Below are 1,153,433 nucleotides of genomic sequence, written 5' to 3'. Positions count from 1 at the left end.
AAGCCAGTGTTATGTGCTTCCTTTTGCTGCTTGACCCTAAAAGGTGATCAGCTAATCCTATGGTGTCCCAATGGGAAAGTGGGTAGGTCAGCAATACGTGGCAAATGCATGCATTGGTAAAGTGGAGCCCCTTTATAAGGAATTCAATCTATCCTCCCAATTGGCTGGATGTCCCCCAGTCTTGCCAATAACCTCTTAAGCCTCATTTGAAGAGAGAATCTGGGACAACCCATTTACAGAGGCAAGCAAACCTCTGAACACCAGTGCTGGCAGCCAGCGTCAGTGGGAGGGCTTGGCCTCCATGCCGTGTTTGTTGACCCTCCAGGGCAGTTGTGTGAAACAGTATGCCGGACTAGATGGACAACTGGTCTGACCAGCAGGGCTCTTGTTCAGTTCAGGTACCTTTATTGGCATAACAAACATTCCGCCAGCAGGGCTCTTCTTAGGTTCTTAAAGCAACACCCATGGCTCTAAGAGCAGTGACTGAACTTAGAAGGAGACAATTGTCTGGGAAGGTATTTTGTACAACAAGGAGCAGCAAAACATCCTATCATTAAAGGTCTCAATTTTTAGCAAACGTTCTTAAGCAAGGAATCAGCAAAGATTACAGCCTTCATCTTCCTCGGTGTCAAGCTACTAGGCAAAATTACACAGCCTCTAATTTAGGCATAGACACTTGTGAAATCTTCATTCTACCCAGCTTTATATTTTTACACAGCTGGTGCTTTAGAAATTAATTCTCCCATTACTTATGACAGCCTTAACTTTTCATTTTCATTTCATATTCATTCATACATAAGAGGCCTGAAATGCCAGAAAAAAGGGGCAAATACTAACTCCTCACCTTGACTGACGTTTGCTCTGGCCATCAAAAATTTGAACTGAAAGGTCCTCCAATGCTTCCAAGTGACATTGACAGGTAACCTTAGGGAGACAGCATCTTCACACTTGGTTTATAAATGGTAAATAAGAAAAAGACAGCCAGATTCCATGCTTCACCATTCTCAGAGGTCACAACAGGGCAGTTTCAAGTCAGAAAAATGTTGCTGGGGGAAGGGATAATCCACTTGTCCTCACACCCTGTCTTAATCTGAATTGGGACTGAATGGTTAATATTTACAAAGCACAAGTGTTTAGGATGTCTGAAGATAGCATTTCCAGTGTTTAGTTTAATTGTAATGTTTGGTGGTCAGATAACTCTTATTAATGTTATGTAGCATTTCTGCTGCATGAGAATCATGAAACCTTTTAGTACAGGAGGCATAAATAGAAGACATCCTTCTTGTTTTGGTCTAACTTGTGTTACATGTAACATCAGGGAACTAACTTTCCCAAGGGCTGCAGGGCAAGATTAGGCTCATGAGCACAGGGAGGAGGGGTTTCAGCCTTCTCTCTGGTGCCATTTTTCCAAAACCAAAACAGCCAATGAGGGGTCCTGCTTGCCTGGTAAAGTCTCCATATTATGTACTGACAGAATCACTTGGTGCTGCATAGCAGGGCCCTGTGGCCATTTTGCCTTGAGCACTTGGGAACATTAGTTCTCTGAAGTGACAAGAGTTGGGTTAGGGGATCCCCAGCCTGACTCACATCACACACCTTATCTAATTGAGACCTTGCAGATAGTAAACCTCTGAATATCCATGGTAGAAGGTAACAACAAGGAAGGCCTTGGCCTTTACACTCTTTTGCTGGCAATCCAGGCCATCTGGTTGGTCACTGTGGGAAACAGGATATTGGGCTAGCTAGATAACTGGTCTGATCCAACAGCTCTTCATATGTTATGTTTGTAAACACAAGTAGAAAGGAAACAAAAGCCCTTCTACAGACAGCATTAGGCATGTTGAAGTCAATTCAGATAGAGGGAGAGGAAGCACAACTGGGCTGGCTCTGCCCATGGCCTACACACCTTTGCCAGGTTGTGAGCATGACATCTACACTGAAAAGAAGTGCATGCACATTATTTGTGTCTCAGAAATGGGAACATCTGAAAAAGCAGTGTCCCCAGTCATGGGGACAGAGAGTATATGCGTATGTTTCCTATGATTGTAGACTCTGTACTCATGATTCAGAGATCACATGAAGGCAGAGTCATAATGGGAGACTTCAACTACCCTCACTTTGGGTAAATATGTGCTCCAGTCATGCTGTAGAAATGAGATATCCTAGATATCATGAATGATTATGCACTAGAACAGCTGGTCACTGAGCCAACCAAAGCAGTAGCTATCTTGGCCTTGATTCTGAGTGGGGCCCATGACCTGGTGAAAGATGCAGATGTGGTTTCATCAGTTGGAAGCAATGATCACAATGCTGTTAAGTACAGCATTCTTCTCAATGGAAAGGGACCTGAAAAGTCCAAAACAGTAACATTTGATGTCAAAAGAAGGAGCTTTAAAAAATGAGGGGAATAGTTAAAAGGAAGCTTTAAGGGAACACAAGAGAGTAAAATCCCTTGAAGATGCTTGGAAGCTATTTAAAGTCACACTAATTGAAGCCCAGGTAGGATGCATTCTCCAGGTGAGGTTTTGCTCTGTTTCAGTAATTTGTGAATAAATGCTATCTTAACAAAGGAAGCCCGTGGATGATTTTTCCCCATTTCAATTGTTTACAGACCATGATCTTATCAATCAGCATAATTAACCAGCACTTTTGGAGTCATCAATAGGTGCGGTTTGTTTCTAATATTTTGCAATCAGTAGTCTTGCTGCTATTATCAAACTTCTAAGAATGTACCCATACTTTTTCTCAATGGTTCTGACATTTGACCAAAAAGGATCAACGGTGGAATACATTTCACTTTGTAAGCTACTGTTTTGCTCAGAGTTTTACATATTTTTTGGCCAAAATTGGTTTACAATAGGACAGTTCCACCAAATATGTAAGAAGGAGACTTTCTGCAGTTGAAATTGCCAATGTTGGCCAGTAGTATTGCAAAACATAACTGTAGTATAATGCCACCTATATAGCAGCTTCAAATCATTCTTTTTAAAGTTGACATTAGTACTCAAAATATCCTTATATATTTTCCCATTTAGAGTCATAGAGTCATTGAGTTGGAAGGGGCCATAAAGGCAATCTAGTCCAACCCCCTGCTCTATGCAGGAGCCTAAAGCATCCCTGACAAGTGTCTGTCCAGCTGCTGCTTCAAGACTGCCAGTGAGGAGGAGCTGCCCACCTACCGATGCATTCTACCTGAGTTTCAATTAGTGTGGTTTTAAATAGCTTCCAAATTTGTTATTTGTGATTTCCTGTATTAAATCTGTCTGTCATTTTTTCCTATAAATTGGTTCCTTAGAATCTAATTCCAATAGAATATGATATTTTGCTAGTAGCACTTTAGATGGCCCTGAATAAACCATTACCTTCTTAAATGTAAATAATGTGACCTGGTAGATTATATACTTGGATTTTCAAAAGGCTTTTGACAAGGTACTTCACCAAAGACTCTTGAATATGCTTAGCAGACATGGGAAAAGAGGACAGGTCCTTTTATAGAGTAATATTACACTTAGCAGACATAGGATAAGAGACAGGTCCTTTTATGGAGTAATAATTGATTAAACTACAGGAGTAGGGAGCAGGAATAAATTGATAGTTTTCGCAATGGAGCAATGGGGTCCATCAAGAATCGGTATTGGAACCAGTACTGTTTAATTTATTTGTAAATGATCTGGAACTGGGCGTGAGCACTATATTGGCCAAGTTTGCAGATGACATAAATCTATTCAGGATGATGAAAACCAAGGCCGACTGTGAAGAGCTCCAGAAGGATCTTCACAAATTAAATGAGTGTGCAACAATGTAGCAAAGTTGAAGTTTAGTATTGGTAAGTGTAAGGTCATGCACACTGAGGGGGGAACCAACTTCAAGTATATGCTAAAGGGGTTTGAACTTGCTGAGACTCAGAGGGTTGTCGTGGGTAGAACAATGGAAGTGTCAACCCAGTGTGCCACAGCAGTGAAAAAGGGAAACTCTACATTGGGGATTATTAGGAAAGGGTTTGAAAACGAAATGGCCAATATTATAATGTCCTTTTATAGATCTATGGTGAGCCTCGTTTGGAATACTGTATGCAATTCTGGTCACTGTATCTCAAAAAGGTCATTGCAGAGCCAGAAAAAGTACAGAAGAGGGCAACCAAGATGATTAATGGGTTAGAGCAACTTTCTATGAATAAAAGCTGAAGAGTCTGGGACATTTCAGTTTAGAAAAGAGACAACTAAGGGGGAACATGATAGAGGATTTTAAAATCATGCATGAGGTAGAGAGAGTGGACAGAGAGAACTTTTTCTCCTTCTCCCAAAATAATAGAACTAGTAAGGCTCACGGTTTTTCAGCTCCTTCCACTTCCTTTGTTGCCCACTGAGGGTTGGAGGGATGGCACAGGGACTCGCCAGTCCCATCCATCTCCAGGTAATGCATCACTTTCTTCCTGTTTCTTCCTGTCGCCAGTCCCATCCATCTCCAGGTAATGCATCACTTTCTTCCTGTTGTTTGGGCTTATATGGCAACAGCTGGCAATTTGCTGAGCTTTGAGGCCCAGCTTTTCAGGGGTGCATTTACCCTGCCTTTTTGGAAGCTCTCTGGGTGGGGGAATTGGTTTTCCTTTATTCCATTCTTTATGCGTGTGGACCAACAGGTCATAAGCAAAATAGATTCAATACATTCCGTAATACATAAATAACCAAACATACAAAAATATAATATCTAAACAGTACAGTTAAAAAGAGGTATCATTAAAAACCATAGATAATTTTTTTGCCTCAGCGAGGGTTACATTTGGGTCAGTATCAGCCAATAATTTTGCAACTATATCTTGCTTTAGGGCAGGTCCCCATCTCTGAATGTATATTGTGATCCATTTGTCTCTGGTGAGATCATGCTTTTTACAATCTACAAAAAAATGCCAAACAGTGTCCAAAGGAATTGGTTTTCACTTCACGCTGAGACTGCTCTGTGAGGGCATTGGGCCTGGCTGACATCACTCTCAATGGTCAAGGAATGTGCCTTTCTATCAAGAGGTCTAAGACCAACCCACAGGGGGGAGGGGCTGAAATGCCCCTTCGTTCACCTTCAGGCCCTTACCCCTGTCTGTTGCATGCCTTGAGAGGTTTCCTTGCAATCTGCTCTCAGCTCCCTGACCATCCATGCCAATTGATCTCCTCTCACCAGGTTCCAATTCGTAGTAGTTCAACAGGCCTGCCTTGGGGCAATGAAACTCTCGCTGAGAAAGTATGAGGGGCACTCATTCAGGATCTGGGCTGCCACCACCACTGCCAGAGTTTTGCATTCAGGCTACCAGTAGGTGGCAGTGTTCCACAGTCAGGTCATACATCAGACCTGGGCTTGTTCTTTGACTTGTTGTCTTCCTAGTTGCCGTGTTCCAAAGTCCTTCTAGATCTGTGGCCACAGTATTGTGCACTGGGCTGGGAGGTGCATCATGTCATCGAATTGGGTGCCACACTTTGGCTTGGAGGGCTTCCTGAGCATCACCTGGCTCAGTTGTTGTGGAATGCAATGCAAGGGACTATTACTAGCTATCCTGAGGCAGAGCAGACCTTTTGGTCCACCAGATGCTACCATCATCCAGCACAAAGAGAATTACCTCACCTTATGGAAGAGTATGGAACAGGTCCTCACCATGCAAGACTACTTGCTTACGTTACATGCCTGATTACCCTCCACACTGTTGTTTTGGTCTGACTTGTTGGAGAGGAGGAGAAGGCATGGGGCCTGGGACTCTGAGAAGGTCAATGTGGCCAGCAGGATAGTTACCAAGGTGGCAGGTGACTGTGTACTTGCAGCAAGAGGCTGGCTGATCCACAACATGGACATCTCGTTCAGGCAGGAGGCCCTCTTCAGACCTGTTGGCATTCACCTTTCAGGCTGGAGGCCAGACTTGTGGCTGCACAGCCTGCAGAGCAATCTTGGGGAATAATTGCAGCTATGGTAGGTTTGGTGGGAGACAGGTGTTTTTTCCACCTGTCACTCACAGAGGTTTTGGCATTAGGCAATTTTGGGGGAGGACTGAGCCTACATACTCAACACTCAGTCGAGGGTTCCCCTAAGGGACCTTGGAGGTGGAGACTCTGGTTGGCATGCCTATGTCAGGAGCTGTCGAACTCGCTGTGCCCCCTGGTGGCAGGGGAACATGTAGTTGCTTGTGCCCATGTGCAGTCCATCTGATCTGCCATCCCCAGGATGTTCCCCATATGCAATCCAAAGAGCTGTGCCTGCTGTAATTACTCCAGCTGTGTGTGCATTTAAAAAAATGAGATTTCCTCATGTTGAAAGACTGGCTACCACCAATTAGCTACTTTTACCGTATGTTTTGCCTTTGAATATGCAGAAACAAAGCTGTACTGGATGTACACTTTGTTGTGCTTCTGGGTGTTTCACTGGTCTGAGATTATACCAATGTTCAGTCAATATATTCACTTATTTAGCATGTGTTTAGAATGCAGCGGAGGTCCAAGAGAGTTTCATCTTTGATCTTCAAAGCTGTATGTCCCTGACTTAACAGGCAGTGGAATTTGTTGGGCCGCACAGGGTTCCATAATGATGCTGCAGACTAATAATAAAGCCATCCTTGTTAGCAAATAATTCATCTTTTCCAGAACAGATATTGCCCTTTTGTTCAGACATCCAATATAATTAAATTTATGACTAAATAAATGTATTCAAGGCTTAATTAAAACACAGGCATGCCCTCTGTCTCATTTATTCATTTGTTGTGAGTAGGCTGTTAATTACCCAGTTAAAACATCTTAACAGCAACTGCTCATGTCTAAACTTTACAGTTGGCGTAAATGTGTTTTTAGGGTTCAGGATACAGGAATATTATGTAGGAGGATCCAACTAAATATATAATGATGAAGGATTTCCTTTCCATCTTGAGATAACTATCAACATCCCATCATGTGAACTTTATTATTTAGACCAGTGATCCCCACCATGCTGCCCATGGGCACTATGGCACCCACCACTGTGTTTACTGGCACCCACTTCCATCTTCTCCAAAGCAAAGAGTTGGTCTTGACTTTCCTCCAGATTGTAGCAGTAAGTGATTTAGAATACCCTGAGAGGCATCAACAGGGAGAACCCATTCGGCAACAGCTGCCTCCATTGTAGGATGCTGGCTTGAAACCTCCCAGCATTTTGTGACTATCTCCAGCTCCCACAGTATCAATTTTGTGAGTGGCTGCAGCCTCAACTTGACAGCCATTTTATGGTGATACCCACCATCTTTTCTCAAAATCTAGAAGTGCCCACAGGCTCAACAGGGTTGGGGACCCTGGACTTAGACCTTCCTTTTAGGAATAGGCCAGAAGGCAGGGGGAGGAGGAGTTTTCTTAATGAGAATAACCATATCTCTGTGCATATAAGATATCAGTGTATGGGGTCAATAGGTACAGAATGAGCATGTTGGCTCTGCCTCATGATTGTGATCAAGTGGGCTCACTGAGTCCCTCCTACATGTGTTTGCTATACACAGAAATGGTGTGAACATAAATTTAATTATATTGGATGTCTGAACAAGTTGTATGAATGTGGGCTCTGTCCCTACATGTTCATGGGGATACAAGCAGCATACATGTAGGTTCTATGTGCACAGATGCATAGATATTCAGGAGACCATGCATAGGAATGGCAGGGCCAACACACTCACTCTTTCTCCTTGTCTTTGTAAATTGCTGCCTTGGAGACCCTATTTGTGTGCAACGGTGGCATATAAATGTTTTAAATAAATAGCCTGTCTTCAATTATGCCATATGCACAGGGCTTGTATGATGCTTCTTTGATGTCATTCCTGCATCTGCTTGAGTAAAATTTACTTTCCCAGACTTTTCAGATTTATACATACAGTGGATTGCCTCTTTCACTAAATAAAATACCATTATTATGTGGAAGTAAGGGGGTCTTAGCTAGGATTTTATGGAACATGTCTTAATAAGTAGAAGGAAGATGTTCACCAGCAAACAAATGAAAGCTAAAGGAAATAAGTTGTTCCAACCTCTTCTCTATAAATTTTGATGTTAAATGTTCAGATATTTTATCTGATATTTGATTTCAATATATCATATCATCTGATAGTTGACACACAGAGGAATTGTATATTCCATATTATTTGATAGCTACCAAGCTGAAGTATTTTACACAAGACATTGGATAAATAGGATGTAGATCTTCACAGTGAGGGGACCTTAACTTACCAGCAGTTGTTTAAAACACTCCTGCATTTTGATTGCACATTGATACAGACCTGGATCAATTTTATTATCAGCCACACAGGTCAATTGGAACATTGCTTCTAAATCCAGAGCTAGAATTGATCTCATAAATAATAAATAATTGGATATGGGGGGATGGAATTAAGAAATACAAGAATGGGAGGGAAGGCTATGCTCTCATTTGAAATGAAATGGAAAGGCAATGAGGCAGAAAGACAGCAGGAAGATCATCACTTCCAAAAGTGAGAAGAATATAAAACATGTTTTACTCACTTCCTATGCACTCATAGGTCAGGGAACAGCTGAGCAGAAGAGACCACCAGCAAAAACTGCCTCAAGCAATCAAATGGGTCTATACAAAGAGAGGTGATTCTTCATGTGCTTCCACTTTTTATTTGGCTGTCAAGTCACAGCTGACTTTGGGCAACCCATAGAATTTCCAAAGCAAGAGACATTCAGAGATGGTTTGCCATTGCCTGCCCCCACGTTGCAACCCTAGTATTCCTTGGTGGTCTCCCATCCAAATACTAGTCAGAGCTGATCCTGCTTAGCTTTTAAGATCTGATGAGATCAGGCCAGCTTGGGGCTATAGAAGTCAGGGCACTTCCACCTTTAGTAATGGTATAGCAGGGTTGCTGTGCAGAGGAAGGCACTGGCAAACCACCTCTGTTAGTCTCTTGCCATGAAAACCCCAAAAAGGGGTCGCCATAAGTCGGCTGCGACTTGACGGCACTTTACACACACACACACACAAAAAATGTGCATAGAGCCATTCTCAAGAATATCAAGAAGTTTACTGGTGCATATAAATGAAAGATAATACTTGTTCCTAAGTTACCAGTCAAAAGGAGAACAATGAGTAAGTCATGCTTCTTTCCATCCTTCTGAGATAACATGTAAAAGGGCAATTAGCATTTCTCATCCATGGCCTAACATACATTTCTCCTTCCCACATTATACATTTAAAAGGAAGAGTGAGTTGCTCACCTGTCTCTTCTTCCAGCTTCCTTGTATTGGGTTGGATCCAGACCAAACTGGCAATTTCCACTGATACTTGTTATTTCTCAGGTTCCCTTATCCCCCAGGAACAGCATTTCATGAACAAATGGGCTGCAGTGGGAAGAGGAGACAGGAAAGTTCTGTTTCGACAGTGGAAAATTTAGTCAGGATCCAACCCATTATGTTGAGTTGCTTTCAAGTCTACAATATATAGAAGATGATCCTCTTTGTAGTAAGCTTTTCTCCACTGAGACTAAAGCCAGTCAGTAACAGTAGGCTGTTAGCAAATATGCAAGCAACCTATAAGTTTCTCAGAACTTAGTCGCTTGATTTTACAACACTTAACACTGCTCTTAGATTAATGTGTTCACCAACTTATTTTAACTGTATAGTGTTTGAGGTGACATCTGGGGGTATTAAAGCTCTAATTATTAATCTGAAATAGCCAGTTCACACATAAAAATTGGGGGTGGGCATTATTGATTTGCAGGTAAAGGTCCCAAGTATCACCTTTGGTGTTTATATTTATATGTTTCTGAAGTGGCAGGGCTGGAAAAGATCTCTGCCAGAGATCTTGGAGAGCTGCGATTGAGGATACTGGTTAAGCGAGCTCTAGGTAGACCATTTGTTTAATAGCCACTCCTCATATTTACAATCATCTCATGATGCTACAGGAAGAAAATTTTGGATCAGTCTGATGCTGGTAATCAAATCTTAGATTACTTCCCTAGCCATTTTATGAGCATTACGTATGTTATCCAGTACTTGAGATATTTAGGAGGCATCTACCTAGACTTCTGGGATCTGCAATAAAATAGGTAATCAGTTTCTAATAAAGAGTCATTTTTATTGCTTAATAAACACACAGTATTATTGTATCATAAAACAGCTAATTAGTTTGGTGAATTTAAAGTGCTGTATTTGCACATGAAAACTAATTAGTCATTATATCACATCCCCTCTCTTTTGCTTTACCAATGGCTGTAAATACAAGTTCAAGAGGAGTAACTAGTGGGCTGTTACTTAAGGTATACCTAGATATACTCATTTAGAACTTTACAAACAGTTTATAGCCCCTTGGCTGTAAGCCCAAAAGTATTAATCACAGACAACCACACTGAAATGAGCAGAGTAGCATGTAGCAGCTTCAAGGGTCCCGTTTTCATTTCCTGAATAATATTGCCAATGTAAACAAGAAATTAATTGCCTGACAGACCAAGATCTAAATCTTGTTTAACCTTATAGGGTCATTACACTCTGGGTGTACTTTCAAAGTACTTCTTCCTCCAACACTGAGAGTGGCTAAGAGGTAGTGGGGTGAAAGTGGCCCCTGGGAAGAGTGTGTGCTTGAAACTAGTTGTGATGATTCCAGTGGTTGATAGCTGATACATTTATTGATCGTAATACTATATTTCAATCAAGATCAACCTGCCCAGAGAATGGCCCACTTCTGTTTTGGACTAAAAGTGTTAGACGCAGAGCTATAGTGTTTTTGATGCCTACAGACCTCATCATTTATAAGCTTTCTAAGAAATGAAATGAAAATGAATTAAATTCCCCTAACTTGGTTCTAGGAAAAGCTAATTCAAGAGGGTGAAATGTGCTTTAAACAAGTGTGCAGTAAACTACTATCTCCCATCCAAAAAAAGCACAATTACTCAAAGACTGAGCGGTTCACATGAATCTCCAAATGACTGAAGGCTATTTTTGGAGGAAGGAATGAAACCACATCCTGATACTTCACCTATCAAATCCACCTAACATGCATGCCTGTGCATAGTTTCAGGCCTATGATCCTTGAAAAATCTATAAATAGTTGTCTGAACTGGACCCAAATGTATTAAATTCTACATGTTTCAATGCTTCACAAGTATTACAACCAATGTGTGGATATCTGTTAAGCCCAGAGAAATGATAGGGGATGTATATCTAGTGGGTAGAATGGATTGGCATGATCCCACATCACCACAACATGTAGCAGTATGTGGTTTGTCTGAATCATACTTGAAAAAGAGGTATAAGGGGAGAGAATGTGTGTGCAAGAAACAGTGAGACAGAGGAAGACTGAAGAACAGATCTGGAATGCATATAAAAAATTAAAAGTCGGTCCTGTGAAGTAGTTTGGGGTTCATGGTGGGGTTCATGAGAACCAGTGTGGTATAATGGTTAAGAGCTGTGGACTCTAATCTGGAGAACTGGGTTTGATTCTTCACTCCTCCACATGAAGCCTGCTGGGTGACCTTAAGCCAGTCACAGTTCTCTCAGAACTCTCAGCCCCACCTACCTCACTAGGTGCCTGTTGTGAGGGGGACAGGAAGGGAATGCCTCTTTTCTTCTTCATGGTAGGCTTCATGTCTGGACAGCTGGAGGTCATCAGTGCAGGATGCTGGTTAAGGGACCTATCCTGACAGAACAGGGACTCTGTACTCCATGTTATATCGGAATCTCTTTTGTCTCATCACTGTTCCCTTTCCCCTTTATTCCTGAAAGATTATGCACAATAATATAAACCATGGTATGATTGTAGGTAGGCAGAAGCTAAAAGATCCATGGATTTTTTTTTAATCATGTGAACCTCCAATATCCATGTTTGAGCAGAATAGAATAAAAGATGGATATGCAGAGAGTTGACAGCACAACAAAGGGCCCTGCCGGAGTCTGCCACTTGCTGCTGATCTGAAGCACCTTGTGCTCCTTCCCTCCACATTTCTTAGGCATCTTTAAACAGCGTGCAGCAAACCATGTGTATGCAGTAGAGCTTGCTGATCTTGTGTGTCTGTAGGAGGCTCTGTTAGGCATGTGCCACTTGCCACATGTGGCACATGTGATGAAAGCTACGTGAGGAACAAGGAAAGATGCAGCCTTGGGTGCCCAAGGTCCAGAATGGAGGATTGGGGGCAGAAGGTGAGGAGGAGGCAGTGGTGTTGATGATAGGCAAGGTAGTGGTGGTGGCAGCAGAGGCTGCCACCCTCCAAAATCTGCTTCAGATCTTTCCATTACAGAGTCAGCCTTGGATATAGAAGAATGGAGAAATCCTTTGGCGTGACATCTTAAGGTGTCGAACAATCTCTCTGAGCGCTCCTTTCTTATACCTTAAGGTTGCATTCCAGTCCACTCTTGCCACCTACAGTAAACACACCTTATTCTTAAGGTCTCACCCACAAAGCTTCTGAAGGACACTTGCCCTACAAAGCTGTCTTCCCAGTCACCAGGACCGGTCACTCTGTTCTACATTTGGGAATGGCAGGTTGCAAATCAAAGTGGAACCATTCTATTTTTCTCTCCACATTTCAGAAACTCAATAATCTTTCGAGCTCAATCTGGCAAAATAGTTTGTGCAGCTGTGTTGTAAAAACACATTAAAGAAGAGAGTGAGGAAGAAAAGAAGAAAATCTCAGCATAATAGAGGGAAGCCACATTGCTCCTGAATGAGGGGCTGGCAAAGGCACAGAGCCAAAGAAACACAGTCCAGATCTGAACTTCAGCTATTTCAATTTGGCCACCAGAAGGGGGTGTAAAAGATTTCATTGAAAGAAGCTTCTTCCTCTAATGAGGTACAGGGACTGGGATTTGTTGGACTATTTTCGAAGAAGAATTTGTCCTTCTGTTACCTCTCTATCTCCTTTTCCTCTCCTCGGTGAATCGCACCTGGCTTGGGGCTGCTAGGAGCACCATGTACCAGAGGGGAAACAGGTCACCCGGCTTCTAACTCTGCTGCTGAAAAAAAAAAGTACCTACTAGACAGGCATAAAGATGAAACCCATTTCATGTCTGCTCCTGGCAATGCTCCTGAGAGCTGCAATTTGACAAGAACTGGAGGAACCCGACACTACAAGGACAGCTATCAGTGGGACTCTGAGACCCAGCACTGCAAAGATCAGATGTGAACGAGTGTGAGACAATTCCCAATGCCTGCAAAGGGGAAATGAAATGTATCAACCATTACGGCAGTTACCTCTGCCTCCCTCGCTTAGCCACAGTTATCTACGACGTGTTGGATTATTTTCCCTCCCATTTTTAATCAGCAAATAAATTCATAGTGAATGTCACTGTAGTCCACTCCAGATCAAGCAAAATTATGTCCATATGCTTCACGGTTGTGTAGTTTGGTGCTAAGAATGCCTCGGAGTCTCCTGTTGCTGATGTTTCCAAAGGAGAGGGTGTTTCCATGAAGGACTGCTCTGCTCTGCCCCTCAGGAAAGGACTCAGACTTGTCTTGCCAGAGACTTGTTATATTTGAAAGATTTTTTAAATCATACTGCATTGATTGATTGTTTGATTGACTGTGATTTATAGCCAGCTGTATCCTGCTTAATGGAAGAAAGGTGGGGTTGATGCATTTGAAAAATAAACTATTACACCTTGGACCCATTGTTTCCAATTCGAATTTATTTAATGCTATGGTTGTACATGTTGCACTATGGAGTAACATCCACAAAAGGCATGTTTCTGCCCCAAGGAGCTTACAATCTTACAGTTTGATAGGGCTGAGGTAGACAGCAATAGGAATGCAGAGACTTTAGAAATTTGCTTTAAGGTGCAAATTGTTTGTGTCCCAATTAATATCAGGATTTCTCCCACTTCCTTATGAAATTTATGGCATGGGGATGATAAATAACATCCTGCTCCCCCTCCCGTATCTTTCAGCTTCTCAGGAGTTCTGCCCAAAGGATTTCCTGTAAAATGTGTACATGTGCCAGTGAATACACAGTCAATACAAGCAAATTCCAAACAGATTTTATAATAACCTCAACTGGTTACCAGCTTAAAACTAGAATATTCCTATCCTAAGACCCCTGGCTGCAGAGCCCTTCTGATGTTGGTACAGCACTGGTGCTGCTAAGTACCCTATTCATGCTCAGAGGCAGTGTGGGGAGCTCTATGGGAATGAAAAAGTCCTCAGCAAGGTGCAGAGAGCAAAGTAACTGAACCATTGCCAGGTGTGCACTTATCACTCATATGCCACACCACCTACATGCCTCCATGGCTAAGTTGGCAGAGGCAACCCTGACAGAATGCCAAAAGTCTCCCTGGCACAAGGATTCACATATGGAGGGGAGTTGTACTAAAGAGCATCAGACTTTTTGCCAGGGGACAAGGGCAGCAACAAGGGAACACACAATTACAAGAAGTTTTCCCTTTCTAAGCCCAGTAGCTTCACTGGGGGAAAGCAGTGATGTGGCCACTAGGGGCCATGAGATCCTATTCCACCCAGGGGATTATAATTGTTTGTTTTTATTCTTATATCCCGCCCTCCCCAGCAAAGCTGGGCTCAGGGTGGCTCACATCACAATCAACGTTTAAATACAATAAAATACAACAAAGAGCAATAAATAACACTAAAATGATTCCAATCAATTAGTCAATGAAAAGACCCCCAAATAATCATAATCACGAAATAATTCATAATCAATTAATTAAAAGCCAAAAATTCAAAACCAGAAATTCAGATGGTGCCAATTGCAGAGTTTTGAGCTCTAGCAGGACCTGCAGGCAGTCAAAAACCTCCACACCAATGTTTAAGCAAGAGGGGGTAGAAGGGGAGATCAGCATTGATGGTAAACTGTAGCCACCCTCAACCATAAGCCTGGCAGAACAGCTCCGTTTTACAGTCTCTGCAGAACTCCTCAAGGTCCTGCAGGATCCTGGTCTCATTTGAGAGGCTATTCCACCAGGCAGGGGCCAGGGCAGAAAAAGCCCTGGAACTGGTCAAGGACAGCTGGATGCTCCTTGGGCTAGGGACCATCAGTATTTTACTATTAGAAGAATGCAGTGTTCTCGGGGGCATAGATGTTAAATAACATAGGGGAGAGAATAGCTCCTTGCGGAACCCCACACATGAAAGGACGCCACTGCGATACCTCCTCCTCGAGTGCCACCTTTTGACAGAGCACACCTTTTGGCCAGCAACAGGCCAATCAGTAGAAAAACTAGGAAGAGACCACACTAGAAGGCCCACCTCAGTTACTTGAAAGCAGCCATCTAACCCCATACTCAAGTAGATACACAGGAATGAGACACAACGTAGGGCAATATGGAACTTCTAGCAGCCTTAGCTGTGCTACTGAATATATATACCAGGGCACAGAAAGGCATAGTACAGTGGAAATGCAAATACATGCCATTCCCCTTGTGAAGCCTTGTATGGAGATAGTGACCAGCAGCACTAGAGAGAGTCCCAGGCCAGGCTTTGCACCATGGAACATTATTGCTTGGCATGGACTGCTCATGTTGATTGGCAGTTCCACACACCGATTATTTTGACTGGCAAGCTGCATGCACCACTCTCCAGATGCAAACAAGGGGTTCATTGCTGCCTCTTGCTCCCATGATTCCCAGCAGCCCTTGTGCTGCATCCTTCTGTGCAGGTTGCATGGCTTATAAGACCCCTCTCCCTCACAAGAGTGTTCCAGCACAAGTGTGTGTCTCATGCTGAAGGCAGGTGATGTTAGTAACAGGCAGAGCAATGGTAGCCCTGTTTATCCATCTCTAATTAAACAGAAGCACAGTTGAGACATAATTTGCACATGTCTTGAACAGCAGGAGGCACAGGGATCTGAAAGCAAGATAGATGTAAGTGATTAGGAAGAGGGCTGTGGATCAGTGGAAGACCACGCATTTTGCATATAGAAAGTCCCAGGTTCAGTCCTTACCATCTACAGTTAAAATGATTAAGTAGCAGGTGTTATGAAAGACTTTGACATGGAAAGACACTGCAAGTCTGAAGAGTAAGGGTGTGCATTTGGGTACAGCTGAGCTGAAAATTGATAAGTTTTGGGACTGAGTTAATTAATACTGCTACCATTCAGAGGGGTGCGATCGTTGATCATGGCTTATTGTCTTTAAGATCAGTCATACACACGCACAGAAGACATAAGACGTCTGTCTTGGTTTAAAAACAATCTTTACTAGATTAAACTCAAGGGTAAGGTTCACTGGGAGATAAAACAAATAATCCTTTCTACATTATAAGTTTCCTATGCTTGCCAGAAGCCTCTGGCAGGCGCTAATCTTACTCTCGAGTAGGCATTCTTAAAGAACAAGATTGCCTCTCCATCCTGCTAGGCTGGGATCGAAACTCGAACTGGGGTTACTGCTTTCACTTCTAAACAAAGGAAAGCAGTAAACATGCAGATTGCTTGTGTATGTGACTAACAAACACATTTGTTGTGGATACTCGCTGACCACATGGTTAATTAACACATTACATCATTTCCTTGAACTGGTCAGTATCTATACATTCAATATTAACTCTTGACTGTCTGACATGCAACAAAAGTTCACCACTAAATACCCAACAAAAATTCACATGAAAATTGCTGTTTCGACTTGGCTCAGGTATACCTGTAGTGACTCAAAGCAATCCAGAAACTCTGGGTGTAACAGTAATTAATATCCCTGAATTTCAGGAATGTTTTGGGTTTGGATGCAGGGAGGGAGGAAAGAGGAAGCTGGCTCAGCAAACAGCTGTTTGGCGGCACCTGTCCCCTTTACATTTTAAAGGGTTTCCCCCCCTATAAAAGTAACCTGGGATCAGGTCTAGTCTCATACAAAATAACAGCCCTTTAAAATTTAAGGAGACTAGGTTCTACCAAATACTTGAGCCGACAACTGATACTCAGCTCTTCTCCATGTCACTCTACATTTAAATTTAAAAACAAAAAAGAAGGATCCAAACTGGCCAACACTGGACTCACCTGGCATTGCTCCATTGGCAACTCCAGAGCTGCATATTGGCCATTCCCAAATGGTTGGTAGACCGGCCAGCATATATAGATATCCAAATGTACAGCTTCGTGGCTATCCTCAGCTGTTCAGAGGCAGGGCATCGGATGGTGCTGTGAGACAAATAAGCTTTTGGAAACATGATGATCTGGAAAAGGGCAACCAGGTTGGCTTTTTATTTTATTTTTTATTTTTTTGCTGTTGTATTTTGAGAGTACAAATATAAATCTTGCAAATGTTCTAAAATATGTTGCCATCGAATTGCTGAAGACAGCCGGAGCTTTGTGAAATGAGCAGATGACTGTATGGGATGTAAAATTAATAGCAGCACATATGTGTTGTTATTACACATAATCACCTTGATATTTAGCCAGACAGAAACTCTTTTTCCTTTTACATAAGATGCATGACTATTTTAAATTTGCATTGCATTTTAATTGGAGTTTATGATCCATGGTGCCCAGGGATACAGCATTCTGTTCCCTCCAACTGCACCGAGAGCCTTTCTTTTTCTTTCTGTAAGAACATAAGAAGATCCCTACTGAATCAGAGCAAAGGTCCGTCTGGTCCATGATTAAGCTTGCTACAATGGCTAATCAAATACCTCCCCCAAATCCCCCCATAGGCATGGAGGCAACAAGTTTCATCCATTATTAGTAACTGGTATTCAGAAGTATTCTACCTCCGAAGGTGGAAATTCATTTTAACCATCATGACAAATAGTGTTGATAGGCACATGTACATGCTATTATACACAGGTGCCCATCTGCTCCCTTCTAATTCTACCCCTCCCTAAGCCACAAACCTTACCTTTCCGAAAGGATGGGAAGAATCTGCCACAGGGAATGGCTTTAAAAAAACAAACAGAGAATAGGTCACATACCGATCTGGGGCCTATTTTTTCCTGTAAATCTTTCTTCCCAATAGGGTTGCCAGCTCTGGGTTGGGAAATACCTGGAGATTTTTGGGGTGGAACCTGAGGAGGGCAGAGTTTCAGGAGGGGAGGGACATCAATGCCATAAAGTCCAGTTGCCAAAGCAGCCATTTTCTCCAGGTGAACTAATCACTATCGACTGGAGATTAGTTGTAATAGCAGGAGATCTCCAGTTAGTACCTGGAGGTTGGCAACCCTACTTCCCAATAGAGTTGCCAAGTGCCAGGTGGTGGCGGACAAACCCCCGCCAATCCACCTGGCCACCTGAGGGTCGGTGGGCAGGCATGGGCAGGTCACTTCCTGTTCACATCCGGAAGTGCTGCACTGCAAAGGGCTGGTTTCCACTCAAACTCCCAGTTTGACTGGTAAAGGCCTGTTGCGATGCGGGACGTCTGGGTGTAAAATGCACCACAAGGGGCCATTTGAGTGGAAAACGACCACTTGTGGTGCATTTTACACCCAGAAGTGCCACATCACAACAGGCCTTTATCACTCAAACTGGGAGTTTGAGTGGAAACCGGCCCTTTGCAATGCAGCACTTCTGTGTGTAAACGGGAAGTGCTGAAGCACTTCTGGGAGCGTGCAACCCCCCCCACCTCTACTCCAAAAACATCCCGCCAAAGAAGAAGAGGGACCTGGAAAGCCTATTTCCCAATCATCCACAGCATGATGTCCTGCTAGGATTGATGGGGGGTCACAGCCTCCCATATTAAGGGGAAGGTGAAAAAACCCACCCTACAACTAGCATCAGCCCCAGCAACCCAATAAGTTCTGAGCACGTGGCAAATGTAAATCATCCATTCAAGGGCACGGAGTGACCAAGTTAAAAACAACAACTGGGTACAAGCAAGGCAACCAGTTTTTGAGCACATACATTGAAGGATTTGTTAGCCAAAATGCACTTTGATTGGGGAATTAGTGCGCATATGGCAATTACAATATTTATATAGCAGGATTGCAACCAATGTATACCAGAGCCCATATCTGTGACCTTAGAATAATGACAGAGGCAAGGGATTCCAAATTAAGAGAGTTTATGTAATTCAAGCATTAATGTGGCAATCCAAACATACAAAGAGTCTAGGAGCAAAAGGTGGTAGGAAGAGACTTTTGCCAATGTGGCAAGCTTATAATGATGAGAAATACTTCACCTGTCTTGGAGCGGAGTTGTCCTGAGTTCTGTAGGCTAAGCGGAATAAAAAAGGGCAGGGGGGTCCCCTGCGTGTTTGAGCATGGCTGCCCACTCTGACAGAGTGACAGTATGGAGGGGAAGACCTAAGGTAAGGTATAGATAGTATGGATCCCAGATATACTGTTCTCTGGGGGCGGGGTGATTGGATTACCCCTTCGTGGTTCCTGTGTGACAAAAGGTGACAAAGACCCTAATGGTCAATTCCCGGGGTGAGGCAATGGGAAATTTGCATAAACTATCCTATTTACATTGATTTATGCAATTCCAGGAGAATCAGGAGTTTCTGGCAGATGGGATTAATGATCGTACACAAAGCTGCTAGTATCTGTCTCCGGGGCGCGTCATTTTGCATTGCCAGGGGAACAATCCTTCTTGATGGTCTCTGATGGGGTATTAATCATGCTGATGAAGGAGGCGAGGGGGGGGGAGGACTGCGTGCATGCCTGGACATGTCTCGCAGAATGACAGCTTACTGGAGACTGGGTCAGACTAAAATGGAGTTCCTCTGGTTCTCTCCGAGAGGCTTCTCCATCAGTGCTTCCTCCTTGTCAGTTTCACTGGCTGTCACGGGAGCCTTCCCCATTGCGTTTGGGGCTTGGCGCGCATATGGAACAGTGGTGGCACGCATCTATTTGGGTTGCCATGACCAGCCCAGGAGATTGGCAACCCGTTTCCTTACAGATTGCAGCACCACTACGGCCAAGCATGTACCACATGTATGACTTTGCGATAAGTCCCGAAGACCAACTCTCATAGCACAGTTGGTTTCCTTCCCTTTTAAAGCAGGTATTCTCATCACAGTGGAGAATGTGGTTTCTCTCCTGCAGGCTTGCAAATGCAGCTTTCCTTGTTGTGTCACACTGCAATAAACACTGGAGTGTTCTTGATACCTTTGAAAACACAAGGCACTTCACTTTTGTTCAGGCTACTTATGAACCTGTTAGGGGAGGAAAATACAGAGCACATTTATTCTTGGAGGAAGAGAATGACAGGTATTTCATTCCATTGTTTCATGATTGGAACCACAATACCCAGCTGTGCCTCATCAAAGATGAGGGGAAATATGTTTTTGTGTAGACATTATATTTACAGAGACTGTGAATGACCAGATGTTCCTTTCCCTTTTTTGATTTTAAAGCCCCTTTCCAGTTTCCATTGTGGATTTTGTACTACACCCCCCCAAGATTTATGTCTACAAAGAGTGATAGCTCATTTCAGATGGGTTCAAAACTCAACACTATACCAGGTAGGGTTGCCAGGCCCCTCTTCACCACCGGCAGGAGATTTTTGGGGTGGAGCCTGAGGAGGACGGGGTTTGGGGAGGGGAGGGACTTAAATTCCATAGAGTTCAATTGCCAAAGCGGCCATTTTTCTCCAGGTGATCTGATCTCTATCGGCTGGAGATCAGTTGAATTAGCAGGAGATCTCCTGCTACTACCTGGCAGTTGGCAACCCTAATACCAGGGGTAAGGGCAGAGAACAAGAAATCTCTCTTTATACCCCACTTTTCTCCCCAGTGGGGATCCAAAGTGGCTTACCACATCAGTCTCCCTTCGTCCATTTTATCCTCAAAACCACAGCCATGAGAAATAGGTTAAGCTGAGAGGGAAGGACTAGCCCAAGTGAGCTTCCTTGGCAAAGTGGGGAATTAAACCTGGATCTCCCAGCTCCTACTCCACCAATCGCTACACCACACTAGATCAGTTGTTGTAGCCATCTCTTCTTTCCCTCTCTATCACAGTGACCTTTTTGTCTTTCCAACTGAGTGGATAAACGTGCAACATGTTTGGATACCTAGAGTGAATGGTTTTAAGTAGTTGTTTTTTTGGTTTTTTTTAGTATTAGTGAGCACTTGAAATTATGTGAACTCCTGGATTGCTAACATCCCAGCCCATGTATTTGTATTATTTGCCTAGACAAACTCTTCTTTAAGTTTTCACTTGATATGGATTTGAAGGATCCTTCAAAGAATATAGGAGAACCTCACCACAGTCTAAAGATCCTTTGGTGTGAGCACGATCTGTAGGCATCTTTAAATTGGAACTTAAACCAATGACTTGTAGGAGTGAGGGGCAGTAGAAGGAAAGCAGCTTCCTTCTGCCTAGTCTATTTTAGCATTCATTGGGGTCTCAGACTGGAAAATGGGCCATGGTCACACTGAGTGTACACATGTCTGTCCACACATAGTTATGAGCCTTTGGAACTAGGGGACTGAGGATAGAGTTTGCATTCCTTGCAATGGTGTTTTGGTGTTTGGTTGCTGTTTTAAACTGCTGCCAGCTGGATTTGATGTATCATTATTGTTTTTATCTATTGTTTTACTAAAAGGTATATTTTCGTATCTTTACATTGCAAAATCTTATTACTTGTAAGCCATGTTGGGTTCTGAATTAAGGAGAAAGGAGGTCTATAAATAGCCTAGATTTAAAAAAATGTCCTACATAAATGAATAGCATGCAAGAGAACTAGCCCTAAGGGGTATTCTTCACGGACATTTGCTGCTGTTTTGATGCTGATTTGCATCAGAGTCAAATTTTGGTTATTCACTGCAGATCCGTGGTTTCCCCCCCTTAGCAAAATAAGCCGGGTTAAAAGAGAGGCAATCCAAATCACTTTTGAAACGATCTTTCCTGTGAACACGTGTTTTCTTGCGCAGATGCCCATGAAAAAATGTTTGCTTCGCTCCCCGGGACGTCTCCTTTCTCCTCCCCCAAAAACGGTGATTGGCTGGGGGAGTTTTGCGCTCAGACAAGAATACCGCCCCTTTGGCTGGCTGCCTGCCTGCCTAGAATCCTGGCACTTCTCTCCCTCCATCCCCACACGCCTTCCCCTCCCCTCGCCCGGGATGGGTCTTGGAGCTGGGCCCACACCTCCAAGCCCAGGGGGACGTTGGATGGACGGCTCCAGGGGGAGACTGGCGGGGCCACGCCATGTGTTCCTCGCGTGCTGGGGGTGGTGGTGGCGGCAGCTCAGTCTAGGGCAGTGGGGGGGATCTTCAAGAGAAGGGGCTGTTGGCCCTTCTGCCCCAAAGGGGAGGGGGGATTTTTGAGAAATCAGATGGGGAAAATTTGCATCCTGAGAGCGGAAAACCCAAGTCAAAACTCCCCCCCCATCACTTTTCTGAAGAGGGGCGGCCAGCCTCCTCTTATCTCCCTCCTCTCTCTCGATGCACTGTGGCCAGATCATGGCCAGCGCGCAATCCAGGGGCCTTCTTTCCTCTCCCCCCCTCGCCATGCACACTGGCTGGATCGGGGCTGGCACTCAAGCTAGGAGCCCTCCTGTCTCTCATGATGCAATGTGGCCGGATCATGGCCAGCGCACAATCCAGGGGCCTTTCCTCTCCCCCCCTCGCCATGCACACTGGCTGGATCGGGGCTGGCATGCAAGCTAGGAGCCCTCCTGTCTCTCACGATGCAATGTGGCCGGATCATGGCCAGCGCGCAATCCAGGGGCCTTCTTTCCTCTCCCCCCTCGCCATGCACACTGGCTGGATCGGGGCTGGCACGCAAGCTAGGAGCCCTCCTGTCTTTCACGATGCAATGTGGCTGGATCATGGCCAGTGCGCAATCCAGCGGCCTTTCCTCTCCCCCCCTCACCATGCACACTGGCTGGATCGGGGCTGGCACGCAAGCTAGGAGCCCTCCTGTCTTTCACGATGCAATGTGGCTGGATCATGGCCAGCACGCAATCCAGGGGCCTTCTTTCCTCTCCCCCCACCCCCCATTCCCACTTTCAGCTAAACACTTCTCTGGGCACATGGATTCCCTGCCCCCCCAATCCTGTCTATCATTAAAGGGCAATGGGTTCCACACCTATAGAAAATAGAGGGAAGCTTTGAGGAAAGCGCTGTCTTGCCCCCCCCCCCCAATTTGGAATCTGACTGTTCCCAAAGCAGAACAGAGCGAGGGTGGAAGAAAAATGGAGGAGACCAGAGGGACTGGTGCTTGTTTTTTGCGCTGGGGCTGGTGAACCGCACGAGGTATTCTGCTGGGCGGAGTTGGGGCGGAGCTGGGGGCAAGCATAAACAATGAGCCTGTTGGAAGGGGAGGGCTCCTGCAAAAGGGACAGACCAAACCGTTGTCAAATACAGCGTGCTTTGTTCCCATGAAAAACCAAAACCACAGATAATTGATGGGGATAAATCGCGGCCATGAAAAAAACATTTAAATTGTGTTTTTCTTTAGTCCGTGGCAAAACAGAAGCAAAATCTACCGTGAAGAATGCCCCTAAGGAATTGTGTGTTACTTCTATGTTAAATAAATAGTTCACCAAAAAGAATCACAGTGACATAAAGTTTTACATGTTCTCCAGTCAGCTTGAGAACAGGGATGCTCGAATACCCACTAGTTTGGCTTGTGTCCTGTTTGCTGGTTGTGAACTAAGACCTAATTGTCTGACATTCAGTTGGATAGTTCACTGATCTGTTTATGGGTGTTTGGCAGGTTGTTTCATTGTGTTCCTTACTAATCATGCAGTACGGGGCAGTTGGTTTTTTGTTCATACATGTTCCCAAACTCCCCAATTTAGTTCTACTACTCCCCCCATCCTTACCATATAACTGCTATGCTCAGTATGCAATTATTTAAATAGTCACACAAATCATATAAGTCAGTTGTCAATAATTGCTGTGTTTCAATAAAATCCTACTATTTGGTGTTCTTGTAAATAGTCCTTAGTGACACTAATGGCCACTGATCAGTTTGAATTGTCAGCATTTTTGTGCATTCACAGTTTTAAGTCGGGGGGGGGGGGAATCAGCCATATAGGATATCTCCAAAGTAACTCCCAGCCTGATTGCATTTGCATTTGAAGTTAGCAATCCTGAAATAATTTCGACAGTAATTATGAAATTGTTCACTGAGTTTAAATTAACTAATCAGTTTATTAATAATTCGGTATTCTATTCATTATGTAAATACATTGGGGTGGTTGGCTTTACAGTACATGCATTTCTAATAGGGCAATAATAAATTACAACTACTGTTATCTATGCCCACTTCTCATCTTAGGTTGCAAATGTATTCTCAATATTGCTCTGCTTCAACTAATGGTAATAACTTTATCTGAACAAACTTTCTCAGTTCCTTCAGTAAAGAAAGGAGATTTCACACACCATGTGGCTTCCCAGGTCTGACAATACAGCAGAATACATCCAGTTACTTAGCATGATTAGGATCAAAATGATAGCACGACTAGTTATGTGCAGGGATATGGCAAACTTCAGAGTGAACACGGGATTTTTGATAGCCACAACCACTTGTGAATGATCTTTTGGATCTACTCATCTCTCAGTTGTCTGGTTCAGGCAACATGCAGAATTGCTTTGCGTCTGTGCAGCAGTGGTTGCGGTAGGGTGTCAATAGCATTGTCTTATCTCTCCCTGAAATCCAACAATAAATTATTTTCCTGTTTTTAGGAATTTAGAGTCAGTTTCTAATTAATTATGTTTCGATCAAAATGAAATTTGAAGAGAAGAGGGAAAGGAAGGGAGGTTCAGCAAAATTTCAGAATTTCACTCTGCAGATGTTCAGAGTAGGCTTACCATATGCCTGGTTCTGACAGGCAATTGCCCTCCAATTAACCGGGCCAAACACAAAAGTCCTTCAGTCTGGCGAATCTGCACCCATGCCCTTGTGTGGCACAATTATGTCACTTTCGAGTTTACCCCGGAAGCGCTGCATCATGACAGAAATGCTCTAGCACCCTCCCCCCAAAAAAAATTCTATTGTTTCCATAGAGCTTTGGGTGTGAGAATGCTAGAGCATCCCGCACAATGCAGCACTTCCGGAATAAACCCATAAGTGCCATAAACACACTGTGTGCAGCCACATGCATAGGATTACTGCCCCCAGCCCTGCCCTAAAAAGCTCTCACCAGTGCCGAAGGGGGACCTGGCAACTCTTCCCAAACCAACTATCCTTCTGCTAGAGCACCCTTGTTGTATATAGCACAAAGCAACTGCAAGAGCTGAAGCTGCAAAAGGGTACATTGTTTTCTCTATAAAGAGAAATCAAAGAGAAATGAAAGAGAAATCCCTCTTTAAAAGAAGAACAAGAGGGATCAATGGCTATATCTAAAAAGTCAATTTTGGAAAAAGAATTCCCCTCCCAGAATAACCGTTACTTTCATTTTCTTTTGCCTTGCATTCACATGTTTATTCTAATGGGTCTGTTTATATTCTACCAAAGTCAATTACTTCTCTTTTTTTAAATTTTCTGCTTACTGTCCCTTTTATAATGATGCAGCCTGCATGCTTGATGCATGCCTAAGCACACAAGGCTGCAGTGCCAATTATGATTTGAGCTTAAATTTGTGTTTTGAGGGAAGAAAAGGAAAAAATGGCCTTCTTGTTTTATACCAATTTAGTTTCTCCTGCTATACCCACAGGAATTCAAATTCTTATTTTGGCCCTTTGGAAAGCATTTGAGATTTTCCTAGTGCCAAACTTTCTGCCACATACCATATTTTTTGCTCCATAGCACGCACCTGACCATAACACGCCCCCCCAGCTGGCCGTCGGGGCGGGGAAAGCCGGCTCGCACTGGAACGACGCGAGCCAGCTCTGTGCGACCCGCCCGCCTTCCAGCTGGCCACCGGGGCGGGGAAAGCCGGCTCGCACTGGAACGACGCGAGCCGACTCTGTGCGCCCACCCGCCTCCCAGCTGGGAGGCGGGCAGGGAAAGCCGGCTTGCTGTTCCAGCGTGCCCAGCTGGCTGGTGCACAGAGCTGGCTGGGCGCGCTGGAACGGGGCACACAGAGCCTGCTCGCGTCGTTCCAGCGTGCCCAGCCGCCTCTGTGTGCACATTCGCTCCATAACACGCACAGACATTTCCCCTCACTTTTGAGGAGGAAAAAAGTGTGTGTTATGGAGCGAAAAATAGGGTAATACCCTCCAAGATTTCACAGATGGAAAATAGTAACATGCTTCTAACACCCCTAACTCTCACATCACTTTCCACAACTATTATGTGTACTTGAAGGCTTCATTGCAACGTCTGTACAATGTATTCTGTATTCTGCAATCAGTGCTTTAAAAGTAGGATTGTGAACCCTGTCATGTCCCCTAATGAAGACCGACTCGAAGAGGACAAGTCCAGCGGCAGAGGCTGCTGTATAACTTGGCCTGGCAGCAACTGCTACCACTCAACTTGGCCTAGCCTGGTGGTGGCCAATGTGCAACTCGGCCAGACCTTTCTTGGGGAGGCTGCAAGGGAGAGGGAAGGAGGGTAAGCTGAAGATGGGGGGGCAGATAGAAGTAGGGTAGCTGGTAGGTGGGAAAGAAAAAAGGAGGATTGGCTGCTGCTAGCCCATGTAATTTGATTGGTCTGCCTTGTGACATTTTGCTGCTCTGATGAAGATTTTTGATAAACTGTAAAGATTACTTTAAAGTAAGGATGATTTCAAATTTCTCATCCCTGCTGTTTTGACAAGGGAGAAGTGAAACTGAAATATGGGGGTTTCATGTCAAAACAGCAGGGATGAGAAATTTGAAATCATCCCTACTTTAGAGTAGTCTCTACAATTTATCAAACGTATTCATTAGAGTCAGGCTTCTGACAGAGCTAATGGGAAGGAATTTTTCAGGTTATTGATAAAAAATGTAACACACCTCAACCAAAATGAAATGGCAAAATCTCACAGGGCAGACCAATCAAATTACATGGATGGATGGGGGTAGCTAGAGCAACCAATCCTACCATAAGATATTCCTTATTCAGCACATGGTATGCCCTAATCTGCTCAAAGAAAGGTAGGATTGCCTGCTGACAAGGACATAAACAAAATGCCCATCTTCAAAATATGCTGCAGTTTTGCAAAACAAACTTCCATAGGCAAGAGTCATGCCCAGATTCAACCCAGGCCAGACTTGCCTCAGTGCCAAACTCAAGATGCAAACCCTTAGAGGACCAGCAGCAAATGCAGCTTTATGGTAACAACAACTAGGTTCTGGTAAACTGCTGTTTAGTGGGTTGGATAATTGATGCTGCTCAACAGCTGTTTGGTCAAAACTATGTAACGCTGAGCATTATACCACCTTTAACTACCTCCAGAATTGCTGAGGTGTAGACTTTGGTCTCAAAAATGTGACCAAAATAGGATAGCCTCAGTTTAATCATTTCAGCTTCTAGGGTCAGTTCAGGCTTTATTTGATCTATAACCCACTGATTTGTTTTTTTGGCAGTCCACGGTATCCGTAACACTTTCCTCCAACACCAAAGGAATCTACTTTCTTCCTATCAGCTTTCTTCAAAGTCTAGCTTTCACACCCATACATAGTGCTTTGGTCACATTATGAGAAGACAAGAGTCACCTTTTTGCCCCTCCTTCCAGCTACTACCATCAAGTTACTAGCTGCTGGACAGACACCCCCCCCCCATTATTGTCACAGAGGGAGGTGGAAGGCAAGAATGTGAGAAGTTGACAAGAAAAATGAGGACAGACAGAAGTGGCCATTAGGGAGAGCTGTCCTGTGACCCACTTGCAAAGGCTTCACAACCCACTTTGGGGTCCTGACCCACTGGTTGGGAAACGCTATAATCTAGGGGATGCATGAGCAGCTAGCAAGCTTCTAGTAGCTCACAAGCTACGCACTGGAGACCCTTGCTCTACATAAATGTGTGGATTCTGTCATATTCTACACACTAAGCCCAAGCATTTGTGGTGTGTATTTGTTTGGATTTATTCCTGTGTACATATGTATTAAGAATGATGTGCATATACACATTTGCATAGCTGCACATCAGCATAGTACATAAAGAGGAGGAGAGAGAGGGAGAGAGAGGAGATGCTAAAGCATTTCTAAGCATGGAAAACAATCACATATATTTAATATCCATTATGCAGATGCACAAAATATCTACAAGCTTTTCACACTGTGCTGCTTTCGTACCCCTCTTATGTCTCTATAAAGCTGATATATTTTACAGCAATAAGAAAAGGCCAGATAACGCTGCCTTCTGTGTAGGTCTTATTTTCCCATTCAAGCTCTGCCGTTAAAACAGCAATGCTTTCCAAAAGTCCTCCAGAGAAGCCAAATCCCTGTTCAGATGAGGAAAGCTGATGTACTACGTCCAAAGAACAGAGATTGGCAATATGACGACATTCCTCTGAGGCTACAGTCCTAAACATTAGGCCTTCCTCCACTCCAAACTAAATATATATGATTCTATGAGAACTGCACATGACTGACGCTCAAAATCATAAAACTCAAACTTTGACCCTCTTATATGGCACACACAATTCTCATTGATTTTGGTGTACCTGCTGCTCTGTTCCTCAGATTCATCCTAAAAACAGCATGAGATACAGATGGTCTCTTAGGAATGAATTGTTAAAATAGATAGACAGAGCCGGCAATCCTTAGGCAATAATTAGTTAAAGTCCCTCACATTTTAAATACATATATTGTTGAACAATAGAAGAAAGAAATGTACATCTTCCATTTCTTATAAGTGAAAGAAAGTTCAGACTGTTCACTGCTTCAGTGGTTTGTTTTCTGCAGAATATGAACAAGATTTGTTTAAGTAAAATACCCTCACTAGGGAATGCATGCTCCTTTATATGCAACTACATTCAATACCTTTTACCAGATATAGAAATAACTATATGGCTACGTATATCATGATATATATATTTTAGTTTTGCAAAAGTCAATGCCAATGGACAGAGCTGATGGTCTAGAACTTTCCCCATGTTTCCCATCCCCTGTAGCCTTTCCAACACCAGAGGGGAAAGGGAACAAATTTGTCCTTTCTGCCTCTTGTGTGAGAAAAAGGAAAGAAAGATTTCACTTTCTCCCTCCTCCCAACGGCAGCTGTCTGACATATATGCCTATTAGGGCAAGCAAGTCCCTCGACCCTAGCAAGAATTTTTTGCAGGAGCAGAAAGGGATCTAGGGGAAGGTGGGGGAAAATCCATGGTCCGTGAGCCTATGCAGTGTGGGATCCAGTGTGGTATGTACACATTAGCTGGATATGTATGAATGACCCCGTTTCCTGATCTGGACCCAGAGTCACCTAAAGTACCCACACATACCTATCTTGTACAGACCCTTGAACTATCAGATCAGTATTGTCTTTCTGTGACTCCCAGAGGCTCTTCAGGATCTTTCACATCCCCAACAACCTGATCCTTTTGGCTGGAGATAGTGAGGATTGAACCTAAATCCTTCTGTGTACAAAGAAGTTGCTTTGCATCTGAGCTACACCCCCTCTAGTCTTCTCTACCAGTTCTTACTCCAGTTGTAGCAGGACCTGATGACTTAGGTTTTAACACTCAGCTAGAAGGATGTGTGTTCCAAGCTTGGATTTAGACTATTACACTCAATCTTACAGATCTTTTTGACAAAATAGCAGGGCTCCATTGAAAGATTGGGAAGAAAATGGAGACATGGATTTAGCAGAACAATCAGATTAAGTTTATTGAGAAGAACCAAAGAACAAGCAAGTGGTCAGAGTAATAGTCAAGTATCTTACAATACAAAAGTAAGAGCCCACAATACCTGTACCCCAGATGCAACACTCACACAATATTTATTCAAACTGTACCAAATATACCTTACAGAACAAGACTTACAAAGGGAGAAAGGCAAGAATGTCAAGGAATACATCGCCTCTCCTTTTCTTTATGGTGACATCATTTGAGATGGTTTTCCAATATCTAAGCAGATCCACGCAGTTTGGAGTTGCAGCAACGCAAGGAGCTAAGCAAGCAAATGCAGAAAAAAAAAAATCCCAAGTGAAAAATCCAGAGAAGATTCTAATGGAAAAGTACATGGAAATAGCCACACAAGGGTTGGGGCTGGACAAGGGAGCTCAACATATGGAACAGATCAGGGCCTCAGGATCAAATTACTGAGCACAAGATGACTAAGGTAGTTCTTGATACACATTTTAGAGAATAGTAGGACAAAATTTGATTTTCACAGGGTTGGGGGAGGTGGAGATGTCTAAAGTAAGCCTTCTGATTGGCTCAAAAGGGAGCAAGGGAAAGGTTTCCTCTACTGTTATTTTGTCTTGAGCTGCTGCTGAAGATTTGGCTGTTTTCATGCTTTTAGCTGTTTCATTCTGATTGAGTGGTTGTTGTATCTGCCTGAAAGCTGAATGAAACGAAGCCTTACACTAGCAGCTCATTCACTTTTTGAGAAACCCAACAACCATTTAAAGCACTGATATCCTGATATGTCTGTCTAACACTCTTAAAAGCCTGACACTTGACACCAGAGGTGCCTTTAGGATAGGACCTTAGGGCAAAAGTCCATAGCCTTGCTCAATCAGGGTCTCCAAATGGAGCTGATTGTACTTAGTATATAGAAGCTATAGCAGCTGCCTGAATGTGCATGCATGCGCACCAGACCTAGCATTGCCAGGGCTGTGCCTGCCAATCCCAGAGCTCCTGGGGGTGGGTCGCAAGTAAAGATATTTCCTGCAGTAGGTTCAGGGGCTAGCCTTGTTCTAATCATTTATCTTTCATCATCTTGTTGCTCAGCTATAAAATATGGACATAATTTGGTGATCATTACTGACCAAGTCTGTGTACAGCTCAGGTCTTCTTTTGGGGGGTTGGGATATATCATGTATGTTTTAATGAAATCACTATGGGCTGGTGTAGTGGTTGACCAGGGAGATTTGGGTTCGTATCTCTGCTCAATCAAAACACAAGCTTGGCCTAAACCATCTCTCAGTATAACCTACCTCACAGAAGTCTTCTGAGTGAAAAGGGCAAGCATAGCACTGTAGTCCTTCCCAATTGCTTGTTTATATCACACTTGTAGTCCCTTTAGTGGATTGATCAGGCCAAAGCCCCAAATCTTGAGAAGAGTTATCAACACAACTATTACTCCTGTGTAGTCTGTGAGAAAGGAAGTGTGGGGGGAGAGGTGTGTGCATGTACATGTTGAACACAGTGGGGCTTACATTTGAGTAATATGCTTAGGATCAGGTAACACCACATGTGTTTATCTCAGAAGATGGTGTGGTGCTTTGTATTTGAAGTAATCTAACACACATGGTGGTGTACATGGTTCTTTCCTCTTTCAGTCTATTTTCACAATTCTATGAGGTAAGTTATGGCTATCATTGCCACTGGGTAGGGATGTTCACCTTGGCTTGCTCCTGGGACATTATAATAGCCCAGTCTGCCCCAATGAAGGAATACAAAATACCATCTAAACAGGGGTTCTCATTAAGTCCAAAGTTTAGGATTACCTAACTGTACCGGTGCTTGATGTTAGCAACCTTCATCCAGAAATTTTGGAGACGATCTCAATGGAAAACAGTGATGGACTGCTGACAAACTGCCAGCATGTTCCCTCCCCCACTCCAGTCAATTCAATGAATCTGTGTGGTTGCAGCTGTTACTTTAATTGTCTATACTAGATATTATAAAAACTCCTTTTTGTCATATTTGGTAGCTCTGTTGCCAGATGCAAAATTATTGGTTTTCCTCCATCCCCGTGGAATCATTTATGACATAGTAGAGCCATAACATTCACCCTCTTCCATATGAAGCCATGTGATGGCTTTGCTGGTTGACATTGTAAACAGCCTCCAAAGCAATTCCTTCCTGTGGAGTACTGGCAACTTTCACTTTATTTCCCTTTTGCTGTTGTTGTGACACACGCTGGTTCATCAAAAATTTCCCAACTAGAATTCTGGCACAGGTTTTCTATTGCATGATACTTATCTACTGCACTCTGGAAAAAGCCACAGACTGGCCTAATTCTTTGGGGAGGGATTAGAAAATGACTTGGATTTGGAGACTGATGAGATCAGAATGGCAGAATTGGTGTCATAGATAATCCCTGTTTGTGGTACTGTTCCACAGCAGGAAATCTAAGTAGGGCTGTTGATTCGGTTCGGTCCGAACCAAAAAACAGCTGAATTTCCGGCAATTCGGCGGTTTTTCGGTTCGGATGAATTGAACTCAAAAAGGGGGGGAAACCGGGGAGCCGAATTCGCCGAGTTTGGGGTGTTCCCAAATAAATTCGGTGAATTCGGCCCCTTTAAACAGATCTGCGCCTTCCTGCTGGAAGGCGCAGATCTGTTTCCCCCCCCCCCCCGGGCGCCACCAGGGAACTTCCCTGGAGGCGCGCAGCGGGCCCTTTAAATAGATCTGTGCCTCCCGACCGGGAGGCACATATCTATTTAAAGCCCCCCCCAGCCTTGCCGGGACTCCCGGTAGGACTGGGGGGGGTCTGGAAACCCTCTGCGCTGTCTGTGCAGACAGTGCAGAGGGTCTTGCCAGCCCCCCGCCAGTCCTGCCGGGAGTCCCGGCAGGGCTGGGGGGGGGGCTTTAAATAGATCTGTGCCTCCCGGCCGGGAGGCACAGATCTGTTTGAAGTCCCCCCACGTGCCTCCAGGGAGCTTCCCTGGAGGAGCGCGGCGGGCCCTTTAAATAGATTTGTGCCTCCCGGCCAGGAGGCGCAGATCTGTTTGAAGTCCCCCCACGCGCCTCCAGGGAGCTTCCCTGGAGGCGTGCAGTGGGCTCTTTAAATAGATCTGCGCCTCCCGGCCGGGAGGCACAGATCTATTCAAAGCCCCCCCCCACCAGCCCTGCCGGGAGTCCCGGCAGGGCTGGGGGGGTCTGGAAACCCTCTGCACTGCCTGCGCAGACAGCGCAGAGGGGCTTGTTTAAAGGGCCCCCTGCGTGCCTTCAGGGGGCTTCTTGCCAGCCCCCCGCCAGCCCTGCCGGGAGTCCCGGCAGGGCTGAAGGGGGGTCTGGAAACCCTCTGTGCTGTCTGCGCAGACAGCTGGGAAGCACAGCTGGGAGGTGCAGATCTGTTTAAAGGGCCCCCCGCACGCCTTCAGGGAATCCCCCTGAAAACGCGCAGGGGGCCGAATTTTTCCCCAAACTCCGGATCCCCCCAAATTTCCGGGGATCCGAAGCGGGGGAGTTCAGACTTCGGCACGGCCCGAATAAAAACGGGCCAAATTTTGCCGAAGCCAAACTATACCGAATTTTTTTTCAACAGCCCTAAATCTAAGCATTAGCTAAAGCAGAGTGGGAAAGCATGTAAGGCCAATTCATACATTAGAGAGCACAGAAGTTGGGTCCATGATCCCCACTAGGGTTGTGCATATCAATCCACCTAAACTGAAAATAAACCCGAAATTGGCCGTTTCGGTAATTTTCAGGTTTACCAAACACCAAAACCAGGGGATCTCTCTGAAGCCAAATAGTCTATTTGCCTTTGCTCAGATGGACAGTGCCGTGCTTTCACCCATTTTTCTATCTTTTTTCGGACTGGTTTTGTTAGGGCCCCATAGTTAGGGCCCTGTAGAGGTAGGGTTCGTGTAATGGGAGCCAACTTGGCTGATCAGCCATCCATCCACACAACCATCCGTCCATCACCATTCAGTGATACAATATCAGCTCTGAATAAAAATCAAAGTTAGGTTAAAATAATAAAAGTTGATGGTTCTGGGAGGGATGATTTGAAGAAGAGGAGAGGAGAAGGTTGAAACCCCTTCTCCACATGGGCCATAGTCCCAATCCAAAACAGGCCCTGCAAGTGAGCAAAGTGGGGAGAATATGAAACTTCTATGTTACTGTTGTAGAGGACACAGGGTGGGGACCCTGAACCCAACCTTAGTGCTCTGTAATATTTGAGTAGCTGTCAATGAGACTTTGTGCCTACTCAACAAGACATTTTGGGTTCATTATATCATGCATACTTTTTTACTGTTCTGCATTGAGTTGATCTCTATAGTACTGCTAGCTCTATCATCTATCTAAAAGTTTATTTCCACTGTAGTTTATCAGTAGGTCCCAATATTGATTGCAGACAGTATATACCAGAAGTATCAAACATATGACCTGCGGGCCAGACCCAGCCCCTTGAGAGATCTTATCTGGCCCACGAGCCAACCAAGGCAACCCCATCCCCCAAGTCCTGATCTGATTTATGTCATATCCAGCCCTCGTAACAAATGAGTTTGACACCCCTGGTATATACCATCTACTCTACATCTTCAAACTGCTATTTTTGTCTGTATTTTAAACCATTATGTATTCAGTGCTCATAAGACACATACCTGGGTTACATTTGTACCCACACACTGCTGTAATAAACCAACAACCTAAATTTGTTCAGGGCTAGTCCAACACAATTTTCTGACATTTCATTTAATCCAGGGACAGAATACACCATTTTAATGGAACGTTGACTCAGGCAGTTTCCACCTTATCCTTGCAACTCTTGTTTCCTTCCCCCACAACCAATTCCACTCCTATCCTCAACAATCTTATATTTTGTAATATGTATTGGACTAGATGCCACACTTTTCAGAAGAATTATGGTTACGATCTCCAAAGTAGCTCTGAAACACAAAAATGTATCCTTGAAAGATAACTGCCTCCTGGTTCATAATGTGTGTGCATAACTATACTGCCCAGAATAGAAAATAACCTGAATTTCACTGAGTTTTTGTTAAACCCCAATGGGTCCCTGGTTGGGGGTGAAGTGGGGAAGCCCGGGAACAGCCCCAGAAGAGGCTATACATTGTTTCTTGTAGGTTATCCGGGCTGTGTAACCGTGGCCTTGGAATTTTCTTTCCTGACGTTTCGCCAGCAGCTGTGGCAGGCATCTTCAGAGTAGTAACACTGAAGGACAGTGTCTCTCAATGTCAAGTGTGTAGGAAGAGTCAGAGAGGGGTTGGGTTTGAGCTGAGTACTGTCCTGCAGACGTAATGTGCTAATCATTGTCCTGTAAGTATCAAGATAATGTACTAATGAGAGTGTGGTATGTTAATATGGAAGCATTGTATCCTGAAATGATCTGGTAATGTGTGAAATCCAAAGCTAATCTGCATGGCTATTGTTGACTGTAGCCTTTGTTAGTCTGGAGGTTTTTCAGGGCAGGAAGCCAAGCCTTATTCATTCTTAAACTCTCTTCTTTTCTGTTAAAGTTGTGCTGATGTTTATGAATTTCAATGGCTTCTCTGTGCAATCTGACAAAATAGTTGGTAGAATTATCCAGTCTTTCAGTGTCTTGGAATAAGACCCGGTGTCCTGTTTGTGTCAGTCCATGTTCAGCCACTGCTGATTTCTCAGGTTGGCCAAGTCTGCAGTATCTTTCATGTTCTTTTATCCTTGTTTGTATGCTGCATACTGCAGACTTGGCCAACCTGAGAAATCAGCAGTGGCTGAACATGGACTGACACAAACAGGACACAGGGTCTTATTCCAAGACACTGAAAGACTGGACAATTCTACCAACTATTTTGTCAGATTGCACAGAGAAGCCATTGAAATTCATAAACATCAGCACAACTTTAACAGAAAAGAAGAGAGTTTAAGAACGAATAAGGCTTGGCTTCCTGCCCTGAAAAACCTCCAGACTAACAAAGGCTACAGTCAACAATAGCCATGCAGATTAGCTTTGGATTTTACACATTACCAGATCATTTCAGGATACAATGCTTCCATATTAACATACCACACTCTCATTAGTACATTATCTTGATACTTACAGGACAATGATTAGCACATTACGTCTGCAGGACAGTACTCAGCTCAAACCCAACCCCTCTTTGACTCTTCCTACACACTTGACACTGAGAGACACTGTCCTTCAGTGTTACTACTCTGAAGATGCCTGCCACAGCTGCTGGCGAAACGTCAGGAAAGAAAATTCCAAGACCACGGTTACACAGCCTGGATAACCTACAAGAACCAATGAACTCTGACCGTGAAAGCCTTCGACAATATTTAGGCTATACATTGTTTGATAGGAGGAAAAAGCAGGGCTGGGTGCTGAGTAGGGTTGCCAAGTCCCTCTTTGCCATCGGCGGGAGGTTTTAGGGGCAGAGCCTGAGGAGGGCAGGGTTTAGGGAGGGGAGGGACTTCAATGCCATAGAGCCCAATTGCCAAAGTGGCCATTCTCTCCAGGTGAACTGATCTCTGTCTGCTTGAGATCAGTTATAATAGCAGGAGATCTCCAGCTACTACCTGGAGGTTTAAAAGATAACAGCAAGCACTGATGGCACACCACTTATAAGTAGTATATAAGTAGTGTGCCATCAGTGCTTGCTGTTATCTTTTAAACTACCTGGAGGTTGGCAACCCTAGTGCTGAGGGCACCCTAAGCAGCAGACTGCCAGAATTAGCCTCGTCAAGAGTGAGGGCTGCTTTGAGAATACAGACCTCCTAGGTAGTAAAAACCTACTCCTGTGTAGATCTAGAGAGCCAGGGTGTGGTCATGGCAGGAGGAAGGGAGGGGAGGAAAAGACAGCTGGATAGAAAGGGCAGAAAGATAGCTGGAAAAGTCTGGGAGGTCAGCTTTTGGAGCTGGTATTCCCAGGAGAGCAACACGTTACCTTTTGGAGGCCTGGTTGCCTTAAAGCCTAACCTTATTCATACGTGGTGGCCATGTCCAGTTATTGCAAAATTTTAGAGATCAATATTTGCAGAGATTTCAAATTTTTCTTGGAAGTGCTGGTTTTTAATTCATGGTGCTATGATGGAAGTGGCTTAATGGGTTCACATTTTCCAAATTCATGAAATACAAGTACAGTGAATCTTGAGAACCAAACTTCCCAGGGAGACAGCTCCTGTTGTGGCAGGCACCCTGTACACTGTACATGGAAGGTGCTATATAAATAATTGTTGTAGCTGCTGTTAGGAGAACTATAAGAAAAAATAATTAGATAGAATTTGCAAACTCCAGTAATCCAAGGTTTGTTGTCCAGCTTTCTAACACCAAAAATCTAGTCCTAGGGTTGTTTTACTCATAAGTAAATGCTACTCAGTTTTATGAAATATAAAGGTGCATCAGCTACCCATAGTCAGTGGTGCAATTTAGTAATTCTACACTATGGACTCAATAGTTTTATCCCCCTTCCAATGTTTATCAGTGCCTTCCTAAACAGAGTTATACCCCTCTAAGGAAGCAAAGCAGGGTCAGCCCTGGTTAATTCTTGGATGGGAGATCACCAAAGAAGTCCAGAGTTGCTGCACAGAGGGGGACAATGGCCAACCATCACTGTTACTCTCTTGCCGTGAAAACCTTATGGGGTTGCCATAAGTTGGCTGTGATTTGACTGTACTTTACACACAAGCCCATTGGCTTCAATTGGCTTAAATAAGCTGCCAAGAAGAAGGACCTGTGATCTAAGGTGTCTCTACACTAATGCACAGAGCATGGGAAATAAGCAAGATGAACTAGAACTTTTAATAGCAAAAAGCAAATATGATATAATAGGCATTATGGAAATCTGGTGGGATGAGTCTCATGATTGGAATGTATTAATTGAAGGGTATAACCTTTTTCGGAGAAATAGACCAAATCAGAAGGGGGGAGGGGTAGCATTATACGTTAGGGATGATTACACCTGCAAGAAGATCCAGGACTTAAACGCTAGAACCCAGCTTGAAACCATCTGGGTAAAAATTAAGGGAGAGAAAAATAGTGATGTCATTGTGGGGGTATATTATAGACCCCCAAGCCAAACTGAAGAGTTAGATGATGTTTTCCTGGAACAGATGTCCAAACATTCAAAAAAGAAAGATGTAGTAGTAATGGGAGATTTCAATTATCCTGACATCTGTTGGAAGGCTAACTCTGCCAAAACAACTAGGTCTGACAAATTCCTCACTTCCCTTGCAGACAACTTCATAGTCCAAAAAGTGGAAGAAGGGACAAGGGGAACAGACATTTTGGATCTGATATTAACCAATTATGATGACTTGGTTTATGGGGTAGAAGGAGTAGGATCTTTAGGTGGGAGTGACCATGTTCTCCTGGAGTTTGTTATACAGCAGAAAGGAGAAGCAAGAAATAGTCAAACATGTACTCTAGACTTTAAGAAAGCTGATTTCAATAAATTTAGGGAACTACTGGGTGTGATCCCGTGGGTGAGAATATTGAATGAGAAGGGAGTACATGAAGGATGGGAAATTCTTAAAAGGGAGATATTGAAGGCACAATTTCAATCAATTCCCACGAGGAGAAAAAAGGTAGAGGTCTGAAGAAACCAGGGTGGATGACTAAAGAACTTTTGGTTGAGACAGGATTTAAGAAGGGCATGTTCAAGAAATGGAAAAAGGGAGAAATACACAAAGATGAATTCAAGCAAGTAGCCAGCACATGTAGGGAGAAAGTCAGGAAGGCTAATGTGCAGAATGAGCTCCGGCTAGCCAGGGAAGTTAAAAATAACAAAAAGGGTTTTTTGGTTATGTCCATAACAAAAGGAAGATCAAGGTAACGATCGGGTCATTGCGTGGAGAGGATGGTGAGATATCAACAGGGGAGGCAGAAAAGGCAGAATTACTTAACTCCTTTTTTGTATCAGTCTTCTCACAAAAGGGAAATAGTTCTCAACCTTGGAATAATGGAGCAGAGGATGCAATAGGGGAATTACAGCATAGTATAGACACTGAGATAGTGCAGGAATACCTGGCTACTCTTAATGAATTCAAGTCTCCAGGGCCGGACAAACTGCATCCAAGGGTGTTAAAAGAACTGGCTGAAGTGATTTCAGAACCACTGGCAATAATCTTTGAGAATTCATGGAGAACAGGAGAAGTTCCAGCAGACTGGAATGTGGTCCCCATCTTTAAAAAGGGGGGGGGAAGAAATCCCAAACAATTATCGCCCAGTCAGCCTGACATCAATACCAGGTAAAATACTAGAGCAGATAATTAAACAGACGGTCTGTAAGCACTTAGAAAGAAATTCCGTGCTCACTGACAGTCAACATGGGTTTCTCAAAAACAGGTCATTCCAAACTAATCTCATATCTTTTTTGAAAGAGTGACAAGTATGGTAGATGAAGGGAATGCTGTAGATGTAGTGTACCTTGATTTCAGTAAAGCCTTTGATAAAGTCCCCCATGATCTTCTTGAAACAAAGCTAGTAAAATGTGGGCTGGACACTGCTACTGTTAGGTGGATTGGTAATTGCTTGACCAACCAAACCCAAAGGGTACTCATTAATGGCACAACTTCATCATGGAGAGGCATGACCAGTGGGGTACCACAGAGGTCTGTCCTGGGACCGGTACTATTTGATATTTTTATAAATGACTTGGATGATGGAATACAGAGCATGCTAATCAAATTTGCAGATGACACCAAGTTAGGAGGGGTAGTTAATACCCCAGAGGGTAGGTTCAGAGTTCAGAATGACCTCGATAGACTGGAGAGCTGGGCCATAAGCAATAAAATGGATTTCAACAGGGAGAAGTGTAAAGTACTTCACCTAGGCAGAAACAACATAAGGCACAGGTACAGGATGGGAGAGAGTTGGCTTGACAACAGTAAATGTGAAAGAGATCTGGGAGTCTTAGTGGACCACAAACTGAACATGAGTCAACAGTGTGATATGGCGGCTAAGAAGGCCAATGCAATTCTGGGCTGCATCAATAGGAGTATTGTGTCTAGATCAAGGGAAGTAATACTACCACTGTATTCTGCATTGGTCAGACCTCACTTGGAATACTGTGTCCAGTTTTGGGCTCCACAGTTTAAGAAGGATGTTGACAAGTTGGAGCATGTCCAGAGGAGGGTGACCAGAATGGTCAAAGGTCTGGAATCCATGCCTTATGAGGAGAGACTTAGGGAGTTGGGTTTGTTTAGTTTGGAGAAGAGAAGGTTGAGGGGAGACATGATAGCCATGTTTAAATATTTGAAGGGATGACATGTTGATGAGGGAACTAGCTTGTTCTCTGTTGCTCCAGAAACTAGGACATGGAGTAATGGATTTAAACTAATAGAAAAGCAATTCCACCTAAACATTAGGAAGAATTTTCTGATGGTGAGGGCTGTTTGACAGTGGAATGTGCTGCCTCTGTGGTGGAGTCCCCGTCTTTGGAGGTCTTTAAGCAGAGGCTAGATGGCCATGTCGGGAATGCTTTGAATGTGGGATCCTGCATGGCGGGGGGAGGGTTGGCGTCACTGGGGATGTGGGGGGAGGTAGATGTTAATTTCCTGCATTGTGCAGGGGGTTGGACTAGATGACCCTGGTGGTCCCTTCTAACTCTATGATTCGATGAATTGGGGTGTGTGTGTAAATCTGCTTCTGTAAATATACTTCACATATGAAACTACTGACCCTTTTGGGGGGGTGACACTTATTGAACCTGAAATCCAGGGCTCTGAGCATCTGCGTCATAATCTGGCTCTCATAGCACCAATTTCCATAGATCACTCTCATGCCTACTTGTTTGCTCCTAGAGGCATCTATCTGGCTACCACATGTGATACAGTGCTGAATTCACTGGATCTTGATCTAACGGAGAAAAGCAATTCCTGTTTTTATTCTCTTATATATTCAAAAGTAAATGATCTGTCATTGAAATATTTTTCTCACCTTGCATTGAAACAAGAAAGAAGTGGAGGGGGGGGGGAGAATGCAAACATAAAATAGAATCAATTGTTTTGCTGAACTTGGAAAACCAACATTGTTGAAGATTATTCTGCTACATTGCCTCCTGGAAAGAAAAATCTTGTGGTACAAATGTTTGTATAGCTCCATCAGTAATATTAATACAAATTGCTGTATTGATTGTGGTAAATGGGGTATATAACCATAGATAAAAAGAGCCATTTCATATCTTTAACGCTAAATAGATTTTGGGTGGAGCTGGATTCTTATCTCGCTAAAGTCATGGAGAAAACTTCTATTAGTTTCAGTAGAAAAGCGGTGCTTTGGTGGTTCCAAACAGTGTGAGAGCTGTAGAGTGCAAATGGAAGATTTCTTGATAGTTTAAATCTGCCTTCCTCAGAAAGATACATCATTGAGGGTGGGGAGGACAAGTGTGACTCTTAGGACCCATAAACAAGGGATATCATTCTCAGTTTAGAGGAGAGGTCCCCAATATGGTACCCATGGGCACCATAGTGCTCACTGACACCTTTCTGGGCACCCACCCAGTGTTTTTAGAAAGTGGGCAGGACCAGGTGGGACTTTTGCCCAGCAAGGCTTCTGATTCACTACTGGGAATTTGATTGCCTCTGCAGATTTTTTTAAAAGTTGCTTGGGAGCATCTGCTACCACATCTCAAGGATCTTCACTGTGTAATTGAAAGTAAACCGAGGCAGCCATTTTGTGGCTGGGTCCACCTCTTGCAGCAGTAGGGCTGCCAGGTCCCCCCTCTTCCCCGGTGGGAGACTTTTGGGGCAGAACTGAGGGGATCTCGCATGTGTGTGTCACTTCCGGGTTTATAACCAGAAGTGCCACCTCGCGAGTGGCCTTATACCACTCAAACTCCCAGTTTGAGTTGTAAAAGGCCGCTTGCAATGCAGCACTTCTGCGTGTAAACTCATTGCAAGGAGTTTGAGTTGTATAAGGCCCCTCGAGAGGCGGCACTTCCGGTTGTAAACCAGAAGTGACGTGCCGCGATGTGCATGCGCATGTGCACATGCCCGCCTAACCTCAGCTAGTTGGCGGGCAGAGGGGTGAATTGCTGGGGGTTTGCCCACCACCACTGGGCACCTGGCAACCCTATGCAGCAGCTATTTTGTGGCAGCCATTTTGTGGCTATACCTATCACACAGTGTCAGAATTCCAAAAGTGCCCACAGCCTCAGAAAGATTGGGGACGCCTGGTTTAGAGGTTCACATGCCCTGGACTTGCTGCTGGTTCTTTATTTCAAAGAACTGTCCCTTATTTTCAAAACGCTCATGAAAAGGATGTACCATATCTTCACAAAGAAACTTTAATGAATTACAAGTATCTTAAAGTCTAATAAAGAACTGTTAATGATCTGATACATGTAAGATTTTATTTGCTTATGATTGCACACTATGTTTTCCAATTTAGAGCTCTTTATGGGACAATCTAAGTGGGAATCTTTCCACATATCTGATGGGTGTAAAATGAATGCACGTAGGGGAAGAGTTCAGTCACACTGACAAAACTCATAACCCCTTTGTGTGTTAACTGGGAAGTCTGAAATGAACCACTCTGGGTACAAGTGTACATGGACATTTTGTCAAGGTTCCCATTCTGGTGTAGAGAATGCTGCATGTCCACACATTGCATGGGATTCAGACCTTGCAGTGAAAGTGCTGGAATGGAGCTTATGGTCACCATGATCCTGCTATCCTTCCTTTTACACATATTGAAGGGATGTAAAGGGCTGCCATTGTGGCAACTGATATGGTGGTGCATTAGGGTTGCCAACCTCCAAGTACTAGCTGGAGATCTCCTGCTATCACAACTGATCTCCAGCAGATAGAGATAAGTTCACCTGGAGAAAATGGCCACTTTGGCAATTGGACTCTATGGCATTGAAGTCCCTCCCCTCCCCAAACCCCACCCTCCTCAGACTCATGGCAAAGAGGGACCTGGCAACCCTATGGTGCACAAATTATTTGCTTGGTGCTCTAAAGTAGTTCTCAGGCTTTTAAATTTCTTTTTCCCCATTCAGTTGAAGAACCCTTTTACCATCTCATGTATACTTGCCATCTTTTAATCTAGCAGACAATGGACCATTCATCAATTCCCAGCAACAGTGAGGAGAAAGAAGTAAAACACTATGGATCTTTCAACCATCAGAGAATTACCATCTATTATCTAGTAACATTGCTTTATTTATAAAACATGGGGTTAGATCTTATACCTTTGCTCCATGTGTGTGATTCTCTCCAGGCCCTGCAGAGGCAGTCCTCCATTGCAGAGATCCCTTCCTCTGCCTATAGGCACTTCTGATTGCACACATCCAATATGTTTCAATGATAGGGTTGCCAACCTCCAGGTACTGGCTAAATCTCCTGTTATCACACAGTATTTCAACTCGCAGCCACAAAAATTCCTTTTGTTATTTTTATAAATATTTTTCTATTCTCACATAGACAAGTACTTCCAGTTCACAGAATCATCATTATAAACAAAGAAACCTTGTAATATTACAACTAACACAAGCTTATCAAATAACTATAAAGAGACAGGATCAAATTACTCATCAGAGTCACACAAATCTCTACAGCAACACATTCAGTTGCTGTGATCCTCTGTGTTGTATAAGCACTGGGCTCCTCCGTAGTCAGCTGATGGCGGCTGACCAATAATGTCTCTTTCTCTCTTTCTCAAGGCTGTATCGTTGTCCGTGTGCAGCAAGCACCGTGGTAAAAATCACAGCCAGAAGTTATGTCAACAATATGAGAAGCCACCGGTTTAAGCTTTGTTTCGCTGGTGATTGCTTCATCAGATTAATAATTTCTACATCTAAAACACAACATTACAATTATACAACATCACAGTTATGAAAATATTTCTAAACATTAAAATTTAATTTCATATTATAATTCCCTATTAATCTTACCCGACCACCATTTTGTGGTTCACAAATCCAAATCTGTCAGCCTTGTAGGCACCTATAACTGCTAACAAGCTTATACCTTATTATAAGGATCACAGAGTAAGTACCAGGTGCTTACATTCAGTTTTTTCAATATCAGGTAAGTATTCTGAAAAACTTAACACTCTTACTATATAAGGCTCCTAAACATTTATACAATCCTAGTGTTTTTATGCAATACAGTTAATGTTTGATATGTTTTTTTCTCAGATACAGCAATTACTTATAATCTATACCAAATTATAAAACAGATAAGGTCTAGAGAAGACCTATGACTACTAACAAGCTTATACCTTATTATAAGGATCACAGAGTAAGCATCAAGTGCCTACATTCAGTTTTTCATTATCAGGTAAGTATTCTGAAAAACTTATCACTCTTACTATAAAGGGCTCCTAATAATGTATACAATCCTAGTGTTCTTATGCAATACAGCTAATGTTTGGTATCTTTTATTTCAGATACAGCAATAACTCATGATCTATTCCAAATTATAAAAAACAGGTAAGGTCCAGGGAAGAGTTTAATCCAAAAGGGTGAACCGAGTTGAACATATGGATAAATTGTGCCTCCTGTTGGCAGAGCACCCTCTCTACATCTGTATAGACATCATTGTGTAATTGCCATATGGCAAAAAAACTGCAAATCTGTGTCTTTATGTCCCTTTTCAATGAAATGTGAGACCATGGGCGCCTCTAAATTCTGGTTCCGTATGCGGGAGTGATGCTCCCCGATCATATTTTTAAGGGACCTTGATGTCTTTCCTATGTAGATTAAATTACATGCACAATTGATAATGTAAATTACCCTTTTTGAAGAACAGTTAGTAAAAGACTTCAAGGTGAAATGGAAGCCTGTCTGTTTACAAGTAAACTCCTTCACAGGTAAGGATAGGGAGCAATTAACACAGTGTCCACATGCAAAATGACCAGTAGTAATTGGTTTAGATCTTTGTATGTTCCTAAAATCAGAATGTATAAGTTGGTTTTCCTTAAGCCAATTTTAGGTAACACTTCACATCCTGGAATAGTGTTAACTAACTGCCAATTTTTGTAAATGATGCTCTTCATGGCTGGGGCCAAATGTGTATATTCCAAAGAGAAACTCAATGCTTTTTGTGATGTTTTATGTTTATTAATTATAAGTTCCTTCCTTTCAGTATCATTGATCCTTTTTAAAGCCTTGCTGATGACCTTGTGGGGATAGCCTCTATCCTTCAATGATCTTGATAGTTCCTCTGCTGCCTTTTTAAAGTTCTTATCCTCAGTAGAATTTCTTTTTAACCTAACAAATTGGCTGTAAGGCAAACTATTCTTGAGATGTGAGGGGGGAATGAACCATAGTTTAATAATGAATTTCTGTCAGTACTTTTCTTAAAGAGACGGATTCTTAATTTCTGATCATAGCCAATATACACTTCTGTGTCCAGAAATGGTACTGAAGTGGTAGAGATCTGCCCAGTAAATTTAATGCTGTCATGACAATTGTTTAAATGTTCCATAAATTTCATATATGCATTCTGATTTTTGATAATAATAAAAATATCATCGATGAACCTAATGAATTTATGAACACCCTGCTTGTAAATCTCATTATCAAAAATGAACTGCTTCTCAAAATAAATCATAAATATGTTTGCAATTGACGGGGCACATGAAGAGCCCATAGAGACACCTTGTGTCTGTAAATAAAACTGGGAATCAAAACGAAAATAATTTTTCTCAAAAATCAAATCCAATACATCTAATAGGAAGGTAGTAGGTGGTTGCTGTGTAGTCTGTCCATTTAATAATTCAGCTATAACAAGTCTGGCCTCATCCAATGGAATACAGGTATATAAGGAATTAATATCAATAGAGGCCACCAAAAATCCTTCTGGAACCACCAATCCTTCCACCTTCTGAATAAAATATTTAGTGTCAAGTACATAAGATTCTGTTAATATTGAAAATTTGTACAGTACACTCTCCATATATTTAGCTAAGGGTTCTAAAATGGACCCAGACCCAGACACTATGGGTCTGCCCTGGGGAGGGAAAATTTTCTTGTGTATTTTTGGCAAGCAATAAAATACTGGTACCCTAGGATGCAGGTTGATAAGAAAATCAGCAAGTTTTTTAGTAATAAAGTCTTGAGCCAATGCACCATGTATAACGGTGTGTATAACCTGCAAAATCTCTTCTGTTGGATCTCCTGACAGTCTTCTATAGGAGGCATTGTCCCCTAACAATCGTTCCACCTCACTCACATACATTTCCTGGTCCATTATAACCATTGCTCCGCCCTTATCAGCCTGTTTGATAATAATACTATCATCATTACTAAGGCTACTAACACTATCCCAATCTATCTTGGAGAAATTTGAAGTGCCACTTGGCCAATTGCTCTTTTTCTTTTCCAATCATTCTATTTCCCGCAAGGTGAAAAGTTGAGATCAGATGACTTTGATTTACAGGTGTAAATGTAGATTTAATTCTTAAACTAGGTTCTTCCAAGGTTTCCCTATCATTTCCAAAATATTCCTTTAATTTTAAGAGTCTTACTAATTTAAATACATCTATCCTAGTTTGGAATGATGAGTACCTTGGTTTGGGGATAAAACCCAATCCCAAATTAAGTTCTCGTAATTCATTACTACTTAATGCCCTTTTGGAAAGATTTACAACTAGTTGTTCTGTTGCCGGGTGCGGCGTGGGGGAAAATATTGAACATTACCCCTGCCTCTTTGGTTGCGCAGCCTCAAATCAAAACTGCGGGTCAAGTTCCTACTAGAAAGGCTAGACAAATCGCTTTCCGATCGCGAGGATGGTTTGCTCTGCCAGCGTTGCTGCCGGCGTCTACCCACATTGGCTGTATTGTCCGTTCTTACATTAGTTAGCCAGGGGTAAACCTGATTGTTCTTATAATCATTCGTTTCCCTAGTCAACTTGTTAATTTTACTGCCCCTTATAGTCTCTTTATAAGTCTTTAGCTCTTCCTCGAACTGTTTGAACTTCTTATCCATTCCAGTAGTGGTCTGGTCTCCTTTAATTTCCTCTACCTGTTTCTTTATTTCCTCTTTCAATGTTTTGATCTCATCATTAGCTTGTTCTACTATCAAGGTCATCAGATCCAATGAACACTTATTCAGAATATTCACCCATTTTTTCTTAAAGTCATTATTATCCCTAAAAAGGGTTGGTGCCTGATTTATTCTCAAACCACGGGGAATCATATTTTCTTTCACATACTCTTTCAAAGTAGAAACATGCAGTTCATTCCTAACCTCCAGTTTTGCTAGAGTGAACAGCTTATCAAAACCTGCCCCCGAAGGTGCATCACTCCCCCTAAGTGGGGGAACTCCACCTAAAATCCTATTCTTATCATTTCCGCTATAAGCAAAGGTTTCCACCCAAGTGGCCATGTAGAACTATTAAGCAAGGGTGTGTTGCATATAATAGCTGGCTAAATCTCCTGTTATCACACAGTATTTCAACACGCATCATTATAAACAAAGAAACCTTGTAATATTACAACTAACACAAGCTTATCAAATAACTATAAAGAGACAGGATCGAATTACTGTTCCAGAGTCACAAAAGTCTCTACAGCAACACATTCACTTGCTGCGATCCTCTGTGTTGTATAAGCACTGGGCTCCTCCGTAGTCAGCTGATGGTGGCTGACCAATAATGTCTCTTTCTCTCTTTCTCAAGGCTGTATCGTTGTCCATGTGCAGCAAGCACCGTGGTAAAAATCACAGCCAGAAGTTATGTCAACAATATGACAAGCCACCGGCTTAAGCTTTGTTTCGCTGGTGATTGCTTCATCAGATTAATAATTTCTACATCTAAAACACAACATTACAATTATACAACATCACAGTTATGAAAATATTTCTAAATATTAAAATTTAATTTCATATTATAATTCCTTATTAATCTTACCCAACCACCATTTGTGGTTCACACATCCAAATCCGTCAGCCTTGTAGGCACCTATAACTGCTAACAAGCATATACCTTATTATAAGGATCACAGAGTAAGTACCAGGTGCTTACATTCAGTTTTTTCAATATCAGGTAAGTATTCTGAAAAACTTATCACTCTTACTATATAAGGCTCCTAAACATTTATACAATCTTAGTGTTTTTATGCAATACAGTTAATGTTTGATATGTTTTTTCTCAGATACAGCAATTACTTATAATCTATACCAAATTATAAAACAGATAAGGTCTAGAGAAGACCTATGACTACTAACAAGCTTATACCTTATTATAAGGATCACAGAGTAAGCATCAAGTGCCTACATTCAGTTTTTCAATATCAGGTAAGTATTCTGAAAAACCTATCACTCTTACTATAAAGGGCTCCTAATAATGTATACAATCCTAGTGTTCTTATGCAATACAGCTAATGTTTGGTATCTTTTATTTCAGATACAGCAATAACTCATGATCTATTCCAAATTATAAAAAACAGGTAAGGTCCAGGGAAGAGTTTAATCCAAAAGGGTGAACCGAGTTGAACATATGGATAAATTGTGCCTCCTGTTGGCAGAGCACCCTCTCTACATCTGTATAGACATCATTGTGTAATTGCCATATGGCAAAAAAACTGCAAATCTGTGTCTTTATGTCCCTTTTCAATGAAATGTGAGACCATGGGCGCCTCTAAATTCTGGTTCCGTATGCGGGAGTGATGCTCCCCGATCCTATATTTAAGGGACCTTGATGTCTTTCCTATATAGATTAAATTACATGCACATTTGATAATGTAAATGACCCTTTTTGAAGAACAATTAGTAAAAGACTTCGAGGTGAAATGGAAGCCTGTCTGTTTACAAGTGAACTCCTTCACAGGTAAGGATAGGGAGCAATTAACACAGTGTCCACATGCAAAATGACCAGTAGTAATTGGTTTAGATCTTTGTATGTTCCTAAAATCAGAATAAGTTGGTCTTTCAAGGCAACTCTGTTCAATGATCCCCAAGTGCCTAGGATGAGAGAATTCCTTCTGCAGTGCCTGCAGAGAAACACACATGGAGCACATTTATAAGATCCAAGCCATAGACTTTGAGAACAGATCACTAATGTCCAATACTCATTCTATCCCTTGTTATGCTTTTTTTGTCTCTTTTACAAATTTGTGTTAAATTTCTCATTGAAATTTCTCATTGAAGTGACCTGAGTTTTGACGACGATGTAAATCGCTCCGTAGCTCTTGTGGATATATCAATGCAATATTTCTAAGCAGCAAGCAAATAATCTGTGATTCATGTGATGTACGCTATTGTCCATTGGGGATTTGGTTTCTTATGAAAAGTAATATAGCAAAAAGACAGGCAAATGTTGTGCTGACAGGTTTCCTCCGTACTATGTGAATGCTCCATGAAAAGGATGAACAAATGGTAACCCTAGACTCAAGTCTTCTCCTTGAAGCCCAAAGAAGTCTAAAACTAAAAAGTAATTTGAATTGTGAGAAAGAAAAGTTTTAACTAAAGGCTCAGAATCAGTATTTATTTTTATCTCAGTCATTCACCCACATTGGTGGTCTGCTGAAGGCCAATGTTGAGTAAGTGTGAAAATAAAGCAGGTACTAAAATGGTAATTGGTTGGGCTGTTTAATCACCCCAATTTTCTGCTGCTCCAGATAATCCTTCTCCATTTACTGCTGTGTTAAGACCTTAATTGGCTGTTCTTCTGAATTGCCTGTAAAGCATAGATATTTTATAAGTTTCTAGAAAAGATTTCAGAATATAGGCGTTTACTAATCAGTTTACTCTAATGCAAAATGGGTTAGCAATTCACAACATGTTTTTCTGTCCTTCAGTTCAACATGGTCATGTGAATTTGAAATAAGGAAAAAGTTAATCTCTCACTTTATTGGGAGAACTAATAGTAACCACTTAAAGCTTGAACCATGTGTTTATAGTGTTCATAGTGTGAAGGTAAATTTGGGATTAATTGAATGAGGACACTAGTTGGATAGTGCTCCAGTGAGTTTAATCAAGATGTACCCCCTCTCTTTCCCCCCACCCCCAATGCTGAGCTGGAAGAACGTGGCTGCAAAACGTAGATATGGAAACTTTGATCAGCAAGAGCCAGTGATGAATATTTCTTCTATCCACCCAAAAGAAAGTTTGAGTCTTTGACCCCACCCCCCATCCAATGAAGCTACAGCAATATTACTAATTCACCACTAAATTGTGCTCATATGTGAGACTGCAGCATTATGAAGAATCAGGCAGACTAGCATTTAGCCTTGTTTAGCAGGGAATTGAACAAATGATGCATATTTGTATGTCTTTATTTATGTTCATTTACGTATTTGTAAGCCGGGAGGGAAGGCGGCATGGTATAGCCCAATCTCATCAGATCTTGGAAGCTAAGCAGGGTCAGTACTTGGAAGGGAGATTACCAATAAAGACTCTGCAGGGGAAGTCAATGGCAAACCACCTCTGCTTCTCACTTGCCAGGAAAGCCCTTGCTGGGATCACCATAAATTGGCTAAAACTTGATGGCACTTTGCACATACACGTTTTTGGCTTTCCAATTTTCATAATTTGTTCTGTATATGGGTTTCCTACTATGTACTCATATACTTTGTGATACGCAATTTATACAGCATTTATGTATACAATGAACATCATGTAGATGTATCCTGTATGTAAAATGCTGATCTAGTTATGCACAGATAAAATTTAAATGCATACATTTTACAGGAAACATTTTGTATGAGGAAAAATCTATGCAAAAATGAAGACTCCCAGATACAATTTGTGGAAGGGAGTAACAAAATTGAAATGGGGATTTTTCAGGTCAAAACAATTTCATTCCTAGTAGAAAACTATCATTTTATTGAATCTATGAGACCTTGGCTGAACTTGTTTCAATATTCTGATGTTATGTTTATCATGTATATTTTGATGCTAGCTTGCCTCACAAGTGGAGATGAAGAACCAACTGTGACTTCTGCTTTATTGATATTTCCCTCATCACCCGAGGTTGTGCTGGGCCCCAGCAGAAATGGAAATCTGTAGGTATCTGTTTTGTTATGTTAGGGAAGCTTTATCACCTGATGGTTGTGTTCTGTTCCCCAGTCTCTACCAAGCAGCCAATCATTTACAAAGCTGTTTGGAGGTGTCTAAACTGAAGTTCAGAAATGTTTGTTTGCATAACTGACTGCTTTCTTGCATCTGCCAACACCCCCATCTGCCCCCACCTTAAACTGACATCTTTTTAAATTAATTTGATATTTTTGTGTTAAGACTTACTACTTTAGTATCTGCCCATGAACCACACTCATCTTACAATCGGTTCTTGAAATCACTTCAGTAGTAGCTGCAGCTGATTGTCCTGGCACAAAAAACAGGTAATATAAGCAATGCCAATCACTTAAAGGATGCATCTGACTGCGCAAGAAGGGACAAAGTGCAAGTGAATCCATGGATGACAAGCAGTTCAATTTAATAACCTGACTATAACCCTGGGGGATATGTGCCTCTTTTCTATGCAAGTGAGAAAACATCTGCAAGCAGCAATTTTTTATTTATTACCAACACATGACCTGGTCTTATAGCACAAATGGCTAATGTACAGGCCCGTAACTGCTTAGCACAGTACTTGAGATGAATTTAGACAGAAAACAGTGAGAAGATCCAGTCTAGAGCTTGTCTTGTGTGGGAACAAGGGAATTTGATTAAGGTAAATTCTTCCAGCAATCATGTTTGTGTTAGTTCTCACCTTCCCTGGTTAAAAAGTACACAGAACCTACTTTGTAAGATAATCAATAAAAGAGACAGGGAAGGAAAGGAAATAGCAAAGCAAGAAAGGATTGGCAAGTCAACAGAAAGGAAGATAAAATTTCAAGAGTATGTTTACTATGCTAGGCAAGATTGCCAAATTGCTCAATTGTCAGAATCATGCTTATTCAGAAAGCCCAAGAAGGCATAGGGATGAGTCTCTAACAAGCAACTTTGAACATCTATGGCTGTTCGAAGGTATTTGCAACTTATTTATGGAGCTGTCAAGCTGAGAGGGAATCCCAAATTATAATCTCTGCATGAGATATAAAATGAAATTATATGTAGAAAGATAATATGTAGTTGTAGAGATGAAGTTCATAATTTAGAAACATTTCTGTACACAGAATACCAGTCAACAGTATTAAGGAAAATATATTTGATGACATGCCATAGATATATATTGGCTGGAGGTGGTTTTTTTTTTTTACATGTACTGGTTAGTTGTATATACCTAATGCTGCCTGTGGTATCTGTATATTGGGCAAAATTCATGTAGTTTGGATGTGGGAGGTTAATTTAACTTCTGTGCTACCATACCATATCACCTCTCAGTCACCTCCTCTTCAAGCTAAACATACCCAGCTCCTTCAACCTTTCCTCATAGGACTTGGTCTCCAGACCACTTACCATCTTCGTTGACCTCCTCCAGACACATTCCAGCTTGTCAACATCCTTATTAAACTGTGGTGCTCAAAAACTGAACACAATACTCCAAATGAGGTCTAACCAGAGCAGAGTACAGCAATATCATCACTTTGCATGATCTGGACACTATACTTCTGTTGATGCAGACCAAAATCACATTTTGCCTTTTTAGTTACTGCATCACACTCATATTCAGTGTGTGGTCTACTAAGATTCCCAGATTCTTTTTGCAAATACTATTGCCAAGACAAGTCTCCCCCATCCTATTATTATGCATTTGATTTTTCCTACATAAATGATGCATGGTTCCTATGATAACCCTCTGGTGCTGTCTTTACTGCACAACTCGGGGGGTGGGGACTCAAGCATGTAAAGACAGAGATGTGCTGTTTATTCAAATATCTGAAGGTGTTTTTGTACTTTCATCTCTGACTCTAATTCAAAATAGAAATCTGCAAAGTCTTTCTCTACAATTAACCTCAGTTCACTTCTGAAATCTATTGCTCAAAAATTTTCTGCTCTTCTGATTTTTTCTTCTGATCACAGTAGGAAACTCTCCATTAGATCCAAAGTTCCACAAGCAGACTACAGTTCGAGGAACTTTCCTCTTCCCTCTGGCTGTATCCTATGGAGCTACTCAAAATTCTGCTTCTGAGGATCAGAATACCTTACAAACATAATAGGAGCAAAGTGAGAGTCTGCAGGGGGGAGGGGGAACTGGCAAAAATCACCTCCTTCTCCACCAATAGAAGTATCATTCTAGCATTGTGTCAATAACACCATTGGAACAACACCTTAGGCTCCAACCTCTAATTCTTTAGGCACCGTGCTATAAATCCTTAAAAAATCAAAAGGAATCACATGACTCAACTCATTCAGTTCTCTAAAACAGCAGATTCCAGACAGAGAACTGTGAGTATAAGGACAAGAAAGAAAGAAAATACCAAGAATAAGAGTGTCAAAAGAAAATGAAGAAATTTGCAGGGAGTGTTAAAGGTCAGCCCCAATGTGAGGTGCTTTTTGACATTTCATTGGTGGAAAATTACTCTTATATTTTCCCCTAGAGCAAAAAGCAACTTGGTGCAGGTGATTTTGATAAGAAAAACACCCCCTAAGGGGGGAGGATGTTACTGTCCTCCCCATGTAAACATCTGATAGAGCTTGCAGTTTCCAAGGATGCTTTAGTTTTTTAAAAAATCCTGGAGGAAAAGGGCATTCTCTCTTTCCAGTTTTGATAATAATATCTGCCAACTGGGACAGAGAAAAGTTCCTCCACATCCTATGTGAACTTCTAATTCAGACTGCAGCTTCCCACAGGCTCTGGTCTGGATTAGGGGGAAAAAACTCTTGGGGGGAAAGTCCCATGACTGAATATCACATGTAGTTTGATATATTCAGAAACTAGGCCTGAGGCAAAACAACTTTCAGAAATGCTAAAAAACACCTCAAATTTTTTTATCAAACTGTAAATCTCTTCTTGTTGCTTTGATACTATTGTCCTTGGTACCAGTTTCTTTCTTCTTCTTTCTTCTTCTTTGTCTTCACAGTTCTCTTTCTCATTTAGCCATAGTGTCATTACGTTGACTGTGAAAATCTGTATGGCATTTTCAGTGATGTTACTATGCTACATATAGGGACACCAACCTCCAGGTGGTGGCTGGAGATCTCCTGGGATTACAACTGATCTCCAAACGACAGAGATCAGTTCACCTGGAGAAAATGGTCACTTTGGAAGGTGGACTCTATGGCATTATACCCCATTGAAGTCCCTCCAGTCTCCAAATCCTACCCTCCTCAGGCTCTACCCCCAAAATCTCCAGGTATTTCCCAAGTCAGAGCTGGCAACCCTACTTCCATCTAATGTCATCAGAAAAGTTCAGCTGGATGGCATTGTGTGGACAGGATTGGTTCTTTCAACACCCTAGGTGTTTTTCAGGTTTGCAGAAAGATCTATCTTGCCCATTCACAGCTCCAATCATAGGATTTAAGTATCCTCAGACCTGTCTGAGCACCAATACCTAAGTAGGAACCCTAACCAGAATTCCATCTTGGAGTGAAGTCAAAAATAAAGTGGATTATCACCAAGAATCAGCAGCAGTCAGGGAGCCAAGGAACACCGAAACAATATAAAGGATTCTTTGTTTGGTAATTCAGCTCTGTTGAAAGCATGATGTTTGGGAAGTGAATATCAAAATTAGGAAAATATTTGCTATGACCATAGCAGAAAGCATATTTAATTGGTAAGGAATACTTAGCTCCTCTGAGATCAATAGGTGTCAGCACTGCTAATCCTATATTTGATTGTGGTTGTTAAAAACACAAACATTAAAACAAACAGTTTAGATAAAAGCATTAATTGTTGCTTCTTCCAGTGTTAAAAATATCCCATAACATTTTCATGGCTGTATTACTGGCAACTGAAGACTGTAGTCATAAAAAGTAAATTAACTTTGGTATGGTACATCAACTTGTAGTTAGTAGAGACTGCTATTTCACTCAGTGTTTCATAGGCATTTTACAGCATATCTGCAATGCAATGAAGATTATCTATTGCATTTTCAGACTGTCTTTAGTAAAAGCATTAGAAAATGACTCTGAAGTTGAAATCCAGGTAAAACTTGTTTTGTTTGAATTGCATAGCAATGAATAAGCACATGTTGAGGTCTATGTATGTCGGTATGGAAAAGCAGCAGTATGAATGAATGATGCTGTAAACTCACTGGTACATGTTTGAGTCCCATTTATTTCAATGAATGTCAGTCGTAACTGTCTCACTCTGGATTAAAACCTAAAACACCAACATGTACTGTCTGTAATTAGGGCTCCTATGTTACCTGTTGCCCTGACTAACCTAGTCTTGTCAGATCTCAGAAGCTAAGCAGGGTTGGCCCTAGTTAGTATTTGGGTAGGAGACTACCAAGGAATCCCAGTGTAACTACGCAGAGGCAGGCAATGGCAAACTACCTCTGAATGTTTTTGGTTAATTTCTTTCTTTTTAAAACCCCCAGAAAAAAACAAGGGAAAACAAAACAGGGTTGCACTTACCTGTAACTGTTGTTCATCGATGTCTTCTGTGCGGACACACATTAGGACTGTGCATGCACAGGCCAGCCATGAAATAGGAGTTTCTGTAGCTTTAAGAAATTGAGGGGGTGCCCCTTCCTTCCAGAGCAAGCGCAATGGCTTTTCCCACCCAAACTGTCACATGCTCCAAGAGAGGCACCCCTCTTTCCTCAGTTCCTGCATGCTGCCACAAACTCTCCTCAGTGAAGAAAAAGCCACATAAAGAACACCAACAGGAGAGCTCACAGTGGGGCAGGAGGGAGAGAATGTGTGTTTGCACAGAAGTCGTCAATGAACAACAATTAAAGTTAAGTGCAACACTGTTTTCATCTTCCATCTTCAGTTCAGCCCCACATTGGGATTACAGCAAGCTACTCACCAAAAGGAGGTGAGTAGTGCTCTCACTGAAATAATCCGTCAATCAAATAAATACTGCATGGTGGCCAATTAAGTAAAGATGACAATTATACTATTGCAAAACATATAAATGCAAAGATATGCAAACGCTAGCAAATGCATGCACAAAATGGTACAAAATCCAGCTTATATGAAGGACTAAAGTCCCATAACAATAAACAAAACACAGGTAAGAATAACAACATATAATCCTTCTGAATAGGGTATAACCCTTCAGGTAAATTATAATTGTAAAGCAAGTGTCCCATTAAAGACGCAAAAGCAAGTGTCCAATTGAAAATGCGAAAAGCTAAGGCCGGCTTCTTATTCCCTTTTGAGCCCTCAAGCTCCCTTCATCAGTCGCTTGAACTAGATGAAATTGACACGAGCTTCTTACGTGTATTCTTATGTGAAACAACAATGTTTCATAAGCATTGCAGACAAAGGCATTCAATGTCAAAAGCTGGAATAAACATATTCAACAAGGTAATTTTCTATATATAAATAACATATGTTATGCTGTCCCATAAATACATATATAGATATACATACCCATTACATCAGAGGTACTACTAGTTGCCTTCCTTGCCAAATACTTACTGAAATGTCTTCTGTGATCTAAAACTCCATGGTAGGTCTATGAAAAGTTTGAATAAGCTGCATGTGTGTGAATTGTCACTCAGGTTTCTTAAAGTGATACATACTATAAATAACCAGAGAAGTCTAAGGAGGAATTTAAGCCCAAAGGCGCCAACATTTTAAGTAAGAATATGAAACCTGCCTCCTGCTGTAATAATACCCTATCAATATTATGTCTGACAAATGGTTTTGAGCAATATTGCCAGATGGCAAAAAATTGTATGTCATTTTCAGTGTGCTTCTTTTCTTTATAGTGGGAAATGAGAGGAGCCTCCATGATGTTATTCCGGATTCTGGAGCGGTGCTCCCCTATAAGATATTTAAGTGGTCGCACAGTTTTGCACACATATAAAAGTCCACATGGACACCTGATTAAATAAATGAGATTTTGCATCTTTAATTGGACACTTGCTTTACAACTGTAACTCACCTGAAGGGTAATACCCTATTCAGAAGGATTATACGTTATTATTCTTACCTGCATTTTGTTTATTGTTATGGAATTTTAGTCCTTCATATAAGCTGGATTTTGTACCATTTTGTGCATGTATTTTGCTAGCTTTTGTATGTCTTTGCATTTATATGTTTTGTAATAGGATAATTGTCATCTTTACTTAATTGGCAATCGTACTGTATTTATTTGATTGACGGGCTCATCCTAGCACAAAATCTTTTTTTTTCTACCTCACTGAAACGATGACTGAAGGACTGTTTTTCTGACCTCTGCATCTTTTCTTGCTTGCAGATCCAGCACATAGTGCTTTGCAAATGTGTCTTTGGATGCCCATGTAGCTCCCTTGCAGTCTATGGTGGAATGTGGCTGACGAACCTTATGATCTGATGGAGTGGGCGTTGATGTTGAAAGGGCAACCTTTTCCTGTAGCCTTGTAACAGTACCTAATTGCAGCAATGACCCATCTCAAAAAAGATAGAGGAGAAGCTGTCTTGCCCTTCTTTGGACTGGATTTGCAGACAAATAAAGCCTTATATATACTGAACTGTTTTATCCTGGGTATATAAATCAATATGGCCCCTTCTGACAACTTTGTATGTAATAATTGGTGAGGTCTAATGAATAATGCTTCATTGACCAAAGACACTCCCAGCCCACCAGTGGTAAGCAATAAAGCAATAAAGAAAGAAAATGAGATAAAAGTCATAGAATAAAAGTATAGCATAAAAACAACTCGTTGGGATTTAGCCCCCTTCAAAGGCCCTCTAAAACAGAATAGTCTTTACTGATTTCTGATTCTCCATTTGTGGCAGGACTGATTAGATCTCCAGGGAAGTTGCAGAACTTGGACCTTTGCAGAAAAGAACACTGTATTCTCATGGAAAGCCAGCACATAGAGAAGGCCATCCCCAAAAGATCTTACTAACAAAAGCACTTTATCTGAAACTAGCTGTTCAACAACAATGGGTGACAAAATGGCTCCAGAACTTTAAGGCTGCCATATTTCACGAAATAGGTTTGTAAGGATAAAGCGAGTGAGATTCAATTAACTAGCAATTATGATGGTATGTAATTTGGGACTGAGCAACTGGGAATGGATAGTTCACTACAGATAGTACTGGGTATGAACCTGTTCATTTTTTGTACTTTTAGGGTTCTTTAATGTTTGAGGCGCCCAAATATTTCTCAAGTTTGTTTTAAAAAAACCTGACTCCAGCTGTTCTGTTCAATTTTAAACAGCTGTTTTATACTTGTTTTAGGTTATCATTTTTAATGTATAGGACTTTTCCAGCTGATCGTAATGTCTTGTAGTAGCACTGACTGTTGAATAATCAATTATTTAATCCTTTGGAAAAAATCATAGTAATATCAAGCTGTGTGTGAGGTTCTTTTTGTTAAACCCAACATTTTCAAACTGTGGGAATGAATCCCTACTGTGCTCATAGCCTGGAGATTTTATCTCCTAACTTACAAGAATGGAGTAAACATCAGCTGATCATTCTGAATTGTCAGCACAATAAAAAAGTTCAGCTTGTGGGGGGGGGGGGACTTACTTTTCTTAGATGCGTGCTTTCTGCCTAGTCAAAAAGTAGAGTGAACAGTTAAGCCAAAACTGCCTGCACCTAAGAAAACATATAAATTGAGAAATAAGGTTTGCATCAAATGGCCAGGCAGTAAAGTTTGCATGTAACAAATTATTCAAGAAACAGAGAATCCCGAACTGACTGCAAAGTGTTTTCCTTTCAATTTTCCATTCCTGATGAATGAATTTCTTTCTTTTTCTGTAGTATCCAAGTTCTACTTATCTCCTGTTTCACAGCCCAGGTGGCATTGGCTGATCCTTGTCACTCTTCAGGTCAGAGGGGGAAACAACTTAATCCCCAAACTCTTTACAACAGGCATCAATATGGATGCCTATTTTTTTCTGTCCAAATTTGTTTGTAAATTTACCGCTTTTGGCAGCTGCAGTGTAGTTCACTGACTTTAAAGGCAGCTGGAATTTAATTAGGTATGAATTCATAATATCTATCTTGTTAAGCTTTTCAGACTTTTCATAGTGTGCTTATAAATTATAGCCAGGTACACAGGGCACCATCTCACCTCACCCCTCTGACATCCAGGCTGTATGGTTTTGAAGCTCCAAAGAGCTCTGGTATTTTGCATTCATTTATATTCTGCAAGGTAGAATCATGTCTGTTGCACTGTTTTGCCTTTTGGCCTAACTGTAAAAAAACAAAGAAAGTTGTTGCAGTTTTTGCTCTGAGAATATTTATGCAACCTACTTGGCATGCTATTTGCTCAGTGACTAAAGGGAAAGTATAGGAATTTAAACTAACTCTTAATGTATTAGAGAGGTTAAAGAAAATAAGAAGTATGAAAGTGTATTTAATACCCAGAAAATCATGTATTTGCTTTAGACCATTCTATGACAATCTTTCGTGTGATCTTGGATGAATGTGTTGCTCCGCACTGAGCAGCATTAGAAGTGCTTAGCAATGGTAAGTTTATCCTCTTCAAAGCTGGATATGGACATCTTTGATTTACTCGGTGAATCAAAGTGACAGTAAAGGGGAAGTAGAAATTGGAGAGCCTGCAATCGTTTCAAACATTTTGATCCATACTTGTTACGGTCTTTCAGGACCTGCTCTGTCATAAATCACTTCTCCCCATTTCTCTACTAGAGAGACCAGATGTAGCAATTTGTAAATAAAGGCAAACTGCAAAAAAAAAAAAAATGTTTTCAGTTTTGAAGAGTTTCATCCAGAAAATTAGAATCTCGGTTTCCTTGCATTTGATTTGAAAATCTATATTAGTTGTGAGCACTGGGGTTTGCACAGAGAAGTCAAAAAAAGATAGTTAATGAGAAAGACCTGGAGCATTATTTATCTTTTGTACTTTAACGTTATATACTGACAGTGAAACAATATGAAAAAGTCGATCTACAACTTCTTGGCATCAGATATTGATGGAAGCATCTTGTTCTGAAGCATCCAAAATGTCCTAGAAACAACATACATAATTGCATATGAATAATAGAAAAAACTATTGTTTTCAGCTGGTATCAGATTAAAACTATGGTGTTTTTATTTGGCTCAGGAGACTTCAGAAGGCTTTATTAGTCAGAAGATGAAATTCCTATGAACTATTCCTTGCCAAGATAAAATACTAGCAGATATTGGAATTTGGGGTCAAGCTCTCTTATTGATTCCTTGCATTCTATTTCTTTTAAAGGATCTCTTGCTCCCTCCCCCCACAAAAAAGTGCCAGGAATAACTTTAATAGGATTTTTTTACTCTTCTTGTCTTTCCATTCACAGAAACAGCTGTTAATCCAAGAAGAGCACTGGTGATTCACTAGAATGCTCTGGTGGCATATGTTTCTTCTCTTCCTGTAGAATAACAAAATATTGGAGCTGGAAGGTACACCACAATTTAAGGATTAGATCCACTGGACCTTTTCCACAGGCAGAAAGGATTTCTGTCTGCAGAGCACAATTTCCTCACCCCCTCCCTACAGATGAACATGCCCCCCCCCAATGCTTCTCCTGAGGGACAGGGGAATCCCAGGGACATTGCAAGGGGGGAGTCAGAGGCCTGCAGCAGGTGAGGGGGATCAGCAAAACTGTTGTACACCCTAATGAAAGTTGCTGAGTGTTGAAAATAGAGTTGCCAACTCTAGGTTGGGAAATTCGCGATCTGGGGGCAGAGCCAGGGAAGGGAAGAATTAGGGATAAGAGGGAGCTCTCAGCAGGGATGTGATATCATAGAGTCCCAAGCTGCTATTTCCTACAGAGGAAATGATCTCTGTAGTCTGGAGATAAATTATAATTCCAGAAAAACTTCGGGCCCCACCTGGAGCTTGGCAACCCTATCAGAGAAATTGTCAGCCATTTGCAGTCTGTACTCTAAACCCAGTTACTGGATGCCTACCAGCTGACCTACAACTCAATGTACCTCATTTTTCTGCCAACTCACCACCACTGTGTTTCAATCTACAAGTCCTCAAAAAAGGGTCACTTCCAACATGCAAAACAACACTCAAGATCCTGCATGCACAGAAACAAGTCTTTGCAACTGAAATTTCAATATTGAACCTAAAAATAATTATTTCCTAAAATACAATTTTCATGCACAGGCTCAGAATATCCTGCACACAGATGTATTTACAATTATTTGCACAGTGAAGATATCTTCCAGGATTTTTTTTGGTTGGAGAATTGTCCCCCAAATAAAATAATGTGAATTTTGTGGCCTTTTATCTCACTGCTAACATTTTTTCTCCCTGTATTAACACATCTCAGCTGAATAAGTCTAACATTTTTGATGTATCTGATAAAGTAGATTCAAGTCCATATAAGCTTATGCCACAAATGGATATGATTGGTCTTTATGATGCCCCAACACTCTTTTACTGTTGTTTTCATTTGCATGTATGTTGCAATTAGCCATTTGTGTTGTTAGCTAGAAATGTTTTCCTTAATCCAAAAATGCCATTGGAAATTGTATACCATTCTTGGGGTTAGGATGCAAGATGGAACTAATTTGGAAAAGGAATTGATTATATTGTCACTCTGGTGGCATAGTATGAAAGTTAAAGAGGATTTTTATTCCCTTGTGTCCTCTAATATAGCTCCAACAATCATCTAGGGATACACATTAATGTTGAATAAAATAATCAATAGTTTTTTTAAATTTTCTTTCACCTCTCCTTTTTTGTTTTTTTAAATAATGTTTGACCTCACATTTCCCTATGGAGCTTGTAGATGCTGTGAACTGCTGGGTAGTGGTTATACCCTATTGTAGGTGAAAGTGGTCAGCACAGGAAATAACAATCTGAATCACAGGGCACAAAGAGACGGGCAAATAATAGAGATGTGCATGTCCCTGAGTTGTTCCATGGTTACAAAAAACATCACCATTTCTATGTCTGAAGGCTGGGTCTGCTTAAGAAGAGGTTATATTTCCACTGGGAGGTGATCATATATCTGAAAATGGGCTTAATGCCTTCAAAATGTTTTATTAAGACAAGTTGTATCTAAATTTATTCTGTGGGGAAAATCCATGTTCAAGTGTAGATTTTTAAAATATAGTATTTTACCTTATTTTGGTCACATTAAATTGTACACACATTTGAAGTATTTCAATGTCATAGGTATACAAGCCATAATAGCATTTTCGTACAGGATCATGTTCTTGACAGTGTGTTTTTCTATTCAGCATCTGTTCCCAAAGAATGCATACTGTGCAGTATGATACCCCTGAAAAATAACAACACTATAAGGAGGTACTAGATTTCTTATCATTTTCAGCTCACCCATCCTCATGTATGCCCATTAAGTGAGTAACTGAGATAGTCACCCCAGATCCCCAAATAATTAACCTAAATTCTGAGCCACAGGCTTATTAAAGAAATAGCATTAAGTGAAACAGTTCACCAGGTCCCTGATCAAAACAAAACAAAAAAATCCAGGGGAGGAAGGACTGCCTTGGCCCTTCCTACTGTCCTAAAGCAACACCCCCAAAATAGGGTTGCCAACCTCCAGTTGGGGGCTGAAGATCTCCTGGAATTACATCTGTTCTCCAGACTACACTAATTACTTATTTATTTAAAACATTTCTTCTAGGGCTGTTGATTCGGTTCGGCCCGAACTGAAAATCAGCCGAATTTCCCCTGATTCGGTGGTTTTCAGTTCGGGAGGAACCGAACTCAAAACTGGCGGGCAACCGGGGGCCCCGAATTCAGCGAGTTCGGGAGTTCGCGAATAAATTCGGCAAATTCGGCCGTCAGTAAGCAGCATAACCGTCAGTAAGCAGAATTCTCCTCCCCCGGCCAATCGGTGGCCAAGCTGGGTCTTCTTCTGGCCAATCAGTCAGGATTGAGTACTGGAGGAATCAGCTGATGTGCGGCTCAGCCGGGGAAAGAGAGAGAGAGGGAAATCCTGGTGTATGTGTGTGCGGGGGTGCTTGTGCACATTCGCTCCTTTCCGTGGCTGCAGGGGGTGCATTTTTTGGGGTACAGACACAAAACTTTCAGGGGATATTCAGACAAGCCTTCTTAAGAGACCACCCAAGTTTTGTAAACATTGGGTCAGGGGGTCCCGAGATATGGGCTCCCCCCTTTTTCTTTCAATGGCTGCAGGGGGCACATTTTTGGGTGTGCTGACCCCAAACTTTCAGCGGAGCATCAGACAAGGCTTCTTAAGAGACCCCCCAAGTTTTGTAAACATTGGGTCAGGGGGTCCCGAGATATGGGCTCCACCCCTTTTTCCTCTCCCCCCTTTTTCATTGCCGTGGCTGCAGGGGGCGCTTTTTGGGGGGTGCAGCCCCCAAACTTTTATCATACCTTCAGACAATCCCTCTTAAGAGACCACCCAAATTTTGTAAAGATGGGTTCAGTGGGGGCAGAAATATCGGCTCCCCCCTTTTCTCTTTCCGTGGCTGCAGGGGGCGCATTTTTGGGTGTGCCGACCCCAAACTTTCAGCGGAGCTTCAGACAAGGCTTTTTAAGAGACCACCCAAGTTTTGTAAACATTGGGTCAGGGGCCCCCGAGATATGGGCTTTCCCCTTTTCCCTATTGGGATGAATGGATCACCCTCGAGAGATGCATACATATGGATCTCATATTGGATACAAATGGAATCATATTGGATTACCCAGCCTCTCCTGATGGAACAGAAGACAGCCACAATAAGACCCCTTTGGGGGCTTTAATCTATAATTTTTCTTTTCGGTGTGTGTGTGTGGGGGGGGAAAGCAGAGTCTGTGTGTGTGTGGGGAGGGAGCAGTTTCTGTGGGTGGGGGGGAAGCCAAAGGGGGCTTTTGCCGGTTCTGCCTGGGGTGTGCGTTCCCCCTCCAGTCTCTCTCTCCCTGGTTTGAGGGGGGGCTTCATTTTTATGTCTTCAGGTTTTCCCTCATTCATAAGATCAGTTAGGTTATTTTGATGCTTGCTCAAAACTGGTTTTCAAATGGTGACTTAAAGAATGCATCTGCCTGGTCCCAAGTCCAATGCAAAAGGAGAAATTCCACCCCCTCCTGCTCATTATGCATAGCTAGCTGCCTCTGTCCCTTTCCATGGTTTGCAAACTCCCAGGTGTCAGGTGTTGCTTTGCACTGTTGCAAAGGTGTTGCATTGCGTGCTTGTGTTGCTTTGCAGTTGTATTGTTTTGCAAAATTCTTCACACCTGCCCCGCCCTTTGCATGTTTGCAAAGGTGTTGCTTTGCAGTTGTGTTGCTTTGCAAAGTTCTTAGCAGCTGCCCCGCCCTTGCTCTCATCAGCTGTTTGTCGGGGCTGGGAGCTTTGTGCGTGGGCGGCAAGCTCTGCTCAGAGATACACATTAAGGGTGGGGGGACCCCTTTTGGGGCCCATATCTCAGCCCCCCCTGACCCAATCTTTACAAAACTTGGGGGGTCTTGCAAGAAGGGTCCTTTGAAGCTCCTCTGAAAGTTTGGGACCTCTATCCCCAAAAAGGCCCCCCCAGAGCCGCGGAAAGGCGCGGTTGTGTTTTTAATGGCTTTATTTGGCCGAATTTTTCCCCCGAACTTTGAATTCCCGCCGAATTACACAGATTCGAAGTGGGGGAGTTCGGGCTTCGGCATATCCCGAATCTAAACGGGCCGAATTCAGCCGAATCCGAACTATACCGAATTTTTTAAAATTCAACAGCCCTAATTTCTTCCACTTCTGGAGAAAAAGGCTGATTTGGACGATGGACTGCATGGCATTATACCCTATCAAGGTCCTTCTCCCAGGCTCCACCCTCAAATCTCCAGGTAATTCTGAACCCAAAGTTGGCAACTCTACCTCAAAGGGATTTTCACTTTGATGTCTCACCTTTGATGCTGACCTGCCAATTGCAAGATACTGCTTGCAGCAGCTGCAGGAAAAGCAGCCTTCCTGGAAATAACCTGCTGAGCTCAGAGCCTAGCATCATCAGATATTGTCTAAGGGACAAGCCTCTCTTCACCTGGCTGTAGATGAAAATAGGTTCCAGCTATCTCTTGGATTCCTGGCGACAGCAGAAAGAGGCCCAAGAGGATAATGCTGTTTAGAAGTCTTTTCAACAACCCCTCTTGCCATTCCCATTGATCATAATATTAGCTAGGGACTTTAGTGGTAATGGGGAATCCTGGAACTAAGCTGACAGTATTGTTCTGAAATTGTTGAACATGCATTTTGATGAACTACAAAAACAGATTAGCAGAGAAGACAAGTACAGCATAGTTGTGATACAGTAGGTACATACTTGTCTACAAACCAAAACTGATGGCTTTGGAGTCACTAGCATTGATGTTCTCCATTTAAAGATAAGTTTTCTTTTTATGCACATTATTTAATTTCCCACTAGGGTTGCCAGGTCCCTCATCACCACTGGTGGGAGGTTTTTGGGGAGGAGCCTGAAGTGGGCGGAGTTTAGGGAGGGGAGCGACTTCAATGCCATAGAGTCCAATTGCCAAAGCAGCCATTTTCTCCAGGTGAACCGATCTCTATTGGCTGGAGATCAGTTGTAATAGCAGGAGATTTCCAGCTAGTACCTAGAGGTTGGCAACCCTATTCCCCACCCTAGAGCTGGTAACACTAGTAAGGCCTGGCCACTAAGGGAATCCATTGGTTAAAGCTATAGGCACTCCTTTTATCATTTTTTTAAAAACATATATTGTTTCTAGATTTTTACAAACCTGGGGCTCTTTTCAGGTATGTAGAAAGATCTGTCTTGCCCATTCACAACTCCAGTTGCTGGATTTAAGTACCTTCAGATTTGGCTAACTTCACTATTAGTATATAGATGAAGATGACTGTACTGTTTTCTTCCAGTATCTCATTTGTAGGGAGGTTGTCTATCCCACTCTGGAAAATGCAAAGTGTAACTAATAAGTTGTTTACATGAATGCAAGTAACATGCCTTGAAAAGTCACAGCTCACATACTGAGTTGCACAAGTGCAACTAATATGGAAGAGATGCACATTTTCACTATGTATGCTTCCAAGAAGAGTGGAAGGATCTCTGACATTCGACTGTGAATCTTGAGCAGTTACGGTCTTTCCACACAGGTTCAAATATGTGGTTACAAATATGTGGGGATCTGCTACTGGTATTCCTTTCCTTGCCCTCCATTCTCCTTCTCAGCACAGCCAATTACTTCTGCTGGGGATACAGAAAATGATCTTGGCGTCCTCTCCCATTTTCCAGGTGAGTTGTCAAATCCTGAAGCTGAGAAGGAGATCAGCTAGTATCAGTTTTGATGTTAAAGGAAAAAAGAAGAGAGGGAGAAGAGGGAGGAAACCCCAATGAAAGCACAAACACCCATTTTAACCCATTAACATAATCTATGTCTCTCACATAAGTTTTTTTAAACAATTCTCACTTTGGTTCTTGTAGGTTATCCTGGCTGACCGTGGTGACCATGGTCTTGGTATTTTCTTTCCTGACGTTTCACCAGCAGCTGTGGCAGGCATCTTCAGAGGAGTAACAGCTGTTAGGACAGTGGACAGCGCAGAGGGGCTTGACAACCCACCGCCCGCCTTCCCGGGACTCCCGAGAAGAGGGGTAGGGGTGTCTTTAAACCCCTCTGCGCTGCCTGTGCGGACAGCGCAGAGGGGCTTGACAACCCACCGCCCCTCTTCCCGGGCAGGGTGTGTCTTTAAACCCCCCTGTGCTGCCTGCGTGGACAGCACAGAGGGGCTTGACAACCCACCGCCCGCCTTCCCAGGACTCCCGGAAAGAGGGGCAGGGGGTCTTTAAACCCCTCTGCGCTGCCTGCGCAGACAGCGCAGAGGGGCTTGACAACCCACCGCCCGCCATCCCAGGACTCCTGGGAAGAGGGGCGGGGGGGTCTTTAAACCCCTCTGCACTGCCTGTGTAGACAGCGCAGAGGGGCTTGACAACTCACCACCCACCTTTCCGGGACTCCCAGGAAGAGGGGCGCGGGGGGTCTTTAAACCCCTCTGCCCCCCCGTGCCTTCATGGGGCTTCCATGAAGGCGCGCGGGGGGCTCTTTAAACAGATCTCTGCCTTTCAGCTGGAAGGCGCAGATCTGTTTAAAGAGCCCCCCACGCGCCTTCATGGAAGCCCCATGAAGGCCCGAGGGGGAAGGGGGAATTTCCCCCCAACTCCGGATCTTGCCCGAATTTCGGGGATCCGAAGCAGGGGAGTTCGGACTTCGGCACGGCCTGAATTTAAAAGGGCCAAATTTTGCTGAAGCCGAACTTTCCCGAATTTTTTTTTCAACAGCCCTAGTTCCATTAGTCTGTAAGGTCCTAGAAGACGTTGTGGAAATGTTATATGGCTCAGTGGCACCAATTAGAGTCACAGTTGAGACTTGGGCTTCTGTAGACAGCACACGGTACTGCCAGGGGCTTGCAACCTGGTGCATTTCCAGCTACCATAGTTTCTGCAATCCTGAAAGCTCAGGCCTCATGCAGAGGCACTACTTCATACTACAGCTACTTCCACACAATTCTGTTTTCTAGGCACACCCCAGCACCTATAGCCTCTCTGAACTTGGCTTCAGTTGGAAAGAGAAGGAATCATTTCTAAAGTTCAAGATCCATCTCCACCATAGATTTATTGCCTCACCATGACCAAGTCACTGCCTTGACAATGGAGCAAAACTACAGTTACGTAGTTTTGAGGGCACACAACAGAGATTATAAAGTATTCGGCAAAGTAGAGGTGCCATATAAAGGATTAACATTAGCAGTTTACTTGCATTTTGTTTCTCTGGCTGATGGATTAACTACCCATCAATAGCTAGTTGAACTGAAGGCAATCATTCATTCAGTGTGAGAATGAGTTTTCAGACCCATCATCTCCAGAGAGACTGTCAAGCCTGTCATTTAGCCACCAAGTTTCTATTTATTTTAAACTATAGATATAAGAAACCTGTCTTGACTGAATGAAGCTTCCTGCATCTCACCTACATGTATCTTGAATGAGTTCACATAGTACTATGCATTATCATTCAGTGTTTGGATAATGAATTGCTTTTCTGACTTTAATTGTATATATTCATTAGAATGTAAGTTCTGGTGTTAGAAAATACCAAGCTTATATTATCTCTAAGGAATATGCCCACTGATGAGTAACACAAAGTGCATGTTAACATAAAGATTGTGTAAATTGTATAGTTGTGCTATATGCAGCAGAAATTATGCAAAAGGAAGTTGATTTGTGAGAATGTAGGATTTTAGAATCTGCACAGGTACTGCATTTTTATACTTGCTGGTCATGTGTTTCCCCAGACAACAGCAACCTTCCTATCTATTAGATCATTTTTATCGAGGAAGACTTCATAATACGGAAGATTCTCTTTCTGTACCCAGGAAACAGATTTAGCTTGATATCCATGTCAGTCTATAAAAAAAAAGTCTTCATTATGTCCAGAGGCCTATAGCGGAGATTTTGAAAAGTCTCTGTATGAATACTTCTGTTATATAGAGAGACAGTGGTTAAAATGTTGGACTAAGATCTAGGAGTCCCCACTCTGCAATGGAAACTTGTTGGGTGACCGTGGGCCAGTTACACACCTTTAAACTACTCTACTTAACAGGGTTGTTGTGAGAATAAAATGGGGTAGAGGAGAACAATATAAGTACCTTTGGGTCCCCATTGGGGAGAACAGCTCTTGCAAAGATGTGCATTATATTTATATTCCTGAATTATCTCCATCTTTTTACGACATTTTTATCCTTGCCTTCCCTGTGTACCCCATCCTTCAGAAATGGTAGGGCCTATTTAGTTGTGACACCTAATTTTTACCTGAAAATATTTACCAGGTCTTTCCAATAGGGTTTGTTCCCCTCCTGTTATGGTTTTAAGGGTGTTGCTGCTACCACTACTCTTTTATGATATACTTAGTTTTTATGGTTTAGTATTGATTGTGTTTAAATTACTGGTTATATTTTATTTCATTGTTATTGTTTAACATTGTTCTGAAGAGGCATAAAGAAGTTTTCAATAAATCGATTTAAGAATGGCTAGGTAAGAAGATTATAAATGTCACACAGCTCTTAGGAAACATGCCGGGGAAAAGGTAACACAATTCCCTGGGTAGACCCCCCTGATACATGCAGGTATACCCACGGTTTGCAGCTATGATAGAATTGCTACATCTACTTTCTATTCTCTGCCACAAATATCACAAAGACAGAATATCTTCAGGAGAAATAATGGGTTTACACAACAGTTTCACAATAGAGATTCTCAGACATCCTTCTGTAGACTATGTTTTCACTGCTTCTCTGCTTCTTTGTAGAAATACACACCTATCATTACCAAGAGAATAACACTCCAATGCCCAGTTCATAAAATGCCTCTTGTGGTTGTCAGTGCTCCTTGTGATAACAAGGCAGCTAGAAAACAGAAATCAGACAGATTACATGCTGATTTCCCATGTTGGTGTGGTACAGTTGTTACAATGTCAAACTATGAGTAGAGAGGGTAAAATCCTCGCTTAGTTAGGAAGCTCACTGGGCTAGCCAGTGTATTTCAACCTAGCCTAAACTTGCAAGGTTGTTGTGAAAATAAAGCTGAAGAAGGGAGAACCCGTGCCCTCTACCCTGAGTTCCTTGGAAGGAGGGTGGAATGGAATGGAAATATAATAATACAAGTCCTGCACTTTGATACAGGTTAGCGGTGCTAGCCTGAGATCTTACCATGTCAGCCACCTGATCCATGGAGACACCGCTTACAGATGTTACTTATGCCACGTGGAATTCCAACCACACAGAAGCCAGACCAAAGCATATGTCTGCATTACTTATTTATTTCTGCCCTTCCATAAAGATCTGGGGAAAGGAACCAAAAACCTCCAATGGTCTTACAAACTAAGTGTTGATGTTAGGAGAGACAGCAACAGGAGGAAAGGAATAGACTACAGTACCAGGGAATTGACAGTGAGCAAATACAGTTACACGTCCCACATGTGAGTGGGGCCATACCTTGGTGTTGGGACATGCCAGTGCTGGCTGTCCTAGGTTCAGTCTCTAGAATCTCCAGTTACATTATCTCAGGGAGCAGATATTGGGAAAAACTGTCCCTGCATGATATGCTGAAGAGTTGCTGAAAGACTGAAAAAATATTAAAAGTTCCTATTTGACTGTTTCTGGTAGGACTGATTTAAAAGAATTGTGAATGCTTCCTGATGCTGCCCCCCTATCCTCACATTGTAATAAATATCAGCTGCAATTCTAGTTCCACAGATTAAATTCCTACTGGGATTGCACATATTTAACTGTCTGCAGTGTTACTAGCGGTGGAGTGGATCCAGCCATCTTCCAAGGAGCCTTACTCCAGCCCAAGGAGCTTTCCTTCAATGTGGCTCTTCTGTTCAAACTGCTCAGTGAGTAGTAGGACAGGGATAGGATCAAACAACTTAGAATGTACACACCATGGTTTCTGAGCCAAGGATTCATAAGAACACAAGGAGAGTCCTATGGGATCATGCCATCATCCATCTAGTCCAGCATCTTGTTTCACACAGTGGCCAACCAGAAGGTCCGAAAGCACAGAAACAGATGCCAAAGCCTCCCTGGCTAATAGCTATTGATGTACCTAGCATTCATCAATTTCCAATGTATTTTATGTGAAAAAGGATGTCTGTGCAAAATATTTTCCTTCTCATAGGAGAGGCAACTGTGCTGTTTCTATTGTTAAAGCAGCACCCCAATATTCATCTAGGGTCTCAGATTGCCACAGAAAATAGAAAAAGGAGCAGCTAAAAGCCCCCCCACACACACACACACAGACTTCGCTTTTAGACCCAGAAAACAGAGTCTATAAAAGTCAGGGGAGGAAGTAGCATGGATCAGACTCTGAGTCTCACAAGAAAAATGCCAAGAAAGGCACTCTTTTGCAAAAAATAAATAAATAATAATAATCTTAAAAGCAGACTCCTTGATTAACGGAGATCATTTCAGATTCCAGCAGCCACAAGAAATTATCAGCATTTGTGACACCAAGGAGAAATGCTGCAGAAGACATAGGGCGAAAATGCATGGTCATTTAGCCTCCTTTATTCCCTGTTTCAGCCAGGATTGAGCCAGGATCGAACACATGTGTTTTCGCCGATCATGAGTTCGATCCTGGCTGAATCCTGGCTGAAACAGGGAATAAAGCGACTATGCGTTTTTGACCATAAAGGGATTTTCTTAAGCCACATGTTCAACATATCGAAGAGAACAATTTAGCCTCTTTTCTGAGTTAATCATAAGGGCAAAACTCATCTCCTGAGCCCCAGCCCATTTGTAAGCAAATGATCATCCAAAGTGGTAATCAAGTCATGGTCAGCTTTTGCACAAACAAGCATTAAGCAACGAAAAACCATATTTTTCGCTCCATAAGACACACTTTTTTCCTCCTCAAAAGTGAGGGGAAATGTCTGTGCGTCTTATGGAGTGAATGTGCGTCTATGGACCCTAGCCCGATCCATCCGGGACTCCCAGAGCCGGGCGGAGGGACCCCCGCCCCTCCCGCCAGTCGGCTGGGCGCGCCGGAACGGCGCGAGCCGGATTTCCTCGCCCCGACGGCCAGCTGGGAGGTGGGCAGGGCGCACAGAGCTGGGAGCGTGGGGACGGCGCGAGCCGGCATTCCCCGCCCTGACGGCCAGCTGGGAGACGGGCGGGGCGCACAGAGCTGGGCGCGTCAAGACTGCGCGCTGGGAGGCGGGCCGGGCGCACAGAGCTGGGCGCATGGGGACGGCGTGAGCCGGCGTTCCCCGCCCCGACGGCCAGCTGGGAGACGGGCAGGGCGCACAGAGCTGGGCTCGTTGGGACGGCGCGCTGGGAGGCGGGCGGGGCGCACAGAGCATATGCGCGTGGGGACGGCGCGAGCTGGTGTTCCCTGCCCCATGGCCAGCTGGGAGGCGGGCAAGCCACACAGAGCCCGCTGGGCGCGTCAGGACGGTGCGAGCCGGCGTTCCCCGATCTGACGGCCAGCTGGGGGGGGGCGTCTTATGGTCAGGTGCGTCTTATGGAGCGAAAAATACGGTAATTTCTGTGACTCAGGAAACTAGCGGATAAAGTTAATTTAGTTTGAAATTGTCACAAGACTCCCTTAATTCAAAGGGAATTTTAGGCATATAAGGACTGGGAGTTCAGCCACAAAAAGGGCTCAGTCTCTCCTCCAGACTGACCTCCACTGCCACTCCAGCACCAAGACAACAGAATCAGGCAAAGTATGATTTAATACCTCTCTCACACTTTCTCTTTCTTTGTTTTCACTCTCCCTCCACTGCCTCTTTGCATTCAGCCCACAGGATTTCTACCCACACTTTTGTAAATATCATCCCACTGCACCATCCTGCTGCAGCCTCCCTCTTTCTTTCCTTTTAGCTCACCACCAGAGTCCACTGTATGTTCTGGCCCTTGCTCAACTACTTCCTCTTCTGTAGGCCTCCTCTCTTTAATCCTATATGCACAACTATAAATCTACATATCTCTTGATTCTGGTCTCCCCAATGCTTATGCCTTTTAAGCCTGAAATGAAGAAAATCCAGTTCTGCTATCTTTAACTGTTTATATTCACAGCAAGGCAAGCTAATTCGAAGTTGAAATATTCCCTTTATAAAATATTTCCTATTGAAAATCTGAAATACATAGGGTTGCCAACCTCCAGGTACTTGGCAAACAAAAAACAGCAACGATATGCGAAAAATACAAGTGGTATTAATTTATCATATCCACTATTGCATGAGAAAATAATTTATTCTGTAGAAAGGCAAACTTGCCCATTACAAAAATTAATACAAAAATTAATACAATTATGGTTGTTCAAAGAATACACTGTGCATAGTAGCATGTGTAGCTCATCACTTTGTCCAAGAGGAGTGTTGCAGGTTCTTTCGACAGGTGTCCGGTAACCATCTGTTTTGGCGCAAGCAAGTTATTAACAGCAAGCGTTGGTCCCTGAGGAAGGCTTTGATATAAGCCGAAACAGTGTATTCTTTGAACAACCATAATTGTATTAATTTTTGTATTAATTTTTGTAATGGGCAAGTTTGCCTTTCTACAAAATCAATTATTTTCTCATGCAATAGTGGATATGATAAATTAATACCACTTGTATTTTTCGCATATTGTTGCTGTTTTTTGTTTGTCAAGTTATTGTCATCACGCTAACTTTAGTTTGCTAAACCTCCAGGTACTAGCTGGAGATCTCCTGCTATTACAACTGATCTCAAGCCGATAGAGATCACTTCACCTGGAGAAAATGGCTGCTTTGGCAATTGGACTCTGTGGCATTGAAGTCCCTCCCCTCCCCAAACCCCGCCCTCCTTAGGCTCTGCCCCAAAAACCTCCCACCAGTGGCAAAGAGGGACCTGGCAACCCTAGAAAAACACCATTGTTCATACTGATTAGAACAACTGTCTACATGTGCGTCAATTGCTATTTTTTTTCTTTCTACCTTTTCCTTGTCCCTCTCTATCCAATCCATACTTATAATGTCTATGGTTATTTTCCTTTTCATGGTCTTTCATTTTCCTTTCATTGCCAAACCATTGCACTTGTCTGCTTACAAGAACAGTTTGACTTGGGACTTCTTAGCCTTCCAATGATTTATCAGTATGTTGCAAGAGCAAACTTGTTGCAAATGTCTACTCAACAGCAAATTCAAGTAGATTTCCATGCCTTCTTGTCATTATTCCTTACAGTTTCCCTTCTAGGCAGTGGTGTTTAAATTAATATGGAGAGAACAAACAGAAAGAGGCTATTTTTTTAAGACTGGAACTCAAGGTCATCTACTGAAATTGATTATCAATAAGTTTAGGTTAGAAGAAAGGAAGTATGGTTTCACATAATGCATCACTAACAGAGCATTCCTGACCGGAATGCTTGCATCGTGCTTAAGAGGCAACTCAGCGGCGCTGCCTCCTAAGGAGGTTTCAGTCTGGCCAAAATCTCTGCCCGGTGCCAAAAATCCATGCAAGAGGATTGCTCGGGAGATATGCTACCTAAAAGGTGGCATATCTTGGCCAAAAAAAGGGGGCGCTTCCGAGCCCTAACGGCACAGGAGGCCACCTAATGCTGGCCCCGCCCCCCAACCGGCATCATAAGACCCCAGGAACGCCTCCTAGGACACCGTTACGCCCTGGGAATGCCTCCCAGGTCACCGCCGCGGCCTTTGCTGGAGTCTGGATGCCAGCGGCAGGCTCCTCCAGTGTCCGGGCCCGGCGCTCCTGTGCCAGCAGCCAGAGACCGTTGTTGTGCCAGCAGCCACAAATGCCGGTGTGAACCTCCTGGATGATGGCGCTGTGGGCCCTTTGGCCTGGCGTGGCCCTTTGCCGGCCTCCAAAGGCCTTTGGTGAGGGCCACAGGCACAAGTCAGGAATGCGCTGTAACTCATTTCATGCATTGCCATAAAATTTATTACTCACTACCTTAAAAAAATGAAGACTAGAGGAATCAGTACTGAATGCTACTAACTGGAATAGCAACGGAACATTTGTATTTGGAGGCAATACACCTCTGACATTTAAGCATTGGGCTAAACACCAGGAACTGGTTGTCTCCATCATGCCTTGTTTGAGAGCATCTCAGAAGCAGTCAGAATGCTAGACAAGAAGAACAATTGGTTTTTATATGCTGACTTTCTCTACCACTTAAGGAAGAATCAAACCTGCTTACAATCACCTTCCCTTCCCCTCCCCACAACAGACACCCTGTGAGGTAGGTGGGGCTGAGTGTGACTAGCCCAAGGTCATCCAGCTGGCTTCATGTGTTGGAGTGGGAAAACAAATCCAGCTCAGCAGATTAGCCTCCACCGCTCATATGGAGGAGTGGGGAATCAAACCCGGTTCTCCAGCTCAGAGTCCACCACTTCAAACCACCACTCTTAACCACAACACCACAAGGTGAGCCTTGATCTCAAACAGCAAGGAAATGTCATTTATGTGAAAAGTCAATAATTTCACAACCTGCACTGATAAGAAGTAAAGTTTAATAAACTGAAATTAAGCTGTGTAAAAATTACTAAACCTAAGTTTGACCCACCTTATTGTTGTCTGGCATCTTTAGTCGGATGCATTGCAGCAAGTATCCAGAAGACAATTCCACCAGTATCCATCAAACGAAGGCAGGCAGCAACAGAATACTGGAACATATGCTTTTAATATATGTGAATCAGTTGTGTACTGCAGTGACATTACAGTGTTCTTTAAAAAAATATTGTCGCCTATAGCTCCAAACTGTGAATATTTTCACATGAAAGTACAAAACTGGATTGATTATCTGCCATATATCAGTCACTAAAACATTTTTCTGTTTCACATCCGTAGAAAGTACTTTATCTAGTTGTACGGTCACATGCTGAAATGGTGCATGAAATTCCTGTGCAGCACAAAAATAATAGACATTAAATAAATGTAGTGTCATATATGGGAGAGACTTGATTTCCTGCCGACAGATTAAACATACAGTGTTCTTCACCAGGAATAAATCAGGCAAGCTTCCTAAAGCGATGATTTAATATATGCTGAAGGGAGCCACCAGACTGAACCTGCTACTAGCTTGAACAGGCAACCAGAGAGTTGAGCGAATCATCCTTACAACAAAAGAGACAAAGAGGATCATCCTTAAGAGACCCCCATCAACAACCCTGCTTCTTGCTTGCTATAGAAAATCCATAAAACTATTCTGTGACAGATGTGCCAAGCTGATAGGCTTTAGGGCTGTTTACCGGCATCTCAGCTCTATCAAACTTTTCCTTTATTAAGAATTGCTCAGGAATTGTTCTCCTATAGACTTGGTATTTCAAGTCCCTTTTAGACATTAGTGGATAGCAGAAGCAAAAGTGAAATCCACTCATAGATTGCCATGTACTAGAATTAACCATACACTTACTCTGTTGCTTAGACAGTATATAAAAGAGATTTGTGTACAACATATAGCTGGATAGGAAGATTGTATCATTTCTACACTAAAAGAACTGCAGTGGCTGTCTATTTGTTCCCAGACACAACTCAAAATGCTTGTTCTCACTTTTAAAATCCTAAATGACTTGGGATTTCTGAAATACTGCCCTCCTACTAGCTATGGTCCATCTCAAGCCGTGATCTCTCTGCCTGTATCTGTGGAATGGGGAGGGTGTTTCAACACTTGAAAAGGCACAGGGGGAAATGCCTAGCCCTTCTGTGCTGCAGGCCCAATCAGAATGGGGCCATTGCAGCAATTTTAAATGGCTCAAGTTCAGCTCTAAAATATGGTATCTGAAGAAGTGAGCTGTGGCTCACGAAAGCTCATACCCTACCAGTAAATATTTTTGTTAGTCTTTAAGGTGCTACTGGACTCTTGCCCTTTTCTACTACTGCAGACAGACTAACACGGCTACCCACTGAGAAAGCTCTAAAATGGTTGGACCCGTGGATGCCATAATGTCTACTTTGGCCCTTAGTGGTGGTTCTCCATCTGTGGAATGTCCTCCCTCTTGAGCCTCACCAGGTGCCTAATCTGTTAGCATTTAGGCTAAAACGTTACTCTTAACCCAGGCATTTGACTGAAATTTCATCCCATCCTTTCTCATTTTGGTCAGTGTGGTGTAGTGATTAGGGATGTCGGACTAGGATCTGGGAGACCCAGGTGAAACCCTCCACTTTGCCAGGGATGCTTACTGGGACTCCTTGGGCCAGTTACACACTTAGCTTACCCTACTTCACAAGGCTGTTGTAAGGATAAAATGGAGGTTGATGTAAGCTGCTTTGGGTCTCTACTGGAGAGAAGGGCAGGGTATCAATGAAGGAAATATGGTATGCTTTTATGTTCATTTTATATTCTAATAGCAAAGTTGGCCAAATCTTTGGATACTTAAATCTGGTGACTGGAGCTGTGAACAGGCAAGACAACTCTTTCTTCAAACCTGAAAAGGGACCCAGGTTTGCAGAAAAATCTAGGCTTGGTTCTGTAAGTAAAAGATGGGAGCAGGCCTATTTTAGCCTTTGAGGGAGGATGCATTAGGGCTAGGCTTGGCTGGGGTTGCCAGCTCTATGTTGGGAAACTCCTGGAGATTTTGCGGTGGAGTCTGAGGAGGGCAGGGTTTGGGGAGGGGAGGCACCTCAGAAGGGTATAATGCCATAGACACCACCCTCCAAAGCAGCAATTTCCTCCAGGGGAACTAGAGAGATCACCTGGAATTACAACCAATCTCCAGATGACAGAGATCAGTTCCCCTGGAGAAATGGCTGCCTTGGAGGGTTTCAAGCCCTGCTGGAATGGCTGCGCTGGCAGCAGGGGCTGGCGGCACCTGGACACCAGCATGTTTGCCCCTGCACCAGCCTAGGTGCCACCTTATTCCAGAAAGGAAAGGCCACACCAACATGGGAGGGGGTTCCTGGGGGTGGAGCTGCCTTTCGCGTCCGGAACACCCCATTGAGCAGCAGCACGGCTGCACCACCACAGCCTTGCTGTTTTCAATAGGGCATTTTCACCATTTTTGTTATTTTATTTCTTTAAATGCTTTTTTAGGCTCTGTGGCGGCTAGGAAGCCTCAGAGGAGGGAGTGCGGCTGTGCCACTCCCAGCCCGCGCGGATCTACCCACCACATCAGGCTTGCACTCCACATGACACTTCCGTGTGTTCAGCATTTATACAGGTGTATATAGTGCAGGAGAATTCTATACAATATATAGTGTAGGTGGATGTGGTTTTACAAAGCAGTAGATTAGTAAGAAGAAGTTGCAAGTAAACTGAAATCAAAGGTTTGTATTCATCAGCAGTCCTTTCTCTAAAGTACTTAAAATCTTGGTAGGAATCCTTGCAACACCTGTGAGCAGTGCTCCACATAAAATCCTGGACTGCTTGAAAGGGATGGGCAATGATTTTAAAAAAAAAATCCCACACACCCACAGCTATTATATACTAGAAAGAAATAAGAATTGCTTAAGCAGGGTGATTTTAAAGAAAGAAAGAAACAGATGAGCACTTTCACAAAAGAAGGTGTTTAAAGCCGGTCCCAGAATCCATTGTGTGGTAATATATTTAATGATGAAGTACCTAGTTAGTAGAAACTGTGCTTCAAAGAATAAGTTTTAATTAAGTATTCAACAAAATTGTCTGGTGCCCTTGGGAGTGGATTATCTTCAAATGCAGTGATGGTGGTGGTAGTGGTGGGTGTTTACTCACTTGAGTCACACAAACCTACTGGTTTAAGAAGCTCCTCTATGCAACACACTCGGGACTGGATTCTGGCACACAGTGTGATCTGGACTGAATAGGTTGCTCTGTGAGGAGATGCCCAGAAGATGGTCTTTTGTCCTCATGCTTCCCATACTGTGAGGAAACGCTGACCATTAAAAGTAAGATTATGCATGCACAAAATATGGTTTTTGTTCCTTTCTCACACACTATTATTTCAGTGATTAACAGCACAAGCCAAAGCACAATGACACCCTTCTAAATCCATTTACTTCAGAGGGCATTGAAGGGTGTAACTCTGCTTAGTGCTGCACTGTAAGACAGATTTGTTTTAGATTTGTCATTCATTTTGTAATTCTGTCCCTTTTTCTGCTTTTCACACTTATGGGACCGGATGCCCTTGTGCTGCTGTTAATGCTGGGGTTGGTAGATACCAGTTTCACTGACTGAGAGACATGCTTAACAATTTCTTGTTTAGATTTCACTTAAAATTACTTGAAACACACAGTTACTTCAGTTTCTGGAGTAAGGAACTACTAGAATCACTTCACCAGTTTAATCCTTAACTGGACTGGGTTCACTCTTGACTGTAGAGAATAATTCTCCTCAACCCTTTAGGGATCACACAATGACTTCCCTCTCCCTGGTTGAGAACTCAGAACTTTCATCCAGAGCTATCTCCCAATTTCAATACTAAGACGCACTCTAAACACTAAGGCCATTTTTGCACGGTCAATTTTGATGCTCCCTCAAAGCTCTTTTTTTAAAAAATGTGACTTTAAAAATGACTTTTCATGGTCCCAATGCAAAAGGAGAAGTTCCACTCCCCCCACTCGCCTGCTCCTTTGTTCCTGTTTGTATAACCATTAGCATATGCATAGCTAACACACCTCCATTGTTTTGCATTGTTCTTTGAGGGGAATTCTTCGCGGCAAACTCCAAAGGTCGCATTAAATGTTCTCTTCAGCAATGCGAAGCAGGTATGCACCAGCTTCGCAGTCACTTCCGGAATGATGGTTCAGCGTGCAAAATTTTTAAAAAATATGCAGGGCAATTCAGCCTGGAACACGCTGCTAATTACCATGCAAAAATGGCCTGAGTGATTACTTTTATAAACTAGTTGCTGATCCTATGTTGATCAAACAAATCAAGTTCCTTTGATTTTTTCTCCTGAGGACAAATCCTCCTCAGACAACCCACAGCTCTCACTTTCTGCTTAGAGCTCTGTTTGTGCTGAACTCCAGTGCTGAACTGACTCTCACACAGAGGTCTGAATGTTATAATTTCACTAGCCACTCCCAGACTTCCTTAGCTGTCACTCAAATACCTCTAAGGCAAGAACAGCCTCCTGGATTTTTGCATTCTTCACCCCTTCCCATGCATAAAAGGATCACAACAATACAATACAATTCAATATTTAGCACTCTTCAAAGTACAACTCCAAAGCAAAGCTTTGTAAAAGTATAACATATAGTAAAAATATACATTGGCCATAATCCTGCCCTTCCATACCTGGAAGATAACTGTGTAGGTCCTACATATTAACTACTGTAAAGCAGCAAGTGCAGAATATTGAGTATGATTCAAGTAAGTTATATATCTCAGCTACATTTATATAGATGTCTGTCAGATAGTGGGCATGACCAGGAGAAAACTGTTATAGACTGCCTGACTGATACATCCTTCTTCAACAAGGACTATTAACCTGTCTCTAAACTGCTCCCTCATAGGCTGAGGGAGATATGGGAAAGAGGCCACTTTTTTTTAACCATCTGCAACCCCTAGTAGGGTGTCTCCTTTGTTGATAGCCATGAAGTGCCATGAAGTTGCAGCTGATTTACGGCGATCCCATAGGGTTTTCAAGGCAACAGACAAAATGAGGTGGCTTGCCCTTGCCTGCCTCTGTCTAGCAACCCTGGCCTTCTTTGGTTTCCCGTCCATGTACTAACCAGGGCTAAGACTGCTTAGCTTCCAAGAGCTGATGAGATTTGGTTATCCAGGTCAGGACTGGATATTTGCTGAATTGTAAATCCAATAGTAGCTCAGCATGAGCTCAACCATGCAGATTTTCTAGCTGCCTCTGACTAACGAGACATACAAAATGAGAGAGACATGCAAGAGTTTTTTTTAAAGAGATATGTTCTGACTTTACTTAATAACTGTGGCCGAAGTTTCTATTTCCCCTATTTCAAAACCGTGTTCTACAGTTTAAAGATAAAATTTTTATGCTTGGATTTCCCTTTGGGTTTGTACAAGGAATTGGGTTTTTTAAAAGCTAATGAGAAGATAAACAAGATAGAAAATGAAGACTTAAAATGAAAATGATAGTTCTAACTTCTATTATCTGTTACATTCATGGTATAAATCCCCCCTCCCCCTGCTCAATACCTGGCAATGTCCATCAGAATCCCTACTTTTAAATTCTGACAAATTGCAACATATAACACACAACAATATAAATTCTAAGCTCCTGATTGGAGGGTAAAAATGCTGTTCTTTTTATCTTTCCTTTTAAAGCTGTCAAATTTTTCAAATTTTCAAATTTGAGATAAAACAAGTCCCTCAAAACGCAGGCAAAATGCAAGGAAATGCAGGGGGAGAGCAAAAAATGGATTTTTAAAATTATATAGCTAATTTTTTTGGATAGAACTGAATTAAACTGAAATGGAATGAGAAAGATTTAGGTTAAATATATTTAATAAGCAAGTAAAATATATAGAAACAGATAGGGAAGAATATGTGGAAAACAAAGAGTAATGTAATTCAAAGAAGTTGACAATTGAATTGTAATTTTGAATGACAAGCTTCACATGTATTGTTATATTGTGCATATGATTCAACGTGTTTATGTTTTTATGATGATTGTTAAAATATTTTTTAAAAAATTAAAAATAAAGTAATTAATCTCATCAATGTATGAGCAATACCTTTTCTCGGGTAAGTGAATGGACCTTGCTCAAAGATGTCATGAGGACAGAGACAGGCAATTAACCACCAGATTTTAAATATTTTGGTTACTATCTAACTGCACATTCCTGAGAGGAATGCCTGCGCTGGGCTTAGGAGGCCACCCGCTGAAACCTCTACCCGGTGCAAAAAAACCGTGCAACCCTCATAGGGTTGCACGGGAGATACGCCAGCAAAAAGCTGGTATATCTCGCCTAAAAAAGGGGGGGCATTCCTGAGCTGAAACAGCTTGGGAGGCTGACTAACGTCGGCCCTGCCCCCCCCCCAGCTGGCGCCGGAATGCCCCAGGAACGCCTCCTGGGGTGCCGGAACACCTCCCAGCCTGCCGACATGGCCTGTGCCGGTGTCCAGAGGACTGGCATCCGGGCCTGCACGCCGGTGTTGTGGGCAAATGTGCCAGCAGAGGCCTTCGTTGGCCTCCTAAGGCCTTTGGTAAGTGCCACCGGCGCGGCTCAAGAATGGGCTGTAAGCACACTAATCTGGAGGTAAGTCCAACTGCACTCACTGAGAATCAATCTTGAGTAAACTCTTGAATAGCATTGGGCTGTAACCCTAGACAGGACTGATGGTATTATTAACCAAGGCTCTTGTATTGTTATTAATCTCTTCAGATAACTTGATAATAGAATTCCAGCAAATCTAACTGTCTAAACTAGAATTATTACTACTGATAAATATGAACTCTCTGATCTCTAGAAGAAGTAAGAGATATACATTACTTTTTGACTGAAATACTATTGATTTCAGCAGAACATACACTTGGTTTAAAATCTCAGTGGGCTCATTAAGTGGTCTGTCTTTTGGAGAGATAATCACTGCCTAAATAACCAGTAAACAGAAAATGAAGTGTAAACAAGAACAAATAATATTTTCAGATTTGGTCCCTGTGGTTGATCAGTGGCACAGGAGACCATTACGGTGAGGGACTATGCCTTCATGGCAGAGCATCTGCTGTACATGCAGAATGTTCCTGGTTCAATCCATGGGTGGCATCTTCAATTAAAAGGATCAGGTAGTAGGTGAAAGACAGCCACCTGTGAAAGACAGCCACCTGAGACTCTGGAGAACTGTTGCTGGTTAGATTAGATGATACTGACTGGGATATATCAATTGCCTGACTTAGTATAAGGTGGCTTCACATGTTCATTTTTCAGGACCAGTTTATACATTCAGAACAATTAAATGGTAATACATCATTGGACTCCACAACTTCAGGTGGTGCAGGTGGTAGGTTTACACGTTTGAAAAATCCCGAGTCTTCTGAAGTCTGCTCATTAAAAAAAGAAGAAGAGGAAAAGTAGAAGAGGAATCTAAACCATTATCCCCAATATGATTGATTTGTAAGTACTGGGGAAAGTTTTTGTTTTTTTTAATGGGTGAGTATTCAAAGATGTGATCTCCACCCACAGAGTGAACTGATACAGCCAAGGAAACATTGTACCACTTAAATCAAGATAATGTATATACTGGTTCTCATTATAATAGGTTGGATCCAACCAGCATTTCTAGTTGTGAAAAAGGAAGAGTCCCCTTTGACCTCCCAAAGTAGCTATGCTGGAGACTATGGGACCCACGTAGACAAAAGCCATGTAAGATGGTGGCTATAATGAGGAGACCTGGGCAAGGATGAATGAAAAGCTGGCTGGATCCAAGCTATTATCAAAACTTCATTAACTGTTAAAGAATTTCTGCCACCATGTTGCTTCAGCTTTCATTGACCATCTTTTTGGCAGTCACAGAATTGTTCTTAAAACACCCATAAAAATCATCACAGATAAAGAAAGTCTTTGCCACATCACCAGGAAGAAGATTGCACTTGAGTTCTTTTGATTAGTTTCATTGCTTTCCGTTGTTTCTGTTTCTATGGTAATTTTGTATTATTGTAAGATGAGTTTTGAGATCATGCACTTATCTTGTTTCCCTAACCCCTGAACATAATGGAAGATCATTTAATTGCATGTCTGCTGCATAGGCTTTTCGTTCCTTTCCTTGTTTGGTATGGCTGGTAGGAAGACAATGTGTATCAGAGCTGAAGTCTTTCACAGCTAATTGGCAATGTAATTTGTGTCTCTGGGATGCATTTCAAAATGCTTCATTCTATTATTCGGATTTTTTTGGGGAGAAAATGTTGCAACTGCAGCTCTTTTCTATGCATAGTCCTTTGATTTTCAATGAGCCTAGAATGAGATAACACTGCCCAGAGATAACACTGTCCAGAGTTCCAATAGACTAAAATGAATAAATAGGGGGCATGGGGAATAAACAGAGGGCAGGGGTAGCCCCCTGCATGCTCCAGCATGGCTGCTCACTCTGGCAGAGAGAGTGGCAGTCTGTACGAAGTGGCCAGTCCTAAGGGAAGGGATCGTCTGGACTTTCGGAACCTCAGTTATACTCTTTCAGGGGGTGGGGGCTGATTGAATTATCCAGGTGAATTATCCAGTGTGACAAAAGGTGACAAAAAAACGAATGGTCTGCTACCTGGGTGGGGTGGTGACAATTTAGAAATCTATTCTAATTCCAGTGACTTGTACAACCTCAGGATAAAACAAGGAGTCTCGCTGATGAGCTTAATGATCTAAAACAATAGGTGCAGTCTTGCTAATGTCCGGGGATTGTTATCTCATTGTCTCTGAATGGCTTTGCTTAAGCAGTCCGATGATGCAAGGGAGGGGGGGTGTTGGTGCAGGCTACATGCCTGGGCATATTCCTTGACATGGCTTCTGCTGGAACGTAGATGCACAGGAAACATGGAGTCTCTCAGGTTCACTGGAGAGGGTTGACCTGGCCTCGGTCCTCGTCTGCCTGTCTAGCGTATGCATGTCAGTTTCACTGGTGGGGCGTGGGAGCCCTCCCCATGGCTTTGGGGCTAGGCGCACGCCTTGGTACAGCGGCTACACTGATCTGTTTGGGTTGCCATGACCAGTCCTGGAGATTGGCAAGCCCATTTCATAACACACTCCTTCCCAGCTGCACCCCACATCACTGCCAGTGCTGAGTTGTTCCAGACACATTCTCCTACACTGCCAATGGCTCAGTTTGCTTGACAATCATCCCTACCTATTGTGATCACCCCTCCCCATTCCTGTCACACAAAGAAATAAGCCTAGTTTAACACCCCTTGCCCCACCTACTGACTATAATATTGTGCAGGCTTTGATGTAAATTAGCTAGATAGACATTGCAGCCTTCAGGAGAAAGATGCACACTGTCATCCCTATATATGTGGCATATGATACCAGAGGGAACTGTGAAGTATATATGCACCCCACCATCCAAGATTGCCTACTTACTGTATTATTGGCCTTGATCCTAGCATGCTTGATCCAAGGGGCTTCTGAGCTCTCCTCCAGGTTCTCCTCTGCAGGAAATCCAACCAAACCAAGATTGTCCCATGATACACATCTTTTGTATTTTTAAGATCCCTAAGAACTCTCCATGTCAATGGCATTCCTTTTGTCTGCACCTGGTGGCTTGGGAGTATGCAATCTTTGAAGTCACCCCAAACTCTAAATGGAAGGTAGCATATAAAAGAATGTTGGATAACTCCAGATTATAAATACAATTATACATGAGCACTCTGACGAATAGCATAATTTTGCTTTCTCAAGTAGGATTAAGTCCCCGTTTTAGCTTTAATTAACTGCAATAAAAATCATACAGTCCAAACTGAGCCTTAGTGTTTGAACCATCAACAGCACTGAATACAATTATTCTGAGGAAACAAGTATTTAAATTGGATGATCACAAAGAAACATCTGAGGGTATTTCCGCCAACTTGCATAACATCTGCAGACAGAGTCACATTTGCTTTTTCATATTGTCTGTTAGTTTATAGGATATAAAATAAATTAAAAGTAGATGCCACATCAGAAGTAATCAGAGTCTCTGTGTTTTGTAATAGACAGCATAGGAACTACAGCTCTATATTCTGAGAAGACATTTTTTAATATTCTAATGAGAATGATGTTGTATGGGACAACTTTTCTTTGACTCTTATGTTTAGCTCTTATAAAGGTCAAGGTCCCCTGTGCAAGCACCGAGTCATTCCTGACCCATGGGGTGACGTCACATCCCGACGTTTACTATGCAGTCTTTGTTTATGGGGTGGTTTGCCAGTGCCTTCCCCTGTCATCTTCCCTTTACCACCAGCAAGCCAGGTACTCATTTTACTGACCTTGGAAGGATGGAAGGCTGAGTCAACCTTGAGCCAGCTACCTGAAACAGACTTCTGTCGGAATCGAATTCAGGTCGTGAGCAGAGCTTGGACTGCAGTACTGCAGCTTACCACTCTGTGCCACGGGGCTCCTCTGTGCCATGTTTAGCTCTTAGTTAAGATATTATTTCAGAGAGCACTAATGTCTGGAGTATATTTGTTTGAGAGCCTATTAAGTTTGGCAGCTGTTACTAAAAGCTTGCCAACCTCCACGTGGGGCGTGGAGTTCTCCTAGAATGACGACTGATCTCAAGATAGCAGCGATCAGTTCCCCTGGAGAAAATAGCAGCTTCAGAGAACAGACTCTATGGTATATCATGGATTCCAGATGAAATCACTTCCCAAATTCCACCTCCACAGGCACTGGCCCCCAAACTTCCAGGAATTTTCCAGGTCTGCATTGGTGACTCTACTAGTAGTCACAGCACACCACACTGCCTCTTTAGGGTGGAAGGTGTTTCTCCACAGAAGTCTATTTAAGGTCCATTAGTTTAAATGGAATAGATTTACAGCAAAATTCTATGAATGTGAGCTTGGAAGGAAGTCCCACTACATTCAGTAAAGCTTGCCTCCAGGTAAATATGCAAAAGGTGGCATATGCTTCACTCTCCCACTGAAATCAATGCATCCTATAAGAGCTTCATTTATCCTGGATTGTGTCCAAGATTTTTGTTTGCCTAAACTCAGAAACAACAACAACAATAGATTTATCCTTGATTTGTCAAACATGAGCTGGGACATCATTATCAAGTTTCCCCTACAGTAATTCTGAACATTCACTTGTGAAAAACAAGAATGTTTGTGTTCTCATTTTTTCTTTGCTGTTTTGCTAGACGCAGCAGACTGAGCCACAAAACTGTGACTTTATTTCATGTGATAATTAATAGGAGCACCTGATGATAGACACGGACCAGAGACTGAATGTACAAACAGTCTAGCTCTAAATTAGATTGTCAGGACTCATAAATGTATTCCCATCCAAAGTGTATGCATCTTATTAACAATGCTTCTCGTTAGGTTCTCTGGTACAGAATTTACTTGCCAATTTGTCATTGGGGGATGTGTGCTGCCATATGATGGAGAAGAAAAGCCTGCTACAGTTTTGGATGACACTTAAATCTCATGCAAATCCTGGACAATTTCAACTTCGGTGGACAACACAAAGAGGACACACCTAAGCATCCTGCTTGAAATCCTAACCACCAGTAGGACTCAGGGGTATGTAGGGATATCTGCCTTTGCCAGAAGGAACACTAAGTGGCAATATATTTGAGTTAGCATCTGTATCATTGGCAAAGAAGAGGGACAGCTCTTTCTTTAGAACCAAGCAACATGCACAGCTGAGCAGTTGTGGCTGTATACACAGCAGCTACAGAAGTCATTCTTGCATAATGGCTCTTCCTACCTTCCTATAGCAAAGTTTCCTTCTTCCTGAACCTAACCAGTCAGTTCATGTAGGAAAGAGAGTTGGACTTTGTGTCTAGATGCTGTTGAGTAAACGGTAAGTAATGTACTTCCAGTTCTTCAGTAAGAGACTGTCTCTTAGACAAAGATTAAATGGACATAAGTCTGACATCAGAAACCACAATATTCAAAAACCAGTGGGTGAACATTTCAACCTTCCCGGACATTCTGTTGCAGATTTAAGAGTAGCAGTTCTCTTACAAAGGAATTTTAAAGGGAGATTGGAAAGAGAAACTGCTGAATTACAGTTGATATTCAAACTAAAGTCAATGCATTTACCTGGGCTGAATAAAGACCTTGCATTCATGGCCCATTACCAATGCTGATTTCTCCACACCCATCTCTCCCCTGGACATCACAGACTCTTCTGCATATCACACCTAATCCCATCAAGCCTGCTATTCACATTTACATACTGTTCCTCTACTTAAAGACCGATGGATTCACATTCTAGCTGTATCTGAAGAAGTGAGCTGTGGCTCACGAAAGCTCATACCCTACCAGAAAATATTTTTGTTAGTCTTTAAGGTGCTACTGGACTCTTGCCCTTTTTAAATTGTAAAGGATATACCTATAGACTTCTCTAAGAGATGACTTTCTAGCTATCCTAGCAGGATCTGATGTAATCTGTGTTCTCAAAAGGAAGTGGGCTAAGATCTGCTGAACTGTGTTTGTGCCTGTTCTCCCCCATATCTTTCACTCCAAATAAAGTTTTGTTGGAGTTCATGATGCCTCTTATGTGAAGCTTAACACTCTCCTCTCTCAGTGCTGTCAAATTTTCACTTAGAGGATGTTCTACCATCCTATATAGGCTTGTAATAGTGCAATCCTAAACAGAGTTACACACTTCTAAATCCACTGACATTAGTGGACTTAGAAGGCTGTAACTCCAGATTGACTCTAAACATCAAAGCATATGCACACACATAAGAAAATGCACAGTTGTGTCATAGTGGCACAAGCTATGCATCTGAATTACCATTACCCTGTGTAATCCCAATTTTTTCTGTTTAAAAGTCCTGATCCTCTCCACTGTGGAGACACCTGCAGTGTTATCCTAAGTAGAGTCACTTCAGCCTAAGCCTACTGATATTTTTGCTCTTAGACCAGAGTAACTCTGCATAGGATTGCACTGCTAGATTCCCATTCACTACAGAAGGTGGAGCTGGGACACACAGAAAGAATGAGCGGAAGAATTTACAGGGGTCACATATCTCCTGTTTAATTTTAAAGGGGCAGAGCAAATCTCTGAGTTTTGCAAGCAGCTTTGACCACTTTAATGAATGCCTTTGCTCCTTTTGAACTTGGAGAACTGCTGACCAAGCTCAGGGTAATGGGCAAGATGAATTGCCGAGATGAGGTGCTATATCCCTCATGCTTTATCTCTATCGCCTATAAAATGTGCACATTTGTATAAATCGCCCACAATATTAAAGCCCCATCTATAATATAGATTCCCAGTCTGACTTTCCAATCAGTTCAGTCTGCTGGAGTGTCAAGAGGATTACATGCTGAGAAGCTTAGAGAAATGATAGAGACATTCTGACTTCAGTGACAAGATTTGACCTTGCATTTCAACCACCAGCACTAGTGAATTTCCCCCTCGACAGTCCACTGTCAAAAAATTTCAGGGCTATAGAATTTACTATGAAACACCATTCAAATCCTCAGACCTCCATACTCCCATGGATTCTATTTAGGCCCCTGTCCCCATCGATTACTTGTAACTAAGTGGTTAGCCATACCATTGTTTTCCTCAAGCAACAATAGGCCAGGGACCTAAGTGTGGAAGTGCAAGATACTGGGGTGTCAGCGAAGTGATTAAAGGGAAACAATTATGTGGGAATAGATAAAAGAGGAACAACAACAGCAGAAGAGTAAACAGTGTGAAAAATTTCTCTGCTTCAGCAGAACTCTGAGCTGGAAATACAAAGACATCAATTAAGCTATTTCTTAAAGAGTCGCCACAATTTTAACCTGATAAACGAAAGAGCAGCATTTTTCAAAGTGATTAAACTAAGGTTTAAGTGTATTATGCGTCTTCTATTGAAGCAGCAAACAGCTTTTTGCCAGCGCTGTACTTAAAGCTGAATCTATCACGGACACCAGATTTCCTCACTCTTTTGTCATGTACACTTTCCGCCACAAATTGTGGCTGAAGTTGTTTTTCTAACAGTGTGATCCTAAACAGAATTGCACCATTCTATGCCCAATGACTTCAACAGATATAGTGTGGTGTAACTCTGTTAAAGTCTGCACTGTCAGTATAGTAATTTTGTATGTGATGTGAATCCCCCCACACTTTAATGTCCATTAGGTACTATACACGCTTCTCAAAACTAGCCCCAGTCCTAACTGAAGATATGTTGTACATCCAAATACATTTGAATAATTCACTGTCTGAGTTAGGGTTGCCAGGCAGTGCCTGAAAACTCTTTTTTCCTCCAGAAGAGATAGGATGCCACATGGTCTAAATGTTGATTCTTCGTAAATAACTGCATGCCTTTTGATTCTTAACTAAAAGATGCAGAACTGCAAGAAGACAAATATTCCACTCCTGCAAAGATGTGGTGGTGGAAAGTGCCGTCAAGTCATAGCTGACTAATAGCAACCCCTCAGGTTTTCAAGGCAAGGGATGTTCAGGGGAGGTTTGCCATTGCCTGCCTCTGCGTGGGCTGAGAGAGTTGTGAGAGAACTGTGACTGGCCCAAGGTCACCCAGCAGGCTTCATGTGGAGGAGTGGGGAATCAAACCTGGTTCTTCAGATTAAAGTCTGCCGCTCTTAACCAATACACCATGCTGGCTCTCTTCTGCAAAGATGTAGCTGTTATTTATGTGTTTTCTTGTGTGGAATAGCCTACTACATGACAGCCCCACCACTGGTAGGCCTGCAGCTCAAACAAGGTCAACACATTCTCAGTCACCTGCAGCCTATCCTGGATAATGATATTTCTCACTGGCCTTGGGTGGCAGACCTTTCCTTGCTTACAGGCAGCCTCCTTACCTAAAACAGCTTCACACCTTCAACAATGGATCACCTAACAAAAACACAAACTGAGGAGACAGACCCTGCTGCAAACCTCAATGCCTAGTTTGTTCTCATATGCATTCAGTCAACACAATCACAGTACCTATTAACATCTGCTGTACCATCCTGGGCTCATTCCCTTGCTCATCCTTCAATGTACTATACATCATCATGTATCAATCATACCACTCTGTCCACTGCCCTGGACAAGTATGCTGGATAACTTGTGTTGTATTAAACATGTATAGGATTTAGTTAGGGTTGTAGGCCTCTGCCCTTATCCCTTGGGAGCTATGGGGGGCTGGGCACCAGGAAGGAAAGTGTTGATCACCATCACAATGTCACTTCTGGGATTCACCTAGAACTGATGTTGTGAAGCCCTAGGAATTCTCTCTGGACTTTTTGGGGAGTTACTAGAGCACTGTGACATTGATTAACCTCATTCTACCCATTTTCCTCCTGTTGCACATTCAAGTAGTAGCAGGGGCAGGCAGGCAGTGGCAGAAGACCTTTTCCTATACCATGTAAGCTGGCAACCCTACATTGGGCTTTCTGTCAGCCTCTCTCACTGGTGGGTCAGAGCCAGGCACTGGCTTGCCCTCCAGCCACCCTTCTGTTGTTGGTCTAGGGTGAGCCTCAGAAGCATAAAAGGAGGGAAGTTCAGCTTCACACCTGGCCCTCTCTCTCTAGCTGCCCTTCTCCTCTCCCTGAAAGCCACAGGAAAGGTCTGGCACCTTTTGGCCCACCCTGAAGGCAGGCAGGGCCCGGACTCTGCCAATCCCAACAGCCTTAGGGCTGGGCTTGCAAGAAGGACAGGGCCCAGTGCCAATGGCTCTTCCCCCAGTACCTTTGTGCCTTCTGCCTTGCCATGCCTCTTGTTTGCCTCAATGGGCTGTGTGCTTGGTCCTCATGAGTTCCTACCCCTCCCTCCCCGTTATCTGAAACTTTGCAGATACAGGTTCGTTTTGCCTATGCGTAGTCATGAGTCAATAAAACTACAGACTGGAGCGGAAGTCAGCAGTAGTTCTTTATTCACGGCCGTGAACAATGAAACCAGATTCAGGAGTAGGGTTGCCAACCTCCAGGTACTGGCAAAAGATAGACACTTCTGTGTACTTAGTAGTTCAACCCAAATTCACACAGAAACCTTATTATCTAATAAATCACAAGTATATTGCAATATTTAAATCTACAACATAGTAGTACCTCCAGGTACTAATTGGAGATCTCCTGCTATTACAACTGACCTCCAGCCGATAAAGATCAGTTCACCTGGAGAGAATGGCTGTTTTGGCCATTGAACTCTATGGCATTGAAGTTCCTCCCCCACCAAACCCTGCCCTCCTCAGGCTCCGCCCCAAAAACCTCCCATTGGTGGTGAAGAAGGACCTGGCAACCCTACATGGGAGGCTCTTGCCTCAAAGCTGCGTAAGGAGACAATAGCTGTGCATTACATTTTATACCTGATCAATTTGCCATTGGTTTGACAATACATTTCCAACACACCTCTTAATCCACAGTTGGTCATCAGTCCTGCTCATTTACCTGATCACAACATCTGGGTCCTTTCCACTTTGTTATCTGCCTAGCTGACCCATTCACTTTGAAGTACCCATTACAGTAACTGGTACACATTTCTTCTTGGCCCCTCTCTCAGCTTACCTCATCCTACTCCTTTCCTTTCTGTTCACACAAAGATTCCTCTTTCCTAGCCTGAATATAGTCCTTTGTAATCACTAACCAATTCTAACATATATTGATAAAGCTTTACATATATGCATACAGCATTAATTTTATAATAATGCCTACCATTTTACTACATAATATATATTTTCTCATACTATCTCCCCCATGACTAGGGTTGCCAGCCTCCAGGTACTAGCTGTAGATCTCCTGCTATTATAAGTGATCTCCAGCCAATAGAGATCAGTTCACCTGGAGAAAATGGCCGCTTTGGCAAATGGACTCCATGGCATCAAAGTCCCTCCCCTCCTCTTGCTCCACCCCCAAAATCTCCAGGTATTTCCCAACCCGGAGCTGGCAACCCTACCCATGATTGACTGTTCCTGCCATGCCTCCCTTGGGCATGGCTGCTGCTGTGGCCTCTGCTTCCTCCTGGGGCTGCCTGGAGGATTCTCCTCCTTTACGGGCTGCTGATCTGCTTCCTGCAGTTCCCAACCAGCCAGTTTTGCTTGTCAAGCTGCTGAGTGTGGGGCTGGGACTACCAGCTCCAGACATTGTCCTTTAGTCACATTGATTTCAGTGGGACCTAGTCATGACTAACTTTAGCCTGCTTGCAGCACTAGAACTAGACCCATTAACCTTTCTGTAAACAATCTCTAAACTCCCAATAGTCTCTTAAACAATATCTTTATATAATACTTAGCTATTCCACTCATAAACAAGCACTCAGTGAAGGTTAAGTGAACAAATACCTACTCATTAAATTCTTCTATGGCAACAAAACCTTTGGTATTACAAACTGTTTCAGCCTCTTACCTTTGCTGACTCATACAGTTCACTTACAGGTCACTGTGTGTTTGTAGGGAACTATGAACTACACCAATATTAACAACCCTGCTGTTATTTACATTGTCACACTTATCCATGATGAAAGGGAGGTGAATCCAGAGTCTCTGGTCTTCCCCTGAATCCTGACTAACTTTTAACTAGTGTCAATGTCTCATCCAGGTTTGAACATGTAAACAAATCCAAAGTTCAAGTGAGTTCAAGAATTTCAGGATAAATGTCCAGATAAACAGCCTGTCTATTGCATGAGTTTGCATCACTTAATAGTGTGGTTCCACTTTACTCCCAAGGAGTCCCCATAAACTCAAGATTACATATGTTCTGTGTTATTGCTTTAGTTAATATATGTCTCTTACTAGTGTCTCTCCTTGGAGATAATCCAGTTGCACTTTCTGCAACTCTCGGCATCGCTGGAAAAAACCCATGTTTGAAAAGATCTCTTGGGTCAATATGTCCCTTGAGACTTTGTTCTGTTTGTCTTTTATGAATTCTCTTTCTGCTAGCTCCAGCTAAAACCCCATGGGGTATTGTTAAAATCGCATAAAGGGAATTTTAAATCATTACAAATGCATTATACTAAATGTTGCCGCATTTAGTTTTTATTAGTAATGAGTTTCATTTATCTATAGCACACATAAAATGTCATAAATTCCATTTCAGTGCCTGTATTACTGAATACACCCAAATTCTTTGCTGTTTTGTGACTCTTGGTCTAGCGACACAAGGCAAGGCCAAATGCCATTTATTTTCACTCTTTAGAGATATATTTCCCAGTATAGCTTTTCCTGGGGAGTCAAAATATCAATTTATTCATCTAGCTGTTAGATTTTGACACATAGCAGAGACAGACTGAGTACTTTGGATATCCATCCTGCTGGTGTGTTATCTTGAAGAAGAGACAGAATGATGAGGTACATTAACAGAGTCACAAAGAGCCACCAAATTCATTGCAACACGCCAGTGCAATGGTGACATTTATGTATGCAGTGGTACATTGCCAAATAGTGAGGTTGAAACTGAACTTATCCTGCATGTAATACTCATCTGCTCTCTAGTCAGTCACCCATGGTGTTGAACTGCTCATACATTTTGCAATTTCTATTTTATTTAATATCTACTCTATATAATTTATGGGAGCCAGCATGGTGTAGTGGTGAACATGTCAAACTAGGATCTAGGAGATCCAGATCTGAATCCCCACTCTGCCATGGAAGCTCCCTGAGGGACCTTGGATCAGTCACTATCTCCCAGGGTTATTGCTGTGAGGGCAAAATGAATGGAGGAGAATTATGTAAGCAGGGTTGCCAATCTTCAAGTTACACCTGGAGAAATTACAACTGGTTTCCAGACTACATAGATCAGTTCCCCTGGAGAAAATGGCAGCTTTGAAGGGTGGGGTTTATGCAAGATCCCCCAATGAGGTCCCTCCCCTCCTCAAACCCCACCCTCCCCAAGTTCTACCCCCAAATTTCCAGGCATTTGCCATTCTTTAGTTGGCAAACCTAGTTGTAAGTAGGGTTGCCAGGTCCCCTCTTACCTTCTGTGGGAGACTCTTTCCGGCTGTGCTGGGGAGAGAGATCCCCCCACAAGTACGCACGTACTCCCAGTGCAATACTGCCATTCCAGGTTTACCCTGGAAGTTCCGGAACACTCTAGCCATAACAGCCAAAGCATTTTCAGAGGTTATGGATAGAACATCCCGCATGATGCCAGAACTTATGGGATAAACCCAGAGGTGGCAATATTGTGCCAGGAGCGCGTACATATGTGGGGTATTGCTCCACCCCTCCTGCTTCCACCTACTGACCATCAACTGGTCAGTGGGCAGCCTGGTTGATTGGCGGGCAATTGCAGTTGGGAATCCTAATTGTAAGCACTTTGGGTCTCCTGTTGAGGAGAAGTGTGTGTGTGTTAAGTGCCATCAAGTCGCTTCCGACTCATGGCGACCCTATGAAAGTCCTCCAAAATGTCCTATCTTTGACAGCCTTGCTCAGATCTTGCAAATTGAAGGCTGTGGCTTCCTTTATTGAGTCAGTCCATCTCTTGTTGGGTCTTCCTCTTTTCCTGCTGCCCTCACCTTTGCCTAGCATGACTGTCTTTTCCAGTGACTCTTGTCTTCTCATGACATGACCAAAATACGATAGCCTCAAAATATTGTCGAAGGCTTTCATGGTCAGAGTTCATTGGTTCTTGTTGGTTATCCGGGCTGTGTGACTGTGGTCTTGGTATTTTCTTTCCTGACGTTTCACCAGCAGCTGTGGCAGGCATCTTCAGAGGATTAACACTGAAGGACAGTGTCTCTCAGTGTCGTGTGTAGGAAGAGTAATATATAGTCAGAAGGGGGTTGGGTTTGAGCCATGCAGATTAGTTTAGGATTCCACATGTTAACAGATCACTTCAGGATACAATGGTTCCACATTAACATACCACACCCTCATTAGCACATTATCCTGATACTTACAGGACAATGATTAGCACATTATCTTTAATACTTTGCAGGACAATGACTCAGCTCAAACCCAACCCCCTTCTGACTATATATTACTCTTCCTACGCACAACACTGAGAGACACTGTCCTTCAGTGTTAATCCTCTGAAGATGCCTGCCACAGCTGCTGGCGAAACGTCAGGAAAGAAAATACCAAGACCACGGTCACACAGCCCGGATAACCTACAAGAACCAACGATAGCTTCATTTTAGACATTTTAGCTTCTAGGGTCAGTTCAGGCTTGATTTGGTCTATAACCCACTGATTTGTTTTTTTGTTTTTTTTGGCAGTCCATGGAATCCTTAACACTCTCCTCCAACACCACATTTCAAAGGAATCTATTTTCTTCCTATCAGCTTTCTTCACTGTTCAGCTTTCATACCCATACATAGTAAAAGGGAATACGATGGCATGCTTTAATCTAGTCTTGGTGGCCAGTGACACTTCAAAATCTTTTCTAGCTCCTTCATGGCTGCCCTTCCCAGTCTCAATCTCCTTCTGAATTCTTGGCTGCAGTCTCCCTTTTGGTTGATGGTGGAGCCAAGGAATAGAAAGTCTTGAAAATTTCAATTTCCTCATTGTCAACTTTAAAGTTGTGTAATTCTCCTGTAGTCATTACTTTTGTTTTCTTGGTGTTCAGCTGTAGTCCTGCTTTGGCACTTTCTCTTTTAACTTTCAGCAGTAGTTGTTTCAAATCTTCACTATTTTCTGCCAATAATGTAGTGTCATCGGCATATCTCAAATTATTAATGTTCCTCCCAATTTTCACTCCACCTTCATCTAAATCTAATCCAGCTTTCCTAATTATATGTTCTGCATATAGATTGAAAAGATAGGGAGATAAAACACATCCTTGTCTGACACCTTTGCCAATTGGAAACCATTCCGTTTCTCCATATTCTGTTCTGTGGTCTCTTGTCCAGAGTACAGGATGCACATCAAAACGATCAGATGTAGTGGCACACCCATTTCCTTTAAAACCAGCCATAGCTTTTCATGATCCACAGAGTCAAAAGCTTTGCTGTAATCTATGAAACAAAAGCTGATTTTCTTCCGAAATTCTCTCGTATGCTCCAGTAACCAGCGTATATTTGCAGTATGATCCCTAGCGCCTCTTCCTTTTCTGAGGAAAAGAGAAGATGATAAATGCCTAAATAAATAACCCATATTTAAGCATACATGTGCTGCTTTTGCAATTGCAATCTTGCTTGTATTCACCATAACATTATGCTTATGAGAGGCAGATGATGACTAAGGATGCAAGATTTCCACTAGAGACAGGGGATATTCTGTTCCCATCTCCCATTGCCTACTGCCTCTCCAGATACTGGTAGGAGGGGAAAAATCACAGTTGTACTGTTGATGCCCCCATGTCCCCACCCCATTGAGACTAGACCTGGGTAGATTATATGGAATCCTGCTGTAGCTGCCCCTAGGTTAAGCAAGGCCTTGAATACTCATTCAGAGCCATATGGAACAGCAGTATCACCTTGAGCTATGACACATGATAACGGCTGCTTTTTGAATGGGCCAATTAAGCCCATAGCTCTCGTATATGCCAGTGTCATAGGACAGAGGCAAAAGCCTTCTTGTTACTAGGATGGATGTGGAGGAGCCTTGCTGGAGCCATTGTCCTCATCTGTATTTCATTGAATCTTCCTTTCCTGTTGCTTACAGTGATTTACAATATTTTTAAAGTGTACAAATAGTTCAAATACAAATGTATACATGTAGGCCTCAGTTTATTTTAAATGTTCCTGGGTTGGAGAGAAAGATCATATGCTCAGGATGTGTTCCCAAACACCGTTACTCTAGAGCAAAGTGAGAACCGTTCATGAATTCTGATTTCAAAACCATTTCCTTTTCTGTCAAATGGAACCAGATTGTACAGCCCATCATGGTGCCTTTCCCATCTCCCCAATGACTCATCTTAAATCAAGCAAAAGGAGAAGCCCTACTGTTTAATATCAGTCAGCGCAAGAGGCATCTCTGTTAGATATGTGTCCTAGTCAGTGGCTGAAAGCACGGCACGGCAATTTTAAGGGCCTCCCCCCCCCAGCACACAGAATTATGCTATAAGCTGAACCCTAATTAAAGCAGTTGATTTGTGTGCAGCATATGACATTAAGACCATTATTACCATTATAGTTAACTGCCTTCCCCCTCTGTGAAATCTACTTATTTTGAAATATACTATCTAATTTGCTTCTTATTCCAATATCCTGATATTTGATCTTTCACATATATTTTACCTCCCACAGCAGACTCTGCTAGATAATACAAGATTGTTGAGTCAGCAGCTCAAAGGTAGCTCAGTGTTTAATTACTGTGTTTCCTCTTCGAGCCTCTTCTGGGGCAGACATCTGCTTTGTAGGCACGGTGAATGATTCATACAATAGGAAGACAAATCCGTGGATTCTCAGTGTTACCTCCATATAATTCCAATTCTCAACACCAATATAAATTTTGAACTCACAGAGATGATAGGAAATGTTTACATGCTAGACCTATGCATTTAAAGATACCTGCCCAGGTTATACATGGGAGACAAAGCTTGCCTGAAGAGCTTTTTCTTCATCTTTACTTGACACAGCCAGAAGGAGCCATATATGGATTTCCACATAGTCCAAAGCTGGCCCGAGAGTTGACAAAACATTTTCCCTGTGAGTTTAATTACCAACCCACGATCTGCCTGTGTTCCCCTTATTGAAATGTCAGCCCATGCTGGATCAGTTGGTGACTGATTATTTAATTTATGAAGCTACATGAAAAAAAATGCAAGATGAACCAAGATTTAAATCTTATCCACTTCCACAATGTATAATACAGTCCTATGCAGATATTACATGGATTTAGACTGGATTAACTGGAGATCAGTTGTAATAGTGGGAGATAACCAGTCACCACCTGGAGGTTGGCAACCCTTAAAGTTCAGGAGAATAGAGAAATTATATACATGTAAGAATGTATTTGTTTGCACAACTACAAATTCAGCAGGTCTACAAGCAGTAACTGCAGAAAAATAATTAAAAACTGGTACCAGAATATCATTTCAGCATGCCTTTGTAACAGTAGATGTAGCAGATTCTCTGAATTCTCAGCTTTCCTTTTTAAAAAGGCAGCCTTTACCCTGTTCCCTTTCAGAGATATAAGGAAAAGGGCATATTTTTGCAACTGATGGGGATAGAGATTTATGCTTTTTTTCATGAAAGCTGGACACACACACACACACAAAACAGCTCCTGAGCAAGTACCTACAAAAGCTAAAAAAGTTACAGGAAGATCATCTCTTCACATTGCATAATAAAACAGTATGGCTGTAACCAATGATTTAGTAAACATCAAGAACTGCAATTATCCCGCCAATATTCTATTCTTAGAATCCTATTAAAATGTGAATGATTTGGAATATACCCTTTTGTCGTCCATTCTAATTATGGAAATTACCTTCACTTATCTTGTTGTATTATGAAGCACTTGCAATACATTCTCATTAAGGAAGACATGTTCTAGGGAACTGGAGCCTTGGGTATGAAATAAAACCCAGAACCCCTAAATCAGAAAATATGGGTTTTCTGACTGTATTATCATGATGTATGTTTCCAAGTATCAAAGGTGTACAGGCAGTTGGTGGGATTGCTGCTTCATACTGCCAAATAAGTCCTTTAGAATAGGATTGTACAAAGATGTCATTTTTCATTCCTTTTCATTTTACAACGTTACCATGACATCATGAGTCTTTTCCTTCCCCATTTTTTTTTCTGGTGGGTGCTCCCAATTCCCATCATTTACTTGCCATTATACCATGTATATGCCATTCTGGGCAGATCAGGAAGCAGGGGGTATGTCACTCTTATAAATCTGACAATCTGACACAGATAATGTGGCTCAGTGGCAGAACATCTGCTTTGCCTGCAGAATGTCCCAAGTTCAGTCAACACCATCTTCAGTTGAAAGGATTAGCAATGTGCAAGGCCCTGAGCCGCCACTGCCAGTTAGAGGAAAAAATACTGCTGTTGATAGACAGTGACCTGATTCAGCATAAGGCAGCTTCATAACTTTGCCTTCATTTGCAGTGTTAGAAAATGCATAATATGGGTTCTGCATCTCCGCCTCATCCAGCTTTCATTTGCCTTAACCCATTTTCCTTTTTCATCTCTTGCCAAGAGCTGACTAGCACTCCCAACTCCCTGGTCAGAGGTGTGTCCCCTCTCTCTTTCCACCTCATTTCTTCCTCTACCTTCTCTTGTGCCTCTTCCCACCCTAGGCTTGGCAAGTGCCTGGTGGTGGCATGCAAAACCCTGCCAATCCACCCGGCTGCCCATCAACCAGCTGAGCGTTGGCAGGCAAGCATGCATGTGCACCTGCACGCCACATCACGTCACTTCAAGTTTACACCCGGAAGAGCCACATCGCAAGGGGCCTTTTACCACTCAAATTCCCAGTTTGAGCGTTAAAAGGCCCCTTGTGATGCGGTACTTCCGGGTGTAATCCAGAAGTGATGCAATCGCGTCAGTGTGTCTGTATGCATGTAATCCATGCCTCAGCTTCGCCCCAAAAACCTCCCACCAGAGGCGAGGGGGGGACCTGGCAATCCTATCCCGCCCAGACTCCTTCTCTTTCTCTTTCTCCATCTCTGCTCTCTGCTCTGGCTTATATTTCCTCTCTTGCTGCACTCTACAACCATCCTCCTTGGTCTGCCCTTTGAAATTTCTTTCCCACCTCACTCTCACAAATATGTCTAGCCCAAATACTTACTCGTCAGGTCCATTTCAGTTTGAAGAAATGGCATATGTGTGTGTTAAGTGTCATCAAAATGTCGTATCATTAACAGCCTTGCAAACTGAGGGCTGTGGCTTCCTAGGAACTGTTAAACCAGGGGTCCCTAATTAATGCCCGTTGGCACCATGGTGGCTGCTGACACCTTTCCTGATCCCTGCCAAGGGTTCTTAGAAATTGGACTGGGTCAGCTGAGGCTTTTACACAGCAGGGCTTCTGATTGGCTATGCAGATATTTTGAAATTTTCTTCAGAGATGAGAGACATGCATACTGGATGGGGATACACTTCTGGATAGCAGTGTATGTGTGAACAAGATCATAGGGTACAGGTGAACTGTAAGTTAAATATGAGCAGCCAGTGTGATGCAGCAACAACAAAAAGCTAATGCAATCTTGGGATGCATCAACAGAGGCATAACATTCATATTGCAAGATTTTAAGTATTTGAAGGGCTGTCACTTAGAGAAGGGCAGGGAGCTGTTCCTGTTGGCAGCACAGGATAGGACTGAGTTTAAAATGAGTTTAAATTGTGGGCAGAGAGGTATTGGCTGGATATTAGGGAATTTTTTTTTTACAGTAACAGTTGTTCGACAGTGGAATTAGCTACCTAGGGAGGTGGTGAGCTCCCCCTCACTGGCAGTTTTTAAGCAGAGGCTGAACAAACACTTGTCAGGGATGCTGTAGGCTGATCCAGCATTGAGCAGGGGGTTGGACTAGATGGCCTGTATGGCCCCTTCCAACTCTATGACTTTAAGATTCTAGCTATGATTCTACCACATGGTTAGGCTATGTACAACACAATCCTAAGCAGAGCTACGCTAAGGGTATGCAGTTGAATATAGCCAATGTTAAAAGTTGCCCAAGTTACCTGGCATTTTACCCAGGAATTAAAACAAAAAAATTTCCAGTGCACACCTCTAAGTTACACCATTCTAAGCCAATTGACTTCAAGGGTCTTAAAAGACTGAAATGCTGCCTAGAATTGTAATGGTATAGTCTCTGTTAGAGGATGAGGAAACCTAGATATGGGGCACAATGATGCAATTTTGCCTTTCTTTGCTGCACTGATGTATCCTTCCCTTTCAGCATCAGAGCAGACAGCCAAACTCAAGGTACTCCCAAACAAGCTGAGGAGCTGAATCGAATGCAACTCAAAGCAGTGCAATGACTATCCAAACTACCCAGAGTTCCTTGGCAGTAAGATTTAGATCACTAGTCACCTGCAGGCCAGAAATGTAAGACTGCCTGAAGTAGTCACATGGGCTTTGGACCATGAAAGGTTCCACTGCTAGATTTGAGATGGTTCTTAAAAGGAACTGCCAGGACCCAATTGGGGATCATATCAATATCTTCTTATGTGGACCAGATATCCGTTTACAATTCCTAGTAGATATTAGTAAAACTAGAGCTGCCATGAAATTTCATTAAAAGCAATATTCTGAAGTAAATACAGAAGTTTATCCTCAGGAGAGATATCAGGGGAAAGCAAAAAGAGCTTTCATAAGGCTAGCAAAAATTTTCAAGGGTGTTCTGCACAATCTTATTTAAAACATTTTTGTTTAAATGGTGTAAATATCCTGAAGCTTACAGACACCTTTAAGAACCTCTTCAAAAGTCAAACTCAAGCATCACAATTAAAAACAAAACAAACTGTTAACTTGGACTTCTCTGTAATGTGACATCCACAACTTTAGAGACAAATAAAAGGCAGTATTCAGTTAATTAGTTGGTTAAAATATTGTCTGCCTTCCCCACAAAATGGGCAAGGTGTTATATGATTCGGTGAAATGGCACTGAATTTTATTTTATGTTGAAAGAGATGTATAATGCTCCCATGAAAAATGAATTATGAGGCCACCAGGATATGATAGGTCTATTTGAGCTGAGCCCTGACACTACTTTAAGGTATTAAAAAAAAAAGCCACATCTATTTCAGTAGCTGGAAACAAAATAGAATGCTTAGTGATGAATGACAGTGGCATGCTACTGACTCAATAAATGATTCTCTGCTTCCACAGTCTAAGACAGCATTTCCAGAGGTATATCTAAAGGTACCAGAATTTTAACAATGGGGCCTTCAACATCAAGCAGTAATTTTAAGAACACCGATTATTTGGGGGGATTAGGGTGTGCAAAAAAAATAATAATCAGTAAATTTCTGGTTTGGGTTTATTGGGCACGGATTTTTTCAGTAAACCTGAAATAAGCCAAATAGTAATACCAGTAAATGGGTATTTCAGCTTTATTTCCGGGTTTCCTGAAAAAAATTCAGGTCCATTATAGTCTATGGGGATTTCCCCCCCAAAAAGTACCTGTGGAAGCGCAAGGGACTTTTCTTAGATGGACACTGAAGTTTTATGAAGTTTGGGGAAGGGGTTCCAATTTTATGGGCCCGCAAAGGGGTTGCCCCCATCCTCCAGGCATTTGCAAGCTGAGCTGTCCATTGGGTTTCAGGTTCAGAAGTTCAGCATTGCCAAGGACTAGTGGAAAGAATCAATTGCCAGGCTGGCACCTCAAAATCTGGGGTCTCCCTTTTTATGTGGGGTGCACAGCATGATGTCCATGCAAATTAGCTTCCAAAATAAGTCATGGAAAACATTTATTTTGGTGGCAAATGATATTCAGTGAACTGTCGGTTATTATAGTCATCTAAAAACTGATTTCAAGAGATGGTCGTGGTGTGGGGAAACGAAGCCACTGTTCAGGGTGACCTTAGGTTTGACAGCAGGTTTTCATAGAGGAGGAGTGATATCGGAGCCAGCCGAAGTCATGACCAAGGCAACTCTTGTGAAGGAGATTGCTCATTTGAAGGGGGAAGCGTCTTCTTCAGAAGCCTGGTGGTCAGCAGCTGCTGAAGCTGGCAATTTTTGGTTGGAGGGTATATCCCTCCAGACCCGACTGGGTGAGCACTGCCTTTTAAATTACCCTTCTGCTCCAGACTATCCAGCACTCCACTGAATGGTGATACATAGTTTGGTCAGACTAAGTTGGTTCTGATTACACGACCCCTACCTCAAAATTTGGGCCCCTAAAAACCATAGTAGGGACCCTAAAAAAACCAGTCAAAGATAGAAAAATGGGAGAAAATACAGAGCCATGAATCTGAGCAAAGGTGAATAGCTGAAACCCGGAAAAGCTGAATATCTATTTGGCTTTTCAGGACTCGCCTATCCGGCTTCAGGCAGATTCCCATGTTTTGGTATTCAGTTGAACCGAAATCCGAATATTGCCCATATGGCTAATTTCAGGTTTATTTTCGGTTCAGGTATATTGATATGCACAGCCCTGGGGGGGGGGATCAATCACACTTATTTATTCATTAGTCAGAAGCATCCAGAAAGAGAATGTTTCCAGGAAAATAATATAATTCTGAGCATTGGCTAAGACTTTTTAAATTGCATTAATAGATGTGTTCCATGTGTGACAAATAAAAGATTCCTAATCGTTCACTAGAGCATTCCTAATGTTGTTTAAGGTTAAGAGTGTTGATGTTGCGCTTCTTAATTATATGGCATTCTACATTTAATTATTAATCTTGAAGGAAGCAGTACTAATTAGATATCTTATTCTAGTCAACAAACACATTTTTCGTATGTCTAATACTGGTAGGTCTAAACATGAGATGATAGTGAAAAGGTTCAATTAGAATTCATTATACCAGTCTCCTTCTTTGAAGGGAATGACATACCCTGACAGAGGAATCCTTTAGTATTCCAGCAATTCTGGATTATTTAGGATGAGCCTAGATATTACACATATACTTGTGCATTTCAATCATGGGAGGGGGGTTTTCCTAAGAAAAATTTGTTTGGGATGGGCAATTTTCACTGGAGAAGCTGATTATGTGATGCTTTATCCTCTCTGTGGCCAAGAGGATCAGGCTGGACCTTGAAGGAATAGCCGGAAAGGGTGAAGCTGGTGGCTAGATTGTGGATGGAGGGTCATCACATGGGGTGCAGCTGGGTAGCTGGGCTGGCAGCAGCCTTAACTGGGGAAGGTATCCCATGGGGCTGGGGAAACTGAGGTTCGAAGAGGGTCAGTGCCCTTCCCTGCCTACCTAATCGGCCAAAGCTTTTAGGCAGACACTTGAGGGCAGTTGTGAAGAGTAGTTTGATGAACTGAGGAGTGAGGGAACTAATTTGAAACCAACAGCTGTACAGATGTTCCAATAAAGAGGCGTGAGTTGGAATCTACCTGGCTTGCATGTTGTTACCGGAGGGATGGACAGGAGACCCCTGCTCAGCCTTTTATGGAATCCCACTTTTCCTGCCTCTCAGGTAGGGCCAGAGAAGGACCCAGGGACTGCACTCTCCTTGCTCACTGATTTTCCAGCACAACAGCCCTCCAGGTTCTTTATACTGTTTCAATGGTTCCAACCAACACTTCTTTCAAAAACACGGGACTTGAAGGTGATAGTTGAAAGAAGAGCTCATGAAGACAAGGTAAAGCAGCATGTAAGGGAAAGGTTAAGTGGATCTTCCCTCAGCTCCCACTTCCATGCTGCAAATATTTGGGAAAAGAAATGACCAAGATACCCTCAGCTGAGGTGTAACATGGTTTAGCACTCAATCTGTATTTTCACTTCCTGTCACAGCAATAAAACTGCATCTTCCCCTCACTCTGTTAGTTGAGAGATGAGCTTCTCTGGCTCTGTTCACCTGCTCTGAAGGATTCAGGAAGTGGCAAGGAGAAGTCAATGGGCTGGATCCAGAGATATATGAATGGAAATGCAAGCTTACTTAGCATAGTTCTGTATCCAGTAGCCCCACACATAATGTAATACTTGCCATTACTTATTTATTTAGCACATTTTTATCCTGCCCTTTTCTCCAAGGAGCTCAGGGCAATCTACATCGTCCTTGCCTCTCATCGATTTAAGCCTAACAAACACCCCAGGCAGTCACTGAGGTCCCCAAAACCACTGAGGGCTTTTCTTCACAATGGTCCCTGTTCTATGTTTTCTTAGCTGTCAGTCTAACAGGAGTAGAATCACCACAAATGCTGACCTTCTGCACGCCTTCCATCTCTCTGCAGAAACTTCCATCTTTCCTTACAGAAAGGCATAATTTCAATCAGATTTTCTGAGTGAGGGTATCACCCATGGATGTCACTAGGGCTGTTGAAAAAAATTTTTTTGTATAGTTCGGATTCGGCAGAATTTGGCTCTTTTTGATTCAGGATATGCTGAAGTCCGAACTCCCCCAATTCGGATCCGTGGAATTCGGCACCTAGTTCGAGTTTGGGGGAAAATTCGGCCGAATAAAGTCATTAAAAAAGCATTCGAGACTTTCCGCGGCTCCGGGGGGGGCATTTTTTGGGGGTAGAGATCTCAACCTTTCAGGGTAGCTTGAGGGGACACTTCTTGCAAGAACCCCCAAGCTTTGAATCAGATTTAAAGTGCTACAAGACGAAAAGAAAAGAGGAGGATTGGCATTACCTAATCTCAAACTATATTACCATGCTGCCTGTCTAACCTGGATTACAGAATGGATAAAACATCCTAAAACTAAACATGTTATTTTAGAACGAGCGGACCTCGGACAAGGTTTTCATAAAGTTCTGTGGGATTCTACAACAAAAATCCAAAAGGACAAAGTACCAGAAAATTACGATGTTAAAATGACGTTACTGAAAGTGTGGAAAAAATATAAAAAGAGAATAAGTCCTTCTCCACCATCCATAATGTCGCCAATTGAAGCTTATCACGACAACGTCAAATTAAAACCGGGTGTTCACTTTACTTATAATCAAATGATAGAGCCCACAGGAGAAATTAAGAGCCTGATTAAACTTCAAGAAAAATTTCAATAACTGAATTGGCTGACCTATTTACAACTGAGGTCTAATTTACAAAAAGACTGTTCATACCCCCGACCATTCAGTGAATTAACAGAATTTGAGCAGATAATATCGAAAAATGACTCTCATTTATTAGGGAAAATTTATAAGCTCCTCTTGAAATATGAAACAGAAGAAGAACAAGTGAAAATCAATATGATAAAATGGATGCAAAACTTCGGAGAAATGATCAATATGGATTTATGGGAAAAACTTTGTACTTCTGAAATGAAATATACTGTCTGCCAAGAAGTGAAAGAAAATTGGTATAAAACATTTTACAGATGGTATTTGACCCCCAATATGCTTTCCCAGATGACCACTCCTGGAAAAAGAGGCACCTGCTGGAAATGTCAAGACATGGACGGTTCCTATTTTCATGTTTGGTGGACATGTCCAAAATTACAAATATATTGGAAAAGAATTCATCGAGAACTTCAGTTGATGTTAGATACTAAGATAAAATTTGATCCCAAATTTTATTTACTCAGTATAGTGCCACCAAACCTGCCTTCGAAATTCCATGACGTTTTTAAATACGCTACAACCGCAGCCAGAATGGTTTTGGCAAGAACCTGGAAACAGACTCACATATCCGAAATAGAAGACTGGAAAGAAAAACTGTTGGAATATGCTAGTATGGCCAAGATGACTTTCCAGTTAAATTTAAAATCCAGTGAATCTACAGAGCAATTTGATGATAAGTGGGCGTCATTCTATACTTATATGAATTGCAGCTAACTGATTGAAGCACGTTGGCTTAAACATCTATAATAGGCTATGTATTATTTTACATGTTTTAATTAACTGCTAAACAAACTCTGGATTTTCATATAACAGTATATTAACATGACATAAGTAGAATAACTGAATGATATTTTGCAACAATTCTTTACGTAGAAAATGTTCTATAATATATCATAAATGATCAAACAAAATCTTTTTTGTATACAACTGAGCTTATTTTTAATATTGTATTGTTTTTACATATATAATGTTTTACTCCTCCCTTTTTTTTCCTGTACCCTTCCAATTATATAAATAAAAACCTTAAAAAAAAGAACCCCCAAGCTTTGTAAAGATTGGGTCAGGGGGTCCTGAGATATGGGGCCCGGAAGAGGTTGCCCCCCCAAACTATCACCCACAGTGACAGGAATAAAGCCACTTAAAGCACATTGGCGCTTTTCCGAGGCTCTGGGGGACATTTTTGGGGGTAGAGGTCTCAAACTTTCATGGTAGCTTCAGATGAGCCTTCTTGCAAGAACCCCCAAGTTTTGTAAAGATTGGGTCAGGGGGTCTCGAGATATGGGGCCCGAAAGGGGTCCCCCCTTAATGTGCATTTTTATTCCATTTACAGCAAACATTCGAGCCACTCCGTGGCTGCAGGGGGTGCATTTTTGGGGGTGCAGCCCCCAAACTTTCAGTGTAGCTTCAGATGAGGCTTCTTGCAAGAACCCCCAAGTTTTGTAAAGATGGTTTCACAAACCCACCTCCTTTTTTTCTTTTTAATGCTCATGTGTTGTGTGGATATAACCTATCTCTAGAAGAGAACTAGGCTTTATCCTGCTACCCATATGCATGTGTACAAATTACCATATTGTCCCTGTGGAGAAATGCCCCCCACTCTAAGATTCACCCCAATATTTGGACATTTGGGACTTCAAACTGGTTTTTAAATATTCTCCTGTTGACAAATGACAGGCAAATTGAGAGGAGTCAATGGCTCACCCATCTAGTCAATTCTTTTCAAGCAGTCAGTACTAAATATTTAGTCAGGTACATGTCTCTAGCAGGCCGAGAACAATGAAGTAGGCCCACAGGCATTCTGTTGACAGTCCCCATCAAAATTGAAAGTGGTAGCAAAGGCCCCGCAAAACCATAAAATATCAAATTCCCATGAAAAGGGAACATAGTAAAGGGATATCAAGACACAGCACATCTCATAGTGATATGTTGCTACTCAAGATGGATTACACAATGTAAATCAATATACCATATATTGGTATAAGCCGAGTTTTTCAGCCCAAAAAAAGGGCTGAAAAAGCCGGCCTCGGTTTATATGCAGGTCAATACGGTAGAGGAGGGATGGAGGAGGGAGGGAGGAGGGAGGAGGGAACTTGCCGCCGCCATCGTTGCCAGGCGCACGTGGCTCCCCCAGGCCAGGACCGGACTGTGAGGGCCTTCTGCGGCTGCTGGAGGCCCGCGGCGCCATCGCCGCTGGGCTCACCCAGCTCCTCCTGGCCGGCACCGACCTGGGAGGGCCTCCTGCGGCTGCTGGAGGACTGCACCGCCGCCCCCGCCGGGCGCACGCAGCTCCCCCCGGCCAGGACCAGCCTGTGAGGGCCTTCTGCTGCCGCTGGAGGCCTGCGCCGCCATCGCCGCCGGGCGCGCCTGGCTCCTCATGGCCGGCACCGGCCTGGGAGGGTCTCCTGCGGCTGCTGGAAGGCCGCAACGCCACCCCCGCCGGGCGCGTGCAGCTCCCCCCGGCCAGGACCGGCCTAGGCGGGGGGGCGCCGCCAGCGCTGCCTTCGCCAGGCCTGGAGCAGCCTAGGACCGGCCTGCGGGGCCTCCTGAGCCACGGGGGGGCCCCCGCTGCCGTCGCCTGCCTGCGCACCTGGATCTAAGGTAAGCCTGCTGGGGGGGAGGGGTTATAAGCCGACCCTCGGCTTATACGTGGGTGCCTAATTTTCCCCCATTTTTGGGGAGAAATTAGGCACCTCGGCTTATACGCGGGTCGGGTTATACACGGGTATATATGGTAATCAATAGTATGAGACCTCTAATAAGCAATATAATAAGACAAGGATCTAAAACAAACTAGAAATCTAAACAAAGCATAAGAGCCAGCGTGTTATAATGGTTAAGAATGGTGGACTCTAATCTGGAGAATTAGAATTGATTCCCCACTGCTCCACGTGCAGCCTGCAGGGTGACCTTGGGCTAGTCACAGTTCTCTTATAACTCTTTCAGCCTCACCTACTTCACAAGGTGCCTGTTGCGAGTGGGAAGGGAAGGGGATTGTAAGCCACTTTGAGACTCCTTATGGTAGAGAAAAGTGGGGTATAAAAACCAACTCTTCTTCTTCTATTGAACATGACATATAAAACAAGCAGAAAATGGTATTACGTAAGTAGAAATACAATGCAGTGTTGCCATTGTTGATTCTAGAGTGTACATTACCTGTGCTGAGAGGTGATCATCTCCCTGTCCCAACAAGCTGCTCCAGCAACTAAAGATTTGGATGCTGCTGCTTAGCTCTATGGGCATCTTTTTCAAAACCCACCATATTGTTCCAGCAATTGATGGATGCTTTAGGAACAGCTCTTCATTGTTATATGCCTCAGGGTGCTCATCATTAAGATCTACCTGTATTCCAACAACCTGCCATCCTGTCATCTCTTGTTATGTCCTAACTAGGTCATAAGACCATGCCTATATATAACACCTCACCAAAGGAAGAGGTAAAAAAAAATATCCCTAAACGTGCCAGTTCAAAGAGACCCCCCAAATTACCGCTTGGCCCATAACTGTAATCAGCTAGCCCCATTTTGCTCTTCAGATGGGCAGGTGGGTAGATCAGGAGCACACAGCAAATGCCTGGAATGTGGAGTCTGCTGATAAGCATCCTCTACAAGTCTTCCCATTGGTTGGGTGTTTTCTGCCTCATATGAATCAGAGAGCTAGCCCAATGGCATTGCTGGCCTACTCAGAGCTGCTGAGTTCACTTCTCTGGTGTACAGTTTTCTGTGTTGGAATTGTTGTGTATACAGGAGCATTCATTTATGTGAAACTCTGCCTGCAAATTCAAGTGCAGGTTTATTACCAGTGATAAGTAAGCCTCAGAGTGTAACCCTTTGGGTTAAGCTTTGAAAAGACTATAACTACTGACTGAAGACAGTAAAAGTTGAAGCATCAGCTTGATGTATGGCCACTAAAATGAAATCTTATAGCTGCCTTCTGCACAAAGAAAAGTATGGGATGGAAGAGAAGGGTGAGCAAAACAAAAATCAAACATTAGGCAATGAAACTGACTTACCAGAAACAAAGAAGTAATCAAAATGTTATATTTCGCTGTTCCCACATTGTGTGTAAAGGTCACACATGACAGACTAGCAACTTGCAGATATAAATTGAAGTACTATACTCATATAAGGGAATTTCCCCAATTTTTAGGTTAGAAAGAAACAAGAACTGTTAAGAGACAATCATTGATAACTTTTCCATCTGAATTTGACTGAAGAGGGACCTGAGAAAAATATAATTAGCAAGTTTCCAGAGTGAAAGAAAGATGGCATTTTCAAGACTGAATGCAAATGGAACCTTCTCAGTTTTTCTCTCCTAGGAGCATAATGACTGCTGCTCCATTTGTCATAAGATAGAAGACTAAAGGGACATATTACGGTCACTTCAACTTATAAAAAGCTGGCAAATACACAACAGCACATATTTGTCAGAGCTGTGATCCCATTAGGCAGATGCGTCAGACTATGTGAGGAAGAAGATTGTCTTTACCTCTCAAGCTGCAGAATCATCAGACTGTATTGATGCATGGAGCAAACGTCCAATCTGAACTGCTCTGCTCATAGCTGCAAGGTTATGTTTTGAGTCCCAGAAAGCTGCAGTAGTTAGAGCGCTGAACTAGGCTCTGGGAGACCCCACTCTGCCAGGGAAGCCTGCTGAATGTTATTGGTCCAATAACATTTTTTCAACCTAATCTGCTTCACAGAGTTGTTATTGTGCTGATAAAATGGAGGAGGGATGGTAATGTTGTAAAATGCTTTGGATCCCCATTATGGAAATATTTTTGCTATCAAGTCACATCTGACTTATAGTGACCCCTGGTGGGGTTTTCAAGGCAAGAGACTTCAGACTTCACAGCCTGCTATTCCTTGGAGGTCTCCCTTCCAAATACTTGCAAGAGTCAACCCTGCTTAGCTTCTGAGATCCGACGAGATTAGGCTAGCCTAGGCTATCCAGGTCAAGGCATTATGGACAATAGCAGAGTATAAATATTAATAATATAATCCAATGTTGATATATTGATGCATACATAATTCTGATCAATGTATACATTTCAAGGGGGAAATCCTGTGCATATGGTATGAAAATGCAGAATCAGAGCTTGAATTTATGCAGGGACTAAGTACAGTTGAAATGGGGATTTTCAGATAGAAATAACAACAATCAGAAAGTTTCAGATTGTTGGATCTGGCCTTCCTCAGGAGTGAGCCTCTATCCTCTTTTTGCAAGTTATGCCAATATGGAGCTGGGAAGTGCTAAGGCCCTTGTGGGAAACCTATTGTTGTAATGCCATTGGCTGATACCCCTCAAGAGGTCAGGTATATTTAGTGGGTGAAAAGAACATCATTACCTTGCACAACTCTCACCCCATGTTGATGAAACCAAAGAGATGAGGTGACTTGTCTGATTAAGTCTTTGATTCATTTTCCATAAAAGTGTTTGTTGTAAGGGTGAGTCTTGAAATTCCTGTCGAAAGAAGGATGAACCACACAGCAGAAGAATGAAAAGGGTTAAACCAATAGTTGCAAGAAGATTTGGTAACAAACTGGTTGTCAGATTCACAAAACATTTCAGACTTCCTGTAGAGCGTTTGGTCCGAGCGCCATTGTTTCCTGGGGGCTCCCAGGAGACACCAAGAGTCGTTTAGATTTGGAGTGCAAAAAGCACTCCAACTCGGTCCTAAATAGTGGATCGGGAAGCAGGAAATTCCCCTGCAGCCTTCAAGAGCGGTTTGGACTCCCATGTTCTCTGAGAGAGCTTTTATTAAGCCTCTTGTAGATTTGGAAGTTGTCCCCGCCGGCACATAGGGGCTACCATTGCCACGGACGACTCTTTGGATTATAGGCTTTGACCTCCTCTATACATTAACATCAAATAATCTATGAAAAGAACAAGAAGCCTCACCTTTGGAAGTCAGAGTGAGTAAAAAGACACTTTTTGCCTTTATCTTGATTGAGAAGACCTGAATGACGATAAAAACACCTACGAAAACCGGCGACTCCCTGCCCAGCGTAACGAGACTTTTAAAATAAACAAATGCCATTAAATGAACTGACTAAGACCTTATCAACTTGATCAGTGAGTAGAGGCAAAAAAAGGGACTTTTGAATGACTTTACAACTACCAATTAAATGCTTTGAGGGGAGGGAGGGAGGTGAAAACCTCCCCCCCCCACTTCCGGCTCTCTTTGATTCAATGTCCAGCCACGTCGCCTCTTAAGACCGGAAGATAATAAGAAGGGCTTTGTTATCATAGAAAAGACAGGGCAGATTGGAAGACTTGAAGTGAATCTCCCCAGTGTAACCATCAAATCGTTCCTACCACTTAACCACCGAGAGGAGATGACGCAGGGTCTATGATACTGCAGTTTCCTGTCTACTTTCTTTTCTTTATCTGTGCTGCTTTGAAGCGTAATTGAGGATATCTTGAAAATTACAAAGCCTGCTTCTATATAAGAATAAAAGCAGATATGTCAAACAAGAGGATGGAAGAGATGTTACTCAAACAAATGGACATGTTTGCAGTGCAACAAGATTTAGTCTTTGAAAAACAACAAGCGCTCTCACATCAAGTATTTCAACTAGCTGAGGTGATGAATACCCTATTTAAATCAATTAATGGAAAACTGGACACAATTATTGAGGAGATCCACGATATGAAGACCCAAGATATGACAACAATTATGTCAATGGAAAAAAAGATTCTACTAAGGAGATGACGATTGAATGCTATGTGGAAATGGTGATAAAATCTGGAAAAAATGACAATGAATTAGAACAATTTATTTTTAAAGAGGTAGCTGCAAGTGACCAGCTGGCAATGAGAGAGAGCAACATGAGAGAACTCAATACCTCTACAATCTACTTGTCTGAGTTACTGCTGACAGGAGGAACATTATTATCCCAAGAAAACACTTCCTGGCAGCCAGCGATGGAGGGAGACATGACGAAGGATTTTACCAAGAAGCTGCTGGAAATTTTAACAAGAAGCCAATGGATACAATCACTGGGATCTTCTTTTACATTTTCAGAGGCCAGAATTGCAGCTACTATATTGAAAAACGGGGGGTGGGGATTGGGAAATAAAGAAGGACTGGCAGATCCCCTCCCAAAACAAGATAATGGCTAAAATGATGCTTATTTTTGGGGTGTAAGAGAGCCACGGTGGATTTACTTTGATGAATTTCTAATGGGAAAATTTGTTTATGTATTGATCTAATCCCTTTATTATAGAATAATAGAATGTTATATAGAGACAATGATGATAATATTATAACTAGGTAGGACTTGAAATTGCTTATAGAAGTAGTATAGATAGCTTAAAGCAAGTCTGTATGAGAGAAAATAAGGATTAGAAATTAATTTGAAATGCAAAAGTGTTAACCAGTAGAATTAGTGACTGAAGAAGATGCGGGGAAGTCACATATAGTAGATAGCATTGAATATTATAGATAACATATTCTCAGTAATAGCAATGAACTTTTTTTGTTACAAGCACTTACAACTGAATATATTGTTGAGATATGTTTATTTTTGTTGAATTGTAGAAAATAATAAAAATAATAAAAAAAAAAAAGATTCACAAAACATTTCTAATATGAGTTCTTCCTCATGGAAAACTACTTGGTATGTCCTCAGTAATGATACAGTAGATATTACTGATACTACCACATTTTGAATTGGAAGGACTGTGAGGGATCAAACCTGCCCCATAAATTAAACACAGTTGTTTTGGATAAACCAGTCAAAAGTCATGCAATCACATACTCCACTAACTATAGTTTCCAAGATATCTTCAAGCCTCCATTATGGTAATTTAACCTTGAAGTTACAATAGCATGCTTACGATCACTAATGCCAGGCCTAGAGAGGAAGATAAGACCACCAGATTTAGTTAATGGAAAGCACTCCAGGCCACCACATCCATTTGTTTATCCACCAACAAGACTGGACCTAAGAAACACAGAAACAGGCACAGAAACATAGAGCTGGAAGGGATCTCAAGAATAATCTAGTCCAACCCACCACACAGGAAATTTACCTCCCACTCCCCCAGTGACCACTGCTCTATGCCCAGAGGAAGACAAAAAACCCTCCAAGATCTCTGGGCCAATCTGGTCTGGAGGAAATTTCCTTCCTTTCTGACCCCAAAGTGGTTATTGCCTTTTTATCAGGATTGCTGGCTAGAACCCCATTTAAAAGGAAGAAAAACCACTTCAGCACATTCATGCTGAGCTCTTTAAAGTTTAAATCCCCCTCCCTTCTTCTCCATTATACTCTATGAGAAATCTTTATGAGGCTCGGGGTGGGTGGGGGGGCTGTTTTTTAAAGTACAGGCACCAAATTTGCAACATAGCTGCTGGTGACTCTCCTTAGAATGACCCTCAAGTTTTATAAAGATTGAGTCAGGGGGGTCCAATTTTATGGGGCCCCAAATGGAGGAAAAATGGGGACAAAAACACAAGACCACTATTTCAGTGGGACAGTCTATTGGGACAGTGCACAACTGATAAGAAGTTCTGAAGCCTTTCGATAAAAACAATTTGTTGTTTATAAAATCGTTCAGCTTATTCAAAACATGGCTGATTGATGTAGGCTTACATTCCTGTCTGAGCTGTTCACTCTCCTGTACTTAATGAATTTAGGTAAAGATACACATATAACAGGTAAGTACAGGGAGAATACAACCACATACACACACACACACACACACACAAAGTGACTGGGTATGAATAATGCAGTAACATTTCCTTCAAATAGAAAGGAAATGACAAAGAATTGGAAGTAATGGGTACAAACATGGAAAAGGAGGTGGGGAAAATAGAATCAAAATAGCAAAGTACAGTTGTACCTGTCAGAGTTGGTCAAGTCATTGAACTGCTAACTGATTATACAAGATGTATCCTCCAGATGGGACATCAAAACAATAATTTATCTGCCCTAGATATGTTGAATAACACTCTTATCTTTTGTTTTTACATACCTGCTCCTAAGGTAAGCTATGGAAGAGAATTTTCTGTTCAAATTAAATCAATGCAACTTAACCTGGCAAATTACAAAGTGATCCTAAAAAGATTTATACCTTTCTAAGCCCATTAACTCCAATGGACTTAGAAGGGTATAAATCTGTGTAGGATGACAGTGTTGGTTGTATAGACCTGAGTGCTTATAAAACCCGAAAATGCAAAATCACTTGATTTCTCATGTTCCATGGTGTTCCCCTTGATTCAACAACAGAAACACTTCCAGGCCTCAGAAACCCCCCCCCCCAATGCAGACAATAAGCGCTTGAGGCCCAGTTGTGTTAAGGATAAAGGCACAGTATCACCAGCATAAAGAAATAGTGGGATATGATGGGAACCATGTTTTGGGAAGTGGCCATCGACCATGGATAAATTAAAGAGATAAGGAGCCCAAACATACCCGTTTGTGTGTGTCTAAAGTGCAGTCAAGTCACAGCTGACTTATGGCGACCCCTTATGGGGTGTTCAAAGCAAGAGAATAACAGAGGTGGTTTGCCAGTGCTTTCCTCTGCATAGCAACACTGGTATTCCTTCATGGTCTCCCATCCAAATATTAACCAGGGCTGACCCTGCTTAGTTGCCAAGATCAGGTTATACCATGCTGCCTTCCCTCATATATATGTGTGTGTGTGTGTTCGGGAAACAACAGGCCTTCATATTGGTGTTCCAGAGACTGCTGGATATCGAGATACATGTTTTGCACTGTCTTGCAAATAGAGCATGTTACCCTTTTGCAAATGATGTAGTGCCAGTTTATGGGGTTCCTGCTTTCTATTTATTCCATCTTTTGTCTCCTCAAGTCCACAGAGCTTTTATGCCTGCCACGTTCAACGTTCTGCCTTCAAGCATCCTTCAGGGCAGATTTTTGAGATCTCCTCATCAGAAGGGATAATGCCTGCATGGGGGCAGGGTTCCTGAATTTTTATCTAATGTCTTGCTATATTATAGTTTTTATACTGAGTTGAGGAATTCCCTAATTAGCCCCCTCCTACATAAATATCAGGGTTATTCAGATGAATGGCTGGTCTTATACCTTTTATCTAACTTGAATTGTTATATTACCCAACTCCTAGGTATCTCCTAACCACTATGAGGATCTGTGGGTTGCTTGTAAATGATCATGAATAATTTTATCTTTATTCTATTTAAGTTAATGATCATTTATTAGTGTGCTTTATGATATGCGTATTTGTGTTAACTGGCAATGTAGTGTTTTTGATTGTTTATTATCTCTACCAAATGTCTGATACAAGTTATGAACTGAATTATACTGAAATAAGGACTCAGACACGTGATGAAGGCCATGTATCTCTGTCCCCCCTATAAAATGCCATTGGCAGGTTCATGCAGCTATAATTTTTCTTGGTGTCATGTGGGAAAGAAAAGGAGGGGTTATGAGCATCTTAATAGGAAAAGTTGTGTTATTCTCTTTAAAATGCTAATAAGACAGTAGGGAGTCAGGTTGAAGAGGTAAATACTTTCTCCCTTCCTTTCATGGCCCCAAGGCAAGCTGAGGAACTGCATTGTTAACCCTTCCTTCCTTCCTTCCTTCCTTCCTTCCTTCCTTCCTTCCTTCCTTCCTTCCTTCCTTCCTTCCTTCCTTCCTTCCTTCCTTCCTTCCTTCCTTCCTTCCACATCCATTCCAAATGAGGCAGTAGATTTCTTAACTGTACCACTTTCGTCTGCAGATGGGGAAAGTCACATTTTGAAGGTTACCTTATGTAAAACACTCCCTTATGTAAAACACTCCCTGCATATAGTAAACAAACTAATCAGGTAGTGGCAATAAAATCCTTCTTTACTAAGGTGCTGGTTACTATATGCAGAAAGGCTCAGGGTTTGTTTGTTTTTTAAGATAGGAAGCATTACAAAACTAATCTGCACCTACAATTTCAATGCAACTGTATTTCCTTCCCTATCTACATGCTCCCGTAACATTAAAAAAGGGTTACTTCCAGAAGCGATCCCAAATAATCTTGGATCATGCAGGCCTCATGATAGTATCGCTTCATCTCTGCCAATGAGATCTGACTACATGAAGTCTTATTGCAAAGAGACAATGGCACCTGATCCATCCAGTTGAGCCATGTGATATCACAAAGTCAGAGCATTCTCAAGCCTTCCTGGAGGTACTCTGAACCTACTTTGCAAGCCCACCAGTCAAAATTAGCAAAGCACTCCACAGAGGGTGAAGTGTGTGTGTTTTGTCTCTCAAATACACAATCCCTACTTTGGCACAGCCCTTGAAATCCATCTCTTGTTTAGGACTGGTACTTCCAACAACTGCCTACTGTCTTCCCCCTTCTATTTCACAGATACACCTCTCTTCTTATCTAAGTTGCTTATCAGCTTGTACACTCCATTCACTCTTTATCTGCCTCTGTCTGTCTGGGCTCTGCTGTACTCCATGTGCTTTCCTTTTGCCTTTCTCTTTCCAGTCAGCATCCTAGCATGCCTAAAAACTATTTGAGTTACCTTCCCTCCCTAAAGCTTGAGCATTCGCTTCCCAGGGAGGAACCCTAATTGTAACTATTGGTGAGCAGGGAGGCATTAACTAAAGAGAGGCTATGAAGCACAAGCAGCAACAAACTGGAAGGTGAGAAATAATTGCAAGACCGGGTAGAGAATTTGGAATCTCTCCCCTGAAATTCAGTCTCAAGGGAAATTAGATTTCAGGGAAGAGATTCCCAAATGTCTCCACCCAGTCCTGCAATTCCTCCTACAAATTCTCCCCCCCCCCAAACTATCTATGCACCTGTGAGCTCTTGACCCAAAGAACCAGAAATCACCACAGAGACAATTAGAATCCAAGCAGATGGCTTTTACTGGTCAAATAGGCAATACAGTGCATTGAGGATAAGATGACAGCTATGAGGTTCTTGCTCGGTAGTTGGCAATATAAAGCTTGAAAACGGCGGGAGATTACAAAGCACACAAAGCATAAACAGAGCACACTTTCCCAGGGGTAGTGTTCCCAGGCTTTGGTATGTGGAGCCGTCCTTGAAGTCTGGACGGTTCAGCAAAGGAACAGAGGCAACACAGAAACCGAGATAACAGCCTGACATCCTGCTCCCCTTAGGGCCCCCTCCCATCCTGCAAGGGGGCTGGTCTGTCTGGGTAGGCAATATGAAAGGCATTGACGAGCTTGGGGGCGGAGACATCTCGTGCGCGAACCCACTCGTCATGGGCAGGGGGGAAGTGTTTCCAGCGGACCAAGTATTGCAAGACCCCATGGTGAATACGGGAGTCTAGGATTTTGGAGACCTTGAAATGTTCTTCTCCCCCCACCATTATGGGTTGTTCGGGAGGCAATTCTGGATGCCATTGCGGAGACGCACTATGGGGTTTCAGGAGGCTGATGTGGAAAACGGGGTGCACACGCCTTAAGGTTTTGGGGAGAGCTAGTTCCACCGTGACAGGATTTATGATGCGAGTGATGGGGAATGGACCAATGTACTTAGAGTTGAGCTTATGGCACGGACGGGTGGAATGCAGGTTTTTGGTGGATAGGTATACCAGGTCACCCACTTGTAGGTCCCCACCGGGGGACCGATGCTTATCAGCTTGCGCTTTGTATTTGCGCTTGGCTCGGTCAAGGTTGCTAATCAGCCAGGGCCATGTGGTGCGGAGGGTGTGTGCCCAAGAGGCAATGTCGGCATCCCCCTCCCCCTCCAAATCTTCTACTGGGGAGATAGGACCGAAGTCCTGTCCATAGATTGCATAAAACGGGCTGAAACCAGTGGACTGATGTACAGCATTATTGTAAGCATATTCTGCAAAAGGCAACAGTTCTACCCAGTTATCTTGGTGGTAATTGACATAACAGCGCAAATAACATTCAAGTACAGCATTAACACGTTCGGTCTGGCCATCCGTTTGGGGATGGTATGCACTAGACAACCCTTGTTCCACCCCCACCAATTTGAGAAAAGCTTTCCAAAACTTTGCAACAAAGCTACTGCCGCGGTCGCAGATGATCTTGCGCGGAAACGAATGTAGTCTAAAGACATGTGACACGAAGAGGCGGGCCAATTTCTGAGCGGAGGGGATCCCCGCGCATGGAACCAAATGTATTTGCTTAGAAAATAAGTCAGTGATAACCCATAATACAGTTTTTCCCCCGCTGAGAGGGAGATCCGTCATAAAGTCCATAGCAATCACTTCCCAGGGTTTGGAGGGTGTTTCAAGTGGTTGCAGTAGTCCTGGGGGCTTGCCTTGAGATCGTTTGACCGTGGCGCAAATAGGACAGCTGCGAATGAAAGAGTCAATATCAGAACGCATTCCCCCCCACCAAAACTGTCTGCGCAACAGGTGAAGGGTCTTTAGGAACCCAAAGTGTCCAGCGGTTTTTATTCCATGGGCCAAGTGTAAGACGTCTTTTCGGAGCGCTTTGGGCACATACAATTTCGAGTCTTTGTACCAAGAGCCTCCTTGTTCAATTACACCAGGAGGCAGGGTTTGGTCAGAATGTTCCATAAGGCAGTGTTCCCGCAAGGACTTTAAGAAAGAATCGGAGACGGGAACCCCCCCTTGATTAAAGTGGCAGTAGGAGCAGTTAGGGGGGTTGATGAGGGGGAAGCGCTTACGTGTTGCGGTGCGCAGACTGCAGGCGGCTGGGCGGCCAGTTGGGTCGGAGGAGCCGGAGAGTCGGTCATCGTGGTGTTCCGTTGCGGAGGCAGCAGGGCAGCCGGTAGGGTTGGAGGAGTTTGCATGCTGGTGACCGTGTGCTGTCGCTGGGGCAGCGTTTGGGATCGAGTTTGTACAGCCAATACGGGTAGGGCTTCTCTTTGTGCGGGCGTAAATAAAGAGTCTGTTGGCCGATCGAGTTTCGCCGGGTATTGAGGCAATCGGGAGAGAGCATCCGCAAGAACGTTTTGCTTTCCTGGGACATGCTTCAGGACAAAACGAAACTGAGCAAAGAATTCCGCCCAACGTTGTTGTTTTGCGGATAACTTATGGGTTCCAGTGAGGGCGGCTAGATTCTTGTGATCGGTCCAAACTTCGAAGGGGTATTTAGACCCTTCTAGGAATTGTCGCCATAGAGTAAGAGCATGGTGAACAGCTGAGGCTTCTTTCTCCCAAATAGGCCAGTTCAATTGGGAGTGCGCAATTTTTTTTGAGAAGTAAGCGCAGGGATGAAGGAGACCATCTGGTCCTTTTTGCAGCAGGCCCCCCCCCATAGCTACGTCGGAGGCATCGACTTGTACAATGAACATTCGGTTAGGGTCTGGGTGCCGTAGCACAGGTTCCGATGTGAAAAGGCGTTTGAGAGCCACAAAGGCGGTCTGGCATTGATCAGTCCACAGTATTTTAGTGGAGGGTAAAGTGGCAGAGTTTTCTTTACCTTTGGTTTTTAGAAGGTCAGTGATGGGCAGTGCTATTTGGGCGAGTTAGGAATAAATCCGTGGTAGAAATTAGCAAAGCCCAGAAATTGTTGTACTTGCTTGCGGTTGGAGGGAGGTGCCCATTCGAGGACGGAACGGACCTTGGCCGGGTCCATGCTAAGGCCATGGTGGGAGATTATGTATCCCAAGAAAGTTATTTTGCTCTGGTGAAATTCGCATTTAGCCAGCTTTGCGAAGAGTTGGTGGTTGCGTAGGCGGTGTAGAACTTCTCGGACCAATGTGACATGCTCATCCATGGTTTTCGAATAAATAAGAATGTCGTCTAAATAAACCACCACTCCGCGGTATAGTAAATCATGAAGGATTTCATTGATGAGTTGCATGAAGACCCCCGGGGCCCCTTTTAACCCGAAGGGCATCACAAGGAATTCAAACATTCCAAAGCAGCTAGAGAAGGCAGTGAGGGGTTCGTCCCCCTTGCGGATACGAACGCGGTAGTAGGCTTCTACCAGGTCCAATTTAGAAAAAATACGTCCCTCTTGTAGTTGTCCCAAGATATCTGAAATTAGTGGTATAGGATAGGCGTTGGCTTGAGTAACTGCATTGAGTTTTCGGAAGTCAATGCAGAGGCGTAGGTCGCCCTCCTTTTTTCGGACGAAAAACGCGGGGGCTGAGTTGGGAGCATTCGATGGGCGAATGAACCCTCTGGCAAGGTTTTTGTCCAAAAAGTCCTGAAGCACAGTGTGCTCGGAAGCGCTCATTGGGTAGATTTTACTTTTGGTTAATGTGCAGTCCTTCACCACTTCAATTGCACAGTCAGTAGCCCGGTGAGGGGGTAAGGCATCACATTCTTTAATGTTAAAGACATCCGCATAGTCCTGGTATATCTCAGGGAGGGTTGATGGTGATGGGACCTCAGAGAGTAATGCCGAAGCGGGTGGAGACAGCACCGCAACTTGCTGTCGGTGCTGGTCGCATTTAGGGTTGTCAAAGGAGATTGTGTTCGTGTCCCAATCAATACTGGGACAATGACCTTTAATCCAGTTAATTCCCAGGACCACTTCAAATCGAATAGGGGCTATGGTAAAGTCGATTTGCTCCCAGTGGGAGCCAATTCCCATCGCCACCCCTATAGTGCGATGATCAACTGGACCCCCTTTGAAATGGCTTCCATCCATTTGGGCAAATTGGACGGGGGCTGGTAAAGCCTCGGACTCGACTTTGAGTGCTGCAAATGTGGCTGCACTTATGAGAGTGCGACTGCAACCAGAGTCAATAAGTGCTTTAACAGGTAGTTGGGGGCCACCTTCGTGATGTTGTAGAATTGCGTCCACATAAGTGGTAGTTTCTACTTCCTTTACTTTGGTGGGAGCTGTCGGTTTAGCAGGAGAATCTGCAGAGGTCTGTGGAGACGCTCCACTCACCACAGACCGGAGCCGTTTTTTGACAAATCAAGGGGAGATTCCAAGTTTAAAGCTGGAGAAGTCCATGGGTTCTCTTCGTCCGAAGAGGGAAAGTTGTCCCCCAATGGGGCACTTGTAATCCGGGACCCGGCTGGGTCAGTTGATGCAGACAGAACGGATGAGTCTCCAGCGTGAAGTGCAGAGGGTGTGGGTCTTCCCGGCGCTGCACTGCGGGTGGCCGCGGTGCCTCTGCATTGCGGTTGTCCCCTAGCTCGAGTTGCCATGCTGGGACGAAAGGGTTCAGGGCGGTATGGGCAGACCGCTGCAAAGTGGCCCTGTTCCCCACAAATGAGGCAGGCACCCCTTTGAAATCGGGTTTCGCGATCCTGGGGTGGACGCGTCGGCTTTCGTGTAGCGGGAGGTGGTGCCTTGGGCTGGGGTTTTTGGACGCTTTTCTCCTTGTGTTTTTGGCGGACAAGGGAAATAAAGCGCCGGCGGCTTTCTACTTCGGCCAATAGAATCCAATCCTCGAGAGTGTCGGGATCGCCCCGCATATACGACCAGTTCAGGATGTCAGGTGTAAGGCTTCCCTGAAATGGTGAATTAGGGTGGCTTCGGGCCAGCCCACTATCTTGCTCGCCAGTCTTTGAAATTCATCGGCAAATTCTCGGACTGGAGTAGAGCCCTGTCTTAGTTGTAGCAGCTCCGCTTTGGCTCGTTCCCCCAGAAAGGGGTCCTCAAACCTCCTACGTAAAGCAGTCATGAAATTGTTGAGGGAACGGATAGAGCGGGATCGGGTGTCAAATTGGAGGACCATCCAGTCGGCTGCTTTACCTGTCAAAAGGGAAGCTACGTAGCGCACCCGGCTGTCCTCGGTAGGGAACAATTGTCCCTGTTCTCGCATATAGCTGTCCACCTGATGCAAGAAACAGGGTAGGGTTTCAAGAGATCCATCATACGTAGTTTTCAGTTTGAGTTGTTTCCAAGGACCGGGTATAGGCTGACCCGGTTGCACCGGTGCTCCGGGTGCAGGTAAGACGGGTGCCCCGGGTGCAGGTAAAACGGGACCTCCGGGAGGCGGAGGTGGTGCAGGAGGTTGGACTGGGCCCCCCTGACCCGGTATTGGGGCGGGCATCCCCGGATCCGGTATTGGGACGGGCTGTGCCTGGGCTCCCAGGGCTTGCTGCAACTGCCTGTTGTCTTGAAGCATTCGTTCCATTAGCTCTTGGAGTTGATCGACACGGTCAGATTCTGGGCTCGTAACAGGTGAACATCCTCACCTGGGCCACCGGTACAATGAGGTTTACTTGTCCGGAAACTCGTGGCCCATTGAGAACTGTCCCCATATAGGTCCTCGTCTTCAGACTCTCCGGAGTCTTGGCGTCGGTCTGCAAGGCGGCGTGCGCGTTGGGTCGTGCACGACGGGACAAATACCGGGGAAAAAGACAGACCTAACGGAGGGCCGCCCCTTACAGTGTCCTTAGGGCGACCGCTGGTCCGCGCATGATCCGCAGCCAATTGTAACTCCTTATCCCTTGCGGCTTGAGCTTCAGCCGCCGCCTTGGCCGCTTCAGCAGCTTCTTTATCCGCAAGAACTTTCCGGTTTTCAAGTTTCAGAGCTTCAGCTGCGGTAACGTGCAGTAAAAGTTCCGTTTCCAGGAGTGTGAGTATGGGGTCGGGTTCCCCGCCTAGCAATGGTTGTATCAGAACCGCGATTGCGGGTGCGTCGGCCCCAAACGTCGAGGCCAAACGTTGGGCCAAGGTGGCTACCGTAGTATCCTTTGTACAATCCGCAAAGAGGAGGGCCGTATGGACAGCGACCCGCTTGGCTTCAGCTTGGCAGCTAGCTGCATCGGGTATCAGGGAAAGACCTGCGGCTCCTGCCATGGTACCTTTTCCCAGGGTAACAGGGGCCGTGGATGGGAGAGTCTCACGGGCAATAAGTTCGTCCAATAATCAGGTTAGTACTTGTAAGTCCTCAGTTGCCAGCCGGGCAACATCCAGCAACTGATCAAAATCCTGGAGGTCTAACCAGTATTAGTATCAGCCGACGTTAACATCCAGAGAACTTTCACTAGAGATTGCCACTGTGTCTGTACCAGTCCCCACAAGCGGCAAGCCTCCAAATTAGTCCTGAAGAGTTCAGCGACTATGTCCTGTAGAAGGGTAGGATCCCCAAATGAGGATTCCAGGGTTCCAAGAAGTAGTGGTCCCGGTTCACTCGGAGAGCGACCCCTTAGCTCCCATCCGAGTGGCAGGCGAACCCTCCAGGGCTCCAGCCTGACTAGGGGATCGTTGAAGAAGAGTTGTAGAGATAGCTGTCATAATGTGAGCTCTTGACCAAAAGAACCAGAAATCACCACAGAGACAATTAGAATCCAAGCAGATGGCTTTTACTGGTCAAATAGGCAATACAGTGCATTGAGGATAAGATGACAGCTATGAGGTTCTTGCTCGGTAGTTGGCAATATAAAGCTTGAAAACGGCGGGAGATTACAAAGCACACAAAGCATAAACAGAGCACACTTTCCCAGGGGTAGCGTTCCCAGGCTTTGGTATGTGGAGCCGTCCTTGAAGTCTGGACGGTTCAGCAAAGGAACAGAGGCAACACAGAAACCGAGATAACAGCCTGACAGAAAGCTGCATCGACATAATCTCTTTTCCCCCTTCTCCCCTTAACTGACTCTCTACTGTTGCCAATATTCTCTCCATTTGTAAAAAAGAAAAAGAAAAATCAGTATACTTATTAAGAGTTTGAATCCAGTTACTCTGCTCCTCTACTGATAAATATATATATAAGCATATGTACACAATACCATTCCCACCCACCCACATATACTTGACCATGTAGAGAAAGGAACTTACCCTATGGCTGTTCTAAAATACTAGCATAACCCCAGATTACAACAGAAATAAATTTATGCTGCAGTAAAATATATTTGTCTAATATATGTGAGTGATCACCAAAAAGAAAATAACCTTTTTATATTTGTCCTCAAGTAATGAAAAACAATAGCTTGGATCTGCGATAAAAAAATCTTTGATCTGATCCAAACAGAATAATTTTGACATTAATGAATATACTTATGCACTGCCTGCCATCAAAGTAGACATGACATATTTAAACAATCACTGTGGTGATACCACTGCTAGGGCACCGTAACTCCTCTCCTAATATTGTCTCCGAGTAAATACAGAAGAAGTTAATGAGATCAAATTACTGAGACGATGCCAGATACTCTTGTAGAGAAACAAATTTGTTTTGGGTTTTTTTTTTCCTTCCGTAAGAAACAGGGCAAGAGTTGAAGAAAATTGTGTGTACATATTGCAGCACCAAGCTTGTTTGAAAAGAGAAATAAGTGCAATGGGGATGCTACTGCATTCCCATTTGTAATTTCAAAGCTAATTTTTTTAATGATACTGGGCTTCATATTTATGAGAAGGTGGGAAGAGAATCTAGAAGCAAGCAACTGTTGCCACTAGGCATACCTACCCACTGATTTTTGCTTCTTCAATGAGCTGCTGATAATTGGCTGCCATGATAAGGATATAAATATCCTGTCTTTTCTCGTGGCTTAAGGTGGCTTACAAGTCACAAAATTAAAACACAACCACAAATAACCCCCTAAAACGTACCTGTAGTCTGTGCCCCATTAAAAACCTTGTCCTCCTAAACATTTCTGGAGATGGTGCCACCCATCACCACCTCAGGAAGACCATTCCATAGGGTGGGGGTTACAATGGAAAAACCATGGCCTCTAGTTGATGCCAGGTAGGCTAACTTAAGCGGGGAGACAGTTATCAGGGGGCAACCTGAGCACCACAGTTAGCACATGGGGACATACAGGAAGAGATGGTTCTTTAGAGTTGTTTTTACACTCACCAGTTCATTTCTCCAGCATCTACCCACAATCTTTGGTGGTGAAAAGTGCCATCCAGTCACAGCTGACTTATGACAAGCCTGAAGGGTTTTCAAGGCAAGAGAAATTCAGAGGTGGTTTGCCATTGCTTGCCTCTCTGTGGCAACTCTGAACTTCCTTTGTGGTCTTCCATCCAAGCACTAACCAGGGCCAACCCTGGTTAGCTTCCAAGATCTGATGAGATTGAGCTATCCAGGTCAGGATTGGATATTTGCTGAATTGTAAGTCCAATACAGCCCAGACCTTGATGGCCCAGGCTAGGATGATTTCTTCAGATCTCAGAAGCTAAGCAAGGTTAGTCCTGGCTAATACTTGGATGGGAGACCACCAAGGAATACCAGGGATATTATGCAGAAAAAGGCGATGGCAAACGTCGTCTGTTAGGCAAATGACCTACTGGGTTTCCGTCGGTCAGCTGTGACTTGATGGTCCAATAGTAACTCTGCATGTTCCTGTCAGAGCATGAGAGCCCAACCAGGCAAATTTTCTTGGTGCCTCTGCACAGAAAGGCCACAGAATTAGGCATCCTTGAACCCTGCTGACTGCAGTTAAGTGTGTGTACGTTTTGCACAGACTTGTGGTCAAAAAGGGATATTTCCATGAGTCTTTCAGCCAATGATGACAACTTGTATGTGATGCCTGTGTTTTAAATGGCCATTAGAAAATGGGTTATTTTAATTTAAAATATAAGAGAAGTAATATTGAGCTTGTTAACAGCAAAACATCTCAAGGCAGATTTTGTTTTCGTTCTTTATTTAGAGCAGACATATGATCAGTTTTCTGACTATGAAGTGCTTTCTTCTTCCTTTTCTTATGATGGAGATCAACAGGGACTTGCACTAGGCAAGGTGAAGCACATGAAGTTGCCTTATACTTAGACCATTGCTGAATATCATGGTTAGCACTTTCTACTGTAATTGGCTATGGCTCTGAGCTAGACCGGTTCTGAGGTAAAGGTCTTTGATATCACCTGTTCCTTTTTAACTGGAGATATGAAATGAGCGTGGACTCTTCAACAAGCAAAGTAGATGCCATGGCCTTTTCAGTTTCTAATCTGCAATGGGATTGTACCTCAGATGGACCATAGTCCCAACACAGTTTGGACTTGTTACTTATTTCTAAGGGATTCTCCATCATGATGTGATTCCAAAATGGTACTGTCATCATAAGACATGCTTCTGTGAGCAACATCTCACTGTTTTCATAACAAACCCCTTCTTTCCAAAAGGTTGATGGTGCATGCAATTCAAATTGTGAAGCAGCAACATACAAGCCATTCCTAACAACTGAAGATTTTCACACTAAAGGGGCATTCAAATAGGCAACATCTCTCAATGCCCAAAGCTTTCCTTTAAAGGAGGGCTTTACACAAATGCCCAAAGATAAGAAAAAGGGCAGAATCATACCTCTTAAGAAGATTATTCTATTAGCCACAGAAAACCTCTGTTTCTTGCTTGAGATATGCTTCTGATATTGAGAAAACCCAGAGAGGAGACACTGAAAGGTATGTCAAAAGATGAATGAACTGATATAGGAAGAAGCAGACCCACACACTTCTTAATCAAACCTTTCTAGAGAATCCCAGAGAAACATTTATTAAACTTCTTTAGGGTTGACATTTGTACTGTCTGTAAAGAACTGGTGGACAAGTGGGCGGGCAACAGGTCAAGTAAATCAAATTTGAACATGGGAAAAATAATTTTCCGCCTCCAAGCTTTTCTAACTACTAGCAAGGATGAATGGATGCAAAGCCAGCTTGACACAATCTTTGGAGCGTGAGATAAAAACTTCAGTTGATGACCTGTCATAAGAATATTTCCCTTCCACAGTAAGATGTTCTTTGAACCCGATATAAACAGATTAAGATGATGGGGGATGACATGTGGCTTAAACAGTTATAGGCCTTATTTTGCTGGTCAAAGGCATAAGAGGGGTTTGGAACTTTTCAGTTAAAGTACATAAAAGCAGAGATGCATACAGCTGAAGCTTGGATCACTTGTCATCAACATTTGAATGCAGTGTCCCCATATTCAAGTTGTTCTCTTTCTGTCTCATATAAATATATATTTTTAATAAGACTTCAGGTGAAATTATTTGAAAATGCAATGAGTATTTGAATCTGGGACACCCAATAACCCTCCCAAATTAACTGATTTGATTTAAGGTTCAGGATCCATAAGATCTGATCCAGCTTTAATTAATGGGAATGCATCTCTCTGTTTCTCTTCTTTCTGCCGTTCTGGTTTTTGCTGATCTGCAGAGCAATCCTAAGCATAGTTCTAAGCCTATTAACTTCCATCGTGTAACTCGCCTTATCGTTTGCACTGATAATGCAGTAAAATACTATCTAATTTATGGTAAAACTGGTTGGGGTCACCCTAATACAATCAGGGATAAGTGGATATCCCTGTTCCATGTTCTCATTGTTCAGTGGCTCACCTGTTCCATTTCGTCAGTGGGCTGTGTCTCAGTGGAAGAGCCTCTGCCTTGCATGCAAAAATTCCAAAGTATATCCAGTTAAAAGGACCAGGCAGTAAGTGATTTGAAAGACCCTGGAGAGCTGCTACCGGTCTGAGTAGACAATACTGACCTTAATGGACTGAGGGTCTGATTCAGCAGAAGACTGCTTCATGTGTGTTTCTTTCTCCATACAAAAGTGCCAGAGAGAATTTTGCCTGGGCATATCTGACTCTTCCATTTTGACCCTACCAGCTTCTAGTTTAGCTGTAAACGTCCTAACATTAATTCCAGAATCAGTGTTCAGTTCAAGATCAGTTGGTGATCATAGGCAGATTCTATGTATTGGAAACTCAACTCTATGCAGACCAGAGTGTCAAGAGAATTAGAAGGAAGCTTAATGAGGGTTGTAATGGTCAGGTGAGATGTGTAATAAGGAGAGAACAGAGATAAAAGAAACTGGCACCTAGCCTTTTGTCTCATTTCGCCCTTGACAGTATGTTTTGTGGTTATAGGATCTAGAAGCTCTGATCTGTTGCTGCTCAATTCAGAGTCAGGAAGGGAGAAATATGCCATTCATGTGTTAAGGAATGAAACAAGGAGTCTTCATACAAAAATTACAGCAGTGGCTCAGGAATTAGCCACATTTTGGCCCTGCCCATGTGACTGCTATTCTTCTAAGTTTGCCAGTGGTAGTATGGAAACAGCTTCCATGTCACTAGATCTTACAGCTGTGCTCTTCATCCAGCTTTCTCCGTTTGGTGCTATGTCTTAGGATCTATCAACCCAGAACATGGACATTTTCTATGGTAGGTCCCATTCTATGGAATGGCTTAGCAGAGTGTGAGTGAAAGATTCCTTCACTTTCTGCATTCAGAAAGGCATGAGGAATGGCTTTATTTCAAAAGGGATTTGGGAGACTATGCTGTTTTTTTATCATGTGTGGGTTGTATGGTTTTTATGCATTTGTAACTTTTATTGATATGTTTTGATTGGTACGACTTGTTTATTTTTGGTGTGGTTTTGTTTTATGGTTGCGAGCTGCATCATGCAGGTCTGGGAAGGTGGAATACAAATTTTCTAAATAAATAAGTAAATAACATGTTAGAGTGCCATTCTTGGCAACTGTCCCATGTCCATTAAAATATATAATCCTACATGTAGGCAATTATAGCAGACATCCTTCAGTGGGGTCATCCTGTGGTAAAAGCAATAACATTTTCTGCTTTGCTGCTTTAGTGCCTTCTGTGAGTGGGAGGAAAGAACAAAAGGAGTAAAAAGGAGAAGCAACTTCCATGGAACAAGATAGGAGCATGATGTATATAAATTGTCCTGTGAATAGAATATGAATTATTCTGTGTCACATTAGAAATGATCAAAATGCTGAACAAAAATTACCATGTCAAGAGTTTTCTTAGGCTCTCTTGGAAATATCCATGTTCAAGATTTTCTCTCCTCCCCCCTCCTTTTATAACATTAACTCACTTTTTTCCTTTAAATAATTGAGTTTCTGAAAATGAGGAACATCTGGAGGAACTCAGCTTTTAACACATACACAAAGCTCAAAATTGATTTCACCCCTGCTACAAACAAAAACTAGCATATATGGCTATAAAATTTATGTTTTGCAATGTAAAATACTTTAATTAAGTAAGGAGATGTAATATGCAATGAGAGAACTGTGTGTGTCCAGTATCTTGGGAGATTTCACAGATCTTCTCCCTGATTAAATGTGTATTGTGTAGTACACATCTTTTTATTCTCTGTGGCATTTTTTGTGGGATGAAATTTGTTCTTTTTCAGTTTTAACGAAGATGCACATTTGTGAAACTACTTTTGAGCTTTGCAAAGTATTGTCTGTTGCCGGGGGGCAGGGAGGGGGGTTAACCACTAAAAAGCAAAATATATTATTTTTCAGTAGCTCAGCATAGCATCTCCACTGAAAACTATCATTGTGAGGGCTGCTTAAAGACATTTTCTCCAGACATCCTAAGTCATAAGGACATAAGAAAGGCCATGCTGGATCAGATCAAGGTCCATCAAGTCCAGCAATCTGTTGACACAGTGGCCAATCAAGTGCCTCTAGGAAGCCCACAAATAAGACAACTGCAGCAGCATTATCCTGCCTGTGTTCCAAAGACTTAATATAATAGGCATGCTCCTCTGACCCTGGAGAGAATAGGTATGCATCATAACTAGTATCCATTTTTGCTAGTAGCCATGTATACCCTTCTCCTCCATGAACATGTCCGCTCCCCTCTTAAAGCCTTCCGAGTTGGCAGCCGTCACCACATCCTGGGTCAAGGAGTTCCACAATCCTACCCAGTATATAGTTATTTGTATTATCTAATGGGTTTCCTAGGATGTTTTCTGTCAACCTCCCATGCATACTTGTCTGATAAGAAAAAAAGAGTTTTTTTATATGCCAACTTTCTTTACTACTTAAGGAAGAATCAAACCAGCTTACAATCACCTTCCCTTCCCCTCCCTACAACAGAGACCCTGTGAGATAGGTAGGGCTGAGAGAGTGTGACTAGCTCAAGGTCACCCAGCTGGCTTCATCTGCAGGAGTGGGGAAACAAATCCAGTTCACCAGATTAGCCTCCACTGCTCATGTGGAGGAGTGGGGAATCAAACCAGGTTCTCTAGATCACAGTCCACCACTCCAACCACTGCTCTTAACCACTACACCATGCTGGCTCGCAATAAGTTCAGACCTGTGCAGATGTTTCATGCAGACTTTATGAAGACCCATGTGTGTGCTATTAATGTATTGCAATGTATTGCAATGTTTTATAATACATTTTTTTAATTTAAAATGAGAGAAAGGATATTAAAAATGTAATTGTCTTTAATGTCCCCAGGGGTGTGGACCTAGGAACTATAAATGTGATTCCTGATATACCAAATTGATTTGATTGTAGGTATATGTAGAAGTAAGGTCTATTGTTTATTATTGAGGTTACTGTAATTTTTGATATTGGAATGCACTGCCAGTCGCTATAGGCATTTGGGGAAGAGCCTCTGCAACTCTGAGCCAATGACCCCACCCCACACAATGTGGGTGGGTGTGAACTGTGAGGAATCCACGGCAAGTCCGTTCCTTCCCTTGCACTTCCATTGGGGCAGGACTGGTGGCAGGCCCTCTTCCACCTTCCCTCTCCATCCATCGAGGGTAGGGCCTTTTCCAGGGCCATTTTCCCCTCCCAGTCTGCCCCTCCAGACCCATAAAATATCACTTTTTGGTGGAGAAATGACTGATACAAATCCAAACTATTGTTACACAAGTAAATACATGGGCAAGATGATTACTCATCAGAAGATACTTCAATTAGTTGTTATGCCTTATTATAAACAAAGTTTTATTGGTGAGGCAAAAGTAATGAGTCAAAACCAGGCTCTTGAAAATCTACCATTGAGACTGATTTACATTAGTTTTTGAATGTGCTTCCATTGACCTGGACTATACCACATATTTACATTTGCACTTTCATGGACTGATTGGAATTAACAGCCAGCACAGTTGGTTCATTAGCTATCAAGGGTTTGTTTTCAGCCTGGAATTGGAGAGGGGAAAGATGAAGAGCCCCAGAAACAAAACCAGATGGTTTTAGCTGGCTGATATCTTCCTTAGGATAGTGCAAAAATCAGCAGGCTATGCTACCATCACATTCACTGTTAAGAATCAATGTACCTCTTCTTCTGAATTTCAGACTGACCAGTTGATAAGCTGTTAGCAAGAGTCTGAGAAATGTGCACAGTAGATCAGCAAAGTCCACCTTTTTGTTAAGACACAGAGCCAGGAAAGGAAGGGCAACCCCACTGCATCCCTGGTGTGTTGTCTTTTGCCCCTTTGGTCAAAATGAATAATGTAAAAGAGCAAGGAAAGCCTCACTAGCTGTGGGGGAGAGTGAACATTTTGCCTCACATGGCTCCATATGCAAATGAGAACATATGGTCTATTAAAGGGAACACAGTGTGGATTTGAAGTTTTACTTCAGTAGCAGGCCTGGTTAGGTTTTCACACTCTGAGTAATATAAATTAAGTTGGTCACAAAGTGCTGAATTCCCATTTCTTTCATGTCTTCAGAGTTTATTACTGCACTCTCCCTAGTAGAAAATCCCCTCTGAAACCTATTGTCTGGGCTTCCAAAATGTATACGGACAGGTTCAGAAAAACAAGAATGGGTTTAGTTTCTTTTTAATGAGTCCCTTTGTATGTAATATTTTCCTGAAAGGGATTATTTCCCTTTCAGAAAAAATATGGGTATGTGACCTTCCTGACAAGTTAACTGCTCTTTTTGGGGATTCCTGATCACTTGGCTGGATCAGTTCAGCCTGATCCCATGAGTTTGGACACCTTCACATTATGGAGTGTACAGATTGGATCCAGGAGTTAGGTTTCCCCAACAAGGTAAATAGTACCCTTGGACCACATAATATTGGGGGGAAATGCATGGGGAAAGGCTGGAACTGCTTCTCTGTGTCTGCTGGAGTACCAATCTGATTCAAGTGCTGTACGCCTGATCACTGAAGCAAACCTGCACTCAACCTTTGTACTCCATAATTTGTAGGTTCGCCTTCGTGTACACCCTTTGCTAAAGCTCCCATCATTTATCATTAGGGTTGCCAGCTCCAGGTTCGGAAATACCTGGAGATTTTGGGGGTGGATCCTGAGGAGGGCAGAGTTTGGAGAGGGGAGAGACTTCAATGCCATGGAGTCCAATCGCCAAAGCAGCTATTTTCTCCAGGGGAACTGTGCTCTGTCGCCGGAAGATCAGTTGTAATAGTGGGAGATCTCCAGCCACCACCTGGAGGTTGGTAACCCTATTTATCATACACTTTCCTTGACGCCTACATCTTCCTTTCTTACAAAGAATGCTAACTGTTGCTGCCCCAACAAACATTCCTAGTCATATGCATCCTTCATTCCTTGTTTCCTTTCTTGTATGTTTTCTGCATTACACTTCCTTGTCTTATTTTCTCTCTTGCTACATAATAGCCAGATATTACTGTCACCGTGAGACACTATTTGTTGGAAATGCAGGTTGTCCATTTAAGCTTCACATTTCACAAGGACAACTGGAGTGGGTTGCCCTCCCCCCTCCAAAGTATGATTCAAACAAAAATCACTGGGAAGAATATAGGGACTTGCAGAGATTGAGCTCCTTAAGGCCCTTAAAAAGTTGAATCTCTGAAAAGTCTGAAGAACACCAGAAACCATTCAAGCAAAATTGTGACATGTACACAAAGCTGATTATGAAGAGAAAGAAGATAAGCTGAAAGTAGCAGGACCAGAAGCGGCTGATGTTTTTAATAGCATGCAGCTAAGTCAGTCTGAGGAAAAGCTATGACACAGTTATGCAGAAGTTAGAAGCATTTTGCATTCCAAGGAGAAGTGAAACATTTGTGAGACATAAGCTCCACATGGGGGCTCAGAGGGAAGGCAAGTAATTGAAAAATTTCTCAGATACTTGGAACTGATTATCCAGAGTTAGGGATGCTAGCCTCCAGGTGGGACATGGGAATCCCCCGGAATTACAACTCATCTCCAGGCTACAGAGATCAGTTCCCCTGGAGAAAATGAATGCTTTGGGGGATGTAATCTATGGCATTGTACGCCACTGAGGTCCCTTTCCTCCCCAGCTCCATCCCCAAATCTCCAGGAGATTCCCAACCTGGATCTGGTGACCCTACTCCCCCCCTCCCATCCCCTGCTGGTAGCCGGGGGGGGGGTCACCTGACAACCCTAGTTACAACTAAGGGCAGTTAACAGATTCCATCATAAAAAAGATCAGATTGTGAACAACATTAGAGAGTCAAGACTTTTGGGACATGTAGATCTCAATTCTGACAACAACAACAAAAAAGTCAGAATGGATCAGATGTAGGGGTGGGTACATATTACTTGGGCCTGGGAGTCCAACTGGACAGTTTGGAATCCTGGGCAATAACTAGGGTTGCCAGGTCCCTCTTCACCTCTGGCAGAGCTTTTGGGGTGAAGCCTGTGGACGGTGGGGTTTGGGGAGGGGAGGGACTTCAATGCCATAGAGTCCAATGGCCAAAGCGGCCATTTTCTCCAGGGGAACCGATCTCTATCGGCTGGAGATCAGTCGCACTAGCAGGAGATCTCCAGCTACTGGCTGGAGGTTGGCAACCCTAGCAATAACTAAAAATGTAAGAGAAACTTCCAAATGAATGATCTTGTCCGTGATAAGAGAAAGCAAAGATGGTATTCTGTAAGCTGAGGATCTGAGCAGATGTACTAAATGGTAACAATTTCCTCCTGCTGAACATGGTAGAATTTTTTTAGTAACATGCTGGGTGCTAAATGTTTCTTAACACTGTGTTAAATTCTGCTAAATGAACAGAATTTGGTTGTATACACTTTTAATGCTCCCTTTGGAAGATATTGTGTTTGCATGCTGCAGCAGTAGAACCTTTTCATAGGAAAGTACAGCAAATAGTTGAGGAGACTGAAGGTATTAAGCTTTGGCAGAGAACTGCATGACTTGAACTCCAGAAGCTCTTCCACGAACCACTCCAAATCAGCAAGGGGAAGGTAAAATAAATTCCACTCACTGATCAGAATAATTAGACTACTGTGCTTTTGGAGGTCTAACACGGCCAAGAGGCTTCTCTTCCCAGGAAATTGTTCGTGTTGTTGGAGACCAGATACACAAACTGCTGGAAAGTAGTAGGTCCTGTGCCTGATCCAAAATTGGTTTCAGTAGTATTGTTCCTGCCTCAGTGATAGTGGGGGAAGAACTCTGTTCAATGCTATAACTCATGCTTACAAGTTTATGGAAAACCTGTTCCATATTTTCAAATTAAAGCTCTTTATAATTCAGGAGGGAGCACTGTTCAGCAGTCATAGATTGGTAATTCCCAGAATATTGCAAAAGAATATGCTTCACAGAATACGTGAGAGGGCTTTGGCCATTTAAAAATGAATAAAGAAGAAATGGGAAAATGTTACAGTGGTCCCATGTTAATTGGCATATTGATGAGATACAAAATTAGGCTAGGCCAAGGAAAGAGCTCATGGTACATGACATCTTATTATTCTCACAGTCATGAAATAGTCACGTTAGAAAATCCAATAGCAGCATAACATGCTGTCAATTATTTAAATCCATCTTTTACAAACATGACACACTTCATAAGATAATGTCTGATAATGGCCCTCAGTGTGGTGTTCATGAATTTAAAAAATGTTGTGACTATTGTTTTCAATATGCCATATCAAATCCAAATTATGTGGAATGAAGCAGCCTTTTAGAAAATGGGGTGAGGAAAGTTAAAGTAAGGTATGGCTAAAGAAAGGTACTGATTCATTGAAAATACATTGCCAAATTTAATTTCAATGAATTCATCTTTCAAGCCTAGTGGATATAGCTTAGATAGAAGAAAAGGTCTTGGATACATATAAAGACACAGATACAGAACACACACACACACAAAAAGCAAAACTATAGTGTTATGGCAGAACATCACAGTAATTGTCCTAAGTACGCAATCCCCCTAACAATTGGCTCTAAATACACCCTTCCCCGCCCGCATGTAGGGGACAGAGAGCAAAAGTAACTGGAGAAACTTGCCTTATATGAATTTTGGGCTATTTTCACTGCATTGTAACCACAGGAAATATTAATGAGATCTCATTCACTAGAGGAAGAAGGTAAGTCTGGGCCATCAGGTGGTTTGTCAATAAGCACACACACACACCCCTGACAGAAGCAGTGATCAAAGGATCTAGCTCCTATTCATTTCTCCCATCCCCCAGCAATCCCTTGTAACAGTCAAATGCTGGTGGTTGGGGAACCTCATGGACAAAATGTCATGCAGCACAGGGAGTTAAAATAAGGAAAGAAAATTAGCCTCCTCCTTTTTCTGCTAATGGAAACAGTTCAGTGGAACAAGCTTTTTGCTCAAGCAAGAAGGAAGATGAGATATTCAGATGAGTCAGGCAAATCTCAAAACTGATGGGTGAAGGGGGGTAGTTTCTCCTGCCCACAAGTTCTACTTTACAATCTGTTTCCATATACCACCACAACCACCACCAAGTTTGGCATATTTCTGATGTTAGCGAAAACAGCTGTGGAATATGGGAGAAAAAAGCTGGGGGCAACCATATTTACTTTATAATGTGTGATTCCAACCTTATTGAGTCATTTGATTTATATCATCTAGTTTACTCTAACTGGCAACAAATCCCCAAGATTTTAGGAGAAGGTCTTTCCTATCTTTGCTTCTTGAGTTCCCATAACTATAGATGTTAAGGCAGGAGTGGGGAACCTCCGGCCCGCGGGGATCAAAAATCCCTATGTTTTGCTTTAACTTATACATATTTAGCCCCCATTATTAAGAAGATTATATATAAAAATTGGAATATTGTTAGTGACATTCCTGGCTGTAATTATTTACCAAAAATTGGACTTAAAAAAACACAGACAATAAAAGATACTTTAATTAGATCAGACATCAATATGAAAAGATTAGTACAACCTATAGTAAAGGGACATTTCTCATGTGCACACTGTGTCCAGTGCCATTTATCCTTACCTGTAAAGGAATTTGTATGTCAGCAGACAGGTATTCGATTTGTATTAAAATCATTCACTAATTGTGAATCTAAGGGCATAATTTATATTATCAAATGTGTTTGCAATTTAATTTATGTTGGGAAAACCTTGAGATCATTAAAATATAGGGCGGGAGTACATCGTTCTAGGATAAGGAATAAAGTCTTAGACACGCCCATGGTTCTCCATTTTCATGAGAAAGGACATAGGGACACTGATCTGCAATTCTTCGCAATCTGGCAGCTGCAAAAAGGTCCCTATATTAATGCAGAAAGAATATTATGCCAGCAAGAGGCAAGATTTATTTATTTACTCCACTCTGTTCATCCCCATGGTCTGAATTCAGCTTTAGATTTATCCAGCTATTTATAATAAACATTATGGCAACATTGTTTTCAATGAGGATCACAATTTTCTCTATTTATTTACATACAGTTCTAGATCAGTCTACCCATTTTAGCAAATATTTATGGTGACACCATTTCCTATTATAGCAATCAAATCAGGCTTATTCTATCATGAATTATATTTATATATTTTTATATTTATACATTTATACTCTATTTATGTATTTATATATGTATGTATATTAATTGAGAATCATGTTCTTTTTAAAAGGCATTGAATGGAATACAATAGTAATGGTTAAAAATTTAACTATAAGTAGTAGCTATGGAGTAGTAATTCCAAGTTAACACAGGATTCTTACCTTGAAGTGTGACAGACTCTGTATTATAAACACCTGTAAGAAATATATAAGAATAAGACATTATCAAACACAAAACATAGAACACAGAACTAGGAGTCATTCTTTTGAACTGCAAGGTTGCAGTCAGGTAAACATCTGTGTGTGCTTTATATGAATACTGGATGGATTACATTCAATATACAGCCTCTTATAGCCAAATAAGTGATATCGGCAGGAACGAGATTCTACCATTGTGATTGGATCACTCTGCATCACCTGACCGCGGAAGTAGTGCTGTTACCAGCACAGAGCGGGTTACAGCGATCCCCACAATACTGCCTACTTTCGAGTAAAGGATGTTGCTGCCGGTGTTTGGATTTTCCCGAGGGGTTCTCATCAATGTTAAAAGATTCTGATAAGTGATATGTTTAGTGAAGTTTCATGGTAAATTTAACTGTATTCAGAACTTATAATTTTGTTGTTGTACATGTTGTTTTGACAAGTTAAAAATTTAAAACTAAGAGGATACTTGGAGAAGGAAACACTTGGAGAAAATATATTTAAAAGAGAACAAATTTGTGGCAGTGTACTGAGATTATTTCCTTAGGGTTACACAACCTCCAGGTACTGGCTGGAAATCTCCTGCTTTTACAAGTGATCTCCAGCCAATAGAGATCAGTTCCCCTGGGGGAAATGGCCCCTTGGGCCATTGGGCTCTATGGCATTGAAGTCCCTCCCCAAACCCTGCCCTCCTCAGGCTCCATCCCCAAAACCTCCCAGTGTTGACAAAGAATACCTGGCAACCCTAGCACATGCACACACCCCGGAGATTTACGGCCAGATGGCCCCTGAATGATTTTATAAATATGCAAATGGCCCTTGGCATGAAAAAGGTTCCCCACCCCTGTGTTAAGGGTTTAATGATGAGTACAAAGGTGAGCAGTACAGCTCCCAAATCCTTCCCAAGTCATATGCATTACTGTTTTTTGATGGATTGTTTGGTCAGTTGATTCAGCATGCCACATTCTTTGAACACAACAGATGTAGTGTGTGTTCCCTTTCCTTACAACCTAACCAGCATCACTATAGAAGCGTTAACAACAACAACAACAACAGCAACAAACCCCCAAAACCAAAAGAAAGAAATCAATAGAACCTTCCAATCCTGTTCTGGACAAATCATTGTTTGTTTGTAATAACCTGTTTGCAAGGTTTTCCCTGTCCCCTCTTTATTCTCTCTGGTAGACTTCTCAACCATTCGGCTGTGTGCGATGTTTATGAATCAAAATGCAAGGAGGCATTTTAAAGAAAACATTTTTTGCTGCCGCTATTCCTCAGTGATTGGCTATGCAAGACAAACTATTTCCTGCACAAAAAGAGGAAACAGAATGAGAGTTGAACCTTTGAGTCACAGAGGAGACACAGAACACTGTGCCAGGCAGTGAGTCTCTGGTTGGGGGTGGGGGAAAGGAAGATTGATATCCTTCTTGACTTTGGTGCTCTGAACCATTCAGGTATTATAGGGATGTGTCTCATAGTACCTTGCTTCATCTGCATTTGGAATGACCTATGTGGTATCTGTGAGTCTGATAGCAAAAATGATGTCAGGCTTCTAACAGCAGCCAGCATTGCAGCAGAATTTCAATTAGTCAGGTGACAATCAGCTGCAGCCCCTGAGGAATGAACGCCTGGATCAGTTGTTAGAAGCCCTTCTCACTGGCCTGGAAAGTTTCTTTGTGACACCAGCTTAAGTGATGGGCAGTATGTGATCAGGATTAAATTGCTCCTTGGGGTTGGGTGTTTTGTTTTTTTTCATTTCCCGTAACAGTTTTTAAAAAAAAGAAATTTCAAAGAGGGGACTCCCTTCGAGTGTGAATTGCTGAATATGATTTCATTCTTATATGTGCTTGTAAACAAACAAGCCAGGGAAAATGTCCTGGAAATTGACAGAACAGAACAGAAAACAGTAGTCAGCTTGCACACATTTCCTCTGGAGTACCGGGATCCTTTTCATAAAAGAAACTTTGCATAATTACAGCCATTTTAGATATAATGACTCCTGGATTTCTGGTAATATTTTAATGTCTGATGGTCTCTCTTAGGCCTGCAATTTACATTTGTCATTAGAGATACTTCTGAAGTCCCCTCATTCAAATTTCTTCCTGGATTTCAGAGATCTGATTTATCTATTCTTGTTTCCAAATGATGACTGATGAATTAGGAATTCTCCATTGTTTAATTTTGTATTTACAGATGCTGTAAAGAATGCTGTGCATGTGCAGCTCTGGATCCCTTTAGTTTATTTTTTACCCTCCTCTACATTATCCATGTGCACATGTGCATATCTAAAATACTGCAAAAAAGACAATATTGTTGTGATTCTGTGCATGACTGCATCAAGATTCATTTGTATTACCAATGCACAGGAGCCCATGTGCATATTAGTAAAATGTGGAGCAAAAAGAGATCAATATACACACTCATCAAGATTGTTTGGGCAGCATTTTATCAATGTTCATACGTGTATTGATAGAAGGGAAGCAAATGTGTAGATGAAGTCAAGGATGCATTTTCCAGTACCATAATTGGTTAGAAATTTGCTAGTTAAATCAAAATGAAGAAGGTAGGGTTGCCAACCTCCAGGTACTAGCTGGAGATCTCCTGCTATTGCAACTGGTCTCCAGCAGATTGAGATAATTTCACCTGGAGAAAATGGCTGCTTTGGCAATTGGACTCTGTGGCATTGAAGTCTCTCCCTTCCCCAAACCCTGCCCTCCTCAGCTCTGCTCCAAAAACCTCCCGCTGGTGGCGAAGAGGGACCTGGCAACCCTAGAAAAAGGGCAGCCCAGCTGGAAGGCGCAGATCTGTTTAAAGAGCCCCCTGCGCACCTTCAGGGAAGCCCCCTGAAGGCCCGCAGGGGGCCAAATTTTCCCCTGAACTCCGGATCTCACCCGAATTTCAGGGATTCGAAGCGGGGGAGTTTGGACTTCGGCATGGCCCAAATTTAAAAGGGCCGAATTTTGCCGAAGCCAAACTATACCGAATTTTTTTTCAACAGCCCTACAAGGAAGGATGCCTTCCTAAAACATTCTTTCAACTTATTGAGGAGTTTAAAATACAAGACATTTGGAGGACGATGAATTTGTCGTCTAGAAATACACTTTTTTCTCTGCAAGACATGAATCACATTCATGTATAGATATGATATTGGCGAGCAAGTCTATTTTTACTCAACTACGCAAAGTACATGTAATACCAAGAACTTTTTCTGATCATAATCTGGTTTCCTTTGAATGGAAAAGCAGACAAGCATTCAGATGGAGATTAAATCACAGACTTTTGAGAGATGATAAAATAAAAAAGAACTACATACACTTATCAAAGACTTTTTTTGAGATTAATATGAATGGAGAAACCAATCTAAATACCATTTGGGATGCTTTTAAGGCAGTACTGAGAGGATTTTTGATTCAGAAGAATACTGCATGGAGGAAAAAACAGTTACAGCAAACAAATGGCATACTCTGGGAACTACAAAACGTACAACAACAACTGATTTTAGAATCTAAAGAACCCCAGAGAAAAGATATTTTATTAAAGATTAAAGTTGCTAAACATCAACTTAATTTGGTGGTCATGGAAGAAATGAATAAAAATATGAAATATGTGAAGCAAAGGTATTTTGAACATGCAAACCGTCCTGGTAAACGTTTGCCCAGCCAATTAAGAAACTCTATGCAGAAGAAGATAATTAGTACAATTCAGACCGAAAAGGGACCAGTGCACACAACAACTGATGTACAAAAAGAATTTGTATCTTTTTATACTAAATTGTATCAGAAAGATCCTATTTCTGAGAAGATGGATAAATATCTGAAAAAGGTAAACATTACTAAAGTAACCTCTGAAAAACAAAAATCTGTAGATGCCCCAATAACAACAACAGAATTAGAAGAAGCAATAGCAAGACAAAAAACAGATAAAACACCCGGCCCAGATGGAATTACAGCTTAATTTTTTTAATTGTTTAAAGACGATTTCAAGAGCCCATTTACGATGGTATGTAATACCATATTAGATACGGGACTTTCTCCTGAGACGTGGTCATATGCTTTTATATTGTTAATTCACAAACCTGGGAGAGAGTCAGAAAGAGTAACTAATTATAGACCTATTTCTTTATTGAACGTAGATTATAAAATATATGCTTCTATATTATCAAACTGACTTAAGCGATTTATTACAACCTTGATTCATGAAGATCAGGCAGGTTTTATCCCCGGAAGACAGATTAAAGACAATTTGAGGGTCTTATTAGATGCAATGGAATATTATGAACATAACAACCAACATAAAGCTGCTTTCATTTTCTTAGATGCGGAGAAGGCCTTTGATATGGTTTCATGGGAATATATGAAAAAAGTTTCAGAAAAAATGAATTTTGGTGACAGATTTTGGACTGGAATCGATGCTATTCAGAAAGCCAAAATATTAGTGAATGAATCAATTTCCGATAATTGTGAAATACAAAAAGGAACTAGACAAGGTTGTCAACTTTCTCCTCTGCTTTTTATCCTAGTCCTAGAAACTTTATGTTGTAAGATGCGGGATACAGATGCAAACCATGGCCTCAAGATAAATAAACATGAATTTAAAATGAGAGCTTTTGCAGAAGACTTACTACTCATTTTGAATGACCTGAACCAATCTATAAATTTTTTGTTGGATTTATTGAAGCAATATGGTGAGGTTTCGGGATTTAGGATCAATCAAGATAAGACTCAGATATTGTTTAAAAATCTCTCAAGGGGAAAACAAAAATACTTTGTAGATATTTCAGGATGGGAGAAAACAAACAAAGCAAAGTACTTAGGCACTTGGATTACAAATAAAAGTAAAGATCTAATTGTTAATAATTATGTTAAACTGTGCGGAGTAATCAAAAAAGATATAACGTGGTCTAATAAAAATATTTTCTTTCTGGAATGGATTTCAGTAGTTCAAATGGACATATTGCCAAGACAGTTGTTTTTATTTCAGAACCTACCAATAATTACACAAGCAAAATATTTTGACATGTGGAGGAAGGACTTATTGAATTTTGTTTGGCAAGGGAAAAAACTTAGAATTGCCTATAAATATTTGGTGGACTCTAAAGAAAGAGAAGGATTTGCTCTTCCTAATTTTAAACTATATTCGGAGGCTTCGGCCTTTGTGTGGCTAAAGGATTGGCTACAATTGAAGAATACTCGTTTATTGGATTTAGAAGGCTTTGACAATAGATTTGGGTGGCATGGTTACATGTGGTATGATAAACTTAAAATACATACGGTATTTCAGCATCATATTATTAAATCTTCTTTAATAAAAACTTGGCAAAGGTATAGACATCTTTTAGAAACTAAAAAGCCATTGTGGATTTCATCGCAAGAGATGTTGACATTACGACCATTGAGACCTTCCCAATTTGTTATATACCAGGACCTTATAAAATGGGATTACAACAGATGTGCCCTAAAAGAACATGAAGAATTAAAAGAACACCTGACCTGGTTTCAATATCATCAAATAAAGTCTGTTTATATCCAAGATATGAAGCTAGGTTTTATCAAAGAAAAATCAATTCTACAACAAACTAGGGCTGTTGATTCGGTTTGTCCTGAACCGAAAAACAGCTGAATTTCCCCTGATTCGGTGGTTTTTAGTTCGAATGGAACTGAATTCAAAAAAGCGGGAAAACGGGGAGCTGAATTCAGCGAGTTCGGGGTGTTCGGCGAATAAATTTAGCAAATTCGGGGTTCAGCGCAGCACCATAACTGTCAGTTAGTAAGCAGCATTCTCCCGCGGCCAATCGGTGGCCAAGATGGGTCTTCTTCTGGTCAATCAGTCGCGATTGAGTGCATGAGACCAGCTGCTGCACAGCCCGGGGAGAGAAAGAGAGAGTATTTGTTTGTGTGTGAGAGAGATTCCCCTTGGGGGGGGTGCACATTCGAGCCATTCTGTGGCTGCAGGGGGCAAATTTTGGGGGGTAGAGCCCCCAAACTTTCAGCATAGCTTCTTGCAAGAACCCCCAAGTTTTGTAAAGATTGGATAGGGGGGCGAAATATGGGGCCGGGAAGGGGTCCCCCCACCCTTAATGTGCATCTCTGACAATGGGGGTTTGCAATTAGCAGAGCTTGCCTCCCACGCCCAAAGCTCCCAGCCCCGACAAACAGCTGAGCTGTGGGGAGCAAGGGCGGGGCAGTTGCAAAGAAGATGGAACAGAAGACATCCACAGTAAGACCCATTTTGGGGCTTTCCTCTATAATTTTTCTCCTGTGTGTGTGTGGGGGAGAGGGAGCAGTTTCTGTGGGTGGGGGGGAAGCCAAAGGGGGCTTTCGCCCGTTCTGCCTGGGGGTGTATGCCCCCTCGAGTTTCTCTCTCCCTGGTTTGAGGGGGGGGCTTCAGTTGTGTGTCCTCAGGTTTTCCCTCATTCGTAAGATCGGTTAGGTCTATTTTGATGCTTGCTCAAAACTGGCTTTCAAATTGTGACTTAAAGAATGCATTTGCCTGGTCCCAAGTCCAATGCAAAAGGGGAAATTCCACCCCCTCCTGCTCCTTATGCATAGCTAGCTTGCCTCTGTCCCTTTCCATGGTTTACAAACTCCCAGGTGTCATGTGTTGCTTTGCATGGTTTGCATGGTTGCAAACGGGTTGCTTTGCATGGTTTGCAAACTTCTTCGCACCTGCCCCACCCTTGCTCCCCCCAGCTCAGCTGTTTGTCGGGGCTGGGAGCTTCGGGAGTGAGCAGCAAGCTCTGCTAATTGCAAACCCCCATTGTCAGAGATGCACAATAAGGAGGGGGACCCCTTTCGGGGCCTATATCTCAGCCCCCCCTGACCCAATCTTCATAAAACATGGGGGTTCTTGCAAGAAGGGTCCTCTCAAGCTACGCTGAAGGTTTAGGACCTATACCCCCAAAAATGCCCCCCTGGAGCCGCGGAAAGGCGCGATTGTGGTTTTAATTTAATTTCGGCTTTATTTGGGCAAATTTTTCCCCAAACTCTGGATCTCATGCCGAATTGCACGGACCTGAAGCAGGGGAGTTCGGACTTCAGCATTTCCTTAATAAAAACGGACCAAATTTTACCAAATATTTTTTTCAACAGCCCTACAAAAAACGCTGTTGGATACAAATGATCATCTAATTTCAAAGATGTATAAACTGTTGTTAACTATATATACAGAGCAAGACCAGACTAAACCTACGATGATTACCTGGTCACAGACGCTGGGTCACAACATTCCTTTGAATAGATGGGAAAGACTCTGGTCACAAGATATGAAATCGATACTTTCAAAATCATTGAGAGAGAACATATACAAGATGATTTACAGATGGTACTTGACACTAAAAAAACTAGCTACAATGTATAAATCAATGTCACCAAACTGTTGGAAATGTAAGGAGAGATTGGCTCTTTTCATCATGTTTGGTGGTTATGTGAAAAAGCAAAGAATTTCTGGGACATGATCTATAATGAACTAAGATTGATACTACAACAAAATATTCCTAAAACACCGGAAATGATGTTGTTAAGTATCATACCGGATTCTATTTCAACTCAGAGATCATTTTTGATATATGCCACCACGGCTGCACGACTGGTATATGCAGCAAAATGGAAATAATCAGAGACACCAGATAAGAGTGACTGGATACAAAAAATGTTAGAACTGGCAGAAATGGCTAAACTAACTGCATTAATAAATCAAAAAGAGAATACGGAATTTGTGGGAGAATGGGAAGCATGGACGACTTACTGTGTAAATGAACTGTATACGGGAGAAATTAAAGGATATGTATTGCTCTAATCCTGATTACTACATGTTAGTATTAATGTTAAATTTTATATTTTAAGATAATTGAAAGTATATTTAATTTAAATCTATATTACTATCACAGATTAGAAATTAAATACAAAGGGAAGAACAGGTATATCAAAAAGATAGAGGAGGGGGGAGGGGAAGTCAATATTGTTTGGATTATATATAATGATTGAAAAGGTAATGATTAGATTATCAACGTATGACATTGGATGACTGATTGATGAATATGTTGTAACTAGAAAACAATTAAAAAATCTATACCAAAAAAAATAAGCTTCTTCCAGGCCAAGATGCCTACTTCCAATTTAGGAGGTTCTTCCCACAACAGAAGAGACACAAGTTGTAGAAAGACTCCCACTATTCTGAATTGAGCGATCATATGTCAGTGGAATATATATAAATGGTGGGGGGTATTGTTGTTTTCTTTGGCCTTTCCACAATACCTCTCTCTGTATAATTATACTAAATGTTAAGAAAAGGCACAGGTTTTTTTTTACTGAAATGGGGCAGGTTATAATCAAAACAATAGTACCAATAAAAATGAATTTCAGTATTTCCCCCCCAAAGGAAATGAATATATATGTTTTGTCTTGTGATTTTTTTGTAATAAATTAAACTATAGATTCAATCATTTTCACAGATCCACATGGCATAACTATGAACTTGAGAAGTGAAACAAATAAGCAAATATTTTAATATTATTCATAGACTGAAAAGGCTACTTTCTGAGTTACCTCAAGCATTCTCTTGCTGTAATGAGTCTGAAGTGCCTAATCGGATCAGACTAATGACCCATCCAGTCCACTGTTGTGTTTCAAACAGCGGCCGCCCCAATGAATCTGGAAACTCAAAGCTGGACTTGGAACAGATAGCCTTCTCTGTTGTTCCATGAATGTCTTCTTTAGCTATCATGGCTAATAGCCCACATATCCAGTTGCCTACCACAAATTTATCTCACCCCTTTTAAAAATTGTTGTCCTGGGCAACAAATGCAAGAAAATGAGGCAGCAGGATGCTAAGGCAGTAGAATGGACGGTACCTCTTTAGAAGCCAGGTGAGGGATTGCATAGTTCCAAATTCCCCTACATTAATAATTCTCTGTAAGTGGAAAACTAGTATGCAGAGGTCTAGGCTACTTCCTTTCTTCCCAATGTACTATATTATTATTTTTAGGGATTTTTATATAGGGAGCATGGATTTTAAAATAAAATCCACCTGTAAATTGGTTGAGCTTATTATACAGCCTCAGTATTCTGTCACTTCATATAAGTCATTTGCACATGTGGAGCCAATCCATTAATTATCCTTCCTTAATGGGGTGGATCACACTCTGCATAGTGCACAGTGTTGCTGGTGAAACAAGTATTGTTCCATTGCTAGGGCAATCCTCAAAATGAATGTTCCCCACCACATTTTATTGGGGTGCGCTGCACATTTCAGGCCATCCTCTTTGTCTGGTAATTAGATTAATTATGGTTACCAAACATCCACCAGGAATAAATATTCTACCTGTCTACCATCTTAACCAAATCGGCACGTAATGTCCAAACTTCAAAATATACATGTTTGGAATTGTGAAGCTAGTTTCTTTTTTATGAAAGTGGAAAAAATAACCTTTCTGATAGTTGTTATAATTATCCTTTTAGTATTGATTTGCCCTGTCCTGAATTGCCCAGGATAGCCTGATCTTGTCAGACCTCAGAAGTTAAGCAGGGTTGGCCCTGGTTAGTATTTGGGTGGGAGACCATCAAGGAATACAGGGTCGCTACACAGAGGCAGACAATTGCAAACCACCTCTGAATATCTCTTGCCATGAAAACCCTGTTGGGTTGCCATAAGTCAGTTGTAACATGACAGCAAAATAAATTAAAAAAAACAAACACCATTATATATTTTTGTTATAAGTCATGCCAAGCTTTAGGAGGGAGAAAAAAATATAAATGAATAAATAAAATCCACAATTGGACACTTATAACTAATTTTAGCAATAGTTCTAATCAATAATGCAATTTTTGTTATGAACAAATTCAGGCTAAAAATGTTGTTTCATTCCTCAAAACCAGATATTTAGGAAACAAGTACTTTGCAGTGCCTTCCTAAGCAGGGTTGCATCCTTCTAAATCCATTGATGTCAACGATTTGTTTTTTGTTTTTGTTGTTTACTGAGTCGTTACTAATTCAGGCTACTTGGTCACTTTGAAATCATTTCTGGTTTTCCTTGTACTTATTATTACATTGACAGAGATTCATTTCATTTTTAGCTGTATTATAACAGCAGTTAGGGATGAGCAATCACCATTGTGGTTCAGATTGTAATTTGATCGCACATTGTCAGCAGGACCCTCAAACATCAAAACACTGCTCTCTCTTTTTTTAAAAAAAAGTTTGAAATTATTCTCAGTTGTTCTGGAAGATTGTTGTGTAAGTACATTCTTGCATTGTTGTGGCTTTGCCTTTGCCTCTTTCTCCCATATATAACCTACACAAATTAATATTGTTGAAAAGTATTAAATCATTAATGACTTGTAAAAGGGGTGTCCTGGATCTAGCTGGGGATCCAGTTGGAATAGCATTGTACTTAAATGAAGCACACACAAGCACAAAAAGCAACATATATACTTGAAGCATTTTGTTCAATGACAAAATCATGATTCTAGGACATACATGACTTTGCCAGCAGTCTAGAAAGTTCTGAAGCCTGTGTATGTGTGCATGCATGTACTCACATGCAGATGGGCAGGCACAAAATTCAGCTACACTATCTCAAAATGCAGTTCCTTTTAACTGAACCAAAATAGGCCTATGACCGGGCCATCTATAATCCAAGCAAGATAATACAAGTTAGTAAGGTGCTACCCAGAAATGAATCACCGTATTGAATGCCATATTGAATGCTATCAATTGCACAGGTGCAAAGCAGCTCAAAACAAAGTACATTTTAAACTGTGCATGAATCATCAAGGTAATCCAGTGGGAGGCTCAACTCAGCAGTAATTGATCTTTGCAACCACAGTTCAGTTCTTGGACATCTCTTGGTCAAATGGCAGTTAATCAGAGTAGCATAGGCTTTTATACATGGGTTGTTTCTGTTGGATATGCTGCCCTCTTGATGCATAGTATTGGCAGTCGAATTCTCAAATCACTCTGCACAGGGATTTGAAACTGACCAACATTTGCTGTAAAACTGACAAAATAAGCAGCCTTATAGGTCATTTGTGACTATTCCAGTGTTATATTGCTAGTTTTATATTTGCCAGCAAAAAAAAAAAGGCTTTCATGCCTATCCTAAAGAGGATGCATATAAGGGGAGGGCAGCAAATCAGCCCAGCTCTGCCCAACAGGGTTGAGATCTGAACCTGACAACACTTGCTGTGAAACTGACCAAATAAGCAGCTGTATAAGTCTGTTGTGATTATTTCAGCACTCTCGCTAGATGCAAAAAAAAAAAAAAACCTGGTTCAATCTAGCCGAGGTCTGAAACTGACCAATACTTGCTGTGAAACTGACCGAATAAGCATTCTCATAGTATTCCAGCTTTGAGGGGAGGGGTTGGATGAGGGGGAAAGACAAGTGGGAGGGAGAAGCAAGAATGGGCACAGGGAGAAAAACCCGAATTGACAAGTATGCACAGAACCAGCTTTTGATTTGGGATCAAGGCAGAATTTAAACTCAGGCTAAAACAGCATCCAGGAAACATGGGGAACATATGAGGGGAAAGCGAGGTGACTTTTAAAGGTCAGAGAAAATGTGCATAATGAAAAAAAAGCCCTAAAGCAGTCGAGGGTGACCACAACGGAAACAGCCCATGCATATAAGGCCATAGTTTCAGCTCAACAGTGCAATCCTATGCAGAGTCATACCAGTCTAATTCCATCGGGCTTAGACAGTATTAACTCTGCATAGGACTGAGTCTCTGTTCTGGAATGTATATAAAAGTATGATTCATTTACTTGGTTTCACTGTTGTGCATTTATGGGTTATTTCCAGGCTTGTTACTTTACTTGTTCCGAAAGGGTGGAAAGAATAGTCTAAAAGTCAATGTGCTAAATAGACTGCCTCAAATAAAGATAGAAAGAATAGGCTTAATGATCAGAATACTGAAAAGGTTGAAATGCATGGTTATAAGTCTATTAAATATTTATACAGTCTTTCCATGGTACTGCAGGACACAACACTTTCAACATCAGGTTTTTTTGACTAAGAGTAGAATGATAAACAGGAAACAGACATGTTAAACATTCTCAAGTTATATACAGCAAATAGGACAACCTTGGCATTTCGCAGGTTGGTTTGCCGAGCAACTGCAAACATTCATTCCCTCCTGTGGGGTGGCCAAAACAAGACACGGCTAAAGAATAAGCAAAGCAGAAGTGTGGTCTGAATATGAGGCTTGCTTTACACCCCTGCCCCTCCTATGATTTAAACAAGTAATGCTACTGGGAAAGATAGAATCATTCTATAAGGTAGAATGTGCTCTGGCTCGCTGTCAAGATTCCCGACTTCCAACACAGAGTTTAGCTCAATAAGAAAGTGGCACCCTTACCAGAAGGAATCAAGAGGTGGCATCAGTGCTGATATTTCATTGTGTGCAAGTATGCCTGTGTCACCCTTTGAATGCTTTTTCTTTCTCTGAAACAGGCTTTTGCATACCTTGTACCATAGAGGCAATAGTGATAACCTGTTTCCTGCTGAGTGTTCATAAGCCTCAAGAATCCTTTTCTATTTGTCCTCTAGCCAGGGGTGGTCTTAGCCAGTAAGCAACAGAGGCAGCTATCCCAGGCCCCGTGTTGGGGGGGGGACCACCCACTGCCCCACCCAAATCCAACAGAGGGGGAAAGAAGAAAAAGAACAGGCTCCTGCTGCAGCCACTTGCACACTTCCTGTCCATGGCTCAGGCTGTCTACTCACAGCAACAGCCGTTCATGACAGCCTCATCAGGGCTCGGGCAGGTGGCTTGTTCCCAGTCTGTCCGAGGTTTTGGTAGCCTGCTTCTGATCATGGCTCCTGCTTACTTCACATGGCGTGAGGGCTGCCTCTTGCTTGTCCTCAGCCAGGAGGGCTGGTGGGGAGGCCCTGTGGGGGGTGAAAGTTATTCTGGGGCTCGATCCTGGACAGCCACACTTGCCCTCCCCAGGCTGGCAATTGCATGGACATTATGCCTCGAGCAGTCTTGGAGGTTGTTCTACTTATCTCCACCCCAGATTCACATTTCAATAGGAAGTAAAATTCTAAAGGACTAGCAGAAGTGTTTGGGGAGGTAATTGCAGGTGCTCACATATTCTTTTTGTGTCTGCTCTCAGATATGCTTTACAACAATGGATAAGTTGCGATCATTTGGCTCCAGTTCAGAAGAATGAATGGTAAATATAGCAGGCACCTTTTGTGTCACAAAAATTGTGCACTCTAAAGGAGCTGGGCTCACTAATAGCAAGGTTGAATCTGGCCCAAGATTATTTGACTGAGATTTCTAATTAGTTTGACCATGAAAGGCTTGAGACTGAAATAGAATTTGTGTCTGATTGCAGTTTTATATTGAATACAGTACGTTATAATATTGTACTGGGAGCAGAAGCCCTTTGTCGAGAGCTCTCCAATTATCTCTGTTTATTACTGCTACAAAACTCTGTTGACTCTTTGCATACAATAGCTTTAGAACTGTCAGTATATGCAGGAAGTATTTTAAAAAGATCACTTGAGACTGTTTCCTATCTTATTCATCAGTCTTCATTGTCACTGAGGCACTTATTAAATAATTGTATAAATTTTTCATTGTTTGGGAACCATTGGGAACCTTACGTAAGTATTCCTTTCACTGGATTTGTGCAACTTGTACAACACATAAACACATGAAGCTGTCTTATACTGAATCAGACCATCAGTCCATCATAGTCAGTATTGTCTACTTAGATTAGCAGCAGCTGTCCACATCACCTATTATCTACTCCTTTTAACTGGAGATGCCAGGGATTGAACCCAGACCTTTCTGCATGCAGATGCTCTACCATGGCCCTTCCCCTTGGGAGGGATACTATCTTCTATGTAAATGTGAGTTACTTCCTGTAGATCATCTCCTCTGTTCCTCTTGGACCATGAATAACGGTATGAGGAAGTGCCTGGAGAAATTCTGTTCTCCCACTCAAACTTTTTTCTTCATTGCTTGAATTCTCATCAGGAGCTTCACCCAAGCAGGAATCTTCATTTGCATTGTTTCTATTTCTGTTCTCCTAGTCCTATTACATTGTTTATTAGATGTCTTATGTTGGCTGATTGAATTGATTTTACATTTTGTAATTTACCTTTCTCTATAAATGAGAATATAAATGAAGTAAATAATAAATAAAAAGGGGTCCTTTCCAGACCTGTTTTAGCCTTTGAGGGAGGACTCCTTGTGGCCAGGCCTGACTAGGGTTGCCAGCTCCAGGTTGGGAAATCCCTGGAGATTTTGCAGTACAATCTGAGGAGGGCACAGGGTTTGGGGAAGGGAGAGACCTCAATAGGATATGACGCCACTACAGCCCACCCTCCAAAGCAGTCATTTTCTTCAGGGGGAGTCATAGAATCATAGAGTTGGAAGGGACTACCAGGGCCATCAAGTCCAACCCCCTGCACAATGCAGGAAATTCACAACTACCTCCCCCCTCCACACCCCTAGTGACCAGAAAATGGCCAATATGCCCTCCCTCTCATCATCTGCCTAAGGTCACAGAATCAGCATTGCTGACAGATGGCCATCTAACCTCTTCTTAAAAACCTCCAGGGAAGGAGACTTTACCACCTCCCGAAGAAGCCTGTTCCATTGAGGAACCGCTCTAACTGTTAGAAAATTCTTCCTAATGTCTAGACGAAAACTCTTTTGATTTAATTTCAACCTGTTGGTTCTGGTCCGACCTTCTTGAGCAACAGAAAACAACTTGGCACCCTCCTCTATATGTCAGCCCTTCAAGTACTTGAACATGTACTCATCTAGAGTTCATTGGTAATTTTTTGGGGAGGGAGTCTCCAGGTCCCACCTGGAGACTGGTAACACTAAGCCTGGCAGCAACCTCTGGGTGGCTTGTTACCACCCAGCTTGCATGACTCTACTAGGCCTGGCTGCTTGGTACTATTCAACAGCATCACCCAATGAAAGCCCAGAGTGGTGTAGCAGTTAGAGGATCTGGGTAGGGTCTAGGAGACCCAGGTTTGAACCCCCACCTTCCTGTGGAAGTTCACTGGGTCATTTTGGACCAGTCACATACTTTGAGCCCGAACCTACCTCACAGGGTTGTTTTGCAGATAAAAAGGAGGAGAGGAGAACAATATAAGCTGTTTTGGGCCCCGCTGTGGAAAAAAGGTGGGGTATAAATGAAGTTAATAAATAATAAAAAATAGCTGAAGCTGGGAGGCTGATAAAAGGTAGGCTGGTGAATGGCTGAGAAGAAGAGAATGTGACTGCAAAGGGGGAGAGGATATGTGGGTTTCCAGAAGGAGGGAAAGAGGAAGCAGTGTGGGGAGGGGGATACAAGGGAAATGAGGAGCCATACCACAAGTCCTTGAGGGTTGCCTGCCATGCAAGCCAGCCTGGCTCAGTGGCCAGCACCACACAACTGGGCCACAGTTTTCCTAAGTGGAGGCTGCTGGGGTGAGGGGAAGCTGAAGACAAAGGGGCAGATAAAGGTAGGTTGGATGTTGTGTGGGAAGGAGATAGGGTTACCAACTCCAGATTAGAAAATATCTGGAAATTTTGGGGTAGAGGCTGAGGAGGGTGGGGTTTGAGGAAGGGAGGGACCTCAGCAGGGTATAATAGACTCCACCCTCCAAAGCAGCCATTTCCCCCAGGGGAACTAGGGTTGTCATCCTCCTTGCGGGGGTTAGAGATCACCTGGTTTGGAGGGTGGAGTCTATGGCATTATACCCTGCTGAGATCATTCCCCCACCCCCAAGCTTCCAGCCCCAAATCTCCAAGAATTTCTCAACCTGGAGCTGGCAACACTAAGAACTGATCTCTGTAGTTGGGAGATCTGTTGTGATTCCAGGAGGTCACCCCTGGAAGTTAGCAACCCTAGAAAGAGAGAAGGAAGCAGGAAAAGGGTTGAGGCTATGGGGGCTTTCAGGAAAGGGAAAGAAGAAATAGTGGGGAAGGGGAAAATGAGATGCCTCCCGCATGTCCTTGCAGGTTCCCAATTGTTTTATATGTATTTTTTGTGTGCCCGGTGAACATGCCTCACTTGCCTTGCCCTTGTTACAGCTCTGCTAAACATTCAGGACACAGATGGAGATGAACAGCAAAGGTTTATTTAACATAAAATAGCATATTTAACAGGATGAAGATCTTGTATGGAAATGTTTCAGTATATAAAGTGAACTGCTTCTCAACTCCCTCCCCCCATGGGTTATAAGCGTTCCTCAATGAGAGTAATCATTTTATAGCTGAGCCTTAAATAAAGTAAATAAAGCCTAAGGGGAGATTTGATTCCCCTTTCTCCAGACAGGTCTCCTCAGTAGGTTCAAGGCTGCTCATTTACCACACAGAGCTCATGTCCACAGAACCTGTGCATGTAACTCAGGAATGTAGAACCCTTAACAGGATGCTTATTTGTCTTACTGAAACAAGCTTTCTTCCCTAAGCTGACCCCAAACTCTAACTGAAAGCAAAATAAAAGCTGGGCTAAGGTGACATTCTTTCACAGAGCCATGAAATCTGTCTGAGCAAAAAGCTTTTCCTCACTCCTCTAAAACTGAGGCTGGCTCACCCCCTTCCATGCAGTGGAGTTCCATGACAATCCCTTGGATTTTTGTGAGGCCAAGATCACAAGGATAGGTTCAGAGCCCTGAAGGACAGGCAGGACTTTTGGGGATGATTGCCCTAGCTCCAAAGCTGGACAACCCCCAAGCTTGTCCAATTAAGATCTGGGAAGTTTCTCAGCCCAACAGTACAGACACACTACATGCCATCATCGACTGCTTCTGTAACAACTACATTTTCTGAATGCTTTTGGCTGAGTAACCCCTAGAAGATGTAAGGTGGATTCAGAAAGGAAGATTTTGCTCCTTTCTTTTATAATTCTGCTGCAATGTGAGACATCACTTTTCCATGGTGCCATCTTTATTGCTTCTTTCAAAACCTGCCAAAAATAGCTATCAATTAATAAAACCCAAATAGAGACATTGTAGGAGTTCAGAGTAAATGGTCTGAATCCTTTGGCCAGCTGCCTTTTTGACAAACATTTTTCATGAACAATTATCTTAGAAACCTAACAACTTCTTATCACATGACTGCTCTCTGTCACTGTGTGGGCTCTGTATCCTGCTGCCTAGGTTGGTTGTTCGTTGTTAGTGATGGAGTAGCCTGTGCTGCCAGTTTCAGTAGCCTTGTCCTTCTTTGCACTCCACAGAGCACCAGCAATCTTAGCTTGTGGTTACTCATCTTTAAGGATTGACCTGAGGGAAAGTTACAATAGACTCTAGTGTTGTAAATGAAATGATTAGTTAAATAAGTGCAGAGACATGTCTGCATTTTCAAATTTAATGATATTCAGTGAATCTTAGAAAAAATGACTGAAATAATTTATCCACTAGGACACTGTGGTTCGGGAAGATACTGGGGAAGTTGATGGGCTTTTGAAGAAGAAGCAGGAATGGGAGCCGTCTTCTCCTGCTGTATCATTTTAATATGCCAACCTCCTTGCTTACATGCATTGGAAAGGCTCTTTAATTATGCAGCTTTTGCGTATGCCTTCTTCTATGCGCTCCATAACAGGGAGGCATTGCTTCTCTTCCCAGAGCACACATTCTGCAGTCTTGACGAGGCTCAGAAGGAAGTCAGGAAAGCTTCCAATTCAAGAAGCATTCATCAAATCTCTCGCTAAGATTCATCTCTGTCTGCATCAATCATCTTGTTCTAAGTTATAGACTTTAGAAAAACTCACCGAGCTGAAAGGCTACTTTTTTATACTGTGGAAATGTGTATAAAATCATCAAAACCAATCTTTAGAACTGTTTCTCTGCAGGTGTTGTGCTTTCATCAATACTGGAAGAATTGCCACATGCAAATCGCATCAAGTCTAGATTATAAACTCCCACAAAGCCCAACTGGGAGGTGATCATAGAATCATAGAGTTGGAAGGGACCACCAGGGTCATCTAGTCCAACCCCCTGCACAATGCAGGAAACTAACAACTACCTCCCCCCACATTCCGAGTGACCCCAACCCTCCCCCCGCCATGCAGGATCCCACAATCAAAGAACTCCCGACAGATGGCCATCTAGCCTCTGCTTAAAGACCTCCAAAGACGGGGACTTCACCACCCTCCGAGGCAGCACATTCTACAGTCGAACAGCCCTCACCTTCAGAAAGTTCTTCCTAATGTTTAGGTGGAATCACTTTTCTATTAGTTTAAATCCATTACTCCATGTCCTAGTCTCTGGAGCAACAGAGAACAAGCTAGTTCCCTCATCAACATGACATCCCTTCAAATATTTAAATATAGCTATCATGTCGCCCCACAACCTTCTCTTCTCCAAACTAAACAAACCCAACTCCTTAAGTCTCTCCTCATAAGGCATGGATTCCAGACCTCTGATCATTCTGGTCGCCCTCCTCCGGACACGCTCAACTTGTCAACATCCTTCTTAAATTGTGGAGCCCAAAACTGGACACAGTATTCCAAGTGAGGTCTGACCAATGCAGAATACAGTAGTAGTATTACTTCCCTTGATCTAGACACAATAATACCCCTATTGATGCAGCCCAGAATTGCATTGGCCTTCTTAGCCGCCATATCACACTGTTGACTCATGTTCAGTTTGTGGTCCACTAAGACTCCCAGATCTCTTTCACATGTACTGTTGTCAAGCCAACTCTCTCCCATCCTGTACTTGTGCCTTATGTTGTTTCTGCCTTCTCCCTATTGAAATCCATTTTATTGTTTATGGCCCAACTCTCCAGTCTATCGAGGTCATTCTGAATCATTTACTTGGAAACCTATAATTTCTTTTGATGACTGCAAAGAATTATTTTTATATGAAAAAAAGTATTTCAGTTTGGGAGATGTGCGTATAATATACTCTACATCATTTGGGATCTCTGCAGATTCAGATGCTTGAGAGGGCATTTGTTGTTTTGTATACATGGCTGTACCCATCATTTTCCAAAGCCCAGATGGGAATGCAATAGAAATGGATTTTGTTAGCAGACACTCTGGTCTTACTAATATTTCGGCTAATGAGGTAATGAAGGAAATCCAGGGCTGGTCTGAACTAGAAGGTTTTCATCAGTTTTCAAAAAGTGCCATGAGAAAGCCTGGAGGGAATCTTCTGATAAAGAGTTCTGCAATTAGGGATTACTAGCCCCAGGATATCATGTGATGTCCTTCTTAAAAGAGTAGGGTTGCCAATCTCCAGGTACTAGCTGGAGATCTCCTGTTATTACAACTTATCTCCATCTGATTGAGATCAGTTCACCTGGAGGAAAGTGGCCACTTTGGCAATTGGACTCTATGGCATTGAAGTCCCTCCCCTCCCCAAACCCCACCTTCCTCAGGCTCCATTCCCAAAACCTCCCATTGGTTTTGCTTGTTTGGTTGTTGTTTTTTGCTGGTCAGTGACCGTATTAATAAATAATAATAATAATAATTATTATTATTGTTATTATTATTATCGTTATTATTATTACCTCCCATTGGTGGCAAAGAGGGACCTGGCAACCCTATAAAAGAGGCTGTTAGAATACATGTGCTTAATCATTATATTGAGGCTACTATAAAAGCCCAGCCAACTGACTGTCTTATGTAGCCTGGGAAGCCTCAATGTGAAGAACAAAATATCTACTGTGCTGTTTGGGATGGACTGCTTTAAGTGTCACCAAAAGGTCAGAATGTCACTGCTCTTTTCTTAGTAGAGGAATAATTCCTCTTTGCATAGTAGAGGAATAATCACTATGGTTTGGATCCAGACTAATGTTTCTGCAGGTGCAAGGATTTCTACTCTTGGAGCATGGTTTCCTGCTTGGAGAGGTGGACTCTAATCTGGAGAACCGGGTTTGATTCCCCACTCCTACACATGAGCGGTGGAGACTAATCTGGTGAATTAGATTGGTTTTCCCACTCCTCCACAAAAAGCCAGCTAAGTGTCATTGGGCTAGTCACAGCTCTCTTAGAGCTCTCTCAGCCCCACCTACCTCACAGGGTGTCTGTTGTGGGGAGGGGAAGGGAAGGTGATTATAAGCTGGTTCCTTAAGTGGTAGAGAAAGTTGGCATATAAAATCCAACGCTGCTGCTTCTTCTTTCCCCTCCATGGCAGCCTGAATTGCCTCTTGAAATCCACCACCCATTTTCACGATGACTGAAGAAACCAAACATAGGATAAGTGTTTTGGTCAGTAGTGGTCTGCTGGTGAATTATTATTATTGTGCTGTTACTGTTCTGAAATTTGTTTTATAATTTTTTGGAAATGTTCAATAGGGCTAGTATTTGTTATTGTATTATTGATAATGTTGTACTTAGGTGGATTATGTTGTTAACCAGTTAGGAGGGGAGATTGTAAATAAATTATTCAAATAAATAAATAAATAATAGGATACCATGAACAGAAGATACTTTTGAAATACTATATTTTATAATGCTAACTCGGGTGGAATTCCCCATTTTTTCTCTTACTTTAATGAATGGTTTTTGATAGACTAAGATCTTGGCTTATTTTACTAATCCATTGATGTCCCTCAATCAACAGGTCAAGTTGAACTTAATGGAATTCAGGAATTAGTATTAAATGACTACTGGCCTAATTATTGACTATTGGTAGTTTGCCTCATTAACTCAATCCTGAGGCACACCTGTGACACAGCAGCCAGCTGTGGTGTAACTATGGTGCTGCTAGTCTGCTCTCTTTAGGGTTTGTTCATGTGACAGCCAGCAGGAAATAAGTGGAAATAGCTGGCTTTCAGTGGCCACAACCACATCAGCATCCCCAGCTACTGCGCTGTGGCATTCCTTGGAGGAGTTGTGGTGAGGCGGTAGGGCCCTGACAGACAGGGCAGCCAGAACCAATTGGGGGCCGCCCAACATGCGTGCCAAGCCAAGTGCCCATCAGAGCCCGGAGCAGAAAGGGGCATGGCCAGGGATGCTGGCTCGCTATCATCGGCGCACCCTCTCCCCCTTAATAGGTCTTAGTCCTGCCAGAAGTCCCTGGGCATCTGGGCTACCTTCTCCATTGCCTGAGAAATATTTTTTTTAAAAAACCATCAACATTAGGGTTGCCAGGTCCCTCTTTGCCACTGGCAGGAGGTTTTTGGGGCAGAGCCTGAGGAGGGCGGGGTTTGGGGAGGGGAGGGCCTTCAATGCTTTAAAATCCAATTGCCAAAGTGGCCATTTTCTCCAGGTTAACTGATCTCTATCGGCAGGAGATCAGTTGTAATAGCAGGAGATCTCCTGCCCCCCAAACCTCCTGCCAATGACAAAGAGGGACTTGGCAACCCTCCCCGGCAGGCTTCATGTGGAGGAGTGGGGAATCAAACCCAGTGCTCCAGATTAGAGTCCCCCTCTCTTAACCTCTACACCACATTGGCAGTCTGCAAAGAAAGATTGCCAAACTTTGTTTTGGAAATTTCAGGAAATTGATAGAATGTGACTGTTGACTATCTTGTATCACAATTTGAGTAAAATCCCAAAGCACTTATTCCTTTAGTCTGATCTTAAGCAGAGTTACACCCTTTGAGGCCTATTGACTTCAATGTATTTAGAATAGATTAATTCACAGAAAAGGTCTCTAAATACTGTAATACTATAACTATACAAATATTTTATACTCTACTTCCCTTCGATTTTCACATAAAAGGAAAGAGGGACTACTTTGGAATCCTTTTTAATAGAATGAGACTTTTTTTTCCTGAAAACAATATGGCACCTTTACATTTAAATAATCTAATCCTATTTGTATTTGACAGCAGTTGTCCAACCAGGATTGGAAAAAAGAACCCTATTTTATTGTGCAGAGAAGGATTTTTCCCACTGACAAAGTGAAGGAACAATTAATTTCACCACTAATAGCATATTCTAAATTCTGTTCCAGCTGAGCCACTCTGAAATAGCTCATTCTCATCAGGTGTTAAGTGCTCATCCTTCTTGAATTGTCAGTTGGCATATGGTGGGACATGCATCACAGAAGTACCTGAATGCTTGGTTGAAAGGCCTCTTTTATCAGGTTCTCACACGAATGTTTTCTTCATGGAAGTCTTCAGAAAAACCACTTCCTTGGCATTTGCTTTTGTCACTAGGATTTAATTTGGCAGGGGTGGGGGAAGCAAAGTTGGTTCAATCGTAAAGATCCCGAATTTCAACTAAGGTTTTTTTGTTTTTTTACACTGACTCTGGTTATTGCTGTCTACTCTTATTAATGCATGCATTGTGTCGTTAGAAGGGTAAAGAAAAGATAACTAATGCACACCAGGGCTTAAAATATAGAGCAGAAAGTTGTGAATGAAGTCCGCAATTTAATTTAAGTTTGTAAGGGCAGAAAAATGAAAGGAGATGGACGAGCAGTAATAGTCACAATTTCAGGGTTTAATGGAAAAAGGAAAACTAGGACATAATATAGCAAATCCATGCTTTTAAAAAAGGGAGAATAGTTCTAAATATATTGGGGTGTATCCAACCATGCAGTTTCAATGATGGAACAGTGTTTCTGTTGTGGAAGATGGGGCAGCTATTTTCCTCCCACCACAGACACCCCCCTTTGCCCCTATGCTGCTGTACTGTCACCCAGGAACAAAAAAATGGGGAACTAGATAAACTGCGACAAAAGGGGGAAACAAATGATGACTGCATACATCCCATTGTAGTGATTAAGAGGAAGGTCCAAACAACATGAAAAGACCCTGAGATTTTTAAAATTTTATTTTAAAACAAGGGAATTAGAAATATAGAAACATAGAGCTGGAAAGGACCACAAGGGTCATCTAGTCCAACTCCCTGTACAATACAGGAAATTCACAGCTATTCCCACTGCACTCTCCCAGTACAGCCTGCTCTATACCCAGAAGAAGGCAAAGAACATCCAGGATCCCTGGGCAATCTGGCCTGGAGGAAAATTCCTTCCTGACCCCAAAGTAGCTATTTGCATTACCATGGGCATATAAGAAAGGCCCAAGAACTTGCTCATCCCTTCCTGCCCTCCCTCTGACAATCTTCCCGAATTCATAGTGAGTAATAGAATCAGCATTTCTGTCAGATGGCCATCAAGCCTCTGCTTAAAAACCTTCAAAGGAGAGCCCACCATCTCCTGAAGAAGCCTATTCCACTGATGAACCACTCAAACTGTCAAGAAGTTCTTCCTAATGTTTAGATGAAAACTCTTTTGATTTAATTTCAACCTGATGTTTCCGTTCTGACCTTCTGGGGCAATGGGGAAAATACTCTGCTGCATCTGCTATATGACAGACCTTCAAATTCTTGAAGATATCTATCGTATCACCTCTCAATCGTCTCCTCTCCAGCCTAAACATGCCCACCTCCTTCAACCTATCCTCATGGGACTTGGTCTTCAGAGCTCTCACCATCTTTGTTGTCCTCTTCTGCACCATCTTCTGTTGTCCTCTTAAACTGTGGTGCCCAAAACTGAACACAGTACTCCAAATGAGGTCTAACCAGAGCAAGAGATACTATCACGCCGTTTAATCTGAACACTATACTTCTGTTGCTGCAGCCCAAAACTGAATTTGAATTGTTTTAAAACTTTATCAGGTATAGACATCAAGCTGATAGGTCTGGATCCTCTTTTTTTCCCTTCTTGAAGATGGGGTCAATGTTTGCCCACCTCCATTCTTCTGATACCTTACCCGTTCTCTAAGAATTCTCAAAAATTATGGACAGAGGCTCAAAAATTACATCTGCAAGTTCCTTTAGTACCCTCAGATGTAATTGTTAGAATCTACATGAGGTAAATGTCTCAGCATTACAATCACAGTTATGTATCTTAAAAGTTACCAGTGTATGTGTTAAGTGCCGTCAAGTCGCTTCCGACTCATGGCGACCCTATGAATGAAAGTCCTCCAAAGTGTCCTATTTTTGACAGCCTTGCTCAGATCTTGCAAATTGAAGGCTGTGGCTTCCTTTATTGAGTCAATCCATCTCTTGTTGGGTCTTCCTCTTTTCCTGCTGCCCTCAACTTTTCCTCGCATGACTGTCTTTTCCAGTGACTCTTGTCGTCTCATGACGTGACCAAAATATGACAGCCTCAGTTTAGTCATTTTAGCTTCTATGGTCAGTTCCGGCTTGATTTGATCTATAACCCACTGATTTGTTTTTTTGGGCAGTCCAAAACACTCTCCTCCATATTTCAAAGGAATCTATTTTCTTCCTATCAGTTTTCTTCACTGTCCAGCTTTCACACCCACTACCTACTATTACATATTTTACATTATACATTAACAGTCTAACATATCAATAGGCATTTATCCCTGCTAACATAAGTACAATTTTGCTCCGTGCGATTGAGGACCTTCTACTACTCCAAGTCCATATTACCCATATCCTCACCCTTTTGAAGGGCAATATGCCATACCTGAATATAATACCCCTTAACCTTATCCAAAAAGGATCTTCTTGATAGTATTTTCTTTATTTTACATAGTTTAGGTAACAGCAGTCTAGATGTTTTAATATATAACCATATCAAATTCTTTTGGGGTGGTGAGTTCAAAATTTAATAATTCAAGTGAAATTTCAATAGTATGCTCAGTTCCCTTTGACAGCATTATTGCCACTATCTTCCACTATTTAATCACCATAACACACTTCCACAACATATAGAAGTCAGCGTGAAATTCACCACAGTACTAGCAGTAATTACTAACACCACTGTATATTCTCTCTGACCTTGCAGGAGAGAGGTGCCGCTGATGTATCATCTTTATGGCATTCTCTCTTAAACTTAGACTGATTGGAAAAGATAAGCCAGTAGACATGAAAAACTTCCAACCATGGTCATGTACCTCATAACATAATGCCTGATTCCATTTTTTCACATATCCTCGACAAGAGCCCCAAGTAAGTACACACAACATACTGTGCATAATAAATAAAGAAGGTTTAGCATTGGAAACAATTATTATCTCAATAGGAGTCAAACCCCCACCCCCATCTTTACCAACTCCAATGCCTGGAGGAGCTATGTGCATTGTCTGCACATACACAGAGAATGCTTTTGTTTTGGGAAGGATTTAAACCCCCAAATGTATTTTTTTCAACATTTTCATATTTTTCTACAAACCTGGGGAACCCCCCAACTTTGCAGAAGTATCTGTTTTTAGTCAGTGTGGCCCTGATCTGCAGATTTAGATTTCTACAGATGAGACTGCACTTTCACTATTAGATATATAGAGATAAGTAGATAAGTAGAGATAAGTAGATAATTTGAGAACTGTGCGAGTGGCAATGTGCAGTCTCATGTATGCAGAACCTTGCACAGCCTAGTGGGAATTCTACTTCTCCCCCCTCCCACATTTACCCTTCCTGTTTACCACTCAGCAGCCTGTCATGTATCTTAGTGTTCATTTGATTCTATGTTCTTGAACATATCAAGAGCCAACCCTCTTACAGGCAATTACTGCAGCTAAATATTTAGCAACTGTTAAGGTAGTTTTCCAATCCTCATCTACAAGGAAAAACTGGGTGATTTTTTGAGATGGTAAATTCTTATAACCTATTAAGAGATAAGACAAATACCTTTATATCAAAGACCAGATTTCACACTCCAATAAAATATGTTCTAAGGACTCAAGCTGACCAGTTCCCCATTTACAGACTTTGTCCGAATACGCTATACCTGCGAAGTGGCCTTCCAGTATAGCTAAAGGAAAGGAATTTAACTGAGTGAGCATAAATGTTTTTTTATAATGAGGGATCATTAGGTCTTTTAAGTAAGTTGGGATAGCATAAGAGAACTCCAAAGTATGCTGGTGAGCATGCAGACTGAGCTCTCTGAATTTGCCCTATCCAAATTCAGTACTGAGACTTTGTTTTATGATGTTCATGTCTTTGTCATCAAACCCTAACCACTGGAGTCTATTCTTAATGATCACCTTCCATGGTCCCTTATAACAGTCTTTCTCAATAAGATTCAAGATTAAGATTCAAGATCCCTCTCCTTGAATAGAAGTGTTTTTTTTTGCTTTAATTAAAATGCCAAGATCCACACACCAATTGTGCAGATGCAAAAGTGGCTTGTAAGGCAGAAGGAAACTGAAACATCACAGTTACTACACACCTGCAAAACTGCTCAGCAGATGTTTCAGCCAGATGCCAGTGAGGCAAGGACATTCAAGTCTTGGCTTACGTCATTGCTGCTATCAAACATGTCCTCTTTTCCTGCTGAACCTGTTCATTGTGAAGTTCCCAGCATCCCTAGTCAGAACTCAACTAGAAATATCAGTAAGCTGACTTTCCAGCAGATCTTGATCTAGTCCTGAGAAAAGTGGTAATATGATTTGACATGCTGTCCATTATAGACATTATCCTATCATAGATCTGATGGGAGAAATTTCAGTGCATGATTAACTTTGCCATTGAAATGAATAGTTGTTAAGTGTTCCGATTTTGGATGGCTGTGGTCCTAGTTTGACATTCTGACCATGACTGATGCTAAAATGCGATATTACAGCATAGATTTTCATATCATTTTATCACTTTGTTGCTTGCAATTAAATCAGTTTGAATTATTATAAATAGGAAAGGGCTACTTTTGTTTAATTTTTTATCAAATGTGTCCTAGATTAAGGTCACAATTAAATGCTCTTCATCTGCCGTCTGCTTTAGGAAAGAGGTTTCAACCCCCCCCCCCATTTTCTCCTTTATCAGGGTTTTGTGTGTGGGGGGGTATTTTTGTTTTGGCCATGAAAGCTTCAGCAGCTCATTTCCAATAAACAAGAAACAGCATTTTTCTCTAGGCCTGTTGGCAACTATGCTCAGGAGTGAAGTGTATGACTGATAAATAGTGCACAGCACTGGTTGATTACTGACACCAGATTACCTCCCTGATTGTTTTCTTCCTCTTCTTTAATTGCATAAAGCCATGAAGAATCAAACGATGATTATAGCATGTTGGAAGGAGCAATAATAGTAATTACTTTCATCTGGATTTTTAATGTGACATATTTTGAATAATTATTTCCAAAAGCTGCATAATTGAAGTAAGAGGGCAAAACTGCTTTGTTTTTGTTCTGTTTTATCTACCACAGTCGCAAGTGATTCATAGAATGGCAAAAGTCCAAAGGCAATATGGGAGTGAATTCTAGTACAATAGCTAACCTTCTGTCTCATGGGGGAGCTGCAGCAAAGCCCTTATACTATTGTGCAAGGAGAATCCATTGTTCTAGGTCATAAGGCAGAACCCAGCAATTTGATAGTATCATATATCCAATAAAAACGCAGATAATTGCAACACTTTTCTAAGCCCATTGACTTCATGCAGCATACCTATGGAGTTGTTACAGAGTTCACGGATCCTTCTTTCCTCTTCCCTGCTGGCCATCATTCATGCATCATATGCACCCCAGACATTTATTGAAACTGGAATCCAGTGCATGCTTTCCATGAATTAATGTATTGTATTTATTTTTAAAAGTGTATACCCCATTTTTTGGTGAACCAATTCCTCCAAAGCAGATGATAACAAAATCGTCTAAAACAATACACACAAGCAAAGGAAATCCAAAGGAAATCAATTTTGGAGCCAGGATGTGTAAATAAAAAATAGGCACTATAATCACAAGGGACTAAAATTAGAACTGTCAGATGCCTACAAGAAGATAACAGGCTTAACTATATGCATAGGAGCTAGGAGGGATGACGCAGACAGGATAAGATGGCAGGAAATACCAGTGATACCAATGAAAATATTTAGTTCTGCATACAGATACACTGTACTGCCAACAGTGGAAGAACACAGAACAGGCCTTCATAAAAAATAGGATAAAATAAGTAGGCAGGTTGACAGGGGACAAAATGGTTCTTGAAATACATGATTCCAAGAGCATTATGGGGTCAAACCCAAGACTTTAAACTGGACCCAGAAACCAACTTGTAACCTATGTGATCCTTTCAAACCTGGTATAGTTAGAGTGCCAGACTAAGAACTGTGAAATCCAGGTTTGAATCCCTATTTGTGCCATGGAAGCTTGCTGGGTTATCTTGGGCCAGTCACATACTGTCAGCCTAACCTACCTCACAGGGTTGTTGTGAAGATAACAGGGAGAGGAGAAAAATGCAGCTTTCTTTGGGTCCCCATTGGGAGAAAGGCAGGCTATAAATAAAGTAAGTAAATAATGGACTGCTCCTGTTAGTAATCTAGAAACTGCCTTCTGCATCAGCTGAAGTTTCCAAACACTGTTCAGAGACAATTCTACATAGAAATGAGTAAAGCAGTCCAATCTGGGATCAGAAGAGCATATGTTCTGGTAGCCAGAACCTTCCTGTCCAGAAAAGGGCATACTTGGTATGCACCCCTGATAACAACTGGTTATCTAGAGGAAAGGCTAGGTGCATAGGCACGCTGAAACTGCAAATCTAAGCCATCAAGATGAGTTCAAACCCATCCAACATAGGACAAAAGATACCATGACAACTCCCCGCCCCCTGTGGGAGATATGGACGTTTCTTACCCTATCATGCACCACTAATTTTTAAAAGGAAGATATAGAAGTCAGAACTTTGGAGGAGAATCATAGACACACCGACAACCTAATAGTTTCTACTATTTCAGATGGGTTGGATTCAGAACTCTATGGCTGATAGCCTTGTTCCCTGGGAGTATAATGCAGACATTCAAAAGGCTATGGGCCAAAAAGATAATGTGAAATCATCACAGATTTCTTAAGGTGGTTTCCTGAGATGGCAGCTACCAACTCATGCCAAATGCAAGTGGTCACTTTAATTAATGAACAAAGACATTAGGTGAAAGCAGCAATCTCCCTGTGATAATCATGTAATTTACAGTAGTACCTTGTAATCAATCAATGGTGGGTATCGAGAAGGTGCAAAAACATCCTGAACTAGCGTGCCATACTGAAGCAAGTTACCTTAGTTGTTTTTATGTAGAATTTGATATATACTGGAAATCGGATCCAATTTCCTATTTCTTGTCTGTGATGACAATACTTTTTAATACATATATTAGATACAACTCCATTTTGCACAATGTCCATCAGGGAGAAGGAATGGTACCTGCTTACTCCTGTATAAATCAGATGCATTTTTCAATAAGCCACTCAAATATACATTTCATGCTTCCCTGCTATCATATTTTCCCATGCATTCAGAATTATGTTTGTAACTTTCCCTTGCATTATTCCAGACACCTAAATTTATCAGCAACTGCGCTGAAGATCTGCAGAGGCTGATTCATCCTGCTATGCCTAGTCACAGAGCAATTATACCATCTAATAGAATCCAATCCTCTCATAGACTTAACAGGAGTGATATAGACACAGTTCTCATTGTCAGACCAACTCTTGAGTCATATTTGATTTATTTTGGGTGCTGGGAGTACTGACTCTGCTGTTTTTCCCCTCTACCAAAATTCACATTGAAGGGGGAAAACACACAGAGATAATTTAATCTAAGAAGGCCAAATTAGTTACCAATCTTTATTTAAGAAACTTATGGTGAAAGATACAATCTGGTAAATTTTAGCAAACACACATTCCAGTTATGACTGGACAGTGCAAGACTGACAAAGCTAGCCAATGGATTTTGGAATTCCAATTAGCCTACTCTTGTTTCCCAAGTAGAAGGAGGCTCTTCTTCTTACTGCAGAGTTCACCTTAACTTGCCAGGAATTGATCTGGAAACCTACTTTCCAGTTCCCACTCTCCTATGGTGTATGTGGGAAGTTTTGGGCAAATCGCTAGGTGTCATTTTTACCTAGCGTCAGGATAAAAATGGCTGAAGAGGACAATTTGCTGGGCCAAGGGCCATCTCCTCTCTAGCAGGATTTATATCAGATGCCTTTAGGGCTTCTGACCTGGCTAGTGCAGGATAGCTTGATCTCATCAGATCTTGGAAGCTATGAAGGGTCAACTCTGGTTAGTACTTGGATGGAAGACCACCAAGGAAGTCTAGGGTTGCTACTCAGAGACAGACACAACACCTCTGAACATTTCTTGCCTTGAAAACCCTATAGTGTTGCCATAAAGTGGTGGGGAAACTTCTGACTTGGAGAAGGATTTAACACTTGCATACTGTTCTTTGCCTTTTGAACACTTGCATACTGTTCTTTGCCACCTGGATTACTAGGAGCTAGAGAGTTGTCTCTTCCTTTCTCCCACTTCTGAGTGCTTGGTCTCTACCATCTTCCCTGGTTCCAGCAGGTACTACATGTTGATTCTAGGAATTTCTGGATTGAAACCTTGTCCTGGAACCAGTTCATACTTGTTGATGGCCACATGCAAGAACTTTGGAAGTTCAGAGAGACACTGTTGGAATGTGCTCACGTGGAGGCATGGCTTGTTTGAACTGGTGCCTCCATTTGAGGATTGCTGCTGTAATTTCCATACTCACAGTGGCATTTGTTTTGACCTACTTGATAATATGCATTGGAGTGTCCTTGTACAATGTTCAGTTGCACATGTCTAAGCGATGTGGACAGTTTTTGATAAGTTTCAAACTCTCTGCGCCTGGTTTGCATTCCTTCCTGCCTTGAATAAATGGCTGAACAAAGATGCAAATTGCAGCAAGCCTATGTGAATCTATTAATTATTTTCAGCTGGTTTTCTTTCCACATTATTTCAAACAAATTGTACATAATAGCTTGAACTGGTGTTCAGGTATTATGGTTCCAAATCCTTGTAATCAACAGAGGACATGGTTTAGGTTAAAACAATTAGTTTCCCTTGATTTTGCTTTCATTTACAAAGACTTTAATGTGATCACTTAGCTCATACCCTCTTGATTTGCACCTTTTGGTGAAACTTCCTATTAATAACAGAATAAACATTGAATTTAGTTAATGAAATATGCAAAGTGGTTAGGCATTCATTATATACACATGAATGATCAAATAACCTGTCCTACAACTGTATTGTTATTGAACTTGTCTTGATTTCCAAATGAGCCACTGTACAATTATATCTGCATTCCACAGAAGTCTTCTTGGAGTACTACTATCAGTCTGCCATTTGAAATGTATCGTTTTTATTACTGGCCACACAAATCATTAATAAGTAATAGCTGGAAAATGAAATACAGTTGTTTATAACCACATAATAAGTAAGCTGCTGTGTATAAAGTCATCGCTGCAGGCTGCAGTCCTATAGGGAGTAAGGCAGGCCTATGCCAGCTTTTTTCAGTAGGTTTAAATGAGCTTGACTCTGCATAGGATCAGGCTGACTAAATATAAAGATGTGTCTTACTATATGTATTATTCTATATTTTTTACACCTTCAAAGCAATGATATCAGTATATAAAGAATTATGGCACTTTGAAATGATATTGCATTTCAGTGCTTTTTAAAAGGTGCATCTTACAGGATGAAGCATGTGAAAATATATGGATAAGAGTTTTTAAAATGTTTCTTCATGCTGTTCTGGGTATGTTGTACAGGTTGAGTATCCCTCATCCAGACAGCTTGGGACCAGAAGTGATCCGGATTTTGGATCTGAAGTTTGACTGCGGCAGGGAGGGAAGCTAAACTGAAGTCTGGGCACTCTGCGAGTGAGCCTAGACTTCAGTTTAGCATCCCTGCAGCAGCTAGAATTTGACTGCGGCAGGAAGATAAGCTAAACTGAAGTTAGGCTAGCTCACAGCGTGCCTAGCCTTCAGTTTAGTGTCCCTCCCTACTGCATTCAAACTCCATGTGGAGTTTGACTGCGGCAAGTAAGCTAAAGTGAGATCCCCACTGTCCAGCTTCTCTGGACTTTGGAGAGGACCAGCAGCAAAGATCTGCTTGCATGTTGGCTCCAAAGGTCCAGATTTTGGGTCAGTCTGGATTTTGGATGTCCGGATAGGGGATACTCTCTTAGTATGCCAGTATTATTAAAATAATGACTACCTCTGCTTTCAGCCTTTTAAGGGATCTGTGTTGTCAGCTATCTGATCAAATGCTGGTTTTAATATTTTCAACTGGATATTTTCATTTTTGCTGCTTCTTCCCAGGAGACCAAAGGTGCAACCTGACAGCAGCTCTGCCCGGCACCATTTTAGCTATACAAAGCTGCATGGCATTTTGCGCAGGTTGCTGTCAAAAGGTTTTAGGATCATGAGTAGAGCCAACATGGTGTAGTGGTTAGAGTGTCGGACTAGGATCTGGGAGACCCAGGTTCATATCCCTACTCTGCCATGGAAGCTCCCTGGGTGACTTTGGACCAGTCAATCTCCCTCAACCTAACCTACCTAACAGGATTGTTCCTGGGAGAATCAATGGGAGGAGGGACAAACTATGCTGTAAGACACTTTCTTCTCCATTGGGGAGAAAAGTGGGATATAAATAAATATTTTTTCTCCTCACACTTTAAACATCCAGATTTATGGAAAACTCAAAAGCTGCACACTGTTTTTGTTATTTTGGTTTGTCTTAATGAAAGCTAACAAAACCAGCTCTGGACCAATGTGGCTCCCTGCAACCAACTCTAAAAAGTAAGTCAAAGATCTACTGCAACTAAGCCTGCCTGTTGTCTCAGCCACCTAAATTGTAGTGCCCACCTTCTTGTTCCTTTCACCAATTTCATTGGTTTGTGGGTGTACAGAACTTCTACATTCTCAGTTACCTGACTCTTACTCAGGAGTAGCCCAACATATATAAATTTCTCTAACTTTATTTGATTTATGAGAAACATTTTCCTTAACTGTCTACTGTAGACTTGGTTGAAGCACCAAGTTCTGTTACTTAGGTTCAGTTTTTACCTCAGTCTAGAATCTCAAGGTCTCTAATGCAAGAGGACAAAAAGATCCATGCATCACACTCCACCCAAGAGCAAACATGGCAGAAAAGCAGGCCAGAAATGAAATAATATTGAGAAGCCAAGTAAGATGACACAGATGGATCAGATAAAGACTTCTATGGATAGTGAGCTTCTTCTGCCAGATGACCATTTATCAAAATAAATTGGCTGAGTTTATAGAGCTAGAGTTGAATATAAGGCAATGACACACGGGCCAATATACTGAAAAATGAGCCATACAATCAAAGTCTGACATTCCCCATGGGAGCTGGGAGATGACATTTGTTTAGCTTTGCTCTGTTATTTTGGAAGCGTTTTGTCACAAAATCATTTGCTGGAAGATCACAGAGTGTTCAGGTCTTGATTGTGAAGAATAACATTTTTCAGTTGGATTGCCTCGATCCCTTGGCGGACTGCATCTATTTCAGTTTCTGCTGGAACATTTGGGTCACTGAAGTACATTTCCTTCTTTGGCTTTCACAGCACTAGCCAGAAGCCACACAAATATTTCATGATTTGCTCCATGAATAACCCAGGAATTCTTCTAAGACACTTGAAAGATGAGAGTGGAAGAAGAATGTGAGGACTGGCAGCCTCGGGACTGGTGGATGGTTCCACAGACAGCTGAGCAGGTGAGGAAAAAGACAGACTGGCTGGCAAAGATGCAGTTGCTGAAAGAGCAGCTCTGTTTGATGCTGTGTCAGCTCAGGAGCCAGGCTGGAACTAGCAGCTTTATAACACCCTTATCAGCTCCTTGTGACGGCTGTTCCCAGCCAGCTGTAGTAGCCATATATAGCAGTAGTAGTGCAGCACAGTTGAGATTGCTGCTGCTTGCCGTGGTGACAGTGGGCCTGCAAAACCTGGGCCCTGATGCTGGATTCTCCGGTCCGAGATCCCTGGAAGCTGGTTAAGCAGAAGAAGATAGGAACAAAGTGAACATTAAGTTATATAACAGCTGGACTGGGCAAGAAAAGGACAGATTCAAAGATAAAGATGATGATGATGGTTTTCATTTATAGCCCACCTTCGTCACTGCAACCCAAGATGGATTACAAGTATGATAAAAAAATCAATCAATCAGTAAGCAGAGTACAAAATATGATAACAACAGGTGATCAGTGAGTGGCTTATAAGACACAATAACCTTTCAATCTAATACCAGAGAATCCCAATAAGATAAAATAATGCAGTTGGGCTGGGATTGTATACTGTGGTAGGGAGGAGAGACAGGACAACTACGGTTACCAGGTCCCTCTTCACCACCAGCAAGAGGTTTTTGGGGTGGAGCCTGAGGAGGGCAGGGTTTGGGGAGGGAAGGGACTTCAATGCCATAGAGTTCAATTGCCAACACGGCCATTTTCTCCAGGTGAACTGATCACCAAGGAGTCTTCCTCCAACTGGAAGGGCTGTTCCTCCAATGGAAGAGCCACTTAAGCATGACAAAGCCTCCGTAGGCTTGAGAAAGTTTTGAATTTTTTCTTAGCAGAGTGGCTAGCTGCACCCCACTATCCATGCAATGACAGTCAGCACCCAGCACATAGACCAAATGTGGGTGTGCATCCCATTTGTCTTTCAATGCAAATATGGATCCCTAGCAGATGTCTTACAGTTGTGAGGGCTTGCTTCCATTCCACACGCCATGTCACATCCTGTGCTATCCCAAACTGCTTTTGGAACTCTTTGAGTTCAGCAGTAGGTGGGGTGAGGGCCATTAGTAGGGTTGTCAGGTCCTTCTTCGCCACTGCCAGGAGGTTTTTGGGGCAAAGCCTGAGGAGGAGGGGTTTGTGAAGGGGAGGGACTTCAATGTCACAGAGTCCAATTGCCAAAGCGGCCATTTTCTCAGGTTGAACTGATCTCTATTGGCTGGAGATCAGCTGTAATAGCAGGAGATTTCCAGCTAGGACCTGGAGGTTGGCAACCCTAGCCATTTGTGAATTGCAAAGTCCAGAGACTTCCTAAGCACACAGAGCTCCATTGTGCATCAGCCCTGGTACAGTCCCTTTGTGGATGTGGGGGAGAGAGTAAATGTACACCTCCTATACTGCGAGACGTGCAGCACACATGAAAAACTGCAGGTGGAGCTAGCATGCAAAGTGCCTTGGGTCACCTATTTTCCCTTCATTGAGTTAGTTATTAATTAAAACCAATTAACTATTAATTACAACCGAAAATAAAAAATCATTCATGAGGAGGACTTCATGGCTTTCCTAGTAGCCCCCCCCCCCACACACACACATTTGTTTGCTTGCTTGGGGAATATTTTCGGTTGACTTGTTTACATGAGACACCAGAAAGATTGTAATTAACATCATCTCCACTTGTTTTCGTCCATCGTGAACAAATAGATGCAACATGGCCAGTGTAATCAAAGTCTAATTTTCCACTTACGTTTGACTTTTCATCTATGTCCTTATTCATTATCATAGAGTCTGGTTCTGCTGCAGTTGTCATCATTATGGTGTGCGTGTGCTTGTGCTTCATTCTACAGCACATACTGCTGTATATCATCCAAATTTTAACCCTTAGCGATCACAACATGCACTATTCCTCATGTAAAAGGTTGACAGTGCAACCCTAGCCAGAGTTACTCCAGTTGAAGGCAATGGGCTTAGACCAGAGTAACTCTGCATAGGATTGCATTGTTGCAATGCAACCCTAAGCAGAGTTATATCCATCAGAGCCTATTGACTTCCACGGACTTGGAAGGGCTTAACACTTCTTAGCATCACACTGTGAGAGACTTTTTGCACAAACAGCTGTGCCTTAGTGGGACTCTGAAAAACACCTTTGTTGTTTTGCGAAATGATATGCAGGAAATTTCTCATAGATGGGCCCTTGATTTAACAACAAAGTCTACTTGCACAGCCACACATGGGGAATCAGATTAAAGAACAAGTGGTGGCTTAGATTTTGAGGAAACAAAAAAGCAGGGTCCATTTTGCGAGTGATTTTGGCCAGTGATACTGGCCTTAATGTCAGAGATGTGAAAAAGTGCTTTGGCTATGAACACCAAGAAAATGAGCAGTTATAACCATAAAAATAAAATTTATCATGAAAAAAAATGTACTTGAAACATATTAGGAATAAAAGATACCATTTTTTTTTCAAACCAGCTGCAGCTGTTTCCCCATTTTCATGGCCCAAATCCTGACAAGATTTGCATTATCTGTTGACAACAGGAGTAAAGTCTTGATTAGGAATTGGGCACAGCTTGCAAAGAAGAGGCACTGGAGTGGAACATACTCTACCAGCCATCCCAATTAATACACATCTTTTTTTGTGGATTTGTGAAGGCCTCCTGCTACAAAGAAGTCATGGAAATCTTACAAGAATTCTACACTTGCATAGCAGGTTACTGCAGCAAACCTAAATGCACTGTAACCAGCTACAAAAATCCCTTCTATTTGAAGCCATGGTGAGTGGATGCACCACCCAAACAGAAGCAACGTTCCCCCACGCCTGTAAAATGGACTTTTAGTTGGAACATGAAAGCTTCCATTCAATAATGTTAGTTTGTTTTTAGTAAAACAAATATCTGACAGATATCTGGGGCAGCTGGTGCCCCCTATGAATGCTAGCACTCCAGGTCCACCCTTATGATATGCCCCACCCAAGATCCCCAGTGGTAGATTTTTCAAATTTCTTATCACCAGTGTGATTAAGTGATCCTGTAACCTCCCTCCCAGCTCAAAAATGACTTGTGATATGTTTCAGTGCAAGAGGCAAGCATGAGGGTTTTTTCACATTTCCACATGCGTAAGGCCCTAGTGCATATGAAAATTTTTTGGTGGATCCAACCCCTTCCCTTGTTTTATGCTGTTACAATTTACTATTGTTTCTTATACCCTCGTAAATATTATGAATAAGAAAGTTTGACACTGAGCCCAAAGTATAATAAGAACTGAATATGAACATTTTTATTAAAGAATTGAACTTTTAAAGGATTATATAAGTATTCAAGTAGACATTTGTTTTATAGGTATGCTTTTCAATGGTTTGCACTTGTGTTTCTGTCGATAAGGCTGGTGGCAACCCCTGTTTCAGTTCTCCTCCCTACTAAAGTTCCAACAGCCAATTACTCTTTCTCTAGCAGTCACCTTGTTAGCCGTCTCAGAGCCTTGCTAGAGCTTCTCTGAAGTCTTCCTTCTAGTCTAGCTTGTTTTTTAACTTGAAGACACAGATATCAAGCCTAGTGCTTACCCATTATAGACAGAACTCTTCCCTGAAGATGCTGGAATAAGGACACCAAGTTGTGACTCCTGGAACATTCCACCTCTTCTCACCTTGAAGCATCAGCATTGTCAAGAGTCAAGGTGGTAGGGGGGCCAGGCTGGGGTGAAACTGAACCTAAGGCCCTTTTATACCCAAAATTCATAATCTTTTGCCAGTGGCGAGAACAGCAGTTCCCAGAAAACCCCCTTCCTCTCCCCTCCAATTTCCCCAAACAAACCTTCCTCTCCAAGTTCTCTTCAGACTAGAAATGCATGCTTAAATTGGTGTAACAATTCTTGGGTTTCTGAATACAGCAATTCTATATTCTAAAAAGACTGCTTGTTCTTCATGTACATTTGCTATGCAGATCCTTAGGCCTCTAGTTTTGTATTAAACAAATAAAAAATGTTGACCAGTCTCTACCGCCAGACATCATAAAATGCATGTCTGCTGGAAATTACATTAACATATCGAAATCTAGATTTAGTAAGGACTCCAAAACTCTAATAAGAAAAATTCCCTTTAGCAACAAACACAGGGACATATTAGGCTGACCACCCAATTCTACTTAACTATGGAACATGGAAATGAGAAACTAATTTGTTTATATCTAAATATAGTGTGAGTGCCAATCATAAAACTGAAAGAAAAAAATAGTTAATCTTGTTAGACAGAGGAAATGAAAATAAAACTCCTAGAATTGTAGAACTAAAACTAGTTGGAAGTGTCTGCGAAATGATAAAATAATAGATACGTTTACATTTTAAGCCCTGCCACTGCTGCCTGCAGCTCTTCCATAAATGCAGCATTATTAAATTCTGTTCTGCCCACAAATACATCCATGCAATTGTTTTTTTTTTAATTTATTAAACAACAACAGAAGGAATACAAATGGTTAACTGGGAAACTAATTGGGGCAAGTAAATACATAATCTAAATAAAAGGGTCTATATGCCAAAAAATACAGCAAGAAATGAGCTATCTGATTACACCCAACTGTCTAAAAAAGTCTAATGGCAATGTTGAACTACAAAGCAAAACAGGAACTAATACAACAACAAGCCACATAAAACTAATCACATAAAACTAATCACAACAACCTACGGAATAAATGATGGTACACAAATCAAAACAGTAAGTACAAACTGTGAAAATCAACAGCTAAAGTAATAAGGGATCCAATGATTTCTACATTCAAAATGTAGAAGTTAAGAGAATCTCAACAATTGAGGTTCCCTAGCAAAAAAGACGGCCTTGAGATCAAACCCCCCCCCCCCACGAATCTATGACAGCCAGGTGGATAAATGCCTTTCCCCTTTGTATACATGAGGTCAGTCCTTGGGAAACACTGTAAACCATCCCCCCCAGGTATCCAAATTGGGGGGGGGGTAGGCAGTAGTGGAGGAGAGAAAGTCTTCAAGCCTAGATTGGAAAATTCATAGGGGCAGATGGCAACAGATGGATCAACCAAATAATCCTTTTCAATTCCAGATGCACATCAAAGGCAAGGCACCCGACCCCAGGTACAGAAAGCGGAGCTTTTCCTATCACCAGTAAAAGTTATTTTTCTCATGTCCCACGAATTTAAATTCATATGTATGGAGATGCTCAGAGATATTGCCTGTTTCAGGGTCCCTCCAAATATCCTTTATTTTGTCAGAAAATTGAGCAATACGGTCTGAAAAATCCTGCAGTGCTTTCCTAAGTATTTCCTCATCTTCCATCTCTTCCATTTGGTGCATTTGCTCTTGTAGGATCTCAGATTGATTGTTAGTACTTTCACAGAGATCTTTTGTGACATTTAAGCTGCCCCTATTTGAATCTACTTTCATTTGAGGATTATAATTAGAAAAAATGTCTATAGGACCAGTGTTTGAGCTTAGATCAAGATTACAAAGGGACATTTCTTGTTTATTAACTTGTGGATCAGAGCCTTCCGCTGGAAGTTTTTCTTTAAGATTTTCCTTTGCTCTCCAGAATTAGGAAATTGTGTCTCTTTTGGAATTTCATTTAGCTGGATTTCCTGCTCATCAACTTTCGGTTGTAAATCCAGTTTCACTCTGTCTACAGCATGGTCTAAGTTTGTTGTTATTTTACACATGTTGGGTCGATGTGGTTCAAAACAGGTGGATTTCTCTCAACTTGTTGCATAGGAGGGAAGAGTGGTATCTTGCGGTCATCATAAAAAATCCTTCTGGTACTTATACTATAAATATTTAAGAATCTTTGCATTTTGAAGAGCATCAAAGGTATTACCAGGCTGGAAAACTCTAGAAGTAATCTCGAGGTATAGGGGACTCCAGGGAGTCTCTCGAATCCCACAAGGTCTATAAATCGAGGCTCTGTACAAAGCAGCTGACTTAAAGAGCAAAGGATTGATCGTTTATTTCTCCAATGACCTTTGTTAATATTATTTTCTGTTATTAACAGAGCTATCTGATTTTGTAATAACCGACGTGAGGCACCAGTGAGTTTCCCTCCTTTCCTCCTACCATCACCTGGATAATTACCATTACTTGTGAAGGAGTCTGTGGCTGAATACGGCTTCTGTGGAGGAGCAGTACTTAGTTTGTAACTATGACTTGTTGATTGTATCTCCTGTAATACTTCCAATTTACTAGATATAGAGTTTAATTGTTGTAAGATGGCTATAACAGTCTGGCCGGTGAGTAAACAATGATCTCCGATAAATTCCAGCAATTCCTCTGAACTCCTTCGGGTTTCTTTAGAGGGTTGAGATCTTTGCGAGTCTAATAAGTTCTCTTTCAGGAGGGAGTCAGAGATGTTAAAGGTGAGCATTCTGTAGCCTCTGAGACATTTCTATTTGAAGAGATAAAACTACAAAGGTCACTTACAGTTTCAGAGTGCCTAATTAATTTGTCTGAGCGAGCCTTCTTCGGTGTCTTTTCTAGGGATTGAGAGTTGGAAGAGTTCCTCTGGCATTTTTTTCTTCCTGTTAGCTGTGAGTTCTCCATACCACTCCCACACGCCACAATAACCGAGGAAAAACACTCCTTGTTCGTTACTTTTGTTCAGAATAAAGCCAAGATAACAGCCTCACAAAAGTTCTTACAACCTCTAAACAGCCAAAATTGAAAACAAAATTGGTGAAGATTAAAAGCAAAATCACTGGGAGCTTCAAAACAGAGCTGCTGTTTCATCCACCATCTTCTATGGTTCTCATCCATCCAATTGTTGATTTCATTGTGCTTGTATTTTGCAGTCATTCTAAAGGCCAATGTTTCAACTTCATCTGGCCTTCTTTAACATGTTGTAGTAAATCAAAAAGTGTTTTTCCTTAAACAGCAGAAGGAATTCCAGCTGTGATACACATTTTTGCAATTAAATGGTTTGTCGTCTCATAGGGTTGCCAAGTTGTAATGTGGAGAACAGGCATCTTAAATGCAGGAGCAAGCTAGGGCTACTTCCCCTGTTACTCCCTGTGAGAGATGGATGGGGAAGCTCTCTATCACACGACCAACTCAGTCGGGTTCTAGTGAGAGCATGCTACTGCTGGAGAGCTCGGGCTGGAATGATGAGGCCTCTTGCCCTGACAGTCAACTGATCCGTGGGAGCAGGTGTGAAGCTGACAGCCAGAGTCACGCCAGACAAGTGACCAGCCCTGGCATGGGTATTTGGAGCACTGGATTCCAGGGCCGCCATTGTCCAAGCCCAGCCAAGCTGTGACTGGTGAAGTTGGGCTGGCAGGAAGAAAGCAGCCCTGGAGGAATGAGGAGGACGGGTGTGGATCTAGGAAGAGACATGGAGGGGAAAAGATAAAAGAAGGGACCAGAGCCCTAGAAGAAGAGAGCTGGAGGTGGAATCAGAGGGCCAGGCAGCAGCAGGAGATTAAAGAGTAGGAGGCATGAGTGGATAGGGGGAAAACCTGGCCTAGCCCATGCCAACCCCATAACAGGAGGATAGGAATGATAACCCTACAGACTTGGATGCTGTTAGCCATGAGTTCAACTCCACAGCTGCATATGTATGCCCAAATAAAGCACTGAAAATTTGCTAGTTGCTCTACTTTGTCAGTTGAAGTTGAATTTGGTGAGAGCTGGTGCAGTATAGGCACTAGAGTTTCACATTAGGATCCGGGAGACCCAGGTTCAAATCCCAACTCTGCCATGGCAACTTGGTGGGTGACCTTGGGCCAGCACACATTCTCAGCCCAAAACACCTCACAGGGTAGTTGTAAGGATAAAATGGAGGCACAGAGAATGATGTCAGCTGTTTGGATCCCCATTGGGAGAAATGTGGGATACTGACAAAGTAAACAAATAAATACATTTGATGTGCAACTCTTCTCTCACTCTCCTCTTCTTTTTTCCATCCTCCTAGTAGTATACAGGCTCCATGTTTCTCGTAATGCAGGTTGAGAGGGCAGGACAAACAGGCCAGATAACAAAAGACACAGGATCAGTTGCAGTTGGCATATTGTTGTGGTTACAGTATCAGGGTCCATCTACACATTACAAAGTTCTTATGTTCAATACGGAACAACATGAGGACTTTGCATCAGACATGCAATGGGAGTTTACTGCCTCACACACACATACAAGGTTTTTTTCTGCTTGCAACCAACACAGGCAATGAGAAAGCAGCTTTAGCCTCTCCTCATGTTGTTATTGTATTTGCAAACCACCCAGTGGAGTCTATTGTAAAACTTACAAATAGTCACATAAGCAATGTGATTTTAACAATAGAGCCAACAATGGCTCCACTGTGAGGTTTGCAAATGCAAAAAAAAAGAAGAGGGAGGATGGCTAATGCTACTTTCTCCCTGCTTGTTTTGTTCATTTACAGAAAAAAGCCAGTGTGGGAAGCAGAAAACTACCATTGCAAGTCTGATACAAAGTCCTCATGTTGCTCCTCAATGAACACAAGGACTTCATTATGTGCAGATGTGCCCTCAGATTGGGATCTGGGAGACCCAGGTTAGAATTCCCACTCTACCATAGAAGGTTGCTGGGTGATCATGGGCCAGTCACACACTCTCAGCCTACATACCTCATTGGGGTGGTTGCTGTGAAGATAAATTGAAGAGGGGATGAACAATGTTTTAAGCTGCTTTGCTTTCTACCTATTGGGGAAAAAGGCAGGGTATAAATAACACTCAAAAGCTGTTTCCACACTAATCATTTACCTCAGAGTATCCTCATTGTCGATCCATTAGGTTTGGCAGCATATTCAATTTTTTTTGGGGGGGGGGGGTTGTCCACATGCTGCCTCTTGCCTTCATCCTGAGAATGTTTTACCCTGTCTGCTCTTCCTGAAAAGTAAACCATATGTTCCAAGGGGGAGTGTCGTGTCATTTATGACACTGTAGACATGGGGGACACTCCCCCTCTTCTCCCCTTTTCATTTTCACAGCAACTTTAAATGTGAAAGCAAGCTGAGAAAGTGGACGAGCAGAGTGGGGAGCCGCTCTGCTCATATATGTGGGGAGCCGTGCGGGCGCATATCTGCTCGCTCCACATTTCCCAGGTTTTTTTAGCTCTCATCACACAGTACAAGAAGCACACACAGTACACAAACAAGGACCTCTCCCTCCCCTGCCACCCCCCTCATGGGCAGTCTGCCTAGAAAATGCAGAGGCCAGGTAAAAGGTAAATTGTTCTGGAGGAGGTTGGTTAGTCCAACACTCTAATGTTCATTTGCTAGTTCAACGATCCAAACCAGCCTTCTTTTGGTAGTCTGATTGAAGTTCAGGGAAAAAAAAAAAGAACAGAAAATGGTTGGTGGGAGGAAAGGGGGGTAGGGGTGAATGGGAGGGAAGGTGGGTATGGAGGGGTGGAGAAATGAATAATGTCCCAAACCTGTCTGCACCTCAGGAGAAGTAGTCTTTAAAATGGAGTAGAGGAAAACATCATTGTATAAGTGTTTGTCAAAAACACGGGGATAAAGTGATTGTGAACCTTTTCCAATACCAAATGGAGGGAAAATGGACAAGAAATGATAAAGCATGTCATTAAGTGTTGAAAAAAATTAGTGCAGAAACTGCCAAAAACACACTCCCCTCCCCGAGTGTAATTTGCCAATGCCGTATACTTCTGAATTCAGAATTACAGTCTGAACTCTTCCTGAATTAACACCTCAATGTTTGTGTAGTAAACTGTATTTGCATTTCTAATTATGAGTATATCCTGCTTATTTTAATATATCTTCTTTGCTTTGGTTGATTAGTTCCACTGTGTCTGAACTCACACTTATGTTTTATACCTGTTTCGGGTAGAAAACATATGGCTATCCTATGCTCTCTCACAATAAGTCTAGGAGTAAGAACAATGTTGCATTTGGAAAGGTCACCGTATTCTACTAGTTCTATTTGAAAGGGCAGAGAAAGTTAATCTGGATGTCTGGAGCCATCCACAAAATTCGTGAAAATTGGTTGCTCTGGGATGCTCATAAATACAGCTGATCCTTCCATCAGCAACTAAATGGAATTTAAGAAGTGAATGCAAACAAGAATAGGAAAATTTTAAACCTGAGGTGGAATGCTACTCCCAGTCTTGGATACACACCTTTACATGGTTGGGGGGGGGGGTGTCAGTGAAACTGAGAACAATAGTGTAAGGTGTGCAGACTCTGTCTAGAGGCTTACCTCCTAGCAGAGTCACTCAAGTTGGAATGGTCACAACTGAGACTACAAACTAAGATGCATGCACCCCCTTCAGGAATCAACAGCCACAGAAGAGAACAGAGAGTTCCAATGATGATGGGGGCAGAGGAATCCTTGAAAGGTAGTTACTGGGCAGCAGTAGTAGTGGAAGGTGACACTGGGGGGAGGGATCTATCACAGACAATAGCCGTGACACTTCAGCTATCCCTGGTTAGTACTGCACAGAAGAAGGCAATGGCAAACTACTTCTGATCATCTCATACATTGAAAACCCTATGATGAGACAATACAAAAAAAAAAAAGATATAGTGCTGTAAGACAGGACCCCCAGGTCAGATAGTACTCAATTAGCTACTGGGGAAGAGAAAAGTACAATTACAAGTAGCACTAAGCCATGGTCCTCAGTTTGCAAGACCTGAGCAAGGCAGTTACCAATGGGACATTTTAAAAGTTATTATTTCAGAGGGTCACTGCAAGTTGGAAGCAACTTGGCTGCACTTACCACACACAAAATGCTACTGAATTAAACAAAGATGGTGAGGTAGTTTTAGCAAATGGAAAGATTTTGTTTCACTCGTAGCTACTAAACTGCTTACACAAACATGTCACCCAAATTTCAAATACTATTTCAAAAGGTGTAGGATTAAGGGGGGAAATTAAGGATTAAAATCTTGAAGTGGTGCATTATGAAATAATGGCTACAGTACTGAGCAGTGATCACTCAATTGATCATAAATAATGAAATAAAATAGCACACGTCCATTTATGCATGGGTACTTTTCCTCACATTCTCTGCCGGACTGCTTCGGGGCTTCACTGGAATTATGCATGATTTCCCCAAACTTCAGAAGTTACTTCGCTCCTGCCTTGCATGTTCCCTGGGGTTTCAGGATGCTGTTTTGCCATGAATTTAAAGTCTGCTCCAAACCCAAATTGATGCAAATCGATGCAATTTCTGTACATAGCCTTAACTTCAGGTTTCTTTCCCCATGCTCATTCTTGCTTGTCCCTCCCTTCTCCAACCCCTTCCCTAGAAACTATTTTGGTGAGTTTCAGCAGCGAGTGTTTTAAGATCTCAGGAATGCAACCAGCTGTCCCCACCCCCGCCTCATATCCATTCTCTCTGGTCAGTTTCAGCAGCGAGAGCTCTTTTTCGTTTGCCAGTGCAAGACTCCCACTTTGACATAGCCAGAAACAAATTGGTGTTGTGACAGCAGGTAGATTTCCCCTGACTATGGAAGATCCACTGATTTAGGAATTTGTAATAATCTCTTTTCCTTTCTGTAAAATGTATTAGGACAGCCAGGGAATGGCTTGTTGCTGGGCAGAATATCCCTGTATGTCTGTGTGCTAAGGAAGTGGGTTAAGAGTCATGGAGAGTCAGAGTGAACTATAAACATTGATAGGAGAAACTGGATAGAACTGAACTGTACTGCGCCGCCTCTATGTCTGGAGTGCTATCAGCGTACCCTGAATGTTGATGGGTTGTCATATTTTGAATTTGGATAAATATCCCTTCCTCAGTATGATCGGGGCTCAGAGATTTTTACTCGGTAGAGTGCTCTGGGTCGCAGCTGCCAGAATAAACTGTTTTCTTGAATAACGATCTCAGGTCTCTCTCTCCCCCCACGAACCCCCGTTTGCCGTATCATTTCTGGTGCCGTGCTCGTGAAGGGGGGAGAGATGGGGTGTTGCCCCCCTCTTACCCACCCGGCTCGGGGTGCTGGACCAGGGTGCCTTTGAGTCCTTTCTGCCGGCACGACCTTTTTTGGTCGAGAGAGTTACGCATGGACACCCTGGCCTCACTCACCCTGGTAGGGTGTCGTTGGAACCCAATAGGATCACAAGAACCAGCCCAGCACCTCCGGAGGAAATCACAGAAGGCAGGTGAGAATCAGGAAAGGGGTTTTAGTTCAGTTTCGGAACCCTCTGCAATCAGAGGAAGGGAGGTCTGATCAACTTCCAGATTCTGCCCTAGTACAGCCATCAGGTTTGGTTGGAAACCGCAGAGATCTTAGGTCTGACAGGAAAAGGTTTGGAAATGGTGGGTGGCGTGTGAGAGTGAGTGAGTGATTTTGTGTTTGATTGAAGGGGTGGATTGATTGTGAGAGAGACTGTTGTTGAACACTTTTGCATACATTTGTACACATTTTGGGAGGAATGGGTGGAAAGAAAGCTCTGTAGTGACACCTCAGTGGGTGCCACGCAACTTTCCAAAAGTCTATCAGAATGTGGCCCTTCGTATATTTTGTGAACTGGACTGTGTTGCATATAGGGTTGGCTGGTCCGAAGGTAGTGGGTTATAGTTTTTTCAACTGATTGTTCTCTGTTCTCAGTCACAGACTGAGGGCATAGCAATAACTGTCTTGTGTGATTTGCATTGTACAATAGTGGTGTAAAGCAATTGGTAAATGTCAGAAGTGTTGAGCTTGGTATTTACTGGGGAAGGGTTTCTCCGTTTGAATAAGGTCCCGTATATTGATGGGTGGAGTGACTCTGTTACAAGAAAGTTGCCAAAATCTGCTTTTTGTGAGAATTAGTGCTGTGTCATGGTTTTATGACTCACTCCTCCAAAGCCGGCCGGAGGAAAAGCAAGTCCCACACCGTGTTGCCCCTGCTGCCCCTATATCCAGGCGGCGTCTGTATGCCTCCCCAACGTTTAACATAAGCCTGTACCCAGCCGGCACGTCAGTCAGGAATTTTGTTAGATCAACCGTGCCCAACGCTCCAGTTTTAAAAAGTCAATTCCTGAAAGCCCCAGCAAAAAGAAGCCTCAGAACTGTAGCCCCAAAGACGCTCACCTCCCCTGCACGCCCAGCGCTCCGATAAGAAGTCAGCCTGTATTTGCATACCAGAGAATGGGGAGGGGGGAGGCCCACAACATAGACGATTGTCTTCCTACACAAGAATCCCGAAAGCAGCAAATCTCTGCTTCTCCAAAGCAGCCGCCAAAATGCATACTGTAATCAGCAGTTCCACAGCCTGTAACTTTTCCGGGACATGCTCACTATACGATCACAGGCATCTGGGAAAGTGAAACATAGGAACTTGAGAAAAAAACTCCTCCGGCTCCCACATGTACCAGGAGCGGCCTAGCCGACCAGACTTTTCTGGGAAAGCAGACCTCCCTTCAGTCCTCCCAAGCAGCCTCCTCACCCCCAAAACTGGGGGTGAAAACCGTGTGAAAGCAGGATCAGTCTCACCGGCCCAAGCTCGCCACAGAGAGCTTCCCATGGTAGCAGCGTCTCCAGTCCGGGGGGGGGGCTACAAGAAGCCGCTCTTTTCCCTGCAGCTGAAGCCCAGGTTGGAGCTTTGTTCCCCGTGCTGCTGTCTGAAGGGGAGCCACAGGTATTCCAGTGCAAAAAGAAAAGGGTTTGAGCAGCCATCTAGAGAGACAAGCCCCAAAACATGCAGGCAAATGCTGGGCAATGGGCAGACCAGATGTTCCCAGATAGGATCCATGGCAGGAAAGCCACAAGAAGAAAGACAGGAGCAGGGGAGGGGCCTTTCCCGTGGACACTGACTGCCTCTCCGTAATTAGCTGGCAGAGTCACGGCTTGGGATAGTGCGCTTACTACAAGGAAAATGCCTGTCAACCAGCTGGCCCCCTCAAGTCAGGAGCGGGGAAAAAGGAATGGGGCAGCCCAGATAAACTGATCCCTCTGTCTTAAGATTGAAGCTGACCCTAAGGGAAATAAACTTGCCACTGAAGATCTGCATTACTCCCCAGCTGTGCATACCCCAGCTCCAACGGCCCCTGACTGCATGAACTTTAAGAAAAGTACACCCCACCCTGATAGACTGAGTGCCTAAAACCCTTCTGGTCCAGCTTGGAATATTTCACCAGCTGCAATTGCTTCCAAAACCCAGGGCACAACCTATATATATAATCCAGAAATACCTGAACTGTCTCTTCCTATATGCCAGTCTGCTTGAAATAAGTATGAAAACCAGGCTTTTGCATTCAGGACAGAATGTTATTTGTTATATGGAACTGAGTAGAACACCGACAGAAAGCTCAGATTCAAGAGAAGCATCTGGAATTTCAGATGACAAGGGGAGGAAGGTTGCAGTCTGTCCCATACCCTGAACACAGGAGAATTCAAGAGTTGTTGGGAAACAGCTGGAGTCTGTTGTATGTGGATCCTGGATTTTACCCTTCCAGCTAAACCCAGCCGCTTGTGGTGAAGAGAAAGGTTTTTTTAAATGGACATGTTGTTATTGCCCTGATGGATGTTAAAGAAAATATGGACTTTGAACAAATATTGAAAGAACTGTTGTGTGAAAAATCTACTCCTGTCCCTTGTGACCTGCAAAATTTTCCCCAGCTGCCTGTTTTACAGATGGAAAGTAAATGCTGTTGTGATTTGCAAGCGACAGGTTGAAGCACAGGAAAGCTGTCAACCCCACGGATCCGAGAGGGAAGATTCTGACCTACTGTATTGAAATCCTGGTCATGTTTCAATAAGGGAAAAATACTGGACATTGCACCTCAGATAGCTGAGAATGCAGGGAAAGGGGGGACGAGTAAAACACCAGCCCTGCTAAGGACCCATCCAGACTCATCTGGAACCTGACAACAGGAGAAGGCGCATAAAAGAACCAGCTTACCCTGCTTGGAACAAGACAGATCCAACTGTTGCACAAAGACTGTATGCAGCTGCCCCCAGGTATTCCAAAGTGATTTGAAAGTATTTCAAAATGGACTGTCTGTTTTTTCATGTCTGCAGTGTGTAAAACCTGAGTCGAGTTTAAACAGTTCAGCAAAGGACCTCGGAAGTTAGTCTAAACTCTGGAAAGCTGCTGTGTAGGGGTTGACTTTGATAAGATGTTTATGTCACAAGAAAAGCAGTGGCTGCCGGCTTCTTTACAAAATGCAACTTGTACTGAAATTAGAATATCTGTCAAAAATACTGCTGGAATAGATCCAGGCTTTAGTTCCAGCTATGTCTACATCACATCACTGGCCCTCTTTTGCTCCCTTCCATTGGGGTCTGTCTCTCTTTGAACTGATATATGTCTGGCCACCCCCGTTACCCAGGGCCAAAAGGGGGGGGATTTACAGCTTTAACCCCTACCGTTGACCAGGAGAAGCCTGAGCCCCCCTTCGATATTCAGCCCCGCTTCAACGGCTTCTAAAGGAAATTAATCAGCTTGGCTCTCCCTCTGGAAATGCTCCTGTGATGTCACAAGCTCCAGTGCCCAGGCGTTGGCATCTTCCTGATACAGACGGAGGAAGGGAAACAGAATAAAGGGAGAAAGACTGCCTCAGCTATCCAGTGAAGAGGTGAAGAAAGTAGGAAAAGGGGGGCCAGCCAGGGAAATCAGTGCCAGGAACAAGGGATAAGAGGGCTGAAGACAACTTTCCTAGCATCAAAGCCAGTTCTTGGAAGGTCCAGCCAGACAAAGGGGTCTGCCACCATCTATGCCTTTCTTGCCCCTGGTGTGAACCTAGTTTTCGTGACTTTAGATGGAGGTTTGGGAAAATGAAACCTCTGCTTGTGGCCCGTCTAGATGACCTTTGGGTACTGCTGTTTTTTGGGTCAGAACTTTGCTTGCAGTTTGTTCTGGTCTGTGCAGCACCTGGGATGTGCTTGAAAAAGGAGGAAAACACCCTTTTGAGGCTTGAGGAGGCTTGGAAAGTTCATGAGGTTTGGCAAGAACTTTGCAGAAATTGCCACCCCACAAGCAACGAGAAAAATCTTTTGGGTTTTTTGGTCTGTTCTGATGGCCGGAAGCAAGCAAAGAAGATTTTTGAGTGTTTGGGCGAAGTGACAATGGTTGCTTATTAGGTTCTGAGATATTTACTTGGTCTGTCAACAGCTCTCTTGAGCATAACAGCGTCACTGTTTCCTGTGTGTCAGAAAACAGGTGAAGGGGGGAGGGAAGTCCTCTATGAAGTCCCTCTATGTCAACAGTTTTTCCATGCAATAACTGAATTAATTGTCTTTTGAATTTTCCAGGTTTTACTTCCAGCCACTCCTGCCTTTAAAAACCTTTGCTATGGACATTGCCTTTGGACATTGCTTTTCTATTGGTTCTGGTTGGTTATCAGGGCTATGTGACTGTGGTCTTGGTATTTTCTTTCCTGACGTTTTGCCAGCAACTGTGGCGGGCATCTTCAGAGTGGTAACACTGAAGGACAGTGCTTTTCTACTTTTTCAGCTAAGCTCTACAGACATTAAGTGCACTCTGTTTTTCCAGGCCACTATAGACTTACAGGCCTGCTTAGGCTCTTGATATTTTTGTCTTTTACAGTCTGGTTCCAGATATTTCAACGTACCCTATTTTTCCTGATACCAGATGAAGTTTTTTTCAGCAAATGACTGTATCTATGTTAACATTGTTCCTGTGGCTTAGACTGAGAGTCATTCGAGAGGGGCCTCCTGCCTCCTGCCTGAGACTGTGGATTTGTCTCCCCCGCCCTGCAGTAGCAAAGGGGGGCGGCTTCAGTTGTTTCTGTTTGTGTCTCAGACTCATTTGTTTTACAGCTCCTGTGGAAAGACTCTGGTGATTTTTAGTTCTGATTCTGTGGCAGTCATGCCTATTCTAGACTGTCTGAGTTATCTGGTGTTTCTCTTTGTAATGATCTCAACTGTATGACTATTGTGAAAGGTTGTGTATATTTCCATTCAAAGTTGACAAAGGACTTTTGATTTTTGGGATGCTTTGTTTGAAGAAAGGATAAAGGGATGTTGGTGTTGTTTTATAAAATGTACCAATGCGGGATTGATGTTGATGCTGTGTATCATGCATTCTGCAATGTCTTAGAAGTCTATGTGTTCTTCCATTAATGTATCTTGTTCAAATGTGTTCCTGCTTCTTCCAACTGTCCTTCCTAAGTTTTGGATTTTTCAATAAAGCTGTTTTAGGGACCTCCAGGAATTATTGCCCACAGAAAAAGGTATTTCACCTGTGGCCCTATCAACTGCCTGTGTACATAAGCAGGTGCAAGAATCTCACCTTTAGCCGTGAGGACATGTCCCCTTCCTCTGTCTTTTCTCTGACTTTCCTCTTGCCTTCAACTGACAAGAGTATGCATAAGCACCCACACACTACCATTCTTTAAGTTGTAATGTTGCCAGGCCTAGTTGGCTTCTTAATGCTGTTAAATTGTTTGTTGGATCTATTGTAACGGCCTTTGTGTTTCAGAAGACAACAACTGGTTTATTGTGGAAATTGTTTGTTGGATTTCAGTGGCAAGAACGTATTTTGAGATGGGATGTATTTGTGAGATCAGTTGTTAAGACTGTATAGGATGACCTGAATTAATTGTGCCCAGGATGGGAATTAGAAAGTTGGTCAGAATGAGAATTGGGAAGTCGATTGAGTGGTGGAGTGAGTGGTTCACTGAGATAAGAGGGTTCTGGAATGTGTATTTTGTGATAGAAAGTATGATGAAATGGAATACAGGAATGATTGACAAGCCTTATATGTATGTCTTGTATCATAAGGGGGGAATGTGACAGCAGGTAGATTTCCCCTGACTATGGAAGATCCACTGATTTAGCAATTTGTAATAATCTCTTTTCCTTTCTGTAAAATGTATTAGGACAGCCAGGGAATGGCTTGTTGCTGGGCAGAATATCCCTGTATGTCTGTGTGCTAAGGAAGTGGGTTAAGAGTCATGGAGAGTCAGAGTGAACTATAAACATTGATAGGAGAAACTGGATAGAACTGAACTGTACTGCGCCGCCTCTATGTCTGGAGTGCTATCAGCGTACCCTGAATGTTGATGGGTTGTCATATTTTGAATTTGGATAAATATCCCTTCCTCAGTATGATCGGGGCTCAGAGATTTTTACTCGGTAGAGTGCTCTGGGTCGCAGCTGCCAGAATAAACTGTTTTCTTGAATAACGATCTCAGGTCTCTCTCTCCCCCCACGAACCCCCGTTTGCCGTATCAGTGTGGAGGGGGGATCCTTCTCTGCTTTGGCTGTAAAATGGCCCCTCAGTTCAAATGAAATGAAATAATCCCACTGCAGGGCTGGCAGAGGCTGGTAACCGAGGCTCCCTGTCCCTCCTGTTTTTTTTCCTAGTGCAATTTTAACGAAAAAATGCTAAAATTGTAAATATAAATGAAGAGTAGCCAAGGGAAATACATTCCCTCCCCGCCTCCATTCAGCCAATTTGCCACCAAGTTTCCCGAATGGGGGTTGGCAAGGGATTACAAGCTGCTCTTCATTTATATTTACAATTTTAGCATTTTTTCACTAAAGTTGCACTAGAAAACAAAAATGGAAGGGGTACTGGCTGACCAGGACAAGATTTCCTGCCCTCCCCTCATAAGCGTCCTCTTGGTCAATTTCATAGCGAGTGCTTACAGATATAATGAAGCAAAGAATGCTGGGCTGTCCCCCTCCCCTTGTCATTTTCACAGGGGGAGTTTTCTTATGATCCCTGCAGTGAGACAGCCAGAAACAAATTGATGTGTGGGGGGGGGGAGGTTAAAAATGGCCACTCGGTTCAGTTAAACTGAAAGAATCCCACTGCAGGGCTGATGGGGGCTGGTGACACAGTGTTTTCAAGGGGAGGGACTTGAAAGCTCCACATTTTTGCTGGGGATGCATAACTGATCACAAGGTACTCCTGGATTTTGGGGGGGCAAAAAGCCCCCATGCATAGCATTTTGAGAATTCAGATCAGAAAACCATGTATCTGCAAAGCAGCAAACCCAACACAAGCTTCCCATGCATAAATGGCCAAAGTGTTTTGGTTCACAAAGACCTAGGACCTTGAAGGAATGGTTCTGCTATAATCCTGGCAGATGTTTAACCTTACCACCAGGATCATCTGCTGAAATAATGGTCTCCTCTTTGTTGCATATCCAAACTATCCATTAATAACCTACTGACAGGCCTATAGCCTGTGGGACTCATTTTCACCCTTCTGTCTCATTTCCTCTGAGTCAGCAATTAGCATATTCCACTGACAGAGCCTCTCTCTCTATAGAGATGAGTTAGAGTAGTAAGAACAGCTACATGAAAGGAAGGTAAATGTAATGATCATCATATTAATGAAGCTGCCTGTTTGGTTTGCAAACATTGGTCTAAGATTGTGGAGTACTTTAAGGGTCATCAATCCGGACCTGTGGGAAAATAAGATCATGCTTGCTAACCTTGTTTTCAGCCTTCATTACATTCACTGGAACTGCTGAAATGAAGTGTATCCATTTATGAGCTTTATACAAATAAGCTCTTTCTGTACCATCTGTCCTCTGCATCTATCTGCAGGGTACAAATCACACATGCAGAGCCTATGTGTACACACTTCTGTGGACAAGGTCAGATAAATACATGGAGGTAGAGAGGAAAGGGCAAGAGGGAGCAATCACTTACCACACATGGACAGAGTCAATGTAGTGTAGTGGTTAGAGTGTAGGACTAGGATCTGGGAGAAACAAGTTCAAATCCCCTCTGTTTCATGAATGACCTATAGATGTGAAGATGTTGTGAAGATAACATGAGAAGGGGCGAACCATGTATTCTGCAATGAACTCTTTCTTGGAAGGGTGGGATAAAAAAGAATTGGATGGACAAAGGTTCCATTCATAAAATGCATGCTGATCTAGGGTATCAACATTAGAAACACTGCAAAGACTACCACTTGCTCAAGAATACAGATCAGAAAAGATGAACGTCTGAGCTTGTATCAGAGTACTATGTATGTATATGCCTTCATGTCCAACTGACTTATGCTGATCCCAGTGAGCAGCAGAATCATAGAACCATACGGTCCATCTTGACCAGCCCCCTGTTCATTGCAGGTTCAGACCAAAGCATCCCTGGCAAGTGTTCGTCCAGCTGCTGCTTGAAAATTGCCAGTGAGGGGGAGCTCACCACCTCCCTAGACTGCTGATTCCACTGCTGAACTACTCCTACTGTAAAATTTTTTTTTCTTAATATCCAGCCTTTCCACTCATAATTTAAACCCATTATTACAAGTCCATCACATTGATTGCTCATATTTAGCTTATAGTCTGCCCGAACCCCAAGATCTTGTTCACACACACTGCTACCCAGAAGTGTACCCCCATCCAGTATGTGTGCTTCTCATTTTTGTTACCCAGATGTAGAGCTCTGCCCTTATCCTTGTTGAATTGCATCCTGTTCACATCCTTTTCCTTCCAATGCCATTTCTTCATATCCTTGTGCCCTCCTCACTCTGTCTTTCATGTTCTTGTGGTTCTGCCAGTGTTTCTATCTCTGTCACCACCAGAAGGGCCTGGACTCAAATTCCTAAATTCAAATGGTGCTGAGTGCCATCTTCCTCAGTGCCTTTGGATTAGTGCCGTAGCACTCAGATGAGGCCTATTAGGGAAGTCAACCTCTCTGTTGTCCCTTTGTCCAGTCTCCTCATCCCTATGCAGGCCTCATGGCTTCTGTTAATGAAATCCTCCCCTTCCTTCATCTCTTGAAGGGTAGCAATCTTTTCCTCCAAGCTTCAAACTTTCTCTTCTAATAGCCCTATCAGCTTACTGTTTTGATAAGTTAAGTCCATCTTGTCCTCAGGGAGGAAAACAAACATGGTGCACTCCCTGAAGAAGACTGGAAATTGGCCTTAAGCATTTATCATCAGCTTTCAGGTAGATTCCTTCACCCTAGAATTTCCTTCATGTGTAGGGTTGCCAATCTCCAGGTACTAGCTGGCAATCTCCTGCTATTATAACTGAACTCCAGCTGATAGAGATCAGTTCACCTGGAGAAAATGACTGCTTTGGCAATTGGACTCTATGGCATTGAAGTCCCTTCCTTCCCCAAAACCCGCCCTCCTCAGGCTCCGCCCCCAAAACCTCCCGCCAGTGGCGAAGCGGGACCTGGCAACCCTAATAAGGAAGCATGGTTTTTGTGCCACATTGTGTTTACTTCATATATGCTGAGGAAGGTGATTATACAGCATGTAGTATTACCAACTCCAATTTAGATACAAATTACAAAAACCTATTTACCATAACACTAACCAATGTTTTAGTTCTGGAATCTAACATGCATCATAATTTTAATTTGCAGCTAACATTAAATATTAAAATCAAGGAAGAAATGTAAACTTTTCTGTAATTGCAAATTGAGAAGAAAACCCCCGAAGGGATATTAATTGAGTTTGGATCCTGCTTCTACAGCTCTTGCCAATGGATGTCTTAGCTGTGGCCCAAATTGGCTAAGTACTCAGACTTGGATGGTACTTTGTGTACAGCAGATGAAATGACTGAACTGGGAAATCTAAACTTTTTGAGTTTTCTTCCTACTTCTCTCTCAAAATATCACAGTTCTCTGAGGAAGACCAGGAACCAAACTGCAGTGTTCAATTCATACCACCATGAATTCCTTCCTTTGAAGGAACGAAAAGTTAGAGAAAGAGACACTTGAGTTGGAGGAAGGCTCCTTAAGTTGGAGGAAGGCTTCAAACTTTGCTTAGTGGAATGGTGGGGTACAGGGTAATGTGCCTATCCATATCCCCACTGTACTTCCACAGTCTTAAATATAAGTAATCATTCTTGCTTCTTCAATACTAAAAGAATATTCACCATCAAGTACCAACAACCTTCCCATACCCCATTTCCTTTCAGACATCCACATGGAACATGCAAAATGCTCCCTTGCTCATAATTGCCATTACATCTACATCTGTATGTAGTACATATTGTATGTCCTCTTCTACAAGCAGTCTTAAGCCATGCTCAGGCTACCTATCTTTTTCACCTCTTTCCTGCCCACATTTGCTACACTGAGAGTGTGTTCACTTCCAACAATCTTCTGTGATTTATGTGTATTCAGTACAAATTCAGTACAAAACCACAATATTTTGTTTGGGCAGATGGTAGTTTGGGATGTTAGTTACAGTGATTTGTTAATTCTGTATTATTATTTTGCACACATGGTGCATTATTAGGGAGAAAAGGACTTTAACCCACTTCCATCTTAATATTGAGGGGGCCAAAGAATCCACCTTCCAAAGCGGCCATTTTCTCCAGGTGAACTGATCTCTTGTCATCTGGAGATCAGATGTAATAGCCATCTCTTTAGTGATATCACAAACTTAGCCTGGAAGAGACTAATTCTATAAGGATAGACATAACCTCATCACTAGACTCTCACTGAGCTGTATGCAAACATAAATGTGTGAGAGTTCAGGAAACAACATGCATTCATTAAGTTTCAAATTATATCAGAAGGACTTAATGAGTATCCTAGTCAGGCCCTTATGAAAAATATAAAATATTTCCCTTTTGGGGACATTATGCATTATTGATCATTGTCTATGGTTTAAGCTTTCTCTCTGGGCTCAACTACCATTTGGATCTTCCTTATGGATCTTCCTTATGTAATTTCTCTCCCCCCCACCCCGCAAACTCTCGTTCCATTTTACCCAGGAGAGAGAAAAAGACTTCAACCCACTTTCATCCTGATATAGGAGATAATTGAATTCACACTTGTATGATTCCACAATAACTGACCTATAACTTTATGCAGTATTAAAGTACCTCTCACTGGGATGACTCAACAGGGTCCTTGTATCTGTCACAGCACCATAGTGAGTGTATATGAAGCACTGCTGATCCATAAATAATAAATACTGCTGCTGCAGATTACCCAAGTTAAAAGTCCAGTTTTGTTGGAAAGACTGTGAAGAAATTTCTATCAAGTCCAGGAAAATTTGCAATCAATGGATCTCTTGTTTGAGCACCTTGTAATCATTATCATTAATGAAATGAACAATCATTGCTGTGACCATAGAAAATGCACTCCATTATTATTCTCTTAGTGTTTTGTCTGTCAGGGGTACAGAAGGGGCTAAAGGACAAATGGCCCTGAGGCTTTACATGCCTGAGGGTCTTTTTGCTAAAGGTTCATGGACAAAGGATGTTATGCCCCAGAGCAATGTCTAATAGAGCCATAGAAAAACTTAGGTGGCCATGTTGGTTTATAGCAAAATATAGGACAACAAAAACCATGTAACGTGTTTCTAGTAAATATAGATTATACACATATGGTGAATATGTATATTGGCCCTGTTCAAACAACATAGCAATCATGCATATCATGATGATTTACACATGGTTGGTAGGCTTCCAGTACTCATATTTCAATTAGTGATATTGAAGACTGAACCAGGGACTATTATTATGGATAACATGCTATGCTGGTGAAGCATTGCCTGTCTCAAAACATGATATCAGAAGAAGGCTGAGACCCTGTTACTAAAAAAAGTGCCCTCCAATTAGGGTTGCCAATCTCCAGGTTCTAGCTGGAGATCTACTGCTATTACAGCTGATCTCCAGCCAATAGAGATCAGTTCACCTAGTGAAAATGGATGCTTTGCTAATTGGACTCTATGGCATTGAAGTTCCTCCCCTCCCCAAACCCCACCCTCTTCAGGCTCCACCCCAAAAATCTCCTGCCAGTTGTGAAGAAGGACCTGGCAACCCTACCTCCAATACAATCAACATGTTTGAGACATACTTGGCCCATCAGACTTCTGGTTCCAGCATAAAATATATACACAAGGGTTACTGCTGTGTGGCTTATGGAAAGGTATGCATGATGTAAAACCTTCTAGGTTCCTGAACCACCCATTATTTTGGCCTATAAAACTCCTAGTTGCAGAATTCCTTATGATACTTACTACAAAATATGATGAAAATTATGTGCCTTATTTCTCATTGAAATCATATATTTTAAACCAAAGCATGGCTATTTCTACCCTACAGCACTTTAAACAAAATCACTTTAAAAGGAGTCACTTCATTCTAGATTATGGAATCTTGGTTGAAAATCACATGAACATGCATTCACAAAAGCAGTGATAAACCATGGAGAAAACTACACACAAAATAAATCTGAGTCATCCTGAGCTGAAAGGTACTGGATTCTTTTGGCAGGCAAATAATAAGGGGCCTGGGATGGAGAATAATCACTTTGATGAAGTGCAGCTGTCTTAGAGACTGCACTGGTGCTGGCAAGTGGAGCTAAATCTCTGCAAAAAGTTATAGAATAGTGGAGTAAACTAGGCTAAAACATCCAGGGAGGAAGCTTTGCATTTCAGTCTCCACCAATCCATCTGTGGGTATTCAACTCATCTCTCTGCTTCTTAGGATTACTAGGTCCCTCTTTACCACTGTCGGGAGGTTTTTGGGGTGGAGCCTGAGGAGGGTGGGGTTTGGGGAGGGGAGGGACTTCAATACCATTGAAGTCTTCTCCTGGTGAACTGATCTCTATCTGCTGGAGATCGGTTGTAAAAGCAGGAGATTTCCAGCTACTACCTGGAAGTTGGCAACCCTACTGCTTCTCAGACTACTTGGCAGGGGAGATAGCAAGAAGAATTAGGCGATCTCCTGCTGGCGATCTCCTGCTATTACAGCTGATCTCCAGCTGAAAGATCAGTTCACCTGGAGAAAATGGCTGCTTGGCAATTGGACTCTATGGCATTGAAGTCACTCCCCTCCCTAAATCCCACCCTCCTCAAGATCCACCCAAAAAACCTCCTGCTGGTGGCAAAGAGGGACCTGGCAACCCTAAGTAGAATCCACCTGGAAGAATGATTAATACAGTGACTCATTAAGAAGAGGCAGTCTTTTAGATATTGAGGTTCCAGATTGTGCAGTAATTTATAGGTAAAAGCCAGGTCCTTACATTTAACTCAGAAACAAATTAACAACCAATTTTGTCATTTCAACACAGGTATACTGTATCCATGCCAGCCCCTAGTAACAGAATGAGCTTCTGCATTTTGCATCAATTGCAGTTTCTCTCTTGTCTTTGTGAGCAGCCTCACATAAAGCATATTACTGAAGGGATACAAAATGATGGATTTGTATTCTCTTAAACTTTCCAGTGAAGGGGAGAGACTGTTTATGGGAAAGTAGCAGAGAAGGTCCAGGATTCAACACAATTTAAAAAGTTCTTAGGTAGTAGTTGCTGAGAAATACCTCTGCTTAAGTCCATAGAGAGTTACTGCCCATAGACATCATTGAACGAGATGGACCAGTGGTCTGACTTCATATATATTAAATATCTATTCTCGTCGCGTCTGTTCATCCCAGTTCTTCGGAATACCCCCTCCACGTGGTCTGCCTGCCTGCCTATACATATTATCTGACAACTCCTCGTCTTTGTAGAGCTTTTTGCTTGGCTAGATTGAATGCTAACCATTCTATGGTAATGCAGGGCAGAATTCTGAATATACCATAGTCAGACAGGATCTGCCCTTGCTCTTCTGGCTCTATTGACTCATTAGCTCATGCCCTTTTGGAATGCCGCTTTTACGAGGAACTTCGATTGCACTATATTTCCCCCCTTTTAACATACAAATCCAATGCCTCTGTGACTGACATAATGCTTTTTACTAAGCGATAGGGACCCCAAGGCTACATTGTCAGTGGCAAGATTTGTTTCAGTCCTTATATCCCTCCAACACTAGATATATGCTGCTCAAGATCAATTGATCAAGGAGCTTCTAAGGGATGAAAGGAAGGAAATATCTATTCTGATCTCCAAATGAATATGCAGAGATCAGGGGCACCACCACTCTTTAACTCCATTTTATCATCTGAAAAGAGCTCTGGTGGAAAATTTCTATTCTGCTATTGACAACTTATTTTCTGCTTATTGTTACTATTCTCCTCCCTGGAGTCTACAAACTCCTTTCATACCCTTAGGTTGTTAAATATTTATGGACCCTGGCTCCATAACCAAAATCGAGGGTAACCTACAGTGACCCATAGAGATCATCCATCATTTCCAAGGCTTCCCCCCACTCCCACCCTTGTCACACTTTCCTCTAATACTAACTTCCTATCTTGTCATAACTTTGCTACCCCTACCCTATTTTTATGGCTATCATCTTTATGGATGTTCCTATAAGAATAGCTGCAATGGCAAGTCAAGTAAAAGTATAAAGTATCTGCTATCCCCCTGAGTACTATAGTACAATCAAATAAAGCAGCAGTACATTGAGAACAACCCAACATGACATTACTAATGCTATCCACAAGTGCTCTATGAAATTTCTTGCAATCCACAGGGGAAATGCATTGTGATGGCCCCGAAGGCTGCCTGTAGATATGGGGAATGCATGATTCATGAACTTCCTTTTCCTTTTGGAAGATTTCAGTCTACATAGCAGAATGTGTGTAAATTTCTAGAGCCAATGAAACTTGCTCCGGGTTATAAACAAATTCCTTTAAGGACCCATCTGCACCATAGATATAAAACAGGTTTAACTTTGCTTCTGTTAGCCATCTTGAGTCTTAAGGCAGGCTATTATAAATAAGCAAAAAAATTATCAAATCTATAGACATTCTCTGCATAGTCAGTGGGACCACAATTCTCAGTATTATTTGGAGATGGCTACTATATTTTCAATGCTATACTAAGCAAAGATACACCCAAGCTGGCAGTGATGGCTGCCAGCTTGGAGGGCTTTAAGAGGGGAGTGGACATGTTCATGGAGAAAAGGGGTATTCATAGCTATCAGTTGGAATGGATGCTGGTCATGCTGCATACCTGTTCTCTCTAGTATCAGAGGAGCATGCCTATTATTTTGGATGCGGTGGAACACGGGCAGGATGGTGCTGCTGCAGTCGTCTTGTTTGTGGCTTCCTAGAGGCACCTGGTTGGCCACTGTGTGAGCAGACTGCTGGACTTGATGGGCCTTGATCTGATCCAGCAGGGCCTTTCTTACGTTCTTACCCTTCTTAGGTGTCAAATTCAATGGCTTTAGAAGGGTGTAACTCTGCTTAGGATAGCACTGTAAGTGTGGAATATATCTAATCTAAGCTTGCAGTGCTGATAGGTTGCATTATAATAAAGGGTGCCACCAAAACTGAATACAGTGGCAGATTTCTTGGTTCATGTAGGATGAACCTCCTTGGAATCTGGCATTATTAAATGATGCTGAAGGTTCTGTTGAGTTCTAGGAGCCCCTCCCCTATTGTACCAAGTTTGCAAGGGAGTACCTGTCAGATTTAAGCAAGGCAGGCCCAAGGATTTTTTGTACCCTAAGGGAAAAAAATTACCATCTCCATGATGGAGGGGGAAGGGAATGAAGACGAGGACTCACCTCTCGTGGAGGGAGGGATGGAACATGCTTACCATAGTCTGCCCACTGGGGCTTGCTACAGCAGATCATGACACAACAGACAGGCAGGCAGGGTGGTGACAGGGCTGGTTTTGATTCCCCTTCCTTGATGGCCCAGGCTAGCTCAGTTGCATATGGTCAGGATCAGCCCTGATTAACATTTGGATAGGAGACCACCAAGGCAGTCCAGGATCTGGATGGTTTGGATGGGTATAAGTTCCCTGGGCCTGATGGTGTCCACCCAAAAGTGCTTAAAGAACTAGCTCTTCTCCAATCATCTGGCACATCACCTATCCTCCAAAAGGCCTTGAAGATAATGGATAATGCCTCTGCCAACTCCCCAGCTAGTTCTTTAAGCACTTTTGGGTGGACACCATCAGGCCCAGGGGACTTATACCCATCCAAACCATCCAGATCCTCCTGAATGACCTGTGTATTTATCCAATTGCAAACCTGAATCCTGCACACCAGGATTTTCCCTCAGAGAGAGAGGCAAAATAGGCATTAAGCTTCTCTGCCTTTACTTTATCCTCCATCAGAGGTTTTCCATTTTCACCCAATAGTGGAATTATCACCACCTTTACATTCTTTTTAGCAACCTATAGGTACTGTTCCTTGTAATTCACCCTTCCTTTCATTTCCTAAACATAACTTTTTTTTTCTTCAGCTCACCATAGAACTGTCTGTTCATTCACATCACGTTCTTGGATTTCCTACCATGTTTCCTTCTTTTTGGAACAGCAATAGGATGAGCCGGAAAAAACTCATGTTTAAAAATAATCCACTCTTCACTTGCCCCTTTCCCTTCCAAAACTCTTCCCCATGGAATTCTTCCAATCATCTGTCTAAATATACTAAAATCAGCCCTACTAAAATCCAACATTAGCGTTTGACTAAAAACACTCTTAATATCCCACTAATATCCCATAGAAGAGAGAATTCCAACAACATATGGTCATCCCCCCTAACGTGCTCACCACTCATCTACCAGCTCTTCCTTATTCATTAAAATTAAATTTAAAATAGTTGACCCCCTAGTTGCCTCTTCTACCTTTTGAAAGAGGAAATTGTCCTGCAAACAAATCAAGAAATTACATGACCCTGGGCTCTTGGCAGAATAACTATCCCAACACACATCACAGAAATTAAAATCTCCAATAGCCACTATATTATATTTTTGTATACATTGGCCAGTTGTCCCAAGAGGAAAGCACCCTCCTCTTCTCCCTGATTAGGCAGTCTGTAACAAACTTCAGACATAAAACCCCCCTCTACGTCCAAAGCCCCATAGCAGCTCCACCCCCTCCAATATCAGTTTAACGCACTCCCAATAAATCTAACCAAATTCTAACCGAATACATTGGTTGGAGAAATAAATGTGTGTGAAAATTAATGCGATAGAAGTGAATGATGTTCATTGATTTTCCACAACATTTAACTACCATATTACCAACTGGCAAGAGAACAATAGTGGATTGTTGGATGACAACTGTCAGAGCACATTTACATTTATATTGACCATGTGCATCTATTTTGTCCCCGTAGGTACTAAACATATATTTTTTCTATTCATGAACTACAGATGCTATGGTGAATCTAGAGTAAGCAAACTAACAAGGAAGTACTAAGAACAGTTACACCCTTCTAAACCCATTGAAGTCAATGGGTTTAGAAGGGTGTATCTGTACTTAGGGTGACACTGTAAGAGTCCTATACTGTTGTTGCTAAGAGTTGCATTCATGCATACTGAACATAACAGTAGGCAGGTGCATCAGATCAGTAGTCCATCTGGTTCAGCATCTTGTTTCCAACAGTGGCCAGTCCGATAACACATGAAAGCCCACAAGCAGGGCCCACAGACAACAGCCCTCACCTGTTGTCTGCTTTCCAGCACCTGACAATCAGACATATTTTGGATTAGATTCAACCAACCTTTGCACTCATTCTCAATTCCCTTCCCATTCCACATGGCCTTTGTCCATGCAGGTCCCATGATCCCCAGCATAGGTAGTTAAAGGGGACAACCTCCGTCTATTTCTACTAACAGAGAAGCTGATTGGTGCCAACCCCTCAGTCTTTGAACCAGGAGGTCCCATTGGAAGAGGCCTATACTGAGCTTGTTGTTTTCAGCAATTACTCTTTAGAGACAGGCAGCCTATTCCTAAAGGGAGGGTGGCTGCATGGTGGTTGGGAGCGGTGCAGCCGCAGCACCTCCACAGAGGCTTCTCAGATACCATGGAGAAAAGAAAAGCAATTTAAATGGGAAAATGTCCCCATACAAAACAGCGAGGCTACGCCACCAAAAAAGGTGGCATAGCAGCGCTGCAACTCGAGGGGGAATTCCCGGGGCGAAAGGGGTTAGGATGGTGCCTAAAGGCAGCCCCACTGCCCGGAACACCCCAGGAACACTTCCCCAGATGCCAGCATGAGGACTTGCACTACTGGAATGCTGCTAGGAGGCATCCCAGGGCTGGCGTGAATGCCCCCTGTTCCAACATAAGCGCCCCTTATCCTGGGATAAATGGGCACTTATGCCGGCTTGGTGTCATGCCAGCTCCTATGCCAATTTGTCCCCCCTTTCAGGATTGCACTCTTAATCTATAAATTGGAGTACTTACCTGCAGAATATTGCCCTTGGCACAGAATTCCTAGACACATAAAAGCTAGCAGATGGCTAATGAAGTGCATCCTTGTTATATTTAATGACTGATATTGATCTCAGTGTTGAGGATAGAGCAGTTAGATTAAAGAAATGTATACTGAAATAGCAGAATCCCTGCTTTTTTTACTGAAATTTCTGAAGAGTTTACTGCTGGAAATGGTTTATGTGTTCTGATTGTTCAACCACTGCATTATCCGTTTCTGCTGTTTGGAAGGAAATAAAAGGTAGGGGGCCTTTGCTGTCATTCACACTAATGTAGCCATCTTCACTGGTCCCCGTAAGTGAAATCTGTTTGATTCTGCTTTAACAGGCCATATGTTACCATTCTGTTGAACATTGGGGACTCTGAGGAAAGAGGCAGTGTCTTTCTAGTACCCTCACAGCAATCTGAATGATTAATCAAGCACAGAGGTAGATGGCTGGGATTCTGGAGAGGTGAATTTTTTACCATTTCTGTTACAGAACAGTTATGTATTGTATATAGGATGACATCATCTGATACTTTACTATTTCACCTACAATTCCACCATGTTGCATGCCTACACATGGCCCAGATTTGCCACAAATCATATATCTGCAGACTCACATACTTCCAGAGTGAGCCACAAATTGGTCCTCAGAGAACTTCTAGTTTAAAACTTTTGAAACCTGAATCAATTAAACAATTTTAGTCAGAATGCCATAGGATTGTCAGTTTACCTGAAATGCTTTTTCTGGGCTTGCTGGTGCAAGAAACATCCTGTTTACTCCAAACAAAATTTATCATCTGTGAAGTAGCTTACACTTTCAATTAGATGTATGTATTCTGGATTTAATTTTAAATTTGTTTTCGGTGGCTGGGAAGCCTCTGAGGAGGAGGCGCAGCTGTACCACTCCAGGCCACTGCGGATCTAACCCCCCCCCCCCGGATTGTGCTGTAATACCTAGTTGTTTGCCCAAAATTTGCTTAAAAGGGACAATATTACTATTTTTGTTTGTTAATTTTCATCTCTTCTATTTCATGACAGTTTTCCCATATGTGTTGGTTTGTGGCTATTCATTAGGATCAATGTATTTACCGGTGTCACCATTGATTTTTATTATGATTGCTCTTATTTACTAGTGCTGCTATTTATTTTATTTACTAGTGCTGCTATTTATTTTATTATCTAATCATTTTATTGGGCCTGGAAATTATCATTATTGACTGGGTTTACTCTGATTTTAAGCTGTATTTTATTGTTGTTGTAAACCACCTTGAGAATTTTTTAAACAGAGAATGGTGGTATATAATTTTATCAAATAAGTAAAGAACACAATGCACTATGTCAGCTCCCACTTGATTGGTTCATGCACCTTTGGTTCCTAGGTGAACTGGGGGGAGAAGGAAAGAAGAGGGATGCTTTCCTCTTCCACAGCTGTACTTTCTGTGGTGTGTGTGTGTGTGTGTGTGTGTGTGAGAGAGAGAGAGAGCGAGAGAGAGAGAGAGAGCGCTGCATATATTTACATGAGAATGAAAGAAAGATTGGCTTTCTGCCATCTGGACCCTCAAGAAACATAGCCTTTTGGAGACACAGCTCAGCTGGACTGCAGAGTCCTGTGTGGTAGGGCTGTCAAAAAAAAAAATTCGGTACAGTTCGGATTCGGCCGAATTTGGCCCTTGTGGGTTCGGTACGTGCCGAAGTCCGAACTCCCCCACTTCGGATCCGTTCAATTCGGCGGGAATTCAAAGTTCGGGAAAAAAATTCGGCCGAATAAAGCCATTAAAAACACAACCGCGCCTTTCCGCGGCTCTGGGGGGGGGGCATTTTTGGGCTTAGAGGTCCCAAACTTTCAGCAGAGCTTCAAAGGACGTATATTGAAAGACTCCCCAAGTTTTGTAAAGATTGGGTCAGGGGGGGCTGAGATATGGGCCCTGAAAGGGGTCCCCCCCACCCTTAATGTGGATCTCTCCGCAGAGTTTGCCGCCCACGCACAAAGCTCCCGGCCCGACAAACAGCTGATGAGAGCAAGGGCGGGGCAGGTGCTAAGAACTTTGCAAAGCAACACAACTGCAGAGCAACCCCTTTGCAAATATGCAAAGGGCGGGGCAGGTGTGAAGAATTTTGCAAAACAATACAACTGCAAAGCAACACAAGCACGCAATGCAAAACCTTTGCAACAGTGCATAGCAACACCTGACACCTGGGAGTTTGCATACCATGGAAAGGGACAGAGGCAGCTAGCTATGCATAATGAGCAGGAGGGGGTGGAATGTCTCCTTTTGCATTGGACTTGGGACCAGGCAGATGCATTCTTTAAGTCACCATTTGAAAACCAGTTTTGAGCAAGCATCAATAACCTAACTGATCTTATGAATGAGGAAAAACCTGAAGAATAAAAATGAAGCCCCCCCTCAAACCAGGGAGAGAGAGACTGGAGGGGGAACACACACCCCAGGCAGAACCGGCAAAAGCCCCCTTTGGCTTCCCCCCCCACCCACAGAAACTGCTCCCTCCCCACACACACACACAGACTCTGCTTTCCCCCCCCACACACACACACAGAAAAGAAAAAATATAGATTAAAGCCCCCAAAGGGGTCTTACTGTGGCTGTCTTCTGTTCCAGCAGGAGGAGCTGGGAGGCTGGGTAATCCAATATGATTCCATTTGTATCCAATATAAGATCCATATGTATGCATCTCTCGAGGGTGATCCATTCATCCCAATAGGGGAAAGGGGAAAGCCCATATCTCGGGGGGCCCTGACCCAATGTTTACAAAACTTGGGTGGTCTCTTAAAAAGCCTTGACTGAAGCTCCGCCGAAAGTCTGGGATCGGCACACCCAAAAATGCGCCCCCTGCAGCCATGGAAAGAGAAAAGGGGGGGAGCCAATATTTCAGCCCCCACTGAACCCATCTTTACAAAACTTGGGTGGTCTCTTAAGAGGGATTCTCTGAAGCTATGACAAAAGTTTGGGGGCTGAACCCCCAAAAAAGCGCCCCCTGCAGCCACGAAAATGGAAAAGGGGGGAGAGGAAAAAGGGGTGGAGCCCATATCTCGGGGGGCCCTGACCCAATGTTTACAAAACTTGGGTGGTCTCTTAAAAAAACCTGTCTGAATATCCCCTGAAAGTTTGGGGTCGGTACCCCAAAAAATGCGCCCCCTGCAGCCACGGAAAGGAGCGAATGTGCACAAGCACCCCCTCACACACACATAAGGATTTCCCTCTCTCTCTCTCTTTCCCCGGCCGGCCGCACATCAGCTGATTCCTCCAGCACTCAATCCTGACTGATTGGCCAGAAGAAGACCCAGCTTGGCCACCGATTGGCCGGGGGAGGAGAATGCTGCTTACTGACGGTTATGCTGCTTACTGACGGCCGAATTGGCCGAATTTATTCGCCGAACTCCCGAACTCGCTGAATTCGGCCCCCCCGGTTGCCCGCCAGTTTTGAGTTCGGATCCGTCCGAACTAAAAACCGCCGAATCAAGGGAAATTCGGCTGATTTTCAGTTCGGGCCGAACCGAATTGACAGCCCTACTGTGTGGTTTTTTTTTTTCCTTTATCTGGAATGAGCTGCTGGAAACAAGGTGTCAACAGAGCTCTTATTCCCTCTGGGAAGCTGGGGAAGAAGCCGGGCAATGGTCAGCTATCGCATCCATTCGCCATGTGTACAGGGGAGTGCAGTGCTCAGGTGGGTGGGGAGTTTGCCTGGTCTCACCCTTCCACTCTGTTCCTTCTTCTCTCCCCTCCCCCTTCCCTGGCAGATACTCCCAGTAAGCTACAAGCCATGTCAGCTCAGCCAGCAGTAGTAGGGGAGTGTGATCCTGGCAGCTCTCTGCCTACCCCAGTGTCTAACAGGATGTTCACTTGCAGGAGAAGGAAGGGAGCACCAATGAGGGGGACCAGGCCCCTCTGTGCCAAACAGGAAAGGCAGTTCTGCTGCCCCCTCTATGTGCCACTGGAGGGGCTGCTGCCCCCTTGCCCCCCTAGATCCAGTCCTGCTGCCTGTAAATGTCTGGGATTCCCTGTCCTGGAAGTGGTACAAATATAATTACTGGACAACATTATGGGTGCTGTGAAACCCCTGGAAAGATTCTTATGTAAAAACTTTGGGGTTCTCTTGAAATTCCTAACACATCAAAGGATAATGGTGTTTATATATTGATTTATTTTGTCATTGATTTGCAGCCCACTTATGGTGATCCATAGGGTTTTCAAGACAAGAGAAGAACAGGTGGTTTGCCATTGCTTTCCTCTATGTAGCAACCCTAGACTTCCTTAGTGGTCTTCCAACCAAGTACTAATCAAGGCTTACCCTGCTTAGTTTCCAAGATCTGATGAGATCAGGCGAGCCTGGGCTATCAACAGACAGACAGACAGACACACAGTCCCTGCTAGCCTGATTCATATATGAAAGCAACATCCTTAAAAATTATACAGTCATATGTCAAATCTGAACATTTCAGAACTACTCTTAAAGCTATGGATAAAAAATATGTGTTATGGTGAAAATTTACACTTCACCAGATAAGTATACATCCTTATTTTTAATTCGGTTCTAAATCAACAATACTGTAGGGCATGTATGTTCTCAGTTTCATTATTATGGATGCAGAGGAGTAAATGTAGAAGAATTGTAGGCTATAAAACCCCCCAAAGATTTTATTTGCTGAATAGAATAGAAGCTTTTGTCTGTCTCTGGAATGAATACTATCTGTCAAAATGAAAAGGGACTCCAAATCAGGAGGAAGCAGAAGCCTAACAACAAGAAATACTGTTGAGAATAAAGAAAAGTGATAACAACTGACCTGTGGTTAATGAAATTGGGTGGAGAAGAAACAACATACAAAGGAAGAACTATCACTACTCATACAGAGTTTCAGAAATAAGACAGAAATGTTAAGTCTAGTCTTTTTTTAGTGTTTGATAAACTCTGCACACACTAATACTGTATACGAAAGAACAATATTTTTTAAGTTCTTCACAGGGATGCCATGAATACCTATGAATATACTCTTGGCAGGAGAAAAGCATCAGCTATAGTGGATAAATAATGGAAGCAGGCACAGATTTGCTGATTTTTATTGCTAGATTTGCCCCCCAAAAAGTGGTAGTTTAATTGCATGATTCACACTGCAGTTCTAAGTTACACCCTTCTAAGTGCTTCCAATATTTATCCACTATAACTGACACTATTACTACCTGATGCAGGTCTACATTAATTAATACAGCCACATGTGCTTTAGAATATAGCAAACAATGCACAGCTACAGGTGCAAACAATGCTGCACATAATAATGCACTATGTTTTTTGAAGTTGATTTACAAAGATCATGTACTATTTTTGAGGATGGGTGTCCGGAGGATACCAGTATACAGAAATATCCTTACTTACTGAATTTATTATAATTATAGATCAGCAATAACATAATCAACAGTTCGCAACACATAAGAGGAAATACGCACATAAAGTAGAAAAATAATAATAACCTCCTTATAAACTAAATTCCATGTTATGTGCATTGTTAATAAAAAGATTTAACCAGGTGCTTCCTTATTAAAGAAGCCAAAGCACAACATCTGGCCACCTTAAAGGTAGTTTCCTTAGAGTGACCCGAAAGGAAATATGTAAAACTTGTAAGATCTACCTGGAAAATTGGTTAGAATTGGAGAGATATATCAGTTATGAATGTCCTTATAAAAGTAACAATACAACAGCACGTTTAACTGTTTTAACTGCATTTGGTTGGCAAGAACAAACACATTAAGAATAGGGTTTGTGTGAATATCTCTCTACCAGAAGAACAGAAGTTAAGACATTAAAACGGGTCAAGGTGAAGGCTCTTCAAAATTTAGGGAATTGTAAGGCTTAAAGGTATTCTGTTGGAACAGATATGCTGCTGTCCGTGCTCTATCAGCTTGGAGGGCTCAGAAATATCCCTGATAACAAAAGGTTAGGTAATAAAAAATTCTGCACACAAAAGGGACTTTTGTTTTCGAATTTTTGGTTTTGTTGAATATTCTTTTGTTCTTTTCACTGGCATTTTTACAGCTTCCTTCTGGCTTGTTTCAAAAGACTGATGGGAAAAATTTAGCTCCAATGAAGGGAGTCCGAAACCAAATGAGAATAAACAGTCCAATCTCTATTCTATAAAAAAGCTTCATTTGAGCGATCAAAGGCCATACCGTAAAACCTCAATAGAAATCTCTCCACAATCACCCAGAACAATGGGCAACATACATGGTTACAGTAGTCATGGCATCATCAATATTAGCATGTAGCCTATAACATATTGATTACAAACAGACAACCAAACAGAGAGCATCTTGCCTTTTTGTCACACTGGGCCTCCCCTCCTGCCCAGTAACTGGTAATGAACCTCATTCTAAGGGGAGGAGGGAGTGAATACACTTTGAGATGCTCTTTGCTAACACTTGATAACTCTTCAAGGATATATTGCCCTGACCAGATCACTTAAGAATAACAAAGGGAAGAGGATATGCAGGCATCCTGGCATCTGGAAGAGACAAGCCAGAGTGGTGTAGTGGTTAAGAGTGGTGGTTTGGAGTGGTGGGCTCTAATTTGGAGAACTCTAATTTGATTCCCCACTCCTCCACGTGAGTGGTGGATGCTAATCTGGTGATCTGGACTGGTTCCCCCACTCCTACACATGAAGCCGGCTGGATGATCTTGGGCTAGTCACAGTTCTCTCAGAGCTCTCTCAGCCTCACCTACCTCACAGGGTGTCTGTTGTGGGGAGGGAAAAGGGATGGTTTGATTCTTCCTTAAGTGGTAGAGAAAGTATGCATATAAAAACTAACTCTTTTTCTTCTTTCTCTAGGGCCAAAAAGAAACTAGTTCAAAGGATATTGGGGCACAATAATATTCTAGGTCAGAGCTAGGACAAAGTTCACTACTTGTAGCTTGCGTTTATTTAATTCACAAAAAAGTAATCTAAATTTTTTAAAAAGCAATTTTTTTTTTAAAAAATGAGCCACTTAATGTCTTGTTCTGTTTTTGAAATTGTTTTCATTGTTTTTAATGACTTTATGTTGTTTGATGTTTTATCATGTTTCGATTTGTAAGCTGCCTTGAACAGGTTCCATGGAGAGGGGTTCCTCGGAGAATTGGGTAGAAATAGACATTTTATGAATAAATACTCTAACATCAAATTAATTGTTTACATGGGCCAACCTACAAACTACAAAAACTTTGCTGACAGATGCCCTTGAGCTGTTCTGTATCAAGGCTAAGCTGTTAGGTGGAGGACTTTAGGCTGGCGTCCTGTGATCAGACGTAAGCTGGAGGGAAAGGGAGACAGAAGACCATGTTGGTGCTACTGTGGTAGTATTTAGTTTCAAGTAGCACTTTACCTAAGACAAACCATGATTCTGTTTGGTGGGATAGCTAGAGCACCTATCAGATTATCATGAAATCATAGCTCTTTAAAAAAGTTTGCATGAGGGCCACTGGTGGCCAAGTGCCAGCTGCACCAATTAACCCATGTTGTGGTCAGGGTTGTCAGGTCCCTCTTTGCCACAGGAGAGAGGGTTTGGGGGCAGAACCTGAGGAAGGCGGGGCTTGGGGAAGGAAGGGACTTAAATGCCATAGAGTCCAATTGCCAAAGTGGCCATTTTTCTCCAGGAGAACGAATCTTTATCAGCTGGAGATCAGTTGTAATAGCAGGAGATCTCCAGCTAGTACCTGGAGGTTGACAACCCTAGTTGTGGTGGCAACGATGGAGGTGCAACTTGGCTCCGACTTGGACCACAGCAATGATGACAATGGGTGTTGGCTTGCCCAGGTGAGTCTACCCATTATCATCACCACAGCTGTGGCCCCTCTCGAATTGACAGCACTGCTGGAATCTGCTTGTTCTGCTTGTTCTAGGGCTATTAAAACATCTCCAACTTCTCCTGATACCATGCTGATATCCCTAACTGTCTTTCTCTTGACTCCCCTCCTGGGTCTGCCACAGCAAGCTTTGCATTGCCTTTTCGCCTTTCCAAAATAAATCAATATTTTTCTACAGATCTGCAGCTTCACTGCTGTCACAAGAGACCTCATCAATTTATTTAGGACATCAAGAAGTATCCTAACATTGTGTCCCATGTGTTAAAAGAATTCAGATTTATGTTGTTGGGCTCTCAAAAGTACCAACTTCTGGGGATTGGGCCTCGGGAAATAAAAGCCTCTTAATGTTGATTCATGCATGCTTATAAATCACTGGACATTTTGCATAATGACTTGCTGTTGAAAGTATGGGCTGTTTCTGCTGATAAATATTGCATTTGAGAGGATGTGTTAGGATATTTGTTTCACACATGCAAGTCATCACTTGCATGGTGAATTCCCAGTAAAACAGAAACTACATTTATAATTAATTATCAGCAAGCCTGCTAAAATTTTCACTATTTATTTTCAAACCAGGTACCATAAAGATAGATGACTCCAAATGTTACTGTATTTTTCCCAGTATCTGTAATCTATAAATTGTGAAAATATGCTGTTTCTTTCTCTGTCTGAGTTATTAACACAAGAACAGCCCTGGTTAGTAATTGGATGGGAGGCCTCCAAGGAATGCCAGGGTTGTTGTGCAGAAGAAGGCATTGGCAAACCACCTCTGTCTGTTAGTCTCTTGCCTTGAAAACCCTTCAGAGTTGTTGTAAGTCAGCAGTGACTTGATCACACTTTACACACACACATGGCTTTCTGCTATTGTGAAATTAGAGGTACAATCTTGGGATAATGACACCCTTCTCTGTACAAAGGGTTACACTATACAGTACTTGAGGGTTACAACCCCTATCATTCAGTGGGTAAAAAAAATCACAAGTCATTCAGCTTGAACATATTTAAAAATCTACTTTAAAAATCTGAGCTTTTGCACCTTTGTCAACTTTTTTGTGAATTACAATGAATTTTTTTGAGGAAAATGTATACAGAAATAGGATGTACTTATTGAGGAAAACAATAAGTCTAATTTTAAGTGCCGCGATTTCAAATTGCCATTAGCAGTACTCATTAATGATGGGATCCATTTACCTCCAATGCCTCATGTTCTCCAGACCTTACATTGGCAGCCATGGAGTAAGGGCAGAGAAGGATTTTCTTTTTTCTGGACATGTTGAATGTATAATGTCACCCTATTTAAAAGCTCTAATTACATCTAGTTGCAAGGGCATAAAATAGAATCTGTAGACTTCGAGGAAAAAATAATCAGAGCCTATTACTCTGAATAATGCTGTATAATGATGGATGAATTCTCCCACACACACACAGCTTCATTAAGTAACTGAAAAATAATTCATTTTTTCTGAGTCTAGTTCTAGTTCAGAAACTTTGTTGAGAGTACAACAGGGTTTTTTTTCTGAATCCTTCCCAAAACTTCCTATGTCCCTCAGATCCCCTGTTGTCACGGCTCGTGTCGTTAAGGGGTCTACACTCTTAGAATGTATCACTTACTGAGAAGTGAAATTATCTTATTCAGCGAGACCTCACAGACAGGAGTCAATGATAATTCCTACTACCGTAGGCTTTCTATTGAAGTGTGCCAGAAAATTTATAAACAAGGAACTTCCTTTAAATAACATTTATTTCACATAAAATATATATGCATGTGAATATTTACACACTCTCAAAACATGTCATAAAATACATTATGATATACGCAAGCAGTTTCAAACAACCTTTATAAGCAATTTCTGTATGTAAGGTTTCAAACCTTAAACCTGTAATGCATTTCATTCAGGAATATATCAGTTTACAGAAATCTTGTCAAAATATGATTAGTATAAGGAGATAAAGTTATGGTTAAAAGCATCTTAATTCAGAGTACAACTTTATATTATTTCTAAACCTCTTCTAGCTTATATTCAGGATATTGCAAACCTTTTCTGTAAGGACATAGTCTTTTCCCATGTTTCTATGTCTTTACCATATCTTTGATTCTCTGGTTCTTAGTTTGAGAGCTATAGTCCAAAATACTTAATGAGCTTTTGGTTCATTGGAATATTGTTCTGTATCAGAGACAGCTGATTCTTGTAAAGCTGAAGTCATTAATTTACAAGATTATGTGTAGCTTTAAATTCAATATGTAGAGAGAACCTGTATAAGCCTTAGTTCCAGGTAACAGCTCTATAGCTCTCTTCTATATAATGTTATCTGTGAATACATACTGTGTATGCCACTCATTGTCACTGAGTGTAGAAGCTTCCTCTGTGTTGTTGAGAAAACCTCAGACTCTTTACCCTGAGAGATATATCTGGTTGCTTAGAGGAATCTCTAAGAGTATCTAAGAATCCTGTTTCTGATTCTGAGAAGAGACCAGTTCTGTAACTTGGGTTTCACAACTTCCATGTTTCTCAAGGAAAGCCAAGTCAGACCATTTAGATCATTCAGTGAGAACCCATCAATCCTTGATAGAATTAATGAGATGTCAATGTTTCCAAATATGGAACAGATCCAATACTCTTAGACCCCACAGTAAGGTTAGTAGGAATGCTAAGAGCCTCCATCATATGGAATAGTCTGCAAGCAGTCATTTCAGACATCCAGCCTTAGCAGGTCATCTTGAAATGAATCTCTCTCAAAGAGAGTCTTTCCCATTCTCACAAAGAGCTTGTGAAATGGTAGAGTTCCATATCACACAAGATATGAAATAATAGAATGAGCCATGGCCAGGCAGTGTTGTCCTCCAAGAACTCACTCAGTTCTTACATCTCACGCAAGAGATGAGGAAATGACCAGACAACAGTGTTGTCCTTCACTAACAATCCTAGGTTTTACATCTTTCAAGATGGAGAGAGCAAGGCCAGACAGCTTCAGCTGTCCTCCAGTTACTCTCTGCCTTCTGGCAGTTTGGTTCTGGCTTTTATTCTCTCAGACCAGTGGTCAGCTGAGCTGAGAGGCTAGAACCTTCTCCCCTGGGCTGCCCATATCCCTGCACTTGGCATTGTCACAAATGGTGGTAGTGTGCCATTGTCACTTGGTCTGTGAAGAAAAGCATTACCATGTTCTTGGCATTGAGTCACCAAGTTCACAAGTGCAAGGTCACCATCTGTTATACTGTCATTAGTTGGTAGCATTATCCCCTCACAAGGCAGCTATCAGAGAGGCTAAAATCCCAGGCAGAAATGACCTTCTTGTTAATGTCAAGAAGAGGCTAAGCACCTCGGATAAGCGATGCCAATATTATTCCAGACTCAACCGTCAAGCGGGCAACATTGCATATCTTAACCTTGTAGTCTGGCAGTTTTATTCATCTTAGAATAGTCTTAGCCAGCATGACCTTTACTCCACTTTCTTTTCACATTAATTCTGTTCAGAGAAATAAGCCTCTTACTTCTATGCTTTACTCATAAGATTCATAGGAATACCACAGGCACAGGCTATCTATTGCTCAAGCCCATGACACTGTGATCCCTGAAACTTTGATGTGATAGCTCTGGTAGTTACATACAGCAAGCCCTACTCTGAAGCTCAATTTCATTTCAACACACTAGACAGGGGTCTCCAATGTGGTTCCATGGCACCTCCCTCTTACCTTTCCTGGTGCCCACGAACCGGATTAGACTCAAAAGCTTGCTGTTGGAAACCACTTGTCATTGGAGTAGGACCTATCTTGTGGGATTCCACAGACTCAAGGACATTTAAATGCTAGGTTGCCTGATACTGATATTAATGAAATTAGGCCCTCTGGGAACACTGTTTTTCCCAGGGTCTCTGTAGCCTAGTATGCTGCCAGCTATCTTCAAACAATTATGGGAGGACCCCCTTCCACTACAGAACCCCAAGTGGTTAATGAGCCACTTAGATGGAATCAAGAGAATGCAATAAGAGCTCAAGCAGAACTCTCAGTTACAGAGAACTACAGTTTATACTCCAAACCTGGTCAGCATGAACATCAACAATATAACAAATATTTCTAATTTATTCTGCTACTGGTTATGATGAATACACATCCATAGATACATGAATACAAGGATCCAGCCTAAGTTTCCACAATTGCAAGGGCTTCTGCCTATGGAATGTCCCCCACACACACACACACACAGCAGCCTGAAATCTTTCTGAAATCCCCACAACAGACACCCTGTGAGGTAGGGGAGGCTGAGAGAGTTCAGAGAGAGCTGTGACTAACCCAAGGTCACCCAGCTGGCTTCATGTGTAGGAGTGGGGAAACTGACCCATTTCACCAGATTAGCGTCCATCGCTCATGTGGAGGAGTGGGGAATCAAACCCGGTTCTCCAGATTGGAGTCCACTACTCCAAACCACTCTCTTAACCACTACACCATACTGGATAAGGATTTGAGTGCATATTTCCAAAAATTATGCTCCATAGGCAGAACTCCTTGTGCTAGTGAAAATGTTAGTCGGCATCAAACTCAGTGAGCATATTCATCACACACATGTACAGGGAGGGGATTTGCACATAGGTAATTAGCTCTTGTCCTGACCTGGATGGCCCAGGCTAGCCTGATCTCGTCAGATCTCAGAAGCTAAGCAGGGTCAGCCCTGGTTAGTATTTGGATGGGAGACCACCAAGAAATACCAGGGTTGCTGTGCAGAGGAAGGCACTGGCAAACCACCTCTGTTAGTCTCTTACCATGAAAACCCCCAAAAAGGGTCGCCATAAGTCGGCTGCGACTTGACAGCACTTTACACACACACAATTAGCTCTTGCCAAGAGGCTCTCAGTAACATCTGTGACACTGAGATATGATTGTGCCTAAAAAGGATTCATTAACATGGCAGATTCGAAATACTTCCAAACTTTTCCCTTTTAAACAGCAGGAACAAAAAGTTTATCAAAGGAAACTATACTTATTGGAGTATCTACCAAATTAAGGAATTATGTCTTTCATTATTATAATAGTTTTGCTGTGTGAATTGAATCCTCCAGACTTTAGCTTAATACGATCAAGTTTTTTCCCCCCAAAACCAATGATGGATTTTAAAAGTAGCCTGAGAACATGAAAAGCAATTATCTACATTCACTAATGAAACTTAAGGCTACCAAACTATGCCAAAGAAGCTCCAAGCAGACCATGTCTCAGGGTAAGTAAATTTGAAATCTCTTGTATATTTTTAAAACTCAAATAAGATTATACACAAAGCTTTAGAGAATTACAAGTAAGAACCTGCAAGGACTTGCGAAAGGCATTTCATTTCCCCCTTCCCCACTATTTCCTCTTTCCCTTTCCCCAAAGCCCTCATAATCTCTCCCGGTCTCCTTCCCCCCATCTATTTCTAAGGTTGCCAACCTCCAGGTGAGGCCTGGAGATCTCCTGGAATCACAACATATCTCCCAACTCCAAAGATCAGTTCCATAGAGTTGCCAGCTCCAGGTTGGGAGGTTCCTGGAGATTTGAGGGTGGAGGCTTGGGAGGCAAAGTTCAGGAAGGGAAGGGAATTCAGCATTGTATAATACCATAGAGTTCACCTTCCAAAAGCCATTTTCTCCAGAGGAACTAATCTCTACCATCTATTCAGCAGTAGTAATTCTGGGTGATCTCCAACCCTCACTATGAGGTTGTCAACCCTAGTTCCCCTGGAGGAAATCGCTGCTTTGGAATGTGGAGTCTGTGGCATTATTACCCCTCTGGGATCCTTTCCCTCCTCAAACCCCACTCTCTCCAGGTCCCACCCTCCAAATCTCTAGGAATTTCCTAAACTGGAGTTGGCAACTCTGTCTCTTTATCTTAAGCTTTCCCTCTCTCAAACCCCACTCTCTCCAGGTCCCACCCTCCAAATCTCTAGGAATTTCCTAAACTGGAGTTGGCAACTCTTGTCTCTTTATCTTAAGCTATCCTTCTCTCGCCCCCCACCAGCAGCCTCTACCCAGGAAAACTATGGCCCAGTTGTGTGGTTCCGGCTGCTGGGAAGGCCCACAAGCATGGTAGAGAATCTTCAAGACTTGTAAGGTGGTGGCACCTCACTTTTCCTCGTATCCCTACACTGCTTATTCTTCCTCTCCCCTTTCCTGCCTCATTCTTACCTTCTCAGCCATTTACTAACCTACATTTTATGTGCCTCCCTTCTTCAGCTATATTATTTATTTACGTCATTTTTACCTCACCTTTCTTCATAGTGGGGACCAAAGCAGCTTTCATTATTCTCCTCTCTTCCTTTTTTCTCCTCCTTTTATCTGCACAACAACACTGTGAGGTAGATCAGGTTGAAAGTATGTGACTGGTTCAAAAATTGCCTGGTGAGCTTCCACAGCAAGATGGAAATTCAAACCTGGGTCTCCCAGGCTGTACTCTGAACAGACTAGACAGGGGTCTCCAATGTGGTGTCATGGGGCCCACTCTCAAATTTCTTGGGGCCCACGAACTGGATTAGACTCAAAAGCTTGCTGTTGGAAACCAGATGTCATTGGTGTGGGACCTATCTTGTGGGGTTTCACAGGGCGCAGTTCTATCCCTCATCATTTTCAATCTCTATGTAAAGCCCTTAGGACAAATCATTCGTAGCTTTGGGGCAGGATGTCACCAATATGCTGATGATACTCAGCATATTCTTAACCAAATCTCCTGGTGATGCAATAGGGTCCTGAATCTCTGCCAGTGCCTGGCCATGGTGGTTAGCTGGCTTAAAGCGAACAAATTGAGACTAAACCTTGAAAATGCTGATTGGAAAGGAGGACGTCATAAAGGACATTGTTCTCCCCACCGTTGATGGAGTTCAACTGACCCTTGCTGACTCAGTTAAAAGCCTTGAGTTCACACTGGATCCAGCTTTATTACTGGAGAAGCAAGTTAATGAAAAAAAGGCTTTCTACCAACTCAGTTTAGCTTGTAAGATGGTCTCTTACCTTGATACGGCTGATCTGGCCACCTGGATCCAGTGTTTCTTTTTAAAAATAGCCATTGCGAGCAGATCTTGGTTGATGAAGGAACTTTGGCCTATAGCCTGCCATTCCACTCAACAAAATTTGAAGCATTCTTCATCCCATAGGAAGAGCTACTTGGAAGAAAACGTAGGCTGAGGAATGCTTAAAACTTTGCTGAGTGGAGTGGTTGGATGCATGCCTTTGTTACTTTATGGTACTCATATATGCCTTGATAACCAATTTAATGATTGTATTCTATCACTAAAAGAGGTCAGCTGACCATACAACAAAGAGATTGATTGAATGTTATTATTTTTGTAGATGTGAGAAGAACTGTTTAAGGATCTAGGGAAAAATTAAGTTAGAACTATAAAACGTTTTTGTGCCAAAAAAGATAAGCATGAGCTGCATCTCCTATTTTAGCATATATATAGCTGTGATTTAGGATATATATAGCTGTGTATTGTTTGCATATTGATGGCAACCAACCCTCAAACTATAAATGAGTTGGCCTAAGGGCTTTACATAGAGATTGAAGAGCACAGGGGATAGGACTTCACCCTGTGAAACCCCATAGGATAGGTTCCACACTAATGATAACTGGTATCCAATGGCAATTCTTTGGGTCTGGTCAGTGATGAATGATTTAGAGCCATCCAAAGCACAACCCCTGATACCTACTTCTGCCTCCAAGCACCTCAACAAGATGGTATGATCTACTACATTGAAGGCAGCAGATAAATCCAGTAGGAGTAAAAAGGAGGCCTAACATTTTCTATATTTAGATGGAGGTTGTCAATTAAAGCCAGCACATCCAGCTCCATCTCATAGCACAGTCTGAAACCAGACTGAAAAGAGTCTAGAGCAGATGAGTTATCTAAAAAGACCTGGAGTTGGTCTGCTACTGCTCTCTCAATCACGTTGCATAGGAAGGACAAGGCAATAATTGGCTACATCACTTTTCTGTAGGGATTTTTTAAAGAAGTGGACCGATAACTGCTTCTTTGAGTAGTTAAAAGAAGGTGCCCTGAGATAGTGAGTGATTTGTTACTAAAGATTTGTTGATGTGGTCTTCATGTGATTTTAGAAGCCAGTAACGGTAAGGATTCAGAGTAGTGGCCTTCATAGATCCCAGGAGCTTGTCAACACCCATCATGGAAATTGGGCCAAAGTGGTCCATAAAGAGAACAGGTGGTTTATTAAGCAGTTCTTCCAGTAGATGTATGTCAGCATCTAAATCAGAGCATACTGTTGATATTTTATCAGTAAAAACTTTGCAAAAGTATCACAACTAATTGTCTGGTGCTGTTTCCTTAAGCAATTAGAATGGTGATGAACTAGCTGATGCAATAGTAGCAGAGGGGTAACATTTCTTATCCACTGTCACCAATGCTTCATAGGTCTTACAGTGAGCTCAGTAACATGATCTGTCAGATTCAGTACCAAGTTCTCTGCCAGCAGCATTCTAGATGTCCCCTAGCCTTTTTCAAATCATCCAGCTCCATGGTAAACTAGGGGGTTAGGTTTCATCCAAAGGGTGGGAGAGGTCATCAAGAAGCAACCTTATTGATAGCTTCAAGGAGCTTTATGTTCCATGCTTCTACTGCAAACTCAACAGAGCATGTATTTGGAATCCTAAAATCCCCAAGAACATTCTAGAATGCAACAGGATTCATAAGCCTCCATGAGCTCATTCTAAGGGAGCCCCCTTTTCAGGGGGGGGGGGTTAGAACCACATTGACCTTTATTTTGAGTGGGTAGTGGTCAGACCATGATTCAGGGAGAATCTCCAGCTCTGAAGTCAAACCTTCCATTGATGCTTCAGTGCAAAATATTAGGTCCAAGGTGGGACCTCTTTCATGTGTCCAGCCAATCATGATTTGGGAGAGACCCAAGGCAGACAAAGAAGCTATAAAATCCTGGTCTGGCCCCAGTGTGTATACTCGGAATGAATTTTGAAGTCTCCCAGAATGATCAGTCTGGATGTCTCCAGCATTACATCCGAGATCACCTCTGCTAATTCAGACAAGGTACCTACCTACTGGAGAATTAGGAAGCTGGAATTCCTAATCTATCCTTAGTCCCTAATGTGAGGAGCATAGATCATGCAGTAGCAGTGGCTCTTGAAACCTTTACCTTTGTGAATATAAAAGTATTGGTCTTTTGGAATTCACATCAATAAGAAAAGGTTGTTTCATATTTGCCTGTTGCCCATGTAAACACTTTTGACATATCCTTCACCTCATTTATATTCCATGTACAAGTGTTACCTTGATAGGGAGAAATGCAACATCGTTTCTGTGCAAAAGTCAAACAAATTCAATCACAGAATGCCTGGATACAGAGACAGATTGAAAAGCCATTGGTAAAAAAAAAAAAAAAAAAATACACATGCAAAGGAGAAGAAAGCAAGAAAGATGGATTATATTAGAATTTACATTACAAAGTTTCTGTTAACCATCCACACAAGCATATTCACTCCACCAGCAACATTATACGTTTTTTATGTACCACTGTGCAATACTGGAAAAATCCACTGTAAACATTTCTTGTTCTTCTTCATTGTTCACCTCTGTAAAGCTTTCCTCTGAGATGAGGGCTATAAAAATTGACAAAATGGGATCAGCGGCTTCCTGGCTGATCAGTAATATATATTTTTATATTTATGTTTGTAACACCTGAAACCTTTGCATCTGCAATTTACGGTCTGCTGCCACCATTTGAGGTACTGAATTCAGATGCATGCTATACTCTTCAGTATACATGGCTAAGTTATTCATCCAATATTGTATCCTTTTTAAAATTCCCAGGCCTTCAGTTTGCATAAACCCCATAATCTATAGTATACAATAGAACAGAAAAATTATAGATTTTAGGACTGTATACAATGTACAATCTTATTTATAACTAAAACAATCATGGAAGAGCTTAAATCATTTCCAAATAACAAAGCTACTAAGCAAAATAACAAAGTAATGTCAAAGCCCACAGCACATTCCTAAGGGGGTATTTCTGTGGCAGCCAGGAGCACCACAGCCATGAGAGGTTTCCCAGCCATAAGAGGTTTCCTAAGAGGTTTCCCAGCTGCTGCAGAGGAAAAGAAATGTTGTAGGATGGGTAAAAAACAAAATAACACTGAAAAGTCCCCCATGGAGAAAGCAAGGCAATGCCACCTAAAAAGGTGGTGTGGCCATGTCGCCACAGGAGGGGGCGTTCCTGGGGTGAAAGGGGCAAGGAAGCTGCCTAAAGGTAGCTCCGTCCCCGGGGATGCCCTGGGAATGCCTCCCAGGATGCTGGCACAGGGACTTGCACCAGGTGGATGCCGGCAGGAGGCTGCATTGGCGGGGGAGGACGATGCAACTCTGCGGCACCCGGGCACTGGCAGAAATGCCCCCCATGCTGGCGTAAGTCCCCATTATCACAGGATAAATGGGCACTTACATCAACACAGGGTCACGTCTGCTCCTAAGCTAATTTGCACCCCCCCTTAGGGATAAGCCCCAGTCTCCTAATATTACCTCTGATAAATTATGCTTGAGTTTATAGTTTCCAGTCTTGTTGTAAATTACATGCACAGACATCCTTTTGTATATTATTCTCTTCCAGACTTCCCAGGACTCTATCTTTCCCCCTCAAACACTACTTATCAAACTATCTTTTATTTTTATCATCTTACCTGCATATAATAGCCAACATTTATTCTATATTATTTGTTTCTCCATAATCTTGCAATTCCATGATTTGCCTTCCCCTAAACATATCTAATACTTGACATCTATTACAGAGACAGACATGTTCAGGATTTACACTAAGCATTTAGAAAACTAAATTTTTCCATCAGAGCTGATCTCCCTACCCTCACCCTATGCTGCTAGTAACTAAAATTTGTGGGGCATGGCTGGTTTTTCCAGGACCACTATACTCCAGTGTGGAGCACAACTTGTCATAACTATACATTGACTAGTTTAGGGAATTGTTTTAAGCTGTTTTATATTGTATTGATTCATGTGTATTGTGATTTTATTGTATTAAATGTTGATGCTGTTAACTGTCCTGAGCCTAGCCCAGGCGGGTATTGAGGGAGGGATATAAATAAAAAATGAATGAATGAATGAATGAATTAACTTCACCTGGAAAAGAACTTCTCCCACTTCACAGGCCTGGGGGAAAGTAGGCTGGTCCTTTCTTACACACAACCCCAAAAGTGAAATAAGTACTCAGTACTAACAATGAATAACTGAATGGAGATACAAACCCAGGGATTGATGCCTGAAACAAATGCCAGTGTCCACGCATCCACTCAAGTAGCACTTTCACAGGACCCAAAAAAATCACCTATGCCATAAAGGGTTAATTTGTCTGCGGTCATTTATGCATGGTGTCTTTAACCTTTATTCCCCGTTTCAGCCAGGATCAATTTTTTCAGTATTCACAATACCTCATTCCTTGGAAGCTCAATGTTGCTTCAACGCAAAACGAACCTGGCTTTTCCCATCCCTCTTCTGGGCTGAATTAAACTGTTCATCCTGGCTCATTCTGGAGTCACAGAGCATGCATGATCCATTCTCGGGTTGAGCTTCTCTGCCCCATCCTTTTCCAACCCCCTCCTCAAAGCAGCATGCAGGGGAAAACAGAAGATTGGTTTCTCTCACAGCCAATCACAAACCAGTGTGTAAAGAGGCGGGGATTCAAGTGCTTCCTGTTTCCTGCTACCTCGGAGCTCTTTCTGAGCAAAAGAAAGGCTTTTTTAAAACAAAACTTGGATTTCTCCCCCCCTTCTTTCAGATTGCTCTGTTTTTCGTTTTTTGTTCTTAAAATGCTTTTTTATGTGGCAGTTGGGATTGGAGGGAAGGGAATTTTCTCTCATGAGGTAAGCCAATTACAGAGCAGCATTTAAAGTGGTGGGATTTGATTTGAACTTGGGAGACTGCTTTTCTGTATTCATGGCTCTATTAGCACACAGTTTCATCCCTGATCATTCAAGCCAATGCATACAGTTTCTCCCAACCCGGGTTACTTTAATGTGCGATGAACCTAGGTCCAAGCAGGGAGATCCAACCCATGTATAAAAGACCATTATTTCCTTTAACATGATATGTATCATCATGCCTTTCTGTCATTTACAATGGATAAACTGGATAGTCTTTATGCAAATGAACAAGCAAACACAAATCAGGCATTAAAAATTGAATCAGAAAAAAGTGGGGCAGCACAGGTGGGCTTACTTTGTTGTGCCCGAAATTACTTTTAGCACTCAATTAAGTAATTCAAGGAGAGATTAACGATCAAACAGGTCTTTTATTGGCCAATAAAGGACAGCAGAGCGCGTGGAGGAAGCTCTTAAAGTGTCAGAGATCTTCCACCACCCAAACAAAGGAATACAGCATGTTTTATATTCAATTAAACAGACAGCACTAATTATCATTGTGTATAACATGTGAGCCAATAAACCATTATAGACGTATAAGCAACTATTTGCATGTCCAATAGAAAGTGCTCTTCAAGGCGTACCCTAATGGTTATAAGATCTTAATGAGGAAACGAAAGCTAAGATTCCTGGCTGACACTTCTTGTCTTAAATCAAAGCTTCAGGCCTCATTAAGAAGCCTGGCTGTACCAAGAGAGAGACAGAGAATGATCTCATTAGCACTTGACTAGAAATGGTTCTAGGTCAGGCTGACCCAGGCCTCACACTAGTGAATCTCTGAACCAAAGATCCATACTTTACCCATCATGCATAGTGTCTTTACATATGTATCAGAACATATGTGTCTGATGCTTAAGCTCTTATATATGAGCATGGCATCTTATATTAGCTTGTGAATATGCATACATGTGAAAGAATATATGTTTTCCCCATAAATGAAGTTAATAAGGCACTTCAACTTCAGCAGAGGAGCTCTGAAGGGAAACATCATTGAGAAGCTGATGAGTTGGAATTCATTCACAGATTTGATACTATTACTCTGGGACAGTACAAAGTGGTTAGATCACCATAGAAAGGACTTGTACCTCTTTATAGGTTTATGTCTACACTGCTACGGTATCAACACCCACACCCAGTGGCTCATTTACTCTTGACTGGACCTTGTTTTCATCTGTACTCTGCAATGTACTATAACACATCTGTGTGTGTTGCTTTGGCTATAATATTGACTGCTTTTAATTATTGCTTTATTTGTTGATTTTATTGTTGTCCACTTTGGGAGCTTGTGTGGGTCAAAAATCTGGTTAAAAATATTCTAAACTAAAACAATAAAAAATGATTGCATCTCTGCCAGCTGACTATAACACTTCAAGCATCTGACAAAGTGAGCTCTGGTTCCCCAGAGCTTATTCAACAAAACATTTTTGGCTTAGGATAAGGGGTATCTCCTGGTTATGCTAGGTCTTACTTGATGGAAGTACCTATCATGATGTACCCGCACAATAAAACCTACAGTACCACAACCTAAAGAATCCCCATGCCATGTGAGGTTATAGTGTACTTGCACAAATGCCTCAGGTGCATTATGTAATGATATGATGCAATGCAATGGCATGCATGGCATGTTAGAGCCCTCTGCATATGTTTGTGACCACTTCTGCTCAGCTGAAACATCTTAATCCCATACAACAAAATCTAGTCAGTTTACAACTTGACAGCATTGAAGGTTTATCACATGCAGTTAGGTTTTTATTATCAGACTTTCAGACAACTCCCCACATGAAAATGGGACAATCTCCATGTAAGAAAGAAGCAATTGCCATGTTCCAAAAGAAAGCAAAGCATTCAAGAAACATTTGCCTCACAACAGATTAAAATAGTTACATAATGTGAAGGAACCACCACAAGACCTGTGACTGTCCTTAGAATTGCCTGTTGTTTACAGCATAGATGAAGGCAAGGCGTAGTGTATACAAAACTTCTCCATGTTCACTTAATGCAAGAAGTAAAGTAAATACATGGATACCAAGACAGGTGCAATAATATTAATAAAAACCGAAAGTGTGCCATTAACATTTTCTAATAAAACAAAAGGAAGCCAATGTAGCATTTAAATAGCTCAAGAAATTTCTATAAGTAAATGGAAGGAACTTTTCCTTTTTTGCTTTCCATTGGCATTAGTCATTAGAGAAGGAAATGATCTGTCACTAATTGGCAGAGCTGGCTTAGCTAAAGCTGAAATGACCATAAAAGACCTGATGGGAAAGATTAAAAAGAAACCATTTTTAATCGGACATAATGACTGTACTACAGCTAGAAATGCTGCTATCATACACAGAAGTGTTTGAAAGGCTAGCTTTGTGCTCTGTTTTGTTAAATATATCAATGTATTAGGGTTGCCAGGTCACCTCTTATCATCAGTGGGAGTTTCTTTTTGGTGGGGCTGGGGGGAGAAATTTGCATGCACTTGCTCCCAGTGCAATAATGTCACTTCCAGGTTTATCCTGGAAGTGCCAGCATCAGATGGGATGCTCTAGCCATAACCTCCAAAAACTTTATGAAACCATAGAGTTTTCAGAGGTTCTGGCTAGAGTGTCCTGTGCAATGCCAGACCTTCAATGCATCTGATGAAGTGAGCTCTCACTCACAAAAGGCTATGCTGAAATAAATGTTTAAGGTGTCCCTGGACTCCTGTTCTGTTTTGTTACTATGAACTGACATGGCTATCTGGAATTCCCAATTGCTGTGGTTACCACCATCCCTATAGTTGCTGCAATTTCAGTTATGATAGTATCCTACTCAAGGAAAGTTCTTCTGAAGGGGCATGATTTTTGTGGCACGTGTTGTCAGAAGAGCCATATGAGTGTAATTAGAAGTAGCATACCATTAAAGATACCACAAGTGTTTGTGACAACCCCTGCTCCATATATCTGAGCCGAGTTAGAGCACTGAAACAAGGTGCAGCAGATTCTTTGCACTATTTTTTCTGTGCCGAAGGAAGCAAAATAATACAGTGAGCAAGTCACATTGTTCAATAAAGCCCCTTGGTGCCAAAGGATGATAACAAAGATAGAACTTGACTTCCTAATATTGATGAAGGCCATTCACATGGTAGGATTCTGGAAGAGGGGACCTACTCAGGAACTACCCCTAAGGTAGAACTGCCCTTTTTCTTAGTGACTTAGATGGGTAGAAACGTTGGAATAAGGGGGATATATAGCCTGTCACCAGACCAAGAAAGTTAGGTGAGTTTCCTTCACGAACTGCAGTGTTCTGCTCTACAAGCTATCAAGTTTAGGTAAGAACTCTGTCTATGTATTGTGTTGATGGCAGCATGAATGAGGTTCTGGAATAAAAAATGGAAGTTTGAGTGGTAAAAGGCCCCTTGCGATGAGTTTACACCCAGAAGTGCCACATTGCAAGGGGCCTTTTACTACTCAAACTGGGAGTTTGAGTGGTAAAAGGCCCATTGCGATGCGGCGCTTCGGGGTGTAAACCAGAAGTGATGTGGCACAGCGGGCAGGCGCGCATGCACACGTTGCCTACCGATCCTCAGCTGGTCAGTGGGCAGTCAGGTGGATTGGTGGGGGTTTGCCTGCCACCACCTGGCACTTGGCAATCCTACTGGTTGCTATGTTGTACATGAGGTCTTAAGGACTCAGGCCTATATATAACCTACTATATATAACCATAGATAAGAAGTGGACAGTGAACTATTATTATAGATGGGAAAGAACATCAGCCTCAGCATTTACATTTTGGAGAGGAGTTTTAAATACCAAGAGATTACTGGAGTTAACAATTCTGGGGAGGGGCTGTGGCTTAGTGGTAGAGCATCTGCTTGGCATGCAGAAGGTCCCAGGTTCAATCTCCGGCATCTCCAGTTAAAGGTTCTAGGCGAGTAGGTGATGTGAAGGACCTCTGTCTGAGACCCTGGAGAGCCATTGCCGGTCTGAGTAGACAATACTGACTCTGATGGACCAAGGGTCTGATTCAGTATAAGGCAGCTTCATGTGCTCATGTGTTCATGGTTTGGAAATAACCCTTTCATTTATGTCCCTTGGTGTCATTCACAAACCTACTAACACAAAAAACAAGATCTCTGACAGATATTGAACAGCTAACAGAATAAAAGAATATTAGCAATGGTGAGTGGAGAATTTTCAGAAATATACCATGTATTTATACATTATTTATACATTATTCACACACAGCAATGGTGCACTTGACATCCTCCCCCATCCCTCCTCCAAGCTACTTCTATTCTTGGTATATGTGCTGTTTCTACCAAGTGGTTTGAGTGGATCTCATATTTGTATTTATGGTACTTATACTCTCCCTCAAGGGGCAGATGTTATTAGCATGGTATGCAACTTTGGATGGTATGTTTTCCCTATAGAAATACAACACACATATAAAGATGGCAAAGGGAAATGCTGCAAGAATTGTAAACATCAAAACTCCTACCTATACATGGGAAGAAATTGTCCTATGATTCAAAACTTTAGGACAGAAACCACAGGTAATATCAAATATCCCATGGGACCTGACCCCAAGAGATGCTTTTAAATTGGCCAGAGGGATGCAATTTGGGAAACAGCCAGTAGACACATAAATCAACTAACAAGAGTCAAGTAGCTGATTAAACATTAAGATATAATATGTGCAAAAGAACATTATACAAAGCCCAAGAACCAATTTTAGTTACACAGATTTTTTTTTAAAAAATAATAATAATGGTTGATTGATCCTACATCATCAAGCCTCAAAGATATAAATCAATACATATTTATTGAAGCCACACAAAAAATAGCAAAGGCATATTGGCATTTCTCCCCAGATGTTAAATTCAAGATTATAATTTAACATGGGAAGCAGGGAGATCTAAAGAAATTAGTTCATAACGGAAACAACGAACATTAGCATGCTGGTAGATAACAGAACAGGAATTGTATAATAAAACAATCTTTTCCATGGTTGTGGGACTCCTAAAACCAATGTTAGAACAATTGGGCTGCAATCCTACAGACACTTATTAGGGAGTAGACATGCTTTGGGTTCCACTGTTAATCACCCTAGTGTAGGTCTGGAATAGAATAAGGAATGGAAAGCAATTGCTGCATAAACTGGGTTTAAGATTATATTTGTAAATCAAATTATTTTTCAACAATGTGCTTATTGGAGATAGTGTTGCCAGGTCCCTCTTCTCCACCAGCGGGAAGTTTTTGGAGCAGAGCCTGAGGAGGGCGGGGTTTGGGGAGGGGAGAGACTTCAATGCCATAGAGTCCAGTTGCCAAAGCGGTCATTTTCTCCAGGTGAACTGATCTCTATTGACTGGAGATCAGTTGTCATAGCAGGAGATCTCCATCTAGTACCTGGAGGTTGGCAACCCTAATTGGAGAAGACCTGAAGTCTGAACCTAGAGAAGAAGTAATTCCAAAATGAGTTTTGTTGAAACAGTAGCAACTTCCCGAGCCACTTTTTGAGAAGGACTGCACAATAAACAATGTTTTTATCATAGGTTTGAAATTAATATTTTTCTAATGATCATCCTTGGATCCAAGAACATAAGTTTTTTCTCAAAAGAAGAACAGATGTGAGACAGAGGTGATCATGACCCAAAGCCCCTCAAAAATGATGATGAAATCAGCACAGCCGGGGGTTTGGACGTTTAGAGTTCAAAGCAGCAAGCCACTGCTATCCCATGAGTTGCATAAATTGAGACATTAAGACAGATATGATTTTTTTTTTGTCAGTGGCAGATTCTGAGATGACTATTGACCTATTTAAGATCTTGCCTAGTGGGAAAAGAGGTGCATGGAAATAGTTCAGCATAACTGTTAAACCTATTAAAATATACCACTTGCCTCCTGTTTGCTGAATTTCTATAGACAGAAGTATTACTAGTTTCTCCTTGGAAGTAGGAAGACCAGAATGAGAATTCTTTATGAAGTTCAAAACCAGGAGAAACTTTCTGGGGCCTATTTACATGAAAAAAGATTAAAGTCAAAGGGGCAAGTCCAACTGGTTATCAAAAAAATATATGTGATAAAATCAGTGCCTCTAAAATACATTGTGATATATATCCTATAGACTATTAGGTAAAACTAAAGTAATCCTCACTATATTTCCAGAGGGGAAAACATGTATTGGGAAACACACAATGCCCAATTAAATATTCGAGTATTGTGACAAAATAATAATAATAATTCACATAAATGGTTTTCTGTGTTGAAATGCATTGTTTCAGTGGGTGTATGTATTTACACATGATGTATCACTGTATGCAATGCTTACATGTCCAGATCAGTGGTAGTTTTCTGTGGCTGGAAGGGTACTTTTGCTGATGAGGCATGGGGGGCAGATTGGGCCAATTGGGCCAATTGCATACAACATATTGCATTACAGGAGGCACTAGGACAACCCTCCCCCAAGAGAACATTTTGGGTATACAGTAGACTGCAGCAGGAAGAAGAAGGTGGTGAAGTCCAGTTCCTCTATCTGAGCTATGCTAGTTTGGATCTAAATGCAGAACTCAACATTTTATTGAAAAATCTTGAAAAGACATCAAGTGTTGATTTGAACAATAGGAGTATTGTGTGCGGTTCTGGAGGCCTCACTTCAAAAAGGATGTGGACAGAATCGAGCGGATGCAAAGGAGAGTGACAAGGATGATCAGGGGCCTGGAGACCAAGCCCTATGAGGAAAGGCTGAGGAAGTTCGGAATGTTGAGTCTGGAGAAGAGGAGGTTGAGGGGGGACATGATTGCTCTCTTTAAGTATTTGAAGTGTACTGTCTAGTGTTTGTCCAGCCTCTGCTTAAAGACTGCCAGTGAGGGGTAGCTCTTCACCTCCCTAGGTAGCTGATTCCACTGTTGAACATCTCTTATGGTAAATTGTTTCCCTAATATCCAGCCAGTACCTTTCCACCCGCAATTTAAACCCATTATTGCAAGTCCTATCTTCTGCTGCCAACCGAAACAGCTCCCTGTCCTCCTCTAAGTGAAAGCCCTTCAAATACTTTAAGTATTTGAAATTACCTGCCAGATATGTTCAATGCAAAGTTCATGGCACCTCTGATTCTTTCATGTACTTCCATATTCCACAAGAGTTGCCCAATTACTGCCAATTCTACATGCCTTCACAACGCAGCACCTATACATGCCTTCAGAATACATCTCATAAAATCTCCTTGAAATGTGTGAGATCCCATTTGGATTCTCCTTTATGCTCCAAATGGAACTGTACAAGGTTCTGTTGCAATCACTGATTCTTCTGCTAGTATTAGCAAAAGCAATATTATTTCAGTTTCACACTGTACCACAGTTAACATGAAAGGTTAATCACAAGGATTTAACAGGGTTGCTAGCTACTGTCAAGTTTGTTATTGTATCCTCTCAATTTTGTAACGGATTTTTTTCCCCGTAGGCAATACTAACTGCTGATTTGGAATGGCACACAAGAGACTTTAAAAGTAAGAAAACAACATCAGTCAACACAAGTGACCTATACACTGGGAATCTGAAATTTGTGTGGCAAGTTGTTGCTTCTTCTTTTTGCTTCAGCAGGCATTCAGTGCACCAGTGAAGGACATTACCTAAGGCTAATATGGGAAGCCACAGTAACATGCACAGTATAAGCTAACAGCAAAACCTATTAGCAGGAGTATGTTTCACTATCCCATTTAATAATAAGATGTATCAAATGCATTCTCTCTACCCATTGTTTTGACCACATATGTGACATTTAACATATATAAATATTCAAGAGCGCTAATGCTAAGTCTTGTTCAAAGAGCAACGACAGCTTAAGACAATCCAATCATTAAATCAGTCGAGTGAAATCTAATCTGCATTTTAATGATTTAGCAATGTGATCCTGTTCTGAGAGCGGAGACAATGTATCCCTAAACATCCTATTCCTTTCACGCCACTGTGGTCCATTATAACTGGTGACAATAAATCTGGTCCATGAAGCATTAAGAGCATTTTTATTGAGTCAAATGCGAGTAAGATGCCTGGAATGCAGTGCTAAATTATATCTTAAAGTGTGTCAAGTTGTGTTCGACTACTGATTATAGCATCAGACAGTCTTCTTCATGGCCATGATTGAATACTGATCACAATGGGTTTTGTCACCAAGCCAATATTTTATTCTGTATATGAGATTCCTGATAAACAGTTTAGAAATATAGCTTTGCGGGGACAGCATTAGCCACTTTGAGACGTGGTTTTCATTTCAAGCAATTCCCTTTGATTAAATGATGCTTTAAAAAAGCTTCGTGTTGGGAAACTTGCTCACCCACGCATTGTATAAACCAACATACCTTCTTGTGCTGTGCTTTTAAATCAAGCAAAAGCCCATTTAACACAACAGCCCAAACGGACTCAGCTGAAAGCAAGAGGACTTCTGGATGTCATTGCTCAGGGAAAGCAGGTGATGAAAATTTAAGAGACAAATGTGAGCCCATCGTATTTTGTCTTATGTGTGAGACACCTGTGGACTATAAATTTGAACCCCACACAGTGCAGGACATTTGGGCTTTGAATTAAGAGCAGTCGTCTTTCAGCCAACATTAACAGAAAGCCAGTCATTCAATAAAGATAAGAATGAAACTTTCTCTGTAAAATCTTAATGTGGTCTTATATGCTGATTCATGACTTAAAATAAAAGGTTATAGCATTGTTCATTAAATGCTTATGTAGCGGCATATTTTTTGTTCTAACGGTAGCTAACGTTTTCATTTCTATATGATTCTGCATGTGGAAATGTTAGAGATGTATTAAAATAACCATGAATTCTTTATTCAGAATAAGAAGTCCCGCTCAATAGAGTGAGACTTCATCCAAAGTAAATAGGAATAGGATTACATCCTAAAACATACACACAAATTATTTTCCACCAAACACTGCATCTTCTGCTACACTGTAGGCCACTCCTGATGTTGGTCTCTTTTGCAGCAGCTTGGGCACAAGGGTCTACTTACATAACAGGAAACCTCAAGCCCCATTCTGTACATAGAACCTCAATTGTAACCACCAGGTGCAAACCTCTAAAACAAAAACCTTAGAAGAACAGAGGTGGTACGGTTGCCAAGGCACCCCAAGCCGCTGGTGAGGGATGGGGGGTGGGTAGGGTTGCCAGCTCCAGATTAGGAAACTCCTGGAGATTTGGTTATGGAGCCTGGGGAGGACAGGGACTTCAGTGGGGTACAATGCCAACCTCCAAGGCATCCATTTTCTCCAGGGGAACTGCTCTCTGTAGTCTGGAGATGAACTGTAATTCTGGGTCCCACCTGGCGGCTAGTATCCCCACTTTGGCCCCTGTTCTTTGGTTCTAATTTGGCCTCTCCCGTTAGAAGGAGTAGGAGATGTGAAACATCTCTGCCTGAGACCTGGAGAGTCACAGACTGTCTGAGTAGACAATACTGGCCTTTGATAGACTGATGATCTGACTCAGTATAAGCCAGCTGCATGTGCACAAGACATTACAATATTCAAAGTCTTAAAGGGAGTGCTGTGGTCTAATTAAGGCTGCAGACCTAAAATATTTGCTGGGATATTCTTTAATTTCTCTCCCCACTCTCCATGCCATAATTCAGCAAGGTACTAAATGTAAGGAACTCAGGCTGTAATAAAGGTCAATTTATAAATAAAGAATACATTAAGAAACTGGAAGCAAAATGCTGTTTTGTGCTTTCTTGAAAAACAAACAATTATTGCCAAAAACAACAACAACACCCTTTTTCAGTGGCCACAGCAATGCTCAAAAAATGTACAAGCCTGTTTTTCTATTTATTGCCTTTGTTTTTAGTAAGTATGTGTGCTCAAGGAGATTAAAAAAAACAGCATTGCCACTGCATAGACAGTGTCTAATGAATATAGAGTGCATTCACAAAGAACAAAAAAATTATTGTCAAAGGCTTTCGCAGTCAGAGTTCATCGGTTCTTGTAGGTTATCCGGGCTGTGTGACCGTGGTCTTGGTATTTTCTTTCCTGACATTTCGCCAGCAGCTGTGGCAGGCATCTTCAGAGGAGCAACACAACAGTGTTACTCCTCTGAAGATGCCTGCCACAGCTGCTGGCGAAACGTCAGGAAAGAAAATACCAAGACCACGGTCACACAGCCCGGATAACCTACAAGAACCAACAAAAAAATTGTGTGTAAATTTAAGCTTGCACATAAAGGTAAATGACACCAATGTCAGCCATACTATCTCAGGTTCATACTCCTGCTCATCTTCTAATGTGATTTATGCCATCACATGCCAGCAATGCCCTTCCACAATCTACATTGGACAAACAGGTCAGTCTCTTAGACAAAGATTAAATGGACATAAGTCTGACATCAGAAACCACAATATTCAAAAACCAGTGGGAGAACATTTCAACCTTCCAGGACATTCTGTTGCAGATTTAAGAGTAGTAGTTCTCTTACAAAGGAATTTCAAAGGGTGATTGGAAAGAGAAACTGCTGAATTACAGTTGATAATCAAACTAAAGACAATAAATTTACCTGGGCTGAATAAAGACCTTGCATTCATGGCTCATTACCAATGCTGATTTCTCCACACCCATCTCTCCCCTGGACATCACAGACTCTTCTGCATACCACACCTAATCCCATCACGCCTGCTATTCATGTTTACATACTGTTAACATTTACATACTAATGCTTGTCTGAATTCACTCTCCTCTACTTAAAGACAGATGGATTCACATTCTAGCTGTATCTGAAGAAGTGAGCTGTGGCTCACGAAAGCTCATACCCTGCCAGAAAATATTTTTGTTAGTCTTTAAGGTGCTACTGGACTCTTGCTCTTTTCTACTACTGCAGACAGACTAACATGGCTACCCGCTGTGAATTATCATAAAGGTTAAGTTTGCAAAAACGATTAAGACATACCATTGCTTGCCCATCATTCTTCCCTGGTTAACTTTTCAAGGAGTTTCCTGTGGCTCTAATTACTATGTACTGTTGGGTGACCTATTGCAAAGGAGGAGAAGGCTTATTTATTTTGAGAATTTGGGTTGGCTCCAGACTAGCATTTCCATTGGCACAAGGATTTCTGCTCTCCTCCCCCCACTCTTCTCCTGTATGGGGACCCAAAGTGGCTTACGACCTTCTCCCCATCTCCATTTTATCCTCACAAGAACTGTCTGAGTTAGGCTGAGTGTATGTGAATGGCCCCACCTGTAAGCTTCCATGGCCTTGGTTGCCAGCTCCAGGTTGGGAACTACCTGGAGATTCTGGGGGTGGAGCCTGAGGAGTGTGGGGTTTGGGGAGGAGAGGGACATCATGTGGTTCAGGGGAACTGAACCCTGTCAACTGGAGTTCTGTTGTAATAGTGGGAGATCTCCAGCCACCACCCAGAGGTTGTGTTGTGGTATCCTCTATCCTGGCAGCCCTAGGCTACCCTGGTACACCAGGCAAGGTCTTCAGGACTGGAGCAAGTGTGCAGGGATGGAACACTGCTGTGTAGCCAGAGGCAAAATGGAACATGATTTTCTCACCTATTCCCAAATTTTAGTCTGACTCCCTAATCTGACTCCTTTATCTGACACACTAATATGACCGCTATTGGGACAAATAGGAATGCCACAGGGCTATTTCAGCATGGGAAATATCCACCCCAAACAATATTGTAGATACAATGTTTGTTCCCTTTTCAGAGTTTGTTCCCGGGTTACATTAGAGAATTATTTATTTAGTTACTTATTTCATTTATAGTCCACCTTTCTCACTGATACTCAAGGCAAATTACACAATTAAAAAAGAGAGAGTTTAAAACAGATAGCCAGTAATTAATAACACTGGATTACAAAATTAGAGAACAATGCACTAAAATAGTATAAGGCATACAAACAATGTTACAGAGCTGGATTCCAAAAATGTGGAACAATGCAATAAATACAGGGACAAACTAGGTAACACCTGTCGCACTAGTTGAGTCAATGGACCCCTGTGGTATATCAGCTCTATTACTTTAAGAACAACTCCTAGAGGCTCTCTAAAAAGGAGGGGCTTAGGTCTTGTGACCATAACTGGAGGAGTTAGAGTTACTAAGGCCTAGTTGTGGTAGTGCTGACAACCTCCAGATGGTAGCTGGAGATCTCCCACTATTTCAACTGATCTCCAGGCAACAGAGATCAGTTCACCTAGAGAAAATGGCTGCTTAGGAAGGTGGACTCGATGGCATTATACCCCATTGAAGTCCCTCTCCTCCCAAAACCCCACCCTCCTCAGGCTCCACCCCCAAAATCTCCAAGTATTTCCCAGTTCAGAGCTGACAACCAGGGTTGCCACCTCCAGATTGGGAAATACTTGGAAATTTTTGGGGTAGAGCATGAGAAGGGCGGGGTATGGAGAGGGGAGGGACTTCAATGCCATAGAGTCCAATTACCAAAGCAGCTATTTTCTCCAGGTGAACTGATCTCTATCGACTGGAGATCAGTTGTAATAGCAAGAGATCTCCAGCTAGTACCTGGAGGTTGGCAGCCCTACTGGCAACCCTAAATTGTAGCCTGTTCTGTTAGTTGGTTGTTGTGTTCCAATAAACACAGTTCTTGTGATCATTGCTGCCTTTACTACTGATCATTTTCCCACCCTAAAGATATAACAATCCCCAACCTAACCTGCAGTCGCAAATCACAGCAGCAGACTAAAGTTACCAAGCATTTTGAGGCCCCAGTTCAGCTCAAGGGTGATCCCTTGGTGGACAGGGGGCTTCGGCCTTCCTCCTGTGCTGTTTTCCAAGAGAAAAGGCAGCAGAATGGTCCTGTTTGCCCTGCTGTTGGATGCCAAATGCTGCAGTGAGTACACATGGATAGAGCTGCCAACCTCCAGGTACTAGCTGGAGATCTGCTGCTATTACAACTGATCTCCAGCCAATAGAGATCAGTTCACCTGGAGAAAATGGCCACTTTGGCAATTGGACTCTATGGTATCAAAGCCCCTCCCCTCCCCAAACCCTGCCCTCCTCAGGCTCCGGCCCAAAAACCTCCCGTCAGTTGCGAAGAGGTATCTGGCAACCCTACGTGTGGAGTGAGTACACATGAAGCAGCTGAAAAGGGCCCCCGTGGCCATTTCAGCTCAGGAAAATAAAATTGAAGGGAGGGTTGAAGTCCCTTCCCATCACACCACACACTCAAGCTGAATCAGACCCTGGAGTGCTTGGGAATGTTAGTTTTCTGATGTTATGTGTGACAGCATGTCTAGTCAGGCGATGACCCATCCAGTGTCATATGTATTGTCTAGTTTGGCCCTGTGTTTATTGCATTGTTCTGCAATTTTGAAATCACAGGCATCATCTATTTTGGACCACAGAGTAAGATATACAAGGAACAAAGCAATGGGAACTCCCTAAAATTTATCAGATGATTTTCTATAGTGTATTGGGACTGGAATCCCTGAAATATAAACTACTATCAATCTCCAGAATTAAAAATCCCTCCTCGGGCATGGAATTAACAACAGCTAGCCAGAAGGCAAACTTGGTTTTAGTAGTTGATAGGGTTTCCAGGTACTCCCTGGCCACCGGTGGGAGATGGAGGGATAGGTTTGCCAGCTCCAGGTTGGGATAACTCCTGGAGAATTGGGTACGGTGCCTGGGGAGAACAGGGACCTCAGTGGGGTGGAATGCTATTGAGTCCACCATCCAAATCATCTATTTTCTCCAGGGGAACTGATCTCTGTAGTCTGCAGATGAGCTGTAATTCCAGGGATCCCCAGGTCCCACCTGGAGGCTGGCATCCCTAGTAGTTGAGGTAGCAGGTGCTGGTGGCAGGGAGTTAGATAAAAAGGATTTGCTGTTATCTCACCCTCAGCAAACCTCTACTGTTCCTATAGAAGCCAATTTAATAAGAATTGATGTTTAACATGGGAGTAAAAAACATTGCAGCTATTCCTACTTATGATATTCCATTAACTGAGCTACATGAACCTATTAAGCCTTGGATGTTTGGCAAGGAAGTTTGAAACTTTATGAACTAGGAGAGGCTCTACCAAGGAAAGATAGCCCTCAACAAAAACTGCAGGCTCCTTTAGTTCCTATTAAATCAAATCCTTGTGTACTTCATAGTCAGCATAGATCATTGGGAAAGTGGTGGGCGCTTCAACATATTGGGTTTAAGAGTTTTGGCAGACAGGCATAGAAATGTTCCTTCTTTTGTATAAATGATTGTCAGCTATACTCAATAGTTTTGTGTTTAACCTTTATTCAACAGTGTGCCACAGATTGCATTTATAAGTAAGGTGGTAGTAGCACGGATGGCTCATAAAGGTTATTTCACTTCCAAGGGACTGTTTGAAAGTCAAGCTGATCTCAGAGGTCAATTGTAAAAAGCCATTAAATTGGCCCAATCCTTTGGAAATAATCAATGAAAAGATTACTAGTCAAAGAGGGTTTCATTAATTAAGACTTCTATGCCATTTAGTTTATATTTGGATCGATCCATGGGGGAAAAAATGACACATTAAATGAGAAAGTTGGGGGTTGGTGCCTCAAACACAATTAGTCAGGAAGGTGGCTCAGAATTCTTAGCAGTGTTGATTACCTACCATGTGTAATGCTTTTAAGACAATAAAACCTGGAAAGATAAAAATCCACTGCAGAAACGAAGCAAGTATTTGGGTGAAAACTAGCTCATTAAACCATTGACCCAGGGAAGAGAAATGATTTCTCCATTGGAAAGTTTTTTTCAAAGGCAGTTGAAGCTAATAGCTGTTCTGGAAACAATGTATCCTGTGAGTGTCTCACATATCATTTATTTATTTATTTGATTTATAACCTGCCCCTCCCTGGCAATGCCATGAATACATTAGGGACATACATTCTGAATGTAATTAATCAAATCAGAGCGGAGCACACCCTGTTTGTTAAACTCAGGGCCAATTCACATGATACAAAGTCCTTGTGGCCACCGCAGGGACTTTGGGTCATGCATGTGTGGGAAGTTGCATGTCTCTCAGATGCAGGGACCTCCTGCATTTTGGATTGGGACCATGGCCGACAGTAATTTCTTTATTCAGCTTTTTCCTCCAGTGGTGGACCTAAAGTAGCTAGCAAAACAGAGAGAAAAATACAACCAAAACAAAGAGGAAAAAGAGCAGGGCGGGGAGGCTTCTGAGCAAAAAGCAGTTTTTCTCTCTCTTCTAGCAGATCTTTGACTTAGCTCTAGTCTACCACCTTTTGGCTATCACTTCTGGCCATGCCCAATTCTTAAATAGCTATGTACAGAGTGGAGAACAACCTTTTCTTCTAGCTAGCAGAATCTTACCCACTTCCTTCCCAGCCTCTTTTTCCCTGCACCATTTTCCTAACATGAAACACCCAAGGGAGCCACTATTTGCTCCACTGGGAAACTTATGCAGAGACATCATTACATGGAAGTTTACCATTCCCAGTGGAACAAGTAACAGGTCAGGAAAACAGCATGTGTGAGGAGGCTGAAGCCCCTTTCTCCTTGCACGCTGTGATCCCAACCTGCATTGTGCCCTCATGTATCTGAAAACAGCCTTGGAAAGGGCTCTGCCACTTTCATCCTGCCTTTTACTGACAGAGACCAAAGTTTGAATGCTGGCAATATTGTTGTGGTTACCTACAATGGCCACTGAGTGCATCTGTTTATTAAAGCTATAGGCGCTGCTTCTGTTATTTTAAAATTCCATATTGTTCTGCAAACCTAAGGTTTTTCTCCATGATGCCAGTCTCTGGATTTTAGTACACACATAAGGGGACATGCTGAGAATTATATACATTGATACTGTTTAATTGCATTGTTTTGTAGTCCAGTTTTATTGCATTGTTGTATGTATTATGTGGTTTTTATTGCACTGACTTCTAATTGTATGATCTAGTTTTGTAATCCGTCTTGATTTTCAGAGAGAAAGTTGGACTATAAATGAAGTAAGTAAGTAAAAAATAGCCTTTATATTAGCAATGTTCTGCAGGGGAAGAAATACATACCCACACTTCTATGTGCCTATTATGAAAGAGAAAATTTCAGTGGCTTGTAATCTAGGAAGCCTTTTTCTGTATGTCAGCCATTTGACACAGAGTTGATCCCTTAGGTGAATGAGAGTCCCTCCACATTCACAGGTTCCAAAGGGAACTGTGGGAGCTAGGGATGTGCAATATGGAATTCCCGAGCCAAAAATATACACAAAAATTGCTGTTTCAGGTTTACAGTGTTTTCCCTGAATGGTATTAGGAATCCAGGATTCTTAGTGAAACAAAACTACCCTCCCTCAAATAAACTGTGTTGTTTTCAAGCCAGCAGTAGCATGGACATATGCTCTTCTTGTTATTTGATTCTGTTTGTTTTCCCAAGCAATGACAACCTTCCTATTAATCGGATCCCATCAAGGGAGGAACATAGTCTAGCAGTCCCAACCAATTACCTTTGCAGACATGCTATAGAGAGGGAATGAAGCATGCACTCTTGCTGTTCTTTGATTCCACTGGTTTCCAGTGCAACAGCCTCCTTCCTTCCTATTGGATCCTTGCAAGGAAGGAGCATAGAGCATTTCCATAGCAGTTTATAGAAAGGTATGTATAAGTGGAAACTCACTTCAGGATCTGATAAAAGAGAGACATTTTGTTGCACATGCTTGAAATACAGCAGGTATTGAGAAGAGAGAGGACTGTGTTCAGAGTGAATTTGGTGGTTTTATCTGCACCAGATGTGCTTGAAATCTGGGAGGTCTTGAGAGGAGAGGGAGGACTGTGTTCAGTATGAATTTGGTGGTATTATCATTAATGACTGCTGCCCAAGACCCTTGAATTGGCTGTGCATTGAAAAGAATAGTCCCAAAATAGGCTTACCAGGTCCCCCTTCTCTTTCAGTGGGAGGTTTTTTGGAGTGGAGGGGGGATCACACATGCCTGGAAGTGCTGCATCACTTTTGGTTTACACCTGGAAGTGTTGCATCGCAAGGAGACTTTACCACTCAAACTGAGAGTCTGAGTGGTAAAAGGCCCATTGTGATGCGGCATTTCCAGGTGTAAAACACATCACAAGGGGCAGTTTACCACCCAAACTCCCAGTTTGAGTGGTAACTGGCTCCTTGCAATGCGGTGCTTCCGGGTGTAAATCAGAAGTGACATGTCGCTGCGGGCAGGCGCACGTGCACGAGTTGCCTGCCAACCCTCAGCTGGTTGGCGGGCAGCCAGGTGGATTGGTGGGGGCTTGCCCGCCAGCACCTGGCACTTGGCAACCCTATCCCAAAAACCAGGCCCTGAAAATACCAGATGGATTTCTAACCAAAATAGTTATTGCTTTAACCAAAATGATGCAGTCACAGTATCCCCCCCCCAAGCTGGAGCGGTAATGAATTTGTTTCTCATTGCACACCCCTAGTGGGAGCTGTGTCGTGGAACAATTGCCAACTTCTGACAAAAGTAGGCTCCTGGGTTTTTTGTATCATGCCAGGATGACACAACCAGCTTCTTCTGTCACAGGGATGTACTTCTTGTCATACATTTACTAAACATTTCAAAGTACCTTTAAACTCAGGTGGTGCCAGTCCCTTTCTAAATCCACAGGGATAAGTTATCAGTACTTCTGTACTTCCAATTAGGTTTTCTGTGTACTAAAATTGAGATGAACATAGTCCTGCCAAGGTAATACATTTTAAAAGTTTAGACCAGCAAATCCTACTTCAGAAACGAATAAACTAGACTATCCTTGAAGCCAGTCCACATTGTCCTGGAATCAAGCTAAGCAATCATTTGCGGACAAAGGGCTGAGTTGTGGGGTACTTTTGCCTGGGCATTAACCACCCACCCAAGCGCAAAATCACCCCCGCTCCACACCTACAGATCCCCAGATCCCCAAGTTCAAATGATGCACAGTCTTTGTTGGATGAAACTGGCCACAACTTTATTGGTTACAGCTTTAAGCACTGGCATAGCATAGGGGCGGGATCCAGGCTTCAGCTGGCCCAGCTGCCAGAAACTGAAGTCCTCCTGCACTCAGCCCACCTGCTGGGTGCAGCCTGAGATGGCAGTATGTGGGACCCACATGGATTGAAGCCAGCTGTGTGGTCCCCTACCACTTGGAAGGAGGCCATCCTCACAGCCCCCGAGCTGGGCATGTAGCAACCAGGCCTCCCCCAAAACCCTTTACTGGGGTCCCCAAAGCAGGGGAAAGGGGGTACGCAGGCCAGCTTTCCCCTCAAACTGGATCTGGCCCCATGCCCAAACTGGAGTGCAGCAACCTTGAATCATCTCTACACTTGGGAAGGTAGGAGAAAACACCATAAACTTCTCCCTCCCTGAAGCACATATATACAGACTTAGGGAGGTTACTATAGCCCAGTGCTGTAGTTACTAGCTGCCTACCCATATGTTGATCTAATTGTCAGCTGCACAGAAAATTACAAAATAGATCAGACATTGTCATGTATACCCTGAAGAGAACTGCAATTCAAATAAAAGAAATCTCCATCGGGTGAATGAGTCTGTCTCACTCTAAGGTAATGCAGAGATTAAAGTGTCTGAATAGTTCCCAGCAGATGCTAAATGACATCTGTCCCACTCAAAAGGTACCCAATATAGTAATGGTACAATAACTAGTAGATTGCATTTGCTGCTAATGTACATTGCTTGCACATGTGCAATTCCAGTGTTTTAATTCTCTAACACAGCACCTTTGATGGCCCGGGAATCTTGGTAACGTAATGATCACTTATCCATTTGGTGACATAAAAAAGATTAATTGTTAGCAATAACTTCTTACAGACTGGCAAATCATAAACACCAGGGAAGCCGAACATTAGAACTATGCATTGAGCCTTGTAATATATTTATTAAGAGGTGGTGGCTGTTGGCTATGATTTTGCCTTTCTGCAGCTGTTGCATTTGGCTGACAAAGCCAACAATTAACATGGGAAAGTAGCTATGCAAAGTATCCTCTTAACCAACATAGGTGGAGAGAGAATCTTTGGAGTTCTTGCATTTTTTTTATTCTGCCTGCATTAGCAACTGTAGAAAAAAAGAAAGAAAAATATTCTGCACTTTCTAGTTTTACAAGAATAATCAATATAACTTTCAACATATACTGTATACTGTTGCAGCAATGGTGTAAAGCTTCTTGTTTCTGTACCAATTTCCAGTTATGTTTACTCTCTGAATAATAATTATCTTTATAAAATCTAAAGTGTTTCTTTTCTGAGGACACCTGATTAATCATTAGGGTTTATACACACCGCCCCCCCCTCTCCAAAATAAATTTCCCATACGCACTGGAATAGACTGTTTGAATAACCTTAAGATTAATAACTCCTTCCTTTCCCTTCATCTACTTGCTTAGCTAGTTCTTCTTTGCCCTGGCCAGCCCACCCTTCCTGTCTCCCTCTCTTTTCCTACCCATCTGGTCTTTTTGCCTGCCCTCCTGTGCATGCCTGCATACTCTTCCTTCCCTCCAGCAGCACACCCACTACACAATCACCCAGTTTGTAACATGCCTCTCCCCCTCATTGATCCATCTGTCATTCCCTCCACCAGCCACTCACTGTGGCCTCTTGTCCAGAGTACAGGTTGCACATCAAAACGATCAGATGTAGTGGCACACCCATTTCCTTTAAAACCAGCCATAGCTTTTCATGATCCACACAGTCAAAAGCTTTGCTGTAATCTATGAAACACAAGCTGATTTTCTTCTGAAATTCTCTCATATGCTCCAGTAACCAGCGTATATTTGCAATATGATCTCTAGTGCCTCTTCCTTTTCTGAAACCAGCTTGAACATCAGGCATTTCTCATTCCATATATAGTAACAGCCTTTGCTGTAAGATTTTAAGCATCACTTTACTTGCATGAGAAATTAATGTGATGGTCCGATAGTTGCTGCAATCTTTGATGTCTCCTTTCTTGGGAATTGGAATGTAAATGGATCGTTTCCAGTCTGTGGGCCATTGTTTTGTTTTCCATATCTGATGGCATATTCTTGTCAAGATTTTGATGGACTCTGTTTCTGTGGCTTGGAATAGCTCTATTGATAGCCCATCTGCTCCTGGTGATTTGTTTCTCAATTGCTTTCAATGCAGCTTTCACTTCATTTTCTAAAACTGTAGGTTCTTCTTCAAAAGATTCTTCTTGGAAAGAATCTTTTATCCTTTCATCTCTTCTGTACAGTTCTTCAATGTATTGTTCCCACCTTTTCTTTATTTTGTCTTGTTCAGTTAATGTATTTCCATGCCAGCCATTACAATTTGATATATAGTGTTAATGGAGATAAGCATGTCCTGCCAAGGCAGGGGTTCTTTAAGATTTGGAGGCAATGAGCACACTGGTAATTGAAGGAAAATCAACAATTTAATTACCAAACTACACATTCAGCAGGCAAAACAATACAAAGTAACTCAGAGCAATACCACTTCACATGAGTGTCTCTCTCTCCTTCTTGGGTGCAGGGGGCTCCGTGTGCAGCATCCAGAGAGATCCCAGAATCACCAGTCCTGTCCCACAGCATCCAGCCTGATCTGTGTAGAAGCCCACAGTTTGTCTCCTTCCTTGGGTTTTTCACTTAGGCCAGGTACTTTGGGTTGATTCAGGGCACCTGGCCCACAGCCCTGCCTTCCTGATCATGCACACCAGCTGCTGCATGAGCCAGCATAGACTGCCTAATCAACTAGTAATCGCATCTGGCAACCCAACACGCCCCTTTTTAACACTACAGAAACAAACTAAACTAACATTCATTACAGAACACTATACTTTCATATAGGGAATATGGAGGAATATGTGACATGTCAACCTAAAACTCCTCGTACAATATTCTTCTGCATATTGCCACTACAAAGCAAAGGTGGCAGAGTTTTTTTAAATGTTTGAGTAGTAAAAAGTCTCAGAAGCATCCCATTTACTTTGGATGCCAGAGAACTGGAGTTTTATGGTGTTTTTGGAATAAGTGTATTCTTTCCAAATCCACAAGAAGAGGCTATTTGAAACAAGCAGATTTAAAAATAGGCAGCAGACCCACAGAGATCAACTGTGCAGCCTACCCCAAGGCTGTATTCCTGTTTCCTCTAACTGCAGCTAAAAAATTCCCAGTCCACTTGTTCAGTTTCTTTCTGTCTAATCAAAACTCTTAGTCTACGGCTTCTTCCATACATTCCTGTGCAGCATTAATGCCAGACCCTCTCCCTGCAGGTGAATTGCTGATTGGGAGAACCACCAACCAACTGTTATTTAAGAAATGTTAACTTTCTTTTGTCAGGTGCCTGACAGCTTATTCACAGTGAGCAAGATGGTCAAACTTACTACAACGTTATCTGCAGCCTAATGGCATTCCAGAAATATCTGAATTGGGATCAGACACCCATGAATCCTGGTGACAAGACACCCATTTTACTACATTTCCCACGGCACATTAAATCACTCGTGGACCCAAATGTGTTGAGAAAACTTATTTACCAGGCAATAAAATAATACAGATGTTCAAGCTACCCTGGAGCGAGACAAAGCTCTAAGGGTAGAGTCGGGTTGTTTTTGTGACCCTGGAACCTGATATATTCTCAGGGACAGGAACGATTAGAGCAATTCCCTTTGAAAAGAGGAAGACCCAACTTGAGATGGTTTGACTCTATAAAGGAAGCCACGGCCCTCAGATTGCAAGATGTGAGCAAGGCTGTTAATGATAGGAGGTTTTGGAGGACATTGATTCATAGGGTTGCCATGAGTCGGACCCAACTTAACATCACTTAACACACACGTGTGTGTTTGTAAAGTGCTGACAAGTTGCAGCCGATTTATGGCGACCCTATAGGGTTTTCAAGGCAAGAGTTGTTTGCCATTGCCTGCCTCTGCGTGGGCTGAGAGAGTTCTGAGAGAGCTGTGACTGGCCCAAGGTTACCCAGTAGGCGTCATGTGGAGGAGTGGGGAATCAAACTGGTTCGCCAGTTCACAGTCTTCCCACTCATAACCACTATACCATCTGTTAGGGAAAAACCTCACTGGAGTTAAATGGGAAAAGTCTCTCTAGAAGTCCAGATTCTCTCACACAGAGGGGACAGGAAAGCTGTTGCATTTTCACCCAGTGTGAGTTATACAGGAATTGTTTTCAGTTGTGTCATGGTTATTACCTATGTATCTTTATTAAGGCATTGAGGTTGGGACCCACACTGGAAAGGCTTAAGAAATTGAGCCCTGCACCTCCTCACGCACACCCCTATGATCACCTAAATCTACACTGGCACCAGGATTTCAGTGACACAGCCCATCCTATCTTTGGTCTTTTATGCATGGGCTGGATCTCCCTGTTTGGACCTGGGTTCATCACACATTAAAGTAACCCGGGTTGGGGGAAACTGTATGAATTGGCTTGAATGATCAGGGACAAAACTGTGTGCTAATCGAACCATGAATACAGAAAAACAGTCTCCCAAGCTCAAATCAAGTCCCACCCCTTTAAATGCTTCTCTGTAATTGGCTTACCTGACATTGCTCTCCATGAGAGATTTCCTTCCCCCCCAAACCCAACTGCTGCATAAAAAAAGCATTTTGAGAACAAAAAAAACCCAGAGGAAATACTAGTATTCTAGTATTTCTAGTTCTATGCTCATTCCCACATTTTACATCCACATTTTGCCCAAACCTCAACGGTGTCTTTCACTGGTGGCAGCCAAGGTGGTAGACATGGGACACTAACACCACCACCAAAGGAACTTCACTTTCCATTTTGGAAATACTAGAACTAGAAATACTAGAAATACTAGAGTAACACACGCCCCTTGGTTTCCAATTTGCTATGGGAAAACCATCAATTTTCTCCTTGTCTATCTGCTGGGCAGGAATGATCTTACCTCTGAAAGCCAAAAAAGGGGCAAAATATGGTAGATGGGGTAGACAGTGATTGGTGGTGCACGTTGTGAACTTGGCAGAACAATTGCACTGTCTTGCAATATTGATGCTATACCTGTGAGGCTTCAGCAATAACCAGAAGCCTTTATAACAAACCACAATAACTTATTTTAACCCATTGTTTAATTTGAAATAATAGAAAGTGCTCTTCTGAAGCAAGAATGCACTTGCAATTATTTCAAGGTAAGGAAAAGAGTTAAAAAGAGAAAATATAGATCTCTAGAGAGGCTTTTTCTGTTCCATTAAGGAGTGGCCAGACTCCTTGTGTGTGTGTGTGTACTTTAAATGTGAAAGGGAAGAGGGAATCTTTTTCCAACATGGAAAAGTGAGGGTTTATTGATTGGTTGGTTTTTGTTTTTTACAACCCTGGGAATAATTATGGAATAGAAGTGACATAATCTTCCCCTACTTGGAGACTGTGCTAGTATTGGCTGCTCTTTTCCAAGTACGCATTCCAATGGTTGTCTGCCTATGAGCATAATGGGGCAGTCAGAACAAACAATATAGGTAAACATACTAAAGATGCTAGCCCAAGGCCCATGCTATTCAGTTAATTAATAAATGAGAAATGTTTTTCCCAGCATTAAAATTAGAGCACAGTTCACTTTTACATTTTTTTTAAAGTTACTTTTAGAGCATGTAAAAGCATAGATCAGCAGGACGCCAAGCAGTCCACATAAAACATCCGCTAGAATAAATGTTGCAAGTGTTTAAGGTGGAAGTTGGCTCCTGTTTTTATTTTGCTGCTATGGACTAATGCGGCTCCCCATCTGGAATTAGCATCTCCAGTGCCTCTTTTGATGGACATGAAGAAATCATAGCACAACTGGAGGTGTCGGTAAATGAACACTTTCAAGCACAGTGTGGAGCCTGCCACTTTTTGAACTTTGCTTACTGAAACAGAAGGAAGGTGGCACTTCAGGAGTGTGTTGCTAGCTACCTTTAAATGCAAGTGGAACATTCTGGTCCTTGATGAATGGAAAGCATTTAACCTGACAGCATATCAAGAAATACATTTAAGTGGGAGATCAAACTGTGCTGATGGTTCCAATGAAGTGATCCATCTCAACGGAGACTGGATGAGCATCTGATGAGGACAAGATGCATGACGATGACCCATCAATGGAGAATAAATAAGGTTACACAGTATCCTTTCACCTGTTTTCACAGTTTCCCCCCCAAAGTTTCTACCTAATACTTTCAGGTTCAACCAACTATATAGATTTTCTGTTTAAAAACTCTATAGAAGATCTAAGATATACCTTGTCCTTTATTTAGTTGCCTAGAGTTATTCCTGTGCAGATTATATAGTTCCTGTGTATTTATCAGCTTTCCACAGTTTAGCATATTTTCACAGTAAACTAGGACATGGCCCAAGACAACATTAAATTTTTATTACTATGTAAATACAGCTGCTAATTGCTTCTTTAGGCACCAAATTAAACTTGCTTGTAAGGTCATAGACAATTTTTTTTTCTATAAAGCTTGGGTATGAGACAGAAATGACATATACATATCAATTATAGATACCAAAATATCTGCACTGTCTATAGATTTTGCATCCATGTGTCTTTTAAAAATATCAAAATGTAAAAGACTTGAAATGTTGACCACACTAATACTAATTTCCCCTGTGTCTTAGTTATTACACTTCTGGGAAAACAAATTAACATTTATTATTAAGCTCATATGACCAAAGATCTTGGACATGAAGAATATGTAAAAGATAAAACAACATTAAAACATGATAAAATCTTAAAGGACTTAAAACATTATAATACAAATATAAACAATAAAATAGATAATACCTCCAGTTAGCACATAAGAAAATAAATACATACACCCATCCAATTCAAGGAAAACAAATTTTAACAGTCCCTCAACCCCCCAGATATATGAAATGTATATAGATGTATTCTGGCCCAGCCTAGGAAGCTGAGGAACTGAAAACCTTTTGTTAATAAATGTCTGAATATGGCACACAGGAGAGAGGCTGATAGGAATTCTCAACATACAAACTGTTTTATGTTACTCTTATGAGGAAATGGCCAAGTCAGACTGTCAGGGAGGGTTCAGGTTTAAACTTGGCAGATGAAAAGGCAACAGGAATGAGAGAACAAGACTCAGAAATGTGCTTCTGGGGGAAGTTCACCTGATTCCATAATGGTTTACCATCAACAAGATTGCCTATCTACATTTGTCTCCTAGCCTTCCTTCAAGGAGCTCATGGCAGTATTTGAGGTTCTTATTTCCTCTGTTTTTACCCTCCCAATCACCCCATGAGGTAGGCTAGGCTGAGAAAGGGGGAATGACCTAATGTTAGGGCTGTCGATTTGGTTCGTCCCGAACCAAAAAACAGCCGAATTTACCCGATTCAGCGGTTTTCAGTTCGGATGGAACCGAATTTTTAAAAAGGCGGGAAAACAATGAGCCGAATTTGGTGAGTTTGGGGCGATCACTGAATAAATTCGGCAAATTCGGGGGCTCTAAATCAGCAGCATAACCATCAGTTAGTAAGCATTCTTAGTAAGTTAGTAAGAATTCTCCCTTGGCCAATCAGTGGCCAAGCAGGGTCTTCTTCTGGCCAATCAGTAGCAATTGAGTGTGTGAGCCCAGGTGCTGCGCGGCCCGGGGAGAGAAAGAGAAAGTGTCTGTTTGTGTGAGAGAGAGATCCCCGTGTGGGGGGGTGCGTGTGCACATTTGCGGCTTTCCACGGCTCCGGGGGGAGCATTTTTGAAGGTAGAGGTCCCAAAATTTCAGTGTACCTTTTGGGGACTCTTCTTGCAAGAACCCCCAAGTTTTGTGAAGATTGGTTTAGTGGTCCCGAGATATGGGGCCCGGAAGGGGTCCCCCCAAAAAATTGTCCATTGGAATAAAGCGAATAAGAACACATTTGCGCCTTTCCATGGCTCCAGGGGGAGCATTTTTGGAGGTAGAGGTCCCAAAATTTCAGTGTACATTTAGGGGACCCTTCTTGCAAGAACCCCCAAGTTTGGTGACAATTGGGGCAGGGGGTCCCGAGTTATGCACCCCCCCCATCCACCCACTGCGATCCTGTGCATCTAGAGAGCAGCAAATCCAAGGCAAAACCTCCCATGCATAAATGGAATCGTATTGGATTACTCCTGAGTCCTGAGTCCTCCTGACTCCCAGTCCCTGCTCCTGATGGAACAGAAGAATCAGAAGACATTCACAGTAAGACCCTTTTTGGGGCTTTACTCTATATTTTTTTTTACCTGTGTGTGTGTGGGGGGGAAGCAAAGTCTGTGTGTGTGTGGGGGAGCAGCTTCTGTGGGTGGGTGGGAGCCAAAGGGGGCTTTTGCCCATTCTGCCGAGGGGTGTGTGCCTAAAGATTTACTTCTCCTCCGTGCTCCTGCTGGAAGGCATTCACACAGTTTGATTTTGGGGTTTTTTCTCTATACCTTTTCTCCTGTGTGTGTGTGTGGGGGGGGAAGCAGAGTCTGTGGGGGGGGGGAGCAGTTTCTGTGGGTGGGGGGGAAGCCAAAGGGGGCTTTCACCCATTCTGCTGAGGGGTGTGTGCCCGTTCGCCTCTGCGGGAGTGTGTGTTCTGCTTTTAAAGTTGTAAAGTTGAGTCTGTGCGGTGGCTAGTGAGTCTCTCTCCGGTCAACACCTGGGCCGCGCTTCCTCCTCCTTGGTTTTTTTCCTGTTTGGGGCCGAGCTGTACTGGTTTGAGAGGGTTTTTTTTTGCCTGTTCTGCCTGGGGGGGGGGTGCCTGCTCACGTCTCTCTCTCCCTGGTTTGAGGGGGGGCTTCAGTTGTGTGTCCTCAGGTTTTCCCTCATTCATAAGATCGGTTAGGTCTATTTTGATGCTCGCTCAAAACTGGTTTTCAAATTGTGACTTAAACAATGCATTTGCCCGGTCCCGAGACTCCCGACTACCGAGTCCGATGCAAAAGGGGAAATTCCACCCCCATCTGCTCCTTATGCATAGCTAGCACGCTTCTGTCCCTTTCCATGGTTTGCAAACTCCCAAGGTCACGTCAAGTGTTGCTTTGCATGGTTTTGCAAACTCCGAGTCCAAACGGTCTATTTATTTCTATTTATTCCAATCATGGGGTGGACCCCTTCCAGGCCCCATATCTCAGGACCCCCTGACCCAATCTTCACAAAACTTGGGGTTTCATGCAAGAAGGGTTCCCTGAAGCTACACTGAAATTTTGGGACTTCTACCTCCAAAAATGCCCCCCTGGAGCCACGGAAAGGCACGAATGTGTTTTTAATGGCTTTATTCAGCCGAATTTTTCACCGAACTCCGAACTTAGTGCCGAATTGCATGGATCTGAATCGGGGGAGTTTGGACTTTGGCATTTCCCAAATCAAAACAGGCCGAATTTTGCCGAATCCGAATTTTACTGAAATTTATTTTCAACAGCCCTACCTAACGTCACCCAGAGACCTTCTTGAACAAGTAGGGATTAGCAGTATCTAGGTCTTCCCAATCTGAGGCAACACTTCAACCAATTATCATATTTGCTGTCATGAATGATGAATTACCCAGTTTAACAAACCTGGCAACTGGCAGAAGGGCTGGGGGATGGAGACATGTGGGATGTATGTGACATCAATGACATCACTCAAATCACTACATCATTCCTGGTAAATCCCGGAAATGATAAACCAGTAGGTCTAGGGATTGGCAGAAATTCGAATAGGTCTTTTATGCATGGGTTGGATCTCCCTGCTTGGACCTGGGTTCATCACACATTTAAGTAACCAGGGTTGGGGAAAACTGTATGCATTGGCTTGAATGATCAGGGATGAAACTGTGTGCTAATTGAACCATGAATACAGAAAAACAGTCTCCCAAGCTCAAATCAAGTCCCACCCCTTTAAATGCTGCTCTTTAATTGGCTTACTTCACAGTGCTCCCCGTGAGAGAAGATTTCCTTCCCCCCAAATCCAACTGCCGCATAAAAAAAGCATTTTAAGAATAAAAAACAAAAAACGGAGCAATCTGAAAGAAGGGGTGGGAATCCAAGCCTCATTTTAAAATGTCTTTCTTTTGCTCAGAAAGAGCTCCGAGGTAGCAGGAATCACTTGAATCCCCTCCTCTTTACACACTGCTTTGTGATTGGCTGTGAGAGAAGCCTATCTTCTATTTCCCCCTGTTTAACCATTGGCATGCTGCTTTGAGGAGGGGGTTGGAAAAGGATGGGGCATGATGGCGTGAGGAAGCTCAACCCGAGGACAGAGTATGCATGCTCTGTCACTCCAGAATGAGCCAGGATGAACGGTTTAATTCGGGCCAGAAGAGGAATGGGAAAAGCCGGGTTCGTTTTGCGTCAAAACAGCATTGAGATCCCAAGGAGTGAGATATCGTGCATACTGAAAAATCTGATCCTGGCTGAAATGGGGAATAAAGGAGGTTAAAACTATCATGCATAAAACACCATAGAGTTTCCAGCAATACCTAGAGCTACCCTTTGTCACTTATGGGTAAAACATAGTGATGTTGGCGATGTCCATGTTTTTTTTCCCTTCTGTCACTGCTCTAGGCAGCAGCAGGCAATGGGTACTGCCAGCAGGATGTCTCCTGTCATAGCAGGAGGCTTGACAAGCCTAGAATGTATGAAACCCAAGCAAAAAGGACATTTTTCAGGCCTGTGGCTTTCTGTGAAGGCAAGGAAGCCAGTTGCTGCACTACTGCAGGAGCCATGCAACTACTTTCTGATATCCAGAGCATTAGAAAGTTTCAGCTCCTACACATATCAGCTTGTATCCTATGTAGTCTGAGGAGAACAAAAACTACACAAATGATAACATTTCCCCTCTCTCTTCCCTCTGCTTAGGGTTGCCAACTGCCAGGTAGTAGCTGGAGATCTGTTATTACAACTGATCTCCAGCCGATAGAGATCAGTTCACCTGGAGAAAATGGCCGCTGTGGCAATTGGACTCTATGGCATTGAAGTCCCCCCTCCCCAAATCCCACCCTCCTCAGGCATCGCCCCCAAATTTCTCACCGGTGGTGAAGAGGGAACTGGCAACCCCACCTCTGCTAGTTATCTATTGCTCCTCAAAATTGAGGCAGCGTTGGGGTCAAAGTAGAGGGTTTGAAATGAGAAGGGGGAATTGGCAAAAACAGCCCTCTTTCCTTCATTAAAAGCAAGTGCCTATCCTGAACATAAAGGCAGCGTAAGGCAGCTGGATCTAAGCCATTCGTCTATCCTGTCCTCCTTACTACATTCTCCTGAGTGTATTTGGCCCAGAAATGCATCTCAAGCTAAGAGTCTTTAGTTTGCCACATTTTGGCTCATGAAGCTAGGGAGTCCTTCTCTCTTGGTATCCTAGCATTTTGAACCTGCCAGTAGAGAGGAAGCTGTTTACCTAGATGTGGCCATTATCTACCCCCTGCAACCTCAGATAATGGGAATTCATAGGAAAGAAAAATGTCCCTTTTCTCAAATCAACTCTGCTCTGAGTTTCTGACACAATATGAAGCAGATTACTCTAAGGAAAGCAGATGGTTTCTGGAAGATGATGGAGTAGGATCATACAGAGGGATGAAGAGTTATTTGGTGATAAGATTAGTGCCATCTGCCTGTTTTATTAAGGTTAGGTCTCTCCATCTGTGGTGAGGACTGGTAACTTTGTTACCCCTGAGGTATTAATGTTATACATTTGTTGTGGTTTTCAAATCTAAGATATTTGTTTTATGAAAAATGGCCTCCAAGGAAAATTCATTTGATGTAGCTCCGGCTTGCTGAGCATCAGAGGCAGGTGTGCCTGCCAGAGCAAGAGCTGAATGAGAAGATGGGGTCTTTAATAAGAAACCAGAGAAAACTGCTCCAATGGGATTCTGGCACAGTATGTCATTGCTCTCTCTTCTTTGAAGTGGCATATGTTCATTAACTATAGTCAAACAATTGGGTGATTCAGGCCTTACCATTTAGGATGATTTGTCAGTCACAGGGAAAGCAAGGGGTTATGTGAGCAAAATGGAATAAAAGCCAAGCCAATTGGATGGCTCTATTAGCACATCAAACCACACTTGAGGAAAATGCAGATCTCAATCAGAAATTACAGCCTTGTCTCATGCCAGTAACTGGTACTGCTATGTGTGGTAGCTAGTATTTTGTGTTTCTATCATGTGGCCATCTTTGAGTACATTGCATTCTGGGTAGAGCAGTGGGTTATGGGGCAAATTTAGCAGCCTTTTAGCAGCAGTACTTTACATTCCTATAGGCTCTGAAGTTGGACAGGTCTAGGTTGTTACCCTAAGTAGGCAGTCTCCCTGAGAGTTGGGGGGAATTAGTTTGGAGACTGAGTGAGAGATTGTGCGAGGGGGGGGGTAACTGAAATTGAAAGACCAACATTTACAGGGATTGTCCCAGAGAAACTCTCTAAATAAACCAGCCTGATGCTCAATCAGAAAAGCTTTGTTGGAGAGAAAGATGGACAGTGTGGCAAGCATGCATAAATGCGTAAATAAATGCATTCAAGAGCTAACTAAGGGAAGAAGAAGAAGAGTTGGTTTTTATATGCCAACTTTATCACTTAAGGAAGAATCAAACCGTCTTACAATCACCTTCCCTTCCCCTCCCCACAACAGACACCCTGTGAGGTAGGTGGGGCTGAGAGAGTTCTAAGAGGACTGTGACTAGCCCAAGGTCACCCAGCTGACTTCATGTGGAAGAGCAGGGAAACAAATCCAGTTCACCAGATTAGTCTCTGCCGCTCATGTGGAGGAGTGGGGAATCAAACCTGGTTCTCAAGATCAGAGTCCACCACTCCAAACCACTACTCTAAACCACCACACCATGCTGGAAGAGTAGGAATAGTTTTAGGAGATGAGGTAATATTATTTGCTAGTCCTGAAGACAACATCCACAAAAGCAGAGCTGAAGGGAGAAATGCCCCACATTTCTGGAAACATGGAGAAGACCCACAGAACAGAATGGGAGTGTATGATGGATCCAAGAACACACACACATAACGGGGCCAGAAAATAAAGAACTGATTGCTTTTCCAGAGTTTTGACAAAAGGATAGGAGAGACTTAATAGTTTGTGAACCCATTTAGCTGATAGGAGGAGATCCCAAGAGAATGCGTGGACTGTTTCCTGCTGATTGATTAGAGAAATGAGTGCAGATAGGGTGAGTAATGGTTTGCTCAGAGTTCTGATTAAATCACCTTAAGGTGACACCAAGGGATTTAGCTGGTCCCATTGTTAAGCCCCGCGCACCTCTAGGCTAAGGGGGGAATGGTCAGCTGCCAGCTCCTTCTTGCTCATGCCTGAAACAAAATAGTTCCCAGTCTCTAAGGGGACTCCATTTTGGGGAGCAGTGCTATCCTCCAAGAAGCCCCCTATCCTCCAAGAAGCCCTTAACGGGGCGGAGGGGTCCAACTACTAATATGGTGGAATATAAACTACATATGCTAAAAGGCTACTAAACTTATACTTACTTTTTAAAGGATCTTTTGTAAAAGGTTAGACTTACACCATATAATTGGTGTATTGTCCCTGGAAGGTTCTGCTTAGCAGCTCTTCATTTCCAAGGACTGATTCCCTTTTCAGTTTATTTACCCCAGCCATTTAAATCTATGGATATGGTTGCCAAATAACAGTTATTTTACTGTTCTGATCAGTAAACATCCATCCTAGCAGGTCACCTCTGAGAAAAATGTCAATACTATCTTAACAAGAATTTTCTGCTGTTAATTCCACCCCTTCTAGAATACTGTGTACAATCCTTGGCTCATCACAACTCCAGAATCCACTTTGGGGTCCAAATGTATTTCATCATTTTTTGTAAGTGGCTGTTTTCTCAGAATCTCAGCTTCTCTTCCATCAAGTGGAAATTTCATTCATTGTCTTCCCAGAAAAGACATTGACAATTCACTACCCAATAAACACATTTTTCCAGTGCATGCAGGTCTACAGGAAATAAAACATACAAACACCCTAATCTAAATGACCCAGAAATATTTGTTTAAATTGGATTAACAATGGCACAGAGTTACAAGGGACACAAACTGTGAATTCAGATAATCAGAAGGATTTAGGTATTTGAGAAAAATGTTCTACTGCTTTAGAGAAAATTTGGAATTAGTATTTTCCATAAATTAGCTTCACTCTTGCAGATATCAAGGCATGTGTATTAAAGACCTGAGCATCACATAAGGTTTTAATCCCTGTATTAAAAACCAATTCACTGCACAAAATTCCCAGCTGGGAGGCACAGATCTCTTTAAAGAGCCCCCCACACTCATTCAGGGAAGCCCCGTGAAGGCGCACGGGGGGGGGGGGACAGATTTGTGCCTCCCGACCGGGAGGCACAGATCTGTTTAAAGAGCCCTCCGTGTGCCTTCATGGAGAAGCCCCAACTGCAGAGAGTAAGAAAAAATGTAAGATTCTTAGAAGGTCACCTAGAAAGGTATTCTTGGTTATACCCCACAATTATGGGAAACCTTTGCCTGACTTCAAAGCCAAATCTAGTATTTGATTCATATCAAGGTTATCAATTGGTGTTTTAGATTTTAATATACCTTTCATATAAAGTATTGCTACTTACCCAGGAGTCTCATGTTAGAGCAAGCTCTGGAGTTGGTGTGGTGTAGCAGAGTGTCAGACTACGATCTGGGAGACCCAGGTTTCAAATCCCCGCTCTGCCATGGAATCTTCCTGGGTAATCTTAGGCCAGTCACATACTCTCAGCCTAAAATACTTCAGAGGGTTGTTGTGAAAATAAAATAGAGGAGGGTGGAATGTTGTAAGCTCCTTTGGGTCCCCACTAGGGAGAAAAGTGGGGTATAAAAGAAATGATGAAGTGATGAATGGATGAGTGAATGAATTAATGACAGAGTGATGCACTGTGTTATTCCTACTAGAGGGTCCAGAACAGCATAGGGAGGACACAGGACAAATATCTTGTTAGGCCAGGGGTCATAATAACGGAAACACAAAGAAAGCTTGTACAGTACTTTTTGACAAGAAATATGGTGTTTTGTCCTGACACTAGCAAAAAGTGACTGAACGGTTTAAGAGTATACAGTCTTGGTTTGGGTTTTCATTAATAATATCTCAGCATTTTCTTCTGAAATATTTTTGTGCAGATGCAAGGTCAGGTTAACCCAATATCAAGCAAATGTTCAACTTGTGACAACACCACATTTCATTCCTAGTGTGGTGAAGTGGTTTCAGACCAGGATTTGGGACACCCAAGATAGAACCCCCTCTTTGCCAAGGAAGGTTGCCAGGTGGCATTGGGCCGGTCACACACTCTCAGCCTAACCTTTCTCAAAGGGTTATTGTGAAGATGAAATGGAGGAGAGGAGAATGATGTAAGTCATTTTTGGTCCTTGTTGGAGAGAACCACAGGGTATAAATGAAGAAAATTAATAAATTAGTGAATAAATAATGTTGTTTTATGCATATTGCAGGAAGATGTGATCCCTAACCTCATAACCAACCTGACGTAGGTGAGCATTTGCATGACCAGATAATATGCATCCTCATCCCCAGATACATACATGGGACTGTAACTCACACGTGTTTTCAGAAACTCATTGCAAGTGATTGCTCAAACCTGCAGGATAGTCCATACTAAATTCTCTGTTAGCGAAAGGAGCAGAATAGAATGTGATATGTGTTGCTGTCGAATCTTTCATAACACTGTGCTGAGAATGAACAGTAGCACCCATATGTGCATACCAAATCTGGACATAGCATCATCAACAAAAACAGCCACACTACTGAATGAAGCATCTTTATTCCAGACATCCTTACTTGAAATATAAAATAAATGTTGCTCCACTTCAAACTGTAGGTTGAATGCTGTACTCTTTCTCCTTGGCCATTGCTTTTATCTTTACAGCTGTCTTCAATGAGCATGGGGCACCTAATTCATCAGAGAAATGCAGCGTTCATTTTCCATGCTATAACTTCCCCAACTTTGTTTCACACCACATTTGAAAATTGGGTCACATAGTGTGAAAGCCTTTGATCAAATAGGATACATAAATCTAATTGGGTGCAAGATTTATAGTAGAAGGTGCAGACAATGGAGAAATAGAAGACAGAGCAAAGTAAGTAAAAAGATATTCTTTAACATGCTAAATCAAATTATATACAGTTCCCTCAGAAGATTCCTATGTTTGGTTTCATTATAGCCGACACTATGATTTTAATCACATACAGTGTAAATCTATAGCTCAACAGTTGAATCCTGTCTCATGAACATGGGAGGGGGAAGTGACATAGTGATTAGAGCAGGGGTGTCAAACTCAATTGTTACAAGGGCCAGATCTGACATAAATGTCACTTGACATAAATGGTCAGGCTGGGCCATGTATTGCCAGCCTAGATTGAGAGTGTGTGAGAGAGAGTGGGGGAGGTGGCTGTCTCGGCTGTCTCGTGGGCTGAATAAAAGCTCTCAAGGGGCTGGATCCTGCCCGCAGGCCTGATGATTGACACCCCAGATTTAGGGTTGCCAGGTCCCTCTTAGCCATCGGTGGGAGGTTTTGGGGACAGAGCCTGAGGAGGGCAGGGTTTGGGGAGGGGAGGGGAGGGACTTCTATGCCAAAGCAGCCATTTTCCCCATGGGAACTGATCTCTATCAGCTGGAGATCAGTTGTAATAGCAGGAGATCTCCAGCTAGTACCTGGAGGTTGGCAACCCTACCTGGATTAGAGTGTTGGACTAGAACCAGGAAAACCTGGGTCCAAATCTTTGCTTGATAATGATCTAACTGAATAACCAGTGGGCAGGTCACACTTTCTCCTTCCCCCTTTCAGCCTAATCTGACTCATAGACCTGTTGTGAGGATAAAATTGAGGAGGGGAAAAACTATTTCTGATGCCCTGAACACCTTGAAAGGAGGGTAGAACTAAAAATACATTAAATAAATGACTGTAAATGGGAAAAGTTCATACAATGGATCTCTCCCCCTTCTGCTGACAAACCTGCTCCTGACAAAACCCGCAGGGTTTTCAAGGCAAGAGACAAACAGAGGTGGTTTGCTATTGTCTGCCTCTGTGTAGCATATGTGTTATAGAGCAATCCCAGACCTCGATCAGGATAAGCTCAGACACATCCTAGAAACTGCCAGAATTCTGGACAAATATAGAGGACAAAATAGCTACTGTGTCTAATGTAAGTATTTCATTGGCTGTTTCTAGAGGTACCTACTTTGGCAAACCCAGTCTCAAAAAATCTGTCTTTCTATCTGATATGTGTATGTTTAAATATTATATATTTTGTAAGCTACCTCAGGCAGGTTCCCAGAGAGGCAGGGATGGGGCTGTGATTCAATAGAAGAGCTTCTGCTTGGCATGCAGAAGGTCCCAGGTTCAATCCCAGGCATCTCCAGTTAAAAGGACCAGGCAGTAGGTGATATGAAAGACCTCAGCCTGAGACCTTGGAGAGCTGCTGACAATCTGAGTAGACAGTACTGACCTTTATGGACTGGTGGTCTGATTCCGTATAAGGCAGCTTCATGTGTGTTCCTGTGTGAGGTAGCATAATTTTTTTTCAAAATAAATTGTTTGTTTTCATTATTTATAGTTTGTCTTTCTCACTTGGACTCAAAGTGGATCACACAGAGTGAGTTAATATAATTGACAGGATAGGACATTCAACAAACAATACGATAGGATTAGGGCTGTAGAACCAATCAGAAATCTAAAAACAGAACTGAAGCAAAGCATAAGTATTAGCATGACACATTAAATGATGCAAAAATTACATAGTAGGATCCTAATTTCAACAAGTTAAACACAGTAGCATAGACCACAGACTCTAATAACTTATCTAAGTAACTTTGTGAATCATTTAGTACAGGGCAACTCTGTTGCCTGCATAGAACAGCTCTGTTGAATAATTCAGTTTTGCATAGTTTCAGAAAGCCAGGAGAGTGGGAACCTTACTGACCTCTTCAGGCAGGCCAAATCCACAAGGTGGGGGCCACAACAGAGAAAGGACACATATGGGCAGCTGTTGATTTTGCCCATTTGCATAAGACCTTGCTCAAATAAGTGAAGCTGTGGTGGTGCCTAGGGGGAGAGGCAGTCTCGCAGATGTCAGGATCCAAAGCCATGAGGGGCTTTGCATGTGATGGCCAATACCTCACATTGAGTCCAGTAACAAAACTGGACAAAGCTATGCAAAACTGAAGTCAGTCAGTTATCTGTGGCTATGTGAAAGCTTAAAGCTGTGTAAATGTTCAAGAGTTTTGTGTAAGACTCTGTTCTGAAGTCTCTCTGGCTGTGCCAATCTTAGAGAGATCTGTGTGTGAATCTTTAGTTCAATGCTAGAGCCTAAAAGCTCCATGGACTTTAATCCATGTATAGACTACAGAGTTCTATGTAAGAACTGAGTGCAGAGGCTTCCCTGTCAGCTAGGAATCCCTCTGACTCATGCTCCAGAGGATGTTCAGAATGTTCTCTGTTAGCTAGAGAAACTTCTGACAGATACTCAGAGGATAAGCTCCTGGTTTCCTCAATCCTTTGAAGGGTTGCAGAAACCTGTGTAAAGGGAGCCATAGGTTTTACAATCTCCATGTCTGTCAGGACTGGGAAGCCAAACAAGGCTAGATAGATCTTAGTGAGAACTCATTAATACCTGCTAGCATAAATGAGATCTCAGTGTTACCATATTCAAATATGGAAAGATCTAAACCCCTAGACCCCACACTAAGGTTGGTGGATTCTAGGAGTCTCCATCTCATTCGTAAGATGGAGAGGTCTGCAGGCATTCAGTTCAAACATCCATCTCTAGAAAGGGCTGGCTATCTTGAAAAGAATCCCCCTTAGGGAGTTCTCCAGTCTCACAGGAAGACATGTAAATGTTGGAGAAATCTGTGAATATCCAGCATCCTTAAAGGCTGAACACTTAGAGAAATCTTTTTAGGTAAAAAGGTCTTAGAGCCTCAGTCCACACAAGAATCAAGGCTCAAACTCTTTACATCCCAGGTAAGGGATGGAGAGATCCATTTCAAGTCAATGGGTATCAATTTGTTAGGAGCTCTGGCTACTGGCTAAAAAGCTCCTCCTTTTATACTTTCCAGGATCAGTATCTGTTTCCTGCCCTTGTCACTTCTTTGGCAGGATTGATCTTGAGATTGTCCCATTGCCTTTGAGACTTAACCAGCAGCTATTACCTTATAAGGAGTTCCTGCCTTTAGCCGGACATGTGCTGATAAAGCACTTAAACTAAATAGTCAGTTTATAGCTGTATGATATTTCTCATAATATAATTTTTCCAGCATTCACTCTGTGCTAAGAATACAGTAATTTGTTAAGCATTTATAAGACTTTCTTAACTTTAAAAAGACATAAACATAACATTACAGGGAGTATTACATTACATCATTGCTTACAGTTATCAGAGTACCGTTATCAGAGTACCGTTATCAGAGTACCGTTATCAGAGTACCATTATCAGAGTACAAAAGGAAAGTCAGTTACACCCCGTTGCTTTCTTTTCGGAAGTTATCCTGTCAGCCCTCTCGTTAAGGTCGCTCTGTATCTCTTAAGCATCTTTAGAGGACTCCTTGACTAAAAATAGCTGAGGAGCTGAGTCATGAGAGGCAGGCCGCTAAATACCTTGTCACAAGCTGTTTATATGGATTTCAAATGGGCAAATTCTATGTTTTCCTTCCATTTATGCAGTTTCCTGTAACAGAGCTGTCACTGTTACATAGCCCTGTCTGAAGCCAGACTGAAAAGGGTGTAGAGCAGATGAGTTATCCAAGAAAACCTAGAACTAGTCTGCTACTGCTCTATCAATCATTTTGCCCAGAAAAGGCATGTTAGAGATTGGGTGATGCATAATTTTATTATGGACGCATAATTTGTCTCTAGGGATTTTTTTAAAAAAGTTGTAGATGGATAACCACCTCTTTGAATGGCCAAGAGACGGTGCCCTGAGTTAGTAATTGATGTATAATTGATACTAAGGGTTCATTGATGTGGTCCATAGATGATTTTAGCAGCCAGGATGGGCAAGGATCCAGAATACAAGTAGTAGACTTCACTTATCCCAGGAACTTGTCAATATCATGAAAAATGGGTCAAAATGATCCATAAATAGAACAGGTGGTGTATTAGGCCCTTCTTCTGGTGTGCCTGTTTTACAATTGACATCCAGATCAAGGCATATTCTTGATATTTTATCAACAAAAACTTGGCAAAAGTCTCACAGCTAATTATATCTTCCTAAGACAACAAAGGCTCAGATTGCTGTGTTAACAGTTGCCTTTGACAATCAGATTGGTTGTGAACTAGCTGATGCTATAGTAACAGAGTAGTAACATTTCTACTGCTTCATAAGTCTTCCAATGAGCTCTCTAGTGTAATCTATCAGATTTGATATGGGTTTGTCACCAGCATCATTCTAAATGTCCCTCGGTCTTCTTCAGGTCACCCAGTTCTGTGATAAGCCAGGGGGGGAGTTTATGCCCCAGGGGTGGGAGCTGCAACCTTGTCAATAGATTTACGGAGCTTCCCATTCCACACTCCCACTGCTGCCTCAGCTGAGCATGTGTTTGGGATCCTGTTAGTGAGGACTGACCCACCACATTGTTTTCTTCCAGCCACATTTATGTTATACAACCTGGGTCAATTTTTCTTCCAGCAGAATCTCATAGAAGTGTGCAGTTTTGTGCTTCACTAATCTGGTGTTTCACGATATTAGTGTAGTTGTGGGGGGAAAGGGGCCCAAGTGTCAATTCTCAGGATGTTATGGAGGTTAGACAGGCAGCAAGAATCATTGCCAAACAGTGGCCATCTTTGATAATCTCATCACAATGCCTATGACCTCCTATTTGCACTGCAGTATCCGGTTCCAGATAAAGATTTCTCCCAACTGTTACTTATAAACTCCCCCCAGCACCCCACAATCAATTTTGATGCAGCGACAAAAAAAGCTAATGTGATCTTAGAGTGTATCAACAGAGGCATAACATCCAAATCACAAGATGTCATAGTTCCACTGTACTCTGCATTGGTCAGGCTGCACCTGGAGTATTGTGCGCAGTTCTGAAGGCCTAACTTCAAAAAGGATGTGGACAGAATCGAGCCGGTGCAGATGAGAGTGATGAGGATTATCAGGAGCCTGGAGACCAACCCCTATGAGGAAAAGCTGAGGGAGTTTGGAATGTTTAGTCTGGTGAAGAGAAAGTTGACATGATTGCTCGCTTTACGTTTTTGAAGGGCTGTCACTTAGAGGAGGGCAGGGAGCTATTCCTGTTGGTAGCAAATGATAGAACTTGCAATAATGGGTTTAAATTGTGGGTGGAAAAGTACCAGCTGGATATTAGGAAAAGTTATTTACCATAAGAGTTGTTCAACACTGAAATAAGCTACCTAGGGAGGTGGTGAGCTGGCAGTCTTTAAGCAGAGGCTGGACAAACACTAGACAGGGATGCTCTAGGCTGATCCTGTGTTAAGCAGGAGATTGGACTAGATGGCATGTATCACCCCTTCCAACTCTATGATTCTATGATTCTATTATTGTATTCTAGTGTCCATAAAGAAGCCATACAACTGGTGAGGGCATAGCCATGATGTGCTGAGGTTACAGAGGTCCAAAGGTATTGTTCAGTGTCAGAACAGCTTTTGGCTTCCAGGTATCTAACTGTTGTCCCTCTCTCTCTCCAACAGTGTGTGCGTGTGGGGGGGTTCTTCTTCCTCTTGTTGCATATAGTGCCTGGGTCCCAGCTCTGCACCGCAGGTGAAGAGCCTGGTGCTATAGAATGTTCCACACACATCTAGACGTCTCCTCACATCCTGGATTGACTTGTGTGAGGAGAATGCGTTTACCTAGCTGGTAATCCCTTCAAGACAAATGATACTTAGTTTAACATCAAAGCTGCTATAAACTTCCATGGCCAACCCTTGGCCTTCTGTACATCCGGGAATCATAACCAGCATCTGTCTACCATTTGTATGCATACTTCCTTTGCATTAAGGGATATCTTGACAAAGCCAAAAATCTGGCCTGAGTTCTCACTCTGCTGAAATACCTCAGCTGAAAGCAATTAGCGATTTTATGCTTTCTCATTAAAAATTATGGCACATACCTTGTGTGCCTGCCAGAGACAGGTTGAATTAGGAATAATATATCAATGATCTAATGGCGTTCAGTAACTGTAACAAAAATGAATGCACTCTGTATGAAATAGATGCTTTGGGAAATGCCCTGTTTGCTCACCTTTCCTGGAAAAACAAACAAACCACTCTTAGATACTTGCACTATGTTGGCAAAGGTGCTCTTCTTCTCCCTTACATTTGGATTATAATGCTTTGACAGTTATGCATGCATATTATTTAATCATGTTGCAAGTAATCTAGGGACATGGCAGGCCCTTGGATTATAATTTGCAAGGAACAAAATGGTGAAATGACTCTGCAGAGAGCAGTGTGCTTCACTGTGAGTGGGGCATACACTGCAATTTACTGTAACCCAGAGAACAACTTTGTTATGAAAACAGTATTTTAGCAAACAAGAGGGACTCACTAAGAGGATGTACAAACATGGTCTTCTGTTGCTCACTTGTGTAGGTACATGACATCACCGTGCTAATGAGAGCATCCTGAATGCTGTATTTTAATAAAGCAACCCATTTTCACAGAAACACAAAATGAGGTGCTGATGCATATCTGCAAGTGCAAGTTGGGTGCAATCAGAAAAAGGTGAGTAATGGATTCATTTCCCCTCATTTTAGGCTGATTTGCATCAGAAATAGCCGAAATTCTTATTCTTGTTAATACAATGATGTAATCCTGAGTTGTTAATAGTTGGTAGAACATGTCCCTTAACTGAAGGGAGTTGCTCCATACAATAGCCTGTTTATTGCTAGGAGACCCCTCTCACCTCCATCATGCAGGGATGCCAAGAGCCACTATGGGCCCCCAGATAAAGAGTGTCTCCAACTTCTCAGTCCCAATCCAAATATCATATGAAAACAAATTGCATGGCTTTCCCAGCTCCATGCCTCCTCTCTGAATGGCCGGAACAGCCTAGAATTTTATTTACTCATTTAGCTTTTCTTCCCAATGGGGACCTAAAGCAGCTTGCAACATCATTATTCCCTCCTCCATTCTATTCTCACAACAACCTAGTAAGGTTGGTTACATTGAAAAAGAGTGACTGGCCCAAGGTTACCCAGCAAGCTTCCACGGTTGTGTGGGTATTCAACCCCAGATCTCCCAGATTCTAGAGCAACATTCTAATCACTGCACCATGCTGGATTTTGACCCCTCTCCCCACTTCTTGACAACCCTGACTCCATATGTTGTTCTTCGAAGCCAGCTCCTTTTAAAATGATACTGGGAAGCCAGGCAGTGGATTGGAGCCATGCTAAATGTGCCACCAGTGGAACAGAAATCTCCTGCCTCCCCCTCCCTCCACTACAGCCTACTAATCTCCACAAAATACTGTTCCTGGAGGTAGGAGATCCTGAGGAACTACATGAGAGAATTCTGAAGTGGAAGGGGGGTATTTGTACACTTAATCTGTATCCAACACAGTGATTTGCAATGGATGATCCCCCCACCCCCAGTCAGCTGGAAACAGAAATGGTGCAGTTCAGTGCAAATACATTGCTACCAATTTCCTCTGTGAGAATATACAGGGTGTATATAGGATGTAAAACTATTCAGAACAGGAGCCCCATGTGCAATAATTTGTCATTTCCAGTAAATAGCTAAAGTCTCACCAGACAGGCTACAACTGCAATTGAGGGCTGGCACAGAAACTCTTGTGGCTTTAACATATGTATTTTAGCAGAAAAATTCAAAAGGAACAGCTTCTACAACATGGTATCTTTACACTGTAAAAAGTATACCTGTTGAATTTCAACCTATCCTACAGCTGTAAAAGGCACAGTTAAGAAACAGCAGTTGGACCCCTTACTACAACCATGCTGCACCATAACCTATTACCCTTACCTAGTACTAGGGGTGCTAACTTTGAGTTGGGAAATTCCTGGAGATTTGAGAGGTAGAGCCTAGGATTTGGGGAGCACAGGAACCTCAGCATGGTATAATACCATAGAGTCCACTCTCCAAAGCAGCCATTTTCTCCAGGGGAACTAATTTCTGTGGTCTGGAGACCACTTGTAATTCTGGGCAATCTCTTGGTCCCACCTGCAGTTTGGCAACCTTATCCAGTAAAGAGAAGGCCATTAATTGTTCTGTGACTCCTCTGAACACTGTTTTTTTGTTCTGAGCTTGCATGGAATTAAGAATGAACGGTAATTCCCAGCAGGCTGAGCACACTGAAGTTCCTGCTTTCTAGGCCTGAGTAACAAAGGACCTCAATTTGGGACTCTGAGCTATAAAATACATATTTCCAACACTGCAGCATGAATCAGAAGTTTCTGTTGAGATAGACCATAGTATACATTTAGAATTTAAGGTTTACATGCATGGGATGTCAACGTCAGGAAGGAGACACATCATTGTACTAGACCGAGCTTCACAGATTCCACTTGTAGTGGTAAATTTGTTTGTGAATCAGTCACCTGTACTCACATCTACAATTTACAGTGCCTGAGGACAGTGTTATTTCATGTCCCCATCAACTCTGTGTCTTAAGAAACATCAGACAGTCAGTTTGTAAGAATGGCTCGACTAAATGTGGCTGATGACATTGTACACTGATTTAACTGCCATGGTATTTAGATCACTGTGCCACTACTAATATTTTTCACAGTCCTCTAGTCTTGGTTCTGCTTTCTGTTTTCAGCAGAACACTGGCTGTTGTTTGGATGAAAGGCAGTGCCGCTTAAACTAAAACATTCAGATTGTATCAAGGCCACATTGATTTTTAAAACTTTCCCATCAGCTGGAGAAGAACAGAAAAGAAAGCATCTGAATGTTAAAATCCAGGATACTCAGACAAACACCAGTATTATCAAAAAGCTTTCCTGGTCTATCAATCTGAGCATTTTATACATTAAATCATCATAAGTCTCTTAGTGATGCTGATAGTGTAATGCCTCCTCTGCTTATAATGAAGGAGTGGGGGATATGCATGCTGCCTATGCTATGGAAGACACAGCAAGGGCTGCTTTTGAGTCTATTTTTAAACCTGTTTTTATTAGGGATGCTTATAAAATCCCCTTGTGCCAATTTCTTCCCCGGTTTTGGATTTCTGTATCACTGAAACACAGCTCACCATGTCGACATCCGAGGCTTTTAAAAAACTGTATTTTTGGAGTGGCCACATAAAAGGAAGCAAAGATAAAAAAAATTCTAAAAAAGGAACCCCATGGTTTAAGAGAAGCACTAATGTGCTTGCAAATTCTCTTGATCCAAAAATCAGGGAAATTGTAAGTTATGGCTGGCGCTTTGCCATGTGAACAGCACACATGTACAGTCAACTCTCTGAGAGTGGGGGATTAAGGGTACAAAATTTCGAGGACCCAGTTTGCCCTGGTGGTCTGGGGAGCCAGGGGAGGTGCCTTTGGGGGATCGTTAGCAGTACATGTGTTCTCATCAAGCATCTTATATGTGTTCTTCCAAATGACAAGGGAGGACTCGTCTTTGTCTGGGGCTGATATGGCTGCTGATAATCCTCGGTACCTCTGACATTTTGTGCTCAAAGCTGAATTACAATTTCATGCAGCTACACTTTCCTTGCATCTACTGCACCTGGTAATGTGAGGGTTATTGAACATGGTACCTGTTATCAACCTTGTGTCCATTCCCTGTGACTCTGTAAAACAGAGCCTTCAAAAACACAGGGGCCAATTGATCTGGTAGCTCAGTAATTACCTGAAGATTGTGAGCACTTAGGAAAAGGTAATCGCATATAGATTACTACAAATGTACCTTGTTTGTGATAATTCTAGATGGGTAGACATGATGGTCTACAGCAGCAAAAATGCTGAATTAGAATTCATTAACAAGCACAAGCCCATCTACCACCCAGGTATTTACAGGGACTCAATAGAGGTGCAAATAACTTGCATTTTTTTCTGTAACTCCCTCTTGTATCAGCATATCTTACCCTAGATTGAAAGTTAAATACTTTTTGATTCACTAACAAAAATGGGGGGGTGGCCCTCCACACTCTGAGTGAATGGATTTCTCTTTTATGAAATCTTATTTTCAACATCTCTTTGTAACACTCCTGACCTGACCTGGATGGCCAAGGCTAGCCTACGTCATCAGATCTCAGAAGCTAAGCAGCATTGACCCTGGTAAGTTTTCGGATGGGAGACCACCAAGGAATTCCAGGGTCATGATGCCAAGGAAGGCAATGGCAGACTACTTCTGTAAGTCTCTTGCCTTGAAAACCCTACAGGGTTGCCATAAGTCTCCTGTGACTTGATGGCACTTTAACTGCATTTCCAAGGACTTTTAATTATCTGATTGACATAGTTCTGTTTTCCACCAACAGTTAGCTAAAATCCCTTGACTGTAAAGGAAATAAAAAGTAAATATATATGTTAGCTTCAGTAACTCTATTCAGCAAATCAAGAAGCATTGCTCTGACAAAAAAAGACTCCTCACTGTGCAGACGAAAGTAATCAGATTCAACTTAGTATATGGGCGTGTTTCCCCAGGGGTGAACTAGGAAGTTAAAATGGCCCAGAAAGAAGCCTGGTCCAGTCAGTGGCCCTAGAACACTGGCAGAACTACTGGGTCTTGGCTCTGTATGATCTTGGTTACCAGCTGCCCTCCAAGGAACTTTCCCTGTGAGTTAAATGGCCAGACCACCCCTGATTTTTCCCACAGAAATTGGGCAGAACAAAGGCCATCTTCCAGTTACTCTCTCTAGCTTTGGCTTGATGGCATTCATTTGCTACATCAAATGGAGACCTCATATAGAGAACTTCCATATAACCAGCAGTACAGTGTGAAATCCATTAATGCCAAGAACTGAGGGGCAGGGTCATTTTGAATTATGGGACATCACCCACCAAGATGGGAACTAGATCCACCAGCTATTCACTGTTCAAGTGGCAATGAGCTAATTGATGGGCACAGAGCTGGTTTAATGACCAAGTAACTGGATGACATCACAAATTATTCCAAGATGCACTGCAGCGGCTCTACATCTGGATCCTACCTCACCTTGTTGGGGGATGATATGGGAGGAGGTATAGTACAGCTCCCCAAAATCTATGCCCCTGGCACCCATGTTGGCTGTAAAACAAGTTGCAGTGGTGATATTTCTGCAGCCTATTGTGTGCCCAAAAGGGAGAGAATGGCAGGAAGTTGCTTGAGATGGCAAAATGCCATAAAACACACTTGGATACATGGATTACATTGGATGCATATCAAGTATAGGAAACTCTACTGGGTTGCCATAAATCATCTGCAACTTGATGGCACTTTATACACACAACTTAATAGTGGAAAACACCCCAAGAAGATGAGAGAGGTCTAGAAAAAGCAGGAATAAGCATCAATATTTGGGTCATATACTGGGGCTGGGGCTCAGTGGCAGAGCATCTGCTTGGCATGCAGAAGGTCCCAGGCTCAATCCCTGGCATTGCCAGTTAAAGGGACTAGGCAAGTAGGTGATGTGAAAGACCCCTGGCTGAGACCCTGGAGAGCCGCTGCCGGTCTGAGTAGACAATACTGACTTTGATGGACCAAAGGACTGATTCAGTATAAGGCAGCTTCATGTGACATCCTAGTAGCTCTGGACCATCCCAGCATTTAAGGGCCTGGTGTCATACTTAGCATGGACATTTTTTTCCCATCCTGTGTGTAGTTTGTAAATCTATTCATTAGATAGATAGATAGATAGATAGATAGATAGATAGATAGATAGATAGATAGATAGATAGATAGATAGAGATATATTGATATTGATATTGATATAATAATATATTTATATATATATAATATATATAATTAATATATTAATATAAAAATATAATATAAAAGGCTCTCAACCCAGAACAAGCGCACGGCTTCGTAAAATCTTTTGTTTTGCTTCCAAGAGCTCCAAGCTCTATCAGCATATGGATACGAATAACTACTTCGGCCTTGTGACACAATATAGGGAGGCAGAATTATTCCCTGAATTATACCTCCATTCCATTCTATCGACCTTCACAAAACTCCTCCCTGGATATACTTCACAATATGTCAACCTCTCTGCATTTGCTTGTGCAATTCCTTCCCCCAGTCTGGGATGAGGACAAGTTGGAGCCACTATTGACAGTCCTAGAGGTGAAAAGTGAGCAGGCATTTCTCTAGTAATTGGACTTGAAATGTCATAGAAGAGCAGATGATCTACAATGGTGCCCTCCCACTTCCAGCTCTGACATAGAACACATCTAGCCCCATCCATATTCGTTAAGATATTAGGTTAGAAATCCTCCTGTTCCTTCATATACAGTATATGATCATTGGCTTTAATAACCCACATATATCCCCAAATAACAGTATATCCAAAGACTCAGTCTTAACTACTAGAATACCTTTGCAAATGAACATTGGGTATGTTGGTATTATTTAAAAAAATCAATACTCATTCATTCTGCTATGTACTGGTATACATGATTACTACAAACAAATATTTGTTTTAAGGAAGAACAATGTTATGTAAAGAAATATATTAAATGTGGAAAATCAATAGCACTGAATAGCACCAAGATGTGAAATATGGCAGAAAGTAATATGTCCTGTGTGTACATACATTTAAAAGCACAAATACATATAATTATGCCAAAAATTTAGAATGTTTCAGTTGTTTTAACCCTTTTCAGATGTTACAGCAACACATACTAGGATGCCAGAAACTACTTATAGATCTTCCCAATATGTGTAGCTGTCATGCTGTCTGAACAGGGGCAGTATGCATATTTTTTATGCATACACAGCTTGAGGACACACAAACTGAACACTGGATTTTTCAGGGCTTTCATTTGTGCATATCAAAGCCATATGTGTATGTAAAATATGTGCATTGCCTCTGTTCCAACAACATGGTGGCTGCATGTATCAGGGGCACTGCATCTAACATATGCTCCCCATATGCACAGTTGTGGGGCTACTGAGAATGAAATGCACTAAAGGGCCTCCCACACCTCCAGTGTAACATAACAAGGTCCCTTCCATAGTATGAGATTCACCCTATAACACAAGCATTAGAGGCAAGCTAGTGTGGGATCATCACAACCATTGTACTGTAAAAAAAAAAGGTCTTTGGGAATAAGACACAAGGAGCAAATAATGAAAGTGTGACTTTAGTGCTCTATAGATGCCTGCTAGGAATGATGCTGAATGTCGCATTTGATACTTCAACCCCAAAATCTGCATTTCAGTTTCACTTCTTTGTGCAAACTGAACCTGTATTTTAAAGTCAGTTTATTCATAGATTGCCTTTCAATGAAAAGTCTCCCAAGGCAATTTATAACACAGTAAAATCAATAAAGGGTCAATAAGATACACTCAGATAAAATACAGTAAAAATCAGTGTGAACACGGGTCATCTGCTAAAGCTGGAGGGCCAGAGATTCAAAACAGATAAAAGGAAGTATTTTTTCACACAACACATAGTTAAATTGTGGAACTCCCTGCCCCAGGATGTGGTGATGGCTGCCAGCCTGGAGGGCTTTAAGAGGGGAGTGGACACATTCATGGAGGAGAGGGGTATTCATGGCTATTAGTTAGAATGGATACTAGTCATGCTGCATACCTATTCTCTCTAGTATCAGAGGAGCATGCCTATTATTTTGGGTGCGGTGGAACACAGGCAGGATGGTGCTGCTGCAGTCGTCTTGTTAGTGGCTTCCTAGAGGCACCTGGTTGGCCACTGTGTGAACAGACTGCTGGACTTGATGGGCCTGGGTCTGATCCAGCAGGGCCTTTCTTATGTTCTTATGTAACCAATCAGTCAAATACCATAAAATCAGTAAATGTCAATAAAATACAGCATTTTAGTAGTTCTACTCCCCCCTCCTATACTTGTTATTACTGATTACTCAAAAAGGCAAGTCTTCGAACCAGTCTTCAAACCTTTATCTGCAACAGAGCCAATGCCCAGGTAGATATGCCCAGATAGGCATGAGCATGAATATTCTCTTACAGTGCAATCCTAACCAAGTTAACACCCTTTAAAGTCCACTGCATTCAGTGGGTGTAACTCTGTGTAGTGACTTTTTGCAATGTTCCTGTGATCCAGGATAGGTTTCATTCATTGAAAAAGAAGTGGTGTGGTCTTAAGTGGTCCACTTCAAAATAAATGGATGGCATCACACCCAGGAGTGCACATAAAAATACTGTATAAACTGGCTATCAAAAGTGAACATGTGTACACAGTAGAAATGAATTTGAAAACCCAGAAGCACAAAAGTAAAGAACTGATATTTATAAAACACATATTAAAAAGCAAACTAGAAAACACTGGCTTGGGTCAACCAGAAAGTTTCCATGATGCCAGGGGTGGTTTTACATGACACACCTTACCAAACCTGATGGTTTCCTGACCCCCAGGAGCAGCATTTCAGGGGCATTTTGGACTGCAGAGAGGGGAATTGTGCTGCCTTCCATCTGTGGAAACCTTCCAGTGGATCCAAAGCATGCATTCATTCCTAATAGATGCTATCAAAATCCATATTACTTGATGCTGGACAGTGGAACTGTAGTTCACCTAAGATGTAACTATGTCATATGTGTAACTAAATGAAAACACTCACATCATCAGAATCACAATGCAATTTGGCAGAGGCTATACAATATTTCTTTCTTCACCCGTCTCACAGAAACTTGCTTTTTAAAACAATACACTTTTGTGTATATGAATAATTGTCTGAGCTATTTGGAGGCAGATTCTCTTCTGTGGAAGATTAATCCCTTTGGAATAATATAGTTTTTTTATTTATACAAGTGTAGTAAGGGGGCAATCAAGCTCCTGTTTCAATAGTAAGCAATTAAGCCCCTCTGGGGAAGCGGGAACAGAACAACCCAGGAAATCATGGATAATTCAATATATTTGTTCTGCTCAGCAGCTGAAAAGAGCATTTAAAGTGGTTTTCAGTGATATCTTGAAAAGTTTTATTGAAACAATATATATTAATGTTAGTGATAAGTGTCAGAAAATTGATTTCTTCATTGTTTATCAGTGGCTAATGTAGAAAAATTCTGACATTCACCTGTAGAGGAAGTATCTTCAGACAAACTTCATCCCCATTTCAATGTTGCAGTGCTAAGGAATGTTTTCACCAGGTATTCTGGTAAACTGGAAATCAGCAGAGTAACAACCCATTTCTGTCAATTACTTGTTCATCTAAAGACTCAGTTTCATCTTCTTTCCCACCATTTATTAGTATTTAAGCAATATGTCCAATTTCAGATTTCTTGAAAATTCAGTATAGATACTGATTACCACAATCAATTAATGCCTCCAGGAGTACTCACGCATCAAATGGACGTGATTAGTTTCAATAGTAAGTGACAGTCTAAATAATAAATTATAATATTTCGATTAGAAGCAAGTATAGCATCAGGAAAGATTCTTTGTATTCAAGATGGTTATACCATCACTATCTAATATAAGCATATTTATATATCATTGTCACATCAGAATTCTGCCACACTTTGCTTTTATCATAAAACAAGCAAGAGCATATTAAATTAGTATTAAAATTGCATGCAGAAGATGATAGCCAGGAGAGCTAAAATTGAGGCTTGGCCCCATCAGCTTTCTTACGATTGCTATAAATATGACAGTCAGTTTTGAATAAAATCTTACTTTTGTCACATTTTACATACTAAAGCTTGACTGTGTTAAAAAAAACCCCAAAACTTTCAGCAATGTAACTTTTCATTGTATTGGGCTTAAAAGTAAAATGTTAAATAAGTATGTGAAGTTTTAGAGTATTTATAAAGTTATATGAGAGGTATTATTCCATGCACAGAATGTCCCCAATCAGAGAGAGCTCTGCAATCATCTCCCTTTGATCCCATTATGAGCATCAGGCTCAACCAAGAGTTGACTATCAAGCAACATAGCATGTTCAGCATGCTGTTCAATGCCAGAGCAGGGAAGGGGGAGGTTCCACTATTCATGCACTTGCAGACAGAGGCAGATTTGGCAGTGGGGAAAAAATTAAACACTAGGAGATGGCTAGCTGCAATGGCGCCAACCCTGCCCATTGGTGCCAGGGAGAGGGAGTTGTCTGAGGGTTGCCAGGCCCTCAGCCCCAACCCCGGCATCAGATATAGAATGGAGCGAGGGGTTTATGTCACTACAACCCTCTTTCCCCTGTTGGGCTGCTCCTTTATTTCCTGGCCCTCTCTCTGGGCCTTGGCTGACATGAGAGGAGCAGTCCCAACCACATCCAAGGCCTTAAATGCCCCAGGCCATTCCCCCTTAGTTCCCCCCCAACCTTGCTCTCTTCTTGATGGCCTTCTCAATCTGGGCCTATTCCTTTGGCTTATTCCCTGGGGTGCTCTGTTGCCCCCTGGTGGCCACTCAGCCAATTGCATGGGCGGCTTGAATGATGAGTTGGGCAGGGCCCTGTCCAAAAGCTGTTTGACATTGCCAAATTCTCCTGGCCTGTGCACGCCTCTGGCAGTGCTGGATTCGGTCTTGGCAATGTCAAAGGAAGCCTCACCAGGATGAACAGCTGGGCAGTGTGGGGAGCCAGAAGATGCCGGAGAAAACTGTGACCTCCCCAGAAGAATGAGGCACAGCATGGGGAGGGAGGCTGGAACCAGGGCTTTCAGCATCTCAGTGGATGGAGGATAGGATTGCCAACTTCCAGTTACTTGCTGGAGATCTCCTGCTACTACAACTGATCTCCTGCCCATAGAGATCAGTTCACCTGGAGAAAATGGCCGCTATGACAATTGGACTCTATGGCATTGAAGTCCCTCCCCTCCCCAAACCCCGCCCTCCTCAGGCTCCACCCCAAAAACCTCCTGCTGGTGGCGAAGAGAGACCTGACAACCCTAGTGGAGGGAGGCCAGAGCCAGGGCTGGGCTGGGCCTCTGGACAAAAGTAACAATGGATTCATATATTGATATCTTTCCCTTGTTGTGGTTATTCTTCCAGCCAGCACCGTATCAGCTTTCTATGGGAGTGAATCTGCTGCTGCTAAATGCCAGGGGGAAATAACAATCATCAAGAATTAAATCCTGGACAAGGAAGATAAGGCATGGGATGGATAAGGTAGAAGGAGTTGCTTTCTCCCATTTGTGTCAGGTTTCTTTACAGCATCAACCTATAATCTGTAATGTATAAAGGATCAACCTACAATCTATGGATAAGGAGGGAAGTTTTCATGATCTATTGAACTTCCATGATCCTCTCCAGGTACTTCAATGGTCAGAACTCCAGTTGTCCCTGTATGAGCTTAATGATGGGTTGTGTACCACCAGTTCCACTGCCTAACAGTCCCCCAACTGAGCTGCCTCAGGTGGTCTTGCATCTGGTATTACGGTCTTCCCATTTCTGTTTCTCGTGCTCAGTAACCATGCTGAGGTTCCCTTAATGGGAGAGGCTGAGAACTTCATGTCCACCTTGACAGGCATGGGTCTGTCCCAGAATATTGCAGTAACAACACTTGGGGCAGGTTATATGCTTAGTTTGGTTTCCTGAACTGATAAAACACCATATGGTTCAGTAGTGGAGTAGGTTTCCAGATCTCAGTTGTCATGGATCAACCATGGAATTTAACCTTGCAGGAATTCAGAACCTCTGCTGAGAAGGGGTGATTAGGTGTTTTTGTATATCTCATAGCAACCAGGGTTCCTCCCATGTGGATGAAAAATTACAGGGGGAGGTTACCCAAGGCTAGGGCATATATTTATGCAAACCTGGGTAATGCCCATGTTTGCAGAAAAATATTAAATGTCACAAATTAATAGAGGGTTAACACCCCCCCAAGTAACCTGAAAATTCTGTGTATGCGTCTATGTTGCATAATCAAAATTTTACCCCCCCCCCCCCAAAAAAGGGAATGACCAATGGGTGGGGGGGAACCAGAGAATTTATCAGGTTAGGTGGAAAAAATGGGTAAATGAATGAGCTGGGAAGAAAAGGAAAACCAGGCAGAGCAAGAGGGCAGGAAGCAGGGCCACCAGGAGCAATGGGATTTTCCTCCCCCATGGGTCCCCCTCTTGAATTATTTTCATCATTGCTATTATAGTGGTTTGTTCTTTTTAGTGTTGGATGGATCATTATTATTTTATTCTGGTCGTATGGTTTTAGTGTATTTGTTTTAGTGATTTTTCTGATTGTTATTCTCCATTGAGAATGGTTTGAGTCTGATCTTGGCCAGGAAAAGGCAGCATATAAATCAAATAAATAATAAATGATAACATTTCTTTCAATGTGTTTTTTACTATGCATTATCTTTTATTGATAAGTTTATATGAGCATTATCAGCCCAATTGACACTCAAGGCAACTGCCTAGTCAACATAATTATGATAAAACTAATCAAGACAATGAAAGCAACTAGCCAAATTATACTTCTGAAGAACAGCATGAAGCTGCTGAACCAATCCAAATTGGCAACAGGCATCTAGGGAACCATTTTTCTCAGGGTGCACAGATTCCCACTATAAATACACATAATGCACGAAATAAGCCACTGTTTGAATATTTTTTTAAAAAGAGATCACCTTTCCTTTATCTGATCCACAGCTTATACAGCAGCACAATGACAAGAACAGGTAAATTGGGATGGGAGATGGGGATTTCAGGACCCTTGGCTCTCCCAAAGATGTTGTCAGATTTAGCTTGGTTGTTACTACATTGCTTCCATTATATTATTTTATATTATTTTATATTGGACATTGTGCTGGTTATTTTGCTTGGTCAGGACAAACACAACATTCTGAAGATCCCCAGTATTGTTGAACCTGTGGTCATTACAAAATGGCTGCCACTGGGGTAAATCACAAACTGTTGGGAGTTTCCCACCCTAACAAAGGATAATGCTGCTGCAGTCATCTTGTTTGTGGCCTTCCTATAGGCACCTGCTTGGCCACTGTGTGAACAGATTGCTGGACTTGATGGACCTTGGTCTGATCCAGCATGGCCTTTCTTATGTTCCTATGTTCCAAGCCAAACATCCTCCCTGTGACTCAAAAACAGCTGTTCCAATCAGGTGGAGGAAAGTAAGGACTGCTTATTTGTTCTGGGGAATAAATCCTTTGGGGAGAAAAACAAATAGGTAGCAGGAAATAGGTACCATCAGGCAGTGCCATGGCACTCAGCACCACTGACCTAAGCTATGCACCAGCTTATCCAAGGCTGAATATAAGATGAGCTGGTGGAAAAGGGAAGTGTATCCCTCTGTAGTAATTATGGCACATGATAAGATCCTTATCATCTATCTCATTTCCAGTATGAAAGAATGTTAGACTCATAGGTTTTATTCACATGTGCATCCTGGACAGGGCACAAAGAGAATGGATGCTGATCTTTCTGTGGGTAAAGCAATTCTCAAGCAATTTGGGCAATTGGCACCTAAATTAGCAGAATCACCTGGAGATATGGAGGTACAATGGCCTGGTTGATACCAAAACCTGAACCTCAGAAAGCCCCTTTAGATGACTCCTTAGCCCACAGAGTGGCCCTTAGACAGCTGCTCATGGCTCAGTGGTAGATTTATCAGCTTTGAATGCCAAAGGTCTAGGTTCAGTCCCTGGCATCTCTAGCTAAAAAGAACAGGTCAAAGGTGATGTGAAAGTCCTCTGCCTGACACTGGAGAGCTGTTGCTAGTCTGAGTAGACTATGCTGACTCTGATAGGCTAATGGTCTGATTCAAAGTAATGTAGCTTTGTGTGTGTGTGTGTATGTACGTATGTGTGTATTCTTTGCAGCCATTATGCCACCAGTATGAAGCAGGTTCCTAGCTGGTCTAATGCTGAATAGGTTAGAAATTAATACTTTGCTTATTCACATCAACATTTATTCATATGTTTATAGCAGTGCAATCCTAAAAAGTCATGCCTTTCTTAATCCCACGGACTTCAATAGACTCAGAAAGGAGAAACTCTGTTTAGGATGGCACTATAGAATGCCCAAATTCATTTACTGAACTATAATCTGCAGAAGAAAAATACTCTTAAATTGTCTGAAATGAAATCCAATGCTCATTGTGTTCCAAATAAGCAGGAAATAATGAGGCATGGCTAATCTCACATGCGTGACCTTGAAATGTGTGACATTTTGTTGTCTTCTGCAATGTTCATGTAATTGTCCAAAACAGTAGCGTTGTGATTGTTTCAGCAAGTACTATATCCTGGTAACAGCTTGGAACAAAACTTCTATTTTGTTTATCCTGAAGTTATGTGTCACCCAGTGATTAGAGGCTAAAATGCCTGCATTGAGACAAATGGGGGTTTTCTTTTCAGACTGACTCTGGTGAATCACCTAACATTTGGCAGATTCTCAAATCACGTATTGATTTGCTTTATTCAAGCATTTCTCTCCCTCTTCTGTGGTGAAAGAGCTGCATGAGGCAGCCAGAGTTCTTTCTCAGTAATAGCATGACACTACTCATTAGAGCATCTGAAAACAGTGGAACAAACCCTTTGTGTTAAAGGCATCATAAATTAATTAAAATAAAATTAAGGCTGTAGGAACAATGTTCATTGCCTGGAGACAAACAGCATTAGAAGAAAGCACTTAAACATCTCTCTCTGAAACAATATGCCACACTGAACAGCAAACAGCACTTACATGCCATACAGCACACTATTTTAAATATAAGTAAATAGCCACTGTTTACTTTGTGTATTTGCGTATGCCATTGCATTAAAATAATATGAAGTAATTCTGAAATGGTTCTATATGACCTGGGGGCGTTCAACATTTACTATTAATATTTATTTTACTGAGTGCATTTATGGTCAACTTTTCAATACAAAATTATCAGCAGGGAATGAAAATTAAAAATAAAACAATAACGCTAATGAATAGGGCGAGTAACCCTGCTACGACCAAAGAACTGAAACCAAGCAACACTTTAGGAACAAAGAGCCTGTTCAAAAAAGTAAGACTTTGGAGCCCTTTCAAAAAAGCCAGAATCTGGCAAAATTCAGGTCGTTTCATAGCTTGGAGGGTCACTACAGAAAATAATGTTCCCTCCTCCTAGAGTGGGGGCAACACCATTGTGCCAGCCCCTGTGTTAGGATGGAGCATGAGACTCCTGGTGGGAAAGGATGATCTGGCTGCCTAAGCAGCCCAGCTGATGGGAAGAGGGAATGGAGTAGCTATAGAAAAGCTGGCCCATCTACCCCGCCCCCGGCGAAATTAGCCAGTCGCTTTATGGAAGTGAATAGGAATTTAGGGTTCCCTTTACATTGCCATGGAAGGAGGTTTGTTTTGTTTTTCTTTGTTTTGTTTTTGTTTTCCAGTTCAACACTGTTCATGGAGTTGGGGTGGCCTTTGTGACTGGTTAGAACATGACTAGGTAGGTACAGCAAGGATAGTGTGGGTTGCATGAGCATAGGTATGGGGACCCCTTGGAGGGCACATGTCCAGTCAGTGCTCCGCCAGCTGCACTGTCTCCAGGTTGAGTATCAGACCAGGTTTAAGGTTTTGGTACTGACCTTCAAAGCCATAAACGGTCTGGGACCATCATACCTGCAGGATCATATCTCCCAATACCACCCCTCAAGGAGCACTTCTCTTGGCGGGAGAGGACTTAATGGTGATCACTGGCCTGAAAAGTGTCTGGCTATCCTCAACCAGGAAAAGGGCATTTTCAGCTCTGGCCCCAGCCTGGTGGAATGCCATGCCTAGTGAGATTAGGTCCCTGCAGAACTTGAAACAGTTCCGCGGGGCCTGTAAGACTGAACTATTCTACCAGGCATATGTTTGAGGACAGCGATGGTTTCCATCACGCTGACCTCTTGTCCCCGTTACTTTTCCCTTTTCCTTGATGATAACCCTTCTGTTTATATGTGGTTCCTTCCCCTCTGTATGGTTTCCCATCATGGTTTTATGCTGGTTATAGCTGAGGGAGCCTGTTATAATTCCTGAAAGTAGTTTTAATTTGTAAATTAAGGTTTTAATTGTATTGGAATGGTTGTGAGCTGCTCAGAGCCTAGCCCAGCCAGGAATGAGTGGCATTAGGGTTGCCTGGTCCCTCTTTGCCACCAATGGGATGTTTTTTGGGTGGAGCCTGAGGAGGGCAGGGTTTGGGGAGGGGAGGGACTTCAATGCCATAGAGTCCAATTGCCAAAGCAGCCATTTTATCCAGGTGAACTGATCTCTATTGGCTGGAGATCAGTTTTAATAGCAGGAGATCTCCAGCTACCACCTGGAAGTTGTCAACTCTAAGTGGCATAGAAATCTCACAAACAAACAACTAAATAAATAAACAAATAAGTGACCGCCATGAGGCTTCTAAGGATGAAAAGCAGTCTTCAAACTAGGCCATCATTGGCTTGAGCTGCTGGCTGGGTTGGGGAAGGGGCACCCTTGCCGAGCAACATCAATCAAGCCTGTAGTTGTTTAAGTGACATGTAGGGTGAGGGAGATGATGCTTAAAACCATAACCAAGTTTGTAACCATAACCAAGTTTGGACCCAGGCTGAAGTTTCCCACAATGCTGGTTCCCAGGGGAGTCTACCTGTTAGCAGCAAACCACACTAAAATGTTAAGACGTTAGATGATGCACAACAGCCATAAATAAAACATAGTATAAAATATATACTTGATACCCTGCTGTGTTTATTCTGGGGTGCTGGTGTAATAGAGCTTTCTGGACTGCTAGCCCAATGACAATCTAAAAGGTCCTCAGTTCTTGAGAGTAAGGAAGAAAGAGCAATAAGAAACAGCAGTTGAATATTAGGCTAAACATCCTTATGGTAAGAGAAGTTGGAGAATAGAACCAGTAACCAGGAGGGAAGACCTTCTTGCAGAAGTTCTTCAAGCAGAGACTGGACAGCCATCTGTGAGGAATGCTCTACTTTGGATGTTCTGCACTGAGTAGGAGATGGCCTATATGGTCCCTTCCAGCTCTGTGGTTCCATACAGGAAGAGAAAATACCCTAGTCCCATACTGCAAGAGGAAAGTATCTTAGTCCCATGCTGCAAAGGTTCTTAAAGTACCTCCTTTCATTTATGAATTTAGCATTTATGCAACCAGTGAAGCTCATATAATATCAGGGTCTCCTAGAACTTCACAACAACCCCAGCCATGCACCCTGAAAAAGAGGGATTTCAAATACTCAGAACTTCCTGGGAAATCCTCCTAAAATTCCATATCTATGTGCTCGGAGATTCATTTTATGAAACTTTTTTTCTTCGTAAGCACTCTCCATGAGGCTTAGTTTCTGTTGTATCCTACAGTGGAAGAACCAATAAAAATGACAATCAGGTATTTAGTACAGAAATAACACCTGCTCCTACATGGACTTTACATTTACTCATCTGTCCAGGAAGGATACTTGCAGGACCACCCGAAGGAGCCTGAAATGTAATGATCTCTGTTTGTCAGACATTCTCACACCAGGAAAGAGGCATATCATCTCTGTGTGTTATGACTTGCATGCAGAAGGCATGCTGTCTCTTGCTAATCACTGCAGAGAAATGACTATTTTAAGCCTTGCTTTAATATAATGAAGTTGCTACAGTTGTGCCCATCATCTGAAAATAATAATAATGGAGCATTTTATTTGGTTAGAATGGGCAAATTCAAATGCAGTTAGTTGGCACAAGTTGCCACCATGGAGTCTATGGTTGCTACCATGCTTTCCTGGTACATCCAGGGTACTTGGATAAATTACACACTATTTTCTTATCAAGCCCAAGTATATCCTGGAGGCGTTACACATGTAAATTGATTCTCAGGGCCTTCAAGACAGAAATAATGCCCTCTCAACCATCTGTACCACTTGTATATCTATGTCCCCTGATCTGCAAGGGAAAGCTTGATCTGCAAGGGAAAGGGAAAGTAAACTAACAACTCTCGGTCCAAAATGTACCTTTAATCAGAGACTGTAGACTGATTATCACATACCGTATGGTAGAAATATATTAGCTTTTATTGTGTCCACAAGGAGGGTCACGAACACTAATGAAGCAGGTCCATTTTTCCAGCATCCGGTTATCCACAGTAGTCTCACCTGGGCCGCAAGCCCAATATTATGAAGAAATAGAAATGCTTCTTTCACAACCAAGGCCAGCCTTAGTTGCGGGTGGACTGGGCAGCCGCCTCAGGTGCTAAGTTTCAGGGGACACCGAGCTGCAGGGGGTAGGCTCAGAGGATGACTGTCAATTTACCCTGTCTAAATGACAAGTAGCACTAGCAATTAATTAAAGCATTTTCATAACCTGGCACTGGCAGAATGGTTGCAGAATCTGATAACTTTTAGCACTATTTGCATCTACATTTTTATTTATGCAATGGATATCTAAAATGAAGAGTACTTGCTAAAAAAGGGAAACAAAAATGTGGAAAGTAAAGCCATCTACTTCTCTGTTGTAAACCACTTTTGAAACTTTCTGTTAAAAAGAGATATGTAAATATAATAAAATATGATTGTTGTGTGTGTTGTCGAGTTCACTCCCACTGCTCAGAAAGGGGCTTTTTGAGCTTTGACTTGTGCGAACTCGAGTAAAGTGGTGAGTGGTTGAGAGACCAGGGTTTTGAACAATGTCATTCTCAATGGATAGGGTAGTAAGTGATAAGAGGCTCTCATCTCCCATGACAGATCATGTGTGTGTGTGTGTGTGTGTGTGTGTGTGTGTGTGTAAGCCTCAGTTCTGCTCAGCACTGGCAACTGTCACTGGAAGTGTCAACAGAATTTGGAGTGCTACCCAGACATTTGGGAAGGCATCACTTATTTCAGTATCATGGATGTACTGCAGCACATCTCTTGTTAAGCCTTTTCTAGGAGGTAGAATGTGCTGGAGAAAGATCCATTGATGTCAGAGTTGTTGCTATCACTGAGGGCTCTATGTAGATCCATGCAGTGGCTGGTAAGTGTCTCCTGTGGTAGGTTTTCAAGGTTGTACAAGAACACCTGTTTTCCTGTGGCACTCAAGCTGCTTAAATTGCTCTTCAATTGAAAAATTGTCTACATGAGTTTAGAAGAACTCTCATTGGAAGATTTCTTTTGGACCACTGCTAGGGTTGCCAACCTCCAGCTGATGCAACAAAAATAAACCAGCACTAGACTAAACCTCTCAACATGTATTGTATATCTTCAGTTACAATGTGCAAACACTTACAACTTACAACCTATAAACATACTATACACATAAGAAAACCAACTCTTACCACAATACAAAACAAAAGTACTGCTAGGGTTGCCAACCTCCAGGTGGTGACAAGAGATCTCCTTCTATTACAACTGATCTCCAGCTGATAGAGATCAGATCACCTGGAGAAATTGGCTGATTTGGCAATTGGACTCCATGACATTGAAGTCCATCCCCTCCCCAAACCCCGCCTTCCTCGGGCACTGCCCCAAAAATGTCCCACTAGTGGCGAAGAGGGACCTGGCAACCTTAACTACTGCAGTCCTCATCATTAGTCTGACTCTCATATTCAAGCTGCCCCTTCTTACATCGCTTATGTGGGGGCTCCTTGAAAGCAGCATCAGTATCAAAGGGATTCTGCAATTTCTTCTGCAGTGATCTGCTGCTACATAACTACTTTCCCTGTACAATGACTACCTTTCAGCTTCTGGAGCCTGAGGATTTGGACAAGATACTTGGAGAGATGAGACCTACCACCTGTGTTCTCGACCCTCGCCCTTCCTGGCAGATAAAAGCTGCCAGAAAGGTTGTGGCCACGTGGGTAAGGGGAGTGGTAAATGCTCCCTTGAGGGTGGGAGTTGTGTCTCCTGTGCTTAAGGGCACAGTGATTAGACCTGTTCTGAAAAAACCCTCCCTGGTTGCTACTATATTGGAGAATTTCCATCCACTCTCCAATCTTCCATTTTTAGGCAAGGTGCTTGAGCAGATTGTTGGTTTTTAGCTCTAGGGGCTCTTGGAAAAGATTGATTTAGGGCTGTCGATTCGGTTTGTCCCGAACCGAAAAACAGCCAAATTTTCCCCGATTCGGCGTTTTTTACTTCGGATAGAACCGAAGTCAAAAAGGCGGGAAAATGACGAGCTGGACTCGGCAAGTTTGGGCGGACGCCGAATAAATTCGTACAAATTCAGCGCTCCCAAAGTAGCATTCTCCCGCGGCCAATTGGTGGCCAAGCTGGGTCTTCGCCTGGCCAATCAGTCGCAGGTGCGTGAGCCAGGCCACTGTGCGGCCTGGGGAGAGAAAGAAAGAGTGTCTGTGTGTGTGAGAGAGAGATCCCCGTGGGGGTGTGTGCACATTTTTTTGTCGGCTTGCCTTTCAGTCAGACCCCTGGGCCGGGGTAATGGTACGGCCCAACTGCCGGGGGTCTGGTTGTCTCAGCAGTTGGGCATTTGAGTCCTATCTGGGGGGTTGGTCCCAGACTGTGCTGCTGAGGGGTTCCTGCTATGCCCCAAGGCTGTTGGCCTGTGAGGTTCCTCAGGGTTCAATCTCATCCCTCTGACATCAGGGGATTTGGACTGCAGTGTCACCAATGTGTAGATGATACCCAGCTCTACCTTTTCCCCCCAACCTCATTCCAAGGATGCTGTTGATGTTCTAAACTGGTACTTGGAATAAATAATGGGCTGGATGAGGGTGAACAAACTGAAACTTAATCCTGATAAGATCGATGTTCTCTCGGTTAGTAGAAAGGCAGACCAGGGACTTCAGATCTCTTCTGTGTTAAATAGGGTTATACTTCCTTAAAAGGCACGTTCGCAGCTTGGGAGTGCTACTCAACATAGCAGTCCCTTTCCAAAACCAGGTAGCTGCAGTGGTCCAGAGTGCATTTGCCCAGCTTCGGCCAGTGCATGAGATGTGTCCATTCCTGGACCAGTCAGATACAGCCACAGTGATCCATGCCTTAGTTATATCTAGACTAGACTATTGCAGTGTGCTCTACTTGGTGCTACCCTTGAAGAGTGTTCAGAAGCTGCAGCTAGTATAGAATGTTGCAGCTGGTTTGCTGATAGGGGGCAGCTATTGGGAGTATGTCACCCCAATATTACAGTAATTACACTGTCTACTAATCTGCTTCCAAGCCCAATTCAAAGTGTTGGCTTTGACCTTTAAAGCCTTTCATGATTTGGGATCAGGGTATCTGAAGGACAATCTTCTCTCATATGTTCCTGTTTTTGGAATTACAATCACATGGAGAGGCCCTCCTGACTGTCCCATCAGTCAGCTTGTTTGGTGGGTACACACGAGAGGGCTTTTTCAGTGGCAGCCCCACAATTATGGAACAACCTTCTGAGGGAGGTGCACCTGGCTCCATCACCTCTAAGAATAAGGAGGCAATTGAAGACAGTTTTATTTAGGACTGCATTAGATTAAAGAAGTCCTAAATTTTGATTAAATTTTTTTGGTGTTATGTATTTTTATGCAATCTAGCTTTTTGTACTTTATTTATATTGTAAGTCTCCTTGTGTTCCACAAGGGAGAAAGGCAGCTAATAAATGTTTTAAATAAATAAATATTATAGCTGAAATGGTGGTGCTGGCTGAATGCACTGAGTAGATATTAACTATTAGCAAGCAGTACTGAGACCCCAACAGTGCCATTCTATGGAAAATTAACTCTTCTAAGTCTATTGAAGGCAAAGGGCTTAGGCAGGTTAACTCTGCTAAATATGCCAGTTTTAGTTTTATTAATGCCCAGTATTAAGCAAAGATTGCATAATTAGGAAAACCCTAATGGAGAGTCAAGAAATGAAGAGTTGTTATCCAATTTTGAAAATTATATACAAAACATGCAAAACAGTTTCTGAAATCATACATATTTATCTCTTATGGGTCTGTATAAAATAAAAGAATTCTGTATGAGAGCGATATGACATGCATTGCCTGGAAGTGTAATCACATAAAACCATGAGAGGTCCAGAAGCACCAACATTTGAAATGTATCCAGGAAACCTCAATACTTGATCCTTGCCTAACTAGTGTGTGAAAGTTTTGTTTCACCTGGAAAATGAATAATAGTTCTGCCCACAGACAATTGCTTTTAGAAGGCATAAATGAAAAAGAGAGTCAGTCTGATTCAGCGGAAAAGATGTTGGCCACTCATGAAGGGAGGGCTGGTTCCCATTTCTAGGGCATGATCGTTGGCTTTAAGGAAATGATCTTCCTTAGTACTATTTGAAAGATGAATATGTTAATATTTTTGCACTTCCTGAGCCTTAACAAGGGGTATATTTCTTAATAATTTACAATTCTTAATAATGAACATAACACACTTTGTACTCCAAGGCATCTTTCAAATGAGTATTAATAATAAGTAAGCATGAACACAGGGAGGGCGGTGCTATATGTGAGGCTATAATGCAAAAGGAACATTTTCTCACAAATTGAATCATTAAACAGTCCAGTGCTGGATGGTGGGTGTGGAAGCAGTCCATTTGTTTTTTAAAGTGACCTTGGACCCATGACATTTAGCTCAATTTTCATAACCCTTTCCCTCTCCTCAGACATTTTGCAGTTTCTGTCAGAGTGGCAGGCTGAATACCCCTAGCCTGAGCTTGTCAGAGTTTGGAAGCTCAGCAGTATTGGCCTCGGTTAATATTGGGATGGGAGACCACCAAGGAAGACCAGGGACTGATATGCAGAGGAAGGCAGTGGCAAACCACCTTTGTTCATCTCTTGACTTGAAAACTCTGTAGGGATGGCCATAAGTTAGCTGTGACATGACGCTACTCATAGAATCATAGAATCATTGAGTTGGAAGGGACCACCAGGGTCATCTAGTCCAAACCCCTGCACAATGCAGGAAATTCACAACTACCTCCCCCACACACACCCCAGTGACCCCTATTATTATTCAGTCTATATGTGAGCTTTCATTGCTCTCTGTTTCCCTCATTCAGTGATCACTCTTACAAAGGGCTAGGTTAACTATGATACCAGCATGCTACAGAGTAAGGACCCAGCTGAACAGGAACCTCTTGGTGTAGCGTAGCAACCCAAAAGTTTCACAAGAATACAGTGGAGAGTCAGAATGCAGCTGTGTTTTCCTCAAGACTAGACAGAGAAGAACAAGTGACAGTTCAGGAGGATAACAGAATTCAGAGCTGAATAATGTTTGCTATAGAGGTGATTTCACAGCCAGGGCAAAACTGGATGGTAAGAAAATCTCAATTGTGTGTGTGTTCCTGCCTTTATCTCCAATGGCTTTTCTTTGGATATGTTGGCAGAGGAAAAAATATTAGTTAATTGTGCAGGGATACAGAATACAGCCACTATATCTTTTGCTGTGTAGCCATAAGCAAACGTTATACCCTTCTAGGCCCATGGACCTTGAAGGGTCTCCTGCTGTTTAGGGCTTCACTACTGTCCTTCTTTCCCCCTTTCCCATACCTCCTGTCCTCACACTGCAACACAGGGATCGTTTTCGCTTTGAGAAGCCTTGTGCTTTACCTATGGGCTGTTTTGCAAACATTTTTCTTTCACTGGAAGCAAGGCTATAGATATATGCATTAACTTGGTGGTTGCACCAAGATTCAGCTAAACTGTTTTCTTGAAAAGCAATAGGAACTGTGCTATTGTGAGGATAGAAACCTATACTTATGTAGGCCATAAACAGGATGGGCATCTCTCCTGGGCGACTCCTCCAGGGCACTGGGTTGATCTTACCACCCGAGTTGTCTGTCTCTGCAAGTCTATGTCACCAAGCAAGCATACAGAATTTTCTAAACACCATTCTTCCAATGTACCGAAGCATGCAGGCAGGCACTCTGGTGACTAGTTTGATTAGCTGCATTGTATTGCAGGAAGCAGAAATACCAGTGGTTCTGCCACTTGTGAGTTACCATTTATCTAACAAGCCAGTTATTTGATGTCATGCATGGCTGTTCTTAGGATGCCCCTGGCTGTTTCCTGAAAGACTGCAAAGATTGCAGTGCTCTTTGGAAGAAAGCAATCAGAAAGGGTGTTTTCTAGAGGAAGAGTGGCATCTAAACCAACAGCTCATAATATGAGTGGGTTATATGGCAATAGTACTGGATCTCACAGCCGAAAGCCACATGGATGTCCATCACCACAGGCTATAATGTCAGATGGTTATTTGCATGTATTGATTGGCAAAATTAATCACTACAGCTAGAGCTTTTGTAGCATTTGATGTCAATTCAAGAATAGTTCTTTTCAAGAGTGACTTCACAAATTTGGTGGTGTCATCAAGTGAAGCTTGCCCTTACTATTAGCTTTGTTCCTACACTACAGACATGTAGGATGTGCATATTTCTGTCTCTCACATCTCACAAAACTAAGTTTCCTTATACTATTAATCAAAATAAAATTTATCGGTTTGGGAATTTAAATATTTTTTTAAGTCCATGAAGATGATGATCCACAGACCACATATAGTTAGTTGTATTTCCAAAGCTACCAAAAGCCACCACACAATGGATATTCCTTCTACCCCCACCCCACCCCCACATGGCACTCAAACCTAACCCAAAAATCTTATGAAAGGAAACCACATGACTTGTCCACCAGGTAAGGTCTTCTTCCCAAGCAGTGCTCTCTGTGACCCAGCCTGCAGAGGGGGTAATTAGGTGGGTGGTAATTAGAGAAAAAATTCCCATGGTGGTACCTTAAGCACCAGAACACAACATTTCTGTTTACCCAGGCTTTAACTAAGGAGTTCCATCTTTTAAAATATATTTTTATGGCCTGCTTCTAGTCTGAGAACTATTTATTAAAATCATTTTTAGGCGGTTCCTGTAACTGTATGCCCTAACATGTATTAATGGCTTATTTTAAATGGCTGTGTATTTAATAATGATTTTATGTTGTTTTCATGATGTTACTGTATTGTTTTGTTTTGTGAGCCAACTTGAGCACATCTCTGGTGAGGCAGCATACACATTTTTCTAAATAAAAATAAATAAGTAAGAGTCCCAAGGCTAGGTGACTATGGGCCCCAGGATTTTGTCCCCATAGACCCCCTTTTTACAGCTCTGCGTATTTTAGAACATTAGAGAAGACAAGTGAGAACATGCAAGGACTTGCAGGAGACATCTCAATTTCCCCTCCCCACTATTTTCTCTTTCCCTATCCTGAAAGCTCCCATGCCTTGTTACCTTTTTTTCTTCCTTTTTAGGGTTGCCAGCTCCAGATTCCTAGAGATTTGTGGGTGGAGCCTTGGGAGGCAAGGTTTGGGGAGAGAAGTGACTTCAGTAGGGTATAATGCCATAGAGTCCACCCTCCTAAGCAGCCATTTTCTCCAGGGAAACTGATCCCTGTCATCTGGAGATCAGTTGTAATCCCGAGTGTTCGCCAGTCCTCACCTGGAGGTTGGCAACCTAGTTCCCATGGAGGAAATGATTGCTTTGAAGAGTGGAATATGTGGCATTATATCCCTCTTAGTCCTTACCTTCCTCAAACCCCATTCTTCCCAGGGTCCCCCTCCCCAACCTCCAGGTATTTCCTAACTTGGAATTAGTAACTCTATCTTCTTCCCACCCAACAGCCAACCTACACATGAACACACATGAAGCTGCCTTATACTGAATCAGACCTTTGGTCCATCAAAGTCAGTATTGTCTACTCAGACCAGCAGCGGCTCTCCAGGGTCTCAGGCAGGGTTGCTCACATCACCTACTTGCTTAGTCCCTTTTAACTGGAGATGCCGGGGATTGAACCTTGAACCTTCTGCTTCTCAAGCAGATGCTCTACCACTGAGCCACAGCCCCTCCCCTTCATCTGCCCCTCTGTCTTAAGCTTTTCCTCTTTCCCTTCACTTCCCCCCCTCCTGGGCTGGCAGCCTCTATCTAGGAAAACTGTGTCCCAGTTGTGTGGAGCTGGTGACTGGGCCAGGCCCACTTGCATGGTAGAGAACCCTCAAGGACTTGTGGTTTTTTCTACCCCACTTCCCCCTCTATCCCCCTCTCCATACTTTTTCCTCTTTCCCTTCCCTTGCCTCATTGTTTCCTCAGCCATTCATCAACCTACCTTTATCTGCCTCCCCTCTTCAGATATATTTACTATTAATTTCCTTCATTTTTATCCCCCTTTCTTCATAGTGAGGACCAAAGCCGCTTACATTATTCTCCTCTCCTCCTTTTTAATCTGCATAACAATCCTGTGAGGTAGGTTAGGCTGAAAGTATGTGACTGGTCCAAAATCACCCAGTGAGCTTCCACAGCTAGATGGGGATTTGAACCTGGGTCAGTCCCAGATCCTACTCTGAAGCTCTAACTACTACACCACACTGACTTTAATAAAGTGGCTGCTGATGAAGAGCAGCAAGCAGCCAGGGCTAGTTGAGTTATTTAAGTTGGGTGGTATCATCACCCAGAGGTTGCTGCCAGTCCTAGGTTTGGCATTCTGCAAACCTAGGGCCCTTTTCAGGATCGTAGAAAGATCTGTCTTGCTTGTTCACAGCTCCAGTCTCCAGATTTAAGTAAGCAAAGATTTGGCCAACTGTGCTATTAGAATATAAGATTGTGCTTGTCCTGAAGAATCAGAGTTAATGACCAGATGTGTGAACTGATTCAACCACTGCTGCTTTACATAGCTCAGATCAGCATAAGGTTAAAGTGGGCTATGCAGTTTTGCATTACTGGCTTTAGGCTACTGGAACAGTCCTGATGGACATCTTTGGTACTCACTATTTACAGTACAGAAGGCTCCTCATAATGTGATGTGCCATAAACTCCAAAAGTATTTAGCATATCTTTCTTAAAAGGACATTATTTGGAAATCCTTCCCATTGATTTCAGTGCAGCAACTACATGACAGTATAAATTTGATGTGTTGGGAGATTTGTCACACATATACTATTTACCATGCCACTAACAATTTTGTATGGCGGGGGGAGGGGGGTCTCTCTGTTTGTCCTATAGAGCTCTTCAATGGCTATAACGCGTTGTTCCTCTGAATTACATTTTATGTATAGCACTGCATAGGACAGTCCCATAAGGGATTTAATGACCATTTATCTTTCCTTACCACACATTTTACTTCACCTAGTTCTGGCCTTGCGACATGTCTAAAACATACAGCACATTGGAACAATGCTGGCATGTCCTGTCATTACATTTTACATGTGTGACAGTAATATTCATCACAAGTTACTGTAACTCATTCCTTAGAATTCACACACACGTAGAAATCAAGCGATCAAATGACCAAGGCTTCCGCATTTTGTGTTAGCTGCCAGGCTAGATCAGCAGGTGTGCAGGCAGAAAATGGCAGTTTCATTGGCAGAACATGTAGCAATAATTTCTGCTAATTTCCCTATCCCACTGAAGCAGTCTAACTCCCCCTACACAATTATTCCTATTGGTCTTACCAGGAAAAGAATTCCAGGGGGCGCTGTGCACTACATTAAAAGCAGGGAGACCCTGGTTTCAGTCCCTACAGATAAAATGGAAGAGGGGGAAATGTTGTAACCCAGTTTGTGTCCCCACTTGGGAGAAAAGGGGGTGTAAATGTATGCATAAAAATAAATCCATTGACAGAATCCAACCCTTTAACTATAGTAAGAGCAGATATCATAAACAGAATCATTTTAAGATTGTGCTACATTTTACTTCACAAGAAACTTGTTTTGCATTGTGGGTATTAGTGCATTTAAAATAACAAGGGTCTTCTGTCTCAACCCTGTTTGGTATTGCCACTATCAGAGGTTCAGTGAGTGGTGTTATATGATAAGGCCTTTGCAGTGCCAGCAGCAGGTCTAGGGAATGGCACCTTTCCTTGCACTCTCCAGGCAGGTGATAATAATCTGTCTTTTTTTCTGCCAAGCATTTAGGGTCGCTTAAAGCTGAAGTATTGGAGAATTTGTTTCTACTTTTGATGCTGGCCATGACTCTTCTGATAATGTGTGTTTTGTGCCCCCTGTCTGCTAAGCTGTTGATTTGTGTGTTTTATCCCCCTGCTTTTATGGCGATATTGCATTTTTGTCATTGGTTTTAGTGTGATTTGTATGTTTTCCCCACTTCAACAGAGTTGGGTTTGCCGAAAGGAGAGATAAAAGGAGTTTTAATGAACAAATAATATTGAATTTAAATATAAAAGCCCATTCTCATGATAAGTGCTATGTGTCTTCCATTCTTGTGTCAGACAAACAAAGGAAGTGTTATAGCAGATAGGTGAGACTCTGAATCTAAACGTTTAATTTGGCCTCCCCAATTGTTTTGACGCAGTTCTGCTCCATTTGAACTGCAGAGCAAAATCTGACACTTGATCCGTCTCTTCTCTTTAGTGCTTTTAGCACCTGTTCCATCTCTGCTGATGATCTGCCACTGAGTTGTCAAAGAGTTCCTCCTCGGTTCAGATCTAACCCAATTCAAACAGCCTGCTATTAGAAGGTTGTACAGGAGCCAGGTAGCAGTGATGGCATCTGTTGCAAGTGGTGCATTCTATTGCTTATTAAATGTACATTCTTTTTTCTATCTAACTAGTAATCTGCCTCAGCCACACAACTGTCTCTTACTAGTGCTTCCTAAGAAAACTGGACAAAAGAAATTGGTCCATCAGCTGGCAGGGATAAAGATTTGCACCAAACAAACTTTCTATACACTAAACAATCTAGATGAAGAAAACAGCACCAGTTAAATAAGTCAATTCTTTAAATGCAAGATGTCATGGGTTGTTTATGCATGGCTGTTTCACTCGCCGTCACCCCTCTGACAACTTTGTATCTTTGTGTTGACTATGTATGCCATTTCTGACCGTCAGAGATCACCTCGCTCTCCCCCTGCATTTTCCCACATTTTGCCCATGTTTTCAGAGCCCTGTTTTATCTCGAATTTGAAAATGCAGGCAACACATGGGGGAACGCAGGGGGAAAGTGAGGTGACCCCTGACAGTCGGAAGCGGCATGCATTATCAGCAAAAAGACCCGGAGCCGTTGGAAGGGTGATGGCAAATGAAACAGCCATGCATAAAATACCATGGTCATTTCTGCTCGAGTCAGGAGATAGTTGGAAATTTTTGTCCTTAGAGATGAGTTATGCCATAGTCAGATAGATACAAAGGCCTTTGAGGAAATGGGGCCTTTGGCAGGGAATCTGATCACTCCTCAGTAATTTTAGAAAAGTACAGTCCTCAAGATGACTTGCAGGAAGTTAAACTAGCTCTAAAACACTTCATTATTTTACAGCAGTTGTAATATAAGGCAGCAGTTCTCCTTATACAGTTGCACAGTTCTCATTGATTTTATACACATAACTGTTGCAGAATAGGAAATACTCTGAACTCTTCAGAGGGAAATGGGACATGAACATAATATGACAAAGGTGAAATCAGGAACCTATTGGCTTCTATGGGATAATTCTCCAGTTCCAGAGCTGAAAACATAATTATCTGGTTGCACAATATCCGGCTGCACAAAGCTTCTTGAATGTGTACTGTATAGCATTATGAACCCTATATGAAGGGGCACTAGAAACTGACGACCAGTCTAGGAATCAGATCCAAGAATGGGAGTTCTGACACACCCATTGTATGTTCAAGTCTCAACTGCTGTCACACTCAGCTCCATTTATGTATATATTCCTTAGGTACACATACAAGGTCCTCCCCTGACATGAACGTGGAGTTCACATGTATAAAAGCAGATCAGAGTGACTTGAGTTTCCAGGTTGGAGAGTCAGGCCAAGAACAGAAGCCACCCCAGAACAGTCTCCAGGAAACCTTTATTGCTATTGGCAGATCCTTCTTTCATTAAACCAATAGCCCAGAATGGTCAACTGATGTTTTATCAATGAGAATGATTAGAAGAGTGTATCTTGACAGATGCGGAATGTGTGGCTGCATTCAGACATCTCAATAAACTGTAGTTGGTTTGTGCAAAAAAAATCCCACTCTAATTAATCAACTGTAACTAACTTGTAAGTAAATCCTGGTTTGTCCGTTGCTTGCCTCTTCTCCACCTCCCAGCAGATAGAATATCTTATCTATTTGTTAATTTTTAATTTTTGTATTTCATTTATACACCTCCTTTCTCCCCAGTGAGGACTCAAAGCAGCTCACATTGTTCACCTCTCTTCCATTTTATCCTCACAATAACCCTATGAAGTAAGTTAGGCTGGGAGTGTGACTGGCTCAAGGTCACCTGCAAGCTTTCATGGCAGAGTGGAGATGTCACCCTAGGTCTCTCAGATCCTAGTGGAGTACTCTGAACTACTGTACCACTAGCTGGCCAAGCAGCTTTAAGAGGCAGTGCTTCTAGACAACCTGGGATTTCTGAATTTAGATGTCCTAATTAATTCAAAATGTGGCTAACACATCAGCTGCAGCCCTTCTTTGAAGTCCCATTTTGTCAGGCCATCTGCATTCAGATGACACAACTGAACTGGTTTGGTCAAACTACAGTTTATACAGTATGGTTTATCACAAAGTCTGAATGAAGTCTATGTGTTTGAATGATGTCTCAGTTCTCAAAAAGGAGGCATTCTCTTCCCAACAGAGGAAGGGGGCAGGAGTGTGGGGTGGGGGAGCAGTCAGGTCTGGAAGAGAATGGAACCCTTTTCAAACAATCTCACTGAGGAGAATGAAGGCATGTGGTGCTCTAGACATATATATTGGAAAATATGTATAGAGCCTACATTCATAAAAATCTACATAAATCTATGCTACTATAACCCTGAAGAATGGTTTCTGAAAGTACAGAAAGTACTCGTGTAGGTTGTCTATATGTATATTCCAATAGACACATGTAGGTTGAGAGTAGTATGTAATACCATGATTCCTTCCTAGCATATGCATTCATGTTCCAAGTATAATAACTGGAAAGAACTGGAGAGAGGGAAGGGGAAGGAAGGAAGGAAAGGGAAGAGGGGGTAAGTTAATTGGCTGAATAGTAAAGCACACTAGTAAGGCATACATGTAATGGAGGGAGCACAAGTTGGGTCTGGGTTCCCCCCCCCCAACTATACCACAATCACACATGAGTTGTGGGTTCTCCTCAATTCCTGTGTATACAGTGTCTAAATAAGGATCAGTTCCATGGTGTATGTGGAGAGGGGGCTTCAGCCTTCCCCTTGCAACATTTTCCCAACTCTGAAACAGTCCCATTTGGTAAAACCCACATGTTCTCTGGGATACACAAGGGTATCCCCAACAGACCCAGCAGTGCCAGCTACAGGTTGGGAACTCGGACCCAACCTGCTTAATCCATAATGTGTAAAGAGTTGCAACTGCAGGGTCTCTCTGCTCTGGAACCCGCATAAATCCCCCTTCTCCTCCATCCATACTCTACTTGTATATTTATAAATTAAGCAAATATATAATGATAACACAGAGCTTGAATAAACATAGTGACTGGAAATTTTAAAGCAAATTAAAATTTAAATAAATGTTTTGCATGACCAGATGGTTTTTTAAGGACAGTAAGCTGAAAAAGGATCAGTGTCGCGAGAATTTTTAGTATTGAACATTAGTTCATGTTCAATATATATCATTAATTTATATTAAATGAGTTTGGGTTGGAAATGACCACCTGCATACCACACAAAAACCTGACTTTCAGAAAACAGCCCTTTTAGCTGACATCAGCTCCAATTAGGCTCTTGACCCTAAAGGGCACAGGAGCTAGTCAACCAAAGCACATTGCGTACTCCAAATCAAGGCCGTTCAAGCAGGCGGCAAACTGTCTGCCCACTCTAGGAGGAGATTGTTTTGGGAACATTGATGGATGGACAAGACAATCAGATATCAAAACTGACATTGAAAGAATTATTATGGAACAAGATATTTCTAAACAATTTAGTCATGATTTGCAGAAAACTCATTTCCTAAGAATGTGACAGGGAGGGGCCATATGGCACCCCCTCTCCTCTCTATAAAGGAACAACCCAAAACCCCAGTTTTTTGTCCTTCCACTGAGAGACCACAGACCCTTTGAATGGTTGCCATCTCTGTCTCTCTCTCTGGAAGTGACCCAGGGGCCTCTGTTTCTGTTGTTTGTTAAGTACTGTCATATATGTTAAATATTGCTTTCTCCTTTGCTTCATATTCTTTCTGCCCTGACCTGGATGGCCCAGGCTAGCCTGATCTCGTCAGATCTCAGAAGCTAAGCAGGGTCAGCCCTGGTTAGTACTTGGATGGGAGACCACCAAGGAAGTCCAGAGTTGCCATACAGAGGAAGGCACTGGCAAACCACCTCTGTTAGTCTCTTGCCATGAAAACCCCATAAGGGGTCGCCATAAGTCGGCTGCGACTTGACGGCACTTTACACACACACACACAAGTTCAATAAAACTGTTTACTACTTATATTGCTTGAATGCTGTTTGAGAATGAATGTGGAAGAATGCTTCTCTGTATGCAAGGTCCTTTTTCTAGCCAAATCTTTCTGGGTTGCTTTTTGGTAAGTGAAGCAGGCAGAGAGGGCCATGCACAACGAACTAGAAGGTGGGGGTCAAAAGATTCCCACCACAATCAGTTAGTTCACTTCAAAGGGATACAGTCTGAATGATGCCAGCACGGCTTGGTACTGTACCTGCACAGACTATAGTCCTTTCAGCTTTAGAGAGTGCAAATCAGCAGTGCTTTCAATCAGCTTGAACTCCTCTCTGGCAGTCACGCAGACAAACCCTTGAGAATTCTTGGCACTTCCTTCCATGCAAAGACTTAGACTTCCATGCTTTGACAATCAACAAGTGTGCTGGAAAGGTCATGCTCCCTCATGCACACCTCAACCAAAACAAGCAATAACATCTCCTCTGATGTTTGGTATTCAATAAGCACAGCAGAAGGAACTAAATGAGAAATCATATACTACAGAGAGACGGGAGACAGGAAGAAGGCAATTTAGCCCACTCACATCCCATATGCCTGAGGGCAGCATGCAACCGTTCAAAATGAGGCCAAGTATGAACAACAAGTAGAGAGGTAGAAAATATCACTTTTTAAACCTCCAGCTATGTGGGTATACATACAGCCAATTCAGTCACATAGAGAACACTCAAAATATATCCAGCTCCCTCCCCATACTTCCCCAGGGATCTTCTGCCACCCAAGGCCAAACTACACAGCACAAAGAGTTCTATGAATTGGACCCCATGATCTTTCAGCAGGAGGCACTGATGGTCCTCAGTCTTTCTTATGTCCCTACCCTTGACGTTCTCTTTGGGTGCAAGAAAATTTATCTCTGGAGTCACAGGACCTGTGCAGTCTCCTAGCCATGTGGGCTGGGAGGTTGTTGTGGGGAGGGGACTAGGTCTCTTGCTATAGGAGGAGACCTCCCAAAATTAGCCCCCCATTTCTCATCATTGCATCACAGGCCAGCAAGGGGAAAAATAAGGTGGCATTCCAGAACTGCACCAACATTTTTAGTGCCAAATGACATTTTCTGCAGGTTTTTACCTTTATGGAAAATGCCTGTAGAGATTCAACTGTGCTTAGCAGCCCACAAAGCTCTTGCTTCAGCATTTCCTTGCCTTTTTGCCAGTTTGTGCAGAAAGTTTAATCATGCCCAGCTTGTTAACACCAGTTGGTTTTCATGCTGACTTGACATACCCTGTCAATGTTCTTTGAAGCTGCCCAATTTTTCCATATAACTCTGTGTTGAAGATGACTCTTCTTCATGCAGTGCTTTTTTCCTTGTTTTTCTCAGGAGGGGAACACTGAAGTAAAGGGTTTTCCCACTTTCTTTTTTCACTTTCTGTACATTTTTGACATTTGCTATTTCTAGCTCCTATAGAAGCAAAGTTCTTATATTATCAAAGTGGAAAAACCTTGCAGAGATGGTCACTGTATGTTGCCAAAAATTGCCTTTGACTTCTTGAATGGAATTGTTGCACAAATAAAGTACAGACTTGAATTTTACTTTTACCTCAGTTTGAAAGAAATAAAGTCAAAGTATCCACAATTTGAATTCTAATCCCATCACAGACATTTTCAGGCTACTTCACTGCATTCCACCATGAAGAACATGGCATGGATTACAAATCATTGACCAAAATAGCACCTCATTGATCCATTCATGTTTTATGACTAGGTAGCTACTAGATTTACAATACAAACTTCAGCAGAGTTGCACCCTTGCACCAATTAGCTTAGAAGGGTGTCTAAAAGCTCAGAAGCATGTAACTCTGTTAATAGGCGGTATCTAGGAGTACCATCTGTGATGGAGCACATGATCTGCTTACCAAAGGTCTCCAATGCGGTCCACAGCATTTCCTGTTGAAAGATCTGCTATCAAAGTACATAATGCTATATCTTTCAAAACAAACCCTCAGGCTTACCAAATAGAAGCAAGAGGATTCTACTGTTTGGGGAAAAACACAAGTAAAATTCACCACTGGGCATGAGAAACTAGGCAAGTGAGAAGCAGAGGGGGTTTGCCATTGACTTCCCCTGCGGAGTCTTTATTGGTAATCTCCCTTCCAAGTACTGACCCTTAGATCTGACAAAATCAGGCTATACCGTGCTGCCTTCCCTCCCATCAAACCTAAAATACAATTGATAAAATTAAGTTTTATCAATTGTATTTTACAATTTACTTTCTTGAAGTTACTTGAAGTCCGCCTCCTAATCCAAGGAGGATTCAAGCGTATCAAGGGAAACTTTATTCTTTCTTTCTATTCTGGGTGTGGCTTAACCGGCCTTTTGCTAATGTTCCAACTCTGACTACAGAGTAGACTTCAAATTTCACATTTAAAGTGAGAAGCACAATAATGCCACTTTTTAAAAATGTGATGGTGATAATACTGTATCAGAGGCCCCTTTCAGATTACCTTACTAAAATGGATGTCATCTATTGTTGGCCCATTTCTGAGTAAAGCGACATTGGGACAGGCATTTCATGGTTTTCATTCTGTTTATGAGCCATCTCTAAAGCGCTGTGAAGCACCCTGGGCATTTCAAACAGCACCGCTCCCACCCCCCACCTCCACACATCATTTTTAATGGTGCATTATTTTTCAGCATATTTTTTTTAACATTCTAACATTTGCACTATGGCGCTGGAGCAAATTAGTTGACCCATGCTGTAATGGCACCATTGAAATGCCTGTGGCTGTCCTCACATGGAAACATGAGAAGAAAAGCAGTTCATTGGGCAGCAGATGATCAGTGCAGCAATTGTTGAATGGGGTGTGTGTGTTGCTGAACTTCTGAAACTCAGTCTTTCATTAAACCCTGCAGACTAAAGTGTGTGTGTGCATGCACCCCAATTGACTCTAAATAAGAAGGAAACAATCCTAAGTAGGTCAGTCCCATGCTGCGAACAGGACACAAGCAGCTTTGGCTGAAAAGGTTAAAAAAAAATCCATTAACACCCAGGATACAAAACGGTTGTGTCTGAAATGACACAAAAAAATCCGCTAGCCACCAGCTGCTAAAACAGATTATAAGGGCAGTTTGAAAAGAGCCAGAGCCTATATATGCATCAAAGATTATCTGTTGTGGAAGTCCTTTCATAATACTTCTGTGAGTAAAGCTCATGAATTTCATATTAAATTATATAACCAGGAAACCAACATATTAGCCAAGAATCGCATTGTTGAAATTACACTGGACTGACCATTCAAGTAAATCCCCCAGCCAATTATACCATCTTCACAATCATTATGTGGTTGGAGAGGCGTTCATATGACCTATATAAAGGGGTCCAATAAACCATCAAGGTACCAGGGACTGGAGCCAAAAGTTGTTTTCTGCTGGTGGAAAGCACTTCTGTCAATGGAGGAAGGGGGTGATTTTAGCTGATTTCCCCTTCTTACTACAGACTTCCACTTTGACCCCCATATGTGACCCCAAGACCGCCTCCCACCACAGTAGCCATGCTTTGGAGCTTCCCTACATCACAGAGCCATGTGCATCCAGAGGTATAGACTTAATTAAGAATGTGCCTTCAGGTATACCCAGACCAAAATTAGCTGTTTGGGGTCAGCTCAATGATACCCAAAGGCCATTTATGCAGGGGTATTCAGTTCGCGCTCCCTGCTGGACTGCTTGAAGGATTCCTTTGATTATTCATGATTTTACCAACCTTTAGAAGTCACAGAATCATAGAATCATAGAGTTGGAAGGGACCACCAGGGTCATCTAGTCCAACCCACTGCACAATGCAGGAAATTCTGAATTACCTGCCCCCCACACCCCCAGTGACCCATACTCCATGCCCAGAAGATGGCCAAGGTGCCCTTCTTCTCATGATCTGCCTAAGGTCATAGAATCAGCATTGCTGACAGGAGGCCATCTAGCCTCTTCTTAAAAACCTCCAGGGAAAAAGAGCTTACCACCTCCTGAGGAAGCCTGTTCCACTGAGGAACCGCTCTGTGAGAAAATTCTTCCTAATGTTTAGATGGAGACCCTTTTGATTTAATTTCAACCCGTTGGTTCTTCCCGCACAGTTCTAGGATGCTGTTTTTTGACGAATTTAAATACTGCTTCGAGGCAAGAGCAACTCAAATCCCCGCCATTTCCGTGCATATCTCTAACTTCGGGTTTCTCTCCCCACGCCCATTTTGATTTCTCCCTCCCAAGTGTCTGTTCCTCCCATCCAACCCCTTCCCTCAAAGCAAAGCACAAACAAGGGAGTTAAACCCTCATGAAATGTGCAGGAAGAAAGGGGCTGCAAAGGTTGGAAGACCACTCCCAGCAGGGAGCTGTTGAAGAAAGATGGGGTGCAATACCCAGGAAAAGCACAGGCAGTCCCTTTAAGAGCTAACCAGCCCCCTCCAGGTAAACTGCAACAAGGCTGTAAGGGACTCAGAAGCTCCATGATTCACTGGTGATGCCTAATTAATCACAAGGTACTCCTGGAATTTCAGGGAGGGGGGAGCCCTCATGCATATGATGTTTGAGAATTTGGAACAGAAAGCCTTTTCTGTCTCTGGCGGGGGTCTGCCACTACTGAGGCCAGTGGCAGGCAGAAGCTTCCAGAGGGGATGATGCCAGGGTAGAAAGTCTGGGGCCAGCTTCTGCTCCTCCTGCTTCTCTCCTTCATCACACCTGCTGACTTGGGGGGATGACAAAAATAATAACAAATTTTCAGGACATGAAAAATACCCCCACCCTGCAGAGGCAGATCTACTGTGAAACTAATTAAGCTTGAGCTTCAGGCCCCTAACCCTAGAGGGGGCCCCTGAAACAATTTTTTTAAATGAGTGAATTTTTCAACAAAATTGATGGATCTTGTAGGTTATCCGGGCTGTGTAACCGTGGTCTTGGAATTTTCTTTCCTGACGTTTCGCCAGCAACTGTGGCAGGCATCTTCAGAGTAGTAACACTGAAGGACACTGTCCTTCAGTGTTACTATTCTGAAGATGCCTGCCACAGTTGCTGGCGAAACGTCAGGAAAGAAAATTCCAAGACCACGGTTACACAGCCCAGATAACCTACAAGAACCAATGAACTCTGACCGTGAAAGCCTTCGACAAAAATTGATGGAGTTTTTTAGTGAGTTTTTATATAACTAATGTTTCAATTCTATGGCATTTTCTCCATTCAGTATTTATACTGCAGAATGTGATTGGTTTGGGGCAATCTGGGGGACAGTACTGTTTGAATAAAATATATATTCAATAAGGAATAAAGTAAAATGAACTAATAACAACTTTATGGCTGTAACTGCATTCATTTTTTTGTATCAGTCAATGCTTTGGCCTTTAGGTATATGTGATATTTCATTGATCAATCATTACAATATTACCCTGTATCTATATGTGTGTTTGTTTGTATGTATGTATGTATGTATGTATATTATTACCACGTATATATATATTTTTACTGTATGTAAAGTATGTTATTGTTTACTGCAATAGTAATTTTGTTAATGTCGTAGTTACGTTCGTAAAATCAAATGCGAGTTGTGTGCCGATATTGTATATTTTACTTTTGAAGGGAATACTTTGTCCAAATTCACACCAGTGACAGACAAGTGAGATAACTCAGTACACCAATTTTAATCAAAATCTGAGATGTAGTAGCTAATTAAAAAAAATAGTGGAGATCTGCCATAGAACTACCCCATTGAAGAAGATAACAGCAGTTACCCAGACCTCATTGCTGGTGGGAAGGGGCTAACCATATGGCCCATTTTCAACAATTCCACCCCACCACCCTGTTCGCCACCATTTTGGATTCAAGGTCCTTGCAAGGGCAGCAAGGTCCTTTGGACCTTGTTGGATGTTGCCCTATTGTTGCTGGTTGCAAAGGGGCCCCATAACAGTTAAAGTTTCAGGGCCCCAAAAATGTAGGTCCGCCACTGCCACCCTGGTAACAACCCTCTTTAAAACTCAGGAAAATGAAAACAGTGCCATACTCAAAATCTGGATCTAAAATTAATATGAACATTTTTGTAGTGCACACCCCTAGATTCAATTTTGTATCATACTGGAGGATTATGAGCAGGATATGTACAATAAAATGTGACTGCAAGAGTAAACAGCCAGGGAGGCCATTCAACTGCCTATTTAAAGATCCATCCTGTGGTTCTCTGAGGCCCCTCACACTCAGGCCATGATAAACAAGTGATGTTCGCAGGACTACAATCCAGCCTTCCAGGCCATTTAAAAAATGTTCCTCATTATATGGGCCTGCCCAGTTAGCTAGACAACCATTCATTCATTTTTAATGAGCATCCCAAATAAGAATTATGGTAAAAATTAGGCCTAATCTGTTGTTACTCAAAACTTAAAAATTGATGAGAGGTGGTATATTATTAATAGTGAACAAAGGAAAATGGGCGTTCAAAGTCAGGATGAATTTTAACAAATGATATCCCATAAGATTTACTGTATCACATTTTATTAGGTATTCAAATATCAACCTATTTCCTTTATATAAACAATCCCATTATTGTTATGTAGTTTGCTGAGTTTACTGTATATTTTCTGCCTTTCACCATCTGGTTAATGCTAGAAATAGGAAGGATGTATGTTTGTATGAGTGTGAGCTTTGGAAAAAGAAAAAGCAGCTAACTTGCAACAGTCCCTGAAATACCCTGTGTATACAGCAACTTAAATCTGAAATTTCCTAAGCCATGTTTAGAAAGTAGAGAATGTTTTCAATGAACATATGAGCAGGAAAAGTAGGCCAAAGATCAAGAATGCAGCACTCTGACTATAGAACAGCTTTTTCCACTCCAATATGACATACGTGTCATGCCTGATCCTCTCCATGTAGTCAATTGCTTCCTCCCCACCCTCCAGCCTATACAGCAAGATACAGAGAAACAACCCTGAAACAGCCGAAGACAGTTGGAGCAAAGAGGCAACAAAGATGTCAACAAGGAATATCTAGTACTGAGTAAGAACTGGGCATGCCTGCAGTTTGGAGGATGGGGTGGAAGGGCACAAGAGGCAAAGAATGAGCCAGAGGACCAGAGACACTGTGAGCTCTACAAAGGATGGAGTGAATCAGCCCTACAAAGAATGGAGTGAATGTGGGCCATGGCAGACTTCCACTTTCCATTATCAATGGAGCACACTGCTCTAGCAGTCCTGGCATGCAACAAGGCTTGGCCAGTGAGGGTAAGTGAAGAAGAAGGAGAAGGAGAAGGAGAAGGAGAAGAAGAAGAAGAGTTGGTCTTTTGTATGCCAACTTTCTTTACCACTTAAGGAAGAATCAAACTGGTTTACAATCACCTTCCCTTCCCCCGCCCACAACAGACATCCTGTTAGGTAGGTGGGACTGAAAGAGCTCTAAGAGAGCTGTGACTAGCCCAAGGTCACCCAGCTGGCTTCTTGTGTAAAAGTGGGGAAACAAATCCAGTTCACCAGACTAGCCTCCGCTGCCCATGTGGAGGAGTGGGGAATCAAACCTGGTTCTCCAGATCAGAGTCACCTCTGTTAACCACTACACCAAGCTGGCTAACATGAGGTTAACCTAGGTTGCACAAGTGATTTCAATAAAGCTTCATTTTGTTTAAAGCATCCTTGGCTGGGATTCTTTCTCCATTCACTGCTGAGTAACTGCTCACAGGCCCCAGACCCGCACTAAAGTTTGACCTGCCCTGGGGTAGAAAGCAAGGAACCACAGCTACAATTTTGTGCCTGCCACTACTACACCATACCGGTTCAGCTATTCATTACCACAAATTTCATCTGCAAATTCCTGACATATTAAATTTCTTTTGGTGTTTGTTTAGATTCTTGTAAATGGTTTCAGTCCTACATTTTCTTTGCTGATTTTGAAAACTTGATTATATTATATATACAAGTTGTACAGGTTTTATAGTACACTGATTTCAATATGCATACGTACAAATTTTTGTGTACATATGATATATGAATCTATATATTTCTCAAGTGTGGTCATTTTCAAATATTTAAATCTGCAGATCGGGGCCACCCTTATCCAAAAAAAATTTTATATAAACTTGAGGGACCCCCTAGGTTTGCAGATAAGTGTAAAAATTTTTTAAAAAAATACATCTGGGGGTTTAAATCCCCCCAGATTCAATACCGTTGTTGGCTGCTGCAGCAGTGGAACATGGGAGCCTGGTGGCAGCTGTAACAGCTGACATTGAGGGACACACCAGGCCTGGTGAAGGTGGGCATCGTGGGACACTTCAACTATGGTGTTGGTGGTGGAAGACATTGGGAGAGACTTCAGGTCTGGTTTCCACCAAGAGCTGTTCTGGGCTTGGAGTGGCTCCCAGGCACAGCTACCACCAGGCTCAAACGTAGGGGAAAAGAGGAAGGGGAGAGAAAGAGAAAGAAGGTGGATTATCTGAGGGTGGGGGAAAGAAAGAAGAGGGAGAGATTATCTGGAAGAGAAATGGGACAGAAAGGGAGGGGCAGATTGAGAAAAGTTGGGGGAAAGAGAAGGGGCATTGTCTGAGAAGGACAGGGGGTAAGAGAGGACCAGATTAACATACAAGGGGTGAGGGGAGAAAGTAGGGATAAGAGAGGACTGCTAGTAAAAGAGGTTGGGGAGAAACAGCAGGGGAAACTGACATGAACACATGAAGCTGCCTTATACTGAATCAGACCCTTGGTCCATCAAAGTCAGTATTGTCTACTCTGACCAGCAGCGACTCTCCAGGGACTCAGGCAGAGGTCTTTCACATTACCTACCTGCCTAGTCCCTTTAACTGGAGATACCGGGGGATTGAATCTGGGACCTTCTGCATGCCAAGCAGATGCTCTACCACTGAGCCACAGTCCCTCCCCAAAGGGGTGAGAGGAGAAGGGGAGTGAGGAAAGATTGATAGATAAGGGGTGGGGACAGAAAGAGAGGAGAGGAAACTTTGAAAGAATAGAGGGGAGAGGAAAAGAAGCAAAAGTGGGAGAATGCCCACAAATTTCTTGCAAGTCCCCACTTGTTATGTATAATGGTGGTGAATGCACATCTAACGTTGAACATCCATTTTATGAGGAAAACATTAAACTGGAAAAGAAGGGATTTGGAGCTGAGAGATCAGAGGAAGAGAAATTTGAAATCATCCCTCATTTTATCTAAGGATATTGGAGGGGGAAAGTCACTGGAGTTATCTTACATATTCCCACTCTTTCTCTCTTCCTTCAGGCTGCATAGCATAAAGAAAAGACAGCCGTGTTTGCAATATCGGTTTCACTGCAATTTGGCTTGAAAAAAACTTCCCCTGATAAATAAAGCTGCAAATTACTCCAACTCAAATGCAATAACAAAGCTCTCTTGCTAATGATGATTGTTCCTTCAGTAATTGTATGTATAGCTCCTGTAATTAGAACTTTATTTATTATGTTAATTTACTACTCTATGCACACTAATTAATTATAAATGTGATCAGAGTGCTTGATATTTTCAGCAATTGTTGTAGGACAAAATGATGTAATCCATGTTTTAATTAAATTGTGGTATCTTGGCACCCATCCTGTCAAGCTTTTAACAGAATTGAGCCACTACTTGCCATAAAGGGATAGTTTAACCCTCACAACTCACATTTTTTTCCAGATTGCGAGAGAGGAAAATGGCCTTGGAGTGACATTGCCATGTCAATCCTAGAAAATGAAAGATAATGAAAGTCAGTAAGGTGGAACTTACTGGATCCCCCTTTGTTCATGAGAAGGCCTAAGCTGTCAACATGTACAGATCTCTTCCTTTCCTTTTATCTGGGCATTTTCAGTAAATATGGTATATGGCTAAATAATTTCATGGATACATTAGATCATCTTGTTTAGACTAGAGTCTTGAGAGGTCTCAACCTATTTTAGTCTCATTTACTCAGGCTTCATCAGCCTGGGAAAGGCTTTGATTCATTGGTAGAACACATGCTGAGAAATTTCTGCCTGTGTTCTATGGAAATGCAGAAATTGACACAGCTGTTACAGATTCAAGAACCTCCTCTGCATCTTAGTCTGTCACAGCTTTTTCACATATGTAAATGCCAAGTTTTCATATTTTCATAATATCATATGAAAATATGATATTATGGATTGGTCCGTGGGGGGAGGGAAAGGGGGGGAAAGGGGAAAAATTATTGGAAGAAGGAAAGTGTAAATTGTAATAAAGGTATGGAGATGTAAAATGACCTCCAATGCAATAAAAATAAAAAATAAAAAAATGTAAATGCCAAGTGATGGGATGCAGGTGTGTTATACTTGGCAAGTGAAGGTTAGCAGTAAAGTGAAGTAAAGTGAAGGCTAGAGCCAGTGTGGTGTACACATGACACACATGAAGCTGCCTTATACTGAATCAGACCCTTGGTCCATCAAAGTCAGTATTGTCTACTCAGACCTGCAGCGGCTCTTCAGGGTCTCAGGTAGAGGTCTTTCACATCACCTACTTGCCTAGTCCCTTTAACTGGAGATGACGGAGATTGAGCCTGGGACCTTCTGTACAACAAGCAGATGCTCTACCACTGAGCCACAGCAGTGGACTCTAATCTGGAGAACCGGGTTTGATTCCCCACTCCTCCACATGAGGATGCTAATCTGATGAACCAGGTTGATTTCCTCACTGCTCTACACGAAGCCAGCTGGGTGACCTTGGGCTAGTCATAGCTCTCTTAGAGCACTTTCAGCCCCACCTACCTCACAAGGTGTCTGTTGTGGGGAGGGGAAGGGAAGGTGATTGTAAGCTGGTTTGATTCTTTCTTAAGTGGTAGAGAAAGTCGGCATATAAAAACCAACTCTTCTTCTTAATCTAAGTATGTATGTGAACTCATATTTATTCATGAAAGAATGCAGTCCTTCATGGTTATTACTATGGCTTATCGTGTTATTAGGTAACTGTTCTGAGGGCAGAAAAATAAGGTAAAATGTTTGAAATAAATGAAATAAGATGCATCCTTATTCTGAGAACGATCCTTCATTTTTGCTATAATCCAAATGAAAACCAGAAGATTCTTATGAGCAGTAATAGAACACTGTTTGCTGTTTTCCTTTAAATATCGTATAGATGTGATCCTGTGTCAGAAATCACCTTAAGCCTTTTTTAGGACTTCTTGAAATTTTGACACATACATCCATCATCTGCTATTATCGCTTGAGCATAGATGCTAACAGCATTTGCTTTTTTAAGGGCTTCATTTTTCACTTTTGAAATAAAAGTCCCTGTTAAGACCATCATTCAGAATATGAACTGTGAAAAAACACACACATTTTAAAAGAACCAGAGAATCGATTGTGTCCTCTGCCTGTTAGCTTCAGCTCATTCTTCATGCTGTCAACATTTGGGTGTCCCACAGAACTCACAAGCAAGTTTCAAAAAACAAACCATCTTGGAAAGGAGAATGAGTTATAAATAGTATATACCATTTGATGCTGAAATAGGAAGTTGCCATTATCTAAATAAATATCTGGATGGATAAGAAAGCTATTCATCAAGATCAAGGGAGTACTTTTTGGGAATCATCTTCTCAAATCCGGTTTTCAAGTCAATGTTTTAAACTAGTATTATTGGAGATGATTCAAAGAGCTATTCTATGCAGCCCAGGGGGCTTTAGTCTAGTTGGGTGATTTTTTAATCAAGATCAGATCCCCAACTCATATCACATTCTTTTGACACTTCAAAAATGGCTTGCCACATGGCATTGAGAATTGCTGTTAGGGAAGACCAAAGCAACACAAGCTGTGCAAAATTAGTCACATTTGGGTGGGGTGTGTGATCCTGTTCCTGATCTGGTTGTTCGTTCAACATTTTGAAGACTTGGCTAAAAAGAACACATTTCTTGTACATGAATGGAAACTGAGACTTATGGTTGCTAGTCTTTCATCTTACCTCCCCACAGCTCTTGTGCCTATCAACAAATCTGATGGGCTTTAGGTACAAAAGCATTACCCAAGTATTTGTGGATTCTTCTGGAGGAGAGTTTTGATTGTCATTCTGATCATTCACTCTTTGTTTTACTAATATAATTGTTATGGTGTTGGATTGGAACTTTGAGTTTTTATGCAGCAAATGTGTTCAGTTTTATACTGTTGTTCTCATCTGGGCAAATTGATTTTTATTATTTTAGTATGTTATTGTAAGCCATCTAGTGAGTTCTTTTAATTGAGAGTACATACATAAAAAGAGAAAGAAAGTGAAGACAAAGGATCAGATCTCTGAGAGAGGGACAATGATCTGGGTTATAGGTTTTCCTGGGTATCTCTATTAGACTTAAAACCATTGCAGCCATAAGGGGAATTGAATTAGGGATGAAACTGAATTTTGTGACTATTCTGGATGTGTCTGAAATTCCAGGTTAGTATTATGCCATTGGAATGAAAATCTAGATATTTTTTTTTCGTGATCACATTAGATAGAAAAACTGTCACAACAATTAAGGTTTTGGGGGTTATAAAGAAGCTCCCCCCCCAAAAAAAAAATGCTGCAGACTAATCATTCCTTTGTTATGCTGACAGCTCAGAATATTCAGATTATTTTCTATCCCTGTATTTTTTCCTTAGGAAATAAACCCACTACGGCCACTTTCCTGGTGGTAACATATAACTTTGTTCTAAGTAGGCCTGGTTAGGATTGAACCCTATGTTAAAAATCCATGACCCAAGTGAGGGAAGGGGGTGTGGACACACATGAACACATGAAGCTGCCTTATACTGAATCAGACCCTTGGTTCATCAAAGTCAGTACTGTCAACTCAGACTGGCAGTGGCTCTCCAGGGTCTCAGGCAGAGGTCTTTCACATCACCCACTTGCCTAGTCCCTTTAACTGGAGATGCCGGAGATTGAACCTGGGACCTTTTGCATGCCAAGCAGATGTTCTATGACTGAGCCATGGCCCCTGGAACAGCAGATTAAATTCAGAAGAGAAAGAGGAGGTGATCCAGAATGCTGTGAATTGTGCTGTACTTTGTATTTGAAAATAAAACAAATATTACAAAAGAGCTATAAGGTTTGAGGGCTCTGTCCTCCAAAGAAAATCAAAAGCCTCAAAGACAAAATATAATTTTTAAAAGAGGAACTGATCATACAGCTGGGTAACAGCCGAGGTGACTCAAAAGTTTGATTAATGAAAGTAATTGGACAGGTACGATGGAAAATAAAGGGTCAATTTATACATTATTTGCCAATGAAAATTAATTTCTCATTGAGAAATTAAGCAGCCGTAAAATTGACATGAAAACAACATAAAACAGCTGGAGAAAAGGCCAAGCAAACTCAGAAAAATGTGAAAAGAAAAAAGTAATCAAGAGAGGAAAATATGTAAAACACAGAAAAGAGAAAATGGCCTTCATCTTTGTGGACGTGGAAAAGGCTTTCGATAATATTTCATGGAGCTTTATGAGACAGGTGGTCCACACTATAGGTAATGAAGGTAATTTATTCAATTGGATATCTAGCATTTATACGGATCAACAGGCGAAATTAATAATTAATGGTACCCTGACTAAAGACTTCAACATTGAAAAAGGAACTAGGCAAGGCTGTCCCTTATCACCCTTACTCTTTAACTTAACGTTAGAAGTACTGGCAAACAAAATCAGAACGAATCAAAGAATATCCGGTCTAAATGTTCAAGGCGAAGAATTTAAAATCAGAGCATATGCGGATGACGTTCTACTAACAATTTCACAACCAAAACCTAGCATCAAAGAACTTATGAAGGATATCCATGTCTATGGACAACTGGCAGGCTATAAAATCAACAAGGCTAAAACAAAAACTTTCTTAGAGCATTTATCTAAAGAAGAAGAATTGGAAATAACAAATATCTCAGGATTCACAAACTCTACTAAACCAATAAAGTATTTGGGAATAAATTTTCCAAAAAAATCTCAAGACCTATATAATTATAATTATCAAACGAGTTGGAATAAGATTGAATGCGATCTCCAAAGTTGGACTAAATTAAAAATTTCCTGGCTGGGCAGAATATCCCTAATTAAAATGAATATACTCCCGAGATTTAATTTTCTATTTCAAACCATCCCCATAAAGATTTCTGAAAAGGCACTAAAATCATGGCAACGACAAATTAACAGATTTGTCTGGGATAAAAAACGTCCTCGAATAAAATTTAAAATTATGACGGACGCAAAGAAAAGAGGAGGTTTGTCTCTTCCAAATCTAAAGATTTACCATCAAGCGGCAACTTTGGTGTGGGTTAAAGATTGGATTTTGCAAAATAACGAAAGAACCACCAAATTAGAATTAGCAAGCTTACAGGGTGGAGCACATCAATTACTATGGGGAAAGGACTGGAAGAAGAGACTAAAAGAAATGAAAGGCCATCCCATTGTAGAAAATATGGTGGAGGTGTGGCGAAAACTAAAACCCAGACTAAGTTTTGAAAAATCACTGCTGATGGCACCATTTAATGCTTATGGGTCAATAACTGAGAGGAAAACATACGGGACATTACAATACCAGGACTTGATAAAAACAGATGGATCTATTAAGACGATAACTGAACTACAAACTGATTACCCGCGGATGTCTTGGCTGGTATACTACCAACTAACCTCAAGATTTAAAGAGGATTGCTGGACCCGAGGAATCTTGCAAGGTAAAACAGACTTTGAACAGCTGATAAGGAATCTTGCAAGGTAAAACAGACTTTGAACAGCTGATAAATAAGCTGATAAGATCACTTATTAGGCAAAATTTATCGCTTACTGCTGATATATGATACAGAAGACGAACAAATAAAATCATGCCAAATTAAGTGGATGGATGAGATTATAACTACGGATGAATGGGAACAGCTATTCCGGGGAAATCTCAAATTCACTCTCAGCCAAAGAATTCAAGAAAACTGGCTCAAAATGCTACATAGATGGTGCATTACACCGAGTTATATTCAAAATATGAACAGTTCAGCATCCGGTTTGTGCTGGAAATGCGGGAAAGCAAAAGGCACTTTCTATCACTGTTGGTGGACGTGCACATTAATTCAAAAATATTGGGAAAAGATTCATAAGGATATAGAAACTATAATCGGTCAACCTATTGTATATGATCCTAAATTTTTTCTTTTAAGCAAAGTACCAGACAAATACAACAAAGATCAGCAGATTATATTAAAATATCTAACAACGGCGGCAAGAATAGCTCTAGCATCAATGTGGAAAACAGAAAAAATACCAAAAATCAAACTTTGGATCGACAAAGCATATGAATTTATAACAATGGCACATCTAACAGAGCTACTACAGTCAGATACTCAAAAATCAAACAAAGACAAATGGCAAATTTTCTATGAATATATTAAAACTAAAAAATAATTTAAAAAATCCTTTATTATGAAAATAAAGCTTATGGTTATATATAGCCTATCAAAAAAACGAGAATATCTAACAGAAGTATTTCAACCACACATCCAAAACTTGAATAAAGATAAACGATCAATCTTTTTTTTTTTTTTAGGAATTTATTAAGATTAGAAAACAGTAATAGATTTCTTTTAAATGTTATGAAAATGATTTTGGTGATTAAATACAATATGTTAAAAATGATGACTAAGTAAACTATGTTAGGGGGTAACAAACGTATTTTCTTTACACTTCCCTTATCCTTTTTCCTTTCCTGTATCCCCAGATAATTTTAAAAATCAATAAAAATATCTTTAAAAAAAAGAGAGGAAAATATGTAAAACATAAATAAGTGGACCAAAAATATATGTTTGTCAATGCCTAGCCCCAATATACACCCACTTGAAAAGCAGGAGAGGTATTTTTTTAAAAACAAACCAAAGCATGTTTACTTTGTTGTATTCCAGTGTTTGAAGTACAATTTGTTGCAGTCAGGTTTCAATATCTGTAGTCAGCAAAACTGAAAGGAAAAGAGCACAGTAAGGCATTTATTTACATATTTTTTTAGCCCACCTTTCTCACCGAGTCTCAAGGCGGATTACAGAATATTAAAACTATGCAATCAGACAGCATAAAACAACCAACGAACAATGTACTAGGACTAGGATTACAAAATTAGGAAACTATGCACACACACAAAAAAAAACCTATAACATACCATAAACAATACAGAGAATGGATTACAAAGATAGAAGACAGAAAAGCAATGTGGTGTAATGTATTTAATGTATTGTAAAAGCAATGTAATATACAAAATAAACTACAATTGCATTCCCTCTGTAGCAGCCTCCTGAATTGTTCAATTTTACTACAACCTGATTTCCTTTATAACATTGCTTTGCTGGACATTGCAGTTTTACACATCCTGTGGAATGATAGAAATGTGGGAGCTTTTTTGACCCCCTCAGGCAGGCCATTTCATAGGACGAAGCCACAACAGAGAACTCTCGGATAGGGGAAGCAGCTGATCTCAGCAGCTGAGGTTGCCCCTCAGATGAGGAACACTGTTGCGGTGGAGCATAGTAGAGAGGTGGTCCAGCAGACAGCTTGTTCCAAAGAACTTTATAGGTAATAGCCACCACCTTCAGCTGAACCCAATAATGGGACCACTAACGAGTCGAATAGCTGCATTACAATAACCTAGCCTCTGAGTCACCATGGCATGGATCCAAAAAAGCTGAGATAAGATACCATCTTCTAGGCTAAATGAAGATAGACAAAACCATTTTTTGCAGCTGCATTAACTTGTTTCTCTAACAAGTTAACTCAGAGGAGGAGGAGGAGGAGAAGAAGAAGAAGGAGGAGAAGAAGAAGAAGAAGAAGAAGAAGAAGAAGAAGAAGAAGAAGAAGAAGAAGAAGAAGAAGAAGAAGAAGAAGAGCTGTGACTATCCCAAGGTCACCCAGCTGACTCCAGATCAGAGTCTACCACTCCAAACCACCGCTCTTAACCACTACATCATAACTGAGTCAAGGATGGACAGCTGGGCCCCATTAAATGTGGGGGAAAATGTCCTTCAAGGCTGCAGTAGTTTCAACCAATGTTACCTCCCTCTTGTCAGGATTCAGTTTCAGCTTGTTCATCATTAGCCATTTAGCCACAGCAGTCAAGCAGTGGCACAGGACCTTGGTGTACACCATGGGTTTTTAGAAAGTAGGTGAAGCTGTTGCCCAGCAGGACTTCTGATTGGTCACTGGGGATTCAATTCATTGAACAGATTAAAATAACATTGATTCAGTGGTAGCTGCTACCACAGTGTTGTTTTAGTCTCTCTCACTCCTCTTTCCCAGTGTATTTTTTTAAAAAAATTACCCCTCTTCTTCTTTGCACTTTGGCTTCTTCTACATGCATGACTCTGCCTCCTGCTGCAGCCATTTTGTGGTTGGCTTTACCTCCTGTGACAGCCATTTTGTGGCAGTTCCCATCACCTTGTGTCAGAATTCCAAAGGTGCTCGCAGGCTCAAAAACGTTGGGGACCTCTGCACTAAAGTATCTTGGGAAATGTCTTGCTGTTTCCATTCTGGAAGTAAGAGTTGGGAAGCCCAGCCCTCAACCTATTCATATGTGACATCAGCACCAGAAGAAGGATGTGAACTGACTATGTTGGCACTGAGTGCTGACTATGTTGGCACTGAGTGCTGACTATGTCGCACTCTTCTCATTGCATTCCTGCCAGCTCAGCCTATTTCTGCACTCTAAATGGCTGTACCCATGCTGAATTTACACAGGTGTCAGCGAAGTGTCACACAGCCACACTTTTACATTATACTCATGTAGAAATACATTCAAAATACATTACTGGAATTTTCCAGATATATTCAGGTGTCTGCATGGCATCCAGGATTTCTGGGATGGGTCCAGAAAAATCTTGGAAATATCTGGGATTAACTGGGATGATTAAGAGTCAGAGATTAAAGTCTTGCAGGATTTTTTTTTTCATTACTTGTACTGTGTTTCTGTATATTGACAGGGCTTGCTATAATCTTACCAGCTTGGTTTGGCTTGGATTCTGTCCTTTGAAATTGGTTTTCTTGGTCTTGCAACATTACGTTCTTTGCACAAGTTACTTTGATTGGGTTTGTGGCTTGTGTTGGAATCTCTGGTTTGACATTGGCTTGGATTCTCAGGTTCATTGGTTTGGATTCTCTAGTTTGACATTTGTTGTGTTAAACTTACCACATTGTCCTGTACTTCTACTGGGATTCCCTGGTTGTTCCTGGGTAGGGCTGTCGATTCGGTTCGTCCCGAACCGAAAAACAGCCGAATTTCCCCCGATTCGGCTGTTTTTCGGTTTGGGACAAACCAAACTCAAAAAAGGTGGGGAACGGGGGAGCCAAATTTGCCGACTTCGGGGGATCGGCGAATAAATTCTGCAGATTTGGGGTTCCCCCCCCCCCCGTGCGCCTTCAGGTGGCTCCCCTGAAGACGGGCGGGGGCCCTTTAAACAGATCTGAGCCTACCGGCCAGGAGGCACAGATCTCTTCCACCACCCCCCGCACGCCTTCAGGGGGCTCCCCTGAAGGCGCGGGGGGGGGGCTCTTTAAACATATCTGCGCCTCCTGGCTGGGAAGCACAGATCTGTTTAAAGAGCCCCTTGCCTGGCTTCAGGGGGCTTCCCTGAAGCCGGGCGGGGGGGCTTTAAACAGATCTGTGCCTCCCGGCCGGGAGGCGCAGATCTCTTCCACCCCTCCCCCGCGCACCTTCAGCGCAGAGGGGCTTGACAACCCACCACCCGCCTTCCCGGGTCTCCCGAGAAGAGGAGGGGAGTCTTTAAACCACTCTGCACTGCCTGCGCAGACAGTGCAGAGGGGCTTGACAACCCACCGCCTGCCTCCCCTGGACTCCCGGGAAGAGGAGGGGGGTCTTTAAACCACTCTGCACTGCCTGCGCAGACAGTGCAGAGGGGCTTGACAACCCACCGCCTGCCTCCCCTGGACTCCCGGGAAGAGGAGGAGGGTCTTTAAATCCCTCTGCGCTGCCTGCGCAGACAGCGCAGAGGGGCTTGAAAACCCACTGCCCGCCTTCCCAGGACTCCCGGGAAGAGGAGGGGGTCTTTAAACGCCTCTGCGCTGCCTGCGCAGACAGTGCAGAGGGGCTTGACAAACCACCGCCCGCCTTCCCGGGACTCCCGGAAAGAGGGGCGGGGGGTCTTTAAACCCCTCTGCCCCCCCGCGCCTTCACGGGGCTTCCAGGACGGTGCACGGGGGGCCCTTTAAACAGATCTGCGCCTTTAAACAGATCTGCTGGAAGGCGCAGATCTGTTTAAAGAGCCCCCCGCGCGCCTTCCTGGAAGCCCCGTCAAGGCCCGCAGGGGGGCTGAATTTTCCCCCGAACTCCGGATCTCGCCCAAATTTCAGGGATCCAAAGTGAGGGAGTTCGGACTTTGGCACAGCCCGAATTTAAACGGGCCGAATTTTGCCAAAGCCGAACTTTCCCCAATTTTTTTTTCAACAGCCCTATTCCTGGGTTCTTATGGGTTTGTTGGTTCTCTCTGCTTTGGGAGGCTTTTGGCCAGTGGTTGCTATACTTGTTCTTGAGTGGCTACTGTTTGACCTGGAGAATGCTTCTAATCCTCCCCCCACCCCAAGGAAACAATGGAGGGTAACTGGAGGCACCTTATTCGGGGGCCCATTAAATTTCCAAGAGGTCCAATTCACTTGTAGCTTGGGATTTATTCAGTGGAAAGGCACCACTTCTGCTACATTTTTATACCTTTATCTTAAAAAAATAGCCCCTCAAGCACCCCAGAAAGATTCACCATAGGGAATAATGGAGCCAGCTCTCTCCTTTTTATACACTGGGACAACAGAATTCAAAGGGTGTCATTAGTCTATAGCAGAAACTACTTATATGCAAGTCAACACTTTTGTATTGCTTCTGGAATGAATGACAGAATTTTATTCACTGTCAAATACCACAGAGTTTTCAACCTAGCCTGTTTTAATTGCCTGCCATCAGCACTACTGGAAGGGAGATACTTGCATATCCCCTACTCTCAATGTTTGTGTTCCTGCCAATCAAACGCAGTCAAAACAGTGAAACGTGTTATTATATTGTCCATTTTATAAAGACATCCATTCCACATATCTCACCCCTACTCTATCCATGTTCCTAGGAAGATCTGGAAAATTCGACACGTATCTCCTCCTTGCAGACCACTCTAATGAGACCACCTCTAAATTGGCCAAATTCTGTGCTGAGACTTTGTTCGTAAGAACGCAGATATTCCTAACCTTTATGTATAATTAATTACAGCACAATAAGGCTGTGAAATTTAATCTCTGTATATATTAATTTTTATTTGTATGTAAACTGTGCTGTTAAATTGTTGTTGACTGATCTCTGATCATAATAAATATTGATTGATTGACTGAAAAGGAGTTAGTTCACAGAAGGTCACCATGTGATATTTGAGTAGTAGGACAATAGTTGCAGTGAAGGAACCTAGGGAATGACCCTGTGTGATGACCCTATGGGAAAAATAATGCACATCATTCTAAGGTTAGTGCATGTTTAAAGAGGTACTAATTTCCATGCTAAAAAAGGGATTGTAGAACACCATGAGACCAAGGCATGTATGCAGAATTATCACATACAGGAGAGGTTGATCATTTAAGGATCTAATGCTCTATGGTCGATTCTCTTTTTCGAGCTAAGATGTGCACTGATAAGTTGCTTCTTGAGTAAGAATCATATTTAATTCAATACATGAAATTAAACAAAATAGAAGAACAGCACAAGCATATTGATAGGCAGAGGGAATTGAAATGAATTAATGATTCTCTTAATGTGCTCAGTAATTTCTCCTAAATTGATATATTCAGCACAATTTCTTGCAATCCATGAGCACACATGATGGATAGTTCTTTACTGTGGATAGTATTTTAAAAGCTTTTAGAATTTGCTTTTTCAGATTTCACTCTATCGCTGCTAAACTATTTTAAATAGATGTCATTCAGGCATTTATAGTGATGGACAGCAATGCAGAATTCTAAATCAGCTATACCTTTAGAAGTATTGTATGTCAGTCATCCAAGTAAATATCTCATATGAACATCTAGGGCTGGCAGGCATGAGTTTTTGAATATCTATTCAACCTCTACTGTCTTTTCCCCTATCACCTCAGATGGAATGGTCCTATGGGCTCAATTCATGAGTTAGTCCCTCCCCAGCTGTTTTTGTTCTCTGTACACTCTTGTGTCAGGTGCCTGCAGATGAGAGGGGCAAGATCAGGGGGAAGGAGGGAAAACAGCACAGTGACTTCCCTGCTTTTTCAAGCAAGTGGAGTCAGAGTTGTGACAATGAAGTGGAAGGAGTGATGGTATTCTGTTCTTTGCTCCAAGCAAAAGATGAGAGGAAGAAAATATTATGGCAATAAGCACCTGATAGCCACAAGTATTTGGAAGCTTTTGTATAGCTGTTGAATCTTAGTAATATTTGAAGACATCACCATGTCTCTACACCTCCTATAAATAATGTTTCTGAAAAGGTGGTCACATTAGAATGTGCACACATCTGGAATTAGTCAGGCAACTCAGCTGCTTCACCAGGAACCTATTCAATCTTAGTTGACAAAAAAAATGTGGGCTTTGTTTTGACAAATGACCCATAAGATCATGTTAGAATCTCCCCAGAAGGAGTTTACTATGGATTACTTAATGAAAGTTGGAACTGCCTCATTGGAAACAACCTTCTCAAACCAGAGAATATTCAAGTCAATTTTATTTTGTGCCTTTGGGTTTTTGATAGATATACAGCGCATTCCTGAAATGCATTGGCGGCTGCGGCGAAAGGCCTTAGGAGGCTGTCAAAGGCCTCTGCCAGCGCAGGGGCCCACTCTGCTGGTGATTGGACGGCACACACCAGTGTGAGTGGCCCCAGCGCCGGTGTGCAGGCTTGGACGCTGGCTCTGACCCCAGCTTCGGCCGCAGGCACAGGCTGCAGCAGCGAGCCGCGAGGCTATTCCGGCACCCCGGGAGGCATTCTGGTGCCGGCCGGGGGGCAGGGCTGACTTTAGTCGGCCTCCCGAGCCGTTTTGGCTTGGGAACGCCCCTTTTGTTTTTCTTAAGATTTGATGGCATATCTCCCGTGCAACCCTCATAGGGTTTCTGGAGCAGGGTAGAGGTTTCGGTGGTGCTGAAACTTCCTTAGGATGCAATGCCGCTGGGTTGCCTCCTAAGCCAAGCACAGGCATTCATTTCAGGAATACGCTGATATTCTCTTAGATTCCACTGGTTTTACAGAGATTTTATTCCAGATAATTATGCTTTGGATTGCAGTCATAAATCCTTAAGCATAATATTATCCATGGAAATCTGTTCTTTTGCAATTGGAATAACAACTGTTCCATCACAGAGGGATACTGTGCGGTTCATCAGTATATCTAATTCTTGATATGGCCCCAACTGCAGATACTTAAATCCACAGATAGGGTTCATGTTGAGACAAGGGAGATCCTTCTTCAAATGTGGGAGGACCCCCAGATTCACAAGTAAATCTGAAAATCTGGAAAAAATGAGGGGTTAAATCCCCCAAAATATGAGTGCTATTAGCATGTCAACAGAAACCAGTATGTAAATGGGTGGTAGGCAGGCAGGTACTCTCACAACTGGACTTTACTGCTCTGCAAAGGTCTTTAATTGACTCATCAGGAGAATTTATACTATTTTCCTATCTTGAAGACAGTATTTTCAACAGCAAGACCGCTGTCATCTTCAAGCTGCTTTAAAAGGCTTTCCAAAATTTCTGCTCCAGTTGAAATCTCTTCATTTGTACATGAGGAAGGTGATGTGACTGACACAACCTGATGTGACACATCAACGAGTGACACGACACGCAGGAAATTTAAAATGACAAGAGTCTCGAGACACCAAAGTGAAGGAAAGTGCACTTTTAGTCCTGGTTGAGAAGCTTTTAACAGAAAGTCTTATCCCATTCTTACCTCTACTTACATATAAATCAGTAAGAAAGCAAGAAACCATTTTGGTATCTACCTGGTAGGAGCTTTGGTTTCACAATAGTAGAAAATACTTCAGATACTCCATACTGAAAATACTTCAGACACCTTCAGCAAAAGTTATGAGCTGAATTCATGGCTAAACATGCCAGCAGTGCTGGTTCCAAGTGCTGCCTTTAAACATAGCTCAGCTAAGAATTATTTTGAATTTCTTACCCCTGCTCCCTGTTCCAACCTGAGCAACCCCATTTTAATTTTTCTTATTGTGCAAATGAAACTCATGGTTATGTTCTCGCCACTTTCTTTCCTTACACCATTTTTATTTTTACTTAAAACCGCTGTTTCGATATTATGTTGGTACCAAGCATGGTGTACTGGTTAGACTCCAAACAAGGATCTGGAAGACCCAGGTTCAAATCCCTACTCTTGTTGGATGACCTCGGGCTAGTCACACACTCTCATTTTAACCTACCTCACAGGGTTGTTATGAAGACAAAATGGAGAAAGGGGGGATGTTGTTTGTCCCAAGGGGAGAAGTAAATAAATGAAATTAGTGTCTTAATAAATTTGAATTGTGAATTATATTTATATTATATATAAAATATGTACAATTTATCAATGTGGCATCTTTGCATATAAAAAATGCACAACATGTATATAAAATAAAACCAATCTGCAAAACCTGAAGCAAAAAGCAGACAACCAAAATTACTGACAAACATAGCCTCTATTGAGCCAGAGGGGTTGATGTAGGTGTGCATGTGTATGTGTTTGTAGGACTGGTGGTAGTATAAAGTGGATCCTGTGATACATTCTGACTTGTAATATCAAAGACAATTAAGTTTCATGGATGTTCATTTGTAAACATCACACAATCTATCTGGGATAAGCAGTTACTCCCCAACACAATAAATGTCAAGAGAAATATTGATATTTACCTGCAAGAGGTGTTCTCAAGAGATGCTAATGTTGGAAAAAAGTGTTTTTCTTTTGACTTTGTCACTCAGAATCTGTGAGGGGGAACAAGCAACTCCTATGTAACCATGAGCACAGTTTTCCTATGGATCCCTCTGAATTTACAGAAAAAAATTAAAACATCTACAATTTTTCTCCATTTCAATTACAATGTTTTCTTTGTCTGCTATTTTTGTCTTTGTCTATAGTTCTAGCTGGCTTTTTCTAAGCTGTGCTTTCCATTATGTGTGGTTAGATTTTTTTTTTACATTCACTTCTGCATTTTTAGACAGGGTACTAAAGATTTAAGACTAAAAACTTTTGAGAATGTATTTGTAAGGATGGCAGAGGAGGTCACGACACACATGTGTTCTATGGTTATAACTGTCACTCCTTTTTTTCATTCTCAAAACACAACAGAAGAATTAGGGGGGAAAGAGGCCCAAACTCACAATTTTTCAGTCAGTGTCAGTTTCCCCCCACGTAGTTATGATACCTCTATCATATCATATATCATAATAATATATCTTAAAAAGTAAAGATCCCCTGACAAATGAATGGCAATGGAAAGTATTTTAGATGGCAAATGAAAGTACTTTAGATGGCAACTGAAAATATTTTACACTAATATGTAGAATGTTTTATACACGTTCCTCCAGCAATGCTATCCTAAGCAGAGTTAAGCCCTCTTAAGTCCATTGAAGTCAATGGGCTTAGCAGGATGTACCTCTGCTTAGGATGACACCGCAAATCTCACTGCTTTAGGTGTAAATAGTGTCACTGTAAATTTATTTCACTGTAAACCAGAGTTGGGCTAAAGTTTCCTAGCTTTGCATGTTCTATACCTTTTTAGCAAGAAGGCCCTGGAGCTTTACGCTTGAATGAAGCGGTTGGCATGATGCCCAGAAAATGTGCTCACTCACCTCATCAATGGTAAATATTAAAGGCAAATATTTCTGGTTTTACTATTATCAAAATTGAAAGCCTCCTGTGGTACAAGAAGAGGAGCTGTCAGTTCTCTTTTAAAATGACTGAATGCCTTTTTAACAGTTCATCTGTTGTTTGTGGAGGAGTCACAATAGAATTTTGGAAAAAGTAATGCATGCAGGTGGTTCATATTGCGATTGATAACTTATTCAAGAGAGATCTCAGAAATGTAATAACCAAAGGTGATAATCCCACTACATAAAAAGTAACCTTCAGTGCAATGAATTTATCAGAATGCCCACTAAAGTTTGTAAAAACTGCTGTTTTGAATATCATAGTTTAGAATCACCCTCAAAATGAGAGCTGTAACAAATCAATCAGGGCTTTAAAAAATTCATTGCATACTCACCCTGCTCCAAGGTGTTTTCATTATTGTATTTATTAAATTGCTTAGCAATGCATAGGAATAATGGATAAAGTATTGTGATTGTTTAAACACCACTGTAAACACTGGCATTCTTAGAATAGGATTTCCAACTTGACTACAGAAAAATGTCCTGGCCCTTTAATAGAAGTGTCTCTTCCCCTTTAATAGAAGTATCCCCTCCCTTTTTACTGAAATGTCCTCTACCTCTGCAACCCCCTTTCTTCATTATGGTATGTCATGCCTTAAACAGCTTTTGTTGCCTTCATCTTTTGTTGGCATTGTTTTCAAGTCTGTAATCCTAGTTCTACTGCATTGTTTATAGGAGGCCCTTGTTTGATTGAATTGCTTTTCATACTTTGTCAACCTCCTAAAGTCTCAGTGAAAAAAGGTGGGCTATGAATCATCACCATCATCTTCACCACCATCTTCCTGTGATGTAATCTACCTCCATGCCATGAAAAATGTCAACTGCCCTTTTCCATACATATACCTCTATTAAAAGGAAAGGGCATTTTTCTTCAGGCCAGTTGGCAGCCCTATCTTAGAATACTTTTGACTCCACTGCTTGCAATCCCATAAATCCTCACAGGATAAGATGCAAACCAGATAGGAGATTTACCATGGGATCCCACACGGATGACATCATGATACCACCAGTTATGTGGTGACATCAATTCCAATGTGACCCAGAAGTGACATCATCACATAGGAGCAATGCTCCAGCACTTGCCCAGCACTCTTTCCTACACTCTGCTGGCCATCCAAGTTGGGCCTCCTCTGGAGCAGTGCCCTTAGGTCTAGATAGCAAGGCTTGGGAGCATTTATAGGTGCTGACAGCCAGGATCTGGAACTTGAGGCAAGGAGCTGGAGCTGGCACACAGGCTTGCACCTACTGAACTGGTTGATCCAGCAAGGCAACCTTGCCAAGCCTTAGCCTAACTAGCCTTGCAAGTAGGCTCAGCTGCCCTGCTGGCAGGTGTTGAGCTCCTATGGCAGCACTCTGATTTGGCCAGGATCGTGTACAGAATTATTATTCTCACTGCCTGGGTCTAGGATGGGGTTGCATGCAGCCAGTCAGGCACTTCACCTCAGCTTCTGCTGTCACCATTCCTTCAGAGTGAGAGCATCCCCTGGGGAAGCTATGGGCCCAGGTTTGTATCTGTCCAGTGGAAGCCTGGTGATTGATTATTTAAGGGGCCAGTGGGGGCCCCTAAGAGGTCTGCGGGGGGTCTCTGGCTCTGATAGGCACCTCTGCAGTGCTGGGCCTTCCCTGATCCCTCTGGTCCTCCTTTGTCTCTTCTGCTGCGGACTCAGAGTCAAAGTGACTGGGCTGGGCAGAGGAGGTCATGACACACTCTGTGGTTTAACCATAGAGTGTTGGGTGAATGCTACAATGTCACACAATCCAACGAGATAACTTCCAGGTCACACTGGACACAGATTGCCTCCCCCACATTTCCTTCAGCATTTCCCCCCAACCACCTATCTAGGCAGCAGTGGGCAAAGTTGGTGTAGAGTGGGAGACCTGACCTCCCTAAACCCTGAGCATATTATGCACACATGAGACTGAGGTGAGTCTGCAGTTTCAAAAATTAGGAGAGTGCTACCTCGAGTTAAATACTGAGGTGCAAAACTCAATAGCATTAATACTATTCACACTATGATGCATTGTACCTATAAGTGAAATGTACATACAATAATGTTTGCAATGGACAAATTTTTAATTGCACAAATCTGCTCTTTGGAAACCAGAAAGTGAAAACCGAATTCTTGCAAATTTTGTGTGGAAAATTTTTATGTGTCTGATTATTTATGCATCCTAATAAATATTTTTAATCTCTTAATAGTACATTTTGACAGATTCTTAATAATTCTAATTCTCTTCTTTGCTTTTGTGAACTGACAGAAAGCTTTAAAGCACACAAAAACACAACCTGTCCAAACCTCACACTGATTACAATAAACTGTCTATTAGCCAAGCACCAACCAGCATATAAATTCAGTTACTTGGAATTCAAAAAGCTTAGATGCTATACCAGACCAGAGGTTTAAAGTAGATTTCCTTGGTTTCATGAGAAAATGGTATTGATTAAGTTTAGGATAAGATTCGGTGACTTCATTTTAACCAGCTTCTCCAGCAGAGAAGGTAGTAGAAAATAGTTTTATGGTATTAATAGTGTAAGTGGTTTATGACACAACAGACTCTAGACCAGCACTAGACACATAGTAAAATAACCAAAGATAACAAGGCAATAAAACTAAAGAGAACACATTGCTTGGGGGGAGAATACAGACATTAATTGATCCTGACAGACATTAATTGATCCTGGAACAAGCAGGTATTATTGTATATGATATGTATAACTTGCAGTTTTATTACAATGGAGGATATTTAGAGTTGTGCAAAAATATAATTCAGTAAATTTCAGGTTCGGGTTTATTGGTCCCGATTTCCAGCCCCCGGTAAACCCTGAATAAGCTGAATACCCATACCGGTAAATATGGGTATTGGCTTATTTCTGGGTTTACCAAAAAATTCGGGCCCATTATAGTCTATGGGGATTTTTCAAAGCTCCTGTGGGGGGCATTTTTGGAGGTAGAGTCACCAAATTTGCAGAGTGGCTGCAAGGGACTCTCCTTAGATGGTCATGAAAGTTTGGTGAACTTTGGGATAGGGGGGTCCAATTTTATGGGCCAGCAAAGGACCAGCCCCCATCCTCCAAACATTTGTGAGCCAAGCTGTCCATTGGTTTTCAGGTTCAGAAGTTCAGCGTTGCTGAGGACTGGCAGAAAAAGCCAATTGGCAGGCTGGCACCTCAAAGTCTGGGGCTTCCTTCATATATGGGGCCCATAGCATGATGTCCATTCAAATTGGCTTCCAAACTGAGAAAAAAAGCTTAAATGCAAGAAAATAAGGCGCAGAAAACATTTCTTTTGGTGGCAAATGACATCCTGTGAACAGTCCTTTATTATAGTCATCAAAAATCTGATTTCAAGAGATGGTCACAGTGTGGGGAAATGAAGCCTCTACTCAGGGCAACCTTCAGTTTGAGAGTGGGTTTTTTTTTTGGGGGGGGGATATTGGAGCCAGCCGAAGTCATGACCAAGGCAGCTCTTGTGAAGGAGATTGCTCATCCAAGTTGATCTATTTGGCTTTTTTTGGGAATCACCTATTCTGCTTTGATCAGATTCACAGGTTTTTGTATTTGGTCAACCCAAAACCTGAATATTGCTGAAACGGCTAATTTCAAGTTTATTTTTGGTTCAGATATATTGATATACACAACCCTAGTGATATCATTAGTCCTCAGAATAGGATTGCCCAATTCTTAAATGTTGCTTACTATTTACATTGCCTTATTGAGTTTCCAAAAACAAAAACGTTTTGTCAAACATATGGCAAGCTACTTAATTTCATACTGGTCAGTTTAATGCTAGCAACAGCCCTATAACTAATTAGGCAACAGCCCTTTTCAGACATTCAATTTTGGCAAGCCAACCATATGTTACATAGTATCACTATCCTCCCAATATATGTGGTTGCCATTTTTTGTGTGAATAGGGAAACTTATGGATTTTCTAGCTTTGGTATGTGCAAACAAAACTCTGGATATTTATTAATTAAAATATTTGTACCCTGCCTTTCCTCTTACTAAGGCAACTTTCAGGTAAAAATTTAAACATTACAGATTAAAGCTAGTTACAATAATACGTTCTTCCCAAAAGATGCCTGCAATTCCTATTTCATTTAAAGCTCCGGCAAACCACCAATCCTTCCAATACCTCCTGAAGATCTCTAGTGAAGAGGCTCCTGACACCTTTTCAGGGAGCTTGATCACAGAGTAGGGGTCACTATTATAATTGCTGACCTCTACATGGGGACTGGAGATCTCCAAGAATTACAGCTTATCTCTAGACTAAATAAATCAATCCTATTTCTGGATTCTGTGGCATTATACCCACTGAAATCCCTCCCCTCCCCAAACTCCACTTTCCCCAGGTTCCGCCCTCCAAATCTTCAGGAATGTTCCATCCTAGAGTTGGCAATGCTAGTCACTATGGGAAAGGCCCAGACTGGTCAATGCTAGGTGGGCCAACCTAACAGCAAAAGAGATAGCAGGTGGTTACCTGAAAAATGTAGTTAGTGCACAGAAACATATGAGAGGAGATGGTCCTTCAGATATATCGGCCCTAGCCCATGAGAGGATTTAAAAATCATAATTTGAGGGTATGTGTTGGCACATACCAAAGCTCTGTCTTCATAGAAAATAATACATATTGCTCTATTCACACAAAAGGTTCACCGTAGATTTCGGGACAATTGCAAGTAATGGATATTTCATATGGGTGGTTGGTGTGCCAAAAATTAATGCAAAAACTACCATATCATATAAACTATAGCATGCTAGGATTGCCACAATTAAATATTATTCTGTAAATAACTAGATGTCCTATGAGGGGAATTTTGAAATGATCAAAAAGAAAGGCAGGAAAGAGGTGTATAAGCAATCATTTTTTAAGGGGAATACAGACATAACCACATGATTTGGAAGAAAAAGAAGCACCAAAGCGGATCCTATGCAACAAGTGAGGCCTACAAGCCTCTTCAGCTAAGTGAGGACTATTGTTCCAACAGCGTAGTCTTCCTATATCAAAACAAGGCTCCTTCTACCAGAGAAGGACTCCCCTCCTCCATCCATAATGCATTGGATCCTATGTGATTGTGTTTGGAGAAATGGATATAGGAGCCCTTATCTCCTTTTCTGGTTTTCAGACATTTGAGGTTAGTTGAATTAGAGGACTTGGATGCCATAGACAGGGTATACCTCAAGTAGGCTGAAGTTGGGTGGATGCTGCTGTGTAGTGGAGATATGAGAAGCAATGGGCCTCTGGACTGCCTTTGGGCTCTGTCAACTGCCTGACCTCATGAATTGCTTATTCCAGCCCTACTACCACAAGATCACTGGGTGCACATTTTAGTCCAGTTCACAGCCACGTGCAAGAACCAGCTGTAAGAGGTGGGACAAAGATCTTATCTAAAAGCAGAAGTCTGAATAGCTAGCAAACAATTAATAAAATTTGGCTACTGATTGAGAGGAGCTGAAAGTAAAACAATGCAATTGGGACATCTAAATTCTGGCAAAATCCTCAAAGATCATGAAATTATTATAATTGGAATGTCTTGCCTGTTCCTTGTACCTTCTGACATTTGCCTGTTCTTCCATTTGGTCTCTCTGATCATGTTCTTGTTTTCTTATCCACCACCTCAAATTCTTCTGCTTCTTTTTTATATAGAACAGGGATTAAGTAAGCCTTTGCTTAAAAGCATGACCTTTGCAGAACATACCTAGAAACAATCTTTATTCTTCTTTGTATTTAACCTTTCAAACAAAACCTCCTTATCCTCCCTTTCCTTCTTTGTGCCAAAATTCTTGTCTGAAGGCTGCATAGTTTATCTTTTCCACATATTATTCAAATAGAGGGTCACATTATTATCTAAAAGCTTGGTTAACATCCCCATGATGACTCCCTTCTAGGGTTGTGCATATCGATATACCCAAACCGAAAATAAACCCAAAATTAGCCATTTCTGTAATTTTCGGGTTTACCGAACACCAAAACCTGGGGATCTGCCCAAAGCCGAGCTGAGTAATTATTCGGTTTTTTCAGGTTCAACAATTCGCCTTTGATCAGATGCACCGCTTTGTGCTTTCTCCCATTTTCCTAATTTTTTTTGACTGGTTTTGTTAGGGCCCCATAGTTTCCTCAGTTTGAAAGCTAATTTGCATGGACATCATGCTATGCAACCCAGATACAAACGAAGCCCCCAGACTTTGAGGCACCAGCCTGCTAATTGGCTCTTCTGACAGTCTTCACCAACACTGAACTTCTGAACCTGGAAACCGATGGACAGCTCGGCTCACAAATGCCTGGAGGATGAGGGCAAGCCCTTTGTGGGGCCATAAAATTGGACCCCCTGTCCTAAAGTTCACCAAACTTCAGTGTCCATCTAAGGAGTGTCCCTTGCAGCCACGCTGCAAATATGGGGACTCTACCTCCAAAATGCCCCCACAGGAGCTTCCAAAAAATCTCTATAGACTATAATGGGCCCAATTTTTTTGGTAAACCCGGAAATAATGCCAAAATACAAATTTACCAGTATGGGCATTTGGCTTATTCCAGATTTACAGGGGGGGAATTGGCAAAATAAACCCAAATCTGAAATTTACCAAACTTTTTTTTTGCACAACCCTACTCCCATGTTAATCATAAAGGATGTTCCCATTCTGTTACCCGAATATTTACAGTTTGATGTACCCAAATGTCCTTTGTACGTAAAGCAGGCATCTTCCTTTAGAGACAAGTTCCTTGAATAAACATTACTCTCCAAGAGTCTGCATTCACACATCACAATAATCCATGGCTTACAGTGAGGGGAAAAAGTATTCGATCCCCTGCTGAATTTGCCCGTTTGCCGTCTGACGAAGAAATGACCAGTCCATAATTTTAATGGTAGGTTTATTGTAGCTGTGAGAGACAGAATAACAACAGGAAAACCCCCAGAAACACAGAAGACAAAAGTCAGAGATTGATGTGCATTATAATGAGTGAAATAAGTATTTGATCCCTTTGCAAAAGATGACTTAGTACTTGGTGGCAAAACCCTTGTTGGCAATTACAGAGGTCAGACATTTCTTGTAGGTGGCCACCAGGTTTGCACACATCTCAGGAGGTATTTTGTCCCACTCCTCTTTGCAGATCCTCTCCAAGTCAGTAAGATTTCCAGACTGATGTGTAGCTACTCAAACCTTCAGCTCCCTCCACAGATTTTCGATGGGATTAAGGTCTGGAGACTGGCTAGGCCACTCCAGGACCTGAATGTGCTTCTTCTTGAGCCACTCCTTTGTTGCCTTGGCCGTGTGTTTTGGGTCATTGTCATGCTGGAATACCCATCCTCGACCCATTTTCAATGCCCTGGCTGAGGGAAGGAGGTGATCACCCAAGATTTGACGATACATGGTCCTGTCCATCGTCCCTTCGATGCGGTGAAGGTGTCCTGTACCCTTAGCAGAAAAACACCCCCAAAGCATAATATGTCCCCCTCCATGTTTGACGGTGGGGATGGTGTTCTTGGGGTCATAGGCAGCATTCCTCCTCCTCCAAACACGGCGAGTTGAGTTGATGCCAAAGAGCTCGATTTTGGTCTCATCTGACCACAACACTTTCACCCAATTCTCCTCTGGGTCATTCAGATGTGCATTGGCAAACTGAAGACGGGCCTGTACATGTGCTGTCTTGAGCAAGGGGACCATGCGGGCTCTGCAAGATCTCAGTCCTTCACGGCGTAGTGTGTTACCAACTGTTTTCATGGTGACTATGGTCCCTGCTGCCCTGAGATCATTGACAAGTCCCCCCCGTGTAGTTCTGGGCTGCTTCATCACCGTTCTCATGATCATTGCAACTCCACGAGATGAGATCTTGCATGGAGCCCCAGACCGAGGGAGGTTGACAGTTAGGGTTAGGGTTGTCACCTTCTCACCAAGCTGTTTGGCAATAGTCTTGTAGCCTAGTTCAGCCTTGTGCAGGTCTACAATCTTGTCCCTGACATCCTTGGACAGCTCTTTGGTCTTGGTCATGGTGGCTAGTTTGGAATCTGATGGATTGATTGCTTCTGTCGACAGCAGAACCCGAACCCGAACCCGAACCCTAATCTGGCTGGTTGATAGGGGATCAAATACTTATTTCACTCATTATAATGCACATCAATCTCTGACTTTTGTCTTCTGGTTTTCTGGGGTTTTTCCTGTTGTTATTCTGTCTCTCACAGCTACAATAAACCTACCATTAAAATTATGGACCAGTCATTTCTTCGTCAGAGGGCAAACAGGCAAATTTAGCAGGGGATCAAATACTTTTTCCCCTCACTGTATAAAGGGTGGTTTGATCAAATGTCTGTGACTTCAGAAAGAATAAGTATAGCCCAACAAAGCAAAGGCCATAGTCAAGCAGAGAATGTTTGATATTGAGAGACAGAATGATGGTTCCATATTTTCTAGCTCCCCCACCCCCACCCAGAAGAGATATGTGGCTTTGCCAGTTCCCTACTTATCGAATTTGACAGTTCCAGCATATAGAAGAGCATTTTCTATGGCCCGATGTGGTTCCTTCCCTTCAGCGGTTCTGGAGGGCCGCTACACAAAGGTACCAATGGCAGAGCGTGTCTGTTCGTGTGGTACTGGCAAACTGGAAACTAATGAACATATCCTGTTGGGGGTGTGTGTTCTATAAAGAAATTCATGATAAGTATTTACAACCCCTGCTACAGAGACTTTCAGGTCTCTCAGATGGTGAGTTAGGAAACCTGCTTATAGTGGATTCTAATCCCCAGGTTTCTCTTGCGTGTGCCAGATTTCTGGCTGCAGCTGTTAGGATCCGTAATGAACTCAAGAAGGAGGAAGATTAATGGGTTCCAGGTTTTCTGGGTCTGTGTTTATGTATTCTGTCTTATAGGGGTTATTTTTTAGGTATATAGTGCAAAGTATTGTTTTGTATTGACGGCTGCGTATTTTGTGTGGGGGGCTATAATGGTCTCACTTGACTTATGCTGGTTAGGTACCACAATAATAAAATCAAGTATAGCCCAACAAACTGGAATTTCTTGTCTGACATCATACTAAGATCTCAAACCAGGATTTTGTTACCTGCATCTGAAGGACTGATGAGAATTTGCTGTACAGACCACTGTGTAAAGGAACCAGAGTTTACTGTGATGTCTCAATATAACCCAACTTTCTCTTTTCCTGTATTCATAAATTAAACACTGTCACCTCAGAGAAACCACAGCTGTGGGGCAGCAAATTAACATGTCTTATATTCATCAGCAGACTCATTTTCTTTCTGTTAGAATATAACACAATGGTATAGGGAAGGTAACTATTGTCTATTTCTTTGACACAAGAAGGCAGAAAAAAACCCTTTCTAAGAAGAGTGGAAATGCAGTTATTTAATTCCCTGTGTGTCTACCATGTACCATCATGTCATTGTCAATAGAAGCCACTAAAACTCCTTTTCTCCAGAATATTTATTGATAGGTTATGAAATTATCTTGAAGCATTCGTTGTGGAACACTTATGAAGAGAGCAGGGAGGGATTGTTTGACCCACCCTCCTTGAGCTGTTTTTCGGGTTTTGTTTTGTTTTACTCATAACAACACCCCAGGTGATCCAGTTTCCCCTTTTCTTCCCTAGCACATTCTGGGAATTGTAGTTCTCTGATTACCTGACACTGAATAGCAGGCATTCTGGGAACTACATTTCCCAGAATGCACCAGGGAAGGAAGAGGAAGAAAGAATGGACGGAGACACTTCACACATTTTCCCTCCTCCTAGCCACCTTGTGTTATCTCTCCATTGTACCCCCATCAGCAAGTCTTATAAGTTGGCATGCCATGGAAAAAGAGAGAGGGAATTCAGTGGGTTGCCTAGCACCCCATGGAACTTCAGATATCATCAACTGTTCCAAGGCCTAAGATTATTCTTTAATAATAAAAGGTTTCAACAATTTATTCTCAAGAGATTTGTTTTTCTCAAGTTAGAATGCAAGGTGAACGGGGGATCCCATGAGCCCATGTCTAGGTATTAGTGAAAGGTACTGAAAATTATACAGGGTTTGACCTTAATTACTGTACTTCAAAAGAAGAAAGATGCATGAACGTTCTGAAAATCCAAAATACCAACTACCCTGGTTCAAATGATACTCTCTGTGTTTTTTCTTGATATAGCTCGCACAGCTACACAAATACACCTACTAGCTTGTCCATTAAAAGAAGCCTTTCAAACGAAGCATACTTAATTACTAGTGTCAATGAAAGTTATGCAGTTCTTGCTAGAGGTTAATCAAAAGAGGGGTAAGAATATAGAAAAAGAAGCTGATAGAACCTAGAGCCCTAGTATGATCCCTTGAAATGGCCAAATGACACAGGTTAACCAGATCAGGTACAATCAGGTACAATACACTGTGGCTGCTTCAAAAGTAATCTAACGCTGCTGTAAGTAGACAATGCTTATATGTGTAATACATTTCAAAATAAGGTCCTTCTCTTGAGAATGGCAACCAACTTCTTAGGTCAACATGTAGTGAGAAAAGACAGAATTAAGCACAACAGAATTGCTTTGCAATGTATTAAAAGCTGCTTACAGTTTTAATTCCCCCCCTCCATCATTCTAAAATAAATAATATCTATATACTGATTGCTCCTTAAGTCTAAAAAAGTGATGAAGGCAGCAGGTTAACAGTTACGAGCCCAGCATTACAGTAACTTTGGGTACAATCAAGAAGATGGATTTAACTGTAGCACACAAAAAAACTTTAGTGCTGTATGCCACATAAAAACCTTTGATATTTTTTTCTGAACCTCCCAGGAATAACAGGAGAGTGGCACAATCAAAACGAAACAGAAAAGAAACATTCCAAAAATGTCAGGAGGACCTTTTCATAAAGAAATTTTTTGTTAGAAATTTGTGGAACAGCCTTTTAGCCTCTTAAAACAATACTACCAGAGGAGTCTATTCAAAATCAATTACCTGAGAACCAGTGGGGTGTAATAGTTTCCTAGGATCTGGGAAACTCATCCTAGTTCCCACACAACCATGGAGATCACTGGGTGATGTTGGTATTGGGTCAGTTGTTCCCTCTTAGTACAAGCATCTCCTTCTTTTACAGTGTGGTGTAGTGGTTAAGATAAGTGGTTTGGAGAGGTGGACTCTAATCCGGAGAAGTGGGTTTGATTCCCCACTCCACATGAGCAGTGGACGCTAATCTGGTGAACCGGGTTGGTTTCCCCACTCCTACACATAAAGCCAGCTGGGTGACCTTGGGCTAGTCACAGCTCACTTAGAGTTCTCTCAGCCCCACCTACCTCACAGGGTGCCTGTTGTGGAGAGGGGAAGAGAAGGAGATTGTAAGCCAGTTTAATTCTTCCTTAAGTGGTAGAGAAAGTTGGCATATAAAACCAATTCTTCTTCTTTTACTCACCAGACAGACCCATTCGTAATTATATAACTGATAACACCACTATTTTTAAGCATAAGGAGGCTTATCTATGAGAATAATAGCAGCTGCCTTCTCTACCACATTTTTTCTACCCTGGATACAGGGCAACCAGTGAAAAATTATACATTCCCTGATAAAAGCTATACTCTGAGCAGTAGGCTCTTCTTTCAACCCTTTTAACAACATATATGGAAACCTTGTCAACAGCAAAGCATCAGTGTTAATTAAAGTATGAAGATATTGCAAAAATACATCATGGATGCACCTGGCAACCATTGAGAGGGCTGTGGGTGGAGATATGGAGGCAGCAACACCAGCTGGTGAAAAACATGGAAATGACACAGGTATCTCTAGGAATCACCAGAAACTCTATGGTAAACCAATGTCTAGCAATTCTCAGAGCTACCTTATGTAACTTTTTTTTTTAACTGGAAGTGACATGACACCCCAGTCAGTGTTGTGGGTCTTTTAATTTTTTTTCTCTTGATGCCTCTCAGAGTGGCAGCAGGCAATGGGAGCAGGGAACAGGAGATCCCTTGCTCCAATATTAAGAATTGCTGTAATCACAACATTCAAACTGATTTCATTTTTTAAAGAATTATCTGAGGCAATTCTATGTAGAACATATTATATTTTCATATCAGCTTCCACTGTTGACCCACTTTAAGTAATCAAATAATGTACACATTTGCATTTATACATAATACAGAAACATCAGCCCTTAAAGGAAGACCCCACATGATCTAAAGCATTATATTCTTCTCAGTAAGTCTCCTGACTATGAAATGTATCTCAAGGAATAGATTTCTGTCTCCAGAAGAAGAATTAAATTTCACCACAGAATTTGCTTCTCTCTGTAAAGGAGCCAAATCTCTTCAGAGTACTGTAGCTCCCTTGAAATAACAGCTGTCCCACTCTTCATTAAATTCTGCTACATGCGTATAAATTAAATATTGGTTGTTTGTAGAGCAGAGGAATTTTTTTAACACACTTCTAATTACAGAGACACAAAATTGTAAAGCATATGTGAAATATTTTTAGTAATGAAGAATTGGCACAGGCAGAATATAAGATGTCTTGTCTTGGCTGAGAGGAAAATGTTCCATTCAATGTTATATTTTCTTTCCAAAAATAAATATGTGTGTTCTCAAACTGTAGTAAATGGTAAGCAGTTGCAATGGGGGCTTCATTTATCTCCCCACAAAAAAGCGACAATATGTCAAGCAACAAGGTGTCAGCTATAAGCAGCTGTTGTTATGGGAACAGAGGCATGAATTACAACAGGGGACCAGAAGTCATGATGTAATCAGTGATGTGATGACATCACTTGTGGGTTGTGCCAGAAATGATGTCACCATGTCTCTGGCAAGTCTGACCATGCAGTAAGTCTCCCACTGGTTGCCAGCCTTGGGCTGACAATTCAAACCCAGTCAGGGTGACAAGAACTATGGTGAACAAGTTCTGAGTCACAAGAAGCTGAAATTGTGGTCTGATAGACAATACATTCATAAGTAATTTTAGGAAATAAACAGAACCAGAGTCAGCAAGCACTGAACTCAGAAGCAAGATACTCTCTCAAGAGGAGGGCTGTGAGAAACTTGGAACACAGAAAATTCATAGCTAGAGGTTAAACACAGGGTCAAGGAGCACCAAGGACTGACCCAGGCCTCACCTGTATATGATGGTGGCATCAGCAAGCAGAACAAAATCGGGAAGGTCTGGATGCTATTCCCACTCATTGCTTCTGTTGTGGCAAGGCGCATTTTCACATGCAGATGCTTGAGACAATGTCACCACAGCCCAGATTATCCATATAATCTCCACTTGGGTAACACAAAACAGATGCTAACAAGCAGGAATGAGGGAAACAATCCAAAGGAAGGATTGGCTCCATCCTGTTACATTGAAAATTGAGGCAGAATGATAGAGAGGGAAAAATATCCAAAGCTAACCATTGATGCAAGCATACAATTCATGTTTTTCCCTACCTCGAAGGCACACTATCCACTGGATTACATCATTTCATCCCCATGTCATAATGTAGCTTGTAACAACACAGATGTACACATGCTGATAAACTCTGGGATGCTAAGGATGAAAAATGCCGAGTGCTTTAGCATTCATGTCATGACAGGGAGTTGAAAATCTAGAAACAGTGCAGCTTAACATAAAATCCAATGTGCCAGGATGTGATTGCATCAATTTTGTTGATGGTGTAAATTTTGTGCCACCACATTGCTTTCTCACATGAAGTAGCAAAGTTATGTTTGCAATAATAAAATCAATAAGTAGTGATTAGGAACCCTAAATGAATCTCATTCCAGCATATCTATATAAAAAAAAGAACTGTAAAGAGCCAGAAAAGTCTATAACTACAGTTGCCAGCTCCAAGTTGGGAAATACCTGGAGGTGTTGGGGGTGGAGATTGAGGAGGGCAGGGTTTGGGGAGGGGAGGGACTTCAGTGGGGTATAATGTCATAGAGTTCACCTTCCAAAGCAGCCATTTTCTCCAGGTGAACTATCTCTGTTGCCTGGAGATCAGTTGTAATAGCAGGAGAGCTCCAACTACCATCAGGAGGTTGGCAACCCTATCTATAACGTTTATGAAATGTTAGCCCTAGCCATGAAAACAGCTATTTTTGTACTGCTTTAATAATCTGTGGATATGGAGAGATATTTAAGTCATTTTTATTTTTACTGGTAATATTCCCACCTTATAGTGGCAATCTACATGAAATAGCTATGCTAGTTGTTCATCTCTGAATACCCACCTTTAGTCTTTAGCTTTTGCTTCCAGGCCTTATAAATGCAGCATTCTGTGGTTGCTAAGCATGCAAATAGGTTTGAGGTTAAGGTGGAGATAGTTGCCAACTTTTGACATACAAAAATTCTGATATATTCTGATTAGGTACCACGGTAGATTTCTCTGGGTCAGGGGGAAGATCACAAAAGGGCCCAGAGAGTGGTCCATGAGGCGGAGCTTGATACAAAAACTGTTGATTCATCTAAAAATTAAAAATAGGTTGGGCAAAAACATGCTTTTAACAACTTACACAAAGCAAAACAAATCAAAACCATCCATCAGGCCATTTCTTTCTTTCTTGATGGCTGATAACCTTAGTGAGGTATCCTCAAAGGAATGCCTTGGCCTGTATGCCCTTGTTGTTGGCCCTCCTTAATAACTGTATGAGACAGGATGCTCTAGGTGGACTATGGGTTTGATCCATAAGGGTTTTTTTCTTATGGTATTAGGTTTGTAGAAGTCACAAACGTATCTAAAGAAGAAACAAGCAGTGATATTCACCCATACAGTTCCTAAAGGAGAGGGGTGCTTAAGAGATCACTCCCAGATGAGCTCGACATTCCCCAAACACTCCTGGTATGTGAGGCATTTTTATAGAACAGTGGTCCCCAATGTGATGTACAAGGGCACTATGGCACCTACTGCTGTGTTTCCTGGCACTCACATCCTTTCCCCCCAAAGCAAAGAAAGAGCCAGACCTGGATTTCCATTGTCATTCAGGAGCAGAGACTGGTTGAGAAAAGTCCAGGTGGATCATCTTTGAGTCTGCAGGGAGCATCCATTCACAAACAGTCTCCAATCTTCCATTCTTGGACAAAGTGATACAGTGGATTGTTGATTCTCAGCTCCAGGGGTTCTTGGAAGAGACTGGTATTCTGGACCCATTTCAGTCTGACTTCAGGCCAGCATTTGGAACAGAGATTGCTTTATGTTGGAATAGACCATGACTGGTGTTCAAAGAAAAAGAAAAGAAGAATCTGCAAGAGGATAGTTAGGATAGTAAGGTCAGCCCCTTCTCTCCTGTTTAGTGTCATTCCTTGTCTGTCTCCAGATTGCTACTCTCAGGGCAATATCATGCTTCTTGGAAGTTCCACAATCTCTCTCTCTCTTTCTCAGCCAGTGATGTAGCTAAAAGCTTGTCTCTATCTCTACTCTTTACTATCACATATGTTAGTTCCTGAATAAAGTTTTATCTACACTTTAATCTAGTTGTGCACCTCTGCTGTGTTAATTATTTTGCCAACACTTTGGTCACCTTGGTTGATGACCTCTACCAAGAACTAGACAGGGGGAGTATGACCCTGCTAGTTCTTCTGGATCTCTCAGTTGCCTTCGATACTATCGACCAAGGTGTCCTATTGGGCCAGCTCTCAGTGCTGGGACAAAGGGGCATCACATTACAGTGATTCAAGTCCCATCTCCCATCTGGGAGCTCAGTCCCAGAAAGTGGTGCTGGGGATTTCTGCTCTGCCCCATGGCGGTTGGCCTGGGGGTTCTGCAGGGATCCATATTATCCCCCATGCTATTTAATATCTTCATGAAGCTACTGAAAGAGGTCATCAGGAGGTATGGGCTATGATGTCACCAATATGTTTTGTGATTGGTGTATGGCAGCAATGTTGTGATTGGCCACCCTCTCCTACCCTGTCAGGCATTTTTTGATGGTGCCCACCCAATGTTCTCAAACTTCCAAAAGTGCCCATAGGCTCAACATAGTTGGAGACCCTTGAAGATGCAGAAAGTTTCACTGTGACAGCATTTGAGAATTTCTGCTTCGTTAGTTTGTCACCCATTTGCCATTTATTCTCCATCCTAAACTTCATGCATATTCTTGATTCTGGAATAACCCCTCCCCCTCCCCCCCCCAGTACAAGGAACAAATTTAGAAAAGTATGCTTACTTTACATCACTAACTTTACTACCATCTTGAGGGCTTTTGAAGTTTTGGTTTAGAAATCTAGATGCCAAGGGACCCTTGCCACCCACCAACCCAACCAGTAGTATGTGCTAGAAAGTGTTAGAAAACAGAAAACACACAACATTTTAAGGTTAACAAGTTATGATGAATCTTTTGAGTCAAGGCTGGCTGGTTTGTTTTGATTTCATGTAATGCAGGGGAAATTACTTAGACTGACCTAATTGTTCAATGAACAGTTGCTTGACTATGTAACAGCTTTGATCTCCATATGTATCTTAGAACACAATTATTTACACAGAACATCAGAGAAATAAAGGGGAAGGAGTATAACAGGCAGATCTAGCCTAATGAGATTTAAAAAAGAAAAAAAAGAACAAATGGTATCATGTGCAATTACAAGAAAAAGAGGCTGTGAGCAGGGGCCTACAAAGATTTCATTGAAAGGGCCTAACCCTCCTTGTTTTAAATTTTTCAGATTTTTCAGATTTTGCAAAAACATCTCCCCTATCTATACATGCCTCCACTGTGCAGAGCTTTTTTGAGGCAGATATAAATAACATAAAATAAATAAATAAACTTCTTGAGACTCTGGGCAACGGAGAAGATTCTGAGGCATGGTATAGGGTGCCTTCAGTTTATCCGGAGCAGTGGAGAGGCCTGCTGAACCTTCCCTTGCCTTACATGAACTGAGAACATGCCCTGGAACACGTGCTCATTGCTCATGTTCTAATCAAGGGCATGCTTTCAGTTCATGGAAGGTAACAATGAGACCCCCTATAACTGATAGTAATAGTGATAAAGTTTATTGTTTGTGGCCGAAGGCCATCACAATCTATCATACAAATCATTAAAATAACAATAAAATAACATTGAAATAACTTTAAAACATTGGTTCTTGTAGGTTATCCAGGCTGTGTGACCGTGGTCTTGGTATTTTCTTTCCTGACGTTTCGCCAGCAGCTGTGGCAGGCATCTTCAGAGGAGTAACACTGAAGGATAGTGTCTCTCCTTAAAACAGTCTGTACTTTCCAGAAGACTGCTTGTGTTGGTCATGCTGTCTTTCAGGAAATGGATCATCTCAGTGAAGCACCTTTAAGAAAACCAGTTTAGGGGATTTTAGAGTTTCCCAGAGCACAACTTTAAAAATCCACTGAATTAGCTTCAGGTTTTTTTTCTTAATTTCCCTGACAAGGTAATGAACATTCTCACACGCATCAAATTAAATGCACTTACACATAATTCTATAACAGGAGGTTGTTACTGTTTCTCCACTTTTCTTCTTATGCCTTCTGCCTTGAAGAAGAAATCAGAGTTCATTTTCTTAAGTGAAGAAATACATTCTGAATCACCATCATTCTAAGCTGTCTCTAGAATATACTTTCAGGGCATCTTTCCAAAGCACTCCCTGCTTTAGGCAATAACTTATAAATGACCATCAGCCTGGCATTTGATATAATCACATTTTTGTTATTTTATCTTGCAAATTGTGCACTTCATAGCTGCCATTCAGAGAAAAATACCCCAAATTTTAGATAAAACTAATCATCCTGTCATTCGCAGTTTGGCGTCACAGGAGAGATGAAAGTGACAGATGAAAATTCTCACAAGGAATGATAACCTCTGTATATCAAAATGACTTCAACTTGCTTTGCATTGTCAGATAACAGCAGTGACTATAAAATGAAGCAATCAGCACTGGGCAGAGATTTTTTTCCCCTTAGTGGGGAGCATCTAAGGGCACAGAGAATCATTGTAAAGGAAATAGAGAGGTTTTCATCAAGCCACATTTGAGACTGCACATGTCTCCCTTATACCGCAACTTATACAGATCATGGATACCACATATATAAATTATTTTACAGTATGTAAAAAAAAAAATGTATATCACCTCCTACACATAAGTGTCACAAAGCCACAGCAGGTTAATTTTCATGTAATCTGCAAAGTGGAAAACCAAAGCAGATGCCAAGGAGGGTTCAGCTCTGCGTTAGCTCTTTAATCCTTTGTATTGCCCAATTAGCATTTAAAAGCTCTTTTCAAAGTCACCACTATCAGTCAATCAATCAAAAGGTCCAAGAGCCTAACCTGGACCCCCCATCATGACCTACAGCATTTCACCACACAAATTAATCACCTGCACAAATGAGCCTGTGAAACAACAAGACTAAGTTAAGTGAAACTTAATCCAGACAACTGAATTTAGGCAAAACAAAAATGGCACATGAAGCAGAAGAGGGAATGGATGTTTCACCTATCATAGAAGGGGTAAGGCTCCCTCTGCAAGAGTGGGTTTGTAGCAATGAGCGGTACTTTAGAGTAGAGCATGTCAGTCGACTCTTGAAGACAGTTCAGTAATTTCAGGTAGTGAAAAATGTGGTGGCTAAAATCTTTACAGAGAACTGCTGGGGAGAGCGTAGAAATTTAGGTTGCTATTTCTACTGCACTGGCTTTCACTTTGTTTGCAAGCTCAATTTAGGATGCTGGTGTTAACCTTTAAAGCCCTTTAGCCCAAACTATCTAATGACTGGCTTCACCCAAATCAACATGGGCAAGTGCTAAGGTTCATGCAGGATTCTTTCCAGCTGGATCCAGTCTTACCCAAGGCATTGAAGGCTGAAACAACTCATGAGACTTACCTCTCTGGGTTGAATCGAGACTTGGGACTTCTATCTCATTACAGGTATTAACTATCTCAGCAAACCTGGGACTCCTCACTTTTTTTTGCCATCAGGTTTCAGCCAATTTATGGCAACCCCGTAGGGTTTTCAAGGCAAGAGATGAACAGAGATGGGTTGCCATTGCCTTTCTCTGCATAACGACCCTGGACTTCCTTGGTGGCCTCCTATCCAAACACTAACCAGGGCTGAGCTGCCTTAGATTCCAAGAACTGAGGAGATCAGGCTAGCCTGGGCCATCCAGGTCAGGGCCATCACCCATTACAGTTAAACTTTAATGGTATCTTTATTTTTTCTTGATTAGATCTCTTTTTGACATTACCAGAACTCACCGTCTACTTCCTGCATTTTATGGTCCCTTCACTCTACCGTTCATTTGTTTTTTTCCCACATCTCCTACATATTTACACTGAGGGTCCATTCATACCACTCTGAAGAAGTTGTTTCTAGTCCACATGCTAGAATAAAATTTTGCTAGTCTTTGTTACTGTTATTATTATTTTAAACATTTTTATGCCACCTTTCTACCCAATCGGGTCCTCAAGGCAGCAAACATAAACACAGATAGAGGGGGATTAGACAAATCTTCCTGGGGAAGGAGTTCCAAAGTTTGGTGCCATGATGGAGAAAGCCCTTTCTTCAGTTGCCACCCATCTAGCCTCAGATGGTGGCGGCAACCTAAGCAAAGCTCTGAGGATGACCAGAGCGAGTAGTTCATATGGGAGAAGGCGGTCCTTATGGTATGTTGGTCACAGGCTGTACTGGGTAGGGCTGTTGAAAAAAAATTCGGTAAAATTCAGATTCAGCAAAATTCGGCCCATTTTGATTCATGAAATGCCGAAGTCCGAACTCCCCCATTTTGGATCCATGGAATTTGGCACGAGATTCAAAGTTCGGGGAAAAATTTGGCCGAATAAAGCCATTAAAAACACATTCACTCCTTTCCACAGCTCTGGGGGGGCATTTTTGGAGGTAGAGGTCCCAAACTTTCAGCGTAGCTTGAGGTGACCCTTATTGCAAGAACCCCCAAGTTTTGTGAAGATTGGATCAGGGCCCCCTGAGATATGGGGCCCGGAAGGGGTCCCCCCTCCTTAATGTGCATCTTTATTCCATTAAAAACACATTCGCGCCTTTCCGCGGCTCCGGGGGGGGCATTTTTGGAGGTAGAAGTCCCAAACTTTCAGCGTAGATTGAGGTGATCCTTCTTGCAAGAACCCCCAAGTTTTGTGAAGATTGGATCGGGGGGGCGAGATATGCGGTCCCCCCCCCCATCCACCCAGTGGAATGAATAGAAATAAATAGACCGTTTGGACTTGGAGTTTGCAAAACCATGCAAAGCAACACGTGACGCGACCTTGGGAGTTTGCAAAGCATGGAAAGGGACAGAGGTGCGGTAGCTATGCATAAGGAGCAGGTGGGGTGGAATTTCCCCTTTTGCATCGGACTCAGGAGTCTCAGGACCAGGCAAATGCATTGTTTAAATCACAATTTTATCAAAATTGACCTAACCGATCTTATGAATGAGGGAAAACCTGAGGACACACAACAGAAGCCCTTCACCCTCAAACCAGGGAGAGAGAGAGACACGAGCGGGCACACACACACCCAGGCAGAATGGGCGAAGCCCCCCCTCAAACCAGTATGGCATGGCTCAACCCCAAATGGGCATAAAACCAAAGAGGAGGAGGCGCGGCCCGGGTGCCGAGCGGAGAGAGACTCGCTATCCGCCGCAGAAACTCAACTTTACACTTTAAAACTTTAAAAGCAGAACACACACTTCCACAGAGGTGAGCGGGCACACCCCCCTCAGCAGAACATGCGACAGCCCCCTTTGGCTTCCCCCCCACACCCACAGAAACTGCTCCCCCCCACACACACACAGGAAAAAAATTATAGAGAAAAGACCCAAAATGGGTCTTACTGTGGATGTCTTCTCAGGAGTAATCCAATACGATTCCATTTATGCACAGGAGGTTTTCCCTTGGATTTGCCGCACTCTAGATGCACAGGATCGTGCCTGCTCACAATCATTCCAGTGGGTGAATGGGGGGGGGACCGTATATCTCGGGGCCCCCGATTCAATCTTCACAAAACTTGGGGGTTCTTGCAAGAAGGATCACCTCAAGCTACGCTGAAAGTTTGGGACATCTACCTCCAAAAATGCCCCCCCCCCGGAGCAGCAGAAAGGCGCGAATGTGTTTTTAATTGAATAAAGCTGCACATTAAGGAGGGGGGACCCCTTCTGGGCCCCATATCTCGAGCCCCCTGATCCAATATTCACAAAACTTGAGGGTTCCTGCAAGAAGGGTCACCTCAAGCTACACTGAAAGTTTGGGGTGTCTATCTCCAAAAATGCCCCCCGGAACTGCGGAAAGGCTCAAATGTGTTTTTAATGGAATAAAGATGCACATTAAGGAGGTGGGGACCCCTTCTGGGCCCCATATCTCGGGCCCTCCTGATCCAATCTTCACAAAACTTGGGGGTTCTTGCAAGAAGGGTCACCTCAAGCTATGCTGAAAGTTTGGGACATCTACCTCCAAAAATGCCACCCGAGCCGCGGAAAGGCACGAATGTGTTTTTAATGGAATAAAGATGCAAATTAAGGAGGGGGCCCCTTTCTGGGCCCCATATCTTGGGGGGCCCTGATCCAATCTTAACAAAACTTGGGGGTTCTTGCAAGAAGGGTCACCTCAAGCTAAACTGAAGGTTTGGGACATCTACCTCCAAAAATGCCCCCTGAGCCACGGAAAGGCGCAAATGTGTTTTTAATGGAATAAAGAGGCACATTAAGGAGGAGGGGACCCCTTCCGGGCCCCATATCTCGGGGGGCCCTGATCCAATCTTCACAAAACTTGGGGGTTCTGGCAATAAGGGTCACCTCAAGCTACGCTGAATGTTTGGGACCTCTACCTTCAAACATGCCCCCCGGAGCCGTGGAAAGGCATGAATGTGCCCATGCACCCCCCCACGGGGATCTCTCTCTCACAAACTCTTTCTCTTCCCAGGCCGTGCAGCAGCTGGGCTCACACACTCAACTGCGACTGATTGGCCAGAAGAAGAGCCAGCTTGGCCACCGATTGGCCACGGGAGAATGCTGCTTACTAACTGACTGTTATGCTGCTGATTCTGAGCCCCCAAATTTGCCAGATTTATTCGGTGCACCCCGAACTCACCGAATTCGGCTCATCGTTTCCTTTTTTAAATTCAGTTCCATCCGAACTGAAAACTGCCGAATCGGGGGAAATTCAGCTCTTTTTCGGTTTGGGACGAACCAAATCGACAGCCCTAGTACTGAGCTTTAAAGGTCAATACCAGCTCCTGGAATTGAGCCTGTAGGCAAATTGGAAGCCAGTGTAGGTAGAACAAGACTGGAGAGATATGGTCCATATGACCCATTCCAGTCAATTCTTTGACCACCACATTCTATACCAACAGCAGCTTCTGGACAGTCTTCAAGGGCAGCCCCATGTAGAGCACATTGCAGTAATCTAACCTAGATGCTATTGGGGCAAGCACCACAGTGGCAAGATCATTTGTGCCCAAGAAGGGCTGCAGCTGGCTCACCAGCGAAAGCGGCTGAAAAGCACCACTGCAACTTGTTTATCCAACAGGAGGCCTGGATCCAGGAGTACCTTCAAGCTACCAACTTGCTCCTTTTGGGGGAGTGCAACCCTATCCAGAACAGGGGATAACCCTTTCCCCAGGTGACACCTTTCCCCCACCAGTAGCACTTCTGTTTTGTTGGGATTAAATTTCAGTTTATTAGCTCTCATTAGTTTCGAAATGGTCTCCAGGCACCTGTTCACTATTTCCACAGCCCCTCTGGGATCTGCTGGTAGCACAAGTTAGAGCTGAGTGTCATCTGCATATTGGTGCTAGCTCAGTCCAAATCTCCGGATGACCTCTCCCAGCAGCTTTACATAGATGTTGAAAAGCATGGGGACAAGACAGAATCTTGGGGGATTTCAAAGGCCAAGAGGCAGAGCAACAGCACCCCAACTACACTCTGAATTGGTATACTGAAGGTAGGACTGGAACAAGTGAAGAACAGGGCCTCCCAGTCCTGAAAGGTGATCCAAATGGAAACCATGTATTTGTTGTTGGAAGTCACCCTGAGCCCAGCAATGGCCAGGGAGGCTAGGATACAAATTTAATTGTTGTTGTTGTTGTTGTTGTTGTCAAAAGCCACCATATGTCCAGCAGAATAACAAGGTCATACATGTCATCCACCAGAGTGACCAAGGCAATTTCAGTCCTATAACCACGCGTGAAACCCAGTTTGGAATGGACCGAAACAATATTCCTGTAAACAATACTCCTGAGCAATACTCCTGTTTGTTTTTTGAGTCATGAAAGGTAGCATAGTAGTGTCGAAGGCTTTCACGGTCAGAGTTTATTGGTTCTTGTAGGTTATCCGGGCTGTGTGACCGTGGTCTTGGTGTTACTCCTCTGAAGATGCCTGCCACAGCTGCTGGCGAAACGTCAGGAAAGAAAATACCAAGACCACGGTCACACAGCCCGGATAACCTACAAGAACCAAAGTAGCATAGTAGATTTGATAGTTTGAGAATCAATCACGGTCATGTTCCCCATCCACTCCAAATGTTTTCATTGAACATTTCTATGTGCGGCCCCTGCAGTGTATATCTTGGACTTAGCAAGATACCATTTCCAAAAAGATCATTTTTTTTACTGAAACATACACTGATAAAATCTGAGAAACTCAGCCAAGGTCTGCCTAAATCTTTCATTGCTGCCTGGATGTTCCAGCCATTGGAGACAGATGAGTAACTATTTGAATATGACATTCCCGCTTTAAATAATACGGTCCGGCTGTTGTTGTTGTTTTAGATGCAATAATAGCTGCAAAAGATGAAAAAACACATTTAAGTGCAGGGAGGAAAAGTGCAGGGAGGAAAAGGTTTCAGTGCCCTCTTACTGCCCAGATGGCAAATGCCTTTGAATGCAGCAAATAAGTGTTCATTTAAACAATTTCCTCCATGCTTTAAATTATACGTCTGTCTTTTCCTTCTTCTTTCCAGGTTCACAGATATGGTGTAGGGAAGTAGCTCTCTTACTTTATCACCTAGGCTTTAACACTGCTTAGGACTTTTTTCTAGTTTTCATCCATGCTCAGTACCTAAGTACCAAAACTTAGATCAGTGCAATAATACCATAGACATATAGTAGATAGGACCTACTACCTCAAGGGAAAGTCAGCATTTGCAAAACAAGCATTCAAGAATGGGGTTCTCCTTGTTCACAGTTCTTGTTTCCTGTTGAGTGAAGTGCCTCATTTCCTTGCTGTTATAATGGAAATTTTGGAAGTTCCTCCAGGTTCCCCAAAGAACTGATCTCAGCTGCCTGTAAAGGAACTCAACAGATTTATGGATAAGCCACTTGTTGGTAACCAAAAATCACTACATTCCAAGACTTTGAGTTGGATTTCTGATTATGGAAGGCACTTCCATTAGTGGAATGGAATTTCCTCACCTTCCACCTCCCACTGCAGACGATTGATCTTCCTGAAATGCTGTTCCTGGGAGGACAGGAGATCCCCAGGAAAAAAAATCATGGTGGGTGAACTGGAGATCTGCAGTTGGAAGGAGAAAATGGCACAAATCCCTTTTCCATCAGCAGAAATGACAGGCAGTATCCAAACCTATATTTAGAGGTATTTGCTTCTCTGGCACAGGTACAAGGGAGCAGTATGGTTTCTTTTGTGTCACTTTTTGCAATGTTATACAAGTGATTTCTCAATCTTCTAAATTAAGTTATGCATCAGAATGGGAGTAATAAGGGAATAAAAGGTTCTTTTTTCCTAAGGGTCTTGGATTGTTTCTGTAGTATTATAAACATACTTGACAAACTGTGCGACTCGCCTGACTTAGGAAGCATGAGCATTTCCCCCATGTTAACTGCATTGTGTAGTCCAGAGTTCCCAGCCTTTTTGAGCCTGCAGACACATTTAGAATTCTGACATGGCATGGTGGACACAGTAACAAAATGGCTGTCACAAAATGGCTGATGCAGGAGGCGGAGTCAGCCACAAAGTGATTGCCACAGCTTAACTTCAGTAACTCAGTGTAGATCCTTGTGCTGTGAGGGCAGCTGGTGCCAAAGTAACATTTAAAAAAATCTGCACAGCCAATCAAATCTCCACTAGTTAATCAGAAGCCTTGCTGGGCAAAAGCCCTACCTGGCCCCACCCACTTTCTAAAAGCACTTGGCGGGATACCAGAAAAGGTATCAGCAGGTGTCATGATTAGGGTTGCCAGCTCCAGGAGATTTTTGGGGTGGAGCCTGAGGAGGGTGGGGTTTGGGGAGTGGAGGGACTTCGATGGCATAGAGTCCAATTGCCAAAATGACCATTTTCTCCAGGTGAGTTAATCTTTATCAGCTGGAGATCAGTTGTAATAATGGGAGATCTTCAGCTAGTACCTGGAGGTTGGCAACCCTAGCCATGGCACCCATAGGCATCACATTGGGGACCCTGGTGTAGTCATATACTAAGCCACTTTTCTACTGAAAGCCAAGCATTTACACTATGGCTGCATCCACAAGATGACAATTTTCAGTGTTGCTTTCAGGCAACCAAGAAAGAAAGAAAAAGTATGTTTTCTCTTTACTTGAGTAAGCAAATAGAAATGGAAAAGGAAAGAAGACAGAGTAGAGCCAAAGGGAAGGGACCAAATTGAAGGGTGTGGTTACAGGAGAAAGGGGCTGTACCAAACTGGAAATGGGCCCCAGTTCTATTCTGTATCCCAGGGCCCACAAAAACCTGGAATCATCCCAGCACCTCTGCCTCTCTTTAGCCCTGCCAGAACAGACCACAATGATGTGGTGGGTATATGAAAGAGAGGGGATCAGATGGAGGAGGAGCATGGTGTGGTAAGCTCAGTGGGGTGCAGAGGGAGTTATCTTGCCCAAAGCTTCCCAAAATCCAGAGTCATCCCTGTAGCTATACAGCAGAATCTCACACGTGGAAATTATCTGCTTCTCTGAACAAGATATATGACTCCCCAAGTATGATCACAGAATTGTAAAAGAAGAGCTCAACACCAATGCAAGGTTCATTAGAAAATAATAATGCAAAATACCATTAGAGCAGTTCAGTTTATAATTAAAAATGTATATAATGTGACCTCTTCAGCAAGTGGTGATTATTTTAATTGAGGACATTCTCATTTGTGACTCAGAAAGGGTCAGCAGATCTTGCTAAATGGCAAGCCTGCCATAGCCTCTAGCTTGAAGGCGTTCAGTGAGCCTGCCACAAGTGCCCTATCGCTTACAAGCAAAGCCTAAAATCCAGGGATTCAGACTCCACAACAAATGCATATTCAAGACTTATCTAAATTGTCCAATACTCATTGTTCCCGTTTGTACAGCTTTTTTTCCCAGTCTTAAAGAACAACAACTAGCATGCTACTCAGTGGTTGCTGCCATGCCAGGCCCCAATGAGTTCTCCCGCAAACGTCAAAAGAGCCCTGGAAAGGACTCTGTCCCTCCCCCTACCTTTTACTCTCAGAAACCCAGTCTAGAATGCTGTAGTTGCCTAGCATTAGCCACTGAGGGAATTTCTTAAAACTACAGATGCTCCTTTTATTGTTTTGGGGTTTTTAACATCCCCCATGTTTTTGTTTTTGGATTTCACATTTTTCAGGATTGTAGAAAGATCTGTCTTGCCAGTTCACAGTCCCAGTAACTAGATTTAAGTATCCTCAGATTTGGCTGACTTTGCTATTAGAATATCTTTCTCTTGGTTTTTTCTTTTTCTTTTTGGTCCATCCTTGTTTGCTTTTCCTTATCTATCACCCACCTACCCACCTACATATTGGGAGGAGTAGTGAACACTCCAGAAGATAAAGATAGAATTCAGTGAGATCTGAACACACTAGAAAAGTGGGCAGATGTGAACAAGATGCAATTCAACAAGGACAAGTGCAGAGTTCTACATCTGGGTAACAAAAATGAGAACCAGGCACACTGGATGGGGGATACGCTTCTGAGTAATACTGTGTATGAACAAGATTGAGAGCCAGCATGGTATAGTGGTTAAGAGTGGTGGTTAGGAGTGGTGGACTCTACTCTGGAGAACCGGGTTTGATTCCCCACTCCTTCACTTGAGTGGTGGACTCTAATCTGGTGAACCAGGTTGGTTTCCCCACTCCTACACATGAAGCCAGCTGGGTGACCTTGGGCTAGTCACAGCTCGCCTAGAGCTCTCTCAGCCCCACCTACCTCACAGGGTGTCTGTTGTGGGAAGGGAAGGTGACCTTGGGCTAGTCACAGCTCGCCTAGAGCTCTCTCAGCCCCACCTACCTCACAGGGTGTCTGTTGTGGGAAGGGAAGGTGATTGTAAGTGGGTTTGATTCTTCCATAAGTGGTAGAGAAAGTTGGCATATAAAAACCAACTCTTCTTCTCCTCCTCCTCCTCCTTCATCTAGGGGTACAGGTGGACAATAAGGTGAATATGAGCAGCCAGCCTGATGCAATGGCAAAAAATGGCTAATGTGGTCTTGGGGTGTATCAACAGAGACATAACTCGCAAGATGTCATAGTCCTGCATGGGTGAGGCCGCACCTGGAGTACTGTGCACAGTTATGGATATAGACAGAATGGAGCGGGTGAAGAGGAGAGCAATGAGGATTATCAGGGGCCTGGAGACCAAGCCCTATGAGGAAAAGCTCAGGATTTGGGAATGTTTAATCTGGAGAAGAGGAGATTGAGTGGGGACATGATTGCTCTCTTTAAGTGTTTGAAAGGCTGTCACTTAGACAGCAGGAAGCAGTTCATGTTGGCAGCAGAGGATAAGACTTGCATTAATGGGTATAAATTACAGGCAGAAAGGTGGACATTAGGCAGTTGTTGTTTTTTTACAGTAAGAGTAGTTCAGCAGTGGAATCAGCTGCCTAGGGAGGTGGTGAGCTCCTCCTCTATGGCAGTCTACAACTGGTGGCCGGACGAACACGTCAGGGATGCTCTCGTTGATCCTGCATTGAGCAGGGGGGTTGGACTAGATGACCTGTATGGCCTCTTTCAACTCTGTGAGTGTATGATTTCATATCTACCTTTTTTGTGTTTTCCCTAGGCAACCTCTGTCCCCATTCATTCATCTTTATTGTTTCCTCCTCTCACCCCTTTCCTTTTCCACCTTTTCTGCTCCTCCCCTCTAAAACGTTATCTTCTTTCCATCTTAGCTTTTATTTCAACTCTTTCCTTGCCTGCTTGCCTCCCCCATAGTAGGCTCTTTGCTCTCTCAGCTGTCTGCTTGGCTCTCTACTTACTTTCCTCCCCACCATTGGCTTTTTGTCCGTCCCCCCATTGTCAGCTCTCTGCTCACCTTCCCCCCCAATGTTTGGCTCTCTGTTTGCCTTACCCCTGCATTGTTGGCTGTCAGCTCTCTGCTCACCTTCACCTCCATCACTGGCTCTTGGCTCACCTTCCCCCTCATCTCTGGGGCTCTGCTCACCTTTCCCCAGATTGTTGGCTCTCTGCTCGCCATACCCCGGTGTCATCAGCTCTTGGCTCTCTGCTCATTTTCCCCTCAATCATCCGCTCTTGGCTTGCCTCCCCCCCGTCAGTGCACTGTTCTGCCTCCCACACATTATTGGCACTCTGCCTGCCTGGGACCCCATTGTTGATTCAGCATTCACCCACCCACTTCCTCCCATCCCTGGCAGGGTCTTGGCCACTTTCCCCCAATCCTTGGCACAGTGCTTGCTCGACTACTCCTATACCATCCTCAGTGCAATTCCTGCTTGCCCACTGTGCTGCCCACTCTCCAGCCCACAGCACCATCACCAGAATACCTGAAGGCCAGAGGGGGTTGCGTTGTCTGTACTTATGCAAAAATATACACGTTTGGGGGGATTTAAACTCCAGAATGTATTTTTTAAAGTGTTCAGATTTTTCTGTAAACCTGGTGCAGGTCCTCCAAGTTTAGAGTTTAGAGTCAGCATGACCCCAATTCATGGATTTAGATATCCACAGATGGGAGCCACACTTCACTATTAGATAGATAGATAGATAGATAGATAGATAGATAGATAGATAGATAGATAGATAGATAGATAGATAGATAGAAACAGACAGACAGACAGACAGATAATAATGATGATGATGATGACGATGACAGTGGTCTAAAATGCCATAACATGATATCAAAATGATGCAAAAAGAAACAAGAAAATGTGTCTAATGATGACAAAAGAAACAAACAGGAATGGATTGGCTCATCTCTAATTCAAATCTGGAACTATTCTAGTCATACTATTAGAATAAACAGAGTGCATTGGATTTAGAGATACCGTATGCTGGTACTTGTGCAAGCATTTGTGAAACTGCACAAGCAGCTATTTTCCATACATTCACCATTCTTTGGATTTAACCTCTCACTCCCCTCTTGCAATTCCAAACTTACTAATGTTCTGGGAAAGATATAAGGTTGACGTGCATCATCATAGTTTAATTCTTACCCTTTCCTCCCTCTGCGGCTTTAAAAACTGTACAGAACTATCATGTATGCTAGAGCATTTCATGTGGGATTCCTTCCCCCCTTCATCCATGATACCTTCCATCAAAACAAAAGGTTGTTGTTGTTGTTGTGGATCTTTCTGTACTTGCAAAGATTGTCGATTTTTGCTTTAGGGGACACTGTGGTTTGCCTTTTTCATCTTGACCACCACACTTTTGAAAACAGTATGGTCCTTAGAGCTAACCACCTGCTATCAATCTAAAATGCCAGCAAGTCAGGTATTCTACTCACTTTCTTCAGCCCTGAAGTAAGAGCCCAAGAAGCTCATATTGTGATAAAAGCTCACAGATCCAATGAAGACTTTTACAGACTTTTCTATGTATTTAAAATGTCAGTATATTATATTTACTAGAACATCTGCATATTTGTTACACAGCTAAAATGTCCTGAAGCAAGTTTATTGCTCTCTTAATTTTGCAGCATACATTATGGCCCAATCCAGGCAAAAATAGTTGTGCTTCAGTCAATGGGACCAGTAATTTGCAATTAAATTTATTTTTAGGATGTCAATGATATTATGGTTTAAAAGTAAAGTTCTTTGAACTGATGTTAAAGCATATTGATATAAAGTGTTGAGTCCACAAACACCCTTGCATCTTCATACCTGTAAAGAATATAGGTGTGAACTGTGCACCAATCTATATTGGCTCACAAGACATGTGTGAATTCGTATGTGGCATTACTGCTGGAACAGATTTTCTTTCTTTTTTGCCACCAAGCTGCAGCCAACTCATGGTGATCCCATAGGGTTTTCAAGGCAAGAGACAGTCACAGGCGGCTTGCCATTGCCTGTCTCTGCCTAGTGACCCTGGACTTCCTTGGTGGTCTCTCATCCAGCTACTAACTAGGACTGACCCTGGTTAGATTCCAAGGTTTGATGAGATCGGGCTAGCCTGGGCTACCCAGGTCAGGGCATGAACAGAACAGAGAGAGTCAATACATACCTGGAAGAATAGAGGCAACCAATTTACAAAATACGAGAATCTGCAATAGGGAAAACCAATAACCAACTGATACTTTACTGGAGTGCAGTTAACTAATTACTGGATGAGTCAGGCCTCTTCTGCGTATGCATCCCTACTATCTGGGTGAGTCCACCCATCCCTACATACCCATTCCGTTTAATATCAGCAAAATGCTCAGGAACCAGCTCCTAAGTGGTGGGCCTGGTCTGACCTACAAATGAAAGGACATGATTCTGTGTTTACTGAAATCACCCATGCTCAAATGAATAAGGATGATGTGTTGGGGACAGGGTTTCATATGAGAAAAGAGAAGAAGCTTACTACCCTCTTGGCACATTTTTGAATGTGCAGGCTGGGAACAACAAAGCTAGCAGTAATGCTGTCCAAGATCAGAATTGTCCCCAATGCTGGTACCCATTAGTGAATACCTGTTAACAGCAACCTGCACTTAAAAATCGATGATGGTTCAATGATGTAAGTCTGCCAAGAGTAAAACCTGATTTAATGCATTATATTAGGCATCTTGTGATGGAGAAGATATATTCATTCTGCTGAATTGTGAGTATATGAGCTGTATCTATATTATTTGGGCTTTTTATGTTTTTGATGAAAGGTTTCTATTTATCATTAATTTTTAAGTTAAAAAAAGAAGGGAAAACCCCCTGTTTTTTTAAAACAGTTCCTGGCAACCTTCAGTTCTTATCTCAGCAAGCAGTTAGCCCCATCATCTACTTCACACTTCCTTGCTCAAATATTTATCCTTGCTCTGTTTATTCTTAATTGCCTCGGAGTCTGAGAATATCATCTAAGGAAACAAGGAACTTCTGTTTCTAACTCCTACATCTCAAAACAGCTTGCCCATCAACAGTGCCTTTGTAGCTCTACTGAAGGCAAGGAAGCCACAAAACTGTGAACTGCATTTAGAGACTTCCATCCAAACTGTGGCCCAGGGAGACAAGCTTATGCCAGCCAGGCCATAATTAAGTCCTGCCATATTCTCTTTTTGAAGAGGCTGCTGTATGCAGATCCATACTTGTCGTTCTTCATCTTGCCCCATGGCAGGCATCTTATTTTTTTCAAAGACAGCATCACATCAAGTCATCTTTTTAACAATGTCCAACATGATCCTGAAATGTGCCAGTCATAAGAGATAGATTTTGGAAATTGAATCCCAGTAATGGGACACAATAAAATAGACATTTTCTATGTTCTTCTCATGCAAGCATCTGCAATTTTCCCATCCAGTTTGCAATCTGTTTCACATGTACACAAGGAAATTCATTCAATTCAATGCATTTACCAGTTGGAAATGTCAGAGATGGGGAATGTATCTAGCCCATGGGGGGGGGGGGCAGCTAATAGTAGTTACTTGAGCCACTATTATCTTTCTAAAAGGAATTGACTAATGTGTAAATTGGTAATTAATTACATAGTGAAAAGCAGATTTTTAACACAACAGTCTCTGATCAATCCTCCCTCTTTGTTTTCTGGTTCACTGACCTGATACATTCAGTCATTACATTTCATTGTGTCGATTCTATAGTCACAAAGCCACCATCCAGATTGGCAGATAGAAACTGAGATTAGCTTCAGTAAACAGACATACATGCCGAAATGATTGCCATTTTAAGCACCAGTCTTTCTGTAATCCCACTAAGAGGTAATTTTATGCAATGAATTATTAGAGTAGAATCAAAGGATGTAATGCTATCCTGTCTTCCAACACTTCTACCATTGTGAAGTTTTTAAGACCTCCTTTTATTTTGTTGGATTTAGAAAATTTAAAAAAGACTAAAGTTGTGCATTTGATAACACAGTAAGTCAACTGTGGGTAATTTTCCACAGTGGTTATACACACGCTCTAGGTAGTGTGTTCTGATTTGTAGGGACAGTTTTTTTAATGTTGTCTCTTCTTCCGAACATTATTTTGGCCTTTTGTACGTGGCAAGAAGCAGATGAAATTGAGTGAAAGGACCAGGGTAAGTGGGTACAGAACATGTGCCAAACCAAGTTGCAAAGCTGATCTATTTAGCCCAGTACTGTCAAGTACAGTTGCCAGTACCCTCAAATCCTGAGAGTCAAGAAGCAAGGCACAAATTTGATTTGGAATAGTGTGGAAAGCAAAGGTCCATTCTGAGTGAGGGCAATGCTTCCTGCAGCACATTCACTCTACAATGAATTGGTGAACATTTTTGCCTTCACCCTGAATTATCTTTTCTTGCCTTCAGTGATATTAGGACATAGCTGAATATGATTAGTATTCTGATGTCATCTTTCTCACTATGCTCTCCCTATTTTACCTGGAATTCTTCATGATGCCATGAAAACAGTGTCAGTGCAGCAGCAAAAAATGCAAACAGCTGTGAACAGCAATGAAAAACTGAAAAAGGTAAAGCATTTTCCAGTGAAAAATTCAATCCATCCACCTTCAATCTGCCCAGATGTGTTCTTAGGTGGCCATCTGAGGAAATACCTGTGTGGCACAATTGGGTTGATGGAGACAAGTATATTTAGTCTAGGACAAATGTGAGCTGCGGCAGATGTTGACTGGATGTCAGCACAGAAAGCTGGGTCTTCTACCAGACTGAAAATTGATGCACTAATATCGCTCACATACCAAGAAATTACACTGATCCTAAAAGATGTTTCGAACATTGTTTTTGTTATGCATTTCACATTCACAGTGGTTTAATATGGTGCATAAATCTATGTGTGAAAATATTTAGCATCTTCAGTTTGACGAACCGTTATATTGTGACTGCCTTGTTCTATCCCATCTCTCAGGAAACATCTGGGCCACTCAGTGCATCTGCTGAGGATGAGGCTGTACATCTGTCTAGCATATAATTACTGACATCGCAGGGTGTCAGCGTATTTCATGCTGAATGAGAAGTGGGTAATGCAGCAACAGTAAGCTGCTACAGGTGTGGGTTCACTTTTGATTACTTTTACAGATGACAGACAAACAAGCCTTGTGTTTCATCCACACTCCCCATATTGACAATAAATCAACATCTTCCCCAGCTCACCTGTAGCTTCTTGATCGTATTCTGATGGTTCTAGTGACAAAGGAGGAAGATAATAAAATAAAGTACTTCCAAACTGGAAGCCATTCTCTTTCTAGTTCCCTATTGAAAGAATGTGCAATCTTCTCTTAATGGCTTTGGGAGACTTACAGTTTACTTTCTAGGGTGGATTTGCACCTATCAATTCCAATTTATTGCTGTCATTTACTTCCACATTAATGTCAGCAGTAAACGTACTTTGCTTCTGGTACTGTTTCCACTGCCATTTCGATGGCATTAATATACCACTGTTCCTTGTCCCCGAGTTGAGAAGAAAAGTACTGGCTATCCTAAGCTCTCCTTTGTTGAGTAATAGCAGCATTGCCATGAAAAGAGGATGCTTCACCCAACCAATTTTTCTTCTCCAAGAGGAAAGTCCCCCTCTACTGTTACACAATTTGCTTTAGCCTCAGTCCTGCTAAGCATTATACCTCTGTACCATTGAAAACAGTGGGACTTAAGTGTGCAGCAACTAGGAATGCTTCCAAAATTATTATTCAAACTTCTTGAATATTAAAGTTCCAATTTCCTTAGTCTTGCTTCATAAATGGAACTGATGCAAAATATCATTACTTCATATTTTGTTTCCGAATTTTGTGAACAAATAATATCCATTGCATTGAATTTGACCTAAATTTCAGGAGCCAAGTTAGGCGACAGGAGTTGAACCACAGTGAGGAACAAGCCAAGGGTCCTGGAAGATTCTACTCTACCACAGACTGACCTCTCCTCACCATCCTGCTTCTCATCTGAATTTGCATGTAAAAAGAGACAGGAGTTGTGACCTCTTGCTCTCTATGCACCATATTAGTAGATACCTGAGGAGCATGCATGTGTGTAAAGTGCTGTCAAGTTGCAGTCGACTTATAGTGACCCCTGGTGGGGTTTTCAAGGCAAGTGAAAAGCAGAGGGGGTTTGTCATTGCCTTCCTCTGCAGAGTCTACCTTGGAGTTCTCCCTTCCAAGTACTGACCCAGCTTAGCTTCCGAGATCTGATGAGATTGAGCTATATTATACTATACCATTCCACATTCCATGGCAACTCTATAGGGGCTCATAAACTACCAGGCAACTTTCTGTAGTCCACCTGTGGGTTCTGATCCATTGCACTAGGTCTTCCAACAGTAATTTAACACTGGAATAATGCTGAACAAGTGAAAACTATATGGCAGTAAGAGCACACCCAGCACAAGCTGGCAGTAAAGGGCCAATGCAAAAGCAACTCAGACCAGTAATAAAATGTGTTAGAATTCAGGATTCCTAAATCATCCCACTGTACTATCCCAGTTCACCATTGGCTTAATCACAAATATAAAGGACATGGTTTTGATACAGCTGCACTAAACAGTGCTGCAAACACTTGTTTTCTAAGCTGAAAACAATGTAGCCAAGTTGCCAATGATAGCATTGATAATTTATTTAGGGGAAAGAACTGAGAACACAAAACTGGGGCTTGGATCACATTCCTGGTTTCTGTTTGAACCCTTGTTCATCCTTTGCAGTGGCGGTCCTTGGCTCTTTCCCATTAATCAGAAGACCCTGGTCTTGCTCAAGAGGAAACACTTCATTCTGGAGGAACACATTACAGCAGAAGAAAGCATTCTGCAATCGACAAAGAGGGACACAAACAAAAGCAAGTATAGGATCCAAGCCCAAACTCAGTTTCCCGTTTCCTCATTCTGCCCACTTTCAGCCAATCAACACTATGGGTAACCATCTGCGTAGCGCTGTAGCAAAACAGTCTTGCTCCTTTGCATGGCTTTTCAGGCAGAGAAACACACATGGGTGTGCATACAGACCTCCTTGTGCAGCTAGAGGTATACAATCACAATCACAAAATCACACAAGGTTGGAAGAGACCACAGGGGCCATTGAGTCCAACCCCCTGCCATGCAGGATCCTACAATCAAAGCGCTCCTGACAGATGGCCATCTAGCCTCTTAAAGACCTCCAAAGATGGGGACTCCACCACCCTCCGAGGCAGCGCATTCCACCGTCGAACCGTCCTCACCGTCAGAAAGTTCTTCCTAATGTTTAGGTGGAATCGCTTTTATCTTAGTTTAAATCCATTACTCTGTGTCCTAGTCTCTGAAGCAACAGAGAACAAACTTGTTCCCTCATTAACATGGCATCCCTGAAACTGTGACAAATGTTTTATTTGTTCAGTATATTGATAAGTATTACTCATGTCTAGTAAAATGCCTACGGTGGCTTCTCCAGGTTCTCCTGAAGTAATGTTTTTTCAGGCTTAGCTAGGGAAAATAACACTATGTATTCTCAAGCAGAAGGTCTAAGGCACTAAGTTCAAAGACACAGGACTACAAGAAACTCAGAAACAAAAGAGAGCTATACAAACAGGGAACACAGCAGGAAGCAAGAAAGCCTGCAAAAGGTAACTGAGAAAATAACAGTAATTTCAGAGGGGTAGCCATGTTAGTCTGTTTCAGCAAAAACAAACTAAGGTCTTAAATGAGTTCTTAAAAACTAAGAACATTTTGGTTCTTGTAGGTTATCCGGGCTGTGTAACCGTGGTCTTGGAATTTCATTTCCTGACGTTTCGCCAGCAACTGTGGCAGGCATCTTCAGATTAGTAACACTGAAGGACAGTGTCTCTCAGTGTCAAGTGTGTAGGAAGAGTAATATATAGTCAGAAAGGGGTTGGGTTTGAGCTGAGTACTGTCCTGCAAAAGTAATGAGCTAATCATTGTCCTGTAAGTATCAAGATAATGTGCTAATGAGGGTGTGGTATGTTAATATGGAACCATTGTATCCTGAAGTGATCTGTTAATGTGTGTAATCCAAAGCTAATCTGCATGGCTATTGTTGACTGTTGCCTTTGGTTTGGTACCACAGCCAAGTGTTATGGCATGGACAAAGTGCTGAGTCTGAACATGGAAGACCAAAGCTTCAGTTCCTTCCTTGGCTTCCAAAGGTTTTTTTTTTTTTTTTTGATAGCTTTAGCAAGTAACTGGAGTAGGCAGTAAGATCAGCATAACTTATCTTCTGGGTTTTTTTGAGAATGAACAAGACAACTGTGTTTAAAAGTGCTATAAAAATGATGAACTAAGATGCCAAGCAGCCATTGGCAATAGAAGTGAAAGAAACCCCTTTTTATAATATGAATATGATAGCATTGTCATCATTTTTTTTTAAAAAAGTACAGAGTAGCCATAGTGAGGGCTGGATCCAGCCAGCATTTTTTACTCATCCTTATCCCATTCTCCTTACTGTAGCTCCCATACTACATGTTTTTCCTATATGCAAGTCCCATGATCCACTACCTGACTTTTTAGGTTATCCAGGGGGACCCCTTGTAGAAGTGTGCATTCAGCTAAAGCTGACCTGAAAACCACCCAAAAGATACCTTATTGGTATTTTTCAGTTGTTGTTTTTTTTACTGGTAAAAAAGGCGGCAAATAAAGAGAGACAAAAAACTTGATCCCGAATAATGCTGATTTTTATCTGCGCTGCAGCCTCTGACGTCAATGTGGACTTTGGAGGCAGTAGGCAGTGCAGAACTGAACACTGGGCTTGGCCAGGCCCAGCATTCAGCTCTGTGTAGCTTATTTGTCGGGTTCAGGTTTAATTAACCTGAAAGTTTTCAAATATTCAAAAAAGCTGATATAAGGATTTGGCCGTTTTTTGAAAATTTCCGGGTTTATTATACCCAAACCCAAAAAAACCCAGAAAAAAATGGTGCATACTCCTAACCCCTTGATCTTTTTTTTCCATCAGCGGTAAATTTGGTTGGAAACTCTAAATTTGGATCACATTTGGCTGATATCATATAGTCTTATAGGCACACATGTAGATACTGATCACTAGGAACGTGGCTTCTAATGCTTGGATAGTAGTAGCAATAGGGTTCCCAGCTGCCATCTATTACTGACTTATATCATTATAACATTTTGACTGATATTTACAAAATTTGGAAGGAAGGGGAACAGCTCATTTCCAAACAATGACACAATAGGTCATTTGTCAACCTTAAGCTAATTTTTTAATTAAGAAAATTTTTACTATGAAAAAGAATCACTAGAAATCTTATTGGGAAAACAGACACACCCACACACACGTACAGAGGATGGGACCACAATGTCATCAGTGTCCTTGCAAGGAAGTGGAAACAGATCCATTCTCCCTGGCCCCCTATACTCCTATTTGCAGCCTGTCCTGGTCATCCCTGAAACAAGCAACACCCTTCCAGGTTAGCTCCTCATAGGTATAGAAATCCACAAGATGGCCTCACTTCTCATCCTTAAGCCTCTGAAGACACTGGTCACCATCATACCAAGCATACCTTCTCCTGATGCCAAGACTTCAGTTTTCATGGCACATCACACATTTACTCAGTATACACAAATACTCAAAACCAGCACCAGGCATATGAACTGGCCTCTCAAAACTGCAACGAAACAAGTCTCAACATTTGCAAAACATTCCTTTATTCATAGAAATAAATTATTTTGTATAAAAATGTGCATGCGTCAACCATTGCATTTCTCATTAGCACAACGCAGGGCTTCAATTCAGTCAGCCATCACAAGAAACAAACTTCATCTTATACAAGTTGAACAAATGTTGGACAGGAATGGAAATTCTCACGATCACAAAAAGTACTTACAAGTATAACATCAGACATGGTTTTATTTCAACAGCATTTTTTTCACAAGCTAACAATTTGTTTTGTTTTCCTTTTGTGATTCACCTTCTTTCATGAGTAAACAGTTCGAACATTTGACAGGCAGTCATAGATTATAATTATATAATAATTCTGGGCCATTTTCTCCCAACCCACCCGCCCCTCCAGCTTTGGGCTCATGGTTAATCCTTTTCCTTGCACAGAGGAGACTGGGGTCTAGAGACATCTCCAGAGGCTGAATTCTCCAGATGTGATCATCATTTGTTCTTAAGTTCACATACTGCAAGTCTTCAGGTATGTTTTTGTTTCCCCACTCAGTTTGCATGATTGCTGTAACTGACATAAGTTGTCTTGGTCGAGGAAGCTGTAAGACAAAACCCAAAGGCAGATTAGGTAACAGAATAAAGAAAAGCCTTTCTTATGGTGAGAAAGAGAATGGGATTTCAGAAACGTAACAGTCCTATGAAATGTTCTGAGCTGGTGATTGGCCATCTGAGCATCTTCAAAGAAATTGAATAAGGCAAGGGCATTAGGAATTGCCAAGGCACTTGACATACAGTTTTGTTCAAGTTCCAGATTAAATTGATTGCTACACTGTGAGATTGCTACTCTGAGTGGTGCTGGGAGAAACATAAAATTTAAAAATGGCAACTGGTCAATGGTGTGATATCACTTCCCAGAATTTGTTGAAACTCTATAGTAAAACTACAGTTTTTGGCTATTCCTAGAGAGGACTGATGTCTCTTCTTGGTTTCCCTGGAAGCGATGTCATGCCATCAGCTGCCAGCCAGCTCCCAAGTGCCCACAGCCTCATCTTCTGCTGGTTGCCAGGCCAGGCAACCCTATCTGAAGCACCACCTGCTCCAGTAAGATGGAAGAAAGTCTGCATTGGCTCTTCTCCGTAGGGAAGAAGCAAGTAGGCACTAGCAAATGCATCGGCAGTCATGACGGCACCCATGAATGCCATGTTGGGGATTACTGGCATAGAAGCTGTGCTTCAGGAGCGCAAGTTCAAACTTAATCTCAAACACCATCTTACTACTGCCCTTGGGTAAGCCATTGTATCGCAGCTTGCCATCTGCACTAGGAGGTTGATGATAATACCAGCTGCATTATAGGGCTGTTTAAAAGTGTCACTGTAAAGTGTTTTCAGCAGTTGAACAGTTATACAGATCTGAAGAATTATTATTATTACACTTGATAATTATACAACTGATCACTAGCAGCTGAAGTGTGGGAACCAACTTCTTTGAAAAACATTGCAATTGCAAATCATGTATCACTGCAGTTATGTCTGTGGGGGGCAATCATACATGCAGACCATCCTCTAACAATGAAATCATCCCATGAATTGGGTAGGTTCACACAAGCATTAGACACAGCATAAAGGAGAAACTTACAAGTTGCCAACTATGGACTGGAAAATTCCTGGAGTTTGGGGACTGGAATCTTGGGATGATGGAGTTTGGAAAAGGCAATGAGCTTGGCAGGGATGTGCTGCCATAAAGACCACCCTCCAAAGCCGCCATTTTTCTCCAGGGGAACTGATCTCTGTATTCTGGAGATCAGATGAAATTCCAGGAGACCTCAAGACTGCACCTGGAGGTTGGCAACCTTACTCCAGAGGTGCTATAAAATAACGAGAACTGTCAATAAGTAGAAAAGGGTCAGGAGGAATTTTTTTAAACATTAATTTTGGTTATATATTTTTTCCTTAAAAAGGAATTCCAAACAACAGATATTAGTTAGTTTCCTCCTAAACTAAGCATTCATTTTATCCTGGACTTCTTTATTAATCATGTGTATTCAGAATGCAGCTAATAAAAATCAGCTGAATGGGCTTAGTTCATGCAAATCAGAAGTCTAACAGAACTGAAATTTCCTACAACTTCTGCAGCTAAAGTGATGGCCAGATCTGGCTCTTTTTCTCTGCTTTTGGTTTCCATTCCTCCAAGCTGACTTACATTTCTATTTTTTAAAGGGCATGTGATGGAAGAAACATTTGACATTCTGATAACTCTAAACCTAGTGTAAGGTTCATGTGTGTGGCACGCATGCATGTAGGTTTTAACTCCCTTATTGTTTATAATTAAATAGATTCCATTTGAGGGCTGCCAAACTTCGGGTAAGACCTGGAGATTTCCTAGAAGTACAATTGATCTTTAGACTACAGTGATCCATTCCCCTGGACAAAATGTCAGCTTTGGAGAGTGGGCTCTATGGCATTATACCCCACTGAGGTTCCTCCCCTCCCCAAATCCTGTCTTCCCCAAGCTCACCCCCCCTACAAACTCTAGGAATTTGCCAACCCAAAGTTGACAGCCCTACTCCATTCCCATCTCATGATCCCAATGGAGGGAAAGTACAAAAGGAAAACTCATTCCCATGGCTTTGTGTACTGGCTCAGCAACAGAAAATTCACTGCCCTCTAGAATGGGAATCTTTTCCTCTCAGTGTGTGGTTTGGCACCCAATATATTCAGCATGTTCCTCTGATCCTGGAGAGAACAGGTATGCATCATGACCAGTATCCATTTTAACTAGTAGCCATGATTACCCCTCTCTTCCTTGAACATGTCCATTCCCCTCTTAAAGCCTTCCAAGTTGGTAGCCATCACCACATCCTGGGGCAGGGAGTTCCACAATTTAACTATGCGTTGTGTGAAGAAATACTTCCTTATATCAGTTTTGAATCTCTCACCCTCCAACTTCAGCAGATGAACCCGCGTTCTAGTATTATGGGAGAGGGAGAAAAACTTCTCCCTGTCCACTCTCTCCAAACCATGCATAATTTTATAGACCTCTATCATGTCTCCCCTCAGCTGCCTTCTTTCCAAGCTAAACAACCCTAAGCATTTTAACTGCTCCTCATAGGGCAGTTGCTCTAGTCCCCTAATCATTTTGGTTGCTCTTTTCTGCACCTTCTCAAGCTCTGTAATATCTTTTTTAGGTGTGGTGACCAGAACTGTACACAGTATTCCAAGTGTAGTCTCACCATAGATTTGTGCAATGGCAGTATGATATCAGCAGTTTTATTCTCAATTCCTCGTCCAATTATGGCCAGCATGGAATTTGCCTTTTTTACAGCAGCCGCACACTGGGTTGACATCTTCATCAAGCTATCCACTACCACCCCGAGATCCCTTTCTTGGTCTGTCGCTGCCAGCACAGATCCCATCAGTGTATATGTTAAATTGGGATTTTTTGCCCCAATATGCATCACTTTACACTTGCTCACATTGAATCTCATTTGCCATTTTAATGCCCATTCTTCCAGTTTGTAGAGATCCTTCTGGAGCTCTTCACAGTCCAATTTTGTTTTAACAACCCTAAATAATTTGGTGTCATCTGCAAACTTGGCTACTTCACTGTTTAATCCCAACTCCAGGTCATTAATGAACAGGTTGAAAAGTACTGATCCCAACACAGATCCCTGAGGGACCCCACTGCTCACATCCCCACTGGGGAGAAAGGCTAAATATAAACAATACTGATTTAAAAAATTTAAAATTAAAAAATGTAACCACATAAATGTCATCAGGATGCAATAATCTCTAGCATGTGATCTAACATCACTAAAGAACCCAAAATGAGCCAGTGTGGTGTAGTGGTTAAGAGTGGCAGACTCTAATCTGGAGAACCAGGTTCCATTCCCCACTTCTCCACATGAAGCCTGCTGGGTGACTTTGGGCCAGTCACAGTTCTTTCAGAACTCTCTCCGCTCATGCAGAGGCAGGCAATGGAAAACTACCTCTGAACGTTTCTTGCCTTGAAAACCCTACAGGGTCACCATAAACTGGCTGCGACTTGACAGCAAGCACACACACACACAAAGAACTCAAACATCATTTTTAACAAACAGAATGATCCAAATCAAACCCAAATAAAATTTCTGGGCAAGTCTTTATTCTTTAAATGTTTACTCTATATACTTTATTATTGTCAGGCTGTTATCTCGGTTTAGATGTTTCCTTTCGTTTTTCTGCTGAACCGTCCAGACTTCAAGGACGGCTACACATACCAAAGCCTGGGAACGCCACTCCTGGGAAATAATGCTCTGTTTATGCTTTGCAATCTCCCGCCGTTTCTCTGCCTTATATTTCCAAATAACGGGCAAGACAACTCATAGCTGTCATCTTGCCTTCAAAGCACTGTATTGCCTATTTGACCAGTAAAGCCATCTGCTTGGAATCTGATTGTCTCTGTGGTGATTTCTGGTTCGATGGGTCAAGAGCTTACATTATGACAGCTATCCATCATCACCTTTTTCATCAGTCAGGCTGGAGCCCAGGAGGGTTCGCCTGCCACTTGGATGGGAGCTAAGACAGAGCTCTCCGAGTGAGTTTACCATGGCTGGAGCCCCGTGTGGTTCGCCTGCCACTTGGATGGGAGCTAAGACAGAGCTCTCCGAGTGAGTTTACCATGGCTGGAGCCCCGTGTGGTTCGCCTGCCACTCGGATGGGAGCTAAGACAGAGCTCTCCGAGTGAGCCCGGTGTGGTTCGCCCCGGTCCTGGTGGATCTGTTCCCCGGAGCCGGAGCCCTGGAAGGGTCTCATCCTTGACACCTTCCTTTGAGGACGCCCTAGACAACGTTCATCGGGCAGAAGTGGAACGTAGCCGCCTGACTGGACTTGTACGGGCGCAGCGTGGAAGCCAGCGCCCGCCACGACCTCCTAGTGTCAGGTTGTCTAGTGGAGGATGCTCAACTGGCCCGGGTGTGCGGAGCCGGGCCAAAAGCACTGGCAAAACGGATGGTTGCGCTCTTCCACGGAATGACCTCGACCACCGCTTCAATAGCCGGGATTGCTAAGCTGTCAACCCCCATCTTTGGTGTCAGCGCAGCGACCTTAGCGGTTCAGGTCCAGCCGCGACTGGATCTTCCGGATCAAGCCGGACCTATTTCGGCATGGGAGCAGGAAGCTCTGCCACTAGTGACCACGACCCTGACCACCAAACTTGAAGCAGATCAAGTTTTAGCGGATCGTAAGGGGACCAAAGAGGACTTGCACTATGAGGAAACTCTCTGGACTGCAAACCTTCGAATCAGCCAGCCCCGTCGCTTAGGTGATGCGGGCAAGGATATGTTTTTGCTCCGACAGCACAATCGGGAACACATAGACCGGGTGGCCCACTTGCAGGGTCAAATGCACTTTTTGCTTCACGACAACGACTGCTTGCAGCAGATACAAGCCGAACCGGATGGCTCGGCCCCAGCTCCACAACCAGGGTCTCCTGATCAGGCTCAACCGCAGCAACCTGCGGCATCTCTGGGCGGAGCGCCCATGTTGCCAGTAACTCCAGCAGTGCCTGTGGTGCCAGGAGACCCCAGAGCTCCCGTCCTGCCACCGCCAGGAAGTCCAGGGGTCCCGTTCCTTGGATCTACACCAGCACCCGTACTACCTCCAGTTCCATGGAGACCACCCAAACTGAAGATCTCTTTTGCCGGCTCGGCAGAGATACTACCTTGTCAGCGACCCAAGGTGAGGGGAAGCCAGAAGCCTCCCCCGAAGCTTCCGTTCCCTGCCCGCAGAGATCAGCACGGCCCCCTCAAGATCGCGAATCCCGATTCCAAAGGGGAGCTTGCCTCGTTTGCGGCGCGATGAACCACTTTGTTTCAGCATGTCCTCAACACCTGGAACTCCCTCGACCGAATGCATTGCCCCGAGCTCGGGGACGGCCTCAATGCAGAGGCACCGCGGCCACCCGCAGTACAGCACCGGGACGGCCCACACCCTCTGCACTTCCTACTTCTGCAGACCCCTCCGGGTCCTGGATTACAAGTGCCCCAGTGGGGGACAATTCTCCATCTTCGGACAGGGATCTTCCCTGGGATATCCCAGCGTTATCCCTGGACTCGCTTCCTGACCTGTCACAAAACCGGGGAAGACCTCAACGCGGAGGCACCGCGGCCGCCCGCAGTACAACGCCGGGTCGGTTCACACCCTCTGCACTTCAGTTCAGAGACTCTCCCGATCTTCCTATTTCTACAGACCCCTCCGGGTCTCGGATTACAAGTGCCCCAGTGGGGGACAATTCTCCATCTTCGGACGGGGATCATCTCCAGAATACCCCAGCGCTAAACCTGGACTCGCCTCTTGACCTGTCTAATAACCGGTCACAGTCTGCGGTGAATGGAACGTCCCCGCAGACCCCCGCAGCTTCTCCTGCAAAACCTACGAAACCGACGAAGGTGAAAGAAGTAGAAAATACGGTGTATGTGGACGCAGTGTTGCAACACTATATAGGGGGTCCCCAACTGCCTGTCAAGGCACTTATTGACTCTGGCTACAGCCGCACTTTAATCAGCGAGGCCACGTTTGCAGCCCTCAAAGTCAAGTCCGAGGCTTTACCAGCTCCCGTCCAATTTGCCCAGATGGATGGGAGCCCTTTTAAGGGGGGACCAGTCGATCATCGCACACAGGGAGTAGCGATGGGTATTGGTTCCCACTGGGAGCAAATAGACTTTACCATAGCCCCTATCCGATTTGAAGTGGTCCTGGGAATTAACTGGATTAAAGGTCATAGTCCCAGTATAGACTGGGAGACGAACACTATCTCCTTTGCTAACCCCAAATGCGACCAACACCGACAGCAAGTTGCGGTGCTGTCTCCACCCGCTCCGGCATTAATCTCCGATGTCCCATCACCGCCGTCCCTACCTGATGTATACCAGGACTTTGCAGATGTTTTTAACATTAAAGAATGTGATGCCTTACCCCCCCACAGGGCCACTGACTGTGCAATTGAGGTGGTGAAGGACTGCACATTAACCAAGAGTAAGATTTACCCTATGAGCACTTCCGAGCGCACTGTACTACGGGACTTTTTGGACAAAAATCTTGCCAGAGGGTTCATTCGCCCATCGAATGCTCCCAACTCAGCCCCCGCGTTTTTCATCCGAAAAAAGGAGGGCGACCTACGCCTCTGCATTGACTTCCGAAAACTCAGTGCAGTTACTCAAGCCAACGCCTATCCTATACCGCTAATTTCAGATATTTTGGGACAACTACAAGAAGGATGTATATTCTCCAAATTGGACCTAGTAGAAGCCTACTACCGCGTCCGTATCCGCGAGGGGGACGAACCCCTCACTGCCTTCTCTAGCTGTTTTGGAATGTTTGAATTCCTTGTGATGCCTTTCGGGTTAAAAGGTGCCCCGGGGGTCTTCATGCAACTCATCAACGAAATCCTCCATGATTTACTGTACATCGGGGTGGTAGTTTATTTGGATGACATTCTTATTTATTCAAAAACCATGGACAAGCACGTCACTTTGGTCCGAGAAGTTCTGCACCGCCTGCGCAATCACCAACTCTTTGCAAAGTTGGCTAAATGCGAATTTCACCAGAGCAAAATAACTTTCTTCGGATATATAATCTCCCACCATGGCCTTAGCATGGACCCGGCCAAGGTCCAATCTGTCCTCGATTGGACTCCTCCCTCCAACCGCAAGCAAGTACAACAATTTCTGGGCTTTGCTAATTTCTACCGCGGATTTATCCCTAACTTCGCCCAAATAGCGCTGCCCATCACCGACCTTCTGAAAACCAAGGGTAAAGGAAGCTCTGCTACATTACCCTCCGCTAAGATACTGTGGACTGATCAATGCCAGACCGCCTTTGTAGCCCTCAAATGCCTTTTCATGTCGGAACCTGTGCTACGGCACCCAGACCCAAATCGAATGTTCATTGTACAAGGCGATGCCTCCGACGTGGCTATGGGAGGGGCCCTGGTCCAAAGAGGACCAGATGGTCTCCTTCACCCCTGCGCTTATTTCTCAAAGAAATTTGCGCACTCCCAATTGAACTGGCCCATTTGGGGGAAAGAAGCCTCAGCCGTTCACCATGCGCTTACTCTATGGCGACAATTCCTGGAAGGGTCTAAAGTCCCCTTCGAAGTATGGACCGATCACAAGAATCTAGCCACCCTCACGGGAACCCATAAGTTATCCGCGAAAAAACAGCGTTGGGCGGAATTCTTTGCTCAGTTTCGTTTTGTCCTGAAGCATGTCCCTGGAAAACAAAACGTTCTCGCAGATGCTCTCTCCCGGTTGCCTCAATACCCGGCGAAACTCGATCGGCCAACAAACTCTTTATTTACGCCTGCTCAAAGAGAAGCCCTGCCCGTACTGGCTGTACAAACTCGATCCCAGACGCTGCCCCAGCGGAAGCACACGGTAGCCGGCGCGCAAGCTCCTCCAGCCCTACCGGCCGCCCAGCTGCCCCCACAACGAAAACACATGATAGCCGGCGCTCCAGCTCCTCCAACCCAACCGGCCGCCCAGCCGCCTGCAGTCTGCACACCACCGCACGTAAGCGCTTCCCCCTCGTCAACCCCCATAACTGCTCTTACTACCACCGTAAACAAGGGGGGGGGGTTCCCGTCTCCGAATCTTTCTTAAATTCCCTTCGGGAACAATGCCTTATGGAACGCTCTGATCAAACCCTGCCTCCTGATGTAATCGAACAAGGAGGCTCTTGGTACAAAGACTCGAAATTATATGTGCCCAAAGCGCTCCGAAAAGACGTCTTACACTTGGCTCATGGAGTAAAAACAGCTGGACACTTTGGGTTCCTAAAGACCCTTCACCTGTTGCGCAGACAATTTTGGTGGGGGGGAATGCGTTCTGACATTGACTCTTTTATTCGCAGCTGTCCTGTTTGCGCCACAGTCAAACGATCTCAAGGCAAGCCCCCAGGACTACTGCAACCACTTGAAATACCCAGCAAACCCTGGGAAGTGATTGCTATGGATTTTATGACGGATCTCCCTCTCAGTGGGGGGAAAACTGTGTTATGGGTTATCACTGACTTATTTTCTAAGCAAATACATTTGGTTCCATGTGCGGGGATCCCCTCCGCTCAGAAGTTGGCCCGCCTCTTCGTGTCACATGTCTTTAGACTACATTCGTTTCCGCGCAAGATAATCTGCGACCGCGGAAGTAGTTTCGTTGCTAAGTTTTGGAAAGCTTTTCTCAAATTGGTGGGGGTGGAGCAGGGGTTGTCTAGTGCATACCATCCCCAAACGGATGGTCAAACCGAACGTGTCAATGCTGTACTTGAATGCTATTTGCGCTGTTATGTCAATTACCACCAAGATGACTGGGTGGAACTGTTGCCTTTTGCAGAATATGCCTACAATAATGCTGTACATCAGTCCACAGGTTTCAGCCCGTTTTATGCGGTGTATGGACAGGACTTCAATCCTATCACCCCAATAGAAGGATTAGAGGGGGAGGGGGATGCCGACATTGCCTCTTGGGCACACACCCTCCGTACAACATGGCCCTGGCTGGTTAGCAACCTAGACCGAGCCAAGCGCAAATGCAAGGCGCAGGCTGACAAGCATCGTTCCCCCGGTGGGGACCTGCAAGTGGATAACTTGGTATACCTTTCCACCAAGAATCTGCGCTCCACCCGTCCGTGCCATAAGCTCAATGCTAAATACATTGGCCCATTTCCCATCATCCGCATCATAAATCCTGTCACGGTGGAACTGTCTCTCCCCAAAACTCTGAGGCGTGTGCACCCCGTTTTCCATATCAGCCTTCTAAAGCCCCATGTTGCTTCCTCGCAATGGCACCCGGAGCCGCCTCCTGAACAGCCCATAATGGTGGTGGGGGGGGAAAGAACATTTCGAAGTCTCCAAAATCCTGGATTCCCGCATACACCATGGGGCCTTGCAATACCTGATCCGCTGGAAACACTTCCCCCCTGCCTATGACGAATGGGTTCGCGCACGGGATGTCTCCGCCCCCAAACTCGTCAACGCCTTTCACAATACCTACCCGGACAGACCAGCCCCCTTGCCGGATGGGAGGGGGTCTTAAGGGGAGCAGAATGTCAGTCTGTTATCTCGGTTTAGATGTTTCCTTTCGTTTTTCTGCTGAACCGTCCAGACTTCAAGGACGGCTACACATACCAAAGCCTGGGAACGCCACTCCTGGGAAATAATGCTCTGTTTATGCTTTGCAATCTCCCGCCGTTTCTCTGCCTTATATTTCCAAATAACGGGCAAGACAACTCATAGCTGTCATCTTGCCTTCAAAGCACTGTATTGCCTATTTGACCAGTAAAGCCATCTGCTTGGAATCTGATTGTCTCTGTGGTGTTTTCTGGTTCGATGGGTCAAGAGCTTACATTTATTTACTATAATCAAAAGAGCACTGTTCAATGAGCTCATGGTAGCATTTCAGAAAGGGTTTTATCTCTGATGTGGCAAGAGTTTCTAGCCATAAGACTTTGTATACTATTGTTAGGTGTGATCTGGATGGATTCTATGAGAAAATGCGGCTCAGAGATACAACAGGACTCCAGTTCCTCTAATTGCTATATAAAGGCAGCTCCTCCACCCATGGAAAAGGAGATTGGAACTATTCAAATCTGCTCTGGGCAATAAAGCAGAGTGATCAATAAAGGAAGATTTTCTTTTCCCCTTCTCACACATTACATACCCAGTAATATTGTGGATAACATATAGAATATTCCAATTCAGGTTCATGTTTGTGTTTTGCTGCTTGAAAAAAAAATATGACTAAACCTGCAGATGCTGCCTTGAAAGACACTAGGGAACCTACCCATTGAAATGCAAATATAATTAGACTTTTTTCTGCCATTAGGAATAGGAATGTATTATCATCAAAACACCAGCATGAAAGGGATGGCTACATAATGTGTTGTAATAATATATGCATGTAGATTCAGATGAGGTTCAGGGAAAGTTGCCAAAACAAGAATCTAAGTATGTAAAGCACATTTCAGTGCATGCTGGGATTTAGACTAACTAGCAGCAAAATTTATCTTTAGCTGGTATTCTCAGGCTGTTCCTACACTGCATATTTTGGTGTGAAATTTTACTGGCACAGAAGTTAAGATGTACATATTAAAAAGTTCACCCCCCCCCCGAGTTAGGCCCTGCTTAAAATGAGCACATTTTTCACTGTTGCCATGAGTCTTTATTGCAGCTTCCTTACCCTAATGCATGTGGCAGTGGCAGAGAGGACTTTTGTGTAAGGTTTTGGTTTTGTCCTAGACAAGGTTCCTAACACTGCCTAGGAAAATGTCAGGAGATTTGTGGGATGGTCTCTGGAGAGGGTGGAATCGCAGGAGAATGTGTAACCATTTATGGTTGTTACTCTAGGAATTTTCCGTAATCTCTTAAGGAAAGGACCATAGAGATTGGGGGAAATTCTAGGATGTTGCTATGGAGGACATTTTGTCTCTGGCTCCTCAATTTGTCAAGAGTGGGAGAGTGGGGCTTGGGGCGGGGAATTCATTACCAGTCCCAGGCAATCGAGAAGCCTATGGCAGTAGTAGCAATATTTTAACAGACCCAGAACTTCAAATGTTTCATGCCACTGTGACAGAATGCCAGTCATGGCAGTGAAGGGGGGTTTGGAATTAAGAGTGCTATAGGCAGGGTTGCCAACCTCCAGGTACTAGATGGAGATCTCCTGCTATGACAACTGATCTCCAGCCAATAGAGATCAGTTCACCTGCAGAAAATGGCTGCTTTGGCAATTGGGCTCTATGGCATTAAAGTCCCTCCCCTCCCCAAACCCCGCCCTCCTCAGGCTCTGCCCCCAAAACCTCCTGCTAGTAACAAAGAGGGACTTGTCAACCCTAGCTATAAACCTTCTAAAGTAACTGGTAAGCATAAGCTACTGTTTTCTATTTTGTTTCTTTTTATATGCACTTGTACTTTTGTCCACGTTGTTTTGGTGTTCTACATTTTGCTGTTTGTTTCACAGACTTAAATATACGCTCATACTGCTTTTATATGCAGTTTATATGGTATTTATTTGCAAATGTGCATCATTAGCATGTATAATATGCATATAATTCTGCTTTATTGACACATAAATAACATTTACAAATTTGTACACTGTAGAGGAAAAATTCAGTGTGTGTGTGTGTGTGTGTGTGTGTGTGTGTGTGGTGGGGGGCTCAGAAAATGGCCCTAAAGACTTGTAAGTTTGATTGGCAACAGAGAAATGCAAAATCAACAGAGGGGTATGGGGACTGAAACTGCAGAAATGCAAAATTTGAAACCATTCCTAAAAATTAGTCAAGATTATGGTCTCTTTACAGGGAAATGGTTGCTCTTGATCACTAATACAGAATTCTCATCATCCTTATCCAAGTGTACTGATCAGAATACACATGAAGCTGTCTTCTTAATACATTTAAAAAGGTAAAGGTCCCCTGTGCAAGCACCGGGTCATTCCTGACCCATGGGGAGACATCACATCCCGACGTTTTCTAGGCAGACTTTGTTTGCGGGGTGGTTTGCCAGTGCCTTCCCCAGTCATCTTCCCTTTACTCCCAGCAAGCTGGGTACTCATTTGACCGACCTCGGAAGGATGGAAGGCTGAGTCAACCTTGAGCCGGCTACCTGAAACCGACTTCCGTCGGGATCGAACTCAGGTCGTGAGCAGAGCTTTTGACTGCAGTACTGCAGCTTAACATTCTGCGCCACGGGTTTCAATTTGGTCTGTAAGTTTCTTTGGGAACTTGCTTTCAGCAAGGAAAAGACAACATACATACATCCTGCCACATTTATAGCTACTGTCAAGTGCATTTTTATCCTACCCTTGTTCCACTGTCAAGGGAGGTAAACATGTTTTGTCCTTTCTGGTTTTATCCTCACAACCATCCTCTGAGGTAGAGGAGGTACACACACACACACACACACACATACATACACACAGAGTAGGGTTGCCAGCTCCGGTTTGGGAAATACCTGGAGATTTTTGGGTGGGACCTGAGGAGGGCAGGGTTTGGGAAGGGGAGGGACTCTAATGCCATAGAGTCACTTTCCAAAGCAGCCATTTTCTCCAGCAGAACTGATCTCTATTGGCTGGAGATCTCTAAACGCCACCTGGAGTTTGGCAACCCTAACACACACACAAAGAGAGAGTGGGAGAGAGAGGCAGAGAGAGAGAGAGAGAATTTGACAGGCACAAAGTCACCAAGCAAGATTCATGGCAGAGTGGGGACTTGAGCCTGGGTCTCCCAGATCCCATTTGACACATTATACCAGTATACTACACTAGCTCAACTCCAGGAGGTCTGGAGAAGTGGCATACACATTGTCAAAATAGGGGACTGAAGCGGAGAGATTTCTGATTGTAATCTCATCTCAGCTATGAACTCACTAGGTAAATTTAAGCTGCTCACTGCCTCTCATCCTAACCACATCCAGTCTCCTCACAATGACCCTGTAAAAGGGCATAACTACACAATATGGTCTACACATCTCAGGTCATGGGTACATGACTGCACTCGCAGTCAGATGTACATCGTGGGAACTTATTTCAAAAAGTGTTTGCTTGCTTGGCACCATAGAGGAGTGCAGCAAGAAGGGTGAAGTGTCTGGTTTCCCTCCCACCCCACTTTTGGCAGAGAAAAGTGCCAGGTAGTGCCAGGAGGCAACATCAGTGCCAGCATCAGAGGAAACATCAAAGGAAGGCCTCCGCCTCTATGCCCTGCTGTTGGACCTCCAGAAGAACTGGTTGGCCACTGTGTGAGACAGGATGCTGGACTCGATGGATCACTGGTCTGGTCCAGCAGGGCTCTGCCACCCTTTCATCTAGCATAAGCAGGGAGAGAGGGTAACTGGAAGGCCCTTCTCCCCCCCGCCCCCGCACAGCATCCCCGGGCCCTGGCCATGCCTAGTGAACAAGCCCTTTTTGAGATGGGTTCCTGTGATGTATGTCTGACTGCACGTCCGGTCACACATCTGTGACATGACATATGTTGGACATATCGTGTAGTTATGCCCAAAGAGGACTACATTTATAACACAGTAGTATCTTTCATAATCATTGTAAAGATCACTGAGATGATGCATGCAATGTAAAGAACTCTGAGTACTAAAAAGAAATGTATGTAAATGCTATTTATTATTATTCCTTCTGTATCAGGGAGAAGAGACTTGCAAGCAATATAGCTCTTTTTATGAAAATTCCCTGCCTCCGCAGAAGCTGCCTAGCAATGAAATATATCTGGTATTGAGTGCAGCTTAGCGATAGGCTAGGACCAGGCAGCATGAAAAACGAATTCTGCTGACATCCTGTGAAGAAAGTAGAATCACATCTGAGCATCTCAGTTACTGAATAGAAGCACTTTAGTTCATGAACTTCCTTACATAGAATTCTCAGATTGAGAATTCTCAGATGTCAATTGAGCATTCTGCAGATAGCATTGTCAAGAAGTTGAGGTCTCTCAATTTCTTGAATTGTATTATTTCTTTTGGTTCAGGCCTAGAAGCCTATGAATTCTGTGTTGTTGGGATTTTAGACCAGCAAAATAAGTTTCCTTTTGAAAACTGCTTCTGTGGAGGGAGTGAGGTGGGCCCCAGCTGGTGCTTGTTAAAGCCTTCTCTCCCCTTTCTGGAACGCAAGGCCGTGCATTGCCATAGTAACTAATCGGTCAGCCATTATGACGATGTTCAGGTGCCGGGGGTTCTGCAGACTTCATCACCTGAGCACCTTTTAGTGAGTCAGCATTCTGACCAAGCGATTAATTAACAACTAATTCCTTTCGTTTTCTCAATTGGCTTCTATGAGCTCATCCTTTTGAGAAAACGGATATAAGGACAAACCAGCCCTAAGCAAACTATGCACGCTTTGGGGTACAGCAGGAGAGCTGTGCTGGCGGCATCACAACCCATTTGATTTTGGCCCTTGAGGGGGAAACTCTGGTCAAGCTGACCTGCTTGGAGAAAACTTTGGACAACCTTTTGAATGCTGGAAGCATATTTGGAACTTGGTAACTATAAATCTGATGCAAGAAACCTTTGCCAATCCTTTTGAACCAAAAAGGCTTTTGAATGTATTAGTTAGCTATGCTAAATAGTTTATTATTTTCTTGCTTAAAACTTCATGACTTTTTCTTTCCTGTAAACCAGCATAACTCTGATAAATAAATTGTTAGCCTTTAAATGGACTGTGTCTTTTGATTTTGGGATTCCAAGCCTAAATTCTAAGGGCTTTGTGTGAGAGAAAAAACCACCTACCAAAAACCTGAGACAGTTTTGGGAAGTGTGAACCGTCCTGGCTAGGTCTCACCCTGGCAGGAAAAGTGTTACACTGAATTTGGAGCTTGGCTGGAGGTACCCTGGACTCCTTGCCTGGAGGCTTACCCTTTGGACCCCAGGGTTGGTGGCAGCTATCCATTAAACTTGGGGTGAAAGCCTGGAGTTTAATGTTTTGTCCCTTTTGGGAAACTTTTGACTAAACCAAAGCAGCTCCAGCTGGTGGAGGCTGGTTGGAGCTCTTTGACATGGTGGGCAGTGGTGTGATCTGGACTGGAATCCTAAAGGTCATTTTACACTTCTTTTGTGCTGGGTTTACAGCGTGAAGTGGCAAGCGTGTTTATTATTTTGTGAGGTGCTAGGTGCTATGCATGATGTATGCACATACAACATATGAATGCATACTTGGATCCACAGGGACTTTTCTGCAGACGGATTCCTGCCTGCAGAGTGCGACTCAACTCCCCCATTGAGTTGCTGCACAAAATGCCCCCAGAAATGCAAATTCAAGACTGGTCAGATATAAGAAACAGTGGTAAAGTGTGGTTTGCATCCTATTACTGTTAGGCGAATCAGAAACTGGTTGACAGATCACAACCCAAGAGTGCTTGTTAATGGTTCCTCATCTTCTTGGAGAGGAGTGACAATTGGGGTGCCTCAGGGATCTATCCTGGGCTCTGTGTTGTTGAACATCTTTATAAATGACTTGGATGAAGGAATAGAGGGGATGCTCATTAAATTTGCAGATGATACTAAATTGGTAGGGGTAGCAAATACAGTAGAAGACAAAGTGAGAATGCAGGATGATCTTGACAGGCTGGAAAACTGGCCTAAACTAATAAAATGAATTTCAACAGAGATAAATGTAAAGTTCTTCATTTAAGCAATAAGAATCAATTACATAATTATAGGATGGGGGAGACTTGTCTTGGCAGTAGTGTATGCGAAAAGGACATAGGAGTCTTAGCAGACCATACACTGAACATGAGTCAGCAGTATGATGCAGTAGCTGAAAAGGCAAATGCTATTTTGGACTTAATCAACACAAGTATAGTATCCAGATTAAGCCAAGTGATGGTATCACTTTACTCTGCTCTGGTTCGACCTCACTTGGAATACTGTGTTCAGTTTTGAGCACCACAGTTTAAGAAGGATGTTGATAAGCTGGAACGTGTCCAGAGGAGGGCAATGAAGATGGTGAGGGGTCTGGAGACCAAGTCCTATGAGGAAAGGTTGAAGGAGCTTGATAGTTTTAGCTGAAGAGGAAATGACTGAGAGGTGATATGATAGCTATCTTCAAGTATCTGAAGGATTGTCATATAGAAGATGGCGCTGATTTGTTTTCTGTCTCCCCAGAAGGTTGGACCTGAACCAACAGGTTGAAATTAAATCAAAAGAGTTTTAGGCTACACATTAAGAAGAACTTCCTGACAATTACAGCTGTTTCTAAGTCGAATATGCTTCCTCGGGAGGTGGTGGGCTCTCCTTCTTGGGAGGTTTTTAAGCAGAGGCTAGATAGCCATCTGAAAGCAGTGCTGATTCTGTGAACTTTGGCAGATCATGAGAGGGAGGGCAGGAAGGAATGAGTCAGTGCTCTGCCCTCATGACCCTTTCTTGCATGCGCAGGGTAATGCCAATTGTCTTTTTGGGGTCAGGAAGGAATTTCCCTCCAGAACAGATTGGCCAGGGATCCTGGAGGGTTTTTGCCTTCCTCCGGGCATAGAGCGGGGGTCACTGGAGGTGTGTGTGTGGGGGGAGGGGGGTAGTTGTGAATTTCCTGCGTTGTGCAGGGGGTCGGACTAGATGACCTTGGAGGTCTCTTCCAACTTATGTCAACTGAATGCATACTGTGTTAGCTGTGTGAGGTTGTTGATGCATAAAAGGCAAGCCACTAAAAGCAAACTGTGTGCAAGCTATGGCGCAAAAAGCTTGGTCATGCAACTTGCAAGGTGAACAAGTTCTTTAGAAATTGCTGCAGTCCATGAAAGCATATGGTAAAATACAGGTTGGGTCTGCCCCATTTTTCTGACCTGAAATTGTTCATGGAGGGCAAATAGTGCACCCCCAGGACTACACTGTACTGCAGGAAAATAGTATAGGTGGGAAGATTGTAGCCCCTTCTTCACATGTGCCATAGTTCAAATAAATCAGGCACCACAAACATGGGTATTGAGGAGAACCTGCACCTCATGTCTGGTGGTTTGTTACACAGGATGGGGGCCCCAGATCCAACCTGTGTTCTCTGTAATGTAAGAGTAAAATCTTGAGGGTGCCCTGAAACTCATATCCCAGAGTTTTCAGGCCTACTTCTTACTAAGGTGGCCCCACTTCAATTGCAAGTTTTTTTTTTTTTTTGTTTGGGTGGGGGGAAGTATTCCCTGCATATAAACATCAGAGAGAAGACTAGAGAACAGCCCTTCCTTCTGACTTGCCAGGTTTTGGTGTGAAGAATATTTTTGAATAGTGGAACATTCAGTCTTGTGAGCCCCCATTTTTAGACTCAGTCATATTTTTTTATCAACTCAGCAATGGCGCTGTGACTCACTCTCACCGATTAAATTGGGGTTAAATTTTAACCCAGGCTGACAAATGTAATTGGTTAATCAAACAGTTTCATTGATTCGTGCTTGCAGTCCTAATCAGGACTCTTGAAAATTAGAGCCATAACAAGATTCTGCTCTCAGAAAAGGGAATCACTTTAATGATCTGTAACTTGATTAGACTTTTCTGATCAAAGTAATTTTTAGATGAGCTACAGAACAAACAGGAGTCTGCACAGTCCAGCGTAGAGTTGGCTGTACTTTGATTAGAAAACAAACATGCACATTCTTTTTAGCTTTGGTGAACTTACAGCCCATTCCTGAAAAGGACCCCCAAAACCTCTTAGGAGGCAGCTTGACCCCGCCGCCAGCGTAAGTGCATGTAAAACTGTGATTACACACAGTTATGCTGGCGTTGAGGCCAGTCCCGCTGGTGGCAGAGCGCTGCGGGACCGTGCCTCTCTCCTCCGCTGGCGCGGCCTCTCCGTGGCGCAGGCCACAGCGTAGAGAGGCTGCGCCAATGCAGGGGGGCATTCCAGGAGCATTTTGAGAGGAGGAGCCGCCAGTTAGGCAGCTTCCTATCCTGGTTTGCCCAGTTACGCCAGCACCGGGAACGGTGGTGCTGCGCCTGCTTTTGAGCAGGCGCAGCCTCGCTGTTTTCAATGGGGCTTTTAGCCCGGTGTGTGCGAAGCGGTTTAGGAGGAGGCTCTACTCCTCCTCCCCACTGACTCCGCATGCCATCATTTCAGGAATGGGCTGTTATTGTTCCACAGGCTACTTTTCATCAAGAAGAGGAAGAAGAAGAAAGAAGGAGGAGGAGGAGGGTTTCAAGAGGCACTTTGACTCCTACAATTTGGCACAATGTTTTTTTCATAGTGATTAAAGTGTTAAGGTAGGATATAGGAGATTCAGTTTCAAAGTCCCATTCTATCATGGAAGCTTGCTGGGTAATTTTGGGCAAATTACTCTTAAGCTTAATCTAGCTCTCAGTGTTGTTCTGAGGAGAAAATGGAGGGGGGGGAATTTTTAAGTCACGTTGGGTCCCCATTGGGTCCCCATTGGGACATTGAGACAAGCAAGGTACAAATAAAATACAATAAACAGAACTGTGTTCCCCCTTTTCAGTCAATGAGGTGTGCGAGAAAATGTTCTCTTCTCTCTTAGGTAGTCAAGCTGTTCAATATCAGTCCCCCACCACCAAAAGAAAAAACAGCTGCCCCAGACATCCTGGTAGGGGTGCCAACTATGGCCTAGGAAATTGCTGGACAGTTGGGGGAAATCTCTGTGGGGTAGGGAATATGTGGAGGAATGTAGAGTAGGGAATATGTGAATATGATCTTTGTAGTTTGGAGATCAGTTGCGATTCAGGAAGAACTCCATGCTGGGGTCGCCAACCTCCAGGTACTAGCAGGAGAGCTCCTGCTATTACAACTGATCTCCAGACTACATCTAGAGAAAATGGCCACTTCAGCAATTGGACTCTATGGCATTGAAGTCCCTCCCCTCCCCAAACCCCACTCTCCTCAGGCTCCATCCCAAAAACCTCCTGCCGGTAGCAAAGAAAGACCTGGCAACCCTACTCCAGGCCCCACCTGGAGATTGGCATCTCTACTTGTTGGCCTGAATCTCTGTTGCTCCAATCAGCTGTTGCAGTGTTGCTACATTTTTCTTTTAAAACCATTGTTTTTGTCCTGCAATCAAGTGATATTGTCATGTGGGACAATAAGATGGGCCTTCAGTTCATTTGTCTTCAATGATGTCAGCACATAACCAAATCCCATTGGCTAGGTGAGAGTATCCCTTTTTGCAGAGAGAGAAAGGAATGACAATTTTAAAAGGGAACAAATTTCATGTTAATGCAACAGCTGATTGAAGCTTTGGGCTGCCAGTCATCCTACAATGGTGGGAGGTCTTCCACTGGCAACTCTCTTTGTCCACCACCACTCTGAGAGACAGAGTGAGAACAATTAAAAATAAAAGTGATGTCAGTGGAATTTCTACATCACTTTTGGTGGAAACCTAGAATTAATATGGGGTAATTCTAGGCATTGGCAGAAACTCTATGGTAAAACCATAGAGTTTCTGGCAATTCCTAGAATTACCCTACATCACTTCCAGGTTTCCCCCTGGTGTGATGTTACTCTGTCCATGTTCCCACCACCAACACTTCTGCTGGTTTCTAGGCTTTGTCTGGCAACCCTATTGGAGCTGGATTTGAACACAAACATGAAAGAGAAGCTGGGATGGGAGAAATTTATGAAACATTTTAGCCACCTCCAGATATCCTCTTTTCATGCTGCAATTGTTTTGCGAGTCAGCATTCTGCTCAGGATGAATGCAATCAAGAAAAGTAATGCAAATCTGTCTATTTAAAATGTTCTTGAAGCCAGCAGTAACAACTATGCATCAATGACTTCCAATGTTAAAAAATGAGCTGAACCTAGCTATAATCTTAAGCATGTGTGTGCAAGGTTTGTAAAGTTGATAACTTTCTTGTCAATTCCATTTTACTTAAAAAAAATCACTGCCTACAAGGATACTCAGCTTTTCTTTTCTCTCTTGATTTCATGAACATCCTCTTAAGTATCATCCACAGTTTACTATAATGAGCTTACTGCTTCTGTCTGGGGATTTCAAAGACTCGGCAGCTGGTATCTTGGTTTTAAAGGCTGTGGGGCAATTCACAGTTATAATAATGAATCACGCTTGCCAGGCATAGGTGACCAGAGATGGCTGTAAATTTGGCATGATAAACTCGAATGAACAGACTTCTCTTGGCCACTTAAGTCCCTTGGAATCAAATGAGAGAGCTACATCAAAACCAAAGATGAAACAGTCCTCTTGCTTGGTAAGAGGAAATCCCAGAGTTCAGAGGGGTTTACTTCCAAATAACCATGCACAGAACTATAGCCAACGACTTGGAAAACATGTCTCAAATACTCTGTTACAGGTGAAGTTGAAAGGGTATGTTTTATTTTTTTTCCTCAAAAAGTGTCTCTTTGTTTTGCCATTAAGTCACAGCTGACTTATGGCAACTCCTTAGGGTTTTCAAGGCAAAAAACATTCATAGGTGGTTTGCCATTGCCTGCCTCTGCATCAGGACCCTGGTATTGCTTGGTGGTCTCCCATCCAAATAACCAGGATCAAGCCTGCTTAGCTTCTGACATCTGACAAGATTGGGCTAGACTGGGCTATCTAAGTCTGGGCTAAGTGTCTAAAGGTAAAGCACCAGGACATTACTGAACCATGGGGAGACATCATATCACAACATTTACTAGTAGGGTTGCCAGGTCCCTCTTCGCCACCGGCGGGAGGTTTTTGGGGCACAGCCTGAGGAGGGCGCGGTTTGGGAAGGGAGGGACTTCAATGCCATAGAGTCCAATTGCCAAAGCGGCCATTTTCTCTAGGTGAACTAATCTCTATTGCTGGAGATCAGTTGTAATAGCAGGAGATCTCCTGCAACCACCTGGAGTTTGGCAACTCTATTTACTAGGTAGACTATGTTTATGAGGTGGTTTGCCATTCCCTTCTCTAGTCGTCTACACTTTACCCTCAGCAAGCTGGGTACTCATTTTACTGACCTTGGAAGGATGGAAGGCTGAGTCAACCCTGAGCCGGCTACCTGAAACCAACTTCCATCTGGACTGAACTCAGGTCTTGAGCGGAGTTTAGACTGCAGTATTACAGCTCACCACTCTGCGCCATGGGGCTCTACTGGTAAAAAAGAAGAAGCTTCCATTCCAAACAAGTGTATCCATTTCAGTGCTATGTAATAATAAAGGTATGAAGGGAACGGGTCCTCGGAGTTCAGGTGCTTTTCTTCTAGGAATCTAAACTTATTTGACTTACACTACAATACCATCTATATGGGTTGAAACATATGTTATAAACAAAATTGTCAATGTAGAATAATGGAGAGGAGAATTTAGACTTACAGTGCAATCCTAAGTGGGGTGATGGTAAGGGAGCGCTGGGGGATGCCGAATCCGCACCGCCTCCTGAGTAGCTTGCTGACGAGCACAGCAAGCTAAAATTGATATTTTGTAGGAAACCCTGTGAAACCATTCCATAGGGTTTCATGAGGCTGGGCCAGCAATTTTGCAGGCGCAATTTGACGCCTGCTAAAGGGGACATTCCTGGGGCAAAAGGGCTTAAGGACTGCCCCAGGAATGCCCCCTTTGGCATTGGCCTGAGCCCTTGCACTGGGGAAACGCTGCCAGCAAGGCTACGTCAGCTCCCAAACCTCACACTACCGTGCTGCTGCTCCCTGGAGCCAGCATAAGTGGCCCTGCATTGGTGTTAGTGCCAGTCTGGCTGGTGAAAGTGGCACTAATGTCAGTGCAGGGGTCACACTGGCTCTTATACCCTTTTGCCCCCCCCCCCCCTTGTGGATTGCTCTGTTAGGATTAATATTCTATTTTTTCTGTCTAGTTGGACACCAAAACTAGGCAGGAAGCGTTTAAAAACTGACATTATTGAGAGAAATTCTCTAAATTCCTCTTTACACAATTTCTCCCTGAAATCCAACAATCTGTTTCTTTCCCTCTTTTTAATGAATTTTTAATTCCAAGAGAGGAGGGGCAGGAAGGATGTTCTTCAAAAATTTCAGAATTTCACTATGTAGATACTTGGAGGCAGGCAATGTGTTCCCAAACTTTCCTATCTTCCTGCTAGAGCATCACCTTGTGGTGTGTAACATAAAACAGCATCAAGGGTTAAAGTTACAAAAGGGTGCACTGATTCTCTACAAAGAGAAATTAAAGAGAAATTCCTCTTTTAAAAAAGAAAAAAAAGGTAATAAGAGGAAATGGTTATAACTTGAAAAGTGACTTTCAAAACTGGAAAAGTGACGTGGTCCTCATTACCATCATCTTGGTTTGGAAGACCAGCCAGCTAAAAATGATAGTGATACTGAACATTTTTTTTGTTTCAAAATGTACCAAAAACAATATGTTTTTTGCTCAAACTGAGCAAAATGAATTTTCTAAATTGGTTTCTAAAAACCAAGAATTAAAGTAACTATTATAACAAAATAGAAAGGAGGAGGCCTGTTTTGTCCAAACCTTTAAAGGTATTTTCCAAACAACTAAATTAAGACACCTTTATAAGTGGTTCCATAAAATAAGAATACCCTACAACACTGCTTAGAACACTGGAGTTATCTTTCCTGGTATTTCAAGGTGCCTTTCATACAGGCTCTTTAAGCTACTTCAGCTTCCAAGGGCAAATTGATGTCTTTGAAGGTTTCACACACCTTAAGGATAATATACTGTCCTCCTGCCATTACTGAAGCTTTAATCTGGGTTTTCCAAAACCTGTTTTGCTCCAATGGTTTTGTTGTTATTGTTATGCTTTATCCTTGTGAAACCTCTGAAATAGGCTTTGAAGAGTCAAAGCACTGTAGAAATTCTGTATGCTAAATGTCTGCCTTTTTAAAAAGTAAAAACAAAAACAAAGAAAAACTAGTCAAATTTCTATTGCTCACAATTTGAACCAAGGAACCTTATATACTACAGCAGTGTGTAAGGGATAAGGATCTGTAATAAATGCCTTTTTGATAGCCTTGGGGCATTTTCAGACATGAAATGAATTCTATCAGATTTATACTATAAATATTGACCAGAATGCTCATGTTACAAATATGTCTTCCCTTTTATCATGATAATGACCAAACATTAACATAATAATCCTCATAACGTTAGTAGTGCAAGAAAGAATCAAAAGCAGTTGACGTTTATGTAAGATTCCCTCACAGGATGGTTTAGAAGACTCTAGGAGAGCTAAAGTAGTTTTCAACCCAATTTAAACAAGTACTGTAAAAGTTCTCTGAGGCCACCTGAGTCAAAGTCAGAGACAGAATCCAAATGTTACAGGACACAACCCCAAGCACACCTATTCTGAATTTATTCCAGGTAAGCCCATATTGAATCAAGCTGTTAGACCTGATTCTTTCAGCTGCTCTGTACTTTTTCTAATTACATCATTGTTCCTCAAGACTAGAGTGCTGCTGCAGTCATATTGTAAAAGTAATTTGAGACCCAAGGGTCACAACTGTTAGCAAGAAGGAGCATTGGCTGTATGCTGTTCCGGTACTATTATAGCTCCTGAGTTTAAAAGAGGCTTTAGAGCAGCTTCCCTTGCCTATCAGCGTACCAGAAGCTCTAAAAGTTTCCACAAATAATTATTTTGGCAGAAGGGAAGAAAGTTAAGGTCATCTAATAGCTACAAGATGGCATTTGGAAAAGCCGAGAGAACTCTGAGTGGCTGTCTTTCAGTCAAGACAGCTCAATTATTTGGGGGGTTGGGAGAGCTTCAAAGTGGAGAAATGTTGGCTGTTTGAATTTTCCTGCTGCTGGCACTTTACAGAACATGGATCAAAGCCTTAAAAGGCAGGCGCTGGAGCTATGTTTTAAAGCCATAGAGACGATTCAGGGATGAAGTCAAGATAGTCACTACAGGAAGTATGTATTTGGCTGCATATGACACACTGGAACACTTTTCCAGTTGCAGCCATGCTTGTGGATGGTCACAGTTTAAAGAGCTCAGGGACAGAACTCTCCTTTAGCAGGTTCACTCATTAAAGCTGTGATGCATAGAAAACTCAAGCAACTTCTTTCAGTTTCCACACAAATCAAAACCAGGGAGACGAGAAGCAAATCAGGACAATGCTCCTTACTTAATTCTGTAACAGAGGAAATATGCAGCCAGTCTGTCAGACAAGGATAAGAAAACCTGCATCCATAGACATTCTCTCTTCTATAAACCAGCAGTGATGGGAGAGGGGTTTATGGCAGCCTTTCCTCTTGATACTCTCTGTTAAGATCATTATGTCCCCACTCCTTCTATGACAGAATTCTCCCTGTCACCCATTACACAAGTGGCTGCTGCACACAAAAGCTGAAATATATATGTCCTTCCTGTCCTTGTGTCAGGTGACTAACCACAGCACCATATTGAGACTTTCACCATAAAGCCCAACCCAGTAGTAAGTGTAACATAGCTCACTTTTACATGTAGGGGCGGATCCTATGATCTGGCAGAGGAAGGCGCTGACGGATGCAGACCTTTCCAAACCCAGGAATGTTGATTCCCTGAGTTATGTGGACTCATAGCCATGCAAGTTGGGAAGCTGTTGCGTGAAGGGGGAAGGGCTCTCTCTGAAAGGGCAGCTGGTCTTACATGGCTGCTATTGAAGTGAGGAGTCAGTTCTTCTGAACTAGGAGCACCTTTTCAAAATACAGGGGCTACCTTCAAGCACTGGTGTCACCTACTGTACTTTGTCCACCCCCCAAATAGATTAAATTTGTGCTTGAGTTTAAAAACATCATCATGCCCATTATAGTTCATGCATCATGCTTTTTGGGGGTGGATCCTACCCCAATCCTCCCTCTCCACTGAACAAAGTTTGAAGCCTTCTTCCAACAGCTCTTCCACTGAAGGAAGTGCTGCTTAATTTGGAGGAAGGCTCCTTAGGTTGGAGAAAGGCACCTTGAAAGATGGTTGGAACCACCTCAGTATTTCCAATAGTGATGACTAAGGGCACCATTTATATGATTACACATATCCTTTCTTTGAATCAGATGCAACTTCTCTCAAAGCCTGCAGAAGTCAGAGAGCAGGAACTTAGGACTCTTTGCTAATACTCTCTTGAGTTTTTTAGGACTGATGACACTAAATGAAAACGAACAAATTATGGCCAACTTTGTGTTGGTCAGGCATCAGTCAACAAGTTATTGGAAATGAAGCTTTTTTATCAATGCCTGTTTTTAAAAAAAATGTTTGCCTCTGACTTTGCTCAAATCCATTGCCCTTTTTAAGTAAGTTTCATATAACATGCTTTGACCACATGCTGCCAGAAGATGCAAGAACTACCCTACTTGAAGGAAAGTTATTGAGAGATGTGCCAGGATTCAAGGACCATTTCAAGGTGACAAAAATGTAACTTTCCCTACTTACTCATTTTGTTAATAGAGCAACAAAATTCATACAGGAGGGCTTGGAAAACAGGTAAAAGATTACTAAAACCATCAACCACCTATAGACCAATTCTATGGGTGTTTATTCAGGAGTGAGGCCTACTCAGTTAAATGGAACTTACTCCCAAGTAAATACTTTCAGGATTTCTGTTTAACTTAGCATTGTGTCCCAGGCAAACAACTACCCTTTTTGTAACAAATACAGAGAACATTTTCACCATGCGACAAGTAGGGCTGTCGATTCGGTTCGGCCCGAACCGAAAAACAGCTGAATTTCCCCTGATTCGGCAGTTTTTAGTTGGGGACGAACCAAACTCAAAAATGGCAGGGAAATGGGGGAGCCGAATTCAGCGAGTTCGGGAGTTCACGAATAAATTCGGCAAATTCAGGGCGCAGCAGCATAACCGTCAGTAAGCAGCATTTCTTCTGGCCAATCAGTCAGGATTGAGTACTGGAGGAATCAGCTGCTGCGTGGCCCGGCCGGGGAGAGAAAGAGAGAGAAATCCTCGTGGGGGGTGGGTGTGCACATTCGCTCCTTTCTGTGGTGGCAGGGGGTGCATTTTGGGGGGTAGAGACCCCAAACTCAGCAGAGCTTCAGACAAGCCTTCTTAAGAGACCCCCCAAGTTTTGTAAACATTGGGTCAGGGGGTCCCGAGATATGGGCTCCACCCCTTTCCCCCCCTTTTCCATTTCGGTGGCTGCAGGGGGTGCTTTTTTGGGGGTGCAGCCCCCAAACTTTCAGCATAACTTCAGACAAGCCTTCTTAAGAGACCCCCAAGTTTTGTAAAGATGGGTTCAGTGGGGGCAGAAATATGGGCTCCCCCTTTTCTCTTTCCGTGGCTGCAGGGGGTGCATTTTTGGTGGTGCAACCCCCAAACATTCAGCATAGCTTCAGATGAGCCTTCTTAAGAGACCCCCCAAGTTTTGTAAACATTGGGTCAGGGGGTCCCGAGATATGGGCTTTCCCCTTTTCCCTATTGGGATGAATGGATCACCCGATCCTGTATGCATCTCCAGAGCGGCAAATCCAAGGCAAAACCTCCCGTGCTTAAATAGAATCGTATTGGATTACCCATTCCTCCCAGCCCCTCCTGATGGAACAGAAGACCGCCACAGTAAGACCCCTTTGGGGGCTTTAATCTATAATTTTTCTCCTGTGTGTGTGTGGGGGGGGGAAAGCAGAGTCTGTGTGTGTGTGGGGAGGGAGCAGTTTCTGTGGGTGGGGGGAAGCCAAAGGAGGCTTTTGCCCATTCTGCCTGGGGTGTGTGTGCCCCCTCGAGTCTCTATTTTGATGCTTGCTCAAAACTGGTTTTCAAATGGTGACTTAAAGAATGCATTTGCCTGGTCCCGACTCGAGTCCGATGCAAAAGGGGAAATTCCACCCCCTCCTGCTCATTATGCATAGCTAGCTGCCTCTGTCCCTTTCCATGGTTTGCAAACTCCCAGGTGTCAGGTGTTGCTTTGCATGGTTGCAAACGTGTTGCTTTGCATGGTTGTGTTGCTTTGCATGGTTGTGTTGCTTTGCAGTTGTGTTGCTTTGCAAACTTCTTCGCACCTTCCCCTTCCCTTGCTCCCCACAGCTCAGCTGTTTGTCGGGGCTGGGAGCTTTGTGCGTGGGCAGCAAGCTCTGCTCAGAGATGCACATTAAGGGTGGGGGACCCCTTTCGGGGCCCATATCTCAGCCCCCCCGACCCAATCTTTACAAAACTTGGGGGGTCTGGCAAGAAGGGTCCTTTGAAGCTCTGCTGAAAGTTTGGGACCTCTACCCCCAGAAATGCCCCCCCCGGAGCCGCGGAAAGGTGCACTTGTGTTTTTAATGGCTTTATTCGGCCAAATTTTTCCCCCGAACTATTAATTCGCGCCGAATTGCACGGACCCGAAGTGGGGGAGTTTGGACTTCGGCATATCCCGAATCCAGACAGGCCAAATTCAGCCGAATCCGAACTATACTGAATTTTTTTTTCAACAGCCCTAGCGACAAGAGCTTTCAGATAGTCATACTGGTCCAGAGCAAAACCCTAAAAAAAAAAAGCTGCATAACACATTTTATTAGGGGGCAACCAAAATGTCACCAAAAAAGTGTGCAAGCTTTTGTGCTCTCCAGAACAGTTCATCAGGCTGGATGAGTTTTAAAAACATAAGGGAAGGAGGATGCCTGAAACTTATCTTTTAAAAAACAAACGATGATCCAGCAGGTTGAAGAGTTCTGTAGAACTCAAAAGCCTGCATATTGTTTTGTCTCATTTAGGTTGTTCTTAATTATGTGGACCGAGCAATAATTTTACGATTCACTTGGTAAGTGTGGTCCTTCATAAGACTGCTTGAAAAAAACATGTGGAAGATGCTGAGTTGTACAACAAGGTCAGAAAGTGAGATCATGAGGTTGGTAGGTGTAACAAGGAATACTGAAATTTGGAACAAATCATGTTATTGAACAGACCTTTGTATTACACTTCTGCTAAAACGTAATATAATATAGCCCTGATGAGCAACACTGGAATTTTAAGTTGAATAGTTGTTTACATGAACATTATTTTTACAAAATTCATTAAATAGTGGCCACATGAATTCTAACACATCTCTCAGTTCATGCAGAGCAAGCCAAGAAAAAAATTGTGGTTTATTAAGCATTCCTGTGAACGTACATCTATTGGGAAGTGCTGCCACTCTTGACCATGGTTAAGTCTACGGATGACTTACTGTTGGTTTCAAGACTTTCACAAAGTTCAGTTTTGACCTCGCCATTTGGTCTGTCGTTTCCCTTTTGGATCAGCTTGCTTTGCATTGTGGCTGCTGTCACAACAGCCTTGAAACTCCTCTTCCGTTTTTGAACATTTTGCTCTGGATGAAAAATGATAATATAAACTTTGGGCATATAGAGCATGCCCAGAGACACAGAAGCACTTAAACTCATGGACACTGTAAGTGTTGTTGTCTGGATGTACATCTAGGAAAAGAGAAAAGAAAATGCGATAGGATAATCAACATCAGGAAAGCTTATGTAAAACATTTCAACAATGATAGTAGCTTGCTTAAAATATTTTCTTTACATTACTTCTTATTCAAAATCGGGGACAATGCTACTTTTAATAAACTGGTATAAACATCTGGACTCTCACACGCTTACTATGTTAATGTAATGTCACGGAGTGGGATCCAAAGTTCGGCTTCCATTAATAAAAGGCGCTTCCATCAATGGAACCCTTCTGCCTCCCCCTTCCTGCTGCTAACCCCTGAGTTACCTGAAATGGTCCTCTGGGATAGGTCAGGCAGAAAAGTTCTGTTCCACTGATGGAAGTGCCTTTTGTTAACAGAAAATTTAGTCTGGATACAACCCATAGAGTCCTAGAGAACCAAATTTCAAGATACAACTTTATGTATAATTTTGTAATCAATGCAGAAATTATATAACTTTTTTTGCTAATTTGAATAAAAACATTCACTAGGTAATTATGTAACTGAATGAGGGAAGGGGTGTCATGCAGTTAATTTGACACATAAGCCAAGACAACGTTTCACACATGTTGTCTTTAATTGGAATAAGAGCCCATTCCTGAAGGGGGGACAGCTCTTTAGGAGCTGGTGTGACCCTGTGCCGGCATAGGTGACACTTTATAATGGAATAAAATGGCACCCATGCCAGTGCGGGGGCAAACATGTTGGCATCCAGGAGCCATGGAACTCCACTGGACCTCGCTGCCCGTGCAACCACTCCAGGAACTAAATCCCAGAAGAGAACGCCCGCCCTGGCATGAGGGAGGCGTTCCCAGCATGTTCCCAGGGACAGAGCTGATGCTAATCAGCCTCCTAACCCCGCTCATCCCAGGAATGCCCCCTTGCACAGCAGCGTTATTATGACACTTTTTTGGTGTCATAGCCTTGCTGTTCTCAATGGGGCATCTTTTCCCTTTTCTATATTTTTGTTTTTTAAATACCTTTTTTTTACTTCTGTGGCAGCTGGGAAGCCTCTGAGGAGCTCTCATGGGTGCTCAGCTCCCAGCCAATGCAGAAATACCCCTCCCCCCAGGAATGGGCTGTAAGTGTCTGTCTTCCCACTGAGTGAGGGTTTTTTTTTTTTAAAAAAAAACAACCCTCAAATAATCAAGAGTGTGCTATCTTTGGTTTTGGATTACACGTCAGTGTGGCTGAACTGAATTTAAACAGCTAGGAAGATGAGACTGTACTCATCCAGTCTAAGAAACAGAAGTTTCTTGCAGTTGGTATCTGAAACACTGTTAAAAATTGCAACTTGAGTCAAACAAAATTTAAATCGAAAACATGTGGATTTAGTGTTTGAATCCCTGGCCTACCAGAAAATTAGTTTTCCATGGCGGAACTGAAGTGAGTGATTGTAAACTAAATTCTACACTGGTATTGAATTCTAATGACAATATAGTATGGTATACAATAAATACTTTGGGAAACTATGAGCATTACAAATAGGCCATCAGAATATATTGCCTGCGAGAAAACAATTTGAAACAAATCTTGTTTATAGCAGGAAGCTGAATTTCTCCTCAGACTTTTCACATTCACCTATTTGGAGGCATGCCTTTTGTTAACATGACTTGTTTTCTTTCCTCTACTTCCAGAGGAGGAAAAAAACACTTCATTAATGCTACCATGATTTGACATTTCATCTCTCTCTCTCACTCTGTATAAGCTGGAATGGAAGAGAATTGCCTGTAGCATGCAGGAATACGAATTGTTCTAAAGCCATGTTCCCAGTTCTTTCATCATACCTTCCTGTTCACCCAAAACTTCCAGTTTAACCATACTCTTATAACCACTAGTAAACTCAAGCTTTACTCAGTTCATCTTGGTTCAAGCACAAGAAACCTCATTGTGTGTTGTTATTAATGGGTTGGATCGAAATGTGCCATTCCATCAGAGTAATGGTACTTACACTAATGACATAGCATTTCCACTGGCAGATGAGAAAGACAATTTTTGTCTACTTCCCCCTTCCCACTGCAGATTCTCCACTTCGACCCCCCATTGTTCCTGATGATCTCTTGACTCCAAGGTATGGCAGTCATCATCCAGTTTGGGCCTGGGATTCTCCTGGAGTTACAACTGATCTCCAGACTACAGAGGTCAGTTCCCTTGGAGGAAATGGCCTCTTCTGTATGGAATGACATCCCTGCTAAGTTCCCTCCCCTCCCCAAACTGTGATCTCCCCTGGGCTCCACCCCCGATCTACAGCAATCTCCCAAGCTACAGTTGGCAACCCTACTCCCCAGAGCAGAATTTCAGTGTGCTGCAGCAAAAATGTGGAAGTGAGTAAATGTTGTATCTTCAGCTTCATGACATTGGGTGATGTTTTGGATGCAATCCATATCAGTAATCAATTAACAATTGTAAGTAACAAAATAGCTGCTGTATTTGATAATGGCAAGGAATAATGGGGTGTCTCACTATGGTCCTACAAGAGAGCAAATTTAATTTCTAAACGCATGACTCACAGCAATAAGGGCATTGTATCAGTTCTGTAAGACATTACGAAAGCCCATTCATGTCCTTACTGATAATTCATCTTCTCTGCTGTGTTTTTAGGGCCAGCCAGCGCTAGTGCATTAAACCCAAGCTGCAATGTAAATATCCTTTCAGTAATAATGCCATCTTTCAGTTCAAATGTTTTACTGAAGCCAGTGCTCTCTGCAAATTAAGTTCCATCACAAAGCAAAACATAAAGAAATAAGCAGATTTAATGAAGCCGCAATAATGGCACATTTGGAATGCTCTTTATTGTAAGAGACACATTTTTCCATTTGACATTTTATCCTCAGAGACTACTGACAAACATGGCTCTCATTTCAAATGCTGTTAGGTGAAAACTATGACAAATTTGCTTAAGTGGTGTGAATTCTCTCCATGGAGCCACTCAATAGAGCACTTGTGTAAATCTGTAGAAAAATCTGCCAGATCACATTTTACAAAATCCAATAGTGCTCTTTAGGGCTACACAATCAACCTCTCTTAGAATGACAGAACACTTGAAAACAAAGTACAGCCCAATCCTAACCATGGTTACTCAGGGCCTCACATGAATTAATCTCATGCATGTTTGTAATTGCTAAAGAATGGCAATGCCACTTCCCCTGGCCAGGTCTACTGCATAGGAGTGATGGAAAAGGGTGTATGCTGTATGTGTTATCTTGCATGCAGTCCTTAACCATCACCTACCCACTCATTCAAGCTTCAGCAGCACTCTCTTTCTGGTGCCCCCCAACACCGGAAGTATGGCATAAGAGTACGATTGCCAACCTCCAGGTAGTAGCTGGAGATATCCCACTATTACAACTGATCTCCAGCCGACAGAGATCAGTTCCCCTCAAGCTGAGCTTAATTGTGGACTCCATCAGTTATTATCGAATAAAATGTAACAAAGGAAATGAAACAATATCTTCCACATCCTATTGGTGAAAGCTTAATTCGGATATGGAATAAGAACAAACACAGCCTCAGTCCCACTCCTTATTAAAGGCTCATTACAATGCTTATGGAAATAACAATGAAAGAAAAGAATTTGGACATATCAGGTACCAAGATTTATTGCACAAAAACGGAAAGATAAAAACATGGCAAGAGGTAGCAATATTGAATCCTAAACTTAGCGGGTTTGCTCATTAGCAACTGATATCAAGACTTAAAAGTGATTGCATGATAGCAGGGAAGTGGAAAGAAGAAACAGAATTTGAGAAAATAATAATAAAATCTGAAGAGCACCTATTGGGAAAAATATACAAACTACTTCTAAAATACGACACGGAAGCAGAACAGATAAAAACTTGTGTAATCAAGTGGATGGAAATTTTTAAAGAAAGTATCCCACTGGAAAATTGGGAAAATTTATGGAAGAAAGGGATGAAATTCATGGTTAATCAAAACATCATAGAGAAGTGGTTTAAAATATTTTACCTCTGGTACATCACCCCTAATGATATTCAAAATATAGACAAATCAACATCAGGAATGTGCTGGAAATGTCACAGTAATACGGGCACGTGTTATCATTGTTGGTGGACATGTTGTAGAGTACAGATATTTTGGAAAGAAATACATAAAAATATTGAAAAAATACTTAAACAGCATATTGATTTTGATCCTAAAATGTTTCTACTTAACATGATGCCAAGGAATATCAAAAAAGACCATCACATTATGATTAAATATCTAGTAACAGTGGCAAGAATAGTAATAGCGACAACACGGAAATCTGATTGTATCCCAGACACTACAACCTGGCTGGAAAAATCGAGCGAATATGCCAACATGGCGAGACTCACCGATCTTCTAAAAGACAGAACATACGAATACCATCAAAAATTTTGGGAACCCTTTTATATATTTCTGAAAGGTTGTGAACGATGAAACGATAAACCCTTGATGTATAAAATTACATAGAAACCAGAGAGGATAAGGGAGAACAAGGGAATAAAAAAGAGAAAGAATAACTCATAAGTAACTATATATAAAAAAAATCTTGAACAACACAAAACTGGTTTAATAGGGAATAAATGTTAATTAAACCAGTGTTTGATTTAGATTAACCTTAAACTCAAGCAAATATGTATGCATAAATGTATTTAGATTGACCAAGACCAGAAAAAGGAATATATCTGTAACTCAATTAGGATGTTAGAAGAAGTGGGGGTACCCCTTCCCCCTTCACCTTTTTTTGTCTTTTCCTTTCTTTATATCACCGTATATATGTAAAATTAATAAAACTTGTTAAAAAAAAAGAGAGAGAGATCAGATCCCCTGGAGAAAATGGCCTCTTTGGCAATTTGACTCTATGGCATGAAGTCCTTCCCCTCTCCAAACCCCGCCCTCCTCAGTCTCTGCCCCAAAAATCTCCAGGTATTTCCCAACCCGGAGCTGGCAACCCTCCATAAGAGTGACTGGTACTCTCAGCAGTGGTAGCGGCTCCGCCTGATGCTTCCAGGGCTCAGATGGAGTCTTGGAGGAGCATGGAGAAAATCCACCAAGGGAGGATGGGATTCCACAAAATCCACTTAACCCTTCCAGGCACCTCAGCTCTCTCTTGGTTGCTAAGTATCACACAGAGAGTGACAGGATAGGAGAGAGAAAAAGAAGCCTAGTAGGGATCTGAGACTGGGAACACCATATAGGGTTAGGGAAAGGGTTAAACTCCCCCTCCATGAATCCTATGATGCACATCCGACCACAAGTAAGGCCTTCCACAGTTGCTATTTAGCCATAAAAATGCTCTGAACAGCTGTAAATTTGCCATCACCTTGCATGCTTTGGCTCTCAAAAGGAAGTGTGCTTGATTTCTAAGACATTTACTTCCTAGACATCATGCATAGGATTGCAGGCAGTTCAAGACTTTGCATAGGTCACCATTTGCACATTCACACTTAAAATAATGAGCCACCTTGCAGTTATAAGGAAGAAAACTGGACCACAACTTTATTAATGCAATACCTTGCAATGGAGAGAAAACATCTTCCCCTTTCAGTGCAAGTTTAAATGCTTGAGATGATTCCTCCCTGTTAAATGACCTGAATGGGTGACCCATCTTTCTTTGAGTCTCTGTGTGGTTATGAAACTGCTCAGTGTTCCTCACAGACACAGACTAACTGTGTTGAACAAGGCGTTTCCAAATCATTAAACACCCTTGGCATACTGGGTTGGTCAGAACCCACAGTGGTTGTCTCAGCTGTCATCAGACTAAGCAGTCCTGAGACCCTGCTCACCAAGTTAACCAAGACTTGCAGTATTCCTGACAGCTTTGACCTATTAAAATATATAACTGGGCAAACTTGGTTTGCCAGTGTGGTGTAGTGGTTAAGAACAGTAGACTCAAATCTGAGCCAGGTTTGATTCCCCACTCCTCCACATGAGCAGTGGACTCTAATCGGGTGAACAGGGTTGGTTTCCACACTCCCACACATGAAGCCAGCTGGGTGACGCTGGGCTAGTCACAGCTCTCTTCGAGCTCTCTCAGCCCCACCTACCTCATAGGGTGCCTGTTGTGGGGAGGGGAAGGGAAGGTGATTGTAAACCAGTTTGATAGAGAATCCTAAAGTGATAGAGAAAGTCGGCATATAAAAACCAACTCTTCTTCTAGGTCCCTACGGTATCAATCCACCAATTCCTGCAGTGGAAAGTAGCTGAAGTAACTATTATTGGATGCCAGTAGCTAGCTCCAAGAAACTCCCCAATTCAGCGCTATGCTAGAAAACCCCATTGAGAACTGCAATGCTGCGCCGGCAAAAAAGCAGGCACAGCATCACTGTTCGTCCCACCAGCGTGCCACACCAAAAGGGGACAGGAAGCTGCCTATTGGCAGCTCTGCCCCCAGCATGTCCCAGGGGCACCCCCCGGGATGCTGGAGCAGGGCTTTGTACCTGTGGGATGCTGGCAGAATGCCCAGCCAGCGTCCCCGGGTGGTGCTGCCCCGGCAGCGCCGAGTGACCAGGGTCCAGGCCTTCCTGCTGGCATTGGGCCCATCCTCGCCAGTGCAAGTAATGCCAACACCGGCGCAGGGGGTCCGAATGCCAGCGCAGCCCCTTCCTGGCCTCCACAGGACTTTCATCCTCCAAAGAACTTTCGGCTCAGGAATGGGCTGTAAATAGCTACCTTTCCATCACATTTTTAAAACTATAAAAAGAGGTTTTTCATACCTGCATCTAGTCGAAATTTGCTTTTCTTAGCATCCTGATCCAAAGAACCAAGTAATTTGGTTTAACATTTGACTGAATTTGTATTCTATTTGATTATTTTCTACCTGACAATAGTAGGCATCAATATGTTTTGGGCTTTTTAATCACTTTACATTGTTTGTAGTTTTGTGACTTCCTTTCTTAACTTTGCAAATAAGCTGTTTCAGCAAATAATGTCTTTTTAAAAATCAATAAAGTAAACACGCAAAGGCAGTTTGTTTTAATAAGCCCTTAATCTCTGAATGACCCTCATTGTGTTTCATACTGAACTAAGGAACCAAGAATGCACAAAATACAGTCGAAGGCTTTCACGGTCAGAGTTCATTGGTTCTTGTAGGTTATCCGGGCTGTGTAACAGTGGTCTTGGAATTTTCTTTCCTGACATTTCGCCAGCAACTGTGGCAGGCATCTTCAGAGTAGTAACACTGAAGGACAGTGTCTCTCAGTGTCAAGGGTGTAGGAAGAGTAATATATAGTCAGAAAGGGGTTGGGTTTGAGCTGAGTATTGTCCTGCAAAAGTAATGTGCTAATCATTGTCCTGTAAGTATCAAGATAATGTGCTAATGAGGGTATGGTATGTTAATATGGAACCATTGTATCCTGAAGTGATCTGTTAATGTGTGTAATCCAAAGCTAATCTGCATGGCTATTGTTGAATGTTGTCTTTGTTAGTCTGGAGGTTTTTTAGAACAGGAAGCCAAGCCTTATTCATTCTTAAACTCTCCTCTTTTCTGTTAAAGTTGTGCTGATGTTTATGAATTTCAATGGCTTCTCTGTGCAATCTGACAAAATAGTTGGTAGAACTGTCCAGTCTTTCAGTGTCTTGGAATAAGACCCTGTGTCCTGTTTGTGTCAGTCCATGTTCAGCCACTGCTGATTTCTCAGGTTGGCCAAGTCTGCAGTATCTTTCATGTTCTTTTATCCTTGTTTGTATGCTGCGTTTTGTGGTCCCGATGTAAACTTGTCCACAGCTGCAAGGTATACGATATACTCCTGCAGAGGTGAGGGGGTCTCTTTTGTCTTTTGCTGATCGTAGCATTTGTTGTATTTTCTTGGTGGGTTTAAACACTGTTTGTAGGTTATGTTTTTTCAAAAGTTTCTCCATCCTATCAGTGACTCCTTTAATAAATGGCAAGAATACCTTTCAAGAATGAAACCAGAAGGGCCATTAAACCAAACAAAAATCAGAAAACTCAGGAAAAACAGTCTCCCATAGGAAAGGTATTCTTGCCATTTATTAAAGGAGTCACTGATAGGATGGAGAAACTTTTGAAAAAACATAACCTACAAACAGTGTTTAAACCCACCAAGAAAATACAACAAATGCTACGATCAGCAAAAGACAAAAGAGACCCCCTCACCTCTGCAGGAGTATATCGTATACCTTGCAGCTGTGGACAAGTTTACATCGGGACCACAAAACGCAGCATACAAACAAGGATAAAAGAACATGAAAGATACTGCAGACTTGGCCAACCTGAGAAATCAGCAGTGGCTGAACATGGACTGACACAAACAGGACACAGGGTCTTATTCCAAGACACTGAAAGACTGGACAATTCTACCAACTATTTTGTCAGATTGCACAGAGAAGCCATTGAAATTCATAAACATCAGCACAACTTTAACAGAAAAGAGGAGAGTTTAAGAATGAATAAGGCTTGGCTTCCTGTTCTAAAAAACCTCCAGACTAACAAAGACAACATTCAACAATAGCCATGCAGATTAGCTTTGGATTACACACATTAACAGATCACTTCAGGATACAATGGTTCCATATTAACATACCATACCCTCATTAGCACATTATCTTGATACTTACAGGACAATGATTAGCACATTACTTTTGCAGGACAATACTCAGCTCAAACCCAACCCCTTTCTGACTATATATTACTCTTCCTACACCCTTGACACTGAGAGACACTGTCCTTCAGTGTTACTATTCTGAAGATGCCTGCCACAGTTGCTGGCGAAATGTCAGGAAAGAAAATTCCAAGACCACGGTTACACAGCCCGGATAACCTACAAGAACCAATGCACAAAATACAGTTTGAAAAGGAAGTGATATCAGATATGTTAGCTGTATACTTATAAAGCCATAAAGCATATCAACAGGAAAGGGAGGGTTCACTAACATACACTGCACCTAGAGAATGGTACCTGTTGCTAATAATTACATGGGCCGAGTCTATTTGCATGTGTGTAGGCACCCACTCTGTGCTGTCTATGCAAGGTCGCTACAAACAAGCAAGGAATTTTTCCTCTCCAAGTATCACAATTCTTGCTTTTGTTAACACTAGACAGAATATTCCAAGTTGCAAAATTCCATTATTACTAATTCTGGCTTCAGTAGCCTCTGCATCGCTGACTCAAATCACCACCACCAGTTTTGGTTTCCAAGAATGTATTGATTTGGTGTTTTCTTCCTCATGTAGAGCTTCTACGAGACAAACTAGGATAGTATTGGATACTCTCCAATTGGGGCTTCAGAGGGAGTCTGAGTTTCTCTTACACTACTGATGTTAAATTAGCTTAGCAAGTTTAGCAAGATTGTTTTATCATTCATTACTGCTGTTCTGAATTGTCACTGTGTTTATCTTGTATACATCTGAGCTTTATAGAGAAATGTCACAGAATGTACTTCTTGCATTTTATTAGTAGGTATTGGTCGATTTTCTCTCTAACAGAACCCAAAATGGGTTATTACAAATAAAAATACTATTTAATACAGTAAAATAAATATAATTTAAATACCCGCACACAAAAACACAACAAGAACAAACTGTATCTTGGGGATAACATTGCCAGGTCCTACCTGGCCTCCTATGGGAGCTTCATATCTGTGTCAATGCGGGGCAGCAAAGTACACAGCACAATTCTCTCACTTCTGGGTTTACCTTGGAAGTGACAAGTGTACTCGATGCTCTAGCAATCCCTCTCCGAAAACTCTATGGAAATCATAGAGTTTTGGGGGAGATAACTAGAGCATTGCTGGCACTTCCAGGGTAACCTGTGCTGGCAGTGTAGTGTGAGTGCACATGGCAAGCACAGATCGCTGCCCCTCCCAGCTGGCCTACTTCCACCTGCCGGCCAGCTGAGGAGCAGCGGGCAGCCCAGTGAGTTGGCGGGCAATTGCCAGCCCTCACCAGGCACTTGGGAACCCTACTTGGGGATGGTCAGTCCCCAAGTTGCAAGTTGTGCAGTTTAAAGTTGCAAATGTGCAGTTCAACTTTTTTTCCCTTGTAGCAAATTTAAGCTCCTTTGCTGTCCTTGAAAAATCCCAAAATAAGAAATGCATGTAGAAGAAAATAAGTACAAGAAGTGTATGTAGACGAAGATCTCCTGAACAACAGTGTAATTAATGCCAGCAACAGCATTAATTTCACCCCAATCTAGATAAGCAGATATATATCCAAAATGCACTTCCAAAAGCAGATAAAAACAGATTGCCATTTGTTTACAGCAAGACATGCTTACTGAGGGGCCATGGCTCAGCAGCAGAGCATCTGCCTTGCATTCAGAAGATCCTGTATTTAACAGCAGTCATCTCCGCTTAAAAGGCTCTCAGGTAGCAGGCAATATTGACTATATGGATCAATTGTCTGACTTGGCATAAAGCAGTTATGTGATTGCTATTCAATCAGTTTTGCTTATCAATAACTTTTAAAAAGCAATAGTCCCAAGGCATGGTGATGGTCGATACTGTGTACACCAAAGCTAAACATTTCTGAACAATATTCTTCCTTCTTTCAATCCTGTGAAATGCACATGAGCACATGAAGAAGCACATTTAAGTTAAACCTCTTGATAAGCTAGTCTGCGTTTAACTGAAGTTATTATGTGAGTATTGCTTATAGCTTAACAAACTTCATTCATTAATCTCTGGCTAATTTATAAAGCGTGAAAAGGAATGTTGACACTATCGAGCACATGATTAGATAAAAGGGAAAACTGTATTTGGGAATGTTATATTTGCTGATTGCCTGGAATCATGAGCATTAATCGTCTGTATCGCAGGATTATCAGAAAATCAAAGTACATTGGGAGGGATTGCAGCAAGTTTAGACCCAGGTATAGAGGTGAGCACATCCTACGTCAGGGGTGGGGAACCTCAGGCCCGGGGGCCGTATGCGCCCCCCAAGGACATTTTTTGTGGCCCTCGAGAGCTCAGGGAACCCTGCCACGGAGGTGGGGCGCAGGGTGGCCCTCCCCGAGGGTGTTCCTGGGGCCACGGCTTACAGCGCCCTTGTAGCGCCCTTTGGACTTCCTCTCACTGACTGTTGGTTGTTGGTCGGCGAGAGGGGAGGGGGAGGGACTCTTCCCCCAAGGCTGCCCCCTACAGCTGCGGCGTGCAGGAACGCTGCGGCACATTGTAAGCCCCTCTCGCTGCCTGTCGACTGTTGAGCAGCGGGGGTGGGGGGAGAGGTTGGCGGCTCCCGGCGGCAGAGCATGCATGCAGAACCAATTGGGCTTGGGGAGGGCTTTTATGGACTCTGGGGGGGGAAGTGCACGAAGACTGGGGCCTGGTTGCTTGGTGCTCTGTGCGCCACTGGGTGTGTGTGTGTGGGCAGGGGAGGTGGGGTGGCTGGGGCCCGGTCGCGCAGGCTGGCATGCGCGTGTGTGTGTGTGTGTGGGGGGGGAAGGCTTTTCTCTCTTCCTCTTTTTCTGTCACTCTTTCTCCTTTCTCTCCCTCTCTTCCTCCCTCTTTTTTCTGTCTCTTTCTTTGTCTCCCTACGTCCTTTATTTTCTTTCCCTCTGTCCTTTTCTTTCTTTCTCCCCCTCTCTCCATTTCTTTCTCCCTTTCTCTCTCTTTCTCCCTCCCTCCCTTTTCCTCTTTCTCTGTTTTCCTTCCTCCCTTCCTCCCTTGCCAATCGACTGTGGGCTGCGCCCCCCTGGCGCCTCGTTTTCTGGGGCCCACCGCTGGCTGCCCTCCCACCTGGGAGGGGGGAGTGGGGGCGCCCTGCAGGCCTTCTCTGGGTGGCCTCCCCTGGGGTTGCCAACCTCCAGGTGGTGGCTGGAGACTGGCAACCCTAGCCTCTCCCCCCCCACTGGGAGATCTACACCTGATATGGCCCCCGAAAGATGTTATAAATGTGTGAATGGCCCTTGGCAGGAAAAAGGTTCCCCACCCCTGTCCTACGTGCTCTTACTATAGTACTTCCAGAATCCAGTTTTTGCAAGCAGCTCAAGATGGAAGAAAGAGCTGCTGATGACCCGTGCTCTTTTAGGTCAGAAAGAGATATTCCTAAAGACTGGATACGACATTAAACTAGTTTACTCCACAGGGTTTGACAGGAATCAGCTTGAGGGAGATGTAACTATACATTCAACTTTGTGGAGAAGTAAATCTTAACCCAAAATCTATAGGTCGCAGCCCAAATCTGAGCTTCAAGGGAGCTAAGGCCCAGTTCAGCAAGCAGTGATACCCCAGCAATACAGTTAGGAGCATTAACTCTGAGCTCATAATAGTTAGGCTTAAGGTTTGGCAAATGGTTGGAAGTTAGGTTTGGCATATGGTTGGAAGTTAGGTTTATCAACGGATAATTGGTAGAGAATAGAGTTGCCAGTTGTCCGGTATTGACCCAGACAGTCTACTGTTCATGCTTTCCGTCAGGGAAAGGAAGTGAGAAAATACCAGACATATAAATGTCTGGTATTTTCATACTGAGCAGCCAAGCATGAATAGGACAGTCAGACAGATAGTCCTCCATGCCCAGTCAGAGCTCTGGCTTTCTCCAGCCATCCAATCCTCAGCATTAAAAGATAGGAATGCAGCCATGTTTGGTTTGTCTCAGCATTCTGTTCCTTGCTACCCCCCCTCTCAATCTAGTAAAGAGTTCTGAGAGATTTCATTTTTGAGTTTTTGAAATGTAGAAATTTCAGGAGGTAAGTCCCACTTTTACTGCCATGGTTCACCCACAAACATACTGAGCTTTGAACATGTTAATGTCTCTTTAATAATGCTAACACAAATTTGACACAAAAGCTCAGCTCTCTGGATGCAGAAGGATCACTCAGCTGAGTCAAAGAAGGAACAGAATGGGGGGTATTGCAGAGTATAGACACTTGACTTCTCAGAGAATCAATGCAGTCATGAGCTGATGAGTCTTGGGAAGTGGAAATCCCTTTCACAACTTCGTATTGCTTCTTGGCTACCGAGAGAATTAAAACCTGATCCCTCCATTCTTTTGCTACTGCTACATTGTTTATATTTGATAATTAAAACTTAAATTATTAGCATTAAAACTTCCATTCGCTCCTTTTAGGAAACATGTCTGGATGAAGCCTCCAGCCCTCAAATCCCTATAACAATTTTTTCCTGACTTGGAGTAAAATAGCCTCCCTCTTTCTATTTAAGGCTGCAATTCTATTCACAGGGTTGTTGTGAGGAGAAAAAAGGAGGAGAATAATGTAAGCTGCTTTGGTCCTTGCTGTGAGGAAAGGTGGGGTATCAATGAAGTAAATAAATAATAAAAATAGCTGAACATGGGAGGCAGATAAAAGGTTGGTTGGTGAATGGCTGAGAGAGAAGGGGCAGGAAAAGTATGACTGTGATGTTATGCGAGTATTCAAAAGCACATCCAGTTGAGCAGCACATCACAACTGGGCCATAGTTTTCCTAGGTAGAGATAGTTGGGGGGGGGCAGATGAAGATAGGTTGGTTGTGAAGGAATAATAATATTGTTCTAATGCTTGATTCTCTGTTAGTCTCTTGCCATGAAAACCCCAAAAGGGGTCGCCATAAGTCGGCTGCGACTTGAAGGCACTTTACACACATACACAATGCTTGATTATCTTTTAAAACTTTATACATTCCAGAAAATAACAAAAAACAAATTAAGTACCAGGTATTTCTTTGAAATGTTTAGTTTATATACATTTTATTTTATCTTTGCTGTCAAGTCTCAGTCAACTTATGGCCACCCCACAGGGTTTTCAAGGGAAGAGATGGCCAGAGGTGCTTTGCCATTGCCTGCCTCTGCATAGCAACCCTGGACTTTGGTGATCTCCTGATTAAGTACTGACTAGGACTGACTATCTTAGCTTCCCAGATCTGACAACCTCAGGCTAGGCTGAGAAATCTAGATCAGGGCATACATTTTATAAACAGGCAGCCCATTCCTGAAGAGGGGGCAGTTAGGCAGAGGGTGGGAGAGGCGCAGCCACACCTCCTCCACAGAGGCTTCTCAGCCACCAGAAATAAAATAAAAGGATTTTTAAAACATTAAAAGGGAAAACGCCCCCACTGAAAAGAGCGAGGCGACGCCACCAAAATGGTGGCGTAGCCATGCCACAGCTCGAGGGGGCGTTTCCAGGTCCAAAGGGGTTAGGAAGCTGCTTAAAGGCAGCTCTGCCCCCAGAAACACCCTGGTAACACATCTTCCCCCTCACCCCGCCTGCATTGGCTATCGCTTTAGAGAATTCCCTGCCAGTGTGGCTGCACTGGCAGCTCCCCAGCGCCAGCGTACTTGCCCCCCCCAGGTTGGCATAAGTGCTCATTATCTTGGGATAAATGGGCACTTATGCCGGCACAGGCTCACTCCGGCTTTTAAGGAGCCCCCCCTTCAGGACTGCAGCCAAAGTAAAACAAATAGGAAAGACATGTTAATAATATCACTTTTTTTCTTTACTTTTTTTTTACAGAAGCTGATAGAGAGCTCAGGAGTTGGATTATTCTTTAACTGCTTTATTTCCTTGAACCTTTCCTTCTGATATTGGAAACTGGCAAAGAAAGAACTGAAAGATAAAGACCATATTTCTCAGTTATTATTGTGTGCACTTTTCAGCAAGCAAAAAAACCCAACCTTTGCTTCAAATATTACTTCCCACTTAAGATCAAATTATCTGCAATTTATAAAACTCCTTATTCTAGAGAACATGAGTTCTAATGTTTCTCTGCTCACATTATTAACGTGAATGCATCCAATAACAACCCAAATTAATTTAAATAATCATTTTGAGGTTTAAAGCCAAAAATGCTTTTGTGCCCAATGGGCGCTATTAATTAATGCGAACTGCAGGTACACGTACACAATGCTAATTAAAAGTTCTGTCCATATATTAACAGCAAAGAAATTTGGCAGATGGACAGCTATTCAAAATAAATGCTAATGGATTGGAAAATCTTCATCTAATATATGATAGAAAATATGAGTGCTGGCATTTCGGAACATTTGAGATTCAGCAAGTCAGTGCAGAATGCCTGAAGTTGCTAGTTTTATATGTAAAAGGAGATTTGCTTCCTTTCTAGTTCCCTGATGGAAAAAAATTACATTATAAACCCACTATAATATGAAACTACATCTTCAAACTCCTTAAGTCTAAAAAGTATGGAAAATAATTGTATGCAGAAAGCTAACAATACTCAATTATTAAAATAGTGGTGTTTTGTTTCACCGTGATAAGTTCATTCATTGCACATGACACCAGTGTTACAGTCCAAATGTGTGATACAGCAAAATATTTAATGATATACCCCTTTTTTCCAGATGATAATTTTTATCAAGCATCTCAAGCAGGGCATAATCAAGCTGCTGTCTTAAAAAATAATAATGCAGGCTTAAATAAGTAACAGCTGGTTACCCCACTGGCTGGATAAATGCAGGGCAGCTTTGGGCAAGGGAAGCTGTGCAAACAACCAATAAATTATGTTAATAGGCATGGCATAATGAGCAAGAAAAGAGCTAAAACAAATCAACAAAAAAGAAAAAAAGTAAACAGTTCCCTTAAGACTTTTAGTATGCACTTCAGATGAAATTCTTCTAATGATCATATTTAATAAATTGAGTAATGTTGATAAAACCCATTTTTTTACTTCAACAGAAAGTTAAAGGAGCAGGCATAGCTGCTAGTGGAAGCTTCTTCCCCTCAAATGATGGACCTAGACTTTGCAAACCTTTTTAAAAGATTTAAACATTGTTTTTGAAATATTAAGTATTTTGCTGGAGGGTTCACAAAGGATAAAGAGCCCCATGGTGCAACGTGGTAAGCTGCACTACTGCAGTCAAAGCTCTGCTCTTGACCTGAGTTCCATCTTGATGGAAGTCGATTTCACGTAGCCTGCCTAAGGTTGACTCAGCCTTCCATCCTTCCAAGGTCGGTAAAATGAGTACCCAACTTTCTGGGGGTAAAGTGTAGATGACTGGGGAAGGCAATGACAAGCCACCCTGTAAACACAGTCTGCCTAGTAAACATCATGATGTGGCATCACCCCATGGGGCAGTAAAGACGATTACCAATCTAGAGGTATCGTCTTGCCATCTCGCAATCGCTTGGATTAATTTTGCCATTCTATTTTTTGTGTTTGCTGGATCAGATTGGATCATATTGGGTGACACAACCTGGATTTGTTTACATTATTGGAAACTGAAAGGAACTCGGACTTCCTCGTTACGGCTTCCTCTTACCTTAGACTGTGTGGTAGCTCCCGGTGGGGACTGATTAAGCAAATGTTTGTACTTTTCCTTTGTGTGCAATTTCCTTTGTGATAAAATTTTCCTTTGCTGAGAAGATTATAGAAATTCTTGGTAACAATCCTTGCAGTAGTTGTGTATTACCTTTTGAATTCCTGTTTGTGAGCCCTCGTGCTGTTGTTGTTGCAACTAAGTTAATTTCAGCACAATCTCCAGGTACTAGCTGGAGATCTCTTGCTATTACAACTGATCTTCAGCCGATAGAGATTAGTTCACCTGGAGAAAATGGTCGCTTTGGCAATTGGACTCTATGGCATTGTAAGTCCCTCCCCAAACCCCACCCTCCTCAGGCTGTGCCCCAAAACCTCCTACTGGTGGTGAAGAGGGATCTGGCAACCCTATTCATATGAAACAGGGTTGAAGAAGTCTCCAGAAAATATCTACAAATGACACCTTTGTTCATGTTATCACCGAGACGGCATCTACATCCCATCGGATATTGGGCTATCATTGCATTGTAATATCAATCATTCACTTTCTTGACTGTTTTGTCAAATTGGAAAATTTAATTATGAATGAGTTCTGTAGCACAATATGTAATGATGGTGGATGCACTGTTTCATTGTAACATCTGGCAATCAGGGTGGTACAACCACTTTTCTCTTTGAGGTAGGCTCGACCTGGCAACCAGTGGGAGAATGGGGAGGGGGGCTGTCAATCATGAGTAAAGATATAATGTAACTTCTGGGAAAACCAAGAAATGATGTCATGGCTCTCTAGGTATTGCCAGAATCTCTATGGTTTCACCTTACAGTTTTTGCCAGTTCCTAGAAAGGATTGATGTATCTTCCAGGGAAAACCGGTAAGTTAGGGCTGTCGATTCGATTCGCCCCGAACCGGAAAACAGCTGAATTTCCCCCAATTCGGCTGTTTTTCGGTTCGGGACGAACCGAACTAAAAAAAGGCGGGAAACGGGGGAGCCGAATTCGCTGACTTTGGGGGTTTGGTGAATAAATTCAGCAGATTCGGGGTCCCCCCCCCGCGCGCCTTCAGGGACTCCCTGAAGGTGCGCGGGGGACCCGAATTTCCCCTGAACTCTGGATCTTGCCCGAATTTCGGGGATCCGAAATGGGGGAGTTCGGACTTCGGCACGGCCCGAATCAAAATGGGCCGAATTTTGCCGAATCTGAATTTTACCGAATTTTTTTTTTCAACAGCCCTATGGTAAGTTATGTCTAAGAATCACCAAAACCTCGATAGTTTTGCCATATAGTTTCCAGTGATATCTACGGAGGTGTGACTTCACTTCTGGGTTTTTCCTAAATGTTATATCATGCAATTTTAAAACTGTTTTCTCCTGCCATCACTTTGAGTGGCAGCAGGAAACACCAGCTGGGGAGGCCAGGCAGGAGATTTCCCCATCCTCACTGGAGAGGCTGGCAATGCTACTTTGAATGTATCATAACAGCAAGTGCTTTAGACATGGATATAGCACTTTACATCCCTAGGTATTCCATCTTAAGAGACGGTCTATACTATACAGACTAAACATGCCAGAGTGGTTCCCACCATTTTAGGCATAGATGGGGCAGACCCTACTTGGCTCTAACTCCATCCGCTGTCCCACATGCCAGCTGCTGGTGCTGGCCCTGATGGGAGCTATACTGTTTGCACACTATTTGCAGCAATATAACTCATTAGGTAATGTTTGCAAGCCCCTGATCATTAGGTAATGTTTGCAAGCACACATTCATGTAAAGATACCTCCATGTCAGCCTTCATTGTGTCTTGAAACTTGCCTCACATTCATTACCATATAATTCAGTGAAGTCTCCAACACATTCTGCATTCCAAATCCTGCAAACTGCAGGATTTTTCATCATGCCCTGAAACACTCCCCCTTATTATATCATCCAGACTGATGAAGACCTCTTGGGAACTCAGCAGCTTGCTCTGTTGATCTTTGAATAGGGTTGCCAGGTCCCTCTTTGCCACCGGCGGGAGGTTTTGGGGGTGGAGCCTGAGGAGGAGGGGGGTTTGGGGAGGGATTTCAATGCCAAACAGTCCAATTGCCAAAGTGATCATTTTCTGATCACTATTGGCTGGAGATCAGATGTCATAGCAGGAGATCTCCAGCTATTACCTGGAGGTTGGAACCCTATCTTTGAATTTTCTACGGACCAACACAACTGCTTAACATGTCTCCATGACTGGATGCATGAAATCTTAGAGGAATGATGTGTTCTTCCTCTGGTGTTCTAAAGAGTCATGTATTAGAACTGGAGGGGGCATCTCTACTGCCCATCTTATTTGACCTGTCCCATATTACTGGACAGGCTATAAAGATTACAAAATGCCTTGAAAAACAATTTATTCCCTGACAAACAACATAAAAGAAAAAAATATATTTCCAGCTTGCAGACCTTCTCCCCACACTTTTTGGAAACATCTACTTGATTCTTTTACAGGTAAAAACATTTGACTTGCAGCTTACATAGTTTTTGACTTTAGAACAAAAAGGGATCATTCTACAAAAAAGTTAAGTGAGAATCCATTTTTTAAAAACCAGATATCCTCTTCCTTTCTTTACATATGAAGAGCAGAGTCTTGTAAATGCATGAAGATCCCCCCCCCGATTATTTGTCCCCACTTCCACTTTCCTGGGTTGCAGCATGCCAAATGGGAATCCCTTCACTGATGTATCACCATGAAAGTGTCTGTTTCTTCCTCTGGGCATGAAATAAGGCTTGGAACACAGAGATCACAGAGGAGTCTGTATTTTCTTGGATTGATGGCTGCTTTGATTCACAACACCATCTTCCATTGAATTCACCCTCCTCCCAAGCCCAAAGCCTTGCTGTAGTTTGGATCCATGTAACTTGCTAGAGGAGGAATTGAGGATAGCTGTAGGCACTCAGACTGGAACTCAAGCAAGCAGCAAGTGCTCGGGTTGCCAACCTCCAGGTGGGGCTAGAAGTCTCCCAGAATTACAACTGATATCCAGACTACAGAGATCACTCCCCCTGGAGAAAACAGCTATTTTGGAGGATAGACGCTATGGCATTATGCCCCCCTAATGTCCCTCCCCTCCCCAAACACCATTCTCCCCAGGTTCCATCCCCCAAACCTCCAGCAATTCCCAACCTGGAGTTGGCAACCATAGTGAACACACACACACTTTCCCAGCATGTGGCTGCCTGGCACTCAGGGGAAGTGTGGCTTTTTTGCTTTACACATGTGGAAGGGAACGGAATCTGGGGGAGCCCCCCCTCCACAGGTACAGACAGTGATCCCCCCCAACCTGAGCCCAACTAAAAGAGACTATGAAACTGTGGCCAGCACCAATTGCCATTTAACAGTGATTTTACATTGCCATGAGGCCCTGATCCTGTGCAGGCCTATGACACAGAGATCTTTCCCTCCACCCCAAGCATTTTGAAGGGCCAAATATCTGCACACACACCCACTGTAAAATGGCCATAAGTCCACTTGTGAAAGGCAGAATGCTGAGGCTGCTCCTGCCACCCACCCCCTCTGTTTCCAACCACCTTTAAACAGTTCCCCCCCCCCAGCCAAAAATAAAGCCTAAGAAAGGACCTACTTGATGTACTGCTGCAGGCGACGGAGGAGGATTCAAGAATCAATGGCTGGCACAAGCTAGAGAGCTAAGGCACAGAATGGACTAGCATCATGTGCTGAATGCATGGGAGCAACTGCGTGCAAGAAGCAAACTGTGAAGGGAAAGTGGGGGAAGGAAGTGGGGAGAGGGAGACCCCCTCCTTGATTTGTTGAAGGCACAATCAGAAGTGGCTACCAGCAGCTCTCATTGGTCAGCAAATGACCGACTAAGCCTAGTTTTAACACCAGGCCTTTTCAAATCCATGTGGTCTTTTGAGTTCCAGAGCTTTGGGACTATTACTTTCAATGGGGAATTACTTTCAATGAGGATCTGGGGCTGCTGTTTATAAAGATAATGGCACCAACTTTGCACAGAATGTACTCCTCCCTCTAAAGACCTCCAAAGATTCACGTGAATTGGACCAAGGGATTCCATTTTACAGACCCCCAAAGTAGATGCCTCTCAGCATAGACAACATTTTTTTTTGACCTTTCTGCTGAAAACTTTGCCTTTGCAATGCTTCCTTGCTGTGGTCTGTTTCACAAAGTGAGGAAGGAGATCAACAGCTTTTCCATTATTTCCTATAGGGAGTTTTTTTTTGGGGGGGGGGGTTGGAGTGGCTGTTTTTCAATCAAACGACACCAAAAATTGCAGGGGAGTGAAAACTGCCTGATCTCCGAAGACAACCCAAATTTCAAGCAAATTTGACCAAGAGTTCCAATCTATTGATCCTCAAACAAGGTGCCCCAGCCATCCTACTTGGAGAGGGGAAAGGAGCCCTACCCCACAAATGAAGGAACAAAGGAGTAGCAGTTCTCTGCAGTTTGACTCAAATGGTGATTGGTTAGGAACACTCTGTTCTCCTCCCTTGCAAGGATCTGATTGTAAGGGAGAATGCCACTTCCCAGGAAATCAGTGGAATCAAAGAAAAATATGAGCACATGCTACATTGCTGGTAAGCACCAGAACATGGTGGGGGCAGTGATTGTTTCAGGGAAGGAGGTTTAGTTATACCAACAACCACAGCTTTGCATTAACATTCCAGCAAATCATTCCAAGAAATCATCATTTATTAGTTGCCTTTCTTCATTGTGGAACTCAAGGCTGCTTACAATATTAATAAAACATTATAAAAACACAATTAAAACAACTATTATAAAACCCATAGAAGTCACAGTTTTAAAACTCCACTTAGAACTGCCAATAATAAAAGCTAAATCAATCAAAATGCAGTCCTAAATAAAACTGTCTTCAACTGCCTCCTAAAAATCGACAATGAAGGGGCCAGGAACACCTCCCCAGGGAGGTTGTTCCATAATTGTGGGCTGCCACGGAAAAGGTTCTCTCTCACGTAACACCAAACGAATGTCTTTAACTGGTGGGACAGTCAGGAGAACATTTTCCTGCAATCTTAAATTTCTAGACAAGAATGTATGGGGGTAGATGGCCCTTCAGGGTTGCCAAGTCCCTCTTCACCACCGGCAGGAGGTTTCTGGGGCGGAGCCTGAGGAGGGTGGGGTTTGGGGAGAGGAGGGACTTCAATGCCATAGAATCCAATTGCCAAAGCGGCCATTTTCTCCAGGCAAACTGATCTCTATCACCTGGAGATCAGTTGTAATAGCAGGAGATCTCCAGCTAGTATCTGGAGGTTGGCAACCCTATATAGGGCTTTAAAGAACAAAATCAACACCTTGAATTGGGCTTTGACTTTCTCTGTTATGCAATTTGTTATGATGTTGCACGAGTAAAACTAATGTCAGCTTTAATCCATCACAAAAGACCCCGTTGTAAAATGTTGATTTAGTTCTTGTGCAAGCAAAATAATCCATTGATTTAAATTGGCACTTTGGGTGAATAATTACCTTACAACGGAGCTTGTAGCTTTCAGAATGTATTCCATGTAGCATAAATTTGAGTAGGCTATCTCTCCCCACCATAAGCTATGATAACAATTTGGTGTGAATTGGTTTTTTAATCACATCGAAGCTATTTGAGAGGTAGTGAAGTTGCCCAGAGTTTGGTTGCAGGATATGTTTCAATCCAAAGTAGATTTTTTAAAAAAAATATCAGTTCTTCAACAGAGATAACAATATATTGTCGAAGGCTTTCACGGTCAGAGTTCATTGGTTCTTGTAGGTTATCCGGGCTGTGTGACCGTGGTCTTGGTAAAGAAAGAAAATACCAAGACCACGGTCACACAGCCTGGATAACCTACAAGAACCAGAGATAACAATGTTGACATCCCAACAGAAAGCTCAGGCAGATATTTGAATGTATAGTATATAAGAAAACATGAAGCTACCTAATAATGAGTCAGACCATTGGTTCATCTAACTTGGTATTTTCTGTTTAAAATGATGGCTGGTGTGCAAGGTCTCAGCCTGAAGCCTTTCCCATGCATGCTGCCAAAAGACCTGGTAATGATACCAGGTTTTGAACTTGATGCCCTATGTATCAAGTTCAATCCCTGATTTCTATTAAAGCTTATTTCCATTAAATAAACAATATTTTACAGGCAGAGGCCAGGTTTTAGTTACTGGCTACATTCACAGGACACCACAAACAGCTGTTTATTTATGATGGGCATGAACATAGCTTCTTGCTCATGTACTCCCCAATTCTTCACCTGCACATGGAGTACAATTGAAGGATCCCTGGTTTTGGGAGCCTTTGTGAAATGTCAATTTGATGTGATATCCAAATGAAAGTGACTCAGCAAACTAGACTTTGTTTCCTCCCCATGTCAGGATTCTAAAGCACAATTTGATGTGGATACAAACTGTTAATGTTATTATGACCAGTGCACAGTTCGGCATATCACTGAAATCAGTGGTTTTAAGTTCACTGAACTCTATCTGCAACGGATTATGACAACTGAGTTTTTTAAAATCTTGGCCACATTTCTCTTTGCTTCATCACTTATCTCCATTAGAACATCCTTTTAATCTCAAAATCCTTTCCCATTCCAATCTTTATGCTATATAAATTATCTCCTAAAATGTCACTTCCGTAGTTTCTTCTGGAAAAGCAAGGAAGGGGCTAATTATCTATAACAACTCAATACAATTACCAGGCCATTTTAAACACCCATATAATCCTTTTTATGATAGCCCAAGGCCTTTTCTGTTCTGTCTTGTAGTATCTTGAATTAGGAGTGATAGGTGGTATTTTCAGTCCATTTTAGATAGCTGAACAGTACATTTCTGTGCTGTCAGTTATACTAAATATTAATAAAATTATCACACTTGGCCTATATAGTTATTAATTAGGAGCCCTTATTAATGTCACAAACATACTGAACAAACCATGGTTGGTTCATGAGAAGAACTAACTGGAAGTGCTTGATACCACATGCTCCTCTTTCGTTCTTTGTACACTGTAGGTCTAACCTTTTCCCTTGTGAAGAAAATGGCATATCTTTGAAAGGGAAAGGGCTAGTGACTTACTTTTTCTTAGAATTCAGAGTATAGATGCTGTTGCACCTATTAGTACAACAGCATATCAATATACTAGTGGTGATTTTTTAACTGCAAAAATTCTGGTGGTCCAGGAGGGGAGATGGCCAATTCTGGGGGACTAGTGTAGGGAATCTATGAGGACACCTGCCTTGTGGAAGCCCCATTGTTGCTGCACTTTATCTACAGATGCACCAGCAATGGGGTAACCACAAAATCCTGTGCTTGTGTGAAAGACAACTTAGTTTGATTGCTCCAGGGCCATATTCACTTCTCAGTTCTCTACTGTTGGCCAGCCTCTCCATATTGTAGTAAACAGTGGGTTGGCAGGGCAGGTTCACATGGAAAACATGGCAAGCAAGAGGATTAAGCACCCCCTCTCATTTGCTGCTTTGCAACTAAAAATGCCCCCCCTCTCTAGCAACTGCTCTCTTATGCACTTATGCCTTTTTATGCTCTCTTATACCCTTTCAGACAAATTAGTGTGGCAGAGAAATATGATCAACAAAGGAGATGTCTTTGCAGCAACTTGTGAATCAGCTGTACGGTCTAAAGTAGAAAACTGGAAATATAAACATACACTGAATATTAAGACAGCAGCCATGGATAGCAGCTAACCAGAAGCTTAAAAGACCTCCCATTTTGCTGGCTGGAGGAAAAAAGGAGACGGTCATGAAGCACCTTGAAGACACAGTATATGCCGCAGTCCTATTGCCCTGGTAGGGAACTCAGACCCGATGCTGAACTCATGATAGTACCATCATGATACTAATGGGGATACTGTGTCTTTATAAATAATCAATTGTTCTCATTAACATGAACACTCATATTTCTAATGCACCTAAATGAAGAAGATGAAAGCAAATCTGTACAACAAAGCTTGGCTTTGAAGTGATCCACCCACATCAGAACATGTACATCTCCTGCAACTTCTATCGTATTCTGAGTACCAGACAATTAAAAAACAGCAACCTAAAAATCCCTTCCATAAAACAACCAGTCAAGTTATTTTACACCAATGGCATCTAATATTCTGATGCAACAGAACTATCCATGATTATGCATAATAGTTTAAAAGCAAACTTTTAAATTAACCAGAATGCAGAGGGGAAGTAAAGGTGGGGAAACGTCCTAGTGATCTACAAAGGCTGAAGGCACCTAAATTATTGGTCCCTGTTGCCTAATTTTAGTGCCTCTGTGAACTTCAAGGCAGTGGCTTATATAATAAATTGGGTAGCCTATTTGCTTGTTTAGCGGATTAGCATTCATGGTATTAATGAATATATCAAAATTAAATACTATGTATAACATGTATTACGTTGATATTCAATATACATTGTAAAGAAATGGGCTTCTTCTCCCTTGAGGTTTACAGGGAACCTTTTAACCATTTTTTCCCTTGGGAAGGAGGGAGGCAGGAGGCATAGGAAATGCTTCCTGCCCCACCTGAGCAACCTTTTTAGAAATGCAGATGGAGGTATCAGGAGACAAAGAAGTGGGTCAACCCCCCTCTTCTCCAAGCAGGTATCAGAGACTTGGAGTTTTAAAAATGCTAGAAGGGGCTCCAGGAAGAAAGTTTCTGGAGGTTCCAGGAAAAACTTCTTTGACCCAGGTTGACCTCGTCAGTGGGTGGAGAAAGGGAAGGATTAAAAACTGCTGAGAGCCAGGAGGGAGTTCTCTTCTTCTTCTTCTTCTTCTTCTTCTTCTTCTTCTTCTTCTTCTTCTTCTTCTTCTTCTTCTTCTTCTTCTTCTTCTTCTTCTTCTTCTTCTTCTTCTTCGCTGGGACACTCAGGGAAGACAGAGCTCATCTGAGGCCTGGAGGAGGCAGCCAATTTGACCATGTGCTGGCCCCAGGTGCTGATGAAGACTTCCAGGTAATGGAAACTAGGTATAGATTTACAATATCCTAAGCTTAAGAGCCTGTCCTATATTCCAACACCTGATAGGGCATGTATAGAGAGAAGGACAGAGGAATTGTGTTTAAGTTCTTTTGAATCCCTTGCTCAGTCTGTTGCTGTGCTAAAAGTATGCTTTGAAACGTTTTACTTTTAATACTTTTTAACATTGAATGCTGACCATAGTTCTCTGTACCACATAGACCTCCGCCAGCTTGGAACACGTTATTGTAAAACGGGGGGGGGGGCAGGAGGGAGGGAGGCTGGCAGGCAGTTGGCAAGCAGCTATTTCTCCAGTGGCAACCCCAGGCAGTATCTTGTCCCCGTGGTGCCCAGAAGTGGGGTAAGCGGGAGACATTGAGGCAAGGCCTCAGGGTTTGAAAGGAACACTGGGGGGGGGATCCTGACCCCCACCCCAGTGGGCAAGTCCTACAATGGTCAGGTGGTGGCAGCAGTTACCCGAAAATAGAAAGAGGCAACCCCTTCCAGGAGAGGTTGAGAATCCCTGGGAGAGGGGCAGGAGTGCAATAGGGCCTGAAAGTCTGAGCAGGCCCATTCCATCACGTACATAAATATGCTATGTTATATATTTACGGCAGCTGGGAGGGGCTCAGAAGAAGGGTCCCAAGACTATGGCTTGGATCCTATGAACAAGTCTTGTTTATGCAAGGGCCTATTGAAAACCATTGATCTTGAGCAAATGGACGTTTTGGCAGAACAGGAAGTGCACTCTGCAGCAGAGACTGTTTAGGGTCACTTGTTCACAGGATCCAAGCCTAGATTCAAGTCTATGTAATATCATTGCCAGGAAAAACTGGAAGGGATGTCATGTCACTCTATGAATCACTGGAAACTCTATGGTTTTTCTTAGAGTTTCTGGCGATTACTAGAGTGACATGATGCCACTTCCAATCTCCCCTGGAAGGGATGTCATGGCACACATGATGCTGGAGCCCCTCATATCCCTGCCTTCAAAGCTCTCAACCCTAATAAATACACCAACCTAAACAGGGGGCAATTAAATGATTTAGCGTCACAGAGGAGGAGATTATGAGCAAAAATACTGCCAAAATCAACTGTCACTATTTGAGTTGGTAGCTAGGAATTAATCTCACAAAATGCTGACAGCTTGTCCGCATGGTTTTAATGATGGTTGATTCCTTCCTGTTATTTATTTCAATTTATCTCATGATGTGCATGCAGTGCTACGTTTCTTAGTGGTTTCTTACAGGTAATGCCTTCAACACTTCAGAAACTTTTAGGACCATAGAGGATGAAACCACTAAACTGACCATTTAATACCAGAATGTAATATAGAATCATCATATAAAGTAGGGATGTTGCCAACTTTATGTTCAAAACCTGCAGTTTTGTTCATGGGTCCTCAGTGCCAAAATTATGGTTATCTTTTCCCAACCATAACAGTGAAATTAGATAGTAAAACTAACATTAAAATTAACACCTATTTGTCGTAAAAATTGTGTACAATATATAAATGTGGCAAAGTGCTATAAAAGATGTAAAGAAAACAGAAAAACTAGCAAAGAAATAGGTAGGATGAAGACACAACAAATAAATATGAAAACTAAAAGAACCAATAGGTTGCTTTTATACATACCTAGTAGAAAGACAATCACAGCTATCAAAAAACTCTCACCACGGGTCTTATTGAACACATTGTTCTTAATAACATTACATTATTAAGGCAGCAATTCACAGAAATCACAGCATCCCCTTTTAAAATACTCACAAGCAGATCCATTTCCTGATGCCACTTGCATGTAATGTCAAGGTATGTTATATCTGAACGCGGATGCACTCTTAATACCATAAGAACATAAGAAAGGTCCTGCTGGATCAGACCAAGGCCCATCAAGTCCAGCAGTCTGTTCACACAGTGGCCAACCAGGTGCCTCTAGGAAGCCACAAACAAGACGACTGCAGCAGCACCATCCTGCCTGTGTTCCACCGCACCCAAAATAATAGAGAGAATAGGTATACAGCATGACTAGTATCCATTCTAACTAATAGCCATGAATATCCCTCTCCTCCATGAATATGTCCACTCTCCTCTTAAAGCCCTCCAGGCTGGCAGCCATCACCACATCCTGGGGCAGGGAGTTCCACAATTTAACTATGTGTTGTGTGAAAAAATACTTCCTTTTATCTGTTTTGAATCTCTCGCCCTCCAGCTTTAGCAGATGACCCCGTGTTCTAGTATTATGGGAGAGGGAGAAAAACTTCTCCCTGTCCACTCTCTCCAAACCATGCATAATTTTATAGACCTCTATCATGTCTCCCCTTAGCCGCCTTCGTTCCAAGCTAAACAGCTCTAAGCATCTTAACCGCTCCCCATAGGACAGTTGCTCTAGTCCCCTAATCATTTTGGTTGCTCTTTTCTGCACCTTCTCAAGCTCTGTAATATCCTTTTTTAGGTGTGGTGACCAGAACTGTACACAGTATTCCAAGTGTGGTCTCACCATAGATTTGTACAAGGCCAGTATGATATCAGCAGTTTTTTTTTCTATTCCTCGTCTAATTATGGCCAGCATGGAATTTGCCTTTTATACAGCAGCGGCACACTGGGTTGACATCTTCATTGAGTTAGGCACTACCACCCCAAGATCCCTTTCTTGGTCTGTCACTGCCAGCACAGATCCCATCAGTGTATATGTGAAGTTGGGATTTTTTGTCCCAATATGCATCACTTTACACTTACTCACATTGAATCTCATTTGCCATTTTAATGCCCATTCTTCCAGTATGCAGAGATCCTTCTGGAGCTCTTCACAGTCCGATTTTGTTTTAACCACCCTAAATAATTTGGTGTCATCTGCAAACTGTTTAACCCCAACTCCAGGTCATTGATGAACAGGTTGAAAAGCACCGGTCCCAACACAGATCCCTGAGGCACCCCACTGCTCACATCCCGCCATTGTGAGAACTGACCATTGATTCCTACTCTCTGCTTTCTATTTTTCAGCCAGCTCTCAATCCATAAAAGGACTTGTGTTCTTATCCCATGACTACGAAGTTTGCTTAGCAGTCTTTGGTGGGGGACTTTGTCAAAAGCTTTTTGGAAATCCAAATACACAATATCCATAGGCTCATTCCTGTCCACATGCTTATTGACGCTTTCAAAAAACTCTAATAGGTTAGTGAGGCAGGACCTACCCTTACAGAAGCCATGTTGGGTTTTGCCCAGCAGACCTTGCCCTTCTATATGCTTGACAAGTCTATCTTTAATAATGCTTTCCACTAATTTACCCGGCACAGACGTTAAGCTAACTGGCCTGTAATTTCCTGGGTCCCCCCTGGAACCTTTTTTATAAATGTGTGTTCCATTGGCCATTCTCCAGTCCTCTGGTACAGAGGCTGATCGAAGGGACATATTCCATATCTTTGTTAGAAGTTCCGCAATTTCCCATTTGAGTTCTTGAAGAACTCTAGGATGAATACCGTCTGGTCCCTGTGACTTGTTAGTTTGCAGTTTGTCCAGACATTCTAGGACTTCCTGCATTGTTACTACTATTTGCCTCAGTTCCTTATTTTCCCCTCTCCAAAATCTCTGTTCAGGAGAAAGAATCTGCCCTGTATCTTCAACAGTGAAGACAGATGAGAAGAATTCATTTAGTTTTTCAGCAATCGCTTTATCCTCCCTTACAGTTACTTTACTCCCATTGTCATCCAATGGTCCAACCGCTTCCCTAGCTGGTTTCCTACTCCTAATATACTTAAAGAATTTCTTATTGTTTGTTTTGATGTGTTTAGCAATAAGCCCCTCAAAATCTTTTTTTGCATCTCTAATTATCTGCTTGCATTTCCTTTGTGCAAGTTTGTGTTTGCTTCTGTTCGCCTCGTTTGGCAAACCTTCCAGTCTCCGAAGGAAGACTTTTTTTCTCTAATTATTTCCTTCACCTTACCCGTTAGCCATGGTGGTGACCTCTTGGACTTATTACTACCTTTCCTGACCTTCGGTATACAAGCTAGCTGAGCCTCTAGTAATGTGGACTTGAGTAACCCCCAAGTCTTCTCAAGAGATTTAACCCTCTTAACCGTTCCTTTCAACTTCCTCTTTACCAGTTTTCTCATTTTAGAGAAGTTCCCTCTTTTAAAATCAATGGTACCAGATGCAATGTTCCTATTTTGTACTTGATTTTTTTACAATATCTGTGACTAGGCAGTTCCACCTTACACTGCAGATGAGGCCTCACATGATCGAGTGTTTCTCCATTTATGCTACAAAATTCCCTGCATGCAAAGCGGTTCTAGAGAGAAGAGTAGAATGAGCATCTTTTCTCCTGATATCTAGTTTTCTATGTCAAGTGAAGGGTTTTGTGTCCCACACTTTTCAGTAAGGAGAACTCCTACCTGCTGCTGTAAAGTCCAAGTCGATTTACCATCTCAGTGAGAACCAGGCCTTGGATAAGTCATTCTTTATGGCAATTCCAGAACGTCAGAGCAAAAGCCTATTCAGAGAGTTAAGTGGAAGGTCTGCAGGGTGGCTTATTTGGAGCACAGAGATATGCTGGGATGGGTATATTTGTCATAAGGTTTGAGGGGGGAAATCTTTCAGAGTTATAGCCAGCTGAGATGTTCATATCCTCGATGGTTTCGGTATAGAAACAAAATAAGCACATACTACAAAAAGAAGAATCCATTACCACAACAAAGTCTTAAATTGACACTCTTGGGATTGTTAGACATCCTTTTAGGGAAGAATAAAAATAGATTTCCTCTGGCTGAGTCGAATGGAGTCATGCTAAGCTCATCTCAGCCAGACAATGCTTTATGTCACCCTTATGCTAAATTCTTTTCTGCAAAGCCTCACTAACCCTTTCTTACTGCAGTATTTCATCTCCCACCCTTATTACTGCTGAATGTGAGGTTTTCTTAATGAAAAAAGTCGATTGATATTACATTTAGACCATAACATACACATACCCAATATTATCAAAATAATTGTGGTATTTTTCATGGCTTGGAGATAAATAATATCACCTGGCTAATCACATCCTGTTAAGCATCTATTAAAGGGATAGGTCATTTTTCTCCAGGCCTGTTCATAATCCCAATTTTAATACAAAATAAACAGTCTGCATAATTAAAAATGATACAATGAGGGGAAAAGGAGTGTGAAAAATCAAAAGTTTTACTTTTATAAATAATAGTGAGCCATTTTGAACATGACATCCTTCATCAGAAATAGCTGAAATATCCCAGTCTCCCTCAGGTAATTACAAAGGGGAGTAGAAGGTTTATTTTGTTCTCCTCTATCAGAAAGCTTCAGTTACAGCTCGTATTCTGATGCTGGGCTGCTTGGATTACAATTTAAGAAAACTACTGCAGGCGGAAAGCGAGGAGAGAGCAACCCAGCAGACATTAGCTGACAGGAGCATTTACCAGTCATATCTTGTCGCTGAAGAGGATTGGTTGACTGGTTTGGGAATGACTATGATGTCAATCTGTGTTAGTGCCATTTTGCTTTCTGTGCTGTTTTCACCCCCATGCTGCACCTGCTAAACACACAGTCTAACGTTATGTTTCCATGTATGGCATACAGGCAGTGAATGCTACAGCCTGGGAGGAAATTCAGCTATGTTTCCCCTCCCCCCTAGCAACATGCAGTGCTGCCACGAGTTAGGCAAATTGAGGCAGATTTTTGCTTGAAGAAGCTAGTATAAAGGGAGGCAGTGATGCAGAGTAAAGGAAGTACAGCCGATGCTATATTTGTTCCCCATCCAGCAATTTGTTCCCTATCTCTGCGGGAGCAAACAGACGTTTTACTTGTACTTACAGGCAGTACAACAAACTGGTGAAGGGGAACAAAGGGGAACAAAGGCCCTGTTTGGGGGTTTAAAGCTTACCCCACACACATTTTCCATGCAGAAATTGTAATAAACATACTGCTATTAGCCCCTGCAGGGAATTAAGAGAGACAGGCTTTTTAGTTTATTCAACTAAGGGTCAAACTGACTGGGTTGATGTTTCTGTTTTAGCAGAACATATTACTCTGTAAAGAAAGCAATAGCAAGGTGTTTGTCTATTTTTAAATGAGAACAGGGGAGACAGACCCTGAACATTGCCATCCTGCTCCTTACCACACTGCCTCTATTTCTTTTATGGTTTTTCTCTCAGCATGCCTCACTTCTAGTATTAGGACAGAGCTGGCAAAAAAATGCTTTGAGTAACTCAGTAAAGCACAGCAAGGGAAGGGAGACAGAAAAGGGTGAGTTTCATTCTTGTTCAAAAATAGATCAATCTACCCTAGGGTTGCCAGCTCCCAGTTGAGAAATACCTTGATATTTTGGGGGTGGAGCCTGAGAAGGGCAGGGTTTGGGAGAGATGGCAGGGACTTCAATTGGGTATAATGCCATAGAGCCCATCTTCCAAAGCAGCCATTTTCTTCAGGTGAACTGATCTCTGTCGCCTGGCTGCTTTGGAAGATGGGCTCTATGGCATTATCCCCGATTGAAGTCCCTCCCATCCCCAAACCCTGCCCTTCTCAGGCTCCACCCCAAAAATATCAAGGTATCAGTTATAATCCCGGGAGATCTCCAGCTAACACCTGGAGGTTAGTAATCAATAGGAAACCTATGCTGATAACAGAAAACAGCTGGGACTAATACACAGCCCGTGGGCTCAAGATCAAAGCTTAATACTCAAGATACAATAATATACACTTATATATATATATATATATATATATATATATATATATATATATATATATATATATATATATATATATATATATATATATATATATATAACACAACATAAGAAAACTAATTCGTTGACTTGTGCCCAGGGCCCCCGAATCACTGGGACCACCTCTGCCTGCATGTATGTTTTCACACAGTTTTATGGGGTGGGGAATCATAGTTTCCTCTCATATCAATTATGTACATCAGACCTAGCCATCCATGAACTTCAGAAAGAAAGAGATTTTACCCACTGTGAAAATGCAAAAGTGGCTAGGGTTGCCAACTTTTCAGCTGGTCTGTCTCTTTAAAATCAATTTGATTTGCAGCAACGATCAGGTGATGTGATTTAGCTCTGTGCCATGAAGTTTCAATTGCCCATTTCCACTCATTAAACTTCTATTAAAGGCACTGCTCTTTTTTTTCTGGCCTGCTGGCAACCTGGAAAGAAGAAGGAAAGGAAACCCTACCATTACAGCTACTGTGCAGCCGCCAAGCAGTCTGACAACTACTGGAATTGGATGGTGGTGAGGCCAGGAGACGTGAGGCTGCTGAGTAATCACATTTGTCGAACACCTAAAGTCTGCCTGCCAAACAAGTTTGCCATGACCTTTGCAGCATCTCTCATCTTATCTGTCTAATATTTGGCAGGAAAGATCCCTTGGGTGATGGGAAAAGTTCCCAAGATTTTCATCCTAAAAAGGAGTTACGCCTGTGTTTCCAATGAAAATTAAAAATTATAAATACAATGAACATAAATAATTATATCATTAAAGAAATTTTAAAAATTTAAACCAAAGAGGACTGAACGTGAAAATGAACACATTGTGAATGTTCTCATATTGCCTGACTTACCAAGGTTTCTTAAAGCCTCTTTCTATCCAAAATCTTCTGCACCCTTGATCCTCAGGCATAACACATACAATCTATTTCAAATATAGCTCGTATTCCTCCCAACTGTTTTTCAGTTTTAATTTTTATTTATTTATTTATTTATTTATTTATTTATTTATTACACTTATATCCCACCCTCCCCCTGCATAGCAGGGCTCACAGTGGCTCACAACATAAACACGATACAAGTAATTTAAAACGGTTAACAACCAGAAATATAAATATACTTAACTACATCTAGAACAACACGATGGTGCTTAATGAAAAACACAACACCTTCCCCCCCCCGATTGATATATTAATAGTCTTTACTAAGTGGCAGTGGTATCACCCCTCCTCAATTCTCACTTCTCTGATTGGTCTGCAACACCGCTATCTGATTCTTCAATTCTTTCTGTATACCAAATCTATATCGTGATATCTACACCATGTAACTGGTCTCTTAAATCATATTATACACATTCTATAATAATGAGCAAAACTCATTTAGGGAGTTATTTTAAACTTTATTACTAACTCTTATCTAGTGGAATTAAGAACCAGCTACGCGTGTTCCTCCTGAAGAACAATATTTATCTCGAAGACCAAACTACAGACGATGATTTGGCAGATTTGAAATTTAGGCAAAATACGGGTATCCACTATTAATGTGTAAAGCATGACATACAGGTGTGCATTAAAGGGACAAAGGTATACTCACACTACTCATCCCCTTAGTCTGTACCTTGGACTCTAATACTGGATCTGAGAGAAAACAACTGGGTGGGGACAATGCAAGTACCTTTGGTGCTCCTTTAAAAGCACATGCCTACTCTCACCCTACTTTACCTGTAATGCCACTCTTACCTATAGTGTAATCTCAGGTTTTAAATGGGACAATGGAGGCAATCACCTTATGCATCACATATGAAGAGGGCCACATCAATATTGACCACCAATACAAGTTGCAACACTTTAAAACACTGGCTGTTACTGCACTAGGTATTCCCAGCGATGTATCAAGAGTTTGAAAATGTTGTAAAAAACATCGCTTTAAAAGGGTTTTCGGATGCCACGGCTAAAAAATGGTTGGAAGACGACTTCACAGCTAAAGGGGCCAAACAAAGTGCGAACAGTATTTTTTATAACAGTTTCAAATTCTTAATACATCGGTGGGAATACATTGACAGTGCTAACAGAATTTTTTATAACATTTCCAAACTCTTGATACATCGATGGGAATACCTAGTGTGGTAACAGCCACAATTTTCTTTTCACAGCTACAATGGCAGTCACCCCAGGACCAGGAGTAATTTTAGCACTTTGGGGCATTAACTTTATTGGAGTGATCTGTTTGTATTGTCTCTTTGGCCTGCAAATTTAAGCTCTGTGAACTCCATTTTCCTCCATATCTCCCCCACACCTCCAGGCAGACTCATAATTCAGCTAACAACCTTGTAGGAGAATTGGGCGATGAAGCTGTCACTTCAGTGTTACCACTTTTTTTTCTTTTCAGAATCCAACTAACTTTAGATCCAAAAATCCCTAAACAATGAAAGAAGTATTTTTACCAAAAGAATGCTGTATGTTGCTACTGAATTAAAACATTTTTTGTCATTCAGTTTGAGACAGAACCTTAGCACACTTCTGTAATGTCTAATTCAAATGTCAAATACATGTTTTTGAAGGGGTGGAATTGTATGTATATGTATTTGTTCTACTACTCTGCTTTTTAGCACCTCACACAAGTACTCTGCATCTTCCGAGGGCTTGCCCCTGCTTTTTTATCATTAACTATACTTCCCTTCACAAAACCCCTTCTGCCTGTTTGCTGTTGATTGGACTGAGCTAAAAAAAAGAAAAAAAGGGACCTTGTCCCTGACAGTCAGGCAGGCACAAGACTGAATCTCTTGGGGGACATATATGAAGGACAGAATATATATTTGATATACAGAGTATAAATAGATTTCTGTACTAGATATAAAAAGCAGGTACTATGGAGTTCCCATAAAGCCATCTGAAAACTTTCGGCATCTGGTGCCTCCAATAGTTGCCTTGTGTGTGTGTAAAGTGCCGTCAAGTCGTAGCCGACTTATGGCGACCCCTTTTTGGGGGTTTTCATGGCAAGAGACTAACAGAGGTGGTTTGCCAGTGCCTTCCTCTGCACAGCAACCCTAGTATTCCTTGGTGGTCTCCCATCCAAAAACTAACCAGGGCTGACCCTGCTTAGCTTCTGAGATCTGACGAGATCAGGCTAGCCTGGGCCATCTAGGTCAGGGCAAAAGTTGCCTTATGGTTTGATAAATGTACCTCCTACTTTTCAGAGAGTGATGGAACACTTTAGCATTGTAAGGAGTCAATCAACGGTAGCCATTCACAATCCTGCAACATTTTCCAAACTATGCACTTGCTCTGTTTGGTGACACTGAAGGACTCAGTTCAGAACTCTTGACCAGAATGAAAAAAGAAAACCATAGCTATAGATTACACTGAACATTATATGATTTAGAAATAATGAGAAACCCTGTCTTGATGACCATTTCTCCAGTCTAAACCCATTGAAATAACTCCGTACAGACTTATACTGAGAGTAAACAGGGATGTAAAGCATTAATCCAAATGAACAGATCAGTCAGAACATGAACAAACAGGGAATTAAAAGGACAGGAATGGGCGGTGGCTTGGATCTTAAACTGGCATTTCATTTGTGTAACAACAGTTTCACCAGCAGAGTGGCATTTCCATTTATGGAAGACGGAAGGGTGATTTTTGCCAGTTTCTTCCTCTGGCTGTAGATGGCCACATTGCTCCCCACACTACCCATGCTGGGTCCACTGACCCGCAGGAGTACTGTTTTGGATGGCAACAACACAGCAGTGGGAGGGCAAGTTGTCATTGTGTGTGTTGCTTACAATCCAAGCCAGTGTTATTTTTTTAAAAAAAATAAGTTATTTCCAAGATAAGGTTATGATTCTCGGAAGAAAGTGTGCCAACATCATGATACATTTCTTAGCCACCTTTATTCCTTGCAAGACAAACCATTTTGAGTTAGATATTTGATGCTTTATATATATATTTTATCCCTGCCTGCCTTAATATAAATTCTTAGTTTTCTAGTAAAATCATTCATGTTTAATACGAAGGATACAGATGTACTCTTTTCTATAGAATGAACATTTTCCTCCCTAATAATACTACTGTAGTTGCATCAAGTAATATAGCAAAGTCTTATAAATGGGTCTTATGTCAGTGGAGTAAGCACATGGAAAAAACAGCATTGCAGAACATGAAATGTGTTCTTCTTTGGAACTGGCAGCAAATCATGCCAATGCTTACTTTCAAATGCAAAACCTACAGGACCAATGTATGAAAATGGAAATGAGTTGATGTTAAGAGCTATGTAGAAAAAGTGTGCAGAGCTGCAAGGATGGTAAAACTTACATCACCGACTTGGATTGTATTGACAGAAATGTTCCTGGGAATGCATTACAGGCAGGCTTTATGCATGCATTGTCCTGTGCATAAAAGCAAATTTCACTGTTTTCAGCCAGGCTTGTTCCCAGGTAAAAGTGTGCAGGATTTCAGCCTTAAAATGACAAAGGTCATTTAGACTATGTAACATATCAGTAATTAGTTGTGAACACTGCTGTGCAGCACAAATAGCACAGTATCAATACTCTATTTCATGGCATTGGCAATGAACGAGTATTTTGGGATGCAGGGTATTTGGCTGCTTATTTTAGTGACTCCAAAACTGTAGGGTGCCTCCTCCATGTATGGCATGAGGCCCAAGAGGAAAAGAGTAAAGTTCCATGAAGGCATATGATCCTGACACAAGGGGAAGTAATGGTTACTTTCTCTCCCTTGTATGATTTTAAAATATGTTAAGAGATATTCTATTATATTTTTTCTAATACAAGTGCTGGGATCAGTAACCCAATCTGCAGCATCATGATCTCTGTATGCTCAACTGTGGAACATAATATTCATGCATGATTTGGAGAAGTGTTCAAAATGTAGAGCAAGCTTAGAGGAGGTTCAAAAAGCTTGAGAGACTGTGATAGATGGATCTACAATCGGAGCAAGTCATTCATAGGAAAATATATTCTTTCGAAATAGTATACATGAAGGCAATCACTCCCAATGAAAACCTGACCAGTAGAAATGAGTTCCTGGAGTCTATGTATTACCATGTCACATTGGATAAAGCACTTACTCTTGCCACAGCACAAGTATAAAAATCACTGAAGAGCTTGTGGGTGTCACACAGTAGAAACAAATAGGCAGGGGACCCATGAGACCTCGCAGGGGAGGGGCCATTCCATTTCCCCTGCCATTGCTTCCTCCCCTCTCTCCTTTTCTCCCTCTTCTCTCAGACTCTCTCCCAACCTTTTGTTTGCTCAGCTGAATGCCAGCAGGCAATGCTGCACTTGCTATAGCCTGGCTTAAGCAGCAGTGGTGGTTCAGGCTCCTACACTGCCCCCTCCACTTATCAATCCAGGCTCATAACTCTCTCCTCTCCTCTACCACAGACTGTCCCTGCACTGCAGTAATTGTAACCTGCAGAACACAACTGTTTTCATTTCCCTCCTCTCCCCTCTGCCCATGCAGCTCCTCAGCCTCTCTTGCCTACTTCCAACTTCCTCTACAGGTGGTAAAGTCATAAGTCAATGCATTGTCTGCAAGCCTGCTGATGGGCTCGAGGTAGGCTCCCTCAACTGGAGTGGGAGGGAGAGCAGCAGGTCCTGCTCTTCCCCCCTCCTAACTTCAGTGTCACTGTAACGTCCTCTGCCTATCTGCTCAAGTGACAGCAGCTCCCCGTCCATCTCCCACACATGCTCCCCCACAAAGGCACATTTTCTGTGCAAGTCCAGACAATGCACCTCTTTTTGAGTGGATTTAACCCCCTTCCATTTCAAAAAAACTTCTCAGATTTTTCTGCAAACCTGGGGGATCCTCCAAGTTTGTCCATTCACTCCACATTGCCCTAGTTCTTGGTTTTACGTACATGCACATGGGGCCATGTTGACTATTAGATATATTGATGTCTAGTGATGTCTCTCTTTGTCACACTTTTAAGTTCTTCCTCTGTACAAATATGGTATTAAAAGTGTCAGATAAGATTTTCTAATGTTACCACTAGAGGAAATAGAGAAGAAAGCAGTGGTCCTTATTTAAATCCAATACTTCAATCCTAATCACCTTAATTCAAAAGGAAGTCCCACTGAGTTCAGTTCAACTACCAGGTATGGTGTTTAGGATTTCAGACTAAGCCCCTAATACACAATATATGTGACACGAGTCAGGTCATGGGTTCTCAATCCAGCCTGTAATCACATGTATGATTGGGGGAATTCACCTGCAGGCTTCCCCCTGTGCCATTTTTGCTGGTGAAAATGTCTGGGGGCAAGGAAGAGGCAAACAGCCCCCCCAGGCCATTTCTCCTAGCAAAATAGGAAGTGAACGAAGATCCTCCTCCCCATAACTTTTAGTAGACCAACAGTGTTGAGTCAACAGTGTGATGTGGTAGCTAAAAAAGCAAACACAATTTTGGGCTGTATCAACAGAAGTATAGTGTCCAGATCATGTAAAGTGATGGTATCACTTTACTCTGCTCTAGTTAGACCTGACCTAGAGTGTTGTGTTCAGTTTTGGGCACCACAGTTTAAGAAAGATGTAGACAAGCTGGAATGTGTCCAGAGGAGGGTAACAAAGGTGGTGAGGGGTCTGGAGACCAAGTCCTATGAGGAAAGGTTGAAGGTGCTGGGTATGTTTAGCCTGAAAAGGAGAAGACTGAGCTGTGATATGATAACCATCTTCAAATACTTAAAGGGCTGCATTATAGAAGAGGGTGCCGAGTTGTTTTCTGTTGCCCCAGAAGGTCAGACCAGAACCAATTTTTTGAGCAGTTCCTCAGTGGAACAGGCTTCATTGGGAGGTGGTAGGCTCTCCTTCTTGGAAGGTTTTTAAGCAGAGACTAGATGGCCATCTGTCAGCAATGCTGATTTTGTAAACTTAGGCAGATCATGAGAGGGAGGGCAGGAAGAGTTGCGTCAATGTTTGGATCTTGTGGCCCTTTATTATATGGCCAGGGAAAAGCTGATCACAGCTTTGGGGTCAGGAAGTAATTTTTCCTCCAGGCTAGATTTGCCAGGGATCCTGGAATATTTTTTTTGTCTTCTTCTGGGCATTAAGTAGAGGTCACTGGGGGTGTGGAGGTAGTTGTGAATTTCCTGCATTGTGCAGGGGGTTGCACTAGATGACCCTGGTGGTCTCTTCATACACTATGATTCTATGATTCTAAATTGTTATTGCTCTAATTGTCCTTTCATGTTCACAGAATTTTACATTTTAGTACAGAATTGCCATTTTAAAATCTTTCCAGCATTCTGAGGATTCCATAAAGTCTGTACATTTTCTGATCTTAGTATGCAGGGGTTTTTTGTTTTAAATGAAGAAACACAAGTAAGCTGATCATGTTGCAGCTTTAAATTGTAATAGTAGTGCATTAAATGCAGACAAACATGCACGCAAGCCCTCACAAGTGCATACAAACAATATTGATGGGAACACATTTGATGTTTGTATTGAAGTAGAAAAAAAGAAAGAAAACGTATACAAACAGGACTATATATAGCTAGCTTCATCTGAATCAAGAGTATAATATTTAAATTGCTGATGCCACAATAATTATGTTAAATTAGGGAAACTTACCTACTGTGGAATTTAGAAGTCTGTATTAGGGATGGGAAGTTATGCATTATGCATTTAGAAAGTATCAAACACAGTGACTTGCATTATCGGATAAAAGGCAGGTGGTAATTAGGAGACTCAAACCTGTGGTATCACTCCTTAAGAAATGCCTTGTTGGTATGCAATTGGATGCAGATTTTCTTCACTCTAGTTGCAAATTAATTGAATACCTTCAGGGAAGACCAGTGTACAACTTCCTTGTTCATAATCTAACCAGTAATCGTTAACAGGGGATTTCAACACTGCCTTGAATAAATGACCCAAGCTCACATTTACAGCACATATTATGCAAACAGATGGTGCCTACATTTACAAGGACTGACTATCACAAGAGAGTCTTAAAAGCTGTAAGTAACTACCTGGGAGGTACGTCGGTAGAAAGCCATGACAATGTGAGGATTCAAGAAGCCCGCAGAACCACAAAACACAATAATTACAGCAATTAAATATAGAAATGAGGAAAATACATATTTAAAACATTCAGTTAACAGAGCTGCACAATTTTGGACTAAAAAGCTGAACACAGCTCACCAAGGGTTCAAGCAATCTCCTGTTTTCACTGCTGTCTTGTACTAATAAAAACAAAGTTCTGGTGATGTTGTCAGTAAGGCTGTTAACTCTAGGTTGGTAGAGTTGGAAACTTGGGGGTGGAACCTGAGGAGGATGGGGTTTGGGGGGAGGTAGGGTTGCCAGATGGTTTAAGCAAAAATACTGGACACTCATGATAAAAAAATGTGTCAGCCCCACAAACACATGCACAGACAGACACATGATAAAAAAGAAATTCCCTGTCCCTTTAATAGAGGCTTATGTGTGGAAATGAGTGGTTGATGCTTTTAATGGCATGAAAGTAAATAACATTCCCCAACATATGAATTAGCTAAATATTTGACCACCCTCCTACAGGACCACATTGGAAAAACCACTTCTTACATCAAAGATTCAACTCACTTCATCAACAAAATCAGTCCGTTAAGACTCAATCCAAAGGATATATTAATCAGTTTTGATGTTGTATCCCTCTTTACCAAGGTTCCAGTTAAAAACACAATCTCATTGATTAACCAGATTTTTCCAGAAGATATAACAGCCTTATTTCACCATTGTTTGACAACAAGTTATTTCCTATGGGATCAAGAATTTTATGAACAGATTGATGGAGTAGCTATGGGAAGTCCACTCAGTCCAGTAATAGCAAACTTTTACATGGAATATTTTGAAAAGACAGCATTAGAATCAGCACCTTACAAACCTACAGTCTGGTTCAGGTTCGTAGATGATACATTTACCATTTGGAGCCATGGTGAAGAAAAATTAATGGACTTTCTAAACCATCTTAATAATATCCATCCAAACATTCAGTTTACCATGGAAAAGGAAATTGAGGGTAAACTCCCATTTCTTGATACCCTTGTCATCCGTAAATCAAACCTTCAGTTAGGTCACAAGGTCTACCGGAAACCAACTCACACAGATCGCTACTTACACAAAAACTCCAACCACCACCCCCGACAGAAAAGAGGAATAATCAAAACATTAATGGACCGTGCAAGACGGATCTGTGAACCACAGTTTCTCAAGGAAGAAACTAACCATCTAAATCACGCACTGCTAGCAAACGGCTACTCCAAGAATGAAATCAGAAGGGCCATTGAACCAAACAAAAATCAGAAAACTCAAGAAAAACAGTCTCCCATAGGAAAGGTATTCTTGCCATTTATTAAAGGAGTCACTGATAGGATGGAGAAACTTTTGAAAAAACATAACCTACAAACAGTGTTTAAACCCACCAAGAAAATACAACAAATGCTACGATCAGCAAAAGACAAAAGAGACCCCCTCACCTCTGCAGGAGTATATCGTATACCTTGCAGCTGTGGAGAAGTTTACATCGGGACCACAAAACGCAGCATACAAACAAGGATAAAAGAACATGAAAGATACTGCAGACTTGGCCAACCTGAGAAATCAGCAGTGGCTGAACATGGACTGACACAAACAGGACACAGGGTCTTATTCCAAGACACTGAAAGACTGGACAATTCTACCAACTATTTTGTCAGATTGCACAGAGAAGCCATTGAAATTCATAAACATCAGCACAACTTTAACAGAAAAGAGGAGAGTTTAAGAATGAATAAGGCTTGGCTTCCTGCCCTGAAAAACCTCCAGACAAAGACAACATTCGACAATAGCCATACAGATTAGTTTTGGATTACACACATTAACAGATCACTTCAGGATACAATGGTTCCATATTAACATACCATACCCTCATTAGCACATTATCTTGATACTTACAGGACAATACTTTTGCAGGACAATACTCAGCTCAAACCCAACCCCTTTCTGACTATATATTACTCTTCCTACACCCTTGACACTGAGAGACACTGTCCTTCAGTGTTACTACTCTGAAGATGCCTGCCACAGTTGCTGGCGAAACGTCAGGAAAGAAAATTCCAAGACCACGGTTACACAGCCCGGATAACCTACAAGAACCAATAAATAACATCCTGTTTAGACTCTATTAAAGGCACAGAGTATTTTTCTCCAGGCAGTTTGTAACCTAACTAGGATTTACCCAGTCCTAGCCTTACATGCTAAGCACTACTATACCACAGTTTCCCCACCCCCCATTTAATACATACTGATACATACAGGGATTTCTGGGTTTTAAATGGTAGTGCAACAGGTAGAAATACAACAGAAAAAGTAGTTTTCTTTATACTACCCTCTGAAAAGCAAAACCATTCAGTTTCTAATCATCTTATGGTCTCCAGGGCACAAATAATAAAAAATGTAAACACATCTTTAAGTGTTGCACATGTTTTGACACAGCTGCTGGTTCAAGTCAGTTTCTCTCAAACTCTTCCAGCTTGTCGTCCCCCGCCCCAGCTTTATTCAGCCTTCATGAGAAGGATGAATCAACATCTTTGCACATAGCATAAATAGAAAACTAGCATGTGAAAGAAAACTGGAGCACCTCACCTGGAATCTAGATTTTTATGTGCAGAAGGGTTTGTTTTATTTTATTTATTTACTTTATTTACACCCCAGTTTTCTCCCCAATGGGCCCCCAAAGCAGCTTACATCATTTTCTATTCCTCCATTTTATCATCACAACAACCCTGTGAGGTAGGTTAGGTTGAGAGTGTGTGACTGACCCAGTCACCCAGCAAGCTTCCATGGCAGAACGAGGATTTTAACCTGGATGTCCCAGATCCTAGCCCTACATTCTAACCACTACACCACACTAGCTCTCTCTATTTATTTCTTTTTGAATATGAGTGTTCTTTTCTAATCTGAAAGTGGTACAGTCCAGACCCAGGTTTACCAAATCTGTGAGAACTAGGCCAGAGATTCTAGTGGCACTATAAAGCCTAACAAATCTATTCTAGTGTTGTAGTTAGATATTTCTAATTTTTTTAAAAAATCTATCATTTCTAACATAGTAATTACGTTTAACATAATATACAGAACAATCCTATGTAGTTACTGCAGTCTAAATCCATTGAAATCAATGAAATAGAATGATATTGTCAGATCTCTAAAGCTAAGCAGAGTCAACCCTGGCAAGTATTTGGATGGGAGACCTCCAAGAAATACCAGGGTTGTGACCCGGAGGCAGGTAATGGTAAACCACCTCTGAATGTCTCTTGCCTTGAAAACCCCACCAGGGGTCACCATAAATCAGATGTGATTTGACGGCCAAAAAAATCGGCATAGGATTACAGATTACAGATGTAGTCTTCCAACCTATATTTTATGCAGTATAAAAGGGGCATAAGAAGAGACACGATCCATCCAAAGCTAAGCATTTTTAAATCCCCATTGTCCTGAAAAGAAAACAACATATGCTTAACTCTCCCACTGAAATCACTGGGGAATTACCATGGAATCCTAATCATGTTTACTCAGAAGTAAGTCTTAGTGAGCTCAATGGTGCTTCATCATAAGAACATAGGAACATAAGAAAAGCCAAGCTGGATCAGACCAAGGCCCATCAAGTCCAGCAGTCTGCTCACACAGTGGCCAACCAGGTGCCTCTAGGAAGCCCACAAACAAGACGACTGCAGCAGCATCCTGCCTGTATTCTGCGGCAGCTAATATAATAGGCATGCACCTCAGAGGTAAATGTGCATAGTCTTGCAGCCTTAAAGTATTTCATAGCAATATAGTGTGGTGTGCACTTCACCAGGACTGCATAAAAGATAAAAATGCAAGGCAGACACCCTGCACCCTGTCAAAATACTGCCATCCGAGGGGCTTGCTGCTTCTGATCTCTGCAGCCCTTTTCCCACTATGATCCCCAAGACTGCTTTTTCACTTTTCTTTAGAAGATTCAGTCCTGCCACCATCTACCCCTACCGTCATCTGGAACCAACATGGGAAGTCAACTGGTTGGCTGCGAAAGTCTCTCCCTTTCCAGCTTTCTTCAGCTGAGCCAATACGATTTTTCTGGGAGCATCTTGCCTGGCTGCTGAGTGGTGGATTTGGTTCTTTTCAAACCTTGCTGGCTGCAACAAAGAACAAGCGGACTGAGGAAACAAAGAGCGCATGCATAGAGCTTGGCTGCAGTATTTGCAGGCTTACTTAATTAGAAAATACTCTATATTTATATGTCCAGTGTTTTCTCAGTTTATTTACTGGACAGAAAGGGCAAATACTGGACTGTCTAATTCAAAACTGGACCCCTAGGGAGGAGAGGAACCTAAACCAGGTATAATGCCAGAGCCCACCCTCAAAAGTAGCCATTTTATTCAGGGGAACTGATCCCTGTCATTTGCAGACCAGTGTTAATTCCAGGAGATCTCCTTGCCCCATCTGGAGGTTGGCAACCCTAGTTGTCAGGAATCTGGTGCCATAGTACATTGCTGATGGGTAGCATTTGTCTTTGTGGTAGATCGTAAGCCATTTAACAAGGCTGCCTCAATTCTAATTCAGCCCCCTCATCTTGATGTCTTGAAGAGCTTCTCTCTAGGTTTGTCATCAGAGTCAGTACACAAGAGTGTGGAGATCCCAGAAATAAAAGGCAGAGAGACAGCAGGGGAAGCAGGACCACAACTATGCCAATCAAATTAATAACAGAAGAATAAGCATCCAAGGAGTAAGCATAATCGCATCCAAGGCCTGACTCACATCCAAGGTCCCCAACCTTTTTGAACCTGTGGACACCTTTGGAATTCTGACAGAGCAGGGTGAGCACAGTCAAAAAATGGCTACCGCAGGAGGTGGAGCCAGCCACAAAATGACTACTGCAGCTTACCTTCCATCACAAAGTGAAAGTCCTTGTGCTGTAGTAACAGCTGCTGCCAACACAACATTTAAAAAAAATCTAGATAACCAATCAAATCTCGAATGGCCAATAAGAAGCCTTCCTGGGCAAAAGCCCCAGCTGCCCCTTTCCACTTTCCAAAAACACTTGATGGGCACCAGGAAAGGTGTCAGCAGGCACAATGGCACCCACAGGCACCATGTTGGGAACCCCTGACCTAGACACAGGATCTGCCTGCATGTGGTTATTCCCAAAGATCACCTGTAACTCTGATCAATTCATCAAATATACACACCAAGTGGTATGGACAATTAACACATGTCTATTAACTAGATAACACAATCCTTTTATCTCAGAAATTAGGGTGAGGATGAAATGTTAAATTATACTAATTACAATTACTTCTGTTAACTACTCTCTGACTTGCTGCTCTAAGCAAGTCCCAATTAGAGGAAAATATGCCTAGAGCACAAATTCACACAGAGGCCTGTTCTGAGGGACCTGTTCCAAAGAGGGGTAATTCTAGCACATCTCTCCAATGATTGGTTCATTCAATATCACAAAATTATCTCCCATCATAAGAAACTGTGTGGAATGACTCAGAAAGCTCTCCTCATTCCCCTTCTGCGGAACCATACCAAACATCTCTCTCTCTCAACATTTTAAATAGCTTATTCCCAATCAATCAGATCCTAGTTTGTGAAATACTACCAATACCTCAGTTTCCATATAATATAGATTTCTTTAGGGAAGAAGAACCATCAATGATTTCAGTGGGAATGGGCCAAGATTCTCAAGGAAGTTGCTGGGTACTTGCAAAATCTAAATTGTATAAAAAAACGATATATTCTGACCCATTACATTATCGACATTGTGACACAGATTCTCAGAGTAAAGCATACTTCCTGTTTGAATTGAGAAAAATACTGTGATTAATGCTTCAGACATCTGCTGGCTTTGAACATCCCTATGGACTGCATTTGCTGGCAAGGAAGACTCTGGGTGATGCTTCTCATCTTGTCTGGGGTGGCTGGAAAGGTAAGGAAAAGCTCTGCAGACAACTGCTGCCAAAAAGAAAACTTTTTCCCACTGAGAAAAAGTAGCACAACTGACCAGGTTTTAAGGCAGAAAGGGGAATTGCAGTTGCATTTCAGTCTGAATGTTGTCAAGGGGACACAGTAAAGTTTATAGGTCAGAAGTGTTTGGTGCTACGGGCTATGGTTTAGTGTAGAGTTCCAATGTCCTTTAATCTCTCCTTGAAACACATGCTGTGAAAAAGATGGATGCACTTTAAGCCATAGAAGGACTGCTAGCTGTCTTCATTAAACAAAGGATTGTTCTTACACAGCTCTCTAAAATCTTTCAAGGGTTATTGGTAAAACTTGCTGAAATGAGGAATCATATCCTACTGTCATTGTGTTGGCTAAAGCAGCAATAGTATTTCAGAAATGAAGGATAAATATAATAGAAGGCACACTGAATTGGAGGGGCCAATATAAGTGCTAATCCCCTGCATTTTCTATAGACTTGTCGCTGGTTACTATCCCTCCCGCTGGCTACACAGAGAAAACTTCAGGTCATGTTGAAAGAACTAATGTGTGCTCTTCAATCTACAGAGGGCCACAGTGCCCTTCAAAAAGCTCCAGTTCAAAAACAAACAAGGTCAGAACACACATTTATCCACTCTCCCAATAGATTTCATAATCCTGAACAACTGGAACAATAATGTTGTTTATTTTGTCACGTCTTTATAATGACCACATATGATCATGATCCAAGGTCATCAGATTCAATACACATTCCTGTAATGCAACAACAAAAGAATGACCTTGTTATTGGGGGTGGGCTGTGAATCAGTAGAAAAGCCTATGCTTTGCATGTGGAACAACCCAGGTTCAGTCCAGGTATCTCTAGCTAAAACTTTTCAGGGGTTGGGGAAGATCTCTCTGGCTCTGTCCCTGGATAGCCACTGCTAGACAAAATGAGCGAGGTGCACCAGCAGTCTGATGGTAGAAGACAGTTTCATATTTATATATGCTTAGTGGTTTTCTAAGAGTTCTGTTAAAAATAAGCTTTCCCCCCACTTCATCTTTCCAATTTGAAATGGCTCTGTGGAGCTGATATTTAGAGAAACATGTTTCATCATAACAAGTTAGTACTTGTAAGTTTCCCCGGTGGGGTAAATCCTATAGCAATTTCAGATTGGGAAAATCATGTAGGTAGAAGGCTTAAGCCCTTTCTCTCTGTGTGCCAAGGTCATGATCCAAATCAGAGTCCAACGAACATGGGAACTGAGTTCCCAGTGGAAAACTGCAAGTGCACATCTGATCCAAAGTCAGCATTGACTTTGAGGTGTTCAATGTGCTAAATGGTGTTTAAAATATTTTATTGAGCCCATAAAGGTCTGTTATCCTGTTGGCTGGCAGGTATACACAAATCCCATGTAAAAGAATATATACATGTACAACCATGGGCAACAGGATCCTGAAAGGATTGTGCTACTGACTCAAGCTTCTACCCACAGTGAACTTCTTTTAGATGACATGTCTGCCTACCTGTCATAGCCAATCCAAAATATTTTGGCATCCGAGGGGTAGAAAATCTAAATGGCATCTTCCTCTTCTGCCAAATAAAATATTAATTGAATTTTACACATATACACACACATACTTGCTGCCTTCTGAAAACCCAGAGGGTTGCATTCAGACATCACAAACGAATCCTAGTTTAATAGTTTGTATAAATCTCAGTTTCCCTGATTCTTGGCTCCCCTGCCACTGAGGAAGGTGGACACATTCTTACACTGCGGTCTCTGCAGCAACTGCAAGAGGTAGCACTCACCAACAAGTTGAATTTTGTGAATTTAGATGTCACAACAAAATACAATTAGTACAAACACTGGATAACCACCTAGAAACAAACCCTAGTTTTGAATTCCAGTTTAGTGCCAATGAACCAATCCTGATCTGTTGCACTACCTGCATTGGAACATCACAACTCACCAGGGCATGATCAAGCCACTGTTTATAAACCATTACAACTTCTGAATTCAGCCAGAGAATCTGCCATCTGAGGCACTCTGGCTAACAGCAGGACTGGACCTTCTCCATCTCATTTATTTATCTAAAACATTTGTATTCCACCTTAACTCCTCAGATTCAAGGTAGCTAGTAATGCAGCACTGTGTTGCAAGGAACAAAACATAACAGTCCAGTTTAAAAGGCTTTTAACATGCAGTGCAGATGAAAAACATACAGAACAACAACAACAAAGAGCATGGCCTAATCAGTCAAAACAGTTTACCAGCCACCAAATGCTCTCCTAAATGTAGCAAGTGAAGGTGCCCTCCATACCCACTCTGGGAGGCCATTCCAAAGGACTGGACTCACCATCTTATAAAATATAGGTCAACAACTGGTGGTTCCTGGGAAAAACCAATTTGTTTTTTTTCCTCTCAAATGTTAACTCTAGAGGTAAGAGAAGTATAGATAAATACAGTTTATGACATCAGACCTGTTGAGAGGTAGGGACTAGGAAAATCACTTCTCCCTCTCTTCTTGAAACAACCTGACAGCTGCCAAAAATCTTCTCATTCAAATTTCTGTCCAGATTTTGGAGTTTTGAATTATCTGGCTGGGGATTCTCCACTGTATCCTTTTTTTAATCGTATTTTGTACCTAACATCGTGCATGTGTAGGTTGCTGCAACTTTCAGTTCCTTCTGTTCAGACACATCTTTCCCTCCCCTCTATGTTAATGTGGACAGGCACATAGATAAAAGGATTGAAAAAAATGCAACATTGGTTTGATGATATACATGGTTGGATAAAGTTTTGTTTTTTAACCAAAGTGCAGGAGCATGACTGCACATCCGTAAAACGTTGCACAAAAAGGAGCTTGATGCAATCACACATGGCAATCACATCAAAGTTGATTTTGTACGATTTATGATTGACATATTAATGTTTCATCAATTCACTCATGTGCATCAGCAACAGAGATGGAAGAATGAGATGCAAATGAACTAAAAGCTGCACATGCTTGAATTCCAGAATACATTTAATCAGTTCTCCTAGTTAAACCAGAGCTTTAGGAAGAGTGAAACACAGCACAGAGAGAACATTCTGGAACAATAAAGTGGAAGAAATTTGCTCACCTAAGCTATGGACAGGTGGCCTTATATAGCACAATCTCTTCAGGTCTTAGAAACCAAGCAGGGTTAGTTCTTGGAAGGGAGACCACCAAGGAAGATTCTGCAGAGAAAGGCAATGGCAAACCATTGCTTCTCACTTGCCCTGAAAGCCCATTGCTGGGGCTGCCATAAGTTGGCTGCAACTTCTTGGTTGCAACATGGTGGCACTTTACACACACAAACTATGGACCAGGGCCATAAAGCTTTTTGTACCAGTTTCCAAAATGAAGACACAGATACCAAATATGTGGGTTTTATTAATGGCTCTTTTACATCAATATATTCCCCCTAACTTTTAGCGTGTGTGCTGTTAACAAACAGTCTATTATCGCTACCAGTATTTTGGGCTCCAGTATTGACCAGAATCCCTACTGTCTTTGTTTATCCCGGCCTGTACCTCAAACAGTACCATCTCATGTAGGCAATCATACATCTCCCTTTGAAACATGGTACTCAAACAACTAAGGGATCGCTTGAGCCAAGGGTGTCCACTTTTCAATCTGCCCACCACTTATTAAATAGGTGGGCCATCTTACAGCAAAAGCCTGCCATTTGGAGTAGGAGTTAGTTTAAATGGCTTCTCCTGACTCACCACACGAGTGGCTGCAAAACGACACAGTGAACAAAAGGTCCAAACGAAAGCCAACTGGAGTCTCATGGTTCATGCAAAACAGTGCCTGGCACAAAGCTGCCCCTCCACTTAATAAGCTGAGGAATAGATTGTGTCAGTATCAGATAGAAGCTAACAATTACTAATTAGATAGGAAACTTCACTTGAGCGAAATTCCTCCTTTTGGGAGGCCTGTCTTCCAGTCAGCAGCGCATGGGTTGTGCACACTGCTTACCATTTAACAGATACTTGTTTTTCGAAACAGTTAAAGCCAGTGACCTCATGCCCCTAGTGCAGGCAAAGACAGAAGCAGCTTGACTTTGGTTCTCTCTCAGTGGTCAGCAGAACAAATTTCAATCCCCTGAACTAAAACTTGAATCGTTTGTGCTATTCTTAAGAAATAAAAGAAAGCTGGAAGACGTGAGCGAGGTTAAGAATGCTGAGTGCTTGCCGGCGCTGTCCACTGTGGCACATTCACTTGATACATTCATCCTGGCAGGAGAAATCTCCCCTAACAAACCAGAAATTGAAAAACTGACCTCAGGTAAGCGGAATGTCAATTAGCTTCCTAGCCGGATATTTACCAGAATCCAATTCATTGTAAAAAAAATTACAAGGGAAACTCACTGTATTTAGTTCTTCCTTTTTTTTAAAAAAAAGGTATATTAATCTTAAAGAACACTTTTTGCATTTTTGTACCCAGAACCTCTACCAGGATTTATTTATATGAGTTCCTTTGTACTGCTGTCCATGGTCCTATCCTTGACATCAGTGAGACTATGGGCGAAAACACATGGTCGCTTTAGCCTCCTTTATTCCCTGTTTCAGCCAGGATTCAGCCAGGATTGGACGCATGTTTGGCAAAATGCGTGCGTTTGATCCTGGCTGAAACAGGGAATAAAGGAGGCTAAAGCGACCATGTGTTTTCTCCCTATAATGCCAGCTCTTTCTCTTCTTATTACATGAAGCTGATGTCAGATGACTTCCTGTCAAATGAGTGCAGCTCAGTGAGTCACATGCTCAGTGGGTTCTGCATTTGGACAGGTAAGAAACCATTTTTCGAATACACACTTACCAACGTTTCACATGCCTGAGCCTATTCACATATCAAAGAGTAGCAACATTTCAGATGCTTTATTCATTTACTCGGCAATCTCCTGTCTTACTCTGAAAAGACCAAGCTGCAATCCCATGAACACTTACCTAAACATATGCCCCACTGAACTCAATGGGATTAATTTTTGAGTAAACATGCATAGGATTGAACCACAAGCCACACTGAAATGAATGGGACTGAGTTTTTTGTGTGATTAATTTGTCCCATTGGTTTCAATGGGACAGAATAAGGATTATCAAGGCTCAGATCAACCTTATGATTTATTCTATGTATATCTTATACATTATTTTTATTTTGCAAATTTAGCTGTCAGGGTTACTTTATGATGGAGGAAAAAGGAACAGGGAGGGAGCACCTTTAACTCTTTCCTCATTGCCATTTTTTAAGCTGAAAACAGCCACTCCAGCACTATTTTAACCCATTTTTACTATGGCCAATGAAGCTTCCAGGACTGTTCTTTCAAGAAGAAGAACAGTATAAAAAGAGATATAACCTCTTCCTCTTTGGCTGTTTTTCTCACCAGAAAAATCCACCCCATGCTATGGGTGGGTATCTAAATATCCCCTAGCCAAGGAAATACCAACTCAGGAGTGGATTTTTCTGGTGTGAAAAATGGAGGTGGGGAGAAGGTTAACTCCCTCTCTTATGGGACTGGCATATTTTCTCCATAGCACATAGAATCCTTTTATGATGCTAACTTTTCACACAGACGGTCTAGGATTTATTTTTTTTAATAAAAAATGTATTCAGTAAAAAGTTTTACAAGTTGGTCTTTACAAGTTCATCTTCAGTTCTGTAAATAAATTATACAGATGTTATTAAGTTCAATTCACCATCATGGTCAGCATAACATTCCATTTCAAACTTTTCTAACTTTTTACCTTGCAACACACAGGTTAGTTTACTCAGCTGTACATATTCCTTTAGTTTCTCCAACCACCCCTCTTAATTCGGAGTTATGTTACTTTTCCAGTATCTAGCAAGGACTAATCTTGCAGAGTTTATGACATTTAAACAAATTATAGAGTATCTTTGGGAAGAAAGTCTACATAATTCAACAGGACACAGGGGAGAAAGGTAATTCTACTTATTCCTTGAGAAATAGCTCTAGAAATAATGTCCCAATAGTCTTTGGCTCTGCTACCTCTCCACCACATATGTATAATGTTTGTATCAGCAACTAAAATAGAACAATTACCTTTTTCCTTTTTATTAATTTTGGCTAGAGATGTTCTAGGATCTAACACGGAATGTCAGATACTATATTTAATCAAACTGCATCACCTTTGCTGGTGCACTCACAGGCGCCTATGTCAACATAGCTACCAATCAACCTTATATTAAGACACAGTGCACACCAGACCCCCTCGGAACCCTTCAAAAAGTAATTTTAGGCTTTGATCTTTGCATCATGCTGTGTTGATTTCAATGTATCTTTTTGATTAATGCAGTTTAGGAAATAGATTCTCTGACTAATGTCAAAAGGCTTCTGTACTGCTTCCTTCACAATTAGAGCTACATACTTATATAAAAAAGCAATTTTTAGCCTCCTATGCAAAAGTCTATTTAAAATCCTTGTTCAATAACTGGTGATGTCCCTGCATGGCTACCCTTGAAATTACTCACTTTCATCATGTTTGTATTATTTGAGTTCCTTTTATTTTCCAGAGCTAATCGCCTTATGTAAGTTTTGCCTTCAAAATAAGCCTCTACGGTGACCACTTTTGGGTTATGTAATGTACAGCAGTCTAAATACCCTTAATGGGTTTTCATTTGTACTCGCTGCTGTGAAGTCTGTATTTTGTCCTCTAATGTACAGTACCTGTTAACTTGGTAAGAACATTCTAGTGTCTACACGAGAAAGACCTGTAAAAACTATAGTATTATGCAGCTGTTTCAGAGTGAACATCATCTTCTTTTTCAAGCACTTCCACCTATGCTCCCCTGAACTTCAGAAAATGAAACGAACATTGATTTTAGTCACTGTAAGAAGAGCTATAATGCCACTGAAGCAGACAGACGCTGTTTATAAGAGCATCAGAGCCCAAACAGATGAGATGGAGATCATGCATCTCTGTCTATCCATAAAAACACAAACTGCAGGCTCAAGCAGTCTCAATTTGCCTCAGTGCTGTGCAAACACGTGTTTAACCCTCCACTCCATTTCTCTATGCAAAGCCTATTTCCCTGCTGACAGCCAGTGTTGGTGCAGTGGTTATAATCAGAGATGTAACATTTCTGGAAATTTTGAAGACATGGAGGACAATATTTTTTCTTAGAAAAAAACTTTTTTGGGGGAAAAAGTGAAATATGTGTAATATTTATTTTCTTATCAAACCTAATTTTACCAATTGAACAACATGAATGTATTATATATAATTTAGCTAGCATATAACATTGTACTATTTGGCATATTAATGGAATTTATATGTACAAATGTCTTTATTTTCTATATGAAAAACTGATAAGATACCCAATATTTAACAGAGAGTAGCAAACCACTGCACCCTATGCTACCTTAGCACATTTATCTTACTTTTTCCCCAACTTAGAGGAGGTAAAAATAAAAATTCAAAGTAGAAAACAAAGTGGACAGATGCTCTGTAGGACTACCAGCATATTTGGAAATCAAGCTATGTATTTAATAATGTATTATCATTACATGTTTTAGCATTTTATTTCATAACTTTATTTATAGTTAATTATATTTATTTATATTAATTGTTACCAAAATAATTCACATTTAAAAGTAAACATATTAATGAAAATACGTTATATATGTGTACAATATACACAGAAATTATCGTTGTCATAATCAATGTATCTAATTCTAAACAGACTTGCAGGCCTGCAAACAAATCTGAAAAGCAAATTCACTGGTAGGTTGACCCCCACAAATGATAGAAGCAGCAGTTGTAGCTTTAAGAAACAAATGACCTCAGTGGCCATTCCTAGGCAACCACAACAATATTGCCAGTCTTCAAACCTTAGTTCCAGCACCAAAATTCCAGGCAAGGGGCAGGACCTTTGCAGAGCTCCTTTGGCCTTTAAGAGAGAACTCATCAGGGCCAGGGCCAGCAGCAACCACTGGATGACTTAATACCATGCCACTTGCAGGACTCAGGAGTCATTCAGATCCAGCTGCTTGCTTCTGTTCAATAGCAGCCACCTTATGAAAACCAGTGTGGTACAGTGATTAAAGTTTCAGAATAGGATCTGGGAGACCCAGATCTGAATCTCTACTCGGTCATTGAAGCTGGCTGGGTGACCTTGGGCCATTCACACACACTCAGCCTCACCTACCTCACATGGTTGTTGTGAGAACAAAATGGAGGAGAGGAGAATGATGTAAGCTGATTACTTGGACTATACAAGAAGGGCAAAACATTGTGCTGAGTGACCTCAGCAAATTATATTTGATACGATAAACTTAAACATAGAAAGCAGCATGAACTATATACACCACCAGCAAATGATCCATGGATAACAGTTTGGAACAGCTGAGGAACTAATTTATAGGCAGAGCTACAACAATTTATGGCCACATAATATCTGGCAGCAATTAAAAACATCCTCCTCCCTTCCATAGAAAATAATCAGAGTAGTGTAGCAACACACTGAACTCTTGTGTCGTCAGTAAATTATGTACTTCAAAATCATTTTGTGGTTGCAGAATGGAGAAATGCTTAGTATGTTTTGTGAGTCCTTTATCTCTTGTAAAAACTGGAAGGCCTCCTTTGCTTAGCAAACTAGGAAACAAGTATTCATCTCTTCACTCAAAACAGAGCTGCACAAGCTACTAATATAATAAATGATAACTTTATTATGTGTTGAATGAACATGATTCATCCACCTGTCAAAACTTGTAAAATGGGTGATGCAAGGAAATTAAAGCAGTTCTTTTCAGAGAATGGGAATGTACTTTAGACAGACATCTATCCTCAGCCAATACTTGTGCAGCTTGCCATCGCAATTTAATTTTACCCAGAGGTTCATAAAACATCTGCTTTAATCATGCAGCCAATATCACTCTTTTTATGCTGTAATACTGCAACCAGGATGGCATTAAGGGAAATTCTGAGAAGAATTCGATGCTTTAATGGGTCACTATCCAAATGCAGGGTCAAAGAATGAAACACTTTTCTTCTAGGAATGTTCAGATATGGGGTTGGATCTAAACTAAATTGCTGATTCCCCCTTCCCACTGCAGACCTTTCCCTCATGTTGTACCTCATGGTCCCTGTGATGAGTCTGGGTGGCAAAGGATGGACTTGGCTTTGTCTGTCATGGTCCCCTATGCCCTGGAGCAACATTTTGTGGAGATCAGTGAGCTGCAGTGGGAGGAGGGAGGCAGGAAACTTCAATTATGCCACTGGAAAATTTAGCCTGGATCCAATCTTATAACTCCAGCAATGCTAGTTACATTGATGTGGTGCTGTGGATGTATGTGTTTCCTGTCTTTGGATTAAACCTTCCTTTCCCTTCCCCAACAAGTATGCATTCACACACACTCTAACATTAGCTTTCAGCTACCTTCCCTCCGATCCTGTTGAGTTCATTTTTGAACAGAAATAACCACAGAAGATAATAGCACATTCATGAAGTGACAAAATAATGAAAGGGAAAAGCACTTGAGCAATACCCAGTAGAACTCTTGCCCTTTACTGGCCTGACACTTACTGCTGATGACAGCGATTGCTCATGAAATAAACCCCCATATCTACCTGATGAGCACACTCCTATTATTGGCAATCTAGGACTGTCAATTCGGTTCGTCCCGAACCGAAAACCCACCTAATTTCTCCCGATTCGGCGGTTTCCGGTTCGGGACGAACCGAATTCCAAAAAAGGCGGGAAATGGGGGAGCCGAATTCCCCGACTTCAGGGTGTTCGTCAAATAAATTCGGCAAATTCAAGGTTCGGCGCAGCAGCATAACCGCCAGGCTCCCCCCCTGCACGCCTTCACGGGGCTTCCCTGAAGTCGCGGGGGGGGGGGGACAGATCTGAGTTTAACAGCTGTTAGGCGCAGATCTGTTTAAAGGGCCCCCCGCGCGCCTTCAGGGAAGCCCCGTGAAGGTGTGCAGGGGGGAAACAGATCTGCGCCTCCCAGCTGGGAGGCGCAGATCTGTTTCCCCCCCCCCCCCGCGCGCCTTCAGGGAAGCCCCATGAAGGCACACGGGGGGGGGCGAATTTTCCCCCGAACTCCGGATCTCCGAAACATATATCTAACTAAAAAGATTGCAGTATTAAACTTTGCATATTTTCTGCTATTTCATGGTTTACTAACTACTTATATAGCAGGCTAACTTTATATTTGTTCAACCTCCAGGTAGTGGCTAGAGATCTCCTGCAATTACAACTGATCTCCAGCCGATAGAGATCAGTTTGATAGAGAAAATGGCAGCTCTGGCAATTAGACTCTATGGCATTGAAGTCCCTCCCCTCCCCAAACCCCACCCTCCTCAGGCTCTGCCCCAAAAACCTCCCACCAATGTTGAAGAGGGACCTGGCAACCTTAAGTGGCCCCAAGAGCTCTTGTTCCCCTTGTGCCTTTAAAAGTGGTGAAACTGCCATGGGGGGCTTCTTCTGAACTTGCAAAGGCATGGGGGGAACAAGAGTACCTGGGGCCAATGCACTGCACACCTGATCTGGATCAGGGCCTCACATCAATTTTAAAATAATCACAAATGCTTCTGAAATGGCATTGGCAGCCACAGGATGGACCCGTAGCCCCCCCCTCCCAAACTTCTAATTTAGCTCTTAGGTGTCAGTCTAGGCCTAAATGGCCACAGCATAAACAGAAGCAGTGTAGCATAAGTGGCTAAGCTGGGAAGACCTTGGTTCAAATCCCCATCCAGCCATGAAATTCAATGCATGGCCATAAGAGCCAAACTAGATGTTCCAGTGGCCAGAGGATCAGATGATCTCGTTTCCCCCCACACACATACCTTTTCAAGTGCCGAAACAGCTGTGGGGCACTTTCGGCACCTGAAGAGGCACATGGGGGGACTAGATTGCCTAGTCTCCCTAGACCCTTGCATTCTAAAATAAGCAGATCCTTCTCAAAAATGGTGTTGTCAACCATGGGAACTTCAAGAGGAAATAAGCTGGAGATGAAAAATAGCAAAAGAGGCCAAGGATTGGACAGCATTGCACAGCATTGGAGCCAAGCCATTCAGTTTCTAAAAGTAACACAAGACTGAGAAGACTAAGCAGGAATATAGAGATCAAACAATTATAAGGTGATTGTATGACATAAATGGAGTTCACCCTCACTTCAAGTCCTATAATCCTAAAAATCAGCAAGAGAATTGGAGTTGTCAAACTCTTACTCCAGGCAACCCATCCAGCTTCTTACTTCTAGATGAATCCAGCACACAGCAATTCCGTTTACAGAAAGCCAATAATGCGGTGCTGTGAGACCCATTGTAGAGAATTGGTTAAGGTATTACACTGGGATCTGGGAGACCCAGGTTCAAATCCCTACTCTGCCATGGAACCTTGTGCCAGTCACACACTCTCGGCCTAAGATACCTCACAAGGTTGTTGTGAGAATAAAATGGAGGAAAGTAGAATTATGTAAGCGGGTTTGGGGAGAAAGGTGGGGGTATAAATGAAGTTAATAAACAAACCAACTAACAAATAAATAAATACACTCTAAGTTGTGGTTGTTGTGAGAGAGAGGTGCAAGATGCCTTGTGTCATACCTAGGAGACCCCACCCTCAGTGAAGAACATTCTTATTCAGTGGTGCCCTGACCTGGATGACCCAGGCTACCCTGATCTCGTCAGATCTACAAAGCTAAACTGGGTTGGTCCTGGCTAGTACTTGAATTAGAGACCACCAAGGAATATCAGGGTCACTATGCAGAGGAAGGCAATGGCAAACCACCTCTGTTAGTCTCTTGCCTTGAAAACCCTACTGGGTTGCCTGGTCAGCTGTGATTCGGTGGCACGTTACGTACATATAAACTGCATGGTGTAGTGGTTAAGAGTGGTGGTTTATTTTAAATAATTGATGTTTTTATATGTATGTTATCGAAATTAAGAAAATAATTATTAAAATTATTAAAAAAAAGAATTATTAAAAAAAAGAAGAGTGGTGGTTTAAGCGGTGGACTTTAATCTGGAGAACCAGATTCCCCATTTCTCCACATGAGCAGCGGAAGCTAATCCAGTGAATCAGGTTGGTTTCCCCACTCCTACACATTAAGCCAGATGGGTGATCTTGGGCTAGTCTCAGGACTCTTAGAGCTCTCTTAGAGCTCTCAGTCCCACCCGCCTCACAAGGTGTCTGTTGTGGGGAGGGGAAGGGAAGGTGATTGTAAACCATTTTGTTTCTTCAGTGGTAGAGAAAGTTGGCATATAAAACCCAACTCTTCTTCTTCTGCTTCTTTCTGGTAGGCTTTAGTCCATCCCAAGGAGTGGATGCCAAGGTAACACCAGTGACTATAAAGCTTAGATTAGCCTCATATGTTTTATTTTCCTTTCTCTTTTATGCAATACACTGTAGTGCTGGGATATACTTTTGCCCTATATGCTTCTGCTTTCAAGTTTAAAGTTCTGTTATAGTAAATAAATGTCTGTGTCTTTTAAGAGCTCAGACTGGGTTCAAAGATTCTCACCTTCATGCCTGGCTGCTTTTTCCATGCAAACTGTAGAGTCTTCTGACTAGGCTCATTTGAGTAGCAGGCAGGATAAAGTGGGGTGGGAGCTAGAAATAGCACACATCCTCCACATATGCACAGACCCCCACTGGCACCTCAAGCCACAGGTAGACAAGTAAAAGGGCAGAGCTTGATTGGTGGCAAGTAGCCCATTCAGCAAGATGGAGGGAACAAGTGGGGCAAGTCCTCTCTCTCACATAAATGTTCCTCCCCCTACCATTACAATGGTTGCCCCTAGTCCTTCATGCTGGTTTATCAGGGCAATATTTGAGCTATAGAGGATCTCCACTATTTCCCTTTGGCAGTATTGCAATGGATACTTTTGAGAAAGTGCAAAATAAAAGGACTAGAAAATAAGTATGTTTTATACAACACTGTTACTCTGTCTGGAAGCTTTGTGGAAATCAATAGGATTTACTTTCAAGGTATATTTTAAGACTGGGATGTAAATATCTTCAAAGAAATGTTGGGGTGAAAGCACATGGAACGTCATTTACTCTCCCATTCTATTAAACAGGGAAGGATCTTCTGTATTCCCATCATTATCTATTACATGCATAAAGATGGTTTGGCCCTAGTAAGTCTTCTGCTGTTTTCACAGATCACTTTTGACTTGTGGCCTCCTCACACACATGACATGGGAACCATGGCCATCTCCACTCAGCCATGAAGCTCAGTGGGAAAACTTGAGCCAGTTGTTCTCTCTTTCTGACAACTTGACCTACTTCACATAGGTGTTGTAGGGGTAACATGGGAAAGGGAAGAACAAATACGGTTGGATAGAGAGATACATACATAGTTGCATACTCAGAACTCCCAATTATGAGAGCACAGCCAATTGCATAGTCTTCACTGCCCACTCATCTTCCCAGGTAAGGAAGATCTTGTGGGAAATAATGAGAGTATTGGCCTTTCCAACATAGAAACATAGATCCGGGTCATCTAGTTCAACCCCCTACACAATACGGGAAATTCACAACTTCCTTCTCTCCACTCTCCCAGTACCCCCTGCTCTATGCCCCAAGGAAGGCAAAAACCCTCCAGAATCCCTGGCCAATCTGGTCTGTAGCAAACATTTTTCCTGGCAATTGGCATTACCCTGGGCATGTAAGGAAGGGCCGCGAGAGCCAAGCGCTCATTCCTTCCTGCCCTCCCTCTCATAATCTGCCTAAATTCACAGAATCAGAATTGCTGTCAGATGGCCATCTAGCTTCTGCTTAAAAACCTTCCAAGAAGGAGAGCCCACCATCTCCCAAGGAAGCCTGTTCCACTGAGTAACCACTCCATCAGGAAGTTCTTCCTAATATTTAACTGAAAACTCTTTTGATTTAATTTTAACCTGTTGGTACATTCTGGAGCAAGAGAAAACAACTCTGCTCCATCCTGTATATGACAGTCCTTCAACTACTTGAAGATGGCTATCATATCACCTCTCAGTCATCTTCTCTCTAGGCTAAGCATACAAGTTGTAATACTCTCACACACTCTTTCAGTGTAGGGTTGCCAGCTCCAAGTTAGGAAATTTCTGGAGATATGGCGATAGAGCTGGGGGAGGGGGAGGTTCAGGGAAGGGAGGGACTTCAGCAGGGTATAATGCCATACAGTTCACACACCCCCAAACATCATTTTCTCCAGGGGAACTGAGCTCTGTAGTCTGGAGACCAATTCAGTTGTAATTCCAGGAGCTCTGAAGGCCTCATCTGGCAGTTGGCAAACCTATTCCAGGACCATCAGATGTCATCACAGAAATAGAGCTCTTAAGCTGTTCTATACTTTCATGTTAATGAAAGGACCTTTTGTAGCTAGGATTGTAGCATGCTTTAGCCTGACAGCAATAGTTTGCATCTTCACAATAGTTAAAATACCCATCTATATTTTATGTATGTCATTTGGAGACAGGGAAATTTTGATTTCAGAGAAATGTTAACTAAGTAGCCTTCAGTTCAAATGGTTACTAGAAACATGGGGACACATAAAGAATGTTGTAGCAGAGGTATGGCTGTATCATTACTTGTATCACAATCACTTTTTCAGGACTCTCCACTGAACCACAACTTTATTTCTAAACTATCCTGAAGAAGCAAAAACAGTGGTAATTTTTTTAAAAAATCTCAGGGCTTTGTTATAATCTCAACAGTAAGCACATCATTTAATTTATTCTGTCACTTTGTTATCTGGCATAGCTAGGTGTACAAATTCCAATTAACAAATTTTGTGATGTGTTAATTTGGTATATAGTATGTACCTTCAAAAGTTTAATATTAATGCAGAAAGCTAAAATAGATAATCATTACAATATAAGAGAATCATTACAATATAAGATTGCATTGGTACCTTATAAAATTAGCAAGTACAGTAAAATTTTTGTTACCTGGTACTCATGGAGCTTGGCTTAAGGAGTAAGTCTGGAGTGGCAGCTTGTATTCCTTAACTGCTCTCCTTTATTGCACAATAAAATAATTTTAGTACCTTGATTTTTTGAGCGGACATTCATGTTATTGGTCAGGTGTTTCTGACATATACACCAACTAATAAATATGTGGGCAATGTTGCCTCTCATAAGCAACATTGTCTTCCATATCTGGTAGGAGTATATTCTGCAAGAAAATTATATTCTGAAGAGGGGCTGTGGCTCACTGGTTGGCATTCAGAAGATCTGTCTTTCAAACCTAGCATTTCCACATAAACGAATCAGCTGGTCCTGTCTGAGACCATGGAGAGCCAAGGCCAGTCATCGGAAACAATACTAACCTTGACAGACAAAAAGGCTGAATCAGTTGGCAGCTTCATGTGTAAGTTACAAATGTAGGCAAGTAACAAATGTATTAATTCCACCTGGGTGTATATGTATCATTGGGATATTTAAATAATTTCAGAAGAACATTGAACACATGGAAGAGAGAGAAAAGTCAAGAATAAACTGAAAACTGTGGTAACCCAGGTACACAAGAAATAGGTACACTCTACAAAATTCAGGAGGAAAACCTTCAAACAATAGGAACTCCAAATTCATTGATTTTTTTTAAGACCAGAAATTCAGAATTCCGAAATGGGGGTGGGGGATTTCAATGAGGCTAATTTGGAATCAGGAGGGAAGGCAGCATGGTATAGCCCGATCTTGTCAGATCTCGGAAGCTAAGCAGGGTCAGCACTGGCTAGTATTTGGATGGGAGACCACCAAGGAATACCAGGGTTGCTGTGCAGAGGAAGGCACTGGCAAACCACCTCTGTTAGTCTCTTGCCATGAAACCCCCCAAAAAGGGGTCGCCATAAGTCGGCTGCGACTTGACGACGCACACACACAATTTGGAATCACCACTATTTTGGAATGGCCATCTAAAGTATAGAAAGTGGCTTAATGGCAACATTATACATTCTTCTGAAAAAGTTTAGCAGCTTTTAATTAATTGCTGGCAGAGGGATAGGAAATGTAATGTTTGAATTTTTTTAGTTAACAGAACATAGGTCTTCATGAATATGATTTATTTCATTTGTATCTGTTATGACTGTGATTAATTATGTACTTTCAATTTACTGTCATCCCCCCCCCCTTAATCTGGTATATGCTTTGGTTTTTTTAAGTAAAACATTTCCAACTCAAAATATCCATAGCAGAGCATATCAAAGCAGCGTAGATGTATACAGACATATCACTTGTTGCAATTTCCCTCATTTAAAATTCACAATTTAACTGGACATATGTTTGAACTCTTGTGATAAGGTCCGCAACACTGCATAGAAATACATTTTTATTTATAGCAAAAGGAAGAACGACTGAAGAAAATTTGAATTGCAAAATATTGAATTAGCATTTAAATTTAGGGGTTGTTTTCTCTTTTTACTAAAATTCCCAATGGGCAGCATAAAAATAACCCATTGGGTTAAAGGTAAATTCACATGACTGCTCATGAAATACAAAATGTTATGCTATTTATTGCATTATAGAAGGTTTCTTTTTTAAACTTGGCCTATCTCCAGGGGCTCAGAGCATAGTATCATTTTTTAAAGATATTGGTTGCTCAAAAGATAAAGTTTAGGAGTGTGCAGCCTGCTGCTTCTCTTCGGCCCATACTTGTGATCTATTCTTACTACAGTAACGGACGATTTAATACTAGTAGAAAGAATACTTCAGGCCCAAGGTAATACACAATGGAGTAGTTTGCCACATTGTTACATGATGAACAGGTCTATAGCTCACTGCATTTTTACCTCATGCTAGCTGCTACTACTGGTAGACTTCCTCCTCAAGTGTTCATCTGCCTGCCATCAATGTTATCCAAACAGTACTACATGAAATGAATATTTATTACACCACTCCACTTTAAAACCAAAATAACACCTACTTGAAATGATGCACATTTAAACAGGAATGATGCACATTTAAATGGAACTTCAGGCAGCCAATGTGGGCTGGTTGCAGTCCTAAATAAAACAGTCTTCAATTGCCTCCTATAGATTGAAAGTGAAGGGGCCATGCACACCTCCCAGGGGAGATTGTTCCATAATTGTGGTGCTGCCACCAAAAAGGCACTCTCTCATGTGCCCACCAGATGAGCTTCCTTGATTGGCAGACAGTACATTTGAGATAGCTATTCTCATTTGTCTCCATGAGGCTTGTGCAATGGCAGTTTTGGTGGACTGTAAATTCTTCCATCAGGAATGGAATGGGACCTTTAAAAGCTATAGAACAAGCTGATCCAAATAGCCTGGTGAGCCTACTCATTGCCAATGTTGTCTGAGCCTACTCTGATTCCTCTTATTCTCTTTCAAAAGAAGAATTTCTTTTTGATTTCTCTTTATAGTTTTCTGTTACACTACCTACGAGGCCTTTTGCAACTTCAGCCCTTGCAGTTGATTGATGTTACACACCACAGGGTGGTGTTCTAGTATGTGGATAGAGGTTTGAGCAGACATTGCCTGCCTCTGAGCATCTTCAGGTTGAACTTCTGAAATGGTGTAAAACCTCCCTTCAAAATAAAAATGATTTGAAATGGACCCCACATTTTTAAAAAGAGGAAAAGATATGGATTGCTGGATTTCAAGGAGAAACTGGGTAAAGAAAAATCAAGACAGTTCCTGTTAACAACCCTAGGACAACCTCATGGACTCAGGGACTACTTAGCTCAGCTAGCTCCTGGCTGCCAGTGACCCCTGGGAAGTACCCCAACAAGATAAAGGGCCATTCTACCCATCTACTAGCAAACTTTCACTGAGGTGAACTGGGGAAAATGCATGCAAGACTGTTCCAGTGGAAATACATTCTTTAGAAGATTGCCTTCAAAATCATCTGTGCACTTTTAGAGTAAGAGTGCTTCCCTCTACTTGTCTCAATTGTTAATTGCCAGAATTGCTCTACCCTCCCTACGATAATGGCTACTTTTAGGTTCCCTTTTCATAAAATATTCATGGCCTTTCACTTCCCATAAAATACTGCAAGCAACAAAAGGTCACACATCTTTGTTTCATGGCAACCTGACAAAACCCAGCTTGCCTAGCTCCTTTCTGATAGTACAAAGGTGGAGTCTATACCAGTCTCTACCTGTGGGAGAAAAGTTATTAATGAGTGTTCCTTTCCTTGGAGAGCTTTATGCCTGAATCAGCAAGCGCTTCACTGGAACACTCAAATCCCCTGCTGATTTTTTGTAAGCCAAGTGTCTTTTCTAATTTCCAACGACATATAACTTCTTTTTAGCATAGTTTATCGATGGTAAGTTGTTTCATTCATTTTAGGATCAATATTTTGGTATCGTTCATCAATTTAAAAAGAGGGATAGTTTGGAGACTCCTCTCAGCTATTAGACTTTTTAGCAGGGGTCAAAATGTTGTTCTCAGTGGTAGAGCATCTGCTTTGCATGCAGAAGTTTCCAGGCTCAACCCCTAGCATATCCAGTTAACAGGGTCAGGTAGCAGATGATGTGAAAGCCCTCTATCTGAGACCCTGGAGGGCCTCTGTAATTCACAGTAGACAAGTTAGTGGCTTGGAAACCACATATGGCTCTTTGACATGCCACCTGCAATACATGTGAGCGCTGCATTCCAATCTAGCACCTCCCCAATGTTTCAGCAAAGTGGGCAAGGCCCTGGCCTGGTGAGGCTTGTGTGTGGCAAGGGGGATACTACCTTGAAATAGCTGCTGCCGGAGGAAGGAGTTAGATGTGAGCCTCCCTGAGGATAAAGCTTTGTGTTAGGAATGGAAGTCATTGTGGCACTTTTAGTTGATGTTATAAGAACCTAAGAACATAAGAAAGGCCCTGCTGGATCAGACCAAGGCCCATCAAGTCCAGCAGTCTGTTCACACAGTGGCCAACCAGGTGCCTCTAGGAAGCCACAAACAAGACAAGTGCAGCAGCACCATCCTGCCTGTGTTCCACCACACCCAAAATAACAGGCATGCTCCTCTGATACTAGAGAGAATAAGTATGCAGCATGATTAGTATCCATTCTAACTAATAGCCATGAATAACCCTCTCCTCCATTAATATGTCCACTCCCCTCTTAAAGCCCTCCAGGCTGGCAGCTATCACCACATCCTGGGGCAGGGAGTTCCACAATTTAACTATGTGTTGTGTGAAAAAATACTTCCTTTTATCTGTTTTGAATCTCTCGCCCTCCAGCTTTAGCAGATGACTCCGTGTTCTAGTATTATGGGAGAGGGAGAAAAACCTCTCCCTGTCCACTCTCTCCAAACCATGCATAATTTTATAGACCTCTATCATGTCTCCCCTTAGCCACCTTCTTTCCAAGATAAACAGCCCTAAGCATCCTAACTGCTCCCCATAGGACAGTTGCTCTAATCCCCTAATCATTTTGGTTGGTCTTTTCTGCACCTTCTCAAGCTCTGTAATATCCTTTTTTAGGTGTGGTGACCAGAACTGTACACAGTATTCCAAGTGTGGTCTCACCATAGATTTGTACAATGGCAGTATGATATCAGCAGTTTTATTCTCTATTCCTCCTCTAATTATGGCCAGCATGCAATTTGCCTTTTTTACAGCAGCCGCACACCGGGTTGACAACTTCATTGAGCTATCCACTACCACCCCAAGATCCCTTTCTTGGTCTGTCGCTGCCAGCACAGATCCCATCAGTGTATATGTGAAGTTGGGATTTTTTGCCCCAATATGCATCACTTTACACTTGCTCACATTGAATCTCATTTGCCATTTTAATGCCCATTCTTCCAGTACGCAGAGATCCTTCTGGAGCTCTTCACAGTCCGATTTTGTTTTAACCACCCTAAATAATTTGGTGTCATCTGCAAACTTGGCTACTTCACTGTTTAACCCCAACTCTAGGTCATTGATGAACAGGTTGAAAAGCACCGGTCCCAACACAGATCCCTGAGGCAGCCCACTTCTCACATCCCGCCATTGGGAGAACTGACCATTGATTCCTACTCTCTGCTTCCTATTTTTCAGCCAGCTCTCAATCCATAAGAGGACTTGTCCTCTTATCCCATGACTACGAAGTTTGCTTAGCAGTCTTTGGTGGGGGACTTTGTCAAAAGCTTTTTGGAAATCCAAATACACAATATCCATAGGCTCATTCCTGTCCACATGCTTATTGAAGCTATCAAAAAACTCTAATAGGTTAGTGATGGATGTTAATAATGTTAATTGTGGATGTGACTCTCCGTGAGCTCCGTGGAAACTGTCGTCAACTTGCAGCTGACTTATGGTGACCTCGAAGGATTTTCAAAGCAAGAGATGAACAGACATTTTGCCATTGCCTGACTCTGCATAGCAATCCTGGCCCTCCTTGTTGGTCTCTCATACAAGCACTAACCAGGGCCGACCCTGTTTAGCTTCTAAAATTTGATGGTATCAGGCTAGCCTGGGCCAGGGCATCGTCTATGATACTGTACCATCATTTAGGGGGCCCCCCTCGGTGTGTGAGGGTATACTTCTAGCATATCTGATCACTTCACAAACAAGCAGTAGTGCTGAGTTTACATTTCCAAAACTAAAACTTATAAAGGTCTACCTAAGCAGTACTATAAAATAAGACAACTATTGTTGGTTGTTCTCTGTTAAAATGAAAGAATCAGAAAAAAAACCCTACAGCATGTAGTTGATGAGTTTGCTGAACAAAAGACATGCCAATCTAAGTCAAACAGACACAAAAGATAAATTATTCTCTTTGACTCAGAATGTGGGAACTTGGGTCATCCAATGAAACCAACTGCTTTAGGTTCTGAATAAACAAAAGGAGATACACACAATGCATAATTACATTCTGGAATTCACTACCATAATAACTAGTACTAGTGCTAGCTTAGATTTTTTTAAAAAGTAATGTTATGCAAAAGAGATCTATCACAGTGGTTGTCAGCCATGAAAGCTAAATTTGGACTCCAGGTGTAGAGATACAACATCTCTGAGCTCAAACTGCTAGATTAAAAAAAAGATGAAAAAATGTTTCAGAGACAGTGCCATGTTTGACAGTGTTACCCTCAAACCCTAGGGTCATATAATACCAAAGGATGTATGGAGCAATCTACCATATCATTCCAGTGAGCCTTGGCCAAGGGATCTGACAAATGGGTTGGGCAGCATCCCAGACTTAAAGTTTGTCAGCCTGTCTCCCCTGCCCTCCTCCCCAACTTTTGCTGCACCTGTGCTAGAACCCTGAAGCAACAAGGCCTTTACTTGCTGCCGTGCTGCCGAGTTGCTTGACCTGGCATGCAACAGCCTTCAAAGGAATGTGCCATGATACTAGGACTGCTGCAGTCAGTCAGTAAGAGGGCTCCCTCCACTGTTGGAGGTGGAGGGGACTTGCTACCATAGTCAAAAATGGGGGGGATAGCTCCATTACCCCAGTACAGTAACCATACCAGAATACTTAAATGGATTTTCAAAACAATACCCTTATCTAGCCCCAACACACACACAGCAGCACACGCAGCCCCGTGCGATCGGGCCCTAGCCTTCACGCCCTCCCACCCCCCACCCCAAGTCCACAAAAGGCCCTCCAAGCCTGATCGGCTCCCGAGCGCATGGTCTGCTGCCGGGAGCCACCGGCCTCCACCCCTCGCAGCTTGACAGGTGGCAAGAGGGGCTTACAGTGTGCCACAGCGTTCCTGCATGCCATGACTGTAGGGGGCAGCCTTGGGGAAGTGTCCCTCCCCCTCCCTTCTCCTCTAGCTGACCAACAGTCGAAGAAAGGAGGTCCAAAGGGCGCCGCGGCCCCAGGAACACCCTTGGCAAGGGCTGCGCTGTGCTGTTCCTCCGCGGCTGGGCCCTGGAGCTCCTGAGGGCCACTGAAAATGTCCTCAGGCCAGACGTTCCCCATCCCTGGCCTAGAGCATCCCTGACATGTGTTCGTTCAGCCACTGCTTGAAGACTGCCAGAGAGGGGGAGCTCCCTATGTAGTCGATTCCACTGCTGAACTACTCTTATTGGGGGGAAAAACCTCTGGATGTCTAGTTGGTACCTTTCTGCCCATAATTTATACCTATTATCGTGAGTCCTATTCTCTGCTGCCAACAGGAACAGCTCCCTGCCCTCCTCTAAATGACAGCCTTTCAAATACTTAAAGAGAGCAATCATGTCCTCCTTCAACCTCCCTTTTTCCAGACTAAACATCCCAAATCCCTCAGCCTTTCCTCATAGGGTTTGGTCTGCAAGCCCCTGATCATCCTTGTTGCTCTCCTCTGCACCCGCTCGATTCTGTCTACATCCTTTTTAAAGCAAGGCCTCCAGATCTACAAATAGTTCTCCAGGTGTGGCCTGACCAATGCAGTGTACAGCGGGAGTATGACATCTTGTGATTTGGATGTTATGCCCCTGTTGATGTTATGCACCTGGCTCCTACCTCCTTGGTTCACAGGACATACTCCTCAGAAGAAGGGGAAAAGAGTACATCACCTAGAAACTGCCATTCTGAAGCCACAAAAAGCAGGATGTGATCAATTAATAACTAACCAATGGGAATTTGCACCATATATATAACACTACACAAACAGAGAGAAAGTGGATAATACTGCCTACACAATGGTTTACACCATCTCCAAAAAGGGTTGGTTTCTCAACGCACTGGGCCAAAGATACTAACAACTGTACTGAACCATAGAATAATTACATAAATATTCAATGTGCTGAACATTCTCATTTCTTTTTAAAAACCAATTTCCTCTCCCCCCTTGCAAAGATAATGCCTTCATAATTCTGATCAATGATTTTTGTAAATTTGGAAAGTCATTAATGTCCCATAAAACACAAGGCCACAGGGAAGAAAGATGTTAACTTGATGACATTAATAGAAGCAATATATTCCAGACCACCAAATTACTAAAGAGTTGCACTCTGTATTACATTTAAACACATTCTTAAACCAAACACTTTTAGAAATACATTCTGGTTCCAAGGAGCTTTCTGAACTGGACTGTGTCATAGTTGGTGCTAAATACAATTCAGTATTTGGAATGAATGAGCTTTCTGAACTGGACTGTGTCATAGTTGGTGCTAAATACAATTCAGTATTTGGAATGAATCTTCTGTGAGTTCACATAGACACTGCAACTGAAAATAAGGATTGGTTACTGTCACTCACCTTCTCTGCTGACTGTGCAGTTCCAAAAAAGATTGGAATGAAAGCTAACCAAATGATACAGGTCGTATACATAGTAAATCCAATTGGTTTTGCTTCATTGAAGGTCTCTGGAACACCTCTTGTTTTAATAGCATAAACAGTGCATGTTACCATTAAGAGAATACTGTATCCAAGAGAACAAATGAGAGAGAGATCAGAGATATCACATTTCAGAACTCCTCGGGCATTTTCAGGATCAAGAGTCCTCTGTTCTCCATAGTCCACTATGATATGTGGGGGATCCACAGCAAACCAGATGAAGACTCCTAAAAGCTGTATAGATATGAGGCTGAAAGTAATCACCAGTTGGGAAGCTGGACTGATGAATTTTGGAGCAGTGACGGATTTTTTGCCTTGCTCAAATATTCGGTGGATTCGGTTTGTTTTGGTGAGCAAGGCTGCATAACTGAAGCACATGCCTAGCCCTAAAAAGATCCGTCGTAAGGAGCACACAGCCGTGTCCGGACTTGCAATCATTAAAAAAGTGATGGAATAGCAGAGAAAAATCCCAGTCAAGAGGACGTAGCTGAGTTCGCGTCCCGAGGCCCTGACAATGGGTGTATCGTTGTGGCGAACAAACGTCACGATGACAAATGACGTTGCAATGATCCCGAATATTGCTATGAAGACAGGCACCACAGCCCACGGGGAGTGCCACTCCAGCTTGATGATGGGGATAGGCTGGCAATCTGTGCGGTTGAGGTTGGGCCTCTTATTAAATGGGCACACTTCGCAGGTGAATTCGTCCACTTGGTAATGGTAGCCTTCACAGCGTTCACAATGCCAACAGCAAGGTACTCCCTTTACCGTTTTCTTTCTTTCCCCAGGCTTGCACGGCAAGCTACAGACCGATGTTGGATGCACTCGCTCTCTGCTACCCCACTGCATTTCTTCTACCTGTGGTTATATATATTAAAAGAATTAATGAGCCTTTCATTTTTTTCCATTTATAATATCCTAATCCTGGCCACCGGTTTGTCATCAGTCAAGTTGGGCTGACAGGACAAATGCAGTTTACCTTAATAAGAAACCTGTTTTTCCCCCTCTCATATTGACTTTATGAAACTGTTAAAATGATGGTGCCAAATAAATCATTCATGCCATGGGCTTGATGAGTGTCATTAGTTTCTATTTACCTCTTTACCGCTGACCAAATTGACATCGGCAAAAAAGATTTATCAACTCTAAGCTAGCTTTGAAGCAAGACACCCGTTAAAAAGGAATTTATGAGCTAGTCACGTACAAATATAATTTTTGATCATTTAATTAGAAAATAATGGCATGTGGGTTTGGAATTAATTTTATTACAGTGTGAAGCAAGAATTAAAAAAATCTCAGTGCATTGATCCTCAGAGACCAAGGATTATAAATGAATTAGGATGGTTTACCTGTGTTTTAGAAGTAAAATTATATAGCAAGGGAGCATTTTTCACCCTCTAGATTTGTCTCAAGCTGTGTCTGTTCCAGCGTGCTTGTATTGCTCTCCTACTTCTCTTACTATATTGGCATTATTTTGTGTTCTCTCTGTGCATGAAACACTCTGGGTTTTTAACAAAGTAGCACATTTAAAATACACACATGCATTTGCTAAGGCAGGCAGATGTCAAAACTGTGTTTTGGTGACCTCTGAATCTCTTTGGAAGTTCTTCCAAGAGAAGACTAGTAATTGCAGATAATCTTTCCAGAAAAGCAGCTTGTCTACCTTTACTGATCTTCTTCAGGGCACAGCCAATGACTAGGGCAGGTTTTAGGGAGTATTCTGAATTCACTCAGGTCCAACAGTGTGCCCTAGAAACTTACTCAAAAATACTTTCTAGTATGTAGGGGTACCGTGCCAAGGGTCCACTAGCAGGCAAGTCAATATGAAAAGTGTTCCCAGAATGCTGAAAATTCGCCCTCTATGACTCTGATATTTTTTTACATGGGACAGAACTCACACATGCTCATCTCAAATACTGCTAATTTTGTTATAGATTGCAAAATCAACAAAAATGTGGGCCTGGAGACCTCAAGTCATTGATGTTGGATTGCCCAATAGCCAAGGCATGAGGATACAGTTGAAATTATTTGGTAGAAATTTGTAAATGGCTAGATATGTGCACAGCAAAGGAAATGCAGGACAAGGTTTTTAATCAAAATAGATGTTAATGTTTTCCACACCAATCACTGCAAATATTAAGGGCTCAGATAGCATCTACTTTAAGAAATGCTGACTTCAGCCTTAAAAAATTAGAAATGATGCAGAAATCAAGATTCTGGTTGTGTTTGGTATTTGCTTTGTCTATCAAAGTTGAGGTGAACAGGGATGGAGGATCTTCCACAGTTTTGTTCCCGTCAATTTCAAGTGGCTTGTTAAGACTACATTATAGATGACTCCCTTAAAAATTATTACTAAATAAAATGTAGTCATTAAACTACTTACATAAAAGAGGTTATATTCATCTGCTAGTTTGGCTCATGTCCTACTTGTCATTCACAAGCAGGGAGCGAATTGTTTGGAGCACATAGTTAATAAGGAGAAATTGACATTTTTGACTTGAGATTTACTACTTAGCATCTACGGGTATCTTTAGTGCCTGTCCATGAATACAGTTAAACTTACAATCAGTTTTTTTTATCACTTCTCAAAATGCCATTCAGTGCCCAAGTACAAAAGCAAGCAATGCAGTCTAGTTAATATTGGTCATTTAATGCATACATCCAAGTGTGCAGATGCAAAGAAGAGACAAACTGCAAGTGATTCCATGCTTTATAAAAATCGGCCAGTTTAATGACTGGAATGACCACAGCTCTGAAGACTGCCTCTTACTGCTCAATGAGATGATTTAGTTCTTGAACAGGCCAAAAGCAGCTGCACTGGACAAGCAGCTGCTGCTGCAAAGCTGCTCAGCACAGTACGGTGCTCATGACGAACTTTGCCAGATAATACTGAAGCAAACTGATGAGGAGCTCATCTTCAGTTGTCCATCAAAGGTGTTTGAGGAAGGTGTGTTTGCCTGGTGATTATGTTCATGTCGATGCTCACAGCCTGCCTACTTACAAGTAGTTTCAGTGGAAGAGGGCTTTCCTATCTATAAAGTCTCAGCACTGAAACCGGATCACAAAGGGTTTAGAATGTGCCATTCCTATTCTTTACTTGATTCTATTTCCAGCAAAACATCACCTCATTACTTCTTACAACTGAAGGAGGAAAATAATCTTGAGATAGCAAAAAGTGCACAGAGTGTTTACATCGTATTTCATCAAGTGTATAAACTACACTGCATGGACTACAGTCAACACAGCAACAACAAATAACAATATGATGGCTGTTAATCTCTCATTTTGTCTAAAGGTATGAACCAAAGTCCATGGGGAGCAGTGAAGTGAATCCATTAATGTAATGGACTTCAGATCAGCCTCAGACTCTGCAGAATTTCCATAACAAAATATCTCCATTATAGCCTAATTCATTCCTGTATGTGCACAAATTACACTTTCCTAGAAACTTAATAGTTGACTGTTTAATTGTGTAATTATCCTTCTCAATTCTCTACAGATATCCATTTGACACATGCAAATATCTGTGTGAACTGTCTGAAATTTGTACAGGTCAGAAGGCTGTAGCCTTGAAAAAGAATACTATAGAGACAAAGACTGTGGCTAAAGTCCAGACAGGTGTATGATCAAACACCCTTACACATGTTACTTGGGTGTGTGTAAAGCTCTCTCTCTGCTTACCTGTGTACTTGGAAGTTAAACTTGGGGGCCTCAAGTGTGATCCCACTGCATCTCGGAGAATTTTCTAAAGTTATCTGCGGTATGTCACAGGAGATGACTATTGGTGGGGGGAAGGTTAAGTACCTCAGCAAGCATCCTTTAAAATACTCTCTGGATTGAGGCCAAAGATTCTACAGAACATCAGTATAGCAAATATGGAACATTCTGTTTGGAAGGGGGGGGGGTATTCCTTCCTAGCAAGAAATCAAGAACAAGCATGGGTAGCCAAGTATCTCTTCCCCTCCAAGAGTTTTAACTTAATATGATTTTGATCTGTTGAATATTGGTCCAACTATACTTTCTTGGCATTTCAGAAAAGCATATTCCTTTTCCCACTAAGAAGGCAAAATGCCATGGCTTTTAAGTATTAGCTAAAGGGTAGCAGGAACATCAAGTACTAAGTAATCCATTTCATTGTTTGGTGTCTGGGTTGAATGAAATAGGTATGATATCCTTTGAATCTTCCACTAGTCGGCTTTTCACAACATTTCATCCACCTATTGTTATTGCACTTAAGGTAAAAGATGCCTGTAAGAATGTTTACAGTTGTTCAATAAAAATGTCCCACAGGTTACACATTCTAGTGGCAGCAAAAACAATAAATCCCCATCTTGAGAAGGTCAGTAGTCATGATTCGTGTAATAGTTTCCATTCCAGGGCTTCTGACAAATAAACTATGTAACACATAATTCATATTATGACACCATACTAGCATGGCTGTTAGAAAATATTCTGAATTAATGAGATTATTTCTAATTTGTGGAAATAACGGGTTACATCAGCCCTGGCTACTAACAGTGCAATCCTAAACAAAGCCACACCCTTCTAAGTCTAGAGCAGTCAACTGGAAAACGTAAAGCTTGACATCATGCATTCTGACTTACATATCCAAATAAAATCAGGAGATTTATAATTGCGGTTGCATTTGAGAAGGTGTGTGTAAATGGTAATATTTACGGTAATGCTTACAATCTGTTTGTGTGACCTTATGAACTTATAAAACTTATAAGATATTTTCTGTTAACAAGAGTTTGGTGTTCGTTTTTTTCTTTGCATGGATAATTTCAATAGATAATTTGGATAAGTTCTTGTGTACCAGAAGGGAAGAAATAGGAGTAAAATGATTTGCCATTCCCATGGGATTGCCAATGATACAGTGACAGATGGGAGGGGAAACAGTACTACCCATGTTCCTATTGCGTATGGTATTGTAACATCACAAATTCACAAGTTTCTGTACTCAAGTAGGAATTATTTTTAAAACTATGCTGAAGATCCAGGGAAAAAATTTACACTGAGAAAAAATTTACACTGAGAAAATACATATCTGATTTCTGCTTATCTTTGTTCTTTAGATGTGAGATATGCTGTATGAAACTTGCTGAATTACAGTGCTGCAAAATTGTTAAATTGTCTTGGTGCTGAAAAATTCAGTAAGACAAAAGTTCCAATCAACTAAGCAAGAATATTACACAGGCAGAAACAACACATAAGAGATTATCAGGATTAGCATCTAAAACAGAGAAGTCTCAAACTTCACCATGATTTGGATACTGCAGACCGTCTGGCTCCCAACATGAAACATACATGTTTATCCCATTCTCCCTCCAAGGATTTCAGGATCCATGCCCTCCACCTATTTGATCATCACAACAGGACATGCTGAGAGAGACAGTGACTGCCTTGGGTGACCGAGTGAGTTTCATGGATGAGTGTGGCTTGAACTCCTCAGAGCCTAGTGAAATACCTCTTTTCAGATACAACTAAAAGTCTAATACATCTGTCAGCGGGATGTGAGAGGAAATGCAGAATTCACTGCCCCTGGAAGGACTTAAAATCTCTTAATTCCAAGAATTAACTGCAGAACAGCAATAACAGAGATGAAAAATTGAAAATTAGCTGTATGATCTGCAGTAGTGATCCCCAGTGACCACTTGTGTGAACATATAAACACATGAAGCTGCCTTATACTGAATCTGACCCTTGGTCCATCAGTCAGTATTGTCTACTCAGACTGGCAGCGGCTCTCCAGGGTCTCAGGAAGAGGTCTTCCACATCACCTACTTGCCTAGTCCCTTTAACTGGAGAGGCAGGGGATTATTGAACGTGGGACCTTCTGCATGCCAAGCAGATGCTCTACCACTGAGCCATGGCCCCTTCCCTGTTTCCTGGTGGTCACTTTCTTCTTCCTTAAAGCATCTCTTACAAACCCTAAGGCAAAGAGCCACTCTTGGCTTTAATCCATTTCATTGGAGCAAAAATTGCTTGTCACCTTTGAGTCTTCAGGGAGTGTCCATTCACAAAACTGTAGCCTTTACTATAGGAGGATGCTTGGACTGCAACTTCCCAGCGCTTTGTGATTGTCCCCATGAAAGCCGTTTTGTGGTGGTGCACACTACCATTTGTCAAAATCCCCAAAGTGCCCACATCCTCCACAATTTTGGGGACCCCTGATTCATAGGGTATCAATAACTCTTTTTAGTAATTCTATGAAATGCTTGGCCAGCTGTCCAGGTGAGAGAGCTTTGCTACATTTTTTTGTAAACAAACATGCTGTTTAGATTTGGGCCTGCCTTTTCTCATCAGCAACACTGATAAACCAGATCACCACACAAGCTCATACCACAATCCATAGTGAATGTACCAGATACAGATTTAAGGTCAATAAATGTTACAATGTCTCTTGCAGGAGTAGTTAGAATTCAGAGAGAGTCCTTCTTTCCTCCTTTTCACACATGCACTCACATGCACACCTTCTTCTCCATCTTGCAACCATGAGGGCAGGACACAGGTCCTGTATCTCCTTCCATCCTAGTTAGTTAGATTAGGAAACTCTATTTACTCTATCTTATCCAGAAATGGAGTTCCTATAATAAATGTATTAGGGCTGTTGAAAAAAAAAATTCAGTCCAGTTCAGCTTCGAAAAAATTCGGCCCTTTTAAATTTGGGCCGTGCCAAAGTCCGAACTGCCTCGCTTCGGATCCCCGAAATTCGGGCAAGATCCAGAGTTCGGGGGAAATTCGGGCCCCCCCGCGGGCATTCAGGGGGCTTCCCTGAAGATAAGCGGGGGGCCTTTAAACAGATGAGGGGCCCCCACGCACCTTCAGGGAAGCCCCCTGAAGGCTACGGGGTGGTGGTGGAACAGATCTGTGCCTCCCGACCGGGAGGTGCAGATCTATTTAAAGGCCCCCCCATGCGCCTTCAGGGAAGCCCCCTGAAGGCGCGGGGGGCCTTTAAACAGATCTGCGCCTAACAGCTGTTAGGCGCAGATCTGTTTCCCCTCCCGGGGTGCCTTCAGGGGGCTTCCCTGAAGGGGCGGGGGGGCCCTTTAAACAGATCTGCGCCTCCCACCTGGGAGGCGCAGATCTGTTTAAAGGGCCCCCCGCGGACCTTCAGGGAAGCCCGTGAAGGTGCAGGGGAGGCAGAGGGGTTTAAAGACCCCTGCCCCTCTTCCCAGGACTTCCGGGAAGAGGGACTCCAGGGAAGAGGGGTGGTGGGTTGGCAAGCCCCTCTGCTCCGCCTGCGCAGGCAGGGCAGAGGGGATTAAAGACCCCCCGCCCCTCTTCCCGGGACTCCCGGGAAGAGGGGCGGTGGGTTGGCAAGCCCCTCTGCTTTGCTTGGGCAGGCAGGGCAGAGGGGTTTAAAGACCCCCCTCTTCCTGGGAGTCCCGGGTTGGCAAGCCCCTCTGCTCTGCCTGCGCAGGCAGGGCAGAGGGGTTTAAAGACCCTGGGGGCCCTTTAAACAGATCTGCGCCTCCCAGCTGGGAGGCACAGATCTGTTTAAAGGGTGGTGGTAGAACAGATTTGTGCCTCCCGGCCGGGAGGCTCAGACCTGTTTAAAGGGGAGGGGGTGGAACAGATCTGTGCCTCCCGGCGGGGAGGCTCAGACCTGTTTCCCGCCTTTTTTGTGTTCGGTTGTCCCAAACCAAAAAACAGCCGAATCGGGGGAAATTTGGCTGTTCTTCGGTTCGGGACAAACCGAATCAACAGCCCTAAAATGTATATTACTTTGAATAGATAAAAATAGATAATTGAATAGATAATTTTGTTTGTGAGAGCCAGCGTGGTATAGTGGTTAAGAGTGGCAGACTCTAATCAGGAGAAACGGGTTTGTTTCCCCACTCCTAAACATGAAGCCACTGGGTGACCATGGACTAGTCACAGTTCTCTCAGAACTCTCTCAGCTCCACCTACCTGACAAGGTGTCTGTTGTGGGGAGGGGTAGAAAAGGCAATTGTAAGCCACGTTGAGGCTCCTTAAAGGTGGAGAAAAAGCAGGTTATAAAAAAAACACTCTTCTTTTTCTGGCTGGGGGCACCTCATTCGGGGACCCATAAAATTGGACCTCTTGGTCCAATTCACTTGAAATTTGGGGATTATTTAAAGTACAGGCACCAGCAGCTCCGCTAAAAGTTTGGTGCCAGTAGCTTTAAAAGCAGCCCTTCCAGCCCCCTGGAAATATTCCCCATAGAGAATAATGGAGCCAAAAATATTAGAATCCTAGGGGGGAAAAACAGATCCGAATACCAAACTGATGTATAGAACATGGGAAACCAGGAATAGAAATATATTTCAGCTCCCTGATATCTGGATCAAAAAAATACTGATTTATTTTAAGCAGCACATCCCTAAGGTCTACAATAGCAACACTCGTTTATTTATTTATATACATTATTTTTTGCCCACCTTTCTCACAAGGATTCAAGGTGGATTACACAGTGAGTCGACACAATTAACAAAATGGTTATATGGCACTTTAAAAATCTCTAGTGTTCGTTTTTCAGGACTATCACAAAATAAACCGACCATGGGTTGCTCCCAATACCCCTTGCATGAGTGAGCAGAAAAATACTATTTTTTAACAGTGGCTCTTTTTATTATTATTATTCTGCAGCATAAGGGGAGCTAGGAAATATCTGAATAGAACACCACTCATAATTCTTAAATTCCAGTATTACATCTCCGAGAAATGGAGATTGATACTCAATTTATATTTTATGTTCTAAAAATGTAAGTTTCATCCTGTAAGTACAATTTCAAACATTAATCTGAAAACAGTTCAACAAAAACAAATTTTATTCATAAAAAGATTAAATTTGATGGCTGAATTTAGTGCGCAGTACAGCTTTTATAACTCCAGAGACATTGTTGATACATGTTGAAATTACAAATATAGATATGAAACAAGTCAAGGGCAATCATTCCATCAGAATGCAAGCGGAGACAAAAATAAAAGCTGTCAACAATCTAGATTGACAGTCAGTTTCATTACTGTATCACCAAGGTTTCTACGAATGCCCTAGCCTCTCCACCTGCTTATGTGTCTGCCAACTGAATACCAGTTGTCATGTGCTAGCTTTTACTATAGTCCGTCTGCTTAGGGCTTCAGAAAGGGAACAGTTTGTGTGTTTTTTCTACTTGTTAATGTAATAATACCTCATTTGGAACCAAGCATGCATGTAAAAGATCCTGTTATACAGAACTTCCCATCAAAAGTACGGAAAAATGTTATTTCAGTTTGACATATGAGAAAAGTAGGGCTCAAAATATATCTTTGCAACTCCTAGACTGGTAAAATTCAGGCAGAGAGAAAAAAATGTGCAAAGCACCAGAGGTTACAAGGCGTTTATCTAATCCCTTCTAGCTACTCCAAAGTATTACAAAATAATAGTAACATCAAAGGTTCAATTAAATTGCAAACGTGTATTACAGCATACAAATAATGAGCAAATGCAAAAAAACAAAAAAGTGTTGATAATATAACATAAAACAGCCGGCAAACCTGTCACTGTTTCTAGCTACTTTGGAGTAGCTAGAAGTGACTAGATAAATGCCTTGTAACCTCTGGTGCTTTGCACATTTCTTTTCTCTGTCTCCTATCAGAGGTTTTCCCCCCTCTTTTTCCTCTGTGTTTTTTTGGTAAAATTCAGGGCCACACTGGGGTCATCCACAAGGGTGGAGACTCAGAGGTAGTCAAATGTACAGCTCAAATTAGGGTCAATGACAGTTATGTGAAAGCCTCCCAAGAAGCTTTTGACCAAGACAACATGCCAAATCCCTGCCATGAAAGCCAAGCTAGAACAGTTGATCTTACCCCTACAATTTCAGGAATACACACATGAACATTAGAAATAAGTTTTTGCTCTGCAGAGAACAACATGAGTGAATCTGTAAATATACTGAATATCATCTTTATTCTCATTGTCCGAATATTTTTTTAAAAAATGTGCAGGAATGGTCTTGCAAGCCCCATTCCTTTGGTTTCCTGGGAGGCTGGAAAATCCTGAGGCCATCAAAAGTCTCCACTTGGCACCGCCATCCTTTCCCTTACTCTCAGGGGATATTAAAATCAACCTGGGTAGCAACCACTGCAACCAGCAAATCAGGGATTATCTCCTACTGCAGGGGTTGCATATCCAGAACTCTGTTCCTGGGTTGCTGTTTTGAGGCTCCATTTAGTTGTTGCATTTCTGGCTTTGCTCCTACAAGCTAGTGCAGGGACAAGTGATCACACTTTTGCCATTTTGAGCTATTGTGTGTTACCCCACTTCAGATAGCAAGACTGAATAGGCATGAGGTGTTTACAGATTTCAGGCTTTGATTGTTTTAATACATAAAAGAGTATAAATGCTCTGTTCCAAGTTTCAAGCTCAGCAAACATGCAAAGAAAAAGTGAGAAAAAAACAATCCTCCACTCTACAGTCAGTACTTAAACTTAATAATGTTATTTAGGAGAGGCTAGTATTTCTGAAGTTACAGTAGTTCAAGTCCATCATTCCATGAGTTCTCAGAGTTAGGACTTCTCCCCATAGCCCTTGACAGATGGGCCAGATGGAGTCCACAGGTAAAGGTTTAGTCCTTCATGACTTGTGACTCCCTGGTCAGAAGCTGTCCTGGGAATTTATAATCTGCCCTTGGGAGTCCTCACTCCCAGGTCATTTGGATCTTCCCGCCTCTAGGGAAAGAGAAAATTATATAGCCATTTGGCTGTTGAAATTCTGTGCCCTGAGATGTGACGTTCTAGCAAGGTGTGAGATGACAAACTCTTTAAATTTCTCCCCAGGGGCCCACCATTTGTATAATTTAGGGCGAAAATGCATGGTCGCTTTAGCCTCCTTTATTCCCTGTTTCAACCAGGATTCAGCCAGGATCGAACGCATGCGTTTCGCCGAACGTGCGTTCGATCCTGGCTAAGTCCTGGCTGTAACAGGGAATAAAGGAGGCTAAAGCGACCATGCATTTTAGACCTAAGATTGCTTGAGTGCTCCTATGCTTAGAAGATGGATGCATCATCCCTGGTAATTGTCCTTTCTGTCAGATACAGATTTGCAGAGCATCTCCTGTGACATGGACACAATATAATCCAATGGTTAGTTAGGTGAGTTCTAGGGAGCAGGGCATCTCTAGATACCTCACAATACTCTTTAGTTCAGGGGCAGAGCACAAGCTATTGGTAGCTGATCATCTGTTTAAGAGTAGCCCCTAGACCTCCTAGGATAACCAGGAAAACACTGCAAAATACAACATTCTTGCATGTCTCAAGACCAACAAAGTCTCAATCAACTAATATGTCCGTGTATATTTTAGTAGCTTGGGATATTTTCCATTGCTCTGTGTTTAAAGTGCGGTCAATTCACAGCTGGCTTTCAAGGCAAGTGAGCAGAGGTGGTTTGCCATTGCCTTCCTCTGCAAAGTCTTCCTTGGAGATCTCTCTTCCAAGTACCGCACCTGCTTATCTTCCAAGATCTGACTAGATCGAGCTATACCATGCTGCCTCTCCTCCAGATTCCTGCTTCAGTTGCCTCTAAAAGAAATGCACACTTCCTGTGAACTTTTTAAAAAAGTTGCTTACAAATTCCAGAATTTGTGGGGAAAGAAACAATTACTTCTAAAGAGGGAGCAGCAGCAATACACTTTGGCAATAACACTGCTGATGAGATTTCAGTGAGGAATGAAAATTATCTGTGGATTCACTTAGCATATTCATTCATCACCTCTAGTACATGTTCCCAGAGGGAATGCATAACAGCCTGTTTTGTTTCAGTTTGGGTGTCTGAAGTTGGGCTCATCCATTTTTCAAGAGATCCATCAACTGAAATAAAAATATGCTTTGTCGAGGCCCTGTAGAATGTACTTTACAATAATCTATAACCTCACAATTGGTTTGACTTTGTGATTGCTTGTTATACTTTATGGGCTGTTGCTTTGCACTTCAAGTAGCACATATAAGGACTGTCCAGGATATATATATATTTATTAGTGCTATACTTGACCTGTTGTCGATGCCAAAGACAGGGAAATGCAAAAATCTTTTTTTGCCAACATGAATCATGTAAAGATTATTGAGAATCTATGTGAAGCTCTTCAATCATTTTAAAGTACCAGAGGCTTGGTTCTATGCCCTTGCAGTGGAAGACTCTGGCAGAGGTTGATCTTTTTTGCCTTCCTCTTGTGAAAGCATAATGATAGAGACTGGGGGACCCATATGGACAAAAAGCCACACAACTCAGGTGTCTGCTGTTAAGGAAGAAGTGGGGGAAATCACCCCCTCTCTGCCTCTTACACCAGTGGAACATCCTGAGCCAGTGGATGGGCCACTGGCCAAATGAGAAATTGCATCGGTTTCCCCTTCCTCACTGCAGCCACTCACATTGTGGTGGATATTTGGCTGCCTGAGTTCCCTAACTCCAGGCACTGGTTTTTTTGGCATTCACAGGAAACTGCCGAGGGAAGATGGAAAAAATCTGATTCTGTTAGCATATGCACAGTGGTGGTGGATAGGAACGAACCCTATGTAAATATTGAAAAATGCATGCAAATCATACCAGCTATTAAGGACATACATGTGCTTTCCTCTTCAAAGCATGTGCATATGGCAAGTGGGACAGGATCAAAGCCCCTCGGTGATTGTTTTGAAAGGAATCTGCACGTGCATTTTTTTGTTGTATCCGTGTGTGCTCCATGGACCCTTAGTATCTGGCTATCGGTAGACTCGTGAGACTCTGCCTGGTTGACAGTGATTACAAACATCCTTATCCTTTCCACTTTTCTTAGATGGTAGTACTGGCTGTCGGTAGGATTAAGGAAAGCTTTAACTGCTTATCTTTTGCTCACAATAAGAACCGGGTTTGATCTAGGGCAAACATTGGTGATAACAATCAGCACAGAACAAAAGGAGAAATAGAGAAGTAGAGACAGGAATGAACTGGGGAGGGGGAATGTGATCCCAAAGGCCCCTGCTACCTAAACACAACAGCACAGGCCTGTGCTCCAAAATACTGCCTTTTCAATGTGCCTGAGCATTTAGCAGGATGTGTTTGGAAGAGGGAGCACATTGAGCTACTGAACCATAATCTACACCAGCTGCCTTTATTAGCTTCCAGCTTCCAGGTAGAGATTGAGTGGTTGGTCTGGTATGGCACTCAGGAATTAATTTCCATTCGACTCAATTAATAGCCTAGCAGTTGTACATTTTAATTGCCATTAATGCACTCAGAGCCCGGGTTGGGCAGATTCTTCTAAATGGAAAGAAATAAACAAACCTCATTCCGACATTACCCTGCATCACCCTTTTTCCATTTGTTTTCTTTATAGCACACTTTATTCCTAATCAAGAGTCTTCTCAGGGGACTTCTGCAGAGTTTCCAGCAACCTCAGGTGTCACCTACCCAGTGTGCGGAAAATATGCCAGTAGAATAAAGGGAAACGTTCTGCATTGTCATAGCTTTTGGAGAATATATATATCTCAAAGAATTGCTTTGGACATTCTAAATGCACGAAGAGGCAACACAAATCACTTTTGCTTCTAGTCTCTTGTTTGTTTAGGCCAGGGGTCTGCAAACTGCGGCTCCTGAGCCGCATGCGGCTCTTTGGCCTGTTGAGTGCGGCTCTCTGAACTTGGTTCGGAGCCCCTGCTCTCACGCCCGTTCATGCCGGCAGCCGGGCTGCGGAGCCGCGTGCCTGAGAGAGAGAGAGAGCGCGAGAGAGCAGGCGAGTGGGCGCGCTGTCTCTCCCCCCCCCCACCGTGGAGAATGGCCAGGTCCCCCTTTCCCTTGCCCTCAATGGTTGGGAGGCTAAAGCCTCCCCTCCCCTCTAGCCGTGCGATTGCTGGGCGGGCGGCTCGGTGGTTCCTGCCCCCCCTGCCTATCAGCTGTTGGGAGGGGCGGGCTTCCTTTGGTAGACCTGGTCTCCGGCTGAGTCCCATTGGGAGGCCATGCCTACCCACTGGCTTTCTTGGCGGTAGACCTGGACTGAGGAGGGGAAAAAGTCCCCCTTCAGAGGCCAGGTCTACCAATTGGCTTCTATGGGCCTCCGGAGGCCAGGTCTACTGCCAAGAAAGCCAATGGGTAGACCTGGCCTCCCAATGGGACTCAGCCAGAGGCCAGGTCTACCAATAGGCTTTTATGGAGGTAGACCAGGCCTCCAGACGAGGACTCCAGATGAGGAGGGGGAAATGGCAGGGACTTACAATTTAATTTTTATCAATAAATAAGATCACTATTAAGTATGATATCAAGTTTTATTCAGTGTACCTATAATTTAATTAACACTTCAAACTTTAATTAAAGCTTATTAAGTTAATAAACAGTGTACCTACCTATATAGTTTAAGAAATTTGGCTCTCAAAAGAAATCTCAATCATTGTACTGTTGATATTTGGCTCTTTTGACTAATGAGTTTGCCGACCCCTGGTTTAGGCAGTCCAAAACAGCTTCTCTGCATGTTTTGCATGAGCTGCTTTACAGAAAAAAATAAAGCTCCAAAGGAATCAGTTAGAAGATGGGTACCATGTTCCCATAATATATCAACTTAACTGGGAAAGTGTGATGACTCACTGAAGAAGGGGACATCTCATTCCCCCATTAAGCTTCTTCTCCACATAATCGCACCCTTTCTTCCCAGCTAGGGTTGCCAACACTCTTTTCTCCAGGCCAAAACACTCTTTTCTCCAGGCCATTCCTGGAGGGTGGCAACAGAGAATTTCTTCTCCAGGCCAGCCCTGGAGGTTGGGAACTGAAGTTTTTTCCTCCTTAGGTTTGTCCAGGAGGGTGGTAACAACAGAAGCTGCAACTTAGATTTTACAACTTGATTTACACTATAATAGGTTGTTTTTGCTAGAACACTATCATTCTAACAACCTAGGTTCTTCTTTTTGAGGTGGTAACCTCCAGGTACTAGCTGGAGATCTCCAGATGGTACAACTGATCTCCAGCTGATAGAGATCTGTTCACTTGGAGAAAATGACTGCTTTGACAATTAGACTCTATGGCACTGAAATCCCTCCCAAAACCCCACCCTCCTTAGGCTCCACCCCAAGAATCTCCAGGTATTTCCCAAGCTGGAGCTGGCCACCGTATTCCCACCCCATTGCAGCCCCTATAGCTTTTCTCTTTCCCTGCTTCCTTCCTTCCCTCTCATCTACTTGTCTCAGATTAGCCTAGGGTTGCCAGGTCCCTCTTTGCAACCGGCGGGAGGTTTTTAGGGCAGAGCCTCAGGGGGCAGGGCTTGGGGAGGGGAGGGACTTCAATACTATAGAGTTCAATTGCCAAAGCGGCCATTTTCTCCCAGTGAACTGATCTCTATCGGCTGGAGATCAGTTGTGATAGCAGTAGATCTCCAGCTAGTACCTGGTGGTTGGCAACCCTATTAGTCCCCCACTTGAGCTCCTGCCCTTCCTATCTTCCCACTGACAGCCACTTTGCCTTCTCCCCTTTCCCTACTTCCTTCTCTCCTTCCAGCCCCCATCTCCTCCCCTTCTACCCCATTTTCCCTCTCTCCTTCCATTCTGACTTTGTTCACCCTGATATTATTTCTTGTCCTTCTTGCCCAACCAGTTCTTTCCCTCTAACTCACCTCAGGTTTCAAAATGAAACTATAGCAGACAGTTTGGATTACCTAGGAACCTCAGGCCTGCTGCCTGCAGTAACCTAGGCAATCCACAATGGCTGTGCAAAATATAGGGTTTCCAGGTGCCTCTTTGCCACCAGCGGGAGGGTTTTTTTGGGTGGAGCCTGAGGAAGGCGGGGTTTGGGAAGGGGAGGGACTTCAATGCCATAGAATCCAATTGCCAAAACAACCATTTTCTCAAGATGAACTGATCTCTATCAGCAGGAGATCTCCAGCTAGTACCTGGAGGTTGGCAACCCTAGTAAAATATAGGAATATCTCCACTATCTGTACATGGCCCCACTGTGCTTATTTTTTTTAGCTACATTCCAGGGCCAAGCTCAGAATTAAATATATGATGTTGGGTGCAGGAGAAGAAGCAAACCAGAATGGGAGATAAGTGATCACCAAATTCTTCATAAAGAAATCTAGACTGGTTCATAATGGGCCAACACCAAGCATCAGCTCAACAGTTAATCATTGTATAGCACCATGGCACAGAAAGGGGCCCTGGAAAATGGTTGCCCAACCATGATTCACAATTCTGATGGCCTGACAGTTAGGTAAAGCACTGTGACATATGAATGAAAACAAAACAAGCAGACATTCTGAAAAGGACCCCAAACAAGGAACTTTAGTTTGAAAATTTAAAAATTCAAGCCTTTTCTTTCTGATTCACATAGTTAGCTTGAAGCATATCAAAATACCAGCCCATAAGACACAAACTGGTATTATTTTATCAGTTGTCACTACAATAAATAAGAAACTAAGCTCCTTTTATCTACCTGCCAATTCTTTTTTAGCAAAAACCTCGATCTTTGCATAGTAATCAGTTCCCAATCTGTCACTTCTACACAGACAAAAGAAAATCACACTGGTCCTAAAACTGGGTGATGCCACAGGTAAGGGGGGGGGGAGAAAAGAAAAAGAAAAGAAGAATGGATTTCCATGTTTGATTTCTTGAATCACAAGTAGGACAAATCATCTGCAAGGTCTGAATTGCTCTTTGTAATGTGAAGTATCAAGAACGTGTCAGGAAACACTACTCAGCCTTGCCCTTTCAAGTATTTTAACTAAGGACTGAGTTGGTGTCCCACTGGCTTTAACCTACCAACATCTCCATAAAAAGAAGCAGTAAGAGTCTGTTGGTAAATTAGCCTTTCCTGACCAGAACATCTTGGCTGGGCTTTATCATGAGCCTTACCTCTGAACCTTCCATTTAGTTCCTTTCTATTGCTTCCCTTCTCTTCTCTTTACCCCATTGGCAAGGAAGACTACCTCGTTATCTTCTTGAGAAAGTTCCCAGCAACACCACTGACCTGGAGGATCACTGGGAGCCAAGTCAAGTGGCTCCTATTGTGCTAGCAGGGCCTTAAGAGCTGCTTGGCTCGAACCTGAGCTGTGGCAATGACAATGGATGAAGGCTCACCCACTGTATCAGAGTGGCTCCTGAGACATAGCAAATACTTTAGGGGCCACTTGTAGGGTTGCTAACCACCAGGTGGTAGAGAAGAAAAAGGCACCTCTATACTAATACCAATTAGGTTAGGTAAACAGTACAGGGGCAACAGTCATGTACAAAAAAGTGCAATTTATATAAGCTACTGAAGTGAAAACATGTACAATATTGTACTCAACAAGGTAACCACACAACAAACTCAATATGTACAATATATATAGCAGGGAGCCACAATGATTTTCCAAAAGTCTCAGCGGAGTAACAGTAGCAATCCAGTTTCTCTGTACAAAATTTCATAAGGAGCCACAATCTTCCATAGGATACGGCCGTTTCAGATTCACAATGATATGGAATCCTTCTTCAGTCCTTCCTATTAGTTAAAATGTACATCTCAATTATACTATTAAAGATTAAAGCTATTCACAATAACAAAAATACAAGATTATATACTTACAAATATTGCTTCCAAAAAGTGTGCTGTCATACACAAACTTGATACCATCCCACGTAGGGTAAGCGTAAATCAGGTTACAAAAAGATGTCAGCAAAGTACATCACATAATGCAGCATACAAGGTTGAAAAGTCAATCCAACTAAATAATATTATTATTATTAAGAAATTCTGTACACAGAAACTGGATTGCTACTGTTACTCCGCTGAGACTTTTGGAAAATCATTGTGGCTCCTTGCTATATATATTGTACATATTGTTAGTTTGTTGTGTGGTTACCTTGTCGAAGTGTTTTCACTTCAGTAGCTTATATAAATTGCACTTTTTTGTACATGACTGTTGCCCCTGTACTGTTTTCCTAACCACCAGGTGGTGGCTGGGTATCTCCCACTATTACAACTGATCTCCAGGTGATAGAGATCAGTTCCCCTGGAGAAAATGGCCGCTTTGGCAATTGGACTCTAGGGCATTGAATTCCTGCCCCTGTCCAAACCCTGCTCTCCTCAGGCTCCACCCCCAAAATCTCCAGGTATTTCCCAACCCAGAGCTGGCGACCTTAGCCACATGGCACAGTTTAATGCAAGTCTGCCCCAGAATCCCAAAGCTACACTAAATTCCGCTCAATCCTGTTTCCACTACTTTGACTATCTGGAGACCATCAAGGAAGACTAACATCCCATGCCTGAGCTGACGGCGTACGCAGATGGCCGTTTCAAGCATGCCGCTAAACAAAAAAAAGCCGTCTCGCGGCTTTTTTAAAAAAAACGGGGTCTTTTGCCCCATAGAGAACAGTGAGGCTGAGCCTGCTAAAAAGCAGGTGCAGCACTGCCATTCCCAGTGCCAGCATACCCGACCAAACGGGGATAGGAAGCCGCCTAGCCGGTAGCTCCCCCCTCCCGCCCGCCCCACCCTGGGAATGCCCCCCTGCGCCGTCATGGCCACTCTACACCGTGGCCTGCGCCACGGAGAGGCCGAGCCAGCAGAGGGGTGCAGTGCGGCTCCACGGTGCTTGGGTGCTGGCGGAGCCACCCTCCCCGTCAGCATAAGTGTGTGTAATCTTGTGATTACACACACTTACACTGGCGGCGAGGTCACGCCGCCTCCTAAGCACTTTCGCCAAAATTCTCAGGAATGGGCTGTAAGACTGCTACATAGAAGAAAGCAATGACAAGCCACCTCTCCTCCTTTCTTGCCTTGTAAACCCCATCATGAGGTCACCTTAAGTCGAATGTGACTTTACAACACATTGTTCCCCCCTAAGGTTTTGTGAATGTTCTCCTCAAACATATATGATTGCAATATATATGAAAAGCTAGCATCTCTTGGTCAAACTCTGATGTAACAAAGAGATGGGGCTAAAGCAATGAAGAGCAAAGTGGGGTTGAGAAAAGATGGAGATATCTTGTCCTGTATTTCAAATGTTAAGTAAACTTAAAGATTCTTCATGTGTGTAAGAGAGCCAGAATAGGCCAGAATACTGCTATTTATATACATATAAACAGCTTATGCCTCAACGTATGCCTCAAAGCTCCCTGGAACAGCAGCCTCATTGGAAAGCTAGGGCAGTAGGACCACCCCTGACCTTTTTTGGGAGGCTTTTCCGGAGGCATGGAACAGCCAATGAAAAAGCCTGAACCTTGACCGTGCTTCTGGTGGAGCATTGTTCAATATAAAAGTTGGGGTGATCCTGTTACCACTCACCCTAAGCTTAACAGGTCTTCATAATTTTCTGTCAGTGCTAGCAGCAAACAGTCAATCTAGCAATTTAAGCCACAACAAATTTCATTTTGGCTACCATATCAGACATGGGAAGTGAAAGGCAAGGGGGGGTGTCCTCTAACCTCCTGCAGAGAAGCAGAGAGGGGGGCAAAGGAAAAACATTGCCCTTAAGTCTCACAACACTGGAGGTCCTAAACAGATTGCCGAAGGTTAGTGGACAAACAAAGTTGTGTCTGTCCAGTCTTTCATTTTGGATGTTCAGGCAGTGGCTCATGGAGTTAAATAAACTTCTCATCTAGCAAACTGGAACCATTATTTAACCACCACTTCCTAAATTATGTTATTCATTTATTATATCAATATCCCCAGGTGTTTAAGTGTGCTGTGGACTGGATCTTAATCTTCATTACCCCATCCAGTAGGCACTCTGTTCCATGAAAGAGGGAGAGGATTATTTCTGCTGATTCCCTCTCATCTTCCATGATGTTCCTGGGGATCCACTGCGGGGGAGGGGGGTCCACTATTCCACAGGGGCACAGTTTTGGGGTGGGCATAGTTGACTGCAGAGGCAGGAAAGGTACTGTTTATACAGTACAGCTCCGCTCATATTTCATAGGATCCAAGACTATGTTATCTACAGGATCTGAGTGGGCCCAAATGCTATGTTTTATTGTGGGCCCCAAGTGACCTATCAGTAGCCTTGATTGCCTCAAGATAAAGCTCATGGAAGTGAGTTTTTTTTCCCTTAAACATTTTTCTGAGTTAAAAAAAATCCACAAGATGTAATTACTTTTTCTTTATCTAGCCTAATATGTCTTTTTCAGCCCTTTCCCCAAGTTGCACTGTTGTCAACCTTTTAGCAGAGGAAGAGACTTGGAAACCATATTAAATATAAACATGACAACAGTTTATTTAGGAAGGGGTGTTCTTACAGTGCATAATAGACGGCAATATATAACTAGTTCTGTAGGTTGAATGTTAAGTGTTGGTATGCACGTGTCAAGACTTTACACATCATTAATTTTAAATGCATAGTGATCATGGACAAACCACAACCCCAAAATCCTTCATGTTCAGTTTCCAACCCGAACAATATTCTGCTGCGTCACCAGTTTTCTTTTGAGATAAATCCAGTCTTTTAGTTTTTGAAATCTCTGGATCAAAATCTCAGTTTAGCAGACACTCCTATTCAACATCTATTTGAAATATAATCCAACTGTCCCATTAAAAAGAGGTCACGTAGAAAATAAAAAGCGGCTGCGATAGAGGGGGGGGGGGAGAAAAAGGCAGCACCAGTCTATTTGTTGGGGGGGGGGGAATCTTCAAACAGTCCAGACACATTATAAATCCAACTATTTTGTCTTTCACAAGCCTCCAAACAACTAAGGATTTCACCAGAATAGTCTAAAATATTCAAAATATGTGTCATAATCAGTAGGATTGCCAGGTCCCTCTTTGCCATCGGCAGGAGGTTTTTGAGACGAAGCCAGAGGAGGGCGGGGTTTGGGGAGGGGAGGGACTTCAATGCCATAGAGTCCAATTGCCAAAGCTGCCATTTTATCCAGGTGGACTGATCTCTATCAGCGGGAGATCAGTTGTAATAGCAGGAGATCTCCAGCTAGTACCTGAAGGTTGGCAACCCTAATAATCAGACAGGTCCCAGATATCATTGCTTTTTAGTTGTTTAAACTTCATAAACTTCATAAAATCTCTGAAGGGAACATATGGCGGTCGATGTAACAGCAGAAATGTTTTCCTCCCATTTTTTAAGGAACATTTGCAGCTTCAGCTTGATAGGATTGGGACCATAATGGCCCCCTATCGTCTACAAAAGCTTCCAGAGGAGGCTAGAAGACGATCTTCCCTGTTGGCCTTCAATAGATCTTGCAAGGAAGCACTATTAAGGCATGTCTTTGATGAAGGTAATAGGTACTATGATGGAATAGTGGGCATTTTGGGATGGTTTGGATTTTCTGTTTTCACATGTTTGAAAATATAGTATTAAATTGCTCTATATTAAGTGTGTATCTGTACACTGTCTCAAACCCCTCAATGGAGGGGGGGAAGCAGCAGAGAATTTTTTTTACGAAACAAAAGTTGTATGGCTTGTTGAACAGCTGGTATCTATAGCTTGTTTTAATGTTGATAATTGCTATCATTTCACTTTGTGAGTTGCCTCAGGTGGATCTCTGGAGAGGCAACATATAAATTTTCTAAATAAATAAACAAATATTCAAACATCATAAATGTGTAATATGAACAATAAGAGTTATTTTAAAGTTATTTCTTATGTAAATAATAGCTTCCTTAAATTACTCCTTACCCTACCATGTACTAAGGGTGGAGAAGGGCAGGATACAGGCAGCAACAGCCTCTGATTTTTTTTATTAGATATTTTCCTATTTAAAAATAAGCTTTCATTCTTTAATTTCATGTCACAAATTTAAAAGCTTGTTTTTGAAACATTCTTAAGAACAAAAGCATGTTCTCAGGGGGGCAATGTGAACGGGCCCTAAATCAGAATAATATTGAATTCAATGGACAAGATTCACACAAAAATCAGCAGGACTCAAAAATGTTCATCTTGATTGCACCTTAGGCTAATGAACTGTGAAGTCTCTACGATTCATTCTGTTACTCTTAGTTTCTAACATGCTGAAAAACTCCTTCCTAAATTGTTTTTTTCTCTTTAATGATTTTTAATTTAGTAGGAGACAGTTCTCAGCTCCTGAAAGCAAATCCATAACAACCAAAGGTAATTTAATTACCTAATTTGGCTATTGGGGTTAAAATACAGTTAATTTTCAATTAAAAAAAATAATGAACAGGGCCCATTAGTGAAATTCTCAGCCCATATTTCACTGGATGCAGTTTTCCATACTATACAGACTACTCAGCAATGCTGCTTCTAAAGCACTGAACCCTTGCTTGAAACCTAAGTTGCTCTTTGTCTGTGACCTTTTTACTGGCTTTTAACCTACCACTTCCCTTAGCATCCCCCCACCCCGACTCATATACTGGTACAGGACTGTCTATACATCCCTCGTGCTTTTTATCTGAGAAACTCAACTTTCACTGACCCTGACTGTGGAAATGCCTGTTTGTCTAGGTTCTTCAGCAGATGCAGGTTTATTACCAATCTAGAATCTTTTCAGCAATTATTCCAGATTTAGCTGAGCTACAGTAGGAAAGGGTAGCTCAGCTAAATCTGGAATAATCTATCTAGTACAACCTCCCTGCTCAATGTGGGGAAATCCAAGCTAGAGCATCCTAGACCAGACAAACTGTCATGCCCTTGCTTCAAAACTTCCAGCAAGGGGGACCACACCTTTAGATATCTGGTGCCATTCACAACTCCTATTAAAAGTTTCTTCTAACAGGCAACAAAAGCATACTCTCCTGTAAATTAAGGCCAATCAATAAAGAGTTACTTTCTAGATCAACACAGGACACTTATTTGCCATTTCCTTTAGTTATTTGAAGAATGTGATTACATTCCCTCTGAGGTCTCCAAGTTTAACATATACTGAGTTCCTTTGACCATTCTTCATAAAACTGATTTCCAGACCCCTGCCCTCCTTCATGTCCCCTCCCCCTGAATCCATCCCAATTTGTCTACACACTTCTTAAAGTGCAGCACCCAGATACATTCTGACCAGACAGAAATTATTTCTTCTTGTGTCTTGGATACTACGCTTCTATTAAGGCAGACTAAAATTGTATGAGCAGTTTTTGTTAACAAGTCATATGGCTGACTTAAGTTCAGCTTCTAATTGACTGCAATCCGAGGATCCTTTTCACATGTACTACTGCCAAGCCAGGGATGCCCCATGTTTTTCCCCTAAATGCAGAACTCTTGGTTTTCTTTTTATACACTATACATTGTTACAGATACTTGTTTTGTGTGATTATGGGGAACGGTGCTATGGTTAAGGAGAAAAAATTGGCAACTGGTTCTGCTGCCATCGATAAATTCAGCACTTTGCATTTCCTTACTCTGAACCTGATGTTTGTTTTGTGATTTAACAAATGAGGCTTATTGTACCAGCACCCCACAAATGAAGACCTGAGACTCATGTATATGTAGAGTTGTCAACCTCCAGGTACTAGCTGGAGATCTCCTGCTATTACAACTGATCTCCAGATGACAGATATCAGTTCACCTGGAGAAAATGGCCTCTTGGGCAATTGGACTCTATGGCATTGAAGTTCCTCCCCTCCCCAAACCCCGCCCTCCTCAGGCTCCACCCCAAAAACCTCCCATCTGTGGCAAAGAAGAACCTGGCAACCCTATGTATATATGATAAGCTAGGTATTAATAAATGGCTGATTTGCACCATTCTAACCTTTTAGTGTAAGTTGGAACGAAGGTAGCACATTGACTACTGGCATTTGAGCAAACCTGGCCAGTATTCCCACCGGCCTTATTTATTCTGACCTGCACATAACTTGTGCCAAGAGGAGCCAGCCCACATCTCCATCCCCCAACTTGCTGCTCCAGCAACAAAGAGTTTGGTTGGTGCTGTTCAGATCAAGAGGCATCTCTTCCCAAAAAAACCTACCACCACTCAAGCAAAATGATGGCCTGTCGGGGAAAGCCCTTCATCATTAGATATCTCGGGGTGCTCATCCATTAATCCCACTTCAGCAATCCACACTGGTCCTACTATCCACAGTTAGCCTAACCAGTCATAGACCAGGCCTTATTTGCAGCAATTTGTATGTAGCATGAGGCATGACTGGAGCTGGTGTCTAGCCCATGAGGGGTAGGCGTCAAAGAGAAGTCCATAAGGCTCTGAAGTCCATAGGCATCAAAGAGAAGAGCAGGCTCTGCTCTTCCTATGTATACATTTCACATGCGCTGCTGACTTGCCCATCCTTCCATTGGAGCAATATAGGCAAAACAAGAAACAGGTGAAAAATAAATTCCCAGCTAGAACGAATGGGAAGGCAATTAAAAAAAACACCTGCTTGGCCTCATGGCAACCAGGTAATCCTATATTGCTCCAGATGGAAGGGGGTAGGTGGGTTAGCAGAACATGGGAAATGCCTGAATGGGAAGTGTGGATCCTGCTTGTAAACTTCTCTTTGACCCCCTCCCCCTGCATTGGCTGGACATTAGCCCTGCTCAGACAGTCATGCCTCATACTTCCTACATTTAAGTTATTGGGGGGGGGGGGGTGTCACAGTGACAGCCATGCTTCCAGCACTACCTTGACTGAATAACTACCAAAAATGAAGATCAACCCTCAGTGCTATTATTGTCCTTTTTCAATTTCAGTGTGTAAATTTTCCTGTAAAGGCAACAGCCTCGAGAACACAGTGAAACGTAACCTCCTTTGGGCTTCAATTAGTTTTTAGCTTGCCTTTTCTCTCTTCCCCCACTTCTCCTACCTGGACAGAAAGAGAGATTATAAAGCTGCATTCCATAGCACCGTATCTGCTTTCCCAGACCGGTGTGCACAAGTGCTAGCCTTTGCCTGCAGTTATCGATCAGGCCATTGAGCCTGGCATCTCCCCTCCTTGCAAAGAAGTTCCCTGATGGATTCAGACCCTATTAGAGAAGGAGAACATAATGTGAATTATGCACATCTGTCAAACCTATTGAACACCCAGGTCTGCCTTAGCAGAGACTTAGCGAGGCTCCTCCGTAATCCAGCAGCCCTTGTCTACTTGGCTCAGATCCACCATGCACTATGAAGAAAGATGGGCAAGTGTTTCCAGGAATGGACTGGGGAGGGGGGGCTCTCCTTTTCTGTAATATTCAACAGTCTGGAGTGACAGAATCTCAACAGTTTCATATTACTTCCTTCATGCCAACTTGCTGCACTTTTATGCAAACGTATATTTTGTAATGTTGGAATTGCTATATGATTATCTTCTTTCAGGCCAATGCACAGGTAATTGCATATGCACTTAATGGAACTAATTGGGAGATTAAAAGTTTCTGGAATTCAAGAGTTCTCTGGGTGTTTCCACTTTTCCTTTGAACTGACAAAACATTTCCTTCCTCAGGAAAAAAAATGGCAAAGCCCTATACACACCAAATACTGTATGAGAACCTTACTATATTGTTATGCATTCCTTACTTCTCAAGATAGAGAGGTCCCAGATTTGTTTCCTTTCAATGTGAGCTCATTGCATACTGAGAGACATGGGTTCAAATCCTCTTTCTGCTGTGAAGCTTGCAGGTTTACTGTGAGCCAGTCACACAAGATTGTTGTGAGGGTAAAATTGGGAAAGGGAAAAATGACGTATGATCTCTTTGGAGGAAGGCAAGATAAAATAAAAATGTACTAGACACATATAAGCACTCCTGTAAGATAGCAGATATAAGTGCCCCGTGGTGCAAAGTGGTAAGCTGCAGAACTGCAGTCCAAGCTCTGCTCACGACCTGAGTTCAATCCCGATGGAAGTTGGTTTCAGGTAGCCGGCTCAAGGTTGACTCAGCCTTCCATCCTTCCGAGGTTGGTAAAATGAGTACCCAGATTGCTGGGGGTAAAGTATAGATGACTGGGGAAGGCAATGGCAAACCACCCCATAAACATAGTCTGCCTATTAAATGTCGAGATGTGACATCACCCCATGGGTCAGGAATGACCCGGTGCTTGCACAGGGGATTACCTTTACCTTTTAAAATAGCAGATCTGCTAATCCACATCAGATTCCTAAGAAAAAGACCATGCCTCTCAAGGTCAGCCAGCTTCGCCCCCTCCTCAGGAATGAGCTCTTACTACACATGTTCCCATGTGTCTTCAATGTTTGCTGGGGGATAGCAAGGTGATCTAGTCAGGAGATCTAGGATCTTCAAGGAGATCCTTGAATGGAATGTGAGGAATTTCAAACAAGGTACATTTGCCTGGTGATCTGATTTATGTTCAAGTTCTCAGCATGCCTACCTAAGATCAGCTTTGCTTTCAGCAAATAAATTTGCCGACCAGGATCACAAGGCTTCTCAAGACCTGAGTAAAGATCACAGATTTCTATGTAAAAGGTACATTTTGCGTGCAATTTTAATAATTCAACTTTTGCTCCATTTCATTAATCAAAACCAGGGCCCCCAAGCTGCTATTTGTGTTTTTAACAGAGAAAAAAGATATTTTAAAGTACCAGTTTTTTTTCTTTAAAAAAATAATAGCATGGGGTACCTTGTGAAACTAAGCAAGGGTTGGAAGGTTAAATCCACTCATTCAGTCTCACAAAACCCTGAATGCAATTGTGGTTGTTTGCACACGTGTGCACACAGACAATTTACTTTTACAGACTGATGCAGATCTGTGATCTTATCACATCTGCTTTGATGTGCAGTGTGGGTTAAGTGGGAGCATGAGAAACTACAAAAGATACAAGAAAGCTAAATGGCCACCTGGGACAGGGCATATACGGTACCAATCTTTAGGCTATCTTAATCCAAAAGATAGTCTTTCCATTGGCATTTATATCCTTCAAGAATGGGTAGCTGCATTTCCAAAGCAAAACTAATGAAATATTTGGAATTTACTCTGAAGTACAGTTTACATCTCGAATTTTATTTCTGGCACAGACAAGGCATATTCTCGGCCCTGCTACAGAGGAAGCTTGTCAGGAGGGGTTTCTGGGTAGCACACGTGTACAGCATTTGCTGTAAGTGACCCAGTTCTAAAAGGAGATTCATTATTAATCACAAAGGGAAGTAGATTTCCTAATTTATAAATGCCAAGGACTGCCAGCTTGTTCTTAACAGCTTTTCTCCTGCGGAAATTATAGGCTGAGAACTTACATTTGCTAATTCCACACATTTGTCGTGAAGTAATACATGTGACCGGTGTGCAAGTACTGTAACTAAATGAATAAAACCTGATTTAAAAAAACACACCAAAAAGAGACCAAGATTGTTGCTCATGTGCTTTGTATTCATTATGAAAATCAACATAATTGTTGATACAAGCTGGGATGTTAGCTTATTTACTAGTCATGAAATGGTTAATGTTGTGCTGCTTGGAAACAGAGATTAAAACGTGTCGAGTGAGTAAAAAATAACATGTTTAAGATGCCTAAAATGTATTCATTCATGCCACTGGATCTGATCTGGATTTGTCTGGCCATACAGCTAACGGGTTTTCTGAGGGAGAAAAAACAGACTCATACAGAAGTCCCTCATACTTCTTCATAAGAAAGGGTGGACTGGGATGTCATAATGGCCCCGGAGCAAGCTAAGTCAAGCTAACCCACAGGGTCTACTCAGCTAGGCCTCGGCTGGCAGTAGTGATATAACAGCAAGCACAGACTCACCTGTTTCCTCCTCTTGCTATTGCTGAATGGGTTTGAGATGAGTGTCCTCCCCCTAGGGGATAGGCTTGGCTTGGTTTTGGCCAAAAGGAGTCCTTCAGGGTAGCATCTCCCCCCACCCCCGAGAACTTCTGCAATAAGTTAAAGTCCACCTGTGCTCAGAAGTTGCTGTTTGGTCTGAGGGCTGCATCGTGGTTCTGAGGAAGAATGAATTGCTTGTCTGCAGTTTTTAGAAGAAGTTTGCCTTACAAAGATGAGGGATGGACTATAAACTGTGGTTAACATCAAGAAGAGAAAGGTCATGTCAAATTTAGAAGTTCTTTCTCGGGTAAAGTATCATGCAAGAAATTTCAAGGGAAGTTTTTTTAAAAGGGCTTTGAAAAAAAAAGGGGGACCTGACTAAACAGTCCACACCGATGTAGACTTACCGGGCAGGATGCAAGAGAGGGGGAGAGGTCGCTGCCAGGCTGGGCTGCCGCCCATCACCATCTCGCGAGGCAAGCATGGCCCCGCCCTTCCCAGAAGTTGGGTGGCATGTCCTGACGCGTCCTGACGTCACCCTTCCCCGCGGAGTTTTAAAGCGGCGCAGCCCAGCAGCCGTCCTGTTTTGCAGCGGGACGGCGAGGTTTCCCGCCCACCCTCCCTATGTTCTGTAGTTTGATTTCCTTTTGTCACAGTTTGTTCTGGCGGGTTTTGCATGGGGTCTGATCCAAGAAGGGAAGATGTGCTTTTCCTTCCCGTTTGTGGGGACCCCAATAAGGGGTCTTGGGATGGAGTACAACAGCGATGCCCAGCTTGGGGGCCTGTATTGGGTGCTCCAATCTCAGGTGGCGCTGGCTCAACACAGAGATGCCCATCTGGTGGGGCCTCCTAAGTGCTACTCCGGTGCTGTGCCCACAGGTGGTTGGGCTGTTTATCGATGCTTTCGATATATATATCGGGTTATAGGGTGGTGACCCGATATCTTGGATCGGCCCCCATGGTTTCCGCCAATTCTCCATTCTGTTGTGATCAATAAAACTGTGGCCATTTACTCCCAAAGAGTATGTGTATGTGTGTTTATGTAACGTTACTTCTCCTTCCCCCTTTCCTTGGAGCCGCTTGCCCATGGGTCCACAAAAGCTGTCTAGGGAGCATCTATACATTTTTATCGCATGCAGATTGAAAGTCAAGCTATGCTATGGATCACATCTGCTTCCCACCACCACTGGATGTCCTGTCAAATGTTTGAGGCTGGTAAACAAACCATCCATATCCTGGTCAAATCTGATTAGAGCTGACAAATAGGACTGCCAATGAATTTTATCTAAAGCAAACGCTTGTGTGGAATTTGCAAGTTCCTGCTTGAACAAACATAAGAGGAATTTTAAGAGGGGAACGGCTAGCAATTTAAAAAAAAAGTTTGTATAATGCATTATTATTGTGCTAACTGGTTAAAAACAATTTATCTATCTATTGTTAACAGGATGTAGGGTATATAGAATTATGCTATTTATGCAGTTACTCCTGATGCTACATCTTTGGTGTTGTCCCACCATAAATGTGAGTCAGACAGTGGATTTTGGGTGCTACTAACAGTGCCAGTTTAAGCAGAGTTATACCTTTCTAAGTCCATTAAAGTCAATGGTCTTAGAAGGGTGTAACACTCCTGCACTGTAAGTGTGGCATGTTGTCTTGGGGTTTTTAAAACACACATTATTGGAAGTGTTTTAAAATGCTGCCTGCAGCCAGATCTCATGATCACACATATATTATTCTATAAAGTTACTCTTCCTCTGTAAACTACACCACTATGTACAATCGTAATACCCAGTGCCAGAATAGTTCACAACCACCACTGCCAGAACTAGAGGAGGGTGACAAAGTACAGATGAGCCAGGACTGGGGGTAGGAGGGGATATTTACAATATTTACAATATTTACAATATTTCAGATTGTAAAAGGTTAAGAGTATGGCTGCAATCCTGTGCAGGATGTTTCACTAAGGATGTTTCAATGAGTGTTTTTTAGGATTGCATTGCTTGTCTTCCGAAGGAGACCTTTTGGTTTATTGGAAGTGGAATTCACTGCACATTTATAATTAACTACCTAAGGTAAGACCAAAAGGGAGACTGCAGCCAAGAAATCATAAGGAGATTGAGACTGGGAAGGGCAGTCATGAAGGAGCTAGAAAATATTTTGAAGTGTAAGGATGTGTCACTGGCCACTAAGACTAGATTAATTCATGCCATCGTATTCCCTATTACTATGTATGGGTGTGAAAGCTGGACAGTGAAGAAAGCTGATAGGAAGAAAATAGATTCCTTTGAAATGTGGTGTTGGAGGAGAGTGTTACGGATTCCGTGGACTGCCAAAAAAAAAAAAAAGCAAATCAGTGGGTTATAGATCAAATCAAGCCGGAACTGACCCTAGAAGCTAAAATGACTAAACTGAGGCTATCGTATTTTGGTCATGTCATGAGATGACAAGAGTCGCTGGAAAAGACAGTATTGCTAGGAAAACTTGAGGGCAGCAGGAAAAGAGGAAGACCCAACAAGAGATGGATTGACTCAATAAAGGAAGCCACAGCCTTCAATTTGCAAGATCTGAGCAAGGCTGTCAAAGATAGGACACTTTGGAGGACTTTCATTCATAGGGTCGCCATGAGTCGGAAGCGACTTGATGGCACTTACCACACACACATCTAAGGTAATGTGTTTTAATATGCCTTATCTAGTTTTGGCTTGCTATGATATCAATAATCAAAAGTATATACACACCAAAAAAAAATACATATGAAGTTGCCTTATACTCAGTGAAGACCACTGGTCTGCACAGGTCAGGATTGTCTACTCTGACCGGCAGCAGCTCTCCAGGCATTCCAGTGAGGAACTGACCCTGGGACTTTCTGCATGCATGGCAGACACTCTACCACTGAGCCACAGCCCCTCCCCAATAGCTATACCAGGAGAAACAGAATGTCATTAGGATATATTTTAAATGCACCTTTCAGACCAAGTCATCCCCTTCTGAGAAAATCACATTTTCTACAAATGCTCCGAGCAGTTATCATTGAAAATCACGTTACCTTATTTGTAATAAATATACCAGCAATTTTACTTTTATAAACCAACTAGGTGTATTTTAAGGCTACTTAAAAAATACACCCTTAAAAGCAGCATACATAAATTAACAAACCAGCAGTTCCTCCATGCCCTCCATGATACGAATTCAAAACCATTCTTTAGCACAGTGTTCTTCCTGAAACACAGAAATAGTCCTGGAAAACAGAGGGCTGAATAGGCCCTCTTCATTGTACTTTAAATTAGTTGACTTAATGCTTCATGTGGTCATATTGTCAGAGGAGAATATAAAACTAAGAATTTTTTTGAGGTGTTAGTAACTGCAAAATCATTCTTAGTCCTTATATCTTGAATCCTTTACTTGAGTAGTAATTCATATGGCTGAAAGCAAAGAAATTAAATGAATTAACTGGGGGGGGGGGAATAAATTCTCTGCTTTGTTAAGCCAAGGATCATTATACCAGTAGGTCTTAAAGCCAGTTCTGTAACTACAGTTTGGATAATCTGCTCATTAATTATAATTTGATCAATAATTAAGTATTAGCTTTGAAGGAACATATACTTTCCAAATGTATGGTGTAGTACTCACTGAAATATAAATTTGGATTTGGGCTTTCCACTTCAGACAACAGGTGAGGTTTTACATGAGTTAATGTCCCTCCATTAAACAAACATAAGAACATAAGAAAGGCCCTGCTGGATCAGACCAAGGCCCATCAAGTTCAGCAGTCTGTTCACACAGTGGCCAACCAGGTGCCTCTAGGAAGCCACAAACAAGACGAGTGCAGTAGCACCATCCTGCCTGTGTCCCACCACACCCAAAATAATAGGCATGCTCCTCTGATACTAGAGAGAATAGGTATGCAGCATGACTAGTATCCATTCTAACTAATAGCCATGAATACCCCTCTCCTCCATGAATGTGTCCACTCCCCTCTTAAAGCCCTCCAAGCTGGCAGCCATCACCACATCCTGGGGCAGGGAGTTCCACAATTTAACTATGTGTTGTGTGAAAAAAATGACCTTTGCACAAGGAAACAGCTTGTCACTGAGAAAGAAATATTAAGGCCTTTTATTTCTGGCTTCTGGTTTTCTATATGGAGGGAAGTTTCTGTATGGAGAAGTATGTGTCTGTAGTATAAAGTGGTCCAGTTCAGATATAGGTTGTTACTTCACTGAGAATATTTCAGTGGGTCAGGAATATTAGGCATTAAGGAGACCTATCAAAAGCTTTGTATTTTATTTATGGGTAGGGCTGTCGATTCGGTTCAGCCCGAACCAAAAACCAGCCGAATTTCCCCCGATTCGGCGGTTTTTAGTTCGGATGGAACCAAACTCAAAAAAGGCTGGAAACTGGGGAGCCGAATTCAGTGAGTTCAGGGTGTTCGGTGAATAAATTTGGCAAATTTGGGGTTTGGCACAGCAGCATAACTGTCAGTTAGTAAGCAGCATTCTCCCGCAGCCAATCGGTGGCCAAGCAGGGTCTTCTTCTGGCCAATCAGTCGCGATTGAGCACGTGAGCCCAGCTGCTGTGTGGCCCGGGGAGAGAAAGAGAGAGTATCTGTTTGTGTGAGAGAGAAATCCCCATGGGGGGGGGTGCGTGTGCACATTTGCTCCTTTCTGTGGCTGCAGGGGGTGCATTTTTTGGGGTGCAGCCCCCAAACTTTCAGCGTAGCTTCAGATGAGCCTTCTTGCAAGAACCCCCAAGTTTTGTAAAGATTGGGTCAGGGGGTCCCGAGATATGGGTCCCCCCTTTTCCCTATTGGGATGAATGGGATCAGCCGATCCTATGCATCTAGAGAGCGGCAAATCCAAAGCAAAACCTCCTGTGCTTAAATGGAATCGTATTGGATTACCCAGTCCCTCCTGATGGAACAGAAGACATCCACAGTAAGACCCCTTTTGGGGCTTTAATCTATAATTTTTTCCCGTGTGTATGTGGGGGGGGGAGCAGAGTCTGTGGGGGGCAGTTTCTGTGGGGGGGGAGCCAAAGGAGGCTTTCGCCCATTCTGCCGAGGGGTGTGTGACCGCTCACCTCTGTGGGAGTGTATGTACTGCTTTTAAAGTTAAGTTTAAAGTTGAGTCTGTGCGGCGGCTAGCGAGTCTCTCTCCGTTCGGCACCCTTGGTGTCGAGCCTTCTCCTTGGAGATTTTCACTGTTTTTGCCTCTAGCCTGGGGTTGAGTGCAACGGGGCGGCTTGCGTGAGATTCCCTGCGTCTTGGATTTTTTCCCCATTTGGGGGGTACACCGCGGCGCCGTATTGGTTGGAGAGGTGGGGGTGAGACTTGCTTGAGTTTGGTGGGGTCGTTTGTATAAGGGGGGAGCGTCCTTCCACCATGAGAAGAAGGAGCAGGGCAGAAAATACAAACTCTGGGGGATTTTTTTTGCACGGTCTATTTTGCTGCTCACTCAAAAATGTTTTTGCAAAATCTGACTTTCACAATACATTTTCACGGTCCAAGTCACCTGCTCCTTTTTTCCTTTTTGCTATAGCTAGCCTAGTGCGCCTCTGTTCCTTTCCATGGTTGCTCGCATGTTGCTTTGCATTGCAATGGTTAGCACGGGAGGTTTTGCCTTGGATTTGCCGCTCTCTAGATGCATAGGATCGGCTGATCCCATTCATCCCAATAGGGAAAAGGGGGGACCCATATCTCTGGACCCCTTGATCCCATCTTTACAAAACTTGGCGGTTCTCGCAAGAAGCCTCATCTGAAGCTACGCTGAAAGTTTGAGACCTCTGCCCCAAAAAATGCCCCCCAGAGCTGCAGAAAAGCGCCAATGTGCTTTAAGTGGCTTTATTCCTGTCACTGTGGGCGATTGTTTTTTGGGGGCAACCTCTTCCGGACCCCATATCTCGGGACCCCCTGACCCAATCTTTACAAAACTTGGGGGTTCTTGCAAGAAGCATCCCCTCAAGCTACCCTGAAAGTTTGAGACCTCTACCCCCCAAAATGCCCCCCCGGAGTCGCAGAAAGGCGCAAGTGCATTTTTAATGACTTTATTCAGCCGAATTTTCCCCCGAACTCGAACTAGGTGCCAAATTCCACGGATCCGAATCAGGGGAGTTCGGACTTCAGCATATCCCAAATCGAGACGGACCGAATCCTGCCGAATCCGAACTATACCGAATTTTTTTTTCAACAGCCCTATTTATGGGTACAATAACTCAAGATCACTTCACAGTTGTGCAACATAAAGAAGCCCAGCACAGATTTTTGCTCTGGAACTCCATAGGGGAAGAAGAATTGAATCTCCTTCACTGGTTCTCAAATTGAAATTAAGACCACCTATCATGGCATAATTTCAGGTGGGTAGATGTGTTGGTCTGCAGTACAAGAGCGAGATCTGAGTTCATTAGCACTTTAAAGACCAATGAGATTTCCAGGGTATAAACTTTCAAGAGTCAAAGCTAGCTAGTTTTGACTCTCAAAAGCTTATACCCTGAAAATCTTGTTCATTTGCAAAGTGCTACTGGATTTGAATATTGCTCTTTTTATGGCATAATGTTAAAGAATAATACTAATTTCACTTCATTTAAAAGTCTGTATCAGTCATTGGAATCATACATGTTTAGAGGGCAGCAGGTTCACGCCCAGTGGCAGGTGAGCACCTACAGGGACTATCTATAGGGAGCCCAATATAAATACAAAATTACACAAAGAGGTTTTGTATGTGCAATCTTGAATTGGGGGTGGGGGAGTGGGGAGAAAACAGGTTCTTAATTATGGGTACAAAGCCTACATGCAATAGAAGAAGAAGAATTGGTTTTTATATGCCAATTTTCTCTACCTTTTTAAGGAGAATCAAACCGGCTTACAATCTCTTTCCCTTCCTCTCCCCACAAGAGACACCGTGTGAGGTAGGTGAGGCTGAGAGAGCTCTAAGAGAGCTGTGACTAGCCCAAGGTCACCCAGCAGGCTTCATGTGTAGGAGTGGGAAACCAACCCAGTTCAACAGATTAGAGTTCGCTACTCATGTGGAGGAGTGAGGAATCAAACCCGGTTCTCCAGATTAGAGTCCTCTGCTCTTAACCACGAAACCATGCTGTAGACTTGTAGACATGTAGGACTCCCTGCAGATGCCATTTGTTTGCACTGATGCCTTTGGGCATGATACTGCTGCCCTCTGTGTGCACAGAATGAACATATTTTGACCAATTTTAGAGAAACACAATATTTACAACTAATAGAAATAGGTCACTATAAGATTTGTAAATATGCTTTTTAAAAATGTGTTAAGGTAATGCTATTGGTTATAATACTTGACATTTGCAGGGTAGCCTTTGAGTGTTCAAAAAGTTGTCATACATTATCTCCTCATAAGCTCAGGTAAGCAAGGTCTGCTACCATTAAACTTCCCTAGCGCTGGCCTCTCTCTTTACTCATATGGCATTCAGAAAACACAGATTCTGGGCTATTCACAGAATGGAGACTGGGACCTGATGGAGAGGGAGCAGGATGAGAAGTACTCCCACTTTGCCCTTCATAGCTCATTGGAAAACAGTGACCACCTCGGAAAGATCCAGACCCACCTGGCACCTGGGCTGTTATACCATTTGTCAGACTGGTTCTCCAGTTAATCAAGGTGCACTTTCGATGCAATAACACCTTTCATTGCATGCCATTCCTTCTTATTAAAAAAACTCCTGCCATGCATTTCACTAAAAGGTTTTTCTACATGACTCAATAGTGTCTAGTTGAGAGCTCAACACCGGCTCTAACATGCTTCCTCTGTGCCCCAAGAGCTCCTTTCCTTATTTGAAAAAGTTCTTCGGACATGATGACCCCCACTGCCATACCTCCCCTCCAATCAGGGAGCTTCCCTCTGAACTCACCTGGACCCCAATCCTCCTCTTCCCCAATCCTGTTTAATACCAAGTTGAGTAACTGAAGCCAGAATGCTTCTACTGCCCTGCTATGTGACTTGAGTCCTGCTCTCTTGCTGTGCTCAGTTCTGCCAATCATGGCAGACTCTATGTACCTTCCTGATCGCTCATTGACTAGATTTTGAACGAGCTTCATCACAGAGATTCCCTTTCGGATTACTGGCTGTCCAGATACTTGAGAGTCTCAGCTGAAGAAGCTCTGCTTAGGTTTTGAGTTGTATTTCTCTTGTACTCTGCCTATCTTTCTTGAGGGTATTCATCAAACAGAATAGTCTGGAACAGTTGCGCTTCATTGTGGGGATTCAAGCATTTGGTACCATTTTTGCATGCTTGATATTTTATCACATCTACTTGAATATATCGATTATTCCACTCAATAAAACTCTCTCTGCTTGGTCACTATATCCAAGGCTAATAGCTCTTTTCATACCTGCCTAACAGTCTTATAACTTTGTCAAAAAGGATCCAGTCTGCATGTCATCTCCTCAAGCCAGGCATAAACATAAACCAGGAGGTCTTTTAGCATAGTAGTGAGTAGTGGTAGAAGGAAGGTTTCTTCCTTCTGATTAGGCTTGTACAGAATAAAGTTGCACCACAGTGGAGTATGGGCCTCATTCACACAGACACACATATTCTACATGTGCATCTTGTTGACCACAGCTTGCATTATTCTTCCCATGGGGATGAGGCATATTGGCTTACCAAAGGACATATAGCAATCACCTGACAAAGGTAAAATTTTCATTAGGGACTTCTTGGTACAGTTTTTTTTTGTTGTTGTTTTTTACCATGGCCTTACATTAGCTCTGTAGTTGACATCAATTTTATAGGATATATCTCTTCAACTGTAGTGTCTTCAATTAAAGCAGTCTTGAAGTATAATCTACAGCGTTGTTCAAGCATGACAATTAATGCCTTTTGCACCCATGTACTAGCTTATTAAAATAAAGCAATTTATATCTATTGTGATCACTAGCTTAAGATTGGCTTAAACACAAGTTCTTTGGTTTAACCAGACTGTAGATCACGTTTTCAGTAACACTGACATCAGTGAGATTAAACTGACCCAAGTGCAACTGTTTTTGCTTAAATATCCATTGCAGAACAGTTTTCAAAATAAATAGCTTGTGGGCTCTAGTGAATTATGAATAGCCAGAATTGTAGATGTGAGTGGCGACTAACAACCCAATCCAGTGACCAGGGACAGTGCAGCCATGGCACAGCTGGGCCGTCACCTAAGCAGTTTACTGCACTGAGGCAAGCAAGCCACATAGGCAAATTCCCCAAACTCCCATGGAACTGCTGTATGCAGTTCCATGGGGCTATGCCACCATTTTTGCTGGCGTACGTTCATGCCACCAAAAATGGGCATCCTTGGGACAAAAGGGCTTAAGGAGCTGACTAAAGTCAGGCCTGCCCCCGGGAATGCCCCATTTGGTGCCGGCACGAGCCCGTGTTGGAGGAGTGCTGCTACTGAGGCTGCACCGGCGCCCATGCCTTGCGCTGGTTTGCCACTACCCGGTGCCAGCGTAAGTGGCCAGGTGCCAGTGTTAGTACCTATTTGTACAGTGCAAGTGGCACTTACGCTGGCACAGGTGTCATGCTGCCTCCAAAGGCCTTTCACCCCCACCCTTAGGATTGCACTGTAAGAAAAACACCAACAGCTGAATATAAGTAATATTGCCTCTTGGATGGAAATTGTATCTGAGTGACTCTGAGGTCTTTAGAAGTTAGGTTCTCTGTAAGAACAACAGCTAGAGTTTATCTAATTGGAGATCTATTCACCTGTGTCTTCAATGATTTCTCAGAACAATAATTTACATGGTTGGTAATTTCCTAGGAAGATCAGGGAAAAAATTCTTAAGCTGTGCTTGTTCAGACAACTCTTGTTTTGTGGGAGATTTAGAACCCCCCCCCTCCATAAGTTTTAAGTGTTTATATTTTTCTTCAAACATGTGGGGGGGGGGCAAGCTTGTAGAACTACCTGTTTACAGTTAGTGTGACCCTGATCCACAGATTTAAGTTTTCACAGATTAGGCCACATTTGTCTACTAGAACATATGATACTCTTGCTTTGCTTGATTCTGCGTTAACAAGCCTTAGAGTGGAAAAATATACACAGTGTTACTTCTGTCCAAGCCCAGCAAAATCAACAGACTTAGACTGCAGTAACTCTGCTTTGGATTGCACTGTTAATTAGTTACGTCATTAGCTAATATAGGAAAGGATAACAAATATACAAAACAGAGAAGACAGTATTGGGCGACACTGTCAGGTGGGAAAAGCAGATCCAGGCATATTTCAGTAGCGTTCCACTATTTCAGCCATCTGATTTACAGAACATCCTGCCAACACATCACATATACACAGAGATTAGGTGGGAAGCCAACCACATATTTGAAAAGCTTCAGACCTTTTATTAGTTCCATCCATCTTATTTGGGAGGAAACGTTAAATACAGCTAAAACAGAAAGCAAGCATACAAGGGGATTCACATAGATATTAAAGTATTCATTCTTAGAAGTGTTATTCTTTATTAAATTTATTACTATACGGTATGCAGCTGAAAACAAGTGCCTAGGTTTTTTACTACCTTGGCTTCTTCAGCATTCACACTGAAAATGCATGATGAAACTGATCTGTTCTTCTCCTCATTACTTTTCAACAGGGATTTATTGTTTTTTCTTGTGTACTGAAGACTATGGGAAGGAAGAGGCGGGGGTTCTATTTTACATGCCAAAGGCCCCATCTTAACATACCACACCCTCATTAGCACATTATCTTGATACTTACAGGACAATGATTAGCACATTACCTTTGATACTTTTTTTCAGGACAATGATTCAGCTCAACCCAACCCCTTTGTGACTATATATTACTCTTCCTACTCACTTGACACTGAGAGACACTGTCCTTCAGTGTTACTCCTCTGAAGATGCCGGCCACAGCTGCTGGCGAAACGTCAGGAAAGAAAATACCAAGACCACGGTTACACAGCCCGGATAACCTACAAGAGCCGCATCTTTTGTTGCCACCCAAAAAAGGGACTGGATGGCATCTTGCCAGGGAGCAAGAGAAAGTGAACTGCAGATATGGTTAAGATGGTTTATCACTGTAGCAACTGGAAATGGGAAGCTATTATATGCATTGCTGTTGGTAGCTCACTGATAATTACCGCAAAGGAGTCTCAGAGGAACAATCATTTGTAAATACTTACACTGTTCTTTTTTTGTTATTGTTTATCATGGGCCTGTTACTACAAGCCAGGGCTGTATGAAGCCCACTCGCTCTATCAGGAAATGCTTAGTGATGAATCCAGTCTGCAACACATGTACCCTGCAATTTGATATTTTAAGCTCGAAGAAATAGCCAATTGAAACATATTACTGGCCTTAACTGGAAAATCTCACTATCGCTAATTCTTCTTTCACAGTATGTTTTTTCTTCTGAGGAAGAATTCATGTGCTGGATTTCCTAGGTCAAACCTTTCACTTTCTAACTTGAGGAAACAATTTCCCTGTCGATTTTTTTGTGGAGGGACACCCAAACCTCTGCCCACCAGAGGATTCTGGAAGCACTTTCAGTTCATACATGAAAGTGGACAGGGAGCTGACTGGGTCTCTTGGGTATTATCATCAGCTCAAGAGAATGGAGAACCCAAAGCACGCCCTGTACCAGAATCTATCTTTGCAGTGCTGGTGCAGATCAGTAGTGGTGTCTGCTCTGGTGTCCCAAACCTCTTCATCTTGGGTCATGTGAATATGTACACCTGAGCTGGATTAACTGCTCCCATTTAAACCCCATTTGTCCCTCAGTGATGAAATGCAACACAAAGGAATTTGGAAGCACTGAGTCAACTACCGGTCTAAGAAAAATGTCATACACCACTGTGCCCACATGAGCTAAATTTTAATTTTTAAAACAGCTGTGGAACAACTTACATTTAGATGAAGCTGGTTTATCCAATGGCCGATGATTTTGTATTCTGTACTTTTATTGGTTATTTGATACTGGAAGATATCATAACGTCCAGGTGCATCTCCATTTTCATTGAAAATAACTGGTGTTCCAGCACTCCCTAGAAAAGATCATAATAAAAGTCTTATCCAATAACTTCAGTAAACACTTTAACCCAGAGTATACTTTAAATTCCAATAGTGGTAGGTAGAAAACAGGATACTGTTCTGCCTAATAATAAACCATTATCACTGCAACAACTCTACCACACATCCCCAATCATCCTGGCACAAATACTTTTCATGCTGTCTAGGCAAAACCTCTCTACAGATGACATAATTTTTCACAGTTATTCGTTTTTCATGTAACAGAATTACAGCATTACCAGGACGGAGATGAAAAAAAGGTGGGGGAATCCTATTGTCCCAAGTAGAGACGCAAGTTCAGTCTGTCAGGAGCATTACTGACAGCGTCCCTTTTATATCCGGCAGGTCACTGATGCTAACAAACTCTGAAAGAGCTAGCTTTCAAGAGATCCTTTTAGACGAGGAGCAAGGTACCCTGGTTGTCATTAGTGGATGACCTGGTGCTCCTCATGGAAAACATAAAAAAAAAAACTTTTCTCTGTTGCTCAGCAGATTCAGAGGACTCTTTTATTCCATCCCTCTGGTAAAAGTGAGGTTCCAGTGCTCAGTGGTAAAGAATACACTTTGAATGTGTGGCATCCAGTTATAAACCCAGGCATCTTCAAACAGGGTAGGGAAACGCCATTGTATAAGGCTTGAATGAGCCCTGTCAGTCAGAATAATGGGTTAGCTAGTGGTCTGATTCAGTATAAGGGAACCCTTGGAGGGAAATGCAGAACTTAAGACAGAGAAATAAGAGATGTACCCAAACTGCAGGCACTTCTGATCTCCCCTCCCTTATCCCAGGGGAATATGAACAACTCCCATAATTAAAACAATTAATCACTTCTCTGAACGACCATGGGATGCCCCCTCAGCAGCTTTTCACAGCGAGTCTTCTGCCTTTCAAGAGAACTGACAACATTACATAGACTGCTGGAAATGACATTTTCCTTGAGCAATTCCTTTAAGCACGCCTCATTACCACTTTGAGCTTGTGCACCATTAGAGTCATAATTAGTAATTGAAAGAATGCAAAAGAAAAGGTGGATACCATTTACTATGTCCACGCTCGTATTTGTTTAGCATATGTAATTGGAACCATCAGACTCATTCAAGATCCTTCCTTCAGTCCTTCTCAAAAAGAAATGGCACAAAGGGGAAAATGGCTTATTTGATGAACAGTGGCACATGAAAGAGTTTGAGGCACCATTCGTTGATGTGCATATTAGCCAAAATCAGTGCATACGAAAGCAAAAGTGTGAATTAGGAATGTTCCAATGTCATGAGAAACATTTTCAGACAGAAAATGTCTTGTACGAGTTGGACACAGATATAAGAAACACATGAACATGCCTCAGTACTAAGTCATCACACTAGTTTATCAAGAACAATGCTGTCTACTCTAACCAGTGGTGGCTCTACAGGGTCTCAGTCTGAGCTCTCTCCCATCACCTCCCAGAGATGCTAGATATTGAAACTGAGGCCTTTTATGCTCAATGACTGAGCAATGGCACTCTCCAAAACCAGGTCCAAATCTATGCCAGCTGTGAAGAAATGCATTTTTTTTGGAGGTTTGAATCGAGCAAAACCTTCACCTTGAGTTTTTAAAAGTTTTTCTCTCTCTTGGCAGAGAACAGGCAAGAGGGAGGCAGTCAATTCACTTGCTTTCCAGCCTCATCTCAGCTATCCTTTTAGAAATGCTAATAGGTCTAGCGAGAGACAATGGGATGGTCAAGATTTCCACCCCCTCCTTCCAGCTAGACAGGAGATATCTAGCGGGGAACACAGATTTGGAGGACTTAAGGGGCTAGAAAGACCAGGAAAAAATCTCCTGGAGACTTCAAGACCTTGACCTGGCCTGATCTGGTCAGTGGGACGAGAAAGAGAGATGATAACACTTCTGGGAGTGAGGAGAAGGGTCTCTTTTGGTGCTGATTTCATCAAGGTAGGCAGAGCTCTTACCTGAGGTCTACTGGAGGTGGCTAAAGAGCCTGCCTTAGGCTGACATCTGCTAGGGCATGTACAAAGTGAGGGACAGAGATATTATGTTTTACTCTTTTTGTTTGGAACACTTGCTCAATCTGCTGCTATTCTGAGTATGCATGTGGACATTTTCTTTTTAATAAATACTTTAAATGTTTAATGCTGGTAGAGGTTCTCTGAACCACATTTGACCTCCACTGTTCTGGGCATGCTATTTTGTAAAGGAGTGCCAGGAAGAAGGGGAGGGGCAGTCAGTAGGTGGGTGGCAATTCCCCCAGTGGCACACAGGCCAATAAGCTCTGTGGTAATCAGATGCTGGATAGCAGGAAAGACAGAGGCAAGGCCTCAGAATAGGGCAAGGAGCTGGGAGCCCTGGCCCTCTCAGTGGGCAATTCCTACAAAGGCCAGGTTGCAGTAGCAGTTGAACGCGCAGAGAGAAGCCCCTCCAGGTGTTGGGAATACCAGGTAGGTGGCACATGCCAGGCAGAGAACTTGGGCTACCACTGGAGCCCCAAAACCTTAGAGGGCATAGTAAAATAGGGCCTGCAGGTCAGAGCAGGATTCTTCTATGACACTGGCCTATAAAATTTCTGGGCTGGTCATGGGCAGTTTAACTAAAGCTCTTAAATTCCTGGGAAGCAGAGAAGGGGAAAAATAAATGTAGCATAAAGCACCACAGATTTCCATTTGCTACATTTCAGACACCTGGATAATGGATAAGGTTCATGGTTTTTATAAATGCACCTTCCTCCAGTTACATCAAGCCTGTAAACTGGCCCCTTATTAGGATTGCCAACCTCCAGGCAGGGCCTGATGATCTCTCAGAATTACGACTGATCTCCAAACTACAGAGACGAGTTCCTCTGAAGAAAATGGCTGCTTTGAAGGGCAGACTCTATAACAGCATATCCCAATGTGGTGACACCTTCCCTGCCAAGTGTTTCTAGAAAGTGGGTGGTAGCAGGTGGGGCTTTGCCTAGTAAGGCTTCTGATTGTTCATTGGATAGTTGATGGGTTGGGCCAATTTTCAAGAAGTTGCACACAACAACACAAGGATCTTCACTGTATGACTGAAGCAAATCTGTGTGCATGCCTCTTCTGTGGGCCAGACCACGTTTGGTTGCCCCAGCTCTTCTTTGAGGAACCCTTCCTCATTGTGCCTTCTCAGACTTCCCCAGCCAGTTTGCCTTCCTCTCCCTTTCTGTTTCATGCCCCCTTTCTCCCTTGACATCTCCCTTTTTATCCCCAGGGTACCTCCTTTCTCTGAGCCCTGTTCCTCTCTTAACCCCTTCCTTGTCTTGGCCCACCCAAGCTGGGTTTGCACGGGCTAGTCAGAGACAATTGCTGCCAGCCTCGCCCCAAGCCAAAGGCTTGGGCTGGCAAAACTCCTGCTCACCACTGTGCTCAGTAGCTGAATTATGGGGGGGGGGAGGCTCTCTCTCTCTCTGCAGATGGCACTCCTCACTCCTGCTGGAGCCATCCTGCTGTTACTGCCATCCCAGGCAATGCCCTGCCCTGGAGCAGCTGTTGCTAGGGTTGCCAGCTTGGGGTTGGGAAATACCTGAATATTTTGGGGGTAGAGCCTGAGGAGGGTGGGGTTTGGGGAGGGACCATAGAGTCCATTTGCCAAAACGGCCATTTTCTCCAGGTGAACTGATCTCTATCGGTTGGAGATCAGTTATAACAGCAGGAGATCTCCAGCTACCACCTGGAGGTTGGCAACCCTAGATGCTGCCTTTGGCCCAGTAGATTGCGCCTCCTCTGGCCTCCACTGCGCCACAGTGGGATAGAAAAGTTGTACATAAATAAAATAAATAAATCCAGATACTTTTAGAGTTTGATATAAAATTCACTGTATATTCTTCACAATACTCTTTAGCTTCCACTTCAACCCCATATATGTTTTACTCCTAAAATGCTCTGATTTCTTGGTGCTTGCTTCCACAGTAAAGAACTGCAGCCCTAGAGAAATAGAACTCATGTGTGTTTTGGAGAACTGCCTAACTTCAAGAAATTAGATACAGTCAGTAGCTGACAGCAACAGACAGATATTGATTTACCTGCAAAGGTGTCTAGCATTAGTGCACTTGTCAGCACTTTGCAGATGTAGCAAACCACCTTCCCTTTCATTTTTTCAGAGACACAGAGAAAAGAGTGTCAAATTCTATCAGCGGTCTCTCCACAGATCCTTACATTTCGTATTAATTAATATACTGCTGCTTTGCTTTGGGTGCTAGATGAGTGCTGAAATCAAGCCCACTCCAAATCCGAAGCCTCTAAAACAAAATGTCTCCTGGAGCTTTCTGAGGTCTTTCCATACATTTCAACGTTTTACCACAGAACAGAAGAATGTGAGCACAGCCTGGGATCTGCTTGGTTTTGTTGCTGCGGCACTGCTGAAGACTGTTGGAGTAGGAGTAGGTTTGCATCCCACTCTACCATGAACTCTGGATAGGTGACCTCAGGCCAGGCACTCTCAACAGGGTTGGTGTCTTGAGGATAAAATGGAGGAAGTGAGAATGATTTTGAAAGCCATTTTAGGTACCCACTTGGGGGGGCAGGGACAGGGTATAAATACATTTTTTAAAGTAATTTCGACAGCAATCCTAAGCAGATCTACCCAGAAGTAAGCCTTATTTCATTTACAGGGAATTACTCCCAGGAAAATGTTCCTAGGATTCCAAGGAGATAGCTGTGTTAGTCTGTCATAGCAAAATGAAACAAAAGTCCAGTGGCACCTTAAAGGCTAACACAATTTATTTCGATATGAGTTTTCATGAGTTACAGCTCACTTCTTCACATATGTGAATGGAAAAATCATACTGAAAAGAAGCTGAGGCAGAGGCTTGATGTGAATTCTCTCATGGATCTCTCAAGTGTAAATTCTCAATGTAAGGGGGAAATTGTTTATTTAACTATTTCATTTATACCCTGCCTTTCTCCCAAATGGAGACACAAGATGGCTTGCATCATTCTCCTCTTCTCCATTTTTTCCCTACAACAATCCTGAGAGGTAGGTTCCTCTGAGAAAGTGTGACTGGCCCAAAGACACCAGTGAGCTTCCATGGGATGAGTCAGGATTCAAACTTGGGTCTCCCTAGCACATGACTTCTTGAAATAAAAATAAAAAGTGGTTTGATTGACGCCATATTGAGTGTCTACTATGGTTTATAGGCTCACCTATCATTATCAGGAATTCATATAATGAGTTTTTGAGTTCCAAGGATGTTTTTCTACTGTTGCTTTCCTTTTTAATTAGCTGCGAAATACAGTCACAAAAATATCTAATGCACATAAATTAACTTACAAAGGATAAAACAGGAGAGAAAAACAAAGCGCTCCTAGCTGAGTGTACGGTACTCAAAAGCCAAAACCAGAAGAGTTTATCTTTTAAAATGGGAGGGAGGAAGAGATCATTATGCATATAATTGAGACAGATAAAATAGTTTTCAATGAAGAGAACGGCAGGGGGTGAGGCTGATGGAACATTTAGAGCTCACTTTAAAACTGCCAACGAAAGAATGATCAACAATTAAGTGGAACGAAGACAGTCTAATTTGAGACTGTTACACTGGCAGACAAAAGTGCCATGCTCACTGTATCCAGTTCAGTGGTAAATGGAGCTATTATCAATGCAAACCCACAAACAGAAGAGCGTTTTCAAACAAGGGACAATATAGAATCTAAAATTGAAAATTATGATCTTTTATCCATTATTAAAATCTGCAGGGGCAATATATATATATATATATATATATATATATATATATATATATATATATATCCTTCTGAGAACACTATCCAAAGAATGTTTCTTTTGATCTGACGGAACCAAAAGATTCTCCCATTATGACAGCACATTTCCAAACTGCTCTTGTACCAATCTGAAATATAGTGAAGAAAAATGAAAGGTGTACTTGGAATGTTCTATGTACTTGGAAGCTTCATGTACTGAAACTGCAGACACTTCCCACCTTTTCAGACATCACATTTGAGGACATCCAACCATGCGTACCAGAAGTGCATGCTACCCACAGTCCTCCTGATATGTGCGCTTGCCATTTGAATCAGGGACTGTGAATATCAGGAGGATCATGGGTAGTACATGCTATTGGTATGCGCAGTTGGATACCTCCAAACGTAACAACTGAAAATATATTTTATTTCAAATCAGTGTGTTTAAGAAATGAGACGGATTGACTCAATCAAGGAAGCCACGGCCCAGAGTTTGCAAGATCTGGACAAGGCTGTTAATGATAATACATTTTGGAGGTCATTAATTCATAGGCTCTTCATTAGTCAGAAGCAATTTGAGGGTACTTAACACATGCACACAAGCTTCTATGCACATGATCTACAAAGCCTCAGTTTTCTCTCAAACAATGACATAGTTCCGATATAAAAATAAACATTCCTTTTCATACGCGATTGAGCATGAAGAATCTTGTGCTCATACACTCCCTCTTTTCCCCTAATGGGTGGTAAGTTAATAAAAAAAACTTTTGCAGCAAACCATAGGGTTGAATCCAGCCAGCTTTTTCACTCAATCTCACCCAGTCCTCATCCTTATTACAGTCCTCATCCTGCATGGCCTTTACACAGGTTTCATAATTCTCTGGATAACATTTTTGGTGTTCAAAGAGGACCTCTTCCTCCCTTTCTCATCACTGAAAAAGCTAGCTGGAGACAACCAATAGTTTGTCATTATGTCCAGTGGTTTCCTCTCTTCCCTCCAAACCAGGGCTTGTTCTACATTGAAAGGCAAAACAGCACCGTACATAACAATTAGGCTGGCTGTCTAGGTCAGGGGTCTGCAAACATGGTTCGGAGCCCCTGCTCTCGTGCCCGTTCGCGCTGGCAGCCGGGCTGCGGAGCCGGCACGCCTGAGAGAGAGAGCACGAGAGAGAGAGCGGGCGAGCGGGTGCGCTGTCTCCCCCCCCCCCGGTGTGAAGAATGGCAGGGTCCCCCTTTCCCTTGTCCTCAATGGTTGGGAGGCTAAAGCCTCCCCTCCCCTCTAGCCGTGCAATTGCTGGGTGGGCGGCTCTGTGGTTCCTGCCCCCCCTGCCTGCCTATCAGCTGTTGGGCGGGGCAGGCTTCCTTTGGTAGACCTGGCCTCCGGCTGAGTTCCATTGGGAGGCCATGTCTACCCACTGGCTTTCTTGGCGGTAGACCTGGACTCCAAGGAGGGGAAAAAGTCCCCCTTTAGAGGCCAGGTCTACCAATTGGCTTCTATGGGCCTCCGGAGGCCAGGTCTACGGCCAAGAAAACCAATGGGTAGACCTGGCCTCCCAATGGGACTCAGCTGGAGGCCAGGTCTACCAATAGGCTTTTATGACGTTAGACCAGGCCTCCAGACGAGGACTCCAGACAGGGAGGGGGAAATGGCAGGGACTTACAATTTAATTTTATCAATGAATAAGATCACTATTAAGTATGATATCAAGTTTTATTCAGTGTACCTATAGTTTAATTAAGACTTAAAACTTTAATTAAAGTTTATTAAGTTAATAAACAGTGTACCTACCTATATAGTTTAAGTTTAAGAAATTTGGCTCTCAAAAGAAATCTCAATCATTGTACTGTTGATATTTGGCTCTTTTGACTAATGAGTTTGCCAACCCCTGGTTTAGGTTTTATTTCCAAGGAGACCTGCTTAGCAATTATCCTGCTGCAGGTAATTAATAAAGTTGGCCCACATGTTTATACTATACTTTCATCTCTTGCTTTATTATTTATGTATATGTATGTGTTTGTGTGTGTGCATCTGAGCAATTATATGATATATCATGTTAGAAGTGAGCTATGCCACAGATGACTGCTAGATCCTACATAGAGAACATGAAAATACACAAATGGAAAACCTGATTGATTTTCACCCTTACCTTTTTACCCCGTAAGCAATAAGAATGGCTGACTCTACAGGAGCTAATGCTGAGAAATCCCCCGCATAAGGAGCATTACAATTGTGATGTTTAGATTTAGCAAATAATTTATGGATTAGAAGGGGAGGATAACAAATCATTTCTGTTCTTTATCGTCTTGATCCTTGGTAATTAGAGCTACTGTCGATGGATTATTGGTTAGTGTAACAAGCAATAATTTATTGTGTTTCTTGTAGAAATATTAACACTCAAAGTCATAAAGCAATACTTGAGTTATCAATAAAACATTAAAAAGACATTTTAATTTACGGCGCTTTCAAAGAACTTTATGGAGGAGCCGATGTAAACTTTTTTTTAAAGCCTAGTGCTACTGCATTGTTTGTCAGACATCTTATGCTATTTGATTGCATTGATTTACACTGAGTACACGAGTTTGAGCTAGAAAGGCGGGCTATAAATATAGAAAAGAAATAACTAAATGCCATCACTTGGGAGCATTACTATGTCACCGACCCAATACAAGGAATGATGATTTTTAAACTGAAATGAACTTTTTGCAAAATTAAGTCTTCATTAACACAGCCAGGCAAATTAATTCCATTGTAACTGTGTACTGAAATGGCTATAAAACTTTACAGAGCCTTGCTTGGAAATGGAACAAAACTTGTAATTAAGGGCCAAATGAGATTACATGGAAATCTGTATTTCTAAAGGCTGCCTGCTCTTTCTCCTAGGGTTGAAAAGCCTCAGCAAGAAACAATTGTCAGTGAAGTGGCAGGACAAGAAGGCTGCACTTTAACCCTTCTCCTTCCATTAGTCTTCTGCCACAACTTCTCTAAAAAGGCAGGCTAAATATGTACTGAAACCTTAGGGTTGCCAACCTCCAGTTAATAGCTAGAGATCTCCCACTATTACAACTGATCTCCAGCAGACAGAGATCAGTTCAACTGGAGAAAATGGCTGCTTTGGCAACTGGACTCTATGGCATTGAAGCCCCTCCCCAAACCCCACCTTCCTCAGGCTCCGCCCAAAAAACCTCCCACCGGTAGTGAAGAGGGACCTGGCAACCTCCAGGACAGGAGGAGAATTTTCATGCAGTTGTAGCAGAAGATCAGTTGGCATGTGATAGGTCTCAACAAACCCTTCCCAGCTGAAAACTGCCCACATCTGAATCTGTTTTCCTGAGAAAGAGCAGCTAGTTTGAGCTGCTGAGGGGAGGAATAAATCTCCCATAAACTCAGTGATCTGCTTTCAGATGACATGTGGGTTGGGTCTTGGAGGTATGAAGAGGACCCAGAGAGAATCTTTGTCTGGAGGGCTGTCTTGGTGGCTCTTGGAGGTTCTGCAGCCAGTGGAGTTTATAATACACAGAAATGATCACATTATTCTGACTGCAACACTGCTACAAAGAAGAAAACAAAGAAGCTTCACTCACTAAGTGCTTCCTTAAGATAGCAAAGCTCAATGAAAAAAAATAGTTTGACAGAATGGTAGAACAAAATGGAGAATGAAGCAGTAGGAGAAATGGGGCAAATTTTCAAGAGGCGTTATTAATACACACATGTTACATCAAAAGCATATCAGGAACCTCCCAACTGTATGCAGATCCGCCTGATACAAGTGGTCCCCTGTTGCCTGAACAGCTACAACACATGTAATTTGTATGTGCATAAAAGTTTTGGTATGCGTGAACTTACCACTGGATTTTTTAACATATACGTTGCCTCTGTTCAGACAACATGGCAACTGTACATATCGGGATCATCAGAGGCGGTACACACTCCTGAAATACCTGGTTGCTGGACTCCAGTCATGTGCAGAAGTAAAATCTGGAAAGGACTGGATGGGTATACCAAAGTGAAACTTTAAATGTGCCCTGGTAGGGTCGCCCGTCCACAGCTGGCACCCCACAGGAGGAAATCATGGAGGGGCATGGTGCACCAGCATGCTCATATTACTTCTGGTAAGAAATGGAAGAAACACGGAGGAAACTAGCATTTTGCAAAAACTCTTACCTTAAGTGATGTAAGTATTCTGGTGCACATTCCTTTCCCCCAATTATGTCCCACTGGTGCCCAAGGCACCCGTGAGCAACAAGGCACAAAGTCAGCTCATAGCCCTAGCAGTGGGAACGATGCAAGCCAGTAGCTATTTCAGGAGGGAGCGAGCCCAGACTAAATGTTACCTGGTAGATTTACCAGCTAGTCTGCTCTATGTCTCTGCAGGGAGAGCTGCCTGGAACCTTTGAAGTGTAGTGGTTATATTGCAGTACTGGGGAGAACTAGATTCAAATTCCTTCTCACCATCAAGCTGGTTGCTTGTGTATGTGTCTTTTGGATGCACTGGCTTGATGGGTTTTGGGGGGTCCTGGGCAGAGAGTACACACAGCCCCCTCCTCTCCTCTTAGGGTTGCCAGGTCCGTCTTTGCCACCAGTGGGAGGTTTTTGGGGAGGAGCCTGAGGAGGGCAGGGTTTGGGGAGGGGAGGGACTTCAGTGCCATAGAGTCCAATTGCCAAAGCAGCCATTTTCTCTAGGTGAACTCATCTCCATCGGCTGGAGAGCAGTTGTAATAGCAGGAGATCTCCAGCTAGTACCTGGAGGTTGGCAACCCTTATCTCCTCTGCCTACTACCAGCAGGCCTCTCTTCCCACCTGCTGTGGTGACCCACATGCCTGTGCAGCCTTCTCCCACCTCCTTACAAGCCCTTTCCCCACCTGCATTCGCAGATGCTTGCACCACCCACATGCCCATTTCCTGATGGTGTTGGGCAGAGCTTATGGCTGAGAGCATTGATGACAGAACGCTTGCAACCAAACAAGTGGAGGAAAGGCAGGTGGGCAGCAGGGGAGGCCCTTGGTTAGTCGCAGTGGGCCCTACCAGAAGCCCTGGGCCCTGACAGCTGCCCCACCTCAGGGTATGCTGATGTTGACCCTAGTGATAAGATTTCTTTTCCCCCCCAGAGGAAAAGGTAAGAGAAACCTAGAAAGGAAACTCTGGATTGGGCAATTTAGGGCTGAATTACAAGGCCAAAGCAGAGCCTGCTGAGTTAAAAGCAATTCGCATCTCAAAGTAATACAGCATGGGAGACATACCCTACTGAGTGAGAGAGTAACAGGCATAAGATGTTACGATTTTGAGAATCTTAAAGAAAATGTTTTAAACCCTCAGAGTATCAGACGCTTTGGTGTGTAGATCAAGTGCATTTCTGAACTTTAAAAAAATGTGTTATTCAGTTTTGCACTGCAAAATCCACTTCTCTTTCCTACAGCAGCCCTTATGGCCAAACTTTAGGTATCAGTATGTGAGACAAAGGGTTTGTGCTGATTCAAGTGCTAAGGGGCAGCTGTGTTAGCTACGGAACCCAAATAAAGATAAATCGCTACAGAAATCTAGTCTTTCAGTTTGACCCAGCTGCCCACCCATGTATATATTGTGTTGTGATATCAGTGAGGTCTGAATTACTTATTATCTCTTCTGCTTTCTGTCTTCGGGAATCTTAATAGGGGGTTTTCTGAAAAGGGATTAAATACTGTGATTTTATTCTGTTTCTGCTGATGCTATAAAAACTGAACCAGTAATGTAGCAGACTTCAAATGCCCATGATCCCCTGCCACAGCTTGGTAGGGCAGTGAGGGGAAATTGTGTGTGTGTGTGTGGGGGGGGGAATTCATATCCAGAGAAGATTAATTCATATCTAACCCCCACCCCCAAATGATTTTTGGGCATTCATGGCTGAGCTTCTAAATGGACCAATCGGTTAGCTATGGAGCATCGTTTTATAACTAAGTGCTTAAAGTTCCTGCTGCAACCTCTGTCAGGGGAGGTAGCAGCTTTCACATAAACAGGGACTCAACCAAGATACTGTTTCTCATAGAGAATACCACTTTACTTTATTAATGACTAGGGTTGCCAACCTCCAGGTGGTGTCTGGAGATCTCCGGCTATTACAACTGATCTCCAGCTTATAGAGATCAGTTCACCTGGAGAAAATGCCCCCTTTGGCAATTTTATTCTATGGCAGTGAAGTCCCTCCCCTCCCCAAACCCTGCCCTCTTCAGGCTCCGCCCCAAAAACCTCCCGCTGGTGGCAAAGAGGGACCTGGCAACCCTATTAATGACTGATCTACTTCAGCTAAATATTCTTGAATTAGGTAGTGTGAACGAACAGCCTACTACAGCTATCAGCATTTAGGATAAAGCCACCTTTGACTCCAACTTAGCCAGCATTGGTTTATCCTCACCTGCACATAAAACAGTGCAAAGAATTATTTATTAATAATAATCCCTCAGCTTCTCTGCTGTGTGGATTGGGTAGCAGCATCTATATAACAAAATTGCATGCACATACCTGCACTTCTCTAATCACCTTTGCTTTATCTGCTTTAACTCTTCAAATCACTCTCTCAGCCCTTTCATCACTGTCTCATCTGCCCACTCACTTCTTTCCCTGCACCCCCTCATACTAACTTCCATCCAGTTTTCATCTTCCTTCTAAACCCACCCTAAAAGGTAAAGGTCCCCTGTGCAAGCACCGGGTCATTCCTGACCCATGGGGTGATGTCACATCCCAACGTTTACTAGGCAGACTTTGTTTATGGGGTGGTTTGCCAGTGCCTTCCCCAGTCATTTTCCCTTTACCCCCAGCAAGCTGGGTACTCATTTTACCGACCTCAGAAGGATGGAAGGATGAGTCAACCTTGAGCCAGCTACCTGAAACCAAATTCCGTTGGGATCGAACTCAGGTCATGAGCAGAGCTTGGACTGCAGTACTGCAGCTTACCACTCTGCACCATGAGGCTCCCACCCTACCCTCTTCTTTTAGTTATGGTCTGTGAGGATTGAGACTACGGCCTGTAATGAAACTCTCAATATAAGGACTGAGGTCTATGATTTAGGTTTCCCTCACACTCAGGACAATTTGGAATGGGCCTATCCTTCCTAAAAATTAAATATTATTTTCTCAGCTTACTTCATGCTGGGAATGATGGAGGAATCCGAAGGCTGAACAATGCAACTCCCATCCACTCTCATCTGGATTTATGCTATGTTTTAAAGACTCGAACCCATGTGTGGTTACTTTTTTTCCTTTTGGAAAAGTAAGGTTTGTGAATTGGGGGTAGGTGGATAATGGCACAGTAGTATTTTGGGAGACATTTTGAATTGGTCCCAGATTTAAAGGCGGTGCCCAACTCAAAAACTGTGCAATCTTTTGGAACAAAAGAAGTTCGGTTTGTGGATCCTTGCAAGTGGAACGGTAATCCATTCTAGTAGTGGGGAGTACAGACCTGGGGTGCTAGTTCTTTCAGATTAATTAGGAAGGAACAGAAGGATGTATGCAACGTTAAGAAGGAAGGGGCACATCATCATGAAAAGATGCACTTCCGGACCCTTTTGTCCCCTTTTCCTCTTAAAAATCCTTTCAATTAGTAGATATGTTCACTCTAGAGGAATGCAGCCACTCTGAAAGTGAACATGTAGGAAAACCTTGCCATATTTTGTTAGAATCTTGCAGGCACAGAAGGGGGAGAGAAAGCAGTGTTATCAGAAACTGCCCAAACATCTGCAGAATATCAGTATACAGGATTCCAATGGGAGCTTACACACAGTCACAGCAATGACACTACCCTCATGACCTTCTTATCACAATGGATATACTTCAGGCATCTCATACACTGCTCTTGGGTCTAAACTGAAGCTTTGTTATTGGGTCACAGGGTCCTGCCATGAATTGCCTGGGGAAAAGGCTGAATGTGATCAGCAAATATGTTGACCTCAAGAAGGTCACACCTGACAGCCTGTGACATAGGATTAATGCTCCTCAGCCCACACTCAGTTGAAGACTATTGCTTTTCATAGAGGTTTTAGAGTTGCTTTATGCAGATAATACTCTTCTTGTTGTCTGTTGTTTCCTGTCAATTGGATTGTCATAACATTTCCACTTTGTCCGGTGTGACACAAAGGACAATGTATTTTCTACTGCCTTTCAGGCAAACCATGCTGTTTCTCTCTTGCATTTATCCTGTCTTACTCCCTATTTTTAATTTATATCTCACCCAAACCCATAGAGATGTGCCATTCAGATCATCATATGTGGTTGCAGAAGACTACCATGGACTTCAGTTTCCTTCTTAAAGCTTTGTTGCAAACTTACTTATGACTAAGAAAAGAGTTATTGAAAGTCAAATCTGCCCAATCTTAAAACAAACATAGACATGGGATGGCAATGAAGGGCAATTTCACAAACCATAATACTTATCATCCTGACAGAGAAATATAATGATCAATTGGTGAACAGGAGTCTAATTTCACTCTAGAGATTGCAGTCCATTGTGATTTCATTTTCCCTCTCTAATCTTCATTGTTAGACGATGGGGCATTTTTCATGGTAGATTTTGCTTCTGTTTTGCCACGGACTAAAGAAAAACACGATTTAAATGTTTTTTTCATGGCCGCGATTTATCCCCATCAATTATCTGTAGTTTTGGTTTTTCATGGGAACAAAGCACGCTGTATTTGACAACGGTTTGGTCTGTTCCTTTTGCAGGAGCCCTCCCTTTCCAACAGGCTCATTGTTTATGCCTGCCCCCAGCTCCGCCCCAACTCCGCCCAGCAGATTACCTCGTGCGGTTCACCAGCCCCAGCGCAAAAAACAAGCCCCAGTCCCTCTGGTCTCCTCCATTTTTCTTCCACCCTCGCTCTGTTCTGCTTTTGGAACAGTCAGATTCCAAATTGGGGGGGGGGCAAGGCAGCGCTTTCCTCAAAGCTTCCCTCTATTTTCTATAGGTGTGGAACCCATTGCCCTTTAATGATAGACAGGATGGGGGGAGGCAGGGAATCCATGTGCCCAGAGAAGTGTTTAGCTGAAAGTGGGAATGGCGGGGGGAGGGAGAGAAAAGAAGGCCCCTGGATTGTGCGCTGGCCATGATCCAGCCACATTGCATCGTGAGAGACAGGAGGGCTCCTAGCTTGCTGCCAGCCCCGATCCAGCCAGTGTGCATGGGGGGGGAGGAAAGAAGGCCCCTGGATTGCGCGCTGGCCATGATCCGCCCACATTGCATCGATGAGAGACAGGAGGGCTCCTAGCTTGCACACCAGCCCCGATCCAGCCAGTGTGCATGGGGGGGGAGAGGAAAGAAGGCCCCTGGATTGCGCCGGCCATGATCCGGCCACATTGCATCGTGAGAGACAGGAGGGCTCCTAGCTTGCGCGCCAGCCCAGATCCAGCCAGTGTGCATGGCGGGGGGGGGGGAGAGGAAAGAAGGCCCCTGGATTGCGCGCCAGCCATGATCCGGCCACAGTGCCTCGAGAGAGAGGAGGGAGATAAGAGCAGGCTGGCCGCCCCTCTTCAGAAGAGTGATGGGAGGGAGTTTCGCCATGGGTTTTCCGCTCTCAGGATGCCAGGACTCTAGGCAGGCAGGCAGCAAAAGGGGCGGTATTCTTGTCCGAGCGCGAAACTCCCCCAGCCAATCACCGTTCTTGGGGGAGGAGAAAGGAGACCTCCCGGGGAGCGAAGCAAACATTTTTTCATGGGCATCCGCGCAACAAAACACACGTTCACAGGAAAGATTGTCTCAAAAGTGGTTTGGATTGCCTCTCTTTTAACCCGGCTTATTTTGCTCAGTGGGGGAAAACATGGATCTGCAGTGAATAACCAAAATTTGACTCTGACGCAAATCAGCGTCGAAACAGCAGCAAATGTCCATGAAGAATATCCCACTGACTCTCTCAGTTATTGCCAGTGTACACACTTTTATCAGAGTGCCTACGTGGAACCTACACACATACAAATGTCTCTTCATTTAATTGAGACCTGTGGAAAAATAATATTAGCTATATGCACATGCACTCTATGCACATGTTTCAATGGACATGTGTAAGCTGGGAAAACAGCTTGCTGCTGCAGTCATGCTGTGCCACCATGTATGCTCATTGTCTGAACTTATAATGTCTCAAAAGGGGTGTGAAGTTCTGTATAGTTCTGCAGTTTCTTGCACTAAATAAACACTGTATTTACTCATTTATATTCTATCTTGTCTTTCCCTTTGGCTCGAGGTGGCTTACAGTATATAACTCAAACATCAAACAACAATAAACCCCATATTTCCCCCAACCTAATTAAAGCTGTGTGTGTGTGTGTGTGAAGAGCCGTCAAGTCGCAGCCGACTTATGGCGACCCCTTTTGGGGTTAGCAACATGTAATAAACTACCTGCTACCTATTCCATTAAAAGCTTTACAATGCTTCCTATAAGTTTCCAAGCACAGTTCTCCCCTCACCTTCTCCCCTCACCATTCCATGAAGTGGGAGAAATCACAGAAAAAGCCTTCATCGATGCCAGGTAAGTGACCTTTGCAGAGGGAACCACCTGCAGGTGGCAAGCTGAAAGGTGCCTAGCAGAAAGGTATGTATAGGGAGTGATGGTCCTTTAGTTTAAATAGCAATGGCAATAGTCAGGGATTGGCAAAACAACCATAAGGAAACAATTCACATTTCCATCAAAGTCCCTCAGACGTATTATCTGAGTAGAAACTCACAAATCCTCTTAATTTTCAACTGTGCACAATTCGGTGAACAACTGTACAACAGACAGCATGGATGGATGTGTGAAGGCCACCACAATCAAAACATCACAACAAACCCAACTACCTGTTGTAATAGTACCAGTATGGCTGATCATTATTTTGCTGCTTTCTTCATGAAACTTATGTTAATAAATTAACTGTCATATAAGTGTGCCTAAATACTACCATGGGTGGAAAGATTCGTATGATCAATTCTACCCATGCGGTTGCAGTATACAGATACAGCTGTCAGCCACATGAGACCCACAGATTGAAAATGGCTGCCACACAGTTGAGTCAACACAAGAAGGTCACTTACACATAGCACAAATGAGACACCAGCCACAATTGTTTCATACTGTGGCTATCTCAGTACATGCTACTTTTGTACTGACAAAATTATGCATATCTTTAGGATTACTGTGTTATTCTTCAGTATATACTACAGCTCTTCATTCAAGTCGTCTTCTTCTTCCTGTGTCTTCAGAGGTGTTTCAATAAGAACTCTTCATGAAATCTGATTTTATGAAAGATTGCACCAAGGTGTAAGAAGTGTTGGGCCTTTGTTGTTCTGCTACACATACACAAAATTTAATCTCTCTACTTTTCAAGTCAGACTATCCATTATAGCCTTCTACAGACACCAAGAGAGATGTTTTAGCTCACTGCTATCTGAGTATATTTATATTCTCTCCGACCAAAACAGAAAAAAAGAAACAATGCTTGTATACATGAAGGTTCTGTGCACGGAATCTACATTCAGTGATAGCTGATCATTGATCTAAGTACCGATCTCTGATTGGGATTCAGATACCACTGAGGCCTCTGAAAGTCTTTCCACTGGCTCTTGGAAGAATCTGAAGTAGCCCCCTGAGACCTCATCTCAGCAAAGTTTTGTGAATGCAGTATGCCTTCTTGCTTCAATTCCAGACTGGCAATCACATCTTTCACAAAATACTGGAGCTTCAAGGCACTGCAGATGAAACTTCAGAAAGGATTTATTGATGGGGTTATGTTACACAAGTATTAAAGAGTGATCATCCCTTTAGGAGATGTAGGATAGAATTCCACTTAGTAGCTTATATTTCATCAACTGGAGTATACATCAGAGAAAGTTAATCCAAAACTGTGATAGAACCTTACTTTCCAGACAAAGATAAATCATATTGTTTATTTTCTCCAGGTCAGCACCCAAAAAGCCTTTTTTCCCTTCATAAGAAAACACAGTTGTAACGTTACATGCCCCTTACACAGCACCATCTGGAAGCTAGTTTTTAAAAGAAATATATTGTATCAACAATGACATATACATATAAAACAGATGTTTCCTGGGTGACTAATTCTACTGTCTAATCATCAGGTCTGACTGCTTTAGTTTTTTAATTTATAAATTAATCAACTAGTTATTTGATTAATCAATAGGACCCAAAAATTAAGAGGCAGCAAATTTTAATTGATGAAGTTGAAAGTTAATAATATTTCTCTGTTTTTGAAGCTGCTTTGATTATGTGCTTTATTAGGTAATGAGAAATAAAACATTAAAGATGGTCTTCCCTTTTAACATTATGTGTAGTTTTTGTTTATTAAATCACAAGTAACCCCACACTTCCACCAACAAAATCCTACATATACCCCAAAATTAGTTCCTGACTATTAAGCTATTATCTTACATGTCTTCTTTATTTAACAATCTGGATTTTGCAATGTTTTCTATTTCAGATATAAAATAAGGTCCAGAGCAAGCCATATACAAGAAATTCAGCCTCTAGAAGCATACTGGAAATAAGCCTAATCTCTCAACTCTTTTGGGATTCACCCACAAATAATTTGAATAATATGAGGACACTTCTAGGTGCGATAATACTATCGAATTAATACAGATATTCTGGCGAATGAAATGACAATTATTCAATCTAGGACAAATGCATCTTTATACATATGTATTAATCTACTATTAAAGATGTATGTTATGGCTCCTTATATTATCTATATACTAATAGTGAAGTCAGCCAAATCTGAAGATACTTAAATCCAGTGACTATAGTAGAGAAGGAGCAAGATAGATATTTCTAAAACCTAAAAAGGGCTCCCGGTTTGCAAAAAAAAAAAAAAAGAAAGAAAGAAAGAAAAGAAAAGAAAGAAAGAAAGAAAAAGAAATCTAAAAAAAAAAAATTCGTGTGTGTGTGTGTAAAACCCCCCAAATGATATAGGAGCACCTATAACTTTAAGCAACAGATTCCCTCAGTAGCTGTTGATACGCAATTACGTTTTCCAGGCTAGGTTTCTGTGAGTAAAAAGGTAGGGGAAGAGGGCAGGGCCCTTTCCAGGGCTATTTTGGACTCCAGGGGAGGGCACCTTGGGGCCAGGTCTGACTAGTGTTGCCAGCCCCAAATTGGGAAATTCCTGGATATTTTGTAGTGAAGTCTGAGGAGGGCAGGATTTGAGGAGGGAAGAGGCCTCAGCAGGGTATAATGCCATATAGTCCACCCTCCAAAACAGTATGAATGAATGGAGGCAGATAAAAAGTAGGTTGGTGAATAGCTGAGGAGAGAATGAGGCAGAGAAAGGGGAAAGGATATGGAGGTTGCCAGGAAGAGGGAAAGAGGAGATAGTGTGGGGAAGGGGTTACAGGGGGGAGTGAGGTGCCCTCCCACAAGTCCTTGAAGGTTTCCTACCATGTAAGTGGGCCTGGCTCAGTGGCCACACAACTGGACCATAGTTTTCCTAGGTAGAGGCTATTGGGGAGAGAAGAAATGCTGAAGACAGAGGAGCAGATAAATGTAGGTTCGCTGTTGGATGAGAAGGAAGCAGGAGAATGAGCGAGACTATGTGACTTGCAGAAAAGAGAAAGAAGAAACAGTGGGGGAGGAGGAAATGAGATGCCTCCCTCAAGTCCTTGCGGGTTCCCACTTGTTACTTCCTGTTACCCAGAATGTCATATGAACTTTATTTCTGAAGGAGTTCTTTTAAAAACATAAAATCCATGTTTCCCAGTTTGATAAAGATAGACACAGATTAGAATATATATGAGGTGTTTTAAAGGCTAAGCCAAATGACTTTTAGAAAATGGAATTGGCGCTCCCACGTATAAAATCTGTGCACTCATAATCTGGAAAAATCTGTCCACATTAGGAATTTTACATTTAGAATTTTAACTTTGTAGTGGGGGCTGCAGGAGGTTGTTTTGTTTTTTGCCACTGCCAGACAATTGGCACTGGTACCTGCAGCTGCTTCAATACAGTACCCAGTGTGTATGGGGGTGCAGTTGGGAACATCTGGCCCCTCCAGTAAACCGCTTTCCTCTTAGTGCTCTGTCTCAAGGATTGCCTGATTCAATGAGAAAACCAAAGAAAACTGGATTAGAATTTTCAATGTGGGTTGAAAAACTGACAGAAAATGGACTTTTTTTCAGTCGCTGTCTGAGTTGTTTTGGCATAGCTCGAATTTTAAGCTAAATTATCTTGAAAGTATAAAAGTGTACTTTCATTTTTCTTTCACTTCTTGTTATTGTGTGTTTTATTTCTCTCTCTATTCCATCAAATGTCTTCTCCTTTTTTGCCTTTTTTTCTACTTCTACTCAATTCTCCCATAGCAACCACCCACATACCTCCTTGGGGAGCCCTGCCTCACATTTTGAGAACTCGATATACCATATGAGTAATACATGGATGATATATAAAACATATTTTATTTCATGAAGCTAGTTTTTAACATTATTATTGGAAGGGAAAGGAGTACAAATACTTTATACACTGACACTTCTACTGACAAAAATGTGTTCTTTCTCCAACTCAAGAGACACTAGCAAATCCAACAGTAGACAAACGGTCACCCAAAGAGTCACACAATGGGCTGAGTAGGTTAACCTACATGACCTGATTGATGATGTGTATCTGAGGAGTGACAGGGTGAGTGTATCACTGTTGATTCTCCTGTTCCTTTGGCAGAATTCAATAACCTCAAACCAGGATATTCATCTGGAAAAACTGGCTGAATGAGAGTAAGGAGCATTATGCTTTGGTGAGTACACTCCAACCTGACTGGCTGTTTCCAGAAGGTAATGCAGGAGGACCGCTGGTAGGCTTCATAAAAATTATGTCATGCTGTCCCATGGGGTGTCATCATCATGCTGTTTAAAATCAACTTGTAATTGCTCAGAAAGATTTTTATATTTTATTTATAAGATTTTTATCCTGCCCTTTTCCTACCAGAGTAGGACTCAGGGCAGCTCAAATCCAGCATACATCCACATAACCCAATTTGAGTCAACATCATAATGATATAAGAAAATAATTTAAAAATCAATAGTACGGTCTAAAAATTAAGCAATTTAAAACCAGAAAAATATAAAATCCTCCAGATGGTTCCAAGAATGCCTTCCCTATCAGTAGTAGTGGTTGACATTCAGGTGGGAAAGTGGAGAGGCATAAATAAGAAGTAACTGAAGATGGAACAAAGATGGAGCAAGTAGGCCATCTTATGATGGAATCATCGCTGCCCTCAACCATAGACCCTGTGGAATTGAGCTAAGTCCCACAGGGCCCTGGTCTCATTTGACAGAGAGTTCCACCAGGCCAAAAAAGCTCTCGCCCTAGTTGAGGACAGATGGATACTTCTTGGGTCGGGGACCACTAATAAGTTGTTATTTGATGAGTGTAAAGCTCTTTGAGGGGTGTACCAAGAGAGGTAGTCCTGCAGATACAATGGCCCCAGATTATTTAAGGCCTTGAAGGTTAACACCAAAACCTTAAACCTGGTCCAGTATTCCACCTGGAGCCAGTGCAGCTGGCAGAGCACAGGTTGAAAATGTAATCTCCATGGGGTCCCCATAAGGACCTCTGACATCACATTCTGGACCAGTTGAAGCTTCCGGAGCAGCCTCAAGAATAGCCCTGTGAAGTACAAATTGCAGTAGTCCAGCCTGGAAGTGACTGTTGCATGGATCACCATAGCTAGGTCAGGGTGGGACAGGTAAGACACCAGATGCATAGCCTGGCAAAAATGGAAGACCACCATTTTGGTTACGTTCATGACCTGGGCCTCCATTGATAGGGAGGCATCCAGCGTCACACCCAAACTCTTCATGGTGGGTGTTGGTGTTAATTGCACCCCATCTAGAGATGGGAGCACGTGCCCTATCTCTGATCCTCCACAACCCAGCCACAGGACCTCTGTCTTCGATGGATTTTGTCTCAGCCAACTTTGTTTCAGCCACTTCACTACAGCCTCTAGACACTTGGCCAGAGTACCTAGGACAGTATCTGGTCATCCGTCCATCTTCAGATATAGCTGGGTGTCATCTGCATACTGATGATAACCCGCCTGAAACTCTGGACAAGCTGAGCGAGGGGGTACACCAGGAGAACTGATCTTGGTTGTCTGGAGATCAACTGTAATAGCAGGAGATCATCAAGTGCCACCTAGAGGTTATTAACCCTATCAGGGATTGTATCCATACCTGTTTTGAAAGATAGGTGATGCTTGCCCATTTGTTTCTGGACACAATCCAAAGTGCTGCTTCTTAACTTTAAGGTCCTAAACAAATTGGGGACTACGTACTCGAAAAACCACCTCATCCCATATTGTGTAGCCCCACAAATATTGATCTTCCTGTCATGTCCTGGTTTCCATACCCCTGCTCACAGGGGGGAGGTGGGTAGGAATGAAAGATGGGGGCACTTTCAGTGGACAACCAGAAAGAGAATTTCAGGAATTCTTGGAACTGACAGGAATTTATGTAAAGAACAAAGATCACCAGCGATCTGCAGCACGTTTTGGAAAATTTTACATGAAAAACAGCAAGTGCAGAACTGATGGTCTTTTGATACCCATCTGTGCTGGCTAACTGTCAATGCTCAGGTCTCCACTTGCAGTGTCTCTGAGATACTGCTCCAGGCGGTTGGCAACAGCAGGGAGAGGGTAAAACAGAGTCCAAAGAACAAGTCCGTTTGTCAAAGCCAGAAAACAGAGTCCAGTACTTGCCAAATCAGAGTTACAGTTCATAGTCCAGGTAGCTGGTCCAAGGTCAAGGGTCACAGAGAGTCAGAGGTCCAAACAGCCAGTCCAAGGTCTAAAGGCACAGAGTTTTCCAGGTGTGGGAGGCAGCAGGTTGCTCAAATATGCACTGCATTGCTTCCTCGACCCTGGGCTGTTCGGCTGAGGCTTTTCTGGCATCTAACTTCTCTGTCAGTCCTCCTCCTGTGAGGACTCACTGTTCTGCTGCTGTTCCAGCACACGCCTGTAGGCTTCCAGCCGGGCACTATGTCTTTTAGCCACCAGTGCCTTTCTCTGCTGCTGCCTCCACCTGTCAGCCTTTGCTGCCTTAGTAGCTTGAAGGCTCACAGCTGGGCCACTGGGTCCAGGCTCTGAGCAGGACAGGGTTGGTTCTGCCATGACTTCTGACTGTAAGTCTTGTGCCTGCTCTGAAGAGTCACCAGCTTCAGGGCTGTTAGCCTCCTCGCCAGGCTGTGCTGAATCAGGCCCCACTTCAGGCTGCGAGGTCAGAGGCAGCTCCATTGGGGCTGAATTCTCCTGGTAGAGTTCCTCTGAAGAGGAGGACCCATTCTCCAGGGCCTGCCCCATGGCACCCACCACTATAACTGTTTCTGCAACCTTATAATCTCTCTTCTCTCTCAAATGCTGCTTAAAAATAAATTTACACAGACAATTAAAAAAATGATTTCCTGCTGTCATCACATGGAAAGAATTATGGTTGTTTGTGTGTGTTTTTTAATGAACCAAAAAAAGACATTCATTTGTGCTTCATAAATCAAAAAATTATGAAAAAAACCCTCAAGCTTGAAACAGCATTCATTCTAGATTAGTAAACATAGTTTGTTTGCTATGAAGTGAAATGCCAAGACCCTATGCAGAAAAGAAATGCAAGACAAGGAGAAAGAACCCAGGAATGCTTACCGTGGAAACAGAACAAAGTTAAAATTAATGTTTTCAAAGCACAAAACACTTTGTTCCATACCCAGGATTAAAGCACATGATGTTGAATTTGCTTCTCAGCCATTATCTTCTGCTTTGTCCTATGCAAGCTCACCATTATCCATGGCTGTTATCTCCCTTATGACTCCAAGAAGATTAGTCACATGACCAAAACGGTAACTCATAGAGCTGAGGTCAAAGGAAAATGTATTAGAACAAAAAGAAAAGAAAAGAAATGTTTGCATCTTATTTTAAGAATTCCCAAATTACCCTTTGCCTTCAAGCTCATCATGCAATTTTATTTCAAATTCTGAATTCCATAAAAATGAGGAAAAACTATCGGGCTTAGGTTGTTTTTAGTAGCAAGTGAAGTAAATGCAGAATTCTACTGAGAAAAACAGTTGAAGTTGAAAATCACTGCAGCCCATTAGTTGAATATAATCTAATTTTTAGATATCAAATGCAATAAAAGCTGTAACATTTATTCAGTTTCGAAGAACAGAATATTTGGGAAATGGCTTTGAAATTATATGTGAGTGGTACTATGGGTAAAGACTAGGGTCCCAGTCCCTGTATTTTTGCCAGCAAAAAGCATCACATACAACTAATCTGTTAACCAGTATTTTGTCCTCAAAATCTATCCCCAAACACAAAATGAGCATAGGAATTGAAATACCAGTCACTATGGACCATTTCACATCCAATGATCCTCTTCCTTTGAGGAGATTAGGAGCATGGATCCAGCTGCAACATAAAATAATGGCATTTTTGACCTGTATGCACTAGGTTGTTGTTCCCAACTTCCAGATGGGCCCTGGAGACCTCCCAGAATTACAACTGATCTCCAGACTACAGAGATCTGTTCCCCTGGAGAAAAGGACTGCTTTGGAGGGTGGATTCTATGGCATTGTACCCTAATGAGGTCCCTCCCCAAACCCTTCCCTCCCCATGCTCCACGCCCAAATCTCCAGGAATTTCCCAACCCAGAGCTGAAACCCTAGTTATGCACAGAGGTGAAATGTAGTTTTTCCCCTAGAAAAGTGGTGAAAAGGTCAAGATAACTATGCATATACACATACAGGTATTTCAGAGTAAAATTGATTACATAAGATCTCAACAAAAGAGTGCAAGTAGAAAACTACCCAAACTGAAGATCAGTAGGCAATCCTGATACTCAGAAAAACCACTCTTTCATTACAGCTGTAGATATGCTCAAGTTCAAAGTGCCCTTTCTAACGATAGATTTGCTCCAGCAACAGAACGTGTGCGCTGCACACACACACACAAGCACACACAGTTGATCACTTGTAAAGGTACTCCCCTGTGCAAGGACCAGGTCGTTACTGACCCATGGGGTGACGTCACATCACAACATTTACTAGGCAGATTATGTTTTGGGGGTGGTTTGCCATTGCCTTCCCCAGTCATTTACATGTTACCCCCAGCAACCTGGGTACTCATTTTACCAACCTCGGAAGGATGGAAGGCTGAGTTAACCTTGAGCCGGCTACCTGAAATTGACTTGTAAACTGGCATTAATCACTTCACAACATTTAGGTATCATTTAAGACACAGTGGATTAGATCCAGTGCTCTGTCAGTGGAAAGTGTTGATGGTCATGGATCTTCCCACTTTCCACTCACTCAACAATCCTTTTGGACCCTGGCAAAGTTTATTCCTAGGATCACAGTGTCCACATGGACTAACAGACATGTTGGTTGGAAAAGAGACACAATTGCCCTTCCTGCCTCTTTCATTAGTGTCCCCTTCCCCCTGTTCACTGCAGCTCACCAACTATGCTGGTTTTCCAACCCCATGAAGAAACTTACTTAAATTGGTCAGAATGGAATGGGGGGGGGGGGCATAGGAAAGAACTCCAGTCCTTTTACTGAATCCAGCCCAGTACATACACTGAACTATGATTCTTGGGGGGGGGGGATGGCTTTCTTGAAAATTTAAGTTTCTTGAGATCATTCTAATAGTCCTCCTTGATTATTTAGCACTACATAATTGTTTGGGAGGAGTATAACAAATAGGTTGTGATGAACAGCTCTATGTAAAATAAACAGGGATAGTGACGGTCTTAATTTATCCCTGCAAAATAAATGCAATGCAGAATAAAAAAATCTAAATTCACTCCATCAGGCTTTAATATTTAGCTATTATATTCTTCGTTTGACGCACTTTACCAAGCAGAGTAAATGCTTCATGCAACCAGAGTCATTTATTTAACTACTACTACAACAACAAAATATTCAAACATTTTGAATAACGCTGTCATCCCTAGTTAGAATCAACCAACCAACAACCTCACAGCTATTTAGTACAGGCTGTTTACTATTGAATGGACAGCCCGTAGTTGGGTTGAGTGTCTTGGATTGCCATTTGACAAATTCACATTTCTTGTAGCCAGTTTCAACACTTATTGACAAGGACTTAATTACGAGCCACAGTAGGTGAACTAATTCAGTTGAGGAGAAAGACTTGGCCACCCATCACTGTGGTAGCAGCCCATATATTTCAGCACTTTGTAGAAGAATAATGCCAATTTTGTTAGAGAGAGATAGCTGCAGCCACACTAACAAAATTTGGAAGTGTTTCTAAATTATGTGCTGTTCATTCATCTTTTACTTACATTGTCCTCTGCGGTACAAGACAAATGTCTAATTACTGAAACGGCACTGTAAAAAAAGTTCAGGTGGAAGCCTGATCCAACAGAGATAAACCACATTTGTGTGTGCCAAAATGATTCCAGGTTCACATTTGTCAGGATGAGGTCACAATCACCCAAAAGAAAAGATTCTTAGGTCGGAAGAACTTTGTTATGGGTTCGTGTATCTAGGACATACGCAAGAAAGATACTTTGGAGAGTGCTACTTAGAAAAGGAAAAACAAAAGTATTGTCCTGAAGGACGAATGAAGCTGTAAATGAAGCCTGGTAAATGAGCACCATGCCACTGGTAAGAGAGCAATAAAGTCCAGAGAGTTTCTGCCATCCACTGATGTATGTAATTAAGCATCTGGCTACCGTACGCTTCTCCTTATCAGACCAGACAAGGTTGGACTGATTGTGACTGCAGGAGTCTATACAAACAGAGTTATAATTTCTATCTGATCAAATAGAGCAATGCACATTATGTTTATGAAGGATTATAACATTTCATTCCTTGCCTTGGAACACCATTCTTTGAGATCAGAAAGGGGGCAACCATGCTGACAGTATACCAAGAACTGAAAAAAAAAAACCATTGCTAATTTGTAAATTCTATGGTCCCATAACCAACCCAGTTTCCATGCATGTGGTGTCTTGCCAAGCCACTGATGACAGATATCACATCTTCCCAGCAGTTGCTTCCAGCTAGCTGTTTGATGAAAGTTCTAGCACTGATCCCCGCAAAAGTTCAGTCTCATGACACAGCCTACTACAATCATGACATCTGAAAATCAAGTAAAACAGACACTTTTACAATATGCCTTCTTGTTTCTGAGTATTTAAAGTATACAGTTCCTTACATTTTGAGCAATACAAGAAATGGTGTTTCTTCACTTGAATGAGCCATCTCAATTTGGTTTGGAAAGATGGGTCATGTAGCAACACTGCCACATTTTGCTTGTTAGTCCTTCACTGGTCTGAAATCATATTTGCCACTTCTAATACAGACTCATTTTACATAATACAGTGTTTTGATCATTTAAAGATATGATTTAACAAGCTAGGGTTGCCAGCCTCCAGGAGGGGGTAGAGATCTCCCAGAATTACAAATAATCTCCAGATTTACAGAGATCAGTTCCCCTGGAAAAAATGGCTGCTTTAAACTCTAGAGCATGACACCCCACTGATGTCCAACCCCTTCCCAAACCCCAGCTTCTCCAGGCTCCACCTCCACATCTCCAGGACTTTCCCAACCTGGAGCTGGCAATTCTACCACAAGCACTGACTTTGCATAAGTGCATCTGTACCAATATATTCTCCAACAAGTTTTATACTAAATCAAAAAAGCTAAATCAAAATAGCAGAATTTCTAAAAATATGGAGTAGCCAGGCCCTGGATTCAATTTCAGCCGATTGTGTTTCAACCATTTCATCACGGCATACAAACACCTGGCCAGTGTGTCCGGGCTGGTATCTGGTTGGCTATCCATCAACAGTTATATCTGGTTGTCATCAGAGTACTGATGACACTCCAGCTCAAAATTCCAGACTAGCTGGGCAAAGGAGTGTGTACAGATGTTGAACAACATAGGGTAGAAGATCACTCCCTGAGGGACTCCACACACCAAGAGGTATCTTGGCAATACCTTCTTCCCAAGGGTTAACTGTCCCCTCATGGAAGAAGGAGCACAGCCATTGAAGGTATGTCCCCCGAATTCCAATGCCATGAGGTGGTGCTCTAACAGATTGTAATTGACCATGCTGAATGCCGCTGTAAGGTCTAATAAAATCAGCAGTACCAACCCACCTTGATCCAGCTGCCAACAGAGATAGTCTGTGAGGGCAACAAAAGCCCTCTCCATCCCATGGCCAGGGCAAGAGCTGGAGCTGATGTTTCCTCCAGGAAAGAATGAAGCTGTTCTGCCACCACTCTCTCAACTACCTTACTCAGGAAAGATAAGTTGGACACTGAGCGGTAGTTGGCCAGATCCGCAGGATCTAAAGATGGTCTTTTTAAGAGCAAATGCCCTACTGCCTCTTCCAATTCCATGGGAAGACCCCTGTACTTAAGGACAGATTTATAATGTCCCCTAGGGGAGCCTGCACCACATCCTTGCTGGCCTTGACCAGCCAGGAGGGGCATGGGTCTAAGAGGCATGTGATGGGCCTCACAGTACCAGGATCCTGTCCACATTGGCCTGGGAGAGTCAACTGAACTGGTCCAATACTGGATCAGAAGACGGCCAAAAAGCCTCCAGTTCACCTGCCTGAGAAGAGATAAATAAATTTCAGCAACTGTTAATACTGGAGATGGCATGATGGTTTCTAGGGCTGTTGAATTTAAAAAAATCGGTATAGTTCGGATTCGGCTGAATTCGGCCCGTTTAGTTTTGGGATATGCCGAAGTCCGAACTCCCCCACTTCGGGTCCGTGCAATTCGGCGGGAATTCAAAGTTCGGGAAAAAAATTCGGCCGAATAAAGCCATTAAAAACACAACCGCGCCTTTCTGCGGCTCTGGGGGGGCATTTTTGGGGGTAGAGGTCCCAAACTTTCAGAGGAGCTTCAAAGGACCCTTCTTGCCAGACCCCCCAAGTTTTGTAAAGATTGGGTCGGGGGGGGCTGAGATATGGGCCCTGAAAGGGGTCCCCCCCACCCTTAATGTGCATCTCTGGGCAGAGCTTGCCGCCCACACACAAAGCTCCCAGCCCCGACAAACAGCTGATGAGAGCAAGGGCGGGACAGGTGCTAAGAACTTTGCAAACCAACACAACTGCAAAGCAACACCTTTGCAAACATGCAAAGGGTGGGGCAGGTGTGAAGAATTTTGCAAAACAATACAACTGCAAAGCAACACAAGCACACAATGCAACACCTTTGCAACAGTGCAAAGCAACACCTGACACATGGGAGTTTGCAAACCATGGAAAGGGACAGAGGCAGCTAGCTATGCATAATGAGCAGGAGGGGGTGGAATTTCTCCTTTTGCATTGGACTTGGGACCAGGCAGATGCATTCTTTAAGTCACCATTTGAAAACCAGTTTTGAGCAAGCATCAAAATAACCTAACTGATCTTATGAATGAGGGAAAACCTGAAGACATAAAAATGACGCCCCCCCCCCTCAAACCAGGGAGAGAGAGACTGGAGGGGGAACACACACCCCAGGCAGAACCGGCAAAAGCCCCCTTTGGCTTCCCCCCCACCCACAGAAACTGCTCCCTCCCCACACACACACAGACTCTGCTTTCCCCCACACACACACACACAGAAAAGAAAAAATACAGATTAAAGCCCCCAAAGGGGTCTTACTGTGGCTGTCTTCTGTTCCATCAGGAGGGGCTGGGAGGCTGGGTAATCCAATATGATTCCATTTGTATCCAATATGAGATCCATATGTATGCATCTCTCGAGGGTGATCCATTCATCCCAATAGGGAAAAGGGGAAAGCCCATATCTCGGGGGGCCCTGACCCAATGTTTACAAAACTTGGGTGGTCTCTTAAGAAGGATTGTCTGAAGCTATGATAAAAATTTGGGGGCTGCACCCCCAAAAAAGCGCCCCCTGCAGCCATGGAAATGGAAAAGGGGGGAGAAGAAAAAGGGGTGGAGCCCATATCTCGGGACCCCCTGACCCAATGTTTACAAAACTTGGGGGGTCTCTTAAGAAGCCTTGTCTGATGCTCCGCTGAAACTTTGGGGTCGGCACACCCAAAAATGCGCCCCCTGCAGCCATGGAAAGAAAAGGGGGGAGCCCATATCTCAGGACCCCCTGACCCAATGTTTATAAAACTTGGGTGGTCTCTTAAGAAGGCTTGTCTGAATATCCTCTGATAGTTTGGGGTTTGTACCCCAAAAAATGTGCCCCCTGCAGCCATGGAAAGGAGCGAATGTGCACAAGCACCCCAGCACACACACACAAGGATTTCCCTCTCTCTCTCTCTCCCCGGCCGGGCCGCACATCAGCTGATTCCTCCAGTACTCAATCCTGACTGATTGGCTAGAAGAAGACCCAGCTTGGCCACCGATTGGCCGGGGGAGGAGAATGCTGCTTACTGAAGGTTATGCTGCTTACCGACGGCCCCGAATTGGCTGGATTTATTAGTGAACTCCCAAACTCGCTGAATTCGCCCCCCCTTTTCCTGCCATTTTTTAGTTCGGTTCGTCCCGAACTAAAAACCACCGAATCAAGGGAAATTCGGCTGATTTTCAGTTCGGGCCGAACCGAATCAACAGCCCTAATGGTTTCTCTCTGTGGTTTATCATTCTAGACCAGTGGTTCCCAACCTTTTTTTGACCAGGGACCACTAGGACTTTTTTGTTCGGTGCAGGGACCCCAAGGTTCAAAAGAAAAATTCCGAGAATTTGAAAATAAACTTTAATCATAACTGTTAGTTAAACATTAAACTTAGAATAATATTTGAACATATATTTTTATAATAGAGAACTTTTAATTTAAATATTAATTTATTATGGGTTTATAACTTTGTTTCGCAGGCCTTAATTTAGTTCTTGCGGACCCCTGGGGGTCCACGGACTCCCGGTTGGGAACCAGTGTTCTAGACCAAATCTTTATTTCCCTTTCTCTATGGTACATTTTCTCCCTAAAACTGTTAATATTCATAATTCTCTTTTCCCTCACATTTTCCTTTCTGCTTCAGGGCAACCCATTAGCATTTTCAAGGTATTTGTCTTCCTTTTGCCATAAGTCTTTTTTTCTCCTTCTTATAAATCTGATTATGTAATAAGTGTCATCTAGCTGGGATACACCACTTTAGTCATTCTTACATCATAACTGTTAATGCCTTGGAGGGAGTCCTAATACGTAAATCTGCATCCTCTCCCCTTATAATAAATGCTTTCACCTATAAAATACCAAATTAAGGAGCAACTCACATACACAAAAGACAGACATTTAAGAAATAACTTCCATGCACTACACATAGAGTCAATTCAATGTTATAAATCATTTTCAATAACTAGTTCAATTTTCTTCACTTATACTTTCATATTGTATCAGTTAGCACCATTTCATAAGAAATACTGTGATCTGATTCAGCTAAACTATCTTTGTGCTCCTTGAGCCTGCTTTCATATGTTATGCTGCTATACTTACATAGCCCAATACATACCATGTGCATATACATATACTCGTCTATTCTAGAATTAATTCATAAAAGCTAGATTATTTTTTTTCTAAATATCTTCCGGATGTTTAGGAAAATAATCTGGTTTCTCAATTGGATCTACAGCAGATATGAATTGCAAGTGTTTTGCTTGCGCACATAATATGAGTCCTCCCTAATTTTTCCTAACTTACTGAGGTTTGGGGCAGACTCTAGTTGGCCACAGACCTAGTATGGTGCAGTGGTTAGAGGGCTGGACTAGCATCTGGGAGACCCAGGTTTAAATCCCACTCTACCATGGAAGCTCACTGGGTGACCTTGGGCCAGTAACTCTTGCTCAGCATAACCTGCCTCACAGGTTTGCTGTGAACATAAAATAGAGGCACAGAAAATAATGTTGTAAGCCACTTTGGGTCCTGTAGCAGAGAAAAGCAGGGGGGAAATCAATTAAAGTGGTCAGGCATCTAAGGCTCTGCAAGCAGGAGAAAAACAGAATCTAAAGAAAATGGAAACTACGGAACAATTAACACCCCTTGCTTCCCTGCAACAACTGATATTGTAGCAAAGGCTAGCATTGTTAGGGTTGCCAGTAGGGTTGCCAGGTCCCTCTTCGCAACCGGCGGAAGATTTTGGGGGTGGAGCCTGAAGAGGGTGGGGTTTGGGGTGGGGAGGGACTTCAATGCCACAGAGTTCAATTGCCAAAGCGGCCATTTTTCTCCAGGTGATCTGATCTCTATCGGCTGGAAATCAGTTGAATTAGCAGGAGATCTCCTGCTACTACCTGGCAGTTGAGCAATCAAAATATACACCACCACACTATTACACACAGTCAGGAACTTAGTATGGAGTCGGCTAGTTAATTTCAAGTCAATCACAGACACAAAGTAATCCAGAACTTGACAATGTCTCTAAGCGGCAGTAGCACTTTGTATCCCTTTTGGGAGCAGATAACAGCATCTGAGCAACCACGTATGTGAAATGATATACCCTGAGTGGGAACTTTGAAAAAATATATACAGTACGTGGCTGCAGCTTTATCCTGAATGGAAAAATGGAGATAAGTTGTGAACATATACAATTGAATTAAACTGTAAGTAAAATGATATTTGCTAATGAAATGAGATATCTGAACCTATGTAAGATACAATTTATATTATTTAATGGGATTTTACAGGAAAAGGGGCTGAAGAAGAACTGAAACGATTGTCCCCCTCTTCATTCTTCTAGAAATACTATTGAAACCTTACCCTCATGGGACTTTTTGAATTTTGCTCTCCAATTACCTTTGTGAAGATTACTCAAGAGAAAATTGTGGAGATTGTTACCTTATATGATTGAGAACATAGGATTGTATATAGAACTGTATGTTGTAAGTCTTTCACTGCACATTTGCACTTTTGCACCTATGTGATAAATTGTCAAGTTCTGGATTATTTGTGTCTGTGATTGACTTGAAATTAACTAGCCGACTCCATACTAACTACCTGGCAGTTGGCAACCCTAGTTGCCAGGTTCCTCTTTGCCCCCAGTGGGAGGTTTTTGGGGTGGAGCCCGAGGAGGGCGGGGTTTGGGGAGGGGAGGGACTTCAGTGCCATAGGGTCAAATTGCCAAAGTGGCCATTTTCTCCAGGTGAGCTGTTCTCTAACGGCTGGAGATCAGTTGTAATAGCAGGAAATCTCCAGCTAGTACCTGGAGGCAGTGGCGGACCTACATTTTTGGGGCCCTGAAGCTTGAACTGTTATGGGGGGCCCCTTTGCAACCTGCAACAACAGGGCAACATCCCACAAAGACCAAAGGGCCTTACTGCCCTTGCAAGGATCTTGAGGCCGAAATGGTGGAGAACAGGGTGGTGGGGTAGAGTCGAAAATGGGCTATACAGTGACGAAATAAAACTACAGAACTATTAAGCCGTGCACCAACGAAGGATTCTGGTGAGCTCAGTGAGCTGTTACAGCTGGGGGTTCGTGTGCTGCAAGCCCCCGAGAAAATTTTGAAATTTGACCTATTACAGGGACATTTTGAGGCCCTATGAAATGGGTATTAGAGCATATTCTAAAGTCAATATTAAGTACTTCAACCCATTGGCTTATGATTCTATCACTAAAAAACTCCATCGATTGTGTTGAGAAATTCACTCATTAAAAAAAGTTGCTTCTGGGGGGCCCTCCGGGATTAGGGGCCCTGAAGCTTAAGCTTCATTAGTTTCACAGTAGATTCACCTCTGCCTGGAGGTTGGCAGCCCTAAGCATTGTGCAGGACCAAACTAAGATCCACCTGCAGTGTCCAATATGAAGTGATCCTGCCTTTACTTCCTACTAAGACACAGAAAGGAAGGAGAAAAGACAGGGCTCATTTTGAACACTATCGATCGTGTGTCTGTGGATGGCTGGTTACAGTTAGGGCTGGATTGCGGAGGAAATTCTGCCCCATTATTATTTGTTACTGCAGTTAATGAACTAAACACAGAGAGCGGCAGACAGAGAGAGAGAGAAGTGTGCATACCAGTGTTAGAGAACCAGCACCCCAACAAGAGAAAACAGATGTACGTCACTTACCCCATTATTGATTTAAATTAAGAGGACAAGAGAATATAAAAGCTGGCTAGGTGATTGGGTTCCTTTTGTATTCAATACAGCACTCTCTCTTACATTCTTGCATTACAGATACAGGGCAGCTAGGGAAGTCAGCTCATTAAAAAGGTTTCCTAGGTTTTGAAGCCTACAGCATGTTTAATTAAAGCCAATGGATGCTTTCAAAGCAAAAAAAAAAGTATATCATAAAGCAGAGAAGAAGGAAAAATATTAAGCTGTGCTGTATACACAAAAATCACCACTTTATTTGAAATCTTTCCGGGTGACTTAAAAAGTACTAGACCTTAATGATAATTGATAGGGGAGCCTTGGTTAATGCTCAAAAAGAGTATATCCCATGCAGGGAAACTTCTGTTCTGATTCTTGTTTTGGCTTTTGAAGGAGGACTGATTGGGGCTAGGCCCAGCAGCAGCCACCGGCAACGTGATACTATGTAAGTTCCATGATTCACCCAAGCACAGCTGCTCACTACTGTTCAACATCAGCCACCACATAAGTCAGTGTAGTGTAGTGGTTAGAATTTCAGATGAGGATCTGGAAGAGACTTCCATTGTACAGGGTTGCTGTGAGGATAAAATGGAAGACAGGAGAATGATATGAGCTGCTTTAACTTCCCGTTGTAGAGAAAGGCAGGGTATAAATTAAGCAAGTAAATAATAAATATAGCTGAAGATGGGCAGGGAGGGAAGATAAAAGGAAGGTAGGTTGGTGAGTGGGAAGGAGCAAAGGAAGCAGGGAAAGGTGAAGTTATGAGGGCTGCATAGGGTTGCCAGGTCCCTCTTGGCAATCGGCAGGAGGTTTTAGGGGCAGAGCCTGAGGAGGGTGGGGTTTGTTATCTCCCTCTAGCGAGTAAAGACTTTTGTTTAGTTTGGCGTTCCCACACTAACTCCCTCCTCCCTATTTGTGGGTTTTTATGTGTTTGTGTTTATGTTTTATTTAATTACATATTTTGTGTATATTTGTATTTTAAACACTGTTCTAGTGTTTGAAATGTTTTCATGTTCAAAATTTTTAATTGTTTTGAGTTTTGCTGCCTTGAGAACCTTACGTTGGGTAGAAAGGCAGCATAGAAATGTTTTAAACACATAAAATAAATATGTTCATCATACCTTGCGAGAGAAAGTTAGCTGGCCCTGAATCCCATCATGAACCTGTCTTGTCCTGAATCTGATACCAGTCATAGTAAACTCTATATGCTAGGATTTTAGGAGAGAGAGCATTCGTTCATCCATAAATTCTACAGTGTATATAATTTTATAAAACTCTGTCATGTTCTCCCTACAGGTGTTGTAGTTTCTAAACTTCAAATCCTTTCCTTTGTTATAAGGTGTTTCAGCTGCCTTCATTATTTTGGTTTTCCCTTTCTGCATCATTAAGAATCACTGGATTACCAAATTAATGGTGGCTATATCTACCATAGGATTTATCTATCAGCCACACTGGCTAAACAGAATCTCCATGATCAGAGGCAATATCCCACCAAATACCAGTTGCTGGGTGGCAAAAACGAAGGAAGGCTATAGCTGTCTTGTCCTGCTCAAGGGCTTCACTCAAATATCTGGCTTTTCACTTTGAGAAACAGGATGATGAACTAGAGACGACTGTGAGATGTCTTCCTATTTTGTCATCACAGAAAAGGAACTGAAAGTCCACAATTATCAAGTGACTGCAGCAAATGCTGAATAGAGAATGTGTTTGGGGAAAATTAGGATAAGCAATAACCCAGGAGGAAAGAATGCAGCTCAGTAGAAAGTATGTAAGGGCATTTGGCAGGTCTTCCACGTGGTTGATCTTCTATGCAGCTTGTATCTTATTCGGAATATTATATTTCACCATCTTGGTTGGTCCCTGTGCTTGAATGAATATGAATTTCCTGCTGACTCAAGGGCACAATTTTCTATGCCTTTTTAGGCTGTGTCTTCCTCTCATGTCTGGCTAAGATGCTTTCCCAAGCTTTAGATGAAGAGCAAGTCTGTCATGCAAATGGCAGTAAGCCCGCAGGGGGCTCGCTAACCAGAAATCCCTTCCTTCTGAGTCTTTATGGTATATATTATAAGGAATAATAATAAATATATGAAAGCCTTGGAGGAAGTAAAGGGGGGAATGCTGATCACATCTTTTTGATCTGATACTGCCCACAGACACAGAGGAACAGGTTTTTCATGCACCATATCATTTGAGCTAACTACTGAGAACAGGAGATTTTCTAATGCTATAATCCCCAAGCCACCTTGTCCTGGTGAGTTCCTTTTTCATCTCTGGTACTATTCTGAATGATAGTCAAAGTCATTTTGTGATTGCCTGCTTGTGAGTACTAATACAAACATGAGTGTTATTTAGTTATTTAGTTATTTAGACATATTTTATTTGCATTTATTTCATACATTTATATTCGTTTTTCAGTTCAGGAAACCTACAGTCTGAAGTGGTACAGCTTAGAAAGGGTTATCACACAGTGAGAAAAAGGCCTCAGGTGATTAAACAGGATGTATCTTGAAGAGGCCTATGTTAGGATGAAAACATCCCTCTATATGGAGCTACAGCATTTCTATATGCTGTTTTCAGACTTGAAGTGCTTCACGCTGAGTTAGGGAACACATACTTCAGACATGGCCTTTTAGAGGATATGAGGGCTTGTAGTGAGGAGAGAAAAGTGCATCTTTGTGCATTGGCAAATCATATCCCACTGCCTAAGTTTCATCCAAGGGACTACATAGGATGGTTAGTAGTATGCATTGTTTCACCATTACAGTAGGGAGAGGAAGAGTTGGGATACAAAAGCCTCCAAATAATGAACCTTCATGGATAAGAAGCTCAATATTTAGATAGTCTGGATATTGCGAAGGAGGGGGTAAATGTTTGAGTGTCTGAAGATGTATGAGTTAGTTCATGGTAAATATACATAAATTATAGCTTTTTTTAACTTCTAAATTTCTCACAAATAACTAATTCATATGTAGTAAAGCTTACTCTACTAAACACCTGAATAACTGGCTGATTAGTTCAAGTCAAAATGGGCCCTTATTGTTCCAGTTCAAATTGTCAAGTAAAAATGGCATAGTGGCCGTGGAAGACACAAGAGAAAGAATTCCTCAGTAAGGATCTATGGGCCTCTCTTGTGTCTCTACTTCCTTCCTGTCAATATGTACTATGTATAAGTTCCACCCCCATCATACCTTTTCCATAAATTTTCTCCATGGAAACTCATTGTTTCCTTAGGTTCCAAATTTTTAGGCCACTGTCAATTTTGTCCTATATGTTTTTAGCCCTTTCTGTTGATCAATGTCATGAGCACCCTTCTCTATACCATTTAGCTCTCTACCATCTTTTCCATTTTTCCATTCCATTCCATTTATTTACTGCTCAAAGACCAACAAAAAAAGCAAAAAGGAGAACAAACTACATATAAAACAACAAAATATCTAAAATCATATATAACATTCATTTCAGTTTTCACATTTTAAATAACTTAAAATATAGGTTAAAAATTTAAAAGTTAATACAACTAAATGCCATAATCAAAATTTTTGCAACCACCAAGGACACATTTGGATCGGTATCTGCTAGTAGCTTAACTACAAGCTCTTGCTTGGTTTCAGGGCTCCATTTTTGAATATATCTGTAGATCCATTTCTCACGGGCCACGCTGTGATTCTTAAAATTGATGAAAAATGCCAAATGGTGTCATGGTCTCTTGAGTTACAATAGCAGAATCGACTTGAGAAGGGGATCCCTTGAAGTCTATCTGTTAGTTCCTCTAATGGTAAAGCATTTAATCTTGCCCAGGAAAATAGTATCCTGTATTTGGGAACTGTTAAGAACTTACAATATGCAGGTGGTGACTTCGGGACTGGGAGGCCCAAGTAATATAGAGAACATATTTATTTTCTGTACTCTTCCTTCAGCCTCCTTGCCTCTGCTCTCCCTGTTTCTTAGATTCTTTATCTGACAGGATCTCTTTCCAGCCTTCATCCATTAATTGTAGGAGGTTTTAATTCCAGACAAAATGACTCTGCCTGCTGTCACAGAAGCTAGACTGTAATACACTCAAGAAACTAAACATTCCAGAACATCATACAAGTTCAGCCAATCAGTACCAGCTGCTTCATTGCAATAAAGAGTATACATTTGGGTTCCTTCTGCCAATTTTTTTTCTTCTATAAGGAACAGTACACATATAAAAGGCATTATCTTGGAAGAAATGTAATTTTGATTGTATTTGGTACAGACAGGCAGTGCTAAACATAAACAAAATTATGACATTATAACAAATATCCACAAACAAGCATCTAATCAATTCAATCAAAATTATTTGTTGCAAACCCAATGCAGATTACACAATTACTGTCCTCTATGGATATTCGTTCATAGAGGAAAATGGTGCATTAAAATTGGAACACATTTTCCTAAGTATTGGTGAGCAGGATCAAATTAGTAATTGATATGAATGGCTAACATATCAGTACGAATGGTGTTAAAATTCACCTCTATGTCTGCTTTTTTGATCCCATACAGAAGAGTTTCCACACAGCATTATATTTGCTATTTGGAGAGAAACTGCAGTAGCCATTGCTTTAAACCAGAAAGAAAAAAATATGTAATTGTACTGTGCTGACCTGGATTTCAAATGTTCTTTTAGCTACAGCAGCTGGAGAAGGCCGTCGCTTGCAGAAAGTGTATGAAGATTTGGGCATTTTACCACATTTGCTTAAAACTCACCATGATATCAAAGAACGACACTTCAAGCTTCACATTTACCGCGTGAAGTAATAATTTAAGGACAGCAGGAGCAGTGACTCAGATTCTTTGATGTTTTATTATTGCACTTACAAATTACTGAGAAGAACGAATAATGTGGGACGTATTTGTGAGCACTAGAATTCAAAGTAGTGTTGTTTGAGGCTTTTATGTAAGAAAGCATCTGGCCATTGCCCAAATCTGAAGCTCCTGAAATGATCACAGGTCAATATATCTAATTCTCAATGTAACCACCTCTGTATATTTAAATCCAGAGACTGGAACCACAAACAGACAAGAGATACCTTTCTACAAACCTGAAAATTACCTCAGGTAATCTGAAATCTTAAAGAAAAATATATTGGAGGTGAAAAACGATAGTAGGCAACAACCACACTATTGCCAGCCTGCCAGCCTTGGTTTCTGTTAGTCAAAGACTGGGGGGATTGAGGCAGGGCCCTTTCTAGGTCTGTTTTGGCCTTTGAGAGTGGATTCATCAGGGCCAGGCCTGGAGCAACCACTGGGCAACTTTATACCATACAACTTGCATGACTCACTCAGGCCCAGTTGTTTTCCACTGCTCAACAGTAGACACCCCACAAAAGCCAGTGTGGTGTAGTGGTTGACGTTTCAGACTTGGATCTGGGAGGCTCAGGTTTGAATTACCACTGTTCTGTGAAAGTACACTGGGTGACCTTGGGCCAATCACACAACTCAGCCTAACCTACCTCATGGAGTAGTTGTGAGGAAAAAACGGAGGGGAGGGGAATGACGTAAGCAGCTTTGGGTTCCTATTGTGGAGAAAGGTGGGATATAAAGGAATTAAATAAATAATAAATACAGCTGAAGACGGGGCAGATAAAAGGTAAGTTTATTAGTGGGTGGGATGGAAAGGAGCAGGGGAAAGTGAGGGTATGGGGATTGCCACAAAAAGAGAAAGACAAAATAGTGTAGGGAATGGGATACAGAGGGAAATGAGGTGCCCCCAAGAAGTCCTTGCTGATTACCCACCATGCACCTGAGCCTGAAGACCAGCAGCACACAACTGGGCCCAGTCAGCTGGCTGACACTGCACAACTCAGCCACAGTTTTCCCCAGTAGAGGCTTCCAGGCAGAGGGAAGAAAGGAAAACTGAAGACAGGGGAGCAGATACCGGTAGGTTGGCTGGTAGGTGACAAGGAAGCAGAAATAGGGGAGAAACTATGGGGGATTTCAGAAAAGGGAAAGAGGAAACAGTGGGGAAGAGGAAAATGAGATGCCCGCTACAAGTCCTTGCAGGTCCCCCAATTGTCTTCTCAATTTGCCAAATTTTGCCATTCACATTTTAAATGTAAAACTTCAATTTTTAATGCAAAAATCTGGGGTTGTAACATTTTTTAATGTGAGTGCTTTGTTGTTGTTAGAATAGAAAAATTGTTTTGCTTTTGGCAGGCATGAAATATGAATGCTGTGAAGTTGCTAACTGTCAAATACTAAACGGAATTGCATGATGTTATCAAATACTATTGAATATCAATATATGACTGCTAGCAAATTCAAACAAAAATAAATACCATTGCATTCCATACTAAAAGAAGCTATCAAAAATGCATATCAGTGAAATTATTACTTCATAAGGTTGGACTCATGGGCCCTTAAAACTTATGCAAAGGTGGGGATTCTATTTCAGCTGAGGAATCCAGATGGATTCTTTACTGCCCTTAGGAGACTCCACTTGCCATGCTGAAAGGAAGTTATTTGGAACTTACAGATGACCCGGGTAGTTGACACAACCACTCCTGTTCCACTCGCCCTCTGAGTAGGGTTGCCAACCTCCAGGTACTAGCTGGAGATCTCGCGCTATTACAAGTGATCTCCAGCCAATAGAGATCAGTTCTCTTGGAGAAAATGGCCACTTTGGCAATTCGACTCTATGGCATTGAAGTCCCTCCCTTCTACAAACCCCGCCCTCCTCAGGTTCCACCCCAAAAACCTCCCGCCAGTGGCGAAGAGGGACCTGGCAACCCTACCTCTGAGATCACTCAGTCCCTATATTTACTGAGGTCAAAGGCTATGAACTAATTAAGCAACTGATTAGCATGCAAACGGTGAAAAAATTGCAACAAATTGGACCAAACAAAGGGCAGAACTATGGAAACACATCTGGAGAATATGAAAGTTCACTGTGACATATACGCAAAGCACTTTATAGGGAAACAAGCAGAACCCAGACAAGATGGAAGTACTAGGAAATGAAAGTAAAAGTGATTGGACTGAGAGCAAACCTGTTCTCAGTGAGTTTACACTCTCTCTGAATAGGGTTGCCAGGTAGGGTTGCCAACCTCCAGGTAGTAGCAGATCTCCTGCTATTATAACTGATCTCCAGCCAATAGAGATTAGTTCACCTGGAGAAAATGGCTGCTTTGGCAATTGGACTCTATAGGATTGAAGTCCCTCCCCTCGCCAAACCCTGCCCTCCTCAGGCTCCGCCCCCAAAATCTCCCGCCGATGACAGAGGGACCTGGTAACCCTATTGCTAGGTCCCTCTTTGCCACTGGCAGGAGGTTTTTGGGTTCAGAGCCTGAGGAGGGAGGGATTTGGGGAGGGGAGGGAATTCACTTCCATAGAGTCCAATTGCCAAAGCAGCCATTTTCTCCAGGTGAACTGATCTCTATCGGCTGAAGATCAGTTGTAATAGCAGGAGATCTCCAGCTAGTACCTGGAGGTTGGCAACCCTATTTCTGAAAGATTATGTATATAGTCCGGGGTATCCTTGGGTGCCTCATTAGCTCTAGATAAAGAAAAGCAGAAGTGACAGAGCTATTATCTTTCATCAAAGGGGATTTTCCAGCTGGAAGTAGGGAGTGGCAAATGCCCATTTAGAGGAGAAGGTCCAGACTTCCTTGATGGAGATGGTTTCTTGGAGCAGGCTGAAGTTGGTTCAGGGATTAAAATGATTTGAGTAAATATTGATTGCACTTCCTTTTGGGGGGGGAGAGGAAGATGCTCCTGTCAGTAGTGACTGAACCTCTCGGTTTTAAAAACGACAACTGGTGATCCATGAAACACAGAGAAGGGGGGATCCCATCTCCCCCTTGCAGAGGGGAGGAATCCCATCATCCTTGCGGGGGGGGGAGAATCCCCTGGCCAGGCCCAGCTCCCTATGGCGATGGTCTGCTGTCTCCATCTGGTCAGGTGGCTAACCCCAGCTCTCGGCAGCAGCCACTGCCATTTTGAAAGAATGTTGTCTGTGCATGTGCAGACAACTGTCTTTCAAAAATTGGGGCGATTTAAACCTCCCGTATTTTAAATTTCAGGTTTTTATGCAGACCTAGGTGGTACCCTAAGTCAATGCAGAAAAACCTGTTGGGTGTGAGTGTGCCCCCTATCTAAGGATTTAAGAATTCACAGGCAGGGGACATACTTTGGAATTAGATATGTAGATGAAACAGAATACTAATGGCTTCCAGCTCTATTTCTCCTCATCAGCTAAGTCAGCTGAGTCTTTGAATGTTCTGAACTAGTTTTTGAAGGTGGTAATAGGCTGGATGAAAGCCAACACACTAATGCTGATCCAGACTAAAGTAATATGTTGGTTGATCATATTGCTGACTGAAGATTTACAAGCCAGTTTATTCTGGATGGGATGCACCCCTTCTGAAGGAACGTGTTCTCAGCTTGAACTATTAAATGTATGCCTGCAGATGGAAGCTCATGTTTCCTCTCTGTGCAGCATGATGCCTTTGCCAAACTTCAACTGATTTGCCAGAGGTGCCTTTTCTTGATGAACATGATCTGGCTACAGGTATCCATGCTATGATTACACCCAAACTGGATTATACTGTTCCATAAAATGACTCCTGGATTGCCTAGCACCTAAGTTTTCTCAGCTACAGGCACTGGGTAAAACCAATTGACTTTACACAGGCATTTTATTGCATCACCACCACCCTTTTAAAACATTCCTGATGGTCATATTTATAAAATGTTTATAAAACATTTATAAAAATCGGTTCTTGTAGGTTATTTGGGCTGTGTGGCCGTGGTCTTGGTATTTTCTTTCCTGACGTTTCGCCAGCAGCTGTGGCAGGCATCTTCAGAGTAGTAGCTGCTGGCGAAACGTCAGGAAAGAAAATACCAAGCCCACGGTCACACAGCCCAGATAACCTACAAGAATCAATGAACTCTGACTGTGAAAGCCTTTGACAATATTTATAAAAATGTTTATAAAATTTATAATTTATAATTTATTTATATAAAATTTACACTTTATAAAATGTTACTGGGTATTATGTTGGTTTGAATTTTATGTTGCTCTGTTGAATTGACTGTAAACAATTACATTCTATTATTAATGGTGTTCACTGTAGATAAATGCACCCAAACAAATTAGTTGCAGGAGGGTAGCTATGTTGGTCTGCCGTAGAAGAGCTAGATTGGATTCTAGCAACACCTTAGAAACCAACAAGATTTGGAGGGTATAAGATTTCAGCTTTTGAGAGCCAAAGCTCTGACAAAGGGAGCTTCTTGATTCTGAAAAGCTTATATTCTGAGACCTTTCTCTCAGATACCAGTGCTACTTGACTCAAATCTAGCTCCACAGAATCACAGGAGATTTAACTGCAATTTTAATTTGCTATTGGTTAAAATATATAGTTGATATTATTTCTCAAAATAATGAATGTTCCTTTGTTCATGTATTTTAATTATTGTTATATTATTTTAGCTTTTCTGCGATATAGACTTCCTTGAATAAATGAATGAAGGAATCTAGCAGCTCCTCTAAACAAATTACTATCAGTTGTCAAATGAAGATTTCAAATAATTAAATATTTGAACAATTACATAATATCTGGTGAGCATTAAGCCTTAACATTTTTAGATGAGTGAATTCATTTCAGCTCACTTCATAATTACATGATGCTCCCCTTTCTTACTGGTGGCTTTGGATGAGGAGAGGAAAAGGAGAGTGCACAGGTCTCTTACCCATCCCACAACCAACTAAATGCTGCATGCATGCTAAATATTCTGTTCTAGAACAGCTCTTGTGTTCTGTACCAGCAAACTGAAAGAGAACTCTTTGACAGAAGAGTTCCCATACACAGATGCATAGGAATAGGAATCATTTGACAATGGGAGCAAAAAAAGTAATTGATTCTGCTTGCCCGCAAAATTGCTTTACACAAATCTTGTCACATTTCCTTGCTAGTGATCTATCACATTCAGTTATATCACTATTGTCCTGTCATGTTGTGTGACAGATATGATAGGAACCATCCCAACGAGATAGAGCAGCCTCCAAAAATATACCACAGGTTTTTCTTTTGCACTTGTCTCTGCTTTCTGTCTGTCAGAAATATGCTTCTTCATTATTTCAAATTGATATGCAATTAACTGGGATTAAATTATTTTCCTGCTACCCAAGTGCAATTAAGGGTGACATGTCTGTAGTAATTAATATTTCTTGAATAAATGATTTGTTCTGACAGTTGGCAGGTAGTGGTCTGTATCCTTTGATTACCACACTTACTTTTGACTGTTGCCTGCCTGCAAGATTAAAAAAAAATCATAATGGATCAACCTCATCATTCCCTCCCATGCAAAAAGTGAGTATACAACTTCAATAAAATATGGCCCATAAAAATATTACAGTGAGAATAGGAGCTGCTTCCACAAACCACGTTCTACAATCACAATTATTTACCCAATATTGCGCACAGACATGAAACACTTCTACTCTTTTTCTTTCCTAACTGATTCGTGTGAGGGGGGGGCAATTTTGTTCTTGCAGCATGTATCAAAATCTGATTGGCTATGTAGCCTCATGATGCCAACCCACTTAATGTGTAATCCCTGATTGGCTGGGATCACTCACGTGACTACAGGGTAGGGTTGCCAGGTCCCTCTTCATTATTGGCGGGAGATTTTTGGGGTGGAGCCTGAGGAGGGCGGGGTTTGGGAGGGGAGGGACTTCAATGCCATAGAGTCCAATTGCCAAAGTGGCCATTTTCTCCAGGTGAACTGATCTCTATCGGCTGGAGATCAGTTGTAATAGCAGGAGATCTTCTGCTATTACCTGGAGGTTGGCAACACTACTAAAAGGCCTAGTACAAATTTCCCTGCCCTCCTCAGGCTCCGCCCCCAAAACCTCCCGCCAGTGGCAAAGAGGGACCTGGCAAACCTATCTGTGGACAAATGTAGCCCCACATTTCTGTCATAAGATTACTGAAGACATGCTGTACAGAGGAGCTAGGGGGCAACACAAGGGGAAGACTTTGGCCTCTATGCCCTGTTTGTTGGCCCTCAGGGCAGCGGGTCAGCTATGGTGTGACTAGATGGACCGCTACTCTAATGCAGCACGGCTGTTCTTACATGATCCCTGTATACATGACATAAGTGTGTATACAGGTCAACAACTTCACACAGAAGGAGAGTGGGCTGGCATATGCCACCCATGCCTATCTCCATTTGCCACAATGTGGCCATAGGGCCTGCGTATGTCATTTTATCCCATCTTTCTCTCCAGTAGGTTTATACACATTTAGGCTCTGTGAATCAGTGCATAGGGTTGCCAACTCTGGGTTGGGACATACCTGGGGATTTTGGGGATGGAGCTTGAGGAGGGTGGGGTTTGGAGAGGAGAAGGACTTTGTTGCCATAGTCCAATTGCCAAAGCAGCTATTTTCTCCAGGGGAACTGATCTCTGTCACCTGGAGATCTCCAGCCGCCATCCAGAGGTTGGCAACCCTACCAGTGCACTTGACCTCAGACAGCAAAGCCACTGTACTCAACTGCTCCCACTATGTACACTTATATGTGCAGGAGTCTGACCATTCTCAGCCTCATTTTTGTAGTGGTGTGGAGCTGATAGTACTCGACTCTACATCAATGCTGGAGAGAGCAGCTGCTACAAACTGCCAGAGCCTGGACAGGAAAGGGGCTTTCAACAGCCAGTTCTTTCTGCTGGGAGCAAAGAGTAACTCTGATTGGAATGTGTTCTTCATTGAGTAGATGGAAAGAGGGAATATTAAGAGATCAGTCACTGGAACTTTCACAAGGGGGCATTTTTCACGGTAGATTTTGCTTCTGTTTTGCCACGGACTAAAAAAAACACACGATTTAAATGTTTTTTTCATGGCCGCGATTTATCCCTGTCAATCTCGATGTAGTTTTGGTTTTTCATGGAAGCAAAGCACGCTGTATTTGACAACGGTTTGGTCTGTCCCTTTTGCAGGAGGCCTCCCCTTCCAACAGGCTCATTGTTTATGCCTGCCCCCAGCTCCGCCCCAACTCCGCCCAGCAGATTACCTCGTGTGGTTCACCAGCCCCAGCGCAAAAAACAAGCACCAGTCCCTCTGGTCTCCTCCATTTTTCTTCCACCCTCGCTCTGTTCTGCTTTTGGAACAGTCAGATTTCAAATTGGGGGGGGGGGAGGCAGCGCTTTCCTCAAAGCTTCCCTCTATTTTCTATAGGTGTGGAACCCATTGCCCTTTAATGATAGACAGGATTGGGGGGGCAGGGAATCCATGTGCCCAGAGAAGTGTTTAGCTGAAAGTGGGAATGGCGGGGGGGGGGGGGAGAGGAAAGAAGCCCCTGGCTTGCACGCCGGCCATGATCCGGCCACATTGCATCGTGAGAGACAGGAGGGCTCCTAGCTTGCGCGCCAGCCCCGATCCAGCCAGTGTGCATGGGGGGGGAGAGGAAAGAAGGCCCCTGGATTGCATGCCGGCCATGATCCGGCCACATTGCATCGAGAGAGAGAGAGGAGGGAGATAAGAGCAGGCTGGCCACCCCTCTTCAGAAGAGTGATGGGAGGGAGTTTTGCCTTGGGTTTTCCGCTCTCAGGATGCACATTTTCCCCATCCGATTTCTCAAAAATCCCCCCTCCACACTGGGGTAGAGGGGCCAACAGCCCCTTCCCTTGAACATACCCCCATGGGTCCAGCTGCCCTAGACCGAGCTGCCACCACCACCACCCCCAGTGCGTGAGGAGCACATGGCGTGGCCCCGCCGGTCTCCCCCTGGAGCCGTCTGTCCGACGTCCCCCTGGGCTTGGAGGTGTGGGCCCAGCTCCAAGGCCCATCCCGGGTGAGGGGCGGTGAAGGCGTGCCGCCTGCCCGCCTGCCAGCCTCCGGGACAGAGGGAGAGAAGTGCCAGGACTCTAGGCAGGCAGGCAGGCAGCAAAAGGGGCGGTATTCTTGTTCGAGCGCGAAACTCCCCCAGCCAATCACCGTTCTTGGGGAAGGAGAAAGGAGACATCCCGGGGAGCGAAGCAAACATTTTTTCATGGGCATCCGAGCAACAAAACGCGCTTCTACTAGAAAGTACGGCTCAGAAGTGGTTTGGTTTGCGGCTGACATAATGCGGCTTTTATACCTCTATCAGGGAAAAGCCGGATCTGCAGTGAATAACCAAAATTTGACTCTGACGCAAATCAGCATCGAAACAGCAGCAAATCTCCGTGAAAAATTCCCCAAGGATCTGACAAAAGCAACCTGCAGCCTTTGGCCTCCATAACCCCACACTATTGACTCAAGCAAATGAAAGGGGTCAAAGAAAGGCTGTGAATTGGAACGTGGCACCATCCACCTCAGGAAGTCCAGTCTGGGAGAGTAGGAAGGATAAAGGGTTTCAAATAACTGGTGCAGTGGTGGGGCAAACAAATACCCTGCCTCATTTGTGTGTCTACACCAGGATTTAATACCATAGAGAAAAAGACATAACTGCTCTTTAATAGCTGTGGGGCGGTTGCCTTGACCTCTGGTGATATCACTAGCCATAATCTTCTAAATTTAAGTTCAGACCTTTTGAAACCCAGGTGAGCAATTACTGGAGAGAATTAAATCATCTGAAATAAAGACCATACTTTTCCTCTTACGCAGAATCATGGTAGTGGGCAGGAATAGAGACTTCCACTTGAAACCTCCATTGCAACCATTTCAACAGTGGGAGAAGAGGCAACCTATTTAACAGAATTTTTCAAAGGCCTTCCTTACGCACGTTTTCGACTTACAATGTTTCTAGGAAACCAAATAAAATAAATCCTGTAAAAACCAATTGGCAGGAGAAACAAAGGCAATAAAGGGGTTTATTAATGGCAATGGCAGTCCCACAATAAAAAATGCATCTGTCGTAAAGTGTTCCCTATGGAAAGCCAGCACTTTGCGCCTTTGAACTATCGCAGAACAGCCGGTTCAGACTGTCCATCGAAGAAAAATACACTGCCCCACACATCGTCTGAGGGGAGGAAATTCAGCCTAGCACTTATTTTTGTTTGTTTGTCTATGTCTTTCTAATGCTCCATTCCTAAAGTCAACTCATTTGTCAAATAAAATCCACACTTGCCATACCAAACTTGTCTTTTAATGAGGTGATAAAACTCCAGTGTATTAAATGCATTGTTAAAAAAGGAAATGTTCATTATATACAAGAGCATCAGCTTTACATGGCCATAAATAGGAACATGCAAACAGTTGAGGAAAGGAAAGATTCTGTACAGTATGCTACTCTTTCATTCCCCCCCCCCGCGCAGCAAATAAATCACTGTGGCTGGGGTGGGGGGAATCCACTCTGAGCCAGCATCTTTTGAACTCAATTTCCTTCTCTGTAGCTGATTCACCAAAAAGAGGAGGAAGAATTTGTTATGAGGGAGGATACTGGGCTTGGAGATAATGCAACAAATTGACACAACACACCAATAGGCATTCTGCTACTGTGGCACAAAAGTAGGGGGGAGGGGGTAACACAGCAGAGAACTGAGCAGAGACAGAAGCATGAGAATGATGTCCCTGCTTACCTATCACCTGCTTGCTGCTGCTTCCATTTCACATCACCATGGAGATTACTGTAATGCACTTTACATGGGTCTCGGGGTTTGAAGATGGCCTAGAACCTCCTGTTAGTTCAAAATGTGGCGACCATCTTTCTGTCAGGGGGAGATCCCTCTGCTGAAATATCTTCATAGGCTGCCTATCAATTACTGGGCACAATTCATAATGCTGGTATTTGCACTTGCATCTAGGGCTGTCAAAAAAAAATTCGGTACAGTTCGGATTCGGCCGAATTTGGCCCTTGTGGGTTCGGTACGTGCCGAAGTCCGAACTCCCCCACTTCGGATCCGTTCAATTCGGCGGGAATTCAAAGTTCGGGAAAAAAATTTGGCCGAATAAAGCCATTAAAAACACAATCGCGCCTTTCCGTGGCTCTGGGGGGGCATTTTTGGGCTTAGAGGTCCCAAACTTTCAGCAGAGCTTCAAAGGACATATATTGAAAGACTCCCCAAGTTTTGTAAAGATTGGGTCAGGGGGGGCTGAGATATGGGCCCTGAAAGGGGTCCCCCCCACCCTTAATGTGCATCTCTCAGCAGAGCTTGCCGCCCATGCACAAAGCTCCCGGCCCCGACAAACAGCTGATGAGAGCAAGGGCGGGGCAGGTGCTAAGAACTTTGCAAAGCAACACAACTGAAAAGCAACACCTTTGCAAACATGCAAAGGGCGGGGCAGGTGTGAAGAATTTTGCAAAACAATACAACTGCAAAGCAACACAAGCACGCAATGCAACACCTTTGCAACAGTGCAAAGCAACACCTGACACCTGGGAGTTTGCATACCATGGAAAGGGACAGAGGCAGCTAGCTATGCATAATGAGCAGGAGGGGGTGGAATTTCTCCTTTTGCATTGAACTTGGGACCAGGCAGATGCATTCTTTAAGTCACCATTTGAAAACCAGTTTTGAGCAAGCATCAAAATAACCTAACTGATCTTATGAATGAGGAAAAACCTGAAGAATAAAAATGAAGCCCCCCCTCAAACCAGGGAGAGAGAGACTGGAGGGGGAACACACACCCCAGGCAGAACCGGCAAAAGCCCCCTTTGGCTTCCCCCCCCACCCACAGAAACTGCTCCCTCCCCCCACACACACAGACTCTGCTTCCCCCCACACACACACACACAGAAAAGAAAAATTATAGATTAAAGCCCCCAAAGGGGTCTTACTGTGGCTGTCTTCTGTTCCAGCAGGAGGGGCTGGGAGGCTGGGTAATCCAATATGATTCCATTTGTATCCAATATAAGATCTATATGTATGCATCTCTCGAGGGTGATCCATTCATCCCAATAGGGAAAAGGGGAAAGCCCATATCTCGGGGAGCCCTGACCCAATGTTTACAAAACTTGGGTGGTCTCTTAAAAAGCCTCGTCTGAAGCTCCGCTGAAAGTTTGGGGTCGGCACACCCAAAAATGCGCCCCCTGCAGCCACGGAAAGAGAAAAGGGGGGAGCCGATATTTCAGCCCCCACTGAACCCATCTTTACAAAACTTGGGTGGTCTCTTAAGAGGGATTGTCTGAAGCTATGATAAAAGTTTGGGGGCTGCACGCCCAAAAAAGCGCCCCCTGCAGCCACGAAAATGGAAAAGGGGGGGAGAGGAAAAAGGGGTGGAGCCCATATCTCGGGACCCCCTGACCCAATGTTTACAAAACTTGGGGCGTATCTTAAGAAGCCTTGTCTGATGCTCCGCTGAAAGTTTGGGGTCGGCACACCCAAAAATGCGCCCTCTGCAGCCATGGAAAGAAAAAGGGGGGAGCCCATATCTCGGGACCCCCTGACCCAATGTTTACAAAACTTGGGTGGTCTCTTAAGAAGGCTTGTCTGAATATCCTCTGAAAGTTTGGGGTCTGTACCCCAAAAAATGTGCCCCCTGCGGGGAGCGAATGTGCACAAGCACCCCCTCACACACACATGAGGATTTCCCTCTCTCTATCTCTTTCCCCGGCCGGGCCGCACATCAGCTGATTCCTCCAGTACTCAATCCTGACTGATTGGCCAGAAGAAGACCCAGCTTGCCCACCGATTGGCCGGGGGAGGAGAATGCTGCTTACTGAAGGTTATGCTGCTTACTGACGGCCCCGAATTGGCCGAATTTATTCGTGAACTCCCGAACTCGCTGAATTCGCCCCCCCCGGTTGCCTGCCAGTTTTGAGTTCGGTTCCTCCCGAACTAAAAACCGCCGAATCAAGGGAAATTCGGCTGATTTTCAGTTAGGGCTGAACCTAATTGACAGCCCTACTTGTATCCCTCACTATCTCTTGTCTGTGTGGTTTTGTTTTTATGCATTTATATTATGTTTTATTTGATTGTTTTAAATATTGTTGTGTCTGTGTGTGTTCACTGCCTTGGGTCCCCCTGAATAGGGTAAAGGTGGCATATAAATGTTTTAGGGTACCTGAAAGTCCATTTACTCCATCCTGTACTGTCCAGCTCAGCAGTTAAAGTCCTTGTCTCAACCACTAATCTTGGTGCCCTTCCACAGAAATGACGTGGGTATAACTAGAGAAAGGGCCTTCTCAGAGGTGGCTCCCCTCCTATGGAATGTCCTCCTCCTCAGAGGTTGCCAGTCATCTACATAATTGGCTTTTAGGCACCAGGGCAAAGTATTTTTGTTCACCCACATTTTAAACTGCATTTTAACTCCATGCCTTCCCCCGCCCTGCTTTTATTCTGATTTCATACTGCTGGTATTGCTTGGTGCTGTTTTAAAATACTGTTGGCTTTTATTACAGCAGTGTCCGGGGCCAGTGAAGAGCTCTCGCTCCTCAGCGTAGGGTTGCCAGGTCCCTCTTCACCACTGGCAGGAGGTTTTTGGGGCGGAGCCTGAGGAGGGTGGGGTTTGGGGAGGGGAGGGACTTCACTGCCATAGAGTCCAATTGCCACAGCAGCCATTTTCTCCAGGGGAACTGATCTCTATTGGCTGGAGATCAGTTGTAATACCAGGAGATCTCCAGCTAGTACCTGGAGGTTGGCAACCCTACCTTGGCGCCAAGCCCAGACTTGCTGTGCAAACAGGGAGCCACCCTCAGCCCAGCCCCAACCCCCTGCAGTTGACAGAGGGGTGGAGCACAGGAACTCACCAGCAAGTAGGGCGTTAAAGGCTGCCTGAGTGGCGTCCTGTTTTTAAGCAGCCGGAAAGGGTGTAGCAGTGCGAAAGCAACACATCTATCTACTCCTGACCTTGTTGAGCCCACTGTTAACTGTCTGCTCTGTCTGGACCTTGGCTTGAACCCTTGGACTTGCCCCTGTGAGATTTGAAACTGTTCGGTGTGTGTGTGCTGGGGACCACAACAGGGAACGGCCTTGACCCCGTGTTATTCTGCTGAAAGCATAGAGAACATTCTTTCACCTAGTCACCCTTTCTGCCCAACTTTTATCCCAAGGATATATGCACAGAAAGCCCACTTTACAAATATCAGGGGTGATGTCTAAATAAGTGTTACATCTAGATTATTTAGCAAAGAACTTCATCATAATTTGTATTGTAATACAATACAATTGTATTTCCTGGCATTTTGTACTAGGAGGGAATGTTAATCAAGCATCATCCCAACAGAGAAAAATATCATTACAATTTGAACCACACAACTGTGACCTGCTGTGAATTTTGTTATCATGATGGATGAATGATATTATTTCTGATTCCTCTTCCCTTTTACAAATGCTCTTCTAATGCCTTGCTTTATTTATTAGGATTCTTGGGCTGCAGAGGAGGCAAACGTTAAAATCTTTCTACAAAATGTGTTAGCATTAATGAGCCAAATCCTGTTACCTAATGATAAAAATAACATTAATTACAAATAGCTTTAAAATCATTTAACACCTTTCAAATATAATTCCCCTTATGTTTCCATTCTTATCACTCTAATCCCATTTTAGTTCTCTGTACCAAAGTTCTAAGGTATATGGAGTATAATTAAACCACCAGGGGACTATTTTCCACTAATGTATGATTGATCAATAGAGAGATTTTCATTCCAACGATATTTAAAAAGTGCCGTTATTATATAATCTACTATTTCTACAGGTTTACACTTTAGATTTTGAAAGCTGCCTTGAACACTTTTCAGAAAATGCTAACTATATGAATACCTTTAATGGCACACATTGTAGCTTTCATCTAAGTACTGGCAATCATATTTACATCTCAACTGGAGAGCTTAAGGTGGAAATTAGAGTAAAGGGAAGCTGGCAAATTTTGTCCTGGTCTGGGGACCAGAGAAAGGCAGGAAATCATTCTCCTAAACTTTCTAACAGGCCTGGCCAGTTCAGAGTAGGGTTGCCAGGTCCCTCTTCACCACTGGCAGGAGGTTTTTGGGGCGGAGTCTGAGGAGGGCGGGGTTTGGTGAGGGGAGGGACTTCACTGCCATAGAGTCCAATTGCCAAAGCAGCCAGTTTCTCCAGCTGATCTCTATCAGCTGAAGACCAGTTGTAATAGCAGAAGATCTCCAGCTAGTACCTGGAGGTTGGCAACCCTAGTTCAGAGGTGTCTAGTATTGCAGAAGGACCTGAAAGAGCTTTGAGGCACACAGACAGTAATCCAAACCAGTTCTATTCTGGAATAAGCCTATGGCTGCCAAGCCCCTGGTTGGGGCTGGAGATGCCCCGCCCCCTTCTCCCTTTGCCCACCATTGCTCTGAGCAACAGTGTGAGAAAAATACACACACACACTCATGACACTGGTTGCAGCATCACATCACTTCTGGTAAAAAACAGAAGTGACATAGGGTCACTATAGAAATTGCCAGAAACTTTGTTTTTACCATACAGTTTCTGACGAATCCTAGAGCTACCTGTGTCACTTCCATTTTTTTTTACTGTAAGTGATGTGCCACTGCAGCCAGCATTGCACCCTCTCATATCCCTGCCCACAGCCTTCCCACTGGTTGCCAGGCACTGCCTAGCAACCCTAGGTAAGTCCCATGTTATTTAGTGGGGGTTCCTTCCAGGAAAGTGCTTTTAAGATTGCAGCTGTAGTCTCACCAATGCTAAGTCCCATCCTCAGAATCCAAGGCTCCCTGTCAAAAAAAAAAAAAAAAAAACCCCAGCAGGGGACATGTATTTATTTATGTAAAATGTTTGTATCCCAACTTTCTGCCCAGTTAGGGCCCTCAAGGCTAACAACAAACAATTAAATTGTTGTTAACAACAATTAAAAAGAATTAAAATCAACTTAAAAACTTACCTGGCAACCAAAGGACCAATATTTTACAACAAATGGCCTAACATGAGCCAGGCAATAATATACATATGTCATATCTCAGGTCCTTTGATGCCAGAATAATGGTTTGGAGGAAAGGGCCATATTGTAATTTTGCAGCATATCCTCTTCCTGTAGAAGGCCCCAAGTTTGCTCTCAGGCATCTGGTGGCCATAAACAAACAAACAAACAAACAAAACCTCCCATAGAAGGACTGAGAAAGGTCCTTGTGTCTGAGATCTTGGAGATGTTCTTCAAATCAAAGGACACAATGTAGGACTTGATGGAAGAATGGTCTGACTCAGTCTAAGCTAACTTCATATTAGTGAGGCCACCATTTACATTTCTCTCTTTTACCCTTCCCTCACCTGCCAAGCTACTTTCTCAAAGGGTTTTTTTTTCTTCATTTTTTAAATAGAGGGCAGGAAATTGGGGCTGAGACAGATAATTCTTTGCCCATGGTGGACGAATGAGAGGGTGACAAAAAGGGAGGGGAAACTCATGAGATGATTCCTGCCAGACAGACTATATTCTTGCTACTGAGCTCACAGTTACCGTCACCTGCATTTTTAAGGCTAAAACAGGCATGACCTGGAGAATTCCAAGTATGGAGCTCCTGAGCGTTTTCCCCCCTTTAAATAGCCAGCATATATGACCCAATTTGGATCTGATAAAGGTTCTGAAAATGTGCCTCATTGGGGAAATAGCAGTTCCCTGGGACCATTTTAGGTTGGGAAAATGGCACAAGGGAACCCACACCACCAGCGCTATACTATTGATCTAAATTAGGATCTCATATATGAACTATAAAAATTGGAAAATGCATAGAAGCTTTGATGTGGCCCTTCATTTCTCAGAAAACGATTGCTCTTCCAAACATTAAGTATAATGGGGAATACATGTGTGCTGTTAGTCTTGTTCCACATACTTCTTTTTGGAAACAAGCTTTGTGGTGGTAGAAGACACCTGTTCCCAATCATATCTGAATTATTTGTGCCCCAAAGTCTTGAAACTACTAGAGAAGGCTCCTTTTCACCCTCACAGAAGAGTTACTGCTTAAACATTTGCACTGCAGCTACAGCCCATCATAATCGAAGGCATTTTGCTATTATGTGAAGAACGGTGATATATGAAACATTCAAGCTGCAATCCTGAGAATACATACTTCCTGGATAGCCCCACAGACTTCATTTGGATTCCCAGGAAGTAAATAATTGAGTACTCTAGTGAGTCACATTCCCTTTATTTACAATTCATGAAAATTTTAAATGACAGACCAGGGGAGCTTGGTATTCCATATGGTGAAAATTGACCCTTATTTCACATTTATAGCCCTATCAAACACCATGGATGTTCATATTTGTAAAAATTGTGTGTGGCAACCTTAACAGTGCATGGCATTGAAACAGAAATGTATGAATCCAGCAGCACAGTAATGATATGTAGATTTTTTTTAACCTGTAGAAGTTAAGAATAATTTAAAATTATTTGGCAATTCGTTCTGTGTTGTCTATTTCAGTGACAGATTTTTTTTAACTTTGACGCGTAGACGCTGAGGTTTGATTCAATGTTATCTGCATCAATGTTGATGGCAACTTCATTTTTAGAAAATGTTTCCTCTATAAAGTAAAATAAATAAAATATGTGTACCTTAAATTAGATGCCATCAGTAATACGAGCACTCAGAAATCACTATTACTGACTAAAGGAAAGGTTGCTTTCCTCCTCTGGTTCACACAAGAAATCTGGAGTTTGGAAAATCTATATGTGCACAGAGAATCAACTACATCATTTCTGGCACAGGCAGAAAACAAGCATATGAAAAAGCCTATTTTTAATATTTAAGACCCACTAAAAATTTAGCCATATTTCAGATCTGCATAACTTGTGGCCCACAAACTATGCATGATAGCGCCATGGGGATGTCAACCAACTAAATAACTTCAAGTTGAATAAATCATCTATCTTTTAATTGATTAAACAATTACACTTAAATAAATGCACTTATTACCAAAATATCAGTACAAGAACCTATTGACATACTGAAGGAAAGGCAAGTCAACTCAGAAATCTCAGATTTTTTTCTTATAACTATGTGCCTTCTGACAATTAGAGACAGCTGTGACAGCAACGAGAAAGTCTAATCAGATACAAATGGACTCATTCCAAATTCATTTGGAAACATCCTAACATCTCAACAAATTATTAGCTCCATGTTCTAGTCACAAATTAGGTCTCAACCTAAACCCATGGAACATTTACTGCTCTGTATTTTAAATATATGGAAAGTCAAAATGTAACATCCTCCAAAATTGACATTTGTTTCAGAACATATGATATTAAAACATTCTAGTTGACACATTAGTCTCTAGAGAAGAATCTCTTGACAGGTTCTGAAAATGATTTGAAAGTAGGTTTTCATTACAATCATATTTTAAAAAAAGTAAGCACGTCTATATGTGAGATAAACCCAACCGGACAACTAGCACTGCCTGAACACTGGTTAAATTAGTGACAACCTTTCAAACAAAAAGCAGTGGTGGTGTGCCAGCGAGAAATTACAACCTTCACCTTAACCACGTATTGCCTTTTGCAAGGGACTAAAACCTGTAGCCTTGAAAAATATTTGTGAAGAATATCTGAAATCTGCCTGATACTACCAAGATTCTCTCCACTTGGAAACCCAACATTCCAGCCTCAAATCAGGATGCAAAGGAACTCAGCAGCAACCCAAAATTCCAATAAACTGGAGTTCCGTGAAGGAGAACATCTCCAGGAGAATTTTAGCATCTTTGAACTCCAAACTATACTTCCATTTAGATGAGGTTTCCTACTTGGTTTAGAAGATAGAATTAATTTCTTTCTGTCTTGTAAAAGAGGCAAAACCTATTAGTGCAATTCCTCTTCAGTTAGCCAGTGTGAGATTAGAATGGGCTCACCCACCTGGTGCCCACCGATTCCTTTGCTGGCAGATGTTTTGAGAAAGCGGACAGGCCCAGGTGGGGATTTTGCCCAGCAGGGCTTCTAACTCACCACTGGAGTTCTGAATGGCTGTGCAGATTTCTAAAAGTTGCAAACGCAGTACATGTTTCTTCACGGTTTGACTGAAGGTAAGCTGTGAATATGCAGTGAATTTTTTTTTAAAACAATATGTTCATTTTAACAGGCGTTCTGTTAAAAAGAGCTTCTGCCTGAAACATTACTATCTGAGTTATGCATAACCTCCCTCTCTGACATTTGTGGTTGGCTGTGCCTCTTGTGGCAGCCATTTTGTGGTTCGATTTGCCTCCTGCAGCAGCCATTTTTTGGTGGCGCCCACCACCCTGTCTTAGAATTTCAAAGGTGTTCACAGGATTAAAAAGGTTGGGGATCCCTGCGATAGAGAGTGAGATTGATACTAGGATCTGGCAGCCCTGGGATCAAATCCTCACTTTGACATGAAGCTCTCTGAGTGTCTTTGGGACCATCACATTCTCTCAGCCAAACTTCCTCGCAGGATTTCTGTGAGGATACAACGGAGGAGAGGAGAATGAAGTATGCTGTCCTCAGCTCCCCAGGAAAAAAGGATGAAAATGTACCAAATAAAATAAACAAACCTTCAAAATTCCCACAGAATTTTCAGCTAAAGAAGAATCTCCAGTTGTGCCTTTTGGAACTTTGCAATGTCAGTGCCAAAGACTGAACTCATATACATAGGCAATATTACTACGGTAACTACACACTTGCTAACAATATTTTATTTTAATTTAAGACTTGAGTGGCCTTTAATGTATTTAATTTAATCCTACAGAAGAAAAGCCTCAAAATCAATGAAAAAGTATCAGGGTCCAAAGGTTGTACTGAAAATGCCTGGAGGTTTTGTTTGTTTATTTGTTTGTTTTAAAGGCTAATAAAGTTGGAGAAGCATTTGTGCTTTAATTTTTAAGTTGAACTGAAGTTGAAAAATTCACATTCTATACAAAGTGGGGGGAACACTAACAACCTGATTATATAAATGTGCACAGCTGTAGTGACATAAGGAGCAGCATGTACCAACAAGCTACAGTGGCATCTCTGTAGGGCAAGTAGAACAAATCCATCCTATTATGTTGCCTGTAAGTCACAATTTCATCATAATTGCTTTCTACAATATATCAGGAACAGTTTCCACTATTTTTTGGTAAGGGAAATGATGCTCAACATGGCAAAAACAGAACAGATGATGAAGGAAGGGAGTTGCAGCCTACAATGAACACATAAACACCTAGTTTCCTTAAATGAAACTAAGTCCTCAGGGCCAGATGAATTGCATCCAAGAATATTAAAAAAAACTTGTGGATGTAATTTCTGAGCCTCTGTCCATTATTTTTCATAATTCTTGGAGAACAGGTGAAGTGCCAGAAGTCTGGAGGTGGTCAAATGTCCCCATCTTCAAGAAGGGGAAAAAGGAGAATAACTACCAATCCGTCAGCTTGATGTGTATACCTGGAAACGTTTTAGAACAAATCATCAGTCAGCCCTGGAGCATTTAGAAAAGATGGCTGTGATTACTAAGAGCCAGTATGAGTTTCTCAAGAACAAGACCCTTTGAGGAAAGGCTGAAGGAGCTCGGTAGGTTTAGCCTGGAGAGGAGACAACTGAGAGATGATATGATAACTATCTTCAAGTACATGAAGAGCTGTCATAGAGAAGATGGTGCAGAGTTGTTTTCTGTTGCTCCAGAAGGTCGGACCAGAACCAACAGGTTGAAATTAAATCAAATGAGTTTTTTGGCTAAACATTCTGATAGTAAGAGCGGTTCCTCAGTGAAACAGGCTTCCTCAAGAGGTGATGGGCTCTCCTTCTTTGGAGGTTTTTAAGCAGAGGTTAGATGGCCATCTGTCAGCAATGCTGATTCTGTGAACTTAGGCAGATTATGAGAGGGAGGGCAGGAAGGGTTGTGCCAGTGTTTGGCTCTCGGGGCCCTTTCTTGCATATCCAGGCCCGTTGACGCACTAGCAACTTACCTCGCAAATTACTCGCATCCAGTACACAAGAATCCAGACCGCTTTTAAATTCCTGTTCCCACTCGCCTCCTTTCCCTGCTGCACTTGAAAATCCCCAGACCGGCAAGCTTCCAGGCATGCCCAGTCGGTGCTCCAAGCAAGGGTTGTGATTGGTTCAGCTTTAGTAAGGGAGGCGGGGCGAGTGCAAGGATTGGGGCTGGCAGCAGGATTGAGCACGCATTGCATGTTCCCACTTCAAGGCACCGAGTGTGGAGGACGCTTTATTTTTTTAACTCGCCTTATCAGCGGATCCTCTTACTGCGGAGAAACTGTGCTCTGGAGACGTCCTGGGAATCCTTCGGGTGAGTTGCAGTGGGAACATGCAAGGAAAGCCCGCGGAAGCCGGCGCCGCAAATGGTAAGTGCGGACACGGCCCAGGGTAGTGCTGATTGCCACTTTAGGGTCAGGAAGCAATTTTCCTCCAGGCCAGATTGGCCAGGGATCCTGGAGGGCTTTTGCCATCTTCTGGGCATGGAGTACAGGTCACTAGGTGTGTGGGGGGTTGTGAATTTCCTGTATTGTGCAGGGGGTTGGACTAAATGACCCTGGTGGTCCCTTCCAATTCTATAATTCTAGACGAGGCAGCTACCATCTGCAGGTCATACTACAGTTCTCCTCCACCCTTTCACGTCTCTGATATGCTATACCTGGTCAGCACGGAAGTTGTATTGGAACCTGTTATTGGGTAAATACAGAAATATTCTGGACTCTTCACAAAGGATCAGGCCATACATGTTGTTCTGTAAACAAATCAATGAGCAGCTGATAAGCATGAATGCATATAGGCTGTCCCATGTCCTCTTTGACACATTTATTTTCTTTGGATGTGCATCAATGCATCTGATTGAGAACCTTTTACTGTGGCATATCCAACAACCCAGTTAGCCCTACATAGCCCACTGACACCAGGAGCAGCATCATGCATAAGCCTGTGTGTAACAGCATCACTGGGCATGAATAGAGAGAAAAGAAACAGAGAAAGGTGAGTGAGCTGCAAGAGCCAGTTTCCATCTTTTCTATTCTTTTCTATTCTATTCTATTCTATTCTATTCTATTCTATTCTATTCTATTCTATTCTATTCGTCTCTTATCATTCACATGCAGGGCATCCTCAGCAATCTTCTGTAAGCACATGGAAAAGGCTGTGGTGTTACTGAAACCCAAATCCAGATTTCCATATGTTAAATGATCACGAACAGCAACCTCATGTTCAGAGCAGCACATAATTGAGTTCTGCATGCTAGTGTCAATTAAAGCTTGTCCCTTAATTTGCTCAGAATGTAATTATGAAATGGCCAATAATGGAGAATTCAGAATCCCTTTTCATAGTATGACCTTCGAGCAGTAATTATAGAGATCTCTACAGAAGATCCATCATTAAGTATGACTAGAAAGAAATGCTGGACCACAGTGCTTACTATGTATATTGGTACAGGTTCTCTGGTTTCTACCTAGAATTATGTGTTTTAAGAATCCATTAAGAAATTAATCCCTATTTTCCCCCCACTAGACAGTATCACTACAAAAGCGAAATCTAACACACTCAAATAAAGTTGTGTGGTTGCAAAATGAAAAATGATTGGCATTACATTTTTAGTAACAGAACTAATTTTAGCAGTGTCTTGTTAATCTAAAATTCATTACGATTCCTCCAGATAATACATTTCAAATCATGCCAACAGTAACTGCCAGCACTGAAATTAGTTCTTTTAGCAAACACTGACATTTTCCTCAGTATATTAAAAAGTGAAATAGGATCAGATTTTCTGATGGTCTATTTAGTTCAATAAAGCAAAAGTTCTTGTATGGTTTTCAAGGGAAAACATCCCTGAAGGATATAGAAAAGTAAAAATGCCTAAATACGGGTAATTATTTTATATTATTATTGCACGTTCCACACTTTCCCAGGTATTGAAAAGTCCAGCCCAAGGTTTATTTTTCCTTGGATAACAGAAAGCGAGGACCTCCTGGGGACTTATGCTGGTTTGCAGTATTTTTAATGAATATGCAAGTAGATAATATTAGAAACAGACACCACTATAGCAGGCAGCAAATCCACAAATCTTGCACCAGATTTCCAAAAAGAGCTTCTGTAGCCCAATATGTTTATTCTTAAGTCAGTTCTTAGATCTATTCTATCTTCAAATGCAAACTGGTTTCAAACTGTTCCTCTGACTCCTCCTCAACCTGGAATGTCTAAACTTTCCAACTCTGATGAGAAAGCCGACAGGAGCTGAGAAGCATCCTGTTTGGGCAAACTCAGTTCACACGGACAAAAGGAAAATTGCTTCAGATTGCCCACATAGGAATTAGACATGAAAGGGAATGAAAAAAAAAGATGGATAGCCACTTAAAGATGCCCAAAGGCACATGCCAGGCAAGTCAAAAGACAGAAACAGTGTGGAGGTGTTTCTATGCTAATGCTAGAAGCCTCCAAGCAAAATGGGGGAATTAGAGTGCATGGTTTTAAGAGAAAATATAGATATAGTGAGCATTACAGAAACCTACTGGAGGGGAGAGAACCAGTGGGATACAGTCATCCCTGGTTACAAACTGTATAGAAATGACAGGGAAGGGCGTATTGGAGGGGGTGTTGCTTTGTATATCAAGGAAGGCATAGTGTCTAATAAACTAGAGACCATAAAAAGGGCAGACTCGTCCACAGAATCCTTATGGGTGACAATTCCGTGCTCCAAAGCAGATTTAGTACTGGGGACGTTCTATCGGCCCCCTGACAAAATGGCTCAGGGTGGTCTTGAGGTGGAAAATGAAATTAGGGAAGCATGTAAAGGTAATGAAGTAGTAATAATGGGAGATTTCAACTTCCCTCATATTGATTGGATAAATGTATGCTCCAGTCAAGCCAAAGAGATAAATTTTTTAGACATCCTAAATGACTATGCCCTCGAACAGTTGGTCATAGACCCAACCAGAGGGGAGATGATCCTGGATTTAATACTCTGTGGTGCTGCCCATGACTGCCAGTGACTTAGTACAGGATGTGGATGTAGTTGAGCCAGTTGGAAATAGTGAATACAATGGCATCAAATTTAATTTGTATGTAAGTGGGAAAGTGACTGGGAAATTTCACACAATTACCATTGACTTTAAAAGAGGGAACTTCTCTAAAATGAGAAAACTGGTATAGAGGAAATTGAAAGGAACAGTTAGGAGGGTTAAATCTCTTGAAAAGGCTTGGGGGTTACTAAAGTCTACATTACTAGAGGCTCAGCTAGCTTGTATACCGAAGGTCAGGAAAGGTAGTAATAAGTCCAAGAGGTCCACCATGGCTAACGGGTAAGGTGAAGGAACAGTGCAGTACACCCCAATGAGGCCTTGGAAATAGCCCTGTTCACAAGTTACAGTGAACACTTGTACAGTCTGTATACAGTGAACATTTTATTTTTCCTTATACAATGATTTTCATGTTATATGCAAAGTATGTGCAACTGGACATGTGATTTTAAAACCCCACATCCATGTACTGGTCCCTTATTTTATTTGTATAACTAACGTGTGTTGGCTCTTTCTTACAAACAGCATGTATTCATGCGCTCAAAGTAAAATGTGAGTGCTACTTTGAAAGCTACTGCAAATTTACAGTGGTTGAATCCAAAGCACCACTTCCTGCTACATTCCACTAAACGTTCCCCCCCAAAAAAAACTTTGTTGGGGTTGGGGGGTCAAGGGATAGTCACAGGCAGCATGAGGCAACCTGGGGTGTATTATGTTGCAATTTTAAGGAAAGATATTGTCAAACCGTCTACAGAGGGAGGGAAGGATTAGTAAAAACGCCCACCCTCCACAACAGAAATAACATTCGGCCAGTGTGACAAACAATACCTATGGCTCCAACCCTAAATCTTCAAAATGATATATTAACTAACAAAGCAAATGAAAATAAGTCCATGTTTTATTTTGGTTCCACAGTATCACATGGATTGCTTCTTTCTTCTGATTCTATATTGAAACCTAGAATTTATAATTCTGAGCAATGCTCTTGCCTAGCCTGGATCTTTTGTTCTTAATTTTGTGTATTCTGCTTTACAATTGACTGACTATATTTGGTACTTTGTTGAAGTGATCATGCTGGCTGTCAGTAGGGTGGGGGGGACCTGGGAAATATTTGGACCACAGATGCCCTGCAAGTTGAGGCTGACCAGGAAAAACAGTATGAAACAACAACAGGAATATACAACTTGCTCCTTTATCACCCTTGTTTCACTAAAGCATTATATTTATGCTGAGTGACAGCTTTCAAAATGCAGACAAGTGCAAACATTCGATTTCACGGCCTTTGTAATAATCTGAAAAAAGAGAAAAATACTATTTCAAAGCATTTCTTAACAAGCTATTTTTATACTACAAGTAATTTGAAATGAGTTGTTTTGTTATTCTATGTGGATTTCTACTCAAGTTCTGCCTTTTCTAAGCATTTTAGAGCATTAATGCTCTTCCACTGACTCCTATAGGCAGTGTATTTTAAATTGTTTCCCCAGATGTAACCCCTGAATACAATTTTTCCCAGTTTTTCAAGAATGTATTCTTCTTAAAATTTATTGATATATACTTTCAAGGCTCTTCATTGTCCTTTCATTTCTTGCACCTTTTTGCTTCTCTTAACCTTCATAAACAATTTCTTGCTCTTACTAAAGAACAAAGAGATATCCAGAGTGCCAGTTCATTCAAAAATAAATGTTAATTTCTACACTGTATCTTGTATACCCTTGATATCATTGCAGCATCATTAGAGTGTTTATTGTCAAACTGTATTAATTCAGTTCAACAATAGATGTAAATACATTTGAAGACAATGTAGGCTTTCAGGAAAGAGACTAGATTGAATACTTGATCCGTTTCCTTTTTTTAAAAAAGAGCATTGAAACAGCCAGTCTGTTCCTTGAAGATAAGCAAACAGTGCCAACGCTGCTGTGGCTGTAAAGGCAGCACCCAAAGTTCCCAGCTGGTAGTCCAAAACCCTGTGGTATACTTTTCCTTACTGCTTCCACCAGCTGCCTGCACTGCTGGTAACTATTGCAAGGTAGCTGGATTGTAGAAAATCCTCAGGTTTACCAGGACTGAACTGGTGATAGTGGTGGAAGGAAGGGGTTACGCATGAACAGAGTTACTGAAACCACCTTCTTTTTATCACAGGTTAGTTGTTAAACCAAACCCCTCCATTTCTGTCAGTTTCTAACACTAGTACAACTGTTTTATATGTTCCCCACCATGCCAGCCCCTATCCTTGATTTTGTGCGTCATTATTAGTGAGTCAATATGCTCCTTTTTAGCCTTTTCCACAGTTCTCTGTTGTTGCATTATCTGTTTTCCTGTCCAGCTTGAAACCCCACCTTGTGGTGAGGTAATTCATAGTAAGCCTTCTGTTTGTTTCCATTAAATTAAAAAAATCATTATTAGCAACTCAGGGTCATAAAGGCAAAATCATCTACATTTTCAAGAAGCATTCCTTTTATTGATCTGGAGGTTATTGATTTGGGGAGATTATCTCGGGGGGGGGGGGCAGACAGATGATAAAGAAGCAATTTTGACTGTTATTTTACAACAAAACATTGCCCCCCAAGCTGTTCTGTTGCAGATCAGCAATATAATGAACTCAACAGTGAAAACTTTTCAGGGGAATATTAACAACAGATTGGGCTGAATGGGATTTTACACAGAGCTCAAGCTTAAAAGACAGATGAGAACTAATTTCAGGAAGCCACAATAAGTCCACAATACATGTGGTTAACATTCGTTTTTATTATAACAGATCTTTGTTGAGGGTTATAATTATATCCGAGGGCTTTCTGTCACTGGGTATATGGTTCATGCATTATTCTGTGGACAAGGAATGGTAGCAACCCTGTGCTAAAATTTCCTGTTCTTTGGGAGTGAAACCACCCACAAGAAAATACCGGTGTATTTTGAACCTTGTAACCCCCAATTTTGCTCTGTCTGCCTCAGTATTACAGTCTTGGATCACCTGTTCATAATCTTATAGAGTTTGCTCATTACCCATCGTATCCCTGGCTATACTTTTGCTTAAACTGCTGACCGATTTCCTAGCTTTTGGCTCTGGCTAAGCCAGGGTTCCTTAGCCTTGCTGAGTCTGTGGACAAATTTGGAATTTTGGGAAAGGGTAGTGGGTGCCACCATAAAATGGCTAATGTGGGAGAAAACCTGAGCACAAAATGGCTGCTGTGTGGGTAGAGTCAGTCTTGAAATATTGGGAGTTTCCTTAACATGTAGTAAGGTTTTAAGCCAAGTGTCCCCCTACAGTGGAAACAGCCAAAGCCAGCTCTTCAGTGAGGAAAGGTGAGGTTGTGCTTAGGGGTGTGCACCAAATTTTTCCCCAGTGTTTTTCAGGTTCAGGTTAATTAAACCTGGAAATTTTTGAAAAATCTGAAAAACTCGGATTTTTCAAAAACTGTTGGGTTAATTAACTCGAACCAGAAAAATACCAAAAAAAACACCACACACACAAAAAAAACCTCCCATAGGCAGTGGGGATCAGAATGCCCCGGCCTTCCTATCCATGCTACTTGCTAGGTCGGGCCTCCATGTCAGACTCTGGACAAGGCAGACGGCATGGATGTGCCTCAAATCTGTGCCACTTCCCCTCTCCAGAGTCCGGAGAAGGCAGACAGCGTGGATATCAGTCAGTTAGCAGATAAGTAAGGGTTGAGGGAAGAAGGGAGGGGTGAGGGGAAATGGCGGCAGGGCCAAAGCAGCCCAAATATTTGGGTTCATTTTTATGGCTCCCATTTATTTCTGCCATTTTTTTGCTGATAAAAAACCCTCTGAAAAATACATTTTTGGTATTGGGGGGTGTTATTTGGCACACTGATAAGCACACCCCTAGTTGTGACCTCTGGTGGATGTTTGGAGGTGGCAGCCACTGATCCCTCTGCTGCTGCTACATCCCCACCCAGGAGTTCTAGCAACTGATGTTCCTTCTCTTCTTGCTCCTCAGGGATCTTTTTAAAAAGTGCAGCAAGCCTTGCGTGCCGAAAACAGGGTAGTTTAGGAAGTACTATTGGGTGTATAGTTTTCATATTGTGTTTAATGATGCCTGAAGAGTGAGAAGAAGAACTTACTGCTTCAGCTTAAGGGGGCATGGAACAGTCAAACAGAAAACAAGGGGAAGTGGCAGGGGACGGCTTCAGGCAGCACCCCATGCTGAGCTGCCAATAGAGACAGCTGCTTCCAAATGGACACTCTATACCATTGCAAAGATGTTGGGTTCTTTTGAAGAAGTTCCTGCATTATGAAGAAAGCATGGAGCGGCTGTTTGTGCCACAGAAGAGATGCTGTCTAGATTCAGTGTTGTTGTTTTTTTAGTTAGGGTTTTTTTCCCTGCATAATGACAGGGAGAGGTTGCCAAGCCCAGAGACATACGAAGGTCCACATATGTGGCCAAGCTGGTGGTGCATGACTAAGACACACCTACCCAGGATAAGCTCAGAGCTCAGCTAGTCAGAGTTTCTAAACTGTGCAAATGTGGAAGTGCCGGACCATGTTACTTTCAATGTTTTCCTTCCTATGTCCTCAGTCTCCAATCACTCTGGTTAAAAAATGGTGGAAGCCCAAGCTAGCCTGATCTCATCAGATCTCATAAGCTAAACAGGATTCACCCTGGTTAGTATTTGGATGGGAGACCTCCAAGGAAGTCCAGGGTTGTAAAGCAGGCAGGCAATGGCAAACCACCTCTGAATGTCTCTTGTCTTGATAACCCCATGAGGGGTTGCCATAAGTTGGCTACAACTTGACGGCACTTTCCACCACCAGAGGCTGGGGGAAACCAATCCCTTCTCCAGGGTTCTGATCCAACAAAGTTCACAATCTTTGACAGAAGACTTTGCATTGAAACTGAATTCTGCAGGGATCCATTCATCCTTAGTTACAATCTCCTCAGCCAAGATCACATCCTTTCTATTCACCCTCTCCTACCTAGCATCCAAAAAAGTTGTCTTTGACACACCTTTGGACAAATTCCCAGCATTGTATTAAAAAAAAAAAACTGTTTCCATGATAAAAATTCATATTAAAATTCTTTTTAAAAAGGGGGGGATCCCAAGATATTGCAGTACATAAGACTAGCATATTTAAAATATGGCAAGTGGCTATAAAATATCAACAGTATTATGCAGTCAATAATTCTTAGTAATGCATGAGCATCTTCTAAAGGACTATACTGCGTTGGTTTCTATACATTTCCCTCTGTGGGGCAAGAAGCGGCTCTAGGGAGGAGAATGAAGAAGCACTGGGGAAAGGGTTAAAAGCTCCTCTTCCTTATTCCATAGCACCAGTTCACATTGGGTCTCTCTCCAAGGGTGTGTGTGTATGTAAAGTGCCATCAAGTCACAGCCGACTTATGGCAACCCCTTAGAGGTGGTTTGCCAGTGCCTTCCTCTGCATAGCAACCCTGGACTTCTTTGGTGGTCTCCCATCCAAATATGAACCAGGGCTGACCCTGCTTAGCTTCTGAGATCTGACGAGATCAGGCTAGCCTGGGCCATCCAGGTTAGGGCTCTCCAAGGGTACTATTCGGTTTTTGAAAAAGCATGGGAGAGTCATTCATGGACCTTCTGTAATCACATCTCGTATTCACACACAAGGTTCTGTAAATTAGTGTGAACCCTAAAGAACTTGGCATTGTCCACTGAGGGTTTACTGAGCTGTCTACTGGAACCATTTCTGAATCACGGGCATATCTGCATATGCAGATAGCTGTTCACAGTTCCTTATTAAACACATTTGCTAAAATAGTGATGTCAAGAAAAGGTTGTGACTAAAAATTTTCCCTTTGGCTTAATTAACTGTTAACTTCAAGTACCTCCAAAAAAACAGAGAAAACTGCATTTTATGAGTGTCAAAGGACTCTGCTATAGATCTGATGGTAGACAACAAGTGCTACAGAGTGCTTGGTTAGAGTAGTACAATAACCTCTTTCACTCATCTTTTGCAACATGCATATTGTCCTGCCTTTCCTTCAAGGAACTCAGGTCAGCATCCATTTTAACTTCACACAATTCTGTGAGGTAGCTGAAGCTAAGAATGGTATGACTAGTCAAAAGTCACTGAGTGAACTCCAGAGTGAGAATTTGAATGCAGGGAGGCTAGTCCAATGCTCTACCACTACTCTACACTGGCTCACATTCTAAATTTGTGAATTTAGAATGGGTATTTAAAAATTGGACATATGGCAGGAATGGGAACTTAAGTGGCTTTTGCCACATACAACTGAGCACTGCATTTATTTGTAAATACACTATGCTGATTTTGAGCTGATCTGACTATGATCCATCCGTGTCACACGCGCATGCAATGCTTATTATAATGATGGTCATTAATAAGTAATTTGAATTTCATTTAAGGTTTTCAAAGCCCAGAAGCCAGGAAGAGCAAGAAGGTTTGGCATTCTCTTTTGGCAGCTTTAGTCTCTGCACTCACACATGAAACCTCTTCGCTGTCTCTTGGCTGAATACAGCTGCAGTCAGGCGTGCGACTTTCAGATTCCAATCAGGGGCTACCCAGCTCATCATCTACAGTTGGTCTCCCCACTGCCTCCTTGGCTATTAGTTAAGATTACTTAATTTTATTCTATTTACCATCCTTCCTATAAGGATAAGTGTTATGTATTCTTTTTGTTAACGTGACTCTTTACTTTTCTGAGTACTCAGAATGCTTCCAGCATCTTACTTTACTCCTCTTTATTACAGAGGGGACAGAGCTTTCTTAAGGCCACTCGACAATTTAGAACTGAGTATTGAACAAGGCCCTGATGTCTGTTCTTAACAACAGCACTAGGGTTTCTCAAACTTTTGATAGCTGTGGAAGACTTTTGTTTTAAATTGGAGGGACAATGAGAGTCAGCAAGAGAACAAATTGTCTGTTTTCAGAGGATCGTATCCATCGCTGACTGAATAGAGCAAGAATACCTGAAAAGGCGCAACTGGCAGCCTCCTTTTAGGGTGGGAATTTCTTTTCCCTTTTGGTATTGGGAGTGGTCAGATGATCTAATCCAAGCAGCTTGCGGACGATGACATTCACATTGACCATCAACCAAACAAACTGCTGGGCAACTACATGCAACACCCCATACACAAAACACACAATAATATAAAGCATAACTATTGATATTAAATATGTACCTATGGCCTTTTTAAATATCTCTGAGGCTGTCTCTCCCCACAACTGTTGAACTTAAGCCGGCCCTTGAGTATCTGGAGAGAATACTGAAGGCTTCACTCCCTTCCTGTTCTCTCCTCAACTCAGGCAACAGAGTGAGATTGCCAAGGCACTAAGAGAAGAGTAAGCTGACTATGGGGAAAGAGGAGTATAATCACCATCACTCCACTGTGGCCCGCTTGCTCTTTTCCCAGGTGGGTGCCATGGGGTTGGCTTTACTTCCTCTCTTCTCTCAGGCCAGCTTGCTTTCCTCCAGACAGTCACCCATGCACTGGAATGGGAGTGCAGAGGCTGAAGAGAAGGTGTGGGGGTGGCTGGAGAAACCGCACAGCTCAGGAAGGTGTGGGGGTGGCTTGCAGAAACCCCACAGCTTAGGAAGGCTCACGGATTAGCCACCCTCTAGTCCCTCCAGTGGTGGCTCTTTCATGGTGGAAACCACCTGCCAACCACAAGTCCTACACAGTAATGGCCGTGCACACTTTCCTGGAACATGGGGCAGGTGCCATATTGGGGAAGGATGCTCAGAAAAGCCACAGGTGGCATGTCAAAGAGTCACTAAGTAAGTACCTCTGGTCTAATTACACATAAAGCAAAAATGTGACAGAATTACCCAAGAAAGGTGATCAAAAAGCAGCAAATATTTTCCCCCCCAATGTGCCACATTGATTTCAATGGCAGGTCAGAGCCAAATGCAGTCAGTAGTCAATTTTGGGTTCATGGGAGAGGCTGCTTCACTCATTTCATTTTCTTCCTTAATGGTTTTACCCAAAAGCTAAATACTCTTGCTACTCTCAGGAAGCAACAAGTAGATTTAAATATCTTCATATACACCATCCCCTTTCATCCCCATTTGAAACATAGAACCCACTTTCATTTTTTATCATATACTTCATAAGAATGTAAAATGCCTTCTCAGTCAGGAGCCATCTAGTCGCTCTAGCCTTTGCCTACTACTTCCTTTTTCTTTAAAAAAAAGAGCAAGACAGAGAGAGAAAATGTGATATTTGTTGACCTGCAATCCAGTTGTGGGTCACCAGTTGAATAAAAGAGTTTAGAGTGCATTCCTGAAGTACATACAAACAATTTGCTTCTACACCTAAGCTTTCACAATTCTACTGGAGCTTGCATTCATGAAACAACTGAACCCTTTTTAATTTTAACATAGGCACATATCCTGTGTAAATAATAAAACACTTCATTAGCTTGTTATTTTACATGAAACCTGAGTGTTCAAATCAGGTCTTAAGCGCATACCTATCTTGCACATATAGGATTAGAAATTCAACTTTGCAACCATTATAAAAGGTCTGTAAAGGAATATAACTGCATCCACCCAATCCATATTTTCTTTGGACACATTAAATCAGTCTTAGCCCATTTGATAGTTTACTACTGTAAGCAGAATTGATACACTGGAAGTTGTGACACTGTGATATCGAGAAAAATGCTTTAAAAATCAATTATGGGAATTGGTGCCAGTAACCTCTTGGCTCTTGTCTCAAGACTCATCTAAGCCAAAGAATCCTCAAAGTGACTACAAAGTCAAGAAAGAAAAAGAAAATCACTATTAAGTGATGTAGAAATCTGAGAAAGAGGGTTTTTGATAATTTCAAGTTATAATTATGGCTTTTTAATATTTGTGTTCTATTGTATGATGTGTATTGTTGTTAGCTGACTTGAGCCCGGCCTCGGCCAGTGGATTGAAGGCGGGGTATAAATAAAATATAAAATAAATAAATAAATGAATAAAATGCTGATTAGCAACATTCAAAGTCTATAATCCTAAAATTACATGCTTGTTTTAAAGTCCTGAAGATGGTAGATCTCATTATATTCAGAATGGGCTTGTAATACATAGAGTGCTATAATAGTAAATATATCATAATAGCATCAACTCAATACTAAAGCAAAAAAATAGCTACACCATAGCATATTTTCAAATCATATTAGGCACACATTTGAATTATGTCGCATTTTTATTGATGTTGAATTTTTATATCATTAGAGCAAGGGTGGGGAACGTCAGGCCCGGGGGCCGTTTAAGGCCTGCAAAATCATTTGGTCTGGCCCTTCATGGGTCCTGGCAGATCTCTAGCTCAGAAGGATCTAAGACTGGCGATCCACCCCCTCCCGCGGACAGGAATAGCCTCTATTCAAGGCGGATGTGAGTTTGTTTTGCTGAGAAAATGAAACTTTTTCCCCCCTTGCAGAAGAGTCATTAGATATCGAGCTGCTAGGACTGGGGGGAGGGTGCCCGGCTGGTGGAACAGACCATCCTGTGTCACCAGGTGGGTGAGTACACCACTGATTGGATGCCTGCCTGCTTGCCCGCGGGGGGGGGGGGTCATCTGGGCAGCTGCCTGCTTGGGGCTTGGTTGGCTAATTTTTAAGTTGATAGTCTTGTATGGCCCGCGAATGATGTTATAAATATCCAAATGGCTCTTGGTGGAAAAAAGGTTCCCCACCCCTGCATTAGAGGGTTTACACATACTAATTTGTTACAGCACCGAGCTGGTAACAGTAGGTTGAATCCTCCAGTAAATATCTGCTAATGAAAGGCATTTCCGTCAGTGGTACAGAATTTCCTCACCTCCCCACTCCTGCTGTAGCCCAGAATGATCCTCCAAATGCTTCATCTGGGGAACAGGGACAGCATGAGGGGAGATTAAGATGCCTAAGGCAAGAGGGGAGGACTACTAAAATCACCCTTCCCTTCTAGTAGTTACAACTGACCATGTGATACAAGCTGAAGTACCCAAGGCACAGCAGGACAAAATTACTCTATACAACCCTGGTCAACAAATAATTTTCATGATAATTCCACACAACAATGAAATCATTCCAAAGTAACCAAGTTAAGCTTCCCATTAACAGTTGAAAATTTAGAAGATTAAAAATTCTGAAGGAAGGAAAAACATTCAATACAAAATATAAAATTGTTGAACACTGTATGCATGGGGAGATGAGGAAGGGAGAATAGATTTCATGTTTCCCTGATAAGATCATAACAATACACCCTTGTACTCCACTGCTGAACAGAAACAGGGGGTTGGATCCAAGACACTGCCAAGCGGGGCTTTCCTTCCATTCCGGCCCACTAAGCCCCGCAAAACACTACCCCAGGGAATCAAGGGATCCTTTGAACAGTTTTGTGCTCTGCCTTACAAGGAAGGAGTTGGCATAACACTGGCCACTGTCCTGGTAGAAAACATTGTTTAGATTCAAACCACAATATATATACTGTATTCCCTGAACCAATTCAGAAAACCTGAAGAGCCATTACCAAATACTGAATAAATTAATTTCCACCTACATAATAGCCCAAATAGTAATTCATGCAGAGATCTGAACTCATATGGGACAGATGGTTCAGCTAAGTTACAAAACACATTCATGAAGAACAAATGCCATAAAGGGAATACTTCCAAAATTTGACAGGGGTGAGATCTGCACACATCGAAGTGCATTTCAAAAGTGGGGCACCTCGAAATGGAACTTCCAGGATAAGCAAGGCTAGAAACAAACTTTCAGAACTGCTCCAAGCAATTCCTTCTTCAAGCGCTTTTTCCCAGAAAAGAATTTTGCCCATTAGGGTTTGTTCTAATTTTATTGTCATCAACAGAAAAAAAAAAACCCTAAACCATATTATCTGTGCTGAATCAGAGTGATAGCTAATCAAGCAGCCTTCCATTTATTAAGGAGGTGTACTGTAACATTTAAATGATGCTTCTGTCCATAGAACAGGATATCCAGTAGCTTAATCTCTCAAACAAAACAAAGTGATTGATGGAATAATTACCTGTCATCATTACTCAGGACAGCTCTAAATGTACTGCATTATCTTCCATGCCATCCTGTCGCCTTAAGTTTCAGTTTTATTGCATAGCTCAGTGGCTCTTCTGAGCTCCATTCGTCAATGTGGTGCCTGCCCCATGTTTCAGGAAAGTAGGCAGGGCTATAGCTTGAAGAAGGGTTGTGATTGGCAGATGCTTCCCACTTAGCATAGAGAGAGGTTCTGGCTATCCCGTCTCTGGCTATTCCGTTTCTCTAACCCTCATAAAGGGTACTTTTAACAAAGGGGAATTGTTTATTATTATTTTTTAACATCCAGCCTAACAAGATGTTCTGGAGAACTTGAAAACTTGCACATAGTTTTGACTTGCAAGTCCTTCCCCTCACACTAGATACAGGTGACTGGCAAAGATTCTGAAGTGGTGGAAGACATACCCAACATATTCAGAGTTACTCTGATAATGAAAAAGGTGTATAGTTATACTCATGTAATACAAATACTTATATCTTGTTATATGTGTGTATTTGGTGTGGGGTGACACACAGGGCATACTATGGTAATGGGAAGGGAACATAAGAATATGAATAGAGCCTGCTGGATAAACCCACTGTGGCTCTTTTGGTTGATGGGATTTGTAAATGTGGTTCTCCACAAACCATGGAGTGAGTACTACTGGCATAGCTAAACATTTTATTTTCATGCAATCTTTAACTATATGGCCAGGATAGTATTTCACACTAAAGGAATTGAGTGAACAGCATCATATGTAAGTTTATACACACACCCACATTTATCTATAAATGTTATATACACAGAACACTGATCCAGAGAAAATACTACACAGATCCAGAGACAATAATACACAAGCACGTGTGGTGCATAACCAATAGCCCGACACAACAGATGGTGATGCACATTTGCATCTATGGTCCAAGACAGATGGGAAGTGGCAATCTAATCTAAATTAGACACTTTGAACTGGGGCTGTACTGGAACTCTCACATGTATAAGTGCAAGTCAACACGGATGTGTCCTCTGTAGGCACATTAATATTCATAGATGTATGCACAGGAAGGGGAGCCATACAGTGCAGCCTGTTTCAAATTTGCTGTCTTGCTGTATGGAGCTGTAAAAGTGCAACTGTAAACATGCAAAACCAAACAAAAACACCAGTGATTCAGTCTGCTATAGTATGCGCTAATGTGCAGAATAAAATGTCCTATCTGGTGAGCAAAATATAAGACACATCATAACAGCTGATTCTGATTGATGCTCCTCATAATCTGATTCATTTAAACAATGTGCCTCCTTCCTTAGTTATGCAGGCTTCAGTCCTATGAGTTCTTTTTACTTGCATAGCACCAGCTTCCCTTGTGAAGGTGAACCTCCATTACAGAGCACATTCCTCCAATGATGGGCATGTCTTGCTCACTCAAGATGCTGGCCTTGCATTAGCAGAGCTGGACGATAGGACTTTGCAACGGAGGACCACCTCTGCAAAGGTGGTAGAACTGTGCAAGCAGCAGGGAAGTACAGTATCCAGCTCCAACAAATGTACTCCAAAGTGTCTGACATGACAGTGTTGGCTAATATATATTAATAAGTGGGGACCTGCAGGAAACATGCGGCAGCAGCTATCCCATCCCCCCCACCATTGCTTCCTCCCCTCTCCCCTACTTTTCTAAGTCTCTCACTCTTTCTCCCTCCTGCCAACCTTTTCCTTACTCTTTCTCTCCTCCATGCCTGTCACTTTCTCTTTCTTTCTGCCCCCACCCCATCACTTCTCTTTCTATCCCCTCTCCTTGTCACTCTCTTTCTCTGCCCCATTACCCTTCCGACCTCCCATCTGCTCCCCCCCCCAAAGCAGCAGTGGCAGCAGCTCTCCCAGAATCATAACAGATCTCTCACCTTCAGAGATCATTTCCTCTTATGGTTGCCAGCTCCAGGTTGGGAAATTCCTGAAGATTTTGGGGTGGAGACTTGAGTGGGTGAGGTTTGGGGAGAGAAGCGACCTAAGCAGATTATAATGCCACATATTCCACCCTCCAAAGCAGCCATTTTCTCCAGGAGAACTGATCTGTGTCATTTGGAGATCAGTTTTAACTCCAAGTGATCTCCAGCCCTCACCTGGAGGTTAGCAATGCTAGTTCCCCTGGAGGAAATGGCTGCTTTGGAGGGTGGAGTCTATGGCATTAAACCCTTCTGAGGTCCCTCCCCTCCTCAAACTTTCCCCTCCTCATGCTCCACCTCTCAAATCACCAGAAATTTCCCAACTTGGAGTTGGTAACTCTATCTCCTTCCCACCCAACAGCCAACCAACTTTTATCTGCCCCTCTGTCTTACGTTTTCCATCTCCCCCACCGCCCAAGCCTCTGTCTTGTAAAGCTACAGTCTTTCTCCACAGTGGGGACTAAAGCAGCTTACATTAGTCTTATCAGCACAATAACCCGGTAAGGTAGGTTAGGATGAAACTATGTGACTGGTCCAAAGTCACCCAGTGAGCTTCCATAGCAACATGGAGATGTGATCCTGGGTCTCCTAGACCCTACTCTGAAGTATGAACTGCTATACCACACTGGCTTTCATAGTGTGGCTGCTGTTGAACAGGCCTAGTTGAGTCATGCAAGTTGGGTGGAATGAAGTCACCCAAAGGTTGCTGCCAGGCTTAGAGATGCCAACCTCCAGGTGGGACCTGGAGAGCTTCCAGAATTACAACTTAACTGCAGACAACAGAGATCTGTCTCCTTGGAAAAAATGGCTGCTTTGGAGAGTAAACTCTATGGAGAGTAAACTCTATGGCATTAAACCCTACTGAGGCCTCTTCCCTTCCCTTCCTTCCTCAGACTCCACTGCAAACTCTCCAGGAATTTCCCAACCTGAAGTGGGCAACCCTACAGGCCTGCCTCCAATAAGCCTTCCCTCAATCTGTCTGGGTGTAATTTAAATACATTTAAATCTGTCTGGGTGTAATTTAAATACATTTAAATCTGTCTGGGTGTAATTTAAATAGACATTAGAAAAGCCCTATATTTTTAGACAAATGTTTGCTGTAGGGCAGGGGTGGGGAACCTTTTTCCTGCCAAGGACCATTTGCGCATTTATAACATTATTCGGGGGCCATAACCAGGTGTAGATCTCCCGGGGGGAGGAAGACTACGGTTTCCAGGTCTCCAGCCACCACCTGGAGGTTGGCAACCCCAGGGGAGACCACGCAGAGAAGGCCTGGAGGGCGCCCTCGAAAAAGAAGAAAAGCCTTCCCCCACACACACACACCTGTGCATGCCGGCCCCATGCGACCAGGCCCCAACCTCCACGCCTCTCCCCCCCACACACACCCGACTCCGGAGCTCCCAAGGGCCACAGAAAATGTCCTCGGGGGCCACATACGGCCCCCGGGCCTGAGGTTCCCCATCCCTGCTGTAGGGTATCACATGCTGGTGGATACCATTCCCTTTTTGGATAGCTCCAGAATGTTTAATGATTAAAATATTATAAAATGGACAGTTAGCACTATAAGAAGGCATATTCTTTAGTAAACCCATGCAGAGAGATTTCAGTTTCCAGACATGAAATGTGGTAGGATCTTCTTAGTTGCAAGCAGTATACAATTTCAAGTTTTATAAGGGAGATGTAGATTTGGGGGAACACAAGCTACCTGTGGATGGACTCAAGCTTGAAATGCATAAAAGCAGTTATGGTTGGCCCATAATCTAGTGGTTTTCTAAGGAAAATATCCAAGGATGTATATTCATTATAGGAATAAACACATGTGACTTGAAACAATTTAAGGGTGTATGTGCAGCTGCAGCTACTTTATTTGGAAACCTGCTTACCAAAACTTAAAATTATGGTTGCCAACCTCTAGGTGGTAGCTGGAGATCGCCTGCTATTACAACTGGTCTCCAGCCGATAGAAATCAGTTCCCCTAGAGAAAATGGCCGCTTTGGCAATTGGACTCTATGGCATTGAAGTCCATCCCCTCTCCAAACCCCACCTTCCTCAGAGTTCACCCCAAAATCTCCAGGTATTTCCCAACCCAGAGTTGGCAACCCTACTTAAAATAGATGCACTCTCTTATAAGTATAATAAAAAAGCACTTGCATTTCTCTGAGCTTCTGAGTTTGAGCTTCTGTTAATGTATTGGCTATCTCCTCTGTATTTAAAAATAAAGCATATGATACCATGTCCAGAAAGTTACGTTAAACAGAGCAAATCTCGGTAATGTATATTAGCATTCTGCTTCCTGGAGTGGCAGAAGATTGAGTCTGAATAACACATCTGTAGGCTTTAAAATTCATAATAGAGTCTGGCAGATAAAGCTAAACTGATTATGCTTCCCTCATTCTCTTTTTTCTGGATTTGTTTCACATTTCTATGGGTAATCATGGTTTATCTTTTTTTTTCTTTAATTATTCTTTTTCAAATGGCAACTGTGTGAATGGAATAATGAGCCTCCATTTGAGGATGCTATCTCAAAACAACATTTTTGTTGTTGCTCCAAATCAATCAGCAGTTTCCCCCCAATGTAACCATGATTGAGAAATTCACATTTTAGTACTAGGAGAATGTGGATCTAAAATTTTCAGCAACGACAAAACCACCACACAATATTATTTGAAAATATAGACAAAATGGGGGGGGGGGGCTTGCTTTTGAGAGAATCCTCAAAAATAATTATTTTCAGTGACTGAATGAAGATCTTAGAATCCGCAGTCCCCTCTGAAAAAAGTTATATTGCTACTACAGAGTTGTGAACTTTAGAATCAAGAGTCAGCTTGAGTCTGTTGTGTCAGACAGAATGAAATGTGACAGCATATTTACTGTCATGGTATATTTATCTTTGTAAAATTTTTCTAACTAATTGGGTTGACAGTGCACACTCAAGTAAATGGGCAGGTCAGAAAGAATACATGTATGTTGCACCATCTTTGTGTGTATTACAGTGCAACTCTAAGTAGTTATACCCATCTAAGCCCATTGATTTCAGTAGATTTAGGACTGCATTCTGCACAGGATTACACTACAATTTTTTTTTTAAATCTTACTATAAAGTTTTAAAGAGCTCTGCAGATCTGATAGCGAGAAATAATAGAAGGTTCTTTAAAGGACTTGGAGCATTTGTAGAAAGAGCCTTCATCTACATTTCATTTATGTAAATGGAAAAGTTACTGGCTAACTCAACAAAACAATGAAAGTCATTCTTCAGGCAGGTCACCAGCAGTGACAAATTGTGTTCTTCTTTTGAAGAGAAATCAGCAGTTGCTAAAATGTTAAGAGGATTCAGGTAGACTCAATTCTCTAAGGCAACAATTACAGGCAGGATAAATTTATAATTAGCAAGCATTGTGTCTTTTGTGAGGAGCTAATATTTAATTATTATTTTTGCTTTGGGGATTTTGGTATTTACGGGCAGAATTGCATGTCAAATTTATGCCCAAGAACATTGGGCCTGACAGTCAATCATGATATTGTGAGTTTCAAAACTCAGTGAAAGGAAAGCTAAAAATGCCTCTTTCTTCAAGAATCAAAAGGAACATCACCAGCAGATAAAAGCAGCTTGTAAATACAACTCAGTATCTTCCTGTAAGAAAGCCAGTCTGGCATGATGGATAGAGGGCTAGACTTTATCTGGGTGCAACTTTCTGCTGTGTCATAAGACCAGCATGCCTGAGCACTTGTTGAGACCCACAATATGGCAAGAATGCCCGCCACTGACCAGAGAGACTGAACCCATTCATGGCCTCACAGTTTCTTGCTACTGTCTCATATTTCTTAATGGGGGTAGTGCGGGTAAGTAGTAAGTCACTACGGTCTCATACCAGATGTGCACTCTAATCCATCAAGAATGATGACTCTCCCATCAGGAAATGGGAGATCTCACTATTGCAGGGGCAACCAGAGTCACAAGACTTTGGGGGCAGTCCTCCATTTTGTGATTGAAGAGATGCTTTGGGAAGTGCAGCGAGGACTCTACTGGCTTTTGAATCCTGCTGGCATTTACTTCAATGTGAATATATGTATATACATAGTGGTGTGTATAAGTAGGAGCATATGGAGGATGAAGCAACGTGATATACCTTATTGAGGAGAGGTCATTGGAGGACATCCAGAGCCACTGACACCAGAAATCAACCCTATTTTACCATGATATTTCCAATGAAGTTTTGGTCTCATCACACATTCTCAGCTTACCCTACATCACTTGGGTTCTGTGGGGAAAAAACAAACTTTTGCATTGCAAAGGTGGGCTGAAAATGCAATAAAAAGCAGTGGGATAACAATAGCATGCGTTTGTACACACTAGCACACATCCATTAAAATGCTGCTCCAAGCAGATGGTAAATTTCATCTCACGGCAGAGTTAATTTTCTCCCCAGAGTACTCTAGAAGTAACCCTAACAGCCCATTCCAGAGATTTTGGCTGAAACCTCATAGGAGGCAGCATGACCTCCCCGCCAGCGTAAGTGCATGTAATCACAGATTTACATGCACTTACGCTGGCAGGGAGGCCAGTCCCACTGGCAGCTGAGCGCCCCTCCACCGGCGCAGCCTCTCCATCGCACAGTGGCCACGCCGGCGCAGGGGGGCCGGCCGGGGGGAGGAGCCACCGGTTAGGCGGCTTCCTATCCCAGTTCAGCCCAGTACGCCACCACCGGAAATGGTGGTGCTGCGCCGTTTTTTAGCAGGCGCAGCCTCACTGTTCCCTATGGTGCGAAAGGCTTTTTTTTGTTTGTTTAACGGCGTACGCTAAATGGCTTAGGAGGAGGTGCAGCTGTGCCTCTTCCCCGCCGTCTGCATACGCCGTCAGCTCAGGAATGGGCTGTTAATATCTGCTTTCAATACTGGGACTCAGCCCTGAAAACATGAAGTGGGAATTGTGAAAAGTGCCTTTGAGGCAGGGCAGAATACATCTCCTTCACCTCTGGATAGCTACAGAAAGTTCCCCATACATATGGGATCTGAGAAAGGTCAGAGATACTAGGGCTGTTGAATAAAAAAAATTCGGTATAGTTCGGATTCGGCTGAATTTGGCCCGTTTAGATTCGGCATATGCCGAAGTCCAAACTCCCCCACTTCGGGTCCGTGCAATTCGGCGGGAATTCAAAGTTTGGAAAAAAAATTCGGCCGAATAAAGCCATTAAAAACACAACCGTGCCTTTCCGTGGCTCTGGAGGGGGCATTTTTGGGGGTAGAGGTCCCAAACTTTCAGCAGAGCTTCAAAGGACATTTCTTGAAAGACCCCCCTAAGTTTTGTAAAGATTGGGTCAGGGGGGGCTGAGATATGGGCCCCGAAAGGGGTCCCCCCACCCTTAATGTGCATCTCTGAGCAGAGCTTGCCGCCCACGCACAAAGCTCCCAGCCCTGACAATCAACTGAGAAGTTTTTTATGAATGAGGGAAAACCTGAAGACACACAACTGAAACCCCCCCTCAAACCAGGGAGAGAGAGACTTGAGGGGGAACACACACCCCAGGCAGAACCGGCAAAAGCCCCCTTTGGCTTCCCCCCCCCACCCACAGAAACTGCTCCCTCCCCACACACACACAGACTCTGCTTCCCCCCCCCACACACACACAGGAGAAAAATTATAGATTAAAGCACCCAAAGGGGTCTTACTGTGGCTGTCTTCTGTTCCATCAGGAGGAGCTAGGGGAGGACTTGTAATCCAAGATGTTTCCATTTAGGCACAGGACGTTTTGCTCTGGAGGAGATGCATACAGGATCCCATTCATCCCAATAGGGAAAAGGGGAAAGGGGAAAGCCCATATCTCAGGACCCCCTGACCCAATGTTTACAAAACTTGGGTGGTCTCTTAAGAAGGCTTGCCTGAAGCTCCGCTCAAAGTTTGGGATCTGCACCCCCAAAAATGTGCCCCCTGCAGCCACGGAAAGAGAAAAGGGGGGAGCCGATATTTCTGCCCCCACTGAACCCATCTTTACAAAACTTGGGTGGTCTCTTAAGAAGGATTGTCTGAAGCTATGCTGAAAGTTTGGGGGCTGTATCCCCAAAAAAGCGCCCCCTGCAGCCATGGAAATGGAAAAGGGGGGAGGTAAAAGGGGTGGAGCCCATATCTCGAGACCCCCTGACCCAATGTTTACAAAACTTGGGGGGTATCTTAAAAAGGCTCATATGAAGCTCCACTGAAAGTTTGGGGTCTGTACCCCCAAAAATGCGCCCCCTGCAGCCATGGAAATAAAAAGGGGGGAGCCCATATCTCGAGACCCCCTGACCCAATGTTTACAAAACTTGGGTGGTCTCTTAAGAAGGCTTGTCTGAATCTCTGCTGAAATTTTGTGTCTGTACACCAAAAAATACGCTCCCTGCAGCCACAGAAAGGAGCGAATGTGCACAAGCACCCACACACACACACAGGAAGATTTCCCTCTCTCTCTCTCTCTCCCCCCGGCCGGGCCGCACATCAGCTGATTCCTCCAGTACTCAATCCTGACTGATTGGCCAGAAGAAGACCCAGCTTGCCCACCGATTGGCCGGGGGAGGAGAATGCTGCTGACTGACAGTTATGCTGCTTACTGAGGGCCGAATTTGCCGGATTTATTCGTGAACTCCCGAACTCGCTGAATTCAGCCCCCCCCCAGTTGCCCTCCATTTTTGAGTTCGGTTCGTCTCCAAACTAAAAACCACCGAATCAGGGGAATTCGGCTGTTTTTCAGTTCGGGCCGAACCGAATCAACAGCCCTAAGAGATACCATTTTTGAGATACCCATATTAAGCAGTCTAAGACTAAATGTTAGCATGACCACTGGCATCTGCTGTGTATCCTAATATTATGGGCAGAATTTGGCATTGTGATCAGATCAGTTTTCATTTTTGAAAAATGAAAAGATCTGTTCCACTGAATTTCAGGATTTCACCTTTATGAATTTAACTGCTGACTGATGAGAAGCACAGGTTTGATTTGCAGAAAGGTGACCTTCATTCACATTATTTGTTATGATGCAGCATTAGTTACTGAAATCTAGAAACTGGGTTCAATATAATGTATTCTGCGTGTTTTCCTCGGTTCCTCCCTGAAACTTCTTCAGGCAGCCCATTCCTTAGGGGATGTGTGAATACGTGGCGACCAGGAGTGGTGCAGCCGCGCTACCTCCTCAGAGGCTTTCTGGACACAAAAGAAGTAAATAAAATGAAAGAAAATAGAAAATCTCCCAAAAAACAACAACAACCCTATTTTGCTGGAGTAGCAATGCCACGGCAAGAAGTGGCATTTTCGAAGCAAAAGGGGTTTGGAAGCTGACTAATATCACTCTGCTCCTGGGAACGCTTCCCCATTCCAGCATGGAATTTCTCTTCCAGGATTTCCCTGCAGGCATGGCAACGACAGCGGTAGAGGCAGGAACAGCTCTGTGGCTCCTTGACACTGGCATGTTTGACCCCACGCCAGTGTCCGTGCTACTTTGTGCCACGGTAAAATGACATGAATGCCAGCATGGGGTCACACCCGCTCCTATGGAGATTTTCCTCCCCCTTCTTTATTTTCAGGAATGCATGGCAACTCTTGGAAAGATAATTTGCAAAGTCGTGGAACCCACATGGAGGAATAGCCATTCACCTGTGGGAGGGGAGTGAGGACGGGCAATGATGTGAAAGTGTTCCTCCTTCCTCTTCTGAAAGCTCAGCTCCACTGAAGAAAGTGTTTGGTTTCATTCCCTTGTCCATACTCAACCAAGCCCACCAACCCACGTGGCCATCCCTTCACATGGATCCTGTGACTTCAGGAATTGTCCTTCCTGGGCTGGGCTACAGGAATGGGGAGGAATTATGGGAAAGTTTTTGTGTGTGACTGGTTGATATGTGTCGATACATCTAACCAACCTCAAGTATATTTGACATGCAATTACGATGATACACCTGTGGCTTCTATTTGGGGTGGTAAGAAGATTCCTCCTAGAATTCTCACATTACTTCCTTAATATACTTTTTAAATTATAACATTGCAAATTCCATGAGCACCAGAAGATCAGGATTACATGCACCAGTGACTTTTCACATTAAATTTTATTTAATCCATGCTAATTTCTTAATGTTATTAACTTTTATAATTACACTGAAGTGTAATCAGTAACTTAGTTTAAGTTCCTGAAAGTGGAGATCATCATTCCTTGTTGGTACTTGGGAGCAAGAATTTTATCATCTCCAGTACTGAGGCCCTCTATCACATGCTATACAGTTTCAGCGTGGAGTTTCAGTGTCACTACCTTTGGTGCCTTCTCAGGATACATTTCGCAGTCAGTACCAAATATTTAAGTACAAAATAAGTGTTTCTTGTATCCATTGGGATGGGGACATTTGGGTATAGAATCATAGAGCTGGAAGGGGCCATACAGGCCATCTCGTCCAACCCCCTGCTCAATGCAGGATCAGCCTAGAGCATCCCTGACAAGTGTCTGTCCAGACTCTGCTTAAAGAGTGCCAGTGAGGGGGGAGCTCACTACCTCCCTAGGTAGCTGATTCCACTGTCTTTTTTTATATATATATAAATTTTTATTGGTTTTTTAGAACTATAAATTCTTCATAATTTTAACAACAATGTAAAAATAATATCACAATCACAATTACATTAATTGTTGTGGAAGGCTTTCACGGTCAGAGTTCATTGGTTCTTGTAGGTTATCCGGGCTGTGTAACCGTGGTCTTGGTATTTTCTTTCCTGACGTTTCGCCAGCAACTGTGGCAGGCATCTTCAGAGTAGTAACACTGAAGGACAGTGTCTCTCAGTGTCAAGGGTGTAGGAAGAGTAATATATAGTCAGAAAGGGGTTGGGTTTGAGCTGAGTATTGTCCTGCAAAAGTATTGTCCTGTAAGTATCAAGATAATGTGCTAATGAGGGTATGGTATGTTAATATGGAACCATTGTATCCTGAAGTGATCTGTTAATGTGTGTAATCCAAAACTAATCTGTATGGCTATTGTTGAATGTTGTCTTTGTCTGGAGGTTTTTCAGGGCAGGAAGCCAAGCCTTATTCATTCTTAAACTCTCCTCTTTTCTGTTAAAGTTGTGCTGATGTTTATGAATTTCAATGGCACATTATCTTGATACTTACAGCTCAATACTTTTGCAGGACAATACTCAGCTCAAACCCAACCCCTTTCTGACTATATATTACTCTTCCTACACCCTTGACACTGAGAGACACTGTCCTTCAGTGTTACTACTCTGAAGATGCCTGCCACAGTTGCTGGCAAAACGTCAGGAAAGAAAATACCAAGACCACGGTTACACAGCCCGGATAACCTACAAGAACCAACATTAATTGTTGTCTTGATTACCATTAAACATAAAAAATAAATCGACTTCCCCATCACCTCCATCTACCTCTTAATGAAGTGTTATTATCCTTCGTTAACATATTCTGATCCTAATTCTAAAGTTTCATGTTATATAAAATTTTACATTCTGGATCAGAATAAAAAGTAACCTTCCATTTTTCCCAGATCTTATACATTATCACAATGATTCCTTAAATTCTCCCCTTTTCCCTAGTTTCTCCAACTCCACCAGTTCTAACATTTAAATGATTTAATCCCTTTATTCTAAAACCTTTGTCCCTTTCCATTTAGCTGCATAAGATTGCAGCCAGTATAACATAAATTTAATCATACTAAACAACATCCTCTCCAATATTTTAGGGATATTTCCTGTTTAATCGATCTTATTTCAGTGTAAATCATATCCCAAATCCATATCACAAGTCCACCCCTTATAAAAAAAGGAGAAAAAACCAATATCCTTAGTACATTCCAACATTTTCCTTAAAGTAATAATCACATATTCCAGTATACTTTTATATCAATTAATAGTCTATATAAGGAGGACTTGTTTACATAATCCCAAAATGATGTCTAAATCTTAATTCGACTACATCGTTAATAGCCATGCCACCCATCCACACTGTCAAAGCCTTCCAATCCAGCAATCATATTTAAATCAGTCCTTTAACCATGGTCTAATCCTTCTGCAACTGAAATAAGTCAGTCAGGTATGGGAACAGGATTTCTTTATTCTCTCTCATTTCCTCAGACAGGGTGCGTATCCAAAAATAATTCTTTCTGGGCTTCATTTCCATCATGGCTTCAATCTGTGTTCCTTGACCTGCTCTCTTCTTCCTTATATCCACACGTCCTTCCATGACTTTTTTAGATGAAAAGTCCATTTCTTGTATGTCTGATCTCTTTGTCACCAGCTGGTTACCTTCTTGGACTTCTGTCTTCTTCTTTGTATCCTTGTATTCTTCCATGACTTTTTGGACAGAAGAATCCATTACTTGTATGTCTGTATTTGTGGCCATCATTTGAATTTTCATGACTTTTATGTCTTCTGTAACCAGATCTAACTTCTGATTACATACCTGTGATGATTGGTCAAGAGTCATCATCATTGAAATCAGTTGAGCCATCTGTGTTGATATCTGTTTACTTGTTTAATTGTCGCCTCAGAATGTTTAGCAAGCATGTCCTGTACTTTTTTTTCCATGGTTAAATTCTGTAAAGTTTCCTTTAATTTCATAAGGGCAGGGCTATAAATTTAGCCAGATCAGGGAGAGGTTCCAGACATTTACATATGTAACTTAGTGAAAAAATTGATGGTCATCTAGCAGGAGTCCATTACATGTAGTTGATAGAGAATATTTCATTGACCAGCTTAATATCTTTTTCAGGTTGAAGAAGTGAGTATTTAAGCTTAAAATAACTTTTTAAAGTTGAAAATACCAACGAGTTTTACCAGACGCTCTAGATCGGCAGAACCAGAAAGTATTCCAGGAGTTGCCTCATCGCGGACCTTCTATCGTCTCTTCTCTATGGTTGTTACCTTCAGGAATGGTTTTGGTGTAACACGAGTAAGACGAATTTCCAGTCCTACGACCTTCTTCCTGTTGATTTGCTTGTAGAACAATAGAGAGGGATATTGAATGAAGCACAGAGTCTTCCGGTCAAGAAATCCTCTTTGTTGTAAAACGTGGCTGGAGGACCTTTTTTACCCCAAGCAAATTCTCAAAGGTTTCTCCCTCCCCTTCCTTTAAGAACGCGTCGGATTGGCAGATCTTACGTCAATCATTCAAGCTCGTTGTTTTAGTTTAAGTTGATCAGTTTGATAAGGCTCCTGCTGCTTTGTCTGATGGATCTCATGCAGCAAAATCATCCAGTTCAATTAAGGGAGGGAAACGGTTACCAGGAATGTTTTCTTCAACCCCCTGTTATTCGATAACGCCAGTGAAAAGCGAAGGATTCTTATCTACTCACTTGGGCGTCTGGAGGTGAGGTTTTAATCTTGATGTAGTCCTTATGATGTTTATAAGGTGCTGGAGGGTAGATTTCAATCCCTTCATGCCCACGGGATCAAACGTCTGAAACTCCGGGGGACTTAATAAAGCTTCCTCGGAGTATTCAGGAGATCAAACCGCATATATGGCTGCAGGGAATTCCTGCTTCTCAGCCCACTTGCAAGGGCTGGATTGGGGTGCGGTAAAACACCCCAAATTACACGCAAACTTGGATTCTCCCCAGGAGCCCCTGGGAGGACGTGGCAATCAGCCCAGCGTCAGCACTGGAAGTCCGTAGCTGATTCCACTGTCAAACAACTCTTACCGTAAAAAAAAAAAACTTAATATCCAGCCCGTATCTTTTTGCCCGCAATTTAAACCTATTATTGCGAGTCTTATCCTCTGCTGCCAACAGGAACAGCTCCCTGCCCTATTGTAAGAGCAATTATGTCCCCCTCAACCTCCTTTTCTCCAGACTAAACATTCCCAACTCCCTCAGCCTTTCCTCATAGGGCTTGGTCTCCAGGCTTCTAATCACCCTCATATAAATGATGTGTATTCTTTAAATGCCCTGACCTGGATGGCCCAGGCTAGCCTGATCTCGTCAGATCTCAGAAGCCAAGCAGGGTCGGCCCTGGTTAGTATTTGGATGGGAGACCACCAAGGAAGACCAGGGTTGCTGTGCAGAGGAAGGCACTGGCAAACCACCTCTGTTAGTCTCTTGCCATGAAAACTCCAAAAGGGGTTGCCATAAGTCGGCTGCGACTTGACAGCACTTTACACACACACATTCTTTAAATATGAAGAATTTACACCTTTACACCTTCATTTTTGCTCACAACAGTGCTGCGAGTTAGGTTAAGCTCAGAGTGAGTGATTGGCCTCAGGTGACCCAGTGTGCTTCATGCCTGAGTATGGATCTGAACCCAAATCTTCCCAGTCCTAGTCCAACAGTCTAACCACTATACCACATTGGTTTAGATAAAATAAAGAATAACAGAGCAAAAATTCTTCTGAGGAACCAGAGGATTGCTTCTAACATGCAAGATGGGGATCATACTTCCAGACTACTACAGCTAGAAATTCACAACCATTTAAGAAATTTGCCAGCAAAATCATGTGACTTGGAATAAGCCTCTGATTGGTTCCCCGTGTGTGTAGTTTCAGGCTCCTTGTCATACTCCTCTGCCTATGCAGTTGAGATCTTGATCAAGGATTGTTAGACTCCCTGACTTGTCATCTCAGGTTATCTCTTGTGCTACTCACATGTTCTCTGCATGTGGACTTAGTGATTCAGGTCAGGCAAAATGAATCTGAATCTGGTCTATTTTCATGTACCTCTTTTGTGTAATCTGTATATTTTTGTTTCTTTAGACAAGCCTGCCTCTTGAAAACCCAAGCTCTAATGCCAATAAAGGCTTCGTATTCGAAAACCCAAGCCACATACGTTGGAAGTATTTCAGCTTTCCTTTCTTCCGCATGAGTGCAGGGAAGATCATACTCACTGGGATCTGACTGAAGGAGTTCTGCTTTTCATGAACTTGATAGTTAGGCTGCAATTGGCTGACTATTTTATGTTAATCAATCATGTGCTTATAAGGTTACAGAGCCCTGACCTGGATGGCCCACCTACTTTTTTGGGTGATTGCCAGTGTTGACAGCCACCCTGTGTCCAGTTCAGCCAGTGGAGGGTGAGGTATAAGTAAAATTTATTAAACAAATAAATAATAAAATAAACCGATATATAGTTACATGAGTTATATGTCAATATTATGACTTCTCCCAACAAATCCTGTAAGCTCTTATTAGTGGCAGGTATTGAGAAAGATTCCTTATCCCACTTAACAGAACTACAGTTTCCAGAGATCCTGCAAAGGAAGAATTACCATTAAGCCAATCTGCATGTAGTACTGATATGCCCAGAGTAAACCCGTTCTTTACTATATTCAGAAACATTTTGATATGTGAAAATTGGAGGCTAATTTTGCATATATATATATATTTTTACCAAGCTTTTCATACCAGGCAATAAATTCTCCACATGGAAACCAATTCTAATGGGCACAGCTACTATAGCTTATTAATAAAGAGATGAAACTATTTTAAAATTCTACCAGCATCAAGAAGTGAGACATTTGTTTTCATATGCCTGTGTATGTCCAATGTTCTTCAATACCCACCCTCATTCTATATGGCGGCCTGATTTCACCATTATTTTGGTTGGTGGTAAAGTCATCATGGCATGGTCTTACCACATACATTTCATATGAGAAACATTTCAGTAGACTGCTCCTTACATGATGACAAATGGTATTTTAGTACACTAGGGTAAACTAATTTAAAACAGAGTATGTCCGGTTAAATACTAATTCTCACTGGGTGATCTCCAGGTAGGGGCTGGAGATCACCCAGAATTTCAACTGCTCTGCAGACTACAGAGGTCAGTTTCCCTGGAGAAAATGGCTGCTTTGGAGGGTGGACTCTATGGCATTAAACCCTCCTGAGGTTTCTTCCCTCCCCAAACCTTGCCCTCCCAAGGCTCCATCCCCATATTGCCAGGAATTTTCCCACCTAGAGCTGGGAACTCTAAGGGGCAACTGATCACTTTAGTTGGGAGATCTGTTGTGATTCCAGGAGCTCTGTTGTGATTACAGGTAGGCAACCCTAGAATGAGAGAAGGAAGCAGGAAAAGGGGAGAGACAATGGGGGCTTTCAACAAAAGGACAAAGGAAACTGTGGGGAAGGAGGAAATGAGATGCCTCCTGTAAGTCCTTGGGGGTTCCCACTTGTTATTACTAAAATGCTATAAGGCTGCCTTGTGCCTGTTCAACTTCATTAACCAGGATTAATCTGGCAAGCAATATTTTCGATATGGTAAGTGGCCATTTTTGGGAGGGGAGTTAATTGTACATTTTAAATTTGTTTATTCAAGCCTAAATTCCACAACTGGAATGGAATAAAAACACAAATGGATGAATGAACAAACAGGAATGCATTAATCAGAAAAGCAGCAACAATTGTTTCACAGCTTGTTGTTTCTGGCAACTCCTTTGATCTGCAGTGTAATCCTAAATGGAGATACACCCTTCTCTTCCCTTTGAAGTCAGTTTACTTGGAATGGTGTAACTCTATTTGGATTAATTGTTGGTGGAATTTTCAGTCGGATCTGATAATCCAGTTCTGCATGTTGTTACTCCAGCAAAGTGCTCAGGTTCACTTGAGGGTCGAAAAACGATATAATTGTACATCTGGAAGATCTAGTAGTGGAAATGTTAAAATGCGGATATGGTGTTAATCCTTTAAGTATACTACTCGAAGGATTACACTGTTGGGCTCCATCCACATGTCATTACATATGCTACTATCATTGTCATTACATATGGTACTATCATTGCACAACAGCAGTGATTTGCAACTGGATCGTCTTGTCCACATATGAAACTCTGGTTGTAAACAATCAATACAGGGCAGTGATAACACGATATCCAACAATATATTGACCCAACCTTCGTCCCATGGGAATCCTGCTCCACATTCTCAGAATACAGACCTGCTTATGACTGTTCTGTGTTTTGATGCAGATGAGCAGCATTAACGGTGGGCACGCCAATCAATTCTATACGTGTTAAAATGTTACCCCAAGGAAGTATCTGTTCTATCCACACTTATGGCTCATGCTTGGTATGGAAGGAGGCTGACAGCTTAATCACTTTATAAAACTGCCTTGGAGCAAAATGTGTCTATATGAATTAATGTTTTATTTTTGCTCAAATCTACAGAAGCTCACCACCTTACAAGAGAACTGCATATTGAGGATTGAAAAACAATGCTTAAGGGGTAGTTATGCAATACACACTGCCTATCCCCCTTCTTGACGAGCCCGGCAGGCACAAACTATGTTATGTAATGGCTGCAACTCCTCGGAGGGCTTTCTAGAGTTCTGGACCTCTAAGCGATAGGTCAGGATTAATGAGATAATTATGTATATTGCAATACTATTTAGGTACAATGTTCACCCTACCTCTAATGAAGAAGAAGAAGACGACGATGACTTTATGGAGTCTCAAAGACACTTCCAATTGCCTTGCCTTCCTCTCCCCACAACAGACACCTTGTGAGGTAGGTGAGGCTGAGAGAGCTCTAAGAGAAATGTGACTAGTCCAAGGTTACCCAGCAGGTTTCATGTGGAGGACTGGGGAATCAAACCCGGTTCTCCAGATTAAAGTCCACCACTCTTAACCACTACACCACACTAGCTCTCTTACTAACCTAATATCACCAGTCCAGCAAGCTTCACAGCTGGGTCTGGATTTGAACTGATGTCTTGAAAGTCCTAGTTTGACACTGTAGCCACTGCCCCATACAGGCGATCAGATATAGCAGGATCATGTGCAGCTATAGAAATTGTGTGTCCATAGCACACGGCTGCTTTTTATCTAGGAAACACAAAAGCAGTCACAGAAACCAATGCACCAAATGGTCAGTATTTTTATTTTTATTATATTTTCCCCACTTTCTACAAATCTAGGACAGCAGAGCTAAATATTTAACACTACTACAGCCAAACTCAGCATGTTACGTGGGTCTAAAATATTACAGAAACTGAAGATTTTCAGGTTTCTGCAAGAAACAGGATTAATCATGAAAATCCCTCTACACACAAGAGGCAATTGATTCTGTTTTCAATATGCCTTCGTTTGGCTTGACTCCTAGGTGCCCCAGAACTAAAAGTAATAGCATAAAAGGATGGATGCATATTCTGAAAATGACAAATAATCATTCTATACCCCCAGCCCTGCATTCTGCACTGATGTTACAGCCTCACTAAAAGGAAATTGAGAAAATCATATAGTCCACATTTAAATTGTACGTTGTGGAAACACGGCTAAACAAAATCCAATGTCATATCAATTATATCGGTTCACTGTGCTATGGAGAATATGATCGCTCTGCTGTCATGAAAGTGTCATAGAATATTACATGGATGAAGCTGTTGGGAAAGTAAAAAATTTCTTGCAATACAAGCACAAGTAAACAAGCAACATTTAGAATAAGTAATTGTAAATTTGATTACCCACAGAAAAGTGAATGGTCTCTCTGCACTTAAAAGCAAACGGTAACTGATACTGTAATTATCAAGTGTTTTATAAAGTTTATTTTAATTGATTAAATTTATTTAGTGTTATTTATTTAATTCATTTATACCTTGCCTTTTTCTCCAAGGGGACCCAGAGCAGTTTACATCATTCTCCTCACCTCCATTTTATCCTCACAACAACCCCATGAGGTAAGTGAGGCTGAAAACGTGTGAGTGGCCCAAAGTCATCAAACGAACTTCCCTGGCCCAAGCGGGGATTCAAACCCGGGTCTGTCATATAGTAGTCTGCCACTCTTAACCACTACACCACACTGGCTCTCCAGTTAAAGGATCAGTGTGCTACTAACAAATACATCCAAGTAACAGACTGCCATTTTAACTGAACTGTTGTTCAAAACTATATTGAAGGAGAGCGCTATTATGGTCCAACCCCTAGTCTAGGGTTCTGCGTCTGTGAGCCAACTAGACATTGTTCCTGAGAAAAACACAGCAGGAAGATGAAGAAATGCTACGACAACAGAGGACTGATTCAGATACATTTGAATTTGTGAGGAGCTCTGATGATTTTTGAGCATTGAAGGTTTGAATTGCATTATCCAACGGTCACAGGTTTCAAACATTTTCTTAAGCAGTAGCCAGCTCTAATCACAGGCTTGGCATTGGATCAAACTTCTGAGATCTAGGGCTTTTCCACACCAAGTTTTTGCATCAGCTCAGCTTCTTGGTTTTCTCGTCTCTTACACACAGTGACATTGGCTTCATTGAGAAAAACCTTAATGAAGAAAGAGGAGAGCAATGACCAGCAAATGATACTGTGTGTAAGGGAGTGGGGAAACCAATGCAGTTAAGATGTCTAACTGCCACAAACGTGGTGTCTAAAAGCCCCTGCTGTATGATGTTGGTGGCCTGCACGATGATGTGTCCCATACACGAGCCAGGAACCCTCTGAACAAGCAATATGAAACAAAATAAATAAACAAATAAGCAGTTCCTAGACAATCCATAACTAGGGTTGCCAGGCCCCTCTTCACCAACGGCGGGAGATTTTTGGGGCAGAGCCTGAGGAGAGCGGGGTTTGGGGAGGGGAGGGACTTCAATGCCATAGAGTTCAATTGCCAAAGCGGCCATTTTTCTCCAGGTGATCTGATCTCTATCATCTGGAGATCAGTTGAATTAGCAGGAGATCTCCTGCTACTACCTGGCAGTTGGCAACCCTATCCATAACCAGTAGACATATCAAATACACATGATCACTGAAGATGGGCTAGAGAGGACATTTTCTTGACCGCACTAAAAGGAAACAGGAAGAAAAGCTTAAAAGGCTTTGGATCTTGAGTTTTGATATTGTAGCACATTAAGAGTCTGGACCCTGCCCACAGTCAAATGAAGAAATCCACAGGATGATTTGAATTCTATCACTGAGTTTTAACATTAGCTTACTTCACGGCTAGTTTTACAATTACAGCAGACCACTTTGCTCTGGTAATTTGTATTTTGTCTAAAAGGGGAACGTATTCCATAACCACCAATACTCATTTCCTCTCCCAACAACTCAAAGCAGGTGAAGCAAACTAAAAGGTTTCATACTTGTTAAGTATCAGACAAAATATGATATCCCTTATTATCCACAAAAGACAGACAGATCAAGTAAAATATGCCAGAAATCAAAGAGCCATACAATTATCACTATATTCATCCAAGTCCCCCCAAAATCTAGCACCTGTCTTTGTTTCTTTCAGTAACTAGAAGATGGCAGGGTGTATTTTGAAGGATGAATCTCCTGAGCTTTCCCTGAACCATTCAGCATGAGCCTGGGCCTCCTTTCATGGGTTTCAGATTCCTTCTTAACGGTTTGCTGCACACAAATACATGCATAATCATAGGAACAGTGATGGCACTAGGGATAGCAGGAATAACTGAAGTAGTATTTGATGCCTAATAATAATAATAATGTTGCACAATGTCATGTTTGCAGAGAGCGTAGGTGTAGCATCTTGATTTTTGACTTTGCACATTAAGAATTGTGACACTGCCAAATCCACAAGACAATCTGAATTCTATCACTGAGTTTTAACATTAGCTTACTTCACTGCTAGTTTTACAATTACAGCAGACCACTTTGCTGGCATGGCAGAGAAGTTCATAGTATGGACCACCAGAGATCCTTTTCTTGCTGCTGAGAGCAGTGCTGGATCCAGCCTGCAGGCAAATCAGACAGAGACTGATGGATTTCCCAAATCAAAGTGAAAACCAAGGACCATGTATTATTTCTACCTCTGTCCTTATTCCCACACTAAGAACATAATAACATCATAAGAAGATCCATCTAATCCAGCATTCTGTTTCATACAGTGGCCCACCAGTGGCCCTGGAAGGCCTACAAGAAGGGCACTGAGGCCAAGGGCCTTCCCCTCCCATTGGCTGCCCACACTGGTACACAGACATTTACCGCATCAGAATGGGGAGGTTTTCTTTAATAGCCACTCATGGACCTATTTTACATGAATCTGTCAAATCTAGGGTTGCCAACCTCCAGGTAGTAGCTGGAGATCTCCTGCTATTACAACTGATATCCAGCCGATAGAGATCAGTTCACCTGGAGAAATGGCTGCTTTGCCAATTGGACTCTATGGCATTGAAGTCCCTCCCCAAACCCCGCCCTCCTCAGGCTCCAACCCCAAAAACCTCCTGCCAGTGGCAAAGAGGGACCTGGCAACCCTAGTCAAATCCCTTTTTAAAGCCACTGGGCACTTAAAGCCCGGTATGAATCTCAAATTAGTCTTTTTTTGGAGGCAACCAAGTCAGAAAGCACAGACCTCCTTGTAAGGAACTTTCAGTCCTATTTGTTTTGAGCCACAACACTGTAGAAAGCTTTTGGGTGCACATGCAACTTAATGACCCTTTGCCCATGACAGAAAGAGGAAGTTAGAAAGAAAGGAGGAAAGAGGAAGAACAGAGATCTTCTGTCAGCTACCTGAGCTTAGGCTTTGCTTCACTTGAGGATGCAAATGAAGAAGTTAGATAACAATTAACAATAATGGATCTGAACAATCAAATAATCATGGATCTGTGTGCACATAAATTAGGTACCACATAGTTACCCAACTATAAAAACAATTCCTATCTTACAGAGACTACAGTACCCTGACCTAGATGGCCCAGGGTAGCCCAGGGCAAAAATGCATGGGGGGTTTTGCCTTGGATTGGCTGCTCTCTAGATGCACATTTTCCCCATCTGAATTCTCAAAACTCTGTATGGGGGCTTATTTTTGAGTTTTGAGAATTTGTCTGGGGAAAATGTGCATTTAGAGTGGCAAATCCAAGGCAAAACCTCCCATGCATTTTCACCCCCAATTTCGTCAGCTCTCAGAAGCTAAGCAGGGTCAGCCCTTGTTAGTATTTGGATGGGAGACCACCAAGGAAGTCCAGGTTCTCTACACAGGCAATAGCAAAACACCTCTGAATGTCTCTTGCCTTGTATGGGGTCACCCTATGGGGTCAGCATAAATCAGCTGAGACTTGGCAGCATTTTCCACCACCAGATATTACAGTAAATTATTTCATTTCAGTGGATGGATTAATGTGAAATAAGGTTTCAGTAACTCAACCAACGCCCTGACCTGGATGGCCCAGGCTAGCCTTGTCACGGTCTCTGACATAATTATGGTATTTTGTGTACATGTGCAGAATTAATTCCATGTAGATTTTGAACACAGCATACAAATTGAAGCACAAAACTGCAGAGGTTTGTGTAATGAAAAGCCTGTGTAATGCAAATGTCTTTAAAATAAGCTGACTGAATCCTTTCAGGAAATAACTATTTCACCCTGGTCTTATCCTTAAAGGGAAAAGAACAGAGTTACCCTTTACCACCTACTAAGAAAGATGTATCTGGAATTTCCCTTCCTGACTCATCTGCCAGCTGTCAGCTGCTCATATTTCAAGAGCAGAAAAATCCTGCTATCTTATAGCCTCATATCTCAAGAGCAGAAAAATCTTTACTTTTTGTAAATCTTGCTAAAGGCTATGTTTTCTACTAACCAGCTGGTTACAAGTTGCAGTGTCAGCAATAATTATGTTTTATGCTTTATATAGTTGTATATTGTGTTATAGATTTCTAAATGGTCTCATTTAATGCATATTGTAATAACGATGAGAATGATATGAAAATTGAGTATATGGTGTGATCATGGGGCTCAGAAATGATTGTTTATACTTTAAGCAAAATAGACTGAAAGGAAAGGAAGCCCATATATGGTCATGGGGAACTGAACAGCTGCAACTAAGACATTACTGCACTGCTTATGTTATCTGAAAGAGGGAATAAAAGGTATCCCTTTTGATGGATAAAAATGTTGTCTGAAAGTGGGAATAAAAATCCCCCTTCACTCTTAATGAGTCTAAAACAGTATAAATACAGCCACAGTAAGCCCAGAGAATCAGAACCTTCCAAAAGGCTCTCAAGAAAAGGCTGAATGGTATGTATGGCTTAAATACATTACTCTAGACTTTGTGAATTAGATACTTTGAACTGAATCAGAATAATTTGACTGTTATATTTTAGAAGTTGGATTTTGAAACTGAATAGTATGTAAGATTTGCTTGCTTCTATTTCATACATTGTACATACATACATTGTACTTTGACAAGAGTTTTTATAGAAGTGTTAAAGACTTGATAATCTGCATTTATACATATTTTACTAGAAGTATATCAATAAAACGACTTGCTTTTTAAAAGTAGGTAAAGTTGTTGAGTCCTGCTTACTCAATGACTGGCTGAATAAGATAACTTCACTTCTCAGTAAGTGATACATTCTAAGAGCCTATCATCTGAATAGCATGACCTGCTTCAGCCTGATCTCGTCAGTTCTCAGAAGCTAAGCAGGGTCAGCCCTGGTTAGTATTTGGATGGGAGACCATCAAGGAATACCAGGGTTGCTGTGCAGAGGAAGGCACTGGCAAACCTCCTCTGTTAGTTTCGTGCCATGAAAAACCCCAAAAAGGGGTTGCCATAAGTTGGCTGCGACTTGAAGGCACTTTACACATACACAGCTCAACCAACACTATATTTTCCCCCTGTCAACAAAGCCATGGGTTTAAATATATAAATGCAATATTCTGTTGTTCAAGATAAGGAGATGCAGAGCACCTGGTTTGCCAGCTGAAACTGTGCAATCCTATACAGAGGTACTTCAGTCTAAGGCCATTGAAATGAATGGGCTGAGACTGGAGTAATTCTCTTTAGGATTGCACTGTAAGGGTTACAAAAGTCTCAAAACAAATTACCCAACATTTTGATCATGCCTATACTGACTAAATGAAAATCCTTTCCTGTACTCCTTATCCAGCAAGGCTTTTTATCCCATTATTTTGATACTATATTTCCAGTAAAATACACCATTTGCCATCATGTATTTTTGTACTGGGGGGGGGGGGGAGTCCCAGCCATCCCGTTTCTTTATTTATTGCCTGAACACTGGAATTCCTTTTACAGAAACTAAAAAAAAAAAAAAAAAGGAAACCACAAAGAACCTTCACGAGGGAAGAAAATATTGCAAACCGCAGCAAATCATGCCTATCAACCAAATGGTCCTTCTGGTGCATTACTTGAAGCAAAAAGAGTTTCCACTTGGAAGCAAAATCAAAAATGACCTTGCACTTTTTAAAAGGCGACTGGCAGCAGAGGTCACCGAAGTGTAGTGTGACAGACAGCACAACTCTGCCTATGGTTTGCGGGCATTCTGGCAGAAAGAATAATACTGTAAAGAACCTTGTGTGATTTCCTTGACAAACATAATCCAGCATAATTTTAATTTTTTAAAGGGAACCGGAGCTTTTACTAATTTTATCTCATCATCTTGCCCTTCTCGTCAATCTAATTTTCTCACTGGGCATGTGCATAACCATTAGCCATATTTCTCAGCAGCCAATTCCCATCAGTACAATATTTTATGGTGTATACTTTGAAATACACAGAATTATGGAGGAATGAAAAAAGAAGAGATTCAGACAGGAATGATTCTTCCATTAGCCACCTTCAAAGATGAAGGTAACTTCAAATGATCTTCTTTTAAAAGGACACAGTTAAGTGAGTTTAAACACATTTAAGAACGAGTTGCAATTCTTTTCCCTAATGAGAGCATTAACTATCATAGCCATTGTTGGGAAGAGGATTGTTGATGTTTCCTGAACAGCCATTCCTCACTTGCCTATTTTAATTGACAGAGACTTATTTTTAACTTGTACTTTTTTCCCCAAGCAAAGCTTAACATTAGCAGACATGTATATGCTTGAGGTTTCAAAGCAGGTGAGGAAAATGTACATTTCTGATTAAAAGAAAGAGAGACAGTGTGGCTTCTAAACCTGCACTTAAAAGTGCCCTACATATAGATGAAAACACGTCTTGTTACTTCAGAAGTTATCTTTAGAGAAGATAAAAAAAGAGTGCAAACTTACCATTAAAGTTTACCGCCCGAATATAACTAAGCAGCTCTTTTCCATCAATGGTGCTCATTCGTGGACACAGACCGATGTAGCCTGGACAAATATCTTTATGCATGTTGTGCAAGGCGTATGCCATGGAATACACAGCATCGATCACAAACTGTACCTTTCCTTCTTGCTCATAAGAAGAGTCTCTTGCAATTCGTTCCAAGCCTGTGGGAAAGAACATGTAAGGAATCAGACTCTCCGTTTTCCCACTCTATGGCTTAATAGTAGGGTCCAACAGGCAGGGGCGGTCTTAGCCGATAGACAGCAGGGGTAGCTGCCTCAGGCCCCATATGGGGAGAGAGGTGAAAGTCCTTGCCCACTCAACCAAGGGGGGAGAAAAAAGAGCAGGTTCCTGGCACTTCTACTTGCAACCACTCCATTGGGGTTTGGGCAGCTAGCCTGGTGGTGGCTGCTTGTACCCGCTCCATCCAGGGCTCAGGCAGCCAGCTTTCAGCAATGGCTCCCACTTGCCTCATGCACAGACAAGGACATCTTTTTCTTGGCCTCCTCCTGGACATTTGCCCAATGCCCCAGAATCACTAAGACAGGTGGAGAACTCAAAAACAATTTATCCTAATTGCTGTACTGGGTCACCTCAAATTCTGCAAGACTGCTCCAGTATTCATATTCTTCTTATAATCCCCCCTCCACATTTTGCCAATAAAACCACTGTTGAAATCCAAGAGTTCCAAATGCAGATTGTGACAGAGCATGACATTTTATGGCATGTGAAATGGAAGAAAGCACCCAGAATGGCAAAGACATTCAACAGGGATCCACATTTGCATCAAAAGAGAGATAGGACACACACCTTCATTTGTTCTGAGTTGGCTGCCAGAACAAATTGAAGAGAACCCAGAATCTGCAGTTAGCTCAGATTGTGACAGCCTGATTACTGACTGGGGCAAGCTGATAGGAATGTATCTCACCTATCTTAAAAGTAAGTTGCATCACTTTGGATCTAAACATTTGCACAAGCAGAACTTCTGCCCATGCACAGGGAAAGCAGCAGCGCCAATTACAACCCCTTACCAAACCAGCCTTGCCTTGAAAACCTCACCAGGGGTCGCCATAAGTCAGATGTTACTTGATGGAAACCCCGCAATCTCCCCCTGCAATTTCTGAAGTATGAGCACACATGTTCCTGCTTGCACAAGCAGATACTTTGATCCAAGTCAACATTGGGGTGTATCTAGCCATCCTCCACGTAGTATTCCTCCAGCCTAAGGAATCCTCCTCCACCTTAAGTAACTCTTCTTCCAATGGAAGAACCACTTAAGTTGGAGGAAGGCTCCTGAGTCTGGAGGACGGCTCCAAATTTGACCAAAAAGGAAAGGTGGGGTACAAGTATTTTAATAAATGATTGTTGATTATAATTATTTTTTTTAATGGAATGGATCCTACCCCTATGCTACCACTCCACTAAGTGAAGTTTATTTAGTTATGTATTTAACTAAATAAACTTCACTTGGTGAAGTAGTAGCATAGGGGTAGGATCCATGCCATTTAAAAATAATTATAATCAACAATCATTTATCATAGTTTAATTTCATATATAGACTCATTTATACAGACAGGGAGAACTTTCCAGATTCAGCCACCAGAACTGGGAGAGTTTTTGTTTTATGTTTGTTTTATTTTTTGTTTTTGCAGGTGGAGGGGTTTATTAACCCTTTTCCCCTCTGAAAAATCTGACTGGTGGGCCACTTTTATCACCAATGGAGAAAATCTGAGTGCCCCTGCATTTTTCCACAGCATGGTAAAAACTGCCTGGCAGTGGTGTTTTTCACTGGGGGGGGGGAGGGGGCGGGAAGGCAGAAGAGGAAAGGGTTAAATAACCCTTCTGCCCTCTCCTCCTCCAAAATGCAGCCCCAGTGGCTGCATTAGGGCGGGGGGAGCTTCTAAAATGATCACAGAAATAAACATAACATGTAGCTGTGCCCTGAATTATCTTCATGAAGTTTGCTGGGTGCAACTCTTCATATCTTAACATATGTGCACATCATAAATGATTAGATTTGCACTGCTGGATAAAACAATAGCCCAAATTTTATCTAGAAAAGTAAAGCAGGCAGGTAGAAATGGGACCACCTGCTCTTTTGCCTCCAATTATTGTGCACTGAGCCACACTTCTGAATTCAAGCTTACATTCTAAGTTCATAAATAAGGAGGAAAATCACTTCAAGAAAATGAAGCTACATAGACTGTTGTTTCCAAAGATTCTGTTTTCAGCTTAGCAGCTCTCATTGAACAGCTGGCTAACGTTATTTATAGGATATTTTTATGGCACTCTGTCATTCTGTTTTAAATGAAATTGAGAAGATACCTTTATTTTATCTACATCTATTGTCTGATAAACATAACACACAGGCTAGAAGGTTCATGTTGTGCCAAGAGGTGCCAACATCTGTCCCTATCTTTAAGAATGGCTTGTGTGTCCCTATTTTAAAACAAAAACATATTATAGGCATAAAAATCTCAGGTCTATATATAGAAATTTCATATCCCATGAGAATCTTTTATGAAGAATACAGCTGCAGAACTTATATTGTGATGTTATTGATATCCGTGCAAAATTAAAAGAAATAGATGCTGAAAGAGAAAACATAAATATTTATGGAACTACTAGAAACAGATTAGCGAACACAAAAATTGCATACTAATAGTGCCATCCTAAACAGGGTTATAACTTCCCAAATCCATTGACGTCAATGGGCTTAGAAGGATGTAAGTCTGCTTAAGAGGGCACTATATATGACTTAAATCCTGCATTTCTTCCAAAATAATAAAATAATAAAACCCACATATTCAATGGTTTCAGGTTTAACAACCAGGCTAAGACATTCTTAATCTCTCAAGTATATTAGGCACCCTACAGCTGGCTACAATGGCCAAACTACTCTTAATCTTTTAAGATTGTGGTTTTATGTTTGGTTTTATGCTCACTTCAGGGTATTATTAACCTTTTATCTTAACCTTTTATCTAGGTGTGTTTTAGTACTCATTTTTGAACAGTGGGTTATATTTCTTTTAATGATCTGATTGGTCTTAAAATTACTAGCTGTGAGCTGGGGACCGAAAAGGACTTGATGGGACATCTCCTTTTCCTTGTATCCCCTCCCCCATGATTTCCCCTTCCTTTCTGTTGCTGCCCCCATAGCCTCTCCACTTTTCCCACTTCCTTCTATCTTTCCTACTCACCAGCCAATCTACCTTTATCTCTCCCCCCCCCCCCATATTCAGCTCTCCCTCCCTCTGCCAGGCTCTCCCTAGGAAAAGTCTGGCCAAGTTGTGTCACATCTGACTTACGGTGACCCCTAGTGGGGTTTTCAAGGCAAGGGACGTTCAGAGGTGGTTTTCCATTGCCTGCCTCCACATCACGACCCTGGTATTCCTTGGAGGTCTCCCATCCAAATACTTTCCAGGGTCAACCCTGCTTAGCTTCTGAGATCTGAAGAGATCAGGCTAGCCTGGGTTATCCAGGTCAGGGCTTTTAACTACTTTTAATTACTTTTACATGAATTTAAAGATGTTGAGCCACTCAGAAATTTTCACTGATAATTCATGGACAGAGAAGAAACTAGCATTTCTCCCTCATTGTAGGTCTCTCACATCTTGTCTGGTTTTGCTGTCTTTCACAGGGAAGGACATTTTCTTCTATACTCTCCCCCTCCCAGTTTGTGTTGAAGCAGCATTTCTCCTCTGCAAGTACTCTACATATCCGGGGTGGAGGGAACTATTGTTCTGGATCCCAGTTTGCAACACTTCTGTCCAGATAGTACAAGTAAAAAAGTTTGATCTACAGGCAGGCAGGCAGGCAAAGAGCAGGTAACTGAATAGAAAGCAGATAGAACTCTCTTCTGCTTATATAGATCGCCAGTACTGGTTTGTGTGGGACAGTCCTGCAATGGCTGGTCTCATTCCTCCAAGATCGGGGACAAAAAGTAGCACAAGGGGAGAGGGTCTCACCGCAATACCCTTTGGTATGTGGAGTCCCTCAGGGGACGATCCTCTCTCCAATATTATTTAATCTCTACATATGCCCCCTTGACCAGCTAGTCTGGAGCTTCAGACTGGGTTGTCATCAATATGTGGATGACACCCAGCTGTATCTATTGATGGACGAACAGCTGGACACCGTCGCAAATACACTGGCCAAGTGTCTGGAGGCTGTGGTGAAGTGGCTGAACCAGAGTCGGCTGAAACTGAATCCATCAAAGAGAGAGATCCTGTGGCTGGGCTGGGAAGATCTGGGTTTAAGACACTGGCTCCCAACTCTTGACGGTGTGCAATTAACCCCAGCACCAAACATCAGGAGCCTGGGTGTGATGCTGGACTCCTCCCTTTTGATGGAGGCTCAGGTCACAAATGTAGCCAGAGTGGCATATTTCCACCTTCGCCAGGCTAGACAGCTGGTGCCCTACCTGTCTTGCCTTGACCTAGCCACAGTGATCCATGCAAAGGCCACCTCCAGGCAGGGCTACATTTGAGGCCGCTCTGGAAACTCCAGCTGCTCCAGAATGCGGTGGCAAAGGTCCTTATGAGGACCCCATGGACAGTGCATATACAGCTGGTGCTCCGCCAGCTGCACTGGCTCCAGATTGAGTACCAGATCAGGCTCAAGGTTTTGGTACTGACCTTTAAAGCCATAAATGGTCTGGGACCATTGTACCTGAAGGTCTGCCTCTCCCGATACACCCCCCAAGAGCATTACACTCAGCTGGTAACATATTACTGGTGGTTTCTGGCCAAAGAAGTATCCAGCTGTCATCAACCAGAGTCAGAGCTTTTTCAGCTCTGGCCCCAGCCTGGTGGAACTTTCTGTGGGACCTGGCTCAATTCCACAGGACTAGTAAAACAGATGTTTTGCCAGGCCTATGCTTGAGGAGAGCAACCATGGTCATCTTATCTGGCCTCCCCACCCCTACCCCCATCCCTGCAGCTGTTTCCCTTGAAACCTTTTCTGCTTCCCTTCCCTTCCCCTTCTCTCCCGCCCCTTGACTGGCTATCCCTTGATTGATTATCCTGGTATTGTTATTTAATGTTTAGGGCGCCATCTGAAATTTTAAAGTTAATAAGGTTTCAATGCTAATTTATATTATATAGTATGTATTTTGATCTTGTATTTTATGGTTGTTAGCCACCCTGAGCCTGACTATAGTCAGGAAAGGGCAGTATAGAAATCTAAAAAACAAACAAACAAATAAATAAATATTAAGAATGATCTCAGTGTGGTGAATAGCACATAATAGAAACATTGGTCATCAAAATGTCTTTAGGGACAATCCTCTTTTCTAGGAACATTTGCTAATTCTTCTGGTTAAAAGATGTCACTGTCATATTATCTATTAAATAACTCTCTGACCTTCTCAGCCTGCTAACTGTGCCTCACACTATGACAAATAAGAAGTAAGGTTCCAGAATAATGCTAATTTCCAAAGATGTTTTTGGGATAATAAACTATGGTATTTAGCAATAAGATCAACACAATTAAAGAACAGCGAGGGTTTGATTTAGGTTTTGATTAATTTCTGAATCTACTGTAACTGATAAATGGATGCAATTTCAAAAATTTCTGTACGTATAGTGTTATGAAGTGGCCAAAATTTTATAAATCAGGTTACACTGTTTAGGGATCCTTTTATGACCTTGTCTTTGTGGTATTACTTTTCTACCTCCTGGCTTTAAAACACTGTATCTCAGTTTGTCTTTTATAGTTATTCTGGGTTTTTTGTGTTTGAGTTTATAGTGCAATCCTAGTTCATGGAATCATACAGCTGGAAGGGGCCATACAGGCCATCTTGTCCAACCAGCCCCCTGCTCAATGCAGGATCAGCCTAAAGCATCTCCAACAAGTGTTCGTCCACCCGCTGCTTGAAGACTGTCAGTGAGGGGGAGTTCACCACTTCCCTAGGCAGACAATTCCACTGCTGAACTACTCTTATAGTTTAAAAAAAGTCCTAATATCCAGCCAGTACCTTCTCGCCTTTAAACCCATTACTATGAGCCCTATCCTCTGCTGCCAAAAGGAACAACCCTGCCCTCCTCTAAGTGACAGCCCTCCAACACTTTCATGGGAGTAAGCTCCAATAGACCTGAGTAGGAGACTGAGTAGACCTGTTCAGGATTGCTCTCTGTTTCCCAGCTCTTTGACCCATCACAGTGCCCAGTACAAATAATGCAAGTACAGATTTCAATTTTTGTTCTTCCAGTAATGGAATGTTCTATAATCCCTTTAAACTCTCCAGGTCTAATCTGATACTCATTCTTGACCCGCTCATACACCTGGATACTGTAACCAACAATTCTAGCAGTTTATGCCTTTATAGTTACATCTTTGATCCTTACTATTATTCTAATTCTACTCAGATACATTTTCCACAAAATGAAAGCTTTCTGAGATGCTTAGAATAGCACTACAGACAGTTGAAAATATGCTCTTCCTGCCATCTATGCCTATATTCTTATTTGGTTAATTAAAACAACAACAGCATCTCCCTCAATCCAAAATTTGCAACTACCAACAAGGAAAACAAGTTTGTTCTTTATCACTTACTAAAAATATATGAGGTGTAAATGTTTCTAGTCAGACACATCCATATTGACGCTTTTCCCTTATTAGTCATAAAACACACATCTTGTAAACCTCGACAAGCTTCAAAACGCCAATGATTTAAAATCATTGCAAACCATTATCCCCAATATCATTAGAGAAAAGACTGAACGAGCCTGGAAAACATCCACAGGGATAAGCGAGGGAGGGGGTAAAGAAAGTCTGAGAGTAAGAGACAACTATTAGGGTTTTGAATTTACACTGTTCTTTCAATGTCAGAGTCAATGCTAAAGAGAAAACAGTGCTCATTCACACCCCAGGACATGCATTATAGTTGGTAATTCCACAACCAAAAGAAAAAGAAGGTCCAGTCATGTGGTGTGACACAAGATAAGCACATGGAAATGTATTTACACATCAGTAAACTAATAGATGGGATAGATATGGGAGCAAGATCTCTCCAACAGATCTATATTTTATCCTAATGGCTAGGACAACAAGGCAGACAGAGAAGTATGTTACCAATGATTTGTATGACTACACAGATAAACACATTAAGCCACTCAGTGTCTGGGAGCAGGTAGAGCGCCTCACCCCATCCCTTTTGATGACCCCACTTACCACGGCAAGGCCCCTGCAGTGGGCTACTCCTAAGGGTCCAATGGGACTTCTTGGATGAGCAGAGACACGGCCCAACAGCAGCCATAGGCTGGTGCCTTTCCCATGGCTCAGCAGGCTGGTGGAGGTTTGGCTGTAAGGCACGGCTGTGTCAATCACATCTCTGCAGTCCAGCTGGCCAGCATGCATGCTCAGGTGAGGCACAACAAGAGATGAATGGCCTCCACATCTGAGGTTTGAGGGACCTGGAGGCTCAGACTCCACCTCCAGCAGGGAAGCAGGAGGAGGCTCCAGATGCTGGGCTCAGCTCCTCCCTTCTCTGCTTCAGTACACTGTTTGGCCATGTCAAGCCACATCTCTACCGCTGCCCTTTCCTTAGGGTTGCCACCAGCAGGAGGTTTTTGGGGCAGAGCCTGGGGAGGGCAGGGTTTGGGGAGGGGAGGGACTTCAATGTCATAGAGTCCGATTGCCAAAGCGGCCATTTTCTCCAGGTGAACTGTTCTCTATCGGCTGGAGATCAGTTGTAATAGCAGAAGATCTGCTAGAACCTGGAGGTTGGATACCCTACTTTTACTGCAGCAGTCCAGCGTGGCCCCAGCTTCTCACACTAACAGTGCATTCCTGATCTTTCGGTATGCAGAGATGGAGGGAGGAGGCACCGCTGTGGCACCTCCTAACAGTTTCCTGGGCGCTCAAAACTCGAAAAAAGCCTTTTAAAGGCTTTTAAACTTTTAAATGGGGCTTTTTGCCCTTTAGAGAACAGCGAGGCAGCATCTGCTAAAAAGCAGGTACAGCACAGCTGTTCTCACAGCCGGCATGCCAGGCTGAAAGGGAACACCCCCAGGGATGCCAGAACACCTCTCGGAATGCCAGCGCAGGAGTTTATGCCAGTGGGACACCGACGGAAGGCCCCGTTGGCTTCCCAGGAGAACGGCATATGGGCCTCCCCACCAGCATTGGGGCCACTTACAGTGGCGTAAGTAGCCTGGATGCCGGCTGGGGGGGGGGCAACGCCAGCGCAGCCCCTTCCTGGCCTCCTGAGGACTTTCACCCTCAGAAGTCAGGAATGCGCTGTAAGTGAGATAATTTGGTTTGTCAGGATCATTACTATCTCCTCTGATTGCCAGTGTTTCTCCAGAGTCTCAGGTAGAAGTCTTGTACATCACCTGCTACCTGAACATTATACATGGTGAGCCTGGGACCTTCTTTATACAAATCATATTCTCTACTACTACTGAACAATAGCCCCTCCTCAGATGTGGACCATGCATTCATTTGGATGGTGCACAGTGGTGAAGTGGAAGCAAGAGGTGAAGGGGAAAGAAGAGATTTATAAGAAAAATTCTTCCTGGTGACGTAAAGAAATGATTAAAGAAAACCAAACCTAGTTCTGTATTTTCTTCCACAAGGGCTAGTGGCAACTGCAGGGCATGACAGGTTTTCCCTTGCCTGTCGAGGGTGGTGCCTTAGACTGAAAATGGAGTCCTCCTTAATGGGATCAGCTAACTTGGGATCTTGACTAGACAGATAAATTCCTCACTCAAGTAAGACCAGAATGTGTGTAGACACATTTCATTTACCAAAATGCATTAGTACATCTAAAGGGATCACAGTCTAAATGAACACAATATTTTGTAGTGTGGATTGATCACTAAAGCAGACAGCACAGGCATGGTCATTTGAGATGGGTCTGTATTCATTCACAACTAAGTCTTGCACATCTCCAATTCTATCTAGACACAAATGAATCATGAATGCTTCTCTAAACTATGCAAACTTTTGAGCAGTGTAAACTTGTTATAAGTATGTAAAGGTAAAACTTTCCCCCTTTATGCTATCCAATTAAGGAAAAATATGTAGTCCAGTACTCTTAATTTTTTTCCCTGTTAATACCAATACTCATTATTCAGAGGTCTCCTTCCTTGTCGGTACACACGGGAGCCAGAAAGATAACCCCTTATTTGCAACATAATATTTCATTTTTATCCTTTGCAAAACTTTGCTCATAAATCACATTGCCACATAAATTAGAAACAAGTTTATTATTTTATTAGCACTATATGTCTTTCTCTAATTAAGTACTGAGGGAATGAAATCACAAGCTTGCACGTTCTTGATCACTTGCTCTTCCGCTTAAAATAAATGCTTCAGGCTGTCCTGAAGCCACATGGTTACAGCAGAGACCATCTTTGCGCTTCATAAATATACACAAGAGAAGCACGATTCCTAAGAATGTTCTCTAATTGTCTCAAGCATCTAAAACAGTAATTTACTCAGATGACAGTGACTCATCAACTTAATTGGCTGTAAAATTTAATTATAGCTGTACTTCCCAAAGTAAATGTTAATATATAGCTGTAAAATGATACATATTGAAAATGCCATAAATATAAGTCAACCACCCACAAAATATTGTCACACCTTCAGCATTCTTTATTATAGAGTGTTAGCACTGACCAGTGGAAATCAAATTATAACATTTTATTTTACATCTGCAAAAGCAAGATCAGTATGAGACATGTGCCTTGACCAGGCCAGCCCAATCTCATCAGTCCTTGGAAGCTAAGCAGGGCCAGCCCTGGTTAGTATCTGGATGGAAACTATCAAGGAAGTCCAGGGTTGCTAAGCAGAGGCAGGCAAACCGCCTCAGACCATCTCTTGCCTCAAAAACTCTATGGGATTGCCATAAGCCAACTGTGACTTGACGGCAAAAAGGTGGGGGTATGAAGAAATTCCAAAGCATCTCCCATCACTGTTATACGATGTTTTGGATTTAATGACTCTCACCAAGTTGGATTTAAGCCACCATACTTTTACAGGAAGTCTTCTTCCATAAGGGGAGGGAATCTTCTGGAGCCATTCCTCTGAAGAAGTCTTCCTTGCCCAGAGACTGTCTTGCTGTATGGGAGTAGTTTTATGTATTTATTTATTTAACTTACTTTATATCCTGCTATAAAGGATATAAAGGGGACCTAAAGTGGCTTACATTGTTTTCCTTTCCTCCATTTTATCCTCACAGAAGCCCTGTGAGGTAGGTTAAGCTGAAAGTGCATAACTGACCTAAGGTCACCCATCAAGCTTTTGTGGCATGAGTGGAGATTTGATCCTGGGTTTCCCAGATCCCAGTCCAATATTTTAACCACTACACCATCTGAGTGGAAAGAAGTTGCTGGATCAAAAAGCACATTGCTAAAGTAACATCTGGTGAAGTTCTTCCTGTTTTGCAACCCATGAAGTAGTGTCTCAAAACTTGGCTTTGAAATGGAAGGGTGATGCTCGAGAGACAGTGAAAAAGAGTGTAGGGATTTCACAACGTGATTCAAACTAGCCAGCCAAAAGCCTTATCAAGAAAGTAAGATAAACCCTAAGTCTCAGGCATTCCAATTAGTTTTTTTCTGTGCAGGATATAAATATGGCTGCCAACCAGGAAGAAAAAGAAATGGTCCTGCTGAACTTCTGGGGGGCCAGCCTCACCACCACCACCACCATTGATGGATACTGTAAACGGAATGTCTGTAAATCATAAGCCAAGGAATAAACAGTTCTTCTGAACAAGAAAGGAAGAAATTTTCAGTGACTCCTTTTGAATGTGCATCCCCTTGCAGCTGATGAATGGACCTCATATACAACAAGCAATGGCAATACCTGGAGGAGATTACCGTAGTCACTCTTAAGAACTGGCTATAGAGGACTGCAGGAAACACTACAGGAAAAGAATAATGGAAAGTGGGCAACCCTTGAGAGCACTAACCAGATCTGACATCATAAAGACTGTGTACAGTTTTATCTAATTTTACTCCAAACAGCAAACTGTGGACAATAGAAGTTGCATTTGTAATTCAAGCCATGCATTTTTTCAGCTTTCTTAAATATTTACATAATCACTTAAACATCATAAAAAGTTCCATCTTGCATTTTCCATTTCTGAGCTACAAAAGACACTTAATCAGAGTGGAGATACAAATCTCTGACTTAAGGGCTTTTGACTTTCCTATTTTGCATCACACTGAATTTGCAGTGCTTAGCAATTCACCAACTTTGTTATTCATTCTTTATTCTAGGGCTTAACAGAAATTGAATTAATATGTGAGGTCTGAATCTATTTTTATCACAGTGACACAAATCCTTAACCCCGCTCATTATCAGTCACGCATTGCTAAGGACATGAAAAGCCGGTCACGCTTTTGGATGAAAAGGAATCAGATTCCACAAGTATCAAAGATGTGGGATAATGTCAACTTTTGCTGTAGTCTTATTCCATTGCAGGAACCCCACCTTCTCTTTGTACCTCTAAATTATTAGCATGGGAGACGCACAGTAACATGGACAATTAACTAAAGTGAACATTTTTCATAGGCGTTGGTGGAAAGCACCATCAAGTCGCAGCCAACTTAAGGAGATCCCATAGGGTTTTCAAGGCAAGAGACAGAGGTGGTTCGCCATTGCCTGCTTCTGCATTGCAATCCTGGATGTCCTTGTTGGTCTCCCAGCCAAGTACTAACCAGGGCTGACCCGTCTTAGCTTCCAAGATCCGACGAGACTGGGCTAGCCTGGGCCATCCAAGCCAGTTTCCATTGGTGAGAATCCATACAACCTATCGGCTGTCCAGTCTTATGATGTGAACTGTATTCTATGGAAACCTATATGAGAACTGCAGGGGTGGATTTTAGCCTTTAAAAATGGTTTTGAGTTACATGTTTGGAAGTGGGATACAGAAACTACATAGGAAACATGGTGAAGGGATTTATCTTTTTGGATTGTCCATTTCATATGATTCTTTCAAAAAAGCCTGCAGATGTCTAAGCAAACTCCTGGGGTATTTCGCATGGTTCATGGTACATAATCTCCTTCCTTTTTATCATACCACAAAAGAGTTCCAAATCACTATACTTAAAAGTGATGGTCTGGTCCACATGCAGAGAGCCAAATCTGCACAATAGACCAATCCAAAACAAAAAAGTATAGAGTTTTGCAAACCCAGGAGAATCCTCCTGGTTTGAACTAATGCTGGTGGTGAAGAGTACCCTATATGGGATTGCTGCATCTGCAGAGATATTGTGAAAAACAAATTGTCAGAGTGCAGGCAGTATCTTGTCATGTAAACACTGCCATTTAAAAAATGGTGGTGGACAGGCAGCAGCAGCCAGGACCAGGGAAGAAGGGGTGTAGGTAGCCAGGCGAGGATGAACCAGAAGTAAAAGGGAAGGGGAAGCTGGAGCCAGTGAATGAAAAAACAAAACCCTGAGGTTTCCTGTACTACATAGGTCCTAGCAGGTGGCATTATAAGAATCTAAACATAAACAGAAGACTCTTCTACAGATATGAAATTAAACAGAGCTATTCATGAGCATTCTTTAAACTGCCACACATGGCATTGCTTTTCAAACGTACAATAGTTATTACCTAATTTTTCAAGACTAAAACTTGAAAGCAAACTTTACCCTACAGTGGGCCCATATATTTTCTCAATCAGCTCCTAGAATACTGGGTAGAAGCTTCCTTTGCAACCTTAAAACTGCCCAATCATCACTGCCTCAAAGTATACCATCATCCATTGTCTAGTCATATAGAATCTAATCAGACAGGTTGATGCTTTCAGAGCAATATAATAATTTATGGAGTTTGCTTAAACCTGTCAGCCACAGCAGGGGGCTTCTCAGTTAATTCTGGTGCATCCTTATTCTGTCTTCCAGAATGATGTCCCTACTTACATATTGGCAGACAGAGAGGAGGACACACTTAGACAGGCAAGCTTCCTGCTCAAATGTGCATAGAGAAGAGAATGCATCCAACACAGTGGTTTCATTTTCGATGTATATTTCAGTCTCGGGGGTGTATGTGGCTGCGCAGTGGTCTTCAACCTTTGTATACCTGGGACCCACTGTTAGCACCAAGACAGCAGCATGGGATCTAATGAGTTACAATCAAATGACAGGAAGTAACATAGCATCATAGTCGTGTGACATCACAGTCATATGACAAGAAGAGGAAAAGCCCTGCATCTGCAATCAAGGAAGCCTCTCCAGGATTCTCCTGTCTTCAAAGGCAAGAAGGAGGTATGGTGCCCTTCTTCTCTATCTCGGCACTAGTAGCTAAACATTTTAAAAAACACAGGAAAATATGGGGGGTCTGCAGGTACTCATGACAAAACAAGTGGGGATCTCTGATCCACCTAAGGTCCCAGCTAGGGTTAGCAACGTGTAGTTGGGGTCTGGAGCTCTCCTGGAATTACAACTGATCTCCAGACTACAGAGGTCAGTTTCCCTGGAGAAAAAGTAAGCTTTGGAAGATGAAGCCTATAGCATCACAACACCGCAGAGCTCTCTCTCCCCCTCCCCCAACTCCACACTCCCCAGGAACCCCCCCCCCCAAATCTCCAGGAATTCCCCAGGCTGAAGATGGTAACTCAGGTCCCAAGCACCACTGCTTTAGAGCACGTGAAAAGTTAAGAACTATAGAAGCTTATGTTTGATAGGAATGTGATGAGACATCAGTGAAAATCTAATCTGGGAACAGTGGGATGTTTATAAGAATGGAACTAGAACGAGTGATATATGAGAAATAAGATTTTGGACCTAGTGTTATAACCATTTCAGACTGTGGAAGTCACACCTTTCATCAGCCTGTGCTAAATACTACCATGTAGATGTGAATGTCACGTGTTGAACCCAGCAAGGGCCGTCTTTTCATATCTAAAGGCAAAAGCCATTTTTCAAATCATTTTGCTTGGGTGCCAAAGTCTGATCTTGGCTGAATTCAGTGCCGTAAATATTAGCATGCATGCCCCTGGCTCAGCCTCGGCCCGCGGTGTTGCAGCTTGAAACCTGCACAGGCTGATTAAAAACTGTGACCATGTGAGCTCCCTCAGAGTGCTTGAAAAGACTGAAAATCATCAGTGTGAAACATACATTTAGTGTCAGTTCAAACGTTGCAGCCCAAATGTGAACACTGTAAAAAAAGAGATGGATTGTTCACTGTGAGTGATGCTCATGGAAGTACTGCATAAAAGATTCTAATTGTGAGGATTGTCCAAACTCTGAGAGCGGCTCCCATTAGCAGTACCCTTTTGACAATTGGGGGAGGGATGGTACTGGCGGGCAGATTCTGCACCCATTTACAAAGACATACACTGAGAAGCTTGTGCTGCATTTTCAGAGCACCTGCCTGATGAAGAACATTTTGGGTGGTGCTCATGAAGTGCAAATAGCTGAAACAGCTATAAAAAACAGTGTGAAATAAAACATTCATGCTAAGCCTGATGGTAATATGCCACTGCAACACAATATGGTATTTTCTCATTGTCTGACAATCATGCAACAAGAATTGGCACATTCGGGGGAACATTTTTAACACATTAGTGGTGGCCTAAGTATCTGCTTTTGTCCTTATATACGCATCAGGAAGCCAATTCCCACACTTGTGCTCCAATAAATACATACAGGGAGTTCTCTTGCTACAAAAACCAATATACTTTTGTAGAGGATCACATGTTAAAAATACAAAATGGAAACTAACCTTTATGTTGTAGATTTGTAGCTGTTCTGGCAGTCAGCTGAAAGCCAGATTTTTATTTTTATTTTTTGGTAGACCACTATTTCAGGAATTCTAATTAATTATTTCTCCACTTGCACCAGATTGAATTTGAAGGCTTCTGGAATGTTATTTAAGAGACATAATGTGATTATGCTAATGAAAGAAGGTATGCGGCTGTTTCTGGTTTACTGTACCAGTTGTTTGATTAATGCATCCAATCACCATAAAGATCAGTGCATAAAATAACTATCACTTGTCTGATGGAATGTTCTCAAACTGCTGTATTTCAGATAATGAGCTGCACAGAATAAATTAGAACCCAACTGCAGAAATAATGACTCAGGGGCTGCAATGAACAGCACACAGGTGGCAGATCTAAAACCCGTGTACAAATTGCAATCTAAAGCTGTGGTTTACCTATGAAAATCAAAATACAGAACAAGAAATGAAAATAGAAACCACGATTGGTGGAAGAGTTAATGTGCACTGCATATGCATGGAAAACAACCCACAGAATAGACTAAATCTGCTCACAAGCAACCCAAATGGCTTGCTGAACAATTAGTTCCCTACTCACGATGGCTAAGAAGGATGTGAACCCAACTGGAGGGTGCTGCTTTGGCACCCCTAGTTGTAATGCAAATGCTTTGAATAGTGAAAGTGCTATATAAACACTAAGGCCTTTTTCAAACTGTCCTTATATTCTGCTAGCTGCTAGCAGATTTTTTGGGTCATTTCAGACACAAATGTTTTGGCTCCCGGTTTTTTTTTACCTTTTCAGACAAAGCCGCTTGTGTCCTGTTGGCATCTTTGGGGTCAGCTGTTTTTATGAGATCTTTCTCCCATTTTCAGTTCTTCTTTGTGCTTCTGAATCTCTACAGTGTGCTGTTTAAAATGACTGGAATGTTTCTGAAAGGACCACATTTTCCCCACCTTTTTTTAGCATCCCATTCTTTTTTGGCTTTTTTAAAAAGGTTCTAAAATCACTGCTACAGCGCTACAGCACCATAGCAATTTAATGCATCTGGATGTTAGTGATATAGCAATTCAGTGCTATATTGCCAGCATTCAGATGAATTGAATTGCTATGGTGCTATAGCACTAATCTTAGAACATTTTAAAAAGCCAAAAAAGAATGTGACACTAAAAAAGCTGGGGGGGGGGGTCATGGCACTGTTTGAAATGGCTAGAGCGCTTCAGAGAGCTTTAGAAATGGTTCATAGATGGATTGAAATAAGCAGTATGAAATGTCCATCCCTGTATCACTTTACTCAGAATCGGGCGAACAACAGATAACATCTAGTTTAGGACGGTAATCTGAAAGGGACCTAAGTATCACTTTATGCAGGGAGCTTATTGTCCATTATGAACACCAGGATGCCTCCTGGTGCGCTGATCTCCTCCCCCAACTACTGCCGAAAAGATGTGCTTAGCCCATCCTAGCCAAGCATAGCCTGGGGGAGGAAATGCCCATCCCACCTGACCTCCACATGGCCCAGGGAGGTACAGCCCAGCCAAGCCCCACATAAAAAGAGGGAGGGTGCGCTACTTGGGGAAGGAAGTAGCAGCCATTTGGGTAGGCAGGCTGCCTCTTCCTCCCTCTCTCTCCCTTTGGGGAAGTGGCCAGGGCAGCCAGACTGCCTTGTCCTTCTTCCCCCATTTGGAGTATGTGGTCAGGACAGGTATGTGGGTGGGGCCCTTTTCCAGTGCTGTTTTTCCCTCCAAGTCTGCCCTTGACCATATGGTTAAAAGTACAAATTCCACCACCCTCCATGGTTGTGTGCGTCCATGGTTGTGTGTAAAATCAGGCCAGATACATATACTAGTAGCAGATGATTATAGCATTCAGCTTGGACACAGGCAATAAGCTTTTTTATTATTACTGATACTTCACATTTCATAAATAAGATGCTTGAAAACTGAATATATCTCCCTTGCATGCCTGATTTCTCTCAACTTGATCATATTGATGAACTGTTTGCAGTTTGAAATGAGCAGCATTATTCTTGGATTTGTGTCTGTGAAGCTGCTAGCATGCTAGCAATACTGGCTAGGTAGCCACTATTGGTGTTACCATTAATTAGATTCCCTGGACTATGTACGTCCCATGGTTATAATCAGTTACATTTTTTAAATGACTTTACATTTGCCCTACTTGTCTTGCCCCAACCTAGCCACAGTGATCAATGCAATGGTCACCTCTAGGCTAGACTACAGTAACTCGCTCTATGCAGGGCTACCCTTGAGGCTGCTCCGGAATCTTCAGCTGGTCCAGACTGCAGCAATGAGGATCCTTACAGGGACTCCATACAGAGCACATATCCAACCAGTGCTCCATCAGCTGCACTGGCTCCCAGTTGAGTACAAGGTTTTGGTTTTAAACTTTAAAGACCTAAGCGGTCTGGGACCATCATACCTGCAGGACCACCTCTCCCGATACACCTCCCCCATAGAATGTTGCACTGCTAGGAACAACTTACTGGTGGGCCCTGGCCCAAGGAATATCCAGCAGTCTTCAACCAGGGCCAGAGTTTTTTCAGCTCTGGCCTCAGCCTGGTGGAACTCTCTATCAAGTGTGACCCAGGCCCTGCGGGACCTGGTTCACTTTCATAGGGCCTGTAAGACTGAGATGTTCCGCCAGGCCTATAGTTGAGGGCAGCAACGGTTACATCGCAGCTGGCCTCCCTACCCTTACCCCTGTGTTTATTTACTCTTCCTTTATTTATTAGCTGGTTTTGGTTCTTGTTTCCCTCACCATTTTCTCTGCCCTTTCCTGATTATCTCTTCCTGTTGATTATCAGGCATCTTTCTGAAGTTTAGGATGTATAAGTTTTTAAATTTTATAATATGTATTTATATTGATTGTGTAGCCACCCTGAGCCTGACTATCGTCAGGAAAGGGCAGGATATGAATCTAATAAAATAAATAAAATAAATATATCCTTTTTTAAATCGGTTACAGTTCAAATGTAAATGTGTCAATTTGTGCCTGAACAGTCAACCGCATTAATCATCTTAGCGCATGCAGTTATTACTGGATAGTACAAAAGATTCCAGGCAGCAGAACATATCCTCGGTGATCAAGTTTACAATGCCCAGTAATACAACCGAGTAGAGATGTGAAGACCCAAATGGGGAGGACAAATTAGTGTGGGGGGGGGGTATTAATTTTTGGAAGCACTGAAAAAAATCTGCTATGAAATAGGAGTTGCATTTCCTGTGTATATTGCAGACATATACACTTATACACTTAAATGTGACTAATTTGTCTACAATTAATTTGCTACAAAGCATATTGCGATGACACATTATTGAAGTTGACTGCTGCTTTCAATTTTATAAAATTGAACTTGACATACAAACAATGCTGATTAGTCCTTTTGCAACTGCCCTATTGTACACTTCTTTTTGCTTACTACATAATTTGTGTTTTCTGTTTTCAGCTTTCATTTTTTCCTACCTCTCAGAAGGCAAAAAAAGATATGTGTACTAATGTAGCATAAGGTACAGCAGTTTACAGCACTTTCTCTGTAATACTGGATATATTTGAAATTTTACTTCATAAATGCATCAAACAGTACAATTTTATAAGCTAACTAAATTATACTGTTAGAGCAATAAAATGAGTTTAGGCTTAATAAGTAAGTACATACTGCATGTATTTAAAATTTCCAAGCATTTCCATCCCCACCCCCAATAGGAAAAAAGTCCCCCCACCATGCTTTCAACATTTCTAGAAAATTTGCATCTCTAAGGGACTCCAATAACCAAAATGAGCAAGTAAAAAACACGGTCATACAGCTTCTCCTTCCCCCACCCCAATTATTCCTCCTTCCAACTGAGAAAACAGAAAGCAAATCTTTGTAATTTTTAACAGTCTTCACTGTCAGTTGGGGTGTGCAGATAGTGGACAGGGAAGGCTGGCAGGGTCAGCTGCAGGAATGCAGTGCACAGACTTCAGGCACACAACATTTGCAATACAATTTAGAACAACTCTGAACGGTTCATTTAAAACAAAATTTTTTTTTTTACTGTTCAAGGGTAGTGCTTGCAATTCACAATGAAAACGAAACAAGAACAGGAGTGTATTGATATCACTCTTTTGGATGTAAGTGGGAGGACTGAATTCTGAACCTGCTCTATGGTTGCCTACCTCCAGGTGGTGGCTGGCGATCTCCTGTTAAATACAACTGATTTCCAGCTGAAACAAATCAGTCCTCCTGGAGAAAATGGCTGCTTTGGCAATTGGACTCTATAGCATTGCAGTCCCTCCCCTCCCCAACCCTGTCCTCCTCAGGCTCCACCCCAAACATTTCCAGGTATTACCAACCCAGAGCTGGCAACCCTACCTGGAGAAAATGGCTGCTTTGGCAGTTGGACTGTATGGCATTGAAGTCCATCCCCTCCTCAAACCCAGTTCTCCTCAGGCCCCACCCCAAAAATCTCCAGGTATTTCACAGCCGGGATCTGGCAACCCTAACCTGCTTTCTCCTTCCTTTGACAGAAGGCCAACTCTCTTAAAACTAGCAGTATCAAATACCTGTTCAGCAACATCAACTGACCACACAAAGGTCTAGATCAACAGGAGCATTTCTGCAGATTTATACCCAAAAAGCATGGTTTTCTCACCTCCTTCCCCCATGCAATCCAAAATGCCCCCTGAAATGTTATTCCCAGGAGCAGCAATGCATGGGGATATTTAGCAATGCCGCAGATGGCAAGAACATAAAGTTCCATGTGTACCATGTGTACCAACAGGCTGTACACGCAAACCACTACTTGTAGGCATCCACAGAATGGAACCATACATTTTATATTTTCTGTTTCCAAAAGCAACATCTAAAAGACCAGTCATATTTTAAAAACCCAACACAGTTAGAGACAAACCACAACATCACGCTAATTACTATGCATGATGGTGAACAAGAGTATATCTCTTTTTTTTCTCTAGCTGCAATCACTTTATAATAATGGCTCTGCAAATAAGGCAACATATAACAAAAACAGCTAGAAACCACCAGCCAGTTTCAACGCCAGAAATTTATCGTTTCTTTAGGCTTTTTATCTCCAGGGTCCTGGCATGCAATTGGAAATCTGCAGTTTTTAGGCTAGTGCACTCTTCAGCAGCAGCATCCAGATGCACTAGTTAATGTTCTGGAAAAACTAATTTATTAAAACCAAAAGCACCTCCACAGAGCATGCCATAGAAGCGAAGCTTTTTAAAAAAAATACAGTGAAGTATGAGAAAAAGAAAGTTATTTTTTATTTTTTCAACCATTAGCTACTCTTCATTAAAAAAAAAAAAACAACTTCCCAGAATAAAGGAAACTATGTATCCCAACAGATGAGAAGTTGCACATGGATCAAGAACACATCTTGCCTCCGTCCTTTACAGTAGGTTGTATCCTTCCAGTTTTTCTGCTGGTACAAAGGGGAGGAGAGAACCCATTGACTACCAGAAGGCAATTCTAGGGTCACAGGGCCTGCATACACAAAAGAGGGAAGAAGAGAATCGAGGCAGATCACCACCTCCCCACCTTGCAATAATAAAAAACCTGGTGGGATCCAACGGCTTATTACTAAGAATATTTCTTCTAAAGAAGGCCAGCGGATAGGTATTGCTTGAGCATTCATGATGCAAGGTTGGATTCAGACTAATTGTAATCTTAAGAACAACTGACCACTGGCTACAGGATTCTTAATAAACCTGCACAGGATTGCACTATAAATTTTCCACTAATGGAGGAGCAATTTTGCTGACCGCACGCTTCTGCAGCACTTCTCTGATTTGCCCTCCTGCTGTCTCATTTGGGGGAGATCAGTGGGCAGCAACAAGGAGAAGGCATGAATGAATACCTGCTCCCTTGTGAATGTGCCCGACCACTACGGTCATCTTTGATGGCCATGCTTCAGGTGCCCCCACCTTCTGAGATTAAGCAGGTGGCAACTCAGGAGAGGGCCTTCTTGGTCATGGCACAAATCTCTGGAGCTCTCTCCTCAGGGAGATTCATCTGTCCCATTCTGTTGCCATCTTCTGCCAGCGAGTAAAGACCTTTTTGTTTTGTTTGGCATTACCTCAGTGATCCTTCCTTCCTTACCAATGTTTAATTGCTATTTTTATGTTTTCTATCTACTTTAATTTTGTTTTTTTAATTGTTTCAATGGAGGGTTGATTTTAACATTTTTAAAATGTGGGTTTATTATGTATGTTTTAATTTTTTAGCTACCCTGGTGGCCCTTGTAAGGGCAAGAAGGCAGCATACAAATTTTGTAAATAAACAAATACATAATTGTTCTATTCCACTTAAAGAAGAGCCTTCAGTTCATAGTAAATTTTGTCTGGACTCAACCCATAGTTTGCCTGTCCCCTTGAAGTTGGATAGGACTAGGGTTGCCATCTCTGGACTGGAAAATACCTGGATATTTTGGAGATGGAGTCTGAGGAGGACAGGGTTTGGAGAGGGGAGGGACTTCAGTGCCACAGAGTCCAATTGCCAAAGCAGCCATTTTCTCCACGGAAACTGATTTCTATCACCTGGAGATCAAGGGTAATAGTGGGAGATCTCCAGCCACCACCTGGAGGTTGGCAACCCTAGATAGGACTCTTCCATGTGTGGCCAGAGAGATTTTGACTGACTGGGGAGTTGGGGAGAGGGGAGAATCGTCTCAATTTATACAGCATCAAGAACAGGATGGGGAAATAGTTATTAATTTGTCCTATCTTGGTATCATCCTTGCCTACCCCTTCCTGTTCCTTAAAAAAGTAGGGCAGGGTCTAAAAGCACCCCAAAACTTTTTACATGATCCAATAGCAATGATCCAACTCTATCCTCCTAGAGGTAGGAAGGTCAATCTTCTCTGCAGCATCAGCTTTGCTATATCGATCTTGTCTGTATTCAGTTTCAGCTTATTCGTTTTTCAATTTTCATTTTTTATCCTCCCCATTTTCAATGGCCACAGGGCAGCATGCATTGTTCCTCCTTCTCCTTGTTATCAAATGAAACCCCGTGAGGCAAATTAGGCTGAGAGAGTGTGACTGGCGTAAGGTGAACTTGTGAGCTGCATGGTGTGGAGATTTGAACGTAGGTCTCCCCATTCCAAGTCCAACACTCTGTCACAACACCATATTGGCTCTCCCCATCACTGGTATCATACTTATGACCTTGGGAAATCTGCCTACCTGAACTTAAAAAAAAATCAGTCAATAGACTAAAAAAAACTTGCTTGAAAAGAATGGTGTCTGGGCAACTAAATTAGCTTCAGTGATGTTTATACTGGTAGAGCCCTTTGAGAATGCAAATGAATCTGTGTATTTTGTACAGTGCTAGAAAAGGCAACAATGCAGAACAAAGGTAGACACGTTCAAGTTTAATGGATTTAATGGATTTAATAAGCACACCTTCCTCTGTGCTGGACTGTGGCCAAAGCCCCCCCCTCCCACTCCCAGTGGTATATTGTAAACAAAAGCTAACAAAATGAAAACAGGCTGAACTCCCATGCACAGTTAACCTGAACATGATCTCATTGGTTTCTAACGTGCACAGTCTTTGCATACTAAGAAATGAGATTCTTATGCTGGAAGACTTGAAACTGTGCTGTGTTCAGTCTGTAAAACAAACAGATTTGACAACAGCTCAACCAGTAAGAGACCCAATAAAATTAAATACTGGAACTAGGGGAGAAACCCGCCATTCTGGCAAAAGAAAGAAAGATTTCTTTCTTTCTTTTTTTAATATAAACTTGTAATGCAAGATACTTCATAAGTACCTAATGATAGACCTCTACCCAGCCTATTAACTTGGCTTACACCTAAATGAAGCAGCAGAGTGTGAAAGCAGTTGGAGTATTTTTTTTAAAGCATGGGCAGTTTAATCACCACCCTTGAAATCTGGCAGCGTGACAGTATGGATACCAGATGTGTTCATATTGTGGAGGGGGCGCAAGTTCTCTCGCTGAATAAAATTTATGTTGTATAAAATAAGGTGGAAACATTATTTTAAATTCATATGCCAAGTCATATGTTGGATAAAAGAACCAGCAATCAAAGGGGAAAAATAGGGTTGGGAAGCATCCATACTTTAAGTAAAGCTAGTAATTTCACAGGATTAAAAGTGATAGGAGACTATAAAACCATTCCCAGGTTTTGCAAAGATAGATGTCTGTGCATGCACATATGTGTAGTGTGCATGCATGCCTACACACACAAGACTTGTCTGCGTTTCTCACTTTCTTTGCCTCAAAATCAACAGAATATAAGCTTACCTCTTCTTTGGCACCATTTGCAGTAGCTGGGCATCTATGGCATCACAAAAGAGTGTTATAACAACACTCTAGAGTCCATCAATGTACAAGGACAAAATCTCATGTTCACCTGCAGGACTCAAGCTCCTTTCAGTTATTTGACAAGACCAGCAGCTATAAGGCTGAATTAAGGTGGCTGGGCCACCAGCAGTAAGCTTTGTTTCAGTGGCAATGGAATGTTCTCCCATAGAAGTGCAGCTGGTGTTATGTACATTACGTTTATGGTGTCAGCTAAGCGTATGTTTGCTCAACAAGGCTTCTATTGATCATCTTTTTTTAAAAAAAAAAAGATCTTGATATGTGGTTATTTTAAACTGATATTTTAAAGTTGTTTATTTTTTTAAAAATGCTGTAAGCCATCTTGAGGGCTCGGTGGAAAGAGCAGAATAGAAATTATAAATCATAGTATTTGTAAGGGTTTTTCCCCCTGAAGACTGTTAAATAAACAGATTGTTTTGGTTCTCCCTAATAGAGGAATAGGCAACCCCAGACACATGGACTAAACAATGGCACAGAAGACCATTTCACTTTGCACGCAGCTCCAGTTCCCCAACCAAGCAACAAAGGCCAACCGCTTAAGTGATGCCAGGACCACCGGGGATGTGCTGTGGAACAAGGCAACAGGCATGGCTTATATCAGTTATTGCCTCCTTGGCTCCCCCAGCCACCAGCCTAGTTCAAGTAACCTCATAAGCTGCAGGGTCTCAACTTGCTTATCAGGGTATTAGACCAAGTGCAACCCTTCTCTGCTTCCATTCCCTCCTTGTTTGCTGACAAACGAACATCTTCACATGGAGATGTTGCTTTTTTGTCCTCACTGCTCAGGCCAGAAAGGTTACCAGCTCCTCTATTATACTATGCTTAAAAGTTAGCAGATAAATAAACCCAGGGATCATACAGCAGCTTTGCCAAGAATTCAGTAACTCAGTAGGTTCTTAAACCCTGCTAGTGAATGTGTGACTTCTAATATATAGCTGGAGTATCTCCTGCTATATATAGCTGGAGTATTGCTGGAGATCTCCTGCTAACTGATCTCCAGCCGATAGAGATCAGTTCACCTGGAGGAAATTGCTGCTTTGGCAATTGGACTCTATGGCATTGTAGTCCCTCCCCTTCCCAAACCCCACCCTCCTCAGGCTCTGCCCCAAAAACCTCCCGCCGGTGGTGAAGAGGGACCTGGCAGCCCTACTAGGGAATATATATACACCTTCTCTTTAGTTTCCCAGTAGTATTTTATTTCATTAAATATTGCAGCAAGTTTTGGGTTGGGTTTTTTTTTTTTTTTTGCTTTGAGGTGAATTTCTCTAATTAGCAGTGATAGAGGCTCTCAACACAGAAAGTCTTTCTGTCTTCTTTTACTGACACTAAAAACATAAAACAGCCAGTCGTATAAGCAAAGTTAATGAACAACACTTTTTTTCCTTGGGGCCATTGTTCTGAAAACCCATCACATTAACCTTATAGAACACACTTTCCAAGACCTTTTGAACAGAAAGAGATTACTAGAAGTCTCAACTGGTTGTTGTCAATTTTCCTGATCCTACTGGTTCCCAAGGTCACACTTCTGAGCAACTAGAAGATTAATTTCCCTTAGAGGAACAAAGTAAGTTTAAGTTAAGTTTACAGACACTATTAGCAAGTTGGAAGGCTTTGGTTCAGGAACAGAACAAATGTTCTCAACAGAAAATGAAACATCCACAAGGTGTTTAATGGATTTGGCTATGAAATACCCTAGAGTTGCTCAGTTGCAAATGAAACAAATTCAAAAGTAATTATTAAAAATATCAGCTACATCAAAGGTCCCCAACGTGGTGCCCAGCAACACCTTTTCTGCTGCCCATCAAGTGTTTTTTAGGAAGTGGGTGTGGCTAGGTAGGGCTTTTGCCAAGGAAGGTTTCTGATTGACTATTGGAGATTTGATTGGCTGTGCACATTTTTTTAATGTTGCTTTGACATTAGCTGCCACCATAGTATAAGGATCTGTCCTGTGTTACTGAAGTCAAGCTGTAGCAATCATTTTGTGGCTGGCTCTACCTCCTGCTGCAGCCATTTTGTGGCAGCCATTTTCTTGCTGTACTCACCATGCTGTGTCAGAATTCCAAATGTGCCCGAAGGCTCAAAAAGTTGAGGACCCCTGAGCTATGTTTATGAGGGAATTCTGGGATCTATTTTCTGAATTTGAAATATGAATACATACAAACACTGTTGCTCAGAAATGGATTGTCCACAGAACCAAGGGAGATATCAAGCAAAATAGACTGACCAATATTAACAATATTGTGAAGTTCGGTAATTATCTCTCCATAGTTTAAACATCAACATAAAGAAATATACATCTGGAACAAGTACTGACTAGACATAGAGGATGTAAACAAAATAAAGATTAAATTCACATATTATCACAGAATAAAATGTGTGTGTGTGTAAAGTGCCTTCAAGTCGCAGCCGACTTATGGCGACCCCTTTGGGGGGGTTTTCATGGCAAGAGACTAACAGAGGTGGTTTGCCAGTACCTTCCTCTGCACAGCAACCCTGGACTTCTTTGGTGGTCTCCCATCCAAATACTAACCAGGGCTGACCCTGCTTAGCTTCTGAGATCTGACGGGATCAGGCTAGCCTGGGCCATCCAGGTCAGGGCCACAGAATAAAATAGACTATGTATAACCTGTGTGGCCCAGAGGAAAGAGAATTAACTTGCATGTATTGGCACAAATCCCACATTAATAACCATTTTAACTTCATTGCAAAATGGTGCAGTGGTTAAAGAGATGTGGAAAACCTAAGTCCAAATCCCCCACTCTGCCATGGAAGCTCACTGAGTGACCTTGGGGGCCAGTCACCTTCTCTCAGGTTAACTCTTGTGAGGGGAACACTGAGGAGGGGAGACTATTATGTATGGTGCCCTAAGCTCCTTGGAGGAAGGACAGGATAAAAGTGTACTAAATGAATAAATACAGAAACACAGGAAACCCCAGAGGATTTCACCACCTGTGAATATTTATTTATTTAAAGCATTTATATACCTGGCTTTCTTACAACACAGTCAGTACCCAATGCAGTTGATTGCCATAGATAGAATTCAAGAATAATCATCCATTAGATTAATAATCTTGCCCTAAATTAATTAAAAACACAATTAAAACATGTAACTACAACACATAATTAAATTAAAAGTGCAGATACAAGAGTAAAGATCCACAAGGCAGAAAGATAAGAACAGTAGTCCACCAACCTTGCATATGCAAGTTCGCATCTCTGTCATCATGCACATTTTGATAACCATACAATTGATGCAATCAGGGATGCTTTAATTTGTTCAAAAATTAAACTAGCCTTGTTCTCAAAGCAAGCTTCCTCCCTAGTTGAGCCCCACCCCTCCCCCCAACATGATTACATTTGTTGTTTGGTTCACAGTTTGAAATAAGCAGTATTTCAAGTAGACTGGCATCTATTCTGTGAATTCTTTGGCTCCTGTTCAGTGATGGTATTCAGCATGGCACTTGATCAGACTGCCACTGCTGGCAACATCCTCACAATTTGCTAGGGTGATAGTTTATCATGCACCATTTAAAATCAGCTATGTTTTAATGTATGCTCTGCTTTATGCCTGCACAGTGAGCAGCTTTCATCATCCTGGTGCTTGAACAGAATTTAGTGGATTGAACTACAGTCCCCATGCAATTGTAAGAGATTCCACAAGTATTTACAATTCAATTTGGAACACTGAATACACTCAGGTTGAGGATTCTGTTACCTCAAGATTTCCTCCCCACCAGGAACCATGCTTTGGAGCTCACCTGGATACCAGGGCCTTGTATAGCCAGAGATGCAGACATACTCCATGTTTATCAGTTCTTGTAGGTTATCCGGGCTGTGTGACCGTGGTCTTGGTATCTTCTTTCTTGATGTTTCGCCAGCAACTGTGGCAGACATCTTCAGAGGAGTAACACTGAAGGACAGTGTCTCTCAGTGTCTCTTCAGTGTTACTCCTCTGAAGATGCCTGCCACAGCTGCTGGTGAAACATCAGGAAAGAAAATACCAAGACCACGGTCACACAGCCCGGATAACCTACAAGAACTGATGAACTCTGACCATGAAAGCCTTCGACAATATTTTTTATACTCCATGTTTGATACTAAACCAAAGAATTTTGATAAGACTATGTGCCCAGTTCCTATGGGAAAGCTGTCACACCCTAATCAAGACTCCTTTCTGTAACTTTAAGCCACCTCACACCCAAGCCATGAATAACAACCAGTGTTTGTAGGGCAATCATGCTGCATTCCATATTACTCTGGCACCTACCCAAGTCATATGCCCATCCATATAATTACGAGGTAATTTTTAAATATACACATACACAAGCAGAGACTTGTGAGACTTTTCTGGGGTCCCATCCTCCCCCTCTTCACTTGCTCACCCATTCACCCTCAGGGTTTCATTCTTCCCCTTCCACAGGAATCCAGTAAACTTGCAAGGTAGGGGAATATCACCTCCCACTTGCTGCCTACCTGCCTGCTCACCACTCTGGCTACCTGCTCATCCCCCTCCCCATTGCTCTGACTGCTCACCCATCTCCCTTCCATGTATCTCAGCGGAGGGGTTGAGCAGCAGCATTTCCCCAATATGCTTACCATGCTGCCACCTCAGCAGCGGAGTGGATGGGGGGGTGGCTCTCAGTCCTCCTCTACCTCTCACAGAGAAGAGGTGACTGCTCTTGCAGGGCTGCTCTTGCAGGAAGAGGGGGGCACTGGTGGTTCCCAGTCCCCCTTCTCTGCTTGCTCATGTACCAGCCAAGGAAATCCACTGGTTGCAGAGCTGGTGCTATCGACTCTGGGTGGCTCCTCCTCCTCCCCTCACCACTCAGTGTACCTTGTCTGTGTAAGCACAATGTTCTTCTCTTTATTTTTGGTAAATGTTGGTGATTTTCTGCAAATCTTGGGGGTCTCCTAGGTCTGCAGAAATATACTCTGTGTCTCTTCATGGCCCTGATGCCTGGATGTAAGTAACCACAGATGGTGCCATGCTGAGTGGTTCCTCTTCTCCTTCCTACACTGGCATCTCCAAGCCTTCAGGCTCTGGCCAGGTATCTTTCTAAGTCTTCTAACTTCTTTGAATCTTTGCCCTACAGTACAGTCTCTAAGATTGTGAGAGCCGACTCATTCCAAGCACAACCACTGATTGCTTCACTCCTGCAATACCTAATTTAGCCATTAATCCACCATCATCTTTTCACATGGCACTTTCCCACATTCTAGCCTTTTTAAGACTTAGCATAATCTGTAAATGAAGGATGGTCTTACCTCAGAGAATGCAGCTCTATAAAGGATGCACCCACATTGTATTCAGTTCAGTTGGCCCATTATTTTCTTATCTGCTGAGTTCATTTCATATATTTTTCTTTATACAGGTAAAATGCATACCACACAAACTATATCGTAAGCTAGCAAGTAATTTTTAAAATCAGCAGTTTCTTTAGATGCTACTGAATTACTGCTTAAGTGTTTTTCCCCTTCCACACTTTTTAAACTTCTGAAACAAAGAAAAACTTAGATACCTTTAGTCCAAAATGAGCAAGGGAGAAAAAGAAGACGGGTGGAAGAAACTCCTCCAAGATCACAGGCTTAACTGCTTGAGACTTAACATAATGCTAGCAAAGGGTGCTCTTACCTGCATCCCCCCCTTCTCATTTATACTGGTTTATTTTTCTCTTTCATCTTTCCCTTTTTTCATCCCGCCTCCCCCTCCCCAATCACTGCTTTGTTCAACCCTTTTGATCCCTGTGTAGGTCTAGGGAACAAAGTTTATCGAAGGAAAACACTGTTTGCCAGTTTTATACGGTGTAGAAAAAAAACAGAGTAAACTTTAAATTGGACGGGGGGAAGCACACACAAGGTGTTCTCATCTTCTACTGTCAAGATTGAAGGTCCGGCCCCAGAGTAAATCTTTCCATTCATTCAATTCTCAACAAGTACAGTTAAGATGCTGAGAGTAAATTCTGACCATTAAGCCAGTTAAGACAAATATTATTTACTTTGCAAGGTTGACTCAGAATGGCTTTTTACTGTAAAACAGCCAAAGCAGCTATTTCAAAGACATGTCATTGCTAAAGGGTCTAAACTGAAATAGAAAGTTCAGTTTTTTGCTGATGGGACATGCATGACATTATATATTTCACTTTTGGGGGAAATCATTGGCAAAGGAATTCTGGACCCCATAACATACGGTTCTGTGCTGTCATAACCATTTCCCCAACTGTCTTTTCTTCATAGGGCTCAAATGTCTTCCTTACTGCTTACGCAGTCCCCAGAATGGTAGGAAACAGTCTAGCTTCCATCCACATGTTTTTCCAAGACTTCACATCAATGTGATAACTGTTCCAAAAGATGGAACTCATGATCCACCATCACCAACCAGTTCCAAGGAAGCAGTCTTCTCTTTCCAATGCAGCATGGCTTAGTGGTTAAGGGTGGTGGTTTGGAGCGGTGCACTCTGATCTGGAGCTTAACTCTATAGCAGCACATTTGCATGTCAACAGATCCTTCACAACCATGTAGCACATCATTTCCTATGATCCCTAAGTGACACTGCATGGAACCGGGAGAGGGACACAAGTCCTTTCCCATGTCAGCCAGGGTAAATCACAGCTTGAGGAGAGCATAACAAATGCATGGCCAAAATACATGTTCTGAGGGTAGAAGAACCGGTCAATATCAACCATGTTGATACAAAGGCTTTGACCCAGCTATACACAGCCTGAAACAAAAACAGTCTTAGCACACAGTTGTGAGTCTGCAGGATCTTAAGCAACACCTAGCACTTTCCTCCCATATATTATAGTTTCCAGAAATTGGTTGCAGAAATTGGAAGCAGAGATGCAAGTGGGGATGCAATGAGTCTGACCTAGCACAAACAGCATCTGCAGTATTTTCCTAGTATTTCCACTTGTTCACGTGCTCTAGACCAAGCAAAATTTTGCACTGGACCCAACCCAAAGAGCCGATCATTCTGACAGCTGTAAACTTTCCACAATTAGCTCTCTCCATGACTGGAATCAATTGCTGCTTACCTACCACCACCACCCCATCAGATCCTTTGCAGCATCAGACTTCAACCCTCCTCTGATCTTTCACAGAAAAAAAAGACTGGGTAGAGAGAAGAAAGCCCTATTATGTCCTGTTTCTAGGAGTGTCAGGAGAATGTAGAAATTATGTTTGTATGCTGCAGGGCCTGACAGGGAACAACTAGGGAAGCTCACATTGCCTACCTGCGTATTATATCAGTTTAGTTCCATACTACATAGTACTGAAGAAGTGAGCTATGGCTCACAAAAGCTCATACCTTGCCAGAAATTTTGTTAGTCTTTTAGGTGCTACTGGACTCTAGCTTTTTTCTACTACACAGTACTGTGTTTGATTTACTGTTGCTGGGGGGAGAATTCTGGACAAATGAAGCTTTCATTAAAGCCTTGTGATGTATTTGCCCAAGAATGCAGAGTTAAACTCTCTTTAAAATGTGGCAAGCATTCTAAGACCTAATGGGTGAAGTATGACTTGTGTCCTCCCCTACACACAGTAGATTCAAGCAAGGTATTCTAATCATTAAGTAAATCATCTTTAATGCCTCAGTCCACTTCTGCTTTAAAGACATACTTTCCATAAAACCTGTAAGCATCAATTCTTCTGGCCATTTTCCATGCCTAAATTCTATAGTTTGGGGCTATTTTAAACAACAATCGTCATGGCCAGTCTTGTAGAATAATAACAAAAAATGCCAGCCACAAAAATTGCTGGACTTGTGATAATATAATGCTTATGTCCAGGACCTTTAGTGCTTTGTGTAACTTTAGAAACTAAAAGCAGGCTTTTTTGTAATTCACACTCTTGCAGTCTTTTTGGTGTTATGATCACCAGATAAAATTTCCCATTATTATCTTGAAACAAGGAACCATGGGGAACTGTCAAACGCCTCATTGTGAAATGCCAGGGAAACGTGCTGCTTGCTGAGCTACTGGCATCCTGCCTCATTAGTAGTTGCTGCTAATGAGCATTTGCTTGTGAAGGCAAGTCAGGAGAGCTAGTGAGTAGCCACAGCAAGTAAAGCCCTCACCCCGGGCATTTTTCTACGAGAATACTACTAGTGAATTGATACAGCCTAGTTAGCTCTGCAAATTCCTCACCAACAGATGATGAACTTTTGATGCGCCCTTCATTCTGCCTCGGTGATGACTCTAATTTTGGCGGGGGGGGGGGGCATCAGGATGCTGTGTAGAAATGCCTTTCCCACTAACATTTCATACTTGTACGATTGGTATGCCATGGCTGGTGCAGAATACAGTACCCTTAGATCCTGATTGATTCTAAGAAGTTCAATTATCTGACCCTAATCCCACCTTGCTGCACTGATTACTATCAGCATTAGTTATGAAGTGTTCTGTTGACCTAGAAGGTCTTTCAGAGTCAGCAATCAGATTACTTGTGTGAATTACTGCTCTTCTGATTGTTAACAGAGGTCAACTAATTCCCTCTGGTGGACAAATTTCTAGATATTGTATATTTATAAACCCATCTCTTTTTTGAAGCAGTAGTTGATAATAATGACAACATCAGAGACATCAGAAAAAGCAATTGTACTTTAATTCATCCAGTCAAGGTCCCTGTCAATAATGGACTTACAACCCATTTTCACAAAGGCTCATTGACTATTCATTGCAGATTGATCCCAAAGTTAACCTTGTTTGAAACCCAAGGTGTTGTTTTTATTTCAAATCATGTGACTGAAGATAAAATGGTTTTTAAATGCCTTGGAAGATGTCAAGTGGTGACAGATTGATTGTCTCAACATTTCTGAAGTATAGAACTGTGCACATGCATATCTATCATGAGAGTTCAATGAAATTTGGGGGGATTTCAAGCACATCATATATACCTTCACTTATTTTCACAGCACAAACTGTAAGCAGTCGGACCCCTCCTCCCAATGACAGGCATCAGAGCAAGGCACTGCTCTCCCCAAAATGGATGCCACTCAGAGAGTTTTGGGATCCATCTTGTGTGTCAAGCCTGGGCAGGAAGGAGGTTGGCAGCTGAACTTTTCCGTTGGCCCTTAAGGTTTGCCTAGCTGAACAATGGGGCTAGCTAATCTCCATTGTGTCACCCTAAAGTGATTTAATCAGTCCTCGAGCAGACCATTACTTACCCTTTAGGCATCCATCCCAGTAATCAATCAGTATTCAAGAGAATAACCCAGGCATTCTCTTGGATCCTGATGACCAATCAAACCTCTCCAGTCCTTTTGTTGGAACTCCGGAAAAGCAGAGGCTGGATGAACTCTTGTCAGTGATTGTTTAGGCTGACCCTGCATGGAGCAGGGAGCTGGACTAGATGGCCTCTATGACCCCTTCCAACTCTGTGATTCTATGATTATATATATACACGCACACACACACATATATATACTGTTAAGTTGCATTTTTGCATTTATTTTGTAAGATGTTTTGGGTCCACAAGGAGAAAAGAAGCAAATGCCTAAATAAATAAATAAACATCCTAGCCCCAACTTTTCTTGAACAAGTAATCTGATTTTCCCATTCTCATAATTCCAGTTCTGTATTCTTCCTCAGCTTTGTGCATTCCGTAGATGGTACCACTCATGAAGCCAAGTTCAAGCATTAGAAATTGAAATGCACTCTCTTATGAAACAATAGCCAGTGTGCTAAGGTGATTAAGATACTGGACAGATATCATCAAACCCCCACTTAACCATGAATTCCACTGGACAAACCTGTGCAGCTGTTCTTTCACAGCCTGACCAACTTGACACTTTTGTTGTGAGGATAAAATGGAAAAGAGAACAATATATACCACTCAGAGCACCTTGCAGAAATGGTGGGATTAAAATATAATAATAAATAATAAGAATGTTGATACAGTTATAATCAAGATGGCTTCTGGACTGTTTTCTTTTTAAACAATGCATAAAAGTGGCACATGCATATCACAACAGTGGGAGAATCTGAAAAGTGTTGCAAACTGCACATGCGCAGTGCTCTGGACCATTTCAGAAATGAGAACTCAACATTCCAAATGAAAATCAAAGCAGGAAATTTTCAGAAACATCATTATGTATTTTCTTATTTATTAAAAAAATTAATATACTACAATTTTTTGTAGCTCAAGGCAGCTTACAAATCTGAATGTGGAAGTCCGGCTAGAGATGCTGTACAGCCTCATTCTCATTTTAGTGCCACTCATGACATTAATACTATTTTAACACATAACTGGAGTTGACTCCAGATAGTTGTGTATTGGGAGTGCTTTTATGCATATAAAGTAATCATGATTAGGGTTGTGCAAAAAAATTGAGGTAAATTTCGGGTTTGGGTTTTCTCGGCCTGATTTTTTTTTTTTTTTTTTTTTTGGTAAACCCAAAATAAGCTGAATACCCATACCAGTTAATATGGGTATTTGGCTTATTTTTGGGTTTCCCAAAAAATTCAGGCCCATTATAGTCAATGGGGATTTTTTAAAAACTCCTGGGGGGGCATTTTTGGAGGGAGAGTCCACAAATTTGCAGTGTAGATGCAAGGAACTCTCCTTTGATGGTCACCAAAGTGGGGAACTTTGGAACAGGGGGTCCAATTTTATGGGCCTGCAAAGGGGTTGTCCCATCCTCCAAGCATTTGTGAGTCGAGCTGTCCATCAGGTTCAAAAGTTCAGTGTTGCCAAGGACTGCCAGAAAGAGGTGATTCCAGGCTGGTGCCTCAAATTCTGGGCTCTACCTTCGTTTCTGGGTCGCTCTGCATGATGTCCATGCAATTGAGCTTCCAAATGGAGGGAAAAGGCTTAAATGCAAGAAAAAGCATGGAAAACATTTCTTTTGGTGGCAAATGACATCCTGAGAACTGTCCTTTATTGAAGTCATGAAAAATCTGAGTCAAAGAGATGGTCACCATGCGGGAAAACGAAGCCTCTACTCAGGGCAACTTTCTTTTGGAAAGCAGTTTTTCATGAGCCAACTGAAGTAATACCACGGGGGCTGTCTGAAGGAGACTGCTCATCCACGTGGATGAAGAAATCTCCTTTGGAAGCCTGGTGGTTTGCAGCTGTTGTCTCTTTTTAGTTGGGGGGTTTATCCCTCCAGACGAGACTGGGTGAGGCCTGTCTTTTAAATAACTCTATCTCAAAAAAGCCCCAACTATGGGGCCCAAACAAAACCAGTCCCAAAAAAAAGGAAGACAAGGGGGAGAAAGCACAGAGCCAAGCCTCTGAGCAAAGGTGAATAGCCAAACCTGAAAAGCCCGATATCTATTTGGCTTTCTCGGGAATTGCCTATTAAGCTTCAGCTTTATCCCCAGGTTTTGGCATTCGGTAAACCTGAATCCTTAAATTTACCGAAATGCCTAATTTTGGGGTTATTTTTTGTATGGGTTTATCGTTATGCACAACCCTAATCATGATTGTTCATATCCTAACATAAGTGCACATCCTTGAGAATTCTTCTTGGCTCTACGTTTGTAACCTTGTTGATGTTCTGTTCCATTCTATTCACATCAGTGAGTTACCCATCTTTGATGGCATGGACACACTTCTGCACTGAAGAAACGAGTTGTGACTCACAAAAGCCCACATTGAAATAAATATTGTTTAAGGTGCCACTGGACTTTGGCTTTCCGATTCTGTAACACCAGCAGAACGAATGCTAGTCTTAAAAATGGGCTCCGATTTTATTTTGGATAAAACTGAAACAGACACTTTGCTTCCAATGTTTTGATACAAATAATACAAATGCCAAATCCTGTTGTTGTTGTTGTTTTTAAAAAAAGAGTATTACTTTTAAACCTGAGCCTGCACAAGCTTTTTGGATGGCCTGACTAACAGAATGCACAGAACCTTCCTGAAAAGCCATGTACGCTCTAGGAAATAAGTTCAGTCAAGAAAACAAAATGCTTTTTCAAAGAAGAACAAGATGCTGGAAAGAGAGGCTTGAAGAAATAGCTTTTTCAGTACTTGTGAAGTTTTAGCTGAAGATGTTTTTTGCCTAGAACTACATTTCTTTGCAATAGACTATTGTTCTTCAACCCTTACAACTTCTTTTTATGAACAACAAAAATAAATTTCTTGATGTTCAGAGTTGGCATGGACTTCCCACCAACTGGAAATTAAAGAGCAAACTGTTTATAAATTTATATAACTGGTCAATCTGCCTTTTTTAAAAACAGGATGATTAAGCCAAGCAATTTCCCAAGCAGAAATTCTTTCTTTAAAAGAGTACCTCACTGGATAGTCTAACAATTTACTATCAAGGTTTCATGGGGTAAGTGTGCTCAGTTGCTTATGATTAAACCAGTTAGACATCACAAATGATTAAATATAAAACGAATGAAAAAAGAAAAGAAGGAATGGGATGATAATACTCAGGCTCTTTTGGTGGGGAGTTTAAAAAGAAGCAAGCTGTGAAACCGAGTAAATGTGTCAAAAACTTGCTAAATACTAAGATTTGTCATTAAACAGACCTTTCAGGTATGTGAATGAATGATATGGGTAGATAATAAATTCAGTGAAGGGCCATAAGTGAATCACTAAAATACATTTTCCACAGGTTTTCAGATCACAGGTATATGTAAAAATATACTTGCGCCGTGCTTAGGTTGAAAGTGTACTTTTGACAATGCCTTTCTCCTTGCCCCAAGAAAACACCGTACTCTGCAAATCACTGAACACCTCCTGGGTGGTCACGAGACTTTCAGTGCTCATTATTGTGAGTTTTTTGACAGGCATGGTTGTGGACTGAAAAAAATAAATAAATGGATAACTAACTCCAGTAAGAAATGAGGTGTCCCTCTAGTTCTTAAAGGGGGGGGGGGAAGAGAAGTAAAAGAGTTCTGGCACAGACAACGCAAAACAAACTGCTGCAACTTCCCCATTATCCCAAAGAGGCATGACCTCGTTGCCTCAATCCCACCTGTTTTTCTCTGCCTGGATGCAAGGCATCGATATAGATATTTAGAAGCTATACCTCCCTCATCTATAGTGTTGCCAACCACCAGGCACTAGCTGGAGATTTCCGGCTGTTAAAACTGATCTCCAGCTGATAGAGATCAGTTCACCTGGAGAAAATGGCTGTTTGGCAATTGAACTCTGTGGCATTGAAGTCCCTCCCCTCCCCAAACCCCACTCTCCTCAGGCTCCACCCCAAAAACCTCCCACCAGTGGCAAAGATGGACCTGGCAATCCTACTCACCTAATTTGTTGCACCACCTCCTGCCGGTGAAATCCTATGTGTGTGTGTGTTGGGGGTGGGCATCCTGAGAGTGGCAAATCCAAGCCAAAACCCCCATCACCCTTCTGAAGAGGGGCAGCCAGTCTGCTTTGGGTCTCCCTCCTGCCGGTGCGATGCTGTTAGAGTGGCAACTGCCCCAGCCAATCACCGTTCTTGGGGGAGGAGAAAGGAGACGTCCCAGGGAGCGAAGCAAACGTTTTTTCATGGGCATCCGAGCAACAAAACGCTCTTCTACTGGAAAGTATGGCTCAGAAGTGGTTTGGATTGCCTCTCTTTTAACCCGGCTTATTTTGCTCAGTGGGGGAAAACACTGATCTGCAGTGAATAACCAAAATTTGCCTCCGACGCAAATCAGCATCGAAACAGCAGCAAATCTCCGTGAAGAATACCCCTAGTACAGCAGAGTGCGACAGCAAAGGAACTGAGAAAAAACACAAACCAACCACAAGAGTATGAAGCCGAGAGCCAAGTCCTATTTTGCCATTTTCAGCATGATAGAATGTTGGATGAATTGAACCTTTAGAAATTATTGTTTACAAGCTTTCAAAATCTAGTTCTTATTACTTGCTATAATCTTTGATAGTGGCCTTTATCCTATCACTCCACTAAGCAATGTTTGAAGCTCTAAGGAGCTTTATACTAAAACTGGCTCGTCTTCTGGTGGAAGAGCCACTTAAGTTGGAGAAAGGCTCCAAACTTTGCTGAGCAGAGCGGTAAGATACAGGCCAGTGTGAATACATATCACTACCTTATAGTAGCCGTTTGGAAACTTTAACAGGGTTTCATATATTTAACCCTGACCTGAAGAGTAAAAGCTAGACTGATCTCATCATATCTCAGTCGCTAAACAGTGTCAATCCTGTTGATTGGCTGGGAGACTGCCAAGGAAGTCCAGGATTGTGAAACAGAGACAGGCAATGGCAAACCACCTCTGTTCATCTCTTGCCTTGGAAATCCTACGAGGTTGCCATAAGTAAGCTGCAACTTGACAGCAGTTTACACACACCTATCTCTGGCCCTTGGGGAGGATAGCTTATTTATATATGAAAATAATATCCTACTCTGAGCACCTGCTACTTGAGAGTTGGGTTCTCTAGCTATGAAGGACAGAGCCTTTGCTGTGGTGACCTCAGGGTCTCCACAGGATGTGATAGAACAATCCCCTTTTTACTTCTTGGAAAATGTATCCAGCTCATTGTTTAAAAGCTGATTTTCATTTCTTTCTTTTAAGAAAGGTACATAATGGTACTATTTTGGAGTTGTCCATGGATATGGAATAGGAAGTTACTCCTACTTCTAAATAAATACAGTTGTTTTGGATGCAGACAAATATGCTGTGCCATTCAAATTACAAACATTCAAAACAAATCTATACTATTTGGTGAGGGATGGGGGAGAGGAAAGAAAATGTTAGCAATACCTTTTCACAAATATTCATCTCCAGAAAGAAAAAAATAGAGAAAAGCAACTTGAAAGTGTATTTAATTGCAGAAAGAATTGCTTTATGGGGGGAAATGGACCATTACATTCTATTAGGTTAGTCTGGCTATTGTCTGCAAATAATTAAACCAGTGCATGCAGTCCTTTTATACAGCGCTAAACAAAAGAAGTGATATGACTGTAGAAATAGACCAAAAAAGTATTAATTAAACTGTCCTGATATAATGTGTTATGATCAAAATGGAACTCCTCATGGTTCAATACTATACAGCTTTCACAGTACCACATATTTTATTTTTAATGCCTAATGGCACTGATCTGTTGCCATTTTCTATAGATAAAAGGATCTGCTATCATTCCATTCTGAAAAAGAAACAGAGAGAAGCAAAGCACCAATTGAGATGAAAATGTATCGTGATTGTGCTTGCATTAAAACTTCCACCTGTCCTTCAAATCCTGAATAGATTGAAAAGGGTGCTATTTGAAGTAAACCCAAACTGAAAAGAGTGATTATACACTTATTCATTTTTAAATATCCAGGTCTTTCACTGACACAGTCCTTGATTTAGTATCATACATAGTAAAGTAGTTTAGAACATTGTGTTCAAGCCAAAGGTTCCCTAATACTAAGTAAGGCATGTTCTCCAAAAGGAGGAGTCCAGCAGAAGACTGCTACTTTCACTGGAGAAAGATTACTCAGCAGAAGGGATCTATATCCAGTGTTCTTTAAATTTCTGGTTCCTGAGGCATATAAATGTTTTTTTTTTCCTGAATTCTGGATACACACTTCCCTGACATCCCAAAAGGATTATTTTTAAAGTAAAATTACCCATCCTCCAAAAAGCCTGCCTCCTACAGGTCACTGATCTGAGTTTGCCTCCTTAGTGGAATTAGATGAGCTCAGAACACTGGCTCATTAAGAGAGGCAACAAGTCAGCTTCTCTGTCCGTGGGTAATTCTGCTTTGTCCCCACACTGGGAGTGATTCTGTCACCTTAGTCCAGAAACATCAATTATCCACCCTCAGTGGAGGATGATTACAAGGGGGTAAAATAAGGCAGAGAGATGGGGGAAATCTTTTCTGTGGTTGGATATACCTAGATCCAAGAACATTTTTGTAGTGTGCTAGCTATCCCTGTACTAGAACATGAGCAGGCATGTTGTTTGGGGATTACTGTTCTTCACCAAAGTGTTTTTTTAAGTGATCTATTTGAGGTCTACCTGAATGAAATTATTTCCACAAGTGTATCCATTAAGCGGGAAATTCTGAAAGGCAATGTGCCACTGCCTATATAATGTGATTTAAACCTAGTTTCTCTGGACAAACACTGGAGACAGTGAGGTCTTTGCTTAATTAGCAAATACATGATTCTTCCACATGCTGGTGGAGTATGACAGCAACACAGAATAATAGAACCATTTTTCTTCCTCCCTGTGTAGATGTACATGTACATGTAGATGTACATGAGTGTCAAACTGTTACAGCAATAGGGGGCCTGTCCATACATCACCTTTTCATGTCCAACCCTTCCTACTCTGCTCAATCAAGGAACACAAGCTCTGAGTTTGCCATTTACCAGTCGAATGGGTGGGATGGGCAGTCATACGAGAAGTAAGAACTGGTACCAAATAACAGCCTCACAGACCAGTACCCTGTACCCTCTGCAAATGGATAAACTGCTGCTTAACACCAGTTAAATTCCATAGGGATAGCCATGGGAATTCTGTGTAACAAACCCTACAATCAAAACAGCAGCACCGTTAATCCTAACCTGCACAGTACAGAAGCTATTTTCCTCCATTGGGAAATGGATGCTGACAACGTAGGCTTTAGTCCATGACAGCTTATGCTACAATGTATTCGTTAATCTTTAAGAAGCCATGGGACTTTCTTCTATCTTGTTGCCTTAGACATTTCCCAGCGGAGAAAGACAACCCATATCTTTTCTTTCCTTTTTTTGTCTGTTTTGCTAAGCTTGCAACAACACCTCTTCCCTCATCTCTGCTACCTCTTTTCAGATATCACTTTTGAGAAAGAAAGGAGATACATAAATTATCATCAATGGCTGATAATAGCTTTAGAATTTGTACTGCCTGCTACCCATCAGTGTGCAACAGTCATCATTCAACCTACAGCTGGTAAACTGCTAACATGCACAGTCGTTCTACTACTTTGTGATGGCAAAAGAACAAGCTCAGGGCCACACTAGATGAAATGCTGAAGACCTGCCATTAGAACTCTCATCTAGTTACAAATAGCAACCAAGGGCAGATCCAATTTAGACAGGGACTATAGCGCAGTGTAAGTGAAGGTATTAGGCCTTCTCCCGGGCCCTGTTCCCTGAAGCTGGTATTCGTCCCTATTAGGGAAAACACATTTGCTTGGATCCCACCACATTTTTAGGGTTCATGGAGGGGGAGTGATTTTTGCCAACTGTCCCTCCCTCAGATGACCTCCAGTTCTTCTCAAGCTATTCCTGGGGGTCCCTCTCCCCCAGGAGCAGCATATTGAGATATGCTTTGGGCTATTGAGGGAGGGAAGAATCAAATCTGGGCAGGATCCAAGCCACTTTCTTGTATACTTTTCCCTAGTGGGGCAACAACACCTACAGCTGGCTGATTTCTATTGGCCAGTGGACAAAAAGGTATTAACAAGTTAATGCTCTTTTCATCCATGCCATAGTCCTGGTCCAAATCTTCCCTCTCTTTGACTGCTATTTGTAAAAGTTTTAAAAGAGGGGAGATTCAATCATGTTGGGTGCTCAGTCACACAAGAAAAAAGGAGTAAACAAAAAACAGAAAAATATTCCAGATATATGCAAATAGTCATAGTTAATCAGTAGTTCAATGTTGTGTAAAGAAAACCACTTGAATTTAAAAAAAATCAGCCCACCCAAAACTAAAGAATATGAATAAAGCAGGTTCTATCTGAGATCTAATTTCTCATTCCTTGTATTCTTTAATGCAAGAGAAAAGAAATTAGATCCCAGACTGAATCTGATTTAAGAACCTGATTGCTTATTTCTAAGAAATGAATAATTCCTGCCAGAGAGGCAAGAAAAACAGCAATGTCTTTTAAGCTACATAGAAGCATACGGCACCAAATCATTTCCTTGTGTAATTTCACTGAGTTCTGTGTACTTTTTCATCTCTTCCTGCATGCTTTTGCCACTGCTAAAGAAACAGTTTCTGAAGCAAGATAAAATGTATAAATTCAGCATAAGATAGGAATTGGATCTAGCATTCAACTGTAACAGGCTGCTGAATCTGGAATATTTCACAGCACTATTCTGAAACAGCAACAGAATGCCCATGATCCAAAGTGTCATGTTATTATAATGTTTGCATCCTTTGGGGAAATAAAACAGGGACTTGGGTATCAAACCTGCAGTAGATGTTTTGTTACATACCTAGATGTGTCAGATTATAATAACTCTCAGGAGAAAGGAACCAAAAGGAGGGAGACACAGGGATGAATCAAAATTGAATCACATTTAGGAGCCTGGAGAGGAGCAGAGCTTAATATAAACAAGAGAGAGGTATAGATAGTAGGTTTTGGTAGGCACAGAATAGTATATCTCACATTCTGGTAGGAATGGATGTCTGAGACCACTGCACAACCAGGTAGCCTGCAGAATAAGATCTGGCTCAATTTGTTTCTCCTCTGCTACAGGTATATTAAGGCCTGACCTAGATGACCCAGGTTGGACTAATTTTGCAGATCTCAGAAGCTAAATAGAGTCAGCCTTGGTTAGTATGTGGATGGGAGACCACCAAGGAATACCAGGGTCACTATGCAGAGGAAGGCAGTGGCAAACCACCTCTGTTAGTCTCTTGCTTTGAAAACCCCATAAGGGGTCATCATAAGTCAGTTAATACACACACATATACCCACACGTATTTTAAACATGGCTGTACCCAGAGGTACAAGCCAAAGAGCAAGAGCTAAAGGGCTCTTGTCCTTCAGCTCTTAGCCTGACGATCATAGTCTAGACAAATCAAGAGCTTTGAAGAAGCTTTGCCATCAGAGAAAGGGAGGAAGAGCTTTTTTGCATTCAGAAGCCTTCCTCTTTCTCCTGCTTGGTAGTTATTTCCTATTATATCATAAACCACTTTGAGTTACCGCTGGGAAGAAAAGCATGATATCAATAAATAAATAAATAAATGTGCAACTACTTTCTGAAGACATGAAAACAATACATTTTCTAGACCTATACGTCTTTTTGCACATTAGTAACAATACTCTAAGACTAAAGTGGCTCTTCCTTTCCTATACGAAGCTTAGATTGCCTTTACTAGGCATTCAGGTGTCCTGAATATTGCTGAGTATTGCCTCAATGTTAAGAAATCTCATTTTGCCAGATGAGGCCAATTCTTGCAAACTCGTTTATAAATGTTTTCTAGTAAAACCAAGGTGATGAACTATTGAACACTCAGTTCATTAGCTGTCATCCAACCTGACATCTCCATCCTTCAAGCAGTACTGTGGAAAATCAAAGCGTCATTGGGGCTGCACTTAAAACCTGGAAAGGAAAGTATATTATCTTAAAGTAACATGACCATGAAGGCTAACTCTAAATCGAACTTAAAAGGTAGCATTTTACAGCTACCTAAAGATGTGAGGCAGAAAGCTCATAATAGCTACATGCCCCCATTAAATGTATTATTCACTCTAATAATAAACTTCACTGCCAGAACAGCTATCTATCAGAACAGCAAGGTGAGGCTGTTGCATTCCTGCTGTGGGTCTGTGTCTTCCCACATGTGTGGTGTGTGTTTGCCTGCATGTAAAAGTGAGTTCCCTCTTCTTGCCACCATCCCAAGATATAATACCCAGCCTCTCAGTAACCAGAGCCTCGAGGTATGCTGGTAAGGTGCCTTTGGGCAAGCACAAAGGGCAGAGCTTCCAGTTACCTTAGCTCCCCTGTTGAGTTCATGTCCTTAGTGTGTCTGAGCGGTCTTAGCATGTGGGTGGGATTTCAGGCACAGTCTGATTTCTTAAACAGAAAGAAGCTTTATTACTAAAGATTAAACTAGAGCACATACATGGAACTAGCCAGAATAGTAGAATACAGAATCTAAGGAAATAAAAGAAAACATGTATCTAACTGAGTTACATCATGCTAGTTACCTTCAGATGGAGCAAACACATTGCCCAGTCACGGCATCTGGGGAAAGTGTTTGAACTCAGAACAAAAGAAGGTTTCATCTTTTTAAACTTCTGTCTGCTTAAGTGAAACTAGGGCTGTTGATTCGGTTCGGCCCAAATTGAAAATCAGCCGAATTTCCCTTGATTCGGTGGTTTTTAGTTCGGGATGAACCGAACTCAAAAATGGTGGGCAACCGGGGGGGCCGAATTCAGCGAGTTCGGGAGTTCACGAATAAATCCGGCCAATTCGGGGCCGTCAGTAAGAAGCATAACCTTCAGTAAGCAGCATTCTCCTCCCCCGGCCAATCGGTGGCCAAGCTGGGTCTTCTTCTAGCCAATCAGTCAGGATTGAGTACTGGAGGAATCAGCTGATGTGCGGCCCCGCCGGGGAAAGAGAGAGAGAGGGAAATCCTTGTGTGTGTGTGCGGGGGTGCTTGTGCACATTCGCTCCTTTCCGTGGCTGCAGGGGGTGCATTTTTTGGGGTACAAACCCCAAACTTTCAGGGGATATTCAGACAAGCCTTCTTAAGAGACCACCCAAGTTTTGTAAACATTGGGTCAGGGGGTCCCGAGATATGGGCTCCACCCCTTTTTCCTCTCCCCCCTTTTCCATTTCTGTGGCTGCAGGGGGCGCTTTTTTGGGGGTGCAGCCCCCAAACTTTCAGCATAGCTTCAGACAATCCTTCTTAAGAGACCACCCAAGTTTTGTAAAGATGGGTTCAGTGGGGGCAGAAATATCGGCTCCCCCCTTTTCTCTTTCCGTGGCTGCAGGGGGCGCATTTTTGGGTGTGCCGACCCCAAACTTTCAGCGGAGCTTCAGACAAGGCTTCTTAAGAGACCACCCAAGTTTTGTAAACATTGGGTCAGGGCCCCCCGAGATATGGGCTTTCCCCTTTTCCCTATTGGGATGAATGGATCACCCTCGAGAGATGCATACATATGGATCTCATATTGGATACAAATGGAATCATATTGGATTACCCAGCCTCCCAGCCCCTCCTGATGGAACAGAAGACAGCCACAGTAAGACCCCTTTGGGGGCTTTAATCTGTAATTTTTCTTTTCTGTGTGTGTGTGTGGGGGGGAAAGCAGAGTCTGTGTGTGTGTGGGGAGGGAGCAGTTTCTGTGGGTGGGGGGGGAGCCAAAGGGGGCTTTTGCCGGTTCTGCCTGGGGTGTGTGTTCCCCCTCCAGTCTCTCTCTCCCTGGTTTGAGGGGGGGTTTCATTTTTATGTCTTCAGGTTTTCCCTCATTCATAAGATCAGTTAGGTTATTTTGATGCTTGCTCAAAACTGGTTTTCAAATGGTGAAAGAATGCATCTGCCTGGTCCCAAGTCCAATGCAAAAGGAGAAATTCCACACCCTCCTGCTCATTATGCATAGCTAGCTGCCTCTGTCCCTTTCCATGGTTTGCAAACTCCCAGGTCAGGTGTTGCTTTGCACTGTTGCAAAGGTGTTGCATTGCGTGCTTGTGCTGCTTTGCAGTTGTATTGTTTTGCAAAATTCTTCACACCTGCCTCGCCCTTTGCATGTTTGCAAAGGTGTTGCTTTGCAGTTGTGTTGCTTTGCAAAGTTCTTAGCACCTGCCCTGCCCTTGCTCTCATCAGCTGTTTGTCGGGGCTGGGAGCTTTGTGCGTGGGTGGTGGCAAGCTTTGCTCAGAGATGCACATTAAGGGGGGACCCTTTATTATCTCAGCCCCCCCGACCCAATCTTTACAAAACCTGGGGGGTCTGGCAAGAAGGGTGCTTTGAAGCTCCTCTGAAAGTTTGGGACCTCTACCCCCAAAAATGCCCCCCCAGAGCCACAGAAAGGCGTGGTTGTGTTTTTAATGGCTTTATTCGGCCGAATATTTTTTTCCGAACTTTGAATTCCCGCCGAATTGCACGGACCCGAAGTGGGGGAGTTCGGACTTTGGCATATCCCGAATCTAAACGGGCTGAATTCAGCCGAATCCAAACTATACCGAATTTTTTTAAATTCAACAGCCCTAAGTGAAACCCCCCAATCCAGCGTTTAAAATCCTGCTCTTTGTGGGGGCTGCTCTTCTCTCTGCCGGTGGGATCTCAAGGCATATAGCTCTCTTATCTCTTGAAACCCCCCCCCCCCCAAAAAGCCAAAAAATACCTTACCAGTAATTTTTGGCACTTTTTAAAGCAAAAATTTTAAAAAGGCTTTTTAAAGGGTACCCAGTAATCCTGATCCCAAAAAAGCCAAAAATAAAATAAAATCTGGCTTTATTCTGGGATCATTTCAGGATTGCCGGCAACTGCAGTAGAAACCCCTTTTAAATGGAAAAAAATGCTTCAGCACATCCACAAATCCCCCTTCCCTTCTTCTCCATTATAGTCTATGGGGAATCTTTCCGAAACTTGGGTAGGGGTTAAGGTAGAAGCACGAAATTTTCAACAAAGCTTCTGGTGACTCTTCTTACAAGAACCCCCAAGTTTGGTAAAATTTGGGTCAGGGGGTCCAATTTTATGGGGTTAGATACGTATTATACAGAGCAATACTCCTGATGATTTATAACATAGAACAAGACCACATCTGCTCCAAAGAGCAGGTTAACATCGAATCTATGCTAAATAAAAATAAAAGACACCTACTTAAATTGGGGGCTGACAGGCAGTGATCCTAAATTGAAGATGATGTCAATTTAACTAATTTCACAAAGAGTGCACCAGTTCATGTAACTGGTTGGTATGAGGAGAGATTTCATTAGCTGGTACGAATTAGTGCCGCTGTTCCAACACAGCAGTTGCAAGCAAGGAATGATTATCAACCACAATTTGTACAACTGAGAAGATCATTTGCATTATTATTATTATTATTATTTTAATCAGTAATTTTATGTGTTTTACAATTGCTATGAAGGTAATTATTAACCGTATTAGAAGACGTTCCCCTTCATGAAGATTTCTGTGTGTGTATTTAAACCAATCACGCCTATCACAATCATTTCCCCCCCCCTTAGTATTTTGTGCTTTCTTTGTGTTTATTGCTTCTAGAGCCTAAACAGGTGTGTGTACATTTTTTACCTGCTCGCTTGTCTCTCCTGTGTTACCTCTGTAAAACATGTGCTGTTTTTATAGGGATAAATCTTACTTTAATGCCTTTTGCTTTGTTCTTCACTAGAGCTTTGTTTTTCAATTAGCTGCTATAAAATTTGGTATTCCCTTTTTAAAAACTTCCTAACCACAGACGGTATTTTTATGCCAGTTGCCTTAGCAAGAAAATTAACTTTGAAGATCCTCATTTGTAAAGAAAAGGGAATTAAACAGCAATCTATTTCTAATAAGTGTTTTTTAAAACATATCATTAAATTTTAATCACGTAAGAGAGCACACTAATTTCATATTATGGGTGGAATTACAAGCCATGTTTATGTATTCGATCACAGGTTAACCAAGCAATTTCAGGAAGAGAGCTTAGTGTTTAATACAGAGCATATATTTCATTTTTAGGGAATATTTGTCCATGAGAAGATTAAGATGACTGGCAATGCATAAAAATGAAGGCCAGTGTTTTCAGTCCAAGGAATTATCTATTTGTATTGAGTGAAATTTGCACAACTGCAGATGGTCCATTCAAAGTCCTGCTCATCATTTTATTTAAGTCTGTTGCTTTATTAAGGAGAATATCAACATGGGAGGGGATCAAAATGCTTCTCAAGGCCTCTGGAACAAGCAGATGGAACAGCTTCATAATAAGACATCTGAATCCCTGTATGCCAACACACTGTTCCAGCTACCAATAAGACTAGACAGAAATGAGGGATTAGGGCCTTTTATGCAGGGACGTTTCCCCACAGTCACCCCCACCAACTGCTTCGGGACTTCCTTTTGATTATGCACACCTTTTCTGCCTGTCAGAGGTCACCTCATTCTCCTCGCATGTTTTGCCCACATTTTCCAGATTCTGGCTAAAACAGCATCGGGAAAACACAAATTCAGTAGTGGCAACGTTGTCCTCCTCTACTGCATTATTAAAAATGGAACAAAAGGTTTTGTTACATTGTTATCAGAAGAATGTTGAAAAATTCAAAATGGCTTGTAGGGAAAAAATGTAAATGACAACAAAGGTTTTTAAAACCACCATCTGGAGGGACAGCAGGGACTGGATGAGTGTAACACATATAGGGGGAAATTAGGAAAGTTAAACGGCTGGGAACAAAACATTTTTCAAACTTACCATAAAGAAGATGAAGCATAATTATTTGGCACTATTATGAAGCAAGGATTCTTCACTAAACAACTGTGCAGTGTAAACAGTTGCCTGGGATGACGCAAGCTATCATAGGGATGTTTTTAAAAGGAGAAACAAGTTGAATACATTTATAGTTCAGATCTAGCTTAATGAATCCTTCAGTAGTACATACAGGAGGGTTAAAGTTGTGCCTCTGGAGAAGTGGCTTTCAGTACTTCACTAATGTTTGTGCAGTGTTCTATTAAATGCCTTTCAGATTGCACTCACAAGTGAGGCTTCAACACTAGTTAAGTGTTGCAAAGTGAGCGCCTCTTGGTTGGTGCATAATTTCCAGTTGTCCAGTTTGCAAAAGTATAAGAAATTAATTCCTTGTGCATTGTATAATATTGTATACCAACGTAATCAGATTTCATCATGGCATTTGGCTTTCCCCTTTTCATCAAAATAGATCCCAGTCCATGGGACTTCTGATGTGCAGTCTGGATGAATTTGGCATCATAGTTGTTCAAAACCATTATATCAAATGCTCTTCCGTTGTACTGCAATTAAAATTGACCTAGGCTTTCTTAGCTGTTCTGGTGTGTATAAAACAATGCCTGGATTCTTCCTCTCTCCCCTATAGTTGAAATACAGGACTACATAATTATCTATAGTAGCAGAGTACAAAGGACCATGGAAGTTATAAAATAAGCTATATAACACTTTGGGGGTGGGGGGTGGGGAAGGCTCTTAATCATAGAGTAAATGGTTAGCAGAAGTCTATAGCCCAAGCCAAACACACAACAACTGATACTGATTTTATAAACTCACCTTAAAAGGTGGTATATTGAAGTGTGCTGTGAGTCAGGAAACCCTTGGTTCAAATTTTATCTCCTCCATAAATAAGCTACTCAACATGTTACCCATTTTTCTATGATGTCTGCATTCACTCATACTTCACTGCTTGCTTTGACAGGGTCCACACTCCTTTTTACTCTTCAGATTTTTTTTACAGAAACATATTGCCTAGCCCTGCATATCCCATTCTTCCATGTGTTGGGGCTACCAATAGTTATTGGATGTATGATATGAGGTCAGTAACACTGACTTGCTATAATAATGGTTAGAAAGATGCTCTTTATATGCAAGCCATCCTGAACTCTCAAAAAATACTACAGAAAATATAATTCCTAAGATTATTTATTTAAAAAGTCAAATTAATCTTGTATTTTGAGGCTTGTTAGTAGGCTCATCAGAGTTCACATCCAGTTCCAGCAGAAAAAAATGAAGCCTGTTTCCCAGAAGAGCATGACCCCAGTCCACTAGCACCTTATAAAGACCAACAAGATTTCCAAGGTATACGCTTTTGAGAGGCTAACACATGGCTAGGATGTCATTGGTTTGTCCCTCTCATGTCTCACACTTTTCTATCCTGAGATCAAAAAAACGAACACATGAGGGACAAACAAAAAATGTCAGGCAGCAGAAGGCGCATGTGCACACACACCCAAACCCCAGCAGGCAAGGGCTAGCTTACATCTTCCTCCTCACACTCTGCCTCGCCTGGTACTGGAAACAGAGCCGGGAGATGTTGGCTTGCAACAAGCGCGAGCTTCCCCCCCCTCCGCGCTGGCTGTGAGCAGTGGGAGGGGAAAGTGGATTGGGCCAGAAGGGAGGGGAGTCGGCCCGCATGCTGAAACACACAGGGTAGCAATCCTTTAAATTTGAGACAACACAGGAATTGGAAAACCAGGGGAAGTATCGCACCGGAAGTGGGTTGGTCCCACAGATGGGAGACCACCATGCATTTACCAAACGGAGATTCACTACATTCACTGGAGAATCGCAAGACAAAACAGCCATACATTTTCAACCAGAGTCAATGCTTCTTTTGGACTAATCTTGTTGGTCTTTAAGGCACAAATGGACTTGAATCTTGCTCTTCTACTGCATACCAATGCAGCTAGCCACCTGCAACTGTTTCTCAGAATGTGAGAAGTGATGAAACAGCACCAGATTTTGTTTTATTTTGTTCGAATACTACTCAAACAAAAATCTCAGACATGGAGAAAAACTGTAAAATATTTTTTTTCAGGATTTGTGAAAGTTTGAAACCTTATTAAGTTTGTTTTTATGTTCAAGTGCAAGATGGAACATTCAAAAATAAGATGTGTGCATATTTGTGGTCACAACACATCTTCATTAGTATTTAAATTTCTCATTTTCATTTTTAATAAATGGATCTTTAATTAACTACTCAAAACAGTACTTGAGAAGAGTGGTAGAAGCTTAGCATGATCTCATGTACTTGAAAATTAATGATCCAGTCTACATTCTGGCACCATTACTCATAGATATGTAGATTGTAAAGCCTGCATGAATTATATATAAAATACAATCATTGACATTCTGAGCAACAGCACAACACAAATAAAATAATTGCTATCCTGAGCAACAACACCATTATTATGCAAGTTATTCCCTTTGTCCAGCTTGACCCTGGACTTCCCTTAATCAGAAAACTGTGAATACCAGTAAATTTCTGCTGTATGTCAATGCTTTAAAAATGATTTTAAAATGTTGGCAATGTAACTCACAAGTTTTCCTACTGGAGCTATTAAATAAAGTGGGGAAGAGAAAGGTATGTAGGAAAGAGATACCGATATTCTCCCAATCATCTCTTTCTGATGTGTACCAAAATTCTCTTCGCCACTTTCAGCCCATTCTTGAAGGGGGAGGAATCTGCAGATCTGGGCAACCAGGAGCAGCGCACCCATGCAGCCTCCTCAGAGGCTTGCCAGCCCCAGAGAAAATAAAGATATTTAATAAAAAAGAAAAAGGGAAAAAGAGAGGGAATGTCCAATTGCCAAAAGTGAGGCTGTGCCACCCAAAAAGACGGCGCAGCCACACTAAAGTTCTAGGGGCATTCCGGGGCTAAAGGGGTTTGGAAGCTAACTAATGTCAGATACATTCCCCTCCCCTCCAGTGACTGCTGCCTCTTCCGAGATTTCACTCCTGGTATGGCTGTGCTGGTGGCGGAGGGTGGCGCAGCTCCGTGGCTCCCAGGCGCTGCCATGTTTGCTCCCTCACAGATTTAGGTGCCACTTTATTCTGTGATAAGGTGGCACCTATGCCGGTGCAGGGTCATGCCGGCTCCTATGGAGTTTTACCCACCCCCTTTCAGGATTGCATGGTTTGCTAGAAGTTGAATCAACTTCAGGATTTTCAGCCATTTGTAGGGACTCAGAATGTTGATTTAGTGAGTGCACACATACCCAACAGTATCTCTGAAGACTTCTTCATTTATTTCTAAACAAATTCACAGTTGAATAAGATTCTAAGGGTGATACATTGCCATAAAGTATTGAAAGAAGACACTTATTTTAAATTTAAAAAAAATTGTGTTAATTTCTCAAAAATAAATGACCTGAAAGAATGTACAGCAGATGTTCAGGGAATCTACAGCAGGGTTCAGGAAAGATCACGTAAGAGGAGACTGCAGACACAATGGATGAAAGTGGTCAGGCAGGAAAAAAACTCAGGAAAGCAAAATCTTACAAAAGGCATCTGTGATGTTCAAGAATTTCAGGGGCTAGTCCTCCTATTGATCTAAGGGAAGCGACACAAAATCTTGTAACATTGTGCAACAGAACACTGGCATCTTTCCTGGTAACTAGTAATATGTCATCTAGTGAACTCTTTGTACATAAAAAGCACAGCTGGAACACTTCTAGAGAAAAAAAAGTTATATTCATATGCTTAGATGCCAGGAAGGTGGCTCAACAACCACTGCAGACAATAATTAGGAGGAGGCTCTCCCTAGATCAGATCGTATTTTCTTTTTTGTCGACCCAGAGTGAGTTTGCCTACAACAGCAGACATGAGTATACTGGCATGGGAATGGGAGAAAGACACAAGCCCCCTTACCTGTCCTAGCAAGTCTGATTCCTGACCCATCACAGCAAGTCTGATAACATTTCTGCTTGCAGAGATATGAATAACATTTCTGCTTGTAGAGATATGAATAAAACAATGTCAGCAGAATTCTACCTAATTGTTCCATAAGCTGCAAAGCTGATCCTACTTGTGGCTAATGAAAACAAAGGCACTAGGGTCGATAATGCATGGGAGTTTTACCTGAGGTTCGTTGCTCGCTGGACCCACACTTTCCTGTTGGGAATTTATGCACCAGCAGTCTCCAAGCTCAAATCAAGTCCCTCCTCTTTAAATGCTGCTTTGGCTTACTTTTAGTGCTTACTGTGAGAGAAAATCCCCCCAACCCAATTGCCACATAAAAAAGCATTTTAAGAACAACAACGACAAAAACGGAGCAATCTGAAAGGAATTGGGGGGGGGGGGAGAAATCCAAACCTCAGTTTTAAAAAGCTTTTCTTTTGCTCAGAAAGAACTTCAAGGAAGCAGGACGTATTTCAATTCCTGCCTCTGGACATGCTGCATTGTAATTGGCTGTGAGAGAAACCAAGCTTGGGTGTCTCAAACTTTGCCTTATGCATGGGGATTTCACCCTGGCTTTGTTCAGGGGAGAGGGAAGAGTCGGGTTAATGAGGAACGAGAAGGCCTGGGCATTGCGAGGGCTGAGCACGAGGTAATCTTTAATGGACAGAAAATGCATGCATAACTCCAAGGAACAAACTAAATAGAATGGGGGTGAACATGAGTGAAAGTACCCATTGCATAAATGATCTTTAATAACTGACCAGCACAAGGCTCACATTTTGCTTTTTTATAAAATTAAATTGCATTTGTATTTTTTTTAAATGAAGTGCATTTAAATATATCAGGCTACATAAAGTAATTTTGACAGCACTGGTTAATCTTCCCAACTTTTTGTACATTATAAATTTCTGGGCTATGGGTCTAGAAGCAGGCTGTATAAATAAGTGAACTGCATGACAGAATTGTCAGTGTGTACTTCAGCAGGTAAGAATGGACATTTCCCCATGGAAATAGTTGTCAACTGGCATACTGACAGTCTAAGGGCCAAACTACATGATACATTTGGCTGTATAGACCCTCAATGGAGTAGATAATTTCCTACTGGAGCTGTTTTGGTTTGGGAAAAAGATGTGGGTGGAGGCTGGAGCCCATCCTTCCACTGCAGCCTTGATCTGAATCTGGCCCTGTGGCTGCCTTGTGGCTGCGGAGAAAGTGAGTCAGGCTGAAAGAACGCCAACCTGACTTGCTGCCAAACCTGTTGAGTCATTGCAGGCATTTACTCTCAATCCATCACTGTGTCCTAATTCAAACTGGTGGTAGGAAGGCTGGCAAGTCACAGCTGACTTATGGTGACCCTGTAGGGTTTTCAAGGAAAGAGACATTCAGAAGTGGTTTGCTATTGCCTGCTTCTGTGTAGCAACCCTGGACTTCCTTGGTGGTTTCCTATCCAAATACTAACCAAATACTACCTTCTTAGTTTCCAAGATCTGACAAGATTGGGCTAGCCTGGGCCATCCTAATTCAAATTAGAAGGTGGAGGGAATTAGCTCAATTATAAACAACCTAGTTGAGAAGAGCATTCATAACATTTCTGAGTATTTTATTTCCAAGTGTTTCTTTCCAAAACAATTTTATATTTCTATACAGGTCAACTGGATTGATCGGACCACAGATTTTAAGACACCGGCTCTCTAAACTGCACAATGAACTACGGACAGCTAGTAAAACCGCTTTGAAAAATTCAAGAAAAACTCATATTTTTGTTCAACAAGATTATCACCATCACATTGGTCAAATAAATCATCAAAAAAGAACATGCACAGAGGTTTCCAACTTTAATATTGTTAGTTAAGTCATATACATCAGTTTTTATGTTTCCACCTATATTGAACAGGAGTAAATGTTTAAACTGTTACTATGCAAAATCCCTATTCTGTGGAAATCTGATATAATTCGTCTGTTGCAGGGGGAGATTCTCCAGAAAATCCCAGAGTTATGGGAGGGGGGTTTCCTCTAACTTTTACAACTTCTAAAAAAACTTAAGTTCATAACATTCCTCTTGTAATGAATGACAGCTGTACTAAAGAATTACTCGGCCTACAATTCTCATATTTGTTTTGTGGTGTGAACACTGACAGATGTGCTGAGTACACAATGGGCTTTTCCGCAAGCTCGACTCACTTGGTGGTCAATCTACAAGAATTGGAATCAATTTTGATATGGTTCTTCCGCAAGTCTGCCCTCCCTCTGCATTTTCACAGTTGTGGAGCCAGTTTATTTTTTTCCACACAGGCCTTAAATAATCAGGATTTTCAAGGTCAGACGCAGTCATCATTAGTGGCATCATTAGTGGCATCACAGCACACATACCCTTGTTATGTTTATGTCGATATATTGATATCATAGCAGAATTTTTAGAAAGCTCAAAAATGAACACACACTTAGGAATGAAGAGAAAAAAGAAGGGGCCTCCACTGATACATGCAAGACTGATGGGAAGGGTAGCATTAACAATGTGGGGAGTTGATGCAAGTCCCCCCCCCCATGCCTGCCTGTCCTTGTATGTGTGTGTGTGTGAAGTGTTGTCAAGTCGCCGCCGACTTATGGTGACCCCTTTTTGGGATTTTCATGGCAAGACACTCACAGAAGTGGTTTGCCAGTGCCTTCCTCTGCACAGCAACCCTGGACTTCCTTGGTGGTCTCCCATCCAAATACTAACCAGGACTGACCCTGCTTAGCTTCCGAGATCTGACGAGATCAAGCTAGCCTGGGCCATCCTTGCATATGGAAACCTAAAAGGGGAATAGCTCTGCCACCATTGGTTTATGAACTGCACTGCCTTTTTCTGGCACTGGAAGTGCCTCCACCAACCAGGGCTTTTGCATTTTAAAAAACTGGCACTAAGCTATCCATATACCATTTTAATAGGTGTAGCAGGTTCTCTCAATTCCCAGCTCCCCCCCTTTTTTTTAAAAAGTAATTTTCCATCCCTTCCCTTGAGGAGATATAAGGAAAAGGGCATATCTCCACAAGGGAAGCGGCTAGAGACTTATTTTTTAAAATGAAGATGAACGCTTGGAAACCAGAGAAACGTCTAAACCAAATGTGTTGTTTCTATTGTTGTTGTTTGGGGTGTGCTTATATCACCATATCACTATGAGGACTGTATTTTTTTTTTAAATCAACAATGAAACCCCTCATTTTCAGGAAGAAAGGAGGAGAAGAAGTGGTTTGGCAACGATGACAGTCCAATTATCAAAAAGTGTGCTGGAGGTGGGTAGTAGAGAGCAGGACAAATAAAACCAACATTGTACACAAGAAAAAAGGTGACTCAAAATCGGCTTCCAGAAAAAGGCTGGGGTAAAAGTGGTCTTAAAAAAAATAAAGGGGAGAAGACAAACAAACAAAAAAAAACATGTTATGAAAACACAGAAATGCATACAGAAATCAGTGGATAAATTGAAGCAGTATAGAGCCAGAACTGATTAAAAAAAAAAAAAAACATGCGGAAAAGCCAATTCAGAAAGTTCTTGTAGGTTATCCGGACCGTGGTCTTGGTATTTTCTTTCCTGACCTTTCGCCAGCAGCTGTGGCAGGCATCTTCAGAGGAGCAACACTGAAGGACAGTGTCTTTCAGTGTCAAGTGTAGGAAGAGTAATATATAGTCAGAAAGGGGTTGGGTTTGAGCTGAATCATTGTCCTGCAAAAAGTCTCTGCATCGCAGTAGAAAAGTTAAAGAACAAAGTAGATGTGCTTCAGAAGGATTCAACAATACAATCTTTAAACGGTTCTTGGAAGCAATTTGAGTTATGGTTTAAGATGACACCAAAATATGTGAAATTACACTCCCAAGTACCTAAAAAGTACTAGCACATTATTTCTGAAGCTGGAATTATTACCATGCCCTGAATTAGGGGTGGGGGAGAGTAAACAATTGATTGTACATTATCTGAACTGCACTAACACGGTCAGAACAATAGGGAAACATTTTTTAAAATAAATAAATAAATAGGCATTTCAATATAGAAGGCTTTTACCCTGTTTGTCATACAAAATTTGTTGTGTGCTTATTTCAGATACAAATATTTTCATTTGCTGTTCCAGAAATTCTGGCTCTTGGACTCCTATCATATGGCCTTCCATTGTCAACTTCCCAATAATAAGTTATTGTCACCGTGTTGTTACCACAGAGTCTAATTCATTCCCTAATCTGCCTGCAGGACATTTTGTAAAGCATTAACAATGAAGTATGTGTCCAAATGAATATTTGCCAGTTCCAGGGCAGAACTATTCAACACCCCAAGTGCTTTCCAGAATGGATGTGTAATAACTATTATTAAACTAAAACTGATCATTAATCATTTTCAACATTTGCAAACACCACTGAAATGTATGTCCTACGTGGTTAGCAAGTTAGCAAGTAGATTCAGCCATGCCAATAAAGGTGAGCAAAAGCCCATTTAACTTCCTACTGAAAAAATGTGGAAGAAATACGTTTGCATGCTCTAAAACTGAAAGAGTAAAACAGAAACTTTCAGTGCTGTCAGACTACAATTCTCAATATCCTTCATGTAAATCTGAAACAGGTTTGTAGTATTATTTAGGCACGTAAGCCATTAAAACCTACATTGGTCCTGTGAGAGGAGTATTGGAGTGCCTTTCCTTAGCTCATGCTAATGAATGGTACACCAGCTGCAGAAGACAGAAGAGAGCCAGCCTGGTGTAGTAATTACAGCGTCAGATTAGGATCTGGGAGATCCAGGTTTGAATCCCTACTCTGCCATGGAAGCCTGCAGGTAAACTTGGACCAGGCACACACTCTCAGCCTAATCTACCTCACCGGGTTGTTGTGAGGATAAAATTCAGGCGAAGAGAACAATGTAAGCCACTTTGGGTCCCCACTGTGGAGGAAGGTTGGGTATAAATAAAGTAAATAAATAAAGACAGTAAAGCTCCTCCCATTCTGCAAACACAGGCTGAGCTTAGCAAGGCACTCCTTTCTTCTGCTGCAATTGAATTAATTTAAAACATCAACTTTAAAGTTTGAATCAGACAATCAGGAGCAAACAGAATGACAGAATGAGACTGGCCTAATTGAATGTGACCATTCTCCGCAACGACAAATCAAACAAAATTGCATACACAGAGAATGGAGAGTGAAACAAAGAAACATAACATTAAAATGGCCACAATGTTGACTTTTTCTTAGTGCAAAATTAGATGTCATTTCAGCAGGCCCATGTTTCCAGAGTAACAAAAGTGGGGAAGACGGAGAAGAAGAGTTGGTTTTTATATGCCGACTTTCTCTACCACTTAAAGGAGAATCAAACCGGCTTACAATCACCTTCCCTTCCCCTCCCCACAACAGACACCCTGTGAGGTAGGTGGGGCTGAGATAGTGCGACTAGCCCAAGGTCACCCAGCTGGCTTCATGTGTAGGAGTAGGGAAACAAATCCACCAGATTAGCCTCTGCTGCTCATATGGAGGAGTGGGGAATCAAACCAGGTTCTCCAGATCAGAGTCCACTGCTCCAAACCACCACTCTTAACCACTACACTACACTGGCTGGGAGGGGGGAAGGCACAAACACAGAAGGAAAGAATGGCAGATGGGAGAATGATTCCTTCTTAACCCACCCTGCACTTGCTGATCTCCCCATGTGTGTAAAGGGATGTCAAGTCACAGCCAATTTATGGCAATCCAGTAAGGTTTTCAAGACAAAAGACTACTAACAGAGGTGGTTTGCCATTGCCAGATCTCCCCTGCAAGGTATATTTCTCCCCATCAATAGCTAGGCTCATGATGATCAGCCTTAAAACAACATTGGGGAGGGGGGATTTTTAAAAAGGAATGATGAAAATGATTAAAGGCCAATTTTAGTTTAATACATAACCATTTTGCAAAGCACCTGGGGTATTGTATCATGATCCCCTCCCAGGCCACATGTTAGCATCATGAGGGTATGGGACTTAAGTTTTAACATCAAATTCGGTGGGGGGGGGGGTCTCAAAAAGTTTTCTCCATACAACTCACAAACATGGCAAACACTGCACCAGAACAACAACAACTAATGTTCCCACTTTTTAAAGAATCACCCTATATGCTACTCTAAGATCATTCGAAGAAGGGAGCAATTAAAATGTGATAGACAATGAGCTATGCAAAAAGAAGTCTGCCTTGACATCATTACCTCAGTCTGAATTCAAAACACAGTTTCACCTCAGTTTCTTACTTAAGGCGGAAAATATCAAGTGAGATTCCTAGGATCACAAACTCCAACAGTGAAAGGAAACTGGCAAGTGAGTGATAAGTTGGCAAAACATAAAGCCCTAGTTGGCAGTTAATCCCATCTAGGTCCCTAGAGCTTCATCAGGCAATCTTTCAACATAATAATACTTTGTATTTATGAGATGCTTTGTATTTTGAAAGCAATTAAGAAGTATTAATTGGTCCAATCAACATAGCCCAGGGGAGAAGAAAGAACGGCTTTGGTGCGATAGACTCAGCTTCCAGCTGTTCAGTATAGGGAGGCACACAAATCATGGCCGCAGGCGGGCAAAATCTCTTCCAATACACCTTCTACAGAGAAATAAATACATCTGGGGTGGGGGCAGGGAAGGGAATGTTTCTTATCAGAAGCAAATATTTAGTGAGAAGCACCAGATAAGACTAGGGCTGATGTATGTACATATCCTTTCCATAAAAAGCAATTTACTTTATCACATTTATAATGCTCCCACATTGTTCACTGTGTTATTTTATTGGGGCCTCTATAATCTGTTGCCACTTATGTAATCAGGAAGGGGTGCTTCAACATTTTTTTAAAAATCAGGTGGATTCTACCACAGAATGCTGTGCGAGAAGTGGGGAATGCAGAGATCCGTCTGTCCCCTTCTGCTGCCATCTTCTGCCAGCAGCAAAATACTTTTTTGATTTCGTTTAGTGTTCCCTCAGTGACCTTCCTGACCAATGTTTGCTGCTTTAATGTCTTTGTATGTATTTTAGCTCTGTTTTTTATTGTTTTAATGACGTGTTTCGGGGGGGGGGGAGTGACAGTAATGGTTTAAAAAAGTGATTTTATCATGGATGTTTTAAATTGTTATCTGCCTTCGTGGCACTTGTAAGGGCAGAAAGCCAGGATATAAATTTTATTAAATAAAAGTAATGAATACGGAACAGAAGAACAACCAGGAGTAATATCACCCAAGCAACAACAGAAGGTGAGGCTGCATTGAGGGAAAGAGGGATTTTCCTCTCTCATCATTCTCTCCACCCCTAGCCAGTGCAAACTTCCTAATACAAAGTTCAGCTTTCTAGACCACATGGTCATAGGAAGATGGATAGGGTTGTCAGGTCCCTCTTTGCCACCAGCGGGAAGTTTTTGGGGTGGAGCCTGATGAGGGTGGGGTTTGGGGAGGGGAGGGACTTCAATGCCATAGAGTCCAATTGCCAAAGCGGCCATTTTCTCCAGGTGAGCTGATCTCTAGCAGCTGGAGATCAGTTGTAATAGCAGGAGAACTCCTGCTACTACCTGGAGGTTGGCAACCCTATAGATGGCTGTGGTCCTGCCCATTAGGGGAGGGGTTAAAATAATGCCATTCATTTATTTGTATCTGTAAGAGGCAGTGAGGTACCCCACCTAGCAAGTCACAGGTAATCACACAAATAAAATGAGTGAGCAAGGCCTTGAGTCCTGCCTAACACTAGCTTCAGGCCGTATCAAGAGCCTAGCCATCCATCAGCAGTGGCAACACCATAGTTACTTAGGGGGCCACTAGAACTCACACCCTACGGACCCATATGGTGATTGAGCAGTGGGGGCAGCAGCTGTCTAGGGTTGACAGGTTCCTCTTCGCCAACGGTGGGAGGTTTTTGGGACAGAGCCTGAGGAAGGGAGGGTTTGGGGAGGGGAGGGACTTCAATGCCATAGAGTCCAATTGCCAAAGTGGCCATTTTCTCCAGGGGAACTGATCTCTATGAGCTGGAGATCAGTTGTAATAGCAGGAGATCTCCAGCTAATACCTGGCGGTTGGCAACCCTACAGCTGTCCCACAGCTGTGGCACTGCAACTCGTTTCTTTTTGGAACGGCTAATGCTCTCTGCACACAGGCTGAAAAGAATACGACAGCTGCAGAGTTTCTCTGACCCCATCTGCCCTGCCTTAAAGCCATGTGCTACACGCTGTTGTCAGAAGAAACAGTCACTCTTCCACTACACGTAGAACCTGCAGGCCAGTCTGGGTTTGTATTTGTGTTGGTGCAAAGGAATGGGAGAAGAGACTGCCCATATGTGTGTTGGAGCGGGGGGAGAGAGGAAAAGACTCCCTGTACATGCTTTCCCATTTGGATTGTAAACCTGTGATGTGTTCCACAGTATGACTCATTTTAATTGTCATGTGATGAATTTTAATGGCAGTGAGCAGCCTTGGAATAAATCCTTGGCTAAGACTGAGGTACCATGGATTGATAATTACTCAATCAGATAATTAATGTTTGTGGAGTCTTCCTGTCCTGGGCAGGGCTACAGTCCCTGTTAAGGACCGGGTACCCAGATCTAGTACTACCATACTTGCTACAATACTTGCTGTGCATAACATCTAGGTCGAGCCTTACATAAGACTCGACCTAGATGTTATGTTTAGCTAGTATTCACCATATAGACTTGCAGCCAGATGATAGTTGGAAGTTCCCTCTGGAAATTCAGTTCTGAAGTGCTGCTGGGGCCCAATTATTATTTGAACTGTGTTCCTGACCCAAAATCTGCCCTGTTGGGGGGCTGCACATGCAGCCCAGAGTATTACAAAGAACACCTAGTTTGAGCCTAAGCCCCATTCCTGAAGCTTATATTTTTATTATTAAAAGAAAAAGAAAGGGGTTAACAGAACTCTTTTTTTCCCAGTTGGTCATTAAGAAGCACATTTAGTGTTCTACATTTTGTAGACACCGCCACTGTTTTCAAAGCTCTTCCCTTCAGAGTTATGCCACTGAATATGAAACTCAGCAGAGAGTTTTGCTGCAGGCATCTTCTATTTCCTTTACAACTTGAAAAGGTGGCAGAGGGAATATCTTAAGAAAACACATTCTAATGCTTGGGTTAACCTGCCATGAATGACTGTTCATAAACAGCAAATGTTTGCTGTGGCTAAATACCACAGCAAAGCAATTGAGAGGTGCTCTGAGTAAAGTTTACATACCGGAAGTACCTCCTATAATGAGTGTACTACCCATAAAATCGCTACCCTAAATGTGAACATATTAACATTCAGGGTACTGGACTGACAATGTACTCAATTTATTCTGCATACACACACACACACATGGGCAAGATACATTTCTTAAAATATTATATAATTTAACATAAACATCCCAAAAGTATTTTACATGCGACAGCAAAGAATAAAAATAAACATAGAATCAGATTGTCCCTTTTTGTGTGCAAAGGAACTTCCTGTGGTAACTTTTTTTTTTTACTGTCAAGTCAGAGCTGACTTATGGGGACCCCATAGGGCTTTCAAGGCAAGAGATGTTACCATTGCCTACCTCTCATAGCAACCCTGGTATTCCTTGGTGGTTTCCCATCCAAATACTGACCAGAGCCAACCCTGCTTGGTTTCCAAGATCTGATGAGATTGGGTTAGCCTGGGCTATCCAGGACAAGAGTAGAGTTGCGCAAAAAAAAAAAAAAATTGGTAAATTTCAGGTTCAGGTTTATTGGGCCTATTCCCCCCCTGTAAACCCAGAATAAGCCAAATACCCATGCAGCTAAACATCAGTATTCGGCTTTATTTCTGGAATTACTGAAAAATTTGGGTCCATTATAGTCTATGGGGATTTTTTCAACGCTCCTGTGGAGACATTTTTGGATGTAGAGTCCCTAAATTTGTAGTGTGGCTGCAAGGGACTATCCCTAGAAGGTCACCAAAGTTTGATGAACTTTGGGACAGGGGGTCCAATTTTACGGGCCAGCAAAGGGGTCGTCCCCATCCTCCAGGCATTTTTGAGCCTCACTTTCCATTGGTTTTCGGGTTCAGAAGTTCCGCATTGCTGAGGACTGGAGGAAAAAACAGATTGGTAGGCTGGTGTTTAAAAGTCTGGGGCTCCCTTCATATCTGGGGCACATAGCATGATGTCCATGCAAATTAGCTTCCAAACTGAGGAAAAAGGATTAAATGCCAGAAAAATAAGGCACGAAAAATGTTTCTTTTGGTGGCAAATGACATCCTGTGAACAGTCCTTTATTGTGGTCATCAAAAATCTGACTTCAAGACATGGTCACAGTGCAGGGAAATGAAGCCTCTACTCGGGGTGACCTTCAGTTTGACAGCAGGGTTTTTTGTGTGTGTGGGGTCAAGGGGTCTCCTTCAGAAGCCTGGTGGTGTGAGAAGTTGTTGAAGCAGGTTCTTTTTAGTTGGAGGGTATATCCCTCCAGACGGGACTTGGTGAGCCCCCTATTTTTAAAAACCCTTATGCTTGATCCAGATCAACCCACTGAATGGTTGGTCAGACCAAGTTGGCTCCAATTACATGACCCCTACCTCCAAAGGGCCCCAATTATAGGGCCCTAACCTGTCAAAAAAAGATAGAAAAATGGAAGAAAGCACAGAGCCGTGCCTCTGAGCAAAGGAGAATAGCCGAACCCAAAAAAGCCGAATATTCAGCTTTGGGGAGATCCCCAGATTTTGGAGTTCAATAAAACCTAAACCTAAATATTGCTGAAACAGCTAATTTTGGGTTTATTTTTGGTTTAGGTATATCAGTATGCACAACCCTAGTCAGGAGTAACAATGTAGCTACTCGGAATGCATGGAAACCAGTCCTTTTGATTCAGCTACAATGATTTGTTAGTTTTTTCCTGTGCTGTTTTTTTCCCCTTGGGGTTAACAGAACTGAGACAAGAAGACATTAATTCAGCAATTTTAGAAATAAATAAATTATAAAAAGGTGAACAAGGAACAGCTAGGCCTGTGCACCACAGCGAGTTTCAAAAGCTTCCTTCATTACAGACCTGGCTGTATATAAGGAAATATTAACTTGGGCTTTTTTAAAAGTCTTAAGTGGCTTCACTTCTTTCATCTATTGTTATAGCACTGGGCAAATAAACACTTTCAATTTAAAATAAAACTACAAGTGTTACTGACTGAGATATTCGCAATTAAGGCAGCATTCTTTATATTTTCATGCAATTAATCTTATACAAGTGCAGTTAATCTTACACAAGTGCAGACTTACTGTTATCATATGCATGTGTTCTTTTCACCACTTTAGATGATAACATTATTGGGCACAGCATCAGGGAGTTGGAAGAGTCTTAGGGCGAAAATGCATGGTCGCTTTAGCCTCCTTTATTTCCTGTTTCAGCCAGGATTCAGCCAGGATCGAACACACATTTGGCGAAACGCATGTGTTCGATCCTGGCTGAATCCTGGCTGAAACAGGGAATAAAGGAGGCTAAAGCGACTGTGTATTTTCGCCCTTTAAAGCTATCTAATCCAACCTCCTGTTTAATATAGGAAATCCAAAGGTAGAACATCCCTGAGAGACACCTGTCCAGACTCTCTTGAGGATTCCATAGACCAAGCACCAATAGCCCTAGTTGTTAGTTCCACTGTTAGGCTGTTTTTATAGAGTTGCCAACCTCTTTGTGGGGGGGTGGAATTCTCCTAGAGTTATAGCTGACCTCCAGACTACAGAGATCAGTTCCCTTAGAAGAAACAGCATCTTCAGACGACACAATATATGGTATATCATAGAGAACACATCCTCACTGAGCTCCCTCCTTTCCCGAATGCTACCCTCCTCAAGCTCCACACCCAAATTTCCAAGAATTTCCCACACTGGAGTTAGCAACCCTATGCTCTTTCATACAGTGTGGTGCCCAGAACTGGACACAGTACACTGGATGGAATCTCACTAGCATGGAGCAGCATAATACACTTGTCTCAACAGAATACGTACACAGCTGACTAAAAACCACCTACACAGTCTCACTCTTGCTCTCTTGCTCTCTCTGTAACACATGTACATGTTGGAAGGGTTGCAATGTTTGGCGTACAAAGGAACTGAGAAGAAGACCCAGCAGGGGGCGGGCAAGTAGTCAGCTAGATAGGGCTGTGAGGTTAGACACCTTTCTACCCCTCTTTCCACACCTCTTGTCTGTCCTTAGACTGATATTTTTAGGGCAATTTCCTCCTCCTTCTCAGAAGCTATTCTACCCTCTCTCTCCCTCCTTAGTTAGTTAACAAGCTAGAGGCTCTATCTCTCAGCTTTCCTATCCTAAATGTAGTTCCTTCAATAAAAGCAACTTTAATCAGTGAGACTGCTCTTCACTGCATACTTAGCATATTCTGCCAACAGTACATATAGGGAGAGTAGGGAAAACATCCACTCTGAGCCCCTGAAGGGGAGATGGTAGAAGCCATGACATCACTTCCGGTTACATGACTGGAAGTAATGTTATTGTGTTGTATGACATCCAGCCCCCCCCCCCCAACCTCCTGGGGGTTGCCAGATAACACACACACACACACACACACACACAGAGTGAGAGTGAGAGAGAGAGAGTGAGAGAGAGAGAGAGAGAGAGAGAGAGAGAGAGAGAGAGATTACAATTTATTAGTTTTACTCAACAGTATAGCCCTATCTAGCCACTTAAAATAGTATCAAAAAACAAATAAAAGAGCCTACCCAATAGGCTGCTAGTATACATAGAGAAATGAAAATTTCTTTTATTTATGTTAAAATATTTATACCCTTTTTTCCCCTCCCACCGCACAAGACTCAAAAGAGGCTTAAAACAGTCAACCACAAAGAACAAAACAAAACCAGAAGAATACAAACTACTAGAACAAACAGTAAACCCAACTATTCATTTTTACAATGTATTCCTTTTACCTACCAAGTGGAAAAGATTAGTGGTCAGGGACCCAATCTAGGTAAAATATATCTTGTACTGGAACTGTGCAGATATTAGCATGAATGAATAGAGTTTGATCACATACGGTCCTCACTCTTAATGTGCTTATGCTCATTTTAAGGTGTACACATATATAACTGTGTACACGTGTCTCTGTGCAACTAGGAGGCCAGAACTGTATAGATGTTGCCTCTGTGTATTGTCTCCAAAGTCCTACTGTCAAGCTAGTGGCCTATTGAACTGATACAGTTTTCTAACATTTCAGGGGGGAAAGATTTCCTTTGTCCTAATATCCGAGACACTTTTAATGGAGATGCTGGTCATTTAACCTAGAATTACTATCATTAAAAGTTAGCGCACTGCTATTGAACGATGGCCCCTTTCAAACTTTGTAACCCTGTGAAGGAATCCATCCAACCTCCCAGGAAAGTAGCATAGAAGATGAATGACTATGGAAGGTGAACCTTTAGGCTCCTATCACACTCTTCTACCATTTCACCATCAGCACAGTCTCCATTTATGCATAACGGCTTTATGCGATGAACCGGACAGCCTTCTATTTTACAATTTCAGGCACAGTGAAGTCATGTATTCTTCCCACAGGGGTCTGCAATTTGGAAAGCCTATTCTGTCTCTCTCTAGGCAACCTCATATTCTGACATTTCCAACCACTACCTTCTTTTATGTTCTTCATTAGCCTTTGATGACTTAAAAAGAATTCATCATAGTGTCAAAAGTCAAGGGAAAACCAAAACAAACTGTTGAAAAATGAACCATCCTCAGGCATTAACTAAACCGTATAACAGTGGCTAGCACAAACAGCTATTTGGTTGCTTCAAAATGAAATAATGTCTTCTTTATAGATATCCATGAAGAAATGTTCAGTGAGATTATCCTCACAGCAAATAATTCCAAAGAGAAAATGGTTCCACTGCAGCAACAGCTGTCGGTCAGTGTGCTCTACCACATCCTTCTTGCAAACCAAGAAAGCTTATAGTTGCTAACTGAGACACAACTCTTGGCTCTCCAACCTAGCTGGCAGTTGTGGACAGATGATTAAAGAACCTTATATCTCATTTTATTTCTAGATCAGCAAGAAATCTTAAAAATTTACTCTCCAAAACAAATTGTTCCCTCTGGAATACCATATCTTGTTAGGGACTTGGTGATGGAAACTGCCATCAAGTTGCACATACCAATCTTGTGTGGCTTTCAAGGCTGGAGACTAATGTTTGCCATTGCTTGCCTCTGCATAGCAACTCTGGACTTCCTTGGTGGTCTTCCATCCAAGTACTCACCAAAGACAACTGTGCTTATTTTCCAAGATGTGACAACACTGGGCTACTCTGGGCCATCCAGGTCAGAGCTTAGGGACCTGACTAGGCCAATTTACCCATTCTACCCCGCCCCCCTCTTTAACTGAGGCTCAACAGTTTTCAATATTCCAAGCACAACGAACATAGCTAGTACTAATCACTTCATTTTGGGAGAAGGTTACTTCTTCTTTTACTTACAAACCAATACTTTTCCTGCACATCTCGAGAGTCTCACAAGTACCGTATATACTCGCGTATAAGCCGAGTTTTTCAGCCCAAAAAAAGGGCTGAAAAAGCCGAACTCGGCTTATACGCGGGTCAATACGGTAGAGGGGGGAGGGAGGAGGGAGGAGGGAGGGGAGAACTTACCTCCGCCGTTTTTTCCTGGCTGGGAGCGGCCTCCAGAGGCGCCCTGCGGCCGCGAGGAGGCCACCCAGCCTCCCCCACCGCCTTCTCCCGGCCGGGAGCGGCCTTTAGAGGCGCCCTGCGGCTGCAGGGAGGCCGCCCAGCCGCCCCCGCCGCCTTCTCCCGGCCGGGAGCGGCCTTTAGAGGCACCCTGCGGCCGCGGGGAGGCCGCCCAGCCGCCCCCGCCGCCTTCTCCCGGCCGGGAGCGGCCTTTAAAGGCGCCCTGCGGCCACGGGGAGGCCGCCCAGCCGCCCCCGCCGCCTTCTCCCGGCCGGGAGAGGCCTTTAAAGGCGCCCTGCGGCCGCGGGGAGGCCGCCCAGCCGCCCCCGCCGCCTTTTCCAGGCCGGGAGCGGCCTCCAGAGGCCCCCGTGGCTGCAGGGAGGCCGCTACGCCGGCCCCGCCGGGCCCACCGCCAGGAGCCCAGAAGGAACGGTAAGCCTGCGCGCGCGGGGGGGGGGGGTTTATAAGCCGACCCTCTGCTTATACGCGGGTGCCTAATTTTTCCCCATTTTTGGGGAGAAATTAGGCACCTCGGCTTATACGCGGGTCGGCTTATACATGGGTATATACGGTATGCAGAAAGTATGACACATTAGTCCCTTTTGCTATTGTCATGCAAAGTATTTAGCTCCAAAGTCTGCTATTAGAAGGAATGAGAATCATAAAAGGGCATAAATAATCTGGAAATTGTACATGTGTCCAATACTACTCTCCGTGATTCTATAGCTCTCAGGGGCTTAAGGGGTCCAATTCCTCCATCTCCCCCTCCCCCAGTTCTCACCATTGTGCCTTGACTCCTGGAACATGCTAAGTCTTCATCAGACATTTAGGAGTGGATTTTTAAAAAACCTTTGGTTGATTTGCAAAGCAGGATTTTTATTTACACACCTGGGGAGTCCCACTGAATAAGCAGAAGCTCCTGTTTTGTCACTGAATGGACTGGTTTAAATGCTTTCATAATTCACATAAGCAACTCACTTTACTATCAGATCCAGTAATGAAATGATATAGGCATAGGCAGATAGTTGTAATATTTATGAACAGCCTCTGCACACAAAATGACCCAAAGTAACATACAACAGAATGCATAAAACAATGCTGTTTTGAAAATTGTCACACACACTAGCAAAAACAAAACAGTACTATCAATAGTTAAAGATAGCTATTTATTATGCTGAGCAAAAAGGGCTTAAGAACCCAGAGCACATCGTCAGTTTGGATACCATTTTTCCTTCCTTTTCTTCTTGTGCACAAATTGTTCCATACCTAGTGTACCTATTTGAAATATTTATCAGGGTTAAAATGAAATTCAATATATTTTAACAATCACTTTAAGAGGCATGCATATTACAGATGGGCTTTCAAACTGAGTTAATGAGCATTCCTCCTGATAGTTTAATTCAGGTTTGTAATGGTCACCTTTAAATCAGAAACTAAGTAGGAGGGAACCAAGCAAAATTTGCACATGAATAATCTGCAATGCTATCCTACTTCCTAAATCCACATCTGAATTAGACCATCGTATATGCTGAGTGAGAGCCAGCAAGAAGACAGATAAGGCCATTTTACAGTGAAAATGAAATGTGGCTGCTAAATAGCACAGGGTACAAAAGTCCCACACCATAACAAAAATAACAACAAACACACCAACTGTATAGTCTAAGAATGACATTCCTTTGGCGTGAAATATTTCAATCACCATGGATACTGATTAATACAAATCCACCAAAAATATGTATTGTCCTAATTCTCTGTCAAAAAGGGAAAAATAATACAGCATTTGTTTATTTAAAGGGAACAAGTCAAAGACAATAATAATTGGTTATCCATACATTGTTAGAAAAAAGGGACCCATATTCAAGTGAACATTTAGGCTACTGAATGTAATTTCATGCCATTTTATGTGCCTGGCTTATGTTTTTGTCTTGTTTTAATACTGATAATTCTTATGGTGGTGTTTGTTTGTTTTTAATCACTTTATTGTATTGTTTTGACTTTGTGGGCTACCTCCAGCAGGCACCATATCTGGAGAAGACAGATACATATAAGAAGAAACATACCGATGCATAAATGTAAGGAAATATATCATTCACATTTAAACAGCGAATAAAATATGGATGTAGCCTTTCATCCGAGTAATCAACATCCGTTTGAGGGCAGAGTATCCAGTATCAGATTTTATTTCAAAATTTTCAATTTTAAAGGAAACCGATGTTACAGCAGCAAACCCCTGTTAGCATTATAGGGAAAGCACTATTTTTACATATAGTGAAGCAAATTATTCTTAGCACAACTCTGAACTATGAGGTCCAAACAGCAGCAATCCTTGTGTCAGTGGCAGGCTACATCTATTATAAAGGTCCATCAAAGACCAAACTGGAGCAGTTGGGGGGGGGGAGAGATTACTTATTAACCTCCCAGGATTATCTCATAATTGAAAGAGGTTACTAATGCAGGGGAAAAGTAAACCTATCAGCATAACAGCCATTAGTGTGGGCTCCCGCCTTGACTAATATAGGAATATGGAAAGGTCACATCCATCAAGCATTGATGCTTAGGGTAGTGAACCAAAAGAAGACATTCTGAAACAGGCTACAACTGGGGGCACATACTCACATGAAGCCTTTGACTTCAGTGGGAATTAGTATTTTCTGGACTGCAGCCCCAGTTGGATATTTATTAATACCAAAGAATCACAAACCACTGCCTGAAGCACATCTAATTGTTTTAGAGACATCTGACACCTGATTGGTGTTGGTTAAGCATATTTAACACCAACTAAGGCCTAGTTGTCACTGAGATGTACACCACAGTGAAGGTGGGTGCTCTCCCGTACAAGAACTTCCCTCCACATAGAGAAACAAATAAATGCCAAGGAAAAGATTCTAGACAAGTCTTTGACCTGACATGCTAGCAGGCTCACACAGACAGGGAAATTAAAGCAGGGTGCAAAAAATATATGCGTCATTACACGCCTACCTCATGTGATGTCACTAAATCTGGTTTTGCATTCCTACTGGATCAGTGATAGCTGAACAAGGGGGTGCTGAGGCAAGGATGCAGTGGGTCCTCTGCCTTCCTTAAGACAGTGAAGTACCAGTCCAGACGTAATCATCATGGTACCCACATGCCTCATGAGTCAGAAATGGTGGACCAAACAAACATAGTGGCTACCTTCACCTCTTCACAAAGAGGAGCCTTGATTGCACTCCAGGGCACTGGCCAACCAGGAAATACCCTGGTCAATTAAAAGGGCAATCTATACCTGCTTTGTGTAAAGTGGTGTCAAGTCACAGCTGTCTTATGGCAACCCAGTAGGGTTTTCGAGGCAAAATACTAACAGAGGTGGTTTGCCATTGCCTTCCTCTGCATAGCGACCCTGGGATTCCTTGGTGGTCTCCCATCCAAGTACTAGCCAGGACCAACCCATTCCTGCAAGCAGGATGTATATGTGTGTGTTATGTGCCGTCAAGTCACTTCCAACATATGGTGACACTATGAATTAATGACCTCCAAAATGTATTATCATTAACAGCTTCTCTTGGGTCTTGCAAACTGAATGTCGTGGCTTCCTTTATTGTTTCAATCTATGATCACTCAGTAATTTAAACCCACATCCATAGTTTGAAATGGGATACAATCATCAATCAGAACTATGCCTGGTCCCAAGGAACTCAGGCAAACTTACTTCCAAATAAATATGGTTAAGATCAGATTGGAAAATGATTCCATGGTGAATATCTTCAATTACTAGTTGTTAGATCTCACACTAGGATAGTGGCAATTTTTGACCATTATCAATCATACATCCCCCACTGGTTACAGAACCAGCTGCCCTCTGAGTTCGTGGGATCTGGAATCTTACTGTTTTTAAGATGGTCTTGGAGAATGCTAATTTTAGCAACACCTTTTTGATTATGATTTGCTGAATACTGATCTGTTTTGTGTCTACATGCTAATAGTGAAATCAGACAAATTTAAGCATACTTAAATCTGGTGACTGGAACTATGAACGGGCAAGACATATCTTTCTACACACCTACAAAGGGGCCTAAGTTTGCAGAAAAATGTGAAAACTTAAAAAAAAATACATTGTGGGGCTTAAAAAAACTCAAACATGGTAAAAGGAACACCTGTAGCTTTAAGCAATGGATTCCTTCAGCAGCCACTATTAGGCACCCACACAACCAGGTTTGGTTCTCTCTGTAAAAGGCAGGGGGGAAGGGCAGAGTCCTTTCCAGGCATATTTTGGCCTTTGATGGAGAACTCAGTAAGACTAGGCCTGAATCCTGACTAGGGTTGCCAGCTCCAGGTTGGGAAATTCCTGGAGATGGAAACTGAGGAAGGCAGGGTTTAGGAATGGGAGAGGCCTCAGCTGAATGTAATGCCATATAGTCCTCCTTCCAAAGCAACCATTTTATCCAGGGGGATAGATATCTGCCATCTGGAGTTCAGTTGTAATTTTGGGAGATCTCCAGTTCCCAGCTGGAGGTTGGCAACCCTAGACCTTGAAGTCTAGGGTTCACCCTCCAAAACAGCTATTTCCTCCAGGGGAACCAAGGTTGCCAGCCTCACAGTGGGGCCCGGAAATCACCTGGAATTACAGACAGATCAATTTCCCTGGACAAAATGGCTGATTTGGAGTGTGGACTCTATGGCATTATACCTTGCTGAGGTCATGTCCCTCCCCAGACTTCAGCCTCCCAAGGCTCCACCCCCAAATCTCCAGGAATTTCCCAACCTAGAGCTGGCAACCCTAAGGGGGAACTGATCTCTGTATTTGGGAGATTCGTTGTGATTCTAGGAGCTCTTCAAGCCCCACCTGGAGGTTGGCAACCCTAGAGGGAGAAAAGGAAACAGGAAAAGTGGAGAGGCTATGAGGGCTTTTAGGAAAGGGAAAGAAGAAACAGCAGAGGAGGAGGAAATGAGATGCCTCCCACGAGTCCTTGAGGGTTGCCACTCGTCTTCCCTAATTCACAGTTTCATCAAACCATTTTGTTATTGTATTATATATTGTTACAATTTGCTTTGAGAACATTCCTGTTGAAAAGCCAGTCACACATCCTCAAATAATCCAACTACATTGGTTCAGAGATTGTTGGGACCTGGGTTAAAAAAACGGAAAAAAGAAAAAAGCAACAATTTGACCCTATCTACATGCTGCTGTCCACCATAGGGCTTTTTTGGGGGGTTGCCCCTGGATATGATTAGCAACTCATTTATTTATTAGATACCTGACACCATTCATCATTCTGCGAAGACATAAAAGAGATTTCATAAGTACCAACATTTAAACAGGGAAGTTTACAAAGTCCGATGGGTACTTATTTTTGTCTGCAGCATCAAAATAAAACAGGAATCCAGTGGCACCTTAAAAACTAACAAAATGTATATTCCAGCATACAGAGCTCTCATACTGGAATAAAGTTGTTCAGTCTTTAAAGTGCCACTGGAAACCAGCTTTATTGCACCAAGTCAGTATCCTTTCCACATTATCTCAGTAAGTCAGCCTGTAATCAGCCATGGAATATCTTTAAATATAAAGAAAGGCTATAGCATTATTTAAACCAAGGTTTATCTAGGCCAGCAGTTGCATCCTTCACAAAATGTAAATATTATGGATTGCAATGTTTTATTAAGGTCAAATAAAATGATCTGTAAAGAAACTTAAATCATCATTCCTGATGCTGTTTCTGCCATTTTCTTGCATTTATTTTAGCATATCTGGGGAGGGGGGCATACTGACATCTTGCAAATCATATAACATTAATAAAGAGGAGGCTATAAAGTGGAAACTTGCTGGGGTATAGCTGTAATATTTATTGTGTAATTGAATCTGTAACTTAAATTTGATGTGAATAAAACTGGCTGGCTTCACAGTAATGAAGTAAAATTGAAGAGACAAACCTGCCTTTTTTTCCAGGGCATATTCTTCATAAAGCCAGCAGTGGCAAAGCTGACTAAAAATATCATAGATTTTTCCAGAACATTTGACAATAGCTAATTAATAGGTTTGTATTCATAATTAGTCAGCAAAGGCACCAAGTTTGCTTTACTAAGCTCCTTGAATGCAGGCATCTGTTCTATGGAGATTGCACACTGGCTCAGTTCAAGCTTTATTCTAAGCAAGGGATAAGGAAATGTAGTTGGGTTTGCCAGAAACTCAGATAGGGGGGAAATGGTCTGTAATAACTGAGGCTTGCTGTGAAGCCTCAATTAATAACCATAATGGTACTGCTGAAGGCCACAATGCCTTTCTTCATACATTACACCACACACAGATTGGGTCTGCATCCCCACTATCTCTCAGACAAAACACTGTTACGTGTGGGTTCTCCTCAATTCCTGCAAGTGCAGTGCCAAATAAGGATAAGGACCACAGCGAATGTGTAGAAGGGGTGTTATCCTTCCCCCTGAACCATTTCCCCTGCCTCAAACAGCCCCAGTGGGGGTGCTATCTGGGGAGACTCTGGGATAGAAGTGAGTTTTCCCAAGAGGACTGTTAGGATGCTGAGATGACCCCAAACAAAAGTGATAAACGCCTATACAATTATAGTTTCTCATGAATTTGGAAATCCAAATCAAAGTTTGGATTCTAAGCTACAGTTAGCACAAAAAAACTGAATGGAACCATGTCAAGCCCTACCTGACCACCATAAGGTGGTCTCTAGAGAGGTAGCACATACATAGAATCATAGAATAGAATCATAGAGTTGGAAGGGACCACCAGGGCCATCAAGTCCAACCCACTGCACAATGCAGGAAATTCACAACTACCTCCCCCCCCCCACACCCCTAGTGACCAGAAGATGGCCAAGATGCCCTCCCTCTCATCATCTGCCTAAGGTCACAGAATCAGCATTGCTGACAGATGGCCATCTAACCTCTTCTTAAAAACCTCCAGGGAAGGAGAGCTTACCACCTCCCGAGGAAGCCTGTTCCACTGAGGAACCGCTCTAACTGTTAGAAAATTCTTCCTAATGTCTAGACGGAAACTCTTTTGATTTAATTTCAACCCATTGGTTCTGGTCCAACCTTCTTGAGCAATAGAAAACAACTCGGCACCCTCCTCTATATGACAGTCCTTCAAGTACTTGAACATGGTTATCATATCCCCTCTCAGTCTTCTCCTCTTCAGGCTAAACATATCCAGCTCCTTCAACCTTTTCTCACAGGACTTGTTCTCCAGACCCCTCACCATCTTTGTTGCCCTTCTCCGGACACGTTCCAACTTGTCTACATCTTTCTTAAATTGTGGTGCCAAAAACTGAACACAGTACTCTAGTTGAGGTCTAACCAGAGCAGAGTAAAGCGATACCATCACTTCGCATGATCTGGACACTATACTTCTGTTGATGCAGCCCAAGACTGTGTTTGCCTTTTTAGTTACAGCATCACACTGCTGACTCATGTTCAGTGTTGGGTCTACTAAGACCCCCAGATCCTTTTCACACACACTACTGCTCAAACAAGTCTCCCCCATCCTATAATTATGCATTTGATTTTTCCTACCTAAATGCAGAACTTTATATTTGTCTTTGTTGAAGTGCATTTTATTAGTTCTAGCCCATTTTTCCAGCCTGTCAAGATCATCCTGCATCTTGGCTCTGTCTTCTACAGTATTTGCTACCCCTCCCAATTTAGTATCATCTGCAAATTTAATAAGCATCCCCTCTATTCCTTCATCCAAATCATTTATAAAGATGTTGAACAACACAGGGCCCAGCACAGATCCCTGAGGAACTCCACTAGTCACTTCTCTCCAAGTGGACGAGGAACCATTAACTAGCACTCTTTGGGTACGATCTGTCAACCAGTTGCAGATCCATCTAACAATAATAGGATCTAACCCACATTTTCCCAATTTGTCAACTAGAATACTATGTGGAACCTTATAAAAAGCCATGTTCTAAATAAATAAGCCAGCATGGTGTAATGGTTAAGAGGGGTGGTTTGGAGCGGTGGACTCTAATCTGGAGAACCGGGTTTGATTCCCCACTCTTCGACATGAGTGGCAGACACTAAGCTGGTGAGCCGGGTTGGTTTCCCCACTCCTACACATGAAGGCAGCTGGGTGACATTGGGCTAGTTACAGCTCTCTTAGAGGTCTCTCAGCCCCACCTACTTCAGGGTGTCTGTTGCTGGGAGGGGAAGGGAAGGTGATCGTGAGCCAGTTTGATTCTTCCTTAAGTGGTAGAGAAAGTCGGCATATAAAAACCAATTATTATTCTTCTAAAAACACCACACTAGTGACCAGTACCCCAGGTCCAGCCTATGTACCTTCCAAACTGCTTGGAAAAGTATGTTCTTCAGAAAAGTGACTAGAACAGAGCCTATTGATGCAGAATGAAAGGATTAAATTCACAATTTATCAGCAAGTGTATTATTGTTAAATTGGGAAGATAAACAACCTTCCCAGCACTTGTGCACTGGAGCATGACTCACAACATGAAGGAAAAATGTACAAATCTAAAAGTGATATATTTACTGACAAACAGAGGCTTGGATTCTCTGCTGTGAATACGAATTAAACCACTCACCTAGAATATGTCAACAGTAGTGTGCTGCTTTTTAATGCATTTTTCTTATTAGGAACAACTTTTTTTCAAAATATGATTGGTGGCTGAAGCTTGTGTTTCATCTTAGCTTAAACACAGCCTGCATAGAAGCAGGGGTCCCCACCCTGAAAATTAAATACAGGTTTCTTAGCCTAGACAAAATCTGCAATCCCTGGAGGCAGGAGGCACCTCATCCCCCCCCCCGTTTCCTCTATCCCTTTCCCGAAAGCCCCCATAGCCTCTCCCCTTTTCCTACTTCCCTCTCCTCTTCCCACCCAACAGCAAAGTACATTTATCTGCCCCTTTGTCTTTAGGTTCCCCCTCACAAGCAGCCTCTGCCTAGGGAAACTGTGACCCAGTTGTGTTGTGCTGCCCACTAGAGCAGGTTCACTTGCATGGTAGGGATCCCTCAATGACTTGTGGGGGGATCACTTTCTGTTGTATGCCTTTCCCCACACTATTTCCTTCTTCCCTCCTCCTGGCAATCCCCATATCCTCTCTCCTTTCCCTGCCTCATTCTTGCTTCTTCAGTCATTCATCAATCTATCTTTTATCTCCCTCTTATCTTCAGCTACATTTATTATTTATTTACTTCATTTATACCCCATCTTTCTCCATAGTGGGGACCAAAGCAGCTTGCATTATTCTCCTCTCCTCCTTTTTTCTTCTCACTACAACTCTACTCTGAAGGTCTAACTGCTACACCTCACTGGCTTTCATAGGGTTATTGCTGTTGAACAGTAGCAAGCAGCCAGACCTAGATGAGTCATTCAAGTCTGGTGGTATCAGTTCACCCAGTTGTTTTCAAGCCTGGCTCCAATGAGTCTTCCCTCAAAGGCTAAAACAGCCCTGGAAAGAACCCTGACCCCTCCCCCTGTCTTTTATTCACCTAAATCAAGCCTTGGAATGTTGTGGTTGCCTAGCAATGGCCACTGAGGGAATCCATTGCTTAAAGCTACAGGTGTTCCTTTTACCATTTTCAGGGTTTTAAAACCCCCAATGTATTTTTTTCTTTTTAGATTTCAGAATTTTCTGCAAACCTGAGGTGTTGTCCAGGTTGGCAGAAAGATATGTCTTGCCCATTCATAGCCCCTATCACCAGATTTAAGTATCTTCAGATTTGGCCAAATTCCCTATCAGAATAAACAAGTGGGAACCCACAATACTTGCAGGAGGGATCCCTTCTCCCTCTTAGTTGTGACTCCCCCCACCATAACTGCAGCTCCCTTGGAGACTGCTGCAGCTCCCGTCCCTCCATCGCATCCACTGCCAGTGAGCCTGGCACAGCTCCATTTCCCATCAACACCTCTGCGCACAGTGAGCCCGGCATGGCTCCCTGTCTTTGTTGCTGAGCCTATTGCATCTCCCATCCCCCCATCACTTCCAGTGCTGGCAAGCCCAGCAAAGCTCCAGCTTCCCCCAGAGAGCCTAGCATGGTGTCTAGCCTCTGCTCCCAAGCCTGCTGTCTCTCCCACCCACCCCCCATGGTCTAAACTGCCAGTGAGCCTGGCACATCTCCACCCAACATGACCTCCAGCGCTGACAAACCAGGCGCAATTCCAGTGCGTCCACTGTGGCGTCCAGCCTCTGCTGCAAGATCTGCTGCATCTCCCGTCAACCCCACCATCACAGCTGTAGCCAGAGGAGGTAGATTCATTGTGTGTATATGTACAGACAACAAAACTGCTTTGGGAGGATTAAAACCACCCAATGTAATTACAGTTTTCAGATTTTTCTGCAAACCTGGGGAATATCCCAAATTTGCAGAAAAATCTGTTTAGTGCCAGTGTTCCACAGATCTGCCAGCTAGCCTAGGCACCCACCCCCCTCACTGGCCAACCTGGGCTAGCTCTAACCCACTCACTAGCCTAGGCACACTCTGAGCCATGGCCAAGGTACACTGTGATCTGCTGGTTGCCTCAGGCATCCCTCCAGAGCCCTGGGTTATAGACTGAGGCCACCTATTAGGCTGCCTGCCCCTGCCCTTTTGTAAGGATAATAAGAAGGAAGCCTACAGTCTTCATTTTTTTGGTCTGCCATCACCTACCCACCTTCATTTAAACTGCTATTGAAACATGACAAAGACAAAGAAGACCATATGTCACAAGGCCCTTTTTCCTTTGACAAAACACCGTGCCTTAAGAGTCATGAGCCAAAACTGGACCAGTGGGTACTCATCTGAATGTCTACTCCAGCTCTGTGACAGACACAGAAAGAAGGGCTCAGACTGGGAACCCTACAGTTCATATTCTGGCTTTCTGCTTCAAAAGGGCATCAGAGCAAGAAAGGATGGGCCATTTTTATTGGGACATTCATTCAGCAGCTCCTTAATTTTTCTGCCCTGGGAAATTAGGCAACACTAGAGAGCCAATCTGATGCTCCTGGCAAATACAAAGACTCCCAGAGCTACTGACTTCCCTCAATCTGGGCACTTGTTGCAGAGGAAAACCACCAGGCTAGCCAGTGGTGCTACCAGACTACATGACTCCCTGTTGCCTAAGATATTTGTCTGCTTCTGGACCTGAATATCGAGACTCCTCAAAAAACATAGAGGATTTATGGTCTAACTATTAGAATAAATGGATATGGATCTAGCTTCACTCTTAGAAGGCCTCTTATGTGTTCGTTAGGCCATGATCTGTTGTCTACAAGACAAAGTTAAATGCATTACTTAACAACATGTTTTAATGACAGCAGTTTGATTTGCATTAGGCAGTGTGGGAACTCTTGCTTAAGCTGAATTTATTTAAAGTAGGTTTTAAATATTGTGAGACAATATTGAAATAGGAGTAAGGCAAAAGAAGATGAATATTATCTGATAGCGCCCTCAAAGCCCCTGGTATCCAATATTACATCACCTGAAGAAGCAGAATATAAACATACACAAAAAATCTCCATTCTGTTACTACTTTTAATTAGAAGTTATTTACAGTGCTTGTAGGGGTTGCAGATGCAAAAAATACAAAGTAAACTAAAAGGCCAAAGAAAGAACTAACAGCGATTTAGCCATTGACAAGGCACAAATACTTGGCTCCCTCCTCAGCCCCCTCAGCCCACCCCTCTCTAGACATATAGTAGGTGATCCAGAACAAATCCAGTACAGACAGACAGAGAGAGAGAGAGAGAGAGAGAGAGAGAGAGAGAGAGATTGTTGCATATGGCCAAAGGTTGTTAAATACATGAGTCAGAGTTACAAACAGTACACAAATTAAAAAAGATTCGAATTTAAAAAGATTAAAATGATATTAAAATATAATCGAAATCCCTAGACCAACCACATAAATCATAATGGGTTAGACCTCAACAGGAGCTCCAGCCTGAATTTATATGGTGGCCACTACATACAATGCGGTGGATGCACACCCATCCTCCAAGGATCCTTCCTCCAGCCTAAGGAGCCTTCCACAGAACAGATGGTTCACATGATTTTTGCCCCAGTTCCTGATATTCAGTAAAGAGGGATCCACACCACTATATAGGTGCTCTGCTCATGCAGGAAAGATTTTCAGCTCAACCATTCATTTGAAAAAAAAAAATACTTCACCCCCTCTGCAGAGGCTTAAAGGATAAAGAACTGTCACTAAACAAAACATATGACCATGTACACAGGATCCTGACCATAACATAATATGATAAGTGAAAAGTGTCTCTTGTTGACCTACCACTAGTGAGTTTCATCACATCCAGTTGCTGGATGAGTTGCTGTGATGCCTCAAAATATTCACAAACATCTGAAAGGGAAGCTGTCTCCAGAGGTTTTTCAAGGCAAGAGATGTTCAGAGGTGGTTTGCCGTAGCCTACCTCTGCATATCAACCCTGGACTTCCTTGGTTGTCTCCCATCCAAATACTAACTAGGTCTGACCCTGTTAGCTTCCAATGAGATTGAACGCAGCCGTGACTCAACATGGCAGCCCATTGTGGCAGCTGGTGGCAGCTCCATGGGAGAAGGGAGCGCTGCAGGGGCAGCCGTTGCCGCTCTTGCCCCTGCTACATGGCCCGGTGTTCCTGCCCGCCCCTCCTAGCGTTGCAGCCTATCACTGGGCTTGAGGTGGGTAGATTGGGAGTCTGGCATTGGGGGAAGATGACGCAGGTGCTCCCCCTCCTTTTGCCCATATAAGGGTGGTGTCTCCCAGCTGCCAGCCTGTTCTTGCCTGGCAACAGCAAATCCTGCCCACCCTCCCTCTGTGTATCTTTGTTCTTGCTTTTTTTCCCGTCACAACTTGGGCTGTTTATGGCATTGGAATTGATCCAATTTGGGGGAAGATGCGCCAGCATGCCTGCCTGCCCCCGTTTGGGGACCCCCATAAGGGGTTTTGTGATGGAGTTCATCATTGATAGCCAGCTGGGGACTGTTCATAGCTCCACTCCCAGGTGGTGTAGGTTCCACTCTGAGATTTATGTCCTGGTGGAACCACCTATATGCCACTCCAGTTGCTACCCCAACAGGTGGGTTGGGGTTGGTTTATTGATCTATTGGATCCACTTCCCTATGCCTCACCAAATGTTCCGTTGTAATCAATAAAGCTGTGGCCTTTGTTATCCCAACCATTGTATGTGTATTCATTGGCCTTCCTTTCACGACAGGGCCACTTTGGCCATGGGGCCACAACAGACTAGCTGGGCCATCCTGGTCAGGGACTGACAACTGTACACATTCTGAAATATACATGGCCAGGAATGGGGGGGGGGGACTCACATACATATACTGCTCAAGTAGCACAGCTAAGGGTTAGAGATGTCAAAACTGGCCACTAGGACAAAGCTGATAAATCAGTGGCAGCTTAGAAGCAGAGAACACCACAAAGAAGGATATTTCATTCCAATTATTAAATCCCCAACTAAATCTACCATAAGAAGAAGTTCAAAATAGAAGAGATTAAAACAATATAATGCTGAAGTTCACAAACACATCAAATATAGATTTGGGATCTATTATGAGCACCACCAGCCTCTTCCAGCAAAGCAAACGTCATGACTTGTTCAGGACCGGCACAAATTAGGCAAATTTAAGCTTGCTGTATATGGCTCATGAAATGTCTTCTCCCATTTCTATTTTTAAGAGTGCAGTCAGTCATTATAGGCATTTAAAGGCTGATTAAGTTTGCAGAATAGTTAAAACAAAATGCTAACCTTACAGAAAGATAAAGCTGATTTCTTAACAGTAAAGGGGATATGCATGAAGGAATGATTTTAATTAACATTTGGGGCAAGGTTTCAGTGAGAACATCTCTTTGCTGAAAAATAAAGAAAGAAAGAAATCACAGCATGAAATAAGCACTCAGGGTCACTGCTATGCAAGAAATTCAGACCTAGTCTTAAAGGAGTTGGATCCTTTCAGACTGCCACAACTTGGTTCCAACTTTTTTGTAATATTAAAAAGAAGGGTGTATTAAACTTCACACAGTAAAGGTGTAAGGCTGAAAAACGTAAAAATAATTAGCTAAGATGAAACAAACCAATATTTGGCTTAACTATGAATATGATTGAATATAATTATTAATAATATTAACCAGAACCATAAACTTATGTTAGCTTTTTTAATGATCTTTCCTTGTACACGTTCAGCTTCAAGTGTGTGTCTTTTAAATACAGAGGATCCACAGCATTATACTGCACATTACACTATGAAAGTTTTAATTGGTAAACTAACTTTGATGTAGTAATGAATAAGATGTCTGACTATATTTAAATGAATATTCCTATTTCCATTTAATTAAAAAAACAGTTAGTATGTATTGCTAGAAAGTAAGTCTCACTTCAATATTTTCCTTTTCAATCTCTATTACAGTAACACACTAAAACCAAAATAATTTCAAAACCTTAAATTTGCTTCATCAACTAAAGCTTGTCCCTGCTGATTAATCACTGAAAATTCTGTTTGATTAATGTACCAATTAAACCAATTAAATCTTACAGCCCTATAAATCACAGTGTATTTTTCCTTTCATCAATCATACACGTTAAAACTTCTTCCTTGTATTTCCACAGACTGCACCACAGTATCCACCAAAGGAAACTCCCAAAAAAGAGTGAAGCCTCTGCTTTTAACATTAGGTATGCAACTCTTGGTCTTCACAGTAAATAAATGTGTCTGACTTTTTTCCTATTAGAATATATTGGGGGTCATAATCACTTCATTCACTCTACACAACCATTTAAAAACCATATGGCCAGTCACAAGGCACAGACATTGTCACCACAACAGAGACACCTGCAGAAATGAATTCTGAAAGAGGCAGCAAGCAACGTGGAGAAAATACTGTGTGTTGTCAGAATGGTCAGCTGATGCCCCACAAGATAATTACAGTGCAATCCTAAGCAGAGTTACTCCAGTCTAAATCCATTCATTTTAATGGGCTTAGACTAGAGTAACTCTGCATAGGAGTGCACTGTCATTGTGGTAGTTTACGGGTACCTGTTAGCGTCTCCTGTTCAATTATCCATGAGAATTTGGAGAACATGACCTTCCTACATTGAGGAGCATGGGCAGAAGTGCATATGTGTGTATACAAGCATGTGAAAGGGAGACAAAAGTTTGAGAGAGAGAGTCAGAGAGAGACAGAGACAGAGACCAAGAGACAGACAGACCTCTGGCTTATTGTGCACTGAGTCTCTCTGGGGATCCAATTTGGGGCGTCATATCCACTGCCCTATAGGAGTGCCTCATTGCCTCCATTTTGGGCAATACTTGTATATTTGTAAACAAAGCAAACAACAAAGACATCACAAACTATACTTATTCAAATCAGGCAGCTCTGGAACTTCTCACTGCTTGTGGAAATGGAGAGCTCATAACAATACACATTCAAGCAGGTTACCTGTGCATTTCTTTATATTGCTGTTTCTTTTTCCATGAGAACCCAACTTGCATCCAAAATTTTCTTCCCAGAATTCTGCAAACCACACATTCCGTCTGTTATTTGCAAGAGTTCGGCTTCTAAAATATCGATCAAAACCTACATTTTAAAAAAAGATAGAGAAGAAGAGGCATCACAACGCATTTCACTAAGTGAAGTGAAATCCTTGAAAATCTTTGTGGATAAGAGAAACATTACACATACTTGAGTCTAAGTATCTGACAAGGTGAACTTTGACTAACAAAAGAGCATATCCTGGAAAAAGTCATTGATCTTTAAAGTACTGCGTGTATAAAATGCCGTCAAGTCACAGCTGATTTATGGCAACTAAGTAGGGTTTTCAAGGCAAGAGACTAACAGAGGACTTGAATTCTGTTCTACTGCTAATTGCTCCCCACCAGAAGGTATGAATATTTGTATCACATAAAATGAATCACGGTCTCAAAAACAAGGTCTCGGTAAGTAGAATCATGTTCTACGAATCCACATGCGAGTTGATGGCTGCCTCATGCAATGCAACTCCCTGCATATTAGAATATAAGAAGCAGGTGCAGCAGCAACAAGTAAATCAGTACACAAATGACCCATCAGTACTGATTCTCAAGAACATTTAAAGGCTGCTCTGAATCCTTATCTGGGGAAGAGCCAGCTAGAACTAGGAGTGAGTTATAGTGATACAACCTTCTTTTCCCTCTCATCTTCTTTTGCCACTCACACATGCCAGACAGTTCAGAAATATCATACACTTCTACATACCCAATCATTATATAAATATGCTGACTGCTTTAAAAAAATCAAAACTCTAAAACTCATTTGGTGCTCCTTGATCCTTGCTGCTATTTCATACAGCATAAGACTCTTTAGTGTGAACTTCATTTTAGTAAAGTGCATGCTCTTCTTTCCTTGCAATTGTGCTACAGTAGGCAGCTTTATTTTAATCTCATTGTTTAAACACTTATGCCCCATTTTTCTCCCATGCTGAGGACTCAATGCAGCTTATAGTGAAAAATATACAAAACTACCATTTAAACAGTGACATTCAAAACAGATGCTTCCAGCAGGTCACCCTGGTTCCGGCAGCACAATTCACACAAGATCACAGGCTCCAAAGCCACATGGGATCACACAGGCTGCAAAAGGGCCAAGCCCTTCGACTGTGGGCCTTCAGCTCATGGCTTTGACAAGCCCAAGCTTTAATTACCTACAAAAAGAGGAGGGGCAGAGTGAGCCGCAACACATTCTTGTTCAGCTGGCTCAGATGTTTCCAGTTCTCTCCCCTCCACAAGCTTCCGCTTTAAGATTTAGGACTAAAAATAATTAATAAATTAAGCGCCATCAAGTCACAACTGACTTATTGCTGCCCTCCATGGGGTTTTCAAGGCAAGAGATGAGCAGAGGTGGTTTGCCATGGCCTTCCTCTGTGTGGCAACTCTTGTCTTCCTTGGTGGTCCTTCCATCCAAGTACTGACCATGGTCAACCCTGCTTAGCTTTGGAACTCTGACAAGCTCTAGCTAGTACTGGGCTATTCAAGATTTTATCTATGACTAAATAGGGATCATGTAATCCAGGGCTGTCCAACAGGTAGCTCTGAAGCTAACAACAGCTCACTGGCTGCTGCAGGGTAGCTGATGCATGCTTCATAAGACCCAGATCATAAAAAGACCTGTTCTAGGCTTTTTAATTCTTTTTTTTTTACTTTTATGTCATGGATTTTTCTTCGTGTTGCTTAACCAATAGCTTCACTCCAAGTGTTCTTCCTAGTCCATGGAACTGAAGAAAATGTGGTAACAGCAGGGGAGGGAGGAAGCAGCTCAGGGTATTTTTCATTACTCGGAAGTAACCCTTATTAAAGAAAAGGTTGATGGCTCGTTATTATATTCCCTTTCCAACTGTATTTATAAGGCCCAGAATTAATTCCACCAGATGGCATCAGTAAATTGGCATACGGGTGGTTAAGAGTAGAAAGGGATATTGTTGACAGTAGGACATTATCCTATGACTAGCGAGCAGGAAAAGATAATTCCTTTGCCTTTGACTATGAGCTTCACCAGGCTGTAATGTGTGTCTTCAAAGTGAGGCAAAAAGTCATAGCCCCTGAATTCTTCTCTGGCTTGGATGATACATCCAAGAATAATTACATACAGCATATTCCCTGGCTGAGATGTAGCACCCGAAGAAAGGGAGCATGTGAGGCTTCACTATGTAGCACCAAACCCATAGTTGGGCATTATGTATGAACTAGCCCAAAATCTCCAGTCCCATCAGTTGACCATTACTGCTAGTATTTCCTTAGGCTAATCCCCCCACCTACTATTGTACCAAATCCCTCAATAAACTCTGTATTCCTTTTAAATCAGATCTCTGTCATCCTTTTCCTACAACAGACTTGCTACTCACAGCCACCTCTTTAGGTAAAAGATCCCAGTTTGCTGTGCCCTGCACAAACACACAAGCTAATTCCCCAGGTTAATATGAATCTATGCTCACATGTTTGTGGGGGTACAGTAACACCACCACCCATCGTACTATGTTCAAAGTGCAAGAAAATTTAATCTCCACTAGAACAGAAGGGACAGTCTTACCATCAATGGAAGCTCTTTTGGGCAAAATGGTGACAGCTCCTTCTGCAATCTCCTCTTGCTGATAAACAGGTGAAATTTTAGACCCCCAACTGTCTGATCCTATCCAAAGAAAATGCCCAGTTTGATTGGTTTTCTTGGCTGCTTCTAATATTCTCCTGTAAATAAAGAAAAGAGATAATCCCACAGAAAACTGTTAATGTTAAGAGATCCGTGTAACTAGTTGTTGTTTTTTATCTCGTTCAACCCCTTTTTTGTATGATAGGACAAAGGGTGTACATTTAGGTTAAATGGTTCAACTTTTCATTCATACCTTGTTTTTAATCTGTTTTGGTCCCTATGCTACAAACTGTAGACGTGCTCTTCTACTGCAGACCAACATGGCTACCCACCTAAAACCAACGACTTCCATGGCATCCTTGGTGACCTGGAAACTGCTGTGGGGTCTCAGTGGGGTAGGAACCACCAAATACTGGGGAACTGTTACTTAATTTACCAGTGCCTGAGGACTGCAAGAGATTCTACTCTGCCTTCAAGCCTGAAGCCCATTAAAGTAAGCAACATGTGTGAGTAAAAATATCTTTTTCAATAACAGGTTGTCCATCCCACACAAGACTAAAATAGAGACAGAAGCACCTGATATCATCCTCATTTGTAAACATGATCACGGCACGAGCATTAGGAGTGTCCATCAAGCGTCGAATTAGCTTGTCAAATTCTCCTGGTCTCGGTTCACGGGGGATTTTTAAGGACTGAGCAATGCAAACGCCACCTAGGAAAGGGGAGAAAGCAAAAGCAAATGGATGGGAAGTTTTACAATACTGCTGGCATATAATTCCCATATTAGCAAGTGGATTTATATATGATACTGCTTGGCAAAAACCATTGGAAATGTAATCTTGCAACTATAATATACCCACTGTCATCCACCAACACAAAAGCTTACATGGCTATCAAAGAACTCAAATTTCTAATTATATGAAATTTTGTTACTGGCTTATATTTATGGTTGAACAATACGGTGTGTACAGGATTCCAGTGTTCAATATTTCTCTTGCAAGGCAGAGCATTGTGATTTATTAAACATGATAGCAAGTATGACAGTAAGTTAATAACACTTTTGGTGGCCACAGCCTAGTCACAGTGAACTTGTACACTTCTCCCGGGAATGACAGCCCTATTGATTCAAATTGCTATCTCAGCATTAAGCATCTTAAAGTTCTGTTGGATCATCAATTAAAATTCCATATTATTTGCAAGTGAAAAAGCATAAACCCATTGAGTATATTTCTACATTCCTTCCAGAGGTGGAGTTAACTGTGACCTTTAAAGTTTTGATTACCTTGCAAGAAAGAGATTTTTTGAAGGTATTATCTAATGAATTTAGCCTACAAGGCAGTAAACCCTCTAGAGAATTAATACATAGGGACCATTAAACACCATTCAACCTTTTGGAAACACAGTGCTTGAAGACTATGCCTTATGTAGCATGGTTATTAATGAAGTGGACTTAAAGAACAATCCTAAACAGTTATACCCTTCTAAGTCCACTAAGCAATAGGCTTAGAAAGACAAAACTTTCCTTAGGACTGCAGTGTTATGTTGCTATGGCAGGAAGTTTCAAACTATCAACTGTTTTGTCAGTGGCCTAAAAACAGCCCTAGGAGAATCAACCAGATGGATGTTTTCAGAATTACTTTAAGAAACTAACATCACACTTTTCTTCACGCTGATGTGTGAAGGGGTTTTCTGGGGATTGAAAGTTGCCTTTCCTATAATACTTGAACTGAACAACAAATTGTAACTTATTCAAGCAACCCAGGCCAGTAGACTTCCAGAAAGTTGTTCCAGGCAGAACTGGAACTGAACACAGATACTGAAACTAAGCTTAAGCAGTAACGAAATGGAATATCACCACCTATTGGCTGGTGGTGATGCTTACAGAATTATTACAATATTATTACATCAGTAATACAATGGTCCTCAAATGTTTTGAAGTCATACTCAGCCCCCTTCTAAATTTACTCCTCTTTTCAGGGCCTGCTTGAACAGTAACCCCATACTACTTACCTCTCTCCAGCAAAAAAAAGGGGGGGGGCAAGAATGGCACATCAGTTACCACTGAAGAAATGCAAATTTATCTTTTCCTTTTCAGGATTTATAAGCATATAGCATTACTGAGTGACAGGCTGTCTTTCACAGCCAGGCCGCATATTATGCAGAGGCAAGTCTAAACCTGTCACTGAGTTTCACAGGGACTCCTCTTCCAGCTCACCCTTTTCCTCTTGTGCTTCCTTCTTGGGCTTGCGACCCTCTGTAAGAGAGTCTAACCCACAATTTGAGAACCACTACAGTAGTAAGTGCATAGTGACAGTGAGAAGGGCAATAATCCTGTAATAGGGATTTTAAAGAACCTATGCACAACTTTTCATCCTACTCTGTACCATTCCTCTGTATAACATCATGAGCAATAGGATTTCAACATTTTCTAAGTCTATGTGGGAAGTAAAACTACTATTTTAATGAGATTTGTAAAATGCAATATCCTATCACTGTTTAAGATTTCTGGGAAAGTGTTCTTTGTAATTTAAGGTATTCATAGGATTTTTAGATCTACCTTCTTTTTTCCTCCTCACAGAGTTATAATATCACCTTAATTCAATACGCCTCTTTCCCTGATAATAAAGGCAGGGCTGCTGAGGGAGAAGGGACTACATACACACCATGTGATCCAGCTCAGGGACATAGCCAGGAAAAATATAACATGTATGCAGTCAAGCCCTGAGCTGACTGGCATAAGTAGCTGTGTCTAAAGGTGGCTTTGCACATACATGTTGGGACTTCTTTTGCCTCAGGTATTTATTACATAAGAAAGCAACACTCAGTCCAATACTGACTGGTCTTGTATGCATGGGTTATTTCTGTCGCCGTCAAGCCCCGAGTACTTCAGGGGGTTGTTTTCCTTATACATATATTTTTGATCTTTAAAAGTTGCCTCGCTCTCCCCTTGCATTTCCCCCACATTTTGTGGATGCTGTTTTACCCCAAGTTTAATGTCTGCCTTGATCCCAAATCAAAAGCTGGTCCTGTGCATACTTGTCAATTTGGGATTTTCTCCCCATGCCCATTCTCGCTTCTCCCTCCCACTTGTCTTTCCGCCTCATCCAACTCCTCCCCTCTAAGCTGGAATACAATGAGGCTGCTTATTTGGTCAATTTCACAGCCAGTATGGATCAGTTTCAGACCTCAGCCTGATCAAACGGGAGGGGGGTGTTGTTTGCAACTAGTGAGACTACTGAAATAATCACAAACGACCTATGCAGCTGCAGTTTCACAGTGAATGTTGGTCAGTTTCACACCCCTGTGCAGAGTGATTTGAGAATTTGAATGCAAATACTGTGCACTGAGAGAGCAACATATCCAATGGAAACAACTCGTGCATAAAAGGCCATTGTTTTCCACAAAGCTTTCTCACCCTGCTACATTCAATGGAAGTGTCAGGAGCTAGGTTTGGAAACATATACATGCAAGCATGATCTCCACCACTTATACAAGCAAACAGGACCTCCATCACTAGGCAACACTCCTTCCTTAAGATCATTCTGGATCACTCATGTCATTTCTAACCTTGATGTATTTCATTTAACTTTCTACCTACTGATGTAATTTTATACGTTCTCAACCAATTATCTCCATGTGAGCTGGGTAATTTCTGTGTGTCTGACCCTGCCAGAAGTATGGATCTGCTATCCATTTGAATAGCACTACATTGGATGGGGCCGCCTCCTGAGTCTGAAGAGGCTTTTGGGGTGCCATACATTTTAAAAGACAGGTTAGCATGAATGTATTTAAATAATCTTAAATAACAACCTTAGCCATTCTGACACACAGTCAATCAGATAAAGAGATCAGCTATTTTTGAATTAATGGAGCTTCAAAAACTGAAAATATACGCTTTGGGAAATATTGAACAGATGTACTGTTTCTTATGTGTTACCCAAGTATTCAGGGCTCAGCAAGAAAAATGGTCTCAGAAAAGAACATTAAGCTTTCAAGCATTCCCTGAAATCATCCATGCTCAGGAAAGAAAACTGATTCTTAAAGAACAGCGACAGGGGAAGGACAACATGTTACCTCATAAATTTTACTAATAAAATTTTCACCTACTACCAGTCATGCAGTGGCTTTTAAAGCAAACAATTCCCCTTGCATGTAATAGACCATGAAAAGTTACAAATGTGTACCTATTACATACTGCATTCTGCCATCTTTAAAGAATGGATATCCAGGAATTTAACCAAAAAAACAAATCTGCAGTATCTGAATAGTTATTTTCCAGCAGTTTAATGGCACAAGAGAAACACCACTTCCAACATTAGAACAGTTCATTCCATCATAACTACACTGGGCAATTTAGCATTTCGGTGCTGAAGAATGTCTTTGACACTAATAGGAACAAATCAAAACGCACTTCAGCCTTCCCGCAACATCCATAATAAATTCCGCACGCTCTCTCCTAACAAACAAAGCATTTGCTATATCTTCCTATCTGTACACTACATGCCTAGCGTGTTGGAAACAAGTGACTCTATATTGATTTAATGCAGAAAAAATCAACTCTGGAGTGTCTTAAGCAGGGTTTGAAAACATAATTCACCATTTATAATCCAACATCAATAATAATATAAAATAAAGAAAGAATGGCCTAGTGGATAGGTTTTCGTCATGAGCAAGGGGAACCACTAAGTGGTATTGATCAAGTCACCATCTAGAAGCCTCGGTTTCCCAGGTACAAAATATACATACTAGAAACAATAACCATATGTCACACTTGTGTATTTCAAGTGCTGAAAGCTCTTCACATATATTATTAGAATCTAATGAGACAATATGTTAAACGTGACTTGGGTTAAGGAAAACCCCAGCCCAACTTGTGTTTAATGTATGACCAAGCACTTACCTTAAAAACAGTGGTGGAGTCTAAATCAGTTCCCAAGTGCTCCCATAGATGCAGAACAGGCTGCATCATTCCCTCGCTTCCACCCCATAGGCTTTCGCTAGCAGAAAAGGGCTGGGGGCAGCCTGTTTATCTTATTGCTGGTTTCACATATCTGCTGGCCAGAGGAATGAAACCAGCAGTGAGACTCTTTTCTACAACTGAAAGTGTGCAGGGTGGAATGGAGGAAATGATGAAGCACCTCCTGCTACTGTGCTGAGCCTGGGAGATGATGTGACCCCCCACATACTATTTTTAAGCTGAGTCCTAGGCTTCTCCCAACCCAACTTGTGTTTAACATATCGTCTAATCAGACCCTTAGAAATCCTTGCACAGTCCTGTACATTAGGCTATTACTGCTATTATGGTGCAGATGGCAAAGTGAGAGACCAATAGCTTTTCTGAGATGACTCAGTAGGAGACAAATTTATTCTGAAGAGTGGTGCATTTCAAGTGTTTCTCATCTGTATTTGGAAACATTCTCTGGATTTCAAATGTGTGTTAAAACACTCCACTTAGAATGAAAATTATTTCATGTAAAGGCTGCATCTCAGAAATTCCCCTAATTTGAACAGCCAAGGCAATCACAGGAGATATACAGAGAGACAGAAAGACTTAGCAGCTGTGTGCCTGGCAGGAACCTTGACCAACCAAAACACTTAGCTCATATTAGCACCAAACAAACTCATCCCAATTGGTGGTCCTGCCCACAGTAACCGAATGAGAGGAGACCATGGCTCAGTGATAGAGCATCCACTTTGTATACAGTAGACCATGGCATCTCCAGTTTAAAAGGATCAAATAAGTAGGTAACATGAAAAACCTCTCCCTATTACCCGGAGAGCTGCTGCCATTCAGAATAGACAATACTGACTTTGATAGACCAGTGGTCTGATTCAATATAAAGCAGCTTCATGTGTTCAATGTGTAGGTTATTACAGCATTAAATTGGAAGCTTTAGAGAGTCTTCTTGATTAGCTCCCTGTGTGAGTTGAAAGATCACCTGAGCACTGGGTACAACCCTGAAACTTAAACCTGATTTGTCGAGAGACCCAAAAAGGTAGGACAGCCCCCCCCCTTCAAACTCATAGGATACAAACTGGGAAAATGGGACAATTACTATTTTGAACAATTGTGTCAAGGGGAGGTTGATTCCACCACCCACAAAACACACGTGCCTGCTGCAGGTGTCAATACAGCATTCTCCTTAGTTTTTTACAGATGAAAGTGTTGTTAACAGCACCCTCTCACTTCCTACCCACACAAGCACCAAGGAACTAATAAAAGAGCAGAAACAGAATATTTCACACAAAAAGACATTTCAAGAGGGACTATAGAACTACATATGATAATTCTAGCAGCCTGAAAATTCAGATGAATGAATTAGTGTGCTGATTATAAAACAGAGAATCCAAATCTGAAAATTGGTATGATATATTTATACCTATATATAATTGATACCAAGGGTCTCCAACTTTTATGAACCTGTGGGCACCTTTGGCATTGTGAGGCTGGGTGTCAGGCACCACTAAAAAATGGATACCACAGGAGACAGACCCAATCACACACACGAGGGAGGAGGATGGGAAATACAAACACACAGAGAAGACGTCCAAGGTGAAATAAGATGCACAAAGAAGAAAACGACCAATGGGAGAAAGTGAGGAATCTGATAAAACAGATAAGAAGATGAACAAGGCAGGAAAGGGCCTGTTTGGTTGTCTGCTGGATTAGCAAGGGAGGGCAGGGGAGAAATGAGCTCTGCGGCTTGTATCTCTAGAAATCCTGCCTTGGCCATTTTATCTGCCTCAGCCAAGCACGTTTCTGTCAACCAAGACTGCATCCACACATCACTGGATATTGTTTTGCTGTTGTGCTATAAGAATCAGGTTCCACTGATGGGAGACATTTTCATGGATTCTTCCCTGCTGTGGCAGACCTTCAACTTCCCCCATGTACTTTTCCTTGGGGTCTCTCCAGGCACCCTGGCCATTTAACTTACAAGAAAATGTCCTGGTAGGTCATTGCCGGCCAGCTCAAGCCACATTGGCTCCACCATTGCCACAGAACCCTTCAGCAGCAACTCTGATCAGTGTCAGCTCACCAATTGCCTCCTCACACTCTGCCACCATTTTGCAAAAGGAAGTAATGAGTCAGCTAATGCCAACTGTTGTCGCTTCAGAGGATCATAAGTTTCATTTGCTCCTTGGCCATTTTAACTTCTCAGTCTGCCCCTGGGATCCCCTAAGCACCAGGCTGCAGTATTGGGTGTGTGTGTGTGTGGAAATACAGATCAGAAATCCCTTCTATCGGCAGAGATTTTGTGCATGCTCCAATCCATCATTTGCAATTGTCTTGTCCCCAGAGGATAATCCAGTTGCAAATGATTGCTATAATGCTCCAATAGCACAATATCTGATGGAGTGTGGGTGCCACCCAACAACTAAAAGATTCCATTAAGGCCTGAGTGCACCAAACAGCACATACACTTATCCAATTATCAATGATGCATGATCTGATCACGATGACTCTTGAGTCATCCAAGCACGCCAGCATATTGTGCACAGACCACATCCGTGGCTATTCAACCAGTTTCTTTCTTTCTCTCCCCCCTTTTCTTTAGTGGTTATTCAACCAGTCACCATGCTAATGGCTGCCAACTGTGCAGGCCCAACCCGATTCAAAATTCTGCTAGTTTTAAATTGCTAACAAATTATCAGTGTGCTGATACAGGGAGCTCTGTCACTGTGAGGAACATTTGATTTTTGATTGTCTTGTTTGCTATATATATATATATATATATATATATATATATATATATATATATATATATATATATATATATATATATATATATATATCTCCAACCTTCTCTACTAGGGATATACTATTGCCAAGATCTATTATGCTAGTTTTTTTCCATTTATGGCAGACTCAGCAGTTGTTCTAACACCAGCAGCTTGCACCTACAGACTTGTCAAATGAGAAGTGCTCTCCAGTACTCCTGCTGAAAAACATTTTTAAAGAAATGTAAAAGCACAGGCTCAGACTTACCTATGAGCCCAGTTTGCTGACATGCGCTAGGGAGGGTTGGGAGCTGGCACAAGGTTCAGGGCCTTGTCCAGTTAGGCAGGGGTTCAGCTGGGCAGCCAGCATGCTGCCACAAAATGGTGGCCAGTGGGGAAGCTGGAGAAAGAACCATAGCGTTCCTAACTCCAGCTGGAACTTTTCCTGCCCTGTTGCACACGTTCCCAGCACAGCACACCCTATATTTCAAATGGGCCAATCAGGCCCTGGAAAAATAGGGGCAGACCTGGCCGGCAGACTACAGACCTGAGCTTTTGTACTCATGTCCACCAGCCAGGTATTTAAGAAGTCCTCTCCCTCCCCCAGCTGAGTCTGCTTCCTGATTTGTAGCGGCCCTTGTCCAGTTCTATCGACTCACTAGCTCATGTGCTCTTGGGGTGTCGTTTCTATGAGGATCTTACATTACAATATATTTCTCCTCTTTTAACAGACAAATCTAATGCCTCTGTATCTGATATATGCCTTTTTTATTAAGTGATAGGTTAATAAAGGCTACACTGGCAGTGGCAAAATTTATTTCATTCTCTGTGTGTGTGTGTGCCTCTCATTCTCCCTCGACTCCTTTCACAGCTTCCTGATTCCCATCAGACCAAAGGTTGTTATGGTGTCCAAATAGATGTTACATCAAACTGCAGTTTGTTCTCTCCCTCACAAACCAGAGTTCTGCACCATGGTTTATAGGCAAAGGAACAAATTAGTTTTCTGCCTGTCCAGTTCAGATGTCATGATCAACTATACAAGTCCTCAATAACTACGCCAAGTATGAGAGGGTGCATGAGCCAAAGGAATTTGCCATAATAACAAATCACACTTTGCCATTACATATAAATACAGCCAGACTATCATGGAGTTTGTTGCAATCAATTCAAATATCCAGTCATATATCCGCATGCCTTTTCTCAAGAATGCAGTTGTGCTGACTGAAATAGGAGTGCTACTTATGCCTTAAAATTTTAAATTGCCACACCACAAGGAGATATTTAAGGATGAAATGTCCCAATAAATATGGTCTTGCCTGTGCAAAATTATCGCAGTTCACTGTTGTACTGCTTAAAAATGCAATCTTATTCTACTAATGGAAGTAAACCTCTTTCAGGAACACATTAAGCATGAGAAAACTCTCACTAACTTTACACAGCTGGTGGAAACTTGCTAACAAGACATTCAGTGTTTTTAAAAAGTTGCACAAGATAGATGTTTTTTAAAGACCAGTTTCAATAAAAAGTGACATTATCTACAGAGTAGTTATTCCATTTTATCACTAGGCAAAAAGAAAAGGAATGTTTGCATATTCCCCTTCTGGATTTAAACTGCTAGCACGGCTTTACTACAATGATGTGGCCCTAAAAACAACTTTAATACAACTTGTTTTAGTGCTACCTAAACTATAAATATATACTGGGAGCCTGGGTTTTATTTGTCTGGTATTCCAAAGAATGGGAAGACTCTAGACAAAGTTAAACACTTTTAAGACACACTGACATCACCCATTTAAATATGAAATTATTCAGCAGTCAGAACAGATGTTGGTCCCTTAAGGGCACAAGTGAAACTTGTGGTCTCCTCAGTTTCCTCCTCCTTCTCCTTGAATATTTAATACAAGTGAAAACTTCCAGATTTTGAAAACCTTGCATCAAGTTCCAATTCACCATGATGTCTGAAAGTAGGTGCCTGGAAGAACTGAAGTTCATGATCTCCCCCAACAGTTTCCAAACTTCAGTTTGATCCCAATTTAGAATCCCAGTTTATCGGAAGCTTTGTTCCTCTCTCCTTAGGGTTGCCAACCTCCAGGTACTAGATGGAGATCTCCTACTATTACAACTGATCTCCAGCCCATAGAGATCAGTTCACCTGGAGAACCCTCCCCAAACCCCGCCCTCCTCAGCCTGCGCCCCAAAAACCTCCTGCCGGTGACAAAGAGGGACCTGGCAAACCTATCTCTCCTTGATACTTTTCCGAAGTGCTCCCATGTTTAAGAGCAAGATGGCAGTTTGCTCCTTCAAACAATTTGCTTATCAAAGTTCAAGCAATCTTTCTATCTAAAGCATTTTTATCACACCCTTCCTCCAAGGAGCTCAGAGTGGCTATGGTTTTACCATAGTGTTTGAGGGGGAATGCATCCTACAGCACCATACTATGGTAACGTCACTTTCAGTTATTCGCCAGAAGTGATGTCACACCATCAGCACAAAGTCAATCCCCTCCATTCTCACCCTCCCTACCACTTCCGTTGGTTGCGAGCCAGTGGCTGGCATGGATTTAGTATGGATTTAATGCAAAATAAAGCAAAGGTGTCCAATGGAGCAGTACATTTACATGCTTGCCCAGGCCCGAACACACCAATTCCAGCAATGACCCTCACACCAACAATGAGCAAGGAAGTGCTACCAAAAGTGGTGCATATTTATTAAAATATTTATACCCCTCCTTTCCTGTGGCTCAAGGTAGCTTATAAATTAAAAATGTTTAAAAAGTACAAAATACAATAAAACCCCAGATATGCTCCCCAAAATGCCTGCAGTAAGATTTTAATACAGGGAAGTATTCAAACACAGACATCCTAGCAGTCTGAAGCAGTCCAGTCCAGCAGAAGCTACACCACTTAAACAGACTCCTGTTCCACTAAAAGAAAATTGCAGTTTAGATTCTATCAAAACTTCAGAGATTTGGTGCTAATGTAAGCACATTTCATTGCCCACTTGAGAATCTCTATGCTTCTGTCCATCTGCCCAACATATAAACACCCATTTAAAAAGTATTGATCCAGTCATGAAAACAATGTATTGAGCTGCTTATAGTATTAACATCCCCATAGAAAGGAATCCCTTGTGATACTACTTGTGATTTAAGTTTAGGGTTGCCAGGTCCCTTTTTGCCACCACCAGGAGGTTTTTGGGGTGGAGCCTAAGGAGGGTGGGTTTTGGGGAGGGGAGGGCCTTCAATGCCATAGAGTCCAATTGCCAAAGTGGCCATTTTCTCCAGGTGAACTGATCTCTGTTGTAATCTATTGTAATAGCAGAAGATCTCCATCCACCACCTAGAGGCTGGCAACCCTATTTTTCACATGAAGCTGCCTTATACCGAATCAAACCAGTGGTCTATCAATGTCAGTATTTTTCAGTCTGACTAGCAGTGGCTTTCCAGCTCTGGGGTGGAAATTCCTGGAGATTTGAAGGAAAATCCTGGGAAAAGAGGAGTTTGAGGAGGGCAGGGATCTCAGCAGAGATGTGATGCCCCAGAGTCTGCCATCCAACGCTGCCATTTTCTCCAGGGGACCTGATCTGTGTAGTCTAGAGATTGTAATTCCAGGAAAACTCCAGCCGGCACCTGGAGGTTGGCAACCCTATTCTCAGGAAGGGGCTCTTTCGCATTACCTACTACTGTGTTCTTTTAACTGGAAATGCTGGGGACTAAACCCAGAATCTTCTGCATCCAAAGTAAAGGCTCTATGGCTCAGCCACGGACCTTGCCAAAACTCTAAAAGCAAAACTAAAAATATCTCTTAGTGGTATATGAACTATTTTAAGTGACCGTTAATTTGCTCATTGAAGAATTTTAAATGAGTATAGTTACCTGCACATGCAAACAGTTTTATTTCCATTAAAATAAGCAACACTCATTGGTTCTAAAAATAATTTCCCTTCTGCCATTAAAAAAAATCTTTATTTCCCTGTGTCTGAGTGTTGTATTCTACTCCTGTTTTTCTCCAATGTCATGAATGAAGTCTCTACAGTTAACATTACATCAGGTTTGCAATGTGTGTGAGGCATGAGCCTTGAGCTGTGAAACAGAAAAATAAGCTCAGAGAACAAGCATGCAATATTGTAGAAGACCCTCAGAGAATTCTTTGTATTTAAAAATTTGCCTTTAGAAGGAGAAAGAATGCAGAGCTTAAATCACAAGCTCTTCTTCCGCATTGCTGGGGGCAACATGATGCTTACATAAATTAGCTCCCTCACTATGCAGCCCCAGTATTACAGAAAATAACTCCTAAAACAAACATGTTCAATTTGAAACACAGCATGATGGAAGAAGGGTAAGTGAACATATTCTGGGACCTTTAATTTTCCCTTCAGAATTTAGGAGTGCAGCCTGCTGTTGTTGGGCACATCTTCTGAAATGTTAGCAATGGTATAATAAATGAGGAGGGAAGATCAAATTTAGGGGGATCTCAGATGAAGGATACTAATCTGCTTTTCTTTCACATGGTTTCCCAGCTTTGGAAAATCTCTGTGCAGGGTGCTCTTCATGCACCTGACCCAATTATGATTTTTTGTGTGTGTATGGCTTTGCATAAGACCTAAATTATATGGTCATTTTGAGGTGTGGTCATTGTTTATGGTGGCCATTCATTCATTTATGAAGGGCAGACATGTTTTCAGTTGATTCACCCTGTCCAGCACCACTTTAGCTCCAGACATCATAAATCCAGTGTGTCTGGAGCCAGCCATGACAGCAATTTGGCAAGTATGAACACTAGATTTGCCAACTCCGGGTTGAGAAATTCCTGGAGATTTGAGGGAATAGCTGAGGAGGGCAGAATTTGGGGAGTCCACCCACCCTCCAAAGCAGCCATTTTCTCTAGGGGAACTGTTCTCTGTAGTTGGGAGGTTAGTTGTAATTCCAGGAAATCTCCAGGCCCCACCTGGAAATTAGCAGGCCTACTGCACACAGTGAGATTCTTTCCGCCTGCTCTCCTAGTAGCCAGCAGGCTGGCTCCCTCCTGAGCTCCTTACATCAAGGAAAGTTGCCACTGAACTACCCTCATGACATTCTCAGTCTCCTGTACCTGCAACATGGGGCCCATTCTCTAAACATTGACCTGCCACTCAGTCAAGCCCAGCAGAGGCTATTATGTTCATCCCTTTCTGCTCAGCAATCATAGTACAAAGGCAATTACAACAGGGCGGGCCTTAACATGCTTGTTGTTCTGTGTGTGCATCTGATGGCAAGGAGCATTGCCAGAATTCTTGAGTTCCACCAGTGGCCATCCAATTTGTTACTGCAATGCTGTCCCCTCCCCACCATACACTATGGATGTTTTGATTGTGTGAGTAATCTGTATCACATGAGTACGTTCCATAGCGGTGTCACCTGTTCATTGGGGCCAGAGAGGCTAGCACGGGAGCAAAGAGAAGGAAATTCGTAGGAACATTTCTGCCAACTAATAGGATCTATGCTGAGCTTCTGTTTCCCTTTCTGTGTGCACATAATTAAGCCTCAGCAAGCCTTTGCGCAGGGACAGCAGAGTGGGAGAAACATAACTGTTACCAGCTGCAACAGTTAAGCTGTGCTTTTCTTCTGCTTATCCTCCCTCCAGGTATAAACTTGGGCATGGCCAGAGGGCAAGAGTTCTTAGCCTGTGGCTCGTATGTCCTTGAATGAGCTTGACAATTGAATTCAAGACCAGCCCAAGTTACAGTTGGTTACTTTCTGATTCTTAAAATTGGATGCTCCTTTCTATTGCATTTTCATTCTATTTATACATGTCTTAAGCCACTTTGGGTCCCTTCAGGAAGTAAATAAGAGTTGAAGGGCTTCTGGCCATTGGTTCTTGTCTCATGACTCAGATCCAGTGGCCAAGTGAACCAGCCCAGTAGATTCCACATCAGCCAAGAATGTTGTCTATTTAAATTAACGTAGTCTTGACCATCTTTCTTGTACTCTTTATTGCAGGTTATTGTAATTTCCCCCCTATTTGTTTACTTAGTTGTATTTTTGTAAGGCACTTCGGGTCCCCATTGGGAAGAAAAATAGTGTCAAAAATGCTGAAATATTTTTTTTAAAAAGCTTATTTGATCCTGGATACCCACCATTACTTTGACATATGTTTGTGGTGCAAGGTTGAAGCCTGCTACGGAGGATCAGCTTTAGTAGCAACAACCACACTAGAAAGATAATGCATGAATCACGCCTAGCCCTTCACACACATACATATTCTGAGTGCAAGACTATCTCCAGAGGACTCTACTGTAAATTCTTTAATGGTAGTGCTGATCATGTTCATGTTGGTCATGCACTAGACCACATTAATTATCTGCAGTCCCATTCAGGCCCAATATCTCTAATGGCAAAAGAGTAGCAATATACTTGGGAGAATCTGGATAAAACCAAGGCTCTAAGTTAGCCAGCCTAACTTCAGTCCTTTATCTTCCTTTTAATTATTATGTTTAAATGCAGAGAACTCAAGGCAAATTCCCATACAGCCAAATTACTCTATAAAAGATCAATTTGAATACATTATAATAATCACCAAATGCAAAGTAACCGACCCAAACCAGGCAGGATGACAGGGTTCATTATTTAATACTTTTTAAAAAGTGATAGAACAGTTTCCCACTATTATCTGGAAAGATTATAGGGATTGGTTTTCTCTTCTAAAATAAAACACACAATAGAATTTACACCCCCAGATTCCCTCTAGCTCTTTTGTAAGAAGATACATTGGTGCTGATATTAGTTGTATTTTTTCTCACTGTGTTCTCAAAACATACTAGCTTGTTCCCAAACATCCTTCAGAAAATTGTTCCCTGTTCTAAGCTGCTCGTTTGTGATGCTTGGAGCTCTTCCAGGTTTAGCTGCATTCTGATAAGGCTGCCTCTGTGTACTCATGTCCATTAACCTTTGTATGCTAAATTCATTAAGTTGAAGGCAAGAGATGTTCAGAGATGGTTTGCCATTGCCTGCCACTGTGTAGGAAGCCTGGACTTCCTTGGTGGTCTCCCCTCCAATTACTAAGCAGAGCTGACCCGCTTAGCTTCCAAGATCTGACAAGATAAGGCTAGCTTGGCCATTCATGACAGGGCATAATATTAGACCACCTCCAGCATCAGTTCCTATAATTATGATGTCTACAACTGTGTCACTACCAGTACAGCACCAGCCTTAGAACTATTTATGTAAGAGCTGAACCTCCCTAATAATCCTCAAGAAGGAAATAAATAAGAATATTTGACTACGAGCATAGAATAAATATATTTTAAATATATGGCCATCGATATATTTCCTTTGCCACTGATTGTATTTGACAAACTATACAGAACCTTAGAACTGCTACATATGCCTGCCTCTCTGAGGTGTCCTTTAAACACAGAGGGGGGGTAGAGAAAGGGAGTATCCCCTCCAGACCTCAACACACAGTATTACATAGCCCATGACAGCAAACAAATAAATAAACCACCACAGCTAGTTAGAAAACTGCCTCTCTCCCCCCTCCCCAAACTACATTACTGTAATGTGCACTACATGGGGCTGCCATTGAAGACAAACCAGAAATAGCAGTTGGTATAAAACTGCAATGGTTCCACCGTTATCCACTGCTACCCATTATCCACGGCTACGATTATATTAGTCCTATTCTGAAATCCTTTCACCGGCTGCCAATTACTTTCCAGGTCCAATTCAACGGGTTGGTGTTCACCTTTCAAGCCTTTCATGACTGGGTCCCACGTAATTGAAGGGCTGCTTCTCCCTCATGTTCCCATTCAGTAGTTTTGATCTTCCCAGCAAGGTTTATTATCAGTGGCCCCTCCCCCACTGTCTAAGGCATGTTTCGCCACAGTCCAGGCTCAGGCTTTTTCAGTGGCTGCCCTATGCCTCTGGAATAGCCTTCTGGAAAAGGGTTAGGGGACTCCTACCCTTCTGGCTTTCTGGTGAGGCATAAAATAGAGCTGTTCCAGGAAGCTTTTGGGGCAACCTGAACCTCGGCAAAGGGGGACGAACCTGGTAGTTGAGGCGTAAGTTGTTTTGCTTTTGTGTGGTTTATTACATTGTTTATTTTGTTTTTACATTGTTGTTACCCACTTTGGGTGCTGGGATGGCTGGGAGAAAGATGCCTGAGACCCGGAGAGCCACTGCCGGTATGAGTAGACAATAAGGACTTTGATGGACCAAGGGTCTGATTCAGTATAAGGCAGCTTCATGTGTGTTCATGTGAGACTAGCAACCCTCCATTAAACACATAGGCGTATTCTTCACAGGGGTATTCTTCATGGAGATTTGCTGCTGTTTCGACGCTGTTTTGCGTCGGAGGCAAATTTTGGTTATTCACTGCAGAGCCGTGTTTTCCCCCACTGAGCAAAATAAGCCGGTTTAAAAGAGAGGCAATCCAAACCACTTCTGAGCCGTACTTTCCAGTAAAAGAGCATTTTGTTGCTCGGATGCCCATGAAGAAATGTTTGCTTCGCTCCCCGGGACATCTCCTTTCTCCTCTCCCAAGAACGGTGATTGGCTGGGGGAATTGCCACTCTAACAGCATCGCACCGGCAGGAAGGAGACCCAAATCAGACTGGCTGCCCCTCTTGAGAAGGGTGATGGGGGTTTTGGCTTGGATTTGCCACTCTCAGGATGCCCCTCCCCAACACACACACACATAGGATCACACCGGCTGGAGGGAGACCCAGAGCAGACTGGCTGCCCCTCTTCAGAAGGGTGATGGGGGTTTTGGCTTGGATTTGCTGCTCTCGGGATGCCCCCCCCCAACACACACACACAGGATCATGGGAAGAGTGGGCGGGATTAGGCGGATTTGGAGCGGTGAGTCATGAGCGGCAGCAGACGTAAGCAGTGCAGAGAAGTGCGCTGTTTCTCCCGTGAAAAATTGGGATGGGGGGCGAATCTGCACTGCCATGAAAAAGCTATTTAAATCAGTTTATTATTTGCTCCGATTCGAAACCGAAGCAAAATCCACCGTGAAGAATACCCCACAGAGATTTGCTGCTGTTTCGATGCTGATTTGCGTCGGAGGCAAATTTTGGTTATTCACTGCAGATCCGTGTTTTCCCCCACTGAGCAAAATAAGCCGGGTTAAAAGAGAGGCAATCCAAACCACTTCTGAGCCGTACTTTCCAGTAGAAGAGCGTTTTGTTGCTCGGATGCCCATGAAAAAATGTTTGCTTTGCTCCCCGGGATGTCTCCTTTCTCCTCCCCCAAGAACGGTGATTGGCTGGGGGAGTTGCCACTCTAACAGCATCGCACTGGCAGGAGGGAGACCCAAAGCAGACTGGCTGCCCCTCTTCAGAAGGGTGATGGGGGTTTTGGCTTGGATTTGCCGCTCTCAGGATGCCCCCCCCAACACACACACACATAGGATCGCACCGGCTGGAGGGAGACCCAGAGCAGACTGGCTGCCCCTCTTCAGAAGGGTGATGGGGGTTTTGGCTTGGATTTGCCGCTTTCAGGATGCCCCCCCCCAACACACACACACATAGGATCGCACCGGCTGGAGGGAGACCCAGAGCAGACTGGCTGCCCCTCTTCAGAAGGGTGATGGGGGTTTTGGCTTGGATTTGCCGCTTTCAGGATGCCCCCCCTCAACACACACACACATAGGATCGCACCGGCTGGAGGGAGACCCAGAGCAGACTGGCTGCCCCTCTTCAGAAGGGTGATGGGGGTTTTGGCTTGGATTTGCTGCTTTCAGGATGCCCCCCCCCAACACACACACACATAGGATCGCACCGGCTGGAGGGAGACCCAGAGCAGACTGGCTGCTCCTCTTCAGAAGGGTGATGGGGGTTTTGGCTTGGATTTGCTGCTTTCAGGATGCCCCCCCCCAAACACACACACACAGGATCATGGGAAGAGTGGGCGGGATTAGGCGGATTTGGAGCGGTGAGTCATGAGCGGCAGCAGACGTAAGCAGCGCAGAGAAGTGCGCTGTTTCTCCCGTGAAAAATTGAAAATGCCTCGGGATGGGGGGGAGAATCTGCGCTGCCATGAAAAAGCTATTTAAATCGGTTTATTGTTTGCTCCGATTCGAAACCGAAGCAAAATCCACCATGAAAAATACCCCATACAGTAATGCAATAAAACTGCCTACAGCCATAGTCACTTTATTTTTTTAAAAAATGCATCAATTCAGCTTTACACATTTTGTGGAATGATAAAAATATGGGCGTCTCCCTGACAGGCAGGCAAGTCATTCCCCCAAGTGGAAGCCACAACAGATTGTGCATGCCCCTCTCTCTTTCTCTTACAGAAATCTGTAGTGAGAAAAACAAGCACACCAGTCCAGCAAAGATAGTCTTTTATGCCATCAAGTCACAGCTGACTTACGGTGACCCCGTCGAACTGTCAAGGCAAGAGACGTTCAGAAGTGGTTTGCCATTACCTGCCTCTGTGTTGCAACCCTGGATTTCTTTGGTGGTCTCCTATCTAAATACCAACCAGGGCTGACCCTGCTTAGCTTCCGAGAACTGAAGAGATCAGGCTAGCCTGGGCCATCCAGGTTAGGGCTGCAAAGAGCTATATGTGCACAGAAACATAAACTGAATGAGATAGCACTGCATGTGCTATCCTCTCCCCATTCCAGTAGATGGGGTTAGGTCCCTATGGTCCTTAAAAAAAAAGAAGATGCTGTAAATCTCCTAGCTGTTCCAGATGAGGAGGGTAGATGAATCTTCAGTTTTGTGCTTCACTGTCAATTAGCTTATCAGCAAGAGTTTAGCATTTTTAAAGGCCTGCACAAGCACACTCTGTTGGGTTTGAGCCAAAACACACTGGAGGGGATTGAGGATGCTTAAGCTTTCATTTAAGCCCCATCACTACAATGCATAAATGCATATTTAATTTGCAAATAAGGTTGCAATTACCTGGGAAGCCTCTAATTTAGTATCCACCCACAAGGGTTGTGTCTTACTTTGTTTGATTTCCATGACAATCTGCAACTCTTCAAACTGAATACCAAGTATCACATTTCTGCTCAACAAAAGCTAAGCGCTTGGCTTGCTGCACAATTAACAATCCCTACTCGCCCCTCACCAGCACGCACACACACATACACACACACCCCACACACACACAAACCTCTTATCTAATTCTCTAACTAAGAGTTTGGCTAACATTAATGACATTTGTTGACTCTGCAGTTCATCTTTGATGTAGTTAAATGGGAGGAAAAATATTTAATAATTTAAATGGTTTGAAAGCATCCAGAGGCACTCAGCATCTAGTGCACTAAAGCACACTGGATTCTGGGGCATGATTTATGGAGCTTCTGTCACCATTTAAGATCCTGACATGGTTCCAGATCTCACTGAGTTGAAATGCCTTGTTGACATCATTTAAAAAAAATCCCCTTTCAATGTAAGTATCACATATAAAATTACATATGCCATACACATATTCATAGAGCTTAGGAACAAAGGTTTAACCTTCTCTTCTAGACGCAATATGGGATAGATCAAGTCAGGACAGCATATTATACGCTGAAACATAACCGCAAGGGAACTTCTCATCACCATCAAAACTAATTTTTTGCAAGTTTGCAGAAAAGCAGACACCCTTTTCATTCTTGTTATGACTCCTCACTGTTTACGAAAATGAGAACCAACTTTCACAGTCCTGGAAGTGAGAAGATGAAGAAAAGCCTAGTCTGCCCAGGGGATAGATATGTATAGATCAACATAAAACACTCTTTGAAAAGTTTCTGTGTGATGCTTCTGAAAACACTGGCCAAGTCTAAGTTGTGGGGTTAAAGTCTCCCATAGCAAGTCTTGTTACCCCAGAATAACCATGGATCCCATCATAACAAGCACTTATTTTCAGTTACTGATCTTGTTTTCTGATACTTTTTGTTGGGGGGAGGGTTTAAACACACACCTCTAAAACAATTCCTTCTGGATCAAACCATCTGATCCAAGCATCATGTCACTAGGGAAAGCTATAATGGGGGCATGATGCCTTCCTTCACTGTTTGCATCTCCAACAACTAGTAGTCAGTGACATACTGGGCAATCCTAGGGATGCCCATTGTGATAAAAAATCTGAGCCAAGCAGACTCTGGTTGTTACCTTCAGAAAGGCAACTAATTCAAATGAAACTCACTCAGAATTTCAGAACTGAACTGGCTAGTGCTAGTCGATTCCAGGCTTTTTCTAACCATGCCTGAGATCAACTCAGCATTTACATGCCTGACAAGGTACCTTGGCCAACCAGAACATATTTACACCATGTTCATACCAAAAAGTGCCAGTTCTTACCTGGAGTTTCTGTACACATAACCCCAAGATCTCCAGAATGGTCACTGCCAGTTAAGAGTCAGACATTATCCGTGCATATGTGGTCATCTTTCCCAATATGAATCACTTTTACACTTCCCGGTACTTATGTAGACGCTCATTTAGTTTACTATTTATTCAGTCTGCAGAGGAAGGGGGGTGTTTTTAGAGTTCTTCGTAATATGCTTGGGTTTTATTCATCTTGAATACTTCAGTGTCATCAACAAGGCTGGCTACCTTCCCGTCCCCTCCCCACAACAGACAGATACCCTGTGAGGTAGGTGAGGCCAAGACAGTGTGACTAGCCCAAGGTCATCCAGCTGGCTTCATGTGTAGGAGTGGGGAAACAAATTCAGTTCACCAGATTAGCCTCTTCTGCTCATGTGGAGGAGTGGGGAATCAAACCCAGTTCTCCAGATCAGAGTCCACCACTCCAAACCACCGCTCTTAACCACTACACCATTAAAACCAGAAGCCAGGTGGGCGGGAAGCCAGGGACAAATGGCGAGGCCAGCTATTGGGCTGGGCACTTAAGGTGGTGGTGCAGCAAAGTTGGGAGGCAGCCAAGGACTGAAATGGAGGAGAGTGCATGTATGGGGTGGGAGGGCATATTAAGGAATGCTGTGACCTACCTGAGTAGCACCAAGAGCCAAGTGCTGTCCAACTTGGTGAACCCAATAAAGATGAGAACAGCAATTGAAGACTATGCCTCTTTATTATTATGGGGCCTCAACCTCAGCCTAGCCTGCTGCAGACCTCCCTGTAGGTACCATGTGTACCTGCCCCAGTCCAAAAGCCTGTGACAATAAATTTCTCCTGAATCACCCTCTATTTGTAGCACTCTCAAAGAATTCTAAAGAGTTGATGAAGATTGACTTCCATTTCCTGGAATTGCTTGGTTCCCTTTGGATTCCTTTCTCTGAGATTCCACTAAATGAAACAATTCAAGTTTCCTCCAGAACTCCATAAAAGCCAGTCATTAGTGATGTGATCTGATACATCAAAAATATTGAACTTACACTTGCAGCATGAATTCCTTTTGTGTTGTTCTTTATTTTTTCCTTCCTGATACAACTAAAGTAGAGTAATATAAGAACAATATAAGGACTAACAATATCCACTGCTGTATTTTACCATATTCTTACCCTTGATACTAGGGAACAGTGGAAAAAGAGCTTTATCACTGTGCTATATACCACTATACTCTGCTGCCAGAGAGGCCTACAAACTGTCAGATTATTCCTATAAACTTTTGTCTCAGACAGTAAGCCACAGAATCATTTTTTAAAAAAACAAAACAATGCTTGTACCAATTCTCACCTCTTTGAGTTGCCATAATATGTACAATGTTAAGAGTTATTTGTGATCAAAGACATATTTTTAGACAAAAAAATCCTTTATAATAATGGGGGACAAATTAGGGTGCACTCTGGAGTTCTCCTGGAATTACAGCTGATCTGTTATAGGTCTTCTGGAATTACAGAGATCAGTTCACCTGAAGAAAATGGCAACTTCAGAGGGTGGATGCTATGGTATCATGTGCCTACTCAGCTCCCTCCCTTCTCCAGGCACCTTCCCCAATCTCCAGGAACTTCCCCCGCCAGAGCTGGCAAGCCTTGGAGAAATAGACACCTGTAACTTGACATAAAATGGTTTTGTTCCCAAATATACCCATGGGATTCCCCAGTTACACACACGTGAAGAATTTTCTGCAAGGGAATTTACTCAGAAAGAAACCACTGAGCTCATCCCATTGAACAACAATATTTTTGTTCCAACAGTCTGCAAATCTACAAGCTTCAGCCCTTCAGCCAGTGGTTCTCAAAGTGGGCAGTGCCACCCCCTGGGGGGAGTGGGATTACCTAGGGGGCACTAAGAGACAAGGGGGCAGCAGGGGGCACTAGTGGTAATTTACAATAGATCAAGCTATGGCACCATGCTGGCAAATTTGGTGGAAACTATCAGAATTTTTTTTCCAGACTTTGAAGAGCTGGTACCACTGGATCAAGTTCATCAGTTTTGCTAAGTAAATTTCAACTAAAATGTTTTAATTTGATTTTGAATAGATGTGCAATTAATTGTTACTTTTTTGAAAAAATTATTGTTATTATCTTCTTTAGTGCATCATGCAAACCCCTATTTTGAATAATGCTTTTTATAGGGTAGGGTAGGGGGCGCTGGGGTTGAGTTTGTGGAACCAAGGGGGCAGTGGACTGAAGAGTTTGGGAACCACTACTTCAAGCAATTATACTAGCTGTATAAGACACCAGTGGGTGCTAACCTTACCACTGATTGTATTTCTAGTTCCAGCTATGACCACCAATGTCCATTTTGAAAGCAACTATTTTGTTGCCTTCAGTGTTTTCAAGTTGCAAGCTGAATTGGACTGCATTAAGAGGACTTAATTCAATCAAGGAAATCTCAGTCCAAGTTTCAAAATCTTTTAACCATGGACAGGAAAATTTTTAAAGAGACAGAATTTTAAAACAGACTTCTCTACTTAATTTATCTCAGACCTACTACTCTGTTGCATATTTAAAATTGAATGTGGGGCAAAGCAACTGATAAAGTACTACCCTTTCCAACCATCTCTTTCCACTGTTTTCTTACCCCTTTATCACTCCCCAAGCTCTCTGTAACACTCTTTATGTTTTCACTATATAACATACATTATACATTCTCTGGGTAGGGACCATGATACAGCACATTTGATACAGACTCAGCACACCGTTGAGGCATAAGTAAATACATAAATAGCAGTAGACGTTGTAGTCACCATAGCAGAAACTCTGATAGTAGTTATCAGTTGCAGCAGTGGTTACATGACAGATCCAGTGTGCAAGTACACCTAGCCATAATAGCTTTTTGTATATATTTTTTCTTGCCATATCCAGCGTTATTTAAATCCCTGGGGTATTTTGCTCCCAGTTCCTACTACCAGTTACCACCACCATACCTACTGCCTGCAATGTATCTTAGGCTAGGAATGTCTGCTATCAGGAACTATTCCAAGGGATCATGCAACCACAACTTTTAGTTGATATTATTAGTATAGATAGGGCATGCCGGGCCACTATTTAACACCTCAACATAAACCTTAGTAGTCTAACTGCAGGTTTATGTATGAATTTGTAAATAGCTTTAACTCAGATGCCAGTTGGCAATTTATACTGGTATGTATTTCCCTGCGAGTTCCAATTACTTGGGTTGGTTCCCTTTGGCAGAGAGGGGAAGGGTGCTTAGGTCTGTGGTAGAGCCTCTGCTTGGCATGCAGAAGGTCCCAAGTTCAATCCCCTGCATCTCTAGTTAAAGAATCTGGCAGTAAGTGACATTAAAGCCTTGAGATCCTGAGGCCTGTGATCCTTGAGAGGCACCGAGACCCTGAAACCCAGGAGAATTACTGTCACTCTGAGTACACAATACTGACTGTGATGGACCAATGGTCTGATATGGTCAGTATAAGGCAGCTTGTGTCCATGTGAGAATTATGGCGTTTCTGCAGTGTCCGTTTTATTTACAAATAGACGAGCAGAGCATAGGCAAAGTGGCACTCCAACAGGGCAACGGATCCACTATCCTACATCAGATCCCAGAGAAAAAGCTACTGCACTTCAGCCAATTCACAGCAGTGTCTGCCTGATTCTTTCTCTGCATCTAATGGCTGAGTCATATACAGCCATGTATCTCCCACCTCCTCCAAGCAGTAATGGGGGTTTGGACAGAGCCATTTCCCCCAAAAAATCAGAGAGATAATATCTACAGTTGTCAAGAAGCATTGCTATTCCTTTTGCCATGGGATCTGGTTCCCCACCACCACCTCTCCAAATGCCAGTAGAATAACTAGATTCCAAATTCACAATACCATTTAGTACTCACATGAGGACCACTTTTGTTTATTGTTATTCATGCTCAAAGTCTGTCAGTATCAACATACATTCTCTACCTCCCTTGAACCGATGACCTATGGCTCCCCTATCCCCATAAGGGTCTGCTTTCCTCAACAGTTCCTTTTATAAAATCTTTCTTCACTTGTTGTAGTTTTAATATTTAATTGGTTACACCTTTTGTTGCTGGTAATGGTTGTCTATGTGACCTGTTTTTTTCTTCCAGCCTTCTTCATAGCTTTAAGTTTCCTCTCTAATTTCATGTTTTTAACATGCTTAAAGTCCTTCTTCAAAGAATCTCTGATGCTGTTTGACTAAACAAAATATAAAAGGTTCTCGGTATTCTTTATTGTCTTCCCCCCACCCTGAACTACATTTATTTGGCATAGGTTTCTTTTTCCAGCTTCCAAAAAAGAGGCTTCTGTCATTAAGTTGAAAGCAAAATTAGTAGTTGAGATTTAAGGAAAGGACAAACAAGACAAGAGACCTGTGCTCACAGCCAGACCTTTGTCAGAAAGCTTTACAGCACCAGTTCACACAGTCATAAAAAAGCATCTTTGGCACTGGAGACTGCCACAGTGAAACCAGAAATCGTGTCCAGTAGTTTCCTTCCTTCATGCACATGATGGTCCTTGAATCCCAGTTAACACCAACATCCAGGTAGTCTAATCATTAGATAAGAACATAAGAAAGGCCATGCTGGATCAGACCATGGTCCATCAAGTCCAGCAGTCTGTTCACACTGTGGCCAACCAGGTGCCTCCAGGAAGCCCACAAACAAGACGACAGCAGCACCATCCTGCCTGTGTTCCACAGCACCTAAGATAATAGGCATGCTCCTCTGATCCTGGAGAGAATAGGTATGCATCATGACTAGTATACATTTTTACTAGTAGCCATGAATACCCCTCTCTTCCATGAACATGTCCACTCCCATTTTACAGCCTTCCAAATTGGCAGATTAGATTTATTTAATCTGGAAAAAGTAGTTAGGAAGAAATTTTCTTTCCTATTTTGGCAAAATATTAGAACTCTACCAGCTCATTCCTGGGCCTTGCAGAGGCCGGGGACAACATAGCTGAAGAGCTGCCGCAGCACCTCCAAACAGGGTCCCTGGCTGCTGCAAGGCTTAAAAAAGCTTTTTTTTAAGGATTTAAAAGAAAATGGGCCTTTCCCCTCATAGAAAACAGCAGTGCTGCACCAGGAAAAGCCTGGCGCAGCAACACTGTTGTGCAATGGGGCGTTCCCGGGCTGGAGGGGCTTTGGAAGCTGACTACCATCAGCTGCACCCCCAGGAATGTCCCCCATGCCGGTGCTACATTTCTCTTCTGGGATTTAAGTCCCAGAAAGACTGTGGCATCGAAGGAGAGGTGTGCAGCTCCACAGCACCCAGGCGCCAACAGAACTACCCCCACTGCCAGCATAAGTGCCTCTTATTCTACTTGCGCTGGCGGTGGGGTCACACCGCCTCCAGAGCACTTTCAGCCCCCCACCTCAAGAATGGGCTGAAAGCCAACAAATAGATATTGTCGAAGGCTTTCACGGTCAGAGTTCATTGGTTCTTGTAGGTTATTCGGGCTGTGTAACCGTGGTCTTGGAATTTTCTTTCCTGACGTTTCGCCAGCAACTGTGGCAGGCATCTTCAGAGTAGTAACACTGAAGGAGAGACACTGTCCTTCAGTGTTACTACTCTGAAGATGCCTGCCACAGTTGCTGGCGAAACGTCAGGAAAGAAAATTCCAAGACCACGGTTACACAGCCCGAATAACCTACAAGAACCAACCAACAAATAGAATTTGTTTTTTCTCCTCTAAAACATTTATATCTAACTTCTGAAGTATCCAAAGTGGCTACTAGAAATAGTTCACATCCAGTACATGATTAAATTGTTGCCACAAGGTGATGCATTGTAATGATCATGGTCTTTAAAAACTATGCAACCTGTCTTCCATGTATTAGTCATCCTGATGACAATTAAATAAAAGCTTCATCGAAGGAGGTGAGATGTCTCCAATCTCCAGAACTCTTGGAACAAATAAATGGAACTGCAGTTATCTCTGAACTCTGCCTTACAATTGAAGTGCTTTTTAAGGTCAGACAAAGAATGATTTGAAGAATGATTAAGCTGCCCACACAGATCTAACCGCTTGCTGCTTAAAGCTATGCACAGATGGAATGACCAAGGGTGAAATATGGACAGAGACGCTATGTTCGTTGCCTATGTCAACAAAATATGTTTGACCCAATTATACCTCTCCGGCCAGCAGCCAGGAAAGATAAGTGGCTGCACTTCTTTTATATTCACAAACCATTTTGAAAACAGACCATTGCTTTACTGATTACACAAATAAGGTCTTATCTGAGTTAAATTGACTGCATTAGCAATTGGATATATTTGATGGTTTAATTTGTGAGTTAGCATGCATAATATTTGCTGTCAGTTTTAAAGGGCTGAGTTGATTTGGCAGCTTTTTTTTGGGTAAAATTTTGGAATGTAGTAAGTCTCCAAAGACATCCTATGAAGAAATGCATTTTTGGAGATTTCAACTGAGCAAAACCTTCAACTTTAGCTTTTAAAAGAAAGAGCTTTCTCTCTCTTGGCAGAGTCAATTGCTCATCAGCATCATTCACCAAGGCTTTAGAAATGCAAATAGTAGGACTGGCTAGATACAGTGAGATGGTCAACAGCTAGATATGAGGCCAGCTTAGTACCTTAGAGTAAGATGGAACCGAACTGAAAAAAGGCGGGAAAACGATCACCGAATAAATTCAGCAGGTTCGGTGTTCCCGAACCTGCCTTTTCCCACCTTTAAAGACCCCCCCCCCCCGCACCTTCACGGGGCTTCCCTGAAGGCGCACGGAGGGCGCTTTAAACAGATCAGCGCCTCCCAGCTGGGAGGTGCATATCTGTTTAAAGAGCCCCGTGCGGGCCTTCACGGGGCTTCCCTGAAGCCGGGTGGGGGCGCTTTAAACAGATCTGTTTAAAGAGCCCCCAGCGCGCCTTCACGGGGCTTCCCTGAAGGCGCGCGGGGGGCGCTTTAAACAGATCTGCGCCTCCCAGCTGGGAGGCACAGATCTGTTTAAATTAGGCCGGGTCTTTGAAGTGCTGGGCACCGCCTGGGCAGGCGTCACCCAGCACTTCAAAGACCCGCCCAAATTTTCCCCCGAACTCTGGATCTCGCGCCGAATTTCGCAGATCCGAAGGGGCTGTCGGTTGGCAAATGGCTTCTCTCCCAGTAGTATACACAACAGTAAGCTGTCTCCTTGATAACCAGACACTGGGTAGCAAGAGACATAGGGATGAGGCAAAGCTTTAATTTATCTAGACATTTCTTGTGCACTTCCTTTAAGGAGCTTAGGTTGGCAAGTATAGTTCTGCCCCTCATTTTGTCCTCACAAGAGTCCTGTGAGGTAGGTTAGGCAGAGAGTTTCCTGACCCAAGATAACCCAATTATTCATTCATTCATTCATTAAAACCTTTATTAGCATAGATCTCCCAAGTACATCAATGTCATTAAAATACAGTATATAAATGATAAAATATCAATAAAATAGTTTAAATCTGTAATTCTTAAAGTGATATGTAGTTCATTTAATAGTGCTTAGCTCTGTGGAGGAGCTTGGCGCAGCGCTCCTAGAGAGGTTTCCAGGAATCTTGCTACCATCAGTGTTAAATGCATGTCCTTGTCCCTTAATAGGTAGCACACTAAGCCCACATCTGTTTGGGCTAGACTATCCTTGAGTAATGGTAGCAGAAATTTCTCTCGCAGGAGGGCATGAAAGTTGCAGTGTAATAGGACATGGGCTACCGATTCGGGTTGTCTCTTTGTACAAACACAGAGTCTCTCTTCATAAGGAGTTTTAGTGTATCCGCCTCTAGTCATAGCTGTCAGGAGTAGGTTTAAGGGGGCCAGCATAAACTGGCATCTTAGCATTGGAGAGGTCAAATTTGAGAAACAGTCTAGTAGCTTGTCTCGAACCGGGTAAATGCCAAAATACAATGGTGAACATGTTCTTACAGCATTAGAATATACAGATTGACTTTCAATATCTAAAATCCTTTGTTTTAGCACGTTAACTTGAACTTCATTTAAGAGGAAAAGGGACTCAAAGGGAACTCCTATTGATTTGATTTTCTGAACAATACGCACTCTCCAAGCTGTCTGGAAACTGGCGGAGAGCATTTCCCAAACCAGACTTGCCTCTGTGGCTCTGAAATGCAAGTGGAGCCAGAATTTAAATATACACAACCATGCCTTAGACACTAAGAGATTTAATCCCAACTCTAGACATAGCACCGGGTAGGCGACACATTTAGGGATACCTAGTAGCCGCCTGATAACCCAATCAGTTTCATAGCAGAGTTAGGATTTAAATCCTGCTCTCCCAAGTACTAGGTTAGTGTTGCAAACACCAGCTTAAGAAATTCCTGGAGATTTGGGGGCACTGCCTTAGATGGATGGTGTTCGGGGAAGGAGCTCAGCAAGGATGTGATTCCACTGTCCAAAGAGGTAATTTCCTCCAGGGGTTCTGATATATGTAGTCTGGAGATCAGTTGTAATTCCAGGAGGCCCCCTTGGAGCTTGGTAACCTAATGCTAGGCTCACACTCTAACCATGGCCCCATATTGTTCTGCCAAATAAAACACTTCTCAGACATCATGTAGAACAAGTTGCTCCCTTACAAGAACATTCACCTACACCAAAAGCTGCAGGCTTTTACTAATAAGAAAGTACACTGAGATAAACGATTCAATGAAGTCAACTTCATATTGTGCTGGTTAACCACAGGCATGGAGATTTTTTACATGCTATAGTTGAACTTGATCATCTCATTCTAACTATTCAATTCTCAGCATCACATGTTCTGTGTAAGCATAGGAAAAAACATTTAAACTCAATGCTTGCTCTCCCTCTCCCCAAATTTACAACATCTGAAAACAATTAGTGGGCAGAACTAATTGTTATGGAGGATTCGTGGATGTCACTGAAAAGGCATGTACATATCTTGTCTCCCTCAGCCATCCCAGATGTCTAGCAAAAGTCCCTTTGTGATGTGACAACTTCTCACTATTTCTCTATCTGGGGAAATATCATATTAGCCACTTCTATATCATCAACCAGGAAGGGAAGAAGGCATGGTATAGCCTGATTTTGTCAGATCTTGGAAGCTAAGCTGGGTTGGTATTTGGAAGGGAGACCATCAATGAAGACTCAGCAGAGGAAGGTAATGGCAAACTAATTCTGCTTCTCACTTGCCTTGAAAGCCCCTGGCTGGGGTCATCATAAATCACCTGCAACTCGATGGCACTTTACACCCACACAAATATCACAAACCAGCACTAAGATGGGTTATGGGGGTACAGGTTTAAAGGGCCCAAGAGCCTACATGTAAGGATCCCAGATGTATTGCTTCATGTCACTTGAAGTTAGTGGACATACAAGGTGTACCCAACCTTTCATATTTGATGTCCAAGGAATCTGTAAGAGTCAAATAGCCTAACAAGCTATCTAGTAATTTAGCATTCATGGTTATTTGGGGAAGGGTGTTGGGTTTGTGGTAGAGGATATGCTCTGCGTGCAGAAGTTCAATTGTTGATCTCTCCAGTTGAAAGGATCAGGAAATAAATGATGTGAAAGTCCTTCAGTTGACCCCCTGGAAAGAATGGTTGCCAACCTCCAGGTGGTGCCTGGAGACCTCCCAAAATTACAACTGATCTCCACATGACAAAGAACAGTTCCTCTGGAGAAAATGGCTGTTTTGGAGGGGGACTGTATGGCACTATACCCCGCTAAGGTCCCTCCCTAAATCCCACCCTCACCAGGGTTCTCTTCCAAATCTCCAGAAATTTCCCAACCCAGAGTTGGCAACCCTACTGGGGAAGTCTCTGCCAGTCTGAACAGACAACACTGATCTTGATACACCTGTAGTTTGATTTAGTATAAGGTAGATTCATAAGTGTTCATGCATTATTAATGAATCTATCATCATTAAATACTACTTACTATACTACATAATACTGAGGTAGCTGCCTGCAGTTTATTCTGTTTGCAGCAATCAAATGACAAAGAACTCTATTAACCCTAGCAATCAAATGTTATTACAATGTGTTCTACAAAAATGAATCGGATAATCATAAACATGATGCCTCTATTACAATAAACTCTCACATATCAAGTAAGAAGAGTTTATTAGCTGAAAACATGGCCGTTTAGCAGTGATATATTAATGTTCCGTATAGCACATCTGATCTGCTCCAGTGACTGTTGCCAGACTGCTGTGCTTACTGATGTAATTGTCCAAAAAAAAACCCCACCCTGCTGGTTTCTGCCAGATCAGAGTGGTACATAAAGGTCTTTTATGCATTGGAGTTTTACCTGGGGTTCGAGGCTCTCTTGACCCACACTTTTCTGTTCTGAATCCTAAAAATGCTATGCATGTTGTTGTTTGCCTTGGAGAAAGTCTTGGGGTTTCCAGAGTACTGCAGAATCACCAGCTCAAATCTGGAAGTGTCTGAGTCCCTGCCCCTTGAAAACACTGCTTTGTAATTGGCTGTAGTGCTTACTGTGAGAAAACATCACACACACACTGCGCTCCCCTCTCCCGCACTTTGGCTTATGCATGGAAATGGGGAGGATTAACAGGATTGGGAAGACCCAAACATTGTGCAGGCTTGGCATGAGGTCATCTCTAAGGGAAACAAAACTCATGCAAAACCACAATGAAATAAATGAGTCGGACCGGCGGAGAAAGTAAGTCAAAGTGCCCATGCATAAAAGACCAAACAGTGTCTTTGAACCATTCCTATTCTGTGGGATGTGTGATATAGAATAAACTTAAGTCACAGCTTGCTTCTTTTGTTCATTTATGCTTTCTTCGAGTTGCCCCTCCTGTTTTGCCACTCAAGGGTAATCCAGAAATCTGAGTGAGAAACACTCCTTAGACCAGAAGACATTAGGACATTTTCATCTGTCCAATTCTCCCCAGTTGTAAATTATGGAGAGAACATCTTCAGTTCCTCGTATTGCCAGCCATCATCATTTTTAAATTTAGTGATATTAAGACACATGCAATACTTTTTCCATAATGGAACAGCAAAAAAAGGAATGAGTTGGTGAGTGAGCAAAGGAGTCATTTGGCAGCCTTTCCCTTAAATAATCCTACTGAAGTCTAGCTTAATATATACTGTAATCATATTGGAGTTGGTTTTAGCAGTGCTGCTACTTTAAAAGAAGCCTGGAGGATTTGGTGAGGAGATTCGGTTAAGAGACTCAGGCGTATAAAACTGGCCTGGCATCTTGAGTGTTGAATGCCAAAAGGTGAAATATCCTTGGGGGTGGACACAGTTTTAGGAATGGATCTGCTAATTATCCTTGATTGTGTCATGGAAGCGCAAACGATTAGCATGGATAAATAAAGCCCTAAGGAAGCGTATGCACAAGTACTAGGACTGGGGAATGACAAAATGTGTTTTGGAAGGATAACACACTCTCTGTGACTAGGGGGAAATGCTCAAGCAGAGCAGCATTCAGGATTTCTTCGCACAGCCATTCTTCCAGGAATTGGAGACTGGATAAAAGCACAATGTGGTGCTCTGAATTATTGTGTACTAATTTAGAAAATGGGGCATTAGAGGAAAAGAATGCAGGCAGTGTATTTAAGCATGGAATAATGCACTTCCCTATCCACAGATGGAAGCTGTAACCCCCAAACACAACAGGACATAAAGGGAAGATGTTCATCATGAAAATTAAAAAAAACACATTTTCCTTCAGCAAACATCTGTTTGAAGCATGACAACAGAAATAATTTTCACAGGCTTGAGTAAGATTACTCTCCTTTTTCCCTCAAGACATATGAACTCTTTATTTGATTATGAATTTGTCTTTATGAAGATTAGGTATCAGGTTCAGGTTCTAATCCTAATAGCCTCAAGCACCGTGTGTCACTGAGTCTTATCTCCAAAGCCGCAGGAACATTGCGAATTCCACAAAGGAAGCCCTACAGGTCCGACCAGCTGGACTGACAAGCCAACCACTGTCTAGCTGCTCACAGATTCAGGTACTAAACCTCCCAAAAAGTCCCTTTGTATCTTGCTTTGTTCAGTCCTTGAACAGGATGGTATTCAACACATCCCTGAAACTGGCTGTCTTTATTCTGGTGGTCCTCTGTAACATTGGTTTTTGTAGACAGGATTTTTGTCTACAGTGTTTAGTCAAGTAAGCAGTGATGCTCGATTCTGCCTCTTCTTCCATTAGAAGGAGGAAGGAGGAGGAAGGAGGACGAAGAAGAGTTGGTTTTTATACGCTCACTTCCTCTACCACTTAAGGGAGAATCAAACTGGCTCACAATCACCTTCCCTTCCCTTCCCCTCCCCACAACCGACACCCTGTGCGGTAAGTGGGGCTGAGAGAATGTGATTAGCCCAAGGTCACCCAGCTAGCTTCGTGTGGAGGAGTGGGGAAACAAATCCTGTTCACCAGATTAGCCTCCACCGCTCATGTGGAGGAGTGGGGAATCAAACCCGGTTCTCCAGAACAGACTCCACCGCACCAAACCACTACTCTTAACCACACCACGCTGGCTCTCATTGGGCGTGAAACAGGCTGCGTGATTCTCTTGTTGCTTTAGAGATAACTTCCCTCTGATGAAATGTCTGTACCTGATGCGGAAGATACCCATAAGCAGAACACACCAAGTAAGAGAAGTAACTTCCCCAGGAAAACATCAATTCTTGATGTGCCAGGGGTCTCCATTGTCCAGATCCCACAAAAAACAATTTCCAAATATAGCATAAAATTCAGTGGTTCATTGGAAAGTGTTGACGATTAGCATGCACAACAATAGGATCTCAGATTACAATTGCCACGGGATTACAAATTTAAAAAAAACCCTACTCTCCCTGGCAGCAAGTCCTTCATTGTTCTTCTCTTTTATTGTTTGTTTGTTTTATAGGGTTATTTTCCTGCTGTTTTTAGGACTTGTTTTAGTCCTTTTATGCATTTTAAATATGTGATTTTAGTCTTGCTTGCTGACAGTTACCCACTTTGGATGCCTCTGATGGGCAGAAATCCAGTTAAATGAATGAGCTAAGCAAATACACACTTGAAAGTTTGGCAAGTATTTGCCACATAAATAAATAAATGATTTGTAGTCCACCTTTTCTCACTGAGTTAAAGTGGATTACAGAGTGTAAATCAATGCAAACAACAGGATGACTAAGGGCACTGTGTTGCAAATAAGCATCATCTTGTCCTGTGATTGCATAAAACATCTGCCTTGGAGGTTTGTTAAATTCTGGAGTATAAGTAAAAGCCATAACTGATTCTTTGGGTGTGATGCTACTCATGGTATCAACTTAGCTTGTCAGTCATAATTTTCCAGATGGTTTATTTCTGTCAAGAAAAATAATGTTCCTCTCATTATTTAAGTGATCTTATTAATGCATCTTTAAAGAATGCATTTACAAGTGTACATTTCCCGACCAGCCCTTCTGCTTATCTTTTTGACAGATTATATAAAATTCCTATAGTGCAACGGCTTTGCCCCTGTGGTTATAATCAAGTCAAAGATATTATGCATTCTGTTTTCTATTGTCCTCTTCGTGGAATTATACGAAATAAACTGCCAAGTCAGTTCATTAAGGAATGCATTAATTTTTTACTGGCAGAAGCACTCCCTTACATTACTTTTCAAATGGCTACTTCTATGTTTTTGTCTATTAAAATTAGGAAGAAGTTAATGTCCTCTACTTAATAAGATGTTGTTGCATTCTTTAAAGATACATTTTAATTTAAACTGTAACCTCAAGTTTTAAACTGTGTTGAGTACTGGGCATATTTTAAATAGCGACTGGGTAGAATTTATACTTTATACTTGTATTTTGATATGTTCTAATGTTATTTACTTATGGTATGTTCTTCTGTGTGTCTATATCTGATGTTTATATTATATTGTGTTATGTTATGTCATGACCTATGATTACAACACTAAATTCAATATATACATAGAACATGGATTGGCAGCACAGAGTCACATAACATAACATCCTTTATTTGTTTGATGTATATTCTCAAGAATATGTTAGAGAAGACCTGCTGTCTTCTCTGGGGAGGGGCCGTGGCTCAATGGTAGAGCATCTGCTTGACATGCAGAAAGTCCCAAGTTCGATCCCCGGCATCTCCAGTTAAAGTGACCAGGCAAGTAGGTGATGTGAAAGACCTCTGCCTGAGACCCTGGAGAGCTGCTGCCGGTCTGAGTAGACAGTGGGCTTACAATACTGACTTTGATGGACCAAGAGTCTGATTCAGTATAAGGCAGTTTCATGCTTTCATGTGTTCCTGTCACAACTAGGAGGTCATTTTAAATGGTCTTGCCATGTCTCTTGGATTTCAATCAAACCCAAACTTGCTAATTTGAACTCTAACACACATGAATTGGCCTATAAAAACATATTTTATGAATCTAAAGTGCAGTCGCTCTCATTCATCAAATGCTCCAGTTGCATGATGGTTCTCTGAAATAACAAATAAGTGTTCACAAACAATTTATTAGAATTATGTAGGCTTAATTTTAAAATTACCCATAAAATTATCAATGCTTGCTTGTGCATTTAATGTGGGAGACTGAGAGGGAAGCTTGCGACCAGTTACCAAACATGAAGTTATACGGTCATTAAAATATACGCTAAAGAAAGAGCTGTGCATCTGCTGTGGAATATACCTGATAAATTGTTCAGTAAACAATAATGAAAGAGGTTAATTTGGAAAGTCTTTTGCCAAAAGTACCTTTCAACTCAGGTACATTTACTGGAAACATCATACTTCTGAGACAATGAGCCTAGATAAAACATAAACCTTCAACAGGCTACAATTGCCCAGGTATACAATTAACTTCACCACAAAATGTGAGCACTGTGCTTTAGTGGACATAATTATTCCTGTAAAACATGCCACAAAAGAGACACTGCTTTATTGTGAATCTAATTTCCTTGTAGATCATTTACCAGTAATCCTTCCTTTTATACTCAGCTGATTGTTAGACTCTGAAAGGCAAATGTTTGGTTGGGTTTTTTCCCCCTTTTATGTTCACAAAAATATTTGATGGGCCTCTTTAAAAAAAATAACTTTTATTCTGTTTTTAAAAGTGATACCAAAGAATGGAACCACACAGAAATCTATTATCCACAAAACATTAGGGGGGGAGTTATGTATATGTATTTTCGGCATTATTAAATTCACAACGTTTTAGTCATTCAAGCTTGGCCAGGACATAATGGAAGAATTAATATACACAATTGGTCTAATTAATGCATCAAATAAAATATTATTATTAGCCCAGCAGGGTCTTGGGAAGGAACTTCAAAAATGAAAAAGTAAAGTCCATGTTTCTTCCCTGAAATCTGACAGAAAGGATGGAAATGTGACTTAGAATGGAATGATCCTCCTGAGTTTCTGCATGGTTTGGATACTATTAGCCACGGAATGCTTCTTAAATGCTTACTGATCTGGGTTTGACAGCAATTGCTTGAAGCAGTCTATGGATTCCTCAGAAGTAGGGGGTTAGCACATCTGGAGGCCAGGTCTGGTCTTCTAAAGAGGTCAGGGTCACTGTCCAGGTAGCTGGACCCAAGCTTACAGGTAGCACAGAAGCATGCTACCTTTACGAACTGGTTGAACAAGCAAGGCTCTCTGTTTAGCCCAAGGCTTAAATATGCAGGAGAGCAAGAGGCTCCACCTGTTCCTAGGCTTTACTGCCCAGGGTTTGATTGAGTCCCAATCACTATATGCACTTGAGCTGTGAACTGGCTCATTAGCTAGAGGAACTCAGGCAGGCACCCTCATGCTTCATCATCCCTGAGTTGCCTCCTCACAGGGCCTCTATCTCTACTGCTCCCACCAGGTAGAAAAGAGAACCTGGGGGGGCGGGTAGTAGGATCTGGCCCTACAAGGTAAGGGTCTGGCTGGCCTTGGGTCTGGCAGATTGGCAGTATTATCTGGAGCTTAGACTTCAGGGACAATCCTTGGAGTGAAGCCTCAGGAGCCAGTAGCTCTGGGGTCTGGAAGAGGCTCTGGGTAGGGAGGAAGTTCAGTGCTGTTGAAGGTCCCCTGAGCCTACTGATTTCCCCCCATGATGATCCTCAGATCATCCTGGTCATCCTCTGAAGAGTCTGTTCCAAGTCTAGCCCCAGAAGGGTGACATCTGGCTGCATTGAGAGTAGGTAGCAGAGTTTTGTAGAGGTTATGTTCCCTCCCCTTCTCCTCTGTTCAGAAGATGGGGCTGAGGAACACCTGACCGGTCTCAGGAGACCTATGGGATGCCAGGAGTCCCTCTGTTGTGTCCTACAGCTACATGAAACTACTAGGGAATGATATCAAATGACTTGGCCTACAGTGTTCTCAAGTATGCTGAGAATGGTTCTTTGTATGCTGAGAATGGTTCTCTTTTTTTCAAGTCCTGGTGAGGATATAGAATTCTGAATAATTACCTGAAGTCATCATGGAGGAGGACAAATAAATTAAAATCCAATCCATATAAAACAGAAGTGATGGTTGTAAATGGGTCTTTATTTGAGGAACGGATGAATAGCCTCCTCTTAAATAGGGTTACATTCTGTCTGAAGGAAAGGCCCATGCCTCAGGCATGCGTCTGGGCAAATCTTTGCCTCTAGATTCTCAAGTGTCCAGCAACTATTCGTTTCAGTTGGTACTCAATCTGTTTCCCCCTATTTGATGATCAGAAATTTGTCTCTGTAAACCATGCCTTGGTAACCTTTAATTTGGACTATGGCTTTGTATTCTTCATGAGGATGCCTTTGAAGATGGTTGAAAACTATACAGTTGCTCACCACAGTGACCTGGAACTCTCTTCAGGAAACAACTGAGATGAATTGGTTTAGCTCAACTATGATTCTGTGGAGAATTTAATAGCATACATTGAACAAGACAGTTGTTAATGGCACTTAGTTTTTGAAAAAAGAAGCAGTGATTTCCACCAGTTCCTCCTCCCACTGGAGATCTCCAGTTTGCCCCAATGCTGTTCCTGAGGGTCCACTGACCCCCCCCCCCCGGAATAACACTTCAGAGGATCGGTGGATTGCAGCAGGAAGGGGGTGCAGCAAAGTCTTCCTCTGCAAAGTTACTGAATGGCTGGATGCTCCCCATCGTTCTTAAATCATTACGCTTTCATGATATTCTATAATGCAATTTTATATTATTTTGGTTCATTTTATCATTTTGCTTTTGAATTCTACTGCTAATCATCCAGAGAATATCAAGATTGAATGATATAGAAATAAGCATAAGAGTAGAAAGACAGCAAAGCAAATTAATATTCCATAAAGATGTAATTACTTTCCAAATTATGATTAATGGTACAAAAGAGAAATTTTATAATTTCAGTTTGTAAAGAAGGCTCAGCCCACAGCATTCATATTAAGGAAATAAATATCATAACATTCCTTTACAGTCTGGTATGCCAAAGAGTTTGTTTCTAATCACCCTTGCAATAGTACCATCTGCAGTATCCCCAGTTCCTACAATGCGACAGCAGAAAGTCACTCGAGAAGAGAAGGAAGACTGGTTGACATGGGAGGGAATGACTCAAAGTCTCAGTTTAGTTTCAGCTTAGGAAACACTGTCTATGCTACATAAATTTTTAGGTCCTTAGCATTGAAGTCATCTAAATGAAGAAGGTGTCATTTGTGCAGGAAGAATGAACATGGAATGATTTTTGTTCCTAACGATGAAGAATAAAATAATTGTCCAGTCTTTCATCAGGAGCTCATTATAAACAGTGGGTTTTCTTTAAAGCAATGAAAGGCCAGCTAACTTAACCTTTCTTTCCTCTACCCTGACTTCAATGCTATTGTCTTCCACTTTGGTACTGGTTACATGCTTTGGATTTGATAATTAAATGGCAGCAATTATTTTCCCTCATTTAAATGAAGCATAGCGTCTTCACGTTGCCTCCAGGCAGGCTGTCATGTTGACCCGCAGCACTGAAATGTTGTTTGTAGTAAACATTGATGAGGTGAGAGAGCTGCTGTGTGAGGCACAGCCAGCTTCAAGTCCCTCCCAAGCAGCCATGCCTGTAAAAAGCCTCTACACAATAAAGGTGTCCTACAGTTATTTATCAACCATCTGCATAGCCTCTACATCAGTTCAGCCTGGCAAGAAATCAGGGACAGGACGGCCAAACCGAAAAGCCTGCAGGCTTTCCAAGCGGCTCCTCCTTTTACTCTCCCCTCTCCCTAGCATGCTTGTTCTCAGCAGTTTGAACAAGGCCCTAACAAATCGTTAGCAGTGGTCTGATTTAAAGGTGTTGGATAAAGTCCTTATCTGAACAACACAGACAGCATTGCCATACACAAACAGGAAGAAATACACAGCATCTGCTCACAGACAATCTTACCTCACCATGGAATCAGTTAAACAGAGAACACGAAGAGCCAAGTGAATCATAGACCTCCCTTCATACATGATTGTAAAATGTGACACAGAGCTAAGAGATACTGTTGGGCTATTTTATTTCAAAATGATGAGGATAAAATGATGGCTCACAAGGTAAGACAATTTTTGAAAAACACCACTTTTCTCCAGGTCTCTTCAAAATGGAAAATGGGACCTTATTATGAAATTTCATTCTCAGTGCTTCCCAAGAGGGTAGGCTTACTAGATGTGAAGACTCCTCTTGCTTGCAGACAAGGTCAAATTTCAGAGCAGTACCAAGATGAGGCCCTGACCTAGATGGCCCAAGCTAGTCCAATCCCATCAGATCTCAGACGCTTAAGTAGGGTCAGTCCTGGTTAGTACTTGGCTGGAAGACCACCACAGAAGTCCAAGGTTACTATGTGGATCCAGGCAATAGCAAACTACATCTCTTCCCCTGAAAACTCAACAGGGGTTGCTGCAAGTCGGATGCATCTAGGGCTGTTGATTCGGTTCGGCCCGAACTGAAAATCAACCGAATTTCCCCTGATCCGGTGGTTTTTAGTTCGGGAGGAACCGAACTCAAAACTGGCGGGCAACCGGGGGGGCCGAATTCAGCGAGTTCGGGAGTTCGCGAATAAATCCGGCAAATTCGGCAGTCAGTAAGCAGCATAACCGTCAGTAAGCAGCATTCTCCTCCCCCAGCCAATCGGTGGGCAAGCTGAGTCTTCTTCTGGCCAATCAGTCAAGATTGAGTACTGGTGGAATCAGCTGATGTGCGGCCCGGCCAGGGAGAGAGAGAGAGAGAGCGAAATCCTCGTGTGTGTGTGGGGGGGTGCTTGTGCACATTCGCTCCTTTCTGTGGCTACAGGGGGCGTATTTTTTGGGGTACAGACACAAAACTTTCACTGGAGCTTCAGATGAAGCTTCTTAAGATACCCCCCAAGTTTTGTAAACATTGGGTCAGGGGGTCCCGAGATATGGGCTCCCCCCTTTTTCTTTCCATGGCTGCAGGGGGCGCATTTTTGAGGGTACAGATCCCAAACTTTGAGCGGAGTTTCAGACCAGTGTTCTTAAGATACCCACCAAGTTTTGTAAACATTGGGTCAGGGGGTCTCGAGATATGGGCTCTCCCCCTTTTCCCTCCCCCCCTTTTTCCATTTATGTGGCTGCAGGGGGCGCTTTTTTGGGGATATAGCCCCCAAACTTTTAGCATAGCTTCAGTCAATTATTCTTAAGATACTACCCAAGTTTTGTAAAGATGGGTTCAGTGAGGGCAGAAATATCGCCTCCCCCCTTTTTCTCTTTCCATGGCTGCAGGGGGCGCATTTTTGGGGGTGCAGATCCCAAACTTTGAGCAGAGTTTCAGACCAGTGTTCTTAAGATACCCCCCAAGTTTTGTGAACATTGGGTCAGGGGGTCCCGAGATATGGGCTTTCCCCTTTCTCCTTTCCCCTATTGGGATGAATGGATCAGCCGATCCTGTGCATCTCCAGAGCAAAATGTCCCATGCCTAATTGGAATCATCTTGGATTACAAGTCCTCTTCAGCCTCTCTTGAAGGAACAGAAGACAGCCACAGTAAGACCCTTTTGGGGGCTTTAATCTATAATTTTTCTCCTGTGTATGTGTGTGTGTGTGTGGGGGGAAAGCAGAGTCTCTGTGTGTGTGGGGAGGGAGCAGTTTCTGTGGGTGGGGGGGAAGCCAAAGGGGGCTTTCGTCGGTTCTGCCTGGGGTGTGTGTTCCCCCTCGAGTCTCTCGCTCCCTGGTTTAAGGGGGGAGGTTTCAGTTGTGTGTTGCAAAGGTGTTGTTTAACAAGGTTGTGTTGTTTTGCAGTTGTTTTGCAGTTGCTTTGAAAATTCCTCAGCTGTTGTCGGGGCTGGAAGCTTTGTGCGTGGGCGGCAAGCTCTGCTGAGAGATGCACATTAAGGGTGGGGGGACCCCTTTCAGGGCCCATATCTCAGCCCCCCCTGACCCAATCTTTACAAAACTTGGGGAGTCTTTCAATAAATGTCCTTTGAAGCTCTGCCGAACGTTTGGGACCTCTAACCCCAAAAATGCTCCCCCAGAGCCGCGGAAAGGCGCGATTGTGTTTTTAATGGCTTTATTCGGCCGAATTTTTTTCCCGAACTTTGAATTCCCGCCGAATTGAACGGATCCGAAGTGGGGGAGTTCGGACTTCGGCATATCCCGAATCTAAACGGGCTGAATTCGGCCGAATCCGAACTATACCGAATTTTTTTTAATTCAACAGCCCTAGATGCATCTTGATGGCACTACACACACACACCCCAAGAGGAAAAGTTTCTCCCTGATGTCTGACCAGTCCTATAACGTGGTAAAATGCTACACTGGAACATTGTTAAGAAAAAGGAGAGTTGATACTGAAGAGGAGGACGTCCTCCAGGATTTGATCTGTCTGGTGATAGATGACCATATACATTACAAATATGGGATGACCCTTTTACACAAGTGATACTATTTTTGATCACAACAGAGAAATATATGTTAAGGTGAGTTTGAAGAAGAGACATTCAGGAAAAGAAAGGAGCAAATTGCTGTCTCTGTGGTGATAAGCGCTGAGGGAGATAGAACTCAATGTTTTGCTGGATCCAATTCACTGAGAAAAGCCACCATGCCAACTTAGAAACAACAGAGGAAAAGAGAGGAAAACAACTAGTTTGGAAGCATCTTTTAAGAGCGCTTCATCCAGGGGCGTAACTAGGGGAGGGCGAGGAGGGCAGCTGCCACCCCTACGGCATGTAGAGAGGGTGGCAGAACTGCCTCTCCTACAAGAGGAGCAGGCGCCTCAGTGCCAGGTAGTTTTGCCACCCTCTCTGCATGCCACAGGGGTCGCGGCTGCCCTCCTCACCCCACTCCCTATTTGCAGCCCTGGCTTCAGCTGGAAGCATAGCAGCAACAGAGGAAAACAAAGTAAATGTTTAGTGTCGTTGATTCATATATGAAATCCAATAAGAGCCAATGAGAACAGCTAATGAAATAAAGTAACACCAATAGTAAATTGAAAGCCGCTTCAAAATAAAAAGGATAAGCAGACTAATGACATTTGAGGAACAATGAAATCTAGAATTGTGGTGGGGGGTGGGGGGAACCCATTGATCAGCAGCTACAGTAGATGAAGAGTTTTCCTATCTCTAAGTATTTTTTTCCAAAGCATATTAAGAGCCAGCTAGACTATCTTGCATGTTTTATATGCTTAACCTTTATATTTCTTAAAGGGTATTTTTTATCCTTATTTAACACGAGCCTTGGATAATTTAGATCACTACCATTAGACATTTGAATATTTCCATGATTTGGCCAGTGAGATCTCTATGCTAGTTCATGTTCAGTTGGGGGAAGGGATTAATTTACAACTGTTCTATAAACTAGAGCCATTTTTATAATGTGTAAATTAACACTTCTTGTTCAGTTGTGCACATGAGGACAAAGAACAGCAAATTTCATGGCTGATAAGGAACGACCCTGCATGGGAGCTTTGAAATACATGTTTTCTCTGGACCACATAGAACTGTGCTGATCTCTGTGTGTGTGTGAAGTGCCGTCAAGTAGCAGCCGACTTATGGAGTGATCTATACATGCAGCAGAATCCACGTTTTGGGGACTGAATTGTTTTGCACTGTTGGTAAAGCTGAAATTATTATTTTTTATTTTTATAATATAAAACAAAACAAACAAATACAATAATAACAAAAAAATAAAAATAAAATACAAAAGAGTATCAATTATAATTATACAAAGTTATAAAGTTCAACAAAGCAAAAAATACCCTTTTGACCCTCCACCCACCTTAAAAAGTGACCCATCACCTGACTTCCGCAGAAGTGTCTAAACAGTTTTGAAAGTTGTTAATAATAATAATAGAAAAGTAAATAAACTTGTTTCTATAACTCACTAACTAAAATAGTAAAATCCATTTTTGCCAGTTTATCCCAATATGTGATGGCCTTTGCCCAAGTTTTTTTGAATTCTTCCATATCTTTTCCATGTAGGAATTCTGTTCATTTGGCCATCCTCATATACATCCATAGTTTCCCTCTCCAGTCACGAACTGAAGGTTTATTCACTTGCTTCCAAACTTTAGCTATTACAATTCTTGCAGCAGCAAAACTATATTGACAAATGACCCTATCATTACTACCCATTTTTTCTTGCGGGATTCCCAATAAACAAAATGCAGGTTTTCTTTTTACTCTCATATTAATCAAATTATTAGTTTCTATAATAACTTTTTTCCAAAAACTTTTTATTTTTTTACATATCCACCATGCATGCATAAATGTTCCTCTTTCCTTTCCACATTTCCAGCATAAGCCCATATCTCCTTTTTTCATTTTGGATTTCATCACGGGAGTTATATACCATCTGTAAAACATTTTATATAAATTTTCTCTAATTTCATTGGTTATTGTAAATTTTAATTCTTTCTTCCATAAATTTTCCCATGTTTCCAAATCAATATTGTATCCTAATTCCTTCATCCATTTCACCATTACTGGTTTAATTCTTTCTTGTTCTAAATTTATTTCAATTAATAATCTATATATACTTCCTATCAATCCTTTATTTCCTTTTATTAGTATATCTTCCAATTTGGATTTATTTTTATTAAATCCAACCTGAATATCTTTATTAAATATATCTTTTAATTTATAATAATATAATAAAGTATATTACTGAATGTTCCCCCACATTAAAGAACAAACTGTCATACCGTAGAGAAAGATATGATAGAGCCTCTGTCTATGATATAGTACTTTTGGACACGCAGAGAATCTTGCGTATAAAACTGCAGCTCCCATCAGTCTCTGAAATCTTGGAAGGTTTGTACCATGTGTGTGTGTGCTGTCAAGTCATTTCCAATTTAGGCAATTCTATGAATAAACCAGAGAGCCAGTGTGGTGTAGTGATTAAGGTGTGGGACTAGGATCTGGGAAACCCATGGAAACTTGCTGGGTGACCCTGGGCCAGTCACACACTCTCAGCCTCAACCGTGGCAAGTATTTGGATGGGAGATCTCCAAGAAATACCAGGGGTGTGGCACAGAGGCGGGCAAGGCCAACCACTTCTAAATGTCTCTTGCCTTGAAAACCCTACAGGGTCACCGTAAGTCAGCTGTGACTTCAGGGCAAAAAAAAAGGAATAAATTATCTCCAAAATGTCCCATTACTGAGACCCTTACCAAGGTTTTGCACACTGAAGTCTGTGGATTCCTTTTATTTAGTTAATTCATCTGATGTTGGGTCTTCCACTTTTTCTACAACTTTCAACTTTTCCTAGCATTATTGTCTTTTCCAGTGAGTCTTGTCTTCTCAGGATATAGTCAAAGTATGATAGCCTCAGTTTAGTTATTTCAGTTTCTTGGGATAATTCTGGCTTGATTTGACCTAGAACCCATTTATTTGTCTTTTTGGCAGTCCATAGTATCAGTAAAACTCTTCTTCAGCACCACATTTCAAATAAATCAATTTTCTTCCTGTCATTTTTCTTCATTTTGTACTACATAGTTGTACTGAATCAGATGCTTTCACAGTTCGTTCACACTATATTTAGCAGTATGGCTTGGTCCACTACAGCTTGAATCAACTGTGAAAGCATCTGATTTGAGATCACATATGTATGGGTGTGCATTCAGCTTTGCCAACCCCTCTCTATCAAGCCAAAAATACCTTTTTGGCATTCTTTGGCATTTTTTCTGCTCACCAAAAATGCCCCCCTTTAACAGTAGCCAAAAAATTGCAGGATTGCCTGCTATTGTTAAAGGGCACTCTTTTTTTTGGGATGTCGGCATGTCACAGCTGACTTATGGCAACCCCGTAGGGTTTTCAAGGTAAGAGATGTTCAGAGGTGGTTTGCCATTGCCCATCTCCATGTCACAATCCTGATATTCCTTGGAGGTTGCCCATCCAATTACTAAACTGACCCTGCTTAGCTTCTGAGATCTGACAAGTTCAAGCTAGCCTGGGGCTATCCTGATCAAGGCAAAGGGCACCTATAGAAGCAAAAAAAAAAACCATTGAAGCCTATGGGGAATCTTTCTGGAGCTCTAGGTTTGTTTTTTAAGGTACGGGCACCAAATTTTCAGCATAACTGTTGGTTACTCTCCTTAAAAGAACCACCAAGTTTGGCCCCCATTTTTTCCTCCATTTGGGGGCCAATAGAATTGGGCCCAATGACCCAATCTTTACCAAACTCAGGGGTTCTTGTAAAGAGTCACCAGCAGCTATACTGCAAATTTGGCGCCTCTCCCTTAAAAAACAGCTCCTCCAGCCCCAGAAAGATTCCCCATAGAGTCTAATGAAGCTGAAAATGTTTGAGATTCCCAAAAAAACCTGGGGGGGACACATACCGGTATGGAGATTTGGTATTTTTTGGGAATTCTGAAAATAATGATGTATTACTTTTTCTGCACTTTGCTGAGTTCCATGCATATACCTACAAATCAAAGCATATTGAGATTGTGTATTTTTTCAGAAGTGGAATGACATTTCTCATATGCTTTTCTTTTGGACAGATGGTTTTCAAGATTCTGCCCATTCTTAGATCTTGAACTTGCATGAATATGCATTCAACCCTCCTTTTATAATGGAATTTGGCTGCTTTTTCACATTTATAACCACAGTGCAGCATAAAATGGCTGCAGCAGGAGGGAGAGAGGCAGGACAGTTCTGTTTGCCTAATAGAAGTGCCTTCTGTTAAAGGAAAACTTTGTCTGCATCCAACCCATAGAATAGATGGAAGAAGGTCTTGGGGAGTAAATATACTCACATTGCAGCCAAGACATGCTTTGACTCTTTTTTTCACCAGAGAGCAGGCTGTAGAAAAAGACATAGTTGACAAAAGGGTATTTTCCAGTCCTAGCCTCTGAAATTTAGCATCTACATACCCAAACCAGGGATTAAGATATGAGTCCTTGGATAAGAAACTTAGAAGGCTATCCTCAGGAAAGAATTTTTAATCGATAGCTGAAAATTAAAGCCCACGCTTTTGCCTCCAGGGAACGATTCACCAACTTGGCTCTAATAGCAGTCCCTGCCACACACTTGCTGCTGATTGTGTTCCACAGTAATTGCCAAGTCAAGTGTAGCCTTACCTTAAATTGTTAACTTGCAGGAGTCTCTTGTGCTGTGGTTCAGATGGGAAGAAAACCACCACACTGATTGACACCACCCATGCCAGTGGCTGTTAATAATGTAATAAAGAACTCACTTTTAAAGGATTGTGGAATAATTGATTCCTGCATACTGTGCCTTAATAGCTTGCTGTTAGCAAATTCCTACTGCAACTAGCCATTTTACCTAAGTGCTCACTCAGAGTATGTAACAATTCCCGTTGAATACTTCTAGTTAGAACAATCTAAAACAACCTGCTGTGATGAGATGTATGGTAAGCATTCTCATTTAAACCACCTGCATCTTTTGCACCACTCTCCAAGGATCTAGCAAGCAAAGCAGGGATATTTTTTGCAGCTGCAGAGCAAACAGAACTTGAAAACAATTTACCACTAAGGAAAACAGGCAGGCATTTCTTCTCCAGATCACTACTCCTCCTGGCCTCTCTTTACAGTTTGCTTCTAATGCTGAAAATTGGATGCCCTACATCAAGCTTCCTTGCCCTGGGACCATGAGCATGTAGGGCTCAACTCAGGAAAATTGTCCCTGTCATGGTACCACAGAAATCATACAGATGAGAAGGGTAACAGGAAAAAAAGACTAATGGTAGTGGAACGTGAGTGCCAATCCTGACTATCAGCACACTATTTACACCACAGCAGGGGTGAGGAAATCAATGACAATTGCCCAAAGCCTTCCATTTTCTCAGTCTATCAAAAGAATATTGCTGGATCATAAAACTCTGCAAATCTGGAACAACACTGGGATTGCTAGTCTTTTATCACAGACAGCATAACCAATCAACGGGGCAAAATTAAAAGGCTGTTAAAGGGCCTTATTCCTGCCATGGTATAATTACAGGACACGACCTCTTATTTTAATTATTTAATACAAACCTGAACACTGATTTTTAACCATTTCACCAGACATGTGTCATAAATAAACATCATAATTACATCATCTATATAGAATAATTCATGAAAATTTACTTTTTCCACTGAAGTTCATATTTGAAAACAAAAGAAGGAAAAGAAAAAGAAATAGTTCACCACACACACACAAAACAAAAAGAATAAACTTCTGCCCCGACACTACTAACAGCTTCCAAGCTATCAAGTATCCATAAAACTAATGCATGAGAGGCCACTGTTGGCTACACCCTTACGTTATTTTATGTGTGTGTTAAGAGCTGTCACCTCCAACTTATGGAGACCCTATGAATTAATGACCTTCAAAATGTTCTCTTGTTAACAGCCTTGCTCAGGTCTTGCTAACTGAGGGCCATGGCTTCCTTGATTGAATCAATCCATCTCATGTTGGGTCTTCTTTTCTTGCTGTCTTCTACTTTTCTGAACATTATTGTCTTTTCCAGTGAGTATTGTCTTCTCAGAATGTGACCAGAATAGAACAGCCTCAGTTTGGTCATCTTAGTTTTAGGGAGAGTTCAGACTTGACTTATCTAGAAGCCACTTATTTGTCTTTTTGATAGTCCATGGTATCCATAAAACTTTCCTCCAACACCACATTTCAAACAAATCACCTTTCTTCCTGTCAGCTTTTTTCATTGTCCAACTTTCATACCCATACTTTATCTTTTTATTTAGCCTTGACAAGTGGGCATTAACACATGCTAACTTGGGCAAAAAGAACCTCAAGGGTGAACCTTTGAAGAATTGCCAAAGAGAATCAGAAACTATACAGATTTACAGTTGTACCCCCTCAAAGGCAGAACAGACATTTAGTTATCCTAGTAATTACCACACTTTCCAAACCACATTTAACTGTTGGAGGCAGACAATATATTACTTATAAATGAGTCTTGCCAACAAATTATAGAAGACAGTTAAACTATACAGATTTACAGTTGTACCCCCTCAAAGACAGAACAGACATTTAGTTATCCCATTAAATACTTGGCACAGTAAATGCAAACATTTACATGGCATACCTATTCAAATCCCAAAAACGGAGGAGAGCAGAACAATGTAAGACTCTTTGTGTCCCCACTGGGAGATAGGTAAGGTATAAAGGAAGTTAAAAAAAAAACCAGCAGGACAGGGGAAGGATAGCCATGGGTCAACTTCGTCCAATCTCTTTCTAAATAGCCAGAAGTCTCTTTACTTTGTCAGCATACTTGCTATACCCCAGGTAGGGAGAAATAATTGTTCTTGTCCTATCCAAGACCACATCTGCAAAAACTGGGCAGAGGCATAATTGTGGTTGAAGAAAATAACTCAATATACAATTTTCATACGAGTCATAAGCAAACTATGAATTAATCATAATACCAACTTAGTATTCCTAATTTTTGAAGGACATTCTTAGTTCAAAACTATAATTTAAGTTGCCTGTTGTCCCTGATTATTCCTGTAATGCTTTTGATTTTCACCATATTCTCCCCTTATTCCTGGTAGAGACCTCTGTGAAGTCTGCCACTGTAATAGCAGAACACTTTAAGATGGTATTCTTGGCTCCCAAGTGCATCCATAGTTGCTGGGAAACATACCTTTTACCAAACTACCCCTCTCCCACAGAACTGATACCTGAATCTCTTAAATCCATATGAAGATGACACTTTAACCTCTGAGGACATTTTATATTTGCAGCTGGTGCCCTGATGACACATTGTTGGCAATGACAGCTGAATCTTAGGAATGGATGATCCCCAGACACAATAAGGACTGCTGAGGTAAGTTCTGGTCTTTTGGTAGTAGGGAAGGCATAAAGCTTTCCTTCAAATGTGGAAGTAACCTCTTCCTCAAGATACAGATTACACTGGGTAGCTATATTACTGTGCAACCTTGAACTGACTCGTCAATATATCTACTTCCAACCCATACCATAGAGGGTATCATCAACAAACCACAAAACAGACCAAGGGGATTTCTCGAAGTCCCAGGATTGCAAAAAAATATCTGAAAGCTAAACATATAAACAAACAAAAATCATTAGGGGGTTTAAGACTCCCAAAATAGTACAAACAATACATTTAGCTTTAAGAAATGAATGCCAATTGAAATCCCATTCACTGTTTGGGGTTGCTAGGCAACCACAACAATATCATCAACACCTTCCAAGCCTTGGTTTCTGTAAAGCAAAGCTGGGATGAGCAGGAATGTACTGGGAGGCCGAAACAGCCCTGGAAAAGGACCTGCACCTTTCTATTTTCATGTTGCTGATGGAGGAGATCTCAGTGGGGACAGACCAAGTGCCTCACAGCTCAGTAACCACTCAACTCATTGTGGCCCAGTGGCAATAGCCACCATGCAACTCAGCCTAGCTTGGATCGGCCATAGTCACTGGACAAAATGGAGTATTTCAGCACCATGGCTCCAGTCCACAATAGCTTATGCAACAATGAATCTGTTTGCCTTTAAGGTGTCTCAAAACTCTTTTGTTGTTCTTTCTGAGATAGATTGGCTAGAAGCCATCAGGGACTTCCTAAATAAATAATGGCTTAACAATTCATACTAAAGACTATCTGAAAATCTGAATGATGAAACTATTTGGCTTTGAATTATCTAACCCTATGAAGTCCATAAATTCTATAGATATTATATAGGCCATAACCATACATAATATATAAGTACAAGGTTTACACACAGCAAGACTGCCCACAGGGTTTTTACACATTTGCTTTCTTGACTATATATTGCTCTTTTGTGGAAGTGAAGAAGGGAACGTAGGGAGGGAGATTCATATACTGCAAGTTACTATCATGACCCACCACATATATTTAAGAAGGCATCATGGAAAAAAATAGTTTAGAGATTCTGGGATTAGTCAGAAAATATGTGGGGAAATTAGCTTCACTTTGCATGCAAATTCCAGGCATTTTTGCAGCTATTACTGACCCTGACAAGCTGTTGTTTTGATACACTGAACTGCAGATGCTAATGCAAACACCTGGGAGAGAAGTTCTTTTCCAAAAGTAAATAATGTACCTCTTCTTTCACCCATAAAGCAGAATTTTTTTTTTCTTGGAAGGAGCCATAACTGCTACACTAATCCTGAAGGGGAATAAGCTTGAAAGAAGACGAAAATGAAAAGTAAGATCTTGAACTCTCAATATTACTGCCCTTGGGTAACATAGAAAGAGGGAAGAGGAAGAATCAAACAGAAAGCAGAGATTCCCACCCCTTACACAGTTATATTGAAGAAAAAAGGAAAGCAATTTTCTGCTAATAAAGCCAGCTTGTGCCTAATTTCACACAGATGTGTTCATGCTTCAGCTGGGTAAGAGGAATTGTAAATCATGAGACCTGGGCGAATACAGACAGTCATTCATCAAGTGATAATTTACCATGACATACTTGGTCATCAGGACTGTCCTACCAAATTGTTATGAGGATGTTTCTGCACCTGATCAGCAACACAAAGAAGTAGGGTCAGATTCTTTGTTAACACTTAAATCCAGTTTATGATCACACCGCAGCCCCTGTTTCAAACACCCTGGGAATCTGGAGAAATGTCATATGACAGATGGGTGTAAGTAAATGATGCTGTTACTCTCTAATGTGATTGCTTGGGTTTGGGGTCATATGACATTAAGAAGATTCTACAACGACATTGGGGTATTATAGAACACATACCTGGTTGTGCCTTGCCACCTCTCTTAGGATTGAGAAAGACTTTCTCCTTAAAAGATCAACTCATCAAAACTGATATGTTGCCTAAGAAATCTCATATTTCCACAGTTGGACATTTCAAATGCCATGGCTGTGCAGCTTGTCCTTTTAGCATGCCAGTTAAAAAAGTCACAGCTATGGAAGGCAAGTTCACCTATACTCTTAGGCAATTTTCTAACTGTGCTTCCACTGGCATGGTCTATGCCCTCCTTTGTTCTTGTCCAGTGCCAAAAATGTACATTGGCTGCACATTACGCCAAATCAGACTCCGTATTGGAGTGCATCGCACGAGAATAAGAATGAAAACTTTGGAGGCCCCTGTAGTTAGCCATTTTGTAAGCCATGGCCATACTGACAAGGATCTAAAAATTTTTTTTGTCATCTGGCAATATCAGCCTCGATCCTATCACGCCCAGGATTTTGGGAAGATTCTTAACTGTCAAGAAAGACGCTTCATCTTTCTTTTCAAAACAATGACACCTAGTGGTTTGAACACAGAGTTTGATTTATCCTGCTTCTTGTAAGCAGCTGTCTCTTTAACTAGGTTTTAACATCCTTATCTCAAGCCTCAGCTGTGGATACTTTAGGAATTGTTCTTTCTCTATCATTCCACAAGCAGCAAAGGCCGAGGCCGGATTGAAGCCCTGTGAGGCTAGCTCTGCGAGGCTATTGTGTGTGTTTTTTGACACACTTTTCATTTGTTTTGGTGGTCTGTTTTCAATACATTTCACAGTAAGACAAACACAATTGTTGTTTTTTGATATTGATGTTTATTATTTTGAGCCACATGTTGCCTCTTTGTACAGTTACCACTATTTTCAGCATAGGTTCCTTCTTTCTCCAGTACCTGGTGGTTGGTAACCCTAGGTGCAAGCCACATTCATCTCCTCCTTTCACATCCTACCATTGGCCGGTTTGGTACCCAGACCAGCCGAGTGAACACTGAATCGACCCCAAACTGACATGACAGTTGTCTTATCTCATCTAAAGTCAATTAAGTATGAGTAAAAGCAGTTATTTTCATAGCACAGGCCAAGTGTTGACTTAGTACAAGTCCACAGGAAGCAAACAGAATATATTCAGATCTACGCTGAGCCCACAGTTCCAACATATGAAGATCCTGAAATATTCTGGCAAAACTCAGAGGGACAGCAAGGAATTTGTCATTTACAAACACTCCTCTGTTGTTTTTGCACAAGCAATCTGAAGATCACCTCATTATCTAGTAAGTATTAAAATATGAAAGAAAATGGGCTTGAACAAACACAGAAGTATCACTCCACTGGATCTTGAGCATTGCAGGGTGGTTAATTCAAATTACTCAAACTGAGAAGTGCCTCAGTGAAAGGAGGTCTGTGCTTACATAAGCTTAATTTAACTTAATCTTAACTTAAACCTCTTGACCAGAGGTCCCCAATCTTTCTCAGTCTGTGGACACCTTTGGGGCTGTGAGGTGGTGTGGTGGGAACAGCCACAAAATGGCAACCAGAAAATAGCTGCTGCCGGAGGTAGAGCCAGCCCCAAAATGATTGCTACACCTTAACTTCAGTAACATAGTGAAGGTCCTTGGGCTGTGGTAGCAGCAGCTGCCAAAGCAACATTTTTAAAGATCTGCATGCTAATAAAATCTCCAACAGCCAATCAGAAGCCTTGCCTTGCAAAAGCTCTAAGTGGCCCTGCCCACTTCCTAAAACACTTAGCAGGTAAAGGTGTCAGCAGGTGCCATGGCGGTCACGGGCACCATGTTGGGGACTCCTGCTCTTGACCCTCATTCCAGTACTTCAGCTATTCAAAGAATAACATCCATGCCTTTGGCTTACAAGACCTGGGGACTGGCCTCAGGCAACCTCTCCTCTCCATGACCGAGATTTTCACTTAACAGTCTACAAACACCTCCTCCTGGGTCCCATTGTCTCTATAAATGGCACAGTTTAAAAGTGCCAGTTTGCAAAGCCAGCTGATGTACCTGACCCAGAGGACCTGGTCAAAAGTTAATGGGGCAGTTTAATCTAGGTATAGCTACTGCTTTAGGCAGCTTGGAAAATTAAGCTCACCTCCTTGTGCCGCTTAAGACTGAGATCGTGGTGCTTCCCCCCACCCCTTACAGATTATTCCAGTGACCACATTTACTGAGATTGTAAGTAGTAGGGTTTGGTAGAACTAGTAGGTGAACTAGTTTCATGCCTGTGAACACCGCCAAAGAGGTATGAAATTTCCTTCTCAAAATTATATTCTGTCCTTCCCTTCTTGATTTTTTTTTTTAAATTATGCACAGGAAAGCAGGTCCATTTTCTTTCCATTTTCTTTCATTCTTACCAAAAAAACGTTTTACCCCAGTCGCCCCTTTTCAATCATCCCCCTTTCTCTCCTTTTGCACAGTTAGCAAGTTGCTTGAAATGCACACAAAATCCTAGGAGAGAGAATACTAGCACTGCATAATTTAAGAGATGGGCTCATTACCCTGCTCCTTCATTTTGAATGCTTGAAAATCTGAGATACCTCGAGGCTTATGAGGGTAGCTTCCAAATCATGGCACCTAACAATATTGCTTACGATATATAGATCTCTCTCTCTCTCTTTTTTAAAGAAATACTTTTAATGCCCATATCCTGGGACAAAAATTAACAAATCATAATCAAGAAAACACAGTTCTCTGGTTGGGAAAAAAATGTGTGGCAGATTGCTTGCAACCTGGCAGTTTTCTTTCATGTGTTTGTAGTAATAAATCTGCCCCAAAGTATGGTTATTAGATCTGCATCTCTGAAGAATTTGTTCCTAGCAGTACAGACTCAAACTTAAAATAGCTGCTGCTCCATCAGCAGGTGAAAGGCTCAAGAGCCTTTTGCCATTTAATATGTTCATAGCCAAGAGGAGACTGGAGATTTATATGGCCAATGTGCATCTCATGTACCTTTTCCAGTACAGACTGTGTTTTATTATGACGGTCAGATATTTCAGAGCCACATAAACAGGAGAAAGCCAGAAGAGATATAAAGTTCTGAGGTGGCTATAAAACCAAAACAAATAGGTTACCGGATAGTCACGGCCTCCATTTGCTTTTGTTTTTCTCACTGATGACAGTGCCTGTGAGGGGCGAGAGGCAGTTCCAATTGCAAAACATAGGGCACTTTCATGCATGCGGAATAATGCACTTTCAATCCACTTTCAATTTATTTTATTTACATTATTTATAGTCCACCTATCTTGCAAGGACTCAGGGCAAGTGCACTTTAGAGTAGCAAGGGTATTTTGCCATTTCACATATTGCAAAGTGCATTGAAAGTGAATTGAAAGTGCATTATTCAGTGTGTGTAAAAGCGCACCATAAGTATCAAATTGTTTTATCTGGCATAACAGCCGTAAATAAATGTGATTGTTATCAAAAGCTGGATTATTTGCCCGGTTAAGGAACCAGATACACATTTGCTTTATTCACCAGCATTTATGCCAAGTTGAGAATCCAAATGAGTTAGTGGAGAAGTTTAATTGTTGATGCAGGCAGCTCACAGGTGTGCAGAATCTAAGCCATATTGCCTGATCCCTACAACCATTACTTTTCATATAGAAAGAGAATCTTTCTCTAGTTTAATAACCCCTTTAAGCTAGAGGAAGCCTTCAAACATTGCTGAGTGGAGTGGTCAGATACAGACCATTGGCAGTTTCAGCAAGTCTGAAATTAATTTTAGAAATTTGCCTAGTTAAGCCAGAAGGCAACATGGAATGCAGCACAAAGTAACAACAACAACAGAAGAACAAAACAGGGACTATAATCTCAACTCAACTCCGCTATGTCTCAGGAATTACAATAACATATATTAGTTGTATATATGTCTCAGGGCAGAAGACATGATTTGTCAGCTTTGATACTATAATATACTTACAAATTTTGTACAAATATACAATTTGTACTTGAGAACCCCACATAATGTTCCTGATTCTTTCAATTTGAATGTAAAGAAATGGATTTATTTCAAGAATATTTGCTGTATCTCTGTATCGCCTTGATCTTGGTGATATACTGGAGAAAAATATTTTCTCTAAAAGAAATGATGGCATACAATGATTATGTATATGCATATGGAAATATAAACATCAACAACCTGGATCACTGCTATTGATGCCACATGAACAATACAAACACAAATTTGCAACGATTATATTTTAAAGTATGTCAAATAACTTGTAAACGTTAGCACAATTTTAGTGCTCTAGAAAAGTCTTCACTGATGTTTCACATTGACACCAGAAACACCCTTTTGAAATGTCTGCAAGGGAATATATGTTAAAATGACTTTGGGGCTGCAGCTATCTTAGATTTTTCATTATACAAACTTTCCTCACAATTTTGGGATGGGTGGCTGACCCCTTCTAAGATTTCAAAACCAAACTGCTGTCTCCCTTACCTGGTCATGAAATCTTATTATTGTGTCTCTACCAACAATTGCCACTTGAAATGTCTTCATACCATTTCCTGTACATGCTCTAAAATATATGTTGACTAACAGTGCAATCCTAAGGGGGAAGGCTGAAGGGGCATAGGGGGGTGGAATGAACCCTATGCAGACGTATCTGGCAGATATGGCAGCCTAAGGGCCATTTACACTGGTGATTGAAGATGGAGCCTGGGGGGGAGGGACCTCAGTGGGGGGTGTTGCCATAGAGTCCACCCTCCAACTCAGCCATAGTCTCCAGGGGAATGGATCTCTGCAGTCTGGAGATGGACTGCCATCCTGGAAGATCTCCAGGTCCCACCAGGAGATTCCCATTCATCTCATGGTCCTTTTAAGGAGGCAGAAGTGGAACACTGAGCAGCAGCTCATCTCTAGTCCCACCCCTCTTCTCCCCTGGGTTAGTTCAGCTGCTCTGCTCCTCCAGCCCCATTCCTCCAGCCCCCTGATTGGCTGCGGGTGCCCTGTCCATCAGGGTCCCATCACCACCCCCCACAAGCAGTGGACCGCTGCTGTACGAAAGCTATATGCTGTCACGGTGCCGTCAACTAAATCAAGTGGGAAAAAAACTCTCAATTTTCCCTCTGGTTGCCACATAAGTCTCCCCTCTGGGAGCAGCCCAGCAGCACCCTCATTGCCCCATGGCCGAGCATGGCAGCCATAACTGGTCTCGGGATTGCACTGCCCAAATGTGTCCTATGCCTACACATTGAAGTTTCTTTCTTAGCAGAATGCAATCACTAAATAAAACAACAGATTTTGGCAGGATGCTTTTCAGGATTAATCCATATTAGGAAGTTGCAGTAATGAAAAGGCCGGGAGAGTCAGTTATAGACTCTGCACAATTACAAACATCAAGTATAATGTAGAAACTGCTTTAACTTCAACGCCGAAAAGACAGTGTCCATTTCTCTGGAGCGATGTCACAAAGTCCAGAACTGAAAGTTAAGCTCCGCTGGCTTTTCCAAAATTAGTTCATCCTTTCTTTTAAAAAGCTATCTTCTCACTTGAGCAGCTAATTCACATAACAAGAATGTAACTTTTTTGTTATTTATTGCTTGAACACATGACGATCCCTTATATTGAGTCTATTAAAGATCAGTATTGTCTACTCTAACTAGCAGTGACTCCTGGGTCTCCAGTGGGGAGTCTTCCACATCACCTAATACCTGATCATTTTGCCTGGAGGTTCCAGGGACTGAAACTGTGGCACTCTGTATGCAAAGCTGTCAACCACCACTGTACCACAGCCCTTCCCAGCTCTGCATGCCTTGTGGGGTAAAAGTACAGTCAGGGTTACATCCAGTCATTGAAGGCTGTGACTTCTGACTAACTTCTTCATTTGATGAATATAGGCTCCCCCCTCATCTTATCCCTTCCCTTCAAAAAGCCATCACTCCGCCTACTCCTTCCTTCCATTTTCCATATAGTTCAACCACTGTCAGTTTTAAAAAAGCATACTAAATTTTATTCTTGGGACTGTCTTGCTGCTCTTCCCCCCCTAGAGAATTCCCATGCTATGGTGGAATGTCAGGTGAAATGCTAGACAAGTGGTTCTCAACCTTTTTTTGACCAGGGACCACTAGGACTTTTTTGTTCGGTGCAGGGACCCCAAGGTTCAAAATAAAAATTCTGAGAATTTGAAAATAAACTTTAATCATAACTGTTAGTTAAACATTAAACTTAGAATAATATTTGAATATATATTTTTATAATAGAGAACTTTTAATTGAAAATATTAATTTATTATGGGTTTATATCTTTGTTTCGCGGACCTTAATTTAGTTCTTGCGGACCCCTGGGGGTCCACGGACTCCTGGTTGGGAACCAGTGTGCTAGACAAAGTATATCATATTTCTTCATTCTTTATCTGAACAAAATTTACCACTGAAGGGATGTGAATTCATTCTGCTTTCAGAGGTCCCAATAACTCGCTAAAATAGATAACAAAACTGTCTGGCACCATACCATGCGGACCACTTAACACAGGCAAATTTTTGTCCTGTGTCTCACATCATGTCTAAATCAACTGAAATATTTTGCTTTGTGCATTGGAGGGTATATCACTATCTGGATCAAGGTAGGTGTGTGTGTGATAGAAAGAGAGTCCATCTGTTATACATCATTTTTGTATTGACATGCTTCCTAAAACTGAACAAAAGTCTTGTTTAGAAATGTGGGATCAAAGCTATTTACATAGCATAATTTCCACACATTTTTTTTAGTACAAACAGAGTGCATGCAAAGTCAGGGCACTTTGGGATCTCTGTAATCTCCTGAGCCTTAGCAGTTCCTTCACATTGCTTAAATAAGCAATTTCTCTATGATCCAAAATGCTGACTAAATTCTCTTTTGTTCAGAAATTGTGTATTTCCTTCTACATTACAAATGCTGGATTTTAAGCACTGCATAATCAACACTGCATAATCCAGACAGTAAGCTTGTCAGCGTGTCCTTTCGTCTCTGGGATGAAGCTACTGTACTCTGAACTTCTGAAGGAAGGAAACAAGATTAGAGAAACACTGCGGATTGAAAGGACGTCAAACAAAAGAAGAGCACACCACCAATTCTCATTGTGTATTGGGAATTGTAATCCATTCATTTGTGCTAAAGACTTTGTGCGCACTCATTATGCAACAGACATAAAGGCCTGGCATAGTTTGATACTGCAGTTTGGCCCTCTGGGACCTGTAATTAAAATAAATTTCAGCACAATTGTAGCCATCTAGCGACTTAAAGCATGGCTAGCTTCAACAGTGTGGCATTAGCTGAGGATTACAACATGCAGAACAGCCAGCAACTAAATAACTACAATAAAGCTGTCAATTACCTTTTTTTTCAACCAATTAAGAGAAATGGAGATCTAAATTTGTACCTGGATTCTCAAAACTGATGAGAGCAGATGGTTTAGGAAAGCTGTTAGGATGTGCAAAAATAAATTCAACATTCAGACTCTGTTCTTTTGACTTTTAAAACTTGAGTTTTCCTCTTGTCTCAGAATTAAAGCTATTCCTTTCATTACCCATGTCACTCTTCTCATGGACTACTTTAAAAGCCTTGTTGGAGCAGGCAATATCTATAGGACCAAGTAGTAATCATTGTTTTGCCACAGTGGTCAGTGGCAGGCATCTGAAAAGTTATAAGCAGAGTATGTGAAATTGCTCTACACTGTTTCTTGTCTTCAGAATTTACTGTCTCTGTTTTTTGTCATCGGTACTTGATATGCAGAGGTACACTGACTACCTTTGTATACCATTTTATAAAGTTATCTTTCATATGTACTTTTAAGAGCCTCACAGTCTAACTGCCTATTGCACACAAACACATTCAGTAAAACCCAACAGGTTGCTGTTGCTGGTGGAAAGCTATGGGGCAGGGTTCTTTACTCTTTTTCCAGCCACCACACCTCCTTTGCAATTTCTCTGCAAACCCAAGTTCACCCCCTGCCTGCCACTCCCAGAACAGATTTTATGCCATGACTACACCTGTAGGACATCCAGCTCCTTTCTGACATGCCACATGATCAGCTCACTCCACCTGGACCACCTGCTGGCTCCCTATGCTCTCAAGTGAAGGAAGCTTTTGAAACAGAACTGTTTGGACAAGGGAATGGTCACCCGATTATGCTGTGAGAACCAATTACCAAATGCACCCCAGAAAGAGAATAGGGAAGCCATTGCCACTGAGCTATGGTAATAAAGGAAGCATCCTGGAAATGGTGATAGGATCCTGGTCTGTGGCGACAACAAAGAGTCTTGAAGAGTATGTGGGAGGGAGAATGCATTACTTTGAGAATCACATATAAAGCCAGAAGAAGCAGGCTAAGGAAGAATTCTAGAGAGTCCTGTTCCAAGCCGGAAAGAGAAGTACCGAGTATTCAGGAAATTCCCACCCACCTATTCTCTTGGTAGACTGCTGTTCAGGCAGCAACAGTTGGTGACCATTGGGAGTGGTAGGACAGAGGGATGAATCTGCAGATTAAATACAAATGAGACCGAACTTTATAGTGTCTCAAGCTTTTATAGAATGAGGGCTGAGTGACATGGTACATTTTTTTAGCAAATTGAGTTTGGGTTCCCTAACCGAACTCGCTATCACCTCAGTCAAACAGCAGCTGCAGGGAGTGCCACTTCTGAAAGCCTGCAGGAGCCAATTTGACTCAGGACAGCAGCATCCTGCCTCCTCCACACATACCTTTTTTTCCTAAATGGCCTCAGTGGGAGATATAGGCATAACTTCGGAGCTGCATGTGGATTATTCCAAGTACACGCAGCTCCAGAGTTAGATGAATAAATCCCCAATGAGGCATTTCAGCTCAGGAAAAAGGCATTAAGGAAGGAAGGAGCCCCTTTCTCCCATCACACCACTGTCCTGATTCAAATCGGCTCCTGCAGGCTTCAAAAGTGACATTCCCTGCAGCTGCTGGGTGACTGAGGTGAAAGCAAGTTGGGTTGGGGGAACCCAAGAACATCTAGTTAAAAGGGGTATTGTGTAGTTTGGCCCTGAGTTCATAATCTTCAAATATGGAGTTTGTGCACTGATTGACTTGATAAACCAATAATAAATTTCTACACATGTCTTCAGTTTGCAAGGCTGTTTACAATAGGATATTTTGGAGGTAATTCATAGGGTCGCCATAAGTTAGAAATGACTTGACAGCACATAGCACACACACACACACTGAGCAAAAAACAACAATACATCAGCAGTCAGGAAAGCAACCACAGCAGGATAACACAAAGCCCACACTTCTCTGTTCCTCGTGTAGCAAACAAAAACAGCAAAAGACTTAGCTGGCCAACCAAGGTACAAGCATGCTAGCTCACTGCCCAATGACAAGGCATCTGTCCCTTCTGACTCCCTGACTGGTCCAAGTAATCTATACAAATCCATTGATCAGTGCTAGCAAATCTCTTCACCTGGGGCTTTTCCTCATCTGCTGTTTCATCCTGCCAGGGCCATCTTAACAGCATTATGGGCCCCTAGGACAACCACTCACAGGAATAAAAAGTAAATGGTCGATAATATTAAACATATATTTATTTTATTGGCACTTCAACAAAACTGGTGTTAAAACGTTAAAAACATGCTGTACAGCAGCAACTAAACATGATAAACATTTGAACAATACACGAGGCTTGACAAACACAATAATACTCAGTAAGCCCACAGATTAGAGTATGAAATTACTACGAAGTTCTTATTATAACAAGCATTTGTGGCATTTCTTTTCAGATAATTGCTTTATTATTGGCTTGAAGTCAATGGTCTTCAGGATGTCAGTTTCCATGCACATGAGTGAAAGCCAGTTCAAACGATGCTGCCCCATTGTGCTACTAAGCAGATTTTTTATAAGTTTCAGTCTTGAAAAAGAACGTTCTCCTGTACAGTTGGTCACCATCATGCACATGAACACTCTGAGTGCAATTTCAACATTCGGGAATACAGATTTCAAATTGTCCGAAATTATTTTTCTGTACAGTGCAGGGAGAGTCTCACAATTTTCATCAAGAGCCATGTAGTGCTTGAGATGCTCACATTCATTTAAAAGGCCATCATAATTCAGGTCTTTGTGATACATATTAGCCAGATGTTCACACTTTTTCTTTAGTGCATCAGAAGCAATGGTTTTCAATTCACTGAAGAAAGAAAACAGATTTCCAATCTGTGAATAAGCCTGTGCACGTTTTGTTAGTTCAAAGATTAGAGTGTCCAGAATAGGGAGGAAAGTTTCCACCCTGAAATTTTCAGTTTTACTGAGAAGTACAGATTCTGATCTATCATATCTACTAAGACGCACATTTTGTTTTCGTTCCCGTTTTTTCCCATCACTGTAATCTGTATCTGGACACATACTCCTGGCTTTGAATTCATATTCACTCAATTTGTCTCTAGTTTCCAGAAGATAGGTTTTCATAGACTCAAAAAGATTCGTGGCAACAAGGATGTTCACATCCTTTGATTGCAGGACCTTGCTTGTTTTGTTCATTCTTTCTAACATGTCATTTCAAATAATTGTGAGAAAAATTGTTTCCAGGTTTTCCAATTTTTTGCTCAATCCTTCTGCCTCTCGCCTTGTATTCACTTGCTGTTCATTGTCAGCTGATAGAGAATCCAGTGCATGTTTTATTTTCTCGAAACCCCCATTCAGAGCATGAACAGCATCAAAATGTGCTGTCGTGTGTCAGACAGACGCTTGACCACAAAATCTTTTCCTACAGTTGATGTCAATACATTCCAGCAATGAGTAGAACCAGCAAAAAATGAATACAGATGCTGAACAAAGTCAAAGAATTTTACAGTCTGTAGACAACACTCTGCTGCTTTTACTCCCACCAATTTCAGGCTGTGTCCAGCACAGGGGACATAGATGACAAACTCATTGAGTTGATGAATCCGTGTTTGCAATCCAGTATATCGTCCAGACATATTTGAGGCATTATTGTATGACTGACCATGGCAGTTTGATACTGGAATGTTGTTCTCATTAAGACAATCCACAACAGTGTCTGTTAGATCCTTTGCTCCATGAGAAAAGAGGGGATGAACATCAATAAACGTTCCACAGGCTCACAGCCTTTAATGTATCGGACAGTAAATGTCAGTTGATCTGTGTGTGAGATGTCTGGAGTGGAATCTACACTTATTGAATAATACTTTGACTCTTTTACTTCTTCAAGAATAGTACAAAGAACCTGTTGTCCCATTAATTCCATAAATTCCTCACAAATATTTGCAGATAAATATGACGGATTCCCTTTTCTAGGATTTCCATACATTTTGAGATGTTCTTCCAAGAAAGAGTCAAAATCACTCAGCAGCCCTAGTATACTCTATAATTGTGGGGGGCCCGGGCAAATGCCCATCGGGCCCATGCGTTAAGATGGCCCTGCATCCTGGCAGTCCAGGTCCCCCACTGCTGCTCAGTAGGGTGGCAGGGGATGAATGGGGTGGAAATCACCATAAATCTAATGGCACAACATCACTTCTGGCACAAATAACATTGTTATTGGGATGACGCTCTAGAATATCCAGATTCATGGTGGAAGTGGCATTTAACTATTGCAGAAAGGCCAATTAACATGCCCAACCCCCACTGTCTCCTGCCAGTTGAAGCTGAGGCCACAATTTTGACATTTAGTGTTTTTAAGTAAGAATTATTAAACAACACAACAGCTGTGAACAGCCTGCATTACATAATAATTCCAAGGACATATTCTAGATCTAAATAGTCAACGGTTTACTATTTATTCACTACCTTAGTATGTCTTTGAAAAACAGTGTAAAGAGTTCATTGATGAACTCTTACGATGCTTTTATACTCTAAACTTTATTTTTATTCTTTGTTCTGGAAAGATAAGCATCTCTGCTTTGTTTTTCAATAAATTGCTCTTGGCCTTGCCCCAGTTTCATCTATCACAGTAAAGATGGAAGTGTTTAAACAAAAGAATGTCCTTCAATCTCATTTTTTTCTACAGACTACCCCACTCTATACTGAAAACTAATATAAAAGAGGCAGTACAATGTCCTTGACCCTTATGAGAATTTTTTTTCACATTCAGACCCATTACAAATACCAGGCGGCAGAAGTCTCTGCAGATAAGCCACTCCTCCTCATCTGTGTTCTTTCTTCCCTCAGAAGAGAGAAATGTTGAGGTCAAGTTACTCAATAACTATTTTGTCTTTACAAACAAGACACTTAGAAAATGCTGATGCAATTGCACTCAGGAAGACTCAATGCCATCTTTTAAAGCAGCTGGAAAGAGTTAAAAGGGCAAATCACAGAATACTGGATATGTCTGAGAATCATGGGGAATACGTGCAGTCTCAGAAAGTTGACTATCTATCAAGGGGGGAAATGATGGAAACTCCAGAAATTCCTGGCCTGCTAGATTAGAGAAAATTCTGTGCAAGGACCAAAGGAAGTAACATGGTTACTGATCAGTTAGGAACAACAAACCATGATAGTTTAACTTAATCTATACTCCCCTATTCAAAATACTTAAAACAATAGCTTCTTGTGGTACCTTAATTTAATGTCACATAGGCCATTTCTGCATGGGTATACTTAGTTCTGCGATCACTGCTGGACTGCTTAGGGGCTTCGTTGGGATTATGCATGATTTTTCTGACCTTTAGAAATCACCTCACTCCTGCCTCACATTTTCCCTGGGGTTTCAGGATGCTGTTTTGCCACAAATTTAAATTCTGCATTGAGGCTAGTTTGATTGCTAATCCAGTGCATATTTTTTTCCTTTGAGTTTGTCTCCTCACTTTCTCGCTCTTCCCTCCCACTCATCCTACTGGGGGTAAGGCGATCCCATCCAATTGGGCAATAGGCAGTGAAAGGGGGGAGTAGAAAAGTGTTTTGGAGAACACACACTTTAGCGGAGATATGAGGGAGCTGCCTGCTTTTCACAGCTGACAACAACTGGGAGAACCTAGTCTTTGGCAGAATTGAAACTGACCACCCTGCAGAAGCCTTGTGTCAATTTCACTTTAGATGCAGACAGAAGATTGTGATGACCAACATCATCTTTGCTTTGGCTGTAAAATGGCTGCTTGGTTCAAATCAAATGAAAGAATCCTGCTTGAAAAGTTACATAAACTAGATTAGATTATTATATGCTTATTATTGGACTGGGTTTAAGAAAATGGGTATTAGCTGAAGTTTAAGCATATAACTGTTTATAAGAATATAACAATTCTTTAGTAAAGTGTGTTGATAAACGAGGATATATAGAACAGAGATGATATAGCATAAGTTAAGGCTACTGATTTTATTCAGTATTTTAATAATAGATATTAGTTGGGGGTAAGAATGAGAAAGTGGGCTATTTCGAGCACAGATATGAATTGATATGCTATATTCCCCTTTTCTTTTCCCTTTATTTTTTGTATCCTTTAAAATAAAAATAAAACAATGGGGTGGGGGGAGAACTCCCACAACATATCTACTGACAGTCCCTATGTTCACCACATGTACTTTGTAACATATGAATTGGCCCTGTTAAAAAAGGAGCTTGTGTGCTGGAATAAAGTCCTTGCTACCATTTTTTTTTTTTTTTAATGAAAGAATCCCGCTGTGGGGCTAACAGGAGCTGGTGATGTATTTTTTAAAAAAACATACCACAGCCAATTATAAAGCAGCATTTTCAGGGGGAAGGGACTGAGTAGCTCTGCACTTTTGCTGGGGATGCATAATTGATCACAAGGTACTCCTGGAATTTATTTATTTTTGGGGGGGGGGGATGCTCCTGTGCATACTGTTTTGATACTTTGAATGGAAATACTGTGCAGTTAAACAGCAGCAGATCCAGCACAAACAGACCATGCGTAAAAGGCCACACAATTTTGCAAACCAGAGCTGGCTTCAAGTCAGTCTTTTTTTGACCCATGAAGGCTGATACCACTATAAATTTGTTAGCCTTTAAGACTTTTGGCTGCAAAATATTAAATTCTGGTAATTGATTTAGTAGATAAGGCAAACACTGAACTGGATTTTCTCATAATAGGGCTTGAGAAATGCCAGTGGATGGGGCATAGCATGTCTTGGTGGGAAATTTCAGGAATAACACTTTTTCCTCAGTTAGATGATTATTTATCAAGAGGTAGTCCAGGAATAGCAGTGCTGTATCTGCTGTCACTCAATATCTTTCACAATGACTTGGACAAATGAGTCAGCAGTACACTTACTAAATTCACAGATGATACCTGTGAATACAATAGGAGTCGTACATAATTATTTCTATCCTAAACTCCTGCCCAGGAAAGGGAATAAGAATTTGCATAGCATTAAAACTTTTAAAATTTCTAAAAACAATTTTAAAATATGAAAAGTAGAATGTAGCAAGCTGCCACCACTTGCTGATGCAAGGTATTAGGCTAAGCAGGGAATAAAGCATATATGAGTTACAGAAAACCGGTTTTCAGTTGCATTTCCAGTTAGATGCAGCCACATGCTGGCTTTGTACTAGACGAAGTCCCAAAGAGGAACAGAAACGTGACTGCATGCTAGCAAGCATCAACTGAAGCTAACAGGAAATTCTTGGAGCACTCTAGGCAACAGGGTGGGTGCCACTGAAGAATCATCTCCACCACGGAATGACCTCTCCTCACTGCCCTGTCACACCTCTCAGCTTTCATGCAAAAAGAGGCATGAGGTGGGGTATCCTTGTTCTCTATGCATGTGCACTAGCAGGTAGGACTTCTAAAAGGCAGCCCAGGAGTGTGTGACCCGCCAGATGAGGCTCTGTGTCTCACCTAAGGGTCCCAAGTCCATGGGTTGAAGATCACACTTACCTAGAATATAACTTGCAGTATCTGGGCAGACTTTTTCAGAGAAAGAAAACAGGTAGGTTTGGGAGTGTCAGAAAAATTGAGCTCTTTGAACTCAGCTAACAAAACTTGATACCCCAGCCAAAGAGAGCCACAACACCAATTTGAGGACCACAGGCATTTTAGAGTGAAACACTTTCTAAAATAATACCATATTAAAGAACAGATAAGTTCCTATGAAGTGGAGAATAAATTATTTCCAAAAAAGATTTAGGAGTGGAAATAAGCAGAAACTAAGTTAGGGATGTGATAGAGTAGCTTCGTAGACAGTACCACTGATGACTGTGTTAACAGAAGCATCATTTCCAAGACTTGGGAGAAAACAATACGATCTGATACCATACTGATGACCTGGACCTCATCTAAAATGTATGGATCAGTTCTGGGCACCACAACATACTGAATGATTGGAAAGGATTCAGAAGAAAGATATCAAGATGAACGACTACCTTGAAAACAAACAGTACTGGGAATGAATATTAGTCGTCTGTTAGAAGAGGCAAGACAAACATCTGTTATGAATACATACAGCATAATCAATTCTAAAGCAAGGAACTGGAAGAGATAGATTCCAAGTTAACATTTCATTGTTAAAGGCAAAGCTGCCAAGTTTTGTTTTTAAAAATCCTGGCATCTCTAATTACATTTTTCTTTGTAGCAACTTAACAAAGAAAAGAATGCACAGAGACATCCATTAACATATACAGAACAGTAGAAAAGTAATACCATAAGCTTCTCTGTGTGTGTTAAGTGCCGTCAAGTCGCTTCCGACTCATGGCGACCCTATGAATCAATGTCCTCCAAAATGTCCTATTTTTGACAGCCTTGCTCAGGTCTTGCAAATTGAGGGCTGTGACTTCCTTTATTGAGTCAATCCCTCTCTTTTCCTGCTGCCCTCAACTTTTCCTAGCATAACTGACTTTTCCAGAGATTTTTACCTCTACACACTTTTTAATAGTCTGGTTGCCTTTTCAAGGTATAATGTGCACAGATTCTCTTATCTTGCATGGTAAAAGAGGGGCCCTTACCCTAAGACATTCCTAAAAGCATGTGCTATATATGTGGACTAATGATGAAGCAAATGCCACTTTTAAAAAAAAGATACATGTGAAGCTGCCGTATATGAACCAGACCATTGGTCCATCAAAGTCAGTATTGTCTACTTTGTCTGGCAGTAGCTCTCCAGGGTCTCAGTTTGAGGTCTTTCACATCACCTATTACCTGATCCTTTTAAATGGAGATGCTGGGAAATTAAACTGGGACCTTCTGCATGCAAAGAAAATGCTCTACCATAGAGTCATGGCCCCACCGCTGACACAGGTATCAAATACAAGCACACTCTTACTTAAAACTATCTGAAGCTATGAACAACGTGAGGTTTTATCATTATTAGTCATAATCAGTTCAGTATTTGACTTTTTCTGTGCTTTGATACATACTCTTATGAATTACTGGCATTCATAAAGTTCTTGGGAACCATGGTTTACAATAAATAAAAAGCAAACTCATTTGTACATACAATCCCATAAGAACATAAGAAAGAACATAAGAAAGGCCCTACTGGATCAGACCAAGGCCCATCAAGTCCAGCAGTCTGTTCACACAGTGGCCAACTAGGTGCCTCTAGGAAACCACAAACAAGACGAGTGCAGCAGCACCATCCTGCCTGTTTGTTTATGCACATCCAGTCTGGTCATCTTTCTGCTTGCACAACTCTCCCCTATTCATGCAAGCCGGCGGCAGATGTGTGCAGTGACATTTAGAGCTATCCAAAATGTGTCTTTTGGTTGCTTTTGTTTTGCTGTGGAAAATGCTTTGAGACTATGAGTAAACAGCTTGACTTTACATTATTTGTAAATGAGGAGAAAGTGTCTACCAGATGTGTTATGGATTTGTCTCCAAGGCTGCACTTTAGCATCCAAAATGAAGACAGACCCACGGTGCTTAAGGATTGTTTGTTCTACAATAAAATGGGTGTTTATTGTAGAATAAAACCTGAAACTATGCTTGTCACTTCGATTATTGGATGATGTTAACCCACACAAGAGCAGGTAAGCACATAGCTCAAGGACACACTGTCTGCCATTTCCCCCCATTGTATTTTTCTGTGTACTCAATTTTTTCCTGCATACCAAGAACTGAACCAAGGCATTTGAAAGCACTAACACATTCTGGTACTACCTGCTTTTAAGCAAAGATTTACTTCCTGCTTTGGGTTGATTGTAAATAATCTGTTCAAATTATTCAAAGAACAAACATGCAGTACAGTTCTGCCAAGATTGGACCACAAATGGCCTAACCTGAAGAGAAAATCTGAAAAGGCAAATAGCAGGAAAGTGGGAGCCCTGAGATGGACTGGGATCACAGTTGGAGGGGCGGTTGAAGAAAGAGCTTAATGTGTCTACCCCCACATGTTTGTTAGTTTTATTTTGTCTTTGACAGCAGACCCTCTTTTTTCTCCTGCCCCCTCTACCAACTAAACAGTGTGGAGTCAGCTGTAATTTTACCATGTATGTTTTAAATTGTTAGCTGCCTTGGTGGTCCCTGTGAGACAGAAAGGCAGGATATAAATGCTGAAAATAAAGGTTTGATTTGTAAAACCATGGGGTCAAAGGATTATACGCTGCCCCTTTTCTGCCCATGCTGCAACCACAATTCATATCAGAGCCCTGCATGGCTTTTATTTACCTCTGTAAAAACCTAATAAGACTATCTCCCAGAAACCTGTTGACCGGTAGGCAGGTGTTTGGTTTTGTTGTTGTTGTTTTTGTCCTAAGTGATGGGGAAAAAGAAGACTCTAATTGGTGTTCTGGCCATTGGACTGCCCATCCAGAGTGATGTTCTAACCAACCCTTTTTCGTCTGTCAATTTTACATATGCAGGAACTTAGGGGGCCATTCTAATAAGTAACCCTCCACCTGCAGTTTGAAGTGGTAATCCTGGACTGTACCATGTGTCAGTTTCCTGAAGGTTCCATCAGTTTTCAGTAAAGTTGCTGAGGTGCTTTAAATATGACTCCTTTGTCAGTGCCCAAATATGACAGATACACAACTTCTGACAACAGGCAGGAAAGAAAAGTACTCAGGGTCTTAGCCTGGGTAGGGCCAAATGAATTATGTCACTCTACTCAGAACACTAATTTACCCCAACTAAGAATCATTTGGAGAAAGTGTTTTGTCTTTCACCAGTTGTTACACTGCAGTTTTTGTTTAAAGATGCAGAACTTAACCTACGCCACAAAGCGAAGGTGCAAGATGTCAAGCATATAGGTGATACTAGATATAGTAGTGGCTGGTCTGCATCATCCATACTAAATAGCGAGGGTTACCTCTAAGAGGCTGTCAAATTGCTACTATCAGTTTGGGGACAACTTAACACCTCAGCTCCAAACCTGGAGCCAGTGCTTTTGGATAACCCAGATATTGAATCCCGGACCAGTTCAAGATATGGTTGCTTGGTTGGTTGGTTGGTTTATTTGGTATTTTCTGTCTGCTGTTTGTGAGCTCCTTTGGATCCCTTTGAGGAGAAGAGTGGGATACAAATATAAATAAAACTGCTGAGATGAGGAAGCACCACCTCCCTCCCTCATTCAGCTGCTCAATCAATGAAGGGCTTGGTTGATACTGTTCAACACCTCGGGAGTTCCCCTCTTCCCCAGGTCAGACAAGCCCATGACTGGCTGGCTTGGGAATGGTTCTTCTTCTTTGGATGCCTCAGCATGCTTGCCAATTAGCCTGAACTATGCTGTAGCAAGCCATACTGTTCCTGTCATCTCTACTTAGGGCCTATTCAGTTACACCGACCAGGCCTAATTAAAGTAACCCCCACCCAGAACAATATGGAACAGACACCTCCCCCCGCAAAAAAAAAAAAAAATTCTGACTGATGAACTCAGAAGAGGAGAGCTAATAAATCATGGCACAGGGAGTCAAGCTGTGCTTTCCTTCATTGCCTGCCTAACTCTTTCATTCTTAAATTTGTGTTTTACTATCCTTTAATGTACCATCTGGATCTGATGTCTTGCTGGCATTTAATCAAGGGTTCCACTTCAGATATCTCATTCTCTCACAGACTTTCATTATTACCACTATAAAAGAGTGGGCATTGGGTTAAGTATCTCCCCATCATTAACCATGCTTTAAAAAATGGCGTGTTATAATTTTCCTTCCCTTCTTAGCTCAGATAATCCAACATGTTGCTTATAGTCCTTTGCCTCAAGTTCCAAATCACATATTTGCTCTCAGCTACATCACAGGTTTTGAGTCCTTGGTACATCCACCTTAAACACACAAAAAACTGAAATTTAGAATCAGCCTTTATATTTTCAGATTCCTCATGTTCAAATCTCTGCACTTTAACACTTTTTCAAGAGGTGCTCAGTGGCCTATGTACTTCCACTGTTCACAGGTACAAGCAGTTCTGAAAGTTGCCACCTGGTTTGCACCTTCTGCTTCCAGCTGGTATTGTGTGTGTGTCTGCTATTGCTTCGAAATGTCTATAATTATGACATGGGCTTGCTTCGTATATTGCTGGCAAGTGCAGCCCAAAAACCTTTGAAATACACTTCTTTCATAAGTTTTCCTTTTCCTGGTTTTCCATCATCTACCAATCTTTCCTCCCACAAGAACATAAACAAAAGCCTTTTATTGCAATTTGCCTTCTCCGGAGAAAAAGGGAAAGAATAACCAATATAGCATGCCAGAAAATGATGTGCAATCCCTACATTTGATTATACCCACAAAGTCCACTTCAATATCCTATTGCTTGATGATACTGGTTATTATGCATTATTCCTCATCGTATATAATATTTTAGAAAGATCCTGGAATCACATTTGATTTTTTCACTCTCAGTGATCAGTGCTATGATTTATTTTTCTAACTACCTTTACAGTGCAGTCTAAGCAGAGTTACACTCTTCTCAGCCTATTGATTTCAGTGGGCTTAGACAGGCACATCTCTGATTGGGATGGCACTGATAGTCAAGGCATCATTCCTGTTAATACAAAATTGCTTATACTACTATTTATCTAGCTACACCTTGTCCTTATGAAAAGTTCAGGATTGGGTACATGGAGCTGTTATAAGAAGATCACTGGCCCAAAGCCACTCACTGAACTTCGTGGCTTGGTGGGACACTGCACCCAGGACTCCACCCAATATATCTGCATGTACATTTACTCAAGTTTCTTGAAAGAAGGGCAGAACGCCAACATTTGGATTTTAACTTTTTCTTCTCTACCCAGAGTGTGTCCTCCATTGCAGAGCCATTGTCCCGTTACAGAGTGAGCTCTTCCAGGACTAGCCGCTTTCTGCTCAGTGGCTAGCACCAGAGGAACAAGCTCTGTAATGGAGCACAGCTTCTACAGTCGACAATCCACCACAGAAACAGAAGAAGGGATTTGGTTCCAAGCGATAATATATAATGCTGGACAATCTCTTTTGCTTATTAAAAGCTACCAACCCCATAACAACAATGGACAGGCACATGAAACAAATACAACAAATGCATTTCTCAATTTAATGTATCCTTAATTCATTACACTACAGTACTTTTAAGATTTATTCATCATATAAAATTCCTGTTGACAGTAAGTGTCACTGCAAACTAACACATTTACTTGTCAGTTTAGAAAGTGAACAAAAATGTTTTCTAAAGCATATGTTTCATCTCAGGGTATCTGTTGGAGTCCTGCATATTTTAAAACACAATGCCCTTAATTGCAAAGCCTTTTCAATGATTAATAACAACCATTCATAGGGGCATGTATGGATATGGAAAGGAAACCAGAATATCCGTGTTAGAATATGATGACACACCCCAGATCAATTTGAGCAAGGCTTTGAAAGAATGTGAAACCCTTCTTAGTCTCTCCTTCTCTTAGTCACTCCATAGAAAACAAGTTCTCTTTGTTTCCTCCACTTTGAGTGAGGACTGCTAGAATATCTGGTACCTGAAAAGCCCATCAGTTGTCTCATTAGGGATGCTGCAAGTTTAGCCATAAACCTGCTTCCACAATCCCATGAATATGCCTCATACTAAATCAGAACACTGGTCCATCACAGTCAGCACAGTATACACCGACTGGCAGAGGCTCTCCAAGATCTCAGGTAGGGGGTCTTTCACATCCTACTTGATCTTTTTAAGTGGAGATACCAGAGATTGAAACTGGGACCTTCATCATGCAAACAGATGCTAAACCACTGAGCCATGGCCTCTCCCTGAAACTTACCATGTTTGAAAGTACTGTGAGCTGATCACCAAGCCTGTTCAGTTCATGCCAAACAGCTGTAAATGCCCACCAAACAGGGTTGTATCAGGTTTTTGCAAAAACTGTGCAGGTGAAAAGATGCTACTGATTCAAATCAGTCAGCATTCATTCATGTCACTAGGGACTACTTAGACAAACATCAAATTGTAGGATTTAATAAAACACAGCATTTACTTATGATTGGTGTATATTATTTGTGACTGATTTAACTGTCTATTTAAACAGTTGCCTGCTGAGTGGAGCAGTAACACTGTGGGGGTGGGGGTGGGAGCTAGTAGAGCTCAATCTGGCTGTGTGAGAACGTGCAAAGCACAGAAACCCAATTGCTTTGTACTGCATGGTTAGGAAGGAATATCTTGAAGTAACATACTGAACACCATGAACAGGCCAACAAATGGCCAGACTAGTCTTCAAAAATGTAGCATGCTGTTCATGACCAGCAAATGGGATGCAAGATACTGACAGGTGTTCAAGCATCCCTACTAATTACTAAGTGGCAAACTTTGACATGCTTCCCCCACCCTATGGATGGCTATTGCATGTATTAAAGCTGTTGCATCACAAGTTTAATCACTGCCTAATAATGTGGCTCTGACTACTACCCTTAGAGATATAATAAAAGAATGTAAAGAACATAAGAAGAGCCCTGCTGGATCAGACCAATGGTCCATCTGATCCTGCATCTTGTTTCACAAAGAGGCCAACCAGTTGCCCCGGAGGACCAACAAACAGGGCATAGAGGCTGAGGCCCTCCCCTTTACTCACCATGGCTGGTCACCATTGATGGTCATATCCTCCATGAATAACTTTCTTCTAAAGCCATCTGTGTTCATGGCCATCACTACATCCTCTGGTAGTGAAATCTATAATTTAATTACTTGTTGAGTAAAGGAGTATTTACTTTTGTCTGTCCTGTACCTATTTCCCATCAACTTCATTGCATGATCCCCAAAAAGCTGTCCAGGAGAATGAAGAGCTTGGAATACAGTCTCATGCTGTATTTTCCTTAGTTAGGTATTATGTTTCTCCTACCATGCCCAACTATCAACTGCTGAGAGTAGTTCCCATCCACTGTGCATGGCCTAATTACTCTTTGATTGGTTCTTGTTTAACTCTGCCCTCTCCTTGGAACTTCTCCCTACTCGTCCCAACTCTCCAGTTCACCTGCTTGAACTCTTAGTATAAATTTAGCTGCATTGGATGGACACTTCCATGCCTCTGATGAAGTAACCTCTGACTCGTGAAACTGTATGCTTGAGTAGATTTTATTAGTCTACTGGAATCCTGTTTAATTTTGCTACATCAGACAAACACTGCTATCCCTCTGGAATTATTATCTTGGAAAGATAGATACTTAAGCAGAGGTTTCTGAGTACAAACAGAAATTGCACTGAAAGAAAAAAATGGCTAGACAGAGCAATAGATCAGAAATACACTAGCAGGCACTCAGCAAGGGACAATCAACTGCCTTTCTAGTACTTCTCTATGATCCAGGTAATCCAGAGTAGCAAATTTAGTGGGGTGCAGAAGGCTGTAATTGCATCTCATTCATGACCTTCAAAGTTCACAAGGATTAATATTTTGCCACTCCCTAATAACTCTAGCTCATGTCTCAGCTTGAACTGTTGTGGGAAATCTCATACATTATAGGAAACCACAAATATGAAAAAAGAAAGTTCTGTCTTCCACTATTCCTCAACAGAATTTATCATTTTCATTTCTTTCAGCCTTCTGGGGAAAAATACTTGCTAACATGATGCATACTGGGAATTCATTTTAAAAGTTTCCTTCTGCTGCTTCTTGGCTTCCACCACTGGTTTTCTGTTGTATTGGCAGACCTTTGTATGCTGTCCTGAGCCACTACAGTCAGTAGGAAAGGTAGAATTTGAATAAACAAATATTGCAAATACTGCTATATGGTCTAACATTTATTTATTTAAAATATAAATATTTAAAGTAAATTTATGAGACTGCCTTTCTCCTGACAAATCAGGAGGCAAGGTAACGTCCATGTTAACAAAGCAATAAATATCAAAATATCATATTCTGATATTAAAATATTGATAAAATTTATAAGATCACCTTTATATTTAAAATGTATTTATTTTTAAATAGTTATAAGACCACCTTTCTCTTGATAAATCAGGATCTGGCACAAGTGTAACCACCACGTAACAAAATATAATAAATATAATAGTGTCCAGATCACATACAGTAATAGTGTCCAGATCATTGCTCTACTCTGCTCTGGTTAGACCTCACCTCGAGTATTAGAACAGGTCCAGAGGAGGGCAACAAAGATGGTGAGGGGTATGGAGACCAAGTCCTATGAGGAAAAGTTGAAGGATCTGGGTATGTTTAGCCTGAAGAGGAGAAGACTGAGAGGGGATATAATAACCATCTTCAAGTACTTGAAGGGCTGTCATATAGAGGATTGTGCCAAATTGTTTTCTGTTGCCCCAGAACCAACAGGTTGAAATTAAATCAGAAGAGTTTCTATCTAGACATTAGGAAGAATGTTCTAACAGTTAAAGCGGTTCCTCAGCGGAACAGACTTCCTCAGGAGGTGGTAAGTGCTCCTTCCCTGGAGGGTTTTAAGCAGAGGCTAGATGGCCATCTGTCAGCAATGCTGATTCTATGACCTTAGGTAGTTCATGAGAGGGAGGGCATCTTGGCCATCTTCTGGGCATGGAGTAGGGGTCACTGGGGGTGTGGGGCATTAAAGTGGCATTAAAATAAGCAACAGCATCCCATTCATAGGCAAAAAAAATTCTCTTTTGTATAGATTCAAGCTGCCCCAAAATCTCTATGGAATCAGTCCATTTTATCTCCTCACATAAAAGCCAGGAGGGTAAGAATCCATCCTGACTTCTTCAAGAGGCTGTTCCACAATGTGTTCCACAAATATGGGGTGACAACCAAGAAGGTGCAAACCAATGCAGAATGAGCCCTAGGCAAAGGGGGCACAGACAATAGAGCCTGCTAGGAGGAGGCAGAAATAAAAGTTTGGCTAAACATTTCCTCATATATATGTTCTCTGCCCAAAAGCCTTGTCTTCAAATCCCAGATTTGTACAGGATGACTCTGGGTACTCAGAAGTCACGGAAAGGAACTTTATTCCTAGTATGAAAACACTTTACTACCATTTCACATGATTGGGAACATGTAAAGCTAAGCACTATCATGCTCTGACTGACAGAAACAACTTTGGCTAAACTTCTACTTGAACATAATGAGAACTGCTTTGTAAATGGCCGAGGAGCTTCAAGTTTTTGGTTTTTTTTGTTTTCCTTTCTATAGCATCAACTAGAATAAGCAGCTACTATAATGAACTGCTAAATATAGGTTATCCAGGATAAAGTAAAAACATTTGTCAGCATTGTACGAGCTCCTAGCCACAAGCAGAAGAAAATTGCACATTATTAACTGATGCTCAATTCCACCACCTTCTTTTAAGGTGTTAGAGCTCATACCACTTTTGTAATTAGTGAGATTTGGGGAAATTAGCTTTCTTTCCCCAGCAACAGGAATATTAAAACTTGCTAATGAAGGTAATATTAGTACCTTCTGTTCTGACTTTTTCTAAACATCTTAAAGCCAACTTTTAAGGGAAAATCTAAATCTCCATTTGCCAGCAGGGCTGCAGAGACCACTTCAAGTTTTAAACAGGATCAGCACAAAACACAGCATGTTGCCCGGCAGAAACATTTACATGATAGGTACACAACAATCCTAAATTTCTACCTTCCATATGCAATGCAGTCATTGCAGGTGGCTGATGCATGAAGCATCAAGGCAATTTGTCACATGAGCCAACAATCTCCGAAGTGGTATATAAAATATTTTCACAGACATTTCAGCCTTCCCAGAATGTCCCCTATAAAGTAGCATGGGCGGGTTCACAAAGGCCATCACTTACTCCTTTCCCAGCCCTGCACTTTAAAAGAATCAGAACACAACTTGATAAATAGCTTTGCACATTTGACCTTCAAAACAAATCAAACAAAAAGAAGCTGTGTGTTTAGAGGGGGAGGGGAGATGGCTAGGCTTTGGCTATCCCTCTTATCATTGCTAATGTCTTTGCTGACTTGGATTCACATTCTATGACAATTTGGACTGTTTCTAGTACATTTATGAAAGATGAAAAGCAACGATAAAAGGGAGGGAGATGGGACAATGGGAGCTTTGAGGACTTCTGAAGGGTGAATCCCTTTTGGCTCAATTTGGAACAGCTTTGCAAACAAACTTTCACCTGGTTCTTGTAGGTTATCCGGGCTGTGTAACCGTGGTCTTGGAATTTTCTTTCCTGACGTTTCGCCAGCAACTGTGGCAGGCATCTTCAGAGTAGTAACACTGAAGGACAGTGTCTCCTTCAGTGTTACTCCTCTGAAGATGCCTGCCACAGTTGCTGGCGAAACGTCAGGAAAGAAAATTCCAAGACCACAGTTACACAGCCCGGATAACCTACAAGAACCAATGAACTCTGACCGTGAAAGCCTTCGACAAAACTTTCACCTGTTTGCACAAATGCTCTCCCTAGGGTTGCAAGCTGTGGGCTGGGAATTACATGGAGATTTGGGGGTAGAGACTGGGGAGGGCAGGTTTTGGGGAAGGGAGGAACCTCATCAGGGTATAATGCTATAGAGTCCACTCTCCAAAGCAGCTATTTTCTCCAGGGGAACTGATCTTGGTCATCAGGAGATCAACTGTAATAACAGATCTTCAAGTATGACCTGGAGGTTGGCAACCGTAGCTCTCCCAGCTCATAACACAGGTGGAAGCATGCTGATTGTGTTATACAGATGTAAATATCATATTGCCCCAGTGAAGTTCCCTGCACCAGGCATTGTTGACAGCCAGTGGAAATTCATCTCTCCTCTTACACAAACTTACTTGAGAACAAGAGGAGGTTTCAGTTCAGTGTTTGTGAGGAGCACATTGAGAAAACTGACCAAAATGCAAAGGTGATGCCTGGCAAACAGAATACTGTTTTGGTAATCTGATCTACAGTACAACTCTAAAAAGAGTAACACCTTTCTAAGCCCACTGGCCTGTATCCTACCACTCCATTAAGCAGGGGCAGACAGGTCATCAACCTTACAGGGAAATTTCCCCCTGGGCCACTAGCCTACAGGGCCACTGGGGCCAGGATCAAGCACAGCCAAGCCCCAGAAGCTTCTGCCAATGCCTCAAGAGCCCTTTGGCTCAGAACCTTCATCACCAATGGCCTGCTTCTGCACAGCTGCTGGTCTGGGGAGAATGCTGCTGGGAGAATGCAGTGGGTGCCGACTGTTGGTCTCACTGAGCTGAGTGAAGCACTGGCCTGTCTAGCAAGGGGGCTGCTCAACTTGGCTTGCTGCAGGGCCATTTTCATGTCCCAGGCCACTTCTGCCACTACACAAAGTTTGAAGCCTTTCTCCAGCCTCAGGAGCCTTCCTCCAACTATCACCCCTGTTCCCTGCTAGCGCTTCATAGGCTGGTATGGGGAAAAGGGAGACATTGGGAGAAGGCGTGAAGGCATTTCTGGCAAAAAAAATTGGAAGTGATGTCATTAGGATGGGACAACTCTCTAGGATTTCCCCCAAACTCAGTGGTGCTTGTCCCTGTCTCGCAATTCCTCCCAGAAGGTTGCTGGCTGCAGCTGGCAATGCTAGAAACCACCCATGGACTTCAATGGATTGAGAAGGACGTAACTCTGATTAGGATTGCACTACGATTTATGTAGCTCAAAACAATGAATGAGAGTTTCAGTGAGAGTGAGGGATTACCATTTAATGTACATGCCCTATAAAGGAGCTTTGGGAGTTGTGCCTGATCTGATAAAAGTACATTTGCACAATTTACATTCTGAGTCTGAGAAGAACCGGTGGGGGCAGAGGCACTATGCTTAATCATAATATGGCTAAGCATTACAAGTTAGACAAATTCATATTCTATGTGTGTAAAGTGCCATCAAGTCACAGCCGATTTAGGGTGACCCTGTAGCGTTTTCAAGGCAAGAGACTAACAGAGGTGGTTTTCCATTGCACTCCTCTGCATAGCAACCCTGGTATTCTTTGGTGGTCTCCCATCCAATTACTAACCAGGGCAGACACTGCTTAGCTTCTGAGATCTTATGAGATCAGGCTACCCTGGGCCATCCAAGCCAGGGCAATTTATATTCTAGACCAGGAAAGTACCAACTCCAGAGACATTACTACTCAGAACAGGTCATATTCAAATGAAGCTAAAGAATCACATGCACACCCTGGGATCTCTCTGCCACTGCAGATCTTGCTAGCAATGAGATAAGAATAGCTCAATTTTATAAGTACAGCTTGCCCATCCACTGTAGGACATGGCAGTAACATCTACAAATAATCTCTTGCCTTGTGTGAACAATTGCATTACACAAAAGTAAACTCTGCTTTGACTCACAAGTCCAGTGCAGACAGGCAGGCCAAGGAGTCTCAGAGAAGCATTGGGCTGAAAATACCAAATAAACAGCAAATTCAAGAGCCCAGACTTTACTGTTGCAACACAATGCAAATTTTTCTGGTATGCTGCGTTGACAAGCAGTTTCACATCTCCACTGACAGAAGACGCAAAAGCCAGCCCAGTACCAAAGCTTACAAGCCTCTGAAATTGGAGGGATATGACTAAGGTTGCCAGGTCCATCTTTGCCACTGGCGGGAGGTTTTTGCAATGGAGCCTGAGGAGGATGGGGTTTGGGGATGGGAGGGGCTTCAATGCCATAGACACCAATTGCCAAAGCGGCCATTTTTTTCAGGTGAACTGACTCTATCAGCTGGAGAACAGTTGTAATAGCTGATCTCCAACTATTACCTTGAGGATGGCAACCCTAGATATGACCTGCTTTTAGTATTTTTTTAATGGAAAGGCAGCATACCAATCGGCAAACTAAATATATATGAAAGTTGCCTATTTGATGGACCAAGATTGTGGAGGAAAGGAAAGGAAAGGAAAGGAAAGGAATGTATACTTCCTGTTCATGCTGTAACATCTTGTGTCCAAAGCAATCTCAGAGCAAGAACATTGAATAGATTTAGCATGCAATCCTAAGCAAGAGTGCAGTCAATATGTTTAGAAGGCTTTTTGTTGGTTGGTTTGTCAGAGTGCAATCCTATGCAGAGTTACTTCAGTCAAAGTTTATTGATTTCAATAGGTCAACTGCTAATTATATATTGCAGAAAGTCCAACAGAACAGAACAATGTGATTTGACAAATTGTTGCGCTGCACTTTGGCCTTGTGATGTTTGCTATGGCAGAACAACCTTTTGAACATGGGGAAAGCTGAGTTCACTGTTCAATCGTTTCTTATATTAATTTTTTACTATATGCATGTTCCACAAATAGATGAAATGCAACAGTCAATGAGATTGCTAAAACATAAATTAAGAACTGTAGCCCATGTTCTAATTGGTTCCAAGGGTGAAGATAAAGAGGTCAAAATGAAATACAGAAGGTGCTGTTCATGTCTTTCTGCATATTATTTCCTCTTTTTTTGTTTTCATACTTGCATTTCATAATATTCAGTCACCCATCAACATTCGCTTTAGAAACCCATTGATATATATTTAAAAGGCTGCAATCATATCTTGTTATTTGTGCTCAATTCCCACTGAAGTTATCAATCTTAGCCTAGTGGCATATGAGCCACATCTTTACACGCCACTCCAGAAGTGCCATAACTTCCCAATGATTGAAAGATTTGTGATACTTTCCCATGCTAACACCACTCAATTCCCAGAAGAAGCAATACTGGCATCAGAAGAACCTCAGAAGTGCCCTGAGGAATCAGACCAGTAATTCTTCTGTTCCAATGCTGTGTTTCACACAGTGGCCAACCAACAGCCCTTTATATCCAACAAACAGGACATAGAGGCCAAGGCCTTCTCTTGACTTGTCTCCTAGCAGTTGCATTCAGAGGTTCACTGCCACTGGTGGTTCCCTGCGGTCACGGTTAGTAACCACTGATGGACATATCTTCCATGAACCAGCCTAATCACCTTTTAAACAACTAGGGTTGCCAACCTCCAGGTACTAGCTGGAGGTCTCCTGCTATTACAACTGATCTCCAGCCAATAGAGATCAGTTCCCCTGGAGAAAATGGCTGCTTTGAAAATTGGGCTCTATGGCATTGAAGTCCTTCCCCTCCCCAAGCCACACCCTCCTCTGGCTTCACCCCAAAAACCTCCTGCCGATGGCGAAGAGGGACCTGGCAACCCTATAAACAACAATGCTAGCTCCTCCCACATGATGTCAGACTTCTGATGTTACCAAAAGTGCACAGGAAGGACATATGCAGTTATGGATCCTCCAAAGTTGCTAAGTATTACTCCTATGTAACTGGTAGCAGAACTGAACCCAAAATGTGGTTCTGTAGTAAAGAAATATATGGAAACCAAAGCTAGCATGGCTGCCTGCTAGTTATATATATGAAGTATAAGCCCCACATAAAGTGGTTTCTTGCTGCTCTCTATTCCACTGTAACAAGAACAATGTAAGCTGTTTTGGGCCTCGCCAGGGAGAGAGGCAGTGTATAAATGAAGTAAATAACATGAACAGATGAAGCTGTCTTAACGGAATCAGACTTTTGGTCCATCAAAGCCAGTATTTTCTATTCAGAAGAAGAAGAGTTGGTTTTTTATGGTCCGCTTTTCTCTACCATAAGAAGTCTCAAAGCAGCTTACAATTGCTTTCCCTCCCACCCACCCCCAAAGAGGCACCTTGTGAGGAAGGAAAGGCTGAGAGTTCTGAGAGAACTGTGACTAGCCCAAAGACACCCAAGCAGGCTTCATGTGCAGGATTGGGGAATCAAACCCGGTTCACCAGATTAGAATCCACCACTCATGTGGGGGAGCAGGGACTCAAACCCAGTTCTCCAGATTAGAGGCCACCGCTCTAAACCACTATACCATGCTGGCTCTCAGACTAGCAGCAGCTCTCCAGGGTCTCAGGTAGAGATCTTTCACATCACCTGCTAACTGATCCTTACCTGGAAATGCCAGGGATTGCACCTGGGACCTTCTGCGTGCTAAGTAGATGCTCTACCGCTGATCCACAACCCCTTCCCAAAGATCCTGCATCTTTGTGATGATCTTAGACTTCTGAGTCACTCCACCAGTTCATGCACACAAAAACCATACCCAGTAGTAGTTATAATTAACTACATAAAGGACTAGCCAATCCTTTGGGAAACTGCTGTAAATGAAAATTCAACATACATGCACACATTAATGTAAAACGGTTAGTGTGTGTGCAGGACAGTAATTCTGCAGAAGCTACTTAATTGTACATAAAAGGTTACAGTTTCACTGTTAATTTAATAATGATGGGAGTGTGTGGACTATCAGTGTTACCATACTTAATTTATATTCTTGGGGAAGGTGGCTCAGCTCAGTGGTAGAGCATCTGCTTTGCATGCAGAAGGTTCAATCTCCAACATCTCCAGCTAAAAGTATCAGGTGGTAGGTGATGTGAAAGTCCTCTGCCTGGGACCCTGGGAAAGTGCTACTAGTTAGAATAGATCAGACTGGCCCTGATAGACCAATGGTCTGACTCAGTATAAGGCAGCTTCATGTGTTCCCTATTCAAAGGGAAGTGGTCAGTATGATCCCACACAAGATACACAAATGTTCAGTTATTTTCATGCAGTTATTTAGATTCTATCTTTAGCATGCTCCTGGCCTATTTGTTGGATGCTACTGGCAAAAAAAGAATGCAAATATGCAATACACAAAAAAGTCATATTATATACATTACAGGTGAAAACTTATCAAAGCATTTCATGGGAGACTGTCAGCAGAATGTTATGTAGCAAAAAAAGCTTATGGATTTAACTCAACCCCCACCAGACAAAATCTCAAAGAGACTTCATGGGACATTTTTCGGAGTGAAATGCAATAATAACAATGTTTCAAAGCAGTTCCTTGTAAAATATGGATGAAGGCAACACTGAGTCAGAGAAATGGATGCAGTTCAGCATCTGGAGAATCTCCTGCTTCCCTTCTTCTAGTGATCTTTCTCATATTGTTCATGAAGGGCTTTATGGCCAGAAGCTTTTGAAATTGTACAACATAAGAGATTCTTGCAGAGAGACATAGTAGGATGAGAGCATCTTAACTATGTGCCAGGGTACACTTATGTGCTGTCAAAGAGCTTCTTTTGTGCAGCGAGATATAAATAATTAAGGTTCTGATAAACCCCCTAGCATTATCTACAATTGTTCCCTAGCAAGAGGTTGCCATTATCCTTCTGTGTACTTTGTTCTCAGCCACTTTGCTTCCTTCTAGACATCATCCTTTGGGGGCGGAAATTCTGATGTGTTTTTGCAATAGGGAATGATTAACTGACCGATCACATCTAATGCAGAAAAACTGCCAACCTTCACAAAGGGATACTGTTGTGCCTCTGAATGCATCACTGTTCTGGACTCACTTTCCATGCAGGAAGCACACCAAGATCAGTGAATCATACAGAAATACAGGAAGTGGGCTCCTCCAAGAACAGGGAATTCTTACTCTTACAGCTGGAAAGGATTAGACTTTAGAATAAAATGTACATGCAACTTCAATCCTGAAAAAGGTATGCTCATTCACTGGAAATTTGGGAAACACAATTATTGGTAGAAGAGTGTTCAGAAGCAGCCAACTAAAGTGCTTGACCCTATACAGGTCCACATCATTTGGAAAAGCAAAGTATCCTTTTTTTTATTACTGTAGAGGAAAGAATCCCAGGGAAAAGTGTTATGTAGCCATGCATTTTTGCCTGCCTAATACTTTTGCACTGTTCACTCTCTTTCTGTCCTTATACAAACTAACGAAGTTCCATCGACAAAGACATGAGTGACTCCAGTGTAAGCCCACTTATTTAGTAATTAATTATACCTATTCACTGATCATTTCAATCTACTTAGGAACATATTTGAAAAATATAAACCTGACTACTGCAGCAGAGCCTGAAATTGTACATACCCCATAACTTAGTTAAGACGAAATGTATGAATTCATCTATATTTCTAATTCCAAAGTGTGCCCCCTGCCTGTGAATACTTAAATCCGCAGATGGAGGGCACACTATACAGTTACTCCAGTGTAAGCCCACTGATTTCAGTGGGGTTTAGATCAGAGCAACTCTACTTTAAGAGTGCACTGTCATTCTGCTTTCTTTTGCTCTCAGTTATTTTTTTCTCAACTTTCCTTTATCCATCTAGTTTGAGGCCATCTTCTGCCATCGTAACAACAGTTTGCTTTGCCACAGATGAATTTTAAAATTTGTTTCCAACTTGGCAGTACAAACAGTCAAATAACAGAGATCATAGACAAAATTAACTTCAGTACAAAATTTCTTTGGTTGAAACCACAGAGTAATTAACCAGAAGTTCCCCCACCACCACTTACATATGTACCATTGCTCTTCAAAGAAAGAAGGGGATGTATATTTAATGGTACCATCTTAACTCCAACAATGCTTAACAGAATATTTATGACAAGGTCAACATTACATAGTTCATCAAAGGAACTAATTTAGTTGCAATGGGAAGAGGTCATCTCAATTATTACTACAAGATAATTAACCAAAAGCTTTTTTCTGGGGCCTGTGATAGTTCTTTGGCAGCAGCAGCAAAGGGATTTTTATCCAGTGCTACCATCTTAACTTTAAGCATGCTCAATTATTAATTTAGATAACTGATAGCATTAAAAATGGGGTGAAAGGATCTAAATTTAATTTGACTACAATTGTTAGGGAGTACAGAGGGTCAGCCCAGGCCTGTTAAAATTGCGAAAAGCTTATAGCATGGTATATTCCACACACTGGCTCCCCAGAGTAAAACTCTGCCCTTTCAGATAATTTTTTTAAGTGCCTGACAAATTTCTTGCTGAAATATGCAAGTTGAAAAGAGCAGTACAGTTAATGTAGTGGCCTTTCCTTTGATACTCTACTAGAAGAGATGAAAGATATATTTCCACATGTAGGAGTTTGCCACAACTAATCCATAGCTGGGTTCAAATCATTTGATGGTAACAATACAATGAGCCAGAGAGAAAGAAAGAGAGAAAACAAGAGAGAGAGAGTTTTAAGATTGCTGCAGATGCAGGAATTCCTCACCAATTTACAAAGAAGTAACTGGAACATTAGTACAGAAATCACATCAACACACTGATCTTTCCTTGTGAAATCGCATGTAACATTTTTCCAGTATGCACAGATACATAAATAACTCCCAAGACTTGTGCGATTATTTAGTAATTAATTATACCTATTCATTGATAATTTCAATCTACTTAGGAACATATTTGAAAAATATAAACATGACCATAGATACAACCGCAGCAGAGCCTGAAATTGTACACACCCCATAACTTAGTTAAGATGAAATTTATGAATGCATCTATATATCTAATTCCAAAGGGTGCCTCCTGCCTGTGAATAGTTAAATCCACAGATAGAAGGCACACTCACCCCCAACAGGTTATTCTGCAGATTTAGGGGACCCCTAGAACTGCAGAAAACCCAGAAATTAAAAAAAAATTAAATCCCCCTGATTTTTGAAAGATAACGCTCTTTCAAAATGGCAGTGGCCATTGCCGAGAGTTGGGGTCAGCCACCAGGCCAGGCAGTGGCGGGAGACGCTGAGAGTGGCCACCGGGCTGCACCACCACTGCGGCAGATGCCTTGGCAGCCGAGACAGGGATAAGTTCCCAGGCTCCACTGCCACCATGGATGCCTCAGGCTGGCCATCCCAGGCCCAGCTCTTCCACCCAGGTGATTCCTCTCCCTCCCCCTTGAGGGGGAGATGGCATTCCTTCTGTTACGGGGAGATGACATTTCACCCCCTGCAAGTTTCACAGGGCCCCACTTGTATTATATTATTTAGAAGCTAGCCAAATACCTGCTCATATCATGCAGTTGCACTACAGGGACAATATTTAAGAAGAGTTATCCATTTACTGTCTACATTCTGTTCTGAAATTAAAGATTACAAATTGGAACAAATAAATTTAGGACATGCTTCTTTTTTAAAGTTTCCAGTTACACAATTTCCTTTTGCAGTATGAAATATTCATAGGAGTTTATTACTGACATTTAAAAAGTTTTACCACCAGCGGTTTGCTGAACTAGTTTCATTCAAAGCGGTTTCAGTTTTTTAGTCTCCTCATGTTCACAAAGTCAAGTTGAATGACAGAGTCGGGGCATGGGATTTACTCTGTGGGGTTTTGCAGCGATCAATAATTTTGTTTGTGTTGTGTAACTTACACATGAGAAATTTCAATAATGTAGTCAAATGCATCAGAGCTGAGTGTCATCATATGTTGATGAGACCAGCTCTATATTGGGGATGCCTGATTTTTGCTGCAATTGAATTTACCATATTTGATGGCTGAGTTTCTGGTCAACCAATCCCAGATTTGATTATTTGTTTTGCAAACATCTCAAACTACTTGCAGACCAGTTTGTGGCTATGTGGTATCTGTGGTGCTTGCCAGATCTAGTTGCTGAACTGTGCTTATGGACCTTGAATCCTGGGTTACCAGATTGTTCTGGATCTGAAGATGGGTGAAAGAACAGAATAGAGGATTACAAGTGGGAAGCTGTAAGGACTTGTGGGAGGCATCTTATTTCCCCTTCCCCCAATATGGTGTAGTGGTTAAGAGCGGTAGACTCTAATCTGGAGAACTGGGTTTGATTCCCCATTCCTTCACATGAGCAGCAGACTCTAATCTGGTAAACCAGGTTGGTTTCCCCACTAGGGTCATGCAAAAAAAGATTTTGGTAAATTTTGGGTTTGGGTTTATTGGGTAAACCCGGAATACGCTGCATACCCATACCAGTAAAGGAGTATTTTGGCTTTATTTCTGGGTTTACCCAAAAAAAGGGTCCATAATAGTCTATTGGGATTTTTTTAAAGCTCCTGTGGGGGCTTTTTTGGAGGTAGAGCCACCAAATTTGCAGCATGGCTGCAAGGGACTCTCCTTAGACAGACACCAAAAGTTTGGTAAATGTCCTTAATGTGAATTTAAAACCTGTTTTTTCATCAGGAATCACTACAGCATTACAATATAGTCATAAATCCAGAGATATACAAAGAATTATAACTAAACATTGGCACCTAGTTAAAGATATTCCCAGCTCCTCCCAACCCCCTAGATTTGGTCTACATAGAACTGGCTCCTTAAAAGACAAATTAATTAAATCTGACAGCATGATTCCGCAATCTTCTGCCCATACTACCGGCCATTTTAGATGTGGCGACTGTAGCGCTTGTGCGCAGGCGCTACCTATAAAAGAATTTTGGGATGAAAAACAGGTTTTAAATTCACATTAAGGACTTTCATTAATTGCAACAGCAAATACGTGATTTATGTCATCAGATGCCCATGTGGGTTGCCCTATGTGGGTAAGACAAAGAGAGCAATAAAACTTAGAATTCAAGAACATAGGTCCCGCATTCAGAACCGGAACTTGGAGGCTCCTTTAACTGCACATTACTTAGAAAAGAAACACCAGGACTTTGAAATGCAGTTTTTTGTTGTATGGCAGTATAGAGGGAAATCCTTTTCCATCAACAACATAGATCGAATTATGTCCCAACAAGAATCTAGATTTATATTTATGTTTAATTCTTTAATACCCCATGGACTTAATACTTACATGGATCTTTCCAGCTATCATTAAAATATAGTTGCACCTATACATGGTTATTTGGTATTGAAATGTTAGGAAGCTGCACTTAGAATCAATACGGTAGTGAATTCACTTGCTCCAACAGGCTTTTTAATGACGTGTTGACTTGATGTAATTAGACATCTTACTTTGCCGTCCATGTATATAAGGAAGGCACACTCCTTCATATATTGAATGGTATGTAACTTTGCATTTTGCATTTTGAATGTTGACTTTTTATGGGCATTTCATATTGAATGGTGTGTTATTTAGCCATGTATTTTTCCACAGAACTTATCATGGAAGGACTAAGAGCTTGAAAAAGTTTCATATGAAATGGAATTATACCGGATTTCCATTGCACCACGTCTTGTCTCCGTTGCTTGAATTTTGCAATCTACATGCATGGACTTGAAATTATGATATGCATTGAGCACTTTTGCCTATATTTATCTTTGTGTAAAGCTTGTATGCTGTTATACTGAATTCACTTTGAACCTTTTGTAAATTTCCTGTTTGCTCAACCAAGGTTGTACCTGTTAGTAATTACCTTTAATATACATTTTAAGAGCAATTTTGTATTGTGGTTACCTTATTTTAGGTTTACTTTTGCTGGTGCTTGCACCTTGAATTCTAAACTACCTTGCAGTTGGCAACCCTAAAAATCTGATTTCAAGTGATGGTCACAGTGCGGAGAAACGAAGCCTCTACTTGGGGTGACCTTCAGTTTGAGAGCAGGTTTTCGGGGGGGGGGCGGTTATATCGGAGCCAGACGATGTCATGACCAAGGCAACTCTTATGAAGAAGATTGCTCATCCGCGAGGGTGAGGAAGCCTGGTAAGATGCTGTAGAAGCTGGCGGTTTTTAGTTAGAGGGTATTTCCCTCCAGACGGGACTGGGTGAATCCCATCTTTTAAATGCCCCTTCTGCCTCCAGACTATCCTGATCCAGATCAACCCACTGAATGGTGATGGATAGTTTGTTCAGACCAAGTTGGGATAAGATTCCCTTTTAAAAATATATTTTGCAGCACTTTATAATTTAATTCATTATAGTTTTAGCTCTGTGTCTTTATTGCTGAGTGAAGCAGTATGCATACAGCATCACAGAGCCATCAGGCTGCTTAACAATGCACATGCATGAAAGCCTATCATCTGTGTGATTGTGTTAGGTATTGCAGCCACCCTTCCAACAGCTACAATCAGGTCAGTGAATAGTAGATTTGATCATCAATAAATCAGCTGTAGATTTGATCATCAATAAATCAGGATGTAATCCAAACCAGTGCTGGGTCAGTGTATGGAGGCCATGGTCAAGCAGCTGAAGGAGAGCAAGCTAAATCTAAATCCAGACAAGATAGAGGTGGTGCTGATCAATGAAGCAGGAATTTCCTGCCCACCAGATGGCTTAGAGTTGAATTTCATTACCTCCGTAAGGAACTTAGGGACATTACTGGATGACAATCTTGTTAGAAGATCAGCTGCATTTGGAGTGGAAATTATCTCCATTCTGCAAATCTGTCCATGTTGATCCATGTTGATCTATGCTGAGGTGAAGAAGCTTCTGGAGAAATTGTAAGTTGGGCTTTCCATGCGGGTTCTCTAGAAGCTACGATTTTATCTCAGGTAATATAGAGCTCTGTTCTTTTGTCACTAGTTCCTTTGACAAAGCAATAAGATTAAATTTAGCAGTTTTTCCCCCAAGAGGTCTAGCTCTGTAGGAGTCCCTTGATCTTTCATGGCCTCTGCTACAGAAAAGAGTGACTTATCTGGCTTAAGGAAAGACAGTTGAATGGTTCTTCCTCCTCTAAGAAAATAACAGTTGAGCATACTATTCATTGCCACAATGCTCCATCTGTTGGTCAGGGAAAGGAGCAGGCTTGGTCATACCAACAGTGGAAGGTATGATATGAGTGTGGACCAGAAAGGAGGCCAGGCTGCTGTGGCTGTAGCATTGAAAATACCCCCCCCAATCAACAGATAACTGAAGGAACAAGGCAACTAGGTAGCCTTAGAAAACAGGCTGCCAAAAAAAAAGTCTTCACTAAGGCTCAGTCAGCCTCAAAGACCTAAGGGGGAAGGGCACCACAAAAGCTGATGTGCTGAAGAAGACAGGTGAAAGACATGTCAGACACGACTTTAAAGCAGCTGCTATTGCTGCAATCTTTTACAACCAGGGGCAGAGAGAAGAGCATACTGTGCTGTTTCCTGGTTGGGATGAGGGAAGAGGGTAGGAAGAGCAATGGAAGAGGGATGCAGCGTATCTTTAGCTTCTCCCTTGAAGCTGCCACTGCTACTACCTTCCCTCCCAACCTGGGTGAGTGAAGTAATAGCCTCCCCCCCAATTTGGATCCAGCTCAATTCTCCAAACTACCAAAGAGGTGGAAAGCCTCACAGTTCCCACCGACGCTCCTACAACTGCACAAATGAAAGGATGCCATCCCAAAAGCCAGGTAGCCAAATTGTCATGACCCCACTTGGAAAGGTGTACACCGTCCACCCAAAAGAGGGCCACCTGTCTGAAGGAAATGTCCAAGTGCCATACAGTTGAGCTTGCTGAACAAAGTAGGGGTGGGCTGCAGTGAACTAGTCTGGTTTCTAGGCTCTCCTGAAATCCCCACCCCTCGCTTGCAAGCCTGGGCACTAGATTGGCCTCCTGAGCTGCACCAAAGCCAAATGCTGCAGCCCCCAACCCTGCCAGGGATCCAAAGGGGAAGTCCCTCCCCTCCTCTCTCTCCCCAGCTCCATCATGGCAAAGAAGGGCCAGATAAGTCTGGGACCATCACTTGCTGCTGCCCTAAGTGACAACATTATCTGCAACCAAGAAAATGTGGTTTCCCGTACTGACAATTGTCCTACTGGAGAATAACTACCTGAGTATAATAATAACACTAGCAGTATTGCTGTACTTAGAGATAGGGATGTTGAAATTTTTTTTGGTAAAATTCAGATTTGTCAAAATTCGGCCCGTTTTGATTCGAGAAATGCCGAAGTCCGAACTCCCCTGATTCGGATCCATGGAATTTGGTGCCAAGTTCCAAGTTCGGAGAAAAATCCGGCCGAATAAAGCCATTAAAAAACACATTTGCTCCTTTCCACAGCTCCGGGGGGGGGCATTTTTGGAGGTAGAGGTCCCAAAATTTCAGCGTATCTTGAGGGGACTCTTCTCGCAAGAACCCCCAAGTTTTGTAAAGATTGGGTCAGGGGGTCCCGAGATATGGGCCCCGGAAGGGGTCCCCCCCAAAATCGCCCACAGGAATAAAGGCATTAAAAACACATCCATGCCTTTCCGCGGCTCTGGGGGAGCATGTTTGGAGGTAGAGGTCCCAAAATCTCAGCGTACCTTGAGGGGACCCTTCTTGCAAGAACCCCCAAGTTTTGTGAATATTGGGTCAGGGCCCCCCCCCCCATCTGCCCATTGGAATAAAGCCATTAAAAGGGATGTACTAAAACGAATGATAGTCAGCCCATTGGAAACAATGGGAGAGGCAGCCCAGCCCATTGAAGATAATGAGAGAGGGGAATGTCATTTGACTTGCATTGACTCCACTGAAATACATTACAGGGGATGTACTAAAACAAATGACAGGCTAGCCCATTCGAAACAACAGAAGTGTCTGCACAGCCCATTGGAAACAATAGGAACGAACCAGAGAGAGACTCACTGACCCACAGTTAACTCCACACAAAGTTGGCAACCGGTGAAAATAGTAGAAAGCACAGTCCCACACAGAGGCAATGAAGCCCACCCCCCAGCAGAACAGGTAAACCCACCCCCTTTGGCTTCCCCCCCCTCACACACACACACACACACACACACACACACACACACAGAATCTCCCCCCCCCACATACACACATGCAGGAAAAAAATTATAGAGAAAAGCCCCCAAATGGGTCTTACTGCCTTGGATTTGTTTCTCTCTAGATGCACATTAAGGATTGCCTGCTCCCATTCATTCCAATGGGTGGATTGGGGGGGACCCCATAACTCAGGATTAATTGCCTTTTAGTCAGACCCCCGGGCCGGGGTAATGGTATGGCCCAACTGCTGAGGCAACCACCAGACCAGACCCCCGGGCCGGGGTAATGGTACGGCCCAACTCGAATGTGTTTTTAAAGGCTGTAATGGGCAGATGGGTGGGGGGACCCCTTCTGGGCCCCATAACTCGGGACCTCCTGCCCCAATCATCACCAAACTTGGGGGTTCTTGCAAGAAGTGTCCTCTCAAGCTATGCTGAAATTGTGGGGCCTCTACCTCCAAAAATGCTCCCCCCCCCGGAGCTGCGGAAAGGTGCGAATGTGTTTTTAATGCCTTTATTTCTATGGGCAATTTTGGGGGGACCCCTTCCGGGCCCCATATCTCGGGACCCCCTGACCCAATCTTTACAAAACTTGGGGGTTCTTGCAAGAAGCCTTTATGGTTACGCTGCTGATTCGGAGCCCCTGAATTTGCTGAATTTATTCAGCGATCGCCCCGAAATCACCGAATTCAGCTCGTTGTTTTCTTGCCTTTTTTGAATTCAGTTCCATCCGAACTAGAAACCGCCGAATCGGGGAAAATTCAGCAGTTTTTTGGTTTGGGACGAACCGAATCGACAGCCCTACTTAGAGTGCCACAGGGAAAGAGGGAAACTTACCCAGATCTCTACCTTTTGAGGATAAACATCTTCCCATAACTCATCACTCCCCTCTTGTTCTTCCCCACTTAAGCCTGTTTCAGCAGCTGTCTACTATGTAGTTGAAGGGAGAAGGAAGCATGAATAATAACTTTATGACCATCCTGTGATGACATGAAAAGCTATTGAAATACTTCTGACTGTTGGAAATTTTATCCTTATACCACCCTGCCTGCAAAACAGGCAGAACAATAAGTGGAGAACCAATTTGTGTGGCAAACAAATTTCTGTCTGAGGATAGCAGACTTTAGTTACTCCTACACATCATCAACTCCTGTCCAGAAAGGGAATGTTTGCTCTCCCTTGCCATGCCAAACTAAGTCAGAATATTAGCTTAACTGCCTGTGCAGTAGTTATTCACACATCCATCCAACTCCCATTTAAATCTCATTAAACTATTTGATTCAATTTCCCAGTAGGAGGGAATTCCACAGATTAATTATGTTGTGTGAAGGAGTTAGTTATCTTTTCTAAATTTATCTATGCTAAATTTGCGACCAATCTACTTCAGTAAATGGCAACTGGTTCATGGTATGCTTTTGGAGACTGACTATAGCGGAGCAAGCCATCTGTCTTCTGTAAATTCCTCATTATCTTAAACTCTTCTCATCATGCTCTCGCTTACTGTCCTTTCTAACTAAATGATTCAGATATCTCCTCATATAGAAACCTGCTCCAACTTTTCAGTGTTTTACTTCCTTCTCTATGAACCATTTCAAGGTCACCAGCATCCTATTTCTTGTGTGGAACTGGTTTCACATCACCAGGGGACAAAACCCAGACCAGTTTGTCATTTTCCCCCCACATTTGTCTTCATCTCTGGGCTTAGATCTACACCTTATTAGCTTCCTTTCTGAGAATGCAAAATGGTGCTGAGTGAATGGCAGGAAATTTGATCATCAACTTCCTCTACATTTTTTTTTCATCTACTTGAAATGAAGTATCAGACTACTGAACATTTAGCTAAACATCACTCTCTCACTGCACCCAGAATCTATTGCATTCCATTCTGCACCAGCTTTCCCCTTTATTTGGACTTTGGGAGGAATTACATAACCTGCACATGTGTCTGTGTCCCACTAAACAGAACCTATATTATATAGTTGTTGTGACTATGTACACCCTCTTGAGGAAGGGGAGATGATTGCTGCCACATACTTTGACATGACACTTCACCAGACAATAAGGCTTTGTTACTTATTTGATGCTGAACTGCAAATAAGTAAATTTAACTTTTTAAATTTAAATTCATCAGCACAGGCACCCTAAACAGCTGCCCTACAGATTTGCCAGCATTGGGAAAGATCCACCATGCATGGCTCAAAGCTTGGAATAGTGCTATCACCAAACATTGCTTTTCTTCACTGCATACCAAGAATGTGCACATGAACACATGAAGCTGCCTTCTACTGAATCAGACCCTTGGTCCATCAAAGTCAGTATTGTCTACTCAGACCGGCAGCATATCTCCAGGGTCTCAGGCTGAGGTCTTTCACATCACCTACTTGCCTAACCCCTTTAACTGGAGATGCCGGGGATTGAACATGGGACCTTCTACATGCCAAGCAGATGCTCTACCACTGAGCCACAGCCCCTCCCATTCAGAGACATTCAGAGGTTCCTGCCTCTGCGTAGCGACCCCTGGGCTTCCTTAGTGGTCCCCATCCAAATACAAACCAGGGGCAACCCTGCTGAGAGATGTTGCTAATCAACTCCAGTCCCCTGTGTGGTCAGCATGCAGGCTGATATGATGATATTCAACACTGAGCAAGTTCCCTCACCAAGGACTTGAATTGGTCAGCTGCAGTCTGGACTAGTCACTACATCTTCCACCCTAATAAACATAATATTTGCCAATCAAATTAAGTTGAAAAATACCTTGCTTGTACCAATCCTGCCACATGGGGGCTAACCAAAGCATGTATTTTCTCCACTGAATAATATTATTGGTTCTACTGAATGATGCAAAAGTTCTACCTAAAAAGATAGCTTACTCACAGATTTATTCTTTTACTTACATCCCACATTTCTGTTCATAGAATTCTCAAAGCAGCTAAAAATATACAGCACATCCTAATAAAATAATTCAAACACTGAATTCTCAATTGAAACTACTATAAAAACATCAAGTTACAGCTACTTTTGATGGCTTGAGCAACCGGGGGTGGGACAGAACTGAGAAATGGAAAATCTCAGCCCTTGAAGAAAAAGTTCTCCCAGGCAAAAGACTGCACTTCAGTATGATGAACATGCAAACATGATCCAGTTTTTAATGGCCCTAACCCTTTCTCTAGAAGCTGAAACTTAACCTCAACAAAACCGGGATGCTACTAGTGGGCAGGAGGACTGAACCGTGAATTGAGGTGTCTCTTGTAGCTGGGGGGGGTTCTGGACCCAGGCCTCCTGTTGGATAAGCAGGTGGAGGAGGTGGCCAGGACTGGCTTTCACCAGCTTCAGCCTTTCATAGTCAAACAAGTTCTTGCCACTGGTGCACGTCCTGGTAACATTTAGTCTACTGCAATGTGCTCTGTGTGGGGTTGCCTTGTACAGTGTCCACAAGCTACAACTGGTACATAATGCTGCAGCCAGAATGCTAATAGTAGTGGGTCTCAGGGACCATATCACTCCAGTATTGTTCCACCTATACTGGCTCCCTATTTGCTTTGGGCCCAATTCAAGGGACTGGTATTGATCTTTAAGCCTATATTGCTTGGGACCAACATGTCTTAAGGACCACCTACTCCTATATAAACCTATACAACCACTACCTCATCTTCAGAGGCCCTGCTTCAGCTGCCCCCACCATCTGAGGCTAGATGGGTAGCAACCTGAGAAAGGGCCTTTTTGACTGTTGCACCAAAATTATGGAATTCCCTTCCCTGAGAAATTTGTCCCCCTGCCTCATTATCTTCCACCAGTGGGTGAAACCTCTTTTGGTTTTGTTTGGCAGTTTCTCACTGACCCTCTTTTCCATTTGTGTGTTTTGTTAATTGTTTTGTATGCATACATACATACATACATACATACATACATACATACATACACCTACACACAAAGTGGGAACCCGCAGGGAAATTGTGGGATTGGCCTGCACATTCCCTCCATTTTTGCTACTTCCCCTCTCCCCCACTCCTGCATATGTGCAGACTATCTTTTTGTTCTGAGGAGGATTTAAACCCCACATGTTTTTTTAAACGTTTTCAGATTTTTCTACAAACTTGGGAAGTCCCCCACGTTTGAAGGAGTATCTGTTTGTGTGGTAAGTGTGGCCCTGATCCACAGATTTAGATATCTGCAGATAGGGGGCACACTTCAGAAATAGATATATAGATACACATTGTTAATTGTTGCTATATATCTGCATAGCTACATATCTATCTATCGATCGATCATTGTGTTTGTGTGTGAATTGTTTGCTGCCTTGGGGACCCTAAATCAGCATAAAAATGTTTTAAGTAAAGTCCTGGTACCCATAGCATGTCACTAAGAATGGTCTTGAAGATCTGACTAGGCTTCTTGCTGACAAGTGTGCATTCTGGAAGTTCTTAATTTTCAAATTCTGTATATTAAACAGATCAGAAAACTTTGAATTAGAGGAGCACGGGCCTCTGCTTTTGCTAACTCCTTGAGGTACTACTAGGTTACCTGAAAATTCCTAAGTTTTCAACCACCTTCAGCAAAAAAACAGTTTTTACAAAATGCCACCAGAAGGGTTAATCCTAGGGTTGCCATCCTGCAGGTAGCACCTGGAGATCTCCTGGAATTACAACTGATCTCTAGAAGACAGACATCAATTTTCCTGGAGAAAATGGCTGTTTTGGACGGTAGATTCTATGACATCATACCCCGCTGATATCTCTTCCTTCCTCAACCCCACCTGTCCCAGGCTCAACACCCAAGTCTCCAGGAATGTCTCAATATGGAGTTGGCGACCCTAGTTACACCTGAAGCGGTCCACAACTGGCAGATGAAGGGTGTTATGCTAGCATGCTGAGAGTTACGTGTGAGGAAAACTGTACAGCACATTCTGTCAGTACAATGGGCAGAAAAAGAAGTGAGCTTGTTTCATGCGCATCAGTGGAAGCACTTGCATTATTCATGACTTGTGCCAGCAACTGCTCAGCTTTCGAAATCACTACAAATAAGGTATTTTTTTCTTTGCAGAAAAAAAAGAAGGGGCTCAAACTGCAGCCCTTCAGCACTCATCTTCGAGTGTCTTCTACAAACACTACAACCATTGAAACAGTGTGGGCAAGGAATACGCTGTTCATTGACAATCGGAGATAACCAAGGGCTTTATTGATCCTCGTTTCCTTCTCCTTTTCCTTGACTAGGCAAAAAGAATGACTAATAAAGAGCGGCTGTTGAGATAAATAAGAACAAAAAGAACCCATAGCAAAAGTGTTAATGGTGTTTTTGTACTCTCATCAACTACAAATGCACTCTATGCATTTATGAAAGACCTACAGGTGAGTTTTCAACCTCCTGGCACTTCTACTCATCCCCAATCATATAACTACAGGCAAGTTTGGATTGTCTCATCATTGGGATAAAAGGATGACAGATTCCTTTCAGGAAGAATCTTTTGAAGAAGAACCTACAGTTTTAGAAAGTGAAGTGAAATCGCACTGAGAGCAATTGGGAGAAACAAATCACCTCGAGTAGATGGGATACGAATAGAGCTATTTGAAGACACAGAAATGGGTCCATAAAATCTTATCAAAATATGTTCAAAAATATGAAAAACAAAACAATGGCCTACAGACTGGAAACGGTCAATTTACATTCCAATTCCGAAAAAAGAAGACGTCAAAGACTGCAGCAACTATTGGACAATTGCATTAATTTCTCATTTGGGTAAGGTGGTGCTCAAAATCTTAAAACAAAGACTATTACCATATATGGAACAAGAAATGCCTGATGTTCAAGCTGGATTCAGAAAAGGAAGAGACATTAGAGATCATATTGCAAATTTATATTGTTTACTGGAGCATATGAGAGAATTTCAGAAGAAAATCAGCTTGTGTTTCATAGATTACAGCAAAGGTTTTGTCTATGTGGACCATTAAAAGCTATGGCTAGTTTTAAAAGAAATGGGCGTGCCACAGTATCTGATTGTTTTGATGCGCAACCTATATTCTGGACAAGAGGCTACTGTTAGGACAGAATATGGAGAAACAGAATGGTGTCCAATTGGCAAAGTGTAAGACAAGGGTGCATTTTATCTCCCTAGCTCTTCAATCCATATGCAGAACGTATCATAAGGAAAGCTGGATTCGTTTTCGATGAAGGTGGAGTGAAAATTGGTGGAAGGAACATTAATAATTTGAGATATGCAGATGACACCACATTAGTGGCAGAAAATAGAGAGTAATTTAAATGACTACTGATGAAGGTTAAAACAGAAAGTGCCAAAACAGTGCCACAACTGAACATCAAGAAGATGAAAGTAATGACTACTGCGGAATTACACAACTTTCAGTTTGACAATGAAGAAATTGAAGTTAAAGATTTTCTGTTCCTTGGCTTCATCATCAACCAAAATTACACAATTTTCAGTCTGATGATGAAGAAATTGAAGTTGTTAAAGATTTTCTGTTCCTTGGCTTCATCATCAACCAAAAGGGAGACTGCAGCCAAGAAATCAGAAGGAGATTGAGCCTGGGGAAGGCAGTCATGACGAACTAGAAAAGATTCTTAAGCGCAAGGATGTGTCACTAGCGACTAGGATCAAGTTCATTCATGCCATAGTATTCCCATTTCTATCTATGGGTGTGAAAGTTGGACAATGAAGAACGCTGACATTTCCTTTGAAATGTGGCATTTGGAGGAGAGTTTTACAGATACCGTGAATCACCAAAAAGACAAATCCATGGGTTCAAGATCAAATCTAGCCTGAACTCTTCCTTGAAGTTAAAATGACTAAACTGAGACTATTGTACTTTTATCACATTATGAGAAGATAAGAGTCATTGAAAAAAGACAATAATACTAGGAAAAGTTGAAGACAGCAGGAAAAGAGAAGAAGACCTAACATGAGATGGATTGACTGTATAAAGGAAGCCACGGACCACAGTCTGCAAGACTGGAGCAAGGCTGTTAATAATGGGATTTTTGGAGGACATTAATTTGTAGGGCTGCCAAGTCAAAAGCGACTTGACTGCACTTAACACACAAACACATTATTTTAAAGGATTTTTAATAATCAAACATCCAAGGCCCAAACGTCCAAAAGAGCCTACCATTGCCTCTCCTTGTCATATCAGCACAGCCTTCTCCAGAAGAAGAAGAGTTGGTTTTTATACCCCACTTTCCCCTACCTTTAAGGAGTCTCAAAGCAGCTTACATTTACCTTCCCTTCCTCTCCCCACAACAGACAGCTTGTGAGGTAGGTGGGGCTGAGAGAGTTTGGAGAGAACTGCAACTAGCCCAAGGTCACCCAGGAGGCTTCATGTATAGGAGGGGGGAATCAAATCCAGTTTTCCAGATCAGAATCTGCTGCTCTTAACCACTACACCTCTCTGGCTCTTTATAGAATCATAGAGTTGGAAGGGCCCACCAGGGTCATCTAGTCCAACCCCCTGCCCAATGCAGGAAATTCACAACTACCTCCTCTCCATACCCCCAGTGACCCCTACTCCATGCCCAGAAGATGGCCAAGATGCCCTCCTTCTCATGTTAGTTCTGGTATGAACTTCTGGGGCCACAGAAAACAACTCGGCACCATCGTCTATATGAAAGCCCTTCAAGTACTTGAAGATGGCTATCATATCACCTCTCAGTCTTCTCCTCTTTAGGCTAAATATACCCAGCTCCTTTAGTCTTTCCTCATATGACTTGGTCTCCAGACCCCTCACCATCTTTGTTGCCCTCCTATGGACATGTTCCAGCTTGTCTACATCCTTCTTAAATTGCGGTACCCAAAACTGAACACAATACTCTAGGTGAGGTCTATATTATGTGGAACCTTATCAAAAACCTTACTGTAATCGACTTCCGGTGGTGCTGCTGGGGAGAGCACTCCATTTCCCCAGGCTGTCCTGGGAGAAATCCAAGTTTGCGTTATTTCTGGGGTACATAGATACCCCAATCCGACCCTTGCAAGTGGGTTGGAAAGCAGGAACTCCCTGCAGCCCGCAAACGCGGTTTGACCTCCTAGGTACTCTGAGGGGGCTTTTTAAGCCCCTCGGAGTCCTGGACGCCGGTCCTGCGAGGGCACTAGGGAAGGACATCGCCAAAACGCAACTTAGGCATCAAGCTCCACCCTCCACCACCTTAATACCAACATAAGGACTACATAAAGAAAAGAACCTCACCTCTTGACACCCAAGTGAGTACAAAAGAACTCTTCGTCTACTTACTGGAAACTTGAACAGACGGGGGGCTGATAAGAATATTTCTGGGACCCCCATTCCTCCTTAATCCGAACTGAAAAAGTTTGATCTGAGTTAGCCATCGGGATTAGCGACAGGAGCCTTATCAATCCGATCAGCCTAAACCATAATAAAGAGTCGGAAGGATACCTTTTGATTGACAAGAACTATCACCAATGGGTCCAAGGGAAGGGGAGGGTGATTTTTCTTCCTGATTTTCCGGCGAAGAATATCCTGCCACGTTTGCAGTAAGGGAGCGCCTGGAACGGAAGACCCTCTATAACAACCTATCTATCATTGGAACTAAAATAACAGGAAGTAGTTGTAGGACCGATTACGCGTCGCACTCGAGTTACTTGGAAATCATTCCTGAAGGAACAACCATCGAGAAGAGGCAGTAGAAGGTCCACGGCACTAGCAACTTCCTGTATACTTCCTGATCAGCCCGACCTAGAGCGACCGAAAAAAACTCACTGGTATTTCAAAACTTTAAAACGCAATTCTAGAGCCAATTTCGACTCTTTTCAATCCGAAAAAATTATAAGGCTGATGTTTGAATTATTATCTTTTAATTAGAACTTTAAAGGCCCTGTCTGTGGACATGTATTTTACCAGCTTTTTTTGGCTTAATATATAGCCCTGCTCCTATGAAATCAAAGGGAATTTTACAGAATTCAAACATGGAAAAAAAAATACAGGACATGCTTGCTAAACATTCTGAGGCGACAATTAAACAATTAAAACAGATTTCAACATAGATGGCTCAACTGATTTCAATGATGACGACTCTTGACCAATCATCACAGGTAGGCAATCAGAAGTTGGATCTGGTTATAGAAGACATAAAAGTCTTGAAAATTCATACGATGACCACAAATACAGACATACAAGCAATGGACTCTTCTGCCCAAAAAGTCATGGAAGAATACAAGGATACAAAGAAGAAGACAGAAGTTCAAGAAAGCAACCAGCCGGCGATAAAGAGATCAGACATACAAGAAATAGACTTTTCATTTAAAAAAGTCATGGAACGACGTGTGGATATAAGGAAGAAGAGAGCAGGTCAAGGAATACAGATTGAAGCCACGATGGAGATGAAGCCCAGAAAGAGTTATTTTTGGATACGTATCCTGTCTGAGGAAATGAGAGAGAACAAAGAAATCCTGTTCCCATACCTGACTGGCCTATTTCAGTTACAGAAGGAAGTATTAGACCATGGTTAAAGGATTGATTTAAACATGATTGTTGGATTCAAAGGCTTTGATAGTGTGGACGGGTGGCATGGCTATTAATGATGTAGTGGAATTAAGATTAAGACATCATTTTGGGAATAAAGGGCTAGAAATTCTTGAGAAAAAAGACTGGATTGTTAAAATGTTTGAAGTGGCAGAAATGGCAAAACTCACAGCTATTCTAAATGAAGAAAATGACGTTCGGTTTCTGGGGGAATGGGGGGCGTGGATGCATTATTGTGAATATGAGTTAAAATTGGGAAGAATGGAAGAATATTTTCTAATCTGATCCAGAGGATTATTTCTGGTTTTTTTCATAATGAATAAGCATAATAATATTTACTAACAGATTATGGTTTTTTTTTATACAGGATATTGATAGTTTATTAAGATTAGATTAACTACGACGAGATGAACTTTTTATTAAGAGGAAGATAGAGGTGAAGGGGAAGTCAAAATTTTCCATTTCTTTTTTTTCTTTTTTTTCTTTATTATATGTTATGGAACTATAACAACTTTAGGTTAGAATTGAAATTTTATATTGTCATAGATGTTGTATAATGCAATGGAAAATTTTTAGTATAAAATCCAATAAAATTTATATATATAAAAAAAAAAACCTTACTGTAATCAAGATAAACTATGTCTACAACATCCCCCTGTAACTTTCTCAAAAAAGGAGACAAGATTAGTCTGACATGACTTGTTCCTGAGAACTCATGTTGGCTCTTAGTAATCAGATTTATCCTTTCTAAATCCTCAAGGACTGACTGATGATTTGTTCAAAAACCTTTAGGGCTGTCAAAAAAAAAATTCGGTACAGTTCGGATTCGGCCGAATTTGGCCCTTGTGGGTTTGGTACGTGCCGAAGTCCAAACTCCCCCACTTCGGATCCATTCAATTCGGCGGGCATTCAAAGTTCGGAAACAAATTCGGCCGAATAAAGCCATTAAAAACACAACCGCGCCTTTCCGCGGCTCTGGGGGGGGATTTTTGGGCTTAGAGGTCCCAAACATTTGGCAGAGCTTCAAAGGACGTTTATTGAAAGACTCCCCAAGTTTTGTAAAGATTGGGTCAGGGGGGGCTGAGATATGGGCCCTGAAAGGGGTCCCCCCCACCCTTAATGTTGTGCATCTCTCAGCAGAGCTTGCCGCCCACGCACAAAGCTCCCAGCCCGACAACAGCGGAGAAATTAGCAAAACAACTGCAAACACAACCTTGTTAAACAACACCTTTGCAACACACAACTGAAACCTCCCCCCTCAAACCAGGGAGCGAGAGACTCGAGGGGGAACACACACCCCAGGCAGAACCGACGAAAGCCCCCTTTGGCTTCCCCCCCACCCACAGAAACTGCTCCCTCCCCACACACACACAGACTCTGCTTTCCCACACACACACACACACATACACAGGAGAAAAATTATAGATTAAAGCCCCCAAAGGGGTCTTACTGTGGCTGTCTTCTGTTCCATCAAGAGGGGCTGTAATCCAAGATGATTCCAATTAGGCACGGAACGTTTTGCTCTGGAGAGGAGATGCACACAGGATCGGATCGGCTGCCCTATTCATCCCAATAGGGGAAAGGGGAAAGCCCATATCTCGGGACCCCCTGACCCAATGTTCACAAAACTTGGGGGGTTCCTTAAGAAGCTTCATCTTCCTTAAGAAGTTCCAGTGAAAGTTTTGTGTCTGCACCCCCAAAAATGCGCCCCCTGCAGCCATGGAAAGAGAAAAGGGGGGGAGGCGATATTTCTGCCCCCACTGAACCCATCTTTACAAAACTTGGGTAGTATCTTAAGAATAATTCACTGAAGCTATGCTAAAAGTTTGGGGGCTATATCCCCAAAAAAGCGCCCCCTGCAGCCACATAAATGGAAAAGGGGGGAGGGAAAAGGGGGAGAGCCCATATCTCGAGACCCCCTGACCCAATGTTTACAAAACTTGGGGGGTATCTTAAGAACACTGGTCTGAAACTCCGCTCAAAGTTTGGGATTTGTACCCCCAAAAATGCGCCCCCTGCAGCCACAGAAAGGAGCGAATGTGCACAAGCACCCCCACACACACACGAGGATTTCGCTCTCTCTCTCTCTCTCCCTGGCCGGGCCGCACATCAGCTGATTCCTCCAGTACTCAATCCTGACTGATTGGCCAGAAGAAGACCCAGCTTGCCCACTGATTGGCCGGGGGAGGAGAATGCTGCTTACTGACGGTTATGCTGCTTACTGACGGCCGAATTTGCCGGATTTATTCGCGAACTCCCGAACTCGCTGAATTCGGCCCCCCCGGTTGCCCACCAGTTTTGAGTTCGGATCCGTCCAAACAGAAAAGCGCCGAATCAGGGGAAATTCGGTTGATTTTCTTCGGACCGAACCGAATTGACAGCCCTAAAAACCTTTCCTGGTATAGATGTCAAGCTGATGGGTTGGTAGTTACCCGGATCCTCTGTTTTCCCCTTCTTGAAGATGGGGACAATATTTACCCGCCTCCAACCTTCTGGCACCTCACCTGTGGTTTGATCAGAGTCAGAATTATCACTACAGGCCATGAAGTTGCATTGGCATAAACAAGGGAAGAATCTAACATAGTAGCATCTCGAAGTGGTAATCCCTGTTTTCTTATTTCATTTCTATCCCTTCCTACTGCCATGTGCTGTATTATTTTTAAAATCCTAATACTACTGCAGATAGAATAAATGCTGATGACACATTCTATTTGGACAATTAATGCTCAGTAGGAGCACTTAATGGCTGTCATTTGATGGAGAAGGAAATAAATGACCAAAAACTAGTCCGAATATTAATTTATTACCCAGGAAAGTTGACAAAGCAGAAGTTTCTCATCATTCAGCCTGACCCAGAAAAGAAGCTACTTGCTTTTTTAACCCTTCTCAATTTCTGCTAGTTTCAAGAGACTATGTCATGTTATATATGTCAGATAACATTTCCCATAGTCCACAGTCTGAGTGCTATTGCACTGCAATTTCCAGCCTCTCAAGTACACTGTCATAAGCAGACAAATCATGATAAGGCAGGTACATTTTGATATGACTGACAATGGGTACCTTTAAAGCATTCAACATCCCTCAGCACAAGTCCAAGCAGAGGTATCAAAGATGAGTCAGAAGACTGAGGAAAGGACTGAAGAAGAATCAGAATGTATGTATTCGCAGTCACAGGTGAGTCTAATGTTAAGAAAGCAATGGAAAGAAACTTTGGACAAGCATTAGCCTCCACCTTTGATGGTAGGAGAGAATCCACCATAGTGTACAAGAGAATCACATGCCATCTTACACCACAGATGAGGGTCCACAAGCAACTCAGCTAGACTTTCACTGAAAATGTTCCTAGGCCTCATGATTTAGCTTGCCAAGAACTAAAATTCCAGGAAAATGCAACAAACCGTAAGCTCTGCTTTCCTTTTTTTCTCCCCATTTATATACCTATACCTATAATTATTCCAAAACCTAATTCAGCTTCTTCACATCTTAGTCCAAATATAATTGTGTATTTGTGTGTAAAGTGCCTTCAAGTTGCAGCCGACTTATGGCAACCCCTTTTGGGGTTTTCATGGCAAGAGACTAACAGAGGTGGTTTGCCAGTGCCTTCCTCTGCACAGCAACCCTGGTATTTTTTTGTGGTCTCCCATCCAAATACTAACCAGGGCTGACCCTGCTTAGCTTCTGAGATCTGATAAGATCAGGCTAGCCTGGGCCATCCAGGTCAGGGCCCAAATATAATTACCATAATCTAATTACAGAAGAGTAAAATACCCATGAACTACAGTACAGCTCCCTCAATCTTCATGACATTTCATGTAAAAATATGGGCATTAACTTCAACATGCAAGCCCACAAGATCAGTTTATAACACAACATATAACACCATGCAAGTTATACATGTTCAGATGCTTAAAACAGTAGTCCAATGGGACGAAACCACTATAGAACTCCTATAAGGCTGTCATCTTCTGAAAGTAGGAATGACTGAAAGTAGAAAGCAGGGTCATGTCCCCTGTCTCTCTTGGCATGAATGCTGAGAGGAGCCACTGAACCACAAGATATGGGATCACACTGGTAGGAAAGATTCTCCCTTGGATCTGACCCTTGTTGGCTTCTTTATTATGGCAGCTTCCTAGTGCTTTGTTTCCTGACCCTATCTGTTTTAGTCTGCTGCCCACGCTCCTGGCCTTCAAACCAGTGAGGTCATAATTGTGGCTCACTTTCTGCCGGTCACATTGCTCTGATGTCACAGGACTGCCTTGTCATGTGTTTGCAGATCAGTGAATCTCATGCAGTAATCTGCAAAGGATGAAGAGGGCCTGTGGCTCAGTGGTAGAGTATCTGCTTGGCATGCAGAAGGTTCTAGGTTCATTCGCTGGTATCTCCAGTTTAAAAGACCAGGCAGTAGGTGATTTGAAAGCCTTATACCTAAGACCCTAGAGAGCTGCTGCTAGTCTTGAGTAGACTGATCTTGATGGACCAATGTTCTGATTCAGTATAAGGTAGTGTCATGTGTGCATGTGTTCAAGACAACTGCCTTCAAGCACTACAACAACCCATTTATCAAGCAGATGTGACCAAGTATATGGAATTTACAGCTAGTGCTACTATTGCAGCTAGTGGTAAATGGGGTCTGTCTGTATGATGTCTGGTTTATGATAAACACAAAATGACTTCAACACAATGATGCTGATATGGCTTTAAAATGAACAGAACATATAGAAATTTCCCAATGTGGATTCACATAAACCAAGGTCTGTGGTCAACAGCAACTTGCTGGTATAATTCAGTCTGCTTCATATTGAGATAGACTTACCAGGTTGCCTGCCATTACTACATTCTCACTCAGTCGAGCAGCAAGAGCAAAACTGAGAGGGGGACTGCATCACATGAGACCATTTCCCCAGTCTCTGCCCCTTCAATGCTCCTGCCCCACTAATGCTCCTGCTCCCAGCTGGCAACCCTATATTGAGACCATCCTGGTCACTGAAGTTATGGTCACAGGCATGTGCCCTGTCCAGAAAACATTACAGACATTGCTGTACAGATGATCCAGTGTGCTACTTTAGTCATGCAGTTGATCTGTCGCCCAGGAGACTTTCCTCTTCTTCTTTAATCAGATGTCACGCACACATTTACCACAAATTCTCTTGAATTTCAAGAAACTATTCTGCAGCTTTAGGAGAGATTGCTGTTTAACAATCCGAAGTCCTAAACCTGATAGTATAGTTTGGGTTCTGCCACTGGCATGTAAGGAAAAACTGCTTGACAAGTTACTGATAATAAATAGCAACAAACCCAGGAACTATTGTGCCACTTAAAGAAGCCTTAAGAATGCATTCACATTATTTATTAATATGTAAAGGTAAAGGTCCCTGTGCAAGTACCGGGTTATTCCTGACCCATGGGGTGACATCACATACCGACATTTACTAGGCAGGCTTTTGTTTATGGGGTGGTTTGCCAGTGCCTTCCCCAGTCATCTTCCCTTTATCCCCAGCAAGCTGGGTACTCATTTTACCGACCTCGGAAGGATGGAAGGCTGAGTCAACCTTGAGCTGGCTACCTGAAACCGACTTCTGTCGGGATCAAACTTCCATCAGGATCCCTTCAGGGCAACTAGTTGGCTGCTGTGTGAAACATGATGCTGGACTAGTTGGACCACAGGCAGAATCCTGCTGGGCTTTTTCATGTTCTTACCATTTGCTGTGAATACAAAGTTGGCATCCACTAGGAGTAGGCCATTATGTTTGCTGTCCCATTGCTATAGAGCTCAGGAAATAAGAATAAGCCTCAGGAAGAGTCTATGGACCCAACATTTGCCTTTTTTGCAGAAACTGACAAAAACATTCTTGTTCTGCCAATTTTGTAAACCTCTTTGAAAAGTAACATTAAAATGTGGTATAAAAATTATAATTAAATAGGGGGAAAATCACTTGATGTTGTACAACTGAAAGCATTACCTGACTCTACTGCAAAGCACTGGAACTGAAGTAATACCTTCCTTCTACCTGAGGTTATCTTCACTGTGATAGATTATTCAAACACTATCACTCAATTCAGCACTCAGCAAGTAATAAATATGCATGCCTAAAATGACCAGACGTAGAAGAAGGCAGGTTTCTTGTACCTATAAGTAGCTGTGTTAAGGGATTTTAGCAGGTGCAGCTTTTCATAAGGGGTGAGGAAAAAAACCCTTCTCACTCCTTCATGACAAACTGCACCTGCTAAAATCCCTCAACAACACAGGTATTAAAAGATAGTATTAAAAGATATGTGAATCCTGTCTTGCTTTGCATATGAGAAACCTAAGTATGTGAAAACAGTGAGTCACGGTGCCATCCTCAACAGAGTTACACATTTCTAAGGCCACTGAACGCTCCTTAGGATGGCACTATCAGGCAATAAGCTACCTACTGGCATTACCATATCTTCAATGAACCTAAAGGAATTTAATCTGCTATCCTGGAGAAATTCATTCTTGAAACAGCTCTGCAGAGTTCAGTGGACCTGTACCAGAGAAAAGTCTAGAAACAAAACTAAGATTCTAGACAGAACAATTTTAAATGACCAGATTTTTTTTTAAATCAAGATTAAGAACAGCATACCAGACCATTATTCTGTTTCAAATCAATCAAATGGAGTTGGACATGCCCAAGACATAAACAGATGTTTTATGTGGTCATATGAAAGCCCAAAACACAGAATTCACAAAGCTCCCAGAACTGTCTGTGACACATCTAAGACTGAATTCAGATGTAACATCAACCCAAGCTTCTCATTACAGGAATGCGCCTTGAAAGAGCCCTGATGCACCAGTTGTATATTGTCTGAAAGCAGGCCATTACACTACCTAGTTAAGCTACAAGTGTATAGAACCGTGGTTCAAAGTTGGTTTATTCACCCCAGTAAATTTTAACTACAGTTTAATGTGTCATACAAACATGGGTAGCTTGATCCTGGCATGTTCCTCAGTAGCACCCTCATGTACTCCCTGATTTAGGGTTGCCAACTCCAGCTTGGGGAATTCCTGGAGATTTCAGAGTGGTGCCTGGGGAGTGCAGAGTTTGGGGAGGGAGCTCAGCAGGTATGTAACACCACTGAGTCTGTCATCTGAAGCTACCATTTCTTCCAGGGAAACTAATCTCTGTAGTCTTGAGATCAGTTGTAATTCCAGGCGAACCCCAGGCCCCACCTTGAGGCTGGTATGCAGAGGCAATAAAGCCAGAACTGATTGAGATAAACCAAGATTTGAGTGGTTATCTGCAAGACAAATCTTCATTATGCAAGTAGCCATAATTAAAACAACCCCTGGTTTCATGTTATGTTCAAAATGAGGCTTCCTGGGTCCTGACAAGCCTCGGTTCATGGCAATCTCTCAATCCCATGACACAAGAAACCACAGTTTGTTTTCTTCCTTACATATAAGAATTCCAAACAGGGTTGCCAACACTGGATTGGGAAATTCCTGGAGATTTGGGGGATAGAACCTGGGAATGGTGGGGTTCAGGAAGCGGTCGGACTTCAGGAGGGTATAATGCTTCAGGAGGGTATACAGTCAATCCTATGAAGCTGACTTTTTTTCCAGAAAATCTGATGTAAGTTGTCTGGAGATCAGTTGTAATTCTTGAAGACTTCCACGCTCCACCTAGAGGATGCCATAGTATGGAATCCTTGTTTTACAGACAATACAGTATACCTAAGTATACCTCATCTCATTCAATTCAGGCATCACCAGGGAGTCTTCTATATTAGAGATGCAACAAAGGGGAGGGTTTTTTGCAAGACACAGTGTCAAAAAACTGATCCTTTAAGCAGTTTCTTGTTCAAACAATGGCTCAGGCTGAGGCCTAAAAAATGGAAGTCTCTCTTTAACTGAAATTCAGCAGACTACTTGCAACTTCAGAGACTTAAATAAGGGAGACGGGAGGAGGAACCCAGATACAGGTCGCAGCACTGAGTATATCTGTTTCAAGGACATAGAAGCTGGGGGGAGTGCATTCCAACTAGGGTTGCCAGTTCCGGGTTGGGAAATATCTGGAGATTTGGGGGTGGAGCCTGAGGAGGGCAGGGTTTGAAGAAGGGAGGGACTTCAATGCCATAGAATCCAATTGCCAAAGCGAACATTTTATCCAGATGAACTGATCTCTATCGGCTGGAGATCAGTTGTAATAGCAGATCTCCAGCTAGTACCTGGAGGTTGGCAACCCTAATTCCAATGTGTTAACACCTGAGATCATGAGTGGGAAAGAGGCCTTGCTAAGTGGGCTTGGCATAGTTGCAGAATACCTTTGGCAATTGGACTCTATGGCATTGAAGTTCCTCCCCTCTCCAAACCCCACCATCCTCAGGCAAATTCCTCTGATCACAGGCTTACCCGGTCAGCATCTGTTTCATTGGTCAAGTGACATAATTGGGCCAACCTTTGGTTTGTTAACTCCAATCAAGCTAACACAGGCCTGGGGCATATAGCTAAGATCTTTCATTCTCTTTTTGAGCTTCCTCCAAGCTTTTTTCTTGTATCAAGCTTCTTGTCTTGTATCTGGGTGGGTCTTGCTGACCAGAAACCTGTTTTTGGACTCTGATTTTGAAACCTGAATGGCCTCAGTTCTCTTATGGTAATATCTGGTAAAGGAACCACTGCTTGTAAAAGTGCTTAGTTAGATCTTTTAGCTTTATTATTTTATCCTCGCTGTTCGCTGCTTTTTAAGGAACATTCTTGCGCTGTTTTATTAAGTCACTTTATTTATATTTTGTGGTGTCTTTGAATTTCAGGAGACTTCAATCTGAATCCAGTACTTTGACCTTCATTGACTACAGCTACCAGATTAATAGTTTCTGAAACTCACCTTGTGAGCATCCCACCTTGCAAGGGTGACTTTTAGGGCTGCCAGCCTCCAGGTGGTGACTGGAGATCTCCTGCTATTAGAACTCCTGCTATTAGAACGACAGAGTTCAGTTCCCCTGGAGAAAATGGCCGCTTTGGCAGTTGGACTCTATGGCATTGAAGTTCCTCCCCTCTCCACACCCCGGCCTCCTCAGGCTCCACCCGCAAAATCTCCAGGAATTTTACAACCCGGAGCTGGCAACCCTAGTGACTTTCTTGATCTTAGTCCCAAGAGGGTCAGAGGCTTGTCCTTTGGTCTCTGGCTAGCTGGGTAGTGAAAAGGACTGGTAGCGAGCTACCCACTGAGGCATGAGGACTCACCCTTCAGGGTTTTTTTTTGGGGGGGGGTGTTTTGTTTGCTCTGAATCATCCCAAAATACCTTGTCTCTAGTGTCTTTTGAGACACAGGGCTTCCAATAATCACTTCCATAATGACAAACTTTGGGTTGTCATTACATTTACAGATAAATAGAACCCATCATTCATGTCTAGCCATCCTCTGCCTCTTTTGTGTGCAGCTTTTCTGAATATGAACAAGAAATGCAAGAAAGGATATAGTTTTTAGCTGCCTTTACAACCAAAGCATTTTAGCTTTTTCAGAATCCTGACTTTTGTGCCCACATATGCATATATATTTGTATGTGTTGAGTGCAAAAAAAGTAATAAACAGACTCATTTCGGGCCTGCTACCAATTTCTTCGTAGACGTTCTCATTTCCAGTTAAAATAAGTCAAAGAAACTTTAGCAGCAGCTAGTTTGATCAGTTTCATCAAATTAAAAACAACTATATTCAAGAATAACAGATTTAGTGAGATGGGCCAATGATCAAATCCATGTCAAGAATTCTACAGTTAAAACTCATGTTTATTTCTCCTTAGTATTATCTTCATTGTTCTGAAGAGCTATTTTTGTTGGTTAAGTCCTGCTGCAAACCCGAAAACAAAAGTTGTGTTTTTGTAGCCCTTAATACAAGAACACAAGCTGTGACCTTCCACCCCCATGAACAAAAAGTAGTTGTACAGTTGGCAGCACAATTTAGGAAACTATAAACCTGAGCACTTAGGAGAGAATGTGTAGCCTTTTGGAAATAAAGCCACTTCTAGAAACACCTGTGGCTCTCAAGAGCTTGCCAGACTAATCCAGTGACAGCAATGCGAGCGACAGACAAATGCAGTATAAAATGCTCATCATACCCAGAGCAGAAGAACTGCTGTGAAATGCTACAACATGCTCTGCTCATGCTGAATTTTACCCATATGTCATAGGAGGAGCTCAGACACACCGTTAAGACTAGTGGCTATGACAACAGTACACTACTCTTACCATTGAATAAAACGGAATATTATCGAGAGTTTAAGACTTTAAAATAAGATAAAAATCTTATTCTTGTCTAACACAATATTTTCAGAAGCTGAAGCTTATTTATCCAGAATAAATTCCATATTTCATTTGGCTGCATGCACTCTTTTAGAAGTGAGATTTAAAGCACAAATGTGTCAGGATCAGGCGTTTACCCCTAGCATCCCTTAAAAGCAAATTCATCCAGGCAAGTGGTCCTGAAGCAATAATACTTTATTAGGAGCAAAAAGGTAAATTAAAAGAACTGACTGTCTGCAGAATGAAGAAGGCTGCTAATGGCATGACATGGTAGAGTACATGGTTAAAAGCACTCCAGCCAGAGAAAGTAAAACAAAGTGAAACAATTCCGAGATAACAGTTCCCAGGGCAAGGTAGACAACACAACAGCTGTGGATTGCAGGCTGAGTGAATAACAGGATAACAGGATGGTCCTGCCAAGAGCCCTTCTTCAGGTGACTTTACCTGACAAAATGTTCATCTGGAATACCAGCATCATTTTTTGTATATCTCCTGGCACATCAATGAGTCATAGATCCTATGGAAGCTCCCCTGCACCACATTGGGCTCTGCACAAATTACTCATCCATTTCTAAGCACAATTTAAGTGCTAGTTCGTACTTTTAAGGCCCTAAATGGTTTAGGGCCAGGGTTCATGAAGTACTGTCTCTTCCCATAGTACCTGGTTAAGATCTGCCTCTCAAGGCCTGCTTTCTGTGCCCCCACCTTCAGAGGTGAGGCGGGTGGCGACTAGAGATAGCCTTTTCTGTAGTGGTTCGCCTTGAGGTTTACCTGGTGCCTACTTTATGTTTTTAGTTGAGGTTTTATCTTATCAGCTTTTTGATGGTTTGCCTCTGTTTTATGGCTAGTTTTTATGCTGCTTGTGTTTTAATGCCTTGTTTTTAATATTGCATTTTTTAATTGTAAGCTGCCTTCAGAGGTGGCATAGAAATATTACAAATGAATAACTACCACGTGACTTGCATGTCTCACCCAGGCCTGGCTTCTCACTACTGTTCGACAGCAGATACCCCACAGAAGCCAATGTGGTGCAGTGGTTAGAGTTTCAGACTAGGATCTAGAAGACCCAAGTTCGAATTCCCACTCTGAAGTGGAAGCTCACAGGGTGTCCTTGGACCAGTCATGCACTTGCAGCCTAACTACTAGAGAGGATTGTTGTGAAGGTAAAGTGGAGGAGAGGGGAATGATGTGAGCTGTTCTGGGTCCCCATTCTAGAGAAAGCTGTGGTATAAACGAAGTAAATAAATACATGAATATAACTGAACACGGGGGAATGGGGTAATAAAAGCTAGGCTGGTTGGTGTGAGGGAAGGAGAGAAGGAAACAGGGGAAAGAGAAAATAGTATGGGGAGGAGGATACAGACGAAAGTGAGGTGCCCTCAGGATTGCCAGGTCCCTCTTTGCCACTGGTGGGAGGTTTTTGGGGTGGAGTTTGGGGAGGGGAGGGACTACAATGCCATAGACTCCAATTGCCAAAGCAGACATTAATCCAGGGGAACTGATCTCTATCAGCTGGAGATCAATTGTAATAGTGGGAGATCTCCAGCTAGTACCTGGAGGTTGGCAACCCTAGGTGCCCTGCATAAGTCCTTGCAGGTTCCCCGCTGCACAACTGGGTTCAGTGGCCAGCACTGTGCAACTCAGGCAGAGATTGCAAGGCAGAGGGAAGGAGGGAAAGCTGAAGATAGAGAGGTTCAGATAAAAGTAGGTTGGCTGGTGGGTTGGAAGGAGATGGGGCAAAAGAAAAAGGGAGAGACGCTAGCGGGGCTTTCAGGGAAGGAAAGAAGAAATAGTGGGAAATGGGAAAATAAGCTTCCCCACAAGTTCTCGTAGGTTATCCGGGCTGTGTAACCGTGGTCTTGGTATTTTCTTTCCTGACGTTTTGCCAGCAGCTGTGGCCGGCATCTTCAGAGGAGTAACACTGAAGGACAGTGTTACTCCTCTGAAGATGCCGGCCACAGCTGCTGGCAAAACGTCAGGAAAGAAAATACCAAGACCACGGTTACACAGCCCGGATAACCTACGAGAACCAATGAACTCTGACCGTGAAAGCCTTCGACAATATTTCCCCACAAGTGTTTGCAGGTCCTTCACTTGCTCATAACTAATATGCATAACTGTGCATAATATACAAGTCAGAAACACACATACAGCACTGATTGGGTTACTGTGGTTCTGTATGTCTTTTCCTCAGTGTTGAAAAGTTTACTCTCTTCTCTTCTGTGCCAATTCTCCCTGCTGTAGGTGTTTAAAATAAATTTGGGTAATACTTCTATTCCCATCGTCCTCCTTAAGACATCCTCTTGCCAAGCCAGTAGATGGATTTATTAGCCATTCAGCAGTCAGAGGCATAATGACACTATCTATTATACTCAAAGGAAGGGAGGAAAACCTCAGATAAATTATTAGGGATAATACATTCCTGTAATGTTGTTACTAAAGTACATTAAAGAAAATTAAGTTCTGTACTCTCTTAATGTTCATTTAGAACCTTAATTTGGGGTCCTTACAAAGATCAATAGTTATCTTAATTCCCTCTAGGATTTAGCAGGCCAAAAGTTTAAGTATGTATGAACAAGAGAAAGTCAAGCAAATATATTAACACAACCTAGCCTTGTATGAGTCATTCCCTTTACAATTAACTTCCTCCTCTGATGTCTGCAAAGGATTTGAGGTTACTTTCTTTTCTAAATGAAGTGTAATGTTTTTTAATTGCCATATAAACCTGACTGTCTATTCCACACAATCCCACATAACCATTCTGAAAGGAGGGGAGAAAAAATGGTAACATCCAATAACCTTTCTATGAAACAGGCATGTGTGAATTCCTTTCAACAGGCATCCAGTATCCATCAGCAACTTCAAAAATAGGCCTAGAAACTAGGTCACTGAGGAGGCCAGGAACCAGATGTGAGGCCTTTTTCTTATTCTCGTATTTCCTGCCTTCTCACTCACAGCTAGGGTTGCCAAGTGCCAGGTGGTGGCGGCGGGCAAACCCCCGCCAATCCACCTGGCCACCTGCTGACCAGTTGAGGGTCGGCGGGCAACCTGTGCAAGCAGAGACAGGTCACTTCCGGTTCACATCCGGAAGTGCTACATTGCAAAGGGCCGGTTTCCACTCAAACTCCCAGTTTTCGATGCGGCACTTCCGGGTGTAAAATGCATCACAAGGGGCCATTTGAGTAGAAAACAGCCCCTTGTGGTGCGTTCTACACCCGGAAGTGCTGCATCGCAACAGGCCTTTACCACTGTTTGAGTGGAAACCGGCCCTTTGAAATGCAGCACTTCCGGGAGTGCGCGACACCCCCCCCCCACCTCCACTCCAAAAACCTCTCACTGAAGAAGAAGAGGGACCTCGTAAGCCTACTCAAAGTCCCTCCACCCTTGAGGTCACCTTGGATTGCTGGGCTCTCTGTGCCACTATCACGGCATTCAGCTGAGGTCCAAATGACACATTACATATACCATATGATTTAGGGTTGCCAGGTCCCTCTTCACCACCAGCGGGAGATTTTTGGGGCGGAGCCTGAGGAGGGTGGAGTTTGGGGAGGGGAGGGACTTCAGTGCCAAAGAGGCCATTTTTCTCCAGGTGATCTGATCTCCATCAGCTGGAGATCAGTTGAATTAGCAGGAGATCTCCTGCTACTACCTGGCAGTTTGTAACCCTAATGTGATTGCCACAGGGACTTGCAGCCATGCAGCTGCTGAAAGTTACCTGTGGGAACTCAATTTGGAAATGCCCCAGGGTTCTGATTCAGATGGAGCCCCTTCCTAATTGAGTTCTTACAGGGAACTCACAGCTGCCATACAGCTTCAAGTCCCCATGGTGATTACATGGTATATGTAAAGTATAGTTTGGCTCTAAGGCAAGACAGATCTAGCAGTAGCAGTGGTAGAGACAGCAGTCAGACCATCTCCTTTTCCTTTAACCATTCCATCATATATACACAGCTCTGTGCATTCACATCAGCAGCAGCAAGAAGACCCAGAGGTTGTCATCAACAAAGATTCACGATTAATGACCAAAAACAAAAGCTCCCTGGGACCAGGAGCAGCTGTTCCTGAATGGAACATCAGAGCAAGTTTTTACCAACCCAGAGGAACACATGAAGCTGCCTTATACTGAATCAGACCCTTGGTCCATCAAAGTCAGTATTGTCTACTCAGACCAGCAGCAGCTCTCCAGGGTCTCAGAGGTCTTTCATATCACCTACTTGCCTGGTATCCTTAACTGGAAATGCCGGGGATTGAACCTGGGACCTTCTGCATGTCGAGCAGATGCTCTACACTGAGCCACGGCCCCTCCCAGAAGTCATGTGAAAGGGCAGAAATGCTATAAGCAGAAAGCAGAGTCCTGTTCACCAGAGAAGGCTAGAAAGCCAGCCTCCTAGTATTTGTACATTTTCTAGCAGCTTCACACTGCTTTCCATCAACATGGCACATCCCTACTTTCGTCTGTGCCAGAAAAGGGTTCTCAGGCAGACACAGGCCCAAGTAGCTTGCCAGGCTACGTCACTAACTTAAGGATAAATATACTTATGGATAAGCTGGTTACACCTCATTAACTTCGGTCTAATTTAAGCAACCCTAACCATGCAAGATTGCAGTTTGAAAACCTGTTCCATCCTAGGGTTCCTAGCAGCAGGCTTTTGATCATGAAAGTTATTTTTTCAGCACTCATGTCCATACCACATCTTCATTTCATTTATTATTCCAATCTCACAAGTAGTTCAGTTTGGTGGCAGATATGAAAAGAAGCATCACATTAATTTGAAAAGCCCTATAATAGTGGGTTTTTCCAGATGGTTTGATTCTAAAAAGTACCCATTTTGTATTATTTTGGATTTATAATATATTAAGTGTCATTATTTTTGTTTTAGTCTTTTCATTATTTATGAGTTTCCTTTCTCCCTCTTTATTGTAAAAGTGCTGGGCTGGATCAGCCAGGAAGAAGCAGGAGCTCAAAAGTTTTATTCTTCAACTCCCCCTAGCTCTCCTACCTGAGGGATCGTGGCTCAGGGATATAGCATCTGCTTTGCATACAGACTCTTTGTCTGAGACACTGGATAGCCTGTTATAGTGAGACGATCATGATCTTGACACACCAGTGCTTTCTGTGGTGCCCGCTTTGCTTTTTAGAAAGTGGGTGGGGTCATTGTAAAGCAGGGCTTGGTACTGGCTGCCCTCATTCAAATGAAAGGCTTTTCCATGGCACCAATAGGAGCCACAGCCACTGGAGGATCAGGAGGACTGGTAAGGACCCAGGCTGGCAGTTCCATTTTGCATTCAGGTGTTCCTACTTTTAACCCCCCTTTCTCTTTCTCCCTCCTCTCTCCCCCCAGAGTTGCCTTCATTTCTTTTTATTCCCTTTTATTTGATTCTTTTCCCAAAATAAGCAGAGAGGTATCATGTTTGGCTTAGCTTCTTGCAGCAGCCATTTGGGGGTAGCATCACCACCCTGTCTCAAAATTCCAAAGTTGCTCGCAGGGTCAAAAAACAATTTGGGCCCTCTGCACCAGTAGTATAAAGCAAGTTCATCTGTTCACACGAGATGCTCTTTCTGGTGCATCTGGCATGTGGTACTTCAAACAGGTGAGAAAGAGCAACTGGGGCTCCAGGAAAGCATAAATATCTTCATCTCAGTAACCCATGGGAGATTCCAGCTTTGCTGGCCTGGAGAGGATCCAATCATAGCACCAGTACCAGGAAGAGAAGTAAGAGATTCTCTGCTTGCCAGCCCTTATCAATTACTGCTTAAACTAGCGAGATGGACAAAAGCACAAACTAGAACACTGCGTTGTGGGAGGGTGCAGAAGGAAGCTTGCATGTCCATTATATTACATTGCTTCTTAAGTTCTGAGAATTCTGCAACACACAGCCACTTGCCAGAACAACAAAGAGATCTCAATATTAATTAACATGACTTAAAAAAAGGTAAAGGTGCAAGCACCGGGTCACTCCTGACCCATGGGGTGATGTCACATCCCGACATTTACTAGGCAGACTTTGTTTACGGGGTGGTTTGCCAGTGCCTTCCCCAGTCATCTTCCCTTTACCCCCAGCAAGCTGGGTACTCATTTTACCGACCTCAGAAGGATGGAAGGCTAAGTCAACCTAGAGCCAGCTACCTGAAACCAGCTTCCGTTGGGATCGAACTCCGTGAGCAGAGTTTGGACTGCAGTACTGCAGCTTACCACTCTGCACCACGGGGCTCTTAACATGACTTACTGTACTCATAAAGACTAACAAAAGTTCTGGCAGGGTATGACCTTTCGTGAGTCCCAGCTCACTTCTTCAGATACAGAAAGCTCATACCCTGACAGAAATTTTGTTAGTCTTTACAGCACTACTCGACTCTTGCTCTTTTCTTCTCCAACAGACAAACATGGCTACCCATTGTGATCTTACTGTATTTATTATAGCTCCATTCACAAAATGGGTTTCTCATTTAGCTTGATTAGGTAATATTGAAAGTGTATCCTGTGTGTTGGGGTGTTATTTGGGTTGCTCACTCTCTACTGGCACAACTCCTGAGCCTTAATAGCACTGTAGCATGCAGAATGTTAGCAAACGAGGCTATTCCTGGTATAGAAACCAGCAATGGGAAAAGCATTACCTACTAAATTTCTTTATCATTCTGCAGTTATTTGTAGCAACATTTTTTTTTTTAGAAAAGCTAACAGTCTTTGGCATATGTGTTTTCTTCTTACATGTCAAATATGTGTCCACTTTGAGGGTAAAAAATGGTTGTGAACTTTTCTTTTGCATATTTCATCCTATTATTCAAAAACTCTTTGAAACAAATTAATCAACTCCCTACTGTCTTAGTGCCTTGCTTGGGATTTATGTCATAGATTAATTTGTATCATTTAGTTCTTGACTAAGAAATCTGTCTCCCCATTCCCTGTCCTTTTAGGGAAGGAAGGCAGCTGTTCTTTGAATTTTACATTTTTTGCTATAATTACTTCAGTATTGGCATACCAACAAACTACATGGAATGTCTAACTATTTTGCTGTGCTAGCCCAGCAATCCCCAATAAGGCGCCCATGGGTACCATGGCATCTGAGTGTAATTCCCAGCACCCACTTGCTGTCCTGCTTCCTGACCCATTCCATGCTCCTTCCTTAATCCCTTCCAAGACAAATGGGCAAAATCAACAACTGTACGTACACATTCTTTCTCCATTGTGGCTCCTGCCTTGTGGAATGGCCTGCCCGAAAAGGTCAGGAAAGCTGCCACTCTCCTGGCTTTCCACAGACTATGCCAAACTGAACTATTCAAGCGGGCACTTCTGTGCAGGCAATAGGGTTGCACTATACAAAATGGTTCACAAACTTGCTTGCATAATATGATTAGGGACTGTGGTATATATTGCTGTGTATAGCTTGTTGTAAGTAGGATCCTATTATGTAAATTTTCTACTGTCTAATGTGTCAAGTTAAAACTTATGCTGTGCTTCAGTTCTCTTCTGGTGATTCCAGCCAATCCTATTGCATGGTTTATTGACTGTCCCGTTTTGTTGATTGCACTGACTCATTATGTGTAATCCAACTTGAGTCCCTGTGAGAAAGGCAGACTTAAAAAAAATAACATAAATTAATTAATTCTCTTTAACTTTTACTCCATTCAACTTTCACATTTCACATTTCTTATTTTCCCTTTCTCTGACCCTCTTGAGTCTCTGGGTGTTTCACACCTCCCTCATACCACATCTCCAGCTGGCTTCATGTTGTGCTAAGGGCAATGGGATGTTATTTATGCATCCCCCTTCTCAGTTCAGTACTCAGTTCAGTACTCAGTTCAGTACTCCAAACCTCAAGCACTGGATATGAGAGGGTAGTAAGTAGTGTTAAGTGAAGTCAATCCCAGGTCTACAATGATATTCAAGTCCTCAGTTACTCCTTGGATTTCACTCTGCTATTCAGAATTTAAGTCAATTTTGCATTCTTTCAGTAGTCAGTCAATCTCTAGTTGGGCTGACTTCGACTCTTCTTCTGGTGGTTCTCATAGGCATACAACTTTGTGATTCCAAACCCCTGAGATGAAAAGGCATCTTCCCACTGGAAGTTTTCACAGTGTTCTTTTATTTATTTTCACAGACAGGCAGTTTCAGAACTCTGCACCAACTGGACAAATGAAAACATCCAGCTGGCACTGTGTGATACACGCTAAGATGCAGAGTGAATTTTTGTACATGATACGTCTACAGAATTGAATTCACCTTGTTAACTATTATTATTTTCTTAGGACATGAGCCCTTTAGAATCATATTCAGGATTCAGGATTTTTAAATGCAACCTAAAATGAGCAGTATCTCACATAGTTTTGCGTCTGCACAGTTGGCAAAATTCAGCATGGCAGCTGCCTGGATAGTTGATATTGGCACATGCTCACAATTTATTGGCTTGCTTGGATTACACAGGCCCCAGAATGGAGGACCATGCTATTTCCTGACTGTATTTTTCATTTATTTAAAACATTTTTATCCTTCCTTATCTCCTCAGATTCAAGGCAGCAAGCAATCAGTAACCAAACTGCAAGGACAAAATAGTTCAATTAACAAAATTAAACAAGATTTAAAGCAGTCAAGATTTAATACACACAAGAATCAGAACACACAGCACACAACAATTTGACAGACAGATCTGGTGAACAGTTCATCCTCCATCAAATGCTCTCTAGAACAAGGCTGCCTTACATGCCTTTGTGGCAAGTAAAAACATACTCCTTACTTCTCCTAATTTTGCATCAACTGAAATTTCCAAGACATCTTCAAAAATTGCCCCATGAAGAGTGTGTTATGTTAGTCTAGTCCAGAGTTTACAGTAGCACGGATGAATGTAGTCAGGTCAGCAGAATATAGATGAGCCAGTTTACAAGCCAGGAGTAACTGAAAGTAAGTGTTCCTAGCAACAGCACCAACCAGTGTATTCATTAAGAAGGTCAGGTTCAGGATCATCCCCAAGTTCTTAACTTCATCTACTACTGAAAGTTTAACTCAGATGGGAAGTCTGGTAAACCAACACCAGCCATATGTTCTGCCTTCCAAACCAGCATCCCCTCCATTTTGTCTGGATTATGCTTCCGTTTGTTCACCTTCAGACACTTGACCACAATACCCTGCCCCAGGACCTTCACAGCTGTCTCCAGAGGCAGGGATAATGAGATATAAAAGCTGGAGGTCATCAGCATACTGGTGACAACCCACTCTGAATCCCCTGGTGATCTCAGCCAGTGGCTTTACACACAGATTAAACAGCACTGGGGATAAAACTGACACTTGGGGTACCCCACACACTTCAGGTCCCAAGTAGCTGGTTTTGCCTCTCCTACAGTAACTTTTTGGTAACCTGCAGTTTCAGGACTGCACAAACTGAATGAAGGGAAATCTCCCTGTTGTCACATAAATGGTATTTGAACAGCAGCAGCTCACACAAGTGTGCCCATTATCTTCAGTACCTACATTCTGGAAACCAATTTTATATGTATATATTATACACCAATATAGATCCTTATGGATACACCCATATAGTGAAGGCAAAGACAGATGGCACTGAACATGCCTGCCTTCCATCTAAATGGGTTCCTGCCTTACCCAGGGAACTGCAATTTATTTCCTATTGGAAAACAAGTACAGCCTCTGAAGAACAGCATGTCCCAGCTCTGGTTTCCTGAAACTACGAGCAGATGAGTTGGTACAGATGGAAGACGTGTCAGGAGTATCCTTGGCAATATCCTTGGGGCAACGCTACCAGATGTCCTCAATTGTCCTGGATAATAAAGAAATAATGCCACCTATTCTGGGAAGATGGCAGATGAGAAGACATCATAATTATTATGCATTACAAACATGACCAGTGCTGCATTCCCCACCCAGCACTCTACCTTGCTAAAAAATTCTTGTTACAGCAGCTATTTGAAGAAGACATACTAATGGTGACCATAAATAGTAAATAAATAATACAGCAATAAATAAATAATACAACAGCCAGGTACAGTGTAGTTAAACACTAATGTCAATAGCAGCCATTCATCTCTTACTTAGTTTCTGGCTTTTGCTTTGCTTACTTAGCTGTGGAACATTTTCACAGTCTGGTTTGTGAAGCCTATACACCTCAACTCTGGTAACGGAGTGCCCAGAGTTCCATGGAAGGAAGGATCTATGTGCTAGATCCACTGGGGTAACTGGTTGCAACTAAGGACAAGATTCCTAAATATTTAACAGTCAACAGCTTAACAAAGCTGGTACTTACACCTGAGGTTGGATCCAGTCTAAATTTTCCAAATGCAAAATGGAACTTTCTTGGCTCCCCACTCCCACTGCATCACACTGATCTCCAAGAAACGCTGCTCCTTGGAGATAGGGGACCCTGAGGAATGACAAGGGAAGGTTTGCAGAAGGAAAGGGGAATCAGCGGATATTGCCAAGTTAAGCTGATCTAACCTTTGCATTCCAAGTTCTACTAGCCAAAATTCAACTTAAATGGTGCAAGAATTTTGTCCACTTTTTCATCGGGTCACCTGAAGCAAGTACTGAACCAGAGACAAATCAAGGGCTATCAGTTGTAACATACAGAATGATTCATATTTAGTATTCTATTTAGGTACATATTTCTAAAGTAGAAGAGGCCAGAAAAACATTGATTGGTTCCCCGACATTCAGAGCTTTCCACAGTTGAGAAAGAATTTGAACTCAATGGTGACTTCAAATACTGCATGGAAAATGTTGAAAAAAAGCCATGTGGAGGCTGGACAGTTATATGATTGGAATGCTGTAGCTTGTAATTTCATGCATAAGCACAGGGTTGGAGTAGATGGCATATAAGGCCTCTTCCGATTCTAGGACTTTAACAGTGCAATGCTAAAAAGAGCTACATCCTTCAATGGTTATTGACTTCAGTGGCTGTAACTCTGCTTAGGATTGTGCCCTAAGACACTTAGGTGCTTTCATTGTAACATCCACAGTGCCTCCCTCCTAACATAAATTAGACTTGCATCTCATAGTTATAAAAAGCATGTTTCCAAATCATACGTACAAAGCCTATGCAATGAGAGTTTAAACACACATAGGCTCTTGCAGAAATAACGTCAGATGTGCAAAGGAAGGGATAAGGGGTTAGTAGGTGCAATAAGTGGCAGATCTACTATGAAACTAATGAAGCTTAAGCTTCAGGGCCCCTAATCCCGGAGGGCCCCTGAAGCAACTTTTTTTTTAATGAGTAAATTTTCCAACAAAATCTATGGTGTTTTTTTAGTGTTTGGTATCAAAATAAGGCTATTTAGTCATAGAATCATAAGCCAATGGGTTGAAGTACTCAATATTGACCTAAGAATATGCTCTAATGCCCATTTCATATGGCCTCAAAATGTCCCTGTAATTGGTCAAATGTCAAAATTTTCTCGGGCACTTCTAGCGTATGGGCTCACTGAACTCGCCAGAATCTATTCATAGCCTACATTTTTGTAGCTGGATTCTCTAATCCTTCGTTGGTGCATGGCTTAATAGTTCTATAGCTCAACCTTCAGGCTGCACTCGTCTCACTTTTGCATTTTAACACCAAAAATCAGATTTTCACCTCTTTATCCTTACAAGCCCCCTCTGATGACGTTTTACCTCAGTATTAGAGAATGAACCAATACATCTGCCATAGAACAACCCCACTGAAGAAGATAACAGCAGTTAACCAGACCTCATTGCTGGTGGGAAGGGGCTCACTGTATGGCCCATTTTCAAGGACTCCACCCCACCACCCTGTTCTCCAACATTTGGGCCCCTTTGGACCTTGTTGGATGTTGCCCTATAGTTGCTGGTTGCAAAGGGGCCCCCAAATAGTTCAAGCTTCAGGATCCCAAAACTGTAGGTCTACCACTTGGTGCAATCCTGCTGTCACATCCCTCACCCCCATATGTACTGACTGCAGACACTTATTAAAAGTATCTGGGCATGTGTTACAAGTATACATGCTTTAAGGTGAGATCAGGAAAGCAAACATGGCTGCAGAATTGGACAATGTTCAGGATAATAAAATACCTTCCTGAGGCATATGGGAAGCATAGCATTTTGCACCTCACTAAGGATTTACACTGGCGTGGTCTATTTTTAATTCAAATTGCATGTCACTTCCCCTCAAATCACTGCAAGATCGCAACTTCACATTCATTAAACCTCCGTGACTTTAATGTAGCAACATTTCAGAGCAAAAACAAGAAAACACAGTCAGCCTAGTTTTTCTTTGCCTGTCTGATCCAATCTCTATGGTCTTTACTCATTGCCCAGCTGCCTGCTTTAATAGCGCTCTTGCTTGCCATGGTCTTGGCGATAGTGAAGGCAACTAACGATACATCATGAAAACAGCGATCACAAGGTATGCACTGTCAGATCCATTACAAAGAACAAGACTCTAAATAATTCTTGCAAAGTATGGCAAAAAAAGTGGAACTCATAGTGGGGACACAGAAAATCCCTTGGACACATATGCAAACCTTTGCTTGAGGGGAGGACACCCTGTGGAAATAACTGAATCACAAGCTACACAATTTCAGAAGGAAATTTCAAACTATTTTAATGGCTGCCTTCAGACCAACAACTCTCATGCACTTCAGTGCAGGGTGGTCACAACTAATCAGGATCATCCCCTACCTGCTCAAGCTGGTGCAAATCCACAATTGTTACACAATGCAATTGTCAGATTCAGAGATTTATTGGAGGCTAAAGGCTACAAATGTATCAAAGGTGGAGGGAATCTATATCAAATCAGCAGATGACACAAAACTGGGCAGGATAGTGAACACCTTAGAAGACAGGAATACAATTTAAAATGACCTTGACTGCTTAGAAAACTGAAACTAACAAGATAAAATCCAACAGCAGTTAATACAAAGGTCTGCATGCAAACAAAAAGAATCATATCCACTAGTATAAGATGAGGGACATAGGCTTGGCAGTAGTAGCTGTGAGAGAGACCTTGGAATTGATGTCAATTACTAACTGAGAGTTTGCAGTGTGTTGTGGCTAAAGGGGGGGGGGGGCTAATGCGATTTTAGGAAGCATTAATCAAAGGACAGTATCCAAGTCACAATAGTCCCACACTACTCTATGCTAGTCAGATGTCATCTGGTCCACTGTGCCCAGTTCTGTGTACCACACTGCAAAAAAAGATGTAAACAAAATAGAATGGATTCAGAGGAGGGCAACAAACATGGCTGAGGGTCTGGAAAACGAGTCCTAGGATGAAAGGTTGAAGGAAATGTTATGTTTAGCATTCCAGAAGATAAAACTGAGGGAAGACACAATCATGGTCGTCAAACCCTTGAAGGACTGTTATGCAGAAGAAGGGAAATACTTGCTCTCTATTTCTTTAGAGTGTAAGACAAAAACTAATGGGCTTAAGTTACAGGAGGAAATATTTCAGCTGAACACTAGAGCCATTCATGCATGGGTGTTTCCTAGCCTGGAGGTGGTGACTGTTGCATAGACCACCACGGCTAGGCCGGGGTGGGAGAGGTAGGGCACCAACTACCGAGTTTGGTAGAAATGGAAAAAGGCCGCCTTGGCCTTGGCTGTGACCTGTGCCTCCACTGACAAGGAGGCAACCAGAATCACACCCAGGCTCTTGACGGTGGGCACAGGTTTTAATTGCACACCGTCAAGAGCCGGGAGTTGGCACACCACTTCAGAGCCACCCCGGCCGAGCCGCAGGACCTCCATCTTCAGAGGGTTCACATTTTGAGTGCTTTATTGTTCTCTAAAAATCACAGAGAATTTTTTTTCTTTAACGTCTCACAGGTGCACACATCTGTGACCCAAAAATACAGGGATCCAAGAAAACACGAATTGTTGTGCTGTAAAATAGAAACAAAGCTAATAGGCAAAAAAATCTTCAGATTTCTCCCTTTTGTGTGTTGAAAAGTATATTTCAGTTCCATTTTTGCACACATAAATGGCTAATTACAGTGATCCCAGAAAACATGTCATGTTGTAAAATAGAAACAAAGATAATAGGAAAAAATCTTCAGATTTATCCCTTTCGTGTGCTGAAAAGTACATTTTAGTTTAATTTTTTGCTCACATAAAAGGCTAATTTTGAAGGGGCCTCTCTTATTTTTGTTTCTATGATACTAAAGAACACAGCTGTATATTTCAGCATCACAAATAATAGAAGCCTCTTCAAAATTGTCCCTTTGTGTGCTGGAAAAGACAGGTTTCTTTTAGTTTTAGCATAGGAAGAGATAGCTTTGAAGGGGCTTCTGTTATTTTTCTGGGTTAATTTATGTTACAATATATGGGTGAACTTTTCCCATGACCTACAATTGTCATGATTTTGGAAATGCTCACCTGTGAGACCCTGGACTTTGAGTGAAAAGCAAAGAGTAATCTCTCTTCTGTTACTGGATTCTGTTCCTCAAATTTCCATGACATTTGAAATCTTTAAAATTAATAACAACGAATCCTAATTAGAATGGAGATAATAATTCACAACGCATTCCTCGGACAAAGATCAACCCCAGTTTTTTTCCAGGTTTGCAACAAAAATGACAAATAGATACTCAAACAAAAATTAAAATATTGGCTTGGTCATCAGTCTTGTCCTTTCTGCCATGCTTCAGGCAATTGTCTGCTCTTCTCTTTAATTTTTTTAAGTGCCACATGTACATCTCTCTGCTCATTCATAAGAAAGGGGAAAAACCTCCAAAATAATTAAAGTAAAAAAAATGACTCCATGGATTGGAAAAAGTAAGTGATATCCTACCTTAGGCTGGAAAAGGTTCCAACAATCATCAGTGGAGCAGAAGTATACAGGCCATTTTTCCCCAAAACATCATAGGTATCAATCAATCAATACCATGCACATTCCGATAACTATGATACATTTGAAATGAACATAATCAAGTACCACCATGCTATATGGATTACCTTTGTTTTGTAAGTTTGTTTGTTTTCCTATGTCCTTGCATGATGAACAGTGTTTGACTTTTGGAAAGGGAAAGAAGAGTTGTAGTTGACCAACATCCTGAAGAAAGTATCCATATATATTATGAAGTTCGCTCATGTATCAAGACAACCACTGTCTTGATAGTCACTCCTGAATACTAACATTCATTAGTGGTTATTTGTTTCCAGGTTTGTTATACACATATTGCTTCTACACCAGGTGTTTGGTTCAGCTCCAATGCTAATGGGAAGCGGGGGGGGGGGGTCTCCTTTCCACACAGCATCAAAGTGTTTTAGTTCACCTTCCAGCTTTTCTTTGGCTTTTCTGAGTTCTCTCCAAAGCCTGCTTTACTGTGATCTTTCAGGAAAGATCACTGCAAAGCCATGGTGTATGACATGTGGGTAGGAAAGTCCAGATCTTTTCCAGTCCTACCCACATTGGCCCCATTTCCCCTGCCCCAGTTCGCAACCCCGTGGCCATTCCCCCCATGCCTCCAGGGGGCTTTTCATGTTTTTAATTGGTAATTGGTAAGTCGATATAACGTTGCAGCAATTTGTACAAATTTTTTTTGCCGTCAAGTCACATCTGACTTATGGTGACCCTTGGTGGGGTTTTCAAGGCAAGACTCATTCAGAGGTGGTTTGCCATTGCCTGCCTCCACATCACAACTCTGGTATTTCTTGGAGGTCTCCCATCCAAATACTAGCCAGGGATGACACTGTAGCTTCTGAGATCTGAGAAGACTAGGCTAGCCTGAGCTATCCAGGTCAGTTACCTATTAAAAAACAAAAAGCTCCTCCCAGTGGTGAGTGAATGGCTGCCACAGGAGATTGGGGCAGGGAAAATATAGGGAAACCCACTATGTAGAAGAGCTAAATTTAAGTCCAATAGAACCTTAAAGACCAACAAGATTTTCAGGGTATACGCTTTTGAGAGTCAAAGCTCCCTTCAAAGTATACACCCCCAAAATTTTGCTGGTCTCGAAGGTGTACTGGGCTGGAATCTAGCTCTTCTACTGCAGCTGGACATGGAGACCTTCCAGAATCTACTACGTGGAAGCTCCATGGCCACTGCACCGACTCAGCAATCACAGCAGCAACAAGGAAACGTCCTAACATTGTCACCGTACAGAGGTCACTATTGTAACAACTGCCCTAAGCTCAGCTCTTATCCAGCATCAATGCTTGTTTTTATGCCATTAAAGGTTTTGGTATTGGTATTGGAATGCTTGTTTATCCATTTTTTTTGTTCTTGACTCCTCAGCATTTTGATCAGCAATAATTTCTTCCTTTAAAAAATTGTTATTGTTTTCCTAATGTTTTCTGCATTGTAGTATGGCAGGTGTGTGCATTCCTGAGTGATGTAGAAAAACCAAAGCCCTATCACAGGTCAATAGCTTTGCCCTGGTTGGGGCCAACCACTCTGGTAACCTTTTATTTATTTAGGAGCACAGAATGAAAGCAGCTGCTTATGGATATAAAGACAGAGAAAGGATCGGTATAAAGGATGGTGTCACAAAGAAGCATCTAGTGATTTTTTCCTCTGAAGTCCATTAGGAAACATACTTGCTGGGGAATTCACAAGTGAGGACAAGCCCACAGTGCAATCTTAAGCAAATTTACACTCATCTAAATCCATTGACACCACTGGGCACAGATGGGCATAACTGTGCTTAGGATTACAGTACTAAATTATTTTCATCTTCTGAGCTTCTCAGCCCACTTGGTTAAGGGGATTGACAGACTAACAAACTCACAAAGATGGATAATTATTTATATACATATGCAAACCAACATTTTCTTTCTATTTCTTTTTTAGTTGTAAAGTTCTCATGTCTTTTGTCAATCAGTGACAATTTGTGACAGCTGCTGCCCATGAAGTCAAAATACATGCTGACTTCTGTAATTATCTTCTAAAAGAATAAACGCAAAGGAACAGCACTTCGTTTGCAATTTATATAATCAAATGTTTGTCAGAATGATACAGAACTCCAAATAAATGACCAATTCATTTAGCGACACAACTCAACAATAGCAAGCCCTCTTCATTGTTTTCCCCACTCAGCCAATTTTGTCCTCCCTTCTCCAGCTGTGCAACCATCTCCATCAATCATACAAAACTTTCAATATCTGTAACTGAATTAATCTTGAGGGAGCCACATAGCAATCCATTCATAGAGCTCTGACAAAGCGCTGCAATATTTGCGGAGTAATGTTGTGGCAGTAAGAAAAATTAATGAGGAACTCATGCTTCCTGAAGATGCGTTTCTTCTGCCAGTACCTACAGGAAACTAGTTTGCCACATGATCTACTTCTCATTACATTCATTTGTCTTAAAAGTGTGTTCTCCAGGCTTTTGGTGGGGACATGGAGACACAGAATTCTGAATAATGTAAGAAGGGCTAAGAAGATGGTCGGCTTCTTATAGAAGACAGTAAGAAAGGCACCCTGGCATTGTCATTAATCTAATGGCAGCTCAAATAAGTCCTCTCTTCTTACAAATTCTTCCTGTTCCTTATCATTAGACTAAGCATCATTTCTCTTAATACAGTTGAAACAGAGATTCTATCTAAAACTGTCTTTACATGGTGGCCACTTGACAGAGGGAATGGTTTACTACCTTGCTACAAAACAGGGTCTTCCAAATTATGATATATATTCATGGTACTAAAAGCAGCTTGTTTAGTGGTGGTATGAAGATCATCCATTGGTCAGGGATGGCTGTACATGTTGGACATATAAATATGATATGGCTTGCCTCTGCAGTACCTGAAGTTATTTCAGGTACTGCACATTATAGCAAAAATCACAACAAGGGACCATGGAAGAAACTATAACATTATTTTGTGCCTGTCTTCTACAAAAAAAATTATCGGTATCAGGACCAGTCAGGACCTAGGCCCAAATTTTAAACTTAGCAGAATTTCAAAATAAGAATTCAAGTAAATTCTTTGTGCAAAACTTTGTTCCTTTTTAACTTGAAAAGTTTACAGGTTCTTTTAAAAACTTTAATGTATGTGACGTAAAAATAAAAAATAAAATCCCTATCCATTTGCATCAGCTGTTCTACCTCTTTATAACATAGCATTAAGCAATGTTCTATCATCTGACAACTCTTCCCTAGAGCATAAGGAAGAAGACTGTTCCCTGAAGTCTGAGATAGCTCCGCTTCTTGCTTGTCCCTCTTGAAGTGATTCAAGGGCTAGGAAGGGGAAAGACAGGACCACAGAGGTTCTGGGTTGTTTTCTCTACGGGGTTTGCTTACATCTGGGGAGGGGTGTGGGAAAAACTAAGTAAAAGGATACAAATTTTGAGGTGAGCTCAGAGCACAGAAATGCTTTCCACTAACCTCTTGATAACTGTCATGGCTTCCCTTCTTTTTAGTACATTCAGTTTGCCTATTCATGTTCCCCAGTAGTGAAACAATCTGTTAACATCATATCATCAATACAAAGCATCATCCCCCCCTTCTACAGTGACATCAAAAGATGTTCCCATCTACCCAGAGGTCTCCTTTGGTCAATGATGGAGCCATGTCTTAGGAGAACTTCTGATTTTGCTCCATGAACACATACCTATTTTTCTCAAGAATATCTGCCCTTTTAGCCAATTGGCTCTCTTGTAAGTTTCATTCTGAAAGCCAAATGCAAATGTAACAACTTTACTCACAGAAAGCACTTCTCTATGGGAAATATGCAATCCCATTTAGTTTATCAGGAGTCATACTGCAATGTGCACATTTTTGTTGTGTACAAGGGGTATACCATACTGGGAAGCTAAAGCCAATCTCAGCTTCTCAGCATGTTCAGATACAGGTCAATACACCTCATGACTATGCACAGTACAAATTGTAAGCTAATTCTACTAGGAAATGCATTCTGTATAGGAATCTGTTCATCTGAAGAGATCTAATCATAAGAATCACTCTTGACTGGGCCAAAACAGTTGACCACCTTTAAAAAAAAGTTCAAGCTGAATAGAACTTGTATATTTCCTGAGGTGGTTACACTGGATGCTTGTTCACCATGAAGGCTTAGCCCTAAAGGACTATATCGGCTGGTGACTAAAATAATCAGGCAACCCAGGTAGCCACTTTATATGTAAGCATGATAAGGAGACCTAGTTGTGTAGAAGTAGCTATTTGGTGGGAGTTATTCGCAGCAACAGCATATGGATTCAGTGGGCATAAACAAGCATAGCTGAGCACTGAATTTCGGCCTCGTTTAGCATCAGCAGTCTATTCAGTGCTAGTATTGCCCTCTGTAGTGAAGTAAAAAAAAATATTTCCACACTGTGAGTCAGGATCCTGCTTACTCCTGCTTAACCAAAGTTAACTCAACAAAAGTCGGCACCTTGTTTGGATCTAAGGTATATATTCTCCACATAAATATGTCATTTTCTCAGAGCAACAGAACTGTAAATGGCATCACAGAGAATGGGTCTTCTTGTTTGTTCATCTGGGGTAACTGAATTTTCCTTGGAAAAGCCTGTATCTTAGGACTGATAGGAAAATCAGGCTGAGGAAAACTCATGGGGAAACCTAGCAGTACCATTCTGTACCAAAGCAATATAAAGAATTCCATCCCTCCAGATATTAAAGGCAACCTCTGGAGAGTTCTCATCTCCCTGGATAGCTACAAGCCAAACCTATAGCTGAAACTGCACAGAACAAAGCTTTGAAGTGACTTTCTTTCTTTTTATATAGTCTCCTCACTTCTACGTGCCATTAGATGATGTATAAAGTAATTAGCCAGTGTGTGCAAAAGAAGTAATATCATCTAAAGGCTATAAAAGTCTCTTTAAAATTGCTTTACTTGAAGAACTGACAAAGGCAATCAGTATTTCCTTGAGTCACCTGAAACAAACTATAATTCTCTGGTGGGGGGGATGACTACAGAGGAAGCAGGAGGCTGGCCAGATCTCTTTGAAAAAACCTTGCTAGAACTATCCTGCCTCTGTTTACATATCATGCAAAATCATGATTTAAAAACAACTAGTTTCTGAAACCAGGACTAAGTTCACAGATGATTACTCAAATCTTGGCTTGCCTTAGTGAACGCTGATTTTATCACCTTCCCTAGAGCCATGAATCTCTGTAAGGAGGGTTTGTGTAAAATCAACACCAGGGAACAACCTACAATTAAGCTAGTATAAGCCAAGGATGTTCACATTCCTATGACACATAAAATCAAAATTCAGACTAACTGCCATGAATAAATTAATTTCAAACCATGTCTGATGGACACTAGCTAATCATAATTAGTAGAGTGACATGCCTGGATAATCACACAAACCAGTTAGTGTAATAAAACTATGGTTTTACATTTATGTCTGAAATGAGCCACTGTTTTTACTGCATATGAGTGCTCTCCACTTACATAAATATGCATACTATGGAAAGCCAGCTCTGAGCCAGGGTAGGGTTCTCCTGATGTTTAAAGTCATTGTTATCTAAGGTTAACCACACTGCAAAATGGAAAGGGAAGCACCTAACTACAATTTGTTACTCTAGATCAGTCCCGAATAAAGTTGATCCTGGCTTAACCCAATATCAAGTCCCATGTTTTCATTTTGGGATATATGGGCAATTATAATCTCTAAATGCAGCTAATACACAGCCAAATCCATACGGGAGGGAGATTTGAGACATATTCTGAGCCATATGAAAGGCAGAGTGAGACATTAATTTCCAGTTGTTATTGTGGACATTATTAAATATCAATTTCACACCATGAAGGCTCAGTCAGAAGAAATCTTTACTTATTGCAGAATAGGTGAAAGTCACCCTGCGGGAAAATTTAATGGTTCAAATAGTTCAAACTGCACCTGAAGGCCATACAATATCCCATTCATTATATTCTGTCAACTGGCAAAATAGAGTGTTTTGTATTGCTTTATCTATATCATAACATTTACGAATCCAAGATTCTCTTGGGCCAGGCACTAATTATGTGATCAAAAGAAGTGACTTTTCAAGGAGTTTGTAGACACTGTGGTCTTTCCATTGTACAGTACGTTCATACAATATGAACATACCTGAAAACCCTTTTCTGGAATGTTCAAAGTGATGTCAAGTTGCAGCTGACTTATGGAGACCATGTAGGATTTTCAAGGCAAGAGACTAATAGAAGTGGTTTGCCATTGCCTACCTCTGCGTAGAGATCCTGGACTTCCTTGGAGGTCTCTCATCCAAGAACTTACCAGGGCCAACCCTGCTTAGCTTCCAAGCGCTGACAAGACTGAGTTAACCAGGTCAGGGCTCAGACAGGGCATGTAAGTCTATAAATCCATAAAAGTAAGTGATAAAGCCTTGATCTGGATAGCCCAGGCTACTCAATGTTGTCAGGTCTTGGAAGCTAGCAGAGCCAGGCCTGGTTAGAATTTGGATGGAATACCACCAAGGAAGTCCAGGGTTGCTACACAAAAGCAGGCAATGGCAAAACATGAACTTCTGCATATATTTGAGTGAATGTGGGTAGGCTGAGGCAGAGCTTGCCACCATGATCCTGTCCCTTTAGCATACTCTACCTAAAATATTGGGTGAAGGAGCTTCCAAGCAGAAAGTAACACTGGACCCAGACCAATACCTCCGAACCCAATCCCTGTTTCTCTGTAAATCCAGAAGGGAATAGTGAGTCCACAGAAATTCTGGGTACAGATAAAACTCACATTACTTTTTATTCAAGGAAAACAAGACTGGGAGAAAAAATTGTTTTGTTTTTGACTCAAGCCTCTGGCCATGTAATTGAACCAGAATCTGTTCCCAAATCGAGCCTTTTTAGCCAACTAGTATGTTTTTTATCCCATGCTTCGTTCAATGAGCTCAAAATGGTGTACCTAGTTCTCCCTTCCCATTTTATCTTCACAACCACCTTGCCTGGCTTGGCTGCCTCGAATATTTATTCCTGTTTTGTGAGTGACTAAGTCACGTTTCTGAATACTCATTGTATCTTTCTGCTTCTCTTCTCTTTTGTATTTCTTCACACAATTTGCTATCTGGACATTCAGACCCCTGCCTTGAGAATTAAACTTTTGCCTGGATCTGCAGACAGACAGGCAGATGGATAGCAACAGCCAGCTCTATTTTCTGTCTCCCACTTCACCTATTGGCCTCTTCCCACCCCCCACCCCTCTTAACTAAAGTACATTGCACAACGTGTGAATGCTTGGAATATTTGGTTTCTTAGGGTGAGCTTGCTAGCACTGGGTGTTTTGGTGAATGCTTGATATTATGATGACTACTTGTTTGCAAATTCTCCAGTCCAGATCTTTGCATTGTTCCCTTTAAGAAACTGCATTCTGATCTGATTCTGTCTGAATTATCAGAATTTCTTGTGGATGCCACTTTGATAAAGACCATTACAGCCACGGTGTGGGACACTGCCCAGATTGGGGGACATTCTTTTAAGCCAAGTGCAGAATCTAAACCAGCTGCTCCTTTAAGGATAGAAGTTACTTCATTCTGCTCAGTTGATTCTGTGTGAATTTGCCTTACACTGGACACAGACCACATCTACACTGATATGTGTCTAGAGCACATGTGTCTCCATGACCACATTTGGTAACTAGGGAGAAGGTGGGACTTGATTTACTCTCATTTTTCAACATTTTGAGTTCTACTCCCACATCATAAGGCTGGGCTGTAGCTCTACCATGAGGTCCATCAGAAGTACATAATGCATTATGAAAAATGTGGTTCATACTTTAAACTAAGGGTACATTATGAATGCTTGCTGCTTGCTGTAATGACAGAATTATATATTCCTTTCCATCAGTTGATGGAAAGAAATATATAATTCTGTCATTACAGCAAGCAGAGTCCAGACCAAAGCAGCAGTGGGCGAGCATGAACTGAAGCTTGAATAACCTCCTAAGCAATCCCTTATTGTGTTGGGCTCAAGTCTGCAATTTTCCCTGACAAATTTACCATTTAATAAAACCTCTATTAAACATTCATTAACACTTTATAAACTATTCATCAGACGTCCTTTACAGAGACCACATTTCAGGCACTTCTGCTTAAGGACATTGCCTAAGCCAATATTTCAAGCAGTTAGTGGCTGAACCATAAACATGTCATCTTTGGGAAAATTCCGCAAGTGTTCCCATGCATTACTTTACCGCAAGAGTGTGGAAAAAAATTGCTAGGATATCTCATAGGGACAGGGACAATGTGTGGGCCACTCTCATAGCACAAAACATATCACGAACACTCCAACAGAGATCTGGAAATGTTATAGTAGTAAGCCCAGAATTTCCTGAAGCCTCAAAAGCACCTGAATGAAAACACTGCAAAAGTTATAAGCTGTACACTTAAAACTAAAATAGAGATGGATTCCATTTCTATCAAGATGGACGTCAAGGATCCTAAACTCCTTCCAGACATGTGAAAAGAAGTTGGGGGGTTATAATGATGCTTCCAATGCTGGGTAGTTAGCTGCCTCGAGAATACTCAAGTGGGCTACTAAGGATACTTAAATCCTAGGCAACTCAGAGATCCTACTCAGGCTGCTCTGTCTGAATATCAGCGTGTTTTCAAACTTATTTCTACAAATATAGGGGATAGAACCTTGGCTTTTTATTATATCAAAAGCTCTCAGATTATAGATTTATTTATATAGGAAGTGTATATGCTATTGCTCCAGAGATGGGCGGCTCGTGGCAGCTCATAAAGTAAAAATAAAATCATTAAAATAACAACTTTAAAACATTATCTATATTAAAGCAAGCCATAAAAACAAGCCAGGGCATATAATAACATTCAGCAGCCTAAAATGATATGAATAAAACATCACTCAGTCCAGAAGCAAACCACAGAACAGCTTAATTAAAAAAAAAAAAAAAGATAAAACCCAATAGCTAAAAGCCTTTGGGGGGGGGGGGGGGAAGGAATGTTTTACCCTGGCATCTAAACGTCAGCAAAGTAGGCACCAGATGAGCCACAAGGGGGAGGGTATTCCAAAGATGGATGCCACCACTGAAAAAACCCTGTCTTTGAACACCATGTACCTCAGCTCTGCAGTGAGGGCCTAGATAGCAGAGCTTGGGAAGAGGCTCTTAACTAGCAGGCTAGACAGCAGAGGAGGAGAGAGTCCTTCAAGTATTATAGCCCCAAATTGTTTAGCACTTTAAAGATGAGGACCTGATACTTTATTCTAAATTTGTGTTGTGTTGTTGTGGAATCACAGACACCCCCCATGTATCTTCTCCATTTGCTCAAGCAGTTTAGATTTGATGAAAGACAAGTTGTACAGAAAACAGAATGAGAATGAGTGTGTGTAGAGATGAAGCAAAACACCTGCGGCTATAACTCTTTTTGAGGAAGACTCAGGACACCTTCTTGATGCTGTTTAAGTTCATCTTTATTTTGCAAGTTAGTAAAAAAGGGTTCTGCTCACTCTATCTTTACAGCAAAGCTTCTTCTTCCACTCAACAAATGGAAAGATTGTTAGGTGGGTATTAAGGGATTTTAGAAGGAAATCTTTATGATTTGTTTGAGGTCAGTAGCCACAGTGGGCTGGCAGGCACTGACATTAAATACGGTGTCAGATTCTGGTGTCAGGCTGGAGTCTGGGGCTGTATCCTCCTCCGGTAGGGCTTGCCCTGGGGGAAGAACCTCAGAAGAGAGCAAGGAACAAGGAGGTTACAGCACCCTCTTCCCTCTCCTCCTCCTGCCAGTGACTGTCTTAGGTGAGGTAGGCCTTCCTCCCCCGCTTTCCCAAGATGCACCTTTTAATGGGCTGCCTGGGAGTGGGACAACGCCAGCCTCACCCATTCCCTTTACCCTGGGCCTATGGGAGTCATGAGTCCTATGCCAAATGGACAACTGCCTGCCTGTGATCCCATTTACCCTGCACACACACCCAAGAAGCCTTATAAGGCTTCTTCTTTGGCCCTTGCTAGCCTAAAGAGGTCACTGCAGCCTTCTTCCTGCTCCACCCTTCCAAAGAAGCCTTCCTGGCTCCCATAATGGATGAGGAACAGGCTGTAGTCTGTGGTGGGATCCGCTGCTCCTCTGCCACCTTTGCTGCCTCACGCCTCTGATGCTGGCCCTTGGGGGTTGGCTGCTGGCCAGCTCCCGGCCTGCCTGGTGTCTCTGGTGTCATGGCAAGCTGGGAAGCTGTTCCTGTGGCAACAGGATGGGCTTTTGTGGTCCTCCCTGGGCAGTTCCCTTGGCATGGCCTGGAGGCCTCCCTCTCCTTGGAGGTAAGTGCAGGGGTGGGAGGTCAGACCCCAGAAACACAGATAGGAGGAAAACAGATTTAAGTGCCATAAAAGTGAGAAAGAAAGGGGGGAATCAGGGAGAGCAAAAGAACTATACTGTGTTGTGGTTAGTACCGGAAAGCTCATTACAAGACTCAGTGGAAGAGTGACATGTTAAGGGAGACTGGAGTCTGTCCAAAAGAATAGAAGGGGATGGACATCAAACAAACTAAGAGGAATGTAGAGACCAAAGAAAGGAGCTAGCTGTACTGAATAATGGAAGCAGTATCGTGGAGTGGACAAAAGTTGTTAACAGGGAAAGAGGGGCTAAAAAGCAGATGAAAGAGAAATAAGAAGAGGTGATGTGAGAAAGTCTAACAATGAGAAAGTCAAGTATTTTTTCAGTAGTGATGGCATATAGAATAGAAATCAAGCTGGTGAAAGAGGAACGTCTTGCTTACTAGCAAAATAAAGAATAGTTTTTTTAATGGACTGTTATCCAGATTATTTATTAGGACTCCAAGAACTGCTTTCCTTTGTTTCCACACAAACTGTGATTTTTGTGTGTTAAGTGTTTATAACCAGGCATGGTCTTGATGCTCCAAACACATAAATACTTGCCCATATATTTTTAAATGCTATTGTTACAATATCTGGGAAGCCAAATACATGCCGGGCTCTTTTCCAAGACCAAATTTCAAATCTCTCTTCTCACAGGATGTCTGGGGTGGGGAGTAACCTTGTAATCCTATACCCCTCATGAGGGAAAGCTATTATGATTCTCCCTCCAATCAAACAAACAGTAAATCACCATAGTGAGTCTACCCAAAAGTGCTCCTATTTGGTAGTACTCCACATGGGGGTGTCACTTTTGAAAGTAAGGATAATCACATCCAGTATCAACAAAGCAGAGCCCCCATCAATGAAACTGATAACTGTTTTGAAGAACGGGACCTGACTGAACTAACACACATGGTTCGGAATATGCTGCCACACAAACATTATTTGATCGCTTAATTGTAGATTTGCACTGTTTAACATTCAGCAAGGCCAAACACACATAAAATGATGAAATCTGACAGAAAGAAATTTGATTCCTTTGAAATGTGGTGTTGGAGGAGAATTTTACGGATACTGTGGATTGCCAAAAAGACGAATAAGTGTGTTCTAGATCAAATCAAGCCTGAACTCTCCCTAGAAACTAAAATGACTAAACTGAGGCTATCGTACTTTGGTCACATTATGAGAAGACAAGAGTCACTGGAAAAGACAATAATACTAGGAAAAGTTGAAGGCAGCAGGAAAAGAGGAAGATCCAACATGAGACGGATTGAGACAATAAAGGAAGCCATGGCCCTCAGTTTGCAAGACCTGAGCAAGGCTGTTAAGGACAGGATGTTTTGGGGGAGGTCATTACTTCGTAGGACTGCCATATGTTAGAAGTAACTTGACAGCCCTTAACACACACACACACACACACACACACACACACACAATCCTCAAAAAGTGAGTACTGGAACACCTATCTTAATTGCATACATGTAACAAACTTTTAAAGGTACATAATAAAGTTTGTTACATATATGCAATTAATATAGGTGTTCTAGCAACAAAAAAGTTAATGGTAACTACACATCCCTGTCAACAGAAATTGAGGACCTAGGATATGATGCAGCAATGAGAAGATCAACCTACACAATCTAAAAAGGATGATCGCATTTGTTTCTTGTCATTTTTTCAGGTTTACCACATCTGTACTATGGATTAAATCTAGAATAAATTGGAAATGCCCACCAATTCCCCCTTCTCACTGCAGACCCCCTCATGTTTATTTATTAACATTATTTTTAGTCCATCCTTCTCACTGAAACTCCAGGCAGAGTACACAATGTAAGTCAATGCAATCAACAGGATGAGATATCTAATGAGCAATGTAATAGGTTTGCAAAAATCTGAAACATGGCAAACGTATTAAACATGACACGTTAAACATGGCAGAAAATGGTATTACATAACTAGAAATACAGTGCAATGAAAGCAAGGTAATACCTACAGCAACAGATAATTTATCCTGTACACAGGTGTATAGCCCTCTTGTCCTGGTCCCTTTATTAAAGCATCTTTCTGAACCATTCCATCACAATATAGTCCTATTACCTTCATAAAAATGCTGTTTTAAATAGTTTGCAGAATGCCAGAAGAATGGCAGCCTTCCTGACTTCCTCAGGCAGGCCCATCCATTCCTCTGCATCCCTATCCCCCAGGAGCAGCATTTCATGGAGATCAGTGGTCTACAGGAAAGTTCCATTCTGCCATTTGGAAAATTTCAACCTATGTCAAGACTGTCAATAGTGTCAAGGATACAGTTCCTACCAGATTATGGCTGTAAGGGCAAAAACACCCAAAGTAGTAGTCTGTGCACCTGTTCTTGCTGAGCATGTGTTAGTTAACAACCTCATTGCCCTATTTGTTGATTACAGTGATCCTTGTTCACCTTTTCTTTGTTACACAGCTCAGTGGGTTATGGTTGAGAAATTTACTTATAAGTTTGGAGAAGAAAATCAATGTTCAGTTAATTTTCTAAAGGTGTGTTGTGCATGGCTGAATGAACAATGTGGCAGGATAAAAATATAAACAAACAAAACATGAAGGAAGCAGTTTAGGATATCTTGGCAGGACAGAATTAGTTTACTTACCACAACATCAAGAGGGAGGCTGTGTTCATACACAGCTGCAAACACAACAAAATTGTGATCTAATATTTGTGTTTTTGATATCTTAATGCCTGGGTAGACTGCTGTACTGATTCTGTACATTCTTGGAGAAAAAAGTCAATAAAAGCATTCAATCCTGGCTTCCTAATGAAGAAATGGAACGGTTTTCTCTCTGGATTTAACATAAACATCCAATTGAAGTGATGTCCCCCTAATCAACTTGAGCTCTGATTTAAGGTAGCAGATGCAGGGCAACACACACCTTCCAATGTACTTTCCTGGAATGAGTCCTATACATCATGGTCACATCACAACATTAACACAGCAAAATAGACCTCTTACAATTCACCCCCACTAAAAAAAAAAAAATGCTGTTAGAATTTATTTTCATTTTCCTTCATTGACTGTGACCTGTATGAAATGTTAATTTACACTTCCACGCACCTTTTGAGCAAAATTAAGAACAACTCATTACAGCATTTCAAAATTACACTGCTGCCCTGACAATTTACCTCACAAAGTTATTAACATTATGTCTGTGTGGGAGAATGACAGACTCACTGAAACCTATCCCTCCTCCTCCTTCCTGTTGTTCCCCATCCCTTGTTCCTAACCACACGTCTCAAAGCAATATGCCAACTGTTATGCCTGTTGAGCAGCAGTGGCTAAAGCCATGCTGACGAAGCCCTTCATCTTGTATCTTCCTGGGAGACTTTCCTTTACATGCATTTTCTGCAAAAGCTACAGGAAACCCCATTATATAGAGCGGGGACAATTAAAATGTTGACATTTACAATCCACAGCAGTTGATTTTACAGTGGTATTTACGGGATGCCTAGCGCCAAACAGAGAGAACAGCAACAAACAGGACTGGCAAGGTATTTCTGCAGTGTAACAGTTTGGAGCTTCTGAATAATTCAGCTGATGGGTAAGTCTTACACTTATTTCTTATCTTCCCCCATTTTTAACTAACTTGGGGGACAGAAGCAGCCTCATTAAAACAGTCCATATTTCTTAGCATGTAAACAGCAACTCAGTACCACCTGTGGTAAAAAAAGCATAAGCGGCAGGAAACCAGCCAAAGAAGCTTTTGCCAATTTAGCAAATGCCTAGTTTAATGTTTTTCTCCTTTGATTCATAAGTCACAAATGTACTACAGGAAAGTGCTCTTCAACCCTTCCAGACCTGATGCCTGCCTTTATTTCCAGTTAGAAGCTTGGGATCCACTAAGATGCAAGCATGTGACATGTGACAAGAAGAAGAGGACTCGGAATCTCTGAATCTGCCTGTGCTATAAAAGGGGGGGTGGAATCTTCTAAGCAGTTCAATGACCTCACCCAGAGTTGCCACTGCTCCTCTCAGAGTGTGTGCAGAGGGGAAGGAGGCATAATGCCTTCATTCTGTATGTATGCAGTAGCAACACGTACTTCCAAAAACAAGCAAAAAACAACAAGGCAGCTCTTTAGGGACTGGCAACACAACAGCTGGTCTCTGCAGCCTACCTAAGGATCATAGCAAAATAGAAATTGTGCTTCAGCAATGTAGATCACTATACAAAATAAGTGCAATGATGTTTATATTAAATGAACATAGACACATAGGACCATATATATTCTATAACCTGAGAAAACAACTGAAGAACAACCTGACAATACAGCTAAACAATGTGTGTAACAGTCAAACAACAAGCAAACAAGAGAGGAGAATAAAGGTTCTTCACTGGGTGAGTGTCCACCAGAGTTCCAATACTTCACCAGGTGAATATCTGTTGAGGCTGCAAGAAGCTAGCCACACAATGTCACTCTCTCTGCTGTAGCCGATGAGAGGGCAACAGAAAAGGAAGTAGATGGAAATTAATACTGTAAATGCTTGACACGTAGTTCAAAGCAGAATGACGATTCTGACAAGACTCCGGTATGTCTTGTTTCGAAACCTTCTGCAGATTCTTATGACCATACTCTATTCATCTAGAATAATAAATAATAATAACTTTGCCGACCGCGATTTTCGCAGTTCCCAGGTTAGACTCATCATCATGGCCGACGGGTGAAAGACCAATATTATAGGTCTTTGAAGCACTAGAGAGGCAATGAATATAAATCCTATGTTGTCCAATTGGATCACCTAATGTAAAAGAAGGGAGTTTGGGACACAGAGAGATTGTGAACAATTGGAGAAAACATCAAGGCCTCAAGACTCAGAAGAAACAGTTGGGAGACCGAGGAACAGCAGAGGTGAAGGTGAAAGGGAACAGTAGACCAGGAGAGAAACTAAGGGGACAATGAAAGGCTATAAAACAGAAACAGGATAAGAAGCATATGGGGCAAAGAAGGAACAAGACAGATAAGAATTAGGGTTTTGTAGAATGCCCCTTTTCGAAAATTACCTCTGGTTTTCTTCTGAAAGCATATCCTGCTCTCACCTTCCCCAGCCCAGTTTCTTTCCTCAGAGTGGGACTATTTTAAATCATTCTTGATTTTCTGCTAAACAATTCTGACCTGATGTTGAAGTTATGGAAAAGTAGACTGCTCTCTTAAAAAATTATAATTAAGCACTAATGGTCCCTATGCATGGCCTCATGAAGCATGCATGAAGAGGATGCACAGCTCATTTCAACAGAGAAATCCAATCTGTATACGCTTAGAAACAATCAAACAGTTCTGCTGCTTTCACTGAAATGCATGATGTGCCATTTGTGGGAACCAGAACTCTGCGGGTTGAGAGCTAACATGCCCATCTGATACTGCTGGATCGTTATGATTTTGAGTGTGTTGACTATTTTTAATGTAAAATATTAATAAAAGAGCATTTTACATTTTGCTCAGCCTTATGATACCATCTGCATCCCATAGATTCTGGCAACTCCTCTTGGGCATGTTCCTTTACGAAATTCTCCCCCACAAGGCCTAAAAATAAATTGCAGCAGCAGAAAATCTCCCTGCTTGTTGTCTGGGCCTAAATAATTTCATTGGGGCTTGTACTGGAAATACACAAGAAAAATTGGCTCACTGGCTGCAGTGTAATGCAGGTTGCATTGTCAAACATATATCTGCTTTCTTTCTTCATAAATATAGGTCAGCCCTCAATGATCGTATGGATCAAAATGCTATTTGAAGAACACATCCCCACCTGTCCTTACATATATCAGCCGTACAGTGTTGTTGTTTTTTAGTCTCCTTTTACAAATGATATTCTTTATGATGCTCTACATTTATATTTTGGAGATGGAGCCATTTTTCTTTAGCAGAATATCAGTCACAAATCCTATGGGAAACATTTCTTCCTCCAGAATGGAGCTCTTATGGTCTTATACTAAATCACCTAGATTCTCCCTTTTGCCTTATTTCTCTCCTTCTCTCCTTGACAAAGACATTTCTCATCTTTGTTTTGTCTGCGTGAGAGCAATAAGCTGCCATCTCACAGTAAACCTTTTAGTTTGCCAAGAGCCTAATGGCAGACAATGACACTCCATTTCCCCCCTCCCATATACTTCCAATAGCATCTGGTAGGAAGTAGGAATTTAATATTAACAGGTGTTGTCGCATCCTTCCTTCTACCCTATCGGAATAAAGTCTGCTACATAAGCAGCGAATATGAAATAAAATATGGATGGAATATTCCTTACTGTAGAAAACCAAGAGCTACACAGCGTCTAAAAATATCTCCTTAAAAGATGTTATGAACTCTAATTTTATTAGCTGCATGCTGGAAAAAGCCCATTCAGCAATTAACAAGATTAATGGACAAAAACAGCAGGTCTAAAAGAATAAAGTTAATTTGTTATTCAATCTTTTTCCTTCTACGACTGCTTTTGATGAATGAGCCCTACACTTCAGCTTGGTACTTATCCTATCACAAGTTCACCTCACTTATTCACCAAAAGGAAGGTTTTAGCAATTAGTTTACATTGGAGGTAAACCTCTGAGGACTCCAGTTCTGGAGGGTCTTGAAAAAAGTCTGTCGCAATCTTCACCTACATGCGTCCTACTGACATTATTAGGAGCTGGTCAAGGGAACATAGCATTTTTTTCCACATATCATTAGTGTCAACGGAGTTTGCACTGGAGAATTTCCAAGTGACTTTTAATGCTAGTCTGTAACATACATTAGCTTGACATAGCCAGAGAGATATGCAGGGAGACCAAAGGGCCACTGACCCTCCACTCTGACAGCTAACAATAACAGACAGACAGACAGACAGACAGACAGACAGACAGACAGACAGACAGACAGAAAGAAAGAAAGAAAGAAAGAAAGAAAGAGGTATGCAGATGATTTGCGCTGCAGTTTCCTCCTCTCTCTGCAAAGCTTTCCATATCCTATTATTTAACAGATTCTATTTCAGCAGCAAATATAAATTTATTTACGTTATAGCCAACCTTTCTCACTGGGACTCAAGGCAGATTACACAGAGTAAGTAAATACAATCAAGCAGGATGGGACATCCAATAAACAATGCAATAGGATTGGATTGCAGAAATCTGGAAACAAGCAGAAATCCGAACAGCACTGAAACAAAGCATAAGTACTAAATTCCTCTATAAAAATTAATGACAATCTTGCTTGGCTTCTACTATAAATACATATAGGATGTTCCTTTGTTAAGTGGTAACTTACCACAGTGTGCACATAAGTTTGCATTATCTTTCCGGGAGGGGAGAAGAAGCTTACCAGTTTCACTTTTCCTTGGATTTTTGATCAGGTGCAGAAGTATGTTCAGTTTTCCCTTAACATTTGGTAAGGTAACACAAAACACTTACTACACACTTACATGCATTCAGTACTAAATAACCATTTTCAAATGTCCTGAATATATCTCCCTTCAGAACTCATTAAAAAAAAAACATTCAAATCCTGCAGTTGGGCCGGTCAGTTGGGTATCAGGTTGGAAGAGACTTGCATTAAGGTTATGAGTGTTCCAAAAAGCACATCTTACTCTTCCCCCCAATCCTTGTCCCAAAGAGCAGAACCTTATTTTTAAATCTGGAATGTCTGGTGTCCTCTTCCCAAAATCATCCTATATTATTAACCCCAATGAATTATGAATTGTACTTGAAATGCAAACAATGGACTGGCTTACCAGGCAGATTGCCAAATGCTCAAAACATTTCTTCATATGTGAAGCCCTTCTCAGAAATGAGTTAAATGCTCAAAGGTGAAAGATTAGTATATTAAGAAATTCACTATGAGATGCAAGATGGAGGCATTTTTAGGATTAAATGTCTATATAGAGCCTAACAAGTAATCCAGTGGTGCATACTGCCAGGGCCAAATTATTAGCTGACCTATTTCTTTTGCAACTGCATTGCTTTCCGTACGAGAGTTCTATGTTATATTGTAAGCAGTTCTGCTAAACAAACAAATGGCACCTCCTCACTCAACAAATCTGTTCCATATTTTGCACTCCACAGATGCAGTTTTAATGTCAGTGAGAGAAATACATTTTTATTTTCAGAGAAAACCAACACATCTAAGGCAGCATGCACCAGATTGATTTATTTTTGTGTGTCAACGTGCTGTTTCAGAAAGGGGTGTTTTAGAATCCATTTAAGACTGTGAATCCAAAAGCAGGGTCATGTCTACCCGCATCTCAAAAGCCAACTTTAGGCTTGCCGAATGACTGGCAAAAAGCCTTTAGGAAAATAATATGTTGGGGGATAAGGGGGAAGGAAACAGATTCCTGGTTGGATCCAAAGTTTGTTTTTCTGCAAGCAGAAGTAGTTTTTAAGGTGCTGCCGGTATATTCCCCATACACAGAGCTAAAAATCTTTGTCTTAGAAAAGCGCAATGAAAAGCACAACGTTAACGGAATTCGGCAATGAAACCCATCAAACGAAGCTCTACAGTCTGACGCTGCACAGTGGATTCTGCTGAGAATCAGCAACAGTCCAAAGACCAACTTCTGGGGAACAGGATGGGCCTGACATTTGACAGGTCCCCAAGACTCAAAAAAGGACCCAGCACCTTGGCAGTAATAGTGTTCTTATTTTGCACACAGCATCCAGGAAGATCAGAGACTGAATGCATCAAAGAATTCTTGGTTGCCATGACCTCACCTGTTGTTGTTTTTTAAGCCCCATTGAAAATGCCTTACTCGACATCCTATAAAACTGGCAGGCAATCATTTTTGGTCCGAGTGTGGAATAAAAAATGCAGCATCTACCTGCACAGATATTGGTGTGCCAGCAAATAAATCCAGGCAGAGCAGCGATTCAAAGATTTATTCCGAAAGTCAATGATTTCAGTAAGGAGGCAAACAAGGCTGGAATACATGACTGGGGTGGAGAGGATACATATATAGGACTGATACAATAGGATTATAGTAACAAAGAGACAATGTGGTCGTATCCTGATGGTAACGACTTATGTAAAACTGAAACAGAAACCATTAAGAGCAATCAGTGGAGGAGATGGCCAAGCTCCCGGCTTTGTGCGTGGGACCTGATATCAGATGGGAGATTTACACGGGTGGGTCCCAATACAAATGTAAATCCCTGGCCGGAGTTCGTGTGCAAAATGGGGGGGGGGAGTGCTTGGAGAACCCCATCTTGTTTGCGGGGAAACCATCTTGTTTGGGACCGGAGCTGTCAGAAGCCCTATCTGACACATTTTAAGGTGGCACTCATCACACCCTCTCAAAATTTCAAAGATACCCACAGGGTCAAAAAATTGGGAACCGCTGGTCTGAACAGCTGGCAAATGCATGCAAATCATTCACATGCAGCAATCTGTGCAACCCCATGGAAAATGAGTCTAGTTCTCTGCATAGAATTGCACTAAATGATACACATTTCTGATTACTTCCTATGTACATCACGATAAGCAGCAGTGTCAGCAGTTGCTTTCAGCTTAGCCCATTCTAGCCTTATAAAGGAATTATTATTGATCAAGGTGATGGAATTCTTTTTCCCAATAGCCTCTTCCTCTATCACTCTCAAACTTGTCCACCTCCTTAACAGCATCATTTTTGATGCAGGTGGTCTCTATAATAGCCTCTGATGATACTCGATAAAAAAGTGAGAATCCACATCTTTATGAGGCAGATCATTATTGGCAAACTCCAGATACCCAAAAGAAAGGCTTTTTTCACAGGTTTCAAATGTTGTTTCTGAATAACACAAGAACTGCTCATTTGCCTGTAAATATCACATTTAATCTGCAGTAAAAGAAAGCTAATGAATCTGAAACCTCATTTTCAGATCCAAAACTGGGTGAAAATAGGGACTAACTTCACAATTCATGTACCAATTCACAAGGCAAGGGACAGGAAAGAAATCCATTTTCCTCCAATCATCATTTACTGTGTAGGAAAAGACTACATTCCTGGACTAGAATCTAAAATGTTTGATGGGAATTTTCAAGTCATTATTTCAGCTTTTGTGAAAATTGCCTTGGCTATTCCACTAGTTCTTTTCCACCCCTCTTTGTCCTTCTTTTGGGCTCTATGGAATAAACCTTATAAAATATACTACTCAAGTGCTATATGTCTTTTCTTTTTACTTTTCCTAAATCTTTCTGCTTTATGGCTGCTTCACCTGTTGCTGAACCCATGAATTTCTCCTTGAGGAGAAACACAGTCTAAGAAGGAGCAGCCACAGGTCTGAAGGACTGTGAAAACGTAACATCAGAGCCATAAAACTCTCAACTCAATAAAGGTAAATATTCACATAAGGAAAGAATCCAGAGTTCATACATCTCATACATCTGACATTCCATTTGTGCAAATTTTCGAGAAGGGTGTGTCTTTGGGAAGTACATCCACAGGTTTTAAAAGCAGCAACAAAACATGTACAAATGAAATATTAACACAATTGAACAAAAAAATAGGTTTCTTTCCTACTTTGGCTTTCCCCATACCTTGGACTACATTAAGACTGCATATACCAGAGGGGCCATCTTGACAGGTTGTTGAGCTTGCAACACACTGCATCCTCCAGGTCCATCCTGGAGTTCTCCTGGAATTATAACTGATCTCCAGGATACACAGATCAGTTCCCATGGAGGAAATGGCAGCTTCAGAGGGCAATCTTTATGGAATCACATCCTTGCTGAGCTCCTTCCCCAGGCTCCACCCCCAAACCTCCACGAATTTCCCAAGTCGGAGTTGGCAACCCTAAACTCCACCATAGGCGCTCTGCATCTTCCACAAATTCTATGTACAAGGGCAAAACTATTGCCTTTCACTGCTTGCTTCAGAAAGGCAAGAGAAAACCCAGAAATATTGCTCCAGTTATCTTTTTGCAATAAATAAATAAGTAAATCAGAACCAGCCTAAGACATCTGGGCAGTGGACAATGGAAGAGTGTGTTGGGAGGTGACGGTATTTTGATCTGGGTATTTTCCACATAGGGACAAGCTTGTGTGCCTTCCCCATTGCTGCTAAGGCTGCTGACGCAGTGTAGGGGCAACTGGGATTCCACAAGGCAGGTTTTCCTGCAGTTCCCCAGGCTCAGTCCCTGGCAGTAGATACCCCCCTTCCACATTACTGAGTCTTTTTTCAGAGTGTTTTTTTTTAAAATCAGCAATTGAATATCATTGTATCATAATGTTATAACAACCTGTATCAAGTGATTCCAAGTACCTAGGAACATGATGGGAATACACATTTTGATAAGTTTACGTGTAGCACAGGCAGCCTAAGTGAACATGTTCAATGTGAAAATTGTGGTAAGGGAACAAGAGCCTGTACATGCTACTCCCTCAATTGGCTATAGTCAGAACTATTCATCTGGCCATCGGATCTGAAGCAGGCAACTTGGTGCTCTTTACTGGTTCTGGGAAGTTCAGAATGAAAGCCAGCTGAAAAGCTAATAATGGTTAATGAAAATAGACTACACAAAGTACAGGAGGTCAAAGTGTTTGTTCATGGAGAAGCCCCCAATGTAAGATATGCATCAACGTGAAATATAAGTTAAGACTGCTGGACAGGACCTGGGCAAAACAGGTTCAAATCTCCACTTGCCTTGAAATTCAACTGGGTTCCTTGGGCCTGTCAATCTCTGTCAACCTGACATACCTCCTCACAGGGTTATTGTGAGAATAAAGGAGGAGGGGCGAAAACCATGGAGTTCCTGGGAGCAAGAGAAGGACAAAAATGTCATAAATGAATTAATTTAAAATGACAACAGGCCAGAAAACCTTGATCCCTTCTCAGTATTTTTGGGTTCACATGCATCTTACAAAAAAGATATGGAACAGGGTGGGGGAATCTAACAGGGCATACAAGAGCAGAAGCCAGAAAGGAGGGCAAACAGACAAAGAAATGTGAAAATGGGGCTGAGGGAAGGAAAGAGCTATACAATATGAGGTCAGGTAAACAAAGACACTTCAAAGTTAAAAACTGCTGTGTTAACTCTGTACTGTGATCACCAGTACAATAAGGAATCTCTCTGGTAGCCTAAGAACTCAGACTTCATAGTATGTTTATTGCACAAAACACATACAATATCTAACAAACAAACAAACACTTTATTACGGCCTTGCCAGAAAAATACGTATGGTTAGTTCAAAGGGCAAATATACTCATATACATACTATATGCTGTTACAACATAATCCTTCTTTCTGGGCCCTCAGTCCTAAATAGTCTGAATACATAATTACATAACCGATGGACGCCCTTTTGAGGTTAATCCTTGCACTCCTTAGGAATACTCTTAGATTGACAAATTGTAATCGCTACTGCACAGAACCTGGCAGTGGAGGATGTAACTTGCTTGTTTTTCCCCAATAACATCATCTGCAATAAATCTGCTTGCGGTACCCCTGTGACACCTTTTATGAGGAGAAAAATGAGCTGGACGTGCGCCCCATTATACCAGGGACAACCAAATAAAACATGTGCCACTGATTCCAGCTCCCCTAACCCACAGGGGCAGAGTCTCTCTGATATCATACAATATCTATAGCTTGAATCAATGCTGTTATAGTATACATGGGAAAGTTTGGCTTGGAAATCTGAAGTACAGGAGAAAATTATGTTTAAAACCCAATTTGAAACTTGAACAACAAATGCATACCAAAACATTTCACTAACGTTTAAGCTATTGAACATTGAAGGGAGACACTTCCACATGACTGTAGCAGCTATCAGTATTACCGCTCAGTCAGCTGCAGAGATCTTCCTCCCAATCCTCTTTCAGTGTTACAACCCCCAAGCTGGCTGCCAGCGCATTTCCCCATCTTCTGGCAGAATCTTGCTCTTTCTTGTTACAGTGCAGAAAAACAAGAGTATCACTGTGCTCTCTGGGAAGTTCTGAAAGAGTGCAAGTTTCCTCAAGCTATTAAAAAAGATGTTGCAGGAGGGACTGGGAGGACTGAGCAGCAGACAAAAAGCTTTAAGGGGGTGCTTCTACATAGGTGACAGTAGCAGTTGTCACAACTAAAAGCTGTCAAAGTCCCCGGAAAATTTGGAGGCTTTCACACATTAAGACTTTAAAGTTTCCCCATGAGCTGGATTTTAGCTGTAGCGGCTGAAGCTGACCTATGGGAATGAGGCTTCCTGTCATGATTTCTGAACTACAGAGCTGGCAACTGAACATTCTTCATGCTTCTGATGGGGGAAATGACACTTAAGACTCATGGATCTTCCCACAGTGGAGAAGTCACAAATTCACACTTTGGACGTTGTACAGATAATATGAAAAGAGGACAGCCGTACTTCATCTCACTACGCTTCTGTCTTAAGCTGCCCTTTACTAATTGTCAGGATAAATAGAAAGACATCAGTATTTTTTTTTAAATTATTTTTATTATTTTCTACAATTCAACTAAAATAAACATATCTCAACAATATATTCAGTTGTAACTGCTTGTAACAAAAAAAGTTCATTGCTATTACTGAGAATATGTTATCTATAATATTCTATGCTATCTACTATATGTGACTTCCCCGCATCTTCTTCAGTCACTAATTCTACTGGTTAACACTTTTGCATTTCAAATTAATTTCTAATCCTTATTTTCTCTCATACAGACTTGCTTTAAGCTATCTATACTACTTCTATAAGCAATTTCAAGTCCTACCTAGTTATAATATTATCATCATTGTCTCTATATAACATTCTATTATTAAAAATTCATCAAAGTAAATCCACCGTGGCTCCCTTACACCCCAAAAATAAGCATCATTTTAGCCATTATCTTGTTTTGGGAGGGGATCTGCCAGTCCTTCTTTATTTCCCAATCCCCACCCCCCGTTTTTCAATATATTAGCTGCAATTCTGGCCTCTGAAGATGTAAAAGAAGATCCCGGTGATTGTATCCATTGGCTTCTTGTTAAAATTTCCAGCATCTTCTTGGTAAAATCCTTCGTCATGTCTCCCTCCATCGCTGGCTGCCAGGAAGTGTTTTCTTGGGATAATAATGCTCCTCCTGTCAGCAGTAACTCAGACAAGTAGATTGTAGAGGTATTGGGTTCTCTCATGTTGCTCTCTCTCATTGCCAGCTGGTCACTTGCAGCTACCTCTTTAAAATCTTGGGTCTTCATATTGTGGATCTCCTCAATAATTGTGTCCAGTTTTCCATTAATTGATTTAAATAGGATATTCATCACCTCAGCTAGTTGAAATACTTGATGTGAGAGCGCTTGTTGTTTTTCAAAGACTAAATCTTGTTGCACTGCAAACATGTCCATTTGTTTGAGTAACATCTCTTCCATCCTCTTGTTTGACATATCTGCTTGTATTCTTATATAGAAGCAGGCTTTGTAATTTTCAAGATATCCTCAATTATGCTTCAAAGCAGCACAGATAAAGAAAAGAAAGTAGACAGGAAACTGCAGTATCATAGACCCTGCGTCGTCTCCTCTCGGTGGTTAAGTAGTAGGAACGATTTGATGGTTACACCGGGGAGATTCACTTCAAGTCTTCCAATCTGCCCTGTCTTTTCGATGGTAACAAAGCCCTTCTTATTATCTTCCGGTCTTAAGAGGCGACGTGGCTGGACATTGAATCAAAGAGAGCCGGAAGTGGGGGGGGAAGGTTTTCGTCTCCCTCCCTCCCCTCAAAGCATTTAATTGGTAGTTGTAAAGTCATTCAAAAGTCCCTTTTATTGCGTCTACTCACTGATCAAGTTGATAAGGTCTTAGTCAGTTCATTTAATGGAATTTGTTTATTTTAAAAGTCTCGTTACGCTGGGCAGGGAGTCGCCGGTTTTCGTAGGTGTTTTTATCGTCATTCAGGTCTTCTCAATCAAGATAAAAGCAAAAAGTGTCTTTTTACTCACTCTGACTTCCAAAGGTGAGGCTTCTTGTTCTTTTCATAGATTATTTGATGTTAATGTATAGAGGAGGTCAAAGCCTATAATCCAAAGAGTCGTCCGTGGCAATGGTAGCCCCTATGCCGGCGGGGACAACTTCCAACTCTACGGGAGGCTTAAAAAAGCTCTCTCAGAGAATATGGGAGTCCAAACCGCTCTTGAAGGCTGCAGGGGAATTTCCTGCTTCCCGATCCACTATTTAGGACCGAGTTGGAGTGCTTTTTGCACTCCAAATCTAAACGACTCTTGGTGTTTCCTGGGAGCCCCCAGGAAACAATGGCGCTCGGACCAAACGCTCTACAGGAAGTCGAAAGACATCAGTATTTTGAGAGAATTCTAGCATCGGAAACAATGAGTTCTAAATTAATTTCAACGGAACAGAAATCTGAAATTGCTAATCATTTTATGCCAGTCAAGCACAGGAAGAAACAGCAGAGGAGCAGGCAAGGCAGAAAATCTCAGTGAAAGAGAAAGATCTGTTTGACAGGAGAAACCGTTTGTCTTCTAGCAAGGGATAAAAGCTTTTTAAAAATTCTACAAAAGATGCATATTGCTGCAAACTCAATTTATAGTGATTGTATCACAGCTTGTAATTTGCATTTAAATCAGGCATCTTTGTTTGCAAAAAAGAAACATGGTACTCTCTCCAAATATTACTGAGGCACAAACCAATGCCCCCCCCTTTTGAATGAGCAGTAAAAAGTGGTGCGTCTAGTCTAGAATTAGCACTGATTCTCATCAACTCTCTAAATCAAAGGTCCCCAGCATGATGCCAGTGGGAGCCACGGTGCCCACCAACGCCTTTCCTGGTGCCCATCAAGTGTTTATAGAAAGTGGGCAGGGTCAGGTGGGACTTCTGCCAGCAAGGTTTTTGAACATTGGAAATTTGATTGGCTGTGCAGATTTTTAAAAACGATGCTTTGGCATTAGCTACCACCAAAGCTCAAAGACCTTCACTGTGTGATTGAAGGCAAGCTGGAACAGCCGTTTTGTGGCTGACTCCGCTTCCTGTAACAGTCATTTTGTGGCAGCCGTTTTGTGGCTGTGCCCACTGCAGTATATCAGAATTCCAAAGGTGCCTGAAGGCTCAAAAAGGTTGGGGACCTCTGCTGTATGTAGTTCTCTAGGTAATAGAAACTTAAAGAGACATTTGGGTAAGGGTAAGGTTTAAAATGTGCTGGATCTCCACATGGATATCCTTGGCAATTCTGCTCTATACTTTTACTGTAGTCCCTATCAATAAAACCAGCAAAAGTAAATGCAAAACCTTTTTTTAAAAAAGTCTGATCTGGGTAAAACAGTGTCAGTACTTTCAGCAAATTCGGCATGGCTCACAAAACGGCATGCAATATCTCTAAAATCAAGCATGGCACAAGCAACCTAACAAAATTCCTACGCCAAAAGGAACATCCAGCAGTTTATCTGTTGGCTATGATTGTCAGTAATATACAGATGAGCAAATAGAAACAACAGAAAGCAAAGACTGTAGAAGTCTGATGCATCTCGGTATGCGGTCAACTGTAAAACCTGCTCCCAGGATTTCATACATGGAGTTGGACCTGCACTTTCATTGGCCATCTTCCTTCTCTCTGGAAGGATAATAATTAGAAATACACCAAATTATCACAAGATCCATTTTCAATGGGAGACGAGGACTCTCAAGGGCAGTGGCTGCTTACAAGGGGGGAACCTGAAGCTGCTGCCTTCTGCTTCCCCGCCATCCACTGCCACCTGCTCTTCCCATTCTAGTCCCCACCCAGAGTCAGAGCAGCAGATGCCTTTTCCTTCCCCAGTAGGGTTGCCAACTGCCAGGTAGTAGCAGGAGATCTCCTGCTAATTCAACTGATCTCCAGCCAATAGAGATCAGATCACCTGAAGAAAAATGGCCGCTTTGGCAATTGAACTCTATGGCATTGAAGTCCCTCCCCTCCCCAAACCCCGCCCTCCCCAGGCTCCACCCCAAAAATCTCCCACTGGTGTCGAAGAGGGACCTGGCGACCTTATTCCCCAGGGGGTCTTGAAATACGGCAAAACGTATACACCCAATATAGCTTCCTGAATTTTTGCAAGATGCAAGAGCTGGGGGAGCCATATTGGCTAGGTGTATGCTGTGTTGTATTTCAAGATGCCTAGGGAAGGAGGAGAGAAGGAGTGTTAGCTGCTCTGGCTGCTGGGACAGCAACAGTAAGATGGCTACTGCCCCCCCAAGTCCACCACCTCAAGTTACCATTTCACGTCATAAGAACTGGTCTTGTACAAGGAGTACAAAATAACCAGAGAGTGGGGGAGACCCTGGCTACATGGTTTCTGCCTGTTATTTTGCACTTCTGTGCTCTGGTATAGCAGCCCACTCTAGCCCATACTTGTCAGAGCTCAGAACCTAAGCAGCTAGGGTTGTCAGGTCCCTCTTTGCCACTGGCGGGAGGTTTTTGGGGTGGAGCCTGAGGAGGGCGGGGTTTGGGGAGGGACTTCAATGTCATAGAGTCCAATTGCCAAAGAGGCCATTTTCTCCAGGACAACTGATCTCTATTGGCTGCAGATCAGTTGTAATAGCAGATCTCCAGCTATTACCTGGAGGTTGGCAACCCTAAGCAGCATCAACCATGGTTAGTACTTGGACGGGCCAAGGAGGAAGACCAGGTAAGATCAGGGCTGCTAAACAGAGAATGGCCAACCACCCTCTGCTCACCTCTTGCCTTGAAAACCCCATGGAGTCGCCACGAGGTGATTGTGACTTGGCAGCACTTAATTATGTTATGTTGCTGTTTTAGGATGCTCTTCTTAACTCGATGATCCAAGCATAACAAGGGGTCATGCAGTCAGCATAGAGATATCACTGCACCACAATCAGATTCTAGCATTACGGCTGGGGACAAACAAAGGCTTCTCATTACTCTGTCTCTGAATGGTGATGAAAGAGGCACATCTTGTTGTCTGGGCAATGGGCAACAAAGTGATGCTACCTGTCTAGCTACCCAATGCTGGCAGTTTCCTTGCCAAACAGGACTTTTGCCCAGCTCCAGTGGTAGTCCAGCTATACATCTAGCACACATGAATAGCTGGGTAGAATACTAACATATATTCAGATGTACATCCACATTATGCCCCGATTTATCAACTAGCTACAACTTGATCAGAATATATATATTTATTTTATAATCCACCTTTCACATTAAAAAGACTCAACGCAGATTACACAGTGTGTAAATCAATGCAATCAACAGCATGAGACATCTAATAAGTGATGTGACAGGACTAGGACTGCGGTAATCTGAAACCAAGCACAAGTATTAGATATAATAATGTGCATTGACACATTAAGTCAATGCAATGTCAGTCAATGGAGCACTGGCCCATTGCCTCAAAAAAACAGAACACTTTAAAACACATGGTCCCTTAACCCACTTTATTCCTCATTTCAGCCAGGATCAAATTTACCTGGGCTGGGGGGAAAACTGTATGAATTACCTTGAAAAGCAGGGACAAAACTGTGCCAATCTATCCATGTAAACAGAAAGTGCGGGATACATAAAGTTCCTTAGTTTGGCACCCCCCCCCCATGCCCCCGGTTATTGGTTGTTTCAAATTGACCAATGAGGTCACCCCCTGCCCCAGGAAACAGCCAATCACCAGGGGCGGGGGTGTTGCAAGCTAAACAGGAACTGTGCAATTCTCCTGCACTTTCTGTTTACATGGATGGATTTGCACACAGTTTCGTCCCTGCTTTTCAAGGTAATGCGTACAGTTTCCCCCCAGCCTGGGTCAATTTGATCCTGGCTGAAACGGGGAATAAAGTGGGTTAAGGAACCATGTGTTTTTGGCCATATCCTCTTCTTCCACCCAACCCCTTGCACAAAATTTTGCTCCCTATCAAAAAGCAATGTGGGGGGAGTCACTGAAAAAAGGGGCAACATTTGGCTGGGTATATGAGAAAAGCTTCATAACACATGTGCACACACACACACCCATTTCAGTTCAGAACTAACAATAATAAGGATAAACTAGAAAAATTAAGTACTCTAGTACTTCTTGATGAAAGGCATAATTAATCCATGGTGTGAACTGTCACAGGATGAACTGATGACCCACCAAAGGGCTTTAGAAGGGATAAGAGATGTTCATCAAGATTATGCTATTAGTCACAGTAGGTAGGAATGAAATCTTGATCTTCAAAGGTAGTTTATGTTTAATGGCCAGATGCAGGGGACAAAGAGAAGCTTTTCCTGGGTTATCTGATTAGTCACTGTCAAAATTTGGCTTAAACACAGTATGCCAATTCTTATATTCCTGTTATGTCACCTCCATGTACCACAATTCCTCTGATGTATTGCCCAGAAAAATGCTGTTGAAATATAGTTTCCCTTCTGCAAAAAAAACTTTTCACGGGTGCAAAAAAATCCAATTTCTCTACCATTTCCTTACCTTGCTTGAGTGTTCCTTTCTAGGGTATTTAAAGAAATAAGCATATGTTAATGTATGAGTGCCCTGACCTGGATAGCTCAGGCTAGCCCAATCTCATTAGATCTTGGAAGCTAAGAAACACCAGTGTCATGACATGGAGGCAAGCAATGGCAAACCACCTCTGAACATCTCTTGCCTTGAAAACCCTACAGGGTCACCATCGGTCAGCTGTGAGTTGACAGCACTTTCCACCACCAACGTATGAGGAGATGAGCCCAAAAAAATTAAAATATCAGGATGGCATTTTAGAGTAGCCTTCTACAGACAATATTATACACATTGAAGTCGATGTGCATAGAGGGGGAGTGGCCATGAACATTTTAGCCTGGGCGCCACCTATGTGCAATCACCAACTCAGAATCTATATGCCTAAAAACTGTCTGTGTGTGACTGGAAATATTAAAACCCCCGTGATTGGAAAAATTAGAGAAAGAATTGTTCTCAATCATAGGGACAGTGCCCACAACAGTAGACTCCATGCTTGTGAGACAGTGGTTGTGCAACACAGGCAAAGCTAGTACACTTATGTCCACTTCTCCTCTGTACTCGTTGATTTTAAGGCACTTAATGTCATCTGTAGCAGTGGTTCCCAGTCTTTTTGGTACAGTGACCCTCAAGTCCAAATTTATTTTGTATGGTGACCCATCCAGGGCTGGCACAGGGCTTTTTGGCACCATAAGCAAACAATTATTTTGGCACCCATCTATTCTAGCATTCCATTCTCCATAGTGCACAAACAGATGTTTTAGAAAAATCAACAAATATCACACAAAGCTTCCCGTATTATGAACCCCAGGCAACTGGGAGTTCATCTCCTCCTCCTCTGCCAGCTGGGCCAGAGCTGGAGTTTGGGGGAGGGGGCTGGGTTGAGGAGATATGCAAAGATGGCAGGTGGTAGTGAAGAGGTTGGTGGCAAAGGGCTCATTGCAGTACCTCTCGCAGGTAGAGGGCAGTGAGGCACTGCAGGGGGCTGGGCAAGAGGTTGTTGGGCTGCTGAGGGAGCAGAACCAAGACATAGCCCGTGCACACACGCACTTCTTCCCAGCCTCCTCTGTTTTTGCCACCGCAAGCTGAACAGTTTTCACTGACTCTCCAACCTTTTCCCCGCTTCAGCTACTACTATGAAGGCACTAGTTGCCAGATCTCTCCCCCCGCCCCGCCGCCCTCATTACTGTCACAAAGAAGGAGGGGAGATGAGAATGTGAGAAGCTGGTGAAGAGGAAAGGAAGAGAAGGATGCAAAGGGAAGGAGCTACAATTAGGTAGGGCTGGCCTGCGACCCACTTTTGGAGGCTTGGTGACCTATTTTTGGGTTCCAACTTACAGGATGGGAAGCATTGATCTGTAAAGGGCTAGCTTGATCTTGCTTTAAAGTGTCTATGCTATTCTGGACATTCTGTATTTTAAAAAAAGAAATAGAAAGGATATAATAGCAACCATAAGAAAGAACTGAGCACAAGTACAAGAAATGCTAAAAACAATGCTAAACAATACCCAAAATATTTCCATTTACAGAGCACCCACATTTCACTTGAGGAGTTCCTTTCCATTGGATCCCAATTGTTTCTCGGTTGGCTTGGAGAACTTCATACACGAGAAAAATCTGAATATACTCTGGCTTAGAAAATGGAAAAGTGGCTTTGTGTGATAATCAGCTAAAGTCCCAACCTCAGAAGGAGAAAGAGTGGAAATCCTGCATGCTCATTTCAATGCAGTATCAAGAGAAATATGCTCATATGAAACATGCAAGTCAAACACTGTAGAGTTCACACATCACCTGCCGTGACCTCAAAAGCAGAAATTTTCCATGCATACAAGTTATATCACCATTACATTGGTGACTTGACGTTGAAGATGTACATGTCATGTATGAACTCAACTACATTCTCAAATGGGTACAGACCTGGCAACCCTGTTCTGTGTAGAGACGCTTTCTAGAATAAAGATCAGTTCTCTCAAGCTCCATTAATCATGTAGTTCAGGGGTCCCCATCTTTTTTCAGCATGTGGGTGCCTTTGGAATCCTGACACAGGGGAGGGGCACTACCACAAAATGGCTACCACAGGAGGTGCAGCCAACCACAAAATGGCTACCACAGGAGGTGCAGCCAACCACAAAATGGCTACTGCAGATGGTGAGCCACACACATTCATGAAGCCCAAGTGCAAGGGAGAAGAAGGGTAATTTAAAAAGAATACAAACTGAGAAAGAGGAGTGAGAGAGAGAATAAAACTGATGCTGAAACAACATTATTTTAATCTGCACAGTCAATCAGATCTCCAGTGGCCAATCAGAAGCCCTACTGGGAAAGAGCCCCACCTGGTCCTACTCACTTTCTAAAAAAAACAGTTGATGGGCACCAGGAAAGGTGTTGGCAGGTGCCATGGCTGCCATAGGTACCATATTGGGGACCCCTGATATAGTTAAATTGGCATATGCTGCAACCCCTAATCTCACTTCACTAACAGTGCTGTTCTAATAACAGTTTCCTGGAAGTAAGCTCCATTGACTAGACCTGAATAGGATTCTAAGTAAACCTGCTTAAGATAGCTCTCTAAATTACACAGAGACACACATGTACACACACAGCTTTTAAAATGATAAGAATTTCAGATGCTGAGAATACAAAAACATCAACCCAATGATTATACAGAATACAGTACAAGACACCTGATGGTTAGCTCTGAATAAATGAAGGAAGCTGGAATGAATTTTGTTAGTTTAAGGTGCCAGTGGTGTCCTGCTTTATGTTGGTTTTCAAAGCAAGTTATACATTTCTTTTATTTTTATTTTTGAGGACTCAAGAAAAGCTATACTTAATATACAATAACCTTCTAAATCAGAACCTTGGAATTTTATTACTAGAAAATAATTTATCTTCTCTGGAACTCCCCATGAAGCAGATCGTACTGCATAGTTAAAAATGCATTAAAATGGCTTGGGAAAAACTCACTATTTCAAACTAAAGATAATACTAGCAGCTCTTTTGAGTATTGGATGTGTTTCCTCTTAATGCATTTTTTCAAGTTTCTTTTCAAGCAACATACAAAATAATTGTATGTGTAGGTCACTACCAGTATAGTGAAGGTTCATACTTTCATTTATGGAAACATTTCAAACCATTCTTGGAAACAGCTTAATACATAATCTGCTTCTGTTAAACATGATATGCAGATAGCTCTCATTAAGGAATTTTCAGCAAATATAATTCCTGTGAAAATTCCTTAATCTCTTAAAAATCAAACTCTTTGTCCCAGCAAAGATCACAAAGAAGCAGTTAAAGCAAAACTTGACCAATGAAAACTTGACTGAACAAAAGCAGGGCAAAAATCATAATTCCTTGATGGCTATCCATCATTTTGTAGATCGACCTTTCCACAACTCTCAGTTTTTAGTCTTTGGTGCACTTCCAGTGGATCATAATGTCTTCCAATGTGTGAATTGTGTCAACTGTTGCATAATTCATCATTAAGTCCTTTGCAGGAGGGGCCGGAGAATTGTACGTGAAAATCCAAACCTGACAAGCAAAGTGTTTTCTTCTAAAGCCTAACAATTCTAAACAGAATTAATCCTTTCCCTTCATGTAGCCTGGAGCTCCTCTGTCCCTATTTTATAACAATTGAGTCAACATAGGCTGCTCATCAACATAACAAAAGAAAAATTAATAATCAGAGGCACAGGCTAGGGGAAAAAGTACTCTAATAAAAACATGAATAGGCATTTATATTGATATCTTTTTTCTGCCCAATTTGAGTCCAAATTGAGCATGTTCAGCAGCCACAATTTCAACCTCTGGCCTAAAGATACTTGAATAATCAAAGTTCTAGTTAGTAAACACAATAAATTCTTTGATATCCCAACTGTGGTGCAGTAGTTAAAGCGCTGGACTAGGATCTGGGAGACATGGATTCAAACCACACTTTTCCTTCAGCTAGGGTTGCCAGTTCTGGGTTGGGAAATACCTGGAGATTTTTGGGGCAGAGCCCGAGTAGGGCAGGGTTTGGGAAGGGGGGACTTCAATGTCATAGAGCCCAATTGCCAAAGCGGCCCTTTTCTCTAGGGGATCTTATCTTTATCGGCTGGAGATCAGCTGTAATAGAAGGAGATCTCCAGCTACTACCTGGAGGCTAGCACAATACGGCAGGCTAACTAGCGTGTGTTATAACTACCTGGAGGCTGGCAACCCTACCTTCAGCCAATCACCCATTTGCACTTCCCTTCAGCTTCTCCTCCTTTACAGGGCTGTTACAAGGACAAAACGGGAAAAGAAGAATCATGTATGCCGTTTTAAGCTCCTTGGAGGAAGAATAGGATAAAAACGTACTCTAAACAGATCCCTGATGATGTTCATATCCTCAACCTTGACCAAGTTTGTAATGAACAGATTACATATTCAGCCAGAGCATCCTACAACCTGTTCCACCCCAATTAAAAATACTGTAGGTTAAATGCCTTGTCACTGTGCTCCAGACTACCGCATCACAAATGATGATCAGCACTTTGATCTGAAATGGTGTCTTGGAAAAAAACATAGGCACATTTTGAGGACTCACATCCCCTGTGAACACTAGTTTGCATGATGATTTCAGAACTGGGGGTTCACTGCCAAATCACACTTTACAGAGAAAACAAGTTTTTTGGCTGTTCTCTGCACATGACAAAATGAACAACATAATTCCTGAAAGAGAAATGGATATCTTGGGGGAGGGGGGGGCAACATGGTGACATTCCATGGGCATCCAACAAAGATTAGTCAGTGAGTTCCCTGCACTTTAATACATGTGTACAGACTCAGTTCTATCTTTCAAATGTTGCAGGGCTTCACCAGCATTTCCATCATGGATGAACTACTAACTCCTTTACTGTATAAAGAGAAATAAACCTTAGAAATATACAAACATATATAGCATTATATAGACTCCTCACTTTACTCTGCGTACACAGGGCCTTTCCACTTTTTGCCCTATGATTAAATCTTCTGTCTACATGGAACTTTTCTCTGCTTATGCAACAGAATGGGAAAGTCTTTGCGTATAAACAGTTACATACATGCATAGTTCCTGAAAAGGTGTGGGAAGGGGGCTTGATCCTGGGGGGTCCTGGTTACTCTGGATGGGTCCATGAAGCCAGCAAAATCATGTGATTTGCTTTTGCATGATGCTTGGGTTGGGTCTGGGTTATGCAAGGGGAGGATCCAGAGGCAATCTTTATCAGAGGAGCCCATAGTTGCGCTGAGCAGCCTATACTGCAACCAACAGATTGGGATCATAAAGTGTTATTTAAAATTCCCACTTTGCTCTGACTCAGAGGATGCCAAAATCATATATTCTAATTAATTCAATTAATTAATTTTTAGATCTTGATTACATAAACTGAGCTTGTCAAATTTTTACTTCCTAAATTAATGGGAAATGGGTATCTCATTCCCTTAAGTGAATTTGAAAAATCTCAGCCTTCAGCAGTGCCACAAGGATGCAGTGAAAAATCCAATTAAACTCAACAGCAAAGTATCTTCATGCCCAAGTTTAATGCAAATGTCTGATGCTCAAGTAAATAGTAGAATGGGGAGGGGGAACCTTGCTGAAATAGCAGAAACATTCTATTTATTAACACTAGCAAGTGTAAGCATTAACGGCACCTAAAAATTACACAAACTTTAACAGGGTTTGCAAGAATTGGTGAGATTACTTAATTTTTTCTGGAATCCTTCTGCAATATTAATGCATGGATTAGAATTCTACTTTGCAGCATTTCCAAGACATCTAAGCTTTTGTTTCACAATTAGAACTTTGAATATTAATTACAGTTTGTGGGTTGAAACATGCTTACAATTGAATTTAGCTGCAGAAATACTGTGATTATCTAGCTTGGACCAGTCAAATACTTTGATGCCTACTCAGATGAAAAGGAAGACCTTTTAACAGTAGATCATCAGTTTTCACTGAACCAGACTTCTGAATCTGAAGAAACTTAAAAAGCCAAACTGACACATGATGTGAGAGATGCATGATTCGATCTCCTAACTTTTAAAGAAACTGAAATACAATCACCTGTGCCTATATTCCCCCCCACCACCGCATTTCTATTTCTTCTCCTGCAGGATTAATACTAGAACTTTAATGGAGTGTTGCAGATATTTTATTAGGCTGTACTGTGTTAAGGAGGTGGGAAATTTGGAGTTTTATTGTCTATGTTTTAATGATGTATCATAAGCCACATAGGGGAAAGGCAAGATATAAATTGTTTTAATAAATAAACCACAGCTTTTGCAAGGAATTTACATCTGGAGAACACCACAGGAACAAAGGCTTAAACACCTCTCCTTCATCCTCTGCCCAAGCAAATGAGCACCTCCCACCCCTACTACATGTTAAATTTTTAAAGGAGATATTCCAATGTCACTTGGGCTTAGACCCTGCCTCCATTGGTGCTACTGAGATGATTGTTCCCCTTGAATCTGAAGGGAAAAAAAACTGAGAATTAATTATGAGGCTCTAAAAATTAGCAAATCCCAGCAGATGCAGATCCTACACTAGGGATGCCAACCTCCAGGTGTTGGTTGGCGATCTCCTGGGATTGCAACTGATCTCCATGTGGCAGGGATCAATTCGCCTGGAAAAAATTGCTGCTTTGGAAGGTGGACTCTATGGCGTTATACTCCACTGAAGTCTCTCCCCTCCCCAACCCCTGCCCTCCTCAGGCTCCACCCCTCAAATCTCCAGGTATTTCCCAACCCAGAGCTAGCAATCCTACCCCACACCTTGAAATCCTAGCCTTCTGGTAGCTTGGAAAGGCACATTAACAGAGGATGAGCAGTACTTGGTTTACCAGGCCACCATACCTTTTTTAAACAAACTCTAGTTTATGGTTGACAACCTTTAGGTGGAGGAATTACTAATCGTGGAATTACAACTGATCTCCAGACTAGAGATCACTTCCCCTGGAGAAATGACTGCTTTGGAAGGTGTTCTATACCACTATACACCACTGAGTTCAGTTGTTAAAAACAGGAAGTCAGAAGCAGGCCCAGGATCAGTCACATAATTACAAAGGATAAGGCAGACACCTCACTGCTACTGGTGGAATACATTGTACTGAGCCAGTTCCCTAATAGGTTTGCCTTGCCTTGCCAAGGCTAGCTTCAAATTGTGGACAACTGTTACTTGCTGCTAAGAGGTAACTTCTAAAGCACCATGACTCTGGACAGGCCTGAACTCCAGCTTTTATAAAGGTAAATTTCATTATTGCATTAAATATTTTTTCCCTTTGTGGAAGTGTGAAATAATATTATTAGCTTTGTAAATGAATATGTCACACCTAAATGTGACAATAACAAACACCTCAGAAGAAAGGTAGCAAGATACATGTTGTATCTTCTGTTTCCACAAGGTATTTTATATGCATTGGCGTGTGCAGATGTTCTGCCTTTAAAAGCATTTGGGTCAATCTATATATTATTACCACCCAGACCCCTATATTACTGATACATGGAAAGTAATAAATAGATCATAGTAGTGACACCACAATACTCAAAAATCTTTACAAACTACTGTGCTACCAGACTAAAATGATAATTCAAGGTAAGTGCAAACATGTGAATACATGAAAATAAGCATCTTACTTCCAAGTCCTCATCCTAGTGAGATCTAGTATTACCGGTAAGTAACTTCTGTGCATAGGTGGTTTTTATCCTTCTACTAATACCAAACATTTCACATGTCTAAGAGCAAATATAAGCTGTTTGTGGTCTTGTTTTCCCACTATTTCACACACTTGTATGGACTCCCACATATATTTTCTTTACTTGTGTTATTTTCATCCATATAATATTACCGCCCAGACCCCTATATTACTGATACATGGAAAGTAATAACTAGGTTATAGTAGTGACACCACACTGCCCAAAAATCTTTACAAACTACTGTGCTGCAGAAAATTTCTCCCTGTGGGAACCAATTAACATAGCAAGATGAGTATAGCCACTCTTCCTACTACTGCCAACCATAAAAAACAGTTGGGATGGCATGGCAAAACATTATAGACTCACACCTGCATATCTTCAAATATGGGTTTGGATTATGGCTGCCAACTTTGGGTTGAAGAATTCCTGTAGATTTGGGAATAGGGCCTGGGGAGGGCCTTCTGCAGGCTATAATTCCATAGACTCCACCCTCCAAGATAGCCATTTTCTCCAGATAAAATGCTCTCGGTGGGTTGTCAACCCTAGTTTGGATCCATCAGAGCATTTCTGCAGGCAGAAGGATTTCCACTTATGGAGTACAGCTTTCCCACCAGTCCCTCCTTCTGCAGCCCAAAATGCTTCCCACAAATGCTGTTTCATGGGGTCTCATCCCCCAAGAGCACTAGTTCCAGGCAATACTTCACCAAAAACTACCATAGGGATTCTACACAGATAACAGTCCTAGGATAATGGGCACCCTGAAACCCAGCCCACTTAGTTCAACAACCATCATAACTATTGTCAATCATTTAAAATATCCAAAAGAAAAGGAGTTTGGTCTCAGATGCAAAGGTAATGAATGAATAAATCCCTGAGAAACTGTTATCACCTTCTCACCACCCAATGCAGTTCCCACAGTTGCAGGCACAGCAATAAATTTCATCAGTATCACAAGTCTACAGAACCAAGTCACCTCTCTGGGAAAACGTTCCTAGAGAAGGCCACAAAACCTTTTACAAAATGGGTAAAAACGGCAGTGTCTCAGACCAGCAAACAAAGGCAGAGCAGGATGTCTTCAGGGAGAAAAAGAGAGCATTTCTTTCTTATACAGAAGCCTTATACTGAACTGTGGAGCTGACAACAAGTGGTGGCACATAAGAGAATCTCAACAGTAAGGCCCCAATGACAGTGCACCATCAGCATTTGAAACAAGAACAAGCAGAAGCCAAATCAGAATGTCCTCACAGTTATACGACAGATTGCATAGTGGCAATGCCAATGTCTCATGACTAACAAATATCACATGCTACACATAGCTATGACTTATGAAGCATGAAAATAGTGAAGCAAGGCCACATTACAGGCTCAGGGCAGATACATTTTGCCCTTTTGGTGACGGAATTTTTGTTGTAATTCTGGAAGGCTCACTCTTCTGGTAGGCGATATAAATGTTATTACCCTTCCAGAATGTTTCACCATTTACTTTGCCCACACACTCCAAGGAAGGAGAAATTCCTTGAAACAGCCACTTCTCAACCCCACCACAAATCTTGCCTTATCCATTATCTTGCTCCACTTGGGTATGGCTGTTTTTGTGTGAGCAGGCTGAGTAGGCTGATCCCCCTTCTAACATACAGGTTGAGAGAAGATGCTAAGAGGGAAAATACACTTTAAAATATATACCTTTGTCTGCTCAGAGCTAATCAGTGGTGACCAGAATGAGCAAGACGCAGGGCCAAACTAGGCATGACAGTGTCCTCATAGCAGATGGCGCCACCTTTCTAAAGTCATTTAAAAATGTTACAAGGACCCTGATTGGGACTGCAACGATGCACTCTTGTTGCCCCCCCCCCCCCGCCACTTTTCATGTGCCAAAAGAGCCGTGGGAGGTGTAGCCATTTCACCAGTTGATAAGACATGGTTGGAGGGCAAAAGCGCCTCAGCCCGCCATGCTGCAGGCCTGATCAGGATCAAACCCTCATGTCATTTTGAAATGACTTTTAAGTGGTGTTTCCATCAAATCTAGCTTGGCCCACAGTTATTCACACACACACACACACACACGCACAGGGATCTCGCTCAGCCAGGAATGCAAGGCAAGGCGTGAATGCGAGAAGGTGCTCCACATACTGACCGCCAGAAGAAAGAAAGCCTGCTCAGAGAAAAAGTGTATTGCTTACCATAATACGCTAATCATACTTGGAGCAAACATTATTAAGCCTGATTGGTATTTTTTTAAGAAAGCAAAAACTGCATGAATGCAGTATTGTCATTTGTGAAGATACAACAAAAAACTCACCCACAAAAATTCACAATCCCCAAAGTAAAGAGAACATGGATAAGAAAAATAGCACGGCCCAAATCTGCAGTGTAATTTTGATGAAGCTACGTTAATTTGAGATTTCGTTATTTACTTCAAAGGGTATATATTTAGCCTACCCGGCCCCTATGGTTCTGTGCAGGTCATAATTAGCACTGTTCTAAATTTTTGTGGCGTTCAACTTTTCGATGTCAAAATGCTGTTTTGGGAAAGAGTGAAAGACTCCATGTAACAAAAGCTACCCCCAGTTTTTCTGCATATTTTGAATGCTTGTTCAAAGCTATTCCTTCTCCAAGCATGTGCTCCTTCTTCAAAGTGCTTATTCAGCGGGTGGCTCTCAGCTTGTGCAAGGACTGATTCAAACCTGGGTCTCAGACCCCATCTGAAACACTAACCATTTCCGCACACTGGGCCTCACTCCCATGTTATGAATATGCTAGCATTACAATGCCATGCAGCCAGTCAGATTTGGTTACAGGATGACATCACTGAGGAAAACAAGTTCCTTCCATCTCCCTTAGCTTGAACAGTGGGAATGAAACAACACATGGAATAAAAATGTTCACAAAATCAATTCCTCCTGTTTTGACATCCCTTCATTTTCACTCATCACTAGTTATAATCAACTGAAAATGCAGAACAAAAACCAAAATCAAAACACAGTGTTAACATGGTTTTGACACAAACAAGGAATGTCGATTAATGGGCATTGAGGTCAGCTAAAAACGTGGCTCTCCATTACTCTGCTGTTGACACAGAATGGGATCCTGTGAAAAGTTGCTTTTGTAACTTTCTATCTTTGGGAAACAAAGAAAGCTGAGCAATGCATATGCTTTCCATTCACCACCCCCTTCAAACAAGCCTTCTTTCTGAGTTCCTTCTCATACAGATCCTCTAGCCAAACACTTCCCCAGTATCTAGTATTCCAAGCCCTTCAACATCTTAAAACTGGGGTTCCCAACCTTGTTGAGCCTGCAGACGCTTCTAGAACTTTGAGGAAGGAAGCAATAGAAACAATAGGGTAGGGGAACAGCTTAAGAGTGCAAAGCACATCTTCTCAGTCTTTCTCTTCTAGCAGATTTTCCACCCAACTCTAGGCTATGACCACTCAGGCTAAGAGCTGAAGGCCTCTAGCCCTATCTAAGCTTTAAGTGCCTGTGAGCAGAGGAGAACAAACTTAGCCAGACATTTATTCTGTTGCTAGCCACCTAGCAGGTTCTTCCCCACCCTCCCCTGCCAGATGGAGGGGGATGCCACACAGTATATAATGTCCTGGGCTGGCCCAGACTATTCAAGCCATCAACCTCTCTTCCAGCTTCCAAACAGTCAAGCTCTTGCAACAAACTACAACAGAAGAAAACATCCCTCCTATACTTTCCAGTCCTGCAGTCAACCCTTTGAATCAAACCTTCACAATGACAGAAGATTCAGTTTCTCAGTATTATGAGCAGAGAGCTATAGAGTTCAAAAGGTGTTAAATGTTTTCCCTTACTAATAAGCTAGAGTGTTCTGCTTTGTCATTTTTATTCTCTCCTTTAACCGCCTGTCATAAGAAGCAAAACCTTCCCATCAAGACGCATGTTGCTGCTTGACTGGCCACCAGCAGGAATAAAACCTGTCCTCCAGCAGTCCACATCCTATTAAAAGGATGGATTGGATTCTGTAATAAGAATGCTGCAATAACCAAACCAAGCAAAAAGCCGGTGCCCTAGAGAGATTTTGTTTAATCATTCTCAGCTGCCAGGCTTTGAGAAATGAGAGGCCAACCACTGCTCTTTTCCTAGTTGCAGCTCAGGAGCTCTGCTTCAATGGGTACACATGTGTGAAGTAGCAGGAAGATTAGAGAAGAGAAAGCCTTGATTGACAGATGTTTTGCTAAATGGATAAAAAAGGAAATAGTGAAAATGTACTGTGTGAGACAATTCAAAGGGGGCTTGAAAAAAATGTGATTCTTCAAAATGACTGCACCAAATCAACGCTTCCTTGTGCATGATAGTTTTATACCAGTTCCTCTGCTGACAAAAAGAAACAGAAAAACAAGGAGAGGTAAATAAAGGATTGCCCTTCAGCCTAACTAATCTAGTAATAGCTAACACACTAGCATAGCATTTCTGAAAGTTGTGGGGAGAGGGTCCTTGCACCTTTGTAAGGAAGTTGCAGTAGGAAAGAGACCAGATTCCCCTTCTTATAAAGGACAGAAGCTGAGGGGAGACTGCCATCACCTAGCTTTCTAGATTACCTCCCTGCCACTTAAGGAAAAATCAAACAAGTTTACAATCACCTTTCCTTCCCCTCCCCCAACAGACACCCTGTGAGTAGGTGGGGATGAGAGAACTCTAACAGAGCTGTGACTAGCCCAAGGTCACCCAGCTGGCTTCATGTGTAGGAGTGAGGAAACCAACCCGGTTCACCAGATTAGCATCCGCCACTCATATGGAGGAGTGGGGAATCAAACCCGGTTCTCCAGATCAGGGCCCGCCACTCCAAACCACCACTCTTAACCACTACACCACACTGGCTTGAGTAAAGCAGATTTGGCAAAGAGCATATTGAGGACAGAGGAAACAGTAGGGTTGCCAAATGCCCAGTGGTGGCGGGTAAAATCCCACCAATCCACTGGGCTGCCCGCCGGCCAGCTGATGGCTGGCGGGCCCTGTGGGCGCGCGGTAAACCCGAAAGTGACGCGGACGCTCTGGGAATCTCAGGGGGAACTCTATGGAAACCATAGAGTTTTGCCTGAGATGGCTAGAGCATCCACGTCACTTCCGGGTAAACCCGGAAGTGATGTGGGTGTGTCGCACAGAGTGCACGCTACAGACACAGATCCAGAATGCTCCCTCTGGTGGAGCTAAGGGTCCTGGCAAGCCTAGGAAACAGGGTGATTACACCACTATGTCATACTGAAGCTCCAAAATAAAGGGATGGAGCATAGATCAGCTACCTAACCTTATAGGCCATATTAAGACAATATGTTTTACTTAAATTGGCATTTCACATGTAGCTAATAAGTATCTCACTGTATTGTTCTGAGGACACAAAAGGAAGACCCCATGGAGCATGTGCAGCTTTCCATGTGAACTCTGAAAAGGAGTTGTCTGGCATGGGCTGGGCATTCCTTGAGAAGGAAGGAAACACTTGGGAATCCATGAAAGTTTTTAATCACAATGGGTCTGTTTCGACTGTTAGAGTCGGAGAACCACTGTTCCACCATATGCTTCTAATATTTATCTTCAGACAGTACTTCACATTTTAATATGTTAAAATTAGTAGTTTCCCAATTCTCTTTACAACCTTTATTTGAAATGCTATTAATATTCATCTGGATTGTGTACTACATGTGATCTTTGTTGATGGCTAGTATAAACCTGTGACATGTTATTGTGGTATTGGGCTGACCTTTTCAATATTCAGCATTTCAGTAGAGAGTCTGTTCATGTCACCTCTGCATACTTAAGCAAAATGGCAAGCAACAGGACAATGCATTTGCAAAATTCTGAAAGGCTCAAATTACACTAACCTAAAAGATAGCTGAAAATTTTGTTTTACCATAGTTTGCTTTTTAAAAGTTAGCACACCAACTCCTGAATTTCTTCTTATTCTAACAGCAAATTATGAAACTAGATTTAGTCTAGTATCTTTCTAAAAATGATAGAACTTTTTAATGGCATGACCTGCTGTATAGTATCCCAAAGAGTATTTTCTTTAGTGGAGGTGGGCCACACTGTGATGAGAGAGCTATTTTGTAAGTCTATATTAATCCACACATACAAATTATGCAGCTATGAAGAGTTTGGAGAAACATTTTCATGTGGTGAGCCAAATATCCAGTAGCCTCACAACCCCTGTATTGTTTAGTAATGCCATATTTGTGCAAGTTATTGATCCACCATTTGCACCATTATGTAGCCTGCCCAGGTTGCCAGGTGAAGAATGTCTTGCAGTGTGCACTCAATGGAAGCAGTCAGTTCCTGGGAGCTCTGATGTGGAACACGTGTTCTAATCTATACAGTTTTGTATAGTTTACATAACATGAGGGAATGGCCGTTAACGCATGACCGATTTGGTCTGCTTCTCCCCCCCTAAAGTAGCGGTTTTCCAGTGGTCACATGCACGCTGTCCCCGCTCTGCGGATCAAATCTACCACGAGCGCGATTTACTTGCGTGTTTTCCAAGACCTGTCTTATCGCGAAATACAGATCACAATCAAGATAAATCCGGTTGTTTCATCATGCGTGAGCTTTTGCGTCAATATTCCATTAGTCCTTGCTGCCCAAGATTGTGTGTGTGCGTGCGTGCCAGCGTGTGCTTGATAATCACCCGGCCAAACGCAACCGGAAGTGATTTTTTATTATTATTAATGCCTGGCCGCCCTAAAGAGGGTGTGTTTGTGTAAAATTCCCCGCCAGATGCGAATGGATAACTAGAGGGCCAAAGATAGGAGGGGGGGCTCCTCCGGTAGATCAGCCACCCGCTGACACCAGGCCCCATGTACACCTCGCGCTGAGGCCACGCCTCTCCCTCACAGGCTCACTCCCCTCAGTGGCTCAAAACCACCCCTCCCCGGCCAGGAAAGCGAGCAGGCGACGCCAGTAAGCTTGACGAGACGGCCCAAGCATCCGCTCACCTCTCGCTGCTCCCGCCGAGCCGCCACTCAGCTGGCCGGCGGACTCAGTGTTCCCCGCTCTAGCCACGCCTGCCCTGAGCTTCCGAGCCTCCTGCCACCTCAAAAACGGAGACAGTGGAGCTGCAGGCTGGAGAACTCTGCTTTTTGCTGCAGAGCAGGAGGGCAGGAGAAAAACTAACATCCTGAAGTGAGTTGCGTTGGTATACCGGCATATCATTCTAGAGGGGAGGGGGGAGGGGAAAGGAAGACGCTAAGCACGCACAATCGCGTGACTGTGGTGTAATGACGTCGGTAGCGACGGAGCACTCCCCGAATATCCCACGCTATCCCATGTCCCAAACGCATGGAGCATCGGGTGGTGCACATAGCGTGGGATGGGAGACGGATGTGCGTTCACTTTTATGATCCCAAGATTAAAATAGTGTGAGATGAGAGAGAGATTAACCAGTGACATCTTGCCCATGTGTTAATGGCCATAGTTTTGATACAGAAAGGGATGTGTGATTTAAACTCAAAAATTCAGGGAATGCATTAAAAAGGGGGAAGATTCATAGATGAAAAGAGCTTAACAAGAACTTATCACAGAAATCAAAAAGGGCAAGAGTCCAGTAGCACTTTAATATACCCTACCAGAAAATATTTTCTGGTATACCCTACCAGAAAATATTTTTGTTAGTCTTTAAGGTGCTACTGGACTCTTGCCCTTTTTGACTACTGCAAACAGACTAACACGGCTACCCACTGTGAATTATCACAGAAAGAATTACAAGTGTCATTTTTCTGAGAGGAAAAAAGTGTTTCTACGGAACTTTAGAACACACTACCAGCATAGGAAAATGATTAGAACGATGGACTTAGAACAAAAAGACCAGAGGTCAAATTCATACTCAGCCATGAATCTCACTTGCAGTGCCATCCTAAGAAAAGTTATATCATTTACTTCAATGGACTTAGAAGGGTACAAGCGAGGACTTGTGAGACTCAGGGGGTGGAGGGAATCCCATGCTTTTGCCCCCCACTTTGCTGGGCCACCTTCCGGGCACATGCAGCAGTAACTTGGGCTCTCATTATCCCCTGCCCAGCTTAGGCAGCACCTCCTTCTCCTCCACCTACTGTATGGCCTTCCAAAAGAGACACTCAATTATGTTGTCTGTACTTTCTTTGGCTGGGCAAATTAGGGGGGAGGGGGTTCACATTTGCTGCAAAAGAATATTCCCTATCTGAGCCTGGCCCCGTTCTCTGGATCTATTGAGCCACATGGGGGCCAGCTTGAGCATTAGATATAGGATTAATCTGTTTAGTATTGCACTGTAGGTGACCTGGGACTTTAGACTAACCTAATTCACAGGTTGGTTGCAATAATAAAATGGAATCTCCTTTTTATGCTGCCCTGACCAGTACAAAGGAAGGCTGGGATAAACCTGGCCAAATAAGTCCAAGATTATTATTTTTTTATTTCAGATTCTGTGGAGGATTCACACATATATTGAAAAATTCTCATTCATGACAAGTCACAGTGGGATAAACGTGTTCGTTGTTGCAGCAAAGACAACAGTGTCTTGCAGTACCTTAAAGACTAACTAATTTACTTTGGCCTGTGGGCTCCAGCTCAGGAAAGCTTATGCCATAAATTCATTTATTGGTCTTTAAGGTGTCACAAGACACTCTGTTGTTTTCTCTTTCGTGGAAGTTTCATAGAGGTGTCCCTCAGCAGATTAATAGCACAATCCTAAAACCAACCAGCAAACTATTTAGGATGGTAACTAAACCCTATGCCTGCCTATGGAGGCATTTACGCCAGCAGGGCATCCTGCAAATGCCATGCCAGTGTGACTTGCCCACAAAGGGCCATAAATATGTGGCACCTGTGTAGTGCCGTGAGCTTTCAGAGAGGAGGGGGTTCCCTGCCAAGTGAACTGTGATATTACAATGCTTCCTTTCTTGTGCACCTGCTGACAGAAGTACGCCCGCCGACTTTAATACTCATCTGCAGAGCTCCCAGGAGAGTAGTTATTACAGGGTTCCTACACAGCAGGCCACAGTCCTTCACACAGCAGCAGATGCTGCATTGCCTTTGTTCTGTGTGTTGTGTTACCTATGTTGTGTGTTTTGGATGGCTGAGGGCATGGCGACGTCAGGGAAGCATACAAGCATCTCCATGCATTAGTGGCTTCCATATATAGTTGACACAGGGGCATCATCGGCATGCTACGCCATAATCAGTGGATGTCAGCAGTGTCACTATTGACTCTGGTGGAGTTGTTATGTACTCAGCTCCTTTTTTGGCCTTGCTTTTATCTGACAAGCCAGCACAGAATAAATGACTACAAATGGTGTTGCTACACTGGCATCTCCATCACATCATCACTCAGGGGTAAGAACTGAGCTGTAACATTTATGAGCACCCCTCAGTACTCTTTTCCCATTATTTCATGCACACTAAAAAATCTTTTGTTCAAGACAACTCATTTTTCTAGGCAAAAATGTAACTATGCTAATGAGAACAGGATAGATCAAGATCAAAGCAACGTTTTTAAAACCCTGATACTAATGACTTTTTTGTTTATATAGTACATTTAAGTCTAAAATTAACAACTAGAATGTATCAGGAATTAGTCAAGTAAGGGGGAAATTGAAGATCAGACACTCCATGAACCGCTATGAAAAAGACTTGTTGATTCCAAAAATTCTGCCTAGAATTCTGTTCACCACCCAATATATCTTTTTTAATCTCATTCTTCTCTGCATACATATTACCTGATGCAAATATGATGGACCATTTGCCAAAATAAGTCTGCTGAAAGGTAGAACTGTAACAGAAATTTTGCACATATTGGTTTAACTTCCATATTCATGCCCAAATTTAACCAACCTATACATTCAGCACAGTATTGCCACTCAAATTCACAACTGAACTGTGGAATCTCAGTGGAAACTGCTGAGATCAAGACATGGACCACATTATCAGAAATCTACACATAGTTCAGAAAACTCTGTACTGACACAGTAGTCTCAAGTTCAAAATCTTCCTGTTCCACTTCCTGTTCCATCTTCCTGTTACACTGAGGCTACAAAGGTTGCAGGGATTGGTAGTCACTATAGATAATTTCTCAAGTTTATTTTTAAACCAAGATTTACACACACATACGTCTCTTTCCAAAATAGATGAAGGAAGCTTATAGTTTTACGTTCTGAAAGAACTTCTTTCTAATACAGAACAAATAACATCACACTGATACACAAGTGAACAACAAAGGTATCCTTAACATACTCAGCTTCCCACAAAGGAAGGACTTTGCATAGTGGATCTTCAAAGGCACCAATTATTCCACACTGATCAGACAACCAGAACTAAGTGATTCTTAGAGTTCACCAACTCTAAGCACAATGTCAGTCCTAAACCACAAACAAAAATGGTAGCCACTTACCGGTTTCCCTCGAGATCTGTGTGAATGCTTCAACACCACTTTCTCCATAGTTCCCTTCTGAAGCTAGTGTAGACACATAGTTCCATCCAAGGGCTGTCACAATATCAACCATGGCTTGGGCTTGATAGGAGTCAGGTGGCACCACACGAGAAAAGAAGTCATACCTGGTGTTGTCACTTAATTCTGGAGCTGTAGATGCATAGCTGATTTGAGGTATCTACAAATAACCAGCATAAAAACATTTTTCAACTACATGCCTGAAGTGTAGTTTATTTTTCCCAAAATAAATTATACAGGTGGTGTCCCTTAATTAAAGCAACATTTTTAGTTTTTAATTTAAGCAATTTTTTAATTGCTAACTTAGGAAGAGTTTCTAGATACCACATTTTAATGAAGGAGGTGCATTTCTTAAGAAGATGAAGATGAAGATGATGATGATGATGAAGAAGAGTTGGTTTTTATACCCCGTTTTTCTCTACCATAAGGAGTCTCAAAGCAGCTTACAATCGTCTTCCCTTTCCACAACAGACACCTTGTGAGGTAGGTGAGGTTGAGAGAGTTTAGAGCGAATTATGACTAGCCCAATGTCACCCAGCTGGCTTCATGTGGAACAGCAGGGAATCAAACCCGGTTCTCTAGATTAGAGTCCGCTGCTCTTAACCACTACACCACGCTGGCTCTCAAGGTGGAGTTCTCCAAGGAAAGATATACTAGACCAATGAACCTGCCCCTATTACATTCTAAAAAAAAACTGAAACAAATGTGAAAAATGTCTGACAAATATCCACTTTACTGTGAATTGTCATATTTTCCTTTTTTAATGTTCATTTTATCAGTTTTTATTCATCTTTTCATTATTTAACATAATAATGCACACCACACAAATAATCCTTCTGTCAGATCCCCAACAGCAAAGAAAAGCCAGGTCTTAATGTATAGTAGTAACAAGGCAGTTGTTCCCATTCTTCCATAGCTGAACAGTAATTTCAAACAAGACTAATATCTAAGTAAAAGAAAGAGGGTAATAGTTTGAAGTTTTAACTGAATTGAGAAGAACAACAAAGCTACTCAAGGCTAAAGTTTAGCATAACAGTCATTTCCCAAAGTAAGCGTGAAGCAGGGCCGTCTTAACAGCATTATAGGCCCCCGGGCAAAGCAGTGTACTGGGGCCCCTACCTACACAACCACTCACAGGAATAATAATGTAAGTTGTCGATAGAATGAAATATATATTTGTTGGTACTTCCAACAAAATCAGTGTTTAGTAAAACCCATGCTAAATATGCATTTTCCAATAACAAATATAGTTCAGTATAGTATTTATTTATTGACAGCAAGACCCAACATACATAGATTAGCACGGGGCCCCTATGCTCGTGGGGCCCCCGGGCAACTGCCCAGCATGCCCATGTGTTAAGACAGCCCTAGGTGGAAGGAATAGTTCCCATTGTTGTCTACTATTTGGGGGGCAGGACCCTCTCCTTCCGAGGTCCAAAAGAAAATACTGACATAGCAGAGCTTATATTGGTCTGGTGTATGAACATCATCTTTCCTTCTCAAAGGTTCTATGGACCAGCTTTCCTCCAAGCAATGGAGGTTTCAGTAAGGAACAGAGAAAGACTAACAAATGCCAGAATGTTGGTAAATACTCTATAAGTAGGTGCTCAACTAGGAATGCTCAGTTATCCTTCAGTTCAGTATAGCAATCAAAGAGTTGGACACTGGAGAGGCAGCTACTCTGCAACAAAACACCTTGAATAAGGGAGGTTGATTTCTCATTGTGCCCCACTACCACATGTGGTGGTACCACCATCAACTTCAGATAGTTCATTTTACATTTTATGTTCCAACTTACTCCTTTGGTGTTCTTAGTGCTTTATAATGCCATCTTCAGCAGAGCTACACCCTTCTAAACCCATTGACTTTGATAGGTTTAGAAAAGGATCACTCTGCTTAAGATGGCACCAAGAACATGGTAGCATAGCTCATTACCCATTAATGGCCACTAAGTACATTCTCAAACTATAACTCCCATGAGGCCGTGCATTTCCTCCTCCATGCCCCCACTATCTATCATTTTTTTAAGTTTGAAATTTTTTGAAAGAAATACATGTCAGGGCTTGTTGCAACACGAAGTCCCTGGCACCCTCATTAACACTTGAAAGCTGAACATTATTTATTTAACAATCTGATGACCCAGAGGGGACAACAACAGAAAGCAAAGGAAAGAAAAGCATGGCTGAGCTGTTACTCTGTAGCTCAAGTGGCTACTGCATAGCTCTAAAACTGCTTGGCATGGTGTACAAGCCAGCTATTGAACCAGCGACATCTAGGCAATACCCACCAGAGGTTCCACATGCACGTAACCAAGGAGTTCAACCACAGTAAGTTTGCCCGATGTTCACACTGAGATCAATATTCTCAGCATCCCTGAACTCAAGTGCTCACATGGGATAACATCTCTTAAGCTCTCTCAGGGAAACTTCACAGCTTTCTCCCAGTTTCCTCACTCCTCCTGCAAAGAATCAATACTCCTGCTTCCATGATGCTAAGCAACTGCTCACAGAAAGCTTTCACAAGAATTTTTTTTCTCCTACCCCCAATGAAGCAACATTTTTAGACCCATCAGTTCTTAAAGACTTACACACCGAACAGAAGGACATGTAGGTGATTTAATGCACCCTGGTCCACCTTCACTGTGCATATGGAGTTCCACTCTTGAATCAGGAAGGTGCCACAAAAAAAAATGGTGACTTTTCCATTTTATGCAAGGGAAAATGCCCTAACATTCAGTAAAATGGAGTCACAGTTACTGGTGTCATATTAATGAAAGAATGCAGTACTTTGGGGGGGGGGTGAATCATGCTTATTGGCTGTTGTATGGTACACATAAAGGAAAGCCAAAATATGTTTGTCTTCACATATGCTCACATTGGCAAATCCCATTGATTCACAGAAAGTATAAGCAAAAATATGTTTAACTGATAATATGCAGGCATGTAGATAAATTCAGGGGTGGGGGCTGTTCAGAAGAAACCCAGGTTTATACCAACAACTTTAAAGAAGAATCAAGTTATTATGCACAAACTGTCTCCAGTGTTGCTGTGTACCTCAGACTAAATACATCCCCTCATTTTATATGACAAGATTATCTTCTTAGTTTGAAAATGTGGGGCTGAATCCAAACAGCTTTTCCACTCAATCTCACTTAATGCCCCTCCTTATTACAGCCCCTATCCCACAAACCCTTTTATCCTTGAAGGTCCCATGATCCCCAACCTAGCCAATGATCCGACTCAGTAGCCCAGTGCACATGACAGCTCTCGTGTTCACTGAACGCATAGGGATGGAGAGCGGGACTGAGCAAGCATGCTGGCCCCACCCTTGCATGGTCACCAGGTCGTCTTCAGGAGCAATGTCACTGTTCACAGGGAGGGAGAGTGTGGTCCCTGCCTCCATACCACCACCCTTGCAAATAACCAGATGATCACACGGAGGCAAGTGGCAGGGCTAGCAAGCTTGATCCCGCTCTCCCTCACTGCACATTCAGTGAATGTGTGGAGCAGTTGTATGCATCAGGCTAGTATAAAGCAGATTCATGTGTACATGGCATGTATGTATGTATGTGTGTATACAGATTCGGCTACCACTACGTGCAACCTGAAAATCCAAGTGTGGAAATCACTGGTTTCCACTTTCTCCACCCAGTGTTCACTGCTACACTTTACATGCATTTATGTTTCATTGAGTCCAAAGGATAGGCAGTAAAATGTTCCCAGTTGGCTAGAAATGAAACACCCATTCTAAATAGCCCTAGTATGCAAATGTCCTAAAATAACCATGAGGTCAAGTGAACTATGGTGCTATATAAGGGAAAATAAAAAGGAATAGGAGCATACCTCATTAAGTCTGGGAGTCCCATAACTGCTACTGACATTGCATAACCTTAATGAAATCTATCCCTTTAGTACTCTATCTTCTCCCAGTGCAGTTTTAGGTCTAGTTTATTGTTTCAGCTGTTTGTAGCATGGCGTAACTATTTAGAAGTGAAGGGCATTAAAAGTCTAAGTGTTAAGGAATGCAAGTCCCCCAAAGAAAACAGTTATGGGAGTTCCAGGCAAAGTTAAGGGGAAGGGGAAGGGAAGGTGATTGTAAGCCAGTTTGATTCTTCCTTAAGTGGTAAAGAAAGTTGGCATATAAAAACCAACTACTACTACTACTACTACTACTCCTTTCCTTCTCCTTCTTTCCATTAAATCCCCCATGATTTTAGTGGAAAGATTTGCTTAAGTTTCCCACTCATATCAATGTGACTTACTGTACATTGCAATCATGCATCAATAGGCTTAGAGTATAGTAACGTTGCATAGGATTGTACTAGTAACGTTTAACTTCAGTTAATAGTATTGAGCTTGTCTAACTAAAGGTATTATTGGGTGTTGTCTGCAAAATGTCTAGTAGCTAGTGAAATAAATGACAGGATACACCACAGTTCCAAATCCAATGCAAACCATTGTCATCAATGGGCTTTGGTGTCAGACTGCAGAGTTGTGCTTGCCACGGGAATACTACCAAGATGGACTTCCCATGGCAACTGACCTTCTTCCATGCTATGATGTTCTTAATTCCAAGGAGGCTTAATACTCACTCGTGGCTCTTAGAAATGCAGCACCAGGATCACACAGTGAACACTTGTGAGTCATGAGCATGAAGCAGGCACAATTTTGGACAGGTTCCCCATGCAAAAAGTACTGATATTTGGTTAGTATTGTAGACAAGTACTTTTAAAATCAAAACAATAGCTACTGGAAATTTAACATTGTTACTCTTCCAAACCTGGCATTTTTTCATAGCAAGTAAAATAGTTCAGCAGATATTTTTCTCATACTAACTGAGCATGCCACATTGGAGTTCCTTAGGAGATGCTGCTATCTGATACAGTAGCCTCGTGGATGCTGGTCACAACATTAACAACAGGATCAGTAAGGGCTTATAACTGTAGTTTTCAAATGATTTTTCTACAGGAATAGGAACCCCACAAGCCTTAATGGGTTAACATTTGCTATTTCATTCTGCCTTAGAACCTAAAGTTTACCCACAGATCCAAACCACAGACCCCGTTTCCACAACACTGAAATAAATCTGAATCAAACACATCATAGGCAAGGAATTACTACTGATTAACCCACGGGGCAAATTTTAAAAATTGCTACTAGGTGGCAAATAAGTGTGAGGACCACTCCAGAAATCAAAGAATCATTCATAACACCCTCCATATAACTGTCGCCTTGTTAATTATTTAATCAGAGAAACACAGACATAGCACAAAAGTAGCACTGGAGTGGCCTAGTATGGAACCAATTTCAGCTCAGTGTGCATTAAAATGTGATGGCAGTTATGCAGAAGATGTGATTAAAACAAAAAAAGTACAAACGCATACCAGTGTACTGCATGCCTGGTTCTAAAAGCCATGTGCCAGCCTGGCAGTGTTTGCTCTCTCAAGCAGGGTTCATCTGGTCCACAACACACCAGGTAAGTGTTTTGGCATGGCCATCATTCTTCTGCAAATCAGCCCTGCCTATAAGATTTGTTTGAGAAATGGCAGTGTGGAATCCAGTAGGTCCCCACAAGGGTCCCATCGTTAGGGTGCAGGGTGTGTGTTAACTGGCAGCAGCTGTATGGGGTAGCACAATGAGGCAGCTGCCAATGCATGCCACAAGTACGTTTGCTCCCAAGCCACAAGAACACCTCGTCTGGGATGACAACTCCCTTGGAACCAACTTGATTCCCTGTAGGATAGAGCAAGGGAAGTGAAGAAATGTGAAGTGAAGAACCGGCTATCCAGAGACAGTGAGGGTTTCTTTTTTCCCTCACTGTAACTGTGTCTCCAAGTGCAGCATTTTGGTTACCATTTCCTGTTATGAAAAGCAGTCACCTAGTGTGGGAGGGGAGGATAAAGGGATTCCTTCAGCCATATCACCAGAAAGCTCCAGCTTTTGAACTATTCTCAATACATAGTTCTATCCCAAGTCTGTGGCTTGATTATGCTAGAGTATTAGGAATGGACGTTATGTAGGCAGATGGTCCAGCAGCCTAACATTTATGCTTCAACCAAGGCACCACCTGAAACAGATACTACTAAGAGCACTTTATAAATATGTAGTAGTTTCCTTACAGAAAGTAACATTTGTAAGCTACTAATAGTTAACAAGTATCAGCACAAACTATTAGGTCAGCATCCTTATTGGATAGGTGTCTTGAATCACAGGCATTGGGGTTAGGGATGCTGCTGAATTACACTAACTTGCTGATTTGATTCCACTATGTGCATTTTGGCCCCGTTTTTCTCCCTTGTGTGAATTTAACCTCTGAGCCTTCATTTCTGCACCATTTACACTAATGGCAAGGAAGGACAATTTTTGCCAATTCCCCCTCCCACTGCTGTCCTCTGATTTGCTCAACATGCTGTTCCTTGGAGTACCCTGTCCCCCCACCTCCAGGAGCAGCATTTTAGGGAGATTTCAGGCTGCAACAGGATGGGAAAGGCGAGAAAATCCCATTCTGCTGAAAGGAATCCCTTCTGCAAAAAAAATTACAGCTGGATCCACTCCCTCATTATTTATAAAAATTATCAATATACTGTATATAAAACATACTGTATAAATTGCACAAAAAATGTAAACCAGACCTCAATCATCAATGCAATCAAAACAAAACCATAATCAATAACATTATATAGAAACACTTTTTAAAAAACAGTTTAAACGTTCATCCCTAGAAGGAGGTATTTTTTTCATTTCATGTGTAAATATGCGTATATTATACCATAACCAAATGCAAATTTATCCTGAACGTACCAGGAGGAAGAAAAACACCCAGGGAAATGATGCAGTGTCATGAAAATGAAAGCAAATGTTGATTAAAAGAATGACTTTCACTATTTAAATTTTAGCTTCTCATTATTTTAATAACTAATTGGATCGAGTTTTTTCCAGAGTCACAGGCCTGTGGGAATGACAGAAGCAGAGGCCCAAAATACCAGTTTGACAAAAATAAAATTATTAAAAAGGAGTGAATGAAACCCAAATGAAGCCCAGTAGCTACACACTGCTAGGGCACAGGTTACAAGCCAAAAAAGGTTGCAGGACCAATCAAGAGTCCAGCCTCTTAGTGAGGTTCTATTGTTTTCCCCTAACAAAGTACAAGCCCAGAACATACAGGGTTGCCAGGTCCCTCTTCACCACCAGCAGGAGGTTTTTGGGGCAGAGCCTGAGGAGGGCGGGGTTTGAGGAGGGACTTCAATGCCATAGAGGCCAATTGCCAAAGTGGCCATTTTCTCGGGGTGAACTGATCTTTATCGGCTGGAGATCAGGTGTAATAGCAGGAGATCTCCAGCTAGTACCTGGTGTCAAAGAGCTCCCCAACCTGTCTCCACCAGTTGGAGGCTGCTTTGGTTTGGTCAAAAGTTTTCCAAAAGACAAAACCTTGAACTCCAGGCTTTCGCCCCAAGTCCAAGGAGTAGCTGCCACCAGTCCTTTCAAAAGGTTGAGCTCCAGGGGGAAGATAAGGGCAATCCTCTCCCAACTCACTCCAAAATTGAGTGTAACGCTTACCCTGCAAGGTTGAGACCTGCCAGGGAAAGATTACACTCCCAAAATGTCTTAGGTTTTTGGTAGGTGGTTTTTACACTCACACAAGGCACTTAGAATTTAGGCTTGGAATCCCAAAATCACAGACACAAGCCATTTAAAGGCTAACAATTTATTTATAAGATTCAAGCTGGTTTACAGGAAAGAAAAAGTCATGAAGTGTTAAGCAAGAAAATAATAAACTATTTAGCTTAGCTAATTAATACATTCAAAAAGCCTTTTTGGTTCAAAAGGATTGGCAAAGGTTTCTTGCATCAGGTTTATAGTTACCAACTTCCAAAGATGCTTCCAGTATTCAAGAGTTTCAAAAGGTTGTCCAAAAGGTTTCTTCAAGCAGGGTCAAGTTGACCAGAGTTTCCCCGTAGGGCCAAAATCAAATGGGTTGTGATGCAGCCAGCACAGCTCTCCTGCTGTACCCCAAAGCATGCATAGTTTTATCAAGGGTTGGTTTGTCCTTATATTCGTTTTCTCAGTGGCATGCGCTCATAGAGGCCAATTGAGAAAACGCAAGCATTTAGCTGTTAATTAATCGCTTGGTCAGAATTGCTGACTCATTCAGGGATGTGTTCAGGTGAGGAAGCCTGCAGAACTACCTGCACCTGGACATTGTCATGATGGCTGACCATTTAATTACCATGGCAATGCACGGCCTTGCATTCCAAAAAGGGGAAAGGTTAACTAGCACCAGCTGGGGCTTACCTTGCTCCCTCCACAAAAGCAGTTTTCAAAAGGAAACTTATTTTTCTAGTCTAAAATCCTAATAATACAAAACTCATAGGCCTCCCAGGCCTGAACCAAAGAAATAACACACTCCAAGAAATTGAGAGGCCTCAACTTCTTGACACCTGGAGGCTGGCAAACCTAAGAATAGAGCACCTTACCCCTAGAAACTCACAGATCTGTAGACTAGCCAAGACACAGCAGCAAGTACATGGAGGACTGGACTGTTCATATTCAAACCTTTTTGGCATAAATCTTTTAAATATATCAGTCATTAAAATACCTTTCCTTTTATCCCTTAGAAGCTCCTTGATCCATTGATCTTGAGCAGCATATAACTAGTGTTTGAGGGATATAAGGACTGAAACAAATCTTGCCACTGACAATGTAGTCATTAAAATACAGTATTTAAATGATAGAATATCAATAAAATAATTAAAATCTGTGATTCTTAAAGTGCTATGTAGTCTATTTAATAGAGTTTAGCTTGGGGGGGGGGGTGCTTGGCGCAACACTTTTAAAGAGGTTTCCAAGAATCTTGCTACCATCAGTGGATCCAGACTGTTTTCATGGGAGCAAGGACTTCTGCCAGAAGAGCAGAAACCATTTTCCCCCTCCCTTTTCCATAGCAACACAAAACATTCCCTGAAATCCTGCTCCTGATGGGTCCCCTCTCCTCCAGAAACAGGTGCTGTAGAAGGGGGAACAAGAAAATCATGCTCCGCGTGCAAAAGTTCTTGCGTTCATTAAAACATTAGCCTGGATCAGGGACTTACAGACACAGAAAGCATATTGGTAGCATGATTATTAATGGATTGGGTCCTACAAATGTACTAATTTGAGAGCCAGAATGGTGTAGTGGTTAAGAGTGGTGGTTTGGAGCGGTGGAGTCTGATCTGGAGAACCGGGTTTGATTCCCCACTCCTACACATGAAGCCAGCTGGGTGGCCTTGGGCAAGTCATGCTCTCTCACCCCACCTACCTCACAGGGTGTCTGTTGTGGGGAGGGGGAGGGAAGGTGATTGTAAGCCGGTTTGAGTCTCCCTTAATTGGTAGAGAAAGTCAGCATATAAAAACCAACTCTTCTAATTATGAAGGAGGTTAGGCCTCATTCCAGGACTCCATACAGCACCTTTTCCTCAACCTGAACAGCTTTTTGTCTGCAAAGGTTTCCTTACCCTTGGCAATGCCTTTGGGAGGGTCACAGCAGGTTGCTAAGTGCGGGGAAAAGCAAGGCGAGATCTGCTTCCATATCCATTGTAGCCAAGCTTATATTTATTAAAGTCATGAAGGTAATCCACTGCAAGAACCCAATGCACAGGTTATGCATTTGACTTCTAATGAAGCCTAATTAAACTCTTTCTCAAAGTTCTGCAAATTTAGGCTTGGAGCAGGAAAAATACATGACGCACAGGCAGAAAGACATCTTCTCAGCCACCTTATAGATCAAACCCTCGCAATATAAGAGGAGTTGATTTTCCACTGCAGAGTCCAAGTCATACAATGTAGCCCATTGTTCAATTCATAACTATGTTGTCTTGCCCTCTTATTTAATGGTGTATACACAATGTGAGTTTTCCCTGTGCCATTCTATTTTAAGGGAGGAAGGAAAGACCTGAGCAGGCTTCCCAACTGTTTATTGCACGTAAACTGTGCATGGAAATGAAAAGAAAAAATTGTACGTTTTGGAAGATGGAGGACCTAACAGAGGATATGTCAGAAGTAACCATTTAAACAAAAAAAAAAGGTCCATACCATGTTTATCAAAATTCTTGAGAATATTCGTAGGCAGGAATGCTGTTGCAATTTACAAGTTCTATTATCTAAAGATCGAGAATGCAGACATAAAGTTTCAAATGGCCAATTTTATGTTCCCCTAAGCGCATTTCCTTTTTATGTTTATGGAACATAATGCTACAACAGTCTGAAAAGTCAGTAACATTCCTTTTTTTTAGTCACTAAATTCTGTCTGCATATGCAATATTGATTGTAATAGCATACTGAAGTAAAAAGCAGCACCGGATGCTTTCATTTAAATTTATAGTTTTACTATCGTTTTAAGTTTTGCCAAATGCATTTAACAAAGTCAGTGCTTGAAGAGTTTTATAAAGTATTTGCTCATTCATTTCTTCATTTTAAAAGTGATAACAACCTCAGAAATATTACTTCTAAACTAAACTGTAGCTGCTCAAGCAGGTGAGCTCTAGTGCGTGCAAAATGTTTAAGGCGCTCTGTCCTAATTTTGTTTCTTTTCATTTTTATACCCTGCCCTTACCATCTCCTCTGCCCAATTAATAGTTGTGAAATGCCATCAATTTTATTTCAGACAAGTATGAGCCAGTGCAGGTAAGAGCAGCAAAACCCTGCCTAAAGATTTATGGTACAATAGGTCTTTGATAGAATTTTTATACTCAATTTTCTTTCTTGTCAGTGTCTTGTAGTAATTTACAACAGATTTTGTTAGGAAAGTTCTCTGGTAGTTTTTTCTCTCTCCTGTGCTGTGGGGGTAACATTTTAAGAACCCGCAAAGAGTTTGGCTCGCATGGTTTAATACATGTTTAATGACTCCCACAGGGGCTTGGCAGTTTTCACACCATATTAAAGGAAAGTCAAAGCAGTACATGAAGTCCTCAATACTAGAAAAGGACTTTAAAATAAAAAAAAAGATCTAGAAGTTGGATGGCCAGGCTCATGCCCACCAATCCTGAGAGCTTGGGGGAGCAGAAACTGGGAAAGGGAAGCATCATAGCTGCTGGAAGTGACATCACAGCATCCATAATATTCCCCCCTCCCACCAGGATTTTTCTCTTGCTGCTTCCTTGATCAAGCATGGGCGGTTGAAGGCAGGGCTGGGAGTTTGCCCGCCATGGGCAAGCATCTGCAGTTATCAGTGTTTGAAAAGGTCATCAGTTGCTCAGGGCGACAATAAACATTCACAACAAGCAGCAATACCATTCTGTGGATGTTTTGGCTGCATCAGGATATTTATATGCCTGAAGAAAACAGGGTTATGTCAAAGCCTTTGGACTTCAGAGCTGTAATATGAACAAGCTGCTGCCTCTTCACACTCTGGAAGTGACAACTGGCCTTTTCTCTGCACTGCCCGGGCCATCGAGACAGTCTTCCAACAGTAGAGAGAAATGTACACATTACACAAAAGAAAACAAACACAGCTCTCACCCCCTTTCCAGCCAAAATCATTGGTAAAATATTTTCTCTTACTATGATTTTGGTGCTCCTACCGTGCCCGCAGGAAAAGCACGTGATGTGGGATCCTCTCGATATGTGTGGTCACCACATTGTGCAAATAGGACAGTGTGCATATTTTCCAGTATTGGTACATGTGTGTCTGGGGATGCCCCAAGCACAGGCCTCCCGGACTTCTCCAGGAGCAGTTGCTGAACGCACCTGGCTCCCCTCAGGGCGCCTCCACCAACCCAGGTGGCATTGCTGCATTTACCTCCAGGCAGCTCCTCAACACCCTGGCAGGCTGCTCCCTGTCCTCTGGCAGGCGACTCCTTGGTGGCCCCATGCCCTGTGGGCCTGTCTCTCCCAGCAGCAATGGCAAGGGGTGGAAAGGATGGGGCACTCCTCCAAGGCTGACAAATAGGAAGTGTCAGGAGACTGCCAGTAGCCCACAGCTAAAGAGGTCAGGAACACCCCACGAGAGGCTCCATTGGGCATCAACGAAACATATTCCCCAGTCAAAGCAGAGCAAAAAGGCAGGAGCAACTCATGAGGAGCCCCACTGGGCATCAGGGGAACATTTTCCCCAGAGGAAGTTGGAATCCAGGAACCCTGGGAGTGAGAGCAGACAACAAGGTAGGGCATGGCAAGGGATTAGACATGGAGGGTGGAAGTTCCTCCTCTGGGAAGAGAAGGAATATCAGAAGAGTAAGCCCATTGGTGAAGGGGGTGCAGCAACATCCCTTTAAATGACAACTAGCACCAAGGGCAAGAAGGAGATGGGCTGGGGAGGTTCTATGGTACAGAGAACCTGCCAGCCAGGGGTTGAAGTTGAGTGGCTTTTGCTACTCCCACCCATTCTGAGGTTGCTGAAGCTCATAAAGGTCCAGTTTGAGCCAGGGTGGAGGGTCTGTGATGGGTCACGCCTGGGGCTGCTCCTCACAATGTGATCGGAAACCCAGATTTTGGAGGATATGCATTTGCGTGTACTGGAGCTGAAAAATACATACGTTGCCCTATTCACAAAAAAATGTGGCTGGACATACAAAAGGATCATGAGTAGAAAGATCTCCTAGTTTGCAAAGTGTGAGCAACCACTACAGTTATCAGGCCACCATCTATTATCTACCCCACCATTTGTGACTAGAATGGAAATGTGTGGGATTTCCAAAGGAGTGGGGGGGCTTTGGGTGAGTTAAAAAGACAGAGAGAAAGTTAAATGTTGGTTTCCAGTTTAAAAGTTTGATTTCTGTAGTTTATAAGTAAGAGTTAAAGAATAAATATTTTTGGAAACTCACTTCTCCTATCTTGTCTCAGTTCATGGACCGTATAGTGTGTTAGGTTAGCCAGTCCCAGCAGAAATAAAAAAGTCTCATGATACTTGAAAAAGTGTATAAACAAAAATTTATCCCACAATATTGCTTCTAGTTGAGTACTGTTTCCCTCCACATAATAATTTTTTTAAAGAACAAATCAAATTTTCTAGGAAGCAGTGCTTTATTTTTGGATAAGGAAATTTCTAATCACTTTGAAGATAGTACTATAGCAGAGCAATGCAGGGCAGTTTAAAGCAAGGGGCTTTATTGTCCGCAGCCGTGACATCGTTATTTGCACGTGCAGCCACACACACACACACGCACACGCAATTGGCAGGAGTGTGTCTGAACTCACCTGGGAATGTCACAGCTCCACCTAGTGAAAAAGGATGGCTATGGCCCTGCCTTTAAAGGTGTCCCAAGACACTGTTGTTGTTTTTCTCAATCCAAGTGATGCTATCCAACTGGCAGAATCTAAAAACATTTCATTTCTTATTCTGATTGTATGAGAAGCCAGAAAGACAGCGGTCGGGCATTTAGAACAACAACGACAAAATCAGATTCGCTTACTAGGACAGGCCAGAAACTAAACAAGGGGACTCTATGTGACATAGTAAGAAACTAAAGGACGTGGGGGATATCTGTCCCCTGTCAGAACAGAAATGAAAGATGTGAGGATCCAAGGGCTCGTTCAAGAGTTCACTGGAATGTTCTTTGGAAATATAGGCAATGTAAAGCTTCCTCATGGCAAAACTTCCTCGGCCTTAAAAAAAACAACTTCCTATCTGGTGGAGGTACAGCTTCCCCCTGCTGTATGTCCATGATAGAAAAGTACTGTATCCACTGAAACTTGTCTTGACACCTTTAAAGGCACAGGACACCCCCTTCCCATATTTTTAACCTTATGTTGCTTGTTTTCTAAAGTACAAATTACACTGAGTGTGTGTATGTAAAGTGCCATCAAGTCACAGCCGATTTATGGCAACCCCAGCAAAGGGCTTTCAAGACAAGTGAGAAGCAGAGGTGGTTTGCCAGTGCCTTCCTCTGCAGAGTCTTCCTTGGTGATCTCCCATTCAATAACAGCTCTCAGCTTCTCAGATCTGACAAGGTCAGGCTATAACATGCTGCCTTTCCTCCCATAAATTACGCTACACTATCTTAAAAATGTAGATAACAAATAAAAATTTAACAAGTAAAGCCTCACCAATTGCTGTATTTTGATTTTTTTTAATACAAGGCATTTTCGTTTTGCTGTCCTTCCAGCAGATAAAGTTACAAACACTACTGGGGGAAAAATCTTTGTCTAATTCTTTTGGTATTTTTTTCTGGTAGGTGGCATAATTATTTTAAAACATTGCAATGGAAAGGAAACTCTTACCCTCTCTGTGGTGAGTTTTTCATTATTAATTCATGTTTATTTTCGCCTTAGTCTATACTGGCTGAAAGTGCCACTGTTAAGATGAATTCTTGCTCCTCTGCTCCTCCTTATAGACTAGGTCAAGGCCGTTCAGTCTTTCAAAAGCACAGCCCCAGTAATGAACACAAGGATTGTAAAATTCATTGAAATGTAACAGCTATTAATCAGAATTGAATAGTTTACAGTTGTAATGCGAGTGACAATTTAATATTTGTAAATATCAAATGTTAAATTAAGTCAGCCATTGAGTACTTTTAGCAGTTTTTGGATTTTCAAAGTCCTTTTTTGAATTTAGAAAGAAAAAAATTGGCAGTAATTAATTAACTCGGCAACTCCTGTAGTATCTATTTCCCATAATTTGGCATGCAACTTGCACCCACAATGCAACTCTCACATTTTAAAATGGTTGATATAAGTGAGATTGTCTCTAAATTTCCAATGAGAAATTCTGGATCTGCCATTTCAGGAGCTGGAGGTGATACAAATGTTTTGATGAGGTTTGACTGTGACTGACTTCTCCAGGAATTGAGCCAAAGTGTTTTGGAAGGACAATAGTATACAAAATTCCAATTTTGTAATTCCATACAAAATTCCAATTTTGTAATTCCATACAAAATTCCAATTTTGTAATTCCATACAAAATTCCAATTTTGTAATTCCATACAAAATTAATAATAAATAAACCCCTCTGTTACAATCTAGCTACATCACTTGGAGCAAGTCATAGATTGCCAGTATCGGAAGGGGCCTTAAAAGCCATCACGTCCTACCTGCTGCTCAGAGCAGGAAATCCAAACCCTATAGCATTCCCAACAGACAGGGTGTATGGTACAGTAAAGCAACAACATACACCCAACTTCTTTTAACTCAGTGGTTTATTTTCAACCATAGTTTGGAAATCCAGGGCAGACAACTTGAAGGGAAAATATAACAAATTCTTAGCTTTTTCTGGTCCCTGTCCTTCTAGATCCAGAATAAACCTGGGCTGGATTGGGCCAGTTTAGGCAGCCAACCACTTATACAGGTAGGGTTGCCAACCTTCAGGTATTAGCTGGAGATCTCCTGCTATTACAACTGATCTCCAGCCAACAGAGATCAGTTCACCTGGAGAAAATGGCCACTTTGGCAATTGGGTTCTATGGCATTGAAGTCCCTCCCCTCCCCAAACCCCGACCCTCAGGCTCCACCCCAAAAACCTCCCGCAGGTGGCAAAGAGGGACCTGGCAACCCTATATACAGGTGACCAGCTATAAAAAGTGAAACTATATTTCCTCCTGTTTTCACCAGAGGGCCGCTTACACTGAACTAACTTCAGGGTTAGCATCTTAAAGAGGCAGTGCACAACAGCTGCCAACTTGAAGAATTCCAGTGAGGGAAAGGCCACCTCACCCTCTTAGCAGAGCCTCATCATATGCAGTGAGGTTTGCTTCAAAGCGAGTAGTTACTGTTATCATGATTATTATTATATGTATATCCTGCCTTTCTTCTACATCAAAGTGCAACCCAACGTGGGTGACAATTAGGGTTGCCAGCTCCAGTTTGGGAAATACCTGGAGATTTTTGGAACGGAGTCTGAGGAGGGTGGGGTTTGGGGAGGGGAGAGACTTTGATGCCATAGAGTCCAATTGCCAAAGCAGCCATTTTCTCCAGGTGAACTGATCTCTATCAGCTGGAGATCAGTTGTAATAGCAGGAGATCTCCAGCTAGTACCCGGAGATTGGCAACCCTAGAAATACCTGGAGATTTGGGGGGTGGAGCTGGAGGAGAGTGGGGTTTAGGAATGGGAGGGACTGCAATGGGGTATAATGCCATAGAGTCCACCTTTCAAAGTGGCCATTTTCTCCAGGTAAACTGATCTCTGTAACCTGGAGATCAATTGTAATAGCAGGAGATTTCCAGCCACTTCCTGGAGGTTCCTCGTGCTTACAGTATGGAGTTTACAAACAATAAACAAGCACTGATGGCATCAATTCAAATATACTGAAATAACATAAACATATCATACAATGTAGCCAAAGAGTCTCGAAATGTAACAAGGTACAGAAAAAAGCAGAGAAGCCGGGAAGAGCAGAGCTCCGGCATGAGTGTCAGCTGGCCGAGAATACCAAAGGGCAGTGGTGTAGAAAACCCGGAAAACGGCTGATAGCCGCAAAAAGCTGGGTTAAACAAAAACTCCGGCATAAGCATCTGCTGTCCAAGAACTCCAAAGGGCAGATATCTGGAGATCCTGGAAAACGGCCACTGGCCGGTATGGACAGATAGTCAATAAGGTTTCATAGGGGAGAACCTATGTTCCGAGTTGGAATTCTGGTAAAATCCATTTCACCGTGGCTTCATCCGTCGGGAATAATTTAAACAAACAGCAAGAGATGTGTATCTATCTCACTATGCTGCAAAGCTCATAGCTTACAATTAAGTGGCATGCTTCTCAGAAATTTTTCTCTCAATTCCAGAACATTTAATTCAAACGCCCAGTGCGTTCCATTTCCTGTCTCTCTGCGTTTCAGCTTTCAAATACACAACAATGTTTAATTCCAAAGTTAATTAGAAGCGTCCAATTTGCAATCAGCACATTTAAAAATAATCCTTCAATAAATTCAGTACATTACAAAGCTACTTAACTATATTTCCAGCTACTTAATCACATATTAGATGTGATTCCCTTTGGAGGTGTTTTCCACCACACAGAGACATAACATGCAGAGATTGTTGGAGTCTCTTATTAAAAAAACAAAAACCCTCTAGATAACACCACAAAAGAAATTCCTTGGCTTCTCTGTATTCATCAGCATTTGACCCATACAGCTCTGGAAGCTGCACACAGAGACCAGCACAAGGCCAGCCAGAACTTGGGTTTTCAAAATCTACAGCCTGGTTCATACCCACTAAAAGCCCCAAACACAGATAGTACTATTGTCACAGCTATGTGGAGGAAATGAGAAGCTTTACAAAAGTCTGTATTTTCTAGATATGATAAGCAAACCTCAGCAGCTCTCAATATTCACCTTCAATGCAAAGGTGAATGTTATGACCCCGTGTTCTTCTCCAATTCAGCAAACCTGGACCCAACTCATTAAAAAACATTAATATGTAGAAGTTTAGCTCTCAGATTGCCATCAGAGCAACAGAAGAACTCCTTCTCCCTCTCTCCAGCCTCACTTGCTCTACCATTCTCCTCTCTCTTCTGACACTTCAGGAAGAATCTATTCAAAATCTAAAATGTGGCAACAAACCCAAAAAATGCAGTTCCTGGGGCATCAGACATATGCCCTGAGAACTGAGGAACTACTCATTCCTGTGTACTCACAACCTATTCCGACCCAGCATTAAACACATGAAGCCAAGATGTGCATCACTTTACACTTACATTAAATCTCATTTGCCACTTTGTTGCCTATAGTCTAGAGAGATCCTTTTGGAATTCTTCAAAACCTGGTTGAGTTCCTACCATCTTGAATCATTTGGTATCATCTGCAAAACTGGCTGCTTCATTGCATACTCTTGAGTCCAGATCATTTATGCATTTTCCAGATCATTTATGCAATTTAAATAACATTGATCCAGATACAGATCCTTGGGAGATAGCACTGCTACCGGCCTCCAATGTCAAAACTGGCCAACTATTCTGTACTCCCTATTCTTTACCAGTCCAAAATAAGACCTTTTGTCTTTCTTCCCATAACCATTACATTAAGAGCCTCTAGTAAGAACATGTCAAAATTTCTCTAGATAACCAAGAAGATAATAATGGGTGGGATCCAAACTAAGTTTTCTGCTAATGGAAGGCTCTTTTTGTCAGCTGAATGGAACTTTTCTGCCTCTCCTTTTCCATTGCAGCCCATCGATCTCCCTGAAATACTAGGGGACACTCAAGAACAGAATTGGGGGGGGGGGTCTGCAGAAGAAGGGGAGCATCAGCAGAAATTAGCCTCCTTTCCATTAGTGGAAATTTTTGTCTGGATGCAAACCGAAATGTACTTCTGTTACCCCTTTTGTGTATTTCTGACAGTCTCAAATAACTTTCAAAAGGTTGATGAGGCAGGGCTTTCTTCCATGAGAACTGTGCAGATCCCGCCTCAGCAAGGCTTATTCTTTCAGGGGCATTTCATAACTGCAGAGACCTCTCAGCTCAGACCTATACAGTGGCTCAGCAGTGTGTGTTGGCTCACCCATTCCTTTCTCCTGGGTTACTACAGAAGGCCATGGGTGATAAACTGACACCGATCATTGCTGCTGCTGAAGCTAAGTGGCTCCTCTAGTTCTGGGGGTTGGCTCTGCTTGCTCCTGGCTGCCAGTGACATCCCATGGCAGCGGACCACCAAGAACGTTTTTTGTGACTCAAAGGGCCAGTTTGACCCTGTTTTTCACCACTGTGCTTGGAACAGACATTAGGACAATTAGCCTGGATCTGTCTGTGTCTATCTTTAATTGTATGATGTTGGCTGCCTCTTGTAAGAACCCCAGTTTTAGTGACAAGTTACTTATTGTTTTGGGAAGAGCAACAATTTCAAGTTTAAAGCATTAGAGAAATTTTATGCATATATGTCAGCCTCACCCAGTGATTTCTTCATTTTCAGTCAGTCAACTAGCCCCAGAACCTTATCTCATCACCTTTATCTGAATTCAGAAGACCTTCCCCTCCCCAAAGGAACCTGGTTCATGTGTGATTAGCTGTATGTTTTTTGCGAGTAACATGATGTGAAGAAATGCCCATAGTGGAGAAACAGGCTGGTGAGGCTGGTCTCACCACTGAGGGGGGCACAGGGGGGCAGGTCTTTTGCTATAGTGGGAAACCTCCCAGCCCAAGCCCCTGTTCCCTACTGCCACAGGGGGGAATTGGGGAGTGCTGATTCAGTCCATGCCAATGTGTAATGTCATTTCCAGAATGAAACCAGAAGTGATGTTATGAAACTGGCACAACACTCTAGGATGCAACCAAAACTCTATGGTCTGACCTATTCTATAACACTGCACTGGAAGAGAAGTTGTGCATTGGTGTAACACCAGATAGCTTATTCCTGTCCCCAAAATTCCCTTCTAGGGTGCCAGCAAGGTGCCAGCAACCTTACCCACTACACACCCATTGAAGAAAATAGTTAGGGTTGCCAACCTCCAGAGAGTGAAGGAGGAAAAAAGACACCTCTGTACAATTATCTGGAAGATAAGGAACTCCGTACAGGAGCGAATATTTTAGAAAATAGCAAAATGTATTGCAACTATGTACAATTGTTTAAATGACCATCAACATACACAACATACACAACATACACAGACAACTAGTGTCCAAAGCATGCCTTGTTTCAGACCTTACCCCTGGTGGAAGGATCTCTGTATTTTACCCTGCTTGGGATATTTATTATTGCAATACCTTGAAAAATTTACCCTACGGGGACTGTCTGATATGGATGATCACATAGGAAATTATGAGACTTTTGTAATGAAGGACTGATGAAGATGTGACTTTGAAACAATCGTATCCTCTTGGAGAACTTTTGTCTGCTGACACCCTTTCATCCATCAATACCTGCTTCTGTGGAAAAAGAATATTATAGAAGGACTATTAATTGAAGTGTACTCACCTTTACTTACCACTTACTTGTTGCTTTGGACACTAGTTGTCTGTGTATGTTGATGGTCATTTAAACAATTGTACATAGTTGCAATACATTTTGTTATTTTCTAACATATTCGCTCCTGTACTGAGTTCCTTAACCTCTAGAGAGTAGCTGGAGATTTCCTGCTATTGCAACTCATCTTCAGCCAATAGAGATCAGTTCCCCTGGAGAAAATGGCAGCTTTGGCAATTGGACTCTATGGCATTGAAGTCCTTCCCCTCCCCAAACCTCCTCAGGCCCTGCCCAAAAACCTCCCACTGGTGGCGAAGAGGGAACTGGCAACGGTAAAAATAGTATTGTTTCTTTGCAAGATCCCAGTAATCCTAAATCATCCAACAACCCAATAATCTCCCTGGCTGGTTTCCTGCTTCTGGTATATTTAAAGAGATGTCTCCTTGCTGTAATGTAAGTTGGTCCCAACATTTTATCAGACCCTGGAGTATAAAAAAAGAAAATATAGCTTTTCAGAAATGTTATTGAACAGCTCAATTTTGTTTTATTTGCTATTTATCACAAATTATTAATAGACTTGGTGTTTCAGATATTCATCACCTCCTTTTATACAAGAGCAACTTTAGCAAATATGTGAGTTTCACAGCAATTAGATGGATCCTAAGGGGTTTGGTCATGAACTTTGCTGGGAAAAACTTAGGTCAGCAATTCCAACCATTAGCTATCTTTTTAAATAGATTGCTATCTGCCACAGCCAGCATGGTATCGTATAAGATTGTCAGACAAGGATCTGAGAGCTTCAGATTCCTCACGCTGCCATGAAACCCACTACATGACCTTGGACTGTTTTCTCTTAGCATAGCCTACATCACAGGGATATTGTAAAATTAAAACAGGGAAGGGGGTACCACATGTGCCACTATAAGTTCCTTAGAGGAAGGGGGGATAAAAACATACTAGATAGCTAGGATCTGCCAGAATACCACTGAATAGCCTTATGTCATCATATCTCAGAAGCTAAGCAAGGTCAGCCACGGTTAGTATTTGGATGGGAGACCACCAAGGAAAACCAGGGCTGCTATGCAGATGAAAGCAATGGCAAACAACTTCTGCTCATCTCTTGCCTTGAAAACCCCATGGTCCTGGGGTTGCCCTGAGTCCCTTACAACTTGAAGTCTCACAATTGTTGTTGTTGTTGTTGTTGTTGTTAATAATAATAATAATAATAATAATAATAATAATAATATTAGATAGACAATACTTCTTACCCTATGTTAACAATATAAATAAAATATGTACATGCAGCTAATGCACTCTGCATAGAGATGTAAGCATAAAATACTTTTCCTCTGTTTTCCTATCACTCATACAGCAACTGCAAGCTTTAAAGTAGTATGCTGCATTAGGATTTTGTAGAAAGATAAATTAGCTGTTTGGAACTGTGACAAGGTGTATTGACAATGGAATTCTTCACTCCCACTTCTGGAACCAAATCTTTTCTACCACTGTCCCTGGATGCTAGAATTGCCAGATTCAATATTCTTATTAGATATCAATAGCATGTAATTAAATGCATACATTTTGATTAATGCATAATCAGTGACATGGGTGTATTAGGTACCTTGCAGATTTTCATAAGCAAAACCAACAGCACTGTGTGGCCAAGGAGTTTACAATCTAGATGGAATAATTGTAGGGTTGCCAGGTCCCTCCTCTCAATCGGTGGGAGATTTTAGGGGGCAGAGGTAGGGCGATTGCATGCATGCAATTATGCCACTTCCTGGTTTGCCCCTGGAACTGCTACATCACCACAGCCGCTTTAGCATTCAAAGGCAATTGCCGCTCCAGAGCAGCCTGATGAATTGGCAGGAAACTGCATGCCAAAACCACCCACTTGGCAACCCTAAATAATTATCTGAGCTATTAAGGTACAAAAACACTGACTTTGGAGCAGAACATTAAATGGGGTCAAATGTGGCAGGTCATACTGATCAACATAGTATACGGAGCCAACTCAAACATGACCCTTTTAGCATTTCCAAAAAAGCCACACAGGTAAGAATTGGATTTCAAACACAGCAAGATTTAACTTGTTTGACCTCTGTAAGAGATGTGCGAAAAGGCTTGTACAAATTGTATTTGGGATATATTCATTACCCAAAGAAAAATTCCAGCCTATTTCAGAAAAATTCCAGATCAAGTAGCAAAATGTCACCCTCTTCCCCCACAAGCCATTTCCACATGGGTTATCTGCCCTGGGTTCAATACTGTTTGAAGGTGAGGTTTTTTCCTGCTTCCCCACAGCTTCATGGTACATTTCTGTACCTCCTGGGGGTTCCCCAGCTTTTCTCCAAGCTTTCTCAAACCTGCTTTGTTGCAATGTTTTGGGAAAGATTGCAGTAAAGCCAGGATGACTGCCGTGTGGGTAAGAAAGTAAAGATTTTTTGCCAACTTGGCAGCCATTTTACTTACTCCTGCACCTACGGTGGCCTTTTCCCCACACACACACACCGCTGGGCAGCTTTTTTATTGGTTTTATTTTTTTCAACCACTCAACAATTCCATATTGTTATATCAATATACTGCTTTAACAATAACTGTCATAGGTTCTTTGAATTTCCAGCTTTTGTTTAAAAAAGAAAAGTTCTGTTGCAGAGATATAAGGAGAAAGGCATATATTTCCTCAATGGAAGGGGCTTGAGAAAAGGAAAGGAAAGGAAGCTAGGAATTCAGATAAACCAATACACTTATTACAATATGAAATTGGTTATTACAAAATAAATAAAAGGCCCATTAGCCCAGGGGAGGGGGATGTCCATTGCTGGGGGTCTGAGGGAAGGGAACCTGCCATGTTGAATCACTAATGTGCTGTATCAGCAGTTGCACCAGCAATGGGGAAACCACATAGCCTGCTATCATATGGAAACCACCTCAGCATTTGTGGTGGAAGATGTGTTATCATAACACCCAGAGTCGATTTCAAACCTCTATCGTTATTATGTTAATGAACATTTTTGGTGTAGAGTTATTTTTCTTCCCCAAGCATGAATTTCTCTATGGCAAAGTAAATGTTCTACCCACGATATCTATCCTTTGTGCCATCCTACAGACAACTTTAGATGAAAGGCAGGGGTGGGAGATAAATGCCTGACAGTTATGGTAATGGAAAGCGGTCTAGGGAAAGATGCTGTTTGCTGGATACAGAGCATCCTTTCCAGTTGGAAGGAATAAAATGCTAGCCCTTTGATGTATTAATACCTCTCGATGGGAGGGTACAGGTTTGGTGGGCTGGAGCCCCAAGGTTTGGCTGAAGACCCCAGAGCACACATGAGGATGAGGGTCTGAAAAGGGAAACTGTTCCTTTGTTTGAAGCATCGATTCAAGCTTGGTGGGGGGGGACACTCCTTTTTAAGAACTCCTTGAAGTGGGTGTTTTGCCATGAAGATAGAGGGGAATGATGATAAAGAGAGTTACAGATGTACCAGGATGGGGGCATCCTGTAACTACCCAAATCAGATGCAACATGGATTATGAGTACTTTAGCTAGCACCTGTCTTTTTGTGTTTTTTTCCATAGTGTGCCTAGATCCTACCCTGTGTTTGTGCCTTGTAGAAATAGTTTTGTTTAACTTGAGAGAGTCTGCACAAGTCCTCACCCACCTGCCTGACTCCTTGGCATGCTACTGAGCAATGCCCTTGTAAGGTTGGCTTCGGGCAACAACGTGAGAAAGAGTTGGGATGGATTTTACCCAAAGTGGTGGCAAGGACCAAAAGGGGGGAGGGGTAAAACAGTGGCTAGTCTTGCCCCACAATATGACAGAGAACACACTTCCCTCTTCAGTGCTTCCCTGAATCAGTTGTCCTTTGAATACGTGCCTGCACCATTTTTTATCCCAATACACCACACTGACTAGAATTTTAAAAGTTGCATAGTCAAAGCCAGTAGATTTTTGTGTGTCATCCTTGTGCAGAGGCAGGGGCTACACTTATCTTCTCTGTATCATTCCAATTTTAGTAGATGTGCTGCCAAAGTGAGTAGATTTTAAAGAGTTGTTTTATGTCCTTGGTAGTTTTCTGTTTTTAGAAATAAATGTGTAAGTTGCTGTACTTTGAGAACACTGCACACTAATGTTCAGGCAACAATGTTATTTTTTAAATAAAAAACAAAGTTGTTGAGGCATTTCTCCATGTATCCTGCCCCACAAAATGCAATGGGGATTACTTTTCATCCCAGACTTTTTGCTTAAGCGTATATACCTGCCACAAGCTCATAATCATCTTCAATATGCATCAGACATTTGTTATCAGCATAGTTCCAGAACCCTGTGCAAGTTGACTTATGGAAGTATATTGCTTTCAAGAAATGTCTTTGCACATTTTACGTAAAGATTTGACATGATACATATTTGTATCATTGAGTGAAAACATGAAATTAATAAAGTAATACTTCATACAGTAAACTGCTTGTATTTTAATTATGCTGCAAAAAAATAGTCAATTTGCACAAATTTTGGAGACACCACTCCAAATAAGCCATCTAGTACGTATTGAGGGTAGACCTAGATAAGATAGATGTGCTTCCAGAATTGGTTATAGAAATGTGGATCAGATACCGTATGTTGCCTGCTGGCAATATAGTAGCAATTCTAATACTGAATTATAACACTTATTCCTACTAATGGTGGATTATTTATTCTGAAATGCTTGGTTTCCAAGTATTGGTCTATTCAGTTTGTTAATTTCTTCATAATAGCACGTTCATGATTAAAATGACTACTATTAATGAATAGGCAACATGATTCTTAAATCCACATGGCATCTGCATCTAAGGAAATAGGTTTATTGGTCATACAACGGTATACCACACAGTGATCATCGTATTCCAGTTGAGCAGAGAGAAGGTGTGATTTGCCAGCATAAAAGGCGCAAAATAATTCAACATCCAGCAACATCAAAATGGATATATGCAAGTGATGGCATCCGTTATGCACACATCACTCAGCCTATGTTGAATTTCACAAACTCAGTGATGCTGTTTAAAATCTTCAGCGAACAACTCTGACTTAGGGACCAAGACAAATATATCACCATGCCTACCATCACAATCAGCCTCTCATCAATCCTATGATTCTAATATAGCAAAATAGCAGGGAGCAGTTGTAGCTATCAACAGGTTCAGCAAGTCCTGACAAAGCTATAAAAACATCCATAAGCTTTCTGCAAATAAATAAAACTGGAACCTTTTCTGAGATATTAGTGAAAAGGTTAAATTGACAAACCATCAACTACCAAATGATAAAAATTGTGATAGAATTAGGGAATACCAACATTCTCATAAAGGTAAGGTAAAGGTCCCCTGTGCAAGCACCGGGTCATTCCTGACCCATGGGGTGACGTCCCATCCCGATGTTTTCTAGGCAGACTTTGTTTATGGGGTGGTTTGCCAGTGCCTTCCCCAGTCATCTTCCCTTTACCCCCAGCAAGCTGGGTACTCATTTTACCAACCTCGGAAGGATGGAAGGCTGAGTCAACCTTAGCCGGCTACCTGAAACCAACTTCCGTCGGGATCGAACTCAGGTCGTGAGCAGAGTTTGGACTGCAGTACTGCAGCTTACCACTCTGCGCCACAGGGCTCCTTTTAACATTCTCATAAACATCAGGAAATGCTTGCTACTAAACTGCACTGATTTACCACCTCACATGCCTTACAGAGTTGTACAGACTCATCAGCCTATGGCCAAGCTTTTTAAAAAGGCACAAATAATTCATCTATTCTATCCTTGGCTGACCTTGCTCTTCTCAAAGAACTATCTTAAACAAATGGACTTCAACCTCATTTTAGGGCCCAATCTCAAGGGGAGGACATGCTCTTTATGCTTGGAAATGACATTGGGGACACTTCGTAAGCAAGATTCATAAGCTTCACCATAAGCAAGCTCACAAGATACCAACAGCAGCATATCTAGCCATGAAAATTCACTAAAAATCATGAACTGGCTGACTCACCAGATCAAGTTGGCCTGTGAATTTGGTGTGGCCATCAATTCATAATGTTGCAGGATCTCAATTTGTGAACATACACAAATCAGTTTATCCTGTATGTTTCCAAAAAGAAAGTATTTTCATCACTATGGATTGCAGATGGCATTAACTACAACATGACTTCAACAATAGCAGAAAAACTTTTCCATGGAAGTGGCATTTCACTGTTTTAGAACAATATTTGGGTTGGATCCTATCTATTTTTCCACAGGTGAAAGAGGAGGTGCCCCCTTTGACCACCCAAAAAGTCTGTGCCAGAGATTGGGGGACCAATGTGGACAAAAGCTATGGGAGATGGCTACAGTGAAAAAGGAACTTGGGAGACATCAGGAAGACAATTGGTAGGGTCAAATCCATGCAGTAACCAGTGGGTTACCATAGAGTTCCAGCTACATTTCATATCTTTGAAGTGCCAGTGAATGTCAGAAATGTCAACTGATATTCAATTACACAGTGATGTGAAGAATGCAGAAATAAGAGTGACAGAGTGAGGTGATAAAGAGTGGCCTGAATCAGTTCAAGACTGTTCATTCCTTACCATTCATAAATAGAAGATATCAAAGCTTCAGACATGGCTGCCATTCCTCTCAGTGACTGGAAGAATACAGCTACATAGTTTGATATAATGAAGCAACTCTGGCTTTTCAGAAACAGAGTAAAAACTCAGCCCACCATCAACGAGGAGTTATTAATTATATCACCTTGGTGAATAAATCCTCTCATCCCAGGGAACTACATCAACAGTCAGTCTCATCAGATTATTTAACAATTTTATGGAAGAAAAACATCTTCATTCTGGTCCCAATTCCTGAAAAGACTGGAGGAGTTCCACAGTGTGTGTGGGGGGGGTGCATGCACACACAGAAAAAACCCACAAGTACCCATCAGCTTAAATTCACTCAGTGCAGATTCCTTAGTGAGACTTCGTCCATTTCTTTTAAAATTAGGGGAGGCTGATAGGACTTGAATCAAACTCCTACTGTCAAATTAACATGTGGAGTAGATATAAGTGTATTATCAGAAAGACAGCCTGACTGAAAACTAAACTGTTCAAATTCTTTAAAGGAAAAATATAGCTGTGACAAGCCCCTGATCTGCAAGTATGGGGAAATAGTAATTTGCAGTCTCAGTTGGTCTGATACAAGTAACATTGCTTCATGCAACCATGAAGAAGCAGACTGGAGAATAACACTGCACACAGATGCGAGACGCTATCACCATCAGTGGTTGCCTGAAAATTGTGATCCGGATTGTTGATTCTGATGTTGTAGCTGTTGTCATTTCATTCTTTCAGCAGCTTCCCACAGAGATTTGGTACTTAAAAACAGATATGCAGCTGCCCATGATATTCCCATGAAAAAGACAGCTGTTGCTGCTCTTTCAGACATTTGTTGGTTGTTACAAGAGATCATTCTTTGCTGGAATCAGCACACATGATCAGTTTCCCCAGATATCACAGACACAATTGACTTATCACAATGAAAGGCAGGAAGTGTAAGCAGCATTTAGGTTACATGAGATGGGTACAATAAACAGAAGTACATGTTGCAATTGTACATCAGCAAATGGAGAGTGGGAAGTGTTTCCAAAGAGAAGACCAATTGATCAGAGCCCACTCATCACAGTTAATTTGCCACTAGAAATCAGCCAATGGTTCAGTTTGCAAGCCGTCTGCAAGTGCTGATCAACATAAATAAACGTGTGAAAAACATTCATTGGTACTTGAACAGTTTGCATACATCATCAATCATGCAAAAAGATATGCACTTTCTCACACAGATTTCCCCATCTGCCATCTCCACAGCCCCTCCCCATCTTCCCAGGCTGACACTTGACACTCAATACAACTTTCGATCAAATTAGCACCAATGTGATACATTGCCTGGTGACACTGGGGTAGATCTTATCTCATGCAACCAAAACCATGCTAAATGAAAGAGAACTTCTCTCCACCTTCTGCAGATCCCCACAAATTGTGCCCCCCAGTAGTCAGTGAAGCTCTAGGAACAGCCTAGAGGACAATGCTCCCCTCATATGGTTTGATGTTCTTTACACAAGCTGATAAGGAGGTCAGGATTCAAGCTGATCTACTGTTACAGCAGTCAGTGGTGTGTATCCTACCATTCCTCTGAGCAAAGTTTGAAGCCTTCCTTTACATAAGAGCTGCTTAAGTTGGAGGAAGACTCCTTAGGATGGAGAAACCTCCAGGCCTACAGTGGGATGCATGCCAGCTCCGAAACATTTACTGGCTGGCACAGCACACATTGGGGGCATGCACATTATCTGTTCCAAAAAATATCGTAAGCTTTCAACTGCAGCAGACTTTTCAAATTAAGGAGTCAACTTTAAAAGGGGGTTAGACAGATTCATGGAGGATAGGTCCATCAATGGCTACTAGCCATGGTGAGTAAAAGGAACTTCCATATTTTAGTAGAGTTGCCAGCCCTTGGCTGGCTTCTTCCAAAAGCAGTGGGATGAGACTGAGGAAACTGGTGCATGCAATGTTTTTATGTCACTTAGGGATTTGTACCCGGAAGTGACATCACTGCATTGACCAATGCTCTAGGAATACCCCAAATCTCTATGATTTTTAGCACAGTAATTTAGGGAATGCCCTGACCTGGATGGCCCAGGCTAGCCTGATCTCGTCAGATCTCAGAAGCTAAGCAGGGTCAGCCCTGGTTAGTATTTGGATGGGAGACCACCAACGAATACCAGGATTGCTGTGCACAGGAAGGCACTGGCAAACCACCTCTGTTAGTCTCTTGCCATAGAAACCCCAAAAGGGGTCACCATAAGTCGGCTGCGACTTGAAGGCACTTTACACACACACACACACACACACACACACACAATTTAGGGAATTACTACAACATTGACCATTGCCAGTTCCCCACCCCCACATTTTTGCTTCCACTGCTCCATTGAGCAGCAGCAGGAGCCTGTGGCCGAAAGGCAGAAGATTGCCCACCATAGTAGGCTACCTGGCAAGCCTAATATTCAGAGGCAGCAAACCTCTAAAACACAGTGCTAGGTGGCAACATCAGGCGAGGGCTTGACTTTATACCCCGTTTATTAGCTTTCTAGGGCAACTGGTCAGCCACTGTTTAAAACAGGATGCTGGACTAGATGGATCCCTGGCCTGATCCAGCAGGGCTTTTCTTATGTTCACATGAAGCATGTGCAGAATGGACCCTTAAACAAAGCGAATGACATGGAAAAGGAAGCATTCAGGCTTACAAAAGAATGGCTATAGCAGTAACTCTTTGCCAACCACTTCCTAAGATGCTAAGCAGCAGCTGTGTTTTACTCCAATCAGTCCCAAGTGCTGATGAACAGGCACTTCTCTAATCGAGTAAGTAGATGCTCTCTAGCTGAGTATGTTAGTTTGTATCACCTGCTGTGCCAACATGGCACAGCCCAAAGGGGCCCTGGAGCAATGAGGCACTAGAAAATTCAATGCTTCTTTCTAAGTCACTAGTGGTCTGAAGACATGTCAAGGACTTGTTAAAAGTCCTTATTTTAAATGACTCTCAAAAGATGTTGCAAAAGGATGTAATTCGATAATGGAATTTAAATTTGTGCACAAGACGGTGGGTGTGAAGGAGACAACATGGGGGAAATGTCCACCTCCAAGCCTCTGCGATGTAGCATTTGGGACAATAGGCATTAAAAAGCACTTACGTGTTATGCATTTATTTATTTTTGCATCCAAAGCTAATCTTGTCATACTGCACACTGCATTGGAACTCTGGGCAGATTAGAATGCACCTATTGTGGGGTTGCCAACCTCCAGGTACTACAACAATCAGCACGTAGGCTCCAATGTAAAAATAGCATCAACACAAGTAATATTTCAACACAAACTGTAATCTCCTTCAAAATAAGGTAGGTAAACAACACTGTTTCTCCACAGTAGATGAATCAATTCAATAATAACACAAAAATTAGGTAAACAACCTTAGTAAATGCCCCATATAGGGGTACAAACAGTCCAAAGCATACAGGAACAATATTGCAGAGTCCGAGTTGCTTACGGTTCTATCAACGTAAATGTGGTTACTGCACCCAAATTAATCCAAACAAAATGCAAAGGAGATAATAGCAATCCAGTTGTTGCTGAGAACTAGATGGCAAGACGATACCCCAGGTTGGTATTCGTTTCGCATATACGTTGCTTCTTCAGTTGTATTTGAACTCCAAGGTGAGTTACCTCTGTAAAATAATACAAGTACATATACATAGCAACTAAGGTCTGAATACATATACAAATACAAAAATTTCATGAAAAATATTTTCTTTTAGTTGTGTCTTACCATTAATCTTAAGACCCAAAAGGGTTCTTTGACCAAAAGGTACCTCTGTCCTACTGCGAGGTAACGAATACCAACCTGGGATATCATCTTGCCATCTAGTTCTCAGCAACAACTGGATTGCTATTATCTCCTTTGCATTTTGTTTGGATTAATTTCGGTGCAGTAACCACATTTACATTGATAGAACCATAAGCAACTCGGACTCTGCAATATTGTTCCTGTATGCTTTGGACTGTTTGTATCCCTATATGGGGCATTTACTAAGGTTGTTTACCTAATTTTTGTGTTATTATTGAATTGATTCATCTACTGTGGAGAAACAGTGTTGTTTACCTACCTTATTTTGAAGGAGATTACAGTTTGTGTTGAAATATTACTTGTGTTGGTGCTATTTTTACATTGGAGCCTACGTGCTGATTGTTGTAGTAACCTCCAGGTACTAGCTGGAGATCTCCTGCTATTACAACTGATCTCCAGCCGATAGAGATCAGTCTTTGACAATTGGACTCTATGGCATTGAAATCCCTCCCCAAACCCTGCCCTCCTCAGGCTCCGCCCCTAAAACCTCCCACCGGTGGTGAAGAGGGACCTGGCAACCCTAACCTATTGACAGCTTGAGCTGCTGACAAAGTTTCCCTCTGCAAGAAAGCTTACTGATAAATGTTTAACAGTTGCTTTTTCTCAGCAAAGCAACGCTGTTCTAGCATTTCTATCACTTCAGATTCAGGTTCTTTCCTCTCTAAATACCCCAACTACATTAAACAGTTGCACATTAAATTACCCACCATCTATAAGCAACTTCTATCTAAATATTTTAAATCCAAGCAAGGTCCGTCTTACACAGCAAACAAAAAAAGGGGGGAAGATGAAGGAACTGATGATCAAATGAATGATATTCACAGGAACGGTAGATAAAACAGGGTGGAAAGTTGAGTTTGTGAAAGGGCCCTCTGACTCTTCCTTTATTGTTTCAGAGTCTTCCCAATCAGCAGATCAAAAGAAGAGCAAGGATCATCAGACAGCTGAAGGGATTTCATAAACCATTAAAATTCTGCTGTTGGCTCTGCTGTCAAACTTACATGCAGCAACAGAAGTAACATAATTTCACAAACTGAGCCAACAGTGAATCCATGGGATGTCTTGAGGAAGAGAAAACAGGACAGTAGTCGTCTCTGTCCACATGCCCTAGTCCCAAGCAGAAATGGGCTAGCATGAGTCTGGGAGGCACAAAACTCCCATTGAAAGTCTGATTGAACACATGAACACATGAAGCTGCCTTATACTGAATCAGGCCCGTGGTCCATCAAAGTCAGTATTGTCTACTCAGACTGGCAGCAGCTCTCCAGGGTCTCAGGCAGAGGTCTTTCACATCACCTACTTACCTAGTCCCTTTAACTGGAGATGCTGGGGATTGGACCTGGGACCTTCTGCATGCCAAGCAGATGCTCTACCACTGAGCCATGGCCCCTCCCGTGATTGAAAGGCCTCATGTTATCATTCATTTCAAACAACACAAGGACTTTGTAAAGTGTTGCTACATGAAAAAAGGCTAGAGTTTAGGACAATTTCCAGATTAAGTCATTATAACTCAGCCATGCACATGTACAGTAACTGTTTGTTTGCTTGTTTAAAAAAAACCAAAAAACTATCAGGAACAGAGAAAAGAATCTGAGCGGTTTGACAAAGCTGTGTGGGGAGCAGCCTTCTCCATTTCAATTTTCTGTCTGATATATTTATTTTTAATCTTGCCTTTTCAAGTTATTTGAGAGCTACCAACGGTGCCCCTGATTTACCCTAAATGCCAACATACTAATTTGTAGGAAGTGACTACTGCAATTTGGATTTCTTAACTCAGAGACCTGACCGATCAGATATACGAGTACCTGATTTCCACAGGTCAGCATAGAGGTGCCCTGGGAAACTTGCTATCTCCAAGTTCCTCTTCTGTTTCTTCACTGCAACACAAGAAGGGCCAAGAAGAGCTTGGTATTCTGGTTAGCCCAGCACCAATGACAGTGGTGTATTGTGGGGCTAATCAGAACTGCTGTATGTTTGTACAACCCAAGAAAGGACCTTCTCTGCTGTGGCACCAAAATGTTGGAACTCCCTCCCCAGGAAGATTCATCTCTCTTCCTCTATTGGTGACTTTCAGCAGCAGGTGAAGGTTTATTTTTATTTTTTTGGTCTGGCATACCCCCAATAATGGTTATTGGCCCTCCTTCTAGTATTGTTTGTTTAGGTGTTTTTAATTGAATTATATATTATATATTAAGAGCCCCGTGGCGCAGAGTGGTAAGCTGCAGTACTGCAGTCCAAGCTCTGCTCATGGCCTGAGTTCAATCCCGACAGAAGTTGGTTTCAGGTAGCCAGCTCAAGGTTGACTCAGCCTTCCATACTTCCGAGGTTGGTAAAATGAGTACCCAGCTTGCTGGGGGTAAAGGGAAGATGACTGGGGAAGGCACTGGCAAACCACCCTGTAAACAAAGTCTGCCTAGGAAACGTCGGGATGCGATGGGTCAGGAATGACCCGGTGCTTGCACAGGGGACCTTTACCTTTTTAATTGAATTATATAGTTTTAACTATATTTTAATTGTTAAATATTTTTATGTTCACCGCCTGGTGGATGCTGATCGGTTGGGAAAGCAGCATAAAAATAAACAAAATAAAAGTTGAGTCACATTTTCATTCTCCAAGAAGTAGCTCCTCCCATCATTCTTCATCACTGTGATATAGGAGGAGCGACTGCAGTGGCAGTCAATTGCACAGCAGGCTCCAACCAAATGCACCCATGAGAGCCAGCATGGTTAGAGTGTTGCCCCCACTCTGCCCTGGAAGCTTGCAGGGTGACCTTGGGCCAGTCACACACCCTCAGCCTGCTATACTTCTCAGGATTGTTGTAAAGATAAAATGGAAGAGGGAAGACTGATGTTGTGAGCCACTTTGGGTCCTCTCTGGGGAGAAAAGTTGGGTATAAATGAAGTAATAAATACTTATGTGCTCATAAAATAAAACTATTCATCATTACCAACTAGTGCTACTACCAATAGCCCAATGAAGCCTTCATGTGTTACTCATATGTAAGAAATGGGAAAAATTTGAACACACACCATTAGAACAGTGTTATAAATATCTCCTCTGGAGCTGATTCACATGGTACTCTGTTTCCAGGAACATATCCACAGTGTTACAGGAGATATTAATTGTGCCGTATAAAAATGAACCCAGGCAAAAACAAATGTGTTGCTTATACTTCAGTGTTCTAAATGAGACTGCAACTGATAGAAATCATAGCAGATGCTCCCACTTCCTACACAAAAGGTGCTACTGTAAGCAGTGGCACAACCACACACACACACACACACTGTCTCTCTGTCTCTGTAGGATGAGTGGTCTGGCAAAAACTTGGTAATCATACCAAGAGATTCTTTAACAACTCCCCCTTTCGTTTTTGTAAATTTCACTTCTCTAGATGAAATCCAGTCTCACAGAAAACACTGACTAATTCGTAACTTGGACTTTTTGTTTTTCTATTTTACATGCCCTGATTCAAACCTTTACAAATCCACATGACTCATGTTTAATTCAAAGTACTTTTAAATATATAAATAAAATAGCTATCATTTAATTTGCTTGCAATACACCAAAGCAACAATTAACACTAAATTGCTAAGGGAAGATTGAAATGCTGGCTTTTGGCGCACAGATGTCACAACAGTCGGAAGCCAACAAAAAAACTGGCTGTTTTTAAACATGCTTCTTAGCATTCAGGCTAACAGATGAACGCAGTGCGCAGTGCATGAGCATAGAAACAGAGCACAGTGGCACTACTATCATTCCATTTAGTGAGCTGCCTAGCCAGGATTACATCCACAAGATGAATAAGTCACTGTTACACTGTGGTCCTTTCCTTGTATATATTTTCAACTATATTTCCTTGTGTATAATTAAGCCCACATATGGAGGTCATTATAAGATTGTACTTCCTCTTTAGAATTTATTTTGCACCAGGTTCCTAAAACAGGCTATTCACTTGACAAAAATGGAAGGATCAGTGTATGCTTTTCATTCAGATTCTTGCAAGCCTATTATTAATCACTTGCCTGGGTCTTACCAACAACCCTCTATCGGGATGCATTGTGCATATCTTCACAATGCAGCAAGTCCTGAATCTCTCCCACATTGCTGGTTAATGGGGGGAAAGGAAGATATGTTTGAATCAAGCTATGTTCAAGCATCTCGGGCAGCATTATTCTTTAAAACATTTTATGCCACTTTTCCTCCCAGTTCAGGGTCCTCAAGGTGGCAAACATCAAAACGTTAAAACCATTTTTAAACACACATATATATAAAACAATAAAAACAATTCAGCACTACACAAACTTGAAAGTCCTGTGCTCATGTTACAGTGAATATATATGAATCCTGCCTGCATGTATATGCATACATCTGTACCTAAGAAGCAGCCAACACATATTCACTTTACAAAGGACACCAAGGACCAGTACCTGGGTTTAAGTCGAAGGTTCAGCTATACACACACTGAAAGTAACATGAGAACTATTCAGCATGCATATGAAGAAAAATCAGGTATACACTGTACGTGGATTGTACGTGCATTCACTGTAATGTGTGAACAAGTCTAAAGACACATACACATAAACAGGAAGGCAGGGAAGTCAATGAAGGAACACCAAACAAAACAGAAAAAGTCTTTAGCTGCTGGTAGAAGTCAGTAATCAAGGGGAACAAACACATCTCCTTAGGAACTCCATAATTTTGGTGCCACGACTGAAATGGGTTCACGGGTTGCCACCCATCTAACCTCACATGCAGGAGCACCTGAAGTAGTGTGCCTCTGCCATCTGTTCTTACTTACTGTTCTCCACTTATTCATTGATCAAATGAATGGACTGGGATGAGCTTTTGCAATACAACTGTTAAGCTAAGTATATTAGGGCTGTTGAAAAAAAAATTGGGAAAATTTGGGTTTGGGTTTAATTGGCCTTTTTTTCTGGGAAAACCTGAATGCCGAATTCCCCTAGACCAGTAAAGATGGGAATTCGGCTTTAAATTCGGGATTCCAAAAACATTTGGCCATTTAAAACCCATTAAACCAATTTCACAACTTTCTGCGGCTCCTGGGGGAGCATTTTTGTATGTAGAGGTCCCACATTTTCAGGGTAGCTTGAAGGGACTCTCCTTGCAAGAACCCCCCTGTTTGGTGAAGATTGGGTCAGAGGGTCCAAAGTTATGGGGTCTGGAAGGGGTCGCCCTCCTTCCTCCATTAAAACCAATACAAACAGTTTTAATGCATCCCTATGGAGAAAGGGGGCGACCCATTCCAGACCCCATAACTTCGGACCCCATGACCCAATCTTCACCAAACCTGGGGGTTCTTGCAAGGAGAGTCCCTTCAAGCTACCCTGAAAATTTGGGACCCCTACCTGCAAAAATGCCCCCCAGGAGCTTTGCAAAAACAATTCCTATTGCTTTTCACTGGTGAGAAAGAACTCATTAGCATTTGCTCCTTCTCTTCACACCTAGGCGTGAGATCTGGGTTACTGCAATTAAGCTGACAACTTTTTTCTCAGTAATGATAAGCAATGGGTATTTTTTTGCAAAGCTCCTGGGGGAGCATTTTTGCAGGTGGAGGTCCCAAATTTTCAGGGTAGCAGGAAGGGACTCTCCTTGCAAGAACCCACAAGTTTGGCAAAGATTGGGTCAGGGGGTCCAGAGTTATGGTGTCTGGCAGAGGTCACCCCCATCCTCCTCCATTGAAATGCAAAGTGGCTGTGTTCAGAATCTTTAGTGTGATCTTTGAAATGTATCTTTGCAAAGTTCGCCCCTTGCCTCCATAGAGATACAAGGTACTCCCGATAAAGCCGAATTTTCAGGAATGGCAAATTCGGCTTTGCCAACCTCCCGGATTTTGCTGATTTGGTAAACCCAAACCAGAAATTTACTGAAATGGCATTTATTCGGTATTTTTTCAGTTTGGTTTTTACTGAATCAACAGCCCTAAAGTATATATAGACCACATAATGACTACAGGAGAATTACTCTACTTTAAGGTTGACAATGAGGAAACTGAAATTGTTCAAGACTTTCTATTCCTTGGCTCCATCATCAACCAAAAGGGAGACTGCAGCCAAGAAATCAGAAGGAGATTGAGACTGGGAAAGGCAGCCATGAAGGAGCTAGAAAAGATTCTGAAGTGTAAGGATTTGTCACTGGCAACCAAGATCACATTAATTCATGCCATCGTATTCCCTGTTACTATGTATGGGTATGAAAGTTGGACAATGAAGAAAGCTGATAGGAAGAAAGTAGATTTGTTTGAAATGTGGTATTGGAGGAGAGTGTTACAGATACCGTGGATTGCCCAAAAAGCAAATCAGTGGGTTATAGATCAAATCAAACCTGAACTGACCCAAGAAGCTAAAATGTCTAAACTGAGGCTATTGTACTTTGGTCACATTATGAGAAGACAAGAGTCACTGGAAAAGACAATCATGCTAGGAAAAGTTGAGGGCAGCAGGAAAAGAGGAAGACCCAACAAGAGATGGATTGACTCTATAAAAGAAGCCACAGCCCTCAATTTGCAAGATCTGAGCAAGGCTGTTAAAGACAGGAGTAGGACCTTTTGGAAGACACTGATTCATCCGGTCGCCATGAGTCGGAAGTGACTTGACGTCACTTAACACACACACACATAAAGACCAAAACAATGCCTGGATGGGAAACAGTGGGAACTATCTGAGATAAAGCACCCTGTTTACTAGAAAGGATGACTAGGTTTGTTCCCCAGGAGTAACATAGAGAAAAATAGGGGGTCACCTTAAATTTGCAGACAAGTGTGTACAGTAATAAAAAGTGTATGTGTAAGACATTTTTGTAGGAGGCATCAGCTTACAACAGCAGGAGGGCTGGGGAAAGGGAGCAGGGCTGAAGCAGGAGGAGAGGAGGTGGGTGGAAGGAGGAAGAAGTGGGGACAGTGATAAGCAGCACCATTATGGGAAGGGGGGCAATGGCCGCAATGATGATGACAGGAAAGGGGAGGCTACCAGGGCATGACAGTAGTAATACGTGGAGCTTTTTCTGGCAACATGGGTGACTCCAGAGAGGGGGAAAGAGGCAGGGAGCTACAAGTCCTGTCAGGTCCCACTTTTGTCCCTCTCATTCAGGGAGAAAGTGCATGCCTGCTGGGGCAGTCCCACCATGCAAGCTGTCACAGCCAAAAGGATGGCTCAAAAGGAGTACAGCAAGCTTCCCCTTTCCAGCCGTCCTTGAGACTGTGGGAGTAAACCTGATATAATGCCCTCTTTGGTTGCCCACCTCCAGGTGGAGCCTGGAGATCTCCTGGAATTACAGCTGATCAGAATACAAATATCAGTTCCCCTGGAGAAAATGGCTGCTTTGGAGGATTGTTTCTATGTGATTATACCTTTCTCCTCCACAAACCCTGCCCTCCTCAGGCTCCACCCCCAAATCTCCAGGAATTACCCAACCCAGAGGTGGCATCCTAATGCTCTCAGAGCCCCAGTGATGCCTGGAAAGGTGTGGAGATACCGGGACTGCTGGAGAATCTCCAAAGGGTTTACTTTTGCAGCCTAAAGAATGAAAGGAAATTGGTAAGAAACCCCTCCACATACTTCCTAGCTATCCTTGGGTGCTGTCAGAGTCCCAAGAATGGATAGAAAGGGAGGAAATTGTTTTGACCTTATCTGAGGATGGTTGCAAAGCTTGAACTCATCTCACATTTTGAAGCAATCATCTGGCAAGTAAAAAACAACCTGCAACAATTTGTTGCAGGTGCATACTTGTTTAGCAGAATAATAAGGGTGGATCTAAAGACCCAGGTACGCAGAAGCTGTCTGATAACGAAATCAGACTGGTCTATCAGGGTCAGTATTGTCTGGCTTATTCTGACTGGCAGCAGCTCTTCAAGGTCTCAGGTAGAGGTCTTTCACATCACCTACTGCCTGGCCCTTTTTACTGGAGACTGAACCTAGGACCTTCTGCATGCAAAACAATTATTCTAGCACAAAGTTGCACCCCTTCCCCACATTTAAACAAAGCATCTGTTATATGAAATCTAAAAATCAGATTTTTAATTATGATTTGGAGTTCTGAAATGAAATCTTAAGTGATTGACCCTTATAAAGCACACTGCATTTGTGTATTGTCCATTATGCCTATGTTACCAACTAGTAAAAGGTCTTCAACTGTGCTTCGTACACTCTTAAGGATATGTAAATGTTTGGCTTTGAAATGCTGTGGTCAAGGAACATCAATATGACAGTTTGAGATTATCCATGTAAAACTCAATGATAATGTGCAAAATATGAATGAACATTCTTACAATTTATGGTTCTCTGAAAATAAAAAAAACCCCTAAGTCTTAGTACCATCTGGTATTGTATCTAAAATAGTAACAATACAATATTTTCTTATAACTCTATGCCAAAGGAATTAATTCAAAGTTTCACATTCTTACTCTTTTGTGATTTATTAAGGTGCTAGAACAATTCCTCCACGTGTTGGTATCAGCTCACCACCCCACCACCCTGACATTGACTGGCAAAGTGCATAACATAAAATCTTTCTGAAAACAGATCTTGTAAAAAAAACTTTAAAAATTGACTAACCTATAAACTATCTTTTTGATTATGAGGATAAAAATTCTCAGCGTAGGATAGCGGTACTCTGTTGGTTTACATTAATAGAATGATTAACTTATGACTCATCACGTATAATATCACAGAATCAAAAAGGGATCACTCATCAGAATTCATTGATAATTGGACAGGTGGCTCAAACCAACCCCCACATTAAATGGCCACAATAATCTAATATCCCTTATAACAATAAAATGATAATTGAGACTTTTTTAAAAAAAAGTATCATCTAGTTTATAGATGTTTCAGTTATTAGCCGTTTCCCCACCCATGACACAAATACAATTGCACATTTGTGAGGAGAGCAAGTACTCATTCCTAAGCCGCCTCATCTTGCAATGCTTTAATAGAGCATCACTAAACAGGTTTAGACTGGAGTAACTCTGCACAGGATTGCACTGCGATCTCTGCTTCCTCTGGCTCTCACTTCCACTCTTGTTACCTACTTCACACTGCTTAAGGGCCTTGTTGTGTCGCCAAATAGGGAGCCAGTATGGTTAAGTGGTTAGGAGTGGTGGACTCTAAACTGGAGATTCCCCACTCCTCCACATGACTGTAATCTGGTGAACCTGGTTGATTTCCCCACTCCTACACATGAAGCCTGCTGGGTGACTGGGCTAGTCACAGATCTCTCAGAACTCTCTCAGCCCCACCTATTTCAAAGGTGTCTGTTGTGGAGGGGGGAAGGGAAGGCAATTGTAAGCTGGTTTGAGACTCCTTAAAGGTAGAGAAAATCAGGGTATAAAAATCAACTCTTCTTCAAATACTCTTTTATATGATCCATGCCATTCACTCTGATCTTTCCAGAAAATCCCATCCTTCTCAAACAGCGAGTCCAATCTGCTCCAAGCCCTGAACACAATACATACAGAGCCCACAGAATATTTCATACAAAGGGGGGAAAGGTGCATAAAGAGCTCTAATTGAAAAATCTGTCTGGCCCTTGGGGTGCCCATTTGTGTTGAAATCCTACTCCCTTTGAAGTCATTGCATAAGGAAGCAAACACTCCCTGCTTTTTGCTGCTGGCACAGCAGGTTCTTATTCAAGTGTCAATGTTCAGCCAGCCTGGAATACTTTGGATCAGGATCCAACTTCGAATAATAAAAAAGCCTTCTGATCTTTAACACAGTAGCACAGAGACTAGCTAAATATGGCACAACGTCTTTTTCCAACTTCTGAACAGTCTCCGGAAATGAATGCCACTTGAGAGTCTTCTCAAACTGCATCAAACGCTTAATTGCATCGATTTTCACATCACATTTCTCTACTTGTTCATAGCTAAGAGAGGAACGAACCAGAGAATAAATAAAATGGGTCAAAATCTTCTGTGTAATAACCAGCCTTGACTACATATATTCATTTTACACAGGTTATTCCGGAATGAGAAAACATCAGGTAAAATGAAGTCAACTACATTCACATTTTAAAAGTCAGAACACAGCAAGGAATACTTTTTTTCCCTGTTGGCTATTAAAGTGATCTCTCAAGAACCGGACAGTGAAATATGCACCTTAGCACCAACTGCAGTGACCACCTGATGTGCAATACCTAATTTTAATAGCGAGAATAAAATATAAAACAGCTGAAGATTGTAGTCCTGGAACCACTTCCACTCCAGATCAGTGCCATTAACATTCCAAAATAAATGGTTTCATTATTGTCATTCAAATTTCTTTGCAATGACAAGAGCTGCAAAGGTAACAAATTGGTTTCAGTGGGACCTAAGCACAGTTAACTTTCTTCAGATGAGAAGGATGGGGAGTCTAAGATTCCACATTCCCTTTTCCTCCCCAACTTCAAAGCTGCAACTGAAATAAATTAAACTGCCTGTTCTAATTTGAACAATTTATACACCCTCAATGCCTCATCTGCACACCATTGGATGTTGCCCTATAGCAATTACCCACCTCCTGGATGGTCTCACCCATAAAGGAAAATCCAGTTGTGGGTTACTGTTGTGTTGCAATTACTCAATGATGTGAGGATGAATCCTATAAATGTGGATATTGGAAACGGGACAAGAAACACTGGCAGGCAAAAGGAGAGACACAAACACTAGGGATACAGAGGGATACACTAAATTGAGCACAAGAATCATAGAATCATAGAGTTGGAAGGGACCACCAGGGTCATCAAGTCCAACCCCCTACACAATGCAGGAAATTCTCAGCTACCTCCCCCACACACACCCCTAGTGACCAGAAGATGGCCAAGATGACCTCCCTCTCATCATGTGTAGGGTTGCCAGATTCAGGTTGGAAAATAACTGGAGATTTTGGGAGTGGAGTCTGAGGTGGGTGTGGTTTGGAGAGGGGAGGGACTTCGGTGCCATAGAGTCCAATTGCCAAAGCGGCCATTTTCTCCAGGGGAACTGATTTCTATCATCTGGACATGAGTTGTAATCGCGGGAGATCTCCAGCCACCACCTGGAGGTTGGCAACCCTAAGCATGTGATGGACCATAATCCAAACTCAGGGCCTGTGACTCTAAACTGGCAACCATGATAGCTGCCTAGCTGAAAACCAAAACAAAACATGAAAGTTAGAATTCAGCAGGAACGGAGTCTGAATTTGAGTCAATATACAGTGTTCCATGATCATATCCCATCAGATTCTGCACACAGTTGCAATAAGGTCCTTGCTCCATCTTCATTGTATAATTATTCCTCCTCCTCACAAGGAATATAAATAGCCCTAGCATCACACAGATGGCAATAGGGTTAGTTAAGCTGTCTGTTGTTTTTGCTGCCAATCATTACTGTAGGGTTTTTTTTAATGCAGGTTACTCACTACCTGTAATGAAGCTATATCAATAGATTCTAGCTTTCTTAAAGCAATATCTCAAACTTGCTGTTTTATGACAAGAACATAGGCCGTAAGCAAAAATGCCTCTTTAGGAGGCATATTTGTATTGAATTATTGTGTTTATGCATATTTTCTTCTGAAAAGGCACACATTTTAAAAATCATTCACTTAACAAATGTTTGCAGCATCTCCACCACCATGGCACCCATAGGTGGGATAGCACCTGCCATGGTTTTTCCTAGCATCTCCTCAGTGCTCTACTTCTTGACCCCTTCCACACTTCTTCTCATGACAGCACACATAGTTCCGTGCTCTTCCGTTTTATTCACACAACCACCCTGTTAGGTAGGTCGGGATAACAAAGAGCAATTGGATCAAGGCCATCCAGCACGCTTCATGTCTGAGTGAGGATCTATCTCCAGGTCTTCCCAGTCCTTGCTCAACACAATGAATCTGTCATGGTTATTTATTTTACACCCTCTCTCTCTCTCTCTCTCTCTCTCTCTCTGTGTGTGTGTGTGTGTATCTATAATCCACCCAGTCCCTGACCCTTGCAAAGAATACATTAAGGGGAAATACACTAAAACCAGTTCACATTTCTTTGCAACTATTAAATGCCTGGCCAAGTGGGGGGAAACAGCCACACAAATATATGCACATACTTGCCTCTCCTGACATGAACAATTAAATCAGAATAAAACCACCTGATTTTGTGTTTGCCCTTCTCTAGGTCTTTTGCAGTTTGTAAGTACGTATGACTGGATCTCCCATCTGCCCAAAAAACTGCTGACATACTGCAAGTTTCAGGTGTGGCATGCTTTACAATTGCATACTCAGGAGATTAATCTCTAAGGGCATTTCCTCTAAATTCCACTGAAGCAGGAGCAAGTCAAACGCGATTCAACAAGACAAGAAGTTCTCGAAGGAAGAAAGAGTTGAAAAATCATAGCAGGTGCATCATGTACAAAGACATCGAAATGCAGGACGAGTAATCTGAGCTCCACAGTCACATATCGTTAGCACAACAAACAAAACACATTTGCCAAAGGGTGTGGGGAAAACATGTACATTCATACACAATGGGATACAAAGAAATGACCTCTAGTAAAAGTCCCATGATTATATCAGAGCACTGGATGAATGCATGCAGAAGTCTGCTGGGAGGACACAGTGTAACTCTGGGCACCTGGGGGTCCCTGTCATCAGAAATCAGGCTACATAGTGTTACAGGAAAACAGAAGGATTGTAGCCACCATTACAACAAGGCTATCAAGGCTAACCCTGCCTTGGAGTAGTAACACAACCAAGCTCATCTGGGTTTGGTACCAGTAACTCCTTCAGTAACACACACCATAAAGTTTTATTAAAGAAGGTTAGGAAATATATTAAAACAAGGCATACAGTTCAATGGCAGCTGAATGCACAGAAAACAACAAAAATTATTAGCTATCCTACTTACTGGAGTCCCAATACAGCTCAGTTGGTTCTTAAGGCAAAGAGTTTCCAGAGTATAACACAACAAGAAGAAGAAGAGTTGGTTTTTATATGCCGACTTTCTCTACCACTTAAGGGAGACTCAAACCAGCTTACAATCACCTTGCCTTCCCCTCCCCACAACAGACACCCTGTGAGGTAGGTGAAGCTGAGAGAATGTGACTTGCTCAAGGTCACCCAGCTGGCTTCGTGTGTAGGAGTGGGAAAACAAATCCAGTTCACCAGATTAGCCTCCGCCTCTCAAGTGGAAGAGTGGGGAATCAAACCCGGTTCTCCAGATCAGACTCCACCGCTCTGAACCACTACACTACAATGGGGAACTGACTGCAGCGAGAACCATTACACCTTCCTGCATGCATATCTTCCTGCACTAACACTCCTCCCTCCATCATATCTTCCCACCTTTTGCACTACAACGGTTTGAGGTGGAACAACACACATTCTGGAAGGCAGCCCATACAGCTTCTCTACCCAGATCTTCAGAACTATCACTTTGAGGGATGAGACTGCCACCATCCAATCCCAAGCAACAGATCCAACATAAGGTGCTGCCAGAGTTCCCCACTTGAGGGATGTTCCAGAGGGACAGCCCCTGTAATGAGATTTTTATAACTGAGCTAATAGCAGCTCCATGAGGTTGTTTGAGGATGTAAAAGCAGCAGGGGGGAAGGGGCTAAAGCTGCATCTTCCTGACTGCTTTGGTCATGGTCAGAAAAGAGCTGTTGTGTGTCTGTGAGGCACAAAACTCCTGTTACATCTGTGATACAAAGTCCTTATATTGTTCCTCAACAAACTCAAGGACTTTGTAATGTGTAGATAGAGGCTAGCTCAATGCATGCAAATGCAAACACCCTTTAATGTTAAAACCACAAAATATTTTATCCCTCCATTTCTAATTCTGTGCCCAGTAGAGACTTGGAATAGCTCAAGATTTCTGGGCAGATCCAGAGACTCCACTACTCAGCATCTTTTTTCTTGTCTTCTAAGAGAGACCAATCTAAATAAATCTGAATCTGAGGAGGTAAAGGCCAGGAAAACTGGCAGTGTGATGACATTAGCCCCATTACAGGGAAAGAGACACAAAAGTAGCAGCTCTGTAACCCTCAGATTGTGTGATCATGCCTTAGCTTTAAAGCCAAATAGCCTTGAAAGGCAGATTACGCATCTCTCCCCCAAAGAGCATCCTGAACGTGGATCCATTCCATTAAGCAATGAAAAATGTCAATTTCTCATCAGTCCAAAAAGATGAAACTCCTTATCTCTGTTTTTGACCTTTCAAAATGTTTTTGAAGCCGAATTCTCTTTTTAAAACCCATCTCATCTAATCAATTTCCCTTAACTACATTGGCTTTAAACTGCAGGGTTTAAACTTTCTGTTTGATAACTTTGTAAACTATTCAGCTGTTATGGATGAACTAAGAATGCTGCAGTTACAGATGCTGCTTTAAGCCTGCTGGGATCAGTGTCTGACACAGATATTTTTGGTCTCTTGGTGAAATAAAGTAACATTACATCTGTTAATTATAAAAAGGAAAAACATTATCGTTGAACAAAAAACTAACAACCAGTGAGCAAAAGAAAATGAATGATGACAAAACAAGAATCCAGTGACACCTTTAAGAGTTTGGAACATATTGTAGAATGTCGCCTTCAAGAGCATGATGCCGCTTCCTGATTTTCACTGGTAGTGATGTCACACTTCCTGATTTTCACCAGGAATGATGTCACACACTGGTGTGCCACCAGTGTACCTGTACCCACTCCACAAAATCTCCTGGCAACCCTAAGAGTGCATAACAACCTGATGGAATGAGACTGCCAACAAACCTTTCTGCTGGAATCTCTTCCTCTTTCCTTTCTGTGTCTTTTTGAATGGCTTATCTAATCAGATTTTATAGTGGCTCTACTCATGCACATTTTCCATAACCCCCCAATCTGCCTTTGATCTACCAGCATTAATGTTATAAAGCAGTTTGCTAACCTTGGTTCACTTAGCGCTTAGGCAGCTTTAAGAATCTGAATTTGGAATCCTTGAACAATGTACATGAAATTTCTTCTGTACACAGGATTGCCAACCTCCAGGTAGTGACTAGAGAACCCCCACTATTATAACTGAGCTCCAGGCAACAGAGATCAGTTCACCTGGAGAAAATGGCCACTTTGGAAGGTGGAGCTTATGGTGTTTTACTGCATTGAAGTCCCTTCCCTCCCCCAAACCTGCCCTCCTCAGTCTCCATGACCAAAATCTCCAGGTATTTCCCAACCCAGAGCTGGCATCCCTAGCTGTACATAAGGTTCCTGTAAATCTCTCATGTACGGTACATCAGCACTTTTGAACATCTTCTTAAGGAAACTGGTTAAGACAGAGCTCTGGGCTTCTTTATGTACTGAGTTTCCAACAAAACAGTATCATAGAGTGGGGCAAAGTAGTTCAAAATGCCCAGGGAGACCTGTTTTCAAGGCTTGTCCATCTACTCAATGTTTTAAGGTAACTCTCAAGTTGCTCAGGACTTCTCTCAATGACCAATGTCAGAGTAGATCCCTGCTGCATTTTAGCATTGAATGCTTCAGAATGGATTCAAAAGCAGTGTTATAAAGGGATGCTGGAATAGTTTAGCCTGCAAAGAGTAGGTTGACATGTTTTAAAGCTAGCTCCAAGGCAAAATTTGGAGTCATGCTGGGAGGAAGGAGAAGGTATTGTAATGAAGGTTAGCCAATTTCAGCTCCTCTGTGAGTCTCCCCTTTGTACAATGTGAGCTGGAATCCTGTCAGGGCTCAGGCTGGGGAGAAGGCTGGATCACCTGCACAGCCACATTCCAGACAAATCCACTAGCCAGGGAAATGACTGCATTTTCCCAACACAGTTATGAAAGATGCTGTAAAACTGGCAGCCTTTATTTACTTACATATACATCTCATTCTGTGCTGTTGAGTACTCCAGCTGTTTGCTCCAAACCTCTCCAGGAAATACAAGGACATCTGATCTTTTGCATACAAATTTGCACCGTATCTTTATGGTATAGAAATCACAGCTACCAATAGCCAAATGAATGCAGTCTAAGATGTAAGAATCTGCAATCTGTGAAGAACACTGTAAACAAACTTGCATTCATTTCGATACTAAATGCACCAGCTTTTGGCTTGTCTTGCAGAAAGTCCTTAATTATTAAGTGATTCAAGGGGAGAACAGACTTCTGCAATAGAAAGTCACTTGTAAAGTACAGATACTAATATTGTTGTGGGATTGTCAACTTGGATTTTATGGACAAAGAGGCAAGCCTGTCTTTCAGTTGGGTTTTCTTTTTAGCTGACAGAGCTGCTGTAATTAAAACTACCAAAAATTCCATTTATGTATCCCACTACCTCCCATACTTATATTTAAAGTGCTCTCAGATAACTGAGACCCACATGCTAGATACCAAAACATTTTATTACCAGTATTCATGTGTGAAAGAAGTTACCCATAGCTGCTAACCACATGATTACCACAACCACCTTTATTGCTCATTGCCAGAGTCTTAAGCATTTACATCATATAGGAAAACAGTTTTACAAAAACAGCATGATCCCTTAAAGCAGGGGTCCTCAAACTATGGCCTGCGGGCTGGATCCGGCCCCCGGAGGGCTTTTGTCCGGCCCAGGGACCGAGAAAGCCAGTCCCCCCTTGCCCCCCTCCCCAAAGCTTTTCTGGGCTTCCTGGCCGCGTGCGCCAGCCGGAAGCCTCCCTCCCGCCCCAGTCGCCCCCTTCCCTGCTCCCTCTCCAGCCCAAAACCCCCTTTCCTGGGCGCACGAGTCATCTTGCCGCCTCGCGCACCGCCCGGTCGCCCCCTTCCCCCTCTCCCTCCCACCCTCCCTGGCCCAAAACCCCCTTTCCTGGGTGCACGAGGCGTCTTGCAGCCTCACGCGCCACCTGGTCGCCCACTTCCCCCTTTCCCTCCCACCCTCCCCGGCCCAAAACCCCCTTTCCTGGGCGCACGAGGCGTCTTGCTGCCTTGCGCGCCTCCCAGTCGCCCCCTTCCCCCTCTCCCTCCGAGGCCCCAAACCCCCTTTCCTGGGCCCGGTCACCCCCTTCTGCCCCCTTCTCTTCCGCAGCACGCCCCACCTGGAGACTTCTCCCATTGCCTAGCTTTGTGGCCTGGCTGGGCCTGGCCTCCTCGAGCTCCATGAAGCTGCGCCTGGTCCTTCGGGCCCTCCACAATGCAGCCCAACATGGCCCTGGCGTTCCTGTTTTGGCTGCAGTCGGGCAGAGTTCTCACGGCTCAGGGCTCTCTCTCCTCCCGGGGGTATCCTTGTGGCCTGGAGGTAATTGTAGGGGCCCCTTGGGGGGGGGCTGGGCATATCTCCAGGGAGAAGAAGAAAAAGACTTGTGGCCATTTATGCATGGGAGGTTTTGCCTTGGATTTGCCGCTCTCCAGATGCACATTTTCCCCATCCGAATTCTCAGAACTCAAAAGTAAGCTCCCCCCACCCCCGGGCAGAGTTTGAAGAATTCGGATGGGAAAAATGTGCATCTGGAGAGCGGGAAATCCAAGGCAAAACCTCCCGTGCATAAATTGTCTTAGTTTTTACATGCCAACTTTCTCTACCACTAAAGGGAGACTCAAATTGCCTTACAATCCCCTTCCCATACGCTCCCACAACAGACGCCCTATGAGGCAGGTGGGGCTGAGAGAGCTCTAACAGAGCTGTAACTTGCCCAAGGTCAGCCAGCTGGCTTCATGTGCAGGGGTGGGGAAACCAACCAGGTTCACCAGATTAGCCTCCGCTTCTCACGTGGAGGAGTGGGGAATCAAACCCAGTTCTCTAGATCAGAGTCCCCGCTCCAAACTGCCACTCTTAACCACTACATTTGTAAGGCACAGGCACTTGCCCAGGACTCCAGCCTCTTTATTCCCCATTATTTCGCCTCTGTGCGTGCGTGCAGAGAGCACAAGGGAGGCCGGGGCAGGGGCGAGGCCACGTCTGCCGAGGGAAGGCCGAGCCCCAGCCGCAGGATGCTTTTCAGGAGAGCCCCCTCGCGCCGCCGCCTCCTCCCCTGCACAAGCGGGGAATTTGTTCATATTTTTTTCAAACTATAGTCCGGCCCCCAACAGTGTTTGAGGGACAGTGAACTGGCCCCCTCTTTAAAAAGTTTGAGGACCCCTGCCTTAAAGCTTGGTATAAACTTTTGATTAAGCTCCATGTCCTCACCACCCTTCTGCTATCTTGAACCAGACAGGATGTAATTCCAGGATCTATACCAGGGGTTCCCAAACTAGTTGAGCATGTATGTATTTTTGGGATTTTTGAGAAAGCATAGTAGACACCACCACAAAACAGCTCCCCTAGGAGGCAGATCCAATCACAAAATGGCTATCATAAGAGGTCCAATTACAAAACTCTGGAAAGGTCTTAGCCAAGTATCTTCCTGTGGTTCTGTTTCTCAATCAGCATTCTCTGCAGACACAAAGCTGATTTCTGAACTTTTTTAAAGCACCTCCTTCAACAATGAGGTGGAAGAAATCAAATCTGGCCCTTTCCTTTCCCCAGAGTCACTCTTTCCCCACTCCTTCCCTTTCCCCAGAGTCACTCTGGGGAAGAAGCAACTAGGCTGCAGGAAACAAAACAGTGGGCATCATGGTGCCCACTGGTGCCATTTTGGGGGTCACTTGTCCATAGCCATAGGGAGGGGATTTTTCACTGTTGTGTTCAATGCAGCTATTTCCAGTAATTCAGAGTTAAGGTACAGTTTTTAGAAGACAACTTCTGCCTTAATTTGGGTTTGCCTCCTGTGCTATATTTTTCAGATGTACAGTGGTTACTCTCTAAAAAACTCCCATGCCTACATATATAGAGATGAATGGTATATACAACCAGCTCCAGAAACATTTGGAGACTACAGTCACATTTCAAATGTTTTATACAAATTTCATATGGGAAATATGGTGACAAGCAAGATCTTTTGTTCTTTGATAAAGTTAAAGAGAATTCTTAAGCATTTAAATTTAACAAGTCCCATTAATGTTTTATTGCAGATAAGGCAGAACAAGTGCTTAAGCGTGCATTTCAGATGGAAAATGTTCTTTTCCATTTTAACTTTTGCATTTTAACTATGGCTCAGTTCACGGTTTATTTTAACTAAATAAATATTGCTAATTCTGTGGCTAAATAAATATGGTTAGCTATAGATAATTGTGAAATCAGGACTCAGCTCACCCAAAATCACCAAAAATCCTTGTTTGTCTCAACAAATATTGGTTTCACTTCCTTCTTCCTGTTGCTTGGGGGAGTATCACCAGAGAAAAAGCCACAATTAAACCCGGATATCTGCATTCAGACATCACATGAAACCATTGTTAAGACTAACTGCAATTAATAAAGCACCTTCAGATCCTGGTTTGATGAACACTAATTAATCATAATTATTGGAGCAGCCTACATTCAGACAGTCACGCTAACCATAATTAGTGGGATGAAACCATGGTTTCACATGATGTCTGAACCAAGTCTAAGCTAGCAGGAGTCTTCCCAGTATTGCAATACCACCACTGTTCCCCTCCATTGCTTCACAGGGTGGCAGGAGGAGCATTGCACTGATACCAGCAAATGTCACCATCACATCGGAGTGATGCTCTAGGATTTGCCCAAAACTTGAGCGTTTGGAGCAAATGCTAGAGTGTCACCCCCAAACACAACGATGTCACTTCCAGTTTTGCACTGGAAGTATGTCACACATTGGAATAATGTCAGCCATCTTGCCCACACATCCAATTTCTACTGGCAAGTTGCCTGCCTAGGGATGGAACAAAAACAATATCCAATAATTTCTTTATCAGCATTACATGCAGATGTATTGAAACATGTTCTCATTTCCAAGTATAAAGATTTGTAGTTGTTGGGTTAGATCCATTACAAGAGCTCACAGAAGGAGTTGGCAGAGCAGATATTTCCTCACCTTCCCCAAGCAACATGCCATTTCTCCCAAGTCTCCTCTTTGAGGATCTGGAGATCCTCACAAGCAAAATGCACCACAGGTCAGCACATGCATCATGAATCAGGAAAAATCACCTCCCTCTGCACTAACACAAGCCATGAACGGATGAATGGGCAATAGGCAATTTTGCTTGGTTCTCCCTGATTGCTGCAGAGAGAATCCAGCAGGAATGCATATTCCTTACAAGCCTCTCTCAGAGAAGAGTTTTGAGATATTTGGCAGGCTGCTAGGGGAAGGCAGGGGAAGATCCACTCAGCAACCCCTTCCATGAATTTTTGCAAGAGATGCAGCCTGGGATGTTCAGGTTTTATGGGAGGAAGTGTGAATTCTCATATTTTCAGACTTCACCTCTAAAGTTCTTACTAATGTTCTTATGGTCCTGATATTATACATGCCACACTTGCCACGGAGGATCAAGCTGATGTGGAAAAGCAAAGCTGAAAACCTAGCAACTGCAAATCCTGCCATAAAACTGATTATTGAAAAAACTAAGAAAAATTGAAGTATTATCTATTAATGTGCTAGTACTGAAGGCCATGCTTTTGGAAGAAATTTGCTAGTCTGAATTAACAAAGATTTAAGCAGCTTGCACTCCTAAAGGAAATTACTTGAAAATGTCAACTGTTAATTATTGTTGGTTATGCTTAATTAAACGGGCAATTTATTAACATGTGGATTTACTGACAGAGGCACAGAAATTTGTGTCAGGCCACAGAACTGAATTTTTGTTCCCCCCCCAAACCAGGGCATTGTTCACTGGACCATCTTTATTGACTTTTGAAAGCAAGTCTTAGCCCAAATTATCACCCTCTAAAAGAGTCGTTACTTGACCCTTAGGAAAAATTCCCCACCGTGAGTGCTGCAACCTTGTTTACTTCAACCAAAGAAGCTGTTTTATGACTGTGAGTTCAACAGATTGCTGGATGAGCCCCTTTTTGTATGTCAACCATTTAACTATCATGAATGATGGAACCTATAAAGGCTCAGCTTTAGCCATTCTCTGTTGTGCTTGAGAAGGATTATCATGTACCATCCCTGGCTTTCACATCTGCTTCTTCCAACCCTGGCTATGTCAAGACTATGGTCAGAGGTGTGTGTTAGTTGCCTCTGGCACAGTCCAGTCAAATATATTATTCCTCTGCCCCCCACCATTGATTGGGTTCTGCCGATATGAATATTAAAGGAACCAGGTCAGAGGTGAAACAATGAGAATCTCTGTTGTTACTATGCATATTTCTTATCCCACTTTTCTCCCTGATGGGGACCTAAAGGGGCTTACAAAAACCACAATGGAATATATATAAATTAAATTAAAGAATGGGTAAACAAGTACAGAAACAACAAGGAGGTACAGAAAACATCCCAGGCTAGGCTGCCATCCACCCGGTTTGTCCATGAAAGCCACAGCCTGCAAGCTCCAGAGTAACAGCTAATGCCAAGAGCCCTTTGGCTCTTGCTCTTCAGCTCATGCCCAAGGGCACATGCCTCTGGCCTTGCCCAGGCATTCAGTACCTGCAAGAGGAGGGAGACACATGCTCAGCTTGGATCTTACAAACAGCTGGCTGCCACCTTAACACACACCTCGCCCAGGCTTTAAATACCTGCATCATTAGAATCAAAGAAGCATCGAGTGGTCTTAGATATAAACGTGGAGAAAAGTAAAAGTCTGGATCTGAGCTACAATTTTTTGATAAGAGTAGCTTTTTAGTTTTCAAGCTAATGTACTTCGGGGATCTGTCAATGACTGACCAGTCAACAAAAACAAAAATGTAAAATTCTATTTATTTTCTTCCAGAGGTTTAGTTGGCTAAACTTTCTATGGGAGGTGGAGGGGGGGAGCTATCCATACATCTCAGTCTACTGGCAACCTTAATTTTGATGACAGCATGTTTTCTGGTCTTTATTAGCTGAATGCCTCCAACCAAAACATTTGATGACATTAGTAATTATTTTTTCACAAGTATTTGCCAGAGAACATAAAGTAACTTTAATAACCGCTTAATTTGCCTCTTGCCAAGGTCTCCCTGTGCTGTGTTTAAATAGCAGGAAAACTCACAACTTTTTAAAGTTCAATACATCTTAGTCCTTAATGTTTATATACAGCTCCTAACATCGTTTATGAGAGATATGAATGGATCAAAGAACTTATGATGATGATGTGCTGTACATTTTCAACCAATGACCACAGCTGCACTTGTCCTTCTTACCATTTCATTTAGTCTTTAGCATACTGGGACTGAATACTGGGGCATCTAGGACTTTGGAAGTTTCATTTAATTGTGTCAGGTAACCTTTAGGCATATCAGATTTACTTAGTTTCTTGATGTTGAGAGTTGATGTAGGATAGATTCTTGTCTAGTAAGTTTTCAGGGACTTAAGCATTGGCCTTGATATTCAGGTTTTAGGGATCCTGGAATGGTCCTGAAGGGCACCTTTGTATTGGAATGGGGAGGGGGTACTGCATTACTCAAACCTTTGTAATCTCACATTCTGCATTGCTTGCACTATGCCAACCTGGGCGGTTGGCTGTTCACATTGTCATTTAATTTTGCATTCTTAGTCCATCAAGAGCCAGTGGGGTATAGTAGTTAAGAGCTGCGGACTCTAATCTGGAGAACTGGGTTTGATTCCCTACTCCTCCACATGAAGCCTTCTGGGAACCTTGGGGTAGTCACAGTTCTCTCAGAACTCTTTGAGCCCCACCTACCTCACAAGGTATCTGTTGTGGGGAGGGGGAGGGAAGGGGATTGTAAACCGCTTTGAGACTCCTTAAAGGTAGAGAAAAGCGGGGTATAAAAACCAACTCTTCTTCTTCAGTGTCCTATTTTACTGTTCAATTGCATTGTTTACTGTGCATCATATACTCTATGGTCACATGGTTGCTTGCTTTGTTCTGTTTCGTACTCCTAGTCCTGTAGCATTATCCATTCATTTTCCTGTACTGTATGATTGCACCTGTCTCTCTTTCTCAGTAGTCTGTAATCCGCCTGAGTCTCAGTGAGAAATGTGGGCTATAAATAAGCTAAATAAATAAGATCAAGGTCCTGCTGTCTGAAGCTTCTATGTATGCCTGTTGGTGGTAACTACTGCAGAAATAAAGTGGAAATGGTGAGCAATAATTCAGCACTCACACATCAAATACATTTTTACCTCTGGCACGTAATTATTTTCCATGTAGTTTTCTAACTTTTGTGAGAGGTGAATGATCCATCTGTACAAAGCCGCATGATTATGACTGCACACATTTGCAGACACTCTGTGGGGTTGTGTGTATGAACTACCATTAATACTGTTATTCAATGGGGCGTCACTGGGTCTCATCCCATGGCATCAGCAGGCACTGACCCATGGGCACCAGACCACCACCCAGTGTACTCATGCTCCCTTGCCTAAAAACTTTGGCCCACTTGTCTGTTCCCTTACCATTGGTTTTTATTAAGTTAGAATGCCTGCTTTATGTATGCCCTGGGATGAGTTCTCTTTATGCTGGCATATTTTTAGTCTAGTGTTTTTTATGCATGGGCAGCATTTCTTTTTTAGGCATTCTTTTTAGGTGCTTTTTAGCTGGAGGTAATCCACTGCATATTTATGGATGAAGTAATATTGATGTTTAAATGTCAGTGCAGCAAAATTTTAGTGATTGTTGTTTTTATATGTTTTAAGCCACCTCATGTACAATTTTGTAGAGAGCTGTGGTATAAATATTATAAATAAACTGTCCCCTATACAAAATGAATGGCTGCCATCCATTTATATGGAGATTTTGCAGACAAAATCACCCAGATCTGCTCTGGCTTAGATGTTGCTATGAATGCACATTCAGATGATGTACCTTTGGAATCTGCTTGTCTTATTAATATGGATATCTTTCAGCTTGTGGCACCAGAGGATGTAGAGAGAATCTTTGGAGATCCTGTATTCTCAACTCTTGCCCTTCCTGGCTGTTAAAAGTTGCCAGAGAGGGGCTGGCTGAGTAGGTAAGAGTAGTGGTAAATGCTTCCTTGAGAGTGGGAGTTGTGTCACCTATGCTCAAGGCAGCAGTTATTAGACCTGTACTGAACCCCCCCCCCCGAGGCTTCCATGTTGGAAAACCATCTAGCCAGTCTCCAATCTTCCATCCTTAGGCAATGTACTTGGAAAGGTACATGGGCATTTCTCAGCTCCGCAGGCTGAGACTGATTTTCTGGAGCCATTTCAATCAGGTTTCTTTCAGAAATTCGAAATGCCATATAAATACATCAGAAAAATAAAGAAGTACCTGGAGTATCTTAATCATCAAAATACTTTTGCTCTCTGGCACGGTACAGACATTAACACCTTTCCGCATGTAATCCTTCATGAAACAGTCAGTGGTTACACTTTTTATTGCCAATATCTTTACTCAAAAGACCAATCCTGGCATGGGAAGCTTGGCAGCACCTGGTCCCACTGAGTATGCACCTGTGCCCCATGTGCAGACTTAATAAAAGCACAGTTGCATAGAGACGCATGGCAAAGCAAAAGAATATGCCATGCTGAACAGCACAGAATGCAGAGGTACACTATATGCACATACACTATAGGCAAAAACACATGGTCGCTTTAGCCTCCTTTATTCCCTGTTTCAGCCAGGGTTCAGCCAGGATCGAACACATGCGTTTCGCTGAACGTGCGTTCGATCCTGGCTGAATCCTGGCTGAAACAGGGAATAAAAGAGGCTAAAGCGACCATGCATTTTCACCCTATATTTATGTGGCAGACTGAGATATGTATGGATCAAGCATTAATAAAGCATTTGCATGTCATAAGGAAACGTCACAGAGGATGTGCAAGGAGGGTCAGGTGACTGATGTCAACGTAGAGCCTGGAGATCTCCTGGAATTAGAACTAATACCCAGACTATTGAGATTAGATCCCCTGGAGGAAATGGCAGCACCAGAGGGTGGACTCTATGGCATCTCATCTCTGCTGAACTCCCAACCCCAAACTCTGCCCCTCACAGGTACTGTCCCCAAATCTCCAGGAATTTCCCATGCCAGAGCTGGCAACCCTACAAGACAGTTATATCAGGTGCCAGGGGAGCACCTTCCGATTGGGGAAATATACAAATTCCAACTTTACACAATAGCCAGAAGAGATGAGTCACCCGCTCATCCTTTTATCACTGTTTTTTATAGAGCTGGGACACTTCAGGCATACATCCTTGCATATAAACCCTGATTTAAAAAAAGAAAGTTCTAATTCTCTAAGATAAATACTTCCTGCAGAATCAAGATTGCTTAGGATAAAGGATGCAAATCCACATATTTACCAATGTGCATTGTTTTTGACAACAAAATTTGGAATTTTCTTTAAACAGTTTGAGAGAATGTTGCAGTGAATTATTGTACAGGGTTACTCCAGACTAAGCCCAATGATTAACTCTGCATAGGAGTGTATTATCAGTTTTGTCATCGCCAGACAATTGACTTGTTAGGTACATCAAAATTCAGCCTCTATGCCCCCACCCCACCCCAATACCTCTTAGGTCTCCCAGTTCCCCTGGTGGGCACCAGACATCTTGTCTCCAAAGCTGTATTGCTCATGCAGCCCCATTCTGGCAGCTGCTTCGCATCCCTACGTCCCAACTGCCATGAAAGTCACAAGTCTTGCACATATGATATGTGTGTGTGTATAAAGGTATCATGCGAAGAGAGAGAAATGCTAGCCTCTAGAAATGTAAAATTTCCAGAAATTTTCAAGCCATGAAGGGAAAAAACGTTTGGGGGGGGTTGGGGGGGAAGGGTTGAAATCTGGAAAAGAACTGAAATATGTGCAATACTTCCTTTCCTATCCAACCTGATATTCTTTTTACTGATTAAACAACATAAAATGCGTCATTTATAATTTACCATGTAAAATTTTATTACTTGGCATAAATAGCTTCATTTTCTATAAGAAAAATTACCAGTATACCCAATACTTAAGAAAGAGTTGCAAACTACTGCATCCTATGCTACCACAGCACACATATCTTTCATTTTTGCTATCTAAGAGGTAGGCAATAATAAAAGATGAGCATAGAAAACAAACTCTATAGTAAATGAAAGAAAGTGTATTTTGGACAGATATTCCAACATATAGTAATAATAGGACTGCATGTCTGGACATTAAGCTAAACTTTATAACATTGAATATTAGTCAAAGGCTTTCACAGTCAGAGTTCATTGGTTCTTGTAGGTTATCCGAGCTGTGTGACCGTAGTCTTGGTACTTTCTTTCCTGACGTTTCTCCGGCAGCTGTGGCAGGCATCTTCAGAGGAGTAACACTGAAGGACAGTGTCTCTCTGTCCTTCAGTGTTACTCCTTTGAAGGTGCCTGCCACAGCTGCTGGCGAAAAGTCAGGAAAGAAAATACCAAGACCATGTTCACACAGCCCGAATAACCTACAAGAACCATTGGATATTAGGTTGCCAGGTCCCTCTTCACTACCAGCAGGAGGTTTTTGGGATGGAGCCTGAGGAGGGTGGGGTTTGGGGAGGGGGATGGACTTCAATGCCATAAAGTCCAGTTGCCAAAGCAGCCATTTTCTCCAGGTGAATAGATCTCTATCAGATGGAGATCAGTTGTAATAGCAGGAGATCTCCAGTTAGTATCTGGAGGTTGGCAACCCTATTGAATATACAGAAATCCTTAATAATGTATTATCAATAAGCACATAGCATATTGTTGCCAAAATTATTTACTATTAAAAAATCTTGAAAATCTTCTGCATGTGTATAGTATAAGAGGGTTTTTTAAATGCTCCCTTGAATTTCCCAGTTTGTTCCCCCCCCCCCAAAAAAAAAATGACCCAGTGAGCTTTCATGGCAGTGTGGGGATTCAAACCTGGATCTCCCAGATTCTAGTCCAACACACTAACCACTACTCCATGGAGGAGTAGGCCTAGCTGGTGCAGTGTTTGTCAGCTTCACTTTGGGCAGCAGATAAAAAATTTATGAACATTCCATTAGGTATAGTTCAGCTAATAGGGAATAATGGAGTTGATTGGCTTCAGGCAACCATCAGTGTTTTTTTTAGCCTGTATATAAGGTTGCCTGGAAGGATCCAATGCAGTATTGGCAGACACTCACTCTAGGCAGAACTGAGTCTTCTGTAACTTTCCACAATCATCAAGCTGTCCTCCTCCTCCCCAAACATTCTTCTCATCTGGTTATGTAGGCTGCAATATTTTGATAGAGTGCAGAGTAAGGCAGTCTTGCTACAGATCAAACGACATACATATGAACTATGAAAATTCATTTGCTCTGTATAACAAAATTAACCAGTTCCCTAGAGTGACAAGAGCATCCTGATCCTCAGGACATGTCCTAATTCAAATCTTTATCCACAAGTAAATGTCTTACTGAAAGTTCTTTCAAGCATATCTGAAAAGACTGTAAAACCATTTTGCCAACCATAATATTATGTCATGTGATCTCTAAGAGCTTCACAATAACTTGTGGTAGGGTGTCTACTAATCTAGAACATGTTAATTTAAAACACAGATACTACCCACCTTGTAGCGCTTAAAATAACACAATGAGGAATCTGAAACATTCATTCGACACAAGAGTTACTACGCAGTGAGTTTTTTATATATTACAAGGCACCTCTGTTGAGAAACGATTCGTACAACCGGAATGCAGGAAATCTTTAGACACACATGTGCATATATCCTCTAATGTCTGCCACATCAAGAGGTGACTGGTATACATAAATAAGCCACTCCAGATCAAACACCACAGACAGAGCTTTTATGTCATCTTTTGTTGCTTCAAAAGAGTCCTCTGCAAGGAAAACAGATTATACATCAAACCACACAAGATGCTGCAAGATCCAAGATTGGAGTTGCCAACCTCCAGGTGGTGACTAGAGATCTCCCATTATTACCACTGATCTCTAGGCATCAGAGATCAGTTCACCTGGAGAAAATGGCTGCTTTGGAAGGTGGACTATGGCACTGTACCCCATCAAGTCCCTCCTCTCCCCAAACCCAGCCCTCCTCAGGCTCCAATCTCAAAATATCCAGGTATTTCCCAACCTGGAGCTTGCAACGTTATCCATGATCAAATCTCTAGTACATTTTTCTTTGGTAAACAGTAGCCATGGGGGACTCCATTTGGATCAACATTGCCACACAGAGAAGTTAATTATTCACGCTCAATCACTCACCAGTTCAGCTCACATCCTGCTTGCCAGCTGTGAGCAAAGAGTCAATTGTTTGGTACACTGATAGATACATCTGAGCAAATCAGATGCATTCAATTTGCACAAACACAGTACTTTTTCATAGCCAGCCCTCCCCCACCCATCTGCTGCTGCCTCCAATTTTTCAATGGCACACTTAAGAAAATTCATGCCTCAGATTTTTTTTGCTTTAGACATACTACTTGGGTGTGTCTATGTGTCTTCTGTGTTTGCCCATGATGCTAGAAACTCTTGCAATCAGTTCTTGCAACAACTTCTCACACAGATGCTACTAACTGCCCAGAAGCAAAAAGCAGGTAATACAATCCAGCTGGTGTTGCTCATTGAAAGGATGCATTATTTATTAGTTTGTTTGATTGATTTGTATTCCTCCCCTCCCTAACCAAGTCGGGCTTGGGGCAGCTCACAACAATTCTAACCATAGACAAAAAAACCTCCCAGTAACTATTAAAATTCTGCTCCATCGCACCCTTAAAACAACACAATAGTTGAGGCACTAACAGAGGGGAGGAGGGGAGCAGATAATCTGCTAAGGAAGTAGGGATTTAGAATAACAACATATAACATAAACTAAAACAAAAGGGGAGGAGGAAGGCCAGCTAGATGGAACCGTTGCTGTCTTCAACCGAAGGCCTGGTGGAACATCTCACTCTTACAGGCCTATGAAATTGCATCAAGTCTTGCAGGGCCTGGGTCTCACTAGAGAGAATTCCACCAGGGGGTCTCTGTAAGAACCCGAGCTATTCTAGACCAGTTGAAGTTTCCAGGTGAGCCTCAAGGGTAGCCCTGTGTAGAGCGCATTACAGTACAATTTGCAGTTCATGCAAACGAATCAGTGCTTCACATCCTTGTTGGTCAATTTAACAACTCAACCATGACTGGGAAATATGTGCCTCGTCTAAATTATAGTTCATGGTCAAGGCAAATGCAGCCATAAACTACAATGACCTTGCCCCATAGAACAGGTGAAAAGCTGCTTAGCACCGTGATATGCTCGAGACAAATTTCACAGCTCACACTGAGACAATCCAATGAGGAGAACTGCAGTGAACATGCAAATAAACTATAAGGCACTGTACAACAGCTTGAAAGAGCGAACTGCCGCAGGAAGTCAGAAATGAACACTCATGTATGTTACTCAGCCTAACGCAATAATTCAACCCTGCCATCCCATGGCTATTGGCCTGTTCATCAGAAAAAAGCAGATGCTAGAATGGATAGATTGGAAGTAAATTGTACAGATAAGCTAGGCAAAGAATGAAGCAAAGCAAACAAATCGGTTCTGTAGCTGAAATTATAGTTACAGTACAACAAACTAGAGCAAGATTACTTCCCTGGAAAGGTTTGACAGTTAGAAAACAAAGCTCTAGAAAAACTAAACAATACTCCTTTCACTGAACCCATCACCATTTTAGCTCACAATCAAGACCACAATTTCACCACATTTCAGATTCATAGTTTTTTCTTGACATCTCTGTAAGAACCATGTTACTTTCATGGTCCAGATGATACTCATCCATACTAGCAGAGGGAACTGAGTGAGAGAGCTAAAGCATGCCCTACATGTATGCTCAGTGGACCAGCCCCACCTTCAAGACTACAGACCAGATAACCAAGGGTTTAACAAAGGAGACCAAATTCTGTGTACGTAGATTTGGATTGTATGGCTGAAGACCAGTGGCATCAGGGCGGGGCAGGTGCATCACTTGTGTTGGATGGTTAAGGCATGCTCTCACTCTCTGACTTGTTCCCATCTGCATAAAGATGATTGTATTCCAAATTGGGCCACCACCGCCTACACAAATTTAACCTGTCATGTATCTGCCTGCCCAACATCCATTTTGCATCCAGTTGTATTGTTGGGAAAAGCCAGGCTATACAGGGAAATACAAAGTTAAAGTACGCGTGAAAAAGAACAGCAAAGTGGGCTCTGAGCCCCCAAAACCTTTATCACAATAGTAAATTTTGCTTTTTGTACTTTTTTTAAGAATAAAAACCTGTATCACAATAGTACATTTTGCATTTTGAACTTTTTTTAGAATAAAAGTCTAATTCCCAGTAGGTTGGATCATGCAATCAATTGTGCTAACCTTTCAGCTGTCCTTCAATGCAAGAAGCCACTTACACAGGCAAAAAACTCCATCCTTAGCAGAAAAGAAGCACAAGACCCAGGCTAACATCTTTGTATCAGGAGCAATAACTAGGGATGTGCACCATTTCCCCCCCTGATATTTTTTGGGTTCTGGTTTAACAGAAATTTTTGAAATTTTAATAGAAATTTTCCAGAAATTTTTGAAAAAACTGAAAAAAGCCCATACTGGTATGGGGGGCTCATTTTTTGGGGGAGGGGTATTCAAAAATTTTCAGGTCTATTAAACCCAAACCTGAAAAACTCCAGCTGCCTCCAAACTCCAAGTGGGTCTTAGAGGTGGCAGGCAGTTCAGAGCTGAACGCTGGGCTCAACTTGGCTGAGCCCAGTGTTCAGCTCCACGCTGCCTGCCACCTCCGAGACCCATGTGGAGCTCTGTGCTGCCTGCCACCTCCGAGACCCACGTGGACTTCAGAGGCGGCAGTGGAGCAGACCACTGGGCCTGGCCGGGTCAAGCCCAGCGTTCAGCTCTGTGTAACCTCCTGCCTCTGAGACCCAGCCAGCCAGCAGGTAAGTGAAGGGGAGAGAAGAGAGGGGGAGAGGGGACCCCCCCCCCATTTTTAAAAATGGTGCATGGCCATAGCAGCCGAAATAATGCCAAAAAAATCACCATTATTCGGGATCCACTTTTCGGCTCCCTTAAATTGCCACCATTTTTTCAGGATAACCCCCCTCCGAAATACCGATAAGTTAGCGTGTTGGCCTAGGGTCTAGGAGACCCAGGTTCAAACCCCCACCCTGCCATGGAAGCTCACTGGGTGATCTTTGGCCAGTCATACACTCTCAGCCAAACTTACCTCACTGGCTAAGGGCCGTAAATAAACTATCTATCTACCTCACAAGGTTGCTGTGAGGAAATTATGGAGAATGGAATGGTGTAAGCTACTTTGTGTCTCCATTGGGGAGAAATGCAGGGTATAAAACAGAGTAAAAAATAAAAAAATCATTTAGTTCCTTTTCAAACAAACCAAGTAGAGTCAATTTGTCTTCTACCCACCAAATGATTAAAAAAAAATAAAGGTCAAACTCAGTGTTACTTCCTGAGCAATTTTAAATATGGTAAAGGTAAGATTGCCCTGACCTGGATGGCCCGGGCTAGCCTGAACTCGTCAGATCTCAGAAGATAAGCAGGGTCAGCCCTGGTTAGTATTTGGATGGGAGACCCCCAAGGAATACCAGGGTTGCTGTGCAGAGGAAGGCACTGGCAAACCATCTCTGTTAGTCTCTTGCCATGAAAACTCCAAAAGGGGTCGCCATAAGTTGGCTGCGACTTGACGGCACTTCACACACACACAAAGGTAAGATTATTGACAGACGCTAGGCAATTTTAAACGTGCCTACCCTGAAACAAATTCATGAGCAAATGAGTAGTGTCATTTTCATTCACAAGGGATGGGCGATAGCCCTTCCACACTGCCAGATGGATGCTTTGGTGAGCTTCTGTTTCATGCATCACAGAAATGTTTCCTCATGAGATTGGCGGATGGTGGGGGGAGATATTGGACAGCCCAATCTAGAAATGAATGATGTGGATTTCACACCCAGCTAAAATATTCAAACTTTAGTTAAATTAGATTTTTAAAAGGTTTTTGAACTCCTAGTGCAATTCTAAGCAGATTTACATCCTTCTCAGTCTGTTGAAGTCAATGGGCTTAGAGAGCTGTAACTCTGTTTAGGATTGCATGGTAAATCAAATTAAATCCAAAAATTATAACTTCAGTTGCTTGTGGATCACAGCTAGGGTTGCCAACCTCCAGGTGGCACCTGGAGATCTCTGTTGCAATTCATCTCCAGATTACAGAGATCAGTTCTCCTGGAGAAAATGGTTGCTTTGAAGGGTGGACTGGGGCTCAGCAGTAGAGCATCTGCTTGGCATGCAGACGGTCCCAGGTTCAATCCCCGGCATCTCCAGTTAAAGGGACTAGGCAAGTAGGTGATGTGAAAATCCTCTGCCTGAGACCCTGGAGAGCTGCTGTCAGTCTGAGTAGACAATACTGACTTTGATGGGCCAAGGGCCTGATTCAGTATAAGGCAGCTTCATGTGTTCATGTGACTCTATGGCATTATACCCTGCTGAGATATCTCCCCTCCCCAAACGCTCCCCTCCCCAGGCTCCACCCTCAAAATCTCCAGTTATTTCCCAACTCAGAGCTGGCAACCCTACGAGCACATATGGATGGAGGCTTTAGAGGTTTTTTTGCTGTTGTATTTTTGTGTGATACTGCTGCATCCAGGCACCACAGGGTCTTTTCTGGAGCTCAGTTCTCCAAGATGCTTACTGCTTACTGCGTCATTTGGCAGGGGCCAAAAGACTGAGAAATGGGTTTCAGAAGAGCCAGATTGTTTCCTTCTTCTCTTTCTCTAAGGCTCTCTGTGCTTTCAGTTAGCGCCTGCTGAAAAAGTAAATCCATCTTATCTGAACTAAACCACTTGGAAAAGAATATAATTCAATGACTTGCATACAGTTTCCCTTCAGTTTCAATACCAGGGGGAAAGTAAAGTGTGTATTTGATTTGGGAAAGTTTGAGAGGCACAAAAAGAAGGCAGGCTATAAATATAGGTTCATGGAGCATACATCCGCTGCTCTGTCGGCCATTCAGTGCTGGTGAAGCGGCGCCCCTCTGTCCGCCTGGGGAAAAGCAGATGAGGGACTTGGAGGGACCTCCTGAAGAGGGAGGACAGCTCCTCTAGCCACGGCAAGGTTTCTTATTTCCTGACATCAAGTCTTTTAATTGTGGGGGGGGGGAGTGGCTTAATCGTTTGGCACTTCTGTGCCTTTTCCTTTCCCATCTTGGAATTTCTTGCGATCAATAGCAAAGATTCTATTTGCATCTTCTCCCTTTCTTTAGCTTTTTTTATTTTGCATGCAATGGTAGAAGCCGATTAGGCAACTTAAATGGTTTAGGAATTAACGTCTTAAGCATGATGTTCTTAAGATTTAACTTCCCTAAGACTACACAAATTTAGAGCTTCTCTGCTTTGACATTCACCCAGTAACTCTAAGAAATTCCAACCATTGCATTATGTAAACACACAATCACCACAATCACACCATACACACAGAGAGAGAAAACTGGAAATGTAAAATCTTAGGCATGCAATTCTTTCCCCAAAAGCAAACTACTAAAGTGTTTCCACTCAGAATTTTCAGCTTAAAAACAAGGTAAACAAAAGCAAAGCTGATCAGTTCTAAGACTTCTCCTTACTTGTTTCAGCCGAGCTTTATACACCAGGTCATTAAAGAGAAGTGTGGAGTCAGGCTCTTTTGCCTCATCATGAGCCACAAATTCTCCTTTAATTGGCCACTACCATGCATTCAGTACCATGCACTTCAGTACAGAAATATTCAAGGTTTGCTAGGAGACTATAAAAATGAATGTAAACTGAGCAGTGACTTGTACATTCCCAATTGAAGGATAAATTATCCTGCATCAAGTTGCTTCTTGTTGCAGCAAGACTTTTAAAGAAGTAGTTTAATTTCTTTTAGAGCCTGATTTGACACTGTGCTCTTATTGTCCTTGTAATGCATCTCTTTATATGAGAACATGGCCTGTTGAGCTGTCTTCCCATAAAAGACTTAGACAGTGGAATGAATTGCCTTGTCTTCTTCTGGTCACATACATCATGCCTGATACAAATCAATGGAGAACTGGTCATTTATCGATTCTGGAATTAATGTTAGAAATTCTCCATGCCAAATGGGAACAAGGATGGAAAAGAACACTGGGCCAAAAGGGGGTGATATCAGAACTAGGAAAATCCATTTGTCCCTCACTTTAACACACAGGCTCGATTCAGACATTAACACTAAGCCATGGCTTATTTTATCTACAGTTAGTTGATGGAAACAGTATTTGGCTTTCAGATGATCATCATTCACAGCCTTGCTTGCCTTCACAAACTGGTTTCTTAGCCTTTGTTCTGGCGGTACATCTCTGTAGCCAGGAATTGCATGGCAGCACTAAAGTTACTGAAGGTGGAAGGTCTTTCATCCATGGAACAGTGACTTCCTGAGTTCCCTTTCCATTGCTGCCAAAACGCTTCTTGAAATGCTGCCAATTAAATCAAGGATTCACCTCAGTATCTGAAGTGAGCCATAATAATTAACAGCCATAATGACCAGAGCAGTAGGTTAGGTAAGGCAGCAGTTATGCTGCAATATAGACCAGAACTATTACAGACCAGAGCTAGCAAGCAGTAAAATAAGAACATCAGCTGTAATTGAAAATAATGAATACTTGAATTCATACGCTGATCCCAAAAACAAGCCGATACATTCTATAAAAATGTGTTGCAAATGTGTTGCAAAAATGATTCCACACTTTAGTGTACAGAACACCTAGTGCAGATTTCACGACTATCAACCTCACTACCTTCTTACTGAAGGTAAGCATTTTGTACGTTTACTCAAAAGTTATTACATTTTCTCACTGAAACATAAAAAGGAAGAAATTACCTTTAATAGCTGGTTAAAATTGGTTATTTGTGGTACAATAAAGTTAAATCTCATGCATCATTCCAACAACATATGGTTAAATCATCTCTCTATAGGATATGGACTAGATATAAATACCTATTAGAAGTAAAAACTCCACTGTGGGTTTCAGCACAAGAAATGTTAACTTTACGACCATTAAGACCTGCCCAATTTTTAACCTATCAAGATCTTTTGAAATGGGAAGGTACAAAATGTTCACTTAAAGACTATGAAGAAGGTAAAGACTTATTGACTTGGTTCCAGTACTACCAAATTAATTCGGTTTTTCAACAAGACCTGAAAACAGGATTCTCTAAAACCAAATCAACCTTACAGAAACTTTTACTGGATACAAATGATCATCTAATATCTAAGATGTACAAACTATTGTTAGAACTTTATTGTGAACAAGATCGAATTAAACCAACTATGATTAGCTGGGCGCAAATGTTGGGCCATGATATAATGTTGCAAAAATCAGTTAATGGGACCATTTAAAGGATATTCTTTTATATAATCTCTCATGTATACTTTGTATTATGAATATAATAAGATATTTAATGAATAACATCAGATACGATAAGTAAATATTTATATATATTCATTAATCAATATGGGGATTAGTTTAAATAGCAAAAGTATGTACACTTTATTTGTAGGTGGAAGAGGGTGAGGGGGAAGTCATTACATGTTTATTATAGATATCTTTTAGATTTTTTATTATTTTTACTAAATTTTAGTGTTAAATTCTGATTTTTACATGGATGTATTAAATGAAGGAAAACAATAAAAAACTTTTTTTAAAAAAAGCTGGTTAAAATTTACTTATAATAAATAAATAAATAAATTTTAACCAGCTATTAAAGGCAATTATAAAACAACAAACAACAGAATATATAACAGTGTTCCATTGCTACTGAGGATGTCATCATCACCAGCAGAACAGTTTTTTAAAAAATGCTAAAAACAAAATACACCAACCCACATAAGATGTATTTCCGGTACCTAAACTATACCTTTATATCATACCCCAATCAAATGCCAATATCTGCCCGTTCTGATCTGCATATCAGATTCAAGCAGTTTATTCTTATATCTTCGTGGTACCTTCCTCCCAGTGAAAACATATGCTCACACAAGCTGCATCACAACGGAGCTCCTTTGTAAATATGCATGCTCAGAATTGCCACCCAAGTAAATACCAGCGCTGGAGCTCAAATTATTTGTGGAACACAACCTTATTATAAAATGCTTCCAGCTATGGCATTTGCCGGAAGGTATCTATGAGAAAAGATCAGGGAGAGCTTTACTTTTGCTTAAGTAGTTAAGAGAGATAAATATAACTGGCTTATTAGAGATTCACCATAGGTCCAGACAAGCAGTCATGCAAGAGTCAGTAATGTAAATTTGTGTGTGTGTGTGTGGGGGGGTGTTTTCCACACAATGAAGGCTAAATGCTTTGGGGGGGGGATTGGAAAACATTTGGAAAATCACTTTTGGATCTATCTACACCACATCAATTTTAATCTCAAAGCTATAGCATACAGTCAGCTGGAAGAATCCATACATCATCCCAGTAACTGCCATCAAAACTATAATTCTGGCTTATTACTACCAGTCAGAAAGAAACTCTCAATAATTCCATTTGAACTGCAAAATATATTTATTGGTTCACCTCTCATCATCTTGTTCTCATTGTTCTAGTTTCTCTGCCCCCATTTTTCTACTCACTTTAACTCAGAAAATGCAAGCAAACCTGTTATGATTTTGCCCCACAACATTTAGCCTTTCCTGCCAGGAATAACAAAGGAAGTAGCATACAAAAGAGATAATTTCAACACTGCTCTGAGTTCACGGCAAAAAGCCCCTCCTAACCTCATGCCGCTTCAGAGAGAAGTTGCTGTTGATCTCCCTGCCCTCTCACACATTATCCTATACAGGACTCCCTTTCAGCCAAGGCTCATCTGAGCTTAGCCTATGAACCTGGCTTTCATCCCCAGCATGTGTGTGAAGCAACAGTACAGAGGAGAATGTTTCATGAGCCTTTCCATTCCCAAGAGAGGAACCCTCTAACACATCTCCTAGTATCTAATATTTGACAAGGGAAAAATTAAGTACAAGAAATTTGCTGCATAAGGAAGAGCAAACCAGATCTATTAGATGTTTCCACTTAACAAACCATGGAACATTTGCTATTGGGGGTGGGGGGGAGAATGAGACAAGTGATAAGCCCCATAAGTCACAGCCTGACTAAAGTGTTACCCCCAACTCCTTCTCCTCTCTGGGTATTCTCAAAGACTTACTGCTCCTTCCTTGTCAGCCACCCATTTCCCACATCCCTTATTTGACTCATGAGTAGGTCTTTATTCCCAAATCTAGGGTTGCAGCTGGAACAAGAACTGGGCTTTGGAACAGGAAACAGCATAAGTCCACTTGGAGGGCAGAGTCCTCTGAATGTGGGGTGTATCATGTGTGGTGGTCCAGATTTTATTCTGGGAGTTCAGAGGGCATGCAGTCATTCCAGTTCCTTATTCAAATCTTCTTCATAATACAAGCTTCGTGGTAGCAACCCAAATAAAAGTTTGTGGTGCCAGAACCAGTGTTTGGACCAGGCACTGATGTACGTCTTCTTGCATGGGACAGTCTCTGAAGTGCCTCTATGTGTATTTGTCCTGGGGCAACCCACTTGGAGCAGTTGGCACAAGAACTGGGCTTGGACCAGGAAACAGAGTCCCCTGAATGTGGCGGTGTATGATGTGTGGTGGTCCAACCTTATTCTTGGGTTCAAAGCTTTTATATTATCCTCAATATTTGTCATTGGATTCACGAATAATGAACTAGGAAATGTGAATAAGGAACTGGGAACCAACTTCAGCCTCATTGACCCCCTTGTTGACCACGACCTAGGAGTCTGCGGCTCCTAGGGGAGAGAAACACCTAGCCAGGTCTGAAGCAGATCAGCTGCTCAGCCCTCTGACTGAGGCACTGAAATAACCTTCGTTGGGGGGGGGGCAAGGACTGTGTTATGTGAGAGACATCGACTGCTGTTTATTGTACCCTCATGTCTTAGTGACACTTTTTATTGTAAGCTCCCAGCTATGTGGGGGGGGGGGGGTAAAGGCATTTTAAAATAAGTACAATGAAGGCTTTGTTTTTCACAGGAAGGCCAACCTCCTGTTCCTGATCACTAGCAAAGAAAGGAACTTTCTGCCATTTGTAGAGCTACCTGCCACTTCCCCACATCATTGGATTCAGTAGCTGGGTTTTTCTGTGTTGATGCTGGGATATTTGTTAATCCTCACTCCCCAAATGCAGGATTGTGAAAAACACCTTGGTGCTATAAAGTTTAATTGTCAACATTTCTTTTTCTGCTTAGCAAAGATAACGGTGACAAGTATCCTGTCCAGGATGTCAAAAATCAAATAAGCTTCAGTATGAAAGACTAATATATCAGCATGTGATAGAACCTGCCCAAAGTCATTTATCACTTTTTATTTCCAAAGAAGTTATAAATGGAGGGTGCTACCTTGCAGGGCTATCTCCTTCAGTTTGGGCCCTCGATGGAGGGAAAAATTTGGACTTTGATGTGTATTTATGCACCAAACAATGGTAGACAACAATTTTTTGAAAAAATATTTCAAATAATGTCAGAAGAGCAGGAAGGAGAAATAATGATGTTTGGAGATATGAACGGTGTCATAGATCTTAAAATTGACAGGTCTAAGAATTTCGGCAAAGTTTTAAAGAAAAACTGCCCTGTCACTAAGCGGCCCCCATTATTCAGATTTTGTGATCCATAGGGTAGAGCCAAGTTTAGAATTAGATGTTATGTTGTTGTCTGGTGATACAACCTAATATAATAAATACCATACTGGACAAACTGGGAACAGGTGGGACTCATCATGGGATTGCTGAAAAATAACATATCTCCATCAGAGCTCTACATTTTGGGGAGAAAACCTGGTTAAAAGTGTGATAAAACTACAAGATGGCAAAGACAGCCAATTTTCTCTGTATTCTAGTTTCCTTCTAAACCTTTATTTACTTCTTAACTGAGACCAGGCTCTTAAATCTTCTCTCGCTGCTGTTTCCCATAAATGGTGACCATTCTCAAAGTCTGCCAACTGTCAAATATCTTGTTTGTGTAGCCAGTAATACATCTCCCATTTCAGAAACCATTTGATTGAGATTTAGCCAAAGGGGAAGGGACAACATTATATTCAGTTTAATGAGGACTTGTGACTTCGGGGCCTAACCTTTCTGTGAAGTATCTGAATGTTTTTTTTTCTCCCCTCTTCATCCATTTATCTCTTGTAGTCAAATGTATCCAAATAGTGTTTTGTTTTGTTTTACATTTTGCTAATAGTTCTCCTTAACTCTTGCTGACAGGTCTCACTAGGTGGTGGCTGTCGGCCAATAACTGGTTCAGGCATAGACAAAGATATTTATTCGAATAGGCTTTTTGCAGGTACTTAGCAGGTCAAGACATCTGTCAAAACGATTTCCTTTAGTGTTCCTACACAAGCAGCAGATTCAGACGCTCTCTTTGTCTTATGCATCATTTTCAAGAAATTTGGAGAGCTGAGAACTGAAACTAAAATCCAACATTTGCTAAAGGAGGGGAAAATATAACTATGACTTGTTCTTTTCTTCTTTAATGCAAAGCAGGCTGTAATCCCTATTTCAGATCAGATGGGAAAATATTTGAAAGATGGGAAGGTTTTCATAGATAACCTGTGGGAGTCAACAGTTCATGTTTTAATCATTTTTTTCAAGGGCACTTAAGCATTTTATAGGATAAACCACTTTGCTTGTCCACCTGGGGCAGGGATTTAGGTCTTGCTTGCAGCCTTAGGTTTACATGACAGATAATTCCTGGTGAGTCTAAAACCAAACCCTTGGGGGGGAAAGGCGGCTGTGGTTAGCTACATTCAGTAGGGAACACATATTGAGCTGGCATAGGTGGGAGGAAGCCACTTTAAGCAAAAAATATATATCATTGAATCTGAATAAATGGATTTTTATGATTCTACAAGAACGCTGAACTAACTCCCTAAATCATTTTATTAAACCACTGGTCCTCAAGCTGTGGATCAGGACCCTCAGGTAAGTCTTAGAGCCCTATTTGCTGGGTTGCAAGTCTCTATAGAACCATGTTTTCTTTTGCTGCCCTTTGAAAGGACCCATTGCTAGTGTGCATGTACAGAAAGCAAGCCGTGCCTCCTGCCTGCCTCTGTCTCTTTGTAGTCTCACAGCATATTGAGGCGAGGTCACTTCGTGGTTGGAGAGGATTCTGTCACAGTTCAGACCCTATGCTTGTTCTGCACTACTGGTGCTTGACTAGCATTTCCTATCCCGGGATCATCTGCTGCCCACAGTCTTGGCCTTGACACAGGTAAGCATATAACTCTGGATACCCACTTTCCTGTCATGTTACTGATATGATTCCTGTCGTGTGTTTGCAGTTCTGTGCGTTTCATGCTCAACGGGTCTTGAGTTTGGAAAGCCTAAAAAACAAGTGTGTAAATCCAAGCACACTAAACTGTGAATAGTGTGTTTAGGACTATTATGGGAGTTGTGAGAGAACATAAGAATAGTCCTTCTAGATGACCTAGTTGAGCATTCTCTTTCCAACCAGCCATGGGAAACCCACAAATAAGGCAGGAATAGTTGTCTGATGTTGTTAGTACTTCAATGTCACCTACTGAGTGGACCCCAACTTGGAAAACACCAAAAGGCTACATGTATATCTCTTAACTTTGGTTTCTCCCAAAGGTTTGGAGTACATGCAAAGCATCAGAGCTGGGGTCCCTGTGAAATTCCAACAGCCTTGGAAATAAAGAAGAAGCCCATTTTGTGGGAAAGGTTAATTTGGAGGCAATTTTATCAACCTCCTCCCCACTTAATACTCCAAAGGTGTCTCATTGATTAGGACTAATAAAAGCCCTAATGCACAGAAGGATCCACAAGGCAATTACCCTTAGTATACATTCATCAACCAACCCCAGACACACTATCAGGCACACCTGGTCTTTGTCCACCGGGATCATCTTGCAAAACTGTCATTCTAACACTTATAATCTTCCCACTGGTACACTTATAATTCAGCCTCTAGCACTTATAATTTTCCCGCATAGCAGTTAGATCCAAACTGCTCAATAAAATTCACATTTACTTCCACTACCCAATCCTGATTCTAAGGAATAGCAAACACTCCCCCCCCCCACCCCGGTGATGAGATTATCAGCACATAAACGTAGCCCTGATTCCCCCGGTTACTTTGTAGCATGATTATGCCACCTACTTAGGGTTTCCAGGTGCCCGCTGGTGGCCGGCAAACACCTGGCAATTGCCCCCTCTGCCAGCCGACCACCTTAGGGTCAGCGGGAAAACGTGGTCGTACATACCGAGCGCAGCACTTCGGGTTTAGAACTGAAAGATCTGCCTCATGAGAGGCCTTTTCCTCTTAGTTTGAGTGGTAAAGGGCCGCTTTACCACTCGAACTAAGAGGTAAAGGTCTTTTGCGAGGCGACACTTCCAGTTCTAAACCGGAAGTGCCGCGCTCGGTATGCAACCCTACACCTACTGCCCCGTGACACTGCAGAGGATCCTTCATGTAGACTTTGTGCAGGCCTCAGTCCCTGCACTGCTCTCCCTTTTCCCACCTCTGTATTCTGATCACTCACTGGAATCACCTGACACACATGGTTGCTACATAAAATTCATCTCCTAGACCTCAACTCTTGCCAGGATTAGGCTTGTATGTTTTCTTTACCCTTGCTTAGGGTAGCCAACCTTCAGGTAGTAGCTGGAGATCTCCTCCTATTACACCTGATCTCCAGCTGATAGAGTTCAGTTTACCTGGAGAAAATGGCCACTTTGGCAATTAGACTCTATGGCATTGAAGTCCCTCCCCTCTCCAAATGCCACCCTCCTCAGGCTCTGCCCCAAAAACCTCCCGCCGGTGGCAAAGAGGGACCTGGCAACCCTACCCTTGCTTTATTGCCCCTTTTAGTAATTCCCTAGTAAGGCTTAGGTAGCCTTATTGGTTTCATTCTGGTGTGTGGGTGTGTGTACTATTTTTAGTATGCCTCTCACCATCTCTATTTTCGATATTTTTTTGCAGTACAGATTTGAATTGTTTGATTTTCTGCCTGTTTATTTCAGGAACCTTTCTGTGCCCTATAACAAAGTGCTGCTCAAATTGGGACCCCAGTATATACCACATAGCAATTCCTTAATAACAATTTGCCCGTAAGTGCATGTGTTTGGTCCTGACATGCAGCACCCTCCAAACATTAAGGGCCTTACACACATACCCAAATTTGGGTAACACCGACAACTGGATTTAAAAAGCATACTGCCTGGGAGCATGGAAGTTCCAATGATTATCCTTGTTAATAGCCATCGATAGTTCTACACTCCATGAAGTTGTCCAAGCCTCTTAAAGCCACGGCTACATCTTGTGGCATCCAGTTCCGTAAGTTAATGAAGTACTGAGTGAAGAAAAGCAGGCAGCTCTCTTACACAGTGGCTCTGCTTTCATTGAGAAGAATACCGTGCAGCAAAGTTTAAGCGTACATATAAACATAGTACATTGATGAGTTTACAAACATACAAGTACCCTGGTCGGGATCATGACTGACCGTGATTTTCTGTTAAGCATACATTGATGTTTTCTCCATGTATTTTTACCAGCATGATAGCGGTTACCCTGTTTCAATGATGAATTCAAGGGTTAACATTTTCACCAGAGAAGCAGCACTGAATATTTGTATGGTTACAAATCCAATGCACACATTTGCCATAATTTGAGATCTGTTCAGGGCAGATCAACTCATCACTTAAGGTATAACAAATAACTTGGCTAATTGAATGTCTGCTTTCTGGAACACCATAATTGTCTCTCTTTCAGTCAAAAACCCACAGAACATATTATAACCATTGTTCCTACCTATCAGACCGGACACTTGCTTGTTTGAATACAATTACAGTAGCCAGTTAATGTCACCTCGTAACAGAAGTGCCATCATTGCAAAAATTTATGAGCACAGCACTAAACATAAAACTGTGGTAATTGCCTATGTACTGCTGGGCTATTTTGCCAGATAATATATATTATATAATTTCCAGTATAAGCCACCAAAAAGGCATTATGCTTAATTCTAATTCCTCACCTGCACATGTTAGATATTTCCGCTATAAACATGATGAAGAATATGTTGTTTGGTGTTACAGACAACCATATATATTACTAGGGGGAAATTTGGTTACCTCAAACAGCCCAAGCAATCTGTTATTTTGCTTTGTTGCCACATTACACTGATTTAGGGCTGCAATTTTCAACTCCTTTATGGAGCAGAAACTACTAATTTATTAATCTCTCCACTACTGAAATTCCAACGTCTTCAAATTTCTGAGAGAGTTAATCAAAATTGTGTATTTTCCCCCTACTGTTTTTTAAATAAATTAATTACCACAAACATTGTTTGATAATACTACACCGGGCATAATGTGGAGTCCTGTACACACGTGGCAGTAGTCCCACTGAAAACAAATAGCCTCCAATAATGAAACTGGTATTTAAGGCAAATACCATTGGGTGGCTTGCTTCCTAAGCAGAGTGAGAAAAACCAGAAATTCCAGCAAACACTTCAAATGGATACTTGATGGCACTATGAGAAAATAAAAAGAATTTAAAAAGTTGGAAAGGAACAAAACCTAGGCAACAGATTGCAGATTAAAACCAAAACAGACATGGGTAACGACACTGACCAGTATTAAAATTCGGGGGGAAGGGAGGGTCACATGCTGGTTTTGAGTGGAATGCACAAGAAATGTATTGTGATTGTTCGGTTCTCAATTGTTAAATCCCTTTTCAGTTTCCAGTGGGCTGGCTGTAGGTATTGCCACATTTAAGGGGAATAGGATTATAGACAAAATAATTGCAGTGTGTCCAGCAGCTGTGCCGTTGAGTCTATTATCTTTATGACAAGGATTTATGTAGCTGTGACTCACACACATTCAGTAACATTGACTCTCTGAATAGGTGCTTCTGAAGGTATAACAGGGGAGTAGAGTACTGGCATTTGGTGACCACCTACATGTGTACTTAAAGTCAAGATACGTCTCCCTTTCCAATTATCTTCCTTCTAGAGACCCAAAGAACACTCTTGCACATGTATGCATGCTATAAAAAAATACGTTAAGAGTGATTCACTTTTCCCCCCCAAATCAAAACAGGGACAAGGAAGAGACAGCTTTTTGCTAAAGACAAGTATGAAGAAGCAGGAGTTGTCCTGGGAAAAGAGGGTCAACTGAAGAGTATGGGATGGTCAAAGTTTCAATTGAATCAGTGACTGACATAAGCAATTGTTACTTCGGCTGTACAAGCACGGGTGGAGGGGGCATTCTGCATGATCAAGAAATCTCAGGCTCTTTCTTTAATGCTTAGCCCCAGAATTCCCAAACTGCAGAAAGAGTTGTATATCTATGAGGACATCCTAAAGTTGTAAAACTTAGGGGCAGGGACAGTCTACACAATCACGCACACATCCCTTTGAAATAACAACTGCATAATGCCTGTTGTACCATTTATGTGTTTCTTTAGGGGCAGGGGCAGTCTACACAATCACGCACACATCCCTTTGAAATAACAACTGCATAATGCCTGTTGTACCATTTATGTGTTTATTTAGTTCAAGGCAAAAGATTTTCAGAAATGAAGCATGTCTACTCAAGAACGTAGCCTGAAGAACGACATATTAAGTGACTTAGGTCATGCAGTTTTAACAATTTCAAGACTCCAAGAGCATCCGAATTCCAAATACTGCATAGCTTCTCATGCTAAAGTGCTTATAAACCAAAACGTTTCAGTTTCCAAGAAGCATATTTATTCATTACAGTTAGAGATAGCCAGCCTAGAGATTCAAGGTTTGTAGGGAAAATGACAGCATCTCCAATTAATCCTGCCACAAGGTGAACTGATATCACACAACTGTGATATAGCAGGGTATTCATGCAGGAAAATTTTCCTCTGGATTGTTCACTAAACAATAGCAAACTCATTGTGGCTTCCTTTCTTTGTTAGTATATTCTCATTTACTGACTATTGTAGTGGAATATTTGCTCTGGAAGAAAAGAAAATCTCAAGTATGCTTTTCAGTGTTCTTTCACGATAGATTTTCCTCAACTCACTACTGGGATTATGTGTAAAATATTTAATTTTACATTTTATTTCATTAGGATTTTAAAAAATCCTACCTTGTCTAGATCTACAAAATGTACACCTACAGACCTCTTTTGTTTCATGTTGTTTTATTACATCTTATGGTTATTCAAGTGTTTTTATTTATGCCTTTTAATCCCATCCTTACTCCTTCAGACAACCCTCTGAGGTAGGTTAGGCTGAGAAACACACACCTTGGACTGAACTTGGAAACAAGAAAGAATAAGGTGTTAAATACTGGTTTTTTTTACCAGAATTATTTTTAGAGATAATGGCCAGGAGTCAAAGAGCCAGAGGGGACATTGCTCATGTGTTATCTCCAAAAGAATTCCCTGTCCTACCAAATGGCATTGGCAACCCACTTTTGAATCTGTGGGGACTTGCACAAACAGACTGCATTAAGGCATGATGGATCTGATGTTCTTTTTTAAAAAAATTATTAATCCCACTGGACATGCCCAAACCGTAAAGTAGTTATTTGTTTGTTCATTTGTTCATTTGTTTGTTCAAACAAATGAACTTGGCCATTGCTTACATACTCACATGAATGTTGGGAAAGATCATGTCTGGATTTATCTTGTTTTCTCAGTGCAGCAAACGCTCTTGAACAAATTAGGCCCCAAACTGTACTAAACAGTGAAAAAATAAGTAAATAGGAAGTTAAAAGTAGCCACAGATTGTTATGTGTGTGTGGGAGAGAGAAAGAGAGAGAGACATGACTCCTTTGCATGAACAGAGGAGCCTCAGAGAGAGTGAGGCAATTCTGACGGTACATCTGTAGATTTTTCACATGACAGCATCTACGGCAACTACAGGACTGTAAGCACAAGTGCCCTAGAAGCCTGCCAAGGAGACAGATGCTCCTCCTGGCAGGAAACATTCTTTCTGAGATTCAGAACCAACAAAAGGGATAGGAAGTCATTGGGTAATTCCAACCCCATTCTGAACTCACTATCATTATTTTGACTGGAGAGAAGGGAAAACAAATCAAATTCATCAAACATTCATAAACTGCTGGCAAAAAAAAAAAAGCATTGAAGTTCATCGTTCTGTGTGTGTGTGAGTTTTAATGTCCATGACAATATAATTTTAACTAGGAATATTCCATCTCCATTCAAACTTGTGGTGTGTGTAATTTCTTCATTAAGGACTGGGCAGATAGTGACATTGATAGATGAAGCCCTTAGCTCTTGTGCACTGGTGGGAGTTGATTGCATAGATCATGGGAGATAGGAAACAAGCTTTTTTTTTTTAACAAAAAAATGAATTGTTATGCCAAACTAAATTCTAGGAGAATGAAGCTTTTGAAAGTTAACTCCATGCTGTGCAAGCTGAACCACTGTAGATAATCATGCAAGCATTCCTTCTAGTCATGCCATGCCTAGCCCGGGAACCGAGAGTTTTCAGGGTTCTTTGGCTGCTTTCATCCTCCAGCACAACTGGGCTCTTTACTTCCACTTTCTGAATTGCAGAACTCTATTTGAATACTCAAATTGGGCATGTCCAATTAAAGCAAGTTGGGATTGTTGTCTGTCCTTAGAACTGGACCAAGAAATATCTGTGAACTAAATAAGAATGTGAATCTGTCCTGACAGCCATTAAACGTTATGAAAACTGTCTTCAGATGTTTCCGATAAAATTACTTTTATTTTAATGTAAAAAATTGATAGCCTGCCCTCACAAGGGCCACTAAGGCAGCTAACAAATTAATACATTAAAACATACATCATAAAATCACATTTTAAAGCCATTAACCCCCCCAAGCATTAAAACAACTAAAAACAAGCTAAAATAGATACAAAGACATAAAAACAACAATTAAAACTTTGGTCAGGAAGGAGGGATCACTGAGGGAATGCCAAACAAAACAAACTAAATAAATACACAGTTACGAGGTCCTAGAAAAATGTGGTGTAATCCACAGGAATCTAAACGAACAAGTGCAATCATAAGGAGTTATATCCTTCTAAGTCCACTGAAGTTAAAGACTTAGAAGGGGGTAATTGTTTAGGATAGTACTGTAAATTCCACAATTTGCAACATGACAGAAATCAAGTAATGAACTAATATTGTTGCCTATAGAGTACAAAGGCTAGCACTAGAGAAAATTCTGCAGTTTGATCCATGCATGTTTGTTCTAAAGTAAATCACTCTAGCCCTGTGCACACATTCTTGCCATATTCCTAAGTAACAGTTTGGTTCCTCAACATGGTGCCCACAGGAACCATGACACCCACCAGTACTTCCTTTAATGCCCGCTGGGCTTTTCAGAAAGTGGATGGGGCCATTGTAAGGCAGGGCTTGTTAATTTCCCGCATTCAAATGAAAGAATTTTCCACTGGGAGATGAAGAAGACTAGTAAGCAACTGGGCTTTCCTGAGTCCATTCCCTTCTGAGTGTGGCACCATTCCCTTTTTAGGATTTCCTTCTTCCCAGGAGGTATGAGGAGGGAAGTATTCTACCTCCGGAGGCAGCCATTTGGGATTTGGCTCCTCTTCCTGTGGAAGCCATTTTGGGCTGGCACTCACCACCATCTCTCAAAATTCCAAAGGTGCCCAAAGCCTCAAAAAGGTTGAGGACCTTTGAATTACAGTGAACACATGTACAATCTATGTACAGTGTATACTGCTTTTTCTTTATATGTGTGTTTAGTAATTTTCATGTTACATTCAATGAAGATGTATTTTAAACCCCACATTTATCTAGGTTCTGGTCCACAATTTCATTTGTAAATTGAACACACATTGGCTCTTTCTTACAAAGAGATGTATGTATGTACATACAGGATGTGTATGTGTTTTCTATAATGTGAATAGGGTTTGAGTGTACAATGTACACATAATTTTACTTTCAACATACACTGAGTAATTCTTACATTTAATTCAACATGTGTACGGCTAAACACGCCTTGACCTGGGTAGCCCAAACTAGCCTGATCTCGTCAGATCTCAGAAGCTAAGCAAGATTGACCCTGGCAAGTATTTAGATGGGATCCTTCCAAGGAATACCAGGGTTGTGATGTGGAGGCAGGCAATGGCAAACTACCTCTGAATGTCTCTTACCTTGAAAACCCTACCAGGGGTTGCAATAAGTCAGATGTGACTTGATGGCAAAAACAATGGCTAAACACATGATTTAAACTCGATATTTATTCAGCCACCAGTCCCTGGTTTTAAAGAGACTGTACATTAGCTCTTTCTTACAAACAAATGTTCACTAACATGGTAGACTAATAAATACTATTGAAATGAAAGACATACAGGTTGCACGTGTGTTCACTGCAACAGGCATACAGGTCTGGGTTCACTATGTTCACTGCAGAGACGTGCATCCTAAGTAAAACATGGGGAAGTTTTATTGAGGTTTCGTTTAGCAAAACAAATGATATTTCCCATCTTTCTCATTTAAATTATGTAAAATGTTGAAATGTGTAGCGTGAGCCCACTAGGAAGTAAGCATCCATAATATTTATGTTCTGTATAACTCATCACTGGTGAGCAATAAAAAAGCAGAGGGAAATGCTTGTATGATTCCAACTACAAAATGTAATTGAAATTCAAGTACACCAATTACAGTGGCAATCCTGCACCTAATTATTAACTAAGCATAACAGACAGCTGGATTGTACCCTCTGACTGAATGCCTACCCCTCATTGAGCAAACGTGTAATAATTGACGGTTACCAATATATGTTGTGCAGATTTATAAGGCTATACATAGGTATGCTCCTTCTGTGAGCATGGAAGGAAGTATCTAACAGTATAAATGTCAAGATGATTGCTGGTATGTCTGCTCTGGTGCCATGATCGGCTCGCTCGCTTCTGTTATTTAATATTAATAAGTTTATGGCATACATTCGAGAAGCAAAGTAATTACACCCGTTATTCTGGGTTTTAAACTCACAACTACAGCAACTGTGATAGATGGTCTCTTCAGCAATCATTCGGCACACACTAAATGGCTCCCAGATATGAAATAAACACCTGTAGCTCCAAGAAAGAAGTAGAAATGTGTGAAACTTCTGTTGCTCTACATTCAGAGGCAAAGTCATTAGAGATCAGTGTGCCAACATATTCAGTTTCTTTCTGGAAAATTTGGCATTCTGATTATCCTTATTTGTGTTATTTTCTAACTACTTCCAGTACTAGATGTCATGCCTTTGCTCTTCAAAATATGTGGAAATGGCAGCTTGGACCCCGTGGTAAATCTCTGCTGATAGAAGGGATTTCTGTCAGCTGAGTGGTACTTCCTTGTCTCCCCTTGCCTGCTACATACCAAAATGCCCCTCATAATGGGAAGGAAGGCAGCATGGCATAGCACAATCTTATCAGATCTCAGAAACTTTGATGGGAGACCACCAAGGTTTTCTGAAAATAAAGATGAGCACTGCACTTTTGTTACCAAGGCATGGTTACAAGCACCTTCCGTTAGAAAAGGTTATTGACACAGCCCAATTATTTTGTTTGACTTGTCCATATTCTAATAGCAAAGTCGGCCAAATTTTTTGATACTTAAATATTTCTACAAACCTGTAAATGGTCCCAGGTTTGCAGAAAAATGTGAAATTAAAAGTATACATTGGGGGGTTTAAAAAACCTGAAATGTTAAAAGGAGCTCCTGTAGCTTTAAGCAATGGATTCCCTCAGTGGCTGTTGGTAGGCAACCACAGTTTCCAGGCTTGGTTCTGTCAGTAAAAGGCAGAAGGGCCTTTTCCAGGCCAGTTTTAATCAAGGGGGGACTCATTGGTGGCAGGCCTGGCTATGGTTGCCAGCTCCAGGTTGGGAAATTCCTGGAGATTTTGTGGTGGAGTCTGAAGAAGGGCAGGGTTTGGGGAGGAGAGAGTCCTCGGCCAAATATAATACCACAGATTCCACCTTCCGAAGCTGTTATTTTTCTAGGGGGGAGAGATCTCTGTCATTTAGAGTTCAGTTATAATTCTGGGAGGTCTCCAAGTCTCACCTAGAAGCTGGCAACAATAGGCTCTGGATGACTTGATACCAACTAACTTCCATGACTCAACTAGGCTTTCAGGAAAAGGAAAGAGAAAATAGTGGGGGAGGGAAAATGAGATGCCTCCTGTAATTCCTTGGGGTTCCCACTTGTTATATTATGTTATAGATAACTACATGTTGAGTAATGCACTTTTAATCCACTTTCAGTGCACTTAGCAATTGTTTGCAAGTAGATTTTGCCAAACTAAAATCCAGTTGCAAAGTGCACTGAAACTAAATTGAAAGTGTATTATTCAGTATGTGTGAAAGCACCTCTATGGTATCAGTGTTAGTATATTGAACTGGGGAGACCTAGATCTGAATCTAGCAACTCAGCATTCAAGCTGACTTGGTTACCATAGGGCATTCACTCTCTCTATACCTCACAGGATTACTTTGAGGATAAAATAGAAGATGGGAGAATCATGAATTCTGTCCTAGCCTCCTTGGATGGAAGGCAATATTAACTTATAGATAGTTCATTTAGTCCATGGTATATTATTTATTTAAAACTTTTATTACCCGCTTTTCTACCTTGAGTAACTCAAAGAACTTTTGGGGTTACGGTAGATGACATAAAATTAGAGAGAGAGAGACAGACAGACAGAGACAGAGAGAGACACACAGAGAGAGAGGTATATAGCCTCCAAAAATGGCTCCAAAAGATGGATCCTCTTAATTAAAATCTTGAGGAGCGGGGAATAAATGTTTTGTACTGCTGGCTAAAGGAGATCCAGGCAAGCCTCAACTGGAGGACATTCTAAAGGCAAGGCACCACCACTGAAAAATCCCTGTCTCTGGCCATAGCACGCCTCACCTCTGAAGACAGGGACACAGAGAGCAAGGCTTGGAAGGAGGATCTTGTTAGGAACTGATAAATGTCCTTTCAGATTTACACAGGTTTATCTCCTGGAATGTGGCAATTAAATCCTAACATTACATTCCAGGAAGGGAGGGATAGGTATACAATGATTGATTGAGCTGGGAAAGGAATCCTAGTCTCAGTTTAACCATTTGGCAAAGATGTCAAGTGGCCTTGATTGATTACTTACTGTTTTTCCCCCCTTTGGCTGGCTAAACTCATTTAATCCAGATGTTTGCAGTGATTGTTCAAGAGTCAGTTTTGAGGGAAACTTTGAACTTGCACCCTAAATTCTGGTTGGCTGCAGGAAGGAACACCCAAGCTGCAGTGAAATCGATAAACAGGTCAGCCTGGATGACATTTCTGTGTCAAGACTCTGATATGGAGGATGGGCCTGTCACACTGTGTAAAGAAGTTCCATCTTGGACCAATGCCCAGAAAGAGCATTGTAGAGATAGTCTACAATGTAGACTATGTAGAGATAGTCTTGGAAATATAGGATTAGCTAGCAATTGAACTTTTGATTCTTTTCAAACTGTTCTGCCTTAGGGCCAAACTAGATGTTACTTTCCACAAGGACTTGCAGCCATACTGCAGCTGCAGGTCTCCAGTGACAATTCCTGTGTAACAAGCGGATCAGAATTATGGCACGGGGAGGAAGGACTCCTGCCTTTCCTCATGCTGTTTTCAGCAGCTGAAATTACCCAGTAGGCTATGGGGGGCACTATTTGTTCTGTTAGAAGGCTGCACGTGCACTGAATGTTTGTACTTGCAGCCTTCTGACAGGACGAATTATGCCCCCCCCCCATAATCCCAGGTTGTTTTGGGTGCCCAAAACAGCACAGGAGGGTAACGGGAGCTCTTTCTCCCCCTGCATCATGCTCCAGACTCAAATCAAGCCTGGCTGTGCTTTTTACACAGGAGTTGGCAGCTCGGACCAGCAGTTTCGGTATGGTTGCAAGTCCCCAAGGTGAACTCATGTAGAAAGTAATGTCTAGTCTGGCCCTTATTTCTACTTGCCTATAGATGTTCCCATGAATCTGTGCATTCAGTTAGGTTACTCAGAGGGAGTTGGTGCTGAAGGACAGTGCCTGCAGGGGAAACAGGCACGTTGAGAGAAGAGAAGGTGAAGCCCACATTCCTCCATTTGTCTGTCACAAAACATATCTACATGCATAGATTTCTGGCTCACAAAGGGAGCCAAGATCAAATGAATTGCTTTGGCGGGTGGCAGCCTGTATCAAAGAAAGATCCCAAACAATGGGGGAAGGATTTCTTTGTTCCCTAGCTGGGGGTTGGGGGGGAGTAATGGCTTTAAACGCCTGACCCCCTTGGTTCTCAGCCAGCTCAGAGTGCCAGGCTGAACTCCAAGCAGCAAGGTAAAGCAGTAGGGTTGCCAACCTCCAGGTAGCAGCTGGAGATCTCCTGCTATTACAACTGATCTCCAGCTGACAGAGGTCAGTTCACCTGAAGAAAATGGCTGCTTTGGCAATTGGACTCTATGACACTAAAGTCCCTCCCCAAACCCCGCCCTCCTCAGGCTCCGCCCCAGAAACCTCCTGCCAGTGGCGAAGAGGGACCTGGCAATCCTATAAAGCAGGGACAGCCAAAGGACACTGAGAGTCAATGTGGGTTTGAGATAGATCTGGACAGTAAGGGAGTAAGCAGTGCTTCAAGTTGCTAAAGCAGTCAAATGTGCTATAGCCATAATTTTCCTCCGCAGACAATTCAATTCAATTGAAATAGACTGCTACAATGCAACGAGAGTGCAATATCAAGTGGAATATGGATGCACCCTAATGGTAGAATAACGATCAATGTTATCCAAGAGGTTCCATCTGAGTCTTAATGCTGGATGCCAGGGGCAGAAAAAGATGGGGGGGGGGTGTCTCTGTGCAGGAAATGTGTGGACAATGACTTCAGTCTTTATAAAGAGCATATTCCATACCATCTACTGAGATTATGTATATTCGAGGACTCTCACTGAGTGAAGCAATGATCTGTGAAAAGCTCCCTAATTTCTCAATGAACTGAGCATGCATTATCCCAAAGCAGAATTTTCAGTGCATGCTGCTGCAAATTTTGAAAAGCGCTGCATGCAATTATTTACAAACCCTGGTAAAATATCTGTATCATGTTCTTATTTATACTGTGAAATTAATGCAATCCATTTTTTCCCAAGTTGGCAGCTCATCAATATATATTTTTGCCTTCTTTCTAGTTAGTTTTGTGCGAGGGAATTCCATGGCTGTGAAAAATGTCATATTGACAGGAGCAGAGATTGAAAATTTCTACATATTGCAGGGATTTATCATAAGCGAGAGACTTTTTACCATATACAACTCATTCTGAAGAGGTCATCTAAACAAAGAAAACAAGTTATCATGGTTTAATGCCATCCTTAAGCATTATATAAAATGGCAGGCAGGATCCAGTTTGGTGCTGCTTCATGGTTTGGTGGTTTGGCATTTTCTCCAGGGCAACTAACCTCTGTCAGCATGGTGGTTAAGAGTGGTGATTTGGAGCGGTGGACTCTAATCTGGAGAACCGGGTTTGATTCCCCACTCGTCCACATGAGCACTAGGTTGGTTTCCCCACTCCTACACATGAAGCCTGCTGGGTGACCTAGGGCTAGTCACAGCTCTCTTAGAGCTCTCTCAGCCCCACCTACCTCACAGGGTGTCTGTTGTGGGGAGGGGAAGGGAAATTGATTATAAGCCGGTTTGATTCTCCCTTAAGTGGTAGAGAAAGTTGGCATATAAAAACCAACCCTTCTTCTTCTTCATGTGGAGATCAGTTGCACTTCCAGAAGATCTCCAGCCCTCACCTAGAGGCTAAATAAATGACAGCAAGCACTGATGGCACACAACTTATATAATGAAAAAATGCCATACAATAAATCACAATTTACAAGATGTTCTGTAATGCCCGAAATACTGTGAAGTATATACAAAGAATGAAGGCACGCTGAAAGGCGAAGCAGCTCCAAACGGAACGGAGACAAGGCAGCGCTCCGTGGAGAAATGGAAAACTCGGACAAGAGTCTCGAGTTGCTGGAGATGTGTATGAAGGCTTTTTAACAATATATTCTTGTACAAAAGCAGTAATATGATGTATTTACTTCATCCCGAGATGGGAAACCGGTAAGATCCATTTCGCCGTGGCTTTGTCCATCGGGGAAGTACAATGCAGCGAGAGATCACTATCTATCTCAGACACTGAAAAGCATGTAGCTTACAGATCATAGGATGGCTCTTAGCGACTCTGTTTGGCAGCCATTTTGGTTCTGTTGCCTCTCAATGGCAACCCACTTTCTCTGCCTTTACCCTGCTGCTAGCATAGCCAGTATTACTGGCTTCCAGCCATTTTATTAGGTATGAAAGAAGAAAAAATAACCAAATTGTGGTTGCTTAGCAACATGTCCCCCCTCCTCACACACACACACACATCTGAGAAAGTGCAGAAAAGAGCAACCAAAATGATTAAGGGACTAGAGCAACTATCCTATGGGGAGCGGTTAGGACGCTTAGGGATGTTTAGCTTGGAAAGAAGATGGCTAAGGGGAGACATGATAGAGGTCTATAAAATTATGCATGGTTTGGAGAGAGTGGACAGGGAGAAGTTTTTCTCCCTCTCCCATAATACCAGAACACGGGGTCATCTGCTAAAGCTGGAGAGCGAGAGATTCAAAACAGATAAAAGGAAATATTTTTTTTCACACAACGCATAGTTAAATTGGGGAACTCCCTGCCCCAGGATGTGGTGATAGCTGCTGGCTTGGAGGGCTTTAAGAGGGGAGTGGACATATTCATGGAGGAGAGGGTCATTAATGGTTATTAGTTAGAATGCATACTGGTCATGCTGCATACCTATTCTCTCTAGTATCAGAGGAGCATGCCTATTATTTTGGGTGTGGTGGAACACAGGCAGGTTGGTGCTGCTGCAGTCATCTTGTTTGTGGCTTCCTAAAGGCACCTGGTTGGCCACTGTGTGAACAGACTGCTGGACTTGATGGGCCTTGGTCTGATCCAGCAGGGCCTTTCTTATGTTCTTATGTTCTTATCTCACAACTTTGTCAATATGGAGGGACTGGGGTTGCAGTCCTCAAACCAAGCTGAGGTGTGTTCCAGTTGAGGGGACAGGAAAAGCAGGACCAAGTGAAGTGGAGGTACCTGCCCTGTCCCTGCACAGCACACTGCTGTCACTGGCACTGCTCTGCTCCCTTCCATTCCATTGCATCTGCCAGAGGACTGGCCATTAAGCCCACCAGGAAACATCCAGGTGAGCTGAGGGCTTGGGAGGTCACTCTACCTCAGCCTCCAAAGTGGATGCTGCACTTGTCTTGTGCAAGGGCGCATGGCAACCACTGCCACCATGGACTGCTGCGAGCCAATGGCCCTCACCATGTGCCCAGCCAAGCCCAGCACTCCACAATGCAGGGAAGGAGGAGCCCAACCCAGCTGGCTCTTTTTCACTCCCTCTTTGGGGGGGGGGTGAGGGCAAGGACCATTGAAGGGCTATTTTCCCTTCCCAGTCCATCACTAGTGTCAGCATAGAATAACCGACATAATGAGAATTTAGCCAGAATACCCCTGACCTGGCAATTCCCCTTTCCCCCCTTCCCTCAGCAGCTGCAACTCAGTTGTTAGATAAAAGGAGCTCTTAAAGAGCTGGGGGGTGGGCAGAGCTTAACTTCGCCATTCTGAAGGTGTCAACTAGCTCTTCTCTGCCCTCCCAAGAGTGGCTGTGGGCTTAACATCCATATGCAGTCAATCTACCCTTCCGCATTTGAGCCTGAGCAAAAGATGTTCCTTCTTCTTCTTCTTTTGCTCTGGTTCAAAGGGAATCCCCCGGCACCACACAATGTTGTATGAAAGAAAGAAAAAACTGCAGTTAGATAGGGAAGGTAGAACAAAATTTCTCTATAACTCATAGAGAAATATGTGTATGATGTAAACAGTAGGCATCATATTGTCGAAGGCTTTCACGGTCAGAGTTCATTGGTTCTTGTAGGTTATCCGGGCTGTGTAACCGTGGTCTTGAAAAAATTTTTCCTGACGTTTCGCCAGTTTGCTGGCGAAACGTCAGGAAAGAAAATTCCAAGACCACGATTACACAGCCCAGATAACCTACAAGAACCAGTAGGCATCATGTATTGGCACCCATCTTTGTAATGGCTGCTGCTCTGCCCAAGCTGGTCCACAGTAATCTTATGCATAGGACACTGCAAATGCTACAATAAACATGCTCAACAGTCTTGCAAATTAACATAGCACTAGGTTGGGATGAATCATTGTCAATTTATTGAAGTAACAAAGAGCAGCATCACGTCCATGTTTTAATACTTTATCCTCAAATACTTGTTTAAAACATGGATGGTATCAAACTAAAGCTGAGGACATCTGGGTTCAAATTCCTACTCTGCCATGAAGCTTACTGGGAGACCTTGAGGCAGTCAACCTCTCTCAACCACATCTACCTCAACAGGTTTCTTGTGAGGATAAAATGGGGGTAAAGAACTGCCACATATGCCACTGTGAGCTACTTGGAGAGTAAAAATCAAATAAATAAAATTAAAAAGATAACATAAGGAGAGCCTATAGCTCAACGGTAGAGGATCTGCATGGCACACAGACGATTCCAGGTTCAATAGCCAACATCTCCATTTAAAAGGACCAGGTAGTAGGCGACGTGGATGTGGAGAGCCACTTACATCAGAGTAGTCAATACTGACCTTGATAGACAAAAGAGTCTGATTCATTAAAAGCCAGCTATCTGTGTTCATGTTAGAGATCTTTGTAACTAAGGCTTGTACTTGTATGCATTTTGTACCCAGGTATGAAAACTTGCGTATGAAATCTATTTAAAAAAACTGAAGGTAGACTTTAAAGGTAGAGTTACTGGGTAAAATGATGTTTGTGACAACTAAACAGTTCAATAACAACTAAGAGCAGGAATAAGATGATTAGACAACTATCCCAAATATTCACTTGGAAGTGGTTGGCAAGGGGCTGGCAAGTTAAATCACAAAGATGCCTTCTTGTTTCTGTATAATATTATGTTTAGCTTTGATATGTCTACTGATAACATTAATAGTGAAAATTATCATATAGGATAACTATTTACAAATACGTCTAGCATGTCTATGGCATTACGTTCTGACAATTTATGGGGAATGGAGGGGGAAATCCAATGACCTTCATACTTCATATCCTTGGGTGTTCTGTAGTGTTCCTTTCCCAGGCATGCAGGAGAAGTGTAAACCTTCAATGTGAATCAGTTTCCATAGGCATTAAAGAAAGCGAATAATGGTACTCCTGCAAGTCATTTCTCAGTCTCATTTGGCTGTCATTTTTCTCATGCATTTAAGGGGGGGGGGGAATAATCCCGTCACCTAGATAGAATGAATGTAATTCCTAACCCACCTCTCTTAATCTTCTTTTATCACACATACTATTTAATATCAGGCTTTTGTTGCGATAATGACAGCCATTTGTTTTTTCAGTCACTCTCAGTGTGGATTTTGGCTTCCAGTTTTAACCATCTTAATTTTAAAAGGAATGGTAATCTAGATATTTTTCCCCTGGGTGGATGTGGATTTTTTTTACTGTCATGCTCCTTTCTCAGGGATACATAATCTGTAATTACTTTTCAGGAAGCATCTCAGAACTTATTTTAGCACATCTGATAACGTGCGTGATAAAACTATACAGCGAGTCACATAGTTCCCTTTCTGTGGTCAAATGGTCGGAACAAGTTTTTCTCAACGAGGTTACACTGACAACTTCCTTCTTTTCATCCCTGCTATACTCTGCTGCTGTCATAAGTATACTTTTAAAAATGCCCATTGTTGTGATGGGTACAATGGGGGCTGAGACTGTATCTTGTAAGGATTCCTGACATACATAGGTTTTGTTCAGAAATAAACACAAACCCATGGTTTATATTAATGACAGTAAGTTTGTGAAACCAATATTCAGTTTACAGAGTCGAATCCTGGTTTGCCTTTATGGTTTAATCGCCCCCTGTCTATATTCAGGGAGGGCACTGCCAGGGATCAGGGCCAGGATTATGTCAGGATCAAGCCAGGATGTTTGGATTTTCACATCCCATGACACCGTTAACCATGGTTAATAAATCAACTGCCAACCATGGTTTCATTCCCTGGTTTTGACAGGTCATACCCAACTACAATGGAGTTGCCTGTATTTAGATGATCACACTAACTATAGTTAGCTTAGTTAAACCATGGTTTTGCATGATGTCTGAACTGAGCGAAGGCGTGTTTTGTACTGCCATCCACTTAATATAGTCTCTCCCACTGGAAGCTGCCCTCCCCCTGGGCAGGGAATAAGCCTTTCTCCAATCAACCAACCCTTCCAATTGCCACTGGAGTAAATTGGCAGCCAATTACCATATTGCAGAAGGCAAAGGAATGTACTGAAGGACATAATTCGGACACTAGCTAAAACTGGCCCCTGCAGTTGATTGTGCTGGTTTTGAAGGAAGGAGGAAGCTTTGCTTCACCTGCCAAAATTGTTTCTAATTGCAGCCCATTATTTACGGGAAAACAAACAAATTCCTGTGGATTTAGCCCTGGATCATCATTTCTGTAGACCTGAGTGACATTTCTAAGCTACACCAAGAGAAATTTGGGACTGCTATCCCATATTTGTTGTTATTTTAACTATCTCTCCTTCAGTATACTGCACACCTGTTTGATAGTTTTATGAACAGCTTTTATGGTACTATGCTGTTGAGGTGTTCTTTTTGTTGGCTGTTAGTTTTGCAATTGTAGATGGGAATGGTTTTATTGCTGAAGAGTAAGTTTTATTGAATTATTTTATTGTTTTAATTTTCATTGTTTTATTTTGGTTACCACCTCAAACTGGTGTATCTGGAGAAGAAGCATATCAACCTTGTAGTTAGGTAGATGTTAATAAGACATAATTATAGCCAGTGGAACCTACGCTCTACCTCTTTGTCATCTGTCATTCACTCCTTGAGCAACCACTAGAGAAACAACAGGTAGGCCAATAGAGTCTCTGTAAACAGGAAAACTCCCTATACAACAATACAGGGTTGCTATCACATCTAATGTGCCAATAATGTATCTGACCTTGATAAGTCTTTGATGAGCTGATGGGTATTGGACACAACATCGAACACAGTGTATGAGGTTCCACCAGCCAATGTACACTGGAATACTGACAAAATGATGGTGAAAAATAGGCAAACCAGCCATATTTTTAGAGCTTATACATATGTACACATTTAAAGAGCACTGAATCCTCTCTATAGACTCTCTCTCCTTCCCCCCCACTTGTAAAGTAATGCTATATTTCTGTGCCACTTGATTGATTGATGTATTGATTGATTGATTTAAAATGTTTACGTACCTGCCCTTCTCCTAGGCATCCTAGGTCCAAAGTTAGGTAACAATAATGTAAAAACAACACAAAACAATGTAATAAAACAAACACATTACAAACTGAAACTAAAACAATGCATGGCCAACCAGCAACTCCCTTTGTCCAGGCTCAGGGCCTAAGCCAGGCTGCCCCCAAAGCTCTCCAGTAACAGCTCTGTCTTGCACCTCTGCTGGGAAACCAGGAGGGTAGGAGCCCCCCCTTTTTTCTGGGAGGCTGTTCCAGAAATAAGGGGAACAACTGACAAAGCCTGAGCCTGGACCATGGCAGAGCATGCCTTAGCCAATGAGTAGGGTTGCCAGGTCCCTCTTTGCCATCGGTGGGAGGTTTTGGGGGCGGAGCCTGAGAAGGGCGGGGTTTGGGGAGGGGAGGGACTTCAATGCCATAGAGTCCAATTGCCAAAGCGGCCATTTTCTCCAGGTGAACTGATCTCTATCGGCTAGAGATCAGTTGTAATAGCAGGAGATCTTCTGCTATTACCTGGAGGTTGGCAACCCTACCAATGAGGGTGGGGGGCACTGATAATAGAACTGGGAAGATGGAAGCTGTTACATGGGAACTATGCAAGCGACCCAAAGCATCTTACAGAAATGTCCAGACCAAATTAAATAGCTTTAAATAATCAAAACAAACAAAAATGAATATATCCTGTGTGGGTTCTGCTTCATTGGGATGTCCATCATAGCCCCCCAAGCCATAGGTCACAGGCTAAGGGCCAACAGCCTTTGGCTCTTGTCCTTCAGCTCATGCCCAAGAGGTCACTCCTCTAGCCCTGCCCATCCTTTATACCTTCAGGACAAAGGGGACAAAAACACAGCTGAGATGCTGTGAAGTTGGTAAGCTTTAAAACAGAAACACCCTTCAAAAATATTTTTAAAACATTATCAGTATTTTGTGGCTGAAAGCTTCAGAAAGCTTCAGCCATAATCCAGTAGAAAGAAAGGGATCTTGAAGGAAACTTACAAACTTTTCTCAGGAAATTCATGGCCAAGAGCTCCCTTCTCTCTGGGCTACCCCTGGCCTGTAAGCAGCTATACCTGAATGAAGCATGCTTTACAAAGCCTTAGTCCAAAAATCAAAGCCCTAAGCTGGAAGCAGGAAGACAAGTATATTTCTCTGTTGAATGAGCAAAGACAAAAGACCAACATGAATTCTGAGGTCAATCCAGAAGCTCTTACTAGTTGACAATCATATCAAAAACACAGTCCTATTTTCTTCTGTGCCTGAAGAAGGTTCACGATTAATGAGAGCTTACTGGGGTAGATCCCAGTCCAAGATGTCATTTCCCTTTAGAGAGGCTGCCCTGGATCGGACAACCTAGGGGGTACATATGTTTGGAATCCATTATCTGATCAGATACTGGTCAAATGAGAAATCTGATGCAATGAAGGAGTCTGTCTGCAGGACTGTCAAGAGCCATTTGAAGTCCTCTAGATAAAGATGCCCTCTGCTCTTCACCACCACATTTGAACCACTGCTTAATTAGACAAGGTGTGCTGTTACTATACCTCCCAGATGGAACCTTGCCCCACTTCTTTGGCCCCAAACTCTATGCAGACCCATAGATTTTCATACCTCTAGTCTTCTCCTCTTAGCAGCCTGGTGTGTCTGAGCAGAGTCCCCTCCCCCCAGTGCAGATTCAGTGAGCTATTTTAATACGGTTGCTGCTGTGGGTGTGAAATCACAGTTCATCTTGTGCTGCAAACACAGGAAATAAGCACCTAGCAGCACAATCATTTCATTGCTAGGTGTACACTGCCACATTCATAGTTAATGCTACCGTTACACCCTGCAGTTGAATCTACTTGAAACTTGCTTTGATTGTCATGGCCAAAATGAGACTGTGTGGACTGTAATTCTGTAACAATGCATAGCCTCAGGAACGTTGGGGTGTGGGAAGGAAGCCCCCAAGGTGACACACATTCAAAACAGGACTAAGAGTATTAGGTTGTGTCCAGCCAGCTTTTCTGATGTTGAAAAAGGAAGGAAGCACATCAACAGACCCCTATGAATAAGCAAAACATGCTATGCTGAGGATCAATGGACCACATGGAATGGGAGCAGTAGTATGGAGGGGAATTGGGAAAGACTAGGAGAAAAAAAATAGCTGGATCCAACTCAGAGTGGGAATGCTTTGTCAGATATAAAAGAAGAAATGTGAACTGATCGTACTTCTTGTTTCCTTGCAACCTACACTTTACTGGTTCTTGTAGGTTATCCGGGCTGTGTAACCGTGGTCTTGGAATTTTCTTTCCTGACGTTTCGCCAGCAACTGTGGCAGGCATCTTCAGAGTAGTAACACTGAAGGACAGTGTCTCTCAGTGTCAAGGGTGTAGAAAGAGTAATATATAGTCAGCGTAGTAGAAAAGTTAAAGAACAAAGTAGATGTGCTTTCTTGTTCCGAAGTGTTTCCAATCTCCGGGTCTGTTGAAATATTTCCTCCCCGTAGAGGCGTTCAAAATATTGTCGAAGGCTTTCACGGTCAGAGTTCATTGGTTCTTGTAGGTTATCCGGGCTGTGTAACCGTGGTCTTGGAATTTTCTTTCCTGACGTTTCGCCAGCAACTGTGGCAGGCATCTTCAGAGTAGTAACACTGAAGGACAGTGTCTCTCAGTGTCAAGGGTGTAGAAAGAGTAATATATAGTCAGCGTAGTAGAAAAGTTAAAGAACAAAGTAGATGTGCTTTCTTGTTCCGAAGTGTTTCCAATCTCCGGGTCTGTTGAAATATTTCCTCCCCGTAGAGGCGTTCAAAATATTGTCGAAGGCTTTCACGGTCAGAGTTCATTGGTTCTTGTAGGTTATCCGGGCTGTGTAACCGTGGTCTTGGAATTTTCTTTCCTGACGTTTCGCCAGCAACTGTGGCAGGCATCTTCAGAGTAGTAACACTGAAGGACAGTGTCTCTCAGTGTCAAGGGTGTAGAAAGAGTAATATATAGTCAGCGTAGTAGAAAAGTTAAAGAACAAAGTAGATGTGCTTTCTTGTTCCGAAGTGTTTCCAATCTCCGGGTCTGTTGAAATATTTCCTCCCCGTAGAGGCGTTCAAAATATTGTCGAAGGCTTTCACGGTCAGAGTTCATTGGTTCTTGTAGGTTATCCGGGCTGTGTAACCGTGGTCTTGGAATTTTCTTTCCTGACGTTTCGCCAGCAACTGTGGCAGGCATCTTCAGAGTAGTAACACTGAAGGACAGTGTCTCTCAGTGTCAAGGGTGTAGAAAGAGTAATATATAGTCAGCGTAGTAGAAAAGTTAAAGAACAAAGTAGATGTGCTTTCTTGTTCCGAAGTGTTTCCAATCTCCGGGTCTGTTGAAATATTTCCTCCCCGTAGAGGCGTTCAAAATATTGTCGAAGGCTTTCACGGTCAGAGTTCATTGGTTCTTGTAGGTTATCCGGGCTGTGTAACCGTGGTCTTGGAATTTTCTTTCCTGACGTTTCGCCAGCAACTGTGGCAGGCATCTTCAGAGTAGTAACACTGAAGGACAGTGTCTCTCAGTGTCAAGGGTGTAGAAAGAGTAATATATAGTCAGCGTAGTAGAAAAGTTAAAGAACAAAGTAGATGTGCTTTCTTGTTCCGAAGTGTTTCCAATCTCCGGGTCTGTTGAAATATTTCCTCCCCGTAGAGGCGTTCAAAATATTGTCGAAGGCTTTCACGGTCGGAACAAGAAAGCACATCTACTTTGTTCTTTAACTTTTCTACTACGCTGACTATATATTACTCTTTCTACACCCTTGACACTGAGAGACACTGTCCTTCAGTGTTACTACTCTGAAGATGCCTGCCACAGTTGCTGGCGAAACGTCAGGAAAGAAAATTCCAAGACCACGGTTACACAGCCCGGATAACCTACAAGAACCAATGAACTCTGACCGTGAAAGCCTTCGACAATATTTTGAACGCCTCTACGGGGAGGAAATATTTCAACAGACCCGGAGATTGGAAACACTTCGGAACAAGAAAGCACATCTACTTTGTTCTTTAACTTTTCTACTACGCTGACTATATATTACTCTTTCTACACCCTTGACACTGAGAGACACTGTCCTTCAGTGTTACTACTCTGAAGATGCCTGCCACAGTTGCTGGCGAAACGTCAGGAAAGAAAATTCCAAGACCACGGTTACACAGCCCGGATAACCTACAAGAACCAATGAACTCTGACCGTGAAAGCCTTCGACAATATTTTGAACGCCTCTACGGGGAGGAAATATTTCAACAGACCCGGAGATTGGAAACACTTCGGAACAAGAAAGCACATCTACTTTGTTCTTTAACTTTTCTACTACGCTGACTATATATTACTCTTTCTACACCCTTGACACTGAGAGACACTGTCCTTCAGTGTTACTACTCTGAAGATGCCTGCCACAGTTGCTGGCGAAACGTCAGGAAAGAAAATTCCAAGACCACGGTTACACAGCCCGGATAACCTACAAGAACCAATGAACTCTGACCGTGAAAGCCTTCGACAATATTTTCTACACTTTACTCCTTGTATAAGCAGAGGAGAAGATTAGGGATCCAAGTACCCAGAAATCAAGAGGAGGCAAATTGCAGCTTGCACAGCTCCCATAATTTGCCACAATGGGCCTCTTATCCTCCTCAATAGAAAACCAATATACACAAATGTAATTCAATTGCGTTGTGCAGAGCTGGTGCCAGTTAACAGGGCAGAAAGCATTTAGCAGCATTGGATTTGAAATTTACTGTGACTGACCAAAATTAACCATGTTTGCAGGATACGCTGTAGCTTGGGGACTTGTGTGGGCTCCCTACTGTGCAGCATTTATTGTAGCCAAAGGCTCGATTTGCATATTTAGCAGGCAGCTCAGCATAGCCCTGGGACAATATTAGCCTGTACTGAATTCAGAACCATCAGCATTCATGGGCTTTGTAGGTCCCTGATCTCTCTCCTTTCTGGGAAAGATAATGACCCAATGTTGCTATTTATTTGTAGATCAGAGTCTCAGATAACTGTGCTAGGAGTCTATACTCAGTCCATTGTTCTCAAAATGAGAAGCAGGGATCCAGAGGAAGGAACTGTTCCTTCCTGCTTGTATATCAGAATCCTAGGATTCCTCTAGGTTGAGCCAAAAATCCTATTCCCTGCCTTTTCTGACCAAATTAATTGATTGTAGATTGAGAGACAGTTGTCTCCAGAACCTGACCCAGTGGTGAGTCAAGTGATTTTCTATTTCTCCATATTTCTGAAAGCTACAGAAGATGAGGTGGTAAGCTCTCCTTCCCTGAAGGTTTTTAAGCAAAGGCTAGATGGCCATCTGTCAGCAATGCTGATTCTATGAACTTAGGCAGTTCATGAGAGGGAGGGCATCTTGGCCATCTTCTGGGCACCGGGGGTGTATGGAGGAGAACATAAGAAAGGCCCTGCTGGATCAGACCAAGGCCCATCAAGTCCAGCAGTCTGTTCACACAGTGGCCAACCAGGTGCCTCTAGGAAGCCACTAACAAGACGAGTGCAGCAGCACCATCCTGCCTGTGTTCCACCACACCCAAAATAATAGGCATGCTCTTCTGATACTAGAGAGAATAGGTATGCAGCATGACTAGTATCCATTCTAACTAATAGCCATGAATACACCTCTCCTCCATGAATATGTCAGGAGGTAGTTGTGAATTTCCTGCATTGTGCAGGGGGTTGGACCAGATGACCCTGGTGGTCCCTTCCAACTCTATGTTTCTGTGATTCTATGAAGAAGCAGTAAACGTTAATGTGTGCTTCATCTCCCCACCTTCAGTGGGAACAAAATGAAGAACCTCTTATTTCAGATGTCCACTATCATTTCAGGTTCCACTACCAGTGATATGCAACATAGTCAAGGCAGGGAGGTGTACTTCTATCATATTGCTTTCAAATAGGAAATAGGTTAGGAAATTTCCAGAGATGTGGGGGGTAGAGCCTGTGGTGGCCATTGAGTCCACCCTCTAAATCAGCCATTTTCTCCAGGAGAACTGATCCCCGTCGTCTGGAGATCAGTTGTAATTCCACGAGATTTCCAGGCCCCATCTAGAGGTTGGCAACCCTGTGTATCAGCAGTATTCAGCCTGAAGTGATACATTAAGTTTGTTTCATGGCTGCAAGCTATGGACCACCAACTTCCATACAGTTGCAGCATCACAAGATGATCTTTTAAGCTCCTGCTCACCTGTTTCCACTTCAAGTTCAGGCTATTTGTAGATCCTTTAACATTTGAGAGGGATTTTTTTAAATGATTAATCAATCTAATCAAGAGCTATTCCAATAAATCCACAGCATTCTTTACATTAAGAGGTAATGCTGGGTGAACTTCCCCTTGTTTAATTCAGAACAGAGCCAGCAATTATATATTAAAGAATACTCAAAGGAAGTTCTGAGAAATAAACCCTGTCCCAAGCACCAAATTCCCCTTCCTAGTAATTGTAGCAGCTACTGGTGTTCTGGTGGCAGATAGGCAGGCAGACAAGCTCATCTCTATCACTGAAAGGGACAATGGCAACTGGTAATACTGCTATATTCAATCTATATGCAGAACATATAATTAGGAAAGCTGGATTAGATTTAGATGAAGGTGGAGTGAAAATTGGAGGGAAGAACATTAATAATTTGAGATATGCTGATGACACTACCTTACTGGCAGAAAATAGTGAAGATTTGAAACAACTACTGCTGAAAGTTAAAAGAGAAAGTGCCAAAGCAGGACTACAGCTGAACATCAAGAAAACAAAAGTAATGACTACAGGAGAATTACGCAACTTTAAGGTTGACAATGAGGAAATTGAAACTGTTCAAGACTTTCTATTCCTTGGCTCCACCATCAACCAAAAGGGAGACTGCAGCCAAGAAATCAGAAGGAGATTGAGACTGGGAAGGGCAGCCATGAAGGAGCTAGAAAATATTTTGAAGTGTAAGGATGTGTCACTGGCCACCAAGACTAGATTAATTCATGCCATCATATTCCTTATTACGATGTATGGGTGTGAAAGCTGGACAGTGAAGAAAGCTGATAGGAAGAAAATAGATTCCTTTGAAATGTGGTGTTGGAGGAGAGTGTTACGGATTCCGTGGACTGCCAAAAAAAGAAATCAGTGGGTTATAGATCAAATCAAGCCTAGAAGCTAAAATGACTAAACTGAGGCTATCGTATTTTAGTCACGTCATGAGACGCCAAGAGTCACTGGAAAAGACAGTCATGCCAGGAAAAGTTGAGGGCAGCAGGAAAAGAGGAAGACCGAACAAGAGATGGATTGACTCAATAAAGGAAGCCACAGCCTTCAATTTGTAAGATCTGAGCAAGGCTGTCAAAGATAGGACATTTTGGAGGACTTTCATTCATAGGGTCACCATGAGTCGAAAGTGACTTGGCGGCACTTAACACACAACAACACAATACTGCTATGGCAGTATCCCAACTGCCAGGGGCCATTAAAAATGTACTTTTCTCAAGGAGCCTGATGTCCTTAGTGTAGACATTAGATGCCTGAGGGAATCACATGTTTCAGGGCTCCTGGAACCTAGTGGAAAGTACCATCAAGTTGCAGCTGACTTTTGGTGATCTTATAGGGTTTTCCAGGCAAGAGATGAGGTGGTTTGCCATTGCCTGCCTCTGCATAGTAACCCTTGACTTCCTTGGTGGTCTCCCATACAAGTAGGAATCAGGGCCAACCCTGCTTAGTTTCTGAGATCTGATGACTAGCCTGGGCCATCCAGGTCAGGACACCTGGAACCTGCCATAGCAATATTCCAGGTGCTAGGAAGAGGGGATGGAAAAAGACGACTCTTTCCCTTCCACCCTGCTGCTACCTCTGCCATTGGTATCCACCACAGTAGCAGCCAAAGAAGTGTGTGTGTGAATAGGAAGAATTTTCTTTCCAGCCTGAAATAAAGTTGAATTGGAGAAAGAAAAAAAACCACAAGGCCTAAACACTTGCCCCATATTGAAGGCAAATACTGTGAGTTGCCAGGACATATCCCAAAACAAGGAATTTCAGACTTTAGCAACATCACTAGTACCTGTTTCCTTTAGTTCACTGGGAGTGCTGAGCGTTCATTGGTTTAACTCTATATTTTTCAAAGGCTTCCCCTCCATTTAGGAATTTCAAGTTGCCCAGTGATTTGCTTGTTTTCCTTGGAATAAAAAGCCCCTGTAAAAAATCTGAATGCATGTTATGTTCCCAGGACGTCACAATATGGTAGTCTGCCACTCATTAGTGGCCCAGAGACCAGTTTTATATTGGATTCTTTCAAAAGACTGAGGTTCATGACTTTTCCACAGGACTGCTACAAAAGCTGCTGTTCCATGAGAGCAAGAAGGAGAGAATTCCTCCTCACGTATACTGCAAAAGGAGTATATACTTTCTCAATTTAAGGAGATTCAATAAGAATAAGGAAACTGGAAGTTAGCTTTTTGAATTTAGTAGGGAAAGTAAAGCAGTTTAGGTTTGGGCCAGGGATCCCTTTAGATAGTACCAGATATATGTATAGTTCATAAAATCAGCATCAGATCACAGTGACAATCACCACCCCCACAGAAACCTTTTCCAGATGTTACATTCAGAGGTATCCAACTGTGCATACCATCATAGGGCAGCCAACCTCCAGATGTGGCCTGGAGATCTCCTAGAATTACAACTGATCTTCAGACTACAGAGATCAGTTACCCTAGAGAAAATGGCTGCTTTGGAGGGCGTACTCTATGGCAGGGCTTCTTAAACTTTTTCCACTAGCGACCCCTTTTCGCCCGAGAAATGTTTACGCGACCCTGGCTATATAGGTATATAAAATAGGTATACAAATCAAATATTTACTGATAATAAATCACAACGAAATTTATTTTAAAACAATTCTTTGGAATACATATAATTTTACCATTTACTGTTGCCAAATTATTCACGATCCCCACATTCAGTTACGTGACCCTATATGGGGTTGCAACCCACAGTTTAAAAAGCTTTGCTCCATGGCATCACATTCCCACTCAGCTCTCTCCCCTCAAGATCCATCCTCAAATTTCCAGGAATTTCCCAACTCAGAGTTGACAAGCCTTTCAGCAGCATGTGTTTTCTGCACAGTCACCATGTCATCAGAATAGGGCCCCATGTATATTTTTAGCTTCAGTACATGCTTAATGCTGTCAACCTCCAGGTGGCGCAAAGAGATCTCCCAGAATTACAACTGATGTCCAGACAACATAGATCAGTGTCCCTGGAGAAAATGGCTTTTTTTGGAGGGTGGAGTCTATGGCATTATACCCCACTGAGTTTCCTCCCCTCCCCAAACCCTGTCCTCCCCTGGCTCCACCCCCAAATCTCCAGGGATTTCCCAGCCTGGAGCTGGCAACCCTAACACGCTATATAACATATGTTTGGTGTGTACTAGTGGCCAAAATGTGCCTGGTACTCAATTCAAACAAAATGGTGACTGTGGTATCAGGACGATCGGGGCTAGCATTCATTCCCAGTACATGTAGTTGGATACCCTCGAATGTAACATCTGGAAATGGATCCAGTGGGTGCAATAATCTTACATTGCAGAAGTATTATTGCCAGACAGAATATTACTGAATCTTGAAAAGGAAGCAGTCCTTTGCAAAGCCAGCTGCACAGATAATTTCTGGGCAGAGGCCTATATAGTCAGCATTTCTCTTTTTGTGAGCTTGTATTGTGGACCAATTAGGGATTATGCTCGTGTATGTGAGACAGCAAAGACACACACACCCCTTGATATTGCATGTCCTGCTGCTGAAGCCATTTTTGCCAAACAACTAAATGACTCCAAGCACCCTCTGGAATCAGAAAGCAAAAGCCAGCCTTGACAATATTTACTTGCTTATCACCTTTGTCCAACTAGCAGACTGCTCCTCCTGAGGAGTGGAGAAAAATCTGCTTTGCTGCTGCTGTACCATGCTGGGTTAAGAGGTAGGGGGAAAATGAACATAAGGCAATGAGCAAAATAAAAGGTTATTTTTGTTACAATGCATACACCGGGGAGTTTGGGGTGCATCTGTGGATCTCTGCAGGACCAAACAAAGACTTGCTTGAGATGAAGGTTGCTGTGAGATGATATGAGAATCAAGAACATTTTCACACATCTTGTAATCAACCCTCTATTTTTTCTCTCTCAGAGTAGCTACATGATATGCAGTTATCAGAGAGCACAGAAGAAAATGGCTGTTTGGAGATGAACACCACACTGTAATACCCAGATCCTGAGTAAATGCGCCTGGAAAAACCAGTTGTGCTGAATTTAATAGAAACTGCAAACATAATGGATACAATCCCTCTCTATCACCAGAGCAGTGTATAAGCCATGCTAAAACATTTTTTCCTAAAGTCTACACTCTTATCATCCATTAAAATAAGTTTAAATGAATGTTTGAGAATTAAAATTCTGTGCCTAAGCAACACAAGTTGCTTGCCAAGGAAAGCTGACGTCTGTGACTTGTATTATAAATGGAGTACATTTACATAATACCTTTTGTTTTGCATAATTTGTTCTGTTATTTCACCCACACACAAACACGCTTATTTCTGGCATTGCAAACATTTTAACATAACTTTATACCTATAAGGGCTAGAAACATACTTTTTGAACTGAAAACTCTCAGGGAGCTGAATTCTGCACTGTTTTCTGCTTCTCTATGAAGCATACACAGAGACCTACCTAGCTATTATCTTTAATTTCTAGCTATTTCCCATTCTTCTGATCCAAACATAAGAGCTCCACATTTGCTACAACAAAATCCACATCCCCCTCTATTCACCCCGTGTTGTTATCAGTAGACCACTAATCAGAAATGGGCATGTCTTAACATGTACAAATCTGTGCATAAAATGAAAGCTTTGGCTCTGAGAATCTTGGAGTGAAATCCCAGTTCACCTATAAACTGTCTTGGAAGTCTTTCTCTTATATTCTCTATTTCCCAGATGTAAAGAAGAGACACTGAATAATAGCCATCAGACTCATGTGGTGACCACTGAGAAGTGGAAGTGATATGCCTTCTTGAAACTACTCATAATGCAATCTTAAGAAGAATTACACCCTTTTAAACCCACTGAATTCAATAGAAGGGCAAAACTCAGTTTAGGATTACTGTAAATTATCTATCTACTTAAGCCACTCTAAAGTCTTGTCGGATCTCAGAAGCTAAATAGGGTCAGCCTTGGTTAGTACTTGGATGGGGCACCACCAAGGAAGTCTAGGGTTGCTACACAGAGGCAAGCAATGGCAAACCACCTCTGTTCATCTCTTACCTTGAAAACCTCATGAGGGGTTGCCATAAGTCAACTGCAACTTGACAGCACATTCCACCACCAAGGTGCACTGAGAAAGGGGATGGATATTGATCCAGGACTCTGAACAGCAAGGCTCTGTGCCAACAGTAGATTAAGCCCTGTATTTTCAAGAGCACCATTTTTATTAATAGCCCAGCCACCTTTTTCTGAGACTTCAGTCACCTGACTTCAGGGACCAATATCTGTATATCTGGCGATATAAACTCCAGCTTGAGACCCTGTTTGGGCAACTTGTTTCTGTGGAGACGATCTTTCTTGGTTAGTCTTCCTTAGTCACCTGTTCACTTTCTCTGCACTACTGCCTTTGGGATTCTTCATTTCTGTCTGTCTTAAACAATGTTATGTGGCCCCAGCACTGCTGTCCTTTGGTTCATACTGTAGACTATACTGCTTGTCTGAGGCCCTTCTGATTTTAGTTCTGGAACTTGACCATTGTCTGTCCTGGACTGTACATCTTTTTCCTAGTTCTGTTAGACTAACATCCAACTCTCTATGGAGCCAGATCCCTAACTAAGTAGGAGGTTCTGATACCCAGGAGAGACAGTGTGGCTAGAGACTGTGCTCAAATTCTTTCAGCCACATTCCCTTGATATTGTGCTATCTTTGCAATAAAGCAACCATTCAGTTACTGGCAGTTACTTGAAACTCAATGGCCAGAAAATACCACTAGCAAATTAGAACCACCTCACTGGTCAACACTATAAAAAGGCAAATGACTGAGTAGAGTGGGCTATACAAGGGAGGACTATAAAACATTTGAACATTTTCTTACCCTTTATACATTTATAAAACCTTATCTTGTTATGAATTATCCCCAATGTAATACACACAGGTTGAGTATCCCTTATCCGGACATCCAATATCCGGAATGATCTGAAAACTGGACGTTTTGAGCTGGCATGCAGGAATTACTCACAGGCCCTCAGCAGTGCCATTGGTGGTTCAATGTACACAAAATTATTTTAAAATATTCTTTGAAATTACATTCAGGCTCTGTGTATAAAGTATATCTATATCTATGTATAACATAAATGAATTTAGTGTTTAGACCTGGGTCCCATCCCCAAGATATCTCATTATGTATATGCAAAAATTCCAAAATATTCCAAAATACAGAAAGATCCAAACTATGGACCACTTCTGGTCCCAAGCAGTCCAGATAAGGGATACTCAACCTGTAGATATTTTTAAAATATATTTTATAATGCCTCCAATTCAAAGTCAAATATGAAAATATATTAAGCCATTATATTAAGAGCCAGCCTGACTATATGCCATAACACTGAAACAGTTTTTATTATATGGCAATTATTATACACAGGTGTAACGGATATACATTTAGGGTCTATTATAACCTCAATATTAAGTCCTGTATTACAGACCCCTGATACATTACATAGTATTTTTTTTCTTCAAAATAATACTGAATGGTCAACATCTCTTCATCTTAAATGCCTCATCAAGACAAAGTAGTCATTATTATGTTGTTAAATGAGAGTTTTCATCAAACTAAAATATCTCAGACATGCCAAATATTGGGATACAATTGGTTCCAATACCATTTTTTATAAAGCTACAAAGGAGGAATCCCCAGAGAACAATAAATCCCTTAGTACAGCAGAACACATGAAGTGGCATAGATTAGGGCAGAAATTGTACATATTTTTAAAACCCTCTGGGGGGTCCATTACAACTCCAGATGTGCATAAGAGTTCATTTGGGAGTGAAAGACAAAGTGAGAAGGAATAGAGACTGGAAAACACTGGCTGGTAACCAGTTTCATAAACACTTTAGAATTGTCTCAAGATTTATGAACACTATGCTACTTTTGGAAGCAATTACACAACCGTGCCCCCCCCCCCCACAGCAATTTTCCAAGTCTTCTATAAAACCTATACACATTATTATGGTACACGTAGGTTATAATTGTCTGCACCTTCAAGCTGGATCAATATATATTTAGCATATATAAAGGAGGGGCAAGCTAGCTCAGTGAACGCATCCTTCTCTGTACAGTACAGACTGGGTGGGATAGTTTCTTATGTGATGTGAGATCAGTGCATGGACCTGAGGTTGTGTAGACAGCTTGGAGAGGACAGTTCGGAGAAAGTGTTCATTATTGTTCTCCCTGTAGTACTTTATTTAGGATTGTCAAGATATTCTACTCTGAGACCCATTATGCTTTTGTATATCTAACCTAGTCACAGAACAGAGGAGTGAATACAGCACTTCACGCATACATCAGAGTTGCTAGATCCTGTTTCTCAGCCCTGGAAGTGGCAAAGTCTCCAATGTGCTATAAAGGGCTACATTCATGCAGCAAGTTAAGTTTGCGCTCCTTCACTTCAAGGAGATTAGCACAAATTAACGTTGATGCTAATCAATCCTAGAGATGTGCATGGAATTTGAAAATCAATTATCTCTTCTACCTGCAATAAAATATTTACATAGTGTTTTAGTATTGGGGGTTAGATTGTGTTTTCTGAGAACCCAAACAAAAAAGGAAAGATAGTTGCACGTCAATTCCATTCTTTTCAAAGGGACTTAAGTTCATCACATATAACATTCTCCGTTGATTTCAACAGAACTTAAATATGGCCAAATTTCACTGCCTTTGGGCCATATCAGTAATATGATGTGGCACTTTTGTTTTCTATGACATTTTACATATATGGCCATTGAATAAACATTTTAAATAATGACCACTTAATCAACAGATTTCATTGTATAATCTATGTATTCTTAACCACAAAAGCAAAATAAAAGGTTGTGATATATCATTATCATACAAAAACCACAGTCCAGCTATACCAGCAAGCATGTATTTGTATGCCAAAATGGTAGTTCTGGATGTGGATACATATCTCTTTTCACATCAACAGATGAATAAGGCTCAGATGAGCACCGCAGTACAGGAAGGGGTGTGTATCTGGATGTGTATCCGTACTGACAATATGCATGGTTCTTTTGCTTTGTCTCAAGGACAGAAACTGTTATTGTTGACCAATACTATTCAGTCAACCTTGTCTTCTGTTATACAGAAAGAAAAGTGTTTCTCAAGAGTAATTAAAATATATTTCCATTCACACGACTGTTGCATGTCTCTCATTTAACTTGTCTGAATATAAATATTTGAACCGTATCATTCCAGTCTTGGCCCATCTACACTGGCTCCCAGGTTGTTTATGGGCACAATTCAAGATGCTGGTCTTAACCTTCAAAGCCCTGTACAGTTTGGGACAAACATACCTGAAGGACTGCAGACTCCCTTATGAACCTGCCCAATCACTATGGTTATCTTCAGAGAGCCTGTATTGGGTGCCCCCACCTTCTGAGCTTAGGTTGTGGCAGCCCAGAAGGGGGCCTTCTTGCTCACGGCACCAAAGCTCTGGAATTCTCTCCCCAAGTAGATTAGTCTGTCCCCTTCTGATACCAGCTTCCATCAGTGGGTAAAAACTTTTCTGTGTTGTTTGGCATTCCCTCACTGAGCCCTCCTTCCTGACCAATGTTTTAATTGTTGCTTTTATGCCTTTGTATGGATGGTAGCTCTGTTTTTAATCATTTTAATGATACGGAGGGTTGGTTTTAATGTTTTTAAAAGGAGATTTTATTGTGTATGTTTTAATTTGTTAGCTGCCTTGTGAAGGCAGAAAGATGGGATATAAATTTTGTACAATAATTAAATAAATAAGAAGTGAGGGATATTCATAAGCAACCCAAAATACATTTTTTTTCTTTTCCCCTTAAAACTATGGGAAAGGTTAAGGAAGCCTGTGTATTTTTGGGCTTCTGGATGCTGTAACTGGGGAATGATTCCTGGCAAACAAACAACAGAGAAGAGTACTAGACAATGGATGCCTTAAATGTGCACATACACTTCTATCACACCTGATCAAATAAACATCATGCTAGGAACAGCACAAACCTGTTAAGCTAAGGGAAGTGGAAAAGAGTCACCGCAAGACAACAATTGGCAAAAATGCTATGTGAATTATCTCTGTTCGCAAAATAATGCTGCCTGTTCAGCATGACTATATTTACTAAAATCTTTTACAGGGAAAAACAGCATCTGAAAGGAGTGATTTGATGTGGAGAAGCAACACTGCGTGTACGTATGCGTGAGAGCATAAATATGGTTTAGTGTCTCTTGACCACTGCTTTCCCCAGGGAACTCCAGTCCCTCAACAACTTTCCTCCTCCATGGAGTTCAACCTGCTTACACTTTAAATGATGCATCCCTGAAGAACAGGGGGAGTGGTTTGAGGCCTGATTTCCAACAGAAAAATAGAAAGCAGGGGGGAATGTTAAGCACCCCTTCATGACAGCATTGGGATGGGGACTCGTCTGACCCCTTTTTCTTGGTGACTCCAGACCTTGAGAATAGCAAAATAATTCGTTTTGTTTCTCAGTTGTTCTAGAACGTGGTTTTGGAAAATGGCTGCATAACACTTACACAAAGTAGGGGACCTGTGGGAATTAATGTGGGAGGAGAATCCTTTCCCCACTGGCACCCCACTTCCTCTGCTTTTGCTCTGCCTAATTGTATGTTTCCCTTCTCCTTCCCTTACTCCCCCATTGGCTGGCTTCTTCCCTCTCCTTGGTCAATCGCTATTTTTTTATAATTTCACGTAGGGTTTGTGTATGCACAGATGTTGCAGGTTTCTTCGGCAGTTTCCCCCCCTATATAGTTTTTAACTTTCTATTTTCTGCAAACCTAGACATTAACCTAGGTTTAAAGAAACATAGGCCCCAACTCCTGGATTTTTTAATCTGCACAAAATGACCACCCAACGCTATATGCTACCTTGAGCTAACAAGGAAAGCAGGGTATAAATGCTTTAAGAAATAAATAACACGTATTATAATGGGGGAAAGGCTGAAATCTGAAGCAATTCAGCATGTAGGGGGTCAGCTGGAACTCTTCTTACAAGCTTGCATATGATTGATTACTAAGAATTGGATTTTGACTTCATAGGCACAGATATACACAGGCACTGATGTGTTCCGTTAATTGTTATTTGTAATCATATATCTACATATGTATGTATATGTTAACAAGTGGGAGCCCACAAGACTTCCTCCCACTTACTCGCTGGGCCTGGCGCAACTCCTGGGCTCTGCTGCAACCACCACCAGACCTGGAAAGTCTCCCAGTCTCTACTGCAGCCATCAAGAAGCCCTGAGTCGTTCCAAGCTTCCATAGCCACCACTGCCAAGCCCTGATTGGCTCCCAGGCTCTGCCACAGCTGCCACCAAGCCAAGAGTGGCTCCCAGGCTCCACCACAGCCACTGATGAGCCAGGAGCAGGTTCCTGACTCTTATGGACAACCCAGGAGGTAGGGTGCATTCTATGAGCTTGTGCAGAGAACACTCTTTTATTTGGAGGGAGGGCAATGTATTGTTTTAGTCCAGATTTTTCTGCAAACCTGGGGGGATCCCCCAAGTTTGCTGGGAAATCTGTTTTGTGTCCATATGGCCCTGATCCACTGATTTAGAAAACCACAGATTGGGCTACACTTGACTATTAGAATATAACATACATACACACACACACACACACACACGTATGTGTGTGTGTCTGTGTGTATTTTAAAAGTTTGTTTTAATTGTTTACCACCTTGGGGACCCTAAGCTGGGTAGAAAGGCAGCATTTCGTTTTTTTTAAATAAATATACACACTCCTAAGCAATTCTGCACACTTCAAACCCGTTTGAGATTAGCTGCCAAACATCCACAAGCTCAAAGGAACAAGCTTTAAGAACTAATACATCCCCTCAAAGACATGCCAAAATGATATGCTTTTTAAAAAAAAAAATCCTTTATTAAGGGTATTTTGCATGATCTCTAATTAAAACTCAAAAAAGATGCCTCCTCTTTTTGCCAGCAACTGTGTTACATCAATTAAATGGGTAAGTAGGAGCTTTCCCCCAGAGGGGAAACCATGTGACCCAGTATTGATTAAGACTACAGTGGAATGTTATTTGCAATCTCGTTGCATAATGGAAATCAGGAAGTAGCTGTCATGGTTTCCGAAGACAAATTGCTGGTATCTGAGACAATTCATGGGCTCCTTTCCTTCTTGCAGCTCTCAATTCTCTGCTAATGCATGTTCTACAGGGATTAGTTTCTTAAATCAGTCTACTCTGCTGTCTCCAATAGTGAAAATGAGGGAAAGCTGTAATCTAGGTGATCCTGCATTAGAGACGATGTTAAGTGACCATGATGACTATCACTGCTTCTGAGCTATGTATTATTTAATAGGGTAAAAAAGACTTCCAAAAAAAAAAGAGCAGGCAATTAGAAAGAGGTACAACAGCCGGTGTGATTATTTCCTGTGAGGTCAGGGATAAAATAAGGAGCAGATTGAAATATTTCTTTCTAGTTTCTAAGCTTTTCTGAGCAGCGAGCAGCCTAAGAAGAAGAGTTGGTTTTTATATGCCGACTTTCTCTACCACTTAAGGGAGACTCAAACCGGCTTACGATCGCCTTACCTTCCCCTCCCCACAACAGACACCCTGTGATTACCATGGATGAAACTTTATTTATTAGTTGTATATTTTAATTGTTGGATATCCACTCTATATGATTGCTATTGTAACCAATATGCCAGTAAAGGTATTGATTGATTGCCACTTTGGAGAGACTGGGTATCACCTATGCCCCTCTCCTAGCAAAAATAAGATTCCTTTAGAATCTTAAGTATTATGCTGCAGCTGCAGGTGATCCTTCCTCCTTTTATCTTTTGGTCTCCTTGTGCCTAAGGGGTTGATAAGATTGACCACTGCAAGACAGATACACTGTCCATCTGTCTGCCTGAAAGTTACATGTGTAAATTAAGTCAACGGTTCATTCTGATCATCCATCATCAACTCAAACATCAATGTATTTCAATAGGAGCAGTTCATACTCTCAGTAAGCTGAGAGTCATGAAGCATTTGATCAATCAAGTGATGCACACACATGTGAACTGTAGACTTCATTGAAAACAGGTCCATGGAAGACAAGCATGGCCTAATTTGTCCTGTTTTGTTTCCCGTACCAAAAAGACCTGCATGCCCATGAACAGAGACCAGGATGAAAAGTGTCAAAAAGAGGTAAGATCCATGGTATATACTGAAAGCATCATGAATTCAGTGTACCATTATCTGTTTACCATCCAGCAGAGTTTAAAATTAAATGCTGGCTGGCTAATCAGTTCCTGCTAAGTCTATTGATTAGGACTCCATCATCTGTCCACTGCATTTGATGAGTCTAGACGTGGCAGGTTTACCTTTTCACTGTTTATGCTCTAGGACTTAATAAAGTATACATTGAAGGCAATGAATAATATGTCAACACAATTGTTGTTCTGATTTGATCTGCCCAGACTTGCCTGTGGGGGAAAAATTATAAACTTGCAGAAATTAAGGAAGAAGCTAAGTTTCTCAGGGAAGTAATGACGCTTCATTATATTTAATTTAGTTAGACACCTGGATCAATATTTGTGGCATTCCAAGCATATTTCCCCATTTAAAGAACCTCTCTGGCCATCTTACAAGCAGATTTATGTGTAAAACGTCCTACAATTGCATCAGGCTGAGCAGAACTATGCACAAATTTACAGATACATACAGAAAGTGCTAGTCTAGAAGAATGTACCACAGAATACAGAAACAATCTAGGCCTCTGAAGCAAATACTTTTAAGTAGATGCAACTTAAATGTATGTCTGTTTACTCTACAGGTAAATGACTCATTAGGTTCATAGGTGCATAACCACAACTGTGAAAACAAAATTCTGCATTAGTGACCTCAAGCTTTGTTAAACACACTTAAGTCAGACAGACTTCTGGGGACTGTTCCCAAGCCACTTCTGGATGCACTTCTTGAGCATCACACACACAAAGGCCAGTCCCATGACACAAACTAGCTGCAATCTCAGACCCGCAGATGCATAAATATAATGTGAGAATTTACCTTTAAAAGTCTGGTTCATCAAAAGGTATGAAATATGTTGATCTCCACTTGTAATGAAGTCTTGGAGCATTTGCATTCATCCCTTTGTTATCCTCCTCTCCCCCCACCCCCCAATGTTTGTCCTATGAACTAGTCTTAGTTTATAAGCCTTTGAACAATAATCTTTTTTTAGCCCTATGAATACCAGCAGAATTTGTCAATCAGAATAAACACTTGTCACTGTCCTTCAATTTTGGATCTTTCCTTGAAAGGAATGCATTTCTGCCAATGAAAAGACTTAAATATGATCAATAACGTGCTTCAAACATGAGCAAACTTCCTTTACTGCTAAATGACTTGTTCTAATGTTTGAACAACAGTTTTGCTCAGTGCAGTCAAAATTGTAGTGCATTACATCCAATAGGAATTGTAGTTATCCAGTCCTCTACAAACCACATACTCTCACACATTGCTATCATCATTTACTGAAGAAAAACTGATAAACATTTTAGACATGTTCAGCTATTTTTCATAGGATCTCCAGTATGGAATTATGGTACTTATTTTTACTGTGCTTGTTTTCATTGTGTTCCATAAATGTGCTTCACAAATGTTCATAAATGCTAATGTTACCTTTAAAAGTCTTACCTTAAAAAGTCTTAAAATGTTAGCCACCATGATGGACACAGAACTTGCAGCAGCTCCTATTACCCCTGTAATCTTGTCTGGCTTTGTGAAAATAGGTGGGTCTCCGTTAGCACATTTCACATCCGATCCATCTTTCTCAATCAAAGCTTGCACAAATGTTAATGATTGCTCCAAAGCGTAAGTGTCCCTGGAACAAGTGTCTAGGATCCGGACGCCCAAACTGACATTGGCAAGAAGATCAGGGTCCTTATTGATCTGATCGATTGCATATAGCATTGCCTCAAGCCGATGGATCCCTTTCTCCTTTTTAAGCTCTCCACAAGGGACCCCTCTATCCCCTTTGGCATGGACAGGAAAGAGTCCTCCCAAGATGACGTCTCCATCGAGTCGAATGGAGTGGGCATATTCCTGGCCATGAGTTCCTTGCATCATTGGGAGTATCCAGCAGAATTTGGCTGCGAGTAAGAAGAAACATTGGCAGGAGACCAGATGCTTGTCTTCGTATACCATCTTTTCTGAAGGCAGCGTTGCAGTCCAAGACCCAGGTTTTCTGCTTGCTAGAGGAGGAGGAGGAGGATCTGAAGCTGCCCTTTCTGAAGGCTACCATCAGTGCCTGGTGAATGAGAATATAGGATCATGCAGTAGGTAGAAGAGAGGAGTGAAAGTTGTTTCTTTTCTTTTTAACAAGAGTCCTAAAGAAGAGTTTCGCAAAGAGAAGCCATTTGTGTTACGATTGCCATGGGTTTCCTTGCTTGTTGAAGGTATTCAGGGACTGCAGAATTGTATTAGTGTAAGTACCCCCAGTGTTGGGAAGAGATCAGCAATCCACATTCTCTGATTGTGTCTTGTCACTGAGATAGTCCTGAAATATCAGAGATAAAAACTTTTTAGAACAACTATTTTACATTTGTCATTACAATTTGTGTGCAGAAGCGGGAAATCAAAGTTTAATTTCTGTTTTGTGCATCCCCTTTCTCTGAAGATATTTACACACTGCTCTCTCTCTCTAGATACGTGTGTTTATTTTCTAGCTTTTGCAAGTCTATTTCTAAATAAATGCATAACTTTTGTGTATTGATTTTCTTTGACTTCCTAACAACTATGAAGCAATCCTGTTAGCCAGTCAAGTCAGCGCCTGCACAAACATTCCCACTGGTGGAAGCTACTGAACATTCTTCTCCCACTTGGCATCCTTTGTACCCAAACCATTTTGTATTTGACATCATCAAGTTTTGCCTTGCGGAGTAAAACCATAGGATCAAAATTTTAAAAAAGCAAAATCTAGCACTGGGCATGTAAAAGGTCCCAGGTTCAATCCCTGCCATGTTCAGATAAAAGGAGCAGACAGTGGGTGATGTGAAAGACCTCTTAACTGAGACCCTAGAAAGGTTCTGTTTGTCAGAGAAGACAATTCTAACCTTGATAGACTTGTATCGGCCCCCAAAATTTGCAGTCAGACTGACATCAGCTGTAAATTCCCCACTGGGAATCTAATTCCCAAGCTCGCATGAGCTAGATTCAAATTGGGGGGGGGGGGTATGGCACATAGTGAGAAAGAGCTTAAACCTTCCCCCATCCTGTTTTTCCAACCAGAAATGGCCCTGGGAATGCTATTTGCCCTATTGTTTGATAGTACATATACTGATGGGTAAAGTTAAGGTTCCCATATGGGGCAAATAATATCCCCTGCCATGGCTGTCTCAGGGTAGGAAAATGGTGTTGAGGGAGGCTGAAGGCCCTTCTCCCCTCATGCTACAGGTCTGATCCAAACTGGGACCAGTATGTGAAAATAAATGGGGTATTCATACATCTGACTGAAAATCAGAATGGGAAGCCCAGATACAACCCATGGAGAAAGGTAATATGTACTTAGGACCACAGTGGCTTAACCAATCAAACACAAAATCCAGTAGGGTGCAAAACTGTGACACAAATCTTTACAAAAACATAATTGAACCCCTGTGTGATTCCATTACCCTTTTGTTATACCATCCTTCAAACTGTCCTGCTTGGAAGTCTCATCCTTCATAAACCAAGTCTTAAAAGGCCATGTCCCTTAAAGGAGAACTGCAAAATGGTAAGGTTCCCATGTCTATGAAAATTATTTGGTCTGTACTCCTGTATGTACATTGTCGTTGTTTTTTAAAAACCTTGCTGTTTTCCAGTAGAAAAATCAAGACTTGATAATGAAACATGTAGAGGTTGTGTGAATTAGAGAATGTTCATGTTGGGGATATCAAAGAGAAAGGGTGTGTGAAGCACAAGATTTTTGTTGAAAAGATTACTATGTGTTCCCTGTTTTTATTTGAATGTACTGTATGCTGAATCTTTATAAGCCACAATATATGTTTACCGAAGGTTGGGTCTCATCAGAGTAGTCTTCCTGGCACAACACCAAGTATAAATCAGCGCACATTTTGGTCTAGTCAGGTTTCTTGCAACCTTAGAGTCAATAGGGCACACTTTGCTCCCCACTCCAATGTAAGTAAATCTAAAAGAATGCCACTAGCTTAAACTATATCTATCCAGATTTAGAGTTGTGTAACTGAGAAAACAGAATTTGGCCCTGCTGATTATGAATCACCATTAGCCCCAAACACCTAGAAATCATCTTTACATTTATCGGCTAAAGCCTCCAAGCAGAGAATATTCCAATAAAATTTAGTATCCACAGTTACCAGCAATTGTACTATAGATGCTGATGTTTTTTTGTTTTTTGTTTATTTGCTCACATTACAAGCATATGTATGCCACAGAATTCTAACCCCATTCTAGGAAGAATTGGTTCTTGACATAAAAATTTCAACTAAAATTTAGGATGTGGTTTTACGGAAGATTTCGCTTTAAGTGCCTTTTTTTACAGCCATCTGCTGTTTGAACTACAGCAGCAATTTCAAAAAAGTAAGCCTGGATCCCAAGAAAATAGAAGTCCCTCCACTTCTGTTTCAACGGATTAACTCCAGAGGAGCTAGACAAAGAAGGAATCTGGGGAGAGGAGGTTATTTTAAGCAGGCTGAAAGCAAGGCTCGTGTGTGCAGACTATGCAGCAGGCGTTGTTCCTTCAACTATTCCCTTTTGCTCTGTGGACGATTGGAAACAGATGAAGGACCAATAAAGGTGAAGTTACTGTCTGTAAACACTGGCCATGTGTATGTACAGCTGCTGCTCCAGGGACTCCAGTTCTCCATGTGTGTTCTTCAGCATACAGGACATTGCTTCCTAAACATCTAATAGCTGACCCTATACCTTGTCTGAAATAAACTAGACTTCCATTTGACATCCAAAAGATTAGATTTTAGAGTATATAAAAATAAGAGCTACCAGCTCTCAAAGGAGAACCCCCATAACATTGTAGTTTAAGTTGTCCATTTGGGTTTGGGATGTGTTCTCCTTCTGGACTGGGACTAACAGTGCATTCCTGAGAGGAATGCGTGCGCCGGGCTTAGGAGGCAACGCAGCGGCATTGTCTCCTAAGGAGGCTTCGGCCCGCCCCAAACCTCTGCCCGGCGCAAAAAACTTGTGCAACCCTCATAGAGTTGCACAGGGGGGAAAGCAGGCGTTCCCAAGCCAAAACGGCTCAGGAGGCCCCCTAACGGCACCCCCCACCCAGCCCCAGGGTGCCCCAGGAACGCCTACCAGGATGCCGTTACACCCCGGGAACACCTCCCGGGACGGCATAATGCCTCCCGGTTCACCACTGGGGCCTTTGCCGGCATCCAAACGCCGGCGGCAGGTTCTGCCGGCATTTGGGCCTGGCACTGCCACCCCAGCAGCCAGAGACCAGCGTCCATGTCAGCATGCCAACACTGAGGCCACAAACACAGGCGTGCGCCTCCCGGACACTGGCGCTGTGGGCCCTTGCGCCGGAGTGGGCCATTGCCGGCCCCCAAAGGGCTTTGGGCATGGCTGCCAGTGCAGCTCAGGAATGGTCTGTAAATGATCCAATTACACTCAGAATGGAGATGCAGCAGTGTTACCAAGCCTCAGTGGAACCTGCTGAAAGTAGCAAAGGCCAGAGCAGTTAGTCTTTCAGAGAGACAGGAGGCAACATCCTTTATCGGTTGATACTTTTGGCTTATAGGAACTTCTATTTGTCCCAGTGCACTAGTAAGTTCAGGCACATATATTGGAAGTTAATAATGTAGGTTATGTGGGAAGGGTTTACTGGGCACTGGAAAAGAGCTAGTCACTGGCACTGGAAAAGAGCTAGTTTAATGGGTAGACTGATCTACTATGGTTTTAGTGGCCCTACTTTTGACTAGAGAGGACAGATGTTCTCAGTACAGCTAACTTTTAAGGACAAACTGTTTTGAATTAGCAGGTCTATACCTTGGTATGGTATTGCTTCAAGTCTGCTGAGCAAGCCACCCAGCATGGGAAAGGTAGGCAAGACAGGAGCCCATAAAACCTTCAAATTCTGTCCTGCCATGCTAAAAACTGTCACTGCCTGTAGTGCTTGTGACACCCATGATTCAGACTGCCCATTTGGCTAATTTACCCCATCTAATGGCTAATTTCCTGACCTGGATGGCCCAGACTAGCCTGATCTCGTCAGATCTCAGCAGCTAAGCAGGGTCAGCCCTGGTTAGTATGGGAGGGAGACCACCAAGGAAGACCAGGGTTGCTGTGCAGAGGAAGGCACTGGCAAACCACCTCTGTTAGTCTCTTGCCATGAAAACCCCAAGACGGGGTCGCCATAAGTCGGCTGCGACTTGACGGCACTTTATACACACACACACAATGGCTAATTTACCGCATCTGATGGCTTACACCATCTAATGAAGAGAAGCACAAATTGTCAACTGGTTAGCTTTTCTACATGGACATGTATTGTATTCACAGGATAAATAATCTCTGTCCATAAGTATTGGATCTATAGCCCTCATTCCAAAAAACACTACCTCTGGTAGCTGCAGTTCTCAAATACTGATGGCAATATTTTGCAAATTTATAGTCAGTCAAAAAGCCTGCCTGTAATTCAGTCTAATGTAATTAGTAAGTTTTAATCCAAACATAATGCTTTGTTCATTTTCTATTTTCCAGACAGGTTTTGACTATTAACAATAATTAATCACATCCTTTCTCCAACAGTGGAGATGATCGAACACTTTGATGCATGAGTTTCAAAATACATACATAGTGCTTTATTTTGCTTGTGGGGTTTCTTTATGTAGGAACATTTATAGTGTGTGGAAGCAGAAAGCAATCCCATAAAGCACTGCATATACATTTTGAAGCTCATGCATTGAGGGGTTAGATCATCTGCACCATTGCAGAAGGGACATGTGATTCATTGTTAATAGCCAAAACCTGTCTGGAAAATAGAAAATAAATAGCTTGTAAAGCATTTTGTTTTGATTACGTCACAGTCCAATGCAATGAAAATTACATTACACCGAATTACTTTGAGGCTCTTTATGTCATCGAATAAGTAAAAGCTTTCATTATACTTGCTGGCTTATTCAAACCACATCACTTCTGTTCTATTGATTAACATTAAATATTACAGCAATACAAATGCATTCTTTCAAACTCCTGCAGCTCATGGAGAAATAGTCTGATAAACATTCATTTTCATTCTTATCAATGCATTTTAGAAAAATGAAAAAAATACTGACCTGCTGTGCCATAAATCCAGACAACCTCCTTTTATATTCTGTTTTTTTATTCAAAATAAAACTTAATCCCTTTCACACAGACTATAAATCTGAAATAATCCAGCTGTATTTGCAATTTGAGGATGTTTTTAAAGGGAAAAAATAGTTCTAGTTTCCTGCCTACAGTTTCTTAGCGCTGACTAAACATGTGTGAAGAGCACAGTACTTTTAACGTCTAAATAAAGTATCACATTCGCCTTTTTTGTAACCTATTGTATTGTACTATTATTATAAGTGGGATACTGGCTCTTCCTTTCAGGTGAAATATACTCAAACATTGGTCTTGGATTGACCTACAAGTGGATAGTACATAACTTAAAACGGGTTTTAAAATTATGAAAAGGGACAGGGGGTTCTAGGAAGAAGAGGAACACAGATGTCTGGGCTGTTTTCTTCTCAGGAAAATTCCCTGTGGGCCCTTGTCCCAGGAAAAAGCTGAGCTGCAATGCTGATAGCACCTCCATACTAGGATCTGGGCCTGCTAAGCAAGCCTACATCCATTGTCACTGTTGCCATAGCCCAAACCTAAGCTAAGCAGACCCCATTATGTTGCCAGCGGTATAGGAGCCCTTTCCTGCTGGCACTAGCGGCCCTCTGGGGCAGTGGCCCACTGGGAACTTTCTTGGTCAGTTAAAGAGTCAGTCTGCATCCTATGGCCAAGTTGCGGCACTGCCAGCACCACAGGGGCTACGTACTGCTCCAGGGATGGAGCCTGCAGAAGTCCCAATCTAGCGGAGTAGATCTGAAGATCTGCATGTGTGTGGCTTCTCCACATTCACCACATACTGGATCAGGAACCAGAGACAGAAATCAGATGCACATTTAAATGCCCAAAGGAACATGCCTTTGGAATCTAACTATCCATACAGCTGTAAGTGGAATGTGTACTCTTTTCACACACACATTCTCATTGTATCAGTACTGTTCTTGTACATTCAATTGCTCAGCAGACAGCGCATCTGATTCTGGATTCTATGTATCTGTATTGCATAGCATTCAATGGAGCGTGTGTTCAAATATGAATTCCCATTGCATAAATACGATTTAAAATGCATGATTACATCTGGGTGAAAGGAAGCAGGGAAGAAAAACTGCACGGTAATAAATAAACAAAAAAGTACATCTGGGGTGAAAAGTGAGACCTGTGTCTGAAAGCTGAAGTCTATGATTCAAGAGGAAGAAATTTAATTGTTACTGTACATATAGATAATGGGAAAATGCTTATACTAACAAACTAGAACAGTTCACTCCTGTAAGGCCTGCCTTCACTAACAATCACAGGTCCCAATTCTAAGGACAGCGTATTATGTGCAAGTCTTGTTTGATATCAAAATATGCTTAGCTGCATGGCTGCATCTTAAAGTATGTAGCCATAGATTCTATGTGTGCTCCACGTTGACGATGCTCCTCCAAATAGTATGGAGGAAAACAGGCTAATAGGACGAGTCATTATTCTTATTACAATCTCATTACTTCTTACAGAAGTCACCAGTGTCAGCTCTGGCGTACTTTATATTAATGAACTCTAAATAATGCATTGCAATGCTAGTTCCGTGCAAACTACTGGGTTCATTTTGGTAAGAAGACTGTTGGGAGCTTTGTTTATAACCACTCTACTCCAATGAATACAAATAGGAAGGATTTGGCCATTTCACAAGAGGATTTTTGAACTCTATATTCCCATCTGATGTGTTATTTGCTCACTCTGGGACACTACAAATTTATGGCCATTAGCACATATGAGAGGTTATCTACTCTGTAACATGCAAGTGACCTGCAGTGGGTTTTGTGCACAGATAACATAGGGAATTCTGAGGAGATGTAACATGGGACAAAGTTATCATCAAACGAACTGTAATCAGAGTTGAAAGATGGGCAAACTACCTCACCACTTTTCAACTGGAGTAGTCAGTCTCTCCATATGGAGAAGACCAGAGCAGGAAAGAGGAAATGAAGGCTGTTGATCCAGAGTCTCCCCAGTTCCAGCTGCCACCCCTCAGTGGTAATATTCTTCAAAAATTATACCACTGCACTCTTGAACCTACAGTACTGCCTTATACTCAGCCAAACCATTGGTCCACCTTGCCCAGTAGTGTCCCCTCTGACTGGCAACAACTCTTCCAAACATTTAAGCAGAAAGATTTTCCCAAGCTTGCTAATTGAGATTCTTTTCAGTGGAGATGCCAAACACTGAAGCTGGGATCTTTTCCACGTGAAAGCACATGCCCTAGCACTTAGCAGTGCCTCTCTGCATGAATCAGTGACTGTAACTCGAGACTTACCAAATCAGACATTATTATCTTGGGATGCTCATATAGTGGACTTGGCCAATATCTGATTCAATATCTGAAACTGCACCAGATGGACTTTACTTTGGTAAGATAGCTCATTGTTAAGTGACACTGGCATGAACTTGTGCTCTTGGTTTGGAACTTAGCAGTCATTTCTGAGACTAGGAAGGCACTAGCACATGACACAGATTTTCATGCAGTTGTATTTGTTCTTTCCTTTCTGTAGAGTGCAGTATTTGTGCCTTGGGACGTCGTATACCTTGTGGGTACAGGGGTCAGGACAAACTGTGCGAGAGATCGCAGTTTTGCCTACGAAGTTGGTATGTGAACATAGGAAGCTTCCGTATACCAACTCAGACCATTGGTCCAGCTGTCTCAAGGCCTAACTACATGCTATGTTTTCCCCTGGGTATGTTTCCAGGTCAGATCACAGACACGTTCTGGGATCTTTATGCTTCTCAGGTGTGTGGGGGCCCAATTATGATCAGGACTGTGGCACACAGTGAGAAAGGGTTTATACCTTTCCCCTTGCATCATTGTTCTGACTTGAAATGGCCCCGTTTGCTCTGCTGGGAAAGCTGACAGGTAGCCATATGGAGCACCCAACAGGGTAAAAAAAATGGCTCCCCAGGGCTGTTTCAGTTTGGCAAAATAGTGAGGTAGGTCTAAGCCCCTTCTCCTCATGCCTCTACGAAAAATGGAGCTCTCGGGAACACATCTGTAACCTGTCCCAAGGCTGTACCCAGGGAAAATGTAACATCTACCCTGATGGACGTTCAGTCTTAGGCAGAGATCATTCTTTCCAAGACCTGCTATGTGAGAACCTTTTATCTGGAGATGCCATAGACTGAATCTGGGACATTCTGCATGCAAAGCGTGTGCTCTACCAGTGAGCCTCCCCAAACAGAAAGACCACACTTGTACCCCAGGGAACCCTTCATGCTTAAGCATCCCCCCATCCTAGATGAGGACCATTTCCTTTTTTGACTCTATACAGTTCAGCACACTCCAGTGCTAAATGAAAGCTGAAGCAGTAGTTCCAAGTCACTTCGTTCACATTATTTTCCATTACATTTTAAAGAAATGTCAAGCCCATTTAGGGCTGCCCAGCTCAGTGACTGATTTTGACTCTGTATAAAATACTGACATGTGTAATGTTCTGATGGATCATAGCCCTATAAGAACACGTTCTACATTTTGAAGGCCGTTTTTTTAAGAAAAGAAAAACATTGAACTCCATGAGGCAGAGATCTTATTTTCAGCATTCTATACATTAAGCAAAAAAATATCTCAAGCACAGAACAGTTTTAAAATTAATGTTATTTTTACAATTCAGTACCCAACACATTCTTATTTTTGGTATATCTTGGGAAAATTTGTAATAACTTTAATTCAGAAAAAAATATGATGAAAACTCAACATATCTGCACATAGCTTTAGGTCCCCCATTGGGAGACTAGATGAGAAAGAAAGGGAGCCAACAAACCATGTCCTCAAATACCCATATTCAAAAGAAAGAGGTATTTGAATCACAAAAGTTCAAATAAACTGAGACTTCATTCTTAAGTCATGTTCAGATTCCCATACAAATAGATAGTATGGTTGATGATATGCATAACACATTAAACCTGGGCACGATGCACTACAGTGAGGAGCATTGGAATATGGTGTATGGTGTAGGGTTATAGTATTGGACTAGGATCTGGGAGACTGTATGGTGTAGTGGTTATAATATTGGAAAAGTATTGTATAGTGGTTATAGTATTGGACTAGGTTCAAATCCCCACTCTACTAACCACTAACCTTGGGCCAGTCACACATTCTTAGCCTTACAGAGTTATTGTGACTATAAAATGGAAGAAAGAACAATGAAAGCCACTATTGGGGAGAAAGGCTGGGTAAATAGATAAATTGTAATAAATAAGTGAATATTGGAAGATTGATGGATGGGTTGAGATTACAAAACAAAACTTTGTGTCACAAATGTATCAGAAAAAGGGTCACACTTTGATTAGAGAAACTGGATTGAAATCCTCACTTGTACATAAAGCCCAATGAGGCATCCTTGGCCAGTCACTGTGTCTCAGTGTAACCAACATCATAGGTAGGGTTTAAATAGCAGACATGGTGGAGAGAGAAGGAAATGAAAGCAATAGAGTGTTTTAAGGTGGCTGCTTGGTACAGGTGGTGGTGACCGCTTTTGGGAAAACTGCATCAGCTGGTGCTAGTTAATATTGGGAAGGGAGCTGGAATGATGCTGGAAAACCACCACGGGTGGGGGGGGGGAGAGAAACAATCAGCAGTGGAAGTGACATTAGCCACTTGCTGGGCCAGGTAACCATTTTTTTTGTGGGGGGGGGGAGCCAAAGGTAGACCCAGCGTGGTGTAATGGTCAAGGTGTCTGACTAGGACCTAGGAAACTCAGGTTCGACTCCCCACTCACACCAGGGAAGCTTGCTGGGTGACCTTGGGCTGGTCACAAACTCTTAGCCCTGACCCTAGCTAGTATTTGGATTGAAGACCTCCAAGGAATACCAGGGTCATGACATGGAGGGAGGCAATGGCAAACCACCTCTGAACGTTTCTTGCCTTGAAAACCCTAGGGGGGCACCATAGGTCAGCTGTGACTTGGTGGCACAACAACAACAAAAGCCCAAGGTACCATATGATGCCCGGGCAAGCTGAAAAACTTGCTATGCGTAAATTGTATTTCTGTGTAACACTGATCTAAAGATGACCCCAGGATTCACTACTGGGACCAGCAGTAGATAGTGTCTTTAGTTAATTAATGTCATCTATATAGGAACAAGTCTTACTTAAAAGAAGCATTAGGTAAAGGTCCCCTGTGCAAGCACCGGGTCATTCTTGACCCATGGGGTGATGTCACATCTTGCCATTTTCTAGGCAGACTTTGTTTACGGGGTGGTTTGCCAGTGCCTTCCCCAGTCATCTTCCCTTTACCCCCAGCAAGCTGGGTACTCATTTTACCGACCTCGGAAGGATGGAAGGCTGAGTCAACCTTGAGCCGGATACCTGAAACCAACTTCCATTGGGATTGAACTCAGGTCGTGAGCAGAGCTTGGGACTGCAGAACTGCAGCTTACCAGTCTGCGCCACGGGGCTCTTTAAAAGAAGCATTACCTTATCCCATTATAATGAATGCAAGGCCTCCCTATACTCTATAGATCTGTATCTTTTGGAAAGGACCCATGGTTCAGTGTTAGAGCATCTGCTTTGTATGCAAAAGGTCCCCAGTTTACTCCCTGGTATCTCTAGTTAAAAGGATCCAGTTGTAGACGATGTGGGGGAAAAACTGTATCTGAGACCCTGGAGAGCTGCTGCCAGAACAGACAATACTGACCTTGATAGACCCCTGTTTTGACCTAGTATAAGGCAACTTCATGTCTTTCCTTTGAACCTTTTACATCTCCCTTCAAAATCCACAGAAAGTAATTGAAAAGCAAACTGGGAAGTCTCTGGTCCAAATGTCAGCTCAGCCATTCCTTTATAGGGTGAGTTTAGGCATCTCTTGGCCTCATCTCTCCTGCTGCAATGTGATGATGATAATATGGCCTACCTTGCAGGGCTCTTGTAAAGTTTGTTAAAACATTGTAGGTGAACTACATTGAACACTCAACAAACACCATGTAAATGCTAAGTATAGTTCCTAATAATAATTCCACCATTCTGTTCTCTGGTGTTTCATTGGAATGACTCCCAAACATATATATATTCCAGCTCTGAGCCATCCAAAATCACTTGGCTGCTACATCTATTCCTCATAAAACAGCTTCTTCTTTTTTAAAAACATTTTGTATTGGTCTCCCCCAAATGACAAAACAGAGCCAGATTCTGATACTCGAAACATACTTTTGAAACCAAGGGAGCGGTGGAAGGAAAGAAGGCTCCTCTTTGCTCTCCCCAAATTGGCACCAGCCGTATGACAGTTTCACATCCTGGTCCCCTTTGGTCCAGAGGTTCCAAAATCAGCCTTAGAGGAGTTTCCGCTCCAGCCAACAGATTGCTGCTGCTCTGGACTTATCGGATGTTCCTGTGCAGCAATCAGTGAAGCCAAATCCTCTGTTGGGAAGAGCAAAGAACCAAAAAGCAGAGGGTGGAAGGGGAGTGTCCTCATGCTGACTATAATTAATGCATTTTGTTCGAGACAGGTAAAGTGATGGAATGGAAGGGCATGCAGATCTAATCTCAGAGGCAGGGCCTGCATGTGCCCAATCTCTGAAGAAAAGGTCCCAACCAATTCATCCCAAATCGAAGATTGCTATCTGTCTGCCAGCTTCACCTAGGCCAACAGGCTGAAGAGCAGCTCCCACTGGTTCAGCTGGACTGATCATCCCTTTGGCTGATTCAAAACATTGCTTTCCACTACGTTTCTGCACCCCTTTCCTCCTCCTTCTGAGAGCCACATTCCTATTCACTATTCATGGCCCTTTTATTCCCAATACATTATCTGCAAGCACCCCATTCATAGTTTGCAAAAGCACCAAAACAATCCAATCATGGAAGAGTTCCCCACTGCAGGAAGTCAATTGGGCTGTCATCCTGAGCACATTTACTTGAAAGTAAATTCCACTGCAGTGCACGAGACACACTGACAAGTAAATGGGTTTAGGATTGGGGGGCCAAGAAGTTCAACTGGCAAGCTGCTTTGGTCTCTAAAATCCCACAAAAAGCTGCTATTACCTGGCTAGTAAATCCTCTTAGAAGGGAGCCCTCTGTTGTCAGTTGTTCTGACTTGTCTCCATACAATTTCCTTCTGTTCCTGAGGAATTGCAACACTAATTGAAAGACTGCCCATAAAGAGGAAAGGAAAGGCTTTTGCTTCACAGTACTTAGCTGTTTCTTACATTCTTGATGTTTTAAATCTTCCATAGATTCTGACTGGACACAGGATATGAATACTGAGAATGAAAGGACCCTGCAGATAATCCTATACAGATCATTTAAAAAAATAATGCCATTCTATTGTTTTCGAATGCCTGCATACTCTCTGTGTGGGTTTGTGTACAAATGCAAGCGATACAGCCTCATCTCCCTAAAACAGTCTAAAAATGGCATTTTTTCATTCAAAATTATCTCTGTGAAAATCTAACTGTGAAATAAATCCCAGTCCCTAAAACATCAGGAGCTTGTTTCTAACTCAGATAGTTTAATAGATTTGCATATTCTAGATCCACAATGGCTTTTAATTTGTTGATTATTGCTGGTGTGCTTCAGTGTGATCCACTCACCTGCCTGTCTTTAAAATACCTGCCACAAAAGAAACAGGTGGGATATCTCCCCAAAGAATGAGATCCCTTCAGCATGCATCACCAATTCCTTTGTATGAACAATTCTCTTTGGGGGTCGACTTTTGTATGCAACATGAATTCGACTTCCTCCTTTCTGCTAACAGGGGCCAAGGGAATCAATTGTTGTGGGCTCCTGTCATGTCCTGCAGCTAAGATTACCGTCTTCCAACCCCCACATAATTTACACCAAGAAGCACACGTGTCAATAAGACCTCCAGGGACTTCTATATAGGGTGGGTTTGCTGATTTCCAAACAGTCTTAATACTCCACTTGCTTCCTGGAGGTGATGGGGCGGAGCAGTGGATCCAGCTGCTAAAATGTAAATCCAGAGATCAGGGAAAGTAGAAGCCCTGCCATAAATACTGCCCCAAGCTCCGCTTTGCATGTTTCAACGAGGAGAAATGGTTTCGGATTCCAGATTAAGCGCCAACCTGCCAAACATGCCTTTAAAAAAGATAGAAAGAAAGACTTCCTCCCAGGGCATAGAAGCACTTCGTGCAAAAGGGGGGAGGGGAAAGATTCCGTTAAAAGCCGTCCTCTCTTCCCTTGCCACGGATATAAACCTAGCGTGTTTTCATCTCAGCCCCTACCTGACCCGGACCATCCATGACGCCTGTTCGATCCCGGTCTCTTTCCCTCTGCCAATTCATCCCAGGCTTCTTTTCAGTTGCTCCAAAGCGGCTTCAATCGAGTCCGGCGCCAGCCCAGGTTATCTCCTAGCGCACCGGCAGCATGAGCATGAACCGAGGCGAAAACTTGCCTTCACGCTTCACTCTTCCTCTGCCCCCCCTCCCAGGTGACCTCCGTAACGCTTCTCTCCCCCCCCCCTTCCTTCCTCGGCGCCAACCAGAAAGACACAAATACCTCGATTTCCCCCATCGATCGGCGACACTTGCAGCTCCATCGTGCTCGAGGTCACTGGTGGAATTAATAGGCGCTGCCGCCGCCCGGGCAGAGAGGATTAGGTAATTTCAGTCCACACAAGCCTCTGCCTCAGACCTCCTCCTTCCCTCCTCCCTCCCCCCCTCCCCGAGATCGGGACAGGCGATCCCAGTCCTGCTGCAGAGCACTTAGGGCCACGCCACGACCCCGCCATCAACAGCCCTTTCCCGGGCTCTCAAACTTCGTGGGAACAAGAGACTCTCGGACCTGGGGGTGGGGGCTTGACCTGGCTTGAGAGCCAGTCCTTCTCGGCACCCCCAGAAGAATCTATCTGCAGAGAGAATGGGCGAAAAGGCGCGGGAGGTTTTGCCTTGGATTTGCCCCTCTCTAGATGCTCATTTCCTCCACCTGAATTCTCAAAACTCTGCATGGGGGGCTTATTGTTGAGTTCTGAGAATTTGGCTGGGGGAAAATGTGCATTTAGAGAGCGGCAAGTCCAAGGCAAAGCCTCCCGTCCGTTTTCGCCCCAAGAGCGAGGGAGACCTCCAGGCCGCGTCTCCCTCCCCGGTCCCCACAGCCCGCAACCCAGTTCCTCCCACCCCCACCCCCAAACTCTCAGCCCAGTCCACTTGATGCGTGGGCTGTTTCCAGCGGCCCCCCTCGGCGCACTCACCCGGGGTGGAGAGGGACCCGCTCCGGCGGCCGGGAGGCGCTCCATCGCCGGGCACGCGGCCGGGTTGCCTGGCGGAGAGCGGGAGCTGCACTTGTAGCTGTCCGCGGTGCTGAAAAGAGGCAGCGGCTCCCGAGCCTCTTCCATGCGAATCACAAATACTCCCACTGGCAGCCGCTATTGGTCTGGCTCTTCAAACTCCCCTCCTAATCCACCTCTTATCAGACGTGCAGCCTAGCCCCAGGCAACTAAAAAAAAAGAAAGTGGGGGAAACTCCCCCCCCCCAGTTTAGGGAAATGCCACCCCTCCTAGGGTAGTTTTAAAGCAGCCAAGCCGAATTTACTACTTGGATGCCGCAGCTTTTAATGTTAAAAAAACACACCAACCGCTTAGAGCCTGGGTTGCATTGGGAAGTCCTTCTCCCCCCCCCCACGTTGAATTTGGGTAGGGAAGAGCTCAGCCAGCTCAACCCCCCCTTTTCCTCCCCTGCAAAGCGGCCGTGGGCGCACGCCGCAATCCACTCCCCCCCCTCCTCCCCTATTCGGATCCGACACCCCGAACGGTCAGGAAAACAAATGTTTCCATCCGGTTTGATTTGCCAGCGAAATCCAATTAAGGCTCGGCGGGAGCGGGGGGGGGGGGAGCCGCCAGAAGCGTGCGGGGCTAGCGGGGGAGCCGGGCGGCGCTCCCGGCTCGCGGATGGAGACCCGGCTGGTTCCCCGGGGGCGGGGGAGGGATGCGGGGGAGGACTCGTCAGGCCGGCCGGAAAAGCGAGGCGATTTGCCCGCGATCGATACGACCGCCGTGGGCCGGGCTCTCATGAGCCTCGGGCTGAACCGGGGGCCGGCTCAGGAAAGCGGGGGCCCTGCGGCCGTCCAAAGTTTGCAGGCTTTCCCCCCCTTGCCTGAAGTTGCCGTCCTTCTGGGAGCTTCCCGCCGCCGCCACTTAGCCCGAGAGAGGTCAGCCTTCCAACAGGGTGGGCTTTGCCCAGCAGAGGCAGCCCTCCGCTCCTCTTATCTCGACTCCCCCCCACCCGGGTTTTTGGAGGAGAGGGGCGGACAGGGATTGTAGCGCCTAGTGGTTAGAGATCGGCGCTTTTCCAGTCCGGCCCGGGCGGAAAACAACCTAGAGGGACTCCACCGCGTCCCTCCGTCTCCCTCCGTGGAGCTGCCAAGGGGTTCCTCCGCGCCCCCCTCCCTCCGTCTCCGTTAAGCACGTCTTGGTGAACAGGCGCCCTCTGGAGGAAGCTGCTCGCAACTGCAGCCTCTCCCGAGCCGCTCTCGGCTCTGCGCGGTGGAATGTGTTCGCCCTTCCCCTTCTCTGCGGGTCGAGGTGAGTCACGCCGGCGGGGACGCGGCCGCGTGGGAGGAGGCCCTTGGAAGGAGCCGGGCGGACCAGCGGGCAGGGACGGGACGGGCCGGGGCTCGGCCGTCGCGGGACCGCAGCCGGAGACAATTGAGAGCGCTGCTGGACCGGGGCTTCTGTTAATCATCGAGTTGGAAGGGACCACCAGGGTCATCTAGTCCAACCCCTCCCTGCACAATGCAGGGCATTCGCAACTACCTCCCCCCACACACACCCCAGTGACCCCTACTCCATGCCCAGAAGATGGCGAAGGTGCCCTCCCTCTCGTGAACTGCCTAAGGTCATAGAAAAGAGCAACAGTCCAGTAGCACCTTAAAGACCAACAAAAATATTTTCTGGCAGGGCACGAGCTTTCGTGAGCCACAGCTCACTTCTTCAGATACAGCTAGAACGTGAATCCATCTGTCTTTAAGTAGAGGAGAGTGAATTCAGACAAGAATTAGTATGTAAATTATGGTCTTGGTACTCTCTTTCCAGACGGTTCGCCAGCAGCTGTGGCCGGCATCTTCAGAGGAGTAACACTGAAGGGCACTGTCCTTCAGTGTTACTCCTCTGAAGATGCCAGCCACAGCTGCTGGCGAAACATCAGGAAAGAAAATACCAAGACCACGGTTACATCCCGGATAACCTACGAGAACCAATGAACTCTGACCGTGAAAGCCTTCGACAATATTAGTATGTAAATGTTAACAGTATGTAAATGTGAATAGCAGGCGTGATGGGATTAGGTGGGGTATGCAGAAGAGTCTGTGATGTCCAGGGAAGAGATGGGTGTGGAGAAATCAGCATTGGTAATTGGTAAGGTCATAGAATCAGCATTGCTGACAGATGGCCATCTAGCCTCTGCTTAAAAACCTCCAGGGAAGGAGAGCTTACCACCTCCCCAGGAAGCCTGTTCCACCGAGGAACCGCTCTGTTAGAAAATGCTTCCTCTAGGATCCCTTTGAAAAAGAACTGCCCAGGGCGGCTATTTTCAGTTGGTTCTGAGATTTTAATCGGTGTGCATTTCTGGTAGATAAAAAACAGGCCTTAATCAGGCCAGAGGCTTTAAAAAATATTACTTTTAATACAAGCACTTACCAAAAAAGAAAAAAGAATCTGCAAAAGGAGGCCTCTTAGAAGTGATGTTCTTCTTTGCTTATGAGTATGGTGCTACAAGATGCCTTTTTATTTTCGCTGCTTCAGACAAACAACACATTCCTTTGCAGAGGTGCTCCAGAGCTAGACAGGAGTAACTCTGAACAGGACTGCGCTGCCTGTAATCCTCAAAACCCTTACCTGGGAGTGAGCATGTATACACTTGCACTATAAGGCTTTAATGGGCTGCCCACTGGGGTACAAGATCACCGAGAAACAAGGACTACCATCTTCAGAACTTTAATTTGTAGGTGGATTTATGAAAAATCAATGCATTCATTGATCAAGCAATCACAACCCTGCAGCCTGTCTGCTAAAATGTCTTTCATCAGGGTAAGGTGTCTAAACACAAAAGTTTCTGGGCCTTATGGAAGCAAAGATAGGTGTGGAATTGTGTGGATCTCTAGTCAGGGAGACAACAAGATTTGCAGTGGTTTGCAGGGCTGTTTGCTTCCCCCAAGGACTAACAGAACAAATAATTTTAAAAACCTGCACGCAAATCTGCTTCATTTGCCCAGTTTGTACAGAGAAGAATTAGGTTTAAGTTGTTGGCAAACTTGCTCTAGGCTGCAGGTTTACGTGTGTGTGTGTGTGTGTGTTAAGTGCCGTCAAGTCACTTCTGACTCATGGTGACCCTATGAATCAGTGTCCTCGAAAACGTCCTGTCTTTGACAGCCTTGCTCAGATCTTGCAAACTGAGGGCTGTGGCTTCCTTTATTGAGTCAATCGATCTCTTGCTGGGTCTTCCTCTTTTCCTGCTGCGCTCAACTTTTCCTAGCATGACTGTCTTTTCTAGTGACTCCTGTCTTCTCATAATGTGACCAAAATATGATAGCCTCAGTTTAATCATTTCAGCTTCTAGGGTCAGTTCAGGCTTTATTTGATCTATAACCCACTGGTTTGTTTTTTTGGCAGTCCACGGTATCCGTAACACTCTCCTCCAACACCACATTTTAAAGGAATCTACTTTCTTCCTATCAGTTTTCTTCAATGTCCAGCTTTCACACCCATACATAGTAATAGGGAATATGATGGCATGAATTAACTTAATCGTGGTGGCCATCCTTACACTTCAGAATCTCTTCTAGCTCCTTCATGGCTGCCCTTCCCAGTCTCAATCGCCTTCTGATTTCTTGATGGCAGTCTCCCTTTTGGTTGATGATGGAGCCATGGAATAGAAAGTCTTAAACAATTTCATATATACATATGTACATTTGAAGCTGCCTTATACTGAATAAGACCATTGATTCATCAAATTCAGTATAGTCTACTCCAGAGGTCCCCAACATGGTGCCCATGGGCACCATGGCACTCCCTGACAACTTTCCTGGTGCTCACCAAGTGTTCATACAAGTGGATGAGGCCAGGTAGGGCTCCTCCCCAGCAGGGCTTCTGATTGGCTGTGTAGATTAAAATAACATTGTTTTGCTGGCAGCTGCCACTATAGTGTTGGTTTTATTGTCCCCCTCACTCCTCTTTCCCAATGTATTTTTAAAAAATTACTCTTGTCCCATGCACTTATTCTGTGTGTGTGGCTCTGCCTCCTACTGTGGCCCTTTTCTGGTTGTGCCCACTACCCTGTGTCAAAATTCCAAAGGTGCCCATAGCTCAAAAAGACTGGTGACCCCTGGTCTACTTAGACCTGGCAGTGGCTCTCCAGAGCTCAGGTAGAGGTTTTTCACATCCCCTACTGCCCAGTTCTTTGAACTAGAGATGCTAGGGATTTAACCTGATACTTTCTGCACACCAAGAAGATGTTCTATCACTGAGCCAAAGCCCCTTGACTAGGATTATAAACCATTGTCCAGGAATGGACTCCAACGCTGTGGTCTCTGCCGCAGCTGCAGAGTCCATCCCAGCCTTCAAAGCCTACTGCCCAGGCGTGAAGGCCTTCCTGGTTTCTTCTACCAGCCCCTACCAGGAACCCCCAGCCCCACTTACCTGCAAGGGGGCAAGAGCAGGACCCCACAGTCCAGGAGGGTACCAGCCCTGCCCACTTACTGCCTCAACGGAAGGTGCAGCAGCAGAACTCTCCTTCTCAAGGCCAGCAGCCCTGCAAAATCACTGGCTGCCAAGCAGGGAGGAGAAGCTGATGAAGGCCTACACCTGGGAGGCAAGGTCCCAGGTGGAGGGAGTGAGGGAAGGCCAGGAGAGTTGGGGAAGACAGCTCACGAGTAGCCCTGGAAGGACAGGGAAAGCCAGACCAAGGCTGAGACAACCATGGGTTAACAGAGGCACAGGAGAAAAGGAAAGTACCTTGGAGAAAGGGGTGGGGGCTGGGATTGAAGGGGGAGAAAGGGGGAAAAGACAGCAGAACGAGCTGTGCCGGGGAGGAGAGTGGACTGAAGCCTGAACCAGAAAGAGCAAGAGGCAGAAGTCCTGGGCTGTAAGACTGGGGAAATACTGTCTCCAAAGCCTGCACCCATTCTGAGGCTGGCTCAAGCCAGGGATTCTAAGCCTGTCCAGACAGGGATGGGAGAGAAGGACCGCAAGGGCAACACCCAGACTTACAACCATTTTTATATTAGTGAGGCTGTGCGTTTATGTATGCCAATCTTTAACTTTTGCGTATGGTAGAAAGCAGGGTTCTCATCCTATTATTAAATAAAAGGATGATTTATAATTGCTATCTTTTTTTGAAAATCATACAAAAAGAAGGCCGTTATATCCTTTTTTTAAAAAAACTCATAAACACATGGGATTCAAGGTTGAAGCCTTTTTCCATTAATGCAGTTCCTAGTTCATCAGTAGATCGGTTCATGCCTTGTTAGTGTGAGTTTTGTACAGTAAGAGCCTGCCAGAGGTAGCCTGAAGAGAACCTGCAACCTTTGATGAGTCTGCAGTTTTTTATTGTGTATGTATAAAGTGCTGTCAAGTCACAGTCAACTTATGGCAACCACTTATGGGGTTTTCAAAGTAAGAGACTAACAGAGGTGGTTTGCCAGTGCCTTCCTCTGCAGTTCTTCTTACTACCCTTTTATAACTATTTACAAGTATAACTATACATGCCAAAAGAGTAATATGCACCTGGCTTCACTTGAATTCTCTTCTAGAATACCTTCTTTCATAAGTCAGTTTTACATGGGGAAGCACTATTTCCTGAACTCTGAAATGCATTTAAAATGGGACAGCTATTGCTTTTATTGCATAGGAAATGTCTGGTGATTGTGCAAAACACTCCACAGTGAGCTGGTGTTTCTCCTCCCTTCCTGAAACTTGAAAATAAGATTGTGTTTATGGTTTCCTATAAGGTGCACCTTCCTGTTGTCTCTGGTGAACACATTGCTCTATCAATTACCAGTGTTGTCTACTCTGGCTGTCAGCGGTATTCCAGGGTCTCAAGCAGAGGCCTTTCACATCACCTTTACCCTGATCCTTTTAAGTGGAGAGGCCAGGAATTGAACCTGGGATCTTCTGCATGCAAGGCAGATGCTCCTTCCTAAAATAATTTTCAGATTTGTGTCAGGTTTTTACATGATGGGACAAAAGATTGTGCACAGCTCAGGCCTCTATCATAGCTCTTGCAATTCCATCGAGAACTATTGCTCACATCCTTCTGCCTTTATAAACCCTTGGTAACCCTTTCCATTCACTGGTTTTCCAGCTCACTCCCCTCCAGCAAACCATTTCCATCTTGAGAAACCACTGCATATTTGCCGAGCACTTTGGAAGATACAGGGAGTGCTCTGGGACATACTTTCAGAACACACAGGGTGCTGCACAGCCCTCTCTGTTCCTCCGTGTGAACGGAGAGGTTGCCCCACTGCAGCTGGGCAAGGCCAGAAAAGATCAGTAGTGAGGCATAAGATGCCTTTCAGGGAAGCTTGCTCAATCTCCACTGTCTTCTCATGATGGAAGGCCCCGTTAAGCTTCAAAGACACCACCAGATAAAAGCCCTCATTTTAGTGGATTGTGTTAGATCAGTGGTTCCCAAAGTGGGGAGTACCTAGGGAGGCTCTAAAAGGCAAGGGGGCAGCAGGAAGGCACTAGAGGTGGCCCCCTTCAACTGTGTTGTTGGATAGGGTAGGGGTGCTGGGGTTGAGTTTGTGGAACCAATGGGACGGTGGCCCGAAAAGTTCGGGAACCACTGTGTTAGATGAAAGTCTGAGTCCATGTACAGCTTCTATAATGCAAGCTATATTCATTAGACTCATAGAGTTAGAAGGAATCACCAGCCCTCCCCCCCGGAATGAGCTGCCTGTGTTTCAGAACCTCCCTTACTCTTGGAAACTTTCACTGAATCAATGCAGAAAATGCAACCTACAATATTTGTTTATAAATATTGGATGTTGACTAACAAATATGATATGCATAATCTCAGAATTGAATAGAATAAGGAGCTAGGCTGCCCTGTTTTGCCAGAGCCTTAAATCTTATACCTGTTGTTTTTATGGACCTCAAGCTGCGACTTATTCAGCAAAACGTTAGTTATGTTTAGGACATCACAGTGCGAGACACCACAGTGCTTTTTCAGTAAAGGACTAAGGAAAGTGTCTAATATGGCCCGATCTGTCTGACCAAGGAAGGGACACAGTTGATGCATACTGGACCATCACAGCTACCTGGTTTTTGAAGGGGACTACTGTGTTGAGTAGCACTCCCAAGCCACAAACCTGTCTTTTCAAGGGAAGCATAACTCTATCCATGACAGGAGAGATCTGAAGTTCCTGGTTTGTCTTTCTACTAGCCCAGAGAACCTCTATCTTACCAGGAATAAGTTCCAGCTTGTTCACCCTTATCCAGCCCATTATTTACTCCAAGCACCAGCTGAGAACATCAACAGCATCCTTGGAATTGGGGGGTGGGGAGTAGAGCTGGGAATCATCCACATATTGGTGACACTGCAGAACAAACTCCCTGATGTCAGAGGGGTAAGAATGAACCCTGAGGAATCTCACAGACCAACAATTGAGGGGCAGAGAAGGAATCCCCCATACCACTGTCTGGGACCAAACCCCCCCCCCCCCAGATAGGATTCAAACCACTGTAACATGGTTTCTTTCCATTCCCAGTGCCAAGAAGCGACTCAGTAGGATACTATGGTCAATAGTATCAAAGTTCGCTGAGAGATCCAGCAGAACGAGCAGGGTCACATCCCCCCTTTCTAGTTCTCAGTGGAGGTCATCAGTCAAGGTGACCAAAGCAGTCTGTGTTCCAAATCCTGGCCTGAAACCAGATTGAAATGGGTCCAGAAAATCAATCTCTTCCAAGAGCCACTGGAGCCAAAAACCAACAATCTGCTCAAACACCTTGCCCAAGAATGGAGGATTGGAGACTGGCTGGATATTCTCCAACATAGTAGGAATCAGGGAGGGTTTTTTCAGAACAGGTCTAATCATTGCCTCCTTAAGCACAGGCAACACAACTCCCACCCTCAAGGAATCATTTACCACTCCCCTTATCCACTTGATGAGCCCCGCTCTTACAGTTTTCATCTGCCTGGAATGGCAAGGGTCGAGAACACAGGCGGTAGGTCTCACCTCTTCAAGGATTGTGTCCACCTCTTGGGCTCCAGAAGCTGAAAGGTTTTAATATAAATTGGACAAGCAGGTAGCCCTTCTCTCCCTCTCTGGCACTGCCCCCACCAGCCCTCCCTGCTCACAGCTGCAGCTGCTCCCACCAGCCAGCTGCAGCTGCTATGATGGTTCTTAGGCCAAACATGTCCTAGAGGCTGAACTCTTGCACTGCCGCTGTACCCTTGACCGCTCGGGGAGCCCCGTGGGCATCTTCGCCCGCCACATGTACTATTTGCCTGTCTTCTGGAAACAAACTTATGGTCAACAAAAATGGACTCTCTGGGCCCTTACTGCTAAAAGGCTTATATTACAACACTGGGAAAATAAATGTCCACTTCCAGTAATCCAATGAATTAAAGACATTATAACCTTATCAACATTTGAACATATCACATATAGATGGCAAATGTGCATGGACATATTTGTAGATATTTATAAACCTTTTATAGAGGCCTATCTGTAAACTTGCCACCATTGTTTTTTAATATTTTTTTATTTCTTTTTGTTTAGGGTTTTGTTTTATAATAAAAAAATTAAAAGGCTTCTATAATGAAAAATATGACTTTTTGACTTTTGAAATATTCATACCTTCGGGGCTATTCCTGCAACAAGAAATTGCCAGTGTGGTGTAGTGGTTTGAGTCTCAGACCAGAACCTACGAGATTCAGGTCCAAATCTCCACTTGCCATGAAACTCGATGGGTGACTTTCAGCCCATTCCTGAAAATTGGGCCGAAAGACTTCAGGAGGCGGCATGACCTTGCTGACAGCGTAAGTGCGTGTAATCACGTGTTTACACGCACTTACGCTGGGGGCAAGGCCAATCCCGTCAGTGGCAGAGAGCTGCGGGACTGCGCCTCCCCCCTCCGCTGTATCAGAGGTGAGAAACAGGGCATTTTCTGTGGTGGCCCCTTGCATCTGGAAAGTCCTCCCCTTTGACATGTTCTACCTGCTTTACTTTTTGTTAGGCACAATGCCAAAACACAACCCAGGCTTTTAATTAGAGGTTTTATCTTACCTGCTTTTTAAATGGTCTGCCTCTGATTTATGCATAGTTTTTTACGCTGTTCATGTCCAATGGCTTGTTTTTAATGGCTTATTTTTATATTGCTATGTTGATTCTGTGACCTTAGGCAGATGATGAGAGGGAGGGCATCTTGGCTATCTTCTGGTCACTAGGGGTGTGGAGGGGGGGAGATAGTTGTGAATTTCCTGCATTGTGCAGGGGGTTGGACTTGATGGCCCTGGTGGTCCCTTCCAACTCTATGATTCTATGTTGTTTTAATTGTAAGCTGCCTCAAACAGGGCTCTGAAGAAGTGGCATAGAAATGTCCTAGATAAATGAATCGATCTAACTCCCTGGGAGACCTAAGATGACCCCTCACTCTGCTTTAAACCTTGTTGAGTGACCTTGGACCAGCCCGTGTCTCTCAGCCTTACCTCACAAGGAAGCCAGTGTCTACTATGCATGGCTTCCAGTTCGCTCCCTCCTCACATGCCCTGAGGACTCAGTACTCAAAGAAAAATCTCAGCATGCTATAATTCTTTGGTTTCTAAGTGTTGGGAGCCATTCCCTCGCCAAGGAAAGGAATCTCATGTTTCAAAAAAAAAGCAGACTTCACGTCTGCTCTGTGCAAATCTGACCTATCTTTTCAACAGTCATGCTAAATGTTGGCAGTCTTGAAACACTGTGATGCGACTTGAAGTCTCTCTCTGCTGCTTCAGCAATGAGAACGTTAAACATATGTCGCAGCATATGCTTCAGATCTGTAAAAATGACCTGCTTGAAAGTGTAACAGAGGCTTGGAACTGAACTGAGTGTGAAAATCCTATTCTTTGCTGTAGACCAATAGTATCTCTAGAATACAGAAGGCACACGTCTTTTAATGTTTGTTTTCACTGCCATATCTTGACCTGTATTGAAAGCTGTCTTGTATCTAAGATATCTTAAAGGGATCATTCAAGGCTTCAGAGTTGGCTGTGCTATTAAATAAACTTCTGGATGCGTCGGTCTCTGCCCTAGTCCAGTGCCTGGCTACCCTTGTCAAGTGGCTAAGGGAGAATAAACAGTAATTGAATTCTGACAGGATGGATGATGCTGGTTGGTAAGGCGGCAGGTTTGGGCTGAGCTTTGCTCCCTGAATTGGATGCCATCCTACTTCCTTTAACAGACAACGTGAAGAGCCGAGGTCCCCAACCATTTTGAGCCTAGGCGGGTACCTTGGGAATTCTAGGCGCAGCCACAAAATAGCTGCCGCAGGAGGCAGAGCCAGCCTCACACTGACTGCTGCAGCTTACCTTCAGTCACACCAAAAAGATCCTTGTGTTGTGGCGACAGCTGCTGTCAAAGCAGTGTTCTAAAAATCTGCACAGCTCATCAAATCTCCAACCAGAAGCCTTGCTGGACAAAAGCCCCCTCCGCACACTTTCTAAAAACATTTGGCGGGCACCAGGAAAGTTGTTGGCGGGCACCATAGCCCCCATGTTCCACGTTGGAGACCCCTAGGGAGCATTTTAGGAGTTCTGTTGGGCCTGTTTCCATTATTTGAAAAGCTGGTGGTGCTGGCAAAAAAATGCACTTTTCCAACTTAATTTACCTCATAATCTTTTCCCCCTACGTGGAGACCGCTGTCCTTGCCACTGCTGATCTGCACAACAGTAATCTATAGGCTTGACTACTCTAGCACACTACATGGGGCTGCCCTTGAAGATGACTCAGCAACTGCAGTTGATGCAGAATGCAGTGGCCTACTTATTATCAGGGCAAGTCGCTTGGAGCATATTACTTCCATTTGATAGTCATCACGCTGGTTCTCCTTGTTTCTGAATCTAATACAAGGTACAAGTACTTACCTTTTAAGCCCTTCATGGCCTGGGACCAACATGCTTCCAGGACTGTCTTCCAGATGTTCTCAGACAGGCTTCATTTCTCAAGGGCTGTATCTCTGAACTTCTAAACAGGGCTTTGGGGCCATTTAATTGTGTAACGATCAGTTAGGATTTGGGGAGCTGGGGGAAGTAAATGATTATTATTCATTAGGTCTGCTTGCAGTTTTGTTTGATGTTTTTGAACTTTGAGATTTTGAATTGTCTTATTTGGTTACCCACCTATTATATTTGCCTTGGAGAAAGATGGGCTTATAAATATTTAAAATAAACACTTAAAAAATGCACAGGGCAGGAATTCAGCTTTAAAAGGCCTTTGGGGGGAACCCCTTTGACTAGTTCCAGAAGGCATCCAGTGAAGAAGTCACATGCCATGCCAGGGGGAGAGAATGCCAAAGAGCAGGGGCTGCCACCAAGAAGGCTATAGGGCAAGACCACCATACTGAATTTCTGAAGTAACGGATTTCTGCAGTAGGGCTGACCTTAGAATACAGGTGAGTAAATACAGGTGAAGACTGTCCTCTGGGTATCCTGGACCCAGGCTGTTTAATGCTTTGCCCATGTTGTACCACCTGGCCTGGCATCATCTAAGACAGATGTCCCTCCCACACACACACACCCTCACCTTAGTTACTTTAATAAACATCTGGAACAGATTGTCCCATTACCAGTCCAGAAGTACTCATGCAAGTGCAAAACAATCCTATTGCATCTGCAGAAAAATAGGCTAACTGTTCTGAATGGCTACAGCGCACGCATTTTCTGTCAGGGAGGTCATTTTAAAGCCTTTCAGTCTTGGGACTGGTATTAGGGTTAATGAGTCTTGCCTTATTGTATCTCACAGTTGTAGCCTAATGACTGGTAATCACCGATGGTGTAATTAGATAGGCTTTATACCAGACATTTATTGAACAGACACAAGAATTCTTGTGCCATTGAAGCATTTACTATTATTAACTGCCACCTCATCTGTCATCTTAATGGGAAGCTAGCAAACCCTTGGTTTCCTTCTTTCTGGTAACTGATCTAAATCCCACTGCAGCAGCATATTTGATTTTTGCAGGGGGTGAGGGGGCAGCAAATGTTAATTTTCTAGACAGGATGCCAAATATTTTAAAAAGTCCTTAGGTAGAACACAGTTGGTTAACATGCTTAATTTCCCCCCCAAATAGAAAAAAATATACCCTCACATCCACAGAGGAAGAAGTGGGAGGGGATCCCAGGAACAAAGGCTCCAAGGTGTTCAAGTGAGATCTTCTGGGCCACAGGATTCAATTTCTGTGCATATAATTCATTTTTTAAAAGCTTTTGTTCCTTTTATAAGTTCAAAGAAGTCTTTTGAAATGGTTGCAGTATTTAAAAGAGTTTGGAGCTGCAAGCCAATCCAAACCTTAAAGCACCACCCATTCATCTAAGGATGGCTTCCTCAGACAGTTGAAAAATCACTGTTTTCCTATCAACATTAGCCTCTATATTAGGACATGAGCAAAAGAGTCATAGTTGTCTTACTTTTAAAGTCTGAAATGCCCAGAACTAGAACATCTTGCCTGCTTCCATATGAATCTATCCAACATTTAAGCTCCTCTTCAGAAGGCTTGCTGTAAATACCAGGTCATCTGAAATGAGGTGCAAGGCAACTGGAAACAGAACCTTCTCAGCATCAGCACTTTGTTATCAGAACTCTTTCAAAGCCGCTTTGAGCGTACAACAGGAACACAGTAGAGGAATCAGTAGTAAATTCACAAAATAATCTCTCATTCCCTGAAGTTGTACTCCTACAACCAAATTTGATGAATGAATGATATAAGGAAAAAATATTCTTGTTCTCCCAAAACATTTACATTTGTTCCTTTTATGATTTTGCTTGTTTTTCTGCATTACAATTTTACCATTGTGATTTTTATGATGTGGATTGGATATTGCCATTGTATGCTAGATTTGGGGGCCCATTTATATTTTTTGCTTTTCTCAGTTTTAGAGTTTGATTTTATTTTGCTAGGGTGTTAATGGTGTGGTTTTACCAGTTTTATTGTTGCAAGCTGTTTTATTGTTGCTAGCTGTTTTTAAAACAAAAACTGAGAGCATGGGATATGCAATTTTAATAATAAGTCAACAACCAACTGCTGTCTTGCGTTCAACATTCCTTACTTATCTACCCAGAAATTCTGTCAGGGAACCACTTTATATCCAAGGTTGAGTGCTTGAGCCAATTGAGCCAAACAGTTGAATCACAGGCAACTTTTGAAAACTCGCCATTCTCGGTAGTTACCTGTGTGGAGTTTGGGCATGTGAAGTAATTTTGTAGTTCTTTAAATCTTGGCCTTTACCCTGAGTATCGGATCTCCAGAAGGATTCTTAAATTCTATTCCCAAAATTCTATTGTCCTGTTAAGCTTCAATTTTGGGGCTGTCTATAAATCACAAAACAATTAAGATGATGATCTAAGAAGGTAACAATTTAGTGCTTGGCAATAACCTGAAAACGTCTGCCTTGAACTATATCCTTGCCTACATTTCTGCTTCCTGGAAACCACCCTAGAGCAAGCCTGCCCAGTTTCACCAAGCCAACTTCAGTGGCTAAGAGATTAACACTGCTTCAGTAGAAAACCAATTTTCTGCTAGCACCAACATTGGCTCAAGGACAAGATGGACTTATCACAGCCTCTGAGGGTTGGCTTACCAGAAGAGAAGTCAATGGCGGGGTGGGGGGATTGGTCTTGACTTGCAAAACACTTTCGCTTAGCATTAACCTGAGGTCAAGTGATCATTCCCTTTCACTGTTTTCCCTGATTCACTTGCTGAATGTCCACCTGATCTCGTCTTTTTGTACCTTTTCCCCAATAATTTCCTATATCCTGATGTTCAGTTTTTGACTAGACCTCCTTTTCCTTCCTCATCTCTTGTTCTTGAAATCATTTTACTCAGTCCTAAGGTAAATTCTAATAGTACTAAACATATTTTAGATTTGGAACACAGAACTTTGTCCCACAGATTATTATCAATCCTGTCCAAGGATCACTTTTATGGAGCTATATTATTTCATTCTTTCCACTCTGCCAGGGTTGTTACAATAGAAATATGAATGAGTATTTCTGACATAACAACTGAGCAGGGATGTGGTGTCACAAACAATGTGTTCGGAACTAGAACACCTAGTTTGCAATGTCTGTTTTCTTTTGAGTCAAGCACCTTACATAAATGCTTGCAATTTATTGGCATGCCAGACCAATGAATTCCCACAGGATCATTATGAGCAAGTCATGCACCATTTAAAGACAACTACATCTTGACATTTTTGCTGATTTTGCATTTATTCAGTAGGCTGCATTCATCACACTTGCATGTGATCAGGCCTTACTGGTTTCTAGGCATCAATTCAAGAACACATGAAATATTTGTGAAGTTCATCAGTTTGGAATGTTTGATTCATATGAACACATACAGCTTTGGGAGTCATCAATGCAAAACAGATGAAGCTGGAGTACTAGAAATGTAAGCCACACAGTTTTCCTATCACCACCACACCAGTGTGAGCAGGGGTGTTCCCTGAAACTCGTCCATTGACCCTGTCTCTGTGAGAAGGAAGCCCAGTGGCCTTGAAGCAAGAGGAAAGGAGTAAGGCACTCAGGATCTGCCTCTCTCTGGCCATCTTCTTGTTGGGAGTGAGGAGTTGGCACATCTTCATTAGCCAGCTCTCAGCTGCTTATGAAGACAGCTCTGCAAGCTACACATGCCCTGATCACACTTCTGACCTCCCAGATAGGAAGGCCCTCCTCCATGGATGGGGGTCAGTTCCCTTGGCAGCTGTAGTTGCTTCCCTGTTGCTAGATCCTCCACTGACCCCTTGTTGCTACCATTCAGCTGTGCAGCAGAGGGTAACCCCTCAAAAGGTCAGACTGTTGTAGCCCTGAGAAAGCAGCAATCCTTCCCTCTTCCCACAGCTACTCCTAGGTGAAGCCCTAGGGGTCTCCACCCCCCAACACCCAGCAAGGCAAGCAACTCTTTGGTACATTAATTTTGAGGTTGGGTGGGTTAGATGAGCAGCAGAAGGGAAGGACAGCCACATCATAAGAGAGTGATATGAGTTTCAAAAACCAAAGAACTAGCTCAGACAATGAGTTGTCAGCAATGACTGTTGGAATCTCTGGAAAAGGAGGAAAAAATCTCTCATGTTGAAAGAGCTGCTTACCCTGCTGACAGGAAACTTTCTCTGCCACATACACATGAAGCTGCCTTATACTGAATCAGGCCATTGGTCCATTAAGGTTAGAATTGTCAATTGGCAGCAGCTTTCCAGGGTCTCACATGGAGGTCTTTCACATCACCTACTATCTGATCCTTTTAACTGGAGAAGACAGGATTGAACCTGGGACTTTCTGCATGCCAAGCAGATTGCCTTCCACTGAGCCACAGTCCCTGTCCATTTCACTCTCTCTTGACTCTTTATATCTTCCCTCTGAGTCTGAACTTTACTTGAGCACTCTAAAGAAGACATCCAGGCACCAGTTTTCCTGTTTTCATTAATTATGACAACAAATAGGATATTTTCATGTTTTATTAGCAAATAAATAAATATGCATACTTCGTTTTCAATCCCTTCCCTAGTCCCTCCAAGCAAGATGGTCTGTTATCAGCCTTACATACCATTGTACAAGATGTATATTGTCCTTTCCAGATGAAATGTGGCTTCTGCCATGAGCCTGCAAACCTTATATGGTAACTCAAACAATGACCACAGCACCAGCAAGCATTGTACGCTTCTTTTATCCAGGTACCGTGAGAGAGATCCAAGAGCTAGTATGCCCCTTCCAAAATCTAGCAGGTCCAGGATGGAGCTATACCAACAGGGACAGTCTTGTTTTTGATTGGCTGGAGAAACTAGGGGCAAATCTGAGCTCCCATCCCAGCGGCATCCTTGATTGCACCCCTTTGCCTTATCCAATGTAAGTGAATGATACTAGTGCACAGAACAGGATTGTGCTCCCAGGCTTCCTTGAAAAGTATAAGCCCTCCCTTTGCAATCACACACTGTCATCACAATGATAGACATTTGGCTAGTATTAATCTAATCGGTGATTTGAGTGAACAGGCTGCTATTTACATAAGACTTTACTGACATGTTAGAGTACAGAAAATGGATACAGATAACTGAGATCTTCAGAGAGTCAATGGTCTCAGTACAGTTTTATTTTTCAGAGTAGGTGAAAATACCACAGCCACTCATAGCTGCATAGAAATTTGTTTTCCTAAAAGAGCTAATGCAAAAGAAAAATCTGAATACATTTTGAACACCTTAAGCTGCACAAGCCAATGCAGAATAAACTGAACCAGATGATGAATGGATGCAAATTCATTCATTCATTTCGTCTTAATTGTAACAAGGGGAATTGTCAAACAAGCCTATTTTAAACTCACTTCATAAACAACAGTTTCTGAGCAGCTCTTAACAAGATAAAGGAGGTGTATCAATCTAAAGAACTGCTGCTGATATGACACCAAATGTGTTGTATTGGTTTTCAAGTGCTGGATCAGGACCAATAGGTGGGTCACGCTCTGAACGAAGGTGGATTTTGCCTGTGTCACTATTTCCACTCTCTTTCTTTTTGAAGGGTTTCTAAGAGATTGTGCGGGGGGGGGGGGCGCAAAGATAAAACATGATGAAAAATAGGGGGGAAGCATACAAAGGCATACAAAGGTATACAAAGCAGGAATCTATAAAAAATTAAATATGTCTACTGGATGTAATAGCACATTGCAGAATGCACGTATCCAAAAGTCAAATTTGAAAGATTACTCATTTGGTTTGCTAAACATTGCCAGTGTCACCTTCCAAATAAATAAATGTAGAACTTATAGTAGGAAATAGCAAACAACCAGAAAGCATCTGCAAAGGACTGTGGGGAGGAAGGAAAAAGAGGATAAGAACTATGTAGTATTACACTAGAGTATGTTGGGAAGAACACACACTGAAGCCAGTCTTTCTTTCCCCAGCACCCACTTTGAGGATGAAGACAAGGCAAAGCCTTCCCCTTTACCTTCAAGTAGAATCCAAATATGGCTTCAGCAAATGCTGAGAGATTTGGAGGGTGCAGTTTGGGAGTGATGTGATGTGATTTCCAAGTGATATTCTAGGCTCGCTCCCCTAGTCTCTATGTTCTTGACCATAGAACACCATTTCTTCTCCCGCCCCTCAATTCTTTAGGAGTGGGAATCTGAGACTGGGGCTGGTAATTGTCCACCATGGGTGACAGGCCTACCTTCAAGACAATCAGTGGGGAAGGCTCAGAGAGAGGGGCTCATAGGAAACATACCATGGGGGCAGTAATCTCTCAACATAATCCATATTTCACTCAGCTGCAAGCCTAACATAGTTTACAAGATCAACTGGTGCCATTGTACCCCACCAAATTCATTGCATTATTAAGAGAAAATTAAGAAGCTGGACTAAATGATATAGATTCTAGAACAATCTCTAAATCCATTTATAAACCACATTCAGGAAAAGTATTAACGGAAAGTATTTGAGAAACTTAGTTCTTGGACATATTTAAACCTACATCTTAATCTCCTATTCCCTTTAAAACATATATTTCAGCAGTTCAGTTTTTTGATTAAAAAAACTTAATCCAGTTTTTAAATTAAGTGTTTTTTAAAATTATGCTTTTGATCAAAACAGTGTTTTTGGAAGATATGTATGAAATACCAATCTACCATGAAGCTGCACCAATATACATAAAATTAATAATATCTCCCCACCACCACCCCACCCCCATCAGGAATTGGTGGTACTTCCAAATATAAATATTGTTTACTAGGGCGTAATACTCAAAATAATTTCACACAGATTGGTGGTGGAAAATTCCATCAAACCGCAGCCGACTTATAGTGACCTTGTAGGGTTTTCAAGGCAGGAGATGAACAGAGATAGTTTGCCATTGCCTGCCTCTGCGCAGGAACCCTGGATGTCCTTGGTGGTCTCCCATCTACATTCTAATCAGAGCCGACCCTGCTTAGCTTCCAAGATTTGCACCAGGCTAATCTGGGCCAACCAGGTCAGGCCTCATATGGGTTACTAGAAAATTAACATCCTTTATCCTCCTCTAACTAAACACACCCAGTCCCAGACTGATCCAGGAGCAAGGAAAACGTTCTAATGCATAATTATAAGTAAAGCAGTGGTTCTCATCCTTCATGTGAACTTAAGGGCAACCAGTGATTTATTTCTCTCAATTATTTTCTTATATAAGATCCAGCATTGGTTACAAAATTTAGCTGATTCACTTCCTTCTTGTCTTTCAACAGAGACTATCAGCGTTCTCAGGATGTGTGATTGTGCTACTGGGTATAGGCAGGCAGCCTGACTTACACTTGCAGGTCCTAGCTCCACATTCAGTGGAAAACACTGAACTCCAGTCCATCAGTATTTCGTGATTTGCAGGGAAATGATAGGTGGTAGTGATGGTGAGAGTTGTGTTACGCTTCTACCTATTGCATCGGAAAGTACTGTGAAGTCACAAATGACTTATGGCAACCCCGTAGAGAGATGAACAGAGGCGGGTTACCATTTAATGCCTCTGTGTAGCATCCCTGAACTTCTTTGGTGGTCTCCCATCCAAGTATTAACCATAGCTAACCCTGCCTAGCTTCTGACATCTGAAGAGATCCAGCTAGCCAGGGCCATCCAAGTCAGGGCCTCCTACTTATCACCTTCCCCCAAAATGGAGTTTCCAAATGTCTGTTGACTGTATAAAATGGGTGGCAGCAGTTTAGTTGTATTGTTTGTTGCTAGGAGAAAGCACCAAATGGAAGAACCTTTTGTTCACCATTACAACCTAGACTGCCCAGCTGCTTTGCACTAGAGACACAGTGCCCTGGATACTCAGCCTCATCCTTGCTTCATATACCCATTATGTAGGTTTCAGATATTTAGTGGAGAATGTTTAATGAAAATGTTAAATCTGCAAGTTTCTAAAATACTAGTCTTTTCAATATACATTATTTAAAAGCATTTGGAGGCCATTCAAAAAATTTAATGAGAGCAAATTTGATTTTTTTAAAATCATATTACTCAAGACATTTATTTTAATCCATTTATTTATTTATTTTCAGAACAAACACATTGTAATCCCATGAAAACCAAAAACAACTGCTAATTGGGTCAATTTGAATGATTTTTAAAAGCTTTGTGCAGCATAAACAATCTTTAATTTTTGGATTAAATGAACCCTCAGAAGAGTTCTGCAGCTATTTTTCTTATTTTCTGCCTGCTTATTGCTTCCTTGTGCAGTGTCCTATATCCTTTTGCTTAAATTACTTAATTGCGCTCTAGACTGACCCTCTTTTGTGATCTGCAGTTGATACACTGCCCAATTAGCTCTGTACATGGTTTGGGAGCACCTTATGACTTCCAATTGTATTTATTTTAGGGGATATACATATGGAAACCCTACCAGTTTTATTCTTCACTTTAATTATGTTTATACTTGACATATAATTTGGGGTGCTCTGTCATTAACCACTCTTGTATTTTTAAAATTTATTTACTTGCTTCTTGTTTGTCATTATCGTTATTATTTCTTTTTCTGTTTGCCTAGTTCTAGGATCAGGATGTGATTGGTCAGACTTGAGGGTGGCTGGCACAGCCATAAATCTTCTTCACTCCTCCAGCTGCAAAAGGTCAGCAGGACTGGAATTCTTTGACAACCTGGCATAGCTAATCTTCTCAACATGTAATCTGTTTCTTCTTCCTGTTCTGACCCCTGAAGACACTCATAAGTTTATACAGTTCTCCTTACAAGTTTCCCATTTATATTCATTGTTTTGTATTCTATTTCTCTTCTGTCTTCAGCTAAACTTCTGCTGTTGTTAGAAGAAAGATCCATCCTTTTTTTCCCCGTTGCCAACACCCTGGCCTCTTGTCAAGGCTCATAAAACCCTACTACAGCCCAGGCTGTAATAAGTATTCAAGGCAGGAAGGGCAGAAATATAAAAAGTTAGCATACCTCATTCTCTTCCTTTCAACTCCCCACAGTTCTCAGACAACCTACTGTTTACAGCTAATGTGAGTAAAAGACGTATGATATCACAAGTATAACAGAACTGAACCATCCGTCTCTGAGAAATCATAAGTACTTCTCCCTTCCACATATGCTTTTCATTCGTTATGTTTAACTTGTAATAGCTACACATAATTCTCCTGATAAATGTGATCACCATTTTGTCTGACAGGAGCAATGCACATATTTTCAGTCAGGTTCTTATGTCGCGCTGCGCCTTGGGCGTGGTCGTCACGAGGGTCTCTGGCCTGGAGGACGTTGGGGCTGAGACAATCTCTTCCGCCTCAGACCAATCCGAGGGGGAGTCAGAGCTCGACTCTCCCTCGGGCGTCACCAGGTTGCCACAGGACACACCTTGCAGCCAACCTCTGGCGTCAATATCCCCCCCCCCCCCGCAGGCACACTTCTCTGGCCTTATATACCCTCCAGGCCAGAGAAGTCCCTCCCAAGCTCCGCCCCTAGCCCTCCCCCCGGACGTCCATATAAGGGCTGGGAGGTTTCACCTCCCAGCCAGGAGATGTCAGGCGCGGACCACGCCTCTTCCCCGCCCGCGCTCGCCCGCCGGACAGCTGGGTTGCGGGGAGGCCGGCTACGGCCGATGCCCCACCCATGCCGCTCCAGTGGCCCCTCCTCCCGCAGGAGGTCTTGCAGGCCAGCGGCCCGGGCCCAGTGGAGGCAACGACTGCTCGCGGCTCCCTTGATCCCGGTGCCTGGGCTGGCGCATTGGTGGGCCCCGGCTCTCTCGGTGGCGTCTGGGCTGGCGTGGCGGCGGCCCGCGGCCCCCGCGGAGGCTTGGGCCGGGCTGGCAGGCCGGCGTCTGGCTGCTCCTGTGACGGCTCCAGACGAGCTTTCTCCCCTCTTGCCGACTTGGTGGGGTGCTGAGGGGAGAGGAAGCCTCAGTAATGCCGCCCCCCCGGGATGACTGGTGAGTGTGGGGGCTACCCTCCGGCCCGGGAAGGGGGTTTGGGGGCCCCTCCCGGGACATCTTATACTAGTGTATACGTTGCCCTTTCAGACAAAATGGTGATCACACATATCAGAAGGACTCTACATAGCATGTTTTCCCAATGTGTGTGGTAAAATATGAATGCAAAGGGCTTCTCTGTCTCAGGCTGATAGCAGGTTTGCATTTTACTGTTACTGACCTAACACACCACCAAACCTGGCATGACCAATGTCTGCATTCTCAAGGGCCAATCTGTTCTCCAAACAGTTGTTTGAATAATTTTAGATACTTATATCCCACTTTTATCTCCAATGGAAACCCAAGGCAGCTTACAGTAGTATTCACAACTCCTTCACTTTATCTTAACATATATCCTGTGAGTCATGTTAGGCTGACAGAGAGAGACTGGCTGGCCCTGGCCTAAGGTAACCCAACAAGTTTCCATGGCAGAACTGGGATTCAAACCTGGATCAATGCTCTAACCACTACGCACCCTAGCCCTTCTTTGAAGGCCTGGAGCTGCTCATTTTCATAAGAAAGTTGGCAACCATCTAGCAGCAAGGGCTTCACACTCACAGAATATGGGAGTAGCACTCTGTTCAACTTCTGAAAGAGAGACGTGACACTGAAGTGTGAATTATCTACTTAAATGTTTTTGGAAGAACCACTGGGAACATACAAAATCACTTCTGGGATCCAATTTGCCAGTAAATGGACAATTGTTTATCCTTGTTTATCCTCTCTGAGAAGTAACACTGGATTCACACACCCATTTTTTCTGACTGTTCCTAGACTTCAGCAAACCTTCTTGAAAATGGAGCCCAAGCATATACTAAGGCAGGTGTCCCCAAGGTGGTGCCCATAGGCACCATGGCTCCCACCAAAGTTCCCCAGTGCCCACTTTCTTCTTCCCCAAAGCACTCTTCCAAACAGCCAATCCTGGCATTCCTCCACTTCACTGGAGAAGGAGGTGCTTCAGAAGAGCCCAGGAGGCAACATTTCTGTGTCTACAGGGACTACACATTTTGAAATGGCAGCCTCCATCACAAGATGATGCTTGGCATGGAACCAGTCCCTATGACAGCCATTTTGTTGTGTACCCATTACCTGTTCTCAAAATTCCAAAAATTCCCTATGCTAAGAACTACTTTGGTGCAAGGACTCAAGGGTCAGACTGGGGAGTCCTGGGTTCAAATTCCTACACTGTTATGAAGTTTGGGGCAGAATCTCTCAGGCTACCCTAACTCATATGATGGTTATGAGGAAGAAAATGAAGGCAAAGAACCACACACACCACACTGTGTTCATTACAGAAAGAAAATAAGCTACAGCTTAAGAAGTTCTTAAGAAGCCACATAAATCAGACTGATCTTGCTTGGCTTTTAAAGGCTGGGTCAAGAATTCTCATGAAGCGTAAACCAAACAACCAGGCAGCTGCGGGAAGGGAAGTACACACAGTATTTGCAGGCATGTGAACCAAGGTCACTTGACACGGAGCCAGAGCAAGGCCAGAACCAGCAATAGAAGCAAAGTCATGTCAAGGGATCAGGCCTGAACCAGCAAAGGCCTGACATTAGCTGTAACCACACACACAGAGAGACACACAACAGTGGGGTTCCAGGAAGCAATGACAGTGTCTTTTGCTTGGAATGAAACATACCTTGGAACCAACCCCGGTAGTTGGTTGTACTTGACTACTGAATGGCTGCTCCAGGCCTGGACCTGAGGCTGTTTCAGTAGCTGTGCTATCTATTACATGGATAGCAACAATCAGTCCAGGAGGTGACAAGAAAAGTATGCTATGCCCATTGCCTTCTGCTGCACAGTCACCAGCTGGGAACGAGCCAAGTGCCTGCAGCACTGTCTGCGCCAAAAGGGTTCATATCAAACCCAGTAGTTGCCAAGACAGATCCAGGAAGGGATAGCTGTTGCTTCACATGAATGTATGGAGCTGCCTTCTACCGAGTCAGATCATTGGTCTATCAAGGTCAGTGCGGTCTGACTGCCAGCAATTCTCCAAATGTTCAGGTGGAGTGGTCTTGCACATCACCTACTACCTAATCCTTTTAACTGGAGATGTTGGGTGTTGAACCTTAGACACAGTGCATGCAAAGCAGATGCTCTACCATACAGTCACAGCCCTCCCCCCTTCCTATGTTCCTGGCAGCTAGAATAAGCCAAGCAACTAAAGTGTGTTGGCACTGCCCCAGCAGCAGCAAGTGACTTGGCCAGGGACCTGCCCAGTGCTTTCACTGCTACCTTTGGACAGGGATAGGTACCAGGGTGGCTTCAACAGCACACTATCCCTGAAGCAACCCTATCACCTCTGCCGCCACTTTCTAGAAGGTGATGAAAGCACCAGGGCAGCAACAATGAACAGATGGCATTTGTTCATTTGTTATTAGCCCATTTGTCTTTATTATCTTAATGAATTAATGAACAATGCTTTCTTGCTTAGAATACTTTTTACAAAATGCACCCCCCCCCCCACTGCTCATCTGCTTCCTGCAACATCTCAGTAACAGTTCTGGAGCTTGCCAAAGGGTGGTAGTGCAGCTACTAACTTAGCAGAGGTCAGGTGATGCAATTGTGGCAACAGGGATCCTCGTGGCCCTATAATGTTGCTGACTCCTGACTCCTACTGAAGCTGAGCAGCTTCTCAGTTGAACACTTCTTTGTATAGGCACAGACTGAACTCTCAGTCTGGGCCCAAATACCTCCATCCCAGCTGATGAGAGCAATGCCCACTACATTGCAAGCTTTGCAATATGTTAATAAAAATACTGACCAACTTTATGGGGCCATTGTAAGGACTAAGAATATTAACAATGTGCTTTGAAAATCTAAAAACCATTTTATAAACGCTAAGCTCCTCAATAACTAGCCACTGCTTTAAAGAGTGGGTTGCCCTGTGCACCTGATAAATGAGTCATCTAAATAATTCCCTGTGAGAATGCTTCAATGGGCAAAGCCACTGCAAACTGCCATAACGTGGTCTGAGTGATGGAACACCAAGTATTTGGAAAATGCACAGAGCCATTTATACCTTTTTTTTTTTTGCTCCTCCACTTACAGAAAGTAATTGTGAAACCTCTCAACAAGAAAAACTCCCACCGAAGAAACATCTTCCTCCCAGTTAGTCATGCTCATTTAGGCATCACAGAGAACACAAGTCAATTGTTGGGGGAAGTAAAGTAGCCAAAAGTCAGCATCTGTTACTCCCACTCCCATTGAAATCAATGGGTGATTGACAACTCTCTTAATCCTCACTGATTTTAACGGCATTTAGTTATGACTAAATGTAGTTGGATCGAGGCCTTTGAAGACTTTGTGCTAAATAAAACTACAAACTCTCAAGAAATTATTTTGACTATGGTAGTATAATTCTACTGACATGATGGGAAAGAGTAAGATCAGTATCACTGAAAGCAAGGCATAATTTTGTTTGTGCAGAAAGCACTGCTACTCTCTTCTTCGTTTATTTCTAGAAGGTCAGTGGCAAAAATCATAGCAAAGACAGAATTTGATATCACTTATTTTGGGAATACTAGAAGATAGCATATCCACCTATACCTGAATTATTTAAAAAAGAGAGAAAATTAGCATATGAATTCCTGAGTGTACAGAATGCAGTTCTCTTTTAGAAAGTCGATACATTTTGTATTGAGAAATAACTGATTAAAATAGCTTACCTAGACTTATGAAGTAGATTGCTGCTATATAGAGAACACAATCCTTGTTGTTGTTGTTTTCAATTAAACATATGCATGTCGTGGGATATCCAGTGGCATTTCAGAGGTTGCTTGTTCAGAGACCCTTGCTGATATGGTCAGAGAACGTGGCTTCTTTTGATCTTGCATTGTTCCTCCATCCCTAACCACTCCTTCGGTAGATTTCTAGTCCTTCAGAGCTTTTTACCATGGATGCAGAGTTACAGCTTCTTTCACATACATCAAGTGAAATAAAAGTAAGAGCCCCTGTCTCTCTTTTCTTCTTCCAGCCCCATTTTAGTTCCAGATGGGTAGCCATGTTAATCTATAGCAGCAAACTACTACAGGAATCCGGTGGCACCTTAAAGACCAATGTAATTCATTCCAGCATAAGATTTTGTGAGTTAGGTGCATGAAGCATTCATCAGTTAGGCAGACAACAGAAAATATGTTTGAGAGGGAATGTTACAGAAAGGGCCCAGTTTAAAACAATATTCAGTCAAAAGACTAATCAGTCAACCCAGTGGATGAAGACCACTTCCAACTTGCCCTCTCTATAGGTCACTTGAACAAAGAAGAACGACTTCCCTCATTGCATCTCAGCCTCTCACTGAGGCAGTAAAGGTGTACCTAAGTTGTACCTCTTTGGACAGCAGTTGGACACACATGCACCAGTGTTCTTCCATGCAGAAAGGAAATATCTCCATATAGACAACAAGCACATCACGGTTGGCTAAAACCCTTCTGTCTAACATTCTGTATGGGGGACTTTTTCTTTGTATGAAAAAACAGTGAGTTCCCCGCCGCCTGAAGTGGCACCATCTGAACACAGGGTTGCCACTTCAGCGAGAAGCAGGTTGCAGTCCAGCCTCCTGTTGGATTAGAGTCTTGCTAATAACAAAAAGAGAGAGAAAACTAATTCATCTAGACTGCTTCTCCCAGACCCTCTGATATGGGGAGAAAAAAAATCCACGTACCTTAAAGATTAACAACATTTATTTCAATATGATATTTCATGAGTCACAGCTTACTTCCTCAGATGTGTGGATGGAAATCAAACTAGGAATTCTACTTAAGGGGAAGATTACAAGGGGAGAGAAGGGTTGAAACAGAGAGGTCGAGTCTTTCAATATAAATGTTCTAAATTTATGACAAGGATGGGATTAGCAATTACAAAAAGATAAGAAATATTTTTACAGATTTACTCAAATTTGGGAGTTTCTTTTGTCCTCTGGATTCCAATCCCAACATCTACATGAATGGCAAAATATATAGAATCAAAAGAATCACTGAGTGTGAAGGGACCACCAGGGTCATCTAGTCCAAACCCTGCACAATGCAGGAAATTCACAACTAACCCCCCCCCCCACACACACACACACCCAGTAACCCCTACTCCATGCCCAAAAGATAGTTAAAAAAACCCCACCAGGATCCCTGGCCAATCGGGCATGGAGAAAAATTGCTTCATGACTCCAAAGTGATCGGCATTACCCTGGGCATGTAAGAAAAAGCCACTAGAGCACTGACACAACCCTTCCTGCCCTCCCTCTTATAACCTGCCTTAGTTCACAGAACCAGCATTGTTGTCAGATGGCTATCTGTGTGTGCGTGCATAAAGCGCCGTCAAGTCGCAGCCGACTTATGGCGACCCCTTATGGGGTTTTCAAGGCAAGAGACTAACAGAGGCGGTTTTCCAGTGCCTTCCTCTGCACAGCAACCCTGGACTTCCTTGGTGGTCTCCCATCCAAATACTAACCAGGGCTGACCCTGCTTAGCTTCTGAGATCTGACGAGATCAGGCTAGCTTGGGCCATCCAGGTCAGGCTTTCTAGCCTCTGCTTAAAAACCTCCAAAGCCTACCACCTCCTGAGGAAGCCTGTTCCACTGAGGAACTGCTCTAATGGAATCATAGAATCAGATACACTAACACTTTTTTATTTATCACATTGTACATTACACTTCCCTAAACCCATGTAAGAAGAGAGTCATATGTGAAAGCGCTTTAAGCGATTGTTTACTTGAGGATAAATATGTCTAGGTAAGTCGATAGAGAAAAACAACAATTATTCTTGTAAATAATTACTGAAATAAAAAAATATTACTAAAAAAACTGTGATTTAGGATAGAAGAATCATGCCATATAATATTTGTATCTTTTCTAAAATATATATGAATATTTTATTTGAAGCTTTCTTTTTTGGGTTCCAAATGAATGAAAAAAATTCTATGAAATATAGAGTGATCTTATTCTATAGACGGCTCAGTAGCAGACACCAAATAGGAACAGCTGATAGCCTTTTAATCATGTTTATTCTTCCCCACAACTTAAAAGTTAATGTACACCATCATCCCATTCTTTCCCACTCTGTTTGTGGGCAGACAGAAATCAGGAGGAAGTCAATGCCGATTTTATCTTTGAAAGAGCACGCATGGGATTGTGCTTTCAATCAGCACCAAATTGTCCCTGAGCCTTCAATACAGCCCTACCAAATTACACTGTCAGAGGATGTCAGTATATAAAAAGATTTGCAGCTTTACAAATTTTATCACTCTGAGATGCAGCAAGCCTGATGAGTCTCCATGTGTCACGAGGAAAGAGACCACTTTTATCGTTTTGGAAAGCTCTTTCAAATGTCATCTTTGAAAGCACCCGAGGACAGACCTACCAACATCATTGCCTCCCATCATAATATGCAATCATTTGAGAAGCTGCACCTGCCACTTCTTTCTATTCTCAACGTGTATCAAAAGCACATCTTATATTTCACAGCCCTATCTATGACTACTCTTCTTTCCCTCAACATCCTCCTCCCATCTGCTTCCACCTGCTCTTTTCCTTCTCCTCACACTGGAACTGTTATTTCATCAACTGATGATGCTGGACTGCATCCTACCAGCTTATTCCTTGGAGGTTGCCATTGCCAATCTAAGTACTAACCAGAGCCAATCCTGCTTAGCTTCTGAGATCTGACAAGTTCAGGCTAGCTTGGGGCTATCCAAGTCAGGGCATCTTGGCGGCTATGCCCAGAACAGAGTTGAAGGAGCACACACAACACCACACTGTGCCCCCCCTGCGAGGGTCCTGTGTGCAGCACAGCCAAGGAAAAAGGATGAGTACTGGGATCAAATCAGAGAGGAAGGAAAAAACACATGAACCGCCCCTGGCGCTTTTACTCTGCCCAAGCAACAAATCGGGTGTGCAGTAATGGGAAAGCCAGAGTCCACCAGCCCGAATGTTGTAATGCAGCCCCGAGCCAGCAACAAAAAGCTCTGCTGAGGGGAGCAGGTGTTGTTGTGGAAGAGTCAAGAAAGGAAGATGTGTAGGAGCTACAGGCAGCTCCCAAGAGACAAGAGTTGCTCTCTCAACAAATGTTTGGAGCAGAAGCAACCAAGACAGGGAAAATTCCTGCCAGAGGAACCTTCTTTACCAGCTGCCTAAGGTCACCTTGACTTTGGTTCTTTTCAACATAACAAAACATGCTACAGAAACATAGGACCTAAACTCTTAAGAAAAAAAAACAATCTCAATCTGTACCTTGGTAATTATACTATTCTGACTTCTGCCATTATTATATTCTTCTGATTTATGTCACTGAATACTCAATTTATTGTTCACTTATCCATTCTCTAAGATGTTAATACTTGGCAGGCTCATCATGGGCTTGTCTATTACATTCTCCTCTAAATAAACCTTACTATTAATGGAATTATAATCAATACTTTCTATTAGTTACTTTTCTAACTCATTTCCATATTAAGTATCCACGTTTCATTTTTGTCACATTTTCTGCCTCTTTCACAACTCATATGAATAATACCATTTCCAGTTCTTCTGTAACTCTTTGCTGGGTCTCTTCTGCCTTGACTTGGTTGTTAACTGGGAGGGCGCAGGTACAGCACCTTCCTTTTTTCCTTGGATAGTGATGTTGTTGGCCCTCTTGGATTAGGGTTGCCAGATCTTCTTCACCACTGGTGAGAGGTGTTTGGGGTGAAGCCTGAGGAGGGCGGGGTTTGGGAAGGGGAAGGACTTCAATGCCATAGAGTCCAATTGCCAAAGCAGCTACTTTCTCCAGGTGAACTGATCTCTATCGGCTGGAGTTCAGTTGTAATAACAGGAGATCTCCAGCTAGTACCTGGAAATTGGCAACCCTATCCTGGATGCACAACTCAACTGCAGCAGCGGACCCCAGGGCAAGGGTGAGGGTGGTAGGAGGGAGCAATTCAGATGTGAACCTGGCGCCTCCCCAAAGGAAGGAAGCAAGAGCAAGCCAGATAGCCACGGGGAGGCCTGGCTTTGATGCCCTTCCAGCTCCCTTGAAAACTGGTACCAAGGGTTGCCTAGTGGGTGGGTCACTAGAGTATAAAAGTAGTATTTTAAAAAACACAAAATAGCTTCTAGAGAAAAGATGGGAGTCAGTAACAATGCCACATGTATTATCCAATAGGGCTCCAGTACAACACTTATACAACCATAGTCCACAGAATATGCCAGCAACATGACAAAGACCCCAAAGTTGGATTAAACGAAGGGCTTTATTGATTTTAATAACTGAACTGGTAAAAATCTTTACCACCCTAAGAGGCTCCTAACAGATTCACCAGTATACGGGCAATCCCACTAACTAGCTGGATTGATAATCCAGCTGCTTGTTGCCTGCACACCAATATTGTGCTCAGAAACACTGAGCAGCATGAGAATTCAGGTGCTGATGAGTCATGACCAGCCTATGAAGATAATAATTCCCTTCTCAGACACTTGAATTGGACATCTTTAGTGTCCTGTTTTGGTCACTTATTAACCTAATATTCTTTGAGGTGCTTCCAGTGGAAGCACTGAAGAGTGAAGGAATCTCACTTTTGGGGGGCAATTCTGTACTGTGGTTTGAGCTCTGTAACGCCTCCTAGCCCCTAAAGACACAGTACCTTGAAGAATTCAGCAATTCAATAATGGTTGAACATTACTTGTGTTAAGAACAGTTGCCTTGGAAAGACCACCTCTTTGATGAATTCATCTTCCTCATAATGATGTCCTTCAGTTCTTTTTCTGCCATTCATTTTCAGTGCTCCATACATTGCCTTATCAATGATTCAAACAACTTACTGTCTTCAGAAACTTCACATCTTCTCTACGTTTTCACTCTCTTCTAGATTTGGGAGGTACCTGTAGCACAATGACACATTCTATATGACTATGAGAATGAGGTGGTGGCAAGGACTACTGGTTGTGGCAAAAGCCACTCCTATCTCATCACTTTTCATTCTGGCCTTACTTCAAATTCATTCAATGCGTGCGCAGACCATTGAAAATTGAAATAAATGAGTGATCGTTCCATGATTATTGATGAAAATAATCCTGATCTAGTCCCACTGAGCCTTTCCCATGGAGATGTTATGGCTTAGCATGGTGTAGAGCCAGCATAGTGTAATGGTTAAGAGCGATGGACTTTAATCTGGAGAACTGGGTTTGATTCCCCACTCCTACACATGAGTGGCAGACTCTAATCTGATGAACCGGGTTGGTTTCCCCGCTCCTACACATGAAGTCATCTCGGTGACCTTGGGTTAGTCACAGTTCTCTCTGAACTCTCTCAGCCTCACCTACCTCACAAGGTGTCTGTTGTGGGGAGAGAAAGGGAAGGAAGCCGGTTTGATTCTCCTTAAAAGGTAAAGAAAACCAGCATATAAAAACCAGCTCTTCTTCTTCTTCTTAGTGACAGTACACATGGCTCCATGCAAAAGCTTCAATCCTGGATCTCTCTCAAATATAGGGATGTCAGGGGGCAAGCTTGGAAAAATCTCCGCTCAAGCCCTCAGAAAGATGCTGCCAGTACAAATAAGTTATACTGGGGTAGATGAGCCAATTTAACTATTCAACCACCAGAAAACCAATTGTTCAGTGCATGTTGCTGCTTTTCAGATTACAAGTACAGCTTACTCTTCCTGTTCTTTCATCTGACTGTCTCCATCCTCACTGTTTTCATTATATTACTAAATTCACAAGCCCCCTGTTCACTTAATAAATACAAGTAGATTCAAGGAACTGCTCAACCTATGTGTTGTGTTCACTGGATCCTTGGACTTGTATTCTGAAAGCAGCAGTTTGGCAAACTTCTTTTGAAACAGATTTTCAAAATCATTTTGCAGTAGGGCATGAATGGTCTTAAAAGGAAAACAGAGGGGGAAATTGTGCATGCCAAAACCCTTGGGTGCTTCAAAAACAGAACTTTGGATTTTGGCCATAATGTTTTATGTAATTGAATGTGAGCTTGTAGGACCATAAATATTGGGAAAACATCATTTAATATATCATTACACCTATCTAATGCTTGTGAAATATCACTGCTGAATCAGCAGGCCAATTAACAATCAGTTCACAAAGACTGGGCTTTTAAAAATCATAGTATGAGGCATCAATGTTGGTGGAAACTGTCCTTTAAGCAGACACTGGATAATGCATAGAGTTTTGGACCAGAAGCTAATTCCTTCCCTCAGAAAAGGACACACAGAAGTAGCTAAAATAAGCTTCACCACATGTGTAGTCCAAAGCATATGCTTGTTATATAACATTAAATGTTAAATAAGGCTCTAACGTTATAAAATCAAGCTTTTTAACACAAGGAGCCAAGTTTGCTTCTCTATGTTTCAGCTGTTAATTTAAAAACAGTATAGACAACTGGGGTTAGGCTGGTCTCCAAAAGCTTTCTATCTGGCTCCTGGCATGACCCCTGAGCTGATCACTATTGCACACAAGCCAAGAAATAAGCAAAGGAGAATGAGCAGCAAACCGCAAAGCCTCTGTTGCACTCTTTTACCTGTGTCTCGGGTCACATGGGAGTCAGTGGGTAGAGCTAATGTTTCCCTGTTCGAAATATAGCCCCTCTTAGCCAAGCATTTATTCTATACATATTTTTTGTCTTCAAGCCACAGCTGACTTATGGCAACCCCGTAGGGTTTTCAAGGCAAGAGACTTTCAGAGGTGGTTGCCTAGCTCTGCATCACAACCCTGGTATTCCTTGGAGGTCTTCCATCCAAATACTAGCCAGGGTCAGAGCTGAGAGTGTGCAACTGGCCTAAGGAGGGGATTTGAACCTGGGTTTACCCGGTCCTAGTCTGACATCTTAACCATTACATCATGCTGGCTCTCTTAGCCAACCATAGTCATAGGGGTTTTAAGCCCTTCCCTTCCGTGGCGGAATTTAATGTCAATCATATACGTAATTTAAATATTAATTCCTGAAAGTTTTTTCCCCATTTGATTAAATTAAAGCCTGCTTTAGTTTAGGATTTGCTAAACTAATATTGCTTTAGTTTAGGATTACTTATGAAACTTCCTGTAAAAATTATAAGCAGTCTTTTTTCTTGCTGTTTCTATGTTCTGTGTTTAGCCTTGAACAATAATAACAACAACAATAACCCAACTAGCTGAAGCAAAATAGATGAATTGTTCATTGTTAAAATGAGTTATGAATAGTTAGTTCTATGCCCAAAAAATCTGAGGAAAGAACAGTACAAAATTGGCTACTTTTATTGAGTTGGAAAATACCATTGCATGCTCAGAGGAACATTACACATTAGCAGATAAAACTCAAGCACTGCAGTAGAGTCATGAGTTTGACTACATAAGCATACTCTACATAACCCTGTGGCACATCACACCTGGAATTCAGTGCTGCTTTCTTTTTGTGCAAAAGCTCTGGTTAAGAATGTTAGAAATTTCAAAACAGTTTGAATTTAATTTAGATAGGTGTATAAATGTCCTATATGCCTAATTTTTCCTAATTTTCTTGATTTATACTAGTGCAATCTACATATTTGTGATTACTATTTATCTAATCCTTTCTAGAATAGATAGACTATTTTAAAGAAAGGTTTTATTAAACCACCAAGTGATTTTAGTTGGTGAATGTGTGGTTTTCATTCTGAATTTGGGGATAAATAAACAAGCATCTGATTTTCCTTTTAGGTCAGGAATTTGGGTCCTGCAAAAGCGAGGAGGAAACTTAGCAGTCACCTGGGATTTATCTTTAAAAGATCCATGAGATAACTTTGATTTAGAAAGCCCAGGTCCTTTGCAGAAGATCTCAAGACACGACGTGCAAGCTGTCAGCAGAAAACATCTTTGCCTTTGTACAAACAATGTTTTGGCACATCAGTTTCAGAGAAGAAGACATAAAAGCTTCTAATAAAACCCTAAAACGAACATTTCCATGCAAGAGTTCTTCCGAAAGAGGCGGCTTCTTTATGTTTGAAAGGCAGTAATAATTTTTCTGTCTCAGAGCATTCTCGAGTTAAAAGTGGCAGAGAGCAAACATTAAATGCAGGTTGGAGATGGCAACAGGCAGCATGATTCACATATCAAATTCTACAAATGAAAGAAATGCCAATGAAGATCTTTGAATCACTTGCTGTAATTTTTTAAAAATAAAAATGGACTAGTCGCATTTGTACTCCATGCAACCTATAGAGCATCAAAGCTGGATATTTTTTTTTAAAGCACTCTATAAGAACAGCAGAAGCAAAACTAACATATGCAACAGTACATGAAAAACAAAACCAGTATTGCCCCCAAAACGTCTTGGTATAGCAGAAAAGAAGCAGAGCATGTATAAGGCTAGGGATTGTCTTTAGAGGGAATTCTAAAGAGAAGCCGTTACTGCGGAAAAGGCCCTTTTCTGGGTTAGTAAACAAAAGGCAGAAGAGATTCATTTGATGATTTCAGTGTCCAGATAGGAATATATTGTCCCATGGTCTCAGCAGAGAGAGTAAATGTTGGGGTTTATCTTGAATGAGACTAACAGTGCGATCCTATGCATAGTTACTCCAGTCTACACATGTTATTTCAATGCATGTAGACCAGAGTAGCTCTGCATTGCTCTGCACTGTCAGTGGCTTTGATTGAGTGGTGATTGCTGCCAATGCAAGGGATTGCAAGGGATTTCTATCAGCAAAGCTGGATTTCCCCTTCTCCCCTCCCACTGAAGCCCAAAATATAGCTCCTGGGGAACAGGGGACCTGTGTGTGTGAGTGTGTGTGTGTGTGTGTGTGTGTGTGTGTATATATATATAATTATGCAAGCATAGAATGGAAAGCAACTCCCCACAGAAAGGAGGACAACCCTAAGCCTGCACTAGATTCCCAGATGGCGTTTATTAGACCCCAAAAAACTTTAACTAGCCTCAGCTTTGAACTCCCTGCGCCTTTTCTCAGCTAGTGTACAAATTCAAATGGCTTCTAATTCGCTCTGTGTTTCCACTGTAAGATACCATTGGTGTTACATACCAAAGGCTGACGAGAAATTCCAAGCCATGAAGAACCAGTTTCTTCTGTTAAGTTTGTATTCATCAATCAGAAGACTTTAGGCTAAACCATAGTGATAGGCCCATGGATAGTAATCAACCAAACCAAACCCAGAACATTATGTCCATGAGCTACCTTCTGGTTGGCACAGATGCCGGCACTGAAACCTTTAGTGTTTTAATAACAAAATACAGAGTAAAGAATATCTGGGTGGTGGTTTGATTTCTTTCTTAACATGGATCAATGTCTGGACTGGCTTCCAGAAATCCACTAATAGACGTAAAAAATATCACTTTTGTTTCATTCAGGTTTCATTTCTTTGTCCCCGATATTAGCAGAACAGCCTCAGCTAAAGCCAGCATTTATGACTGTCTCCTGTTATACCACATTTAAAAAAATCATTGACTCAACCCACCATCCTCATACTACTGTATTCTGGAATCTTTTCCCTCAGCAACAAAATTTAAAGATAAAGCAGAATATTGTAAGGTGCTGCCATCTATTTGTGGAATAATGCAATGGCATTTCTTGCAGTAGGTTCAGACAACCAGATGAAGGGACCGTTATTGCTTGTCTATTTAGCCACCATTAATACAATCAAGTTTATATCATTAACACTCTTCCATATCACTAAAAGACAAACCACTAAAAAAAAAAACACTGAAGCACAACAAAGCATCGGAATTGAAACAGCGATATATACATGGCCCATTTGCCTTTAAATGGTCAAGTTGCCATACATTAAATGTCAAAGCAGAAGGCTGCAGGCCTTCCCCAGTTTACCACTTCTGTATTTATTGCATGGAAACCTGTTCGGCCTGCTACCAGATAATGGACAGTGCATTCATCACTGCAGGTCAACCAGGACTATAGAGCTGTTCACAAGACCAATTTCCATTGAAGCATTAGCTCCAGTAGAACTCTACTGAGTTTCTTCTGTGCATGGCTCCCGAGCTTTACTAGGGCCTCCCAGATAAAGATACCCTCTGGGTCCTAGTCTCACACCAACTAGATTTAACCTAAATGTCACATGAAGAATGTCATAATTTTTTCAGCCTCTACAGGTATCTCCTGGTGCTTCCAGAATTTTGTCACCCTAGAGCAGCCCTGCCCCATAGCAACTCACACATCAGGAAAAATATGGACCCCTGTAAATCACAGGAACAAGACAACAGCAAGTGCCCACTCCTTTCCAATCCCAGTGCTATCTTCCTGTATCATGTACAACATACAGAAAGATTTCTGCATTATACATAACACATTAAAAGACTGTAATCATGCAACAACCAGTGCATGTACATTTATTTTGATCTGTTCAATTCTGAAACTATTTTTCTTATTTTGCTATATTCTGTATTAATAACTGTAGGCAGTGGCAGACACATGGAGGAGGTGAGAAAGTCTAATCCTGCAAGAAAACACTGTAAGCATGCAAATATTCAAGCAAGCCTAGCATTAGGTCCTTCCAATATGCAACCAAAAAAAGTAGATTGTATGGGGAACTGACAACTCCGTTGAGATCCCAAGCCCTAAACTGAAGTGCCTTACAGTAAGATGAATTACAGATCCAGATACGATGACAAGGATTTTCTTTCACGTATGGCTCTGGAAGGACACTCCCTGTAGAGTTGGTGTTGTAACCTGAAGAAAGGATATGAACCTACACATGTAATAATCATTCAGAAAGTAATCATTTGAAGAGTTGGTTTTTATACCCACTTTTCTCTACTGTAAGAAATCTCAAAGTGTCTGACAATCACCTTCCCTTATCTCCCCCCCCCCCCAACAACAGGCACCTTGTGAGGTAGGTGAGGCTGAGAGTTCTGAGAGAGCTGCGACTAGCCCAAGGTCACCCAGCAGGCTGCATGTAGAGGAGTCTAATCTGGTTCTCCAGATTAGAGTCCGCTGCTCATGTGGAGGAATGGGGAATCAAACTCGGTTCTCCAGATTAGCGTCTGCAGCTGTTAACCACAATGCCATGATATTTCATCTGGCATTTCCTCAGTGATCCGTTCTTCCTTCCATGTCTTAATTGCTGTTCCCTTTTTTTACATATGTATTTTAGATTTAGTTTTCATCAATTTTATATATGCTTTGGGCTTTGGTGGCCCTGAATGGGCAAAAATGCAGGATGGATATATATAGTTCAATGAAAATATTGTCAAAGCAAAGACTGCAAAACAAATGCTCTTAGATCATCTTACACTTGGACCCAGTTCTAATTCAAATGATATATGCCTTAGTTTTAAATACTTTTTCTGCCTCCTTAGTTGAAGAATCAAAGGCTCTTCTAAGTCATGTTTTTGATGACTGTCCTCCAGAAGACCCTGCCTCATTTATCAGAGTAACACTGAAAATCTATATGAAAAAGGCATAGGAGTAGCATTTGAGAAGTAGCACTTACATCTACCACAAACTATTTTCAGTCAATTCGTATACGTTGCTTCAAAATGCTTTAGGCTATGGTTTGCAACAAGTAAGACTTGATTGCACACTGTGGATGCTGTTGGCCAAAGCACCATGGCATTAATGGGTTTTTATGATCTGTCTTACTGAATTCATACACAAAGATATATGTTGCAGTCATGTATAGCAGAGACATGCTGCAACCAATTTTCACATCAGAAAAGTGGTATAGTAACACAATTGTACTTTATAATGAAGCTCCCATTTCAAAATGGGACTGTATAGCTATCAATCTACTCTTGCAAACTCAGCCAAGGCCACACTGAGGGCCTACATGTGGCACTATCCCTGCCGAGGTTGCTTCCCTCTCCAAACTTCACCCTACCAAGGCTCCACCCCCAAATCTCCAGGAATTTCCCAACCTGGAACTGGCAACCTTAAGGGAAACAGTTCTCTGTAGTTGGGAGATCCGTTGTGATTCCAGGAGAGCTGCTGCCTCCACTGCTGCTGTGTGGGGAGGGGAAACAGGTGGGTGGCTGGGAGAGAAAGTGACAGGTGAGGAGAGAAAGGGATGGCAGGAAGGAGAAAATGAGAGCCTGACACTGCATTCCTAAGGAGAGTTGGGCTTAGACTGGAGTAACTGAGGAATGCACTGTAAGAGAAGTAGAGGGTGGGGAAGAAGCAAAGGTGTGTGTGGGAAATGGGATAGCTGCTCCCACACGTTTCTTGTGGGTCCCCATTTGTACCTTCATAGACCTGAAGCTAGACTGCTATGATACATTACGCATGACACTGTTTTTGAAGATAATGCAAACTTCAAATGGTACGGAACTATGTTACAGAACTAAGAATCTTCTTTGTGATGTTTATTCAACTATTTCTGACACCTTTCTCTCCATATCTCCATGCCTCTCCATACCTTTGTCTCTATACATCAAGATGGCTAATAAGTCATCAATAAAACATAAAGAAACCACAAACCAGTTACAAAATCATCCTAAAGAAATTTGTTTATATACATTATCAGAAAACCAATTAGAACTAGATAACAACACATAATTAAGAACCAAATTCCACTGTAGCCCAAAACAAAGGTATGCCAAAACAGTGAAATCTTTACTTGGTGCCTGGAAAGTAATGAAGGAACCAAACCAACCACCTGGGGGAAAGTCTCAGAGAAGCTGGACACAATAGCAAGGGAAGCAACATCTTGTGGGTTTACCTGCTGAAATTCAGACAGCCTCCACAGAAGACCTCTACTTGCAGGTGGGTTTGTATGGACAGCAGTCCTTGAGATAACCAGCTCCGAGCCTGGACTTTTGACACCTTTAATGGTCAAGACACCTTTAAAGGTAAAGCACTTTGTACTGGGGTTGGAAACCAACTGGAAGCCGGTGAAGGTGATATAAAATGGTGTGGTGTCACTGGAAAATCTGCCCTCCATGATTAGTCTAGTTGCTGTGTTATGCACCAGGTGATGTTCACAAATATTCTTAAAAGGCAGCCACAATTCAATCAGGTGCTTACCATCTCCTCCATTCAACTAGCCATTCCCTCCGTTTGCTCTTAGCCAAAAGGAGGAAGGGCAGATTATGCATGTGGCAGGCCTTGCCTCTCAAAGAATCCTGTCCATATCCTCAGGCTACATATAGCTATACAAAGATTGAAGGAAAATCCAGAACTGGTTTTCTAGTTTATCTGGATTGATTGATTTAAATCAAATCCATCCTGCCTTATCATGCCTATTATTTTGGGTGCGGTGGAACACAGGCAGGATGGTGCTGCTGCAGTCGTCTTGTTAGTGGCTTCCTAGAGGCACCTGGTTGGCCACTGTGTGAACAGACTGCTGGACTTGATGGGCCTTGGTCTTATCCAGCAGGGCCTTTCTTATGTTCTTATGGTATTTGGGGGGAATATTTGGCTCTCCCAAATATTTCCGGAATTTCTCAGTAAACCAAAAAAAAAGGGGGTCCTGATTTAAATCACTAGTCAATAAAACAAGATTTAAATCATGGTTTTCCACATAAAGACTCATATTTTTGCTGGTATAATCTTAATATTTACAACTAGATGTTTCATTTTTATACTACTGATTTTTCAGATTAGTTTTACAGTTATATCAAAAATTATTGATTTGGTTATACTATTAGAAATATAGAGATAGATAATTAAGAAATTATTGTGAGGAGAACTATCTCCAGTTTCATTCGGGCCACCAGGCCTTGCTTTTCTTTGTTGCAGTGTGCACATTTTGCACACGTGCCTGCCTTACCCACAGGTAGAGGAACTTCCATTAAAATATTCCAAAGTGGGCCTCTTTCACAGCCTGCTGCCATTATAAATTTTCTCCTCCAGGGACAGCATAATATAATAAACCTCAGGTTATACACACAAAGATCTGCTCAAAAGGTTTCACTTCCATTTTTACTGCTCGTTATCTCTGCAGACCCAAATTCAGTTTTGAGAACTGCAAAACCAACATCTGTGATGATACTTTCTAGACAGAAAAACAGGCCAAAATAATCTTACAGAGACCTCTGGAAGAACATGCAATTGTGAATGGATTAATAGAATTCATTTACCAAAAAAATTAAAAATTAAAGAGTTATCTTTTTAAAACAGGACATTTAATCCCAAAAAGTCTTAAAAGATTACTGAGACTAAAATTTCAGAAAACAAACATATCTGCCTTTAGAATGTGACACCATCACTTTACTGGACGCATGAAGTTTAAGAAGAACATTCTTAATTTGTGATGATCCTACAATGATCATCCAGGATTTTAGGAGAGGTTTATTTTTAATCCTACTTTAATCTTACTTTTAATCCCTCAATTTAACTGGTAAAGTAAGAAAAGCATATACATACACACAATAACTTCCAGTCTGCTTTATTTCCAAATAAAGTACATTTATCCAAGAACCATGTACATTCAACATAGAACATATCCAGCAACAGTTACAGTCTATTTTCCATTCACAGTTTTTTAATTTAGTGCAAAGCACTAAAAGGCCAAACACTTATCTATCCATAGAAGAATATTTTCTTTATGATCATTTTAGATATATTTTATACAAAAAGAATGTATGGACAAAAGGCATTTCCCTAAGCAAGGGAGGCAACCAATGTTTTATTTAAAAAACGGCAGTTCATCTGATATACAGTACCTCTTGAATTGTGGCAATTTGACACAAATCACTAAACGTTTTCTAAAAATTAAAAAAAATGCGCAGAAACCTGCCAAAAATTTCATCATGGCAGGTATGCTACTGTCTTTGCTATCAAACTGATTATAAAATAGACAAGAATAAGCAAGCCTTTTACAAACTTTACATTAAAGGTCAAGTGCTACCTACAGTGGTCATTCAATATCTTAAGGGCAAAAAGAAAGAAAAAAACTTGCACTATATTCCTTTTAAGCAATATTTAAGAAACCACGAATGGTTGTGTATGAATTGTCTACATAAACCAAGAAATACTTTCACATGAACATTAGTGTGTTGTTTTCTCAAAATAATTACTGATTTTTTAAAAACTGCAACTATTAAAGTGCTTGTGTATAAAAATTTAAAAACAATTAAAATAGGGGAATGTGGGTAGCTTGTAAACTTCCATATGAACGACTGTACAATATGCTAGGCATGCAAAAGTTACTATGAATCTTTGCAGCAAGTTCAGTACAGTCCAGCTCAATACATCGAAAGATTAGTCAACCATGAACTGAAATTAGAGCAAATGCTAGAATTATTACAATTCAATTACAATTCATTCAAACGACACTAACGAACTGTTTGCTCATATACATTCATTTATAAAAAATATTTTTAAAAGTACATCACACAGAAAGTGTTTGCTTAGTAGTTTATCACAATGAACATAAAATCTGCTCAGCAAGATCAGCATTAAGTAGGGACCACTTATGGAACACATATGTCAACTGATAATTTCTTAAAAAAATAAGTCTTCCAAAAATGTTTGAAAATTTCCCTTTTTTAAAACATTTGTTTCCTATGATCAACGCTACTGAACTGCATGAGCTAGGACAGCTGGCTTTTAGATCAAAGGTAATTTGTTTAGCTGCTGTTGAAAACACTGGACAAGGCATTACCGTTACAAGTCAAAACAGTTAGTAAGAAAATAGCTTACAAAAATATTCTTCTTATAGCACTATTCAAGACATCAGTGGTTCAAATTCCAAATTTTACTATACATCATTTGATGTTACAAAGAGACATATTTATAACTCCTACTCAATAAAAATGAGGTTTAAACAGTGGGCAAAAAAATTAGTTAATTGTGGTTTTGGTAATGACCCATCTCATTATGTTGTTGCCTTTAAAAACAGCGCACATATACAACCTGAGGGTGGTTTCCAAACAGCTTAGAGCTGGTCTCTCTCTCTATATATATGTGTGTGTGTGTGTGTGTGTGTGTGTGTGTGTATAATCCTTACACATTAAAACCACAATCCCAATTCAGATGAGGACAACTTTGGAACAGAAATAAGGAGTATCAACAGACACATGTTCTTAATAAACATGTTAAATGATTAACGATCTTTTGAATTAAGTAGTAATTAAAAAACGCCTATTTCCTTAACTGCCAGTTGCCCCAAAATATTCTGGATCAAAAATATGTTAGACTGATTTTCCACATTTCCTATTTATTTATTTCCATTGCCTAAAATGGAGTTGTAGAATATCTGAAATACTACCCCCCCCCCCCAACAGTTTCTGTGGAACAAACACCATGGTTAAAAGTTCAAACATAAGGGCCATATAGCAACAAAACTTGCTCAGGTAAAGCAGGGATTTACAAGACTGGCATCTTGCGCCAACCAAGAAAAGGTTTTATTAATACAAAAAGGTGTCGCAATCAATTGCCACTGCACTTCAAAACTATGTTTGATTTTATATGCCATCATTTTATAATTGTCTAGAGCATTTAGCTTTTCTGTTAAAATTCTACATCAAAAATGTTTGCTAATCAACTAAACCAGACTTGGGTAATACAGTGCCCGCAGGTCATATCCAGCCCATAAAGAGACTTCCCTCCAGCCTGGGTAGTACCAAAGAAGTGCAAAGTTAAGTTTCAAAAACCTTTGGAACTACGATACCTACTGCTAAGTATTATATCAATACAACTTGATATTGAATATTAAACTCTGAAGGACTAACCCTGTACAAATAAAAGTGTACTGGGCAACAGTGTCCTGAATGAAGGAAGTTCAGAAGTGAACTCTTTGTTTCATGATATAGAAAAAATTTGGCAGAAAAGATTAAATGCATTTATTTTTGTATCTCCTACAGCATCAATTTATGCAGAAAAGTATGTCTGAGCTAGGCATACCACTGGAAAAATCAGACAAACACTTAAGAAGGCACTAGCTGTTTCTCACCAAACAAGAGCTTTAGATCTCGTACTTCTTCCTTTGGCTTTGTTTTCTTCAGGTGAGTGTGATGCATTTGCCTTATGAGTCTTCTTGTGATGGTCTAGGAAAGTCTTTTTGGCAAATGCTTTCCCACATTTATTGCATCTGTGCAGAGAAAAGTTTTTTGTGACTTTCACTTCAATGCCAACGTCGGCTCCTTCATACTTTTTACCTGGTGAATTAGAGGCGACATCTTGTTTTGAACCATTTTGTTTTCCTTCATCCCTCTGAGGGCCTCTTTTTGTCACCTTGTTCAGAACACAGTCAATGGGCTTTTTTATTGCTCTGATTTCTAAGCTTGCAGTTATTTTACCAAGGTAACGTGAAGACTTTTTATGTACTACCGTTATGTGTCTTATCACATCACGCTTTCGGCGTGTTTCATAAGTGCAGAGGGGACACCTGTAGAATTTAACATATATGTTATTCCCATCTGTGTGCAACTCAATGTGTTTTGTTAGATTCTGTCTAGAGGTAAACTGACGTTTACAGAGTTTACAGTAAAGCTTCTTGAAATCAAAGCCTGCTGAAAGTCTTGGTTTCCTGGGTTTTTTTGCACTACCCACAATAGACTGATTAGCAGACTTTGAGTTTTCTGAGCCCTGCTTAACTTTACTTTTCTGCGTGGATGGTGTATTCTTTCTCTCAATTGATGGTGTATTCTTTCTCTCCGTTGATGGTGTATTCTTTCTTTCAGTGGGTCCTGTGTTCTTCCTGTCGGCAGACGAAGCGCTCTTCCTGTCGGCAGACGAAGTGGTCTTCCTGTCGGCAGACGAAGCGCTCTTCCTCTCGGCAGACGAAGCGCTCTTCCTCTCGGCAGACGAAGCGCTCTTCCTCTCGGCAGACGAAGCGCTCTTCCTCTCGGCAGTCGAAGCGCTCTTCCTCTCGGCAGTCGAAGCGCTCTTCCTCTCGGCAGACGAAGCGCTCTTCCTTTCGGCAGACGAAGCGCTCTTCCTCTCGGCAGACGAAGCGCTCTTCCTCTCGGCAGACGAAGCGCTCTTCCTCTCGGCAGACGAAGCGCTCTTCCTCTCGGCAGACGAAGCGCTCTTCCTCTCGGCAGTCGAAGCGCTCTTCCTCTCGGCAGTCGAAGCGCTCTTCCTCTCGGCAGTCGAAGCGCTCTTCCTCTCGGCAGACGAAGCGCTCTTCCTCTCGGCAGACGAAGCGTTCTTCCTCTCGGCAGACGAAGCGTTCTTCCTCTCGGCAGACGAAGCGTTCTTCCTCTCGGCAGACGAAGCGTTCTTCCTCTCGGCAGACGAAGCGTTCTTCCTCTCGGCAGACGAAGCGTTCTTCCTCTCGGCAGACGAAGCGTTCTTTCTCTCATTTAAAGTATTTGCCCCCTTCGCATCATTTTGAACAGAAGTGAAAATGGGAGGCACAGATTCTGAAGAATCTGTTGGTTCAGTTTTAACTTTCACGTCTGTGTTAACAGTATTACTGGACTTTTTTTCTCTTTTAGTACTTTTTGTAGAAAGAGTTATCTTGTGAACAATTTGCATATGCCTTTTAAGCATTACTTGGGAGCTGTACTTTCTCTTGCACAATAGACATTTGCAGGCAGTTAAATTGTATTCTGCCTTTGAAGAAGACTTCTGTTTTGGAGACTTAAGTGATTTTTTAGAACTTGTATCCAAGGACAATGGTTGGCCAGGTTTTGTAGCTATAGCAGGAGTAATAGAATCCCTCCTCAATCCCCTATGGACTTCATCAAAATGCCGTCTTACATTGGCTTTTGTAGCAAAGGATTTAAAACATACAGGACAACTTCTGCCCAATGTTACAAGGACATTCTTATTGCGTCCCATTCCAGAAGTCTGATTTGGCTTTTTTTTAATTTCAATAAATTTCTTTAGTTCTTCCATCTTTTTTTGGTGCACTTTTCTAATGTGACGACGTACGCTGCGTCTGGAATGGAATTCTTTTTTACAGAGACAACAAATTAACTGATGACCACCAGAATTAGTGTTCTCACTTTCCGACTCAGGTTTCGAGGATGGGGATGGTTCTTCTGGAGTAGCTATTACCTTGCTAGCAGCAGCAGCAGGAGGAATCTCTACAGTTTCTGTTTCTGAAGGAGCTGGAACTGTTTTAGGTGGTTCTATGCTGGGCTCTGGCATTTCTGCAGGGGCTTGGACAGGAGTGACGTTCACTTCAATGTTCTCAGTAGCACAGTCAGCCATTGAAACATGTTGAAACACAGCATTTTTGTTTGTTTCTATAGGCTCCAGATGGATTATATAATCTTGCTTGTCCACTTTTGGATACATGGCTTCCAAGAGATCACTTATGGCTTGACTTTGTTTATCGTTTACATCAGGAGAGTCTGTAAGTATAAACAATGTTTAAATGACATAACTGTATGACTGTCATTCTCAGAAACAGACTTGTTTTAAAAACAAAACAAAACGATGATTCTCAAGAACCTTCATCAGCTGTTTTATTGTGCATGTATGTGCAGAGGACTACCAGCCCTCTGCAGGTTTTAAGACAATGTTAGAAGAACACTGAGAGAGACAACAGGGCCTCTTCCAGACCAACTGTTAGTTGGTTCCTCTATTCCTGGAGCAGAGTCCATCAGCAGCCGCCCAGCCTCTACCTGGCAGAAGGAGAGGGAGACACACTGAGGCCCTTCATTGGTCTCCAACCAAGATTAAATATATTTAATTGCATTTGCTTATATCCATGCCCTTAGGTGGATCCAATCATCCTCCAAAAAGCCTTCCTCCAGTCTACAGAGACTTCATCCAATGAAAATGGCTCTTCCTCTACCAGAAAAGGCTCCTAATACTTTGTCCCCTCCCTCCACCACTGTCTAATTTTCCCCAAAGAATTTAGACAATTAAACTACCACCAACCAGGTTCTTTTTCAGTATCGATATATATTATCACCAAGAAAATACAAGCATGCACAGATACTGTAGTCTAGATTTAAAACATTTAAGGTATTTTACAAATGTTTTCAAATAGCCCTAGAAATCAGAGATCTGGAAGAAACAATTAAAACCCACTGTGAAAGCAGAACATAAATGGCAGTACAGATAACATAATATTATTTAATGAATGAGACAACTCCATTTCTGGAACGTAGGAAGCTGACCTAGTTTAATTTTTTAAAAAACCTTAACGTTTACCAGCGTTTGCTCTGTAAGGCCCAAACTTACTGTCATCCATCCGGAGACTTGGAGGACAATAGAACTTTTTATGAGTTATTAAATTTGGTAGTCCTCTGAAGAGACTGCGGCACAATTTACATTCAAATATGGTATCCACATCTTTCAACAGAATATGTTTAAGCTGCTTAGTTCCTGAAAGAAAAACACACACAAAAGGCAGATTTAATAATAGGCACATTGAAAACATACTCCTTTAAATCTCATTGATGCAGTGGTAGAGTTAAAGATGTGCTTAAATCTTTCTTTCTGAAATCAATGTTTTTGTATTTTGGCATAACATAGATGATAGTTTGTAACATTAGTTAGTAACTATAGGCCGAGTTATAAATTAAGGGATCAATAAATTATTGGCTATTAACAACATCCTTTAGACCAGTCTTGTCCAAATTCAGAGGAGTCACTATAACTTGTAATGAAACTGAAAAGCCATATGTTTGTATACTATGAGTTTAACAGGCAATAATAAGAAAAAAATATGCATTTGTTGTTGACTGCCCAATAGAAATTGGATTAAGACATTCGACTACATGAACTGGCACCTCTAGGGAGTAGCTGTCCACTCCCCACTACTCACATGATTAAGACATCTCATAAAAAGATAATCCTCACTCAGCAGCTTTGAATTTATGAACCAGGGATGTATCACAAAGTTGTATGTACAAGACATTCCCCTCAAAGAGGGTGGGCAAAATGCTTCCAACAGTCTCACAAATTTTGGCTCAACGTCAGAGCTACACCGTAATTCACTCTCAGCTGTAGCCAGTTCTAGATGTGTGCACGCTCACCTCTGGCACATGTCGCTTATTAGAGTAGGGAGGTACTTAGTTTTCTCTATGCCATCATAAGCATTTATGCCCTTGCACACAAATTTACAATACCAAATAACTTACATAAATCAACACCTAGCCACACCATACTTTATAAGTGACACTTGCTAGAACGTCTTTTATCTATATATTTAGAAAATATTAACCGTATTTTTCGCTCCATAAGACGCATCTGACCATAAGACGCACCTAGTTTTTAGAGGAAGGAAAACAAGAAAAAAATATTCTGCCAAATAAAGACCCCCGTCTGGTTTCCAGGGAGTCCCTAGAAGCCGGGCAGGGGTCTTTAAACTTTTACCTCCCCCCCTTCCCGGCCCGAGGCTCAGCTGTTGGGCAGGGACCCGCCTGGAAGCCACTTGAAAGTGCTCTGCGCTGCCTGGGATGGAAACTGAGCCTCGGGACCTGGAAGCGCTTGGGGGAGGTCATCCCAGGCAGCGCAGAGTAGTTTAAAGACCCCCTCCCGCCCGGCTTCTAGGGACTCCCTGGAAGCCTGGGGGGGGGGGTCCCCGCCCAACAGCTGAGCCTCGGGACCGGGAAGCGCGGGGGGGGGGAGGTTAAACTACAGGTGGGGGTGATTGGGTGTTGCAGAGAAAGGAGCCTCTTCTTCTTCTCTGGGCCCCATCTTCTTCTCTGCAGAACCCCCCCCCCGGCCCCACCCACTGGCTGGGGCAGGAGGGCTTGGAGGCCTCTCCCTTCCCACTTGCACCTAGATATGTGCAAGAGTGGCATAATGGGGAAGGGGCCGTGGTTCAGTGGCAGAGACTCTGCTTGGCATGCAGAAGGCCCCAGGTTCAATCTCCGGCATATCCAGTTAAAGAGCCCAGGAAGGTAGGTGATGTGAAAGACCCCCTGCCTGAGACCCTGGAGAGCTGCTGCAAGTCTGAGTAGACAATACTGAATTGGATGGACCAAGGGGGGGGGGGTCTGATTCATTAAAAAGCAGCTTCATGTGTTCCTGTGTATTTTAGAGGGGGCTGTGAGCTCAGTGGCAGAGCCTCTGCTCAGCATGCAGGAGGTCCCAAGTTCAATCCCCAGCAGCATCTCCAGTTAAAGGGACCGGGCAGGTAGGTGATGGGAAAGACCCTTTTTGCCTGAGACCCTGAAGAGCCATGGGGAGGGGGCTGTGAGCTCAGTGGCAGAGCCTCTGCTCAGCATGCAGGAGGTCCCAGGTTCAATCCCCAGCGGCATCTCCAGTTAAAGGGACCGGGCAGGTAGGCAATGTGAAAGATCTCAGCCTGAGACCCTGGAGAGCCATGGGGAGGGGGCTGTGAGCTCAGTGGTGGAGCCTCTGCTGGGCATGCAGGAGGTCCCAGGTTCAATCCCCAGTGGCATCTCCAGTTAAAGGCACTAGGCAAGTAGGTGATCTGAAAGACCCTTTTCTGCCTGGGACCCTGGAGAGCCGCTGCCGGTCTGAGTAGACAGTACTGACTTTGATGGACCGAGGGGGGGGGTCTGGTTCAGCATAAGGCAGCTTCACGAGGAGGGGCCCATGGCTCAGTGGCAGAGCCTCTGCTTGGGCATAGCAGGAGGCCCCCGGTTCAGTTCCTATGGGGCGCCTCCGCTCCCACCCGCCCCTGGCTTAGGCGAGCCCGGCGCTGCCCAGCCTCCGCCTCCCCCACAACTCGCTGCACGGAGGCCGGGCGGGGCGGGCGGAGAACGAGGCCGGATGCCACCTTTGCCCATGGGGGAGGGGTATGGTGGGGGAGGGGAAGGCGGGGCGGGGGGAGGGGAGGGGAGCCCCTTCTGAGGAGACCCTCCTTCCTTCCCACCCGGCGAAGGAAGCCAGGCTGCGGGTCCGCTTACCTCCGGCGCCGGCCGCCCAGGAGCACAGCAGCAGCAGGAGCCGCCCCAGCACCACCATCTTCGACCCCTGGCCCAGGTTTCCTTCCTGTGAGGACTCCCAGGAACGGGGGCGGTGGGGGCTTAAACCTCCCCCCCGCGCGCTTCCCGGTCCTGAAGCACCCCTGCCCTGCCCAACAGCTGAGCGAAGGCGGCGTCTCCCCCTCAGGCCTACCCCACCCCACCCCCCTTTCTTCCCTCTCCCACTTCCCCCTCGGCGATCCCCACTGCACGGAGGCCAGGCGAGCGGAAGGGAAGGAGGGAGGGCCTGGCGGATCGTCCCGGCAGCGGGATCCAGCCTTGCTCTCACCCCGCCCTGCCCGGCCTCCGTGCAGCGAGTGGGGGGGGAGGCGGAGGCCAGGCAGCGCCGGGCTCACCTGGGCCGGGGCGGGTGGGAGCGGAGGTGCCCCACGGGGACTGAACCGGGGGCCTCCTGCTATGCCCAAGCAGAGGCTCTGCCACTGAGCCACGGGCCCCTCCTCGTGAAGCTGAACCAGACCCCCCCCCTCGGTCCATCAAAGTCAGTACTGTCTACTCAGTACTGTTGTCCCGAGGCTCAGGAACGGGAAGCGTGAGGGGGGTGGGGGAGGTTAAACTAGGCAGGCAGCGCAGAGCAATTTAAGTACCCCGCCTCCCAGCTGGACGCTGGGGCGGGGAACGCCGGCTTGCGTTCCGGCGCGCCCAGCCAGCTGGCGGGAGGGGTGGGGGTCCGCACATTCGCTCCATAAGACGCACCGACATTTCCCCTCACTTTTGAGGAGGAAAAAAGTGCGTCTTATGGAGCGAAAAATACGGTATCTTTCTACCCAAAACTGAAGCTCTAGATGCTACAGAGGTTTTTTGTTTTTTATTTTAACAACAATAAAGATATGGTCATACTGCTTCTTCCATGAAACCATGTCAGTTTGGAAATTAATCTGATACTTTCGTACATATTCTAATACTACAACTTTCTAAAAATGTACCCGTTATTTCTTACAGATAATCAATACAATAGGCAGATTATTATTTTGGCAAAAATGTACAAACTAAAATGCTGGTTTAGTGAAAAGTCAGTTAATTTAATTGCTACTGTCTTGCATTAAACTAAGTTTTGTAAACAGTCAACTGAACTTTGTGAAATAAAAATGCAGAACTCATATTTCAGATTTTATCGTTTGAAATACAGTATTACGTTAAGACTACTATTTCATTCAAGAGTGACATAAGACCCTACACTACATACACAGTTTTCACAGGTAAATATAACAATTTATGATGGTTCATACTAAATGGACAATATCATCAGATATTGCAGTCCTCTACAGCACATGTACACTAATATAAAAACTGCAAGGTGACAATCTCATTACTTTAGGACAGTCCTCAACAACATGCTTGGAAGAATTTCCTCCATTCTTCATTCCTTTAACCAGCACTATTTGCTGCTTGCATTTATCAATTACTTGCAAAGTTGTCAGCCCAAATTCTATTTACTTTAAAGACAATCAGGCAACAGCAATACATAAGCTTCAGAATTCTTGTACAATATCTTGTATTATCACTTCTCTTATTTCAGTCAGCTGAACAAAAATCTACTTGCTTGACTAAATTATTGCTACGACTATTTGACATATATTAGTTCCAGTATACTGAGTACTGTGCAGAACACAGACAGTATGTTCTTCACAGTGCCTTCTATAGGTAAGAAGACATTCAAATGATAATAGATTTACAACACAGATACTACCTGGAAAGTATGCTTGGAAATAGCTAAATAAACAGGGTATAGGATCGAAGAAAAGGTGCAACAGAAAAAATCAGGCTAAGTTAGTTCAGAAAATACTCTGCTAAAGAAGCAAGTTTTCAAGAGAAAGCGAAAATGGCTCGACATCAAGGGGGAAAGTGTAAGAAGCAAAATAAACAAGAATCATCTGCAGTACAAAGAAGCACCAGCTATAGATGACCTTAAATAGAATATAGATAATGTGATGTGGTACATAGTCTGGAAGACTAATAAAAGGTTTTAAAAACATAAACCTTCTTGCATATTTCAAAATGAAGTAAAGCTTTTTGCTAAAAACAACTTAAAACTGGAACTGAGAATCACCTTATAACCACCACTTTCCAAGCTCAGTTTCACTCTGAACAAGCAGAAACCTTTGAGACTCACAGGGGAAGGGGAATTCCATCCTTTTTTTCCCGCTCACTCAGCCACACTCTGAATAGCCGACTCACAGTGCTGCCGCTCTGCTCGCCTGACTCCTGCAGTGGCAGCTCCTGCTCCTCTTCCTCTGCCCTTGTCCTCCTCACCAGCCTGCAGTACTGGGTGAGGCGGCTTCCACTTCTCCTCACCCACCCTCTTGCCTGCAGCAAAATGGCAGTCAAGTTCTTGTGATGTCACATTCCGAGTTCTCAGTGCTCCTCTAAATACCTTAATTCTTTTTTTAAAAGAATTAAATATTTTCCTGCAAACTTGAGGAGGGGGTCTCCCAGATTTGTAGAAAAATATCCTCTATCTGTACCTGGCTCCAATCACTGTTGGTTTGTTTAATCCACACAGGGGACAATTTCAGAATTAGATACATGATTGTTCTGCTGTACAGTAACAGGGTAGACATATGCTAAGGTGTCTGTGGAGTGGGAATACTAGTCACTTGAATCCTGGAAGACTTTGGATTAAGTTAATAGTTCACAACAAGACTCTTTTCTATAAACCCAAGTGACACGTATTCAACCACCTATGATTTAAGCTAAACTAACTAAGATTTTCTGAGGTCTAGTCTGAAACTGTAAATCATTGCTCAGGATATTCATTGCTAAATCCAAGGATCTAGGAACCTAAAACACAATAGGCTGCACTGATGCAGAACAGTTTCATAGAACACACTACCTTGAAAGGCTTAAGATGGGGTACGCAACCTTTTGGGCCTGAGTGCCACAAAACTCGCAATGCCTACCTGAGAAGATACTGGTGTGCTGGCAAGCAAAAAGGAGGGGGAAAGATTAGGGTTGTATTGGCCACAAACCTTTGCTACACGCATCACTTTGATACAAGCTTCCCTAATTTTTGAGCCATAAGATACAACGAAGAGAGAGTTTCTTTCACAGTCCCTTGTGTCACACACAATCTACTCCTGAAGGTCTGATATACCATTTTATATTGCATGAGGGGCTACAGCACTTTCAGTTAGCTTGGGAAAGTAGTATATCAGTATCTCAAACTGATAATTGTAACTGTTCCATAGTCAATCTCTTTCTTCCCAGCACTGCATGTTTGTGTGCTGTGGCATCAAATCGCTTCTGACTCAAGGCGGGATGGACAGAAGGCTGTCTTGCCCCTGAAAGGAAATACCGCCACTCAGCTGAGCCCATGGGAGGGAGGGCTGCACCAGCATCCAATCACCTTTTAGAGGGGGGATGGAGTGTTTGAGGGAAGCCCAGCAGGAGTTAGTTCAGGCCTGCCTGAACTAGTTAGTTCAGGTCTTAGTTCAGGAGTAAGTTCAGGCCTGCCTCAGTCAGAATCCAGATAGGTCTGCCTTAGTAAAAGAGCAGACAGTTTGAAGGGTAGCTCTGCCTGGTAGTGTGGCAGAATGGTTCTGGGAGAGAATAGTATCTAGTTGTTAGGCCTGTCTCTGGCAATGAGCAGCCCTTGTACCATTTAGCCTGACTCTTGGTAAAAGGCAGGCTGATGTGGGCAGAATCCTGTGTATGTGAGAGGATCAAACCTAGTGGCTAGTCAGTAAGATCCTGTTTGTACCTGTTCCTCACAAAACTCACCCTTGCCTATAAACCTACAGATCCACAACTGCTGACATAAACCAACATATCTGATCATTGTTATGTACAGAAAAGACCAAATTAACACTGTCCAAAAACAAATAACTTCCAGTGTCACCTGCACAAAACCCTTAAATGTTAAGGTGCTTTTCAGAATGTAAGAAGCCCTATAAGACTGTAAATGCCACAAAGCAGAAATCCAACATTTCTCAGCACAATACATACAAAACGAAATAACAAAACAATCCTACACACATTAAACTTTGGAAATCCTCTAAAAGATATGGGAACAGTCACTAGCTTAGATGGCTTCAAAATAAAGTAGCTAAATGAACAAAGTACAGATTCACCAGTAACTTTTTGCAATATAATTGAAATGGAACTTCCAAATTCGGAGACAGTATATATTTGTCTGGGCAGTGTCTAGCAATGGTGGCTGCTGGTACCAAAATGGTGGAGTAGACTGATCTTCCTCAGATCCAAGTAATGAATATTGAAGTATTTTAACACTCTTACATTGCTATGAAGCAAGCCGAAACATTTACAAAGAAGTTACTCATACCTGAACGAAAACACTCAATAATTTGTTGAATGCCAGATTTTGATGTTTGAAGAGGTGGCTGCAATAAAGGTGGATCCCCGGCCTCCAGCATATGCACTGTAAGACAGTTACAATAAACAGTAAAACACTACTTACACTAGATTTGCATATTCATTAAATAATGTTAGGCATTTTTGAAGTATATACTTATTTATAAGTGACTCCTATTTAAAAACATCTACCGTATATACTCGCATATAAGCCGAGTTTTTCAGCCCAAAAAAGGGCTGAAAAAGCCGGCCTCGGCTTATACGCGGGTCAATACGGTAGGGTAGGGTAGAGGAGGAGGGAGGGGGAACTTACCGCCGCCACCATTGCCGCCGGGCCTGTGCGGATCCCCCCGGCCAGGAGCGCCCTGGAGGGGCCTCCTGCGGCCGCTGCAGGGCCATGCCGCCACCCCCGCCAGGCGCACACGGTTCCCCCCGGCCTAGGAGGGCCTCCTGCGGCTGCTGCAGGGCTGCGCCGCCGCCCCTGCCGGGCGCGCGCGGTTCCCCCCGGCCAGGACTGGCCTGGGAGGGCCTCCTGCGGCTGCTGCAGGGCTGCGCCGCCGCCCCTGCCGGGCGCACGCAGTTCCCCCCGGCCAGGACCGGCCTGGGAAGGCCTCCTACGGCTGCTGCAGGGCTGCACCGCCGCTCCTGCCGGGCGCGCGCGGTTCCCCCCAGCCAGGACTGGCCTGGGAGGGCCTCCTGCGGCTGCTGGAGAGCTGCACCGCCGCCGCCACCAGGCGTGCGTGGCTCCCCCCGGCCAGGAGCGCCCGGGGGGGGGGCTCCTGGGCTGCGGGGGGGCCCCCGCCGCTGCCTCGCTGGGCCTGGAGCGGCCTAGGAGCGGCCTGCGGGGCCTCTTGGGCCGCGGGGGGGGGGGGGCGCCGCCTGCCTGCGCACCAGGTAAGCCTGCTGGGGGGGGAGGGGTTATAAGCCGACCCTTGGCTTATACGTGGGTGCCTAATTTTTCCCCATTTTTGGGGAGAAATTAGGCACCTTGGCTTATACGTGGGTTGGCTTATACACGGGTATATACGGTATGTACCTCTGTACTGAAGTTAAGAAGTCACCAAATAACTATTTGACCCCTATCTCTAGAAAAATATAGAGTGTGGTAGCGATCCTTTTTGTGCTTTTCTGAAATAGATATCATTTTCATGGGATAGTTCTAGGGTGTCCAGGATACACAATTTACCACTGTCAAAATACAGACGTGTGTATTCAGGTAGTTTCAAAACATTAATCATTAGATTGCTGCAAAAACCTCAAAAGATTCAATTTTCTTAAAACTATCATTAACAGAGTTTGTATAGAAAGAACATGTCAGAATGACTAGACTGAGAGATCCATGTGATGCAAGATTATGTCAGCATGCCCCCCACAAGTTCCAATAATATGAAAATATCCTTGCAAGAAAACACGTCAAGTTTTCAGCTATACGTTATTTTAGAAGTCTCAAATGACTGTTCAAAATATACATGTTTTTTTTTGCAACACATGAACTTTATACACATACCATTTACTTGGAAATGTCTCACTGTGTTCAAAAAGGACCAACTCAAGAAGGATTGCTTGAACAAATTATACAGCTTTCCTATGTGCACTTACTTTTGCGTATGTCCCTATTGCTGTAGCTTCTCTACTGGCTCAAAGCACATGCTTCCTAACATTTTATGTTTTTTGTTCTTTTAAAAAGGTTCTTAAGATGTCTTTTCTTCTTCTCTTCCCTCTTAATTATTCAGCTTTCACTTCACTGTTTATAAACCATGCATACATGTATTATCGTATATTAGCATCATCGTCATATGTGGAATTATACCCTCTAAGTTCACTGAAGTCAATAGAGCAGTGGTTCTCAACCTTTTTCGAGTCGCGACCCCCTTTTACAATTGCCAAGTAACCTGCGACCCTCGTCACATTTGCATAAACTTGCATAAATTTGCATAAATGACATTTTCAATAGGATAAAGAAAACACATTTGTTTTTTTGGCAGCCCAGGGTATCCATATATATAATTACTTTCAATTTTAAAGTTTAAAACAAGCAAGCAAACGGTACTACCACCTGTTGCGCAGCAGCTGTGACTGTGTGGCACGGCAACCTTTCCTGGCAAGGAGGAAAGAGTGCCTCTGAGCATGCACTGCGTTCCTTGTCCTCCCCTCTCTCCCCAAAAACTCTTCCAAGAAGGCCGGGGCTCTCGCGAGGAAACCCCCTCTCTTGTGACTGGGACACTGCTTGTGCACAGAACTGCAGTTATCCCTCAAAGCGGAGCTCCGTTTAATCACGTCACGAGAGAGAAGGGCCAGGAAAGCACCGAGGGCCGCTTATCCTGCTCTGACTTTTCGTGCCTTTTTCTCCCCTCCGCCAGTCACCGCTCCTTCTGCGCCTCACCGAACCTGCGCGCTTGAGGGGGAAATCCCGAACTGCGCATGCACCTCGACTCTCTCCCCCTTGGCCTTGCCAGAGCGGAGCTGATGACTCAGGGCAGAAAAGCGAAGCCACACTACAGACATGCGCATTTGGATTCCAGACTGAAGCTCCCGCCCCAACCGAGCGTGGCTAAAAGTAAAAACAACATGGATGTAGCGGTTTCAAGGGGGACCGCCCTCTTCTCCTCCGAGACCTGAACTGGCCAAGCCAGGGAAGCTTCCTCGGCCTCCCACACATCCTGCCGCATCATCCGCCCGGTGCAGGTGTGACCACGCCCAGAGCTGGCCCGCCTGTCTCTCAGCTGGGCAGCAGGGCTACAGCTGGTGTGCAGCGGCACGCTGCCGCATCTCTGCAGCCCGGCTCCTTCTGGCTGTCAGTCGGCCAGTTCCTCACCTCTCTGCTTGGGGTCTTCCCTGCCCTCGCGGATGGATCAGGGTTACAGGGCGTCTGGGTTAGTCCTGGACAGCCCGGAATGGGGGCTGTCTCAGGACAGTGGCGGCGACCCCCCAGAAAACGCTTCGCGACCCCCTTGGGGGTCCCGACCCCCAGGTTGAGAACCACTGCAATAGAGGGATGTAACTCTGCTTAGGATGGCACTATAAAGCACACACTTATTAACATGTTCCTTTCTTTCATATCCTTTAGGCCAGAAGCTATTTCTGGCAGACATGTGCGCCTATCACTATAATGTTTTATAGTGCAAACTATAAAAGGAAGGAAACAAAAGGAAAAATGGTTTTGTGCAGCTTAAAGAGCTGTGTCACAGTTTCTAAAAATGTCACAGATTTTGTTTCTTTCCCCCTTCCCCCACCCTTTGTTCAGTGCACAGGAAGGCCCCTCAAGCTTAGGAGTTACTGTACAAGCCCAGAAGAACTTATCTTTCTGAAATAATTGTAACAGTTCATACATTTTTATCCATCTATTTTAAAATACTTAAGAAACAACTTTGTATTTGAAGTCGTCCTAATTCCACTACTACTGCACTATTTTGATTCTGTTCCTAAAAACCACCCATAACACAAAAAAATTTTTTTTAAGGAAGGTATAGCACTAGTGTAGTAATATTACCTGGTTCACAGCATCCATGGTGATGGTGGTCTGTCTGGCAACACTTGTCCCTTAGAGGCATTTTCTACATCAACGACCTACTTTCCTTCTACATCAAGCAGCTCTTTTCTGCTAAAATAAGCAAACCCTCAATCATTTTTAAGAGAATAAAAGATGTTATAGTATTTAACACCTCTATTAAGTCACTGATTTGAAAATCAATAATGAATATTTAACCCAGCAGACCCCTGGCTGCGTAGATCCCTGTGGGAAAGTTGGGAGGGGGATTCAAAATCAATAAAATGACAGAACCCTTGTGGCTTGGTAAACAAATGTGAAATTGCTTCAAACAGGAAAACAATATTCAAGGTAACAAACATGTAACATAAACACAACAACTTTACACCTAGAAATAAAACTAAATCATAATGACTATGAACATAGCACAACTGAAGGAGACGGGATATTCAGTGCTCTTCCGGAAGGGCACTCAGAAAAATAGCAAATAACAAACAGCACCCAGTAATATAAAGAAGGCGGGGGAGTCCAAAATGTTAACTACAAGTGCAGGGTTGCTTCTTCCCCATCTGCTCTTCCATGGCTCTTTCTGAAGATCTTTCTCCGTCTTGGGCCAGTAAAGAAATTATCAAATCTCTCAGTCATGCTCTGGGCCTTCCCTTTCCTGCTGCAGGCCAGACTGACTCGGGGAAAAGAGTTTTAAACCATATCTTGAACCACAACATAACTAACAGCCTGACAAACCCTTCCTTTATAACAAAGGGGAAACTCTAATATGCAATTTTCTAAAGGGGAAACTCTAATATGTCATTTCTCCCTCATTGGGATGGGCCCACCACATAACCTCTTCTGCTGCAGGCCAGACTGACTGAGGAGGGTGGGGCTCTTGCAGTTGGTAACATATGAGCAGACTTACCAACTGCCCATGCTCAGTGAGTTCCTGCTCCCTAGGCCCAAAAGTCCAAACCTTCCAATGGAAATAAAATGCAAACTTAAAAATGGTATGGGTTACAAATATTGAACACACACACAAAAAAAATTCTACAGGTGTGCAGGTAAAATTCTCCTTGTTCGGTACTTATTTTGGCACAGATAACTGTATTATAGAACTAACTGTCTTTTGGCATGGATGAACTATTTTAGAACTAGCTGTTAATGTGAACTTTGCAACACTGTCAAAAGGATTTTTTATCTGGCAGAGATGAAACGCAGAGGGGCAAATAACCAATAGCAAGCCCTCCTTCAAGAATTACTGTTAGGAGCATTATGCCAAGTTGTACATGCTCTCAGGGCATATTGTCACTCCTCCAGCATCCAATGGTGGGCCTTAATCAAAATGGAAAAAGACAGAGACAGTAGCTGAACAAGAAATGCATTCCTTGAAAATAAATCCTAGAATCCTGTGACTTGATGCTATCAAATCTTTCTATACCGTATATACTCGTGTATAAGCCGAGTTTTTCAGCCCAAAAAAAGGGCTGAAAAAGCTGAACTCGGCTTATACACGGGTCAATACGGTAGGAGAGGGGAGGGGGGAGGAGGGAGGGAGAAGGGAGGAGGGAGGAGGGAGGAACTTACCGCTGCCATCGCCGCCACACCCGGGAGCCTTTCTCCTGCCGGCAGGGGCCTGGAGGGGCCGGCAGGAGGTCCCTGTCGGCTGCTCCGCTGCCGCCCAGGCGCCCGGGCGCCTTTCTCCTGCCGGCAGGGTCCTTCCTTGGCCGGCAGAAGGTCCCTGCCGGCCGCTCCGCCGCCGCCCAGGCGCCCAGGTGCCTTTCTTCTGCCGGCAGGGACCTTCCTGGGCCGGCAGGAGGCTCCTGCCGGCTGCGCCGCTGCCACCCATGCGCCCAGGCGCCTTCCTCCGGCCGGCAGGGGCCTGGAAAGGCCTCCTGCCGGCCCAGGAAGGCCACGCCACCGATTCACCGCGTCTCCCGGTAAGTAGGGGGTTCAGGGGCTCTTCCCCCTCCCCCCCTTGGATGGCACTGGGAGTGGGGTGGGGCGGGAGGGCCTGGGAGGCCGGCGGGAGGGCGACCTGGGGCAGGGGCCCTGCGCTCTAAAATGGCGTCCGGCATTTTAGAGCGCAGCATTGCCGGTAAAGGGAATTTCTTATTGACCCTCGGCTTATACGCGGGTCAATAAGAAATTCCCTTTTCTGGCCTCAAATTTGGGGGGTCGGCTTATACTCGGGTCGGCTTATACCCGAGTATATACGGTATTTATTAAATGTATTTGTAGTCTGCCTTTCTCACTGCAATGCAAGGCAGAATTTCTCTGAACAACAACAAAAACTGGGGAAAGTTCCCTCATTTTATGACTTCTATAGATGGGACTACTCCCAAATTTAGCAATAAGTTAAGGCCGTTTGCTGGAAACACATGCCATTAGTTCTGTAATAAGCCCTCTGAAAGCTCCTTTCAGTAGTAACGCATGTTAAAGACCTTGGCTCACTACTGCTGTATATTGCTATTACTTATTTATATTATTTATAGGCCACCTTTCTTCCACAGGACTTAGGGCAAGTTACAAATTTAATGAAAGATGTAAAACAAAATCACAACAATTAATATGAAAACAAGATTGAAAGACATAATAACAACACCAGAGCAGTAACAAGAAATAAATACAAAGCTTTACATACGAGGCATCCTATGGTAACCAATTTTCAGAAAAAAAAGGAGTCTAAACTGTTCCATTCTGCACAGACCGCATAAGAGTAACAGAACGGTGGGCCTCCTGACAATCTCCTTGCATCTTGCACAGCAGCAGTCTCTAAGCTTTCCTCACCCAGGATGGATTAAAAAAAATACATATGTATTTAGTTAGATCTGAATTTTTAATATGCCAAATATCAAAATAGCCAAGTGTAAAATGAAAGTTGAGCTTAATACAAACAAACATATTAATGCCTATACACTTGGAATGTCTTAAAACAGAACTATGACCACATATCAAAACATATAAAACTAAAAGGATTCTTTTCTACGTAAAAGAGAGCCATAAGGAAAATATTAATTTAAAGCCAAAAAGTATAAACAAAACAGTAATTTACACAGTATATTCATGGATGTGCATTTCACACTGGAAGCAGGAGCTAACAAGTCATTCTAGGTGCTAGGATCTAGAAAATGCTGTGTATCAGAAGCATCATTCAAGAAGCCCATATAAATTACCTGCAATGTGTGACTTTCTCAAACTATGAATTATAACTACTTAATTCTGTAACTCAAATAGCATGGATATTTATTTTCCTTCACATGAAGAACCACTGTTTTGCTCAGAAACCACCCACTCTTGCTTATGAGAAGTTTTGTACGTCCCGATAGCATAGATGCTTACTTGGCAGACCAATTCATTCAGGAGAACCTAGTTTGCAACTATGTTCATATAGGAACACAGCCTTCATCTTCAATCAAGTAAGTTGTTCTGTGTCCTTGCATAAGGATAAAGGTTTTGGTCTGTGTTCTTAGGTTATATAAAGACACTATACTATTATCCACAAAACAGTTGTTACAGCAACCATTTTGTATGCATGCTTGTTGAGGAAATACTGTAGAATGGGAAATTTAAATGTACCTCACCAATTTCAATCAGTCTCTTCTAGGCGAACTACATCATCTTGATTATCAATCCGCCATGGTACAATCCTATTGCATTCACCACATACCCCATATGTACCCTGCAACTCCTTGTACATCCAGCTACAACACTAGCACCAATTCTATATACTACAACACAATTACCACCATCCTCCCCAATATCTCTTTATACCACATGCCCCCCAAGTACGTAGCAACAAATTTAGAAAAACATCTTTCATTCATTAATCCAGAGTTGCATTTATAAGCATAATGACAAGACTCCAGATATTATCTTGCTGGTCCATCTATGACATCTATGTCATGGCCACAAAATACCATCACAATATTCCTATATATGTTCCAAACCCCTCTGTATATCAAAATGCCACACATTACGCCACACTGAAGTTTACTCTCCCCCTCCATTTACGAAATACCTTGACCCTCAAGCCCTGCCTTCTCAGTTTTAGCACCAGCTTTGTCTCTGCCCACAGTGTATAATTCGAACCAGCCAACTTTAAAACTCAATCCCCAGCTCTCATTTCTATTGCCAAAGCTCTGCCCTGGACTTTGCAACTACTGAAAAGTACATTTGGCCACATTCAAAATGCCTCTTGTAGCTATGCAGCCAAAACCAGTCTCCTTATTTAGGGCTTTCTTTGTCAAGGTAAAGACTATGACTTCCTCAAACATCCTAAAGGCGAAACAAGCATGGAGCAAGTCACAACTAGGAAAACAAACTCTGCATTCCAGCCAGTACAGAAGATGAGCTGCTGTCCAACATTCAGCGTGATGAACCACTCTGGAGAACATAAAAGCCTGCACACCGTTTTATGCTTCCCCTCAATGAAACATGTTAAGTGTCTGAGATGGGATAAGGTTGGATTTCCTTTTTTCCTCTGAGAAAGTCAGTGGCCAAACAGGGCTCCGTTCCCACTGACAAGCAGCAAAGGTTCCCTGAGGCCATTTATGCACGGGAGGTTTTGCCTTGGATTTGTCCCTCTCTAGATGCACATTTTCCCTTTCCAAATTCTCCAAACTCAACAATAAGCCCCCCATGCAGAGTTCTGACCATTCGGATGGGGGGAAACGTGCATCTAGAGAGGGGCAAATCCAAGGCAAAACCTCCCGAGCATAAATGGCCACTCTCAGCCTTCGAGCATCTAGTTTGAATGCTGACGGCCCCACAGGTCCATTCCCTGGCATCTCCCATTAACAGGATCAGGTGATACGGAAGGCCTCCGCCTAACACCTACAAGAGCTGCTGCCAGTCACAGCAGACAACTCAAGAGACCAGTGATCTGACCCTGGAGGGTTGTGTGTACGTGCACGGGTGTGTGCCCACCTCACCCTTTCCACAGACAGCCATTCTGTGGGTGATCTTGGCCCAACCACACTCTTGTACAGCCTACCCTACCTCGCAGGGTTGTTGGGACGGTAAAACCAGGAAGAGAGAACCACCTAGGCCGACTCTGAAAGGGCGGGATTTCAAAAAACAAAACAAAACACGGCACTAACAGTCATTGAGCCTGTGCCTGGAACCAGCCCCCTTCCCCACCATCTCCCCCACACACCCTCTGCCTGGTCACAAACCGGTCCTTCCTCGCAGCAGCCCCACCGCCGCCCTCGCGCCACCGGCCACAGCCCCACAAGCCAGCCTCCGCGCGCCCTTCCCGCCGCCCAGCCCCCCGGGGGTGGGGAGAGAAGGGGAGCGGGGAAGGGCTGCCTCCCAGGGGCGCCGCTGCGCCGAGAGGCAGCGGCAGGTGACAGCGGGCGCCAAACGAGCCGCCTCCGAGGGAGGGAAGGGAGAGGACCCTGCCTCCGCCGGAGGGGAGGGGAGGAGGGAGGGGCTCCCGCCGCGTCCCGACTGAAACTTGCCGTCGTTGCCGCCGCCGCCTATCCCGCCCAAGCGGCCGCGCGATGCGACCCCGGAGCCGGATGGGCGCAAGGGCAGGAAGTGACTGCGGCCGCAGCAGGCCCGGGGCAGCGCAGCGCGCATGCGCCGCACCCGGCTTTTCCCTCCCTGCCCCTCCCCCCCCCGCTCCGAGAGCGCACACAGGTGCCGGCGGCCGCCTTCCCGCCGGGCAATAGAAAGTTGGCCGGCCCGCAGAGCGCATGGGCGCGCGCGCGCCGGAGCGCCGCCAACTCTCGCCGGCCCACCCGCTCGCGTGGGGGGCGCCGCCGCGGCAGCTGCGGGGGGGGGGTCTTTCCCCGCGGCGGCCAAACATCAAAACCGTCCCGCGGTTGGCCGTTTCTGAGGGGGGGAGGCGCGCGCGCCCCGTTCGCGTGGCTGGGAGCGCGCTGGCAAGGCCGCGAGGGCCCCAAAGGTCCCTCGTCTTCGGGACGGGAAGCCTGTTGGAGAGGCTGGGCGGCTGACTGAGAAGGGGCGCCTCGAGGTGGGCCGTGACGCTCAAGAGCCGCGGGGAGGCGTTGGGACGCGCTGGGGCGAGAAGCGCTCTCTGGCCGTGGGAGCGGGAGCGTCGCCGCCAGACTGCTGCTTGGGCTGCTGCGGAAGGCGCAAGGGAGCGCTGCAGGATCGTGGCCGGTATGTTGAGCGGCTCCCTCCGGGGAGGATTACTTTTCCTTGCCCGTTCGCTTCCCTTGTTCGCGGTCACCGTGTGCTTGCCAAAAGGAAGGATGGCTACTTCACCCGCTGGTTGTCTTGTCCGGGAGAGGATGCTGTTCAAATGCAGAAGGAGCACGTCGTGTTTATTTTATTTACTATTATTTACAGCTTTTGCCAGGACATAGTATGCAACTACAATCTTAAAAAGGAGAGCACATAGGATATAAATGAAGTACGTTATCTTTCTTCCCAGCAGGGAACCAACACTGCTTATATCGTAATTCTCTCTTCCTTTTTATGCCCACCCCAACCCTGTGGGGTAGGTTAGCAGTTTTCCACGAAGGGGTAGGGACTGGAGCCTGGGACTCCCAGATCCTAGTATGACGCTCTGACCACTACATCACACACTGGCTCTCAAAAGTCTTTTTGAAGAATCCAGATCCTGTTGTAGCCTTTATAGCTGCAAAAGGCAAGCTTAATATTATATTCCTAATGAAATCTTGGAAGCCAGAGAAGGGGAACAAGGTAGTTAGGTCTAAGGAGACTTGACTTAACAGCTGCACAGAAGCAGAATGGATTATACAAAAGGAAATACGTTTACTTTGTTTAATTCTATGAATTGTGTGGATTCACTGTATCTAATAACATAGCCAAATCCATGCAATGGGAGCCAGCCATGACTGTTATTCATGGTTTTCCAAGCCATGGGAATTCTCAAGTTTGCAGAACTTGTATAAGAAGAAACAGCTCCATTTTAAGTTGGATTATTTTCCTCGCTTCTATCTTAAATTGCATATTAACTCTTGCTCCAAATTTGAATAGCACAAAGTGTTACTTCAAATGAAGAAAGTAAATAAATAATACACACTGATCCATCTTTAGTGAGACTGAAGTTGGTCCCTGGCTCCTTTCTTATTAAAGGTCACCTTACCTTAGAAAAAAAGATGACCCTGGAATTGTTCACCAGCATAATTCTATTATTTTCTATAACCATTTTAGCATAGATTACTCCGACAAGCTGCAGAATAAAAATGAACACATTTTATAACATGGGCTGATAACTGGGGATGACTGAACTCTAATGTCGAATTTGGAATCTTGCAAGGAATATGCTGGGGACGTCAGAGGCTGGGGTGACACTTATCAAAGAAACATTTATTATTTTGCTTGCAAACTTTAAAACGTGTGAAGCGTTTTTATATAGGAGTAAGTCCCCAGAGTTTAATGGCACTTACTCCCTCGTAAAGGATCCCATTCAAGAAAGTCCCACTGAAATCAATGAGATGCACTTCACAATAACTACAATAACAGGGATTATGGTTCAATCAAAGCTGCTGTTGCGAAGGTTATTACAAAACGTCAGGAAAACAAAGGAAAATGCTGCCTACTCACTCCATGTTGCTATTGTACATGAGACTTTGATGGGCATTATAAGGCAAAATACACTGACACTAAACACAATTGTTTGTGAACCAAAGGAGTGCTGTGTCCTGCCTTCTGCCCCATTATTCGTTGGTCTGTTTTTGCTTCCGCCTTCCCTCTTCACTAGAAGTCCAGCACAACTTCCACCAACCCCTTGGCAGTGGAGAAGAGTTAACAGAAGTTGCATGGATATCTCAAATTGCACTGGACTCCTAAAAGGATTGAGAGCAGCATGGATCTTTTCCCTAGAAAGTAAAGCATCAGTAAAGGGCGGGGGGGGGGGGGAGAGAGAGGTAGCTCAAGCACAACAGATCCACTCACATTTTGAGTTGCTTCTCTATCTTGCACAGCAAGGAATATTCCTCGCAATACCACTCTCTTCACTTCATTATCAGGTAGATGTCAACTAACTCCAGCTATTTCTGGTTTTTTGGGGGATGTATGATTGCCAGCCAGACTAAAGAGAGAAACTCTGGATGACATGAAAAAAATGAAAAAAGAAATCTTTGGGGGATGAACGTGACCTTACAAATACTATCCTCAGCTATATCAAACTTGGTCAAAACTAATGTAATGTTCCACAACCAACATATCAATGTTGTGGAGATGTCATGGCTCAGTGGTAGAGCATCTGCTTTGCATCAAAAAGGGCCCAGATTCAGTTCCTGGCATCTTAACAAGTGTTGTGAAAGGCTTCAGACCCTTGATAGCTGCCTCCAACCAGAGTAGGCAGTACTGACCTTGATAGACCATTTCCCTGACTCAGCACAAGCCCACCGAAAACAGTGGAAGAATTTCCATGTCAGCTGGTGTAGTTTTTCTCTCTGTAATAGTAGAATCATAGAGTTGGAAGGGACCACCAGGGTCATCTAGTCCAACCCCCTGCACAATGCAGGACAATGCAGTACAGGGGTCTTCTATGAACTGTAGACTTTAAATTAACAAATGGATGTATTAATTAAAAGAAAAAAACTTGAAATTGAGCAGAAGGACCGTTCCTAGTTAGGAGATATAAATGATACCCAGCTTAAATATCCTGTTTGTTATCATTGTCATTTTATTATTTAATTTCAAGTTTATTTGTTTGAGTCCTATGTTGATTAAGCAATCTTTGCTTGTGCGGTTTTTAAAAAATTGTTGCAGTGTGATTTTGGAAGCTGTCCTAATGGCAGATGGTGAATGTTTTCTGTTTTGTGATTGCAGCCCTTCTTTTGGCATTCTGCTTTTATAGGAGTGCTTTTTTCAGTGAATGGAAATCATACCACTACAAAGCGGAATGGATCCAAGAACAAAGAAGGCCAAAACAGTACACATGCTAAAATATTTAATGTTGATGGGGCATCTCCGTATCCATTCACTTAGTTATTTTACAGCAGCAAAAGGTAGAGAAATGACGTGGTTGTACAAAACCTCTGGACGGCAGTCAGTTATTTAAATTCTTTACACATTGTCTATTCATCTAAAATGTCTCCAACTTGCATTTTCAAATTCTCAGGGTGACATATATCAAGTGACCCATTTGCACAAGTATAGCAGATCTGCATGCAAGGTTCATGGATATTTCCTACTTTCCCATCTCTCTCCCACCCCTTCCAAAAGCCATTTCCAACCCTGCGAAAGTTGATTCTTTGGCTTGCAGGACCTGTATGCAGTAATAGCCTTGTGGGTTGGTGAGCTGCAGTGGGGAGAGAAAAGGGGGCGAAGTTGTTATCAGCAGAGCTTTGTTGGTGGAAGAGACAGGAAGCGCAATTTAACCTCCTTCAATGCAGCCCGACAAGCCATATGGCTATTACTCCACGCAGACCCCATGAGCCTGGGAATTAACTTTCCTGTGGGGGAGAATCACTACAGCCAATCCAGTATTTTAAAATAATGACACATTTCCTAAAATATATATTTTAATCTCTATATTTACAAAAACTGAATAGAAAGAAGGCGTGGTATAACAGACATCAACAGCCAAAGGGTTTCTCAAAGAGGTGTGTGTTAGATGTGCTTAAAGTTTAGGAGATGAAAGCATCCTTCCTGGTGTAAGTAAGTCCATAACATCAGGGCAGCTGTTCTTCAGAAGTTCTAGTGTTCAAAATGGAAGGAAGTTGAAGTGGAGCCCTCAAAGATGACCTCAGCAGGCAGGTGGGGAAAGTGGTGCTCTTTGAGGAATGCAGGCTCCAGCCCATGAAAGGCTTTAAAGATCAAAAGCTTAAATTGAGCCTGGAAAAAATGCTGACAGCCATGGCAGGTGGCACAACCTTAGTGGATATGTTATTGCCTGCATATATCCATCAAAGTGGTATACATTCAACATTTTCCATCATTCCCAGTTAAATGCAGGATCCAGTCCCTCTCTGAAGCCAAACTTTTATTACAAAGCAAAACAACCAGCCAAGACCCCATGAGGTCCAGGTGAACACACTATATTTTAAGCTTGCAACTTGGCTACCCAAACTCTTAAGGGGAAAGGGGCCTGGCTGAAAATAAGTCTTCTGGGCCACGGGCTTGACACACACACCCCTTTGTTTATCAGAGTTGCATTTCAGTGACTTGACCTTTGTACTAGTCCCCATGTTAGTTTTTGACATGGCAAAGTCTCTCTTCCCTGACCTGGATAGCTCAGGCTAGATAGATCTAGTTAGATCTCGGTAGTTAAGCAGGGTTGGCCCTGGGTCATACTTGGATGGGAGACCACCAAGGAATAGCAGGGTCACTATGCAGAGACAGGCAGTGGCAAACCACTTCTCAACATCTCTTGCCTGGAAAACACCATGGCTGCGACTTGCCGGCACACACACACACAAAAGTCTCCCCAAGTCAGCATTTGCTGATTTTCTTTGCATTCTGAGCCTGCATTTTAATTTTCTCTGACATGATGAGACTTTATTTAGCATATTAATTCTTCCTGATGTAATTAACTTGACATCACATGAGAACACGGCAAGACAAATGGGTATTGTAAAAAAGGAGGAAAAATATTGTGGCGACTTTTAAGATGAGACTCATCAGTCAAATCATCAGCTAAAAACCAGCCTACATGTTGAAATGTATGAATCAAACCTGAATACCCTAGTTGCCTTTTAATATGTATTGCATCTGAGGGAATGGAGAAGAACCTAAAAAATGAAGCTAATAGTTGTTTTTTTAAAGCATAGCATGTAACAGTTTATTAAAGCAAATAGCATACAAGTCACTTGAAAAATGTTTTCAAGACAAGTTTATAAAGACCATAAATTCAAGGTGTTCCACTTTAGTGGCGGATCTCCTCAGTGATCATAGCAGTTCCTTTCTTTTCTTTCTTTTGAGTGTTTCTTATCATGGTTTTTTACTCAGTGGGGACCCAAAGCAACTTACAAAATAACAATATAAATAAATTTAAACAAAATATAAAGAAAGAAGCAAAAACATAAACGTACAGGCCATAAGCCATTCAGTTTACACTTTTGGCCTCACCCAGGATGTAACTATGTGCCATGGGGAAGGAGATAAACATTCAGCCTGGATCTAGTAAAACAACTGACATCCATTTCCCCACAGTTCCCCACCTCCAGCTCCTTGAAACAGAATCATCTGCCTGTAAATCTTTTGGAAAGAGAGTCTGAATGGAATAGCTCTATGTCGATCTCTTGGAGGAGAATAGATGGTTAGACTTTGAACCCAGGAACCACTTAAATCTGCTTGCTCAGGTATAGATCTCTCTTGAGAAAGGACTGATACAATTAAAACCATGGTGCTGAGTTTCAAGTGAGAGCGTGGCCCTTTTAAAAAGCTTCAATTCAAGTGGGTGTAAGGCAATTTATCAGGCCTTGCCTTGGAGGTATATGGACTTTATTTATATCCTGTTTTTCTCTACAATGGGGACCCAAAGTGGCTTATAACATCACTTCTCTCACCTCCATTTTATCTCCACAAGAAGAACCGTGTGAGGTAAATTAGGCCAAGAGAGGGTATAACTCGCCCAAGATTGTCTAGTGAACTTCTATGGCAGAGTGGAGATTCAAACTTGGTTGTCTCAGATCCTATTCCGATACTTAAACCACTACACAGCACCAGCTCTCTAGCATGACATTTTGGTCTTGTTGGATTAACTCTTCCTGTTCTTATAGAAGTAGGTATGAAAAACTAAACTGTAATCAGGTATTCATCAGCCATTCCTTGCTTCCATATCCTTTTGCATGCTGCTGATTCTGGCTAGTTCTTTGCTTAAATTTAGCCAAGCATCTTGTTTGTTAGAACAGGACAGTGAGCTGAACTAACCAAGCTACTATAATTTTGTGGCTAGATTATTGCTTTATGCTCTGTGTGGAGGTGCCCTTGAAGGTACCTCAGAAAGTTTAATTGGTTCAAAATGTAGCCGTTCCTTCAGTGACTGAAGTTAATCTATATCTAGTCTAAAGTTTTTTGTGCCAGTTACCAGCTTGTTTTTGGGTTCAGTTCAAGATGTTGGTTGTTACTCTTCAAGTCTTTCACAGCCTATTACTCACTAATTTAAAGAACGTTTTAAATCTGTGCTGTTTAGGAGGGCCTAAGGAGAAGATCAGTAATTCTTAGGCAGTTTTCAGGTGTTTGTGGCATGAATAGCTGATGTTGTTTGAAGGGTAGCTAGTTGCTGTTTTTAAGGAATTTTATAGTGTTAATGTTTTGGTGAGTCTGTCCTTTAGAATATCTTAGTTTCTTAAGTTGCCTTCTTAAGTTGCCTTGAATAAACTGCTAGAGGTACATAGACATGAAAATTACATTATTATAGCCATATTCTATTACTTTTAAAATAGTAATCTTGGAATGTGTGGCAGCTAGTGGGGCCCAGGACTCCAAGTGGGGCCCACTACCTCTGACCCCAACACTCTCCCTTCCCTAGCCCACTCACTTGTGAGTGCTTTACCACCAATATTTCTGGCTGCACATGTTGCCCAGCATTGGCTCTTGTTGAACTCCCAGCCTCACAGACTTTCCAGCACAGATAGAGAAAGGGCATGCAGGGCGTATGAGCTTTGGAAATGTGAGGGCTTGCAAGTGGATGTAGGAAGGATAGACTGGGGGACATGTGGGTGGGTGGGAAGGGAAGTGTGAGCAGGAGGGCTCATGGGCAGAGAAAGGGAGGGGGCTTCTGGGCACTGTCTGCCCAGGGGCCCCCCAAAACTTGGAACCGGCCGTGTCTGCTCCTAATGTACCAGATAGTAATGACTGCAGTAGTAGTTAAAGTGTCAAACCAGGAAGACCCAAGTTCAAATCCCTTGGCCAGTTTCTATCTCTCAGTCTAACCTATTTCACAGGATTGCTGAAAGGATACGAGGATGAGATCGAGGTTTACCTCCTGCATTCTGTTTGCATTGGTGGTCAGACAGATATTTAGGACGAAGCTCACAAGCAGAGCACAATGGAGCTAGCCATTCCTGGCCTGTTTGTTCTCAGATGTCTACTTTCTCTGAACATGGAGTTTCCTTTTGGCTGTGATTACTAGTAGCCACTGAGAAGTGTATCATCTGGGAATGTGTAATCGTTTTTTAAGAAAAATCTTTAGTGGCCATCACTGCTTCCTGTGGAATTCCATTTTGTATACTGGCACTGATAACACAAAAGGCAGAGTGAAACTGTTTTGATAATTAAAGTTGTGCACTGTGGGAAGTACTTTCTTTTGTCTGACCTGCGGTTACTGCCAGCCAGTTTCATTGGCTAACTTACCGTATATACCCATTTATAAACTGACCCGCGTATAAGCCGAGATGCCTAATTTCTCCCCAAAAATGGGGAAAAATTAGGCACCCGCGTATAAGCTGAGGGTCGACTTATAACCCCTCCCCCCCCCACAGGCTTACCTGACAGGGCTCCCGGCGAAGGCGGTGGTGGTGGCAGTGGGGCCCCCGCAGGAGGCTTCCCCCGGCCCTTCCAGGGCGGGGGGAGCCGGGTGCGCCCGGCGGCCGCGCAGCCTTGGAGCGGCCGCAGCAGGTTTCCCCCGGCCCTTCCAGGGCAGGGGGAGCCAGGTGCGCTCGGCGGCGGCCGCAGCAGGTTTCCCCCAGCCCTTCCAGGGTGGGGGGAGCCAGGCGCGCCCGGCGGCAGCAGCCGCGCGGCCTTGGAGCGGCCGCAGCAGGTTTCCCCCGGCCCTTCCAGGTCAGGGGGAGCCAGGCGCGCCCGGCGGCAGTGGCCGCGCGGCCTTCCAGTGGCTGCAGGAGGCCCTCACAGGGTGCTCCTGGCCGGGGAAAGCCGCATGGGCCCAGCAGCGGTGGCAGCAGCGATGGCGGCGGCGGTAAGTTGCCCCCTCCCTCCCCCCTCCTCCCCCCTCCCCTCCCGTATTGACCCGCGTATAAGCCGAGGCCGGCTTTTTCAGCCCTTTTTTTGGGCTGAAAAACTCAGCTTATACGCGAGTATATACGGTATATTATGATTTGATTTCCAGTAATGATTATAATGTTGGACTAGGACTGAAGACATTTAGGTTCGAATCTTGGCTTATTCATAAGTCACCTTGGCCCAGTCACTTTCTCTCATCCTAACCTATCTCACAAGGCTGTGGTGAGGCTAAGTGAAGGGAGACCCTGCAGCTGGGCAAGATTAAAAATGTATACGGAGATTATGAGATTTCTAAGAGACTGTGTAATGATGAGACCGCTTGCAGTAATTTGCTGAGCAGTTGTAATGTTTCAGAGGGGTGTGGCAAGGCAAATACAATACTTTCTGACTGCCTCTGGCTGAACTCATATCCTTTGTGTTGGTTGGGCAGGAAATCGAATAAAAGAAGAACCAGGGCCTAGGAACAGAGGAGGCCTTGAGAAACAAATAGTAGGATGCAGGGTTGGATAGGAGGATGGTTCAGTAGAGTTAGTAGAAAGAGAAACATGAGGGACAGAATGGAAAAATGGGAAACACAAGAATAGCAGATAACTGGAGCAGCAAGGATGAGGAATGCTAAAGGTTACATATTGATTTGAAATAACCAGCTAAATCTTGAGCTGCAGACCTCTGATTTGTCTTTGGCCATGCTCTCTGCAATGTTCATGGCTTTATAAATCATTCTCATGTCCTCCTTCAATTGTTGTTTTTTGAAGAGCCCTTCCTTTATATTAACATTGAAAGGAAGGTGTTCCAAAACCTTTATCCTTATCTATATCTCTCATAACATATTTGAGATGTTGTGACCTGGGTTGCATCCACATATCATAGAATACTTGTGCTATACTAATCTTTCCCAACTGGGCTTTCCTGCATTGACAAGCTGGTCCAATTGCAAATGATTGCTATAGTGCAATAATAGCACCGTGCCCAACAATGTGTGCATACAGCCCAGAACTGTTCACAGTATTCTAGAAAAAGGGTTATGTAGTAGTTAGAGTGTCAGATCAGGATCTGACATTAGCAAGGATGCCACAAATTTCTCAGCAAACCAGTTCGGCGAACAAATTTATCTTGTTTGACACATCAAGGATGCTGTAAGCTGATCAAGTATATCTTCAGATTGCATTGAGCAACTCAAACAGCTGCCAAACAAGTTTGTAGCTGTCTGTTGGGCAGAAGTTGGGGAGTCTGGTTGTTATGCCCTGACCTGGATAGCTCAGGCTAGCCTGGTCTCGTCAGAGCTCAGAAACTAAGCAGGGTTGACCCTGGCAAGTATTTGGATGGGAGGCCACTAGGCAAAACCAGGGTTGTGATGTGGAGATAGACAATGGCAAACCACTTCCAAATGTCTCTTGCCTTGAAAGCACCATGGCAAAAAAAAGTAGGAGGGAAGAGGGTACAGGCGTTCATCTTTATTCAACTATTAAAAATATACCACACCTTTCCTCTTGGCTTGAGGGGGTCATAACTCCCTCTTGTCTGCATCCTATGTAGAATACCAGGCAGATTCGAATGAATAGTGGTGTTGGGTGGAGCTGGTATCAGGTTGCACCTTTGGCCTTCTGAGAAGAAGTGAGGATACACAACCATTTTCCAGTTATGAATATAAAAAACAGTGCCTAACCAAATGTCTCTCTATCAAGAAACAAGGAGGGAAAAGATGGTAGTAACTATATAACAATACAGAACATTAATTTATAGAATGTTAATTTGAGATAATATGTAATCTGTATTCTGGAAAATGTAGGGAATAATTCACTCTTCATATATGCCAATACAGACTCTTGTGCAAACAACATAGTAACATGAGGTCAGCAGCAATTACTTGCTTCTGTGAAACGTGCTGTGGCTTTGGAAAGTTAGGAATTTGTTCATTTTGAATATTTGAGCAGAACAGCAGAGCTCATGAATTCAGAGAGTTGGCCACCATTACCCCAAGATCTCTTTCTTAGGTAATCACAATCAGTTTAGATCACATTAGCCGACGTCTGGATTTATGGTCCAAATGTGCACCACTTAGCATATTCTTATGTAACCGTCTATCTATGTATTCTGTTGCCCAGTAATCAAGTTCATAGAATTGTTTTGGAGCTCATTGCATTTTTATTTGAATTCCATCATTCTGGTGTAATGTGGAGTGATTCACCAAATACAAGCACTGAAGAAATATTAGAGTTTCTATTGTGGTTCTCTTTCTCTAGAGAACAGTTGAGAAATTACACAAATGTACACGCTGTGCATCTAAGCTTTATTTGCTAGTAGATCTACATCTGGAGCCTGTTATCCAAATCAGTCCCTATTCCAGCCGAGACACAAGTCTAGGGCAAAAAGGAATCTGTTTCCTTTTCCATCTGCCCTAGCCAAGGTGCAGTGGGGGAAAGCTGGCAGATGGCTGAGCTAGTCCAGAATGGGGAATAGAGAAACTAAGAAAGGATGTAAAGGATTAATTCTGAGAAAGGAAGCAGAATAGGAGAGAAGAAATCATATTTCCCCTGTCCTAAAGAGGAAGGATACAGTGATTTTATGCTAGTGATAATGGAAGATGATTCTGGAAGGGTCTACCTACAAAAATGGGGTCTTATGAAACCCTTTTTATGCACCTGAATTCATCTGGGTGCCAATGGTGAAGGTCTAGTATTGGTCCATTTTGATGCAGAACCAGGATCAGAGCTAACATTGTACCAAAACTTTGGAACCTAGCTGCCATTGGTGAACTTTGGGTCATGCTCTGATTGGTTCATCACTGGATAATGATGTAAATTTAGGATCTGGGCTGTGATTGGATAGTGAACTAACCTATGACAGAAGGGGCACCTGAACATGCGTTGCAAAAGTACCTAGTGAGAGATTGACATGGATCTGCTGATAGTAGCCTGGAGATGGGCAAATGGTGCTTCCTGTGTTTATGATTGTATCATGTGGGAATTGCGTTGGCATAGGTAATTTCAATAACTTTGGTTATTTGTCCTTCAAGCCTGGATTGTGGCTTATGGCTAGAAAGGTGTGAAGAACTCTGGAGTTTCAAAGGAGCCTTGATCAATGTGTTCTTGGTCTATCCAGGAAGTCAAGCTACTCCCTTCCAGGAGTTCTTCTTTATCATTTTTTGCTTCGATTGGGAGACCATTCTTTAATGTGCAAATTGGTGCATCCCCTGCAGTCATGATATCTTAAGGACGCAAGATTTTGTGGGTGCCATCCTGCACTTCTGGTCTTAGCCCCATTCAAACCAGTAAAACTGTGCATCCCCTTATGCTATCAGGCTATACAACATGCCCCTCACCATACCTTGCCTTACTCCTACCCTGTGCCCCTTCTCAATCTCTCCTGGGTCCTCATCCTCACCAACTATCTTGAACTCGATGGGCCTTACTTCTGAGTAATGCACACAGAGTAATGCAGCATAAGTAATGCAGTAGAGTAATTGCACAGTTACAGCACCATCCTAAACAGATTTACTCTTAAACCCATTGACTTGCATGGGCTTTAGAAGAGTGCAGCTCTCCTGAGGATCACAGTGAGTAGGGTTTTTTTGGGGGTGGGGTTAAAAAGTAGAGGTGGTTCTTACTTCAGTTTCTGGGCCTTTAACCAGACGCCATCATCACTATACTCCATGTAGAAAAGGCATCTTTCGTCCCCAAGCAGACCTGTCTACGATGCTGAACAGTGTCTGCAAGATTGGTTCCTTTGCGGATTTTCTTATCAACAGCCAATAGTTGAGCGCCAATTTTCTTCCATGGAGGGAAACTGAGACTTAAATGGTTTTATTCCTTCCCAGCACTTCCCAATGCAATGTGGGGATGTCATTAACATAAGCAACAGGCTGTTAATTATGTTGGCAAGTTTTCAGTTACTTTTATTATTTATTCTAAAACATAAATACAGCGTAAGGAGTATAACAGATGATTTGTCAAACATGGTTTTTTCTCCTAATTGATTTATTTTCTTTAAAGTCTCATTTGCCTCTCATTGAGAGCTGGGCACCTCCTATGATAATTTCAAATACTTTTCTGTATTAATGTGAAATATCTTCATGTTTTCCAGTGCTACCTCCAAGATCAAATTAAAACATTATATTGTTCCAGTGAAAAGAGTGAGCAAAATTGCTCTGTAACCCAAAATGAAATCGTAACAAAACACTTTGCCATAATGAATGCTTGCTGCAGAAAATTACATGGAGTGCAATCAGTATCTCTAGATAAATTATACATTTTTTTCTTTTCCAGTGGCTGTGTTTACATTAACTAAAATAAATGCTGCGGCATATTTTTAAATGGCAAGTGAGTAAATGATGTTATTGAATTTGGTGAGCTATTAAGTTTATATTCCTGTAATATTCCTACAAGTTTTTTTTTAAAAGACCCATGTTTTTATTTTACGGAGATAAACATTGCTTGCAACTACTTTAAGTAATGTAAAATATCAGCAGTTGTCACAACCAGAGACACCAGGTAGTAAGGACATGCACACATATTCTTAGCTCTTCCAATTTCCTTCTAGACGTCCATGGGTAGATTTTGCTCAGGATGTGGTTGATTGCCACATTTATAACCCAGAAATATTTCTGACTTCCATCCAACTAGCTCGTGATCACATGTTCAATGTAGTGCAGCAATCTAGAAAGAATGTACTTTATAACATCAAAATATATGAAAGTGGATATATGTATAAACCAGTTCCCAATTTTACTGTGCAGTATACTAGACCAGCTAGACAGATCTATTGATAGAAATAAGCCATTAACAATGGCACCAGTTTTGTTGTCAATGATATTTAAATAGAGTAATAATGGTATAAAATGTGGTAAAATTGCATTAAAATGTCAGATAAGGTAAAAATAGTGTTAAAATTGCCATAGAAGAAACAAAAATAGGAATTTGCCAAAGACTGTAGGCAGGATAAAAATCAAATGAAACAAAAATACCTATTTGTACATCCCCTAGTTTCATACCCACATATAAGAGAATTGTGGGGTCTCTTTTCCCCATATATATTTTTAAATCTTGTATATTATTTTTTCTGTTGATGAAATACAACCTGAACCTTTTGTGCCAGGAGCAACTGTAGTAATACCAGAAGAGAGCATGGCAGTGATTCATTTAACAGAGCATTCTGTTCCCCATTAGCTCTGGGGATAGCTACACAAATGAGCAACAGGTTTCCTCTGTTATTGATCCTCCATGTTGGATACTTGAATAATGAGGATTCATTTAGCCATCGTGGCTCATAACATTTGAAAATATATGGACGTATGAAGCTACTGTATACTGAGTTAGAACTTTGGTTCACCTTGTTCAGTACTGTCTACTCTGGCTGGCAGTGAGTCTTCTGTGCTGCAGTAGCAGGTGATATGCATGCCATTGTGAGATCCAGTGTTTTGTAGTGGAGAGAGACCCAGTTCAAATCTCACACTCTGCCAGGGAAGCTTGCTGGGTGACTGTGAGCTAGTCAAATAAACTCAGCCTAACCTTTCTCAAAGGCTTGTTCGTAGGATTAAATGTAAGTTGTTTTGGGTCCTCGTTAGGGAGAAACGAAGTAAGTAAAAGTAAGCATCTTTAGAGATGCCAGGGACTTTGCATGTAAAGGCTGTGCTTTACCACCAATCCATGGCCTGTCCCAAACTATTAACAGACCTTTCCACCCTGAATTTTTCTATTCCTTTTTTGAAGCCCTCATCACCTTGTGGGACTGAACTCTGTATGTTAATTAGATATGTAGGCAATTCCTTCCTTTTCAGTTGTTTCTGTTAGTTAGGAACACTTCCAGTCCTGAATACACTCACAGCTGGGAAGCTTTGCTTTATTTTGCAGTGCGCCAGCAAGACTTTACTCCTCATTCTAATTTGCTTCATCTCCAGAACTAGGAAAATATCCTGGAAGACAGTACTTTGGCCAAGGAATTGGGTCTTTTTCGTTTGGTTTTGTTTATGACATGATATTTAGTATTTCATAACTAAAACTTAAAACGGGGAAGTTGGGAGTAAGGATGAAATTTTAAGAGGTACTGATATTTGTTGGCCAAAACTGTGCTGACCTGTAACTGACTTACTTAAACTCCTCCCTTCCACTGTTTTTTTTTTGTTAATTTTCCCTAATTTATATTCCTACTTGTGTGTTGTTGCAAAAATGTCTAAATTTGATGCCGTGCCAAAAGATTATCTTATTTATGATTAAGAAAACCTTACCCTGAAATCCAAAGAGATTGATGCAATATATGTCCACCAAGTCAGCAATGAGCCTGATCCGTGTTCCATTAACAGAGGCTCACCTGAAGGCTTGTCATGGCAGGGACATGTGTACCAAAACAAGTATCAATGGTTTCTCCTATATTGACAAATACTAAGAATGTTGGTCAGATGAGTGCTGGCTAGCATTGTAGTAGTGCATATTCACTGCCATGCATCCACTAGCTTGATCTGTAGTGTTGTACAAAAATAACAGCAGTGAAAAAGCAAAGTCTTACAGTATATACCAGCAATGAGAGAATTTCTGTCATTGTATTCAGGGATAAAAAAAGCAGAAATGCACCTTTGGATGAACTTTGGTTAGATTATGGCCTCAATTATAGGCCTTGAAGCTTGATTGCTAACTGAAGATTCATTTTTTATGGGTTTGGAGAAAGTAAAGTTGGATCCAAATGCGCTAATAAGCATACTCCCTGATTGGCTAAAGGTGAGAAAAAGGGAGTTCCTAGGCTCTGAGAATATTCCAAACAAGGATAGGAAGTCTCTTGGCAAGAAAAAAGTGTGTTGGACACCACCTAAGGGCCAAATAACAAAAATGAATCCTAGATTTCTCAACCAAGAGAGCATGCAATTTTTAAAAAGTATATGCAAGGACAGCTGGGAAAGCAGGAGAGCAACTGTGGCTCAGTGGTAGAGCATCTGCCTCATATGCAGGTGGTCCCACGTTCGGTCCCTGGCATCTCCAGTTAAAGGGATCAGGTACCAATTCAGAATGAGACACCTTCCTGTGTTCAAAAGAAAGAACAAGAAATAAAGGATAGCAATGACATGACTAGCCCGCATGCTGTGTGCATTGCAAGGAACATCATGTGTGATCCATCTGAATAGTTGTTTCTCTTGTTTAGTTGTTTTTAATGCTCAATGTAATTACTAATCTCAGAGTATCGTAATATTGTCAGTTAATACTACTGGATGAGTGCAGTATGAGCAGAACTGGTACGAAAGAAAATAAGTAATATGAAAATATTATTTTTAAATTGCTACCTGTCAGAAATCGTTTATACAGCAATGCCTCAAGAATTAACTTTGTTCCAACACTGAAGGGGGAAATCTCATCTGATTTCATGGAGTAAAAAATAAACCTCTGCTTATCAAATGTATGGCATTCAGCCATTTATAATGATGTGAAGATGTTCTGAAATAGTCAAAGTTATATAATATAATCTTGTGGACCCTATTTCCAGAGTTGTTTCTGAGCATGGAATCTCTTAAGAGAACAAAAAAAAAAGTTCCCTGCTACTTTCTGATCAATGTATAGAACTCAAACCAGGATGCGCCACAAACAGAAACACCCCAGAAGAGTGCCTGGACAATTTGGCATCTCAAAAAAGGGAACCTGGTCTCAAATTAAAAGTTAGATCCCTTAAAAAGGAAAAAATCTACATACATCCCAAGAAACTTTTAGCTGGTTAGTTGAAATCAGTATTTAATATCAGAATTCACTCTCGCCTGTGTGCGGCTTTCCTCCAGCTCCACTGACTTAACAGCCCTGCTGGATCAGGCCAGTGGTCCATGTAGTCCAGCATCTTCTTTCACATGGTAGCCAGCCACTAGCCCAGGAGGACCAAAAACCAGGGCACAGAAGCTTTGTACTTGCTCAGCCTTTACCAGTGTCTAATGTGGAAGGCTGGATTTTAACTTGGGGTAGTGGCACAAAGAAGAGGAACATGCTTTACATTTGCACAAGCACGCAACACACATGAAGAACACATAGAGTTAGGGTGGGTTTATGACAGGATAGCAGTTAGAGCTTTGGACTAGGAGCAGGGAAACCAGGTTAAAATTTCTATTTGCAATCAAATTTACTGGGAGACCTTGGTTCAGTTATTCCCTCTCAGCCTAACCCACCTCATAGGGTTCTTATGAGAGCCAGTGTGGTATAATGGTTAGTGTGTTGGACTAGAATCTGGAAGACCCTGGTTCGAATTCCTCTCTGCCATGGAAGCTTGCTGGGTGACTCTGAGTCAGTCTCTCACTCTTTACCTTCCTTACCTCATAGGGTTGTTGTGAGGATAAAATGGAGGATAGGAGAAAAATGGAAGCTGCTTTTGGGCCCCATTGGGAGAAAAGACAGTGTATAAATGAAGGAAATAAAATAGAGTAGAGTAGATCCATGTATGCTTTCTTGAGCTGCATGGAAGAAGGGTGGGATAAAAATGCACCAAATAATCTGTTTAAAAACAGCATTTTCCGTTAATTTCCTGTGCATTTTACAAACCATTTTTCTTAAACATTCTGTTGACTCTGTGGTTTGTTACCTTCAGTGTATGTGTCAGCCTTCATTCCAATGCTTTATTGTTGAGTCCAGCAAACCACTGAAGCCCAGTTTACTGATGTATAAAACAGGAAAAAAATAAACAGCATTGTAAAGTCTATGAAAACCTGCTAAAGAGAAAGCCAGTAAAAGTATGTACCCTACTTTTCTCTTGTTCTTTGCTTCTTAGAGTGAGATTTACAAGCGAGGCTTTTAAGACTCCTGTTGGTCATAAATTTGCAAGTAATGTCAGTGATCATTCTAGGGTCAAACAAAATGTGACTTCAGAGACCCATTATAAGGTTGTCTCACTATTGGGTGTTTTTTTTTCTTTCAAAGTTGAATGCAGGCCAAACCCAGATTTGGTGAAATAGTGTTGAAAACAACTGTTAGACTGTTTCCCTGTACCTTTTTATACCTATCTATATATCCTCCCTCCTTCCCTCCCTGGTCTGACCTACAGGTCTTGAATAATATGCTGGCTAGTAAGATATGTAGATGCAGAATGAACAAGAGAAACAACACAGAGTTCACCAGTGGATACCTGTTTTTCTATGGAGAAGGAGCCATAAGCTGGTCAAGAAAGAAGCAAGACATGGTTGCACTCTCCCTTACTGAAGCAGAGAATATCCCAGCTTCTGACGGTTGTCAGGAAATAAAGTGGTTATACCCATTATTGTGAGATCTAAGAATAGAAGAACCAAATCCCATACAGATCATGAAAGACAATCAAAGCTGTGTCAAGCTTTCTGAGACAGAAAACATGAATGCCTGTACCAAACACATCAGTGTGAGATATCACCACGTGAGAAAGCTGCAAGTGGATCAGTTCATTGAGATGACTGACCAATTCACAGAAGAAATGATTGCAGAACCCTTACAAAGCCATTTTCCAGAGTTTGTTTCCAGCAACTGTGAAAGAAGTTGAATCTTGTGTCCTAGCACATGATCCGTTGATAAAAGAAGTTTGCATTTGGTAAGAAGATAGAGAAGCATGATCTGTTTCTGGTATAATTGACCAGAATCATGAAGCGTTATGTAATCGAGCAGAACTGTTTATGAAGCCTTCTAGCAGAGACAGGAAAGCCATGGAGTCACCCATCATCTTTGCCAGCAGAGTTTAATTGTGCTTTTTGTAGGGTTTGTGCAATTCTTAACAAAATCCAACCTACAACTTACAGTTTACTGCTTGTCTATACCTTTGGCGTCCCTTCATCTTTAATTTACTGCAGTCCTCTATTACGATTGGTGTAAATGGCACAATCTGAGTGGGCTAGAATAATTATGCAAATAATAAATTACATTCATTACTCCCAATTACTTTGCAAAATATTACCTGAATCTCAGTTGACTTGATTTAGATTTACAGCGGCATTTTAAACAGCTTCTAAGCCCATTGACTTCAGTGGAGTTAGAAGCGTGCAGCTTTGTTTAGGATTGTGCTGTTATCCTGCCAGATATTTAGGCAGAGGTTTGACTGGTGATTCTTTTTTAATGCACTACAGATACATTGATTTGAGGGGTTGTTGGAGAAGGTAAGGAGCTGTCTACATCACTGTGTGTTTCTTCTGAATGCAGCAGAGCTTCAAAACCAATTGATCATCAATATCATTTTTCCTTTGTTACCCCTTCATACTCAGCTGCCTTTCAAGATTATTGATGCTTTACTGATTTCCAACATCTCTCTGAGTTGGAGGTGACTATAAAACCATGCTGTATACCATTATGCAAATTATTTCAGAGGAAATTTATTTTCCAGTTGAAATCATTTTCCATGCTTCCTAAGAGTTTCCTTCAGCCACCTCCTGAGTTTTGGCTTTGCAAGGAATGGCCCCGATCAGCACGAATGTTTGAGCAGGCAGTTGTTTGTGTATAAACTTTTGTTAAAACAAGGACCCCAAGAAGAAATGACCTTTATACAGACACCTATTAAGGCACCAAAAGGCTTGGCTACATTCATCTCTGCCGTGTATACATAACGCTTGGGACAATGATGGGATCAGCAGCTGCAAGGGCCTTGAATTGAATCCTTTAACAATGGCAAAGTTTTCCAAGCCCAAAGGACACTTTATGGAGGGGGGTGCCCAAATAACCCAGAAGAAAGAAAATAATAAATGGGGAGGGGGGAACCTGCTAGCCAACTTTGCAGCAGTTAGCATAAGGTTACCATCTGAAGCCAGCTCTTCCCATTCTTTTCCACAACTGCAACATTCAGCGTTGTGTTCCCTCAAATAATCCCAGATGGCATGCCACAAAATTTCAATTCTTTTTTTTAAAGCCTCCTTTGCCGTTATTATGCAATTGAGAGGGCCCAAAGCAAGTTGCCATTCTCATGGCAGTATTTGCATTGGCTATTCTTCCCTTAAAATCCCCTTTAAACAGCTACATTGTCAACTCATCGGCCCCATTTAGGACTACAAAAAAAGCACAGATTAATTCGATCAAAGGGACAGCTCAGGACAAAATGCACTTTTCAAACTGCATCAGAGTAGGTTCCTTTTACAGATCGCTGCATAGCAAGTGGAGGGAAGAGGGGAAGAGGCATCCCCCCCCCCAATGATTCTTACCAAATAGATTTAAAATGGAATCTATCCAAACTGGGGCATAAGAATAGCATTTGGTGATCTGCTGCCTTTCCCCTAATGGGTTCTACCTAGTCAGGCACTTGGCACATCTTAAGATGGGGTGGACCAGACCCTGGACTAAATTACAGGAAATTTTGTTACAGAAACCCCACTAAAAATAAGGGAGGAGGAGCAACACGCAAGAGTCTAGTTTGCAATGCAAAAAATAAGTCCATTTTATTTTATCCTGTGTGGAAATGATCTAGCTTTCCTTGTTTTGTATATGTGGACAGACAAGACTTCTTGGATAATTGTGAATACTCCTGTGTGAATATTCCTGTCTAATTGTGAATATTCCTATGTTTTAATTCATTAGCCTTTACTCTTTGGACTGATGTTGTAGATAATCTGAGGTGATAATCTCTCATCTTGAGTCTAGCAACTCATTACTGAGCCTTGCGGCGGCCGGGTACAGCATAGCCAAGGCACTGCTGTGGGACCTTCAGAGAGGTTCCCTGGCTGCCCCAAGTCTTTAAAAAGCCTTTAAAAAGAGGGCTTTCCTGGGCTGGAGGGGCTTTGTAAGCTGACTATCATTAGCTCCACCCCTGGGAACGCCCCCCCCCCATGCTGGCACCGCATTTCTCTTCTGGGATTTAGGTTGTGGAGAGACTGCAATGTCGGAAGAGCGGTGTGCAGGTCCACGATGCCAGGCACCGACAGAACTGCCCACGCCGCCAGCTTAAGTGCCTCTTACTCCGAGTCCATTTACGCTGACCGCAGGTTCACACCGCCTCCAGACCACTTTCAGCCCCCCACCTCAGGATTGGGCTGTGAGAGTGATAATCTCTCAGATTTTGTTGCATTTCACCTTTCTGGGGTGGGGAAATCAAGCCTTGCCTGCCTAGCCATTTAACAATTTCAGAGAATGGCACTGCTCCACTCCACCTCCAGCAGAGAACAAGCCTTGTTGTGGTTTTCAGCAATGGTGAGCAAGTCCATAGATTTCTAGCTTCATGCATCTCATTAAGTAACTCTCAGAAGCTTATGCTGGACTAAGAGCTGTTACTTTCTAAGGTGCCACTGGACTCCTGTTTTATATAGCTTTCAAACTTGAATGTATTTACGTGGCTTTCTTGTGGATCTGTCTCACAGACTATAATTGCAATGTATTCCCTAAAATGGAAAGTCTGAACCCTGATGGGAGATTGCACCCACAGACACTTTAACGTCCTATACATAGGACGACCTTCCCCATAAACCCAAACACATGGTGACTGATTGGGATCGCCATGCCATGGAAGGTGCTTTGTGCCCGGCCAAGAGTTCTTACTTCAAATTAGCCCTGTGCCTCAGGCACTTCATACCAACACATGTTAAAATAGCTCACAACTGAAGTGATTAAATTGATAAAACAAATCCGATACAGTGGCAGAAGAGGCACTGCATGTGAATGACATTCAGTCTTTCCCAGCCCTCTAGGTGTTGTGGCTGCTGCGCTTTTCTTCTGTATATGATTAGTATCAAGTGTGGTGGAAATACATAAACGCACGGATAAATGCTGCATAGCCCTGAAGCTCCTGAAGTGGATCTTCCAAGGGTCAGTATTATGTACTTTATCCACTTTTCTCCCAAGCAAAGGTAGAGACAAAAGGCTCCTTTAATCCCTCTTCTGCAGTGAGACTAGCAGGAGGGGTTTTACCGGAGCCTTTCCCTTGTTCATGCACCTCAGTTGCTCACATCCTTGTGCAAACCAGGGCAAAGGAGATGGTAATACAGGCAGCTAAGCTCTTAAAGAAAGGGTTATGCTGAAGCCTCTGCTGCTGCTCACACTGAGAGACAGTGTGAACCTTTTGCCTGTGTTTCAGCGGATGTAAGAGTGCATCCGGGAGTGATGCCAACAGTGCCAACCAGAGGGGGAGTAAGGAGGGCCATTTGTCCCAAGTTCAAAGGGGACCTTCATGTTATGTGTCACTCTTTTTGGTTCCTTAATTTGTGTTTGTGGTTTGTTTTAAACATTTTTTTATTATGGCTAGGGACATCAAAAACAGGAAGTGGCTCAGGCCTCCCTGGACCTCTGAGAGGGCCGTGTTGCCAGTTAAAAACTTACACCATTACAATACTAGTTGCTCACCTGGAGAAAAAGTAGTTGCGGATACTTGAATATGGAATTGTATCATACTGCCATCTAGTGGTGTGTGCTGCATGGTGCAGTCAGGAGAGATGCTTGAGAGAGAACAATTTGGCTATTGTAGCTTGAATGCATGACGATCCAGAACAGGGGTCCCCAACCTTCTTGAAACTATGGGCACATTTGGAATTCTGACATGGCATGGTGGGCACAACAACAAAATGGCTGCCACGAAATGCAGGAGATGGAGTCAGCCACAAAATGATTGCCTCAGCTTGACTTCAGTAACACAGTGCAGATTCTCGTGCTATAGTTGCAGCTGCTTGCCATCACAACATTGTTTTTTAAAATCTGCACAGCCAATCAGAAGCCTTGCTGGACAAATGCCCTAACTGACCCCGCCCACATTGTAAAAACACTTGGTGGGTGGCCAGAAAAGGGGTCGGTGAGCAGTATGATGCCCAAAGGCATAATGTTGTGGACCCCTGGTCCAGAAAATCATGAGTGGTCAATATCCAGACTAGCTTGCAGTCCATTAACAAAACAGTGTTTCCTATGGCTGCTATCCACTTTGTGGAGTCCAAAATCAAGTAGCAAAATTAAACAACTTTACTACATAAATATGACTCATTAATGTAAACTTTCCACTCTTGGGTTATTTATGCCCAGAGAGAAAACTATCTAGGAAGACATTTGGTGCTCATATAAATATACATATAAAGAATACATGTACAACACAGTTCAGTTTATGCTCATGCCATGAAGGATTTTGGTCAAAGGTTTATTACCAACGTAGCCCCTTCTGTGATTTAGGTGAATGTTGTTAATTAGGTCTTGGTTAATCTGGGGCAAAAGCTATACTAGACTAACAAGTCTCTCTAAGAACCAGAAGGGGTCAGAGTATCATACCAGGGCCTAGGAGACCCAGTGACCTTAGTACCTCTTTTTGATTCTTTATTGTGGATGGACTTTGGGGGACTCTGTGTGCCCCTGCCTAGAAACTACATAAAAGATAAAATAGGGTATATTAATGTATTAATATTATAATATGAAATATTGTGTAGTGTCACAAGGAGAACTGTTATCTCACTGAATCGGCAGCAACCAAAGCTGTAAGGCTACAGGCCCTGCTGACCATACTCCAAGTTAACAATAGAGGTATGTGTTTAACAGGCAATCTGGATGAGAACTAGGATTGCCAACAGCCTGGAGAACTCGGGTTCATCTGTCTCAGTTCCCCTCAGTGCGTTTAAAATTCCTGTTATCTCAGGGCCACTTCTCCATTCCTATGCTGTAGTTGCCTGGCAACTTGCATTCCATCAGGCCTAGAAGAAACAACCATAATAATTAAGGTGGAATTGTGGCAACCATACCATTGTGAGAGACAACAATGGAAGCAAATTAAGGCAGAATTAGGAGACAATACCAGTAAAAGCTGAGGTGGTGAAATGCAGAGTGAGCCATTGTGATGTAGTGGTTTGTGCTGGACTGGGAACTGGGAGACCCAGGTTCAAATTCTGACTCTACCATGGAAACATGCTGAGGACCTCTAGGTCAGTCGCTCTCTCTCAGCCTAACCTACCTCACAGAATTGATGATATGACCATGAAGTGGCGAAGGAGAGAATGATGTTGTAAGGTGTATTGGGACCCCACTGGGGAAATTAATTAGGTAAAGGTATGGGAATAACTCCCATCTAAATAGGGAGGCCAGCCTCCAGGTGGGACCTGGGGATCCCCCAGAATTACAGCTCATTTCCAGACTACAGAGATGAGTTCCCCTGGAGAAAATTGATGCTTTGGAGGGTGGACTTTATGGCATTGTAGCCCACTGAGGTCCCTGTCCCCCTCAGGCTCCACCCCTCAAATCTCCAGGAAATACCCAATTTGGAACTGGCAATCCTACCCCCCATCCCCCCACTGGTGGCTTCGGGTGGGGGCTGGCAACCCTACATCTAAAGGAAGTGGAATCTAATTTTTGTTATGAGCAACTACATTATTAGTGGCACGTATTTGATGAAGTGGGGCTTAGCTCACAAAAGCCAATGCCACACTAAATTTCTTAGTCTTTGAAGTGCCACAAGACCCCTTGATGTTCAAAGGATTAGTGTCTTATCTGGAGGCATCATTGGGAGGGGGGGGCTTTCCAGGAGGGGAAACCTTCCATTTGAAGAGGAGCTGAGAAGCATTACTTATGTCTGGAATGAGAAGACCAATGAAATCCACTCTCAGCTCTCCTCTGTGTTTAAACTGAGGAGACCAGGAAGTTATCACTCTCTCAAATTCTGAAATGTTTATGCTGGAAGGACTCTTTAATATCAATGAATTTTAAATCAGCTTTTTTTTTTACATATGAAACAACTGGAAGGACTTTGCTGCTACAACCTTGAGGTGCATTTTGGTTGAAGTATAATAGAAAAAGGCACACCCATTTAACGTTTTCCGATACACTTTATATGAGTTCAAGAGAGTTTTTCAAAAGTGGAATACATTTCTTTTGAGAGTCCTTTTCTTCCCAGCCTGCTTTACTGCCTGAATTTTTTTTGTCTCTGAAGAACAGTACTTCCACAGTCAAATCATCCCAAGCATGGCAACTTGGTAGTGCTTTAATCAAGAAATATCATTTTTTCTAGTGCGTTTATGAGGGTTGTCTCTTCTTTTTCTGTGGAGAAAAATGCCTCAGTCCCATGATCAGGCACTATACCAGTCATGGGCAAACTCCCAACTCAGTTTTGAACTGGGCTGGGAAAAACAAGATTTTTTTCTGAGGGGGAAAAAAACCCACTTCCACTCAGTTTGCAGAAACATCTCCTTAGTCCTTACCTGGCCCCATTGTACAGATGTTTTGATTCGTATGTGGCAGGTTCAGTGTTAGATGTAACAAGTGGGGACCTTTTAGCTTCCCACCCTCACCACTGCTGATGTTGCTTCTGCCCCTCCCTCCACTATCATCTACGGGCCTGGCATAACTCCAGTGCTCAGCCCATTATAGCTTTCCCCCCCCCCCCAATCAATGCTGCTGTCTCTGGTGCCACTGTGGCTCCTAGCCACACACACCCAATCATTGGCAACACTGGCAATGGGCCTGGCGCACCTCCTGAGCTTGCTGCCAAGTCTACTGCATCTTCTTCTACCCCTCCCATTGTCCCTGCCATCCCTGAGGCCACCGCAGCTCCTGGGCATACACGCACACCATTACAAACAGCACTGATGGATGCAATACACCTCCTAGCTTTGCTGGGGCTGGTCATAAAGCTTGCACACTGTTTTGTGGTTTGTGGTAAAACAGTCTTGTCCAAACTGTGGCCCCCGGGCCTCATGCGGCCCAGGACAGCTATGAATACGGCCCAACACAAAATCGTAAACTTATTTAAAACATTATGAATCAGCTATCATTAGTGTTAGTGTATTTTATGTGCGGCCCAAGACAATTCTTCTTCCAATGTGGCCCAGGGAAGCCAAAAGACTGGACACCCCTATGGTAGAAGGTATTAACGTAGCTTTTGGTATCACTTGTTCAGTGATTCCAGTATTGTTCAGGGACTCTGATATTACTGGTGAAGGGACCTCTACTCTTGTCCAAGGTGTACAAAAGACTGTATTCAAAATTTTTGAATAGCTCATACTCACTTTTTTTTAGTATAACATCTGCACAACTCAAGCGTACATATGTTTTTCATGATAATCCACTAGATGGCAATGTAGGAGCAGAAATAAAATTATTCCCAGACTTCCCTCCAAAGTACATAGGATGTTTTTGCTGTTTGGCTTTCTTGTTACAATTGTTTCATTCAACACTTTTCAGTGAGCTCTTACTAGCTTCCAGCCAGATGAGCTTGACGCATGCTGGAGCACCCATCTCAATAGATGTCAAGCAGTGCAGTTCTATGCAGTTACATCAACTTGAGCCAATTGATTTCTTTTTTTCTTTTTTTAAGATATTTTATTAACATTTTCAAAAGAAAGGATGATAAACAAACATATACATACACTTTCATTCATACATTTTACGCTTACTTCAGGAAACAATTTACATAAACATTGTTCTATTATAATATTTACTTAAACGTTACTGAACTTTTCTACGTTTATGCTCTAAATTGAGCCAATTGATTTCAATGGCATAAACCTGCATAGGATTGCGCTGATAGCTTCCATACAGGGCTGTAACAAGGGTGAGGCAAGTAAGGCACCTGCCTCAGGCACATAAAGCTGAGGGGCTCAGAAAAATATATAAAATATGGATGGATGAATGAATGAATTTATTTGTATAGGGCCATAGGCCATTACAAAACACCATCAACAAATTAGACATAAATAAGAATCAAACTATAAAATTGGAATTACAATACTATAAACCACCTTAAAATAATTAATTTTGATAGAACAATACAGACAACAACAGCAGACAAAATCAGTTTTATATCATGGCTCTCGAAGAGAAAGCCTTGGCCCTTATTTTCTTTGCTACCAGGGCGTGCAGTGCCATTCTGTAGATATATGATCATCAGCATCTGATAGCAGAAATATTATTTTCTCTTTATCAGGAGAAAGGCTTAGACTAGCTAATATCCCAGCGAGAAGCTTGCTCCTAGGTTTGTACGTACATTGGGCAATCAAGTACATAATGGGCTAAATCCTCCAGTGCTGGAATACCACAAATCCATAAGCATTGGTCCTTTGGTTTTTGTTTATAAAGTCTGTTCAAGATGGCCGTAGGCATAGTTTCAAAGCGCAACGGATATATAAAATATGCTTCTACTGTCCCAAGCTGCTGTGCCTTTAGGAAAGGGGACATTTCTATACATTCAAATTGAATCAACAAAGCCTCAGTGGAAGGTATTTCATTTTACTCTGTGATTACAGGTGCAGAGAACTGAGTTCAATCACAGGGGCCATCATTCCACTCTGGGACCTGGCATGTTCAGTCTGTGCTGGTAAAGATCAGTTCAGCTACCTCTGCCTATACCTTTGGAAGTAAAAAAGCAGACATAGAACTGAGATGGCTTGGTACTTGTTGGTGACTCTCCAAGATTTAAACACACAAAAAACGGAGATTTCTGACACATTGTACTTCTTAAGATTACCAAAACTTAAGATGACATTCTGAGGTAATTTTAAATTGTAGATCTACGATCAAATCCTGAGGATAAATAAAATCTAGCTGTGACTTTTAGTCCTAATAAATTGGGCATTTTTCTATTGCTTCTGTTTAATAGTTTTAATGAACTAGTATGACCCATGAGACCTAATTTTTACATTCTAAGTGTGACCAAAACACCATGCAACCACATTCTTTTTCATGTCATAACAAAACACTGTGCAGTATTTACCAGCCTTTGCACTGGTTTACCTACAGCATGTGTGTTATTGGAACTGAAAAGTGGTTAGTGAGAACCACGTGATGATAGTATTAGACATGAACCTTTGAGACTAGCTTTTAAAAATTCATCACTCAGCCTTTATCTAGGCACACTATGTAATCTTGACCAAGTCACTATAGCTTTTTCTAACCTACCTCTCAAGGTTCTTTTGAAGTATTTGTTTATTTACTTCATTTGTACCCCATCTTTCTTCCCGACAGGGACTCAAAGTGGAAAAGGGACCCCAGTTATACTCTTTTGCCCAGGACCTACAAAAACCTGAAACCAGCTCTGCCCGGACTCACATCATTCTCATCTGATTTAACCTTTTGTAAGGTCCACCCAGAAGGCTCACCTTTCCAAAGAGGTTCACCTTCTAACTATCTCTTTCTACGAACAGGTCAGATGGGGCTTTTACAGTTTTAATTAGTGGCTTCTTTTTCTTCTGTCACCTTCTGCTCTGCTACAATGCATCACAGCTGTGGATACCAGCAATGTCAGCTAATGACACTAGATCCAGAACTGGGCTTTCCTTACCAGACGGCATTATCCTTGTCCCCCCCCCTTGTGTTCTTCGAGTTGCACCTGAAGACATAAGCTCAGTGGCATGTAGGGCTCATCAAGCAATTAAAGACTGGATCCAAACTAAATTGACAATTTCCAGTTATTTTCCCTTTCTGCTGCAGAGCCCCTCATGTTGTTCCTCAGGTTCCCCTATTCCCCAGGAGCAGCATTCTGTAAAGATCAGTGAGGAAGGAGGAGGCAGGAAATTCCATTCCACTGATGGAAAATGCATTCTGGATACAACCCAAATACACGTAAAAGCTACATGATCCAGGTTCAGTCCCCTGCATCTACAGTTAAAAAGATCAAGTAGTGATGTAAAAGACCTCTACCTGAGACCCTGGAGAGACACTGCTAATCTGAGTAGACAACACTGACCTTGATAGACCAATGGTTGGACTCAGAATGAGACAGCTTCATTATGAATGATGAGGTAACCTTGAATCTAAAAGTATTCTTAGAGCTCTATAATAGTATAGAGCTGAAGAAGTTTATACAAGCATATAACATACACCATCTGGAATCACACACACTCTTACAATATAAAGTAAAGCAAAGCACACCCTGGCAAAAAATGTAACAGCTGTGGCTCCAGAGTAATAAGAGCTGGGCTTTTTTTGAGAGTGGGTCTAGACAGAATTTGTCAGGAGCCAATCTGTACCAGTGTTTTAGGGCCAGGAGATTTGATTGTTTTAAAGCAATGTCACAGGGAACTAAGTAATTGGAAAAAAGGAACCAATCAGGTCTGGACTTAATTCAAAATTGCAGCCAAACACAAGAAGATGGGGAGGTGGTAAGGTCTGGGCTAGCAGCTGTAGGCCACAAAAAGCAAATTTTCTCACGGAAATGCTTGCTGGCAGAGAATGCCTTAACTACAACCTGAATTTTAGTGCTAATAAGCGAATCTGTCTTGCAAAACAGTACCTTATTCTGAATAGCACTGACTGAGGAATAAAGGAGTATTAATACGCTAAGTTGTCTGTGTGGACAGAGCCTACAAATTTCTGCCTTCCCATGTTCCAGAAAGGCAGTCATGTTAGTTGCAGCAAAATGTCACCTTAAAGACTTAGTGTAGCTTTTGTGAGTTTATTGTATTCAAAAAGTTACCTGCTGACAAAAAGTGTACTCTTTGTCAGCAGATAAACATACACACAGAGAGAGACGGAAAACATGCTATATAGTTCAGAAGGCGATATTTTTTTAAATGGGAAGAGGGTTGTAGTAGAATGAAATTGTTCAGGAAGGGGCTTTTATACATAGAAAAGGGTTTTAGTTTATTGCACATTGTATGTAGTATTTATTTTTACTGCATTTGTCTTCTAGCTTATTGTTTATGATATGTCTTATACTGTTTCTATTGCATTGTTTTCTAATGTAATCCACCTTGAGTCTCAGCAAGAAAGGTGCGATATAAATAAATTAATTTGCATTGAGACTGAGCTGTTTGTCCCACACACAGAGAGGAACATTGCTGACAGATGACAGTTGAAGGATGAGCAGGTGAATGAGCTCCTGGTAGCATGGCTGAAGTTATTCAATATCACAATTGTGTTGCCAGCATGGATATGAGGACAGAGTGGGCATCTGGATTTCATGCAAGGTTTGATCCCTGGGCTAAAGTCTCTGACAGGTAATCCATTTTTGTTGGTTAGTGACTTTTAGATTTAGAAGTATGCCTGTAAGTAAACACAGACCCAAAGGTTCAGGTGGCCAGCTTGCCAGCTTTGACAGACAATCTCCCACTCTCTGCCTTGATACCCCACTGCTACTTGATAGGGTGGTGGGGAGAAATGGGGGAGGGTGAAACAGAATCCTACAGCATCACTTCCAGATGAATAACTGGATGTGACATCACCATATTGTGGGATGCTCTATGATTCCTCTGAAATCCTAGAGTATCCCACAATGGGGTAATATCACTTCCGGTTATATGTGACATTAGGGGAGGGGCTGTGGCTCAGTTTGTAGAGCATCTGCTTGGCATGCAGAAGGTCCCAGGTTCAATCCCCAGCATCTCCAGTTAAAGGGACTAGGCAAGTAGGTGATGTGAAAGACCCCTGCCTGAGACCCTGGAGAGCTGCTGCCAGTCTGAGTAGACAATACTGACTTAGATGGACCAAGGGTCTGATTCAGTATAAGAAAGCTTGATGTGTTCATGTGTGACATTGCAGGCGCATAAGATGCCTTTTTGGTATTTTTCTGTCCCCACTACTTTCTGCCAATTAATGATATATTGGAATGACAGGTCATGTTCTGTTACTTTTCTGTTTTGGGTTGATGATTAACAGTTTCCATATCTTGCCAAGAAGAGTAGATGAGGTCTTGCCTAGCAATGTGCTTGTGCTCATGGAAATAATAAAGGGAGTATTTTAAGCCATGTAGATGAATAATCTGTTTTCCAAGTATCTTCTGCACACATGCTTCAATAGATATGCACCTGTAAATGAAAATGAAGAAAACAAAGATTTAATCTGATGTACCATTCTAAGTCCTAGAGGCACTTTTATAGCCCATTAATGTTTTCGGGTAAAGTGTAGACGACTGGGGAAGGCAATGGCTAACCACCCCATAAACATAGTCTGCCTAGTACACGTCATGATGTGACGTCACCCCATGGGTTAGTAATGACCTGGTGCTTGCCAGGGGACTACCTTTATGTTTTTACTTCACCAGATGCATGAAATAGGCCAAAGTATTTATACTCAAAGTTGTATTTGGATGGGATACCTCCAAGGAATACCAGGGGTGTGAGGGAGAGGCAGGCAATGACAAATTACCTCTGATCATCTCTTGCCTTGAATCCCTATGGGGGTCTCCATAAGTCAGGTGTGACTGGACAGCAAAAATTAACAACAACAAAACAGCCAGCTAAGAGCACCCATCTACATCAGGTAGATCAGGCTTTGCAAAACATGGACTGGCTTTAAGCTAGCCAAGTTAACTGCAGCCATGCCTAGTGCTGAGCTGTAGTCTCCCCATAACCTTTGCAAAAACATGCTAGGAGACTTGCTTAAGAAGCTACCACTCTTTAGCATTGTGACTCTGTCTTGCAGTTATTCTGAAGCCTGTTCCTTCCTTGCTTACCAGTCTCCTGGGTCTAATCGTGCATGGCTTTCTTGGGCCTGCTTCCATAAATCTAGTGGTGACACCATATTCAACTGAGGGAATACAGGTTAGAAAATGCAGACTGTGCTTAAAGATCTAGAGCTCTGGAAATTGATCCAAAGAGGTACCAAAGCACCACAAAACACAACATCTTCAAATCAAAATCTGAAAGATCTGAAAAACGCTTCCATCCACAGAATGCTACACACGTTAAAATTGTCAGTGGTAATGTACAGGGGTTATTTTGTGTGTGAGTGATTACTCAAATGCTTCTAGGATATAAGTAAATGATTTCAGCCTCCAGACATCAATACAATCTTACAACCACTTGAGCGTAATTCCATTGGAAGAGGATTGTAGTATGTGAAAGTTGCTGTGAGGAAAAGTGGACATGGAAGAGGAAAGAGAAGGAATCCAGTAATGCTTCTATTCCATTAAGTGTGTGTGATGTGAACTGAGGTTTACAAAGCAAAAAACCCCAAACACCCTCTTGTGAGTAAGACTCTAATCCTATGGAGTTTCTTGAAAGTAAACACACTTAACACGAGGATGCATGATAAGCAGTGGTTGATCTTCCAAGCTTATGGTTCATGTTGGTATCTAAGCCTGCATTCCTGTATTCTAACCACATCTTAAAACTTGAAAGTCTCTTGCAAGATTCTTTTGCTCATCTGCCTCATCTATGATCATTAACCTGACTCCCTTTCATTCTGAAAACAAACATTGTTCAATAGACACAGGCAGGCCTTTGCTGTTTTATTGTTACTATGCTAACATTTCCTGAGTCCCTTGTAAAAATCCCGTATTTCTAGGCTACAGGCAAGGGTCGATGAGATACAAATCTACAGTTAACCCTGCATGTTTGGGGTTTTTTTTGCTTACGTATGTTTTAGAAAGGGATTACTGAACATAATGAGTGGCACTTCCAAATGTGATTTAAGGCCTAGCTATGACTTTTTGAATGGCTGGATGCATGTTCCAAATGCCTAAAGCAAGAATTATGGAATCTATTATTCAGAGATCCAATACACCCAGCATCCACAGGTGAACATGGCAGAGTGGCCAGATAACAACCTGGAGATCCTGTCTGCCCTTTAAGATAGCCCAAGTGTTGCCATATGCGCTGCCTGACCTCCTGCCCTGGTCATGGCAACCACACCAGAGACTAGCTGAACTGTTTAAAGCGCCAACAGCCTGCCGCTCTGGGCTAGTGCTCTGTTGCATTGCCAGGCTGTCCAGGACAAGAGACCGGGTCGCCCCTGCAGAACCAGCAAAAGGGAAGCCAGGATCCTGACTGCCTCCTGATCCAAAGGGAAGCCATAACGCCTAAGTGAGAACGTCACGTCGCTCTCTCTCTTGCATCCCCCCCTTCAGTATCCTGTGGGGAAAACATCCGCCGCTGTTGAGTTTTGCAGAGCTCCACACACCCCCTCCTTTACGGTGACTTGGCTGGCTCAAGGCTCTGCTAAATCCCTCGCCTATCCCCTGCTATATTTCATTTTTGCATCTTTATGCCACGGATTTTGGACATCTTCACTCCTAGATCGGTAACGTATTACCCAATCAACAACCTCCTCAAATGTCTCTAGCCTTACTTCCTTTTATTCTTAGTTCCTTGTATGTATGTATTTGCAACACTGAATGAATGAATATACATAAATAATTTTAATCTGCAAATCCTTGGTCTGTTGTTATTCTGAGAGTTATCGAAAACAACCCTGGTATACACTGGGTGATTCCGCTATATAAATAAATTAGTGCCACTGCTCATGCTAATTTCCCCAATCAAGGAGCACAAGGCAACAGGACAGTCTGTATCCACTACTCTGCCTATCCCCTATTCCTCTGCACATCCCATCTCCCACTACAACAGTTGGGGAAGGAAAGCAAGTTAGAAGCCCGGTACACAAATGAGACAAGAGCTGAGCGTTCTTCTTCTGCCTTCAATTGACAGAAGCCTATAGAAAATTAATATACCATACTTAGTTATTACAAAATAATTCCAAAGTTGAGCTTGGAATGTAATTCACTGAAGGTACCAAGGAAGCGGCAGTCTCAGCCCAAACCCACCAGAATTCTGACAGGTCTCTTTCCTTCTAACCACAGAAGCAAACATCTCTGCTGCTATTCATTCTAGTAGCCATTTTAGTCTGTTGTAGCAAAGTTAAACTGAAATTGTGGCACCGTTGGGTCTGACTCACAAATGTGTGTGCTGAAATATCTCAAAGGTGCCACTTGATTTCTATTTCAATCCAGGATGGTTTGCTTGGCCTGAGTTGGAGCTCTTCTGCCCTTCCTGCCACTGCTTTCTCCCATTCACGGTTCATGTTTCACTTCTTTATTCAACTTCTGCCACTATAGAAGACCAGCTGATACACTGATAGGTAATTTTTCCTTATTTTATTGTGAAAGAAGAAAGCCACCATTTTTTTCTTTCTTGATTGACAGTCACACCAAGTTTCTCTAGAAGTAAACCCATCAGGAAATAAGATATTACTACCAGTATTCGTATTAGCGTTTTATTGGTAACTGATATGTGTGCATGATAACTAATTGTAGAAAGATGATCCATTGCTTGGTCTCAGTGTAATTATGGCTGCAGTGTTATGTTAGCTGCTGAGGAGAACTTACTTTTTAGACACATCCCATAGGATTGTGCTCTAATCTATATAAGTAGAAGTGATGATGGGATGGATCTCGGTGTTGTCTTCAAACAAGCCTTATTTGCAATGTACACATTTTTGCCAATTCAATTTCATTTATTGAAAAATTGTGTGTATGCATGCAGAAGCAAAAGGCAATTGCTTTAGTATCTGGGGGGACCTTGGGAGCATTGTAGAAGTCTGCTTTTGATGACTTCCAACAAGGGATAAAGGAAAGATTTTCAGCAGAGCTCGAATCAATTTTTAAATATTTAGAGAGCTCAGATCTGGAATGAATGCAAAGCTGTTGTTTTTGTAAGCTTTCCTTTCCTTACTGGGAAACTCCCTTACACCAAGGGTTCCCTGGGAAGTATCCTGGTAACTAGCTGTCACCACTCAGGATTTCCTGAGAACCTCTAGACTGACCTGCTGAGAAGGTAGTCTTCCATTGCAGTACTAGAGCAATAACAAAATAACTTCTAACCAGCTTGGTAGCACCTGTGCAGGCCAGTACATGGAGAAGGGATTAAGAGAAGTATCCCAGAGAAATAGATTGTACTAAGCAAAAAAAAAAAAAAGGGTGGGTGGGTGAGAAAAGGCAAAACTAAATACAGGGTAAAGCATACAGCAAGAACAACAACACAAACACATTCAAATGAAAAGCAATACAATTGAACTAAGCTAAACATGTAACCTATGCTGTAGCTGGTTCCTGAGAGTATGTGCAGAGTTCCTTGTGGTAGCATAAAGCCAATGGAGTCCTTAACCCCTACCCAATTTCCTATGGACCCACTTTCCAATGAAGACTGGAAAACTGAAGACAAGGGAAAAGCCCAAATGTCCAGATATTAATGTTGAATGGAGTTGTACCTAAGCCAGCCTCCTTTCTAAGAATGACAAGTGGATTTCTCCAGTTCCACACAAATCCCCATCTCTGATGTCAGAGGCTACTTTTACCAATCAGAGCCATATACAATATAGTTCCACGTCCATCAAGCACCTGGTAATGGGTCTGAACTTCCATGACATATAGATGGTCTGGTCCAAACTGGATCAATCTTTGCCCAAAAGAGATTCAGTCTGCCAGGAAGGTCCTACGTAGAATGGAAGTGAATAGCTAATGCTAATGGAATCTCCAGGGGTCCAAAATCCCAGATGCTATAAGTGGCACTCTTGAGCATTAGCAAGTTGAAGGATTTCTGTCACAATGGGCCCCCCAATGTTTATCAAATAACACAGCAGTTAACTTTGTTGTCTGGATCCTGCATTCCTTATGAAGCACCGTACACCATACGATCTTGTTTATTCATTTAGATGTGCCCCGCTCTGTGCATCTTCTTTTACTGAAGGAAGGATGGCACTATCTTGCCCCAAGCTGTCTCAGCGGTGCTGCCTCCATTAATGTACTTGCTTCCTCATGAAATCAGTACTGCATTCTTCGTTGTCATTTTGCAGACAGGAAGAGATGTTTCTACTTAAAATTATTATATTTCAGCTGATTTGTGCTGTGCCATCCGTAGTTTTTAAACGTCTGAACAATGATTGTGGGTTTTAATTTTGTTGGCACTGTAATGCTTTAAAGCTTCATACGGTAGTGTTTAAGGAATGTTTCATATATCATACTGGTTATGACCTGCTTCAGATGTGAAGAATCTGAAATTAACAGGAAAGGAAGGAAATGATCAAAACCAACCAGCATGTCAGAGGGTATTTTGAGCTGCGGTGGTATGGGGTAAGGGAGAGTTTTGGTCCTGAGGGCATTTATTGAAGGAGCAGCTGTTTTTGCAGTCAACTCTATGGCACTATATCTTACTGAGGTCCCTTCCCTCCCCAAACTCAACCCTCCCAAGGATCCACTCCTAAATCTTCAGGAATTTCCCAACCCAGAGTTGGTCACCCTATGAAGGACCTTTGAGAGGAAGCTACTTTGCCTTCTGTGAAAGAGTAGCAAGAAATGTTACAAGATAACCCTTATTTTATGAAGGTGTAGTGGTTAAGAGCGGTGGTTTGAAGCAGTGGAGTCTGATCTGGAGAACCGGGTTTGATTCCCCACTCCTCCACATGAGCGGCAGAGGCTAATCTGGTGAACTGGATTTGTTTCCCCTCTCCTACACACGAAGCCAGCTGGGTGACCTTGGGCAAGTTACAGCTCTGTTAGAGCTCTCTCAGCCCCACCTACCTCGCAGGGTGTCTGTTGTGGGGAAGGGAAGGTGATTGTAAGCCGGTTTGATTCTCCCTTAAGTGGTAGAGAAAGTCGGCATATAAAAACTATCACTGCTGCTTCTTCTATTTGCAAGGAACCTTCAGATTTGAGACTACTAGATGTCAATACAGGAAATAGGCAACTGAAATCCTTAGACCAGACACCAGGCATGTAGTGTTCCTTAAAAGTGTTCTTATTAGGTAGTGTAATCAACTGGTACACCACTTTCAGTAAGCTAAAAAAATTGTGAACTAGGCTGTCACCATGGGGGTCAGTTATAAAAATAAATACATAAACATTCTACTTCCAGCAGTTTAGCAAAGATCCTTTTTGAGTTTCCTGTTGTCAGACATACCACACTGATGGGGAAAAAAAGATACTGGAACTAATGTCTTCCAGCTGTGAACTGAGCTTACATGACTTTAATAATTAAAATCAGCCGTAGCAGTAGAGCACAGATGCTCTCACGTAGGTGCTCTGCAGTCAATCAGTTTCACTACCAACATTCCAACCTCGTTTGGCTGGCAGCAGATAACTCAGCAACACCAATCAATAAGGAAGATCTTTCTCCACGATGGGAGGCTGTAGCATCACAACAGACATCAGGCAGTCTCGAAACTTAAGGAAGTTCCTAGGAAGTGATATGCAGCAAAAAGGTGAGAGAAAGGAGTCCAGTTTTTTCTTCACACCGAAAACATGAAACGTGACTTTTCTCAGAGCACCTGCTTTCTAGAGTCATTGTGAAAGCAAGGAGAAGCGTCAAATGCCATTTTCTCTGTTTTCTGTAGTATGTACAAACATCTGGTTGAAAGTGTTGTGCGTTTTCTGTTCTTTGAAGATTAGAATGGTTTTCTAACTGCTCGCAGAAATTCTGAAGTTTCTTAAAGCTTAGCCAAGATTCCTTGATAAGTAAAGCCAACCATTAGACAGATGGCTTTCCACCACTAGAGCATATTGTTCATGTAACTTTTTCAGGCTGTTTCCATATGGTGAGGATTCTCTGTGTTGTTTTCATCTCCACTGTGAATGGAGAAGCACATTCATTGGGAAAGAGGCGTCCACATGGGAGTTTTTCCACATGCTTTTCTCTGTCAGTCCTGCAGAGCTGCCATTTTCCCTGCACTCTTTTTCTGCCACACTACTGGAGGGTAGTTTTTGAGGGTTTTTAAAAATCAGTTAACAACCCCCCCCCCCCAATTCTCCCTCTGGTAGTTTGGCAGGGGAAATGGCACTGATGCTGGCAGGACCTTTGCGTGCAGGAAACTGTCATTCTTTCCATATAGTGTGCTAATATTCTTGGACTACATTCTTTTCTAAAGGATTAAACAGGCTTGGGAAAGACCATACTGAGGACAAAGAAAACCCAAAGAGAAAATTATTAGAGTATGATGTGTGGATGCTCTAAAAGAAGCATTCCAGTTTGGAAGAAAAAGCACAGTAAAACCCTGATCTGAGGACGCACTTGGTCCTCAGAAGTCACACTTGGTTCAAAACGTTGTTTTGGTTTTTAAAAATAAACCTTTTCCTTTGTAAAAGGAACCACCTTGGTGTAAGTTATTCAATATGCCAAAGGGGAAGGGTGAATCTGTGCAAAAGAAATGTTCTGCCTCATGTCCGAGTGTGCTTTCAAGCTCGGGATGTTTTAGTATTTTGAAACTTCTGCCACCACAAATGAAAAGGTGGGCCTTTTTTTGCCCCAAGATACATGACAAATTTGATTTAGGGTAGAAGTATGCCGCAGATGCCATGTGTATTTTACAGATGTGTTAGAGGGCTAGTATGACTCTGCGTGTGTGAACCAGATCTTGAGTACGAGCTGAGAACACTGTATTGACATGTAAGTCATCATTTGATAACTGCAGCGATCAAAACATGCATACCTTCACCTCTGCTGGCTGATCCATACACAAGGTAAGGTTGGAAGGGATACGATCCCCTAACTTTTCCAAAGCTAGGAGGATCTGGGTCTGATAGTAGCCCTCCTGGAAGCCCTATGTATGCAGCCTTGATTTTCATGATAGAAGGAAAATGTGATCGAATTTATTTGTTTACTTGAAATTTATATGCCGCCTCTCCAGAAACCTAATGCAGGTAAATGTAATAAATAATAATGAGGTCTTTATGCTAATGTAGTTATTGTGTTGAATAATGTATTTTACTGTCTTCCTCTGACCTACCTTCTTCCCTAGGAACGGGCCAAGCCGTCTGCCTCTCTCTAGGATTTTATCTCATCTTCTAAGTCCCCCGTGGTTTTTAATGACTCTCACCTGTTCTCTGTAGAATTCCAATAGCTGCTGAAAAGGTAGGGATGACAAAGGAATCCAATCATCAGCCTAACCTTTTTTTTCCACTCTCTGATTTTACTGTATAATGAAGATAGAAAAACACATTTGTTCTCTGTAATACAAGAAAAACTGAATGGAAGAAAATTATAATTAATGACTTAACAATATAACTACATTAAACTGCAAATTGGTAGCAGGCAGCAAGGTAAGGAGACGTTTCCAGCAAAAGTATTGGTCAGAAAATAATCTTTACATATTCTATCAAAAATGTGGCTTTGAGTTCTAACAAGGTCTGGGGTGGGGGAGCTTATTTTTGTGTGCTAATCCAGTTGTAGTACAGAACATAAAATGTTTTTTTATTGTGAGGCTTTGTTACTTCTTAAGTGTTAAGAAAAGAACCATGAGTGCAAAACATTAACCAAAACCAGTATATGGGTTAGATTTGCATAGCTGTAGAACGAAATTTATTTTAAGGGTCTCACAGGAAATGTGGGAAAGATAGGACATTTTGGAGGACATTGATTCATAGGGTCGCCATGAGTCGGAAGCGACTTGATGGCACTTAACACACACTGGAAATGTGGGAAAGATACTCATCTTTAGCCAAGGAGCTTAACTCAGGTAAAGATAAGACAGAATAGTGGTCCATCCTTTTTCACATAGTGGCCAAGCAGATGCCACAGGAAGCAGGACAAAACCTGTTGATACCCCACCAGTGCTGGTATACAGAGTGACATTGCTTCTTAACACAGATCTCTGTGTGCCTCATAGCCATTGATGGACCTGTTCTCCATGAATTTGTCTAGTCCCATTTTAAAGCCAACTAAATGAAGGGCTGTCACTGTATCTTGTGTAGTGTTGAATCTACTGCCCATCGACTTCATTGAGTGAGATTAACAATACCCATGTCTTTTAAAAAAATGCTTTAGTTATGGAAACCAAAATGATTTGAACTGGAAGCCCTGTGAAACTTTGCTGCAGTATTTTATACGATACTTGCAATCAATTGGAAGTTACTGTAAGGTCCAGTTTGCACACGGTAGAAAGAATGACTGTAGAATATACATTCACGCTAAGCCTCAGATTAATCAGTCATTGCCCACTGAATATATAACCTGGAATAACAACAGGCACATACAGGTGTAGGTCAGTATAGGTACTGCTGGGCCAGAGCTACTTTTGCACAGCAAAATCAAGTCAACACAAGGCTTTAGGAAAGAAATTGATATTCTTAATTGCATGGAAATCCATTCTATTAAGCTTTTTAACTTGAGGATGAAGAGAGATGCTGAGAGTACATCTGGCCATCAGGAAGGACAAAGTACGTACAGTGAGAGGAAAAAGTATTTGATCCCCTGCTCAATTTGCCTGTTTGCCCTCTAATGAAGAAATGACCAGTCCATAATTTTAATGGTAGGTTTATTGTAGCTGTGAGAGACAGAATAACAACAGGAAAACCCCCAGAAGACAGAAGTCAGAGATTGATGTGCATTATAATGAGGGAAATAAGTATTTGATCCCCTATCAACCAGCCAGATTAGGGTTAGGGTTAGGGTTCTGCTGTCGACAGAAGCAATCAATCCATCAGATTCCAAACTAGCCACCATGACCAAGACCAAAGAGCTGCCCAAGGATGTCAGGGACAAGATTGTAGACCTGCACAAGGTTGGACTGGGCTACAAGACTATTGCCAAGCAGCTTGGTGAGAAGGTGACAACCCTAACCCTAACTGTCAACCTCCCTTGGTCTGGGGCTCCATGCAAGATCTCATCTTGTGGAGTTGCAATGATCATGAGAACGGTGATGAAGCAGCCCAGAACTACACGGGGGAAACTTGTCAATGATCTCAGGGCAGCTGGGACCATAGTCACCATGAAAACAGTTGGTAACACACTACGCCGTGAAGGACTGAGATCTTGCAGAGCCCGCAAGGTCCCCTTGCTCAAGACAGCACATGTACAGGCCCGTCTGCAGTTTGCCAATGCACATCTGAATGACCCAGAGGAGAACTGGGTGAAAGTGTTGTGGTCAGATGAGACCAAAATCGAGCTCTTTGGCATCAACTCAACTCGCCGTGTTTGGAGGAGGAGGAATGCTGCCTACGACCCCAAGGACACCACCCCCACCATCAAACATGGAGGGGGACATATTATGCTTTGGGAGTGTTTTTCTGCTAAGAGGACAGGACACCTTCACCGCATCGAAGGGACGATGGATGGGACCATGTATCGTCAAATCTTGGCTAAGCACCTCCTTCCCTCAGCCAGGGCATTGAAAATGGGTCGAGGATGGGTATTCCAGCATGACAATGACCCAAAACACATGGCCAAGGCAACAAAGGAATGGCTCAAGAAGAAGCACATTAAGGTCCTGGAGTGGCCTAGCCAGTCTCCAGACCTTAATCCCATCGAAAATCTGTGGAGGGAACTGAAGGTTCTAGTAGCTACACATCAGCCTCGAAATCTTACTGACTTGGAGAGGATCTGCAAAGAGGAGTGGGACAAAATACCTCCTGAGATGTGTGCAAACCTGGTGGCCACCTACAAGAAACGTCTGACCTCTGGACTTCCGGTGGTGCCGTTGGAGAGAGCACTCCATTTCCCCAGGTTGTCCTGGGAGAAATCCAAGTTTGCGTTATTTTTGGGGTACATAGATACCCCAATCCGACCCTTGCAAGTGGGTTGGAAAGCAGGAACTCCCTGCAGCCCGCAAACGCGGTTTGACCTCCTAGGTACTCTGAGGGGGCTTTTTTAAGCCCCTCGGAGTCCTAGACGCCGGTCCTGCGAGGGCACTAGGGAAGGACATCGCCAAAACGCAACTTTGGCAGCAAGCTCTACCCTCCACCGCCTTAATACCAACATAAGGACTACATAAAGAAAAGAACCTCACCTCTTGACACCCAAGTGAGTACAAAAGAACTCTTCGTCTACTTACTAGAAATTTGAACAGACGGGGGGCTGATAAGAATATTTCTGGGACCCCCACCCCTCCATAATCCGAACTGGAAAAGTTTGATCTGAGTTAGTCATCGGGATTAGCGACAGGAGCCTTATCAGATCGATCAGCCTAAACCATAACAAAGAGTCGGAAGGATACCTTTTAGACTGACAAGAATTATCACCAATGAGAAGGTCCGAAGGAAGGGGAGGGTGATCTCTCTTCCTGATTTTCCGGCGAATTCCTGCCACGTTTGCAGTAAGGGAGTGCCTGGAACGGAAGACTCTCTATAACACCCTCTCTATCATTGGAACTAAAATAACAGGAAGTAGCCGCGGGACTGAATATCCGTCGCACTCGAGTTACTTTCAAATCATTCCTGAAGGAATAACCATCGAGAAGAGGCGATAGAAGGTCTGCAGCACTAGTAACTTCCTGTTTACTTCCTGATTAATCCGATCTAGAGCGACCGAAAAAACTCACTGGTATTTTAAAACTTTAAAATGCAATTTTAAAGCCAATTTCGACTCTTTTCAACCCGAAAAAATTATTAGGCTGATCTTTGAACTATCATCTTTTAACCAGCACCTTAAAGGCCCTGTCGGTGGACATGTATTTTACCAGCTTTTTTTGAATGTAAATGTCTCGACCCCGCTCTGGCTCACTACACAGCCCTGCCTATACTAAACTAAGGGACTCTTTACAAACCTCGACCATGGAAAAAAAGTTACAGGATATGCTAACTAAACAAACTGAGGCAACAAATAAACAGTTTGAACAGATGTCTACACAGATGGCACAGTTGACTTCTATGATGACAAATCTTGGTCAAGCATCCCAAGCTATTAATCAGAAGTTGGATGTGGTCACTGGAGACTTGAAAGAAGTAAAAACTCAAATGATTGTTATGAAGACAGATATGCAAGCGATGGATGTATCAATTAAGAAAGTGATGGATGAGCACAAGGACACAAAGAAAAAATTAACAAGCCAAGAAAAACAGATTGAAACAATACAAGCGGATCAGATGGCGGCAAAAAATCAAATGGCAATGATGGAGATGAGAGTGAAAGAGACCAACCTTCGTATACGCAATTTTCCAGATATGATGGGAGACAATAAAGAATCTGCAATACCAAATTTGGCCTACTTATTTCAGATAGATGAACAAGAATTAAAACAAGCCATTAATAGAATATACAGGATACCACTACCTGCTAGAATGAGAAGATCTAAGCCAAGAGATTTGATGATAGTGTTCTATGACACCAGAGTTAAAGACAAGATTATGAAGATTCATTATGAAAATCCAGTGTCAGCAGGAGATTCCTCTCTTATACTACTGAAGGATATTCCAAGGCATCTACTTTCACAGAGGAATAACTACAAAGACTTTGTGTCTATACTGAAAGCTAATGGCATCAAATACCGTTGGATTATGCCACAAGGTTTGGCTTTCACCTATAAGGAAGTGAAAACGACAATTCTATCCCAAGCAGATGTGGGGAAATTTCTGAGAAAATATAAAATGGACCTTAAAGAATTACCTGGAGAGAAGGAGGAAGAAGAAGAGGAAGAAGAAGAGGTACAGGGTGCAGAAGGTGGTACCAAACTATAGACTTTTTATTTTGCTAAAAAACACTACATTATGGCAAAAGCAATTTCTTGGAATGTAAATGGACTGAATGAGAAAACTAAAAGGGCCAGAATCTTCAAATATCTACAGAAATATAAATACTCCCTAATTTGCCTACAAGAAACCCATATAGCTTCAAAGCATAAAAAATACTTGGAGAAACAGGTGCTTGGACAAGCATTTATTGCTTCTGCTAAAACTAAAACAAAGGGAGTGGTAATCTATGCCCACCCCAGTCTCTGTCCAGAACTAGTATATAAAGACAATGAAGGAAGAATTGTAATTATCAGAACTAAAATATTGGGACAAAGGACAATAGTGGTTGGAATCTATGCACCCAATGAAGGGAAAAAATCCTTCTATGAAAAATTACATGATCTGATAACCCAGTACGCACAAGACCAAATTTTATTGATGGGCGACTTCAATGGAATTATTCTCCCATCTCTGGACAAAAAATCAAAAGCAAAAGATATCAATGATGGATGCTTGCCTAAAACTTTCTTTGCCATGGCTTCAGAATTAGAATTACAAGACATTTGGAGAACAATGAATACAACAGCTAAAGAATACACCTTTTATTCAGCAAGACATGATTCACACTCCAGAATTGATATGATATGGGCCAGTAAATCAGTTTTCACGCAACTACGTAAAATTCATATTTTACCTAGAACTTTTTCTGATCACAATCCTGTTACCTTTGATTGGAACAATAAACAAGCATTTAGATGGCGAATGAACGATAAACTTTTAAAAGACAACAAGATACAAAAGGAATTACAGGTTTTAATGAAAGACTTTTTTGAAATTAACCTTAATGGGGAAACTTCTTTAAATACAGTTTGGGACGCATTCAAAGCTGTTCTGAGAGGTTTTATGATACAGAAACACTCGGCCTGGAAGAAGACTCAATTGCAATTTACAAACAACATACTTTGGAATTTACAAAATTTGGAGCAGAAATTGGTAATGGTAACACAGGAAGAGGAGAGAAGAGAAATTCAAATACAGATTTCTGCATCTAAACACCAATTAAATTTGGTAATAATGGAGGAAATGAATAAAAATCTGAAACTTGCTAAACAAAAGTATTTTGAATATGCAAATAAACCAGGAAATTTTTTAGCAACACAACTGAAGGACTCATTTCAAAAGAAGATTATAACAAAAATCCAAACTGCTAAAGGACCAGTTTATTCAACTTCAGAAATTCAGAAAGAATTTGTTTCATTTTACTCTAAGTTATATCAGAAAGAAAATACTCCAAAACAGAAAATAGATAAATTTCTAAACTCAATACAGATGAAAGCTTTGTCAATGACCCAGAGAGAATGTATTGAAGCTCCAGTAACAAGGGAAGAAATACAAGAAGCAATACTGAGACAAAAAACGGATAAAACACCTGGACCAGATGGAATTACTGCACTATTTTATAGAACATTTAGTGACAATTTAGTTGGATTTTTTGGTTCACTTTACAATGCAATTTTGGACGAGGGAACATCCCCGGAGACTTGGTCACACGCATTTATATCACTGATACCCAAAGAAGGAAGAGATCCAGAAAAAACATCTAATTACAGACCTATATCGCTCTTAAATGTGGATTACAAAATTTTTGCTTCGGTTTTGGCATGTAGGATAAAGCAATTTATTAAGGATCTTATACATGAGGACCAAGCAGGTTTTATACCAGGAAGGCAAATAAAAGACAATGTAAGAATTTTACTAGATTCACTGGAATATTATGACCATAATATTCAACAAACTGCGGCTTTTGTATTTTTGGATGCAGAAAAAGCCTTTGATATGGTCTCTTGGAACTTTTTGAAACGGATTTTGGATAAATTGAATTTTGGAGATCGTTTTCAGAAAGGTATATCGGCTATTTATACCTCCCAACAAGCTAAAATTTTGGTTAATGAATCAATGTCAGATAACTGCCAAATCACGAAAGGGACTAGACAGGGATGTCCCTTGTCTCCACTTTTATTTTTGTTGGTGTTGGAACCGCTATGTGTGAAACTAAGAAGTATGGAGGACATCCGCGGGCTAAGAATTAAAAAACATGAATTTAAGTTGAGAGCATTCGTGGATGACCTACTGCTAATTTTGGAAAACCCAACACAGTCAATGAATATACTTCAGGAGACTTTGGATGATTTTGGAAAAGTATCAGGCTTTAAAGTGAATCAAGAAAAAACAAAGATAATATTTAAAAATTTATCAGAAATACAACAACAGGAATTTATATCATATACTGGCTGGGAGAAAGCTAACAAAGTTAAATACCTGGGAATTTGGATCACTGCAAAGAATAAAGATCTGTTAACCAACAATTACCTCAAGTTATGGGGTAAGATTAAAACTGATATGATTATATGGTCAAACAAAAAATTGTCATTAATGGGACGTATCTCAACGATCCAAATGAATGTCTTACCGAGGATGCTCTTCTTATTCCAAAATTTACCAATAATATCACAAACAAAATATTTTGAAACTTGGAGGAAAGACATTTCAAACTTCATCTGGCAAGGAAAAAAACCAAGGACTGCTTATAAATACTTGGTGGATCTAAAAACTAGAGGAGGTTTAGCACTGCCTAATTTTCAACTCTATGCTGAAGCGGTAGCTTTAGTATGGCTAAAAGACTGGATGAATTTGTCAAATGTACGTTTGCTAGACTTGGAAGGTTATAATAACTTAAGTGGATGGCATGGTTATTTGTGGTATGATAAAATTAAATTACAAGCAACATTCCGTAATCATATAATCAGGTCCTCTCTACTTCGTATCTGGATGAGATATAAACACATTTTGGAACCAGAAACACCGATGTGGATATCGCCCCAAGAAATGCTAACTTTGCGCCCACTTAGACCAGACAAATTTATTACTTATCAAGATCTAATTAATTGGGAAGGAAAGAAATGCTCACTAAAAGACTTTCAACTTCTTAAGGATGATTTACAATGGCTTCAATATTACCAAATCAAATCAGTTTTTGTACAAGATGCAAAAAAAGGTTTCTCTAAAGAAAAATCTTCTTTTCAAAGGATTCTACTAGACAATAATACAAAGCTGATTTCTAAAATGTATAATCTCCTTTTAACAATATACTGTGAGCAGGACACGATTAAACCAACTATGATCGATTGGGCTCAAAATGTGGGACATGATATTGTTTTAAATAAATGGGAAAGATTATGGTCTAAAGATTTAAAAGGAATAAAAGCACAGTCAGTGCGAGAAAACATTTATAAAATGATGTATAGATGGTATCTAACACCCAAGAAAATTGCAAAGATTTATAAAACGATGTCCCCTACTTGTTGGAAATGTAACAAAGAAATTGGTTCCTTTTATCACATGTGGTGGACCTGTGACAAAGCCAAAGACTTCTGGGACATGATTTATAACGAACTGAGATTAATACTACAAAAGAATATATCCAAAACACCAGAAATGATGTTATTGAGTATGATTCCAGACGACTTAGCAACACAAAGAACCTTTTTGATTTATGCCACAACAGCTGCGAGACTGCTTTATGCAGCGAAATGGAAAGGGCTAGAAACTCCAGAGAAAAAAGACTGGATTGTTAAAATGTTTGAAGTGGCAGAAATGGCAAAACTCACAGCTATTCTAAATGAAGAAAATGACGTTCGGTTTTTGGGGGAATGGGGGGCGTGGATGCATTATTGTGAATATGAGTTAAAATTGGGAAGAATGGAAGAATATTTTCTAATCTGATCCAGAGGATTATTTTTGATCTTTTTTTTATATTGAATAAGCATAATTATATTTACTAACAGATTATGGTTTTTTATATATGGTATTGATATTTTATCAAGATTAGATTACCTATGACGGGATGAACTTTTTATTAAGAGGCAGATAGAGGTGATGGGGAAGTCAAAAAATTTTCCATTTCTTTTTTTTTCTTTTTTCTTTTCTCTTTTTTATTATATGATATGGAATTATAACAACTTTAGGTTAGAATTGAAATTCGATATTGTTATAGATGTTGTTTAATGCAATGGAAAATTTCTATCATAAAACCCAATAAAATTTATATAAAAAAAAGAAAAAAAAAAGAAACGTCTGACCTCTGTAATTGCCAACATTTCTTCGTCAGAGGGCAAACGGGCAAATTCAGCAGGGGATCAAATACTTTTTTCCCTCACTGTAGCTAGCACCCTGGCAGGGAGGGAAATGGGAAGCGATTCAGCATTGTGCCCACAAGCAGGGTGATTTCCAACATGAAACCAGGAGAAATATTGCATCAGGGCAACGCTCTTACAACCCATTTCTGGAGGGGGGGCAGCGGCTGGGAGTGGCACAGTCATTCTGCCTCCACAAAGGCTTCCCAGCAGTCAAAAAGAAATGTAAAACTTGTTTAAAAAAAAAAAAAAAAGAAAATGCCCCCATTGACTGCAGCAAGGCTGCGCCACCAAAAAAGATGATGTAGCAACACCGCAGCGAGAGTGGGCATTCCCGGAGCAAAAGGGGTTAGGAAGCTGCCTAAAGGCAGCTCCACCCCCAGGAACGCCCTGGGAATGCCTCCCAGAATGCTGGTGCAGAGACCTGAGCTGCTACAACGCAGCGAGGAGGCAGCGCCGTCGCCCAAACCCCACACCAATGCGTGGCATCTTGGAGCCGGCAGGGGTGCCACCCGTGATGGCATAAGTGCCCCTTAGCCCGGGTTAAATGAGCACTTACACAGGTGCGGGGGCTTGCCGCCTCCTGAGGGCACTTCCGGGGGACTCTTTCAGGATTACACAGTAAAAGCGTTATCCCAGTGTGATGATATCACTTATGGTTTCATGCAGAAAGTGGCATGAAGCATCAACACAATGCTGAATCGCCCCTCCCCATTTTTCCCACCAGCTTGTCAAGCAACAGAGGGGAATGGGGAAGCCAGGCCAGGAGCTCTCTCGCCATAGTGGAAGACCTGCCCCCCCTCCTTGACATTGAAGAAAAGGAGGCAGCTGGAAGAAAGCAAGTCACTGAGAATAGTGACCTGGGTAAACAAAGAGACAGCAGCAAAACAGGTAGAAGGAAGAATACATAGGAATCTGATCTATCCATCTTAAGATGATGATGCAGAATCTTTGTGGTATCTTCCCAATTCAAGTGCAATTGTTTTTAGGAAACTGGGATCAGGGACTAATAAATCCATTGCTCCCCCCCCCACCCCCAGCAGAAAAGAAAAATACCTGCTCAAATTTAGAACTTGATTGGTTGGTTGCTACTAACTACAGTGAAACTCCGGGTCTTTTTCATACATTGAGTTGGCAAAAGTGGAAATTCTGCCTTGAAGGCAGCACATGGTCAGTGATTTGCTTGCTCAACTTAATCCCAGCTACCTATGGCTGATCCCTTTGGGGATTTTGCTCTCTTATCATCTGTGCCATGTGGTCAGTGTACTCAATTATCAGAGGAGTATGATGGGGAAATGCCTCAGTAGTGCTTCCAAGTGACTATGTTTAGAAATGAAAAAGGATGGGAAAACGACAGTTTTAGTAAACAGTTTTACAATTCAATCGTTGGTTAGATTATTTGGTTGATCAAAAAAAGATGGCTTTAAGTTTGTTTTTTTAAAAACCATATACATAGACCACACCATTCATAAAACCATTCCACAAAGACCCCCATGCCTTGTAGCTCAGATCCACTAAATGCCCTCACCAACAGCACAGGCTTGCAGTGCTTTCTAAAGGCCTCCAAAGAGGAACCTGCTTTATAAAATTAGGGCTACCAGTGAAAAGGAATGGGTTCTAGTAGATACCAGGCAAGTAACCCTGGGTGGGTAGATATGCAGAGGGTGATGACCAGTAGAGCAACAATGGCTCACAGGAGTAGTGGTCTTTCAGATCTGCTGGGAAATGGTATGTAAATACCATTTACATCTTCATAACTCAGCATACCTGAACAGGTAATTCTACACATTACAAAGGGAAGTGATGAGAACTTTGCAGGCACCCATTAGACCTGAGCACTCCAGCACAGAGATGTTTCACAGTATGAAAGATATATTTATGGAGCAAAGTAACTATGGGGTAGGGAACTGTCAATTACATCCACATTTCTGCTTTGTGAACTGAGTAGCCAATGTGACTTGCTCCACAGTGGCCATCTTGCAACTGGTTAAGGGGAAAGACATGTCTTTTCTCCCTTAAAATGCTAGTAACAAAGCAGGGAGCCCTGTTTCAAAGTAGGTTAAACCTCTCCTCCCTTCCCTGCATGGCCCAGCACAAACTGGGGCTGTACAAACATATGCCTTGCATTTTCTGGACAGAACAAAATACATAGTCTTCACCTTGTCTGAGCCCTTAGATGCCTGATGTGGAAGAACATTTCAGTTTGACTATGGGCTGGAGACACACATATCCTCCGTTGGGATCCTGCTGTAAGCAACCTACCATGACAAGTGGCCCCCATCCAGGCTGTGTACACAGGGATGAATAATGTGGCAACGATCCACATGATAAAAAAAACCAGGACATGATTACTCACCACTGGGAGGCAATGATAAATGTGATATGTATTTCAATCCTAGATTATAGATCAGAGATGAAGAACACTGATGAATGAACAGATCCAGGCACTTAACTATCTAGTAACAATTGTAGTGTCGTATGGGCCTGCACAGTTAAGTTACGTTCAAAGATAGAATTTAGCTAAAATGTGCATTGAATGAATCGGAGGAGCAAAGTCAATAACCTAATTATTTTACTCTAATCCTTCCCTTGCAAGACTTCTTCTGCAGGCCCACGAGATGGTTGGTTGCCTGACAACACCCAGCAGGATGGCATTACTTTAAGTGTTAGTGCTTATTGATTGACTTCATGGGTTTTGTGCTGAGATATAAATAAGAACAGGGCTCATGCAATTGATCACATCAGGCCTGAAAATTACACAGTCTCTGCACAATGTCTTGAGTTCAGAAATTTGATTTAAAACTTCTAAAAGCTGGCCTTTTTAGACCAAAGGCAGAAGGGGGGAAAGTTTCCAGCATATTTTCGCAAAGAATGGCATTATTGCTGTTTTGTTGTTTGTGTAACAAAGAATTTGTTAATAAAGTTATGTTGAGTAAAATATTGTCGAAGGCTTTCACGGTCAGAGTTCATTGGTTCTTGTAGGTTATCCGGGCTGTGTAACCGGAGTAACTTTGGAGCTCCACTGAAAGCCGTCTATTGTTCATGATTGCCCCTGTCTCCAAATCAACAAGAAGGGAAAATATCAATGTTATGGCATCTTGATGGTCAAGAACCAGCAACCCCTTCATGAACTTAATCTGATTGTGTGCAAGCAAGCTTTCTGCTGCGCTGTTGCTCAAAAACAACCAAAAATGGGATATATGAATTCCTCAGGGGGAAGTGTCATTGTTCACAATGATTGACATGGTTGCTAACCCGTGAGAGGTGGCATTGAAATTGAAGGCGGGGTTTGGATTTCAGTTGAGTAGTCATAGCGGTCTGTGGTACAATAGCTAGATTCAAGTCCAGAAGTCCCTTAAAGACCCTCAAGATTTCCACAGTATGAGCTTTTATGAGTCAAAACTCCCTTCATCAGATATCATAGAATATGCAAACCTTGGTTTCTAGTTTGATTTTGGACATCCATCAATTTCTGCCTAACTTGCCCTCTGAGAGGGGCCAATGCTACTCTCAGCCGAAGAAAACCTCTAGAATATGGTGAGTGTAGCCAGCCATGATTGTAAACTTGGAAGGGCTGTGTACTGTTGACATCTATACCCTATATACCTACATTTACAATATTATTAGGTAACCACAAGACACAAATCGGGGGGAAACCAAATGAATAAACATAGCTTCTTGGGATTAGAAGCAGCCAGCAAACCCAATGTTCTCATTTCCTTGGGTGCCCCAGTCATCTGAGACTAGGTGGGTAGAAACCTGAGAAAGGGCCTTCTTGACTGTGGCACCAAAATTGTGCAATTCTTTCTCTGGGGACATTTGCTTTCCCCCCTATATCTTTGCCTTCCAACAACGGCTGAACACTTTTCTGCTTTGTTTGGCATTGCCTCACTAGCATTCCTTCCCATTTATGTGTTTTGTTTAGTTGTTTTTAATTGTTTGGACATCCTCAAGACCAAATGGAGCAAAAACCATCCCACAGGTTCCAGCCATGTCACTGCTCAAGGACATGGCAGCTTCTATTAATCTTCCATTCCCCGGTGACATGAAGGAATGATATGACACAAAGGTTCACAAAGATGGCATTAAATGGTTTCAGGTGGTGGATATTATCATGCGGTAAGATGCCTATGTGGAGCAGCTAACAGTTCAATTGGATTGATGATCTTCACGTCTGTTTCAACATCCCAGATTAAATAAAGGCTTGTGCTGGTAGTAACCCTTGGTGTCATTACAGTTTTATTAGTACCAATATTTTTTAAAAAATCAGGCATGTCTGCATTTACCACCAGGAATTAAACCCTTGGAGTACACTGACTCAATGTATTTGAGATTCCTAAGTGAGCAAGAGCCTATCTGTTCTGCATGGCCTAGGAAAGGAGCCAACAGTACCAGAATGGAGGGAAAAGCCTACACTCTTCCTGGTTGATTCCATGGCCTGCTTTGAAGCATTTGCAGGATTCAAGAAAGGAGTGGTTGCAATTTTTCAAATACTGATTGGATATCACAGTAAGTATTTGTGAACTTTATGTGTATGTGCCTGGACATACAGTTGTAGATACTTGTGGTTTGCTTACTGTATATATTTCTTTTTGTGCACCCATGTGTGTACTGAAGAGAACTGTACATTTCTGTGTGATATTCTGAGAGGGCTTTGCTATGGAAGTACTACTAGGAAGCAGACTTAACTTTTAAGTAGTTGCTTTATGTAGACAAAAGCGTGTTAATAATATATGTAGTGCATTTGCTGTTGTTTTTGTTCTTATTGCTGTACTTAAGGGTGATACTAGTATGGTTGACTCTGTGTGTGCACATGTGTTTGATAATCATGGGTAGGAGTTTTGCTGTCAAACTAAACTGAACCTGCCCACTGTTTGAAATTGGAACCATACTGCATGGGGTAATCTGTTTCACACAAATAGCTTTTATTCTTCATTTAATCAAGCTATTTCTTAGCATTCTTAGGGCCCTCTATGGTTTATTTCTATTTTTTAACCAGAATGTAACAGCTGCCGTGTGCAGTGATTTAACACAAGGAGTATGACCACAGCTGTTTTATAAATGGACTTTGTTAAGACCGTGGAGTAATTTTTAAGGCAGATTACAGTCCAGTCCTTGTGGCCCCTGCGTTGTTGTTTTTTAAAAGCCTTTTTTCACAGAAAAATCTCAGACTAGGATCTGAGGCTGTGCGTAGGACCCAACTTTATCGTGCCTTCATGTCACCTAGGAATGGAAGATTAATAGAAGCTGCCATGTCCTTGAGCAGTGACATGGCCGGAACCTGTGGGAATAAGGGACATTCTTGATAGCAGCTAAGAGTACAGGTGGAATCTGCAGAGATACAGTCAGGAAAATAATCTTGAGTCTTCCTGTGGAAACATGCTACATTGAGAGTTTCAGGACAAAAAAGCAACCCAGACAAAGCAGTATGAACCTTCTCATTTAGAACGTATGCCATATGCTCAGAAAGCTGCTTGACAGTCTTAGATCTGCACACTTTCAGCCAACACCACTAATAACTTAGTAAACTAGGCCAAATTGAGTTTATGAGCCAGGTGTCTGCTACTTTCCTTTCAGTAGAGGTAGAAACTATGACCTTGTAAAATCATATTTGCCATGAAGTATTGCCTGTATCATACGTTCCTTAAAAATTTAAGTAACTTGTATGGAATTGGTTCAAGCCTTTAAGATACTAAAGATGCTTTTTCTGCCCATATCTTAGTCATGGCAGTTTGCAAACAGTTGTTTAATCTCCACATTAAACTACCAAGAAGCAGCTTTTGAAATGCAATCTGGGCTTGCTCACCATTACTGCAGTATGGTTTTAATAAACTATGTGTGGTTTGACAATTACTCTTTCTTAAAACAAAACAAAACAAAACAAGAGTGTTCCTTAAGCCAAAACACATTTTGTCACTTCCTATTTGGAGCCATTTTGATTTTATATTACCATTGTTAGTAGGAGTAGGAGTAATTTATTGTTGCTGTTATTATTGTCAAGGTAATTCAACACCCAGATGGTTCTGGAAGGGCTCCTGTCTGTTTAGCAATTGCATGGTAGAAATGCATCGGTGAAAACATTCCCCAACCCTTTGTGAAGGGCAACTATTTCCAAAAGGCCATTCTCTGCAGACCCATGTGTAATGCCCCCTGAGGTCTTCCGATGCACCTCCTGTACCAGTGAGGTAGAGTGAAGCTGGGATTGATTCTTGACTTTGGGGACGAGGTGTTTTGCAAACAAAGCAATTGGGTGCCAGGAAACACTGGAGGGAGAGAATCACTGCATTAAACAGATAGAAGCCCTGCCATAAAAAGTTGACAACCCCATTTTCAAAAGATTAAAGGTATACATTAGTGTCAGAAATCGACGCCTTTAAATGCAGAACTGTAAAAACAGTCTTTTCCAAAAGGATCCTTGGGATCCTTGCAGAATAATAGTTTGTCAATTTGGCACTTTAGTCACTAAAGCCAGTAAAAAAACAAACAAAGAACTGAAAAGGAGGCTGAAATCTGGAAGCTGTGTTGTGCCAGAGCAGAAATAACTAGTTGCAGCATTGCTTTAAAATATGTAGATGATCTGTATTAATAACCATGTATTTAATAGCAAAGCCGATGGTGTGTGTTAATCATGAATGTAGCACAATATGGCCACCCACAGAAGACATAGGTTTCTACATAGTCTGGGGGTCTGCAGGGTATGCAAAGTATGACTTTGTAAATTAACCAAAGGGGAGGAATTCTCCCAAATGCTTGATGAGAAATGAACATACTTCAGGAGCAACTAAACATTAAGAGCATTTGAAAGATTAAAGGGGGAAATCAGAGGCAAATGCGGAAATCCTGGAGGAAAATATTTTGTTATGGGTTGTTTCCTATGTTAACAATGTGGCTGTTGAACATGTTGTCATGCTGGGAACCAAGAGAAATGCAGGATAGGAGAGTAGAGCTCCCTACTCTTGAAGGAAATGTTGGGCAGCGGTCAGACTACGCCTGCCTTGTCTCCAAATCTCAAAAAAACAGTAGGAGTTGAAGTCTGTGCATGTAGGGTTGCCAACTCTGTCTTGGAAAAATCCTGGAGATTGGGTGCGGGGGGCAGTGTCTGGGAAAGGCACAGCTTGGGGAGAGGAGGAAGCTCAGCAGGGATGTGATGCCATAGAGCCTTCCTCCCAAAGCTGCCATTTTCTCCAGGGGGAACAATTTATTTCATCTGGAGATCAGCTGTAATTCCAGGAGAACTCCAGGCTTCACTTGGAGGTTGATAAGCCTAAATACATGGGGCCTGCCCTCTTGGGAACACTGGCAGCCAGGAGAAGCGTTTAGATAACTGCTCAGCAGGTTAGAATTGGGAGTTAGGCAGAATGGAAGGAAGCAGCTCCATTTGCTTCCTTTCATCATGATGCTCAAGGGAAAGGTAGGACGATGAAGTTGGCGGATCCATACCCAACTTCCCTCCCAATTGTTTAAACAGGATTGATGGGAATACTGACTTCGGCCACACTGTGAGCCCAATGCCCTTACTCCTGCAACAGGATCCAAAATGTAAGCCATTAATTTTTTCCCCAGGTCCCCTTGGGATTTATTATTTAAAAAATGTGTACGGTAATCACTTCCTGTACAAATGTTAATTTGATAAAATCTTTTTTCTTCCACTGTGACAGAAGAAGAGTACGTTTTGCTGACACCAGTTACCCTGTTGCTGGATGTTGTTGTAATTATGGGATGAAAGGTAATATTTGAGTGGATTATAGGCTTGGCTGCTGCACTCTGCTGATTTCCACAAGTCTCTTGAAAGTAAAGCTGTGGAGGGCAGAGAACAGGACCAGAACATTTCCTCAAGGAACAACTGACATCTTTCTGTGATAGCCATTAATTGGTACTGGGCCCTTGTATGCTGCAAAGGTATTATCATTGTTAGGGTGTGGACCCTTTCCTGCCTAATAATGCTTCGTTCTCAATAGGGAGAATTGATCATTTCCAGAGCATTGAATCTCCCCTGAAATGGAGCTGCTTCCTTCCATTCTGCCTAACTCCCATCCCTAACCTGCTGAGCACTTGACCCCTGAACTGAGATTTGTATGTGCCAAGGTAGCTGAAACACCCAGGTTCAGTGACTTCAACTTGGAAAGGCCCCAAAGGGGAGTGACTGGTAATGGTTATTGTAGTTGTTTTCAATAAGGTACAGATTATGGAACTGCAGTATTGCTTCTGAAATCTTTATAAGAAGCATTCTTGGATGAATGGCCTATTATCCAACAAAATAGGATGTAGGTTGTGTTGAGTACGGTAGCTTCTGAGTTGGCCAATTCAGTAACTGGGAATGAACACACATGCAACAATGGTTTCATTTCTATTACCTTATCCATTTCTCTTCCCAGTGAAGATGGTTTTAGAGGGTAGCCGAGTTGGTCTGCAGTAAAACAGTTAGATTGGAGTCCAGTAGCACTTTTGAGACCAGCAAGAGTTTCAGCATATAGGTTTTCTAGAGTCAAAGATCACTTCATCAGACAGACAGCAGAGTAGAAATGTAGATGTGAGTCCTTTTATCCTCACCAGAAGGAAGGGGTGTTGTTAAGAATGCTTGTAAAGGATGCAAAGGTAGAATGTATATTGTAATCAGTTTGATTAGAGCAGAGGGAAAATGCTTGGAGGCAGAAAGTTAGCATCTGTAGCAAGATTAAAAAAATCCCTATTCAGCCCTGGAGGGAGGATTTCCATGGTTCTGAACTTGTGAATGATCTCAAGTTCAGCAATCTTGCTTGTAATTTCCCCTTGAAATTTCTTTGTTTGAGGACTGCCACTCTTAGGTCAGCAACAGACTGACCTGGAAGATTAAAATGTTATCCCACTGGTTTTTGAATGTTGTGTTTTTTGATGTTGATTTATATCCATTTATTCTTTTACAGGGACTGACCTGTTTGTCAGATGTAGAGGGTGGAAGGGCATTGCTGACATTTAATGGCTTATATAACGTGGGAAGATGAACAAATGAATGAAACTGAGATGATATGACAGGTGTTTTTAGGTTCAGTTATTGTGTTGCCAGAGTGGATATGGGGACAGAGCTGGCATCTTGGTTTGTTGCAGGCTCTGGTCCCAGAGTCGTGTCCATATTTGGAAGGGTATTGCTGTGGGTGAGAAGTTGTGTAAGGTTAGGAGGCTGACTGTGGGCAAGAAACGGTTTGCCTCTCAACGTCTGTGAGAGAGAAGAATCATTGTCCAACATAGGTTGTAGGTCATTAATGATGCCTTGAACCGGTTTGAGCTGAGAGCTGTATGCAACAATCAGTGGTGTTTATTTGGGCCTATCTTTTCTCCTGTTTCATAGGGCCAAGTAATACATTCTCTGTTGCGGGTTAAGTAGCAGCACCAGGGAGGTTAACTGGAATTGCAAAATAGCATAGCAGGAAGGGCTTGAACCCACTGAAGACTCTTGCAGCTTCAAGTTTTGCAAAAAGCAGATCCACTTATATGGTTGCATCTAATTTTTCCCTCAGAGAGTCTTGGACATTGGTTTTATGCATTCTGTTTTTCATCTCCTAGCAGAATTTACATTAAAAATGTTACTATCCATTGTTACCTGGAGGAGTGTGGTTACTCAGCTCCAGTGCCCATTACCATCATTGGATCACAGGTCTGTGACAGAGAGCATGAGATTCTAATTAGGTACAGAGGTGGCACATTTAGGTTTTCAAAAGTGAAGCATGACCAGTGTGAGGAAAAGGCTTGCTAAGTTTACTTGACAGTACCTGCATAGTTTAGCTATAGTTGGCCTGAAGTACAAAAGCCTCAGACATCATCCTCTTTAAACCATGGCATAAACAGACTGGTCCTACAACTGCAGGCTGTTAACTGTCTTGATTTTTTTCAACACTAGTCAGTAACTGAGTAATCATTCATTATTTTTAGGCTATTATTAAGCTGCTTTATGAAAAATATGTTTTTAAATATTAGAAGATGCAGTCTGGGGGATGTTATAATTAAAGATAAACTGGCAGCAGCTCTCAGTAATCTATGGATGGGAACCAGATTATTGTATGTAGGCTTCCAGTTGTGGAACAGGGCTTTCCCCTTCCACCTGTGTTCTAAAGAGCCACTTCTGAGAATCAAGATACACTAAGAATGGCATGAGAAGGGGAACAAAAATTAAAGGGTATCCCCACACAAGTCCAGGTCCCTTCTGCTCACACAAAGGAGGGGGTGGATTCTGCTCAATACTCCTGGATTCAGACCCTAAAGAGGCTTGTACTGAGTGTACATGCCCATGGGATCAACAACGATGCCCCCCAAACAATGGAAAGCAAGCTAAAGGCAATGCACAAAAAGGTGTAATAGAAAAATTGGTTTAATCTTAAAATACAGTGTTGCATCTGAAACATATAATTTGGGGGATGTTCAATACATACATTTGATACAATAGCATATGGTTTTATTAAAACCATCTTTTTCTATCACACATTTTTGAGCTTGACTTATTTCTGCAAGAACATACTGTGAGGGGTCAAAAGCCAGTAGAACCCTCTCTTCCCATGGCTGTCAGTTTGGTAATCAAGCAAAATCAGTCTGAACTTAAAGTTAGCATTTCTTTCCCAGAACTAACTGGAAGAATTTTCATTAGCATTGCTGCTAATGCTTGTGAGGAAGAATTTCAGCATACGTCTCAGGTACTCTTGGTGTAGCTAAAGCCTGTCTAGAATCACAATGGGTGAGAGAACCCTGTGTTGATCCTGTCTCTGGCTGCAACCTATGGCATAAGGAAGAAGACATACAAAGCAAAGCTTAGAAGGCATTCCACAAGAACATCTGTGCTTCTGTGTGATTGTGGATAGGGTTGCCAAAGGTCCAACTGTGGTTTGGATCCAACCAGTTCTTTCCTTCAGTCTCACCCAGTTCCCTTCCTTACTCCTTTGGTAGGTCCTATGGTTCTCAGTAGAACCTTTTTTGATGGTCAGAGGGGATCCTCACTTTTTTCTCTAGCAGAAAAGCTGGTTATATCAAACCCTCAGGTCTGGGGGCTCATTCTTGGACCAGTTGGTTGAAATCTCAAATCCTCAGGTCTTGGGGCTTATTCTTGGACTAGTTTGCTGAAATTTCAACTATCAGATGAAACACACACTTGACAGTTTCTTGTGGTGGCCATTGTGGTTGGAAACAGGAGGCACTAAGCTCTCGAGTATACTTTATATCTAGGACATAGCTCATTTCTAATTTTTAAGTACCGTAGTCTGTGGCTTCTTCAATACCCCATGATTTTGGCTGCACACATTCACAAATACCATGTGGTCCTATTTCTGCTGGTGTGTGGATGTTCTGCTGTGACTACTGCCATTCAGTGGAACATCATCAGGCCCTGCCCTATGTGTCTCAACATTTGCGATACTAGGGGCTTAACAATCCTGTTTATAGTCACCAGGTTTTAAAACGCTGCAAGCTACAAAGGGAAGTTAAAAAGTCATGACAAATCAAGACAGTGCAAACTAATTTTTGTGAAAAGAACAAGCAAATCCATGGAATAAACAGATGCTATTTTTACACACTCTCTTCCTGAACTGAACTACATTTTAACCAGAAGAGTTTTTACTTCAAAGCTTTCTGCAAGTCTTCATTAATAGACATCCAAACACACAGCATATATTTTATCTGTCACCCTGGTTTTGTGTTGCACACTGTTAGCCGCCTACGGATGACTTTTCCATTATTTGGGCATTGCATTTTAGAAGTGGTTTTGAAAATGCATTTTAATACCCACATACGAGGTGTGTGTGTGTGTGTTTGCATTGTTTTCGAAACTGACTTTTAAAACATTTCTTTTTTGTTAATATTTTTCCCCTGAAACGATATGAATGCCAACATACCTTCTGGTCTTCTAATAACCTGAGATAAAAATTCTGCAATTCTAACACCTATGCCTAGACCAAAAGGTTGTAATGATATAGTTGAGGTCATATCTTGTACTTATTCCTATTGATCTGAAAGCTGGAAATAGGTCAGTTCACTCTCCCAGTATTGTGTTGACTTTGCAAGGTTGGCTTATAGTTAAAAATAGTAAATAATTGCTTTTTCCACTAAAGTCAGCAGATCCTGTTCTGTATACACACACCAAACAGTTCTTTCAAATGTGACCATGGCATTTTCTAAATAGGAAAATAAAATAAATTGAGCTATTTTAAAGTAGGGAACCAAGTGAAAGAATATCTTGTTTTTGGCATACTTAAAACTTTTATTCAGAATAATAAAGAGGCATGAATGAACATCAAAAGTTGTTGTGATGGTGAAGCGTGGGTACTAAGAGTATCAGCCTAAAATTATTTACCTACATTATGTCTGTGGGTTGGAGAGGGTCCTACACAATTTTATAATGCAGTAAATCCATACTTCTTCCAAACTAAGGATCTTTGGGTTAGATCAGAGTTGTCAAATATAAGGCCTGGGGGCTGGAGAGCCCTTTGAGATCTTTTATCCGGCCCATGAGCCAACCATGGCAGCCGCCACTCCCCACTCTCAATCTAGGCTGGCAAGTCTGCTGCAGGCTCACCAGCCAAGGAAACCACCCCCCGATCTGGGCTGGTGAGGCATGGCCGGACCCAATCAAGTGACATTTATGTCATATCCAGCTCTCATAACAAATTAGTTTGATACCCCTTGGTTAGATGGTAGGGTGTGGTCTAAAAGCTCCAGAGTTCCTGTTGCCAGGACAGGTTGACTTGATCCAAATGTATAAAGAAGGGTATTCATAAGAAGACAATACCAAAGATCTAGTTGATTAGCCTAGATAACATTAGACGTAGACCTGGTTCCACAATGCCCATCCAACTCCCTGAAACTTATTGAGTGACCTTTTTCAAGTCACTCTCTTCCATTTTAAGCTAACTCGCATTTTTATTAAGTACTTTTGGGGGACAAGGTGCCACTCTGCCTGACTAGTAGTTGCTCAAGGGGAGGTAGACACCCAGTTGGTGCCCTACAAGATAGGCAAGTCTTTTAAGGACCTGCCAAATGGCAGGCAGGCAGGGGAGGGGCATGTGGGGCCAGTGTTATGGTCCAACCCCCCAAACACCAGCCTGATGCCCAGCTGGCTCATGGATGACATAGTTCAGTCACTGCTGGGCAGCATCACCATGGGCAGGTCTTTGCTGCAGCAGCCAGATTCTGCGGCAGGCAATGGTGAGTAGGGCCAGGAGCCACCCAAGGCTCTATCAATCTATCCCTGTAAATTCTCAGCTGATGTTCAGCTGAGTGGCATCTGGGGAAAGGGAGAAAGATATGGCCCACATCGACAAGGGGTATGTGGGGACGTAGGTATTGCCTGACAGGTGCCCAGGTAAGACCAGGTCCCTGATGGAACTTCAGATGAAAATCTGGGAATTTACCTATAGGAGGCCAGACACAGAATCCAGTAGAAAGATGGGAGAAAGCACAGAGCCTATGCCATTCTAAGGCCCACAAAGGGTAGATGCTAGCTGTATAGGAGGTGGGGTTGTCATCCATGCTGCCACAAATGGATAAAATAAGATGAATCCATGTATGGAGCACTGAATTCCTTGGGGAACGGATATGATTTTTAAGATGTAGCCAGCTTCTCATATCTCAATAAAACCTTCATTTTACACATCTACCATATTCAGCCTTTTTATTGATATGGCTCACATGCTCACTTCTTTAGAATGTTCAAAACACTCATGCTTGGCAATTACTAGTTTGGAATCAGGTGTGAAGAATGTATCACAGAAATACAGGCATGCAAGAGATTCAATAACTAATTGAGTCAACCATCCTGCCCTAAAACAGGTTATCATATACCAAAAATCTCATTGATAGATTGTAGTCTGTCCATGGGTGGTTGAAAACATGAAGAGAGAGAAAACAAAATTTGCCACCATCTGTACCACCACCTTGACAACAGAGCCTCTGTGCCTGGTTAGACTTCCAGGGCTAAATGGTTGGCCACTGTGTGAAACAAGATGCTGGACTAGGTGGACCACTGGTCTGATCCTGCAGGGCTCTTCTGATGTTCTAAGAACATTCGAGAAATAGTATGTGCTACCTATTAACTCATGCCTGTTACCGTTAATTTAAAGCATCATTGTTGTATATGACACTTCATAAGTGTCTAAGAAAAGATTAGATGAGTATTTGCTACCAATGAGTTTACTATGTAAATTAGGGTATGGGAAGATGAAAAGGAGAGAGGACATAAGAAGGAATAAAAGTGTGAACAGATACAGTATGAATTATTTTTTTATTTAGAAAATAGTATGCCACCTCTCCAGGGAACCTGCCTTGTACTATATTAAGTGACTTGTACTACCGTATATTAAAAAAAGCTATATTGAGAACCATTCCATGAAGAGTGGGTGCCTCCCTGGTGAGTAAAGGATCTGAGATTATTATACATTAGAGGAATCCAGTTACTAGCCTGAGAGGAAAGAATGATTGTGACAGTTGGTTATTTCCCACCAGGTGGGAAAAAGAGACAGCTGTCTGTTGACTGGAAAGTTCTGCTGTTTGGTTTTGGAACCAAAATCAGAGATATTCTTAATGACTGATTGTGGCATCCAGCCTATTCTTGGGGTGCAATATATCACTTCCCACTTCTTCTTCCGACATCCTTCTGAGGACAGAATAGCAAACTGCATATTCTACCAATAGCTTTCAGGAATATCACTATGATTGGTTGTCTTGAATATGAATGGGATAATTCCCAAAGTCCCCACTCTTCTATGTCATCCCCTCAGGTCACATTAGCATACAGATGGCCTGTAACAAATGAGGCATGAAAGATGTAGGTTTGAAGAGCCAGTCGCTGAAACCAAGTCTTTAAATTAGATAGATTTCAACAGACACACACACAGACATATACATATATATGGCAGTGTGGCTGTGATAGAGATGGATAAAATTCTCTTCAGTACCACAATCACAGTCATGAAGATTGGCTGAGCTGTTAGGTGATTTGCTGGTGGATTTGCTTTCATTTAGAGAACAAGGCAAGATTATTTTTTACCTCGAGGATTTTTCTGATTACTGAATGAGCTGCTGTCCCCAGAAACCCTTATATTTTTATACACGTGTCACATGGACCTACCTATTACTTTTTCCATTTTTTGATTATGCCACCCTACTGTTATCTAAGAAAAGTCATGCTTTGGGGTCTATATATATGGCAAAGAATAATAGTATGCAGAATAGATAAATAAGGGCATCATCCAGCCAAGTGTAGGCTGTTTGTTACCAGATCCTACATTTATCCAAAGCAATATTTATTTAACATGAATATGTGTGGGATTGTAGCCTTGAAATCCTTTTCATAAGAATCTGGAAGTTAAATCTTGCCTGCATAGTTTATGAATGCTGGGGCCCCTGGTGTGGTCCAACACAGGACTAGCTGAAGACATTTTGCCACCCCAAGAAGGTCTAGGTAACAGGTTAGAGTGGTAATGGGCGTCTGTTCCCTCCTAGATGTCTGTTCCCTTCTAGATCCTAAGCACCTGAGTCAAGCTCCATGTGGTAGCTGGAGGTCTCCTACTATTACAACTGATCTCCAGGCAACTGAGATTAGTTCACCTGGAGAAAATGGCCACTTTGGAAGGTGGACTCAATGGCAGTATACCCCATTGAAGTATATCCCTTCTCCACACCCTACGCTCCTCAGGCACCCCCCCCAAAAAAAAAAATCTCTAGGTATTTCCCAACTTGGAGCTGGCAACCCTAGAGGCACAGTGACAGGGCAAGTCTGGGACACAATGAGGGATTCAAACCATGCCTGTTACCTCTTCCTGTGTGGCGTCTGGAGCCCCAAGTGCCCAATTGGGTCACTTGTGCTGTCCAAGTCCACCAGACCCCTTGAATTACACCTTCTGTGAGTGATGGAGACTCGCTGCCACACTGGATATGGGAGTTCCCATTTTCAAAGGACCACAAGGCCCCCATTTTGCTCAGGACTGCACTGTGGAGAAAGGAGGGGCCCTTCCCTCCCCCCTGCTGTTTTTCCAAGCCAAAAAGGCACTGGGCAGCATTATTTGCCCTGTCAGAAGGGCTTTGCCTACAAGCATTTAGTGCATATAGAGTTCCTCCCCTCTGATGGGGCAAAAAATGTCTGCCAACACCATTTCAGCTCAGGAAAATGATGCAGGAGGTAAGGCAGAAGCACCTCCTCCCCCTGTGCCACAGTCCCAAGCCAAATTGGGCCCCCATGGTTCTTTGAAAAGAAGTTCCCACCAGGAAATTCCATTCCTCACTGTAGCAGCGAGTCCTCATGGTGGACTTGCAAAGGGCGCAACGTCTAGTTTGGCCCTTATGCAACCACATTTCTGGGGAGAATGTAAAAGGGTTGTTTTCCCTGTAACTCATGGTGTATTTACATGATTCACTTTTTAAAATAAATAAGTTAAAAACAAAGTGTTATTGACAGAAGCTCCATTTATTTATGCGATAATGGAATAAATACATTTCAAGATTTCTGCAGGTGATTATTTTTCATTTTTTCCACCACCTTTGTGAAGGAAGTAATTTTCTCATCATTGCAGCTGAACTGCCTAAAACCACCCTAGACGCCTTTTTCTGAAGTCAAATAATTAGTAGAGCACAAATACTTAAAACACACACACATACAACTGTTGCTTTGATGCCAGAGAGTGGTGTTCATTTCCCCTTTTAGTTCACCGGTATGAAACCGAGGTGATTCTTAAAGCATTGTTAGTAGCATTTTACTATTAATTTAAGGAAACAAAAACAAATTAATTAAGAGCGGTTCTTTGGGAGCAAAGCAGTGCCTCGGTTCACCTCGTCGGATTAAATTCAGCATGTGAGCACCACCTTTGAAGATGAAAGGGGCTTTTTAATGAGACCCAATGTACAGGATTTGAGAATACTTCATTATTTTTAAAGGGAGATGAGCAAAATGAAAACACGTTTCTCTTTAAAATTCTGGTCTGCTGCTTTGGAAAGAAGCCCCCCCCCCCCCAAAAAAAACCTACGGAATCTGAAAGATCAGAAGGCTAGCATTGTTCATTTTGCATCTCTGATAATGTTCGTCCATATTCATGTTCACTTCCATTGCATAAACCAAGCCAAGAAGTGTCTGCTTAAGGGGGAAACCTTGTGAGCATGATATTTTGCAGGTTCTGCCTGAGGGCACTTAGTTAAAAAAAAAAAGGTAGGTAGCAGAAAGCCCAGGGGTATGCACTCCATTTGTGAAAGACAGTAGTCCTTTATCTATGATTTACCTGTATACTGGAAAAAGGGTTGCCAACGCTGGCTGGTGCAATGCCTGGGGATCTGGAGGTAGCACCAGGGGAGGGTGGATTTGGGGAGAGGGGGCTCAGCAGGGATGTGATGCTATAGCATCCACCTTCCTAAATTTCCCTTTCCTCCAGGGGATCTGATCTGTGTCATCTGGAGATCAGTTATGATTCCAGGAGAACCCAGCCCCTACCTAGAGCCTTCCAACCCTATGTGTAGAAGAGAAAGTAGGGTTGCATCTGCTACCCCCACCTCCTGCCCACATATGTTCAACCTAAAGTCAGCACAGATCATATGTGCATACATTTGTATGCACATAAGCTGTTTCTGTACAGTCAGTCCTAATCCATTAACTGTAGACTTAACGTTTGGCTGCCAGTAGGCTGAACACAGCCATATGAGCCATCCTACTCCCCACTCTGTATGTAATAACTGTACACAGAAGCACTATTCACACGTTACAGTGAATATCTGAACTATCTGTATATAGTGAACACTTTGTTTTCTGAAAAAGAGGTCTAGCAGGTTTAGAGATGAGGGTGGGAACAGACAACTGGCTAGCAAGAAATGGTGGAAGGCAAGAGGGTTTAGTTTTTCAGCCAGGCAGGACAGGTGCACAGCATCAATGGGAAACAAGTACCATGTTTTAATAAAAGCGTAAACAATATAAAACACCTAACTTGATATGTCTTGGCAGACTCTCTGTAGTGCATGGGCCTTTCTGTCTGTTGTTGACATTTGTCACTCTTACAGATATTCTGTATTTATACAATAAGACTGGGTTCAGACATAATGTGAAACCACCATTTGTTTTAACTACAGTTAGTTGATCAAACTGGGATTTGGCTTAGAAAGGATGACTCAGATCCTTACCAAATGCTAGTTTCTTCTCCAGCAATTACTGTATGGCAGCAGTGAAAAAGGCAGAATTAAAGCCAGAAAATCCACATTCTTGCATCACTTGAGACCATAATTAAGACTGACTGGTTAGTAAACCAACTTCAAGCTGTGGTTTCAGATCCCAGTTTGACAAATGCTATCTAATCGTTGTTACTGGAGAGAACCACATTTGGACAAATACGCTAAACATAATCCGATTAATTAAATCATGGTTTTGCATTATGTCTGAATGGAGCGTATATTTAGAGTGTGCAATCTCCCATCTGATAAAGATAATGGTCCTAAAATAAATGGCCTCATTATGCCAGAAACTGCAGTGCTTCTAGAACCATGTCGACATGCTAGGCACATTATCAGGGCACAAAAACAATCTCCATGTAACTTTTTTACTTAGGTTATGAAAAATGGAAAATCGTAAGGAGGCACACAGCCTCCTCTCAGGACTTAAGTAAAATCCTCATTTTGGTTTAATAGGAGTTCTGCCTGAGTGAAGTTTGAAAGGTCATACTCCAAGGTACAATGTGAACAAATGAAAATCAAATGTGTTCGCAGTTAGCGGTGGAACAGTTAAATGGAAAACAGCCCACTCTATATATTTTTCTGATTACTCCCTGTAGTAGAAAACTCATAAAACTTTAGGGATGGAAACATATTACAGAATTATAGATTTCATTAAAAGTTTGGAAGTTCTATACTCCTTTTTTTTCCTTTTTCCAAAATTGATATATACATCCACATTTCCTTATGTAACAACTTTTTTCTTAACTATTCAGAGTTGTGGTGTTGTTTTTGCCCTGGCCCCTCTTCCTTGAATAAAACTTCAATTCCAGGACAGCTTTTCACTAACATCTTGTCTACATAGGCTGGAGACACGCAATAATTATTACAAAGAGCTAGGGGCAGTCTGAAAGAGGCAATGCTGCTCACGGTGTGTACAATCATAACCCAGGTGTCTCTGTAAAACAAGTTTTGCGAGTTTTCATAAGGTTTCAGAATTCCATTTGACCAGAGGAAGCAATGGGACAGAAGAGACAAGGTGTGTTATGAGTTTATGATGCTTCTGTAATGCGACGTGCCACTCCCTTTTAAAATTATTGTCTGTCTCCAGCCACCAGCGCACAATCGGTAGCTTGCCTTTAGCCGCAAGTCTGCACAAAATGGGAAGTGGTTGGCAAAAAGTAGGTCAACCACAGTGCAGCCTGTAGCGACTGCAACCGGGAACAGGACAATTGAGGAAAGGTGCTGCCTTCTGTGGGCCAAATCCTACTGATGCACACAAAGGTGGGCACATGCCTTACTGATTGGGTACAAGTCCTGGGTAAATGGCCTTAACTCGCATCTGGTTGTGATTACAAGGCTGTGAGATAAACCTTTTGATTTGGGTGAGAAAATTATACCTTCATGATATAGAAACTAAATTGTTAACACATGTTTGACATAAAACTGCCCTTGATTGTTCTTCAAAGACTTCAGAGAACATAACCATACGCAACTGCAGGGAGATATGGGAGAGGTTATACCTCTGGCTCTGTCCCCTGAGTTCCAAGCGTCAGGGGCCATTGGCACAGAGTATATGCATGTACATGCTGTGGACATAACCTGCATGTTTCACATGATCTTTACCTGCACATTTGTACTTTCATAGTAGCATCTTTAAGGGAAGGGTTGCTGAGCTTTTTACAGCTAGTACAAAAGCAGAATGTGAATTGCATAGCCATATTGAGAATGAGAGAACCATAAGGCCTAGACAAAGGGGTGGATCCAGCAGAAATTTCTAATGATGGAACGGGGCAATTTTCGCTGATTCCCCCATCTCACGGAAGACTTCAGACTCCTCCTAAAGCCTGGAGTTGTTTCGGGAGAGGGTACCCTGTCACCCAGGAGCATGATTTCAGGGTCCATTTGGGGCTGGAGGGGAGGTGTGGATGTGCCATTCTGCTGACAGAAATCCCTTCTGTCAGTGGAGACTTTGCATGGGATCTAACTAGGGTCACCAACCTCCAGGTAGTAGCTGGAGATCTCCTGCTATTACAACTGATCTCCAGCCGACAGAGATCAGTTCACCTGGAGAAAATAGCCGCTTTGGCAATTGGACTCTAAGTCCCTCCCCTCCCACCCTCCTCAGGCTCCCCTCCCATCCTCCTCAAGCTCCACCCCAAATATCTCCAGGTATTTCCCAACCTGGAGCTGGCAACCCTAAATCTAACCCAAAACAACCCATTAACTGCGGCAGAGACATGTTAGAAAGCTTAGGACAGGGGTTCAATGTCCAACCTCAAATTAATGCTTCATATTATAATATAATGTATTGTACAAAGTAGCAAATATACTCCATTTTACTCACCAGTGTGTTTAGAATGCTGGACAAGGGTCTGGGAGACCCAGGTTCAGATCACACTGCCATGAAGCTCGTTGGGTAATCTTGGTTCAGTCACTGTGGCTGTATTCCTATGAATGTTTTCCTTTGAATATGACCCATTGATTAAAATGGGATTTACTTTCAAATAGAGCTATTTAGAATTGTCCCCCCCTCTCTCTAAATTACCCCATGTGGTGGTTGTGAGGATGAAACGGAGGAGTGGGAGAAAGATATGTGCTGCCAAGCTATGCTGGCTGTTCTTTTTCTGATGTATTGGATGAAACTAATACTTGGATTTGTGAATCACACACTGTTCCCTAGATTCATATGGGAAGAGAACTACAAGACTTTCTGAGTGGCTGTCAAATAGGAACTATCTATAAGGTAACGTACAGTGCCGCAGACATGTTTCCTTCGTGTACAGGCAGCAGAGCTTGGGATTTTTAGATTCTCTTTCCAGAGAATACCACTGTGATCAGACCACTCTTGTTTAGACAGTATTGCAGAGAAAAGAAAGCAGGGCCGGATGGGCAGAGCTGAAATGATGGTGAAGTGAGATGAGATGAGTGGTAATGTGGACACATCTGTTCAAAAGTAAACAGGAATCTTGTGGCATCTTAAAGACAAGCACACTTTTATTCTAGCAGAGCTGTTGGGGATTTGCATCTGACAAAGTGATCTCGCGTTCACAAAAGGTTATTGTCAGAACAAAAAAACTTGTTAGGCTTTAAATATGCCACACGGCTTCTGTTTATTTTTGCTGCAGTGGACTTACACGGCTGCTCTTCTGAAGTTACGTGCCTTCAAAAGAACCCATCCTTATCTCTAAAATAGGAGAACTACGTTAAAAACAAAGGATGGAAATATTGGGAAATCAGGTTAATATGTAATAATCTGACAACAGAACAAAAGGGGGGAAGTGTCTAAAAGTTTTGAAAGGTAGGAAAGCAGCTAGCTATCAGGAAGAAAAAATAGGAAGACAGGTAAATCGATGTTGTGAAAAGGCCGGGAGAAGAAGGGACAACTGAATAGCAGGAGGGAAGAGGTTATTGAATAGCAAATGGGAGTTAACAGCAGGAGTGGGAAAAACTGAACGGATAAGGGGGGTGGAGTCAAAGAGCATTCACAAAAGAGAACAATATAAGACTACTACTGATCTGTCTACGTCCCTTCAGAATTCCTGGCTACTGCTACAGTGGGAGTTTAAAAAGACTCAAGCCAGAATTCAAAGATGCTTTCATTAGTTGTGTTTAATATCTTGAGCGTCTATAATCTCTACTCCACAAATGAAGCTACCCTATGCAGAGTTAGATCATCGATTTAGCAGGGTAAGTATGGTCTGCTCTGACTGGTGGTGGTTCTCCAGTGTCTCCACTGGAGGTCGTTCACATTGCCTACTATCTGCTACTTTTAACTTCAGCTGCTGGGGATTGATCCTGAGACCTTCTGCATGCCAAGCAGATGATGTACCACTGAGCCCCAGCCCCATCTCCATCCCTCCAGGTGTTCATGCTATTTCCACAAGTTTGCTTGCCAAGATCAATACCTCTCAGCTTCGCTTCAGGGTAATTTTCTTCTCTGCACATGGAGTGTATGGCCTCAGTTTCTATGTCTTTCACAGTCTGGTCTTTTAAAAAACATCTATCAACATATACGATGGACAGGAATGGCTTCCTATAAGTTTGCCCAGAGCTGTCTGTTCAAAAGGAAATAACTCTGCAAGAAGAAATCAGGGAGAGAAAGAGAGAACAGATGAAATACAAGCACAATTTGTAACCACACATTGTGATGCTAAGGGGAAAAAATCTCTGGCTCTGCATAACTAGTTCCCATTCATCTGACCACCCTAGTGGTAGTATCCTTTATGGCTGGTGTTGAATAGTTGCACATGTGCTACTCAGTTCCATAATGAAATACTGATATGCAGTAAGAATGGGAACACTTTCAAGCAGATGAAATGGGATTGGAAATGCTCTTTCCCCAAAATAAGAATGTGCAGGCTCAAAGGCCTTGTTCACATTAAGCGGTATTTTATAATATCCTGTGCTATTGATCCCTGTGGTATCCATTAATACGTCAACAGTGGTGGAGAAGAGCATACTGCAACTTTCCAAATATGAACCAACTACACACATGTGCATATTGCCAGCACATATAAATGCCGCAAAACAGCAGAATGTGATGAACAGAAAGCAAATAATCAAGAGTGGGGAATAGCCAGCAGCTGTTTCCCCTTACCAATTGAAACTGGAAAGTTCACAAGGAGTAATATATCTCAAGAAAGGAATAGATGCAAAGCATCCTTGCAGGTGACTGTTATGCTAGGTCTGTGCCACACACACATTCTTCCGTTTGGGTTGTTAGGGGAAAATTAGTATTGTAATGCTGGGAGTATATAAATTATTCCTAAAATAATTTATAAAAGTCAATTCAGAGAGAGGCAGTTTTTCCTGATCAATCCCATAGTTGAACCTAGCCAGTTAGTGATCACATGAATTTGATGTCAGATGCTATTTAGCCAGTCACATTTGACCATGTGCTAATGGAGCAGAAGGAAAACAAAATCAGTTCTTAATGAAGACAGTGGTTCCTGAACAATCAAACTGGTGGTAATGGTTAGTAATAACCAACCCAGTCACAAAAACTCTTTGAGTATTTTGTCTTACTACTTAACACATCTATAAATATAACAAGATACATTACTGAATACTGCAATTTTGAGGGTTGAGGATCCAATATGTTATATTGTCGAAGGCTTTCACGGTCAGAGTTCATTGGTTCTCGTAGGTTATCCGGGCTGTGTAACCGTGGTCTTGGTATTTTCTTTCCTGACGTTTCTCCAGCAGCTGTGGCCGCATCTTCAGAGGAGTAACACTGAAGGACAGTGTCTCTCCTCAGTTATGTTGTTTATTTAAAATATTTTATATCGCCACTCCAAAGTCTAGCTTCAAGTGGGTAACAAAAGAGAAAAAACAATAAACACAATTTCAACAATAAAACTAATTCAAACCATTTAAACTATTGCAACAGCCACAAAATTCTCAGCATTAAAACCATCTCACTGATAAAGCAATAATCAAATCAGCAGCATAAAATAATTCACAACTGATGGCAGCCTGTAACACATCAGAGCTGGGTAGCATTGTTTAAAATATCAGGAGGATGGAAAATTTTTAAAGCTAAAAGCCTGAGTGGTAAATGCTTTCACCTGGTACCTAAAGTAGGTGCACGGCAAGCTTCAAGGGGAAGGGCAATCCACAGCCAAGCACCACCACTAACTAAGTCATGTCCCTTATTGATGTTTTACTTTAACTGGTGAGGGCATAGAGAGTATGAGAGGAACATTGTCGTGGAGAAGCTATTGTCAATAGTGCTATGTTTTCTTTATTGTACTTGCTAATTTATTTAAAGTGAGATTCAGTGACTGATGTCTGCTGTTTGTACAAAGGAATGCTATGTCCAGTGAGAGGTATGTCCAGAGGAGGGCAACCAGAATGGTCAAAGGTCTGGAATCCATGCCCTATGAGGAGAGACTTAGGGAGTTAGATTTGTTTAGTTTGGAGAAGAGAAGGTTGAGGGGAAACATGATAGCCATGTTTAAATATTTGAAGGGATGTCATGTTGATGAGGGAACCAGCTTGTTCTCTGTTGCTCCAGAGACTAGTAGGGCTGTCAATTCGGTTCGGCCCGAACTGAAAATCAGCCGAATTTCCCCTGATTCGGTGGTTTTTAGTTCGGGAGGAACCGAACTCAAAACTGGCGGGCAACCAGGGGGGCCGAATTCAGCGAGTTCGTGAGTTCGTGAATAAATTCGGCAAATTCGGCCGTCAGTAAGCAGCATAACCGTCAGTAAGCAGCATTCTCCTCCCCCGGCCAATCGGTGGCCAAGCTGGGTCTTCTTCTGGCCAATCAGTCAGGATTGAGTACTGGAGGAATCAGCTGATGTGCGGCCCGGCCAGGGAGAGAGAGAGAGAGAGAGCGAAATCCTCGTGTGTGTGTGTGGGGGGTGCTTGTGCACATTCACTTCTTTCTGTGGCTGCAGGGGGTGTATTTTTTGGGGTACAGACACAAAACTTTCTTTTTTTTAATAAATTTTATTGGTTTTTTAAAACTATAAATTCTTCATAATTTTAACAACAATGTAAAAATAATATCACAATCACAATTACATTAATTGTTGTCTTGATTACCATTAAACTTAAAAAATAAATTGACTTCCCCATCACCTCCATCTACCTCTTAATAAAGTGTTATTATCCTTCGTTAACATATTCTGATCCTAGTATTAATCTCATTCTAAAGTTTCATGTTATATAAAATTTTACATTCTGGATCAGAGTAAAAAGTAACCTTCCATTTTTCCCAGATCTTATACATTATCACAATGATTCCTTCAATTCTCCCCTTTTCCCTAGTTTCTCCAACTCCACCAGTTCTAACATTTAAATGATTTAATCCCTTTATTCTGAAACCTTTGTCCCTTTCCATGTGGCTGCATAAAATTGCAGCCAGTATAACATAAATTTAATCATATTAAACAACATCCTCTCCAATATTTTAGGGATATTTCCTGTTTAATCGATCTTATTTCAGTGTAAATCATATCCCAGATCCATATCACAAGTCCGCCCCTTATAAAAAAAAGGAGAAAAAACCAATATCCTTAGTACATTCCAACATTTTCCTTAAAGTAATAATCACATATTCCAGTATACTTTTATATCAATTGATAGTCTATAAAAGGAGGACTTGTTTACATAATCCCAAAATCCCATATCCTAGCTCTGCTTGTTGTAAGTTGATTAAAACAGGTGATTCAGGGAGCAAGCCTAAGCAGGTCAAAAGGACTTACTTCCAGGAAAGTGTCCTGAGTATTGCGCTGTCAATATTTTACAAAGTCCTCCTAGCTTAGATGATTGGACAAGGAAACTATTAGGCCAGGCTGCCAGCAAAACCCCTGCAATTGTTTAAAGAGACAATTCTAAATAAATTTCAAGACACCTGACAAAACATTTTGGGATTGATCATGACCACTTGGCCTTGCTTCCCCCTCACTTATCAAAAGCCCAAGAAAGTACACTGGACCTTTAGATTGTCTCTTCCTCAACCTGTTCATTTTCTTGTCAGTTTTTGTCCTCTATTTGTCTTCTTTTCTCCAGTTTTCTATACCCTCTTTTCCCTTCCATCTTTCCTTTTCTTCATTTCCCTTTTGGTTTCTTTTTTTTTTCCTGTGTCCTTAAAATGGAGTTAACAAGGAAACATTAGGGAGGAAGTAGGAACAGCCATGTTTGTTGCAGCAAAACTGAACAGGTGTCTTGTGGCGCCTTAATGACAAATCATTATTCCAGCATAATCTTTCGTGGACTGGAGCCCATTTTGTCAGGCACAGTGTTGTGGGTCTCACTAAACAGGCATTTATATACACATTTGTAAAAAAAAAAAACGGTCTGCGGGGGCTCATGTAGTACAGGAGCAGAGTGAAACTTCATGTATAAATATCTGCCTAGTGAGTACCTACAGCATTATATCTGATGGTGCCTGTAGTCTACAAAAGCTAGAGAAAAAATCGTACTAGTTTTTATAGTGCCATTTGAATCTTGATTGCATAAGTTTAGATTGGTTACTGTGTACTTACAGTATCTATCTTTCTTATAACACAAATCTGTGGCAGAATATCAATAATAATTTTTAAAATGTAAGTTCTTAAAACCAGTTTGACAAAACACAGATCTCTAGGCCTAGCTGTGTTAATTGCTAAAATAGGCACACAATGAATAGTTTCCTCTTGTCATATCTGTCTTGGTGAAAAGCGGGTCTACACTGATGTTGGTTTAGAAATAGTGCCACATCTATCTTTAACATTCTCAACAAATCTATTTTTAAATTTAGCCTTCTTTTCTCAGAATGAATCAGTGTCTTACCACCTTCCAAATAAAACATAAAGCTGTCATTATGAATATCAGCCTGATTAAAAAAATATAACCTTGCCAGATACCAAACATACAATTGTTTAATTATCACATGCATCAGTGGAGATCATCTGCCATAGGAACACTTTGTAAAAGTAATGGAGAATGGATTAAGACAGCAATGCTAAACAGGTCTACTTGGAAAGTAAGTCCTATTTTATGCAATGAGATTCATACCCAAGAAAGCGTCCCTAGATTATTGCAGTGTAGGCACTTTCACACATGCTGAATAATGCACTTTCAATCCACTTTCAATGCACTTTGCAGCAGGATTTTACTATGTGAAACAGCATTGAAAGTGCATTATTTGGCATATGTGAAAATGCATGGAGAAACAATTCCAAAGCCTTTGGGTTACTAAAGACAGTGCATAGCATTTGTAGAAGGGTCTTAAAAAACAAGAAGGAATTAATAAAATCCTGTATGGAATACCAGACAGTTTTAACTAATAAAATGGTACTGGGTAAAACTAGTGTTGCCAGACCCAGTGGGGGTAGCAAATGAAACAAACTGGCCATTAAGCCAATGGTATTACATCTCTCTGGGGAATACCTGGAAATGACATCACACCTTTCTAGGAATTATAGGTTTTACCATAGAGTTTTTTGTGATTCCTAGAGAGGTGAGATGTTACTTCTGAGTTTTCTTCAGGAGTGATGTCATACTGTCACCCATGCCTCCCCCCATGTTCCCATTGGTAAAGCTGTTGCCAGGCTGTACATTTGACCTTCTGGAAATAAAAAACCACCAGTTGAAAATATAAAAATCACTGTATGATCAAGCATGTCTGTAACACCAAATGGAACACAGAAGTCAGTAAAAAAAATTGAGAGAAGAAGAAGAGTTGGTTATTATATGCTGATTTTCTCTTCCTTTTAAGGAGAATCAAACCGGCCCACAATCTCCTTCCAGTCCCCACAACAGACACCTTGTTAGGTAGGTGAGGCTCAGAGAGTTCAAAGAGCACTGTAACTAGCCCAAGGTCACCCAGCAGGCTTCAAGTGGAGGACTGGGGAAACCAACCCGGTTCACCAGATTAGAGTCTGCCACTCATGTGGAGGAGTGAGGACTGAAACCTGATTCTCCAGATTAGAGTCCACTGCTCCAAACCACTACACAATGCTGAAATTGTGGGACTCATTCTATTAACAAAAAAGGATGGTAATTTTGCATGATGCAATAGGGAGAGGCAATGAAAGCCATACAGGGTAATGTTGCCAAAGAAACCTCGGCAACTCATAAGATGTGCCTGACATTTTACAAAGGATGAGGTCAGGAGGCTTGAGGATCAGGGCCTAAAACATCTCTCTTGACCTGTCTCCTGTGGGGCCTGGAGTTCTCCCAGAAATACGACTAATCTCCAGAATTTAGAGATTAGTTACCCTAGAGGAAATGGCAACTTTAGAGCGTGGACCCTATGTAGGGTTGCCAGCTGCCAGGTAGTAGCAGGAGATCTCCTGCTAATTCAACTGATCTCCAGCCGATAGAGATCAGATCACCTGGGGAAAAATGGCCGCTTTGGCAATTGAACTCTATGGCATTGAAGTCCCTCCCCTCCTCAAACCCCGCCCTCTTCAGGCCCTGCCCCCAAAATCTCCCGCCAGTTGAGAAGAGGGACCTGGCAACCCTAACCCTATGGTATGCCACGGAGTCTAGGAGAAATGGAAGAGTGGCATCATGTGCCTGCTGAGCCCTAGCACTTCCCCATACTCCACCCTCCCCAGGCACCACTCCTAAATCTCCAGGATTTTTCCCATGCTGGCTTTCTGGCAACAATATTTTTTATTTATTTTTTTATTTTTGCAATTATATCCTGCTCTATCCCAGCCACAGCCAGGCTCAGAGCTGGTTACATCATAAAAACTCATTACAAATTATATGACATATCATAAATAGTCATTTAAAACCTCTAATTCTAAAAACATCTCTGAAATCCGACGACGCCCATTCCATGGTGTCAGGCCTCAGCAAGTCGATGTGTTCCAGGCAATAACTTTCCTCCAGACAAACAGCGAGTAAAAAGTTTATTTCAGAAGAACAGCGATTTCAGCAGGTCAAAAGACTTAAGGCTAGCATACAGGTATGGGGAAATGTTGAAACATATATAGGGTGGATACAATGGGGTTGATTGGATTATTGGAAACAAAGGCACAATACCGAAGCAAACTACCGGTAAAGACTTGAGCAAAAAGTATTCAGAGTAAAATGCGTGCGTTAAGTGGCTGATCTTCCCGGGCTCCCAGTATTGTTCTGCGGGACCTGGTATCAGATCAGCCATTACCGGGGCGGGTCTCCATTGAGCTGCAGATCTTGGGCAGGAGACCAGGTGCAAACGGGGAGGGACGGAGTGCAAAAGGACTCCATTTTGTCCGTGGGGGAAACCATCTTGTTTCTATCCGGGGCCGGCGGAGAGCCTATCTGACACATGGGCACAATGGATAGCAGCCAGCCCTGAAGGAAGGCAATCAGGACCCCAGTCAATTCAGAAGATTAAATTTACACAGGTAAATGGGGGGGGGGGGTAGAAGGGAGGCTAGCTATGATGGAAGCTGTTGCTTGGGCTAGTCACGGTTCTCTCAGAACTATCTCAGCCTCACCTACCTCACAAGGTGCCTGTTGTGGGGGGGAGGGAAGGCGATAGTAAGCCATTTTGAGACTCCTTACAGTAGAGAAAAGCAGGGTCTAAAAACTAATTCTTATTTTGTTGGCTCCTATTAAAAGACATGATCCCTTTTATGGGATCTTGTCCTGTTATAGAGGTGGGGAATCAGTCCCAGGACAGAAATTAGCATAAAATGCCAGTCAAAAGGAGTCCTTGTATATTAAAATTTCAAACAGATTTTCAGGGTACTTAGGCTTCTTCAAGGGGAATGCAAATTGGGCAGGAGATGGATTTATGCTGTTGACAGAGGACTTAGGTTACCAGGCAGTCTTTATTGTAGGAGATACTGTTGAGGGGGAAGGAACATAAGCATTATTGCACTACAGCCACCCGTAATTCATTTTAGCCTGGTTGTGGGGAGATACATTGGATTCACAAAACAAGCCATTCATTAAGTGGTGTGCTAGTCTCTCACACAGTCCTGGCTGTTTTATCAAGAAATGGCATTGTATTGTCATTAATCCAAACCACGACTCTCCAGTTTGATTCAAGATGAAGTCTCCCTCTATCTTGGAAACACCCCCCCCCCCAAAAAAAAATGTTGACTGAATGCTCAGGGAAGAGTAGGGGGACAGTGGGGGTAACACCTGACAGACTAACAGAGTCTTGTGGTACCTGACAGACTGATAAAGTTTTAACATAAACTTCTGTGAGCCTAACTCACAAGAGTGTTAAATTTTGTTAGCCTGTCAAGTATCACAAGACTGTTAGTTTGTCATGATGAAGAAATTGTTATGCAAAGTGTTAACCAATCTTGACTCATTTGTTTTACGTCTGTTGTTTAAAGTTAAGATTTTAAATTGTAGCTTGATTGATTGATTGTTAGCTGCCTCCAACTTAAAGACAAAACAAAGGATACAAACTCGAGGATCAAATAAAAAGAAATAAATGGCAGAGGTGTGGTTTGAACCTAGGATTTTGCAGCTCATGTTCTTAGCTGTTTTGTAAATGTGCATGGAAAACCAAAAGCACAAGGGACTCACATTTCCTGATTCAGTGCTTCCTTAGTAACATCTGAAATAGGGTCTCCTGCATTTTCTCTATTTTCCTTTCCCAGTGGGATGGAGAACGGGAAACTCCTGAACAAACCCCATTTGATACTTTCCCTTTGGAGACGTGGACTGTTAAGACTTGAAATAAAAACACACTACTCAATAAATCTTACATAAACACATAAGAAAGCTTCCACTATTTATTTTCCTATTACATTTGCCACTGCTTTCCTCACAAAGAATGATAGGTTCTCCCATAAGCCTATTATTCAGGAAAGAAAATCTCATATTCTCTGAAAAATTCACACCAGCTGTAATTGTTCCCAAGGAATAGTTTAGGCTAACCCTTGCTGGTAAGTGCCACAGTATTTCAGAATAAAAAAGCAGCTGCATGTGTCATAAGCTACAATAAAAGCAGGTTTTTGAATTAGTTTCCCTTTTATGCTCAAAGAGGGGTACCCCACAATTTGTTCTGTCTGGAATTTTAACTGAGGCTGAAGAACTAAGCAGCATGCAAATCTCTGTATTATTCTTATCATGAGGGAAAGTTCAACAGTGATATAAAGCAATGTAGTGCACCTGTGTCCCATTACAAGCATGCATGGCACACAGCCAGGACAGATTGCTCTGGAGCTGGTCAGAAACCAGACAACGGGCATTTGAAAAATGGTAAATAATCAGCTGCAAATCTTCGATAAGGGCAGTAAAGAGTTTACAGGCCGAAGGCCATAACAATGGATGGAGACAAAGCATACATTTCAAGTAAGGTATTTTTTCTGTTCGCATGTTTTAGAAAAGCACACAATGATTGAAATGCAAATGCTGATCTTCTTAGCTTATGACCTTCAGAGGATTTTAAAACTGGATTACTACACATGAGGCTGCCTTGAACTCAGACCATTGGGCTATCATGAATTGTATTGTCTATACTGATACACAACAGAACTCCAGGGTCCCAAATACAGCCAGTGTGCTGTAATGCTTAGTGTCAGTCTAGGAACTGGGAGACCCAGGTTGGAATCCCTGCTCTGCCATGGAAACTTGCTGGGTGACCTTGGGCCAGTCATTCTCAGCCTAACGTACCTGACAAGGTTGTTGTGTGCCTAAAATGGAGGAGAGGGGAACAATGTATGCCACCTTGGGTCCCTATTAGGGGAGAAAAGTGGGGGATAATTGAAGTAAGTCAATAAATAATAATACATGGATGTCTTTCATGTCATCCGCTTCCTGACTCATTTTAACTGGAGATGTTGGGGACTGAACCTTGGACTTTCTGTATGCGAAGCAGATGAGTCATGGCCCCTCCCCTATTACTAGTTATGGATCCTATTACAGTAATCTACATCTGCAATAAATTCAAGAGAGACTGAAGGGCAATCCTTAGTGTGTTTATCAAAAGTAAATCCTCTTTAATGGGGCTTACTCCCTGCAAGTGCATTTTTAGGCTGCAGTACTAAGCAAATTTACTAGGGTGAAAATCCCAGTGAAGTCTGTGTGATTTACTTCTGAGTAAATGTTCACTGGCTTCCACTGCAGCTGCCACTTTAAGAACACCCTCAGGTTTTTTTTTTTTTTTAGCCTTTACATTGACTTCACAGCATGCTCAGTCTCATGACTCTACTTTCCCGTATTCTCACGCTCCAGAGGTCTAGGAGTAAAGATTCTACATTGCTAAACGTAGCTCAGCCAAAATAAAATAAGATCCCCCAAAACAGACATTGAAAAAAATATATCAAAGCACAGCTGAAGAAGCATCTAAGGACAGTCTTTTATGAACAAGAACTTCAAACGTTTGCTCTAGCAATGGAAATTTGGCGTTATGCAAAAGATATCTTGCTTTTGCCGTGGCTTCTGTTTGTCTCCTGCTGGTATTTCAGCTACTTTTAGGTGGCCCTTTTTTGTGGAATCTCAGAAAGAGATTGACGGAGCTTTTCCCTCTCATCATGACTAATCAGGAGCCATGATCAAGGTAGATTTTAACTTTTCCCTTTAACAAAACATTGCTTTAACATTATGCAAGTGCTTCATAGTTGGGGCTTTTAAAAATGAAGCTGTTGGTAAATCTTGCTCAAAGTAGTTTACGCATAGATTTGTGTCTGCAAAATATTACCATTGTGGTTTCAGTTTGTCATGCCATTGTATTGAGAGTATATCAATTTGAAACTGATCGTTTTTTTGGGGGGGTTGCATTGTGTTATCTGCTACCAATGTACATAAGAACAAAGAATGCTTCTTGTTCTAGAAGATTGTGCTATCATTAGCGGATACATAGATTTCCATATTGACAAGGCAAAAGTGACAGGTATAAATGCAGCCCACAAAGTTGGCTTTCGGTAGCTAACAATGGATAAAAGTGCAAAGGAAGCCATAAAAGAATTATGCTTCTTTGTTCCTATGACATCAAAGACTATCCTGAATTTCACTGTCCTGGTGGTTATTGCAGACATCCCTTTGACTTGTCCTCTTATGCCCTGCACTAGGCTGAATTTCCTCCACCCTAGGGGAGACTTCCTTTAGACTTTCTCCAACACATGTGGCACTTAATTTGTTCATGTCTTCTGTTGGAGGAAGAGCCACTTCAATGAAAGGAAATCTCCTTAGGTTAGAGAAAAGCTTCAAACTTTGTTTGGTGGAGTAGAATGCTGCTAACTCACTGGCTATTGTTTGTTATTTATTTAAAAAAGACACCAACTTCATGAGTCATTATGGTCTAGTGTTGGACTTGGGTCAAACACACCTTGATTAAGCGCTCCATTCATCCATGAACCTCACTGGGTGGGTCATGATTTTGAGCTAAGCATTGTTTCTCCACAAAACCTATCACATGGTTATTGTAAGGTATTCTACATGTGATAGAACAGTGTTCCTCAACCTTTCCAAACCCAGGGCCCACTGAGCATGGGGCTGACTGAACTGCAAGCATGTGACATAAAGCCATGTGACATTGTAGTCATGTGACTGGATGGTGACAGTTATAAACTCACTGGTATCAATTGCAGAACAATTTCAGGGGAGAATTAGGGAGAGTAAACAAAAAGCCAAGCACCAGAAGGTGTACCACAATAAGGAACCAGCTATGGGCTGGGGCCATTGAAGGGTCCTCTCCAATAATGAATGACCTCACCTCACCATCTTGCTGCTCCTCTCAGCATGTGCAGGAAGAAGCAGAGGGAGTGTGGCACCTTTGCTGTCTCTGTCTGCGTAACAGTATCAGGCTTTTCCCAAAGGCAGCAAAAAACAAAAGTGGGGTGTGTAGGTGAGGTTCCACAATTCACCAGTTTCCCAACCCACAAGTTGAAGACCACTGTGGTAGAATAACCCGTGTCTTCCTAACAATTTATCTAAAACAAAGGCCTGCAAAAAGCTACCATTTTGGCCACAAAATGAATAGGTTTCTGCTACCTTTATTAGAATTACTGAACATTAGATTCAATAGTTGTTTCCAGGGAGTTTTGCATCAGATATATTATCATCTGTGTGTGTGTGTGTGTGTGTGTGTTTTAAATTCCAAGAAGCAGATTTGCTGCTGGTATACGTGTAGTGCAAGCCTTAAACCCAGTAAGAGCTGCATACCATTTTTTCACTCTTCTGCATGAATCAAAATCTTTTGCCTCCTTGATTTCATCAGTATATTTATTTTTATCCTATAAAATATTCCATCTTCTTTGCATATTTGATATAATCCTTGCTTTCCCCCCCTTCTAATAGATAATCCTTGAAATATCAGTTGTCGGCATAGTAGAATTATGATGTTCTTTAAATGTCAATTCACAGAAGTAACACAATTAAATCAGGATGGAAGTTGCTTTGTTGAGGGCAAGCCTATAATGACAGGCTTCATTCAGGAAATCTGTTACACATTCCTTGCTAGCAAAGAGCATGATGGCAAGAGAAAAATTATCACATTTCATTATGAAAATGTGTATTGGTGTGCTGGAGATTTTGTTAAAGAGACAAGCAAAAAAAAAATCTAATCTTGAACATTTGAAATTGAAATCACTCAAAACAGAATGGCAGAGCTGTCTCTTCTTGGCAGCAGTAAAAAGATTGAATGCCACACCAAGACGGGGGGGGGGGGGAATGAAATTCAGGTCTCGGCTTAACAAACACAAAAGTGAGGAGTAAATTGATGGTCAGAGTGCAGAAGCTTCTCATGCCTGCCAATTCATGGCAAATCCCAAAGTGGAAAGAGACAGTTATTAACTGACAACAGCAAAACCAAGTCATGACTTACAAGTTATGAGTAAATCACCAGTCTGACATCACACGTTCAGTGCTTATCATCTGGTGTCACCTCAAATGCATTAAATGCCCAGTAGAGTTTAGTATGAAATGCAATGCACTGGCCATTCATTAAGTGTAAAGAGTGGCTCTGTGTTTCATGTTGGGGGGTTAAATTACCAGTTTCAATATTTCAGTGCCATCGCCTCAATCTCATGTCAAGCAAAGTCAGATATATCTGTGGTTCAGGCCTAGCTTGACCTGGACTCATTTTGATCTTTCAGATGGAGGTCCCAGCCATGTGCCTTCACAGAACTTCACATGCTGTTGTGAAAGTATGTGGCTGGGATTTCCATTGGGTCCTAGATCATTAATTGTGGGAAATGTAATTCCTATGGTTCCTTACATGTTGATGAAGGATGGCAGGGTCCATGGAAACTACATTTTCCATGCTTCCCAGTGACAATAGATTTGTGGCAACATCCCTGCCTTAAACCTGAAGATTATTACCAGCCCTCTCTGCTATAGTCTGTCCCTTACTAAGGGCCTAACTATCACCATCATCTAATTCCCAAGTGTAGCCCCTATCTGCAGATACCTAAACCCATGGATTGGAGCCACACTTACCCAAACAGATGTTTCTGCAAACTTGGGGGACCCCCTGGGTCTGCAGAAAAAATCTGACATTAAAAAAAAAATTGAGGGGAGTCTGAATCCTTACAAAATAATAAAAAAGTGTTCTCTGCGCAAGCACAGAGAACACACTTACCGTTTGAAATGGTGACCGCCACCGCCTCAGGAATTCGCACTTTGCCTGACTGCCTCTGGCAGAAGCCTAAAGTGCAGCTCTGGGACATCTGGAGCGGCTCCGGGCCTGGCCACAGTGGTGGTGGACACCTGGAGTGGGCCTGGCCACAGCAGCAGCAGACTCCTGGAGGGGCTCTGGGCCCAGCCATGATAGACGCCTTGAACAGCTCCATCCTGGCTGCACCAGAGGAGGACACTGGCAGCTGCTCTGGACCTGGCAGCAGCAGAAGAGGACACTGGCAGCTGCTCTGGACCTGGCTGTGCCAGAGGAGAACACCAGCAGTCGCTGGCTGCCAGGCTTAATAGTAGGTGGTGGGGCCTGGAGCTACATCAGGCTCGGTGATGGGGAGGAGGTATGGGATTCCCCCCTTCAAGCCTCCCGGGGAAGGTGGGGGGGAATCCCATACCCCCTCCCCATCCCCAGGTGGGGGGAGCTTCAAAGGTGGGTGTACGTGGGCAGAGCAGCAAAGGTGGTGGGTGAGTGGACTGCCAAGGGAGGGGGTTGGTGGGGAGAGCTGAAAAGGTAGAGGTGAGTAGAGTGCCAAGAGTGGGGAGTAGGAAGGGATGAACCATCTCCACATGTTTCTTGCGAGTCCCTGCTTGTTATATCAAATTCTCAATAGGGCCTTATCTGTGGATACTTAAATCCAACAATTGGAGCCATGGGCAGACAAGCCAGATATTTCTACAAACAAGAGAAAAGCTCCATGTCTGCAGAAAGATCTGAAATCTAAAGGAAAATACATTGGGGTTAGCGCCCCCCCCCCCATTATAGAAGGAACACCTGTAGCTTGAAGAAATGAATACCCTCAGTGGCCATTGCAAGGCAACCACAACAGTATTGCCAATCCTTCCAGCCTTGGTTTCTGTCAGTAAAAGGCAGGGGGAGGGGGCAAGATACTTTTCAGGGCTGCTTTGGCCTTTAAGGGCGAACTCATGGGGCCAGACCCAGTATCAACCACTGGGCAACTTCCTAACATCTGACTTATGTGACATACCCAGGTCCAGCTGCTTGCCACTGTTTAACAGCAGACACCCATTAAAGTCAGTGTGGTGTAGTACTTAGCATTTTGGACTAGGATCTGGGAGAACCAGGTTTGAATCTCCGTTCTGCCATAGAAACTCACTGGGTGACCTTGGGCCAGTTACACATTCTCATCCTAACCTACCTCACAGGGTTGTTGTGAGGATAAAATAGAGAAAAGTTGTAAGCTGCTTTGAGTCTCCATTGTGGAGAAAAGTGGGATATAAATGAAGTAAATAAATAATGGAGCTGGAGATGCAGATAAATGGTTGGTAGGAGGGAAATAAAAAGAGAAACATAGAAAGGTGAGGATATGGGGATTGCCAGGAGGAGGAAAAAAGGAAATAGTGTAGGGAGGGAGATACAGGGGAAGATGAGTTGCCCCTTGCAAATCCACGCAACTAGGTGTGGCCCAGCAGCTGGCACCATGCCACTGGACTAGCAGCTGACATTGGGAAGCAGCTGGAACTTAGCAGTTTCCCCAGGGAGCAGCTGATGGGGGTTGAGGATGGGAAGCTGAAGACAGATGTCAGAGTAAACGTAGGTTGGCTGGTGGGTGGGACTGAGAGGAGCAGGAAAAGAGGACAGGCTAGGGGAGACTTTCAGCGAAGGGAAAAAAAGAAATAGTGGTGGAAGGGAAAATAAGTTACCCCCCTCAAGACCTTGTGGGTCCTCCACTTGTATATTCTACTAATGAGCCTGGTCAAATCTGAAGATACTTATGGTAAATCCAGAGATTGGAGCCATGAGTAGACAAGACACATCTTTCTACAAACTGGAAAAAAAGCCCCAGGTTTGCAGAATTGTAAAAAAGGGGGGGTTTAAAAACACCCAAAAATACCCAGGGGTTTTCACTCCCCAATCTGCCTGTTCTCTCATTTTCTCTCCCAAGGGGCTGCATGTACAGCCCCTCCCTGTGATCAGCAATGGACACAGGAGAGGGTCATCCATACCAGGCTCCTCCCACTGGTTCAATAGGCTGAGCAGGATGCTGCTGCCACCATGTCCTGACACTGCACAAAGCCCTCCCTCCTGCCCACTCACCAGGCCAGGAAGAAAGATGCAGTGTGCAGACACCATGGAGTGCCCAGGCTCCCTGGCAAGAAACAAGCGTCCCACTCAGAAGCTGCAGGGCGGTGGTCACCAGAGGTCATCACCTGGTGATGTGGCAGACTCAGAGTGGAGTAGGAGAAAGAGAAGCCTCAACAGAAGCCAACTGTTACTGCACCAGTCCTCGCTGCCACCGAAAGTGGCCTAGCAGGGACAGCCAAGGCTAAGGACCCCAGCCCAGCAGAGCACCAAGCAGGCCAGGAGGCAATGGTTTTATCAGAAGATCCTACAGAGAAGTGGGCAGGAAGGCAAAGGCCATGTTGTCCTATCTCTGTGATTCCCAGATCTGGTAGTGACATCTTGAAAATTCAGACAGATACAATGTACATGATTATGTATGTATGAGGGAGGGAGTTGTGCTTAGCATATTCAGCTCTTTTCAGAACAACTGATGTTTGTCAATGTTTTTAGGCAATAAAGTCCAGAATTGTAATGCTTTAAAGACAAATTCCTCTCAACTTCCAGCAGCTGTTTCTTCCTGCCTAGCAATAAGGAGCCCTTAAAAGTGATCATTCATTTTTAAAAAGCAAAATGTCATGGTTCTGTTGTCAAACCATTTGGAATCAATATCCACAAAACCCTGCTGTTTTCTTTCTTCTTTGCAACAGAAGGATAATGGCTTCTGTTTTGTGACATTCTGTGGGCTATGGTTCAAGTATGTCTAAACAGAAAGAGAATGTCCCTTCTATCAAATACTGGAGCATTTGTATGACAAAGAGGAGGCTGAAACAGCAAGGCATTGAGGTCTGTAAATATTTTCTCATACTATAAACACCACAACTTAGTGTTAGCACAATGTTAATGTGGCAGCCAGTAGATTGAACGAGCACTTGTTCTTGTAGTGGGATTAACAATGGCTTTCTCGTCGGTCCCTAAGAGTTGAACAGTTTCTCCGATATGTTACTTTCACAGTATCTTTGTAGGGTTAAGTACAAATATTGTCCACATTAACAATATTGGAGAAAGTCAAGAAATGACATACCTATCTTTTTTTTAAAAAGAGCTCTCAGGATTGAGGGGGCAAGGTGAAGGTATGCTTGGCCTTTGCTAATGTATTCATGATAGGCGCTGTAAAATTCTGTTTCAAGACACACTTCGTTCAATAATTTGTAAAACGGCTTAGTGAATAGTCGAGCCCTGTCCCTGTAAAGATTCAGTGAGCCAGTCCACACACAAGGATGGGGTGGGGGAAAAGGATCCTAGCTGTAGGAATGGAGGGTTGATATATTGTGATATGTTTTTTTCTTAAAGAGAGAGATAAGGACTGGTTTGGATTCCACCCAACAAAATTACGTACTATATATTACATACAAACACACATGCACACACACACAAAAAGGCCTCAACATGGATATAATTTAGGTCTGCATCAGAAATCTGATTGCAATGGCATTGTCCTTGTTTAACCAGACAGCCAGTCTATAGGGGGCCAGGTTGCCTGCTTTGGCAAGCAACTTCCCATTCTCTGGCTTGGGCCTCCACCACTACTCATGGGAGGGAGACTGAACAGATTTCTCACTGGAAACAAGGTGAGAAAATCTGCTGCTTTACTAGGAGTGTGGGGATGGGGGAGTACTGATAATGGAGCCATGTAGTAATAGTGCAAATTAGCTCTTTTTTCCTTAAAAAAAAGGTCAGGAAGGACTACCTCCCTTCATGTTAGCAAACAGTGGGAGGGTGCTGTGTCATGATTACAACAGAACTACCCCTGTGTGGAAGGGAGAAAACCATCAGGAAAATTATTTCAATTGGTGCATCTACTGATATGTGTAATTTTGTATGCAGCTGAATGCAGATAAGGCTTAACTAAACAGCATAGAAGAATTGTAGTGTGGAATCATCCTAAATTACATCAGTTGCTTTTATCATTTACTTTGCTTCATCAATGTACAAATCAAGCCAGAGGGCTGTAAGTGTTTACATCTTCCATTTCCCTTTCTTAAGCACACAAATAAAATCCATTACACCCACAGCTGTTTTAACACTTCCAGTTTCTGTGTCTTTTATTTAACTGGAAAACGGTTTCATACTAGTAACTTATTCCAGAATCATAAAACAAAATTTGAAAACATGGGTGTGTTTGCCCAAACATGCACAGAGCGGTCTGGGATGGAACACCTTGAGGTCAAACCCATCTTGGATTGGTCCATCTGAAATATATTTTCACCCCAAGCAAAGAACAACCCCCTCTTCTATTAGTTCCCAAATGTCACAATTTGTTGCAACTACACAATGAATCCTGGGGTCCCTCTTATTCCTCCTCTCCATTCCATTTTCATCCCTCACCCTTTAAATGAAGGAATCCATAATGATAGTAGAATGTTATTTATATATGGTTCCATAATTATACATAAAGTACAATATTGGGATTATTACTCTGCAACCTCATACTGTGTCGTACCTTCTCCCCTTGAAACAAAGTTACCAATTGGCCACAAGTATGATGATCCTAATGATGCAAAACTGACCCTCTCAAAGCAAAATATATTATACATACCCCCTCCTAGGATTGCATTGGGAAATGCCAGGAGTTTCTGAGGGTAGTGCCTGGGGAGAGTGGATTTTGGGGGTTATGTAACATCACTGCCAGATGGTGCTCTATAGATTTCCCCGATCTCTATGGTAACGACCATAGAGACATGGGGAAATTCCTAGAGCATTACTATGGAGGCCATTTTCTGGGCATTTTTTCTCCTACTGCTCAGTTTCTTAAGTTTGGGGGATTGGGGGCAAGAGCAGGGGTTTATCTGCTGTGGGCAGGCAGACAGGAATCCTACTCCCCTTTAAATCCTTCATAGGAAGTCAGTGGGAGGACCCCTGAACTTTTCCTGTGAGGCCCCAAGAAATAGCAACAATTCTTTGGAGTAATAGGCGCCAAGGTGGGCCATGCAGTTTATTTTATTTTTTTGCTCAATTGCATGAATGTAAGAAAAAAATCCACAAAAAGCATTGGCTAGGCTGTATCCCATCCCTCTGCTCAGCAAAGTGTGAAGCCTTCCTCCAAATTCACCTTCCTCTGGTGAAAGAGTGACTTAAATTGGGGGGAGGCTCCTTAGGCTAGATCCACTCTTTCAGTTCACACTTTTCTGAGCAGATGGATAGGATACAGGCCGTTACACTGAGATCAATGGAAAGTTACAAACAGGATTTTCTTCTTCCCCCAGTCCTATTCGTGTATTTATTTATTTTAAAACATTCTATCCTGCCTCCCAACTTAAAAAAGCCCTCAAGGCAGCTTTTGACATGTTAAAAGAAAGTTACAAATGAAATTAGGACCGCAGCATTTTGCTGGCTCGGTACAATATAAGGCTTGTTTTCTTGCAGCCTGAGAACAGAATGCTTTGCTTCACAAAAGCAAACGACGTTAACTAAACAGACTGCCAATATCCCTTCACAGTTGACTGCTTTGGTATTTTATTTAAACATACATGCTGAGCAACTGTGCACAGTGGATGACATGGCCGGCTTATGAAGGATTACTGATTAATGAGTGACACTGTAGGTACACGCTAGCCGAGCTTCCTCTGAGCTTTCATTAATGCCAAACTCACCTATGAGCTAAATTCAATTGCCAGCATTGATTCTCTCAAATCATCTAACTGTAGCTCTATGAAGAAAGGTCTATAATAGTAGATTTTTTAGTCAGGAAATAAGCCAGAGTCAATTTATGTGGCACCTGATAGTCCAAAGGGAAATCATAATGAAAACAAGGCACTTGCTTGAATTAAAAAACAAGGCACTTTGACCTGATTCAAAGCCCATGATCACCACAGAGTTCTTTCATATGGCAGAAGCTGGATAAACAACAACTGTGAAGAGCCAGAGCAACACAGTAAATTCCAGATATTTCAGAAGTTATGCCAGTCACGGCCCAGCCATCAGTTTGCCTCAGAATTACCGAATATCTGTGGCATGAAAGAGACTGTATATATATCAGTCTTTTTTCTTTTTGCCTGGTCTTCAGCTCCTGAAGCAGGAGATCGTGCTAGGGTAAGAAACTCTAAGGACCAGAAAGCAAGAGCAGATTGAAATTCACTCTCATTTCATAATATTTTCAGAGCCTGCCACCCCTACTCCACTTTTGGAAGTGTTTTGGCAACCAAAGTGGGACAGATTTATGTCATCTAGAGAGTAGTTGTAATTCAAGGTGATCTCCAGTCCTCCCCTAGAGGTTGACAACCTTAATTCCCATGGAGGAAATAGCTGCTTTGGAGGGTGGAGTCTATGGCATTATACCCCTTTGAGGTACCTCCTCTTCTCAAATCCCACCTTGCCCAGGCTCCACCCCAAATCTCTAGGAATTTCTTAACTTGGAGGTGGCAATCCTATCTCCTACCCACCCAACAGCCAACCTACCTTTATCTGTCCCTCTGTCTTCAGCTCCCACCACCACCACCCGGGAAGTCTCTGCCTAGGAAAACTGTGGCCCAGTTTTGTGGTGCTGGCCACTGGGCCAGGCCCACTTGCACGGTAGGGAACCCTCAAGGACATGTGTGGTGGCACTACACTTTCCTTTGTATCCCCATCCCACATTGTTTCCTCTTTCCCTCCTCCTGGCAACCTCCATATCTTCTCCCCTTTCCCTTGCTCATTCTCGCCTTCTCAGCCATTCACCAACTTCCCTTTTATCTGCCTCCCATCTTCAGCTATATTTATTATTTATTTACTTCATTTATACTCCACCTTTCTCCACAGTGGGAACCAAAGCACCGTACATTAGCCTACTATCCTCCTTTTTATCTGCACAACAATATTGTGTGGTAGGTTAGGCTGAATGTGACTGGTCCAAAATCTCCCAGTGAGCTTCCCCAGCAAGATGGGGTTTCGAACATGGGTCTCCCAGACCCTATTCTGAAGCTCTAACTGCAACATCACACTGGCTTTCAAAGGGTGGCTGCTGTTGGAACAGTAGCAAGCAGCCAGACCTAGTTGAGTCATGCAAGTCAGGTAGTATCAAGTCACCCAGTGGTTGCTTCAGGCCTAATGTTGCCAACCTCCAGGTGGGACCTGGAGGTCTCCTAAAAGTACAACTGAACTCCAGATGACAGAGATCTGTTCCCTGGAGGAAATGACTGCTTCAGAAGGTGGACTCTATGGCATTATATTTGGCTGAAGCCTCTCCCCTCCCCAAACCTTGCCCTCCTTGGACTCAACCACAAAATCTCCAGGAATTTCCCACCCTGAAGGTGGCAACCCTAGTCAGGCCTGGCCCCAATGAGTCTTCCCTCAAAGGCCAAAAATAGGCCTTGAAAGGATCCTGCCGCCTCTCTCCTGGCCTTTTTACTCACAGAAACTTTCTACCCACTACTTCTGATTGGTCAGACTGCAGGGAGAACCAGCGTAAGAGCTGGTGGGGGGGCGGGGGAGGAAGCAAATAATGCTCCTTCCACCCCCCACCCCCAGCTCCAGTGCTGCTTCTCCCTGAAGTCTGACCAATCAGAAGCCGGTAGAAAGTTTTAAAACAGCAGCGGAGTCAGTAGCTACAGAGACGGGGTTGAGAAGCATCCCCCCCTCACAGCACCCTCCTGTAGCCACCGCCTTGTGCTTCTCCCCACCCCTCACAATGATGGTGGCAGAGCCCCTGGCTGCCAGCAGGACCTTCCGGAGCTGTTGCATTGGTGGGAGGGGCCCCGGGAGCCATGGCAGCAGCTGCAGCAGGGCCCTCTTCTGGAAAAGTGCTCTGCCTATGCACGTAGAACATTTTAGTTTTTGGGGGGGATTTAAACCCCCAATGTAATTTTTTACAATTTTCATAGTTTTCCTTGGGGAGTCCCCCAAGTTTGGCGAAAAATCTCTTTTCTCACAGCTTGGGCCTGATCCGCGGATTTAGGTATCAGCAGATCTGCCCACACTTGAATGGATATACAGATCTGTGGCCCTCTGTCAGGAGCTCATTGTGAATTACAGTAGTACAGAGCATAACATAGTCATAGAGGGTCACCATCCAAATTCCAACCCTGTTGTTGAAGATGAATCACTGCTCCCTCCAGGATGAAGTACAGCCCCCCCTCCCTTTCCCCCTGCAAACTCTTCCAGACCACTTCGGGATCTGGAAATTCCCCAAAGCCACAACATTATTTTAAGTGCAGCCCTTGGAGCAACATCTGTCTCTAAACAGCATTTCCCGCATTCCTGACCTTGGGCTCCCCACAGTTCCCTTCAGCTTCTCTGCAGGCTCCTTCATGAGCTATTTACATCCTGCTTATTATTTCCCAGGGCTCTTTTCTTAACCCATCCAGTCTTCGTCCTAATGTTCTCCATCCCTGGTGGTCATATTTCTGAAGTGTTCCTTACAGTGAGGACAACACTTCAGTTCTTGCCTCTTCTCCCCACTTGATGTTTAGCCTAGAAAAATGCTGAGTAAGGGAGACATGGTAGAGGTTTATAAAATGATGCATGGCATGGAGAGAGTGGACATAGAGAAGTTTTCTTCCTCTCCCATAACACTAGAACTTGAGGTCATTTGTAAGGCCCTGCTCTGGGTCCACTTTGGGTAACACTCCACTGAAGCTGAAGGGTGGGAGATTCAGGATAGACAAAAGGAAGTACTTCATCACACAGCGTATAGTTAATTTGTGGAACTTGCTGCCACAGGATGTGGTCATGGCCGACAACTTAGAAGGCCTTAAAAGAGGAGTGGACAAATTCACAGAGGACTGGGCTATCAATAGGATTGCCAACCTTCAGGTGGTGGCTGGAGATCTCCTGCTATTACAACTGATTACCAGGCGATAGAAATCACTTCCCCTGGAGAAAATGGCCACTTTGGCAATTGGACTCTATAGCATTTCCTGTCTCCAAACCCTGCCCTCCTCAGACTCCACCCCAAAATCTCCACGTATTTCCCAACCTGGATCTGGCAGCCCTAACTATCAGTGGTTACTAATCATGATGGATATCTATCTACTCCCTCCAGTTCCAGAGGTAGTATGCCTCTATAAATCAGTTTCTGGGGAGCATAGGTAGGATAATGCTGTTGCAGTCTTCCTGTTTATAGACTTCCTAGAGGCACCTGGTTGGCCACTGTGTGAGCAGAATGCTGGACTAGATGGGCCTTTGGTCTGATCCAGCATGGCTCTTCTTATGTTCTTATGATTAACAGAGAAGACTTCATAAAATGGAATGTTCTTCACAATTGTAGACATTTGAAACAGAACCGTCACAATTTATTTATTAAAATATTTATATCCTGCCTTTCCCCATGGCTCAAAGTGGCTTACATCACAATTTAAAACCAGCAAAATCAAACTTTAGATACCCTCTCCCCCAATGTGCCAGCAGTTTATTTGCCAGGGCTTTTAGAGAAGTGTAAATGTGCCTTGGAGGACTTCCTGAAAATTTCTAAAGATAGCATACCCCTCTGGTCCTCAGTGAGTCTGTTTCACAAAGTGGGAGCCACAATGGAAAAGACATGGGGGCTCTGGTTGATGTCAGGAGGGTTACCTTAAAAGGGGAACAGCCAGCCGGAGGACTATAGTTGGGGCACAGGAACATATGGGAGCACTGTGTCAACAACCACCTGGCTGAGATTTCAGACATGGCTCCTTCTAGCCCTTTAAAAATTATTTAAACACAGCCTTTACAAATATTTACATAATGAATCTCATACCGTTACATTCTGTGTGCTTAATCATAGAATTCCAATGAACATCCTTCTAGCCTTTCTTACTCAGGCTATTTGGGGGTGGGGGGTCGCCAAGTCACAGCTGACGTATGCCAACCCTGTGGAGTTTTCAAGGCAAGAGACATTCAGGGGTGATTTGCCATTGCCTGCCTCCATGTCACAACCCTGATATTCCTTGGAGGTCTCCCATACAAATACTAACCAGGGTCAGGGCTAAGAGTGTGTGACTGGCCCAAGGTCACCCAGCAAGCTTCCATGGTGCAAGTGGGGATCTGAATGTGGGTTTTGCAGGTCCCAGTCGAATACCTTAACCACTACACCACTCTGGCTCTTACCCAGGCTATACTTCACACAAAAATCTGGGCACATGGTAGACACATGTTGGCTCCCAGCCCATGGTGAACAAATCAAGTTTATCAAGTGTCACACACTGTTTCATTTTTCTTTTCAAATACTGGAGCATCCAAGAAGCTAAATTCTCCTCTTAATTAAAGGTGCACAGAACCATAAGAACATAAGAAAGGCCCTGCTGGATCAGACCAAGGGCCATCAAGTCCAGCAGTCTGTTTACACAGTGGCCAACCAGGTGCCTCTAGGACAGGGGTGGGGAACCTTTTTCCTGCCAAGGGCCATTTGCACATTTATGACATCATTCAGGGGCCATACCAGGTGTAGATCTCCCGGTGGCGGGGGGAAGAGGCTAGGGTTGCCAGGTCTCCAGCCACCACCTGGAGGTTGGCAACCTCAGGGGAGGCCACACAGAGAAGGCCTGCAGGGTGCCCCCACTCCCCCCTCCCAGCAGCCAGCAGTGCGCCCGAGCAAACAAGGTAAAGGGGGGGCGCAGCCCACAGTCGATCGGCAAGGGAGGAAGGAAAACAGAGAAAGAGGAAAAGGGAGGTAGGGAGAGAAAGGGAGAAAGAAATGGAGAGAGAGGGAGAAAGAAAGAAAAGGACGAAGGGAGACAAAGAAAAGGACGGAGGAAGACAAAGAGACAGAAAAAAAGGGAGAGAAAGGAGAAAGAGTGACAGAAAAAGAGGAAGAAAAGAGAGAAAAGCCTTCCCCCCCCCACACACACACACACCCGCTGGCCCCGCACAACCGGGCCCCAGCCTCCCTTGCCCACACACACACTCGGCGGCGCACAGAGCCCCGCACGACCAGGCCCCAGTCTCCATTCCCTTTCCTCCCCAGAGTCCACAAAAGGCCCCCCCACGAAGCCTGATTGGCTCCTGCATGCATGCTCTGCCGCCGGGAGCCGCTAGCCTCTTTCCCCCTCCCTCTCGCTGCTCAGCAGCTGACAGTCGGCGAGAGGAGGTCCAAAGGGCGCCGCAGCGCCACTGTAAGCCATGGCATCAGGAACACCCTCTGGGAGGGCCGCCCTGCGCCCTGCCTCTGCAGCAGGGCCCCGGAGCTCCCGAGGGCCACAAAAAATGTCCTCGGGGGCTGCATATAGCCCCCGGGCCTGAGGTTCCCCACCCCTACTCTAGCAAGCCACAAACAAGACAACTGCAGCAGCACCATCCTGCCTGTGTTCCACCGCACCCAAAATAGTAGGCATGCTCCTCTGATACTAGAGAGAATAGGTATGCAGCATGACTAGTATCCATTCTAACTAATAGCCATGAATACCCCTCTCCTCCATGAATATTTCCACTCCCCTCTTAAAGCCCTCCAAGCTGGCAGCCAAGTTCAAGCCATTTTGCCTTGAACTTGGAGCTAAAATGGCTTCCCAGCATTTTTCATGAAGACCACAATGGACATGTGAACAGGCTCTTCGCACATGCACCTATGTACATGCACACATGCATAATGAAATGGAGACTGATTTACTCTGTTCTAGAACCAGCTATGAAAATAACTTACATTTTTTACCAGTATGATATCTCTCAGTGTGTTCAAAACAGAAGATGAAAGGTATCCCTTGTCTACTTTCTTGCTGGTACCCGTGCTGGTATACTTTCACCCCTGCCCAGAACTGAAAATGCTGTTTTTTCTCTCCAAAACATTAGCTTTTTCAAGGATGCAGTTCTAGTGCATTTAACAGTATTAAGATGTGTTTTAAAATATGAGTGATTGAGTGGCAATTTGTGTTTTTATGTTTGCTCTAAGTTTCTGCATCTGTTGCTTAAGTATTTGCAAAGCACTTTGATGAAGAAGATAATTATTATGAACATAATTCAGTGTGGTCCCCCCCATACCGCCAAGCTTACCTGTGTCGAATTTATTCTTTAATGCAGGCACCAATGTTTAAAATGAACAAGAAAGCAGGCTTTCCTGATACACAAGCCACGTGCAGAATGCAGATGGAGTCTATCACATTCAGTTGCCTCCAGCTGTTGTTTCTTTGTCTGCTTACCCAAGACCAGGATGAAGGAATTTCAATGATCTCTGTTGAAAGGGGCCATACTAACAGGACTTCCTATACAGCAGGCTTTCATTTCCCTTTGCCTACAACACACAAAAGAAGAGCCTGTAAGTGGATAGCTGTTTCCATTGGCTGGCTCAAAAGCAAAAGCTAGGAATGGGATATAATGATGGCAGAACATCTATTTCACCCTACCTCAAGTAAAGTTTTTGAGCCAATTGTCTTGTGGCGAAAAGAGAACCCTCTATAGCAGAGCGATACAATGTCTACTGTATAGTACAGTATAGTATCTCTACAGAAATGGTTTTCTTTAATCCTGCTCCACGTTAAGACTGTAGCTGCTCACAGTATGATATTCATGGAGTCAAGGACCATTCCGTTCCCTGTGTCCTTTTATGCAGGCTAAGAATGGCCATTAAATATGCTCATTGGCAAACCGTGTCATTATCAACAGAAAGAATAACCATTTGTGTAAGGTCTTACAAAAGATGACAGGAGCCATTCTCTGCCTATCAGATGGGCCCCAGAAATGCAGTTTCTAGGTCAGCTCCACAATAAAGACTGAGAGCGGGCAGAGAATATGACAGGATCAAACACACCCACCTTGATTTCATTGTACTCACAGGAGAACAATGACAGCCTCAGAGAAATCCTGACCCACTATGTCCTAAGATTTTCATACATTAATCAGCATTTCTTCACAGTTAATCATAATACGGTCCTGTTGCATTAACATTCCTTCTGACAAAGTTCCTAGCCACACATTAGCAACTTTGGCTAAGAGGGTATTCCTCACATGACTTATTACTAGACAACCTATATTTCTGACGTTCCCCATTCCAATGAAGTAACTGCCTCTAACTTGCCTCCTCCCAGATGCAAGATCCCTTCCTTTCCTTGTTTGAAAATGTCTTCACAACACAGGAGCTTCCTCTTTCTCATCTTCTGCCGATCAGGGAGCACATCTCTGAGGTCACCTAGGTTCTCCTACTCTTTTCCAAGCATGGACAAAGGAATCTTTTGTATTCAAGCTTCTAGACCTGTAACTGAAGCCAGAATCTGTACTTTTGCTGCAGCCTTGCCATAATCAACTGTGCCTAGCATTGCTATGTGTGCTTCTGCCAGTTTCATCCCTGAATGTAGTTACAATTTTCCCATTCCTGACAGATTGTGTGTGCCTTTCCTGTTTCTCCTCCCTACTCCTTTGAGTCTCTGCATGGATTTCTTGGATCAGTAAGCAAAGTGTGGATCTTGGTAAGTATCCTTCCAACTGGCTCCAAACCCTTCCAGTATGTATAGATGCAATTGTTCTGGTTTTAGATTATTGGCTGCCTAGATGCTTCGAACCTCTACTGGATGATTACGCTTAGGAAACCAGCACTAATAGACTTTCCCTCTTGATCTGCTTTTTGAGTCCCTTGAAGGATGCATGGTGAGTATGTATGGGCATTTGGAATACTTGCACTTTAATGTGGGCATCTACTATTTGGTGCTATTTCTACATAACATTATCGTAACTACCTGAATGTATTATTATTCCCCTTAATAAAACTATCTCTGATGTTATTATGTCCCAGGCCTCAGTGCTAACTTGCTTTGTCACTTTGACAAAAAGAATCTGTGATTATTTGTGTGTGAGCCATCTTCTAAATTCAGGTGTGAAACCTCTGTGTGGAGGGGAAGATCCATCAGGGCCAGGCAGCAACAGGGAATTCCACAGAGAGAAGCAATGACTGTCTCCCCTTTAAAAGAAAAAAAAACAGTCTGCTTGGGAGAACCCCTGCCATAGTGCCTTAAACCTGAAAGAAATATACACTCAGTGAGGGAAGAGATGTCAGGAAACCTTTTCCCTGCATCTAACAGAAGTGTAGACACTGTGCAGCTGATTATGATCAGAGTTCGCTGAGGGTTTTTGCGAGGGTATTGAAATCAACTGGGTATCAATTGCCACTTCTCTCTGTGACTTCTTCAAATCCTGCCCGACTACAAGGTTGCAACACATATCCTTTGGCAGTGGAAAGAAACTATCTTCCTTACAATCAGGCTTCCCCAGAGTAAATTTGGACCAGATAAGAAAGGGGGCATCATTCACATAGATATGTAACTAGCACATGTGCCTTCCTGACCACACAGTGAAAACGGGATCACAGCACTTTTAAGGGGTGAGTGCCAGACATTATTCTCTAGCTATTGCTACTGCTGGCCAAACAATTCATGATCCTTTTTGCCTTCCAAGGCCACATCTTAGCCACATGGAACAGCAAGTCCTTGTGCTACTGGGGAAATTTAAACGGCTGGACATGTGCTGCTGCATTGCCCCTTCTATTATGACCTTTGATATATATTTATTGCACCCATCCTCCAAAAGTTCCTGGGAAGACTGGAGGAATGGTATACCCCCTTTCTTCTTGCAGACCTTGAATCTGAAACCTTGGCTAGAGTTGCCAAATTCTGTGCAGCTGCCAGAGTCTACCAAGATAACAGTGTTAATTCAGTGACATATATTTGCTTTTTTATACATATTTTAATGGAAGGTTGTATATTTATACATATTTTAATGGAAGATTCTTATAACCACTCTGTTAATCTATGTTTTATTCTGCGGGTCCATGATTGTGATAAATTATTGATTGCTTGAGCACCAACAGGAAATGCAAACTGGCAGTCTTCAAGCAGCCGTTGGACAAATGCTTGTCAGGGACGCTTTAAGCTGATCCTGCATTGAGCAGGTGGCTGGTCTAGATGGCCAGTGTGGCACCTTCCAACTCTAAAGGTAAAGGTCCCCTGTGCAAGCACCGGGTCATTCCTGACCCATGGGGTGATGTCACATCCCAACATTTCCTAGGCAGGCTTTGTTTTACAGGGTGGTTTGCCAGTGCCTTCCCCAGTCATCTCCCCTTTACCCCCAGCAAGCTGGGTACTCATTTTACTGACCTCGGAAGGATGGAAGGCTGAGTCAACCTTGAGCCGGCTACCTGAAACCAACTTCCGTTGGGATCAAACTCAGGTCGTGAGCAGAGCTTTTGACTGCAGTACTGCAGCTTACCATTCTGCGCCATGGGGCTCTTCCTTCCAACTCTATGATTCTGTTATTCTAAACCAATCAGTCTCCCCTTCCACCCTGAAGATAAGTGGTTTTATTTTCAATTTTTTTAAAAATGCAACCCTTATAGTGATATCAGGTGCAAAATAATTAGGTTTAGCAGGTTCTCTGAATTCTCAGTTGACATTAAAAAAGAAAGTCTCCAGCCCCTTCCCTTATGGAGATATCCCCTTTTCCTTATATCTCCATGAGGGAAGGAACTAGTGCTTACTTACAAAAAAATGAAACCTGGGAATTAAGAGAATCTGCTAGATGTAATGTTAGAATGGTATATTGCTATAATGATATTTTAGTGCCAATTTTTTAAAAAAACAACAAAAGCTGGGGGGGGGGCATTTCCAGTGCCAGAAAAAAGTGATGCGGTCAGAAAGGGACATAGCACTTCACATATGGTTCACAAATGGATGGGTGGCAGAGCTGCTCTCCTTTTTTAATTCAGCCATGATATTAATAGCATGACCAAAAAATAAAAGGTGATTGTGTGCTGTGATGCCATTGATGACACCACCGATGACGACAACCCCATCCCTTGAAAATCCTGATTATTTAAGACGCGTGCAGAAGAAAATCGACTGACTCCACAAGTGTAAAAATGCAGGGAGGCGGGGGGGACATGTAGAAAAACCATGCCCAAACTGATTCCAGTGCTTGTGGACTGACTGCCAAGAAAATCAGGAGGGAGTTGAGTGTGCGGAAAAGACCAATGTTAGGGAGCTGATGGCACTGGGAGACCCTAGAATGGACCAGTTAGTGTTCCTAAGGACAGTGGGCAGACCTTTGAGGGAAATGGTTGTGGTGCAGAGTTCTATCACTTGACAAGTACTAAGAGGCAATGGTGGTGGAAAACAACTCCAGAACCATCATAGTCAAACATTTCACATTGCCTGAGAATGTCTTCTGTCGTTTAGTGCTTGTTGTCAGCGTCGGGAAAGACGTGACGGGATCCTGCTTCAGCCAGCTTTGAGTAGCTCGTTCTCACCTTCCCTGTGACCTCTGCATGCCTCTAGCGATTTCCCAGGCTGCAGTATGGCTGCTGGGTGCAGGCCAGTCAGCACTCTTGATTCCCTATTAACCAGCAAGAACAGGGGCAGATGGCAGCAGGTGGTTACAACAGAGCTGTCACACTTGGCTTTCGCTGGAATGCAAAACAAAACTGCAGCTCTGCTGGCTGTTGTGCTAATGCTGGACTGTGGCCAGTTCACTTTCTGTCCAAAAAGATCCCCTAGCCCTGCGGAAGTGTGGATTACGAAGGTATGCCAAGCTACCTTTTTCACAACATATCACATTACGGCTGTTTTTTATTCTAAACTTTCTCTGTTGCCCACTTATTAAAATTATACATTTTAATATAAACTGGGTGTACACAGAGCAAAGAAGGATAAAGAATCCTATATATGTTGTCTCGGAGAATCTGTGTGGGGAAACACAGTACTCAGTTGTCCAGCATACAAAGGGTATTTGGATTTTTCTGTTCAGTTTCAGTCTATAATTTCACCTCAACCTTTCCAGAAAGATAAATGTAGATAAAACAAACAAACAAAAAACAGGAACTGTATAAACTGTGAATTTTAACAGAAAAGAACATACAAAAAAAAACTTTGAGTGTTGCCAATGTGAGGCAATCTGTATTGCATTAATAAAAATGAAGTGGTTTTTGAATCCTTTTTCTTGAGGTTGGCCATTTTAACTGGATTTTTAAAAAGATTGGCAGCCTTTTTCCCACTCAAGGGAAAGCAGCAAAACCCAACAAGGAACTAATACACCAAATGCAAAGCTTTGAACTCCTGGGCATCCATGCTGAAGGAACTTGGCAGTGCCTCCCGTGAAGTCAACAAGACCTCTGTCTTGAGTAATGCATACCTCAGCATCACGGCAACTCACCTAGAATTACCATCTGGCATTAACTTCTAAGCAGGGGCCAGTTTTTCATGCAAGCTCTGGATGAGCTTTCCACCATTTTTGAACTCATTGTACAGAAAGGCCTCATGTTCTACAGACAGTATCGTGCTTCTATGTTCATCACACATTTCTGTACGACAGCTGCAGAAGATCCTGTAGATAGCCAAACATAGCTGCCACATACCCAGGCCACGAATGAAACCACTACAGCCCTCCCATCCTCCATGCTATATGAGATTTAAGAGCATTAACAACCTAGAATAACAATGTAAAAATTAAGCAGAGAGATCTATTCATGAAACTATAACATAATTGTGGGTCTACTAAATATCCTACTTGACTTTACTTTTCTGTATTGCTTATAGTATAGATAGCCTATAGATAGTTTGTTGTTCACACTGGTCTCTGATTCTGTAACCCTAGTCCTATTGCATTGTTCATTGGTTGTTTTATGCTGTTTTATTGCATTTATAGCCTGTAATCTGTCTTGACTCTCAAGAGAAAGGCAGATTATAAATAAAGAAAATAAATAAATAGAAAAACAGCCTTCTGTATCATGTTTGTACAGCTCCCTTCCTCCCAAGACCTTAACATGGTTCTCTTTTTAGCCTCACAGTAACCCTGTGACGTAGGTCAGGTTGGGAAAGAACGATTGGTCCAAGGTCACTCAATGAGCTTAATGTCAGAGTAGAGTCTTGAACCTAGGACTCCCAGATCAAAGTCCAACATTCTAAACGCTATACTATGCTAGCTCTTCAGCTTATTTTAGCATCGGTACTAGGTAATAGGCAATCTTATGTCCTTATGCCTTTCTTCTACCTCTCATATACATACACACTTCTGGCTTCGAGCATTCCAAATTAATTTTGGACTATTAGCATTCCTCTATGAATGTCAACAGTGAACAGTTTCTGACATTCACCATAACACTGTAATCAAACACAACCAGACTGCTTTTTGTGTCAACCCACTCTTATTCTGTATCTCATTTCTTTGTTATTGGACTAGAGGTTGAATTGACAGTTCAAGCAGTTGGGAAAGTGTTCTGTCATGTGTTACAGTATTGATGAGGTATATACATTACTTTGTCAGTAAATTAGATCAGTTGCCATTCAGGTAAGCAGACAAAGTGAATTGGCGCACAAAGCTTCTATTCCCATTGCTAAAAGTGGTGGTCCAGCAATAAAAATTCCAGAAAAGTGAATGGACCCTGGACAGTCGCATCAGTTTAAGGCTTGAACTTGTTTTTCACCTTTGTATATCTGGGCTGGCTTCCAAATTTTAATAGCAGTGTTGTAAATGAGTTGCTGAGGTGCCATCATATGACTGAATCTGATCAATAAATCATCTGTCATTGGTGGTTGTTCCTGCAGTCATATCACTATATTTCACCATCTACATTTACAGTGTTCAAGGTTTTTTGTTGCTGTTATTATTGTACCTTTTCCGCATCATTAGCTCTGCATTAAAGTGTGGTTATTCTCGGGTCAGAGTAATTGGGAGAAAATAAAAATTCCATCTGTTTCTGCCAAAAGAGAGAAACAGAATGAGGCAATTCAACAGAAATGTTCACTTGCTAAATACCTTTTTCTTCATGTAGAGGCTTAACATATTCCCAGGTTAGCAATAAAGGCTAGAACACAACAACAACAATACTTGATGCCCATTTTAAAAACCTGATATCTTCCATTCATGAGCTTTCTGGGTTTCCAGCATGTCCAATATATGATTTATTTTGATCCACAAAAGCCCCAGAGAACAGGTTCATCAATCTCTTGCCCTTCTGCATTTTTATTTTCCAAGATTTTCAAATAAAATTTTGTTTGTAGAAAAGAGTTTGAAGGATGTTCCCCACTTTATTCTTCATATCGTCACATCCTATTAACTTCTAGTGACTTGACAGCACATGCCTACTTGAGAGGAGTGGGAATGTAATGTAGAGTAGAGAAGCACAACTGCATCGTAACAGTAACTGCATTGTAACAATCCTTAGCAGTTGAAATCTGAAACAGTGTGGTAACCTTTTGGGAAAGCTGCACCTGTTGAATTTCTGTCTGGACACATCCCCGAGCCCCATATCTATCTAAAAGTGTGGATATGTGGACTGCAATTTTTAAGCAAGCATTATATAAGATGCTGGGTATGTTCCCTACTTACAAGGCATGTAGGTGAAGTTAAATTTACAATTTCCATTATTTTGATATCACATGTGAATTTGTAAGGGCCTTACTCTTCCATTAAACCTAAGCTTTTTTGATCTATTCATTTGTTTTAAGCTTTGCCCACCTAGCTGAAAAATGTCACCTTCTCCCAACCTCTGAAAGGTATCACATTCAAAATGCTCAAGGGAGATTTCTAGTTATAAGGAAACCATCTCTTTCCATTAACTCTTATTGACAAAACATCAACCAATCATTCTAAACTATTAGCCAGTCATCAGCCTAACAAAGGGATGGTCAGTCAGCATCCCAGAACTGAACTGAAATTAACAGAAGCAGGGCCACTGAGAATTGACACAATGAGGTTAGCTTTGGAGGACTTTGAATGAGCATCTCCTGAATTCAGGAGTAACACTCTGCTGATGAAGTGGAGATAAGTTACCCTGGAATGTGATTAGAACAGAGTTTTAGAGTCTAATATTGTGAAGAAGCCTTACAAGGAAACAACGTGTGCAATGATAAAAGAGATCACAGGAAGACAAGCTTTGTTTGTACATATAGCAAACAGATACAGCAAGGAAATGAAACATGAACTGTGCTCTGATTTAAATCTATTCTTCAGTTGCTGTGTTTTTGGTTGGGAAGAGGAACAGGTTCCATGCAACTCAGTTCAGTTAACTGTTTAGTTACTCTTAAGAAACTCATGTGATTATGGTTTTCTTCTTGTTTCCCAAGAACAATTAACGTCCATCGGTTAACACTGGCCTCAGCAGACTGTAATTACCCTTTGGAAGCATATTCAGAAACAGGTAAACTGGATGGTCCCCCTCCTATTTTCCTGCATTTTTATATCTTATATTCTGATAGCAAAATCACCAAATCTTAGGAAACTTAAATCTACTGATTGGAGCTGTGAATGGGTAAGACAGATCTTTCTGCAAACCTGAAAAACTCCCCAGGTTTGCAGAAAAATCTATATTCTTAAAAAAATCGGGGGTTTTTTAAATCCCCAAAATGATAAAAGAAAATGGATTCCCTCAGTGGCTGTTGCTAGATAACCACAGTATTCCTGGCTGGCTTTCAGTGAGTAAAAGGCAGGGGGCAGGGGCAGGGTCCTTTCCAGGACTGTTTTGGCATTTGAGGGAGGACTCCTTGGGGCCAAACTTGCCTGGCAACAACCTCTGGGAGACTTGACTCCACCCAATTTGCATGACTCAATTAGGCCTAACTGCTTGCTACTGTCCAACTGCAGCCACCCTATGAAAGCCAGTGTGCTGAAATGATTAGAGCTTCAGAGCAGAGTCTGGCAGACCCAGGTTTGAATCCCCATTTTGTTCTGGAAGCTCACTGGGTGATTTTAGGTTAGTCACATACTTTCAGCCAACCTACCTCACAGGGTTGTTGTGATGATTAAAAAAGAAAAGATGAAAATAATGTAAGCTGCTTTGGTCCCCACTGTGGAGAAAAGTGGGGTTTGGAGAGGGGAGGGACTTCAATGCTATAGAGTCCAATTGCCAAAGCGGCCATTTTCTCCAGGTGAACTGATCTCTATCGGCTGGAGATCAGTTGTAATAGCAAGAGATCTCCAACTAGTACCTGGAGGTTGGCAACCCTATATGGAACCTTTCAAGAAAGGGAAAGAGGAAATAGTGGAAGAGAGGGAAATGAGATATCTGCTGCAAGTCCTTGCGGGTTCCCACTTGTTTCTTATATTCTTTTCAATCTTGTATTGAGGACTAAAAAACATTCAAATGATACCAAGAGGGGCATATGAGAACCAACACCAGATGATTGCTGATGTATTCCTGTGTAACAGAATTATACAAAGAATGCTCCTTTTGTCTGTTTTGATTTGCCTGCAAGTATTTATGTGAGATACTTGTGATAGTTGTGGAATGCCAGCTTGGAGACATCCTGTGTGGTGCAATCCTACATGGTCTTCAACTTTTCCAGACCTAGGAATCTCAGTGGCAAGATAAGACGCTCATTACTGTATAGCATTTGCCTTCCAAAATATGTGATGAGCCCTGAAATAAGTGCAAAGATCTTTATAAGTTATTAGATCTGTATTTATTTATTTCATTTATACTCCGCCTTTCTCCCCAATGGGTCCCAAAGCTGCATACATAGGGTTGCCAGGTCCCTCTTTGCCACCAGCAGGAGGTTTTTGGGGCGGAGCCTGAGAAGGGCGGGGTTTAGGGAGGGGAGGGACTTCGATGCCATAGAGTCCAATTGCCAAAGTGGCCATTTTCTCCAGGGGAACTGATCTCTGTTGCCCGGAGATCAGTTGTAATAGTGGGAGCTCTCCAGCCAGTATATGACTGGCTCATGGTCACCCAGCAAGCGTCTATGGGTTCATCTAGTGAGCCTATTTCTTCCGCAGTGGTTAGGCAGATAACTCTACAAAGCACAAAAGCAGAGTACAAATAAACAGATTATAAATCACCACACATACACACAACTCTGTTTAAAAACCGCTTGAGCATGGAGGTTTCATTTAGCTATCATGGCTAATGGTTGTTGATAGATCTATCCTCTATGTGTCTTTAAAGCTATTTAGGTGCAACTTGTGCCAACAAACTCCATAAAATTATTTGTATGTGTTTTGTGAAGAAGTACTTTCTTCTGTCTGCCTCAGATTTACTGCTCACCGATTTCACTAGGTAACTTAGTCCGGTGGGGGACGGGGAATGTCTCTCTCTACTTTCTTCACCTCATGCATAATTTTTATAAAACTCTGATCCCATCCCTTTTCAACTGAATAATTTCTAATCTTAAAACCCCACATTTTATTTTTTAATATGGAAAGTAACTCAACTCTTGCTCATTTGGGTTGCCCCTTTTTGAACTTTTTCCAGCCCCTATCCTGTCCTTTCCTTTCCGATGGGGAAATCAGAACTGTACATAGGTGTTGGGTTCTTCCTGACATTTCCACTGAAAGAGGGCAGTTTTCACCAGTCTGCCCTTCTTGTTGCAGACCTCCAGTTCTTCCTTCATGCTGTTCCTGGGAGTCCCTGATCCTCCAGAAGCAGTATTTCACAGGGCATTTTGGCCTGCATTAGGAAGAGGAGGCTAGAAAATTGCTCTCTTCTGAGAGCAATCCTTCTATTAGTGGCAATTTCAGCAGCATCTAATCATGCTAAGTCTCCTGCTTTTGTGGAAAAATTCCCAGCTCAGGGCTCCTGACTCCTGCTGCTGCTCAGTCGATCAAGAGGAGCAAAATGGGCGGGAATCAGAATTGCACCAATGCCATGACATCATTTCTGTCAGGAACCCAAAAGCAATGTCATCCAATTGGTATGACAGTCTGGGATTCACCTGAAACTCTATGGTGGTGTATAGTAAAACTATAGAGTTTCAGGTGAATCCTAGAGCATCATATAAATGCAGTGATGTCACATCTGGGTTTATACCAGACACAATGTTGCAACATTGGCTGGTTGGGCTGGCAACTCTTGCAGGATCCAAGCCATTGCTCATACCAATTCCTTGTGGTACATGCAGATTATACATTAATTACTACCCAGAAGGGCATTACATGTTTCAATTTTTTAATTGTGAAGTGGATGAGGGTGGTTTAGCTATGATGAAAATCACTTGAGAATTGTAAAGTACAGGAAGGCTGAAATAGGGCTGGAAACCACCCTTCTTGCATACCTGTTTATCAGTTCAGAAAGCATATTTAGAAAGTTCAGAATTTCAGTTCAGAGAGTTCTGTCCAGCAAGCAATTGCCTTTCTGTTTTTTATACATGCACACCTAAAGTGGGAGATGGCTACAAGCAGGGCCGGTACTGCCATTAGGTGAACTAGGCGGTCGCCTAGGGCACAGAACTCAAAGAGGCACAGAACTGACCTAAGGGGCAATTTTTTTAAAAAAATTAGCAATTTCAAGTTTTGTGCTTTTATTTTTTCTACAAGACATTTGTTTTTGAAAATTGGTTTGCAATTGTGGGGGCAAGTAGTTAGTCTTGCCTAGGGCACAAAAAAGCCTGACTCCGACCCTGGCTACATGAGTTTCCAGCTGTGTTGTGCTTGTTAGCACTTCTGGAATTTTTGATAGAGTAGTAGATGTCACCATAAAATGGCTACTGTGGGGAGATGGCGCCAATCACAAAATGCTGGAAGATTCCCCCAAACACTGGGTGCTTCCAAGTCAAGCACTCCCTGACAACACAGGCTGTTGCTTCCAAATAGGTTCCCCATGCAGATGCCACCAGGGCTCTTTCAAAGTACCATCCACTCTAAAGAGGAAAAGGAAAGATCAGGGTTTGGGTTTCAGTTTCCCAAACGGCAACGTTGGCTTCTTGTGGGGTCACAGGGAGAGGTTCCAAGGCCAGAGGACATGTCTATGCCTTTGCCCGAGCTGGGGATGCACGGCTTGATGCACCTGTTCAGAATGAATTCAGAGCTGTCAATCAGATGGCAAGGAGAGGGAGCTGAAACGTCTTGCTTCCCCCCCACACCTTTTATTTCCAAGATTTAAGAAGCCAGAGAGAAACCTGGCAACACATTGGTGGACACCCTGGCACCCATGAGCACCATGTTGGGGATTAACCAGCTAATAACTGCATTAAGGGCACTTTTTAGCTTGGCGGCCTCCATGGGTGCCACTGCCCACTAACAGTGGCGGACCTACATTTTTGGGACCCTGAAGCTTGAACTGTTATGGGGGCCCCTTTACAACCAGCAACAATAAGGCAACATCCAACAAGGTCCAAAGGGCCTTGCTGCCCTTGCAAGGACCTCAAGGCCCAAATGGCGGAAAACAGGGTGGTGGAGTGGAGTCCTTGAAAATGGGCCATACAGAAAGCCCCTTACCACTAGCAACGGGGTCTGGGTAACTGCTGTTATCTTATTCAGTGGGGTTGTTCTATGGCAGATGTATTTGTTCATTCTCTAATAGAGTTAGAAGATCATCAGAGGGGCTTGTTTAACCTAACAAGAGGTGAAAATCTGAATTTTGGTGTTAAAATACACAAGCCAGATGAGTGCAGCCTGAACTGAGAATTTAGATGTCTTTTTATGGTTCTGATTGGCTCTAGCCTAAGGGCTGAGCTATAGAACTATTAAGCCATGCACCAACAAAGGATTCAAAAATCCAGCTGCCAAAATGTAGGCTATGAATAGATTCTGGTGAGCTCAGAGAGCCCCCACAGCAGGGGTTTCGGGGGTTGCAAGCACCAAAGAAATTTTTGAAATTTGACCAATTACAGGGACATTTTGAGGCCATATGAAATGGGTATTAGAGCATATTCTAAGATCAATATTAAGTACTTCAAACCATTGGCTTATGATGTTATCACTAAAATAGCCTTATTTTAATAACCAACACTTAAAAAAAAAACTCCATCGATTTTGTTGAAAAAATCACTCATTAAAAAAGGGGGGCCTTGAAGCCTTAGCTGTTAGTTTCATAGTAGATCCGCCACTGCCCACTAAAAAGTTCCCTGGTGTTCAGTGGCTTCTTGCTGGGTCTCACATTGGAGCCTGAAGATGTAGGGGGAAGAATGGCTGCTTAAATGAAGGAATCCTTCTTTCTCCTTTACATTTGGGCCATTCATTATATCAGGCACTTCTTACATTTTACTTACTAAAATTGTTTAAAGGGAGGGTTACTGATAACCTTTCCCATTTGTCCCTGCTGGGAGAGAGATTACTCAGTCTGAGCCGATAATGTCCTTTGGTTTTCATCTGGCAACGCTTCAGATCTATCAGCCCTCAGTCAGCCCGGTAACGAGATCCATCCCCCGCTGAGCAGGCGAACGAGAGCATCTCCCTGGCTCGAAATATAACGTGGTGCTTTCTCTTTCCCTTCCCGCTTAGAAATGACGGCGCCGGGAAGCCAAAGGCGACATGGCTTCGAGATGGACAAGATCCCAGCCGGATTTATTTCAGCGTTCCCCGAAAGCCCTGGCAGATTGGGGTGGGGTGGGGGTGGGACGCCGCGCACTCCCCCCCCTCCAATAACTTGCAAAGCCCCCAAGAGAAGGGATCCTTCCCTTGGAACAAGGGAAAGGGAAGACTACCATCTCCCCCACTCGCAAGCCACCGCTTGCCCTCCTTCCCCCCGCCCATTAGGGGCTGGAAGGAGAATCAGCCGCCTTTCCCGCAGGCACAGGCCGGCCAAGAGGCGGCCCCTAGCCGGCCAAGAGGCGGCTGATCCTCCCCCGGACGCGAGGCGGCCAGCAGCGTCCCAAATTCAGCGGGCCACAGCTGGCGACGGAACGTGGGCATCCTCCCGGGGACAAGCTTTCCCAGTCATCGGAAGTGGCCGAAAGGCATGGCCGAGACTCTGATCGCAGGGGGTGGAGAGTGGGAAGGCTGCTTGGGGAAACGCAGACCGGGCCAAGTGGAATAGCAATGGGGAAAGCGCAGCAGGGGTAAGAATGGCTGTTACCGCACTTGTATTCCCAGCGATGTATTAAGAGTTTGAAAATGTTATAAAAAATACTGTTCGCACTTTCTGTGTATTCCCAGCGATGTATTAAGAGTTTGAAAACGTTATAAAAAATACTGTTCACACTTTGTTTGGCTCCTTTAGCTGTGAAGACGTCTTCCAACCATTTATAAGCTGTGGTATCCAAAAAACCTTTTAAAGCGATGGGGGTTACCACACTTTGTATTCCCAGCGATGTGTTAAGAGGTTGAAAACATTATAAAAAACATCGCTTTAAAAGGGTTTTTGGATACCACAGCTTATAAATGGTTGGAAGACATCTTCACAGCTAAAGGGGCCAAACAAAGTGCGAACAGTATTTTTTATAACATTTTCAAACTCTTAATACATCGGTGGGAATACATAGAAAGTGCGAACAGTATTTTTTATAACATTTTCAAACTCTTAATACAGTGCTGGGAATACAAAGTGCAGTAACCCCCAATGGCTCCAAGAAACCGCCGGGAGCTTGAGAAAGAGGCACTTCCTTTGGACAAGCGAACCTCTCTGTTGCACGTTTAACACCTGTCAAGTGCGTTGATCTCCCGGAGGGCCATTCCGCCAGGGTTTTCTCCGTGGCTGTTCTTCGTTTTCCATTGCCATTCCACTTACTCCAAACAGCTTTTTTTCTTAACAACGTCAGTCTCCCTGGACAGCCTTGGGAATTCTTTCAGCCATTTCCTATTATTGGATTGCCGTCATAGATCCCATATTGATGCGATCCTCAGGGAAGGGGGGTGTACAGTACCGGTCTCTACAAACTCCCTAGACGTTCCACCCTTTGCTAGTCCGGGGTGCCTCAGCCTTCTCACTGGTGATATAATTATTGTACTGAATGGTAAAGTGAGGCTGCAACCATACTGGGAGTAAGCCCCACTGACTAAAACGGGATTTTTGTATAGGATTGCTCCCTGAGTCATGAAAAAGTCAACACTATATTCACAGACAATATGATTTCTCAGGAAAACAGACAAATATGATTTTGTAAATGATCCTTTAAAAAAAACACACACCCCCATGGCCTGTTGAAGGCGACATACTGTATGCCAAGTGTCTTTAACCTTTTTGTGCCTGTATGCTCTTTTAGAATTTGGTGAACAGGTTGTGGATGGCACCTCAAAATGGCTGCTGTGGGGATGGACCAATCACAAAACGACTGTCGTGGGAGGATGGGGCCAGCCATGAAACGGGAAGGTTCTACAGAACGTTGGGAGGTTCCAAGGCAAACTTGCTCCTCCAAGGAGGGCAGCTGTCTGAATGCATGCTTCCTGTGAACACAAAGGCTCTTCTGAAGCCCCTCCTGTTCAGCAAAGTGGAAGAAAGCCAGAATGGGCTTTTTGCTTAGACAAGAAGCAAGTGAGCGCTAGAAAACACGTTGGCAAGCACGATGACACTCTCAGGTGCCACATAAGGATTGAATGTAATAAGAAATGTGGAATATTGTGAGTATTTCATAATCAATAAAGGGGTGAGATCAGAGGGAGATAGGAAGCTTAGTTTGCCCATGCCCCTCAGAGCTCTATTCAGTCCTGGACAGGGATATTTCCTAATCATTCACCACCCCTATGATTCCTCATGGCTTGCCCCCCCCATAGCAAGTTTAATGTTTGAGGCCTATCAGGAAGGCACCAAAAGCCCACATACTAAGAGTTTCTTCATCCCCCGTGGGTTTCCTAGGTAGACTTGAAAACATTCTTTTGTAAATAATTTTTAGACGCCCCCCTATCCAAACTGGCCTTATGAGGCCTGTGTGGATTCCTTTCAGAATTTTGAGAACCAGTGAGGGAAATGTAGAATTTAAGCTGCTCTTTCTGCATGGTAGCCTAGAGAGGTGGGAAATTTCCTAATTATTCAGACCTTCCCTTCGAGATTCTTCACAGACTCCCCCCCCCCAAACATGTGGGTTTAAGAGTGCTGATTTTCCTTGGAGTACTGTTGTAAGAATTACTAAGATAATGTACATGAAGTACTTTGAACATTCGGAATGTGCTATATTAACTCTTAAGTATTATTATTACAGCCTAGCAACCTGCAAACATAGGTGAGAAAATAGGTACTTTGTCTGTGACATGTGTACTGACATTAAAACATAGCAAATAAGTAAGGCTGCCAACAGTAAAGCACACCTACTCTGTTTGTGTGTGTGTGTAAAGCGTTGTCTAGTCGCAGCTGACTTATGGCGACCCTTTTTGGGGTTTTCACAGAAAGAGACTAACAGAGGTGGTTTGCCAGTGCCTTCCTCTGCACAGCAAACCTGGTCTTCCTTGGTGGTCTCCCATCCAAATACTAACCAGGGCTGACTCTGCTTAGCTTCTGAGATCTGACGAGATCAGGCTAGCCTGGGCCATCCAGGTCAGGGATGTTTACTTGGATATAAAGATGCTTTATTCATTGGGACTTACTTCAGAGAAAGTGCATACTTTCATAGACTTCGTCTGTAGTATTACATACCTATAGTGTAAAACTGTGCCCCTCATATTCAAGCTGTGCTCTAATATGACTGTGTTAATCTCTGAGAGCCAGCGTGGTGTGGTGGTTAAGAGTTGTGGACTCTAATCTGAAGAACCGGGTTTGATTCCCCACTTCTCCACATGAGCGGCAGACGCTAATCTGGTGAACCTGGTTGGTTTTCCCACTCCTCCACAGGAAGCCAGCTGGGTGACCTTGGGCTCGTCTCTCAGCCCCACCTACCTCGCAGGGTGTCTGTTGTGGGGAGGGAAGAGAAAGTGATTGTAAGCCGGTTTGATTCTCCCTTAAGCGGTAGAGAAAGTCGGCATATAAAAACCAACTCTTCTTCTTCTGATCTGACAGGTGCGGGAATGATGTGAAAGTTCTGAAGAAAAGTCAACAGGGTTTGTATAAGATATAAGACCCAACACCAAGTTTCTCTCAGGAGACTTGCTTCAGATGATTCATCAGCTGCTTAAATGGAATGACTGTTCAGGATCTTACCACTGCTTGTTTCCAAAATACATTATCCTGAACGATACTACCTCCTGCAAACATATTGTGCCTTAATTTGTAAAGGGAGATTCTCAACCAGATCTTACTGTACTTACACAGGTCTTCTTTCCAAATAAGGTGTGTTTAAGATTGCAATCTTCTCTGTGTGATAAAGATGTGGGTAAATGCATAGGAATGATGCCAATAAAAAAGCACAGAAATAAAACAAAGGAGAGTTTGTTTGGTGTCTTAGCAAAGCAGCACTTGGTGTTTTGTGGTGAGTCAGTCTAGTGTCCAGGACAGAGCATTGGACTTAGGAGTGTTAGCCAAGCGAGAAGCTCAGCACAAAGCCATACAAATATACACATTGTGTTCAGGTTGAGTAATTCTTATGTGCAACTGAGCCCACAATCTAAATTGTACATTCTCCTGGGTATGGGTCCCTGGTTTTATTTTTATTTTTTAAGTGAATGCATATTGACTCTTTCATGTATAACAGGAGGGATACATATTCACGGTAACGTGTAGAGCTTTTATTTTTCTTTGAACCCGCGTTGAGTGGACTGGGAAGTGAAAATGGCCATGGGGCCAGTCAAACCGAGCTGCCCGTTCTGCTACAAGCCAGCACTGCAGGGTCACTCAATTCAATGGGGCAAAAAATGGGCATTAGTTCACTCACTGCATCACCTCCCCCCGCAAAAAAAAACTGTAAACAGTACAGGAGGAGATGGTGAGCTGACACAAACTGCCATGGCTGATGATGGGTCTGGGCCAAGCATCCCTTGAGGCTCAGGCAGAGTTGTTACAGGTTTGGCTGTGCTTGCTGCTGACCACCGGAGACCCTCTAAGGCAATTTCCCAATAAGTTAAATGGCCCCTGGTATTGAGCAATTCTTACACTGCATTTGAAGCCTGTACAGATGATTGTGTTTATTGAACCCCACATTTATTCAGATACCGGTCCCATTTAATTTTCAAGAGAACCCATGTCGGCTCTTTCTCACAAACGGGATGTATAATACTATTCGATGTGGAATTAAATAATAATAATAAAACCAGAATTTACATGCAGCCGCAGTAATGTGCGAACAGAGCTTCCAGTCTTTTTCACTTCATGGGGGGAAAGTGTGTGCGTGGGAGGAATAACTTATATGTTGCTCTTTAGTTCCTACAAGAAAAGGAAGACACAGAAATGGCGACTACCCCCAAAGTGTTGAGTCAAGGAAAAGAAAGCTCCCCTGCACCGGCTCAGAGGAACCTTCCCCACCATTTTTAAGACTGAAGGGAAGACCACAGAAGCCAGCCCATTCTATAAAGCACACGCACTTGGGTGCAGCCGACCCCTGCCTATTGCCCCCGCCCCAAATGCACCCATTGGGTCCACAAAGGCGCTGAACCCCAGTCCCCCCTTTGCGTGGCGTCACCCAGCCAAACCCTCTCAGCGCCCCCGGGGGGCGGCTGAGGGAAACAGGCCCGCGCGGCCGGCCGAGCAACAGCCCAACGCCCAAGAGGCAGCGCGCGAGGAGGATCTCTCCCCCCCACGCCTCGAAAACCAACCCGTTTCCCTTGCGTGCCTTTTCCCCACGCGGAGACTCCAGCGCGGCGCTTCTCAACCTTTCTCGCTCCGTCCCCCCCTTTCGCCATTGTTCCGAATAAAATGCCCCCACCATAGTCGAACTCAAAAGGTGCATTCCAAATAAGACGCATATTTGCTGAAGAGCGGTCCCAAGCTCCCCCCTTCCCCAACCCTAAACCCCCCCCCCCGGGAGTGGGGAATTCCCCCCTTGTTGAGAACCCCTGCTCTAGTGGGCGAGGAAAACACACACGCGAGGGGGGGGGAGAGGCAGGGGGCGGCCCGAGAGGCTGGGGCGGGCAGGCGGGCGCGCGCTCTCCCGCTTGCGCCCTTCGCCCAGCGCCTCCCCCGCCTGAGTTCCCCGCACGGCTTTGCGGCGCCTACAGGTGTGTCTCCTCCCTCGGGCGGCTCGTCTCCTTCCCCGGGGCAGGGCCGGCAGGGGTGGGGGGGGGAGAGAGGGAGAGAGAGAAAGGGGGGGCGGGCACTGTGGCGGATCATGTGACGAGCCCGCTGCTCTCGGCTTCTCGCCTCCGCCTTTCCCTGTTTCTGGAAGCTGCCGCGCCGGGGCTGGGAGGCTGCCGGCCGACGCCTCCTCCGGCGCTCCCACCGCCCTCCGTGCCTCCCTCCTCTCGGAATATGGGCCGTCCATTGGCCGGGGCTCCTGCGCGCCGTCTCGGGGGGCTGCTGGGCTGAGGCGCGGCCGCTGGGGAAAGGCAGCCGCGAGCGGCGTCGACAGCCGCACACAAAGGGCGCCGCCGGACCCGCTTCCTCCTCCTCCTCCTCTCGCCTTCCAAGTTGGGTAAGTTTCCCCCCCTCCCCCTCCTTTCCGGCTCCCTCTTCCCGGGCGGAGGGTGGCTCCACCTGTTGAAAGCCCCCGGCCCCCTCCCGGGAAGGCTGCTTCGGCCGTGTCGGTGGCCAATCCCGGCGGCGATCGAGCCCTCTCCGGAGGGGCGCCTTCCCTCGATCGCCGCCTCGGATGTCTTTCCCCACGTTGGGAAGTTGGGAGAGCCGGGAATGACCCCTCCTCCTCCCCAAGGCGGCTCATTGATCGGGGTTGCAGGGAGCGTCAAGGGGACCCGGGCGTCTTTCTGTGGGTTCGGTCCTAGCTGCTCCTCTGTTTCTCCTCTCCCCTTGCCTTTTTTTTATGAAAGTCATAATTGCTCGTCCTCCCCTTGTTTGAACAGCAGATGGTTTCCATTAAGGGCAAACAGCCTTGGCTCTGCGCGCTGAACTATGTGGCGGAGGACTTTGGTTAGGCTGCCGAGCGTAGAAAAACGTCGAAACTTTCCCAGTGCCTTTTTTCCCCTCTCTCTCTCCACGCACGCACACCGTTTAAAAAGGGAGAAAAGAGATTTTTGGATCCCTCTGGGAAATGTTGGGGGGAAGATCTTGTTCAAGGTGTGTGCGCCAGAGAGAGATTTTTGTGTGTGCCCTCCCCCTTTTTCAGCTCCAGGTTTCTGGCATGGAGAGCAGGGCTTTGTGTGTGTGTGTGTTTAAATAGTTGCTTGTGATTATCCTCAGGAGTTTCATAATCGGCACTCCACCATTCAGGTAATTAAAACCCATTCACTCGGATCCCATTCATTCCGGCTGGTGTGCAGTTTCGGCACTGGCGGGAGGGTGTTTTGACACTCCTTGTTCTTGAGACTGCTGGGCTGGTTCGGGGTCTGAAGGCAGGTCTGGTTTTGTTATCGGAAGGCAAGGATTAAAACTTTCTCGTAAAACAGCTCTGTGCTAAGTAATGGTGTACCCACAGTTTGCTGTGGGCAGAGTTGCGTGCATGGTTTGTGACTCAGCCTGGTTTATTTGCTGTGGAACTGTGCAGCTTTATCTTTGGGGGCTTGGGTTTGCTGTGATCCAAATGACTGTCCTTGTGCAGGTATGATACTGTGGTAGTTTCGGTGAGATTGCAATGAAGTCTGTATTAAGGTAGCTGGCTTGTGAGTCAGTCAGATAGCAAAAGTAACACCATCTGTATGCGCGACACAAGTCTCTAAGGTGTGCCTGAGTAATTGATACAATGTGCATGCATGCACATGCCACCCCTTGCTCCCTGTGTATCAGTACCCCCTTTGTACACTTTTCAGTTTTCACATCTATATCCCATCCTTCCAAAGATCTTGGGGTCAGTTTGGGTTTTCCCTTTCACAACAACCCTGGGAGGTAGTTTAGGCTGGGAGAGTCTGAGTGCATGATAACAACTGGGTCTCCTGGGTCCAAATTCCACACACTAACCACCCAACTTCATTTGCTGTCTTATAAACCCAGGAGTATAAAAACACCATCTTCTACTTCTTTCTTCCTCTTTGAGGTCCAACTGGCTAGACAGATGAGTTCTTTTTTTGTTTGTTTCTCAGTTCCTGTCCTGAAAAGAAAAGAATGTTAATCTGTGCTAACCTGCATTCGCCTGTTGTACCTGGTTGCATTGAACATACCTCAGACCCTCTGATGCTATAACCCAGAACAATCAGAGAAGCTGATGTGTGCACACATTATGGTTAGGGAGAATCATTGTGTCTTATTCTGTGCTTGAGTGTTGTAATACAACCTTCTGTATGGGCAGTCTTGTCTTTTGCATGTTTGGGGAAATAGTTTGTTTGCAAATATGCACACGCAGAATGGCAACTGTAGCTTCTGGTTTTGTTGCTCCTTATCTCAGCAGTTAATCATTATAGGTTTCCTGTATCCCTCTTCCCTGAGGAATTCTGAAAGTTGAATTAGTGTAATACCATCTAATAAATTTGGCGCGGTGTTGCAAAACTGAGGATTGGCATCTCAAGACATTTGTGCAGTTGGGTTATAGCAGGGGTCGGCAAACTCATTAGTCAAAAGAGCCAAATATCAACAGTACAATGATTGAGATTTCTTTTGAGAGCCAAATTTCTTAAACTTAAACTATATAGGTAGGTACACTGTTTATTAACTTAATAAACTTTAATTAAAGTTTTAAGTTTTAATTAAACTATAGGTACACTGAATAAAACTTGATATTATACTTAATAGTGATCTTATTTATTGATAAAAATTAAATTGTAAGTCCCTGCCATTTCCCCCTCCTCGTCTGGAGGCCTGGTCTACCGCCATAAAAGCCTATTGGTAGACCTGGCCTCCGGCTGAGTCCCATTGGGAGGCCAGCAATTGTGCGGCTAGAGGGGAGGGGAGGCTTTAGCCTCCCAACCATTGAGGGCAAGGGAAAGGGGGACCTGGCCATTCTCCACGGGGGGGGGGGAGGAGAGACAGCGCGCCCGCTCGCATGCTCTCTCGTGCTCGCTATCTCTCTCAGGCGCGCCGGCTCTGCAGCCCGGCTGCCAGCGCAAGCGGGTGCGAGTACAGGGGCTCCGAACCAAGTTCGGAGAGCCGCACTCAACGGGCCAAAGAGCCGCATGCGGCTCGGGAGCCGCAGTTTGCAGACCCCTGGGTTATAGGACTGCAAAGTTCACAGTAACGTTTTGTGAATGCAGGAAGATGGTGAATGTGGACACAGGGTAAAAGAGGGAAGTTGGCTCCAATAGAAGAGGAAGCGGAATAGGGCAAATGTCAGGAAGGGGGAAAAGCCAAGATTTCTGATTTGTCCAATAGGGAAAGAAACTTATTAAAGGGAGTTGTGTCCCTTTAATAAGGTACACACTTTGTATGGAAGTTGGGGGGAAATACAAGAAGATTAATGCTGAACAGATAGGTCTGCTGACCGAGGAAGGTGCCTCAAGGGAAAGCTCTCTCTGCACATGTGTACCATATTAACTGTGCATTTCATTTCTGTCTGTGTACCAACCTGGGCTGTCCTTATTCTGTCAAGTATTTGCACTTCTGGTATGAAGCTAAGGTGCTGGAAAGAGAAGCACAGTGGAACTCTGCTTTCTCTCAGAAAAGCTTTGGTAGAAGAGATGGTAGAGAATCTTAGTTCTGCATGTTTCTTTACCTAATCCCCAGGACCACCTGGAAATCTGTTGGAACTAGTCATTTATGGACAATGTTTCATAAAGATATTTGAGAGCCAATCTCTGCCCCCTCTGTCAATACTTTCAAAGGGAAGCTAGTTGGGTCACAGGCTATACTATCTTAAACTTGGCATGATTTCAGAAAGTTTTCCAAACTTTTTTTGAAATGTTAGTTACTATCATGCTTCAGGAATGCATGTGAAATAACTTGTGGCAACTTGTGGTTACTATGTTGAAATCTCTTTGGATTTGAGCCTCCTGAGTGTAGTATAGGAAAACATTAGTGCCTTTTAGTATCTGGAAGGGGGGGAAATGTGTGGGAGGGTGGATTTGATTTCATGTAGTAAAATAGATCTAATTGATTCTGAACCATATCCTTGATATACCTGATAATTCAAAGAAGCGGTGTGGTGGTAGGAGAAGCATTATAACCTTTTAACCACTCTGATTTCTGAAATATTTACTTAGCAATAAAAAAAGTCAGAAGAAGCAAATTGCTTTATTAAACTGAGATTTTAAATGTTTGAAGCACTGCCAAAATCAGTTGGGCTACATTGACAAATATTAATGCATGCCTTGTATCTGTCATTCATATTTGTGCTTTTATTATTCAGACACAGCGAAGGTGCACAGACATAAATAATCAGGATTACACAGCTACCATGTGAAGTATGTTTTTGGTTACTCATTATGTTATTATGATTTCTAGGTACATGCAGTGATAGAAATTGGTAGAATACAAAAAGCTTTGAGTTTCAATTCCTCACATAATTTTTTTTGGGGGGGAACAGTACACTTTGACATGATTAGTCCTGATTCTTGTGTGCAGTGCTGCAAGGAAGATATCTGAGGCACAGGAAATGCTGGTAGGATGGGTCTTTCCATGCTGCGTGGAAGAAGCCCCCCCCCCCTGTGATTCACTGCCACAATAGTCCCAGCATCATTTTCCAGGAGAGCCTAGTTTAAGGAGAGGCTATGCTGTGGACTACTGCAATGTGGCCTCTAGCTTTTGACAATACATTTGCAGTCCTGAAAAGAGTTTTCATTGTGGACCAGAATGCAGAGCAAACCTTGAAAGGACTGCCTTTCTGAATAGGTAGAAGTCTTTTGATTGAACCCAAGGAAGGCTTCTTAGCAAAATGTTTATGTAATAAAGTTACATCCTATGAATGTTGGGTGTTTGCTGCTGATAATGTGTTGAATTGAAAAGGACTACAATGTCCCTCAATCAGTCGATTTTTATGCAATTTAGGCCACACTACATGAACGATGTCTATAAATAAGGTTAGATGAAGGTACATGTATTGCCTCCTCCTATGCTGCCTATGGCCATATCTGAGATGAACCCCTTCAGCAACAGTGCAGTGGCTCACTTCCAGTGGCGGTGTGGGTCCAAGAGGTGATGCCCATCACTGTACGCTCTGCTTGTGGATGACAGCAAGCTGAACTTCTGAAGTATATGGGCATCCTCTCATTGTGCTGCCCCAAGCAAATGCTTAGGTGGGTTTGTTGGAGAACCAGTCCTGCAGTCAAATCAAATGGCTTGGATGATTCAGGACAAGGCAGAAATGAAAAGAACTGATTAAAATACCTGTGCTTACACATAACATGACTGAAATGAGATGAAGCTTGTGTTAGCTTCATTTTAAGTCCAGACAGAAACCATTTTGAAGCTTTATTGAGTTTAAATTCTAGTAGCTTAGACCTGTAGTACATTGTTGTCTGCATTTTAAGGAAACCACTGTGTGTGTTTTAGTTTTTAAATAACTACATGTACTGGAGAGATTAGTTATAGCAGATGGATGTTATTAAACATTATGATGCAAAGTGTAACATGGTGCTGACTTTTAAACACTGGCCTTCACACTTGCTCACCGCTGCAAATCTTCTAAAGAATAGCCAAGGCTCCCAAGTTTTGGTTTGAACTAAAAAATGGAGAGCCTGGCAAATGGGCAAGTTGATATGTAGCAATGGTTTTCAAGAGGTGGGTTCCACTGTTGATGCCATGATTTTATTTGGAGACTCATGGAGAAAGATGGGCAGAGAGCCAAGAATAAGGAAGACCGAGCAGGAGAGTGTTGGGTGTACAACTGTATTGCTATATCAAAGATAAAACATTAGAGGTATATTCCTTGTTAGAGTGGCAGTCCCAACTGCAAAGTTTTGAGTGCTGCTGATGTATACAGTACTAGCAAGGCAATTTAAATGTCTGATTTTTGTAGTGCGGAGAATTCTGGCATTAAACAACTATGGTAAGCAAGTGCAAGAAGCTGCAGAGTATTATTCATTATAAGATTTCCATGTCCTTAAATGCAACTTGAGTTCCAGATCTGTGCTGTGTCTAATCACAATAAAGCTATTAGCTGTGAAGGTGCCATGGGGCTTGTTGTTTGTGCTTCAGCAAGCTGACACGGCTATCCTTTTGGGATTAATCATAGTTTTGTAGCAATATTGCTGCAGACAGAGGTAGTTTCGAAAGGTTTCAAACTGCTGTTTTGCAGCCCGCACTTTGCATTCCTGTGACTTATATTTGAATGTTCCAGAAGGGTAGCTATATTAGTCTGTTGCAGCAGGACCAGTGGCACATTGAAGACTAACAGCATTTTATCCACCATGAGCTTTCATGTGTCAGAGTTCACTTCTTTACATGAAGTATTTGAATATATAGTTTTGGAACCTTGGGTTGAGCAGTAGGTGCTGATATATTTCACTTTTGGCTGGTGCCATCCTAATTATTCTCTCTGACACCTCAGACTGGCCGCTGTAAAAAAGAAGATATGGAGTGAGATGGACCAATTAGTTTTGATACATTAACACTGTTTCTAAAATTATGTGAACTTCCTGTGAATATTTGTTTTTGACCATTCATGGATAATTCATAAAATTATGGGCTTGAAAGGCACCAAAAGGCTGTCGAGTCCTTATGTGCATATTACAAAAAGCTCTAGTGTTCTGCTGCAAACTCTGAGCAGTTGCTTCAATTTGCCTTTTCTATCTGTTCCATTTATCATTTTGTGATTTCTTTTTAATGGCCAGATTGTGTTTATTCCTTTGTTATGTTAAACTGGTATAATTAAGGACTTTGGTCTTCCATGTGCATATTAAGAATTAAATAAGCACAAGTAATGTGGTAATACATCAGCTTTCTTAAGACTTGTCTCCCTTGCAGTTGAAACTTTCTCAAAGCAGGTATTTTGTGCCAAGCAAGTTGGATTATTACCCACATCATCATGAATCTTGGCTAGTGGAACCCTTGGGTTTTCGCATAGCGCAGATGGCCAAGGCAGCTCAGCCAAGACTTTCCAGGGTTGTTCTGGTGTTTCAAGTTTTCTGTTGTTCTGGCTTCATGCTGGGATGATGACCCTTCTTCCAGAGTTTCTTGTAGTAAAGAACAAGCCTGCCCTCTCGATGCTTTAATCAAACATAGACTTTGCAGATGTTCCCCCATAGTTGCCAGTATTTTTCATTGTGGTAATAGTTGTAATGTACTGACACTTTATTTAAAATTTGCTTTCTATAGCCTGAGTTGTATGGATTTCTATAGAGCTGCTGCTACTATGCATGACCACACTTAAAACTTGAGTAGTCAAAGAACATGTCAATTTCTTATTAATCAGAATAGAAAATATTAATCAGTAAATGCTGGAGTACAAATGTTGAAAACAGTTAGTTTTGAGAAGCCTACATAGGTGTTCTCCTACTGGGTTGGATCCAGAATCAATTTTCCATCCAAATAATGGACCTTCTGTCCCACTACATCCCATTGATCTCCATGCTATTCTTTTTTTTTGGGGGGTGGGGGGTGGAAATAGGGAACCTGAACAACAACATGAGAGAAGTCTATAGCAGAAAGGGAGACGTCTTTGAAAGTTACTTGCTTAGTGTGGATCCAACCCTGTCAGTGTTGTAGCATCACATCTGTAGGGTTCTTTAACACTGTCAGTTGAGGTACAGTACTATGTTCGTAATCAATTAACATGTTCATGAATGACAATGGTTACAGTTGTTGAAAATCTCTAATACTTAGAGAGGGAAGGGAGAGGAACTTTGTAGTGTGTGACCAATACCTTACAGATATGAACTGCATTCTTCTCCTGATTTAATGGGAACAGTTGCACCATCAGAGCAAATACCAATGATGAAATCTGTAGTAATTAATGCCAGGCATGCTGTTTGTAAGGAACTTTGGTCAAGTGTGTAATGGCTTATTTTTGTTAGCTCTCTGACTCAGGAGTACATTCTTTCTTAACTTAAAGGTACAGTAAGGTTTTCTTCGAGGGATTGTGATTGTCGGTGAGAGTAGAGGTACTCTTTGCATTATTGTGTTTTGGTCTTTTCCTTTTTGTTGCCCCAGTTCATTCAAATAATAATATCATGTAGCCCTTTCTATAGCTTGATGGTGGGATTCAGCTGGACTAGGAGTGAGAGGAGGGACAAATGCCTTCCCGTGCTTGATAGTCCACCCCACCTCAGCCTCAAAAGCACAAAGAGCACTATAAGCCAACTTGTTCTGAAAGTACAGTGGGAATGAAGGAGCTAACTGAGCTGGGAAATGAATGAAGAAGGCATTATGAGAGTCAGGGGCAGCAGTTATATTTTCCAAGCAGCAACAGGCATGCACATCTCTCTTCTGCAACCTAGGTGCCAGTCATAAGACCCAATATTTTTAGGTGCCTGTGACTGCTAGCTGCTTGGAGTTTTGCATATTCCACCACAGCCTTTAATGTAAGAGGAAGTGTTATCTTTAGCATGATTATCATACAGCCTGAAGCATGTATATTAACCCAAACGGCATATGAACATGTGTTTTTATTGTGCAAACACTTGGATCATACAGGTTGAGTATCCCTTATCTGGATTGCTAGGGACCAGAAGTGGTCCCTATTTCAGATGTTTCTGTATATTCTAGAATTTTTGCATATACATAATATCCCTTGGGGATGGGACCCAAATTCATTTGTTTTATATACGCTTTATGCACACAGCCTGAATGTAATTTTATACAATATTTTTAATAATTTTGTGTACACTGAACCATCAGAAATCAAAGGTGTAACTAACTCACCAGAATACTCATGTCAGCTATTAAACAAGAGCAACAACAAATAAACTAACAATTGCAGGCTTTCAGTCTCCCCGTACAATGCAGTGTACACTGTATTTTATTTTTTAGATGAGAGGAAACATTGATAGCAGGCAGCACGGATCTGCCTGCATCCTGGCTCAAAGAGTCCAGTTTTCAGATCAATCCAGATATGGGATGTCTGGATAAGAGATACTCTACCTGTAGTAAATGGCATGAAAAATGGGAATAAGGAGTTAAACACTAGTAATATACTTCACAAGAGTCAGACTTCACCTGGAGTACTGGGCTCCTCACTTTAAGAAAGCATGAGACCAACTCGGCCTGCTTCAGAGGAGAGCGATGAAAATGAACATGGATATAGAAAGCAAGTCCTATGACGAAATATTGAAGGAAATGGGTATTTATAACCAAAGGAAGACTAAGCAGAGAAATGACTGAGCTCTTTGAATATTAGGAGGGCTTTCACATGAAAAAAGGGAAGAAGCTTGTTCTCTGTTGCTCTGTGTTGTAAGACTGGATCTAATACAGGAGTAGGTTTGAGTTATCAGGTGAACATTAGGAGAAACTTCATAATGGTGAGAGCATTTCAACAATGGAATCAATTAACTGGCCCGGTGGGGGGCAGGCTCTCCCTTGCTGAGTCTGTCCAGCGGAGGCTGGATCTCCATCTGTTAGGAATGCTGGATAGTTGGATTTCCTGCTTTGAGCAGAAGGTTGGAATGGAATGGCCTGGATGGCCTTTCCGATTCTAGGAGTCTATGATTCTATGATACCCTAGGAGTAGGGGCCAGGATAGTTTCCTAAAGGCTCCTGTCTTTTTAGTAGCATACTCTTTCACAGATCTTTTCTGTTTCCTGTGTGTGTGTTAATGGCTAAATATCTCTGCTCTTGAAACTGCTGGAAAAAATGGTTGAAACAATCCTTTGTTATGAAGAAATTGTATATGTGAAATTAAAAACTACATTGTTCTACAGTTGCCTTATTAAAAAATCAAGGGTCAGTAATTCGAATGCTTAAAACACTTGCTTTTTTCACCTAGTAGTCCATGTGTGTGTGTCTGCATGGTTCTAAGAATCCCTGAAAAAATTCATTGACAATAATATTTAATGCAGTTCCATTAAAACATTGCCTTTTCATGCCTGTCCTGGTTGTGTTCAGATTGTTTTATTTGGAAACTGTTAGTTTACAAACAAATCTAGCAGTCCAATAGATGTATAATTCCTTTGTTAGGGATACCACCAAGGGATTGTTTGTTTGCCATTCATAATAGAGTTTCATAATGTGTTAAAACCTGTCAAATATGATTGATATGCTGCAGTGCTTGAATGAACTTGAGTGGGTAGAAATTTTATCCTTGGCCTATTGAATATTATGGCAATATACGCAATAGTACTACTTGTTCTGTTTCCTAGTCCTGTGGGAGTAGAAAACTGCCTTTTAAGGGTTTTTAATATGTATCGTGGGTAATATCAGCAATTGAACTTATTTCCCCCTAGTGAATTACTTAATAGCCCATAGAAATGCCAATTGTAATTGTAATGAATGCACATCATTTTTTTAAAAAGGTGTAAATTACAAATTCATGTAAACAATTTAAATTTCTTTTTGAGTTCTCTTTTCCCTTGGAAGCTAAACATGGATCTAATTATTTTGTCTTAAAGGCTGTTATTCAAGCAAAAAGTGCCTTTGTAGCTAAATTGCAAAAGTTAGTAAAGTTCCACAGGTGTAGGCTTGTTCCATATTAATTAAAGGGGGTGGGGTAGTTATTTCCCCCAGAGCCTGAAAATACCATTGTCAGGTATTTGCCTAGGCTTGTTGCTTCATTGGGTAAAGCTCGTGAATGATTCTGACAATCAGTTGGCCAATGCCAAAGTGAGGCAGGGGGGAGAGCGTGGTAAGACCCACAAAAATGTAGATTCTTCATATGACTCGGCTGGAAGTCTGTCCAAATGCTACGATTTTTACTTCTGCCCTATACATCATACTGAGTACTTGTGCAGAAAAGCAATGAATAAATTTTAAATAATAATTAATGCAACTCAAAGCAATGGGAACCGGTTTGTATTCTTTTGAATACAAAGTAGTACTAATAACCTATGTTTTCTTCCTCCCCAGAAATGGAGTAAGCAGATGGCTTTTCAGATCTCTGAAAAAGAATGAGACCCGGTGGGATGCTAGGAAAGAAACTGTGTTTTCTCCTTTGCTGTGCTTATTGTATACTTTCACGAGAGATAAGCATTTAGGATGGGTGATACTTGAAACTGGTTTTAAATGGCCAGTAAGAACTTCTTTTATTGTAGAGATGAGCAGTGTATGTCTCAGGAAGAAGATATCTGCAATTTTAAGCCTTGTATGCAATAATAAGTGTTTTACACAGTTCTGGCCATGCTGTGAATGGCCTTCTGGGATTTGCATTCATTTGGAAGGTAGAGATGCTTAGCATGTGATACTTCATATTTAATTCTGAAACACAGTCATCTTGCTTCAGTTCTTGTTCTTATACCCATTTTTCAATACATCAGGCTTCTTAAATGTAAATTACCTTGGAGATTATTTATCTTTTACAGGCTAATCTAGTTATCAAAATGTAGTATCGCAATTGCTGAATAACACTTGTGCTTGTTAATTATAATTTTGCAATCTGTATTGCTTATGGTGCTACTGTTCAAAGATTATCATGCACAGGTGTGCGCTATAAGGACTCCCCAATTCACTTTTCCCAGTGGCTGCCATCTCTCATTATCTCTTCATTACAATCCTCAACCCTGTACTTAAATGTGCATTTCACATATGTAAACAACAGCTAAATTGTTGGTAACCCCCCAATAGTTCTATGCTAATTTGAAGAAGCATCTATTGAAGTCTTGTCCTCTGTGATATGGTGAGTCAACCTGAATGAAAATTCTGCTGGTAGAAATTAGCCTAGAACCTTGGCAGAGATGGGCAAGTTGGTCATTATTTTGATAACTACCATATATATTCGATTATAAGCCGACCCGAATATAAGCACCCGAATATAAGCACCTAATTTTACCACAAAAAACTGGGAAAACTTATTGACTCGAGTATAAGCCTAGGGTGGGAAATGCAGCAGCTACTGGATAAAAAAAAGACTTTGAAAAAGAAGTGCTAACGCAACACATGCAGTAACACAGTGCGTACACAATGCAGCGTGTATATTATGAGCCCTAACACGCGCTCCCCCGCCCCCAGCCACGCCCC

At 42.4% G+C, this 1,153,433-nt stretch overlaps 2 protein-coding genes, 1 non-coding gene and 1 pseudogene across 4 annotated transcripts; all 4 read right to left on the bottom strand.

Moving 5' to 3' along the window:
• Nucleotides 1-284,767: 284,767 nt before the first annotated feature.
• Nucleotides 284,768-284,839, bottom strand: TRNAL-GAG (transfer RNA leucine (anticodon GAG)). The gene has a single exon. It is a non-coding gene; the product is annotated as a tRNA-Leu (tRNA).
• A 69,557-nt stretch (nucleotides 284,840-354,396) lies between these two features.
• Nucleotides 354,397-954,253, bottom strand: GRM8 (glutamate metabotropic receptor 8). 2 transcript variants are annotated; one of them, XM_056846078.1, is made up of 10 exons: nucleotides 953,597-954,253; nucleotides 844,225-844,441; nucleotides 672,815-672,950; nucleotides 672,182-672,336; nucleotides 669,560-669,697; nucleotides 588,501-588,701; nucleotides 491,048-491,184; nucleotides 451,579-452,514; nucleotides 382,404-382,705; nucleotides 354,397-354,571 (listed from the first exon to the last, which is right to left on the bottom strand). In XM_056846078.1, the coding sequence occupies exons 1-9, from the start codon at nucleotides 954,104-954,106 to the stop codon at nucleotides 382,406-382,408; spliced, it is 2,730 nt and encodes a 909-aa protein (XP_056702056.1). In that variant the 5' UTR covers nucleotides 954,107-954,253; the 3' UTR covers nucleotides 354,397-354,571; nucleotides 382,404-382,405. The 2 variants fall into 2 exon arrangements, with proteins under 2 accessions (XP_056702056.1, XP_056702057.1); XM_056846079.1 differs by having other exon boundaries at nucleotides 382,459-382,705.
• LOC130475887 (U6 spliceosomal RNA) lies at nucleotides 868,004-868,117 on the bottom strand (annotated as a pseudogene).
• A 55,779-nt stretch (nucleotides 954,254-1,010,032) lies between the features above and the next one.
• Nucleotides 1,010,033-1,023,943, bottom strand: ZNF800 (zinc finger protein 800). The gene is made up of 5 exons (XM_056847072.1): nucleotides 1,023,833-1,023,943; nucleotides 1,020,314-1,020,409; nucleotides 1,013,315-1,013,458; nucleotides 1,011,075-1,012,476; nucleotides 1,010,033-1,010,846 (listed from the first exon to the last, which is right to left on the bottom strand). Exons 1-5 carry the CDS (start codon nucleotides 1,023,891-1,023,893, stop codon nucleotides 1,010,120-1,010,122), a joined length of 2,430 nt encoding a protein of 809 aa, XP_056703050.1. The 5' UTR covers nucleotides 1,023,894-1,023,943; the 3' UTR covers nucleotides 1,010,033-1,010,119.
• Nucleotides 1,023,944-1,153,433: the final 129,490 nt, after the last annotated feature.

This window comes from Euleptes europaea, chromosome 3 (genome assembly GCF_029931775.1).
Source record: "Euleptes europaea isolate rEulEur1 chromosome 3, rEulEur1.hap1, whole genome shotgun sequence".
Taxonomy (NCBI): Eukaryota; Metazoa; Chordata; class Lepidosauria; order Squamata; family Sphaerodactylidae; genus Euleptes; species Euleptes europaea.
Note: the sequence above shows the minus strand (reverse complement) of the source record. Positions and strands in the feature narration are given on the sequence as shown.

What these genes read in the sequence shown, in the direction of transcription:
- GRM8 (XM_056846078.1), bottom strand. Translation starts at nt 954,106, where the DNA reads ATGGTATACGAAGACAAGCATCTGGTCTCCTGCCAATGTTTCTTCTTA. An exon ending in CAAAAGAGCTTCCATTGATG is followed by an intron (nt 669,698 to 672,181) that starts GTAAGACTGTCC and finishes TTTAAAATGTAG; the next exon opens with GTTTTGATCGATATTTTAGA. An exon ending in TAAACCAGCTTCATCTAAAT is followed by an intron (nt 452,515 to 491,047) that starts GTAAGTTGTTCC and finishes ATATAACCACAG; the next exon opens with GTAGAAGAAATGCAGTGGGG.
- ZNF800 (XM_056847072.1), bottom strand. Translation starts at nt 1,023,893, where the DNA reads ATGCCTCTAAGGGACAAGTGTTGCCAGACAGACCACCATCACCATGGA. An exon ending in CCATGGATGCTGTGAACCAG is followed by an intron (nt 1,020,410 to 1,023,832) that starts GTAATATTACTA and finishes ACTGTCTTACAG; the next exon opens with TGCATATGCTGGAGGCCGGG. An exon ending in AAGTCTCCGGATGGATGACA is followed by an intron (nt 1,012,477 to 1,013,314) that starts GTAAGTTTGGGC and finishes TTATACTTACAG; the next exon opens with ACTCTCCTGATGTAAACGAT.